General features: G+C 37.3%; 5 protein-coding genes and 1 pseudogene across 24 annotated transcripts; 2 read left to right on the plus strand and 4 right to left on the minus strand.

The window, feature by feature from the left end:
- Positions 1-41,150: 41,150 nt before the first annotated feature.
- On the minus strand, positions 41,151-150,289 carry EPC2 (enhancer of polycomb homolog 2). The gene is made up of 14 exons (XM_081243075.1): positions 149,850-150,289; positions 106,726-106,885; positions 81,874-82,019; positions 70,550-70,756; positions 64,061-64,209; positions 63,183-63,315; positions 60,591-60,782; positions 56,981-57,070; positions 55,541-55,686; positions 55,088-55,431; positions 46,032-46,168; positions 44,697-44,856; positions 43,424-43,757; positions 41,151-42,414 (listed from the first exon to the last, which is right to left on the minus strand). Exons 1-14 carry the CDS (start codon positions 150,000-150,002, stop codon positions 42,342-42,344), a joined length of 2,424 nt encoding a protein of 807 aa, XP_081099201.1. The 5' UTR covers positions 150,003-150,289; the 3' UTR covers positions 41,151-42,341.
- A 132,516-nt stretch (positions 150,290-282,805) lies between these two features.
- MBD5 (methyl-CpG binding domain protein 5) lies at positions 282,806-700,193 on the minus strand. 17 transcript variants are annotated; one of them, XM_081241898.1, is made up of 18 exons: positions 700,174-700,193; positions 668,446-668,541; positions 630,478-630,603; positions 628,812-628,909; positions 562,371-562,464; positions 529,163-529,310; positions 438,548-438,669; positions 349,403-349,577; positions 337,690-338,362; positions 334,116-334,218; positions 332,874-333,054; positions 325,694-327,829; positions 312,472-313,497; positions 310,652-310,860; positions 306,166-307,374; positions 295,562-295,674; positions 286,568-286,643; positions 282,806-283,376 (listed from the first exon to the last, which is right to left on the minus strand). In XM_081241898.1, the coding sequence occupies exons 9-18, from the start codon at positions 337,800-337,802 to the stop codon at positions 283,305-283,307; spliced, it is 5,238 nt and encodes a 1,745-aa protein (XP_081098024.1). In that variant the 5' UTR covers positions 337,803-338,362; positions 349,403-349,577; positions 438,548-438,669; positions 529,163-529,310; positions 562,371-562,464; positions 628,812-628,909; positions 630,478-630,603; positions 668,446-668,541; positions 700,174-700,193; the 3' UTR covers positions 282,806-283,304. The 17 variants fall into 17 exon arrangements, with proteins under 17 accessions (XP_081098024.1, XP_081098028.1, XP_081098023.1 ...); XM_081241902.1 differs by lacking the exons at positions 668,446-668,541; positions 700,174-700,193 and adding an exon at positions 699,524-699,599 and having other exon boundaries at positions 337,690-337,968; positions 338,252-338,362; XM_081241897.1 differs by lacking the exon at positions 700,174-700,193 and adding an exon at positions 699,524-699,577.
- On the plus strand, positions 699,692-794,926 carry ORC4 (origin recognition complex subunit 4). Of its 3 annotated transcripts, none has more exons than XM_081241909.1 (14): positions 699,692-699,763; positions 753,196-753,269; positions 755,985-756,061; positions 756,621-756,711; positions 764,836-764,911; positions 765,370-765,455; positions 768,630-768,678; positions 770,597-770,748; positions 773,506-773,679; positions 779,344-779,430; positions 790,217-790,325; positions 791,050-791,145; positions 791,231-791,298; positions 793,532-794,926. In XM_081241909.1, the coding sequence occupies exons 2-14, from the start codon at positions 753,213-753,215 to the stop codon at positions 793,718-793,720; spliced, it is 1,311 nt and encodes a 436-aa protein (XP_081098035.1). In that variant the 5' UTR covers positions 699,692-699,763; positions 753,196-753,212; the 3' UTR covers positions 793,721-794,926. The 3 variants fall into 3 exon arrangements, with proteins under 3 accessions (XP_081098035.1, XP_081098034.1, XP_081098033.1); XM_081241908.1 differs by lacking the exon at positions 699,692-699,763 and adding an exon at positions 700,467-700,619; XM_081241907.1 differs by lacking the exon at positions 699,692-699,763 and adding an exon at positions 740,066-740,211.
- Positions 794,927-796,333: 1,407 nt separating this feature from the next.
- ACVR2A (activin A receptor type 2A) lies at positions 796,334-884,424 on the minus strand. The gene is made up of 11 exons (XM_081241906.1): positions 883,642-884,424; positions 832,828-833,035; positions 829,062-829,171; positions 828,710-828,864; positions 812,783-812,926; positions 810,730-810,873; positions 809,560-809,705; positions 807,709-807,823; positions 804,588-804,726; positions 801,364-801,494; positions 796,334-800,282 (listed from the first exon to the last, which is right to left on the minus strand). The coding sequence occupies exons 1-11, from the start codon at positions 883,694-883,696 to the stop codon at positions 800,088-800,090; spliced, it is 1,542 nt and encodes a 513-aa protein (XP_081098032.1). The 5' UTR covers positions 883,697-884,424; the 3' UTR covers positions 796,334-800,087.
- Positions 884,425-910,631: 26,207 nt separating this feature from the next.
- LOC308621388 (large ribosomal subunit protein uL24-like) lies at positions 910,632-911,069 on the minus strand (annotated as a pseudogene). Its single transcript has one exon. The product of its transcript is annotated as a large ribosomal subunit protein uL24-like (transcript).
- A 55,017-nt stretch (positions 911,070-966,086) lies between these two features.
- Positions 966,087-967,439, plus strand: LOC308621931 (heterogeneous nuclear ribonucleoprotein H3-like). The gene has a single exon (XM_081242783.1). It carries the CDS (start codon positions 966,146-966,148, stop codon positions 967,127-967,129), a length of 984 nt encoding a protein of 327 aa, XP_081098909.1. The 5' UTR covers positions 966,087-966,145; the 3' UTR covers positions 967,130-967,439.
- Positions 967,440-1,000,315: the final 32,876 nt, after the last annotated feature.

The raw sequence follows: 1,000,315 nt of genomic DNA on the forward strand, positions 1-1,000,315 counted from the left end.
TTCCTCATCTCTATCATTGGAGTAATGATACCATCTCACAGAGTTTTTGAGGGAATTAGAAGAAATAATACTTTTAAAGCACCTAGCATGCTGCCTGACACATGTATGATATAAACCTCTGAAAGTTAGATATGATGATGATGATGATGATGATGAAGTTATGAACAAGTGAGTGTAAAACAAGTAATTTACTCAGTTAATTTTAGGAACACATCTGTTGATTAAATGCAGGTGTACCTGGGAATAGAGGTTCTCCACCTAGCTGAGAAGACACACCTACTGAAATAAACTTTTGTCAGCTATTGTGAGCAGTACCAATTTTACTTCCTGTCCTCAGATACAGTGAAAGTAGGTTTTAAAAGGCCCAAATGCTACATGTTCATCTATTTTCACCTTAGTAGTTCTCTGGCTCAGACACCCACAATCTTCAGTTGTCAACTTCACAATATACTGGAGAGGGCAGTCCAATCCCCAGTTTCCCTGAGCCCACCAGAGGATGCCTAGAAGCTCACACACACTGGTTTGTCTGAAAAGGTCAGAACATGGATAACCTGGGGTGGTGAGAGAGAACTGACTGTGTGTCCCTGGGTTCACTCTTCATTTATTCATCCACCTATCCATCCATCAACTACTGATTGAACAAATAACATTTGCTGTCACTATATACATTTAGGTTTATTAAGTGAACTCAAGGGGACTATGGTCCCCCACTTGAGGGGAAATTGCAAAATAAGTCATTACCCTCAGGCAACTTAGAAACAAGTCAGTACTGAGGTACAATGCTCAGTGGTGCTGAGAAGGCTTAATCAAAGAGAGGGATTAGGTAGGATTTAAAAAAATTAAAAAGAAACACCAAAGCACAGACAACAAAAGAGAAAATAGATAAACTGAACAATATCAAAATGATAAACTTTTATGCATCAAACAATACTATCCACAGAGTAAAAAGGCAACTCACAGGATGGGAGAAAATATTTTCAAATCATATATCTGATAAGAGATTGATATCCAGAATATATAAAGGACTCCTACGAATCAACTATATTTTAAACTATGATTTAAAAATGGGCCAAGGACCTGAAAAGAACTTTCTTTGAAAAAGATGCACAAATGGCCAATAAGCACATGAAAAGATGCTCAACATCACTCATCATTAGGGAAATGCAAATCACAATGAGAGGGGACTTCCCTGGGGACTTCCCTGGTGGCGCAGTGGTTAAGAATCCGCCTGCCAATGCAGGGGACACGAGTTCGAGCCCTGGTTCGGGAAGATCCCACATGCCGCGGAGCAACTAAGCCCGTGCACCACAACTACTGAGCCTGCACTCTAGAGCCCGCAGGCCACAACTACTGAGCCCATGCGCTACAACTACTGAAGCCCGTGCACCTAGAGCCCGTGTGCCGCAATGAGAGAAGCCACAGCATTGAGAAGCCTGTGCATCGCAATGAAGAGTAGCCCCCGATCTCCACAACTAGAGGAAGCCCACACGCAGCAACGAAAACCCAACACTGCCAAAAATAAATAAATAATAAAATAAATAAATTTTTAAAAAATCACAATGAGATACCACTTCATACCCATTAGGAAGGCTTTTATCAAAAAAAAGAAAATAATTGTTCAGGAAGATATGGAAAAATTGAAACTATTGTACACTGTTGGTTGAAATGTAAAATGGTGTGGCTGTCATGGAAAACAATATGGCCATTCCTCAAAAGGTTAGAAATAGATTACCATATGATCCAGCAATTCCATTTCTGGGTATATACCTCAAACAATTGAAATCAGAGGCTCAAACAGATATGTGTATACCCATGTTCATAGCAGCCTTATTCTCAATAGCTGAAACGTGGAAGCAACCCAAGTGTCCAAGTCATCTATGGGGAATACGTAAACAAAATGTGGTATATACATACAATGAAATATTATTCAGCCTTAAAAAGGAAGGAAATTTAGACACGTGCTACAACATGTATGAACCTTGGGGACATTAAGTGAGATAAGCCAATCACAAGAGGACAAATACAGTATCAATTCCATCTATATGAGGTGCTTAGAGTAGTCAAAGTCCTAAAGACAGAAAGTAGAATGGTAGTTGCCAGTGGCTTGGGGGAGGGGAGAATGGGGAGTTATTATTTAATAGGTATGGAGTTTTAGTTTGTGAAGATGAAAAATGGAGATAGATGGTGGTGATGATTGCACAACAATGTGGATGTAATTAATACCACTGAACTGTATACTGAAATAATGGTTTAAATAGTAAATTTTATGCTATAAAATATAATATGAATTTTATGTTGTTGTAGTATATTTTACTACAATTTTTTTTAAGTGATTCCTATATTTGGGGTATGTTTCTGACATCACGGGTTGGTGCATTCAGCTCCATTTGTTTTGAGGTTTTTTTTGTTTTCTGTTTTTTTGGACCATGCCACATGTGGGATCTTGGTTCCCCAACGGGGATTGAACCCGTGCCCCCTGCAGTGGAAGCACAGAGTCTTAACCACTGGACTGCCAGGGAAGTCTCTATTTTACCACAGTTTTTTTAAAGAAACCTTTGTGCACTCTTGGTAGGGATGTAAATTCGTGCAGCCACTATTAAAAAAAGAAAAAAAATCAGCATGGAGTTTCCTCAAAAAAATAAAAGCAGAACTATCATATGATCTAGCAATCCCACTTCTGGATATTTACCCAAAGGAAACAAAATCCCTATCTTGAAAAGATATTTGTACCCTTGTGTTCACTGTAGCATTATTTACAATAGCCAAGACATGGAAAAAGTTGTGTCCATCTGCAGACAAATGGATAAAGAAGATGTGGTATATATACAATAGGGTATTATTAAGCCATAATAAAGAAGGAAATCCTGCATCTGCAGCAACATGAATGGAGCTTGAGGGCATTATGCTAAGTGAAATAAGTCAGAGAGAGACAGATACTGTATTACCTCACTTATATGTAGAATCTGAAAAAAAGCAAACTCATAGATATAGAGATCAGATTTGTGGTTACTAGAAGCAGGGGGTGGGGGAGTGGAGAACTGAATGAAGGTGGTCAAAGGTACAAACTTCTAGTTATAAGATAAACAAGTCCTGGAGATGTCATGTACAGCATGGTGACTATAGTTAACACTACCATACTGCATATCTGTAAGTTGCTAAGAGAGTAGACCTTAAAAGTTCTCATCACTGTGTACAGTGATGGATGTTAACCAAACTTATTCTGGTAATCATTTCACAACATACATATATCAAATCATAATGTGGTACACTTAAAACTGATACAGTGTCATATGTCAATTTTATCTCAATTTTTTAAAAGATAAAGAAAAATAGAATTACCAGGGCTGGTGGTTGGGGGGAATGGCGGATGTTGGTCAAGGAGTACAAACTTCCACTTACAGAATGAATAAGTCCTGGGGATGTAGTGTACAGCATAGTGACTATAGTTAACGATACTGTACCAAGTACTTGAAAGTTGCTCAGAGAATAGATCTTAAATGTTCTCACTACCAAAAAGAATGGTAATTATGTGACATGATGCAGGCGTTAGCTATCACTATAGTGATAATCATCTTGCAAAATATAAGTGTATCAAATTAACAAGTTTATATACCTTAAACTTATACAACATTATAGGTCAATTACATCACAATAAAGCTGGAGAAACAAACAAATTAATAATAGATTTCCCTGGTTGGGGGGAAGGAGTAAAAAGGGAAAGGGAGGTGATTGGGTCATTGGGGTTAATTCCTTGACATCCATCCCACCACTCCCTCCTGTGAAGCCAGAACATGCTGTGAAGAACCATCCCCAACTCCGGAGATGGGCTTTGGTTAGTCTCAAACAAACAAGGTCATCCCATCCTCAGGGGTGGGCAGGATGAAGCCAAGGAGATAAAAGAAAAGTTTGCCAAATTTTTGGAAAGAGATTCTATTTCCCAACCTTTCCCTCCTTGGCTAAAGGATGACATTCAACACCAATTGTTACTGACACATTCTGTGACTGCATGGAGAACAAGGCTTAGGATGAAGCCAAGCTGTGGGCAACAGAGCCAAGGGACCAAAAATCCTGGGTCTTTGATCACATCATCGAGCTACTGAGATTCAACAACTCAAAACCCACCCTTCTCTAGATTTCTTTCTTGAGCCAGTAAACTTGCCTATTCTTCAAGTCAACTTTCTGTGACTTGCAGCTGAAAGGGTATTGAGTGATACCAGAAGATATCTAGGGAGCAAGAGAGCAAGTGACACAGTCTGGAGGTCAGATGAAGCTTACATACCCAGGACAGCGAGAAAACCTATGAGACCAGAGTGAAATTAATGAGAGATTATGTCAAGAGTCTAAGTGAAACAAGCCAGAGAAAGACAAATACCGTATGATCTCACTTATATGTGGAATCTAAGAAAAACAAACCGAACTCGTAGATACAGAGAACAGATTGGTGGTTGCCAGAGTAGGGGGTGAGGGAGAGGCGCGTCAAATGGTACAAACTTCTAGTTATAAGATAAATAAGTCCTGGAGGTGTCATGTACAGCATGGTGACTATAGTTAATAATACCGCATTGCATATTTGAAAGCTGCTAAGAGAAAATCTCAAAAGTTCTCATCATGAAAAAAGAAACTGTAACTATGTATGGGGATGGATGTTAACTAAACTTACTGTGGTGATCATTTCACAATATACATATATATGAATACAATGCTATATATCAATTATATCTCAGTTTTTAAAAACATATTAACAGTGAAGGAAAAAGAAATTGATTTTTAGAAAACCTTCCTGAACAGCTCTAGCCCACAGAGCTCTCTGCTGTCTCAGGCCGTCGGTCCCCTTGATTTGGCACTTGAGTACTTGCTGTCTTGCAGTGACATTCCTGGTTCTGTTCTCTAGTTCTTTCCTCTTCACAGTATTTTTCTTTCTGTTAAATGTCTTGTGTGTACATCTTGCTCCCTTATCTATGTTGTGGGGATCATGTATTATTTACATGCTTGATAAAAATATTTTCTGGATGATCAGCCTGTGTCCATCATGATCATGATAATGGCAAGGACAAATGAATGAATACATGAACCTGGAAATGATGATCTTGCACTGTAGATGGAGCCTTGGGCTCCGGACATGCTTTTTTTTTTTTTTTTTTTTTTGAGGTACGTGGGCCTCTCACTGTTGGGGCCTCTCCCGTTGCGGAGCACAGGCTCTGGAAGCGCAGGCTCAGCAGCCATGGCTCATGAGCCCAGCCGCTCCGCGGCATGTGGGATCCTCCCGGACCGGGGCACGAACCTGTGTCCCCCTGCATCGGCAGGTGGACTCTCAACCACTGCGCCACCAGGGAAGCCCCAGGACATGCATTTTTAAATAGAAGTTTGTAGTTCATTTTATTTCATTTTATTTATTTTTTTTGCCCGCACCACAAGCATGTGGGATCTTAGTTACCTGACCAGGGATAGAACCCCTGTCCCCTGCATTGGAAATGTGTAGTCCTAACAACTGGACCTGCATTTTTCATTCATTCTGCTGCTAACAAGTTCTGTGACTTTAGAAAATATATTCAACTTCTCTGAATGATTTTTTTACACCATCTGTTGAAATGGTGCTAAAAATAATATCTCTTCTGGATAAGTGAGAATTGAAAGAGAAATATGTGCCAAAATGCTTGGAAATAAGGTCTGGGAGAGGTTGTGAAGAGATTGAGGGAATCACCCCTTCCAAGAAAACATGAGAAGAAAGAAAATTATGTAATAATATAAAGTGAATTATTCCAAGGCCCGGCATAATGCTAGACACAAAGTAGCAACTCAATAAATGTCTTTCATGTGTTCATGCATCACTCATTCATTCAACAAATGTGCATTTCCCATTGCAGCAATGAATCCCTGAGTGTCCTAGTAAAGGAATCATCTGCTTCTGGGATTGGTCAAGTCCTGCTGCCCTGACTTTTGCTCATGGTTAAGTTAAGAGGTGTGCTATGCTCTTCCAGGACAGCGCCTACTCCACTCCCCTCCTTCCTGACCCAGCAAAGCCTTCTTGAAGCTGGAATTTATAGGTCCTTTGAGGGCAGTTAATGAACTGAGGAATTCACCCACTAGCACAGGGTAAGGGCCTCAAACAGCCTCCAAGTTCCCCAGCCACAGTTTCTTCCAACGCCCCCACCAGCAACACGGGCTTGGCCCCCAAAATTCAATGTTGAGATGGGACAGAAAATAAATAAGGAATTATCTGGATCATTCACGCAACAATGAACAGTCTCCCTTTGACTAGCTTGAGCCTAATAGAAATCGAGGCATGTGAATCCCACCCCATCCCCCCTTCTCTCTGGCGTGATCAGAATCATTTTCTGAGCACTCTGCTTCTCTATTCATTCAGTCCTGGAGAACGGCTTCTATCCCAGTCTCTACTGCTAGTGAGAAGTGTAAATTGAAGCAATTATCTGGATTGTTCAAGGAAAAGAAGGCTCAGAAATCCTTCTGCCTGAGTGATCTAGGTAATTGCTTCAATTTTCACATCAGCTCCCCATCTTTGGCAGTCACTGGGATAGTCATTTAACTCAAACCCTGGGGTCTGCAGGTTCCCGTGTGGGTTTAATCATTTCTGATGGTCTGGGCCCAGCTCCATTCCTATAAGTACAACAAATATCTGGCCCTAGTGAAGATTAAAAACCAAATGAACAGGTGAAAATGTTTTTTAAAGTGTCGAAAAATCCCTTTAAAACTTGCAAAAAAAAAAAAAAACTTGCAAAAATAGCCTATTGCCATGGAATGGAAAATCAGGGTGTCTTTTAAAATTTAGCACCTCAAGAGGCCCAGATAACCCAGCTCAGTGGGGAAGAAGCAAAGACTATCACTTGCTTTTAACATGACATTAGCTGATCTGAAGGAGAAAGCCTGTTCTCTCCAGGGGAGCTGACACATCAACTGAGATTCATTTTACTAGATTAAATCTTTAGAAATCTTTAGTATTAATTCTTGCAGAAAAAAATCCAGGGCTCTGGACAAATACAATGGAGAACCACTGAGTCTAAGGAGGGAGAGCAGAGGAGAGAGAAAAGCCAAACTCTTGTGTCTTGTGGGTAGAGGTAGGGGACCACCTGTGAATGAGCTCTGGCAACCAGGTACCAGGCACCAGGCCCAGTTAGGAGCTGAGATGCAGGAGGTGAGAGGCATGGGCACCTCTGCCCTTCCCCGGGCTGACAGCCCAATCCTAGTGTGACCTGAATGTCAACGACTCCCTCATCTTTCAGTAACTATGTCTAACTTCATCCAGGCCCTACTTGGAGACAGAATTCAACATTGTTAGTTCCTCTAAAAATCCACTCTCAGGAAAGCTTAGGAAGTAATGTAAACTTTACTAAAAATGTAACAGGAATCTCAGATGAGGGATTTCTATTGCACACCCCACAGTGAACTATTTAAAAATCACTACTAGACAGACTTCATGCCTCCAAATTCCCATCTCCATCATACATCACAGAGGGTCCTTTTCCATCCCAACATCCCCTGTGACTCCTCTCTCCAGGTCCTGACATTTCCTGCACTGTTCTTCCCTGATGCAGAATCAGTCTGTGGCGTTCCACCTCCGGCCCAGGCTTGCAGCCTCTAACTTATCACTGTGCTCAGAAAAACACAGGGGGCTCCTCTAGTCAGCAGCTCCATCCTCCTCAGACACTGTGGGAAAGGAGAATAAATAAAAACACGTTTCCTATTGCCCACAGTGGAGAAATACAGCAGCATCCTTGGCAAATCAATTCCTTGTAAATATGTTAAATAAAGACTGTGAATTCCAAGGTTGGTGTGGTTCCCTATAGAGATTCTCCTTTACTTTTTGAAACAGTAAATAAGATGAGGTTTTGTTCAACAGAGGTCAGAGAAAAGTACACAAAGACTAGGGCATTTTTTTTTCAACAATGGTATTAGTTATCTACTGCTGCGTAACAAATTATCCCCACACCTACTGGCTTAAAACAACATTTGTTATTTCACAGTGGGTCAGAAATTGGGCATCACTTAGCTGAGTCCTGTGGCCCAAGCTTCCTCTCTCATGCAGACAGGGCTGCAACCATCTCAAGGCTCAGACTGGGGGAGGATCCATTTCCTGATCAGTCTTGTGTTTTTTGGCAGGATCCCATTCCTCACTGGTTGTTGGCCAGAGGCTACCCTCAGTTCTTTGTCATGTGAGCCTCTCAAGAGCAGTAGACATCATCAGAGTAAGTGAGAGAGAGGAAACAAGACCAAAATGACAGTCTTTCATAGCTTAATCTCATCCAATTATTTTTGCATACTTCCTTGATTAGAAGTAAGTCACTAGGTCCTACATGCTTTCAAAAGGAGGGAATTACACTTAGGTGTGAATAACAGGAGGCATGGATCATTGGGGACCATCTTAGAAGGCTGCCTGTCACAACAATAAATGAATTAACCGTCACTTATTTGTCACTTACACTGAAATAGGGCAGAGAGTAGAGTCAAGGAGTACAACTTTGGAAAGAGATCCTTCTCTCAAAGAGCTTCAGTCTAACTGGGAGACAAGATATAAAGAGATTAAAAGAGAAATAGTCATTCTAAACAAACAACGAAAAAAACCTTAAGATGGCTACTATCAAGGGAAAAAAGAAGCATATTAAACTTCATAAAAATATAAAATCTTATACATCAAAAATCATATGCAATAATAAAATAACACAACCTGCTAAGGAAGGTTTTTGCAACATATATGACAAAGAGTCGATATCTTTAATAAAGAATTCTTACAAATCAATATGACAGTTGTAATGCACAATAGAAAAACTAGCTGAGAACATAAAAACCCAATAAACAAAAGAATTACAAATTACCCTTAAATACATGAAAAACTATTCAGCCTTATTAGTAACCAAAAGAATGCCTACTAAACTGGCAACAATTACAAAGAATGATAACACCCAATGCTGTAATGCATACAAAGAAGGCAACCTTCTCTTATCTACTGGCAGGAGGGTAGATGTGTATAATTTTTCTGGGAGGGCAACATAAATCAAACCCTGAAATGTGTACAGAGGCAGACTTCCTACTGAAAGTGACAGAAATACCAGGCATGCAAGCACTTGTACCTTCAGGGAACAAGAAGTGCAAACTTGAATGGACACATCTGGGGACTAAAATTGGAAAAGTGTGTTTATGCCAGATTACTGAGAGCCTTGGACCACAGGTGGTGGTGTCTGGGTGGCATTCAGCTGACAGTGGGAAATCACTGGAAGTTTTTAAGTGGGGAGTGATCAGATGAAAGAAGAGTTCTAAGCCCAGTTAGAAACACCAGTGAGATACAAATCCAGGGATAGAATGGGAGAGACTCATCACTCTCTCCATGGGCTCTCTGTTCCTCCCCCTTTGGCTTCACTGTATAGCAGAGCCAAACAGATAGCCCTTCTTACCGAATGGAGATTGTATGGATAGTTTCAGCCTTTGGGTCTCATTTGCAGTGGCCTGAAATAACAACTGCAGATTATGTCTCTCCAGTCTATGAGTCAGTCTCTGGACAGTTCTGCTGACTTGGCTGGGCTCTCTCCCAATTTGGGGGATCAGCTGGCTGTCAGCGTGTTCTAAGATGGTCGAAGCTTCCCTCCACTTCTCTCCATCACCCCAGGAAGCCAGCCCAGGCATGTTCTCATGGCGAGGTAGCGTGAGCAAGCCCAGCTATGTAAGAGGCTAGGTGCAAATGTGCGTGTACTTTTCAAGCCTCTGCTTGCCTCACACTTCAAGTCAAGCCACATGACTGAGACCAGAGACAGAGTGAGAGAGGACTGCAAAGCTGCAGGGCAAGGCTGTAAATACGGACTGAATCGTGTCCCCCTAAATTCATATATTGAAACCTTAGCCTCCAATGTGACTGTATCTGGAGATAGGGCCTTTGGGAAGGTAATTAAGGTTAAATGAGGTTATAAGAGTGGGGTCCTAATCTGATAGGGACTGTGGCCTTGTAAGAAGAGGAAGAGAGAAATCTCTCTCTCTCTCTACCATGTGAGGACACAGTGAGAAGGTGACCATCTGCAGCCAGAAAGAGAGTTCTGACCACAACCGGACCCTGATGGAACATTGATCTTAGACGCCCCCCCCAGCCTCCAGAACTGTGAGAGAGTCAGTTTTTGTTGTTTAAGCCCCCAAGTCTGTGGTGTTTGGTTATGGCAGTCCGAGCTGACTAAGGTGTGGACACACGGAGGCCATTTACTACCACAACGAGGGAGGGAAGGAGACAGGAAGCAGGGAGGAAGGGAGGGAAGGAGGGAGGGAGGTTTACTTATTTTAAAATATGTGTATAGTTGAGAAAATGACTACGTTCCACTCTCTTTCATCTGAAAGTGGGTCATGCACTCTGTGCCTATCTGCAGTCTCCATCTGTGAGCAGAATGCAGTCAGAAAGTGAGGAGGATCAGGACCAGAGAGAGAGAGAGAGAAGCACCCTGAGACTGGCTCACTTTATTCCAAAAAGAAATAGAAATGGTTTGGGGATTTTCCACGTGTGGGACAAAGCAAATTGCTGTGTGAAAGGTTCTTATTCTGCCTGGAGGACTCTCATCACAGCCTACTCTCTTCCTATTTTCAAAATGTCAAGTAAGCCTGAGGAATCGACTTAAAAAACAAAAGACATCTTCCTATTTAAAAGAGTTGGAGGGACTCACCTGGCGGCCCAGTGGTTACGAAGCCTTCCAATGAGGGGGTGGCGGGTGAGGGTTCCATTCCTGGTTGGGGAGCTAAGATCCCACATGCCTCAGGGTCAAGAAATCAAAACATGAAACAAAAGCAATACTGTAACAAATTCAAGAAAGACTTTAAAAATAGTCCACATCAAAAAAAAAAAGAAAAAAAAAACTAAAAAAATAAATAATTAAAAGAATGAGGACACCTATAGGCCTCCCTGCCCTAAAATATAAATAAAAATTGGCCTTAACTAACAAATCTACCTTAATATACTTTTGGTTTTTTTTTTTTTTTGGCCACACCATGAGGCATGCAGAACTTCCCCAATCAAGGATTGACCCCACACCCCCTGCAGTGGAAGGCGAAATCTTAACCACTGGACCACCAGGGAAGTCCTACCATAATATACTTTTGATTGAGTTATTGGAATATCCTAATCAAAGGAAAATATTTATTCCCTCATTTAATGAGATTGATCACAAGACTCTGTCCTAGGAAACAATACCATGTAACTCTAAGAACGCTTTCAACTCAAAAATAACATTTATATTCTTGCTACCACAGGAGCTACTAAGATAAGCAAGGCACGGTGCCTGCCTTCCTGGAGTCTGTCATCTAGGAGAGAAACAGAGACCTGAAAAATAACTGAATTGGAGGCTTCAGAGAGTGGAATTGCAGTGTTCACAGAGTAAAGCCATGTCCTTGTGGGAGAGGCATGGGGTCTCCACTGACAGCACCCCCAGGAGGGAGGCAGGCCTCAGGCAGGTTGGAGAAGGCTCCAGCTTCTCGCTGGGTCTCTCTGTTTGGAATCTTGGACATCAAGGGGTCCAGTGGTGGTAGGGCTCAAGATAGCAGGGCTGCACGAATGCAAGCTCCTGTGTATAACCCACTCCCCTTCCTCCATGTTCAGGCATTAGGAGTGAGGGAAGGGGGGCTGAGGAGCGGGTATTGCTTCTCTCCCACCAGGGGGGCCAACTCACCGTGCACCTCAGTGACACAGGGAAGGTCCTTCCTGGCTTCCTCATCCCTGGACACTGGCAGGGTGGCTTCCAGAAATGCCGACTCTGTGGAGATCCCGCCACACCTGCTAGCCTGCTGGGACCACCCGGTGCTTGGGTGTAGCCTCTCTGAGGACCACGCTGCCTGCACTCACCTGTTTTACCACCTCCAGGCAGAAGAAGGTTGTCTCTGGTGGAAATGCTTTGTAGGATGAAGAGAGGTGTGTAAGGTGGACAAGGCAGCTGTGTCTATTTTTTTTTAATATTTATTTATTTGGTTGCACAGCGTCTTAGTTGTGGCAGGTGGGCTCCTAAGTTGCAGCACATGGGCTCCTTAGTTGCGGCTCCAGGGCTCCTTAGTTGTGGCATGTGAACTCTTAGTTGCAGCATGCATGTGGGATCTAGTTCCCTGACCAGGGATCGAACCCAGGCCCCTGCATTGGGAGCATGGAGACTTATCCACTGCCACCAGGGAAGTCCAAAGCAGTTGTGTTTTGATTTGGGCTCCCCAGAAGCAAAGCCTGAGATGGGCAGTCCCATGACAGTGGTTTCTGAAAGAGTGAGGGGAGCAGGGGAGTGAGGCATGGTGAGGCCACAGGAGACTGGCTCCAGCCTGGTCCCACCAGGGAACTCTGGCATATAACTGCACCCCTTTGAGGAAGGGGGTAGCCTTTTCCACCCCCGTGTCGGTCAGTCACTGGATGTGTGGGGTTCTCTCTCAGGTTAGGAGGAAGGCAACTCTCTAGAGAGGAGCTGACACTCCCAGCGCTGGGAGAGGGGAGCACAAGCCGGTAGAGGGGGTCTGGGTGGGGCACAATGGCATCCACAATGGGTGGACGTGCTCAGCAGAGAGAAGGACCTGTGTGTGTCAAGAGTATATTGTGGGGGACTTCCCTGGCGGTCCAGTGGTTAGGAGTCAGAGCTTTCACTGCTGAGGGCCCAGGTTCAACCCCTGGGTGGGGAGCTAAGATCCCGCAAGCCGTGCAGCACGGCCAAAAAATCCCCAAACAAACAAACAAAAATTATGTTGCGTTCAGAGCCCAGTTCTGCTTGTGTGTAAATGATGAGCATATAAGTGAGCACGGAATGAGATGATGCAGGTGAAAATACAGTCCACCTGTAAGGTGCCAGCTAAACGTCCCATGTCTCACAGGGTTGGTGTGAAGACCAGATGGTGCACAACAGACAAAATGTCACTCTAGAAACTAGAAAAGCTCTACACAAGGGCAAATTATTTAAGATATGTTTTTGATGGGCTTCCCTGGTGGCGCAATGGTTGGGAGTCCGCCTGCCGATGCAGGGGACACGGGTTCGTGCCCCGGTCCGGGAAGATCCCACGTGCTGTGGAGCGGCTGGCCCCGTGAGCCATGGCCGCTGAGCCTGCGCGTCCGGAGCCTGTGCTCCACAACGGGAGAGGCCACAACAGTGAGAGGCCCGCGTACCGCAAAAAAAAAAAAAAAAAAAGATATGTTGTTGATAGTCATACATAAATCCATGCAAGAGGATTATGGATTATGAACTATATTCCAGGCACTGTGCTGGGCACTAGGGATTTGGCAGGAACAGATACAGCCTTGGTGCATGCCTTCACGGAGCTTATGGTCTAGTGAGGGCAACAGACTTCACAGTCACACAAATACCTATTGCATTGCAATCGGGGCAAGTACTTTGGAAAGAAAAGTGCAGGATATGTGGTGGTATTGGCTGGAGGGCTGGGGCGATCAGGGCAGGGCTCCCGCAGCAAGTGCCATTTAAACTAAGATGGGAGGAAGGAGAGGGAATAGAATGTGTAGAAGACATGAGGGGGAAGGATGCTGGTGGTTCTGGAGCAGTCAGACAAGCAATGGGGCTGGATAGTTCAGGGACTGAAGACTGAACCACAGAGATCTGATTTTTTAAAATTAGATAGATTGATAGGTGGACGGATCCATAGATAAATGGATGGATGGATGGATGGATAGATAAAGATAGACTAGAATCTCTCTCTCTATCTCTGCTAATGCTGTCATAAACTGAGACTTGTGATTCATTCCCTTCCTCTTACCCCTTTTAGATGACCAGACATATGTTTTCAATCGATACCAACATCTGTTACAGATTGTCACCATCAGGTAGAATACTAGATTTCAGGTAGGGTTTGTTTATTTAATTGTTCACCCACATCACTAAGTCCAGTAAATTCTTTGTCTAAAATATCGTGCCTGTATATCCTTCCTTATACGTCCCTAGCAACTATCCTAGACTAAGGTATAATGACGTCACACCTAAATTACTGCAGGAGCTTCTTAACTGCTCACTCTGAACCATATACTCTGATCTCATATTTATCCTTCCAACAGCCACTCTAAAACTTAATCCCATTCTTACTATTCCATAAATTACACTCAATGTGGTAAGGCAACAAACAGAAATGGGAGTCATAGCTGTAGAAAAAGGGGAAGCAAAATTATACACAATCGCAGGAAAGGTATGTTCACAACCACCATCACCTCCAAATAGTAAGAGTCAGCTAAAAAGCTAATTGACCTAATATGTAAGGTCAGTAAAGTGGTCAGATGAAAAATAAGTGGATGAAATCACCCGTTTTTTCTTTTCATCAGGAATATACAGCTTCATAAGGAAGATGCAATGCCATTAACAAGAGCTCAGGAGTTCATGTAGAGGTGGAAAGAAACAGACACTTTCCTTATGTGGACAGTAAATTGAGGTCCCAGGCTCTGGAGCTGGCCTGCGTGGGCTTCAATCCCAACTCCACTTCTTCAGAGCTGAGTGATCTGGGGCACGCTACCTAACCTACTATGCCTCAATTTACTCATCCATAAAATAGGGATGATAATTGTTCTACCTCAAAGGTTACTATGAGGATTAATAAAGTAATACAAATCAAGTATTATGTGTTAGAGCAACGCCTGGCATAGAATAAGCCCTATAGAAGTATTCGCTATTATTGTTTTTATTTTTTATTATTAGCTCTCAGCTACCTGTCACCTGCCCTGAAGTTCTGCCTTAAGCCCTGAGTCTCACAAATTCTTCCTTGAAAACAGTTCTGTTATTGCCTAACCTCCATCCCTTTGATTAATATAGGGGTTCAGTGCAAGTCCAAGACCCAGGTACCATGCTAGCTCTTCCATCATTATTGTTCCCCTTTATTTATTTAAATTTATTTATTTACTTATTTATGGCTGCGTTGGGTCTTCGTTGCTGCGCGCAGGCTTTCTCTAGTTGCGGCGAGCGGGGGCTACTCTTCTTTGCGGTGTGCAGGTTTCTCATTGCGCTGGCTTCCCTTGTTGCAGAGTACGGGCTCTAGGCACATGGGTTTCAGTAGCTGTCGCACGTGGGCTCAGTAGTTGTAGCTCACAGGCTCTAGAGCACAGGCTCAGTAGTTGTGGCACGTGGGCCTAGTTGCTCCGCGGCGTGTGAGATTTTCCCAGACCTGTGTCGGGCTCGAACCCGTGTCCCTGCATTAGCAGGCAGATTCTTAACCACTGAGCCACCAGGGAAGCCCTGTCCCCTTTTAAGTTAAGAGCATTTTCTCCCAAAGCAATCAAGTTTGTAGAGAGAGATACTACTCAGCATCCAGCAAGGATGACATTTTACTATCTTAAATTCTAAGTTTAGCTCCTGGGAGCTAGTCTCAAACATCTTCATTTACAAGAGGATCTTTGCTTTACATTTGCATTTATAAAATTTCCATTTGAATGTAATTCTAGGTTCAAAATAATTACCTTGACAAGGCAGTTGTCTTTTTTTTAAAGTTTTTTTTATGTGGACCATTTTTAAAGCCTTTATTGAATTTGTTACAATATTGCTTCTGTTTTATGTTTTGGTTTTTTGGTCCCGAGGCATGTGGGATCTTAGCTCCCCGACCATGGATGGAACCTGCACCCCCTGCACTGGAAGGTGAAGTCTTAACCACTGGACCACCAGGGAAGTCCCCTACAAGGCAGCTTTTAAATGACAAAAGCTGTTCGTTTTTTATCCTCTTCGATATTGTTTCAAAATATATTAGGATCCAGGTCTCAGCTTCAGCATGCCAGATACAGACATCCACTATCTTCGTATTCCAAAGGCTTTAAGATAATGTTATGGCTGCATCTGGATAGTTTGGCCACTGGAATGCGAAGATGACAAGGGACCGAAGGTATCTGCTACATGGAGGCACCAAAGCATGCTGCAGGGCCCCCAAGCTAAGGGGAGTGAAATAGATTATTTTACTGGTGTTATTTTACTGTCTTATTTATTTCTCCTTTGTTATTCAGAGCTTTCAATAATCTTTAAAGAATATCTTCTAGCCTGTTCTCAGCTGTGCCAAATGGAATTAAGGGAATAGTTGAGTGTTGTCTGTCCTCATACTTGGGTTGAACCCTCAAAAGTAAAGCAGTGGTTCCCGAAGCTAGCCAATAGGTAGTAGGGAGAAAGCCCCAGGAGAGAAGTGAATCTCAGGGCAAGGATGAGGGCTTTGAGGTCCAGCCAGCACTCCTCACTTGTTGATTCCTCCCCTATGGCCGGCCTTGGACTAGATTTTATTAGGCTAGCCATTTGGTTCCTTTCAGCATAAAACTAAGTACTATTAATACAAGGAGAAACGTTATATCATGCATCATGCCACAGGGAGTTAGAGGCAAGTGCTATGAGAATTCAAAGGAAAGAGAGACCATTTCTAGCTGTCAAGGGGTCAAGCAAGACTTAGATGAGGTGACATTTGAAAAAACAGTGGCTTAAACACACAAAGATTTATACTCGTTATAAGAAGGCAATGCAGGACTGATATGGCAGCTCCAGGAAGTAACAAAGGACTCAGTAATCAAAGTAAAAATATTTTCTATGTTTCTACTCTGCCACCCTCACTGTGTGACTTCCATCCTTAAGACTGCCTCATTGTCCAAGGTGACTGCTAGCACTCCAGCCATCAGGACCATATTCTAGTCAGCAAGAAAGGCAAAGGGTCACAGTCCTGACTGAACAGCTCCCTTTAAGCAGTTTTCTTCAAGACACAGGCCATACATCCACTTACAGGCCAGAACTCACTTACTTGGCCACACCTAACTGCTATATAGTCTTTTGTCTGGGTGCACCGCTGCCTCAGATAACACTGGCATTCTGTGCTTGAGGAGGAAGGGGAAAATGGCTATTAAATCTCAGCTATAGTCTCTGGCACAGGAATTTTGAAGGTTTCTAAACAAAGTAATGATATCGACCAAAATGCCCCAAAGAAAACCTCCTCTCAGTGGGGCACAGAATGGATTGGATAGGAATTCCACTTCCAGGATGGTAACATGAGGAGCTGAGCGGACCCAGTCCCTAGCAAAACAAGCAAAGCTGGTGAAAACCAGTTTTAAAACAAACATTTGTAATCTCTGGAAATCGTCCTATGGGCATACAACAAATGAAGAAATATTTATTCAACAAAATATATTAAACTTGATAAGAATAGCAAGTGTCCTCGGCATTTGAGCCGTGACCTACTCCCTCCCTTGTCCTACCCATCTCAGCTTGACGGAAGCTCCACTCCAAAGAGGTGTGATCAAGAAGACAGGACTCTCTCTCCCCTCATCTCCTAATCAATGGTTATCATATTTCCCTAGGAGATCCAAGCCACCAGCATTTCTCATTCCCTCCAACTCCAAAGTAAAGAGGCTAAATTCCTGATGAGAACTTTACTACCATCCAGCCTTAACCCATAGGATGGAGGTTCTATCCCAGGCTTGACAAACCAAGAACACTGGGGCCTCAATCACCCTCATCCCAGTGCTCACTTGTAGGGTAGAGGCAAGCCAAGAAGACTAGAGACTACCATGCCAGCCATTGCTCAGAGTGGTAGCTGGGAAATTTTGCCCAAGGGAGAGTCAGTCCATAAGAAAAGAGAGCTCCAAGGCTCTCATCAAAAGAACTGACTTTATTTGAAACAGAGTGTGCAGTAGTTCAAGCCTAAGAGTGCTATAGAAAACAATAGGTCCTTTTAATTAAGAGCAATAAGCTAAAACATAGGCTAACGTGTTCACCAGAGAGAACTAGGGAAAGACACTGCTAAAAACAGCCCAACTGGTGTCAAAACAAACGTCAAAGACCAGCCTAAAAAAAAGCTAGTCTTGGGAGGGTTCTGAGAAGATGGCAGAGTGAGAAGTTCCAGAAATCTCTCTCCCCACCTAGACAAGAGTTGTCTAGCAGAAACTGTCCAGTAAAGCAATTTTGAAGTTCTGGAGTCTATTGACAACCTAACATTCCACCTTAAGACAGTGGGTAAAAAATAAAAAGAGAAATTAAACCCAAATTTAGAAGAAGGAAAAAAACAATAAGGATTAAAACAGAGATTTTTTTAAAAATAGTGAACAGAAAAGCAGGAGAATCAGTGAAATCACCTGATTGTTGATTCTTCAAGAAGATAAACAAAATTGACAAACATTTACCTGGACTGACCAAGAAAAACAAAGAGAAGACTCAAAATACTAAAATCATAAATGAAAGAGGGGATATTACTACTGGTATTGTCCCATTTTACAGATGAGGAAACTGAGGCTCAGAGAAGTTAAGGAACATATTCAAGACCACATAGTAGCAACACTGGACTACAAACCCAGGGCCATTTGATGGAAAGCCTTGGATTTTCCCATTGTATCATGTGATGTGATCTTTTTTCTTGATACACAAAGTGAGTCCATGGACCAGAAGCATCAGCATCACCTGAGAGTTTGTTCAAAATGCAGACTCTCAGGCCCCACCCAGACCTGCTGAATGCAGAACCTGCATTTCAACAAGATCCACAGGTTAAGTCAAATGTACGTTAGAGTACAAGAAGCACTGCTCTGCTTAGTCTTTAAAAGACCTTGACAAGTGTCTGCTCCAAAGTCCAACTGCCTTGTTTTATAGATGAGGAAACTGAGGGTGAGAGAGGACTAGCAAGGTGCCCAGTGTTCCTAACCTGATGTTTCTAACAATGTGGACCAGCCTGAGGACCCTGGCCAGACCCTGGCTGCTGTGGCCAGAAAAGGCAGTCACATTATGCGAGTTGTCGATCAAGAATGACGCTAAAATTAAAGAAAAAACACTGTTCCATCTGTCACAGGAAAGCAACAGAGGGGCAGCTGCAGCGTCCCAGTCCCTGAACCAGCTCTGGTCCAGGCTCCCTTGTAAGAGCTGTAGTGATGCTTCCCCATCCCAGCTGTGAGCCCCTGCATGTTCTCACTTCTTTCTTTGCATCTTCAGGGCCTGCCTATATGCTGTGCACACAGTAGGTGCTTAATTCACATCTGCTGACGTCACTGATGATAGTGGGTGGGAGAGATTTGCACAAGGAGTGAGGCCCCAACAAGAAGGGATGAGCTGAAGACAAAACCTGCACATTTGCCTGGGGCATCCCTGCCAGGCTTCCCTCTCCCATTCACCTCCTTTAATATTTATTACAAAGTCTTAAGCTGCTTCAGCAGCTCTTGGGCTTTTCCAAATTCTTTAACCAGCATGCTAGTGTGCCAGCATTTTACTTTCTTGCATTGACCCCATTTCCCCTTCAATACCATTATTCCTGCTGAAACTGCCAAGGCGTTTTAGCTTTGAGCTCTAATGGACATTGGGCATCTGGGCCCTAAAGGATCAGCAAAAACTCTTTCCAGCCGCAGCTGGGCACCTGCGCCCAGTCCTCTCCATCCCCCAACCCCCAGGCTCTGCTTCCACCAGCCACTGCTTGCACTTACCCACTGTCTCCTTGCAGACTCTGCCCACCTCTGGACAACAGCGGGACCAGCATCCAGGGAGCTACCCCATGACCAAGGAGATAAAGAAGCCAAGAGGACAAAAAGGCCTGCAGAGCCTCTGGCCCAGCCCTCCCTGCCTGAGTCAGGAATGTCCCCTGGCCACAGGCCCATGCTGGCCAGCCTGATCCCACCTCTGCAGTGGAGTGCGCATGATGGGGGGGCCTTGCCTGTGCACCCAGCCCCATTCCTTTATGCTGCTTGGGCTGGCTGTTCCTGGACAGCTCCTGGATTCTGAATCCAGCTGCCAGCTCCAATGCTTGGTATTTTTCTGTTGCCTCCTTCCTGATCTCAGACTCTGGACTCAGCTCCTTGGACTTACAGAGCCTCTACATCATTCTCTAAGATTTTGGCCTCTCTGGCAGCAACTCCTTATTGTTCAGGCCATAAATTGTCCCACTTACCAACTACCTGCCAGAGTTCAGGCCCAGTGGATGGTAGAATCCATCCCTGTTCACCTCCTGGCTGGAACACAGGAGGCTGCCACTCATCCTGGACCCGTGTGGACTCACATCCCAGCAGCAGTCATACATACGTCAGGGGACAGACAGGAAAGAACAGATACATGGTCATTCAGCCTGAGGAGCTGATAAAATAGACACACCTTGAAAAACTGAACAAGTCACAGCCATGTGTACACACTGATACCTCAGCCCCCTCATCTGGACCTCTGTCCATGCAATTTTTTTTTTTTGCGGTACGCAGGCCTCTCACTGTTGTGGCCTCTCCTGTTGCGGAGCACAGGCTCTGGACGCACAGGCTCAGCGGCCATGGCTCACGGGCCCAGCCGCTCCGCGGCATGTGGGATCTTCCTGGACCGGGGCACGAACCTGTATCCCCTGCATCAGCAGGCGGACTCTCAACCACTGCGCCACCAGGGAAGCCCTGTCCATGCATTTTTGACCAAACCCAGGAAACTTGACTTAGCAGCAGGGGCAGCCAGAGAGGCTCTTTCTCGTGACTTTAGGGCAGATGCACAGAGATGGTCCATGACCTTTAGGAATTTAGTACCAAAATAGAAAGATGAAAAAAGTACAGCTGGATAAAAACCATTAGACCAAAGCCAAGTGGCCAGTGAAGTTTGATACCACAGGGAAGTCAGCAGGTGTGTGTGGGGACCATGTGAACTGGCCTCTGGGCCATCGACAGGGCAGGCCCTGGGAGCTTCGCACGCAGCCTAGCTTGGGCGAGGGCAAGCCATGAGCTCCTCTTGAGCACAGACTCAGCAAGCCACCCTCCCCTCCAAATCCAGGCACACCTCACAGCACAGGTGGGAGTATCAGAAACTGCTCGCTCGATAGAAGACAGGACTGGCTGAGGTAGAACAGGTGGAAAAGGAGTTTCGGGCCCACGGTCCTGCTATGAGGAGGCGCAGAGGGAGATGGGAAAGGGAGACACACGACCCAGCAGGGCCTAGCCACGTAAGAAATGGGGGGTTAGGGCACAGGGCCAGGAGAAAGTGCATCAAGATGAGGATGTTGAGTGGAATCCACGAGCAAGACATAGCGTTGCTTTAAGCGCAGGCAAAACAGTGGACAGAGAAGCGTAATGGTTAAAAGATGTGAGATGAATTCATGAGAGCCTGAATGACAATCTCGGCTGTATAATTTACTAGCTGTGTGACCTTGGATGCGTTAATTCACCTCTCTCAGCATCAGTTCCCTCATCGGTAAATCAGGGATGATGCTGAAGTTTGTACAGGCTTTCAGTGCTTGGTGCCAACCCACGGCAGCCTCTGGGTTCAGCCACAGCTGGTGGTTGGGGGGCAAGTTCTGTGGGCCTCACTCTCCCACTCACAGGTTTGCTGTTGAGGAACCTGCCTGGTGCTTCTCAGCCTGCAGGCGTTTGGGCCTCAGGGCCTTCTCTGAAGCAGCGGAAGCCCTGCTTTGGAAGTGTAGGGAAGGAGCTCTTTAAAATCTGCTCTCTCTTCCACCGCCCCCCACCCCGGGAAAAAGCATATCCAGACGTCAGCTTATAACACCAGGTCCAATTTTGGAGGCTGCGGCAATCTGGGGAAGCATCCAAGGTGTCCTTGCAGACAGGCAGTCACAACTTGGAAGTGACGATTGCAGAGGGGTTTCAATGTTGCGTGCAAATTTCCTCTCTTGCCAACAATTTTCAACTTGCTGGCATTTAGTGAGGCTTCGTTGCTCGTTCTCCAAGGAAAGCTGGCACCAAGTCGAGGGGAGAGGGCTTGCTTTTCTTTTTACTATTCCATCAATGTTGCTGTGGCTTTCAGAGGGTGAGCTGGGGTTCCTGAAAAGCCACTGTTTTTATCAAACGGGAAAAGGGCGCGAGCCAGGGAGAGACAGGTTTCTCTAAAATAAGACGCTTCTTGGTTTTTCTCCCTGTGACGTTCACAGCCCATATCAATGAGTCCAGAAAATCCTTATTTGTTCTGGAATCAGAACCCCGATGTCACTCAGTTCAGGGTAAAGGGACTGGAGGAATTTCATGTAATACTCCTGTGGAGCTTTGAAAATTACCATCATCACTTGGTATCCAACACACACAGAGTCTGCAAAACTATTAGATATTTGTTCCTGGCGAACAAGCTTGCACAGAGAGGATATGCAAGACTTGTTGAGGGGAAACAAAATGATCCACGTTAGGACAGACTCTCTGCCCAAAAAGCTCAGGCACCGTGTTCAGCAGAACAAGGACATCTGAGTTTGAGGAGTGGAGACGAGGGTCACGGCCACTTCAGGTGGCACAGATACCTGCAGCACTACATCTGGAGCTGTGGTTTTCAGAGTGTGGTCCCAGAGCCAGTAGCGCCAGCCTCATTTGAGTCATGGTAGAAATGCAGATTCATGGGTCCCATCCCAGAGTCAGAAACTTTGGGGGTGGGGCCCAGCCATCTGTGTCTTAAGGAGTCCTCCAGCGAGTCTGATGCACCTTAAAGTTTGAGATGCACTGATCTAGTCTAGACCCTCAAGAGCCAATCTTGGAAAACTTGAGGGCTACTGAATTACAGGCAGGAGGCAAGGGGTGAGGGCACTGCCTCAAGCTGTCTTCAGTCATTTCCTCCCTGGTATAAATGGGATGGGAGTGGGTTGGGTGGGTGATGGTGAGAACTCCACCTAGAAGCAGAAGCAGAACGGCTGAGGAGGCAAAAGAGCATCTTTTCTGATTTCCACTGAGGTTCCACAGGCAGCTTGGCCACCTTCCTGCAGAATTTTCCTGTGGGAGGAGGACACATTCCAGTGCGATAACAGAGTAGCAACATGAGTAGGATCCCGCCTTCTATTTCAGGAGCACAGGGTCTGCAAGCAGCTGGAAGGGCTCCATGATGGGTTGGATTTAGGGAGGTAGGAGGGTGGCAGGGAGGTTCCCAGGAACAGTCTTGCCAGCCCACAGAAAGAGGGACCTCCTAGGGCCGACCCAGTGCAGGCTGGGTATCAGCCCTAACTGGTTGCTATATACAACCTGCACAACTGTACATGGTGGGCCCGCTCAGGAAATAGGAGCTTAACCAAACAGGAGCATCACGGTCAGAGCAAAGAAGAAGTAAGAAGGAGCATGCCAGGACTGGGGAGGAGGAGGAGGTGGATGAAAAGGAAGATAAACCCCAGAACAGGGTGGTTTATGGGTACCTGAGATGAGACACACAAACACTGAACTGACTGTCATGAAGGAAGAAGTTTATTAAACTCACAGTTCCCCAGAAACAGGAGCCACGCTACAGCATGCAGGGAAGCCACATCCAGAAGTGCTGGGATGGGTCAGGAGGCAGAGAGAACAAGGAGAAAACATGGGTGAGAGTCTTTACTGTGGCTTCTCAAGAAGGCATGGGCAAGGCAGGATACGCTTGTTTAGGACTGGCTAGTTTGAGTCATTTCGATGACTGCAGGGCTGTCCCTAGTAGTCTGCTTTCTGGTCTGGGGGTGATCAGGGCAGGGAAGAGCAGAGAGTGAGAGCCCGACGGCGGTGTCTGGGGAGCAGGCTCTGGACTGGCTGCTTTGCACAGGAAGGCAGGTTAGAGGTGTGCTGTTTGCTCTCTCTAGGAACTGGGAGGGGCAGTCCTTCCAGGGTCAAAGCCACAGAATACAGAAAATAAAAGACACGGCGACTGCGCAGGGAAAACGAAGCAAGATCCTGAAAGCTGGCCTGCCTAATCGAGCCTCTCACTTTGTTCCCAACTGTCTGTGCCATATGCTGTCCAGCCCATAGTCTCTCCTTACCTGGGACTATCAAGCACTTGAAATGTGGCCAGCGTGACTGTGGAGCTGAATTTTACACTTTTATTTAATTTTAATTAATATAAATAGTTTTAAAAAGTATAACATATCTTTCATTAAACAGATTTAGTAAGAGTGTAAAACAATTTCATTAATGAGTTTTATATTGATTACATGTTGACATTATAATATTTTGGATATATTGGGTTCAATAAAATACTATTAAATTCATTCCACCTGTCTTTTTACTTTTTTTTTTCTTTTTTTTTGCAGTATGCGGGCCTCTCACTGTTGTGGCCTCTCCCGTTGCGGAGCACAGGCTCCGGACGTGCAGGCTCAGTGGCCATGGCTCATGGGCCCAGCCGTTCCACGGCATGTGGGATCTTCCCTGACCGGGGCATGAACCCGTGTCCCCTGCATCGGCAGGCGGACTCTCAATCACTGAGCCACCAGGGAAGCCCCCTTTTCACATTTTAAATGTAATTTAAAATTACAGATACAGCTTGCATTCCATTTTTACTGGACAGTGCTGGCCTATATATTCAATACTTCACAGTGATTAGAAGTAAAATCCTAAAACCGGAGTCAAAAAGGGATGCCCTGAGAGGTGATGCTAACGAAACACACACGGTGCGTACCTTCCTCTTGCTGGAGGGTGACATTCTTCCTACTGGGGGTCGGCGTATGCTCCAGAGCATCTGGGAGAAAGGGGTGGGGTAGGCAGGAGATGTCAACACAGCTGAAAAAAATTTATGTTCAAGCAACGTCTTGACAGAGAGAGAGAGAGATCTACCTTACTTTCTGCAGCCCCAAAATAGCCATGAGGCCCAGAAGCAGCTGGCAACGTTTCTCGGCTGTTGCAGACCATGAGGGCTGCCAAAGCCCACCCAAGACTCCCTGCTCCAACTTCCCTGCCCCATCTTCCCTGCCCCAGAAACCGCTCCCTGGATGGCCTGGTATGGCAGAGATAAGGGACAGCAAAGAAGGGCACGTGGAGGGACACACAAGGATTTCTAATGGCCTAGTGCCCACCGTGCTGAGTGCCTGCTCCTAAGCAGCCCTCTGGCCCTGTGTTCCTGTGAGGCTGCCAGCCCTGGGAAGTGTGTGTGACTCACAGATATCCTCAAGGTTAGACTTTTGGGCATTGTGGTTATAAATTATTACAAAAAGTTTCTTGGCACTGGATCCAGGAGCCCCGGCCCTGTATCAGTTGCGGGAAAGCTTCTCAGCTGATGGGAGTGAGGGGTAAGGGGCCAGGGCTTCTGTGCAAAGGACAGAGGCATAGCTGCCATCAGGCTTACTACTGGGAACACTGAAAGTCTGGGCAGGGCAGGGATGCAGGCCACGTATGTACGGAAGGGTGGCCTGGCAAAGCTCCAGAGGACAAGGTGTCCCAGCTGGCAGCCGTCTGCACACACACACTTTTGTCAGAGGCGGTGAGGAGCACCAGCCTCCGTGCAATCGTCACCTGAAATCCTGAGTCACATCCTCTGGTGAGCTGGGGGAGGGACCCCTGAGTAGAGGGATCTCTTAAGATGGGAAAGAGAACTTGCTATATGGTCCAGAAGAGGGACTATCTTGAACAAGGGAACAACCTTCTCATTCCCACTGGTAGAAGAAATCCAATTCGTTCAGTCCAACAGGTAATATGGTTGTGCCTAATATGTGCCAGGCATGGGTGGAGAAGTCATCCGAGGTCCCTCCCTGTCCTTAAGTAGCTTAGAGGCAGATGAGGTCACTCTGTAATGAGTTCAAGTGCAAGTGCTATGAAAGGGAAGTAACGGGAAGTCAGCCTTGTTGGAGAAGGCAGACTCATCAGAAGACAAGGCTTCCTGGATGAGTGCAAATGTTAGCAACCCAAGAGGAGGCTGCAGGCAGAGGACAGTGTTTCTAGCTGAGGGACTTGCACAAACAAAGGCCCAGAGGCAAGAAAGTGCCTGGCCTGCCATGGATTCAACACATTCAGCTCTGATGTGTGGATTTATTAGTCACACTAATGCCCAATATATTTGGGGCATGATCCTACTATCTTGACCTGCCCCAGAGGTTACAAAGGCAATAACCTACACATCTGCTCTCATTCATTTACTCACATAAATTCATGGGACATCTACAATGTATCAAGTGCAGGACTTCATTGTTAGAAGGTAGCAACAGCCCGAGAGCCTAAGGGATGTCAGGATGGTAGATGCAGAGCTAGGAATAGTAGGGAGAGCTGCGGGAAGGAAAGGAACTGAGGGAGAGAGTATTCACTTCTGAGTTTGTGTCATCCTTCCTTGAGAGCATGAGTGGATGGCAAAGGCCCCTGGCACACAACCCTGAGAGCCTGAGAAGGAGGAAGGTCATAGTCCTTCTCTCTTCCTTACTTCTCGCATTTCACCACTTATCACATCCTGGAAGTTCTAATTCCATATTGTCTCATGTCTTGACCCCATATTCTCTCCCACTGCCAGCTCAGGGTCCCTAGATTAAAACCAGAGCCTCCTAATTAAAAACAGTGGAGCTTATTAAGACATAAGAATTGGGAAAAAGTATAACCTTGGCACTGAGAACAGACTGGTTAGTGTGATCACTGGCCAGCATTGAAGGATGGATGGTCAGTGTGATGAGACGAATGATATCTGCGGCTGTTTAAGTTGTACTGAGGTGCACTGGAGGAGCGGGGGACAGGGAACCACTTGGAGGTAAGTGCAGAGATGATCAAGGAGAGGGAGTAAAGGCCAGGGTACCCCCTGGTGTCAAGGAAAAAACAAGCAATAAATTAATGAAGAAATCATGGTTTTCCAAGTAATTTACAAGATTAACAAAAACCATGCCTAGGAGTAAGGCTAACAACAAATATGCAAAGATATCTATGGGTATATTCCAATCAATTTCTCCAAGATTCAGTACAATTCCAAGCAAACTACCTACATAGATCTTAGAACCTAGGAAACTGATTCTAAAATGCATATGGATGATATCGTGTATATGTGGAATCTTAAAAAAAATGATACAAATGAACTTATTTACAAAACAGAAACAGACTCACTGCCTTAGAAAATGAACTTATGGTTACCAGGGGGAAGGGTGGGGGAGAGGATAGATTAGGAGTTTGGGATTGACATGTATACAGTACTATATTTAAAATAGATAACCAACAATCAGGTACTACATAGCACAGAGGACTCTGCTCAATACTCTGTAATAACCTAACTGGGAAAATAATTTGAAAAAGAATAGATACATGTATACATATAACTGAATCACTTTGCTTTACTCCTGAAACTAACACAACATTGTTAATCAACTATACTCCAATATAAAATAAAAATTTTAAAAATTCATATGGAAAGTTGCAAGAATAACCAAAGTTACTGAGAAAATAATATCTTTAATTTACTAGATATTATGAAATATTAAAAACTGTAGTAATTGAAACAAAGGTGGGAATATGTCATGTGTTCTAACAATGTGGAAATAATAAAACTAACAAAAATGGGAGATAAAATGGGAAGTAAAATAAGTGCAGTGACAGTCCCTTTTGAAATAGCTGAGAATCAAAGGATATCATTTATAGTAACATAAGCGTAAGTACTTTTAGCATACAAAGGGGAAACAAAGTTATTATTGACTAAAATTTAGTGCTGGAGAAGAGAGGGGCATCAGGGCAAGGAAGACACAAGCTAATGAAATTGTTACTCATGGTAGGGAACCACTAGGTGCTGTTTAAAGAAAGAAGGAACTAATAGTATGAATTATACAATGACCTACATGCAAAGAGAACCACGAAAACAAAAAATAGAAGCCTTAAACACAAAGAGGACTACAACAACAACAAAGATGAACAAAGAAAGCAGATCACATGATGAAACACATGCACAAATATGCATGCACACACATAAACATTAACACAAACATTAAACGTAAAATAATATGAAAGAACTGAGACAAAACATCTCTCTCATACCAAAGCATGGAAATGGGCTTAAATGATCTATTAAAAGCAATATGAGACTTCCCTGGTGGTCCAGTGGTTAAGACTCTGCACTTCTAATGCAGTGGGTGAGGGTTCAATCCCTGGTCGGGGAACTAGGACCCCACATGCTGCATCGCATGGCCAAAAAAAAAAAAAAAACCAGCAATACACAATTCTATAAAATCTATGCTGTGTTGAGACGCACACAAAACAAAGAGAATGATAGAGATTACAAATAAAGAGATGGGCAAAACTATATCTGCCAGATGTCAGTGAAAATGGTAAAGCAGGCAGTTCCAAGGACCCATCCCACCACAGAAACATCAAAAAAATCAAGCAAAAAATTTTAGAACCAACTTTGTCAACTCTGGAAAACAAAGGTTTACAGCAGGCAAGGGAACCCTATATCAAGAAAAAGGCAATCTATGGGGCTTCCCTGGTGGCGCAGTGGTTAGGAATCTGCCTGCCAATGCAGAGGTCATGGGTTCAAGCCCTGGTCCAGGAAGATCCCACATGCCACGGAGCAACTAAGCCCATGCGCCACAACTACTGAGCCTGAGCTCTAGAGCCCATGAGCCACAACTACTGAGTCCACGTGCCACAACTACTGAAGCCTGTGTGCCTAGAGCCCGTGCTCTGCAACAAGAGAAGCCACCGCAATGAGAAGCCCGCGCACCGTAACAACAAAGAGTAGCCCCCATTTGCCGCAACTAGAGAAAGCCCACGCACAGCAACAAAGATACAACACAGCCAAAAATAAATAAATAAATAAGTAAAATTAATTAATTAAAAAAAAAAGAAAAAGGCAACCTAAACATGGTAGAAAAGCTTTGTGGTGTTTTTCTTTGCCCTTGTCCCACTAACCTCTGTGGCATATCAGTGGTCTTGAAGATGGTGGTCCACATTCCCAGGGTAGGACTCTGGTTCCAAAAGGAGCAAAACAAACCTAACTTGCAAAGAATTGTGTTGTCTATTCTAACCTGTCTAGGAGTTACCTGAAGAACTGATACCGGTGTTCTGTTTTTGTTTTGCCTAACTTGGAACTTGCTCAGGGTAGAAAAGTGGTGGACATTCCTTGAAAATACTGTAAGGCAAATCAACTGTCCACAGCTACTTGGGGCAAAAAGATTATGACTAAAGCACAAAGTGGCCAAAGGCTTGGTGGAAAAGCTAGGGAGAGAGCTTTGGGAAATCAGGGAATTCGCAGGGGCCCTTCCACACTGGGGAATTTAGAAAGCCACATGCATGCCCAGGGCAGAATACATGCACAGAAAATACCTGAGAAGACTCTAAGCTTTCTCCTCCAGCTGATCTCTAGGCTGAGTCCAAGAGGAAGTGAAGGCTAAAGCAGAGTTATAAATAGCCTGGCTAAACACTGAAGGAGTGCTCCAATACAAAGCAATTTGCAAAGAAATATTTGTGCTTTTATTTATTATTATTTTTTTTAAACTTATTTTTGGTTGAGTTGGGTCTTTTTTGCTGCACGAGGGCTTTCTCTAGTTGCAGCGAGCGGGGGGCTGCTCTTCGTTGCGGTGCGCGGGCTTCTCGTTGCGGTGCGTGGGCTTCTTGTTGCGGTGGCTTCTCTTGTTGCGGAACATGGGCTCTAGGTGTGTGGGCTTCAGTAGTTGTGCCTCACAGGCTCTAGAATGCAGTCTCAGTAGTTGTGGCACATGGGCTTAGTTGCTCCGCAGCATGTGGGATCTTCCCGGACCAGGGCTCGAACCTGTGTCCCCTGCATTGGCAGGTGGATTCTTAACCACTGTGCCACCAGGGAAGTCCCTATTTGTGTTTTTAAAACTTTTTCTTTCTCTGTCAACTTCCCCCCTACCCCGGCCCCACCACTGCCAACCAGGGAAGGGGATGACTGAAGGAAATCTTTATTAAGACGCTAGCTAAAAAAAAAAAACCAAACAAACATGCTAGCTGAACACAGATAAAAAACAGACACCAGAAACCCATACATGACAAAGAATACTGACTTTATAAATATACTTTAGAAAAGTTGCTAAAAAACCAGCTACAGCCAACAAGAAGCAAGAAAAACAAACCCTAAGGAGAGGAAAAAATCTGATTTCCAGAGTTACCATATTATAGTATTCAAAATGTCCAGTTTTCAACATAAAATGATGAAGCATGTATCTGGACAAGAAAATATGGCCCATTCCTAGAAAAAAATTAATAGAAACTACCCCTGAGGAGGCACAGACATTGGACTTACTAGGCAAAGACTTTAATTCAACTAGAAAAACTAGAGAAAAAAAAGCAAACTAAATGTGAAGCTAGTAGAGCAAGGAGATAAAGATCAGAGTGGGGATAAGTGAAATGCAGAATAGAAAAATGATGGAGGGAATCAGTGAAACCAAAAGTCGATTCTTTGAAAGCAACTAAATTGACAAACCTTTAGCTAGATTGACAAAGCAAAAAGAGAAAAAAACACAAATAACTAAAATTAGAAATGAAAATGAGACATTGTTACTGACATTACAGAAGTAAAAAGGAATGTAAGAAAATACTATGAACAATTAAATGCCAAAAAATTAGATAACCTAGATGAAATGAACAAATTCTTATAAACACACAATTTACCAAAACTGATCCAAGAAGAAATTAAAAATCTGAATAGGCCATAACAAGTAAAGAGATTGAACCAGTAGTAGAACCCCTCCCCCACTTCTAGCACTATAAAGAGTCATTGGTGATTCAAAACATTTGAAGAATTAATACCCATCTTTCCAAAATTCTTCCAAAAAACAGAAGACAGAACACATTCTATAAAGCCAGTATTAACCTGCTAACAAAGCTAGACAAAGACACCACAGGAAAGTTACAGACCAATATCCCTTATGAATACAGACACAAAAATTCTCAATAAAATATTGGTTAACCAAATCTAATAGCATATTAAAAGGATTATATACCATGACCAAGTGAATTTGTTCCAAGAATGCAAGGGTGGTTCAACATGAGAAAATCAATCAACATAATACAGGTTAATAGAACTACAAAAACAAACAAACAAACAAAACAACACACACATGGTCATCTCAATTGACACAGAAAAAAGCATTTGACAAAATCCAACACCCTTTCATGATAAAAAACAACAACAACAACAAAAAACCTCAGAAAACTAAGAGTAAAAGGAACTCCCACAATATGATAAAGGATATTTACGAAAAACCCACAGTTAACACCGTACTTAATAGTGAAAGAATGAAAGCTTTTGCTTAAAGATCAGGAACAAGACTTGGGTACTTTCACCACTGCTATACAATATTCAATATTGTACTAGAAGTTCCAGCCAGAGTAATTAGGTAAGGAAAAGAAATAAAAGCCATCTCAACTGGAAAGGGAGAAGTAAAACTTTATCTAGTCACAGATGACATGATCCTATACATAGAAAATCTCAAAGATTCCAGAAAAATAACTCCTAGAGGTAATAAACAAATTCAGTAAAGTTACAGGATCCAAAATCAACATGCAAAATCAGCTGTATTTCTGTATACCAGAAATGAACACTCTGTTAAAAAATTAAGAAAATCTCACTTAAAACAGTATCCAAGGGCTTCCCTGGTGGCGCAGTGGTTGAGAGTCCGCCTGCCGATGCAGGGGACACGGGTTCGTGTCCCGGTCCGGGAAGATCCCACATGCCGCGGAGCGGCTGGGCCCATGAGCCATGGCCGCTGAGCCTGCGTGTCTGGAGCCTGTGCTCCGCAACGGGAGAGGCCACAGCAGTGAGAGGCCCGTGTACCGCAAAAAAAACAAAAAAACAAAAAAACAAAACAAAACAAAAAAAACAGTATCCAAAAGAATAAAAGAATAAAATAAATTTAACCAAGGAAGTGAAAGACTTGTATGCTGAAAACTACAAAACATTGCTGAAGGAAATTAAGATCTAAATTAATGAAAAGACAGCCCATGTTCATAGATTGGAAAACTTAATATTGTTAAGACTGCAATACTACCCAAAGAAATATACAAGTTCAATGAAGTCCTTATAAAAAGTCCATCAGTGTTCTTGCAGATTTCTAAGTCAATCTTCAAATTCTCATGGAATTGTAAGAGCCCCAAATAATGAAAACAATCTTAAAAAAGATCAAAATTGGACAACTCACACTTCCTGATTTCAAAACTTATTGTAAAGCAGTGGTGGTAGTGGTATAAGGGTATATATATGTGTGCGTGTGTGTGTGTGTATCAATGGAATAGAATTAAGAATCCAGAAATTAACCCATACATCTATGGCCAGACACCTGTATTTTCTACAAGTGTCAAGACCACTTAACAGGGAAAGCAGAGTCTCTTCAAGAAATGCAGCTGGGGGCTTCCCTGGTGGCGCAGTGGTTGAGAGTCCACCTGCTGATGAAGGGGATGAAGGTTCGTGCCCCGGTCTGGGAAGATCCCACATGCCGCGGAGCGGCTGGGCCCGTGAGCCATGGCCACTGAGCCTGCGCGTCCAGAGCCTGTGCTCCGCAACGGGAGAGGCCACAGCAGTGAGAGGTCCGCGTACCGCCAAAAAAAAAAAAAAAAAAGAGTAAAGGACTTGAATATACATTTCTCCAGAAAAGATAAACAAATAGCCAACAAGCACATGAAAAGATGCTCAATTTCATTAGTCGCTGGGGAAATGAAACTCAAAACAATGAGATACCACTTCACAAACACTACGATGGTTATATACATACTTATACATATATGTATACATATACATATTTTAAAAGGAAAATAATAAGTGTTAGCGAGGATGTGGAGAAATTGGAACACTTGTACATTGCTGGAGGGAATGTAAAATGGTTTAGCCATTGTGGAAAACAGTCTGTGGCTTCCTCAAAAAGTTAAACATAGAATTACCACATGACCTAGCAATTCCATTCTTAGTTATATACTCAAAAGCACTGAAAATAGGTACTTAAGCAAATAAATGTATACACTTGTTCATAGTAGCATTATTCACAATAGCCTAAAGGTGGGAAAAACCCAAAACGAACACATCAACAAATGAGTGGATAAGTAAATTGTGGTATACACTTACGCAATATCATGCAGCCATAAAAAGCACTGGTATATACTACAATGTATATATGCCCTAAAAACATTATGCTAAGTTAAAGAAGACAGACACAAATGTCACATATGGTTCCAATTATATAAAATATCTAGAAAAGGTATATCCATAGAGACAGAAAACAGATTGATGGTTGCCTGGGGCTGGAGGGAGAGAGAACTGTGAGCAAATGCTTAATGGCTATACGGTCTCCTTTTGGGGTGTTGAAGTGTCTGGAACTAGATGTGGTAGTGGCACAACACTGAATTGTGTACTAAATACCACTGAACTGTTCACTGTTAAATGGTTAATTTTATGTTGTGAATGTCATCTCAGGAAAAAAACAAAAAAAAACGTGTATCCGTAAAATTCAAACAAAGGAAGAAGGGGTCCATGACTTACTATCAGGTGGCGTAGAATTTAGACAACTAAAATACTAATTTCAAGCCATGTAGCGTTTAAGGGTCTCTTAACTTATGCAATGTGTATAACAAACCATCTAAATGTTCATTAGTAACATGGCCATCTGACACTTTTAAATAGAACTTATAACTAAGAGCTGAAAACCACTTAAACAAGCATTTGTTGGATCAAGGTTATGAATGTTCAGAAAGCACACAGGATTGGCAGCCTTCTGGGGTTAGTCCCAGATTGGGCACCGTTTAGCTCTGGGTAAGCTTCTTCAGCTGGCTGGGTCTTCGTTTCTTCATATGTAAAATGAGAGGGTCGGACAAGATCATCAGTAGGCCTCCTTTTTAGTTACAAAAAGTCTGTGCAATCTATTCCCCAAGACAGAATGCAAAAAGGGCTATACTTCATTCATAAACACCGAGACAAATCTCACCTGCCAGTGATGGAGGTTGGAGAGAATAGCACTTTCTAAAGCAGCCAGGGCAGGATGGTTTACAGATGAAAAAGTAACCCCGATTCAAGCCACAGCTGGAAGAGAATTGGTGTCAAATATCAACAGCTGGGTACAAATGTTATTTGCATTTTTTGGCAAACATTTGATGTGGGTTTGGTGTGAACAAGAATTCTCTCCAAAATATAATAGCTTAAGTGGAAAGCTTTGATAACTCAATGCATTCCTGGTAAGTGTGTTGAAATCTGATTTTTTGACAAAAATACACCTGGAAAGCATAGTGCCTAAGGAAACAGTGATTAGTCACAAACCCCAGATACGAGACTTACAGTGATCATTGATGAAGAAATATTTCTAGCTCACAAACACAATGACAAAACCAACAGCTACCCAATCTGCTCCCTGATTTTCTTATACTTGAGCACAACTGCTAATTTTGTATAAATATAAGCAGAAAAATAGCTTTTGGAAATCTTAAAACAAAGCCTATTTTCTGCCACTATCCACCCACAACCATCTGCCAGGCTTTGGATTAAAGATGATGGCAACCTCCCAAGGAAGCTTCATGGGGAAAACCAGTTTCTGAAGCTATAGGTCAATCATTTTAAGTGTAACTAAACTATTTTAGATTTCAAATCTGTTTGTTTAATAAGTCCGAGAGAAATAAAACTAAGTTTAGTGGTCACCACATTTTGGTTTAAAATAACAATAAAAAGAGTAAAAAATAAAAAAGAAATCTTTTGACTCTGAAGCTCTAATTGTTACTCATTCACTTATTTATTCAACAAATATTTCAGCAACTACCATGTGCCAGGTTCCGTGCTGAGTGCAGGAAATACGATGGAGAACCAGTCCCTGCCATCATGAGGCTCATGAAAGGACTAGTAAGCAGACAAATAATTTAAAATACTTTCTTCATATCACTCACAGATAAAGGGACAGAGAATAAGAGAGGAGGACGGCCACAGAGCACCTCTCTGAAGAGGGGACACCTGAGGCCTAAAAGATGAGAAGGAGCTAGCGAATAGGCAGAGAGGAGTATTCTAGGCAGAAGGAATGCCCATGTGCAAAGGCACTGAGGCAGGAAATCATTCATTGAAGTCTGGACCGGATCCATCAGTGGGCTCAAGTGTGGTGAGGAGATAAAGTAATATGGATGAGTTTGGAGAGGAAGGCAGTGCAAGACATGAAAGATCTTACAGTCATGGTAGGATTTTGGATCTTAAATGCAATGGGAAGCAGTGGGAGGGTTTTTAGGAGACAACTGAGAAAATCTGATTTCCAAAGGATAACATTTGCTACCACGTGAGTTGACTGGAAATGGGCAAGAACAGAAGTGGGGAGAAGTGCTGCTGCAGGGCAGAGAAAAACAGATGAACTCAATATATATTTTGGAGCTCAGGTCAAAAGACTTGTGAAAAAAAAAAAAAAAAGACTTGTCGAGGGACTGTTCCAGGTGTTGGATTGAGGAAAGGAAGGAATCAAGGTGAATCTTAGATGTCACATCTGAGATGGCGAAGACTGGGGCAAGCAGTGGTGGGATGGAGAGGTGGTGGTAACACATTTGGGAGCATGCAGGCGAAAGATTGCACGTGGTAAGTGTGGGCATGTCTGTGAGACTTCCAAGTGTTGGCGTCAACAAAGCATTGGATATAGAAGAATGGAATTCAGCGCAGAGTTCTGGGATAAAGATAAAAATTTTGAAGTCACCAGATAAAGATAGTATTCAAATTCATGGCAGGGAAGAGTACATACAGAGAGAAAAAAAGCGAAGTCCCAAATGCTGTGTAAATGTTAGGCAAGCAAAGTTCGCCTAAGACAGCTTCTTAAGGACAGTAACTTTGTCCCTGTAGTCAAATACCACAGTCATATACAATTGGAAAGCATGTACTGACAGCCATGGTCTAAACAACCTGAAAGCATCTAACAGTGGCGGTGAATGAGCATTTGAAAAGTGGTGACTGGACCATCGTGGCAGGGGTGGGGAGGGATGACAATTCTCTCTCTGGGCACGCTGATGTTTGGGGGGTGATCTGGGAACTTAGAGTGCTTGAGATGGTAAGGTGTGAGGTACACTTATGAACTGCTATAGAGAATTTAAGCAGCCATAATTTTCATCTGTGATAAACTGCAAGACAATTATTTTTTAAAGCATACAATCTCAAAACTTTAAAGGAAGCATTTATTATAAGCTTCATAATCAACACTATTTCTAGTGGCTGTGAAGCTTGCTTAGTGAGAGGCATTCTCTGTGTGCCCTTGGAGCTAATGGAACTGGGCAAATAATTTAACCCTCCTTACTTCACAGCTAAGGAAATAAATCCTAAGCTTTTCCATAAAGTTACGTATCCATGGTCACAACTAATAAACAGAAAGGTTAGACTAGTCATTCCCAACCTTAGCTGCAATCAACAAACACCGTCTGGGGGAGCTTACCAAAAACCAGTCAACCAGCAAATCACACAAGCAAACAAAGAACTAAAACAAAAGATAATATACCGACTCACTTTTGGAGATCCTGATTCAGTCAGCCTGGGGTGAGACCCACACATCTGTACTTTAAAAGCTCCCCTGGGGGGCTTCCCTGGTGGCGCAGTGGTTGAGAGCCCGCCTGCCAACGCAGGGGACGCGGTTTCGTGCCCCGGTCTGGGAAGATCCCACATGCCGCGGGGCGGCTGGGCCCGTGAGCCATGGCCGCTGAGCCTGCGCGTCCGCTGAGCCTGCGCGTCCGGAGCCTGTGCTCCACAACGGGAGAGGCCACAACAGTGAGAGGCCCGTGTACCGCAAACAAAACAAAACAAAACAAAACAAAAAAACTCTCCTGGGTGCTTCTGATGGCTAGACGTACTGGACAGCACTTGGGCTCAGGCTTTCTGATCCACGTCCTCGTTATTTTTTACCTCCTCACTGCTAAATCCTTATCACCTGTACTTCCTTACCTACCCAAACCACTCTTCCCTTCCCCCATGCACTCTACCTCTGCATGGTTCTTCTGAAGGAAATTAGAAACCCCTGGATCCAGGTCTTCCTCCAAGATTGCTACCAATCTCTTCCTCTGCCTCTGCCCCTCCCCACTTTCCCCTGGCCTCATCACAGACACTCAGAGTTTTGCTCTTCATACTTTTCCTCTTTCCATTCTACTCTTTCTCTAGCTGGTCTCATTCACTCATTTCCACAAGGTTTTTGTGTTGATGCTGGCCAGCAGGCTTAGCTCCAGCCTGGACCTGACCCGCTGCCCAACATCCAGGCCTGTGGAACTTAAGACTTACTTACAAAATAGCAAAATGTTTGCATTATAGAGCACCTTAAATCGTTTCCCTATATAAATATGTAGTTCCATTGAGGTTAATCCAAGGTATACTGAGATGGGGAGAGTTGGCTGAGTGGGCTGGAGTTAATTCAATTACACAGATGTGGCAGACACACACTACGGTGGCCCTATAATTCCTGTCCCCTAGTACCTATGTCTTTGTGTAATTCCCACCCCTTGAGTGTGGGCAAGGCCTGTGACTTGCTTCTAATGTATAGAATATGGCAAAGGTGATTTTACAGACGTGACTAAGGTCTTCAATCAGCTGACTGAGCTAATCAAAGTGTACCAGGCTGCATGGGCCTGATTATAGATGAGCCTTTCACAAAGGCCTAGGTCTTCCCTGAAGCAAGAGATGTCACGCAGCAGAAACTCTTCCATTGCTAGCTTTAAAGAAGCAAATTCCTAGGAACTCTACAGCCGCAAGTAAGTGAACTCTGTCTACAACCTGAGGGATCTTAGAAGTAGATCCTCCCCTATTTGAGCCTCCAGAGAACACAAGAGAAGCTGCCACTTTGATTTCAGCTTTGTGCTGGACTCCTAGCCCACACTGTAATGTATGTGTTGTCTGTAATAGCTTATTACTCAGCAGTAGGTAACTAATATAGACGTCTCATGTTAAAAGCTGAAATCCTGCATCTTGGCTATTCCTAATTTGGGCTTACCTGGCCACTGACCAAGATCTACTTATGAGCGAGAAGAGCACATAAGAGACAGCCATTAGTAAGACAGGAGCTGTGTGTGCCCATGACCCCTTGTGGCTGTGGGATTGAGCAGAGGAAGTACACAGTGTTCTTCCATACGCTAATGGTTAAAGGTCTTCAACAACGGCAAATGGAAAATGTCATTGCTCTAGAATGTGCTATTTATCAAATCAAGTTTGTATACGGCAGGTGAAATAATTTTTTTTGATTGGAGTAGATTTCTTTTGTTCTATCAGTGGAAGATAACTGCAGTGATCCTAGGCTTTCCTGAGGGTAACAGATGTTCACTCTGGGGGAGGGTCAATGTTCAGATAAATTTTATCATCTTCTTGACCTGCAATGTTACTCTAGTCAGCCAGCCAGGGAAGTAGGGGTTTTGTTCAAATATGCATTACAAGAGAGGTTTCATGAGAATAACAAGACATCTTTAAGTATACACATAACTCTTAATCTTGATACAAAACCCCATTTCGAGACAGCCCATGCTTAAAATCCTGTGCCAAATAGATTACTGCTAAAGAAATATGTGGCTCAGTGTTACCTTCCTCTTCCCTGTTAAAATGTTAAGCTTTGCAGTAGGTCACAACTAAAAAGCTTAAGCTCATGTGTTTGAAATAAGAAATAGTCCCCCTTCAGACAAATACGAATAGAAAAAGATGTGGTTGGAAGGCACATAGGGTCTGATTTGGTATTGATCCTTTTGAATGGTGCTGGTAAGTCAATGGATACTGACAATGGCATGGAAGGTGATTTTCCTGGAAAGCAAGGGAGCCACCCGGGGAGGATAAGAGGGGTAGGGGGAGATTTGATTCCTATGGCATCAGAGCTGGCAGAGATGTCAGAGGTTATCTAATTCTACCGATCTGTCCTATGATACAAGTTGGGAAATATGAAGATGATAAAATCACCAGCCAATTAAATGGCAGAGAAGGGATTAAAGCCCAGCTCAACAAATTCTCTGATATTCTACTGCACTGTGATGTCTTGTTTTCCCCACTGATGCCTCCTCCAAAAAATAAGTAATTCTTGTGCCCTTCTGAGACTTGTAGTCACTGAAGTTGGTTAGAATTATTAGTTCTGCACAGGGTAAGTTGCATTACATGATACAATTGTCAATACTTTACAGTCATCGATGACAGTAATGACTTTAAAAAAAGCAGCTCTAGACTAACCTATATGCTCAGCCTTAGCTCCCACATCATTTACTTTCTTGGTGAGAAACCAATGACACATGGGCCACATGTACACCTGCACCAAGCTTGGCAGGGTGGCCTCCTTTCTAGAGTTTTAGGAAATTGCTCATCTTGCAGATGGGGAAACCAAGGTCCAGAAAGGGCTAAACTCAGCCACGTCCTGGCCCAGACCCAGCTTCCAAAGCTTTGTGCTGGTTGAGAGCTTTAGCACTTACCGGCTAGGTCTGGCAGACAGAGGAGTTATCCTCCTGATAGGGCTGGGTTTGATTGATGGATGGCTAGAAGCCACAGGTGGATCTAATGCACTCAGTCTGGGAAGCAAAAAACAAACATTAATTGCCTGATGGTGTTAAGAGTGGAGGAGGTTGTCTTCTAGATGAAATTTAAAACTCTGCTACACAGATGCTGTCAATAAGTGGACTGAGAAGTACAATAAGTACTCCTTTGAAGGGCACTTCTTTCACATTAAAGATGGGAGGCAGTGGTTAAAAGTGTGGTGACTACCCGAATTTCATTCCTGGCTCAGTAACTTATCAGCTGTGTGGCATAAGGCAAGTTACCGAACTTCTCTAAACTTCATTTTCCTGACCTGTAAAATTGGTAAAATAATAGTACTTTACACAATTGTTAGGACTCAATGAAAAACGTCACCGAGAGAGAACTCGACATGCTCCACGATGCTTGCTGTTATCATGCTGTGGTTAAAAGAAGAACAACTCTTCTGTTATAGAACATAATATTCAGAATTACTTGAGATACCCTTAACCTTTTGAAATGTAATAGTTTAGTCAAGTTAGTTAAGGGACAACAAAACCTTTCAGTCGAAGGTGTACATACAGGTCAATAAAATTTGTTTGAAATACAGCATTATAGTCAAATACAGCAGTACACACTATGGAGCAATTTCTGAAATGTTACTACTTCTTACTACTCTCCCCCTGCCTCCCCAAAAAACAACCCTGGCAATAAAAACCAAACAAACAAAAAAAACCCACTAAGCACAGTTGCAAATACCCTATTCAACATTTTTTTAGAAGATAGAATGTGTGTGTGTACTGTATATATTTTTTAAATGTGCCCTCCAGATATTTTAATTTTTCCCTTGGTCTTCTGCAAAAGGAAGATATGTAACATATCTTCAAATATACTTAGAGCTGTATCTTAATCATAATGATGATCTTGAATTACCAGGAGAAAAAAGGGTACTCTCTTTAGAAAGGCAGAAAAATACAATTTTTAACTATTTTTTCCTATACTCAATTACAAGATACCCCAGCACATGAAAGTTACCCCTTTGTTGAAAACAAACAAACCACTCCATCAAAAAACACACTCCAAGGACTCTAGAAGCTTACTGAACTACAAGTACTAATATTAGTTTCATCAGAAAAACCAAGAAATGGTGGTATTGTCCAGTGGAGGACCTGTGCAAAAATAAACTCTTCAATTTAATAATGTAAAAACAAATATGTCACTTAAGTTCTTGAAAAGCACTGGAAAAATGTGTGTGCAAGCAACTGAAATCTGTGGAACAGTTACAATCACCAAAATAAGGAAGGCTTAATTTTTCTATTTTACTTAAAAAACAAAAAGAAAAAAACAAACTGGTGATCAGTTTTTGATAAATTCTGGATTTGCCACATCTCCAGAAACTGTACAAATACAGTTCTTTGTTTTACTTATATTATTTATAACGTGTGTATCACAAGGCAAATTTGCTTCATGCTTTACTTCAGTAAAATGGAAATAAAAACCTTTCTCCGAAATCAGCACTAAAGTTGTTTTGAGTTCTTAACAGCAAGGAGATACATCCAATTAAAAGCAGAATGAACACAGTCATACTACACATCAAATCAAAATTATTTTCTTTATATCATCAGCAATGAGTAACTCCAGAGGTAGTATGGAAGAAACGAGCATGGATCCTATCAGGTCACAACCAATGAAGAAATTAAATTTATTTTTTCCTATGGTTTTGACCATAAATTGCTTTACATATTCAGGACCTGAATAAAAACCACTCTCAGCAGAAACCCTGGTCCATTAAATCAACTGACATATCAATTTACAACTTTCAGGACTGCAGATATAAAAAATGTAAAGTATAAAATTATGAAGTTTGAAATGGTTTTAATCATATTCATTAAAAATATTTACATTTCCCAGTACTTACTTGACAAAACCCCTTGCAATATAATTCTACTCTAAACTTTCATTTGTAAAATGAGGCTCATTTATGAGAGTTCAATGAATGTTATACTGCAAATGACTTACATTCTGTAAAATATTTTAAGAACTTTTCATATCAAAGGTCGTTTACATTGGATTATCTGAAACCCAACAGTGCCCACAGATGAGCTTCTTATAATTCTTTTCATTAATGCTTGGAAAGCTGTGAAAGTGAAACGTGCTGTTGAGTGCTATCATCCCCCTTAAATTTCCACTTACACTGTGTGCACATTGTGAAATAAACACATATGCAGCATGTCCATGTTTTGATATGTATTTTTATTTCCCTGCAGTTTTCACTTATCAAGAACAAGTAACAGGGAAAGTTGTCTGAACTAGTGCATAAACAAACATTCTGAAACACCACTACACGTATCTAATATACAAGAACCGTATAAAAAAAGTCACTAAAACACTACACTGTGAAGGTGTCCAACGCTTACAGTCAGACGTTTTCCAACCCGTTACTTGCCTTGTAGCCACAGGAAACCTCTCCAAAACTGAAAAGACAAAATCTTGCCATGACCCCCCCCTCCCAGCACCCGGGATGGCTCGATATCTAGACCTCCAATGGTTACTGCAATCACACAATGCAGTACATACCTGGCAAAATATCCTTTATGTGGTGTGGTACAGGTAAAGCCAGTTAAAATATGCAGTCTTCAGATAAAATGTAATCCTTGAAAAATGTTCATACCTGCACAGTTTAAATGTGCTAGATGCATAATTTTTCCTAGTCCTTTTTTTCTGTGTAATCATTTTTTATAAACTGGTATTATAAATAGAAATATACATTCAAAATATATGGAAAAGTGAGTTACTACATTAAATTTGCATGTATCGATCCATCCCTTTCCCCTGCACAGTAATAGAAAATACTATTTTGCCTTGAACTTCATATTTGACAGTGAAATGCCACTAAAGTATTTACCAAAAAGTCCATCTAGTCAAATTGTGAAACAAAATGAACCAAGTGAAAACTTTACAGTTCCTTTAGAAAAAAATTACAAGAATTTCATTTCCTAGCTATGAATCTTTAACTTTTTAGACACAAAGTTGGATTTATTTTTACAAGATACAAAATGTAAACATGGCAAAATAAATAGTTAAAACAAGTGATGCAGGATCCCATTTCATGCTCATGATCCCATTAAAGAATTATTTTTTAAAATCCATTCAGTTGCAAATTCAAGTGCAAAAGCATGATGATGAATATCTACTATTCAAGTAACAGAAATAATATTGATGATACAAATAAACTATATTACAAGGTAGTGATTTTCCCAATTTTACAAAATATACATCATATATCGATTTAACATCCGATATACTCTAGTCCATTTAGGTCCATTGTTATGCTCTGTGATCCACAGAGTGTCGCCTTTTGCATTCAGCTGGAATATGAATGACTGCACACCATCAGCACAGGTCAAAGTCACATGTTTTAGGTTATGTCACTTCCATAGCTACTGTTGTCTCTGCTATTCCATTTAAACCCAATCTTTCTGGTTCATGGTTCTCTCTATAATAAGGCAAAGAGTAAAATAAACATTAATACTCTATAGAATATCATGTGTATCACTTAGTATTTATAGATACATTTTTATGTAATTACAACAAAACATATACTGCAGAAGAACATCTCCCATTTTTACAATTTCTATACAGGAATGAGGAAAAGTTTCCTTCAGCTAAAAAAATCCTAGTAATTCCTAAGAACTTGATTATAACTATTTACTTAGGAAAGACAGTAATTTAACACAATGTTTCAGTAGAAGCCAATGGTAAATTACTTATGAAATATATAACATATGACAATCCAAGTGTTTTTACAATAGATGGAGCATATGATGCTCAAAAAGAATAATCATTTGGAGCACAATATTACTTAAATTATTTTCTACTATAGTTTAATTTTACAGGTTTACGGTCATGTAGTTATTAATCCATGCAAATCAATTTTTTTGATTCTTACGCATTAGTGTCATAGAAAGAAAAATCTGAAATACATTATCATGGATTTAGTTAATTCCAGAATATTCTCAATTTAAAAATATATATAGAATAATTTACTTTCCCTTTGTGTATAATATTGAAGAAAATACAAATTTTGATTTGAAAACTAAAGCTCTGGAAGCTAATAACAACTCTAGCCTTCTGGACTGTCTACACTACAAAGAAGTAATAGAAGAATAAATGAAGCTTCTAAAATAGACGGATGTATTTTTTCAGTTTGATGGTTCCCAAGTTGATGTGGGTTTTTTTTCCTTTTTTTTTTTTTTTTTTTACAGTTCTGATTGGCATTTAAACATCCTACCAGTGACCTCAAACAAATGATCTAAGTCACAGAGCCTTAGACTAAGCAGATATTCAGTATCTGTTGAAAAGCACGTCAATCAATTGACAAGACATCTATTGCTTGAGTGGTTAAAAAAAAAAAAAGTCTTTTTCCTCCCACAGGATAGCCAGCAGAAAGGGACAGAATGATACTTGAAACACACACACACACACACACACACACACACACACACCTTGCTATGCTGCTGATGGCACTGCTAGGAGTAACCTTTGGCACTCTGTCCATACTGGCAGCAACTGTGGCAAGTTTTAAGGCTGTTGGCGATGGTGCTGAAGTCCGTGTATTGATATGCACATTGACTGGAGAAACAACACTGACGTTATTGAGGTGCACTGCATTTGTCAGGCAGGAATTGTTCATGGGAAGTGTTTGAGGACTGCTTGTGCACAATGCTGGGATTAAGTGGTTTGTAGTGGTGTGGCCAACTGTCCTTACAAGTTGTACAGCTGAAATCCCTGGGCTGGATGATAAAGCCATGTTGGTGGAGTATAATGTTTTAGAGGTTCCTGAAGAAGAAGGAAAAAAAAAAATCGTTCCATTCAAGTCATGAGACATTAAACTTTTTAAAAAATTAGGAACTTAAAAATAAAAAGAAATGCAAACATTTGTAATCTAGTTAAATACCAAATTAACCTTCCACATAACGGCCTCTCCAAAGAGACCTTCTGATTGGTAACATATTCACCTGTTTCAACCCCAAAGACACCCTCTTTCTACTAGCCTACACAAAAGGGTTTGCAAAGTATTCTGCTGCCTCCGTATTTGGAAACTGTATAATAGGACAGAGAGGTCCTCTCTGGAGATTGAGGGCAGGTGCAGATGAAGGTTGGACTTCCATTAGAATTTACACATGCAAGAACATCAGTAAGGAAGGGCAATCACAATCATGGGTATATGTAAAAGCAAGAGGAAAACCTTAGGGTCTGAGCAGTAGTTGAGGGTTGATAGGAACAGCAAATCTTTGAGGACTCGGTAGTAAGCAGCAGAAATACATTCACAGCAACACTGTATTTCATGAGGAGGAGTCAGAGAAAGCAGGCCTGTGAGTATGTAAGACTGGGAAGGTAAACCCAATTTCCAATTTACTGATAAATTGTATTTCGCCTTTTTATAAATGTACAAATGATTCAACGATGATGGTTAGCAATTAGCTCGATGTGTTTCCTAAGATGTGAGGCAACTGACAGTATGTGGATAAAACGAGGCAGGGTGAAGTGTTACATAGGTAGGAATCCAGTGGGGGTGGGAGGAAACAGGGAGCGGGCTCTATGTGAATTCTAGAAAACATCCAGCTATTCCACCATACATATCCATAGATACTATGAAGAGTCCAGATTGATTTCTTGTACGATGTTTCCCCTTGGATTTGAAAACCAAAAACCATACCTCAAATCACTGAGTTGCAACTTTGAGCTAGTAAGTATCACATGAGACAACAGGCTTACCTGAAGGCTGGACTACACCGTTTATGTTGTTGTGGCCAGTGCTCTGTTCCTTGGTTACCTCACTGCGACTTGGAACGGGTGCACTGACCACCGCAGATGCAGCAAAATGGGCGCTGGCTGAGTCAAGTGTTTTAGACATACAGTCAGAGGTGCTTGAGCCCTATAAAATAAACAAAATTAAACTCTCAACTTTTCAGACATGAGTTCACGAACATGTTAAGAAATGAGCAAACTCAAGAGGCTGCTGCCTTTTTCATCTTGAACAGTTACAGGCGTTTAGGTTAAGAGATCTAGGACTCCACAGGCTATTTTCATCATATGAAACAGGAAAGTGACTAAAAACTGGGAAGCAATTATTTATGAGAAAGAACTAGGGTAGTAAACAACCCACACCTTTAATGCCCTATTCATTTTACCAGTAAGTGTTAATGAATGCCATTAAAAATACTTGACAGTCTACATACTACGGGCAAAATGAAATAACAGAGATGACTAACAGTCATTTTTGTCCCAAAGTAAAACTGTGTCTTAGCCTAATGTTTCAGTAGGTTGGAAATACCTGAGATTCAGAAAAGGCAAACAAAGGCAAATTGAATGGTCATATTCCTTTTGATTCTGTATTAAACTGCTTAGCTGTTACTAACAGCTTTTTAGTGGCTTAAATGACATAAGTTTATTCTCAAACGGTTCTGGAGGCCAGAAGTCCAAAATCAGTCTTACAGGCTCATATCAAGGTGTTGGCAGGGCTTTTTTTCTTCTGGCAATACAGTTTTATAAGGTATTTTTACTCTTATCCCTACTGTCAATCATTTAATGGTGCCTAGGAAAACCTCACCTAGTGGCAATTTTTTTTTTCTTCAGGGAAATGTGATTCAAATAGGCAAAGGGCTATGTTGTCTGGATTTATGGCACAAGTCGAGACAATTACCTCTCAGCTCATGGGGCATGTTCACATGGCACTTAAATGCACAGGTTAGGAAGGAGTCAGGATAGTCATATCCTTGACAAAAATATTTCTGGGGGAGTAGGCGTGGGGGATAATGGTTCTAAGAGAATATAATTACTTCTATGAATTCTTAATAACCCTTCCAAAAATATGTACTTATTTCTTTCTTAAATTAAAAATACTATATTTGGCTCTAGTGCTCCTCTCATAAAATATAAACTAGTCACTTAAAATTATGTAAATTAACTGAAAAGACACTTAGGTTTGATCTCCAGAATCAAGAGTGGCAATGACAAGGTTATCTTCTGTGACCTGACTAAAATTTTCAAAAAAAGACATAATTATGAAAGAAAGGAATAGACATAACCATGATTAAAGGACAGGTTTACCTGTGCTTTTGGATGTGTCTGTTGCGAGGAATGCTGAGATTGCTGTTTCTGCTGAAGCTGAGCAAGTTGCTGCCTTTGCATTTGAACTAACTGCTGTTGATGAGTCTGAAATTGCTCTTCTGTGATACCCCCTGTCACTGGAAAAGGACATTAATTTTAGAAATACATATGTTTTAAAGTACCTTTAACAACACAAGTAGAATACAATATGAAGTTATTCCACGATTAAGATGAAAAGCAATTTCAAATCACAATATACATCAGCAGCAAAGAACTGAATAAAAACGACAGATCTTTCAGCCAAAGTGGCTTATGCTAATATCTATGACCTTCTAATATCACATGCTAAAAAAGTTCCTATATGTAGATTTTACTGTATAACGTAGTTCAAATATAAGGATTCTCCCTTTTATTCAGACTTAAACCATAGTTTAAGCCAATAGATTTGATGTCTAAAATAAGTCCTATCTATAAAAACACGGGCTGGAAATCAGAGAAGTGTTCAGCATCCTCAGATGTAATCAACTATGCTGTTACCAACTGTTAAAAGTTACTAAATGTCAAATAAAAAGAAGACATTTAAAACTTTTATTTAAAAAATTACTTAAGAAAAAGTTACAATAAGAAACACTTTTTTCAAAGAAATGTAAACAAACTTTCATTCACCACTGATATTTAAGGAGATCACTGATAAACTGATTTAGAGGACACAAAGCTATCTCCACAGAAGTCAGTATGTTACTAGAGCCACAAAACATTAAATCACATCAGAATACATGTACTACTAGAGTAATTTTACTCTATTTTTCTTTACTTCTTTCTTTCCTCTCTCCCAACTATTTCACTTAATCAACAAGTATTTACTATCTATGATGAAAAGTGCTGCATTAAGAGTTAAGAATGAATACAGGGAAAAAATAAATTAAAAAGAGGGTCCCTGCTATAAACTCCTACAGTGTAGTTAGGAAGAAACGATACATATAAAGAAATACCAACTAATATGAGTCAACCTTTAAATGTAATCTAGCTATCTAATCAATATGACCTGAAGGAGTTTAGATAGGAGACTATATACCTTCAACCTATGTTACTTAACTAGCCCCCGTCCTCAAGTTTTCCATTTAGTAGGATCATGACTGAGAAATTTAAAAAAAATTTTTGATGATAAAATAGACATATAACAAGTTATGCAAAGTACAGCTTATTTTCTATGAAAACGGAATTAGGCCCCAGAGATGGACAAAGCGTTACATATACCTTCATTTCTGTTCTACAATGTTATCATTAAAATTAGTACTGGACTATCAGGAAAAAACAGTTCTGAGATAGCAATTTTATTTTTAGAAGATTAAAAAACCTGGGCCTATGATAGTGCTCACTCTAAAATTTTACTATTACCTGTATTTTTGAAGTACACATTAGTTATCTTACTGAATTACCAACAAAATCAAATGTCTTTCTTTGCACATGTTAAGTTCACTGCAAGTGTTCTAGTTTTAGATGAAAAAAATTTTTAATTCTAAATTTAAAATCTTCAAAATGAAATGAAAATGTGAAGTATTCATGAATTTCCAGCTGTTTGAAAACCTTGGGAAAGAGATGAAAAATAGTTTATTAGATACAAAGCCAGGAAGGAAAATCTTAAGTTAAATCCAAATAAATCTGTTTAAGTCCTATGTATATAAACAGCATACCAATTCAAAAGAAATGGACTTGGAATCTGGTGTATGGTCTACTCCCTCAAATTCAGCGTTATGTTTGTCCAGAGCTGAGGTTTATGTTGTGATGAAAATGTGAGAAGTCACAGTGGTTAATTTTAAGTGAGGAATAAACCAAATAAAGAGAATACACTTTTAATAGCTATTTAAAAATTGAGAGAGAAATGAGAATCTTTTCTTTTTCCAAAAGCTTTTAAGTCAGACAATTATAAAATCTTACCAATCAGAATAAAGTATACATATGAATTACTAGAAAGAACAAATTGTATTCTTTTAATAAAAAAATTACTTTTGGTTAGTAGTCACTAGCTAACAAAGTGTTGCCAACTAGAGGTATTCTACTTGCTTTTATAAAAAGATGATCACTTTATGTAGCTATTAAAAAGGGATGCTAATAAAACTTCCTATTTTCTGGGGGGATACGTCTACTTACTGCCCTGACTTGTTGAAACCATTAATTTGCTCAGGAACCCCATCCTTTTCCCCAAAGAAAACACATAAAATCCCAACCAAGATGCAACTGAAATTACTCAAATTAATGTTCAAGTGTTGCCTAACTTTTTAAAACTCAGGCTGACTTTGATACCAAAATTCTCATCCCTGATTCTGTTATTAGTTGAAAACCACTGATAAAAAACTTAATTCCAAAATATGGATATGCTTAAAATATTACATTCATTTTTTCCCTCCTCCCCCTCACCACAAGCTCAGCATGTTGGATTCATTCTTGACATCTAGTTCTTTTTTTACTAAAAGGTGTTTTGTGCTTGAAAAATGCTTACGTTCCCCATTCAGAATTTTCTAGAGCATTAAACACTTTTAGACAAAAATAGCAATTAGTAATCATGACACAGAATTGGAACACATGCGAAAAATCCTCCCTGACCTCTTTCATTTTGTTAGGGTAAGTGGAAAATGGTAAGAAATGTATGGTTTTAATGACACAGACACAGTATTGAATTATCATCTTCAGGGTTGACTTACTAGTAGGTGGAGGATGGTAATTTGATTGAAAGCACCTTCTCCACTAATTATTTTTCCTTTCATAAATTACTGAAATACTTCCATAAGAAATTTATTTCTTACATTGGCTTTGAGTTATCAAGAGGCAAGCATTAAAATAACACCAGGAAAAGGTCATACTTAACAGTGTGAAGACATCTCTTTAGGAATGAGATACAGAATAGGGGTCCAGCTATGGATGGGTGGTAGTGGCATAAAGGGGAAGTGGGAATGTATGAAAAGAGAAACGATATCTGCTTCTCTTGCTTAGGGCCAAGCCAAGTTCTTTCTACTAGTTGCTCTCATGAGTTGCTAGCTTAAAAGTAAAATCCATGCTGGTCATCCATCTCCCCTACCCCACACCTCCAAGTCCTGTCAGTTTAAAAGTAACCACACTCTGATTGTTTTGTGAAGGCAATATTTCACTATTCCAGACAGACAGGAAGTGTTCCTTTCCCTAAGTAAGGAGTTTTGCAAATCTCCCTGGGTAACACATTCTAATAGGTCACATATTACAGAATTTCCCCTTTTACGTATGCAAATATGTCATTCTGTACATTAGTAACACACTTGCATTTCTAAATATTTTGTGTATATAACTGACAGTTTGTTTTTCACTAAAGCCTCTAACGTTGCTGGCTATCTTCATACCTGGCTCTTTACCTATCTTGGGTTTATCTGTCTGATTTACTCCTCAGATGAATCCATGTACTTTGTCTTAGAACACTTGTCACCATCCTTAGAATGTTGATTCTGTTTTCAAAGATCCTAGGCATCCCTCATTTCTTTCTTCACCTTTCAGGCATGTGGTTCCTATAAGGTGGTTCTGCTAGGTTGGTCCCTCAACACCTTTCCCTCTCATAATCTGACAGTGATCCATCAAAAACATACTCTAGTTATATCCACTAGATTTTACACTGGTGTATTGATTATAAAGCCCTAGATCACTGTTCCTTAAACTTGGACCCATGGAGAATATATTCTTGAGTATGTGTGAAATCTTTACAAGTATTTGTCACCTTTGTATTGATGTTTCATTGATAAACTAATAAAAAGAAAAATCTAATCAAAACACATTCTGTATTTTCTGGATGACCACCCCACAACAGAATATAAACATATGATTTTTGTGCTTGTACCTGCTGCCTTTTTAAAATATAATCTTTTAACTTTTAATTCAGTGTTTCTCAAAGTGGGCTAAGATGATGTATTCTTGGGAAGCCATGCATTTTTAAAAACACTAGCTTAGACCAAGTTTTTGTAGCTTAATGAAGAACATTTAATGTGGTAGTAAAGATTATCTAAAAGTCGAAATTAACATATCATTCAGCACTTCTTCACCTACCAGGCAGGTCTTTGTTATAAAAGTTTTAATACATGCTTTGTTGAAGCAATGCTGACTATACGCAAGTTTTGTTTGTTTTAAAAGCTAGATCTGGGGCTATATGGAGGGGGAGAGAGATCCTATTTTAAACCTTCTAGGTCATAGCAAGGAATCAGGTAAAAGTTCACATAAAAACACTGGAGCTACTCTGAGGACAAATCTTCCAATCCATGAAAGACAACATTACCTGTGTGTCCAAGACTACACATCCTATAATGTAACTAATGAATAAACTGCAAAACTGTGGGGATAATAATGAGGGTGAAGATGGGAGGTGAGAGGGTGAAGGGGGTGGGGAATGAGGAACAAAGGAGATGTGAAAATAAAGAAAACAGACTAAAGATCCATTTAAACTTCCGACATCCAAGCTAAATAGTTATAACTGAAATTTCAATATTATTTCCTTTAGCAGTCGAACTAAAATCTTTTAAACTCCTGAAGTCTGAATCCATTTCCCACCCTTAGAAGTGACCCTAACTAAAAAAATAAATCCTTGTGAGTACCTTAGCTAGTTGTTAAAAACATAGTTTTACCTTTCTTAAAACTTTTATGCTTGCAAACATTTTATGGCAATTTAAAAAAGAATAGGAAAAGACACTGGAAAAATTAAAAACCAGGAATTTCTCTTGGAAAACTGCCCAAAATGTTGCTGATTTTACAAACTGGTAATATTAAGATATTTGAAGCTGGTCAAAAGCTTCAAGAAGAGTTGCTGGTATCTATCTATTCAGTATATAAGACAAATGAGAAAAGAAAAAACATGTTAATTTGCAACCATACATTAGCCTAAACCAAGATTAAAAGTAAATTAATCCTTAAAGATGCTAAAAAAAAAAAAAAAAAAAGCAAATTAATCCGGCCCTTCAACTCTGAACAAGCAATGCTTTTAGGTGTGAAATATATTTGCTTAAGGTTAGGATTTAAGAATAGTATCTCAAAAGAATAAATACTGCAGTTTCAAATGACTGAAAACCTTACCACCTATTTATATAAAGAATATAATATCTGTCATGTATAATCCATGTATAAGCTCCTTGAAGGTAAGGATTATTGTCTTCTAAAACTCTGCAACTTTTAAACACTTAACATAGTGCTTTGCATATATTAGATCCTAAATAATTATGTATAAACTTAATTTTCCTTGGTTATCCACTTGCTATGTTCAGCACATCTATCTTTCCTTTCTGTCCTGCTTCTATTCTTTGAGAAGAGATTTTCAATTAAGAAAACATACTTTTATTTAACAGTTAACTAAATGAAGTCTTTAGTTTTAGTTCTTACTAATAACTACGACACACAGTTCTATTTGTTTCCCTTTAAGTCCATTCAGTACCGTAACGAAAATAATAATTAGAATACATTCAGGACACAGGGATTATGACTTGAAAAACATTAACTGGGTTATGAACAACATAAAAGTAAGAAAATACTTGGCCATTGGCCCTCAAGTTCAAGGTTTTTTTTTTTTTTTTTAAAGAACTAAGGAACTTGTGATACAAATAAATATTATTGTCAAGTATATCAGGTTTCTATTTCTTTTTTCCCCCATTATTTATTTATTTTTAAAATTTTTATTGGAGTATAGTTGCTTTACAATGTTGCATTAGTTTCTACTGTACAGCAAAGAGAATCAGCTATACGTATACGTATATACATGTACATATACGTATATACGTATACATATCCCCTCTTTTTTGGATTTCCTTCCCATTTAGGTCACCACAGAGCACTGAGTAGAGTTCCCTGTGCTATACAGTAGGTTCTCATTAGTTATCTATTTTATACATAGTATCAATAGTGTATATATGTATATATGTCAGGTTTCTATTTCTGATTAAACCCTTTATTTGCCGGGATTTCCCAGCTGTGAAACAGAAAACTCAGTACTTGACTCTGCCAGGTAACTGACAAATATCAGTCCTGTTACTCTTAAAGACATGCATGCTCTCCTGATCAAGTCCACGAAGGGTAAGCAGAAGGCAAAAGTGTTAGACACACAGATTAAAAGAAACCAAATATATGAAGATTCAATTCTTTTGTACATATTCATCAAATATAAAAATATAACTTAAAAAATTCCTAGGGCTTCCCTGGTGGCGCAGTGGTTGAGAGTCCGCCTGCCGATGCAGGGGACACGGGTTCGTGCCCCGGTCTGGGAAGATCCCACATGCCGCGGAGCGGCTGGGCCCGTGAGCCATGGCTGCTGAGCCTGCGCGTCCGGAGCCTGTGCTCTGCAAGGGGAGAGGCCACAACAGTGAGAGGCCCGCCTACCGCAAAAAAAAAAAAAAAAAAAAAAAAAAAAATTCCTATAACCTTCTCTTTAGGTAGAAAAGGAATTTCTATCAATATTTACTGAATTATAACTGAATCCACTTAAAATGATCTATCCAGAACTGAGAAACTATGTAATGAATATAACTGGTACAGGTGGGTACTTAAAACTGCCACGGGCGAACTCCCTGGCAATCCAGTGGTTAGGACCCCGCACTTTCACTGCTGTGGGACCAGGTTTGATCCCTGGTAGGGGAATTAAGATCCCGCATGAGGCATGGCGCGCCCCATACAAACAAAAATACTGCCATAGCTTTTCAGTTGTTTACAAAACTGCTGTTAAAAAGACTTGTTTCATTATGAATTTACACATCGTGCCTAATATTTTGAAACAAAAGAAATTTGTTAAAAACAAAACACCTTGTGGCCTCAATGACTAGAGGGTCATAGTTAGCAGAGAAAAAACTTGAACAAAATCCTTTACTCTAGTAATAAATAATTAAATACATATTTGAAAGACCTGATTCTAAAACATTGATTCTAATGTAGCTTAGCTGTTGCTCAAACCTTGAACTTTTTTAAGGGAAGAAAGAAATGGTACTAAGTTGAGACGTAGTACCATTACATAACATACATAAACATAAGGCAGGAAAAATTACAGAGACCAAAACTACTATTTTTTTTCTGATGGTAGGGGAAAGGCAAAAATAAAAAAAGTCTTATTATCTACGATGTTAGCATTGCATATTTGTGATTTAAGTTCCCTGAGAAGTGCATGCATGCCTAAAATAATACTTTAAATGCTTATTTTATGCTGATATATGGTAGTGTCATAAAATTCTAGAACTGATTGTATGGAATTATTTACGTTAGATTCTGAATCCATACATACAGAGTACTGATGATACAATAACATGCTCAACAAACATTTTCTGGAAAACAGTCGAGTCACATAGACCTGGAGTGTATCAGGAATGTACAGTAGAAAGCTGCAAATATTTGGCCATATTCAACTTAAGAAGGAACTATTAAAATCACTTTTTTGTTATGGTATTCATCGGTAGAGGAAAAATTCAATCTATGGTCAAATCTAATTATAAATGCCTATATATGATGTTTTTAAACTCACTTTTTGGCAAAAACTATTGTGAGTAATTTTTGGTACAGGAATTCCAGTTAAGTTAAATAATTTGAACAATGTCTTAGAGTTGGCTCAAAAAAAGATTTGACCTAATATTCGTCAACTTCCTACTATTTTTAGATTTCTAAGAATCCTGCAACCTGAAGTCATAATAGGTATTTATCCATTTGAGCTTCAAAAGGTCATTAAACTTCACAGACTCATGAACTTTATATAACGGGATGCCATTTTCCTTACCTAAATTCGTTTGGGAGAAAATTAACCAACTAATTTGGAGAAATGATATGCCACCTTCCAATCATTCAAACAAATCCAATTTTCCATAACAAAAACCTTTAAATAGATAAATGTCTAAGTCAAGTCTGAAAATAAACAGTTCAGTAATTAAGAAAGACGGAACACTATTGAGACCAAATGTCAACCTAAAATGATTTAAAATCACTTTGAAGAAGTTTAACGTAACAATTTTGCATACTAAAATGCACCATCTAGGAAATAATTTAGAAATATGTACATTTTAGAGAAAGAAAGAATATCAACAGTATAAGCCAAGCCACATCTAGCTTTGCCTCTGGATACCACACATTTTTTTGCAATGTATACATTACAAAGACACTTATAAATTATACATACTTGTATACATGTGATAAAGAGAAGACTATCCACAGAAGAAAACAAATCAAAATTACATTTTAGATCCTCTAGATGTTATACATTATTTTACAATGCCTATGAATATTAATTTGAATACAATGTCTCTTAAGAGGAAAAAAACTTTCCAATCTCAATTAGAGAGGTAAGTTATCAGACCAAAATTACAACTATTCATAGGGAACCTCTTTAAAAATCATTTTCCAGAAAGAAAACTTTTAATGGTACTCCTGAGAAGCAATGCTTACTACAATAAAATGTTAAAAAGTGAATACAATAAAATGAAAATTTTCTGTAACAAAAGCAGACAGTATTGTGCTATGATGATCTGACAGCAGCTTATAACCACTTTGCCCATAGGGAATTCCTTATGCATTGTGCCTACACAGTCACCATACCAGGCACACACATTCAAAATACACGCCAGTGGTTATATAGGTATCAGTTAGGACATTTGGGTTAAAATGTGAACCACAATAATAGAGTTTAGTTTCTTAGGCTGGAAAAAAATGTAGTAGGTCCTCGGTAGGATCATGAAAATAAACCTTCAAAATTCACCCTGAGATAAGCTGTGACAAAGCGAAAGAGAGGCATGGACATATATACACTACCAAACGTAAGCTAGATAGATAGTGGGAAGCAGCCGCAGAGCACAGGGAGATCAGCTCGGTGCTTTGTGACCGCCTGGAGGGGTGGGATGGGGAGGGTGGGAGGGAGGGAGGGAGATGCATGAGGGAAGGGATGTGGGAACAGATGTATATGTATGACTGATTCGCTTTGTTAGAAAGCAGAAACTAATAAAAAAAAAAAATTCACCCTGAGAGTCTATTTAGTGGATAATGAAAAATTAAGGAGAAGAGGATATACTTTTAACAAACTGACAACTTACCTGATATGCCATTCTTGCTGGTGTTCAATAAAGCTACAGATGCTGCAGAAACTCTTTTATTGTTCACAGTCTGCCCTGGTTTTCTTGAGGTACATTCTTCACTATCACTGTCCTGTAAATTTAGTAGCCTTGGCTGGAAACACTGTAGTCGACATGATCTGATATTGCTTAATATTTGAGAAAGGGAAAGTCTATTTTCACAATGTTTATTGGAAGCATTGGTCCGAGAGAAATTAGAAGAGAAGTCTATAGTTTGGGAAGCGCTTGAAAAACCATTCAGCATTTCAGGGTCTATCTGTTTCAGGACTGGGTCATGTTCTGTGGATATCCGGTCCATTATGACCCTGAAAAGCAATATAAAGCCAAATATTACCTAGAAGAACTTAATAACATTTTCTTTATACCTTCCCTTCCAGATTGTAAACAAAAACCAGGTCAAAACAAATAGTTTACCTTCCACCTCTGCCAATTCGCCTCCTTGCAAATCCTATACATCTTCTCGGGACTGTGAGCATTGTAAGGCAATGCCTGTATCTCAACTTATCCAAATCTACCAATTCTGAATTTTCAAATGAATGGTTAGTTTGGTCCAAACGAGGCTGCAAAAAATAAATAAATAAATAAAAAATTAAAAAAAAAAAACCTCATGGAATGATTCTGAAATGAAGAAAAGTTAAATCATGATAAAAATAAAGTAACTACAGCATTAGCAGAGCAATTAAAATTTAGATATAAAACTTTAAAATTAGGGTTTAAATACTAACCAGGTAAAATTCTATAAAACTGACTTAAAAGTTCATTCATCAAAATAACTCAAACTAAATTTAGTTTATGACTACAAATACATTTAAGATAATATTATATTTTAAAAGAAATATATCTTTAAAGAATAATGTGGCTTTTAACATTTATATAGAAAAGTAGAGATAATGAAGTTAGTAATTTATAGACTTCCTACAGAGATAAACTAGAAGGAAATTTTTTGGAGTAAAAATTGCACTTCAAGAAGGTATGCATGGGTCAAATTCATACTTCCTCTTTACTTGTAAGAACATACAGTCCATTTCTTTGCCTTCCTACTTCTTCTAGCATTCTATTTTTCTATGTTACCACTTTCTGTCTCCTTTTTCTCAAACACATAACTTATAAACAATTCTCTACACCTCTCCTACATTACATACATACACACATACACACACACACACACACACACACACACACACACCCCTGAAAAAGCTATAAGTGTATATGTTTACCATAATGCAACAAGACAAAAGGTCTCCAAAAGCCATATATGAGAGCCATCCTCACTACTCCATCGTTACACCTTACTTGAAACCTTAGCATCTGGGAGTGAGGATCATTCCTTGATATAATCTGCACCAAAACTTGACTTAACAGCACAAAGCATTTTCTAAGTGGGACAAAAAGTTATGAATATAATTATTTGACAATATATTGCCATAGGGGAGGTTTAAAAATGATTCCTTTATGTTTGATACTTACTAGATTTGTATGGAAAAGATGGGCTTGCCCAAAAGTAAATTTTAATAAACACTCATCAGCCATCTAGGGTTCCATTAGAGATTCTGGGCTCACCTAACTCCAGCAATGACATAGTGAGTAGCTGTCGTAACTGCTGAAGTTATAGTTAAAGCCCAAAGTGAGCTAGATTTCTAAAATATGAGCAGTTATCAATTTCCCAATAAAGGGTTCTGATCTCCTTTGAAAGGACTCAGTACCTTCGAGCATCTTTTACTGGTATCTGCATAGGGGATATTAAATAAAAAATGCTGATTGACTGCCTGTTTTTAGATCAAGACTAAGTCACCTTGACATGAGTTACCTGTTAATTCCAGTTCACAAAAACACCACAAAAAATAAAGTTCTTACAGCATAATACTGGCATCCTGCCCGCCTCCTGAAAGCACAGGGACCATCAGGATCATTTTCTTCTTCGGGTTCTGATATTGGGGACGGTACCTAGAAAAAGAGGGATGAAGCATTCCATTTAGGAGTTATGAAAAGTCAACAATCTTTGTAATGGTCTAAAATTAGAATCTGATCACAAACAGTGAATCACTCCTATATTACATACAATAGGCAGTGAATTCCCCAAAACATTTAAAGATTAGCAAAATTTTTCTATGGTTAAAAATCATTATTCTTAATATACTGGTTCTTGCAGGTAAGTTCACATGGTATTATTGCTTAACTGTTTCTGAACATGCAAGGGTTATAGGCTTAAAAAGAATTAGTATGGTTTTTATATATCCCATTTACATTTTGTAAATATTGTATGTGGCCATAAATACTTTGTAATAATAGTTATGCTTCACCTATAAGTAGAGATGTTTTTACACAATAACTTTATTTCTCTATAATAAAGCCCCAAACTAGGAAGATAAAAAAGGTTTATGAATAGCCTCCCATCCCCAAAAGCCAAAAAGGTCATACATTTCACTCAAAGGGGAGTCCCTTATTTCCCCACTCATTTTTATAAATCACTTTTAAATTTAGCAGCTCAGAAGCAGAGAATCAAAAGAGGAAAGAGGACCCGCTAAAAGGTAAGCAGACTGGTTGCAGAGAGAAGTACTAAGCCCACCACCTGACAGCAAAAGAATAAAGACTTTCCAAAAGCTGTCACATATTAAAAAGCATAGGACCAAGTGATACTAGGTCAAATATCCCTACATAATCTGAGTGGACCTCTAGGGCAGCACTGATATATTATACAACAGCAAACTTTATAAATGTCATCAAAAACAGATTAAATGAAATACAAATATACTCTGATATGGCAGGGAAATAGTATGGTTTAGGTAAATTTCTACCCATAATGGTTAAAATAAAAAAAAAAAGTTTTAGTACTTAAGTTTCAGTTGTCTCGCAATTTCACTTTGGAGTACATCTCTTTTTCTGACAACGCTGACTCAACCATATTTACTTGCAAATTACCTCACGAATCCCTCTCTTCCTATTTTGAGAGGAAAAATGCTTTCTCCACATTATTTCCAAACTGTGGTAATTACCACTGAGCAGGGTCATCCAGGGGAGAAAGGCATTTGTTTGAGGTTCCAATATACCTCCACCAACACTATGGGGGAGACACAGAAATAGTAAGCTGGGGCTAATTCTTCTTCCTGGGGAACCAAACCCAAACCTGAAATTTGAAAGGAAATCCCAAATGTGAATTTTAAACTTTGATTCCTTTACAAATCATCTACCTCCTTTAAAATATATACAGGAAGTGTCACAAAGCCTCAGAAATTTTTTCCATCCCTTCCTCCTGACTACCCCAGGAGGGGATTCCAGGATTTGGTCTGAGACATAGGAAGAGAGAGCTGATGTTAGGAGAATCAGAAGCATGATCGAGAAGAGACTGGGTTTTTATTCTGCTCTGCTGCAAATCAGTTGGAGAAGTCTGGTTAAAATGCTTGTTCTCTTAAGGCTCCCTATTCCTTTGTTCTTGTTTATTGGACAAAGAAGAAGCATATATTATTTTAATTATCTTTTTATCAATAAAATCCTGATTTTGTAAGAGCTACATTCTAAATAGCTGCCTCACTGAATAATGTCCAACTTTAGGTACATGCCTACCTACAGTTTAGCAACAGGGGGATACCATTATAAAAATTAATGTTGTCAAAGACCTAGTATAAGGACTCAGAGGAACCTAAAAGTTTCAAAATGCAATTTCATGTGGGAATGGGGACTATATGAATAAACATATGAATTTAGAACAGAAATGAAGATCCCTTAATAGATGAGGAATATATGACTAGTATGCTGAGTGTGCCTATCAGGATGGATGGACTGATTCTAGCAATAAGAGAAAAGTTTCTACTGGACATAGTATCCCCCTGACATCATTCTTAAGGGGCTGGGAGTGTATAGCAAAACTTTACTGGCTTTTATAAATGCATTTATCTAACTATGTCATTTCTTACTTAAAATTCTTTAAGAACTTCCCAGTATATATAATGTAGATAGAGGTCATTTGCCATCTGACTACTTCTCCAGGCATCATTCCGTTCACCTCTCTTCCCCTTTGTGTTTTATGTTCCAGCAATGCAAAACTGCTAGCAGTTCCCTCTAATATGCTGTTTTCTCTGCCTTGAGCCCTTCCCTACATCTTCTACCTGGGAAAGACCTACTATTTGTTCTCTCATTCCTTCAAATGTCATCTAATTAATGTCCCATGACTATTCAAAGCCCTGCCTGAGTCTCACTACATGATCCCCTGACAATTTTAATAAATGATTTCATTTAAGTGCTTTTTAAGGGCATACGAAATTAAACACATTTTTTGTGCATTTGTTACACGTGTATGGATGCTAAAATATTATCTGGGGTAGAAAAACTAAATCATCTACAAAAGAATAAAACTAATATAATCTAGCCAAAGGGGACAAGTTTTATGTAAACTCTAGATTTTAAATAGTTACAACAGGGCCTCCCTGGTGGCGCAGTGGTTGAGAGTCCGCCTGCCGATGCAGGGGATACGGGTTCGTGCCCCGGTCTGGGAGGATCCCATATGCCGCGGAGCGGCTGGGCCCGTGAGCCATGGCCGCTGGGCCTGCGCGTCCGGAGCCTGTGCTCTGCAGCGGGAGAGGCCACAAGAGTGAGAGGCCCGCATACCGCAAAAAGAAAAAAAAAAAAAAAAGTTACAACAACAAGGTGTTTTATGAACTGTCTTGCTTCCAAACATATCTGTCATTGCTTCCAAACATATCTGTCATGTTGGTTAAAAAAAAATGTTTTTTAAATCAAGTAAGTCAAAATGTTAAAATATGATAAAGCTTGTTATAGTACTCTCTTTAGGTTGCCTACAACATACGGAAAAGAAAAAAGGAGGGCATTGCTAGTTCAGGTGCTAAACAATATATGTTTTAAATTGATCCTTTAATATATAAAATAAAGGTCTTGTTTTAAAGATAGCACATATGAAACAAAAATTAATATTTTTAAACTGCAAACATTTTTCTATAAAACTGTTGTAATATAACCAAATAATTATTTTCACAAGTTAAAACTTGAACCAGTTCTAAATTTTCTTTAGAAACAAATAGTTATTGCCAAACAAATTAGCAGAATTTATATTAAAAGTTGTAAAATACAATGCTGGTGGAATTATTGTTGGTGAATATTTACAATGATGTATTAAATGTCTTAAAATATTTATAATCTTTAGTTCAGGAATTCCATTTCTAATAATCTATTTTAAATACAGAGGGAAGAGGTAGAGATGCTGATTTTTATAAAAGGGAAAGCTGAAAACCACCTAAATGCTACACAACAGAGTAAACTTCATTCAACTGATAGAAAATAACAGAAGCAAATACCATTTCAGTAACTAACATAAATAACATGGAAACTGTTTATGTCATAACATTAGGTGAAGAAAGCAAGAATCAAAACTCTAAGATGTCAACTATGTTTTAAAATATAGCAATATAAAAGACTAGAGAAAATATCTTTAAAATAGTTTTAAAACAAGCACCTGTGGAAATTCATCTTCATCTGAGCTGTGAAAGTCATACTGCTTAATGTCACTCTTATTGATCACAGGCAGTGTCTCAGGAGCGGGCTGCTGAGACGCTAGCAAAGCCTCTGCTTTAGGCTTCTTTGGGTACTTCTTCTTTTGACGAACCACATCAGAAGCCTCTTCTTTCAAAGACAAATGATGCGGGTGCTGTTTACATGACGATTTTTCCCCCAAAAGGAAGAAATGAAAATCATTTTAGAAAGCACGAAAAACTATACTGCTCTTTGAAAAACATACATTTTTACCCCAGAGGTGATTTTATTTTCTGGTTTTAATATGCAAAAATTATTATGTGACCATAAACTGAAAAATGTTTTGCTTTCACAAATTACAGTGAAAAATAATTATGACACTTAAATTTACTTTTTACATTGTTATCAATACTTAAACTAAGATGTTAATGATTTTTAAAAATTGTTCTATTGTGCAATCCAGCATTTAAAAAGTATTTAAATTCTATTTTAATTTTATTTAAATCTATTAATTAATGATGAAAATTAACAATTATTTTTATTTTTTAAATGACTTGAATTAGATTATGAATTCATAAATTCATTTCTATGCTCATTTCCAATTTTTAAAAATGTCTACATGTGTGGTAACTTTTTTGAGACAGATAAGCTTATTAATTAGGAAAAAAACTTCACCTTTTCAAATGAATAATTACTGCCTCAACTGAACAATAATCAAACTGTTCTCAGGTACCCCAGAGTTCAGTGGTGGTATGTGAGAGGCCGTCTGGCAAAGAGACTGACTGATGGGGTGGGTTCTAGCACCCACCTCTCCTCAAAAGAGCAGCTCTGTTTCTGTTTTAACATATTGGCATTCTTTTAATAAATAGAGATCTACTACTTTAAAAAGTTTGAAAATGACTGTTCTAAGCATCAATGTACAAGCACTATGAAAGTGTAAAAATATTGAGGAAGTTATACCTTTCCCCATGTAGCTCAGATTTTTGTAAAAACTACTTTAGGGTCAAAAATGTTATACACGATGAAAATGTTGCTTAAATGCCAAGTTACTGAGATATAAATGGTTTCATACAATGGATATAGTTATGACATCAAAAGAAACCCCCAACTTCTCAGAAACTACTTATATTTTAAGGTGGGATGTGTGACAAAGGAAATATAGTTAACTATGTGAAATAGGGTAGAGCAACAATGGATGCAACCATATTTCTAAAATTAATATTTAAATAGGGTGGGTGTTTAATCTTAGAGATGATCTAAAATAAGAATCAATATATAACAAAGGCTGATTCTGTCAGTAATTTGGGGTTGAGATTTTCATATTCTATGCCTACCAATAATATGCCTTGGAAAAGCATTGATTTATATAAAAAGGATTTTTAAAAATAATGTACAAAATGACATGTATTGTATTGTTTATGGCGAAGCAAGTGTGAGTTAAAGGGTAGGTGGGCTAGAGGCCTGTGATTAATAAGAAAGAACTTTGCTGTTTGAATTGACATGAGTTGAATAATGGAGGAGTCTTCCTGCTCCACATTCTTCCTTGACCTTTAGGAATGAACCCATGAAAACTGAGGATTGTGCACATTTTTAAAAGATGAATTTTCCACAAACACCCTAAGTCATTTTTAAAATCTTGCTACACAGTACAGCTCTACTGTCTAAATGCTCAGCCAATAACCTGTTTCTTTCTAAAATTTAAGCTCCTTAAAGGTTTTATTAATTTTTGTATTTCTCAACTGAATACTTTAATATTCACTTGGAACAGTGAATAATGAATAAATATAATTCTTCAGTCTAAGAAACTAAAGTAATTACTAGTACTCTTTATTAGGAAGAAACTGTGATCTAGAAGTTATAGGACTTTTTCAAGTCAAGATAGATAGCAACTGATAAATGCTTGTTATGGCAATGGTGATGACAAAAAGAATAACTTCCGGGCTTCCCTGGTGGCACAGTGGTTGAGAGTCCGCCTGCCGATGCAGGGGACACGGGTTCATGCCCTGGTCCGGGAAGATCCCACATGCCGCGGAGCGGCTAGGCCCGTGAGCCATGGATGCTGAGCCTGCGCTTCCAGAGCATGTGCTCCACAACGGGAGAGGCCACAACAGTGAGAGGCCCACGTACCGCAAAAAAAAAAAAAAAAGAATAACTTCCAATAGTCTCAATGAGGAAAGCTTTAAGTTTAGATTTTGATGCCTGCCACTATGATGCAGGATTTGCTAAGGCTCGTGATAATAACTAAGCTTTAATTACCCATATTCTATAAAGAAAAAGACAGCATAGTTGAAAGCACACGGTCTTTGATGTTAGATCTAGACTCAAATTTTGAATCTGCCACTTAACAACTTTATGATCTGGAAGTCACACAGAGGTAAAAATCTATCTCAAAGGGAAGTTATAAGGGTTAATGAATCAACGTGTGTATAAAAAACCCTAGCAAAGTGCTTGGCAAAAAGTAGGAACTCAAGCATGTTAATAACTTTCTTCCTCAACCAAACTATTATAAGACAACTTCAGAAACCAATTGTCTGATCAATACTACCATACATGCTTCTCCCTAGAAGATAGTCACCTTAGTTTTACATTCTTGGACTTTGTGATGATTTCCATTATGAAGAGTTGCTGGAGTGGCATATAACTCTTTTTCTGACCTATTGATCTTCACTTCATTAAGGATTTCACCACCATAGTCTCCCAAATGATATCTTGAAAAGGAAATAATATATAAGAAAATGTTACAGTTTAAAAATAAAAAAGAAATAAAAAAACAATGATACTTCATTTACTTGGAACACAACTAATCAAACAGAGCCAACAATTAATCAGATTATTCTTAAGAGAGAAAACTTACGGGAATAAAGTAGCCCATATTTGGGATTTAGTAAAAACAAAACCACCCCCGCCCCCACCCACCTAATCTCTAAGGGACACAGAAGACGGAATCCTCATATATTTTATATTTTCAAGCACTAGGAAGTGATGTTTAGAATTTTTAGGTTTAGCATAGTCTACTTAATTATGCAGGAAAAGGATTATTACATCAGAGAATACGTTTTCAAAATGCAATGAAACAAGTATTTCCTAACTAATCAGAAAATAAAATCAAATAAACATTTATTTCTCTCAAATTTTGTTTAATAGAAACTTTAATACAGAGAATTGGACAAAATGATCTCCAAGTTCTTTTCTAAATACAACTCAATGATTCTGCAACAACAAAAAATTACGTATAACAGAGGATCTACACTACACACAAAAATATCCCCCAAATTTGCAACCCGAACTGGTAACTTAATCTGATTTTTAAAACAAAAAAGTAGTAATCACAATTTTCAAAAAATGTAATTTTGTTATATAATCAATTTCAGTTGTTATAAAGCTTAAATGTGGTTACATTTTGCCTATCATTTGACTAAAGCTGTTACTGGTTTGTAATAGTAGCAATGTTACCTTTTCTCCACAACTTCTAAGGTTAAGTGCAATAATTCTCGTTTTGTTTTCTCTCTTCTCTTAATCATTTCCAAAATTGTTATGGCTCTACTAAACTCTCGTCTCAGTTTCAACATCTTTTCATAAGAGGCTTCATCATTCTTACGATTCTATTGAAAATAACAAGTTTAGAAGAATAAATCCAATTGTCCACATTTCCAGCTTCATTCAACAAAATCTTATCAGACCCAAATTCATTCTATAAAAGCAAAATGTTAAAAAATCATCTAAAAAGCAACTACATTAAGAAAACCTATTTAACTCTGAAAATAAAAGTATAAGCAAATATCTCAATAAATATTAAAAAAAAATGTTGCCAGCTGTTGAAAAGATGGAATGACATAGAAGGGATAATTCCAATGTAAACAAAAATTTTAAAGTCTGTCTGCAACAAAACCTACTATATCAGAAAATGCAGTCTTTTCATATTGTTACAAGGTATTTTACAATGACAGAGGGAAACAGTTGTCAAATCAAGGTTACCTAAAAATAGCTAAAATGAGTGGCTTATTCATCCATCCAGCTCTGTAATTGGGGGCTGGACAGTTCAATACACTACAGTGTAAACATTCACAATGACAAGCAAAGCTTCATTTCAGAAACTCAGATATAAAACTGATTATGGGATATAAAGGATCTCAAGGAATGGAATGATCATGCTTCAGTGTAGTAACACCTCATTGCAGAGTAGAAAAGACATCCGGTGAAAAGTCTGAATTTCATTAGAAGTTCTTACTTTGAACTGTAAGAAGTTAACTTGAACTAACTCACAGGTGAAAGTCCTATCATAACTAGAGAAGGCTCAACTGTAAATAGCAGCGTCATTTGCATATAAAAGTAACTGTTAATAAAAATATTTTGTTCAATCAAATATCCACAGAATACTTACTTTATATTAGGCATGGAACTATTTGTTTAAAAACAGACCACTACCACCCCTCATTCTATATGTCTAGACAGACTGCATTTAAGCAAGCTCTCCATACCTGACTTAATAAAGCAATATGACATTAGAAAGAACCCAAAGAAAGCCAGGTTTCATACTGGAGGATTATAAAAGAGAAAATAAAACTTGAGAAAGATTCAAAGTTTTACTTTTTTCCTTTTGTGTATAGTTACTTGTATTTGAAAATTAATCATCACTTATAAAACATTACCTAAACTAAGTCCCATTAAGGTAGTGCATACCAAATATTAAAAAATACTATGTTAATAAATCATCCTTTTATCTTATCCAAAGGAAATCAATCTTTTTTCCCCCTTCAGCAGTACTATGTGACAAAAGGCAAAAATCTAAAGCATGGTATTAAGCAAAATTTTTTTGTAACCAGGCAGCAATAATACCTTCTGATTGAAAAAAACCTAACATTACCAAGAGGAAATATTAAAAGTGCTCACTCTGTACAAAGTATTGCACATGTCCCCTATGCTCAAAAGGCTTAAAAGTCTAATAAGAATGAGAGATATACAGATTTAAAAGATGAATAATAACAGCAGCTGAATCAAAAGTGCACCAGAACCTTTTAAAATTGTCCTCCTTTTCACTAAGGGCTCCTCTTGGACTGTATGCCTCTCTCCTTTCTTACTCATTCATTTCCTGCTCTCTTTAGGCCCAAATAATTAGTGTTCCTAATTTTTCTTTACCCGAGTCCTGCCCTTTCTGCTCTACTTTTTAACCTTTTATTATAAAATAATTTCAGATTACAAAAAAGTTACAAAAAAAGTATAAAGAATTCCCATATATCTTCATTCAGATTCTCCAAAGGTTACTATTTTACACTTGCTTTATGTATCTCTCTTTATGTATCTATGTATGTATGTCCATACATATTGTTATGGAACGAATGTTTGCATCTCCTGATAACTCATATGTTGAAATCCTAACTCTCCAATGTGATTTTTATTTGGAGGTAAGGCCTTTGGGAGTCCTGTAGAATGGATTAGTACCCTAGGAGACCCCAGAGAGATCTCTTGCCCCATCTGCCATGTGAGGACACAGCAAGAGGACCATCTATGAAACAGAAAGTGGTCCCTTAATAGACAACAAATCTGATGGTACCTGGATGTTGGACTTCCCAACCTCCAGAACTGAGAAATAAATGTTTGCTGTTTAAGCCACCCAGTCTAATGTATTCTTGTTACAACAGCTCAAATGAACTAAGACACATATACATGTATATATATATAAACACATACACACATACATAAACTATTAGCAATGGTGTTTTATTTTTTGAGAAAAGTTGAAGATATAATGCTCCTTTATCCCCTAAACACTTTAATATATATTTTCTAAAAACAATGATAATCTCTTATACAATCACAGTACCATCATCAAAATCAGAAAATTAACATTGATATAAAAACTATTACTTAATTTACAGACTTTATTCATATTTCGCCAACTGTCCCATTAATGTCCTTCACAGCAAGAAATAGTTATATACATATTTTATATATTTATATAATATTGCTATGAAGGACATTAATGGGACAATAATAACTTTTATTATTAAAATTCATTAATAATAATAAATTCTTTTTCCTGGTCTAGGACCTGATTCAGGATTCAAATTGCATTTAGCTGTCATGTCTCTTTACTCTCCTATAATTTGGAATAGTTCCTCTGTCTTTCTATGGTGATCATGACCTTGATAGTTTTAAAGAGTAGAAGCCACTTATTTTTGTAGAATGTTCCTCAATTTGGGTTTCTTTGATGTTTCTCCACAATTAAATTCATGTTGTAAACTTTTGGTAGGACCATCACAGAAGAGATACTGTGTCTCTCACTCAGCATATCAGGAGTTAAATGATACCTATTTGTCCCATTACTGCTGATGCTTTGATCACTTAAGATGGTGTTTGCCAGGTTTCCCTAGTCAAATTAGTATTTTTCCTTTTTTAATTAAAAAGTATGCGGTGGGACTTATATAAGCATCTTGTTTCTCATCAAATTTCTCCCATCAGTTTAGCTTCCATTAATTCTAACTTTTGCCAGAAACAATTGCTACTATGGTGGTTGCCAAATGGTGATTTTTGAACTCCATCATTCCACTGACATTTATAAGTTGGAAATCTACGGTAAGGAAAAGTGTTCTCTTTCATCTATCTATCAATCAATCAATCATCTACTTATCCATCTATCCATCCATCCATTTATATCAGTATAGACTCATGGGTTACTTTATGGGTTATAATCCATTACTCTCCTTCTTTTGACATACAAACTTCCCCAGATCTGATCAGCAGGGTCACCCTTTATGCTGGCTCCTGAGGCCTTCTGACATGGCTCCAACATTCTTCAATCACATTCTTATATTCTGGCAAAGCAGAATGTTCCAAGCTTATCTTTATGCTTTCCTAGCACCAGACCTAAAATCAACCATTTTTCTAAGGAGCTCTGGTTCCCTTTAATGGAAAATGGTATTTAAAATCAAGATTTACATGCTACTGTAATTGCATCTATACCTGCTCAGCAAACAGAGCTAGGAAATAAGCCTGTAATATATTGATGTACATACCCATGCATAGATCTATATCTATTTCTAGCTATATCAATATTAAAAACTGTAAGTTCATACTGACATCTTTTCTGTTTTTTTTTTTTTTTTGCAGTATTCGGGCCTCTCACTGTTGTGGCCTCTCCCGTTGTGGAGCACAGGCTCCGGACGCGCAGGCTCAGCGGCCATGGCTCACGGGCCCAGCCACTCCGCGGCATGTGGGATCTTCCCGGATCGGGGCACGAACCCGTATCCCCTGCCTTGGCAGGCGGACTCTCAACCACTGCGCCACCAGGGAAGCCCTCTTTTCTGTGCTTTTAAGATGGCCCTACTCCCTATATTCAAATCTACTCAATTCCCTTTACCCTTCTTCACAACTGTCTCTGCTTGGAGCAAATTCCTGTCTTCTTGTTCCAGTTACATATTATAGTTCTGACCAACTGCCAAATATATAGGGAAGTGGTTTTCAAACTGCTGTAATTTAGAGTTAACTACAGATCTTTTTAAACCAAGGCTAATTCACAAGTGATTGTTATGTGCAGCCAGACTGAGAACCACTATCCTGGAAGCTTCCTCTCCTAACTATCTTGCCACATAGAGGGAGGAGAGAAGGCACAAACACTAACAGTTTTACCTATGGGGTTAAACATATAAATGTATATGCTGATTCAAGACTTCCCAGTCAGTGCACTCAGACATGCTGGTACCTTAACACCATGTCATTTGAGAATGTCCTAAAGCACTTAAGCACTCCCAAACTAAACATTAGTTTAATGATTAAAATTAAATTATAGACTTCCAAGCAAATATTTCAGAAGTCCTTTACTCTAGCCTTTGCATCAGCTATATAAATGTTTTTACGTATGTGGGAATAGAACAGGAAGCAGAGCACCTCTGTGAGCTGGTATTCATTTTTGCATATCCCAGTGACCACCTCCTGAACACCTAGGGTGTCCACTCTTGATTGCTTTCCTAACTTTCTCATTTTAAAACTCATAGACATTTCTAAGCAGCAAGAGTGTACATGAAGGGGAATAGTCTTTGGTCCCATAACTGAAAACAGAGAGGAATAAAAAGACCATTGGGAAAGAAAATATACCACCTTGGAGAGGAAGATGAAAATAACAGATAAGAGAAAGGGTAGGAATCAGAGTGTCAGGAAAATGCTGGCCTAGTTATTACACAATGGAGAAATGCCTAAACACAGGAACCTATTTCTAGCAATTCTCAAAACACACTGGTTAGAAAATAGTGATTTAACCTATTTAAGAATAAAACATATTTAAACATTTGGAATATTGTTTATATGTCAATAAATACTGATAATTTTAAGTACTTCATACCCGTTCACTAAAAGAAGCCCAACAGGACTTTTCCTTCAAAAGACATTGCTCTAAGTCTATGTTTTGCAATACATCTGAATCAATTACATTTCTTTTAAAAAGTAACTGGAAGTTCAGATTTTTTCAATAATTCAGATAAACCTCTCCTTCCTCATGTCCATATTTATAAAGCTTTACTGTATTTACAAACTTATCTCATTATAGTCTTTTCTAAACAAGGCACTAAATCTTCAAGAAATATCTAATATTTCCTTAGCTAAGAACCAAAACACCAAATTGAAAATTCAGTCTGGGTTAGGGAATGTCATATACATTTGGGAAATCCAAGAAAGAGTTACAAAAACTCTGGCTGTTAACCAGTAGGGAAGTTTCCCCTAAAATGTACTATCCCTGGCAGCTGTTATGCTTCACAGCTGTTATATTAACAGCTGACAAGGACAAGCATTCAATGTTAGGAGAAACAGGAATCCACAGAAAATGCTTTGCCTCCAATTATCATTCCTCATGGTTTTTACATTTATATGTTCCTAATATTCTGCAATGTTAGAGAATGTGTTACCGTGTCTGATGTTTACCCTTAATTATGAGAAATGGAAGGCAGTGACTACCAGTCTGAAATAATGCTTTCTTCTATACCGTATCATTTCACAGCCTGAGACCCCATTTCTCTTAAAATTCTGGCTCATCTTGCTTCTGAAAGCCAGATTAGGACAAGTTTGTCAATTCGAAATCTGACACAACTGAAAACTCAGAAAAGAAGAAAAAGGTTCCATTGTGTTACTTGCGACTGTTAGCAGAACAGGCTTGAAAATGAACCTTTCCCAACTTCCCATGACCCCACAGTAGTTAGAGGGAGTAAAGTCCATTTTCACATGCATGATTTAGAATATGGTTTCAAAGGAACTCTTAAGCTTCCCAAAGAGAGGATACGTATAGAATGTACAGTTTACTGAAGAATTCAAAACTTCAGAGTTTTCCTCCTAACACGAATTTTCTCACATCACTTCAACTGCAAGCCTAAAATGGTATAACCAACAGATTTATAAAGCCCATAGGTATTAAATAAACACTGCAAACAACTGGGGGATAGAAGCTACTGAAAAGCAGGCTTTCTTAATATAAAGTTCAACAATGTCATTAGCTTCTCTTTATATTCAAATTACTGAAAATTACTCAAGCTATCAGCAAAAAAAAAATATTGGTCTTAAATACTATCAAGGTACATTCAGTTAAATCTAATTTGCATATTACCTTTCTTTCTTTTTTTTTAAAAACATCTTTATTGGAGTATAATTGCTTTACAATGGTATGTTAGTTTCTGCTTTATAACAAAGTGAATCAGTTATACATATACATATGTTCCCGTATCTCTTCCTTCTTGCGTCTCCCTCCCTCCCACTCTCCCTATCCCACCCCTCTAGGTGGTCACAAACCACCTAGCTGATCTCCCTGTGCTATGTGGCTACTTCCCACTAACTATCTATTTTACGTTTGGTAGTGTATATATGTCCATGCCACTCTCTCACTTTGTCACAGCTTACCCTTCACCCTCCCCATATCCTCAAGTCCATGCTCTAGTAAGACACAGACCTACTAGAGCATATTACCTTTCGAGTTTGCATTTTCTCTGTTCTCCTCCGAAAGGCAACATAAGGGTCATTGTTGGTAGAGCCATCTCTTTTCTCCTGTTTTATCTGAGGAATGAGGGATGGTCCCCTGCAGTTTTTACGTTTTCTCACCCAGTAGTCATATACAGCTTTAATAAGGTAATCATCTTCGTTTAGCAGCAGTTTTGCTTCTTGAAGTGTTACAAGCTAAATAAAAAATAAAAAATGTCATCAACTACAATGCTTAAAAAAATTAAAATTAAACTATACCTACAGGAAAAAATGTGATCAGTCTAACAATTATGATCAGATATCATGATGGCAGAAAACACAATTCAATTCAATCTAACAAAGACTTTATTAAGATTTACCAAAATTAGAAATTTGCCCTAAGAGGTAGTGAGTTCCACCACTTAAAATATTTAAGAAGCCTGGATTAATGATAAGACTACAACAGATTTATGACTCAGGAAAGTCTTGAACTGGAAGACATCCAGGGTCCTTCAAAATTCTGATATTCTGGGATTCCACATATTGGAGGATCTACTAGTTTTCAATAGTCTACTAGCTTCTTTCAGTGTTTTTGTTTTTCAACGGAAACTAGAATTTATAGGTGGTTTTTACCTCCCTCCAAAATAAACTATGAATATTTTCCAACGTATTGCAACTAAATATACACATGCCTCCTTTGAAATTGAAAAGAACAAACTTAGCATGTTTCCAGAAGTCTCAACACTATGCAATCTTGAATTTCTTGTATCAATTACATATATAAACAATTCCTCTAACAAAGCTGATTAAATACTAGAGAATCCTTGTTCTAAACACTCATTTTGTTAATGACATTGTCATGTCTGGGACAGTGGCATCTCAGGGATCTACTTCTCCTTTATCAGTGCAGCCAATATATGCTGACATTATCTCAAAGTAAAGTTTGTAGAAATTTGCTTGGTCACATCTGTTTCCTTGCTCCTTGTGAAGATCAGAGAGGCTAATCAGCTTTAGTAAGATGGATTAGGGGTTACACATATCCATTTATAGTGAAGCTTAGAAAAAGATTATGGAGTTTTAGGGCTGTGAACCCTTACTGAAGTGATGCTATCCCAATCTTTTTACTTTTATCATTCTAGAGGTGAAGATTCATTTTCAAAACAAATCGAGATATCTTCTAAAAACTTGGAAATGAGGGGAAAATTTTTATCACTGAAATTTTAAGATCAACATACTAATCAATTTGCAGGTTGTATGAATTCATTTGAAGAAAGCATGACTTAGCAAATAAATTTTTGCTATGATCTGACTTCTCACATTGGTATAACTTCATAGAATAAATGTAATAATCATTTGGACTTCCAGTCCTATGATGGTGCTTACTAAAGCTAATTAGTTGGTTTCTTATTATAATTTGGCTGCCAAGATGGTTTGACAACAGGAAGAGAATACAGACAGTATCAACTCAAGTATTCTAGTCCACATGACAATAAAATTATAAATGGCCATTCTTTGGTTTATTCAAAGTCTCAGTGGAGTCAGCTTAACTGCATCTGAGACGCCGAGTTACTTGACCTTTAAAGTGGAGAGCCAGAGCCTGAAACGAGATCAAACCAAAAGAACCAATATTTCCAAACATCAACTTTAAATGGACACTCTCCCACTGTTAGCTGAAGTTCTCTGGAATGGTGATGTAAACCTCCAAAGTCTACAAGGACGGTGGCAGAATAAAAATAGAGCTTTCTGGATCTAACAAAATTCCACCAAATGCTTAGAGCATAGCATAACTGGTAGCTCTCATGTGCTCTGGGGACTAAAGGGAAACAATGCTGTGATATGCTATACGTGCTTCAGCTGTTTGGTCATTCTGCTTCTGATAAAATTTTATAACCTTCACTAATTAAATCAAGAACTTAATCTAACCTTTGAGTGGGGTGGAAGATAATCTCTTTCCTTCAACCAGCAGAGCAGTGGTGAGTTTCTTATATAACAACATTATCAAAATAACACTGCTTCCTATCTTCCTGCAGGAGGTGTCAGGAGATTAAAACACGGCCTCAAATTTTCTTCTCTGGTGCTTCTTGCCCCTGCTTTCAGAAATGTCCTTCTGACTGGTGCTTAAGTACCCTCTTTATATCTGAGGTAATAAGAATTCAATACACAGTTTAAACATCCTGACATTACTTTCCTATGTTAGCTGTAAGTCAACAACTGCTGTTTTTATATTGTCATACGGCCAATTTTTATTTTATTGGATAATTTTGGTTTTAGTCATTCTGTAAAACTTATCTTTAGCTATTCTAGGGCAACTAGTATCAGTGCCTCTCTACTATCATGGTGAGAGCATCAATTTGAGTGGACAAGAACTATTTACAGATAAAGTAGTCACAAATTATGTGACATGATTAAAAATCCACAAAAATCAGAATCCTACTACTTTTATACCTAAGGAAAAAGTTCTGCCATTTAGCATTTCATCTACTAGAAAACAGTAGAAACCCGTATTCAAGTGGCAAAGGGGTCTGTGATAAAGTTATTATTTCCAAGACAGCTCTGACTTACTTGATTTACTTATTTTGGGGGCTTAGGGATGGGAGATAAAAATTCTTCTTCTTCTAGACTGCAACAAGCTCCATGAGGACAAAGATCATTTAGTTTGCTTATATATAAAACTCATGGTCTAGCAATTTCAATAAATGCACAAATTTAATACACAAATGAATAAACTACATGTAAAAATTAATGCTTTTACATATAAAATAGCCAATTAAGCAGTAAGTAGTTAATAACTACTATCAGGCCATCATTTGTGCTATAGCTTGTGGGGAAGATAACAAAAAAAACTTTAAGACAAATCCAGTACTTAAACAAACTTACAGTATGGGAATTAAGGTTAGACAAATACAAATTAAACAATAAGAGAACAATGTAAGAACTCTGCAACTGAGTATTAGTGCAGTAAGATAGAGGACACAGTCACAAAAAACTCCATCTGAGAGTGCCTGTGTTGGCAGCTTACGGTACAAGAATAAATTCTGAGGATATATACCAAAGGAACAGAACAAGAGGTAGAGGAGCAAAGGAAGAGGAGATGAAGAAACAAGAAGAATCAGGAAAGATGGAGGTCAACAAATCCAATACTACAGGGATATTAAGTAGGACGCAGACTAAAAAGAGGCTCCTGATGATAATTAGGAGGCCATCAGTGACCTTAAACAGTGCAATATCAGTAAACTAAAATGGACTAAAAGGTAAACAATATGGTTTATCTTTTGAAAATTTAACTGTGACTTAATAAAAAAGGAGAGACGTAGGGTAGTTAGTAGTTTATTGAAAATTTAGGGACTAAAGGAAAAGGATTTTAAAAACCCACAAGATCCTGAGTTTTGGGAGTCACTGGAGAGAGAATGAATACAGTATAGGATCATCTGGAGTTAAGAGAGTAAGTTAAGTTTTGAAAAGGTTAAACTTGAGAGGTCTGTGGACCATCTAGATGGAGATGCCAACAGTCAGCACAAAAAGAGAAAAAAGAAAATCCTGGGGCTTGAGAAAGTGGTCAAGGCTAAAGGCATAGGTATTACTATAACCACAAAAATGCTCGATGAGGTGATATCATCCCCCAAAATAATCAGGACAAGAATACCAAGAACAGAATTTCAAGAAACCCGGATGTTTACAAGAGTTGAATGAAACGGAGTCAGTAAAAGAAAATTAGAAGGAATGGTCATTAAAAAATCATAAGAAAACCAAAAGGGAATTGTATTCAAAAGAACAAAGGTGAGGTCAATTTGAAGAAATAAGAACTCAAATAAGACAAAGGATGGGAACTGAAAATAATCACAGACTTTGGCAATAAGAGTTTTCAATAATGACTTCATTGCAATAGTCTCCACAGAATAATGCCAGCAGAAGCTTCTGCCCAAGTCCATCCTTTTTTTTTTTTTTTTTTTGCAGTACGCGGGCCTCTCACTGCTGTGGCCTCTCCCGTTGTGGAGCACAGGCTCCGGAGGCGCGCAGGCTCAGAGTCCATGGCTCACGGGCCCAGCCGCTCTGCAGCATGTGGGATCTTCCCGGACCGGGACACGAACCCGTGTCCCCTGCATCGGCAGGCAGACTCTCAACCACTGCGCCACCAGGGAAGCCCCCAGTCCATCTTTTACGTCTTTCTCTACCAACTTAATAAATATTGGTTTAACCACACACTTGACTCCTTGCCCTGTGATCTGGTATTATCCTAGCCCCCAAAAAGAGAAAATAAAGAACTCCATGAATCCCCCAGATCAGACACTTGGAATGAGGGGAGGCTTTTGCTATCTTTAATACTTGGTTCTATTAATAAGACAATTTCCTTGTTCCTATAACAAAGGCTTCACCTTAATCTCTTCTGCAGAAAGCAGATGCTATCAAGCTCTGAGAACCTAGCCAGTTGTTTTAGAGTCTGGAAGCTTGCCACTGAGCAAAGAGAACTAAAATAGGATGGTGCTGATTATAGTGCATAGTTAATTTACTGTTTACATGCTTTTTGTTTATCTTGTACCCACTTAGATGATAAGCTCCACAAGGGCAGAACTTCTGTCACTTGTCTTGCTCACCTGAGTGCTAAATAAATATTACTAACTGAATGAAAAAAGCAAATTACAAAACACACAGCAGAAAGCTTCTGATGATATAATTTCAACCACCATGAGAATTTCAGAGCAATCATAGAAAACAGAAGAAATGCCAAAAGTCTGATCAAGCCTAGGTTTGCTAGGAAAATTTATACATACAGAAGAAAAACTGAAATTATATCTGATGCCAGTGATCAAAATCCTAGGAAAACTGTGAGCACTAATTATAATGAGGATCAATTTGATAATTAAACAAATTTCCAATAAAAAAAGACAATCCCTCAAAAAACAAATTAAGTTGAATTTTACAAAGTTCAGTTTTAATGTACTTTTTTGGACAGTACACTAGATAATACTTTCCATCAAAACGGGGGACGGGTCCCATCCAAAAAAATGAGATGACAAAAAAAATATGTTACGGATGAAGGAGCAAGGTAAAAACCTACAAGACCAAATAAATGAAGAGGAAATAGGAAACCTACCTGAAAAAGAATTCAGAGTAATGATAGCAAAGATGATCCAAAATCTCAGAAATAGAGTGGAGGCATGGATTGAGAAAATACAAGAAATCTTTAACAAAGACCTAGAAGAACTATAAACAACAAACAAAAGGGGATGAACAACACAAGAACTGAAATGAAAAACACACTAGAAGGAATCAATAGTAGAATAACTGAGACAGAAGAGCGAATAAGTGAGCTGGAAGATAGAATGGTAGAAATAACTGAGGAGGAGCAGAATAAAGAAAAAAGAATGAAAAGAGAATTGAGGACAGCTTCAGAGACCTCTGGGACAACATTAAATGCACCAACATTCGAATTATAGGGGTCTCAGAAGAAGAAGAGAAAGAGAAAGGGTCTGAGAAAATATCTGAAGAGATTATAGTCGAAAACTGCCCTAACATGAGAAAAGAAAGAGCCACCCATGTCCAGGAAGCACAGAGTGTCCCATACAGGATAAACCCTAGCAGAACACAGTGAGACACATATTAATCAAACAAATAAAAATTAAATTCCAAGAAAAAATATTAAAAGTGGCAAGGGAAAACAACAAATAACATACAAAGGAATCCCCCTAAGGTTACCAACTGATTTTTCAGCAGAAACTCTGCAGGCCACAAAGGAGTGGCAGGATATATTTAAAGTGATGAAAGGGAAAAACCTACAACCAAGATTACTCTACCCAGCAAGGATCTCATTTAGATTTGATGGAGAAATTAAAAGCTTTAAAAACAAGCAAAAGCTAAGAGAATTCAGCACCCCAAACCAGCTTTACAGCAAATGCTAAAGGAATTTCTCTAGGTGGGAAACACAAGAGAAGAAAAAGACACACAAAAGCAAACCCAAATCAATTAAGAAAATGGTAATAGGAACATACATATCGATAATCACCTTGAATGTAAATGGATTAAATGCTGCAACCAAAAGACAAAGACTGGGTGAATGGATACAAAAACAAGACCTGCATACATGCTGTCTAGAAGAGACGCACTTCAGACTTAGGGACACATACAGACTGAAAGTGAGGGGATGGAAAAAGATATTCCATGCAAATGGAAGTCAAAAGAAAGGTGAGTAGCAATACTCATTTCAGATAAAATAGACTTTAAAATAAAGAATGTTACAAGAGATGATCAATGGATCAATCCAAGAAGAAGATATAACAATTATAAATATATATGCACCCAACATAAGAGCACCTCAATACATAAGGCAACTGCTAACAGCTATAAAAGAGGAAATTGACAGTAACACAATAATAGTGGGGGACGTTAACACCTCACTTACAGCAATGGACAGATCATCCAAACAGAAAATTAATAAGGAAACACAAGCTTTAAATGACATAATAGACCAGATAGATTTAAATGATATTTATAGGACACTCCATCCAAAAACAGCAGATTACACTTTCTTCTCAAGTGCGCATGGAACATTCTCCAGGATAGATAACATCTTGGGTCAAATATCAAGCCTCAGTAAATTTAAGAAAATTGAAATCCTATCAAGCAACTTTTCCAACCACAACGTTATGAGATTAGAAATCAATTACAGGAAAAAAACTGTAAAAAAACATAAAAACATGGATGCTAAACAGTGCACTGCTAAATAACCAAGAGATCACTGAAGAAATCAAAGAAATGAAAACATTTCTAGAAACAAATGACAATGAAAACACGATGGCCCCAAACCTATGGGATGCAACAAAAGCAGTTCTAAGAGGGAAGTTTATAGCAATTCAATCCCAACTCAAGAAACAAGGAAGTATCAAATAAACAATCTAACCTTACACCTAAAGCAACTAGAAAAAGAAGAACAAAGAAAACCAAAGTTAGTAGAAGGAAAGAAATCATAAAGATCAGAGCAGAAATAAATGAAATAGAAATGAAGAAAATAGTAAAGATCAATAAAACTAAAATTTGATTTTGAGAAGATAAACAAAATTGATAAACCTTTAGCCAGACTCATCAAGAAAAAAAGGGAGAGGAACTCAAATCAATAAAATTAGAAATGAAAAAGGAGAAATTACAACAGACACCACAGAAATACAAAGCATGCTAAGAGACTACTACAAGCAACTCTATGCCAATAAAATGGACAACCTGGAAGAAATGGACAAATTCTTAGAAAGGTATAACCTTCCAAGACTAAACCAGGAAGAAAAGAAAATATGAACAGACCAATCTCAAGTAAGGAAGTTGAAACTGTAATTAAAAATCTTCCAGCAAACAAAAATTCAGGACAAGATGGCTTCACAGGTGAATTCTATCAAACAGTTAGAGAAGAGTTAACACCTATCCTTCTCAAACTCTTCCAAAAAACTGCAGAGGAAGGAACACTCCCAAACCTGTTCTACAAGGCCACCATCACCCTGATACCAAAACCAGACAAAGACATCACAAAAAAGAAAATTACAGACCAATATATCTATCACTGATGAACACAGACGCAAAAACCCTCAACAAAATAGTAGCAAACAGAATCCAACAGCACATTAAAAAGAGCATACACCATGATAAAGTGGGATTTATCCCAGAGATGCAAGGATTCTTCAATATATGCAAATCAAACAATGCAATACACCATATTAACAAATTAAAGAATAAAAACCATAGGATCATCTCAATAGATGCAGAAGAAGCTTTTGACAAAATTCAACACCCACTTATGATAAAAACTCTCCAGAAAGTGGGCATAGAGGGAAACTACCTCAACATAATAAAGGCCATATACAACAAACCAACAGCAAACATCATTCTCAATGTTGAAAAACTGAAAGCATTTTCTCTAAACTCAGGAACAAGACAAGGTGTCCACTCTCGCTACTATTATTCAACATAGTTTAGGAAGCCCTAGCCATAGCAATCAGAGAAGAAAAAGAAATAAAAGGAATACAAATTATAAAAGAAGAAGTAAAACTGTCACTGTTTGCTGATGATATGATACTATACATAGAAAATCCTAAAGATGCCACCAGAAAACTACTAGAACTAATCAATGAATTTGGGAAGGTTGCAGGCAGGATACAAAATTAAGGCACAGAAATCTCTGTCATTCCTATACACTAACAATGAAAGACCAGAAAGAGGAATTAAGGAAACAATCCCATTTACCACTGCAGTAAAAAGAATAAAATACCTAGGAATAAACCTACCTAAGGAGGCAAAAGACCTGTATGCAGAAAACTATAAGACACCGATGAAAGAAATCAAAGACAATGCAAACAGGTGGAGAAATATAACATGCTCCTGGATTGGAAGAATCAACACTGTGAAAATGACTATCCTACCCAAAGCAATCTACAGGTTAAACACAATCCCTATCAAATTACCAATGATATTTTTCACAGAACTAGAACAAAAAATTTTACAATTTGTATGGAAACACAAAAGACCCCGAACAGCCAAAGTAATCTTGAGAAAGAAAAACAGAGCTGGAGGAATCAGGCTCCCTGACTTCAGACTATACTACAAAGCTACAGTAATCAAGACAGTATGGTACTGGCACAAAAACAGAAATATAGATCAATGGAACAGGATAGAAAGCCAAGAGATAAACCCACACATCTATGGTCACCTAATCTATGACAAAGGAGGCAAGAATATACAATGGAGAAAAGACAGCCTCTTCAATAAATGGTGCTGGGAAAACTGGACAACTACATGAAAAAGAATGAAGTTAGAACACTACCTAACACCATACACAAAAATAAACTCCAAATGGATTAAAGACCTAAATGTAAGACCAGACACTATAAACTCTTAGAGGAAAACACAGGAAAAACACTCTTTCACATAAATCACAGCAACATCTTTTATGACCACCTCCTAGAGTAATGAAAATAAAAACAAAAATAAGCAAATGGGACCTAATTAAACTTAAAAGCTTTTGCACAGCAAAGGAAACCATAAATAAGATGAAAAGACAATCATGGAATGGGAGAAAATATTTGCAAATGAAGCAACAGACAACGGATTAATCTCCAAAATATACAAACAGCTCATGCAGCTCAATATCAAAAAAACAAACCACTGAATCAAAAAATGGGCAGAAGACCTAAATAGACATTTGCAGATGACGTGACACTGTACATAGAAAAGAAGAAGACATACACATGGCCAAGAGGCACATGAAAAGATGCTTAAGATCACTAATTATTAGAGAAATGCAAATCAAAACTACAATGAGGTTATCACCTCACACCGGTCAGAATGGGCATAATCAAAAAATTTACAAACAATAAATGCTGGAGTGGGTGCAGAGAAAAGGAAACCCTCTTGCACTGTTGGTGGGAATGTGGAAAACAGTATGGAGGTTCCTTAAAAAACTAAAAATAGAACTACCACATGGACCCAGGAATCCCACTCCTGGGCATACCATGAGAAAACCATAATTCAAAGAGACACATGTACCCCAATGTTCATTGCAGCTGTATTTACAATAACCAGAACATGGAAACAACCTAAATGTCCATCAACAGATGAATGGATAAAGAAGATGTGGTACATATATATAATGGAATATTACTCAGCCATAAAAAGAAATGAAATTGGGTCATTTGTAGAGATGTGGATAAACCTAGAATCTGTCATACAGAGTGAAGTAAGTCAGAAAGAGAAAAACAAGTATCATCTATTAATGCATATATGTGGAATCTAGAAAAATGGTAGAGATGAATCTATTTGCAGGGCAGGAATAGAAACACAAACGTAGAGAATGGACGAGTGGACACAGTGCAGGAAGGGGAGGTTGGGATGAATTGGGAGATTAGGTTTGACATAAATACACTACCATGTGTAAAACAGATAGCTGGTGGGAACCTGTTGTATGGCACAAGTAGCTCAGCTCGGTGTATAACTGAATCACTTTGCTGTACAGCAGAAATTAACACAACATTGTAAATCAACCATACTTCAATAGAAAATTTATTTTAATTTAAAAAAATGGGGTTGGGGAGGCTGGTAGAAAGGCTAAATATGCAAGAAAGTCACTTTACAATGGAAAAGTTTGGGAAATGTTCTGAAGAGTTGGTAATGCCTCAGGGTTTTAAAGGACTTACTTGGAAGTTGGAGGGAAAATAATGAATTTGTATAGGTAAACAAGTGAAAACTTTTAACAGTCTAGTGTAAAAAACTTATTTATTTATAGTGGTAACTTCTTACTACATAAATAAAAATTAGCATACTAATATACCACACAGGTATACCAACAATTATTTTTTAAAAGTTTTAAAATCTAATTGTAATATCAACACATGCTCATTATAGTAAATTTGGAAAATATAGAAAAATAGAATAAAGAACATAAAATCACCCATAATTCCAGCACCTAAATATAACCATTGTTGGCATTTTGTTGTACATTCTTGTTCTTCTATGCACATATAGAAATGCTTTAAACAAACCTTCAATAATTCCATGTCCTGTTTTTGAAATCTCACATTATATAATGATCAACTTCCTGTGCCACTAGATACTCTTCAAAATAACAATTTTTAATGGTTGTATGATATTCCATCCTACAGACAACTCATAAGTTATTCTTAACAACCCTGTTCAGAGATCTTTGACACCTTCACTAATTATTTTTCTTGGGAATGATTCCTAGAGGTAGGACCACGAAATCAAAAGGTATAAACATTTTAAGGATCCTGACATATGCTGCCTAATTGCTTTCCAGAAGGAACATACCATTTTAAATTCTCTATACCATATATAGAATGTCCCATTAAAGAAAATTCTTTATTACTTTATGAATAATTTTTCCTTCACTTAAAATTTTAAATAATATATAAATAAGTAAAACTAAAATACATTTTAAATGATAAGAGTACCTTAATATAAATCCGAGCAACTGAATTGGTATGAGGTGTCTACCTAAGACACCCAGCCAAGCAAAGTCAGTTACTGAAGCACCAGAAAGACAGCTCCATGAAAAGGATCAAGAAATATTATAAGAATGTACCTAGTATTAGTTTTATATCCAAATAAGAAAAAAGTCGGAACTGTACCCTTCATGCTCCTATTCAAAGAAAGTAGGCTTAAGTATTCCTTAAGGAATATTGAACTGTCAAGGAATATTGTAAATAGAAATTCTAGGATCTCAGGAAAAGAAATTCAAGAGACAGTAAAATGTAATATACTCAGGTCTAAAGAAAATACAAAATAAAGCTGCTAATTAGATTAACTGTTAATACAAGAGACATTTTTACAAGGTACAGTACCTGATTAGAACTGGCTTTTTCAAGTCTGTCAATCATAATTTCAAATTGCAAAGGCTTAATTTCCATCTTTCTGTTAAGTCTATTTAATAAGGTCTCATCTTCTGAATCCATATCATAATCTGGTTGTTCGTTGTCTAGATTAAAGGCTAGAAAAGAAAAAGAAATTCTTCAAACTCAGGAGAAATCATGGAGTTATATAGTGTTTATATTCAACCACAGAATACTCCCAAAGTATAAGGCATTGACCAAAGAGGAGTTCACAAGCAGACATCAAAAAATTGGTTTTAGAGACTCAGTTGAAGAAAAAATAAATTTTAATTCACATATGATTTAAAGTTTCACAGAACAGTAAAAACAGCAACTAGAATTTTTTATTTTAAAAATAAAGGGTCACAAATACATATATTAAAATATAAAGTAGCAATTATAAAAAAAGATATTTATTCACATGGTAGTTGGGAGCATAAAGAGAAGGTGTGGAACAAAATGAACAGTCCGGAAATAAACTCAAGTATAAAATATATGATGGGAATGGCATTTCAAATCACTGGAGATAAAACAGATTTAAACAAACAAACAAAAAAGAGGTGCTGGCCTGACAGACTAGTTTTCTTTAAAAATAAATAAATAAATAAAATTAACATTGGCAACATTATAGATGAACCTGAGGGCGTTATGCTAAATGAAATAAATCAGAGAGAGACAAATAATGTATGATCTCACTTCTATGTGGAACCTAAAAAACAACCCAAACTAATAGAAAGAGATCAGACTTGTGGTTACCAGAGGCAGAGGGTGGGAGGAAGGGGAAATAGAGGAAGGTGGAGGAGGATGAGTATGAAAGATAAGCAAAAATTGATAGGAAGGTATAATTTTCAAAATTTCACTTTTTTGGGGTACAGTTTCTTCTCTTGGCTATCTCTCAGGCTTTATCATCCATTAACAAAGAGAACAACCAATATGTCACGTTATCAAGAGATACTGCTTGGAATATTCTTAGGGATGTGAGCTAACAGCAAGAAATCTGCTATTTAAAATGAAATCTTCTTTAAGGATTGCCTAGCTCTGAGAAGTTGAATTCTGAATCTGCCCAGAAATTTATTTCTGGGCCCCTGAAGTCAACTGCTTCTTTTTATGAACTGACAAAAATCAGCATGAGGTACTCACTAATATTTAGAATGGACCACTATAATTTGATTTACATTAGTACTATAAAAAGTATAGACATTCCTGCTATAACATGATATGAGTTCCTCAAAAAAAAATCCTCTATATCCAAAATAACAGGCTTATGTAAAATCTATGTAACTTTCTGTTATCAGAGTCCAAGCAAACCATAAACATTACAGTAGATGGCCACGTAAGCCACTCAGAATAGCTGGCTACTACCTCAAGCGATACTAAAAATGCACAAAAATAACAGAATGGAATTGCTGGCTTGTGGATACTGAGAGAACACAGACGGTAAGGGAACTTGGCGCGTTGGGGCTCCAGCAGGAAATGCAACCTGTCATTATATGAGAGCTGTGCAAGGCTAGGGGGTATACCTTTCTGGGAAAGGAATCTTAGGTGCAGGCATTCAATTTTAATTTTTTTAATATAGAGTTGAAAGGACTCTTTCCATGTCAAGCAGTCCAGGAAAAGCCTTTGCTCCTCTCTACTGAAGATTGTAATCCTTCTGTTGCTATTCCAGCCCCCTTTGGCAAAGAAAAATCATAGAAGAACCAGGACAACTTCCATGTAGTATTGACCCCATTCCCCCCTTTTATTGATTGTTGTTGAGCTATACCAATGTATCATAAACACTTGTGCAGAGTAGTCTGTACAGCAAATCTGTATTACGAAGGACAAAAGTAATAATTTTATCTAGATCACATGTCCTGATATTATTTTTCTTATAAAATCCTAAATGATAGATTCCCCATGTCATAGCTCTTTTTTGTAATGAATGAGATATTGTTTATAAATCTACCAATTGATAAATAAATGAGAGAAATGTATATAAAAATATTTCACAGGCAATCAACTAAATAATTATATAAGCATCTATGTTACTACTCACATTCAATTTGCATTCAAAGGGCTTTTTTTTGGATGGGGGTGTCAAGAGAAAGTGTTTTATTTTTTTAATGTGGTAAAATACAAGTAACAAAATTTATTATCTTAACCATTTTTAAGTGTACAGCTTAGTGATATTAGGTACACTCACAATGCTGTGCAATCATCACCACCATCCATCTCTAGAAAGCACAAGAAGGATTTTATAATTTCCTACTACCATTTCTTGCTTATGCTACCAAAAATATGGATATACTTAGTACTGTCTAGAAATAATACCTATCTCCTACATGTATCACAGAAACAGTTTACAGAGTAAATCAAAAGATGTTTGTAAAACATACAAAATCCTGGTTTAGTACTAATTCAATTTATTAAGTGCTTACTTAATACGTTAGGTAGAAAGCTAGGTATAGTAGATGAAGAGATGAATCCCTGTCTGTAGTTCCTCATTTGGAGTATGACAGTATTGACTTATACTTGTAAACACTCCTGTATAGGAAAAGAACTTTCCGTCTCTCAAGATTTTAAACACACATACCTGGTGGTCACTGGACTTAGAACATTGTTTGTGTGTGTGTGTGTGTGTGTGTGCGTGTGTTTAAAAATCATTACTTATTTTATTTCTCCCGCAGTGCATCCCAAGTCTCTCCTACATCTGGTTAGTTCCAAAACTATTCAACTCCAGAACCGGTCCAGCAATGCAGCTGCTTGCAGCTGAGCCTGGGAATTGTCAGATACCTGCCAAGGTGTTGTAAGGCGTGGGCTGTGTCCAGAGATGGAAGTGTGGAAAGCAGTCCTCCCAGTACCACTCAGCTCCACGTCTGTCAAGCACCTGGCTCAGGTGGGGCTTAGAATACTGTTTGTTCGTCTTAACAAAGTATTATAGTATATCCTTTGAATTACATGACGATATCCCAGTTTATATCTTTTCTGTCCTCTGATTTAGAGGAGCGGTATGGCTATATATCATGCTCCTTTTGGATACTGGCAGTAAAGAGGTTAATTTGGGTACATATTTCTGAATTCTAGTTCTTTGGAAGGGAATTGCACCCCTGATGGATACTGTGTGCTACTGATGATAATGATTCAATTTCCATTCCAAATGAGTAAACCCTTTTAAAACAAGCCTGGCAATATCCCTCATGTTCTTCCTTTCCTACCAGGTCCCAGGCAACATGGCTCTAGGAAATAAAGAGAAAAAAGGCCATCCTGCCATCAAAAAGAGAGTGACCAGAGAATACACTACCAATATTCACAATCACATCCATGGAACATACACCTCATATATTGAGAAATCTGAAAACTCACCATGAAGGAGATGGAAACACCTCATGTGTATACTGCTAACAAGCTCAACAAAGCTGTCTGGACTAAAAGATTAGGAATGCACCCAACCATATTTGGGCTTGTTTATTCAGAAAACATCATTAACATGAAGATTTGCTGAAGAAGCTCTATACACTGGTCACCTATGTACATATCCTCACTTTCAACTTGCAGAGGGACAGGAGAGCAGTTTACAAATCTGAAGACCAGAAGGCTTTGCATTTCTTTCTTCCACACACCATAGAGTAATAGGCACATCTTGTAAAACAATGGGCAAACTAGGGTCATCTGTGTGGTCTACAATGCATCTAATAATAAGCTGGTCTGCACCAAGACCCTAATGAGAAACTGAATTGTGCTCATCAATAGCATACAATACCTAGCAAAGGTACAAGTCCCACTATGCACTGTCCCTGAGTCACAAGGGGCAAAGCTGACTCCTAAGAAGAAAATTTAAACAAAAGCAGCCAAAAAATTTAAAACAAATATGATTAAGAAGGAAAATTTCTGAAGGAGTTCTTCCTCCACAGCAGACAAAGCTTCCTGAGAGTTTCGCTTCAAGGTCTGGCCAATGTAGTCTAGTGGCTAAGCAGATCGCTTTATGTGCTCAAGAGCGAGAAACTGGAGTTCCATCTAAGGAAGATCAGGGCCCACAGAGGCAGACCCTTCTCCCTCCCATCTTAGTTCAAAAACCAAACAAACCCCAACAGACAGTTATTATGATAAAAAGTAATTGTCTAAAATCACAATAAAGTTACTAACAAGGAGAAAAAAAACGGCTGTCCAATCCACCTTGAATACTTCCAGTGAAGGGGCAGACAGATGTATTGTTTGACAGCTGCTTCTTACACTGAGTCAATATCTTGTATATTTCTTCTTCCACACCTCTAACAATTAAGTTTACTTTCATATTAAAGAAAAAATTTTCACCTAAAAATTCACTCATCCACACGTTTTTTTTCTTCAATTTGAAACAGGAACAAACCATAAACAATACTCTTGACATTTAAAACAGTTTCACATGTAGATAAAGTGATATAAACAAGAGAACAGCAATTCCTGATTTTAAATGTTTTTTTATTATCAAAATTACTCCATTTTGGGGCTTCCCTGGTGGCGCAGTGGTTGGGAGTCCGCCTGCCGATGCAGGGGACATGGGTTCATGCCCCGGTCTGGGAAGATCCCACATGCCACGGAGCGGCTGGGCTCGTGAGCCATGGCCGCTGAGCCTGCACGTCCGGGGCCTGTGCTCCGCAGCGGGAGAGGCCACAACAGCGAGAGGCCCGCGTACCACAAAAAAAACAAAAAAGATTACTCCATTTTTATTAGGGAACATTTTTTTAAACCTAAAGTTGCTTGTCTTCTGAACAGGAATCAAAAAAAAAGGCTGCAGACACTAAAGGCCATGAGAATGGAGACAATATTTATTACTATGCTTTCAGATTCCTTTCCTTATGAGTTTATTTTCTCTGAAGATCAACATATATCATTAAGGGTCTATAATGTGCTAGGTTCTAACAACAGGAAGAACGGGAATACTCAAGATTGTAAAAAAATTTTTTAAATCTATGTGCAACCTGTCAAGAGAAAAACTAGAATAAACAAAATATGCTGGGACATCTAGACTCCAATTACCTTTACCCAAATTATATAGTAGTTACTCTTCTCTAGTAAACAGAGGGTAAAAATCTTAAAGAGTAATAGTTCTGGGACTTCCCTGGTGGTGCAGTGGTTAAGAATCCGCCTGCCAATGCAGGGGACATGGGTTTGATCCCTGGTCCGGGAAGATCCCATGTGCCACGGAGCAACTAACACTGTGTGCCACAACTACTGAGCCTGTGCTCTAGATCTCGTGAGTCACAACTACTGAGCCCATGCGCCAAAACTACTGAACCCTGCGTGCTCTAGGGCCCATGTGCTGCAACTACTGAGCCCACGTGCCCAGAGCCTGTGCTCCACAACAAGAGAAGCCACTGTAATGAGAAGTCCGTGCACCGCAACGAAGAGTAGCCCTCGCTCGCCGCAACTAGAGAAAGCCTGCATGCAGCAACACAGACCCACCGCAGCCAAAAAAAAAAAAAGTAATAGTTCCTAAGGGTAGTTGCAGACCAGAACCCCAATGTTCAATTAATCGTGTAATTCCCCTTCCTTGTGTTGGTGGAAAAACAACAGGTGTGGAGGAAAATTACATAACTAAAAAATGTTTACTCAACAATATTTAATACAGTAAAAATCTCACTGTCATAAAGTAAACTTTGGATAATTTTCATTAAAAAAATTTTTTTTCTTATTCTTGGAATCCATTTTGAATTTTCTCTTTCAAATCTCCTTGTTACCTTTTTTCTTTTTCTAGTACACTAGGGTCATATTAAAAAGCAAGACAAAACAAAAAAGTTTACAAATAATAAAAAGTTGCATGACCTAGAGTTGGAAACATCTTATCTTACAGATCAGAAAACTGAGGTTAAGAACTTTGGTGAGTTGAGCACAGGTTTCAGGGTCTTGACTCAGAGCTCAGTGCTTCTCCCACTACACCACACAGATGCTAAATTAAACCCTTATAATCATAATAGCTGTAATAAAAAGTTCTTTGACTGTCAATGGGAAATAAATTAAAAGACTGTTTTTGTTCAGCCATGGACTTAAATGATTAAGATAATAAATTACATACATTTAATAACCAAAAAATAAAAAAGATTAATTTACAAATAAAACAAATGCCAGTTGACTACAGTGCATGTAAAAGAAGATACTGCAAACCCAGTGCACCGCGCACTCAAGGATTTGTTAAAAACAAACAATAAAAATTAAAATGAGAATGAACTCTAATAGGACTTTCCCACTTAAAGTTATTTTACATCTAGAAAATGTCCAACATTTACTTATGAATCATCAATGATAATTTTTTTAACATAAAAAGAAGCAACATTATACAAAGCTCCTTTCATGCACCTTCAAATTTCCTAAATGCTTACTTCTGGACACTATTTGCCAACATCCAATCCCTTTTTGTTTCTTTTTTTTTCTTTCTTTCTTTTTTCCCCCAATCCCTTTGATGCAAGCAACAAAATAAGACAGAGGCACTAGTACACCTTGTTTTGTAAAGGTTCTTCTTTTAAAGTATTAACAATAACACTTATAAGAGGGTCATTCACTTAAAAACTCTCTAGTCTACCTCTTCTTCCAGCTCTGCATTTCCTTTCTTATACAACTTTCCAAAATTATGTTTATTAATCCTTTGAACCCAGTAACAACAAACACTGACTATACAACATGTACAACATGTGTAACAGGCTCCCTGCTAAATTAAAATAGATAACAACACCATAAAGCATAGAGAAAGTGGTGAAAGGTAATTCCAGACAGAGAGGGTAGCAGGAAAAAAGAGAATATGCTTAACTACAAAAGACATAAATTATCAATAATGAGTTTGGGTAGGAGGCTGTATGATTCCAATGTACCTTCAAATAGTAGGACAAAAATTCAAAACCATATGTCCACAGAAGCTGTATGCACATATATAAAATACATATATATTTTTTAAAAGTAGAGTTGAAGAGTTTTACAAATCTAGCATCAGCAATGCTATTGCATATCTAAATCTCAGTTAAATGGAACCCAGTGTACACTAAAGTGGGCTCTGACCAGGTAGACCTATGAACTAGGAAGCAGTTGGAATAAGACATCTTCCTAAGATCCCATATACTTAACTCTAAGGAAGTCCAGGGATCTGACAAAGGCTCACAAGTCTCTCCTTGACATAAGTAGCATCAAAGCCTTTAAAACAGTGTTTCTCAAAATTAAGCATTCCCAGAATCATCTGATTGAATCAAACAGATTGCTGAGCTTCATGATCAGTTTCTGACCCAGTAGATCTGGAGTGTGCCTTGTGAATTTGTATTTCTAACAAGTTCCCAAGTGATGCTGGACAACATTTTGAAGACCTCTAACCTAAACCCAAGTCTTCACTCTTAAAAGATTATAAACTTTACTTATTCCTAATGTGAAATACAATGAATTTTTAAAATTCTTGTATTGTTAAGATCCTCAGGCTTCAAATAAATTTCAAAGATACTTAATGATGAACTAGTATATCTCAAAGTTCAGAAACAACCCAAGCACCATCTCCTCCTCTGCTTGGAGCTCTCCAAGGTTCTGATAACCTCCAAATCTAGCTGTTCTAAATGTTGTACCAAGAGATCATATGAATCCTGATAAAGTCAGAATTCTTGACTTTGATTCTCCAAGATTTCCTACTGTTATAAGACTTGAGTAGAGACCTTACTTACACTTTCTTCCCAATGTACAGAAAAAGAAAGTGAAGTGCAGAAGAGTTCAAGGCCACTTTTTACAAGATTATATAGTGATCCAAGGCCGTCTACCAACTAATTTATTCTATAAGGAGGTCCAGGTTTATACTATAATCAGGATTATTCTCGTAGTCTTTCTGCTGACTAGCCAACAAACTACATTCCTCTCCCACTTTGAAGAATTCACTTTTTATATATAAAAAAAGTATTACTGGTCAAAATCAGTAGCAATGACTACAACTATGGGAACCGCAGACCATGAGAATCGTTAAGTGGATACTCTGAATTTTCAGGTAGAGATTTTCATAGTTAGAGAGGGGAAAGAGCCTAATGATATTAGATAGGACCCAGGGGGTGTGATACTGATTTAAAAAAAAAAGGTGTATAAAGATAATGATCCCTTTATTCTCCCTCAAATTATGCTTTTTCTTATTAGTCTTCTCTTTTCTCCTCCTTCAGATTCTTCCTCCTGTGTTTTCTAACAACTCAATAGACAGCTGGGCAAGTAACAGTTCAGGACATAAAAATGCTAATGGATTCTAAACACATGAAAAGACCCTCAACCTCATTCATAGTAAGAAATCCAAATTAAAACTATACTGAGAAATCAGAGTAAAGTCTGGGTTTCAGGTAATGATAATAACGTACCAATATGATTTCTTAGATTCAACACATGTGCCACAGTAATGCATGATGATAATATTAGAGGAAACTGAAACTGGATGAGAGGTATACAGGAACACTTTGTACTACCTTCATAACTTTCCTGTAAATCTAAAATTTTTCCAAAATCAAAAGTTTATTTTAAAAAAATTACTACTGATACACTGAGGTGTATCATTTCTAACCTACCAAACTGGCAAAAATCAAAAAATTCAAAAGCAATCTTTTGACCAGGATATGGGGAAACAAGCTCTCTCATACTTCGCTAGTGGACATACAAACTGGTATAACCCTTACAGAGGGCAATTTGATAACTTCTGTAAGAAAAAGATATAATCGTACCTTTATGAAATTCTTTATATTCAAAATTATTCACTGAAGCACTATTTGTAATAACAGAAGACTGGAAACAATCCAAGTTTCCTTCCATAGGAAACTGGATAATAAACTGGCACATCCCAAACACAAAGGACTACTTATGCAGCAGTAAAAAGGCGTGAGGACACACTCTACGTGCTGATATAGGATAATTTCTAGACTATACTCTTACACACACACACACACAAAATATGCTAAAAAGTACATACAGTGTGCTAATTTTTCTGTAAGAAGGGGTATAAGAATATAATTTCCTATGTACTTCAATTTGTGTAACAAAACCCTAAAGGAATAGATAGACTAATAAAAGTGGTTACTTATAAGGGGAGGGTGACTGGAGTAGAGGGTAGAGAGGGATGAAGTTGTTTTTGTATATTTTTATTTTGGAATATTCTAAATGCATTATCTATTTAAAGATAAAGTAAAATCATGTCACTTTGCGACTCTAAAAACAATTTTGTGTTTTAAGAAAATATTCTGGGTCTGTGATCCCTATGTACTGTGATCCCCAGATTCTTCTGTTCAAACCTCTTATCTTTCTCATTCACTCTCAACCAATCTTTCAACAAGTACAGTAGAAGGACAAAAAGCCTCACTCAGACATCTGGGTTCATGCATTATCTTGTCTTAATTAGTACAAACTAATTCTACAATTATATATTTTATATCAGTAAGAACACACATTCTTTTAATATCTATAGTGTAAAATAATAAATAAGTCACAGAAAGAGAACATATCTCTCTAGCCCACTAAATGGTCAGGAACTTGAGAAATTAAACAGCAGTATTCTTTATTTTTGTGGTACGCAGGCCTCTCACTGTTGTGGCCTCTCCTGTTGCGGAGCACAGGCTCCGGACGCACAGGCTCAGCGGCCATGGCTCACGGGCCTAGCCGCTCCGCGGCATGTGGGATCTTCCTGGACCAGGGCACAAACCCATGTCCCCTGCATCGGCAGGCGGACTCTCAACCACTGCGCCACCAGGGAAGCCCTAAACAGCAGTATTCTTATAAAGATACTTGTTTTAATGTTAGCAAAGTATTAAATGGACAAGGAAGTAAACTCAGTATACAGAAGATATCAGAAAGATTTAAAATAGAAATCTTAATACATCTGAAAAAATCCAAACGTATAAAACATGAATTAGAGAACAATGAATAATTTCCTTTACAAAAAGAGACTCTTTAACTAAAGAAGATTTCACCAAATATTCTTTTCAAAAATCAGCCCTATGGTAGATATATCTCATTTTAAAATACACATTTTAGACTTCAAAACATATTGCAATGACACAATAATCAAATCGGTGTGGCTGCCATAAAGACAGACATACAGACCAATGGAACAGACAGCAAAGAAATAAACCATTATGTATACGACCAAATGATCAAAAAGGGTGTCAAACATCAACTTGAAGCTCCTAGAAGAAAACAAAGGCAGAAAACTTTGTGACACTGGATTTGCCTATGATTACTTGAATATGACACCAATAGCACAGGCTACAAAAGCAAAAATAGACAAATGGGACTGCATCAAACTTAAAAACTTCTGCACAGCAAAGGAAACAATCTAAAGAGTGAAAATATGGAGTGGGAGAAAATATTTGCAAAACATATATCTGATAAGGGTATAACATATATCTTTATGTAAGAATATATAAAGAACTCCTACAACTCAAGAACAAAAAACCAAATAACCGATTTAAAGTATATGAATAGACAATTTGCCAAAGAAGATATACAAATAGCCAACAAGCATATGAAAAGATGCTCAACATCATTAAACATTAGGGAAACACAAGGCTACAATGAGATGTCATCTCACCCTCATTAGGACGGTCACTTCTAAAATAAAACACAACACAAAAAATTACACTTGGGGTGAAAGTGGAGAAATTGGAACCCTGTGCATTGTTGGTAGGATGATAAAATAGGTGCTGCCACTGTGGAAAAAATATGAAGTTTCCTCAAATATTAAAAGTAGAATTACCATGTGACCCAGCAATCACACTTCTGTGCCTATATCCAAAAGAACTGAAAATAGAATCTCAAAGAGATATATGAACACCCATGTTCACTGCAATGTTATTTACAACTGCCAAGATATGGAAGCAACCAAAGTGTCCATCAACAGATGAATGTATAAACTAAATGTGGTATATACATACAATGGAATATCATTCAACCTTAAAAAAGAAGGAAATCTTGTCATATGCTACAACATGGATGAACTTCAAGGACATTATGCTAAGTGAAATAAGCCAGTCACAAAAAGACAAATACCACAGGATTCCACTTAAAGTAGACAAATTCACAGATACAAGAACGGTGGCTGTCAGGTACTGCGGGGAGGGTGTTAACAGGGAATTGTTTAGTTTCAGTTATACAAAATAAAAAATTCTAGAACTTCCCTGGTGGCACAGTGGTTAGGAATCTGCCTGCCAATGCAGGGGTCACAGGTTTGATCCCTGGTCCAGGAAGATCCCACATGCCATGGAGCAACTAAGCCCATGTGCCACAACTACTGAGCCTGCACTCTGGAGCCCGTGAGCCGCAAGTACTAGGCCTGCATGCCACAACTGCTGAAGCCCGCATGCCTAGAGCCAGTGCTCCACAACAAGAGAAGCCACCACAATGAGAAGCCTGCACACCACAACAGAGTAGCCCCCGCTCGCTGCAACAAAGAAAGCCCGCACGCAGCAACAAAGACCCAACACAGCCAAAAATGAATAAATAAAATAAATAAATTAAAAAAAATTCTAGAGATCTGTTGTACAATGATGTGTACATAGTTAACAATACTGTAATGTATACTTAAAAAGTGTTAATAGAGAAAAGTTGTTATGTGTTTTTTACCACAAAAAAACAACAATAAAAACCCCATTTTAGGGACTTCCCTGGTGGTCCAGCAGTTAAGACTCTGAGCTCCCTATGCAGGGGGCCTGGGTTCGATCCCTGGTCAGGTATCCCACATGCTGCAACTAAGAGCCCACATGCTGCAACTAAAGATCCTGCACACCGCAATGAAGATACCGCATGCTGCACCAAAGATCCCAGAGCAGCCAAATAAATAAATATTTAAAAAACAAAACAAAAACACCCATTTTAACCTGAATCAAATCCCAGGAAACAGGCAAACCCAAATTGAGGAACACTGTACAAAATAATTGGCCTGTACTCAAAAATGTCAGTGGCATGATGCACAAAAAGATTTAGGAATAGCCCAAAGCCATCATGTGATGGCTGGATGCAACATATCATCTGAAGTTTTCCTTCACTATAAAGAATATCACTGGGGCAATTATTAAAATACAAATGAGGTGAACAGATTAGGTAACTGCAGTGGCAATTACTGATTTTGATAACTGTGCTTTGGTTATGTAAAAGAATATGTTTTTAAGAAACACACACTTAAGTATTCATAGACAAAGAGCATGACCTATGTAACTTACTCTAAAAGGGTTCAAAACAAAAAAATAACGTGGAAAAAAGATAACGTGGAAGTAAGGACATGGCTGAATTCAACACCACTATCAATCATATTATGGATATAATGGACATCCATAGACCACATCATCCAACAACACAGATTACACATTCTTTTCAAGGTCACAGGGAACACTGACCAAGATACCACATCCTGGGACATAAAAAAACACCTTAATAAATTTAAAAGAATAAAAATCATACAATATCTGCTCTCACATCACAATGGAATTAAACTAGCAATCAATAAGAGAAGCAAAGCTGGAAAATCCCCAAATACTTAGAGATTAAACAATACACTTATAAATATGGTCAAAGATGAAATATCAAGAGAAATTTTAAAAGATTTTGAACTAAATGAAAATGTAACTCATCAAAATTTGTGGGATGTAAAAAAGCAGTGCTTAGAAGAAAATTTAAGCATTGAATGCACATATTAGAAAAGAAGAAAGATCTAAAATCAATAACCTAATCTTCCACCTGTGGGAACTGGAAAAGGAAGAGCAAATTAAATCCAAAGTAAGCAGAAAAAAAGAAATAGAGTAAGAAATAGAGCAGAAATCAGTGAAAGTGGAAACAGGAAATCAATAGAGAAAAATATCAACAAAACCAAAAGCTGGTTTTTGGAAAAGATCAGTAAAATCAATAAGGCTCTAGCCAAGCTAACTCAGGAAAAAGGAGACAGAACATAATTACTAATATCAGAAATTTAAAAATAGGGAGCATCACTACCGAATCCATGGACATTAAAAGGATGGTCAAAGAATACTGTGAACAATTCTATGCCCACAAATTTGATAACCTTTATGAAATGGACTAATTCCTTGAAAGACACAATCTGCCAAAACTCACACAAGAAAAAATATACAATCTGAATAGGCCTGTCTCTATTAAAGAAATTGAATCAATAATTAATAATCTTCCAAAACTTTAAGTACCAGGCACAGATGGGCTCACTGGTGAATTTTACCTAACATTTAAGGAAGAAATCGTATCAATTCTCTACAATGTCTTTCAGAGGATAGAAGCAGAGGGAATTCTTCCTAACTCATTCTATGAGGCCAGCATTATCCTAATACCAAAATCAGATAAAGACATTACAAGAAAACTACAGACCAATATCTCTCACGAACACAGAAGCAAAAATCCTCAATAAAATCGAATCTAAAAATGTATAAAAAGAATTATACTCCATGACCAAGTGAGATTTATCACAGGTATGCAAAGCTGGGAAAAAATCAGTGAATGTAATCCACCACATCAACAAAGAAAAAAATCAAAATTATATCAATAGATATAATTATTTCTGCTCTATTTTGGTTTCTGGTCAAACCAAAAATCAAAACTCTATTGGTATCAGTAGATTTCTGCTCTATTTCTTATCCTATTTCTTTTCTTCTGTTTACTTTGGATTTAATTTGCTCTTCCTTTTACAGTTCCCACAGGTGGAAGATTAGATTATTGATGCAGAAATAATGCAGAAAAAGCATTTAACAAAAAAATGCTTTTTTGTTAACAAGCATTTAACAAAATCCAACATCCATTCATGATAAAAACTGACAGCAAACTAGGAATAGAGGGAAATTTCCTCAACTTGATAAAGAACATCTACAAAAAACTTACAGCAAACATCATACTTAGTGGTGTGAATCTAAGAGCTTCCCTACTAATATCAGAAACAATGCAAGGATGTCCCCTCTCACCACTGCTTTTCAACGTTGTACCAGAAGTCCCAGCTAATGCAGTAGACAAAAAAAAAAAAGGAAACGAAAGCTATAAAGACTGGGAAAGGAGAAATTAAACTGTCTTTGTTCACAGATGATAAGCTTGTCTATGTACATATGTATATACATTCTATTAAAGAACTGACCAAAAACTCCTGGAACTAAGTGATTATAGCAAGGTTGCAGAATACAAGGTTAATATACAAAAGTCAAACACTTTCCTATATACTGCAATGAGAAAGTGGAATTTGAAACTAAAAACACAAAACCATTTACATTAGCATCCAAAAAAATGAAACATTAAGGTACAAATCTAACAAGATATGTAAAAGTTCTACATGAGGAAAACAACAAAACTCTGGTGAAACATATCAAAAAATTAAATAAATGGAAGGACAGTCATGTTTATGGGTAGGAAGACTCAATTTGGTTAACACATCAGCTTTTTCCAACTTGATCTAAAGATTCAACACAATCTCAATCGAAATCCCAGCAAGTCATTTTGTGTATCAATCAGTATTGACAAAGTGATTCTCAAGTTTATATGAAGAAGCAAAAAAATCCAGAAGAGTCAACAGAATACTGAAGAAGAATAAAGTCAGAGGACTGACTTCAAGACTTACTATGAAGCTACAGGAATTCAGACAGTGTGCTATTGACCAAAAAATAGACAAAAAGATCAGTGGAAGAGAATAGAGGGTCCAGAAATAGACCCATACAAATACACTCAACTGATCTTTGACAAAGGAGCAAAGACAATTCAATGGAAAAAGAATAGTCTTTTCAACAAACAGTGCTGGGACAACTGGACATCCATATTAAAAAAGATGAATCTAGGCACAGACCTTACACCCTTCACAAAAATTTACTCAAAATGAATCACAGACCTAAATGTAAAACAGACCTATAAATCTATTAGAAAGTAACACAGGAGTAAATCTAGATGCTCTTTTGTTTGGTGATGAAATTTCAGAAATACCACCAAAAGCAAGATCCATGAAAGAAAAAAATTAAGTTGGACCTCTTTAAAATTAAGAACTTCTCCTCTATGAAGGACACTATTAAAAGAATGAAAAGAAAGCCACAGACTGGGAGAAAATATTTTAAAAACTCATATCTGATAAAGGACTCCAAAATATACACAGAACACTTAAAATTCAACAGTAAGAAAACAAAGATCCCAGTTAAAAAATGGGTAAAAGATCCAACAGACACCTCACCAAGGAAGATATACAAACTGCAATTAATGATATGAAAAGGTACTCAACATCCTAGGTTATTAGGGAATTACAAGTTAAAATAATGAGATACCATTACATACCTATTAGAATAGCTAAAATTCTAAAATTGACAATACCAAAAGCTGATGAGGATACAGAGCAATATGAGCTCTCGTTCACTGCTGGTAGAAATGCAAAATGGAATAGCCACTTTGGAAGTCAGTTTGGCAGTTTCTTACAAAGCTAAACACTGCCTTACTGTACAAACCAACAATTGCACTCCTAGGTATTTACCCAAAAGAGATAAAAACTTACGTCCACATAAAATCATGCTATTACTTAGAATACATTTTTCATTAATTGCCCAAAACCAGAAGCAACCAAGGTGTCCTTCAATAGGTAAATGAATAAACAGACTCTGAATTATCCATATAATGGAATATTATTCAATGATTAAAAAAAAACTATCAAGCCAAAAAAAAATTGGAAGAATCTTAAATGCAAACTGATAAGTTAAGGAAGCCAGTCTGAAAAGCCTATGTACTGTATAATTTCAGCTGTATTACATTTTGGAAAAGGCAAAACTACAGAGAGAGCAAAAAGATCAGTGGTTGCCAGGGATTTGAAGGAATGAATAGGTGAAAATACACGGAGTTTTTATCGTAATTGAACTATTCTATAGGATAATGTAATGGTGGATCTATGACATGGATTTTTAAAAATCCATAAAACTGTACAACACAAACACCAAAGAGTATGGACTTCAGTTAATAAGGTACTGACTACATTAACTGTAACAAATGTACCACACTAATGCAAGATAATAATAGTGGAAATTGTGTGTGTGCGTGCGTGTGTGCAGGAGGTAGTATATGGGAATTCACTGTACTATCTGCTCAATTTTTTGTAAATCTAAAAATGTTTTTAAAAAAACCTATTAATCCACTTAAAAATATGTAAAGGACCTGAACAGGCATTTGTCCAACGAAGATACATGAATGGCTAACAGGTACATGGAAAGATGCTCGGCCTCACTAATTATTAGGGAAACGCAAATCACAATCACAAGATATCACCGCATGCCTGTTAGAATGACCAGCACCAGAAAGACAAGAGATAACAAATGCTGGTAAGTATGTGGAGAAAAGGCAACCCTTGTGCACTGTCAGTAGGAATGCAAATTGATACAACCACTATGGGAAACGGTATGGAGGTTCCTCAAAAAGTTAAAAATAGAACTACAATATGATTCAGCAACCCCACTTCTGGGAATAAGCCAAAGGAAATGAAAACACTGTGTTGAAGAGATATATGCACCCCCATGTTTGCAGCAGCCTTATTTACAATAGCCAAGACATAGAAACAACCTAAGTGCCCATCGACAAATGAAAGTTGTGGTACAATGGAATATTATTCAGCCATTAAAAAGCAGGAAATCCTGCCCATTTATGGGCATTATGGATGGACCTTGAGGGCATTATGCTAAGTGAATTGAGTCAGACAGAGAAAGGTAGCAAATACTGTATGATCTCACTTAGAAGTAGATATAAAAAAAAAAATTTCCAACCCCCCACCCCAAACTCATAGAAAGAGAGATCAGATTTGTGATTACCAGAGGTGGGAGGCTGGGGGAGGGAGAACTGGATGAAGGTGGTCAAAAGGTACAAACTTCCAGTTATAAGATAAGTAAGTTCTGGGGATGTAATGTACAACATGATGACTATAGTTAACATGGCTCTGGGCTTCCCTGGTGGTGCAGTGGTTGAGAGTCCACCTTCCGATGCAGGGGACGCGGGTTTGTGCCCCGGTCCGGGGGGATCCCACGTGCCGCGGAGCGGCTGGGCCCCTGAGCCGTGGCCGCTGGGCCTGCGTGTCCGGAGCCTGTGCTCCGCGGCGGGAGGGGCCGCAGCGGTGAGGGGTCCGTGTACCGCAAAAAAAACAAAAAAAAAACAAAAAAACCCAAAAAAAAAAACATGGCTCTATGTTACATATGAAAGCTGTTAAGAGAGTAAATCCTAAAAGTTCACATTACAGGGGGAAAAATATTTTTATTCTTTTTTCTTTTCCTGTATATGAAGTGAAGGATATTAACTAAATTTATTCTGGTAATCATTTCAAAATACGTGTAAGGCAAATCATTATGCTGTACACGTTACACTTATACAGTCCTGTATGTCAGTTATATCTCAATAAAACTATAAGGAAAAAAAAAGCATGGATTCTGGAATCTGACTGCCTGGTTCAAATTCTGGCTCCCTTAATTACAAGGTCTTGGGAGCATGCTCCTAAAACTTTTTTTATGGCTCAGCAGTATTACATTGTGTATATATACCACATCTTCTTTATCCATTCATCTGTTTATGGACACTTAGGTTGCTTCCATATCTTGGCAACTGTAAATAATGCTGCTATGAACATTGAGGTGCATGTATCTTTCCGAATTAGTGTTTTGTTTTTTTTCAGATATACACCCAGGATTGGTATTGCTGGGTCATATGGTAGTTCTATTTTTAGCTTTTTAAGAAACCTCCATACTGTTCTCCGCAGTGGCTGCACCAATTTACATTCCCAACAACAGTGTAGGAGGGTTCCCTTTTCTCTACATCCTCACCAACGTTTGTTATTTGTTTTCTTTTTGATGACAGCCATTCTGACAGGTGTGAGGTGACACCTCATTGTGGTTTTGATTTGCATTTCCATGATGATTAGTGATGTTGATCATCTTTTCATGTGCCTGTTGCCCATCTGCATGTCCTCTTTGGAAAAATGTCTATTCAGTTCTTCTGCCCGCCCCCCCTCGCTTTTTTGGCCGCGCCAGGCAGCAGGTGGGATCTTAGTTTCCCTGCCAGGGACTGAACCCGCGCCCCCTGCATTGGAGTGCTGAGTCTTAACCACTGGACCACCAGGGAAGTCCCCTTCTACCCATTTATAAATCAGGTTGTTTTTTTGATGCTGAGTTGTATGAGCTGTTTATATATTTGGATATTAATCCCTTATTGGTCATATCATTTGCAAATATTTTCTCCCATTCAGTAGGTTGTCTTTTCATCTTGTCAGTAGTTTCCTTTCTTGTGTAAAAGCTTTTAAGTCTAATTAGGTCCCATTTGTTTATTTTTGCTTTTATTTCCTTTACTTTAGGAGACGCATCCAAAAATATATGGCTGCAATTTAGGTCAGAGTGTTCTGCCTATTTTTTCCTCTAGGAGTTTTATAGTATCCAGTCTTACATTTAATCCACTCTTAGTTTATTTTATTTTTTTTTTTTGCGGTATGCGGGCCTCTCACTGTTGTGGCCTCTCCCGTTGCGGAGCACAGGCTCCGGACGCGCAGGCCCAGCGGCCATGGCTCACGGGCCCAGCCGCTCCGCGGCATATGGGATCCCCCCAGACCGGGGCACGAACCCGTATCCCCTGCATCGGCAGGCGGACTCTCAACCACTGCGCCACCAGGGAGGCCCCTTAGTTTATTTTTGTATATGGTGTTAGAGAATGTTCTAATTTCATTCTTTTACAAGTAGCTGTCCAGTTTTCCAAACACCACTTATTGAAGAAACTGTCTTTTCTCTATTGTATATTCTTGCCTCTTTTGTTGTAGATTAATTGACCATAAGCAAGTGGGTTTATTTCTGGGCTCTCTATCGTGTTTCATTGATCTACATGTCTGTTTTTGTGCCGGTACCATACTGTTTTGATTACTGTAGCTTTGTAGTATAGTCTCAAGTCAGGGAGCATGATTCCTCTGGCTCTGTTCTTCTTTCTCAAGATTGTTTTGGCTATTCAGGGTCTTTTCTGTTTCCACACACATTTTAAAAGTATTTGTTCTAGTTCTGTGAAAAATGCCCTTGGTAATTTTTTTAAAATAGTGGACATAAGTAAATGCATATAGGCCCAAGGGGCATGCTCCTTGTACTCAGACTTCTCTTTCACGTCTCTATCCCAGACTGTCAAATGATTATTTCGTTTTCCCAAATACCTGGAATTACTTAATATGTAATTTTCTAAGTTTTAGGGCTCCTCATCCTTTCCTGGATTAGTAGTTACCCAGATACTGCTCTACCATTTTAGCACTACTGCCCACACTCACAGCTTTATCCAAGGACAGGAGGCTCAGCACAATCTTGAGAAGACAGGAAGACCCTTAAAGCCAGCTAATCTGAATGCAGGTTGCCCTCAGGGCCTGATCTTGCTCACTGCCCCTGTTATCACTCCTCTAACCACCTCAACCCGGAATCTAGCTTCACCTGGAATGTGTTGTCCACAAATCTGATACAATCCACTCCTTTACTTGTGGCATGGCTTTTCTGGTATTTATTTAAATGTGTGATGTCATTTCTGCTCAATTTGATTTTTTTTTTAAAGGCTATTTATTCTTTTTTTTTTTAAGACCATACTTCATTCAGATTTCGTTTTTTTTTTTAAATTTTATTTATTTATTTACGGCTGTGTTGGGTCTTCGTTTCTGTGCGAGGGCTTTCTCTAGTTGCGGCAAGTGGAGGCCACTCCTCATCGCAGTGCGTGGGCCTCTCATTATCGCAGCCTCTCTTGTTGCGGAGCACAGGCTCCAGACGCGCAGGCTCAGTAATTGTGGCTCACGGGGCTAGCCGCTCCGCGGCATGCGGGATCTTCCCAGACCAGGGCTCGAACCCATGTCCCCTGCATTGGCAGGCAGACTCTCAACCACTGCACCACCAGGGAAGCCCCCAATTTGATTTCTTAATAGATATCCAGTGACACTTTTACAAGAAATGATGTTCCTAGAATGCATCCTTTCCACCAAAAAGTTTTACTGTATAAACAGAACAATGCTCTTCATTTGGTATCTTCTCCAACTCTTTCCAATCAAAACATATTTGCCCTGTCAAAGCAAAAGGTCAGTTATCATCATTTTTGTTTAATAGGGAGAACAGCAAAAAATATTCCAAGGATAATGAAATTAAAGTTGGATGTTAGATCAACATCTGTCTCACTCTTGCTGAAAACCTAGAATACATACGTCCACCTTACACTAAATAAGCGGAATTTTTCTTCTTTTCCAATTGTAGACTTGACAATGGCCAGCTTCACTGAACTGAGGAGTCAGTTTCAAGTGTACTGAGGTGTACAGCAGTGTACACACATGGACAGGCACCTCCCCAGAGCTTAAGATGTTGGCTGCAGACACAAACAGCAGAATTCAGTTTCCTTTGAGTGGGTTCCTCTCCCTGCCTGACAGATAACAAGGGGTGCTACCCCACCAATTCTTTCTCCTGAACTCTTTCTTTCAGCCAAGAAACAGGTTAGACATTCTACTGATCTGTGTTTGTAGGAGTAATGCACCAAGAAGGGGAAGTGAACCTTCATTTCAAAACAAGCAAAGGAGTCCTGTTTCAAAGAAGCATTTAATTGAGTTCAAAACTGGACATAAATTATCTACAGAATACTTATGAAACAATATCTTAAGTTCCTTCACTTTCTAAAATTCTGAGATACTGTAAAATATGATATGAAGTAAAAGGGGTAATGGGAGGTCAAAATAAAGAATTTATTGCCATGTAAACAAAGTCATTTCCTTAAAAAAAAAAGGTTTGGATCTTGAATTTAATGAAGTTCTTAAACTCCAAAAGGAATGAAAGAATTTTAACATCTGGGTTGAGGTACCCAAAGTAAATTTGTTATAACAGTAAGTAAAACAGAAGTAGCATTTTCTGTATGTCACACAACTGACCAATGTGTAGAATTAGCTTAAATGAGGAACAGTTTGAGTATCTTGGGTCATCAATGACCACAGGTCACCAAGATGCTTTCGACCTGGTCAGAATACCACAATGTGTTGTGATTAAATAAGTTCCCCAGAATACCAATATGGGTTACTATGGTGAACTGGTACCAAAAGGGACAGGAAAGAATAGGCAGGTTTATCTCACATCCACACCAGGACTGAAGTCATTCCACTCCTAACTCCTTCTTAGCAGATACTTTTTGTCCTAAAATGACACTGTTGGCGAATAAGTGAGCTCAATTTTTAACCTGATCCACAGAGCAGGTCTCTCAATTTCACTGTACACACCAATAATTTTATTCTTGTATTTAATTCTGTATATAATTTTGAGTCCTATGAGATCGATGTCTCAAAAAAGTCATGATGTGTACACTTATATCTTCACCATTCATTCACTGATTTATTTATTTGGCAAATATTTAACTGCATACCTAATCATATGCTAGGTACTACAGTAAGCAGTAAAATTAAAAGGGAAAGAAGAAGTCCCTCCTCTCAGTGAGCCTTATGACCTAGTGAAGCAACAGAGGGCAAACAATCACAACTGCAGGTGGTTGATGCACACAACACAGGAGGGCTTGAGGTAAACAGTGCCAAGAACTCTGCTTAGAGGGGTCAGGAAAAGGCTCCTAAAGGTAGTCCTGAAGACGAGCCTTGAAGAACAAGTTGTATTTTAAAAAGAGGAGAAGAGAAGTAAAGGGCTATGTAAAGGCCTGGAGGCATGAAAAAATAAGAGATAAGTCAGAGATCTAAAAGGAGCTCATTATTATTGTAGCTGGAAGTGTGAAGGGTTAGAGGAATGGGGGGTGGGGTGCGGTGTACTGAGACTGTAGTGTAGGACTGTACGGAGAATGAGATGCAGCTTCTGTTCCTGAGGAACTTACAGTCTAGTGGAGGAAACAGACCTCCAACAGTTCATTTCAATGAGGCTGATGTCATGGTGGAAGAACACACAGCAAATTGTGACTGGACAGGCACAAAGGAGGGCCTTAAACACCATACAAATATGTTAAAATTTTATCCCACAGGCAACAGTGAGTCTTTGAAAAATTCTAAATGGGTACCACTCACAATAGTGGCAGTGTGGATGACTGGAAGGTACAAAGACTAGAGCAGAGCAATACAATACCATACTTTGGCAGACCAATACAAAGGTGTCTGCCAAAGCCCAGGCAAGCAACGTGATGGGCCTGAGCTAAGCCACCCTACTGTGGCAACTGTGCTTTTCTAGCCAGGGAAATGGGAGGCGATTTTTTCAAATCTATCTTTAAAAGAAGAAAAAGAAAAATCCAGAGCAATATTTTCTGAAATTCCTTGTATTCAAGGGCTTAGAAAGAAGTTATATCAAGCTTCCTTGAAAAAAGAGTCAACAATAACGAGTTTAAATTTTAGTACAGATAAACTTAAGGTCAATAATAGGCATAGAGGTAAGCAAATAATGGAATATAAATTTGATAGAAAATTATATACACAATGAAAATGACAATAGGAGACTAAAAACCTGAGGAACTTAAAATATATATAGAAAAGGCAGGAAAAAAAATTGTATGTGTAGTACAATTTAGTATAGTATATAAAATATATATGCTGACAGACTAAAAGAGAAAAAATGAAAGTTAAAATAATTTTCTATTATTTTTATTCCATTTATTACAACAATAGAATAAAATGAAATGAAAAAAACAACACAAGATTAATGTTTATTGTATCTAATGGGCTCCACCCAGATGGGTTACATCCAATTTCTGGTTCCAGTTTCCTACAATGGCTTTTACATATGGTCCTATTGTCCAGCTACATTGTTATTAAAATACAAAAAAAGGGGGGAGGGGATATGTTGGCTTGAAAAATCCTTAAAATTCATATTAAGAACAGCTATCTCGTTCCTGATACAAAGACAAGGAAAATTCAACATGCTAAAGGGACTCAAAGTCAAAGACATAGTGGAAACAAATCACACAATTTTTGCAAGTGTATTTCTCTTGAATCCTTAGGGGAAAAGTCTCTGGGAAATGGTTTTGACACCTAAGGGCTTTTAAGCCATTTAAAAACAATTGAACCAGTCAACAAACATGCCATTTATTGAGCATCTATAAGTCATGCATTTAACACTAAAGATACAAAGGGAAAATAAAACATAGTCCCTGCCCTCAAGGAGCTCACAGTCTAAAAGGAGAGAAAGAATGGCTACAAACAATTGCAATCAAGTACGCTGAGTCCTCTGTTAGAGGTATGTACAAGGTACTAAGATAAGCAAAGAAGAGAGGTAGAATGAGAAATCAGGGTAAGCTTCAAAAGGGAGTTAGGTCTTAAATAAGCTACAGAAAGGGAAAGAAGACTTGAATAGCATATGCAAGGAAATGTGAAATGTGAAACAACAAGGCAAATGTGGATAATTTTAAGTTATTCCCTATGATGCAAAGAGTGAGGGAAAGAGCAACAGGAAATGAGGTTAAAGGGGTAGCAGGTAACAAATCACAAAGGGCCTTGTATTCGAATTAGAGAATCTGGCTATTACTAAATTTTGTCAAATCTATATAAGATGCACCATTACTTTATGTACTGCAAGAAAGAAAAAAAAAAGCTTTATATTGGGGTCTATCAATAAATTTAATAGAATACTCCTGCATAAAGCTACATTATCAAAGGGCAACAGCCTCAGCGTAAGATAAAGAAATAAAACAGCCATGTAGAAAGGAACAGCATGAACCTGTATTTCTCAACTTGCCCTTAGGTGAAAGGAGGGGGGGAAGAATCTCTCTGAGAACTGAATTCCAAGCAGGTCTACAGCCTTACAGCCTACTTGTGTGGTCTAAAAAAACAAACAAATAAAACTAAAGCTACCAGTGTGGCCCCAAAACAAACAAATAAAACAAAACAAACAAGTAGAGACTTTAAGGTGGTCTCAGGTTGGTCCCCAGATGCCTGGCAAAAACAAGTAGAAATTCTCTTTAGACAAACCAGACTTTAATCCATGAGAAAAGCAATTTAAGATGTAATCTCATTTCAAATATGACAAAGGCACATCTTAGAATCGATGAAAAATAGTAGATCTTAGAGTCAGCCTTGAATCTGGAGATGTTTCAGAATCACCTGGAGAACTTTTTAAAAATACTTATTACCAGGCTGCATACCAGAGATTCTCATACAGGCAGGCCTGAAGCACAGCCCTGGAATCTCTATTTTAACAAACTACTAAAGGTTGTTTTTTTTTAAACACAGCCAGACAAGATACCAAGACACCAGCATTCTGTCTGCAAAATTAGCTGAAAATTCCTATTGTAGAATAAAGAACAACAGTAGGATTTTAAGCCACATCATGATTTGACCAGACGGACACTTTAGGAAGACCACTCTGGTGCCAGTGGACCTTGTGGAGAAGATAGGTTAGAAGAGGGTAAGGATAGGATATGGTGGATAGTAAATAGAACAGTCAGGAGATCAGTGAAACAGTTTTAAGGCAAGAGATGGTGATCATTTAAATAGTAACAATGGGGAGAAAAATAAGAGGATCAAAGGAGGTAGAATTAGAATTCCATAAAAACTACATGAAGGTATAAGTGTAGGATCTAATTCTAAAAATTTTAGAAGACTTGCCCCTAATCAGCATAACTGCCACTAGGCCTTGAAAAATAAATTTTTATTTGGGTATGGTAATCTACCACCTTTTAGCTGTATAATAAAGTGTAAGTGCTATAGAAAATCCTATACTACATAACTATCAAATGTTCCAAATGCAACTCACACTCCAAATGATCTTGAAGTTGAGATGTAAGCATAGAGGGATATTATTCTTTCATGTTTAACATTTCTATAAATCAGTGCGTATGAACTGAAAAATTAAAATCTCTTTGGGCAAAAAGAAAGGATTTTTTCACTGGCTGATAAATTTAAATTACAAACAGAAAACAATGAATTAACAAACTTACGCTGAATATGAATGAACTGCTTTGGCTGTTTAAACTCTCCTTTGTACAAGCGATTGTAATAGTTGACATTGCTCTCTGCCTCAGGAACTGGAATGACCATGCTCTCTTTTTTTTCTCTGAACACTTGCTGTGCTGAAATAGCTCGTTGTAAATGATGTTCCTGGAAAATGTAAAGTAGGCAACATGAGTTGTTTTAATAATGTCAATTCAATGCAAAATTCTATTTACAATTTACTTTGTTTAATAATTACACAGTGCTTTAAGAATCAATTCTAAACAGTTCCTTTGCCACAGACCTTCAGAAAACATTGCTATCACTCTCCCTTAATACTTGTACTCATACTGATACCACGTTAGATGATTACAATTTTAATAAGTAGGATTTTTTAAAAAAAGATTAAATATTCACAAACTAGAATTTAACATCTCAAGAATTTAACATTACAAGAAAATCGATCCTGTTTGCTAAATTAATTGAGGTGTTTATCACCAATAACAAGATTACAGAAAGACATGCAAATAACAGGAAAAGAATTTGTATCACAGATTTTAAGTATCTTCTGCATTTATATATCTCAAACTTCAACAGTACAAAATTCTGAATAACTCAAAGAAAAGATAAAATTATATTCAACAGACTATATTACTATCACAGCAGGAAATATTTTTTAACAAAGGTGAAACAAAAAGTTCTTATAAAATACACCCAGATTCTAGTAACTTTTCATTACCTCCACCACTTAATGGACACTTTCTCCATTGACCCACTACGGACCATTCCCAACAAAGCACCTTTACCTCGTGGAAGGTAGTAAATTAGGTCATGTCATTCCCCAAAGGATCCCCTTCATATTTAGATTAAAGGTTAAAATCACTCAACGCTTACAAGGCTTTATACATCTCTGACCTTATTTCCTACTTTTCTCCTCCCAAACTTTATTCTAGCCACACTTCTCCTCTCCTTTAAGGTTCCTAAATATCCAAATGGATTGTTTCTGAAATTCCTTCAAGTCTCATCTCATCAGAGAGGCCTTCTGTTATTTCCTTACCTAAAAGAGTACTGGCATATACCCAGAGAAAACCATAACTCAAAAAGACACATGCACCCCAATGTTCACTGCAGCACTATTTACAATAGCCAGGTCATGGAAGCAAACTAAATGCCCATTGACAGACAAATGGATAAAGAAGATGAGGTACATATATACAATGGAATATTACTCAGTCATAAAAAGGGACAAAATTGGGTCATTTGTAGAGATGTGGATGGACCTAGGGACTGTCAAACAGAGTGAAGTTAGTCAGAAAGAGAAAAACAAATATCATATATTAATGCATATATGTGGAATCTAAAAAAATGGTACAGATGAACCTGTCTGCAAGGCAGAAATACAGGCACAGGCACAGAGAACAAATGTATGGACACCAAGGGGGGAAGGGGTGGTGGTGGGATGAATTGGGAGATTGCGACTGACATATATACACTAACTAATATGTATAAAATAGATAACTAATGAGAACCTGCTATATAGCACAGGGAACGCTACTTCACTTCGTTGTGCAGTAGAAACTAACACAACATGGTAAAATAACTATACCCCAATTAAAAAAAAAAGAGAGAGAGTACTGGCTATGCTGCAATGCATAAATTAAGATTTATTTATCAGCAGCCATCCTTTCAACACATTTCAGAGTACCTGGCAGACACCAGATACTACTCCTGTCCCTGAGAATTATGAATGAATGAGAGACAGACTTTGCCATTAAGGAACTTAGGTAGTGGAAGAGAGATACCTGAGTATGTGATCTGAGCTTGACAAGCATATCTATTTTCAATTAGTCAAACCACTTGTTTTGGGAGGATAGATAAAGACGTCCAAAGAAAGTAAAATGTAAACTAAGAGTTTTAGGATCAACAGGAATTTTTAGCAAGGCAAAAGAGGAAAAGAAGAAAACAACTCAGGCAGAGAAAATAGAATATCCAAAATGGACAAAAGCCCAGAGACATTCAATAAAAGGCAAATATTGAACAAAGGGACATGAGGGTTGGTGCTGGTTTAGATCTGAGAGTTTCTTCACCTTCAGTGCAAGCAAGAAATATGTTTTTCTTCATAGGGTAGAATCCCAAGTTGGAGCACTAAATACACTTCCCCATATAAAAACTACTATTGATTTAGTTAAAATCTATTAGTACTAAAATTTTTGAGTCGTCTAAGAAGTTGTGATGGGATCAAACACACAAACAAACAGCATCAAGAAACTAGGAAACCAGGCCTTGACTGAGGTTGGCAATTTCTAGCATTATTTAAGCCTATACTTTCCTATTACCTTCATGATATTTTACCCCTCCTAGTTAAAGAAAGTGATGCAATATGCAATGCCACCCTGCATTTATATAATGTTTTACAGCTCTTGAAGTACACCCACAATCACATGTCTATTAGCTCCTTATAATCTTGGGACACAGGCGTAGATATTATCCCATTTTGTAAATGAGACTCAAGAAACAAGTGACTTGCTCTTAGCAAATAGGAATGATATATAAGAGAGCCAAATTTCAGGACTCTGATTCCAGTGTTCCTTGACTATTCCATCCTTATTAGAAAAGTCTGACATAAAAAACCATGTTCTTGTAATGCTAATAATCTACAGACACAGGTAAAAAAAGGAAACTGAGCACATTTTTTATTTGAAGAGATTCTTTTGATATATGTTTGACTTTGCCCTAAATATAAAACATTTTTAGGTATTATCCAATTTCTGAAATACATCTTTAATAGATTAAGATTTAGCATTAATTTTACAAATAAAAAAACTTAAAAACAGATCATGGATGACTCCCTTCTTAACGCAGCCTACAGATGACAGATGCAGCCAGAAATTAAGAGGCCAGATCATGACACCTCCCCCATTTTAATCTACAGACTAATCAGTGGCAAACATACAAAAGGCTCAAAGTAGGTACCACAGTTTTTTTTTTTTTTTTTTTTTTTTTTTTTTTTTTTGCGGTAGGCGGGCCTCTCACTGTTGTGGCCTCTCCCCTTGCAGAGCACAGGCTCCGGATGCGCAGGCTCAGCAGCCATGGCTCACGGGCCTAGCCGCTCTGCGGCATGTGGGATCTTCCCAGACCGGGGCACGAACCCGTGTCCCCTGCATCGGCAGGCGGACTCTCAACCACTGCGCCACCAGGGAAGCCCGGTACCACAGTTTTGATTTGTCATTTTATTGGGGGAAGATGTTGACAGGAGTAATGTTGATTCCTTGTTACATGCTGCATCATACACTGGTGAGGTTACCTAATTTTTAAAAATAACTAAAAACCAAGCGCTACCTAATTTCCTTTCCTTTAAAAAAGCATGCCTTTGACCCACTAACTCCACTAATGGAATTCATCAAAAGGCAACAAACAAATGGGCAACACTGACTAAATGAAAATGCTCAACATGGCACTGTTTAGAGCACCAAAAAAAAAAAAAAGTCTAAATAGCAATAAATACAGACTTAGTATATCCATTATGTCATATCCATAAAATGGAACTCTTAGGTAGTAGTAAAAAACAACATAATTTAGACGTCTACTGACACGAAAAAAGCCTGGAAGAATACAGAATAGAACATTCCACAAAATGCTATAAATATTTCTTCTGTGTCCCCTTTTGCAGTTTCAGAAATTTTCTATAGTAAATAGTAAATCAACATTTCTTCCATAAACTAAAAAAAAGAAGAAAAAAAAGAAAAATGCTATAAAAGTTTAACATCCTAAATGAAAGGACTCTCCACCAAAATACACAAAAATCACTTCTCATGGTTACTTTGATATTCTGAAATATCCTTTTGAAACCTACCATATTGTACCTAAACATTTTTTGTGCTTCCCTAGAAATATTATACTTTCTCTGTACTTTATACTTTTCCTAGTAACACATGAAATTACACGAAAAGCAGTTAAATGCAAACTGAAAGATGCTAAATAATTAATGACTTCTAGTCATGTATAATAAGTATCAGGCACAATCTTACAGGGACGGAGTAGAAATATTTTTTCTTTTGGAGATGAGTACACTAAGACTCTATGATTTCTACGATGGAAATCAGCAGGACTGAAATTTGAATCATTATTTGTATGTCTCTTTTCCATCTTGCCAAGCTCATGCCCCAATTTGTAGGGTTTCAGAATGTATTGGGTTAGGCTGCATACAAAGTCAAACATTATTCATTGATGTTTTAAAAATTTACATCCAAAATTTCCAATTAAAGATACCTGACTGAATAACTACATTTACCTACTCTACCTCACTATAATAGTAAACTTACTAGTAAAGGACTAAGAAACTTAAAAAGCCACTATAACAAACTGAATTAGAAATGAGCCATTGGCACAAAACAGAATACTGCAAAATTCTGGGAGATCAAAATCAAAAGAGGAAGTTTCAAATCCTTGCAGAGAAGAAAAAGATAAAAACTGAGACCACCTCAACTATCCTGCAGAAAACCAAATGATGGGGATTTTGAAACACTAGCTAGAAAGAGCCAGAACAAGACAATCTATTCTCTGCCTACTCCTCAAGAGCAGATCATGCTACACAGTCTACACAGACAGAAGAGAGCACCATTGAACTAGGAACGTTGTGAACCACCCCAAATCTACAAAAAACGAACAGAAGAGGGATTCCCTGGTGGCACAGTGGTTGAAAGTCTGCCTGCCGATGCAGGGGACACGGGTTTGTGCCCTGGTCCAGGAAGATCCCACGTGCCGCAGAGCGGCTGGGCCCGTGAGCCATGGCTGCTGAGCGTGCACGTCTGGAGCCTGTGCTCCGCAACAGGAGAGGCCACAACAGTGAGAGGCCCGCTTACTGCAAAAACAAAAACAAAAACAAAAACAAAAACAAATGAACAGAAGAAAACCTAGTAAGTATATTACTATTATTAAAACCCAAAAAATGAGATTCAACTATACATCTAATAATGAACTCTCTCTACTCCAAAGTGGAGGTAGAGAAGAAGACTTTAAGAATGTCCCAAACTTAAATATCCCCGAAAGAAACACTTAGGGATATGAAAAAAAAAAAATCACCTGAATAAGAAACTTAAAAACTAAAATCAGAGAAGGGGGCAAAAAACTCAGGGAAAAAAAATGGCAAGAGTTGACTGAACTCAGGAAAGAAAGAAAAAGACAAGTACCTCAGAGATGAAAACTAAAATTACTAGAAGCCCAATGCAAAATGTACTCAAACAAAGACATAAGTGTGTTGTGTAAAGGCTGTCAAATAATCAAGAGAATAAAAATAGATGGGGCTTCCCTGGTGGCGCAGTGGTTGAGAGTCCGCCTGCGGATACAGGGGACACGGGTTCGTGCCCTGGTCTGGGAAGATCCCACATGCCGCAGAGCGGCTGGGCCCGTGAGCCATGGCCGCTGAGCCTGCGCCTCCGGAGCCTGTGCTCCGCAACGGAAGAGGCCACAACAGTGAGAGGCCCGCGTACCACCAAAAAAAAAAAAAAAAAAAAAAAAATAGATGAAAAAAGAACTAAAATGAGTAAGAAAGAAAATGATCGGATATAAAAACAGGCAAAGAACAAATGACATTAATATAATTGGAGACCTTGAAGAAAGAACAAAAAATGCAATAGAACTAGTATTTAAGATAAAAGATATGAATCTACTTATCCAAAAAAAAAAGCCCAACAGGGAGCAAAATGGCACACGAGAACTTGCATAACCAGACAAGATCTGATACTGCTTGGAGCAATCAGGAGAAAACATTCTGCTCACAGCTTCTCCCTTGGGAAGGAAAGAGAAGAGTGGAACGTGTGTCTAACATTCAGCTCTTTGGGAAGTTGCCCAAGGGACTATCTTCTGTCTCACTTAACTCAGAAGGCTGACTGAACCAGCATTCTTTGGATGCCTGAGGGCTGTGGAGAACAAAAAAGAACTTAGACTCTTGTTGTAACATCAGAAAACTTGCAGTACTACTGACAAACACCAGAGGGAGCAAAAGATTACAACAAGATCCAGATAAAGAAACCAGTAAACCTCTCTAACTGGGAAATTATGTGCAGATGCCCAGAGAAGATGTATCTCCAGAAGAGGTTTGAGGGGCTTTCAGACTCCTTACCTGAGTTGATTGGTAAGGGCCTTACCCTGTACAAAGCCAATTCATAAAGACTGGGAGTGGTGGCTACTTTTTCAAATGCACAAATTACAACAAAAAATTAAAGGCACATGAAAAAAACAGGAAAAAAAATGGGTCAATCAAAAGAACAAAATAAATCTCCAGAAACTGACCCTAAAGAAATGGAGATCTGTGAATTTTCTGACAATAAAAGTTTAAAATAATCATCTTAATAAAGTTCAATGCACTAAAAGAGAACACAAATAGACAACTAAACAAAATCAAGGAAAATGATGCATAAACAAAATGCAAATATCAAGAAAGACACAGAAAACATTAAAAAAACCAAATGGAAAATCTGGACCTGAAAATTACAGTAACTGAATTGGGGGAAAAAAAAATCCACCCAGAGGGGTTCAACAGCAGTATCAATCAAGCAGAAGAATTAGTGAACTCAAGGAGAGTTCATTTGAAATTACTGAGTCAGGGGAATTTCAATACTCCACTTTCAATAATGAATACATCAACCAGAAAGAATATCAATAAGGAAACAGATGGCTTGAACAACACAAAGACCAGCTGAACCTAATAGACATAAACAGAACACTTCATACAGCAGCAGAGTATACACATTCTTCTCAAGCTCACACAGAACATTCTCCAGGACAGATCACATGTTAGGCCACAAAACAAGTTTTACCAAATTTAAGAAGGCTGAAATTACATCAAGTATCTTTTCCAACCACAATGGAATTAAAGTAGAAATCAAGAACGAAGGGAAAACTGGAAAATTCACAAATATTTAGAAACTGAACAACATACTTTTGAACAATCAATGGATCAAGAAAGAAATTACAAAGGAATTTAGAAAACAGACAAATGAATATGAAAACACAACATAACAAAACTTAAGGGATGCAGCAAAAGCAATACTAAGAGGGAAGTTTATAGCAATAAATTTCTACCTACATTAAAAGAGATCTCAAATCAACAACCCAACTTTACACCTCAAGGAACGAGAAACAGAACAAACAAAACCCAAAGTTAGTATAAGAAAGGAAATAATAAAGATTAGACCAGAAATAAATGAAATCAAGAATAGAAAATTTTAAAAAACACCAAAAAAACTATAAGTTGTTTTGAAAAGATCGACAAAATTGACAAACCCTTACCTACACGAACTAAGAAACACTCAAATACCAAAAATCAGAACTGAAGGAGAGACATTAAAACTGATGCCACGAGGGGGGTGGGGGGGTGGGGGGTGCGGTGCAGATCATAAGAGATTACTACAATTATATAACAACAAACTGGATAATTCAGAAGAAACACATAAATTTCTAGAAATATACAGCTTACCAAGACTAAATCATGAAAAAATTAAAACCGTGAACTACAGGAAGGATATTGAATCTATTCAATCAGTATCAAACACCTCTCAACAAAGAAAAGCTCATCAACAGATGGCTTCACTAGAGAATTCCACCAACATTTAAAGACTCATCTACAATCCTTCTCAAAATCTTAAAAAAAAAAAAAGAAAACCTGAAGAAAAGGGAAAACTTCCAAACTCATTTTATGAGGCCAGTATTAACTTGATACTAAAATCAGAGAAAGATACTATAAGGAGGGTGAGAAATAGGGAAATGGGTAAAGGTGGTCAAAAGGTACAAAATTCCAGTTATAAGATTAATAAGTCCTGGCAGTTTAATGTACAGCACGGTGACTACAGTTAATACAGTATTGTATATTTGAAAGTTGCTAGGACAGTACACCTTAAAAGTCCTCCTCACGAGAAAAAAAGAAAAGTAACTGCATGAGGTGATACATATTAACTAAACTTATTGTGGTAATCATTTCACAACATATACATATATCAAATCATTATGTTGTACACTTTAAACTAATACAATGTTATGTATCAATTATACCTCAATAAAACTGGAAGGGGGGAGGCAGGAGGATACTACACGTAAAAAAAAAATACAAAAAAACAAACTACAGACCAATATTGCTGATAAATATCAATGCAAAAGTCCTCAACAAAATACTAGCAAACCAAATTGAACACATGAAGATGATTACACATCATGACCAAGTGGGATTTATTTCTGCAATGCAAGAATGCTCAACATATGAAAATTGGTTAATGTAATACACCATAATAAGAGAATGAAGGACAAAAACCACATGATTATTTCAATTGACATGCTGAAAAAAATTCAACACTCTTTCATGATAAAAACACTCAACAAACTAGGAACAGAACAAAATCATCTCAATACCATAAAGGCCGTATATGAAAAGCCCACAGCTAACAATATACTCAATGGTGGAAAATTGAAAGCTGTTCCTTTAAGATCAGGAACAAAGCAAGAATGCCTGCTTTTGCCACTTCTATTCGACACAATACTGGAACTCCTAGGGAGAGCAATTATCAAGAAAAAGAAACACCAAATTGGAAAGGAAGAAGTAAAAATGTCTCTGCCCACAAATGACATGACCTTTTATGTAGAAAACCCTAAAGATTTCACATACTAAAAAAAAAAGTTAGACCTAGTAAACTAGTAAATGCATCCGACAAAGTTATAAGACAGAAGATCAACACACAAAAGTCAGTTGCATTTCTATACAGTGAACAATTTGTAATGGAAATTATGAAAACAATCTCATCTTAATAGCATCAAAAAGAACAAAATACTTTTTGATGTATCATCAAAATACTTTTTGATGATGAACAAAATGTAACCAAGGAGGTGAAAGGCTTGTACACTGAAAAACACAAAACACAAAGAAATTAAGAAAGACATAAGTAAATGAATGATGTCCTGTGTTCATGGACTAGAAGGCTTAATATTAGAAACAGAACTACCATATTATCCAGTAATCACATTTCTGGGAATATATCCAAAAGGACTGAAAATAGGATCTTGTAGAGATATTTGCACACCCATGTTTATTACAGTGTTATTTATAATACAATAGCCAAGTGGTAGAAGAAACCCAAGAGTTTATTGACAGATAAATGGGTATCAAACAAAATGTGGTATGTACATATGATGGAATATTAGCCTTAAAAAGGAAGAACATTCTGACACATGCTACAACATGCATGAACCTTGAGACTATTATGCTAAGTGAAATAAGATAATCACAAAAGGACAAATACTGCATTGTTTATATGAGGTCTAAAGTAGTCAAATTCTTAGAAAGAGTGGTGGTTGCCAGGGGCTGGGGGAGGAGAAGAAGGGAAGTTGTTGTTCAATGGGTATACAGCTTCAGTTTTCCAAGATGAGAAAAGTGCTAGATATCTGTTGTATAACACTGTGCATACAGTTAATACTACTGTACACCTAAATATGATTAAGATACTAAATTTTAGGCTCTGCATTTTTTACCACAATAAAAAAAGGCTCATCAAGTACCTGGCAAAAGTAACCCAGAACAGACTGTGATATGTATTTGAATAAAACTTATTTCAAAAATAATGAAAAAAATCCTCAAAGCCTCCAAGCAAACAATAATAGTAACAATAACATATAATAATAACTTAAAAGGCCAAAAGAATCAGATGAACATTAGACTTTTTACATCCAGCTAAGTTATGCTTTAAGCATCAAGGCTACACAAAGTACTCAGCGAATTCTGTAGGGGACTTTTGAGGAATCTACTAGAATAGTACTGTTCAGAAGAAATGTAATGGAAGCCACAAATGTGACCCACACATTTAAATTTTCTAGTAGCCACACCAAAAAAAAGTAAAAAGAAAAAGGATGAAATTAATTTTAATAATATATCTTATTTAAGCCAATATAAATATCCAAACATCATTTCAACATGTAATCAATATAAAAAGGTATGGAGATATTTTACATTTTTTTCTTCCACATCAAGTCTATAAAACCTGTATGTAACATGTGTTTTATATGTATAGAACATCTCAGTTCAGACTAGCCATATTTCAAATGCTCAACAGCCACAAATGACTAGTGTAGCCCATCATCATCTTGGATTCATCCAACCATGATATGAATGGAAAACTTCAACTACACACACACACACATATATATACACACACACACACATACACACATATATACATATATGTCAAAGATGGGGAAAAGGCTGGAGCACTAATGTACAAACATCTGCACAGAAAAGTGTAAATAATGCAACTAAAAATGGGAGAAGGAAAACAAGATGAGAGCAAAATAAAAAAAAGAAACTAGCAAATATAACATAATACAAAAAAATTAAATATTATGAAAGAGTTGAGATCAAACATGTTCAGTCATATCAATAAATGTGAGTGGACTTATCTCACCTATGAAAACAAAAAGATTTTCAACTTGTCTCATAACCAAAGACTCAACTATATGCTTTATGCAAGAAATACCCCCCACCACCATCATCACCACAAAGAGTGAGTGAAAAAGAGTAAAAAGAACAGAAAAGTGTATCAGGTAATGGAATACAGTAAGAAAGACAAGCAGATCCTAATATCAGACAAGTAGAATTCAAGTCAAAGAGCATTAAGCATGACCCAAAACCCACAATTCATTACAAAGATTTTGAATTTCTATACACATTTATGGATATCTATATATCAACAATAATTTATGATCAAATCATTTCATGAAGAAAAAGCTACAGACACGCAAAGACAGACAAAGATACACTAAAAATAATTTTAAAAGACCACTCTCAGGGGGCTTCCCTGGTGGCACAGTGGTTAAGAATCCACCTGCCAATGCAGGGGACATGGGTTTGAGCCCTGGTCCGGGAAGATCCCACATGCCGCGGAGCAACTAAGCCCGTGTGCCACAACTACTGAGCCCGCACTCTAGAGCCCGCCAGCCACAACTACTGAAGCTTGTGCGCCTGGAGCCTGTGCTCTGCAACAAGAGAAGCCACCACAATGAGAAGCCCTCGGCAGCTAGAGAAAGCCCGCGCACAGCCACAGAAGACCCAACATAGTCGAAAACTAACTAACTAACTAAATAAATAAAATAAATCTATATATATAAAAAAAAGACCACTCTCAGCACAAGACAAATCAAGTGAACAAATAACAAGCAAGGACCTAATAAGCAACTTAATAAGGTAGATCTTATAGTTATTTATCAAACTTCACACACAATCCCCCTTCTTCTCAAGTACTCATGGAACTTTCACAAAATTGATCATAAATTGGCTAAGAATAACAAAGAATAGCGTATTATGAATGGAGTAGAAAGGATAAGGAGGGAGTGACAATTCTCTGAGCTTATACCCTTTAACAGTTCTGAATTTTAAAACCCTGTTTATGTTTCACATGCTCTAAAAATAATCAAAATTAATGACAGTGTGAAGAGAACCCAAATTATAACACAAAGAGAAAAAACAAACCTCATTTATTAGAAATGAATATTCATGTCTACAATGAAGGGGATTGGGAAAGAAATTTACATTCCTTTCGAAAATAATGATTTGAAGCTTATCTGTAAAATTTAGACCATATACACTTCAAAGGATTGTTGTGATGATTATATAAGTTAATAAGGTGTTCAGAATAGTCCACGGCACACTGTCAAGGATAAAAGTTTCTCGTTTTTATTAAAACATATCATTAAAGTGCAATATTAATAGTAGCAAAATTTTTGAGAACAAAAGCAAAAAAAATTAGAAAATTTGACAATTCAAAATCTTTTTTCAACACCCATTCATAAGAAAAAAATTCACTGAAAGCAAGAAAAAGATGTCCTCAATCTGATAAAGGGCAGGCAGCACAAAGGAAAACCTACAGACCATCATACTTAATGGTCAAAGACTGAATTCTTTCCCCCTAACAGCAAAAACAAGCCTAAAAGGTCTATTCTCACCACTTCTAGGCCACATTTTCCCTGAGTCTCTAGCCACTGCAGTGAGGAAAAGAAAAAGCAACAAGGGCAGGCAGACTGGAAAAAAAGAAGTAAAACTGCACATAATATGATCATGTAGGGATAAAATCCCAGGGAATCTCAACAGAGCTACTAGAACTAAAAAGTGAACTTAACAAGACTGCAAGTCAATGTTAATAACTCAATTGTATCTCTGTATACTACCAACTAAAAAATAAAAATAAAAAGCAATTACCATTTACAACAGTGTTAAACCACTAAATATTTACAGATAGGTTTAACAAAATATGTGTAAAACTTGCACATCAACATAAATGGAGAGATGTAGTATGCTCATGAATTGGAAGGTTCAATACTGTTCAAAAAATTTACTTGTGTAAAATTTCCCCCCAAATTCATCTAGAGACTCAACACAATCCTAATCAATCAAAACCCCAACAGGCTTTTTTTTTTTTTTTTTACAGAAATGGACAAGTTGATTCTAAAATTCATATGGAAAGGCAAAAGAGCCAAAATAATCTTGAAAGAAAAGAAATTTGAAGAACATACACAATCTGATTACAAGCTACATTACAAAATATAAAGCTAAATTTTTCAAAACAGTGTGTTACCAGCATAAGAATGCACATATAAAGCAATGGAAAAGAAGTCTAAACATAGACCCACATACATACATACACATAATGAATTTTAGAGAAAGGTGCCAATTAATGGGGGAAACGAATGGGGGTAAGCATAGTCTTGTCAACAAATTGTCTGGACTTCAGTTTGGAAAAAAATAAGCCTATACTCCTAACTCAAATTATACACAAAAATTAACTCAAAAATAGGTCACAGAGACTTCTCTGGTGGCGCAGTGGTTAAGACTCTAAGCTCCCAATGCAGGGGGCCCAGGTTCAATCCCTGGTCAGGGAACTAGATCCCACATGCATGCTGCAACTAAGAGTTCGCATGCCACAACTAAGCAGCCCACCGGCCACAACTAAGGAGCACACGTGCTGCAACTAAGAAGCCTGCAAGCCACAACTAAGGAACTCACCTGCCATAACCAAAAAAATAAATTTAAGGGCTTCCCTGGTGGCGCAAGTGGTTGGGAGTCTGCCTGCCGATGCAGGGGACACGGGTTCGTGCCCCGGTCTGGGAGGATCCCACATGCCGCGGAGCGGCTGCGCCTGTGAGTCATGGCCGCTGAGCCTGCGCGCCGCAACGGGAGAGGCCACAGCAGTGAGAAGCCCGCGTACCGCAAAAAAAATAAAATAAAATAAAATAAAATAAAATAAATTTAAAAAAACAAAACAAATAACTAGATTCTTTGACTCCACCCCAGACCTATTAAACCGGGATCTCTGGGAGAAGATTCTAGGAATCTGTGTTTAAAAAAAAAAAAAGGTCACAGACCTAAACACGAAGCCTAAACTTGTAAAAAATCTACAAGAAAACATAGGAGAAAAATCTTAGTGACCCTGGGTTTGGGTAAGATTTCTTAGAACATAAAACAAAACACATTATAAATGAAAGAACTGATAAGCTGGACTTCCTCAAAATGCAAATATTGTGATATTCAAAATACATTCTTAAGGAAGTAAAAAGACAAGCCAGACTGGGGGAAAAATATTCACAATAAATATGTGAGAGGCCTTGTATGGAGAATATATAAATAACTCTTATAACTAAATAATAACAAAACAACCCAATTTTTTTTTTTTTTTTTTTTTTTTTTTGGCCACAGATTGCAGCATGCGGGATCTTAGTTTTCCGACCAGGGATCGAACCTGTGCCCCCTGCACTGGGAGCACAGAGTCTTAACCACTGGACCACCAGAGAAGTCCCCCAAACAACCCAATTTTAAAAGAAAATGAGCCAATGATTTAAACATATTTCACAAAAGAAGATGCAGGAATGACCAATAAACACTTGAAAAAATGTTCAACATCTTTGTATCAGGAAAACGCAAAATAAAATCGCAGTTTTGACTACACACCCACAAAATGACTAAAATTAAGAAACTGACAACATCAACTGCTGGTGGAAGGGTCAAAAGGTATCACCACTTTGTAAACTGTTGGGCAGGTTCTTATAAATATACACTTATCACATGACCCAGCAATCCTACTGCTAAGTGTGTACCTGAGAAGTTAAATGCATGTCCACAAACAACCTGCACATGAACGTTAACTGCAATTTTACTCAAAATAGCCAAAAACTGGAAACAATAAAAACGCACATTAACAGGTGACTAAAGTAAATACATTAATTCAAAGGAATGCTACTCAGTTAAAAGAAAAAAAGAGGAGGGAGGTGGGGGAGACAACCTAATCATATATACTACATAGATGAATCTCAAAAGTACAACAAGCAACAACGAGATACAAGCAGCTACATTCTGTATGGTTCCCTTTATATGAAGTTTGAGAACAGGCAAAACTAATCTATAGTGACTGAAATCAGATCAGTAGCTGCCTGAAAAGGGGGTGGAAGATATGACTGCAAATAGGTTAAATGGAACTCCTGTGGGGAATGAAAACGTTCTATTCCTTGTTTGGGATGGTGGTTACACAGGTATATTTGTTTATTAAAACACAAAACCATAAACAAAATAAATTCTTTATGGTAATTCCCTGGCGGTCCAGTGGTTAGGATTCCACACTTCCATGGTGGGGGACACAGGTTCGATCCCTGGTTGGGGAACTAAGATCCTGCATGCCACATGGCACGGTCAAATAAAATTAAATTAAAAATTAAATAAATGCTTGGGCTTCCCTGGTGGCGCAGTGGTTAAGAATCTGCCTGCCAATGCAGGGGACACGGGTTTGAGCCCTGGTCCAGGAAGATCCCACATGACGTGGAGCAACTAAGCTCAAGTGCCACAACTACTGAGCCTGAGCTCTAGAGCCCACGAGTCACAACTACTGAGCCCACGTGTCACAACTACTGAAGCTCGCACGCCTAGAGCCCATGCTCCACAACAAGGGAAGCCACTGCAGTGAGAAGCACACGCACCGCAAGGAAGAGTAGCCCCCACTCGCCCCAACTAGAGAAAGCCTGCGTGCAGCAACGGAAGCCCAACGCAGCCAAAAAATTAACATGTTATAAAAAATAAATAAATACTTTATACTGTATGTAAATTATGCTTCAATAAAATTGATTTTAAAAATCTAGAAAAAATAACCTTTGATGTAAACAAAAACTTAATGTAAACAAAACATGCTGGTGAGGCAATCATTACTCACAACGCTGGTGAAATTGTGGTGAGTAAAACAGACACTTTCAAGAATGAGTGCTAGTGAATGTGTTAAAAGCGTAAATTGGTATGTCCTGGAGAACAGTTTGGTAATATGTTTCTAAGCCTTCAAAATCTTTCTAACAGTTAATCTATTATTTACATAATAATTATAATAAGTAAAACTGGAAAAAACCTTATTATCTCCAATACTGGAGTAATTATAGTTTAGTATATCCATGATAAACTTACACACTGCCATTTAAAACTTTTTGCAAAACAGTTTAATGACATGAAAATACTTACACATTAAGTAGAAAAAGCATGCAACAAAATCACACATTGAAGATAATCTCAATTATAGTGAAATAAATAGAATAAACAGGTGATAGCATGCATAACTGCAGAATTAAAAAGTAAAAAAACAAAGCTGGAAAGAAATGTGTCAAAGTATTAGGTAGTGAAACTGTAGCTGGTCTCTATTTTCTTCTCTACATTTTCTACAATTTTCTCAAAGAATACGTACTACAAGAAAGCAACCAGTGCTAATCTTTATAAGTCCTTATTCTATTCTAACTAAACCTGCTTCTCTTCTAGAACTAACTTTCTAAATCTGATTCTCAGTCCTGACAGCATATTAAAATCACCTGCCGAGGTCAAATATGGGCTCTGGGAGATAAAAGCAGCAGCAGAAACCAGTTAAAAGGCTTCAGCAGCTAACTTCCACTCTAACAAAGATGAAATACATACAGTGGATATTATTCACCTATAAGAAGGAGTGAAATACTGATGTATGCCACAACATGGGTGAACCTTTAAAACATTATACTATGTGAAAGAAGTCAGATACAAAAGGTCACATATTGTATGATTCCATTTATAGGAAATGTTCAGAAATAGGCAAATGCATAAAGAAACTGTATTAGTGGTTATTAAGGAGGGGGTTGGTGAACAAGTAGGATGGAGAGTGATTAATGGGTATGGGGTTTCTTTTTAGGGTGATGGAAGTGCTCTGGAATAAGACAGCTGTGACACAGCACAACATTTTGAATGTACTAAAAACCACTGAACTGTACACTTTAATATGGTGAATTAAATATTACGTGAATTTTTATCACAATAAAAAATTGTGAAAAAAAAAGGGAGAGGGAATGAATTTACCCTTATACCTGAAGCAACAACAACAAAAATCTGGCAAAAGAGTTGAAACAATGGTTTTCTAAACACCAGACATCAGGCAATAAAGGACAATGATTAAAACCAGTGAGCCCCACGACTGCCTTATCTTACTGCCTTCAAAGAATATTCCACGTTGTGGAGCAGGAGAATGAAACGGAGGCAGAGGCTAGAAGACCTCCTGAGCTGAGGAGACAGAAATAATAGTCCAGGAAGACTAAGGCACCTAAAGTCCATAAGGAAGAGTACCAAAGAGGAAAGAACTACACAGAGAGAGAACCCAGGAGATCTGCAGAGGGTTCCCTGGAGTATTCAGCAAAATATTCATCAGCACTTGTGTGTGAAGAAACTACGTAACAGTGGAGAATGAACTATAACAAAGGATTAGCGGGAACAGTGCCTGTCACTCAGGGCCAGAAAGAACATCTGCTTCCATTAACCAGACTGGAAAAAAGATATGCTAACACAGAGGAACAAAGATAAGGATGACATCTGATTTCTCATCAGAAATAATCCAAGTGAGAAGACTAGAGCACCATTTTTTAAAATACTAGAAGGAAAAATTGTCAACCTACAATTCTATATCTAGCAAAAATATCTTTCAAAATCAAAGTTAGAGATCTGTTGTACAATTCACACAGCTAGCAGTCTGTAATGCACATTTATAAATTGCTAAGAAGATAAACTTATGTGCTTTACCACACACACAAAAAAGGTGAAATAAAGACATTTTTAGATGTACAAAAGTAGAAAGTATTCATCACCAGCAGACCTGCATTACAAGATATGTTAACAGAAGTCGTCTAGATATATAAGACATATTTATGAAAAGCAGGAGTAATGATAACTACAATGGTAAATATACACATCTTTTTCTTATTATTTCGAAGTATTTGAAAATAATTGGTTCTTTAAATAAAAAATAAGAATGTATTATAGGGTTTATACATATGTAAAATGCATGAAAACAACAGCATAAGGGCTGGACAGGGAGAAGCGGAAGTACGTTATTGTAAGGTTCTTACACTGTACATAAGTGGTATGTCACTTGAAGGTAGACTGGAATAAAGATGTATACCCAGAATCAGAGTTTCTCAACTTTGGCACTATTGACATTCTGGGCAAGGTAATTCTTTGTTGTGGGAATTCTGCCTTGTGCTTTGTAGGATATTTACCAGTATCCCTGACCTCTACTAAAGAGGTGTCAGTAGCACCCTCTAGTTGTAAAAAATAAAAAGTTTCTAGGAATTATCAAGTGTCCTCTGGGAAATAAATCAGACCCAATTGAGAACCAAGTCCCTAAAGCAATCACTAAAGTAACAAAACAAAGATCTATGTGTAATAAGCCAAAAACAGAAATAAAATGGAATCATAAAAAATAATCCAAAAGAAGGAAAAATAAGAAAAGGGAACAAAGAACAGAAAAAACAAATAGAAAACATTAAGATGACAGAGTGAAACCTAACCATATAAAAAGTCATATTAGGGCTTCCCTGGTGGCACAGTGGTTGAGAGTCCGCCTGCTGATGCAGGGGACACGGGTTCGTGCCCCAGTCTGGGAAGATCCCACATGCCGCAGAGCGGCTAGGCCTGGGAGCCATGGCCACTAAGCCTGCGCGTCCGGAGCCTGTGCTCCACAATGGGAGAGGCCACAGCAGTGAGAGGCCCGCGTACCGCAAAAAAAAAAAAAAAAAAAAAAAAAAAGTCATATTAAGTCTCAATAAGCTAGTAATAGAGAACTTCCTGAACTTGATAAAAATCTACAGCTAACATTATAGTTAATGGCGAGAAACTTGAAGCTTCCCCACTAAGGTCAGATATAAGGCAAGGATGTCCCCTATCACTATTTTGTTTCAACATCATACTGGAAGTTCTAGTGAATGCAACAAGACCAAAAAAAGGAAATAAAAGATATACACATTGGGAAAAACGACATAAAATTGTCTTTGTTTGCAGATGACATGATAGTCTATGTAGAAAATCTGAAAGAATTGAAAAAAACTGGAACTAATAAAATAATTATAGCAAGGCTGCACGATTCAAGGTAAACATAAAGTAAACTGCTTTCCTATATACCAGCAATTAACAAGTGGAATTTGAAATTAAAACCACAATATCATTTACCCTAAAAATGAAATAGTTGTAAACCTAGCAAAATGTATACACTATCTCTGAGGGAAAACCACAAAATTCTGATGACCAAAATCAAAGAAGAGCTAACTAAATGGAGAGACAGCCCATGTTCATGCATAGGGAGACTCAATATCATCAAGATGTCAACTGTTCCCAACTTGATCTATATCACAGATTCAATGTAATTCCAATCAAAACCAGCAAGTTATTTTGTGGGTATTGACAAACTGATTCTAAAGTTTATATGAGAGGTAAAACATCTAGATTAGCCAAAAAAAAACACTGAAGGAGATGAACAAAATTAGAGAACTGATACTACCTGACTTCAAGACTATAAAGCTGGGCCTCCCTGGTGGCGCAGTGGTTGAGAGTCCGCCTGCCGATGCAGGGGATACAGGTTCGTGCCCCGGTCTGGGAGGATCCCATATGCCGCGGAGCGGCTGGGCCCGTGAGCCATGGCCGCTGGGCCTGCGCATCCGGAGCCTGTGCTCCGCAACGGGAGAGGCCACAAGAGTGAGAGGCCCGCATACCGCAAAAAGAAAAAAAAAAAAAAAAAAAAAAAAAAAAGACTATAAAGCTACAGTAATCAAGACAGAGTGGTACTGGGGAAAGAACAGACAAACAGATCGATGGAAGAAGACAGAGAGCCCAGCAAGAGACTCACATAATTAGTCAACAGGTCTTTGACAGAGCAGCAAAGGCAACATAATGGAGTGAAGACAGTTTTCAATAAACGGTACTTGAACAAATTGGACATCAACACGCAAAAAAATTAATGTAGACACAGACTTTACATCCTTCAGAAAAATTAACACAAAATGGATCACAGACCTAAATGTAAAATTCAAAACTATAAAACTCCTATAAGATAACATAGGAGAAAACCTAGATGACCTTGAGTATGGCAATGATGTTTTAGATACAACACCAAAGGCACCACCCATGAAAGAGTCATCATCCCTCGGTATCCAAGAGGGATTGGTTCCAGGAGCCCCTGCATATATCAATATCCATGGATGCTCAAGCCCCATAGCCACCCCTCTGAAAATGGTTCCAACAATATGACACTCTGAAAAGTGCAAAACAATGGAGACAGTAAAAAGATCAGTGGTTGAAGGAGGATGGAGGGAAGCAATTAAAACACAGAGGATTTTTAGGGTAGTGAAAACACTCTTACGATACCATAATGATTGAATCACATCATACACTTTTTCAAATCGACAGAATTCACCAAGAGTGAACTGTAATGTAAACTATGGACTTTGGACATTTATCATTTGTCAATGTTGGTTCATTAATAGTAAAAAAAATGTAACACTGTAACAAACTGTACCGTTCTGGTGTGAGATGTTGATAATGGGGGAGGCTTTGCACTTGTGGGGACAGGGAGTATATGGGAAATCTCTGTATCTTTCCCTCAATTTTGCTGTGAACATAAAACTGCTCTAAAAATGACCACCTAGAAGGGTGGGATAGGGAGACGCAAGAGGGAGGGGATGTGGGGATATATGTATACGTATAGCTGATTCATTTTGTTACACAGCAAAAACTAACAAAACATTGTAAAGCAATTATACTCCAATAAAGATGTTAAAAAAAGAAAAAAATAATAAAGCATTAACTTAAAAAAATCATATTAAATGCAAATGGTCTCAACAAGATAATTAAGAAACAGAAATTGCCAGACTGGATTAAAAAAATTAAGACCCAATTTATAGGCTGCCTACAAGAAATGTACTTTAGATATAAAGACATAAACAAGTTAAAATTTTTTAAATGGAAAAAGATACACCATACTAACACTAATCAAAGAGACTTATTATGACCATATTAACATCCAACATAAATTTAAGAGCAAAGACTGTCACCAGGGATTAAGAAGTTTATTTCATAATGCTTAAATGGATCAATTAGTCAAGAGAACATTACAACCTGACCCATCTATGCACCTAATAACAGAGCCTCAAGATACATGAAACTAAAACGAATACAGGGCTTCCCTGGTGGCACAGTGGTTAAGAATGCACCTGCCGATGCAGGGGACACGGGTTCAAGCCCTGGTCCAGGAAGATCCCACATGCCGCCGAGCAACTAAGCCTGTACCCCAGAACTACTGAGCTTGCGCTCTAGTCTACAGCCTGCGAGCCACAACTACTGTAGCCCGTGCTCCTAGAGCCCATGCTCCGCAACGAGAAGCCACCGCAATGAGAAGCCTGCACACCGAAATGAAGAGTAGCCCCTGCTCACCGCAACTAGAGAAAGCCCGTGTGCAGCAACAAAGACCCAACGCAGCCAAAAATAAATAAATAAATAAATTTTAAATGTTAAAAAGTAAAATAAAGTAAAACAAATACAACTTCAAGGATAAATAGATAAATCCACGTTAGAGATTTCAATACCACACTCTTAATAATAAATAAAACAAAAGAACAACACTACCAGCTAACTTGACCTGACTTTTTACAGAATGCTCCATCCATCAAAGGCAGCAAATACCTTCTTTTCACAATTACAGGGAACGTTTACCAAGACAGGATATATTCTAAACTACATTACAAAAAATTTACAAGAATTCAAATCACGCAAACTATGTTCTCACAGTGGAATTAAGTTAGAAATTGCTAACAGAATGAGCTCTGTGAAACCACTAAGTATTTGGAAACTAAATAACAGAGTTCTAAATAACTCAAGAATCAAAGAAGAAATCAAATGGCAATTAGAAAGTATCTTAAACTGAATAATAAAAAAAACAGGTTGTGAGATGCTGCTGGAAAAGTACTCTGGAACAAATTTATAGCTTCTAAACATTGTAAAAGAAATGTCTCATATCAATGACATTAGCTTCCACTTTAAAAAACTAGAAAAAAAAAAAGCCAATTAAGCCCAAAGTAAACTCTGAAGGAAATAATCAAGATCAAAGTGAAAATCAATGAAATACAAACACAATCAACAGAGAAAAATCAATGAAACCAAAAGTTGATTCTTTAACAAAATCAATAAAATTGGTAAACTTCTAGCCAGATCAATGAGGGAAAAAGTGAGAAGACACAATTTACCAATGTCAGAAACAAGAGACATCATCCTAGAGAATATTATGAACAGATCCATGCCAACAAACTTGTCAATTAGATGAAAAGGACAAACTGCTTGAAAGAAACCAACTACCGAAGCTCATTCAGGAAGAAATAGGTAACCTGAATAATCTTATATCTATTAAAGAAATTCAACTGTAGTTAAAAACCTTCATACACAGAAAAACCTAGAGACAGATGGCTTCACTGGTGAATTCTACCAGATATTTGAAGAGGAAATAATACCAACTCTACATAAAAATTTTCTGAGATACTGAAGTGGAAGGAATACTTCCGAACTCATTCTATGAAGCCAGTATTACTCTGATACCAAAATCAGAAAAAGACATTACAAGAAAAGAAAACTACAAATACCCCTTGTGAACATACATGTAATCATTCTAAACAAAAATTTAGCAAATAAAATCCAATGATTTATTAAAAGGACAATACATGACCAAATGAGGTTTATCCCAGGAATGCAGCTCTGGTTTACACTGAAAATCAATGTAATCACCATAATAATAAACCAGAAAAGGAAAAGCTGTATGCTCATCTCTGTACATAGAAAAAGTACTTACAAAATCCAACATCCACTCCAAAAATTCTCAGAAAACTAAAAATAAAAGGGAGTTTCTTCAACCTGATCAAAGGCATCTACAAAAAAACTACATCATCATAATTAATTGAATACTGAATACTTCTTCCCTAAAAGTAGGAATAAGACAGAGATATCTGCTCTCAACGTTTCTATTCAGTATTGTACTGGAGGTTCTAGTCAGTGTAATCACCAGACAGGAGGCAGGCAGGCAGGCAGAAAGATGGAGTGAGCAAGCACCCAGACTGAGAAAAGAAGATGTAAAACTGCCTTTATTCACAGACCCATTTGATCTTTTAAGTAGAAAACCCAAAGGAATCTATAAACAAACCTTCTAAAATTAGTGAGTTTAGCAATATTGCAAGATACAAAATCAATATACAAAAATCAACTGTATTTCTATCTCCTAGTTACAAACAACGGGACAATGAAGATAAAACAGATTAATCAAGACAAAGACCCCATTTCAAACACTGAAATATAACAATGTTCTAGTTCCTATGAATATATACTGAAACAACCTGCCACACATCCAACTTACAGCTGTTTGAATCAGTTGCTATGCAACCCTGAGGTCTTAACAAGCATGAAGAGTTTTGACCAACAAAGTCTTCATCTAGGTGAGACCAGTGTCAAGCTTTTCAACCCTATCAAAATAATTTTAATTATGTGATCCATAATCCTGTTATCAAAACACCAGAATCTTCTCTTTATTCATTTAGCACATCAAACATTTCAATCTTTACTTTAATTACATGTGTTATTTTGTAAGAATCTGCGACAGATTTAATTTTGTAACCAACCCTATATTTCATTCTTTTACTTAATAGTTGGCACTCAAGAGTTTAAACTCTATCCAGTTCCACCTAAAAAAGCCCAGTTAATCAGCATTTTAGGAAAAAGGCCAAGGCAGTGGCTCTCAAACTTCAGTGTGTTTCAGAATCATCTGTTGGTCTTGTTTCAAAACAGATTGCTTAGCAAAACTACCAGAATTTTCTGATTCAGTAGGTCTGGGATAGAACCAGACAACTTACATTTCTAACAAGTTCCAATGTGATAATACATCTCTGGGAACCACCAGTCTAAAGCAGTGGTACTCAAATTGTGGTACAGAAATTTAGAATAAGCATTTAGGAAGTTCTGAAGCATTTTGACAGTAAGTTTGTCTGTTAAAATTAATAATAAAAAAAAAAGAGTCCTTGTATTTTCCACATTTTTCTTTTATTTAGCTTTTCTAGGAACTCATTTTCCTTATACTTGAGAAAAGTATTAGCAAGCAATGAATTAAAATTAAATTTAAAAAAAACTGGTCTTTCACCACAGAAATTTTGAAAATCACGGGCCTAAAACACATACTAATCATCCACTCCTCTAGTATTCTAAATACTGCCTTGGTAGGTAAACTTGCAGGTACTTCATTAACTTTGCCTCCCAAAGAAATAATCAGCTTTAGCTAAAAAATCAATAAAATAGTCACATTATTCATGTTTCTGTTCTTTTCTTCCTGTAAAACTGTATTTAAAGGCATTTATTGGGACTTCCCTGGTGGCACAGTGGTTGCATGCCAATGCAGGGGACATGGGTCCGACCCCTGGTCCGGGAAGATCCCACATGACGCGGAGCAACTAAGCCCGTGAGCCACAAATACTGAGCCTGCTGCAACTACTGAAGCCCGCGTGCCTAGAGCCTGTGCTCTGCGACAAGAGGAGCCACCACAATGAAGAGCAGCACCCGCTTGCTGCAACTGGAGAAAGCCCGCGCGCAGCAAGGAAGACCCCCACCCCCGCCCCACAGCCAAAAATAAAGTACATTTATAAAAAAATAAAGGCATTTATCAACTAAACAGATAAGTGCCCATTTGCAATAAATTCCTTTTAGAATTTAATAACAGGGTAAAGATTTTTCTCTTCCGAAAAACAGCTGTGTTAAATTTTAAATGATTAAGAACTGAATCACTCATTGCTTCTCTTTCTCCCTTAACTGCCTGTGGGGATGTAAAGAAGAAATGGGGGTAAGGGGCTTTACTGGCCTGAGTAACTCATATCTTAAACAGAAGTGAAAAAGTGAAAGCAATCTTATTGTGTAGAAATATTTTATCACAAGCATTATATAATTCTAGAATGTCTAACAAATCAACTTTTGGAACAATTTAGAGTTATACTCACTAACTTGTTCCACTTGATAAAGTAAATGTTTACTCTCTTGTTATCTAATTGTGGGTTTTGAAACCTCATTTTATGTATTTATTTTTAGAATTTTTATTTTTTGGCCCTGTGGTGCAGCATGTGGGATCTTAGTTCCCCGACCAGGGATCAAACCCGTGCCCCCTGCACTGGAAGCGTGGAGTCTTACCACTGGACCACCAGGGAAGTCTGGAAACCTTGTTTTAAATTGAGAATTTTCTAATGCTCATTAAGACCATGACCTTCAACATCAACACTAATTTAGGAAGGTGACACTAACATCAATGTGGCTTGGTCTTAAATATTCACACAATAAATGAGGATGAGTAGTAGTAGAAAAAAATTCGAAACAGCAGGCAAAATAAATGATGGATATTTGGCTTTAAAAGGCATTATTTGATATTCAGTTAATTTATCTATTGATTAACAGTCAACTTCTGATATTATTTTGCATCCCTTGAATATTAAGAGTAGACAGATAACCCATACTGAAAATCTCAAGATACCTATATATGAAAATAACCAAAAATTAGACCACTGGTTATAAAAAGAAAAGTAAGAACATTAGGGGGAAAAAATGCTAGCAAATGGACCCATTCACCAGATAAATTACACAGAAAGAAAATGAGTATCTCTTACCCACAAGAAATTGTGCCAAACTAGAGAGCTCTACACTAGAAAAATGCCTGGGAAGAAATTCCTCCTGAAACTACCAAATCTGAAATGGGCAAAAGGCAAAAACACTTTATTGCCATAAGCAAATCACCAGAAAGCAATCATCTGAGAGGGACAAAACATTTCAAATTTATTAATATTATCTGTCAAGACTTTTAAAAACCTTCCTCCATCTCCCAGCCACATTTCAGAATTTCACAGAAGTGTCAAAGCCCTCAAATGGTTACAGCAAAAAAAAAAGGGGGGGGCGGGGGAAGAGTGGAGCAGGTTGAGAACTATAGCTCTAAACCAGAGCTCTCAAATTCTAATGTGCATCTGAACCACCTAAGGATCTACTTAAAATGCACATTCTGATTCAACAGGCTGTAGGATGGAGTATGAAATTCTGCAATTTTAAGGAGCTCCCAGGTAACACCAAATCCACAGACCAAACTTTGAGTAGCAGGTCCTAAACTATGTAAACATCTCACAAAAGGTACTGCTATGGTATAACCACTCTGGAAAACAGTTTGGCAGCTTTTTTTTTTTAATGAAACGTTTTAAATTTACCAACCATACATTCAAGCCATGTCACCCGCCAGGTATTATGTACCCAAAACAAATGAAAGCAGATGTACATACACAAATGTTCATAGCAGCCTTATACGTTATAGCCAAAATTCAATGAACAGGTGAATGGATAAACTGTGGTATGTCCATAAACTGGAACACTATTCAGCAATAAAAAGGAATGAATATTGATACATGCTAAAATATGTATGAATCTCAAAACAACTATGCTGAGTAAAAGAGGCCAGACCAAAAAAGAAAACACACTGTATGATCTCATTCACATAAAAGTCTAGAAAACGCAACCACTAATCTACAGTGATAGAAATCAGATCAGTGTTTGCCTGAAGTGGGAGGGAGCTTATAAAGGGACATGAGGAAACAACTATTGGAGGTGATGAATATGTTTATTATCTTGACAGTAGTAATAGCTTCACAGGTGTATACAGATGTAAACACTTTCCAAACTGTACACGTTAAATATGTGCAGTTTATGTGTCAATCATACCTCAATAAATCTATTTTACAAAAATATCTGCCAAATACAAAATTCTGGCTAAAATAATGTCACTATATGTAACACAGATAAATTCTAATTCTTTGAAAATTACACGTAATACTGTAATATTGAGATTTAAAACAAGAAATATATATCTGGTCTTTCTCCCATCCGTGGCACAGAGCTCCTAAAGCCCTTGGAACTTCCTTAGTGATAAGACTAATAAAAGTGTCTTGATATTCCTAGCAAATCCCTTTTAAAACCACTGAGTTTATGTTAATGAAGTGACATTTGGAAAGCACCTAAGGATGGGAGCTGGTTGCCAGGAGGACCAATCACATCATTAGAGGGTTGGAACTTTCAGACCCACTCCCCTGACCTCTGGGCAAGGGAGAGGAGCGGCAGAATGTAGATCAATTACCAATGGCCAATGATTTAATCAATCGTGTCTACATAATGAAGCCTCCATAAAAAAACCCAAAAGGACTGGGTTCAGAGATCTTCCAGGTTGGTGAACACATGGAGGTGCTGGGAGAATGGCACTCTCAGCAAAGACATGGACACTCCCTGTCCCTCTCCCCACACCTTGCCCTATGCATCTCCTTCTATCTGGCAATTAGAGGTATACTATTTGGAAAAGCAGAGGTAAACTACCTCTATAAGCAAGTGATATGATATCTATATTTCAATAACCCAAGAGAAGCAATTCAAAAACAAGTACCAACAATTAAATAATAAAGTCACAGGATATAAAATTAACATATAGAAGTCAACAGCTTTTTAAAACACAAGCAATAACAAGTTATATGGTATAATGGAAAAGGAGATTAGATTTACAACAGCAACCAAAGAGATAAAATTCCTAGGAATAAGCTTAACCAAAAATGCACAAAACCAATATAAGAAAGATGCTCCTGAATGATAATCAAGTAGACTTCAACAAATGAAGCGACAAACCATGTTCCTGGATAGGAAGTCAACATCACAAAGATGTCCGTTCCCTACAAGCTAATTTATAAATGTATGGCGAATTCCAATAAAAACACCAACATTTTTTTTCTGGAGTTAGACAAAATAATTATAAATTCATACAGAAAAATAAGCAACAATGGTAAGAAACACTCTGCAAAAGGAGAGCAATAAGAATGGGAGAAGTGGGCTTCCCGGGTGGCGCAGTGGTTGAGAGTCTGCCTGCCGATGCAGGGGACACGGGTTCGTGCCCCAGTCCGGGAAGATCCCACATGCCACGGAGCGGCTGGGCCCGTGAGCCATGGCCATTGGGCCTGCGCGTCCAGAGCCTGTGCTCCGCAACGGGAGAGGCCACAACAGTGAGAGGCCCACATACCACAAAAAAAAAAAAAAAAAAGAATGGGAGAAGTGACTAGCCCTATCAGATTTTTTTTAAATGATAAAAATATAAAGATAATGAAATGATTAACGATTAAGACAATAAACTTTGTGCACAATGAAACAAAATAGAATGTTAAGAAATAAACCCAAATGCCTAAAAAAATTCAAATATGAGGAAAGTCGCATCTCAAACCAGGGAGAAATAATTTCTTAAAAAATGGTGTTTGTGGGCCTCCCTGGTGGCGCAGTGGTTGAGAGTCCGCCTGCCGATGCAGGGGATACGGGTTCGTGCCCCGGTCTGGGAGGATCCCATATGCCACGGAGTGGCTGGGCCCGTGAGCCATGGCCACTGAGCCTGCGCGTCCGGAGCCTGTGCTCCGCAACGGGAGAGGACACAACAGTGAGAGGCCCGCGTACCGCAAAAAGAAAAAAAAAAAAAAAAAAATGGTGTTTGTACAATTAGATATCCATTTGGATGAAAAAATTGGATCTACAGAATGAGTACCTTACTGTGCTGTATTAATGTCCTAACAGTAGAAAGTGAACAAGTTAGGCAACTCTTAATTATGTCATTGTTTCTAAACACAATTCCACTGCAATACAGGCAAACAATACATTTTGCTTTAGTGCTTAAAACAAAGATTCTTCCTTTGTAATCAATACATTTTTATATTCTTCAATGACGGGTTTCCATGTAAAAACTCCAAGAATCCGTGAATAAAATTCTGCATTTCACAACAGTATAAACTCAATATAGGGCTTTTTAAATACCTCCTTAGACATCTCAGAATATTTAGAACTTTGTGATTCATATAAAATGAGGCTTAACAATGAAAAAAATCTGTATTATCTACTAAAAAGAGATTCTTAACCTCCTCTGAGTCATTTAGTCTATTATAACCTGGTGATTGGAGAGAAGGAGGAGACATACATATAAAACTGTGGTTAAAAAAAAAATTCAATAAGTTCTCAGACTCCATTAAGTCTATTTAGGTACCAGAGACATTAGTTAAGAAACCCTGATAAAAATTAAGACAACTGAAATCTCTTAATTCACGAGGCATCGAAATTGTTTTTACTCTACAAATCTGTTGAAAACACGCAGCTAGAAATCCCATTTCCAGTGCACTGGCCTCATAGCTAGCTTTGTCTCTAGTCTTCTGCCACTGCTGCTACCACCCATGTGCCGCCCTCCACGATCCATCTGACAATACTGACCTTTTACAAAGACAAACCTGATGATGTACCTCCAAAAGCCTAGCTCCCTATTATCAAGATTAAACTCTATGGTCTCTAAATGAACGAAGAGAGTGTGTGTGTACACATGGAGAGTTTAATATCACTTACTATTTTATCATTACATAAGGAGTAAATAATACATAATCTCTGTTGCTGAGTTAGAGTAGTGTTTTTCAAACTGTGGGTTGAACCACTAGTGAATCACGAAATGAAATCAACAGAGTAGCTCATTTAACAAAATAGAAATGAAAAGGGAAAAAATATGTACAGCCAATCCTCACTGGCTCACAAATTCCATGCTTGCAAAGTCACCTACTAGTTAAAGTTTATCTGTGACCCCAAAATCAATACTTTGATTTCACAGTCATTCACAAAATGTGCAGAGTGGCAAAGAATTTGAGTCGCCCCACTGGTCCACAGGCTCCCAGCTGAGGTCAAACAAGGCAATGCTCTGACTTCCTGCTTCAGCTCTCATACTGTAAACACGTGTCCTTTTAACATTCTGTTTAGTGCCATGCTTTTCACATTTTTGTGGGGTTTTTTGATGATATCATTGTTTACGCGCCTCTCCCCCAAATACAGTGAGGTGCTGTCTAATGTTTCTAAGCAGGAGAAGGCTGTAATGTTCCTTACAGAGAAAATATGTGTTAGACAAGCTTCATTCAGGCATGTGCTATAGTGCTGCTGGCTCTGAGTTCAATGTCAATAAATCAACAACACATAAAAGTATCTTTAACAGAAACATATATCATGCAAGGTTATGCATTGATTGCTTGATGAAATATTGTGACCAGAGGCTAAAAGGCGTCGAGGAGCAATGGTTCAATATTCGCTACTTCATTGTACATGGCAACTTTATAGAACATAACTACTACAAAAAATAAAAACTGACTGTGTATTAGTATGCGTGTGTCAAGCTGTACTTTATTTGGGGTACACACACACACAGACACACACAGTTACAGTCAAAAAAGTCTGAAAGCCAATGAATGAGAGCACAAGAGAAGAAACCCTGAAAGGAGTGGTAAAATGGCAAGGCAGACAGGCAGGGATCATAGGCACAGATACTAATCCTTTTTTCCTATCTAGAATCAGAATCACCCATAAACTGTGATTTGATTGGTAAACCTAGGGGAAAGCCTACACCTGTGCTTTACAAAAGCATCCCAGATAATGTGATGTGTGGCCAAGATGAGAACAACTATTCTCCCTCTTAAACTGGTGGTTCTCAAAGTGGGGTCACTGGACAAGCAAGCAGCATTAGGATCACCTGGGAATTGTTAATAATGCAAATTCCGTGGGCCCCATTTTCCACCTCCTGAACCCTACACTCTGGAAATGGAGCCCAGTTGATCAGTGTCCCAGGTGATTCTGAGGCATGCCGAAATTTGAAAATCACTGACCTAAACCTTTTGTATTTTTTTTTTTCTTGAGGTATTTTGAAAGCCCTGATGAATTCTGCTAAGATGGTTGAGCTATTTCAAATAAGGCTGAAGGGTAACTACTATTTATCAAAGCACCTATAATGTATAGACAATCTTCTTCCTAGTATAGTACTTTCTTTATGGAAAGTGGCCCCTGTGCTTTAAACCAAAATAAGTAAATCTGTACACTGTCTGTGTAATAATCAAGCAGCACTGTTTCTTTAGGCCATTCTCCATAACACAAAGTTTCCTTTTCCTCAGAACTCTTTAGACAGCCACTATTCTTAACACGAGTTTGCCTGTCCTAAGAGGTGAACTTACATGAGACCACAAAAATTCTTTCAACCCTCTAACAACTCTCCTGGACGTCACACACTTCTCAATATGAAAAGTAATGACATGAATCTTTAAAAACTCATGGCATTCTGGCATATGGAAATAATTTCAAAACTAATTTGTAAAAATTACTTAAATAATGTATTATACTTAATTAGCTACTACTTAAATTCATATATACTACTCCAATTCAAATCATGTCCCTTGTGACACAAATTTCCACAATATCATTTTTATCTTCCGCATAACACACTAAACCTCACATGGAGTTATCTGTGTACTCTTTTCGGTGGAACTACAAGCTGAAGACAGGTAGCACATCTTATCCCTTTCTGTATCTCAAGTACAAAGCAGACGTTGTTCATTCTGTCGGCAAATATTTAGTGAGCAACTGCCATATGTCATTCACTGTATTGGATGATCAACACAAAGGTAACACACACACAGTTCCTGTGTCCATGGAGCTATTTACTAAGTGAATAAACATCACAGACGACTACAGTGAAAGTCTGACAGGATGCAATCTGTACGAAAGATCCACCTTACCGAAGTGATACCTGAAATGAGACAGCTTTCTTCAAAAGGGTATCCTATTGTTGCTCTTCTGACCTAGGATGCTATTCAAAACTGTAAATAATTGTTAGAGAAAACACACACTGACAAGTTATTTAATCAATAGTTAATCTGACTTTAACATACTTTATATATAGGAAAACAAATAAAAAGCCTTACTATGTACAATGCAAGGCTTACTAACAACCAAATTCCCACATGGGAATAACAAGTTAAGGTTTGATAACCAAACTCCAAACAAACCAACAGAAAACTACAATATGTCAATTCTCAATTCCTGAAAGATTTTAAGGAGAAGAAATTAAAAATCAAAATTACCTGACTTTGTGACTCTAGATTAAGAAATTAACTCTAGGGCTTCCCTGGTGGTGCAGTGGTTGAGCATCTGCCTGCTAATGCAGGGGACACGGGTTCGAGCCCTGGTCTGGGAGGATCCCACATGCCGCGGAGCAGCTAGGCCCGTGAGCCACAACTACTGAGGCTGCGCGTCTGGAGCTTGTGCTCCACAACAAGAGAGGCCGCGACAGTGAGAGGCCCGCGCACCGCGATGAAGAGTGGCCCCCGCTCTCTGCAACTAGAGAAAGCCCTTGCACAGAAATGAAGATCCAACATAGCCAAAAATAAATAAATTAAAAAGAAAAAGAAAAAGAAATTAACTCTAAGGTCACATATTACTCACTTATAAAATGAATACAACAAGAGAAAAATGTGTCCACTTTACCAAGTAAAAAGCATTTGTTTAGAAATTTTCTAACGCATGCACATGCACACAATGCTACCAATAGCTGCCTCTGTAGAGTGTGTGGGGACATAGGGAAGGACACTTACTTTTTATGTATGTTAGTTTCTGCTATAAGGTTTTTATTTTTAAATCATGTGGGCCTATTATTTTTCAATTTTAAAAAGCTAGAAAATGTCTTAAACATGAAAAAAAATTCTGTTTATAGAAGCATCTCCTTTATAATGATGGGGATAAAATCCGTAGCCTGACTATATTTTGGGGACGAGGATTGACACAGAAATAGAACTGCCATTTAGGCTACAGAAACTCTTGAGGGGTTCTGAACCTCTGGTCATATTCCCCAAAACATCCACAGAAAGCACTGAGGGGTCCATGAACTTGGGTGAGAAAATAATCATTTCTCTAATTTCACTAACTTCTAACAAATTTACCATTTCCTTCAATTATTAACATAGGCGACAGACCACAGTAGTATTAGCAATACTTGTGACCTAGCAATGCAACAGAAATCACAAACCTTTTCATTGTCATGTTACATAGTTGCACTTGTCAAAATATTTATACTCACCATTACTTCGAAAAGATAATCAGACCCAACTCTAGATCCTATTATTAATGGGTTAATAAAGCACGTAAATTAAAAGTTGTCTTAATACTTTGATAACTTATTTCAATATAACTAGTTTAGTGGATTTTATGCATTTAAAACATCATTCTGAGGAGTTTCAACGGACTGCCAAAGGAGTCCAAGTCACAAAAAAATTTAAGAAGCCTTGAATGATGGTTCTCAAATCAACTGCAATAGTCCACACTGGGAAAACTTGAGGGAGGGAACATTTGGAGGTTATTCCAATTGGAATGCTACCAGGAATTAATGGGCAGAAGACTGATGTAACAAACATCCTGGTATGCCTGTGACAGTCCGTTCAACCAGCTACGAACTGAATGTCAAAAATATCCCAGTTTAGAAACATCTCAAGGATCAAACAAATGCCAAGATTACCCTCTTCAGTAGCCTGCTTTCCAAAGTTCCCAAACTTAGGTGTTCATCCCAGGGTTTGTTGGTATATTAGAATATCTCTCATCATTCATTCTCTAGTGTACACCTCCCACTGAACAGATTTTCATCACTAAAATCTCCATGAGTTTCCTCCATGACTAATCTGTCTAAAAAAAATAGTAACTTCTAAAAACAAATACAATATTTAACTAGCAATTATTCAGGATTCAATTATTACTCTGAGAATTAGCTGAAGATTTAGTCCTCTTGGCTGCTAATTTTTAAAGACTTTCATTTTTTTAATCAATTTGATTGTTAACTGCTCTGCCAGGAAACAAAGATGGAAGGAGCAAAATATACATACTGATTTGCTAATTTTTGAAAGCTGTAAAAATATATTTAACTGGCAGGAGAAAAAATGTGAAACCACACCACAGAGTAATGTATGAAGATACTCTGTATATTTTACTCTTCTATATTTGAAGATACTCTGTATATTTTACTCTTCTATATTCCTTCACATTTATTATCCTGTATAACTGAAAATCGTCTTTAATAATTAAAAAATAGCAGTCATCTGTATAAGGCACTGACTTAAGTCTTTACAAAAAAGTTAATCTTTAAAATTACCTTTTGAGATACTTCTCATTAAACGTATGAAGAAATGTGACTTAAAGAGATAAAGTAATGTATCTTGCCCAGAGGGAAAGTGATAGAAGCCAAAATTGAAACCTATGTCACAATTTCAAAGTTCCAACAACTTCATCAAATTAGCTGTACAATTTAGGGCTGCTTGTCAACTCCCCAACCAACAATCTCATGCTCTTCTGCCAACCACGACAAAAAAGGAGGTAAGAAAGTGAAAAGCAAAGATACGGATGTGAGTTAGAGGGCTAACAGACAGGCAGACTCTTCCACTCTGCGTTCCTCTGCACAGTAAAACTAGCTGATGAGAAAAAAGAAACCTAAAAGCAGATATAAGGAAATGGTGGTAGGGAGAATCTGGAAGTGACTGCCCTCTTCCTCCAGTATTAATCCCACAAAGAACAGTACTGCATAATGAAATAGGCAAATCTGAAGTTCTGTTCCATTTAAGTGTAGACAAGGCAAAAAATCAGTTTTAAGATAAAAATCAAATAATTATAATGGACCTTCTGCTACCTACATGGGTCCGCTTCATGGCTCATTCCTACCTATCATCCTTTCCTCCTCATGCTGTTCCCTATGCTTCCATTACTGTTTCTCTACTTCACCTCTATTTAAAATGAAATAAGATGCCCAGCTGTATATTTAGTAATACAATCAAACTCAATCCCAGTGCCAGGATCATGGTCAATGTCTGTATTACAAACTTTCTATCACATAAGTGCCTGGGTAGGTATCCAGCCTGTGCTGAATAAAACAAAGACATGAAAGCATCCTTAAGGCATCTGGTCTACATGAGAAAATAAATGTCTCTCACATGTACTTACTCTGTCATGCTATATCCGTACCCATACACACACACCCCTCAAGTGAAAAACATGAGATATTAGAAAACTAAAATAAACTGTTATGAGCTACAAGTATACCAAAATTCAAAACATTTATAGCAATGAGTAATAGTAGTGAAAGAAAATTTCATGAAAGCAAGGGAACTGATCATACCTAAAACACACAGAGTGGATTGCTCTCTTGATCTCTAGGAAAAAACAGTACAAGATACTGCATAAATGTAACTGATCCTCATAAAAAAAGAACCCTAAACCAAATAGACAGCATTCCAATAGTGTTAAAGAGTTAAATTTTACCTATTAATATCTTCCTAATATTGTCTCTCATTTATTAGTTCTTTTCATCTGATTTACATTCTGTACAATATGCCCAGTAAGTAGACATGTGAATTCAAAGAAGAAAGTAATTTTTAGAGCCAAAGGTACTTTAAAGATCACTCAGTCCAATTCTCAGTCCAATTCTATTTCACAAATGACGAAACTAAGGGCCAGGAAGGTTAAATAATTTATTTGAAGTCACAGAAAATTTCATCCCTTACTGCTCTGAATATTAGTAAGTGTGGAACATTTGCTTTCTTTAAAAGGATTTTGGAGACTTCTTCTATAGTCCTTAATTCAAGTTTCATTAAAAAACATAATACACGGACTTCCCTGGTGGCGCAGTGGTTGAGGGTCCGCCTGCTGATGCAGGGGATGCGGGTTCGTGCCCCGGTCCGGAAGGATCCCACATGCCGCGGAGCGGCTGGGCCCGTGAGCCATGGCCGCTGAGCCTGCGCGTCCGGAGCCTGTGCTCCGCAACGGGAGAGGCCACAACAGTGAGAGGCCCGCGTACCGGAGGGGGAAAAAAAATTTCTAATCTCCTTAGAACACCTTACAAATTTGAGGTTTGCAAAAACACAACTAAGTATACACATTCACCTTTGGTCAAACCACGGATTAAACCAATCTAACTTCGTAACTTCTAATAATGATGCTATATATCCACCAGTAGTAGGTCTCTCAGGGCAGCTCCCTAGCTAAGCCCCATTCCCAGGAGGGTAGCCCTTAACAGCACTTGTATACTAACTTCCCCTGTTCCTTGACTTAGAAGTAGATAGATACCTGATACAAGCTAAATCAATAATGTCCTCTATCTCAGGAATCTGGAGGGCTTTGTTTTTGTTTCTTTGTTGGTTTGTTTGTTTTGCATGATATAGTGTGAAACTTTAATACAATGTGGTTAAACACAACATTCAAGCACATGAAAGTCATCTTCTGACAGATGAACTGGGCATTATTTCAATGGATTCCTTAGTGTAACTTTATAAAATTCTTGCCTTCAGAAGTGTCTGACATTGATCTTGATACTTGTTTAAAACTCTGATATAAGATAACCACATCTCAACAGACAGAGATTTAGGAGATTATCCTAATGCCCATCTTCAGAATGCGTCATCAGAGAACTGATCACTGTCTCCATCCCTTACTTCTTGGTATTTCCCCCAAAGTCTGCCCTCTGGATTAGAGCTATGCAAGGAATCTGGAGTTTGAAGCTAAAAGAAATACAACAGTGATGATAATAGCTAATATTTATTGAATGCTTGCTGCATGTCACAAACTACTCCAAGCACACTACAATTCATCTTCCCAACAATCCCCATGAAATTTTACAGATGAAATTAATCCTCCTGAGGACTCAAATGCATAGAGTCTGGCTCCAGAATACATGCACTTAACCACTACCCTATACTACTTCTCAAAAGTCGAGAATTACTAGAATTGAGTGATATTAATGTCAGTTGCTGCTGAAGGGCCCACAGCTGCCATGGTTCCTGGCTAGCCAAGCCTTGACTGTTCAACCCTTCCTTGGTGTCTGTGAGACAACCCCCAGGAACCTTAAAGAAATCAAATTTGGCTTCTGTTACTTGAAACCAACCTAATGGTCCCACATGTCAAATATCTTTAGGCCTCATTTTTTTTTTAAGAGTTTTAAATTTATTTATTTATGGCTGTGTTGGGTCTTCGTTTCCGTGCGAGGGCTTTCTCTAGTTGTGTCAAGCGGGGGCCACTCTTCATCGCGGTGCGCAGGCCTCTCACTATCACGGCTTCTCTTGTTGTGGAGCACAGGCTCCAGACGCGCAGGCTCAGTAATTGTGGCTCACGGGCCCAGTTGCTCCGCGGCATGTGGGACCTTCCCAGACCAGGGCTCGAACCCGTGTCCCCTGCATTGGCAGGCAGATTCTCAACCACTGCGCCACCAGGGAAGCCCTAGCCCTCATTTTTAAAGAACTGATGCATAAGAAATCTAAACTTAAGACCACAGATAAACCATTCCTTTACATTTTTTAAAAAAGGAACATGTTTACAAAAGGCATTCTCCACGAAGTTTCTTTCATAACATCATTCCCTGAGACGAAAAGACTCCTCCGTGCCCATGGGCTAATAAATGATTGGACAGAAGAGACGTAATGAACTTTAGATATCATCTAGTTCTCAACCCACTCATTTTACAGATGAAGCAATGGTGAAGATGAGAGCACTGGAGTCAATCACCCACAGGGCATGAGTTAAAATACTGGCTCTCCCATGTTTTGGTATAGGTAGGGGTGACCTTGGGCAAGTTGCTTAATTTCTAAAGCTTCAGTTTCTTCTTCTGGAAAAGAGATAATAGCACCTACACATCCTACCATTATAATGAGCTCTAAATCACCTACTGAGTTTAATAAAGTGCCTGGCACATGCTCAACACACTAACATACACTCAATAAATGGTAGCTGTGATGGTAGTGATGATCGACGTGAGGCTCAGAGAAGGCAGGCAAACTTTCCCCGATCATATGGCCACTTAAGGACAGAACCAAACTAGAAACAGACTTCATACTTACACCTCAATACTTTGTTCTACACCTTTCTACAAACTCCTGGACCTAACATTTAAAACTATCTAAAATCTGGTATAATTCTCCTCTTTCAAAATTCTAATCTCCATCCCAACTTTTATTCATTCATTCACCAAATATTTACATAGTGCTGTCTATGTTCTAAACAGTTTCTAGTGCTGAAGATATAGCAGGGAACAAAGGAAGGGGAAGAAAAGAAGTGAAGCCATCTGCATGTCCAAATAAAGGAGAAAGAGCTAAGAGAATACTGTGCTCAGAAATAACAGAGTGTTACCGTCCTGAAGTTTCTATCAGCGCGGGAAAAAGAATAAACAAGGATAGATTAAAAATATAACATGGAAGAACCTTCCTTTAGTCTACTTAACATCCATGGAACTTGCTTTAAATATTCCTGTACTCAAGTATTTGCTTCAACATACACTATAAAATCAAACCTGAAAGCCCAAATCACTAAATTTCTTTCCAAGAAGACTTCTCTATACATTCCAGCAACAGTTTACTCTTATTCCTATCAACTATATTGACAGCTAACTTTTTCTAATGCTCTTTTAAATGTCTGTCAGGTTGACTTAACCTGGTAGTTTTTTGCTAACTTTCAAGATATGTTTTTGACCCCAATGACTCATTTAAGTCCCCAATGACTCATTTAAGTTCCCTGAAGCCAAGATCTGTATCGTATGCTTCTTTTAATCCTAACAACACTTCAGCACACAGCTTTACAATACTTTTGATATTCAAACCCCTTTAAAGAGTTTTCCAATATCTTATTTGGATAAAGCCTGGCACTTATACGATACCTGGCCAATATTTGCTTTTGATGAAATAATAAATGTGTAATGTTTTTACAATATCAATCTACAAAACTGTATTTTATATCCTAGAGCCCTTCTATTATGAAACATGAAATATATTAGTACCAAATACAACTTTGAAATGGTAGAAAGACTGAATATATTCTGACCCTATCATTCAAAATATCACTTAAAATATTAAGATAACGACAAAAATCAGGCAACTAACATGAGCAGAGAAATGGCAATCCAAATCAATCATGGTCTTTTACTTTAAAAACAAGCAGAATCACATACTTCATGTAGATTTTGGCTCACTCTAATGCGAGGAGGTATTTTACGCAAAGCTACATACAGCTATGAGAGGAATAATTAACGCAAGATAAAGACCAATACTGCAGCCATACTCTGCGTAAGAAATTCTGCATTAAAAGAGGCCTCTGACTCAAGAGGAAATAAAAAGATTTAGTATTTAAGTATACATAGTTCCAAAGTAAGAAACCAAAAAGAGTATCTGGAAGAATAATTTACCAAATTCTGCTAATGAATTATACACATACACACACACAGAGCTAGAGTTTCACAAAAACATAGCTCTTGGTATAGAAATAGAAGCTCATCCAACACTCAACAAACATTTATCAAGCATATGTTACGTGTTAAGGCACAGTTCTGGGCAACTGGAGTATATTAATGAACAAAACATGCAAAGATCCTTGCCCTTACAGAGATTACATTCTATTAGGAGAAAATCTAAAAAATAAAATAGGATAGTTTACCACAAATTTCTTACATACTTAAGATACCATAAACACTCAAACATAATGATGCCAATATACGGAGAAGCAAAGTTGACAGATTTCTAAGCAAAAAAAAATCTGAAAGGCCTAGAGCAAAAGTCAGACACAGTTAAGTGATAAAAACTACACTTCTTAATAATTCAATATTCCAATAAAATCAATATCACTTTTTAAAGTTCCCATAATTATAAAAGGTTAAAATTACTCACAGAAACTATAATGAACTTAATAAGAGTTCAGAAGATAATTCGGAGTTCTGTAAGAAGTCAATACGAAGCACCGTGGTTATGAGAATGGGTTTTTGTTACATTAAAGGGCAAGAGTTTGAGCTCTAGCCCTGTCAGTTACCAGCAGTGAGAAATTTAGGGCTGTTACAAAGATTAAATGAAAACCAAAAACTAGAAATAACTCAAACATCCAACAACAGACGGATGGATGAATATATTATAGTATATCAATTCACTGAAATGTTATTCAGCATTCAGTATATAGACTAATATACCTAACAGGAATGAATCTTTAATGCGTCACACTAAGCAAAAGAAGCCAGACATAAAAAAGTATGTATGATTCCATTTATATTTAATTCTAAAAAAAGACAAAACTAATCTGTAGTGAAAGAAGGCTTAGAACTACTGGAGGGACAGACTTGCAAAGAAGCAAAAGGGAACTTTTAGGGTATTTGATATGTTCCTATATCTTGATTGTGATGATGTTTCCACGGGTGTACACATTTGTCAGAACTCTTTAAACCCTATGCTTTAAATGGGTCTGTTTTATTTTATACAGATTATACCTCAAAAAGTTGATTTGAAAGAGGATTAAATGGAATAATATATGTAAAGTTCTTAGCACAGTACCTGCAGCTCAACAAGTGTTCAAAAAATGGTAGATATTATTAAAATCATCAGCTATCACTATACAACACTCCTGGGGAGATAGCAGAATACCAATCACCTGATCTTTCTGGTTGTTTAGATTCTAGGTAACCCTAAAGTATCTGACCCAGACCAAGTGCCATGAGGAGCACCAGAGACACTGAGTTATAAGAGGATGCCAACTGGCAGACCTTAGGCAAATACAATGAAAATATGGAAAGGAAAGAAAAGAAGTATGCTTTCGTGTCCAAAAGAGAAGAACTAAGAGAATGATATGGCCAGCAATGACAGAGTGCTCCAGTGCCAAAGGACACCTAGACCACCTCACCCAGGTATTATCAAAATGTAACTCAAAACTGAGTTAATGACTACATAAACAAAGTCTAATAATAGTCCAATAGCTACACAGAGACAGTCCTTCATTTTATGGCCGGGGTGTGGGGATAGGGAGATGGGGGTGCTGGATCCATGAAGCCCATAAAGTGAAGTCAAATTATTCTGCCAACCAAGCAGGAAGAGGACATACTGTGGATGATTTAGAAATGCCAAGCAACAACTATAAACCCATAAGCCAAGGTTTTTGTTGTTGTTTTTTAACAAGTTGTGTGATTATAAAAGGAACTAATTACAATATTTTGATAATGGAAGTTAAATTGAAACACAACTCAAGTGACACATTCATGAAATTTATATTTTATTGCTGCTTAGAACTGTTTATCAAGGCAGAATATATAGAGAACAAATAATTATGTTTAATAGGTCCTATAAATAAGACCAGAACAACTGAATTGGCTGTTACTCATTAAAGCACAAGTCCTCTGACCTATATGTTACTTTAAAAAAGAAAACGAATGGGACGAGGTGGTCGAGTGGTTAAGGCAATGCACTACTAAAAAAGAAAAAAAACACCCCAACTGGACATTATGGAAAGCAAAAGACCCTAGACTATAAATCTTAACTGTCAGAGTTTGTTTAGTTTTGATTTTAAGAACCTTCACTTGTAACATTAAAGAAGCAGAAAAGACAGGACAAGGAGTCAGAAGTCCTGAGTTTCAACTCTAGTTCTATCAGAATTTGGATTTCTTCTTACCTAAAATTGGGCAGTTGAAGCAGGCTAGTGAAAATAATAAAAATTAGCACCCATGCTCTAGATTGAAAATCACAAATTTTACTGAAAAGGTTAGTATTATAGTACAAAACTGTAAGGGGGTTAAGCATTTATTTTTAATGCATCATTAAAACAGGAACTAAATTGCAAGTTTTCTTCTAAATTAAGATAAAATACCAAGACCTATGTGACCAAGGACCTAAAGCAATAAATAAGTACATTGCTAATCACTGTTTGCAAAAAGTAATATATCTTCCAGGGGTTAACTATTCATTCTAGAACAAGTTTCTTGATTCAAGTTCTTCCCAAACCAAAATAATAGGGTCCAAGTAATTACATACAATATTGATACTTTAAGACTCATGAGATTCCCTGGTGGCGCAGTGGATAAGAATATGCCTGCCAATGCAGGGGACACGGGTTTGATCGCTGGTCCAGGAAGATCCCACATGCCGCGGAGCAACTAAGCCCGCGAGCCAAAACTACTGAAGCCCACGCGCCTAGAGCCCGTGCTCCTCAACAAGAGAAGCCATTGCAATGAGAACCCCGCGCACAGCAACGAAGAGTAGCCCCCGCTCGCGGCAACTACAGAAAGCCCCCGTGCAGCAACGAAGACCCAACAAATAAATAAATTAAATAAGCCAAAAATAAATAAATAAAATAATTTTTTAAAAAAAGACTCATTAGCCACCTTTCTTTTCGGGAAATAACATTAATAGAAATGTAACTTTGTGGAATCCCAAGTTGTGTTTTTTAAAGCTCAATTAAATTAATTCTCGTACATACTATTCCTTTTTTTTTTTTTTTTTTTGCGGTACTTGGGCCTCTCACTGTTGTGGCCTCTCCCGTTGCGGAGCACAGGCTCCGGATGCGCAGGCTCAGCGGCCATGGCTCACGGGCCCAGCCGCTCAGTGGCATGTGGGATCTTCCCGGACCGGGGCACGAACCCGTGTCCCCTGCATCGGCAGACGGACTCTCAACCACTGCGCCACCAGGGAAGCCCTACTATTCCTTATTTTAATTATCTTTCCCATGGAAAATTGAGCTAAGCTAGAAATAAATTTTATTTAAAAACAGAATTTTCACATTTGACTTAGCTCTAAACCTTCAGCATAAATGTTGGGTTTTCATCTTGCTTACTTTTTAAAAAGTTGAATGTTCATCTGATATTAAGGACATACTTTTTCTACGGCAAGTGCAAGGCTTTCAAAAACAAACACCGAGAAACGTGATTCAATCACAGCAGAAAGTAGTAATAACAGGGTAATATAATGAGGTCACAACTTGAGCAGCCAATCAAAAGCATAAAAGCATTTCCTGCAATATTAATAGTCAAAAGAGAAAACCAATCACAGAAACCTCAGGCCTTCTTTTGACAGTCACAGAAGCAAGAGAACCAATCCACGCACACCCGGGGTTGACAATAAGGCGGGACCACAGGTTCATTGAAGAAATTCTTGAGGTTGCAGTTACTATGAACTTCGCACGCAAGTAACACCACTCCAGAGTCATAAACATTGTCAAGCCGGGTGAAATTCAACCGTATCCAAAATTTAACCCATCAGGGGGAAAAAGCATTTTTGCCCTAAACTGCTGTTGTTATAAAAAAATGCAGCTGTCAATTTCGATGCAGTAGGTCCTCAACTTCTAAAAGACATCCCCAAACACACATGACAATTCTCCGGAACGCGGCGCGAGGACAGCGCAGCGCCGGCGGCTCGCAGCTGAACATCCCCGGTCCCTTTCTAACGCCGCGCACTGAGCGGGCGCCGTCCCGGCTAGGCAGGCGGAACGAACTCGCTCCGCTCCGCGGAGCTAGCCGATCAGCGGCTTTCTAGCGCTACATCCTGCTGGTAGTGGCGGCCCCCGCCCTCCCCCGCCGCAGTGCTGCACCACCTCCATCCCGCTGCACCAACGCGGGCCGGGGAGCGAGGATTACCTTGCTAGAAGGAAGATGATGTTTGTTTTGAAAACGCTTTACTTTCCGTTAAGTCATTTCAAAGAGAACCCAATGCAAAACTAAATCTAAAAGTGGGGGGGAAATCTTCCCTAGCTAAAGGATCCCTCGCATCCCGCGCCGGGGGAAGAAAAAAAAAGGTAAACAGAGGCCGTACGCCAAGTGCGGCCAGAACATCCCCTGCGCCATTCCGGGCCGCCGCTTACGGCAAGGCCCCCTTACGGCAGCGTAAGCGGCGCTGCGAGCTAATCACAACACTGGGACGCAACAACATGGCGGCCGCGGGCGGGCGCTGCGCCGGCCGAGAGGGTTTACGCTACTCCGCCGGCGTAGGGTCCCATGCGTTAGAGCGGCTGCGGCGCCCTCCAGCGAGCGTAAAGCGCTCTGTGAATGGCGAAGCCCGACTGACAAAGGGGAGGGGGGAGGAGGGAAGGGGGGGTAATAAACACTCGAGTCCCTACCGATTCCTCCTCCTTCTCCATCCCGGTGGGCATCTGGGGCACGGCCCGGTTGATGGAGACGCAGTCGTTGAGATCAGGCATGTCCTTGCCGCGGTAGATAGGCAGCGGTTTGGCGGCGTCCAGCGCCCGCGCTCGGAAGGAGAGTTTACTCATTGTCTCCCCGCCTTACAGGAACAGCCCGGGCGGCGGCGGCGGGGCGGGAGGGGAGGGGGGGAGGACTCCCGCCGCCTCCTCCACCTCCTTCCTCAGTGCAGCGCGGCCGGCCCGCTCCTCCTCCTCCTCCTCACTGCCCCCGGCCACAGCATGGGCGCCCACCCCGCCCGAAAACAGCCCCCCGCCGCCCGCGGCCGCTTCCACACACTAGATCCGCCGCTCGCCCGCCCGATCCGCTCCCTGCGCCATGGCCAACATGGCGGACATTACCACAGCGGCGGCGAGCGATCCCGGCAGCCCGCGCGAGAGCGCGCCCCCGCCGCGGGGACGCGCTTCGCCCTCTCCCTCCCTCCCTCCCTCCTTCCTCTCCCTTCCCCTCCCTCGCCTGCCCACCCACTCTCTCCGCGGCGCGGCCGGCCCGCGGGAGCGTGCTCAGCCTCGGGCCGCTCCGGGTGAGGGGGCGGTGGCGGCGCTCCGCTCGGCAGCCCGCGCTCTCGCCGTGTGGCAGGTGCCAGGTGCGCAAGTTAACCCGCGCCCCCGAGCGTGCGCCTCTGCCTCCGCGGCCCCGACACCCTGCTCGCTGGGTGCCCCGGAGGACGGTGCCGGGCAAAACACAGCCCCGCTGAGCAGCGCGAGCGTGCAGAAGTCTGTGAGCGCGAAAGGAAAATGTCAACCGGAGCCACAACTGCCTCAGCGAGCCTCTACTTATAAAGAGCTTATCTCCAAGGCGCCCCGAGCGCCGGCTAATTCGCATACTCCAATTCGCACATCCCTGAGAGGTGCGAAAGGTCCATTCCTTCTGCCCACTCCGAGGCGCGCAGACCTGCCGGGTCTCTCCTGCCGGGAAAACGCTTACGCAGCCCCAGCCCTCTTCCCCGCATCCTCTCTTTAGTACCTGACCGAAAGAGCTCTCCAAGGTAAGGCATCCTCGCTTTCGCCGGGAGGATGCTAACGGCAATGAGGAAAAACGTTTGAGGCTGCCAGATGCAACAAGTGCCCTTGAACCTGTCACCCAAACTTCATAGAATTCTTTAGTGGATGATAGATACTTCTGATTTCAAAAATATTAGAGTTCTTAAAAATTAAGCTTATAACATTTAACCAAGGCAGCACACATTTCCAACGTGGCCGATCTGTGTAAAATATTGGTGCTGTGGAAGACACAAAGAAGTTTGAGATACATAGTTCCTGCCCTGTGCAGCTTTCACATTGATTGGATGACAGAAAGGTTGGACAGATGATTAACAGCAAGAGATTTAAATAGTTGAAGAACAGGGCAGCCGTAAAGATAAATGACGGCAAAAAAAAAAAAAAAGTTTATCACTTGAAGAAAACTATATAGGCGATAACACAAGGCAGTAGAACATGATTAATTACCAAATGAGTCGTACAGGCCATAACTGCCGCGAGAGTTCAGAGAAAGGAGACTTCTTTAGCCTGAACCGGTTAGAGAAAGTTCTAAAGAGGAGAGAAAATCCAGTTAACTCAAATAAGTACCACCTATTGTTGACATCAACCTCGTTTAGCTGAGTTCCTTGGTTAGACTTTAAGCATTACAGTTTTCCTACAAAATCCCTAGGAAGAGTGTAACACATTTTGCCATTTTCTAATAATTGATAAGTATTTTGCCTAGCTCAGAGAAAAGTAGATGGTTTGCTGACCTCCAGAATAGAAAAAAACCTATTCCTACTGTCATTTCTATGGGACATCAAAGCCCCATCTCTTCCTCCACTTCCTCATCTACTTCTTCCCTATCTTTTTCCTCCCTGTCCTCATCCCTTTTCTCTCCACCTCCCCCTTTGAGGGCAAAATGGTGGGTATAGACTCTATGACAGAGTCTAACCCCTTTGGCCCAGCAAGAAATTCAGGCATTGTTTAGTGGGGCTTGAGTGTTTTCCATCTAAAGAATGGAGGTGCAGTGACTCACTTCTTGTAAGCAATACCTTCCTCAAGCTTATGGGCATGTCCTGATCCGAGTGCTACCCTCTGGAACAGTTCCAATTCTCTGCAAGGAAGAACAAGATGTTGTTGGGAGGGGGTCAGCCCTGGATTCAAGCCTGAGAGGAGTGGGGGGAAGCAATGGTTGAAGAAATGAGTCATCCAGGGCTTTTATCTGGCACTTCTCAAGTTCAGAAATGATAGCTTTCTTCTGTTCCCTGTATTTATTGCTACCCTCTCTCAAGAGAGAAAATACTGAGTATCTATAATATACCAGCCACTCTAGGGGTACTATGTATCTATTATCTCAATTAATTGTATTTTAATAGAATCCCACTTAATTCTCATTATAGCCCTGTGAAGAAATTACAATTTTACTAATAAGGAAACTGAGGCTCAGACAGATAGTTTGCCAAGTTTCAACAATAATAAACTTGAAGAAGTAGGTTCAAATCCAGGTCTAGCCTGACTCCAAAACTCTTGTTTTCTCAGCAATGCCACCCTGTTATCCAAGCTCTTCAGTTTATTGACCATTCAACATTCTAAACTTGCTGATCCAAACTGCTGAGACCTTCCAACCAATGGCTAATAGAGTGCATAACCCAGAGCCTAAAGATACAATAGCCTCAAGGAGGGTAGGGCCAACGTCTGCTCTGTTAATCACTGTATCCCCAGTTCTATGCCTCATGCATAGCTGGCACCTACTATATAGTTGTTGACTGATATTCCCTGAAAAAATTCAGTGATACTGACCCCGTTCCAGTCCCACTTGGAATTCACATATCTTATTAGCCTGTCACCTGACCTAGCCATTGCTGCCAATATCTGCTCTTATGGCCTAACTGGCTCTTCAGCTTCCTCCTTTTGGGCCTAGGAATTTTAGAACCAATTAAAGCCATTCAAAGAAACTTTTGTGAAACCTGAAATTCAATTACAGGAATGGGTTTCTGCTGTAGTAGTTGTTGTTTTGTTCTTTTTCTTTGACCATGTAGCAGATTTTTTCCCCCAAATCTCCATTTTCCTCTTGCCCTGTAGGCAATGATTATAGAGCTGGGAATAAAACATTTTGAGGCAAATGACACAATACACTTTTTAAGTGAGACACAGCCTGTGTTTTCTTGGCTTCAAATTCAGTGCCTAAACCAGAATGCCTCTATTTCACATTTGGAAAGTAGCTTTCATTTGTATACAAATATTATTTTTCATAAAGTTTATTTCTAATCTATTTGTTGAATACCCATACACTTGTTAGTGCTAAAAACAGAAAATATTCTTCAACTTTTGAAGTAGAGCCTGTTATAAAATGTCTTTATCAAAACCTGTTTCAAATGATTGTGCAGCCTAATAGTCTATTTTAGTTTCCACATACAATGCACTGAATATAGTCATTCTAAAATCAGTCCACTTCAAATATTCCCTGGACCAATTCCAAAGGACATGCATTTGGCCAAGCAAGTGTAATATATAAACACCCAAGAATTAGAAATGGTTTTAAAGCTATATCAAAATAAAACTACTTCTAAATGTACTCTAATTTAGAAAGAAGGTCAAGTAACTGTAAGAATTGAAATTATATTCCAGTTTCTACTTCCCCGTCCTACCATCAGGGCAGGCAACTTCGAAATAATGAACAAATTACTTTTTGAAAGGAACCTTAAAACTAGTAAACACAGTTGCTATTCAACTACTCCAGAGTTTTGTAAATGTCACGTTCTTTCTAATTGGCTCCTTATTTCGGAAAACCCAATTGAAAGTTAATTGGGTTGGTATGTGAACTACATCCCCACCCCTCCCCCTTATGTTCCCAGGAATGAGCCCAGTACCAATAAAGCTTCCTTGTTTTCCATATGTAATCTGAATGTGTGGTCTGCATTCATTACCATCAACTGGAATCAGCCCCCTGGTTCCAGTGCCCTTTTACTGAGGCAACTCTGAATCTTTGAGACATGGGGACAGAGGCTGTGCTCAGAGGTGATATGCCAAACATCTACTTCCACCTTTATATTCCCCACAGTGGGAAAACCAGATGCTAAATAAAAATTGGTGGCTGTGCTTCTGTCTCTTAGCAGCAACGCTCCTCTCAGACCTGGCTGGAATCACAGGGTGCCACCTTGTGTATAAGTTGACGATTTACTTCCCAAGTTCCACAAAGGGTCCAGACAGACTCAAAAATAATCAGCCCATAAGCTTTGTATTTTATTAACCAAGGAAAAATGAGACACATGTAATTAGAGGAAACAGATTTGGAAACACATAGCTCCAGAGGGTGCACAACACTCAATTTTGAATCACGCCGACAGCCTGTCTCATTTGTTGCCCCATCCTGACCGGAAAACACACCCAATACCCCACACATGGAACAGATTGACGCTGCTCACTCAAGCTTCTGGATGGAGATACCAGAAATCAGTAAAGCTCTTGTGACAGAGCTAATGAATCTGACGAGGACAGTTATCTGTGTCCAAACAGCAAGTGAGCTATGTAGATTTAACTTCAGGACTCTGGATTTCTGAGAGGCACTAGGTTCCATGGAGGTGATGATTATGATCCTACTTATTTTAATAAAGTGCTGAGTTTGAAACAGAGAAATAATTGTTGGAGCAAGTCCACAGGAGGTAACATAGGCTCCTTTCCAATCCACCTACCTTGCCCTTGGGAAATTCCACACTTTAAATTCAGCACAGCTGCCATTCAGCTGAAGCCATGTTACATTCATGGAACTGGCTGGACCTTTCATGTTATTTTCAGTAGAGAGTTGGAGTGGAGAATCTGGGGCTTTGGGGCTGCAGTTGCACATCTCCTGTTGGTTTAGGTCTCCCGTAACATCCATTCTTCTCAGTTGCCTTCCCTGGCCTCCTCCACCAGCGCATCCTTTTCTCCTCAGGCATCTCTGAAAAGTAACTTGGAAGGTGGTTTCTCTCTCCCTGTGAGTGCAGTTCAGTTTCACTGATGTGCGGGCACATCTCAGACAAGTAAACCAGGCTCAGAGCATCGAGCTCTCTGGGGTCCCAAGTGTTAGATGAGAGGAGTCCATTGTTAGGAGCCTTGGGTTGCTATTCTAAATGTGGCTTCCTTTACCTAGTTTTTTCTCTCTCCCACCACCAAAAGACTAATGTTGGGCTTCCCTGGTGGCACAGTGGTTGAGAATCTGCCTGCCAATGCAGGGGACACGGGTTCGAGCCCTGTTCTGGGAGGATCCCACATGCTGCGGAGCAACTGGGCCCGTGAGCCACAACTACTGAGCCTGCGCGTCTGGAGCCTGTGCTCCGCAACAAGAGAGGCCGCGATAGTGAGAGGCCCGCGCACCGCGATGAAGAGTGGCCCCGGCTCGCCGCAACTGGAGAAAGTCCTTGCACAGAAACGAAGACCCAACACAGCAAAAATAAATTAATTAATTAATAAACTCCTACCCCCAACATCTTCTTTAAAAAAAAAAAAAGACTAATGTTTATAAACACAGATTTGTGAATGGAATATGCAGTTGGAATCCTGAATTAAAGAAAATTGGTAATTGATTTAGTAATAGCCACACTTTCTTGACCTCATCTTTGTGTTCCCAAGAACAAAATGGCCTGTTTCCTAAGAAAAGGGCCTGGTATCAGCATATTGAGAGACCTCTGAACTCCAGAGTGACTTGTTAGGAGGCAGAAAGGAAAACAACTTTGTCTCCAAATTAGAAAACAGGTCTGCTTGTCTTTCATCAGCTACTAATGGTGACTTTGGCAGAGAAAGAAACAGAAACCATTGAAATAAAATACACTAGTTACCTAGATATTTACTGGCTCACCTACACCCCTCACCTTTTTTTCAGAAGGGATTTCAGGTGGGTTTTGAGAATAGCTAAAATGCTAGGATAACATTTGGGCTGTAAGTTTCCTAGTAATGTGGCGTTTCGTAGCTGTGTGAAACTAGGAAACTTTGTCAGCTTCACAGATCACAATGTCCATTAGATAAAATGATTGCTCAGAAGATTTACAATTATTCCTGGTCCTAATCAGAATATCCAAGAGTAAATAGAGCAACTAGGTGGTATGAAAGACACCTTAACGGTATCCTTATAATAAACACAAAAAAGAGCATCCTCTGGCTATTTCTTATAGTAACTTTCTATATAAGCTGATGGCATCATATGCAATCCAGCATAAACAATCCTGCAAGGGTTAAAATGGACCTGGATGTCTGAGGCCAAGAGCCACACCCCATGCAGATTCTGGAGTGTGAATGGACTCTTCAGCCTCCAAGCAATTCTCCCTGAATAGTGTTTTTCTCTCAGCTGTGTCCTGATAAACTCTGTGACTGAGAGCTCAAAATTGTGGCTCTATTGCAACTGCCTGAAGTGTGGCTCTTCTAAGTGCCCAATTAAAGACAGCCTTAGGGCTTCCTTCCCTGGTGGCACAGTAGCTGAGAGTCTGCCTGCTGATGTAGGGGACTCGGTCCGGGAAGATCCCACATGCTGCGGAGCGGCTGGGCCCGTGAGCCATGACCGCTGAGCCTGCACGTCCAGAGGCTGTGCTCCACAACGGGAGAGGCCACAACAGTGAGAGCCCCGCGAACCGCAAAAAAAAAAAAAAAAAAAAAAAAGGCAGCCTTAAATGACTGTGCTGTGGAGGACTGAGTTAACGTCCTTTTCTGGAAAGAAAGGAGATTAACAAGGACCAGTGCCTGAACAGAAAGCTGTCCCTCCTGCTCTTGCAGTGAGCTAAGGGTGCATCCACTAGCTGAGCCTAGAAGTAATTTTGCCTCTGCATAAACAAGATGTGCATTGCTCTCTCAGGTTAGATGGCATGGGGAGGTGGGGTGGAGAAAGGGTGCTTCTGCACGTTGCATCCACATGATGGTTGTCCTCTAGTTGGTGGCAATAGCTGTTGTTTGCCAGCTTTGTTTTCTAGCTTTGGGTGTAGACGCTTTTGTACCAAGTTCCCCATCTTCCACACTTACCCACTCCCACAGACCTTCGCAGCAGTGGTCATTCCCCTCTAGGGCTGGTACACAGGCCCGTGCCTACAGATGACCCTGGCACTTTAGGATAACTTAATGGGACTCCATGGACAAAGGGACCGTGGAAATGGACATCAGTTTGAAGGCCAATTTACCCCACCACGTGGATGCCCTCCACTAAGTTTGGGGGCAGCTATAGCTTGGTCCAGAGTTTGCTGCTTGAAGACTCTACTGACCTTCTTGGTCCTTTCTCCTACTACTTCTCTATTTCATGGGGATGAAATGGCCTGAATAGTTTGTTTCAACCCATATATGCAATAGCTCCAGCTGTTTAAAACATGCCTGAGTGCTTAACCAAAGAAAACATTTGAAACCTATTTTAGGCAGAGACAAGCCTGGACTATTCTACCGAAATATTCCCCCTAGTGAGGGAAATGAGATTGCAGGGAAAGGGGTGGTGGTAGAGAAAAATTGTTACTTCTCACTTCATAAACTCCTCTGTACTGAGTAAATAATAATAATAGTAATTCTAGATAGATGAATTTTAAAACTCCTTCTAAAAAATTAAAGTCAGATAAGGAAGCACTTGGGCTTGGGAGAGAGACCAAGCTGGTCTCCATGTATTCTACAACTCTTGTTATATCGCTTAACCTCTGTGAGTTTACTTGTGAAATTGATCTAATGTGCTTATCATGAGAACTAAATGAGACAACGTGGTACAAACTGGCTAACACAGTGCCTGGCAAATAGGAGAGGCCCAATCAACATTAAAACTACTATTTCTTTTCCCTGCCCTCTGCCTTTTTATTTCCATGGCTTGAGGTGGTTAAAATTAGATACAATTAGAACTGTAGCATATATAAGATGAAACCCTTCATTTCTACTCTGGCTTATGTTTTACTTTAAACTCTTTAACTTAAAACTAAACTAAACAGAACATTCCTCCCACCCCCCAAAACACCTCATTCCCTGGCCCTGTTTGGGTCCCAGGCATGTAGAACTATTATTCAAATCATCACAGCCATAGGGCCCTGCCAAAGACATAACATTAGATCCTTCAAAGTGAGAAGATCTTATATTTATTAAGAATGGACATATTTATAGCTACATACTTAATCAAACCCTCTGAAAAGTTCAGTTTATTTTTCATTTTCCAGAAGTTCTCTTCAATAACTATCATGTGGCCTTAAGACCCAGATTTGAGGGGAAGGATCTGCTCTTCCTTCCTTCTTTTTTCTTACCCTCCTTCCCTCCTCCTTTTCCCTGCTTCCATTTGCTTCTTATTTTAGGAAATTCTAAAGCTAATTTTTAAAAGTTCAAGTGTCTGTCTAAACAGCAACACAGTTATTTCCTGTTCAAAATCAGACAGAGATAGGCTACTTACCCGTGAAAATTCTCATACCATAATCATGAGCTCGCTTGTGGCTGAGTTTATGTTCCCCTGGAAAATGAATGCTACCACCTGAGATTATAAAGGATATCAGCAGGGGTTCTAACATACTGGGAGGACTTCCAAAAGAATTTGCAAACGATGTTTGAAAATAAAGTTTGTCTGATTGTTTTCAACAAATCTGTTGGAACACATCCACCCTAATGTATGCCCTGCCTTGGCTTTGTAAAGAGCCAGACATTCCTCAGAGTCAAACCTGGTGACTAAAAGTGAGCAAGCCATTAGAGTAGTTTGTTTTTGTTTTGGTCACAGAGGAAGGAGGTAATGATATTGGTTTGCTTGCGTGATTCGTAAACTATCTCTGAAGGCCTTTTTCCAAAAGAAGAGTTCCATAAATGCAGTCAACTTGTCCAAGTCTCCACTTTGAAGGATCACACTGATTTGGGGGTATGTATACTGCTTACTATGTGTTTTTAAGCCAGTCCCATCGCTTACTCACCTTCTCTTGTCTTTATGATCCATTGGTATAACTTAATTAAGAGGAAAATATTGGAACATAAGACAGGTAACCTTAATTTTACCCACCTTTCCTGACTCCTGAGCAATGAGAAAATTCTTCAGATGAGAGTTTAGCCAAAAAGAACAATAACATCCTTCTTGGCACTGTGTTCTCTGACAAGATATTTCTTCTTCATTATTTTTACACATTTATGAGCAGCTCTGAAGGCATTTTCTTTGAATAAGATGGAGAATATTCAAGCTTGACTTTGTTACTTTTAATATAGCCTGCAGTCTGTACAGAATTCATCACTTTCAGAGTCACCTTATTCTAATTAGAAATAATTTGCCATTATATGAAATAGTAAGAAGAGTGGGAATAGCCCCCAAAATACTTAGAATAGAGAATGTCAACTTCGTTTCCATCTGCAAACCGAAGATTCCTTTCCCACCCTAGAAGTTGTGCTTGCTCTCAATAGTACAGCTAACAGCCCAGAGCAGGCACAATTATTGACTTCTCCTCTGCCCTGTTGCTTGATCTATAGCAATAAATTCCCAGGGCGGCTGTGCAATTATACACAATGTGATCACTATCACAGCAGGCCCAGCTAGATACGGACACACAACATGATCACTTACCCAGTAGGCACCGTTCGATATGATTACACAACATGATCACAACACAGCAGGTCCTTTAAATATGTATTCCTAACATGGCCGTGACTAATATACCAGGCAACTGGCATGCTTCTGGACTGCAACCACCATCCCTGCAGGAACACCTTGATGGGGACGTGTCATAAAATACCCAACTCCACATGTGCACTCAGGTGTAGACACCCTGCACAAGGTCGTTTAGCACAGCAGGTTCTGCCCTACAAAACTTTGACCATGGATACAATGGAAACAGATTTGATCCTGCAGACAACATGTGATGGGACCTTCCAATGGACTGCTAACATGGCAGGCAATATTCTGACTTTAGCCAAGTGCCTATAAGCAAAAGCCTAATGATGAACAAAAGAAAACGCTGCAACAAATTGCCCCAAAAGAAAAGACAAGGAGTTCACTGCCTTTCGTGGAGTGTGGATTTTCCTGCACCCACACCTCCAGTGCCCCTGGCAGAAGAGGATGGCTTTAACATTATCCTGTTACTCTCATTAGAGCACATCCTTTTGATGGAAGGTGCTGTGTCTCTGAGCTGCTTTGATGTGTGTGAAAATACGCCAACTTCTTTGTGTAAAGTAACGTTATCAGCAGTTGTGTAGAATAAAAAAGAAAAACTTTTTAAGCAAATAAATGGAATACTTTTTTTTGCCAGCTTTAAAGAAACAAATGGATTTGCAAATTTGAAATCAAAATAAAATTTCAAATCAAATTAACAAAAAGGAGAGTAATTATTTTATCAAAGAACTTTTCATTTACTTTTAAATGATGTTACTCCCATAGATTCCAATTTGGCTGATCTGGAATGTGGCCCAGAAATGCACATTTAACAGATACACCAGGTGATTCTGCATCAGAGTATTATATACGGCTTCATCCCATTGGTTTTCTTTTCTCCTTCCTCTTTTCTTTTCTCTAATTTTCACCTTCCTCTTGCTTTCCCTCTGTCTCCTCTCCCATTCTCTCATCTTTTTTCCCTTGGCTCTATCTTCCTCCCGTAATTTTTTGTTTTTTCTCTAGGTATGGGCAGGAATGGGGAGATTGGGTGAAGGGCCATAAGGAAAAGAGAAGAAAGAAAATGCTGTCAATTTCATAAGCCTCAAGTCACGTTCCAAAACAGTGTGAGGTCTCACTGTAGTCCCTGTGCCCCTTTAATTGTAGCACACAGATCATGCCACTTAAGTTTCTACAGTCATGGTTAATAGAGGGAGGTCACCAGGAGTCAAGAGAAGACAGGAGGAGATCTTGGACTGAGCCTGCAATCGTCCAAGTTTGTTTCCACCAACTAAAATATGCTGCATTTAAAGTACTTACAGCAAACCCAGGATTGGAACAACTATCGTCTTAAGTTCCCACTAATGGTCTTTGTAAATAAGGAGGATCCAGTATTCGTGGTCATCCCTTTCCTCTGCTTTCTACCCTGATTCTCCATCTACTTACTGGTCATCTGTTGTTTTTTTTGTTTTGGGGGGTTTTTAAATATTTATTTATTTGGCTGCTCTGGGTCGTAGTTGCTGCATGCGGGCTCTTAGTTGCAGCATGTGGGCTCCAGTTCCCTGACCAGGGATGGAGCCTGGGCCCCCTCCATTGGGAGCATGGAGTCTTAACCACTGGACCACCAGGGAAGTCCCGGTCATCTGGTTTTGTTTGCTTCTCCCCTGGACTGTTTCACTGAACACAGTGAAGTAATATAGTTTGACGAACCCTCATTTAGGAGTCAGGAGGTCTGCATCCCCATCTGGCCCTGGCATTAGCTACCCTGTGAACCTGGAGAAGTCCTGCAACCTCTCCAGTCTTATTGTCTTCACTGTAAATTAAGGGGGTTATCTGCAATGCTCATTTTAGTTCTAAAATTATATAGAATAAAAAGAAGTCATATTCCTCTCCTATAGTGCTTCAAGATAAATAAGGCTAGGCATAAATTATAACACAGTTTTTAGCATCCAGAATAAGTGATTTTTTTTTTGTCCTTAAAAAAATTAAAACTAGCAGTATCTTGTCTAGAGTCAGGATTAAATGGCTGCCAGATTTCCTACTGTATTTGTTAGCTCATAATCAAAGGTAGTCTGAATGGTAAAACCTAAACTTAAAAAGAGGTTAATGTTTTGAATTAAACTACTAGTTTCTTAAATGTCCTGATTATTAAGGATATATTATTTTTATCATGATTATCATTTAAGGAAACTACAAGAATGCTTTTCTAAAATTAAACAGTTTGAGTGGATTAAAACATTGGCTTTATTATTATCACAACTCATATTTACGATCCCCCTGAGTAGCGTGGGGAAAAAATATTTAAACATCTTTTCTGAACACTTATAAACAAGATGAGAATAGGATATAGAAATAAGGCATATGAGTTCTTAGGACAGAAATCTTTCTCCTTGGACAGAAAGTATCAGCCTTTATGGTGATATTCCACAGAAGGAAGGAAGAAGGGTACGGGAGCTGCAGGGAGGGAGGAAGGGGAAGGACAAAACTAACACTTATGGAACAACGTCATTTATCAGGCACTGTGTCGTTTACCAGGCACTGTACGAGGCACTTTGAATTCATTTAGTACCTGACCACTGAATATCTTCTGTGCCTAGTATAAGAGCTGATCATGGAGTGTCAAGGAAGGAAGGCATGGCCTTTGCCTACATTTAATCTCATAAAAGTCCATCTTTAAAAGTCCATATTATTGACCCATGTTCTTTGCACAGCTCACCTTGCATTTTACTGCAATTCATAAAGTTTACAGTGTTTCCTCCCACCCCACCCCCACCCACAGGACATAAACATACCTTTCCTTTTCTATCCTATACCTAGTGTTGGTCATGAATTAAGTGCTATTGAGTAGAGAACTACACAGGATCTGTAAAGCAAGTATTACCTCCTTTTACTCAATTAACAAAATTAATAAGAATATTAGCATCCAACTTTTACCATCTTCCCAGACAGAGAAGTCAATCAGGAAAATTAACAACAGCCTGAAATTTCCTTGGATTTCATACAGTTCTATATTTTTTGTTTTGATTTTAATTTTTAAAAATTAAACTTACTTTAGTTAAAGTTTAAAATTAAATTAAAATTATTATTATTATTTTTTTTGCGGTACGCAGGCCTCTCACTGCTGCGGCCTCTCCCATTGCGGAGCACAGGCTCCGGACGCGCAGGCTCAGAGGCCATGGCTCACGGACCCAGCCGCTCCGTGGCATGTGGGATCCTCCCGGACCAGGGCACAAACCCATGTCCCCTGCATCGGCAGGCGGACTCTCAACCACTGCGCCACCAGGGAAGCCCTAAAATTAATTTTTAACTGTACAGTTCAGTATCACTAAGTATATTCACATTGTTGTGCAACCAGTCTCCAGAACTTTTCATCTTCAAAACTGAAACTCTATGCCCATTAACTAACAACTGTGGTTTCCCCTTCCCCCAGTCTCTGGCAGCCAGCATTCTACTTTCCGTTTCTATGAACTTGACTACTCTAGGTACCTCTTATAAGTGGAATCATACAGTATTTGTCTTTTTGTGACTGACTTATTTCACTTAGCATAATGTCCTCAAGGTTCATCCATGTTGTAGCATGTGTCAGAATCTCCTTTTTTAAATTTAAGGCTAACTAATATTCCATTATATGTGTGTACCACATTTTGTTTATCCATTCATCCATCATAAGCACTTGGGTCACTCCTACATCTTGGCTATTGTGAATAATGCTGCTATGAACATGGGTGTGTAAATATCTCTTTGAGACCCTGCTTTCGATTCTTTTGAGTACATACTCAGAAGTGGAATTGCTAGATCATATAGTAATTCTATTTTTAATTTTTTTGAGGAACCTCTGTACTGTTTTCCATAGGGGCTATACCATTTTACATTCCTACCAACAGTACACAAGGGTTTCAATTTCACCCTATCCTTGCTAACCCTTTTTATTTTCTTCTTCTTGTTTAATAATAGCCATCCTGACTGGTGTGAGACGATACCTCATTGTGGTTTTGATTTGCATTTCCTTAATGATTAGTGATGTTGAGCATCTTTCACATGCTTTTGGGCCATTTGTATATCTTCTTTGGAGAAATGTCTATTCAAGTTCTTTGCCCATTTTTAAATCAGGTTATTTGATTAAAAATAAGTAACTTGATTGTGTGGCATTTTGTGGTTTATGTAGCATTTTCACATACTTTACTATATTTTATATTCACAGTAACCCTGTAAAATTGGCAGGTAGGTATTTTGCCATCTACAATAACAAAAACTGAGAATGAAAGAAACTGAGTACTTTGACCAAATAGCCATTAATAGGCAGGACCAAGAGTTCGTGAGTTGAGTTCTATATTGTTTTTGTTTGAACATTTAAAAATATTTAGTATATGTAATCAATGGAAAAAGCACAGAATGAATTTCTGGACCACTCATTAAAAATCATAGACAAGATGGGAATTCCCTGGTTGTCCAGTGGTTAGGACTCAGCACTTTCACTGTTGTGGGCCTGGTCAGGGAACTAAGATCCCACAAGCTGTGTGGTGTGGTTTAAAAAATAAAAAAATCAGAGACAAGAAAACCAAGCTGTGAGTTTGAGATAAATTTCCTGGTGTCTTGTGGACCTAATCCCAATTTCCATGCCCCATTGCACTATATACATTTTCTTTTTCCAGATATCAGATCCAGGAATCTATTGTCAACAAGACTCTTTTCCAAACTATGAGATAGACATCCCTCGGCCTTCCTCCTGCATTCTGAGGGAGGTGAGACAAGGAAGCAGTGGGAAGGAACCCTGGGATATTCAGTCAAAGACATTTCCCATCACGGCCCTAGGATCCTTGTTCTTAATCAGATATGATTTAAGTTAAAGGTCCAAGACTCCCAAACATAATACTGGTTTTCCATATATCTTGACTCAAGTTTGATGCTCTTCCCTGGTTGACATTGTGTAAGAAATTAGGGGACTGTAAAATTAGGGGACTCATTAAAATTAAACAGAAGGTACACTGCTTGGGAATCTTTGAACTTTTCTAGAGTGTGTTTCTGCTTGCAACCCTGGAATAAGAGGGGATGTTGGGGAGAGAGGAAGGTTTTAGAAATAGTTTCTTTTCCAAAGACCATGTCCTTGGGACTTTCACCTTTTTCACATCACTCATTCAAACAGTCAGTAATGCCTGCTACACTATCCACTTTCTACCAAGTTAGTAATGCTTTCTACTGAGTGCTATAATGATCCAAAGATGAGAAAGTACATGCCTTCAGTGCCTATTGCCTAGTAGAGGAGACAAGACATATACACAGTTAACTATGATGCAACATAAAAAGTGATAGGTATCTTAAGAAGCCCACACAAAAATGCTATGGGGAGAGAAACTATGGAGAGATTACTTCTGGCTGATAGGCTTGGGAGTACGTCAGAGAAAGCTTTAGGGGGAAATATTCTCTGATCCTTGAAAATATATGAACATGTAGAAATGGGGCAAGAAGTTCATTCTTGGCAGAAAGAAATGTGTGAACAAAGACACAAAGGAGGAAAGGAGAGGATGCCTTCCAGGATCAGGAACCTGACGGATGAAGCGTGGTGCGTGGAAAGATCTAAGAAACAGTCCACAACAATTCCAGTACTGGTCCTGCCTTTTAATGACTATTTGTTCAAAGTACTCAGTTTCTCTCATTCTCAGTTTTTGTTGTTGCAGATGGCAAAATATCTACCTGCCAACCCCACAAGTGTTATTGTGAATATAAAATGTAGTAAAGTATGTGAAAATACTATATAAACCACAAAAAGCTCTACAAGCGTAAGAAGTTTTTATTGGTGGGTTGGGGCCCAATGATGGAAGGCCTTGAACATTAGACTGAGGGATTTGCGCAAGCCACCTGCATCAGACCCAGAGGTCCTTCACCAAGAGTTCCCATTGCTACCCAGGGAAAGTCCAGTTACCTCTTCTACACAATGTGATGTAATCTGGTACACCAGCTGTATACACATTTGGTAACTGGTATAGGTTACACACCTGTAACTCACTTTGTTAAATTAACTTGCTACAGTTTCAAAATTTTAAGCACAACCTTCCAGGTTTCTCTGTTTTCCTCTTCTATAGATAGACAGGTTTGTCCTCTCGCCTGGACGTTGGGGCCACCATTTCAAATTTCTTGTTTTCACAACTCCCCTTCTCAAGCTCACACTAGGACACTCCTCCCAGCTCCACTGATTCCTGAAGAATCAGACTCAGTCCTGGTCTGAGGTTTGGAATGCACTGCTCACCTCACATTGAAGGTAGTTCCTGCTTCACATAGATGAAAACAATTTAAATTCATTAAGGGTGAGTATATTCATTGGCGACAGTGTCTCAAAGGACCTGCAGTAGAAGTTAAACTGTCATCGTTTTGAAATTTGTGCTGGTTTTTATTTTATACTTAACTTTTTGATTGTCATTAACAATGGATTATTTGCAAAATTAAAACCATTCAGAATAAAGGTAAAGTGAATTCCTCTTTCCTGTTGCCCACCCACTAACTGCTCCCAAATGCAGCACCATTTCTCTGTAATCAGATACTTTTGCCTGGACTCCTACTGGTCTCCTAACTCTACTGGTCTCCTAACTAGATGCTCCTGCCCAGTCTTACCTTCTTCCCATCCAGTCTCCACAACGGTGCCAGAATGGTCGTTCTCAACAGGTACACCTGTTTGCGCCTTTCCTTTGCTTCCTCAGCACTGCCTACAGCCCTCTGTGACTTCCCCCTCTGCCACTTCTCCCCATTCCACACCATCCCTCACCACCCCACCCCGGTGTCATGCCCTTTCAGCCACACCCCACACCCACGGCACTCCAAGCCTGCTGTGCTCTTCCACAGTTGGCTTTTCCATGTGCTATCCCCTGGAGTTTCCACTCAGTATCCTCAGAGTCCACCTTCAAGTCTCATATCTATCAATCCCTCCTTGGTGAAGACACCCTGATGGGGATACCCGCCCATCTTCCCCATTCCCACCCGGGACATCATGGATTCAGGCTTTCTCTCGGCATTTCGTGCAAAATTAACTCTATTGGGGCACTATTCGTATTTCATTATCACTATTTGTTTGCTCACTTGTTGCCACACTCGATGTTGAGCCTTTTATTTTTTCAAGCCTGGGTATCCAGCACAGTTGAGCCCAATAAATAGTTGTTAAAGGAATGAATAATGTACCCACAAACCTTGACTTTAGAAAGTGCTCTACAAATCTTAGTTCCCTTTCGCCCATTTTCCTATCCCTTATTCTCTTCAGTGTCTAACAACCTTAATTTCCATTTCAGCTCGACCCAGGCCACCATATGGGGACCCCAACCACAGATGTCCACTTGGAGGGAGTCATCTTGCCAGTCATGATGAAGAGGCCATTTTCTATTTTCACGCAGACTAGAGTGAAAGAAAAAATTCTCACATCCATCAACTCTATTGCACTCTCTTGCCTGAATCAACCTTTCGGTTACACTTTGGAGAGAAATAGTCTTGTCATATTCATTTCTACCCAAGTCTTGTAAAATAGAATTTTACTCAACTGAGTAATGACAGAAAAGAAAACTAAAGGTGATATACCAACCAATTTAAACTGTAAATTCAGTTCAATATTTCATGGCTTCTCTGTGCCGGCTGGGGTGTGAGCTAGGCCTTCACACATATTCTTCCCTCTGTCTGGAATAATTTATTTAGTTCAGGTTTCTCAACATTGGTGCAATGGATATTTGGGGCCAGATAATTCTTCACTGTGGGGCTTTCCAGTGCATCCTGGGATGTTTAACAGCATCCCTTGCCTCTACCCACTCGATGCCAGAAACACCCCTGCCCCAACTGAGACGACCAAAAATGTCTCAAGGTATTGAGAAACGTCCCCTGGAAGGCAAAATCACCCCTGCTTGAGAGTCATTGACATAATTGATTCCTGCTCACCCTTCGTATTTTAGCTAATGTGTCACCACCTCTTGGAAGCTTTCCTTAACCCCTCAGAATGGATCAAATGCCCCGTTACATGTTCTTATAACATTGTACACCATTTCTTCAGAATATGTATCAAGGGTGGCAACTATATATTTATTAGCATGGCTATTTGCTTATTATTTTTTCCTAGTCTATAAGATCCATGAAAATAGAAACTGGGTCTACTTTTCTCCCTGTCGTATGCCTTAGCACAGTTCCTAGTTCATATTAGGTACCACCGTAAACAAACGCTGTGTAAAAGAGAGAACGGGAATGCAGAGATCAAAGATGCCCTCAATAGAAAAATTCAAAAACTTTCAGAGGAAACATAGATATGAACCATTGGCCAGAGGCATCTAAGAAGCAATGTAGTTCATGGGAGATGGGAACTTGTAAGTAATATTCTTTCCATATACTTGAAAGACAGTGGAGAGCAGCTATGAAATTAATGTCTCAGGAAGGTCTCTGATGAGACACTATGGGGGTGTGAGAGGATGGGTACATACAGACGTGGAGTCATCTGCAAGAACAGTGCTGTGGAGGCTAACATTAGCCCAGGAACTGAGGCTCACGTAATGGACTACAGGAAAAATTTTACGATACCATCTTTAGATGGCAGGACTTGACCTGCACAGAAAGCAGCAGCCCTGTAGCCCTTAAGGGAACCCAGGACAGGAGGAAGGTAGGGGTGCATGGAATCATCCACTCCCAGTTTCTGATACATATTGTATCCATGGCTAAATTCAAAACAAAGTAAACATTTTAAAATTTCCTTTACTGAATGAATAACAGATCATTTTCCTTTGTGAAGATGTAAGCAAAATAGGAACTAAACTATTTATCTGCTGTCAACGTCTTTAAGGGCTCTTAAATTGTTCTCACCTTTTCTTACTCTAAACTTTCCATTTTGATTTGTTTGATGTTTGTTTATTAGAGGGGTGTTGGAGTCGGGGTCTTGGCAGGAAAAAGACGGACACAATAAAGGGATTGTTTATAGGATGTGTTGAGAAACCACAAGGATGGTGCTATACCTAGGGTCTAAGAGTGAGGCACTCTTGTCACCTCTAAGCCTGAGGGGGTAAAGGAGAGGGGAGTGGTTACAGGAACAGAGAGAGAGTTACATAGGTAGAGAATACAGAGGAGAATGCAGCCGGCTTGTAGTGAGGGAGGGAGGGAGGGAGCACAGAAAATAAATCTATACCCAGCTTTGCTCTGCTTCCCATCTCCACCTCCCTCTCATCTGCTTTTGCTTCTTAGTGGTAGCAATCCAGCAGGCAAGGTTACCTGCTGATTCAGTTCACAAAGGTGAGTCTCCAGGGCCCAGGACAGGACGGAGAAGGGTACAAAGAGAATGTGGAGGGGCAGCAGAAAATATCCAGCAAACTGTTTCATTACACACCATTTCCAGATGGTGGACAATAATGTTATTTTGGAATTAACACAACGTTTTGTAAAATAACATTGATTTTGTGATATCACTTTTTTACTGGGAGATAGAGAATATTTCAACTGTGTGCATATTTTGAAAGTAGACACAACATAGGAAATCCTGCATGGCTATCTCAGAGACTTGATAATTTCCATAGTCACTGTAGTGACTCAGACTAAGAACTAGTCTAGCACCAACTTCCAAGTCCCCTGTTACACTCTTGAACATGGCTGCATGACAGAGGCACAAAACTTAACCCGCTTCTGCCTCTCTACTTTAGGGGTGTGATAGGATCACATAGTAGAGCCTTCTTAACTTTCCCTACAAAGGATGTAGGAGCAGCAGACATGAGAAGAGTCATCATGGTCCTCTGAAGAAGTTTAGAGGGAGGGAGAGAGGGTGGGAGAGAGAGAAACAGAAAGAGAAATAAGCAGCTGTTGGGATGAGAGGGATGCTGGGGCAATAGGTGGCTAAAAAGAAATGTTAGGCTGTTTGCCTGTCTGTCATGCAATAATACATCTCTCCCCTTGGAATTTTCTGAGAGACCTAAATAAAGATTGAAATTACTTCCCAATTTAAATATGAAGCTGTTCAGAAAGAGACCCCAAGTCATCTCAGCCTTCTATAGGCTATAGGAGCAAAGAACAGATGGCCATCTGGACAAGGGCCCTAGAGCCAAAAGGAAAATCCAAAGAGCATGGGAACTCAGAGATGCCAGCGTCAACATGATGCCTGGGTGAACTCTTCCCTACTCTCACCTACATTTTCCAGGAAGAGAGAGCACTTTCACCAAGGGCAACATGGAGAAAGTACAGCCTAGCTCAACACACTAATAGGTGCAAACATTAACAAATGGGTTGGCAGCCACACCTACTAGACAGACCCCATCTTGGGATGATGAAGCCTACTGGGGTGATTCTAGTTGCTGAGACCAAGCTTGGGCTTCTGTCTGTCCCACCTCTTGAGTCCTGACCTGGGCTTGTCGCCCATGCTCCCATCTGTCCTGCTCATTACTTGGCACTCTTTCCTGTTCACAGACTCAGCCTCCACCTGTATGTGCCGTTGATGAACCCCTTCTGCAAACTCTAGCCCTAGCATGCATTTGAATTCCAAGTTTTGATAGCTGATTTTCTCAGCACTGTATTTCTTCCAATTTTGTTTGGGATTCTTGACACTGTCTTGGCTTGAAATACTGATATACACTATTCTTACCTCATAACCAGGACCAGTTGGGGTCTGATGTTAAACCAAGTTCGTGCCACTATCCTCAAGATACTCCAGCCTAGCCAACTACCTCAATTCCTGCAAACCAATATTATATCACTAATATTTATTGTTTTTTTTCCCTATAAGCCTAGAACTTTGCATGAATTCTCTCTTGTAATCCACAGGAAATACATGTATGTAAGAGAATACTGCCTTTCCTATTTTACAGATGAAAATACTAAAACATAGAAAGGTTGAGTAACTTGTCTAAGATCAGAAAGCCAGCTGGTGGTAAAGCTGGCATTGGAACCCAGGCAGCCAGACTGCTGAGCCTATGCTTTCACCCACGCATTTTAGAACATTTCCAACCTTCCGGAAAGGGGATGACCCAAGACCTTGCCTTCCTTCCAGTTTAGAACACCCTCCCTCACTCTGTACACAGTGAGATCCTTCTTCACATCTCAGTTTACATGCTTCCTCCTCAGAGAAACCTCCCTGTTCACCTGGCTAAAGATAGTCTCCCCTGCTTATATTCTCTCATGCATCCTGTTTTCCTCCTCTGTTAAATTTATCCCTTATAAAGCAGAAACTAATAAAAAAAATTGGAATTAAAAAAAATTATCCCAACAAACATTCCTTTGCGTGTTTACTTGTCGAATGTCTTACCTTGCTCTGTAAGGGACGGGGTCTGTTTTGCTCTGTACCATGTCCCTCACATTCAGCTCAGCAACTGACCCATAGTGGTCAATATTTTTTGAATAAAGGAACAAATGAATAGACTTCTTTCTGGCATTCTCCTCACTGTAGAACCTTTCAAAATTCCATGCAGTACCTAAATTGCTGGGTCTGTGGCAAATGCTTTTTGCTGTGTGCTTACTGCTGAGAAAGCACACATTCATCCTTTGAAGGTAGATTTTATTTTTAGAGGTAGATAAAAGCCTTTTGAGATCAAATTTGCAAGGAGCAAGTTTGTCACAACTAGGTAACCTAACTTTGGTTCAAAAGTGCCTTGTGATTATAAAATAGTAAGGCTGTATGTGTATGTCCTATGGACACTGCAGAAGAGGGGTTCTAATGGTTGCCCGATGGCTGTGTTCCTCACCAGTGTACAATCTACAGGGAACAGCTCAACTGGTCACATACATTCTAGCACATCTCTTCAAGATTAACTTTACTGCTTTCTAATTAGATTTCCAGTGTGCCTCATTTAGTCCAGTGTCCTCAAACATTTTGGACTTTTGTATTCTTAAAAAGTATTGAAGATCCTCAAAGAGCTTTTGGAATAAGGATTATGTCTATCAATACTCACCATACTAAAAATGAAAACTGAGGAATTTAAAGATCGTCGATTTATTAGATCGCTTAAAAATTACATTTCTTTTGCTATGTTGTTTTGGAAAAAAAAAATCCGGCATCACCCACGTATGTGGTTAGAAAAGGAAAAGTGTTTTAATAGCCTTTTCAGATAATTGTGGAATTCTTTGATATTATACCCAAATTTAACATTTGGTAGTTTCTTAAAGATTAGTTCAATATGAAATAAGAAACCATGTCAATGAACTTTTTGTACTTTGTTACATTACAATCCATTCCCCTATCTTGCATGATTTGGATTGACCCATGCGTGATTTTGTAGTATTACGTATTTGGTCAGTTAGACCAAATATTGGTTCACTGAGTTATGCACATCTTCCAAAAGTTTTTGCATTTTGTCATACAATATCAAAAAATAACATTCATTAATATCACTACTAACATTGTCAGGAATCTTCAAGTACTGGGAAGTTGTCAAGTTGATAGTGGCGGATACGAAATTTCCAAAATTAGTAATTTTACTGCCTGGTGTCTTGACTCGTGCAAAGGCACCAGCAGGTTTGCCCACCATTGCTTTCACACCAGTGCAAATGTCAACACAGCAGCAAGGCAAATAACATCTTAGTATCTTAATGAAAATAGCTTTGACCTTTCTAATCCCCTGAAAAGGTCTTGCGCACTTCCAGGAATCTGTAGACCACTCTTTGAGAATGGCTGTGTCCGTCTATCTGCTGTGAAACTTTCCAAAAGGCTTCAGCAAAGGTGTGGCATTATCTTCCAGCATAATGTGACCAGGCAATACACTGGTAAAACAGTGTAAGCCTGAAACTGGAAAATGGTTCAAAAACCATGAGAGAAAAGAGAATGTGTGAGAAGAGAGACTCAGTTATAGATGAGATTAGCAATTTTTGTTACAATATTTGGATACAAACAGATTATCGTGGCACTGATTCTAAAATCTGCTTTTCTTTGCCCACAACATGCTTCGAGAACAGTCGCAAGGGTCACGGTCTCTTGCTGGCTTCTTCTAATTCCTATTTCTCAGAATGCAAACTCTAGAAATATGAATTTGCTTTTGAGGGGGAAAGGTAACAGGAATTCAGAGAGGAGGCCCATTTACCTGTAACCAGAATTTGCCTTTCAGCACAAATTCAGTTGCTTCATACCAGTTGGATTTGAGTTCTCACCTCTGGCTAATTTCACTTCATCTACAGTCTCTTTCCAGGGTGCTTTTCTGGTAGTGTTTAGTAGCTAATTTATAAATGCCTGATGACATCTGTGAGAGGACAACTTTGTGAGTAAGATATTTATTTGTGGGGGCAGACTTTATTTTTAAAATGCAGAGCACAGTGGTTCCTTTAAAGCATGTGGCAGCCATAGAGCTGTTCTCCTCGTGGAGCAAATGCATTGTGTTCACAGTCAAGGAGCAGTGAGCAGGGGAACCCAGCTCTTAAGTCCCTTTGTGTAATGTTGAACAACCTGGGATGCTGTGTTTGCACAGCGGCCCTAGGGGAAGGGACCTCCAAGAGGGAGCAATCCAGGTAGGATCTGGATGAGGGGGGAAAGAGGGAGGAGAACAGGCCACATTTGTCACATTGGTGCAGTTTGACTGTCGTCAGAGAAAACAAAACCTTCTGTCTTCTTGGCCTCTTCACTGGCTCTGAACGGTGCAGGCAGAGTTCTCCTGGGCAGAACCCATTCCACACCTGGGGATTAGGCTTGTACCAAAACCTCACTCTAGCACCAGGCCAGTGAGCCAGAAGCACTGAGAGAGGTTGCTGACCAGCAGCCTTACCCTGAGACTGTGGAGGTAGGGTATGGGGGTACACACAGCAGTGGAATCCCAGAAGTGGATCAGCCACTGCTTCCTGTCCCCACCCCTAGAGTGGATGGCACGGACTCTGCTATAGCCCCTGACTGATGAATTGCAATCAAGAGAATTTTTCCCAACCTGCTGTGTCAATAGGCAGGAGGGAAAAGATTATGAAATATGAACCAGGAGAAGGGGAAAGGGACCCAGAATGTTTTTCTTCTCCTGAGGAAAGGCTCATTGACGGGAGAAAACTCAGCCTGAGCCAAGGCTGCCCATGGCAACAAAAACAAGGGTGCCTTACATTTTCAGAAGTACAACACTGTCGTGGGGCATTTCCATACTCCATGTCACCACAGCTGCAGCTCACTACAACCAAATGAGGTTGGCAAAGGGAAAAGCGAGCGTCACAACTCACAGAATGCTGGGGAATATTTCTAGAATAAGGAAGTATATGGCTTGAAAGAGCTGCCCGTACATTCGAGCCACAAGGCTGCTCCTCGGTGTAAAACTAAAAGTAGAAATGAATGCCAAGGTGAGTGCTTTTAGAAACATTTCTTTTTGATGTCACAAAAAACAAGAAGGACCTGACCTTTCTCTCAAACGAAGAACATTCACAATGAGAACAGAAGGTATTCTGTTTTGGAGGTTTCTGATGAGATCGTTACATTTTTCTTTTCTTCAAAACAAGAATAAAGGCATCCAGTGACTTTCAGTTTGCCTTAGTCTCTGTCACTCCAAGGGCATTAAGACTTGACAGTGCACACAATTCCAGTAATAAGCGTTTGTTTGGTACCCGGGTAAAATCGCCAGTATCAGGACTTTCTCATCCTTAAGCTCCCGTGGGCCTCCTGTTGGCACCTAGTGTCAGAAGAATTGGGAAAAGATTCAACTTCTTGGAGACCAGGCTTCACGTCTGTGAAATGCGATGGCAATATCTACTTTACAAGTGCTGGAGTAAAGGAGACACAACACAGGTAAATGTGTACAGCACAACTGCCTGGCACAATAGTGTCGAGTAAACTTATTCGATGGTGTGCTGGAGTTGATGTGTATGAGCTCACAAGAGTTGATTGTTATACTTTCCTGAACTTTGCTAGCCAGCTGCTAAACCACTGGTAGCCTGAGACCTATCATGCTAAGAGTATTCACACAACAGAAATTAGCAAACTATAAATCAGGGCTCCTCCCCACCCAGTCTCTAAAAATTTACAAATGCACAACTACTGCTCTTTTTTTTTTTTTTTGAATTTATTTATTTATTTATGGCTGCTTTGCGTCTTCGTTGCTGCACACCGGCTTTCTCTAGTTGCAGCGAGCGGGGGCTACTCTTCGTTGAGGTGTGCGGCTTCTCATTGCAGTGGCTTCTCTTTGTTGTGGAGCATGGGCTCTAAGCGCATGGGCTTCAGTAGTTGTGGCTCACGGGCTCTAGAGCGCAGGCTCAGTAGTTGTGGCACACGGGCTTAGTTGCTCCGTGGCATGTGGGATCTTCCCAGACCAGGGCTTGAACCCATGTCCCCTGCATTGGCAGGTGGATTCTTAACCACTGCACCACCAGGAAAGTCCCTACTGCTCTTAATAAATATGTTTTTCTCTTTTCTCCTATTCAATATTGTGCTAAAAAATAGGATGAACTAAATATTTTTTGGGTATAAATGTCTTGCAGATGTGATGAATTTTCTTTCACTGGGGCAGAGCCTCTGTTGGTTTAAAGCGCCAATGAGCAATTGTGGGATTCCAGGAATCAGCAAGCTTAGTGGCTATAACAGACACTGTTGGCTGCCTCTCCAACAACCACTGCCCCCCACCCTTCCTTTCTTCCCTCATCACCAAACTAGATTCCTTGATTTCAAGGAAGGTAGGCTCCGATCCAAATTTACAGCCCCAGAGATGGATCACGATTGCTCTAGTCAGTCATGGCAGTGTGATTCTCCCTTACCATTGATTGGTCTAGCAGCACTCATATAACTGATTTCTGGCTTCCCTTCTCGGATAAAAAAGCAGACCCTTGTTCCATATGACCCAAAGCAATCTACAGAATTAATGTGATCTCTATCAAATTACCCATGACATTTTTCACAGAACTAGAACAAATAATCCTAAAATTTACATGGAACCATAAAAGACCCAGAATTACTACCACAGCAATCCTGAGGAAAAAGAACAAAGCTGGAGGCATAACCCTCCCAGACTTCAGAAAATACTACAAAGCTACCATAATCAAAACAGCATGGTAGTGGCACAAAAACAGACGTATGGATCAATGGAAAAGAATAGAGAACCCGCCCAGAAATAAACCCACACACCTATGGTCAATTAATCTTCAACAAAGAAGGCAAGAATATACAATGGAGAAAAGGCAGTCCCTTCAGCCAGTGGTGTTGGGAAAGCTGGACAGCTTGCATATAAATCAATGAAGAGAGAACACTCCCTCACACCATACACAAAAATAAACTCAAAACAGCTTAAAGACTTAAATGTAATAAAACATGACAACATAAAACTCCTAGGAGAGAATGCAGGCATAACATAGGCTCTGATATAACACAGGCCCTGACATAAATTGTACCAATGTTTTCATAGGTCAGTCTCCCAAGGCAATAGAAATAAAAGCAAAAATAAACAAATGGGACCTAATCAAACTTATAAGCTTTTGCACAGCAAAGGAAACCATCAGCAAAATGAAAATATTTGCAAACCATGTGACTGACAAAGCCTTAATTTCCAAAATACAGCTCATACAACTAAATAACAAAAAAAATACAACCCAATCAAAAAAATGGGCAGAAGACCTAAACAGACATTTCTCCAGAGAAGATGTACAGATGGCCAATAGGCACATGAAAGGATGCTCAATTTCACTAATTATTAGAGAAATGCAAATTAAAACTACAGTGAGGTATCACCTCACACTAGTCAGAATGGCCATCATCAAAAAGTCTACAAATATCAAATGCTAGAGAGAGTGTGGAGAAAAGGGAACCCTCCTATACTGTTGTTGGGAATGTAACATTGGTGCAGCCACTTTGGAAAACAGTATGGAGCTTCCTTAAAAAAACTAAAAATGGACTTACCATACTCCTGGGCATGTATCTGGAAAAAACTCTAATTTGAAAAGATACATGCACCCCCATGTTCAAAGCAGCACTATTTACAATAGCCAAGACATGGAAGCAACCTAAATGTCCATTGACAGCTGAATGGATAAAGAAGATGTGGTATATATATATATATATATATATATATATATATATATATACACACATACACACACACACACACACACACAACAGAATACTACTCAGCCATAAAAAAGAATTAAATAATGCAATTTGCAGTAACATGGATGGACCTAGAGATTATCATACCAAGTGAAGTAAGTCAGAAAGAGAAAAACAAATACCATATGATATCATTTATATGTGGAATCTAAAATATGATACAAATGAACTTATTTACAAAACAGAAACATTTTCACAGACATAGAAAACAAACTTATGGTTACCAGAGGGGAAGGGGTTGGGGAGGGGTAAATTAGGAGTTTGGGATTAGCAGATACAAACTACTATATATGAAATAGATAAACAACAGGGTCTTACTATATAGCACAGGGAACTATATTCAATATCCTATAATAAACCATAATTTGAAAGACTATGAAAAAGAACATGTATATATATATATATATATATATATATAGAGAGAGAGAGAGAGAGAGAGAGAGAGAGAGAGAGAGAACACATACACACACACTGGTACTTTGCTGTACACCAGAAACTAGTACAACATTGTAAATCAACAATACTTCAAAAAAAAAAAAGCAGACCCTTGTTAGAAGAAAGCCTTTGAGTCTTTTTCTGCCCATTCACTTTGGTATGGGGATGGGATGCCACGTGACCATAAGACAACAGGCAGGTGGGAGAAAAGCCACCTTCCTGAGGAGGTCTGAGTGGAAGAGTGGAGAGTGTCTATTTCTGTGACAGCATTATTGAGCCATTGAAAATGGCTCTCACTAATAAAAAATGGTTTAAACCACAATTATATTTTTCTATTACTTATAGCCCAAATAATTCCTATCTAATACAGGAAGGCAATACGTTACAAGTGCGGCCGTCTTTTCAAAGTTCCCTAGATTACATTTTGTAGTTAACACCTACTTATAAAGCCCACCCTGGCTCTAATCTCAAAGGGCAAAGGGCTCAGAGTGAGAGGGGACCATATTATGGTGAGAAGATAGGTATGGAATGGGAGGGGAGATATTAATGGGTCTGGGAACTCCCCTCTGGACCTATGTGGATTTATTCAACTATTATAATTGAATCAAGCAAAGATGGACATCACTTTGAAGTTCTTAAAGGAACTTATAGGGTATTCCTCTAGGCACAATTTCATTAGAATCTTCTTAGGATTACTTTATCCAGACTTATTTTGAATGCTTACCAGAAAGGATATCTGGGAAATTCATACACAGCTGGCAAATAAATGAAAGAGTTTTTTTTTTTTGGAAGTATAGTTGCTGTACAATATTATGTAAGTTACAGGTGTACAATATAGTGATTCACAATTGTGGTTGTACTCCATTTATAGTTATCATAAAATACTGGCTATATTCCCCCATGTTGTAAAATATATCCTTATAGCTTATTTTATACCTAATAGTTTGTACCTCTTACTCCCCTACCCTGGTCTTGCCTCTCCCCCCTTCCCTCTCCCCACTGGTAACCCCTGTGGAATCTAAAAACTACAACAAACCAGTGAATATAACAAAAAAGAAGCAGACTCAAAGATACAGAGAAAGAGGTTTTCAGTGCTGGAGGAGGCCGTGGGGCTCTCTAGATGCTGTACCTATTACCCTTTCAAACAAAACTGGAGAAGAATGTGTCATCATACATGTGACAAAAGAAGAACCCAAAGACGATGAGGCTTTTCTAGCGGAGGAAATAGTGAACTCGCACATGATGTACTGGCCAGGTGTCAGAATCTGCTTATGACCCCTCCAAATGACACGAATTTTGCAGCCAAGTCAGGGGACTGCCAACAGCCATGGAGCAGGGAGGAGGACATTTCAATGAAGTCGGCAGTGTAGATCTTGTTTCTGGAGGCAGAGGCAGAGACCTCTCTGCTGGATGGTATGGTTTCCCTCCATGCTCTACAGCAGGGGTTTTTCCAGACTGCTATAGGAGCTCCGGGCTCAGGAGACAGGAAGTGTGATTCAGGAGGGTATGCAAACAGGCCTATATGCTTCATCTCCCACGGCCACAGTTCCCAGCTAATCTCTTTCTCTGCAGTGTCTGTGACCATGTCTGATGGCAGCTTCCTCGTACACCCCAAAGGCTATAAGCTTCAGAGAGCTCAGCTGGCAGGCAAGTGCTGCAGAGGAACAATGCCAATAGTGAGAAGCCACATTCAGGGCCTTTAGCACTGGGAAATGACAGAGAATGCTAGGAAGTCCATGAATGGCCTCTGAGGCTGTTTAGAGCTTATCAAGTCCTCCTTTCTCCTTTTGCTGAAAACTCCCATGGAAGTGAAAGGAATCTCTGTCTCGTTTATTTCAAAGGGGGGTTTGTAAAAAAAAAAAAAAAAGTCCAACATTATCAAGTAGTTTCTTACTGCCTAATTTTCAGAGCTAAATATCTCAGCTGTTGCAAAACATATCTTTTTATATTAGTCAAAGAAACTGGTGATGGGGTCTGACATCAGATGCATTTTCCATTTATACATTCTGTTTCTCTCTCTTTAAAGAAATAGCCAATGCTTAGGGCTTTTCGGAAACTATTTTTAAGGAACAACTGCTCACTGATAAGAGTTCATCAGGATAAAATCAACTTCAGGAAGCAGGGGAGTTACTGCAAAGTGTTCTTGTTATTTGGGATCAATGAACTCCAAATCTCTTAAAGCTGTCATAGACCCACAAAAGAAGCCTGTTCCCCACGTAGAAAAGTAAGCAAGCATGTGTCAGGGGCACTCAGGAGTCATGGCCTTTACTTGGGCGTGTGAGTGGAATATTCCAGAAGTGATGTCTGAGTGAGTGTACAACCACCCCACTTCTCCCTCATCCAGGAAGCAGGCACAAAAAAGCTGTGTGTGTGTCTGTAAGTTATAATCATGCTATGATTACATCATTCAAAATAAGACTATAAATAGTTTCAGTGACAGAGACAGAATCAAGTTACCTTTAAAAATGTGTGTTGGGGGCTTCCCTGGTGGCGCAGTGGTTGAGAGTCCGCCTGCCAATGCAGGGGACACGGGTTCGTGGCCCGGTCCGGGAAGATCCCACATGCTGCGGGCATGTACCTGTGGGCCCGTGAGCCATGGCCGCTGAGCCTGCGCGTCCGGAGCCTGTGCTCCGCAACGGGAGAGGCCACGACAGTGAGAGGCCCGCGTACCGCAAAAATAAATGTGTGTTGGGAGCCATGCTTCTGCTGCTACTGCTGCCAATTTTTAAAAAATGGGACACCCCCCCCAAAGCCAAATACCCTGCCATAGGGAGATCAGGAATTGGAGTAGCGTTGGGTGAAAGGGAGAGGAGGAATTTGCCCAGCTTCACACAGGTGGCCATCACTCGCTCTTCCTCAGCTCCTCCGCCCTCCTGTGCCTCCATTTCACTATTTCTGCTTTCTCAGAGTTTTTGCTTCCTCATCTTACTCACAATTTCTGTTTCCCCTTAACTTCTCTGACCATGTGTGGATCTAACTGTACCTCCCAATTTCTCTTAATACACCCTCTCAGCCCCTGAGCTTGCTTCTCCCTGCCTCACTGGCCAAGTGTTTCCTCATCCTGGGCTCTGGGAGAGGGTTTGATGGCTCAGTTCACCGCTTCCTATACAGCTGGCTGTCCTGAGGATTGATTGCCCTTAGATACAGCCAGTTGTAAGTTATGAGTAGGGTCATGTGACTCAAAATGGGGAAGTCTTGGAGGTCTCTTGCTTGGGTGCAGTGCATGGGGCAGATAATAGGAGATTGTTAATAGTCCTATTAACAATGGTGGGTACCACGATTGACATGTCTAATATAAATGTGTAAGTATACAGTTAAAATATCCTCTTAATTTAAATTTATATTGAGGATTAAAAAAATTGATTTGTCTAACAGGACTAAAGTTTGTGTGTGTGTGTTTTATCCTGAATAAGAATTCTGAGTGAAGAGACAAATGCCATAGAATATGGATCTCAATTGAAATGTTGCCTCTTCATGGCCTTTCTTCACCATCAAATAAAGAGGAACCACTGAGCCCTTGCCCCCAGCTCCTCATCACTTTATTTCCTCCTTAGCTCCTATTATCTGAAATTACATTAAAAGATAATTTATTGCCTCTCTTTCCCTCCCCCTGAGACTGTAAGCTTCTTGAGGGCAGGGACTTGGTTGATCTTGTTTACCATTTTATTCTCCAGCACCTGAGACAGTGACTGACACAAATAAATATGAGTTAAATAAATGAATTAATAAATAAAATGGAGTTGATGATGAATATATAAGAGAAAAAGTACTTGTAGTCTTTAGAGCTCTAGCTTTAGTGTATATAAAAATCACTTGGTTCTTGTAAAAATGCAGATTCTTTGCAGATATCCTGATTGAGCTTTTTTGGGTTAGAGCCCACCATTGTAAACAACCACTCAGTGATTCTGATGTGAGTGTGCAAGGACCACATTTTGATATACACTGATGTAGTTGAACCTGCAAGACCTTTGACTTGAAATTCCCCACCCAATCAATACAAGAACAGATGTGAGATTACAGGGGCCAGAAGTTGGAAGATCAGAGCTTGTCCCCTTTGTCATCAGGGCTGTCATGAGCTATGTCTTATCAACTAGTTCACTGTCCCCAATTAGAGTATGCGCTGCTTTTACCAGAAGAAAGAAATGGATGCTAGGCAAGCATAAACAACAGATTTCCACTACAAATACCTTGGTAAGATAGCGTCACTCCCAAACTCCTTTTCATGGTGGTGAGGCATTTCATGACCTGATTTCTGAAGATCCACCCAGGCACAGCTGTCACAACTAACCAATCTCACTATTAACACGGAAAGGCAGCCCTTCTGGCAGTTTCCAACAGACCAACATGCTCTTTATCACCTCTGGGCAAGGGTGTGTTGGTGAATGTTCATCAACTGGGTTTTCTGGGGCAAAAAGCCCTGATAAGTGGTGTTTACCCATTTCTGTGGTGTAAATCCTCCCACTGCGACTGAGTTCAGGCTGTCGGCATCTAGTTGGTAAATGTAGGGTTGCAAGGAGAGGCACACAGTCAGCTCTTCCAATAGGTATGAACAGGATCCAGCCCACCACTTCCTCTGGTTCTTCACACAGTCTGTTCTTTCTGCTTAGAACCACCTTCTCCAAGTTCTTCAACTTCTCCCCACACAATTCCAGCCTAATTCCTGCAGAGCTTCAACTGGTGGCCCAGCCATAGTCACCTTGCCTGGGGGTGGGAGGCAATGCTCCTCCTACCTGCTTCCGAGCCACCTGTGTTTCCCTCTAGTACAGATGCTCAGGAGTGTCTCCATTAGACCACAAGCTCCTGGCATCCACCAGACTTTGCACAGTACCCAGCACATAGTGAGTACTCCAAAATGTTTATTGCATGCATGAGTGAATGAAATCACTCATGAAATCTCTTCATGGGGGCAGCTGAGTTGCATGAAATCTCTTCATGGGGGCAGCTGTCAAGTTGACCTGGTACGAGGCCACGCAGAACATATTTATCAAAGATATAAACAATGCAGCTTGGAAAAGACTTTCCAAGAGTCAGGCTAGTCGCTGGCTCATTCTCACTTCATTAAGCTGCTTGTGCCCAAGAGATCAGTAATTGCATTTCTTGGTCCCTAGTCCTGCATTTGCCTTCCCTGTCCCTGAAGCCCCAGGGAGGCATATCATTAGTGAATGAGCACCTCTCACAAGGATGCAAGATGTCTGTGTGTGAGGTGAGTGCTTTGCTTGTTTTTGTTTGTGAGAAATGCTCACCAGAGGGACAATAAAGCCATCAGGATGGGGTGTGAGTGGCATGGCAGAGGATGCTGGGGCGATGGTGGGAGGGATATGGGGACAAGGAGCAGTCAGGAGGAAAATCTGAAGGATACTGATTCATTCTCAACGTATTTTCTGAGCTTGGAGGGAGTAAACATTCTGTATTCAAAGGGTTTTGAAGGTTGCTTTAATATCGCACCTTTTTCTGGGAAGTCGGAAATAGTAGATCTTTCTGACTCTCAGCAATAAAAAATAGACCAGCCCCTCAAAGAAGGATCAGTGTCTACTTGTAGAGGAGGTAGGAAATGAAGAGGTCAAGTCTCCTGGGTAGCCCATGGAAGAGACCTTCTGCCCATGTCCCTGTCCTGCCCCGTGCCTTCACCCCAAGGGACAGTTAGGGTTGGAGTGCGTGCATGGGCACACATCTGCGGGCACACTGGCCGCAGCGCAGATGGGAAGCAGATGACGGACAGCTACTGCCTCGTGAGTGTGCCTTTATAGTTATGTGGACTCTGTTGAAAGGGAAGGGAACCATCATTCCTTGAGCCTTATAATATCTATAATATCACTGTTATTGGAAGAGTTTTTTTCCTCTTTATTCTCTGCTTCACTTACTCCTTACATTTCCTCCAACAGTTTCTAAAACAGTTTCACATGAGAACAAACATTTCCAGAGCTTCACTGAGTACCAGCCCTGTAGCTAGATGGAGGTAGAAAAACAGAGGCCTTGATCTCTGACATTAAGAATTTTACAGATAAAAGAAGTGGTTCTTTACCTGTGACCATGATCCCTAAGAGAGTCCAGGGATGGCCTTCAGGGGTCTTGCACATGCCTTGAACTTGAATGCAAAATTTCAGTTGTTTGGGGAAAGAGTCCATCACTTTCACTGGTGTGTCAAAAAGTTCCTTCCTGAAGCCCAAGATGTTAAGAGCTGGGCTGATGATGTAATAGAAGAAGGCTGCACTCAAGGTAGCAGGAAAGCACATGGTCTGAAAACAACCCTGTATGGGGGTCAGAGCTCAGAGGTGATGCCCTGAAGGAGAAACAGGTGGGCTTGGGCCTCAAACGGGTGAGCTTTAAATCCTGGCTCTGCCCCTGAGCTTTGGGGGACCTTGGGCAAGTTGGGTGACCTCTCTGAACGCAGGTCCTCCCTTGCTTTGAGATTTAAATGGGATAGGGTGCAGTGTGTTTGAAAAGCTGGGCGACAGGACATAGATTATTTATTTATTTATTTATTTTTAACATCTTTATCAGAGTATAATTGCTTTACAATGTTGTGTTAGTTTCTGCTGTATAACAAAGTGAATCAGCTATATGCATACGTATATTCCCATATCCCCTCCCTCTTGAGCCTCCCTCCCACCCTCCCTATCCCACCCCTCTAGGTGGTCACAAAGCACGGAGCTGATCTCCCTGTGCTATGCGGCTGCTTCCCACTAGCTATCTATTTTACATTTGGTAGTGTATATATGTCCATGCCACTCTCTCACTTCGTCCCAGCTTACCCTTCCCCCTCCCCGTGTCCTCAATTCCATTCTCTACATCTGCGTCTTTATTCCTGTCCTGCCCCTAGGTTCATCAGAACCATTTTTTTTTAGATTCCATATATATGTGTTAGCATACGGTATTTGTTTTTCTCTTTCTGACTTACTTCACTCTGTATGACAGACTCTAGGTCCATCCACCTCACTACAAATAACTCAATTTCGTTTCTTTTTATGGCTGAGTAATATTTCATTGTATATATGTGCCACATCTTCTTTATCCATTCATCTGTCAATGGACACCTAGGTTGCTTCCATGTCCTGGCTATTGTAAATAGAGCTGAAACGAACATTGTGGTCCATGACTCTTTTTGAATTATGGTTTTCTCAGGGTATATGCCCAGTAGTGGGATTGCTGGGTCATATGGTAGTTCTCTTTTTAGATTTTAAGGAACCTCCATACTGTTCTCCATAGTGGCTGTACCAATTTACATTCCCACCAACAGTGCAAGAGGGTGCCCTTTTCTCCACCCCATCTCCAGCATTTATTGGTTGTAGATTTTTTGATGACGGCCATTCTGACTGGTGTGAGGTGATACCTCATTGTAGTTTTGGTTTGCATTTCTCTAATGATGAGGGATATTGAGCATCTTTTCATGTGTTTGTTGGCAATCTGTATATCTTTGGAGAAATGTCTATTTAGGTCTTTATTTTGCTTTTTTCCCTGTGTAAGAAGCAGAGGTATGTGACTCCCAAAGACAGCAGTCAGCAGCACAAAAAGAGGTCCCCTCATTCCTGGGCTACATTCTATCAACTGTTTACCACCACATTGGTATGTGCGGCTGGCCGCATGCCCTGTCCTCTGTCCCTCCTTCTGTTGCTCTCAACTCCAGTGGCATGGAGGCAGCTAGCAGCCCTCCTCCATGCTCTCACTCCTGACAGATGACTACCCTAGGTTTGGTCTGAGGGGAAAAGACTGCTGGTCAGAGAAGAGTTCAGTTGCATCTATTCATATGAACATGGTTTTTAAAAAATGATGGTTAGAGAAGAAGAAGCTTGGAAGAGTCTTTGTCATCCCCTCCTCAGGTGGGGTGCCCCTGCTGCGTGCCCCCAGAGGGCCCTGCCCTTTCCTTCTCTCAGCTCTTTGCACCCAGATGGCAACTGCTTTCTGGGTGCTCTGTCTTCCTCCCTGGCTCACATCCAGTGTTCACTAGCACAGAAAGTATCTTTCAAATAATTACTTCTTAAAGAAACTAAGGTCTTCCTGAAAATGTTGCTACTTGAGAGTACAGAGTTACACTTGGAGACAAAAGTTACTCAAGGGCTTCCCTGGTGGTGCAGTGGTTAAGAACCTGCCAATGCAGGGGACACGGGTTCAAGCCCTGGTCCGGGAAGATCCCACATGCTGCAGAGCAACTAAACCTGTGCGCCACAACTAGTGAGCCTGTGCTCTAGAGCCCGTGAGCCACTTCTACTGAAGCCAATGTGCCTAGAGCCCATGCTCTACAACAAGAGAAGCCACCACAGTGAGAAGTCCGCGCACTGCAATGAAGAGTAGTCCCTGCTCGCCGCAACTAGAGAAAGCCCGTGCACAGCAACAAAGACCCAATGCAGCCCCCCCAAAATAAATAAATAAAGTTATTCAAGTAAGAAATGCCTTGTTAGTAAAGCCAAACATCTGAGCTACAACTTCCCAAATTCTTTTCTCCTGTGAAATTAACATAAGAAGATACTCAGGAAGCAAATAAGCCCGTTGGTGTGCTAACGGACTTTATTAATGCAAGGATAAGCATTGAGAAGCAAGGAGTGCTAAGGTGTCCTCTTAGAGTCCTAGATCCACTTCACATTTGTTTCTCTGTGTGAGTAGCATACCAAAGACAACTTTGTGCCTGGAAACAGTGAGGGAAGTGGTTCCCAACCCCAGCAGGGCAAAGGATCACTTAGAAGGTTTTTGGAAAATACAGCTTCCCAAATTATAGTCCTGTAGATACTGATTCCAGAGGTCTGAAGTAGGGCTTGGAATCTGTTTTTAACAAATGTTGCCCATGATTCAGTTGATCAGTTAGGATTGGGGACTGACTTCTGAGGAAACTGTAACTGCCTAGACTTGAACTGATTCTCCATGACTCACGTCTTTAAAGCAGTGGATGAGTATGCGTAAGAATCACCCACAGAACTCATTAAAAATGCAGACTTCACATCCAGTAGAAAGTGGCTAAAATGACAAAGAGAGACAACAGCAAATATAGGTGAAAAAGGGGAGCAGCTGGAACTCTCATTACATTGTTGATGGGAGTATAAAACTGTAGTCTTTTTGAAAAGCTGTTTGGCATTCTCTTATAAGGTTAAACATACACCTACTCTGTGATCAAGCAAGTCCAGTCCTAGGAATTTACCCAAGAGAAGTGAAAGCATATGTTCACATAAAGACTTGTGTACTAGTTGGAGAAAAGCCAGCCTCTTCAATGAGTGGTGCTGGGAAAACTGGACAGCTACGTGGAAAAGAATACAATTAGAACACTCCCTAACACCACACACAAAAATCAACTCCAAATGGATTAAACACCTAAATGTAAGGCTGGATATTATAAAACTCTTGGGGAAAACATAGACAGAACACTCTCTGACATAAATTGCAGCAAGATCTTTTTTTGACCCATCTCCTAGAGAAATGGAAATAAAAACAAAAATAAACAAATGGGACCTAATGAAATCTCAAAGCTTTTGCACAGCAAAGGAAACCATAAATAAGACAAAAAGACAACCCTCAGAATGGGAGAAGATATTTGCCAATGAAGCAACGGACAAAGGATTAATCTCCAAAATATACAAGAAGCTCATGTAGTTCAATATCAAAAAAACAAACAACCCAATCCAAAAATGGGCAGAAGACCTAAATAGACATTTCTCCAAAGAAGATATACAGATGGCCAACAAACACATGAAAAGATGCTCAACATCGCTAATTATTAGAGAAAAGCAAATCAAAACTACAAGGTATAACCTCACAGCAGTCAGAATGGCCATAATTAAAAAGCTACAAACAATAAATGCTGGAGAGGGTGTGGAGAAAAGGGAACCCTTCTGCACTGTTGGTGGGAATGTAAATTGGTACAGCCACTATGGAGAACAGTATAGAGGTTCATTAAAAAACTAAAAATAGAGCTACTGTATGATCCAGCAATCCCACTCCTGGGCATATACTTGGAGAAAGCCATAATTCAAAAAGATACATGCACCCCAATGTTGACTGCAGCTCTACTTACAATAGCCAGGACATGGAAGCAACCTAAATGTCCATCAACAGAGGAATGGATATTGTATGATATTGCTTATATGTGGAATCTTAAAAAATGGTACAAATGAACTTATTTACAAAACAGAGTTACAGATGTAGAAAACAATTTTATGGTTACCAGGGGAAAGAGCGGTAGGGATAAATTGGGAGATTGGGACTGACATATACACACTACTATATATAAAATAGATAACTAATAAGGACCTATTGTATAGCACAGGAAACTCTACTCAATACTCTGTAATGACCTATATGGGAAAAGAATCTAAAAAAGAATAGATGTATGTATATGTATAACTGATTCACTTTGCTGTACAGCAGAAAGTAACACAACATTGTAAGTCAACTATACTCCAATAAAAATAAAAAAAAAAATAAGACTTGGTACTAGTATACATAATAGCTAAAAACTAGAAACAACTTCCGGTGGACACACTCTAAGGTGACTCCTGATAAACCACAGCCTTGTATAATCTCCTCTCCTAGCATCTGGGTGAAATCTGTGACTTGTTCTATCCAATATAGCAAAGGCAATGGAATGTCACCCCCACAATTATGTTATATTTTATAAGATTCCGTTTTAGTAGACTGAAGGGGGAGCCTATCCTGCTGGCCTTGGAAGAGCAGACAGCCATGTTGTTAACCGTATATGGACAGGGCCACATGGCAGAGAACTGCAGAGGGCAGCTGATGGCCAGTAAAAATCCGAGCTCCTCAGTCCCACAACTGCAAGGATCTGAATTCTGAGCTTGGAGGAGGTCCCTGAGCTCTAGACAGGAGTGCAGCCTGGCTGACACCATGCATGCAGTTTTGTGAGACTCTGAGCAGAGGATCCAGCTAAGCCGTGTCTAGACTCCTGACCCATGGAAGTTGTGAGATAATAAATGTGTGTTGTTTTAAACTGCTACATTTGTGGTAATTTGTTATACTACCTAGAAAAGGAATACACAACTCAAACGTCCATCAACAGGTGAATGTATAAACCAATTGTAGCACATTCCTGCAATGGGATATTACTTAGCAATAAAAAGAACTCATTTTTTTTTTTTTTTTTTTTGGCGGTACACAGGCCTCTCACTGTTGTGGCCTCTCCTGTTGCGGAGCACAGGCTCCAGACGCGCAGTCTCAGCGGCCATGGCTCACGGGCCCAGCCGCTCCGTGGCATGTGGGATCTTCCCGGACCAGGGCACGAACCCATGTCCCCTGCATTGGCAGGCAGACTCTCAACCACTGTGCCACCAGGGAAGTCCAAGAACTAATTATTGATACATGTAAAAACATGGATAAATATCAAAAAACACGTTGAGTGAAAGAAGCCTGACTCAAAAGAGTATATGTGGGTTTGTCATATATGGCCTGTAGTATGTTGAGGTAGGTTCCCTCTATGCCCATTTTCTGGAGAGCTTTTATCATAAATGGGTGCTGAATTTTTTCAAAAGCTTTTTCTGCACCTATTGAGATGATCATATGGTTTTTATTCCTTAATTTGTTAATGTGGTGTATCACATTGATTGATTTGCGTATATTGAAGAATCCTTGAATTCCTGGGGTAAATCCCAATTGATCATGGTGTAGGATACTTTTAATGTGCTGTTGGATTCTGTTTGTTAGTATTTTGTTCAGGATTTTTGCATCTCTGTTCATCAGAGATACTGGTCTATAATTTTCTTTTTTTGTGATATCTTTTTCTGGTTTTGGTATCAGGGTGATGGTGGCTTCGTAGAATGAATTTGGGAGTTTGAGAAGGATTGGTGTTAGCTCTTCTCTAAATGTTTGGTAGAATTCGCCTGTGAAGCCATCTGGTCCTGGACTTTTGTTTGCTGGAAGATTTTTAATTACGGTTTCAATTTCATTACTTGTGATAGGTCTGTTTATATTTTCTAATTCTTCCTGTTTCAGTCTTGGAAAATTGTACCTTTCCAAGAATTTGTCAATTTCTTCATGGTTGTCCATTTTACTGGCATATAGTTGTTTGTAGTAGTCTCTTATAATGCTTTGTATTTCTGCAGTGTCAGTTGTGATCTGTCCTTTTCCATTTCTAATTTTATTGATTTGCATCCTCCCCCTTTTTTTTCTTGATGAGTCTGGCTAAGCATTTCCACTAAATCAGGAACAAGACAAGGATGTCCACTCTCGCTATTTGTATTCAACATAGTTTTGGAAGTCCTAGCCACAGCAATCAGAGAAGAAAAAGAAATATAAGGAATACAAATTGGAAAAGAAGAAGTAAAACTGTCAGAGTTTGCCAATGACATGACACTATGCATAGAAAATCCTAAAGATGCCACCAGAAAACTACTAGGACTAATCAATGAATTTGGTAAGGTTGCAGGATACAAAATTAGTGCACAGAAATCTCTGGCATTCCTATACAACAACAATGAAAAATCAGAAAGAGAAATTAAGGAAACACTCCCATTTGCCACTGCAACAAAAAGAATTAAAAACCTAGGAATAAACTTGCCTAAGGAGGCGAAAGACTTGTACTCAGAAAACTATAAAACACAGATGAAAAAAATCAAAGATGACATAAACAGGTGGAGAAATATACCATGTTCTTGGATCGGAAGAATCAATATTGTGAAAATGACTATGGTGCCCAAAGCAATCTACAGATTCAATGCAATCCTTATCAAACTACCAATGGCATTCTTCACAGAATTAGAACAAAAAATCTTACAATTTGTGTGGAAACACAAAAGATCCCGAATAGCCAAAGCAATCTTGAGAAAGAAAAATGGAGTTGGATGAACCTAGTTGCAGGGCAGGAATAAAGAGGTAGACATAGAGAATGGACTTGATGACATGGGGTGGGAGAGCAAAGCTGAGGCAAAGTGAGAGTAGCATCGACATATATACACTACCGAATGTAAAACAGTTGGCTGGTGGGAAGCAGCAGCATAGCACAGGGAGATCAGCTCCGTGCTTTGAGATGACCTGGAGGGGTGGGATAGGGAGGGTGGGAGGGAGGCTCCAGAGGGAGGGGATATGGGGACATGTGTATGCATATGGCTGATTCGCTTTGTTGTGTAACAGAAACTAATACAGTATTGTGAAGCAATTATACTCCAATAAAGATCTATTAAAAAAAAAAGTATATGTGGTGTGATAGAAATGAGAACCGTGGTTACTTCAGAGCAGTGGGGTAATTGACTGGAAAGGGGCCTAAGGAAACTTTCTGGAATGAGAGAAGTCTTGGTTGGGGTGGTGGTTACATAGGGTATACATATTTTTCAAATCCCATTGAATGATATACTTAAAATATATGCATTTATTGTATGTAACTTATACTTCAGTTTTAGAAAAACACAAGCACCTCTACCTTCCAGATTCTGATTCAGTGGGTCTAACCTGGGCAGTAGGATGTGGCATTTTTCATTGTTAACAAGCATCTCCAGGCAATTCTAATGCAGAAATCCTTGGACCACAATTTTAAAAACACCACCGAGTAGTGGATTATTTAAAGAGGAAGGATGGAAGAATCAGGAACATATGGTTTCTTTTGACTCAATCTAGCTTTCTCCCAAGAGACCTGTATTCTAATTAGAACAACAATGTCTTCATTTGTTATTCAGCCAGTCAACAAACAGGCAACTTGATTCAGTTCAATTAATGGAGTATTTTTGAAGTACTTGCTATTTATCTTATTCAAAGCAACATAAGACATAGCCATTCTTCCAAAAGAGCTAAAAATTTAATTGAGGAAAATGCCCATATACGTATGAAACTGGAAACTGCAACTGTAATACAAACCAAACAAGAACCCACTCTTATTAGTTATCGGATCTCGTTTTTCTTGGTCACTTTCCAAAGTATTCCCAATGGCCTTGTTTCCCTCATATCATTTTATCTTTAAAGTCACATTTTTATGGGATAGTTAATCATTTTAATGATCATTCAGATGTTCTCCCTTGTAGGTTTCTGTTTTTTCAATCTTAAGGGTTTTTTTTTTCCCTCTCATTTTATCCATTTTTGTTCTGGTTGGCCATGAATCATGCTGCCGGGAGATTTTAATAGCTCTCGGCTGAAGATCATAACAATAATCAGCCCCACCTGCCTTCCCTGATGTGTTGGCGAAGCTCTTGGTACTGCCCTGTGTTGCAAGAACCGAGGAAGGAGACTTCTTCCTGTCAGATGCCCAGCTGGATAGATTAAATACATCTTAATTCCCAGATGCTGCAGCTCTTCACTGAGCTTACTTCACTTGGGGAAATTTCTGTTAACTACCTAAGCATTGAATTTTAATCCTAATTAAGTATCACAATCCATAATGTTCATGCAAATTCATACTTCTGAAAGCTTCCTGACAAATTTCTACTTCATTTTCCTCGATTCCAGGTCATTCTAAATGATGCTTTTCTATTATGGACAATAAAATTGTCGATGGTCCAGAAAATAATGTTTATCTTTGGAAATACAGATGGAAACATTCTCTTTTATAATGGAACAATAAGATACTCCAAATTGGCAAAGGCTTTTCAAACATATTGTTGTCATAGTAAAGTCCCTTTGATCTAGAATGTAAATCCAGGGACCTAAACAAAACACTACATTAAAGAAAAGTAACCAGGGTGGAGAATGCACAGGGAACCTTTGGCCCAAAGAAGGAAAGGTTCAAATGGGCTGTATTCTAAGATAGGATGGGCTGTCTACATGGCTCCAAGAAATAAAGTTAGGTCTAATGGTGGAAGGAATGGAGTGACAGATTTTAGTGCAATAAATAAGGAGACATTTCCTTACGAGGGCTATTCAAAGATAAGCTTCTTGGGAAGGTTTATTCATTTTCCATGGCTGCCATAAAAAATCATCACAAACTTAGCAGCTTAAAACAACCCTCACATACTACCTCACAGTTCTGTAAGTTTGGATGTAATGTGTTACAGAGCAGTAGAGAACTAATACACATAGATTTATCCCTAATGCCTCTTTTTTGCTCACATTCCATGTCTAATCCATCATAAAATCTTATTGGCTCTACTCGTATCTAGAATCTGACCACCTCGCACCATCTCCACTGCCACCACCCTGGCCCATCATCTCACTGCTTTCATGCCTGCACTACCTCAGTCTATTCTTTTTTGTTTTGTTTTGTTTTGTTTTTGCGGTACGCGGGCCTCTCACTGTTGTGGCCTCTCCCGTTGCAGAGCACGGGCTCCGGACGCGCAGGCTCAGCGGCCATGGCTCACGGGGCCAGCCGCTCCGCGGCATGTGGGATCTTCCCGGACCGGGGCACGAACCTGTGTCCCCTGCATCGGCAGGTGGACTCTCAACCACTGCGCCACCAGGGAAGCCCCTCAGTCTATTCTTAAAGGAGCATCCACAATCCTTGCAAGACATTAGTTAGATCATGTCACTCCCCTGCTCAAACCCCTGCAATTGTTTTCTCATTTCCCTTATATAAAAGCCAAATTCTTACAGTGACTCTACATGTTGTTCCCTTCCCATTCCCGTCCTCTCAGATCTCATCAATTATTAATCTACACTCCCTGTCCCCTCTCCCATCCCCCCCAACACTCCACACTCACCTCTTTGCCTCTATTTAAATTTGCAAGCCCCCCCACCCTCCACAGCCCTCCCTACATCCTTAGCACTTATCACCCCGTGACATACTGTTTGGGGTCAGGCCCTTGCTCCCTAGCCCAGGACTCCTGTAATGGGCAGTCTTACCCCAGAGTTCCCCTACGGGTTGGCGGAGGTGCTGTCAGATCTGCATATTGGTCTCAAGGCTTTCCCTGCCTAATCTTGCCTCCTTTTCCTTTTATCTTGTAAAGGCATTACACCCAATACTCTTTTGCATTCCTAATCCCACTTTAGCGTCTGCTTCCCAGAGACCAAAACGTACACATGTACTGTTAGAAGCAATTTACCTATATTAACTCACTTAAATGCTTGGCTTTTTTTCCCTTCCAGCTTCTGTTCATACAGCTTTCAAAATTTCTTAGGATCTAAAACCCCAGCATCATGGGAATTAACTAAGCTTCCTAAATCCTTATTTTTATCAGCAAAACTCTCTTGTTCTTAACCTTAAATCATGGCAAAATTCCCCCATTTTTCTCTTTTTGGAGAGAAAATAAACCTTTGTTAGACCCTTTTGCCCCCTCTAATTATCTGTCTTTTCATTGCCACACTTCCTAAACAAGCTGTCTCCTTTATCTCCATGTACACTTGTCCATAGACCTGGCCATCTGATATCCCACAGCTCTCCTGGGACTACTGCTGTAGCCGGCACTCAGTAAATCCCTGCTTGCCTCTGTTGGTTAGTGGTCCATATCATCTCCTTTCCCCTCCACCTCATTCATTTGTTTCTTCTGGATTTTCTTTGCTTTCTCATCTTCTCCCTCCACCTCTGGTCTGGATACTCCCAAAGGCCCAGTACTCGGCCCTCATCCCTTCTGTCTCTGTGCACCTTCTCCCAGAGAACTCACTCACCCTCACAGCTTCGGTTGTCACTTGCATATTTCTAATGATGTTGATGTCTACCACTTCAGTGTTTTACTACCACTTCGGAAGAAATTCCACAGAGGAAAGCTTGACAGGGAAACCAGAAGCCCTAAACATAGACACTGGTAAGTTCGATGACCCAAAATTTAAAACATCTGCATGGCTAAAAATCCAACAAAGGAGTTTAAAAACAACCAACAAACCAAACCTACCATAAGCAAACTTAACAGATAAATCATCAATTGAGAAAAATATTTATAATTAATATGGCAAATGCTAATTTTCTTACTATACAGATGACCCTTACAAATTCATGAAAATGCCCCAAAACAACCCAGTAAGGAAAAAATGGGGAAAAGGTATAAATAGAAAATTTATAGCGTTAAAAAAAAAGGCAAGTGGGTGCCGAGATAACTGGATTTTGACATACAAAAGAATAAGTTTGGTCCCCTACCTCACAACATATACAAATGTTAACTCACAATAGATCAAAGCTCTCAGTGTAAGAGCTAAAACTATAAAACTCCTAGAAGAAAACATAAATGTAAATCCTTGTGACCTTGGATTAGGCAAAATTTCCTTAGATGTGACACCAAAAGCACAGCAACCAAAGAAAAAATAAAGAGGACTTTTTCAAAATTGGAAACTCTTTTGCATCAAAGGACACTATCAAGAAAGTGAAGAGACAAGTCACAGAATGGGAGAAAATATTTGCAAATCATATAATAAGGGATTAGTAGTACCTAGAATATGTAAAGAAAACTTACAAGTTAACGATTAAAAGTTTAAAAATTTAAAAATGAACAAATAAGTTTTAAATGGGCAAAGCATTTGAATAGATATTTCTTCAAAGAAGATATACAAATGGTCAATAAGCACATGAAAAGCTGTTCAATCTCAGTAGTCACTAGGGAAATGCAAATCAAAACTATGATGAGATACCTCTTCACATATACTAGGATGGTTATAATTTGGGGAAAAAAAGGATGATAAAAAATATTGGTAAAGATGTGTAGAACTGGAACCCTTGTACACTACTGATTAGAATGCAAATGGTACAGCCACTGTGGGAAACAGCTTGGCAGTTCCTCAAAAAGTTAAATATAGAGTTACCATATGACCCAGCAATTCTATTCCTAGGTATATACTCAAGATAATTGAAAATATATGTTCATACAAAAACTTGTACACAAATGTATATAGCAACATTATTCATAATAGGCAAAAAGTGGAAACAACCCAAATGTTCATCAATTGATGAATGGATAAACAAAATTTGGTATATCCATACTATGGAATATTATTCAACCATAAAAAGAAAGCACTGATACCTGCTACAACATGGATGAACCTTGAAAACATTATGCTAAGTGAAAGAAACTAGTCACAAAAGTCCACATATTACTTGATTCCATTTATAGGAAATATCCAGAATGCCTTGGAACTAGACAGAGGTGGTGGTTGTACTATCTTGTGAATATACTAAACAGCACTGAAATATATACTTTAAAATGGTGAATTTTATGGTATGTGAATTATATCTCAACAAAAAAATGAAAAAAAAAGCAAGTGGCTAATGCACATGGGAATAGATGATCAAACTCAATAGCAATCTTGAATATTCAATTGTTTTAATTTAACAGTCAAGATTCATTTTTCCCGTCATTAGATTGGTAAAGATTTAAAATCTATAACACGGGCTTCCCTGGTGGCGCAGTGGTTAAGAATCCGCCTGCCAATGCAGGGAACACGGGTTCAAGCCCTGATCCAGGAAGATCCCACATGCTGCAGAGCAACTAAGCCCGTGCGCCACAACTACTGAGCCTGCGCTCTAGAGTCTGTGAGCCACAACTACGGAAGCCCGCGTGCCTAGAGCACGTGCTCCACAACAAGAGAAGCCACCACAATGAGAAGCCCACGCACAGCAACTAAGAGTAGCCCCCACTCGCCGCAACTAGAGAAAGCCCGCGCGCAGCAATGAAGACCCAATGCAGCCAAAAATAAATTAATTAAAAAATAATTTTTTAAAAAAGAAAGTTTTTTAATAGAATAAAATCTATAACACACATAGCGTTTCATGGTTGTAGAGAAACGCGTATAGCCTGTTGGAGGAAGAGTAATCTGGCATATTGTGCTCGTACTCTTCGAGTAAATAAACTCAATTCCAAGAATTTACTCTATGCTTATATTTGTACAAATAAGTAATGTTTAAAGCTGTTAGCTGTAGCATTGTTATTAAGAGTTAAAAACTGGAAACCATTTAATTGTATAGCCACACAATGAATGGAATGTTAAGCTACTGCTAAAACAATAAAGTAGGCTTATATGGAAAGATGCCCATAATATACTGAAATGTTTTTTAAAAAGTTATCATATATACATATATGTGTATATATTATATATATATCAGCTATAATCTTTTAAAATGTTACATCACATATACACTTATATACCTTATACTTAAACATATATACATTATACATAAAATACATCTCATTTTTGTCCAAAGTGTATGTATGCTTGCATGCTAATTTGTAGCATAAAGACTAGAGAAGCATACACTGAAATGTTAATAACGGTTGTTGGGGATGAAGGAAGATGAGATTTGGGGGAAATTTTACCTTCTATCTATCATTATTACTTAAAGTTTTGAACAAAGTTGGGACCTCCCTGGTGGAGCAGTGGTTAAGAATCCGCCTGTCAATGTAGGGGACATGGGTTTGATCTCTGGTCCGGGAAGATCCCACATGCCGCGGAGCAACTAAGCTCGTGCACCACAACTACTGAGCCGGCGCTCTAGAGCCTGCATGCCACAGCTACTGAGGCTGCGTGCCACAACTACTAAGCCCACACGCCTAGAGCCCGTGCTCCACAACAAGAGAAGCCACCACAATGAGAAGCCCACGCACCGCAGCAAAGAGTAGCCCCTGCTCGCCACAACTGGAGAAAGCCTGCGTGCAGCAATGAAGACCCAATGCAGCCAAAAATAAATAAATCAATAAATTTAAAAAAAAGATTCTCTCTAAAAATAAGCATGCTTAAATCTTCTATAATCAGAAAAACTAATCACTGTAAAAATTAGTAAATATCTTGAAAGCTCAAAATATAATATGAATACATTATGGTATATTTCAAGGTATTTTAAAAAGACCATTTTAGATAAGAAAATAAAATTTCTTAGAATCTAGGATATCCTGGAATCCTTTTTTCTGAAGTATTTCTTTACATGTGTTTTATCATCAGTTAATATATTTCCCCCCCGCCTCTCACACAGTTACTAAGAGTTTTTATCTTTTTCTACCTGAAACATAAAAGAGCTGGGACTTTGGAAGTAAGAAGCTTCTGCTTGTGGACCATAATCCTGCTACATAGAGGATGGCTGTGCCTGTGAGGAATGATTAACTGCTAACATTACTCCGATTATCAATAACTTCACAGCTGACAAAGAACTCAGCGCATCTCACCTCCTTGAACCTCCTTGAGGGGCCTAATGCTATTCTAGGTTCCTTAAGATCAGGTTCCTGTCTCATTAACCACTGTGTCCCTGAGATCTGGCTCAGGCAATGTGCACAAGTAGGTGTTTTCTAAACTGAACTGAAGTTGGGGAGAGAAAGAAGCAAAAGGATCCCAATTATCCACATGCATTAGGGGGTAAGTAGGGGTGAAGAGGAGAACATTAAAATAGGAATCACCCTGAAGCCATTTAATAGGATTTCAAATTTCTCCCCCATCTCCCATCTCATTTTTTTTTATTAGTCTCTGCTTTACAACAAAGTGAATCAGTCATACATATACATCTGTTCCCACATCCCCTCCCTCCTGCGTCTCCCTCCCTCCCACCCTCCCCATCCCACCCCTCCAGGCGGCCACAAAGCACCGAGCTGATTTTTAAGATCTAGTTAAGAAGGCAAGACAGGAACTCCAGAGGAAAGTGACAAGAGGGAAATGGACAATGGGAAACGACAAAGGCAAGTTTCTCCTAGGTCCTGTTTTCCAGAAGCCAGTCATGTTCCCTGAACTACAGGCAAAGAGTATAAGGCTAGCCTCAATCAGATAAAAGTACCAGGCATTTCATTGTTTGTCCTCCAGTCATAGTGAATTTGTTTGTTGGTTTTTGTTGTTGCTTTGTTTTGTTTTTTGTTTTTTTTAAGCCAACCATGGTCTGGTCTCTCTTTGATATTTAGCTGAGCTATATCAGGAGGTTACTCTTTGAAATTATCACGCTTTTCAAATACCTCAGCTGGTGGTGAGCATGGCTATAATGCAAATGGTCTAAAGTCTCCTTTGAAACTGCCAAACTTGAGGTTTCAGGTTGAGTCTTGCAGTTGCTTTAAATTCTCTCTTTGCTCTGAATTCTGCTCAGTTCAAATAAAATTCATGCTTCCTACATCAAGAAAGACAGGGAGCCATCTGAAATTTCCTGAAACACCTGGTACCAGGCAGGTTGAGGCAGGCAAACCTGTCATGCTGCCCTTGACAGGTTTGTGATAGCATCTTTTTTTGGTCTTTATGTTATTTACTGGCAAATTCCATGTAACATCAGTGCTGATGAATGCAAAACAGCTACTGTGACAGCGCTATCACCACTCCCCAGAGCACAGACTTCGATTGATCTAGAGCAGAGTTTTGCAGACTGCAGGTGGTGTGACCCATTGGTGGGTTACAAAAACAATTCAGCGGATCATGACGGTGTTTAAAAATAAAACCAAATAGGATAAAATGAAAAAATATCAGTTTATAGTTCATAGAAAATGTGAGAATTGTTTTATGAAACAAGTATTTTTTATATATTTTATTGCAGTATAATTGCTTTACAATGTTATGTTAGTTTCTGTTGTACAACAAAGTGAATCAGCTATACGTATACATATATCCCCATATCCCCTCCCTCTTAAGCCTCCCTCCCGTCCTCCATATCCCACCCTTCTAGGTCGTCATAAAGCATTGAGCTGATCTACCTGTGCTATGCAGTAGCTTCCCACTAGCCATCCATTTTACATTTGATAGTGTATGTATGTCAGTGCTACTCTCTCACTTCATCCCAGCTTCCCCTTCCCCCCCACCCCAGGTCCTCAAGTCCTTTCTCTATATCTGCGTCTTTATTCCTGCCCTGCCACTAAGTTCATCAGTACAATTTTTTTAGATTCCACATATGTGCGTTAGCATATTGTATTTGTTTTTCTCTTTCTGACTTACTTCACTCTGTATGACAGACTCTAGGTCCATCCACACCCTTACAAATAACTCAATTTTGTTCCTTTTCATGGCTGAGTAATATTCCATTGTATATATATGTCACATCTTCTTTATCCATTCATCTGTCAGTGGACATTTAGATTATTTCCATGTCCTGACAACTGCAAATAGTGCTGCAATAAATACTGTCGTACATGTATCTTTTTGAATTATGGTTTTATCCAGGTATATGCCCAGTAGTGGGATTGCTGGGTCATATGGTAGTTCTATTTTTAATTTTTTAAGTTCTCCATAGTAGCTGTATCAATTTACATTCCCACCAACAGCGTAGGAGGGTTCCCTTTTCCCCACACCCTCTCCAGCATTTATTGTTTGTAGATTTTTTGATGATGGCCATTCTGACTGGTGTGAGGTGATACCTCATTGTGGTTTTGATTTGCATTTCTCTAATGATGAGCAATGTTGAGCATCTTTTCATGTGTTTGTTGGCTGTCTGTATGTCTCCTTTGGAGAAATGTCTATTTTGATCTTCTGCCCATTCCTGGATTGGGTTGTTTGTTTTTTTGCTATTGAGCTGCATGAGCTGTTTATAAATTTTGGAGATTAATCCTTTGTCAGTTGCTTCATTTGCAAATATTTTCTCCCATTCTGAGGGTTGTCTTTTGGTCTTGTTTATGGTTTCCTTTGCTGTGCAAAAGCTTTGAAGTTTCATTAGGTCCCATTTGTTTATCTTTGTTTTTATTTCCATTTCTCTAGGAGGTGGGTCCAAAAGGATCTTGCTGTGATTTCTGTCATAGAGTGTTCTGCCTATGTTTTCCTCTAAGAGTTTGATAGTGTCTGGCCTTACATTTAGGTCTTTAATCCATTTTGAGCTTATTTTTGTGTATGGTGTTAGGGGGTGTTCTAATTTCATTATTTTACATATAGCTGTCCAGTTTTCCCAGCACCACTTATTGAAGAGGGTGTCTTTTCTCCATTGCATGTTCTTGCCTTCTTTGTCAAAGATAAGGTGACCATATGTGCCTGGGATTATCTCTGGGCTTTCTATACTGTTCCATTGATCTATGTTTCTGTTTTTGTGCCAGTACCATACTGTCTTGATTACTGTAGCTTTGTAGTATAGTCTGAAGTCAGGGAGCCTGATTCCTCTGGCTCCGTTTTATTTCTCAAGATTTCTTTGGCTATTTGGGGTCTTTTGTGTTTCCATACAAATTGTAAAATTTTTTGTTCTAGTTTTGTGAAAAATGCCATTGGTAATTTGATAGGGATTGCATTGAATCTGTAGACTGCTTTGGGTCATATAGCCATTATTGCAATGTTGATTCTTCCAGTCCAAGAACATGCTATATCTCTCCATCTCTTTGCATTTACTTTGATTTCTTTCATCAGTGTCTTATAGTTTTCTGCATACAGGTCTTTTGCTTCCTTAGGTAGGTTTATTCCTAGGTATTTTATTCTTTTTGTTGCAATGGTAAATGGGAGTGTTTTCTTGATTTCCCTTTCTGATTTTTTGTTGTTAGTGTATAGGAATGCAAGAGATTTCTGTGCATTACTTTTGTATCCTGCTACTCTACCAAATTCATTGATTAGCTCTAGTAGTTTTCTGGTAGCATATTTAGGATTTTCTATGTATAGTATCATGTCATCGGCAAACAGTGACAATTTTATTCTTCTTTTCCAATTTGGATTCCTTTAATGTCTTTTTCTTCTCTGATTGCCATGGCTAAAACTTCCAAAACTATGTTGAATAATACTGGTGAGTGGGCACCCTTATCTTGTTCCTGATCTTAGAGGAAATGCTTTCAGTTTTTCACCATTAAGAATGATGTTGGCTGTGGGTTTGTCATATATGGCCTTTATTATGTTGAGGAAAGTTCCCTCTATGCCTACTTTCTGGAGAGTTTTTATCATAAATGGGTGTTGAATTTTGTCGAAAGCTTTCTCTGCATCTATTGAGATGATCATATGGTTTTTCTCCTTCAATTTGTTAATATGATGTATCACATTGATTGATTTGCATATATTGAGAATCCTTGCCTTCCTGGGATAAACCCCACTTGATCATGGTGTATGATCCTTTTAATGTGCTGTTGGATTCTGTTTGCTAGTCTTTTGTTGAGGATTTTTGCATCTATGTTCATCAGTGATATTGGCCTGTAGTTTTCTTTTTTTGTGACATCTTTGTCTGGTTTTGGTATCAGGGTGATGATGGCCTCATAGAATGAGTTTGGGAGTGTTCTTCCTTCTGCTATATTTTGAAAGAATTTGAGAAGAATAGGTGTTAGCTCTTCTCTAAATGTTTGATAGAATTCTCTGGTGAAGCCATCTGGCCCTGGGCTTTTGTTTGTTGGAAGATTTGTGTGTGTGTGTGTGTGTGTGTGTGTGTGTGTGTGTGTGGTACGCGGGTCTCTCACTGTTGTGGCCTCTCCCGTTGCGAAGCACAGGCTCCAGACGTGCAGGCCCAGCGGCCATGGCTCACTGGCCTAGCCACTCTGCAGCATGTGGGACCTTCCCGGACCGGGGCACGAACCCGTGTCCCCTGCATCGGCAGGCGGACTCTCAACCACTGCGCCACCAGGGAATCCCCTGTTCGAAGATTTTTAAGCACAGTTTCAATTTCAGTGCTTGTGATTGGTCTGTTCATGTTTTCTATTTCTTCCCTGTCCAGTCTTGGGAGGTTGTACTTTTCTAAGAATTTGTTCATATCTCCTAGGTTGTCCATTTTATTGGCATAGAGTTTCTTGTAGTAATCTCTCATGATCTTTTGTATTTCTGCAGTGTCAGTTGTTACTTCTCCTTTTTCATTTCTAATGCTGTTGATTTGAGTCTTCTCCCTTTTTTTCCTGATGAGTCTGGCTAATGGTTTATCAATTTTGTTTATCTTCTCAAAGAACCAGCTTTTAGTTTTATTGATCTTTGCTATTGTGAAACAAGTCTTAATTACATATACGTGTGTTTATGTATGTTGTAGGTTATAATTTAATATTAAATGCTTTTCTTATAGTTATGGTCAAAAGAGGTTGAAAGCCATTGATCTAAGCCAGAAGTTGGCAAACTATGGTTCAAAGACCAACTTGTTGCTTATTGTCTGTATGGACTGCAAGCTAAGAATGGCTTTAAAAGAAGTATATATCATGACATGTGAAAATCATGTGAAAGTCCATATTTCCTATTGTCCATAAAGTAAATATTATTGGAACGAAACCATACTTATTTGTTTACGTATTGTCTCTGGCTGCTTTTCCAAGAGTTGAGTAGCAGTTGCAACAGATACTTTATGGCCCATAAAGCCTAAAATATTTACTATCATTGTGGGAAAAGGTTACTGACCCACGATCTAGAAGACTTTCTTGATGCCTGTTTTTCAAGTCTAAATCTGTGCAATTTGGTTTGTAGAAGAAATAGGGCAACAATCTGACAGGATTGGAATATGATATTTGGGGAGTGTCGTGGACACTGCCGCTACCCCCCATGCCGCTGGGATCCCCATGCTCTTCTGTGTGACCCTCCTCTGGCATCTGTGCTTTCTAACAGCCCAGACCTGCAGCTTTCTGCACAGTCCTGCCCTTGGGCTTCTGGAGTAGCTCTGCCCACCTAGCAGTGCCTAGGAGTTTCAGCTCCTGCAGGCAGGACCTTGGCCAAGATGCAAGGGTATTAAATGCTAATCCTCTTGCCTCAAGTCATGAGTACAAAACTCTGAATGGTAACCTCCAGCTGCAGAGGTACTCTGTGGGATCAGGCCATGTTCACCTCCTCTGGGCTTTGCCAGAATCATACACCTGCTTAATTTCTCTCCCCTCTCCGTCCACCTGCCCTATTCCCTCTCAGAGCACTTCCTTAACACTTGAGGACACATGAATCCTAGTCTCAGAGTTGTCTTCTTGGGAACCCAGACACCGAGAGTGGGAGCGGGGTGGGGAAGGGGGGAGAAGTTCATAAAAGACAACTTTTTTAAACAGAATTCTGGCTTTAGTGGGTGCCACCAACCTCTCTTGCTGAGTGCGGACTCTTTGCATGCTGCTGTTGGTGGTTTTCAGAAAGGAGGAAGGTAGTTTTTCTTACTGAAGATGAATTTGCAATGCGTTGTAATTTTAAAGAGCTCTGGGTGGAGTCAAGAGAATTGGATTCTAACTCTAATCGATCCACCGGGCAAGTAGTAATCTCTATAAGACTCCCTTTCCTCTGCTTGAAAAAGAACTAGATCAGCCAGTTTTTAAGGTTTCCTCTAACCTTCTGAGTCTCTTTGTGAAGTGGGTGATTGAACCCATCTTCTAGATGCTGACCAGTCTTGATCGGGCCATTGATCCCACAGACTTGGCTGGGCTCCAAAATCCAGACTCTACCCACACAGCAGAGGAGCTAGACCTGTCATCTCAGGTGGGTGCCCAGGGTTCAGCAGAGCCCCTCCAGGGGCCCCTGTGCTCCCCCTACCATAAACCCAGACCTTGGCAGCCAGTCAGCAGTGCTCAGAGACTTTGCTTTTCTAATGTGGAGCCGCTACCAGTGGTTTTAGGCTTTAAAAACCTTTAAAACCTCTCCATCCCAGCCTGGACTCTGCTGTACTGGGCTTCGGACTTGGTACCAGATCTTTGGTCTGCTCTTATTTTCTGTCACGGTCACACTCCATAGGGGGCTGTTTTGCAGCAGTCCTATCAGTGTATCAAAGCACCTAACTGTGAGAAAGAGCATGTCTAGTAGACACACAGGGGGAGGGAAAACCCTAAAAAGGAGATAGGGAGCGTAGGGTGGGGTGGTGAGAAGGTGGGTGACTATAAGATGGCACCACTTTATTTTTATCTCGATCATTATAAAAACTTTAAACAACACAAGGATATAAAGTGTTTCTTCAACCAGGTCTAAGGATCCCTAGGGATTCCAGATATACTGTCTGAAAACTGTGGGCTCTTTATACAAAATTATTTGTAACTGTGTCTATTCATTTGCATAGCCTTCTTGATGATTAAGTGTGAAAAAACACTGTCATCCAGATTCCAGATGACTTAAAGCTAGACTTCAATTTTATTACCTTTGTTTTAATTTATGCTTATAACTTCAGGAGTCAAGTGACAAAGTGACAGCATATTATCTTTTTCTTTTTTCCCCACAATGAAACCAGCCTTATTATTTACTTTTAATGTTGTGTCAATAATCACAATCATTGAAAAACATTCCAATAATGCATGAAAGGGCAAGAAAAAAGTAAAAATCACTCAAAATCCTACTCCTCGTGCCATAAACATGACTTTTTCTGGTTTTTAACTTTTCATGAGCTGAAAAGCAGATCTAACTGCCATAATGTTGGCAGGTCCCAATGTCAAAATGATAACTGTCACCCTTATGTTGAATTATTTTCTAATTTGCACTTGAGTGGTATTTTCATATATGAAGACTTAAGTTTAAAAAAGTATTTAATAAATTGAGAATTCAAGCTGACATCCTGAAAACGAACATAATTAAAATGAGTAATGGACTACTTTAATTAATGAGGAGTAGTGAGAAAAGACCAGAAGCAGACTTAATATGAAGATGGTGCATTTGGGCTATCTGAAAGCCACAGGACATCATACTGTTGGTCATTTGAACATTTCATTTGCAGACAAAATAGAAACAATGATAAGAAAACTTGAATTATGGTCATTTTCTAAATGATATGAATGATTCATATCTTTATCATTTTCTTTCTAAGTTTTGACTGTGAACTCTATGTTGAAACTGCATTTTTTTCAACATCTGAACCTGCTCTGTTTCAAAAAACAGAGCAAGTTCAGGTATTTTCCTGTTCCCCACGATATTTGATGTTTTAAAAATGTTATAATAATAACCTTACTTTTAAGGGAATAAAATCAATTTAGAGCTATCAAGTATCTTATCATTAAAATTGATCCAGAGTTTTGGTTAAATGTGGTCTGATAATCTTGAATTTCAAACATAGACCTGAAGTTTTTCATATTTTGTAGCATGACAGCAATATAAAGAGTATTATTAAAGTCAAATGCAAAATGATTTAATACAGACTTCTACCTGAGGTCTCTCTACAATTGTAACTTCATCAGAGATCTCATTTCAGCATAACAACATCATCTACCAGTTTGAGTTTTTATTATATAATTTTTTGGCATTTAATTTATAAATTGCCTTTGCATTTATATTTTTACTAATGCTCCAACCTTCTGGGATCCCCAGTTGATGCTAAAAGCACCAAGAGTGCACTGATTTCCAATTCTTGTACCTATTTAAATAAACTTTAGGATTAAAAATTTTAAACTAATAGTGAGTATCCAAAGAACTATTTTCCTTTAGAGGATTGATACATTACTCAAATTTGAGAAATTCCAGCGTAAGGCTAAAAAAATGTTTCTTGTTCCTGTTGCAGGCTTTAGACTGTAAATAAATATATATATTTAATATCAATGAGACCATCCCATACATGCTGTTCTGTAACTTGAATTTTTACCCAGTAATACACCACAGAACTCATTCTTTTCAATGTCTATAAAGTATTTGTTATATGACTGGTTAGCTAGTCCCTCATTAAAATACTTTTGTTGTTTCCAGATTTCACACTCTCATGAGGAACATTGCAGTATATATCATTCTTCGTTTTGTAAACTTGTGTAGGGTAATTTTTATAGGTATGGAATTGCTGAGTCAAAGAGAAGGCACATTTAAATTTTTGATAGATACTGCCCAATTGTTTTCCAGAAAGGCTGTATCAATTTTCTATCCCACCCACAGAGTATGAAAGTTTTGCCACATTCTCACCAACACTGAGAATCACAGAACTTTTAAATCTTTGGAAATCTGACGGTTGAAAAGTTAAAAATTGTGTGTAAACTGAGTTGATGGTATTCTATGTTTCAAATCAAATGTGTATAGATGCTGCTGTGCTTGTTGAAATATAAAATCATTTCAAAATGTTATTTCATTAAGTTGTCTATTTATCATTACGCATTTTCTCAAGCAGCAGCTCCTTAGACCACTATCATGCAGAAGTTTTTGATTTTGTTTCTTTCAAAAAAAAGATGCTCACAGTAAAATATCTGGAAGCCTGTAATTATTTGAGCTCTTGTCTACATGAGAAAACTACCCAATATGACGCAGAGAAAATGGCAGAACAACGCCTGGGATGGGGCAGCCCTGCCAGCTGCCCTTTCCCTTTGTACTGATAAATACCACCCTAGTTGCCCCTGTGTTCAAAGAGGTCCCAAGGAAAGATGGGGTCCTTCTCTAGGAGGAGCTTTTTTACTTAATTAAGGAATAAGAGTTTCCTTTGTCTTTCTTGTTTCCAAGTTCCAGCGTCTTAATTTCCATTATTGTGGAATCAGCATGAGTACACATTACCTTAAAAAAAAAGTGCTCAGCCATGTACCCAGGTGACATAAAAAGACATACTCAGCTGTGCCACTGCCCTTGAAGTTCCTTGATGGCAGGCTATGTGTCCCCTCTGTCCTTGCATCCCCCAGTGCCTGACAGAACACCTGACACAAATGAATGAATGAATGAGTGAATGAATGAATGCTATGAGCATCCATGTTCACTCTGTAAACCTGTGCAGAGCGACATGCTTTCTAATAACTTTCTCTTTCTCACTCTTAACTGGGTTTTAGCCTTTAGAGAAATCCTTTTAGAAATTACTGGTACAGGTGTGTCTGATTTACTTTTGCTGGAATTGGTGACAAAATAGTTAAAAAGACGAGCACAAATTCTCTCTGAAAACACAACTGACTTCTTAAAAATGAACCTTCCTATGACAAGGGCAGAATATAACCTCCTAGCCTGGTTCAGTTGACACTATTTCAAAGAGAAAATTTACACCTCTGCTAGTGTCGTGGATACTGGATTAACCACAGTTACCAATTCTACTAGTTACTTTCATCCAGAGACGAAAGTTTTGAATACAGATAGCAAATATGTTCCTAAGTAAATATCAAACACTACATTTCCAGTGACCTTTAAAACCTCATAATTTAGGGGACAAAAATAAAAAGCAAATCTAACAATTGCCAGTAAGAGAAGTCTCTCTGCCCTCTCTCGCTTTTCACTTCCTTCAAAAGACTTGAAAAATTGAGATATAATTCATATACCATAAAATTCACCCTTCTGAGTGTACAATGCAGTAGGTTTTAGTATATTCACTCATCAGCACCATCTAATTCCAGAACACTTCCATCATCCCCAAAAAGGAATCCCCTACTGTTCAGGGCCCTGAGATTCATTTCCTTTTAGTTACCTCTAGATAACAGTGCCTCTAGCCTTGGGGAAGTGGTGGCCATTAGTATCACAGGCCTTGAGAGAGTTCTGTTTCCAAGGATGCTTTTCTTTTCCTGCCACCATCAGCAAATGCTACTGACCGAGCACAGAAATCACAGGGAATTCTCTGTAGGGCAATTACTCTTTGTCATATTAAAAAAGAGTTGGGGAGGTGTTGTCTGGGGAAAGATTAACTGATGAGCACATGGATTATTGCCTTTGTTAAAGTATAGTATTGATTGTCATGGATGGCTGAAGACCACATCCTCCTGAAGAGATAAAGTAGCAGGGCAATTTCTTTCAGAGTTAAGCAAAGGCATTTGCCGTCACAGAGTCCAAGACTGGGTCTTAAATTCATTAACATAATACAAAACTCTTGCCGACAATTTTTGTCTGGGAATGGAGCAAGGTGGTTCAGGAAAGAGCTACATGGGAAGATGTAAGAAAGAAAAGCAGCCCAACACCCAGGAGTTGGCCTGGCACTCACAGCTAAGTCTTGTTCTCCCGTTGAACATAAACAATTGTACAGAACAATAACATACGGCAAGGCCGTTCTGTGACCACGATGGACCAAGACAAAGACCAGACCACTCTGTTATTACGTCTGAATAGGGACTCACGTGAATATTTCCAAACCACAAAAATGACCAAACATCCTCCTGTCCTGGCTAATAGAAGTGGGTGCTGCTTCCTTACCAGCCCTAGCATTAGCTTACCTTCATTTCTCTCACCTTCTAGATAAGAGGTATTAAGATATCAAATCCTAGAATCGCCTGTCCTTTCTGATAGCATCCAATCCAGAGCAAAGCCCTGCTTGTTTGACCCTCCTCAAAATCACATAACTCAAACTCAAATCGCATCATAAGTCCTTTCCAACATCTCTTGCTGAAACAAGTAATGCACCCAACCTGTTCGTCTACAGATATGTTTCTTCTATTGGTCTTTGGATGAAGGACATTGATGGGGGGAGTAGGTCATCTTCTATAAGGGTTACTTCAGGGAACCACAGAAGGGCTCCTACCTGAAACTATTTCACCTATGTACCTGCCACAAGGGAGACCTGAAATTCCACCATGAGAATGTTATTCCTTTGGGTCGACACTTAATGACTATTTAGGCAGAAATGCTCTCAGAGAAGAAAATGACCTTTGAAACACTCGCAATCATAGATGTTTAACTTTGAGGTAAGCCACTTCCATATTTCATTTGTTCATCAAATTTCCTCACATTTTAGCCCTTTGAAACTAGGATACCGCCTATGATCCATAGCATCTTAAATTCTTTGAAACATGGTGATACTTCTGAGCTCAAGTTTCCTCAATTGTGAGCCCCATTGGTGGGTTAAATACTATTTCCAAACCTCAGTCATTTGCATACAACTCTTACAATTTTTGCTCTATGCACATTCTACAGTAATGACATTCATATTACATTTGTCTTTACAGTAGCTCACTTTTAAGATTTAAGTAAATCTAGCTTTCTCCTCATAATAATATCCGTGGAGTCCTGGGCAAGATATGCTAGTTATAGCTTTCTTTAAAACGTATTAAAATATATACACAACTATTAAAAATTGTAAAATGTTGCTCACATTCCACCAAAAAACATCTCTCTTGTCCCCCAGTGGTAGCTGTGCCATCCTTGGACAACACTGAACTAGCTGATACCTAGGTGTCTTCCTGGCTCCTATGTTTGGTGTTTCTATGGTTCTAAGAGGGGCACAGCCTGTCCACCAAAGTTTACAATCTAAGGGTCAAGACAGACATGAACAGGGAATTCTCTGTAGGACAATTACTCTTTGTCATATTAAAAAAGAGTGGTGGGGGGAGAAAACATATAATCATACGTATTTCTAAACACAAAAATAGATCATATTAAGTATTTATCAATATATGGCTTTTAAGTAAGTAATAAGATAATTGTGTTGGAGTCACTGGACCTTGAAGATTAATTAGCTTTATGTTTGTAAAAAGCACCAGATCTCTTGATACTTGGAAACACACATGAGGGATTTCAGATATAATCTTTTTCTTAAATATTTTAGTGGGTGTTGGGGATTTTGTTTGGGAGATAAGGGAACAGATTCATTTTGAGTAGTCTGGGAAAGCCTCTTAGAGGAGAAAAGATTTTAGAAATTACACAAATTCTTCCCTTTATTATGACCAGCCAGAGGTCCCCTAAGCCTTGCAATTTGAAGTATATTTGGTGAACATCGTCATGGCCAGGGAGTTTGTTAGAAATGCAGGTTCTCAGGTCCTAACTGCAGCCCTGCTGAATTGAATCTGCTTTTTTTCCTGATCCCAGGTGATTCATATGCACATTAAATGTGAGAAGAACTGCTTTAACCACCGGAGCCTACCTTAGCAACTGCTTATCTAAAAATGGTCCTTCAAGGACATAGCCCAGGCCAGGTAGCAAGGAGACCAGAGGTCCCTGATAGATTAAATACATTAGATTCGTGTGTTTCCCCTCCACTGTCTTTGAGGGAGGCCACATTAAACAGAAGACTTAGGAAGGTGTATTTTATTTAGGGGGAAAAAAATAAACATCAATTTAAACTAAAATCAAAACCCCAAGCCATGACTTGTGGTCCAACAGCTGACTGAGTCTAAGAATCATATTAAAATAATACTCATTTTCTTCCTTCTTCCAAGCATCTCTACCATCTCACTGCCCCTGTACCCACTGGCTCAGAAACACATCTGTCCTCCATTGTAAAATTGCAAGCTTCAGCTTGAACATGTAAAGTGATAAAGATTCATATAAAGGAAAATATTTATGGGTGAATTTATTCACATGGAAAAGGAAATGTCATCTTTTATGTGGAAAAGGCATGAGCATTTCTATGAGAAAACAGTTTCCCTGAAAGCATTAGCCCAGAGGACTCCTTTACTGAACTCAAGACCCCTGTTCCTTCCTTTATTCATTCATTCAGTCAATACCCAATATGTATTAATTGAAAGAATGAATGAATAAAATCATTTCCCTTCATGGGCAATAGCCTACAAAGCCTCCTTCTCCTCTCAGCCCCTCTGGAAACTCTGGATTCTTTCCAAAAGCCATTTGATAGAATGTTTTCTGCCATCCTATCAACAGAATAAATCAAAAGCATTTAAAAAATTGCCAGTGACTAAGTAGAAATTGGTTATTTAAAAGGCCAAATGAAATGAGCCAACCAGAAAATAAACAAACAGTCAGTGGCTGCACATGGAGTTTCTGTCTTTTTAAGTGAGCCACACTCTAATCTTTAGATATAAGAGAAAGAGGTTTTATTTTGCATATTCAAATTCCTTATCCCTAGGTTTCCATTCTGAACTCAAAATACACCAGGCTCCAACACTGCCACCATTTTCTTTCTGTGTCTTATTTCATCAACATATTCAAAAATTTTCTTAACTAGCCTCTTAACATTTGCTGTGGGGAATAATAAGATGTTATTGTCAGAACATTGTCTTGTAATTATATGTAATAATGGACTTTGATATATCCATGTGAATAAGAGTAAAGTCATTTATTTGAGTTTAAATGTTCCTTAATAAGGACATTTTGATGAGCACATCTCAAACCCTGAATATTAATGTGCTTTAGTTTTCTCCAGGTATTTCTAGCAAGGAGGAAGAGTGGGAAGGAACTGCCAATTACTGTGCCCCTATTCCGTGCCAGGCAGTCTGCTGGGAGGTTGGTGAGAAATAAAGGTGGACAAAATACTAGAATAAAAGATATCGTAGGTGACCTACTATGTGGCAGGTACTGTTTTGGACTCTAAGTGTCTAAAGCAGAAATTCTAATGCAATGGTTCTCAGTAGTGGCTGTACAGTAGAATCACCTGGAGTCTTTCAAAATATATACTAATGCTTGGACCCCATTCCCAGAAATTCTGATTCAATTGGTTGAGGTGGGGCTGGGGACATCAGAGTTGTTTTGAAACTCCCTAGGTGATCTGCCTGTGGGCCAAAGTTGAGAACCACTGCTCTGAAATATGTGTATTATAGTATTATACTAATATCATCCATATGTAAGTCTGAGTGATAAATTTATTGAGATTTCAGTATACATAATAGATAGAACATCTTTCTTTATGATTCTTGAGAACAAGGGCCAAGTCTTTTATTTCCAGTACCTATCATAGTGTACAATCGATAAACATGTGTTGAAGATCTTAATGATGATGACTGGGAAGCTTCTTGAAGTCATATTCATACGGCCTGGCCCATCTCAATAAAATATATGTTTATTAAATGAAAAAAAAGTGATGATGGAGTGACATAGTACCATATTACTTCCTTGGAAAAAGAAGACATAGAAACTCTGCTAGCTCCACTGTTCCTGTCTCTGTGGAACTTTACTACCCATCTCCTCAGCAGCAAATGAGTAGCATGAGTTCTTTGCCACAGATGAACCAGAGAGTCCTGGACCCATCTCTGCGCTAGCTGTAGAGGTCCTTGGACCCTCCCCTCCTTCATCTGAGCCTCGTCCTTGCCAGGGTCAAGTTGTGATCAGAAGGGGAGATCAGGGAGTGTCTTCAGTCGGGGGATGAGACACAACACTGGCACCATAGGAGAAAAAAGAATTCCATGAACATTGGTAGCCAATGACTGAATTCTGCTGTGAGAATATCTCCTTTATTTACTTACTTGGAGTCAAACCTTTGCCCTTTTACAAATTCTTCTCTTTTTGATCTGACTGACTATGGTAGAACTGAGTTCTCAGGCATTCAATGAGATTCATAAGATCAAGGGATATTATGCACGTTTACGTGTGTCTACAAGTTGTATTCAAATGTCACCTTCTGTAATGGAGTTCCTTTGAACAATTTGTGATGCTAGAACCTAGGTAGCATATCTTGCTGTCTTGGTACACAGTATACAAGATGTATTGCATTGTGTTCTTACCGTACGAGCATCCCACCACATTACAACATTTTATAACAGAGATTTGGATAGACTGGGAGTCAAATTATTTCACAAAGCCTAAAATAAATGTTCTAATATTGTCAGCCTCTTTGGTGGATGCTAGTCTCTTCACCAAATACCAGTATGATAGAGAACTCTCCACTATTTGACATTAATCTATATATCTGGGGTGTGAGGCTCTATGTAGGATATTCTAGGAGGAGGTCACATGCTGCAGCATCAGCCACTGCAAATGCAGTTAGAGTTCTGAAGTGTTTCACCTAAGAAGATATTAGCTCTAACGGAAGCATCCACTGTTTCTCAGGCAGACACACAAAGAGCAACCACGAGGAATATACACAAAAGCAGGAGGAAGTTCCTCAATTCCGGAAGCCCTGACAACACATAGATCTGTTCCATGATACCACCTGGAAACCAGGACATTGCCAGGAGGGTTCACTTCCATATGATGGCATAACTGTAGGAGAAGGATCTGTGAACCAATTAAACAGCTTTTTTACAGCTCTTGTCTCCTCACTGGGTCCATCTCTCACTAATGCTCTTACCCAAACCTTCACTTTGTGTTCTTGATTACATTTTTAAATGCACCTGATTTCTAGAATGAGGAGATAAGATATAAATACACATCTATATTATATAACATATAAAAATACATAGATCCAAACATCTCATTCTTTCTTTGAAGTTTAATTCTTGTTATTATAGTTCATCCCATTTCACCTGCAAATTGCCTCTTTATCAACTTCTATCATATTTTTTTACACCTTCTTCTTGTAATTTTGCAGTAGCTTCTTACCATTCCAGCATCTTCAAAGTGTTCAAACACCCATTGATCAAACCAACTCTTTCCCTTCCACTCCCCACTGATATTTAACTGCCAGGGAATAGTTATGAAAAATAAAATCATATGAGGTGCCAGCCATATTGTCTTAATTTTCCTGACTCAAATCTTTTCTGGGATTTTGTTTATAAAAGATTGACTAAAAAAATAAAATAAAATAAAATAAAGATTGACTACTTTGTCCGTAGTTTGATCTTTCTCTCCTTTCACATTTCTTCAGTTTCTCAGCTTCTTTACTGAGAGGAAATGATTGCAATCATCTAGGGAAATGTATCTAAGAATTAGAGTTGGACACTAGAGGGGATATAATAGTTTGCTAGAGTTGCTGTAACAAAGTACCACAAACTAGGTGGCTTAAACAACAGAAATTTATTGTTTCACAGATCTGGAGGCTAGAAGTCCAAGATCAAGGTGTCAGCAGGATTGGTTCCTTCTAAGTGCTGTGAAGAAGAAGCTGTTTCATGCCTTTCTTCAGTTTCTGGTGCTTTACTGGCAACCTTTGGTGTTCCTTGGCTTGTAGAAGCATCACCCCAATCTCTGCCTTCATCCTCACACAGCATTCTCCCTGTGTGTGGGTCTGTCTCCAAATTTCCCCTTTTTATAAGGACACCAGTTATATTGGATTAGAGCCCTCTCTAATGACCTCATTTTAACCTGACTACCTCTGTAAAAACCCTATCACTAAATAAGGTTACATTCTGAGTTTTGGGGGGGGGGGGTTAAGACTTCAAATTTTGTGGGGACACAATTCAATCTTTAACAGGGGATTACTTTTTCTGAGCTGTGCGTGGCTGGACTGGCTATGTCTTTCTTCCTCAACAGCAGACTGGACCAAACATTGGGCAGATCCTCTCAGTTTCTTTCTGCCTTTTGCTCACATGACAGTGGACTCACTTGGTATCATTTCAAAGGAAATAGTCATTATTGGAGAGAGTGAAAATAGTGACCGGGTTTCAAAGGACCTGTCCATCATCCCTATGGGAGAACAAAAACCCTCCCTACTCTGCTCACCCTTGTTCCTACCACTTCTCACCCCTCCCACTCCCCACCTCTTCTCCCAAGCTATAACCCCATCTAACATTTTCTTCTGACCCTCCTCAGAAGTTACTCTGGCTTAAATCACTACCTGCTGCTTTGCAGAAAGCCAAGGAAGCAGCTTATTGAGGTGTCTTTCTCAAATAACAGATATGCTGAGCCCTCCTGCAGGGAACCCTTTGTCCCTCTAAGTCTGGAGATCAGGAAAAGTCTTATCTGTGAGTAAAGGGGTCAGTGGGACGAGCTGAAAATGCCACATCTGTGGGGGGTAGGGGGCAGGGAAATGAGTTGAATGAGACAGAAAGTAAATGGAGGAGCTCTGATGAAATTTTGGTAGATTTTTCCAACCCACGCATGATGTTTCTTTCTAGGCCTCCTTGTTACAGGACAGAACATACTCCTTAACTGTCTCTCAGGCCTAAGGGAACAAAGCTGCAAAGCTATGCGGTGGTTTAAGTGTCTCTGTGTTTTGTTTTTGACTTTGTTTTCCCAGTGGAAAAGCCAGTACTTTGTTCCCAACTAAACCATTTACAACCTTTGTGTTCTTCTGATTCTCTGACATCAGCCAAAATAAAAGGTACTTTTGCCTCAGGGAAACTTGTAAGCTAACTGAGTTCATACAGAGACCGGGAAAGCTTATTGAAAATCATCTCCTAATACATCTGGGTATTAGACTTTCTAGAAAGGTGATTACTAGGAGACTTGAGAGACTAAGAAAAAATGAAAAGAAAAGCACCTTTTGTTTGAGAGGATTTTTGGCAAAGGGCATAACCTGGGTGTGGTGGAAAAGGCAAATATTTACCTCTTACCAACTCTGTGACTTAACCTTTTTGAACCTCAATGTTTGCTTTTTAAATTTTCCAGATGAGGAAAATAATTCCTGCCTCAAGGGTGAATATTAAGCGAGATGATGCAGAATGACAATGACAGGTCATTTGTAGGCAAATTCTCCTGCCCATTTCAATAGAAGTATCTCAGTATAGTTTTGATTCAAAGGTAGGAAAGGAAAATTAGAAACAATCAAAGTGAGAAAAGGAAAGTAGTTATTAATACCGAAGCATCTCTCTGCCTGGAACTTGACAACAGGGCACCAGTTACTAAGAGGCGTAGGATTGGCCAAATCAAGGTTGAGACCACAGGCACTCTCTGGCCACCCGCTCCCCAATCCAGACTTAGTCTCTTCCTAAAAGCATGTGGGTTTCCGGGCACAGAAACACATCCACCTGCACACACATGTCTACCGATTGACAAGGAGACTTCAGTGTTGTGCTGGCTCAGAAGGTGAGGAACCAAGGAGAGTCCCTTCTCCTAACAGTGTACTCTTTTTGTAGTGAGCAGTAACTGCATGTGCTGCCTTGTCTCGCCACGTGAATGAAGGGCAGAGAACAAGTCTGTTACTTCTCTTTCATGCACTGAAGTTCCGCAATGCTGAGCAGAGAGTAGATGTTCAGTGAATGCTTTATTAACTGGATTTTCACTCTGGCTATAACAGTCAATTTACGTGGGACCAGCTCTCCACTGAACCCAACTAAAATATCTGGATTTCTAAAAAGAGCTACCTGTTTAAAGCCATCAGAGGGTTACCACAGCAGCAGAAATTAGGGGCAGGGTCCTGGAGAGAGAGGAAAGGCATTGAGGTGAGACCAAGGTTGGGCCATTTCTCCCCTCCAGGGAGTTGCTGATTCATAGGAGGAATGGGGTGAGAGGCTGAGGATACAAAGAGAAAGTGATTGTTAATCAATTGTATTTCAATAAAGCTGGGGGGAAAAAATCAAAACAAATGCTCAGGGCTTCCGGGGTGGCACAGTGGTTGAGAGTCCGCCTGCCCGGTGCGGGGGACACGGGTTCGTGCTCCGCTCCGGGAAGATCCCACATGCCGCGGAGCCGCTGGGCCCGTGAGCCATGGCCGCTGAGCCTGCGCGTCCGGAGCCTGTGCTCCGCAACGGGAGAGGCCACAACAGCGAGAGGCCCGCGTACCGCAAAAAAACAAACAAAAACAAATGCTCTTAGAGCTTTAAGGAAAAAAGAAAGGTTTGATTAAGAGACAGAGAAGATGAGCAAAGTCTCACAGGGTTGAGAAAATAAAAACTGGAGCTGGGGGTTCACCAGGGAGAAGGGACCTCAGGCTCACAGCTGTGATACCTGAAGGGCTGCACCAAGGAGAAAAGACGAACCAGAAATAGCTCTGTCAGCAGCAAGACTGATATCCAACCTCAGATCAGATCAATCCAAGTCTGGATTAAGGCAAACAGCCCTATTCTAACTGCTTTCCAGAAGCAAAAGTAAATCTACTCTGGAGGAAGATGACACCATCCAGAACTTCTATACTTTTTCATACAATCATTCAATGATATTTATCTTTATATAGCTCCTCTCCCCTTGTCTTTCAGATCCTCTTGCTGAGATGTGGAAAAGGCATGGACAGTCAGAAACCCTGGCCTCCAGGTCTGTTTCCTTATTTAGAGGGTGAGACAGGTTTATCCAGCTTTGAATTTCTCTGTCTCTATGTGTGGAATACTCACAGCCATGTATACTCACACATGCTCACAGCCCAGGGAAGGAAGACACTCATGCCATGTGAAGCCACAGGAAACAGAGTGAACAACCAGGGGCTGTGGGAGGCAGGTTTTGTAGTACCGAGAGGGTAGGGGCGAGCCCTGCTTCCCATGGAGAGATGTGATTGGCTTGTTTGAAATGTTCCGTGGGCTGGCTGGGATAAGCAGGAGCTGTGCCTGATCCCTTTGATAAGGAGGGTTGTCTGGCTAGAGGATCTCCTCTGTGGAAGCTGAGTGGGGAGGGGGACTTGCATTTAGGCCATTTGAGGCTCTCCCGATTTTACCAGCCGTCAAGGTAGCACACAATTTTGAGCCTTCATTTCAGGCCTTACACTATACCTCCCAAGAAAGAAGCCCACGTATCTACACCCAGTGTCCAACTTCTGTTCCTCTCCTCAATTGTCTTGACTTTTCATGTATTCTCACACCTCATACGCCTTTCTTAGGGTCCTGTGGCTCTCACCAGAGTTTGGGTCCTTATCACTTCTGTCAGTGAAAAAATGTTGCCTGTCTCATCAGTAAACAAAGGATGTTGCATTAAGCCATCGCATTACAGCCACCCCGACTATGCACCCTGAGGAGACTCAGGGTGAGAAAGCACAGGATACTGGCCCCGGATAACTGAAGCACATATCAAAGGAATGATTTCAATGAACTCAGACTTTTGCATCTTCCCATACACAGAAAAGTGCTAAATTCGTTAACTTGAGATGTCTGGTTTTCTTTAATGAACAGTAATCTTTTGATGTTCTGACTACCCGGTCTTTGTTGCAAAAAAGCCTGGTCTTTGTTCCTATGTATCCTGGCTCTTCCCTTGCCTGTTCGGAGCAGTCCCTCAGAGCTATCTGAGACGCTGCCTCCCAGGCTTAAGTCCTCAGTATTGTCAGCCGAATAAAACATAATTATCAACCTTTAGGTTGTGCATTTTTTTCAGTCGACACCTCCCATCTGTTGTGATAACATCATGCAGTAGGTTTCTCTGCCTCTGTTTCTCCCCTGGTGGAATCTATTCTTGTCACAGCTGACATATTAATCTTCACAAAATACCACTTTAACCACACAGCCCCCCAGTACCTCCTCACAACCTGCCATAGCTCCCTACTGAACCTGTGATTTGGCCTTCCCAAGTTGTGTGAAAATGCAAGGACGGCTAGCACAGGACAGGCCAACTGAGCTAACAGTGATCAGCTGAGCTTCAGCAGCCAATTCTCTGACTTCAGGATGAAAAATTAGATACCTGGCTTCATGTTGCCACTTTCTAAACATGATCAGAGACTGAAACTTAAAAAGTAAAGTTAATGCCAATTTTCTTATTGACATTTTTCTTTTCAATAAAATAGGTCACCTTGGTTGTAAAAATAGGCTTCTTATTTATCAGCGTCAAAAGGAGCTATTTTCATTTTGAATGATTAAAAAAGGACGTGACTGTAATCATTTTTATTTTTTCTGAATTGATCCTTTGCAAGAAAAGATTGGGGAAGACAGACCCATCATAAAGGTTTTCATTTTCCCTGTTTACTCCCTGGATGCACTGCCTATCACAGGTACCACACAGCATCCCCGTCACATAAATCCATCACTCATTCATCCAGCTGACTTTTTTTTCTAAATAGACTTTATTTTTAAGCACAATTTTAGGTTCACAGAAAAATTGAACAGAAAGTATAGAAAGTTCTCATATACATCCTGCCTCCATACTTGCATAATCTCCCCCACTATTAATGTCCCACTTCACATGGGATGTGTTACAGTAGATGAACCTACATTGACACAATGTAATCAATAGTTTACATTAGGGTTCACTCTTGGTGTTGTACATTCTATGGATTGGACAAATGTGTAACGACGTGTATCCACCATTGTAGTATCATACAGGATAGATTCCCTGCCCTAAAATCCTCTGTGCTCTGCCTATACATTTTTCCCTCCCAACTAAACCCTGGCAGTCACTGATCTTTTTACTGTCTCTATAGTTTTGTCTTTTCCAGAATGTCAATATAGTTGGAATCATACAATACGTAGCCTTTTGCCAAGCAAACACACACACACAAATCACAAAAAGTACAACAGGTCTCTTGTCCTAGCAAGGAAACTCGATGCCTTCCTGACAACAGTTTAGCCTCCTGAATTAGAGCAAGATGAAGACATCCAGCCAGGAATGACTATCCACTTAGGAGGGAAAGGGAAGAAGGGAAGTCATTCTGAGCCTTTGCAGCAGCAGACTCTGCAGTTTTGGGCTGATACCTGACCCAAGAGCTTTCTGTGACAAGCTGTTCAAGAGATATGCTGATTGAAAAAGAAGAGTGGCCAGGGAGATCAGAAAAAGAACAACTGCCATAACAAAATAACAAAATACTAAATAAAGCAAAGCAAGAAAAAGGAATTAATAAAAATATAAGGAGAAATCAGTGAACTGAAAACAGTAAAATTAATATAAACAACCCCCAAAGCTTATTAGTTAACAATAAAAAATACAATAGGTAATCTATATTCTTACTCACCAGGGCTGGTCTAGCTACTGCCACTGCTGAATGTCCAACCAACGGGCAACAGGAACAGGGCTGAGTTACCCATAAAGTGGGGACCAACCAACCAGTTGGTGGTAAGCTGATTACACTGGACTCCTCCCATTCTGCAAGGGTCAGTGCTTCCTCTTGACTGGTATGGACACGTCACAGGTTTTCTTTTGCCTTTCCAACATTGCTGTCCAAGGGCTTCCAGAATGTTTCATACACCAACACAGAATCCTGCATAGTAACACAAAAGACGAGGGAACTCATTTTACAGCCAGGGAGGCATGCTGTGGACACATGACCATGGGATCCACTGATTCTATTATATACCATTCCACCCAGAATTTGCCAACCTGATTGAATAATAGGATGACAAAGCCAAGGTGCCAGCTTAGAAAGGATACCATCTTCTAGGATGCAGTATGCACCCTAAAATAACGACCATTATGAAGGGCTGTATCTCCAGTAGGTAGAATTCATGGGTCCAGGAGTCAAGGGGCGGGGGGAGGGGTGGGAGAGGACGGCTGTGCTTATCATCACTCCCAGTGATCCACTTGGGAAATGCATGCTCATAGCCCCTGCAAACCTCTGCCTGCAGGTTTGGAGGTCCTGGTTCCCAGAGGGAGAAACTCTTCTATCAGGAGTCACAGAAAAAGTCCCATTCAGCTTTTTTTTTTTTTTTTTTTTGGCTGCCTTAGGTCTTTGTAGCTGCGTGCAGGCATTCTCTAGTTGCGGCGAGTGGAGGCTACTCTTCGTTGCGGTTCGCGGGCTTCTCACTGGGTGGCTTCTCTTGTTGCAGAGCATGGGCTTTAGGCGCGTGGGCTTCAGTAGTTGTGGCACGCAGGCTCCATAGTTGCGGCGCACGAGCTTAGTTGCTCCGCGGCATGTGGGATCTTCCCGAACCAGGGCTCGAACCCGTGTCCCCTGCACTGGCAGGCGGATTCTTAACCACTAAGCCACCAGGGAAGTCCCCCATTCAGCTTTAATCTATGACTGCTACTTGTTCACTAGGGCTCCTTGAGCAAAGAGGCCAGCAGAGCAGCAGACGGGTTACTCTCTTGGCAGGGGTAATTGGCCCCCATCAGCAGGAGTAGGTAGACTACTTTTATACAATGGACGAGGTAGATTATGTTTGGCACCCAGGTAATCCACTGGGTATCTCTGGATGGCCCTCTGCCCAATTTTAAAAAAATTTGATTGAAGTATAGTTGATATACAATGTTGGGTTAATTTCTGCTATACAGCAGAGTGATTCAGTTATATATGTACATTCTTTTTTATATTCTTTTCCATTATGCTTTATCACAAGATATTGAATATAGTTTCCTGTGCTATACAGTAGGACCTTGTTGTTCATCCATCCTATATATAATCGTTTGCATCTGCTAATCCCAAACTCCAATACTTCCTTCCCCCACCTCGCCTCCCCGCTTGGGGACCACAGGGCTGTTCTCTATGTCTGTGAGTCTGTCTCTGTTTCGTAGTCCTCTGCCCAATTGTGATGGTAAATCAAAAAGGGCAGCAGCTCTGTCCAGGGACTCAGAAACCTCAGGGACAAATTCCTGATTTCCCCCAACAGGATAGACACGCAGACTAGCAGAGACGCTCGCTAAGGTTGAAGAAAGTGGAGAATGGCCAGTAGATGATAAGCATCAGTTGTATCAAGATCAGCTATAGCAGTGGGGGCTATGGTTTGTGTCACTAACCTTACTTTAAGTTTCCCAGGGAACTGAGGAAAGTGGAGGACATGTTTGCAATGAGACAAATGTGTTATTCTAAAAGGTATACTGAACTCACAAGGGGTGGACTGTCCTGGATGCTGTGGTGCATGCCCTGGAATCCCTCTTCAGGACTCAGGCACTCATTTCTCCAGCTGCTGGGGAAGTGTTGTTTGCTGGTGGCTTGGCTTTCAGCTGAGTCTCTTCCCAAGAACTGCCCTTGGCTGAAGGAAGCTACCTCACCCAAAGTTATACCCCTTGCTGGTCAGCCAGGATCTAGCTGACATGAGGGTCCAAAGGCCTGGCCTCCCTGCCTCAGTTGGAGACATCTCTGGAGGGTCTTCCCAGCTTCAGAGTTCAGGCCTCCACAACACAGTTGAACTTCTCCCTCCATCCTCCTGTTTCCCTTACTCTGTCACGGTGCTGTTTGTGAGAGCACACCCCAACAATCACCTGCACACAAAACCTCATCAGCCAGTCTGTTGCCTAGGAAACCCAACTTACAGTCCTGGTGATTGGACATTTTAGAAGCTGGCTCCACCGGCTTTTTTGTGGATACCAACCACTGCATCCTTGAGAGGTAAAGGGAAGCTGAGGGCAGGGAGTGCTGAAAGACAGCAGAGAAATCTCAGAAATACCCCCTTGCATCCTTGCTAATGGTTGGCTCTTTAGGGCAACAGCAGCAGGAGTGAAGTCAGGCGTTCCACAGGCCCAGACATTTTCCATCTCTCTCAACTTTTCTCATAGAGCCTGAAGCCTGAGGATCCTACATCACTCTTTTGGGCTGATTATTTTGCCTTTTGTGGCATCCTTGAGAGGTCTCCTGTTAAGCAATCAGCGAAAGAGGTAACTACAGCCAGGAATGAAAATAAAAGTGCTCCTTCCACCTGCTCTTAAATGTCTCCTCAAAGAGAAACTAAGGGATATTTCCTAAGCAGGACATGGCTTAACATCTTTCTTTTAAAATATATTTTTAGCAGTGTACAGTAAAAGGTAGCCTCATCTAAAAGGAAGCTTTATCAACCTCAAAACCATTTCTTCATATTTCAACTCTCTTCAACTTTTTAAATGTGACTTTATAGTCTATTAGTCACCAAAAAGACATTTAGAGCAGACCAGAAACAAAGTTAGAGACAATGAATGAACCAGAAGATAACCCTTGTGGTTTGGGGGCCCAGCACAAAGTGAGAAAGTGGCTGTGTATGTTTTAGCCAGATTTTCCACAGCCCCAAATGTAGAAGTCTCCATGTTTTAAGGTTAACACTGGAGTAGGGACAAATGGCAAGTCGAAGAATGAAAAAAAAAAAAGGTTAAATGAAGGATTGCTGCTGTTGCTTCCCTGCCACCAGGCAATCATACAGAGGGAACCAGGGAGCACAGGTAGGTTCAAAGACACCTGCCGTCAGCCTGCTCAATGCCCTCCCCACTCAGTGCTCACTGTCCAGGCCCCAGAAACAGTGGCAGGAGATTGCCACTTGGTTTGTATCATAATTTTCTCCTCTCAGGCAGAAAGTAGGGTGTTGTGAGTGCCAACTGCTGCATGGAAGGAGATGACTGGAGGTATTTACTTCAGCCTGTCCCTGGCTTCCTGTCACACAGGGAAGGACTGGTCTGTAGGATGGACGCTCTCTGTGCCACCTGAGAATCCTCAGGTCACTAAAGGGCCAGTTTACCATAAGATGCATCAATGCAGCATCCCGTTGGTCTTACAATCAATTTCCTAATAAACTGACTCTCCTTTCCTCTCTTACAAAGGCTGAGCTATCAAATGTGCTTTTCCTCCAGCAGACAGTTTTGCATCTCAAGGCAGAACAGGCAGTTAGAGGAATAAGCGCTAGCCCAGCGGAGCCCTGCTCAGCCCTCTGTGGCTCCCCAGTCCTGACCCTCCTTCCTTCTCTTCCTGGCATCATTCTCTGACTCCTTTCCTGAGCACCGGGATGGGGATGTTTTCAGAAGGCTTTATCAAGCTGGCCCAACAGCAGCGCCACTCTGCCCCTATTAGCGCTAACAGAGCCAGGATGTGGTGATGCTGAGAAGCTCCACCACACACTCTCGAGGTGTGCCTGGTGGCGCAGCCCAGGCAACGCGTTCACACACACCCACGCTGCTTTCACCAGCTCACACCCAGGTCTGGTCAACGTTAGCCCCAAAGGGGACATTTTCTATGGCAGCCCAGAAAGCTCTTAGTTCATTTTCATTTAGAAATGGTTTTACCCCATGAGGATGGCTGCAGTCCAGCAAACATGCCCACCCTCAGGCTTAGGAAGCCTTCTGGTCCAACAGAAGGACACAGGACTGTGCTCTGTCATGGCGCAGATATTTTTCTTGAACACTTTTCTGAACCTTTACCTCGTTAGCCATGTCCTTTCACCTTTCTACCGTTGGAGGGTCCAGCGATCTTGTTCAGTCCTCTGGCTTCAGTCAGCTGGTCCACGGAAGAGACGAAACGAGAACACTGCTGTGGTGGAACGAGCTGATGAATATCACTTTGTGATCAGGCTGCTTCTAGAAAAATCTCTCCACCCTGAAAAACTTCTATGTGCTAACTTAGGATAGAAAGGTGGCTGAGAAAGCACCATTCTAAAGTCCTGTCATTAAGGTGTGGCACATGTAATGATGAAAGCACATACAGAAACTGCATGGGAAGAACCAAATTATCCTTTTTCTTTTTTCTCTATTCTTTTTGGGTTTTTTGTTTGCTTTTCCTTTGAAGAAGTGGTGGTCACGAAGACTCATAGAGTAGACAGGTGAGTGGGATGTTAAAATACAGCTCATAAAACTGTTGCAGGACTCACTGAAAGGATCATGGCAGTGTGAGCCCTGGAGTCACACATCGAGGTCCAACTCTGCCTCTGCTCCCTGTCGGCTGTGGGGCCTTGGGGAAGTGACTTAACCTCTCTGTGTCAGGGATTCCTTACCTATAAAACTGGGGGAAATGAAAGGTCCTGTCTCGCAGGCTTACTGTGAGGACTGAATGAGTTAACACGTGTGAAGCTCTTAGCACAGTCCCAGGCAGGTATTAAGTGTTCAATACGCATTAGCTGGTAGACAATTTTAGAACATCTGCTTTTATCCTTCCTGTGACGGGTATCTTTCCATCTTGCCAGGTAGATATAAAGGTAGAGGAAAAACAAACCCCAAGAGATGGGGAGGGAAGAGGAGAGGATAAAAGATGGGACAGGAAGAGGAAAAAGGAGGGAAGAAGCAGGAGGCAGATCCCTGGGGTGGGTGGTGGGGTCCCCCACTTGCCTCTGTGGGCCAAGAGAGAGGCTTCATCCCTGGGGAAGGAGTGAGTTATATATTCCAAAGAAGGTGAATTGCCCAGGGTCTCACAGGAGCCAGAATGAGAACATTTACAGGATCTCTGAGAAAACTGAGAAGCTGAGAGGCCACGACTGAATACATACCCCATAGTTTCACATGTCAACCCAGGAAATAATGCAGAATCAACAGTGGGGGAGCTGTGATTGCACCCTAAAGGACATCAGTCCACACACTTAGCATTTGTTGTCATATTTGTTGTTACATTATGTGCAGAATTTTCTATTGATTAAGTTTCTTGACGTAAATATGAAACAAGGGTATTAATCCACTACTTCATATATTCAAGAATGGTGGGGGAAAGGGCAGGGAGCTTCATGTCATTTGAGTATATTTCACGTCATTGAGTACGTGGCAAATGTACGTTAGAAAAATGCCTTGATGTGGATTCCACCAAGGGAGGAAGAGGAGTTTCCAAGTAGACAAGTAGGAAGGAGACAGACATACCAAGCAAGGGGAAGAATGTGTCTGAAGTCTAATATGCAGAACAGCATGGTTTGTGCAGAATGCACCAGCAGTAGAGTAAAGGGCAAGGAGAGGAAGATGAGGCTGAGAGCTGGGCCTAGGCTAGGACGCTGTGTATCTTGTCTGGGTACTTGAACCTGATCTTTCTAAGCTGTGATAAATCACTGAATGGTGTTGAGCAGGGGAATGTTGGCTTAGAAACACAGTGGAGAAGGGTTTTGAAGGGACCACGACTGGACAGTGGGAAAATTATGAGACCCCCAGCAATAGTTTGAGTAGGACTGATGAAGGCCTGAGCTAAATCAGGACTCCAGGGGATGGCAATTCACCTTCTGAAAGTGAAATCAGTAGAACTTGGAGAGCTTATCCATAAGAGAAGAGAGACTCCCTGGTTCTGGTTTGGGTGACTGAGGGGATGATGGTGATTCAAGAGACAGAGGGTGTACAAGTGGGGAAGATAACTTCCTTTTTGGATGCAGGATGGAGAGGAGGGGCTGGGTGGGTACGGGGATGTGTGTGTATATGAGTAGAAGAAGTGGACTGAGTGAAAGACACTTTCCAAAGCTAAATGGACAAGATATTTAGCTTATCTGCTGTTTTATACTGTCTTTGCCACCTCTCCTCTTTAGACAGGGAATATTTAAAGACACACCAAAGGAAGAACCAACAACTCACATTTACTAGGTGTTTCCTTTGTGACTTCTTCCGGTGGTTAAGTACTTTACCTATATTACCTCATTTGATCCTCAAAAGAGTCTTTTGAAATGAATATCATCATTCCTAGTTTACAGATGAACAAAGTGAGATTCAAAAGGATTAAGTAACGTGCTAAAAGCCTCACAGTTAATAAATGGTAGAGCTGAAACCACTCCATGAGAATAAAGAAAATTTCAGTAAAGAAGTAAGAAGTAAGAATTTTTCATTGTTCATATTTGGTGGGGGGAGGGATAGGCTGATGAGATATTTGGGTGAACAAATGCACTCTGACACTTACACTTATTTTATGTTCACGCTTTCAAAACATGTTCCCATTCCTTATCTCAGATTTCTCACAAAATATCTACATAAGGCTGCCAGGGCCGATACTTGTAATTCTATCAATCCATGAACAAACACTGGCCAAGTATCCCCACTGAGCGAGTCACTGCTCACAGGGTGTTTGCTGAAGTTTCCTTCATGGTCCTGCTCACAAGGGGTTGACAGTTGCTACAGGGGGCCATATAAAAACATAAGGCAGACGGGCAAAGTGCCAAATGGAGGCTACAAACCATTAGTTTTCAAACTGAGTCCTAGCTCCTCTAGGACAGTGGCTCTCAAGGAGTGGAATGATTTCGCCCTTTGGCAAAACGGGGGACATGTGGCACAGAGTGGAGATGTTTCTGGTTCTCGCAACGTTGTTGGGGGAGGGCGCTGACGTCTGGTGGGTAGAGGGCAGGGGAGCTGATAGTCATCCCACAAGGCACAGGACAGCCCTCACAGCAGAGAATTCTCCAGCCCAGAACAACAGTGGTGCCAAGGTTGAGAAACCTGCTCCAGGGTAATACAATTACCTTGATTTGAATTTCATTTTTAAATTTACACTTTTTAATTTAATTTAATTAATTTGTTTGTTTATTTACTTTTGGCTGCGTTGGGTCTTCATTGCTGCACGTGGGCTTTCTCTAGTTGCGGTGAGCGGGGCCTACTCTTTGTTGTGGTGTGTGGGCTTCTCATTGCGGTGGCTTCTCTTGTTGCGGAGCATGGGCTCTAGGCGCGTGGGCTTCAGCAGTTGTGGCACGTGGGCTCAGTAGTTGTGGCTTGTGGCCTCTAGAGCTCAGGCTCAGTAGTTGTGGCGCACGGGCTTAGTTGCTCCGCGGCATGTGGGATCTTCCCAGACCAGGGCTCGAACCCGTGTCCCCTGCATTGGCAGGTGGATTCTTAACCACTGTGCCAGCAGGGAAGCCCTACACTTTATTTTAAAATAGTAATAAAACAACAGATATGCTGAAAATTATTACATACTAAATTTTCACACACTGTACTCACCAAAGGATTAACTTGTGCTGCCAATTTAAATGCTTTTGTGGAGAACTTGGACTAAATCTTCCTAGCGTAGTGATTGTAAAGGAGAACAATTTCTTAACAAGATTACCCCCTTGAAGAATATCCTAAAATTTCTAGATAAGTCATTATTTTCAAACAATTTAGCCATTTCTAACTATTTGTGGGTATCAAGGTTTTTCTCAACAAAATACAGAAACACATTTGGAAGCTGAGGCTGACACAGACTACAAACTGTAATCCACAACACGGTTTTATATTTTTGTATTTATCAAACAGCCTAAAGGATTGACTTTAGAAGTAAACGTCACTAAGTTTGAACTTATACATTTGAATGAAAGACATACTGATCTCATTTGGAAAAAAAAATAAAGGTCTGTGCTACGAAAAAGACCTTTGAAAACCACTGGTACAGGGCATAAGATGTGGCTTGGCCCTGCAAGTGTGTCGTTCAGACTAGCAGCATCAGCATCACCCAAGTGCTTGCTACAAATGCAGAATCTCAGGCCCCACCATAGACCTTCTGGATCAAGACCTGCATTTCAACAAGATCTCGTGCACCTTAGAGCGTGAGAAGCACTTGATCTATGGGACATCACAGAAATGAAATCAAATAGGCCTTATGGTAGGAACAGTAAGGCCTAAAAGCAAGGTGGGATTTCAGCAGGGTATGATTTGAATCAACTAGACTGGGAAACATGGGGCGGGTACTCTAGGCGGGGGGCGGGGCAAGGTGAGGGGGTCGGGAACAGACCGCCCTGGCCAGACAGAGGGTTCTGGTAGCAGAACACTTAGGAACAGTTTGAAGACTCTGGGGCAGAGAAGAACTTGGGGCTGAGAGAGCCCGGCCACCAGCCAGCTCTCCCACTCCGGGCCTGCATCAGACCCCCTTACCTTTGTTGACCTTGTTGATGAGCAGCCTCCGCTGAATTCCAGGCCAGGATTCCCAACGGTGTCGCCACCATGAATCAATTAAACCTTCAATAGCCCCGAGATGTAGGGGCTCATTATCTCCATTTTCTAGATGGGGAGCCAACCACTTCCGGAAGCTGTAATTACCCAAGGTCAGAGGGCACCTGGGGCAGGAAGTCTGGTCTGTAACAGCACATTCTTGGTCCTTCCAGCTTCTCTCTCCTGAGGGGCACAGAGGCCGCTGCTGCGAGCCCTTCCAGAGCTCCAGGCTTCACAGGGCCCCGGGATGGAGGAAGTGGGAGGCTGGCGGCTCGACTCGTCCCAGGCCGGGTTCTGTGGAGAGCACATGACTCTAAGCGTAGCCCGGAGGCAGGGGGCTGCTGAGAGCATTAGCTGGAAAGACGCTGGGACAGGGCAGACTTGGGGAGTGAGGGGGGGTTGCTGGGGACGGTGGCAGAGGGGAGGCCTGCCTGCCCAAGGAGGCTTCTGGTGGGGCTGTTCCCAAGAGGAGTTTGAACTGTAAAAGCCCTCCAGTCCAGCAGCGAGGTAACTTCAGTTGAGTCAAGAATCACCTAGTCGGGCTTCCTTGGTGGCGCAGTGGTTGAGAGTCCGCCTGCTGATGCAGGGGACGCAGGTTCGTGCCCCTGTCCGGGGGGATCCCGTGTGCCGTGGGGCGGCTGGGCCCGTGAGCCATGGCCGCTGAGCCTGCGCGTCCAGACCCTGTGCTCCGCGACGGGAGGGGCCGCAGCAGTGAGAGGCCCGCGTACCGCAAAAAAAAAAAAAAAAAGAATCACCTAGTCTTCTTAAGAATCCAGATAGGTAGAACTGAAGCCTTATGTGTCAGCTGAATTCTTTATAGGCCCCCCTACAAGCCCTGGGAAACAGAAGGTGCAGCTTGGCTGGCGGCCTGAAGCGTTGATTCTGCCTGGGACCACCTGACCAGCCCTGATTTTGCTAGGAGTCTGCCCTGGCTCTCTCTTGACCTCTTGAGAGGCCCAGTGAGGTTTCTAAGCCAAGGCAATGGAATGGACTCTAGCAGAGGGACCGGTGACCAAGGGATAAGGGGAAACCACTCCATCCCTGCAGGGCCCCCTCAGCCACCCGTCCTGAAGATGAAGCAGCTGGGACACCCCTCAGCCCTGCCCCCACTGCTCAGGGCACGTTGACATCCAGCTGGGGCCCCTTAACTCTGCCTGGAGGCTGATTCATCAGCTCCTGGGGGCTGAGTGTGTTAAGGCCCCGCCTCCCCTTGATGCTGCCCTTTGATTCCTGGTTAATGACTCCCAGCTGTGCGGGGTCCTGAGTTTGTTCAAACTTTCTGGTAAGAAAAGGCTGTGAAACCTGAGCTCTTCACAGGGTGGCTGTGGACACCTCTGGGGACAGAGCAAGGGCTGCTGGTCCTGGTGGAGGCTGCACCATGGCCTGGGCCATATCCAGAAAGGGAGGGAGACCTGCTGGCCAGGCTTCAGGCATGAGATCTGTCCCTAAATTCAAGGAATCGTCTTTGGGACAGGTCTCAGCCTAAAAAGCCTAGGACTTCACCAGAGCAGAGGGACATGGGTTTCTTGCCTCTCCCCCAAATTCCCAAAACTGACTCTTCTGGGATATTAAGAAACTGTTACTGACAGCAGCAAAAACCTAGGGAGGGGGTAATATTAAGCTGAGAATGTTTTACTATAGGAAGCCTTCTGCAAGGTACAGCTAACAGGGAAGTTGGCAAGGGTGGGAAGAGGTATGAAGGTAAACAAGGAGGCCCCAAGTTCATTGTTACACACCTGGTTAAGGGGTCCAACAGGAGGGGTGCTCCTCAATCAGGAGGTCATGTGGGTGCAGGAGAATCTCTTGGGAAGCAGTTCCGGGGAAGGTGGGGGGCAGAAGAGAGAAAGGAAGACAGTGAAGCTCAAAGCAGAGTGGTCAGCCCAGCCCCAGCCCAGGCACCTGATTTCAAAACCTGAAACGCTAGATAAGGATAGTATGGCCATATCGTGGAATACTACCTAGCCACTAAACCATGCTGCTCTTTAAGACTATTTAAGTAGATGGGAAATGCTCATGATGTATCTGTAAGTGAAAAAAGCTTGTATTACAAATACTACATACAGATTCCCCTCATTTTGTTGAATGCACACACAGATACACACGTGGAAATGTGGTAACTGGAAGTCGCCAAAGTGTCCACAATGGTTAGCTCTGCATAGTAGCATTTGTGGGTAATGTTTATTGTCTTCACATCTTTCTATACATTCCATATTTTCTATAACCAGTGTGCCTTGCTTTTGTAAACAGGGAGAACAGTAACTGTTTATGTAAATGTTGCACAGGTTTCCTGTAAACTGTGCGGCATGTCAAAGAGTCCATGGGCTGTGGGCCAGTGAGTTGGGGGCTTGGTGGGCACGGCTTGTTGCCCCAGAGCACCTATTCCCCCTTCTTCCTTCCTACAGAAGCCTCAGTGCTGTTTGCATCATGCTCCATATCTTCCCTTTGCCCTTCCAGACCCACTTCTCTCTTCCTCACTTTGAGCCCTGGGAGGCTGACCTTCATGGACAACATCAAAAGCTCTGGTTGGGTTTGGCTAGTGGGGGACACCAGCAGGAGATCAAAGGGAGACAGGAGCATGTGGCTGTGGTATTGATTCCCCTGGCTTCCTCCCAGTGGGCTGGCTGTGTCTCTCTTTAGGAGGTCTTGACTCCTTCAAAAGGCTCACTCCACACAGCTCTGGCTTTGTGTTCCCTTCCCTGCCCCTGCAGGCCTTGGGGTGGTGAAGTGGGCAGAGAATGGTGGCCGCCAAAAGACATCCACGTCTTCATCCCCGGATTGAAGATGTGACCTTATTTGGAAAAAAGGTCTCTGCAGATGTAATTAAGGATCTTGAGAAGAGGAGATAATTCTGGATTATCCATGTGGGCCCTAAATCTAATGCCAAGTTTCCTCATAAGAGAGAGGCAGAGGGAGATTTGACGGGTAGGAAAGAGGAGGCAGTGTGACCACGGAGGCAGAACTGGAGTGATACGGCCACAAGTCAAGGAACGCCACAGTCACCAGAGGCTGAAAGAGGCAAAGAACGGATTCTCCCCTAGAGCCTCCAGAGGGAGTTCCCAACTTCTAGCCCCCAGAACCCTGAGAGAATAAATTTCTGTTGCTTTAAACCCCGGTTTGTAGTCATTTGTTATAGTAACTGCAGGAAACTAAAACAGGCAGTAATGGTGTCCCCATTGTTACCTGCCCTGGTGGGAACGGGGTGCCATGGTATTTTTGTGGTCTCTCTATGCTTTCTCCACACTTTGGTAAATAGTCCCACTCTTTTAAAAAAATATTTATCTATTTGGTTGTGTTGGGTCTTAGCTGTGGCATGCCGGATCATTTTTTAGTTGTGGCATGTGGGATCTAGTTCCCTGACCAGGGATCGAACCCAGCCTCGCTGCATTGGGAGTGTGGAGTCTTAGCCAGTGGACCATCAGGGAAGTCCCAATAGTCCTGCTCTTAAACTCAACTCACATTACCCAGTTTTCATGAGCCACCCATTTCCTGCCTGTCTCACATGATGTCTGGGGTGGATCCTTGTTCATCCAAGCAGTCTCCTAACTCTGGCCAAGTCAGAGGGAAACCAGCGGCCTTCTGGGATAGTTCATTGCTCCTGTGAGGGAGCCACAGAAAGAGATGGTCCTTCCGTCCCTCTCCTTCTTCCAGACTTGGGCATGTCTGGGCATGATGCCTGCAACTGCAGCATCAGTCTTGACACCAATTTGAGTCAACTAGTGAGCCAATGAATCAATTTACCAGCCCAGAAGGTGGTCCCACTCTTCCTGTCATGTGAAATAATACATTTCTATATGGCTTATTTCAGTTTGAGTTGGGGTTATGTTGTTAGTGGCCGGAAGCCTACTAATTGATGGAGAATTAGATTGGTTCTATGTTGCCTTAAGGCAGAGATGGTCAAATTGGCTTTAAATATCCTAGTGCCTAAAAAAAAAAAAAAAAAAGCTTTCAAAATTTGAAAAATCTTGGTAAAAAAATGTTCATGACATATTCTACGTGCTCACACTTGGTTGGCAAATAGTAGGAAAGCAAAATGGGTAGAGATTTATAGTCAATCACCACGTGAAACAGGGAGAGGGCCTGAAATAACAGCAAAAAGGTGAAACAGAAACAATTCTTTGTAACATAACTGGATATTCAGTTCAGCAAATAACTATTAAACCTGCTATATGCTAGGCACTTAGCACTGGGGTGTCAGATGGGAATGAGACATTGGTCATTTTCCTTGAGGAGCTCATAGATTGTTTTTTTAAAAAATCTTTTTTTCCCAGGTTATATTTTATCCAAATCATGGAAGAATAAATGTGAAACTGTTCATCCAGCAACGCTTGTACTCTTCATTGCTGTGCTGCTGTTGATTGTATGCTTGGTGAGAAACGTATTGTTAAGGTCAAAATGAGCACAATTCAGAGGCAGAAAAATATTTAGAAAAAATTTTGATTCAAAAAGATCACATAAACAGAGTATGGGAGCAAAACTGGTCTTTACCCTAAAATGCTAAAAACGATGTTGTGCTTGTAAAGTATTACTTGGAACTGCAGCAAGTATCCCCCAGGGTCCCAGTTTGAAGAGAAGTGATTAAAGCTTGGGGTGGTGGGGTGGGGACAGGGTACACAATGATAGCATGCTGGGCTTACCCCCCAAACTTCACAGAACAAGGCAGATAGAGATAGAGCGGTTTCTTCACCAGCCAAGAACCCCGCCCCTCAATTCCAGGACCTGGAAGCAGACATCCTTCAGTAAGTATAGATGCATTCCTCAGTCAGAAACCACTCCCACCAGCCTGATAGTTCAACAGACAACCATTCCTTTGGGTCGAGTAGGACCACTCCATAAATCCTCTTTAATATACTAATACCCTTGGGAGGGATATTCAAATTAATTCACAACAATGGGTGATTCTTTTAGTTTTTTAACAGAGCTCTGAGAGAATGGGACACAGGAGATGAAGAAGGGGAGATTAAGGGAGAGAATGGGACACAGGGGATAAAGAAGGGGAGGTTAAGGGGAGATATTAAGGGAATGCGGGCACAGGTGGCTCGTTCAAATTGGAAATCCCTGGGAAGCAGAAGGCTGAGTGAGGGGCCTGGTGACAAACCACTTACTTGTGCCTGTCTCCTTGGTCCTATTTCTCATCTCTGCTTAGCCTTCCTCTTTTGAGAAATGCTTAAATAGAAGCCAACCTCATCCAATGGACTTTCCCAAGGTTCACTCCACGGGACACTGGTTCTACAAGATACTCTTAGAAGGTGCTGTGTACTGAAAGTCCTTGGGGAGTCTACAAGTAGGTTAGCACGTTGATGCTTCTGAGAAGTACAGCAGCTGGGAATCCTAATTTGTATTTACGTAACCCAGCATTTTCCAAACTTTTTTTTTGATGAAATAACTGTTTAGTGCATATGAATTATCATGTCTTAAGAATGTATTCTGAGAAACGCTTATCTGATGCTTGTGGTCTTCAGTTGCAGTGTTTGCTATCTGAGTTTTCAGATAATACAGCCCAGACTTCCTTCTTTTGCTGTTTTCCCTTGCTGATGCCACCCCAGAGCACGTGAGCAGGAAAGAGAAGAGGCCAAATGCATACCGAACCCTCTGCTGTTTCTTGTCGGCTTTTCTAGCAGACAATTTAGTCGGGAACAGATTTAAATAATTCCTCACTTTATAGTTAGCTGATTAGCTACAGCTTGCAATAATCTAGACTCTCATTTCTTTATTACTTTGGAAAAACTGGACTTATTCTCAGCAAAACTTTGCTCCTGTAAAAGCAGTAGCCTCCTTAGTAAGCATCTTTTCATTATTCTGTAATCTTTGGAAAGAGCCCAAACATCTCTCCTCCCCAAGGAGAGCTGGTTCAGGAAAACTACCATTGTTCCTGGCCAGAGAATAGTTAAAATAGAATCAGTACAAATGTGACTGGATGTCCAGGATGTTGCCTGGAAGCTGCCAAACTACCAAGTATTTGAGACCAAGTGAGCTCTCTGAACCAGACACTGAGAACTTGTTAGAAATGCAAAATCTGGGGTCACACCCCAGACCCCCCAAAGAGGAATCTGCATTTGAACAGATCCCCAAGTGATCTGTATCCCTTGTACCTCAAAGTCAAAGAAGTACCAGGATTCATCCCATCCTTTTTCATTTATTCAAAAGTAATTACTGAGCACCCCACTATACAACAGCTCTGTCCTACATATTGAGGACACAGTGGTAAAAAGGCAGAGAAGTTCCCAGTTCTCATGCACTTTACATTCTAGTGGGGGAGATAGACATAAGTTTAAAACAAAAGATTTCAGGAAGTGGTAAATGCTGGAAGAAATAAGAGCACCATGGATTAGAAAACAATTGGGGGTGAGAAACATTGCTCAGGAAGGGTCTCTCTGAATAAAGACCTGCACGACGAGAGAGAGGGGACATGAGACAGGCTGGAGCAGGCACACTCCAGGCAGATGGCACAGCTAGAGCAAAGGCCCGGAGGAGAGTATGAGCTTGGGAACAGAAAGAAAGAAAGAAAGCCAGTGTGGCTAAAACCTAGTCAATTAGGAAACTCAGAGGTCAGAGAGGTCAGAGGTAGGGAAGGGCCAGATTACGTGCATCTGTGATTCTCAAAAACTTCACATACATCAGAATCACCTGGAGAAGGGCTTGTTAAAACACAGATTGCTGGGTCCCACCCCAAGAATTTCAGATTTAGCCACTCTTGGGTGGTGTCCCATAATTTACATTTCTAACAAGGTCCAGGTGATGCTGATGCCTCTGGTCCAGGGACCACACTTTGACAACAACTGAGGTAGAGCCTTGTGGGGCCTTGTTGGGAGTTCAGTTATATTCTGTTTGGTGGAATGCCATTGGAGGATTCTAAGCAGGGGAGTGACAAGATCTGACTTTCTTTTCTTCTGTCACCACCAGAAGGGCAGACCTTTCCAGTCATCCATTGCCACCTGGATTTGCATCCCTTTCCTGCTTTGCTCATCACCTGATTTGTCCCAATTTCCCACCCTTCCTCTCCATTTCCTCCCAAACATTCCCATTGTGTCTTCTGGACAACTCTGCCCCCCAACTCCCTGATCTCAGCCTGTAACGGCCTTCCCTGCCCCTCCTTGCCTTGCTTAGAGCCTGGCTGGTCCTGAGGACACTATTCCTGCAGTTCTTTCTGGCAGAGCCTGTCTGATCTCTTAGGGTCCACAGACTTCAAGGCCAGGAGGTAGTGTTGGTGCCTGCTTGTTCTCCATTGTTGCTCCCAGAGTGTAAGTCTTATGGCCTCTCACAAAGCCCCTGCCCGTTAGAGGGTCCTGCTGTCCGACTCTAAGACTAGACCACGTGTTCTCGTTCACTGAGGGCTTCACCCCCTGTTCTCCATCTTCCTCTCTGCATGGCTCATGTCAACAGTGAAGTTAACCATACCGATGCTCCATCATGCACACTGGCTTCTCAGTTTCCTCGACCTTCTCATCTCTAATGACCTTTTCTTCCTCCGTTCCACCTCAAGGTCATAGTCTGAACCTTGTCACCTTCAGAGTCTGTCAGGCCTCTGCAAGCTCAAATGCCCACTGTCTTCTACAGCCTCTGCTCCTACAACGCACTTGTTCGAGTGTCCATTGTAACAATTCTTCAACTCTGTTGGGATCGCCCTTCCATTGGCTCCACCACTTTTTACTATCCATCAGCTACCACCTGTGTTCACTCTTCTTGTCCAGCTTAGGGTTCCTGGTCCATCACTGTACATACTCCTTTCAAAAACCCTCATGCTAATAATTCCCTCCCCTTCTATTATAGCATCCTACAAAACACCATCCATTTCTCCATATCTGCCCTCAAGTAATTTAATGTTACTATGGAAAAGCCATGTCAGCAGACTGTTTTCACTTTAAGTTCATGATCACAGACCTCAAAGGGGTACTCACAACAGCTATGCAATTTTACTGTGTTTTTCTGGTAAACTAGCATTCATATTTTTTGAAGCAATTTTTCTATACCTTTTTTATCTTTAAAACTCCCACAACCCTTCCTGCTTCTTCCTCCAGCTGATGAACTCTGCTCATAATTTCATGAGCAAAGAGAAACTATCAGATGTGAACTCCCTCACTTTTCCACCTTAAATCTACACATCTACATTAGTTGGCCTCTTCTCCTTCTCTCTGGTTAGTGTGTCCGTCCCCTGTCAAAGGCCCATCAGTCCACTGGTGCTGAGTGGCCTCCCCTCATTTGTTCAATCACCCTCCATCAGCATCTCCCTCTCTATTGGATTATGCCCACTGGCATATACCCATGCTTTAGTATCTCCCATCTGTTTCTTCTGTAATTTATATCTGTACTTCTAAACAATACAGCTATTTTTAGCTTCTTCAATTTTAGACACTTTTGATTGCTTTCCTTCACCATCCTCATGCACATTTCCCCCCTTCCATCCTCCCAGTGTAGTCAGTCATATCACCATTTTTGGCTAAATCAGTGTTCAGTGTTTCCATTACCATGACTTAAGTACTCACAGCTGAACCATATAGGATGTTATTCTTTTATGGGTCAACTTTGTTTTTCTTGGGATTACTAATTACCTCATTTTTTCATTGCTTAGTTTTAAAAGTAGCTAGTACTAAGTTGTTACCAACTTTTCAAATTGTAAAGCCCCTTTCATGAGTCACAGGTAATGAGTCAAGATGGCTTCATCACACTTGAGTCCGGTGCCTTGGCTTTTGTGGCTAAAGTATGACTTAGCTGGAAGTGTTGACCCGTGTTCTTGAATGTGGTCTCTCCAGCATGGTGGTTATAGAATGTAACCTATAAGCCATTTTGTATCTTTTGTAATTTTGCATCATGTGCTTGAATTACCTTTTCAAAAAATTAAATATTTTTAGCCATGTCGCAGCTTTGCCTGGAGCTACACTTACCCCTAGAGGCCATGTCTAGTTTCTAGGACACTCTAGACCACTGTTGTCCAATAGAATTTTCTATGATGATAGAAATACCTCTGCACTGTCCAATATAGTAGCCATTAGCCACATGTGGCTATTACAGTTAAAATTAAACTAAGTTAAAATTTAATTCCTTAATCATACCAGCCACATTTCAAATCCTAAATAACCACATGTGGCTGGTGGCTATATCTTGGACAGCACAGCTCTAGAACATGGGAGGCGCTTACATGAATGGGATAAGCATGGGGAACATGGAGAGTCCTTGGGTCGATGGTCTCCCAATAGCTTTACACATGTACTTCCTAAAACAACTTTAAAGAAATATATATCCCCTTGCAAAAATTAAAGTTGACGTCTAAATGCTTCATCCTTAGTTTGAAAGTTTATTTTTGTTAGGAGTTATAAAAGATTAAACATTTCATAAGATGAGAATGAACTATAATTAGAATAAATATTTCATGAAATGGTTTGATAAGATAGGTTTAATTACTGAATAATGCAGACTGAATCTGAAAGAAATCATGTAACAAATTTAGCACCACTAACCTATCCTGCTTTAGTTGCTCTAAATTTAGAGCATCTCAATGGGGGCCACACTTCATCCCTAACAGAAATACGTAGAAGACAGGGAAGGACAGAAAGCCGTAAGGGGCAAAGATGCCTTGATGAATCATTAAAGAAGCTCCCCAGAAACCAATATGTCAGTCTCCCCCTTTTCTGGCTCAAGGAGGTTTTTACACTCCAGAGCGAACTACATGTAAGAGTACAATGGGTGAGGGGAACATGGGAAATTTTTTGAAATAATTTTAGAAATCTGTACTTGGAAGTTAAGACTCTGGAAGTGGATTCTCTTTAGATCATTCGTGAAATTTTACCCCCTTGAAAAGTCTGTAGAACCTCAGGTGTACCTGAACCTGGATTTGAAGAGAGCTGCCATTGGAAGATGGAGGCTGGGCTCAATACCCAGGTGCCTGTTGTTGCTGCTGCTACTGCTGTGGAAGTTTCCATTGAAAGATGAGGACAGTTCCCTGGTGCCCCTCAAACTGAGACAGGGTGGCCCTGTCAGCATCCCTGCCATAGGCCACTGGCCTGCTCTCCAAGGATGTCACTAAGGTAGAACTACGCCTGGGGTTTCTTCCACAGAGGCTTGCTTCTCTTGTCTGGAATTTTTAAGCCTGTGCCGGGTGGAAAGGACCAAACGCAGGGCTTGGGAAGAATCAGCAGGACAAGACTTAGTTCCTCCCTACCAGTTGACTCAGCTCCAACACTTCCCTCCTCACCGTTGCCCCCTCCTCCCCTCTCTGTCTAGTTACTTCAGATGGAAGAGAGAATGGTGATGGATTTGGAGAAGCACAGTTCACTAGAAGAGGGGGAACGGGGCTGAGAGGGGCTGACACAGTGGACAGTAGGCTAAGTCGGGGCTGATCAGAGTGTCCTCCACACGGTGGTGTCATAGCTGACTTGCGGATCACTCACACGATGAAAATTGCACGTGGTCAACATTTCTCTTTAAAGTCTCTGAAATCGGCCTCTGAATACTGCTTATGGGGTGGTATTTTGGTGCCACATTGGAAACCAACACACCATCTCTCAAAACATCCAGTGGGAAAACCACATTTTTCTTCTGGCCAAGTAAGGATAAATTGGTGTTTCTTTGGTCAAACACTAGATGTGGGGCTGGCTTACGTCTAAGCACTATATTGTATAAAAAGTATATTTCTTTAAATTCGAGGATCATACTTAGCAGTGGGGGCTCACACCGGGAGGCGCTGGCAGGAGCTGAGACCCTGAGGGCGGAGCAGAGCCCCATCTCTCTCGCCTCCTTCACATCAGTGCGGGATGCACGGGCAGAGGCACTGAAAGCACTTAAATGGCCATTTTTAAATCCCCCTGCCCCTCTTTCTTGGCTCCGCAAATCTTTCGCTGAATTTTGTAAGTCTGCGTCTGTGTATGAAATGTCTCTGCTGTATTCCGTCGCCCCTCCACTATTTCCGGTCATTTCAGGAAGCTAGCAGGTATTCATGGGTTGCTACTATATGCCAGGCACTGCACTAAGCAATCTGCGCAGATCTTTCAGACAGGGGTTAGCACATAAGCCCCGCAATCTCACCCCACTCCCCATTTAAAAACTCCACCTCTGTCTACTTGCAGAGTCATAAGAGATACGGGTAACAAAGAAGATCTACACATTTGGCCCACTTTTTCACACAAGAGATCCCTGAGACTGCCAGGAAGTGGCAAAAGTGGCAGCAATTAAACACCTAATGATCAAATGAGTGTCTAGGTGGAGCCTGTCCTCGGGGGGAGGCAAAAGGAACCCAGAGACGCAGCAGCTGAACAAATTGAGTTGAAATTGAAGACGGACGAGTCGAGTCTGGAAAAACGAAGGCACTTCATTTGCCAAGAGGAATGTCATCTTGACAAACTTCAGTGGAAGAAGCTTATGCCAGCAATGTATTTTCTCTCGTTTTTTGCCTTGGGATGACATCTAAAATGTCAATTAACTTTTCCAGTATGTTATCAATTTGCCTATAATTGTCATTTTAAAGAAAAGAAATTGCCTACTGTGAAGATGGTTGATTTAACAGATTTTAAGACTTGTATCCATTTATTCTATCCTGTCCACCTTGGTGGCACATGCTCATCTCTTCTTGGAAATTGGTTCCATATTAACTGTCACAAGATTATTTCCTCGTTGCTGATTTTCTTCTCCCATCACATCCCCTTCATTAAACTTACACTGTCCATTTTCCAAAAGGCCACTGGGGAAGGTGTGCTCAGGCAAGCTCTCAGAGGGGTCCCCCTTGAGCTACTATCTAAATAGCCCATTTCACCCTGCAGACTCCAGAGAATTAACAAGCACAAACCAGCCTGAGAACAAGAGGCCAGCAGTGGGTGAGGTCAGCTCCTCAAGGGAATCGTATTTCTGGTCCAACGCTGCCAGTGACTGCCTTCTGGTATTTTTAATGATAACTTGACTGATACTATATTACCTCTGTCACTGTATTTTATTTGAAGCACTCATTACCAAACTATCAGGATGTTATTTATCCAAGTAGCTAAAAGGCTGGTGTTTCCCTCTTTAACTCAGAACCCAGCCCTTCTGCATCTCTCTGGACATCAGGACATGGTTGTTGATGTCCCCCTGGTGCTGTCTGCCTGGAATTATTAGCTGGCTCATACACTCTCTCTGCTCAGGGGCTGAGTGTCTTTTAAACTCATGCTCAAGCCCCAGCTCACAATTCTGCTCACACTGCAGCCCTGTGAGATGCCTTTCCACTCCTCCTCTTCCTTCAAGGCCTGGTTCTAGGTCCCTTGACATCCAACAATCATTCTCTCCCTTCACCCATCCTGACATCTTCCTGATCTGAACTCCAATAGCCCTCCCAAGCTGCCTGATTCTATGGCACCTATTTCTGCCTTGGAGTTGTTAATGTGTTTCTATGGACAAGTGTTAGCTTCCCAACCAGACAGGCCTTCACCGTCTTCAGAGTGCAGGCTCTGGTTTATTTTTTATTTATTTATTTTTTAAAACTTGTTATTTCGTATTGGAGTATAGCTGATTAACAATGTTGTGATAGTTTCAGGTGCACAGCAAAGGGACTCGGCCATACATAAACATGTATCCATTCTCCCCCAAACTCCCCTCCCATCCAGGCTGCCACATGACATTGAGCAGAGCTCCCTGTGCTATACAGAAAGTCCTTGTTGGTTATTAGTTTTAAATACAGCAGTGTGTACATGTCAGTCCCAAACTCCCTCACTATCCCTTCCCTCCACCCTTCCTCCCACCCCCACCCCCAGCCTCCGGTAACCATAAGTTCCGTTCTCTAAGTCTGTGAGTCTGTTTCTGTTTTGTAAATAAGTTCATTTGTATCATTTCAGCTCAAGTTTATTTATCTTGATGTCCTCCATCACCTCCCTTACCACCACATCTGGCACAGTACCTCGAAAGAGTAGGGGCTGAATTGCATGTGCAGCGTCAGTTCTAGAACTTGAGGGAGAACACTCCAGCCTCCAAACATGCAGCTTGTGGGCTTCATGGCTCTGCCAGGGTTCTTGCACAGCCTCCCTGTTCCATTGTGGAGCCATCAGAACTTTTGGTTGTGCCTGCCAAGGTGGCCCTTGGGAACCCCAGCCTGGAGTGCTGGATGGCAACTACCTGGGTGGCCTCTGTCACCCCAGGTGGGATCACACTGAGAGTCAGGGGTTGTTAAGTCCCTCAAGCAGTAGGGAACTTGAGACAGCAAGATGGAAAAGACCTGAGGTCGGCCCTGCATTTGCTGTATCTCTCTCTTGAGTTCCTCAGGCGAGTGAAGAATGACCTTTTCATTCCCAGTCACCCGAACACAGTATTCACTGTTCCTAGCCCTGCCACCTTCCCCCCCTCCACGCCCCCATCTCCTGCAGAGCAGTTGTAGCCCTTCCATGCGGTCAGAAGTGGAAAGGTCCTCGCTCAGTTATTTGTTTATTCAACAAAGGTTTACTGAATGCCTACTTTGTGCCAGTGAACAAATCAGACCCCTGCCCTCATGGAGCTTGCAAGCTAGCAGGGGGAAGGCAGGCAGCAAACAAGGCACATAATCCATAATAGCCTTATCGAGGATGCTAGGAAGTGATTGAATGCGAAGGAAAAAAGCAGCTGGAGTAGGGTGGGGAAACATAGTTGGGCAGTGAAGGTCAACCAACCACCTCGGATATTATGGGTCACAGAATCCAAACCTCTAGAGAGCTCTTTCACTTATGGAAATGTCACTCTTATTTGCTCTGAGGAGATTTTCAGGTAAGAACTGGGAGCCTGGTAAAGCTCAGGGTTGGTAGCGGAAGAGGCTCTAGAAGGAAGTTCCTGGGATCTTCCTGATGGCGTTTGTATTAGTTTCCTAGGGCTACCACAACAGAGTGCCACAAGCTGGATGCCTTAGAACAACAGATAAATATTGTCTCACAGTTCTGGAGCCCAGAAGTCCAAAATCAAGGCGTCAGCAGGACCACGCTCCCTCTGAAAACTGTAGAACAATTCCTTGCCCCTTCCTAATTTCAGGTGATTGCTGGCAATCCTTGGTGTTACTTGGCTTATACCCACATCACTCCAATACCTGCCTTTGCTGTCACATGGCATTCTCCCTGTGTCTCTGTGTCTTCACATGGTTGTCTTATAAGGACACTAGTCAGACTGGATTGGGTCGTTATAAGTAGGGGCCCATCCTACTTCACTACAACCTCATCTTAACTAATTACATCTCCAATGACCCTATTTCCAAATAACATCCATTTTGAGGTACTGTGGATTAGGACTTCAACATATTTTTTTTAGGGGGACATAATTCAACTATAACAGTATCAGACTGGAAAGAAATGGGGTGAGGGCCTCAGTATAGTCCAGCATGAGAGAGAGCCAGGGATGGTCATAAACTGCTCTTGAAGTGGAAACATTTTCGGAAAGCAAACAAACAATACTGGGCACAAGAGTATGGGTTTGGAAGAAAAGAAGTCTTGCAGAGGAAAGGGAAGGGAAGAGAAAGTAGGGCAAGAATAAGGATTGAGCTGGTGGAGAGGGAAAGTGGGTGTCTGAGCCCAGGAGGATACACGGGTGGTGAGAGGCATGGGAAAGGAGGGTGGGAGGCACGCTCTGAAGGACAGGAAACTACAGACTCAGTGTAGGAAATCTCATCTCTGCGAGTAATTATTTTCGAGTTCATGAAGCAACTTCCTGCATGAGGCTAGAAGGGCAGTGGGTGTTCTGACCAGCAGGCTGATGGTCTTGCTTCATGTTGGTTTAAAATGTGGAAGGGCACATGGGAGGAGCCCAGGGCTGTGGCATTTGGAGCCAGGTCCCCTGAGCTGTGGACCCGAGACCAGCCTGAGAGATACCACAGCTCGGGGGCTGGCAGAACTGCCTGGAGAAGCAGAGCTGCTTCCTGGGGGAGCTGAGCCCAGGGCCTGGCCAGGCACTGCCCACCCCACCCCACAGTGGGGAGCAGGCACAGCCCAGGTCCTCCCGGCTCCTTCAGAGGCAGACAGGAACTCACAGCAGCTAGACTCCCCAGTGCCATCCTGCCCATCTCTGCTCCGAGGGCTTCAGCCATAGTTCCAGCCAAGAATGAAACAGCTGGGGTTGGTGGAGCAGATGTCTCCATCCGGGGTTCTAGGGAATCATGTATCGCCTCCTCCCAGACACAGTGCTGTAATTAGCACAGATCGTTGTAAAACACTGACCTATTTTTTAGGGTCGTCCCTCAGCAGATTTGGAAAGGAGGTGACGGTTTCTCTACAACCTCTAGTCACCCAGCATCCTGGGCTAACACTCTTGACTTCTAGATAGAAGTGAGTTCTGAACCTCTCATGTCCCTGGCAGTGTCCATCAAAATGTCTCTACCCTGTGTTTCATTTTGTTTCCTAATAGCTGGCAAGTCAGAACAACATAAAAGAACTAAGTTGTTAATAGATGATTATTCTCAACTGAGTTAGAGGTTTCGGTTGCCCAGAGCAGGAAGTGACTCTAGGCACCTAAGCAGAAAAGTCACTTACTTGAACGGCTAGGCGTCGTTCACAGTGTGTGGGCAGAGGGCACGAACCAGGCTTCAGTGGGAAACAAGGCCAAGCAGAGATGACTCTTGGGAACCATCTTCTTGGTTCCTGCCCCTGGTGACCCTGGACGCTTGGCACCATTCCTTTGGACTCGATGTGATCATGGCACCTGTGGATAATCTCCAGCTGGCCTGGGCCACTTCTCCAGGATTGACGGTCAAGTGCTGCAGCAGTGGGTTGGAGCACCAGGTGCCGTGTCTCTCTCCAGCTGTCTGGAGGTGGGGAAAAGACCATCCATAAATTTTGTTTCTATAGTAGAAAGTGGAGCCTGTTTTCCTATTTTAGGATTCCTCTTATTTTAGGATTCCTCCCAAATAGGAAGTGTTCAATGTGGACAGCCCACAAGAACAACTGTCTCTTAGAATAATATGTATGTATATTCATGAGGATCCCCAGGACAACTCTAATCCAAAAGTTGCCTCTCCTGGGGACTTCAGGCACCATGGCAGATGGGTGGGGAGACTTGCCTAATCTCATAGGCAGAAACCCTAGAATCAATGCTCAGTTTCTCTGATTACAGATCCAAGTGCTGTTGACTGCAGTGGCCTCATTAAGTGCCTTGCACATAGCTGATGTCTACTAATATTTGCTAAGTGAATGAATGAATTATAGGTCTTCCACTATGTAATCATCTGCCTCAAACACATCATGAAAAGAGGCAGGATAGAATTATCAATCAAACAAATAAAACTTGAGGGCCCTGGGGTAAGTGATGTAATCTCTCCAGATCTCTGTCTTTATCTTGTAAGATAAAAGGGGGGATGAGGCTGATCTCTAAGAATTTACCTTTCAACAAACTGCAAAAAAAATTTTTTTTTAATTAATTAATTAATTAATGGCTGCGTTGGGTCTTCGTTGCTGCACGTCGGCTTTCTCTAGTTGCGCGGGCTACTCTTTGCTGCGGTGCATGGGCTTCTCGTTGCAGTGGCTTCTCTTGTTGCGGAGCACAGGTTCTAGGCACGCGGGCTTCAGTAGTTGTGGCACGTAGGCTCTACAGCACAGGCTCAGTAGTTGTGGCGCACGGGCTTAGTTGCTCTGCAGCATGTGGGATCTTCCTGGACCAGGGCTCCAACCTGTGCCCCCAGAGTTGGCAGGCGGATTCTTAACCACTGCGCCACCAGGGAAGTCCTGCAAAAAAAATTTTGGTCACATACGAGACAATTGGAAATTTGAACCCTGACTGGATAATTTGATGATGTTAAAGAATTACTGTTACTTATTTTAGGTGAGATAATGATGATGTGGTTTGGTTTTAAAAAGTGCCTTTGTCGGGCTTCCCTGATGGCGCAGTGGTTGAGAGTCCCCCCGCTGGTGCAGGGGATGTGGGTTCATGCCCCCGTCCAGGAGGATCCCACGTGCCGCGGAGCGGCTGGGCCCATGAGACATGGCCACTGAGCCTGCGCGTCCGGAGCCTGTGCTCCGCAACGGGAGAGGCCACAACAGTGAGAGGGCCGCGTATCGCAAAAAAAAAAAAAAAAAAAAAAGTGCCTTTGTCTTTTAAAGATACATGCTTAAATACTTTTGGATGAAGAAATATGATGTTCAAGATTTGCTTCATAATGAATTGGAAAGGAAAGCAGGCAGGAAAATAGGTGAAAAGGGCCTTGAGTTGATCATTGTTAAGGCTTGGCAATACATACGTGGGAATTTGTTACAGTGTTTTGTCTACTTTTTATACGTTTGAAAATTTCCATAATAAAATGTTTTTAAAAATCACAATTCTTTTCCTGCAGCCCCTGAAGCACCCATCCCAGTCAGAGCCTGATAGTTGCTTACCCAACAACTCTTACTCCCTGGCTCTTTCCTAAAAGAATCCCTGATTCCATCCAGGTGACCACTCTTCCACACACAGCCCCTGTGATCAAGGCAAGGTGACCCCATCTCCACCTCCAGTCCTATTTGTCTCAGCCAATCAGAGCGAGCCCAACCTTCTCACTAATCATTGGTTCTGGAAGGACATGGGATGCAGGAGAAGTTTGCTGGGGCTTCTGAGAAGGTTCCTCTGTACTCTCCTGGGGGGCTGCTGGAAGCAGCACTTCTCTCCTGCCAGAAGGAAGGAGGTGGTCCCAAATGCCATCAGCAGCCATGCTACATCCTAGAGGAAAGTCAGCTCAGGATGAAGCTGACATACTGAACAGCAGAGCAGAGACATGGACCTGAATCCTTGATATGAGTACTGAGCTTCTGGATCAAACAACCCTGAGGTCCACCCTCTCCCTCTGGACTCCCAATCACATGATATAATAGTTTTTCTTGTTGTTTGTGCAAATTTGATTTTTTCAGCCAGGAACGTATATAACCAAGAGTATCCTAACAGATGCAGTGCTCAGTGAACACTCGTCCTGACTACTGTGAAATGAGGACTATGCTAAAGGGAGGGAGCCCCCTGTCCCCCAGTGACCACCACTGTTTGGAAGCAGGAAGCAGACAGTGTAGGAAGGGCAGCGGTAGGAGTAGGTCTATCAGAAGGAGGAGGCATTGGAATGCCCTGCACTATTCTGAGCCTAGAGAGACAATTCTTCCTAATGTCAGACCATCCCTGCTTTGAATGCCACTAACATGAAGCTCCAGACACAAGACCAAGTGCTACCAGCAGGAAACTTGTGCCCAGCCCTTGCTGCTGTGGATCATCTTTGGAATACAATGGAACCCATTCCATGGCAAAATATTCATCACAGAAATTATGCTAATCCATTTTTATAATTAAGGGATGTCGAGAAAGGCCATTCACAGGAACAGGTGGCCGGGTAGGGTCTGCAGCCTTCAGAAGGCTCTGGCTTTCCCCACACATTAGAGATGGAATTGCTGGGCTTCTCCCCCATTCATGTGTCCCACACTTCTCATCCTTCTTAAGTGGACTTGAAATCCAAGATGGCACCCTTGAATGGAGCATCTCTGCTTTTATGGGAGCTGGTGCTGAACATTACAGGAAGCAATGAATACTTAACTGCGGAAATCCTCAGAGTAGGGGTCATGCAGGACTCTCCTCTCGCCCACACCCAACGCATGCAGCCAAGCCCCAACTTTTCACCCAGTTACTCCTCAGCCTCTTGTTGATTCATCCTCCCTTTTCTAGTTTCTCTGCCACCATCCCTTTGCAAATCATCACTGTCTCTCACTCAGACGATTTCAATAGCCCAACCGATTCTTTGAATCAATTTCCACCCTTTCCAACTCCATTCCTTCCACAACAGCCTGAGTGCTCCTTTAAAAATGCAAATCTGGGGGCTTCCCTGGTGGTGCAGTGGTTAAGAATCCGCCTGCCAATGCAGGGGACACGGGTTTGAGCCCTCGTCCAGGAAGATCCCACATGCCACAGAGCAACTAAGCCTGTGCATCACAACTACTGAGCCTGCGCTCTAGGGCCCGCGAGCCACAACTGCTGAAGCCCACGCACCTACAGCCCGTGCTCCGCAACAAGAGAAGTCACTGCAGTGAGAAGCCCGCCCACCGCAACAAAGAGTAGCCCCCGCTCACCGCAACTAGAGAAAAGACTGTGCGCAGCCACAAAGACCCAACACAGCCAAAAATAAAAATTAAATAAATAAATTTTAAAAAAAATAAAAATGCAAATCTGGGAAATCCCTGGTGGTCCAGTGGTTAGGACTCCGCTCTTTCACTGCTGAGGGTGCGGGTTCAATTCCTGGTCAGGGAACTAAGATCTCACAAGCCACAGGGGGTGACCAAAACAAAACCAAACAAACGAACAAAAAATGCAAATCTGCCAGTGCCTTTTCCTTGCCCAGAAGCTGTGAATTTCTTCCCACTACCAACCACGTCCTCCCTGTTTCTGCCGACCTCCCTCCGTACCTCCCTTGCCCCCTCTGCTCTAGTATCCTGGACATCTTGAATTCCTTATACACACCCATTCTCTCACCGCAGGGCTTTCCACATAATCTGACCCCTCAGTTTGGAGCTGTCTGCTCTCCATCCCTCCACCCCCTCATTTGGGCATAGCCCACTCCTTTCGGTCTTATCTTCATTGTTACTTCCTTGGGGAGAACGTTTCTTACTCTATCGCCCACCCCCAGCCAAGCGCCATCCTCTTTACCTGTGCCTGCGGTATCATGTCCTTCTCCTTCGTAATAAGCAGCACAGTTATTACGCTGCCACAGTTACAGGAAACTTTTACTTAATATCTTTCTTGCCAATTAGATTTAAGCTTAAGGAGGGTAGAGATTTTGTCCACGTTGCTCCACGCTCCATCCCAAGCACCTATCACAATGCCTGGCACATAATCAACGATTAGGCAATGAATACTGGTTGGCTGCCTGCCGGTGTAGCCGTCGCTGAGGCCTCCAAAAGTGCGGCCCCGCTGACCCCTCGAGACCCTATTTGGCCTCTTAAGCATCCACGGAGCTTCACATCTACCAAGTTCCCGCTCGAGGGGACAGATCACGGAAAGAAACAGAGGTAGATGGATCCGAATCCAGTCTGGAACCTGGAAGCAATGCTATTGCCTTACGGAGAGAAAATGGTTTATGAGAATGCAGGACCTTCCCCTCGTAAGCAGATTTGTTTCCCACTGTTTGTTCTAAAATGTTTGGTGTGACTCAAAGGTACACACCACAGACTTGAAACAGAAAGTAAAGGCGGAGAGGAAGAAAGGCTGGAGCCATTTCCTGTTCACCCACAGCCCGCGTGGGGAGAGGGTCCTTGTCCTTCTCCTGCTTCCTCGGTGATAAGTAGGGGCGTTTCAAGTCCCCACGTCAGTGCCCGCTCCTGGGTTGCAGGCAGACGTCTGGCGGGAGAAGCCACAGCTACGATGCCCAAGGCGGGGGCCGCTGAAGGGCCGTGTGGGGAACTGCTGGTCTCTCTCTCTCTGAGGCCTCTGGAGCAGCTCAGCTTCCTGAAAGGAAATGTGACCCGGGGTCACACCCTTCCCCCACCACACAAGGCTGTCGGGCCAGGCTTTTCAGGGTCCCGTGAGCCTCAGCTCCACTCTGGGTTTGAGAACACCCCCTTCTCTTCAGGGTCAGCCCCGACCACTAGAAACTCATTGCCGTGTGTCCCTCTGGAAACACCATGAGGTCGCTCGCTGTCACTGGAGTCAGATGCGGAGCGGTTGACACTGTGCTGTCAGGGGTGGGTCACCGATGGGGTGGATTGGGAGTGTGGGCTCGGGTCGGGGCAGGCGAGGGCCAAGGAAGCCCAGGTCCCTGGACCCTGCCGGGTGGCTCAGGCAGCATGGCCTCTTTCAGGTGACCAGGCCACAGGGCCCCCGGGAGCCTGTCATGTTGGAGCTGGGGAAGGCCAGAAGCTGCAAGCATGGGGACGGTTTGTCAGAAGGGGCAGGGTGGCGAGATGCAGCAGGCCATGTGGCTGAGAGCTCTTTAGCTCCCTGAGGCTCACTGTCCTCTGGTAACATGGGCTTGTACGGGACCTGCAGAGAAATGCACGTGGATTCCCTGGCACCCAGGAGGCTCTGGATCCAAGAGCCAACGCGTACAATTACTACCCAGGGCCAAGCTCAGGAACCTCGCCTCCATTCCTCCCACCTCACCACGCTGCCTTCAGAGAGGTTTCTCTAACGCACAAGCCAACCCTGTCAGTCATCAGCAAGGAAGCTTTTGGTGCCTTCCTGGGACCCACATCAAAACTTCTGCTGAAGTATCCCTAACAAGAGTAACGCATGCCCTGGAGCTGCAGAGATGAAATTTCTTTCAAGTCTCCTGTTCTATCTTAAAAATTCATGAATTTTTCTGTCTGACTCCATAATATATTCATGCTGGTTTTAATAGAAATATATCATTTTCTTCAAATATTCAGATAAAGTGTGCAGCTCTACGAAGTTGCTGGGAGAAGGCGGCTGGGTGGTGAGGAACAGATGTGAGAGTTTAACGCCTCACATCTGGAATTCCTTTTAATTTTCCCCATAACGGCATAAGGTAAAGCCTTTTTTTGTTTTTCTGTAAAAGAATTAAAACATTACAGGCTTTATAGAGCAGGATGTGAGCATCCCCCACAATAGGAGTCCCTAAAAGAAACCCTGGTAAACAGCATCCGTGGCACCATCATGTCCACCGGCCTTGCCATGTTGTTGACCACCAACCACCCCTGCCCCTGGAGTCTATGCAGTGTGTCTTGATCGTACAGTCACTTGCAGACACGGTTCTGAGCTTTTTAACTGAGAGCAGTGGCCGCCTGCCCATACCCCATTCTGTTAATTAAATGTAAGTTTTGGCCTGAAGTCAGCTCTGTCAGAAACCAAGAGAGGTGACAGAGGGAATCTAGCTTCTCAAGGTCCTTGCCTCACCTTGATTTTAGATGTAGCTGAACCTGTTGGGGAGTCATCGTCCAATGGACTCATGAGCTAGCAGGCAGCTCAGGGGTCTGTTGGCATAAAGAGAGGAGTTGATGTGGACTTCGATTCAGAGCCTGGAGGGGAGGCAGGATGGAGCTGGATATTGTGGCATCGGTCCCCCTGCCCTGTGGAGGAGGGGATGGGATGAGAAAGAAGCTGCAGACCGTCAGTGAGCTGCTTGCAGCAGGGACTTTGGAGAACCAGATCCAGAGGATGAAATACAACACAGGGTTGCCCAGGTCTGCGGGGAATATAGAGGCTCAAAAGGAAGGCAGTGCTCCCAGAGGTCAGGCCAAAATGGTCATGAGCAGCTTCATGGGCGGCAGTCAGCAGTGAGGGGCCAGAGAGAGAGATGAGATTGTTCTTGCACGCAGACGAGACTCCAGCAATAGCCAGAGGGAGACATAAAGGGGATGCCTGGTCAGAGGCAATGGGCCAGGATAATTTACTGTTAACGTTTATGTGCCCTGATAAATATTCACATCCAGGGAAGGCTTGGGGAAATTCGGTTTAGAGAAAATTTCCATCAACCAAGCATTTAATTACATGATCGCTTTTGCCTATATGAGTTCCTGGAAACCAAACCAAAAAAAAAAAAAAAAAAACCAAACTGGAATTTATACATTGAACGAATTTGCCCCTTTAAAATGGTACCTCAGACAACAACAGGGATGGATTTGGAGGGTATTATGCTTAGTAAAGTAACTCAGATAAAGACAAATATCGTATGATATCACTTATACGTGGAATCTAAAAAATACAACAAACTAGAGAATATAACAAAAAAGAAACAGACTCACAGATCTAGAGAACAAACTAGAGGTCACCAGTGGGGAGGGAGGAGTGGGGAGGAGAGAGATAGGGGTAGGGGATTAAGAGGCACAAACTATTATGTATGAAATAAATAAGCTACAAGGATACACTGTATAGCACAAGGAATAGAGCCGATGTTTTATAATAACTATAAATAGAGTATAACCTTTCAAAATCATAAATCACTATGTTATACACCTGAAACTTATATAATATAGTACATCAACTACAGCACAATAAAAAAATAAAAATAAAGTGGTACCTCAGGAGGTTACACGCACATTCCAAGAGGCTCACGGTATTTGCAGAAGTATTTTTGGGAGCTGATTTCAGAACAATCCTGTGAGTCATACTTTAGAGTCAGTTGGTTTGATCACCCAGCTTATTATTCAGATTTGCCTTTAAGTAATTTTTGTTTGATTCCAAACAGAAAATCCTCTATTAAATGAGTATGCTCTTTCACCAAGCCTGTTTCTCTGGAGACGGTAAATTTCTTGACCCAACAGGGCATGTCTGGTCTATCTTTGGCCACCCAAGCCCTGGCCGGGCACTTCAGAAATGCTTGCTCGGTATTTAGTTGTGAGGTCGTTCACTCCATAGGGCTGTTTCCAACACTGTCACGTCTTACACACATTGCAGGCATCAAGACATTTGCTTTCCTTCCTCAGGTGGCTTTTGGTACCAAATAGTTAATACTTATTCCAGAAAAGGAAGGGTTACTTAAATTGGCACCTCCCAAACCCCACAGTAGAAACGCTTTCTGGAATGAGCATCAATCGTTTAGCTTTTTCTGTTGGTTGACGTCACAGACAACAGTCTGTCAACATTTTCCCCTACACTGGTTTTCTTTTCAGGGGCATAGAATCAAGATGAAAAAGCACAGCTCTGGGAGCACACAGAACAGAGACCTGGCACTCAAGGGATTGATTATGTATTCACTTATTTATTACAATTTTTAAAAAATGGCCCAGCTGCTTTGGCTCATACAAGCTGGGCTGCAACTTTTCACTTGATCGGATTCTCATCTGGTGGTTACAGTACTGAGTGATTGAATTCTACGGGTTTTTTTAATCCACAGCCATGGATCCTGTGGGTTGATCCATAGCAGCCAGGTTCTCCGGTGGTGCACAGGACCACCTCACCTGACAGAAATCCTCTCCTGGGATCTGGAAGGCCCAGGCCCAGACCTGTCCATTTGTATCTTGTAAAATGTTCCCAGGTGATGCTGAGGCTGACCCCTCGTTGAGAACGTGTGATCTATATCCTTCTGACCACTGCTGCTCTGTGGTTTCTCTCCTGTGATGGTCATTATGCCTGATGAGTTATGTTTTGGCCAAATGACAGACTAGCCCAACTCCAACTGTCCTAGACAGAAGGAGAAATTTGTTGGCTCATGTAACTCGAAAGCCCAAGGATAGGTTTGTCACAAGAACAAGAAGTTGCCTTGAGTCAGCTACTCAAATGGTGTCATGATGAGGATTCTCTCATCTCTTGGCTTGGCCCCCTCGTGCTGGTGTTTTTCTCTGACCTCTTGTGGAGGCAAGATTGCGGCCAGCTGCTCTGGCCTCAAAACCTCCAAGAGTCCATCAGAAAGTTAACCTGTATTTCTCAACTGTTTGAATGAAATTCTGTGATCTGATCTTCTCCTTGGTCTAAATGGGGTCTGAAGTACCCATGTCATCTGTACCAGGTACAGGTATTCACTGGTAGAATACAGAAGCCACTCTAGATATTTAGAGCAGAGAGGGATTTAACTTTAGTACCAGGAGCTTACAAAATTGTTGGATCGTCTGAAGAAATGCTCTAGGTTGAATCTTTAGAAGTGACTCCCAGAATACAGCAGAACTGACCTTCTCGGGAGAGATGGGGGGATCCAGAGGCCACCATGAGAACAGGTGAGTTCAAGACCACCTGTCATATTTGTGAATCAGGGATCGGGAGACCAGGAGGCTGATGGCACCACTGCCACTACCACCAACCTACTTCTCAAACTCAAGACACGACTGACCAGATGCTGGACCACTGCTGCAGGAGAGAGTGCCTCTGTGAGCATGTATGCCTGCAGAAAACGTGAAAGTCATAGGGACACCATCTCTTCTGCAATTCTGCCTTCCAAATCTAGTTTCAGTGGAAAATTTTGGATTATAATTTGAATTCAGATCTTTGCCTATAGAAGAGTCGGGAAAAGGTATTTTTTAGCTGTACAGCTTCTGCAACACAGGACAGCACATTGGAGGGCACTGGAAAGGATTATGAGGGCCAGTACACCACAGGAGGAGGCTAGAGGAGACAAGGCTTTCCTCAGCCACGCCTTGAGCCACACCCCTAGCTTCTGGGACTGGGGGAAGGGTCAAGTCCACCTGCAGCCTGGGGACTAACAGTGGGATGAGGTTGGTTGTCCAGAGGAAATTAGGTTGTAGCATAACAATTATACTGTTACTAGAAGGAGAGGTAAAAGATGCTGGGTGACAAAACCCCCAAAATGTCCCCCAAAAGGTATATGATGCTTTATGGTTTACAGGTAATTTCACCTGCACCACTTCATTTGATTCTCACAAAAGCCCCACGAGGGGGAAGGTCAAATACTGTGATTCCCACCCTACCAACAGGGAAATCCAGACTCAGAGGTTAAAAGCTCACCCCAGCTAATCCCTTACAGCTGTAGGAGGCAGTGCTTCGATTCAGACTGACTCCTGACTCGAATCCCAGTCCCGTGGGCTGGAGCAGAATGTGAAAGAAACTTCTTTCTGAAGCAAAGTTTGCAAACCCCAGCCCTCGTGTGCAGAGCCTTGTGGCGGGACCTTGAGCAGGACAGCACTGCCGTGCTTTCTGGCAGCTACGGCCACGCTGGAGCACAGGGTCGTGGAGGACTCCACACAAGGAAAGGCGCAGGAAACTTGCACAAGCACTTGGGTGCTTTGCTCTCCCCTCATTTGGTCTTCATTTGAAGAATGAAACAGGGAGCTTCACGTTTGTTTGTTTAATGCTGAGTGTTTCAGGATGCCACAATATCATTTAAAATATCTGAATTTAGGGCATAGATGGGCTCATGTTTCTCCCAAACAGCAATATTTTTAGCATTAGCCATTCTCACATAGGTGCAAAATCTTCTTCGATAATAGATCAAAGCAAGTCCCTTCTCCTAGCCTTCCTTGTGGGCCGCAAAACGACAGGGTTTGCATAAACCAGATTAGGGCTGCGCAGAGCTGCTACCAGCATTACACATGGCTCCTGGTGTCATCACCCAGGCAAACCCCCAGTGCCGGATCAGCAAGCGATTCCTCGCCATTGACCCTCAGAGACTCGGGCCACCACAGTGACATAGACCTCAAAACTGGACTGCACAGTGTCCAAGCAATACCACATCTTGAGGAAGGGGACTTGCCTTGGGGTTAGTGGGGCAGTGAGAATTTGGGGGCACGTTCTTGGGGAAGTTGCCCCCTGGAAAACCTGCCCTACAGGCCCTGCACAGCTGCTGCCTTCAGACGGCTCTACTCACTGGGCAATGGGGCCAAAACTGTGATCAAGGAGGTTCTTCCTTTGCACATGTGTGGTTGGGTCATCACACCCCTAGAATTCTCACAGTCTGCCTTAGCTTGTCTGCTGTAACAAATGACCACAGACTGGGTGGCTTAAATCACAAACATTTTTAACAGTTCTAGAAGCTAGAAAGTCCAAGATCCATGTGCTGGTGGTTTCTTTTCTGTTTGGGTGAGAGCCCTCTTCCTGGTTTGCAGATGGCTTTCTTCTCATGTCCTCACATGCTAGACAGCAGAGAGAGAGAGAAAGTTCTCTAGGCTCTTCTTATAAGGACACTAATCCCATAACGAGGGCGCTACCCTCATGATCTAATCACCTTCCAAAAGCCCCACCTGTTAATACCATCACACTGTGGGTTAGGATTTTGACAAGTGAATCTGAAGGGACACAAACATTCAGCCCATATCAGTATTCTGCTATAGAGAAGGCCCTTAGTAGAGGCTGGTCACCCCTGGGTCCTGCCCAGAAGTGGCCAAGTTGGGCCAGTATTCTCACATTCACATCAGGCCCCAGTGAAGCCTTTATGACATTTCACACAGTGAGCTGTTTGGTTCTCTTTTCTCCTATTGTTTCATTTTAACCAAGCTGAGAAAATAGTTATGTTATTGGCTGAATTGTTTCCTCTCCCAAAATTCATATGTTGACACCCTAACCCCCAGCACCATCTCATCCTTGGGCCTAATTGCTCCCACTTGGAACACTGCTTTGGAAACGTTTTCGCCAAGTGCCCCCAGCCTCAGAAGAAGCCAGAACCTTGGTGATCTGACCCAGATCCCAGGGTTTCCCACAGCAACATAACTATCTCCCAAGCCTCCTCTTTGACTTTAAAAATTCATGTGGATTGTACATCCTATTCTATAACATAGCTGGGTTCACATCTATATTTTGAGTTACTTGCATCTGAGTGGAATGGATGCTCTCTGAAGATGTGGCACGTCTATGGTGGCTTCCAGTGTCTCCGGCACATCACTGTGTATGTCCAGGGGGTCTACGTACCCTAAGTGATCAGCCCCAAGGCTTAGGCTAGGATGCAGAGAATATATTAGAACTCCTACACATAGGTATTTTTTTCTTAACATCATTATTGGAGTATAATTGTTTCACAATGGTGTGTTAATTTCTGCTGTATAACAAAGTGAATCAGTTATACATATACATATATCCCCATATCCCCTCCCTCTTGCGTCTCCCTCCCACCCTCCCTATCCCACCCCTCTAGGTGGTCACAAAGCACGGAGCTGATCTCCCTGTGCTATGCGGCTGCTTCCCACTAGCTATCTGTTTTACATTTGGTAGTGTATATATGTCAGTGCCACTCTCTCACTTCATCCCAGCTTACCCTTCCCCCTCACCGTGTCCTCAAGGTACCACATCTTCTTTATCCATTCATTTGTTGATGGACATTTATGTTGTTTCCATGTATTGGCTATTATGAATAGTGCTGCTATGAACATAGGGGTGCATGTATCTTTTTTGAATTATAGTTTCATCTGGATATATGCACAGGCATGGGATTGCTGGATCGTATGGTAATTCTATTTTTAGTTTTCTGAGGAACCTCCATACCGTTCTCCATAGTGGCTCCCACCAACAGTGTGTGAGAGTTCTCTTTTCTCCACATCCTCTCCATCATTTGTTATTTGTAAGACGTTTTAATGATGTCCATTTTGACCGATGTGAGGTGGTACCTCACTGAAGTTTTGAATTGCATTTCTCTAATAATTAGCGATATTGAACATCTTTTCATGTGCCTATTGGCTATCTCTATGTCTTCTTCAGAGAAATGTCTGTTTAGGTCTTCTGCCCATTTTTTTGAGTGGGTTGTTTTGTTGTCATTGTTGAGTTGTATGAGCTGTTTGTATACTTTAGAAATTAAGCCCTTGATGGTTGCATCATTTACAAATATTTCCCCCCATTTTGTAGGTTGTCTTTTCATTTTGTTTATGGTTTCTTTTGCTGTGCAAAAGCTTAATTGTGGGCTTCCCTGGTGGCGCAGTGGTTGAGAATCTGCCTGCTAATGCAGGGGACACAGGTTCGAGCCCTGGTCTGGGAGGATCCCACATGCTGCAGAGCAACTAGGCCCGTGAGCCACAACTACTGAGCCTGCGCGTCTGGAGCCTGTGCTCCACAACAAGAGAGGCCGCAATAATGAGAGGCCCGCACACTGCGATGAAGAGCGGCCCCCGCTTGCCACAGCTAGAGAAAGCCCTCGCACAGAAACGAAGACCCAACGCAGCCAAAATAAATAAATAAATTACTAAAACTCCTACCCCAACATCTTCAAAAAAAAAAAAAAAAGCTTAATTGTATCATTTTAGTGTATGTTCTACACATATTTTTAATAGTTATACTTTAGAATGCAGGATGTGTCAATAAACAAACACACACATATTGCAGGTGCCTTCAGAAAAAGTTTTCACTAGGGGTTGGTACTTTCAGAAATACTGGGAGATGCTTAGCCTAGATTAAGAACCAGGTGTTCGTGCCCAGCCCAGTGTCTGCACCCCAGCCCCCTACTTTGGGCTGCCCATGCTCACAGTGGTAGAGCACCTGTGAGCGGACCTTCCTTCTTTCATTCCTTCCTCCCTCCCTCCCTCTCTCCCTCCTCCCCTGTCCTCTCTATCTCTCTTTCTTCTTCTCTTTGTTGGTTGTAGTCAGAGCTGGTGAGAAAAGGCGGGGGATATAAGGACACCCCTCCGGCAGGTTTCTCCCTGACTTGTGAAGGATGCAAAGACTGGCTTTCCTGGGCTTCCCTGGTGGCGCAGTGGTTGAGAGTCCGCCTGCCGATGCAAGGGACACGGGTTCGTGCCCTGGTCCGGGAAGATCCCACATGCGGCGGAGAGGGTGGGCCCGTGAGCCACGGCCGTTGAGCCTGTGTGTCCAGAGCCTGTGCTCTGCAACAGGAGAGGCCACAGCAGTGAGAGGCCCGCATACAGCAAAAAAAAAAAAAAAAAAAAAAGACTGGCTTTCCTGATCCTTCCATGTGTACTGCTCTCTCTCTCTTTTCTTCCCAAGCAGGTGGCCAAGCCCTTGTTTTTGGAAAGTCCAAGCCCTTTGAGGGGGTGAAGAAGAGGAGGAGGTTAGGAGAGAACAGTCCCTCACAGGAAATCGGGCCACAGGGAAAAGTAATTTGTTCCGTTTGACCTGGGAGGAGGAGAGTAGGTCTGAAGGCTCTGCAGGTCCCCAATCTCTGCCTTCTCCTGGCAGCACCTGGGGGAGCTCAACCTCCCAGCGGAGTGGCTGTGTGGCTCCTCACCCAGCAGGCTGTATGTCCTCCTAGTGCCTGGGACAAAGGACTTCTCTCAGAGGAATCTCAGGGATGTTGTGGAGAATAAACCCCAGGCTGGAAGGGGCTTAGAGGGTCTGGAGTCCAAATCCCTTATATAAAAAATGGAGAAACTGCAGCACTGAGATGTTAAAATGACTTGCCCAAGATCACACAGCTAGTTAATCCAGTTACTTATGCTTTTTTAAGAAAATAATTTGGCTTACAATAAATGCTGGCGAGGGTGTGGAGAAAAGGGAACCGTCCAACACTGTTGGTGGGAATTTAAATTGGTGCAGCCACTATGGAGAACAGTATGGAGATTCCTTAAAAAACTAAAAATAGAACTACCATATGACCCAGCAATCCCACTCCTGGGCATATACCCAGAGAAAAACATACTTCAGAAAGGCGCATGAACCCCAATGTTCATTGCAGCACTATTTACAATAGCCAGGACATGGAAGCAACCTACGTGTCCATCGACAGAGGAGTGGATAAAGAAGATGCAGTGTATATATATATATATAATGGAATATTACATATATATATATAATGGAATATTACTCAGCCTTAAAAAAGAATGAAATAATGCCATTTGCAGCGACATGGATGGACCTAGAGATTGTCATACTGAGTGAAGTCAGACAGAGAAAGGCAAATATCATATGATATCGTTTATATGTGGAATGTAAAAAATGGTCAAATGAACCTATTTATAAAATAGAAATAGAGTCACAGATGTAGAAAACAAAACTTATGATTACCAAGGGGGCAAAGGGAGGGGGAGGAATAAATTGGGAGATTGGGATTGACATATAGACACTACTCTATATAAAATAGATAACTAATAAGAACCTAATATATAGCACAGAAAACTCTATTCAATACTCTGTAATGACCTATATGGGAATAGAATCTAAAAAAGAGTGGATATATTTATATGTATAACTGGCTCACTTTGCTGTGCAGCAGAAACTAACACAACATTGTAAATCAACTATATTCCAATAAAAAATTTAAAAAATTAAAAGAATTTTAAAAAACGATAATACAAAAAAAATAAAAAACACCAACAACAAAAAACTAAAACTAAAAACAGAGCTACCATGTGATCTAGCAATCCCACTTCTGGGCATATATCTGGAGAAAGCCATACTTCAAAAAGACACATGCACCCCAATGTTCATTGCAGCACTATTTACAATAGCCAAGACTTGGAAGCAACCTAAATGTCCATTGACAGAGGAATGGATAAAGAAGATGTGGTACATATATAAAATGGAATATTACTCAGCCATAAAATAGAACAAAATAATGCCATTTGCAGCAACATGGATGGACCCAGTGATTATCATATTAAGTGAAATAAGCCAGACAGAGAAAGACAAATATCATATGATATCACTTATATATAGAATCCCCCCCAAAAAAAGATACAAATGAACTTATTTACAAAATAGAAATAGACCCACAGACAGAGAAAACAAACTTACGGTTACCAAAGGGGAAGGGGGGTGGATAGATAAATTCGGAGTTTGGGATTAACAGATACACACTACTATTATAAAATAGATAACCAACAGGACCTACTGTATAGCACAGGGAGCTATACCCAATTTTTTGTAATAACCTACAAGGGAAAAGAATCTAAAAAAAAAATATGTATAACTGGATCACTGTGCTGTACACCTGAAACTAACACAACATTATAAATCAACTATACTTCAATTAAAAAAAGATGAAAACCAAACCCAAAACGAAACATGGAAGTGTACACTTTAAAAAATTAAATATAACACATTTAATATTTTACAAGCATTTCATAATTGCAAATGATTGCCCTGTTTCACCCCCTTTGATTTAAGTCTTTTTAAGACCCAGAACTGGTTACATTTCTTTAAAGGATTCTTTTATCTAAATGAATTCTTCTTACTTTTTATGAGGAGGTTTTCTCTGTCTTGTCTTTCTCAGAATCTCTGGCGACCCCAGCTTGAATCACACAGTCGCTTTCGATCTGACTGCATCTGTTTAGGCACATGCATCATGTCGCCCTGAGGTCACATTCTCTCATGCACACATTTGGAGGTTCTGTACCTAGGGGAGAGTTTTCCCCTCTCAAGGTGTTTGTTCATAGCCACTGCTCAGATGCCCCTTGAAGACCGCTTTAGATTTGCCTCAGCCACTGTCTTTGGAGTAACTTTGATGACAGCGAGTCTTTATCATTCAGGAGATAAATTTAGTTTTAAGAACTACAGAAAGTCATTTCGGGCAAGTCTGGTGGATAGAGTGGGTAATTTAGCTGGGTGAAAGCATTTGGAGTCAAACGTAAGAGGTGACTATGAAGCTAAAAGATATCCTACCCTCACCCCATGGCTATGCAGGCTCTTCCAGAGATGTTTAGACCAAGGACAGCATCATTGGAATATGCAGGAATGTCCTAAGAGGCCAATTCAGAGCACACTGGGGGCTGCATTACTCATGCCAAAGACACTGCTTGTCCCCTCAACTTCTCTCCAGGGCCAGACTTCCTCGGGGGCATATTGATGCCTGCCTGTGGGAGACATTTTAGGGACACTAGAGTCTTAGACAAAGGGAGCAAGGGTTTTCCTGCAGCAAGAAGTCAGGAGGAAAGGACAGCAACATACACAGCACAGGGCAGTTTTGTCCTGGGAGGTGAGTGGGCTGCCCCCGCCCTGGGTCACAGGATGTATCATTTGGGGCCACCCGTCCTGGTTTTCTGTGGAGGAGCTTCAGCTAGATGGCCTCACCTGGCCTCTCTCCCTGCCCAGCCCTCCCTCCCCCATGGGGAGTGAACGGATGGATGGTGAGTTTAGGAGAAACAGCTGAGGACCCTCCCCTGGGCCCCAGCTCCACTCTCTCCCCACAGTGTGGCAAGGAGGTGACCAGCTCAGACCACTAAGTCCTCAGAGATCACAGACTAGAGGCTGGAAGAGGATTTCAGAGATGATAGTAAAATGATTTCAGACCCTGCTCTGCAGAGCCTCACCTCGGTGGGCAGAATTCTGGAATTCACCCTTCCCATTTGATTTGAGCAACTCAGCTCATATGTACCTCCCTTGTTTCTACTTCCTGGAAAAATTTCCTCTGAAGAAAGCCTTCTTGTGGTTAAAAAAACAAAACTTTTTTTAAAACCACAAATCTAGTACAACTGCCTCATTTTCCAGATAAGGAGGCCCAGAGAGTAAACTCTCACCTTCCTTGTTTTCAGTTCTGATTTGGGCGTTGAACATTTTCTTAAACTGGGTGATACTTTTTACCCAAGTTCCAAACTGGAACCAAAAGTATTACAGTGAAACAAATTTACCTTGAAAGCTGAATTCAGGTCAGTGACCATGGCAATAGCCAACAAGAAGCAAACAAGTGTCAGGAAGCAAAGGAGGCATGGGTGTGAAGCTGCTTCTCTTCCCTTTACCTCCTCAAGTGCCTGCAGCCGGTGACCTCCGGCCTGAAAGCCGATTGGCAAAGGAGTCTGGGAGGCTCTGGTCTCCAGTGTTATACATTTTTCCATCCAGAGTTACATGCAGCCTTAGAAACATGTCTCTGCCAGGTGTCCCCTGGCCACTGACCCCCAGGGTCAGATCGTGTGAGGCAGGAAAGAGATGAGAGAGAAAATGGGGGACACGTGGGTGGGTTTATCTTCCTGCACCATCCTTCTCAGCCCCCTGCTTCCTGGTTACCTGTCTCCCTGTCTCAGTCAGCTAGGGTTGCCATAACAAAACACCACAGGCTTAGTGGATTAAACAACAGAAATGTATTTCTCACCATTCTGGAGGCTGGAAGTCCATGATCAAGGTGCTGGCAGGTTTGTTTTCTCCTGAGGCCTCTCTGCTTGGCTTGCAAATGCCTCTTGCTGTGTCCTCACATGGCCTTTCTCTGTGCGTGCTCCCCTGAAGTGAGGATGCTTTGGGCAGAGGCTTATCCTCGCGCTCATTTCATAGTGTGTCCCCAGAATCAGGACTGGTACAATTCTCAGTAACTTAACAGCCCAGAAGTGGGCTGGGAACACACGTGCTGCAGAGAGCAGTTTCTATTTCGCTCTGGAAGCTCTGAAATCCTTAAAACCCCGCTGAAGGCCGGGAAAAGTGCCCTTGCCTAATATGACACACCTGAGACTTCCCTGCCCTTTGGAGATTTAGGTTAAACTTGGCCCAAACTGTAATTCTGTGGCCTCTCTAAAGTTCCCTTGCCTCATTATCTCCAGTTTCTCTCTGAATTTTTGTTAAGTTTCTTGGGCTTCTTGGCCTCAGACTAGACACAGGAGTCCTTTCTTTAGACTTTCCACACACATCCAGACACATGCAGCATTTTCACAGGTCATGTACTTTCCTGACGATTTCAGGTGGGGACACAGCGAGATCATATCAGTACAAGACAAACTTCTGCCGTCTCCTCCTGGCCGCCTTCAGTCCCCACTTTCCCAAAGCCCAGGCTCCCTGCCTCATTTGGTCTCTGACAAGTGGTGTTCAGTTCTTTGTGCAGCAAGTGCTGTGGGATGCTGCCCAGATCCCCCCTTTCAAGGCTGAGGCATTCACTCCCCACTCGCATCTGCACAGGATGTTGCCTGCAGAAGCTCTCACGGCTGAGTCTCTCCCCAGGACCTGCCCTTGACTCAAGGGAGCTGCCTCACCTAACAGGGCATCCCAGGCCCAGTGACTTCTCGAAGGGTGTGGGGTTCAAAGGCACAGCTCTTTGCCTCGGTTTGGAACAAGTCTTAGGGGCCATCCTAGCTCAAGTTCCCCACGAAATTGGCTGCTGCCTTTGCTGCAACTTCTCCCTCTGCTCAGTCTGGCTGCCCTCACCCCTCACAGGTGTTGATCCTGAGAGCATTCCCTGATAAACTGCCTGCACTCAGACTTCTACCTCCGAGACAGCCTCTGGAAAACCTGGCTCGAGACCCCGGGTCTGGCTGCCACAGGGGGCAGCCCTACCGTGGCGCTCTGTACCTCGGTAGTTTCCCCAGAGTCCTGGAAAGTCACATGCTCTCCATTTTTTATCATCACCCCAATTTTATTGACAGAGCAACTAGGGCTCGGAAAGGAGGAGTCATGTAGGCCCAGTCTCACCGGCTCCATTGGTGGCTGGGTCAGCCAGCAAGGCACAGCCCCTGGGTTATGTGTAACTCCTCTTGGTTTGGTTAGTTGTCTAACTTGCCATTTGGCACTGTGGGCGCCTGATGGTAAAACTAAGCCATATGGTCCTGGCTATGGGACAAGAAAAATCTCTCTCTCACCTTTAATCCCACCCCTTTGTGCTTCCTTGCAGGTCTGCTCCATCAACAATCCTTTTTTCTCTCTAACATTTGCAGTCTCTCTCACCCAGAAAGCTCAAGTCTCCCATCTGATTTGGTTTGAGTTCTTTTGGTTGCCAGGAACTGAAGCCACTCTGGATGGCTCAGATGATCTCAGGAAATCCAATGAAACTCAAGTGCCTGACCTTAGGAAGGGTCGACTCCCAGGGGCTTCAGGGAGCACCTCTCATCTCCCTTTTAAGAGGCAGTGATCAAGGTGGCTAAAAGCCAGCCTATTTAGTTTATATCATGGCTTTCCTGCAAGTCATCTTGGGCAAAACTTCTTTGTGTCTTGGGTACAACTTCTTTGTGTCTTGGGTTCCTCATCTGTAAAATGAGGACAATCATAGCACCCATCTCATAGGACAGTTATGATAAATAAATGAGGTAATATTAATGTAAAGACTTACATCATGAGGCACCATAGGTTCATTACTGTCATCCCTTACTCCTGGCTTCTCCACTTCTATCCTTGTATCTGCTGTTCTCTTGTTCTCCTTTCCCAGCCACTTCCTGTGGGTCCTCATGACTTTGGTATGCACACGAATGGATAATGGCCACTTAATTCTCCTGTACCTGATTTTCAGCTCAAGGAACCATTCCCAAAGAATATCTTTCAGCTGTCTCTCTTGGCTCAGGACTCCTATGAGAAGGTACACGATTGTCCCCAGTCATCATTTTTTTTTTGACTTATTTTAAACATTTTATAAAGAAGGCACATTTTTTTAATACAGTAGGTCCTTATTAGTCATCAATTTTATACACATCAGTGTATACATGTCAATCCCAATCACCCAATTCATCCCAACACCACCCCCAACCCCCCGCCACTTTCCCCCCTTGGTGTCCATACATTTGTTCTCTATATCTGTGTCTCAATTTCTTCCCTGCAAACCAGTTCATCTGTACGATTTTTCTGGTTCCACATATATGCGTTAATATGCGATATTTGTTTTTCTCTTTCTGACTTACTTCACTCTGTATGACAGTCTCTAGATCCATCCACGACTCAACAAATGACCCAATTTTGTTCCTTTTTACGGCTGAGTAATACTCCATTGTATACATGTACCACATCTTCTTTATCCATTCATCTGTCAATGGGCATTTAGGTTACTTCCATGACCTGGCTATTGTAAATAGTGCTGCAATGAACACTGGGGTGCATGTGTCTTTTTGAATTATTGTTTTCTCTGGGTATATGCCCAGTAGTGCGATTGCTGGCTCATATGGTAATTCTATTTTTAGTCTTTTAAGGAACCTCCATACTGTTCTCCATAGTGGCTGTATCAATTTACATTCCCACCAACAGTGCAAGAGGGTTCCCTTCTCTCCACACCCTCTCCAGCATTTGTTGTTTGTAGATTTTCTGATGATGCCCATTCTAACTGGTGTGAGATGATACCTCACTGTAGTTTTGATTTGCATTTCTCTAATAATTAGTGATGTTGAGCAGCTTTTCATGTGCTTCTTGGCCATCTGTATGTCTTCTTTGGAGAAATGTCTATTTAGGTCTTCTGCCCATTTTTGGATTGGGTTGTTTGTTTTTTTAATATTGAGCTGCATGAGCTGTTTATATATTTTGGAGATTAATCCTTTGTCCATTGATTCATTTACAACTATTTTCTCCCATTCTGAGGGTTGTCTTTTCATCTTGTTTATGGTTTCCTTTGCTGTGCAAAAGCTTTGACGTTTCATTAAGTCTCATTTTTTAAAATATTTTTTTATTTCCATTACTCTAGGAGGTGGATCCAAAAAGATCTTCCTGTGATTTATGTCAAAGAGTGTTCTTCCTATGTTTTCCTCTAAGAGTTTTATAGTGTCCGGTCTTACATTTAGGTCTCTAATCCATTTTGGGTTTATTTTTGTGTATCATGTTAGGGAGTGTTCTAATTTCATTCTTTTACACGTAGCTGTCCAGTTTTCCCAGCACCATTTATTGAAGAGACTGTCTTTTCTCCATTGTATATCCTTGCCTCCTTTGTCATAGATTAGTTGACCATAGGTGCGTGGGTTTATCTCTGAGCTTTCTATCTTGTTCCATTGATCTATGTTTCTGTTTTTGTGCCAGTATCATATTGTCTTGATTTCTGTAGCTTTGTAGTATAGTCTGAAGTCAGGGAGTCTGATTCCTCCAGCTCCATTTTTTCCCTCAAGACTGCTTTGGCTATTCGGGGTCTTTTTTGTCTCCATACAAATTTTAAGATTTTTTGTTCTAGTTCTGTAAAAAATGCCATTGGTAATTTGATAGGGATTACATTGAATCTGTAGATTGCTTTGGGTAGTATAGTCATTTTCACAATATTGATTCTTCCAATCCAAGTACATGGTATATCTCTCCATCTGTTTATCATCTTTAATTTCTTTCATCAGTGTCTTATAGTTTTCTGCATAAATATCAATGATATTGGTCTGTAATTTTCTTTATTTGTAGTATCTTTGTCTGGTTTTGGTACCAGGGTGATGGTGGCCTCATAGAATAAGTTTGTCTCCCTAGGTAGGTTTATTCCTAGGTACTTTATTCTTTTTGTTGAAATGGTAAATGGGAGTGTTTCCTTAATTTCTCTTTCAGATTTTTCATCATTAGTGTATAGGAATGCAAGAGATTTCAATGCATTAATTTTGTATCCTGCAACTTTACCAAATTCATTGATTAGCTCTAGCAGTTTTCTGGTGGCATCTTTAGGACTCTATGTATAGTATCATGTCATCTGCAAACAGTGACAGTTTTACTTCTTCTTTTCCAATTTGTATTCCTTTTATTTCTTTTTCTTCTCTGATAGCTGTGGCTAGGACTTCCAAAACTATGTTGAATAATAGCGGTGAGAGTGGACATCCTTGTCTTGTTCCTGATCTTCTAGGAAATGCTTTCAGTTTTTCTCCATTGAGAATGATGTTTGCTGTGGGTTTGTCGTATATGGCCTTTATTATGTTGAGGTAGGTTCCCTCTATGCCCACTTTCTGGAGAGTTTTAATCATAAATGGGTGTTGAATTTCATCAAAAGCTTTTTCTGTATCTATTGAGATGATCATATGGTTTTTATTCTTCAATTTGTTAATATGGTATATCACATTGAATGATTTGCGTATATTAAGAATCCTTGCATCACTGGGATAAATCCCACTTGATCATGGTGTATGATCCTTTTAATGTGTTGTTGGATTCTGTTTGCTAGTATTTTGTTGAGGATTTTTGCATTGATATTCATCAGTGATATTGGTCTATAATATTCTTTTTTTGTAGTATCTTTGTCTGGTTTTGGTATCAGGGTGATGGTGGCCTCATAGAATGAGTTTGGGAGTGTTTCTTCCTCTGCAATTTTTTGGAAGAGTTTGAGAAGGATGGGTGTTAGCTCTTCTCTAAATGTTTGATAGAATTCACCTGTGAAGCCATCTGGTCTTGGACTTTTGTTTGTTGGAAAGTTTTAAATCACAGTTTCAATTTCATTACTTGTGATTCATCAGTTCATATTTTCTTTCTTCCTGGTTCAGTCTTGGAAGGTTATACCTTTCTAAGAATTTGTCCATTCCTTCCAGGTTGTCCACTTTATTGGCATAAAGTTGCTTGTAGTAGTCTCTTACAATGCTTTGTATTTCTGCAGTGTCTGTTGTAACTTCTCCTTTTTCATTTCTAATTTTATTGATTTGAGTCCTCTCCCTCTTTTTCTTGATGAGTCTGGCTAATGGCTTATCAATTCTGTTTATCTTCTCAAACAACCAGCTTTTAGTTTTATTGATCTTTGCTATTGTTTTCTTCATTTCTGTTTCACTGATTTCTGCTCTGATCTTTATGATTTCTTTCCTTGTGCTAACTTTGGGTCTTGTTTGTTCTTCTTTCTCTAGTTCCTTTAGGTGTAAGGTTAGATTGTTTATTTGAGATTTTTCTTGTTTCTTGAGGTAGGCTTGTATAGCTATAAACTTCGCTCTTAGAACTGCGTTTGCTGCATCCCATTGGTTTTGGATTGTCGTGTTTTCATTGTCATTTGTCTGTAGGTATTTTTTGATTTCTTCAGTGATCTTCTTGGTTATTTAGTAACGTATGGTTTAGCCTCCGTGTGTTTGTGCTTTTTCCGTTTTTTTCCCTGAAATTCATTTCTAATCTCATAGCATTGTGGTCAGAAAAGATGCTTGATATGATTTCAACTTTCTTAAATTTACTGAGGCTTGATTTGTGACCCAAGATGTGATCTATCGTGGAGAATGCTCCATGTGCACTTGAGAAGAAAGTGTAATCTGCTGGTTTTGGATAGAATGTACTATAAATATCAATTGAATCTATCCAGTCTATTGTGTCATTTAAAGCTTCTGTTTCCTTATTTATTTTCATTTTGGATGACCTGTCCATTGGTGTAAGTGAGGTGTTAAAGTCCCCCACTATTATTGTGTTACTGTCGATTTCCTCTTTTATAGCTGTTAGCAGTTGCCTTATATATTGAGGTGCTCCTATGTTGGGTGCATATATATTTATAATTGTTATATCTTCTTCTTGGATTGATCCCTTGATCATTACGTAGTGTCCTTCCTTGTCTCTTGTAACATTCTTTATTTTAAAGTCTATTTTATCTGATATGAGTATTGCTACTCCAGCTTTCTTGTGATTTCCATTTGCATTGAATATCTTTTTCCATCCCCTCACTTTCAGTCTGTATGTGTCCCTAGGTCTGAAGTGGGTCCCTTGTAGACAGTATATATGTTTTTGTATCCATTCAGCAAGCCTGTGTCTTTTGGTTGGAGCATTTAATCCATTCACGTTTAAGGTAATTATCGATACGTATGTTCCTATGACCATTTTCTTAATTGTTTTGGGTTTGTTTCTGTAGGTCCTTCTCTTCTCTTGTGTTTCCCACTTAGAGAAGTTCCTTTAGCATTTGTTGTAGAGATGGTTTGGTGGTGCAGAATTCTTTTAGCTTTTGCTTGTCTGTAAAGCTTTTGATTTCTCCATTGAATCTGAATGAGATCCTTGCTGGGTAGAGTAATCTTGGTTGTAGGTTCTTCCCTTTCATCACTTTAAGTATATCATGTCACTCCCTTCTGGCTTGTAGAGTTTCTGCTGAGAAATCAGCTGTTAACCTTATGGGAGTTCTCTTGTATGTTATTTGTCATTTTTCCCTTGCTGCTTTCAATAATTTTTCTTTGTCTTTAATTTTTGCCAATTTGATTACTATGTGTCTCGGCATGTTTCTCCTTGTGTTTATCCTGTATGGGACTCTCTGCGTTTCCTGGACTTGCATGGCTATTTCCTTTCCCACGTTAGGGAAGTTTTCGACTACAATCTCTTCAAATATTTTCTCTGGTCCTTTCTCTCTCTCTTCTCCTTCTGGGACCCCTATAATGCGAATGTTGTTGTGTTTAATGTTGTCCCAGATGTCTCTTAGGCTGTCTTCATTTCTTTTCATTCTTTTTTCTTTATTCTGTTCCGCAGCAGTGAATTCCACCATTCTGTCTTCCAAGTCACTTATCCATTCTTCTGCCTCAGTTATTCTGCTATTGATTCCTTCTAGTGTAGTTTTCATTTCAGTTATTGTATTGTTCATCTCTGTTTGTTTGTTCTTTAAGTCTTCTAGGTCTTTGTTAAACATTTCTTGCATCTCCTCAATCTTTGCCTCCATTCTTTTTCCGAGGTCCTGGATCATCTTGACTATCATTATTCTGAATTCTTTTTCTGGAAAGTTGCCTATCTCCACTTCATTTAGTTGTTTTTCTAGGGTTTTATCTTGTTCCTTCATCTGCTATGTAGCCCTCTGCCTTTTCGTCTTGTCGGTCTTTCTGTGAATGTGGTGTTTGTTCCACAGGCTGCAGGATTGTAGTTCTTCTTGCTTCTGCTGTCTGCCCTCTGGTGGATGAGGCTATCTAAGAGGCTTGTGCAAGTTTCCTCCCCAGTCATCTTTTTGAGCCCGGTCACTGAAGCATTATGTCATTCACAACTTGGGTTGTCCTCCTCAAATCAGGTGCCCCCTTCTGTCCAGTCATCTGAGGCTGGGAGCCTGGCATTGGCCAATTCCCTCTCCTCTCAGCAGGCACAGTGGGCAGGGTAGACTCTATGAGGAGGGAGAGTAGGGAGGGTGGAGACCCCAAGTATGCTTGCTGCCTCATCCTGCAAATGTCACAGTCCTTTGACTTCCCCTATCCCTATGGTTTCTCTCACTGCACATGTTGAAAGAGTAAACTTTTTTGATGGGTTTGCTTCCTCTCCACCTCCTTTACCCCTTAACTGCCCCCTCTACCCCCTCACCTGGAAGTATTTCCTCAGAGCCCCCTATTTGTCTTCTAGAAACAAAATCCACAGACATCTCCTCAGTCCTTTTTCTCTTTGCATTCCCTGCATCATTGAGCCTCCCAATCATCCCTCCTCTATGAAATCTCCCCTGACTTTCCATGCTGCTAACCGTCCTTATGGTCCTCTTGCCTCACTCATCATCTTGGCTACTTCTGTTGCTTTACAAGATACTTGGGTGTCTAATCTTCTTAGATTGTAAGCTTCTAGAAGTCAGAGACTACATCTTGTACAACTCCATATTCCACAAAGCCTTCCACACAGTAAGTGTGTAATTTACATTATGAGTGTTTTATAACAATCCCCAAATCCTAGTGGCTTAAAACCACAAAGGTTTATTTATTGCTCACGTTTCATGACTCTTGCAGGTCAGCTCCAGCTCTGCTCAGCTCTGCCCAGCTCCAGTCTCCAAATCTCATCCTTTTTCTGGGATTGAGACCAAAGGAATAACAACCGTGTAATTTACCTGGTTCTCACCATAGAGCTTTGGGTTAGTCTCAGTGAGTACTTGGAATTGGTTTCATAGACTCATTGAAGAATTGTTATGTGTCTGGACCAAGTGGGACCTACCTTCCTGGTAGATTCCTGGTATCTAGAGTGGGCAAAACAAGGTGAACAGCGCCTTAATCCAGAATTTAATGTCACCCAGGTTTGTTAGTATCTGGGTATGATCAGTGTTGTAGGCAGTCAGTAAGCTTATGCTCAGTCGAGGAGATTCATTCTTTCTGGAACAGACTGAGTCTGATGCCAATTCCTGGCAAGGATGAAGAGGGCCTTAGTGGGACTGCAACTAGTTAATGAATTCCAGCACTTTGTCAGGGACATGAACTACTTGTTAGAGGGCAAGATTTAAGACCCCGGAAGTTAATGCCCCCTCTTTGAGCACTGGCTGATTCTGAGCCATTTGTGATACAAAACTCAGCCCCTAAACTAGCTATAACAATAAATCGAACTACACCAAAACTCATCAGGAGTTGTTGCAATTTCACTGAAAATTTTCAGAGGCATGGAGGGAGTTCATGTTGCACAGCACGTAGCATCTTTCCTGTAAATCTCTTTACAAGAAGGAAATATCCTTTAGATAAGTCTCTTCTCCTAAAATCTCCCCCTGATTTGCCTGTGGGAAATGGGGTGGATTGAAGGGTGGGAGACCTGCCTCTTTCTTCATCCTTCCCCCACAAGAGTCAGCACTTCCTCTTCCAAGACACTCTCTCTTGCCCTGCAACGTGGCTGGGGCGTCTCCCTTCTACTCCACGAAAGGATTATCACAGCATCTTTCTCTTAAAGCCAACCTCCTTCCTCCAGAAACCTTTGCATAAGAGCTACCAGGAAGACATTTTCTCCATTTTGTTATGAACTGTACAAATATGCTTTTCATGTGAGGTTGGATACGGTTATACATTCACTCATTAACTTGGAGAAATCTATTTCAAATACCTGAACTTCATCTTATATATGAGCCTTGAGGAAATGGGTTAGTTTGGCTTAGTGGATGAGTGCTTGGACCCTGAGCCCACCTGGGCTCCTTTCCTGGGGCTGTCACTTTCAATCTGGGTAAAACAGACAAATTAGGGGCTTCCCTGGTGGCGCAGTGGTTAAGAATCTGCCTGCCAATCCAGGGGACACGGGTTCAAGCCCTGGTACGGGAAGATCCCACATGCCACAGAGCAACTAAGCCCATGCGCCATAACTATTGAGCTTGCACTCTAGAGCCTGTGAGCCACAGCTACTGAGCCCACATGTCACAACTACTGAAGACCGCGCACCTAGAGCCCAGGCTTGTAACAAGAGAAGCCACCACAATGAGAAGCCCGTGCACCGCAACGAAGAGTAGCCCGCACTCGCCACAACTAGAGAAAGCCCGCGTGTAGCAACAAAGACCCAACACAACCAAAAATAAATAAATAAAAATAAATTTTAAAAAAAGGCAAATTACCTGAAATCTTTCAGTTTTAGATTCTAGATCTGTGAAATGGGGAAAAAATAGTACTTGTCCCATAGGATGGGGAGTGGTATGTCATTTAATTTTCACAACACGTAGAGTGCTTAGCATCGTTTCTCTCACATAAGTGTTACCCAAATATTAGCAATTATTTTTATCTTAGCAATATTTATACCAGCAAAGAGACTACATTCCTATCACATATTTTGTTGAAAACCTATGTAGTGGCTTTAAATGTGTCTGCAAATTTTTGTCACTCCATCAGGGCAGGCAGTCAAATTCCCCTCTTCCAGAATATGGGCTGGCTTTAAGGCCTTGCTTCCAACCAAACGAACTGGGCAGAAGCAATAACATGTGACTTAGGAGGCTAGGTTAGTAAGGCAGTGCAACTTCCCGCTGGCTCTTTCTAATGTGTCTTGGGACACTTGCTCTGAGAACCCAGACGCAATGCTGTGAGGATGCCCAGAGCACATGGAGAAGCCATGTGTTCTGGCTAACAGTGCCATCTGAGGTCCCAGTTGACAGCCAGCACCAATCAGCCACTGGACATGTGGGGAGGAAACCTTCATTATGACTCTGCAGGCACCATCTGACTGCAACCAACACCTCAGATGATAGCCATCTAGCTGAGCCTGGGGTAAGCACACCCAGGTGATGTGGATATAGCAGTGGTGAATCTTGACCAGAGTTGCCACTTATATTCTTTATTATTTCCTAGCTGTTTTCATGGGTGAATGTCATAGTTGCAGAACAACATATGAGTTACGTATCATCTAAATGGCCTCATTTTTAGGCATATTGACAAGTGGCCTTTGTAAAACAACATTATATGGTGCCATAGACTCCTATGGCCATCATAATACTCATTACACTTTAATAATTTCTTATCTTTGACAGTAGACTATCCATTCTGTGAGAGTAGGAACATGGCAGCCATAGTTACCATTGTATCCTAGAATAGTGCTGGCACATGCTAAGTGCACAACAAATATTTGTTGGTATGTGTATAGACGGATGGCTGTCGTTCATCTGGTTTAAGATGTTTCGAACGGCTTTCCAAGTTCTGCTGGCCTAAAAGACCTGCTGGCACCACACTTTTACCATGAACTGGCTTCTGCTTACTTTCTGGGTTTATTGTCTACCTCTCTCCTTCCTGGACATCACATTCAAGACTTACAGGATCCCTCAGAGTTCCCGAAAACCACGCTATTCTCTACCTCTTTCCATCTCCCACCCAGCCCCTGGTCTTTGTACTTCTTTCCCTCTCTCTTGAATGTCCTTTACCTCTCCTGGAAATGCCTGAATTCCTGTACTTCCATAAGTCACTTACCTGATTCCACAATATTTAAGCCTCCCAGTAGTATCCAAAGCTGTTTGTAAGTCACATCTTGCCTGTGGTTCTTGTCAGTGTATGGCAATGATTGTTCACAAGTTTTTCTCATTTTCAGGAACAAGAGCCCTTGAGGAAGGGGCCTTTATCTCAGAGATAAGATGCTCTATAAATATTTATTGAAGAAATGAACAGACAAATCTCCTCCCTTGGAAATCTTGGCATTATCTGGAAAAATGGAAATCTACCCAAATTGCTTTATGGGAGTCACCATTGTCCATTTGGTTTCTTCTTTAGGCTTATGAAGCCTCCAGAACTCTGGGTTCAGATTAGAAATCTACTATGAACCAGTATCCCTCTGAGCTGGTCTCCTCAAGAGATAGTTTCTCAGGATAGTTAACTCCAAGATTTCTAGGAAAAGTTTGTCTTTGTGCCTTGAAAAGACCTTAACACATAAGTCTAAATACCTTATGACATCAAGATACTATGTTTTGCATTTTTTGCAAAATATCTTCATAAGCATGTTCATGTGAACTTCATGATAACCCTGTGGGTCAGGTAGGGTGACATCAGTTCCCCTCAGGACAGATGAGAAAACTCAGGTTGAGAGATGTTAAGGCACTTGCCCAAGGTCACACAGCAGAGCTGAGACTACAGCCTGGTTCAGCTCCTTTTCTACAATACTATGACCTTATGAATGAGCTGCCTAGAACCACACACATTGGGCTTCTTTCAAGAAAGCTCGAGAACTTTCCTGGGGCTGGGAGTGCATAGAATACACATGCATGCACACACTCAGGGTGCCTGGCCCAGGTAAGTGAGCATGGCATTGGCGTGTCCTCTCACTTCTACAAGGGTGGGAGCAGCAGTGTGGAGCCTACAGTCTGGCCCTTGCACATGGATCAGAAACTCTCCTGAGAAGGTGACCCTGTCTCACAGCCAGAGAGATAGATTTGATAGACACTTTGAGTTTATATAAAGATCAAGGTTAGTCATATAACCTAATATATAACATGGATTCCACGTCAGTTATCAGGTTTTCAGGACGCTTTCCTTCCTTTCTTCTTTCTTTACCTACCATTTAATTAGAACTGAGCATAGAAAGTTGAATAAGAAAAACTGGGTCCCTCCTCAAGGAGCTCCCGTTGATGGTGTGGTTCCATCGCTGCCTTTGGTATTGGAGCAACATGCCATGACCTCCCAGTATTTCATCACTTAGAGTGATCTCCAAAGTTGAGTGCACACACCCCAGGCACAGTGCAAGATAATCTACTGGGGTGAGAAAGAGGGAAAAAATAAAAATTTCTATTTCTGTTTGGTTCATCTCAGTCTTTCCTAATTTTTATTTTGGGTGTTTTGTAACACACATAATGTACTAATTCAGTAGTACACATAGCACACACACACACACACACACACACACGTATACTTATATATAGTATGTCCCCAATTTTATTTTTATTTTACTGATAGGAATTTCTGATAATAAAGTTTGGAAACCACTGCTTCAGAACAAGGAAAGTTATTCTTTAAGGCAGGAGCCACATCTCTTTTTTATTTTGTTCTCTGCTCAGAAAGCTATGAGATCCTCAGAATGGCCATTGCTATATGGCCTGATCTCTTGGCTAACCTGGTTGCCTTACGAAGCACAGAAACACAGTGCACACACTTTCTCCTCCTCCCAGGATGCCTCACCTGCTCCGTAATCACCTTGGACATTTGGGAAGAGCTGGGAAGCAAAGAGAAAGGCGGGGTGGGGGAACAATCTCTCTCCAGCTTTGCCTGCTCTTGTTCAGACAGATGGCTTGTCCAGAGAGAGCCGGTATATTACTCCACACCAGTCCTTGCATGCTTTCTTTCCTGGCTCCTGTGAATTTTTGCTTCCCAGTCTGTGCCAAATAAACCAGAACAATGAGACTCAGCCTGAAATCACAGGCTCCTAACCTCCATGCTTGTTTTGAAATTTGAAGGAACCTACCGATTCTAGATGATCCCTATTTGATTGGAAAAGGGGGACAGAAACTGTAACAGATCTCAGATTTCCTAAGGATATCTTTCTTGACCATGAAAGCTATTTAAGATTAACTTGGTGGAGAGAGCTATGTTCTGGGGGGATTCAGTCACAGTCCAGGGACCAAAGCCCCAGGTGACCAGCCATCCTGGCCACATTCCCCATAATCAGCGTTCCGCAGAGGCCCATGGAGCTGAAGACAAGAAACCCTGGAGAGGCCCTGCCCCTGGCAACTAAGTGTTCAGCTAAACCTACTCCTTTCACCAGTGTTTGACAAATTCTGCCCCCTCTTTTAGCATGATGTGCCTAAGGCTTCAGTCTTTTTTTTTTTTTTTTTTTTTTTTTAAGGCTTCAGTCTTAAAAGTATTTTTCATATACTTCAATACTATACCTAGATTTTTTTGTACCTACACAAAAAAGTCTAGGTATAGTATTTAGATATAAACTTCCAAGTAAGAAACAAATAGTAATCCTTAATAGTGCTGAAAAATACTACCAGATTATTAGTTCTTTCCTCTCCTCTTTAAAGCATGCCTCCGTGTATTTATCTCTTTTCATTTTCATGCATGTCTGAGGACAGGCTCATCCTAGGAGAGTTATGAACTTCTTCTTCCAACCCTCCATATTCTCAAATCTTTGGGGAACTTCCTGACACTTGCTTGGTTCAAAGGCTTACTCCTCTCAAGAGCACCTATGTTGAAATCAGGGAAGAGAAATAAATGGCTCCATGTGAAGAGCAGGACTCCCTCAAGTGACCACCCCAAGAAGACTGGTTCAAGATAAGTGAGGGTTTCGTCGTTCCCATCTGTGGATGAAGGAACTGGGTGAGGCTCCACTTCTATTATTAACAGTAATAACAGTACAATAGCTAGACTTGCATAGCATTGACTCCAAGCCTACACTCTTCTAAGTGCTTCATGTCAATTAATCTATTTAATCCTCAAAAAATGTTATGATCCCAGTAGCCCCCCTTTCACATGATGAAACTAAAGCACTTAGAGGGTAATTTACTTGAGGTCACACTGCTACTGAATGACTGGACTCACACCCTAGGAGTCTGGCCCCAGAATCTTTTCAGGGGTTTGTCCTAACTCATGGAGCCAGTCAGGGGCAAGAACAAGGACACCAAATTTCAGCCTCTCAAGTCAAATACACCTTTCCCTGTTCTAAACGCTGCATTCTCTGATTTGACTGATTATAAATTGTTTAAACTTTTCACATCTTGAGTTACTTATTTGAAGAGCCGGTTCTAACTTCACTCTGTGGCTGAAGTTCCATTTCTGTCCTGGTTACCACAGCCAATGCTCTTCTTGGAGAAATCATTTTCCAGACTAGTTTCTTGGGACATCATTTTGCTGGTCCATTTCTGCATGTGGCATTATAGACAACGGAATTCATCTGAGAAACACCCCGGGAAGCAGATTCAGAAACTGGGCTGGACAGCGTGCACCAGAGAGGGCTTCTGTGTTGCAGTTTGCCCTGGACAGGGGAACCACTCTACCTTTAAAAGGCTTCCTGGGGAGACAGCAACTTTACACACAACTCCTCCTTATGTTTGACAAAAACTTACCCTGGCAATAAGTTCCCTTTTCTAATTTAAACTTTCAAACTGCAGCTTAACAATAAACAGTCCCTGGGCTTCCCTGGTGGCGCAGTGGTTGAGAGTCCGCCTGCCAATGCAGGGGACACGGGTTCGTGCCCCGGTCCGGGAGGATCCCACATGCCACGGAGCGGCTGGGCCCGTGAGCCATGGCTGCTGAGCCTGTGCGTCCGGCGCCTGTGCTCCCCAACGGGAGAGGCCACAACAGTGAGAGGTCCGCGTACCGCAAAAAACAAACAAACAAAAACAATAAACAGTCCCTGAGTGCCTGCTATGTGCCAGGCACTAAGAGTTTATCTGCATTATCTCATTCTATCCCTCATCAACCCCATGAGGGAAGTGCTGTTATTATCCTTCTTTCTTAGACCTGGAGGCTAAGCACAGATAAAGTAACTTGCCCAAAGTCAAACAACTATTTAGTGGTACAGCCTAGATTTCAATGTAGACAATCCCCCTCCAAGGACCAGTTTGTAAACGTTATAATGGGCTGTCTCTCTGTTGAGGCTCCATTTCCTGTGTACAGGACCCTGTGCCAGAGAGAAGGGCTGTTTGCTGGCATCTGGATCATAGAATTGCTTCTGGCCCCCCCTTTTTTAAAACAGATAATTAGCTTTAAAAAGCCCTCGAGTTCAATGTTCATTGAATGTAGGAGGTGACTAATTGTGGTTGGGGATATTTTGAAGGGCATGTACATAAACACTGGCTGGAATGGATGATGAAAGGCCATTGTGGTCCCCCTGCCGTGGGGCAGAGGTCCTTGTAGCCAGATGGCCTTGTTCTGGGCCCTGACTCCCTGTGGTCCCGCTTTCCTGTGCTTTCATAACCCTTGGTGCTCACCTGGTACCTCTGACATCTCGCATGCTCCTCTGCAGCTTCCTGTTTTCCAGTGAGGTGTGTAGGATGAAGGGATGGTGCCGAGGGCCTGGACCTGACCTATACTTACCTGTGCATTCTGGGAAGCAGGCCTTGCTTCCTAACAATCTAACAAGATGCTTTGGGACTTCAAACGTTCCCAACCTCTGATCATCAAAGCAGAAACATTATTGCTCTACCAATAGAGCACTAATTTGTGTGAGAGACATAGGGAATCATGTTGGCAGTAACCGTAAGTGTACTGAATAGCATTTTTTCATGACTCTTAGTGTGAATTTACACAAACATAGTTATGTACATACCTCAAGACTGGGATGGAACTTGCTCAACAAATGTAATATGAAGAATTATGGTGGGCTCAGATCTTTTAAAAATTTTCCTTTTAAAAATGCTGCACCTGGAATATAGCCAATATTTTATAACAATTTTAAATGGAGTATATTCTACGAAAATCTTCAAATCACTAATCACTATGTTGTATACCTGAAACTAACGTAATCTTGTAATCAGCTATACCACAAAAAAATAAAATGCTGCGGGGACTTCCCTGGTGGCGCAGTGGTTAAGAATCCGCCTGCCAATTCAAGGGACATGAGTTTGAGCCCTGGTCCAGGAAGATCCCACATGCCGTGCAGCAACTAAGCCCGTGCACCACAGCTACTGAGCCTTCGCTCTAGAGCCCGTGAGCCACAACTACTGAAGCCCAAGCAACCTACAGCCCATGCTCCGCAACAAGAGAAGCCACCGCAACGAGAAGCCCGCACTGCAACGAAGAGTAGCTCCTGCTCGCTGCAACTAGAGAAAGCCTGCACGCAGCAACAAAGACCCAATGCAGCCAAAAATAAATAAATAAAAATTTATAAATAAATAAATAAAATAAAATGCTGCACTTGATGTTGTCCCCTTCCAACTTCTTGTTCTTCACCTTCAGTCAGAATAATCTTTCTAAAACACAAACCTGGTCATATCACGCCCGTCCTTAAAACCTTGCCATGGTCCCCATTACCATCACGCGACAGTGCGGTCTCTTTTTCTTCTTAATATTTTTATTTTTATGTATTTATGTATTTATTTATTTGCCATGTGGTTTAGCTTATGGGATTTTAGTTCCCCGACCAGGGATTGAACCTGGGCCCTCAGCAGTGAGAGCATGGAGTCCTGACAACTGGACCGCCAGGGAATTCCCTACAGTGCGGTCTTGACAGGACATGCCCTGACCCCCGCTCTGTTCTTTGCCCCACTTCTCTCCATACTCCCCCTAGCACTATGCACTTTAGCCGCTCTTCTTTCCTGCTTCCTCTAACCTCCAGGCCTCATACAAGCCCTTCTCTCTGCCCATAACAAGCTCTCCTTTACTCTCCCACAAGGCACACACTTCTTATTTGTCTAACTCTATGCATTTTTTCCTGATCCTCACTCAAGCCTCAATTCCCCTTAAACTAGGTCAGGGGCCTGTGATGTGTACCCTATCCCAGTCCTTATCACCCTTCATCGTACTTACATGTTTAAGTGGTCTCCTCCTTCGCAGCTCTGTGAGGGCAGAAAATGGGTCTGCCTTATTCACATTGCTGCATATAGGTTGTGGCATAGAGTGGGACTCAACAAATGTTTACTGAATTAATAAATGTATCAATGACATCTCCAAGATCTATTGAACTTTTCTGTCAGAACTTCAAAGAGGATCACACAAAAACCACAGATACCTGTACCAGGCTGATGTAGAGAGCTATTAAAGTACATCGATATATACATACATACATACACTTAGCCACATTCCTCATCTTGACTCAAGGGAGACAGCTGCACTATCACCGGGAAGCCTTCCACCAAAGTGGCCCATCAGTCTTCTAGCAAACTCTGAACCACACTAGGTAATTCTAAGCCCTACCTGGAAGTTCTCAAAACAGTATTGTCAGGCTTCCCTAGTGGCGCAGTGGTTAAGAATCTGCCTGCCAATTCAGGGGACACAGGTTCAAGCCCTGGTCCGGGAAGATCCCACATGCAGCAGAGCAACTAAGCCCGCGTGCCACAACAACTGAGGCTGCACTCTAGAGCCCGCGAGTCACAACTACTGAGCTCACGTGCCACAACTACTGAAGCCCGTGTGCCTAGAGCCTGTGCTCCGCAACAAGAGAAGCCACCGCAGTGAGAAGCCTATGCACCTCAACAAAGATTAGCTCCCACTCACCGCAACTAGAGAAAGCCCGCGCACAGCAACGAAGACCCAATGCAGCCAAAAGTAAATAAATAAATTAAAAAAAAAAAAAACAGGATTGTCCTGGGTCAATCTTACAATCAAACGTGTCAAGTGTATTCAAGATGAAACTGAAGCTAGTATATGCACTTTCTTAAACATGGACTGAGAAGCATTCCTTTGGCATGGATTTTGTTTTGGATTTTGATCTAGGAATCAGTTTCCTGTTGATTACAGCATGAAAAACATGCCCATATTTTACACAGACATATGTTCCAGAACTGATTCCGTTAACGCAGTGGTTTTTGAATCTCATTTTGTCTCCCACCTGCGCCCCCCACTCCCACGCCCGGAGATATCTGGAAATGTCTGGAGTCACCTTTGATTGTCACAATTTGGAAGGGATGCTACTAGCATCTGGTGGGTAGAGGCCAGGGAGGCTGCCAAACATCCTAGAATACACAGGACAGGCCCCACAGCAAAGAATGAGCTCACCCAAAATGTCAACAGTGCTGAGGCCGAGGAGCTCTGAGTGGAGATGACACTCTGTAGATACCTTGGTGCACAGAACTAGGCCCTCCTTGTCTGTGTGGTGCTCTCCATGATGTATGGAAACAAAGCAGAAAAGAATACATTAAAAAGCAGTAAGAAGGCTGTGGTTCTCCCCTGCCTGTGATTTAGAAATTAAGATGCACAGCCTGTCTCTAAAGTAGAATTATTCAGTTTGGGGAGGTTTTCTAGGTAGATCCCAGTCTTGAATCAATGAATCTCCTATGGAAATATCATAATACAAGGCATTTAGTGTGGAATTGAATAGACTCTTGAGTGTGAAAAGGAGTTTTGGTGAATTCAAAACCGTATTTGTTTTTCACATTGAAACCGTTCAGGTCATTTTCTTTTTCTAAGAGTATAACCATTTGGACAAAAATATCCATTTGATATGCAGGTGAAATGTAAATTGCTACTCTGCTACACAGACAATCCAGTGTATTTATACTTAATCCATAAAGGCATGATGTTACAAAACACATTTGTATATTGTGAAGCCATCTGGCATCAAATTTTCCAATTTATAGACAACTTTGTATTTACATAACAAATTATTAAATCAACCATTTTTCCGGTTTATAAAAGGTCACTGAGGTACACACACAGTGTGTATAAAGGCAGATAAGGCTGATAATACATATTTACAGTAGATACAAATTAATCTTTCATATTTGAAGATAATGTTTTTTATATATTTTTCTATATCAGACTGCCCACTGTTGGCAGGATTTCCCATGCTTGAGTTGTTTATTGCTTTTTGGCTCACTGATTTAATATTCACTTCTGGGTTGTTTACACATATGAATTACTAATTTTCTTATCTCTTTGGCTAATGCAAATGTGATAGAGTGAATGAAAGAAAAAGATAAACAATAATTCAGTATTACAGCTCTGGTTGGTTGATAGTATTTGTTCATAGTCCCCAAATGAGTCAAGTAATGCATAACTCATTTTATACACTACATTGAAAAGCCTTGAGTCTTGCATTACATCACTTGGGCATAAATGGGCAAAGTAAACAAGATATCAGATTTTCAGTAAGGTCTAGAATCTTGTCTTTCTTTTCAGAAAGAGCAATGTCACCAGCATCTTAAGCATCTTAGATTTTAAAATCTCAATGCGAAACCACTTGTGACTTACAAGGGAACTTTGCAAACTGCATGGAAGATGACCAAAGTTAACTACAATATGTTATCATGGTCTGAAATGAAAAAAAGAATCACCTCATGGGATAAGTCAGCTGAAAATCTTCATAAAACTTATGGAAAGTAGAACAACCACCCTCCACTCCTCCCAAAATTCTGCAGTGTTACGTTCAAAAAAGAAGCTTGTGTTTACTTAAAAAACAGACGTAGCAAATAACTCAAAGTCAGGGTTCAAATAAAAGACTAAAAGTGGCCCACGATATCACAGGGGATGAATATTCTTCTCAAAGAATTTTCATGCACAATAGGACTAAAAAGTACAAACCAAAAATGTTCCTTAAATAAATAAAAACCATGATTGCTTTTAATGCTACAAACAAGACAGATTAAATAAGTGCTGCTCAGTTAGATTTCACTCATTTGAAATAATCTTAAAAAAACACCTAAAGGTATATATAAATTATTCTCCTTGTGCTTCCTAAGATTGTTAAAGGGCACAAAATAAAATTAGGGACTATTAAGTTCTTTAAAAGAGCAAAATTTTTTCATTCTGTTTCCATTCTCAGATTTGTTGAAAAAAAAGTTTATTTTAGGGAATAAAAAAATGTACTAATGTAGAAGGGCTAGGCTTCATTTTAAAAAAATGAATTGGCTTTAATACAAAGAGAAAGAAATGGCTCTATGGGCAAAATTCAAGTACGAGTGACCAATTTTTTTAATTGTAAAGTAGGTGCAACATTTTAAAAAATGTTACAGCACTGCATGACCTGTAATGCTAACAATATTTACATTAACTGCTTACATGAAACCATAGAACTGTAGAAGAGAGAAAAAAAGAAAAAAAACCGGGCTTCCCTGGTGGCGCAGTGGTTGAGAGTCTGCCTGCCGATGCAGGGGACACGGGTTCGTGACCCGGTCCAGGAAGATCCCACATGCCGCAGAGCGGCTGGGCCCGTGAGCCATGGCCGCGGAGCCTGCGCGTCCGGAGCCTGTGCTCCACAAAGGGAGAGGCCACAACAGTGAGAGGCCCGCGTACCGCAAAAAAAAAAAAGAAAAAAAAAGAAAAAAACCCAAACCTGTGTGGACTGAAACAATACCTAGCACCCACATCAAGCCATAAGCAACCAGTGAAATCACGGGCACAAACATACTTTACATGGTCTACTGATGTAAAGTATACACGGGTCAGGGATGCAGAAACCTAATTAGTTTAAAATATCAAAAAGAAGGCTTGGCAGACATAAACTCAGTCTGAAGACAAAAAAGCAAAGGCTAAAAAAACTACATATCAACACACACAAAAACCCACATACACGCAGACACACCCAACACGCAAACACACATATGCTGTGAATCTGTAAATAAAAATAACCGTGTAGACAAAACAGTAGAAAAGCAGACTGGTACCAAAAAAAAGGACAACATTAATGGTTTAAACATACCAAATACATCAACTTATAACAAAAATAGTCAACTAAAGTACACAAGGTTACTTCAGGTGACTGCAGGAAGGACCAGGCAGGCAATCCGGCCATGACAGGAAAGACAAACTCAACCTACCCCCAGAAGGAAGGGTTCCTGCCTCCAGGCCATGAAGCCCAGTGTAGCCAGTTGCATTCCATCAGGCTTGGGGGTAGGCGTGAGAGTGGGAATGGAAAGGACAGAGAGACACAGGAGACCTGGGAGAAGAACTAAGAGCTGTTGATATCAAAAGTGAGCCCAGGTGCAGTGCTCTGTGCTGTGGCCCCGAGAAACCAAACAGAGAAATGACCTTGGTCTCCTTTTTCCTGAGTGACTGGAACTCTGCTACATCATGGGACAGAGGAGCTGGAGGGGTGGATGAGAGAAGAGAAACGAGGTGGTGGGCATTTAACGGGTTCAGAGTCTGCCATTGGAGGGCCTCCCAGAAGCCGAAGCAGTAGGCTGTTGAAGGAATCCCAGGTGAGGGGAAGAGGCAGTGCTCTCCAGAGGGTTAAGGGTTTGGAGGTGGGGTTGGTGGCTCTAAGAATAAAGGGATAAGGGATCCCTTCTTTTGACAATCCATCAATTGAATCCAATCCAATCAATTTCAGGCTGAAGGCCTGAAACTTGGCTCAATTGCCTGGGAGATAGGGTTATACCACCACCACAAAAACTGTGAAAAGAAGACATTTATGTTGTGCTACATTTCTTATTAATAACCTTGTACTTTACAATGGCTCACAGTTTTAGGTTTGTATACTTGCAATGTAGTATTTTCTCTCTACATTTGTTTCACATTGTTTTACTTAATATAATATAAATAATTTGGTTAATAGATTCAACCTGCACATTTCAGCCACATTAATATATATAAGAATCTGTTAATGGTATAAATAATTCTTTAAATAAAATAAATCTGATATCTTACATAATACTGATAAAAAATTACCATTGATAATAATTTCGTAAGCCACCTTAACTTCTGGTGTAAGTAATACTGATGAATGGATGTGAAACTTGTTTTGATGATTTGTACTTATTTTTGCTGCTATAGAAAAACTGAATTATAATCAACCTTACCTCTGATAATGGTTTCAAAGTGGGGCTTTGCCTCCATGTATGGAAACAGAAAGTTTTATCTTGTCAGGTATTGTCTGCAAAAAAACCTCAACTCTGAGCGTTAGTGGTGGTGCAGCATAAGCTTTCAAGTTCAAGAGGTGGCTATCAAATGTTAACTACAGAAATGATTCAGTAAAATATCCCATCTAAGATTTTTTTTTTATAAAACCTATTCTACTTTAAAACTTAGGTAAAAAAAATATGCAACAAATGGTTGCAGTTTCTGAATTCTTAATTTAGACCTGTGAGCCCTTGTCCCTTTAGAAATCTGCAAGGTTTCGATTTCCTAGACACCCGAAATCAAGTCCAATGCTTCCAGGCAAGGTTCATTCCAAACAGACAATATAAATGGACACTCAGTGGTGTGCAGTGTATGTCATAATTCAGTTAATACATTATCATGCCTTTTCTCTGCTGTTAAATACAAAAACAGCATCTTTTACATTATCATAGAAAAGCATTTAGGTTGTATTTTTATTTATCACTTTACACTTGTAGTCTCTGGTAGGTGTACTCCATAGAAACCAAAGAATTTTGTACACTATTTGTTTGTACAATAAAAGATAAAGTGTGCATTAGGTATGCTTGTACATGACAATATTGTACAATATTTACATTTTTGATATCACCATGAAATTCTGCATTTTCTATATACAACATGGAAAATTCTTCAGAAACATTTGGACTATTTCTTATAATCACAATTTTAGTATTATAGAAAAAGAGTTTCTCAGTAATCTCTTGACTATCACTCTCATCATTCAGGGATTCTGATTGGTTTTCCAGCATTCATTATCCTTCCTGATCAAAAAAAAAAAAATATTGTATCACTGTTTCTTTTAGCACCCTGTGGCGGTGTTAACCATCTGCCATAGTATAAATATTGATATAACAGTGGCTATATCAATACTTATATACAGCTATATCTGTGCACATTCCTTTAATAAACACTGCGCATTGGTGGAGTAGTCCCTGTTATCTGGAGATCTTCCTCCTCTTGGGTTTGGGGGGTCTCATTTGTCTGTCTCCCTGTGGGATTTGGTGAACCTGGAAATAAAAGAGATGGGAAAAAAACAACAACAACAGAGATTGAAATCACAAACACCATACGATTTCTGACAAAGAAACAGGGTAGGGAACAGACTCTGGCCCTCATTTTCTATCACTGCTATCCTGAGGCATTTAAAATTTTTACCAAGGCCCAGATCACAGCGTGCCCACAGTCACTACAGAGGATGAGGAATCTTGGAAGCTAACAAGCAGAGCAACACTCTGTGGACCCCCACAACTAGTGGAATACAGAGGACGAACTGGAAAAAAAAATCAATGTGGGAAATGGGACTTGCAGTTGCTACCCCCGCTGTCCATTTAAGACAAAAATAAGACGTTTCCCATCAGAGATTCCCTGGATCACTGATTTCACTGAAGTCTGGAAAAGTGGATAAATATATACTAAACATATTTTCTTCTTTATTTCATCACTGTACTTATTTTGTAACTGCTAAGAAGGGTCAAAGATAATACAAACATGCTCACAACTCAGTCAGCCCAAGGAGGTTTACTTAGGAGAAGAATCGGATGGAAAACAGAATACCACTACCATCTGTTGGCTAATCTAACCTTGTGTAGTCTGGGAAGAGCAATTCATACAACTCATCTTTATATACAAATGCAGAAACTAGCCGCATTTAGGGCTGTGTATCAGATCGAATGGGGTAGAGCAGCAGCAGCACTTGGTTCCCAGGTATCAGACAGCATGTATGGTTTTGAGGGGCAGAGGACAAGTGCAAGGGAGGTGATCAGGTGCCCCACGTTGTATTGTGGCTGTTGTGATACAGATAGGAGGAGGCAAGGTCAGGACCCAGGAAAGGCAGGATGCGTCCAAGGCAATGGTGTAGTAAATGCTTAATAACCAGCTCCCTGTGGAGGGACACAAGCCCACTGTAGCATATGGCAATCTCTGTGGTATAATCCATGTTTTCACCGCGGTCAATGTCAGGCTACCAATGGGATGTCACAGAACTCAGACTTAGGAAGAGATGTGCAGAATCAGCTCTCAAGATCCACTACAAGTTGGCTCAAATGCATGTTTTAAAGGTAATGTTTAGATAAAAGCAAAGGCCAATGCTATTCAGAGTCAAATACAGAAAACTTTAAAAAATATTATATTTCAAAAATAACACCTATGAGTTTCTCACACTGCTTCATCCTCCTAACCCTTCCGTATACATTCTTTAAAACCACTAGTCTCTGATAAAGAGCCAACTGAAACCTTTTTAAAATTAAGGAAAGAAGCCTTTATTCAAGACTGCAAACTAGTAACCTGTGGATCAAATGTGGCCTGGAAAGGGATTTTATTTAGCTATATGGTGTTTTAATATTTCAAAAATAGTTGGCAACACTAAAAAATGAGAAATTTTACTTCTAGACTTGTAGCGTCTCATGAAAAATGGGAAGATCTTGCAACACTGACACAATTCCTCACATGGCTCAGATGTGCTGCAGCATGGAAGCAGGAGCTCCTTCTGGACAGAGCACAGCCCCCAAGTCGCCAGGGTCCCCAGCACTGCTGACTGCCTGCTGGCCACAAAGGCCAAATGTCCTGAGACACAGGCTAGCGAGATATTGCCAAACCCACTTCTCTTCTTCTTGAGCAGGAACGGTGTACAGCACATTTACTAGTCCCCTTGAATTAAGAAGGCCACATGATGGTCTTTGGGTCAGGCCAGTGGAAAGTTAGCAGAAGTGATGAGCTCTCAGGTCTGGCCCATAAAACCTATCCTGGTGTCCTCTGTGTACACAGTCTTCTCTCCCCTGCTGGGCTGGATGCAAAGGATGTAATGGAGCACTCTAAGGGCCTAGGGAAGGGTGGACACTAGAAATAGAAAGAATCTGAGCCCCTGAATGATGGTGTGGAGCAAGCCCTTCCTCAACCAGAAGGAGACCCAAGTGAGGAACCATCTTTATGGTGTTGAGCCTCTAAGACTGAGAGTTGGTACACAGCCTACCTTGACCAGTGCATCTTGGTTGGCATTCCTTAATCCACTGAAATTGCTCTTTTACTCATACCTGACCCCTTTTACTTAATGATATGATTTGCCTGGCCCTAGAAGGCGTCTGAGTTTATAATCTCTGCTCCAGAATTTTCCTATAATTCTACCAGGAAAGTTAACATCTCAGGGCCTCAGTTTACCCACTTTTGAAATGATGTGTCGGATCACAAAATCTCTAAAGTCCATACCAATCCCAACACTCTATGAACGTATAACTCATCTGTCATTCAATAGCCACTAGACGACTTGTTAGGATTCAGATAACCTTCTTAACACAGTGTCAAGTAAAAGTAAATTACCTTTCATTGCTGAGTAGCTTTCGATAATTCACATTTATTAGAGATTATCAAAATTATATTTTGAGCATTTACATTATCCAATATATAAATTAGAGAATGATGAGTAAACTTCTCACATTCAACACTATTATATGCACCATCCCAAAAAAATGTAAAGAAAAAGTAGACTCTACTTCTTTAAAACCAGTGGTTATAGTGTTAAATAATTTAACAACAGAATTTGGGGCCAAATTTTTTTTTTTTTTTTTTTTTGTGGTACGCGGGCCTCTCGCTGTTGTGGCCTCTCCAGTTGGGGAGCACAGGCTCCAGACGCACAGGCTCAGTGGCCATGGCTCATGGGCCCAGCCACTCCATGGCATGTGGGATCTTCCTGGATTGGGGCACGAACCCGTGTCCCCTGCATCGGCAGGCGGACTCTCAACCACTGCACCACCAGGGAAGCCCTATTTTTTTACGTAATAGTAGAAAGGAAATGAGAGGTCTATATACTCTTGATCTTGACCCTATGTTCAATTTCCCTTTTTGTTTTATGGGCAGAGTGAAATTTATATTACTGAATACTTAGGCCACACTAATGATCACTGCTATTCTGAGAGTCAAATGTAAAAGCCGTGATTTGAACTTCAATATTTTGCTGCTCTCATTTTAAAAGAATGTTATGTGGGGAAAAAAAGGTACTTATCTCAGGAAAAAAACATAGTTAATACCACTAGCTTATTTTTTCTTAAGTTATTTTTAATCTTTTCTGATATCAGTCTTTTTCTGAGCCTAGTAATTTAGTATTGCTATGTGAGTTGCTTGACAGTACTTAAGAGACTTTACCAAAAAGTATAATACAATTTATTTCCAAAGAAACATAATATAATGGAAAAATAAATTAACTTACAGTCCCAGACATTTTGTCCAGTTCACTCATGGCCTCATGAATAGCAGCTTCTAAATGGTTATTTAGCTTTCCACTTCTGGAATTAATGAAAACAACACACCAGATTAATAAATTAAAGAAACAAAATCTCAGTGTAATTCCCTAATCAGAGAACAGAAGTACTCATTCCACAAGAGAAAGTCAATTTATATTCACATCTGACAATTCAGATGACAAAACACTCTGGGATTCTCACGACTGAATACTAATGATAGAGTCACGTAACTACAGAAAAAAAATTGAACACATGATTGGAGAAAAAGGATTCTTTCCCCTTCCACATGTTTCTTCCGTAGTCTGATGATTTTGCAAGAAAGCTGGGCCACAGGTCTCTTTTCCCACAGATGTAGCTTGTCCTCTTAGAGTCCAGCCTGCTTTGCATTGCCTTTTGTTCTGGCTTGTCTCTTTTGCAGGCGGTCCGGCTGTGTGGCCAGAGGAAGGGCTCTGAACTTCAGGCTCTGGCCACTAGGGGGCTCCCTCTACCCTCTCTGGAGCGTCCTGGCTTCAGGAGTTGAGCAAGTGAAGGCTGAAATCCTGGTACACATTTGTTCCAGGTGGGAAACAATTCAACTCGCTACACCTGAGGCTCTGACACATTTCCCCCACCCGCACAAACCAAAATGACATAACTATTTGAGCAAATAAAGAATGATGGACTCAGAGTGTCTATCACTCGTCTGACCTTTTCTCTCCACTCAGCATACCATCACATGTACTATAACACATGGAACATCTGCCATGATTGAAAGTTTTATCTAGGAAGCTGTTGAACTAATTACTAAAATCAGGCAAATCTACACTATCCATGTCTATAGTTATGTCCACTCTAATTTTTCCTTCTTGATGCATATAAATAATTACCCAATTATTCTGAGTACTAAGTTGATTCATTTCATTTATCTTGTCACAACAATTACCAGAAAAGCTGCAGAGGTAAACCTTTTCAAAATAGGCTGTTAGCATGGCTTTCCAAAGAATTAAGTCCTATCCCAGCATCTACATGGAGACTGGAAATTTGCAGTTGTAGAAGACTTTGGCTCACAGACCCATTTGGTTTGGCTCACATCATGTTTAGAAACATATTTGAGCTTTAGTGGAATGCTTTTATTATTTATTTATTTAAAATATTTATTTATTTATTTTGTTTTTATAAATTTATTTATTTTACTTATTTATTTTTGGCTGCGTTGGGTCTTCATTGCTGCACGCAGGATTTCTCTAGCTGCGGTTAGCCCTTGGTTGCAGTGCGCAGGCTTCTCATTGTGGTGGCTTCTCTTGCTGTGGAGCACAGGCTCTAGGCGTGCGGGCTTCAGTAGTTGTGGTGCACGGGCTTAGTTGCTCCGCGGCATGTGGGATCTTCCCAGACCAGGGCTTGAAACCGTGTCCCCTGCATTGGCAGGTGGATTCTCGACCACTGCGCCACCAGAGAAGCCCTTGTGGAATGCTTTTAGATGAGGCCTTTTGGTTTACCACAGCCCTCACCAAGTTTTACCCTCATACACCAGGACTGAAAAATTCATACATTTAGTTTCTGTATATAATCCTGAGTAGTGTACTGCTAGGCACCTTGTGGATGCTCCATATATTTACTAAATAAAAATATTTGTCTAAAGCTGAAACAACGGCTCCATATTTTGGGAAATATATATGCACTTAAGTCAGTTTAACTGAAAGGAAAGATTAATGTAGTGGTTGTAACTAAATTATAAGGGCAATGCAGCACCAACCTCTTCCCCCACCTTTTATTGGCCTGTAAGCTAGCCTCTAGCTTTTATATTCTTCCCACTTACTTTTAGAAATGTAAACAATGCAGAAAAGTGCATAGAATAAATTAGCAATCCCTACCAAACCCATTTCCAAAAATACTGTTAATAAATTACATATTTCCTTTAATTCTTTTTTATAAAAAAATTAAGCTGAAGTTCCCATTTGTTATCAATTCCTAGTCCCATACTCTCCCACCCTCCTCCCCAAATGCAACTAACCGTGTTGTGTATTCTTACAGTGTGTTTTAATATTTTATATATCCATGAACAGTACCTAGTATTGTCTTTTACGTGTTTTTTATATATATGAACAGTACTTAGTATTGTCTTTTACTTGTTTTTTATATATATATCATACAAATGGTGTCCTGATATACCTACCATTCTGCAACTTTTCTCTTTCCTTTTTACTGCTATTTTTGAGTACTGTCCAAGTTGATATAATCTATTCACATACTGTCTTTTATTTACCTACCTTTTCCAGTTTTAAGGGGCCCTGGGCATCTTGTGGAGTCAGACTGAGTTGTTTTCCCAGTGAGGAGTTTGCTAAGCATGATTCTGGGTGACTGGATAGGAATCCAATCCCAAGACTCTGTAGGGCAATTTAAGCTGAGCTGGGGTTGGGCTGGGGCCCCTTTTGTGGACTGTTTAGCAAACGTCTTGACAGTATCACAAACTGCCCAGTTGCCTGACAATATTACACCTTGTGTAATGTGTTAAATAGCTTTATCCTTACTATTTCTTTTGTATAAAAGTATGAACATAAGTTTAAAAGATATTTGTTATGCATTTTTATTTACTATCTTATGGGTTTATTTACTATCTTATGGGTTAATTGACTATGTAAAAGTTCTAAATATCTAAAAAGAGGTAAAATATTTCAGTGAAAAACAATCAGAGAATCTTGGTTCTCTCACCTTTAATAACAAAAACAGCTAGTATTTATTGAAAAGTTTATATGTGCCAAGAATTGTATTAAATCTTTATATACATTACTTCATTTAATCCTTATAACAATCTGATGAAGTAGGTATTATGACAACTGTTTGTATGCAATACTTCATGACTTTTTAGGGAAAATTGGTGAAACCAACTGCAGTTTTATAGCGAAGAAGATGGATATTTAACTACAAATAGTTTTCAAAAGTAATAGAGTCATAAAAATGTTTTCTCTAACTATGAAAAATTAGTGACATCACCATTAAAGAATAAAAATAATTCAACATTATTTGTTGAATAAATAGACAAAATTTTAGGAGTTTGTTATTTCATTCTTCAATGAGATATTTAAAATGTTTATAAACACCTTGTATCAATTTAAGGTAATTAGTATGTTTTTCCTTTAACAAACTTAAGTAGTTATTAGAGGGTGAAATGACTACTTTTTGAAGAGAGAATAAATATGGAGACATGGTGCAGGAAATTACATGAATACATCATTGGAATCAAGAGGTAAAGAGAGTTTCCCAGATGTCAAATCTGCATACTAATTTTTACACTAGCTGGTCAAGTCAGGAAAAAATGAGCTTAAAAGAGGAAGAGAAAGCTCCATGAGTCCATGAAATGAAAAATTAGTCAAAATTCAGTCTTCTAGTCCAGAGGGCCTCCTTACAGAGTCTCTTCTACTATTTTCTCTTCCCCACTGACATTTAATAATAAACATTTTTACTGATGGACACTCTAAAAGCTACTTGATTAAGCAATAGATGTTCATATAATCACATTTCTAGTTATTAATGGAGATAATTGCCACTTACCTTCACTGCCTACATTGTCACACATTACCCTTATCCTCATTAGTTAAAAAAAAAAGCCAGGTACACATCTGTGAATGGTATGAGAAATAGAGGAAAATGAGACGCGCACGTTGCTCTGGACTATCAGTTCAGAATTTAAGCAACTCACTTCATGTAGAACAGAACAAACTTGGATAAGATATAAATGTCAAGAAACTTGGATTCTAAAACCTAATCCATAGGGAAAGTATGCAGATTTAAGAAAATTCAACACTTGAGAGATCAAGATGGTGGAGTGCGAGGACACTGAACCTACCTGCACACCCCACCCCCTGCCCCAATGAATATATCAAAAATACAACTACTTGTTGAGCAACTCTCGCTGAAAATGACCTGGAGACTAGCAATAATGACTCCTCTACAACAAAGACTGTAGAGGAAGGTCCACATAAAGGAATCTGGTAGGAAGGGAGGAGAAGATATCTGGTCGGGAGTCGCACACAGAAGAGGAGGGGGTATCACCAGCTTGGAGATCCTCCCTGGGGAGCATGGGGTTCAAGCCACATTCAGGCATCCCAGCCCTGGGGTCCAACACTGGGAAGATGAGCCCCTTAGCTGGTTTGAAAACAAGTAGGGCTTACTGGAGGGCTGTAAGAAACCAAGACTCCGCTCTTGAAGAGTGCATGCACAGACTTGCTTACCCCCCCACCACACACACACCACACACACACACCACACACACACACACACACACCACACACACACACACCACACACACACACAGCAGAGAGAAAGCATATTGGAAACAGCCTGGTGCTTTGGCTGGCTTGCCAGCACACTCCCTAGCCTTCACTGGGTTCCTGCTCCAGCCCCTCTCGCTCTGGCACTGCTCTCCACTAGGGCAGGGGCTGCCATTGCCAGTGAGAGTGCACACATTTAGAGGGAATGGAGCCCGCACAGACCCTCTGACCAGGGCAGAGGCAGCCATTGCCAGTGCGCGTATCCCTGACCACATCTGGAGGGAGGAGAACTAGCTCGATATATCAAGTGAAGACACTACTTTAAAAAGATACATGTACTCTAATGTTCATAGCAGCATTATTTACAATAGCCAAGATATGGAAGCAACCTAAGTGTGTCCATCAACAGATGAATGAATAAAGAAGTGGTATATATATACAATGAGAATACCACTCAGCAATAAAAAAGAATGAAATTTTGCCATTTTTAACAACATGGATGGACCTGGAAGGTATTATGCTTAGTGAAATAAGTCAGAGAAATACAAATGCTATATGTTTTCACTTACATGTGGAATCTAAAAAACAAAAACAAAAAAAATGAATCTAACAAAACAGAAACAGACTCACAGATACATAGAACAAACTAGTGGTTACCAGTAGGGAGGGGGTGGGGTGAAGGGCAAGATAGGGGAAGGGGATTAAGATATATAAGCTACCAGGTATAAAATGAGATACAAGGATATAACATACGGCACAGGGAATATAGCCAGTATTTTACAATAACTTTAAACAGAGTTTAATCTATAAAAATATTGCATCACTATGTTGTATACCTGAAAGTAATACTGTAAACCAACTATATTTCAATTTTAAAAGATAAAGAAAATTTAATACAATAAGTATCATTTCTTGGTTTTAAAGTAAAAGTGTGATTTATGTTATTACTTTATCACTTTCCAGATTCATAAAAATAAGGTTACTGAACAAATATATATGTACATATAGGCAGAAGATTTGATCCTTACTTAAAATCATAACATATCTAAAAGCTATGTAATCTTTTTCTTTAATGAAGCTATTTCCTCTTTTAAGTAGAAAATGACCCTGAGTGATTCTTCAATAAATATATTAATATTTCTTTTGTGATTAGGCTGTAATAAGCACGTCACTTTAAAGATATTTATTTATTGTACAGTTTGATTTGATTATAGGATATTGAGAATTAAAATGACTACATAATGCTCTAAACGTCTAATATGGTGATAGAACGTTTCAACTGGCAAAAATACATGATGATTTTGTTTGTTTCAACTGTATCTTTACAATAAAAATAACTGTTTACTAAATACCACGTGCCAAGTACTATGTTAAGTTTCTCTTTATAACAATTCTAAGAGGTTGGAATTAATATCCCCATTTTAGAAATGAAGAATTTAGGCTCAGAGAGGTTAAATAACATACCCAAGGGTACACATAGCTATGTAGTGATGGAAACAGGATTTCAACTCAGGTCAAAAACCAACTCCCCTACCCCCTGGTTCTCCTCCTCCTTTCTGATCACTATTCCCATCTCCTTCATTATCTCTAGTAAATGTTCAAGTGCCCCAGCGTTCAATCCTTAGCCCACTATTCAAATTGGTAATATGTGACTGCAGTCAATTTTACATAATCAAATACCACTTCTTCTCAGTTTCAGACTTGTACCTGTGGGATCACAGGTACCTCACACTGCACTCAACAGTTTTCTCCTGTGTTCCCCACTTCAGTTTCCACTACCCATGAAGTCATCCAAGCTAAAACCCTGAGAGTTGTCCCTGATTGCTTGCTCTCCTTCACATTCCAACCAAATCATCATGATGTTCTGTCAGTTTTACCTCCTAAATATATCTTGATCATATTCCTTCTCCATTCTCATGGCTCCCCTCCTGGTTTGAGTCCTCATCCTCCCCTGTCCTCTGACAAGGCCTCCTAGATGGATGCCCTTGTCTCCAATACTGTTCTCCTAAAATTTATCCTCCATATAGCTATATCTAAAGTGAAAATCCAACCACCTGTCTCCTTCAAGCACTTCCAATAACATAAAGACCCATGAGGCCTTACTAGGCCCTTTATGGTCTGGCTCCTGATTATATCTTTGGCTGCATCTTTTACAGTTTCCTGTCCCCTAAATCCAACTGCTGATCTTATCTAAATGCTATCTCCCACCCCCACCCCATCATCCTCATTTCCTTTGTCTGGCTAATACCTATGCATTGTGTAAGGCTTGGCTCAGCTATTAGCTCCTCTAGGACGTCTTCCATTACCTGAGTTTAATGCCACTTCTCTGTGATCCCAAAATATACTATACATATTCCTGTCATTGCAACTTTAGCATCTTAATTATTTGTTTCTACATCTGCCTCCTTCACTGAACAGTGATGTCCAGGGACTATAGCATTGTGCCTGGTTGGCACAGATTTTTTGCTAAATTAATCTCCTTAAATTGGAGAATAGATAAATGACTAAATAAATAAATAAGTGATTGGGTTCAATATATCATTTATCATTATGTAACCTTCAACTAATTATTTAAACTATTTTGGTCTGAGTGTCCTCATCTATAAATGGGTTCAGTAATTCTGGCCCATCTTCTAATTGGGAGAATAGAAAAATGGATTTTAAATCATATATGCAAAATGTAGAGTATTCTACTAGGCATTTATAAGGCAAGTCAGTCTACTTAGACAACAGTCTGATAAACAAGGCTGTTTTGCTTCATATTTTTGTCTTTTACCTCTCCAATCCATACTCTTAAGTTTATGGTTTCATGAGAGTTCCTTTAGATAATGCCACTTAGGACTCGTATAAGTTCACCAGAAATAGTAAACTGGCTTTGAGGAAAAATGCTTAAACTGCTGTTTGTTACTCATTACCTTTCAGAAATTGCTTCATAGCAAATTTATTGGGAAAATACAGCTCATTTCAAGGCAGTATATCTAAATATTTGGAGGAGTTATTTTATTTCTGTGTTATCAACAGTTTTGGATATATTGCACATAATCCAGCTAACTGGCATACCTCACTGAAGAAAAGATTTCAGGGATATTTTACATCCAATAAACAAGTACTATCGGGCTTCCTTGGTGGTGCAGTGGTTAAGAATCTGCCTGCCAATGCAAGGGACACGGGTTCGAGCCCTGGCCCGGGAAGATCCCACATGCCGCGGAACAACTAAGCCCGTGCGCCATAACTACTGAGCCTGAGCTCTAGAGCCCGCAAGCCACAACTACAGAGCCCGCATGCCACAACTACTGAAGCCTGTGCGACTAGAGCCCGTGCTCTGCAACAAGAGAAGCCACGACAATGAGAAGCCTGCGCACCGCAATGAAGAGTAGCCCCCACTCACCGCAACTAGAGAAAGCCCGTGCACAGCAACAAAGACCCAACACAGCCATAAATAAATAAATAAATAAATAAATTTATAAAAAATAAAAAATAAACAAGTACTATTGAATATTCTAAAGCAAATGGCCCACTGAAAATTTGTGACGTAGGTAGTTTGCAATTTCCCTCCTTTCATCCAGACCTTGTATGAATTTTATAGGCTTTATTCTACTACTAAGCTCTGCATTGGGTCACTGCAGTCAGAATAGAGGGGAGGGGACTTGCCTCACTGTTTGCCTTATGTATAGTGAATCTGGCAATTCACTTGGCCCTCCCCACAACCAGTGCCAACTTGCTACCTTCCAAAGGAGTCCTGAACATAGGAGCACAGGAGTTTACTCCTTGCAGCTGGCATCTTTTTGAGACATTCTAGTGAGGTGGAGAGAGTCTCCCCAAGATTTGGTGAGTTCTAAAATTTTAGCTCTGGCAAGAATTACTGAAGACACCACTAAGAGAATAAGTGCCCTTTAATAGATATTATTATCATTATATAAGTCTTTTATACAAGATACGCTACTAATCATTATGTTTTCATAATTCTTAGATGTTGGATAATATGAAAATTATAGTAACTGAACAGGTGTATTGATTATATATATATTTAAAATAACTTTCCATGTACATATACAGAAGCACATTTATAGTTCTCTACCTTAAAATGAAATAATAGTTATGATATATAAAACTACATTGCATTACAAATTGTATTTCAAACATTATCTACTTGTCCATACTACATTTACTCAGACTACAAAGATCTAGAAAAAATTGAATAATAGTAATGTCCCAAAGTTCAACTTATTATTATAATTCCAAAGAAAGCCTATTGCCCCTGTCCCAAGAAAAAATAATTATTTACCATCATTTTGACGAACAGTTAATCTGCCAAAGTTATTCACATGTATACAACTAGGGGTGGGGGGGGTATTCCCCCTCCCAAAGTATTTGAATTACAAAGGGATATACTTTTGCTACACTTTCAGAGACCAATTGCTACATGTTGAGAATATTAATCATATTTTCTTTCCCATTAAATGGGAGGGATGGAGACAGAAGGAGTAAGGAAAGAGCTGATGAAGTGGGAAACCCCACACACAGTATAAATTGTTAAGAAAATATTTTCTGTGTAGCTAATTTATCTATAATGGTCCTCTTGGATGATAACTATTAAGCAGTACTTAGGCAAGAACCAAGATGGACAAAATCAGTGAGATTTCATTGTCCCTTTGAAGGAAAACCAGTAAATTATATCCTTGAAAAACAAAACAGAAAGAAAATAGTGCTTACTTTCTGTTCCTTTTCCGGGCTTGGCTGTAAGCTTCTAAACCTTCTGTTAGTGTCTTCAACTTCTCGGGCTCCACCTGAGTGAAGGCATGAAGACCAAACCACATTACCCAGACCTGCAATTGTTAACAGTGTGTTTATTTTCCTGCTGTACAAGTAGGTGCTGCACTGGGGGAAGGGAGGCTTAACTCTCACTGCCCTGTCAAATGCTCTGTCCTCACTCCAGCAGAGGTTGATTCTGTGGCTCCCAGGCTGCATCATCAGGGGAAATGAAAGACTGGATTTCAAAAGTGTCAACATTTTCAAAATAATGTTTTAAGGGCAAAACTTGGAATTTAAATAACCTTCATTTCACAAAATCATATAAACAAGAGATCCTGGTTTGCTTTCTGCACTGCCTGATGCTCAGCAAAGCTGTATTCCATTAGGGATGAACAAGAGCGGTGATTAGTGAAGGGGGTGGACTTTGGAGCCAGCAGATGGAAGTCTGAATCCAACCTCCTCACTTTCTAGCATGAATAAAACACTTACATTTCCTGAGCCTCAGTTTCCTCCTCTTTAAAATGAGGACAATAATACCTACCTTCCTGCTAGAATCGCTGTGAGAATTAAAATGCAACAAGTCACGCTGAACACTTAGCTAAGCAGAGAGCAGCTAGTGTTACTCAGTATGCGTTAGGCTCTGCAGAGGCCAGAGAACGAGTGGGGCACTAAGCTGCACGTACTCCTTAATGATGTGGGAAGAGGGTGTTGCTACACCTGATGGGCGTGTCCTCTCCCCTGTCCTGCTTTCCCCCCCGCCAGCCTAGGTTATGTGACGTCTGCTATCTCATCGCAGCGTGCCACTAAATGGTGGCTGGGGGATTAGTGGGGAAGGGGAGGTGCAGCCTTTGCCACCTGCCCCTTATAAACTCTATCATGGTTCTTGAAGCCACTTCTCCTAAGAAAAGCAATTAATAAATAGGAAATGTTGTATGTGAATAAAAACACATTTAGAAAAACACTGCTACTTTTATTGATCTTAAACACAATCTAAGTAGAAACAGTACTGCTTGCTGTGTAAATATAGCTTCAAAGTAAGTCCCCCACCATCCCCTAACCCAGTTTCTCCCTCACCCCTACACTACTTTTGTATAAAAATTCAGAGGTTGCCAAAACGCCTAGTGGGTAAGAAAATTTACACTAATAAGCAAGGAAATGATTAACTTTTGTCTTTAAATCTTCCTGACTCATGAACACCATTCATAAATAATTTTTCTTTGACCCCTTCAAATCTAGTACACAGTAATGATTAACAAAGGGTCTCCATTATCAAGTCTGAAAACAAGCATTTCTAATTATTCAATGAGAAAAACAGTCAAATAATGGAAACATTTTCCTTTTCATGACTTCTGTATTTTGTCCCAAAGGATCCAAATGTCTTATATACACACATTCTTTGGGGATACCTAATCTATTGTGCCAGAACAAGAGAGAACTTTGTTCCACTAACAATTCTACAGGAGTGATGAAATGTCTTATTGGGATGACTGGAAAAGCTTAAGTAAGAGGAATATATCCATGTGTTGTTTTTTAAAAAAAGGTGCCTGGATACCTTTTCACATTTCACATTAGAAATGAGGTTCTATCTTGCATTCACTCACACAAAGAAAGTATGAAAGATATTTCACACATTACATTTATGTAATTTATAGCTAATTCTGCTTATATTTAAATTATTTTCTTGGCAGCAAGCAGAAAGCTCTTCTGTAACATAAACTTCTATTAGACACAAACTGGTGTAGTGAGAGGTCTCAGCAGGGATTGATGCAGGCAACAGAAAGCAGATTCACAGTGAAACAAAGCAACACATCACAGTGAAAACTTACCCAATTGGTCTTAATTTTAAAAACTAAGTTAGGTTGAACTACTTTAAAAAAATCATCTATTTTTGTTTTTAATTAAGAAATAAGGGGCACTAAAAGCATTTCTTGTGCATTTATTATGTAGAAGGTACTGTTTTATTATTTAATGTGGTAATACTGCACACTAGTATTGTTTTGTCATATTACAGATGGGACTAAGTGAGTTTAAGCAACATGGCCAGCACTGAAACTCAGATCTGACTCCAAAGCAACTTCTCTCCACCACACCAACTCTAATATACATTGAAATATACATAATATATATAGGTATATATATAAATATATACACACACATATATACACATGTAGGTATATATGTATATACACATATACTCAAAAAATTAGGTCAAATTATTTTAAATCCAATTATAGTTTTATAGATACTTAGATGATACTTGCTCAAACTTATCTTCAAAATTTTTTTTACGCTTGGATAATCTTCTGGTGATTTTTTTGAACTAATTCTCTACCATGATTTCTTCATTTAAATATTCCTCTAAGGTTCTATGGTAGCTCATAATAAATTACATTATTTATAAAGGATTCAATGACCTTGAAAGAGAAAGCAATGATGGTGCTTTCTGAAACTAAATATAAGACACACATCACTCTGTATTTCTGAGATGACAAGATCATACATATCCACAAGTAAATGTTTAGTTTATTTGGTTTCACAATTTTAGTGCTCTTCTGTATTATGAAATATAATACAAGAAATGGGTGTGTTTTTTCTGGGGAAATATTCATCTACTTACACAATATTCAAGAAAGTCTTTAAAGATAACTCCCCCCCACCAAAGGTATCAGGGAACAACAAAATAAATTCCATCTCTGGTCAAATAGAAATCATATTTAATGATTTAATGAATACTCCCTCATAAATTACTTAGCTAACTTGTAAATGAAGAAAGTACTGGGAATCAAATACATAAATATAACATTAAAAAGATTAAACACATACATATTTTAAAATAAAACTTACACTGAAGGAGCAAGTAATTTAAGACACTACTTTAATCTGTAATTTCATAATCTTATATTCTTGTATATGCAAAAGGCAGAAGCTCCAAAAGTTGATTCCTATCTTGGTGAGAAATTGGGGGAGAACTTTATCATGTATCTTTACCAATAATCTGCCAACATATTCTCATTCTAACAGTGATGATGCTAACAGTAATGGCTACCATGGTATAACTCTGCACATATGTCATTCTAGAATTAGAAAAAAGATATCCAGAACTTATATATATTTATAGTACATATATTATCTCATGTATCAATATACACATATGTTGAATCCTAAATCCCTTCTTTCATTCATTCAGATTCTTTAGATATAATAATTCTTTGACATAAATAGTCCTGTAGTCTGTTCCATAGGATTAGAAACATACCCATAGAGCCAGCCATTATTATATGGTGGAAGTTTGAGTTTTCTGAACAAGTCTGAAGCTCTGGTTGCTTATTCTGTTCAAAAGGCACGTATTAAACATTTGGTAATTTAATTAAGTTTGATCTGGGGTCAGCACAGTAGCATGTAGTGTATCTCAGAAGTAAGTCTATGACAAAAGAAGACACAAACGTTTCAGAGAGCCAAAGTGACCCTCTGAAAGCGAGGTATAGTATGTATTCGAAGAACCTGGACCAAAGATCCTAGATCACTTTTGAATAGAGCCAGTTAACTAGAGAAGATGTCAAAATCCCCCGCAGGTTTTAATCCCTGATAACAGGATTAAATCTCTTGGTGATTACTTTGCTGGTACTTAGTGCTGAGGCAAAGCTGTCACACAAAGGTCAAAGGATAGAGCAGAGCCACATCACAGATTTCATTAACAGAGATAAAACAGCTGACCTCAATCACCCCTTTTCATTCTTCACTTCCCATCCCATTTCTACAGTGTCATCAGCTCCTGTTGTTGGGGGAATGGTATCATGCAAAGAGTACTAAGCTTAGAGTTAGGAGACCAGGGTTGGGGCCTGGTTTAACTGCTTGTGACTTGTGCCCTTAGGAATGCCACTTCCCTGAGCATTATTTTGCATTATAATTATTTTGCATTAATTATTATGTATAATTGTGTGCATTTTTATGGAGAGGATCTAAAAAGATTATAAATAGGAAGGTGCTTTATAAACACCAAAACAGTCTTTCCCAAAGTGCCACCGGTGGCATGTGAAATTGTTTTAGGTGGAACATGGACAGACCTTTAATCATTTTTAATAGTTATATATCCATATAAATTTATATTAGAAAAATATGAAAACATTATACCTATGATTTCACATATGTCTTCGAATAAGACTAGAAGTTATTTTTAAAGTGGCTTGAATAGTGCCTACATAATACGTGCCAAAAATATTTGTTGAATGAATAAATAAATGAGTAAATTAATTTAAAGAAAAATTTTAACTAATAGTACAGGTAACATGTGACTTGAGCTGAAGTCTGGGAAATGCAGTTCTGAAGCAATAAGCAAATAGGAGGCATTTATTAGGTTTGTTGTTTTCAAATATTTATTAAATAATAACTATTTTCATAGTAACTATTTTAATCTTCAAGCTAAAAATATCTTGCTAACTTAAGTGCAATATTTCAACAGTTTTGCAAGTATGGGAATTAATGATAAACAAATAATTTGGGGGTAAAAAGTTGACTCACCTGTGACAGAAAGGATGAATCTAATTTTCCAACAATAGTACTCAAGGAAAAATCCATAAAGTGAACCACAATTTTTTTCAAAGGGATTAAGCAAATCCACATTATTACAGTTTTAGTCAGTGGCACTATCTGAGGCTTTTTCTTGGCTTCCTTTCCTCTTCAGTTCAGATAGCAGCGTTTTTAAGTACTAGAGAACTATACTATAGGACCAGAGTAAATCTATTCTAAGTATGACAATATATTTCATATAGAATTAAATGTTTTGAATAAACTTGTACTTCTAAGGATACACTGTTTAAAAGTCCATATAACAGAAGCATGTATTTGCCTCATACCTGAGATTTCATTTGCTACTAACCATATGACACCTGTATTAACAAGCTCAAGAACTCTGTGCTTGGTCTCAGTTATCTATGAATGGAGACAGTCCTCCTTTTCCTCTTTAATCTTTCTCAGAAAAAAAAAAAGTTCATGGTATTCCACAATTTACTAAAGTTTACCTAAGCTTTGTACTCAGTTTAGTCTTTTCCCTAATATTCATATTTTTGGTGTTACCTAGTTTTTCATTCTTATTACCTTTCAAATTTTGATCAGGCACTGACTTTGTATGCCTGGATTTTATCTTGCTTATTCCTTTTCAAAAATTATTTTGCTCCTTTTTCAAAAAGATTCTGTTGCTACAGAGCATTGATTGCCCCAGCCACCCCACCAGCCAAAATGCAGCCCAAATATTGTGGATATTGATTGGGTATAGAGAAAATAATTCATTTCCAGAAGTGGTTAAGAAAATATATAAGGCAAAGGGAATACACAAAGAACACTTTCAACAGAGAATGATAGTACCAAAGAATATAAATAGTTAACACTGATAATCAAGCCCAGAAAGAATGTTCTTCAAAGTAACAGTGTTTAAACCTCACAGGAGGGCATACCTCCCAAATTTAGTTCCCAGGCTCAATTTCTTAAGTTACACATCCCCAGAATGCCACTGTAAGCTATCTCTGGTTTTGCTCCATACCATCAAAACGTGAGTGCATGTGATACTGAACTGACATACAGAAAGTGATTGTCTCAAAAAAAATTTGGCATGAGTTTTAATAATGATGTGTCTTTCTGTTTTGAACAACCATTCAGAGAGCTACTTTAATCTCTACCTGTCAAATATAACCATGTGGAAAAAAGTCAAATTGTGAGTCTAGAGAATGAGCACCCTACCCATTGCTTTTAAAAACGTCTTCATTTAACCAGGTGATGTTGAACCAACATGTAGAACTTTTCTGGGTAATCAGGAGATGTCTCTACCTGTCCAACAACAACAAACATTTCACTGAAAGGAAACATTTTGGTGCCAATATAGAAATAAATTCTTTCCTAAATTTGGCTTGAGTCAGAACACACATCGAATGTAACAATTAAATATGAAGACCAATGGGACAGTGTGCAAAAAGAGTAAAAATAATCTACTCAGAAAAAAATAGGAATTTTATTTTTTGATTATTACTTGATAGTCAATCCTTTTAGGCTAGTTAATGTAAGATCAAAGATGGCGGATGATAATTACAAAATATATCTTAGAAAAAAAGAGCATTTTTTCCTGTTTTAAAATAGTTATTGAAATAAATACATAAAGATAACCATTACCCCCCATAGTTGCACAGGCGTAAAATGTTTGTACATCATAGTGTATAGGTATAACGCCAGTGGAAGCCATTTTCCTTTCCAAGAATTCCTAATACTGTGCCAAGATCTGGCAGTACATTTCTCCAGCCATGACTAAGCACTGAGGTCTTATTCTTGGCCACTAAATCTGAAACTATAAAGGGTTCATGGCTCAGATAGAAGCTTGTACCACTTCTTTAGAAAAAGTATAAATATCTTCTAGAATGTACTTCGTTACAAACTGATAGTCAAAGGAAAAAATGAATTAGTAAGGAGATACCACTTCCTGAATGGTATTATATAAGGCACATAACATCCTTCGGTGCTGTTACATAGCTTCAATATTGGGACAGTATTATATAGGGGTGATTCAGTGCAACTTTTCACAGACTGTTAAAAATCTCTACTAATTAATATTGTTGAGTGTTTTGGGGGGTAGGAAGGTAGAGGCAGAAAGTCTGAGTTTATAGTGTTTAGAAACATTAAGGAGAGGGGGACTTTCAAGTTCACTCAACAAACTAAGTGCTTTAAAATGCTTCCAAGCAGAACTCCTGCTTAAAATGAACAGCTAATAGTAATTTATAATCAGATATGCCAATTTGTATGCAACGTCCTGAGGTTCATAAAAAATAGTTATAAACTGTTTCATTCATTAAATATGTTATTATTATCCTTTCACCCCCAACCTGGTTAGTAAGCCCTTTTTACACAGATAATGCATAGGTCAACAATAATGAAGGTCAAATGACCACAATTCTATAATGGTGGAATCCAAATTCCTAAGGTTGTTTAATACAGTGCTTGCTTCGACAGCACATATACATAAGGTTGTTTAATACAGACCACAGAAAGGAGGAGGCTAACTTTTACTGACCCTCTTTTGTGTACCATCTATTTATGGTAATGCATTTAATTCTTAAACATCATTCTGAGTAGGAATTAATATTCCCACTTGAGCAGTGAGGGGATTTCATCTCTGGAGATTAATATACCTATTCAGGACCATTTAGGTAACTGGCAGAGGTGCGTTTAAGCTCACACAAGAATGCCCGAAGCCCAGGCCTCTTTTTGCCACACCTGGCTTTCTCTCTAGTTCTCCGAGGATTGTGTTCACACAGTATTTGATATTTGGAAATCATACCTCTTAGAAAGGAATCTCAGAAATTGCAGGACATTTCTAATGCATTATTAGTAATTCTGCTACATTTAACACCCCACGGAAGATTAAAAATGTCTTTCTAAAATCATAAGCTGACCAAGTCATTTACTATCATGACAAACAGTTGGCTAAAGTATCAGGTTATGGACAACTTGGAGATCTCAGCGCCTGCTCCAATCACAGCCCTGACCTCTCAGTCCAGAGACCACTCATGCAACTTGAAAACATGAGAGGTGCCTGGCTTGCTCTGAACTAGTAACCTGCAATCGTGTTCATTAATTATTATTATTTTTTCTACGTTGCCTGCTTCCAAAAAAGATTTGAAGTGACTTGCTGAGAACAAAGATTGTAACAGAAAACAAATGATAAGTTTGTGAGATGTGAGGGATGGGAGGAGGTAAGATAATAAATCTATTCTAAAACTTGAGTTAACACAGATTTTATCTGGTGGGGTCTGACAGGATCTTGGATTAAGTTACATACTTGGGTGGACACAGAAATACTAGTATGAAAATCTGAGAGGCTAAGAAGGTTTTAAATAATCATGTGTAAGAAAACTGTTTAGCGAACCTTTTCTTCTGAGATACTACAGAGACACATACTGGGGGAAATAGTCCCACATTCCACATCAGCAAGACGGAATTAATAAGATTTTACTATAATAAACAAATGGTTTATGAAGTCAGTCTCTGTCTTCCTCTCTTGACTTCATTAAAATGTCAGGCAGTATATGGAAGGAAACCTAATACACTGCTTACCTTTCTAAAAGCAGAAGTCTAGTTATAAACGTGAAAGACTTTATCCAAAATTGTGAGGACTAAGGAGTTCTATGTAAATAAAATTTACATCATAATTCGTTCACAATTTTAAACCAATTTTACTGTAAAACATGTTTTACAGGAGATCTTTTCAAATAGATCATGCTTTGTCTTACACAGATATTAACTATAGTTTAATCTTTTCTAGGTGGACCAGGATCACCAAGACATCAGGCAGAGGACATGTGGCTTGAAGTCAGAGAGATCTGTGTTTGAAATTTCACCTTTCTTGGTATTATCAACTGAGAACAGGGTATGGCTAGCTGGGCATCATTAAATAAGGTATGAGGAAGCCCTTCCTTTGTTTGGTGAACTATAGGGGGAAAAAAGCGTTTGTGAAATGGCACTTTGTTTTTTTATGTGCAAAAGTGAGGTAGGTCCTGAAAAGACCAGAGGTTTTTTAAAATGTTAAGTGCCCTAGAGCTTTTAAGGCTCTTATACCTTGCTTTTTAATGACAGATAAATATTTCATGTGTTATCATTAATATTTTATTATAAATTTTCAGTTTTTCACCTCTAAATGTTTGCTTTCAATTACTTTTTCTGATTTACCGGAAGTATTTTTAGTGTATCATGATATCAAGATTTTGATATCAAAGTTTTGAGAATGCAAAATTACAATGTCAGCCAATGGGAAGGGGGATATTTGAATTTACAGAAACAATTTTATGCTCTCTATTAGGAATCCACCTATTGTCTATAATAAAGAAGAAGAATCTGGATTTTTGAAACACTTTTATAGTGACTGAAAATCAGTTGATTATTTAAATAAAGTAAAATAAATGTTTCTTGGACTCTTAGATAATGATTTTTTTTTAAAGTGCATCTCCTTAAACATCAGTGAGGAACTCAAATCTCAGGAATTTGCTAACACAGACTAAGCAGAAGATTAGGACCACTGTTTAATGTGAAATGTGTTGAAAGTACATGCCTTTATTCTCCTGAGGACATAAAAAGATATTTAGACAAGGCATTTAGGACAGGAAGAATGTTTCCAGGAAAGGGAGGCCATAATCTTTTCCTTAGTTAAGCTTTTTTTGGTAAAATGGCACACAAAAAAGACTTGGTTTCATTTGCACAGAGATTATAAAACAGTTTAATGTCTACATCTTGTATGTGTAGCAGTTCCGTTTATATCATAAAAGCCCAGTTTTGCTGTTTCTAATTATATTTTGAATAAACTGTCAAAAATATTTAGGTTTATCAACCTAAAGAATGATTGTCTGGTCTCAGAGAGATTAGAGAATAAAATGTTTTGTGAATAGAAGTATGGAATTCATTTTCTTATCAAAGGTAGAAACATTATGTCCAGAGTGTATCTTGACAAGTATATATTAGGCATTATAAGCGACGGGTTAAAGGACCTCCTGGTCATTTGGAGAAAGACAATCTTTTTATGGTGCTGGAAAGAATGCTTTTGGTTTCCTTTGCCATGAAACCTAAATGCCAGTGGAGGTTTGAGCAGAGTTGAAAGAGCTTTATACAATATACTCTTTAAGAGAATAATATATACCTGTAAGAGGAATTTTTATTTCCTAAGGAGATGAAAAATTACATGTTTCTTCATCATATGTGGGGAATGTACATTATTATCTCCTCCTGCTCGGATATAAATTTTTCTATCTACTTTAAACATTCTGCATATTTCTTGCCTAGTGAGTCAATTGTACCAATTGTGAGGGGGGAAAAGAAGCTCAGAAGACTCCTACTAATTTCCTCTAAATTGAATGGTAGTTTCATGGAGAAGTTTTCATTTAATTTATGTGATCAGATTGTGTTAAGTAGAACCAGACTATGGGTTTAAACATTTCCATATGTTATAAAGACCCAGAACGTTTCCTGAAAGGAGACTCCATTCTGAACTCAGATGTTACCTGCTGCTTCCAGAAATGGCTGCAACTCCACCCCAATTTTACCCTCTTGCCAGCTCTATGTGTCACATATCAGCATACGGGAGAGATGCAGTCCCCTGGCACTTCCTGCTGCCTGGGAGGACCCCTACCTCTGCCACACTGCTGGTTTCCTGGGAGGACCCCTACCTCTGCCACACTGCTGGTTTCCAGCAACCACCATATTTTTTTTTCTCCCATCATTGCCATTTGCCTTCATTCTCTGTGTATGAATGAAGAATTAGGTACATGCAAGGAAGGAAGGCAAAGTTAACAGAATTCTGGAAATCTGGTTCCTGGCTTAGAGCCACCCTGAGCCCTAGTGGGATCTACGAATGCTTCACAACTCACCCCTTGATGATACGACATTTTGGTGACTACAACAATCCCCTCTTCATCTTATGCTCCAGAAGTTTGTGAGACCTCAATGAGTCATGAAGAATCCAAAGTGATGATAACAAAAAATAATAATTGATATCTGAACAAAGGTTAGTATTTGACAATGGATAAAGATTGGTATACCTTCCCTTCCTCGGGGCTTTGTTGACAAGAACTGTGAACGTCGTCTTCTCTTACTAATTTTCCAGGCCAGGAAGTCAGTCCTTTGATTTGGCCCCAGACCAAGTCGCCAACGTTGAACGTCCTTGGCCTATAATGTATCAATTCATTTGAAGAGGGGGAGTCTGGATTCCTTAGGTCATCTTCACTACTAATGCTTTTAGCGTCTGAAGGGCTAGGTACACACCCGTTAATGCTTTTGGCATTAAAGTCTCCATTGTAATGGATGTAGTCTTTGACCAGAGAACTTTCCAAACTATTTGAGGAGCTCGGAGATTGCTCCTCTAGGACCAGGTCTTGCTTTGTGGTGCTCAGCAGCTCTCCAAAGCCCCGACTCTGTCGAGGTCTGTTCCCATTGATGTGTGTACATCTTTCCACAGTGTTCTCTAGTCTCTCCTTAAAACTCATCATAGTTCTTTTGTAGTTATTATACCTGAAATTTTCCTCCAGAATTTTATCCCCTTGACAGTTTCTTGATGGTAACAGTATTGGGTGCTGTTCCCCAGGCAGAAATGGCAGTGTAGAGACATTGTTGAGTCTTTCGTGACAAGGACTATTGTGGATATGGCCTGGATGATCTAAAAATTCCTCACACTTCCACCTGTTTCGCTCCCCTCCAGGGCTTTGCTCCCCATCCCACTGTTTTTTAGATGTGTGGCAACTTGCCGACTTGAAATATTCAAACCCATCTCCTTCGTTTGAGTTTTTCCCATGGTCCAGATTGCTGGGCAGCCGAGACCCTCTTATACTTCTCAGCCTACCATCATGATCAACACTGCCCATGTTTCGTCCATGAATGACCGCACTGACAGCACTGGGGAGACTTAATGGGTCACCAATTGAAGCAGTGAAGGCACTCATGGCACTCAGAGCTGGAATGGGGCTGATCTGAGTTGTACTGTTGACTGCAGTGGTGATGACAACCTGCATTCCTTTGCTGGCTGCATCAACAACTGCTTTGTAAATAGCATCTATGGAAGCATCACCTTGGCCACCCACAATGAGGCCATCCTTCACCTGTTGACCAAGAGATGGGTCAATCCGCGATTGCAACTCACAAGATGTATCTTGGAAAGGTGGAAGTGTAGTGTTTGGATTTTCGGGAAGTGCTGTGAGCCCCGGCTGAGTGCTTATTCTTTTGTTTAGGAGAGCTGCATCTTCCTGCATTCTCACCTTAAAGAAATAGACAGGAAGCAGTGAGAGAGAGAGAAAAAAATATTCAAGTCCTTAAAGAGAAAGACCATAATTTTAAGATTTACCAGAAGACAAACAAATATAACAAGGAAGGCAATATAAAGAAAGAACAAGACTCAAAAATGAAATTAAAAGTCACTCTGTATAGAAAGGCTTATGTCTTGATTATATTTGGGTACTGTTTCTTTGATTAAAACATGTAACAGATTAAAAAAAAAATCATCATTACTAAACACTCTCTAGGAAAATTAAAGTTGAGGTGGTTGGATACAAAATGTTTCCAGGTGATGACTCCATGTTTTTAGTGTCATTACAGGTTTTGCAACTTGGAATTCAAAGAGAGAAACAAGTCTGTCACCAGCACTGCTCAAATTAAAAAGGAAAGCAGATTTAAAAATGATTTCTAACTCACTGATATTTCTACTGATGTAAGTGAAATACAATATAAGATAAAACAAAACAAAATACATATACCCTTTTCTTAACAATAAACTATTTCTGATATGACAACAAATTTTTGAAGTCTTTAAATAGGGTAGTAATGCCTACTCTTGAACCTTACCAGGCCACTGCCTGAGGGACACCCCCATGCTGCCAACAGTGACAATGGCTCGCTACAGAGGTGATGCTTAATTGGGAAGAGGTGAAGGGAGGGAATGCCCACCAGGGAAGAATATCAATACTCAGGACAGGAATGATGAGTACAATTTGAAAAAGTCCACAGGTTATTCTAATTTCACCAACCTCAGCTAAGAATTGCTGCTATAGACCCTTGATACTTAGGATTTTTCCCCCACAATGATCACTCCCTTCCTGTCTTTATATCCTTTCCTACTAAACCAGAACCTGGGATCTATCAGCACATAACTACTCTCATGCCATTCTCCCCTTGTCTACACCTATCAGATAAAATCCCAATCTCGGATTAATTTAACTCCCTACCTTATATATCTATATGTACAGTGAGGATGCTGAGTATCTATCCACAGGAACTTATGGCTTCCAACCACAGCTGGGGGCTTACGTTCCCATCAATCCTATGATTCTCTGGTTAGGTATCACTCCCTCTCACAACTATTCAGATATTTATCCACTTCCTCAAGCCAGCTGCTATACTATATCCCACAGTATTCTTAGTAAATGACCTTACTTAGAGATAATGAAGTTCACAGGTTAAGAATTCTCATAATTCTTATACTCTGCTATTCCCTGCCTTCTGGCAGCACACACTTCTCTGCAATATATGTGTCCCTGATCCTGTTCTGCTTCCCAGTGTAAGAGGAGCCCCTTCTACTCTCTGAGAGTCGTCCTCCATTCATGCTCTGGATCCCAAGCCTCTCCTCAGGGATCTTGCCTTATCTGTTACCCCTTCTCTTCTTTATGTTCAATCTCTTCCACTTTTTTTTTGTCTCTTTCCTTTAGCATTCACCTATGTGCATGGCTTCCATATTTTAAAAGTTTGCATTCAACCTACGCCCACCTTGGGGCACTACCTTGTTTCTCGTATGTTCTTCATAGTTAAGTTTTTGAAAGAGTAATCCATACTCTTTCTTTTCTCATCCTTACATTCATTGCAGTCTGGTTCCTGCTCCCACAACTCCACCAAAACTGCATTCCACCAAGTCACTGGTGATGCTCTTACTGCTAAATCTAATGGAGTCCCTTCAGGCTTTATCTACCTATTTACTCAGTGATATGGTTGAGCACGTCCTCTTTCCTTCTGAATTCTTTTATTATATAAGACATATATGAACATTTTCTCATTGTCAAAAAAGAGAAAAGCTTTCATCTCTTCCCCACCCAAATCTGTATTTTTGCATGCCACTCTGATGCCATTTCTTTCTCAGAAGTAATCAATGTTCTAGTGCATCCCTGCAGACTTGTTTTTAATACCTTAAGGTGTGTAGGTGTATATCTAGTCTCCCTTCTTTCTTCCATTCCTTCCTTTCTTCCTGCCTTATTTCTTTCTTTGACATAAATGGTATTGTATTTTAGTACTGTTCTATAATACTACAGTATTGGAGCTCTGTAATCTTGTGGATCTTGTATATCAGATTATATAAATCTACCTAATCTTGTAAACTACTAGATAGATGGATATAGCATAACATATTTTACTATTTCCCTCCTGATGGTTGCTTAAGTGGTTTCTAATTTTTGACGCCACAAATCAAGTTGTGATGAACATTCTAGACTGTGCCCTTTTGTTCACATTTGAAGATTTCTCTAAAATAGATACATAAAAGTTGAACTTCTGGGTCAAAGGAGGTGTGTGTATATATGTATATGTAAATATATATATATATATATTTTTTTTAACTGCTGAACTATCAAATTACCCTCCAAAAGGACTATATCAGCATACAATCAGACCAACAATATATCTGAAAGAATCCATTTTCCCACGCCTCTGTCAGCAAGGGATATCATCAATCTGATGAACATAGTACTGTTGTAATTTATATAACTCTGATTATTCTTTTCATGTTTATTACTAATTATTATTTAATTTTCTCTGAATTGTCTGTTCATTTCTATTGCTCATTTTTCTAATCAATTATCTTTTTTCTTCCTAATTTGTATGGGCTTTAAAAATATTATGAATGGCAATTATTTGCTATTATTATGCAAGTATTTTCTGCCAGGTTGCCACCTGTCTTGAATTTTGTTTAGAATACCTTTGGTCAAACAGATTTTAAAGTTTTATGTATTCAATTCTGTTACCTCTTTTCTTTTTGACTTCCTGGTTTTGTGTCTTGCTGAAAGAGCCTTCTCTACCCCAAGATTATTTTTAAATCTTCTATATTTTTTTCATGTATTTATTTAGCGTTACTCTTTCCATCCAGCTCCTTAATCTACCACGAATTTATTCAGTTTGTAGAACTAAAAGAAGACCATGTGGCTGAAGCCAGGGAGAGAATGGTGAGAGCTGGGGCTGGAGAGTGAGGCAGGGTAAGCATGTTAAGGATGTGGATATTAATCATGGGAGCAATGTAAAACCACAAAAGGGTTTAACAGGGTAACATGATCAGTTTTCACTAACAAACAGCTCCAAAAGGACCAGTGGTATGCTTCAGACAAAATAAAATGCTTCACACAAAAAACTGGAATGTTTAACAATATTCATTATTGAGAAATAATAGTAAGTAAAGGTGAAAAGGTACATAACTAGGTTCTTTCGTCTCTTCCCCCCCAATTAAGTAAAACAAGTAGTAAATATTGTTTTCTACTAAAGTAACCCAGGGAAGGAGAGTACCTGAAAGTTCTGAAACAGACAAGCCATGGGGTTATTGTTAGCTGGGCAAGGAATTGTGGACTGTCCTTGAAAAGCCTGGAGATTCTGGTACCCCTGAAGAAGCTGCTGCTGTTGCTGATTTGGAGGAAACATCTGATTGTTGTTTAACAGCGACTGTAGATGAGTCAGTTGATGGTTATTCAAAGTACTGTTTATTGAGGACATGTCACCTATAGTTTGAAAAACATAAAATATAAGTCAGTGTGATTCTTTGGAGGTCCTATGCCTATCTTTGTTGAGGATTCCTAAAACAAAAACTAAAAACTAGACTTACATGGTAATTCTTTTTTCTTTTTCTCCTCAAAGTCTTACTAAGTGGTAAGGAAAGAGTAGTTTTATTATTTAATTTAATCTTTCATAATTAGTGTTTTGATTTTGTATCATGGAGAGACGAGTTAAGTCTTTGGTCTATCCACTAGCCAATACTTATATATTGATCTTCAGTGTTACAGAATTCCTTGAAACCATTTTTGTTAGAGCAACTACAATTAAAAGTTAAAATTAGTCCTAACTGCTTTAGCAAGCATAAGTATTTGACAAGATAGTTAAAACAAGTGGGTCTGATCAGGCCTGTTTACAAAATTTAGTTCTCAAGCCACAGTCATCAATAAATACCATCAAATAAAATCAGATTTGGTCTAGAAATATGTATTTTGTTTTAATATGTATTTTTTTATACAAAATATGTATTTTGGTTACCTAAAACTAAAATTGTAAAGAAAGCTAATAATACAAAAGGATTCATTGTCACAGTCATTAAAAATAAATATTATATACTCAGATAGGATTAGTTAATAACTACATTTATATTCAAAATTCAAAATTAACTTGTTTTGAATTTACACTGAAATTATTTTGAGGATAACATCATAGAAATTGCCCTATAGCTTGAAATCTGTAAATCTGTAATGCTTTGTAGGTTACTTAACTACATTGATTTGACTGCCAAATAGAACTGATTAAACTTTTTTGTAAAGGTGTCCATGAAATCTGGAAACATATATTTTTTAAGATACTGAAGATACCCTTGACAATATCATGCATATTTGCCTATGTTTCCAGACTTTATGGACATTATCTCTGTACTTTATATTACAATTACTCACATCAAACAGTTGAATATACTTGAAATTATTTTCTAAATTTTTTGAGATAAGATAATCTACATAAAGCATTTTGTTTTTAAGCCACAAAGTTCTAAAGAATAATACTGTTTGAGAAAACCTAGCAGTAGCTATTGGGGCCTTCTGTTTCCTTGAACTTGGGCAAACTTTAACTTTGAATGCTATTATGCCTTGTTTCTTATTTTGCTGGATAAGCATTTAGTTTTGTTTATTTAGGGATCACATGGAAAAACACTTCCTCAATCCATTTTCATCCACAGTGCAGCTGCTCATACTAACCCTGTGATGCCACACCAACTAAAATTCAAATAAATGTTATTTTTAAGGTGCACCTGTGTTTTAATTATTTGAAAAATAAGACTACTTGGCTTAAGAGAATGATGGGTAGGTTAGGTTTAGGTGGCATCAAAATTAGAAGAGAAAGCAGATTAAAATGATATTTAGTATTGCTAGAATAGGGGAAAAGGAAGAAGTCATTTTCATGTTTGTATAACTATGGTTGTGTGTGGGTGTTATTATATTTAGTTCCTTAAGCAAGCTGTGACATAACAAAAACATTTTTAAAAATAGTGTGACAAAATGGAGTTTTTTTAAAAAGGAGAAAATGAATTAGAAAAACGTTTCTTTTGTAAAAATTTGTGAAAAAATTTAACTTACCAAGCAGACCTGTCCCCAGTAGAGGGTTAAGTAGCTGTGGCACCACAGAGTTACTGTTCAGTTTAGCTGGACCAGGTGTATTCCCAGCATTATTAGATATATTCAGCAATGTTTCTGCCATTGACACCACTGCTGTCCCACCAAGTGTTGAGACAGTCAGTGCTGCCACTGCTGATGATGTAGTGGTTGTGGTAGTGGTTGCCTGGGAAGAAGTTGCTATGGAAACCTCTGGATGGTTAGCGGTGTTGGCCGATGCCGAGTTCAGGACACCTCCCAACAGCTGGGGATTCAAGGCCATTAATCCTGAGGCCCCAGTGACAGCTGGGAGGAACAGGGGGTTAAAAGTAGTGTCACTGCCTGCAAAGCTCGGTAAAGGGTTCCCCAGGGGGCTGGTTAAAAGGGTCTCAGCTCGGCTGTTCTCTGACTGATTGCTTGGCAAATGGTCTGGTGGGGCTGTCATCTGTGTTAATGAGGGTAAAGGGGTATTTTGCTGTTGCAAAAGATCTGAGATGGTCAGATTGAAAGATGGCAGGGGAAGCATGGCAGCTGCGTGGGCTTGGTTCTGAAGCAGGGCTGCTAAGAGTTGAAAGTGAACAGGCTGCAATACCTGCCCATCCATGTCACTGGAGAGAAAAGCTAAAGCAGCGTTTACATTCGGGTTGAGAAAACCTAAAGGGTGGAGGTTGATCTCAGACTTGCCTTCTCCTGCTGAAGGCTGGAGGATATTTAATAGATTCTGGTTTAGGAGATGCTGTTGATTCACTGGCAAAGAGATAGGTAGAGAACTGAGGAGGCTGGGGTTCAAGGGGTGTGGAAGATGGTTGTTTGAAGTGCTGTTGGATGGAAAATGAAGTGCGTGCTCCTGGCCAACAAAAGGAAAATCACTCCCAATGGGCAGCTGACTCTGCAGTGGGTTTCCAGCTGCGGTGGTGACTATGACGCCGTCTTGAAGGACAGATGTTGTCTTTGTGATGGCAGGGTGGTTGGTGCCAGCTATGGCTATGGAGGATGATGGTCCTGAACCGCCTAAAATAAAGGGAAAAAAACCCACTTATTAATTATGGATGTTAAGGAAGACAACTCTATAAAAATACATCAAGATACATTTCAATTAATATGTTACATGTCCTCTCTGTAGATTCTAACCAGATAAACTGTAGTTAGAGATGATTTGACATGTTAATGAAACTAGTTTGACTTCATACTTCTTGACCTACTTTGAACATGAATATATTGAAGAAGCTTAGTACTTTAAGCAATACCTGTTTCTAACTATCAAATATTTTGTTTTTCACAACCAGACAAGGTGAAAATGGGGGAAGCTGTGTTGTAGTCCATTCAATTGGGTAGATAAAAGTAACAATGCTTCATTTTTCAAAATATATTTTTACATTTAAAAAAAAGTTTTTGTTCTATATTTATAATACCAGTACTTTCTTTTAGTGGAAAAAAAACCCCAAATAGAATATGCATGAGAATACAAAACAGAAAATAAAAAGTACCTATGTAGATAACTATTAATATTTTAGTGTATACTTTTCTGCGCTTTTCCCACCTATATGTATACACATATGCAGACATACATATACATGTTACATATATTTTTTAACAAAAATGGAATCATATTGCTTTGCAACTTTTTTTCATTTATCAATATATTGTGAATATCCTTTCATGTTAACTATAGATCCATTTTACTAGTATCATGTATGGATATACCAAAATTTATTCAATCCATTGTTGTGGATATTTCGATTGTTTACAATCTTTTACTATTTCAAGCAACACTATGATAAACATTCTTATTAACTCATCTTTGCCAATATGCTCAATTATTTTCTAAGTAAAAATTCTTAAAAGTGGAATTCCAGGGACAAAGCATTTACATATTTTTAAAGCTCTGGATACACATTGTCAGACTGCCTCCAGTGAAGCTGATCAATATATATTCAATTTATATTTCTATAAACAATGTAGGCAGTGCTCATTTTTCTCACCAACACTGTGTTTTATCATTATTTTTAAATCTTTGTCATTCTAATAGCATAAAGATACTTTATACTCATGATTCCTTAAATCAGACCAGTCTTCACCCAAATAGCATTCTTAACCTTGAAAGTCTTATGTATGCTAAAGATGTATATTTTAATGTATATTAAAGTAATGTATATTAAATTCAGGGAATTTAATAATAAAATTTCAGTTGTGTATTATAATTGTTTTAGTTGTTATCAATCCAAGCTACACAAAATAATTACCTAGAGAACTTAAAAACAAACAAACAAACCAATGTCTGGACCCTATCCAAGACCAGCTGAAAACTCATCTCTTGGGGTACAGCCTGGGCAGTAGTATTCTTTGAAATCACCCCTGGTGATCCAGATGCACAAGGGGTGGGGTGGGGAGGGTGAGAATCACATTCTGTTGAAGGAAACTACAATCATTTTTTGGAAAAACGTCTTACCCTAAAGAAATGCATTGTTTTATTTAATACATGCATTTGGCAAATATTATAAGCACATACACTTAATTTATTAAAATATTAAACATGTATATGTTATTATGAACAGTACCAGTGTTACTGAAAATCTAAAATAATTCAAACACTTTACTGCTGTGCTATATGCCATAATAACAAACTTTATATTTGACCACGTTACCTTTGAGGCCTTGTTCAAATACACAGAAATGTTTCCATAGTTGTAATAGTAGTACAAATATAACTATATATTATTCTTGTTTCCTCCTAACAGACTAACACAATAATTTTTCCTTTCTGACATAAAAACTCCATACTAATATTTTTAACCATGTAGCATATGGATTGATCATATTATTGATCCAATAAAGTTTGGCATTTATATTTTGATTTTTTCTTCATTATATATAACACATGGATGGACATCTTCCTGCATATGAAACTTTCCTACCTTTGAATTTTTCCTAAGGAAACTCATTGGCATGATTGTTGTGAGACTCAAAAATAGGTAAGTGAAAGGCTTGCAATGTGTAAAAGTATACAAATAAAAGGAGTTATTGTCATCATTATTATTGACATTAGTAGCTGCAGTTAGTTGTGATGACATGGTAATAGTAGTAAGTATAAATCAGCATATCCAACATATATATCTCTATAGCACGACTTTGTAATTTTTCCTAGGTGTTGTGGTCTTTTTTTTTTTTTAAGCTCTCAGCGTTTCATTTAAAGGAGATAAAATGCCGAAGTAGGCATATGGTATACAATTCTTTAAATATTAATTCAGATTTGTAATAAAACAATCAACACCTTAAACATTTTATTGCTTCTTAAATCTTTCTGCTATTTCCGTTAAATAGGTATGTGATTATTTGCGTTTGGAATCCATCTTTTTAAACAAGCTAATAAAAACTCTTATTTACTAGTAATCACTATCTATGGCTTTTTTCCCTATCTGTTAAATAATAATGGCATATTTAAATGTACAGATCACCCATTCCTTTAATCACAGTCAGAGTATATTTTCAAAATACTCTAGTGTGTATATGACAAGGCTTTGTAGATGAAGGATTTCTGCAGAGGTTATTATTCTTTTATCTTTATTTTGTAAGAGAGAAACATCCATATTGAGGATTCATGAAAGTAGTCATTTGGGGACATTATTCTAAAAATTCTCCATCTAAATATGCTTGAGGAATGACAATAAAGAAAACATAGATACTCTGGGTCTATTTTTGCATTACAAACAAGAAGGGGGTGAATACCACAAGCTTCTTAAGGGTAATATGCGGATCAGGCATATTTTTTATTTTCTCTAATTTTCAACACACCAATTCAACAATCAAGTACACTCTACTGAACAAAAGGGTAGAAATGGTGATACAAACAAATAAACAACAACAACACAACATCCTGCCCTTTCTTTAAGGAACTCAGGGTTTAGGCAATGTGATAAACACACAGATCTCCCTGTCTCTCTCAAATATACATTTTTTGAGAGCTTATTACAAACCAGGAAATTTTAAAGCTCTTTTCATGTATCTAGTATAACTACAAGGCAATATGCCAGGAACAACAGCAGGTATATAACAAGGGGACAATTGTAAAACTGAAGGTGTCAGGAAAAACTAAGCAAGTGGTAACATTTGATCTGGGATTTGAGAGTGGAAAAGGAGATAGAAAAGGCTTCTAAGCAGAAGCAAAGTAATTTTTTAAAAAGGCAAGGAGATAATAAAGTGTATGGAGGGTAATGTATCCTCAGAATAAAGAAATATGACTGAAAATATTGTATGCTGCTTTCCTACACACCCAAGCCCTCTCACCCATGGTTAAACCTGCTGCCTTAGACAAGCAGTGAAGAAATTTAAAATCATCTTTCTAAACCATTAAAGGCAAGGATCATGTCTTATTTCCCTCTGTATTTCCAAGACCTAAGAGTCTCTGACACGTGGTTGGCATTCAAAAAATGTTGGTTGAATCAATCTATTAAGATCGTAAAACTTGCATTCAACTTCTAGGAATCAGATCACTTGATGCTGTGTGTGTGTGTGGCAAGTGTGTATGTGGAGGAGAGAATACCACCCATTTGTGGAGAAAAGTGAAAACTGACTCTGTAGGGTATGATTGGTCCAATGCCAGGAGATAAGGGATGCTGGAAAGGAGATGGCTGAAAGATGTCAAGTTACTTTAGAAGACTCCCAGGTGTGCTGGGGAGTTAAAATAATCTTATGGAGGAAGACATCCATCCCAAAGTACTCTGAATTCTTAAAGTCAACTCATTAATGCTTGGGGTCATTGAAAGAGGATCGTGAATTTTTATGGCAGGAGGGAAACTGGAAATTGCTTATTTCTGAAGCACTTAATCTTGAGCAGGCATTCTCTGGTGAACTTACTTCATAGTTCTGCATAAAAACCTATGGTCTGTTGAAGCATGTGGGGAAAAAGTTTTCTTAAAGCTGATTTTTCTTTTGGCAGCTAAGATGTTTTGAGCTTAATCTAATGAGGGAGACAGTTTTTTTTAAAAGAGTTTTTAAAATAGCAAACTATTCACTAAACATTTAGCAGTTAAATAATTAAAAGGCAGCTGGGAGCCTCGAACAAGTTAGTAAGTTGGAGAAGTCCTTTAATTAGAAAAAATTATTATTTCACACCAGCCAGCAGCACCATGAACTGGCATAACTTCTTTTTCTCACTGTTTCTGTTACTTTTAAAGAAGTAAGAAATAAGACTGGAAAGCCATCCAAATAAACTTTACTGGTGTGAGATCACATGCCTAGACACCCAATCACTGAGATAGTCCAGTACAATTAGGCAACAACAGTGGTAGCTTTTTCCAGTGGGGTAGATTCCCAGATATAAACAGTATTCTTTGCACACACATATAATTTATGTGTGTGTGTGTCTATATACGTGTGTGTATACAGAAATAGCATCAGTAATTTTTTCTTAGGATTTTTAAAGGATATTTTCCTATTACTAACAATTTCATTCTTGAGGTGTTTTATTTGCCTCATTTTGTAAACACTGCTTTTCAAAACAAAGGTAATGTCTACTTCTTTAGAGTTATTTCTCTTCTTCGTCACCAATATTCTTTGAGAAGAGTCATTGTTCATATCATGCTAAACTCTCACATGGTTGGCCCTTAAGTATTAATAATAGTGTTGTACATGTCTTTGTATGTGTACAAGAGAGGGCATAAAGCTTGTTCCATATGGACCAATAGGTGCTTTTAAAATGTCATTTTACCAGTTTGATCTATAGCTTCAATTTTGAATAAATACCACTTAATGCTAGAAAACTTTTTCTTAATTGATATGTCCAAATACTGGTTTTTATCCATAAATTCAAGAACCTAAGAAATACATCATATGGAACATACTCCTTCACTATTTGACCTTTATCATTTGCTTTGGCAAGTGTACTTTAATTGCAAACAGGGTCAATGATAATCCTTAATAAAAACGAATGCTTCTAGAGACAGGAGAAAATATCATGCCCTAGTGAGTCTAATAAATATAATTCACTTTTCAACCCCATGGAAATAGTAAAATTTTCTCTTCTATATTTAAAGGATTTAAAAAATTGAAAGATAACTTTTATGAGGTCTAGATCTTCCAACAAGATATTATTTTCTCAAGCCTTAGTAATGACATGGTAATATGTATTTACAAAAATATACCAATCTCTATCTTTGTGCTTTGGATCCTGATGTAAATTCCTAGCATTCCTTTACCAGAAGTAGGCAGGAAGCCCTAGGGACTAGTGTCTATTTGTTCTCCATAAGGAAGCGAGGGAGGGACCCAAAACCAACACAACTTAGGAGAAAAGGAAGAGGGGAAAGGGATCAGTGGCAGTATCTGAGGAAATACTCTCCACCCTCAACAGGGCCAACCTCTTAGGGAAGAGGAAAGAACAGTGGAAGGACTGTATCTTGAATCTTGGAATATGAGGTCTGAGTGATTATGACTGTGTTGAGGAGGCGAGGCCAGTCTTTGGGTGGTAATGGGGTCAGACAAAAAAAAGGGTGTTTTACTACTGATCACTTCTGCTTCCTTTATTAATACATAGAATTACTCTGAAAACTGTTGAAATGAAAAAAATTGCTTGAGATTTTTCAGTTTCTCAAGTAACAAAGATTTTTTTTTTTTTTTTTTACAAATGCTTTTTATCACATTTTTCTTAATATTTATTGTGAGGAAGCAAATGCTGAGAGAAGAGGTTAAGTCTCTTGCTTGGTAGGATTTCTGTTCTCTCAATATGCTAGAATAACAGTTAAAATGCTCCATCCATCAATATACCAACTGGAAGTTTATCTCATTTTGTTCAATGAGCAGAGCAAGTAGAGATTCTAGATTATGAAGTTAACTTTGTATCCTTCCATTGTGTACTATTTTATTTTCAGTGCTAAACAGTGCAGAGCACATACTAGGTATTCAATAAATATTTGCTGAGTTAATTACCTTATGAATATCCTAAGACAGTGCTTAGACCTATTTAAGACTGTAAAATCGATTTAGTATGCCCCCAAACCAGTATATTTTGATAAATGAAATAGAAAAGAAAAAAAAAAGAGTACATTGCATAGCTAGGATATTATTTTGTGGAAACTGTTTCTGTTAACTTATACATGTGAGTGCTGGGTCATGTTCTGCTGGTGGGTGGTGAAATCATTTCGGTAGATCATGACTGTCATAAAAAAAAGAAATAGAATAAGACAGGATAAGATAGAATGGGATCTAAAATGTCAGAGTGCATCACACAGAGTGTTTTTTTCAGGAAACTTTTGTTGTACATTAAAAATATATCTCTAGTTAAATGGAATGCAAGTTAATTTCTTGCCGTGGTTAAAAGTAAAAATAAGTTTGGAAAACACTGCCTTAGGATCAGGCCTCTCAGTTGCTCAACTGTGTGGGGGATGGTCTATGGAGTTGTGCTCCAGGAAGCATGTTTATCAGACTCTAATGTGAGAGGTATCCCTGTGGAGTCGTGCAGCACAGGAGCTCCGCTCTGGGGCATTTGTGATAAATACTACTCTTTCTTATACCTGTACCCATGGGTCTTGGACAGATATTTAGAATTTCCCTGGACTAGCTCCTACCCCAGGAGTATCTCAGCAACTCCTTCAGACTTCTGTTTGTCTAGTTCCATTCCTAATCTGTAAAAAGGTGAGTTGTTACTTTGACTTTGCAAGAAGTATAATTCTTAGAAAATAATTTTTACTCTACTCTTTGCTTTGTTAGCATTAATGTTGTTTGATATAAGTTCCCTGAAGGTAGGAAGTTTATGATTTGATTTATTTAGTACTCCATGCAGGTGGAAATGAAATCTATTTTGATGACACTAGGAAAATGTTTAAGCATTATTTTTAATGAGTCAAGTCTTTGTAGAGTTAACATTACTGCCTAGAATTTAGGTACTTTTAGAAGCTGCTTCAATGTTCTTAGACCACTTGATTTTAGTAAATAATAGCTTAGGCATCCCCTTGAGAATTGAAGGATTTCTAGTGATTTTATAAGTGAGCTTAGTGTGTTGCAATAGAATAAAATTCTCCCAATTTGCACACTGGGACAATTTATTTCTTGAAAGGTACAAAATAGATCATTGAATCAGCAAACATATCACACCACTCTGAGTTGTTATCACCTTTGATTACATAGACTCAGTGTCTAAATTCAAACATATTTTAACTCCTCTTTTTGTACACAAGGAAACATTAAACCTGGAATATGTAAACAAAGCAAGTGGTGTAACCCTGATATTAGGAAACCTTCTTAAACAGCAAGACACTGCCTGTTGTAAAAATAACTTACAGCAAAGAAGAAATGGCTCATTTTGCAAAAATTTAACTAAAAGAATAGACATAGATTTTTATCACATAATCAAGATTTTAATATAGTTTTGGTATTTGGTTAAAAAACAAGAGCAGAGGGCAAGTTTCAACTTAGAAGCCTATGCATCAATCAGGTGAGGCGTAAAATCTAGGCATTTAAAAACTTGGGTGAAATACTTTCAATAGCAATTATTATTAATTCAGTCACAACCTTAAAGGAGTCTCTGCCTTTTTTCATTCTACATAAGTCTATAAAAGACTAGAGGCTTATTTCCACACAAATGTCCCATATCCTGAGACAGCTAACATAGAACAATCCATCCTGGAGTATTTTTAACCCATAATCTTTTTGCAACTATAACCTCAAATGAAGGGAATGACAATTTCCCTTTATTTTCTTTACTGGCATGCTCTGAGAATAAATAAATACATAGAACAAAAAACCAAGCTTGCACTTTGCAATATTTTATCCAAAGCATTCTTTTGTGATCTCTAATTTTCTTATACCTACCATATTAGTGGCTGCACTGAGTTTCAATCAAATGTATTTTGTGCTGAAAAAAACACTTTCTTTTCCAGAGTTAAAAAATATATATATATTTATATAAATATTCATGAGCAAATATTTATTCATAGGTTTATTTATATTCTTGTTAGTCAATGTGTATCTTTAAGAGTTAAGGCAAATAAATGATTGAATTATTTTCTCTTTTGGTACAAACTCATACTCTGCCCTTTCACAGGACTACATTTTCATGTGTTTTAGAAGAGTTGATTAAATGTTTTTTATTTAAAAAAATGAGAATATAAAAGGCATTTTAAAGTGAAAAATTTATATTTAATGACTTTTTATCATACTGGAGGGAGGTAAGGTTCAGTTATTAAGTTGGTTAGCAGAATAATCTAAACCTTTTTGCTTCTTTGAAAATTGTGAAAACCCACAGGGCCATGGAAGGATGGGTTGTCATGTGGACACTGACAGGGCTGGGTCCTCTGCAGAGGCCCGGGTTACTGGCATGTGTGTTTTTGTTCTATGGTAAACAGGTGGGCAGCAGTCAGAGGCCCAAAGAGGCATGGACTTGATGAAATTTGTCAGTCAGGGGTACTTGATTTTGAATTCCTCCCTAAACCAAAACACCACAGGACACGTGCTGGAACCACTTAAGTGTTGAAACTTATCTCACTTCATAAACTGAAAGTTGCTTTAAATGTACACGAGTGATGGATTTCAGAACATACCTGCATTCAGCAGTTTGAGTGTTTGGACTGAGAATCAGGAACTGATTGGGGTTTGGTTGCCAGATCCACCAGAGCTTTGCTTTACAACTTGAGGAATGTCACCAAGTATCCTACTGGTCATTTTCTAAATCTGTTACATGGAAATATTAAACTTCACTTGTAATTTCATATCCAAAAAGCCAATAGAAACCTGTAAACTTTACAATGCAAAGTGTTTAGAGAGCTTTAGTGGAAAGGCAATTTCAAAACACCAAATAGAATTAATAAAACCTTGTATATTCTTTTTAAGTTTTAGAAATGTTTTCTAAGCATTTCGTATCTTTAATCTGATTTTTTTTTTTTTACTACTTTGCCTCCGATTCTCATATATGAGTTTTAATACATTTAAAATATGGACTGGTATTCACATATAGGCCTAAAAAATGAATATTTGGGCTGTTTATGATAGAAAAACTTTCTTTAAAATAAGTTTTTGAAAACAAATAGCCAATCGAATTAAATGTTTTCAGAGTGATTTCTGGTCTTAAATAGGTCTTAATGTAACATTTTTGAGCTGCTGCTTAGGAGAGTGGGGAAAAAAGGCACTGGATTGAGCAGGAGGTCACTTGAGTTCTGTTCATGCTCCATTACCACAAGGAAGAGTTGGGCCATGTTACCTGTGGGTCTCTTTCACCCTCATTGTGCTATCACACCTGGAATGGCAGGGCTAGCGTCTGCAAAGTTGCCTTCTCCAAAGGCCTATTGACACATCACCCACTAGGAAACCCATTTTTATCTGAGTGAGGTGATACAAATTCATTCAAATAAAGGTTACCAAATGTGATTCACAAAGGAGGGGTAGTTCTTTTGATACTGTGGACATTTCATCTGCATTGGCACAAACATCCTAATTATTGTACACTAGGATATTAGAGTCCAAATAGAGAAGGCAAAATTACTGACTTTTGTCTAAAAGTGCATCAAAAGTTTACAAACGTGGTTCCTAACATGTATTGATATGCTTTGATTCACTATCTGTTGGGTATTTTTAAAGATTTGAAAGTGAAAACAGTATTTTTCACAACTATGTTTCAAATGAAGAACTTATGCAGCTGGGAAGAAAATGGATTTTAGAATCAGATGAACCTGAGTTCAAATCCTAATTCAATTATGTATGACCTTGGACAGTTATTCAAGTTCTCTGAGGCCCAATGTACTCATCTGTAAAATGAGGACAAGAATACCTTATACTTTGGAATACTGCACAAATTAGAAATAATACAGGCAAATCACCTGGCATATCATAGGTACTCAATGACAGCTAAAAGCAACATTTTAAGAATAAAATGTGGTTTTCTTCTAATGTCTTACTAGTATGCTAGGAATACTCAGCAAAACTTAAAGGGATAGCTGTAACTGTCATCAGCTGTCTCACTCTGAAAGCCCAGCTTTGGTGTGTATTTGATGGATGAATAAATGTCAGTGAAAATAAACATTAAGGCTAAGCAGTTATAATAACAGTACATTCAGTTGACACAGTTCACTGTGTATCTAAAAGAAACATGATATTAGAGACCTCTTCAATATTCAGCTCATCAAAAGAATTATATTAATTAGTAAATCTACCCATTTTTATTACCAGCTGCACATCAGAGCTATGTACATTAAGCAGTATTTAATTTTATTAGGTTTACTACTTTAAAAAGTTCTTATTGACCTAGATTTTTATCAGGGATATGCTTTCTGTTAGCTTACACATGACTGGTCACATCCATATCATTACTAGATATTTATTCTCATCCCTTTTAGCTATTTATATGCTAACACTTTACTTATATTAGTAAATTTTCAACATGCGTGTTTTGACACTCCCAGCACTGGCAATCCAGATCTGATGTTTTACAGAGATGCATGGAACAAGAAAATACATGTCTAAGACTATATAAAATAAGTCGAAACTTAACAATCAGAAGAAACAAGAATATAAATAAATGTTGGTCTTTTCCATTATAGATAAATTAAAATACATCATTAATAAAATACGTACACTTTGCAATATGAACTTAGACCTGAAACAAAGTAAGTTGAGGTAAGGGGTATCAAAATTGAAAGATATAATACAATGAGACTAACAACGCCTCATCTAAATGATTGAAGGTATGCTTAATAAATATAGTGTATTTTTAAATAGTTACTGGTCTTATGTAACCTTAATCTGCTAAATGCATAAGATTAAATTTTCATTTGTTTGGGATTATCTAAAAAGGAATATGAGTCATTGAAAAGCTGGAAGCCCCTTTGGAATAAGAATCCTGTTAAACATGTAAAAAATAGTTTCATGAGATTCCTCAGACTAAGAATATCAAGAAGGCACTAATCATTTCAATTATCATCTTCACCTTATATTCTTTTTAACAGAAGAGGTCAATGAAGAATTCTTCATTAAATACTGACATCAAAACATAACACATAGCACAAGTTGTGGAGAATGGCAGGTAAAAGTAGTGACACCAGGAAGGAAAACACTTGATTTTACTATCAGCAACAAAGACATGTAGGTCATAATGACTTTCCAGCATGGTGGTATAACACAGTCTATATATATCTATACAATAGATTATTAAAAGCCTCAGCAGTTTTCCCACTTCCAGTAGCAATCTGGTTTTAAAAGCCCACTGTTTTCATAGCTGAATAATATTGTCTCTACAATCATCTTTTATTTCCTCCCTGTCATTTCCCACCAATCTCTCAAATCGTTATTGTTGGGTTTTGGGTATTCTTTCTATTATTTTTATAGTCAAATTTTCTGACGTCTCAATGAATTTATCTTTATAGTGCTTCTTTACGGTTTTTTGTAACAATTTCTGAGGACTCTACTGAAATAAAATATAGTTCTTTCTAATGTGTCTACTTTTAAATAAATTTGTCTCCTTCATTAATAGCGGACAAAGAGATACCATAATGTCAATGGTAAAAACAATGGTTTAGTTCTCCAAGAAAACTGTAAAATAATTTCAAGATCAAAAATTCTGGAAATCAGGTTTTCAAGCCTTTTTTATTGGAAAACTTAAATTATTACCTTTTTTAAAAAGGGAGTAGCCAATATCCATTTATGAATTTTTTCAAACAAATAATAATAAAGGATAGCAAACTAGGATAAGAAAACACATTAGAAGACAGCTTTCTACTTCATTCAACTTCTAGTTACCTTTTCCTATCCATTCACCTATTTCTGGTCAGCAGCAAGAACAAAAAATCCATGTATTTCTGCCCTTTTTTTTGGGTTTTCCAAATGAGCTTCATTAACCTGAATACAAACAAGAGCTAGTGGAAACAGCTTTTATATTGGCATAGACCAAGTACGTCTCATGTAGTTGGAAACCAGGAAATCCTGCCTTCTATGGCTTCTTTTGTAGTTTCGAGTCCAATGGTTATAGAACCAACTGAAAGTCGAACAAAATTCAAAATGACACAGGTTGACACATAACGGAAACACATGGAATCCTCTTGGCTGTTATTTTTTCTAAGAGACAAATCCCTAGCATTCTGTAAATAAAATTATAAATACTAAAGAAATGATGAGAATTTCACAATGGGGAAAGGATCATTTCTTATCATAATAAATATTTTGGTATAAATTTTAAAAAAACGTATAAAAGTTTAGTACCTTTGGGTACTTTTTTCTAATAAAACCATACCTGCTTCAGAACTTGTTTGATTATAGCTGCTAACAATGCTGTTTGGTATCACTGGAGTGGAGGACGTTGAAATTCTTGACTGAGGTGGATTGGGATGTAATGAATTTCCTAAGGCCATGCCCGACTGACTGAGCATCCCACAGTTCCCGCTAGCCTGAATCTGATTTATTAAACCTGCAAGATGGTGGTTTGGGACTGGACTGTTACTGTGAACAAAGTTAGTGTTTGCATTGTGGCAGTGCACGGCTTCCCCTCTTAAAGGTACGTCCTGTGTCAGTGGATTCTGAAGACCACTGGAGTTCACACTGGGGTCTGTAAAATGCAGCTGGTTAGCAGAGCAAGGCAAAGCAGTATTTGAGCGCCCACAACCCGGGCTACTATTGCTACTCAAGTGAGAGCTTTGACAACTCATAGACTGTAGTAACTGAGACATTGAACTGATGGGAAACGACCCCTGACCCTGCTTCCTTAGCAAGTCGGGTCCAGGTTTAGGAACTGCAGAACTATCCATTTGAGACTGTCTGAGCAAACTCAACACTGTGGTAGGTGGCTGTTTTCTTTTCCGCAGTGAGTCTTTTTGCTGAGACATCAGCTTATCTCTTAGTGCTGCTCGACCACTTTGCCCTTCACCTGTTGGGAGAAGCATGTTGGCAGCAGGAGGGAACATGGTGTTTAAAGTGCTATGTCCTTCAGTGTTGCCACTGCCAGCAACAGCTCCAGAATTGCTACTGCTGCTACTGTTGTTACCAGCAAGTTTGTTTTGATTTGCTAGCTGTGCTTTGGCTGCTGCTGAGAGTAAACTACTTGCTGGAAAGGAGGCAGCATTGTGCTGGTTCAAGATCTGATTTAAAGGCATTCCCAGCAAACCAGGCTGACTCTTTACAGAACCGCTTCCGGCAGATGCAGTAGGAAAAGCTGCACTGCTTGGGGTATTTAGTACATTACTCATTCCAGCAATTAATGGGTTAGGGATATCCTTGTACTGATGATGTCCATCGGACTTGGTAGAAGGGCTTGATGGCATTGATGGCCTTGGGGACCCTATTGTTGACCTTGGTGACCTGGGTGGAACCTTAATACCACTACAAGTGGCCTGGGGTCCTAGAGGTGGCATCATGAAATTTCCGTGATCTGATGATGTGGAAGATGAGCGTGATCTTTGGGGCGATGCCTCAATCCTTCCAATTCCAGTCCCCATCATGTGCACTGGGGATGTCACTGGAGAAGGGGACGGGGAGGTTGAAGCTGAATGCTGAACTCTTTGTACATGACTCCCATGATTCATGTGGCCAGGTTTTACGGTTGGCAAAGGGAGATTACTTGGCAAAGGAACAACAGCAGGAGGCATGCTTACATTCATCACAGGTACCTGAGAGTGGACATTTGAATGGAAACTAGTTGGATTAATGATAACAGGGTTCTGATTCACTGGTTTACTAGGAATAGGGTCAAGAATGCCAAGTGGATCTTTCTCAGATGTTAATGGCTTTTTCTGAAGAGCACAAGAAGGTGGAGGAGGGGGAGGTGGGCCTTGGGGTAGTTTGTGATGGAACATTGCTCGTGGTATTTCCATATTAGTTGAAAAATTACACATTGGTTTTTTCATTACTGGACTCTTTGTAGTCAAGGTTGGGGAAAGAGGTATATTAGTCCTTCCAGCCATTGCACAGGATGACTGTCCAGGAGAACCGTGTAGCATTACTGAAGGGGGAGAAAGAGGAGTCCTATTCAGGTGAATAGGACTAGAATTGGGAGCTCCATGAAAACCAGGATTATTTCTTGTGAAAACATCAGGGCTTCCAAGTGGGTCAGTCCTTGGAGAGACTGAGCCATCTCCATATATCTGGGAACCTGACGACGCTGGGCTGGGCAGGCCTCCATGGCTGCCACGGAATGGAGATTTCTGTCCGTGTTCACTGCTGCCCAACCTCTGCCGGGGGTAGACAGGGTGGAGTTCTTGTTGCTGGCTTCCAGGCAGTTCTTGTACATATAGCCTTCCCATGGCATTTGATGATCCAATCATTAATTTGAAAGGATTCTTACATTCAGGCATTACAGAATTTGTAATTCCTTCGTGAGACTTATTTCTTACAGATCTTGGAGTTGCTGCCCGTGAAGGTACTACTGGAGTTGCATCTGATGTGAAAGAGAAAAAAAAAATCTGTTAGTAGTCTCAATTCTTTTGTGTTAGGATGGAGGGAGGGAAGGAAATGGGGAAGGGAGGGCATCTGAAAAAAGAAATCTGCAAACAGAAGCTGTGACTCTTTGCAATTAAAAAAAAGTTCTGGGGGCTTCCCTGGTGGCGCAGTGGTTGAGAGTCCGCCTGCCTATGCAGGGGACGCGGGTTGGTGCTCCAGTCCAGGAAGATCCCACATGCCGCGGAGCGGCTGGGCCCGTGAGCCATGGCCGCTGAGCCTGCGCGTCCGGAGCCTGTGCTCCGCAGCGGGAGAGGCCACAACAGTGAGAGGCCCGCGTACCGCAAAAAAAAACCCCCCAAAACCAAAAAAAAGTTCTGTACTCTACAATAAATTTTTTTTTTTTTTTTTTTTTTTGTGGTACGCGGGCCTCTCACTGTTGTGGCCTCTCCCGCTGCGGAGCACAGGCTCCGGACGCGCAGGCTCAGCGGCCATGGCTCACGGGCCCAGCCGCTCCGCGGCACGTGGGATCCTCCCGGACCGGGGCACGAACCCGCGTCCCCTGCATCGGCAGATGGACTCTCAACCACTGCGCCACCAGGGAAGCCCCTACAATAAATTTTGATTGTAAAAGATGCACACTATTCTCCCTTAGTTGACCAAAGGTTCTCAATAACTGCTCATGCTTGTTTCCCTCATGTCTGTTGAGAAAGGATGGGGATCTGAATCCGTACATACTGACATTAGCCATTCTAATAATATTTATGCAAAATCAAGAATGACAGCCCAGATAGAAACGATGATGATTCTATTTTTTGGATTTGAATTTTCTAAGAACACAGTTACAACAGAAAATTGTGATCTGTGTGGCATAATATTTTCTTGAGTGATTTAAATGAATTGCCATTTTCACCAGAAAATTTGTTGCCCTATAAAGGTTTGTATAACCTTACTAAAACCTCCTCGGGACAGCTACAAAAACTCTTCCTCATCCCAATATTTTCACTGTGAGAGTAACAGAGTCTTAATTTTTGTGAATTAAGTAAATAAGATTCTGAATCTTTTACAAAGGGAGTGATAACAGTAAATACAGTGAAGTTAAACAATCATGCTAAACTTCATATCAAGTCTGTAATACTTTAACACTTCAATTTCTTTGCCATTAATTAGTCATTGTTGTAAAACCAGCCCCAGTCAACCAAATTAGGTAAAAGACTGCAATTCTTTTATTAGGATAGAATTCTTATGCAAAATTTAGTCAGAGTGCAAAAATCTTCAGTACTGGGCTCCAATTGAGTATTCTCTTTTTACAGGGTGCATTGCTCCCTCGCTGGCTTTTTGGAATCCCTTCAGTTCTTTCAGAGATCAGACAGAATACAGGCAACAAGAGCAACCTGGTTCATCATACAGAATTTTCATTTGATGTCAGAATTCTAGGTTTAAGTTTTTTTAGCCCCTAAGGAAGTTTAACTATTTTATAAGGTTGTGACTTCTAAAACAGGGATGGCAAATAAAATTAGTTTCATATACCAATTCCCATCAACTGGTGGTGGCTGCTTAGAGAGCTATGCTGAAAAGGGTGCTGAGCTCTAGCTGGACTCCATGAGAAAATGCCAATGAGTCTATTAGAGGCACAGGAGATGAGAGTGGTACTATTTATACTATACATTGGCCATCCCAATTCTTAGACTTACAGCATATCAGCAAGTATACTCGGATTCATTTGCAATCAGAGGTATATTTACTTAAATGGATAATTACACATTTAAGATAAATAAACTTCTCCTACCTGCTGAGTAGTATACAGGTCAAATCATAACATAACAATTTCTAAGTCAGTGGTTCTCAACCTGGGATAAACAGAAGTCTTGGTAGTGTACAATCAAGAAGTAAGAGAATGTAGTGAACATATATTTTTCTTGGGAAATGTGGGCTTTCTGTTTCTGGCATGGTAGAGATTCTTTGATAGAGTGATTTCCGTATATAATACAGTATATGAAAAGTTGAGAACCAATCATAAAAGAAAATTGCAGCAGATAAACTCAACTGAATTCATTTTCTTGTTAAAGAAAGATTTTTAAAGTTTGTAATCAAGGAAATAACATATGAAAAATATTTGGGGCACTGAGCTTGGCATATAGTGAGAACATAGTCATCTGTATTAACATCACTAACATTATTACGGGATCGACTGTGTCCTCTTTAGTAATAAAACCACCAAGTTGTGTCTTTTCGTGTTCATTTATGTAGCTATCTACAATTCAGTGATTTAAAATATAGACATTGGCATTTTTACATTCAACAGAATTTAGAAAGTAGCTGTCGTTTAGAAAGGATTTCTTCCATACTGGGGAAAAATAGTTACCATCTTTAAAATAAAAGCAATACTAAACAGATAAACAAACAGAAGTCATGCTGCTCTTATGTTGCAGTTAGGAACTGAAGTATTACAAGAGTTGGCAAATGTAAATGCTAGGTACTCATCAAATGCTTTTGTGTATATTAAATAGACCTTTCGAAAGAGGTGTTGTATGTTTATGCATGTAAAATAAAGAGAGGTGAAAACTACTACATGAGTCTTCTTAATCTTTATTTAAATCCCAACCTTTTAATATAATTTAAAATTAGAAAATTGAAATAAATGCTATGTCTGAAGTTGGTAAAAGAGTAGAAATTAATCCAATAAAGTATATCATTTTAAAAGGATGTGGAGATATACCTCTTATACCTATACTAGTTAAATATTTACCTTTAATTTCAATAATGAAACTTGTATGTATAGAGTAGCACAAAGGACCTAGACCAAGATTCTGCTCCAATCATTAAAAAGGAAACAAGGCAGACTCTGTAGACAGAGCTGAAATGGTTTGATATGATGTGAAGTGAGAATGGCAGCAGATATGAGCATGTGCAAATACATGTGAAAGGTAAGATGCAAAAATGAAAACATACTTACATCAAGGTGGCAGGCTAATGATAAATTTTAAATAATTTATTACTGTTGAATGTCTTTAAGTTGTTGCAATATCTTTTAATTTAAAACACATAGCTCATTAAAGAAAAAGAAAAATTCACTAAAATATATTTTTTTCTTACATACCTTAGTGGAGCAATTTTTTCTGATCATTCCTGTTAAAGTTTAAAGGTTAGAGGGTTATTGGAGAGGAGGTCTCTGCTAATAACTGCCAAATCTGTCTTTCCCTACCCTCTTCACATGAGTTCTAAGTGTGACTCTTTTTTTTTTTTTTCGGTATGCGGGGCTCTCACTGTTGTGGCCTCTCCCGTTGTGGAGCACAGGCTCCGGACGCGCAGGCTCAGCGGCCATGGCTCACGGGCCCAGCTGCTCCGTGGCATGTGGGATCTTCCCGGACCGGGGCACGAACCCGTGTGCCCTGCATCGGCAGGCGGACTCTCAACCACTGTGCCACCAGGGAAGCCCCTAAGTGTGACTCTTTAATGGCCTGTTTGGTGTCACAACTGCTTCTCTTTGTATCTAAAACTATCAATAATTTGGCCTCAATTTACCTATGCAGGTTTAATTTTCCACTCAAGTCACATTAGTTTCCACATCATTTCTTAATTATGCTATACTCATTCTAGATAAGAATTTTCTTATTTCCCTTATGTGTCTAAATCCTACCATTTTCCAGGGCTGGTTCAAATCCAAGTTCTACCATAAAGCTTTCTCTGATCACTACAGGTTATATTCCTCATCCTTATTTTTCAGAACTCTGCAGAACAATGCTACTTACCTTTCATAAACAAATGCTTTGGTGTTCAGCTGTATTTTATCCAGAATTACTATTCAAGTGTTAAGCTAATTGTAATATTTTGGAGAGTTCATATTCTAGCCCTTACGAAAACAAGTTCCTCAGCCTCAAAGTATAATTCCACAAATTACATATAAATCATAAAGGGAAAATGTACCTCAATAATGGACATAATTTTAACCAAGAAATCAAACTTAATGTCATCAATATGGGATAAACTGCCATTATGTGCTTCCTAATGAGGATATAACATCACCTATGCAGTATTCGTATCAAACTATGTTTAACCTGAATATAAATATGAGGAAGCAATCAGGCAAATCAAAATTGAGGAACATCTATAAAACCGGCCTAGACTCTTCAAAAGTATCAACGTCATGGAAGACTGAAAAAGACTGGGGAATTGATGTAGATTAAAGAAAAGTAATGTCTCTTTGCAGTTGCACAATCTTTGCATCCTGGATTTTAAAAAAGATTGGATTGAAAAAGCTGTAAGAATATTATTAGGACAACTGGAGAAATCTGAATATAGACTGCATATTAGATAATACTATCATGGCAGTTTTAAATTTCCTGAATGCGATAATTAGACTGTGCTTTATATAAGAGAACATCCATGTGTGTTGAAATACTTAGGGGTGAATTGTCACAATATCTGCAACTCCTGAAACAAAACGTTAACTGGTAAATCTAGGGTACTCGAACTGTTCATGTAATTTTTCTGCAGCATTGAAATTTTTAAAAAATTCGTGTGTGCATACAAGCGTGTGTGCATGTATGTGTTGGATGGAGGTATAAAAAATTCCTGGCAAGGTGATTTGTTAGTAGGTGTTCAATATGTAGCTATTAAATGACTGAAAGAATAACACTGCCAGTTCTTGATAACATTGCTAGTTGCATTTAAGGACTTAATACTACATATTCCAATACAGCCCTAGGAAAAAGGCTACATTTGTTTCCTAAAAACCAATGGCACTTTCTCTTTTGTTAGCTCAGCTCTATGCATCTCCATAGCATTTGTATGTGCTAATCAGTGTTTATTTTCCTCATTTAACTAAATGATTTGGATAGGAAACTTTGGGTGACAACTTCATGGGAATTTTTCAGAACTAATTTGTTATTTGCAATAAAATGATAAAACATACATAATTTTAAATGCATTGTGCATGTTTGAAAAGTGGACTCAGAAAATGCTTGGCAAAGTGATTTCTAGTGACTCCTCCAGGAGAGGAGTGGGGGAGGAAAAATCCCTAAAACCTTCACCATATTACATACTTGTTCCTCCTCCGGGACTGGGGAGCAGCAGAGAAGGATGTGGGGCTTCCATGCTTTTATGAAGTGTGGCCACTGCAATGATTTTTCTTTTATGTATGCATAGCTTTGTGACATCTTCATCTGCTTTAACATCTTCTGCAGTTCTCTGTTTCACAGCAGCTCCAGGATCAAAATTAAACACCTGGAAAAAGCACAGCCTTCGTTTAAAATATGTCTGTAAAAATATTAAGTAAAAAGATCCCCTTGTTAAAAAAAAAAGTTTTGCATAGATTAACCCATAAATCTGAATAAAACTTTCTCAAGTTTTTAAATTTAAGAAAAGCAACTTTATATATAATGGAATAAATACTTCTGCTGAACTCATGGTTTTTAGTGGCAGGGTAAATAATGAAGATTATCCTAATTCTAAGATAGCCAAGATAAATATATGGAAAGGAATAGTATCTGATAATATTCCCAATTTTAGATACTTCCTGATGTTATAACAGTACAAAAACAGATGAAGTACAGTTAAGAAACCCTAAAATCTGACATTGCTATATGCTAACTTTTTCTTTGGCTTTACTTTATTGCTATATTAATATGACCTTTTCACTGATTTAAAAAATCTACTACTCTATTTTAAAAAATATTTATTGTGCATATACTTATAAACTGTTTCAAGTGCTTTTTTGTGAATGAGGTGACACAAAAAAGAAAAAGTTGTCTATTAATCTTTAGTTCTATGATTGGGACTATTATAGATACCCAGAAAACAATGACATGTTTCTATAGTAAATATTTTATCATTTAAAATGATTTTACTTTTTACCTTGTAAAGGAGTAAAACACTTTCACTTTTGGCTATGAGGGTTCAGCTTTGTAATTTAAGAAATATTTGTGGCAGATCTATCAACACCAGTGCTAAAAATAGCATTGCAGACTGAGCAGGAGGGAAAAAATACTGCACTATTAAATAGTGAGCATGGGTATAGCTGTAATAAAATGGTGCAAAAGGGGTTTTGATGAAATATTTAATATGAATATAGGTTTGTCACCTTTGAAAATGACTCTTGGACTTGAACTATTTTCCACAATCCTTAAGCATTCCAAAATGCATGCAAAAGATATATAATTTAAGACTTTAAAATGTATAAATGATTGGAGAAGTAATATAAAAATGAAATGCCAAATGAGAAAAGCAAATATATGAAACACCTAAAAAATGAAAAATTGCTGATACATCTATTGCGAAATGGTTACCTTGGGAAGAATAAGAGGACATTCCAAGCCACACTTGCATGTTCCGTCAGTAAGCAGGTATGTTTTAACCTGCTCCAAGCAAGATAACAAAGACCCACTGGGACTGTGAAAATAGTTTAAAAAAACATCAGGAAATAATTCTGACTGCACATATTATATGAAAAACGGCATAATTTATAGTCTTACTGTCCTTCACAGGGTTTTTTCCTGTGAAATATCTTCCTACTAAGGAAAAGCATTTTCTTTGTCAGTATTATGTTAGCTACTAAATTATAGCCTTTAACACTATCACTCTTTCTTCTGACCAAAATATTTCTCAGAAAAATACAGATCTTCATAGAAAAATAAATAAAAGTATGTTGACAACCAAGAGTGGACTAAGGATGGGAAAAATGTATTCTTAAGAAAGAGCAGGTAAGAAAGGAACAAGAAAACAACATGAAAGTAATCATTATCATTTTAAACTAGAAGATCTACTTCTAAAGCTGTTTGAGGAAAAACTGAAATTTAGGAACACGTTGGAGGTCAAACTAGAAAGTCACTAAATTTACAAAAATTCGAGCTAACAAGTTCTTCCCTTTAATATTGGAGTTTGGAACCAAGCTGCCCTTGTGTAAAAACAGGCTTCTCTTTTTCCTCCCTCATTCATGTGTTTCTTTGAAGATAGATCAGTGTGGCCCACCTCAAATTCTACTGAAGATCCAAGCTGTACTTATAAGGATGGGGAACTCTTGAGGAGATAGGGTTTTAGGTGGCAGAAAGGTGCCTTGCAGGCCTTGCGGCTGGTGATTGGGTAGTGCTCTCAACGTTACTACTCTTTGGGTCACAGAAGTTAGTATGATATGTGAATACTGATCAAATTTAAGTGTACAGATTAGGTACTAATTCTGATGACAGGATAAGTCTCTAATGTTTATTTACAATGAGGATTAGTTTAAAATGAGCGATTTGCATTTTAGGACTTGTATTATTAATGTACTAATTTTACAGCTTGCATGAATATTATGTCTTGAAAACTATTATATACTTTTTATTCAAGAATATCTTTTATTTATGACTATTTACCAAAACTTTCACTTAAGCCATCTGATAAAGTTTAACCAGAAACGATATCTCCATTTCATAAACAAAGTTTTACATTACCGGGGGTAGACTATTCTGCTTCTACAAAAACACAGGTAGTAGTTTGGTGTCTCTAAATAAACCAGCTTTAAAATGCAATTCATATTTTACTTATGGACAACCATATAAGTGACTTACGCATGTAGAAAATCACAATTAAAATCCTCAACTTTGTTAACTCTCTCATTTATTTGGGCTAACAAATTTTTTCAGATGATATGCAAAGAATAATAATTCCCATATTACAGACTGGAGTTCCACCATAGCGGTAGGGGCAGCAAGACGTTTTTGGAGGTCTGGTAATTTTGATAAAACAAAATCACTAGTTATGTGAAGAATTCATGAATTTTATGAAAAGAAACCGTCTAATGTGTTACAGTTAAAACAAGTGTATGAATGAATCCTAGAGGCAGTTAATTGTAAAATTAAACTTGAAGACAAGAATTCCTGAATTCTATCAAAGTACTCTACTCTAGACATTTTAAAAACACTTCCTCTCAATCAGTCAGTTGGGTTCTTTCCTTTAGTTGCAGCTCTTTAATTAACTTTTGGGAGTCATAATTAACATAAAAATAGTTACAAGTCTTATGGCATAGATAAAGCTTAGAAGATTGGAAGCAGGTGGGAAATTTAATGTGCAGCCTCAATGCCACCCTGAGGCAGGAGCAGCTGGAGACTAACCTAAAAATTATAAGCAAACTGCACATTGCAAAGGAAGCTATAGAAGGAGGGCTAGCCTCTTCTACATGTTCAAGCAGTAATTTAACCAGTTATATACAAACAAATCAAACCCATGCTGGCTGAATTTATTTGAAGGTGTCTTACCTTATCTGGCAAAGTTAGTTTCCAAAATAATCTTTAGTGTACAGATTTGGATTGGGAGAATTCCAACTCATACTAACAGATAGTAAAGTCTACTCAGACTTGGAAAAGTCATGAGCAAGATAACTGACAGATTCCCAGACTTAATTTGCTTTAACCCAACTCTCAGCAACCTGAAAAGCTGATTTATCTTTCATAGGGATAAAGATGAAGTAAAACAAAAACAAAACAAACAAAATCTCCCCAAAACTAAATTATCAAGATTTTTGGAGTTATTTGCTCTAAGCTGAATATATATTTGCTCCTTACAGACTAGAAAAACCATAAATATGAACATTAACACTGATATCTTGCTATATTATTGATACATTGATAACAAAGTATTTCTGGCAGTTTGTTAACAGCACTGACAATAGAAACACTTTGAGAAGGTTATTCCGTGTGTCCTCATCCATCTAAGCTACCATGGGGTGAGTTCCACATTCCCTGCTTTCTTATCCCTTCACTTCAATTAATATAGAGCATATCTTGAATATTACAGAAACAAAAAACACGTGTGCAAAAGAATTTCAATTGGTCATTAAGTTTACCTCAAGAAATACCTTCCACAAAACAAACCAAACAACCAACCAGCCAACCAACCAACCCAGGACAGAATCTGAACTGACAGTAGAGTTGTTATAGTATGAAATCATTTGGGTTTATATAATGGAAAAGTCTTCATTTATATAAATATATATTTGCACAAATGAGAATTCCATTGAACCTGAGTACAAATAACCACAATGAAAGTAACAACATTAATGTAATGATGCAATGTGATATCTTTTAAAAAGTCCTCTTTGTAATAGTTTTTCCTATTACATCACAAAGAAAGATTTGTGGTATTCTAATCATATACTTACTGATAAACTACAAAATAAGGAACTTAGGTGCCAATTATTTAATAATAAGACTAAAACTTCTTGCCAACAGTTCAGTTACTTCATTCAAGTTGTTCAACGTAATAAAGGCTGTCAAAATTGAAGAGAGCAGGCATTTATATATAATTTGTATGATTTTTACTTGTGAGATGACTCCATCATGACCTTTTCTTTTACTATTATATGCAGGGAATAGATTAAAAACTGCACAGAAAAAATAGGGAAGTTATTTTTAGTTAATATCAGGCATTAAGAAACTAATAATTGAAACTGCCTATAGATAAAAACACTTAACCTTACATCAGAATAGCCAGCTGAAGCACTATGAAGGACACAAAAATATTGTCAGGAGACATCGGGTCTGTTTTCAGTATTTTACATTCTCCTGTGAATGTAGTAATGATGCTCATGTGTTTCTTTTAGAAATCTTCCTATTTTTCTTTATCCTTGTTAGAGAGATAAGCAGGATGACATTTTATATAAACACAAATAATGCATAAAAATCCTCTCTTGTAATCTAAGGCAATTTACATCGCAAAACAGTACAGAATAAAAACACTTAAATATATCCAGCACGAAGATCATTTATTCAAATTGATTTCAGGTGCTGTCAGTTACAATATTTACACTCTCAGAGGAACAGACTGTACCTCCTTCACCTGGGGACCACAAACTTGGAGGTAGCGCAGGTAATAATAAGGGCTCACCTGACATAAAGCACTCCATTTTGATCCACACGACGCTGCCAACCCACAGGAACTTGTATAGCTGGAAGACCTCCATCCTTGTCCCCTCCGTCACACTCCTTGCCTCCATTCATTTTCTGTGTCTGCTTGGGACTCCCCAAAGATATCAGCAATAAGATGATATCCTTATATTACAGGGCATCATGGCCTTCAAAAATGGCCAATGCAGCACAGTTTTCCCCAGACTGTACAAAATGCATTGGGAAGCTTCGGCTCAGTTTGGAACCAAGTCCTTGAAATCTGCCATTGTAGAAAAAATCAGTTTCCCATTATAATCTACATTAAATAACCAATATTTAATTCCTAAGGATGGTCTACATGGGTAAAAATGAGTGCTTCTGACTAAGGAAAATCATATTCACCAATGCTGGTACCTGTCTGAAGTGGGGGAGGGGAGGAGTGTAAGTTTTTAGTTCAACATTTTGTCTTGAACCTTGATGTTGGACTAAAATAACCTCTATTGTTTAGAAACTGTTCTCATTTTTACAGTGTGAGTCAGTTAATATTTCCAGGTACTACCCGCCTTTATAGGCCACATTCTTTAAACTTTCTCTTCATCTTCCAATCTGAATCCAGGATGTTGCAGGTTGGTTCATCTGATGTTTTCATGTCTTCAAAATTCCAATAATGTAGCCTGAAACATATGTAAATATATAAACACTACATTTAATGATGAAAAATTGAGAAGCTGCACACTGTTTTTCTTTTTTGTTAACATCTTTATTGGAATATAATTGCTTTACAATGTTGTGTTAGTTTCTGCTGTATAACAAAGTGAACCAGCTATAAGTATACATATATCCCCACATCCCCTCCCTCTTGCGTCTCCCTCCCACCCTCCCTATCCCACCCTTCTAGGTGGTCACAAAGCACCGAGCTGATATCCTTGTGCGATGCGGCTGCTTCCCACTAGCTATCTATTTTACATTTGGTAGTGTATATATGTCAGTGCTACTCTCTCACTTAGTCCCAGCTTTCCCTTCCCGCCCTGTGTCCTCAAGTCCATTCTCTATGTCTGCATCTTTATTCCTGTCCTGTCCCTAGGTTCATCAGAACCATTTTTGTTTGTTTGTTTTTAGATTCCATATATATGTGTTAGCATACGGTGTTTGTTTTTCTCTTTCTGACTTATTTCACTCTGTATGACAGACTCTAGGTCCATCCACCTCACTACAAATAGTTCAATTTTGTTTCTTTTTATGGCTGAGTAATATTCCATTGTATATATGTGCCACATCTTCTTTACCCATTCATCTGTCGATGGACACTTAGGTTGCTTCTATGTCTTGGCTATTGTAAATAGTGCTGCAATGAACATTATGGTACATGTCTCTTTTTGAATTATGGTTTTCTCAGGGTATATGCCCAGTAATGGGATTGCTGGATCATATGGTAGTTCCATTTTTGGTTTTTTAAGGAACCTCCATACTGTTCTAAGCTGTACACTTTTAAAAATAGAATAAACTGGTAAGTGTACTAAACCACTCTTATGTCCTCTGCTGTCAAAATCACATGTCAAACTCAACGTGTTTTCTTCTTCCAACTTGATCCACTTACTCCAGTTAAAACAATTTGCTTGCTCTTGCAACTTTCTAATTGCAAGACAGAGATAGACCCATAATTATGGCATTACACATATACACACACAACCTCCTTCTAACTGACAATAAAAACATATTTACATACAACCTCCTTCTAACTGACAATAGAAACATATTTATCACCTCTTATGACCTGACAACTGGAAAGTTGTGTGTTAATCCAATCTCTTTTTTTTTTTGTTAATTTTTTTTTTTGGCTATGTGGCATGTAGGATCTTAGTTCCCCAAGCAGGGATTGAACCCACATCCCCTGCATTGGGAGCAAGAAGTTTTAACCACTGAACTGCCAGGGAAGTTCCTCAAAAACTGTGTTAAATGACTTAAGATTCATATCATAATATTAAAACTTTAAAAAATTTAAATAAAAATTAATATTTTAGATTGTTTTAAATATACATGCATGTATAACTCAATCAACACATAGTGTAAGTATACACAAAACTACTCAATCTGCATTCTTAAAAGTCTACATATTTAAGTTGGCCCCAAATCTATTTTTAGGTCTCTTCATTGGGAAAGCAGGAGAATGCTTTATAGTAAAAGGCATCATGATTCAGGCATACACCTTATTGCAGCCTTGGCTCTGAGGCAGATTAAAGGTGTTGTAATGAAGCAAATACTATAATAGCTGAAAGTCAGGAACCATGGGGGTGGGTGTGGGAAACACTGGCAGACAATGGGAAAACCAGCAAAAATTTATTGGGAAAAATGTGGGGTGTAAAGGATAGTGCCAAGTAGTACATTCTCAATGGTGACTCAGGGTGCTAATTTGCATTTCTGGGCCCACTCCACTGGGCCTATGCCTCTCAAAGAAATGACCTGCTTGCAGGCACAGCTTCCTATTTCTGTCTCCCATTCACCGACCCCTGCTGATCACATATGTGTTTTATTCATGTTTCATTTAACAGTTAATGAGTGGCTATTATGTACGAGGCACTATGCTATGTTCTGGATTACAAAGACGGTAAGACACCAGTTTATCCAAAGCCCCAGGAAATATTTGTGTGTGGTACTAAAGAGGTGCTGAGGGACTTCCCTGGCGGTCCAGTAGTTAAGACTCTGCACTTCCACTGCAGGGGGTGAGAGTTCGATTCCTGGTCAGGGAAGTAAGATCCTGCAGGCGGTGTGGCAAAAAAAAAAAAAAAAAAAAAGCTGCTGAGTGGGGAAGGATAGAAAGGAAAGAGGCAGGGAGCGGGACGAGAAAGGATGGAGAGAGCAAGGAAGGGACAGTTCCTGTCCTCAAGAAGTTTCCAGCCCAGTGGAGTTCCCAGTGCTAGTGAAAGATGTGACAGAGATAAGAATTTTGTGTGATCCTGGACTCCCAGTTTGGCCAAATAGCAACAGACCCCGATGAGTGAAACTTTTTTTTTTACAGCCCTTTTTCATGCTCATTTTATTACCTTGCTTTTTCCTAAAGAAATCTCTTCTGTGGTCTGTGGTCTTTAGATTGGACCAGCTCTCATTTTCCTTACTTTCAAGCTTTCTGACTTTTTGATGCCTCTTTCTTTCTTTTTTTTTTTTTTTTTTTTGTCTGCCTGCTCTTGCGTGTGACTCCAACTTCCCCAAGACTGACTGGCTCACTCCATTAAGTAATTTGTAGATCTGCCAGATAATGACATTGGATTCATTTCTGCCAAATGTTTCTCTCATATTTCAATAATCAAAAATAGAAATATCTGACGGCTGGGTTTTGCTTAGACTAGCGGTTCTCAAAGCATGGTCCTGCGACAAGCATCATTATTGTCACTAACATCTGGGAACATGTCAGAAATACAATTCACAGGACTGACCCCATACTTTCTAAATTAGAAACTCTGGGGGCAGTCTGTTTTTTAAACAAGCCCTCTAGGTGATTCTAATGCATGCTCAAGCTTGAGACCCACTGGCTTAGACTAATGCCCCTGCTTTCCCTCCCCGGACATGACCGGTTTTACATTTCTACACCATGCAGGCAGTCAGCCTGCTACTTCCTTTTGTTCCTGGGAGGGTCATCCTTTTTTTGGCTGATACTTCACCGTTCTAGAGGCAGCTCAGTTGTAAGGGCCTTAGGAACCCCTCACGCAGCTGAGGTCCAGTAACTATATAGTTATCATCTATTTATCTCTAAGTGGCATTGATTTCCTCAACATTCATTTTGTAAATTTGGAAAATTCAGAGATGTTTGAGATGAAAATTAAAATTGAACTGTAATCTCACTGTTGAATCATAACCACTGCAAACATGGATGACTTTCTTTCAGTCATTGTTTTTGGAAATTTCTAAAAGCACACATTAAAAAAAAGAACTTAATCTAATAAACAATGAACCACTACTCCAAATTCACAATGTAAGCATTTTGTCACTTTTGCTTATTTTAAAAAATAAAACACTTTAAAAATATTACAGATGAAGTTAAATACTACCCCTCACCCCCATCCAGTTTCTCTTTTTCATCCTATTCACCTCCCCTCTGGCTTAAAGGCAACTAACATCCTTATTTTGGTCTGTATCTTTCCAGGCTACGTTTTTTTTTTTTTTTTTTTTAAATAAATTTATTTATTTTATTTATTTATTTTTGGCTGCGTTGGGTCTTCAGTGCCGCGTGTGGGCTTTCTCTAGTTGCGGCGAGTGGGGGCTACTCTTCCTTGCGGTGAGCGGGCTTCTCATTGCGGTGGCTTCTCTGGTTGCGGAGCATGGGTTCTAGGCATGTGGGCTTTAGTAGCTGCAGCATGCAGGCTCAGTAGCTGTGGCTTGCAGGCTCTAGAGCACAGGCTCAGTAGTTGTGGCGCATGGACTTAGTTGCTCCGGGGCATGTGGGATCTTCCCGGACCAGGGCTCGAACCCGTGTCCCCTGCATTGACAGGCGGATTCTTAACAACTGCGCCACCAGGGAAGCCCGAGGCTATGTTTTTATATGTTTATTCCTTATGTATATATGTAAACAATATTTGGTTTTGTTATATATATTTTAAAGTTTTTACATAAATACTATTATACATATATTATTCTGCAACTTCCTTTTTAAAATTCAACATTGCTTTGAGTGCTATCTCTGTTGAGATACATAGATCTATCTCTGTTGCAGATATATAGATCCAATTTGTTAATTTTAAACATTTGAATGGTATTCTAACATATGACTTTACAATTATTCATCTATTTGTATATCAATCATATTAATGTTGGGTTGTAGGGTCTGCACATTTAAACTTTAGAGGCACTGCCAAATTGCTCTCTAAAGTAGTTACACTAATTCCATTTTTTTTCTATGTATAATAGTGCCTTCTTTCCTTTAAATATTGAATTGTTACCACTTTATACTTTATTTTCACCTTGAGCATTTTACTATGGCATTAAATATTTTTCCAAAATATGACTTTTTTTTTTTTTTTTTTCTTTTTGTGGTATGCGGGCCTCTCACTGTTGTGGCCTCTCCCGTTGCGGAGCACAGGCTCCGGACGCGCAGGCCCAGCGGCCACGGCTCACGGGCCCAGCCGCTCCGCGGTATATGGGATCCTCCCAGACCGGGGCACGAACCCGTATCCCCTGCATCGGCAGGCGGACTCTCAACCACTGCGCCACCAGGGAGGCCCCCAAAATATGACTTTTAATTGCTTAGAATTTTCTTGGACAGAGGTTTGTAATTTATTTACTTACTTCCCTTTTGTGGACATAGATTTTCTCCTAAATTTTCACAATTACAAATAAATCTGAGGTAAATATCTCTGTACATAAATCTATGGCCATTTTGATAATTCACTTAGAAGTACCTGCTAAAATAGAATTGCATAATTTTAGGGCCTTTGATAAATTTCCGAAAGTGCCAAGAGGGTAGTTTTAGGAAAACATTTCAGGCCATGCTTCTCAAACTTTTGAAATCCATGCATGCCCTCTTTTGCTGAATATTAAAATCTATTCTATTTGCCTCCGAGATTCTGATAACTTTATCTTCTATATAGACCAATCATTCAAGATTTAGTCAAGTTTTATTTTTCAAGTTTTATGATGAAAACACCAGTTTCTCCTCTCTTCCAAATTTAACATAAAAACTACATATCCACAACATTTTCCCTTCACCCCTTCCCCAAAGATTCCATTATGACACACCCTGTTTATATGGCTTGGTTCAAGCCCAGTAGACACAGGTTAAAACAGAAAAGTTATTGTAATATGAAAGGCACCTCCATCTCACTAATACTAAGGATCAGGGATAGATCTTATACTTAGAACATAATTTAAATTTAAATTAAATTAAATTAATTAATTTAAACATTTAAATGTTAATTTAAACATTTCTGGTAGCAATAACAAAATTCAAAAAGGTGTGTGTGTGTGTGTGTGTGTGTGTGTGTGTGTGTATGTGTTCTGAGAATATCTGCCACCATTCTACCAACAATTTCATTTTCCAACCACCTTTCAATATGCAAATTAGTCTATGAGAGTCGACTTTTGGTGAATTGAATTTTAGTGACTTGATTCACTTCTTTTCATTGGCTTCATTCAGAATTCAAATTAGATGTCACCTCCTCAAGGAGACCACACTGTAAATCCTAGGTATTCTCTGAAACTTTGTTAATTCACTGATACCTCTTATTACCCGATTTTTTTCTTATCATTTTTTGTTTGTTTATTGCCTATCTCTCCCCACAGGAATGTAAACTCCTCACAGCAGGGACTTGTTTCTCTAGGTTCCTCCAATAGTCCCACTTCCTGGTGTAGTACCCCTGGCCTACAGGAGGTGCTTAAATACTTGATGAAGACTAGTTACAAGTTACTACAATGGCTACATTCTAGTTAGCCAATACAGCTTTATATTTTGATTTTTACGACGTAGACCTGTAAAGTTTTAGCAACACAGGCGTCTAAAATGAAAGAAAAGTTTTTAAAAGAAGTCAATAGAAGCCGGTGACTATGCATGTTGACAAAAAATACAAAGGATATTTTTTGCTCTAGATTTGTCCCTAATGATCTCAAAATCTCTGAGTAATAACTTCTGTGTAGCAAAAGTATGATAGGGCTTCTAAAAAAAACAATATGCTGGGCTTCCCTGGTGGCGCAGTGGTTGAGAGTCCGCCTGCCGATGCAGGGGGCATGGGTTCGTGCCCCAGACCGGGAGGATCCCACATGCCGCGGAGCGGCTAAGCCCGTGAGCCATGGCCGCTGAGCCTGCGCCTCCGGAGCCTGTGCTCCGCAATGGGAGGGGCCACAGCATAAAAAACAATATGCTAACTTTATACTTTATTTGTAAAGTGCATCAGAGTTTTATTTAAATGGTTTATATATACACTTTAATTGGATTAATAATGGAACCACCAAAATAGATGAATGCAACCATATAAAAATGAAACTTGTATTTCAACAGGATGATAATTAATGCAATAGACCTTTTTTCTCTATCTGCTTTACTGACATTCTTGTCAACCTAAGAATAAATTCACTATGTTATGCAGTGATAAGTGTATATTTTAAAAGTTACACCCAAAACACCATGAAGACTAAATATCAGAGAATATGACATCATGAAAATAAGTAGGTAATCTTCATAAATCTTTCTGAATAACATCAAACCATACATTCTTCTGAATAATGTCACACAAACTTGATTAATGGTAAAAATAATGAATTGATTTTTAAGTCATGTGATATTATGAGTAAATTCTATTAAAATGCTTATAATGACATCACGCATTAATCTTGTGCTCATTACTTGAATACACAGTAGGACAGAATGAATCCTGAATGAGCTATTGATTTACCAAGGTGAGACGATGTAAATTAGGTAAAACACCAATATTTAATGTTATATAAGTTATCTTTTGTACTTTTTATACAATGATTATAAACTTAACTCAGGAAATATTCAAAGTTAAGAAGTCTCCTCCAGTAAATCAACTGTATACTTCAATAAAAAAATTTAAAAAAATAGAAAAAAGAAGTCTCCTCCATTCTGACATTTGCAAGGGTGAATGCTTCATGTTCTCCAATTGAGAAAAAAGGCTCACGTAAAACCTACCTCTATACTGAAATTCCAAAACAATATGTACACGCAACAACAGGTATAATTGGATTAAGAAATAACATAAGCATTAGCATTTTGAAGAGTAATGTCTGAGTGGCTACAACGTTATCATTTGATTGGGTAATGAATGGATATACTCATCATCTTTCCATCATTATTAAGTTAAATTATGCTTGTTAGGGTAACCCTGAATGACATTTACCTTTTCAGTGATCTTTCATCCTCATATCAATTATTTAAACAGTTCCTTAAAAGTATTTAGCCAGGCTTCCCATTCAACCTTCCCATTTGTTTCACCTTTCACCTACTTACTCAAGCTATGCATTTTTATGAGCACACTTATCTTACAGTTATATTTTCTTTCATTAAAAAAAAAACCTTCCAAAAAGTAGCCTCATTTTAACTCTGGTTATTATTTTCATTTGGTTCTTATATTCACTGTGCAGCCACCTCTTCCAAAACATACCTCTCAGATACATCTTTTGTAAGAGACCTAATGCCTCTGCCAGGCTCTACTTACTCACCCCAAAGTACCCCAGTACATTTACACCTGCTTTATGCAGTTGTATCAGGATACCGCATGCACATCTTTCCTGCTCTGATCACTAAAACTCTCTAGTTTCAAACGTCCTTGCCCTTTCAGTGCAGAAGAGTGTAAACATTCAAAAACTGTGCATGAGGATCACATTCATGTGGAAGGTTACATTTTTTCACAAACTCTGAAGGTATAGGGATAGGCTCCTGAGAATGAGGCCAGTCTTCAGAGTCAAGGTAACAAGCATCCTGACCTATGTCCATCTATGGTCAGGAGGATTACTTACACAGGCCATTTCATGTTACCAACGTTCAGCAACTTACACATTCTCGGCACATAGAAGCCTTTGGAGGATTAAGTGCTGAATGCAGTAGATTGCAATTGGCCACACATATTTTGTAGTTCCTTCCATCAGGAATTGGGATTTATTACTCTGTGGAGAGAGAAAAGTCCAGCTGGTCCAGCTAGTCCAGCTGAATCCCCAAACATGTAACTGAGCCCAGCCAGCACCATGTGGAGCAGGGATGAGCTGTCCCAGTTAAGCCCAGCCTAGACTTCCAACCCACAGAATCATGAGTATTATTTCAAATAGCCAAACACTATACTGGAAATGATCTAGAAGTCTAAAATAGGGTTTTATTTAAATTAAGTACAGTACTGAGATGCTATGTAGCTGTACATTTTAATTGCTTGTGACCTTGGAAAAGTTTAAAAAAAATTCTTTCCTTATAAAATGGAGATTTTATAGAACTGTTCTGTTCTGGGGATACAGTAAGTTAAAAGTCTTAAACTAGTACCTAGTACATAATAAATATCTAAGTTGTTATTATTTATACATAGCTATTAAAATCATGTTATCGAAAAGGTCCATGACATTGTCAGGTGAAAAACCACATGACAAAGTTGCATGTACAGTTATAAATCTTCATTTACAAAAATGCTACTGTTTATGTAGATATAGGAATAGAACAGCACTATCTTCCCCGTGCTTGTCCCTGGATAGCAGGAACATGAGTGACTTTTATTTTCTTCATTGCTTTTCTATATTTTGAAAAATTTTTTTATAATAAAAATGTGTTGGATCTGTAATTAGGAAAACTATTATTTCCAAGAAAATTAAATGTTATATCCATAGAACAGCTAATTAATGTTTCCCCAATACTTAAAAGCATTAGGGAAGATTTTTATTGGAAATAGTCACAAGCTTTGTGCCTAGTATTATGCTATTATTTCTCTTTCTGTTTTAGCTAAGTGGAGAAAAAGATAGGGAGAGTCAGAAAGAATACCACATTAACCTGACTGACCTAAATAGTAGAAAGAAAAATTAAGGCTATCCCTTTGATTGGTTCTAAAATGCCTCAGGCTATCACCCTTACTTTTCTGCTTGCAATGTCATCTGCCATCCCCATGTTTTTCATTAAACCAACTACTGTTTATCTCAGTTTACATGTCACTTCCTCAGAGAGGCCTTCCCTGGTTTCTCCAGTCATTATTTGGCTTTCCAGGTCTAAATTTAGTTCTCTTTATAACTCCCCCTATAATATTCAGGAATTCACATGCATTACTACACATAACTGAGCTTTTTCTTTGCGCTCGTCATTCTACATGACTACAAAGAAAAAGCAATTGAGGCACCTAACTTCAAGTTACAGCTTCCCTTGTGCCTTTAAAAATATAGAAGGGGGCTTCTCTGGTGGCGCAGTGGTTGAGAGTCTGCCTGCCTATGCAGGGGATACGGGTTCGTACCCCGGTCCGGGAGGATTCCACATGCCATGGAGCGGCTAGGCCCGTGAGCCATGGCCGCTGAGCCTGCGCATCCGAAGCCTGTGCTCCGCAACGGGAGAGGCCACAACAGTGAGAGGCCTGTGTACCGCAAAAACAAACAAACAAACAAAAACAAACAAACAAAAATATATATAGAAGGAAAGTGACGGTTTGTATGTACATGTAGAAAATGCTTATGATGCATTTTACTTCCTTAAAAGCCAAAAAGTGAACAATCACAGCTCCCAAGTACATATTCTTTAAAAAAAATTCAGAGAACTGTTTTAAAGTGTAATAACAGGTCACACCAGAACATTTATAAACTAATTAATAAACTCACGATAACTCTGAGGGAAAATTGATTTATGATATATTTCTGTATATTTGGCATCAACATAGTTGGCTATTTTTTTTTTTTTTTTTTTTTGCGGTACGCGGGCCTCTCACCGCTGTGGCCTCCCCCGCTGCGGAGCACAGGCTCCGGACGCGCAGGCTCAGCGGCCATGGCTCACGGGCCCAGCTGCTCCGCGGCATGTGGGATCCTCCCGGACCGGGGCACGAACCCACGTCCCCTGCATCAGCAGGCGGACTCCCAACCACTGCGCCACCAGGGAAGCCCCATAGTTGGCTATTTTTGCTTTTCTATGGTATAGTAAAATTTCTCATAAAGATTATTTATAAAAAATACTTGCTTACATTTACATAATCTTTTTAAGAGTGCATTAAGCAAGTTTAAGGGGTTATTTTCACATTTTGTCTGTGAATTACTAGTGTTTTGGCTATTCAAGGCAGCTCAATAGGTCAAATTATTGTTAAAAAAAGAATGCATATCAATTTTTAAAAATCAAAACTGTACTAAGAATGAAACAATCGTGATTTTTGTTCATCTGGGGGTTGTACAACATATTGAAACAACTAATGTTTATGTACTCTTTTACTTAAAAAATGTTTTAGCATTCTTCAATTCACCTGGCAATGGATGCCAAGTTCCTACCTGGAGTAATTAGTTCCACACAGAGGTAATGATTCCCACCCACCCCCTGTAACACTGACAATCAAGTTACTCAAAGTGAAAATAGGAAGATTCCTCAGCCATTGAAGAAACAAATACATTGTCTCTTTATATGCATAAATATCTAGGAACACTTAAGTCTAATCAACATCTCCAGCAAACATAATTAAATGTAAAGGATAACCATAGTCTAATTAATTATCTGATAAGGTTCTCAAGATGCAAGAGAAAGAAGACAGTCTCTGTGTAAATTCTAGAAGGGGGAGCCCAAAGCATACAATCTCTAAGTCCCATGATCTTTTACTGTGTTTATTTAGCTTACACATCGGGAAGGAAATGAGTAAGTAGTAATACCTGTAGATGTTTAGTGGTGGCATAAGAAAAGTGTCTCAAGGAGACTCCACCTAGCATTTGACTGCTCAGTGGAATGCTGATGGTGGCAGAGAAAATATAGCAGCCAAAGAAAACTTATGCACAAAATGTTCAGGTTGGAGAGGAAGGTAGTTTCAATAGCACAAAACCAGGCATAGAATATTTTAGAGAACATGCTAAAGAAAAGCAAAACCTGTAGAAAATAAAGTCTTCAATTTAACAAAAAGGTAAGCAAAATATAAAACCAAGTTACAAACATGAGGGCTCTGGGCCAAATCCCACCTGTGGAAGTATCTGGCACGTGTACAGTTTGAGAATAATAATACAAGTGAATTAGTTGACAATATTTAAATCAAAAGATGTCGCATGAAAATTTGCATTTCCTGCTTTACCTGAGAAACTGGACAATGTGGTAACACTAGGTCAGCATTCCTGCCTTGCAACAATTATCTGGAACGGAGCAGTGGCTGCTCCTTCAGAAAGGACTTGGCTCTCCAGTACACTGCAGTGGCTTCCTGCTTCATTCCCACCAGCCTGGCCTCTGTAGGCACTTGGGTTTCCAACCTTCTGGAATAGAAAGGACCTTGAGGTAAGGCTTGAAGGACAGACTGTAGACCTTGACAAGAGGTACAACTTATTTCTCTTAATGACCATTTAACCTATGCTTCATTGTTTCTTCACAAGGGCAGAGGATGAACTCTCTACTCTGTAGTGGATCTTCACTCATTGTTAGTATATGAAGGAATACCAACCAGTAAGCCAGCTAAAACCACAAGCACACACAGTCAACCTTCTTAATGAAATTGATTTGACCCTGAGACTCTGGTGATCGTTGAATTAGAGGAGTCAGAGGGTACAGAGAATGCTCATCCAACTTTAATTCTCTATCTTTCCTTCTTTCTTAGCACCATTGTCAGCAATACCACATTATCATTATTTTAGGAACCTAATGTTGGGATCAAAGAATTATGAAACCAAATTGTACATTACCATTATTGAGTTACAAAAAGACATTTTCCCCTGACTTTTAAAACTGCTTCCTTTTAGAAAATAAGGAAAAAATTTATAAGGACTTTCAAAAGTATACTTGAGACCTTATTACCCCTTACTTAATTTTCTCCTAGCCATCAGGAAGACAAGGACAAGGTTGCTCCTCAGCATGGGTAAAATAATCCTTGGTGCAGTTTAACTCATTTTGCTCTGTTTCCACAGGCATTGAAAAACCCTCTGATTATTTGAAGGATTTCATAGGGGCTTTGATATCATTAAGTTAGTGACTTAGATATCAGATACAGGTATTTCAAACAATGAAAACAAACCAACCAACAAACAGGTCACCTGGTTTATAAATTAAATTCTTGCAAATATCGAATCAACATTGTAAAAATGACTGTACTACCCAAAGCAATCTAGAGATTCAATGTAGTCCCTATCAAACTAACAATGGCATTTTTCATAAAACTAGAACAAAATTTTTCAAAATTTGTATGGAAATACGAAAGACTCTGAATAGCCAAAACAATCTTGAGAAAGAAAAACAGAGCTGGAGGAATCAGGCTCCCTGATTTCAGACTATATTACAAAGCTACAGTAATCAAGAGAGTATGGTACTGGCACAAAAACAGAAATATAGATCAATGGAACAGGATAGAAAGCCCAGAGGTAAACCCACGCACATATGGTCAACTAATCTATGACAAAGGAGGCAAGGATATACAATGGAGAAAAGACATTCTCCTCAATAAGTGGTGCTGGGAAAACTGGACAGCTACGTGTAAAAGAATGAAATTAGAACACTCCCTAACACCATACACAAAAATAAACTCAAAATGGATTAAACACCTAAATGTAAGTCTAGACACTATCAAACCCTTAGAGGAAAACATAGGCAGAACACTCCATGACATAAATCACAGCAAGATCCTTTTTGACCCACATCCTAGAGAAATGGAAATAAAAACAAAAATAAACAAATGGGACCTAATGAAACTTCAAAACTTTTGCACAGAAAAGGAAACCATAAACAAGATGAAAAGACAACCCTCAGAATGGGAGAAAATATTTGCAAATGAAGCAACTGACAAAGGATTAATCTCCAAAATTTACAAGCAGCTCATGCAGCTCAATATCAAAAAAACAAACAACCCAATCCAAAAATGGGCAGAAGACCTAAACAGACACTTCTCCAAAGAAGATATATACAGATTGCCAACAAACACATGAAAGGATGCTCAACATCACTAATCATTAGAGAAATGTAAATCAAAACTACAATAAGGTATCACCTCACACCAGTCAGAATGGCCATCATCAAAAATCTAAACAATAAATGCTGTAGAGGGTGTGGAGGAAAGGGAACCCTCTTGCACTGTTGGTGGGAATGTAAATTGATACAGCCACTATGGAGAACAGTATGGAGGTTCCTGAAAAAACTAAAATTAGAACTGCCATATGACCCAGCAATCCCACTACTGGGCATATACCCTTAGAAAAACATAATTCAAAAAGAGTCATGTACCACAATGTTCACTGCAGCACTATGTACAATAGCCAGGACATGGAAGCAACCTAAGTGTCCACTGACAGATCAGTGGATAAAGAAGATGTGGCACATATATGCAATGGAATATTACTCAGCCATAAAAAGAAACAAAATTGAGTTATTTGTAGTGAGGTGGATGGACCTAGAGACTGTCATACAGAGTGAAGTAAGTCAGAAAGAGAAAAACAAATATCGTATGCTAACACATATATGGAATCTAAAAAAAAAAAGTTCTGAAGAACCTAGGGGCAGGACAGGAATAAAGACGCAGATGTAGAGAATGGACTTGAGGACACGGGGAAGGGGAAGGGTAAGCTGGGATGAAGTGAGAGAGTGGCATGGACATATATACACTACCAAATGTAAAACAGATAGTTAGTGGGAAGCAGTTGCATAGCACAGGGAGATCACCTCGGTGCCTTGTGACCACCTAGAGGGGTGGGATAGGGAGGGTGGGAGGGAGACACAAGAGGGGGGAGATATGGGGATATATGTATATGTATAGCTGATTCACTTTGTTATACAGCAGAAACTAACACACCATTGTAAAGCAATTATACTCCAATAAAGATGTTAAAAAAAATTTTTAGATGGTCTGTGTCAGACCCTAGAGGCCCATCACCCTTGAGAGGAATGGCGAAGTCAATTTTTTAAAATTGCAAGAGTAGGGATCACATCCTGGACCACAGTACTCCATGGGGTGCTTCTCTACCTTTGAGGTCTTTCCAGGTATCTGGCCTTTTTCTTTTTCTTTTTGATTTTGGGCCAAAGCAGGACAGGGGACTGTGTAGGACAGGACGTAGCAGCATGCTTGAGCAATGCTGTTCCTCAGAAAGCAGCCAAGAGAGACAAAGAAACAACTAAGGGATGTGGGACCAAGGTTAAATAACTACGTTTCTATAATCCTTATGTACTAAAGGTACTCCTGGCATTATATTTAATGTTTTAAGTTTATTGGGAATCAAATACATGTGAAGCACTGTAACAGACACTCGGGGCCCAGACATAAAGAGAACATCGTCCCCCTAGCTCAAGGAGCTTACTGTCTGAGAGGTGGAGGGTAGGGAGTTGGGCAGTCAGGTAAACAGTTGATTACTTACAACACTGAGTGACACCAGCTGTGCTAGGGATAAGTACGGAGCGCTAAATGAACACAAAGAAAGAGCTAGTCCAGTTTTCAGGGATCAGAGAAAGGGAGAAGCAGGATACATCTAAGGATGTGCAGAGGTTACACAGGTAAAGAAAGGTTAGTAGGAGACCTGAAACCTTACCTAATCCAAGCAAATGATCTTAGTTCCAAAAGATTAATATTGAAGATTTTATATTTATCTGGCAATAATAATCCCAACATGGTACTCATTTTTAGCTGGTAAGCAAGCATAAAGGTCTCATTTTGTTAGACCTGTTAACCTTGAGATGTGATAAGCGATGAGACATTAATGAATATTTTCCACAGGAAGATCTTGATGCCTGCCTGATGCCTTAAATAGAAAATGATGCCCTGACATCCAGATAAGCAAATATTGTTCTGTAGAAGAAATACTATGAAAGAATGATGATTCACTTCAGTAAGAAAGTGATATTAGATGTGACTGCATTGGAAGCAGAAGCTAAAACAAACAAGATATGGATGAGGGAGCCTTCCTCTGTAGATAAAGTAGTTCAAAACTGTTTGGAAGTATATCCTTTAATAAAAGTATGTCTTAAAATAAAACAAGTCCATAAGTGATGAAAATAAGATGACTGTTGTGCTAAAGTTATTCTGGCCAAATGTATAAATAATACTGGCTGACATCCTACCATCTTCTGGGACTTAGCCTTGTCACAGCCCTGTAAGTAAGTACAACTACCTTTTCTTTTCTAGAGTTGAGGAAACTGAGGCAAGAGAAATTAAATAATTTTACCTTCCCTCTTCCTGTCTGATAATGAATTTCTCTCTTTTCCTACTTTACTTTTCTTCTTAGTATTCACCACTATCTAACATACTGTATTTTACTATTTATCCTATTATTGTCTGTCTCCTCTGATAAGAACATAAGCTCTGTGAACATATGGATGTATTAGTTACCATAACTGACAAAAACCCTTCCTAATTAAAAAAACTTTTTAAAATTGAAGTATAGTTGATTTACAGTGTAGTGCCAGTCTCTGCTGTATAGCAAAGTGACTCAGTTTTACACATATAGACATTCTTTTTTTAATATTCTTTCCCATTATGGTTTATCCCAGACTAATTTGTGCTTTGGGCTCAGTAGCTTCTTGAAGGCTGGCTTTGTATTGCAACATTTTTTTTACTTCTCATAGCACAAAGTATAGAATCTTACACATGCTGGAGCCAAAAATATTTGTTGAGTGAATGATGAGTGTAATTAATCAGTAAGGATATACAGAGCCCTTGCCATGTATGGCGCTGCACTTGTCACCATAAATGGGCAAGTACAAAATACCATCAGTGTTCTTAAAGAACTTAGGAATAGAAACAGGTAGACGCATGAGGAATACCTGGTGTACAATATAAAAATTCCTCATATTTCATTACTTCCGTTGTTCAAACATATAATGATGCCTAAAAATGCTTATTCACCACTTCTCTCAAGACATCCTAGTATTCTAATGCATTAATCTTTCTTGGAAATGCCACAACTGTTCACAACTCTATGCCTATGCACGTGTTGTTCCCTAGGCATAGAAAGATTTCCTCTCACTTTCTTAAAGCAACCTTCTGTCCTTTAACTAAATTCCAGGGTCAACTCCTCCATGAAGCCTCTTCCAGTCTCCTGCTTAGAGTTATTATCTCATTCTACAGTATTGCTTACATGCATGTAACAGCCCTTACCATATCCTGTTTTTTTTTTTTTTTTTTTTTGCGGTACACGGGCCTCTCTCCACTGCGGCCTCTCCCGTTGCGGAGCACAGGCTCCGGACACGCAGGCCCAGCGGCCATGGCCCAAGGGCCCAGACGCTCCGTGGCATGTGGGATCCTCCCGGACCGGGGCACAAACCCGTGTCCCCTGCATCAGCAGGTGGACTGTCAACCACTGCGTCACCAGGGAAGCCCCACCATATTCTGTTTTATGTACTTACATTATCAGGTACTGGGTATGAAAACAGTGTGCTTTGAGTTGAATTATTTGTTTTTCTCACCTAGAGAACTTTTTTTTACTCCCCTAAAATATAATCACAAATAGAAAAGTTCTTAATGATATGTTAAAACCAATCAGTGATACACGAGGTGATTAATTGTAGGTGTGTATTTATTTAACCAAAATCAGATGAAGGCTGAGTAGAATCTACTTTTCTTATTTTATTTTCAGCTCAACTTTTGGATTCAGAGACTATTTCCAGTGTCGAAAAGAGTATCTGGCATGGGCTTCCCTGGTGGTGCAGTGGTTAATAAGAATCCGCCTGCCGATGCAGGGGACACGGGTTCGTGCCCCGGTCCGGGAGGATCCCACATGTCGCGGAGCGACTAAGCCCATGCACCACAACTACTGAGCCTGCGCTCTAGAGCCCGCGAGCCACAACTACTGAAGGCCGCGTGCTACAACTACTGAAGCCCGCGCGCCTAGAGCCCGTGCCCCGCAACAAGAGAAGCCACCGCAATAAGAAGCCTGCGCACCGCAACGAAGAGTAGCCCCCGCTCACCGCAGCTAGAGAAAGCCCGCGTGCGGCAGTGAAGACCCAATGCAGCCAAAAATAAAATAAACAAATATATAAATTTATTAAAAAAAGAGTATCTGGTGCACAGAAGATTACTTGTTGAATAAATAAATGAATGCCTGTATACAAACCATGGCATTAAATGCTAAATGGCATGGCATAAACTAAATGTACTATAGGACCTCAGAGATGAGATAACACATAATAGAAAGAACAGTGAACAAACAGGAAGTTTGGTATCTACAATTTTCCAGCTTATAACTTTGAGCAAGATATGTAACCTGAGCTTTAATTTTTCAATTTGTTAAGATTAATGGACTGAACTAGATCAGTAGTTTTCAAATTATTTTAGCTGTAGATCTCTTTTGTCTAATAAAATCTAAATGGAACTTCCATTATAAAAAGCAGAAAAAGATTTGTTGGTAATAATTCATTTTGGAAGACCAACTTATAATATTACTTATTAAAATCCATCAATAAGAATAATGGGCTATTTTGATTAATAAAACATATGAAACCAAGGGATATAGGTGACAGTTGCAATTTAAGTAATCTTCATCAACAAGTTGATTTCTGTACTTTGTTTTGGTTTTATAATATTGAGACAATTCTGATTACCACATAAAAGCTATTGTAAATGGCAACTTTTTTGAAAAATAGCAAATTTGGCTTTGGCAATATTAAAATTGCTGCAATCAAAATGGTCTATAAGCTTGAAGGTAAGTAAAGAAAATCCTGTTTCCAAAATTGAATGACTATATCTAATAATTACTCATGTCTTTGGTCATGAATACAAAATATGGGTAAGAACTACCAAAAACTTAAATTAAGCAAGAAGACTTTCGTTAATACAATATTATCACATTAATTTGCCATTGCAGAATTGTTAAGGAGTGATAAGGATACATGGCAGGAAGACTCCTCTATGTCGTATTTATGTTTATTTAATGGAGCATACATATGCTGCAGCTATTCTCTTGCTTGCATAATTTGATTTGGAGATATAATAATGGACTCAAGTTTTAAAAAAAAGGCCAACTAAAAACAAAAATAAAAATGCATACTCATAAGAAGTTCAAATATCTACAGGGAAATTGGTGGCAAGGCTTTAGTCAGCAGTTCATAAAAATATAAACTAGCAGCACAGTTTATTTTTGTTTCATGATATGTTCATGTGTTACAATTTGGTATAACACATGTGAGTGGGCATGTTATTTTCATGACTGTGTTAAAATACTTAATATAATTTAAAAATGTAAATTTGTGTCCAACGTTTGGAAAACTCCGAAGAACCTCCTCTGAGCTAGATGTTCTCCTGGTCATTCCAATGCTATCGTTTCTACATAAGCTAGAAAAGTAAGAAATATTTTATAAAGATGACTTCAATGTTTTCAACTCAATCTTATATATGTTTACTGAGATTAGATACCCGTGGGATGGGGGAAGAGCCTGACCAGATTGAAGTGAAGAACTTGTGCTAGGGAGTTTCAGAAATATGGCTTTAAAAAAACATGTCAGTCTTCCTAGCATAGGATGAACCTCTATGCACATAAAGCTAAAAACAGCTTTGGTATCATAGATCCATGAAATTTCTAATATAAGCATTGCTGGTCTACAAGTATCTTAATTTACAAATGCAATTTCATTCCTATGTACTTATTTTCTGATAATGACATCTGTCAGATGGAAAATAACTTTTCAGTGATTTTGCCTCTATTTACTTAAAGAACATATTCTGATTTGAACTACAGAGGAAAGTCTCTAAACTGACCTCCACATAAACAAATCACTGAATTAATCAAAACAGCATTTCCATTTGAAAACAGGCAAAAGCTTACTTCTGCTCTTACCACCTGAATTATATGCTTTTGAATATCAGTTGTGTTGTTTCCAAAGCTGTCTGAGTCAATAACACTTGCTGGTGTCATTTAGGAATTTAATAAAATATTCTGTAAACAAATGAAAGATAAATATAAAAAGAGAATGACTGTTTCCATGAAAATTAAGTTGAAAGCAGAACTTTTAATACCCGCCTCTTAAAAAGTGAGGTTGAACAAGATGGAAAAGAGCAGAATCTTGGGGGGAAATCCCTAAAAATTGTGGTTAAGAGCACAAATTCTGGACCCAGACTGCTGAAAGTAAAATTTCAACTCTACCTCTTGGTGTGTGACTTAGGGTAAGTTACATCTCTGTTCTTCAGTTTGCTCATCTGCAAAATGAAGATAATACTAATATCTACCACACAGTGTTGAGCAAATTGAATAAGTGAAGATTTGTAAAGTACTTAGCTCCTGGCCCATAGTAAGCGTTATGTAAATATTTGGTAAATAAATAAAAATAGCTGGCCATAAAGGAAATCTCAGTGACTCCAGACAAATGAAATCACACACAATGTATCACCTGATCAAATTTCCATACAGAACGTCATAACAAAATGATATCCCCAAACATCCCTGTATTTGTAAATTTAAAAACAGTCACTCATATAAAGGTAGCGGTGAAAGCCAATTTGAGGTCAATGATCATGAATTTATGGCAGAATCCAAAAGGTGAACTTATTCACCAGAACATGACTTATCAGACAAGACAGCAGTATGTACAGAGCTGGACTTCTGGCTTATTGAGTATAGGCACAGAAAAAATAAAAACAAAACAGATTATATGAGTTTTGCAATTTAATATCAAACTATTTAAAAAATATACACAAACACTCACATAGAGTGGGGCAAGAGAGAATGATAAAGGAAATATGGCAAAATGTTAATTGCTGAATTTGTGCGAATAGAGTTCTTTGCACTATTGCAACTTCTTGGTAAGTTTGAAATTATTTCAAAAAATGTAAGAAAATCAAACAAAAATAAAATAGGACCATGGTTTTGAAGAGGGGTGGGCAAAAGATAGAGGGGCAATGAAGTCTGAGATATGGCACTTGTGTGACTGAAATATGGAACACAGAATCTAAGCTGGAATACAGGTTTATATGAAGTTAAAGGACATGCAGTACAGGTATCAGGGGAGGAGGAAAGGAACTGTGAGTATATGAGGCAGGAGAAATAGTCTAATCAGAAGGAGTTAAAATGTTGGGGAGACAAAACATAGACTTCTGAAGATTATAAGGCAAAGTGATTAAATGCCCAAATAAATAAAAGAGAAAGAAAAATTCGACTTCAGGTCAGAAAAGATTAATATAATGGGCTATTCTACTTTCGAATCGCTTCTCTACCTTGTTAATTCCCCTAGCCCCATATATTGGTTGGAGTAACTCAAGCTTAAAGAACTGTTCATTTAAAAAAAGAAAATAAAATAAAGAAAGAAAAAAAAGGAAGGAAGGAAGAAAGAAAGAAAACTCCAATCCATCTTGCGTGAATGGAGGACAAAATTTGGGAGAGGGATAGGGAGAGAAGGATAAAACCTTCTGGAGAAGTTGATAAAAATGTGTCCCTTCTTAGGTGTTTATGTGGAATTGGCTTGGTCTTGAATATTTAGTAAGACATATAACTATTAAATGAGGTATGATTAATAGAAATAAAGAAATAAAACTGTTAGTACTTGAAGTCAACATGATCATTTTCCTAAAGAACCCAAACTGGAAAATTATTAGAACCAAGGACAAAGGTATTTAGAAGGTAGCTAAGTATGAAACTAACATACAAAAACAAGAAAGGGATAATTGTGCTATCAAATAGTAAAACATATTAAAAAGTTGTAGTATTGGTACAAGAATAGGCAAGTAGTATAATAGAAGAGACTGGCCACAAATAAACCCATAGATATGCAAATTTAGTTGATGATAGAGGTGGCATTTTATTTTATTTTATTTTTATGAGGTGGTATCTTAAATCAGTAGGAAAGGGATGGCCAGTTCAATATATGGCATTGGGACAACTGTATACTCACTTGGGGAAAAAAATGAGTTACTTTCATAACTCATGTAATTTACAAAAATGCATTCCAGATGATTCAAGACATAAGTCAAAAACAAAAACTAAATCAAGCTAAAACATAAATGCAGTAAGACAATATAAAAGAATATGTTTATTTAAACTATATTTATGAAAGCCTTCTAAAGGAGATCCAAAAAGCAAATGCAATAATGAAAAAGACTGTTACATTTGACTACATCAAAATTTAAAACTTCTGTTCAGCAAAAGAATCACCAAAAAACTTAAAAGACAAATGATAGGGGGAAAATATTTGCAACATATATAACAGTCTAAAGCATTAGTATCTGGAAGGTATGAGTAACTTCCAAAAGTCAAAAAAAAAAAAGATATAAAGCCCAAAAGAAAAATGGACCATAAATATGGATAGGCTGAGAAGAGGAAATGCCAAAAGGCCTGTAAGCTTAAGAAAAGATGTTTGATCTTCGTAGTAATCAGAAAATGCAAAATAAAGCAATAACAAAGTATCACTTTTCACTCCTAAGATGTGTAAACATTTTTAAAAGACTGGTAATAGCAAGTTCAGTCAAGAGTATGGTGTAACAGCTAGTGTCAAACTACTGGTAGAAGGACCATTTACCTCCTTTTAGGAGGTATATATATCAGCATCAATATTAACTTAAGATATGCATATTCTTTGAAACAGTAGCTCCTCTTCTTTATCACGCTTGGAAAAATAATAAAATATGTGCACAAAGAATTATGTAAAATGATCACTAGCCGTGATCATTAGAATGAAAAATACAAAACAACCTAAATGCCTATTAACTAGGGAATGGGTAAATAATAAAACGTTCATAATATGGAAGATAATACAACAGTTAAAAGAGGTAGTTCTACAGTGATATGGAAAAATTTCTAAGACATACTGTCAAGTGAGGAAAAATGAATTGAAGAACATATTCTAAAAGTAAAAACATTTAGAATGGAGATGATCACTAATGTATTGCTATGGAGAGATCATCAGGATAGAATGCTGTTTACTGAAAAGGCGTAGAAGCAAAGGCCAGCCAGTAACAATGAACATTCCCAGGCTAAGCCTAAGGACTCTAAACACCATGGTCGGACTGAAAGAAACCAGATCTCCAGTTGGCTGTGATGCACAGACTTGCTAAAGGCAGGAAAGAAAAGAAATCAAATTCCTATGAATTTCCCTAGGCATTGGAGGGTAATTAATGAACTACTATTTAATAGACATACAGCATCTGCCAGGCAATGACAGACACTTCAATGATTTCATTTAATTCTGACAATGCCAGGGTAAGTGTTATTGGTTCCACTGGACAAATAAAGAAAGTAAGGCTCAAAAGTTAGGTACCGTCCCTAACTTTAAATGATCACTTAACTACTAAGTGCTATTCAAAGTGAGGTCTAGAGAGCACTGTCAGTCTGTAAGAACAGTGTGTGACAGAGTGAGAAACTGTGCTAGCAATTTAACAGAGTTATGTTCACTGAATCTTATAATAAAATTTGGGCTTAAAAAAAAGATGCAGAATTGTAAAAAATTGTATTTGTATAAAGAAAAATAAAAAGTTACTTCCTAAAAAAAAGTAGAAACATTTAAGCTACATTAAAATATCATACAGAAGGATGTATAATAGTATTTTTTGTATCTATTGATGGTGAAATTGGGTTCCTTTTCACATCAAATGCCATGAATTTTCAACCTTTTCTTCCTTGGGTGCCTTTTGTATCTTATCTTAGACTAAAATTACATGTTAGTAAGAAACATGTACTGAGTATCTACTAAAAATCTAGGTCCTCAAAAACAAGTAACACAAGGTATGTTCCCTCAAAACCTGAGGAATAACTTTCGGAAACCACTTGGGATCTTCACTCAAGAGGCATGAAGCAATCAAGTACTTAGGACAAAATTATGTTTATTTTTGGCAGTCTACACAAGGTGAAGTTCTACTTTTAAGAACTGACTCAGGTGCGAATTTTAACATATTACGCAGAGGTGTATAAGGTCCAATTACTCAAATCAAATACTGTTTTCTTTGTTCATTAACTTGAACTTTAATATTTTATAGCAAAAAAGCCTAGAATACTACGTATAAGCCTCTATAAAAGCATCTGATTTTGTTTCTTTATTTTTATTAGGTAAACGTCCTTGAAATGCTTCAGCTTACAATTCAAAGTTTTTCCTTGATGACTTAAAATGTTTAAAACACTTTTTTTGGACCAAGAATGAAAACATGGCAGTAACCTTGATATTAACATTGAACACATCAGTGTGTTACATTTGAGTTTCCAGAATACTCAGCACGGCAGAAATTCTTAGGAATCTGGAACTTGGAGGTTAAACCACTGAAGTTGGCTTAGGAGGCTTTAGGAATATTAGGAGATGAGATTATGTAAGCAATTTCATCTCTGGAAAAATCAATCTAATGTTAATGAAAAAATTTCCATGGCAACCTGAGACAGAAGCAAAGGTGCAGAATAAAAAGATAAAGATTTTTTTAGTTCTAACTATAGGTACTGTTTGGAAACTTTACTCTTTATTGAAGCTTTTTGTTTCTAACCTTCAACAGGGATATGTTTTAATATTTTTATTTTTATAGTTTTCAAGAAGGATATTGATGACTCAGATTAACCTGTAAGCTAATAAACTAGTCTCTAGTGATCTAGAGAGTCAAAGTTTCTGGAATAAGTTATGTAACTTTTAGGAGCATTTACTAATTCTAGTTCATAGCTGAGCAGTAATACTATTTATTGATTCATTATTTTTGTCAGAAAGATATCCAAATTAGAATCAGAAAACAGATGCTGGAGGCTTCCCTGGTGGCGCAGTGGTTGAGAGTCCGCCTGCCGATGCACGGGACATGGGTTTGTGCCCCAGTCCGGGAAGATCCCACATGCCGCAGAGCGGCTGGGCCTGTGCGCCATGGCCGCTGAGCCTGCGCATCCGCTGAGCCTGCGCATCCAGAGCCTGTGCTCCGCAACGGGAGAGGCCACAACAGTGATAGGCCTGCGTACCGCAAAAAAACAAACAAACAAAAAAACCAGATGCTGACATATAAGTCATCTATTAAACACAGCAGGTAACAACAAAACATAGCTATGAATTTTTACACTGAAAACAAGAGGGACAAGTAAAAGGAATTTACCAAATTTATAAGAAAATAATCCTGAAACCCTCAAGTAAATTTCAAATTTATATTACCAGGTCATTTGTTACTAGTAATAAACAATAAATAAATCCGAAGATGAGACTGCAATGATAGTTTTAATGTTTCAGGTATGAACATTTCAAAAGACGACTGCAGCAATAATTTCTATATTTTAAGTATGAACACTTCAACAGACAATATCTTTTTCTTTTGTGGCCACATTGTGTGGCTTGTGGGATCTTAGTTCCCTGACCAGGGATCAAACTCGGGCCACGGCTGTGAAAGCTCTGAGTCCTAACCACTGGACTGCCAAGGAATTCCACGCCCCCCCACCCCCTTTTTTTTTTTCAACAGACAAAAATATTCTGTTTGAAAAAAACACCAGGATATTGTAATACAAGTGCTTTAACTGTATTATGCAAATAATGTTGAATGATAAAGAGATAAAATCCCACACTATTTCATATTTTCAACTTTGGTGTTATATCAGACATCACAAACAGCTCACTACTGTATAAATTCTATTTTTCTAGGAAAATTTTTGGTAGCCTCAATCTACTTCATATATATATGACTATACATATAAATATATAAATATTCATACACACATACATATATATAAAATACCAGAAAGCCACAGGGAAATTTCATATACCAAGTCTTGATTACTCTTATAAAATACAAAAAGAAGACTTGCCATTAACAATTAAAAATGAAATTATATTTAGTAAAAATGCATTTTGTGAGATGATACTGTTCTTAATCTTTTTCATTTGTTCAGCTATAGATGCGTTTAGAGTAATTGGGTCGTCACACTGAACCAGTAATTCAGATAATGAGAATTTTACAATACCTATATGTCCTTTCCCTCATTGGACTTTTTAATACTTCAGTATTAAAGAAAATCTTTGTTGAAAAGTCAGTTTTATTCTAAGTTTTATGATTTGTTTATAATATGGTTATTCATTCATTCATTCCAAAGTATATGAACTAGGTATAAAATCAAATGAAATTATTTAAATCCTTCATTATGGCCTACTACATATCAGACATAGTTGTAGGCACTGGGAATCCTACAATTGGGAGGCTTACAATGCAGTGGTGGAGACAGACCAAAAATCAAGAAGTGAATATATAAATAAAATAACTGGCAGCCATGTTAAGTGCTATGAAAGAAATAAATAAGGACCTAAGGGAGAACAAGGGTGAGGGGTAGGAAAGATCTCCCTTAGAGAGATGGCAAGTCCTCCCTGAGGAGATGAAATTTAAGTGAGACCTGAAAGATGAGAGAGAAACTGGCCATGAGAAAGGAATATGGGCAAGAGTATTCTAGGCAAAGGAAAGAGCATGTGCAAAATTCCAGAGCTGGAAAAGAGTTGGGTGTGATCCAGAAACTGAAGGAAGATCCACGTTGCTGAAATGTAATGAGGGAAGTGGGGAGTGGCATGAGATGAGGCTGGAGAAATAGGTTGGGAGGGAATAATGTAGGGCATCATTATTCATAATCATGTGAATTTTTTTTAATTGCAACGGGAAGCTTTCAAGAGTATAAGCATAGGATTGACAAGACTTTAATTGCACTTTAGGAAGGTATCTCTTTTTTGCTGTGTTAAGAATGGATTGGACCAGGGGACTTCCCTGGTGGTGTAATGGTTAAGACTCCATGCTCCCAATGCAGGGGGCCTGGGAACTAGGTCCCACATGCATGCCGCAACTAAGGAGCCTGCCTGCTGCAACTAAGATCCGGTGCAACCAAATAAATAAACATAAAAAAAAAAAAAGAATGGATTGGGCCATATGATCCAGCAATCCCACTCCTGGGCATATACCTGGAGAACACCATAATTTGAAAAGATACATGAACCTCAATGTTCATTGCAGCACTATTTACAATAGCCAGGACATGGAAGCAACCTAAATGTCCATCGATGGAGGAATGGATAAAGAAGATGTGGTACATATATACAATGGAATATTGGAATATTACTCAGCCATAAAAAAGAACAAAATAATGCCATTTGCAGCAACATGGATGCACCCAGAGTTTGTCATACTGAGTGAAGTTAAGTCAGACAGAGAAAGACAAATATGATACCGCTTATATGTGGAATCCAAAAAAATAGTACAAATGAACCTAGGAACGAAACAGAAATAGAGCCACAGATGTAGAAAACAAACTTATGGTTATCAAGGGGGAAGGGGCAGGGAGAGATAAATTGGGAGACTGGGATTGACATATACACGATAATATATATAAAATAGATAACTAATAAGAACCTAGTGTATAGCACAGGTAACTCTACTCAATACTCTGTAATGACCTATATGGGAATAGAATCTAAAAAAGAGTGAATATATGTATATGTATAACTCATTCATTCTGTTGTACAGCAGAAAGTAACACACATTGTAAATCAACTACACTCCAATAAAAATTAATTTTAGGGGCTTCCCTGGTGGCGCAGTGGATGAGAGTCCGCCTGCGGATGCAGGGGACACGGGTTTGTGCCCTGGTCCAGGAGGATCCCACATGCTGCAGAGCGGCTGGGCCCATGAGCCATGGCTGCTGAGCCTGCGTGTCCGGAGCCTGTGGTCTGCAACGGGAGAGGCCACAACAGTGAGAGGCCCGCGTATTGCAAAAAAAAAAAAAAATTTTAAAAAGTTAAAAAAAAAAGAATGGATTGGGAGAAGCAATCTGATAGAAGTTTTTGTGATAAAGGCTGAGAGCCTGACAAAATTTTGGATGCCTGTTCACAACTATCTCTTTAAAGTACTTCTTTGTGTTTAACTGTGAATAATAATAATAGGTATAATTGGAATATAATTGGAGAGATCGGTCATGTTCTCTTGGAGATTGTAATAGCCTAGGAAGTGCACACTGGGTGTGGTCACAAAGGTGTATTACACTTTGGGAAAGCATATTTCAAAGTATTCAAAGACAGACAAAAGTGCACTGTCAGCATCTATTATAAGGAATGCAAAGAAAGTTTAAAAAAAAAAAAAAAAAGGACACTCTGACCATGACCATACAACCAGCCTAAGCCCAAAGATGAAGAAACCAGAGAGTTATGTAGAGGCTCAAGGGGTTGAACAGGGAGCTTTCCATGTGGCTTAGGTATAAAGAGGTATGTTTCAAAAGCAAAAGAAAAGTCATATAAACCGAAGATTCAGCCTTTAAGACTTTATGTGATTTGACTTCTTGATATTTACCTGACTACATTTTGTACCAGTCTCTTCTTTGCAAATGACTCTCCAGTTGTGTCCTTTTTCAGTTTATTGAATATGTCACACTTATTCTTGACTTTGGGCTTTTGCAGTTGCTGTACCCTCTCCTAAACTCTTCTAATATCTGAGCTCAAACATCACCTCAAAATGCCATCTTGTTTATCTTCTTCATAGTACATGTTCCTAACTAAAATAATCTGTTTATGTTTATTGTCTTTCTCTCATCACTAGAATTTAAACAACAGAGTAAGGACTTTGTCTATCCTTTCCATAAGTTATCCTCAGTGCTTAACACAGCATCTGGCACATTATAGGCTTTCAATAAATACTTACTGAATGGAAAGAAGGAAGAAAAGTAGAAAGAAAAGAAGGGAAAAATGAAAAGGCATGCAAGAAAAATATAAAAACTTTTATCAAGTACAGAATGAATTGGGCTTTAGAAAAATCCTAAAGATATAAAAGGAACTTTTAGAGTTATGATTGGAACAAGAAGAAGATTCAGGGAAAGACTTTCATTTGGATAAACACTGAAATAATAAAATGAAATTAAAAGACAATTAAATTTCAATTTTGTTTCTGTTTTCTTGATCAAAGAGAATAAATCTTATATCAAAATGAAAAAATAAATTTGATTAAGAATAAATCATAGAGGACTCTGGCTTCCAGCCAAGATGGAATAACGGGGGTCATATTTGCCCACTTGCTTGAAATAACAAAAAAAAACCCAGACAAAATATATGAAACAATGGTTTTTAAGACATTAGACATCAGTCAATCAAGGCCAGTGATCTTTCAGAAATAGGAAACAAAGGAGATGAGCCCTAGAAATGCCCTAGCTTATTGCCTTGAGTGAGTTTCTATTCTGTGTGCAAAGAGGGTGAACCCAGTTGGAGCTCAGCAGACTAAGTTGAGGAGATGTAGTTGAAGAGTCAGGGGAGATCAAGGCAGTGTGAATTTGCAGGACAGAATGCCAGAGAAGAGAGAGCCGCAGGGAGAGAAATGCAGATATCTGTGGAAGGCTCCCTTTGAGCATCCCTTAGAGCACTGATAAATGCATGCATGTGAGGAAAATAACTGAGGCTGAGGAAATAATTCTCTGAAAGGATAGAGAGGATAGCACTTGGCATTCACATTGGGCTGGGAACTAGAATACTTCATAATTCATTAGGTACAGAGTAGCATACTCAGAAGTGTCTTGCCTAATAGTGGGGAATACGTAGACTTAGACTAAACATTGTTCTGGTCCCACCTAATGAGTTTTAAAAGCAAGACTTAAAAGGATCAAACTGTTATTTCCAAGTAGCTTAAGTGCACTCCAAAGCAAAGCTGAAGAATATTTAAAGGCATATAAAAATACCCAGGACTCAAGAAGGAAAAATTCACAGTGTCTAACATGAAGTAAAAATGATCAGACATGGAAAAAGCAGGAAAATAAAACATGTGGTGAGGCATAAAACCAGTCAATCTTGAATGAAATTCCAGGGAATTATGCTGAGTGAAAAGAGCCAATCCCCAAAGATTATATACTATATAATTCCATTATTTAACATTTTTGAAGTGACAAAATTTTAGAAACAGAGAACAGAACTTACACATGGGACAGAACTGCACACACGGGATAGAACTGTACAGAACTAAATACACATACACGCACATGAACGAGTACCAGTAAAATCAAGGAAATCTGAACAAGGTCAGTGCTCTGTATCAGTATACTCTGGTTATGATATTACACTGGTTTTACAAGATGTTACCATTGGCAGAAAATGGGTAAAGAGTACATGGGATTTCTCTGTATTATTTATTACAATTGCAGGTGAACCTACAATTAAATGAATAAAAATTTCAATTAAAAAAATCAATCAATTGAAACTGATCCAGACTCACAGATTTTAGAATTAGCAGATAAGAACATTGGCAGAGTTACTGTAACTGTAACATTGGCAGAGTTACTGTAACTGTAAAAGAGATATGCAAGATAGAAAAATATAAAGAAATATGCAAGATAGTAAAGCAAAACAAAACAAAAAAACAACCCAACTTGAACTTCTAGAGACAAAAACTATGAGGTGAAAAATACACTGCATGGGATTAACAGTGGATTAGACACTGCAGAAAAGATTAGTAAATGTGAAGACATAAGAATAGAAACTATCCAAAATGAAAGGGACAAAGAAAAGAGACTGAAAAAAAAAAATGGACAGTGTCAGTGACATGTGGGGTGATTCAAGTGTAATTCAAATGTGTAACTGGAATTCCTGAAGGAAAGAAGAAAGCAGGAACAAAAAAATTTAAAGAAACAATGGCTAAAATTTTCTTGCATTTAGTGATAATTATAAGCCCAGAGACCTAAGAAACAAAATAAATCCCAAACACAAAAAGTATGAAGAAAACTACCCTAAGGCACATCATAATCAAATTGCTTGAAATAAGAGTCTGAAAAGCAGCTGAGGGATGGGGGAATGTGTTATGTACAGAAGACCAAAGTTAAGGATGACAGCAGATTCCTCACTGAAAAGAATGCATGTGAGAAGACTGTGAGCTCTCATCTTTTTTTTTTTTTTTTTTTTTTTTTTTTTCTTTTTTTTTTTTTTTAATTAGTTTCTGCTTTATAACAAAGTGAATCAGTCATACATATACATCTGTTCCCACATCCCTTCCCTCATGCATCTCCCTCCCTCCCACCCTTCCCATCCCACCCCTCCAGGCGGTCACAAAGCACCGAGCTGATCTCCCTGTGCTCTGCGGCTGCTTCCCACTATCTATCTACCTTACGTTTGGTAGTGTATATATGTCCATGCCTCTCTTTCGCTTTGTCACAGCTTACCCTTCCCCCTCCCCATATCCTCAAGTCCATTCTCAAGTAGGTCTGTGTCTTTATTCTCGTTTTGCCCCTAGGTTCTTCATGACATTTTTTTTTTTAAATTCCGTATATATGTGTTAGCATACGGTATTTGTCTTTCTCTTTCTGACTAACTTCACTCTGTATGACAGACTCTAGGTCTATCCACCTCATTACAAATAGCTCAGTTTCGTTTCTTTTTATGGCTGAGTAATATTCCATTGTATATATGTGCCACATCTTCTTTATCCATTCATCCGATGATGGACACTTAGGTTGTTTCCAGCTCCGGGCTATTGTGAATAGAGCTGCAATGAACATTTTGGTACATGTCTCTTTTGGAATTATGGTTTTCTCAGGGTATATGCCCAGTAGTGGGATTGCTGGGTCATATGGTAGTTCTATTTGTAGTTTTTTAAGGAACCTCCATACCGTTCTCCATAGTGGCTGTACCAATTCACATTCCCACCAGCAGTGCAAGAGTGTTCCCTTTTCTCCACACCCTCTCCAGCATTTATTGTTTCTAGATTCCTTGATGATGGCCATTCTGACTGGTGTGAGATGATATCTCATTGTAGTTTTGATTTGCATTTCTCTAATGATTAATGATGTTGAGCATTCTTTCATGTGTTTGTTGGCAGTCTGTATATCTTCTTTGGAGAAATGCCTATTTAAGTCTTCTGCCCATTTTTGGATTGGGTTGTCTGTTTTTTTGCTATTGAGCTGCATGAGCTGTTTATAAATTTTGGAGATTAATCCTTTGTCAGTTGCTTCATTTGCAAATATTTTCTCCCATTCTGAGGGTTGTCTTTTGGTCTTCTTTATGGTTTCCTTTGCTGTGCAAAAGCTTTGAAGTTTCATTAGGTCCCATTTGTTTATCTTTGTTTTTATTTCCATTTCTCTAGGAGGTGGGTCCAAAAGGATCTTGCTGTGATTTATGTCATAGAGTGTTCTACCTATGTTTTCCTCTAAGAGTTTGATAGTTTCTGGCCTTACATTTAAGTCTTTAATCCATTTTGAGCTTATTTTTGTGTATGGTGCTAGGGAATGATCTAATCTCAAACTTTTACATGTCCCTGTCCAGTTTTCCCAGCACCACTTATTGAAGAGGCTGTCCTTTCTCCACTGTACATTCCTGCCTCCTTTATCAAAGATAAGTTGGCCATATGTGCGTGGGTTTATCTCTGGGCTTTCTATCCTGATCCACTGATCTATCTTTCTGTTTTTATGCCAGTACCAGACTGTCTTAATTACTGTAGCTTTGTAGTATAGTCTGAAGTCAGGGAGCCTGATTCCTCCAGCTCCGTTTTTCGTTCTCAAGATTGCTTTAGCTATTCGGGGCCTTTTGTTTTTCCAAACAAATTTTGAAATTTTTTGTTCTAGTTCTGTGAAAAATGCCATTGGTAGTTTGATAGGGATTGCATTGAATCTGTAGATTGCTTTCGGTAGTAGAGTCATTTTCACAATATTGATTCTTCCAATCCAGGAGCATGGTATATCTCTCCATCTATTTGTATCATCTTTAATTTCTTTCATCAGTGTCTTATAGTTTTCTGCATACAGGTCTTTTGTCTCCTTAGGTAGGTTTATTCCTAGATATTTTATTCTTTTTGTTGCGATGGTAAATGGGAGTGTTTTCTTGATTTCATTTTCAGATTTTTCATCATTAGTGTATAGGAATGCCAGAGATTTCTGTACATTAATTTTATATCCTGCTACTTTACCAAATTCATTGATTAGCTCTAGTAGTTTTTCGGTAGCATCTTTAGGATTCTCTATGTATAGTATCATGTCATCTGCAAACAGTGACAGCTTTACTTCTTCTTTTCCAATTTGGATTCCTTTTATTTCCTTTTCTTCTCTGATTGCTGTGGCTAAAACTTCCAAAACTATGTTGAATAAGAGTGGTGAGAGTGGGCAGCCTTGTCTTGTTCCTGATCTTAGTGGAAATGGTTTCAGTTTTTCACCATTGAGGACAATGTTGGCTGTGGGTTTGTCATATATGGCCTTTATTATGTTGAGGAAAGATCCCTCTATGCCTACTTTCTGCAGGGTTTTTATCATAAATGGGTGTTGAATTTTGTCGAAAGCTTTCTCTGCATCTATTGAGATGATCATATGGTTTTTCTCCTTCAACTTGTTAATATGGTGTATTACATTGATTGATTTGCGTATATTGAAGAATCCTTGCATTCCTGGGATAAATCCCACTTGATCATGGTGTATGATCCTTTTAATGTGCTCTTGGATTCTGTTTGCTAGTATTTTGTTGAGGATTTTTGCATCTATGTTCATCAGTGATATTGGCCTGTAGTTTTCTTTCTTTGTGACATCCTTGCCTGGTTTTGGTATCAAGGTGATGTCGGCCTCGTAGAATGAGTTTGGGAGTGTTCCTCCCTCTGCTATATTTTGGAAGAGTTTGAGAAGGATAGGTGTTAGCTCTTCTCTAAATGTTTGATAGAATTCACCTGTGAAGCCATCTGGTCCTGGGCTTTTGTTTGATGGAAGATTTTTAATCACAGTTTCAATTTCAGTGCTTGTGATTGGTCTATTCATATTTTCTATTTCTTCCTGAGTCAGTCTTGGCAGGTTGTGCATTTCTAAGAATGTGTCCATTTCTTCCAGGTTGTCCATTTTATTGGAATAGAGTTGCTTATAGTAATCTCTCATAATCTTTTGTATTTCTGCAGTGTCAGTTGTTACTTCTCCTTTTTCATTTCTAATTCTATTGATTTGAGTCTTCTCCCTTTTTTTCTTGATGAGTCTGGCTAATGGTTTGTCAATTTTGTTTATCTTCTCAAAGAACCAGCTTTTAGTTTGGTTGATCTTTGCTATCGTTTCCTTCATTTCTTTTTCATTTATTTCTGATCTGATCTTTATGATTTCTTTCCTTCTGCTAGCTTTGGGGTATTTTTGTTCTTCTTTCTCTAATTGCTTTAGGTGCAGGGTCAGGTTGTTTACTCGAAATGCTTCCTGTTTCTTAAGGTGGGATTGTATTGCTATAAACTTCCCCCTTAGAACTGCTTTTGCTGCGTCCCATAGGTTTTGGGTCGTCGTGTCTCCATTGTCATTTGTTTCTAGGTATTTTTTAATTTCCTCTTTGATTTCTTCAGTGATCACTTCGTTATTGAGTAGTGTATTGTTTAGCCTCCATGTGTTTGTATTTTTTACACATCTTTTCCTGTAATTGATGTCTAGTCTCATAGCATTGTGGTCGGAGAAGATACTTGATACAATTTCAATTTTCTTAAAATTACCGAGGCTTGATTTGTGACCCAAGATATGATCTATCCTGGAGAATGTTCCATGAGCACTTGAGAAAAATGTGTATTCTGTTGTTTTTGGATGGAATGTCCTATAAATATCAACTAAGTCCATCTCGTTTAATGTATCATTTAAAGCTTGTGTTTCCTTATTTATTTTCATTTTGGATGATCTGTCCATTGGTGAAAGTGGGGTGTTAAAGTCCCCTACTATGAGTGTGTTACTGTCGATTTCCCCTTTTATGGCTGTTAGTATTTGCCTTATGTATTGAGGTGCTCCTATGTTGGGTGCATAAATATTTACAATTGTTATATCTTCTTCTTGGATCGATCCCTTTATCGTTATGTAGTGTCCTTCCTTGTCTCTTCTAATAGTCTTTATTTTAAAGTCTATTTTGTCTGATATAAGAATTGCTACTCCAGCTTTCTTTTGATTTCCATTTGCATGGAATATCTTTTTCCATCCCTTTACTTTCAATCTGTATGTGTCTCTAGGTCTGAAGTGGGTCTCTTGTAGACAGCATATATATGGGTCTTGTTTTTGTATCCATTCAGCCACTCTGTGTCTTTTGGTGGGAGCATTTAGTCCATTTACATTTAAGGTAATTATTGATATGTATGTTCCTATTCCCATTTCCTTAATTGCTTTGGGTTCGTTATTGTAGGTATATTCCTTCTGTTGTGTTTCTTGCCTAGAGAAGTTCCTTTAGCATTTGTTGTAAAGCTGGTTTGGTGGTGCTGAACTCTCTCAGCTTTTGCTTGTCTGTAAAGGTTTTAATTTCTCCATCAAATCTGAATGAGATCCTTGCTGGGTAGAGTAATCTAGGTTGCAGGTTTCTCTCCTTCATCACTTTAATTATGTCCTGCCACTCCCTTCTGGCTTGTAGGGTTTCTGCTGAGAGATCAGCTGTTAACCTTATGGGGATTCCCTTGTGTGTTATTTGTTGTTTTTGCCTTGCTGCTTTTAATATGATTTCTTTGTGTTTAATTTTTGACAGTTTGATTAATATGTGTCTTGGTGTATTTCTCCTTGGATTTATTCTGTATGGGACTCTCTGTGCCTCCTGGACTTGATTAACTATTTCCTTTCCCAAATTAGGGAAGTTTTCAACTATAATCTCTTCAAATATTTTCTCAGTCCCTTTCTTTTTCTCTTCTTCTTCTGGAACCCCTATAATTCGAATGTTGGTGCGTTTAATGTTGTCCCAGAGATCTCTGAGACTCTCCTCTGTTCTTTTCATTCTTTTTTCTTTATTTTGCTCTGCATCAGTTATTTCCACTATTTTATCTTCCACCTCACTTATCCGTTCTTCTGCCTCAGTTATTCTGCTATTGATCCCATCTAGAGTATTTTTCATTTCATTTATTGTGTTTTTAATCAATGCTTGATTCATCTTTAGTTCTTCTAGGTCCTTGTTAACTGTTTCTTGCATGTTGTCTATTCTATTTCCAAGATTATGGATCATGGAAATAGAATCTTGGATCAGCTTTACTATCATTATTCTGAATTCTTTTTCAGGTAGACTGCCTATTACCTCTTCATTTGTTAGGTCTGGTAGGTGTTTATCTTGCTCCTTCACCTGCTGTGTGTTTTTCTGCCTTCTCATTTTGCTTATGTTACTGTGTTTGGGGTCTCCTTTTTGCCGGCTGCAGATTCGTAGTTCCCGTTGTTTTTGGTGTCTGACCCCAGTGGCTAAGGTTGTTTCAGTAGGTTGGGTAGGCTTCCTGGTGGGGGGGACTAATTCCTGTGCTCTGGTGGTTGAGGCTCGATCTTGTCTTTCTGGTGGACAGGTCCACGTCTGGTGGTGTGTTTTGGGGTGCCTATGGCCTTATTATGTTTTTAGGTAGCCTCTCTGCTAATGGGTGGGGTTGTGTTCCTGCCTTGCTAGTTGCTTGGCATAGGGTGACCTGCACTGTAGCTTGCTGGTCGTTGACTGAAGCTGGGTGCTGGTGTTGGGATGGAGATCTCTGGGAGATTTTCGCTGCTTGATATTATGTGGAGCTGGGAGGTCTGTTGTGGACCCGTGTCCTGAAGTTGGCTCTCCCACTTCAGAGGCACAGCACTGGCTCCTGGCTGCAGCACCAAGAGCCTTTCATCCACCCGGCTCAGAGTAACAGGGAGAAAAAGTAGAAAGAAAGAATTAGTAGAAGAAAGAAAGAGAGAGGGAAAGAAAGGAAGAAGGGAAGAAAGGAAGGAAGGAAGGAAGGAAGAAAGAAAGGAGGGAGGGAGGGAGGGAGGAAGGATGGAAAGAAAGGAGGGAGGGAGGGAGAAAGGAAAGGAAGAAAGACAGGAGGGAGGGAGGAAGGAAAGAAAAAGAAAGTGGAAAGAAGAAGGGTGGGAGGGAGGAAAGAAAAAGAAAGAAGGAAAGGAGGAGCGGAGGGAGGGAGGGAGGAAGGGAGAGTAGGAAAAAAAGAAAGAGCAGGTAAAGTAAAATAGAATAAAGTATGAAATATAGTAGCGTTATTAAAATTAGAAAGTAATTATTGAAAAAAAAAAAAAAAAAACCGGACCGATAGAACCCTGAGACATATGGTGGAAGCAAAGCTATACAGAGAGAATCTTACACAGAAGATTACACATACACATTCACAAAAAGAGAGCAGGGGGAAAAATCAAAAATCTTGCTCTCCAAGTCCACCTCCTCAATTTGGGATAATTCGTTGTAAAAAGAGGAAAAGGGCGAGAAGTCTGAAATCTTGCTCTCTAAGTCCACCTCCTTAATTTGGAATAATTCGTTGTAAAAAGAGGAAAAGGGGGGAAAGTCTTAAATCTTGTCCTCAAAGTCCACTTCCTCAATTTGGGATGATTCGCTGTCCATTCATGCACTCCACAGACGCAGGGCACATCAAATGGACCGTGGAGCTTTAATCCGCTGCCTCCGAGGCTGCACAGAATTTCCCTGCCTCTGCTCTCACAGCTCCCGGGTCTCAGCCTTGGACCTGGCCCCGCCTCTGCGCGTAGGTCGCCGGAGGGCGTCCGTTCTTCGCTCAGACAGGACGGGTTTAAAGGAGCCGCTGATTCGGGGGCTCTGGCTCACTCAGGCAGAGGGGAGGGAGGGGCGCGCAGTGTGGGGCGGGCCTGCGGCGGCAGAGGCCGGCGTGACGTTGCAGCAGCCCGTGGCGCTCCGTGCGCTTTCCCGGGAAAGCCGTCCCCGGGTCTCGGGGACCCCAGCAGTGGCGGGGTGCACAGGCCCCCCGGAAGGCGGGGCGGACAGTGACCCGCGCTCGCACACAGGCCCCGCGGCGGCGGCGGCGGCGGCGGCGGCGGCGGCCCACGCCCGTCTCCGAGGTCCGTGCCTTACCCGCGGCTCGTGCCTGTCACCGGCGCTTCCCCAAGCAGCCCTCTTAATGCCCTCTCCTCGCGCACCAGGAAACAAAAGGGAAAAAAGTCTCTTGCCTCTTCAGCAGCTCCAGACCCTTTCCCCGGACTCCCTCCGGGCTAGCCGTGGTGCACTAACTCCTTCAGGCTCTCTTCCTGCCGCCAGCCCCAGTCCTCTCCCTGCGCTCCGACTGAAAGCCGATACCCGAGCCTCAGCTCCCAGCCCCGCCCGCCACGGCGGCCGAGCAGACAAGCCTCTCGGGCTGGTGTGTGCCTGAGGGCACCGGTCCTCTGTGCCAGAATCTCTCCGCTTTGCCCTCCGCACCCCTGTTGCTGTGCTCTCCTCCGCTACTCCGAAGCTTTCCCCCTCCGCCACCTGCAGTCTCCGCCCGCGAAGGGGCTTGTAGTGTGTAGAAACCTTCCCCCCTTCACGGCTCCCTCCCACTGGTGCAGGTCCCGTCCCTATCCTATTGTCTCTGTTTATTCTTTTTTTCTTTTGCCCTACCCAGGTATGTGGGGAGCTTCTTGCCTTTTGGGGGGTCTGAGGTCTTCTGTCAGCGTTCAGTAGGTGTTCTGTAGGAGTTGTTCCACGTGTAGATGAATTTCTGATGTATCTGAAGCATGTCCTTGCCTCCTATCACACTGGAATCCCATCAAGCCTTCAGGCTTCCTACCAGCTTACAGGATGGAATCTGCTGGCGTCTCCCCGCTTTTCCCCTCCATTAATGGCAGGGTCCCAATGTGTACTTGCGACCCATGCTTTTCTCAAACCAGTGCTTCTCCCGTTTAGCGCCTCTCATCTTTAAAGTACTAAAAAATCCCCCCAAATCTGTCAACCTAGAGTTCTACAGACAGCAAAAGTATCTTTCAAAAATGAAGGTGAGGGCTTCCCTGGTGACGCAGTGGTTGAGAGTCCGCCTGCCGATGCAGGAGACGCGGGTTCATGCCCCAGTCCGGGAAGATCCCACATGCTGCAGAGCGGCTGGGCCCATGAGCCATGGCCGTTGAGCCTGCGCATCTGGAGCATGTGCTCCGCAATGGGAGAGGCCACAACAGTGAGAGGCCTGCGTACCGGAAAAAAAAAAAAAAAAAAAAAGAAGGTGATATAAAGACTTTTTCAGATATACAAAGCTGAAAGAATTTAAGTAATGATAAAGAAAGTCCCTCAGGAAGAAGCAAAATAATACCAGATTGAAATCTGGATCTAAGACAAAGGGAATGTAGAGCACCAGAAATAGAAATTATTTGGCTAAATATTTCAAATCTTTTTCTTGCATTTAAATATCTTTAAAGATAATTAACAATTTAAATTTTAAAAAATGTAACATGAAGTTTATACTACACAAAAAAGGAAAATAGAAGGAGAAGGGGAAAAGAACAAAGATCAAATGGGATAAATACAAAATAAAAAACATGGGACAAACAGCAAAATGTTAGACAAACCTAACCAAATCAATTACCATATCAAACATAAATGGTCTAAATACCCCAATTAAAAGGCAGGGGTTGCACTCTCACCACTATTATTAAACACAGTTTTGGAAGTTTTAGCCACAGCAATCAGAGAAGAAAAAGAAATAAAAGGAATCCAAATTGGAAAAGAAGAAGTAAAACGGTCACTGTTGGCAGAGAACATGATACTATACATAGAAGATCCTAAAGATGCCACCAGAAAACTACTAGAGCTAATCAATGCATCTGGTAAAGCAGCAGGATACAAAATTAATACAGAAAAATCTCTTGCATTTCTATACACTAATAATGAAAAATCGGAAAGAGAAATGAAGGAAACACTCCCTTTACCATTGCAACAATAAGAATAAAATACCTAGGAATAAACCTACCTAAGGAGAGAAAAGACCTGTATGCAGAAAACTACAAGACACTTATGAAAGAAATTAAAGATGATACAAACAGATGGAAACTCCCTCTTGTGACAGCACCAGAATCACAAATAACTGCTGAACAATCATCGACAGGAAGACACTGGAATTCACCGAAAAAGATACCGCACATCCAAAGACAAAGGAGAAGCCACAGTGAGATGGTAGGAGGGGCGCAATCTCAATAAAGTCAAATCCCATAATGGCTGGGTGGATGACTCACAAACTGGAGAACACTGATACCACAGAAGTCCACCTACTGGAGTAAAGGTTCTGAGCCCCACATCAGGCTTCCAAACTTGGGGGTCCAGCAACGAGAGGAGGAATTCCTAGAGAATCAGACTTTGAAAGCTAGCAGGATTTGATTGCAGGACTTCAACAGGACTGGGGGAAACAGACTCCACTCTTGGAGGGCACACACAAAGTAGTGTGTGCATCGGGAACCAGGGGAAGGAGCAGTGACCCCACAGGAGGCTGGACCAGACCTACCTGCTAGTGTTGGAGGGTCTCCTTCAGAGGCGGGGGTTGGCTGTGTCTCACCATGAGGACAAGGACACTGGCAGTGGAAGTTCCGGAAAGTACTCCTTGGCATGAGCCCTCCCAGAGTATGTCATTAGCCCCACCAAAGAGCCTGTGTAGGTTCCAGTGTTGGGTCGCCTCAGGCTGAACAACCAACAGGGAGGAAACCTAGCCCTACCCATTAGCAGACAAGAGGATTAAAGTTTCACTGAGCTCTGCCTACCAGAGCAACAGCCAGCTCTACCCACCACCAGTTCCTCCTATTAGGAAACTTCCACAAGCATCTTAGATAGCCTCATCCACCAGAGGGCACACATAGCAGAAGCAAGAAGAACAATCCTGCAGCCTGTGGAACAAAAACCACATTCACAGAAAGATACACAAGATGAAAAGGCAGATGGCTATGTACCAGAAGAAGGAACAAGATAAAACCCCAGAAAAACAACTAAATGAAGTGGAGATAGGCAAGCTTCCAGAAAAAGAATTCAGAATAATAAGAGTGAGGATGATCTAGGACCTTGGAAAAAGAATGGAAGCAAAGATCGAGAAGATGCAAGAATGTTTATGTTTAACAAAGACCTAGAAGAATTAAAGAAAAAACAAACAGAGATGAACAATACAATAACTGAAATGAAAACTACACTAGAAGGAATCAATAGCAGAATAACTGAGGCAGAAGAACGGATAAGTGACCTGGAAAACAGAATGGTGGAATTCACTGCTGTGGAACAGAATAAAGAAAAAAGAATGAAAAGAAATGAAGACAGCCTAAGACCTCTGGGACAACATTAAACACAAAAACATTCTCATTATAGGGGTCCCAGAAGGAGAAGAGAGAGAGAAAGGACCCAAGAAAATATTTGAAGAGATTATAGTCAAAAACTTCCCTAACATGGGAAAGGAAATAGTCACCCAAGCCCAGGAAGTGCAGAGAGTCCCATACAGGATAAACACAAGGAGAAACATGCCGAGACACATAGTAATCAAATTGGCAAAAATTAAAGACAAAGAAAAATTATTGAAAGCAGCAAGGGAAAAATGACAAATAACATACAAGGGAACTCCCATAAAGTTAACAGCTGATTTCTCAGCAGAAACTCTACAAACCAGAAGGGAGTGACATGATATACTTAAAGTGATGAAAGGGAAGAACCTACAATCAAGATTATTCTACTGGCAAGGATCTTATTCAGATTCGATGGAGAAATCAAAAGCTTTACAGACAAGCAAAAGCTAAGAGAATTCTGCACACCAAACCATCTCTACAACAAATGATAAAGGAACTTCTCTAAGTGGGAAACACAAGAGAAGAAACGGACATACAAAAACAAACCCAAAACAATTAAGAAAATGGTCATAGGAACATACATATCGACAATTACCTTAAATGTGAATGGATTAAATGCTCCAACCAAAAGACACAGGCTTGCTGAATGGATACAAAAACAAGACCCATCCATATGCAGTCTACAAGAGACCCACTTCAGACCTAGGGACACATTCAGACTGAAAGTGAGGGGATGGAAAAAGATATTCCATGCAAATGGAAATCACAAGAAAGCTGGAGTAGCTACACTCATATCGGATAAAGTAGACTTTAAAATACAGAATGTTACAAGAGACAAGAAAGGACACTACATAATGATCAAGGGATCAATCCAAGAAGAAGATATAACAATTATAAATATATATGCACACAACATAGGAGCACCTCAATATATAAGGCAACTGCTAACAGCTGTAAAAGAGGAAATCAATGGTAACACAATAATAGTGGGGGACTTTAACATCTCACTTACACCAATGGACAGATCATCCAAAATGAAAATAAATAAGGAAACAGAAGCTTTAAATGACACAACAGACCAGATAGATTTAATTGATATTTATAGGACATTCCATCCAAAACCAGCACATTACACTTTCTTCTCAAGTGTGCACAGAACATTCTCCAGGATAGATCACATCTTGGGTCACAAATCAAGCCTCAGTAAACTTAAGAAAATTGAAATCATATCAAACATCTTTTCTGACCACAATGCTATGAGATTAGTAATGAATTACAGGGAAAAAAACATAAAAACACAAACACATGGAGGCTAAAAAATATGTTACTAAATAACCAAGAGATCACTGAAGCAATCAAAGAGGAAATAAAAATATACCTAGAGACAAATGACAATGAAAACACGATGATCCAAAACCTATGAGATGCAGCAAAAGCAGTTCTAAGATGGAAGCTTATAGCACTACAAGGCTACCTAAAGATACAAGAAAAATCTCAAATAAACAATTTAACCTTATGCCTCGAGAAAGAAGAACAAACAAAACCCATAGTTAGCACAAGGAAAGAAATCATAAAGATCAGAGCAGAAGTAAGTAAAACAGAAACGAAGAAAACAATAGCAAAGATCAATAAGACTAAAAGCTGGTTCTTTGAGAAGATAAACAAAATTGATAAACCATTAGCCAGACTCATCAGGAAAAAGAGGGAGAGGACTGAGATCAATAAAATTAGAAATGAGAAAGGAGAAGTTACAACAGACACTGCAGAAATACAAAGCATCCTTAGAGACTACTATAAGCAACTCTATGCCAATAAAATGGACAACCTAGAAGAAATGGACAAATTCCTAGAAAGGTATAATGTTCCAAAACTGAACCAGGAAGAAATAGAAAATAGGAACAGACCAATCACAAGTAATGAAATTGAAACTGTGATTAAAAATCTTCCAAAAAACAAAAGTCCAGGACCAGATGGCTTCACAGGTGAATTCTATCAAACATTTAAAGAGCTAACACCCATCCTTCACAAACTCTACCAAAAAATTGCAGAGGAAGGAACACTCCCAAACTCATTCTATGAGGCCACCATCACCCTGATACCAGAACCAGACAAAGATACTACAAAAAAAAATTACAGACCAATATCACTGATGAATGTAGATGCAAAAATCCTCAGCAAAATATTAGCAAACAGAATCCAACAACACATTAAAAGGATCATACACCATGATCAAGTGGGATTTATCCCAGGGAAGCAAGGATTCTTCAATATATGGAAATCAATCAATGTGATACACCATATTAACAAACTGAAGAAAAAAAACCATATTACTGTCTCAATAGATGCAGAAAAAGCTTTTGACAAAATTCAAAACTACTAATGATAAAAACTCTCTAGAAAGTGGGCATAGAGGGAGCCTACCTCAACATAATAAACGCCATATATGACAAACCCACAGCAAACATCATTCTCAATGGTGAAAAACTGAAAGCATTTCCTCTAAGATCAGGAACAAGACAATGGTGTCCACTCTTACCACTATTACTCTACATAGTTTTGGAAGTCCTAGCTATAGCAATCAGAGAAGAAAAACAAATAAAAGGAATACAAACTGGAAAAGAAGAAGTATAACTCTCACTGTTGGCAGATGACATGATACTATATATAAAGAATCCTAAAGATGCCACCAGAAAACTACTGGATCTAATCAATGAATTTGGTAAAGTTACAGGATACAAAATTAATGCACAGAAATCTGTTGCATTCCTATACACTAATGATGAAAAATCTGAAAGAGAAATTAAGGAAACACTCTCATTTACCATTGCAACAAAAAGAATAAAATATCTAGGAATAAACCTACCTAGGGAGACAGAAGACCTGTATGCAGAAGACTATAAGACACTGATGAAAGAAATTAAAGATGATACAAACAGATGGAGAGATATACCATGTTCTTGGATTGGAAGAATCAACATTGTGAAAATGACTATACTACCCAAAGCCATGCAATCTATACTACCCAGATCCAATGCAATCCATATCAAATTACCAATGGCATTTTTTAAAGAACGAGAACAAAAAATCTTAAAATTTGTATGGAGACACAGAAGACCCCGAATAGCCAAAGCAGTCTCTAGGGAAAAAAATGGAGCTGGAGGAATCAGCCTCCCTGACTTCAGATTATATTACAAAGCTACAATAATCAAGACAATATGGTACTGGCACAAAAATGGAAATATAGATCAATGGAATATGATAGAAAGCCCAGAGATAAACCCACGTACCTATGGTCAACTAATCTATGACAAAGGAGGCAAGGATATACAATGCAGAAAAGACAGTCTCTTCAATAAGTGGTACTGGGAAAACTGGCCAGCTACATAAAAAAGAATGAAATTAGAACACTCCCTAACACCATACACAAAAATAAACTCAAAATGGATTAAACACCTAAATGTAAGGCTAGACACTATAAAACTCTTGGAAGAAAACATAGGCAGAACACTACATGACATAAATCACAGCAAGATCCTTTTTGACCCACATCCTAGAGAAATGGAAATAAAAACAAAAATAAACAAATGGGACCTAATAAAACTTAAAAGCTTTTGCAAAGCAAAGGAAACTACAAACAAGATGAAAAGACAACCCTCAGAATGGGAGAAAATATTTGCAAATGAATCAGCAGACAAAGGATTAATCTCCAAAATATATAAACAGCTAATGTAGCTCAATATTCAAAAAACAAACAACCCAATCCAAAAACGGGCAGAAGACCTAAATAGACATTTCTCCAAAGAAGTCATACAGATGGTCAAGAACCACATGAAAAGCTGCTTAACATCACTAATTATTAGAGAATGCAAATCAAAACTACAATGAGGTATCACCTCACACCAGTTAGAATGGGCATCATCAGAAAATCTACAAACAACTAATGCTGGAGAGGGTGTGGAGAATAGGGAACCCTCTTGCACTGTTGGTGGGAGTGTAAATTGATACAGCCACTCTGGAGAACAGTATGGAGGTTCCTTAAGAAACTAAAAACAGAATTACCATATGACCCAGCAATCCCACTACTGGGCACATACCCAGAGAAAACCGTAATTCAAAAAGACACAAGCGGGCTTCCCTGGTGGCGCAGTGGTTGAGAGTCCGCCTGCCGATGCAGGGGACACGTGTTTGTGCCCCAGTCTGGGAAGATCCCACATGCCGTGGAGCGCCTGGGCCCGTGAGCCATGAACGCTGAGCCTGTGCGTCCGGAGCCTGTGCTCTGCAACGGGAGAGGCCACAACAGTGAGAGGCCTGCGTACCGCAAAAAAAAAAAAAGACACATGCACCCCAATGTTCATTGCAGCACTATTTACAATAGCCAGGTGATGGGAACAACCTAAATGCCTATTGAGAGACAAATGGATAAAAAAGGTGTGGTACATATATACAATGCAATATTACTCAGCCATAAAAAGGAACGAAAATGGGTCATTTGTAGAGATGTGGATGCACCTAGAGACTGTCATACAGGGTGAAGTAAGTCAGAAAGAGAAAAACAAGTATCATATGTTAATGCATATATGTGCAACCTAGAAAAATGGTACAGATGAACCGGTTTGCAGGGCAGAATTTGAGACACAGATGTAAAGAACAAATATATGGACATCAAGGGGAGAAAGCAGCGGGGGGTGGTGGTGGTGCTGTGATGAATGGGGAGATTGAGATCGACATATATACACTAATATGTATAAAATGGATAACTAATAAGAACCTGCTGTATAAAAAATAAATGAAATTCAAAAATTCAAAGAAAAAGATGATACAAACAGATGGAGAGATATACCATGTTTTTGGATTGGAAGAATCAATACTGTGAAAATGACTATACTACCCAAAGCAATCTACAGATTCATTGCAGTCCCTATCAAACTAACAATGGCATTTTTCACAGAACTAGAACAAAAAACTTCACAATTTGTATGGAAACACAAATGACTCCGAATAGCCAAAGCAATCTTGAGAAAAAAAAATGGAGCTGGAGGAATCAGGCTCCCTGACTTCAGACTATATTACAAAGCTACAGTCATCAAGACAGTATGGTACTGGCACAAAAACAGAAATATAGATCAATGGAACAGGATAGAAAGCCCAGAGATAAACCCACGCACATATGGTTACCCTATCTTTGATAAAGAGGGAAGAATATACAATGGAGAAGAGACAGCCTCTTCAATAAGTGGTGCTGGGGAAACTGGACAGCTACATGTAAAAGAATGAAATTAGAACACTCCCTAACACCATACAGAAAAATAAACTCAAAATGGATTAAAGCCCTGAAATGTAAGGCTAGACACTATAAAACTCTTAGAGGAAAACGTAGGCAGAACGCAGTATGACATAAATCACAGCAAGATCCTTTTTGACCCACCTCCTAGAGGAATGGAAATAAAAACAAAAGTAAACAAATGGGACCTAATGAAACGTAAAAGCTTCTGCACAGCTAAGGAAACCATAAACAGGATGAAAAGACAACCCTCAGAATGGGAGAAAATATTTGCAAATGAAGCAACTGACAAAGGATTAATCTCCAAAATTATGCAGCTTATGCAGCTCAATATCAAGAAAGCAAACAACCCAATCCAAAAATGGGCAGAAGACCTAAATAGACATTTCTCCAAAGAAGATACACAGATTGCCAACAAACACATGAAAGGATGCTCAACATCGCTAATCATTAGAGAAATGCAAATCAAAACTACAATGAGGTATCACCTCACACCAGTTAGAATGGCCATCATCAAAAAATCTACAAACAATAAATGCTGTAGAGGGTGTGGAGAAAAGGGAACCCTCTTGCACTGTTGGTGGGAATGTAAATTGATACAGCCACTATGGAGAACAGTATGGAGGTTCCTGAAAAAACTAAAATTAGAACTGCCATATGACCCAGCAATCCCACTACTGGGCATATACCCTGAGATAACCATAATTTCAAAAGAGTCATGTATCACAATGTTCACTGCAGCACTATTTACAATAGCCAGGACATGGAAGGAACCTAAGTGTCCACTGACAGATGAATGGATAAAGATGTGGCACATATATACAGTGGAATATTACTCAGCCATAAAAATAAAGGAAATTGAGTTATTTGAAGTGAGGCGGATGGACCTAGAGATTGGCATACAGAGTGAAGTAAGTCAGAAAGAGAAAAACAAATATCATATGCTAGCACATATATATGGAATCTAAAAAAGAAAAAAAAATGGTTCTGAAGAACCTAGGGGCAGGACAGGAATAAAGACGCAGACATAGAGAATGGACTTGAGGACACAGTGAGGAGGAAGGGTAAGCTGGGACGAAGTGAGAGAGTGGCATGGACATATATACCCTACCAAACGTAAAGTAGATATGTAGTGGGAAGCAGCTGCATGGCACAGGGAGATCAGCTCGGTGCTTTGTGTCTACCTAGAAGGGTGGGATAGGGAGGGTGGGAGGGAGACGCAAGAGGGAGTGGATATGGGGACATATGTATATGTATAGCTGAATCACTTTGTTATAAAGTAGAAACTAACACAGCATTGTAAAGCAATTATACTCTAATAAAGATGTTTAAAAAAAAAAGGCAGAGGTTGTCAGACTTTGTAAAAAATAAAAAGTAATGCTGCCTACAAAAATCATACTTTAAAGATAGCAAAGAAATGACAAAGATAAATTCTATTAACACTAATCAAAAGAAAGATAGAAGGGGCATTTGTAATAGCCCAAAGTGAAAAAAACCAAATATCCATCACAGGTGAACATATAGATAACCTAACTGTGGTATATCCATATAGTGGAATATAACTCAGAAAAACAAACGAAAAACTATTGACTCATGTAACAGCAAGAATAAAACTCAAAGTCATCATCTTGAGCGAAAAGTGCCTAATGAAAAAGAGTATATACTGCATTATCCCATTTATATAAAATTCTAGAAAATGAAAACTAATCTACAGTGACAGAAAACAAATCAGTGATTGCTTGAGGACATCAAGAGGGTGCGGAGATAAGGGAGGTAGAAATTATAAAGAAATATAAGAAAACTTTTGGTGGACATGGATATGTTAGTTATCTTAATTGTGGGGATGGTTTCACATATGTTAAAATATCAAACTGTACTCCTTAAATATGTTTAATGTATGTCAACTATATCACAATAAAACCATTAAAAATAAATAAAAGGAAGAGCTCTTCCTTACAGAATAAGTCAATAAATCCAGAAGAAATGAGGAAGACAGAAAATCACTATTTGAACACCACAGTAATAACTCTGGCAGGCGTGATCAATGAATGCTAAAAATAGTAGACGAGGGCTTCCCTGGTGGCGCAGTGGTTGAGAGTCCGCCTGCCGATGCAGGGGACACGGGTTCGTGCCCCGGTCCGGGAAGATCCCACATGCCGCGGAGCGGCTGGGCGTGTGAGCCATGGCCGCTGAGCCTGCGCGTCCGGAGCCTGTGCTCCGCAACGGGAGAGGCCACAACAGTGAGAGGCCCGCGTACCGCAAAAAAAAAAAAAAAAAAAAAAAAAAAAAAAAAAAATAGTAGACGAGTGTATAAGAAGAAACAGGATATTTGCATAGCATAAAAGTATTTCCTTCCAAATATTTATTAATTACAAAGGGGGAAAATAGTAACTTTACAGTGGAGAAACCTGACAGACACCCATTAAGCCAAGTGATCGAGGTTAACATCATCAGTAGAAAGACATATCAACATAATGCGCCACCTGCTAGAATGCACTGAGAAGGGGACATCATTTCCAAATATTTGTCCCACAAATGCATAATGGCAATCTAATCAGACAAAACTTCAGATAAACCCAAACTGAGGGACATTAAAGAAAATGCCTGAGTAGCTGGTACTCAAAGGGTCAAGGGCATGAAGGGTAAGGGAGAGACTAAGGAACTCTAACAAATTGGAGGAGACTAAGGAGACATGAAAATAAAGTGTAATGTCGGTCCCTGGACTGTATCTTGAAAAGAAAAAGTACATTAATGGAAAAACTGGTGAAATCAGAATAAAGTCTACAGTTCAGTTAATAATATTGCATCAATATTAATTTCTTAGCTTTGATCACTTGATTATGCCCTATGCAAGATGTTAACATTATGGGAGGGTAGGTAAAGCCTACATGGAAATGCTCTGCACAATTTTTATAACTCTCTTTTTAGTCTAAAATTATTTCAAGACAAAAAAAAATTTTTTACAGAATAAATCACAGGGATTTCCCTGGCGGTCCAGTGCTTAAGGCTATGTGCTTCCGCTACAGGGGGCACGGGTTTGACCTACATGATTGCCTGAAAGAAATGAATGATAGAACCTGGAGATGAAATGACTGGATGGATGATGGTAATCCTTTTTTAAAAAATATATTGTTAAAATTAATTTATTTTATTTTTGGCTGTGTTGGGTCTTCGTTGCTGCATGCGGTCTTTCTCTAGTTGCAGCGTGCTGGGGCTAGCCTTCGTTGTGGCACATGGGCTTCTCATTGCGGTGGCTTGTCTTGTTGCAGAGCATGGGCTCTAGGCATGTGGGCTTCAGTAGTTGTGGCGCACGGGCTTAGCTGCTCTGTGGCATGTGGGATCTTCCCGGACCAGGGCTCAAACCCATGTCCCCTGCATTGGCAGGCAGATTCTTAACCACTGCACCACGAGGGAAGCCCTGGATGATTGTAATCTTTGAAGAACTACAGAGACTAGAAGAGATGATAAGAGACTAGATAATGAAACTCTAATTTTTTTGAAAAGGAAAAGAATGTGGAAATCTCAAATTATAAACCAGTCAGGCTTTAAATCGTGCTTTTTAAGCTCTGCAAGGTTCTGGAAGGAACTAATGAACAGATTGCTTTACATGTGTTTAGAAAGGAAGACAGTGATAACTATGAGCTAGTTCATCTTTACCAAGAACAAGTCATGTTAGACTAACCTCAGTCATTTCCTGAAAGTATCGCTTGCTTGGCAGATCTGAAAAATACTCTAGCCCTAGTAAATTTGATTTTAAGAAGGTATTTGGAAAAGTCATTAGAAAGCTTGTGGACCAGATGCTAAAATAAGAGCTAGATGACATTTCAAAAGTCGTATATATTCTTATTGACTGAATGACTACAGATTTATGACTCAATGTCCAAGTTCAATCTATTAGAATTCTCTATTGGCAGATCGAAAGGCTTCTTCTCTGCAATCCTATCCAAATAACCATTTTCCATTAACTAGGATGAAGAAACTCTGAGATGGAAGAATGGTTGATGGTTGCAGAACAGAATTAGGATCCTAATATCCTTAAAGGGATTTTAAAAAAACCACCTTAAAAAATAAGATCAAGTGGAAGATGGAGGAGATATAATTTATAGTATATGATATAAAATCTTGCTGTACAATATAGTTGGTAGAAGGGCCAACGGGATCATACTTATCAGAGAGTGATATTCAGCCTACATTAGAATGGGGAATTCTGTGGACTTCCCTGGTGGTGCAGTGGTTGAGAATCCTCCTGCCAATGCAGGGGACATGGGTTTGATCTCTGATCCGGGAAGATCCCACATACAGTGGAGCAACTAAACCCGTGAGCCACAACTACTGAGCCTGCGCTCTAGAGCCCGCCCGCCACAACTATTGAAGCCCGCTCACCTAGGGCCCACGTTCTGCAGCGGGAGAAGCCATTGAAGTGAGAAGCCCGCACACTGCAACAAAGAGTAGCTCCCGCTCGCTGCAACTAGAGAAAGCCCGCGCACAGCAACGAAGACCCAATGCAGCCAAAAATTAAAAAAAAAAAAAAAAAGGTTATAAAGAAAAAGAATGGGGAATTCTGACAAACTGTAAAATTTTCCATATTTCACTCATCAAATTTCTTTAATTCATAGAAAAATGAGAATAAGTAAATTCTTATGATAGATAAGACTTTCCAAATGCCTTTGAAATGAGAATCTTTCTTGAGAAATCATCTCCCCCAGAAAGAATGAGAGCCAGGATCTCATGTTAACCAGTTTCTGATTACCCTGGTGAATATAGGTAGAACTCTCAGTTAGCAAAACGGAACAGCCTATTTATTAATGTATCATGGCTAAGGTCAGGTGAGAATATTTATACATGCTAATTTGGCACAGGGCCAGGATGGCAGTAGAGTTAGAGCTGGAGGAAATACGAGAAAAATAATTATTAAGCACTGGTAATAGATGCTGAGCAGTAATTTTCCTATTGTGTCTGAAGTACTAACCTTACTTTAACAAGAACCAGCTCCACTTTTATTTTATATAAGAGGATTCTATTAGACAAAAGATTCCTACATTTATAAATAAAACAACCCCCTGCCCCCAAATAATGATCTTTTAAAATATAAGGAGCAGAAGGCAAAAGTATAGGGGCCACAGAATACACACTCGTGAATTAACCAGAGAATAATAAAACCAAATATAATCAAGTAGGCCATGTAATCAGTTTTCCAGGGGTTGGCAACCTTTGTTAAATAGTTCGCCTCAATATCAATCCTTTTCCATTTCATACATTTTTATCTCATAGAGAGATACTGTGGGCCTGAACTAGGATTCTGAGAATGAGACTAGAGAGAAGGAATACAATTGAGCAATATTTGGGTTCTGAAATAAGCAAATCTTAGTTATTATATGGATGTGTGGGGCCTGAGGATGATGTAAGGAGTCTAGGAAAGGGATGGCAAATGTTTTAATTCACATGCTATCTGATATAGCATGGATTTCAGCAGAAAATAGGACAACAGTACACTCAAATTGGGTAATTTGTGAAAAACTTTACCTGCAAAGATGTGGAGTAGATTTAGGGGAACTGGCAAGGGATAGTATATGACCCCAGGGCTGGCAATACCAAAGACCCATTACACCCCTAAGTCAGAAAAGAGAAGTTTCTGGAATTGAAGAGGGTATTGACAGGAGTTATGTCCTTCACTGTGACGACACCTGTAAAAATAAATATCAGTATCACTCTTCTTCCACTTTTTGATCTTCTGTGGATGCCTCCCAGCAAACCCACCCAGAAGACACAGGACAAGAAAGCTCCTGATGTAGTCCTAAAGGTGACTGCACAAAGAGTTGGGTGAAGAATAAGCCGGATACTAAGCCTAACTGATTGACAGTAGTTGCCTACAACACCATGTAGAAAAGGATTCTGTGATGTCATCCAACCTCATTAGGATAAACAACCATGAGAGCCATATACCTATTATGAGAATGGGGTGAGGCAGTGTCAGCATATGCTCATGAATCCTATGCCTGTAATAAGCATGTGTGTCTTATGTTTCCCAACCCTGGACTATGAAGACTTTCATACTTCTAGTTTGTCTGGATGATAAATAGCTATACGAACAAATGAAACAAAAAATACAAGAGGAACATATTAGGGAGCAGGGATGATAAATTCAGTTTAGGTTATGTTGACTTGGAGATGCCCAAAGATCATCCCTGGATATATGAATCTGAAGTTCAGTGGGGAAGTCTAGCCTGGAAATGGGAGTTTTGGAATCAATAGTTTATATATGATAGTTGAAACCATAAAAATAGAGAGAACACAGAGAAAAAGAGTCATGGGTAAGTATGAATACTGGGGAATATCAACATTTTAAGTGGAGGGCATAGGAAAAACCTGCAAAAAGAAAAAGAGCAAGAATAGTCAGAAGGTTACAAGCAGCACCATGGAATGTAGATTCACAGAAACCAAGGGAGTAGAATATTTGTAGAAGAAAGTTGCCGTGAATGTCAAGTGTTAAAGAACAGCCATGAAATAAGGACTGAAAAATTTCCACTGGATATGACAATTAGGAGATTACTGGTGCCCTTGATGAGAGCAGTTCCAGGAATATAATAAAAGAGGAAGCCCAATTTTTCACAGAACTAGAACAAAAAATTTCAAAATTTGTTTGGAAAAACAAAAGACCCCGAATAGCCAAAGCAATCTTGAGAACGAAAAACGGAGCTGGAGGAATCAGGCTCCCTGACTTCAGACTATACCACAAAGCTACAGTAATCAAGACAGTGTGGTACTGGCACAAAAACAGAAAGATAGATCAATGGAACAGGATAGAAAGCCCAGAGATAAACCCACGCACATATGGTCAACTTATCTTTGATAAAGGAGGCAGGAAGGTACATGGAGAAAGGACAGCCTCTTCAGTAAGTGGTGCTGGGAAAACTGGACAGGGACATGTAAAAGTATGAGATTAGATCATTCCCTAACACCATACACAAAAGTAAGCTCAAAATGGATTAAAGACCTAAATGTAAGGCCAGAAACTATCAAACTCTTAGAGGAAAACATAGGCAGAACACTCTATGACATACATCACAGCAAGATCCTTTTGGACCCACCTCCTAGAGAAATGGAAATAAAAACAAAGATAAACAAATGGGACCTAATGAAACTTCAAAGCTTTTGCACAGCAAAGGAAATCATAAACAAGACCAAAAGACAACCCTCAGAATGGGAGAAAATATTTGCAAATGAAGCAACTGACAAAGGATTAATCTCCAAAATTTATAAACAGCTCATGCAGCTCAATAGCAAAAAAACAAACAACCCAATTCAAAAATGGGCAGAAGACTTAAATAGGCATTTCTCCAAAGAAGATATACAGACTGCCAGCAAACACATGAAAGAATGCTCAACATCATTAATCATTAGAGAAATGCAAGTCAAAACTACAATGAGATATCATCTCACACCAGTCAGAATGGCCATCATCAAGAAATCTAGAAACAATAAATGCTGGAGAGGGTGTGGAGAAAAGGGAACACTCTTGCACTGCTGGTGGGAATGCGAATTGGTACAGCCGCTATGGAGAACAGTATGGAGGTTCCTTAAAAAACTAAAAATAGAACTACCATATGACCCATCAATCCCACTACTAGGCATATACCCTGAGAAAACCATAATTCAAAAAGAGACATGTACCAAAATGTTCATTGCAGCTCTATTCACAATAGCCCGGAGCTGGAAACAACCTAAGTGTCCATCATCAGATGAATGGATAAAGAAGATGTGGCACATATATACAATGGAATATTACTCAGCCATAAAAAGAAACGAAACTGAGCTATTTGTAATGAGGTGGATAGACCTAGAGTCTGTCATACAGAGTGAAGTAAGTCAGAAAGAGAAAGACAAATACTGTATGCTAACACATATATATGGAATTTTTAAAAAAATGTCATGAAGAACCTAGGGGTAAAACGGGAATAAAGACACAGACCTACTTGAGAATGGACTTGAGGATATGGGGAGGGGGAAGGGTAAGCTGTGACAAAGCGAAAGAGAGGCATGGACATATATACACTACCAAACGTAAGGTAGATAGATAGTGGGAAGCAGCCGCAGAGCACAGGGAGATCAGTTCGGTGGTTTGTGACCACCTGGAGGTGTAGGATGGGGAGGGTGGGAGGGAGGGAGATGCATGAGGGAAGGGATGTGGGAACAGATGTATATGTATGACTGATTCACTTTGTTATAAAGCAGAAACTAATAAAAAAAAAAATAAAAAAAATGGTAATCTAGCAAAAAAAACAAAAAACAAACAAACAACAAAAAAAGAATCCAACCATACCATACGAGACTTCTGAATTATAGAACTGTGAGATAATAAACGAATGTTGTTTCAAGCTAAAAAAAAAAAAAAAAAAAAAAGAGGAAGCCCAATTTCAGTGGGATGAGAAGTTAATGAGAGACAAGGATATGAACACTCCAAATATTGTTCTTTTGAATACAATGGATGAGATGAAAAAAAGAATGAGTTGATGGTAGCCAGACAAAAACAGGATCAAAAGAGTATTTTTTTAGAGTGACAAAACAAAATTAAAGTACGAGGAGAAGGAGCTAATGGAGTGAAACTGAATAAATAAGAACAAGAGAACTATCAGAGACAGCTGGAGCCTGTTCCCTAAGGGAAAGTGTCTTGCCCACACCCCTCAATACAGGTGATTGGCTATAGTAGGCATATAAATTGGTTAATGACCTATTAAGAAAAGATGAATTGAGCCAAATGGATTCTCTTTGTTAGGAGTATGAACTAAGAAATATGGAAATAATTGGCTGATTAGCAGTGGAAACTCAGAGGAAAGAGTAATGATTAAAAAAAAGAAGGCACAGTGCAGCAGTGATGAGCAATGTTAAAGCTGAAGTCAGACAAAATAAAAACCATGAGTGGATGATGGAATCATCTGTTAGGTAGAGCATAAGGAAGTTAGATCTTAGAGAAACAGAAGAGAACAGAGATGTGTGTGGGGAGAGGTGGAGGCTCCAAGAGAGGCCATGTCCCTCTGAAGGAGTGACACAGAGAACTGCTTTGGTATCTGATAACTTTCCAGTTACGGTTCACTGGTATCCTTACATTAACTCATCTTTTCTCTTAATGTGAATGAGTTTCTGTTCCTCGAATCCCAAACTCCAACACTAAGACAAGGACTAAAAGCAAAGCTGCGGAGGAGTCAGGAAAGGAAAAGTCAAGTGAAAAGGGTTGCTTTGAACAGAACTGAAAATCTAATACTCAGTGATCCTAAGAAAGAAAGGACACGTGTTGATGCAGGAGCTGGAGGAAGTCCATAGCTCAAACATTTATCAAAAAAAAAAAAAAAAAAGATTAAAACTAAATGAAGTTGGGTTTCCCTGGTGACACAGTGGTTGAGAGTCCGCCTGCTGATGCAGGGGACACGGATTTGTGCCCCAGTCCAGGAAGATCCCACATGCCATGGAGTGGATAGGCCCGTGAGCCATGGCCGCTGAGCCTGTGCGTCTGGAGCCTGTGCTCTGCAATGAGAGAGGCCACAAAAGTGAGAGGCCCACGTACTGCAAAACAAAAACAAAAACAAAAAAACTAAATGAAGTTAAGCATCCAGCTAAAGAAGTTGGAAAAGAGCCACAGAGCAAGCCCAAAGAAACAAGAAGGAAGGAAATATAAATATAGGGGCAGGTGATGTAGAGAACAACATCAACAACCTCCACAATAGTAACAAACAAGAATAGCAACCCAAAAGCTGATTATCTGAAAAGATTAATAAAATAAGCAGACTTCAGGCAAGACTGAAAAAAGATAAGAGAATGTACAAACAAACAAAATACAGAATTAAAAAAAGGAAATAACTACAGACACCAAAAGATTAAAAAAGGAGAATGGGTATTATGAACAACTATATATTAAAATATTTGAAAATAGAGATGAAATAAATAAATTTATAAATAAATAAATTCCCAGGAAAATGTAAAATATCACAACTATTACAAGAAAAAATAAAGAACTTGAATAAGTAATATAGAAATTGAAGTAACAGTCAAAGACCACACCTGTGAAGAAACCCCAGGACCAGATGGCTATGCTGGTAGGTTCGACCAAATTTTACGACATATAGAACTCTTATTTCATGTAATTTGATCCAGAAAAATACAAAAAGAATAAAGTCTACCCAAGTTATTTATGAAGCTAATATAATTTTAGCTAGTCAGATAGAAATAACACCGCAAAAAACAATCCAGCTCCATGGTGAATTTAGTATGGAAGAAAAGCAAAAATATGACCTCATGTGTTTGTTAATGCAAAAATGCATTTGCTATTTGTAAAATCTTAAGTCAGAAGATTTCTGACATAAAGCAGTAAAAAGTGTAAATAATATACTAGACAGTAATAAGTTAATATTGCCTAAATATCTACCTTAAAGTTATAAGCATGACCTTTTCCTTGCAATTCAAAACTACAGTGAATCCTCAGCGGTCTCAACAACTCCTTTTCTTACTCCAAATCTGCCAACCTCCCCTCCTCTGCCACTGTACTTTGTCACTGCTATTAATCCCTCAGGTGTGTTAGGGTTGAACAGAAACTTAAGAACATCTGCTTTATCTCCAGTTCATCTTAGAGAAGGCTGAACTTTTTCTTTCAAAGTTGGTGAACTTCTCAGGCTAGGAAAATCAGACTTCCCAAATCAGGATAAAAGTGAGAAGAGAACGGAGTCCTGGACAAGGAGATGTCTGCCATTGGTCCCCCAAATCTGGTATGTCTGGTTAACCTGTTAGGATAACTTAGAAGCACTGGTTTATAATGCATAGGAACCAATGAAATTAGCAGTTCGTTGTTTTGACTGCTGGGGGTACACAATCTGTTTCTCATGGCTTCAACGTATACTCCCTGCTAACCTGTGAGGATGACATAAGGCTAGCAATGCCTTTGGAAAAGGGAGATGTTAATTACAGACCACGTTGCTTTTCTATTTTGTTATTTTAACTGGGTAGGGGAAGAGAAAAGCTTGAGTAGTGTACTGTTTACTTTCCTTAATTTCAGATTTTTGACTCTGGAGGTGATTTATTTCTTTATTGTAGTATCACAGGAATTAAAGAGGAGATTCCAAAAACTATGGAAAACATAGATGGACATACATTTAAAAGATTAGATAGGAATACTTCCCACAGGATTGTCAAACTTCTCAATTCTCTAAAACACGCTGACAGTTTCCTTCTTTTATCCAGAAACTCTTACAGGAGTGAGAGCTGAATAATTTGCTGGAAGGTCTTTTTTTTTTTTTTTGGCGGTACGTGGGCCTCTCACCGTCGTGGCCTCTCCCGTTGCGGACACAGGCTCTGGACGCGCAGGCTCAGAGGCCATGGCTCACGGGCCTAGCCGCTCCGTAGCATGTGGGATCTTCCCGGACTGGGGCATGAACCCGTGTCCCCTGCATCGGCAGGCGGACTCTCAACCACTCCGCCACCAGGGAAGCCCCTGCTGGAAGGTCTTTATCTTTACCTCCCTTGGTCTCTACATAACAAAAAGGATATCAAAAGGCCTATAACCTATAAGGTTTCTGGAACTAACTAAATCCTAGTAATGTAGAGCTAAAATTTAGAAATATACCAAAACCCCTGGTAGAGAATTACAAGCTGTATTTAAGAGGCTGAAGGGCAGTGAATTTTTTTTTAACTTAGTTAAAAGCTGCTCCAATTTGCAGTTACACTGAATTAAAGAATGAAAGCAAATCTTTCACTGTAAACATTCTCCCCTAAGTTAATACTGGACTAAAATATTTCTTTAAATAAATCAAGAGATAATAATTCCTAAACTCTTTGTAACAAGAAAGAATGGGACAGATTTTTACAAATGCTATCTGTACTCCAGACCTGACAGACAAACACTGGGCAGCCATAGGCTGTAAAGGATGAAGAGAAGTTCCTCAGGTAAACTAGTGTAGGGAAGACCATTTAGCTGAGAGTTGGAGCTGAGGCTGCTTCTCCTTGGTTTCAGTTGCTGTTTAAGGGCTATAATGCAGATATAATAGCATTAAGAAGTAACTTGGAAAGGTGTTCAACATCACTATCATCAAAGAAATGCAAATAAAAAGCACAATGAGATATCTCCTCACACCTGTCAGAATGGTTATCATCAAAAAGACAAAAAAAAACAAAAACCAACCAAAACCACACACACATACACTGCCCCCCCCCCCCAAAAAAAAACAGTACTGGCAAGGATGTGGAGAAAAGGGAACACTTGGGCACTGTTGGTGGGAATATAAATTGGTGCAGACACTATGGAAAACAGCATGCAGATTCCTCAAAATTTTTTAAATAGAATTTAAATTTTAAAATAGAATTACCATATAATCCAGCAGCTCTACTTCTGAGTATTTATCTGAAGAAAGTGAAAACACTAATTTGAAATGACATATGCACTCTCATGTTCATTGCAGCATTATTTACAATAGACAAGAGATAGAAACAACCCAAGCGTCCATCAATGGATAATGAATGGATAAAGAAGATGTGGTATAAAGATACAACGGGATATTATTCAGCTGTAAAAAAAAATTTTTTTTTGCCATTTGAGGCAACATGGATGGAATGTGAGGGCATTATGTTATATGAAATAAGTCAGACAAAGGCTAATACCATATGACCTCACTTACATGTGGAATTTTTTTTTTTTTGCCATGCCACTCAGCTTGTGGGATCTTAGTTCCCCCACCAGGGATCGAACCCGTGCCCCCTGCAGTGGGAGTGCAGAGTCCTAACCACTGGACTGCCAGGGAATTCCCTACATGTGGAATTTAAACAAAACAAAACAAAGCAAAACAAAAATCAAGCTTATAGATACAGAGAACAGATTGCTGGTTGCCAGAGGTGGGGAGTCAGTAGTGGGTGAAATGGATGAAGAGAGTCAAAAGGTACAATCTTCCAGTTATAAGATAAATAAGTCGTGGGGATGTAATGTACAACATGCTGACTACAGTTGGTAATACTGTGTTACATATTTGAAAGTTGCTAAAAGAGTAGATCTCAAAACTGCTCATCACAAGGAAAAAAAATTTTTTTGTAACTATGTATGGTAATAGAAGTTAACGTGACTTATTGTGATGATCATTTTGTAATATATAGAAATATTGAATCATTATGTTGTATACCTGAAACTAATATAAAATATATCAATTATACCTCAATAAAAAAGTAGTAACTTGGAAGATGAAGTATACCAAAAAAGGCAGAGAATAAAGTTTCTTCAGTTTTCAGGCTATAGTGAGCATTAGTGGTTCTGGAACTGTAGAGTGCTTAAGAATCCCCAGTGCTGCTTGTTAAAATGCATATGTGCAGGCCAGACTGACAGTATTCTAACTGAGAAACTATAGGGTAGCATTTAGGCATCTGTACTTTTTAACAAGCACTTCCAGGTAATTTTGATAGAAGTGGAAGTCTAAATGCCACATATTGAAGAACACTGGTCTAAAATATAAAAAAGAAAGAGAGTATTTGGCAGTTCCCCAGTTGATTTTGTTAATAAAAACCAATCAAATCCCATAACAAAGATTTGGAATTTGGAATTATGTTATGTTACTGTGTGTTGTCTACATTGCTCTTATTACAGAAATATCTATGGCAATAATAAAATGTGATATTACATCTTCCAGAAAACCCGTTCTAATATAAATTTTTCTACATTATTAGGAAAAGACATCTGCAATAAGTAGCACCACTTTTATATTCAGAAAAAAAACCAATGAAGTAATTTCTACTTTATGATAAAAAAGTAAAACAGAAATTTATATAACATAGTACACCAAATTGAGGGATGCTATAGGAAAAAATTTTTAAATGTTCTATTTGTTTTTCAACAGTTCAATACTTCAGAGAGAACTGAAAAAAATAGATACATATAAAGGTCAACAGAAACATTCCCTTAGAGAATACATGTTATATATCTACATCCCTTGACGAAGAAATGCAAAACCTGAAACAAATGAATATCATCTTTCAGAATAATGATTTGTAAATATTTGCTTTTATCCCACAACTTTATCAATCTATCAGGTTTCAGGCTATTAAGCTTTGAAAAAATACAGAATAATTGAAGCCTATTGTAAAAATATCTGGGCATTTCCATTAATTCTTACATGTTTACTAAAAATCAGGCAGACTGAACATATTAGATGGGAATGGTATCTGCTGGTAAGAAACCCATTTTTTGTTTTAGGTGACCCCCAAAGTCCATTACTTGTGAAATATGTGATGTCAAAAGAAAAGCATTCTAGAGTCAAAATTTACTTTCAGGCAGGAAAAAGAGATTTAAACAGTATAAATTACATTAAATTATTGGGTAGTTGGTAAAATTCCTTGCATTCAGTGCAGAGAGAAATATTAAGTCATTTAGTCATTCAGTCTAGTAAAGCAAGAATATGTCAAAAATATAGCTGGCTGCAAATTAAACCTGTAAATTTTTTTTTGTTTGTGTGCTGAAATATAAACTCATGTGATAAAACTGTTTTTAGATACAGATGTTTTTTAAGTATTGTTCTTTAACATTGTTTTCTTAAACATCTAAAAAATAATCAACATTTCTCCAAGTCCTTTATAGAAGATAAAAAATACCTTGAAATATAACTTGCAACTATCTAAGATTAAATATTCAGAAACCTTGGAATGTTTTCTTTGGTCTCTTCCATTATTAGGTTTTTAAAGAGTCCTGGGAGTTTCAACTTACTGGCTTGAAATGCAGACTTTACAGACTTATGTGATTTATGACTATGTCTGTTTCCTATTCAGGACCCTTTTCTTGCTTTTCTTATAGAAATATAAAAAGGAATTCCAAGAGAGGTTAATATCAAGTAGATATTCCGAAGTAGAATTCCTTAAAAATCCTGTTATGGGCTTCCCTGGTGGCGCAGTGGTTGAGAGTCCGCCTGCCGATGCAGGGGACACGGGTTCGTGCCCCGGACCGGGAGGATCCCACACGCCGCGGATCGGCTGGGCCCGTGAGCCATGGCCACTGAGCCTGCGCATTCGGAGCCTGTGCTCCGCAACGGGAGAGGCCACAACAGTGAGAGGACCGTGTACCGCAAAAAAAAAAAAAAAAAAAAAAAAAATCCTGTTACAATTTTTCACTGGCATCACATTGATCTATAAATCAATTTGGAAAAAACTGAGTATACTGAATCTAATATATTAGTGCAACTCTCCATTTAGATCTTTACTGTTGCTCAATAAAGTTTATAGTTTTTCCATAGAGATCTTGTGTACTTTTGTTCATTTTATTTCTATGTACTTTAAGTCTTTGTGGCTGTAGTAAACAGCATGTTTTCTACCTTTTTTAACATTAGAAATTCAACTTATCTTTGTCTATTGATTTTATAGTCAGTCAACTCGCTAAATTCTCATATTATTTCTAACAGTTTACCTGTTCATTATTTTGAGTTTTCCATGTAGACAATCATGTCATCTACAAATGAAGGCAGTTTTATTTTTTCCTTTCAAATGCTTATACTTGATATTTCTTTTCTGTTCTTGCTGTGGGGACTCTGACCTCCACTACAATGTTAAATTGTCTTGTTCCAGTTTTAAAGAAAATGTCTGTATTACATTGGTAAGAATAATATTTGCTACATATTCTTGATAGATACCCTTTATGAAGTTAGGGAATCTTCCCTTTTTTCCCACTTTTGCTAAGAGGTTTTATTCCTCCTCCAATTCAGTTGAATGAGTCAACTAAATTATTAAAAAATCTATTGAGATGACCACGTTTTTTCTCCTGTAAATATGCTAAATGACACATACAGATTCCCCCCCCCCAATGTCAAACCACATTTGCATTCTTTTGATGCCCTTCTTAGTCCTGATGTATTTTCTCCTTTTATTCATTGTTGTATTCAGTTTGCTAATGTTTTGTTTAGGATTTGATATTAACATTTGTGAGTGAGAATGAATCATACTTTTATTTTCTCTTGCTGTCTTTGTCTGGTTTGGATATTAAGGTTTTGATATAGATGTATTTGCTGAATTTGGGGATATTTATTCTTCTTCTCTTCTCTGGAAGAGTATTTAAGTTTGAAAGAATTTTTATTTGAAATGTCAGAGGTCAGTTGTAACTCTGCTAGAAGTGTTTTTTTTTTTTTTAAATGAGAAGGTTTTGACAAAGTATTTAATTCTTTAATGATCACAGAGTTATTTTGGTTTTCATCTGGTTCTTGAGTCACTTCTGGTAAGTGATAATTCTTAGGAGTTTGTATATTTTACCTAAGTTTTCAAAATTTATTGGTATCAAGTTGTTAAAGAGTATCCTCTTATCCTTTAATCTCTACTTGATTTGTAGGTGTGTACCTTTTAAAAAAACTGATAATATCATTTATTTCTGTTTTTTCTCTTTAATTTTTAACTGATTAAACTTCCAGAGGTTTATCTATTTCATAGGTTTTTTTTTTTTTTTTTTTGCGGTATGTGGGCCTCTCACTGTTGTGGCCTCTCCCGTTGCGGAGCACAGGCTCCGGACGCGCAGGCCCAACGGCCATGGCTCACGGGCCCAGCCGCTCCGCGGCACGTGGGATCTTCCCGGACCGGGGCACGAACCCGCGTCCCCTGCATCGGCAGGCGGACTCTCAACCACTGCGCCACCAGGGAAGCCCTTCATAGGTGTTTTAAAAGAAGGAATTTCAGGCTTTGTTGATCCCACCTGCTAAATGTTTTCTATTTCATTTGTTTCTGCTCTTTGTTATCTCATTCTTACTTTTTGTTTTTAAAGCTATTGTTCATTTTCTAACTCATTAAATTGGAACCCTAGGTAATTGACTTTCAGCCTCCCTTCTTTTCTAATGTAAGCATTTAAGGTTATGTACCCTATACATTTGAAATGTTTAGTTTTTGTCCAGTTAGAAGTATTTCCTTTCTGGTTCATGAGTTATTCAAAAGTCTTTTTTCTTTAAATTTCCAAATGTATAGTCATTTAAAAATTTATCTTTTAGCTATTGACTTTTATTTATATGTCAGAAGATATGGTCTGTAAGATAATTCTCTGAAACTTATTAACATTTTGTGGTTAAAAAATATGGTGAATTTTTATAAATGAGTAATCACTTGAGAAGAATGCATACTGTCTAATTGTTGGGTACATAGTTCAGACAAATCTATGTTAAAATTTATTATGGTATTGAATTTATCACTTTCTTCCTTTAAGTTTATTGAATTTTAATATTTTAATATATTTTGAAGTCATGTTTTTATGGGCATAGAGGCTTAATATTGTTATATATATATCCTTTTAACTCTTCAGTTGGCTTGATTGTTGGGAAGTTTAGGCATGTCAGTTCTCTAACACTTGTTTTTGTTCTGTTTAAATTTCACCCATTTCTCTCACCCCCCAAACCCTACCTCTTGCAAGCACCAATCTGTTCTCTGTATCTATGAGCTTGATTTCTGTTTCTTTTTTGATTCCATATATAAGTGAAATCATACAGTATTTGTCTTTCTCTGACTTATTTCACTTAGCATTATGCCCTTGAGTTCCATCCAAATTGTCTCTAATGGCAAGATATCAGTCTTTTTTATGGCTGAATAATATTCCACTGTACATGTACACAACATTTTCTTTATCCATTCATCCACTGATGGACACTTAGGTTGTTTCCATCTCTTGGCTATTGTAAATAATGCTGCAATGAACATGGGGGTGCATATATCTTTTCAAATTAATGTTTTCACTTTCTTCAGATAAATATTCAGAAGTGGAACTGCTGGATCATATAGTAATTCTGTTTTTAATTTTTTTGAGGAACTTCCATACTGTTTTCCATAGTGGCTGCATCAATTTACATTCCTACCAACAGTGCACAAGGGTTCCATTTTCAACATGCTCGCCAACACTTATTATTTTTTTACTCTTTGATGACAGCCATTCTAACAGCTGTAAGGTGATATCTCATTGTGGTCTGATTTTCATTTCCTTGTATATTAATGATGTTGACATCTTTTCATGTACCTGTTGGCCATCTGTATGTCTTCCTGGGAAAAAATATCTATTGAGATCTTCTGCCCAATTTTTATTTTTAAATTTTATTTTTTGTACATTTTGGATATTTGTTCCTTATCAGATGTAAGATTTGCAATTATTTTCTCCCATTCAGTAGGTTGTGTTTTCACTTTGTTGACAGTTTCTTTTGCTGTACAGAAGCTTTTTAGTTTTATGTAGTCCCCCTTGTTTATTTTTGCTTTTGTTGTTTTGTTTTTGGTGTCAAATTCAACAAATTATTGCCAAGACTTATGTCAAGTAGCTTACTGTCTATGTTTTCTTCCAGGAATTTTTATGGTGTCAAATCTTGTGTTCAAGTCTTTAACCTATTTTTTTTTTTTTTTTTGCCGTATGCGGGCCTCTCACTGTTGTGGCCTCTCCCGTTGCGGAGCACAGGCTCCGCGGCCATGGCTTATGGGCCCAGCCACTCCGCGGCATGTGGGATCTTCCCGGACCAGGGCACGAACCCGCGTCCCCTGCATCGGCAGGTGGACTCTCAACCACTGCACCACCAGGGAAGCCCATCTTTAACCTATTTTGAGTTAATTTTTGTGTATGATGTAAGCAGTCCAGTTTCATTCTTCTTCATGAATGAGACTGTCTAATTTTCCCAACACCATTTATCAAAGAGACTATCCTTTACCCATTGCATATTCCTGGCTCCTTTGTTGTAAATTAATTGACTATACATGCATGGGTTTATTTCTGGGATCTCTATTCTGTTCCATTGACCTACATGCCTGTTTTTATGCTAATACCATATTGTTTTGATTACTATAGCTTTGTAATATAGTTTGAAACCAGGGAGCATGTTATATATTATCTTTCTAGTGAACTGAACTTTTCATTATTATGTGGTGACTCTTTTTATCTCTAGTCATGCTTATCACATTAAGATTGACACCCCAGGGCTTCCCTGGTGGCACAGTGGTTGAGAGTCCACCTGCCTATGCAGGGGACACGGGTTCGTGTCCCGGTCGGGGAAGAGCCCACATGCCGCAGAGCGGCTGGGCCTGTGAGCCATGGCCACTGAGCCTGTGCGTCCGGAGCCTGTGCTCCACAACGGGAGAGGCCACGACAGTTATAGGTCCATGTACCGTAAAAAAAAAAAAAAAAAAAAAGATTGATGCCCCAGCTTTTGTTTGTTTGGTATTTGCCCAGTATAACTTTCTACTACCTTTTATTTTTAACTTTTTCATGTCTTTGTTTTCAGAGTGTCACTGATTGTAATTGCTAATGTATTTAGACTTGTTTCAATTATTTTACACCTTTTGCTTTCTATTGGTTCCACTTTTCTATGCTTAAAATACAAACTCTGTTCTTGCCTTAAAAATTGATTGGCATAATTTTTATTTGTTTGGAACTTATTCCATTTTCTCCCTTCTATTGGACTGGATATCATACCCTCTCTCTCTCTCTCTTTTTTTTTTTCCTGCACTGTGTGGTTTGTGAGACCATAATTCCCCAACCAGGGATCAAACTCCAGGCCCAGCAGTGAAAGAGCTGAGTCCTAACCACTGGACTGCCATGGAATTGCCCTCATACACTCCTTTTATACTCTTTTAATTTCCTTGGAAATTTTACTATGCGTACTGATAATCTCTGCTGTATCCCTCCCCAGGCTTTCATGCTGTTGATGTCTAACATTACATTCTTTCCATTTTCTTCAACCCCTGAAACGGTAAATAATAATATCTATTATTACTACTAGTAGTAATGGTTTTTATATAGATTTTAGTGGATTTATTTTATCTGCTAATTTTTTCACTCATCATTACTTCTAGCATCATATATTTGACTTTGAAATTATTTCCTTTTTTCTGTCATTTTAATGATATTTTTCTTAATTAATCATTTCCCTTTAGAAGTTCCTTTAGTTTATGTCTGTTCCTGGTAAACTGTTTTTGGTTGTTCACATTTTTTAGAACTTTGGCTTGAAAAAACGACTTGCTAGGCACACAATTTTAGGTTGACGAGTGTTTTCTCTCTGCACTTTAAAGATATTCCATTGATTTCTAGCTTCCATTGTTGCTTTTGAGGGGTCTGCTGTCCATTTCATTGTTTCTTTTCAGCTTATGTGTTTTTACCCCCTCAGGCTGCTTTTACTACCTTTTCTTGTCTGATGTCCTACAGTCTTACCATACAATCTCAGGATATGGATTTATTTTTATTTTTCTTGCTTGTTACATCTTGTGCTTCTGCTATTTGTAGACTCTATTCTTCACCATTTCTGGAAAATTATCAGTTATTAGCTCTTTAAATACTGTCTATCCTTCATTTCCTGTATGTTTTCTGTGGGAAGCTTTGATTAGTCTCAGAATTTCCCATTTAAGCCTACAAATCTCTACCTTTGTTTCATGTTTTCAATGTATTTGTTTTTCTCATATATTCTGTCATTTTAAAACATCCCATCTAACCCACCAATTCTCCCTTCAGCTGTGTTCAAACTGATACATAACCCATTCTGCCAACTATTTGTCTGTTGACTCTTAAAGACCTCATTGTTTCCACTGTTCTATACTCTGCTTAGTATTGTATGAGGTGAGGAGTTTGAAAATGCCTGGTTCCCCTGACAAGTTTCCTACTGAATTCTTCCAGTAAAAGACACCAGTTGCAGATTATAAAGAAAGCGTTGCTATTTGGGCTACAGGGAAGAGGTGATTCTGGAACCCAGCATTTTGAGAAGAGGCAGTGTGACTTTTTGGTAATTCTGGCTGAGATGACACCACTTTGGTGGATCCAAAAGTGACTGCAACAGCATCTCAGTGAATCTAGGATCACAGGCTCCAACCAAGAAATGTTAGCAGCTTCTGAGCTCTGGCTATTACTCCTTTTTCCTTTTTATTTGCTCTGCCAGTCATCCTCTCTTTGCCTTCCTGGTCCTTTCTAATAACCTGTGTAACCAATTCCTTGTATTAAATCATCTCTGTATAAAATAATTAGAATGGTTTTTGTTTTTCTGACTAGATACTGACTAATACACCTATCCATTGAGGATTTCTTTTTCATTTCGACAATTAAATTTTCCACTTGTAAGTTCAATTCTGTTGGCTTATTTTTAAAAGTATTTCAGGTTTGCTTTTACATATTCTACATCAGATAATTTCAGTATCTGCAGTCCTTGGGGGTCTAAATTTGTAATTTGTCATTTCTACTGTAAAAATTAATAAACAGAAACCTCAATTAAACAGAGTCGTGATACCAGAAGAGGGAGCTCTCATGCTCTGAGATGATGGCAGAGCCTAGAGGAAGAAGAAAGACTTCTCTTCTTTCCTGGCAACAATTCTGCCAATCATAAACTCTTAGTTTACTATAGCCCTTCCAACTTCTTTTTCTTTTCTATAAAGGAGTTCTCCTTTCCTTGTTTTGTGGAGACTTGCATGTGGCTCACCATGGATGCAGACTCCGAATTGCACTTCTCTGCTGATCCCAAATTAACCCCCGTTTTTTTCCCTGGAGAAATAACTGGCAGTCTATTTGTTTTAGGTCAATACTGCTAAATCTCACTCACAATGGGTTATTTCCTTGTGTTTGCTGGACTTTGATCATGAACACATATATGGTTGACATAATCTGTAAGTAAAACAGGAGGAAAAAAACCCCACCTGGGGGCTTTAAGTGAGAATTTCTTCCAGCTTCTTTATCTTGTTGTTGGCATATAGGTTTCTTTCTGGATTAAGTGTTTTTACTTTCATTTGCCATTAAGACAATCCACCTGTCTTGTATGTTTACTGCTCATGCTTTAGTTTCAGCCCAAGTTTTTATTTTTCCTTGCTTGTTGAGGTTTTACTTCAACTTGTGGAACATAACAATGAAATAATATTAAGTTTTACGCAAGATTTGGTTGTTTACAATTAAGACAGCCCTTCAGAGCAATCTGTTACACTGCTAGAAATGGAGGTCTTCATTCTGATTTTCTTATTCCACTATTTTCAAAATAGTATTATTTTATAATAAAAATTAATAGTTTCTAAAAAATTTAATGATAATTCAGACTTGAGCAAGAATGTATTATCTTTTCTTTCCAATTAAATATTTTCTTTAATTTTAACCATAAATAATAAAACATGAATATCAATTTCTTATGTGTAATTATATTTTACACAGTATACCTCAGACTCTCCAAATTCTTTTCATTTGATGCATTATGTAAAATTCTAACCTTGCTAATATTAAAAATAGGAAGATGTAAGCCACAAAATATTTGTTACTTTCCAAATAGGTCAACGGATAGCAAAAAATTATGTTTGTGATTACCTAATCACACATTTGTAAATAAGTATTTTTCCTATATATACTGTTAAAACATATCTGAGCTATAACAAATTCTAAATGAAATTAGAATAATAAACACTCTGGAGATACATTAAGCTAAAGTTAGCCAAAATTAATAAATAAAAGTGTATTGTTTAGAATTAGTGAATTATTTCAAGACAGAATAACATCAACATTTCTCTTTCTTTCTTTTTTTTTTTTTTTTTTTTTTTCTTTTTGCGGTATGCGGGCCTCTCACTGTTGTGGCCTCTCCCGCTGCGGAGCACAGGCTCCGGACACGCAGGCCCAGCGGCCATGGCTCACGGGCCCAGCCGCTCCGCGGCATATGGGATCCTCCCAGACCGGGGCACGAACCCGTATCCCCTGCATCGGCAGGCGGACTCTCAACCACTGCGCCACCAGGGAGGCCCTTTCTTTTTTAACAATAGAAAAAACTTAAGTATTTCTGGCAAGGAAAAAAAAATCTCTTTCACACTGCTGATGAGCTATTTATGATACAGTATAAAAACTGAAACTATTCTTATAAAAATCTGAATTATTCATTCTATTTAAAAGCAATACAAAAAGAAATTTAATAATGTTCTTATACTTGCAAAGCTACAACTTATTAAGCAGTAAAAGAAATGCATAAAATAAGGAAATTAGATGTCACTTTTCAATTTTGGAAAAGCACGCTCCTAAATTCTTAAAGCAGGTTAGCAATTTTGCAAGTTAATTTGAAAAAGTAGCAATATGATTCATGTCAACTTTGAAATTTATCAGGAAACCAAATGTCATTAAACTGATTTTCTTTTTACTATTTTATTTTTGCTTAGGATAGTTAAGGATTAATATATAAAACCATCTTACTCATATAAACTATTTTTTAAGGAGTGATAATATATATAAATTAATGAATACTGCAATAAGCATGAAAAGAAAAAGGCAATTCATGTGGCTCACCTATATTTCCCTGTGCATGCTCTGAATTACAAAAGGAAACATCGGAAGATTTTTTAAAGAGGCTTTCCAGGCTCTATCCCAAATCTTGACTACATAACAGCTAATTTCTGTATCCTGGGAACATCTTTTCAAGTAAATTTAATGTAATAACAAAATGGAAACTTGTATTTCATTTGTTCCAATGATAAGCTTAAGAAATATGTACTCACTCAATCAACCAAATTTCTGGGGCACAAAGTTTAAACTGAAAATATGAACTACCTTTTCTTCTCCCTTCCTTCCTATAAGTATCCAATGTCAAGACCACCCTTGAAGAAGGGAGAGGATGTAGAATAGTTACACTGTGCAGAAGGGACAGAAGACAAAGCAAAAGGGAAGTACTGGAGGAAGCTACACAGAAGGGATAATTTTTCAACCTCCTTTATAGATTTATACAATTCCTTACATTTTGATGAAAAGAGTTTAGGGGAAGCAGTGAGAGACATATAACTACAACATCAGGGGTGAGAAACACAGATAAAGTAGTCAAAGGTGGCTTCCATTTATTTGTGTAAGCTATCCACTAAGCAGAAACACAGCTGTAACTTAGTGGCTCTCAACTGGCAGTGATTTTTTTTTAAAATATTCTGTTCATTTATTATTTACTTGTTTATTGTCTGCCTCCTTCCCATCCTCCACTGTTTTAGAATATGAGCTACACGAGATCAGGAGCCTTGCCTGTCTTTTTTTCCTTTAATTAATTATTTTTCTTATTAGTCATCCTCTTTTTTTTTTTTTGTGCGGTACGCGGGCCTCTCACTGTTGTGGCCTCTCTCGTTGAGGAGCACAGGCTCCGGACGCGCAGGCTCAGCGGCCATGGCTCACAGGTCCAGCCATTCTGCGGCATGTGGGATCTTCCCGGACCGGGGTATGAACCCGTGTCCCCTGCATCGGCAGGCAGACTCTCAACCACTGCGCCACCAGGGAAGCCCAGTCATCCATTTTATACACATCAGTGTATACATGTCAATTCCAATCTCCCAATTCATCACACCACCACCCCCATGCCCCCTCGTGGCTTTCCCCCTATGGTGTCCATACGTTTTTTCTCTACTTCTGTTTCTCAATTTCTGCTCTGCAAACTGGTTCGTCTGTACCATTTTCTAGGTTCTACATATATGCGTTAATATATGATATTTGTTTTTCTCTTTCTGACTTACTTCACCCTGTATGATAGTCTGTAGATGCATTCACGTCTCTACAAATGACCTAGTTTCATTCCTTTTTATGGCTGAGTAACATTCCATTGTATATATATACCACATCTTCTTTATCCATTCAAATGTCGATGGGCATTTAGGTTCCTTCCATGACCTGGTTACTGTAAACAGTGCTGCATATATATGTGTCAGCATACAGTATTTGTCTTTCTCTTTCTGACTTACTTCACTCTGTGTGACAGGCTCTAGGTCCATCCACCTCATTACAAATAGCTCAATTTCGTTTCTTTTTATGGCTGAGTAATATTCCATTGTATATATGTGCCACATCTTCTTTTCCCATTCATCCGATGATGGACACATAGGTTGTTTCCATTTCTGGGCTATTGTAAATAGGGCTGCTATGAACATTTTGGTACATGTCTCTTTTTGAATTATGGTTTTCTCAGGGTATATGCCCAGTAGTGGGATTGTTGGGTCATATGGTAGTTCTATTTTTAGTTCTTTAAGGAACCTCCATATTGTTCTCTATAGTGGCTGTATCAATTTACATTCCCACCAACAGTGCAAGAGGGTTCCCTTTTCTCCACACCCTCTCCAGCATTTACTGTTTGTAGATTTTCTGATGATGCCCATTCTAACTGGTGTAAGGTGATACCTCATTGTAGTTTTGATTTGCATTTCTCTAATAATTAGTGATGTTGAGCAGCTTTTCATGTGCTTCTTGGCCATCTGTATGTCTTCTTTGCAGAAATGTCTATTTAGGTCTTCTGCCCATTTTTGGATTGGGTTGTTTGTTTTTTTGCTACTGAGCTGCATGAGCTGTTTGTAAATTTTGGAGATTAATCCTTTGTCAGTTGCTTCATTTGCAAATATTTTCTCCCATTCTGAGGGTTTTTTTCATCTTGTTTATGGTTTCCTTTGCTGTGCAAAAGCTTTGAAGTTTCATTAGGTCCCATTTGTTTATTTTTGTTTTTATTTCCATTTCTGTAGGAGGTGGGTCAAAAGGGATCTTGCTGTGATTTATATCATAGTGTATTCTGCCTATGTTTTCCTCTAGGAGTTTTATAGTGCCTAGCCTTAAATTTCAGGGCTTTAATCCATTTTGAGTTTATTTTTGTGTATGGTGTTAGGGAGTGTTCTAATTTCATTCTTTTACATGTAGCTGTCCAGTTTTCCCAGTACCACTTGTTGAGGAGACTGTCTTTTCTCCATTGCATATCCTTCCCTCCTTTGTCATAGATTAGTTGACCATAGGTGCGTGGGTTTATCTCTGGGCTTTCTATCTTGTTCCATTGATCTATATTCCTGTTTTTGTGCCAGTACCATACTGTCTTGATTACTGTAGCTTTGTAATATAGTCTGAAGTCAGGAAGTCGGATTCCTCCAGCTCCGTTTTTTTCCCTCAAGACTGCTTTGGGTATTCGAGGTCTTTTGTATCTCCATACAAATTTTAAGATTTTTTGTTCTAGTTCTTTAAAAAATGCCATTGGTAATTTGATAGGGATTGCATTGGATCTGACTAGTATAGATTGCATTGCTTTGGGTAGTATAGTCATTTTCACAATATTTATTCTTCCAATCCAAGAACATGGTATATCTCTTCATCTGTTTGTATCATCTTTAATTTCTTTCATCAGTGTCTTATAGTTTTCTGCATACAGGTCTTTTGTCTCCCTAGGTAGGTTTATTCCTAGGTATTTTATTCTTTTTGTTGCAATGGTAAATGGGAGTGTTTCCTTAATTTCTCTTTCAGATTTTTCATCATTAGTGTATAGGAATGCAAGAGATTTCTGTGCATTAATTCTGTATCCTGCAACTTTACCAAATTCATTGATTAGGTTTAGTAGTTTTATGGTGGCATCTTTAGGATTCCATATGTATAGTATGTCATCTGCAAACAGTGACAGTTTTACTTCTTCTTTTCCAGTTTGTATTCCTTTTATTTGTTTTTCTTCTCTGATTGCTGTAGCTAGGACTTCCAAAACTATGTTGAATAATAGTGGTGAGAGTGGACATCCTTCTCTTGCTCCTGATCTTAGATGAAACACTTTCAGTTTTTTACCATTGAGAATGATGTTTGCTGTGGGTTTGTCATATATGGCCTTTATTATGTTGATGTAGGTTCCCTCTATGCCCACTTTCTGGAGAGTTTTTATCATAAATTGCTGTTGAATTTTGTCAAAAGCTTTTTCTGCATCTATTGTGATGATCATATGGTTTTTATTCTTCAGTTTGTTAATATGGTGTATCACATTGATTGATTTGCGTATATCGAAGAATCCTTGCATCTCTGGGATAAATCCCACTTGATCATGGTGTATGATCCTTTTAATGTGTTGTTGGATTCTGTTTGCTAGTATTTTGTTGAGGATTTTTGCATGTACATTCATCAGTGATATTTGTCTGTAATTTTCTTTTTTTTGTAGTATCTTTGTCTGGTTTTGGTATCAGTGTGATGGTGGCCTAATGGAATGAGTTTGGGAGTTTTCCTTCCTCTGTAATTTTTTGGAAGAGTTTGAAAAGGATGGGTGTTAGCTCTTCTCTAAATGTTTGATAGAATTCACCTGTGAAGCCATCTGGTCCTGGACTTTTGTTTGCTGGAAGTTTTTAATCACTGTTTCAATTTCATTACTTGTGATTGGGCTGTTCATATTTTCTATTTCTTCCTGGTTCAGTCGTGGAAGGTTATACCTAAGAATTTGTCCATTTCTTCCAGGTTGTCATTTTATAGGCATAGCGTTGTTTGTAGTAGTCTCTTGGATGCTTTGTGTTTCTGCAGTGTCTGTTGTAACTTCTTTTTCATTTCTAATTTTATTGATGAGTCTTCTCCTTTTCTTTTCTTTTTTTTTTAATTTTTAAATTTATTTATTATCTATTTTTGGCTGTGTTGGGTCTTCGTTTCTGTGCGAGGGCTTTCTGCACCCGCAGTGAGCGGGGGGCCACTCCTCATCATGGTGCGTGGGCCTCTCAATGCTATGGCCTCTCTTGTTGCAGAGCACAAGCTCCAGATGTGCAAGCTCAGCAGCCGTGGCTCACGGGCCCAGTTGCTCCGCGGCATGTGGGATCCTCCCAGACCAGGGCTTGAACCCATGTCCCCTGCACTGGCAGGCAGACCCTCAACCACTGCATCACCAGGGAAGCCCCTCCCTCTTTGTCTTGATGAGTCTGGCTAATGGTTATTCAATTTTGTTTATCTTCTCAAAGAACAAGCTTCTAGTGTTATTGATGTTTGCTATTGTTTTCTTTGTTTCTATTTCATTTAATTCTGCTCTGATCTTTATGATTTATTTCCTTCTGCTAACTTTGGGTCTTGTTTGTTCTTCTTTCTCTAGTTCCTTTAGGTGTAAGGTTAGATTGTTTGAGATTTTTCTTGTTTCTTGAGGTAGGCTTGTATAGCTATAAACTTCCCTCTTAGAACTGCTTTTGCTGCATCCCATAGGTTTTGGATCATCGTGTTTTGATTGTCATTTGTCTGTAGGTATTTTTTGATTTCCTCCTTGATTTCTTCAGTGATCTCTTAGTTACTTAATAACGTATTGTTTAGCCTCCATGTGTTTGTGTTTTTTATGTTTTTTCCCCTGTAACTGATTTCTAATCTCATAGCATTGTGGTTAGAAAAGATGCTCAATATAATTTCAATTTTCTGAAATTTACTGAGGCTTGATTTGTGACCCAAGATGTGATGTATCGTGGAGAATGTTCTGTGTGCACTTGAGAAGCAAATGTAATCTGCCGTTTTTGGATGGAATGTCCTATAAATATCAATTAAATCTATCTGGTCTATTGTGCCATTTAAAGCTGTGTTTCCTTATTAATTTTCTGTCTGGATGATCTGTACATTAGTGTAAGTGAGGTGTTAAAGTCCCCCACTAATATTGTGTTACTGTCAATTTCCTCTTTTATAGCTGTTAGCAGTTGCCTTATGTATTGAGGTGCCCTTATGTTGTGTGCATATATATTTACAATTGTTATATCTTCTTCTTGGATTGATCCCTTGATTATTATGTAGTGTCCTTCCTTGTGTCTTGTAACTTTCTTTGTTTTAAAGTCTATTTTATCTGATCTGAGTATTGCTACTCCAGCTTTCTTTTGATTTCCATTTGCATTGAATATCTTTTTCCAACCCCTCACTTTCAGTCTTTATGTGTCCCTAGGTCTGAAGTGGGTCTCTTGTAGACTGCATATAGATGGGTCTTATTTTTGTATCCATTCAGAAAGCCTGTGTCTTTTGGTTCGAGCATTTAATCCATTCACGTTTAAGGTAATTATTGATATGTATGTTCCTTTGACCATTTTGTTAATTGTTTTGGGCTTGTTTTTGTAGGTCCTTTTCTTCTCTTGTGTTTCCCACTTAGAGGAGTTCCTTTAACATTTGTTGTAGAGCTGGTTTGGTGGTGCTGAATTCTCTTAGCTTTTGCTTGTCTGTAAAGCTTTTGATTTCTCCATAGAATCTGAAGGAGATCATCCTTGCTGGCTAGAGTAATCTTGATTGTAGGTTCTTCCCTTTCATCACTTTAAGTATATCATGCCACTCCCTTCTGGCTTGTAGAGTTTCTGCTGAGAAATCAGCTGTTAACTTTATGGGAGTTCCGTTGTATGTTATTTGTCATTTTTCCCTTGCTGCTTTCAATAATTTTTCTTTGTCTTTAATTTTTGCCAATTTGATTACTATGTGTCTCGGCATGTTTCTCCTTGTGTTTATCCTGTATGGGACTCTCTGCACTTCCTGGACTTGTGTGGCTATTTCCTTTCCCATGTTAGGGAATTTTTTGACTATAATCTCTTCAAATACGTTCTCGGGCCCTTTCTCTCTCTCTTCTCCTTCTGGGACCCCTATAATGAGAATGTCGTTGTGTTTAATGTTGTCCCAGAGGTCTCTTAGGCTGTCCTCATTTCTTTTCATTCTTTTTTCTTTATTCTGTTCTGCAGCAGTGAATTCCACCATTCTGTCCTCCAGGTCACTTATCCGTTCTTCTGCCTCAGTTATTCTGCTATTGATTTCTTCTAGTGTAGTTTTCATTTCAGTTATTGTACTGTTCATCTGTTTGTTTGTTCTTTAATTCTTCTAGGTCTTTGTTAAACATTTCTTGCAACTTTTCAATCTTTGCCTCCATTCTTTTTCCGAGGTCCTGGATCATGTTGACTATCATTATTCTGAATTCTTTTTCTGGAAGGTTGCCTATCTCCACTTCATTTAGTTGTTTTTCTGGGGTTTTATCTTGTTCTTTCATCTGGTATATAGCCCTCTGCCTTCTTGTCTTGTGTATCTTTCTGTGAATGTGGTTTTTGTTCCACAGGCTGCAGGACTGTAGTTTTTCTTGCTTCTGCTGTCTGACTTCTGGTTGATGAGGCTATCTAAGAGGCTTGTGGAAGTTTCCTGATGGGAGGGACTGGTGGTGGGTAGAGCTGGGTGTTGCTTTGGTGGGCAGAGCTCAGTGCTGGCAGTGATTTTGCACCCCAGGGGACATTTGTCAATTTCTGAAGACAATTTTAATTATCATTGTGTGTGTGTGTGTTTGTGTGTGTGTGTATGCTACTGGCACCTAATGAGTAGAGGCTAGAGATGCTGCTAAACGTCCCATAATGCACAGGACAGTCCCCAGCAACAAAGAATTATCCATCTGAAATGTCAATAGTGCTAAGGGCAAGAAATCTTGCCTTACACCACAGATGTGCTCCTCTTGTTCAGTTCAACAATGAATGGTGGTTAGAGAAGTTAATATATGGTGGGTGATTTACTGAGAAAATAATTTGGATGGTTACTGAAGGCAAAGATTGGAATAAATTTCCCAGAGAAAGACAATGACCTATATCTGACCCCTAAAAATATAAAATGCTGCAAAGATTTAGCATGAAAATTAATCTAGGTCACTGTTGTCTGTGGCATTGGTCACCCTGGCTGCCACAACGTTTTGCATACTTCCTTTATATTTTGTTAACTTTCTACAATATGATACCAAGCTTCTTAAGGCAGAGATCAGAAAACTAGCATTCTGAGACTGTCTTGCAGCTAGGCAAGTATCTTTGGTTCCAGCAATCAAATTCACAGAGCGTGATTTGACACTGGAAGCAAACAACCTGAGGATACAACTCTTTTTGGATAACTTGATTTGTTGGTATAAATATCAGGTATTTCTTTGGGATATTCTTCTGGGACAGTAGTGGTGTTCAGACGGATGCATCATAAGTGCTGGGTGCCAGTGAAAAGAGTGTTTTTCGCTAGAGGAGCTCCTGAAAGATGCTTGGAAAATGTTATTAACTTCAGAGCCAGTTCTCTGGTCCTGCTGGAGTCTGTTAGCTACTTAATACCTTTTATTGTGTTTCCTTTGATGTTAAACTAGTCAAAGAGAATTATGTTATTTGTAATAAAGAATCTTGACCGATACAAAAATATAAGATTTAAAAATATTTCTTCCCTAAACTCTCTTTTTACTAATAAAGTAAAGATTCAGCAGTAGGCCTAAGATATACTATTAAACCATGGTGTTTTGGAGCGGGTGCTTATAGAATTTTCATTAATTACATGTATTATACTTTGGAAAGGATGCTAAAATAAAAGTCCAGGGCTGTGGCATTCAGGATCAATGTTTAACATAATATTTGTATACAACAGGCATTAAATAATGTTAGCTAAGAAGTTAACTTGAATCCAAAATAAAATCATTATACTGGAATAGTGATCAAGTATTTAAAATAGTATTGTTTTTTAATGTTAAGAAAAAAGCACACTTAGGAGTAAAAAAAAGAAATGCTCTAAAATATAAGCATAGTCATATGTATGTGTGGCAGAAAGGAGGCTAGATAAGACAATTCAGGAGGACAGTACAATCTGTATTATTATTACTTTGTATCTGTGGCACCAATTTGTACATCTGTCTGAAAGATCATTTTCTTCAGTATCCCAGGGTCTTGAGAGGATGTACTCTGTCCTCCACACCTCAACCCCAGGGCAAGGGAGCAGACTGGTCACCTGCAGATTCTTCTACTATGGGGAAACACTTAAATGGAAGGTCAACAGGGGCCACGGTTTCACTTTATTTTCTTTAATATTACTTTAAACTTTAGGTTACACTTAGAAAGTGTTCAACAAACACCTGTTAACTAACTAATTTATTGAGAAATAAATTAGGATACCTTAGACCCATAACAAGAAATACAGAATATGGTCTTATATTGCTTAATGTTGCTCAAGGGTCTTTTACACTGTAAAAGATAATAAGATGACTGAGGATTGTTAAACACCTATGTATACATTCAGAATTGTTCTGCCCTCTATTGCTGTAATAAAGATCATTGAAATAAAGGAATACGTGGGCATATGTATATATACACACACATACACAAAGATACTTATTTAGTCTGGAACAAGTAAATAGGCCTGTGTGCCATGTTCTAAGCTTTGCAACATTCTGGGTGTGGCAAATTGGCATCTAGTAAGTCACTCCAACCCAATGAAGTATCTCAATATATTATATCAGTAATGTCATTAGGTAAGGCTATATTCAACACTTAAAAGGACTGTGCTGAAAAAGGAGGGTGTGGAAAGCCAATTACAGTATTAAGAATAATTCTAATTGGTAAACACACAAAAAAAGGATTATAGTAACCTAATGACTATTGAGAGTATTTTACTTGCTTCACATTTTAATTGGGGATTTTTCAGTAAATGTAACTGGTTTCAGAATCTCCTAAAAAGGTGACTTGCAGGTAGACAGAAGCTTGTCCGTTTTAAAATTTAAGCCATCATCAACATTTATGTCATATGAATACCATCAGTTTGAAATTTTCAAAATCCTAAAGGTTCCAATATACTTTGGTCCAAAAAGTCTTATGATTTATCAATTATTGAAAAGATAATAGATGTAATGCATGATAAGTGAAAGCAAAAATGGTATTTGTAAAACCTCTCCTTTCAACAGCAAATACAGATGAACATGTTTTTATTTTTCCCCATATAAGATATAAATCAACAAGAATCATTACTGTGTTAGGTCATTATCCAGTTATTCACTTTGTACTTCTCACTGGAATGAAATGGTATCACTGAACAAGAGGTATTGTTCCCCCAATTGACTGAGATCTACTAAAATCATGAGTGGAAATAAAAAATAAGTAAACATAACCTTCTCAAAGATATTCTCTCCCTCTGCTTCCTGAAAATGTTGAATGGTTCAGCTTATTCAAAAATTGGGCCTGCTTGCTTTCCTGTGATATTACAGAACAAATTTTTCATTTACCACTAAAGTCTGTTCTTACCAAAGTTAAAAATTAATTCTGTAGCCATATCAACACATAGTTCTTTTAAAAATTAGATGACTATATACGACTAAACTATGTGTTTACTGCAGTATGCAACTAAAGATAAGATATAGGTCTTCATTACACTATAGAGAGCTAATTAGAACTGATCAAAGGCTAAAGTAATTTCCCTCAGTTACCGTGGTAGCAGAGTTGGTAAAAATCAGAGACAGAATTGTAGAAAATAACAAAGACGGCCCAACATCCCAACTTCAAGTACAAGTGAGTTTCCATTAAGTCTTTCTGTATGATATTTAACTATTAATGCCCTCAAACTTCTTGAGCCTATTACATTTTCTTCCACTTACCTTACTTCACTTAAACTCATTTTCTCTTTGCTAACCTTTCTCGCCTTCTTATCTTTCGTCTTAATTTCTGTATTCCCTTTTTCTTGTGTTTGGAAATCTCCCTCTCTGTTCAAGGCTGTTTCTCCAAATTCATTACTACTACTTTTCAGAAACAGTACGTCACAATGCTTTTTCCTACCACTGAGGGCTCACAATGTAATCATGATTTATTGTCCTTCACACACTAGGATGAAGGGAATGATCCAACAATCATTAGTATGACATGAGTTTGAGCTGGGTTTATAGTAGTAAAGGATGAATTTTTACTAATGAATCCATAGTTTTCCTTGGGTATCTCTGAAAGCCAACAGTACATGAGAGCTATGTGCCCTGAATTGGCATATACCAGTCTTTATGGTTTATACCACTCTTTATGGTTATAAAGAGCCCAACAATCAGAAGAAATAAGACAAATATTTTCTTAGGGAAAATTCTCATTATTATTAAGATATCTAATATAGATGGTAAGACTGCATTTGTTGTAACATTTAACATATCATAGACATTCAATACATTGGTAATGTTAATAAGACTAATGTTTGTCTTGAAAAAAGCTGATTTGGATCACAAAATTCACCTCATATTTTACTAACCCCATCTTTGGTAGTCAAAATCACTGACTTCTACAGCTACCCACTTTGGGTTAGGAGCTATTACTACATACCTCCATAGCACATTGTGCTTACTTATATCATATTTATTATATTGCATTGTTATGGTTCAGTCGGCTTGTCTTAAGCAACTTGAGAATGGGAACTATATCTTCTATGTCTGCAACATTAATCCAACTACAGAACCTGGCACACATGTGCATGAATTATACTTAATGAATGAAAGCCAAAGCAGCTTTTCCAACTGGGCATTCAATTACTAAGGGTAAATTTAATACATTGATTTTTTTTAATAGGAAGGTCACTAGATGTATAAGAGAGTCACAACACTGGTATTACGGGGGAAAAAAATCACTTTTCTATTCCCAATTGAACGATTTTTTTGAACTGACACCAATGAGGAGATTAGAAAACCAAAAATGGCTTTCACAGGAAGTATAAGAGGATGATGAAACCACCTGAAGTATACAGACCTCAACTTGAGATTCTGTGCATTTCTTTCCCACTCGAAACTATGAATTTCTTACTAAAAGATCAGAGAGTTTAGAGAAGCTTTAGCAAAATTTTGAAAATCTTGAAGTTCTGGAATTAACCTAGTATTTATAGCCTAGCTTCCCACAGCATTTTTTTTTTCTCCACCTGCTGGCTGTTGATATGGTATAACCTGATATTCAGATTACAGAAACACAAGAAGAATGAGTTTCTCTTTTTAAATACGTTATGATAAAATTCTGGTTTCAAATCTTGGTGTGAGACAGTTATTCTCTTGCTAAAAAAATCTGAATGAGAAAAAAAAGTAGGTCAACATTGGTGTTGAATCCTTTCTTATGTAGATAAGAGTGCCAAGATTTAATTCTATAAAATAATTTTACATGATGACACAGGACCATTTTCTCAGAGAAATTATATGGTTGTTAAAAGGGCAAGAATATTACTGACATGTTTTATTCAACACATTTTGAATGTAGACTATAAAATTCTTGGTGGAATTAAAAAAATAAGATTCAACAGAAAAAAAAATCATTTGCTGAAATGCTTATATATTTACCTTTACTTAGAAAGCCATTAAATGTTCTGTGAGAAAACAATCCTTCATCTCTCTCAATATTTATAACGTTAAGAATAAGAATATGTCTTCTTGAGACTTCCCTGGTGGTCCAGCAGTTAAGACTCTGAGCTTCCGCTGCAGGGGGCACAGGTTCAATCCCTGGGCAGGGAACTAAGATCCCACATGCCATGCGGTATGGCCTAATAATAATAATAATAATATTCTTTCTTACACAGAAACATCAAAACAATTTAAAAATCCTGCTTCAAACATACTCATATATTCACACATACTTTGTTGCTCTTAGTTTACCCCTCTTACACATTTGTTTTTGGTCTAGACTCTTGGATTCAAAAATTATACCAGCTGATATCTGAATCTATTACAGTCTTTGTCTCCTGATTATCTATTAAACGGAAAATATCTTAAAAAAATTAAACCACAGTACAATTTAGTCCTCTGGATTTTACTCTGACTTGCCAACTCGCAATGTCGCAAATGTAACTTCTGAAAAGAAAACAAATATTAATTAGTGTATAAAGACTATATAGCTTATGTGTCCAAAGAAGGCAAGATTTGGGGCTTCTCTAGTGGTGCAGTGGTTGAGAGTCCGCCTGCTGATGCAGGGGACACGGGTTCGTGCCCCGGTCTGGGAAGATCCCACATGCCGCGGAGCGGCTAGGCCCGTGAGCCATGGCTGCTGAGCCTGCACGTCCGGAGCCTGTGTTCCTCAACGGGAGAGGCCACAACAGTGGGAGGCCCGCGTACCGCAAAAAAAAAAGAAGGCAAGATTTATACTTTGAGAAGGGTAAAAGAAGTAAAACATATTTTTACTTCCTTTATGTAAATATATATAATACCTGTAAATAACATACATAATGTAAATATACATATTGTGCCAGGTTTTAAAAAATGGCAATGCACTCAAAATATTTAAAAGGATAATTTAATGATTATCCCACTTAAAAAATAAAACATAGTAATATATGACACAAAGAAAATATCAAAAACTAGGTAATTTTTTAAGGAGAAAGTCTTTTTAAAAAAACCTTTCTTAATTTAATACATAAACTATCACCTTTATAGAGCGGTGACAATAATTACAAAATATAGAAGGCAAAAAAGATTACCGGACAAAGCTCTTGTTACACTTGAATTAGCCACATAAAGTGGAGGATGAGGAATAAACAAGCGTGTGGCACGTGGGGTGGAGGTTGGGAAGAATGGATGTAGTCTAAGTTTTATGTGTATCTTGAAACAGCTGTCTGTTGTACATTCTCCAAGTGCATTCACTTAAAATATTAATACCCTGAATTCATATGGTACATATAACATAAAGAATTTAACATGAGGGACTTCCCTGGTGGTCCAGGGGTAAAGAGCCCACCTTATAATGCAGGGGACACGGGTTTGGGAAGTAGGATCCCACATGCCGCGGGGCAACTAAGTCCGCATGCCACAATTACTGAGCTCGTGCGCCTCAACTAGAGAGCCTGTGTGCCACAAACTACAGAGCCCACGAGCTCTGGAACCCGCACGCCACAACTAGAGAAGAGAAAACTCGCCCACCACAACTAGAGAGAAGCCCACGCTCCGCAAGGAAAGATCCTGCATGCCTCAATGAAGATCCCGCGGGCCACAACTGAGACCCGATGCAGCCAAAAATAAATAAATAAAATAAATAAATAAATCTTAAAAAAAAAGAATTTAACATGGCTCACAAATACACTATAAATTACCTTTTCTTGAGGGAGGGGGATTAATCACCATATTAATTTAGCTTTATAATTTTATCAATTTGGACAAAGAGCAAGGAATACATTTCTAAGGTTTGGCCTTTTTTCTTAGATAGTTGGAACAATTTGACCCATGATAATGAAACAGGTTTTAACTCTCAGTGGCATACTCGAGTTCAAAGAAGTATTAAAACTTTTTATTTTGGTATAAATTCAAACTTAGAGAAATGTTGCAAGAATAGGATGAGGAACTCTCCAGAAACATTATCTAGATTCCTCAATTGTTTACATTTTGCCCCATTTGTTTTGTCATCTAAGTATCTTATCTATTTATCTAATTTCTTATTTTGAGAGTAAATTGGAGCAATGTGCCAATTTACTTCTGAAAACTTCAGTAAGCATTTCCTTAGAACATGGGCATTCTCTTATATAACCACAATACAATTTTTGAAATCAAGAAATTTAATATATGTAACTCACAGTTCAGATTAAATTTTTGATAACTATTAAATAATGCCCTTTTAGCATTTTATACTTTTTAAAAAATCCCCTGGGCCAGGTTCCATTGTCACACATTACATTTAGTTGTTAAAGATTCTTAGTTTCCTTTAAAATGGACCTTTCACTTGGCCTCTCTTTGTCTTTCTTGATCTTGACATTTTTGAAGAATGCAGGCCAGGTATTTTGTTAAATGTCCCTCATTCTGAGTCTGTGTGACGCTTCCTCATAATTAGCTTTGCGTTATGCCTTTTGGCGGAATACTACAGAGGTAATGCTGTGTGCTTTTCAAGTGCATCATATCAGGAGGCACATGAAATGTCAGTTTAATACAATATTGATGGTGTTAAATTTGATCAGTTTGTTAATGGGATGTCCACCGGTTTCTCCACTGTCAAATGATTGTTTCCTTTATAGTTAAAAAGTTATTCGTGGGGAAATATTTTGGAAGTATTTTACGTAAAATTTGACCCACTAATTTTAGCATCCCATTGATGGTTTTCTAACTCCACGATCTGATCTCTTGTATTAGTTGTCATTCTAATTTAAGAAAGAGCTTTCTTTTCTCTCTCATTTATTTATTTATTCATTTAATGGTTAGATTCTTATTTTATTCAGTGTGTTATAATTCATTATCATCATTATTTATTTTGATACTCAAACTGTCTCAAATTTGGCCAGTAAGAATCTTTTCAAACGGTCTCCTGTCCCAAATATTTTTTGCAACTAAATTTTCCTTAAGAAAATCCCAACCATTCTACGTTCCACTCTACCTCCAAAGAAATAAAATATTTTCCCTTTATTTTTGTTTTTTTTAATAGCAGAAAGTTACTATAATGTCATATTCAAAAATGTTTTAGAAGAATATGCGATGACACATGACACTGATGAATTACTAAATTAAGTGACAAAAACCAACACGGTTTCTATTTTGGAAAAACTATTTCTTCTTTAGCTATTATTTCCTTAGAGTTGTAACATGCAATTTTTTAAAGTAAAAAATAATATGTTCATGATTTTAGAGTATTTTATCTAGAAATCATAAAGACCAATACTATAAAACAACTTTAAAAACCTTTAACACTCTAAAATCATGCATATATTATTTTTAATTAATTAAAAATTAAAAAGATCTAATTAAGTGTTGAGTTATTATAAGATAATGCTGTAACCTAGGACATTTTTCAAATAGCTCTGGTCCCTCACAAGCACATGGTAAAGTTCTTTGCTTATAAAGAACTTATACCGTCCTCTTTCTTGTAAGGAGAAAAATGTAAATATATAATTTAGAATAATTGAATATAACATTTCAGAATTACAAGGAATTTTGGAATATATTTAGTCCTGTATTTCCCAAACTATGTTTGGAAGATCACTTAAAATAGAGCGTAACAGAAACTTTTAATACTACATCCATCTTTTGGAAATTCACATTAATATTGGGTAGAGAATGAGCATAGAACTTAGAATTTTTTAGAAGTTCATTCTTAATATCTAGCTGGGAAGTAGTAATCTCCTCATTTTTCAGAAGAGAAATATCTTTTATAATGTCTCATAGACAGCAGATGGCAGATCCAGAACAGAAAGTATAAATCTCCTGGCTACTGGCAGTTCTGTGTGTCTTGTTAACACAAGACCACTTCAGGACCCTTTTAGTTGGAGTCCTCTTTACCAAGAATTACTAAGAGCACAATATAATTGTTGTGAAACATGCTTTGATGCTCTTAATGAATAGTGATTGCTGCCCCAAATATGGGATCAGTGGTTCTGTGTGGTAGAGTCTAGCTTATATAACTCAACACACTAAGTGACCTTTAAAAATAAGTAGCTATAGTGATTTCCTATTTGTCTGACTATACAAATAATAATGTGAGCCCTTCTTGTATCAAAGACTGGATCTTGTGTGAAGTTGAATCAACTATATTAGTAAATATTGGACAAATTCATTCATTTATTCAGCATATATCCTACCTTTTAAAAATGGCTTTGCAACAGCTTATTGAAATAGTTATAAAAAAAGACAGTTAGTTTCCCAAACTGGTGTCCTGAAGAACACAGCTCTAAAAGATGGAACTTGATATGATGCAAAATAGTGTTCCAGGTCAAACATGTTTGGGAATGGTTGGGTTTACAGATTTCTATTTTCCAGGACTACTAAGAAACTTTTACATGATAAGGGCATTATGCATTTTCAAGAAAGAAAAATATGAAGAGTATATATGTGTGTGTGTGTGTGTGTGTGTGTGTGTGTGTGTGTATTTTTATTTTCCAGATTTACTTGACAACTGATATTTTCTCCTGGCCTTCATGATACAGCTTTTAGAAGACTGTTCCATGAAACACCAGTTTGGGAAATACTGATTCGGGAAAAAGGACGAGTAAATTCATCCAGGAGCTGGAGACAAATCAGAGCTAGGTGTACTGTTCAATTATAATAAGTTTCTAGTCCTGATATGCCTCCCATTCTCACTCCCCCAAAAGGTATTAATATGCTGTGCCCACACTTTCTGTTAGAGTCCTGGTTCCAGGCCACTCTCTTTATTTGCTTATTGTTTATTTGTTTACTGCATCTCATTCTACCCAGCTTTGGCCAAACCTGGTTGTATTCCTTACTTATTTCTGCCTCTCCTTGTACTTCAGATTGGATTCTAGGCACTGAGTTTCCAGCTTATGGTCTTAGACTTCTCAATACGGATTCTGGTCATCTGCCCTGGTACTCTGTAGTTTTCCCTGGCTATATAAAGAAACCTATGAATTAGTTTGGTAAGCTAATCTCTCTGTCATCAAGAGGACAAACAGGGCTTCCCTGGTGGCGCAGTGCTTGAGAGTCCGCCTGCTGATGCAGGGGACACGGGTTCGTGCCCTGGTCCGGGAAGATCCCACATGCTGAGGAGCGGCTGGGCCCGTGAGCCATGGCCACTGAGCCTGCGCGTCCAGAGCCTGTGCTCCGCAACGGGAGAGGCCACAACAGTGAGAGACCCGCATACTGCAAAAAAAAAAAAAAAAAAAAAAAAAAAGGAGGACAAACAAAACTACAAAGCTGATCCTTAGCACATTTGTGCTTTAATTTTCTTAGCTGAGAGTTGTTACGTAATCTGTTATTTCCTCTATTTTATAATATTTTTACAGTGAGTAAAGAGAAAACAAATCAGATTCTTTCAGTACATACATGACTTGAAAGTCAGTCACCTGTTCAGATGCTTTAATTCATTCAGTGCTTTCCTTTCTGGGTTTTATTTTTTACACAAAAGTATTAAACGGTGAAAGAGCTTTTCACACTGGGAGAATATGGCTTCCTGAATGTAAAAGCTGACTTCTTGAAAGAGATGCTCTACACCAATCTGACAGATGGTAAAATAACTTCTCTTGATGAGCACAATTTTATACTGCAGACTCTAGATACTATTTTATTTTTAATAATTTAACAGAGTTCACCCCAAGTTAGGAAATAGCAACAGACTAATTGCACCTTATTGGGGTTAGATTTCAAAACAAGTAGATTACTGTAATTCTAAACACAGGTAAATAATGGGGAAAAAATCCATAATGAGTCTTATCTAGCATGATCTAAAACTTTAAAATGAACAATCATTATTTGTGCATTTTAAACTGGAATATAAAAGCATTATGTTCTATTAATTGAATATTTTAAGACAATATTTTAATGCCAGCTTTAAAAATGATTGTGCAGCAATATTAAATGGTGTGCACCCTGTAATTCTAGCCTGTGGAAGCAGTTTCTGAGGTTTCACAGTAAATATCAGCAATGCAGCACACTCTACCTCAATTTTCAATATCTAGGTCACATGACTCACTTTGAATACTGTGAATAGAAAAAAAAACAAGCAGGAAGATTTCTGTAGTGCTACCAAGAAATCATAACAACATTCAAATTATGAAAGAAAATAGCATAGTATGGTTTTAAAAATAATTACTATATAAAAACAGAAGCTAGTGCCCTAAAAATGAACTTCTGATCTATTATTTAAAATGAATAAAACCATTGAGGAGCATTACTTAATAAAATGCCTTGTGGTTTTACTACTCCCTCAGATGTGTGTGTGTGTGTGTACGTGCACACACTGTATGTGTGTGTGTGAGCACTGAACAGTCAGAAAGAGACAAGAAGAAGATACTGAAAATTTCCAGTTACAATAAAGGCGAATAGGTATGACAATAATGATATCTGAAATTACAATCTTTTTATTTATATAAAGAAACTCGAAGGGTGGACAATATATTTTAACTATGAAAAATGCATACTGGTTTTGCAATTCCTTTAAGCCACAATCACATAGTTGTAGATATCTGGAGTCTGGAATCTTCTTTACTGTAATTTTTATTATTTTCCTTGAAATCTACTGAATTTATTAGGTTTTGGATTTAAAATTTCTCCTTTCCCCTTCCCCAGGTTATGTGAAAGACAGGAAGTAAATGAGAGACCCTAATAATCTATAATAAAACTCTGCTACCACTTATAATTTTTATGTATGTATATTTCTTTTTAAGGGAGAGTCAAATGAAAGCAACTTGTCTAAGTGCACTTTTCTTAATCTATTCAATAACATTAAAGAGAAATCACACATGACAGTGCAACAAATTAGATGGGAAATACTAAAAAACTACATTTAAGTGACTAGAATTTATAAAGATAGAACTTTGATAAAGAAATGATTCATAGTATAAAGACTTGGCTATAATCAATGTATATTTCTTTAACAGCACTAAAGCTTACAAGTATCTTTTAATCAAGTACCCAAAGGAGCTGCTTAAGACAACAAGGAAGCAGGAAAAGCACTTTTTAGATGTAACATTCCATGAGCTGGCAACAATCCTCTTTAAAGTACCAAAATTTTCATATAGATACAGGTTAGGGGATTTGGATTAGCAAATTTACTCTAGTTATGGAAATATTCTAGAAGTGGTTTAAAAATGGGTCCACAGTATGAAGAAGGAGAAAATGAAATTATATATTTTATCTCATTTAACCATCATTGCCACCCTATGAGATAGTATTTTGATCCTCATAGCTGTCATCTTACTGCAAAAAAAGGATTACAAGCTTCTAGAAGTCAAAGGCTGGTTTAAGACCAATTTACTGCTATTCTATGCAAAATCATGTTTATATTCAATAATAAAAGAGATAGGTTGGTATTCAGCAATAGATGGAAAGCACTGCTAGAGTAGGTAGAGATTAGATGATTTCTGAAGAAAGTTACTTCTGTTTTAGCCTGGGGAATAATATATTATATAACATATTAATATTTTATGTAATATGATAATAAATATATTTTGCTTAATATTTATTTCATTAAATATTGATCTATTTATGTCTAAGAACATATATTTATGTCATTATTTTAATAACTAGTTTTATTATCTATATCACATGCTAGGTGCTAAAAGCATCACATAATTATATCCAGGAAAACCTAGTCAGTTAGTTTATGCTGCTATACTTCAAATGACATTTGATCTGGTCATTTTTCTACTTACAAACATTCAATGACTTCTAGTTAAAGATGGGAGGTAGACCATACTTGTTTTTACTTCTTTTAAGACCTACTAAAATGATAGTAAAGGAATAAAAAATAAGTGACACCACAATGTATGGGGGACAGACCATCAACAGATGAGAGATTTCAAAAAATTAATGTGAACAGGAAAATACAGAGAGAAAAATGCTGCGATGGAGCACAGGAAACCTCAGCCTACAGTAGACATGGAGTGGCAAAAGCTAAGATCGGACCCATCAATCTGCGGAACTACAGAGAGGTCCAAAGGCTCGCAGATGCCCAATGAGAGCAGCAGTGAGAGGTTGGGCTGAAAACGGCGGGGTTAATTTAAGGTTTGTATAAGGAACAGCTGGCACCCACATCCACTGAAGCAAGGCATTCCTAAAGAAATAACCAAAGGGCTCCTCTTGGGGAAAATCAATCCTATGAATAGTTTTTATCTCTGGCATTTAGGGACTCTTGATTGTAATGAATGGGTCCTGTCCTAGCCACCCTAAACACCTGAAATCAGGAAAAGCTGCCTTTTTATGCAAAACTCCCAATCAGCTGTTTATTTCCTCACTGTTATATATGAACCTGTATCCAAGAATTACCAGATATTTAAAGAAAGCTTCCTGCATAAAAAAGAGGAAAAAAAAAAGCAAACAGAAAAATGAAGCTGAATTGGAGGAAATGGGTAACTTAGGGAAAAAAAGATGAATTTTAAAAAGAACTCTAGCTAGCATCCTCAGGGACAGTGAGCAGACATCATACACAAAATAGTATTAGTGATGATTATAACAGCAATGACAATAGCAAATACATATAAGGCTTACTGCATTCCAGATTTTATTCTTAACGTTTTATGTTTACAAACTCATTTAATCCTCAGAACTCTGAGATAAGTAGACTATTATTATCCCCATTTCAGATTAGGACAGAGACAGAGAATTTAAAATTGCTCAAGGTCACAGAGTTACTAAGTGGGAGATAGGGATTCAAGCTCAGTCTGGGTCCAAAATCTGTGCTCTTAATCACTACCCTCTTCATCTTTAACAAACAAAGACAAACAAACAAAACTCCCAGAGAATATGAAAGACTCTTGGAAAATGAAAACTTAATTTTATATTTCAACCCTCCTATGAATCTCTTTTTTGGGTTTGGTTTTAGGAATTGAGAGCATTGCCTGGAAATAGATTTAAAAAGAAATAGAAAATATTATTATAAAGAAGAGACATTAGATGTTCAGCTCATGTGGTCCTTCATAGAATAGCAACAGTTACAGAAGGAAAGAACAAGAAGAAAAAAAAGAAAAAAGAAAAAAGAAAAAAAGGAAGGACACTACTAAAGAAATACAAGATGATTTTCTAGGGATTAAACTCCTCAGATGAAAGTGCTCACTGAATACAACATGAACAGAAAAAAGCCTATAACACGCACATCATTGGGAACTGAAAACACCAAGAAAAACAAGAATGGACCCCAAAAGTTACCAGAAGGAAAGAATAGATGAGCTACAAAGGACCAACTCAGGCTGGTGCAAATAAATTTTAAAAGATTGTGGAGCATCACCATCCAAGTTCAGTGGGAAAATGATTTGTACCCTAGAATCCCAGACAACCTACAATTCAGATGGCAAGCAGTTAGATAGGCAGCAACTGCTTATCCTCAGCACATTCTTCAAAGGCAGTACTCTTTCTACAATTTTTAACACAATGATTGTTAAGACTATTATAGGGCTTCCCTGGTGGCGCAGTGGTTGAAAGTCCGCCTGCCGATGCAGGGGATGCGGGTTCGTGCCCCGGTCCGGGAAGATCCCACATCCCACATGACGCGGAGTGGCTAGGCCCGTGAGCCATGGCCGCTGAGCCTGTGCATCTGGAGCCTGCGCTCCGTAATGGGAGAGGCCACAACAGTGAGAGGCCCGTGTATGGCAAAAAAAAAAAAAAAAAAAAGACTATTATAAAAACAGTCAGTTGTAGAAGTGGTACAAAATGTCAGTTTTTAGACTGTGTCTCATGTAGAGCAAGTAGTCGAACGTGGCACCTTTTAATGCTTTTTCTCCCTCTCCAATACTGATGCACAAACCCCACTTCTCCCCTTTCCCCCAGTCAGACCCTGCTCCCACGCTTGCACCTTCTGATGTTAGAACCTGGATACACTCCTAGTGAGAATAAAATAAAGAACATTCAAACATGTGAAAGTTCAAAAAATTTATCATCCATATATTCTTTCTTAGAAAGTTGCTAAGGGATATGCTTCATTAAAGGAGGATGTACAACGAAAAAGAGAAAAAATGTGGGTTGAGGAGGAAAGGGAAGCCTTAGGATGACAGTTGTGTGGCCAAAGGATGTAAGGATCTAGAAGAGCAGTTCCCAGGGAAAACAACAAAAGCAAAAAGAGATGCCCAGAATGTTTCACATAATGAAGAGTCGGAAAGAATTGGGAATATGACAAAGAAAAACAATGCAAGAAAAACAAAAATAGGCAATTAGAAATTTTAAGAAAACTGAAAAATGGCCTAAGTAAGGGAATATAACCAAAAAAGACTACTTGGGACTATAATTAATCATTAATTTAAATGATACTGTATCTGGCACTATTTTAGCCACTGAGATTATAAAAGTGAAGGGGAAAATAGTAAACCAAAAAAATCAAAGAAATTAAAGTAGATAATCCTTGTCTCCTTGAAGCTGTAGTCAAGGATGGGGAGAGTGACAATAATTTTAAAAATTAAGTGAAATACAATATATGATTTGTATTAACAATAAGTGCTACAGCGAAAAATACAACAGACAGTAAAGCAAGAATCCTAGGTAGGGGAGTTGCTATTTCCGATAAGATGGTCAGGAACAGCCCTACTGAGCAGCTGCCACTTGGGTCAAGAACTTAAGGAAGGGCAGGAACAGTCAATGTGGTCCCGTGGGTGAATGGATGTTCCAGGTGGTGGGAACAGAAAATGCAAAGGCACTTTTCACACAATAATATATAAATGCTTAATTATGGTTATAAAGTAGATGTAAATGGCATCAATTTTAGAAATACAAAGATGAAAGAACTGAGAACAGAACCACGGAGAATGTGGACACACTTGTCCTCATCTGCTAGAGGGGACAATCCCAAAGCAGCACCTATAGTTAATGGGATAAGAAATAAAGGTATTATAAAGGTATACTGTTGTATCCACAGTTACAACAGAGAAACCAAAAATAGAGATAAAACCAAATGAAGAATGATAGAGAAAAGGTAGAGGTGGGGTAGGGTTAAGTGAGTGAATTTATAATGCCTCCTTTATTTGTGTGTGTGTGTATGTGTGTGCGCGTTACTATATGATGCCTGAAAGTGATAAATTAAAAAATTTGAGGTGGAAGCAAATTACTTTTACCTGGATAAATGAAGATAAATATCAGAAGGAAAAGTGGAAAGAGAAGTGAGGCGTCAGTGGGAAAAGGGGAACCAAAGAACTATTGATTTTAACCATGTGCATATATTAATTTGACTTAAGCACACCCACCTACCTACACACACACACACACACACACACACACACACACCCTTTGGAAGCTCTTAGGATAAATAACACTGCCTACAGGGCCCTGACTGACTCACAAGCCTCACTTCATGCCTCCCTCCCCTGCACTCTCTGCTCTGACTACACTGGCCCCCTTTCAGTTTCCTGAGCAAGCAAGTCCCTATGCTGTTCCTTCCATCTGAAATGTTTGGCCCAATATTTACCTCCAGGCTGACTTATCCATTAGGCACAGCGGGCACAAGTGCCTAGGGCCCAAAATACTTTTAGGAGTCCATGAAAATGTTTTACTTTCTATTAAAATATGGAAAAAAAACCCACTTTTCGTTGAAAGAAAATGTTTTAGTATATAATACTAACATATTTGTCTTCATACCAGTATAATCACAAAATACAATTTTTAATATTCTTATGGAGGAAGGGGCCCATGAAGGCAAAAGTGTCTAGGGCCCATAAAAGTCACACTGTGGCCCCTGCCTATCCTACTCCCCATTTCCACCTGACCTTGTGGATCCTACTCATCCCTCAGATCTCAGCCAAAATGCCCCTTCTTCAGAGATCCTTTGCCTGATTTTCCCAGACTATATGAGGTCCCTACATATGTTCTTGCATTACCTCATAATGTGGAAATGAAATAAATTGTGTAATTTTCTGTTTAATGAAATCAGGAACTGTGACTACCTCATTTACCACTATGTTCCCAGTACAAAGCCTTATATGTATTGATGTGAGACCATGTAGGACTGAGAATTTTCTACTGTGGCTCCCTCAAGCCCTGGTTCAGGTTTCTGATCCCAAATTTACTACTTACTATTTAAGCTCTTATTGACTCAGTTTCCTCATTTAAAATTGGGGATGATAATGGAGTTTTGAGTTAGAATGTGAATTAGAATAGTGACTGGCATATAGTAAACCCTATATAAAGCCTCGTTACCCTTTTATTAGATGATTACAAGAACACTACCCTTTTTATTAGTATTATCATCATTATTATTCCATACATTGTGTGAGTTTAGTAAATGTTTTAGTTTGTTAATTTCCTCCCTCTTACTATCTATTATGTAAATATGTTTTAAAAGAGGGTGGAGTCATTTTAAGAACTTAAGTCACAAAGTTTTTAGAGAAGAGTTAGAGCAAAGAGCTATAAGGATGGAAGGAAATGGAGATTTTGGTAATTGAAAATACATAATTATCCACGAATTCAAAACTTCAGGGCGTTCAAGATAGCCACACTAACCAGTTCATAATTTTACATGATAAGATCGGGCTAGAAGAATGTTTTTAGCAAAGAGTAGTAAATCAGAATTCTCTCAAACATAAATTTCCATGAAAATCTAATAAAAATGATAGGTGGAATTTATTATCTTTTTAAAAAAAATCTTACCCATTTCCCCTGAATAGATGCTCTACACAGTTGAACACAATTTTCAATAGTGATATTACTTTCTTGGGGTTACAATTTTTTATACATAATTCCATCTGAGGGTAAATAAAAATACATACCCCCAAAGCAGTAAAAATAAAATAAAGCAACAGTAAATGGTAAACAGTTATATTAATATTTAAGCTTCAGACTCCTGAGATGACCCTTGGGATAAAATGACAGACTCAAGTCTTGATTCCTTCTGGTAATTCAAACAATACTCCACAAACTAAGGACCATTTATTTCGAGGATAAATGACTGTCTAGGAGGATTAATGACCTCGGGCTTTGCCTGGGGTGTGTAATCCCACCTAATCATTACTCACAATCACCCAGAAAAGCCTCAAGTTAAAACTGTGATTGCTACTTAGAACTAAACTTGAAAATTCATTAAAAAAATTCTTCTTTCATGATTTCATTTTTTTGTTTAATTCATGTGCACCTTTAGACATGAACTGCAGCAAACATTAAAACCTAGAGCAACAGTCAACATGTTTTGAGTGTTGCTTTCTTCATTAATTTATGAAAAAGATAAGCCATCTTTTTATTTGAAAACCAAAATAACTTTTATAAATGCAAAAATGAATTGAGGGATGCAGTATTCCCTGAAAATAAGGGAATAATCTAGAGTCAAATCATGCCACAAATTTCTTTAATTAGACCTTTCACATTTTTTTTTCCTTAGGATGTTATTTCTTGCCATCTATCTTGCCAAAACTTTCCATTCCTGCTTTATCTCTAGGATTGACTGCTGGAATCCTCTCTCTGTTCTTCCAGTAACTCTGTCTACTTTAGTTGATAGAGAAATACAATTTCTTACTGATTATAACATTTAAGAGTCTCTTCTCTGAATAACAGCAATTAAGAGTGAGGGTTGGGCTTCCCTGGTGGCGCAGCGGTTGAGAGCCCGCCTGCCGATGCACGGGACACGGGTTCATGCCCCGGTCCGGGAAGATCCCACGTGCCGCGGGGCGGCTGGGCCCGTGAGCCATGGCCGCTGAGCCTGCGCGTCCGGAGCCTGTGCTCCGCAGCGGGAGAGGCCACAACAGTGAGAGGCCCGCGTACGGGGAAAAAAAAAAAAAAAAGAGTGAGGGCTATGTGTCTCGGGCTGCCTGGGTTAGAGTCAGATTCCTTACCTCTATAAAAGGGGATAATAAAAGATTTTACCTCAAAGCACACCGTAAGGATTAAATGAGACAAATAATTCAAAGTATTTAGTAGATTGATTGCTATATAGTAAGCACTGAATAATTGTTATTGTTGCTAATAATGATAACTTTTTAGAACCTTTTATTTATAATACTTCTTAAATAGCTTCTGAGAAAACTGGATAAAAAAAATTCTTGTGACTTTGGATAAGCTTCAGTTAAGCTCTCTGCTCTTCTATTTTCTCATTTATAAAATGAAATAATTTGGCAATATTAACCCAAAGTACTCCTTTAACTATAAAAACTTACACGATATTACTTAGCTATGACGAAGGTTCAGATTTATTTTCCTTCTCTGCGTTTGATATGTATTGACAATCTTATTTCCAGTTGAGACTAACTCTGGTTTTTTTTAGCCTTCTTCTTTGAATAAGAATCATGTCTAATGATATTCTGTACTCTTTCTGGCATTAGTAATCATGAGATACTTTCTTAACTTCTTATGATGAACTTTTACATTCAGTATCAAACCCCGAAGAAGACGCTAAGATGATATTGCTTTCTTCTGAACTGATAGCTCAAAAACTAATCAGATATTAACCACATATAACAAATGAAATTCTATCTAATCCAAGGATTTTAAAAAAACAAACCCTGTTATGTTTCTGGAGAGGCGTATACAAAGTTTTACTCAAAAGGCTTGGAAAGTCTTTTTAATATAGTAACATAATTCACAATTTAGGAGAGTGCCTTCTGAGGACAGGAAAATAAAATTTATATCATGGTATAAGAAGCATTATAGATTCTAATAAGGCATAACTTTAGTAAAAAAGGAAGCTGAAGTTTTTTTATTAAGATATAACTTTAGTAACAAAAAAGTTATACAGATATCATACAGATATGTATATTTAATCAATGAGAGAGGAGTAATATATGTATTTAGTATAATTAAATTCTCATAGAGGCTATTTTAAAATCCTAAATTATGTAACAATAAACTTAACTAATGCTGACGTTTGGTTTAACGTTATAAGTATCTTGTAGTGAAAGTCAGTGATTCCAGCAAGACAAACTATGGCAGATGTAAAATACAGGTTAGTTAAAAATACCTTTAAAGTCAGTGTGCATACTGAAGTATTTAATGATTTAATATCTGAATTTGCTTCAAAATAATACAGACGATATAAGTGAAACAAGATTAGCTGTGAGTTCTTAATTACTGAAGCCAGACTGAGGTACATGGGGGTTCATTATACTATTCTGCCAAATACTCTGTGTTTAAAACCGTCCATAATATACACAGTTCCAAAAAAAAAAAAAAAGCCAATGTACTAGCAGACACCAAAACCAGAACCCATGAGGAAGATGATAGATTTAACCTCATAAAAATGCTAACTTTATATGGCAAAAAGTAAGTACATAAAACAAAAACAACCAGCTTTACAACAAATGTTAAAGGAACTTCCCTAGGTGGGAAAGAGACCAGCAACGTAAAACAACCTTGTATACATATAGACTGCTATATCAAAACCTCATGGGAACAGCAAACCAAAAAATTACAATACATACACACACAAAAAGAAAAAGCAACCCAAACACAACACCAAAGATACTTATCAAATCACAAGATAAGAGAACAAAAGAGAAAGGGAAGAAGAAAGACCTACAAAAACAAATCCAAAACAATTAAGAAAATGTCAATAGGAACAATCATATCAATAATTATCTTAAATGTAAATGGATTAAATGCTCCAACCAAAAGAAAAAGACTGGCTGAATGGATACAAAAACAAGACCCATGTATATGCTGTCTAAAAGAGAACCACTTCAGCTTTAGGGACACATACAGACTGAAAATGAGGGGATAGAAAAAGGAATTCCATACAAATAGAAACCAAAAGAAAGCTGGAGTAGCAGCTTTTTAATTAGACAAAATAAACTTTAAAATAAAGACTGTTACAAGACACAAGGAAGGACACTACATAATGATGAAGGGACCAACCCAAGAAGACATAACAATTGTAAATATATATGCACCCAACATAGGAGCATCTCAATATATAAGGCAAATGCTAACAGCCATAAAACGAGAAACTGACAGTAACACAATAATAGTGGGGGTCTTTAACACCCCAATTACCCCAATGGACAGATCATCAACACAGAAGACCAATAAGGAAACACAAGCCTTAAATGACACATTAGACGAGAGAGACTTAATTGATATTTATAGGACATTCCATTCAAAAGCAGCAGAATACACTTTCTTCTCAAGTGCGCATGGAATATTCTCCAGGAGAGTTCACATCCTGGTCCACAAATCAAGGCTTGGTAAATTTAAGAAAATTGAAATCATATCAAGCATCTTTTCTGACCACAATGCAATGAGATTAGAAATCAATTATATGAAAAAAACTGTAAAAAACACAAACACATGGAGGCTAAACAATGTTACTAAACAACCAATGGATCACTGAAGAAATTAAAGAAGAAATAAAAAAATACCTAGAGGCAAACAACAATGAAGACACAATGATCCAAAACCTATGGGACGCAGCAAAAGCAGTTCTAAAAGGGAGGTTTATAACAGTACAATCTTACCTCAGGAAACAAGAAACATCTCAAATAAACAACCTAACCTACACCTAAAGCAATTAGAGAAAGAATAAAAAAACCTCAAAGATAGCAGAAGTAAAGAAATCATAAAGATCAGATCAGAAATAAATGAAAAAGAAATGAAGAAAACAATAGCAAACATCAATAAAACTAAAAGCTGGTTCTTTGAGAAGATAAACAAAATTGATAAACCATTAGCCAGACTCATCAAGAAAAAAAGGGAGAAGACTCAAATCAATAAAATTAGAAATGAAAAAGGAGAAGTAACAACTGACACTGCAGAAATACAAAGGATCATGAGAGATTACTACCAGCAACTATATACCAATAAAATGGACAACCTGGAAGAAATGGACAAATTCTTGGAAAAGCACAACCTTCCGAGACTGAACCAGGAAGAAATAGAAAATATAAACAGACCAATCACAAACACTGAAATTGAGACTGTGATTAAAACTCTTCCAATAAACAAAAGCCCAGGACCAGATGGCTTCACAGGCGAATTCTATCAAACATTTAGAGAAGAGCTAACATTTATCCTTCTCAAACTCTTCCAAAATATAGCAGAGGGAGGAACACTCCCAAACTCATTCTACGAGGCCACCATCACCCTGATACCAAAACCAGAGAAAGATGTCACAAAGAAAGAAAACTATAGGCCAATATCATTGATGAACATAGATGCAAAAATCCTCAACAAAATACTAGCAAACCGAATCCAACAACACATTAAAAAGATCACACACCATGATCAAGTGGAATATATCCCAGGGATGCAAGGATTCTTCAACATACACAAATCAATCAATTTATACACCACATTAACAAACTGAAGAAAATAAAACATATGATCATCTCAATAGATGCAGAAAAAGCTTTTCACAAAACTCAACACCTATTTATGATAAAAACTCTCCAGACAGTGGACATGGAGGTAACATACCTCAACATAATAAAGGCCATATACAACACACCCACAGCAAACATTATTCTCAATGGTGAAAAACTGAAAGCATTTTCTCAAAGATCAGGAACAAGACAAGGATGTCCACTCTAGCCACTTTTGTTCAATATAGTTTTGTAAGTCCTAGCCACAGCAATCAGAGAAGAAAAAGAAATAAAAGGAATCCAAATTGTAAAAGAAGAAGTAAAACTGAAACTGTTTGCAGATGACATGATACTATACATAGAAAATCCTAAAGATGCTACCAGAAAACTACTAGAGATCATCAATGAGTTTGGTAAAGTTGCAGGATATATAATTAATACACAGAAATGTCTTGCATTCCTACACACTAACAACGAAAGTTCAGAAAGAGAAATTAAGGAAACAATCCCATTTACCATCACATCAAAAAGAATAAAATACCTAGGAATAAATCTACTTAAGGAGGCAAAAGACCTGTACTCTGAAAACTATAAGATACTGATGAAAGAAGTCAAAGATGACACAAACAAATGGAGAGATATGCCATGTTCTTGGATTGGAAGAATCAATATTATCAAAATGACTATACTACCCAAGGCAATCTACGGATTCAATGGAATCCCTATTAAACTAACAATGGCATTTTTCACGGAACTAGAAAATTTTTTTTTACAATTTTACAACACAAAAGACCCTGAATAGCCAAAGCATCCTGAGAAAGAAAAACAGAGCTGGAGGAATCAGGCTCCCTGACTTCAGACTATTCTACAAAGCTACAGTAATCAAAACCATATGGTAATGGCATAAAAACAGAAATATAGATCAATAAAACAGGATAGAAAGTCCAGAGATAAACCCACACAACTATCTCAACTAATCTATGACAAAGGAGGCAAGAATATACAATGGAGAAAAGATGGTCTCTTCAATAAGTAGTGTGGGGAAAACTGGACAGTTACATGTAAAAGAATAAAATTAGAACGCTCCCTAACATCGTACGCAAAATAAACTCAAAATGGATTAAAGACCTAAATGTAAGGTGGCAAAGTATAAAACTCTTAGAGGAAAACATAGGCAGAACATTCTCTGACATAAATTGCAGAAAGATCTTTTCTGACCCACCTCCTAGAGGAATGAAAACAAAAACAAAAATAAACAAATGGGACCTAATGAAACTTAATAGCTTTTGCACAGCAAAGGAAACCATAAACAAAATGAAAAGACAACCCACAGAATGGGAAAAAAATATTTGCAAATGAAGTGACCAGGGAGGGATTCATCTCCAATATATATAAACAGTTCATGCAGCTCAATAACAAAAAAACAAACAACCCAATCAAAAAATGAGCAGAAGACCTAAACAGACATTTATCCAAAGAAGGCATACAGATGGCCAACAAACACATGAAAAGATGCTCGGGCTTCCCTGGTGGCGCAGTGATTGAGAGTCCGCCTGCCGATGCAGGGGACGTGGGTTCGTGCCCCGGTCCGCGAGGATCCCACATGCCGCAGAGAGGCTGGGCCCGTGAGCCATGGCCGCTGGGCCTTCGCGTCCGGAGCCTGTGCTCCGCAACGGGAGAGGCCACAGCGGTGAGAGGCCCGCGTACCGCAAAAAAAAAAAAAAAAGATGCTCAACATCACTAATTATTAGAGAAAAGCAAATCAAAATTACAATGAGTTATCACCTCACACCAGTCAGAATGGCCATCATCAAAAAGTCTACAAACAATAAATGCTGGAGAGGGTGTGGAGAAAAGGGAACCCTCCTACACTGTTGGTGGGAATGTAAATTGCTACAGCCACTATGGAGAACAGTATGGAGGTTCCTTAAAAAACTAAAAATAGAAGTACCATACAATCCAGCAATCCCACTCCTGGGCATATATCTGGACAAAACCATAATTCGAAAAGATACATGCACGCCAATGTTCACTGCCGCTCTATTTACAATAGCCAAGACATGGAAGCAGCCTAAATGTCCATCGACAGAGGAATGAATAAAGAAGATGTGGTACATATATACAATGGAATATTATTCAGCCATAAAAAAGAACAAAATAATGCCATTTGCAGCAACATGGATGGACCCAGAGATTGTCGTACTGAGTGAAGTAAGTCAGACAGAGAAGGACAAGTATCGTATAATATCACTTATATATGGTATCTGAAAAAATGATACAAATGAACTTATTTACAAAATAGAAACAGTTACAGATGTAGAAAATAAACTTATGGTTACCAAGGGGGAAAGTGGCAGGGAGGGATTAATTGGGAGATTGGGATTGATATATACACAGTACTATAAATAAAATAGACAATCAACAAGGATCTACTGTATAGCACAAGGAAGTCTACTCAATATTCTGTGATAACCTATATGGGAAAAGAATCTGAAAAAGAATGGATATAGGTATATGTATAACTGAATCACTTTGCTGTATACCTGAAATGAACACAACATTATAAATCAACTACACTCCAATATAAAATTAAATTAAATTTAAAAAAATTAAATAAGAAGCATTCTAGCCAAGGAGCATTAATATTCTATCATTTCTAGTCATAATATATGTACATATGTATATAATAATATAATGAATAATTATATATGTATTATTATGCATCATATAGACATATATCAATAAATTCAGAAAGACATATGACAACATATAAAAAATACTTATCTCAAGGTGGTAAGATTACTATACTTTTCCATATTGTCTTCTTTTCTTTTTTTTACAATGAACATGTATTAATTTTATAATAGAAATATTCTTTAGAGGTGCTTGTATGTCTTAACTATTTCGAGAAGTCTGGCATTTTATTTATTTTTATTTATTTATTTTTTGAATTTTATTTATTATTTTATACAGCAGGTTCTTATTAGTTATCCATTTTATACATATTAGTGTATATATGTAAATCTCAATCTCCCAATTGGCATTTTAATCTATAGATGTCAGATGTTTTTCATATTCAATAAATATTAAGTTCACAGACAAGAAAACTATAATTATATGAAGAATTCATGGAGAGAAAACAACTCCTACCTTCTGGAGAGAAACTGATAAAAACATAACATGTGCTGTGAGACCCAGCAGCGTAATGGAGGCAGTAAATCTCTAGATGCTCTATGCCTTTACGAGTCCCTATAAAGGAGTACCTCTTCTCTCTGTAACAGAAATAACATAGACACACATATTTATTTAAAGGACAGGCTGAATGAAAAGTATCCTTAAGTATACACTGGAGCTATATAGGCTGCTGCCTGTTTTCAAGTGGGGTCTCACAGAAAAACAGTTGGAAATATTACCACTTTAAAAAAAAATAAATTTATTTATTTATTTATTTTTGGCTGCATTGGGTCTTTGTTGCTGTGTGCAAGCTTTCTCTAGTTGCGGTGTGCGGGGGCTACTCTTCATTGCGGTATGTGGGCTTCTCATTGTGGTGGCTTCTCTTGTTGCAGAGCATGGGCTCTAGGCGTGCAGGCTTCAGTAGCTGTGGCAAGCGGGCTCAGTAGTTGTGGTTCGCGGGCTCTAGAGCGCAGGCTCAGTAGTTGTGGAGGATGGGCTTAGTTGCTCCACGGCATGTGGGATCTTCATGGACCAGGGATCCAAGCCATGTCCCCTGAATTGGCAGGTGGTTTCTTAACCTCTGTGTCACCAGAGAAGTATTATTTTTTTTAAATTTACCATTTTAACCATTTTATTTATTTACTTTTGACTGTATCGGGTTAGTTGCGGCATGAGGGACCTTTGTTGTGCTATGTGGGCTTCTTAGTTGCAGCATGCATGCAGGATCTAGTTCCCCGACCAGGGATTGAATCCATGCCCTCTGCATTGGAAGCGTGGAGTCTTAACCACTGGACCACGAGGGAAGTCCCCCATTACCACTTATTTGTTATATAACCTTGGGAACATTACTTATCCTCTCTGTGCCTTAGTTTCCTCATCTGTAAATAGGGATAATAACAGTACCCAAGTAGAAGGGTTATTATAAAGATTAATATTCATAAAGTACAACAGTGTCAGATACAATAACAACAGTGTATGCCATATATGTGGTTTTTAAAGATAAATACCTGAGTGGGGTTGATTATATTAATAGAGACTCTTCACAGAGCATATTACTTTCAGTGATATTTTACTTCTGTTAACATCTCAAGTAATTCTCACTTCAGTGCTATGAATGGATATTATTACCACCTGGCCCTCAGCTTTGCAAATTAGAAAGTTGATTTTATCAGAGCTCCCCAAACTGTTACAGACTCACAAGACCTGATAAATTTAAAAAGGCAACTTTTTGTTGTTCCAAAATGATAGCAAATGGACTGCATATAATACTATTTCCTGCTACCTGGTCTATTTAAGTACAAACCACTTAGAAATTACCTGTTTAGGGCTTCCCTGGTGGCGCAGTGGTTGAGAATCTGCCTGCTAATGCAGGGGACACGGGTTCGAGCCCTGGTCTGGGAGGATCCCACGTACCGCGGGGCGACTGGGCCTGTGAGCCACAACTGCTGAGCCTGCACGTCTGGAGCCTGTGCTCCGCAACAAGAGAGGCCGCGATAGTGAGAGGCCTGTGCATTGCGATGAAGAGTGGCCCCCGCTTGCCACAACTAGAGAAAGCCCTCGCGCAGAAATGAAGACCCAACACAGCCAAAAATAAATAAATAAACAAAACAAATAAATTAAAAAAAGCCAAGCATTTGAAGCCCTTTAAAAAAAAAAAAAAGAAATTACCTGTTTAGTGTAAAGTTAAAGCAAGTAGAATTGAAAAACTCAAACTGGACCTTCCATCAAACCATAGTAGTGTGCTTTTCTACTGTGTTACTAATCTCCTCTTACACTTGACATGATACCTTGAGAAAGCACAACATCACCAATGGAATATTCTTGCCACGAATGTTTAATCTCAATCTAATAATCAAAAAAAATCAGAAAAATCTAAATTAAGAGACATCTTGCAAACAATTTGCCCAGACTTTTAAAACATGTCAACAACATGACACAAAAAAGGCTGGGAATTTTTCTTTTTTTTAAGTTTAAAGGAGATTAAATGGATATGACAACTGAATACAATGCATGATCCTTGACTGGATCTTGAAATCAGGGGAAAAGAAGACAGCTATAATTACTGAATAGTTGGGAAATTTAAAATACAGACTTTTAAAATCCTTATTAGTTAATACATTTAAAATTAGGTGGATTATTCCTGTAAATAAAAATTATTCATTCATGCGTTTATATGCATCATAATTAATTAAACATCTATTCAGTGTGATAGGCCTGCAGATAATAAAAATTCTTTCAAGTAACAGACCCTAAAATTCAGTCTTGGCCTGGCCAAAGAGGTCAGGTGAAGGGTAGTGCAGACCCCTCTATCTTAGTCTGGCAAGTTAGCAAAGTGGCTAAACCACCGTCTGATATATTTGGGACTCAGGCCATCTTCCTATTGAAGTGTTTTCCCTTCTAATGAAGGGGAAAAATTCAGAATGTTGAAGCAGGCTGCTGCTTCATGCAGCCTTCAATAAAGTTCTACAAGAAAGAGTGGCACATCAGGAAGCAGAGAAGGGAAAAAAAGATAGCTTTGCCAAAAGAGCTACTTTCTGTCTATGGCTGAGAATCAGATGATCTGGAGCTTGGCAGGACTGAAGAAGCCAAATTATAAATGTTTTATAATTATCTTTTATTTATTTTTGAATAGGTTATTTGCATGATACAGAATTTGAGAGATATAAAAAGGCAGTGAAAAATTTCCCATCCAGTCTTGTTCCCCAGACGTCTATTCCTCCCCCACCCCACCGCCAGAGGCAATCCCTGCTACCGCTCATGTATTCTTCCAGAAATGTTTAATGCATTGCCATATCTATACATGCATTTACAGAAATGGAGCAGGTTATACACTCTGTTTTATACCTTGCTTTCTTTATGTAATATGTTTTGTCAATTGATCACTTCAGTACATAGAGAGCTGCATTATTATATATTATTTTCATAAAGCTTATACTGTAAAAACTGTAGAGTAGATAAGAACGCAAGAGGACACAACAGGTGTTTTCCCATGGAAAGGAAAAAAAATACTGGCCACCAGACAAAAAGAGCATTGAGGTATCTGAGTGTAGAGTACTGAAGATGACGACTGAGAAAGGTAGCTGGGAGGATTTATCTGAAGACATCTTTGGATTCAGAGAGTACCAGTGCATTGTGGCAGAACATCTGAAAAGTTACTGAAGCCTTTGCCATGAGAGGGGTGCAAAAGTGGCTAAGACTAATCTGGCAGACATTAAAGAGACTGGGTTTTGAGGAAACAGGGTGAAGAGTACCTGGTCCTCACAACTGGAGACCACAGCAAGAACCGCAGCAGTAGACTAAGTATACAAAGTCCAGAGGCCCAGCAAGAGGAAACACATCTCAGCGGATGACGGCACATGGTGCCCAAATGCCAAGGGCCCTGAGTAACTCAGCAGAGACCAGCAAGCAGAGAGAAGAATGTGGAAGCCCATGCTTATCCGCTGATATCAGGACGATATGAGTCTCCCCAGGAACTTGGGGAAGAGCAGAAGGGAAGGAGAGGATAAGAAGAAGAATCTTAGTTTAAAGCCTAAATTGACTCAATTTTAACTCAGAAGTGACCAAGTTAGTACCAGTTGGTAAGATTAAGTTTTCCTTTATCTATGGAAGTGATGGGGTGGGGGGACCAGGAGAAGAGGTTTGTGAGTTAATTCTGTTTCACACATAGGCAAATGGTATTTTACACACTTAATAAAATTTAAACCTACATAGCTCATAAGGCTGTTACAAGGATTCAATGAAATGGTTGTGTGAAAATGTACAAAGAATAAATGGTGTGATTTTCTGGTTACAATTTTTTTTTTATATCTTTATTGGAGTATAATTGCTTTACAATGTTGCGTCAGTTTCTGCTGGTTACAGTGGCAACCTTTCTGTGACTTCCCCCCCAAGTTCCGGGGAACTTTACTGTGGTCCCATAATTCCAGATTTTATTATACACGCCCACTTCCAAAGAGTATTGGTTTTGAAGTAAGTGAATCCTCAGTTCAAATTCTACCTCTGTCACCCACTAGCTGTAAGAATCTGGGGAAGTAACTTAACTTCTCTGAGTCTCTGAATCTTTATTCATAAAACATAGTGTGACAACCAAAAATTATGTTATACTGTATTAAGTGAAACATTGAAATGTACACATGACACTGTCTTTAATAACCAAAAATCACTGTATACATATATTAAGATAATGAAAAGAACAATTACTTCCTCTAAAGGTTAAACAATGTTGCCCAGTTTTTGATTTGGAAATTTTGATAATCTTGTCCATGTCCTGACTCTAATATATTGAGCTCTGTAATATATGGCTCTTAGTTATTGTTCCCAGGGCAATGGAGTACTAAACATCCCCACACACTGTGAAGAAAGCAGGCCTGTGTCATAATAAAAGCATTCAATATAAAATATATGATACATAAACAGCAATCTCTTCAAATCTTACTCTGAGACTGAGTATAGGGATTGGATATGGTAATTTCCCATTTTCTTAAAATAGAAATTGTCTTTTTGAAAAAGATATTTTAAAAAAAAGGTATTTATCTCAAATCTAACACGTTAGAAAGAAAAACTACTCAGTAGATAATAATGTTGATTTCTGGTTAAGGATGGTAGATTGAACATATACTTAATTCCATCCCCTTTCAAAACCACATTAAAATACAGTATAATATTAAATATTTCACTAAAAAGCATGAAACAAGAAAGAAAAAGAGAATGAGGGATGAATGACAGTACCAAAATTTGGAAACTAGACGGCAGAAGGACTACAGCTAACTTACTTAGCAAATGCAAACAAACTAAATCTTAAACTAGTAGGAGATAAAGCCAGGAAAAAATTTTATTTGCATTACAGTTTCCAAGAAACTTAGTAATTGGTAGCACCCAGACTTATGGAAGTAGGTTAAAGGTAGAAATAAGAGCAAGGCTGGTTGGAAGTCTGTTTAAGAATTAGTCTCTTGCATTCCCTCTCTACCATCTGCAACTGGACAAGTACCCCTCCCTCTATCATCCTAGCAGAAGACAATGTTTATTCTTTGGAGTGGTAAAACAGAAGGTTCCCAAACTGGGAAATTTGGAGAATTCTGGTCAGCAGAGTACTCTACTGAAAACAGAACTGAATGAAATTTTATACTTTGAATATGACATCCCAAGTCCTCTTCTACTTAGTTTGTAAAATGCTAGCAGCACATCTTATAACCTCTAGGTAGGAGATTGAATGATTCTTCTTTGGAGAATCTAACTGGATTAAAGAGAATCTAACTGGCTTAAAAACTGGATTAAAGTTTTCAATAAATTGACACCGGGAGTTCCTGAACAAAACAGCATGGTCAGATCTATGGAATCCACAGTCATCAAGCCCCAATTATGTATTATCTAGATATCCCCCTTTCTTCTCACCTTAAACATGAGCAGTGGGAAATTAATGGATTAAATGTGAAGCTGAAAAAAAAATCAAGAAGTAGGAATATAATCATTTATTTAGAGATACTGTTCTTCATAAACACCAAAAGAAACACCTAAAAAGAACCGAAAGTGATTGCTTCTGGTAATTGGAAAAATGGTGAAAAGAGGTGTAGAACAGGAAACTGCTAAGTTCTTTAAAAAATAAGTCTTGTAGGACTACTTGATTTTTAAAAATATGTGCATGTGTAACTCTGATAAATATAGAACAAAACAGTATAAAATTAACATTAACAATGATCTGTAGGAACTGAGCAATTCAAATTTAAATTCTTAAATGTGGCTGCGTATGAACTGCTGTATTGTCCAACCTTAAAGGGTAAGTTTCTAGAAAACAGGTGTTACACCAGACAAATATCTGCTATGGCAGCCAGCACATGGCAGGTAACTAAACATTGCTACTTTAACTGGTAACAATGAAAAACAAAAATAGGCACTGTGGTGGGTTCTAGGCCTCCTGGGTTCAAATCTTGACTCTAACCCTTTCTAGTTATCTAGTCTTGGACAAGATATTAAATCTTTTTGTTTATGCGTCCTTATCTGTAAAATCCTCATTTCATAGGAATGTTGTGAGTGTTAACATCTATTATAGGAAGAGTGTTTAGCACAGTGCCTGAGGCATAAGGAATGGTTAATAAATGCTAGCTATTTTAATTTTTATCCCCAAATCCTAACTCTGGATGTTAAGGATCATGTCTACTGTACCTCCTACTACTCCCTTGCACAGACCTTACGACATTTTATTTCCCACAAATGTCTTGTTCAACGACTCTAACCCTAACCATCACCCTAAAATCAGTATTGCCTGGTTCACTTCAAAACACAAACTAGAAATAAATACCTGGAACCACCTCTTTTGTCTTATCCATTCTTACTTTCCTTTTCCTTTAAGGCAGCCTGGAGCAGGATTTGTAAGTAGAGGACCTAAGTTTGGGCAGGTCATTTAGCCTCTCTGACTATCCATTTTCTCATCTGTTAAGTGGAGATGATAATACCTGCTGGAGTGGATACTTGAAGTTTGTCTCTCCACCACGCTTTCCTGCTATTTCTGCTAACTGTATACCAATTTTCCTTCTGACAACTCACCTGTTTGACAGCTTTAGAGGTGGGCCTAACTGCCAAAGCCAGTCTGCATAGCCCCCTATCCCTCTGTCCACAGTGAGGTTTCCAAGGATGGACACTTAATCAGATCAGGACCACTGACACTCAAAAATGTCAGTGACACCAAGTGTGGAGCTGACAATGAAGCCAATTCAGGGGATAAGAACTGGGAGCCTCAGATTAGTCTTTCTGGAGACCATTCTTTCCTATAAACCACAATATCTCCTTTTAGCCTAAGCTTGTGTGTGTGGAGTGGGGAGGGAGGGGAGGGGGGAGGGGAGGGCAGAGAGGGCGAGTGCTTCTTCAGCTAAATGAGTCTTAACTCCTACCAACCATGTAAGTATTATCTCTACTGTTTCTAAGATCAACTGAGATAATAAATATAAAAATCTTGGATAAATGTAAAAGAGTATGCAAATGTTAATTGTTAAAAATTGTAATAACATAAGCCCAATTTCTTCACAAAGTATACTATCCTTGTAATAGTTATAACTTATTTTCACAAAAATCAAAGTACCTTATTAAAAATGTGGACATGATGGATAGTATTTGTAAATATATATTTTGCATAAAAAATATAAGAATGCACAATTGTCCAAATTATTCCAGGTCATGCATGTGACAGCAGCTCAGACGGCTTCCTTATCTACCAGATTTAAAAGGTGAGGCTAGTACACCCTAAATCTCTATTTTACCCTTTGATATTTAAAGTTGTATGCTCCATAAACCTATTTGAATCCTTTTGAAAATATGTATTCTGTACTAATTACTTATAAGTGAATTTTATCAGACTTAAGTAGTAAAGTCTAGAGTAGAACAATTATTTTATTATTTATAAGTAAAACATGAATTAAAGAGAAATTGAAAAATGGTACCTAGTCCCTATAAAAGCTGATTTTATAAATGTCTGAAATAAAATACTCTGAAGTCAGAATAAAAATTAGAAATAAATGATACCCCAAGTGACCTCAAAGGCTATAAAAAGGCACTTGTTTTCTTAAATAGATTCATCTCTTCATGTCTACAGGATTAGTCTGACTGATGATTCTTTTCTTTCTGGCTAAAGCAAAAGTAAACTTTAGCTCAACTCCTGTTTAATTTCTCAGAAACGAAATAAGTGCAATTGAAATAAATGCTGCTTTATAGTATTTGCTTCATCTGATATCTCCTAGGTCTTATCTCTAGATTATGCTCCTTTAGGTAAAGGATCAGATAATCAGGTAATAAGGATGACTTTGGTCTCATCTTCCATTATCAATACCTAATGATAACAATGAATATAATAATGAGAAAATCATGAGCATGAATGTATACATTTTTTTCATGATGGAAAATATCCAATACAAAATGAAAAAAAAAAACTGGGCTGTAATGGCATTTTTTTAAAGAAAGAAAATGATGAGTTAAGAATGCTGTTCTTTAATTAAAAGAAGTTATAATATCAGGGTCACTGGTAAAAGTTTAACACCAATTAAAAATAGTATTAGACAGATAATTAGTCAGGAAACATAATAAAATGCTTAAATTCCAGTCCAACAAAACCAAGAACTCTCCTTAATAAACTGGACTATGAAGAATGTGGTATTTTAATAAATATACTTTAAGTCAGTTTTGTCCTTCAAAATGGTTATCTTCAGAGGCTGTAAACCAAGCCCAGAAATGCCAGGATTGTGAAAAATATTTCTGGAATTTCTCTTTTGTAATTGCCTCTACAGTTAACTTTTGTACCACACAAGATTCCTTGTTGTTTCTGACCCCAAAAGGCATACATAACTTTTGACCCACTAAGCTTAGTTTGACATGACATTTAATTGGTTTAAGAATTCAGATGAAACTAGTATGTGCATGCAAAATAGTATGTTAAGGAACAAAAGCAATTCCATAAATATTTTGTGCAAAGGCAGTATCCATGGAGTAAGTCTACAGTTTCCAAAAGTGCTTCTGAGAGTCAAAAAATAATAAAGATTTTAAAATGTTGTTTGTCGCCTTCCCTATAACTATGTCTTAAATTAAGAATAAAATAGCAGTCTGAATATGCAGACATAAAATATCAAATTTCAGATTGTGAGAATAAATTTTTTTAAAATAGCAGCTTCTAAAAATTAATTCAATTTAACATTTATTGAATGTATTCTATATATCTATAGGAGTGCTAGATACAATAGAAAACAGCAAAATAAATAATACACAGGCCAGGTGTTCAGAGCAATTATAAGCTAAGTGGAAGAGAAAGTTACGTACAATAACCAGTACAACATTCTACTTCGGTTCTAGACTTAAACATTCTAAATAAAGCTAAAATCTTAGTTATATAAGCTAATTTACATTCAAACGTTTTAGTCCATAGTTTCTCATGTCATTCCTTTTACCACTAGCATTGTGTACCATTATAAATACATATCACATCACATTGTATAAACTTATTTATATGTCTGCTCCCTCAGCTGGTCTATGAGCTCCTCCACATGAACTAGAGGTCATGGCACAACATCTACTGTAATGTACATGAACAACAACTGTGTGAATCATAAGGCAGGAAGTTAAATTACTGAAAGAAAGGCAAAGCGGTATGAGAAAATCAGAAAAGGAATGGTTTTAATTCCCACTGGAGAAAGCTTCAAAAACAAGGGAGCATTTAAAGAAAACTGAGATCTTAATATACAGAAACATAACAAGAGAGAGAGGATTATGGGCAGATGGAACAGGAAAAGTCTGCAAAACTCTGAAGGTAAGGAAGGTACTGAGTATGCTTTAAAATCTTCATAATCCAGTATCACTAGAATTCCAAGCTTTTGTGATTGATTGATAGATGTATTAACTATAGGGAGGGGTACTGGGAATAACACTTAGACAAATTAGCAGCAATCTGAGTGGGTCATCTTTCCCAGACCTTTACTACCGGGGGACCAACAGTACAGGTCTATCAAAATGGTGCCACAAAAAAATGGCCTTTGAAAATCTATTCATATGTCTGAACACAATTCAGATGTCTATATTATTTTAGAATAATGTAGAGCACTCCTTACCAAATGGCATTTCATGGAATAATACACTCTTAGAGAAATGCAACACGTGCAGAACCCAGTTCAATTCAGTGTATTTTCCCAAATAATTTGACCATGGAACATTTTTGTCATAAAATTCCTGTTAACATCTCAGTTTGGAAAATATTATTGTAATTTCCCTATTTTTAATATATAAGGTATCACTATACTTTAAAATTTGAGTTATCAAATGGGTCTATTTCAGGCATTATGATGTTATAGTACTACTGGGAACAACTCCTACTAAATATCCACCAATTTGGTAGCAAACAGAGGATATGAGACAGTATCATGATAATAAATTATCAATATAAGTTTACTTCATCTTATATACCCAAACCTACATGGATTATTTAATAGTTTATGGTGAATTAATCATAGACTACAGTGAAATTTAGTCAGATAAACATAAGGTTTGATTTAGCTATATCTCCTTAAAAAATATAAAGAAACTGGAAACAAGATGAATGTCTACAAATAGCGGAATAGTTAAAAAAATTTTGGTACCTCCATACTACACAATATTGCAGTCATTAAAAAAATAGAGCTATTTCTACAAAGCACTGTAGAGTGAGAAATGCAACGTGCAGGTGTGTGTGTATGTGTGTGTGTAATCCCATCTTTTAAGCAATGAACAATTCCTCTCTCTATATGTGTCTATATATATATATGTGTATACACATTGAGTATATGGAGGATATATACTAGATTAAGAAAAAAGACTGCATAAAAATATGATAATAATTTTACTGGTATATAAAATAAAAATAAGATCTAAGAAAATGAAGAATATTAAAACCTAGAGAAATTACATCAAAGTTGATTAAAACTAATACAATAAATGTTTCCTATTTGATTTCTTTGATGAATTCCCATTAATCATGGTAGGGGCTGGGACAGGTGAGATGTACATTTCGTAGCATGAGTTATATATTCTTTCATGGTTTGATTCCTACTTTTCTCACATTCCCAGTATATATTCTACATTCCAGCTACAGTAAACAACCTAGCATTTACTGGGATACTCTGTGCTACTTCATAATCCTGTGCCTTTGTACATACCGTGTCCACTGCAAGAAATGTCTTTTTTTTTTTGCTTCTCTGCATGTTGAACTCTTAAAAAGTTTATGTGTAAGACTTAGTCAAACAAATATTAAAAATGCAACCTGTTGTATAATAAGCATTGAGTAAGTATTACAGGAATTCAAAGTCCTGACTGGAGTAGTCAGGAAAAGCTAGTAAATGAATTAGGTCTTGAAAGATTAGCACTTTAACAGAAGTGAGGAGAGAGGGTGCAGGCAAACCTCGGAGATATTGCAGGTTCAGTTCCAGACCACTGCAATAAAGCAAATATTATTCTCAAAAAGCAACTCACACAAATTTTTTGGTTTCCCAGCGCATATAAAAGCTACGTTTACCCTCTACTGTTGTCTATTAATTGTGCAATAGCATTATGTCTAAAAAACGGTGTACATACCTTCATTAAAAAATTTTATTGCTAAAAAATGCTAACAAACATCTGAGCCTTCAGTGAGTCATAATATTTTCCCGGGTGGAAGGTCCTGCCTCGATGCTGATGGCTGCTGACTGATCAGGGTGGTGGTTGCTGAAGGCTGGGGTGGCTGTGAGAATTTCTTAAAATAAGACAACAGTGACGTTTGGTGCATTGATTGACTCTTGCTCTCACAAACAATTTCTCTGTAGCATGCAATGTTGTTTGATAGCATTTTACCCATACCCACAGCAGAACTTCTTTCAAAACTGGACTCAATCCTCTCAAACCCTGCTGCTGCTTTATCAACTAAGTTATTGTCATTTCAACAATCTTCACAGCATCTTCATTAAGAGTAGATTCCACCTCAAGAAACCACCTTTTTTGCTTATCCTTAAGAAGCAACTCCTCATCCATTCAAGTTTTATCATGAGATTGTAGCAATTCAGTCACATCTTCAGGCTCCACTTCTAATTTTAGTTTTTTGCTGTTTCCACCACATCCACAGTTACTTTCTCCACTGAAATCTTGAACCCCTCAAAGTCATCCATGAGGGTTGCAATCGATTTTTTGTAAACTCCTATTTATGTTGAGATTTTGACCTCTTGCCATGAATCACAAATATTCTTAATGGCATTTGGAATGGTGAATCCTTTCCAGAAGGTTTGCAATTTACTTTGCCCAGATCCATCAGAGGAATCACTATCTATGGCAGCTATAGCCTTATTAAACGTATTTCTTAAAGAATAGGGCTTGAAAGTTGAAATTACTCCTTGATCCATGGACTGCAGAATGGATGTTGTGTTAGCAGGCATGAAAACGACATGAATCTCATTGTACATCTCCATCAAAGCTCTTGGGTGACAGGTACATTGTTAATGAGCAGTAATATTTCGAAAGGAATCTCTTTTCTGAGCAGTAGGTCTCATCAGTGGGCTTAAAATATTGAGTAAACCATGTTGTCAACAGATGTGCTGTCTCCCAGGCTTTGTTGTTCCATTTATAGAGCACAGGCAGAGTAGATTTAGCATAATTCTTAAGGGCCTTAGGATTTTCAGAATGGTAAATGGTCACTGGCTTCAACTTCATCAGCTGCATTAGCCCCAACAAGACAGTCAGCCTATCCTTTGATGCTTTGAAGCCAGGCACTGACTTCTCCTGTCTACCTAAGAAAGTCCTAGACGGCATCTTCTTCCAACATAGGGCTATACTGAAAATCTGTCGTAGAGTGTACCAATCTTCATTATCTTTTTTTTTAACATCTTTATTGGAGTATAATTGCTTTACAATGTTGTGTTAGTTTCTGCTGTATAACAAAGTGAATCAGCTATACATATACATATATCCCCATATCTCCTCCCTCTTGCGTCTTCCTCCCATCCTCCCTCTCCCACCCTTCTAGGTGATCACAAAGCTCCAAGCTGATCTCCCTGTGTTATGCGGCTGTTTCCCACTAGCTATCTATTTTACATTTGGTAGTATATATAAATCCATGTCACTCTCTCACTTCATCCCAGCTTACCCTTCCACCTCCCCGTGTCCTCAAGTCCATTCTCAACATCTGCATCTTTATTCCTGTCCTGCCCCTAGGTTCTTCGTAACCATTTTTTTTTTTTTTTTTAGATTCCATATATATGTGTTAGCATACAGTATTTGTTTTTCTCTTTCTTAACCTTCATTATCTTAGCTAGATCTTCTGGGTAACTTGCTGCAGCTTCTACATCAGCACTTGCTGCTTTACCTTGCACTTTGATGCTATGGAGGTGGCTTCTTTTCTTAAACCTCATGAACCAACCTCTGCTAGCTTTAAACTTTTTTTTTTGCAGAGTCCTCAACTCTCTCAGCCTTCACAGAAATGAAGAGCATTAAGGCCTTGCTCTGGATTAGGCTTTGGATTAAGAGAATGTTGTGGCTGGTTTGATCTTCTATCCAAGACCACTAAAACTTTCTTCATATCAGCAATAAGGCTGTTTTGCTTTCTTGTCATTTGTATGTTCACTGGACTCACACTTTTAATTTCCTTTAAGAACTCTTCCTTTGCATTCACAACTTGGCTAACTGTCTGGCACAAGAGGCCTAGCTTTCGAGCTGCTTTAACTTTCTACATGCCTTGCTCACTGAGCTTAATAATTTCTAGCTTTTGATATAAAGTGAGAGATGTGCAACTCTTCCTTTCACTTGAACACTTAGGGGCCACTGTAGGGTTATTAATTGACCTAAATTTGGCCTAATTTCAATATTGAACAGGGAGACCCAAGGAGAGGGAGAGAGATGGGGGAACAGCCAGTTAGTGAAGCAGTCAGAACACACACAATACTGATTGAGTTCCATGTCTTATATGGGTGTAGTTCCTGGTGCCCCCAAACAATTACACCAGTAACATCAAAGATCACCGATTACAGATCACCATAACAAATACAATAATAATTAAAAAGTTTGAAATATTGCAAGAATTACTACAAAAGCTTGACACAGAGACATGAAGTGAGCAAATGCTGTTGGAAAAATAGCGCCAAAAGACTTGCTTAACGCAGGGTTGCCACAAACTTTCAATATGTAAAAAATGCAATATCTGTGAAGTGCAATAAAGCAAAGTCCAATAAAATGAGGTATGCCTGTATTACAAGTGGGGAGAAAGGACAAAAGCCAATATATATAGGTGGTATACAGTACATGACATCTTTAGGAGGGTATGTGGTAAATACTTATGGATGGGTAGATAGATTTATCAGAGGATTAATACAGGGAAACAGCAAGTTATAAGATGGGAAGGTTGGAATATGGCCAGATAACTTAGACTCTAAAATATGAAGCAGGGTTTCCCTGATGGCTCAGTGGTTAAGAATCTGCCTGCCAATGCAGGGGACATGGGTTCCATCCCTGGTCTGGGAAGATCCCACATGCTGTGGAGCAACTAAGCCAGTGCACCACAATTACTGAACTCGAGTTCTAGAGCCCGCGAGCCACAATTACAGAATCCTGTGTGCCTAGAGCCCGTGCTCCGCAACAAGAGAAGCCACCACAATGAGAGGCCCGCGTACCACAACGAAGAGTAGCCCCCCGCTCTCCACAGCTAGAGAAAGCCCGTGCACAGCAACAAAGACCCAACGCAGCCAAAAATAAATAAATAAATAAGAAGCAAAGGCACCTAAAATCTATCCTGAATACCCAGGCTCTTCAAATAGGAGAATGTAAACCTCATGTGACACTAGAAGGCCCAGAATAAATATAAAGCACCTTTCTGGCTCATCAATTTTATTTGAAAATTTGCAGAATTAAGTAATTTAAGTTTTAATTTAAATTTAAAACACTATTTAAAAACATTTATTTAAATTTAATACATTATTTTTATATTAAAACAAACAGATTTACTATGGAGTGGGATGTAAAATTTGTGCAAATTTTTAAGATAAAACAGGAAACCTCCAAGAAATACTGAGCTTGTGGTGAGCTATGCTACCAGATCCTAGTGGGTGCTCTCATTTACATCCTTTCCTGGCAGTGGAAATATAGTCATGAAAGCAATTTGAGCAAGGTAGTAACAGGACTGAAGTGATGATTTACTTGTATTAATCTAGCAGCAGGATGCAGGCTGGCCTAGAAATGGGGGAGAAGATTAGAAATCTGTATCCTGGCTAAAGAACTATTGCAACAGTCCAGAATAGCAGCTATTAAAATGGAAAGAAACTTGACAAGCTCCATTAAGGAACTTAGTATTTCAACTAATATAGCAACCTTGCAGTATATTAGAATTGACTGAATGATACTAGACCTTCTTTATATTGAGAGGCAGTTTACTGTTGGTTAAGTACCAACTCTGGTGCCAGAATTCTTAGGGTTAAATTTCAGCTCAGGCACTTACATGCTGTATAACTTTGTACAAACTGTTCTGTATCTCTACTTCCTCATCTGTGTAATGGGAATAATGACAGTACTACCTACTTCACTGTATTGCTGTGAGGACTAAATGAGTTAATACATGTAAAGCACCTAGAACAGTGCCTGGCACAGTAAACACTATTTAAGTGTTAGCTGCCACAATTACTTTAAAAAAAACTATTTATATTAACCCTCAACTTTCCTGAGATTTTAAGTTCCAAGGAACTAGGGAGATCTACAGTGTGAGTATATCTTCTCTAATTCTGTGACGGCTCTGGAAAAATCCCTGAATCCTAGAATATCAGCCCAGAGATCAATGAGGGCTTTAAAAACATTATAGGTTAAGCCAGTTCATCAGTACATTTTATACCCTGTTGCCCCTTCGTTACCATTAAAAATATTACCATCAAATTCTTACAAATTTGATAACGCATTTTAAAAATGTCCACAGCAAGTGTTTTTGGCATCTAGTAAGACTAAATTTTTTTGATAGAAGGTAATTGTTGATACTAAAAAATGGAGAAAAATGTATATCTATCTTCTCAGAATGGACAAACTCAATGATTTGCTATATGTAATGGTATGTTATAGCGCACTGGTAGGTTTTATTAGGTTGGACCACATAAAATTGTCATATTCAATCATTTTTGACTTACAAAAATGACAAATTCATATGGTTCAGCTTCATATTACCTTAAACATACTTTGGACAAATAATATATACTTCTATTTTTCTTAAGCAAATTCTACACTTTTCTTTGTTTGTTAAAATAAGCATGGAATGGGACTTCCCTGGTGGTGCAGTGGTTAAGAATCCGCCTGCCAGTGCAGGGGACACAGGTTCGAGCCCTGGTCTGGGAAGATCCCACATGCCACGGAGCAACTAAGCCCGTGTGCCACAACTACTAAGCCTGTGCTCTAGAGCCCACGAGCCACAACTACTGAGCCTGCGTGCCACAACTACTGAAGTCCAGGCGCCTAGAGCCTGTGCTCTGCAACAAGAGAAGCCACCACAATGAGAAGCCCACGCACTGCAACAGGAGTAGCCCCCGCTTGCAGCAACTAGAGAAAGCCCACGTGCAGCAATGAAGACCCAACACAGCCAAAAAAAAGCACAGAATGATTTGAACAAAGAAGGTCAACAATAGCAAACAAAATCACTCTTATGTAAGATACCAGTCTGGAACTTGCAAAACTCCTCTGTCTCGACCTTTAACCTCTGATTCCTCCCCTAGTTTCTGCAGTGCTGTTGTGAGCAGGCTGGCCTTAGAGATATCTCCCTACCAACTTTGCATGTATTAGTCACCAAATGCCTTGCCTTTGTTCTTAATATTGCTTTTTTTTTTTTTTTTTTTTTGCGGTACGCGGGCCTCTCACTGTTGTGGCCTCTCCCGTTGCGGAGCACAGGCTCCGGACGCGCAGGCTCAGCGGCCGTGGCTCACGGGCCCAGCCGCTCCGTGGCATGTGGGATCTTCCCGGACCGGGGCACGAACCCGTGTCCCCTGCATCGACAGGCGGACTCTCAACCACTGCGCCACCAGGGAAGCCCCTTAATATTGCTTTTTAAAAAATTATTATTGAAGTATAGTTGATTTACAATATTGTGTTAGTTTTAGGTGTACAGCAAAGTGATTCAGTTTTATATATATATATATGTACACATATTTTTCAGATTATTCTCCATTATAGGTTATTACAAGATATTGAATATAGTTCCCTGTGTTATACAGTAAATCACTGTTGCTTATCTATTTTATATAGAGTAGTGTGTATCTGTTAGTTCCATGCTCCTAATTTATCCCCTCCTTTCCCCTTTGGTATGATATCACTCACATGTGGAATCTAAAAAAAATACAAATGAATCTATATACGAAACAGAAACAGACTCATAGACTTAGAAACAAACTCATGGGATATTGCTTGGAAAGATTTTCTAGAATGGTAACATTATTCTTCAGAAACTGAAAGGTTTTTGACTATACTAATGAATGAAAAACCAAATTGTTGACTTTCACTGAATGCCTTTTGTAATGTTTTGGGGGATATACTAAAATTCAGAAGGTCATACTTATTAAAATCAGTAGCAGCTGTAATTATTTGGCTGGCCATCTGCAATCTGGCCATGTGCAATCATTGTTTCATTCTCTGAGACCAACTAAAAATATAAATAGTATCTTCAGATTTAATTTTAGTTTTGAATAGCTCTTGTAATATAGCCATAGTATACATAACAATACATAAAATAATATAAAGACACATTATTAGCATATGTTTTAGTGTGATACTTTCATTTTTAGTTTTAAAAGAGTAAGATGAAATGTACCCTGGCTCTTAAAAACCAAACAAACAAAAAACAAACCAGAACTGCTTTAATTCCTGGATATCAAAATAATCCAATCTAAGTTATACATCTATATGAAGTTAAATGGACTTGATAAAAGTTTAAGTATCTTTATTAGCAATAGCTATTTATAAACAGAAAGTAACTTGGAGAAAATATTGCCCCAGACTGCTCTGCATGTTTAGTTAGCTTTAAAGGTTAAAGGGCTCTCTGACAGGAGAGGGAGGATTTCACCCTGGATTACTCCAAAAGGAAAATTTTAGAATTAGTAGAAAGACATAGCTAGAAAGCAGTGATTAACTTGGAACAATGTAGAACCTCATAATACTATGAGCAAAGCTCAAATACAAGTGACTTCCAACCAGCATTTCCCCACCTCCAATTTATTCTTTATGTGACAGAGTAATTTTTTTTCAAAATATAAATCGGAGCATAACATCTGCCAGTTAAAAACCTTCAATAGCTTTACATTGTTAATGAACTTAAAATAAAAGTGTCTTCAGATGGTCTTGTAGAGTTACTGTGATCCAGTTACTTAATTCCTCTAACAACTTTCTATCCATTGACATCTTTCACCAATTAGTTCACTTTATCTTCTGGACACACTGTCCCTTCAGTGGCTGGTATTCTCTATGTCCCTTCCAGCCATATGGCTTCCTGCTATGCCTTCTGCCTAAAATGCTCTCTCCTTCCCTCTTGACATAGTTAACCCATATTCTACTGGCAATTAACTATAAGACAATATAATTCATTATTATATTGGCCTGTGAATGAAGTGTAATGGGGTGGTTATTCTATTAGGTGTCCCTGTATCTTAGTTACCAGCAATAGAAACCAACTCAGTGTAATTTCAGCTGAAAAAATTATTAAAAGATAGGAAGCATCTCACAGAATTCTCCAGGGAGTCGTAGAATCAACTTTGGAGGTGACCCAGCCAGAAAAGAGGCAGCAGTGTACAATGCTCCCGCTTGGGAGCTGCAAGCTGGATGCTGCCACTAGAATGACTTTTCTGTTATATTGGACACTGGAAGTAGCTGCCACTGCTAGTACTACCTTCTCTGTAAATGGAGCCTGTGGTCTGTTTTTAAATGTCTCTAGGTTTTGCTTCAAAGATGTTGTGTGTATGCGTGATTGAGAGTCTTGTTTGTGGAGTCGCACTCAATATGTGAGGAAGGCTGAGAAAGTCAACAGTTGGTATTTTAAGTCTTTTAGGTAGGAACTATCTCTAATTCAGAATGTAGGGAACTCTCTGAGCACAGAAAGAGGACCCTACTGCTAATTAGCCAAGAGCAACAACATATATCCATTAGATTAAGAATGGAGACAGAATTGACAAAAATTTTTCAGAGAAAGTAATATTTTAGTTGGGTCTCTGTCTCTTGTTTCTGTTGAACAAGATTTTGTCAGGAAATGTGAAAGCAAGTGAAAGGGAAGATGCTGCAAAGAGAGAAATGAGAGCAGCAATGGTTCCTAAGTAGCTTTATGATCAACTAAGGAGCTTTTAAAAAACTCATCATCTGTAAAGAATCTGATTCAGTAGATGTGGACTGGGGCCCTACCACCTCACATTATTTTCAGGATATTTTTGCAATCACTTGGTTTAGCATCTCTGAAAGGAAAGGCATGAACATGTGAAGTAAATGATACGTTCGGAGAAAGTAGTAAGTTGCTGGCCCAATATAAGTAAAGCACAGGCAGAAGATCAGAGATGAGGCAAGATCAGTAAACAATGGCCAAACAGGAAACGTTATAAAAGACTTCCTGAGCAGTCTTAAGTTTATTCTACAGGCCACCAGACATTTTTGAAAATTGGAATAACACAACAGAGAAACTTGTTAACCCTGCATGTGGGTGAAATATTAACACGTCAGTGAACAATAGGAAATGACTAGATATCAATTATTAAACAAAACAGAAAAATTATTACCAAGAAAATGGAATAAAACTGAGCCTTTTTTTTTTTTTTTTTTTTTTTTTTTTGTTACGTGGGCCTCTCACTGTTGTGGCCTCTCCCCTTGCGGAGCACAGGCTCCGGACGCACAGGCTCAGCGGCCATGGCTCACGGGCCCAGCCGCTCCGCGGCATGTGGGATCTTCCCAGACCGGGGCACGAACCCGTGTCCCCTGCATTGGCAGGCGGACTCTCAACCACTGCGCCACCAGGGAAGCCCCAAACTGAGCCTTTTTTACATATTGTATGCAGGTGCCTGAAGGCTTAATCAAGCAATAGATCCAGAAGATCTTTTACTCTAGTTTTCTTGGGTGAATTAGAGTGGAGGATTAGTAGCCAATGCAGACTGAGTGGGGAGAAGTGAGAACTCTTCAAATTCTTTAACTCCTTAGAGTCAAACTGTTAAAATTTAACTTCAGAACTCTTAAAATTCTAAAGAACTTGAGACAAAGTTCTTTAAACAGAGTACAGAGCAAAGATCACCTTTTGCCAGGGAGGCTCTGGGAAGAGAATGGCTGCTGGAGAAGGAAGGAGGGCCTGTCCCATCCTGGCTGGCACAGCCTGGGTTAACTAGGGAATCATCTTCTCTCAGAGAAAGCAGAAAGTTTCCCCTTTGGCTTTGTTACATTGCGTATGGATGAAGACAATAACATGACAAAAACTAAGATTGGCTGTGACCCAGAATTGCTTATTTCCTTTCCTTGTATATGACTTACAAAGTGTCATCTACATAAACAGGTGATTTTAGTTAGGTTGAGTATCTATTCACACTGTTGGCCATAAGTCTACACATGTATTATTGATATTTGGAGATGCTATAATTCATTGACATGTAATGTATAAAGTGATTTATGGCATGATGACGTTGATTTCTAGAGCTATACCAATATATTAATAAATTATAAATCACACAGTAATAAAGGTCCTCTGTGAAGAACAGAGAGGTTGATAGGATACCATCCAAAAGTTAATGACCAAGATCCACTTGTGAAATGGATGAGGAGCTCACCAGTAAAACAATCATAACTGGTAGAAATTATAAAAACAAAGTCACTGAAAATTTCTGGAAATTGTCCTAAGGGTACAAAGTAAATGAAGAAACATTATACAAGACAATTTAGTAACTCTTGGTAAGAACAGTGAGAGTCACTGGCACTTGAATCATGACCCACTCACTCCCTCATCTGTGCCCACCAGCTCAGTAAGGAGGAGGGAGGGAGCAAAGCTGTATTGCAGTAAGGAAGTGACACCAGATTGTAACTCAAATCCACAAGAACAAACAAAGAGAAAAAGAAATGGTAAATAAGAAGGTTAATGTAACAAACTATAAATACACACTTGTTTTCTTTTCTTCTCTTAGCTTCTTAAAAGACATAAAATTATAAAAAGTGTTGTTATGTTTGTAACGCATATACATTTAAGTGCATAACACTTATACAGCACAAAAAGGCAGAAGAGGAAATAGGGCTATATAGAAATAAAATTATCTCATTGGAATTAAGTTAGTAAAATCTGAAGTAGAATCTGATAAGTTAAGGTGTACATGGTAAGTCCAAGAGAAATCAGTCAGAAAATAACTTTAAAATATAATGAAAAATCATTAAGGGAACTAAAATATTACATGAGAAAATATTCACTTAATTGAAAAGAAAGCAGTAAAGGAGGAATAGAGGAACAAAAAAAGATGTGAGACATACTGAAAGCAAAGAATGAAATTTCAGACATAAATCTAAATGTATTAATAACATTAAATGCAAATGGATTAAACAATCTATCAAAAAGCAGAGACTGTCAAATTGGATTAAAAAAACAAAATCTAACTATATGCTATAGGTGAGACAGTTTAGATTCAAAGACACAAATTGGTTGAAATTTTTTAAATGGAAAAACACAGCTCATGCAAATGGCAACCGAAGGAAACTGGATAAAATAGGTTTTAAAACAAAATTATTATGAAAGATAAAGGACATTTTATAATGATAAAAGTAGAACCATTGGAAGATATAATAATTATAAACACATATGTATCTAACAACAGAGCCTCAAATTACATGAGGCAAAACTGACAGAACTGAAGGGAGACATATACAATTCAACAATAATAGTCGGAGTCTTTAATATCCCACTTTCATTAGTGGAAGGAACAACTAGGCACAAGGTCAGCAAGGAAACAAAAGACTTGAATAACACTATAAACCAACCAGTTAGATTCAATAGACATTCATAAAATATTCTACTCAAGAATATCAGAATACACATTCTTCTAATTGGACACAGAACATTCTCCTGGCTAGACCATATCTTGAAAATAAAAAAAAAAGCCTCAATAAATCTAAAAGGATTGAATCAAAGTATGTTCTCCAATCACAACAGAATGAAATAAAAAATCAGCACCAGAAAGAAATTTGGGAAATTAAAAAATATGTAGATATTAAACAACACATTCTTCAATAATCAGTGGATCAAGAAAGAAATAAAAGAGATATTAGAAAATATTTTAAGATGAATGAAAACAAGATATAATGTACCAAAACATATGGGATGAAGCTAAAGCTTCCTGAAGCTAAAGTGCTTAGAGGAAAATTATAAGCACCTATATTAAAAAAGAAGAAAGATCTCAAATCAGTAAACCTAACTTTCCACCTTAAGACACCAATAAGAGAAATTAAACTGAAAGAAAGTAGAAGGAAGGAAATAATAAAAATTATAGTGGAAATAAATAAAATGGAGACTAGAAAAAGTAGAGAAGAACAAATAAAACCAAAATTTGGTTCTTTGAAAAGATCAACCAAATTGACAAACCTTTAGCTAGATTAATCAAGACAAAAAAAAAAAAAAAAGACAGAGAAGGCACAAATTGCCAATATCAGAAATGAAAGAGAGGATATTACTGACTTGTAGAAAAAAAAGAATATAAGGGAATACAAAATCAATAAATTAGATAACTTAGGTGAAATAGGCAATTCCTGAGATATAAACTACTACAACTGACTGAAGAGGAAATATAAAATCTGAATAGACCTGTAACAAGTAAAGTGATTGAATCAGTAATATAAAAATTTCCCACAATGTGTTAATGTAGATTCATCAATATAACAAGTGTACCACTCTGGTGGGGGATGTTGATAATGAAAGATTCACACACGTATAGGGACAGGAGGTTTTATGGGAAATCACTGTATCTTCCCCTCAATTTTTCTGTGAAACTAAAACTGCTCTAAAAAAGTCTTAAAAAAAAAACCTTCCCATATATAAAAGCCTAGGCCTAGATGGATTCGCTGGTGAATTCTTTCAAACATTTAAAGAACAATCAATACCAATTCTTCACAAATTGTTCCTAAAAAACAGGAGAAGAGAGAACTTCTCCTTTCATTCTGAAGCCATTATTACCCTGATACAAAAATTAGACAAAGACGTCACAAGTAAAGAAAACTATAGAACAATATCTCATATGAATACAGACACAGACATCCTCAACTAAATAGTACCAAACTAAATCCAGCAACATATGAAAAGGATCATACACCATGACTAGGTGGAATTTATCTCAGGAATGTAGGGTTTGTTGAACATCCAAAAATTAATTAGTGTAATACATCGTATCAATAGAATAAAGACAAAAATCAGGCGATCATCTCAATAGATGCAGAATAAGAATTTGACAAAATCTAACATCTCTTCATAATAAAAGTATCCAATAAATTAGAATAAGAAGGGAACTTCTTTAACTAATAAAAGGCATCTATGAAAAACCCACAGCTTACATCATACCTAATGAAGTAAGAATGAGTGCTTTCCCCTTAGATCAGGAAGAAGACAAAGGATGTCCACTCTCACTACTTTTACTCAACATTGTACTAGAGTTTCTTGCCAAGGAAACTAGGCAAGTAAATGTAATAAAAGGCATCTGTATTGGTAAAAAGTAAAACTATTTGTGTTTCAGAAGATATGATCTTTTATAAAGAAAATCAAAATAAATTCCCTAAGAAACAATAGAAATTAATAAACAAGTTCAGCAAGGTTGCAGGATGCAAGATCAATATACAAAAATCAGCCATATTTCCCAATACTGGCCATGAACAATATAAAATGAAAGGAAAAAAAATTCCATCTACATATCAAAAGAATAAAATACTTAGAAATACATTTATTAAAAGAAGTGTAAACCTACATTCTCAAAAGTATAAGACATTGTTGAAAAAATTAAAGAAGACAAATAAATGGAAAGACATCTCATGTTCATGGATGAACATGAGACTTAATATTTTTAGGATGCCAATATTCCCCAAATTGATCTCTAGATTAATCTCTATCAAAATTACAGCTGGCTTCTTTACAGAAATTCATAAGCTGAACTTAAAATTCATATGGAAATTCAAGGGAACCAGAATAGCTAGAGTAAAGAAAAACAAGAACAAAGTTGGAGGACTCATACTTTCTTATTTCAAACATCACAAAACTATAGTATTTAAAAAAAGAAATGGTGCTATGACAACTGGATACTCACATTAAAAAAATAAATGAAGTTGGGTATGTTTCTTATACCATACACAAAAAAATTAACTCAAAATAGATCTTAGACCTAAATGTACAAGCTAAAAGTATAAAACTCTTAGAAAAAAATATAGGAATAAATTTTTGTGATCTTTGGTTAGGCAGTCTTCTTAGATAGGATATCAAAATCACAAGTGATAAAGAAAGAATAAATTGTACATGATCAAAATGAAAACTTCTGTGCTTCTCAAGAATGAATTTATATTTAGAATATATAAAGAACTCTTAAAACAATAATAAAAACAACTTGAAAGCAGGTAAAGCATCTGAATAGACATTTCTTTAAGAAAATAAACAAATGGTCAATAAGCACAAGAAAAGATTCTCAACATCACTTGACATTAGGGAAATACACAACACCACAATCAGGTACCACTTTACATCCATTAGGATGGTAATAACAAAATAAAAAAGATACTAGCAAGCACTGACAAAGATATGAAGAAAGTGAAAGCCTCATACACCCTTGGTAGGCTACAAAATGGTGCAGCCACTTTGGAAAACAGCCTCATAGTTCCTCAAATGTTAAAAATAGAGATACCATATGACTCAGTAATTCCACACCTAGTTATATACCAAAGAGCAATAAGAACATATGGTCACACGAACACTTGTACATAAAGGATCAAAGCAGCATTATTCATAATAGCTAAAAAGTAGAAACTACCTAAATGTTCATCAACTGATGACTGGATAAATAAAAATGGGTATATCCATAAATGGAATATTACTCAGTAATGAAAAGGAACAAATTAATGATATATGCTACAAAATGAACATTAAAAATATTGTGCCTAGTGAAAGAAACCAGTCACAAAAGACCACATATAATATGATTCCATTTTTAAGAAACTCCAGAATAGGAAAATCTATGGAGACAAAAAGCAGATTACTGGTTGCCTAGGGTGTGCCAAAGTGGGGAACACAACTTGGGGGAAATGAGGAGTTATTGCTAATGGGTATAGATTTCTTCTTGGAGTGAGGAAAATGTTCTAAAATTCATTGTAGTGAAGGTTGCACAACTGTGTGAATATACTAAAAAACACTGAATTATATAATTTAATTGGGTTGATTGTATTAGATATGAATTATATGTCAATAAAGCTATAACATACTAAAACACTGAATTACATAATTTAATTGGGTGGATTGTATAATATATGAATTACAGGTCAGTAAAGCTGTTACATATATTTTAAAAAGTTAATGGCCCAACTATACTAGTATGTGCAAATTATAAACAACAATGCCTGAACTAGAACTCTGATATGAATTGAGTTTCAGAAAACGAAGTTTTGTGTCTGCAATTTGAACCACCCATGTCAGTGACATTAAACAATACACGAGAAAGATTAAGAGTAGTCCATCTCAAATAGAGGTAAGGCTTTCCTTCGGTAGTTCACTAGTCCGTTTCTTAAAACATGAGGTTGGACTCAGCACACATAATTAGATGAAAGCTACAAGGGCCAATTCTATCTGGTTTCATAAGAAGGAAATGAAGAGTAAATAATGGGTAGTAAGGGCAGGAGCCTGGAAGTTGCCACATTGAAAGGGGCAGGCATTTGGCTTACTCTCTGGTAAGTCAAAAGAAGGCCTGTAAGTACCCACTGTATAGGACAGGGAACTCTACTCAATACTCTGTAATGATCTATATGTATAAATGATTCACTTTGCTGTACAGCAGAAACTAACATAACATTGTAAATCAACTATACTCCAATAAAAATTTATATACATATAAGATATATATAAACGAATGTACACAAATATAAATAAAAATAAAAATTAAATAAAATTATAAATATAAATATATGAGAGAGAAAAGGCCAGATGAGAAAAGGAGTCTGATGAGTTGCATTGAGGCCTCTTTCATTTGGAAGGAGGAACAGTCATGGCGGAATGACTGTGAATTTGATCAGGTCCTCAGTGTTTTAAAGTAGTTCTAGTTTTCCTTTTTTATTCTGAAGTTCCTAAAAACTATTAAAACACAGGGTACTCATTTTCTTTTTTTTTTTTTTTTTTTTGCGGTACTTGGGCCTCTCACTGTTGTGGCCTCTCCCATTGCGGAGCACAGGCTCCGGACGCACAGGTTCAGCGGCCATGGCTCACGGGCCTAGTCGCTCTGCGGCATGTGGGATCTTCCCGGACTGGGGCACGGACCCATGTCTCCTGCATCGGCAGGCGGGCTCTCAACCACTGCGCCACCAGGGAAGCCCGGGTTCTCATTTTTTATAAGTATGTCTTTCCCCAAAGAGATATGATTTAAGTTTTGCTTCATAGATTAAAAAAAAAAAAGGCAGGGCTTCCCTGGTGGCGCAGTGGTTGAGGGTCTGCCTGCCGATGCAGGGGACATGGGTTCGTGCCCCGGTCCGGGAAGATCCCACATGCTGCGGAGCGACTAAGCCCGTTAGCCATGGCCGCTGAGCCTGTGCGTCCGGAGCCTGTGCTCCACAACGGGAGAGGCCACAACAGTGAGAGGCCCAAGTACCGCCAAAAAAAAAAACAAAAAAGGCAGCTTGTTTTTGCATTCTAAAAATAATACATGATTTTTATAGGATTATTAGAGAATACAAATAAGTGTAAGAAAGAAACAGTTCTACCACTCAAAGACAAATCACTGTTAAATAGTTAGTTTTTTTTGCATAGCTTCTTCCAGACATTTTTCCCTATGCATTTCTTTTGTAAAGCAGTGATAATAGGATACCTAAATTTTACACATTTTTTAACAAAAAAGTCAATGTTTCAAATTCCTTGCAAACATTATTTATAATAACATCATATTATTGTACTGTAATGTGCCTATTACCATTCACTCTTATTATTTAGGTTTTTCCCAAAGTTGATTATTATAAATAATATTGCAGTTTCCTTAGAACAATGCTTTTTCTATACTTCTCTAGAATAGATTTTTAGAAATTGGGTCAAGGGATAATAATATCTTTCGGCTTCTGGTATACATATATATCTTAATTGCTTTCCAAGAGTTGTACCAATTTACATCCACCAGCAGTGTCAGAAAATACTTGTTTCTGAACACCTTCACGAACACGTCATCTCACCCTCATAAATGCTATCCTCTTAGAAAGTCTTTAGAGCATGAATCTGCAATTGTACTCACAATGCATATTAGAAGAATTCATTACAAGTTTAGTAATGGGGTATTGGTTAAAATTTGCTATAAAGGCTTTTTGTAGTTTCGTGAAAGTATTGTACCCATACATTAAATAGGAATCAAGTTACTTTTTCTTATTCTGGAAGGAATGGGTTTGTATCAGCCAAATCAAATAAATATTTTGGCTGTGTCTACCATCAACAAGGTGTAATAATAGAAATTGGAGAGTATGATGGATTATAAGAAGCTTAGAGTTTGGTTGGAAAGGTATAAGCACAAAAACAGTTCAGTAACAATGTAAGATTTAAATAAGTTTCAGAAAATAGCAGAAGAGTTGTTCATGGTTGGCATAAAATTATCTGTCAAAGGAGCAATATGGAGAAAGAAACTTCTAGAAGTTCACAGGAAAGAGAAATCACTTAAGGTTAGAATGAGATTTATTTGCTAATCAAAGAACTTACTACATATATAGGAAACCTAGAAAAGTCTTCGTCTTAACATTATTCAAAAGTCTTTGAACAATAAATGTCAGAATTTTTAAAGTTCTGTTTAATTAGAGTTTTATAACATATGGCCATTATATCCCCCGTTTCTAGACTACTGTTCTTTCATTTTTTAAATTTCTACTTTAAGACTCACTTCTAACAAATTAGGTTGTGACAGATTAACTAAATTCATCCTTGCAGTGAGTGGTTAACTGCACGTGTGGTTCATCTAGTTCTGTCATCAGGGCTTTCTTTTCCTTGGTATGGATTTGTCCTTGGAGCATCTACTGTAATGCAGTAGTGAGTCACCTGGTGCTATGCTCTTTTGTCTAATATCTATTACATAGAAAAGTATATTTCTTGGCTGGTAGAATATTATTCATGCTAAATGAATATCAGTATCAACACTGGCAGCCTAGTTTAACCAATGCTATGAATGAATTTCCATCTTATTACTTTGAAGAAATCAGTTCACTTTTCTCAAAGTCTAAAGGTTACACACACACACACACACACACACACATTTTTATGGTACTTAAAGAAATACATAGTTGATGAGTTTATGTCAGATAGGAAGCTTTTACATTAAACTCTAAAAACTTCAGAATCTGCCACCCAGAAAGGCACAGTTCCATATCCAGAAGACTAAAGACCCAACAGAGTTCCCATTATCTGAATATTCATCACGCAAGCAAAAGTTCTCACACCATAAAATACTGACTAATGTATGCATCACTCACTAATTGTTCCCTACTCAAATATTCTTCCCAGCTCAACACTAAAGAGCCTGTCCTTACCCATCATGACCAAAGTTCTGCTGGTCAATCTTTCCTTAATCACTGGATGATGTAAATGTATATGTTTTTTGGGATGCTATTTATGGCTATAAATAATGTAATCCAAATTGACTCAAAGTCAATACTGGAAAAAATGAAGAATTTCATGAGGTTAATGAAAGTGATATTTAAATACTACTCAGATCATACATAAAGCCAGTTATACCAGTTAAAATGAAATAGAGAAAATGGATGATGATTCAATGGGTGCTACAAAGGAGAATAATTTGAATATCAAAGGATTGGAGAGGGTATTGGGAAAACTGAAAAAACGCTCTGAATATTTTTGTAAGAAAGGAATCTTTTAAAAAGCATGCTAGGAAGTTAAACATTAAGGACAGAATGTCATATTGTGTTATCAACTGTGTTAGACATCAGAAAAAAGTGTTATTCACTCTTTGTTGATTTTTGTTATTCCCACAGTTAAAATTATAACCTGTCTTTAAATAGCCTTTGGTTTAATATTTTTCATAATAAAGTCTTACTAAACCTTCCCTCTTCACTCCTATGCCCGTACTATTTACCATAAATCTTTTTTTTTTTTTTTTTTTGTACACGGGCCTCTCACTATTGTGGCCTCTCCCGTTGTGGAGCAAAGGCTCCGGACACGCAGGCTCAGGGGCCATGGCTCACGGGACCAGCCACTCTGCGGCATGTGGGATCTTCCCGGACTGGGGCACGAACCCGTGTCCCCTGCATCAGCAGGCAGACTCTCAACCACTACGCCACCAGGAAAGCCCGCTACCATAAATCTTTAGTTCCTATTTCATTTAAATTTCTCATCCTGGTACCAATTATTCTTAGATAACAATAATAATACAAGTCATGAAAATAATTTTGATTTTTAAAAATGAATAAAACCAGATTTAAGTGAATTTCTTTTTAACAGAGATGTGAACCTTAATTAAGTGTGCTAATAAACAAAGCATTCCACAGTTCTGGTACAGTGCAAAGAAAGCAATGTCCATCATCTTCAATCTTTGCTTATACCATTTAAAAATGAGCCATTTTAAGAGTGCGGGGAGGAGGAGCTTCAAGATGGCAGAAGAGTAAGGCATGGAGATCACCTTCTTCTGCACAAATACATCAGAAATACATCTACATGTGGAACAACTCCTACAGAACACCTACTGAACGCTGGCAGAAGTCCTCAGACCTCCCAAAAGGCAAGAAACCCCCCACGTACCTGGATAGGGCAAAAAAAAAAAAAAAAAGAAAAAACAGACAAAAGAATAGGGACGGGACCTGCACCAATGGGAGGGAGGTGTGAAGGAGGAAAGGTTTCTATACACTAGAAGCCCCTTCGTGGGCGGAGACTGCATGTGGTGGAGGGGGAAAGCTTCGGAGTAGTAGAAGAGAGCACAGCAATCGGGGTGGAGAGGGCAAAGTGGAGAGATTGCCGCACAGAGGATCGGTGCTGACCAGCACTCACCAGCCCAAGAGGCTTGTCTGCTCACCCGGCGGAGCGGGTGGGGGTTGGGAGCTGAGGCTCAGGCTTCAAAGGTCACACCCCAGGGAGAGGACTGGGGTTGGCTGTGTGAACACAGCCTGAAGGGGCTGGTGGACCACAGCTAGCCGGGAGGGAGTCTGGGAAAAAGGCTGGAGCTGCTGAAGAGGCAAAAGACTTTTTATTGCCTCTTTGTTTCCCGGTGCGCGAGGAGAGGGGATTAAGAGCGCTGCTTAAAGGAGCTCCAGAGATGGGCGCGAGCCGCGGGTATCAGCGCGGACCCTAGAAACGGGTATGAGAAGCTAAGGCTGCTGCTGCCACCACCAAGAAGTCTGTGTGCAACAAAGGTCACTATCCACACCTCCCCTCCCGGGAGCCTATGCAGCCCGCCACTGCCAGGGTCCCATGATCCAGGGACAACTTCCCTGGGAGAATGCACGGTGTGCCTCATGCTGATGCAATGTTATGCTGGCCTCTGCTGCCACAGGCTCTCCCCGCATCCGTAACCCTCCCTCCCCCCGGCCTGAGTGAGCCAGAGCCCCCTAATCAGCTGCTCCTTTAACCCCGTCCTGTCTGAGCGGGGAACAGACACCCTCAGTCGTGACCTACATGCACAGGCGGGGCCAAATCCAAAGCTGAACCCCAGAAGCTGTGCGAACAAAGAAGAGAAAGGGAAATCTCTCCCAGCAGCTTCAGGAGCAGCGGATTAAATCTCCACAATCAACTTGATGTACCCTGCATCTGTGGAATACCTGAATAGACAATGAATCATCCCAAATCGAGGAGGTGGACTTTGGGAGCAACGATATATATATATTTATCCCTTTTTCTCTTTTTGTGAGTGTGTATGTGTAAGCTTCTGTGTGTGATTATGTCTGTATAGCTTTGCTTTTACCATTTGTCCTATGGTCTGTCCTTTTTTTTTTGTTGTTGTTAGTATACTTTTTAGTGCTTGTTATCATTGGTGGATTTGTTTTTTGGTTTGGTTGATCGCTTCTTTCTTTCTATCTTTTTTCTTTTTATTACTTAACACATTTTTTAACAATTATTTTTTATTTTAATAACTATTTTATCTTATTTAATTTTATCTTCCTTCTTTCTCTCTTTTTTTCTGCCTTGTATTCTGAGCTGTGGGGATGACAGTCTCTTGGTGCTCCAGCCAGGTGTAAGGGCTGTGCCTCTGAGGTGGGAGAGCCAAGTTCAGGACACTTGTCCACAAGAGACCTCCCAACTCCATGTAATATCAAACGGCAAAAACCTCCCAGAGATCTCCATCTCAATGCCAAGACCCAGTTCCACTTAACGATCAGCAAGCTACAGTGCTGGGCACCCTATGCCAAACAACTAGCAAGAGGGGAACAAAGCCCCACCCATTAGCAAAGAGGCTGCCTAAAATCATAATAAGGTCACAGACACCCCAAAACACACCACCAGACGTGGACCTGCCCACCAGAAAGACAAGATCCAGCCCCATCCACCAGAACACAGGCACTAGTGCCCTCCACCAGGAAGCCTACACAACCCACTGAACCAACCTTAGCCACAGGGGACAGACACCAAAAACAGCGGGAACCACAAACCTGTAGCCTGCAAAAAGGAGACCCTCAAAACAGTAAGTTAAGCAAAATGAGAAGACAGAGAAACACACAGCAGATGCAGGAGCAAGGTAAAAACCCACCAGACCTAAAAAATGAAGAGGAAATAGGCAGTCTACCTGAAAAAGAATTCAGAATAATGATAGTAAAGATGATCCAAAATCTTGGAAATAGAATGGAGAAAATGCAAGAAATGTTTAACAAGGACCCAGAAGAACTAAAGAGCAAACAAACAGTGATGAACAACACAATAAATGAAATTAAAAATTCTCTAGAAGGGATCAATAGCAGAATAACTGAGGCAGAAGAATGGATAAGTGACCTGGAAGATAAAATAGCGGAAATAACTACTGCAGAACAGAATAAAGAAAAAAGAATGAAAAGAATTGAGGACAGTCTCAGAGACCTCTGGGACAACATTAAACGCACCAACATTCGAATTATAGGGGTCCCAGAAGAAGAAGAGATAAAGAAAGGGACTGAGAAAACATTTGAAGAGATCATAGTTGAAAACTTCCCTAATATGGGAAAGGAAATAGTTAATCAAGTCCAGGAAACGCAGAGAGTCCCATACAGGATAAATCCAAGGAGAAACATGCCATGACACATATTAATCAAACTATCAAAAATTAAATACAAAGAAAACATATTAAAAGCAGCAAGGGAAAAACAACAAATAACATACAAGGGAATCCCCATAAAGTTAACAGCTGCTCTTTCAGCAGAAACTCTGCAAGGCAGAAGGGAATGGCATGATATACTTAAAGTGATGAAAGGGAAGAATCTACAACCAAGATTACTATACTTAAAGTGATGAAAGGGAAGAACCTACAACCAAGATTACTCTAGCCGGCAAGGGTCTCATTCAGATTTGATAGAAAAATCAAAAGCTTTACAGACAAGGAAAAGCTAAGAGAATTCAGCACCACCAAACCAGCTTTACAACAAATGATAAAGGAACTTCTCTAGGCAGGAAACACGAGGGAACGAAAAGACCTACAATAACAAATGCAAAACCATTAAGAAAATGGTAATAGGAACATACATACCGATAATTACCTTAAATGTAAATGGATTAAATGCTCCAAAAGACATAGGGGGGCTGAATGGATAGAAAAACAAGATCCATATATATGCTGTCTACAAGAGACCCACTTCAGACCTAGGGACACATACAGACTGAAAGTGAAGGGATGTAAAAAGATATTCCATGCAAATGGAAATCAAAAGTAAGCTGGAGTAGGAATTCTCATATCAGACAAAATACACTTTAAAACAAAGACTATTACAAGAGACAAAAGACAGTACCTAATGATCAAGGGATCAATCCAAGAAGAAGATATAACAATTGTAAATATTTATGCACCCAACATAGGAGCAGCTCAATACATAAGGCAAATGCTAACAGCCATAAAAGGGGAAATCGACAGTAACACAATCATAGTAGGGGACTTTAACACCCCACTTTCACCAATGGACAGATATCCAAAATGAAAATAAATAAGGAAACACAAGCTTCAAATGACACATTAAACAAGATGGACTTAATTGATATTTATAGGACATTCCATTCAAAAACAACAGAATACACTTTCTTCTCTAGTGCTCATGGAACATTCTCCAGGATACATCATATCTTGGGTCACAAATCTAGCCTTGGTAAATTTAAGAAAAATGAAATCGTATTAAGTATCTTTTCTGACCACAACGCTATGAGACTAGATATCAACTACAGGAAAAAATCTGTGAAAAAAACCACAAACTCATGGAGGCTAAACAATACACTACTGGGCTTCCCTGGTGGCGCAGTGGTTAAGAATCTGCCTGCTGATGCAGGGGACATGGGTTCATGCACCGGTCTGGGAAGATCCAACATGCCGCGGAGTGGCTGGGCCCGTGAGCCATGGCTGGTGAGCCTGCGCGTCCGGAGCCTGTGCTTTGCAATGGGAGAGGCCACAACAGTGAGAGGCCTGCGTACCGCAAAAACAAAAAACAAAAAACAAAAAAAACAATACACTACCTAATAACCAAGAGGTCACTGAAGAAATCAAAGAGGAAATCAATAACTACCTAGAAACAAATGACAATGAAAACACAATGACCCAAAACCTATGGGATGCAGCAAAAGCAGTTCTAAGAGGGAAGTTTATAGAAATACAATCCTACCTTAAGAAACAAGAAACACCTCAAATAAACAACCTAAACTTACACCTAAAGCAACTAGAGAAAGAAGAACAAACAAAACCCAAAGTTAGAAGGAAAGAAATAATAAAGATGAGATCAGAAATAAATGAAAAAGAAATTAAGAAAACAATAGCAAAGATCAATAAAACTAAAAGCTGGTTCTTTGAGAAGATAAACAATATTGATAAACCTTGTGGCAGACTCATCAGCAAAAAAAGGGAGAGGACTCCAATCAATAAAATTAGAAATGAAAAAGGAGAAGTTACAACTGACACCACAGAAATACAAAGAATCAAAAGAGACTACTATAAGCAACTGTATGCCAATAAAATGGAAAACCTGGAAGAAATGGACAAATTCTTAGAAATGCACAACATTCCGAGACTGTACCAGGAAGAAACAGAAAATATGAACAAACCAATCACAAGCACTGAAATTGAAACTCAGATTAAAAATCTTCCAAAAAACAAAAGCCCAGGACCAGATGGCTTCACAGGCGAATTCTATCAAACATTTAGAGAAGAGCTAACACCTATCCTTCTCAAACACTTCCAAAATATAGCAGAGTAGGAACACTCCCAAACTCATTCTACGAGGCCACCATCACCCTGATACTAAAACCAGACAAAGATGTCAGAAAGAAAGAAAACTACAGGCCAATATCACTGATGAACATACATGCAAAAATCCTCAACAAAAAACTAGCAAACCGAATCCAACAGCACATTAAAAGGATCATACACCATGATCAAGTGGGGTTTACCCCAGGAATGCAAGGATTCTTCAATATATGCAAATCAATCAATGTGATACACCATATTAACAAATTGAAGGAGAAAAAACATATGATCATCTCAATAGATGCAGAGAAAGCTTTAGACAAAATTCAACACCTATTTATGAAAAAAACCCTCCAGAAAGTAGGTGTAGAGGGAACTTACCTCAACATGATAAAGCCCACATATGACAAACCCACAGACAACACTGTCCTCAATGGTGAAAAAGTGAAACCATTTCCAGTAAGAGCAGGAAAAAGACAAGGTTGCCCACTCTCACCACTATTATTCAACATAGTTTTGGAAGTCTTAGCCACAGCAATCAGAGAAGAAATAGAAATAAAAGGAATCCAAATCAGAAAAGAAGAAGTAAAGCTGTCACTGTTTGTAGATGACATGATACTATACATAGAAAATTCTAAAGATGCTACCAGAAAACTACTAGAGCCAAACAATGAATATGTTAAAGTAGCAGGATACAAAATTAATGCACAGAAATCCCTTGCATTCCTATACACTAATGATGAAAAATCTGAAAGTGTAATTAAGAAAACACTCCCATTTACCATTGCAACAAAAAGAATAAAATACCTAGGAATAAACCTAACTAAGGAGACAAAAGACCTGTATGCTGTAAATTATAAGATACTGATGAAAAAAATTAAAAATGATACAAATAGATGGAGAGATATACCATGTTATTGGATTGGAATAATCAACACTGTGAAAATGACTATACTACCCAAAGCAATCTACAGATTCAATGCAATCCCTATCAAATTACCAATGGCAGTTTTCACAGAACTAGGACAAAAAATTCACAATTTGTATGGAAACACAAAAGACGCCAAATAGCCGAAGCAATCTTGAGAAAGAAAAACGGAGCTTGAGGAATTAGGCTCCCTGACTTCAGACTATACCACAAAGCTACAGTAATGAAGACAGTACGGTACTGGCACAAAAACAGGAATATAGATCAATGGAAGAGGATAGAAAGCCCAGAGATAAACCCACGCACATATGGTCACCTTATCTTTGATAAAGAAGGCAAGAATGTACAATGGAGAAAACACAGCCTCTTCGATAAGTGGTGCTGGGAAAACTGGACAGCTACATGTAAAAGAATGAAATTAGAACACTCCCTAACACCATACACAAAAAGAAACTCAAAATGGGTTAAAGACCTAAATGTAAGGGCAGACACTATAAAACTATTAGAGGAAAATATAGGCAGAACACTCTATGGACATAAGTCACAGCAAGAGCCGTTTTGACCCACCTCCTAGAGAAATGGAAATAAAAAGAAAAATAAACAAATGGGACCTAATGAAACTTAAAAGCTTCTGCACAGCAAAGGAAACCATAAACAAGACGAAAAGAGAACCCTCAGAATGGGAGAAAATATTTGCCAGTGAAGCAACTGACAAAGGATTAATCTCCAAAATTTACAAACAGCTCATGCAGCTCAATATCTAAAAAACAAACAACCCAATCCAAAAATGGGCAAAAGACCTAAATAGACATTTCTACAAATGAGATATACAGATTGCCAACAAACACATGAAAGGGTGCTCAACATCATTAATCATCAGAGAAATGCAAATCAAAACTACAATGAGATATCATCTGACACCGGGCAGAATGGCCAGCATCAAAAAATCTACAAACAATAAATGTCGGAGAGGTTGTGGAGAAAATGGAACCCTCTTGCACTGTTGGTGGGAATGTAAATTGATACAGCCACTATGGAGAACAGTATGGAGGTTCCTTAAAAAACTAAAGATAGAACTACCATACAACCCAGCAATCCCACTACTGGGCATATACCCTGAGAAAACCATAATTCAAAAAGAGTCATGTACCACAATGTTCATTGCAGGTCTTTTTACAATAGCCAGGACATGGAAGCAGCCTAAGTGTTCATCAACAGATGAATGGATAAAGAAGATGTGGCACATATATACAATGGAATATTACTCAGCCATAAAAAGAAACGAAATTGAACTATTTGTAGTGAGGTGGATGGACCTAGAGTCTGTCATACAGAGTGAAGTAAGTCAGAAAGAGTAAAACAAATACCGTATGCTAACACGTATATATGGATTCTAAAATTTAAAAAAATGGTCATGAAGAACCTAGGGGCAAGATGGGAACAAAGATGCAGACCTAGTAGAGAATGGACTTGAGGACACAGGGAGGGGGAAGGGTAAGCTGGGACAAAGTGAGAGAGTGGCATCGACATATATACACTACCAAATGTAAAACTGATAGCTAGTGGGAAGCAGCCGCATAGCACAGGGAGATCAGCTCCGTGCTTTGTGACCACCTAGAGGGGTGGGATAGGGAGGGTAGGAGGGAGGGAGATGCAAGAGGGAAGTGATATGGGGATATATGTATATGTATAACTGATTCACTTTGTTATAAAGCAGAAACTAACACACCATTGTAAAGCAATTACACTCCAATAAAGATGTAAAAAAAATAAAAAATAAAATAAGAGTGTAGGGTGTTAGGTGAGCAAGTGATTAAAGCTTACCCCAATAGAAAAGAAGTGTGCAAATTCTGGAAGATTAAAATCAATGAGAAGTTATATGGTAAGTCAGCTCATCAGCTCAGGGATCGAAATGCAGAAGAAATATGATCGTAATTCTGATCATAACTTTGCTGTATCATTTCTCAGCAACTAAAGTATTTTAAAGTTACAATATGTATCTTTAGAAGTCAAATGATATGGATATGGAATAATTTATCAGGTGGAAAAAAGGCAAAAATCATTTGGAAAGTGATAAAAATCAATGAATGTTTTCCAAGATGCTAAGAAAATACGTTCATTTATTAGGAAGAAAAGAAATTTCTATGGTAAGTAGTCCAACCACTAAACCAAATGTCAGATTTCATGTTTGTAAGCACAAATAGTTTAATCATGATAACTACATTTTTTTGCTGAAATATTACTGCTAAATACTCTATGGAAACCTAAAAATACTGGTAATAAAAACAAGTGTTTGCTGATATTAAAACTTGTTAAAATTTTAACTAAATTATATAGTATTCTGAAGAGGATGTAGGAAAAAAATAAGGGAAGTAGTCATATACAGAAATGTAGTGAATTAGAGGGCATGCCCCAATCAACAGTGGCAATGCAATAATTTGTGTAACTGTGGCCAGATAGTCTGATTATTCAAGAGAAACCAGAGATTTGGATTTTAATGCAGAATCTCCCCATTTTGAAAGATTATGTGATACAGATGATACAAGCCTGCTGGCTGAATCTGGCCTGTAGGACAGTCGCTTGCAAACCAAGTATAAAGGAATGTTATTTTGGTTATCTATGGCTGATTTACATTTTTAGTGCAGAAAGAAAATGTTTCAAACACTTTAGTCCAATTTTCTCATGTCAATCCTATTAATACCATTATTTTTTAAAAGTAAATTTACAAATGAAAATATAAAATTGTAATATCGTTTTATCCATTTCTAAATGTTTTGACACTGGATAAGAGGCAGAAGAGAAAAGAGAAGATATATGTGCATCTGAGCTTGGCAATATTTAGTGAAGAACCGTTATCATCTCAAAGATACACAACTGCAATCCAGACTACTTTTTCTGCTTTCCTTTAGGTTTCTCTTAGTTATTCAGAAAGACAGAGTGCTGAAAACTGAGCTGTCTATTTGTTTCAAGAGCAGATGGGAAAAGTAGCTACTCTCAAATGTGATTAAAATGTGAGGCCTCCATTTAGTATTTATTTTTCTTTTTAAGCTTCAGATTTTGGGCTTAAGCAACTTTAATCAAGAGAAGAAGGACCAGACAGCTGCTGCAGCCTTAGTCCACTGCTTATGTCTCTGCCAGGAGAATGCTATAACAACAGTCACAGCAAACAATCAACTCTATCTTTTGTCAAAGCTATGAGAAAAACTCATTCATATATTGTTGGGGGGAGTCCAGTGAAGGTGTAAAAGCTTCATTGTGGTGAGCAACTAGCCATTTTATTTTATTTAATAAAATAAAAATGTACTTACTATTTTGTATCCTGATTATGGTGGTTGTGACACAAATCTACATATGTGTTAAAAATTTATAGTATGGGACATCAAAAAGAAAAAAGTCAGTTTCACTGTATGATAATAAGAAAACAAAGCAAGTGAGCATAGCATGTGGGCATCAGGGTTGTAGACATTTTCAGGTTGATAATCATAGTACCTTAAAGGTGGGCAATGCTGACAATTCTCATCCATTATCTCATCTAATTTCATAATCACCCAATTAAGACAGCCTGGTCTCCAATTTTTGCAGAGGAGTACACCAAGGCTCCGTGAGAGGGGAAATGACTTGCCCAAACCCACATGGCCAGGGAGTAAAGAAGCCTGGACCAAATCCAGGCTGTCTGCACAACTCCAACAGGCTCCATCCCTGATTCCTCTACTCTCTGTTTTTTTGTGGTGGTTGAAACAATAAACTTATTTTTAAAAGAATGCACTTATTCTTTCACCCTATAAATCCTACTATGGAAATTTATCCTATAGATACCCTACACATGTACAAAATAATAATATTCACATTTTTTAAAACTGTAGCAATGGTTATATCAGCAAAAGACTGAATACAGCTCAAATGTTCCTCTATGAAGGGCTAACTAAATGAACTATGGCAAGCACTTCCAATAGAATACCATGAATGGTATTCTAAAAAAGAATGAAGAAGCTCTCCATGTACTGATAAGAAAACAAAAACGAAAACAAAATAAAACTCCAAGATAAACTGTTCAGTAAAAAAAGCAAAGCACAAAACAGTATACGTAGTATGCTATGATTTGTGTAAGAAAGGTAAGAATCTTTCTGTCTATGTTGTTGTGTTTGTGTGTATAAACAGATACCAGGATACATAAGAAACCAGTAATAGCTTTGACCAGAAGGGGGTGATGGTGGGAGCAGATGGGAACAGGACTCAAAGTAAGATTCTCAGTGAATACTTTTTCATACTGCTTTGTTTTTTGAACCATACATGGAAAGTTAAGAAGACAGTTAAGAAAGGGGTTAAAAGGAGCTGAGTGGAACTACAAGTTTACGTGCTAACCTTTTACTGGGCTTCCAGGAACTAAAATTTTAGTTTAACATTTACCCTGCTCTGGTAACGACAAAGCATGTTCCACTTAGAGTAGTTTCTGTTACATTTGAGTCTGGAGAAGGAAGGGAAAAGCTGTATTGGAGACTTAGGTGGGGAACACATTTCTTGTGACTTAAAATAGAGCCATTGGGACATCCTTGGTGGTGCAGTGGTTAAGAATCTGCCTGCCAATGCAGGGGACACGGGTTCGAGCCCTTGTCTGGGAAGATCCCATGTGCTGCAGAGCAACTAAGCCCGTGCGCCACAGTTACTGATCCTGCACACTACAGCCCATGAGTCACAACTACTTAGCCCGCATGCCACAACTACTGAAGCCCGCGCACCAAGAGCCTGTGTTCTGCAATGAGAAGCCACCTTATTGAGAAGCCCACACACCGCAACGAAGAGTAGCCCCTGCTCACCTCAACTAGAGGAAGCCCACACATAACAACGAAGACCCAATGCGGCCAAAAAAAAGAGAGAGACATCAACTAAGGATAAACCTCACTTCTTAGAGTTTGGCATAGTCCACTAAAGGTATGTAGTAATTTTATCCAAATAGGGAAGGAAATGCCTGCTCAGCTGACTCCAGAACTAAAATTAGGATTCCTTTATTGCTTTTCCAAATTGCTAAGAACTAAATATTGTATGCTGTGTTTGAAAGAGCAAAGGATTCTAAAACTTCGGTCTCAGCAGTTAAACTGTCAAATATAAACACTAGATAATGTATATCACTACCATCCCCTAACAATCATTCTTCATAGACTCCTCTCTGAGAGTTTATCCTTATTACAAAAGTACAGGATGGACTGCAAATGAAACAAACTTTATAGGCTCAGGGTAACCTGGTTTCCATATGAGCTCCATAAAGCCACTGTAATGAAGGCAAGCAATCACAGCTTATATTTCTACAGTGATTTACAGTTTACAGATTGCATTCTCATAACTTATTTAACCTTTGCAAACACTCTGGTATGTGGGTATTATTATCTCTGTTTAAGAAATTAAGAAACTGAGGTTCAGAGAGGTGATGTTGTTGGATAAAATCCCACCTCCAGGGACTGGCAGAGTCCAGATGTGTACCCAGATCTTCTGATTCTGAGCTCAAATGATTTTCTATTATCACACAGTTATATATAATTATCAATGCCTGTCATAAATACCCACTTGATTAGTTTAGATGTAACTAGTGATAGTTATATCTGATGAGACGATTAAGTCTTAAAGTCGGTCTGTAAGGAAAAAATATCCAGTAGTCAAAATTACCTTTGAAGCTAATTTAAATCACCCATAAGGTATAAAGATAATATGGGGGGTTAACAATCTTGGTAATACTTAATTTCAAAGTACAAATCAATAAATCACATTTACTAGGGTATATACCTAAATATAATTTTATACATGTGTTATTTACATATATTTCACAAAAGAGAATGGCTCTAGGTGAATTTATATAATTTAATGTGCATATTATGAACTTCACTGTAAAAATAATAGCTAACATTCATTGAGGGCTTACTACAAGTCATATATTATACTAATGTTTTATATATTACCATATTTAATCCTTTACATGTCTATGAAGTAGATACAAACTCATAAATACAGATGAAGAAACAAAAGTCTTGGAAAGGTTGAGTCACACAGGGAGTGAATACCAATTGCCATGATTTGAAACCATTCACTTTGAGTCTAGAAATTATGCCCATAGAATATGAATTGGTGTTCATTTTCTTGTTCTGGTGCACCAAATCTATGGCATTAAATAAGGCAGCAGAATGAATCTTATATATATATCAAAGATGAAGGGTTTGACAAAGATTCATATCCTAACTTCCAAATTCTTACATAAAAACTATATTGATAGGACTTCTGGTCAAGATGGCAGTGGGAGTACACATTTTAGAGACTTCTCTGTTTCAGATACTTAGTAATAACAGATAAGAGAAAATAGTAAAAAATATAATTGTATAAAAATAAAAATTGACATGCAACAGAACACAAAGTAGTAAGCAAGGTTGACAGCATAGACTTGTTTGGTTCCAGGTTTGGTAGCAGTCAGAGGCACCAGGGGTTGGATACTGCATGGGGGTGGGGATAAAAATACCCAGCAAAAGACTTGCGCCAGTGTCAGTGCATGATACCTATACTGAGGAATGACTCCCCAAACTACGAAAAGAGGCTGAAAAAAGTTCTTAGAACTAAAGGTTATAAAAATGCAGAAGTCCAGAGGACACTAAGTCTACTTCCTAAAACACAGGCCAAGCCACATACTGACTCAGTGATAAAGCAGAAAAAGATAGAGATAGAGAAAAAAGTTTCCCTTCAATATGAACCTGCAAAATAATTTCCAAAGTACATGAGGTAAATTAAAGCCAAGAAAAAAAGTCAACAACCTCAACAATTAGGAGAGTATGTATGTCTTCTTTGGAGAAATGTCTATTTAGGTCTTCTGCCCATTTTTTGATTGGGTTGTTTTTTTGATATTGAACTGAATGAGCTGTTTGTAAATTTTGGAGATTAATCCCTTGTCAGTCGCATTGTTTGCAAATATTTTCTCCCATTCTGTGGATTGTCTTTTTGCTTTGTTTATGGTTTCCTTTGCTGTACAAAAGCTTTTGAGTTTAATTAGGTCCCATTTGTTTATTTTTGTTTTTATTTTCATTACTCTAGGAGGTGGATCAAAAAAGATCTTGCTGTGATTTATGTCAAAGAGTGTTCTGCCTATGTTTTCCTCTAAGAGTTTTATAGTGTCTGGCCTTACATTTAGGTCTTTAACCCATTTTGAGTTCATTTTTGTGTATGGTGTTAGGATGTGTTCTAATTTCATTCTTTTTTTAAAAAAAATTATTTATTTTATTCCTTTATTTTCCTTATTTTTTTAATTAATTAGTTTTTTTTGGGGCTGCACCGGGTCTTAGTTGCGGCACACGGGATCTTTGTTGAGGCATGTGGGATCTTTTCGTTACGGTGTGTGGTCTGTTAGGGTTTCTCTCTAGGTGTAGTGCTTGGGCTTCTCTTGAGTTGTGGTGTGTGGGTTTTCTCTCTCGAGTTGTGGCGTGCAGGACTCCAGGGTGTGTGGGCTCTGTAGTTGTGGCATGCAGGCTCCAGAGTGTGTGGGTTCTATAGTTTGCAGCATGCGGGCTCTCTTGTTGAAGTGCGTGAGCTCAATAGTTGTGGTGTGTGGGCTTAGTTACACTGCAGCATGAGGGATCTTAGTTCCCCAACCAGGGATTGAACCCGTGTCCCGTGCCTTGGAAGGCGGATTCCTTACCACTGGACCACCTAATTTCATTCTTTTACATGTAGCTGTCCAGTCTTCCCAGCACCACTTACTCAAGAGACTGTCTTTTCTCCACTGTATGTCTTGCTTCCTTTGTCGTACATTAATTGACCATAGGTATGTGGGTTTATTTCTGGGCTTTCTATTCTGTTCCATTGTTCTATATTTCTGTTTTTGTGCCAGTATCATACTGTTTTGATTACTGTAGTTTTGTAGTACAGTCTTAAGTCAGGGAGCCTGATTCCTCCAGCTCCATAGATATTTATCCAAAGAAGACACACAGATGGCTGACAGGCACATGAAAAGATGCTCAACACTGCTAATGCAAATCAAAACTACAATGAGATATCACCTCACACCAGTCAGAATGGCCATCATCAAAAAGTCTACAAATGATAAATGCTGGAGAGGGTGTGTAGAAAAGGGAACCGTCCTACACTGTTGGTGGGAATGTAAATTGGTACAGCCACTATGGAGAACAGTATGGAGATTCCTTAAAGAACAAAATAGAGCTACCATATGATCCAGCAATCCCACTCCTGGGCATATATCTGGACAAAACACATGCACCTCAGTGTTCACTGCAGAGCTGTTTACAATAGCCAAGACACAGAAGCAACCAAAATGTCCATTGACAGATGAATGGATAAAGAAGATGTGTTACATATACACAATGGAATAGTACTCACCCATTAAAAAGAATGAAATAATGCCATTTGCAGCAACATGGATGGACCTGGAGATTATCATACTAAGTGAAGTAAGTCAGACAGAGAAAGACAAATATCATATGATATCGCTTATATGCAGTCTAAAAAAATGATACAAATGAACTTATTTAGAGAACAGAAACAGACTCAGAGACTTTGAAGACAAACTTATGGTTACAAAAGGGGAAAGGTGGGGTGGGGGGGATAAATTGGGAGTTTGGGATTGACATATACACACTACTATATGTAAAACAGATAACCAACAAGGACATACTGTATAGCACAGGGAACTCTATAATATTCTGGAATAACCTAAATGGGAAAATAATTTGAAAAAGAATAATATATGTATATGTATAACTGAATCACTTTGCTGTACACCTGAAACTAACACAACATTGTAAATCAACTATGGTCCAATATAAAATAAAAATTTAAAAAGAGTATGTAAAGTTAAAAAAAGAAAAAAAGTATGCAAGAACAAACATACACTTGGAGGAATCAGAAAACATCTTAAAAATAAGAGTTTAAAATTCACAAAGAAATACTGAATAAACAACATCTATAAAAATAAAAAGAAAATACAAAACAAAATCAAAAGAAAAGACGAGTAGATGTATATGGAAAAATACAACAAAAATTCTTGGAGATGAAAATATGTTAGTTGAAAAAGAAAATCCTAGCATACAGTAGAAATTCTAGACTGAATACAGTAGAAAAGACAGTAAACTAGAAAACAGGATTAAGGAATTCACAAAGAGTGAGATACAGAGAGGTGAAAATTGTGAAACAGCGACTAACAGTCATGGAGGAAACAGGCTTTAACATATATCAAAACAGATATTTCAGAAATAGAATATAAAAGGCATGGCAGATAAACAATGTTTAGGACATGTGCCTGAGATATTTCTGGTACTAAAGATCAATGTGATATCTAAGATCGAAAGCAACATCACCATTAAATCTACAGAAAGATACATGAAAATAAATCCACACCTCAACCCCCACATAGAGCAAATGTAAAAATCAAGGTGGATAAGAAAATCTTAATACTGTTAGAGAGAAAAAAAGATTAGCTGTAAAGTAATAATAATTATATAGCAGACTTCTTATTGTATCCAAATGCTGAAGATATTAGAGGAATATCTTCAAAGTACTGAGGGAAAAACAACTGCAACCTAAACATTTAAAACTACCTACCATTAAGTAGTAAGGCCAAAATAAAGGTATTTCTAGGCCTATAAGATCTAGTTTACCTGCTAGACATGTTTGTTGAAATAGCTACTTCTTAAAGCAAGGAAAACACTGAACACTGAGGGAAAGCATGGGACATAAGACATAACTCTGAGCACAGAAATCAAATTAATCTTTTAAAAAGTAAAACCAACAAAACACAAAGGCGTTATTACAATTCTAGAAAAAATTATTAAGAAAGGTGGGAGATAAACCATGCAAAGATTGCTTAGGTAGAGGATAGAATAAATGATTTTAAAATTTATGAGAAAATACGATAGTACTTACGTATATTAAAATTTATGGGTAATGATTAAAATGATCAAAATATAAAGTTACAGCTTCCAAACCAGCAGAGGAGAAAAAAAAAGCAGAAACAATATAAGTTCAACAGATAGCATGAAAGGAGGAAAAAAGGAAAGAAAAATTAAACAAAACCAAAATAAAATGGTAAAAATGAATCAAATGTGTCTATGTCTACAATAAATACAAATGCGTTAAACTAACTTCTTAAAAAATATGAGACTGGAATTCGGGAAATGAATCCAGCTTTATGATGCTCAGATGAGACACACTTAGAACCAAATGATTCAGTGGTATAAAAACAAAGAAAAATGGAAAAGATATTCCAGGCAGTACTAGTACTTCTTTTGGCTAAGAGGTAAGAATGTAGAAGATTTGAACAACAGAATTAATAAGTTTTTCTAGCAGCTGTATATAGAACACAGCACCAAAAAATAGAGAATTCCTTTCAAGTACATATGAGACCACTGATGAAAAATGAGGACAAAATAAACTTCAAAATAAGCCTCAATAAGTATCAAAGATTCAGAATCATACAGACCAGTAGTCTGATCATAATACAGATAAATTTCCATGTAAAAATACAGATAAATTTCAAGTGTATTACATTAAGTGAAAGAAGACAAAATCAAAAGGTACACATGGTATGATTATATTTATATGACAATCTGGAAGAGACACACTATAGGGACAGAAAACAAACCATTGGTTTCCAAGGACTGGAGTTGAGGAGAGGCATAGACTACAAAAGGGCACAAAGAAATTCTTGTGGGTGATGGAGGTTCTATAACTTCACTATGGTGGTGGGTAAATGAATATATACACTTACCAAAGCTCAGAACTGTACACTAAAAAGGTAATTTTACTTTGTGCAACTTATACCCTAATTAACCTGATTTTGAAACCCTGCTTAATTAATTAAAACAGTAATAAAGGTATCACTTCAGATGCATTTATTAAATTAGAAAAAGCTTAAAAATCAATAAAATGTTTCAATCAAAGAAGGGTGAAAAAAAGAGTAAATATAAGTAAGAAGGGGACTTTCATGGAGGTCCAGTGGTTAAGACTCTGCGCTTCCAATGTAGGGGGCACGGGCCTGATCACTGGTCAGGGAACTAGGGTTCTGCATGCCGCATGGCGCGGCCTTAAAAAAAAGAGGAAAGAAGAAGGAGGGAAATGATAAAAATAACAATGTAAACCAATCTCTAGCCAGACTGATGAATAGAGCAAACAAAAGACATTATGAATGAGAAGGGGACACTACCACAGATAAGGTATGAAAAATAACAAAATATTAAAAACCTTAGGACATATTTGCTAGTGTGGAGGAATTGAACAATTTATGCCTGTTTGCCTGTTTTTTTAATCTGACAGAATTCAAGTAAAGGGGTAGGTTTTACAAAATGCTTCATAGTGGCATACTAAAATCAAACTTTAACGATCTATATTCCTCCTGAGGTCTCACTAGGAATCTCTTCCCTATTACGCAAATCTTATGCATCTTTTCAGTCCCAAGGCTCTGAACTTTCCATAAGTTCTTCCCATTTCTCATAGCTGCTAATTGCCTTCTCTACATGATTATTGTCCATTCAACCAGACTTTACACTTACTTTGTATTCTCAGATGGGCTTAACAAAATGCTCTATAAATACTGTGAATAACAACTGAAAATCGTTCCTGAAGAATGATGTTGAAGAAAGGAAGACACAATTGTTTTCTGAAGTTATAGAGCCAAGAGTAAATCAACTGAGTATATTAAAACTAGAAAAAGACAAACTTTCCCTTTCCTCTTCCCTGGGTTTGAAGTTTTTGAAAGGACTAATATAAGCTTTATCAAATTCTGAACTCCTGATACTGGATACATATACAACTGCTCTTTATGATAAGAAAACAAACAAAAAAAGTCATATATATGAAAAGAAGGTGTTTGTTCTGAAGAGGCACACTAAATATTTCCCTATAAAACAGATTTATGTCAAGAAAGAGCATATCATTTCAAAAAAATCTCCTAGATGGTAACTAAAGTCAATGCATAATTCTCGACTGGAAACTGGACTGGAGAAAAAAATTACTATAATAGGACAGTATTGAAATAACTGGCAAAATTTGAATATAGACTGTATACTTAGATAACAGTACTGCATCAATGTTAAATTTAAATTTTTTGATTTCAATAACTATTTTAAGTCATGTAAAAGAATGTCCCTACTTTAGGAGATATTACTGAAGTAACTATGTAGACAAAAGTCAAGGTCTGTAATTTAATCTCAAATAGTTTAGCCAAATAATGATAAGTGATTTATGGATATGATAAGACATAGACCAAATATGGCAAATGTGAAAACACATTGATCTAGGTGAAGAGTATAATGATATTAATTAAACTATTCTTCCAAATTTTCTGTAGCTTTGAGATTTTTCAAAATAAATTTTGAAAAAATACTCAGATAATAAATAGTTACAAAATAACAATTATTCAAAAATTAAAAAAATTTTTTATTTTGTTTAAAAACAAACATATAACTATCCAAGAAATATTTCAAATTAAAATAGAAAGTTTAGGGCTTCCCTGGTGGCGCAGTGGTTAAGAGTCTGCCTGCCGATACAGGGGACACGGGTTCATGCCCCGGTCCGGGAAGATCCCACATGACGCGGAGTGGCTGGGCCCGTGAGCCATGGCCGTTGAGCCTGCACGTCCGGAGCCTGTGCTCCGCAACGGGAGAGGCCACAACAGTGAGAGGCCCATGTACCGTAAAAAATAAATAAATAAATAAATAAATAAAATAGAAAGTTTATAACAATGAAAAATATGAAATCAGTAAATATTGCTTTTAAATAAAAACATGATCACCAAATTTTTAAAAAGCAATAAATGCTGCAAGCAGCAAATAGGTGAATTTAGAAGGCTGTTTTAGAAGACTATTCTCCTAGAATTCAAACTAAAAGGGAAAAGAAATAAAAAGCAAAGAGAAAGTGATTCCGAGGATATGATGGTTAATTTTATGTCAACTTGGTTGTACTCTAGTGCACAGTGGTCTGATCAAACACCAGTCTAGATATTCCTGTGAAGCTAATTTTTAGATGTAATCAACATGTAAAATCAATAGATGCTGGACTTCCCTGGTGGTCCAGTGGTTAAGAAACCGCCATCTAATGCTGGGGACGTGCGTTCGGTCTCTGGTGGGGGAACTAAGATCCCACGTTCCATGGGGCAACTAACCCATGCACCACAACTACAGGGCCCACTCACTCTAGAGCCTGCACGCCACAACTAGAGAGCCCCTGCGCTGCAACTACTGAGCCTGCACACTCTGGACCCCATGTGCCGCAACTAAAGAGAAGCCCGCGTGCCGCAATGAAGGATCCCATGTGCCACAACTAAGACCCGGCACAGCCAAATTAATTAATTAATTAATAAAAAAAATCAATAGACGTTGAGTAAAGCAGTTAACTGGTAATGTGGGTGGGTCTCATCGAATAACTTGAAGGCATTTAGAGGAAAGACTGAGGTCCTCCAAGTAGAAATGAATTCTGTTTACAGACTGCCTTGGGATGCAAGACTGCAACATCAACTCCTGCTGGAATTTTCAGACTGAAATCTGCCTACAGATTTCAGACTTGCCTGCCAGCTGCCACAACTGCACAAACCAATTCCTTAACATAAATCTCTTTATATACATAAAAAAATCTCTTTATATATACAAATATGTATACATTCATACATATGGTATGTATACACATACATATATCCCATTGGTTCTCTGGAGAACCCGCATACAGAGGACAAATCCAGGAGGTCCAATATAATAAGAATTTGAGTGGGAGAAAAGATAGTAGATGGGAGGGGAGCAATCAAATAAATAATACTAGAAACTTTCCCGAGATAAAGGAAAATATGAATTTTCACAATAAAAGGGCTTACTCAAACTTACACAAAGAAGTCTTACTCATAAAAAACCCTGGTGATACATTTAAATCCAAAGAATTTAAATAATAAAGGAAAGACAAAACCCTATATGGGTTTCAAGCAGAAAAAACATGTCATCTAAAATGAAATACATCAGATTGACACTAGACTTCTCTCATACCATATGTAATAGAAGGCAGTGGACCATAATCAATTGATTTTTAAAAGTAAAAGATTTCTGCCCAAGAATCTAAAACTAGCCTAGCGCTACTGTTCACTTTCAAAGACACAAAAGTATTTCACAGTCATGCAAGGACTCAGAAACTTACCATCCATCATAAAAACAAATGAATTTGGGGCTTCCCTGGTGGTGCAGTGGTTGAGAGTCCGCCTGCCAATGCAGGGGACACGGGCTTGTGCCCCAGTCCGGGAGGATCCCACATGCCACGGAGCGGCTGGGCCCATGGGCCATGGCCGCTGAGCCTGTGCGTCCGGGGCCTGTGCTCCGCAATGGGAGAGGCCATAACAGTGAGAGGCCCACGTATCGCAAAAAAAAACAAAAACAAAAACAAAAAACAAATGAATTTAAGAAATGAAAAATATTTAATAATGAAGAAGTATCACCAAAAAACTATTAAAGCTTTGGATTATATGCCCAAGTTAACATGGGTCTAAGCCAAAGAACATGTTAAAATAATCATTTAACAAAATTTAAGTAATGTAAAAAAGATAACGTTGATCTAAAGCTAAAAGTCAAGATTATCACAACAAAAAAGTGGTATGTGTGCATGTGCACACACACTTGTGTGTGTGTTTGTGGTGAGGGTAAGAATGGGAGTAAGTAAAATGTTAAATCTCTCATTGTACATGAGGGGTACTATTACATAATTTTATTCATGACCTTGAAAGAAGAAAAAGGCACTAGTAGAGTAAAAATATAATGTAAAACTTCCAAGTGGGAACTAGAATAAAGAAAGATCAAGAAAAACTCAGCAGATATAGCAGAATATAGGAAGAGAAAAAGAAAAGAGCAAACTAAAAAAATACAATCCAAAAAGAGATGCAAAGATCCTCAACAAAATATCACCAAACCAAATTCAATAATACATTAAAAGGGTAATATACCATGATCAAGTGGAATTTATCCTAGGAATGCAAGAATGGTTCAATATCCCCAAGTCAATCAATGTGATACACCACAATAACAAACTGAAGAATAAAAGTCATATGATTATCTCAATAGATGTAGAAAAAACTTCTGAAAAATTCAATATCCGTTTATGATAAAAACTCTCAACAAAGTGGGTGTTGAGGGAAATCTACCTCAACATAGTAAAGGTCATATATGACAGCCCACAGCTAACTCCATACTCAATGGTCAAAAGCTGAAAGTATTTCCACCAAGAGCAGGAACAAGACAAGGATACTCACCCTAGACACATTATTCAGCATCTCAAAAGTATTGGAAGTCCTAGTCACAGCAATCAGATAAGAAATAGAAATAATCCAAAATGGAAAGGAAGAAGTAAAACTGTCACTGTTTGCAGATGACATGATACTATACATAGAAAATCCTAAAGATGCCACCAAAAATCTACTAGAGCTAATCAATGGATTTGGTAAAGTTGCAGAATACAAAATTAATAGGCAGAAACCTGTTGCATTTCTATACACTAACAACGAACTATTGGAAAGAGAAATTAAGGAAACAATTCCATTTACAATTGCATCAAAAAGAATAAAATACCTAGGAATAAATCTGACTAAAGAGGTAAAAGACCTGTACTTGGAAAACTACAAGACACTGATGAAAGAAATTGAAGATGACAAAAACAGATGGGAAGATATACTGTGTTCATAGATTGGAAGAATTAATATTGTTAAAGTGTCCATAACTACCCAAGGCAATCTACAGATTCAATGCAATTTCTTTAAAAATACCAATGGCATTTTTCACAGAAGAAATAATTTTAAACTTTGTATGAAAACAACACAAAAGACCCTGAATAGCCAAAAGAATCTTGAGAAAGAAGAGCAAAGCTGGATGTATCATGCTCCCTGATTTCAACTACACTACAAAGCTACAGCCATCAAAACAGTATGGTACTGGCACAAAAACAGACACAGAGATAAATGGAACAGAAGAGAGAGCCCAGAAATAAACCCACACACTTATGGTCAATGAATCTATGACAGAGGGAGCAAGAATATACATTAGGGAAAAGATAGCCTCTCCAAAAAATTATAGGCAGTAAGCTCTTTGACATCAGTCTTAGTAATATTTTTTGGATATGTCTTCTCAGGCAAGGGAAATAAGAGCAAAAATAAACAAGCAAGAATACATCAAACTAAAAAGCTTTTGCACAGTGAAGGAAACTATCAACAAAAAAGCTTTTGCACAGTGAAGGAAAGTATCAACAAAATGAAAAGGCCACCTAGTAAATGGAAGAATATATTTGCAAACAATATATCTGATGAAGAGTTAATATCCAAAATATACAAAAAACTCATACCAGTCAACATCAGAAAAACAAACCACCCAATTACAAAATGGGCAGAGGACCTGAACAGACATCTTTCCAAAGACATACAGATGGCCAATAGGCACAGGAAAAGATGCTCACCATCACTAATCATTAGGGAAATGAAAATCAAAAGCACAATAAAACATCACCTCACACCTGTTAGAATGGCTATTTTCAGAAAGACAGCAAATAAGAATTGTCAAGAATGTGGAGAAAAGCGAACTCTCATGTTCTGTTGGTGGGAATGTAAATTGGTGCAGCCACTATGAAAAATAGTATGGAGGTTCCTCAAAAAAACTAAAAATGGAACTACCATATTGATCCAGCAATTCCACTTTTGGTTATATATCCAAAGAAAACAAAAACACTAATCCAAAAAGTACATGCATCCCAATGTTCACTGCAGCATTATTTACAAAAGCCAAGATATGGAAGCAACCTAAGTGTCCACTGACAGATGAATGGATAAAGAATATATAATGGACTATTATTTAGCCATAAAAGCAATGAAATTTTGCCATTTGCAACCACATGGATGGGCACACTTATATGTGAAATCTGAAAAACAAATGAGCAAACATAACAAAAGAGAAACAGTTATAGATACAGAGAACAATCAGGTGGTTGCCAGAGGGGAGGTGGGGGTGGTGCAGAATAAATAGGTGAGGGAGATTAAGCAAACGTCCAGTTGCAAAATAAATCAGTCATGGATATGAAGTGTACGGTGTGGGGAATATAATCAACAACTATGAAATATCTTTGTATGGTGACATATGGTAACTTAGACTTATTGTGATCATTTTGTAATGTATAGGAGTATCAAATCACTATGTTGTATAACAGGAACTAACAGTGTTGTAGGTCAATGACACTTCAAAAATCAAATAAATAAAAAACCAAACTCATAGAAAAAGAAATCAGATTTGTGTTTAATAGAGGCGGGGGTAGGGGGAATTGGATGAAGGCAGTCAAAAGGTACAACCTACCTGCTAAGTACTAGGGCTGTAATGTACAACAAGATAAACATATAATTAACACTGCTATATGTTATATATGAAAGTTGTTAAGAGAGTAAATCCTAAGAGTTCTCATCACAAAGAAAAATATTTTTTTCTTCTATTTCTTTAATTTTGTATCTATATGAGATGATAGATGTTCACTAAACTTAGTGTGATAATCATTTCATGATGTATGTAAGTCAAACCATTATGCTATACACCTTAAACTTATTCAGGGTTGTATGTCAATTGTATCTAAATAAAACTGGAAGAAAAAAACAGTCCAACACTGATAAGTATATGTGATGACAGTGAACTGCTCATATTCATAAGGGACAGAGGCGAATTCAAGCACTGTCACTTCCCAGGGCACATATGAGAGATATAACAAAAGAAAAAAAGAGAAATGTTTTCTAAAAATAAGTGTAAAAAATAGAGAACATGGAAACAAACATATTTCTTCTCATAGTAACAGTGAGATCATTCAGTTCTTTGTCTAGAAAAATAAGACTCTTAGGCTAGTCTAAACAACAAAATTGATTTCTATGCTGCTTTCTATGCTATAAGAAAGCAATTCTATGCTATATAAGAAATTATATGCTGTAAGATTCACATGTTAAAAATTTCTAAGCAAAGGTTAAAATTAAAGGAAAAGATAAAGATATATCAAGCAAATACGAACAAAAAAAGGAAGAGGGGCAACATTAACAGCATATTTGGGGAAATCAAAGCAAATGCACATTCACCGACAAAGTGAATTAAAAAAAACTGATCAGAAGTGTAGATCTACAATAAGGATATATATATATATTTTATGAAGTTTTATACTACAAATAACATAGCACTTAAAAAGGAAACAAAAGAAAGCTATTTGAAATTCAAGGAAAACAAGAAAAGATGGAAGTAATTGTTTTGGGAAAACAGCTTCTCTAACACAGTCATTTACAAATCAAGCATCTAGAAGTAAATTAAAGGATTAACCAACATAATGGATGCACATAACTTTGTATATAACAGAAACACATTTTCTTCAAACGTCCATGTAGTGTTTATCAAAACTGATTATATTCTGTACTACATAGAAAACTTCACTGAACTCCAAAAATAAAAAAATTTATAAGCCAGCCACTAATCACAGGGCAATAAAACTGGAAACTACTGACTAAAGATAAAGAGTATAAATAATACTATCTAGAGACTAAAAATCATTCTCCAAAGAGGAAATAAAAACATAAATTGCAGATTCTATGCTTTAAAAAAAACAATAAAGGCAGTCAAAAACTCTTAAGATGTGTTTCTGCTATGAGATGATAGGTTGAACTCATATTTCCATTTCCTCTCTCTTGAGATTTCCTTAATATACTAGTAATGAAATACTTTTTTAAACGGAAAAACATACAATAAGGAAAGAAAATGAAGGCCATCTATCTGTAGAAAAGGGAGCATAATAACTTTGGAAAGAATGAAAGTAGAAGGAGTGGTAAATGATAAAGCAGAGCTTAGAAAGTAAAGTTGAGAAAAGTCTTTAAAAAGTAGAATTACAAGCACAAGGAAGGATATAGTAAGTTAAGAGTTACAAAGGACTGATTCTAAAGGGTTAACATTCAACTAAGTCTCAGAATGAGAAAAAAATAAGGACACAGAAATGAAAAAAACAATCATAGAAATAACAGAAGGTAGAATGCCAGAGACAAAAAGGATATAAGACCTCAGATTTAAGGAGACCTGTATGCCAAGTACAATAGATTTAAAAAATACCTATAATTAGACATATCTTTATGAAAATTTGGACCACCAGATAAAGATCTCTTACAGGCTTCCAGAAGGAAGAAACAAGTCACAGATCAATCATCTGATAAGCAACACTGAAAGAAATGGAGCAATATCTTAAATTTGTGAGAAGATGATTTTGAAATCAGATGTCTAACAAACGCAGTTTTCGATCTTTTCTTTTTTTCTTTTTGGCTGTGCCACACAGCTTATAGGATCTTAGTTCCCCGACTGAGGACTGAACCTAGGCTCCCAGCATTGGAAGTGAGATTCCCAACCACTGGACCACAAACGCAGTTTTCAAATATGAAAAGTCGAATAAAAAGACTTTCAGGCATACAAGAATTTCCTATTACCCTTTCTTGGATGATTATTTGAGCTTGAGCATCTAGCAATAGAGAGGGAATCAAGAAAGAGGAAAACTAGGGAGTGTAAGAAATGGCAGATCCCACTCGGGAGAGTTGATTAGACACTCAGATTTTTAAGTGTCAGACTAAAATATACACTAGCAAATGGAAAAAAATGGAGAGACTGAAGGAAAGATGAGTGTCAAGGAAGAATATTGAGCAAAACTACATGCAAACTTACAGTTGTATATTGGCAAAATGAAATTTAGTTATAATGTATAATGGTTGAGGGTGGAGAGAATGCAAGGAAAATCCAAGCATGTTAAGGGTTTGTTTTGGTAGAATATGCTGATTACCTCTATACTTTATTAGTAAACAAAAGTTTATACATATGGGCATAGGCAAAAATGAAAACAGAATACAAAATTTCCAAACCATCAAAAGAAAAACCAAAATAAAGAAGAAAAGTTAGATCAGTTCAACAGAAAGCAGGGAAAAATATAAGATGAATAAATACACAAAAAAGTAATAAGTAGAAAACTAAACAATTATGCGGTAGGAAAAAGTATAAACTATGCAAGTATATCAATAGTCATAATGCATAATAACGAATTTTATTCCTCCATTAAAAGATAAAGACTCTGGCAAAAAAAAAAAAAAAAAAAAAAAAAAGGAAAGAAAGAAAGAAAACCCAGGGCCATACTAGTTAAAAAAAAACAGTTAAATCAATATGATGGAGATGCTGAAAATCAAAGAGTAAAAAAGATATACCATGAAAATGCCAACAAAAGTATGCAGGTACCAGAATAAAGTTGTTAAATTGAAGACGAAATTCATTAACTGGGACAAGAAGGATATATCAATTGATAAAAGTCAAATTCTAACCAAAAATACATAATAATCTTCACACATTAGTAATACTTAGAAAAATATGTTCTCTCTCTATACACACATATATTTACTATTAACAATATATGTATGTGCATACACACATACACACACATAAATACTGTTTAATAAAACAGCAGAAATAGTCATATTTACAACCATAATGGGAAACTGAATAGAGTGCTCTCATAAATCAACAATCAAGTAGTCAAAAATACATGGCAGAAAAACCAAGCTGTATCAACAGAGAATATGTATTATATTTAGATGTCCATAGAAAGTGATTATATTATTAGGTCATAAAGAAAGTTTTAATAAATTCCTCAAGTAGAAATTATGCAGACCACATTATCTAAATTAAGAAATAAAACTAAATCCACAACAAAAGAATAGTTAAAACCATATCCCCTTAGAACTTAAAAAAAAAAATAGAAAAAGCATTTTCCTAAATAATGCCTGTATTAAGGAGGAAATAAAAAATAAATTGTAGACTGTTTAGAAACAATTGACCTCAGAAGAAAACGTGGAGCTTTAAATCCATTTATTAAAAAAGAAATAAAGTTTGAAATATATATACCAAGCATTTAATTCAAAAAGCCAGAAAAGAACAATAATATAAACCTAAAGAGAAAAAAGATAGTGATAAAAATAGAAAAAAAAGAAATAAACCCCCAAAAAGTTAGACTTCAACAATCACAACAAAAACTAGCTCTTTTTAAAACAGATAGCTCTAGTGCTATTTCAATAAGTTGAATTATCTTAGAGAAAGAAGAAAAGTCTTTAAATTCACTTTATGAAACTATTATACTGTGCTATAAAATATGACAATGACAAGTCAATGAGAGAAACTGAAAACTAATCTCACTTATTCTTTAATTTAGTAAATATGTCCAGAGTATCTACTCTATGCCAGGCAATGTACCAGGAAGTAAGGACAAAACAGTAAACAAATATGAGCATCTCAATAGATGCAGAGAAAGCTTTCGACAAAATTCAACACCAATTTATGATAAAAACCCTGCAGAAGGTAGGCATAGAGGGAACTTTCCTCAACAAAATAAAGGCCATATATGACAAACCCACAGCCAACATCGTCCTCAATGGTGAAAAACTGAAACCATTTCCACTAAGATCAGGAACAAGACAAGGCTACCCACTCTCACCACTCTTATTCAACCTAGTTTTGGAAGTTTTAGCCACAGCAATCAGAGAAGAAAAGGAAATAAAAGGAATCCAAATTGGAAAAGAAGAAATAAAGCTGTCACTGTTTGCAGATGACATGATACTATACATAGAGAATCCTAAATATGCTACTGAAGAACTATAGAGCTAATCAATGAATTTGGTAAAGTTGCAGGATACAAAATTAATGTACAGAAATCTCTGGCATTCCTGTACACTAATGATGAAAAATCTGAAAATGAAATCAAGAAAACACTCCCATTTACCATTGCAACAAAAAGAATAAAATATCTAGGAATAAACCTACCTAAGGAGACAAAAGACCTGTATGCAGAAAATTATAAGACACTGATGAAAGAAATTAAAGATGATACAAATAGATGGAGAGATATACCATGCTCCTGGATTGGAAGAATCAATATTGTGAAAATGACTCTACTACCCAAAGCAATCTACAGATTCAATGCAATCCCTATCAAACTACCACTGGCATTTTTCACAAAACTAGAACAAAAAATTTCAAAATTTGTTTGGAAAAACAAAAGACCCCGAATAGCCAAAGCAATCTTGAGAACGAAAAACGGAGCTGGAGGAACCAGGCTCCCTGACTTCAGACTATACTACAAAGCTACAGTAATTAAGACAGTGTGGTACTGGCATAAAAACCAGAAAGATAGATCAGTGGATCAGGATAGAAAGCCCAGAGATAAACCCACGCACATATGGCCAACTTATCTTTGATAAAGGAGGCAGGAATGTACAGTGGAGAAAGGACAGCCTCTTCAATAAGTGGTGCTGGGAAAACTGGACAGGGACATGTAAAAGTTTGAGATTAGATCATTCCCTAACACCATACACAAAAATAAGCTCAAAATGGATTAAAGACTTAAATGTAAGGCCAGAAACTATCAAACTCTTAGAGGAAAACATAGGTAGAACACTCTATGACATAAATCACAGCAAGATCCTTTTGGACCCACCTCCTAGAGAAATGGAAATAAAAACAAAGATAAACAAATGGGACCTAATGAAACTTCAAAGCTTTTGCACAGCAAAGGAAACCATAAACAAGACCAAAAGACAACCCTCAGAATGGGAGAAAATATTTGCAAATGAAGCAACTGACAAAGGATTAATCTCCAAAATTTATAAACAGCTCATGCAGCTCAATAGCAAAAAGCAAACAACCCAATCCAAAAATGGGCAGAAGACTTAAATTGGCATTTCTCCAAAGAAGATATACAGACTGCCAACAAACACATGAAAGAATGCTCAACATCATTAATCATTAGAGAAATGCAAATCAAAACTACAATGAGATATCATCTCACACCAGTCAGAATGGCCATCATCAAGAAATCTAGAAACAATAAATGCTGGAGAGGGTGTGGAGAAAAGGGAACACTCTTGCACTGCTGGTGGGAATGTGAATTGGTACAGCCACTATGGAGAACAGTATGGAGGTTCCTTAAAAAACTAAAAATAGAACTACCATATGACCCAGCAATCCCACTACTAGGCATATACCCTGAGAAAACCATAATTCAAAAAGAGACATGTACCAAAATGTTCATTGCAGCTCTATTCACAATAGCCCGGAGCTGGAAACAACCTAAGTGTCCATCATCGGATGAATGGATAAAGAAGATGTGGCACATATATACAATGGAATATTACTCAGCCATAAAAAGAAACGAAACTGAGCTATTTGTAATGAGGTGGATAGACCTAGAGTCTGTCATACAGAGTGAAGTAAGTCAGAAAGAGAAAGACAAATACCGTATGCTAACACATATATACGGAATTAAAAAAAAATGTCATGAAGAACCTAGGGGTAAAACGGGAATAAAGACACAGACCTACTTGAGAATGGACTTGAGGACATGGGGAGGGGGAAGGGTAAGCTGTGACAAAGCGAAAGAGAGGCATGGACATATATACACTACCAAACGTAAGGTAGATAGATAGTGGGAAGCAGCCACAGAGCACGGGGAGATCAGCTCGGTGCTTTGTGACCGCCTGGAGGGGTGGGATGGGGAGGGTGGGAGGGAGGGAGGTGCATGAGGGAAGGGATGTGGGAACAGATGTATATGTATGACTGATTCACTTTGTTATAAAGCAGAAACTAATAAAAAAAAAACAGTAAACAAAAAGATAAATCCCTATTCTTCCTCCACAGAAATTTGATTTTAAAAATAAGCAAGTTAAATATATGACCAAAGAGAGTTTACATGGGGAATATGAGATATCTATGTTGGGAAATTTAATAAAATACATTATTAAATTAATAGGTTAACCCCCCCATATGATTATTACCATAAATGACTCAAGTTATTTGATAAAGTTCACTCTTTACTTCTATTTTAAATACCCTAAGTAAATTAGAAGCGGTACACTTACCAACATTATTTTGTAAGAATTAGCCAATGCAACCAAGTAAGAAAATTGAGATACAAATATTAGAAAAGATTTTGAATTACCATTATTTGCTAATGATAAAATTATTTACATAAAAAACCCCAGTGTACCAATTAAACTAATACAATAGTTCATGAAGGTAGTCTGTTAAATATTAAATTGTACAATAAAAATAAGAACAAGAAGAGTTTCATATAAATAGAAACACAGTTGAAAATGTAATAGGAAAAAGAGTTCACAAGAGAAACAAAAAAGCATACACACTTGGTAATGGTAATAAACCTCACAGAAACTATACTATTAAAATCAGTAGGAATAGGATGGGCTCTTCTGGACAATAGGTTATTTATATTGAAAAATTAGATCCCTACCTTAAATCATATGTAAGGCAAGTTCCAGGTGGATTTAAGCCCTACACATGAACTGCAGATTTAAACATAAGATTTAAAAAAATTAATGAATACTATTGTTTATCAACATATATTTAAAAAGTACATAAAAACATCCATGCATTTGAATATGTTAATTTCAGAATAGTGGTTACCTCTGTAAAGGGAGGACTGGAGAAGGGATGGAAAGTGGACTTTAGCTTTGTCAGTAACATACTATTTTTTTTCTTAAATGAGAGAGAAATCAAAATTAAATGTAATTTGATTTGATTGAAAGTTACTTAATTACCCTGTAGTTTTCAGTATATTTGAAATATTTCATAGTGAAAAATAAGGTGAGAAAAATTGCAATATTTTTAACCCACCTGATCTTTATTTTGGTGTAAATTATGAGACTAGTGTATTAATTTCATTCCAAATTGCCACAACACTATTTATTGCATAATCCATAATTTTCCCATTTTAATTTGAAATGCCACCTGTATCATGTTGTAAATTTTTTACACTTGGGCCTATTTCTTTCTTTTTTGTATGTTCATTGCAGCATTATTTTAAAAAGCCAAGACATTGAAACAACCTAAATGTCCATTGACAAATGAATGGATAAAGAATATATAGTGGACTATTATTCAGCCATAAAAAAGAATGAAATCTTGCCATTTGTGACAACATGATGGACCTTGAGGGCATAATGCTAAGTGAAATAAGTTAGACAAAGACAAATACCATATGGTCTCACTTATATATGGAATCTAAGAAATAAAAGAAAAAACAACAAACAACCCCCAACCCCCAAGCTTATAGATACGGAGAATGGATAGGTGTTTGCCAGAGGCAGGGTGTGTGGAGATGGGCAAAACTGGTAAAGGAGTCAAAAGGTACAAAGTTCCAGTTATAAAATAAATATCATGGGGATGTAATGTAAAGCATGGTGACTAAACTTAATACTGTATTGCATATTTCAAAGTTGCTAAGAGAGTAAATCTTAAAAGTTCTCATCACAAGAAGAAAAAATTTCTATAACTGTGTATGGTGACAGATGTTAACTAGACTTCTGTGGTGATCATTCTGCAATATATACAAATATCAAATCATTACATTGTATACCTGAAACTAACTTAATGTGTTATATCAATTACACCTCAATTTTAAAAAATCTTTATAATCAAGTTGAAAATATACAGACAGCCCAGCCTGCATTACTCCTCCCTCTCTTCACAACCCTTCCTACTCTCTCAAATCAGCATTAGCCTTGTACTTCCTTTACTGTTCCTCATAGCATTCAAAGTAAATGTTGGAAGAGCTGTGAAGCTTGGAACTATTTATGTCAGCTCCATGAATACAGGGATTTCCCTGTTTTGTTTTTTGCTGTATCCCAATAGCTTCCACAGATTTTGATACAAGGTAGTCCCTGAATAAGCATCTGTTCAGTAAATTCATTCATTTTCCCTAAAAAAAAAAAACAAACCCAAAACATGAAAAACCCTGACAAACTAGATTCACATTATATTTACAGACTAATGTGGAGGAAAATTTGCACCTTTTTTGTATTTAGTCAAACCAACATATATCTATTTGTTAAATGTGTTTTTAAATGTCTCAACAAAGCTTTATAATTTTATAACTTTCTTTAGATAAACTGTTCAGGACATTCCTTTTATGTTTATTCTTGGCATAATTTTTGTTATTACTGATAGCCTTTTAATCTTTTTTTGTTTCAATATTAAGGTTATTTATTAATCACACATAATATATAACAAGCTTCAAAGACAGCTAAATGAAATCAGGATTCTTTTAAAAGACTGATCATTAGTAGATAAGAGAGTTACTGATTTTTGTGAGTTTATTTTTTATCCAGCAAACTTGCTGATATGTTCTTTTAATTCTACATAGATAACAGTACCATCTGCAAATAATGACATTGTGTTTTGCTAGCTAATCTGTATATTTCTCTTTCCTTTTTTTATTGGGTAGAACTTCTAGTATGTTGAGAAGTTGGAAGAATAGGCAACCTTTTCTTTTATTCAGACTTTCAAATGGCATGCTTGCTGTTTTTGGTTTTACTTATTTAATTTCTGTAGATAACATTTATCAGGTTAAGGAATTTTCCTTCTATTTCTAATTTGCTAAGTTTTTCTTATAATTATTGTTGAATTTTATTGAATGCTTTTTACGCATCTATTGCGATGATCATATAATTTTCCGCTTTAATTTGTTCAATGTAATAGATAACACTGATAGATTTTTCTAAAAAACTGAGCCATTCTTGAATTCCTTCCATAAAGCCTAATGGTCCAGAGATACTAACGCTCACATAAAACATTACTCACCTCAGTTTACCAATATTTTATTTAGGATTTTTGCATCATAGTGTTCATGTGAGACTGGTCTATAACTTTTCCGACTTATCTTTGCCTGATGCTGATATAAAAATCAAAGAGAAAAGCTTTCTCACTTTTCTTGAAACCCTTCTTTCCTCCTCCACCCTAGTCCAAGCCACCAACTGGATTATCCTCTAATCTTCCCTTTTTTTCAAATATATTTAAGTATTTATTTTTTCTCTTTCCCAAACCATTTTTCTTACCCTCAGCTTACCACCTCACACACGCTCTAAAATGTAACCTCCACAAGAATAAGGAACTTGTCTCTTCCCAGAAATTAGGCCTGTGTCAAATCTATACAGCAGGGGCTCAAAAATATGTTAAATTGAAAAAAAAATCCTACTTTTCATCAATCAGATTAGCAAAGACAAAAAGCTTGAAATATCCATATTGGGACTTTGGGGAAAAATGAACACACATTTATATGCATATATTGAGATAACTTTTCGGAAGACTAATTTGAAGATAACAACCAGAAGTCTTTAAAATGTGATACCTTTTGACCAAGTAAGTGTATTTCTAGCATTTTTTTTAAAGTAATCTAATCTAATGAAAAACATTTTTTATTAAAGGATTGTTTATGATAAAAAACTGTAAACAACCTAAGTGTTCAAAGATTTGAATAAATTATGATACATCTATACAATGGAACTGTATGTACTTCTAAAACTGTCATGTAAGATGTTCAGTAGAAATTGTGAAGTTGCTGGAGTTCTGGGAGAGAAATTAGAAGTAACCTATATATAGCCAAGCTACCTTTTGGCGAGACTCATAATACCATGTTCAGATAAAAACAAACAAAACAGCAGTCTATATCCAAAAAGCACTGAAAAGCAGAAAGAGATTTTAAATCATTACTAAACTCTCATGAACAAGCACTAATGTAGGATTTCATTGCTAATGCATAGTAAAAGATTTTAAAATTCTCTTTTGTCCAGAGCAGCACGGCTGCCCCAGAATCTCATCTCATACCCGCAAATATTCCTCAAACTATCTCTCCAAGCCCCACCCAATATGACATTTTCCTCCAATATATATCCTCCTCCAGTCTTTCTGGATTGATTATTTTCTCCTTCTAACTTCCTAGTGTAAATCAATCAAGCTTTCTCAGCTTCTTTCAATTCTCCTCCCTTCCAACATTATAAAACAGCCCAAGAATTGACCCCGAAGCTGAGCAGGCAAACAGGAAAAGATTTATTAACTTTTAAGTATTTACAATCTTTTATCCTCCCCAATGCCTTCCAAGATTTCTCCTTTTTCTTCTCCTCTCCCTCTATCTTCCCCCCACCACCATTTCTCTCTCTCTCTCCCTCCCCATTCTCCCCTCTCTCTCTCACCCCCCCCCCCCCACAATTTTATAGATTTGGGCCATGACATATTTCGACCTAAAAACCTCAACTGTGTCTTTAAAAATGCTTGGCAATCCTACATTTCCCTGCTTGGTCCTTTTCTCTATTTACAGCCCAGGCCTTTCTCCTGAATTCCAGATTCAAAAATGCCTCTGCTTTTTGGATATCTTCATTTGGGTGTCTTAGAGCATTCCCAACATAAAATTTAAAGAGAATGGAAAAACTTAACAACTTTCTCTCCAAATCTTCTTTTCCCTCCTGTATTCTCCATCCCAACTACCAACTTCTCACTTAGTCAAACAAAAAGTCCTCGTGTGATCCCTGACTTTCCTATTTCCTTCATATTCCATGTTAATTAATCACCAAGTCCTGATCTTTCCAATTGTTAAAATCTCTTGAATCTGTACACTACTGTACACATTAGCTGCCACTACCCAAGATCAGACCAGCAGCCATTCTTTCTTCTATTTCACCTTCCTGTCTCCAAATCTGTCTCATTTCAGTTCACTGTTTATACTATTGTCAAAACAACCTTTCTAAAATGCCAATCTCATTCTATCACTTAACAGCCTGGGTTCTGGAGTCTGACTGCTGAGTTCTGAACCCTGGTTTAATGATCAAGTAGGAGAGAGAGTGTATGCTACAGTGGTTAAGCACACAGACACTATGGTTTGTCTGCTTTGGTTCAAATCCCGACATTTCTGAATACGTGATCTTGGAACAATTACTTAGCCTTGTTGGGCTTAGTTTTCTTAATTGTAAAATTGAAATAAAAGCATCTATATTATAAAGTGGTTGTGAGGATTACAATAATTAGTATAACACTCTTGCAGATTAAGTGCTATATGAAAAATTGTTATTATTATTATATGGCCTTATATAGATTAGATTGCCTTTTTGTAACTTCAGTCTCATCTATAAATAGAAATAATATGTACAACATAGTTTTTTTGATATTAGATGATATAAAGAGACTCATACCAGATGCCACATCCTCTGTTAAAGCACTTTCAGACCTCAACAATTCTCCAAGTCAGGAATAAACGTATATGCCTCCACTGTACCAGTAGGTACTCCATATCATAGCACTTATCATATGTAGTTACAGTTGACTGCTTCTGTGTCTTCCTCATCATACTGGATGTTCTTGAATTGCAGGAGCTATATATCCCCCAACAGTTTTCCTACTGTATATCATAGCAAAATTTAATTGTACAAATGAATGAATATATACATAGCGCCTTTCCCAATGTCTAGCAAATAGTAGGTGGTCAATATATGTAAATTCCCTTTATCAATTTTCTCAGTCTATGGTGGGGATGGTAGTATGACAGTCTCCTACTTGGGTTCTCTCTGCTTTGAATCTTGACCTTTACCAGATAAAGTACCAGGCCATTTAGTGAGCCCTTTTACCTGAATCTAAACCAACTGTCATTGCTGAGCTTCAGTACCCCAACCTTAATAATCTCCTCATAATAAGAGATCAAGTCTCTATTTTCATTTCTGGGCCTTTTTCTGAAGGGCTAACACTGGAGAAAAATGCTTCTAAGAGCAGTTCAGGATACATTCTTCAAACACCTAATGCCATGTGACATGGATAAACTTTATTTTTACAACAAACATCTTCATGAGTGGAAGAGGTTTGTTCAGTTTAAAGATTTTGCCTTGGAGATGCCTTAACTCTCAGAGGTTCCTCATAAAGGTGCCTAGTGTCTTATACTTGGTGATAAAAGTAGAATATGAATCAGTATCTTTCAGTGTTTCTTAATGCAGACATCTGATATGTTGGATAAGAAAAATCTTTGTTAGCGGGGACTGTTTCACGCTCTGCAAGTAATTTAACACTACTGGAGCCTTCCAGTCGTGCTCAGCTCCCTCCAACCACTGTGAGAGTCAACAGTGCCTCCAGACCTATCCAAACTCTTTCTGGCATGGGTGAGGGGGAATGAAAATGATCACACTTAGTTGAGAATCATTTTCAGTAAGATCATTCACATAACCTCTAAAATATATTCATTTCTCTAATATACTTAATACATACTTTGTCCCTGATTTCCTATTGATGAAAGCAAGGCAGGAGTTGTGAAGGTTATGATTATGTATTTCCCCTCTCAAAATGACCTGTACTCTTGACATATACAAGTAAAACGTTTAGAGAAATCAACATTTGTATTAATTGTTGAATATGTATACATTTAAAAAATATTACCTTTGAAATGTTTTTACATTTACTCAGTTTTAAGTTAAACATACAGAACTTGGCACTCCCTATTAAAATTAGGAAATAATTCTTTTGAAAAATGACCACAACTCTTAAAAAACCATGACTAACAGGTACTTTAAATTGAAGAGAAATTATGTAAAATGTATGCTTTAAATCAATTAATATAGACAATTACACCTCTATCTTATTAGCTATAGTAAGCTACTGAAAACTTTTTAAAATATTATGCATAGGTATTGAATATTTTCAAATGACTGTTGTCATTTTCATTAAAATGGTCATACAAACAAAAAATGTTATGAAAGTGAAGCCCAATCATTTTTTATTGTGATGATAACAAAACGCTGAGTCACAAGGAAGTCCATAATGCATGGGAGGTCTCGCCTTTCTTTACTCATCATGACACTTAACCTCACTGCAACAAGAAGATACAAACCAGTAAGATAAATGATTCAAAGACATCAAGCAATAAGGGCTTCTGAAGTACAGTACTTCTTGAGTCAAAAGGAAATATAAACAAAGTCCTAATTTATAATGCAAACCTAGCCTTTTCTGTTTTGAAATAACTGCTCTGGCAGGTTTCTTACATTGTTTTGAAGAAGTCAGGCATTCCTACCTTTCTTCTTTATACCCATCTGCCCCCCACCTGTATCTTTTTTCTTTTTAAAGAATATTTATTGAGCATTTTTGTACCCATAGCACTATACAAGGCACTCTGAATTATGGCAGGGTGGAAAAGGAAGAAAAGGGGAAATGCAAATTAAAACAACAACGAGATACCACTACACTATTAGAATGGCCAAAATCTGAACACTGACATCAAATGCTGGGGAGGATGTAGAGCAAAGGGAACTCTCATACATTGCTGCTGGGCATCGAAAATGGTACAGCCACTTTGGAAGACAGTTTGGTGGTTTCTTACAAAACTAAACATACTCTTATCACATGACCCAGCAAATCCTTGGTATTTACCCAAGGAGTTGAAACTTACATTCACAGAAAAATCTGGACATGGACGTTTATAGCAGCTTTATTTGTAATTGTCAAAGTTTGGGGGCAACCAAGATGTCCCTTAGTAGATGAACAGATAAAGTATGGTATATCCGGACAATAGAATATTAACCAGTGCTAAAAAAAAATGAGCTATTAAGTCATGAAATGACATAGAGGAATCTTAGATATGTATTAAGTAAAAGTAGCCAATCAGAAAGGCTACATACTGTATGATTCTAACTACATGATATCTGGAAAAGGCAAAACTATGGAGACAGTAAAAAGATCAGTGGTTGCCAGGGGGGAGGTGGGTGTAGGGATGAATAAACAGAGAACATACAATTTTTAGGGCAGTGAAAACAGTATGATATTATAATGATGGATATATGTCATTATACTTTTGTCAAACCTACAGAATGTACAGCACCAAGAGTAAAGGCTAAGGACTCTGAGTGATTATGCTGTGTCACTGTAGGTTCAGCCTTGGTAAAAAATGTACCATTCAGATTAGTGATATTGATCATCGAGGAGGTTACACATGTGCGGGGTTGAGGAGTATATGAGAAATCTCTATACCTTCCTCTTAATTTTGTTGTGAATGTAAAACTGCTCTAAAAAATAGTCTTTTAAAAAAATGAAGGAAAACAAAAAAAGAGGACCTATTTTTTAAAAAGTCACAGTATTTTTCAAATAGTATTCGGTTATCCAGTATTTTTCTGGATAACAGAATAAAGTCTTTAAAAAGGACTAGATAAAACAGGCATTCTGCAAGTAATAAAGTCTAAAGTGGTTGAGTGGGATAGTAGAAAGAACACTAACCCTGAATTAGAAAACTTGGGATCAAATCCCAATTTCTGTGTGAAACTGGGAAAGGCATTTATGTTTACTTTTTCTAAGTCCCAGTTTTCTCTTCTGTAAATTAAGAATAATAAGGTTTCTCTTAGAGTTGTTTTGAGAATCACTGAACTAAATCTCTGAAAGCACTGGCTTAGTATAATGATTGGCACACATAACTAGCCACCCAGTAAATGCTTCTCTTCCATATAGTCTGGGAATGAAAACTAAGGAAGGATCACTATCTGTGTTTTATTAATTTGCCTAAGTTCATAATCTATAGGGGAAAAAACACTGATACAGGAGAGCAGGGAAAACACTGATATAGGAGAGCAGGGAAGCCCTAGCTATCTTGATTAAGACCTATTTCTGCCACTCCATTCTCCACTTTCTGTACTATTTTGTGGGACTCAGTGAAGAAAAAGGCTATCTTATGGCTAGATATTAGTTGCAGTAACAGAATTCAGAATAGAGTGTTTTATTACATTAGGAAGGTGGCCTAGGAGAGCAGGTACATCCAGAAGAGTCAAAATTAGAAAGAAGCATGATAAGAAATTAGCTCAAAAGGCAGTTATATGGGGCAGGGCTTCTCAAATTGGCACTATTTACATTTTGGGTGAGGTAATTCTTTGTTATGGGAGGCTGTCCAGTGCATTGTTGGATGCATAGCATCATCCCTGGCCTCATATTACACTGCACCCATAACAACCCAAAATGTCACCAGACATTGCCAAATGTTTCTTTAGGGAGAAAAACTACCCTTGGTTGAGAAACACTGATTTATTATTTATTTATTTATTTATTTTAAACATCTTTATTGGACTATAATTGCTTTACAATGATGTGTTAGTTTCTGCTTTATAACAAAGTGAATCAGTTACACATATACATATATTCCCATATCTCTTCCCTCTTGTGTCTCCCTCCCTCCCACCCCTCTAGTTTGTCACAAAGCACCGAGCTGATCTCCCTGTGCTGTGTGGCTGCTTCCCACTAGCTATCGGTTTTACATTTGGTAGTGTGTATAGGTCCATGCCACTCTCTCACTTTGTCCCAGGTTACCCTTCCCCCGCCCCGTATACTCAAGTCCGTTCTCTAGTAGGTCTGCGTCTTTATTCCTGTCTTGCCCCTAGGTTCTTCATGACCATTTTTTTTTTTTTAGATTCCATATATATGCGTTAGCATATGGTATTTGTTTTTCTCTTTCTGACTTACTTCACTCTGTATGACAGACTCTAGGTCCATCCACCTCACCATAAATAACTCAATTTCGTTTCTTGTTATGGCTGAGTAATACTCCATTGTATATATGTGCCACATCTTCTGTATCCATTCATCTGTCGATGGACACCTAGGTTGCTTCCATGTCCTGGCTATTGTAAAGAGAGCTACAATGAACACTGTGGTAATGCCTTTTTGAATTATGGTTTTCTCAGGGTATATGCCCAGTAGTGGGATTGCTGGGTCGTATGGTAGTTCTATTTTTAGTTTTATAAGGAACCTCCATACTGTTCTCCATAGTGGCTGTATCAATTTACATCAAACTCTTAGAGGAAAACATAGGCAGAACACTCTGTGACATAAATCACAGCAAGATCCTTTTTGACCCACCTCCTAGAGAAATGGAAATAAAAAGAAAAATAAACAAATGGGAGCTAACAAAACTTAAAAGCTATTGCACAGCTAAGGAAACCATAAACAAGATGAAAAGAGAACCCTCAGAATGGGAGAAAATATTTGCAAATGAAGTAACTGACAAAAGATTAATCTCCAAAATTTACATGCAGCTCATGCAGCTCAATATCAAAAAAACAAACAACCCAATCCAAAAATGGGCAGAAGACCTAAACAGACATTTCTCCAAAGAAGATATCCAGATTGCCAACAAACACATGAAAGAATGCTCAACATCATTAATCATTAGAGAAATGTAAATCAAAACTACACTGAGATATCATCTTGCACTGGTCAGAATGGCCAGCATCAGGGCTTCCCTGGTGGCGCAGTGATTGAGAGTCCGCCTGCTGATGCAGGGGACACAGGTTTGTGCCCTGGTCCGGGAATATCCCACATGCCGCGGAGCGGCTGGGCCCGTGAGCCATGGCCGCTGAGCCTGCGCGTCCGGAGCCTGTGCTCCGTAGTGGGAGAGGCCACAACAGTGAGAGGCCCGCATACCGCAAAAAAAAAAAAAAAAAAAAAAGAATGGCCAGCATCAAAAAATCTACAAATAATAAATGCTGGAGAGTGTATGGAGAAAAGGGAACCCCCTTGCACCGTTGGTGAGAAACACTGATTTAGATGGTAACAGTGGTAGGGACAAAAAGAGTGAGATAACTAATAATACTGTCCAAAAGATTCACAGTTGAAAAAAGGTACAATTTAAAAAGATTTATGAACACAAAAATGATATGTTTATATGAATCATGTCTGGGGAAAACTATCAGCAGTAACTCTTAAGTAGATAATGTAGTATCTATTTGATACTACAGAAGAAGAATGAATGTAATGTAATGACTGTGTCAAAGGTCAGAAGCTGAGAGAAGGGATCAATGAATTGGGTGGGGGTAGACAAAGATGTGAGAGTGAGTCAGCTTAGAGGTAACTTTTCCAGTGTAACAATTTAAATTTTCTCCTTAATTTTTTTTTGCCAAAATAGTAACTGAGGAACACACAATAGCGGATTTTGCCCCTTTAGATAAGTGGGCAGGTGGATAGACAAGTAAGAGGATCAGAAATAAAAGATCATCTGAAAGCAAAATCAGATTAAAATGTAGTAACTCTTTGGCCCATTTTTCTGTTTGTTTTCCCATAATGAATAATCAATGAGCTCAATATCATTTACTGAAAAGTCAATCCTTATCATAACACTAGCTCTGTTATATAGTAAGTTTCCACCCACATAGATATTCCTGGGTTATTTTGTTTCACTGGCCAATCCAGTTACCTTTGCACCAGTATATTGCTGTATTAATTAGTAAAGCTTTATACCAAATCTTTATATGTGGTAGGTCAAGTCTCCCCACCTTATTATTCTTCTTTTGTGACCTTAATCCCTTCTATTATTTCTTTATTAAACACATTTGTTTTATATTGTTTGATAATTTTAATATCTGAAATGTTTACTAATCTTATTCTCCTGAATACTGTTTCTGATACTCATTTATGACAAGTTGTTTTGTAATTTTTGATTGCAAACTCGTTTCTTAAAAAAAAATTTACCTGTGGGGATTTTTTGAGTCCTGCATTGAAGGTAGAGTCCTTCAGAGGGGATTTTTGTTTGCTTCTGCCAGGTACTTGGGGGGATTTTAAACTTAGGACCACCATAAATTCTTGCATTAATTTTCTTTTTTATAACACCATGTAGTGTGAATTTCAGTAGCAAACCCACAAGACCAGCTTGTGGCTACAAGTGATCAGGGAGATATTCTTTTCACTATATTCAGTGCTAAGGTTTGAGCCAATCAGTTTTTTTTGCAGTGCTGTGGAAGGTGACAGGCTGATTTTATTATGCACTCTTACAATGAAGGTGCAGAGATTTGGAAGTCTATGCTGAGGGGACCTGAAGTTTAAACTCTCCACCAAAGAAGAACCTAGAGTTTGACTGCTTCCTGTTCCTCTTTCACTAAGGAATGAGTGGGCTTCCCTGGTGGCGCAGTGGTTGAGAGTCCACCTGCTGATGCAGGGGACACGGGTTCGTGTCCCGGTCCCGGAAGATCCCACATGCCACGGAGCGGCTGGGCCCGTGAGCCATGGCCGTTGAGCGTGCGCGGCCGGAGCCTGTGCTCCGCAGCGGGAGAGGCCACAACAGTGAGAGGCCCGCGTACCACAAAAAAAAAAAAAAAAAAAAAAAAAGGAATGAGCATGTGAAAACCCTAGCCCAGGGTTTACCAGGTTCAACAAATACTCTTAAGGCATACCTCTCTGGATCACATTTTTACCTAGGTTTTTTGTTATTTGTTTTTGTTTGTTTTAACCTCTTTGGCTAAACAAACCATCACCACCTTCCACTCTGCCTTTCCAGTTCACAGTTGCATGCAAACACTATTTTTATATCTATCACATCATTTTTAGTTGTTTACCCTGAGACATTCGGGTATGTAGTTCACCATACTAACAAGACATAAAGGCTACATTTTATTTTTTTCCTTCAGATTTATCTACCCTTTACTTATTTCTTTAAGATGTCTCTATTTTTCTATTTTTCTGCTTTCAAAAACTCAGATACTCATCTTGAAGAACCTCAAATGATATGGAAGTATAAAAGTTACAGCCCCCCACCCCACCTCCACATAACCCTATTGCAAAGACACTGTTAATACTTTGCTCTCATATGATATATATTTTTATTTTATATATTTTGTTATACAAAATAGTATACCTACTCATATTTCCCTATTGTTCTTTAACATGGTTTTAAAAAAAGAAACACTGTATCAGGTAGAATTTAACACATTAATTATAGCTCTTCTTCATGAACCTTTTCAAAAGAAAATACTGTCTTGCAAATCTTGAATTTATTTCTCTTTTGTTCAATTTAGAATCCTACTTTCTGAAAGACACTCTGAAAGTATATTTTAACATACTTTATTGAATATGCAATGTTTGCTTGGAGACCCACACTCACCAATTCACTTTATGCTATTTATTAGTAAATAATTTAAATAGACTCAACATGACATATTTTCAAGGCTTGACATTCTCATTTCTTTTTATAAAATTCCATCCCTGGATTAGGATTTTGTAAGTCATTAGGTATAGTGGGATTACAAAATATTTTCAATATGCTCAATATACTACATAAATTTTATTTCAAATGATACTAAGTAGATTTAAAGTAGCTGTTATATTCCTGAAAGGGACTCAGTACTCTCACTGAGTACTCTCACTGAGCTACCATCTTCTCTGGTTGCTTCTATATGCTGCAAAAGCATACCTCTTTTGAGGGATCAAATGACCAGTTAATGACATCTACCATTTCAGTATTTTGGAGGTCCACTAACCAAGAGGGTATCAATACACATTTTTTTTTTTTTTTTTTTTTGTGGTATGCGGGCCTCTCACTGTTGTGGCCTCTCCCGTTGAGGAGCACAGGCTCTGGATGTGCAGGCTCAGCGGCCATGGCTCACGGGCCCAGCTGCTCCGTGGCATGTGGGATCTTCCCGGACCAGGGAACGAACATGTGTCCCCTACATCGACAGGCGGACTCTCAACCAGTGTACCACCAGGGAAGCCCCAGTACACATATTTTTAAGCTGTGCTGAAAACCCATTCTAATTTACTTAAAGTACTTACTGATTAAAATAAAATACTGCTCCTACCATAGAAGCTATTTATTGTGAGAAAAAGAGCAAAGATCTCTGTTTAAATTTTGTCTATCAAAAGATGTTTTAAATGTGGATTTTGGCAAACTTTTGGAATCAAATGCATTGGCTCTTTGAGAATTAAAATGAATTTCTGGCAGGGATGGGTTGCAGAGTCTAGAAGAAAACCTGTTGCAAGTTTAATAAAGAAACTAACTGGATAAAAGTTAACATTTACGTCAATCATGGTTTCAAAGAATAGTGATAGAGATAGGAAAAGAAACAGGTGAAAAGAAAGTTTCTTTCTGATTGTAAAAAGCTTGTAACAGAGAATGAGAGAAAAACCCTAGGCAATAAAAATCGTTGTACAAGAAAGGAAATGTAATTATAATATATTACTTGGTTTTGCAGTGAACAATATTTATATAACATCAATAAGGTAAACATTAAGTTTTAAAACTATATTGGTAAGATAGGGGGACACAGAGCTACTAGGTGGTATAAGTGAGCTAAGTCATCACCTATGATAAATAAATTATCTATAATTTCTATCTATAAATAATGTCTAATATTGGTAAACCTAGACATAGCATTATTTACAATTAGGTGGCTAAATACTTGAGAACATTTGAAGTAATTAAAAACTAAAAGCAGTTATCTTCAGGTGGATTCCTATGGAGGGGACACTCAATACTATTTGATTTCACATGTGCCTATAACGAGTAAATTTTTTAAAAAAGAAGTAAAAAGAGTAAGGCCATAACAGGGAATTGAAGGCATATGCTTTCTCACTCCACTTCTGCGTTTTAGCATGCAATAGAGAGGCAATATGGTGCAACAAGCATTGGATTCAGATCGGCACAAACATGCATTTGAATTCTGGCTGTGCAACTGACTATTTCAAATACCTGTGGGAAAGCCAGTTAATGTTTTTGAAGACCATATTCTTTTATATATAATTAGGCAATAATTATTCCTATCATGCAGAGTTACTGTGAGGACTACCAACAATCTATATGAAGCATATGGCACCTAGAAAATGCTTAATTAATAGTTGCTGCTATAATTATTCATTATTTCTTGCCAATAAAAACAATAGCTAGCTATATCAAAGTTTATGCATACTTTCTAAAGCCTCATTCTTATTTTGAAATCTGAATCACATAACTCTCTGGCGAGCTTTATCATCTGCACTTTACAGCTGAGCAAAAAGGACAAGCCTATTTGCCCAAATCCTCCTACTGGTAAGAAATTAAACTTGAAACAAAATTACAAATGCTTAGTTTGCTCAGTCTGTCTCAAAAATAGTTCTGTCTCATTCAAACAATAAACAGAAAAGCAGAGAAGGCAAGGACATATAGCCTTTTCTGAGGTTTAGTACACTGTTTTCATCATACATGATGATGAAATCATTAATCATAAATAAGTTCTTTCATCATAGTTAGCAATAAGGTGATTAATGGTGGGGAAAAGAGAAGAAAAGTTCTAAACAGAAAATAGCTATGAATCTAGGTATCAGTCCAAGGCCCAAAGTTTTCTAATATTCAAAAGACAGAGAGAGAAATTTAATTATTTTTACTTAATGTAGCCTAGATAATAGAATTAATAGAACTCTAATAGTAGAGTTAGAGTCAACTGGGATCATGTACTTCCTGACCTAACTTTGTTATTCATTTGTACCTAAGCCCTCATAATTTCTTAAAGTATGCTAAAAAATTTATCTTTCCCTTAAAATGACAGAGGAGAACAATTAAATATAACTTTATGGAATGTGGGCTATAATGTAATTTTTCAAGCCTGATGGTGTCTGGCCTTGTTATAATTCATGGAGTCAAAAAAAGAAACCCTCATTCATATGCCATCTATGCCTAGTACACTGCTCACCACCTGTGAACCACCTCTGAAGGGCTGGACTTGTAAATCCAGGTCTGTGAACAATGAACTAGAACTCCAACTAAATGTAAACTTCTTGAAAGCAGGGAGTTAGTCTTGTTCACTGTTCTATCAACAGTGCCTACCTTACGAATGCCTTGCGAACACTAGATGCTCAGCTGACATTTGTGGAATGGATGAAAGAGTAAATAATCATTCCTAAGTGATTGAGTTTTCACTCTGCAAAGACAAAATTACTAAGTATAAAATCAAATAATAAACTTATTTTATTTATAACTCATGACATATTTTTCCTTAATTAAAAATCAACTAATATAGATAAAATGAAGTGCTATCCATTTGGAATTAAAATTCTGCTACTTATAAAATGCAATGTCAATGTTATGGTTTAACTACTTCTGTTTCATAATGAGGTACTTTCACCCATCCTTTATTTGTAAAAATAATGAGAACAGTAAGAGTATCTAACAATTTTTTCTAACCTAAACTATTATAGCCACTATAAATAGGCCTGACATATATTAGCTCATTCACTCTTTACAACAAATTTATGAGACAGATATTATCACCACATTTGACAGATGAAGAAAACAGAGTTTAAAATGGAGGTGTCCAAGGTCACAAAGATGGTAAAATCCATATAAAATTACTAATTCTAAAATAAACAGTTTAATCACAGAGACAGTTGACACACACACACACACACACAGACTCACAATACATCTAGCCTGCTACCCAACCGCAAGCATGAGAGAATGTTCATCTACTCTTTCAACATTTATTGAATACCTATTATGCTCCAGGCACTATGCTGGGCAATCTTAAAGATCACTTGTAATTCTGAAATAAGTGGCATACAACAACATTGCTCTCTGAGACCTTACTGTTGAAAACTATACTTTGAAAGTTTCCCCACTCTGTTCATATCCAGGTGTAACATGTGTGCTTTTGTCTGTCCTACTAGCTACATACTTCTTTGAGGCAGAGTGGCACCAGATTCATTTTCTTGTATTCCCTAAAAATGCCTAGGCACAGTGTGATGTTATAAAAAGTTCTCAATAAACATAGTTTGAACTAAATTTCCTGGGCTGAGAAAAAATGTAGATGAAGATTTTATCTTCAAATCTTCCATGCAATTATTCTATACTTAAAAATATATATAAATGCCCCAAATGAGACAGTTTTATTTTTTAAATATTTTATCGGTGAGTTTTAATAAAACTGTTAAATTTTCATAGAAATAAATATAAAATCTATTCTTATAAATCTCATGTTCTATGTAAACAGGCTTTGCTTGCTTTTCATATATTATAATCTTAGGTGATGTTCTTTTTATAATATGGCCTTTCCCTACAATCTAATTTTGTGCATATGATTTCAAAACGATAAAAAGATTCTATTTTGAGAGGAATAAATAAAATTTTTTCTACTTTTTCTCAGAGCCATTATTATGATTACAGAAATATATGAATACTTGATTTCACAAGAATCATATACAAAAAAAGAACCCACAGCTTGACAGGAATTATTTTATTTCCTCTTCTGACACTGCATTTTGCTTTTTAGTCTAGATAAAAATAAAATCAATTTGAAAGGACAGATTTTAATCTCAGATGCTACTAAGGATTTTTTTTTTTTGGTAGAAAAAAATATGTGGCAATTCATGCTATGCATTAGAGATCAGAATCTAGCCCTAAGTTTACATGCCTGATGGGTTTCTATTTGAACAGGCATAAATGTGAATAGTAACTGTAATAATGCTTACCAGAGACAGAGTTGATGCAACATCAACCAGTTTCCCCTCTTATCTATAGCATTAAATTGCTCCACTATAGCAAAATACTTTAACAAACCACACACAAAATCCTATGCACTGCCTAGATATAACCCCAAACAATACATATGCACATCTATACATGATTCCAGTAGACAGAACAAATACTGATGTTAACTATTCATAGAAAAGCTCATTCAATAACCAATTTCTGAAGTTCCACGTTTGCCCAGGGTACAAATTAATCATTTGTGAGTCACAAGTAAACCAAGAGGAGAGAAGAGTTCATTACATAGTGGTATATACTATTTACTGACCATATATATGAGGACCACTTATTTTACTGGGCCTAAGTATTCTCATTGAATATTCTGGCTGGTTCTAAAATTGGAAACTTAGCCTCTTTATTCTCTGTTAGGGAAAAAAAAAATGCTACAGTAGCATCTTCTGGCCACTAGTCAGTTGGCTGGCTCTTAAATGCTCAAAGAAGAGAAAAGGACATTGCCCAGAATGTTGACCATGCAGCCTTACTGTTAGTAATCCTCGTTTTGCTATTCCTCCTTCGAATTATAATCTGGCAGTTTCTCCTTCGTATATGGATAATACTGACACAGGAACCTCTGGGAGGCATAAACTTATCTTGCAGAATTGATTTAATTGATTTGTACTCCTATTACCTAGCAGTAAGATCTTAGGTAAGTCATCCCATATAGTAATATCTGACCTTCCAATCTTATAGAATACTTATGTTAAGAAGAGTAGCAGCATTTATGAGTGTCAGTGAAGTTCTAGGCCCTGTGCCCATGTTTTACATATGTTTTCACATTTAATATTCAAAAGCAACCAACCTTTTAAGGTACATAGGTTCATTTCCATTTTACATATAAGGGCCATATAAACGCACTAAAGATCAGAAATTTGAAGTAATGACATAATAAATGTCAGAGCCAGGAATCAAATCTAGGTCTAAGTGACTAAACTGATCATGAAGTAAAATAATAAACATGAATGCGAAATAATGAAGTAGATAGATAAACATGAAAATAAAAATCCTTTGGAATTCCAATTAGGAAATTGAGGAGTAATTTGAATCAGACTTGTTATCCCACTGATAACAATTATAAACTGCGGAAAAATACTAAAACAAACAAATTAAAAAGAACTATCTGAAGACACAATGGAGAGTGACCAAAAGCAGGCAGAAACAGAAAGAGAGAATTTTATGCTTGAAAGAGGAGAACATCACTGGGCAAGATCTACACTTATATGGGTTTCCCTTGAGGTAAAAAGATGAGAGAGGAGCTAGAATTAATGCAGAAGGCCACACTTTTATTGAGTGAGCTATCAGAGGCCAGAGTTCAAAGTTGAGAGAACGGTTGACAATTGAGTGTTCAGGGAGGTGGATTTCAGAGAAAAGGGAAACACAGAGAAGGAGTTTAAAAATTTGCATGTATACTCCCACCAGGGTTGATCCCTGAACTGCACATTTTTGGGGAAGACTCTAAAGAACCCAGTGGAAAGTAACAGATGGAAGGTTGAAACAGGGATTTCTATTGCTGCTCACTGTGTGAGACAAGAGTTTGGAGTTTGAATCCCACCAAATTAAAGCAGCTTGGTGGACAACTCAGGGTTTCCACAGAAATCCCTCAAAGGCAACATTTTAGGAGTAAAGATTATATCCCTGTACTAAAAGAGTCACCCTTTAGGGTGACTAGGATTAAGGGCAAATCCCAAAGAGATCTACTCTAACAAAACATAAAACCAAGCCTTTACTAGATAAAGACAGCAGCCAGTGAAAGTCAATACTCTTCAGAGGAAGATGACAGAATCCAGAATCTCTAATGTGTATATCTATCCAGTATACAATAAACATGAACAAACAGTAGAATGTGACCCAAAGTCCATAGAAAAAGCTTCCCATAGAAAAAGCTTCCCATAGAAAAGACTCTGAGAAGACTCACACAAGTATTTTAAGGAAGCTATTATAAACATTATCAAGAACATAAAGGAAAATATCATCATAATGAATGCACAAATAGAGATCTTATCAGGGAAACAGAAACAATAAGAATTGAGTATACTTAAAAATGGTTAAAATAATACATTTTGTTATGTATATTTTACCAGAATACATTTTTTTAAAAGAATCAAATTGAAATTGTAGCAATAAAAAGCTCAGCATCAAAATGAAAAATTCACTGTTCAGGCTTAATAGCATATTGGAGATGACAGAGAAACCAGCTGGAGAACTGGAAGACAGATGAATAGAAATTTCTCAAGGACAGATAGAAAAATATTAGGAAAAAAATCCACAGTCTCAGTGACCCATGTACCTAGCCATTGAACAATATCAAGTAATCTAGTGTACATGTATTTGGAGCCCCTCAAGGAGAAGAGAGAGAAAATGGGGCAGGAAAAAATATGTGAATAAGTAAAAAGATTTCAAAATTCCCCATGTTTGGTGAAAAAAATCAACCTACAGATCCAAACAGCTCAGCAAAACTCAAGAAGGAAATATACAAAGAAACATACTCTAGGCACATCATGTCAGATTGCTGAAGATCAAAGATAAAGAGTAAATCTTAAAGTAGTCACAGGAAAAAAGAGATAATAATTCTATTAAAAGCAATTATATTAATATTATTCTGAATATACTAGCTAATTAGAAAGGAGAAAAAGAATAAAAGATATAAATATTAGGAATGAAAAGGTACCACTCTCAACAATGGATAGATCAATCAATCCATACAGAGACCAAATAAGGAAATAATGGATTTGAACAACACTACAGACCAAATGGACCTAAGAGACATGTACAGAACATTGCATCTAACAGCAGTGGAATACACATTCTTTTCAAGTATATATGGAAAATTTTCTAGAATAGATCATGTATTAGGCCACAAAACAAATGTCAACAAATTCAAGAAGAGAGAAATTATATCAAGGATATATTCCAACCATAATGGTATGAAATTAGAAATCATAACAGGAGGAAAGCTGGAAAATACACAAACACATTGAAATTAAAGTGTACACTCCTAAACAACCAATGGAGCAATGAAGAACTCAGAAGGGGAATAAAAAATGTTGAAACAAATGAAAATGGAAACAGCACACCAAAACTAGCGTGATACAGCAAAAGCAGTTCTAGTAGGAAGGTTTATAGATATAAATGCATACATAATAGAAAGATCTCTAATAAACAACTTAACATTATACCTCAAGGAACTTGAAAAAGAACAAAATAAGCCCAAAGTTAGCATTAGGAAGAAAATAAAGATCAGAGCAGAAATAAATGAAATAGAGAATAGGAAAAGAATAGAAAAGATTAACAAAACTAAGAGTTGGTTCTTTAAAAAGATAAACAAAATGGACAAAACTTTAGCTACACTAACTAAGTAAAAAAGAGAGAGGATTCTAATAAATAAAATTATAAATGAAGGGGGAGACATTACAATAGACACCACAGAAATATAAAGGATAATAAGAGACTACTATATGAACAATAACACACCAATACGCTGGACAACTTAAAAAAATGGTCACACTTCTAGAAATATGCAACCTACCACAACTGAATCATGAAGAAACAGAATACATGAACAGACCAATAATGAATAAGGAGACAGAGTCAGTAATCAAAAACCTCCCAACAGGCTTCCCTGGTGGCGCAGTGGTTGAGAGTCCACCTGCTGATGCAGGGGACACGGGCTCGTGCCCCGGTCCGGGAAGATCTCACATGCCGCAGAGCGGCTGGGCCCGTGAGCCTTGGCCGCTAAGCCTGTGCATCAGGAGCCTGTGCTCTGCAACGGGAGAGGCCACAACAGTGAGAGGCCCGCGTACTGCAAAAAACAAAACAAAAACAAACAAACAAAAAAACCTCCCAACAAACAAAAGGCTAGGTAGGTTTAGATGGTTTCACTGGTGAATTCTACCAAACATTTACAGAAGAATTAACACCAGTCCTTCACAAACTCTTCCAAAAAGCTCAAGAGGAGAGAACACTCCTAAACTCATTTTACAAGGCCAGCCTACCCTAACACCAAAGCCAGATAAGGATACCACAAGAAAAGAAAAATACAGGCCAATATCCCTAATGAAAATACATGCAGAAATTCTCAACAAAATATTAGCAAAGTGAATTCAACAGCACACTAAAAGGATCATACACCATGATCAAGTGGGATTCATTCATGGGATGCAACGATGATTCAGTACATGCAAACCAATAAGTGTGATACATCACATTAATAGAATGAAGATCAAAATCAAATGATCTCAACAGATGCCCAAAAAGGCATGTGACAAAATCCAACATCCTTTCATGATTAAAAACTCTCAACAAAAACCTCAACATAATAAAGGCTATATATGACAAGCCTACAGCTAACATTATACCTATGGTAAAAGGCTGAAACCTTTCCTCTAAGATCAGGAGCAAAAGAAGGATGCCTACTCTCACCACTTTTATTCAACACAGTACTGGAATTCCTAACCAGAGCAATCAGGCAAGAAAAAGGAATAAAAGCCATCCAAATGGAAAAGAAGAGGTAAAACTTTCCCTGTTTGCACAGGATATGATCTTACATATAGGAAAACCTTGACTCCACCAAAAAACTGTTAAAATTAAGAAGTGAATTCAGTAAAGTTGCAGGAGAAAAATCAATATGCAAAAATCAGTTGCATTTCTATATGCTAACAATGAATAATCTGAAAAAGAAATAAAGAAAACAATCCCATTCACAATAGTAGCAAATAAAATACTTAGGAATAAATTTAACCAAGGGGCTGAAAGATCTCTACACTGAAAACCAGAAGACACTGATGAAAGAAACTGAAGAAGACACAAATAAGTGGGAGGATATCTCATGTTAATGGATTGAAAGAATTAATATTAAATAAAATGTCCATACTACTGAAAGCCATCTTTAGATTCAATGCAATTTCTATCAAAATTTCAATGGCATTTTTTACAGAGAAAAAAAATGCAAAAATTTGTATAGAACACAAAAGGCCCCAAACAGCCAAAGCAATCTTGACAAAGAAGAACAAAGCTGGAGGCATCACACTTCCTGATTTCAAACTATATTAAAAAACTATAGTAATCAGTATAGTATGGTATTGGCATAAAACAGACACAGAGACCAATGGAACAGAATCGAGAGCCCAGAAATAAACCCACACATACGGTCAGCAAGGGACCAAGCTGACAAGGGAAGCAAGAAAATTCAGTAGGGAAAAGAGAGTGTCTTCAACAGTGTTGAGAAAACTGAATATCCACATGCTAAAGAATGAAAATGGACCTCTATCTTACACCACTCACAATAATTAACCTTAACTGGATTAAACACTTAAATGTAAGACCTGAAACCATAAAACTCTTAGAAGAAAACATAGTGAAAAAACTCCTTGACATTGGTATTGGCCACGATTTTTTGATTAAGGGGTTAATATTCAAAACATATAAGAAACTCATACTACTCAATAGCAAAAAAATAAAACTGATTTTTAAAAACTGGGCAAAAGAACTGAACAGACACTTTTTCCAAAGAAGATATACAAATGGCTAACAGTTCCATAAAAAGGTGCTCAACATCAATCATTGGGGAAATACAGATAAAAACCACAGTGAGATACCACTCTACACCTGGTAGAATGGCTATTATCAAAAAGACCAAGAGATAACAAGTGCTGGCAAAGATGTGAAGAAGAGGGAACTGTTGTGGATTGTTGGTGGAAATGTATATTGGTATAGCCACTATGGAAAACAGTATAGAGTTTCCTCACTTCTGGGTACATAGCTGAAGAAAATGAAATCAGTATCTCAAAGAGTTATCTACATCTTCATGTTCATTGCAGCATCATTTACAATAGCCAAGACATGTAAACAAGCTGTGTCTGCCAATGAATGAATGGATAAAGAAAATATGATAATGTATATATTGATAAAAATAAATGGAATAGTACTCATCTGTAAAGAAGAAGGAAATTCTGCCATTTGTGACATCAGACATCATGGATTAACCCCGAGGGCATTATAGAATGATTTCACTTATACATGGAATCTTAAAAAACAAACAAAAAAACAAAACAAACAACTGAACTCAGAAACAGAGAGTAGATTGGTGGTTGCTAGAGGTGTGGGGAGGATGAGGTTGGGGAAATGGGTACAAACTTCTGGTTATAAGACAAAAAAGTTCTGGGGATCTAATGTACAGCATGGTGACGATAGTTAACAATACTGTATTGTATACTTGAAAGTTACTAAGAGAAAAGATCTTAAAAGCTCTCACCATACACACACAGTAGCTATTTGAGGTGATGGATGTGTTAACTAACATTGTGGTAATTATTTGCAGTATATACACATATCAAATCATTACATTGTACACCTTTAACTTACACAATGTTTTCTGTCAATTATATCTCAATAAACCCAAGAAAATAAAAAGAGGAGGCAATTATATCCTAGTTTTCCTGATGACATGCACGTATACTTGAAAACCCCAAGAAAATCAATGGAAAAACTAAGACAAAGAAGAATTTAGAAAGGTAACTAGTTATACAATTAGTATATGGAAATCTAGGACTCTCCTTACAAGCCAAGTTAAAAAAAATAAAAACTAGAAATAAACCCATTTAATATGAAAAACACTAGAAAAATAAATAACTCAAAATAAATCCAGATACCTGCAAGACATATAATTTGTTTTCAGGATATATCAATATTCTAAGACTGCTGATTCTCCTAAATTAATATATTATTTTACTAAGATTCTTATTAAAATACCAATAGAATTTTTTAATTTTGAGAACTTGAAAGACGATACTAAAGTTCATATGGCTAAAACATGTCATTACCTAGGAATATTTTGAAAAAAAGAGGAGTAAAGAAATGACCAGTCCATCCAGATGTTAAAAACATTGTAAAGGTGCAGTAATTAAAGAGTTTAGTTCTAGAGAAGAAATAGACAAATGGAAAAATGTATAATGAGAATCCTGAAATACACTACAATATATATAAGATTTTAATATATGATAAAGGTGACATTTTAAGAAAAGGTTATTTCAATAAAAGCCACTGGGACATGAACAAAATTCCAGGTGATTTAAACACAAAAAATTTTATAAAGTAATTGGGGGTGGTGGTAGATGAATAGGCAGAACATAGAAGATTTTTAAGGCAGTGAAATATTACGTATGCTACTATGATGGTGAATACATGCCATTATACATTTGTCCAAATCTATAGAATATACAATACCAATAGTGAACCCTAATGTAAACTATAGACTCCAGGTAGCAATGATGTGTCAATGTAGGTGTATCAATTGTAACAAATGTACTGCTGTGTTGGGCATATTGATAATGGGAGGTTATGCATATTTGGGGGCAGGGAGTCTATGGGAAATCTATGCACTTACCTGTTAGTTTTGTTGTGAAACTAAAACTGCTGTAAAACAAAGTATCTTAACAAAAATTAAGCCATACAGGTAGGGAAGAAAAAACGGTGTTATATATTTTATAATCTTGGACATAAATTCCAGAAGCCATAGTAGAAAATAATGATAATTTGACTAAACCAAAATTAAAAATTTCAGTGTGAGAAAAAGAGACTACCATAAATCAAGCTGAAGGACAAAATTAAACAAAGAATTAATGTTCAAATTAAACATTTGAAATGCATGAAAAAGGAATATTTTATTAGTATAAAAAGAGCTCTTAGAAATCAATAATACAGAGACAAATAGCAGAAAGGCCACTAGCAAACAACAATAGATCTGCTGTGTTTATGTACAAAAAAAGTCATATAAAAGTATATGCAGTGTGTAAATGTGTATGCATATGTGTGTGGCACATGTATGCATATACATGTACTTGTATATGGATAGAATTCTGAAATGATACATTAAAAAAGTTAAGAAGTTACTTGTGGGAAGTAGAAACAGGATGGCTTCAAATTTTACTTTTTATTTTACACTTTTCCATATTATTTGTTTCTTATTTTAAAAACCATGAGTTGTATTGTTTTTATAATTCAAAAGCAAAACCTGATAGAAACACATTACTTCTGTAGAACCCCACCAGTAATATGCTGACTGTTTGAACCAATATATTCATTTCTGTAGTCCCTCTCCTCACTCACTGACAACATTACATGCTGAATTCTATTATGGCATTAGAAACATTTCAAAAAAAGGGAGTGACTTAGTAAAATCCGGTCAAACAAAAAGCAGTAAAACCCTAGACTAAGGGAAGTTTACTAAATAAAGGTAGCACACTTTTACATATGAACTTTTTTTATCCTTAAATTGTTTTTGAAATATACAGCAGAAAAAACAAAGTGATTATTGCTGTTTTCATTTTGGTTCTTTAAAGTCAGAACTAGATTTTGTCTAGAACTCCCTTTCTCTTCATTCCTTCTGGGACTCTAAAATCAATCAAGTCTCGCCTTTCAAGGCCTATCACACTCAGACTTCTCTCTTATGGATGCATCTTCTCTAACCTCAGCAGTTTTTCTTCCAGGAAACTGGTCTCTCTGCCCAAGATTCTAGTTATTAACAAGCAATAGCTGCGTGAAAAGCACTTGACCAGTTGCATGCTCAATAAAGAAGCATGCAGACAAGGAACAATGACAGTAATTAATGTAAGGATCTGGGTCTGACCCATTAGTAGAGTAATTTGAGATACAGCATATTGCATATTGTAGAGAGTTTTAAGAAGTTTCTCCTCAAAGATGCTGGATCAAGGTGACACTTTTTCTCCAATAAATTGGACAACCTAGAAGAAGTTGACAAATTTCTAGAAACATACAATCTGCCAAGACTGAATCAAGAACAGACAATTTGAACAGACTGATCACTAGTAGTGAAACTGAATTTTTAATTAAAAAAACTCCCAGCAAACAAAAGTCCAGGAGTGGACAGCTTCAAATGGAATTCTACCAAACATATAAAGAAGAGTTAATAACTATCCTTATCAAACTACTTCAAAAGACTGAAGAAGATGGACTACTCCCAAATTCATTCTACAAGGCCACCATTACCCTGATACCAAAACCAGATAAAGACACTACAAAAAAAGAAAATTACAGGCCAATATCTTTGATGAATAGAGACGTAAAAATCTCCAGCAAAATATTAGCAAACTGAATCCAACAATATATAAAAAGGATCACACAGCATGATCAAGTGGGATTTATTCTAGGGATATAAGGATTGTTCAGTATTCACAAATCAGTCAGTGTGATACAGCACATTAATAAAAGGTTAAAAATCATGTGATCATCTCAATAGACACAGAAAAAGCATTTGACAAAATTCAACATCCATTCATGATAAAAACTCACATCAAAGTGGGTATAGAAGGAACATATCTCAACATAATAAAAGCCATTTATGACACACCCACAGCGTGAACTCAGTAGTTGCGGTGCACGGCTTGGCTGCCCCGTGACATGTGGGATCTTAGTTCCCTGACCAGGGATTGAACCGGCGTCCCCTGCATTGCAAGGTGGATTCTTTACCACTGGACCACCAGGGAAGTCCCCAAAAGTCTACTATTCTTATTGATTGCTTGACTGATTGAAGTATAGTTGATTTACAGTGTTTTAGGTGTACAGCAAAGTGATTCAGTTATACACATACACACACATATACACATATATATTCTTTTTCAGGTTCTTTTCCATTATAGGTTAATATAAGGTATTGAATATAGATTCCTGTGCTATATGATAGGCCCTTGTTGTTTATCTATTTTATATATAGTAGTGTGTATATGTTAATCCTAAATCCCTAATTTATCCCTCCTCTTTCTTTCCCCTTTGGTTTGTTTTCTATGTCTGTGAGTCTATTTCTGTTTTGTAAATAAATCCCTTTGTATAATTTTTTTAGATTTCACATATAAGTGATATCATATGATACTTGTCTTTCTCTGTCTGTTAAGTCTACTACTCTTGTATCATATCCACTTTTAGAGAATCTGATTCTGTGGACTAAATAAAGCTCAAAGTCATGCAGCTAGTAATTGGCAGAATCAAGATTAACCTGTAGAGACAGGACCAAAACATCTGTGTTTTTAAAAAGCTTTCCAGGTTATGCTGAAGCACAGTCAGGGTGGAGAACCACCACTCTACTAATTTGATCCGTAGTTTAGAAAAACTCACTCCTTAAATACACAGTCAACTATTCATTTAACCATGCATTTTGTTTTTTTCCCCAAAGTCTAAACATTCTTTTGGAAAAATAGATAAAAATATAAACCAGAGTTTGGAATCCTTTAGGCTTAAGTTCTGGGAAATAAAGAACATATCTCCCCTTTTCAGCACTGCAAATTCTCTAGTTCCTACTTCTGTTTATCGTTTATACCAAACTCAAGGAAAATATTTAACATGAATGGTATATAACTTAGTTGGCTTTAGAATTAACTTACCTTGCAATAGCAATCCTTCTGGATGCCTGTCTACAGCAGAAGGCCTAATTACAATTTTCTTCATTAACTTCAAAAACATTTACTGAGTGTCTATTGCATGCAAAAAATAATTTGAAGCAGGTTTTACCCACAAGAAAAGTATGTTTTGGAAACTTCACGTGCTTCATGCAAGAATGGAAAAACACAAGGACCCTACAATAGGATTTTATAATGCTTTACTTCCCTTCCTTTCGGAAGCTCAAAGAGAAGAAAATAAACATAAAATCTTTTTATTGAAGTGCTGAAATAAGAGTGTACACCCTGTATAAGTTTTATTACATGAAAAATCTGTGGCAATTGTCTAAATATATGGGAAATGAATGCAAAAAAAAGATATGATAAAAATGTACTGATGATCTATATACCACATACCAAGTATAAGTTAGAAAGACTTGACTAGAATAAAGCGTAGAATTAATGTTAAAAATATATAGTGGCTATGTTCATTTTGAAAGGTCATCAATTTTTCTTAACTTTATTTAAAGCGAATTTCTTACTCATGGAAATAAAAAGTAACCTTGGTTTGAATCAAGTAAAGGAAAGGAAAAACTGACTCAGTTCATAAGTACAACTATCAGTACAATTATAAATGCAAATGCTATACCATCTTTACAGTCTTTAGGGTGTTTCATTTGTTGATATGTGTAATATGGACTCAAGCCTTTGATAATAAAACAATAATGCTATTATTTGAACTTTGATCTCAAGTAAACAAATAAAATGATAGCTATTGTTATATAATTTTAAGAAATAGAGCTATAGAGGAGATGGGAAAAAGTATCAAGAAACAATGTTCAAGAAAAATACTGCCAAATCATTATAAGCAAAATTTGTCTTTCCACAAGTGTAAAAACTTCTTTCTTAGGAGAAAAAACTCTTTGTTTTTAAAATCAATTTTTCTTCCCTAACTTTATTTTCAGTTAAAAAAAATACATAGATATATATATAAAAGACAGTGTTATTGTTGAATTGTGTTCCCCCAAAAGACACTGTTCAAATCTTAACCCTCAACATCTATGAATGTGACCTTATTTGGAAACAGGACCTTAGCAGTTGTAATCAAGTTAAGATGAAGTCATGCTGAATCCAATATGACTGTATCCTTACAATAAGAGGAGAAGAGACACAGACACACAGGGAGAAAACCATGTGATAAGGGAGGCAGAGATTGGAGTGATGAGTCTATAAACCAATGCATGCCAAGGAATGTCACAATACGTTAAGAAAAAGGCATAGAGCAGATTCTCCCCAATGCCTTCAAAATAACATGGCCCTATGGACAATTTGATTTCAGAATTCTAGTCTCAAGAACTGTGAGTGAATAAATTTTTGTTAATTTAAACCATCCAGTTTGTGGTAATCTGTTACAGAAACCTAGGAAACTTTAAAAGAGAACCAAACTGCCTGTTTACTTTTATTTTTCTAGTGAAATGTCAAATCAGTTTCTCAGACTAAATAAATATCTGATCAATGTGTACATAAAGATATTTAATCCAAATAAGAAAATTCTTCAAATCATTCTGCCTTGCACATGGAATATTTTTCCAAATAATAGTGGTTGATATGAAGTTAAATTTTATAATAGGCAGTGAGTCCTTGAACACCCAAGTAAAATTTCTTGCAAAATTTGGAATATACATAGTTTTCATGAGACTAAAAGGTTAACAACCATTTTTTAAGAATTATGGTTTTTAATGGTTATTTCTGGATAAACTATTTTTACATGTTTAAAAATCAACTTTAAACTGCTGATTGGGAAACTTCAATGGGCATAAAATTTACTAGCAGTACAACAAACATGATAAAAGAAATTTGGCATGAGTATAATGGACAAACTCATTATTGCTTTTGCAAGAGTTCAGCTTGCTACTATGAGGAAACCTGTTTTTATTCATTTTGCAAAAAGTAGAATAATTGCAACACCTATTTATTATGTACTACACAAGTGCTAGGTAGCTAAGCTTTTTACTTATATTATCCATCCTATTTAATCCTTACAATTATATTATTATTATCAAATTTAAAGATGTACAAACTGGGGGTCAGAGAGAATCAATTTGTTCAAGGTCACACAGCTGGTGGGTGTGGCACAGTTGTGGTTAATCAGTCAGTCTTAATCTGTTCTATGAATTTGTGTTCTTGAATAGCAAGCTTGTAAGTCATACCCGCTATGTTCTAATTGCCTTTCTAACTACTGAAATTTTTTTAAATCATAATTTGCAAATAAATGTTAAAATATGGGAAATAAATGAAATAGCACTTTTGATTAGGATTATAAATATCTGTGGCTTATTAATGACATGGTCATAAATAGAATGCAATTCAAAGAGAACAAAGGGCTGGTTCTTAATATAATGTGGAAGAAATATAAATTACAGCTATCTGACACAAGATACGTTGCTGTGGTTAAAGAATAACTGAAGATCAAAATAAGATATGACATGTGGATGAGTTAAAAAAGGAAATATTAGAGAAAGAAGAAATTTGACTACAGGTTGCTTACAGAGAAGCACTGTTTATAGGATCTAGTTCCATTAATTTAGCAATGGTCAATTTTAACTATTTTCTTAAATAGTTAGGTGAATTATGTATATCAAACTAAGAGAAGATTTAAATCATGATTAAAGTGTAATTCTGAGAAAAGAAGTTTTAGAAACAGTCACTTAATAAAAGGGTTAAGAAAGATCTCCCTACTCCTGAGAGCTGTTATACTAGATTGGTTTACTGAAGGAAGCAATGAAATCTATTTTTCTGAAGATCCTTAAAAAGAGAAGGCATACATTATCAGCAGTTCAGAAAGGCTTAGGTGTCTCTCTGCCAGAAAGCCGCCAGTGGATAATCACTTATGGTTCTATAAAGCCTAGTGACTGCATAATAATGCTGTTCTTATAACTACGAGGAAAGGGCAACACAGCTGCTTTTTCTTTTCTTTTGTGATCAGGATTTGCTGTCCAAAAAGTTGCAGAATAATTTGAATGTAATTAGATGAAATTTTCCCCAACAGAAAAGCAAGAACTAATTTTGACTCTAGTTACTGAAAGAAACTCAGAAGCTCTACACTGGGTTTTTTTAAACATTTATGGTCTCCTTTACCTAGAAAGCATCCCTTTATGTACAGCTTAAAAAGCAGACTCATTTGCTGGATGACTTTAGGCCTATGAGTTGAATTAACACTAAATTAAAAATTCTGAACATATCTACAGTTTCTTTGTTTGTATAAAATGCTTGGAGAAATTCAACTTTAGTGCATTCTACTCAAATTTTTATGAGTTTACTTTTATTTCATTTTATATTCATCTACTTAAGTCTTTATTTTTCATGAAAGTAGAGAAAGCAGATTCCATACATTTATTATTTTTTTCTTTATAATCCAGTCAATTTCTTTCCAAGCAAACCCCCTTTAAAGGGTAATGTAATTAATTCCAATTTTAAAGATGGCACTATGGTCCATAATCCTTGGCCAGTTATTTTTCCAGGAGCAATAAAAGCTGCTGTGAAAGTAACGAAATGTTCAATGGGATCTTGTGGTGTATGATTCTCATAAAATATAAAGCTATTAGGGATGTAAAGGGATGACACCCCAAGATTTTGGAGCACTTCAGAATAGTTGTTTAAAATAAGTGAGGGAAAAAATGTAGAAATTAAACTAAAAAATTCATACATGGTATGGATAATTTTAAAATAAGTAGAAAATAATTCTAACTTCCCAAACTATTTAGTATTTGTAGTTATATGATATGTGTGTCCAAGATAGATGCAAAGAGCCCTATTTTCAAACATGGGTACTTAATTTTTATTATTTAAATTTTTTGTATTTAGGGATATAATGTAGTCCTATACTATGTAGTACTCCAGGTAAGGGCAAAAGCAGCTTTCTATAATTTTTGACATGCAGCAGTGCTCAGGAAAAAAAAAAAAAAAAAAGAAAAAGAAATAGCTATGCTTATATAAATTGCTATACTAAAGACTACTTATTTTTTCATTAAAACATAAGATAATTCTACTTGTTTCTACATACTTAATAACAGAAAACTCATAGCACAAATATTTCATTGCTTGCCTCCAAAAAATTGTTGACATCCTCTGTGGCCATCTGTCAAGGTGATCATTCCTTTGTGTTTGATGGAATTAGAGGAGTATCACAGTTCTACAGATTGATGAAGAAAAATATTCTGTGCTCTTGGCTTCTGGTATATATTTCCTTGGTCCTGTTAAAAAGGAAATAAGGGTGAATTCTGAACAGACAGTTATTCTATGTTTCTTTAGATTCACATTTAAGGACATTTTGAGATTCTTAATGAGTTCTCGTTAAGAATCATAGAATTTTAGTCTTACACACAGGACTTGCTAAATTTATGACTCCAGGTAAGAAAGAGCTATATAAATCAGATGATTCAATCCCCATATCTTACAGGATAGGAAACTGAAATCCAGACAGGTTAAACAACTCAACCACTGTTACAATCAACTGGTAGCAGAGCCAGCGTGAGAAACCAGTTCTTATCATTCCAAATCCAGGGCTCTTTCCTCTAGTTATCTCCCAGCAGGTAGAAGAGAAGACTCTCTGGAAAAGGGAGGGAGACTGGGAATAGCATTATCATGACCAAGCTAGTTTCTCAGCCCTAATGCTTAGAGAAAAATCTAGAAAGAACAAACATGATAGTTAAGTAATATTTAGATTATTAATTCAAAGCACAGCACTTGCTCAATGAACACCTAAGATACTATTTTATTAAAGTACAATTAAGAGTATTTTATTAAAAATGACCAATCACTGTTAAATTTCTGAATTTCAAACAGTTATGATCATTTATTTTTTCTAATCTTTGGTACTGCAACAATCTATTAACCATATAGCAAAAAAAGGATATTTTTATTATCCACAGAGCAATATTTTTAAAAAGAAAATTGGATTTTAGACACTCTTGATCAAAACACTTCAAAGATATCCCAGAACATCTATGATAAAATCCAAAGGCCTTATCTTGCCTTAGATGACTGGGCTCTGGCTACCTCTGAGAGCCTATCCTATCATTTTTCCCCTTGCTGTGTAATCTACAGCCTAGTGGTCTTCTTGTTCTTGTTCTTGTTCTTCCTTAAATATACTAAGCACACTTTTGGGTAAGGTCTTTGACCTTGGTTCCTCCTCAGACTGGAACATTTCTCCACCTGTTCCCAATGACTGAAACGTTCTTTTCCCTGAGAGCTCCATTGCATGTTTCAAGAATCTGCTCAAATGTCACCTCCCAGAGAGGTTTTCTCTTACTACTAGCTAAACAACTTTCCCACCCTCCAGCATTCATCCCTCTCCCGACTGACCCTCATTTTCTATACCCATCCGTACTTCATTTCCAGTCACAGTATTTACAATTTCTAGATATTAAACAACCCAATATAATCCCTAGGGGGCCATATGTGTTTTGGGATTAAGTATTATTTGCGTTTTTAAAGGTAATATGGTAAATGGACTATAATTATGCGGCCTCTCCCCCTAGTCTGAGAGGTCTGGGACAGCACTCTGAAATAAAATATGTTAATATCTCTACAGCAAAGCATATATCCATTCTCAGTGGTATTTGTAAAAAGACAATAAATAGCTCATATCAGTTTTACTACTAAACAAGTTAAGATTAGGTCAGGTTTTACCATTATATGAATTGCAAAAACTTTCAGTTTTAGAGCTTTTGGATGTTGGAATTGCAGATAAAGGATTGTTGAATATACTATGCATTAGTTTGTTTATTGCCTGTCTCCTCTATGTAATGTATGCTCACAAGACCAGCTATTTTTTTCTTTTTCTGCTGTATGCCCAAGTGCCTAACAGATAAGTACTCAATAAATATTAGTTAAGTAGGTAAGTGAAGGTTTCTGTAAGGATTAGTTTTTTTTTTAACATTATAAGTAAACCCTATCCTATAATAATATTCTTCTCAATTGAAGGAACAGTTGAAAAAATTATTTTAAAAGCTTCTTAAAATTATTTCTTCTTATATGGGTTGCTGAAAGAAAAAAATATGATAAACAGCACTTAGATAATATTACTCAGCCATAAAAAGGACCGAAATTGGGTCATTTGTAGAGACGTGGATGGACCTAGAGACTGTCATACAGGGTGAAGTAAGTCAGAAAGAGAAAAACAAGTATTGTATATTAACGCATATATGTTGAACTTAGAAAAATGGTACAGATGAACCGGTTTGCAGGGCAGAAATAGAAACATAGAAGTAGAGAACAAACGTATGGACACCAAGGGGGTAAAGTGGTGGGGGGTGGGATGAATTGGGAGATTGGTGTTATACGTATACACTAATATGTATAAAATAGATATCTAATAAGAACCTGCTGTATAAAAAAATAAAATTCAAAAATTCAAAAAAAACCCCAAAACAAAACTACAGGGAACAACACCTGGGCTGTGTAATATAGTGGGAAGAGTTTTCAACTGAAATTCTAGAGATCTAGGTGCTTCCTTGCATTCCCATTTTCTATTTAATTACTTATCTACTTATCATTTATCTATCCACCTTCCATCCATCTATCTCTTTATCTTTGATTTAGATACCTCACCATTCTTGGCCCAACACATTATCTCTAAAATGAGAAGGCAGAACTCAATCTTTAGTAGTTCTATGACTTTACTGAGGTAAGTAATTGAGGCAGTAACCACTCTGACTATCCCAGAAGCTGGCTGGCCAGTCTGAAAGACATATAATCTTGTTCATCTAATCTACAATTTAAAAATTAGAGATAAGTTTTTAATTAAATTTAAGCATGCATGTTTTGAAGGGACACATTGTAAAATATCTACTTTATATCACAGGTAAACAATACTGAACTTCTGTGTGAGTTTCTGCATAACAGTATATCTAATAATAACACATATTTATTGGGCATTTACTATGTGCCAAGTGCTATTCTAAGCTCTGTATGTATAGTATTAAACTTACAACAATTCTATTAGCTAGATAGTAATATTAAATCTCTGTGGTATACTAGATTATTCCTCCCTTTCCCCACCACACATTCATGGGAGGTGCATGTGTACCTCTCTGCTCTTTGAGTTTGGGCTTGGCCACGTGACCTGCTTTGACCAAATAGGATAACAGCAGGCAACACACAAGCAGAGCCTTGAAATATGTAGCTTTAGTAAGTGGGCTTCCTCCTTGCACTCTTGCTTTTTACTCTGAGAAAAAAATGTTTCAGGTAGCTATAGGTCCAAGGAAGATGAGACATTTGGCACAGACTTAGGCCCATTCTCCACTTGGAACCACGTCCAGTTGAGCTCAACCTGGATCAGACCTCCTCCTACTTACCCCCAGACTTCTGAGCATTTATTGTGACATGCCAGTGAGATTTTTGTGGTGGTTTATACTGCAGCAAAAGCTCACTGATAAACTTCCTTTTTATAGACAGCAAAAATGAGGGTCAGAGATTGAGTAATTTGTCCAAACTTTCACAGCTAATAAAGCAGTGGAGCTGGACATGAAGCCATGCAAGTGTAGCTCAAGGGCCTACACTCTAAGCCCCTATGCTATATTGCCACTACATTATACTGGCATACTGTATTATAAGATATTAAGCCATTTATTAATACGGCAGTGGGTGATCTGGCACATACTGAAATTCATAATTGTAAATGTAGTCTAATTGTCAGTGGACAAAGATGTCTTGTAGCTTTGAGTGTAAAGTTTCATCTTGAGACATTAAAAAATATAAAATAAATGTACTATTTTCTGGAGTCAAACTAATAAGTCTACACATCTCTTGAAGTAGCTTCCCAGCTCACCCTGACACCGAACAGTGGCCCTCAGTGCTCATAGCTCTACTGCATAATTCTACCCTTTGACTTTGGCTGACCAATTCAGGAATGCATCTGTGATCCAAGCTGAATCATCCAGGTTTCTCTTTTAGAAGCTTGAAATTTCGACATGTAAGTGGGAGTCCCCATGAATGGCTCTACTCTAGAGAAAGGTGAAATCCCCAGAGCTACCCTTGTTCCTTTTCTTCCCACCTGTGAATTTCATGATACTCTAGTATCTTCCTAGGCAAATGCCCTTTTAAAATAAGCTTGCCTAACTCTGTTTTTCTTACTGCAACCAAAAGAAACTTAAGCAAACTCGGCTTTAAAAAATCCATTGCTCTTTTTGTTATAATTTAAAAGTGCAGAGGAAGGATTTCTTAAAAAGACCAAATGAAGTTTGCATTTGCTTTTTGATCCTGTCAAAGTAATTTTGCAGTTTAGAGTTATGGATTGTGTGTCCCCTGATACTAGTTAAAAATTCTTCCATATTTTAAAAACCAGGGTTCATGGACCCTAAAGGATCTGTGGATAGAACTACATTTTAGTAAGGTTGCAAAAAGTAGATTTCCTTTGTAATCCTATGTATTTTGTGTATTTAAATACATTTTGTTTGTAAGGAGCTTTCTATATTCCTTTTGATAATGAAAGGCAAGTAAACATATGGGATTATTTTCGTCATTGATTCACTCAGCAACTATTTATGAGACTCAAATATATTACAGACATTGTTTTAGGTACTGAAGATACAACAGGGATGAGACAAAGTCTCTGCCCTCATAAAGGAATAAGAAAGAATATGAGGAATATAATTTAAAAATTTCATAGTACTGTTAGTAATGAACTTGGTACATCTATAGTAAGGAGATGAGGGTAGCTTGAAAGTGTGAGAGTATGTGGTGGTAAAATGCCTGTGGAAAGTTTATGAGCAATCCTTAATCTATACCTAATCTTCAAAAGGAATATATCAGCATATATAGGGAACCCTGCAAGAAATCTTATGTAAGAGTAAATAATAAAGCGTTCATTCAATACTACCACCACCACAATGGCAATGATTTTTATGCTTTTTACTTTACCAGTGATTTCATATCTACTACTACAATATAACCTCAGTACTTCTTCCAGATGAGCAGGAGAGAAAATGAAGCCTCAGAAGTTTGAGAAACTTGACCACTTTGAGTAGTGGTAAAACCAACTACACCCTGGTTTCTAAGTTTCCCAACTTTTCTTTCCATTATACCACACTACATCATCTTAACAAAAGACGATTAGTTTCACAGCAGGCAGTGTTGAAATTTCCTTTTATTTACTTCTGTGAGCTACTTGTGAAGTGGGAGAAAGAAGCAACATTATTGGGGTCACACAGAACCTGCTGGTAACAAATTGAACATCTTTTGTCTTCAGGCATAAGCTCAAATCACTTTGGGATGTCATGATAGAACTGGTAGTGGAGGAGTTTAAGAATGTATTACTACAGCAGACTTTTCCCAACCAGAAGATTTAACCATGTAGGGTAGGGGTTGGCCAACTTCAGCCAGCGAACAAATCCAGTTTGCCACCTGTTTTTTGTATGCCTCCTGCGCCCCCCCAAGCCAAAAATGGTATTTACATTTTAAGTGGTTCAGAAAGCACCACAAGAAAAAAAAAACATCATGACACCTGAAAATTATATGAAATTCAAATTTAAGTGTCCATAAATAAAGCTGAAACACAGCCATGCTCATTCGTTCATGTATCACCTGTGACTTCTTTCATGCCTCAACAGCAGTTGAGGACCTGCTGGTCAGTCAAGCCTAAAATATGTACTATCTATCTGGCCTTTAACAGAAAAAGTTAGCTGATCCCTGATCTAGAAGGTCACAGAGTTTTCCAAGGAGTTCATGTTAAAGGTGGTAAAAACATCTGTTTAAATTTTTAAGAAATTAATAACTGCATAGTTATTTAATGGAATGATTTGAGAGCACCCGAGGCATATGAGTCAATGACTATCCTAGGGGCCTGAGAAGCATGCTTGCATCTCATCCACTCAGGCAGCTGATCACTCGGATGACCTCCTTGACATCATGGTGTTTGTGATTATTACAGAGGTTTAAATTGTTTAACTACCAGTCCTACATTTTCAAATTTACTGTCACACAGATTGCTAGTTAAAGACAGCGAACACAAAGAAACTTTTGGTGACATATAATCAATGAGGAGAATAAAAATTCTATGAAGCCTGTAAATCTGCCTTAAGATGACTGTCATCAAATCTGTAAGTTGCATTTATCTAAGTAAAAGGAACCCCTAAAAGACTCAAATATTCTAAAAGTCAGTATTAAAAAGAATATGGTGATGATCATTTTCAAAATTTTCTTGAGTAAAATTTTCTCTTATTTAGAAATTAAAATCAGCTGATTTTGCAAGCAGATTTACAGGCTTCATAGGAGTTTTATGCAATAAATAGTTTTCTAAATATGTTTTTGCAACTTGTCGTATTTAGAAAGGTTACTCCTCTGAATGTTCACTATAGAGGTCCATTTCCCCTTGATTTGTAATCTTCCTTCATAAAGCTTTGGGTTGTGATCCAATTTTTAACAATATAGGTTCCCAACGTTTTTGTAACTGAAAAACAATGACATTCTTCTTGAAAGCTTTAACACTTACCTATTAAAAAAATGTTGAGAAACACTGTACCAAAGAATAGGAAAAATAAGTGATAATATTTATTCACTCTACATATTCATTCATTATTCTTCCAGCAAACAGATGAGTAGAAACTCTTTGCCAGCCTTGTAGAAAAAAGCCAAGAGATAACTGACAGTCTTTGTTTTCAAGGAGCTTACAGTCTGGTAGCTAGAAAAGTGACAAGTACACCGATTGTTAAAATTCAGTTTGTTAACTTCTTTAATAGATGTAAAGTAAGGTGCTCACAGATGTAAAGAAGCTGCTACTTTATAATCTAGAACAAAAATGAACTCAGTTCCTGGTGGTGAAAACAGAAGATAGACACTCTTTTCAAAAAGGATGCACTTTAGTTACAGATATCAAGGAAGGCAGGGTCTAGTGAATGTTTATCTAGAAAAAAGGATAAATTAAATATTCTCAACAGATGACCAAATTCTCCTTTTCTCTTAATTTCCAGAGAGCTTACACAATACCTTCATTCAAAACTTTTGGGAGTCAGATGTGTTTTGTAATTAAGAACTTTTTAGTTTTGAAAGGTAAGTTTAAATCCATTATAACTGTTAAAAAATGTACTAAAATTAAAAAGAAAACAACAAAAAACCATAAGTTTTTAATGCCTAAAACATACATCAAAGACTGCTCTGTACCAAAAGATAATTTTAGGCTTCTTGTTGCTGATAATAACTGATTCAAAAAGAACAAACTATCATGAATTGATGAACAGATACATAAAATGTAGTACCATCCATACAATGGAATATTATTTGGCCATAAAAAGGAATGAAATTCTGACACATGCTACAACATGGATGAAACTTGAAAACATTATGCTAAGTGAAAGGAGCAAGACACAAAGAGCAGAATAATGTATGATTATATGTATATAAAATGTCCAGAATAGGCAAATATATAGAGACAAAAAGAAGATTAATGATTGCCAGGGGCTTGGAGTAGAGGGGAATGAAGAGTGACTGCTAAGGGGTACAGGGTTTCTTTCTGGGGTGATGAAAATGTTCTGGAATTAGTGGTAATTGATGTACAACATTCTGAATACACCAAAAAGCACTGAATTGTACAATTTAAAATTGTGAAATTTATAACAAATTATATTTTAATAAAGCTGTCATCAATTTTTTTCTATGAAGAAGAATGAACTCATTTTATCAGAGAATTTTCAATCTCTAAAGTATTAAAAATAAACTGCTAAGATGAACTATCCTAGGGAACTATTTCTGTTTGTGACTGTGAATAACCACATTGATCTTGTAAGATATAGCTAAAAGAAAGTAGTAATAAAGTTCTTCAGACACTTCACGTTTAAAAATCTAAGCACATACACAAAAATCTAAAACATGGAACACATATAATTAGTATGGATAAGTAAAGAAACATAAGAAAAGAATCAAATGATAGACTAAACCTGGTTTAGACTATAGTTTGTCCTTACTTCAAACACATAACAAAAATTAAAAATTCCAATCAGATGATGAAAATAGTCCTAAAGAGTTAATCTGGTATATTTTTTTCCCTCTAAATTCAAAGTCCAAATTCTTTTTATTCCAAATTAAGTTAGGAAATATTTATAAACCAATCTACAACCACTACAACAGGATCACTGTGAACAATGGTATTTGGGAACTGGAATAAATTTAAAATTGAAGATTCAATCAGAAGAATGAAAGAATGAAGAAATTAGAATCTGTCTGAATTTGAACCTGAAGTTTTAACATAGAAAAGGTGAATTTTAGAGCAAAAAACAAACAAGAAAAGAGACAGCAAAGTCCACCAAAATCTATGTTCATTTACTTGGGTCCCATACTGATGTTCCAGTTAGGCTTGAGCTGAAGATATTACTATCTAGAATACTTAAATTGGCTTGATGATTCAGGTGTTAAGATCAACTGAATGACTGCTTCCACTGGTAAATCACAACTAGTCAGCAATGGGTAAAGAGAGAAATTTACTCCAGTGGTTTGGGAAAGTCTACAGTGAAATTACAACTGCATAATCTTCATATATATATATGAAAATTTATACATATACTGAAAATTTATAAGAAGACTCAAAAAGCTTTATATATGTAGCAAGAAACACTTTCTTTAATATTCATAGAAAATAAATTGTAACAGGATAAAATTCTTACCAAATTACCAATATTTATTTAGTTATATATTTTTTATACTTTGTGTCTTATTCCTATTGGGCAACGTAAGTAAAATAAGTAAATTTCAATTTATAAATATAACATAATAATATGATTACTAGATTCTAGGAAATGACCATGAGATAAATTCAAGCAGCTCCCAATATTTACTTTAATATGTGGTAAATCACAACAACACTATTAAAAATTCTTTTATTTGTTTTGGTTTTTTAAGATCATAATATAAGTTTATTACTAGAAAGCTTAATAATATAAAGTATAAAATATAATTGGATCTAGGTAATTTAGCAAAATATGAGCTTCCCAATCATTTTATAGAAACTGCTATCTCTTGAACAGTTTGTATAAAATAATGTGGTATGTTTGAAGTATGAGAAAAAAGAGAATTCAGAATTCTTTCATAAGTAGTACACTCAACATTGGAGATAGAAAGGGATGATGGGTAGGTACATATACGTGACAATAACATAGCAATAGCAACTGATTTGTATGAAAATCAGTCTATAGGTCCTGTTTAGGATGAAGAAATTGGCTAACACTTGCAGCTGGAAGTAAGTAGTTTTATAGCTTTACTTTTCTTTTTGGAATGAAAATTATATTAAAATAACATGTAAAGAGGGACTTCCCTGGCGGTGCAGTGGTTAAGACTTTGCCTTCTAATGCAGGAGGTGAGTGTTTGATACCTGGTTGGGGAGCTAAGATCGCACATGCCTCGTGGCCAAAAAAACAAAACATAAAACAGAAGCAATACAGTAACAAATTCAATAAAGACTTTAAAAATGGTCTACAGCAAAAAAATCTTTACAAAAAAAACCCATGTAAAGATACTGTGATCAGGAGACCTTCAAGATGGAGGAGGAGTGAGACTTGGAGATCACCTTCCTCCCCACAAATACATCAGAAGTACATCTACATGTGCAACAACTCCTACAGAACACCTACTGAACGCTAGCAGAAGACCTCAGACTTCCCAAAAGGCAAGAAACTCCCCACGTAGCTGGGTAGGGCAAAAGAAAAAAGAAAAAACAGAGACAAAAGAATAGGGCAGGACCTGCCCCTCTGGAAGGGAGCTGTGAAGGAGCAAAGGTTTCCACACACTAGGAAGCCGCTTTATGGGCAGAGATGTGGGGTGGTGAGGGGGAATCTTCGGAGCCATGGAGGAGAGCACAGCAATAGGGGTGCAGAGGGCAAAATGGAGAGATTCTGGGACAGAGGATAGGTGCCGACCAGCACTCACCAGCCCGAGAGGCTTGTCTGCTCACCCGCCAGGGCGGGTGGGGGCTGGGAGCTGAGGCTCCAGCTTCTGAGGTCAGATGCCAGGGAGAGGACTGGGGTTGACTGTGTGAACACAGCCTGAAGGGGGCAAGTGCACCACAGCTAGCCGGGAGGGAGTCTGGAAATGCCTAAGAGGCAAGAGACCATTGTTTCCGGGTGCGCGAGGAGATTCAGAGCACCACCTAAACGAGCTCCAGAGATGGATGCGAGCCACGGCTATCAGCGTGGACACTAGAGACGGGAATGAAACACTAAGGCTGCTGCTGCAGTCACCAAGAAGCCTGTGTGCAAGCACAGGTCACTATCCATACCTCCTCTCCTGGTAGCCTGTGCAGCCCGCCACTGACAGGGTCCCGTGATCTAGGGACAACTTCCCCAGGAGAACACACAGCACACCTCAGGCTGGTGCAACGTCACGCCAGCCTCTGCCACCACAGGCTTGTCCTGCATTCCGTACCTCTCCCTCCCGCTGGCCTGAGTGAGCCAGAGCCCCTGAATCAGCTGTTCCTTTAAGCCCCTTCTGTCTGAGCAAAGAAAAGACACCCTCAGGTGACCTACATGTAGAGGTGGGGCCAAATACAAAGCTGAACCCCAGGAGCTGTGAGAACAAAGAAGAGAAAGGGAAATCTCTCCGTGCAGCCTCAGGAGCAGCGGATTAAATCCCCACAATCAACTTGATGTACCCTGCATCTGTGGAATACCTGAATAGACAACGAATCATCCCAAATTGAGGAGGTGGACTTTGGGAGCAACTGTAGACTTGGGGTTTCCTTTCTGCATCTAATTTGTTTCTGGTTTTATGTTTATCTTAGTTTAGTACTTAGAGTTTATTATGATTGGTGGATTTGTTTATTGATTTGGTTACTCTCTTCCTTTTAATATATAGATATAAATATATTTTCCCTTTTTCTCTTTTTATGAGTGTGTATGTATATGCTTCTTTGTGTGACTTTGTCTATATAGCTTTGCTTTTACCATTTGTCCTAGGGTTCTGTCTGTCGTTTTTGTGTGTGTGTGTGTGTGTATAGTTTTTAGTGCTGCTTATCATTGGTGGATTTGTTTTTTGGTTTCGCTGCTCTCTTCTTTCTTTCTATTTTTTAAAATTACTTTTCAAGATTTTATTATTAATAATTTAAATTTTTTTTATTTTAATAACTTTCTTTTCTTTTCTTTCTTTCTTTCTTTCTTTCTTTCTTTTTCTCTGAGCCACATGGCTGACAGGGGTCTTGGGGCTCCGGCTGGGTGTCCGGCCTGTGCCTCTGAGGTGGGAGAGCCAACTTCAGGACACTGGTCCACGAGAGATATCCCGGCTCCACGTAATATGAAACAGCGAAATCTCTCCCAGAGATCTGCATCTCAACGGTAAGACCGAGTTCCACTCAACGACCAGAAAGCTAGAGTGCTGGACACCCTATGCCACACAACTAGCAAGACAGGGATACAACCTGACCCATTAGCAGAGTGGCTGCCTGAAAACATAATACGGTCACAAACACCCCAAAACACACCTCCGGACGCAGTCCTGCCCACCAGAAAGACAAGATCCAGCCTCAGCCACCAGAACAAAAGGCACCAGTCCCCTCCATGAGAAAGCTTACACAAGCCACTGAACCAACTTTAGCCACTGCGGGAAGACACCAAAAACAACGGGAACTATGAACCTGCAGCCTGTGAAAAGGATATCCCAAACACAGTAAGTTAAGCAAAATGAGAAGGCAGAGAAACACACAGCAGAAAAAGGAGCAAGGTAAAAACCCATCAAACCAAACAAATAAAGAGGAACTAGGCAGTCTACCTGAAAAAAAAATTCAGAGTAATGATAGTAAAGGTGATCCAAAATCTTGGAAATAGAATGGAGAAAATACAAGAAATGTTTAACAAGGACCTAGAAGAACTAAAGAGCAAACAAACAATGATGAACAACACAATAAATGAAATTAAAAATTCTCTAGAAGGAATCAATAGCAGAATAACTGAGGCAGAAGAAAGGCTAAGTGACCTAGAAGATAAAATAGTGGAAATAACTACCACAGAGCAGAATAAAGAAAAAAGAATGAAAAGAACTGAGGACACCCTCAGAGACCTCTGGGACACCATTAAATGCACCAACATTTAAATTATAGGGGTCCCAGAAGAAGAAGAGATAAAGAAAGAGACTGAGAAAATATTTGAAGAGATTATAGTTGTAAACTTCCCTAATATGGGAAAGGAAATAGTCAATCAAGTCCAGGAAGCAAAGAGAGTCCCATACAGGAAAAATTCAAGGAGAAACACGCCAAGACACATATTAATCAAACTATCAAAAAATAAATACAAAGAAAAATATTAAAAGCAGCAAGGGAAAAACAACAAATAACATACAAGGGAATCCCCATAAAGTTAACAGCTGAACTTTCAGCAGAAACTCTGCAAGCCAGAAGGGAGTGGCAGGACAGATTTAAAGTGATGAAAGGGAAAAACCTACAACCAAGATTACTCTAGCTGGCAAGGATTTCATTCAGATTTGACAGAGAAATTAAAACATTTATAGACAAGCAAAAGATAAGAGAATTCAGCACCACCAAACCAGCTTTACAACAAATGCCAAAGGAACTTCTCTAGGCAGGAAACACAAGAGAAGGAAAAGACCTACAAAAACAAACCCAAAACAAGTAGGAAAATGGTAATAGGAACATACATAATGATAACTACCTCAAACGTAAATGCATTAAAGCTCCAACCAAAAGACATAGACTGGCTGAACTGATAAAAAAACAAGACCCATATATATGCTGTCTACAAGAGAGCACTTCAGACCTAGGGACACATACAGACTGATAGTGAGGGGACGGAAAAAGATATAACATGCAAATGGAAATCAAAAGAAAGCTGGAGTAGCAATTTTCATATGACAAAATAGACTTTGAAATAAAGACTATTACAAGAGACAAAGAAGGACACTATATAATGATGAAGGGAGCAATCCAAGAAGAAGATATAACAATTGTAAATATTGTAACTTTGTAAACACCTAACATAGGAGTACCTCAATATATAAGGAAAATGCTAACAGCCATAAAGGGGGAAATCGACAGTAACACAATCATAGTAGGGGAATTTAACACCCCACTTTCACCAATGGACAGATCATCCAAAATGAAAATAAATAAGGAAACACAAGCTTTAAATGACACATTAAACAAGATGGACTTAACTGATAATTTTAGGACATTCCATCCAGAAACAACAGAATACACTTTCTTCTCAAGTGCTCATGGAACATTGTCCAGGATACATCATATCCTGGGTCACAAATGAAGCCTTGGTAAATTTAAGAAAACTGAAATCATATCAAGTATCTTTTCCGACCACAATGCTATGAAACTAGATATCAATTACAGGAAAACGTCTGTAAAAAATATAAACACATGGAGGCTAAACAATACACTACTAAATAGCCAAGAGATCACTGAAGAAATCAAAGAGGAAATCAAAAACTACCTAGAAAGAAATGACAATGAAAACACAAAGACCCAAAACCTATGGGATGCAGCAAAAGCAGTTCTAAGAGTCAAGTTTATAGCAATACAATCATACCTCAAGAAACAAGAAACATCTCAAATAAACAACCTAACCTTACACCTAAAGCAATTAGAGAAAGAAGAACAAAAAACCCTCAAAGATAGCAGAGGAAAGAAATTATACAGATCAGATCAGAAATAAATGAAAAAGAAATGAAGAAAACAATAGCAAACATCAATAAAACTAAAAGCTGGTTCTTTGAGAAGATAAACTAGATTGATAAACCATTAGCCAGACTCGTCAATAAAAAAAGGGAGAAGACTCAAATCAATAAGATTAGAAATGAAAACGGAGAAGTAACAACTGACACTGCAGAAATACAAAGGATCATGAGAGATTACTACCAGCAACTCTATGCCAATAAAATGGACAACCTGGAAGAAATGGACAAATTCTTGGAAAAGCACAACCTTCCAAGAGTGAACCAGGAAGAAATAGAAAATATAAACAGACCAATCACAAGCACTGAAATTGAGAGTGTGATTAAAAATCTTCCAATAAACAAAAGCCCAGGACCAGATGCCTTCACAGGTGAATTCTATCAAACATTTAGAGAAGAGCTAACATTTATCCTTCTCAAACTCTTCCAAAATATAGCAGAGGGAGGAACACTCCCAAACTCATTCTACGAGGCCACCATCACCCTGATACCAAAACCAGAGAAAGATGTCACAAAGAAAGAAAACTACAGGCCAATATCACTGATGAACATAGATGCAAAAATCCTCAACAAAATACTAGCAAACAGAATCCAACAGCACATTAGAAGGATCATACAGTATAATCAAGTGGGGTTTATCCTAGGAGTGCAAGGATTGTTCAATATATGTAAATCAATCAATGTGATACACCATGTTAAGAAATTGGAGGATAAAAACCATATGATTATCTCAATAGATGCAGAAAAACTTTCGACAAAATTCAACACCCATTTAAGATAAAAACCCTCCAGAAAGTAGTCATAAAGGGAACTTACCTTAACATAATAAAGGTCATATAGGAGAAACCCAGAGCCAACATCATTCTTAATGGTGAAAACTGAAACCATTTCCTCTAAGATCAGGAACAAGATAAGGTTGTCCACTGTTACCACTATTATTCAACATAGTTTTGGAAGTTTTAGCCACAGCAATCAGAGAAGAAATAGAAATAAAAGGAATCCAAATCAGAAAAGAAGAAGTAAAACTGTCACTCTTTGCAGATGACATGATACTATACAAAGAGAATCCTAAAGATGCTACCAGAAAACTACTAGAGCTAATCAATGAATCTGGTAAAGTAGCAGGATCCAAAATTAATGCACAGAAATCTTTTGCATTCCTATACACTAAAGATGAAAAATCTGAAAGAGAAATTAAGGAAACACTCCCATTTACCATTGCAACGACAACAAAAACAAACCTAAGAATTAACCTACCTAAGGAGACAAAGGACCTGTATGTAGAAAACTGTAAGACACTGATGAAAGAAATCAAAGATGATACAAAGAGATGGAGAGATATACCATGTTCTTGGATTGGAAGAATCAACATTGTGAAAATGACTTTACTACCCAAGGCAATCTACAGATTCAATGCAATCCCTATGAAATGACCACTGGCATTTTTCACAGAACTAGAACAAAAAATTTCACAATTTGTATGGAAACACAAAAGTCCCCGAATAGCCAAAGCAACCTTGAGAAAGGAAAACGGAGCTGGAGGAATCAGGCTCCTGGACTTCAGAGTATATTACAAAGCTACAGTAATCAAGACAGTATGGTACTGGCACAAAAGCAGAAATATAGATCAATGGAACAGGATAGAAAGCCCAGAGATATACCTATGCACATATGGTCACCCTATATTTGATGAAGGAGGCAAGAATATACAATGGAGAAAGACAGCCTCTTCAATAAGTGGTGCTGGGAAAACTGGACAGCTATATGCATAAAAATCAAACTGGACTCCTTACTCACACCATATACAAAAATAAGCTCAAAATGGATTAAAGACTTAAATATAAGAGCTGAAACCATAAAGATTCTTGAAGAAAACAAAGAGAGTATGTTCTTTGCCATCAGTCTTAGCAATATTTTTTTGGACATGTCTCCTCAGGCAAGGGAAACAAAAGCAAAAATAAACCAATGGAAATATATCAGACCAAAAAGCTTTTGCACAGCAATGGAAATTATCAACAAAATGAAAAAGCTGCATATTGAATGGGAGAAAAACATTTGCAAGCAATATATATGATAAGGGGTTAATATCTAAAATACACAATGAAATCATACAACTCAATAGGAAAAAAAAAAGTCCTATTAAAAAATGTGCACGGAATCTGAATAGAAAATTTTCCAAAGAAGACATACAGATGGCCAACAGGCACATAAAAAGATGCTCTACATCACTAATCATGAGTAAACCACAATGAGATATCACCTCACGCCTGTCAAAATGGCTATTATCAGAAGGACAACAAATAACAAGTGTTAGAATGTGGAGGAAAGGGAACACTTAAGCACTGGTGGTGAGAATGTAAATTGCTGTAGTCACTGTGGAGTACAGTATAGAATTATCTCAAAAAATTAGAACTACCATATGATCCAGCAATTCCACTTCTGGATATTTTCCCAAAGAAAACAAAAAAACTAATTTAAAAAGATATATGCACATTATATACATATAATGTTCACAGAAGCATTATTCACAATAGCAAAGATATGGAAGTAGCCTAAGTGCCCTCTGACAGACGAATGGCTAAGGAAGACGTGGTATATATATACACACATGCACAGTGGAATATTACTCATCCATAAAGGATGAAATCTTTCCATTTGCCACAACATGGATGGACCCATAGGGTATCATGTTAAGTGAAATGAATTAGACAGAGAAAGACAAATACCATATGACTTCACCGATATGTGGAATCTAAAAAACAAAATAAGTGAACAAACATAACAAAACAAAACAGAGTCATAGATACAGAGAACAAACAGGTGGTTGCCAGAGGGGAGGAGGGGAGGAGGATGAGTGAAATAGGTGAGGGAAATTAAGAGGTACAAACTTCCAGTTACAAAATAAATGAAACATGGGAATGAAATAGAGAGTATGGGAAATATAGTGAGTAATAATGTATTTGTATGGTGACATAGTAACTAGATTTACTGTGATCATTTTGTAATGAAAAGAAATATGGAATCACTATGTTGTCACCAGGTACTAATCTAGTGATGTAGGTCAATTATACTTCAAAAAACAAACAACCAAATATACTCAAAGAAAAAGAGAACAGATTTGTGGCTAACAGAGGAAAGGGGAAGGACAGAGGAAACTGGATGAAGGTGGTCAAATGTACAAACTTCCAGTTATAAAGTAAATAAATACTAGGGATGTAATATACAACATGATTAATATGATTAAACTGCTGTATGTTATATGTGAAAGTTGTTGGGAAAGTGAATCCTAAGCGTTCTTTCTCATCACAAGTAAAATACATTTCTTTATTTTATACCTATATGAGATGATGGAGGTTCACTAAACTTATTGTGGTAATCATTTCATGATGTACTTAAGTCAAATCATTATGCTGTACACTTTAAACTTATACAGTGTTATATGTTAATTATATCTCAATAGACCTGGAAGCAAAAACCTTCTGTATTCTTGGAGAAATCAAATGAAGAAGTTACAATATATTATACCAATATTAATGAAAAAGAGAAGTAATAATAAGGGTTAAAAATCACATTTGGATTTCGAAACTTTTTAAATACAAAAAGATGTTTAATAAATCCTATGCAGAAGCATTACTGGAGACATTTAATTAAAATTTAATTTGCTTTAAATAAATTCTTTTACTATAACTTATAGAAGAGAGGCACTTGGTGACACTATTTCTATTAACTTTATACTTCATGAAAGTATTTGCTTTGTTATGAAAAGTTTTGGTTTAAAGTTTCTAAGAAAAACAAGTAATTAAACAGAAAAGTTGGGGAATGAAGAGTCCATATAAGTGACAGACAAAAGAATCTATAAAAATAACTAATAGTCAAGTGATGCTTATAGGCAACTTAAAAAAAATTAACTGACTGCTAAAAATGTAAAACAAGAAGTAGGTATATAGCAAGATCACAAAATTGTTTCTAGTCACACATTTCACTTAGAAGAAATGAAATCTTATAATTTAAGCCTATTAGAGTAGTTATCTGGGTGAAGCAAAAACACAGTACAATGTCATGATTTCATGTCTTCAAAACTGTATGACATGCAAGCTATGTAAAATCCATTAATTAACTAATGTGGAATAAAGCAAGGAAAGTTCTACTAATTACACATTGTTGAATATTTTCAAGTCCCATACATAGAGATTAAAGTATAACTGCATAATATAAAGTAAAAATAAACAGATTTGTACAATTAGCAAGAAGCCCCAAACAAATTATACACTATATGTATTTTCATATAATATAACCCTTCCTTCTGGTTTGCTCTTCATCGACTTTCTTGTTCTCTAACCCCTCACATTTTAAAACTTAGCCCCAAGACCCAGATTTATGCAGTCCATCCTACCCACTCTAGCTCATAGTATGCTTCCCTTTCTCTGGACTCTTGGTTGAGAGTACTACCCACTTAAAAGTCATGAGACAGAGCAAAAAGCCAACTGATTTTTTCCCATAGCACAGAGATAATCCATCGTATGTTTATTTCTAAGGTAATTTAAAAAAATTTATTAAAGTAATTCATAATGCTGATAAAATTCAAAGAGCACTGCAGGTTGTAAAGTGAAAAATAAAAGCCCCATCTCTCTCTCCACAGATGAACACCATTATAATTTCCTTCATATCTCATTCTACAGATTTTATACACCTGTCTTAGAAACTCTTGGGGACAAATGTATTTAGGAATCTTGAGTTTTTCAGATTTAGAAAGATAATTTCATGCATTTATTGAATTTTACCACTAACACCAGTCAATGGTGTCCAGCCAGCAGCTCACAGTCAAAGACATTCATGTTATCTGTAGTGAATATTCACCCTTTGATATAAACGTAGAACATAAATAATTTCACATATTAACAAGTAGCGTTTATTTTTTCCCTCAGAGGATGTTTTATTACTTCAGCTTTGTTAAGATATAATTGGTATATTTCTGTACAACGTGATAATTTGATACACATAGTGCAAAATGATTACCTCAGTAAGGTTAGTTAACCCATCTATCACCTCACTTACAGTTTTGTGTGTGTGTGTGTGTGTGTGTTTGTGGTGAGAACATTTAAGATCTACTCTCTTTGCAACTTTCAAGTATATAGTATAGTATTGTTAACTATAGGCACCATGCTAAATATTAGATCCCAAGAACTTATTCCTCTTATAACTGGGAGTTTGTATACTTTGACCAAAATCTCCCCATTTCCCCTACTTCCCAGCCCTTGGCAATCACCCTTCTAATCTCTGTTTCTATGAGTTTGATTTTTTTTTAAAGATTTCACATATATGTGAGATCATGCAGTATTTGTCTTTCTCTGTGTGACATATTTCACTAAGCATAATGCCCTCACGGTCCATCCATGTTGTCACAAATGGGAGGATTTGCTTCTCTTTTTACGGCTGAATAATATTCATATATACATACATATAGATATACAGTCATATGTAAATATATATGTGATATGTATATATCACATTTTCACATATATATCCCATTTTCATTATGCATTCATTCATCAATGGACACAGGTTGTTTCCATGTTGTGGCTATAGTGAATAATGTTGCAATAAGCATGGGGGTGCAGGTATCACTTTGAGATAATGATTTCATTTCCTTCCAATATATTCCCGGAAGTGGGATATATATATGCAGATGTGGGGCCATATGGTAGATCTATTTTTAATTTTTTCCATAATGTTTTCCATAATGGATGTACCAATTTACATTTACCCTTAGGGTTCCCTTTTCTCCACACCATTGCCAACACATGTTGTTTATTTATTTTTTGATAACAGCCACTCTTACAGGTGTGAGGTGGTATCTCATTATGGTTTGATTTGCATTTCCCTGATGATTAGCGAGGCTGAACTCCTTTCCCGGTACCTGTTGGCCACCTGTATGTCTTTTTTTGAAAAATGTCTATTCAGGTCCTGTGCCCATTTTTAAACCAGATTGTTCACTTTTTGGCTATTGAGTTGTACGAGTTCTTCATATATTTTGGATATTAACCTTTTATCTGGTGTGTGGTCATAAATAGCTTTTAAATTCTCAGTGAACTCAGGTGGGCTCTTAATGTTCCTAGGTCAGTCAGGTTTTACCGCCAAAATGTACTGAGGGAAAAAGAACCTTTTGTATTTCAGAGCCTTTTTCCTTTTAGAATTGCAATTATAGACCTGTATTAACTCTACCCATGGAAACATAATATATTACCATATACCTAAATGATAAATTGTGTCCTTTAATTCATTCACATGCTTCACTATAAATGAAACACAATCTTGTTCTTAGTCATGGTATTCAATGACTGAAATCTAAGAACACTACATATTTGACTCTCACTAAATACAGGTAGTAACTTAGTACCCACTAGTAAAGGGTCTCATTGTTGAGTTATTTCTGGATTTGTGTATATTTCCTAGAAGCAGCTTATACAGAGAATTCAGAAAAGATAACTCAGTTAGTTGGGTCAAGTGAAAATGCTCTATCACATGGCATGTGGTGTATTCATTCAATGTATAACTATTGTCTCCAACACTGCAACATCATGCCTTGCATTGCTTCTGGATGTATCCCATCCACATTCCCTCTTTGCTATTGATTGTGGGTTATAATTATTTATATCTTTTATATATGTTTGGTTCAGCTTTTGATATTTGTCTCTTTTCATTTCCAACTTCTTTTTTGCCCCCTCTGTATGTTCTCTTACCAGCTGTTTTCACTAGATGTTCAATCTGGCTAATAATCCTTCCAACTCTTTTGATATTTTGTAAGCATTTGTTTCATAGTCTCATAAAGTTTTTACACACTAAAATTTTTAAGGATTTTGAGTTAACAAATGATCAGAAACACATAAAATCCGTATAAACAATTTTATATACTATATTAAGTTCAAAATAAGTACGATGTTCATTTTTAAAACTGCATAATATAAGCTCAGGTGTAAAAAGATTAAATATGTAAGTGCTCTGAAATACACTCCTGCCTTAAATGGTCACTACCTGCCTGTCACCTCAATTTTTTAAAAATTATTTATTTATTTTTGCTATACAGTAAGTCCTTGTTGGTTATCCCTCTTAAGCACAGCACTGTGTACTCATCAATCCCAAACTCCCAGTCCATCCCCACCCCCCTCAATTTTTTAATTGAGATCTATCTTATATTTGCCACCTGCTAATATAGTAAGAATAAGAAGCATGGTTTACTAAGGATCATTTGATGCTTGTACATTTATGTCTAGAATGAGCATGTAAAAACCATGTTCAGCTAAACCTTGGGGAAACATATCTAAGTTTTGTATAAATATAAATAAGCATATATGTATTCCTTTTAAAATTATTAAGATGAGAACATTCTATGTATAATGTCCTATAACTCAGTTAAAAAAAATTTAGCAAGAGTATCCTTCCATTATACCACAGACATCTGCTTGTTTAGACTGGATGAGACCTAAGTCATGCAGCTGAATGCAGCTGGAGAAAAACCAATAAATATACTGACTGGTCTCACTTTTAAATTCATGAAGAACTCAAGTGGGCTCTTAACACTCTCAGCCAATCATAGTATAATTTCTTAATCCATTCAATCTCTCATTTTCCTAGATAATGTCTTCACACCTTCTGTTCCTTGAGTCCTCTCTCTAGCACTCCACATCTAGTCTGTCAGGAATCCAGTTGATTTAATTTCAAATTACATCCAAGCTCCAATGACCTCTCACCACTTCCACTGCTATTCCTCTGGTCTAAGGCACCATTATTTCCAAATTACATCCCAGGTTTTACACTTGCTCCCCATCAGTCTATTTGTAACAATTATCATTGGTAAAACCAGAGTAAGCTTTTCAAAACTTTGTCAGATCATGTTACTTCTCTGCTAAGACAAAGTCCAATGGATATCATTATCTTTTTGGCCCCATATCCTACCACTATCCCTCTTGCTCTGCTAAACACACTGGCCTCTAACCCTTTTATTTAAAACATCTGACATGTCCCTCTCCTAAGGAGTCAACACTGGTTGTTCTCGCTACCTGGGAACATTCTTTCCTCATATATCCACATGACTAACCCCCTTGCTTCTTTTAAGTCTTTGCTTAAATTTGCTCTTTCTTGATAAGACTTACCCTGCTAATCATATTTAACATTGCAACACCTTCTCCTAATTCCACTGACACTGCCAATGCAACTTACTCTGTTTTATGTTTTTTTTTCCATAGCACACATTATCTTCTGAGGTACAACACTATGTATTTATTATGATTATTTTTAAATGTCCCTCTCCCACCACTTGAATGTAAGCTCCATAAAGGGTTTGGATCTTTGTTTTGTTCACTGATCCCAAGCACCTAAAACACTGCCTGGCACAAAGTAGGCCCTCAATAAATATTTGAGAAAAAAAATGAACAAAAGTTTATTCATTTAATTTAAATAGTTAATATATATATTATTTGAATAATTTTTAAAAGCTTAAAATATTTTATAGTAAAATCTACCTCCCACTCCTGTTCTCCATCTAATTCCTATTCTCTCTCCATGAGATAATGTCATCACTGTTATTATTTCCTTGTGTATCCTTGCAGTGATTTTTCTGCATAAGCGTATAAAAATGAACATTCTCTTCCCCATTATCTTTGAACCACAAAGGTAGCATCCTATACATACTGTTCTGTATGTGTAATATTTTAATTTTAATTGTAACTTGAAAAAATAGACCATGAAGATTTTTCTTTATTAGAAATAGCAAGTTCCTGGTTTGCTTTTAACAGCTGCATGGTATTTCATCTGGATAGCCCATAGTTAAATTTGTCCCATATAGATGCACATTAGGTCTCTCCAACATTTGCTATTAAATATTGCTAAGAATAACTTTGTATCTATCTCATAAAGTAATATATCAGTGGATAAACTCCTAGAAGTAATTAACTAGGTCATTGGAAAACATGCTTTTCTAATTTTGACAGATCTGCCAATTACCCTCCATACGATTTGTGTCAATATACAGTCCACCAGGAACATAAAAGAATGCCTCCATTCTCACCAAAACTATTATATCCAATTTTGAGAATTTCAGAAATTCCAATAGGTGACAGGTAGTATTTCACGGTGGCTTTTCTTTTATTAAGAGTGAAGTTGAAATTTTCATATGCTTATGAGGCATTTGTATTTCTTTTTCTGTAAACAGCCTGTTCATATACTTTGTCATTTTTCTGACTGCAACGTTAGTCTTTTAACTTATCATTTTGTATTTTTTAGGTATATTTTAAAAAATTTAGCCACTTTGGTGTTGGGAAAGCTGGACAGCCGCATGTAAATCAATGAAGTTAGAACACTCCCTCACACCATACACAAAAATAAACTCAAAATGGCTTAAGGACTTAAAAGATATGATCCCATAAAACTCCTAGAAGAGAACATAGGCAAAACAGTCTCTGACATAAATTGTAGCAATGTTTTCTTAGGTCAATCTCTCAAGGAAAAAGAAATAAAAGCAAAAATAAACAAATGGGGCCTAATGAAACTTACAAGCTTTTGCACAGAAAAGGAAACCATAAACAACAAAAAGACAACCTAGGGAGTGGGAGAAAACATCTCAAACGATGTGACCCACAAGGGCTTAATTTTCAAAACATACAAACAGCTCATACAACTCAATATTAAAAAAACAAACAACCGAATCAAAAAATGGGCAGAAGACCTAAAGAGACATTTCTCCAAAGAAGACATACAGATGGCTAACAGGTACATGAGACAATGCTCAAAATCACTAATTATTAGAGTAATGCAAATCAAAACTATAAAGAGGTATCACCTCACACTGCTCAGAATGGCCACCATCAAAAAGCCTGCAAATGATAAATGTGCAAGAGGGTATGGAGAAAAAGGAAACTTCCTACACTGTTGGTGGGACTATAAATTGGTGCAGCCACTATGGAGAACAGTATGTAGGTTCCTTAAGAAACTAAAAATAGAGTTACCATATGATCCAGTGATCCCACTCCTGGGCATATATCTAGAAAAGATGAAAACTCTAATTCAAAACGACACATGCAACCCAATGTTCACAGCAGCACTATTTACAGTAGCCAAGATATAGAAGCAACCCAAGTGTCAATCAGCACAGAATGGATAAAGAAGATGTGGTACATATATACAATGGAATATTACTCAGCCATAAAAAAGAACAAAATAATGCCATTTGCAGTGACAGGGATGGACCTAGAGATTATCAAATTAAGTGAAATCAGATAGAGAAAGACAAATATCATAAGATACCACTTATTTGTGGAATCTAAAAACATGATACAAATGAACTTATTTACAAAACAGAAACAGACTCACAGACATAGAAAACAACCTAATGGTTACCAAAGGTGAAAGGAGGGAGAAGGATAAGTTAGGCATTTGAGATTAACAGATACACCACCTACTATACATAAAACAGATAAATGACAAGGACCTAATGTATAGCACTGGGAGCTATATTCAGTATCTTGTAATCACCTATAATGGAAAAGAATCTGAAAAAGAATATATATATAACTGAATCACTTTGCTATATACCTGAAACATAATATTGTAAATCAACTATACTACAATAAAAATTTTTTAAAAAAATTTAGTCACTTCAGTAAAAATTGCAAACTTTTTTTTCTATGTTCAAGTTTGTCTTTTGAGTTTTGCTTCTGTGTGTGTGTGTATTTGTGTGTGTGTGTTTGTGTTGCAAAATGAGGTCAGATTTATTAGTCATGTCATTTTGTAGCTTATAGATCATGTTTTGAAGACGTTTTTCTACTCTAAAGTCAAAATAAGAAAAAAAGAAAAAAAAACACTCCCGTGTTTACTGAGAACCTCTGTAGCTTCATATTTTACATTTAAATATTTGGTACATTTATAATATATCTTGGTGTATGGTGTGAGGTATGGATTCAACTTTTCTTTCCAGACGGCTAACCAGTTGTCCCAACATGTATTAAACAATTGCCTACTGATATGAGATGCCATCTTTATTATTTTCAATATTCCTGCATTTATTAAGTCTATTGCTGAAGTTTATAATCCTGTTCATTCTGTCATTTCATACACCAATATAGCCGTTTCCAACTAGGTTTCTGTGAGAGAATTAAATTCTATAAAAATATGTGAATAAAATTTTAACTATCCCAAGGGTAGTACTTTCCTGATTCTCCCAAGAATGGTACATAGTACCATTCTAGATGCATAGGAAGTTAATTCACTACATACATTGGCTAAATAATGGCCACCCAAAGTTATCACGTCCTAATCCCTGTGAACTGTAAATGTTACCTTATAAGGAAGAAGGGTCTTTCCAGATGTGATTAAATCAAGGATTCTGAAATGAGGACATTGTCCTGGATTATTCAGGTGAGCCCTAAATGCAATCACAAGAGTCCCTATAAGAGAAAAGCAGACACACACAGAAATGGAGGAGGCAATGTGGCCATGGAGCCCAAGACTGAAGTGGGGATGTGGCCATAAGCCAAGGAATGCTGGCAGCCACCACAAGCTCGAAGAGGTGAGGAAACAATTCTCCCTGGAGCCTTAGAAGGAGAATAGCCCTTGATTTTGATTTTTGGCCCAGTGACACTACTTTCAGACTTCTGGCATCTGGAACTGTGAGAGAATAAAAAATCTGTTGTATTAAACCACCAAGTTTGTGGTAATTGTTATAGAAGCCATAGGAAACTAATAATATTCTTAGGCTTATGGCACATACTCAAACAATATACGTAAGCACAATGTGGCACTAGGGCTTAATTTAAAATTATTTTCTTACACATGAAAATTGCCCATATGGATACATTAATCTTGTGTTACAATAGCTTAGTGAATGCTATTATTTGTAGTAGTCACTCAGTTGATTAAGTAAAATTCACTGGATGGCAGTTCCAAGTATATAATCATATGATCTGCACATGGAGCTTTTAACTTCATCTTTCTAAATTTCTTTTATAGTTCTAGTATTTTTCTCTTGGCTTTTTCCCCTCATCACAATGTCAAATAATAGTCATGACACTGGGCATCTTTGCAATGTTCCTGACTTGTGCAAATGCTTTCAGTGTTTCCTCATTCTTCCCTCACCCCCACGCCTGGCTGATCTGTTTTGTACTGAGAGAATTAATAAACTTTCCAAGTCTGGTGTGTTTTTGACTATTTTCCCGTGTACCTACATTGTTTTTGCTTTATAAGTGTTGGCACCATGTTATTTGGTTTGCAGATATTCATAACTGATACATCTTCATTGTGTATTGAACTTTTTGCATTAAAAATGACTTTGTTCATCTCATTTGATATTTATGTGGAATGATTCGTCTGGCCTGACATTAAGTATTTGCTTGCCTTTATCTGTCTTAATTTTAATTTTTATCCTTCTTTAGTTTTCAATATTTTAAAAGCAATTTCTTGTATTTCTTGTATATATCAGAAAATAGCATTTTGCTATGTGATTTAGTTGTAAATCCACTTTCTAAAAAACTAACACAAGCTAAAAGCCCATTTACATTAATTTTTCTCTTGGCTGATTCTCTTCAGTATAATCTCAAATGATAATTTTGACAGTGGGCAGCTGATAACTAGAATTGCTTTTCATTCTTTTTATTTTAACTTACTTTAGGGATTTTTTTAAAAAAGAAATATTTTATCATTAGTTATCTTGTTTCTCTCCATGTGTAGCTTCTCTGTACATATCTTTGTCCCAGTAGTTATGTTTTTATAACTTTATGCAACTTTGTATTTATAAATTAACTTAGGTAATTTATACAACTTTGTCTTTTATTTCTCTATTCAAAATCTATTAGTTCATTTCTATAAGCAGTTAAGATATTAGCATATTTCCTGTTACTCTGTCCCGCTCTTTCTTTCCTTCATATTTCAGTTAATACTTTTTAGTATTTTTCTCTGTACTGTTAAACTCTAATACTTTTATTATTTGCAGCTTTAATGGACATTCTTTGAGTTTCAAGTATTAAAGAAGTGGAAACCCACAAACTTACAACTACAAAACCCAGGAGGAAAAGGGGAGAAAATAGGTCAAAGTAGTGCGTAATTTCTATTTTTAGAGAATATAGTGTTTACATTTTGTTCTCGTCTTTATTTTACAGTTAAAACCTTTCAATGCTCACTGCTTATCCTTCTGTGGTAATTTACGGTATTTCCATATGAATGGCAGTAGTTCATCTTCTAGGAATTTTTTTCAAAACGATAATCTTTGAGTTCAAAACTGTCTGTAGTCTTTATACCTGAAGACACTTTGAATTTAAAATACAAAATACTTTGTTTTTTATATGGTCATGTAGATGTTACTCCACTGTCAACTGGCCCTAAATGTTACTGTGGATAAATCAGAGACAAGGGCAAATATTTTTCCCCACTTCCCTCTAATCAGTGACTTAATCATTCTTTCTTCATGTTTAAAGTCTGGAAGTTCATGAAGCTATGTCTCAGTATTGACAGTTCTTGGTTAATTTTCCCTGGCCCATGGTGTGCCTTTTCCATATGTGCCTTCTATTTTATAAAAGATATTAAATTTTATCCTTAAATATTTGTTCTTTTTTCTTTAGTGTCTATCTCAATTTATCTAACAATACTTATAGACATAACACAAAATTTTTCTATAATTATTCTATTCTTTCTTTGGCTTCTTTTGTTCATTCTTCTCATTTTAACCTTTTATATTCCTTAAAAGTACTTTCCATAATGTCTAGTCTCTTCTCTGTTCTTTCCAACTTCATCTTTGAAGTAAGTATTTCTTAAATTTGTTTTGGCCAGCTCATAATTCACCTTCTGTCATTTTATAACATGTTTCCCAGAGTTCTTGCTTTCTGGATCAGTTCTGCTCCTAGAGTTGATTGCTTTATTCATTTTCTCTCTTCTCTCTCTGTCTCTGTGTCTTTCTATCCATCACTCCGTGTCTCTCTCTTTCCTTTTCCTTCTTTATGGAGAAACACATTTAAACATATTTTCAGTAATATTAGGATTCAGTTGTAATCCCCAAACTCTGAAATAGGCAAAAGCAGCTGAGACCTGATAGTAGCCACATGAGAGTAAGTGAAGAGAAGCAGTTTTGGAGAAATGTAGTGGTAAAGGACACCACAGTGTGGATTTCAGAAAATGATGGCAAAAAATATGCCCTGAAGGTACATAACACAACCTAAGTTGTTACAGGCCTTGTTTATAATCACAGGTATGGGAACAGAGGTGAGCTGTGTTATCAGCAGAATCCAGTAGACTCCTTAGGTTTAGAGAAGTAAAGAAGGTAGGGGTTACACAAAGAATACACAAGCCATTTTTACAGGAAATATTTTGTGTCTGTGGCAGCAGAGAAGACTGCTCCTTGGAAAGCAAATTGGGAAAAATACTCTGGACCCTCTCCAACCACACACACACACACACACACACACGCATACATGCCAGGTAAAACCATTACATTCGGTCATGAGTAATAAAAAAAAGGACCAGCACGACACTGATAACAAGGATACTCTAAGCGAATGAAAGGAATAGCAAAACATAATGATAGGCAGCAACTGATCACTAGAAAAATGTTACTACAATGCAAGGGAGAGGTTGGAAAATGGAACATTTTCATGTTTGTTACCCATTTGCATTTCTTCTTTGATAAATTACATGTTCAAGTCTTTTATAAAAATGGGTTGTCGGGCTTCCCTGGTGGCGCAGTGGTTGAGAGTCCGCCTGCCGATGGAGGGGACATGGGTTCGTGCCCCGGTCTGGGAAGATCCCACATGCCGCGGAGCGGCTTGGCCCATGAGCCATGGCCATTGAGCCTGTGTGTCCGGAGCCTGTGCTCCGCAGCGGGAGAGGCCACAACAGTGAGAGGCCCACATACCGCAAAAAAAAAAAAAAAAAAAAAAAAAAGGGTTGTCTTTTCCATATTCAATTGTTGACACTCTGTATATTAAGAAAATCAGCATCTTCCTTGTTGTAGCTACTAACTATTAATTCTTAGGTTTTGAAGTGCTTTTTTAAGTTAATTTATAGATCTTTCTAATTATTTAAAATTTTTATAGTAAAAATTACACATCTATTATTTTATGGCTTTTAAAGAGTTGCTTTTAAAACAAAATACTAAAGTCACAGTTATCATCCAATGTTTTCCAAAGATGTTTTAAATTTCAGAAATCACATCAATCCTATGTTCAAAACCCACCAATGGCTTCTTGTACAGTTAAAATAAAACCTAAACTTTAAATTCCTTAATAAGACCTCTAAGTCCCATACATAATTTGCCCCTGCAAGAACCTTTTTAGGGGAGATATATATATGTATATATATATATACATATATATATCTTTATATATATATATAAAGTTTTTTTAAGTAAGAAAATTAAAAAGAAATAAAGATATAGTATGAAAAGAAAAAGTGTAAGAAAAACTGAAATAAGATGGTAGAAACACATTCAAATGCATCAAAAATTATAATAACTATTATATGTTCATTTCTCATTTCTTTTTGTTAGTGGGTCTATGAACTTCCTGCTTGTGCTCTCTACTCTTTTTTCTTTTTGTACATGGAAATACCTTTAATTATTCTTCTGATAATAAATGGTTACAATAAAGTGTCAAACTCTGGAGGTAAAGCAAAAATCTTCCAAAGTTAACTACAATTTGGTATATACTGTACAGGACATTAGACCAGATGGTTGCCTAATTTTTTCTGAATACTTAACCTTCCCTGAATATAATAACCTTACTTGTTCTTTTGTCAAAATATTTACCTTTTACACAACCTTGACACATGTAACCAGCAGTATGGCAAAGGTTTTAAGAGATGTAAAGAAGTCAATTCAGAGCATTGTTAACCAAAGTTTCTGGTTATAGAATAGTAGAAAACTATTGGAGTTTAGGATTAATTTAGATATGTGTCAGTGGCAGTTTAAGTCAAGCAAGATTGGGCAGATCAGAGCCCACTGGTCAGGGTTAGGACATTAGCTCAAAACAGAGTGACTGTTACATGGCTCAGATGTGGACACTGAGATTGTCTAGATATTTCCTGACTGAAAGGAAAGTGGGTCTGGCCTATTATACCTGCAGGTGGGAGGACAATCTGGTGTTAGCAGTACCCATGGGAGGGGGACTGGAAGAAGCTGAGGGGAAAACTTGAATAGATCAAAAGGGATTAAAGACATAAATAGCATTCAAAGAAATCTCACAACCAGCTACTTTTACATATGAGTTTTAACATACATTAAAGAAACAGTAAATTCGTATTATATAATGTTATTCTAGAAAACAGAAAAAGAGTAAAAGCTGCTCATCTCATTTTATAAGGCCAGTGTAATCTTAATTGCAAAACCAAACAAGGAAAATGAAGAAAAAAGTATAGCACATTCCACTTAAGAATGTAGATTCTAAAATCCTAAATAAAATATTTGCTAACCAAATACAGTAATGTATTAAAATAATGCACCATGGTCAAGTAGGGTGTAAACTAGCAATGCAGGCATGGTTTAACATTAGAAATTCTATCCATATAATTCACAACATTAATATGCCAGGATAAATATCACATGATTATTTTAACAGATGCATAAAGAACATTTTATGGGTTTGAAAGTTATTTATGGTAAGAATGCATAACAAGCTAGAAATAAGAACCTTTCTTAATTTGGTAAAGGTTTTATATTAAAAACCTTCAGCAAGCATTATGCTTAAGTGAGAAATTAGATATACTCTCTTTAAGACTGGGCATAAGATGAGAATGGTACTGTCAGTACTACCATTTAACATAGTTCCAGAAGAACTGACCAAAGGTATTGGAAAGAAGAAAGAAGTAAAAGTATGTAAGGATGAGGAAATTAGAAATAAAACCGTCATTATGTACAGTTGATAATATGATCACCTCCCTATAAAAATGAATGAGAGTACAGTAATGTTATTAAGAATGAGAATTCAGTAATGTTAGAACCAAGGTCAAGTTTCAAAAAATCAGTAGCATTTCTGTACACCAGCAGTAGACTTCAAGAAAATATTTTTAATTGAATATTTAAAACATGAATATCTACTTAAAAGACATCATGCATAAAATTAAAAAGTTGAAAAACTGGAAGATTGTTTTTAATATCTAAAACTGATAGGAAATGAAGATCTAAAATATATAATAAACTCTTAAAGAACATTAACCAACAGATAGGAACCCAAATGAAAAATAAAGAATATGAACAAGGAATTTCAGAAGAGGGAAGCCAAAAGGCCAACAAGAATATGAAAGAGATACTCAAACTCGTTAGTGATAAGAATTCAAATTAAAACAGTGAGCTACAGAATTACACACATTAAATTGAGAGTATTAGAAAGCTAGATAATGTCAAGGGTTGGCAGGAAGGAGGGGGTTACCACTGGTGAAAGTGTGGTCCAAGTATTTATTTGGCAGAGCATCTGGCAGGACTCAGACAAACTGAGTATAAACCCAGCAATTCTGTTCTTGGGTATGTATCCCAAAGAAATCCTTGCAAAGTTCTATGCTAGGAGAAATATGAGGATGTTCACCAGGGCATTGTTTGTTGCAACAGAAAATTGGAAGCAATATGGATGGAAATCACTGGAAATGTGGATAGTTAAGACATGATAGCTACAAACCTTGGAATACTATGCAGCAGTTAGAAGCAATGTAAACACAACAACATATATAAATGATAAAAATGTAAGGATAAGTAAAAAGAAAAAGTAATAAAGAGAATGAGATACACAGCACAATACCATTTATGCATATTAAAATTTAATGTGCATAAGTGGGGGAGAAGGCATAAGATATAGTTAAGACAAGCTCAACCATGAGATAACTGTTGAAGCTGAGAGGAGGCCACATGAAAGTTCATGATATTATACTCTCTTTTCTTTTTTATTTATTTAAAATTTTCCACTTAAAATATTTAAAAAATACATATATGTAAACCAATACTCATGTTCTGAAAATACATATAAACAAAAGAGAACAGTGCAACAGATATTAGACTATCACATTAGAATGATTTCCTGAGTCCAGGTCAGCAGCATGAGAGTGGAAATGAGAATAAAAGAAAATATATAAATAAATAAAGTAAGTGCTTTTCATGGACCAGTGATGATAGTGTGTCATGTGAACTAAGGAATGTGATTAACTCTATTTTCTATGCAAAAGGTACAGTCAAAAGGAAACCTTGGGCTTCCCCGGTGGCGCAGTGGTTGAGAGTCTGCCTGCCAATGCAGGGGACACGGGTTCATGCCCTGGTCTGGGAAGATCCCACATGCCGCGGAGCGGCTGGGCCCATGAGCCATGGCCACTGAGCCTGCGCGTCCGGAGCCTGTGCTCCACAACGGGAGAGGCCACAACAGTGAGAGGCCCGCGTACCGCAAAAAAAAAAAAAAAAGAAACCTTTTTTTTAAAATCAGAAGGATCTATGTTAGACTGTGGAGATAAAGGAACTATAAAAATAATTGTCTAATTATTATAATTCAGAAAACAATTTAATAGCTCTTCTAAGCAACCAACTCACCATATAAAACTATAGAAACAAATTTTAAAAAGTAATATTTATATTTTCAAGAGAAGTCATTTCTGACAATAATATTCATCACAGAAAACTAGCAAAAATCACTAAGCTGCTAACCAGAAATTAAGGGGAAAAAAGAGACTCTAAGTACCTACACTCAAAAAGAAGAAAAATAGAGAGCAAAGGAAAAAAAAATTCCCACACCAGAGGCTGTATACTGTTTTATTTGATTCACACAGTAGCAGAAGTGGAGTTTGTCACAGGAAAAATTTTATGCTGATATTGAAAAATTAGGACTTTTCAAAGTATTTCTGGTTTCTTCTGAAAAAAAAATAACAAAATTTGATTTTACTGGTCTAATATTCCCACTTAGAAATGATTCTAGAGCTAAACAGAAGTGCCCCATTAACAGGTCACATATTCTCCAAGGTTCCAGTGTACCTACCTGACACACAAAATTATTTAAAGTACCTTTTTTGCATTTTGTATTCTTTGTATCTCACTCAAAATTTTACCAAGTGTCTTCAGAAATTTACTTAGTAACATAAGCACGTAAACGGTCATGGGAGACATGAACAGAATATAAGTGAAATGATATGGTAAGTCAAAACAAATCTTTGGGGGCTCAAGAAATAGTGAAAAAGAGGTTTGGTATTCAGAGGTAATACTTTGAGTATCTGAAACTATGACAGTGTTTTTTGGAGTGGTTAAAAAACACGTTTTTAATATGGTTAAGGACATAAATACATTTAAAAAATACAGTGGATACTAGTTTCTGTAAAATTATTTTTTCAAGTTAAACTCTACTGAGTTATGCACACAGTTTTGATGGAGGCTTACTTAATCTCTTCTCCAGTCTTCTTAATTGGTTTGCACTCTTCCATAATACATCAATTTCATCAACTTCCCATTATAAATGAAATCTGATACTTCCTGTCAAGATGGTATTAGGGCATAAAAATTTGTTTCCGAATATGAATGAATGTGGTTGTGAGGTTTCTTAGACAGAGCCAGTGACAAAAAGTAAGCAAGTTTAGCAAATTAAATTATAATTTGGCAGCCCTAACCATTTAAATTAGCTTATTTATGAGGCTGTATTTATTACTTACCTTGAGTGTCTTTTAAAGATCTTGTCTGTAAACCATATACCCTTCAATATCTACTTCCCATACGCAGAAACTGTTATCTTCAATAAGCATCTAGAAGAGAAACATAAGAAAATATCATGACTTTGAGGTTATAAATATTTTTCCACTTATTTTAAATATTAAAGGAGATCTTGAAATTATTCTTTATGATTTCTTTAATAATTGTGGGCGAAGGGAGGTATGTATCATAGGACATATTTTATGTAATTAAACAGTAATAATAATTCTTCCCTTTAGAAGATCAGAAAGTTTTGTGAAACATATATTTTGATCCCTGGCATAGAGTTTAATAGTTTTTATAAGTACTAATTTTATCTCGCTAACCTAGTTTCTATCAACATTTTTAAGAAATATAATTTTAAACACATTGATTCTGATGTCCTACATGAATGTAGCCCTACCTTAGAAAATACTTTCCTTGTTCAGAATGAATAATTACCAAAAATATATTCTCAATTACATTTGAGTTGCCTATAAAAGTCAAAATCATAGAAATCAATTAGTTAAATATTCTGTCCTCATAAAAAGGTATTATTTACCCCTTATCACTTCAACTGCCCAATCAGCGCTTTACATCAACCTAGTAAAGCTTAGCAGGGGTCATTTAAAAGAAATTGCCTCTAACAGAGAACTGGGATTATTCAGAGAAAATGTTCTTTGTTGAAATAACTTGATTCTGATTTCCTTTGATTTTTAAAATAAGCCTGAGACAAGCAGTTAGGGAAACAGGATTTGGATGCTACAGTGCCATACCTTTAGCATGTGTTTTTCAGTACTATGGATTCCAAAACCAATCAATAATTTTTTGATTAGGAACATCATTGTTCCTTTCGGTCATTAGTGCAGATCCCTGTTTCAGTTGCAGCTACACATTAAAAACACCTGGGGCACTTCTAAATGTATGGAGACTCAGTCTCTTCCCTAAATATTCTGATTTAATTGGTATCACATGGGGGCAGAAACTAGCTATTTTTCAAAAGCATTAAGGAAGGATCTGTTCTGCAGGTTAAGAAACAATCTCACTGCAACTATTTGACTTAGTTTCTACAGATAACTCTAAGACATGAACTTAAAAAAATACTTACTACAGATGTCTATGAAAAATAGTAAGATACTTGTTAATCTCACTACTCAATATTTAAAATGACTTCAAAGATTCCATGACACACATAAACCTACCTCAACAATCTATATGTTAGATTACATGGATCCAAGCATGGCATAAATGGTGGTTGTAGTGAATCCCAAACTATAATGCACTTAAGGACCAAAGGTACTACTTTAAAATAAAATGTAGATTCCCAGGTGCCATGCCCAGAGATTCTGATTCAGAAGAACTAGGCTAATAGGAGTCTCTATTTTTAGAGATATCTCCGGTGATCATAATACAAAAGGTCTACAGTTCCTGTAAAACAGTGCTCTAAGGGAGTTCCCTGACAGTCCAGTGGTAGGACTCTGTGCTCTCACTGCCGAGGGCACAGATTTGATCCCTGGTTGGGGAACTAAGATCCCGCAAGCTGTGTAGCGCAGCCAAAAACAAAACAAAAAAAACAGTGCTCCAAGTATTTATAAATAGTGACTATTACTAGAACTTCATTATAAGCATTTATAAAAAAACTTATTGAGTTTATTCTGTGGTTACATTTCTAATCTTTAAAGATAATCCTAAAACCCACTGGTAAAAAGTAACTTTAAACAAGAGTAAATAGGATTTCAGCAATAAATCAATGTAGTTAAGCTAAAATAATGTTTATGGATCATAAATTTTGTAAGCTTTGCTATCCTCCTAAATAAACTGTGTAGGTAATTGATAAAATACTTGTGGCCCAAAAAAGAGAAAATCAGGTTTTATTCTATAATGAAAATTTAATCTAAAACCTCATATATAACTAGAAACATGTCCTCAATGTCTCAAAATTAAAATTTTTTGTCCTTAGTGGGGGGAAAAAGCTACTCTAATATCATTTGCTCTGTTTAAATACAAAGCCAAGAAAACATCTTGATTCATTTTCCTCAAAAACATAAACACACACACAAACATAACTTACTAAAAATAACATGAAATAGGCTGTTAACATTTTAGTTTTGAAAATTCTTATAAACAGGTCCAGAAGTACTTCACAATAAAATAATATATTCAACATCACTTACTCTTTAGATTTTTTCTGAAAAAGAAAAGTCTAATAAACAGAGGTAAGTACCGGAGTCTCTGTTATACACGATAAAGATGGTAATCAACAAGTACTAAACATTGAAAGAAAACTATACATATTTTCTCTTCTCTGCCTAAGATGGAAGAGCTCCTAATAAAGTATTCTTCCTACATGCATGTGCTGCTAAAGACTTTAGGTTTTTCTACTAACTTAACATCAATCTTAAGTTCGTGACCAAAGTCGACTTTTTCTCCCAGGCTTAGTGCTGCTTAACAGCTGGGCAACAGTCATGGACTTCCCAAATGTCTTCACAAAAAGGGAGCAATTCCACCTCTCAAACCAGTAGCAGAGGCTGTATGTCTGCCTCTGTGATTCACAGCTATGAAATGAAGTCCCAGTGTCTTTTAATAGAAGACTCTTGACCTTCTATTATCTGACCCCAGCTGCCTTTTGCTGTTTATCTCTCATCTCTTGGTCAACCAAAAATTAGCTCAGATACTGCTTGCTCCTTAACAGAAATTTCCATCAACCTGACACTAAAGCTATCTTTCTCTTCTGACTTCCTTCACTCATTATTGCAAATTACTTAGCTAATTAATCAGGTACTCACTTGTGGTCCCTTATTTCTACCTTTTGTTATTATTTAAGATTTAGCATGTTTTTCTAGTCATTAAGTACAGTGTTTTACAGTGATTAAGTGAGGCACTCAGCTTTTCTCTTTAGTATATTTTATGACTATGAATGCTTTAAAAATTGTAATCTCCCTATGCTGCATGAACTTTCCTATCTGTTCTGAAGACTATGGCACCTAACTCTCTTAATGTCTAATAAGCCAGGTAATTTTGGATGAGAGTAATAGCATAATAATTACTGAATGAACAATTTTCAGTAAATTAGAATCTATTTAAATATATTTAACATAGAAGTCATAGGAAACATGGTTCAGTGTTTCCTTAGGAAAACCACCTGCTTTAAGAAGAACCAATAACTCTAAATCACACAATACTCTATATCACCAAAGAATTCACAACCTATATATATTACTCTTCAATGATTAAAAATACAGACTTCTAGGGGCTTCCCGGGTGGTGCAGTGGTTGAGAGTCTGCCTGCCAATGCAGGGGACACGGGTTCGAGCCCTGGTCTGGGAAGATCCCACATGCCGCGGAGCGGCTGGCCCCGTGAGCCACAATTGCTGGGCCTGCATGTCTGGTGCCTGTGCTCCGCAACAAGAGAGGCCGCGATAGTGAGAGGCCCACGCACCGCGATGAGGAGTGGGCTCCACTTGCCGCAGCTAGAGAAGGCCCTCGCACAGAAACGAAGACACAACACAGCCATAAATAAATAAATAAAATTAAAAAAAAATACAGACTTCTAGATAATGGACATTAGGTATCTCCAACATCTGTCATATAAGTTGCTAAAACTTCCTCCTTGCTTTTAAATACAGTAGTAAGAACTAACATTTATTGATTTCTAAATTCTAAGTAGCATTAATTAATTTAATCCTCACAACAATACTAAGAAATGCTTTTATCATCTACATTTTACAGATAAGTAAGTTGAGGAAGAGAGAGAGTAACTTGCCCAGTGTTTCACAGATAATAACTGGCAGAGCTGGGTTTTCAACTCACGCAGTCTACAATTAACTATAGCATTTCATGAAGTCCTCATCCATTAGCTCTGGTAGCCTTATCTAATACATCCTCATATCATTTCTGCCTTACGCCTTCCACCTTTTTGCAGTTTATCAGGTTTCCCACAGAAAGGAAAATGCCATGGTGGTCTACTTCCAACACTTCTTCCTCACAATAAGATGATTTCTAAGTTCTCATTTAGCGCTACATGCTTCCTATTATTTCTGTGCCATTTACATAATAAAGCCTCTGTGATATAAAGGGTGTATCCTAAAAACCTCAGTCTTGCTTCTGAATGTAATGTACTATAAGCCTAATCACATTAAAATCCATGAAGTACGGTTCAATACTGGGATATAAAACTTACGGTTTTAACTCAATTTTTTCTACAACAAAATTTACCTTCTTAAAATATCACTGCACTCCCAAGTTTAAAACATGGCAGGTTTTTTTTTTTTTTTTTTGCTGTACGCGGGCCTCTCACTGTTGTGGCCTCTCCAGTTGCAGAGCACAGGCTCTGGACGTGCAGGCTCAGCGGCCATGGCTCACGGGCCCAGCCGCTCCGCGGCATGTGGGATCTTCCCGGACCGGGGCACGAACCCGTATCCCCTGCATCGGCAGGCGGACTCTCAACCACTGCGCCACCAAGGAAGCCCACATGGCAGTTTTTATAGGAAGAAAATACTTTCTACTTCCCTGAGCTATGGAATTATATTTAACTAAACTTTTACAGGTTATTGCTTTCATATCATTAGCAGTATGCAATTTCATAGCCCTCAAGATCCCATTCTGATCTGACAGTGACGTAAAAATTTTTTTAATTCACAAGTTTCATATATGGCTGAACAGAAACAGATTATAGAAAGAAATTATAGAATAAAAAAAACTCACGAAGTCTTAACAGAAAACAAACATTCAAAGAATTAAAAATATTTTTAGCCTATGTTTGCTTTCTTAAAGTTTCCAAATTTCTTCAGTACTAGAGCTCTAATCATGCAATCCATGGAAGATTTGTTTTCTCAACTGTTTTTATCATAGAGAATAATCTTAGCCTGAGCATATTCAAGCCATTCTTAGTGCTAGGACCATTATTAGATTTATTCCAGATCATTCTTTTAGTGGATCTGGAATAACTTTTATATACTTTTTTTGTAGCTATTCTATTTTTTTGTGGTAAACAGCCTAAGAGGCCCTTATTGAGTATGCCCAAGTCACTTTCAAAAACAAACAACCATAGGTTATTCTAAATCCTGTCCACCAAATTAAGCCTTGTCTTTAGCCCTCTTGCAACTTGTCCATATGATCTGGCTTCAGTAGGAAACTATAAGGTCCAAAGCAACTGACGTTCTCTCTATGAAAGTTGATAATAACCAGGGTATTCAAGGTATTCACAGTAAATGATATATTTTCATTAAATAAAGAAAAAATGGCCACCCCTTTTTTTTTTTTTTTTTCCCCTACTAGCATTCTCTAAAAACATCCATCTGGTCTAGGCAGGGTATCTCTTCAGCTAAAATAAATAATCAATTTGGTTGTGACAGACCTCCTTAATTACATCTGTTATTTGGAGAATACTAGTGAGTGATTTTTTGGCTACACTAATATGCAAACACCTTGAGAACTGACCTTTCTGGAGAGAAAGAACTAAGTACAACATTTTTCCAAATACAGTACCAAGAACATACATATTAATATTCTGGCAATACTAAATTCAACTTTAATCTTATTATCCTATTGGGCTTGTTGATAGACAAATAATGAGCTAATAGAGTTGGACCCAGTAAATGGGTTGGCAGCTCATTTATTACTATAATTCTATATAGTCTCTCTCAACCTCAAAAATAAGGTTCTCATTCCTCAACTACTATGGAATGAGAACTCAAGGTTGACAAAAATGGATTGGGAGAACGAAATCAAGTGAATATGAAGGTCTGTGTTAATAGGTTTACATTCAATAAAACAAAAAATTTTTAAAGGAATCATTTCATTTATCTTTCCATGTGTTAGAAATTTTCAAGGACTTCCTCAGAGGCAGGGCTATAGAAACACAGTATAAAGCTATTTATAGGATAAATAGCTAGGATGATGTTGATGCTATCTTCTTATCTTCTCAGGTTCTGCCTCTTGCCTCCTGAGTCCTGTCCCAGTAGTCTCTCAACACATTTCTAGCAGTTTATCCCCCCTTTAGCTTTGTGTGTGTGTGTGTGTGTGGCTTCCTTAAAAAGTCACTACCACTGACATCACCTCAGTTTTCTTTTCTAAAACATCATATTCCTCTTTCTCTGATTATCATCACCAACAGGAGTTGCCTACATTTCCAGAACACCAGAAATGAAGTATTTTTCAATGCTGGAAAATTCTATAGAGAGGAAAAAGGGAAGAAAAGTAAGAGTGACAACAACTACTGATTTCACTGTTCAGGATTATGCTAAAAGGGTAGATGAGATTACTGGACAAGAGACAGGGATATCAAAGAAGGAATTTCAACATCAGAGGGTATGCTTAAATTCCTTCTGAAACATGGTAATCTTGAAGGCCCCTTCCAACTCCATGATTCTTTGAATTTATGATTAGGAATCACAACAAATTTTATGAGCAAACAAGAGAAGAATGTTTTGAAAAAAGCATTCATAAGTCAAAGTTGTACTGCCTCCTTTTGGAGGAAGACAACAGAAATTCATGAACATTTAACAAGAGTATCACTGATTTTTTAAATTCTAAAGCAATATGGCAAAATACAGGCATTAGTTGTACCAGTCATCAATTTACTACCTAACATATTTAACTAACCCCAAGGTTAAAACAAACAAAATATTATAAATTGATCATGAGCCAACATGAAGAATAAAGCCAAAACCTGGGGAATGATGCCGAACTCATGCCACCAAATGAAAGAACTGGAATTTCGCCTAACAAAAAAGATGTTCTGCTGCTGCTGAAACAGATGAGGTCCATGACCTCATGTGCGTGTGCACACGCACGAGAGAGAGAGAAAGAGAGAGAGAGACCATTGTTTTTGTGCACAAAATTTAGGAGGTCTTAAAGAAGTTTCACATATTTTCGAGTATATTAATGGTGCTACAACAACATTTTGGGGCATTTGACATAAAAGACACTGACATCTCAAAGAACACTATTATGAAGAAAGATTTCATGAAGTTATCATAAATCCAGTCCACTGCCTAAAAAGAAATCCAGATCCAGAATATGAACCATAATGTTTTATTTACATGGTGGTAACAAAGAAAACAGGTCTAAAATAATAGGTCCACTGTATTTAACTGAACAAATTACTACAGTGTTATAGGAGCTTTAGCAGAAAATATTGAATCAAAACTCAGAAAAAGTCTTTTTGGAAGATGTTCTCTATATAAAGACAAAATCATGTAAGTTAAAAAATTAATAAGATATGCTAGACTCATTAATTAGTACTTGTTAATTAAGACTAATTTGAGAGAAAACTAATTAGAGGGAAGATATATTTACATTAACTTATAGAAAAATTTTAAATAAATACAATTTAAAGTATGTGCATGCAGACTAAAACTTGCTCTCTTGTAGATATTTTTTAAATAAGCAGCTTCACAATACAGCTATAGATTATTAAAACTGGCATAAAAAGTGCTCCTAGGCAAACACCAAATTTATGCTATAAGACTTTTTAAACGTCCTTTAATATGTAAATACCCTCCTTCCAATATTTATACCATTGATAATGTAAAGAAAGCATAATCTTTTTATATAACATATACTTTATATATAACACATAGTTTATATAACACATGTAAAGCCAAAGTGACTTTTCAAATTATAAACAAAACAGCCCTCCAAAATGATGAATCATCACTCCTCACTAATGGAAATAAATACTCAAGGTAATATCCTAATAAAAGAGACTTTAGCCAATATAACTGAAAAAAGCAACAAGTGGTTGTATCTTGGGAGAATATTAAAAAGTTATAAAAGAAAGAAATGGAGGGAAAAAAACCAAAATGAAAATTACCTACATAACCAAGTCAAATTCTACCACAATTTCCAATAGAAACAAAAAGATAGCAGGGAGAGGTGATAGAGCTCTGTGCAAGGAGGTGAAGTCCCCATATGTCAACCCATTGAAACAATAAAATGACAAGCAGAGAAAATGCAAATAAATGTATAGAAGAACAGGAATATCGTCCTTAGTGATGTCTGAAAAACACATTAATGTGACTGAAGTATCAAAGCCACCAGTGCTTGGAGGAACCATTAGGCTCTGACCTTCTGCAGATTTTTGGTGCTGGCACTCATAACAGCAAAAGAAACCATATTATGTAAGAAATTCTGTGAGCTGCAGTAATGACTGATTTTATGACATCTGGAAACAGCTATCTTTTACCAAAAGAACAATATTTCAAAAACAATATTTCAAATCCTACCAAGAACAGCTCAATATTATGCCAACTTGTCAAATAATGAAGAGTTTTGTTAGAGAAAATAACACACTGCTAAAGGAATAAATTCCTTACAAACAGAAAAAGATGTCTGGATTACACAAATTACCTCTAGGATTAAACAAAGATGGGGTCATTATTGACTCGGTGAAAGATAATTGAGAAATCAAAAAATGAAATCCAAATATGAGCACAAATGCAACCAAAAAGAGCTTCTGAGTCATTCTTGTTTATTACAGATTTTTCAGGTTTAGAGGGTTGTCCTGTCAAGATTTTGTGGGATGTATGAAAAATTAATGGAATATCATTCTAGATCTTTCAAAGGTGACAAGTCAAACGCTATACATATAAAATGTGAAGTCTTTCCAGAAATTTGTTCCATCTTCTCTGTGTTTATAATGAGCTGAATGACTATGCAGAAAAATACTTGAATGTTTAAACTGCAACATTATAGGCCATTTTTTTCGGAGTGATTTGTCTTAATACCACCTCTCACACATAGCTTTAAATGCTACTTAAAATTAGTCGAATATTAAATGTTCCCAACATTGCCAGCATTTATAATGCTGTGATCTTCTGATGATTCCTTAGCACTGAGAATACAGCTGTAGGTACCACGGTAGATACAGAAATAATAAAATGCACCCTATATAAATATATAGTAAGTAGATCTTTAACTAGGTACAGTAAACTGCAAATTAATATGTGGAAGGAAAATTTAATATGGTGGGTTCATGTTCAGTAAAAATTAAATATAAAACATTTAAAATATTTACTGATTGGCTGGTTGCAACAGAGAGCAAATGAAGCAAAAAATAAAATGAAATATTCAGTTCTTTCATATAAAAATAATAGAAAGAAATGATCTCAAAGCAGTTAAAAAATATGAAATATTGTGATACAAACCAAGAAACAATGTATTCATTCACTGAAATCTGCATTTCAAATAATTTTTCTATCACACAAAAAGGTGAAAGAATAAATACTCTCAGTCATTTTCTGTTGCTCCCAGATTATGAAATTAAGAGATTAGGTTTTTAGCAAATTTGAACATACACTATATAGATTATTAGGTAAAAATCATCATTATTTTATTCTTCTTGGATGTGGATAAAGAAGATGTAACAAGAAGAGAGCAAATTCACATTTGGAAAAGCAAACCGACAAAGTCTTTACAGTAACTTAATACAGTTTTTGGTCAAAGAACCATAAATTGCAAGTTTCTTCCAAACTACTGCAAGTTCATAATTTTAAAAAAATTGTTGACTGTAAATAAAGGCAATGTATGTTAACTGGAGATCGATCAATCATCAATCAATATAACTGAAAAGGACCATACAATAAAAGTTTAGCAGAAATCTCAAGGAAGGAATTCTGAGTTATGCCTGATTCTATAAATGTGTCTTAAAAAACATTAAAAATTAATACAGTATTCAAATCTTTTCATATCTATCCAAATATTAGATGTATCAAAATTATGTATTTTGATATATCTAATGTTTGGTCAGAATGAACAGTGTGGCTGTACCAGTTGTTAAATACTAATTAGTAAAAGACTTCCATACTTGTTGGAAAATAGCCACTGCTCCAACCTCTCCATATGTCCCCTTCTCTCTCCTGTGGGGGGAGGGACCTCTCCCCCTACCAAGAGTTCTCCACGTTCTAATCCCTAAGGAGCTAACACTTGGCAGAGCATAAGGCCTACAAGACCCTGGCATCCACTATGGTTGGTGCTTGGGCCATACCAGCCCTTACATAATTCGAACCTCTCCTCTATTAATAAGACAGGGCACAAGCTTTAAGCTTGGAGTCAGAGAGACTATATTACAGCAGCTCTGCTATTTAAGCAAATCATTGGATCTTTCTGAAATTTCAACTTCTTTTGAAATAAAGTTATTACTAGCTACCTAGTAGGGCTGATTGTGGATTATGTGAAATGACATAAAGGGCTTATTATTAGCACACGGTAGGCATACCATTTACTTTCTCCTCACCTTACTAGGAACATAGTAAATATTACATGGAAAAATAAGCAAAAACTGCAGTCTTTTATCACAAATGGGTCATGTTTTAAATATTCATTTTTGAAATGAGTAGAATTAGAATGAATTTTCCTCATAGTAATCATTATATAAAAGTAGTTATGTATCTCAACAATTTTATAAATTCCAATTTTATCCATAATGCACTGTTCTCATACATGAAAAATTTATTGGGCATTCATATATGATAAGCACTATTCTAAGAATTTTACATTTAAGTTATTTAATCCTCAAAAACTCTTACGGAGTAGTATGTTCTTATCATGCCTACTTAACAAATGAGGAAATCAAGGCAAGGTGAAGTAACATGTGCTTGGTCACATTAGCTAGTTAAGTGGCAGAGCCAGGATTTGACCAAGGGCCTATGTTCCTCCTAATCACTATACTGTATTGTCTTTGGAGTTATATAAATCATAAAACCTATAAATACTTACAAAAATCAAAACATTGAGAAGAAATACACAGTAGTTTCTCAATTTGTGATATAAACAAAGCAGGTCAAACTGAGCAAAAGAAGAAAAAAGTGCTACACTGAATTTATCCTGCATGCTGGTGGCTGGAGGAAAAGCAGGCTAAGACAAATTAGATTTATGGAGATATAAAGTTTGTCTATTGTCAAAGGCTTTAAATGTTGTTATCATTGGTTCTTCATCACAGTTAAACTTCCTGAGTTATCTTTCCTTTTCTTATTTACTTATCTATCATAGGTTTTACAAAATGACACTTAAAGGGTGGAAAATCCAGCAGGATATCTATAGTCCCTAAAATGGGCTTGATTTCTCCCTCCTCTTTCAGGGTAAGTGTCCTTTAAAGATAGTCTGCAAACAGTTTGCAACTGGCTTTGGCCTGGGCTCCCAAAACTGGATTATCAACAGTGACCAGGCTCTTGCCTGGCACCTTTCCCTCAGATCAAGAGAATGGGCATATTTGATCTAAGGGGGTTAAACTCAACCACTGCCTGACTCCCATCTTCAAACTAGACCTAGGCCTTCCTTTTACCCTTGAGACTCCTCTGAATGCTCTGTGACCATTTCTGGCTTTGAAAGGTTACTTTTCAAATTCACTTCTTGGTGTGCTAAATGATTTATCTCTAACACTCTTAGTATTTTTAGATTGCTCTTAATATTTTCCTCTGAGCAATTAATTACATTTTACTTCTAGAATCAAGGTGGCTGTTAAGTGTTTTATTCATTTATTTGGTATATTAAATGCGCTGAATGCTAGTTTCTAGTCTCTCAGGATCTTATTACTTTATTATTTTGTTTTCAATTCTTAGCATTTTTAGGTATCCCTAAACATTTATATTTGAGCATTTTAAGAGTATTAAGGCTTGTTTTAATTTAGACTGTACGTTTCAATAAATGTTTTGTTAGAACTATATTCAATTTTTTGGTTAAAATGCATTTTTTCTTACTTCCAGACTTTACTATTTATATTGATTCTAGTATTTTAAAGTTATGTTTAGAATTTTAATAAAAGGGTGACCATACAAGATCCTTTTACTTACATAACTTTGCTAATTTCTACCAGTATTTGATAGCTAGTAATTTTAACAGTTTTGTATCATACAAAATACTATCATACTAAATATTTTCAGTCCCAAACAATTAATAGATAACCTTTACAACTGCCCATTTACTCTAAACAATTTATTGTAACAGTATAAAATAAATTATACCAGCAAAATGGGAAGGATTCTCATCTTTGGGTTTATTAGTTATCTTAGTGGGGTTTCCAAGGAAGCAGACCCTGAGACTAGGACTGAGTGGACATAATTTATTTGTGAGGTTCAGCGAAACTGGCAGGGGAGGGGGCAAGGTGATAAGAGAAGGGCAGGCAGCTAATACAGGGTACATTATTAAGCTAGCTATCACAGAAGCCAATAGAAATAATCTAATCGGGGAACCTGGAAAATGGTATAAGATACATGTCTCAGAACTGCCTAAGCCAAGGACAAGGAAGCTGAAACCTATCACTCATTGCTCAAAGTCTTCCCCCAGTAGCTTCCAGCAGCTCAAAGGCAATCCTATGGCTTAGATGCAGGTGCTGGCCTTTGGAAGGCTGATGTGTACAAAACAGTGAAGGGCTACAAGAGCATATGGACAGAGTACCACATTACCTATTAAAGCTGTTAGGTAGCCCCCAATCACCACAGTGATCATTCCAATAAAGTAAATTGAGCCCAAAATGTTGGTGAAATTTTGGCAAACCAGTTCTGACTAGAAGCTGAAATTAGATATTGGTGACAATATCTAAGTATTGGGCTGTCCAAAAAGTTCATTTGGGTTTTTCAATAAGATGTTACAAAGACCCTAACAAACTTTTTGGCCAGCCCAATATTACTACTAATAAGGTAGTTTGTAACTTCTCAATTCAAAATGCTAACCTAATAGGAGCCTGGTACAAAGACACTAGGAAACATATAAGTTCAAGGAATAATACCAGCCTATGATTTAACTCTTTCAAGAAATAATCCTTACAGATTCCTATAATGTCTCAAACTATAGCAAGGACCAACACCCATCAGAACAAAGAATGTGAAGCTTCAAACCAAATAATCAGTCTGGCTGGTCCCTAATAAATGGCTACATTCCTACTGCAACTTGAAGGCCCATACTATTAAAAAAAAAATCAAAGTATGGATAAAGTCATTTGGAGGATCCACAAACACTTTTCCTGAGAAGACAATACTGCCCTGACCTAAGTAGAATTTCTCTTACTCAGATTTGAATTATTCCTCAGCTTTAAAGTCTTTCTTTGCTCCTCTTAGTATTCATCCGAGGTGCATCTTAGAGCCTCCTCCTTTTGGAGTATTCGATAGCATTTATGTTCCTTGGGGTCAGTTGATAGTTGCTGACTTGGAGAGCTCAGGTCCAGGTCCTGGTGTTACCATAATGCCAGAGCTCCTGTGGTCAATGTGATGCCAAATCTGATGGATTACTATTTCTGGATCTTCACTCTGCTCAATGTCTCACTTTGGATTAGTGCTTACAGCCAACTGGATAGCTAAACCAAACCGGATGGCTGTCTTGAGCTCTGTGGGCCATATAGGGGCATCTTTGGTCACATACTACCCACTGATGTAGGTTTATTAAAGAGTGGTGATCTTTCAAAAGCTAAACATACCAGTGAGAAAAATAACTGTATATCAACTATATATCTGTACCAAGCAAGATCAATACTGTAGCTATGAAACTGATTTGTAGTTGTGATCTTTTGCAGAGAACAGACAAAAAAGGTGGAAAGCAAGTGCTGTGTGAAAGTAAAGAAATGACATTTCCCCTTAAACTGTGCCATGTTACTTATCATGCTATTTGGGACAATTATGCATGCATTTACTTCCTCTGAATTATATTTTTATGACATAGTTGCCAAGCATTGGTCTATCTCTACTGCAGAAAGTAGCGCCCCAGACTTTGTCAGGGCACCTCTGTTGTCACTCTGTGGGTTCTGTGGTTGTCAGACTTACTTTTAAAGTGTGAATGCACGGGGTGGGTATTTTTGAGGGGGTGGGGTTGGGTGAGAGGTAGTAGGAAATGAAAAGGGTAAGAGATTCACCTTGGAAAAATATTTTCCTTCTCAAAATGAAGAAGTCTGGTAAAGAAATATAGCACATAAAGCACTAAAAACTTGGGAAAAGAGAATAAAATTGTACTTTTGTATATTTTTAAAAGACCAGTTTGCAATATAAAATTATATACTATTAATAACTCTTGAGTAAAACAATCATTTTATGTACAATACACCTAATTTCTTATCATCTCAATTTTAATAACAAGAATAACAGAAATTTATAGCTGGGTAGCAACATGGACGGGCCTAGAGATTATCATACTAAATGAAGTCAGAAAGAAACAGACAAATGCCATATGATATCACTTATATGTAGAATCTAAAATATGACACAAATGAACTTATCTATCAAACAGAAACAGACTCACAGACATAGAGAACAGAATTGTGGCTGCCAAGGGGGAGGGAGGGTGGAAGAAGGATGGATTAGGAGTTTGAGATTACCAGATGCAAACTATATATATAGAATGGATAAACAGCAAGGTCCTACTGTATAGCACAGGGAACTATATTCAATATCCTGTGATAAACCACAATGAAAAAGAGTATGTAAAAGAATACATATGTATGTATAACTGAGTCACCTTGCCGTACACCAGAAACTAACACAACATTGTAAGTCAACTATACCTGAATAAAATACATTTTAAAAAGAACAAATTTACAGCTAGAAGAAACCTTAGTAATCTCCCAGACATTGCTTCATTTTCAAGAAAAGAAAACAGAGCTAAAAGGTTGACTTGCTGAAGGTCATAACAGCGATAAAAGGGCTAGGATCCAGGTCTCCTCATTTCCTCTCAAATGTCCATTTTACAAAAAACTTTAAAATACTATTAACATAGTTTTTATGCAATTTGCAGAGCTTTTCATTTGTGCTCCACAACATAATACCTTCTTCATATATGTACTTGTAGGAAGTATTATAAGCACTGCACCACCTCCGAACCTGAGCATATTTCAAATCTGTATATGTCTTTTAATTATATTCTTACTAACAGTGTGAAAGGATGTTTGTGTACAGCTATATATTAAGAACTACACCTTGACTGTTAACAATTCCATTAACATGAAATACATCTGAATTACTGTAATTCTTTAAAAATTTACAGCAAGTCACCAGTCTCAAAAGATAGAGCTATTTTCTGAAAGTCATACCTTCTAAAATTAAGCAAAGTGTGGAAAAGGGAGATGTGGACATGTAAATTAAAAAAAAATTATCCCAGCACTTTAACTCAAAGTTTTTCTCCCCTGCCCACGTTTTTTAATTGTTTTTCGCTCTGCTCCAAAACTACACATAAATAAGAAAAGTGCTTCTAACAGCTCTTCATTGATCCATAAAAGGTTTTTAATCAACAATATAGTACTACTTCATTAACAAGTCATCTGGGTACAGAGTTTTTTGGCTTGGACATGAAACCGGTTGAAAGAAGTTCCTGACTGAAGAAAATGCTGGCTCAGAATGAAGGCCAACATGAAGATAACTAGTCTAGATGCACCTGAGGGAAAGGCCCATTTACAATAAGAAATATAGTGAGTATAAATTATATTCTCACAAGTGCATAGTTGTTTAATTATATTAAGAGTAAAATAGCTTTGGGGGGAAACCAAAACAAATCAATCCTATTTACAGCACAACTTCTCTAAGAAGATGTGTTTTAGGTTCCTGCTTTGGAGGCTTGGAGAACGTCTTCCTCTTGTTGTCTACTGGCATAGAGACAACATGGGAGGATCAAAGAATAAGGCTTCTTCTCTAAAGGGAGCTCTCTAGGCACAGCACAAACGTGGCATTCATTAGATCTTTACAAACCAGATGCTCAGAATCCAGAATGCCTAGACTCATTCCTTGTGAATGGGACAACCTATAACAATTCAGTCACAGGAATTACAGGTTTTAAATGAACAGAAATCAAAATATTTTTTCCCAACTTGTGAAAATCTGATCTGGATTCAACTAATATTTAACTAACCTTCTAGTTTATGCTATATACTTTCCTAACATAATGTGATTTCATCATCATTAAAACCTTAGGGTATAGGTGTTCTCATCTTCACTTAGCAGATGAGAAAACCAAGAGACTAAGAGAAGACAAAGCTCTGGCCCTGGACTGAAAAACTGTGGTGGTAGAACCCAAGCCCAAGTCTAGTGCTGACTCCATCTTTCCACATTGTTTTGTTAGTTGTTAGTATCAAAATTCAGATTTATTACATTTTAAAATTATTTGTCTGTTTTATTACAAAGTGATCGAGATAGCTTATAAAGTAACAGTACCATATATTAAAATGGAAATACGTGAGAAAATTGAGATAAAGAAAAATTATGAGTGGGAAAAGTTGAGATTAAGAAAGAGTTGTAGGAAATGAATGTTTTTATATATCATTATGATGACAGTACAGGAACATATTAATATATAAGACCTACTTTAGCAATATAGTGCTTTTTAAAAAATATCATTCAAATATGATCAAACTCATTTCAATAAATTACATTAGTATAATACCCAGTTTTGATCTTATTATATATTATGAAAACTGGAAGGTATATTACATATTATATATGGAAAATAGAAGGAAGATATCAAAGCCTAACTTCTCCTAAGTGTTATTAGCACTTTCCAGAAAAACACCTATGCAATCCATTTCAAACCCATCTTTTCAATTAAATATTTATTAATTAGTATTCAAACTACAATTTCCTCCTGGGAAGAAACAGAGTGTATCCATTTAACACAGCACAAAAATAGCATACAGTATAACAAGGTTTACAAGCCTGGCTTTTATCCTATAAATGTTTTTGGATATTGTGACATAACCAATTCCTCATTAGAGTAAAGAAAGCTGACACACTCCTCAACTGGGCTAAGGGGTAAAGAGTCGAGTTTATATGTCAGTATTTAAATTCATGTGCCTCTGAAATGACTGATATAAGTGGAAAAAGTGCAAAGGGAAAGAAGTTTAACTCCACCCCATCTCAGTCCCATTCTCATGATATACTCCTGCTCAGCACAAACTTCGGTTTTCTGAGTAGGTACAGTCCTTTGTGGTTTACTGAGAATCTGACATTCCAGGTCCTCTACTTCCAAGTCTGCCACTGTAATATCTTGTGAGGGGACAAAATTACACACGATATACATTTTAAATTCTCCTCTCTGCTCACCTACTTACCTATCCTCTTTCCTTTCTTCCCTCACCTATCCTCTTTCCTTTCTTCCCTCTCTTTCTTGCTTCAAAGATAGAAATTAGATATGGTATGACTTACTTCTCCCAACAGACTATGGGAATAAATAGGCATCACTATGTTTGACACTAAAATTTAAATATTGTGACTAAAATAGATCTTGGAAGAAATAACAAATGCTCACCTACCAAAAGCATTTCCTGGATTGTTAATAAGACCTGGCTCTTGAAGCTATAAATAATTTATTAATTCCAATGTAGATATCTCAACATATACATAATTTTAGACTTGCATGTTGTTAGTATTATATATACATCATAGTTCTTCTATTAAACTAACATTAAAAAACATAACTGGGTCTTCTCTCTTAATTCAATACAGTAAAATTTGGAAACCCTACTGTGTGAGACCGGTTTCAGGTGCTCTTGAGTGTTTTAAGGAGTACAAAGAGTTGGAGATATCAATGTGCACAAACCACCATAAAAGCAGAGATACAAATAAAATACCATGGAAACTAAGAGGTGGGAGGGACTAATAAGTCCTTTGTAACTCTTTAAGAATTAAGATATAAAGTAAGTCAAATTCTGGTGGACTGAGATTCAAAATCTAATACTAAGGAACTCAGATGCAAGTCTATCCCTAATTATAACTTTCAACACGAATCTCATAAACTCCTCTGCTTATCCATCTCAAAGATATCTCCCACAATAGATCCAATGTCTTGGAAAGATCCCACTCAACAGCTTCTTGTTATATTTCACATGACCTCTGAAAATGCCATCAACTCTAGGAAGCTCTCTCACCTGGTCTCAAACGCTGTGATTGTTCTCTATAACATGCAATGATACCCTACCCACATTACTTACTATTTATGATATCAGTGTACACTTACATAACTACTTTAAACTTTGGTACCTTTACTGTCAGGTACTGTGCTGAACTGCTTTACTTGTATTTATCCTGTTGATCCTCAACAACAACCCTGCATGCTACTTAACAAAACCAACTTTATTTCATGCATCAAGAAACTAAGGTTTACAAAAATTAAGTCACATGCGGAAAACTAACAAAATTAAAAAAATTATAGTCAGGAAGTCTAGTTCCAGAGGCCACACTACCAATCAATAAGCAATACTACCTTGCTTAACATTGTTGTAAATGTTATATTAAAAAACTCCTGCCTATGAGAGCCTGAGATACCATGACAATTCCAATTGCTTTGTGTATACATGAGATAATTGCACACCCAAATCATCTGTGGAACATCTTAACATAGATATCCATAACCCACCCTAGAAGATATTGATTCATTTTGTCCACAGTTGGATTGGGCCTCTGTATGCCTAGAAAACCCCACAGGTATTTCTGATGTGTAGCCAGGGTTGACAGCTAATGTACATTACACATTTTTACAGCACAGACAAATTTTAAATAGCATGAGCGCCAATTTGGATTTCTCAGTGGCTGCCACGAACACTGTATTAATAAGGATACTAAGGCCAGTCAAGCTCAGATTGCCTGGATTCAAATCTTGGCTTTGGCATTAATTACCTGTGTTACCTTGTGTTCAGCTTCCTTATATGAAAACATGAATAATACTGGTGTTTACTAGGGTTGCTGAGATGAATAAAATCTTTACTAAGTAAGGAATTTAGAACGGTGCCTGGCACGTGGAAAATTTCAATAAATATTAGCAACTGCCATGGGAGTGGCATCCTAAGTACTAAGTATTTGCCAATTCAGACCTGAGAAATGACACTCTTGGGGGTTGAAACAGTGAGTTTAATGCTATACCTATGAGAAAAGACATTTAATATGTACACTTCTAACTGAGAAACATACTTAGAACACAATTTATTTGCAAATTGAGGACTCTTTGTATTTGAGGCTTTGTGGTGGTGATGTCCAGCATGGCACAGAAAAATGAAACCTATGTTATGTAGTAGAAAAAGCACAGATTTAGAAGTAGGGTACTAGTGTTTGAGCTTCAATTGACTACTCAATTTAGTAATTTACTCAATTTAGTACTCAACTGTACTCAATTTACACTTGCTCTGTATAAACCAGAGCAGAACATTCAACTTTTTGTTCTCCTCTCTGTAAAGTGGGTATATAAAGTTTTAACTCTGCAATGTTTCTGTGAAGATTACATGAGATGATGAATGTGAATGTATTTAGTATACAGTTGGACACATGGTAAATATTCAATAAATTTGATGTTCCCCCCATGTGAGCCCCCCAATCCTATTTAACCTATTTAAAGCTAAAAGATAATAAAAACTGCCAAGTCTAACCTCCCAATTTAGTATGTTAATAACATTTTCTCTATTCTGGCTCTTTGTACCATGATGGTTAAGGTTCTGGATATAATGAACAGACCACTGACAAAATTGGAGGCCCCAGGGCTGATGATCTTAACAGAGTCAACTGCAAGAGACTCGAATGGAAAGCCTGCCATTTAAACCCAAGGACAAGGGCTTCATGTACTTAAAGGAGCTCAAGGAATACTCACAATTTTCTTCCCATCTTTTTCTATGTACACTTGTTTTACAAAACTGTCCAAAGGTATAATTTTGTATTCAATGTTCTTCATATGACATATTCTCGAGCATTTCCCCATTTCGTTAAAAATTCTTTACAAATATTATCTGCGATGGCTGAATAGTTGACTAGCATAAAGATGTATCATATATAATTGCTCCCTTTCTGTTAGGCTTTGATTCTGTTTATAAATTTTTTTTCTTAATAAATTTATTTATCTATTTGTTTTTATTTTTGGCTGTGTTGGGTCTTCATTGCCATGCGCGGGCTTTCTCTAGTTGCAGTGAGCGGGGGCTACTCTTCGTTGCGGTGCGCGGGCTTCTCATTGTCACGGCTTCTCTTGTTGCAGAACACGGGCTCTAGGCATGTGGGCTTCAGTAGCTGTGGCTCGCAGGCTCTAGAGCACAGGCTAAGTAGTTGTGGTGCATGGGCTTAGTTGCTCCGCGGCATGTGGGATCTTCCCGGACCAGGGCTCAAACCCGTGTCCCCTGCATTGGCAGGAGGATTCTTAACCACTGCGTCACCAGGGAAGCCCTGATTTTGTTTATAAATTTTTGCTATTATAAATAATGCTGAATGGAATATCCTTATTCATTAACATTTCTATATTATTTCCTTAGGATGAATATTCTAAAACATAATTTATTGAGGTAAAATTCACATAACATAAAATTAACTGTTTTAAAGTGAACAATTCAGTGGCATTTTGTACATTCACAATGTTGTGCAACCACCACCATTACTTCTGAAATATTTCCATCAGGATGAATATTTTGAGGTATTAATAAGAATGAACATTAAAAAAAATTCAATATATACTGTTAAACTGCCTTCAAAAAGTAGGCCAATTTATATTTTCATCAGCAGTATCTGAGAGAACCCATTTCATAGTACACTTATTTCCAAGTATATTAAAAAGTAAAAAACCTTGACACCAAGAAAGGTTTTACAAAATATCTTTCTTCATTTTCAGTGATGAACAGTAAGGCTTTGATTTTTAAAATATTTACTTGCCATCTATGTTTCTTCTTTTCAGAACTGTCTAATAGTAATGAGATAATTCTGAGATTCTATGAGGCATCTGCAGTAGTTTTTACAATGGATGCTTTAAAGGTTCCTATCTAAGGGATACATGGGCTCGGATGAGGTTAAACTTGAAATTATTCAAGGTCTCTGGAAGTGCCAGGAAGGTTAGTTTTGTGTTTTGGGATACTTACATACCTACATTGGTGAAATCATTCCATTGTCTATGATAAAACACTAAGTTTTTAAAAAATAGTAAGCAGAGATGAAAAATATAAAGCATTATTATAAGAAAACAAAAATGACAAATATTTTCATTCAAATATTAATTTAGAAAATGATTTAAATATTTAACAGTGAGCCTATCACTCTGTGGCTAAAAGTAAAGGAATTCTAAAATTACTAAAAATGATTAAGAGTGCACAAGTATGATAGGGAAATTTCTGCAAGTTTTGAAAGTCAAAACTAAAGATAATGCTAAATTAAGAATGTAATGCCTTTAGATTCTTTAAAAAGATGCAACTCAGATTCATACATGAGATCAATTTGGGTGGGATAGTCTCTGAGAATTATAGCTCTAAGAATTTATTATATTAAATTCACTAAACATTTGTTAAGTGTGGCTAAGTGCCATGCACTATACTGGGGCTAAGGATACACAGATGAAAACAAAAACAAAAAACCCATAGACCTTCAACGAATTCACACTAGTGGAGAAGTTTAACATATAAACAAACTGTTACAGATTGAGATAATTGCAATGAAAAGATCACATAGAAGTGGGTGGTAGCAAAGAAGAGGAAATGATTAGCTTTGAGTTTTCAGGGAAAGATTCTTAGAGAAGAAGACATTTGAGATTAATTTTGAAAGCAAAAATGAATTCATGAAGTTGGCAAGGGCCAAAGAATATTCCAAGTATTTGCTAAGGCCTGGAGACTTAAAATTTCTGTGTTCTGGAGGGTAATTACAAGCAGTTCCACACTACTAGTACATAAACGTAAAAGTGGGGTCTTAGGGAGCTGACACTGAAGAGGCAAAAGGCAGATTAATGAACCCTGTGTGCTGAAAAGGGAACCCGCACACTCTGCTGCTGGGAACGTAAATTGGTGCAACCACTATGGGAAACAGTATGGAGATTTCACAAAATATTAATAATTGAGCTACCATGTGATCCAGCTATCCCACTTCTGGGTATTTGTCCAAAGAATCCAAAAACTCCAATTTGAAGAGATATATACATCCCTATGTTCTTCACAGCATTATTTACAATTGCCAAAATATGGAAACAACCTAAGTGCCCATCAACAAATGGATAAAGAAGATGTGAAAAAAATATATATATTTGTTTTTATTTATATTTATATATATATACACACATACAAGTATATGGAATACTACTCAGCCATAAAAATGGATGAAATCTGCCGTTTGTGACAACATGGATGGACCTTGAGGGTATTCTGCTAAGTGAAATAAGTCAGATGGAGAAAGACAAATATCGTATTATTTTACTCATATGGGGAATCTGAAACACAAACAAAATAAATGAACAAACCAAATCAAACAAAAACAAACATGTAGATACAGAGAACACAGTAGTGGTTACCCGAGGGTAAGGAGTGCGTGGTGGGGGTGTGTGAAATGGGTAAAGAGGATCAACCAGATGGTGATGAATGGAAATTAAATTTTTGGTGGTGAGCACTCTGTAGGGTATACAGAAGTGGAAATACGTTGTACATATGAAACTTATGTTATAAATCAGTGTTACCTCAAATAAAAAATAAATAAATAAAACAGAATGTGTGCTATATTACAGAACTTGAATTTAACATAAAGCCAATAGGAAGTCATTGGTGGGTTTTAATTCTGGGAGATAAATTACTATATTCAAGTCATAAAAATGATCATTTTGGTAACAAATGAAATAACTGAACATTTTAAAAGGACCTGAAGATACTAGACATGATCTGGCTCTTTGTACCTCTCCAGCTTGAGTCTGAGCTACTCTCCTCTGTCCTCTAGAAGGTCACATTATGCTACATTCAGTTCTATTTTCTGGGCATTCACACAAGTGGTCCCTTAGCTTGGAAAGGTCTAACTCCCACTTTGAGGGTCTAACTCCCACTTATCTTTTATTTTTATTTATTTATTTTTTTTACGTGGGCCTCTCACTGTCGTGGCCCCTCCCCTTGTGGAGCACAGGCTCCGGACGCACAGGCTCAGCGGCCATGGCTCACGGGCCCAGCCGCTCTGCGGCATGTGGGATCCTCCCAGACCGGGGCACGAACTCGTGTCCCCTGCATCGGCAGGCGGACTCTCAACCACTGCGCCACCAGGGAAGCCCTCCCACTTATCTTTTAGATCTCAACTGGAAGATAATTTCTCCTGGAAAGCTTGCACTAACCCTCATAAATCAGAGTTGCCCACCCACCACTAAGTACTAAGACTGCTAGAACTTCCAATCTCAAATCACTTATTACACAGGCATGTTACTAACTGCCCGTATGATTTTCTCTCCAATTACTGTGAATTTTGTTAAGGACAATGGTCATGTCTAGCTTGATGACCATTATATCCACAATACCTAGCGCAGGGCCTGGAACACAGAAGTTGTTCAAAACAATCTCTTGAATGAGTGATGAACATAAAGTGTGAGGCTAGCAGCAGGTCAGTTAGCTGATCAATAATAAAGGCTTGAACTAAGGCAAAAGCAGTGAGAATGAAGAGGATAGACAGGAGCGTAATATAGGAGTTGTAATCCGTAAAACTTGGTGAGTTACTAGATGTAAGAGGAGGAAATGAAAGGAGAATGATAGATTAAGTAGTGAAGGCTAGTTCCCTATTTTTAAGAAAAGTATAGACAGGACCAATAGAATCATGTTTCCTATAACTCTTTGACCTCTCTCCTACTGCTCTCTCCCTCACACAAGCCAGGCACAATGGCTACCTTGTTGTTTCCTCAAAATGCCAGGCACACCGTTGCCTCACAGTGTGCAGCTGCTACTTCCCCATCCTGAAATAATCTTCCTCCAGATAACCACATGGCTTGCTCCCTCACCTTCTCAGATCTTTGCTCAAATGGCACCTTTTTAGTGATTGACTCCCTGCCAAATCCTACTTAGAATTGCAAACTTTATCCTCATCTTGGCTTTCCTTAGTTCTCTTCCCTGCTTTATTTTTCTCCACAGAATTTATCAATATCAGACACACAACATATTTTATTTTCTTTGCCTCCCACTAGAAATAGGTTCCCTGAGGGGTAAGGATTTGTAATTTGTTTACTTCACTACTGTATCCCCAGGGCTTAGAATAGAGTAGGCACTCAATGAATACTGAATTAATTGATTGAATGAATGAACAGTGTTGTCCATATGGGCAGAGAGAAGAAAGAAAAAGTATGCAGGAGATGATTATAAGTTCATTCTTAGATATACTTCATTAGGAGACGTCTGTGGGATATCCCAACTGGTGCTCAGGGAAAAGCTTTTAGCTGGTGCCGTGAAGCATTTCATACCCAGAGACAATGTGTAGAGGAAAAAGGAAATTATAAAGACCTATGGAAATTGGGAAACACCAGTATTTAAGGAGTGGGCAAAGGAAGAAGAGCAAGCAAAGAAATCTGAAGAAGAATACCCACAGGAGTAGGAAGAACCCTAGAAAAGGGGAAAAGAAACAATTTCAAGAAGTTCAATAGCATCAAATATAACAGAAACTAAAATAAAGGAAGAGGACGATCCATAGGATTTCATAACTAGGTCAGTGTTGAGGCAATGCAGTCTTAGAAGAGCACAAAATAATCACAAGAATAATTACCACTTACTGAGCACCTACTTATATGCTATGCAAGATGCTTCATGCTAAAATATACCATATCTCGAATCCTCCCAACCACACTGCCAGGTAGCTATTCTATTACCTAAATTTTATAGAAGAAACTTAGGCTCAGAAAGGGTAAGTGGCTCAAAGCTGTATAGATGAATAACAAGTGAAGGAGCTAAGGTGTGAGTCATAATGAAAACACACTTAAAAATATTTTGTTCATTTGACACTCAATATAAATTCCACATAAATTAATTTTCCATGTAATTAATTTTCCAGGTACAAAAAGCTTGCCACTTTAAGCACCAATACTCACATATTTTAAAAATCTTTAAAAGAAAAAATTTTAAAGCTTACACTTGATAACTCAAGAATACCATTATGACTATTACTGGCTGTATTTATGCCTTTGGGAACTCTTGAGTTGTCTGGAGTTTTTGCTTTTATGATGAAAGGCACTACAATGATTTTTTAAATTTGAGTATCTGTATCTTCAATTCATAATTTTTCTGCCTATGGGCCAGAACCATGCTAACTGCTATACATATGTCATTTTATGTAGTCCTCACCACGTGTTTATAATTTGAGTTCTATTATAAGAAAAAAGAGGCATAGACGGGTTAAATAACTTATCCAATGTCACATAGCCAGTCCTAGCAAACATTCTAAGTGTTTGAGCCTCCAACTCCGAAGCTCAAAGTCTTAATTCTGACTCAGCTGTTTTCCAGGCTAATTTTCCAAGGAGGTCCTTAGTCACTCTGCAAATAGTTCAGATTTCCAGATAAGTAATTGCAGATAGAAGAAGTATTGCCCTAAATAATCTCTGAGTTATTAAACTTCCAGAAAATGTAATGTTAACTGGAAAAAAAAAAGTTAAACTTTTAGAATTCTGGACAAATTCTAATAATTTGAGAAAAAAAATGGAAGCAGGTAGCATATTAAGCATAACTTTACCCGCCCGTTAAATGTTTACCAACACAGCAAATCTGCAATATTTGTGAGTGCTCTGTCCTAATCGTTTAGTAACTGCATTAATTTCCTATTTGCTGCCAAAATAAATTGCCACAAACTTACCTTGTTGTTCTGTAGGTTAGTAATCTTGCATGGGTCTCACTGGGCTAATATCAAGGTGTTGGCAGAGCTGCATTCCTTTCTGGAGGCATTTAAGGAGAATCAGTTTCCTTGCCTTTCCCAGCTTCTAGAGGCCTCACACACTCCTTGGCTTGTTTTTCCCTCCTCCATTCTCAAAGCCCGCAAGGGCAGGTTGAGTCCTTCCTTTTCACACGAAATCACTCTCACCTCCTCTCCTGCCTTCCTCTTTCACTTTTGAAGACTCTTATGATAACACTGGGATCACCTGCATAATCCAGGATACTCTCCCTTTTTTAAGGTTTGGCTGATTAGCAACTTCAACTTCACCTGCAACCTTAATTCCCCTTTGCCATTTAAGGTAACACATTCACAGGTTCTGAAGATTAGAACATGGACATCTTTGGGGAGCATCATTTTTGGTATTGTGTCTACCACAGTAACCAAGAAAATCCTCAACCATAGTATGATATGATCCTACTACTGAAGAACAGGGTGGAGACGTGTGTTTTCCATTTCTTTTTATTTCTCTTACCAATAGAAAAAGAAGGAAAGAGATACTAGTCTGATTGGGAAATATTAAATTGGACTATACTATATGGCAGGAAAATTTAGACTGAATTTTAAAAATCTATCTTTCAGATCTTAAAAATAATCTTCAGATATCCTCAGTCTAGGCAATAATATTTAGCAGCATATTGCTATGGTCCTGAAAGGTACTTGCCTTCTGTAAAAGTAAGAGTATCTTTTTGTTAGTCATCATTCCTTCATTCTTTGCCCTTGGAATTGATAAAGACTTTCACCCTGCCTGGGACTGCCCTTTGCCCTCTAAATATACATATATTTAGAGCTCAAGCTATTTGAATAAAAAATATTAGTAATTCATCTTAAGTGTTAAGCAAGGACTACACTTTTCAGAGGTTTTACTGTATTTTAGAAGTTAGTTATCCCAACTAATTTTTCCAGCAGTAGAAACACATGTGGGCAATACATTTTAAGCCATGAGTGGGGAAAGCTTTGGAATCATCTGCTTATCACAGCTCACCTTCCTTTCTTTCCCTGTTTCCTCCAATTTCCCAGATGGTAACTTAAAACTACTCCCACTTCCACTGCAAGAAGCTGAACAAGGAGGAACTGTTAACCATAAATAAACAATAATTCACAAATTGCCAAATAAAGGAGGGATGTCTCTGATATTAAGTGAAACTATAAACTAACCTTTATTACAAAAGCAACAAAAAATAAACTGCGTAGGAATAAACTTAAAACTTAAGTAGGATCAATACAAAGAGAACTTTGAAATTCTACTGGGAAAACAGGACAAAAATGACATAACATACCTTGTTGTTAGAATGATGTTAACACTGGAAGGGTAACAACTATCCCAAAATTAATGTATAAATATATTTACTGCAGTGTTTCTCAAAGTATGGTGCCTCAGACCAGCAGCATCAATGTCACCCTTGGATTTTTTAGAAACGCAAATTCCCCAGCCCCAGCCCAGACTTAGTGTATCAGGAACTCTAAAGGTAGGGTCGAACAAACTATGTTTTAACAAACTTTCCACATGATCCTGATTGATACATGCAAAAATTTGAGATCACTGTTTTTTTTAATGTAATATCAACAAAAGTAACAACAGGATTTGTTTCTTCAAGAAGGAAACAGAATTAGACAAGCTGATTCTAAAGGTCTCATGGAAAAAATAAACATTAAAATTTGGCACTGGAGAAGGGACAAATTGGCAAAGACATCAATGGCGAAGAATGAAGAGTCCAGAAATATTCTTTATACATAAAAGAATGTAGTGTCCAAAAGGAGTGGCATTTTAAATCAAGGGGAATGGTGCAGAGACAACTCATTAGCACTCACAAACAATGAACCAGTCAAATGAATAAATGGAACAATAAGTTCTTGGAAGAAATTGTTTGAATTTTCATAAACTTAGAAAAAGCAAAGACCTTTCTAAAAAGACATAAAACCACAGGAAGAAGACTGAAAAATTTGACTATTTTTAAAAAATTAAGAAAAAAAATACTGTAAACTATGCCAAATGATAAATAATCAACTAGAGATAGGAATATTTGTAATACATAAAACAGACCTAAAGTCTAATCACCCTAACTCACAAAGATCTATTACAAATCAAAAACTTGCTTAAAAAAAAAATGAATGAAGGATATGAAAAGAGGCACTCTTAAGGGTGGTGTGTGGTGGTGGAGGAAGATTTACAAATATATAAAAAGGTATTAGAGAAGAAAATTAAAATGATATATTTTTCCATCTTCGAAATTGGCAAAATGTATTTTGTAATACAATGTGGCAAGGGTGAGGAGAAACAGCATTCTCTTTTACCAGAGACAGAAGTATAAACTGATGAAACATCACTGGAGCAGCAATTTATCAACATCCATCAAAATTTAAAAACAAATACATCTTACATTACATAGGTAGGGATTTATCCAATAGTGATGTCAGCACACACGGTCAAGATGTAAATGCAATAATGTTCACTCCATCGTTGTTTGAAATAAAACAGTAGACCAACCCGAATATCTGATACTAGAAAATGCATAAATAATGGACTATCCATCGTGGAATACCAAACAACTACAACAAGAGCAAAACCAGACTGAGATAGCTTCATCAATATGGATCAATATGGACCAATACCTAAGGTAAATTATCAAGTGCAAAGAAAATGCAATAGACTATAGTATACAGTATATTTCTATATGTATAAAAGGAAACATAGATCTTATCTCTTTACACATATATGCTTCTCTAGGCATATATTTATGAAGAACACAATTGCTAATACTAGTTAATATTCCAGTTGGGACTGGGGAAAAAAGGTGTTTAGGGTAGAAATCTTATTTACAGTACTCTTTTGTTCTATTTGTACTATCTGAATTGTTTTTAAAGAACAGAGATCAATATTTGGAATGGTAGAATAAAGACATCCAAAAATAGCTTCTGCATAAAAGCAATGATAATACTGGAAAAAACTATCAAAATCACCTTTTTCAAAACTCTGGAAATTAACTGAAGGCTTAATGACAATCCAAGGACTGTTTATTCAAGATAAATGGCTGAATCTTGGTAAGAAGAGCAAATCTTATGACATTTTAATTTTTGTTAATCCCATTCCCCTCTCAGGTTCTGGAGTAGCCTTGAAAACCAAGAGCCACATAATTCTGGTAGCTATATAAACTTGCAGCTTATCAGCCACTTAAGGGATTAGTACAGATTTAGAGTTCCCCAAAGTGTCCATGCCCAGAGAACTGTCACTATTTGACTAATCTTGCAGGTCATTACATGGTTCCATTTTGAACTTCATTTCATTTGACTCAGACCTACCTCTGTAAAAACAGTCCTCCCCCAGGGCATTTGTTGAGGACAATCAGCAGCAATTGTTTAACACTAAAGCTATTGGAGGTGGCTTTGATAGTTGGGACTAACAAGAGGCTGATCAAAAAAATTAAAGGGAAAACTGGAGAATGGGATGTCCACAAAGGGCTATGAAAAGGTCCACCATACCCTGGAGGGTCATGAACAGGCATAGGGCTTTGTGCATGACCATGAAAGACTTGAGAAGGTTCTAAGCTCTCACCTCTGGCTGACTTTGAGGCTCTGTGTAAGGAGAAAGTGAAGGCTAAGTCTAAGGCAGAGTTGTAAACTGCCTGATGGAGCATTGAGAACATACCCCAACACATACATAGAGCCTTCTCAGGAAAGGCTAAGAGATTTATTAGTTCAACCTCCCATCAATCATTAGATAGCTACTAAGGTAACAGAACAGAGACTTTAGTGATCAAAAATAACAAATAATACAGACTTTATAGAAAAATCACTTAAAAAGCAAGTAGCGGGGCTTCCCTGGTGGCGTAGTGGTTGAGAGTCTGCCTGCCGATGCAGGGAACGTGGGTTCGTGCCCTGGTCCGGGAGGATCCCATATGCCATGGAGCGGCTGGGCCCGTGAGCCATGGCCACTGAGCCTGCGCGTCCGGAGCCTCTGCTCTGCAGCGGGAGAGGCCACAACAGTGAGGCCCGCGTACCGCAAAAAACAAACAAACAAACAAAAAAAACCCAAGTAGCAACAACAACAGAGACAGCAACAATAACAAACCTTAGGGAGGATGGCATCTGATTTCTAGAGTTGATAATTATTCAAAATGTCAAGTTTTAATAAAAAATATGAGATATGCAAACAAGGAAGTATGGCTCATAAATAGGAAAAATAGCAATCAATAGAAACTGTCTCTGAGGAAGCCCCAAAGTTAGACTTATTAGACAAGATTTTAAATCACCTATAATAAATAAGTTCAAAGAACTAAAAAAAAAAAAAGTCCAAGAATTAAATGAAAATATGCAAATGATGTTTCACCAACTACTGAATCACAATAAAGAGAGAAAATTAAAAAAAAAAATAAAACAAATTCTGGCATTGAAAAGTAAAATAACTAAAGTTTGAATAGCATATATAAACTGGCAGAAAAAAGTATCAGTTAACTTGAAGACAGGTCAATTGCGATTATCCAATATAAGAAGCAAAAAGTAAAAAGAATTTAAAAAAATTAACTGAGCCACAGACACCAGTGGGACAGCATCCAGCATCCCAGGGAATGCAAAACAGAAGTCCCAGAAGAAGAGGAGAGAGAGAAAGGAGCAGAAAGAATATCTGAAGAAATAATGACTGAAAACTCCCCAAATATACTGAAAAAAGCAACATTAATCTTAATATACCAGAAGCTCAACAGAAATACAATAAACTCAAAGAGATCCACACTCAAACACATCATAGTCAAAATGTCAAAAAACAAAGACAAGAGATAATCTTTAAAACAGCAATAGAAAATAGACTCATCGTGTACAGGGGACCCTCAGTAAGATTAAAGGCTGACTTCTCATCAGATGCCATGGAGGCCAAATGGCACTTGGATGACATATTCAAAGTGCTCAAAGAAAACAACTGTCAAAAAAGAATCTTACATCCAGCAAAACTATTCTTTAAAAATGAAGGAGAAATCAAGATATTTCCAGAAAAACAAAAACTGAGGGAATATGTTGCTAGCAGTTCTGCCCAGGAAATAAAAAAGAGAATCCTTCAGCCTAATACTAGACAATAACTGTAATCTACATTACAAAAAGCACCAGTAAAGGTAACTACATAGATAAGTATAAGAGACAGTATAAATATACATTTTTATTGTAATTCTTTTCTTCTATAAGATTTAAAAAACAGCTGCATAATTTTAAAACTTTGTTGGTGGACTGATAGTGTATAAGAAATGTAAGTTATATGACAATAGTAGTACAAAGTAAAGAAGGGAATGAAACTATAGTGGAGCAAAGTTTTTACAATGAAATTAAGTTGGTATTAATCTAAACTAGATTGTTTTAGGTTAAGATGTTAATTATAGTCACCAGGGCAACCATTAAGAAAATAGCTGAAAAATACAGTAAAAGAAGCAACAAGAGAATTAAGATGGTATACTAAAAAAAAAAATCTATCAAGCTCAAAAGGTGGTAATAACAAAGAAAGAGGGGGAAAAAACCGTAAAAAACACAGACAGCAAGTAGCAAAATGGCAGATGTAATTCTTACCTTATCAGTTATTACATTATATATAAATGGGACAAACAAAAACCCCAATCAAAAGTCAGAAACTGGCAGAATGGATTAAAAAACATGATCCAGTTATATACTGTCTACAAGAGAAACACTTTAGATTCAAAGACAAAAATAGGTTGAAACTTAAAGGATGAAAAATTTGCCATACAAACAGTAACCAAAAGAGAGCTGGAATGGATACACTAATATGAGACAAAAGAGACTTTAAGACAAAAATTTTTACTAGAGATAAAGAAGGACGTTTTATAATAATGAGTCAGTTTAGCAGAAAGACATAACTGTTGTAAACATATATGCACTTAACAAAAAAGCCTCAAAATACTTGAAGCAAAAACTCACATAACTGAAGGGAAAAAATAGACAATTGAACAATAATAGCTGGAGACTCCACTATTCCATTTTCAACAATGGACAGACTAGGCAGAAAATTAGTAAGGAAATAAAAGACTTAAAGAGTACTAAAAATCAATGGGACCTAACAGAGATCTATAGAACACTCCAACCAACAACAGTAGACTATCATTCTTAAATGTACATGGAAATTCACAAATATGTGGAAATTAAATGACACATTCCTAAATAATCAATGAGTCAAATAAGATATCACAAGAGAAATCAGAAAATATTTTAAATGAATAAAAATGTAAACAGAATACACCAAAACCAGTATGATTCAATGAAAGTAGTGTTCAGAGGGAAGTTTATAGCTGTAAATGCCTTTAAAAAAAAAAAAAAAAAGAAGAAAGATCTCAAGTCAAATCATGAATAGAAGAGGGCTAAACAACACAAAATTAACTCTTACTTTCACAAAAAGTAGGATATTGTATTTTTAAAATTGATTTTATTTTTATCAAGGTAACATATGTATGTAGTTTATAAAGTAAAATAATATTAAAAGACTTCTAGTGAAAAACAGCATTCTTCTGCCACATACCTTTCTATTCTATGTCCCCAGAGGCAATCATGCTCAACTCTTCTGGCTTTTTCCTTTGGGATTAACCTATATATTTCTTTTTTTTTTTTTTTTTTTTTTTTTTGCGGTACGCGGGCCTCTCACTGCTGTGGCCCCTCCCGTTGCGGAGCACAGGCTCCGGACGCGCAGGCCCAGCGGCCGCGGCCCACGGGCCCAGCCGCTCCGCGGCACGTGGGATCCTCCCGGACCGGGGCACGAACCCGCGTCCCCTGCATCGACAGGCGGACTCTCAACCACTGCGCCACCAGGGAAGCCCTAACCTATATATTTCTAAATGATATTCTTATTCTTCTATTTCTTCACTTGTCAATTTTAAACACTATTGGTTGGTTCCCAACCATACATGAAGACTTAACTCTTCTGTACACTTATCCCACATTTCTATACATCTCTGATGCCAAAATAATGTTATAATTTTGGGTTAATCAAATAGCCAATGTTTACATAACATGACTTATAAACACTACAGGGCAAGAAGTGAACTAGGTCCATGCCTATTTTTTTCTCTGGAGTTAATAATTTCCTCATTTTTTTCACTAACCTAGTCTTCTAGGTACTTAATACAATTATTATGTACTCTTCCAACATCACTGCAACATGCATATCAATATTTTTTCTATATGCTCAAACATATCACTTTCCTTTGTTTCCTGGGGAGTTCCTTCTTGAAGGTTCTCTTTTAAGAGTACAATGTTAACTGGTTGTCTTTTTGGTTTGCTGAATAGCAGCCATGCTGACACTTTTCTTTATCCCTCTCCTGAGTGGGATCCCTTATTTTCAGTTGTCTACGTCTTTTTCCGTCATAATTTACTTAATCATCTAGCAAAATCACATTCTGCAGTAATTTCCTAGGAATCAGTACATGGAAAGTATTTTTGGGGGGTTGGAGGGAGTACTCTTTCTATTCTACCATCACACTTGATTTGTCTGGGGATAAAATTCTACGTAATAAAATTGTTTCCGTTACAATTTTGAAGAAATTGTTCCACAGTGTATTTGTGGAGAAGTCCGATGCCATTATACTCCTTTGGATGTGAACTATCCCCATTCCTTGCCCTTGGGAAGCTCTTACCATTTTTCCTTTATCTTTGGTATGCTGAAATTTTGTGAAAAATTTCTGTGGTATGAATATTTTTCATTTATTGTGCTGGGTATTCAGTGGGCTTTTTCAGTGGGAAGACTCACATCCTTCAGTTCTGAGAAATTTTAATAATATATCTTATTTCATTGACAATTTCTTTTCCCCTCTACTTTTTTCTATTCTTCTTTTATGAGGCCCTATTTGCAATATCATGGGGCTCCTAGTTAAGCCTTGAATTTCATGTATTGTCTGCCTTTTGGTTTCTTATTCTTTGCTTCTTGTTCTATTTTCTAGGAGCTCACCATACTTTCTTTTCCAGCCTATTAAAGTTTATAATAAATTTTATTTATGTTATAGTATTTTTAACTTCAGAGTTCTGCCTTTTCTAATTTAAAAAATTTAAATAGCACCTTGTTTAATGAATTTTGTATTTTCTTATTTAATGGACTCCATATTTTCTCTTAACTCTTTGAGGATATAGTTTGTTTTTCTCTAACTTGTGTATGTTTCTTTTCTTTTTGCTTTTGTATTTTAATTATCTGGCTACCTTCATTGTCAGTTCCCTCTGTTGGTTTAGATATATCATGTTTTTCATGTTGGAGGCTTTCCTTAAATTACTGGAAAACTGTTGGAATGAACTGTTGGACATTCACTCATATTAAGAATGAAGCACCAAAAGAAAGTGTCTGGGTAGGACTTGTCAACTGTGGGCTTCACTGAGAGTTAATCAGCTTAATCAGATAAGATGTTCTATTTGTAGGAGGATCTCCAAATGTTAGGATCTGAAGATCTCTTACTCTTTAGAGTAAGAGATACTCAAGAGGAATCCAGAGTAAAGTGCTATTTCCTTACTCTGTTTTGCTGTACAGGTTGAAGCTACTTTGAGCAGGCTATACAAAACCTATAGCAATTTCAAGGATATTTCATAAATACATTCACCTAATCTGACATTACAAAAATTATTTTATAATTAATTCTGACGCTAATTTTAAGTGATTTGTCAATTTAAAATGCTTTAGGCAAAATAAAGTTCAAACTAGTTAAGACATTTCCACAGACTTCCACAATGTTAGACATGTTTTATACATCCTTATACTGAGGAAAAGACTGTCAACAAACAATTCTATGCCCAACCAAATATATCATACATTGTGCAGGTTAGAAGAAAGAACTGTGGATATCCAACCATGAGAGATAATACCACTCATCTAAACCATCTAATGAAAATACTCAAAAAAGTACTTGAACCAAACAACATATGAATCAGAATAGACACCCCAAGACAGAAGATGATGAATAACAGAAAACAGGGCAATAGCCTTGCAATATATATGTTAAAACTAAATGGAAAATGATTGACTGGGAATTTGTAATGTAACTATGAAGTAAGGATTCTTAAAACAGAGGAGACATATGGCAAAGGAAAAGTGTAATAAATCTGGAACTAAAAGTACTGAATTATGTCAGCAAAACTGAGTTGGAAGGGGGTAAAGGAAAGTAAAAGGTCACTCTAAAGGTCATTTGGGAAGGGGAATGGAATGGGGAATTAAAATATTCTAAAGCTTTCATCTAGGAGAGGGGAACAGAGTGGATTGGTGGAAAGTTTATTTGGTTTCTGGTTTTCATATAACTGTGGAGAAATATAAGTCAGATAATGAGTATTAAAATAAAAAAGCATACTATTTCCAGATTAACAAGGCACAAAAGGAAATAATAACAAATGGAAAAATGAAATTAATAGTAATTTGAACAAATAAGTAAAAAGAAAGGAAAGGGAAAAGAGCAAACAACAAAATAAATAATGAACATAAAATAATATGGAAGAAGTCCAATGAAGTATATCAGTTGTCACTCTGCACAGTGATATGAGGGTTCCTCTTAAATAGAGGGAGTTTCAGACAGGGTTAAAAAGTAAAACTCAGCAATATGATATTTAAAAAAAAACACACATTTATTTAACACATTTAAAAGAAATTACTATATATCTTTCTTGTTTCAGTGCTAAGAATTCAAAAATATAAATGTAAATATATATATATGTCTGTCCCTATCTAACCATTAAGATAAAGAAGAGCTAGGCATGATAAGCAGAAGTCAAATTTTGTTCAAAGGTTGGATGATACAGCTGTTTAGCAGAAAAATATTTTCTTCACATTCCAGATAACTCCAGAGGAATATTTTCTTTGTGACATGCATGGCAATTTACATATCTCTCCTCATTACCCGTGCTTTGCAAATAAATTTTCGTAATGTAGTGTGAATTTCGAGACAATTATTTTTCTTTTCAAAATAAGTCAAAAATAGTATGCTTAACTTGCCTTTTTTCTGAAAATAGGATGGTTTTACTTATACATTCTATTTTCTATGTTTGACAACTAAAATGACAAGAAAAACAAAGAAGAAAATGAAGTAAAGGCAGAAATGTCACAGTAGGAAAGTTTATCCAAATGAAAGTTAAAACTTGGAGATAAACAAGGGCAAATTCATACCTCAATATTGTACTGAGAATAACTTACTTGAAATGGTATAATTTGTAAATATAAGGTTTTTAAGGTAAACTACAAAACTGAATCTCTTGAAATATGAAAAAAGAAAACACATTCTACCCTAAATGACATTTGATTACCATAAGAAAAACTTATACAAAGATTGTCCTAAAAATATGATATGTATGCTTCTTTAAAAGATGAAGAAACAAATTAAAATATTACTGGACCTCAGGAATAGCAGAGATAAACTTTTTTTATTTCCTTTATAAATGATTGTATAATCCCTTCAAATTACGTATTCTGAGACACTAACTGTGAATTTTTTTTTAAAGTAACATTCTGGTATGGTGCTATCAATATCCCCACTTTCTAATAAAAAATTTATTGTTAATAAATGGACCATCCAATTATTTTTATGTAGCAACAATAGTATATGAATACATAAGATGACAGATTACTAAATCATCCTTCAGATAAGTGTTCTCTGTTTCATGCATTTTATGTAAATGAACAAATATTCTTATGGAAATGTATGCATGTGCCTGTAAAAGAAAGAAGAACATTGTAGCTAGAGCCTACAAAACCAGGTTCTGGTTAAAAACAAATCACATTAGGTTTTAATATTCCAGTGAGATACAAAATATCTTGAAAAATGATGTATGGCTAACAGATGATTTAAGAAATTTACCAGTCTACCGTCACTGAACTAACCTAGATGGAGAAACTGATTACAACTGAAATCTCACTTTCACTCCTGCATAACTTTCTCAAAGATTTGTTTGGGAACTGTCTCATGCTTAGTCACCCTCTAAATATGATTTTTATGAGCAAAAGCAGTTAGCTATTTTTGTGTTATGCAAGATGGGAAAAGATGTGTGAGTATTCCTTTTCGAGCAACATAATTTGATTTTTATGCTTATTCAATATTAAAAAGTTCATTTTTATATTTTAGAATTGCCATATGGATGTACTTCACTAAAGATCCATTCCTATTGAAAGCCTAGAGAACTTTTGTTTACACTAAGAGGTAAAAGCAACAGAGAGTAATTTATGCATTGTCTATGTGTATTTTATTTTCATTCTAGTTTTTGAACAGTTGACTCTGAACAGTAGACTAAGTAGATTTAGTCTACAGAAAAATAAAAGCACGAAGGAGCAGATCTAAAACACCACCACAGGGCTTCCCTGGTGGCGCAGTGGTTGAGAGTCCGCCTGCCGATGCAGGGGACACGGGTTCGTGCCCCAGTCCGGGAAGATCCCACATGCCGTGGAGCGGCTGGGCCCGTGAGCCATGGCCACTGAGCCTGTGCATCCCAAGTCTGTGCTCCGCAACGGGAGAGGCCACAACAGTGAGAGGCCCGCGTATCGCAAAATAAAAACAAAAAACAAAAAAGTACCACAATACATATAAAATTCTCTTTTTCCAATCTTCTAAAAATAGATTTATTTACTGAGAACTTTCAATGTGCGAGGCATTGTGCTCAGTGAATTATCTCACTTAATCCCCATAATACAATAGATCTATGCAGCAAGCAAATTATTCCCATTTTGCTAGTGAGGAAACAAAGTTGGAGAGGTCACATGGGCAGAATCATAGCTCAAGTCTGACTTCAAAGCTCTTTCCTCTAAAATAATATAAAAGTCATTTATCAAAAACATTTAACTCTAAGATGACAATGTGCAAAGTAGTCATTAGTGAATAGTATCCCAAAAGGAACATATGCATACATACTCATACACACACACACACACACACACACACACACCCCATAAGTGAAGAGGTCTTCATGCTGAAAAGATACTATAACATCTCAGTCATCTGGAACCATCAAAGACTTAGAAACTTTAAGTAAAGGAGATTTTTCCAGATAATTAAAGCACAGCACTCTATTCATCATTTAAAATATTTAAGGGCATTTTTCTAAATACACATAATACATTTTCCTATATTCTTAATAGAATAAACTTTTTAGAATAATATAACTTTTCTTAATAATGCAAATTTATTCTTATTAAAATTGGAATCTCTTCTGGTTAAAAAAATTCAGTGACTGTGCTGTAATTATAGTGGTGACCTTAGCTGTCAATGAGAGTAGTGCTATTTGCCCTTATTGTAATAGGACCCAGGTGACCATACTTTTTGACTTCTTAAATCTTTTCTAACATTTCCCTATTTCTTCTTATTAGTTGGCTACTGCAAGCATGCCTACCTCTGCCTGATATGCCCCTCATTCCATTAAAAGAAAAAAACCTTAAACAACTGCAGGTTGGGAAATAGAAAAACAAGTAGATCTTTTAGTCCTTCCAACATCCTCCCTCTCTTCTATCTATTCACTCAACAGATATTGTGTGGCTATTTTAGGAGCCAGGCACTGTGCTAGATGCTGGACAGAATTAGATTTTATGTTCTAACAACTATGAACATGACTGATAAACAATTTCTCCTGGGAATACTTTATTAAATCACCCAGCCGACGTTGATGCTGGTGGTCCAGGATCCACATTTTGTTAAATACAATATTACAGGGAACTGAGGTAAAAAAAATATCAATATTATACTTAAAAAAAGAAAGGTAAAGTTTGATACAAATTGGAAAAAGAAAAGAGAATGGCTGTGGCAGTTCAGGTATGAACTGGGTATGGGTTTAGGTGCAGTATCTCTCAGCATGGTTCATTTAGTGCCCGTAAAATAATCATCCACAGTGCTTATTAATAAAATGTGGATTCCTCAGCCTTATCCCAGATCTACTGAATTAGAAAATGTGGGGCCTAAGCATGAGAATCTCCATTTCTAAGAAACTCATGTCTAAGATAAACAGCTACAACTGGAAGCTATGTTAGAAACAAGATACCCTTATAACTAAGACAAAATTGATTTTCTGGGACTTCCCTGGTGCGCAGTGGTTAAGAGTCTGCCTGCCAATGCAGGGGACACGGGTTCGATCCCTGGTCCGGGAAGATCCCACATGCTGTGGAGCAGCTAAGCCCACATGCCAGAACTACTGAGCCTGTGCTCTAGAGCCTGCTAGCCACAACTACTGAGCCTGCGTGCCACAACTACTGAAGCCCGCATGCCCTAGAGCCCGTGCACCACAACTACTGAGCCCACGTGCCACAACTACTGAAGCCCGCGTGCTCTAGGGCCCGCATGCTGCAACTACTGAAGCCCGCATGCCTAGAGGCTGTGCTCTGTAACAAGAGAAGCCACCGCAATGAGAAGCCCATGCACCTCAACGAAGAGTAGCCCTTGCTCGTCGCAACTAGAGAAAGCCTGCATGCAGCAACAAAGACCCAATGCAGCCAAAAAAAAAAATTAATAATAATAATAAAAATAGATTTTCTATATTACATACATATGAAGGCTATTCTTTCATTCCTTCCTTAAAGATTTATGGAACATTCGTTATATGTCAAACAGGGTATCTAGATGTTCATAGTATAAAGATGACCAACAGACAGTCCCTAAACTAAAAAAGCTTAGAGTCTAATGTTCTTAAAGACAGCAAAATCAATAGTCTTTTCACCTAATAAGCTCTAATTAATTTCTATTTTTGAACATGGACAAGTGATTACTGTAATTAGTTGATAGTATAACTTGAACCATAAATCCTCTTTAAAAATAGGAACAAAATAAGTCCTTTGAATGGCCTCTATACCACATTTTATGACTAAGAATTTCTCATTCATCTCTTACTATGAGGAAAGAAGACGTTATGGATGAATGCAGTTTTCAGGTAAGTGAAGCTTCACTTAATAACTGTCCAAACTATTTTAACTCTAATCACTTTTGGCGAGCTTTCTAAAATTTATTACATATTCTCTGGTCTCCTCAACCTTGCCCAGGAGAATCACTAATGATCATTAAGTGAGTAAATCCTTGCTGCTACTCACTCTGGAGTATGCTACACGAGAAAAAGCTGGATTGCAAATCAAGGTCTGCAATTTGGCAGGTCCATCCTTCGGACGTTTGTTTGGACACTTGTAGTTAACACCACTGTTTTCTCCTTGTACAGTGTGTTAATACACATCCCTGTCTCTCCTGACCAGGAGTCATAAGAACTTCTTTGGTATGATAAGTTAACTGGTCTATGAGGTAGGTCCTCAGTTCCCAGAGTAAATTTTGTTTCTATCATACAGCTTATATTTCAAGTTAGACAATCTCAAACAAACGTTTCAAATTTGATGAATTTTGATGAAAATTTTCTACACACTTATTTCTAGATGTTTGTATGGTAACAAACAGAAATACCCATTATAGGAAGCAATATATTGAAAATAAATGTGCATGGTTTCATTGACCTAGTTTATCACTTAAAGATGATATTCTAGAGGCATTTGCTATACTGTGTCAACTTCTAGAAGTACAGTGTTTCTAACGTACTATGTAGGAAGAGTTGAGAGCTGTCAGAAAAACCAGAAGACGAACTTTATTTAATCAATTTACCTAAAACTTATATTAACATTTCCTTAAAATAGTATATTAACATTTTTTTTCAAAATAGTTAGAATGGTTATAGTTTTCTCTTTTAGAAAATAATGCATGGGCTTTGAAACTATTATTTCCCTAAATGTTCAGAGACTTTGCTTGTAGATCCATGGAGCAAAGACTGTGCTCCATCCATAACAGAATTATTTCAAAGCCTACAGAAGCCACCAAAATCTCTGTGATGTCACAAAATTTCTTAAATTTGTAAACTATTTGAATCACATACACTTAAACAACAGGAAATTAAACCTTTTGAAAGTGTCAGGGAGGTAGGTAGTCCAAATTTCAGAAGGCTATTAAATTATGTTTAAGTATTCTATAGATGGAAGTTAGTACATAAAGTAAAAAGAATTTAAAGTCCTGTATTATTTAATAATAAATTAAATATTAATACCAAATTCTACATTTGTCCTGTCAATTATTTAGTAAAATATACTTAATGTCTGAATTATCAATTTTTATAGCGTACAGCCACAAAAAAGCTACAGAGATACAGAACTAATGAGTTCTTCCCCCAAATTTCAATATTTTCATCAATTGCCAAGTTTTTATAACTTATTACCAACAAAATATTCCTTTTTCTTAATGATCAGTGACTTTCAATCCAGTGACAACTTTCTTTGTACAACGTGTCAGCCGTATTTCCACTGAGCCTATCTTTTAAGACGTAACACTATGATCTGAGTCACTATTTTGGTTAGGAAGTTCCTTAAGTTTCCCTCAGCCATAGCTTGTGTTTTCTTGTTCAGGACTGCTGACAGTTCTTTGCTGCTTTTAATTCTCCTGAACTTTAAGATCTTCAAAGTTGGGAATGGATAGATAAAGGCATTTTGGAGATCATTATAAAAATGATAAAAAGTAGTCTGAAATTCATAGCCTAAAAAAATAGAGTTAAAGCTTCAACTCTTACAAGATCAAAACTTTGCATCAAATCTTAACAATTGTGCTGATAGGAGCATTCAATTAGATGCCAGACTTTTTTTTTTTTTCTTAAAGAAACAGGAATTGTGCTGGTACACTGAATAAGAATAAGTGTAAACACTTCATACACATGAAACCTATTAACTTTAAGGTTTTTCTAAGAGAGAGGTGGAAGTGAAGCTTCAGATATTTGCTGCTGGTAAAACAGTTTTCAGATATTTAAAGACTGACTCACTAGCAATACCTGCATATACATGAATGTGTATATCTGAGTATCTGTATATGAAAATTTATACGCTACTTTTTGTGCTGATTGTCGTTTTCAGTCCATACATGGCTATGTGGTATGACGGAAAAAGGACAGGCCCATGAAGGAAGAAACTTGGGACTTAAGTTTCTTCTCCAATTCTAATTAACATGTGACTTTGGAAAGACAAGTGTTTGTAATTGGCCTTCAGGATACCAGGACCTTTACTACCCAAAATACAGGTCTATTGTAAGGGTCAATAATATATGTACTGTATTATATGCATGTAAAGAAATATATGTAGATGTTGTTTTTAAAGTACAGTTTCTCAACTAAAGTGTCACAGTAATTAATTATTAATAATTAAGTACTGAAACTTGCAAAACATTTAAAATTTATTTCTACTTTAAGGAATATTTAATACTATTGTTCAACTGTAAATTATATCCTCTCTTTCAGTTAAGTGCATTCCGATATGCTTTTCTGAGTAAGAAATGTGCTGTACATGTGACTACTATCCATCATGTACTCATGTTGGATAAGAGATTGCCAACTTCTATTTCAGTATAAACAGTTAGGGGAAAAAATGGTATTATCATTGTTCCTATTATTAACATAGCCCAGGTTAGAGCCCTCCTCTTAAAGCTGTAATTCATACATCATTCTGAGAAACGTAAGCACAAAGGATTGCTTTGTTTGTTTTTTCCCTTTGGTGTATGTGTAAAGTATGGGAAGGAAGCATTTAGGAGTAAGCACTCAGTATATATAGTGAAATATAACAAGAACATCCTGGTTATCACATATGGAAGGTAATACTTAGCCATCTAATGACTAAAGTTATAGTTGTTTATCCAAAGCCTTTAGTAATTTTTCTTTTGTAAAGGTACCTACTTCTTGACCCGTAATTCTCAATGCCTTGGCTAGCAGATAACAGATCTCTTGAACACATTTTTATTTTAGTTACTGCTTCCTCTTAAGATGGCTAAAACCAGAAAAAAGCATGTACTTGTAATACCAACATATTTTTCATTTCCTTCCAAGCTAGTCATACAGCTTTGTAAATTTCTCTTTTTACTTTCCTTTTCAGCATAACAAAACTTTTCATAGCCAATATTTTTAAAACATTTGGAAACACTTTAAAAACAATCACAGTATTATTCATTCCTTCAATATTTACTGACCTATCAAGTGGCAGCTACTCCTTATGCTAGCTACACAGTCCCAGATCTTAAGGAAGCCGAATACAAGAGACAGAAAAATAAATAAGGTATCTGCAGTACAATTATGATAAATGTTGAAAGGAGTTAAGCATAGGGGGCTATTGAGCAATGCTGGAGACACTCTTGAGGTTGAAGATAGTTTTCCAAGATGACAGCAAGGCTGAGTCCTGAATTCTTCACGGGCAAACAAAAATTTGGGTAGGGTATTTCAAGTGGAGGGAATATCATAAGAATTTATATACTATATTACATAATTGTCATAATCACATTTACTTTTTTAGAAAGGCCTAGATTAGAATATGGAAAATGAATTAGAAAAAGGCAAAAACCTCCACAGCCTAGAGTAATGAAAATAACACAAATAAACAAATGGGACCTAATGAAACTTAAAAGCTTTTGCACAACAAAGGAAACCATAAACAAAATGAAAAAACAACCCTCAGAGTGGGAGAAAATATTTGCAAATGAAGCAACTGACAAGGGATTAATCTCCAAAATATACAAACTGCTCATGCAGCTCAATATCAAATAAACCCCAAAAACCCCATCAAAAAATGGGCAAAATATATAAATAGATATTTCTCCAAAGACATAAAAAGATACTCAACATGGCTAATTCTTAGAGAAATGAAAATCAAAACTACAATGAGGTATCCCTCACATCAGTCAGAATGGCCATCATCAAAAAATCTACAAACAATAGATGCTGGAGAGGGTGTGGAGAAAAGGGAACCCTCTTACACTGTTGGTGAGAATGTAAATTGGTACAGTCATTATGGAGAACAGTATGGAGGTTCCTTAAAAAACTAAAAATAGAACTGCCATATGACCCAGCAATCCCACTACTGGGCATATACCCTAAGAAAACCGTAATTCAAAAAGAATCATGTACCACAATGTTCACTGCAGCTCTATTTACAATAGCCAGGACATGGAAGCAACCTAAGTGTCCATGGACAGATGAATGGATAAAGAAGATGTGGCACATATATGCAACGGAATATTACTCAGCCATAAAAAGAAACGAGGGCCTCCCTGGTGGCGCAGTGGTTGAGAGTCCGCCTGCCGATGCAGGGGATACGGGTTCGTGCCCCGGTCTGGGAGGATCCCATATGCCGCGGAGCGGCTGGGCCCGTGAGCCATGGCCGCTGGGCCTGCGCATCCGGAGCCTGTGCTCCGCAACGGGAGAGGCCACAACAGTGAGAGGCCCGCATACCGCAAAAAGAAAAAAAAAAAAAAAAAAAAAAAAGAAACGAAATTGAGTTATTTGTAGTGAGATGGATGGACATAGAGATTGTCATACAGAGTGAATTAAGTCAGAAAGAGAAAGACAAACATCGTATAATATTGCTTATGTGTGGAATCTAGAAAAATGGTACAGATGAACTTATTTGCAAAGCAGAAATAGAGTCACATATGTACAAAACAAACTTATGGTTACAAAGGGGGGAAATGGGGGGTGGGATGAATTGGGAGATTGGGATTGACATATATACACTACTATATATAACATAGATAACTGATGAGAACCTATTGTATAGCACAGGGAACTCTACTCGGTGCTCTGTGGTGACCTAGATGGGAAGGAAATCTAAAAAAGAGTGGATATATGTATACATATAACTGATTCATTTCTGTGTACAGCAGAAACTAACACAACATTGTAAAGTAGCTATACTCCAATATGAATTAACAAAAATAAATAAAAAGAAAAAAAGATAAAAGGCAAAAACCAAAAAGTTAACCACTATTACATTTTAATAATGTATATAAATTAGCAATACAGCTTATAGGCATTTATATAAAATGAAATAAACACAACATTTAAAGTAGAAAAAGAATGTTAATTAAGCCATCTTTGGTAATAATAAAAAGCTAAAAGCAAAATGAAAACCAAAAATCATAATGAACAATAACAGAAACCCCTAATTTGTAAATAAGGGACTGGTTAGAAAATTATGAAAGACTCATACCATGGAAAATATGCAGCCAAGAGAAAGACTTAATCACTGTATTTCTGAGTCTAAGATGCTAGAAATGGTAAAATATAACCTGGATTCAGAGACCTTAAAGTAAAAAATAGTACCTCTTAGAACTGATGAAATATGAAATTATGTCTATATATGAATTTTTGTATGTCAAAAACATCTCAAACTTAAAAAGCATTTCTAAATAAATATCTTTCTAGTTCCACTTGTACATTAAACATGTTTATACTTATATGTATTTTATTGTATATCATTTTATGTATTTTTTTACATACATATATATATATTTCTTTTACTTAGATAACTACATTTTCTTGATTTGATATATTATAAATATACATGTACTTTTATTTTTTATTCACTTACATTTTATATTATTTCCATTCCTAGACTTCCAAATGGTATTCATTTAATATCAGCCTTTCTGGAAAAAAATTCATTAAATTTAACATATATATCTATTGTAAGATATATCCTAATTTCAGAAACGTTAAAATGTGAAAAAATTTGCATTTCAGACAGTAGGAATACAGTAATGCTTGCATATGCAAGAAAAACGATTAGAAAGATGCAGGAGAAATTAAAAATTTAATACTCTAGGGAAGAACACAGTGGGGAGAGGGGCACTAATTTTTCACTTTCTACCTTTTAAAACTCAGCAATTAAAAAAATTAACATAATACTCTTAAAATTAACATTTCTTAGAAAAATCACTATGAACATTTGTTTTAACTTCTATAGTTTAAGTGATCTATCCTTTGTCTTGTTGGATACTTCACTCTTTTGACTTCCAGCTTTAGTGTTCTATCCAATCTCCTTCACTGGTTCCCCTTCTATGGCCCAACTTTGTTATTGTTCCCCCATGTTTCAGTTCTCATCAGTCTTCTTCCTGTACAGATACCTCCTTTGGAGACTTTACCTATTTAATGGTGTCAGCTCATATCTATTATGTTCCTTAGGTCTCACTTCTCACATGTGAATAATAGATAAATAAAGTTGGAAATAGTTTATTACCAGTTGTCTGAGGGACTTTTCTAAGTGGATATCACACAGTCAACACTCAGTGAACATATTCAAAACACAACCCACCTTATTCATTCTCAATCTTACTTTGATAATTGCTCCATATCTTGGTTAATGAATCAAACTTTCTAGAAACCTCAGAAACACCTGTGATTCCTATCCTTTTTACAAGGTTACAAAGTCCCCAACATAGGCAGTCACCAGTCAGTAATTAATAAACAATGTTGAATTTATACCAACATTGTTTCTAACATTCTCTCCCTTTCAAAGTCCCATAACTTGCATACATCTCTCATTTGGATTATACTGGGTTAGCTGAAAAGTTCATTCTGTTTTTTCTGTAAGCTGTCACAGAATAACCCGAATGAACTTTCTGGCCAACCCATAATAGCTTTCTGAGTTCCCTGTTTCTAATCTCCCCATGCTAATTCACATTAAAGTCATTTTCCTAAAAGGTAGAAAGTCTATTCAGTTAATACTGCTAATCTGAAAATCTGAAAAGCTTCCCACACTATAAAGCTCAAACTCCTCAGTTTCTAATATTTCCACAAATTTTAAATAAGTACTTTTTATGTGCCTATATATGTGATAAACAGGAGAAAGACTTAAAAAAAAATTAGGATTGGAGGTAAAAGCTAAGGAGAAGAACAGCACTTGATGAGACCACAAAGTTGCATACTCTTAGCAATCACTACTCTCTACCCAACTCACCATTGCCCACGTCCATCTGTCTACCCTTAGTTTACCCTACCTTTGGCCAAGTCATTTGGCTCGCATATGGCCTCTAATATTCACCTATCCTTCTTCTTTAAGGGCCAGCCTTAAAGGTGATAAAAATGGCCAAGAATGAACTCCATATAACATTTTAGAGTTTACAAAAGCTGCTTTCATATCCACTGCATTAACATAATTACTCACCATTTATTTGACATTTTGAGTCTAACATAGCATAGTTTACTATTACAGGCAAAAAAGAGTCAACCTAATAAATAGGTAAAGGTATATGCTATTTTCATCAAGCCATCCTAAGGAAAAGTTAAGAAAATAAGTATATCATTTATGCTATTTTTAGGAAATGAAATGTTTGACATAATTAATTTTCTAAGGAACGGATATTTACCTCCTTAGATGTCAAACTTTAAAAAACTTTAACCACTTTTGAAGAAAAGCATTCTAAAATATACCATACACATTCCTACCTTGCTAAGTAAAAAGATATAGAATGATTTTAACTTTATTTGATGATTTCAGTCCATCTATTATGATACACTGTCATAATATTACTGTGTCTCTCATTTTTTTAGATTGTTCTTTAAATAAAGGTTGTATCTCTTCCATCCAAATACTTTTACACATCTCTATATTCAGGTATTACTTCTAATCTTTTTTGTACTGGACAGCTAGAAAATGATGTTAAGATTTAATAATGTTATTGAGGGTCTAAAGAGAAAGTAAACTGCTTTAATACAAGTACTTCATGAGAACTCTTTACATGCTCTGAGTTTTTATATTACTTTATCTCTGTATTAGGAGTTGTACTCAAATGGTTGCTTGTACTAAAACTTATTTCATATCAAAAGTGGAGAGGTCCATTAATTTTGGAATTTCTCTAGATAGCTAAAAGAACAATTTAAGTTGGTATTCATATATTAAAAGATGAGAGTAAATCATATGTTATGATTGTTCATAAGGTAAGGAAAGTCACATGTTGAAACTGATGCTTTCATAGTTGACTCTAAAGAAATGCAAAGAATTTCATTTGGAAACTTCTTAGATCTGTATGTCTAACTCATAATAACAGGAAATAAGAAAACATTATATCTGTCTCCTTTCTTTCAATTTCCATCAAAGGACTTCTCAGAACACAAAATGATTTTTTTTTACTCTGATATAAAAGCCTGGAAACTTAGTTCTTTAAAATTTAGGATGTCCCTTATATGACAACCCCACAGCCAACATCGTTCTCAATGGTGAAAAACAGAAACCGTTCCCTCTAAGATCAGGAACAAGACAAGGTTGCCCACTCTCACCACTATTATTCAACATAGATTTGGAAGTCTTACTCACAGCAGATAGAAAAAAAAAAGAAATAAAAGGAATCCAAATCGGCAAAGAAGAAGTAAAACTGTCACTTTCTGCAGATGACATGATCCTATACATAGAGAATCCTAAAAATGCTACCAGAAAACTACTAGAGCTCATCAATGAATTTGGTAAAGTAGCAGGATACAAAATTAATACACAGAAATCTCTTGCATTCGTATGCACTAATGATGAAAAATCTGAAAGATAAATTAAGGAAACACTCCCATTTACCACTGCAACAAAAAGAATAAAATACCTAGGAATAAACCTACCTAAGGAGACAAAAGACCTGTATACAGAAAACTGTAAGACACTGATGAAAGAAATTAAAGATGATACAAACAGATGGAGAGATACACCTTGTTCTTGGATTGGAAGAATCAACATTGTGAAAATGACTATACTACCCAAAGCAATCTACAGATTCAATGCAATCCCTATCAAACTACCACTGGCATTTTTCACAGAACTAGAACAAAAAGTTTCACAATTTGTATGGAAACACAAAAGACCCCAAATAGCCAAAGCAACCCTGAGAAAGAAAAACGGAGCTGTAGGAATCAGGCTCCTTGACTTCAGACTATACTACAAAGCTACAGTAATCAGACAGTATGGTACTGGCACAAAAGCAGAAATACAGATCAATGGACCAGGACAGAAAGGCCAGAGATAAACCCACGCACATAAGGTCACCTTATCTTTGATAAAGGAGGCAAGAATATACAATGGAGAAAAGACAGTCTCTTCAATAAGTGGTGCTGGGAAAACTGGACAGCTACATGTAAAAGAATGAAATTAGAACAGTCCCTAACATCATACACAAAGATAAACTCAAAATGGATTAAAGACCTAAATGTAAGACCTGACACTATAACGCTGTTGAGGAAAACATAGGCAGAACACTCCATGACAGCAAGATCCTTTTTGACCCACCTCCTAAAGAAATGGAAAAAAAAACAAAAATAAAGAAATGGAACCCAATGAAACTTCAAAGCTTTTGCACAGCAAAGGAAACCATAAACAAGATGAAAAGACAACCCTCAGAATGGGAGAAAATACTTGCAAATGAAGCAACTGACAAAGGATTAACCTCCAAAATATACAAGCAGCTCATGCAGGTCAATATCAAAAAAACAAACAACCCAATCCAAAAATGGGCAGAAGACCTAAGTAGACATTTCTCCAAAGAAGATATACAGATTGCCAACAAACACATGAAAGGATGCTCAACATCACTAATCATTAGAGAAATGCAAATCAAAACTACAATGAGGTATCCCCTCACAGCAGTCAGAATGACCATCATTAAAAAGCTACAAACAATAAATGCTGGAGAGGGTGTGGAGAAAAGGGAAACCTCTTGCATTGTTGGTGGGAATGTAAATTGATACAGCCACTATGGAGAACAGTATGGAGATTCCTCAAAAAACTAACAATAGAACCATCATATGACCCAGCAATCCCACTACTGGGCATATAGCCTGAGAAACCCATAATTCAAAAAGAGTCATGTACCACAATGTTCATTGCAGCTCTATTTACAATAGCCAGGACATGGAAGCAACCTAAGTGTCCATCGACAGATGAATGGCACATATATACAATGGAATATTACTCAGCCATAAAAAGAAACGAAATTGAGTTATTTGTAGTGAGGTGGATGGACCTAGAGACTGTCATACAGAGTGAAGTAAGTCAGAAAGAGAAAAACAAACACCATATGCTAACACATATATATGGAATAAAAAAAAATTGTTCTGAAGAACTTAGGGTCAGGACAGGAAAAAGATGCAAACATAGAGAATGGACTTGAGGACACGGTGAGGGGAAAGGGTAAGCTGGGATGAAGTGAGAGAGTGGCATGGACAGATATACACTACCAAATGTAAAATAGATAGCTAGTGGGAAGCAGCCGCACAGCACAGGGAGATCAGCCTGGTGCTTTGTGTCCACCTAGAGAGGTGGGATAGGGAGGGTGGGAGGGAGATGCAAGAGGGAGGAGATATGGGGATGTACGTATATGTATAGATGATTCACTCTGTTATACAGCAGAAACTAACACACCATTGTAAAGCAATTACACTCCAATAAAGATGTTTAAAAAAAATTAGGATGTCCTTATTGAATCTAGTCCCTCATGGCAAGGTGTATTGTTTTTCATAGCTTTCATTCATGTTCTCTAAGGAATTAGCTTAGCTAAATAACTAAATATCAAAACCAGGAAGATGCCTCTCAAGTATTTTTAGACATAGTACATGGCTTTGTAAAAGAAACATGATTGAAGAACCAAAGTCATCTGAAGGAAAAGGTAAGACATAAAAAGAAACCAAACTAACTTAAAAACTTTCCAAATATTGGAGAAGGGTTTCTGAGTCTTACATTGCCTAATTTTGTAGGTGCTAGATATGAAGACTTAGAAAAGCTTGCTTGAATATTCTTCTACTATGAGAGATATGTATTATTGTAAACAACAACAACGAGATTGAAATAAAGCTCTGAAAGACATGTTATTTTTTTAAAGAAATCTCTTCTAAACAAGCTGTACATGTGAAAAAATATATTGGGATTAATTCAGGCATTAACTATGCATATCTTTAATAAGAACTGAGATATATTATTGCTTACAATGGGGACATCAGCTATTCTAAATGCTTTACTTGTAAACAGTCTAGTCTTTAAAAAGCTCTATAAGGTAGGTAATGAAATCAGTCAAACCCAGTTTTACAGATGAGGAAACTCAGGTGCACAGAAGTTAAAGTTGCTCAAGTTCACACAACTGGAAAGAAGAAGCACTGTTTGATAAAAAGTAGAAGAGCTGATAATATAACTGAAGGATATTTTAGTTACTGCAGTCTTTATATGATGTAAATTCTAAAATGCAAAATGTTAAATCCAATGTAAAAATGGAGTACTGAGTATTTTTAATTCAACAATTTAAACACTGCCCCAAACAAACCAGAAACAGAAGGGAACTTCCACAACTTGATACAGGGCATCATGAAATACCCACAGCTATCATCATACTTAATGATGAGAGACTGCATGCTTTCTCTCCAAATCAGGAACAAGTCTTTTGCCCCTTGTATACAATATGGTACTAGAGTTTCTAGCTAGGGCAATTAGGCAAGAAAAAGGAGGGGAAAAAAAAAAAAAGAAAGGACAGCCATATTTCAAAGGAAAAAGTAAACTGATCTTTATTTACAGAGGACATTATTTTTTTAATATGTAGAAAATCCTAAGGAATCCACCATAGAAACCACTAGAATAAGTGAGTTCAGTAAGACACCAGGATAAAAGACCAATATACGAAAGTCAGCTGTACATCAATACACTAGCAATGAATAATCTGAAAGTGAAATTAAGAAAACAATTCTATTTACAAGAGACTGAAAAGAAAATACTTAGAAATAAACTTCTAAAAAGTATAAGACTTAATCTTTAAATTTTTAAAACTACAAAATATTAAGATATTAAAGAAAACCTAAATAAGTTGAAGAATATGGCACACTTCTGAATCAGAAGACTTACCATTATTAAGACAGTAACAGTAATATTCCTGAAATTGTCTACAGAATAAATGCAATCACTGTAAAAAAATCTATCAAATTCTGCAGAACTGACAAGCTGATTAGGATTTCACATGGAAATGCAAGAATAACCAAAATAATCTTAAAAAAGAATAAGAAAGTAGAGAACCGACACTTCACGTAATGAAAACAATGTGATAATGGCACAAGAATACAGGCGTAGATTAATGGAACAGATCTAAGAGTCAAGAAATAAATCCTTACATTTATGGTCAACTGGTTTTTGACAAGGATTCTAGGACCATTCAATGGGGAAATAATAGTCTTTTCAACAAACGATGCTGGGTGCAATCAAATATCCATATGAAAAAGAAAAAAGTGGACCCCTTCCTTATATCATACACAAACATTAACTCTAAATGGGTCACACAGTTTGCTGTAAGAGATATATTATAAAACTTAAAAAAAAAAGATAGGAATAACTGTTTGCGACCTTGGGACAGGCAAAGCCTTCTTTAGATATGACACCAAAAGCACAAGCAATAAAAGAAAAATAAAGTTACACTTCACCAATATTAGGAACTTTTGTGTTATATAGAATATCATCAAGAAAGTGAAAAGACAACCCAAAGAATGGGAGAAAATATCTGTAAATCATGTACCTAATAGGGGACAACCCAAATGTCCATCAATTGATAGATGGATAAACAAAATGTTATAACCAAATACTGAAATACTATTCATTAATGAAAAGGAATGAAATTAGGATACATACTGTAACATAGACAAGCATTATGTTACATGAGAGAAGCAAGTCACAAAAGACCACATATTATATGATTCTGTTTGTATGAAGTGTCCAGCATAGGCAAATCCATAGGAAAAAAACGAGTAAATTAGTGATTTCTTAGAGCTGGAGGGTGGGGAGAATAGGGGGTGACCACTAATGGGTACATGGGTTTTTTGGGGGGTAATTAAAATACTCTAAAAATTGATTGTGTTGATTATTGCACTATTCTGTGAATATATTAAAAATCACTGAATCATACACTTTTAGTGGGTGAGTTATCGTATTTGGTATAAGTTACAGCTCAATAAAACTGTTAAAATAACTTAAATATCATATTTTTACCTTAATATAAATTACTTGTGAGTGAAACCTACCTTAGGTGACCTGGGAAGGTGCCCCCCTTTGTGAAAGAGAAAGGTTAAAATCTTCTTTGTCATGTGCTGCCTATTTTGACCAACACCAAGCTAGAACAGTTCTACTATTAAACTATTATCAGATATAATGGTTTAATATTAATGACTGTAAAGCTAAAATGATTAACTTTTAATAGTTTTTCTTGAAAATACAATTGATTTATAACAATAATTTAATACAGCAAATTAATTCATTCCTGTAATTGGGGGCACATTTTTGAAACTAACTTATTTGGTAGAATGAGACTATGTCACCCATTGTTTTAGTCAGTCCCTGGGGACATTACATAGGTTCACTCATCTTTTGTGAATATTTACTGAGTACTGATTATGGCGGCACTGTGATAAGTGCTGGGTATTCAGTGGTGACCATTCTTTGAGGGGTATGGTGGAATAATGGTAATGCCTACTTTAGTAATAAGCAGGACAAGATGTTTTGTGGTGTTTTATGCTTTATGGTAAAGATTTCCCAGGTCTCAAACAGTTTTTTCCTGTGTCCTGGAGCAGACCCCAAATTCTCTTTTAACTAAAGATGCAGCATGCTATAAGCATGAATTTTTAATTTAATCTGTATGACTATTTTTTTTTCCTAGCTATGAGACCTTGAAAAAGTTATTTAGATTCTCTGTGCCTTAATTTCTACATCAACAAAATGGGGATAATGGTTGCCCTTCGCAGAGACTCCATTTTTTAATTGAAAAAGTAGAGAATAAATAGCCATAAGAAATCTATTTAAGCACTGTTATTGAAATTCTGTAGATGCTCTAGCTAGCCATGTACCTTTTCATCATAATCTCCACAGATGCTTTCACATTGTAGAAATGCCTTTTTTTCCCCAGCTTCTCTTGTGGGTAATTACTTAAAAAAACAGTAAGAGAAATGATGTTTATGGAAAATTATTTGTAAGCTATGTTTTTTTTTTCAACTTTTAGGTAGTATTCTTATACTTTCACTACCAGGAGGCTAAAAACTCAAACTATGTTATCTTATCTATATTATATAAAAAGGTATAAAATAACAAGGAATGACTTATTTGACCACTGTAATTTATGGAAAAGGACTGAACCTCTATTCTACAAGTTGATCATATTCAGTAATAAAAATTCACTATTTCCCAGCCAGGGAACCCCTGCAGCCAGACCTATCGATGTGCTGAAGAAGCCCAAGAGAGACAACAATACTATTAATGGAGATCTATCTACACAAATAGAAATTACTGGATATAAAAGAAAGAGCAGCAGCTCAAAAGAGAAGAGCAATGTGAACAAGCTGTGCAAATGGCACCCAATGAAGAGAAACAATGCAAGAAACAAGAGAGGTGATTGGAATTTTCTAATTTTGTTTTCAGTTACATTTGAGGGGTACTGTGGCAATAAAACAAGAATAAACTCCCACGGAAAAGGAGCAATCAATAATAAAACAAAAACAAAAAAGGTTGTACTATTCTACATACTCCCCCTGGTCCATGGAATTCAGATTTTCTCTACATATTCAGGTGTTATTTTTAAACTCAACCTGAGAAGCAATCGATTAAATCCACTGTTATTTTTATTTTTAATTTTTAGATGTTTAGTTTTCAGATGTTTGTTGTTGGCAGAAATCAATGGTAAGATTCAGAGGTCTGGCAAGGCACTTCTAAGTCAAGGAGGACTCAGGAATTCTTTGTTGAGGGAAGTTCTGTGCACTAAAGGAGTCTGGCCGACATCCCTGGCTCCTGACCACTGAATACCACCAGTAGTCCTTTCTCAATCATGGTGATAACCTAAAAAGGACCCTAGCATTTCCAATATATCCCTTGGGGGAATATACAAGGGAGCTGAGAAGGAGCAGTACTAGCCACACACACATACAAAAGAGGTAAATACTTAAATGTAAAAAATAAAAAGATCTCTAGGCTAGAATACAGGATGATAATTTCATAACCTTGCAGTAGAGATTTCCTTTCTTAGCATGACACAAAGACCAGAAATCATAAAAGAAAAGATTGACACCCTTGACTAAACCAAAATGTGGATATGATAAATTGGGAAAACATATTTATAACTTACAAAAGGGACAAGTAAATATTCTTAATATAAAAAATTCTCCCACAAATTTAATAAAGAAGAAACTATCCAAGAGAAAAACAAACAAAAGAAATGACTAGAAAATTCACTAAAGAAGAAAATTTATATAACAATAGGGATATTTTAGCACTTATTATGTGCCAGATGCAATAGGTACATAGCATCTGCCTTACATGAATTTTGTTATTAAGGAGAGGCTATAGAATTCTCAACAATTCTACAAAGTGTCTTCTAAATTCAGATCAGTATTATAGTAAGGTCAATTAGCTCGCCAAAGTTACACAGCACGTTAGGGATGGAGGCTGGGATTCAAGCTCTAATACCAGAACTCAGGGTTTTATCACTGTTTTCTACTAGTAACAATGTCACTGCTGCAGGTGTATTTACTTTAATGGAATAACAAGTACACAGATGTCTGTACAAGACAATAAGTGCACTCACTATTTATAATTGAGAAAAAAGTAAATAATCTGAATAATTATCAACAAGGAATTTATTTACTAACATATAGCATATCCACCATACCATGTAATACGCAGGAATTAAAAACATAAGGTAAATCTATGTAGCAATATGGGAATATTTTAGTAATATGTTGGTAGATTTTTAAAAATCAACTTGCAAAACAGAATTAGAGTATGATCTCATGTTATTTTTATTATTTAGAATAATTAGTAAAAACATCCCCCTTTTGGAAAAAAAAGAAGGGAAAACTACATTTAAATCATTTCCTATATAAGCTCATAGCTTTTATATATTGGTAAAATGTCTTATGCTATTACATAGGTATTACCTTCAATTTATACTGGAAATTTCTGATATGTTATTTCTAATGACAGCGGGTAACAACTAACTTATTCTCACCTCTAAACAATTAACCAACAATTTTATAGCTTGCTAAGATATTATCTAGAGTACTCATAGTATTTAAGTCAGCCACTTTCCTTATTGGTTTTCTCTAAAAATTCCATTAAGCTATTTTAGGATAGAGTACTTTAAAAAAAAGTAGTTGAGCAATATGTATCAAAATTTTTAAGATTTCAATCCTCTTTGATCTAGCAATAGCTAGATTTTTCATTCAAAAGAAATTGTGACCGAAGATTTATTTCATCAGTGTCATCAGAGTGCTAGTATAATAAAAAATTTAAATCAATCACAGGAAGCTGTTTAAATAAGTCATGGAATAACTGCACAATATTATACAGCCATATAAAATAATAGTGCAGAAAAAATTAAATAACCTGGAAAGAGGTCCACAGTATATTGTTAACGACAAAATTCAAGTAACAAAGTGGCATACACAACATGAACTCATTTCAAAACTAGAACTCCCTAAAGAGAAAGATCTGGGAGGGTAAGCACCAAAGTGATTATCTCTGGATGGTGTAATTACATGTGATTTTTATTTTCCTCTTCTATATTTTCTAAAAGAAAAAAATTACATTTGTAATAACAAAATTAGTAGTTGAAAAAATTGAAAAGAATCAAAATTGTGTGCTGTGTTATATTTACCATATGGTATATAGTCATCTTCAGATTATTCATAGAGAGGGGAAAAATGGGATACAAAAGCAAAGTGATGATCATTTATTAATCCAATTCACCATCTTGTCCTACTCTTCCTAGCAGCCTCTTCCATGCTAAAAATTGGCTGTCACAACAGAATAAGGTGTACTCAGGCTACTCACAATCCACTGCAACACGGAAAGTAGTGAATGGGTCCTCCATGCATGTCATTTTAAGCTCCTCTATCCTCTAACAAAACTGGGGATGTCAACAACATTTTAATTAGAGATTAGAAGCTGTTAACAGTAAATGCCAAAAATATCAATAGTACAAGTTTGAGAGTAGTTACTATAAATCAGAAAGTTTTCCACAAGGTAATATACCCAGCAGATGAAGTACAATGTACCTATTTTTTAAGAGTTAAAATTTATGTGCAAAAGGGAAGCATCAATCATTGAAAGAATTATTATGAGAAGTAAGAAGATGCTCTAAAGCCATACCACCTATTTCTCAACCAACCCCAAAGTCACCTGAGGTATTACAGATGGAGAGAACGTGATAAAACCAGCAAGATTTTTAGCTGTGGTTTGAAAATGCACAGCTGCAGATGCCATACAATAGAGGGTCCAACTCATTGTATGCTAGAGTAGAAGTAATATTGGTGATTGTTTTCTACATATCTGGTCTAATAAAACTTTTAGATTACCAAACAGATACCTGAATTTTAGAGCTAGTCAGAGGCAGAACTGGGCCTCCAAGGATTTCTGAGTCTAACTGAAAGAATTTTTAAAATTTCAAGTTCAGCACTATAATAATAGACAAAATGAGATAGACAAGCCATAAACAGAATTATCATGGGGATTAGATGTAAATACAAATCAGTATAATTGGGTGGCAAAGTAGATAATGACTCAATGATAAGCATTTAAAAATTGTAAATTTTTAAGAGAATAGCACTTTAGACTCTTTTTATTAAGTATTAGAGACCACGAACTACAAAGAGGCTCATGTGATAATTCCTCATGCTTTTTTTATTTTGAAATGTGTGAAAAATTCATAAAGACATTCATTTTGCACCCAGTAGAAAGTATTTGGTGCAAAGGTTTGCTAGGCCAGTTTAGAAAAACAATTCAAGAGAAGCTAATAAATGGTATAGTTTTTTAAAGAAAGAAAGAGCATTTTAGTTCAGGATATTTATGACACAGCAGAACCTCCAATAAAAAATATACATGCTGAGGAGATTCCTTGGAGAACAGGATTTCAGTAGAGACATTAAAGGTTCTCACAAATGAGTATGTGTACACATACTCACACACACACACACACACATATTTCTTATATAGGCTGAAAAAAAATGAATCAAAACAAATTGCTAGAGAAACAAATTGTTCTCTTTTACTACTAAAGAGATATAGTTGTAGATACAGAATAGCTAAATTTAAATTCTGTGACACTATACATCAAAGTTACAAAACTATATTTCGCTTTTCCAATATCTCTGAAAACTTGCAAACTTAAGGAAAGTTCCAATAATAGTACCTCCAGAGAACACCTAATAACTTTCACCTAGTTTAACATATTTTTAACCACTTACCACATTTGCCCTCCCCCCTTTATGGGTATGTGCTTGTGTGTCTGCGTATCTGTATCTATACATACACTTTTTTTTGCTGAACTATTTGAGAGTTACTTGTACACACTGCATTACTTGATTGATGTATACTCTTCAGTATGTATCACCCAAGAATAATGATACTCTCTACATAATTGTGATAATATAATTATCACATTCAGGACACTTTACATTGATAATGTGATAAAATTTATAATCCATATTTCTATTTTACCATTTGTCTCCCAAGCCATTTGCCTTTTGTTGGTTTTACTGTTTTGTTTTTGTTTTTTGTTTTTTTTCAAATTATGATCCAATCAATCTTCATTCTCCTTTCATCTAGAGCAATTCTCCAATCTTGTCTAGTTTTTCACATCACTGACATTTTGGAAGTCTAGATCACTTGTTTCTCAGACTATTTCTCGATTTGAATCTGTCTGGTTAATTCCTCATGAATAGATTTAGGTTAAACATTATTGGCAGGACTATAATGAAGGTGCATCTTTTCCTTCTGAGGTGCAACATATTAGGAGGCACATGATGCCACACTGTGCTTTATTGGTGTTTTGAAGTTTAATCGTATGGTTAAGATGGTAGCTGCCAGATTTCTCCATTTTATAGGTAATATTCTAATTAATAAGTGATCTGTGAGGTGATACTTGGAGACCATGTGAATATCCAAGCAGTCTTTTTACCCAATAATTTTAGCATCAACTGGTGACTGCTGCCTTAATTATTACAATCGTTGTAAAGAAAAGTGATTTTCCATTTCTTTTACCCTTTCTGCATTTGTTAGCTGGCATTCTGTAAAAAGGCACTTTCCCTTCATCCGTTCTTCTCTCTAATTTCTTTTATGTATCAGTGTGGACTTACGGATTATTGTTTTTAATTCAGTGTGTTATAATCCATTTCTATCATTATTCTTTTGATTTGGGACATAACTGTCTCAAATATGTTCAGAGGGAGCCCCCTTAAAGCTAGCTCCTATGCCCTTTGGACATGTCTCTTCAGTTTTTGAGCCTGTTCCAAAATACATTTAAAAATAATGATATTTCAAAACAAAAGTCAATATTATATCAAATAGAACTCTACTAGAAGTACTCCCTCCAAACTCAGGAATACAAATAAGGATATTAATTATCACCAATATTATTCAAAGTGGTTTTGAATATATTTTACATATGTAAAACAACAGAAGAATAAACATAAGGAATTAATATAACATAGGAAGAGGCAAGATATTATTTTGATGAAATGTATACTATGAAATCTAAAAGAATCAGTGCAGAAATTATAGCATTAATGAGTAGTAATTTTTCCAGATGTAAGTTAAACATGCTAAAGTAATATCATCAAGTTACAACTAGGTAGTAAATAGAAAGGAAGAAGAGACTCCATTCCAAATAATGAGGAAAAACTGCATTATTTAGAATGTAATTTAATAAGAGCTGCATTTAATCTCTATGAAGACAACCATTAAATTTAATTAGTATATTTAAACTATGACTTCAATAAATGGAGACATATTCTTGAATGGGTGGCCATAATATTATAAAATGAGTTTTTTAGTTAAACATAGTGGATTAAACATATGTTCCTTTCTACTCCTTCCTGAAACACCATTTAAAAGATAGTAAATGTATATATACATTTTAAATTATAATACTATAAGAAAAAAAAAGAAAGGAGACGAAACAGATAGAAGGTATCAATATACTTTTTGAAACTGGAAACTGAGTTGATTAAAAATAACCCAAAGGGTGAGAAAGGTAAGGGAGAAAGAGAAGGAGGTAGGCAGGAAGCAGGGGAGGAAGGGAGGGGAAGAGAGAGAGAGAGAGAGAGAGGGCAGTTCTATCGCAGAACTTCAGAAAAGCTAAGGAATTGTATTTCTGGATAGAAGGGTATAATAAGGTAGGGCTTCAAATGGAAAGATTTGTTCACAATTTTTTAAAAGAGGATGCCAAACTGATCTTCCCTACTCTGGAGCCAGGTGACTACTTAAATAGTTGACTGAAGTTTTATTCTGTAAAAGTTTGAACCAAGAGGCTTTAGATTATGAGTCACCAAGAAGAGATGAGAGTGGAATAATTTGTCTTACTTAACAACTGGGATTAAGTAAAGGTTTATTATACCACACCCTTTCCTCCCTTTCCACTGATTGCCTCCCAGAATGCTGGCATCCAGGGTTTTCCTCCAGAGACAAGATACTGGAAAATTCCTCTCTGTGTAATCTGACCTGCCTAAGAGTAAATACCTGCAGATACTGACATTTGGTGACCTCCCAACAAAGAGATCAGTTCATCGTGCATTCAAATCTCAGTGAAGCTCTCCAATCAGCAAGCTCTGCTCATAGTACACAGAGATAGGAATTCAAACCACATAAACAGAAAAACTGAATGTGGAGAAACATACATTCAGAGAACAGAAGAAACTTCAAAAAATGCATTTAAAAACCTCACAGAAATAAGAAACTATATTGTATCCAGGAAGCAAGAACCAGAAGCTATAAAAAAAAAACTCTCAGAGAACAAGAAAGATCAGAAATGAAAAAAAAAAAAGCATAGAGTTTTAAAGTGTATTCAAATATAAAGCTAAAAACTCTTCCCTAAGGTAGAAACAAAATAATAGAGAAATGAACAATAGGAAACAAAAGATATGACAGTAAGAGTCTAAGAGGTCTGGTATCCAAATAAAAGGAGTTCCAAGGATACAACAACAACAACATGGTCAATAACAGCAAATTAGAAGACAGGAAACCATCAAAGAAATAAAACATGAAAAATCTGCAAATGGAATACCCAGGTCAAAGGATGAAAACTGAGCAAACAACAAGATGAATCATTAAGAGAGTAGAAAGCACTGAGGAAAAAGAGAAGGTTCTAAAAGATTCCAGAGATTGGGCAGGGAGAACTCCTGTGTGCCTAAGATGAGACTCTGAAAGGTTACTGGTCTTTTAACAACAATACTAGAAACTAAAAGATAATGGTCTCAAAGGTCTCAAAAACTCTGAAATAGATATGGGATTCAGGAAACTGAATTAAAACTATTTTTCATCCCTGCTAATATTTCCTATTATTACAGAGCACAATTTTACAAACTCTAATGGAAAAAGCTTAGATAAATCAGACATACAATCAGACAAACCTGGATTGAACTCTAGCTCAACCTCTCACTAGCTTTGTAATCAATGGGTTATTTAGCTTCATTTTAATAAGAGAATAATAATGCCTAACTCATAGAATTGTTCTAAGAATTATATATAACTTTTATGAAACACCAAAAAGGTATTTGATAATTTGTTACCATTATTTTCAGAACTATCATTTGTATTATTTAATTGAAGTGCTAGCCATAATAGATAAATGCTAAAAAAGTAAATATTTAAATAATTGTAGAAAATACATTAAATTTTAGTAATTAAATAAACAGAATATCAATATGATGTGGTCATCAAACTGATCACTGCAAAGCTATGTAGAAACATGGAAAAATAATTAGAAATTGTCAAAGAAAATGTCAGATTATAAAATATATGTACAGAATAATTTTAACTACATAAAAATATATATGCCTAGGCATTAGAATTGAAAAGTCAATATACAAAAATATAAATCGTTTTATTAGAGTACTGGCATCTTGAATTATGATTCTTATTTAAGAATTTATTTAATGGCATGTTATCTATTTTTAATAGTGTTTAGATCACCGTAGAAGCTACAAATAAGTAAAAAGAAAATGTGTTAAAAATCACCCCAAACCTCATGCCCAACCAAGAGCTATTAATTTTAACTTTTGCAATGGATTATGTTTATATATATACACACACCATTGTTTTTTAAAAATTAGATTGTATATTTTAACTTGCAACCATCTCTGTTTCCCCTCAACAAATTACCACAAACTTCTTCTGATGGCATTCAAAGAAATCTTTTAAAATTGCATTTAGCATTTCATTATTTGGATGTTTCACACACACTCAACTCAACCCATTCTCTTATTGTGAGGTAAATGTTTGTTTCCAATATTTTAATTTTCTGTAAAGTGATGTAATGTCCACTCTTATGGCTAAATCTCTATACATACCTTTAATTGTTTTTATAAATTCATAGAAGCGAAATTTATGTGTCATAAATATAAATCTTTTAACTTGGATATACACTGCCAAATTGCTCTGCACAGGAGTTGTAGCAATTAACATCTTTGCCAATAAGAGATAAGAAAGTTTCTGGATTTTTGAATGCTTGTTAATTTGGGGTTTCAAATTCTGTTTCCTTCCTTCTTCCTTTCTTTTCTTCTTTACTTTTCTAATTTGATAAGAAAAACGGTACTGTATAGTTCCTTCTATCAGTATTTCTTGGATTACTAATGATTTTAAATATTTGAAACATTCATGTCTGTGTATGTCCGCTGTCCAAATTTCTTGAAGCACCATGCTCAGAGTCAGTTTGGTACTTTAGTCTTGGTTTTGCCATTTACAAACTGTATAACAGACTTCTATATCCTGTAACACAAGTATTACCTGAAAACAACTAAAATAAAATAAGAAATACAAAAAATACTTCTTAAATGATCCCATGAGGTTAGAAAAAAAGTAAGGAATTCTGGGGACAAGACTAAGTGAAGACTGGTATTCAGAGTAGTAAGGTAAGCACTTGAGTTGTCTTTTGTCTTAAGAATATTTGCTGAATCAGCTGAAGTTGAGTATTAATTTTTAAGGCCTCAAAAGGTAGGATGTCTAACAGCAGACCCCCCCCCCCCCACCAAGAGTGCTGGGGCCACACAGCACTACTCACTTAGTATAAGAGTTAGTTAGACACAATAATGATGATCATGATAATAATAGGAAACATTTATAGAACTTACTGCGTTCTAAGTGCTTCAAAGATATTAACTCATTTTATCCTCAGAAAACCCATAAAAAGGGCACCATTATAATCTTTATCTTAGAGATCAAGACACTGAAGAACAGAAAGGTTAAGTAATTTGTTCAAGGTTAGCAGTAGAGCCAAAATGCAAATTCAGACGGTCTGGGTCTAGGCACAATGCTCTTAAGCATTATGCCATAACACCCCCACCCTCTTGCTTCCTTCCCTAAGAGGAAATGTAAGGGAAATTGTCTATACAGAACTTTGACACTGGACAGATGGGAAAAATAAGTCCTCTCTGATAATTTGTAACCACGAGCTAACCCTCACTGCAGTCTGCAGTCTGAAGTCTCACTACTCTTTTGCTCCACAAAATCTCAAGCCAAGATTTTAAAGTGGTCCTATATTAATAGTACCATACTAATACTGTCAGGCATCTGATAGAAATGAATGTACACCTTGAAACACAGGTATCAAAATACTTTCACATGTAAAATTCAAAGAAAAATGAGTAGCTCAAGGTTTAAAAAATCACTTAAATATATTAAAAAACAAGGCATCATACGTAAAACAAATAAACAACAATGTATGGCAGAATCCCTCCTAAGAAGTTGCCAGGTATTAGAATTACTGCACATACAATAAGTATGTTTAATATGTTTCAAGAAGTAAAAAGTTTAACAATATAAGAAAAGATGAATTCTGAAAAAAGGAGAAAAGAGAATTTTTAAAAATGCAAAGTATGATAATCAAAGCAAAAGAAGTCAATCAATAGGTTAAACAGTAACTTCAATATAGTTGAAATGAGAATTAGAGAACTGTAATAGAGAAATGAATAAATTATGCCAAATACAATCCTGAGACATAAAGAGGCATGGAAAATATTGCGAAAAGATCTCATGTACATCTGAATTAAAGCTCTAGCAAAGACAGAAAGAGGTAGAGAGTGAAACTGTTAATACAAGAAAAAGAAAAGATATCAAAAGCAAACAAAAAAAGATAAATTACATTCAAAGGACTGACAGACAAATAATTAAACTTTTGAAAGAAACAGAATCCACAAGACAGTGAAATAATAACTTTAATGGGCTAAAAGAAATTAACCTAGTAACCTAGAATTTTATACCCAATAAAATTCTTCTAACAATGAGAGTGAAATAAGGTCATTTAGAGATAAAGACTGAGAAGGTTTATCACTCTCATGTCCTCACTGAATTTATTTTCAATCAAAAGTTCTGAAATGCCTAAAGAATGATGAGGTGAAAAAAAGTGGTAAATATAAACAATATTAACATTATAAAATATGATATTTATTTCTTACAGAATTAAAAACATAAGCAAAAATATAAAAATTGGGAAACGTTAAGCAGAGTTAAAATATTCTCTCTAAGGTCTTTTTGTTTGGGTAGAGAGTAAAGGTATGTATATGATTTAAACAGTATACATGATAACATTTCTAGGGTAAGCAAGTATAACCTCCAAACCAGTAGGAAAAAAAAAATGAATGAGAAAAAAGTAATGAAGAATGCACAAAGAAGTCAATAAAAGAAAGAAAGAGAAACAAAGAAATGATGGGAAAATAAATATACTAAATTAAATGGCAGAAATAAACCCAAATACATCAGTAATTACAATAAAAGTAAATGGGCTGTATAGTCTAGTTAAAAGATAAAAATTGCTATATTGTTCAATTGTATATTGCTATATTGTAACAATAGCTATATTGTTCTCTTTTCAAAAGATACATCCATAACATAAATAAAAGTACAAAATGGAAAAAGATATTAATACAAATATCAAAATTATATTAATATAAGGAAAAAAGCATTACTAGAAATAAAGAGGATCATTGTTAAATGATAAAAAGTTTACTTCTTCAGGAAAATATAACAGTAACAAAGTTGTATACAGCTAACGATCTCAAAATACATAAAGCAAAACTTGACAAGGGGGCTTCCCTGGTGGCGCAGTGGTTGAGAGTCCACCTGCCGATGCAGGGGACACGGGTTCGTGCCCCGGTCTGGGAAGATCCCACATGCCGCAGAGCGGCTAGGCCCGTGAGCTATGGCCGCTGAGCCTGTGCGTCCGGAGCCTGTGCTCCGCAAGGGGAGAGGCCACAACAGTGAGAGGCCCGCCTACCGCAAAAAAAAAAAAAAAAAAAAAAAAAAAAAAAAACTTGACAAGGAAAACTAAGCAAACAATGTAAAATGGGAGATTTATAGTTTAGCTTAGTAACTGAAAGATCAAGAAGACAACATCATAGAACATAAAAGATTTGAACAATTACCCTTATCTAATGGACATATGTATAAAATGATACCCAGAGTTGTAAAATACACATTATTTTCAAGTACATTTCCAAAACAGAACATTTCAAAAGCTGATCACAAACTAGGCCACAAAAATAAGGCTCAGCAAGTTAAATAACTGATATTATACAAAACACATTCTTTAACAACGAGATTAAGATAGAATTTAATAACAAAAAGATAACTAGAAATAATTCAATTGTTTTGAAAATAAGCAGCATACTTCTAAATAACTCGAAATGGAAACTGGAACTAAATATTCAGAACTAAGTGACAAGCTAATATGAAGACCTGTGGTATATATGAAAATCAATAATTGAAGAGAATTTTATAACCTTAAATGCCTACTATGGAAAAGGACCAAAATTAGTGACCCGAGAATCCAATAAAACAGGCTTTATAAAAGAAATACAATAAACTTAAAAAAAAGAAAAAAACAGGAGTTGAAAAAAGCAAAGGACAAGAAATAATTAAAATAAAACCCCAGAAATTAATGAAATAGAAAATAAAGATAAAATAGAGGTGATGGGAAAGCTAAAAGTTGACTCTCTGAAAAGCATAAAACTTCAAACCTCTGGATAGATTCAGCAAAAAGTTGTAAGGAAGAAAGGAAGAAAAAAAGGGAGGGAGGGAGGAAGCGAGGAAGAGAAGGAGGAAGGCAGGCATGCAGAAATAGTTAATGTCAGAAACTACATAACTACAGATGCTGCAGACATTAAAATAATAAGAGCATATTAAAACAGCTTCATGCCAATACATTTGAAGACAGATGAAATGAACACACTAGAAAAATATAGCTTACTGCCACTGATTCAAGATTAAATAGAAAATTCTGAACAAAACTACTAAAGAAATTGAATCAACAGTAAAAATCTCCCCAGATTCAGCTGTACAATCTAAGGTGTTATTTAACCTCTATGATTCTTTGTTTACTTATTTATGATATCCCATATTATCTCGTAAGTATTATACTATCTCACAAGCAATTTAATTTGAAGATTATATAAAAAAGTACATAAGGCAATCTGTGAACTCTAAGGTGTTACAAAAACTATAAATATTATTCACCCAATTTTAGATTAAAATCAGAAAGCCCATAACTTTAAAAATAGACACATTCCAAAGAATCTTCCACAAAGTTAAATTTTCTCCAAAAGGCAAATCTTATTTTGCTACTGCATCCACTCAATACCTAATGATACATTCTTTGGGAGGAAAACTGGCCACAAAATAATATAACTGCAAATTAAAAATGCTGAAAAAATTTACAGTAACCTTTACAAATAGTCAATATTGTGTGTTAAAAACTTACTGACACAGTTACAAAATGTAGTTTAAGTAGTAACTATTTTTTGTTTAGTGCAATAGGTTAAAGATCCAAAGAAACAAAAAATAATATTGCAGAATGGGATGAAGAGGCATAACAAGACAATGTTCCATGGGTAATGAGTTAATGCTTTTTCCTTGTGAAACATAACCTTCTATGAATGTGCGCTTCATAAAATACCTATAAATCTATTCATATTCATCTTTTCATGTATGCCTTCATTCAACAAAATGTTAGTGCCTACCAGGTATGAGGCACAAGTTTAGATGTTGAGGATACAAAGATGAAAACCAGTGAAGCTCACAACAATTTTACAGTCCAGTGAAGGAGAGAGAGATATATAAAGAGAAGTACCTGAGTATGCACAGGATACTACAGATGTTCACAGAGGAGGTACACCTAATGCAAAATGAAAAGATCGGAGAATGTCCGCAGAAGGGATGACTTCTAAGCTGTGTACGAGAGAAGAAATTAGAGTTAGCTAGGGGGAGACGGCTGGCCATTCCAGGAGGAGGGAACTCAGGCCACTGCTGTCACAGCTCCTCATACCCCCTCTTACAACCTCATCATGCATTCATATGTTATATTACACTGGTCAAGCATGGCACCTGTCACAAAAATTATTTCATAAAGAACAGGATTTTAAATTTACTATTGGATAATGCTAAAAATGGGCTTTAATAATGTGAGTTATATAATGTGTTTAAATTATTCTCCTAACTCTGGCAAGATACCTTAAATTTATTTTGAAATCAAACTTTAGACATCCATGTTTAACTAAAATACAGGGAAATTAAAAAAAAAAAACATGCCCATCTTGTTTCAGTTTTCCATGCACTGACATAGCTAGAAATTATAAGAAGCCAAGGGATGTATGACGGGATGGGAAAGTTGGACGTATCTCTGGTCCAGAACAAAGAAAGGGCACTTCACTGAATTCTGAGGCTACCTTTCCAAACTATTCCATGTACTAACTTGCCACCTTAGTATGCAGCATGTATCAGAACGTCAACAGGTTGTGTGTTTTCCTGAAAAGGTTTCCTGAACTAAGGCCACTACTATCCTGGGCTCTTCTTCTAGGACTGATTGGCTTTGGGGACTGTTTCTTATACCACTACTTCTATCTTAACTTTTCTATGACTCCAGTAACATTTACCCATGAACCACTAAATTAAATATTAAAGTATTTTCAAGGCCATAATGTTTTCAATTACATTAATTTTGATCTCTGTAAGAAATGCACTCTACCATTAGGGATAGCTGTTACTCTGAAGAGGAAAAAAGTCACTGATGGAAAGCAAAATAATAGAAAGATCAAGTAGTAAGTAGCAACACAGCTGGGGCTGTGTTTGGCTTTGGTACAGTAAAGAAAAAGTTGATAATGTACATTTTATTTTCTTCATGCTGCTTACATGGATACATGAGGAATTTATTCTAAGGCAACAGTCTGATTTTCCACAGAATGCTGTATTTTCTTACAGGAACTTATATTCTGATTAAATTTTTCCCATCTATCTTCTCTTGGTGAGTAGGAATGTTCTAGTCTTATACAACATAATAAATTATGCTTTTCATAGTTTCTTTTGTCTGACTTTAAAATTTCTTTGATTTGCCAGTGAACAGACTGTGAGCTCCTAGTAGGGCCAATGTTCTGTTCTCATAAGTCTTCTGCTTTGTAAATGCCTTATACAATCCAGGTTTATATATCCAGCTAGCTGAATAAAACAAGCGATTCTGATCACTCACATAAATGTTACATCAAAATCAAAATACTCAGCTGAGAAATATTACAGAAAAACTACAGGTACTGATACTAAACTGAAAGAACTCAGCATTTGGAGTTAGATCTGGCTAGAATCTTATTGTCACTACTATGTCACAGCTGTGTAGCAGACAAGCTACTTTATTTCTTCTAGCCTTTTGCTTTCTTCTCTTGAAATAAAGAGAATAACATATACTCTTCAGAGGATTAAATGAGGTAACAAATGTACAGCAACTAGCAAAAAATAGTGGACATTACCATTTTCAACTCTGCTTTTTATCAAAGTAGATGGGGAGGTCTTTCTTAGGTCAGTGACTTTGAGATTTGGCTGAAGTAGATGAAAGCAATATCCTGTTTAACTTCATGCCCAGATCAACCTTGTTCCTACAATATTTTTGAGGCAGAAGAAAGGAGGATGGGATGGATTAGAACAGCAAACTTGAAAACCAGACTAGATACATGACTTTTAAACATTTTCCTTCTAATTTAATTCAGGCCCACCTGGATCCCTTTAAATTGGAGGATCCTGTGAATGGTTAAGATAGGCTAAGTGAAACAACAAAGAGCTTGATTTGCATTTATGGGTATGTATTATGTATGTATATAGAGATTGTTCAACATATTTGTGTATGTATAAACACGCATGTGTGAGTACACACACATACCTTACACAAACACACATAAGACAAATCTACGCATGGGAAAATCAGGACCAAACAAAGAAAAAGAGAAATGTAATGAGTTGTACTTTAAAATTTAACATCTATTTTTACTGAAAGAACACAATTTTTAACAAGTTTAGTATCCAGTTTATATTATAGCTGAGGCTAGTAGTCAGTATAGTGAAATAAAATGAGGTTAAAAAAACAAACCCAACACTCTCCTAACCTAGCTAGCAAGCATAAAGACGGTAAAGTAGTACTGAAGTTCCTTTACTTACATTTATTTTAGATTCTGAAAGGATGTGCATTTAATTTCATATGTTTATGTTTAAGGTGACAGCATACAAGCATTAGTTATATTGTAGTTTTATCTCTGTTTTAATTTTAAAACTTTGTTGATTTTTCTTTGAACCATGTCTAGCCTTCTTTTCTGCTTTTGCACTTATCGGACAGGATGGAGCTACTAACATTTATAAAATCCCTCAAAAGTAATGTCAAAGACATCGTGGATGAATAACCGACAGGTGAACTATAAAGGGAAATTAATGACTGTTACTGGTGCAGTGGAACATAGATTTGATCTTATTTGTGAACATTCTTAAGTGAGGAATATGCAAGATTGTACCTTCCAAAGATGCTAATCAATAAATCAGTCCTTTCCCACATTCTCTTCTTACAATGTGACTGACACTCCTCCCACTGAGAGGTAGGTGGTATTTTCCCTTCCCTTCAACATGAGCCCATGACTGTTCTCACAAGTAGAATATGGTAAAGATGATTAGGTCACCTGAGGTTAGATCATAAAAAGTATATAAAACTTCCACCTAATTTTCTTCTTCTTGAGACACTTGCTTTTGGGTTCTGGTCCCCATGCTATGAGAAAACTCAAACTAGCCCATGAGGAGAACATACAAAGTAGTCCTTTTAGAGAAGAATTAATTCCCCAAGCCAACATCCGAAATTAATTGCTAAAAAGTTGAATGAACAATGATGCAGATGACTTTAGCTCTCACAGACTTCCAATCCTCAAGCTGGACCCCAAACATCATGGAACTGAGACAAACCATCCCCACTATGCCCTGTCTGAAATCCTGACCCAGAATCTGTGAGTATAATAAATGTATGTTCTATCCCATTAATTTTGGGTAATTTGTTATGCACCATTAGATAACTGGAATAAGGTACTTCCATACATGCAAGTTTGAGACTCTGGCATTTGAGGCCTATGTGTAGAGGTTGGTACTTGTATGAAAATCTGAGTATATCTCTAATGATGGAAATGGGGAAGACAGGGGGGGTTAACACCTGATCTAATTTTCCCAGTCAATATATGGCTCTTGCTTTCTCTTGCCTTAGGGACATTCTATTCTATTCTCTCAGCCTGAACATTCATCCTCCCCTGTGACCCAACACTCACTTTGATCTTCACTTGGTAAATTCCTACTCTCCTCAAAGGTCTTAGGTCTTACATGAAATGTCACATTCTCCCAGAAGACTCATCTGACTGCTAAGGAATGGATTTAGGTGCCCCTTCTATTGGATTACAGTGAATTTATCACACTATATTCCAGTTATTTATCCCTCCATCCTACTAGCCTGTAAGCTCCTTGAGGGTATGAACTTTCTTATTTACTACTGCATACCCAGCATTAAGTAGTGATGGATGATCAATAAAAATCATCTTGATAAATGAGTATATGAATGAATGAATGCTTCTCTCTACCTCTACCCTGCTATAAAGGACTGAAAGGCAAGACCTTGGAAAGCTGGAGAAAGTAGATATTCAGAAACTGCAGTAGGTTAGACAGGAATGAACAAAGACACAATGAAGTTAGCAGCTAAAGTCATAGGGTCTGATGAATTTCAGAGACAAAACAGTCTCCATTCTGGTTTCAGAAAATTCTGCAAATCAGACTCAGTTCTCCCTCAGTTTGTCTTACCTTTCTCTCCTGACACACACTTTCATTTCCTCATGTTACCTTGGCTTGTAGACCCTCATGATAACCTCCAGAAATTCAAAATCTCCTAATTTATCCAGGTCTGCCATTAAAAATGCCCCATACTTAGGATCATACACCTGGCAGTTTTCAAGACAGTACTGATTTCATACATTTTTTTTCTTTTCATTAATCTAAACATCAATCTACATGAAATAATATCATTATAAAAACTACCATACAAATGCATTCATGAATTGATAAAAGTGTAAGATGGATCCCAATTTTCTGGAGAGAAAAAAAGGACATCTGACTAAAGATTCCAAAATTATGCTCCAATTCTTGGAAGTTTTTGCTTCCATTCCTTAGTACTGATTTAAACTAAGTACCGATTTAATTATAACAATTAACTCTAGAGTATGAATCACTTTATCCCTCCCCAGGGATTATCAACGGGAGATGAGGGACTTGTTTCCTTAAACAAATTACCCAGTAAAGAATTACTTTTGAGTTAGGACTATCTTTCAGCATTCATTGTCTACTGCAGGTAGTGTATACAAAAAGTCTCTCACGGAGTACAAGTCTATGCCTTTTGCAGACTTGAATATTTACCCCTCTTCCTCGTTGTCACCTACTAGGTAACTTCCTCTTCAAAAACTTCTTTCATTTTTTATCCCCTTGCACCTTGCTCATAGGCTTTTATTTTTATCCCAAAGTTGCAATCAACCAGAGTAACCACAATATGCTACATTAATAACCCCATACTTATCTTCCATTTCTTGATTTTTCTTAGTGATTCAATCAACCATTTTTTTTTTTCCATGGACATGTCCCAGATGTCATTACTGCTCTACCCTCAAAATAATAAAGTTAGACATTCTACTCTCTGACCATGACCTCCTAACATCCCAGCATTCTCTTCTAATTACAGTCCAATATATATACATTCTCAAGGCAAGTCATCTCCAAAGTAGGAAGTGTAAGACAATTGTAAGACAAGTGTCTTACAATACACTTGTAAGACAAGTGTAAGACAATCCTGTAGAGTACAGGAAGAAAGTCTTAGAACTTTTTAATCTTCCATTATTTATATTTTATATTTTTATAGTTTATATTTTTGCAGAACATATAAAGTAGGTTGCAGGTTATACCAAGTAGATTTTATTATACTTATGTAATTTAATATATTTTTAATAAGCTTTATATAAAGTATATGAGTATACAGGGAAATACATATAATTTATAAATACATATATACATCGGTGGTATGTGTTAAAAAATTGAAGACCATTTCATTGGTTACTTTCTACATTTTGTTCTTTCTCTTTACTGCCTTCCCTACTCTGTTTTTATTGCGTTGTACATCACTTATGCCACTCCCTTGTCAATATATTCAATTCCCCTGCCCCACTGTCCTTCCATTGTATCTGGGGTTCCTGAGTGCTTCAACAGAAAAATTACAAAATATAAAACTCTACAGATAGTGGCCACGATAAATCCTTGGTAAGCACCCTCAATTTGGGCCTCAATGATGCCTGGTAATCAATCCTATTAGCTTTTCCTCTTTAGCTCTCTCAACCTCCCTAGTGATTGTTTCAAACATTCATCACTTCTCTAAAAACTCTGTCCTTACCAGCTCTTCCCTCACTCCCAGCAGAGCATATCAAGTGCTGGTTAATAGGAAAAAAAAAAAAAAATCACTGCCCTTAGATGAGATGAGAACTCAGCTCCCTCGATTTTCTACCACCAATGCTACAAACTACTATTCATAGATTTCCAACATTTCTTCTTCCCTCCTCTTACTATGCAAAGGTATTTCTTTTCGTGCTCTGGTTCTTTAGTCTCACTCCTCTTACCTGTTTATCATTTCTGTTGCTAATTTGTTCAGTCCCTCTATTACCCTTAGCAGTTAAACATGCTTAAGTCTCTCCAATTATTAAAAGAGCTCTCCTCCAGTCTCAGGTTCTTTCCAGCTAGTACCCTTTTTTTCTCCTTCTTTTTTACAATCAAACTCCATATAAGAGTGGAGACATCAACTGTCTCCTTTATTCCACCTCTCACTTACTACTCAATTACAGCAACTAGGCTTCCATTACCATTAATTTAGGTCATTGATTAATATTTATATTGGTAAATTCAATGACACTTTCTGATCGTTATTTTTCATTGCTTCTCAGGAGCTTTTGACTCACCTCTTTCTTTGCCTTGGAGACACCAAATAGTTTTCCACCTATCTCACTGACTATTTGTCTCCTTTATGTTCTCTTCATCATCAATGGTTCTCAACTTTGGCTGAATCACTGGGGAAGCTTTTGAAACATAGGATATCTCAGGACACATCAAGACTAACTGGATCACAATCCCTGGAGTGTGGAGCCTAGGTACCATATTTTTAGAAACCTCATTAGGTGATTCAGACACAGTGTGAAAATTAAGAACCTCTGCCTTAAATGTTGTCCACAGGGCTCTGCCACAGGCCTTCTTCCTTTTTACAGTATGCATGTACAAACTCATCTACTCTTGTGGCTTAAGTTATGATCTATATGCTGATAAATCCCAAATCTGTATCTCCAGCTCAGATCTCTCTTCTGATTTCTAGACCTATCTATGTATTCAAATCTTTCATTCAGACAGAAACACTCTGATGGTTTATATGTTTATGTCTTGAACTCAAAATATCTCAAACTGAATTAATCACTCCCCATCCCCCAAATAACCCACTTATTACTGTTCTTCCAATGAACTACGAAATTCCAACAACTATAACTCTTAAATATCTCTCCAATCTATTACTTTCTATCCCTATTCTTCCTACAGGTCACCATCATTGTTTAACTGGACTGATACTGGAGATTCTTAACTGGCCTCGCACCTACAATCTTGCTCTCCTTCAATCCATACTCTTCACGGCAACCAGAATGACTTTTCTAAAATGCAAACTTTATTACATTACTCTACTCACATTGCTCAAACTTTATCATGCTTTAAACCTTCCAGTGGCTTCTCCTCGCCTTCAGAATAATTTTTAAATACCTTAACACAACTTATAAAGTCCTTCATGAATGTGCCCCTGCCTGCCCTCCCCCTACATTCAAAGCTCAAATACTGAATTTCCAGTTCTTTGAAGGGTCATCCTTCTCTCTCCTCTAGGCATTGGTACAAGATTATTCCTACCTGAAATAATTTTTCCATGTCTTTACTGGTCTAGGTAACTACTTATTTTTCAGGTCTCAATTTAAATGCCACAGCTTCCAGGGAGGCCTTTCCTATGTCCAGTCTGTGGTATAGGCCAGTGGCAGAGCTGGTGCTCAACCAATAGTCAAATGTACCTCCTCTGCATTTTCTAGCATGCCTTCCAGTAAGGTTGGGGGAATGAGGTTGATTTCTGGCCAGGAAGATGAGAGGAAAAAGAAGTAAACAACTTACAGGATTGTCCTTAAAAATGTCCAATTCTCTACTTCCTACTTCCTCTGTCATGACACCTGAAGAAGCCACCTGAAGAAGCAAGATGGAGGAGAAATGCCTGATATAAACTGGATATTACTTGTGTGAAAAGCAAATTCCTTGTGTAATAAATTACTGAGATATCTGGGTTAATTTGCTACCAAGATTAACCTAGCCTACACTTACTAATAACAATACAGGGCTTCTGCCTATATACTCCCACAGGACTCCTTTACTACCTAGCATAGTTTGTTATTGCCTACCTGTCTGTCTGCCCAGATAAGACTCTTAGCATTTTAAGGAAAAGTTTTGTGCTTCTCCTGTTTCCTGCCTTATGTCTAGAATGTAGCATAGTGCTTGAAACTTACAAGGCATTAAGAAAATATTTTGGTACATGAATGAATGGATCAATATAACCTACTTTGTTTAGTAGAATACTGTAGTACCACCAGTTTGAATTTGTAAGTAATACTATATACCAGATATTTTATCTGCCAGTATTTTTTCTATATCTTTTATTTTTCGCCAAAAGCAGCTATATATATTTTGTATCGTTTTAATTTTTTTCACTAAACATGAGGATGTACCTTTGTTATTACAAATTCATCATAAACATCATTTATAATGAGTACATAATAATCCTTTATATTTAAATATTGTCATGTACCTAAACATTTCCTGTTCATGGACATTTAGGCAGTTTCCTGCAAACAATTTTAGATGCAAGATAGTTTCTATCCTTGTTCAACTCACCTTTTGAATAATTTCTCTCACATTTTAAAGGTTTCATTTTCTTTTATACTGTAGTTTCCCTCAAAGCTAGAATTTTGTCTTAAAATTCTTATACATTTATGGTATGCCTTACTAGATACCTTGAATTGAAAAAAAACATTGATAGTATGTATCGATTAAGTTTTTAATGGGGAAAAATTGAAGCTATCAATTCCAAAACAAAGGGTACTACCAGAGACTGCATAAATAAGACATCTAAAAAAACAAAATATAAACCCAATTATACTACAATTAAGAGGAACATAACAGAAATGGAGACATAGCATTGACTCTGATGATTCTCTTGTTCCTCCTCCACTCCACCATAATTCTCCAAAGATAAATGAAATTTTGATTCTAAGGACAGTAAGAGCCAAGGAAAGCACAATGCCTGGCATCAGAAGATCCAAGTTCAAGTTCTGGCCACTTCATTTAGTAGTTGTATGGCCTTATGCATAATCTCTCTGTATTTATATTATTTTTGAGAGAGGTGTGCCTCTTTCTACATCAGAGTTTCTCAGCCTAACACTACTGATATTTTTGGACTGGATAACTCTTTGTTGTTGGGGGTTGTCTTGTGCACTGTAAGATGTTTAGCGCAGCATATCTGACCTCTACCCACTAGAGGCCAGTAGTAATATCTTGCTACTCTCAGGTGAGGACAATCAAAAATATCTCCAAACATTGTGCAATGTGCCATGAGGAGTTGAGAACCACTGCTTTAAGATAAGGAAGAACAATACTTTATAGTTCTGTAGCTTTTTCAGCAATTTATCCCCCGTTTTTTCCAGAACATCTAACAAATTACCAGGTTAAATTAAATGTTCATAGTCTGTCTGCATCATTTTCCTTTTCCTTCTCTGTTCTCTTGTAATTAGCTTTTAAATAGTCAAAAGCATATCAAAGAAAGAAAGAAAAGGAAAAGTGTAAATGTTAAACTGATTATACAATTTGTCCTGGGGTAATTAAAATTTGATAATATTGCTCTTTTAACTCTTAACAATATTTCAATGACTTTCTATATTCTCTCTTTTTTTTTTTTTTTTTTTTGCGGTACGCGGGCCTCTCACTGTTGTGGCCTCTCCCATTGTGAACCACAGGCTCTGGACGCGCAGGCTCAGCGGCCATGGCTCACGGGCCCAGCCGCTCCGCGGCACGCGGGATCCTCCCGGACCAGGGCACGAACCCATGTCCCCTGCATCTGCAGGCAGACTCTCAACCACTGCGCCACCAGGGAAGCCCCTATATTGTCTTTTTAATACCTTTTTTTGCGGTACGCGGGCCTCTCACTGTTGTGGCCTCTCCCGTTGCGGAGCACAGGCTCCGGACGCGCAGGCTCAGCGGCCATGGCTCACGGACCCAGCCACTCCGCGGCATGTGGGATCTTCCCAGGCGGGGGCACGAACCCGTGTCCCCTGCATCGGCAGGCGGACTCTCAACCACTGCGCCACCAGGGAAGCCCTATATTGTCTTTTAAGAAGAAAAGGGTACTTCAATTTCCCTTCTCCCACACATGGTGGCTTTATAGCTCAGGGATCCCAATTAACATTTAACACTTGCAAACACTGAAAAACACCTGAAACTGCTTCTTCACTCTGAATTTTTTTTTTCCAACTCTGTTGAAGGTAGCAAGAATACTTCAAAAATAATCTAACTCAAATTAATGGAATTAATTTAAAAATGAGTATTATGCATGGAGACATATATTGCTCATAATAAGTAATTTGTATTTATACTATTCTACACACTCTCAAAACACTTTATAAATGTTAAATCTAATTAATAAATGTTCCCACCTTTCATAAGAAAGGAATAAATTTTAAGCACCTGAAAATAAAGTCTTCAAATAAAGGTATTTCCTTAAAATACACCCTATATTACTAAAGCACTTTAATACTAAATAAATCAAGTGTACTTTTTACTTAAATATAGATTGTATATGTATTAAAGGGATTAAATAATGCAACCAATAATATAAAATATGACAGGCTGTCAGCTATAAATAATTTCCCAGCAATTACATTTAATTTTGTATTCCCTTCAAGATCTAATGTAAAAATAACATAAGGAAGTAGTTTTAATTTCTAAAGCAAAAGAATATGGGGAAATTTGTTCACTCTCAAATGCTTCTTTAAATAATGTTATCTTAATATTCACTGTGTTCTTTCAAGAATTTGAAAATGAACATTTCTATGACAAACAACATTTTCCCACCTGTTAAAAAGAGTTGTTGAATCTGGATTTCTTAATTGTGATCCAACATTTTCAAGTGATTAGGCATATGCTGAGAGTAATGTTAACCTTTTAACTATATTTAGTGAAGAAAGAGTATAACTTGTGGTAATTTTATTTTTCATTTATTATTTATACCCTGCTAGCTTCCAGTAATGTTTTAAGACGATTCACCTGGTCTTTTACACTGGCGTTATGAGGCAGCATCCAATGGTAGAAAAAGCACTGGCTTTGGAAATAGACACACTTAGGTTTGAAGCCTGTCTCTGGCACAGAACCCATGGAATTTTGGTCAAGTCACTTATCTTACTCTCTGAATAGCAGATTCTATACCTATTAGCTCTGATACTTGTATGTACCTGGCTTGTGGCTGCCATTCCATAAGTTACAATACATTTCTTCCTCTTCAAAAATGGTTAGACTTTTAGAAAATTAAGCATATTATTTTTTACAATATTATCTTCTAGATCAAAAAAGATAAGGCTTTGGTACTGTGCCTGATAGAAAAAACATCAATATCTCAAAATATCAACGCAGATGCCATTCTGGATTCATTCTTTTTTTTGAATTACTTTATATGTACTCATACCACTAAACTCAGCTGAACACTACTTAATGGGTACATATGAAAATGACAGTAGAAATCAATATTTCAAGACAGATAAAATTTAAGTGGGATTGTGAAAATATTTTAATGTCCCTGAGTAAACCTTCAGTTTAGAGCAATGGGCTTCAAATACAGGGCTCTGTACTTAATTTTCCTTCTAAGATCTATAGGAGATACTAGATTATACTAATCCTTAGAATGCCAATGCATTTCTTTGATCAAGCTTTGTCTGCAACTTCTTAAAAATTTAATTACTCTTTGGAGCAGCTGGTCTCTGTTTTAATAAAAAACAGACTGAGAGGTCCCACCTCCAGAGTTTCTGATTCAATAGCTCTTGGCTAGGTCCTTGGAATTTGCTTTTCTATCAAAGTCCCAGGTGATGCTGATGCTGCTAGCCAGGTTATTTTAGCAGGCTATGAGAATCACTGGTCCAAATATCTCTAAATCCACATTATTCCTAGTTTTCTGTAATCTGAATAATCTGTTATATTTTCTAGACACAATTCATTCATTTATTCCTACAGCTATTTCTTGGCTAGGCTGTTTAAGGTTCTGGTGATTAAGTGGTGAACAAGATAGACAAGGTTCCTGCTCTCATGGAGCTTACATTCTATTAGTTAGGGGGACAATAAATACATAAATAAACAGAAAAATACAGGATAGTAGTAAGTGCCATAAACAGAATTAAAACAAGGTAATGTGACTTGAGTGATTTCTTTAGATTTGGTGGTGGTTGGAGAAGACTTTTCTAAGGAGTTAACATTTAAGCTGAGATCTGACTAACAAGAGCCACCTACGGAAAGACTGAGAGAAGAACATTCTAGGTAGAGGGAACAACTTGTGTAAATGTCCTAAAGGAGAAACAAGTTTGGTGTGTCAAGAAATAGGTTAATTTGGATTGCAAATGAGGGTAGATAGATACTCAGGGGCCAAGTCAATCACATAGTATCATCCGGGATGGGGTAAATAGTTTGGAGAGTTTTCTGTAAGTGAAGACCTCCAATACACCATACTGAAAAATTCTGCCATTGGAGTACAAATAATGAATACTGTAATTAATCTGATGGCATTGTATCTGTAAGAAAAGGTCTCACTGTCTCACTATATAATAATAGAATATACCACTAATTGGTCAAAGGATAGTAGGCATGGTGTAAAAAATTTAGGGCTAAATACAAAAGTCAGAGGCTCAGAAGCCATGTGATCAAGGACATGGTAAAATCTTCAGTTCTCTGGATCTCAATTTCCTCATCTATAAAAGGGAATAGAGTAAGTATCTCCAAAACTGTTATGAAGATTAAACAAGATAATGAATATATAATACCCAGTAATTACCCATTATTTTGTGGGTACTTAATAAAATGTTATTCCAGATCAGTCTCTTCTGCTCTTCCAGATAAATTCATCAGCTCAAAGCAATGAAAGAAGAATTGAAACATGCTAAGTTTTCAAGAAAACTCTTTCTTTTGTATCTGAATTTCCATAGCTTCACCTTCCTAATAATCCATATCATTTAGTGTCTGTATCTGAATGTTTAAATGTTACAAAATAATAAACCTAAGAATAGCATGTATTTTAAATTAACGTACAAAAACTTATACACCAAATAAATGTTGCTCTATTCAAAGTACAGGATTACAGGGACTTCCCTCACGGTCCAGTGGTTAAAACTCCATGCTCCCACTGCAGGGGGCATGGGTTTGATCCCTAGATCCCTAGTTGGGGAACTAAGATCCACATGCCACAGGGTGTGGCCAAAAAACCCCCAAAAACAAAAAACAAAGTATAGGATTACAGGGCTACATTGTTCTGAATAGCTTTGAACCTTCTCTTCTAGAACTACTGTAAGAATCTATTTAAAAGCCCAACAGAATTCTACTGATTTTAAACTTTCACTTCTTTTTGACCAAGAAACAAAGCACAAAAACAAAACTTTGCTTATCAGACATTACTCAGAAAGACAGTTGCTTGTTAATTCAAACTTAGCCCTCAAAAAATGACTGATAATACAGATAACATTCAAAATGATGTCATACTGTTTAGACAACCTAAGGAGTTCCAAAAGTATTTAAGCAAAGCAACAGCACTGAAATAAGTACATAGTCTCTCATATGATTACTTTCTAAGAAAAGATACTTGTTTGCATGGAAAGTTTCTAGGATATTTGTTCAAAAGCAGTGTACCAATATGTACATTATGTGTATACATACAGGACAGAGTGAAATTGGGAAATCATTTATAGGAAAAGGTACTAATGGGTGTATTCCTTAGCAAACTGACTTGTCATATAAACTAATAATCTGCAAGAAAATAAAAGGTCATGATGGACAAGAAGCCATGCTTCTAGTTTTTCTAACTTCTTGGTAGTAGTGCTCTAATATTTCTTTCTTCCTGGTGTCAGTTACTTAATAGCTCACCTACCATGCAGTTTTGAATAAAAACTTTTTTATGAAAGGAAAATTGAAAGACAGAGAAGAGTTAAGTGGATAGTTCAAAATTAAAGACAAAGGTAAAGTGGTACATAAGAAAGAAGGGAAAATAGTCGCATTACTTCCAAATAAACATGAAAATTACAGATGGTATAAATGGAAAAGGATTAGGCAGTGCAGTTCCTAGAGTCTAAAGATGAAAAGAATGATAGGGAAGCCAGAAGAAGCAAAAAGAACTCCATTCCACCCTGCATCCTGTTGGTTAAAGGAGCCTTTAGCAATGGTCTGGGCCTGTTGGAATTGCTACTCTCATTGCATGATGGGATAAGTGAGACTCAGAAGTCACATGAAGGCTGTAGTAGGGGTGTGTTTATGTTTGAGGACTAGCCAAGATGGAGTAAAGGAGATAGGTGCAATTTAAAAATATTTTCTATAGAAACACTGCTAATATTATGCCTTAAATACACTATGGATTGATTAAAGGGACATAATACCACCAAGCATAACCACCAGGTAAAACAGCATTTCTATGATAAAGCGATTCTGAGTGAAAAAACTGATATACAAATTACAGACTGCCTGTATTACTCTCTTCAGGATGATGAGGTCTATCATAGTTAACGGTGACTAAGTATGTGACCCCAGGGTCACATGACTAAAACTACTAACAGACACAATACCTCTCACTCAAAACCATTGGGGCTAGCAGAATTTCAGCACTGATATATATGTGTTTTGTTTTTAATTTTAGAAAGGTAATAGAGTGCATTTAGTATATATGATGTGACATCCCCAGAGGTGACTGGGGCAGCACCTGAGAATCAAACATAAATATTTCTGCAGTAAAATATAGCAGTATTCACATATGGGAAACATAAAGCCTACAAATAGCCTCACATAAACTCAGTTCTGGATTTGCGACCAACTGAGTTAAGTTCAAGTCAGATTTTGCTGCCTTAACTAAATACACTTTTAGTTAATTTTTTATTTAAAAAGTGTGAGTTCCCTCCCTCCCCCCTCTGAACTTTTTAAAGTTCAGAATTATAGATAAGGGACTATGGACACATATCAGTATCTGTAAATGTTACTCTCTCAACGTGATCCACGGTCACCTTTAAAAAAGAAAAGTTGGGGGGCTTCCTAACTAGCTAAAGACTATGTGACAATAGCCAAAAAGCTTTTAAAAGCCCTGGATATCAGAAATTGTTCTAGTGCCCAAGGAATCTTGCAAAGGTTTCAAAGGCTGAGGTAATAACAACAGTTTCTCTTGGACTGGATGTTAGAAAATGCCATTATTAAAAATATGAGATTTAGATTACCTTCTCTGCCACAATCAACAATAATTACTATAATAATTATAACAGTGATGTGGGAAACCTTGCTTTACACTGGCTGCCAAGAAAACCAGCCATTCCTTGTTTCCTCACACTCAAGCAGAAATGCCCTGAACCTGGACAGTGTTTCTTAAGCCCGCCCTTGTTTCAGTGGTCAGGACCTGCTCTGTTGGCTACTCAGACCAAATACATTTTTGTGACACAGAGGATCCATCCCTGGGTCAATCTGCCTAGTGTTTCCTTCTGCCTCCTTCCTACTGATCCCTTTTCTGCCAGCTTCTTAGTAGCTGGAACCTACTCACTTCTGCTTTCAGGGTCTTCTCTGACTTAAAATTAGACTCCACCTTCTATTATTTGAGAATTTATATTCTCTCCAGGGTAGCTAATTTTCTGCTTGAAGCTCTGTGTTTGCAGAGACCCTCATTATCTGTCACCTCTTATCAGCCTAAATCAGCTTTGGTCCCAGGCCTCTCTTGGCCTGCCACATCCTGTGCCATTGGTAGGAAAAGAAATGCTGTTACTCTTCTGAAAGTATTGGTTTACAGTTATAAAATATGTACTCCTTCTGTGTTTTCTCTTCTTCACAGATCTCCCCATCAACTTCCATAATCAAATACAATGGAAGCCATTAGCCAAATATTTCAAAAAAAGACAAAAACGTTGTATTAGAAAAATAAGAACAAATTTAAAGACAATCAAAAATGTTTAATACAACTCTTTAAAAACCCACTGTCATTAACAGTGTCAATTCTCAACCAAATAAATAAGGAAAAATGATGGCAACAAGAAAATGCTATTAGTTGGAGATGGAGGATAGGGGAGTGGATTGTTTCAGAATGAGAGAAAAAGGCCTCAGGGGGGGAAAAATCAGCCACCATTAAATGGCAAAAATATTCTATAAATAGTAACAAGATAACCTGTATTTACATAATGGCTTTCTTCCAAAGAATTCAAGGTGATGTATTTTTTTTAAAGTGAAGACAATTTTTTCTTAAAGAAGATGAGCCAATATAGGGTAAGCTTGAATCACTCTTAAAAGTATCTATTTGCACAGTGAAGGTTAATCGCTTGGTTCTAAAAAACAAAACAAAAAACACAGACTATTAAAGACATTTTTTTTTAATCTCAGACAAAGACTTTAACAGGCCCAAGTTTCCACTGAAAGATCAATGTAACATGATGAAAAATTTATACATACTGAAATAATGACTTGGAAATCAACAAACATTATACTGAAATATTTAAATATTTTAAAAAGTTATATTTTAAGAGGTAGAAAATAGGGGAAAATATTAACTGAGATCTGTCAAAATTGTTTTATTTATTCAATGGCTATTATAATATAGTATCTTTTGTTTTATATGTCCTTGTTTTGGGAATATTTTAAATTCTAGTTGGGTGAATTTTATAATCCCAAAATAAAGATGAAGCTTCAGTTAGGCATGTCACAGGGAGCTTGTGGCATCTTATATGAGAAGAGAAGCATGGAAAAGGTTAGGTAGTTAAGTGATTTGCCCAATATTAATGGCAAAACGAGGCAGAGATCTTGTTATTTGACTTCAAGTCCAATGCTTTTAAGTACTACATAAATCTGTATTCTATAAAATGAAACTAAGTATTAAATTCCAAACAGGCAAAAAAAAGACTTTATATAGTATTTCTAAGCCAGGTTTTCAATTTTTTTGTGCAGTCTTTATCTAGCAGAAAAAAGTTTCCTGATAGCGAAAATGTGAAGGATTAAAAAATATTTTTTATAAATGATATAAGCAATGGATAAAAAGAGAAATATTTCAATAAGGGCATGGTGGAATACAGGGCCTTGCTTGGGATGCTCTATATATAATTTTTGGGTGAAATATGTTAAGTGAATATTATAAAGTGAAAAATATACAAAATATACTTGGGGGAAGCACGTATGATAACTTTTCATCTTCTCACTTAAAAAATTTTTAACAAAGTATGTTTAGTGACTCTCAATCAAGCAGAGGTTGATTTAAAATCGTAAATGATACTAATATGCAATCAATCCTTTTACAAAAATATTTTCCACTTGAGAGTATTTCCCAATGTTTCAAAAGTCATAATCTCTTTCATAATCAAAGTGAACCAACCAAAAAGTGGCTTTGTGAATATGGTTGTATCTTGATTTTTGAAACAAAATTCCTTAACATATTACAGAGCAGATATACTGGATGGTTAGTAAGAGCAAAGGGGCAACACAAATTTTATACATTTGACTTTTAATTTCACTTGTGGTGGAAATCAGCAAATATGAGCAATAACAGAGTTCAGATTCTGGGACTGAACAAACTTGGATTTGAACCTCCACTCTCTCACAGAGTGCCTGAATAACTATGGCCACTGACTTCTTTGTGCCCATTTCTTCATAAATTTGTTGTAAGAATCATAGGAAGTCATGCCTAAATGGCCAAGAAGAACATTGGTTACAATTATTAACAAGATTTTTATAAGGGATAACCTACTCTTTTTGTTGGAAACATGCCAAATGGTCTTGAAATTATGCCGAGGCTACCAGTAAAAAGGTAAGATTATCTTATTCCTTTTTGGGTTGCAAATGCACAAGACGGTTCTGTAATAAAAACTTACTTCCCCTGAAATCACATGCAGATTAAGGAATGCAAGTATAACAATTGTATAAGTATGAGGTTAATGTTTAATCCTTCAACTGGACAGAAAACTCCGTAAGGTTTCGGACAATGTTTGTTTACCACTTACCCTAATACCTAGCACAGCTCTGGTGCATGGTGGTGACTCCGTAAATATCTGGTGAATGAATAAGTGAATGAATGAGCTAATGTCAATCAGAGAAGATATAGAAAGACCAAAAGATGAATAATGGGAAATATGACCATCTGAGATGAAGAACAATCAACAATGAGATGCTGGTGGTCCTGGGAAAATGGCAAAGACCTGAGGAGTTTAGAGAACCTGTGAGAGTCTAAAGGAATAAAGAGACTTGAAGGAAGCTTGACAGGGAGATGGATATGTGCTCTAGGAAAGGGAAGATACCACAGAAAACACTGAATGAGTGACAAGAATCAGAAAATTCAGGTTTCATAATGAGAGATCCTGTCATATAAACATTCCAGTAGTTCTGGAGAGAGCAGTTTCAGCCTAAAACTATAGAGGTGTAGGACTAGAGAAAAGAAATTATACTTTCACAAAGTCTAAAGGATCCATGAAAAATGCCTCTGATATTGCACAAGAAGGGCAAAGTATTTCCTTAAAGAGGAAAGAAGCATGGAAGGACACAGCAACCAAAAAGAATGAGGCTACAGAACAAAAGAAAGCAGAAAGATTCAGAAGAGTATAAAAATTATTTACATAGTATCTATCACACTAATGAATAAAAGGAAATGAGTATACTGGCCATGAGGAAGATTAAATGATTTACCTCCTAAAAAATGTAATCACCTTCAAAATGAGCAGTTACTGATATTTTGTATGGTTTGTGTGCTAAGATACCTGAAATTCCCCCACAAAAGCATGAGTGACAGTGCAGTAGGCACTATGTGGAAGAAACAGAAGGATTAAAGCTATGATTCTGGGGTGGACCCAGAGTGGGGTGCATCAGGTCATCTGAGCATGCATGGAACCACCTAGAAAGCCTTCTGAGTGAGTGCCGCCTCGGGTTGTGCTGCAATACAGGGTCCATTTACGGAAAGCAGATTAGGATTTATGGGATGTGCCTATCACCTCTCTGCCCTGCTAACTGTACAGCAGTCCCTTGGTATGTGCATTGGAGTGGTTCCAGGACCCAATGTGGATCTGCAGATGCTCAAGTTCCATAGTCAGCCCTTCCACAAATGTGGAACTTGCCGATACCGAGGGCCAACTATACTCTCATCCCTCCTCAGAGCAAGTTGTTTTGCTACGAGTAATGGGGATGTAACTGCTTATCAAGGTTGATTTTGCTTGGCTCCATGTTGATACATTCTCTGTAGTTCAAGGTATCTTTAATCCTTGTGACAAATTTCATATTCCTCTGGTTTTACAGCTTAAACCAGGGGAGATAGTAAGGGAACAGAGAACATAAGTAATTTACACTGGAACATAATTAATTAGGAGTTAACTGCATATCTCATGTGTTATTTATTTGCTCATTCAACATATACTTATTTTGCTACTACTATATCCCAGAACGACTATAAATGCTAGGGATATAATAATTTAAAAAGAAAAGAACCCCATCCTCGCAGAGTTTTTATTCAGGTGTTTGGGGGAATGCAAAGGTTTGGAGACAACAAACAAGTTAACATTTATTTAACCGCCTTTACATTGCCTAGAACTCTGACTCTATGAGCCATGAGCTGCTTCTTATACTGATATATACTCTAAAGGAAGTATGGTCTTTTGGGTACTTGAATTATCCTTACATTTAATATAAGTGCCTTTGAAACATTTGCCATAACTAGAAGCAGCAAATGCTTTTCTATATTTAATTCTAGCTTCCTTTATTGCGTTTTGTGAAAACATATTTATTCTTCTCATCATAAAGGTAACAACCATGTTACAGAAATATTGGAATCTAGAAGAAAGGGAAAAAAGGGCCCTAATTTTACACCTTAATACAAATCATTCAGGATTTCACTACATTTCCTTCTAACATTTTTAATGTTTAAATAGTTGTATATTTACATAGTTGTAATTATAATATGCAATCCTTTTGAATATTTTTGTTTTCTTTTAAGCATTTTCTCCTTACTTCATAATTCTTGTTTACTTTAAAATTTAGTAGATCCGAAAAAGAAATGATACAAATGAACATATTTACAAACAGAAACGGACTCACAGACTTAGAGAATGAACTTATGGTTACCAGGGGGGAAAGGGGAAGGGAAGGGATAGTCAGGGAGTTTGGGATTGACATGTACACACTGCTATATTTAAAAAGGATAACAAACAAGGACCTACTGTATAGCACAGGGAGCTCTGCTCAATGTTATGTGGCAGCCTGGATGGCAGGGGAGTCTGGGGGAAAATGAATACATGTATATGTATGGTTGAGTCTCTTTGCTGTGCACCTGAAACTATCACAACATTGTTAATCAGCTATACTCCAATATAAAATAAAAAGTTAAAAAAAATTTAGTAGATCCACAAATTACTGAAAAGCCACATATGTATTTATCTTTCTCCCAGACCATTTAAAAACTTTAAGAATGAATGTAAAAAGTCTATTTTAAGCCTAACTAGTCTTTAAAGTGGGGCTCAATGCTAAAGGTTTTAGGCCTAAACAATGCTAGGTCAAAATGTGATGTTAGGTATATTTTTTAAAGTATTATTATATATAGTAAGTGTTGTATTTACATTAACACACATTTCTACTTTAGATATGCTGTTGGATAAAATGGGAAAATCAATGAGATCATTTTTTTCAATAATAAACATTTATTTAGCAACTAGTAAAATACTAGGTTCCAAACATATAACTCGAAAGTTCAGAAAACTAAAGAATCACACGTTTAAAATAAAAGAATATTTACACAAATTAAACTACTGCTTCTCTCATGACTCTACATTCCTGGATCATTTTCTGATGTTAGCTGAAACTTGCTAGCTGTAGAAGACATGTCTAAAACTAAATACAGAATACACAGAATTTCCATATATACTAATTTTATTGAAGGGTTATGATTTTAAGACATCTCTTGCATCACAAGATATAAATGCCTCAGCTGAATGACTACTCACTCATAAATTTAGTATATGAATACATGTCTCTTCTAACTGAGGGAAAGATTAATCATTTGCCCCTAAATCCATACCTTCAGACTTCGCCTTCACGTTGATTCTAAACTTCCTTTACACAATAAGACTAAAGTTTTTGTTTGTCTGTTTTGGTCTCAATAATCCCCAAAGATCCACTAGAGATAAAGTAGTATTTATTAAGTGCAAACATGCTTTATTAAATTAAAATTAAATTAACTTCTGTGATCTGGACACTAATGAAAATATGCAAAGGCAAGTTTTAATAGGCAGGAGAGTGGTCACAGCTATAATTGAGATAGGGATGCCATGGATGGACAGGGACTGCCTCTCCGACTTGAGAATCAAAGGCACATAGAAAATGCTTTATTTTCTGTATTTACCCACTAACAAAATATTCTATGAAGCTTCACTTTCTCTCATTTGCATTATCAAAACTGACTTTGCTTCTCTAACTACAATATCCTCAGGGGCAGTTACTCCTGCCAACCGTACTGTCACCCTCTAAAACATTTGAAAGTCACTGACATAAGACTGATATAAGAGAGGATAACGCCGATATATGTTAAGTCTAACCCAGTACTCAGGATATTGACAACACAAAGCCAATGGTTTTGACATTGGCAAATAGAGTCAAATTATTCACAATTCTGCTGAAATTCCAGGTCAGCATTTTACGAATTAGAACTGGCCTGGGTGGCAATGAATAACTTCAGATACTCGATCATTTCAATTTTGTTTTAAAAACCTGAGTGAGGTTGACCTGGAAATATATTTCAGTGGATTTCTCAAAATGAAGACAGAAAAGCTATACATGGAGAATAGATGAGAGAGATGGGTCAACAATATTAAACATTTTTCTTTAAACGTGTCTTAGAAGGTTAGGTATTGGGTCATTAGTTCCAGTCTGTATAGCATTTATCTCCATGAATAAAATATTTTGATGATAAAATATTTTGATAGTTAATAAAATATTGACAATTATACACCATTTTTTTGTGATATTAAATTTTCCAACATAATGACAGGATTATTGGCTGATTCCAAATTATAGCTATGATAACCCGTTATGTGAAATTATGTTTGCAATTAGCATTAACCAAAGGAAGTTCATGATTACCAGCAAACATACTAATAGAAATTAGAGATCTGAAAGGGTCAAAGGATGTGTGTTAAAAGAAGTATGGGTAGGGATTTCCCTTGTGGCACAGTAGTTAAGAATGTGCCTGCCAATGCAGGGGACGTGGGTTTGAGCCCTGGTCCGGGAAGATCCCATGTGCCACGGAGCAACTTAGCCCGTGCGCCACAACTACTGAGCCTGCGCTTTAGAGCCCGCGGGCCACAACTATAGAGCCCGCGAGCCACAACTATTGAGCCCGCATGCCACAACTACTGAAGCCCACACGCCTAGAGCCTGTGCTCCGCAACAAGAGAAGCCACCGCAATGAGAAGCCCGTGCACCGCAATGAAGAGTAGCCCCCACTGGCGGCAACTAGAGAAAGCCAGCACGCAGCAACAAAGACCCAACACAGCCAAAAATAAATAATAAATAAATTTATTTTTAAAAAAAGGTATGGGTAATATACACTTACACTGGACTATTTTAGCTACCGTAGAAAGGGCAGTCAGTCACATGACCTTCTTATGTAATGGTACATTTGCAGTGGCTAAATTGTAGGGTAGTTCACTTAATGCAAATTAACAATAAAATGACTACATAAGGAAAAGTTGATTTTAAATGATAATCTCAGAATTACATATAGCAGCAGTCAATAGCCATGGGAAGTGGATCACATATAATCCATAGTAAATACTGGCACATCTGGCATATTTAGAGCAATCTGCTCGTCATCAAAACAAATAGAAGGCTAGTAAAATACTATGCCAACAAGCACCCACTAAGTACACAGGCCATTTAGTATACAAGCTCAGAATCTGATTAGAGTTACTGGAATCATAGACCTGAGCCTCGTCTGTCATCCAGTCATAGTCATAAAACTAGAAAGATCCTTCGGAATCACTTGGAAAGGTATGCTTCCTATTGTTAAGAAAACAAACTCTAGTGCTTGTAAAATAGTGGAGAGGAACGTTTAAGAGCTCAAGCTCTGAAGCTCCAGAACTGAAAGAGGATTTTCCGCAGATCTATAAAAACCTGGCTCCTATAAACTGAACAGGATAGAAGCTAACCTTGGCCAAGACTAGAATTCTACAAACTGTTGTTAAACAGGTGTTTTTGCCATGGACAATCTACATTCCACATATTAGAATACCTTAAGTAGATTCTAAAACTGGTGTGGAATCTGTCAGAGTTCTAAAATCTTAAGTGCAAAAAAAAATAAAATAAAATTGGGTATATAATTGAATTGAGCTCTGATGGTCAATATAAGACTGTATAAAATGTAAGCTCAAGGCATCTTTTCTCTCCTCATGCTATAAAAGTTGTATATTTTGGAGGCTTTTCCTCCAACACTGCTGTAGAATAAACCATATTTGCTTCATATAATTTCTCTCAACCTGAATCAGAATACCCTCTTCCTTTATTTTGAACCTGAAGTACCAGGAGTGATTTTCATTTGTCCTTCTATATCAAGTGCTGCCTCATTCATAGTAGGGACTTCATATATAGTCTTTGAACCCCATATACTTTGAACCACAGCCTCTTGTTCAGTTTAAGAAATATCTACAATTATAATCCTTAATTGAGAAGCCCAATCCATAGAATGGAAAATAAAATATCTACTTTTATGTGTACTTCCATCCACTGCCTTTGATTTCTAAAGTCCATAAAATTTAGATGTTACTTCTCTGAAGAAGCAGATAACCTTATGGCTGCTTTACTTCCTGTTCCCAAAGAAATCATTACTTAATATCTACATATACCCACTTAAGGGGTCTGACCATCTTGTGGCTATGCAACTATGCATCAAATCTAATACAGATCCCATGTCTCCAATGCCCAGTAACAAGACCACTCAAGATGCCAATAAAGTCACCATTCCAACAACACAGAAAAATATATTTCCATCGAAATACAGTAACAGGTCAAACAAAAGGCACACCGTTGAGATATCCTGAGCTTACAAGATAACTGTGTGCCTTTTATCTGACAATGGGCTAGATAGCAATGAGTTTGAGGAGCTTCAAATTTAAATACAGATGTTACAGAACAGAGGTCAGCAAACTTCTTTACTGTAAAGGGTCATATAGTAAGTATTTTAGGCTGTGTGGGCCACTTACAGTTTCTGTTGAATATTCTTTTTTGCTCATTTGCTTTTTCAACTGTTTAAAAATGTTAAGACATTTTTAGCTTAAGGGCCATACAAAAACAGGCTGCAGGCCAAATTTGGCCTGTGGGTGACACTTTGCTGATCCCTAATATAGAATAACCTGCTTCTTGTCTCTACTAGACTCTAAGAACCTAGAGAGGAGGGATGAAAAGCATTCAACCACTTTAATATTTCCACTGTTCAGTGCAGTGACTTGCACATAGCAGCCATTCAATAAATATTCAATTAATGAATGAATAAACAAGTGAATGAATGAATGAATGGATATGTCAACAGTCCAGTAACAGAATTATTACTTACAATATTATTTGTACTGCCTACCAATAGCTAGTTCTTTACTCTTAGGCAGGTAGGTGACTAACTTCACAACCTCCTTGTGATTGGATGTGTTACTTCTGGTCTGGATCATTTAATGGCAGACGTGAGACCTTCCAGGGCTCTTTTCTCCCCACTTTCTTTCCAGTTTGATGATCAGCAATGATTGAAATGGTGGCTGCTCCATAAGGTCCCTAAGTGATTATTATGAACAGAGATACCTCTGATCATGATGGTCATGCAAGGAGAACAAGAAACAAACCTTTGTTGTTTTAAACCACTGAGGTTTTGTGGTTGTTTCTCACTACTTCATAATATTGTCTGTCCTGATCGATACAGTACCAATCATACTCATCTTCAGACTACATACAACCTATTTTAAAATTCACACCTGGCTGTAGTACAAAGCAGAAAGACAAAAGCATCTTTATCACTCTGCTAAAAAATCAAGTGCTCTGAGTTTTCAAATCGTTTCTAAGGGTGATCTAGGGCAAATCACCAATCATTTCAACTTTATGACCTGTTTTCCTAACCAGGATAGGATAATCAGAATACTTACTTTTTTTTTTTCTTTTTAAATTGGGGTATAGTTGTTTTAGGATAGTTACTTCCTAAGATCACATTTGCAGGGCAAATTAAGAAAACAACTACACAGATGTTATTTACAATTGAATAAGTTGGCTAATTACTAAATTTCCTGTTTTCTGAAAACTAGTTATTTTGATCATTAATACATTGATGTAGAAACAATAAAAAACTGGATAAGTACTTTCTCATATATTTCTTACAGTATAGATTGCTATTTGCTAAAACCCCTGTAAGAGAAATTGTATCTATAAAAGCATGTCTAATCAATAATATTAATCCTGAGAGGGAAAAGCTATAGATTCAGAAACACTTAAGAGATACATCAACCAATTGCAATGTATGGATCTTCTTTAGATCCTGATTCAAGTAAACTCTAAAAAATCAGAAAACAAACAAAAAACCCCCTCAAAAAACCAAACTTACAACTGGAAAAAATCTGAAAACTGACATGTATGATGATAATTAAGGGCTATTTCTAACTTTTTAACGTGTGATAGTAATAGTATGGTTTTTTAAAAAATGAGTTCCTGCTTTTAGGTATACATATAGAAATATTTATAGATGAAAAAAGTTCTAATAGCTAATGTTATAACATTTTCAGGACAATTATTTCCAGTTCTCTTACCCTAGTCTAGAGCTTTAGTAAAGAAAGGTAATGGGGATAGAGATCAGACAAGGAAAAAAGGTACACAGGCAGGATTCTAGACTCCTATTCTGATTTCAAACAGAGTAAATCAGTTTTTACTTTTGCCTGTGACTACCAAAAAAACCCAAGAAACAAACCTGACTAAATCCGGTTTATCCCAATATGCCCTACAGCCCCATTATCATTAGCCACTCCCTGAGTCATCTATAGTCTTCCTTGGTTGCCTCATTCTACTCTTGTCTTCTTCCCTGAGCCATCATTTCAATAATCCCTTCCGACAATGCTTTTTCTACTGCACCTCTGTTACTGCTACTGTAATTACTAATTAACAACTGACAATCCCCTATGCCTCACTGTCTTCACAAAATGCTCCGTCTAGAGACCTATTTGCCTTAATAGAAACCCAGAGGACACCTTTCTCTGGTAGTCCTTTCTAGAGGAGGAAACCTTTACTCTCCCAGCACCCTTGTATTAACACTGGGGATTAACAGCCTCCCCCAGAGGCTGGGGGAAGTAGGAGGACAGCATTCCTCCAGCCACTCATTTCCAAATCATGACTGCCACTCCTCATATAAAAAATTCTATTCCTTTGAGGTTTATTACTTTCCACTTATACGCACTACATTTTTTGTTTCCACCGAGGCAATGTTTTTAAATGAAAGAGCAAGGAAGGAAAAGGGATAAGAAAATCATTCACACAGTTTTAAACTGATTCATGAAAAACAATTACAATACTGAATTTTAATATTAACTTCACACCCACCAATTTTAGCAGTGTGTCCTCCCCTTAAGCCCAAGAGTTTTATTTGTACATCAAGAGAAAGGGTTTAATACGCAGTCTGACTTACCTACTACCACCTCCCCCAACACAAACACAAAGCACAGTAAATCTAAAATTAAGGCAACAGTGACCTTTTTCTCTTCTAAACTGACTTCATCACTACAGTAGGGTCTTGACCTGATCTATCTTCTTGTCACACAGTAACAAAAAATCATCACAGTGAGAATCTCATACTTTTAAGGAGAGCAGGCTATTTAGATTAAATCAGGTACTAAGTGGAAGACTAAAATATTTCTTTGTGAGGATTCTTGGCCAGTTCTATGGGAGGGGTCTAAGGCCTTGGGTTTGCAAAGAAACCTAGATGGAGTATTCACTGCATCTATCACTTCATCTCCTATGACATTTTTGTTAAAAGGGTAAACTTTAGGGCTACATATGTGTACTCCAGAACATTAACAAAATAAAACAGAAATTTATATTTCTCAGTCAAATCATTGTAGTTTAGAAAACTTGCAGAAAACATACATAAACAGTTACCCCTGGTAAAGGAAATACTACTCCCAGTCAGACCCAACTTATCTAGCTTTCAGGAGATATGAAAATTTAGAATGATAAAATTTTTGAGTTAATAAAGAAATCTGATACATTCATAATACAAGAGCCTGTCATGGAAAGTAATATTCTATTATCAGGGGGTAATCAAGTGCCATTTTATTCAGTTTTTATACAACAACGAATTCAGATGCCCCCTGAAGAACTAAAGTGATATGCTATGTGATGTGTTAAATCTAAAAGCATTCAACTCACTACTCAATCAAACCCTTGGTTGGTATATAGGTTATACCCCCAGAATAAAAACAACAATAAGCTGAACTAAATCACAATGAAAGGAGCCAGTATTTTTCTTTATGCTGTATAACATAGATACTTCTAAAAGCATTTTTTAGAAACAGAGCAAACCATGTTGATAATTTCTAAAATAGAAATATTACCTATAAAGACAAAAGTCTGTATTTTGGCCCATAAATTTTTTAGATGTTTGATCCCTAGTAAAATGGGAATCTGTTTTGCATCCAAAAATATATTATCCCAAGGGATGACACTGTGTGAGATGGTATAATTTAGTAAACTTATTTTTAACTAAATGATGACACATTTTCACTATGCAGACTTCAGGTAACTACAATATATGTATACATAGTCCCATTACCTAAATGTGTTTCGTATCTGACTTTCAGTCAATCTCAAGATGTTATATCTATTTTAATAAATGCTAATATTATATTAGATAGTATGATCAGGGCAGAAACTATGTTCAAATTAGGCATACTGAATTCTCTAGATGCATATTATGATTAAAAGAAGGTGAATAGATATGTACACTTAGCTATAATTTCCTCCAGAAGATAACATCTGATCATGTAAGACATTTTGTTAACATGTACTATCCAAAGAACTTCAAATTTTTTCTTCATATAATCTTTCCTATTTAGTATTTGATCGCACCATGAAAATTATTTAAAAACAAAACTTAATGATTACAAAACTCACAGAATGTTAACCATTTATTCCATTTTCAACTAAAAAGAGAGTTATGCAACATAACATCTTCTAAGAAAAATCTGTAGGACAAACAACCAGTTTAAAGAACAAAACAACCAGTTTTGTTCTTTAAAAGTGTTTTAAAACAGAATGCATTTTAAAGACAGAGGGTAACCTAGGAGGACTCGAGGACAGAAATGGGTAATGCTGAACTAGCACAGAGAAAACATCTAAGATCATCTTTAATGAATAGACAGTCCAACAGGTAGAAACATACTGGGCATATATATTAGCTATAGTACCATTAAAGCATTGAGAGACCTCAGTCTGAGTCCCAAGGTCTATTATTTAATGATTGTGTAACTGTGGACAAGTCACTTCTCTCTACATGTCAATTTTCTCATCTCAGAAAAAGGGGATAGGGCTTCCCTGGTGGCGCAGTGGTTGCGAGTCCGCCTGCCAGTGCAGGGGACACGGGTTCGTGCCCCGGTCTGGGAAGATCCCACATGCCGCGGAGTGGCTGGGCCCGTGAGCCATGGCCGTTGAGCCTGCGCGTCCGGAGCCTGTGCTCCGCAACAGTGAGGGGCCGCAACAGTGGGAGGCCCGCGTACCAGCAAAAAAAAAAAAAAAAAAAAGAGGGCTAAGAAGAGTACCCATTTCACTGGATTATTAAGAGGATTAAATGAGAATATAAAGTGACTTAGCACAATGTCTGCCTCAATAACTGTGGCCCTCTGCTAACTGTTCACATATCTGTATGTACATATACATAAACCCACATTTTTATATATACACACATATAAAGAAAAATACATCATACATAAATATCTATGTATATTTACTTATGTTAGACAGTTGGAGTGTGTCAGAAATAGGGAGAGAATATCATAATCTACTAGACTAATATTAGTGATTTTAACTTTAAGTGAAAATAATTCTCAATATTTTAAACTATGTCTATCATTTTTAGACATAGTTTAAACATAGTTTAAATTATTACTTTACTTGGAATTACCATCAATTTATAGTAATATTAAAGTTTTACACTTACATTTTAAAAGACTTATATAAACAAAATAGTATTAAGTTCTTTTATAATGTTATTTCTGTATTTCCAATTTTCACAGCAGTGAAGTTGCCAGACTTTTCTATAATTCTAACAATCTAGAATGTGCTATGTAGTATCAGAGGAATGGCATAAAGTTTAACAATGCAAAAATGAAAAAAAATCTCCAAAATACACTTTTGGACAAGATGGTGAAATGTGAACTAGAGATATGCCCTCAAACTTTTATACCTGGTACTCTACTCATTTCTCCATTAAAGAACCTTGGTCCCACATAATAAAACAGAATGGTCATTCTGTCTGAGGATTATTTTGTTGGTTTGTTTTTCCAGAGGTTCTCTTAATGATTTATGCTTTAACAATTGTGGTGATACTTTTGAATAAAGCAGCTGGGATTACTTCTCTGTCCTACTAGTAGCAAACATACTACAATATCAAATTACTGAAATGGATATTACATATATCATCACATAAAAGCACCAGTGACTTAATCTTACCCCTAAAATAGAGTGCTATGTTGATATACAGAGAAGTCTTTACGGAAGCATAACATGCTTTTGTCCTTTGATCTTATTCAGTATTTGTGTTATTTAATTAATGAAGATATTGAAAAAAATAAGGATAAAATGACTTAGCAATACTTTATATAAATAGGAACCACCTACTGTAGAGTTTCCCACAAGCTCCTTATTATCCAGCATTGTGACATAGCTGCTAAACACAGTAACATAGTATAAGGTGACATTTATATAAATGTTAAATCCAGAAAAAAGCACTGGCTGTATAACCATTTACTGTGAGCTCTTAAGAAAGACTCCTGTCAATAAGGAAAAAACATAAATGCCAACAATAGTGAATTGATCAAATAAATTATGGTTCTTCCATTTAGTATAATTCTATCTTGAATTTTAAAATTATGTTGATAAATACGTATGGCCATGAAAATATATTTACGATGTATCAAATGAAAAAAGGTTGTGTAACAGTATGCACATTTTGACCCCATTAAAAAAATTATAATAGAATAGATATGTCTCTTTTTCTCTGTCTCTCACTTCCTCCCTCCCTCTACCTTTACATTGTATATTCACACAGAGTAACAAAAGGTATGTAATGAAAAACATGTATACTAACAGTGGGTATCTCTGAACAATGAAATTACACATTTGGAAACTTTACTCTCATTTATCCATACATTACAATTTTTCAAAAGAGAACTACTTGTTTCTGTAATATTAAAAAAAATTAAATGAATGAATCCTGCATTAGCTAAAAATTTGGGTTTTAGTCTAAAGTGTTTTCTCAATTCTTAAGAACCTTTGTGATATTTTCCTTTACCTACTGGTAACAACACATCACTTAAAATTATAACCAGAGAATGAAATCCTTTCTTATAAATGACCTAGAAGGGCAAATTTTAAATAGAAGAATTGAGTAACTGTTAGTAAAATTAGATGAAGAATCTATCAACATGGTACAGAGAGCAACGACATAGTGAAAGTGAAATGAGGTACCCACAAAGTGCTAACTGGTTACAATTATCACTCATCATCTCCTTATTTCTTAAGATGATCCCTAATTCATAAAAGCAACAAAAAAGGAAACTATCAATGCACCATCAGTGGGAATACTTGACAAATGAACAAATAAATACTACAGTGTACAACCAAATCAGACTTTCTCCAACAGAAGTTACTTGTTGGAAGTATTCTACAACCCAGTGTGGAAAAAACTCCTGGATTTAGATATGATCTCAAAGGGAGCATTACTGTGAAATAACTAATCTAAGATCTGCTTCTGTTCTTCCAATACATTCTCTCCTTAGCATGATCTCAGAAACAAAGTGTACGTTGCCAGATCCTCAAAGCACACTAAAAAATCTTCTTAGATCCAACTGAATATGCAGATTCACAGGACAACCACAAGCTACAGCAGGCAACAGTCTACCCAGAATGTTACAGGACAAGTACTGATATTTGCCAGCAGGGCAGTGTCAGCTGTTCCTCTTCTGCAGGAGTCCTTGTAGCAGTCCACGTAATGGCCTCCTAGATCATGGCTTCAGTACAAGATGAGACCCACATCAGACAGATGAGGAAGCTGCACTGATTTAGAGGCCTCATGCCCGGTCAGGTGTCAGTATCTCTTGTAACAACTCCATAGGCATAGCTTCCAGGATCCCTTCAAGGGACACATCCATTTATAAGAGTCACCACATTCAGGGAAACCCAAAGATATGGCTTCCTGCCAGGTATTTGTAGTGCTATCAGTACAGATGAAGTTTATCAATTTTTACCATAAGCAATGTTGCCTAGTGACACAGCTGATATATTACCCTTATCAGGTTACCAAGGAAACAGAGCGAGCAGTTAACAGAAGGTCAAACTCTCATGTTGAAGGGGAAGAGGTTTTCTTAAACCTTTACCCACACAGGGCAAGATGCTTTCTATAGCACCGGTGTGAGATGAGCGTAAGAATGACCACTCAGTTATCATGAGATTTTAAAAGTCAGCTTTGAAGGATAGGGGGAGGCATGGAAGTAGGGGGTAGTGTAAGACAGGGGAAAGGAACTGAATGAAATTATTTTGTAACCCTGAACAGCATCCTATTTCCACTTGTTTTAATTTAATTGTTTTAATTGTTTAATTTAATGTTCTGGAATTAAATGGAATTAAATTCAATGCTTTTCTTTTTTAAGTAACATTGAGAGTGAGATCCTAAACAATATTTACTTATGTAATGAGTCATCTGGAATGAATCTATAGGATACAGATTAATTTATTGAGTCTTGGGGGTATCAGAACTTAAGAAAAATTTATTTATGTCTTGGCAAATGAGATAAGGTGTTTACTGAATTCTTGAAGACTTTATCTTGCTCCATGTCTAATGATAATTTGTAAAGAAAATCAAATATAACAAAAATGCCTAACAATTACTGAGTGGCTCTTAATTGGGGTTCAAAATACTTCTTTTGATGTAGATACATTTAAAGCTCATAGACATTTCAGCATCTAGCATAGTGTCTGGTTCAGAGTCAATGCTCAATAAATGTACTGAATTAATGAATATTCAGAGTGCATGCACCCTGTGTATTCTATTTTGCACAGTTACTGTGAATAGAGTCAAAACTTCTAACAACATTAACTTGTGTTTCTTAGTATTAACCAGAATAGATACAACTAGTCTTAAATCTATATTCAGTTCCACAAATACTTATTGAGCACCTTGATGTGCCATGATCTATGCTAGGCGCTGGGAACGCCATCTTTGCTCTCTAGGCATTCCCAGAAAATTCTAACATGACAGAGTACAAAACTGGATGGTGCCAAAAATTCTCTGAAGAATAAAAGAAGCCTGACAGTATGTCCAAGCCAAATCTCAAATGATAAGAATGAAACAAGCACAGATAAATGAAGGGCATTCTTCCCTGAAAGTAGAGCTTGAGCAAAGCCCTGGAGGTGAGAAAAAACATAGTATATGTGGTAGATTTAAAAACAGTTTAGTACTGCTGAAGGAAATAGTAAATACTAAGGTGAGTAGATTGTGAGAGATGAGGCATCATTATGAGATGAACGTAAAATATTTACCTATTAACACACAGCATTTAAAATCAATAAATACCTATAAATCTACCCAGTGAAAATAATGTTGTAAATGCCTCTTGGCCCTCCCTATCCCCAAAGCTTTAACAATACCATCTGCTTAATTTTGGAACATACAAATAACAGATATGTTTTATTAACCACACATCAATTAAATGCTTAATTCATCTTTTCAGCTCTGCTTTGAATATATTCCAGCCAATGAGCATCAACAGACGATCTTCCTACCTTTAAGAAAAATCCCACAAGGCACAGAGTTTACAGTGTTTTCTATCGAAAAAAACAACAACCCTATAATCTATAGAATATTCAAACTTAGCATGTTATTTTGTAACATTCCTATCCCACACTTTCCATGTCATCTCTAATTTATCTAACAGGTGGTCATTTAATTTAACACACACTCAGCTTTGAAAAAACTCACATTTTAATTCACATTTTAATTCATACTGTGCTATCCCTATATTAATTTCCTTTCCTAAAAATGGCTGTCCTACATCTTTTTTTTTTTTTTTTTTTTTTTTGTGGTACGCGGGCCTCTCACTGTTGTGGCCTCTCTCGTTGCGGAGCACAGGCTCCGGACGCGCAGGCTCAGCGGCTATGGCTCACAGGCCAAGCCGCTCTGCGGCATGTGGGATCTTCCCGGCCCAGGGTATGAACCCGTGTCCCCTGCATCAGCAGGCGGACTCTCAACCACTGAGCCACCAGGGAACCCCCCCTACATCTTTTTTGAATGATGATCTGAAATGTTCATGACACAGCTTCTGAGCTGTTGCTGTCAAAGAAAACAGTCTGGTTTCAACTACAGGATAGGGAATGTTCACAGGCTAGGAAAACACAGAAACACCTCCCAAACTCATAGGTTTGGTCTTCTACCTTCCTCCCACTTCTGCCTTAACGACGCTGGGAAATACCAGGCTATATGAAGAGAGCAAAGCCTCAATATGGGGGCCTATGAGGCTGGAAAGAGGCCTGCCAGGCCCTTCTTGGTACATGCTCCAGAATCAAGCAAAGATGTTTCACCCTCCCTCTGTTTCTGCTCTGAGCAGTTGGGGCTTATACATGTGAAAACTGGGGATGACGTTGGGAGCTACCTAGTCCCAAATCTTCCTTTTGGAAAGTGGTGATGCCTAAATTTATTTTCTCAGATGCTGTCTGTGCAACTCCATCCCTATCAGACTCTAAAGCAGTAAAGAATCTCACCTAATCACTGGGTTGTAGGGCTTGAAGGAGGTAAGACAAGCAGGAACCATAATTTTAGGTATCAAGAAGTGACCACAATATACAATTTCACCTCTCAAGTATGTTAACAGAAATACATCAATATAAAAGCAGTGGACTATACAAAAGAACAAATTGCTGTCAGTATTTTAAGTATTGTTTTTCATACATCAATTACTAAAGGAATAAAGGGAGGAAAGGAGGGGAGGGAAGAAGGAAGGAAGGGAGGGGAAATTGGCCAACATAAAGCTTCCAATTATTTGTCAGGTAGTTATCTCAAAGTTAGTGCTTCTTTGTCATTAGGTAAGAGGAGGGTGAGCTCAGCTGTGAGGCTTGATGGGCCCTATGAAAAATGGCTGGGAATGGATACGGTTGGGGCTGGGGGCATTAGCTAGCTGCAGAGAAAGGTGAGGAGCAGCAAAAATTAGAGTGTCCAAAGTGTTATGAGGAAAAATGTAGGTTTGATCTAGGGTAGCACTAACTTCTAAATGATCTTAGCTGGTAGAAGGAGCAATATGGAAAGGATCTTTGTGAAGTGATGACACATGAAGATAAGTAGTAGAAGCAGTAAGTTTCCTGAGATCAACCCTATATAAGGCAGAAGCATAAGGATTCTCTGCCTGGTATAAGAGGCTGCAGTCCCATGAGATCCCAGGACATGGAAGTTTACCAATACTGGACAAGTTATCAGACTCTAGTCTGATCAAACAGGGTGACAATGGTGGAGAAGGGTATATCTTATTGGCATTAGAGCGCTTACAGACTCAACCTAGGCATTTGGACAATGTGCTAAAAAGCACAAAGGTTAATTTCCAAGAATGAGATCACTAATACCCTGACTAGGAACTGGGTTGGGCAGGGTCTGTAGGTCAAAGGTCTCAGATACTGGTAAATAAGAAAGCAGCAATATTATAATTGGTACATTCATAGGTTTTACAGGATGTATAAATTGTACAGTGATGGCAAAAGGGACCATTAGAGAGGCCCCATCAAGATCACCAACTTTTTTTTTTTTTTTTAATAAGTGAGCCCTTGTTCACACGTAGGCAGTCTCATCCAAAATATGCATTAGCACAGGAATTAGCAAACTAAGCCCACTGTCTGTCTGTTTTTGTAAAAAAAGTTCTATTGGAACACAGTCATGCCATTCATTTATGTATTGTCAGTGGCTAGTTTTGTGTTACAAAAGCAAAGTTGAGTCTAGCTCATAAAACATTTAGGGCCTTACCGGGTGGCCCTTTACAGAAAAAGTGTGTTGACCCCTTTGTTAGGGGAATACAATTTAGAAAGAATCCTAAGGATCCCCAACTTCTGTTCCTAGCATTTATTTTACTTCTATTTCCCAGGTAAATTAAAATCTGGATGTTTTTCAATGGCAAGGTTTAAACTAAAACAGAGACAAGAAATGCATAAAGCTCCTAAAATTTCAGGAAAGACACAAGTTCAAAACATCTGAAGAATAACTTAAATTCTAAAGAAACCAACCAAAGAAACATCGGTACTCAAACCATCCACAATCCCTAAAACAAATTCTAAAAGTAATGTGTACCTCATATTTCTTGAAAAACATTTTGTGTTTTTTTTTCCCCTGTTAGTGATGAAGATAATTCTCAAAAATTTTATTAGAATACTGAGAGACAGAGAGGCTAAGCAAATTGCTTCTCAAACTGGGTCACAGATGCCAAGCTATCTGTAAACATCTTCTCAGAAATTCTTGTGTTCTCCAAGACAATTTGTAATTTTCTAGAAAAGAATCTGCAATATATATATTTTTTCCTTTTAGCGTAGTATATACAATAGTTAAATTTCAGAAATCCTTATCAGAATATACTGGTGGTGGAAAGAAAAATGACACCCTCAAAAATCATACTAACAGTTAAAACTCAGAAGCAATTTTATGATTCAAGTACCATTAATTACTAAAAATTCCTAAACCAAAGTTCAAACTAGATATTCGTTTGCCTGTAACAGTAATCACACATCTGCAAAACAAAATATCATTTACATGAAGTTAAAACAAAAAGACTTCAGCAAAAGTTTATATATTATTCTGAGCTTACAGAATATAGACAAAGTGTTAAATATTTAAGCTACTAAATACAAAATATAAAATTATATGCATTTTGAAAGCATGTTAAGGGACTCAAATTTCAATGATTAGGGTAGCTCAAAAGAATGTAGTTTAGAAAATATGCAAATTCGGAATAAAAACTAAGTGTTTTAAGAGCAGGAACCATGTTGTTTTTTACTTTTTACAAATTAAGATTCTAGGAAGTAATGTCAAATTTTCGCATCTTGCAACTTTCCTCTCACCAAAAACAAAACAAAACAAAACAAAAATGATATCATACATGTGTATATACTATTATTATATCTATTCATCTCAAGGTTAAGGCTGCCAACAGGAAGAGAATTTGTAAAACTATTTTATGATAATTCTGATTTCAATCTAACACGCAAACAAACTGGGAAGATATTTTCAGCCAACATGACAAAATGTTAATATCCATACTATACAATAGACTCTTATGTATTCATAAATAAAAAGTTAGGCCCTCAATAGATGAAAAGAACAAAGTGAATATCAATGGATATCCTATTAAAACAAAAGGAAGTACCAATGGTAAAAAAGTACATGAGAAACATTTAATATCCTGAGGATACAAAGAAATAAAAATTAAAGATTTTAAAGAAGAGAGAATCCAAAGCATTCAATGGTAAATAAGACAATCTAATATAGTGCCAGAGTAGATGTGTAAATTGACAATATGAAAGATAGCTTCAAAAATCTTCATAGGGACTTCCCTGGTGGTCCAGTGGTTAAGACTCCACGCTTCCAATGTAGGAGACGCGGGTTCGATCTCTGGTCAGGGAACTGAGATCCCACATGCCACAAGGCATGGCCAAAACGTTAAAAAAAAAATAACTTCATAAACTTTGATTCAGGAATTTCATTTTCATGAATTCTAGCCTTTGGAAATTGAGATGCTGATGTAGTCTTATGTAAAAAAATACTTATTGCCGTGGAATAATAAATATTAGAAACAATCTAAGGTCTAACAGTAAGGGAATGGCTAAGTTACGGTGTATATACACAAAGAAATATTACATTTAAAAGTTTTGAATAACATGGAAATATATTTATAATAGCATAAGTTTCCCCTTTTCTTTGATTAAGAAAAACTAGATACACAATGCACAGGTATAGAGAAAAAGCATAAAGGGAGGAAAGGGTAGAGAAAAAAACAAAGAAACATGCTGAAGTCTTAACAGTGGCTCCTTCTAATTTTATGTACTTCCTAGATTTACCAAAGTGACTAGGAAGTAAACTTAAAAACAGAAAAGAGAAACATAAAAAGAAAAAAAACCTCACTACTGTGCCATTGATCACTTATTACCAGCTACTTATAATTACAATATTCTTAAAATTACAGATCGGTCTGACTTGTATCTCTAATAGGCAAGCAGGGTTATTTATGATAAAGGAAAGAACATTTTGTAAAGGAGTTACATTCTAAATAAAAATTCTATGGGATTGAGAATATGTTCAAAAAATGACAAATTAGTAAAAAATTATTTATATTATTTTTAAATACCTTGACAAAATTAAACCTCAAGAACTATTTCAAAAACTGCAACACCCAGGGGCTTCCCTGGTGGCGCAGTGGTTGAGAGTCCGCCTGCCGATGCAGGGGACACGGGTTCGTGCCCTGGTCCGGGGGGATCCCACGTGCCGCGGAGCGGCTGGGCCCGTGAGCCATGGCCGCTGAGCCTGCGCGTCTGGAGCCTGTGCTCCGCAACGGGAGAGGCCACAACAGTGAGAGGCCCACATACAGCAAGGAAAACAAACAAACAAAAAAAACCCAAAAAACTGCAACACCCAGAGATTGGGAAATTTTTTTGCAGTGGAGAAGAAAACGCATAACAAACAAAAAATCTAAGGAGGGATAAAGGGTATCATCATCAGAAATAAGTCCTATCTAACCTTTTCATAATCTTGGTGGAAACATGTATAAAGCCTATTTAGTTAGAAAATGAACAGATAATAAAATGGCAAGGTGACAGGATAAACAGCAGAACCATATCCCCATCTATAAAGGCCAGGTAAAATGGTACATGATTTGACTGAGGTAAGGTCATTTAGGGAGAAATGACAAAAATATATTTATGAAACAAATAATCAGTCATTATAAGAAAAAGAAACTTGGAAGTAATATTTTTTTCAATGTCTTTTGTGAAGTCTTCTGTTTAACATTCGAAATTCTGGGCATTATTAAGAAGGATACTAACAAAATAAATATCTTTTACTTTGACGTTTTCAATGAATTTTGGAATGGCAGTCCATACCTCAGTTAGGCCCTAAAATAATCATTTTACAAGTGTATGCAACGTAAAAGCAGACTAGTACAATTAACCCTCACTATAACAAACTGGAAGAATTTCCGTTGGTTATTTCTCAATTGGAAAATAATTTTAAATGTTTAAATCCAGACTATTAAACAATATTTTAATTATACTAGTATATTGGCACAGCTCACTTAATATTAATTACATTTCTACTAGTCTAATGTATTAAGGTAAAACTGCTGTACTATATCCAAACTTAAGAGTATGATAATTCTAATGTAAACACAGTGACTGCAGTTGATAGCACTGCATTGTATAACCAAAATTTGTTAAGAGAATATAACTTAAATGTTCTCACGAAAGAAAGAGAAAGAAAGAAAGAAAGGAAGGAAGGAAGAAAGAAAGAAAGAAAGGAAGGAAGGAAGGAAGGAAGAAAAAAAGAGGGAGGGGAAGGGAGGGAGGGGGAGGGGAGGGGAGAGAAGGGGAGGGGAGAGGAGGAAGGAAGGAAAGAAAGGTAAACATAGTGATGGATGCGTTAATTAACTTGATAGAGGGAATCCTTTCACCTTGCATATGTATACACATAGTACCCTTTAAATATCTTACGATTTTGTCAATTATGCCTCAATCAAGCTGGAAAAAAAAAAGAGTCTGGTGACGCCAATAGGGCTGAAAAGTTGATTACTGGGCACTCCATTACTAAATGTGTGAATGTTGCCGTTTACTGTATATATGGAAAGCAAATAGTAAATTACACTTTTCTTCAATTGTTAGAACCAGGTTTCACACATGTGCAAATATTTTCATATTAAAAAAGCCACTGACAACTCTTGGGTTCAGTATGTATTTATAAATCATGGTATAATGAAAATATGCAAACTACAGAAACAGATACATGAGTTTGTTTGTTTTTTTTTAATACCACAATGAAGGATTAATAAGAAGTTCTTGCCAGGGTTCTTCATCCAGAAAGTCTTTCTGCTGCTGTTGTATCTATAACATTAGCAACATTACAAAGGTACACACACAGGAGACTAGCTACTGTAAAAACTTATATGCAAAATTTTCATTTATTTACTCACTCATTCACCCATGTATGCAACCATCCATCCAATATACCTCATGAAACACTTTCACTGTGTTCCAATGACTTAATTTTTGAAATAGCCAGGAGAAGTTTTGACCAAGCTCATATAAGGCCACTATGTTCTTCTGGAATGCCATGTTAAATACACAAAAAAATGCAGTCTAGCAGGAAGTTTTTAAACTAATAACTCAAGCAAACTTTTTGCCTAACAGACATTCTTTGAACAATCTTTTAAGGTCAGACAGAAATAATGAAATCTACTCGAGGAAAACTTCAAGCACTGTGTATCTATTCTATACAGAAGCTAGAGATAAGTGGAAAAGTATGTGGGGAGACAGATCAACCTTTATGGCCACACTTTGCTCATTCTTTTAACAAAGTGATGAAACTAAATATAAATGACAGTGGGGAATATTTAGTAGTAAACAAGTTAGAGCCTCTGAAAACCTTTTTTAAGCATTTGCAATGGAAATAAAATTAAAGCAATATGAAAAATCAAAATAACTATTCATATATTGGGACATGTTAAGCCATCCATGGTCTAAAATTGCTTCTTAATGAGATCACACATACTACAAAAGATCTACAGAACAAAACTTACACAAATGTAAATGTTGGCAACATTGGAGTGAGACGGGTTTGAACTCTGGCTTGTCCCATTTACTGGCATTTAGCATTTCAGTCTTGGTTTCATTACCTGGAAAATACAGACACTACCTAATCTGTAGTTTATCTGTGAGTATCTAACATACAGCAGTCAGAGAAAACAGTTCATGACACTGTTAAATAATACATAAAAGTTCAATGTTACATAAATGTAATACATACTGTAAGGTGGAAGCAGGAAAAAAAAACCAAAAGGAAAAATGCTGACCCAAACTCTGAGATAAAAGGTAGGGAGGGGAGAGTTACTCCTTCCTCCCTTTAAACAGTGCTCTAAGAACACTATTCTTTGTGGAGTTTAAAAGTACAGGGTAAAGAACATCACTGTTGATAAAAAGTCTTTGGAAATGAACTATAAATCACACTGAAGATTTTAATGTCTGTTCTTTATAATCAATAAATCTGAACCAGATTTACAGTACTCATTTCAGGGCCCAGAAAACAAAACAAACAAATTAGAAAATAAAACAACAACTCAATAAGAGTTTTTAGAACCTAATTTTTTTTTTAAGTATAGAAATAATTTTGTGGGCCTTCTCTTCATGCTACTGCTAATATCTACGATCTAAGATTGAAGGGAAAAACCTAAGTAATGACAGTACTGCAAATGCATTTGACTAAATTACAAACCCTACAGTACACTGAATATATATATATATATATATATATATATATATATATATATATATACATATATATATTAGCATGTTGGATTTAAAATTGGAAAAACTGATCCCAGTATTATAGTATAGGATTTTAAGAATTATAGTCCTTTTACTAAGTAAGTAACAAGGTCTTCATATTGCTCACATCCCATGACCACAATGCCTTTAAATGCAGAAATCAGTAACAAGAAAGATATTCTTACAGGCTTGAGGCAAAACAAAAACAAAACCAAAAATAAACAAAAGGACTTTAAAAAACTTCAGAAGTCACTGAAGAAATCACAACAGAAATCAGAAAATATTTATAAGAAAACATTAACAAAAACCATACATATCAAAACTTGTAGGATACAGCTAAAGCAATACTTAGTGGACATTTAATGGCCTTAAATGCTTACATTAGGAAAGATAAATGGCTGAAAATTAATGAGAAAGCATCTAAATTAAAGTTTTAAAAGTCAGCATAATATATAATGAATAAAGCAAAACAAAAAAGTAGAAGGAAGAAAATAATACAGATAGTTATGGAAAGAAATTAGGTAGGAAATAAGCAGCCAATAGTAAGTATCAATATACAGTAAGTCCCCTACATACGAACCTTCAAGTTGTGAACTTTCAAAGATGTGAACATGCATTCCATCAATGTCAGGTGTGAGTGAAATTGCAGCTTGCCCTCTGTCTCCTATTGCTGAGGATCCTTCAGCTCTACCATCTCCCACCTCCACTCCCTCCTGCAGTCAGTAACTCTTCTTGCCCGTTCACTCGATGCCAGCCCTTATATGCCAGCTGTTGTACTTGTACTACTGTACTTTTCAAGGCACTATACTGTAAGATTAAAAATGTTTTCTTTATTTTTTTGTTTGTTTTTTATGTATTATTTGTGTGAAAAGCATTATAATCCGATTACAGTACAGTACTATATAGCCGATTGTGTTAGTTGGGTACCTAGGCTAACTTTGTTGGACTTACAAACAAATTGGACTCATGAACACACTCTTGGAACGGAACTCCTTCGTATGTAGGGGACTCACTGTACCCAAAAGCTAGTTCTTCAAAAGATGAACAAAATTGATAATGCCATTACAGGGTTAATCATGAATAACATGAGAAGCATAAATTTAAAAGTTAAATATGAACAATGGAATATAACAAATAATGCATATGATTAAACAGATAAGAGAATATTAAGAACAATTTTATGCCAATAAATTTGAAAACATAAATGACACAGATGAACCCCCCAAAAATCCAATAAATTATCTAAAGAACAAACTAGAATCCTAAATATATTTCAGCCACTAAAGTAATTATATCAAAAGTTAAAATTTTTCTCACAAGAAAACAACAGTTCTGATGGGTTACAGGTAAATTTCACTACGCATTCAAGAAACAAAATTGTAATCTTATACAAACACTTCCAGAGAATAAAAAAAAAAAAAGGTTAAACTCATCAACTAATTTTACAAAAAGACAATTATAGAACAGTCTTGCTTTATGAATAGAGATGCAAAATGCCCAAAGTAAACATTTTAAAATCTAATCCAGTATTGAATAAAAAAGATATTACAACATGACTAAGTTGGTTTTATAACAGGAATGCCAAGTTGGCTTAATTTGGGAAATCGCTTAAATGTAATTTAATTTAACATTTGCATTAACAGATTAAAGGAGAAAAATCATATAATCATCTCAATAAATGCATTTAATGTAACTTAGTATTTGTGCATGATAAAAACTTTTAATACTAGGAACAGAAGAGGACTTCAAAAATCTAATAAAAGGCATCCACAAGAAAAAGTCATGCTTAAAGGTGATGTGGAAAGCATTCTTTTTAAGATCAGCAACATTACAAGCATGTCCATTACCATCAGCACTATAGATTCTAGCCCTCATATATGAAGCCAAAGAGAAGAAATAACAGGTATAAGGTTTGGAGAGGAACAAACAAAAGTTTCATTATTTGCTGAGAATGATTATTTTAAAAATACCCCAAGAGTGTACAAATAAATTATTAGAATGAAAAAGAGTGTTTAGTAAGCTTTCTGGATGAATAACAAACATACAAAAGACAAATGACAAACTGATCATGAAATTTCCACAGAAGAACTTCATGACAAGATTTATACTATCTGCTATCAAGACTTATTTTAAAGGTGTAGCAATTAAGGCAAGGATTAGATTACTTGATCAATGGAACACAATGGTGAGTCCAGAAGTTGACCTATTCATATATTAAAACATAACTTAAGGCCAATTTGATATTGAAAATCAATGGTAAAGGAGAATCTATTCAAGAGACAATCCTGGAACTCTTAACCACAGAGAAAAAAAATAAAATTATATCCTTATCTCAAATTCTACACAGAAATCAAATTCAAGTGCAAGTGGGCACAAAGACCTAAATGTGAAAGACAAAACTTTAAAATAAAAAGAAGTTATAGAAGAATTTATTAAACATGATACAAAAAGAACTAAGAACTTCTGCTCATCAAAGCACCATAAAAATAAATTGCAAACAGGAGAAGATATTTGCAACATACCAACAGAGGATTAGTATCCAGACACATAAATAATTCCTAAGGTGACAAAATGGAATCACAAATGTACTATATACATATGAAAATATACTTATCATCAGTAATTTGAGAAATGCAAATTAAAACTATGAGATGACATTTCACACCTACCAGATGGCAAAACTTTGAAAAAAAAAAGTGGGAGGTGGGCAATACTAAGGGTCAGAGAAACAGCAGAGCAATGGAAACTCATTCCCTGGTGATGGAAGTATAAATTGATACAATGATTTTAGAAAACAGACTGAGCTTATCTTGTAAAAGTTGAACATATATACATAGACTGTGATCCTTCAATTCTTATGTAAACCTACCTAGAGTAGTACTTCTCAAATTATCCATTGTGAACAATCAGTTGTATTTTTTAAAATTTCCAATCTATCACAGATCAGATCAATACTATGTAAAATACAATAAAAATGCATTATGAGGTAACTGGTCATGTACTTGGATGTTGCAGCTGTGAAAGTTTCTAAACATTCTCAACTTCTGGACTTGCTGTGTCACAGACTAGTGACAGTCTGCAGATCAGTACTGGTCCGTGGAACTTTTTAAAGAGCATTATGTTAGAGCAGTGTTAACCAAGAGAATTTTCAGTGATAATGGAAATGTGTATCTGAGCTTGAAAGACTGAAATCACAGTGTGTTCTGATCACAATGGAATGTAATAAGATAATCAACAGCAGAAGAAAATTTCATAAGTATGTGGAAATTAAACAACATACTTCTAAACAATCAATAGGTCAAAAAAGAAGTCACAAGAAAAATTAGAAAATACCTTAATATAAGTGAAAATGAAAACACAACATATGAAAACTTATGGTATGCAGTGAAAGCAGTGTTAAGAGGAAAATTTATACCTGTAAATGCCCACATCAAAAAAGAAAAAAGATCTCAAATCAATAACATAATCTTCACCTTAAGAGACTAGAAAAAGAGTAAACTAAACCCAAAGCAAGAAGAAAGTAATAAAGATTAAAGCAGAAATAAAGCATAAAGAATAGGAAAAATAAAAGAGAAACACTGATAAAATCAAAAGTTGGTTCTCTTAAAAGATAACAAAACTGACAAACTTTTAGCTAGACTGACCTAGTAAAAAAGAGAGAAGACTAAAATTACTAAAATCAGGAATGAAAACAGGGACATTCTATTGACTTTATACAAATAAAAAGAATTGTAAGAGAATACTATGAACAGTTGTATGCCAAACAAATTAGATAACCAAAACAAAATGACAAATTCCTAGAAACACACAAATAACCAAAACTGACTAAGAAGAAACAGAAAATCTGAATATACCGAGAACAAGTAAAAAGATTAAATCAATAATCAAAAAATTTCTAATATAAAAGTCCAGGACTAGATGGCATCACTGGTGAATTCTATCAAACTTTATAGAAAAATTAACACCAATTCTTCTCAAATGTTTCCAAAAAACAAGAGGAAAGAATACTTCCTAACTCATTCTATGAGACCACTATTCCCTGATACCAAGGCCAAATAGAGAAATCACAAGAAAACTACAGACCGATATCTCCAATGAATATAAATACAATTATCAACAAATACTAAAAATCAAATCCAGCAGCATCTAAATGGATTACACATGATACCCAAGTGGGATTTATCCTAGGAGTGCATGGTTGGTTCAACATTTGAAAATTAATCAATGTGAAACAGTAACATATTAATAGAACAAAGAAAAAAATACGATCATTGCAATAGATGAAAATTCTATGGCTAACGCTTAACCAAAGATTTCTAGGAATTTCTAGTGCTATCCAAATTCCTCCCTTGGCTCAAAGGAAAGGTTAAGAATGGCTGACTCCATGCGATATTCCACAAAATCCACATGATTTTTAGTTTCTAGAGAGCTACGGTGCTGTCCAATTTTTGGGTGCTGTCCATCAAACCACAGTCTAGTTGGTCAATCTACCTCATGTGTTTCCAGAAACTTTCAGCAACCACCGGAAATTTCTTCTTTCTTACTGTCTCCCTACAACATGGACAATTTTACTTTTGCTGCTGACACCATCTCTCAGATACTAACATCACTAATGAACTCCCATTCCTTTGCTCCTCCTACCTCACCCACCCTTTGACCCAGTGTTTAGTGCTCACTGTTTCAGAGGACTGGCAGTGTTTGCTTAGATTAGGCAAGACTTCATGCCTGATGAGTGGACCACCCCAGCACCCCAGGCTGAGACAGGGCAATTTTTCAGAGACTTCTCTCATACTCAAACTAAAGAATTTATCACTTCTCTTCTCTAGAGGAACAAAGTTGTAACTTTAGGCCCTCTGGGGTACTTTTCAAACACAGAGTTTCACCTGAGAAGATTCAGTTCCCTGCATGTTTTTTACTCCCATCCTTTTCTCTCTTAGAGGTTTTTCTACCATTTGTCTTTCTCTGAATGAGTTATGTTACCTTTTCCTTCCTTTTGAATATGCTCTTCCTTTTCCCTGAAAAGCCTCACTCCTCTCCATCCTCCAACTCTAAACCAGCAAACTGGTTCATTCTTCAAGTCACAGTCTTCCTTGATAAACACTTTCCTAATGCCCCCAAAGACATCTGGGTGCTTCTTCTCTCAGTTTTTTTTTTTATTATAACCAACCCCTAAAGCATTTTCCAGGTTATTAATTATTGATTCTCAAAATGTAGTAGGATATAGTGCATGTATTCATAAATTATAAATTCTTCAAGGGCAGAGGTTGTGCCTTACTCATCTTTGTAATTCCAGCACCTAATAAACAGAGAGCACTCAATAAATCACTTCTTAAATAAGTAAGTTTTTTAAAAAGGCCTATCAGGAGACACAACATAGTTAACATTTATGGAGTCCTGATGAGACCTTCTTATGGACCAGGCACTGTGCCAACAGCTTTGTATGCATTCTCTCTGAATCTTCTAAAATCCCTGCGGGATAGGTAGAGTTAATAACCCCTTTTTACGAATGGTAAAATGATGCTTAGCAAAACTAAGTATTTCAGGATTTGAACTCAAATTCTGATCTCCAAAGTTCATGTTCCTACCCACTTTACATTTCAAAGGGAAAGGATATAACAAATTGATATGAGGATTGTTTCAAGAGAGCATATGTAAACATTTAAGTTGGGTGTTATCTATGGTATCTTAGTAGAGGCTGCTTTGTAAGGCTAAGATAACCATATGCATGAAATCTTACAAACAATGGTTTCTCTACTTTTGCTGCTTCTGTACCTCATGCCTTAGTACATGCTGTTCTCAGTCTACCAAGCCCTTACCATCTTACCCATCTGTAGAATTCCAATTCATATTTTAAAACTTTGCTAGGGCATCACTTTGGACTTGAGGTTTTTCTGCCAAAGGAGACATTCTCCTAAGGGGTTTCTGTTCCTCACAATTACTTTATTAATATATATTTGTAGACTATATTATATTTACTTACATGTCTATCTTCCTTGTTCATGCTGAACTTTTTCAAAAGCAGAGTCCGTGTCTTACTCATCTTCACACTCCTAGTGCTTGTGTAGCAAAAAGCCGTGCATGTATCAAGGTGCTTAGTAAAAATATTGGCTAATTGAATTTGTTTCCCAGTTGGGCCTCCTGTAGGTTTTGAGGTATTACCTGCCTCTAATCCTGGCCAAGCAGGATGTGAAAAACATCCAGACCTGACATTGCCCATGTTCCTTCCTTTTCAGAACTTCCTCTTTCTCCACACAAAATGTATTCTATTCCTTTTGGTTGCAGGGCCCTTATTTCAATCCAGGTCTGTCTGACTCTCTGCAAAGCCTATGTTCTTAATGACTACAATATACCCAGGACATGCGTCTGTTATGACTTGGGCTAGATTTGAAAGTACAAATAAAAACAAAGCAAACACCTCATAATCTTGAGGGTAGATAGACACTAAAAGTAGGGATAATTACCTTACAAGATGATAAAAGATAAATGTGTATGCCATCAACTTAGAGGGAGCAAATTAATTCTGCTTGAGAAGGGTTAGGATGATATGATAGGAAGTGACATCTGAGTTTGGACTTGTAGTAAAACTATGTCCTTTTGGGTTGTGAGGGAGGGGAGCAGCAAGGCAAAAGGCATTGTACAGAAGACAGCACTTGTGTAAAGGCAAAGGGACTTGAAGAAGCACCACATAACCTTGGAGTGGAAGCAATTGGGTGAGCTGCAAGAAAAGAAATAAGAGGAGAAGTAATGGGAGATGAGGCTGGAGGTCTAAGGTGAAGTAAATAGTGAAGATAAAGGGCTTATGAGCCAGACTGAAAATAAGATTTTACATAAGCCAAAATGAAAGGGTACCTCTTACGGTTTTTATCAGGGTCATGACATAACTAGATTTATGTTTGGGAACTAACTTCAGTAAAAGATAGAATATGGACTAGTGTAGAGAAAGCTAGAGGCAAATTAATTAACTAAAGAGACTATATAATACTATCGTTGCCTAGCCAATGAATGAGCTAAGGAAGCAGCAGTAGGCCTAACACAAAGATAGAACTGAAAAGACTTATGGATTAGAAAGGAGACAGATTCTATAGGATCTGGTGACTGCTTGACTATGGAGGAAAAGGAAGGGGTGGCAGAAGACTGTGACATTTCTAACTTGGGAAACTGGGGTGAACAGGGATGACAACATCCAAGAGAGTAAATATAAGCAGAAGAGAGGTCTGTGGGAGATATTTATAAGTTTAATTATATAAATGTGGATTTTGAAGGACCTCTGGGACATACCGTTAACCACTCACCCCAGGACTTAATCATATATTGTCAAATTAACATCATGTGTTTATGCAGACTTCTAAACTAACGATAAAACCTTTAAAGGTCTTGTATCTTACTTCTTTCACAACATCACTGGTATATAGAAAGCCTTCATTAAAACAACCACAAACCCTTGGTGAACTGATTTGATCTGTATGGACTATGACTGTATACGTAAATCAAGACATAGTTTTATTATCCATTCTAGGATTGAGGAGTAAAAGTCTTCATAACTTCTAAATTGCTATGTACAAAGAATCCTAACATACTTAATAGCATGAAGACAAGAGAGAAAGAAGAGAAATGACATCTTTTCTTTACATTTGCTAGTAGCTAGAGGACATTTTCCCCTATAACTCTTAATTTGCCTTTTATCTTGGAATAATTAGTCTCCAGGCTACTTGAGAAAGTGACCTAATCCAAGTTCAGTGTTTTATTCACCATTCCCAAGCACTATGGTATCAGATATTGCCTGTGCCCAATAATCTATGACCTTAGGAAGTTACACAAGTGGACCCTTACTTTAAATTTTTAAAAGAGGATAACAAAGCCTATCTTACAAATAAGGATTAAATGTTATATATAAAAATGTCTATACTATGTCTGGCACGTAATAAGCAAGTAAGTTAGTATCTTTCCTTCAAGTATCTTCATGAGTGAGAAGAATCTACATTAGCTTTTTTAAAAATATTGTTTTTAATATAAAGACTTTGGATATACAGTTGAGCCTTGAACAACATGGTTTGAACTGCACAGATCCACTTACATGTGGATTTTTTCCATAGTAAATACTACAGTACCACATGATCCACTGTTGGTTGAATCTGCAGATGCGGAACCGGGGATACAGAGGAACCACAGATATGGAGGGCTGATTATAAGTTACAGGTGGACTTCTGACTGCAGGGAGGGTCAGTGCCCCTAACAACCACGTTGTTCGAGGGTCAACCATATTTTAAAGTCATCTTCCAAGTTAGTAAAGCATAGTGGTTAAGAAATCAAGTACTGATATTAAACCTAGTTTAAAATTTACTAGTCATGTGACCTTGGTTGAGTTAGTTCACCTCAATACGTTTTCTCATCTATAAAACGGGAATAAAAATTGTACTTACTTTGAAGGTGACTGTGTGGAATAAATGACATAATGCAAATAAAATACATACTTCTTATGTACCAGTTAGCACGCTAATCAAAAAGTTAGCTATTACAACCATTATAATACATGTGTCAAATATGAAAATATAATGTAATTCTTACTGCAGAGATAAACTATACTATTTGTGTATATTATATTTTGTATACCATTTGCATGTGTGAACATACGTGTGTGTGCCCTTGAGGAACACATGAGGAGGAAGTCAAAGGGAACAAGAAACTGAATTCAATACACTGAAAAATATACCATAAAAAGAAGTACATTCTTTTTTTTTTTTTTGCGGTACGCGGGCCTCTCACTGTCGTGGCCTCTCCCGTTGCGGAGTACAGCCTCCGGACGTGCAGGCTCAGCGGCCATGGCTCACGGGCCCAGCTGCTCCGCGGCACGTGGGATCTTCCCGGACCGGGGCACGAACCCATGTCCCCTGCATCGGCAGGCGGACTCTCAACCACTGCGCCACCAGGAAAGCCCCAAGAAGTACATTCTTGTATGATAAATTTTTAGTCAGAAAAAAAGATGCAGTGACAAGATCACAAACTAAATTTTAAATCTTTGTGGAATAACTATCTAAATTGTTGTTTTTATGCAAGTTTGGATGATCACAGGAGACATGAAAAAATCTATAGGGTATTTTCATATATTTTCCAGAAACCTTAGAATAACAGATTTTTACATAATACTTACTGAACTAATTTTAATTTCCTTTTAAGAAAGCAATATACAGATGAACATTAATAGGACTTTTTATTTTACCAGTAATATAACAATAGTACAAGTATTATTCCCACACAGAAATGGTATTTCTCACTTACCCACTGATCACCTTATAATTACTTTTTTCCTCGTAGCAATAAAAAAGCCTTCAGTGAGTAATTCACATCATTTTACCTGATCTTCCCTGACTCTCAGCAACATGTTTAATGAGAAAGTTGACTAAAATATATGGTATAATTGTTGACTAGGGAATTTTTTCTTGTGTTTAAAGAAATGTCCTAAGAATACTGGACTCAAAACCTGTCTCTCAGCGTCATAGTACAAAAGTGTTTATGCATTAATACTAAATAGTTCAGCTACATGGGCGTACTAGCTCATTAATCCAGATGCAATAACTTAAAATAACAGCATGTCCCTATTAGTCTAAAGTTCAACCCTGAATTTATCTATGAAGGAAACCAGCAAAAATAAATTAAGACCTTAACAACATCTGGACAAAAATGTTTGGTCAAATTTTACATACTATTTTCAAGCAGTCTTTAAACTGTTTTAGCAGCATAATTTATACACCACCACTTAATATGTGCATTACAAATAAGGCTGATTCATTCAGATATAGAGATGACTCCTGGAGATAGTTCATAACACTATATACATTTATTTGAAGTACATTTATTTATGTATTTTAAAATAATTCTCTACGTCTCATTTTTCCAAAATTCACACTGGGTCCAACCTCAATTATTCTGGGATAGCAGTATTTTGAAGTAGCTACCATTGGAAATCCCAGTATGATGTCTATTAACCTCTTGAGTAACTGTAGATACATTTTTAGAGCAAATAAGTATATTTTACAAAGACTAGAAATAAGTTAAATTTATCTAAATTTGTACATCATATGTACCCACAGACCTAGGATCTAAAATGTTTCTTTCATAACATTTCTTTTAATTAAAATGATCAACCCAGCACAAATAACTGCATTTCTATATAATCCTGGTGCTCATTAACTCATTAACGTTAAAGGCATCTAGTTGATATTTTGTAGGTAGGTAAGAAATTAGTGGGTAACATATGGTAAGTCAAGTATCAATAACACTTAAAATCTTGTTTCTAGGCCAAGGCTAGAACTGGTAATAATACATAAAGCTCTAGAGCAGTGACTCTGAAACTTCAGTAGTGAACAGAAGACTCATGTGGAAATGCTTTTTAAAATGCAAATTTCAGAACCCAGGTCACTGGAAATTCTATTACAGTAGCTTTGGGGTATAGCCCAGTAGTCTGTGTTTTAAACAGGCAACTCAGGTGATTCTGATGCAAGTGGTTGAAGGGAGTTAATTATTAGTCTTCAGAAGGTCACAAACCCCGATACATAAAGAAAGTAATATAGAATTTTTCATAGACACCCTCACTCAAGAGAATAATGCTTTTATCAGACTCTCAAAGGGAGCCAAGACCCAAAAGAGGGTGAAAGCCATGTTGCCTTCAGAAGCCCTAAAGTCCCAGTAAAAAAATCCCTTTTCAGCAACTGGATTCCCATAACTTGTAAGACTTCTTTTAGCATTACTAGTCTGGTCTCCTTTGCCTTTTTCAGCTGTAGAGGCAGGCACCTTGCAATTTTTTTTTTTTAAATAAAATTACCAAATGCTAGTATGGAAACTTTATCAACATCACTGTTTTCTTTCCAAGAGATTATGAGATCTGCAACTCTACTTGTTACTGCTTTTTTTCCTCTCCTTTTTTTTTTCCTGAATTTGTTGAAATAAATTTTATTTTACTATTAGTGTTGATTTTAGAGGAACTGTACAGCTTTAAAAAAATGTAATAGATCTTGATAATGTAAAATTTTTTAAATTGTCCTTTTTTTAAGGCTAATCTAAATATCTTTAGATATCCAAGGGCATTATTTAAAATAAAAAAAAATAAATAAAAAGGGCCTTTGGCCTTTTACTTGAAGGTCTCTATAGCTTACTTACAGCTGTGAGAAACATTTTAGCTGTAAGTTATAAACCTCTTTCTTCTTCATAGAGGCATATGCTCCTCATCAGTCATAAAAAGGAAGATGCAACTTTAAATTGTTATATAGGCACTAAAAATAAGTGATAGGAAAAGGAAGGGTAGAGATGTACAATCACTGAACTCTTAGTGCAGCAGCACTTTTTTCATGAGGATGCTTAATTATTCTAATGACTATTATGTAGAAAAGAAAGAAAAAAGCATGCTTTTTCTGAACCCTAGTATCATCCACTTAATAGCTCTTATTATAATAGCATTTACTATTTATATCCACATACAGTCTTATAAAACAGAAATTCTATTAAAGCAAGAATACTATATGCTAATCACTTATTGGCAACTAAACTGCTCACCTGAGGCTTAGTAGCTAAATAGTACTTTTGTACATATCCTATTTATCTGTTCCCAATGAAAGGTAAGCAGCAAACCAGGAAGGCAGCAATCCCCCTTAGGTTGCAGAGCTTTTCTATCCCTGTCACTCCCAGAGTAAAATACTGGCTCAAGACACATTTAACTTGCTAAAAAACTACATTATGCTGTGAGAAGATTTCAATATGTATGTTTCCACGTTAAGTTCTTCATCTCTAACTATTTAAGGAGAAAGTCCATTCCCCTTAAGAAATGTCAAGTTACAAGCCACTAGGTATTAAAAGTTTTTTTGTTTATGCTTTTGGAGAGAGGGAGGGTAGAGAGAAAGCAGAAGAAAGACAGTGGAGACACGGTAGAATCTTCTGCCACAGTAATCAATTTCTACAACAAAATATGTGTAACTTACTTGCTTTAGAATAACTGGGTGGCATTATGTATGACGTGCATGAGTGTGCACGTGTGTGCTGGGACAAGGGGGAGCGCTGTTAATACCTGGTTCTCATCCTTCTCCCTAAGAAAGACCTTTATGATGGCAAGGTGGTGGCTCTTCTGGAGGTCCATTTCAAGGTACTTCAAGACATGAATGGCTATATAATCGATTATTTTTAAACATTACTTTCCTGAAACTTCAAAACTCACTTCAATTTCACCTGACTAGTCAGAAGGTCCCTATCCAAATTCTTCCCTGGGTTGAGCCAGGATGAGTGTTCTCAGTTATCTCGCTCTAGTCTCAGAGAGCTCTAGTCTCAACTAGAGTTGAGGATCCAGAAGCCATCCTCACAGGAATTCATCACTCTAGTGTCACACCCAAAACAAGTTATTGAGTCCAGATTCTGCAGTGTCATCAGTGCTCCAGCACCCTGTGAACCTGACATTTAAGGATCTCTCAAGAGCAAGACATGAGAATTTGAAGACAGCAGATCTTAGCTCTAGAACAATAATTCTTAATACTGGCTGCACTTTAGTATCATCTGAGGAACTTTTAAAAATAACAATACTAGGGTCCCCACTTTCAGAGATTCTTATTTAAATGTTAGAGGTTGGCCTTGGATGATTTCAATGTGCATTCACTAGAACTATCTTAGACCAAGAAGAAAGAGTATATGAAAGTATTGCTTTAATACGCCAACTTGTTAAGGATGGGGTAAACAATTAATAAACTAATGTATGTATATATGACAAAGATTACATTGTATGTGTTACCAAAACTGACATTAGAGTTTGTACAAATAAAATAGAAAAAACTGTATTTAAAAAAACCCCTATTATTATTGTTGTTGTTGTTTACAGCAATAATCTATCGTATTTTCCTAATTATAATGAATTTCAACAATGATTATGGATACCATTAAATATATATCAGGGCTTCCCTGGTGGCGCAGTGGTTGAGAGTCTGCCTGCCGATGCAGGGGACACGGGTTCGTGCCCCGGTCCGGGAAGATCCCACATGCCAAGGAGCGGCTGGGCCCGTGAGCCATGGCCGCTGGGCCTGCGCGTCTGGAGCCTGTGCTCCACAACGGGAGAGGCCACACAGTGAGAGGACCGCGTACCACAAACAAAACAAAACAAAAACAAAAACAAAAAAACATAAAATTAACTGTGTTAGTTTTATTTAATTAGATGACAGACTTGCAGAAACAGAGGATCATTAAGCTAGATATTTAACTCTGTACATACACTATATGCTCAGATTTGATGGACATGAACTTTCCTATCAGTAGGGTGCTCTGATTAAATATCAAACTAGACAATAGCCCAGTATTACAGACCATTGAATTCCCTTGTACTAAAAGAGTAGCAACAGCACGTGCCTAAACTAAGTATCAAATATTTTGAAACATAACTGACAGGCCAGTACTCTAGCTCAATTGATACTCACATAATAATGTCTTTTTTACAATATAAAACTCCTTACTCCATATATTATTTTCATATAGACTCTACAAACTAATTTCAAAGACAATAAAATTACACAATATACAATAGTAACTTACCTGATAAAATGAATATATTCAGAAGTTAGATGCAAATGGAGTTTCTATATGCAGAACACTTTTTCATTAGTTTTTGATTAAAATTTCAGAAATGCTTTATCCTCATTTCTGATTACTATTCAAGCAGCAGTGGCTTCTGACATTTCAGCACTGAGTTTCCTTGTGTTTCTCTTAGCCAAGGGTAGGAAATGATTTTTTAAACACTTCAGTACATTAGAAGAGCTTTCTATTTAAAGGAATTCTTCAGTGAAACCTTTTCACCGTTTACTTTACAGCCTTTGTATGTTCAATTTTTCATGTAACAAATTTCTTAAAATCTGGCACAACAATGAAGTGAAAATAGTATGTATCCCTAAGAGACAAAACCACAGATATATACCAGAAAAATAGTAAAGCTTAAAACAAACAGAAGACATTATACCCTAACTATAAATAATGTATAAATATGTAGTGAGATACTCAAAGAAAAAAAATTTTTCTTATAAAGTATGTCCATATCACCATATTATATCTGGAAGAATGATACAGTATTATTTCTGAGATGACAGATCTAAGGTTGTAAAGCAGAATATGCATTTTTAACTCCCAGTTATTATTTTTGTCTGTAATCTGTCACACCATCTTTCTCCTTTGCCATATGCATTGTAGATGGGATGTTTCCTGTTGTTACTATGTCTAGCTTTGCAGGCTCAACTTTCAAACAGTTTATTTACTTCTCAAACGGTGATCCTGTAATTGTGCTTTGTTGTCCCTAAGTCAAAGTAAGTTACTAGAATGTGTACCTAGTTTTCCTATTTAATATCCTTTAAAAAAAACACAAAAAACAAAATTCAAACTATTTGTTAACTTAACGGAATTAAACAGTAACACAAAGTGAAATACAAAAATTATAATGGAAACGAAGATGGAATCATATAACTTTCTTACAAATCCTTATATCTATTAGTTTAGTCAAAACATTATATGTGATTGGAATACCCTTTAATAATTTATCACAAAGTATTTTCTTATCAGACATAACCAGAATTAGTCTATAGCAACAGGATTTCAAACCAGTGTTAGATCAAAACCATCCCAGAAAAACTTGTGCCTTTAATCTGCCATCATCCCCTGCTTTTCTCTTTTTTTTCCAGCAACAAGTATGCTGTAGCTAAGTAAATTCGAGATAATTAAAGGAAACAACTTTCTTCACTGAGAAAAAGAAACATACACCCCTGAAAAGTTCTAATAGGCAAGAGCTTCAGGAACCATGGCACCAACATAGATGTCTTCCAGGGGCACAGAGCTCCCTTCTAAAAATTTTGTACAAATATGGACTTAGCAAAAATGAAAGATCATTCAGTAAATGTTAAAGGAGAACAAAAAGAAATTTTTAAAAATTCAAATAAAATTAAAACACATGGAGAAATAAGTTTAAAAAGTACAATTCCTCACAGTATATTAACTATATTCAAGTCAAAGTAGCTGGTCCAAATTTCTAGGCACTTTGTCTTATTTTCTTCTCTTTCCACTTCCTGCTTTAACCCAAGTGGCAAATATAAGTATACTAGGAGGCAGGGGACCTTGGTCTTAAATATACCACTTGCTATATGACCTTGGATAAATCATTTACCTTTTCTGGGTCTCTATTTCCTCATCAATAAAATTAAGAGGTTGAAAATTACATGTATTTATTATTATTACCTAGAAAGGTCTGTCTTACAACTCAACTTATATCTCCTTTCTCTAGCTACCTGAAAGAACTGTTCTTTGTATAGCTGATCACTCTTAAGCTCCATGATCCCTACCTGTCTTATTTATTGCTGAATATCTGGCTCACAGCAAGTAGTTGAACATGTGTAGAACAAACTGAATGAATATTTATGCATCTCTATACCACTATGAAAAACCTGAGATTCTTCTTGTGTCCTAGGACTCTCTTTACCTAACTGCATCTATAATATGAACACACAGACAATAATGTACATCTTTTCTCTCTTTGAAAAAAATTCCTGCTTATGAAAATATTACTATTTTCTTGAGTGAGGATTTGATGTCCCTTAGCAGCTGATGGTAGTCTTAATAATATTCTAAAGTGTCCACAACATTCTCATTTAAAGAGAATAATCCTTTTCATAAGCCATAACTTTAAAAAAGATTATTTAAAACATAACGATATTTTTTTCTAGAAACTTAAAGTGGTTTAATCACATCAGGACTTACAAAATAATTTAAATTTTCAAACTGGGTTATTAGGTGATTAGGATCCCCCTGAGTCTATGCCCCTAATAATTGGCAGAATGAATATATGAAAACACCAGAGAGAGAGAGAGAGAAAGAGAGAGAGAGAGAGAGAGGGAGGGAGGGAGGGAGAGAGAGAGAGAGAGATGGAGAGAGCAAACATTCTGCAAAACTTGTTTAAAATTTAAACATTACTCCATGCGGAAAATAGTACGGACACTGTGCCTTTGAGTCAATACCTTGCTATTTTAAACACATAAAGAGTTATCTTTATTCAGTTTTCTATAATAAAAGTTGCATTTACATGGAAGTCCCCATAAAGGTTTGCAAACTATTAGACTAAAACACTAAATTTTAAGTTTTTTAGTTTTTAAAGAGAAAATTCATAATAAATTATTTTACATAAAATACCTCCTAAGCAACTATTAGACAGTCTTCTATTACTTATCTGTCTAAGCAACCATTTACAATTCTCTCTTAAAGAGATGGTTTTGAGTTTTCTGGTCATCACCATTTATTATTTTCTGGATCCCAACCAAACTGTTCATCACTTTCTTAAATTGATGAATTATAGACACTATGCAATATTCTAAACGAGAAAAAACAAACATCTATTTAAAATGTCTTTCTAAAAATCAGAAACTGTTCTTATCATCCTAATGCTTTTCAAAAGTTCATTGTACAATAATTTATTCTTTGAAACTTGGAATCACTTTTCACAGAAACTAAGTAAGAATGATGGTTAAGTTTTTTGGGTGGCTCAGAAAAGCACACTGAAGCGATAGTACTACAGTACTCCCTGATACTACGAGAAACAGGAGAGAAGTTTTCCACCTAGCTCATCAAACAGGGGTGGGGAGGGTGGGGGGATGGGGTGGAGGGGAAGCCAGTTGATAACTAAAAAAAGATACTCAACTGTTACATGTCCTGAGGGATACATAGGCCACCACTTAGCTTTAATTAGTCTAATCCCAGGTAAGACAGTTTTTTTTCATACCATCTTTCCATTGAATCAACCTTAAGTAAGAGGACACATCCAAAGGAGACACAAGCCAATGAAAGTTTTGATGAACAAAATAATATACCTTTAACATTTAGTTTGCCAACTAATAAGCCTGTTGTTTGAATAGAGATGTGTGGCTCAACGTACTGGCACATGGAATATTCTGAATTCTAATTTTAGTCTTTCTACTGACTTTAAATACTGCCATGCTTTAAAAGGTCCTAAACTTTCTTTATGTCTCAGTTTCTTTATGGGAAACAGTAGGGATTTTTTTCCCTCTATCTCTCAATGATAAGATTAAGAAGTAAAAAATAATGTAAAGAATTTGTCAAATAAAAATGCTACATAAGAGTCTCATACACTTTTCAAGGAACTGTAAATTAAACTGAATTTGTTTTATTCTGCCAAATGAAAAATCACCAAATTAGACTCTTACCAAAACCTATTAGTCACCATTAAAAAGAATGAAATAATGCCATTTACAGCAACATGGATGGACCTAGAGAATGTCATACTAAGTCAGTCAGACAGAGAAAGAGAAATATTGTATGATAGTGCTTATATGTGATACAAATGAACTTATTTACAAAACAGAAACAGACTCACAGACTTGAACAAACTTAATTTAAGGTTACGGGGTGGGGGGGTGGGGGGGTGGGGGGGAAGGGAATGGGGGAGGGATAGGGAGTTTGGGATTGACACGTACACACTACTATATTTAAAATGGATAACCAACAAGGACCTACAGAATAGCATAAGGAACTTTGCTCAATATTAAGTAACAACCTAATTGGGAAAAGAATTTGAGGGCTTCCCTGGTGGCACAGTGGTTGAGAGTCTGCCTGCCGATGCAGGGACACAGGTTCGTGCCCCAGTCGGGGAAGATCCCACATGCCAAGGAGCGGCTAGGCCCGTGAGCCATGGCCGCTGAGCCTGCACGTCCAGAGCCTGTGCTCCACAACGGGAGAGGCCACAACAGTGAGAGGCCCACATACCGCCAAAAAAAAAAAAAAAAAAAAAAGAATTTGAAAAAGAATAGATATATGTATATGTATAACTGAATAACTTTGTTGTACACCTGAAACTAACACAACATTGTTAATCAACTATACTCCAATATAAAATAAAACGTTTAAAAAATATTAGTCACAATTTTTTCTATATTACAATATACAAATAATACATATAATCACTATTAACAGTTAACACTTTTATGGCACTCAGTAAATTCGAGGCATTTTTAAAAGTGAGATTTTATATATATATATATATATATATATATATTCAAATCTCTACCACTTAACTATGTGCCATTCTGTGCCTCAATTTCCTCATCAGTAAAACATGTGTAATAATTGTGCCCACCTCAGAGTGGTCTAGAGTCCAGGCTCTTAACCTTTTTGCAATATTGCCTGTTTAATATGGGGTAATTAAGACCAAAAAAAAGGAAATAATTTAATACTACTTCACTTACTAAGAATTACCAAAAGCACAGCTTAAACTATCAGTAGAATACCTACATTAATGAAGTGTGACCATTTATTCAAATTTCTCTAATATCTGAGTTCAACAACATTTATAGGTGCCCATTTTATTAGCAAAGTACAGAATAGCAAAAAGATGGAGTAAATCAAGCCCTCATCTGTAGAATTTCAGGAAAGTCTTAATAGTAGTTTTAGGAGTAACAGATTATTTTATTTTTTTAAAAAGGTAAACAATTTAAAAATTTAATGTATATATAATTGTACAAAGATTCTAAAACATGATTACTAATAGAAGAAGCAGAGAAGGAAAAGGAAGCCAAGTTTTAGTAAATGTCCACAACATGCTAGGAATTCATATGCACTCAGTACTCTATCATTTAATAGTCACAACTCTGTGAGAAATGCATCACTATACTAATTTTACAGATAAACTAAAGTTCAGAACCATAACAGCTCACCAAAGGTTGAATACTACAGTAGTCAGTATATACAGCCCGTGTTTAAACCTAGGCATGTCTCTGAAACTATAAAGGTTGTTCCCTATTTATAAAAAGAGTATAATGGTTACCACTGATCATCTGTGAATGTAGTGGTTAGAAGAGTATAGAAACATACTATTAAGTTCAACATTTAATTTTAAGGATAAATTTCATAACCTTTCTTTCCCAAAGTCGTAGGATTTTAACAACAGAAAATGGTATTTGTCTCACTTTTACATTCTTAACAGAAGTTCTTGCACAGGTGCATACAAGCTGTGAGGAAATACTTCCTTAAGTGTGTTCCTCGGAATGTTTTTTCTGGTTGTTAAGATTAAATAAGATAATGTATGTAAAATGCTTAGCACGGTGAGTGGCACAAAGTAAGCACTCAATAAATGTGAGTGATTACTACTGCAGTAAAACAATCCTATTCAGCATTCTTCAATCATGTTTTCTAAACTTTGAAGAAGAAACCTTCCTGGAGGTAGAGGGATCATGCCTACTAACTTATCACAGAACTAGGGATCTCTGGAATATACTTTGACAGACAGACAAGTAGAAAGCTGTAAAACAGAGGGAACACATCAATCATGGAATAATTCCCAAGTGATTCTTCAATTCTGTTTAGAAGGTATGATGACCTCTTAGAGTTATTAGTTACATTTAGTGAACTGTCTTTTCAAACACTAATGAGCTTCCCAAATACTTATGGTCTATGAATCATCAGTAGTTTACTAGACACTGTAGTAAAATAAAGCAATGCTAGTGATACTGTCTCATTTAGAATGTTTTATAAATAAGTAAAAAAGCAAATACATAAGTAAATAAATAAACACTAAAATCAATTCTGTAGTTCTTAATTTTAGGTGTTAATCTTTTAAAAGTCATACCTGAGAATGCCACAAAGTTCAAGATCACCTGATGAAGGATGATGCATTGGCAGAATTCATCAACCAAGAGTAATGTGATGCACCCTGTCTATTCAGCAAATGCTTGCATATATTTTGCCTTTTTCTTATAATTTAACACATTTTGTGATATTTTGGTCTTAATAAAATTCAAGTAATTTATCCATCATTTTATAATGTTCTTAATACTCGGGGCATTTCTTGAAGTTTTAATTATTAATTAGATTGTTTATTAATATAGACAAACATGTGCAAAGAGGCTTAAAATGTACAAGAAATGAAAATATCCTATTGACAATGTTCTAAGTTAAATGGAAAATAAGAATCAAAAGTTAAATTTCTTTAACTTTGTCTTTAAAAGTACTACTCCAAGGGAGGTACATCAATATTTTCAAGGCTAACATAGAGGCCTGAAATAGTTAACGTAACTTAGTAATTTATAATTGCTTCTGAGTGTATGAATTACTCTAAAAAAACCCAAAATAAAGTTGGCATTGTATTGTTACCATTTTGCAATTCTACTTTTCTTAAAAGAAGTTAAAAAAATTTTGTGTTCCAATACGTTGACACAAATATGTCAAGATTGGAACAATTTGTGAATGTGATGTCTTCTACTTTCTCTGTCTTGGTACGCTCCAGACATGACACTGTTTCATATCCAGGTGCCAGTTGAGGGTCCTCTCAAGCTGTCCAACTGAATGTGACAATCATTTTCTATGATTTCTTACAGCAGCCTGGTATACTTGCAGACATATTCTTTTTCTTCATTATTCAAACGTAGTCAATCACACCCAGGACATTCTCTTGAGCACATACAGACATCAATTTAATCCCCTTTTTTGCTTTTCTTTTCTAACTTCCACCTAGGTATGTTTAGGGCACAACGTTATATTCACTACTTTCCATTGTTATCTGTGTTAAAGGGGTTTTAGGAGACCTGACCACTACAACAATGATTCTACGGGAGAAAGCGTTATGAGTTTTAAACTGAAATAAAAATGGACTCCTTAACAACCCTTTTATAAGTACAGCTGACTCTTGAAAACAGGGGTTTGAACCACATGGGTCCACTTATACACAGATTTTCTTCAATAGTAAATACTACAGTACTACACGATCTGCGATTGGTTGAATCCTCCCATATGGAGGAACCGCGGATAATAAGACCAACTATAAATTATACTCAGGTTTTTGACTGCTTGAAGGGTTGGCATCCCTAACCCCAAGCTGTTCAAGGGTCAACTGCGGTAGTAAGCTTTTGTGTTGAGTATAAAGAATATTAGTCTAAATTTAAATAGTAACCCTAAGGCTAAGAAAATCTTGGCCTACAACATACTGCAATTTGGCTCCTACATAACTCCTTAGCATCACTTCTTACCATGCACTCTCTAGTTCTTAGCTTCTGTCACTCTGACCTTCATTTAATATTAGGTACTATGCTCCCCATCCCCCCATCAGGACCTTTGTACATACTGTTCCTTCCTTCCACAAAACTTTTTTCTCTCTCTTGATCAAGTTAACTCAAATTCATCAAAATTTCAGCTAACTAAACACTTTCTCAAAACAAAACAAAAGCTTCCCTTGGTCCCACTAACTGATTAATTATCCTTCTAAAAGGCCTCATATTAAATACCATGTACCTCTCTACAGCAAATGAAACAGTTTCAACTTGCATTTATTTATGTGATTATTTGATTACTATCCTTCCCTATTTCTAGGACTTCAGTTTAGAAGAGCAAGATCCATGTCTATTTTTCCTCACGATTCCAGTGAGCACATAACAGGTGTCAACCTACATTTGTTGAAGGAAGACATCGACTAACTACTGATTTAAAAAAAAAAAAAAAGATAAAACACCAAGTCAATGACCCCTACATAGATTTAAAAGAGAATATTTCATGACTTTTTGGATGAAACAAAATACAGAGTCATATTTTATAGAACTTGTTAAACTTCCCATTTTTCAGAAAAAAAAGTTCAGTACATAGTGGTAGGGGGTAGGTGGGATGGTAAGTTACATGATGGGGCCAGCTGGAAACAAATTAAATGCAAATAAACCTTATAAAGTAAATGGAGAAAAAGTAAGCTGTATCTTTTTGCTATTTTTAGAATTTATTTATATATAAGATTTATAGTTTCAATTGTGTACTATTTACTACTGATCCTACGGACCAACCTGAGTATGAAGTTTAATTATGAAGGGAAAAAGAACCTCAGTATCCTTGGATAAAATTTTCCTATTTTAACTATAGTGTTTCATTTCCAACACATATTCACAGTACACTTGTTTCAGACTCTGACGGATTTTCCAGTCATAATTGCAAAGAACTATTCATTGTCTTATTTTTTACGCAAGTTATTTTGTCCCCTATTCCTTTTCTGACCTGCATTCTGGGAAATAAAATTTTAAAAACATAAATGCAAAGTATATTATTTCTAATCACTTTCCTAATTTATCGGGTTATTCTGAATTTTAATCCTAGCTTTCAAACTAGTAAAAATAAGCGTCCCCATCCCCTTATCCCATTGGAAGTTTTGTCTTTACTTAAATTACTCTCTTCTGTGCCAACCTAGCATCTCTCCTCTACCTAAACTCTGATTAACTCATGTCCTCCCAGGAAGGCCACTGTGATTAACTCTACAGAATTCTAATTGCTTCTTTACTCTGCATGTTTACATACTGAGTTTGATGTTATTTTACAAAGGCTCCTGAAGTGTTATTCAAGTACACCTTTCAGTCACTTAAAAAAAAAAGGACTTAATCTTAAAACCTCCTATTTTTGTCTTTATTCAAACCAGTATCTAAATATGGAAAACATCATAAAAATGTTAAGCGACTATGCCATCTGTATTCTGAATGAGCATACAATAATTTGGATCACTGATTAAAATAACAAAAGTCTATCTTAGGCCCATACATTGTATCTTATCTCAGACTGAAACTGATTTACTGTCTACCACTTTAAGACTGACAGTCTTCACCACTGGTTCTCCAGTCTATATTTTCCCAAGATAGTGAGAAATGCATTTTGCAATAAGAAGCAAAATATTTAAAAATCAGGATAGATGTTCCTGCCTCAACTGACTAGGCTTTTCACCCTGTTAGATAAGATTAGATCAGTCTAACAGACTTTATTCTGTATCAAGCTATGATGATTGTTGGCCAATACTCAATTCTCTTCAAGGTAGTCAAGAGATATATTAATGTGACAATTAGGGGCTAGGACTGCAATTTTCCTGGGTCATTCTTTTTCTGAATCCTTTAATACGTAAGTATATTTTTCCATTATAAAATTACTACATGGATATCAGCTTATTCTTAAAAAAAAAAAATCCCAGTAATACTAAAGTATGCAAAACAGTAAGAGTTCTTCTACCTTCCAGCATCCCACATAAGTACTTTCTATAAATTAAGGATACAATTTGGTACGTATTTTCCAGACCATTTCTTAATGTATTTACAAAAATATAAGGCATATATTTTACACAATTTTTAATTTTATAAATATATATGCAGATACACAAAATTATATGTATGTAAATATATATATTCTTATATGTTGTACGTATATTAACCTGTATGTATTTTTTTTCACACAAATGGGATCATACTGTGCACATTATTTTGTGACTTGGTTTCAACTTAGCTTATCTTACAGATCCTTCCAGGTTTTTAGCCTACAAGTCAAATTTTGCATGGTTGTTGTTAGCGCTTATCTTTAGATACCACAGGTAGTCTTTCCTAACTTTCTACCCTATAATAATCCCAAAATAAAAAGATCATTACTTTCAGTGCCAAGGAAAATGAGAAATACAGCTTTTTCCACTGTAATGTTTCTTAATTAAAAGCATTTTAGCAGGTTTTCATTCAATTTAATATAATTTTTCATCGTTCCTGAAATGTTTAAATCTCCTTTAGATTTATATTTTAATAAAAAATATATGTATATACATAAAGAATATATACATTTAATAAATCAAGGTCTAAAATTAATAAAAACTAAAATTTAGTTTATAAAAAGCAAAAGCAATATAAGATAGGAAATTTGCCTACTAATTAGAAAAATTAGACACATACACGATTCATTTCCTGACTCACTGAGGTAAACTGTACAAAAAGCAGAGAAGCTGCTGAAAAAATGTTTTCACAGAATTCTTAACAGCTTAAAAAATTTTAAAAACAGTTTATCAATGTACTCAAACATAGAAACCACAAACAGTATGAGCAGCAGACCAGAAAGGCAACATAAGATTAAATTAAAGTATGTATTATGTGGATCTAGTCCCTCTCAATACATATAAAAATACTGTAGTGATGTGACTGCTGCTTTTGTTTTCTAATAGACAAAATATTGCTATATTCTTCAAACTAGAAACAGGAGTCAAATCAATTGGATAGCAAACTAACACTTAACTAAGAATTTACTAATGTTAAAAAAGCTAAACTGGATCATTTTAATAAGATATGCAATAATATAAGCTGCTAGGTTTTATTATCAAAAACAATTGTTGAAGGAAATGCTATACTAATTCTAGAATAAAAAAGCTTCATTTTTAGACTTCTATGAAATAATTAAATGTTAATATTTCCTAAATAAGAAAAAGGAATTCATAAGGAGTGGCATGATTTAGGAAAGCCTATGGCTACACAAAATCATTGCCATTATTACTGGCGGTATTTGCATCTGGTAAGAGGTTTCTGATATATGGTGAACAGAACACTGTAGCTTTAATTGAAGTTTGAATGTTATAAACAGTTAGATGTCTGGCTCTGGCCTGCATTCTAATACCATCAGCAGAACAGAGATGGGAAGCATAAACAAACCTTTTAACTAGATTACAGTCTCTAAAATGGCCAAGAAATCCTTCAGCACAAACTCCTGTGTGACAAATGTGGAAGAAGGAAAATGATTTTAGAATAATGCTAAAAAAACAGCCTCTAAATTTCTGCCATTACTGGAACATGTAATTGATTTCCTAAATATTTTGATCTCGCTTAACATTCAGTAATGGTAAACTTTATATTTACTTTCCAAATAAATAAAAATCCTTTTTACTTTACATAGCAGCTATTTTTTAGATCAGTATATCACAAGTAAAGAAGCTATTTGAAAATCAATACTTTCTTTTGTTGAAAGTGGAATACTTCCCTCCCCCAACACCAGTGAGCCTAGATTATTATTTTTAGATACTAGTAATATTAAGAATGTATGGATTAAGTTAATTTGTGGTAAACAGATTAGTAGACACTTCTGAACTGGGTGTATAGAAAACAATAGCTTTGAATACATGGAAAAGTCACAGAATTTAATTACAACTTCTCTAAGAAAAGGTTACATAGGTCAAGTGAAATAAGGACTCAAACCAGAATTACTCACAACCAACTTTGAATGAAGTATATGCTTTTCACCAGGTATGATATCATTAGTGATTTTCTTTTCTGTTATGTCTAGCTACATTAGAAGATATACCTTAATATATGTTAAGCCTGGCTTGCACCTTGTCTCTCTGAAGAGTTATACTGAGTCATTCCAACTTCTAAAATCTTACATGATATAGAAATATCTCAAACAGAGATGCTTAAGAGTTAGAATCTCTACTTTTAACTGAATTACCTTTAGGTTATCTAAGGAGATTATTTAGGATCACAGACTTATTCAATCCCACCAATTATTCAGATTGGTTTAAAAACAAGAAATCACATGTTATAAACATTCCTTTCTGAAGAATAATAGATGACATAGAACAGTTCCTTAGCATTTAAAAATATTTCCAAACTCTACAGGTCATAATGCTTTGGCGTAACATTTATAGGATAATAGAGTCAATGTAAGCATACAGGATGAATTGCATTACTTAGGATGGATATGGAAGTTACTTGATTAATAAAATAGAATTTTAAAAAATTACCCTTTTCTCCTAAAAGCAAAGGATGTTAAAAAATCAACTCTGATTAGCTGGGTCAAAAAGTATCTTAATTCAGTAGCTGCTTTAAAGAACAACTATATAATAATTTAGGCATCTAGAGAATCCAACAAGTTGTCCATTGTTGTATTAAAAAAATTTGACTTTAAGCAATACTAAAAAGAGTACATTAAACTTAATCATATATACATGATGTAATAATTATGAAAATATTGCAAGATAGAAGGTCCAGAAAGTATGTATATATACACACCAAAACATTAGGCAATATAAACTCCCCTTTATTTACAGGTTTTCCATTATCAACAGTTATATAAAAATGTTTATAGTAAATATTCACTGGGTCACAAATTGTTGGAACCTCCAAACTTCATGAAACAAGATACTAAATTTAACTCCATGCAAGACAAAGGAAATTCAATATGTAGAAGGCCTAAATGTCATTTTTGCCATACAAAGAGAAGACTGACTTTATGTATATTTTATTTCAAGTTGCACACTGGTCTGTATCTATGTTCCTGATAAAAGATTGGATTTTTGGGTTTGTTTTTCTGTCCTTGTAAATTTTTAGAAATTTTCCATTGCTCTGTCAATAAGCTATTGGGGCCATAATTTTACTAATGTTTACCAGCATACTTCCTGACTGATAAAAACTCTTTATTGTGACTGTTTTTAATTAGAAAGTGTCATGAATTTACTATGATGGAATATTTTGCTGCCACATGAAAAAATCTTTTTTTGTCAGTAACAGGTTTCTTCATTTATAACATGGGGACAATGTTACAAAGTTAACAGGACCACTGTAAGGGCTGACTGAGATTGATAATGTTTATCACAGTGCTAGGCACTCATAATAATCGGTAAGTATAATTATTACTAATATAGAAAGTTAAGAATGAATGTAACAGAGATCAGAATTGACTGACCCTCAGAAGTCTATTTACCTTCACAAGATAATGTACCAGCAGGGGATCCCCTCCTTTTTAAAAATTGTGAATCAATATTATTCTAAGAGGTATCTAAGAGCAAAGGAAATTCAGGAAATCTCTTTCTCTCTAGTATACTTTTAAATTTACTGACGAAAACTTTTTAAACATGCATTTTCCACCTAACAGTATCCATTTAGTTAATAAAATTTATTTAGGCAGAGACATCAAATAAAGATATGACCAACTCGCCTGTGGAATACAATTAAGGTATGTCTTCACATTAAATTGTAGGACCCACCCTTGTTTCTCAGATGCCTAGCAGAGTGCCTGACATACAGTAGATGCTCAATAAATGTTTAATGAATAATTAAGTACAATCTGTTTTGCACATACATTCAAAATACAGACAAGTTTGCAAAAGTACATAAGCTGGACATAGGCCTTCTGGCTGACCTACTGGGGTCCCACTGATGACTAGGAATAAATGTTCATATCCATAGAAAACTGGAAAGTTGATAATTGTCTGGGTAAGGACCAAAAAAGCAAAGTCAGGGAAACATGTCACCTAAGTATCAGTTGCTTTATAGAGACAGTAAAAGCAGCCTCATCATTCCAGTAACCTATTGTACCAGCTACTCAATGAAATAAAATTTAAATGTATCCTGAACATTTGCTAGTACATTCTTAATTGGAGTTTTTTTTATCATCCCTTATTTAAAATAAAGCACTTTTGTCAAATTGCATCCTGTACAGAATATGTTTTCACTTATTATGAGTACTATTTGTTAACAGGATTTAAATTGGCTATTAGAAAAAGTGAGAACCACAGTTAAGATAAAGAAAAAAAATATTCGTGGTAGTGAATAAATTGTAGCAGGAAGGAAAGGAAAATGGAAGAAAAGGAAGAAATTCTACATCTGAGAGTCAAGAAATTCAAACATGCCTAACTCTAATAACAATTATGACAAACAAGCAGTAGGGCCTAATGTGTACTGGACACTGTGCTGTAAGGTATATAAATGTTAACAAGAAAAAAATCTTTAGTCTTACTTAAGCAGTTCATAAAGCATGAATCACAAGTAAACATTTATAATACACTACGCATTCTTCATATATATATATATTTATATATATATATCCTTAATACAAGAGTAAGAAGGGTATTCATTGATTAATTGGAAGTGCGGGGGAAAAACAAGCATTAGGGGAAGCTGAAATAATTCTCAAAATAGTAATAATCCAAGATGAGAGAAATCAGTTATCTCCTAAAAAAATCAACAACAAATTACTGAATTATAAATAGACAAAATTATGTCTTTAGAGCTATTTGCCTTAATATTCTTAGTATAGACCCCCATATAAAACCCTTAAGTGCCATACACAGAATTGTGCACAAGTTTCATTCCTGACAAAAGAATATGAGGTAGTGTAGCACAGTGAGTGTCAAGAGACCAGAGTTCTCTGGTCCATGTGCATCCACTTACAGGCCTTGGAACTATGCACAAGTTCCTCAAACCATCTGAACTTCAGCAATATGGAAAATGAAGAGTTGGATAAAGTGACCTCCAAGATATCACCAAGTTGAAAATTACAATCCTAAAATATATCTTAATACTTAAAAAATAAGCCATAATAAAAATAAACAGGTTCCTAAAGGTAAGTCATTATCCAACTTAGAGGAGGTCTGGAATCTTCAAACCATATAGGGTTACCCTGGGGTGGGTAAGAAATGTTTTCAAAGGAAAACAGAAAGTAAGTAAAGGTATTATAATCAAGCTGTAAATTTTCACTCAGCTGCCTACTAGGAAATTACCACCCCAGTTACCTACACAATTTGCTTTACTTAAGTGATTTCTTCACTAAGTTCTACTTTCCATCTTTTATGTTAAGGTTCCTGAGGTATTAAGGTGAGGACAAGAAATCCTAGCTGGACTTGGAATAGTATTATTGGGAGACAAACTTGAACTTGGCACAGATTTCTGCTTAAGTGCACCAACTACACCTCAGAGAAAGGTAAGAAATTGTTCAAATTTATAACAGAAAGGAGAGAAATAGGACCATGTTGTTTACTGCTACACAGCTTTTTTTCCCTCCGTGTGTAAATGTCTACTTTTGCACACAGTTGGTAATTAAAATTTTACAGAACAAGTTTCTACATATGCAATGCTTTTCTGTCAGTAAAATGTAAGTATATTGTGTTTTGGCTTTACCATCAAGAAAACAAAAAATTAAAAGTATTATCATGTCTTTCTAATATTTATGTCAAATATCCTTCTAGATTTATTTTTCTTCAATCCTTTCTAGTTGATCAAATTGCTGTTTTCACATTGCCAGTCTGATCACAAAATTGCTACTTTACAGCAGAATATTTTTTGCTGACATAAATTATGGGATCAGAGATACCAATGCAGTTTCAAAAAAGGGTGTGTGTGGGGGGGGGGAGGGAGAGAGGGAATGTGTGTGTGTGAATGTGTGCATCCATCTTTAAGGAAAGGATAAAGAAATGTACCTATGAAACAAAATACCACTTTCCAATGTAAGCCCTAGTAAAAGGCCTACATCAGAAATATACTTTCTAGCATTTCTCAAATCAAATACAGTACTGAATTTGAAAACCATTCACTAAGAACATACCAAGTAAAAATGAAGAATACTTTTATCAAGACTGTTACTCTATAAACCTAAATTTAGATTTATCTTTCAATTAATATCTCACTACAATGCATATTCTAACTACAACATCATGATTTCTTTGACTCATGAAAACATATTTTAGAAATTTGTCTCCTTTCACATATAGTGAGCAGTTTGGTTCAGTACCCCCAAGAGATGAAAAACTCATCTCAATTTACAACAGTAAGTAAATAATTCAGTTAAAACTGAAAGTGGTACCAATCCAGCAAACTATTGATGGAGAGGTTTGGCCTTCCATGAAGCCAGAACAACATAAAAGTTTTCAATGGGGATTACTTGTTCAGACAAGTTACAAAGATTAGAAAAATACCCAGATTAATTATGAAACAGATAATATTTTCATCTTATGTAAAATAAATACCAGAAACGTATATAGGGAGAAACGATACCAGTGGTATTAAAACTTTAAGCATTTTAAGCTTTGAACTTTATATGCTGATATATGAAACAAACATTTAACAAAAAAAGCAATAATACAAGTCAAAACCTAACCAAAGGCCTCTATCAACCAAAAAATTGAAATTTTCTATGCAAGTCAGACAAAACGAAAAAAAGGAAAATTAAACCCAGAAAGCAAAAAAACCAATCAAGTCTGTTCCAACACTGAAGTCAATATCCAAATCACACACAGAACCAAAACGGGTAAAACACTCAGGTCTACAAATGGATAAGCAGTTCCGATACAATCCAGATCCCGACATTTTCCCACTCAGAAACAAATGCAGTGGAGCTTTTCCTAGGGAAAAAGGAAAAAAGCTCTCCAAATGCTTTTTTTAAAGTGACATCTAGAAAGTGTGCCTCTTTCTGTCTCTTTCCCTGGCGCCTCATTGGAGGAAGGAGGGGGTTGTTTTTGTATTCTCCCCCACTGGAGCAAGACACAATCAGATGTTAGCTGGAGGAGAGAAACCACTTTTGACAACAGCAAATAAAAATAAAAAGTGCCCTTTCTACTCTGACAGGATGGGCACCCACCTCACACACCCCTCCCCACTCCAGCCCCTCCTTCACTGCCCCCCCAGCACCACCCCCTCCTCACCCCGGAGCTCCACTGCGTATGTGGTTTGGTGCTACTGTTGCCCCGGAGTTAAAGTCAGAGCCAGAGGAAGGCAATGAAGCCCCCACAGACACACTTACCTTTCCTGCCCCCCACTTTTGAGTGCCTTCCCTGGAGCTGTGGAGGATGACACAAAGGGTAATAAAGGGGGGGGGGAGTGGAGGAGGAGGAGGAGGCGAAGGAGGAGGAGAGCTGGGGAAGTGGCTGCTCCCGGGTGTAGTGAGATGTCTCCAGCCAGGGCCAAGCAGCAGCAGCAGTAGCAGCAGCAGCAGCAGCAGCAGCAGCAACAGCAGCAGCAGCAGCAGCAGCAGCAGAGAAGGGTCTGTGTTGCTAAGAGGCTTTTGGTCTCTTTCTCTCCTTTCACGGCCAAAGAGGAGGAGGATGGAGGGGGCTCGGGAGGGAGGCTAGTGGAGGGGTGAGGGGGTAGGAGTCGTGGATGGGGGATTTTCGAAGAAGAAGAAACTCCTTCTCCTTCTCTCTCAGGCTCAATCCCCCTCTCAGGTCTCAGGGCTGGAGGGTGGGGGAAGGAACTCAGCCGCCTTCCCCCCACCCCCCTCAATTCAAGGTTGAAGTGGGGTAAAATTAGTGTCCTGTCCCTTTAAAAATAGAAATAAAAGGTGCCCCCCCTCTGCCACTGCCTCTCTCTTCATCATCAGCTGCTGCTGCTGCTGGGGTCTCTCTGCTTGGGGGGGGAGGGGGGGTTCGGGTAGAAGAGACGGGAGGCACTCACTGCGCATGTCTCTCTCTGACGGGAGGCTGGTTGGTTGAAGGCAGGAGGAGGGGGAGGGGAGGAAATGAGATGGTTTCCCAGAAGGCTCCGAGGCGATCGCGACCCGGAAGACATTGTAGCGGGGGGGCGGAGTAGAGAGGCGGGGGCGGGGAGTGGGAGGAAGTCGCTACTCTTTAACACCCCCCCAGTCCCCTCCTCCCCCCTAAGGGAGAGTGGAGAAACGGAAGTGGGCGTGGACGGAGGCGAAAGGAGGTCACGTGTTCGTGCGGGAAGGGGGCAGGATGGGAGAGGCGGTGCCTGCGCAGGGCATGCCGGGAGTCTTGGTGTAACGTTGGCAGCAGCAGGTGAAGGGGAATAGAGAACGCGGCGAGAGGAGCCTGTGAGGGGATTCCCGCGGTCTCCAGAATCTTGCTCTGCCCTGGTAAGGGCAGGCTTTTCCGTGAGAGGTAACATGGCGTAGGCAGGCCTCAGAAAGAAAGCCGTGGGCGCCAGTGGCGAAAGGCGAATCGAAAAGGGGAGGACGGAAGGGTGTGGAGACTGGGAATGCGGGAAGGGGGGCAGGCTTGTCTAGGCCTGGCAGGCCAGAAACTAGGCGGGCTCCTTCCGTCTCGTGGCTTCCCTGTGAGCCAGCCGGCGACGAATGCTTGACGAGCGTCTGGCGTCCTGATGAGAGTAGATCTGTGGCAGGTGGTGACTACACCCCGGTGATGGTGAGGAATGTGTTGGTCCAGGTGTAAGAGAGGAATGGGATCTCAGGAGCCTCATTAGATGACTCTGGTGAGTGCTTCTTCAGCTCAGAGCGGGGCACCTGTCCAGGGAGAGAGAGAAGCTGTGTGAATTTTGACAACTTCTGGCATTAGACGCAGTGTTTATATGGGGTTTGAGGACCATCAGCCCTTACTTGGCTGACCTCCCTGGAATTCTGGAGAGGCTTTGTGGAGGGAGCAAACTGGGAATTCTTCAGTGGAACTTCCCTCCGTGTCTTGCCTTGCTCCCGCAACACAACGCCTGTGGCTGTTCTCAGAAGGACATGTGAGATTGTGTAACCCTTGATAGCGTGTGTTATGGTTGAGAGAGAAGGGACATCATCGAAGTTTGCCCTTTCTGTAGTGTAGATAACAGATATTTTTAAAAGGTATTTTAAGTGTCTTTGGTTATTAGCCTCGGATTTAGAGCCTTTGGTTTCTCAACTAGATGCTACTATTTTTGCTGGAAATAGTTTCCCTCATGTTAATTAAGAATATTTAAGAAAGGATTCATGAATTTTCATTACTAGAGTTTTTTTTTAGTAAAGTAGCACCGTTTCTTTTTCACATTCAGTCCATATAATCATAACTAAAGCCATTCCAGTCTTTCAATTATCTTCCTTTGTAAAGGTGCTTTGAAAGATTATGACCCATGTATAGTTTCTTTTAAGGCCGAGAATCTGAAATTCTTCATGTTTATTGTGTTGGTGTTATTTAATTGTGTAGTGGTTCCTTTAGAGTACTCAGTTAAAGTTCCTACTTATTTTTCTTGTATGTTTTGACAGTGGATTCTATTTATGCATCATTGACTAGTGCTTTTACCGCTTTCTGTGTGTGCAGTAATGTTGTCAAATAGAATAAAAACTAGACTCCTGTGCCTTAATGTTTTGTCTATATTGGAACCAAATGTTTGCCACTTTAGAACAGAAAAAAATTATAGCAGAGCCATAAAAGTGCCTTAGATAACAATTTTTAAATGTTTTTTATGGCAAAATACTAAATGTGCAAAAGTGTACAGATCATAGATATGCAGTATAATGAATAGATATAAAGTGAACAAAATGTGCAAAAATCGTAGATATACAATATAATGAATAATTATAAAGTGAACACTGTAATCACCACCAAAGTGAAGAATTAGAACATTGCTGGCACCCTCTCCGCCCCCCCCCATTCATTCTTATTCGTTCCTCTCTCCTCACCACACCCAAAGGTTAATTGGGATTGTCTGCATTTTTATGGTAATGATTTCCTACTTTTATTTCAAGTATTTTTTACCCATCTTTGTCAGCATTCCTAAACAATATACATTAATTTTGCCTGTTTTTTACCTATATGTAATTGAATTATGTTATGTATAGTTTTTCTCCCATGTTGAAATTTTTAATCCTGTTAACAGCTTTAGTTCACATATTTTCATTGTTGTATAGTAATGTTTATAGTATAGTAAGTGTAGTAAGTTTTTTAATGAATAAACCGTAATTAATTTAACTAGTCTAGTATTATGGACATTTGGATTGTGTCCAGTTTTTAGTGCTTAGAAATAATGCTTCTGTGAATGTTCTTACACATGCATTTTATGTACATAGCATGCATTTCTGTAGAGTGTAGATTATGCCAAACTTTCCAAAGCGAATATATAAATTTAGACTCCCACCAACAATGTATGATAAATCCTTTTTTCTACAGTTTTCATAACAATTGATATTTTTTGTTTTTGCCGACCTGATGAAGGTAGCTTTAGGTTATTGTTTTAATTTGCAGATTCTGGTTATTAATGGGGTTGAGCATTTTTTTTCAAAAATTTATTGGGTACTTTAGAGGCAAATGTTGTGAGGCATTATGTTCCTGTAAATGTCTTTACTGTACCCTATTAGTTTGACTGGATGTAGGATTCTAAATTGGTAATGTTTCTCTTCAGATTTGAGAAGGAACTCTTAGTGTTTGATATAAAGTTTGAAGCCATTCTTATTTTTAACACTGCACTTTACTTTCTTCTCCCCTATGGAAGCTTCTACAACCTTTTTGTCTGAAACTTTTAGAATCTTCTCTTTGTTTTACTCAGTGTTCTGAAATGTCACAGTAATGTGAGGTGACTTATGAGTCTATAGAAGTCTACTTTGCTGTGCATTTCATGTATTCTTTCAGTCTGGCAACCTGTATGCCTCAGCTCTGAGAAAGTTTCTGATACATTTTCTGTAATTTCCTTGCCTCTGTGTTTTTTGTAACTGCAATTAGATATTGTACTCCTGGACCTATTTCTTTTCTCCCATTTTTCATCTTTTTCCAGTCTTTTGCTTTTCACTTGCTGGGAAATTTACTTGATTTTTCAAGCCTTGAAACTTCTGTTATCATATTTTAAATTTTGAATACCTTTTTTTTTGATCTTTCTATTTTTTCCCAAAGCATTCTGGTATTTTTTTTCTCTTTATGGATTTAAAGTTTTGTTTTGAGGTTTATTTCTCCCTGCGTGCGCTGTGTTTTCTAAGTTATTCTTTCTGTTGGTATATTTTAGTCTCATTTTAGAGGCTTTCCTCAGCTGTGTTGTGATCCTTGATTCTGTGTTCAAATTTATGTAAGGGGCATTGGAAACCTATTTCATGTCTCTCTTAACTTAGCTAGGGTTTGCTAGCTATTGATGGTTCTCACTGTGGAAAGATTTGGCTGGGACATATTTCGGGGGGAAAACCCTGATATCAATTTCTTTAGGTATTTGGAAGCTTTTTCTCTGGGGCCAGTAAGAGTCCAACAAGAAGAATTTTCCAGGCTTCTGCCTATAAGTCAGTGGTTCTCAGCTGTGGCAATAAGATCTCCCCAGGGGACATTTGGCAATGCCTAAGAGACACATTTGATTATTAAGAATGGGTTCCTACTGAAAACAGGTGGGTAGATGCTGCAGGTGCTGTTGAAAATCCTACGATGCACAGGGCAGCCACCCACAACAGACAGTTATCCAGTTCAAAATGTCAGTACTGCCTATCATGAGAAATCCTGCTCCAGGGTATAAGCCTGATTTCCAGTGCTCTGAGAACCAGGTGAAAGCAGAGCTCAGGAATCTCAACATTCCCTCCCTCCCTCTCTCTCTGTCTCTCTCTCTCCTTATTTATTTATTTATTTATATTTATATAGATAGATAGATAGATAGATATTCCTGCCCTAGGCAGGAATAAGCAAATATTGTTTCCATATGACAAGTCTTTAGCTATTATTTGAAATGCTTTCTTTGTAGTGAAACTGTAGTCACAAAACATCAGCAGAGGACCGTGTATCTGAATATATCTTTGTGGGGTTGTGTTATTTTTAACTACAAATTGGCCACGAATTGTTTAAAGAAATTGAAAATATTTTTGCGTTGAATGGTTTAGGAATGAACACATAATAGTCTACTAATTCTGTTTTGGGGAATGTGTTTCTGCTGTTAAAATCTAAAATGTTCCTCAAACAATCCTTTATTCACTTTAGGTCTGTGGTTTCTAGTGGAGGTGGGACTGCCTCCTACGGGGTGTTTGTGGGGCATTTCTGGTCCCAAGGACTGCAGCCAGTCCCAGAGAGGGCAGGGGCCAGGATAGACTGCCTGCGGTGCTCGGGGTGGTCCAGCATGAGGAAGAACGGCTCTGTGCCCCCACGTGCCTTTCCCACGTCTCCCAGGATGTTTACATGGGTTAAAAAAAAAAAAGAACATTATGATTTGAGCCTAGTACTCCATTTTTAAAATAAACACATAGTATTTTTGCAGGGTTTTAACGTACACTGAAATTTTCCACAAATGCAATTAGTGAATAATTTGAGGGAAAATAGTACTTTGTTTTGTTGGGAACTTTACCAAGAGCTGTTCATCATTTTGGCAATGCCCTTATGGTATCTGAGCTGCTGGTAGGGCACACCTGTATCCGTATTCGTTTGTAGCCATGGCATGCAAATATATAACAGAGGGAATTGGGGATTCATTATATATATATAGACCCACTTTGTGTTCTGACGGAGTGGAATAGAGGTTCTGTTTAATTTTAACCATTTTAGCACTGCAGGTCTTTTGGAGATGGCTTTGTCAATGAATTCTAGCCAAAATTAAAATACTGGTTATTAAGTGACCTTGATGTTATGTGTTCATCTTATTTGGACAGGATTGGCTGATGAGTCTGGATAGCTTTGTATATTTTACTAATGCTTTAATGGGAAAATAAAATGTGAGTTGACCATTATAAACTAGGAGGTAGATGAAGTATGGAACAGACAGTTGTTCCCCATCCTTTTATTTCAATTTGTTTCCCCCTTTTCAGTCCCAGTCTGCCTTAAATGCTTATCTTCAAGCAAGCATTTGTTGGGGTTGTTAGTTTTTCCTAATTTTTTTCTCCTTAATCTCACATTCTTCTCTGTCTCCCTCCTCACCTCTATAAAAACACAACAAAATCTTAGTCTTTTATATTTTATACTGCTTCCTTGATTAATATTGGAATTGAAATTTAGTATGACATTTTGACTGAAAGGTTGAAGTCAGACTTGGCAAGATTAAAATTCTAAGTGTGTTAGCTTTTGGCACACATATGCACATTTTCACGTTTCTTTAGGGCTTTCATCTTTCTGCAATTTAAAAAAAATATACATATTTTTATGTAGATGACCCAGAAGTGTCAACTTATATTGTTCTCAAGTCATTTCTAGTTCGGTATACGTCTGGGTCAGCTTACTTTATAATGAGTAAATACCAAAAATATTTTCTCTAACAGTTGGGTGGTTTGTATCATGTCCGGTTGTGTTATAGTGCCACTCTGATGCAATGTCTCATGGGCCTAATGTATTTAAAATTTTATGTTGAAATAAGTTTTATATATGTGACATACATTTTAAAAGTTTTTTACTGTCACAGTTAGCACTGATTATTCTGTATACTCAAATTATAAGATACATTATTTAATTTAAATACACAAGATAATTATTTTGTAAGTTACCAAAAAGTAATATACATCCAGTGTAAAAATGATCCGAAAAAATGAAAATTACCTATAATCCCTACACCTATAAATCTGTTAAGATGTTGATATATGTAATTTTAGTGTTTTTTACCTATGTTTCTGTACATTTATTAACAAAGCTGGATCATAAAATTTTGTTGTATTCTTTTAAAAGAAATAACATGTAGCTAGCACCTTTCCAATGTATTAAGTACTTGTATAAAATAATATGATGCTTATTTGCTTTATATTGCAGATATCTGCCAGCCTCTGGGAGCTATGTTCCTGAATAATGCCATGATCAGTGTTGACAAGAGAAAATAAAATATAAAAAATTTTCTCATTCCCTATATAAATGTTCTTTAAGCATCTGATTTCTTTAAAAACAACAACAAACAGATGAATTAATTTTAAAGTAGTTTTAAAGTAGCTAACATTCCCCTTGAATTACCGTCCATTGTTTTACAAATATTCCTGTAGGATCACAATCTGCTAAAGCAGATTTTGCCCATACATTTTATTTTTTATACTTCATTTTATAGATTGTCTGTCTTACTGACTTGAACTGATTATCTTTTCTGCTTACATTTCATTTTCACAAATCTTCTATAAGCTTGTATTCCTACCTGGTGTTTTCACAAATTGTGCCTTTGATTGTGCCTTTTTTTTTCTTTGAAATTTTTTAATGGATGTGGGTTTTTTTCGTTTGTTTGTTTTCCAGAAAAATTGAGTGTATAGTACAACGAATTGCTATATATCCACATTCACCCAGTTCCTCTTACTATTAACCTAGTTTCCCTTATTATTAACATTTTGCCTTAGTGTGGTACATTTGTTGCAATTGATGAACCAGTATTGATGCATTATTTTAAAGTGTATAGTTTACATTAAGGTTCACTCTTTGAATTGGACATTATGGGTTTTGACAACTGTATAATGACATATATCCACAATGACAGCATCATACAGAATAGTTTAACTGCTCCAAAGTCCCCTGTGCTCTATGCTCCCATGCATGCCTTGAACTCTTGGCAACCACTGATTTTTCATTATCTCCATAGTTTTGCTTTTTCCAAATTGTCATATGGTTAGAATCATACAGTGTGTGCCCTTTTCAGATTTGGTTTTTCCCTTAGCAATATGCCTGTAAGTTTCCTCCATTTCTATTCATGGCTTGATACCTCATTTCTTTCTAGTGCTGAATATTTCATCTTATGGACGTGTCACAGTTTGTTTATCCATATACCTACTGAAGGGCACCTTGGTTGCTTCGAAGTTTTGGCAATTATGAATGAAATTGTGATAAACATTCAGGTGCAGGTCTTTGTGTGGACATAAGTCTTCAGTTCACTTGGGTAAATACCAAGGTGCATGATTGCTGGATTATGTGTAAGAGTACATTTAGTTTTGTAAGAAACTGCCCACCTGTCTACCAAAGTGGGTATACCTAATGTTTTGCACTCCAGTCTGCAATAAATCAGAGTTCTAATTACTCCATGTCCTCGTCAGCACTGGTCTTGTCATTGTTTTGGATTTAGCCATTCTAACGGTTATAGATTGTTGTTTTAATGTGCAATTCCCTAGTGATACATGATATTGAACATCTTTTTTTTTTTTTTTTGCGGTACGCGGACCTCTCACTGTTGTGGCCTCTCCCGTTGCAGAGCACAGGCTCTGGACGCGCAGGCTCAGCAGCCATGGCTCACGGGCCCAGCCGCTCCGCGGCATGTGGGATCTTCCTGGACCAGGGCACGAACCCGTGTCCCCTGCATCAGCAGGCGGACTCTCAACCACTGCGCCACCAGGGAAGCCCCTGAACATCTTTTCTTATGCTCATTTGCAATCTGTATGTTTTATTTGTTGAGTTGTGTGTCCATATCTTTTGTACATTTTTAAGCTGGATTGCTTATTTTCTTATAGTTGAATTTTAAGAGTTCTTTGTATATTTTGGATACCAATCTTTTATCAGATATGTGTTTTGCAAATATTTTTTCTCAGTTTGTGGCTTGTCTTCATTCTCTTAATGGTGTCTTTTGCAGAACAGAAAATTTTACTTTAAATAAAGTCCATTTTATCACATTTTCTTTCATGGTTCATACTTTTGGTGTTGTATCCAAAAATTCATTGCCAAACACAAGGGCACCTACATTTTTCCTATGTCCCTTTTTAGAAGTCTTATAGTTTTGTGTTTTACGTATAGGTCTCTGATCCATTTTGCGTGAAAAGTATAAGGTGTATGTCAACTCATTTTTTTTGCCTGCAGATGTCTAGTTGTTCCACACCATTTGTTGAGAAGCAGAGAAAGACTTCTTTCTCTTTTGAATTGCTTTTGCTTCTTTGTCACAAATTAGTTGACTATATTTATGTGGGTCTATATCTGAGCTCTCTACTCTGTTCCATTGATTTGTTTTTCTGTTCTTTCCCCATTACCACACTGTATTATTATTATTATCTGTTATCTTAGTAGTAAGTCTTGAAGTGGGGTAGTTTCTGACTTCCAGCTTTGTTCCTGTTCAGTATTGTATTGGCTGTTCTGTGTCTTCTGCCTTTTCATGTAAACTTTAAAATCAGCTTATTATATCCTTAAAATAACTTACTATAATTTTGATTGGGATTGCATTGAATCTGTAAGTCACGATTGGAAGAACTGACATCTTAACACTATTGAGTCTTCTATCCATATACATGGAATATCTCTCCATTTATTGAGATTCTCTTTGATTTCTTTCACCGTAGTTTTATAGTTACCTCATATAGATCTTATACATATTTTATTAGATTTATACATACATTTTTTGTGGGGCTTTTTTTTTGATGCTAATGTAAATGGTATTATATTTTTAATTCCGAATTCCAGTTGTTCCGTTACTGGCATAAGAAAGCAATTGACATTGGTAATACTAACCTCTCTCCCCCTCCCCCTCCCTCTCTCCCTCTCTCCCTCTCTCCCTCTCTCCCTCTCTCCCTCTCTCCCTCTCTCCCTCTCTCCTCTTTCTCTCTCTCTCTCTCTCTATATATATATATATATATATATAAAACCTGCACCCTTGCTTCAATACCTTATTGATTCCAATAGTACCTATTGTGAGTGTAGATTCTTTGGGATTTTCTACATACACAGTCATGCCATCTGCAAACAGAGACATTTTTACTCTTTCCTTCCTGTGTACCTTTTCTTTTCTTGTCTTACTGTATGATGTTGACTAGCAGTGGTGATTCTTGCATTGTTCTTGATCTTAGTAGGAAAGCATCTAGTTTCTTAGTATTAAAAATGATGTTAGCTATAGATTTTTTTAGTTTTTTTTTTTAACCAAGTTAAAAAGGTCCCTTATAGTCCTAGTTTGCTGAAATTCTTTATCATGAGTGGATGTTGGATTTTGTCAAATGCTTTTTCTGCAAAGAAGATATTTCTTCTTTATCCTGTTGATGTTGTAAATAACATTAATTGCTTTAGGAATGTTGAATTAACTTTGCATACCTGGAATAAGTCCCACTTACTCTTTGTGTATAATTATTTTTATGTGTTTTTATTTCTGTGTGTTTATCATAGAAACTTTGGAAAGCCAATAAGGAATCACACAGATAAGAATTGTGGTGCAGAATGGAATAAGAGACTCTCTGTCCTTGCAATATCTTTTATTTTCAAATTGAAGTATAGTTGGTTTACAACATTGTGTTAGTTTCTGGTGTACTGCAAAGTGATTCAGATATACATATATATACATATTCTTTTCCATTTATTACAGGATATTGAATACAGTTCCCTGTGTGATACAGTAGGACCTCATTGTTTATCTATTTATCTATATCATTGTTTATATTGTTTATCAGTTTATATCTGCTAATCCCAAACTCCTAATTTATCCCTCCCCCCTCCCCTTTCCCTTTGGTAACCATACGTTTGTTTTCTATGTCTGTGAGTCTATTTCTGTTTTGTAAATAAGTTCATTTGTATCATTTTTTAGAATCCACATATAAATGATATCATATGATATTTGTCTGTCTTGTCTGATTTACTTCACCTAGTATGGTAATCTCTAGGTCCATCCATGTTGCTGAAAATGGCATTATTTCATTCTTTTTTATGGCTGAATAGTATTCCTTTCTCTGTGTGTGTGTGTGTGTGTGTGTGTGTACATACATACACTGTCTTTTCTCCATTGTGTATTCATGCCTCCTTTGTCATAGATTAATTGACCATAGGTGCATGGGTTTATTTCTGGGCTTTCTGTCCTGTTCCATTTATCTGTCTCTGTGCCAGGACTCTACTGTTTTGATTACTGTAGCTTTGTAGTATAGTCTGAAGCCAGGGAGCATGAGTCTTCTAACTCCATTCTTTTTTCTCAAGATTGTTTTGGTTATTTGGGGGCTTTTGTATCTCCATACAAAGTTTAAAATTATTTGTTCTACTTTTGTGAAAAATACCATTGATAATTCAATAGGGATTGCACTTAATCTGTACCTTGCCTTGGGTAGTATGGTCATTTTAACAATATTGATTCTTCCAATACAAGAACACGGTATCTTTCCATCTGTTTGTATCATCTTCAGTTTCTTTCATCAGAGTCTTTATAGTTGTGGTATTACAAGTCCTTTGCCTCCTTAGGTAGGTTTATTCCTAGGTATTTTATTCTTTTTGATGTGATGGTAAATGGGATTGTTTTCATTTTATTGACGTAAAGTTGCTTGTAGTAGTCTCTTAGGGTCTTTTCTATTTCTGTGGTGCCAGTGGTAACTTTTTTTATTTCTGAATTTATTGATTTGGGCCCCCTTTTTCTTGATGAGACTGGGTAAATGTTTATCAATTTTGTTTATCTTCTCAAAGAACCAGCATTTGATTTCATTGATCTTTTCTATTTTTTTAGTCTCTATTTCATTGATTTCTCCTCTGATCTTTATGATTTCCGTATACTAACTTTGGAATTTGTTTGTTCTACTTTATCTAGTTTCTTTAGGTGTAAAGTTTTGTTGTTTATTTGACATTTTTCTTGTTTACCAAGGTAAGCTTGTATCGCTATAAACTTCCCTCTTAGAACTGCTTTTGCTGCATTGCATAAGTTTGGATCTTTGTGTATTCATTTTTATTTGTATCTAGGTATTTCTTGATTTCCTCTTTGTCTTCTTCAGTGATCCATTGGTTGTTTAGTGGCATATTGTTTAGCTTCCATGTGTTTATTTTTTGCAGTTTTTTTTCTTGTAGTTGAATTCTAGTCTCATAGCATTGTGATCAGAAAAGATGCTTGGTATGATTTTAGTTTTCTTAAATTTACCAAGGCTTGTTCTGTGGCATAGCATGTGATCTGTCTAGGGCAATGTTCTATGTGCACTTGAAAAGCATGTATTCTGCTTTTGGATGGGATGCTCTCTATATATTAATTCAGTCCATTTGGTTGAATGTGTTATTCAAGGCCTGTGTTTCTTTATTGATTTTCTGTCTGGATGATCTGTCCATTGATGTAAGCAAGGTGTTAAAGTCCTCTACTATTACTATGTTACTGTTCATTTCTCCTTTTATGTTAATATTTACCTTATTTATTGAGGTTTTCCTATGTTGGGTGTGTATATATTTACAATTGTTATATCTTGGATTGATCCCTTGACCATTATGTAGTGTTCTTCTTTGTCTCTTGTTCTTTATTTTAGTTTTAACGTCTGTTTTGTCTGATATAAGTATTGCTACTTCGACTTTCTTTTGATTTCCGTTTGCATGGAATACTTTTTTCATCCCCTCACTTTCATTCTTTATGTGTCTCTAGATGTGAAATGAGTCTTTTGTAGGCAGCATTTCGTAGGATTTGTTATTATAGGTCTTTTGTTCCCCCTTCTTTTGTTCTCTTGTGACTTGATGACTATCTTTAGTGTTATGTGTGGATTCCTTTTTCTTTTTTTGTGTGTATATTGTAGATTTTTGGTTTGAGATACCATGAGGTTTTTGTATAACAGTGTGTATATATATGTGTTTGTATGTATATATGATTGTTTTAAGTTGTTGACCTCCTCAAGTCCATATTAAAACCCTGTGTTGGTACTCTCTTTCCTTCATGTATACTGTTTTTATAATACTGTATTTTACATCTAATTGTTCTGTATATATATCCCTTAACTGTTTATTGTGAATATGGATGTTTCTACTACTTTTGTCTTTTGAACTCCCTACTAGCTTTGTGTGTGGATGATTTTCTGTCTTTACTGTATGTATGCCTTTCCCAGTGAGCTTTTTCATTTCGTAGTTTTCTTGTTTCTAGTTGTGGCCTTTTCTTTTTGCCTAGAGAAGTTCCTTTAACATTTGTTGTAAAACTGGTTTGGTGGTGCTGAATTCTTTTAGCTTTTGCTTTTCTGTAAAGCTTTTAATTTCTCCATCAAATCGAGTGAGAGCCTTGCTGGGTAGAGTATTCTTAGTTGTAGATTTTTCTTTTTATCACTTTGAATTTATCATGCCTTCTGGCCTGCTGAGTGTCTGCTGAAAAGTCAGCTGATAGCCATATGGGAGTTTCTTTGTATATTATTTGTTGCTTTTCCCTTGTTGCTTTTAATATTTTCTTTTTATATATATATACATATTTAGTGTGTATTTATTAATGTGTTTGGCTGCATCACGTCTTAGTTGCAGCATGTGGGATCTTCGTTGCCATCTGTGGAATCTTTAGTTGTGGCATGCAGGATCTTTAGTTGCAGCATGAGAACTCTTAGTTGTGGCATGTGGGATCTATTTCCCTGACCAGGGATCGAACCTGGGCCCCCTGCATTGGGAGCATGGAGTCTTAGCCACTGGACCACCAAGGAAGTCCCTATTCTCTCTCTCTCTCTTTTTTTTTTTCCTATTCTCTCTTTATCTTTAATTTTTGTCATTTTGTTTACAATGTATCTTGGTATGTTCTTCTTAGAGTTAATCCTGTATGGGACTCTGTGCTACTTGGACTTGGGTGACTGTTTCCTTTCCCAGGTTAGGGAAATTTTCAGCTATTATCTCTTAAAATATTTTCTCAGGCCCTTTCTCTCTTTCTTCTCATTCTGGGACACCTATACTGCGAATACTAGTGCACTTGATGTTGTCGCAGAGGTATCTTAAACTGTCCTCGTTTCTTTTCTTTTTTTTTTGTTAAGCAGCAGTGATTTCCACTACTGTCTTCCAGCTCACTGATCCGTTCCTGTGTATCATTTAGTCTACTGTTGATTTCTTCTAACGTATTTTTCATTTCAGTTATTGTATTTTTCATCTCTGGTTGTTCTTTATATTTTCTAACTTTTTGTTAAAAACTTCTAACTTCTCACTCTGTGCCTCTGTTCTTCTCCTGAGTTTTTTCATCTTTACGATCATTACTCTGAACTCTTTCTCAGTTATATTGCCTGTCTCCACTTCACTTAGTTATTTTTCTGGGGTTTTATCTTGTTCCCTGCATCTGGAACATATTTTTCTGCTGCCGCATTTTTCTGAGTTGCTTTTTGTATTTTTATGTGTGTGTCAGGTTGTTATGTTTTTAACCTTGGAGAAGTGACCTTCTGTAGGAGACATCCTATGTCTCCCAGCAGTGCACTCCCCTTTCATCACCCAAGCTATATGTTCTAGGGTTTTCCCCTAAGAGGGCTGCATGGGTCCTTCTGTTGTGGCAGGTTGACTATGTAGGTGGTCTGGTAGGCTTGGTTGCCTCCTAGTCCGGTTGGTTGCCACACTCTACCTTGTTTGGATGCTGCTGGCTGCTATTTAGTGGGGCCTGGTCACAAGGTGGCTGGTTGCAGAACCCTAGGGAACCCCAGGGCTAGTACTGGCTCTGCTGGGTAGAATCAGGGTCCCCAAGACTCTGGGACTGTTGCCCACCCCCTGGGAGGTGGAGCCAGATCTGAGGTTAGTGCTAGACTACTGGCAGGCAGAGCTGGTTCCTGGAATCTGGCTGCAGGCCCTGAGGTCCAGAGCTCATTTCAGATCGTTGTTTGGGTGTGGGGGGGTGTTGGTTCCTCACACAGTTGAGTATGGAGTCTGGGGTGTCCCAGAGCTTCCATTCGCCTGCTAGTGGACAGGACCAGGGCCCAGCTGGTCCCAGGGTAGGGTCTGGCCTGCTGTGGGTGGCCTGTGTCCACAGGCTTCAGGATTGTAGTTTTCTGGTGTCTGCTCCCTGGTGGGTAAATCTGGTCCAGAGGCTAGGGCAGGCTTCCTGGTGGGAAAGGCCATGCCTGCCCATTAGTGGGTGGAGCTGTGTCTTGGCCCTTGGGTGGGCAGGGCTGTGTCTAGAGAGTTGTCTAGAGGCAGCTGTGGGCTCAGGAAGTCTTTAGGCATCCTGTCTGCTGATGGGTGGTGTTGCATCCCCGCCCAGTTAGTTGTTTGGCCTGAGGCGGTCCATCACTACGGGCTGTTGGGTGAGGCCAGGTGTTGGTGCTAATGAGTGAACATGGTAGCTGCTGGCAGCTTGTTCATATGGTTAAATGTTCCCAAATATGTCAGCCACCAGTGTTTGTGCCCCTGGGTGCACAGGCTGCAGCCGCCTCTCTGGGAGACTCAAGACCATAAAGTAGGTCTGGCCCTGGCTCCTATCAAATTACTGCTTTTGTGCTGAATCCCAGTGCACATGGTATTTTGTGTGCCCCTTTCAAGAGTGAAATCTCTATTTTTCCCAGCCCTGTAGGGCTCCTGCAGTTAAGCCTGCTTGCCTTCAAAGCCAAATGCTCTTTGGGCTTATCTTCCTGGTGCTGGAGCCCCTGGGCTGGGGAGCCTGACATGGGGCCCAGAGCTCTCATGCTTGTGGGAGAACCTGTGCAATATAATTATTCTCTATTTTGTGGGTCACTGACCTGGGGGGAATGGGATTTGATTATATCACAAGTCTGCCCTTCCTACCCATCTTACTGTGGTTCCTTCTTTATGGTTTTAGCTGTAGAAGATACTTTTTGGCAGGTTCCAGTCTTTTTCATCCATGGTTGTTCTGCAGATAGTGTGATTTTGGTGTTCTCATGAGAGGAGGTGAGCTCATGGTCTTTCTACTCTGCCATCTTGGCTGCTCTCTTCTCCAAGTTCTTTCACATTCAAGATGGCATTCTGGAATGGCACTGCTTTTAAAACCTATAGTGGACACTATGCTGTCAGGGCTTTCACTGCAGAGCTTGGACAGCAGACTGGTCTTGCCAGAGCTCATGAGGCCTATGCAGAACAGGTCATCCTCTGGGTATGCAGGCGGTAGTCCCCTGCAGCAGAGTGCTCTAAAACACAGATATTCCATGTATAGAAATGCCTCCGTTATCCAGTGATCAGACATCCAGCAGCCTAAAGCATCTGGAATGGCTCCGAAACCCGCAAAAAAAAAAAAAAGCAGCACTGTCATTCATAATTTTTGCTTTTTGATTTTTCTTATTTGACTTTTAATCTCTGTATTGTGGGATTTTCTAGTTATCTTTTTATTATTTATTCCTAGTTTAATTCCATTATGGTATTAGAGCATACTTTAATATGATTTCTAGTCTTCCAGATTTTAGGTGTGTTTTATGGCCCAGAATGTGGTCTGTCTTGGTGAATGTGACATGTGAACTTGAGAAGAATGTGTATTATCTTATTGGAGAGTTAATTCCTTTATCAATATGTAATACCCTCTTTATTCCCAATACTTCTTCTTGCTCTGAAATTTGCTCTATGTGAAATTAACATAGCTACTTAAACTTTCTTTGGATTAGTGTATGTCTTCTTCCATTTCTGTACTTTAATGTGTGTCATTTTTAAAGTCAGTTTCTTATAGAGAACATAAAGTTGTGGTTTGTTTTTTTAATTACTCTGTTTTTAATTGGTCTATTTGTTTAGACCATTGACATTTAAAGTCATTACTGACATAATAGATTTGTATCTACCACATTTATTACTGTTTTCTTTTGTTTCTGTTGTTCTTTGTTTCTTTTTTGTCCTCTACTCTTTTTTTTTTTTTTTTTTTTTCTGCCTTCTCTGGTTTTAACCAGGCATTTTATATTTGGGTTCTTTTCCTCTTTCAGCCTATAAATTATACTTTTTAAAAACTTCTTTTAGTGGTTGCTGTAGTACTTGCAGTATACACTTATAAGCAATACAAGTCCACTTTCAAATAACACTGTACCATTTATCAGGTAGTACAAGTATCATATAACAGTATTTCCAGTTCCTCACTCCTATCCCTTGTAACATTTCCTCTCATCACTTCTACATTGTTAAGCATATCAAGGGTATTCTTTATTTCTGTGCCACTGTTTTCTATTTCTGGCATTTCCTTTTGATTCATCCTTTGCTTGTTACACTGCCCATCTGTAATTGCAGGTTGTCTGCTTTTTCCATTAGATCCCTTAGCATATTAGTCATAGTTGTTTTAAATTCCCAGTCTGTTAATTCCAAATTCTCTGCCATATCTGAATCTCATTCTGTCTTTTCTCTTCAAACTGTGTTTTTCTCCTTTTATTATGCCTTGTAATTTTTTTGTTGAAAGCCAGACATGATGAACTAGATATAAGGAACTGAGGTAAGTAAGTCTTTAGTGTGATATTTTATGTTCCTTTATCTCAGAGGTAGACTGTGTTTATTGTTTACTGTACCTGTATGTGTCAGAAGCTAAAATTTCTTTTTGTGTCCTTACTTTTGTCTCCACTCTTTTCTTTGAATTTCTTTAGCAATTCCTTAAATAAGGTCTGAAAGCTGTTCTTTTAGTTGTAATCCCCTGTTAAAATACCCAAGCCCTATCGATATGGTGAGGTGTGAGGGGAGGGGAAACATTCCATGTTTCTTTGATTTGGTCTTGGTTTTGTTTTATGTTTGTGAGAGAGCCTGTGTGACTGGGATGTGACTTTCACAGGTGCTTGTCAGTTTCCTCCCCCCATTCTCCAACACACACATTACCCTTTTTAGGTGAGTCAGGAAGGCTAGAAGGAGCTAGAGTTGTATATTTCTTTTCCTCAGGTCAGTTACGCTCTGGTAAAAGAGTTTCCTTTCAGGGCAAGCCCTGTTAAGGAGGACAGAATGCTCTTGGATGTACTTCACTTTGGGTACTTTTCCCTTACCCCTGTTGAAGCAGGAGGAGACTTTTCTCTGGCCTTCTCTGAGAACCTAGTGAGGTTCCTGGAGGTAAAATTCAGGAAAGTTGGGAGGCTTCCCCAAGCCTGGGCCCTCTTGGAGTTTTTAACTTAAACTTGTCTACATTGAGTCTCTAGCAGTTTGTCAATTACATTTTAAGTTTTCATACCTTGGAACTAGCTTCAGTGTAATTTCTGTTTCCAGGCTTCTGCTCCAATAAACTGTGATTCTCTATATCTGCCTGTGTGTCTCTAATTTTAGAGGAAACAGTTTGCCCTATGACCTCATTCCTCTTAGGGATTAAGGGGGAGTTGTTGTTCTTTAGTTCAGTATTTTTCTTGTGAGGACAAGAGTATCAACCTCTAAGCTCTTTACATGGCAGACAGAAAGCTTTGATCCTTTTTGAACAAAAAATGACATTTTTTTTTTTAAACCAAATTCACCAGGACTTTAGTTGAAGAGTAATTGTCTTTCATTGTGTTTGTATCGTGACTTGGTTAACTAATTTCCTTGTACTGGATATTTAATTTTTTCTTTTTATAGCCAGAGCTATATTAAACATCCTTTCAGCTAAGTATTTGTACATATCTGTGATTATTTCTTTTGAGTAAAATTCTGAAAGTGGAATTGCTGAATGGAAGGCAGTAAAATTGTGGCTTCTAGTACTGTGTGTTTGTACCATTATTGTGTGTTAGTTTCATTAACCACAACTTCACCAACCCTAAGTATTGTCCCAACTGAAACAAAACACTGTACTTTCGTATGCCAAAAGTGGTATCTCATTTAATCTTTTTTTCATTTAGTTTTAATAAAGAACTGCATTTTAAAGATGAGATTTATTTTTTATTTTCCTAAGTGATTTTGTATTAACATCAGAATATCGCTTAATGATTTTGCCACTCATCAATGATAGCTAATAAAGCAGTGGAATGTTAAACAGTGCAACTTTCCAGTTTACTACCTCAATATTGTTATACTACATTCATTAGTCACTGAAACAGGAGCTGCTTACAGATGCTTAATTATGTAATACAATAAACTGATTAATAAATTTGTATATTTTCATCAATAAGCATACATAATTTAACAAAGTAAATATAAACATGTTGTTTCAATGGTTAAATTGATAGTTTGGTAACTTAAATTGGGCATTTTTCAGTTTGAAGGAATCTTACAGCCCAACTTTTATTGGGAAGAGCGGTAGTGTTTAAACTCATGTTATATATGGGAACCACTTAAAATTGGGTTAGTGAGTTTTTGTTGTTGCTTGTTTTCTCTAGAATGCTATTAAGTATTAGTAGTAGTGAACATATTATTCATGATTTTATTTGCAACACTGTTTACAATGGATTTTTGATACCTATCCTATTTCAAAGAACCAGGTTTTTAGCAATCTAAAAGATGCATTTTCTTATTTATATATTATATTTGCTAATATTTGAGGCAGAGTCTCTGTTTCTCTTTATGAATTCTGTGTGAGCTTTATCTGTAAAAATTTTTTACCTTTTGTCCAGTTTTATTTACAGAGGTTATATCAGGTGTGTAGAATAAAGTTAAAAGGCCTATATCTTTTTTCCTAGATATTGGAACTGTTTAAATCCTTTTGAACTTCTGTTTTGAGTGTTTAGGTTAAAAATTATGTTTCCAGACTACCTTGGTCTATAGCCATTTGGGGGCTTAGTTTTGAGTACCCTTTCCATTTCTTTTGTGATAACTAATTCAGGTTTTCTGCCTCTACTTTCCTTACTATTTATTATTTATTAGTAATTATTTCTTCAATTTTGTGCTTGGACCCTTATTTTCCGTTATGCAGTCTTTCGATTTACTTAATTTTCTGTGTAAGTTACTTGTTGCAAATTATATTTATTTTCGTCTTTAATAATAAGTTTGTTTAATACTGTACAGTTCTGCACCCAGTTTCAGCCTAGGGTTGTGGGAGGGGCAGGTTTTCCCATACCACCAAGCACTTCTCAGACACCAGGTGAATGTCCTACAATTCAACTTAATTCTGACACTTTTTACCCAGAGGTGGCATCAGATTCCACAGGTTAATGAGTCAGTCTTACAAGACACCCCCAGCCCCTTCAGATGCCAGTTGCAAGTCAAGGTTGTCACCTGTGCTTCTGATCAACCCACTATAGTTCAGAGGTTCCAGTGACAACCCCCCACCCCACCCTTGGGCTTGATTAATTTGCCTGAGTGGCTCATAGAATTCAGAGAAACATTTTACTTACTAGATGAGCAGTTTATTATGAAAGGATGTAACTCAGGAATAGTCATTTGGAAGAGATGTGTACGGCAGGATATGGGGAGGGTAAAGTGGAGCTCTGAGACCGTTCGTCTCAGAGTGGCTGCTACTCTCCCCAAATCTCCACATGTTCACCAACCCAGAAGTTCTTCAAAAACAATACTTCGGGGATTTTTATGGAGGAGGCTTCATTACATAGGCATGATGAATCATTAACTCCGTTTTTAGCCTTTCTCCCTACTCAAGAGAATGGGGGGCAAGGCTAAAAAAATCCAAGCTTCTAATCATGTATTGTTCTTTCTGCTGGCTATCCCTCATCCAGGACCCATCCAGGAGCCCACTGAAAGTCGCCTCATTAGAACAAAAGGCACTCTTACCACCCAGGAAATCACAAGGGTTTTAGGATCCCTGTGTCAGGAACTGAGTTTAATAATCAAATATTAGAACAAAAAATGCTCCTGGTGCTCTTATTACTTAGGAAATTACAAGGGTTTCTGAAGCTCTGTGCCAGAAACCAGGGGCAGAGACCAATATATATTTTTTATTACCTCACAAATACCATACATTTTTCTCTAAATTTTACCCTGGTCATATTCTCTAGATTTTGTGATATTTTTGCGGTTTTGTTTTTCTTGTTTTTTTTCTTTGAACAGTAAGTTTACAGTATTCATGACTGATTCTCAATATCAATAATTGGATTATCAGTACTTTTATTTTTTTAATAAATTCTGAAGGAGGGTATATTAGTTATTTGTTGCTATGCAGCAAACTACTCCAAAACAGTTGCAACCAGTAGTTGCTTAAAACAACATTTATTTTCTCACACAGTTTCTATGGGTCAGGAATTCAGGAGCAGCTTAGATAGATGGTTGTGGCTCTTGGTCTCTCATGGGTTACAGTCAAGATATTAGCTGGAGTTGCAGTCATCTGAAGGCTTGACAGGAGCTGGAGAATCTGCATCTAAACTGGTTCACTCATATGGTTGGCAAGTTACTATTTACTCCTGGCAAGAGTCCTCAGTTCCTTATGATGTGGACCTCTTCATAGGGTTGCCTGACTGTCTTCCCTACATGGCAGGTGGCTTCACCCAGAGCAGGTGGTCCAGGGGAAGTCAAATTTTCTATCCTCAGAAGTCACACTCCATTATTACCACAATAACCTGTTGGTTATACTAGCCAGCTCAATAGTGTGATAGGGGATTACTCAAAGAAATGAATACTAGAAGATGAGAACCATTGGGGACCATTTTGGAGGTTAGTTAAAGTGGAATAAATAAAACCTTGCACTTTGAGAATAAGATCTCTCTTAAGAGGGCCAGAAAGTTATCTGGGGCACTACCTCCCCGTCTCAGACCTCAGTACCTACTCCAAGTATCTTCTGAATTTCTTGTATAAGAAATTCTCATTTTATACATAGAGACCTATAATTGTTGCCTTCAGTTGGGATAAATGGAGCAACTGAATATTCAGCGTTGGAGATTAGTATGCTTTTCTACCATTCATTTTCCTTGTCTTCTCTATGTTCATTGTCCTGCTGCTACTTTTTTCTTTTGGCTGTGCCCTGGGGCTTGTTTGTGGGATTTTAGTTCCCTGACCAAGAATCAAACCCAGCCCCTCGGCAGTGAGAGCTCAGAGTCCTAATCACTGGACCTCCAGGGAGTTCCCTGTTCTGCTGCTACTTTAGATCTTACATTTATTCTGGAGTTCCCCTGAGGAAACTTATTTTTTTTAAGTCTTCTTTTATTAATATTGGGTTGTAACTCCCTCTATACTAGTGGATTTTTAGCCCATGTGCTTTATGTCTTCCAGATGTTCTTCAGCATTCTGGTCATCTCAGCTTTTTAGCTTTCCTGATTGCATAGATTTATCCTTTTTATTGTTGTTTCTTCTGTGACATTTCTGAAGGAAGTCAAGGTAAACTGAAATAGTCAGCCTTCTTAAAGGGGAAGCCTCTGCTCCTGAGCCTACCCTTTGTTAGGGTTGACTCATTGTTATGCAGTCTGGTCTACCTCCAAAGGGAGAAAAGACTATTTCCCTGGGTGCTTTCTCGTGTTTACTTAGAAAAGACCATTTTTTTTTTATTAGCAAGTAGATTGCACCACAAATCCAGTGTCAGAGATTCCATGTTTGTTTACCTGCTGCTGCCTTTTCAAGGGAGTAATCTGGATATCATGAGCTAGTTCTGTTTTATTTAAGAATTAGGAAATTGATAGCTCAGGGTGTATTTGAGTTTTTTTCAACTATAATCTGAGTTCTCCCTGTAGCCAGTTAATGGTCCTTTTGTTTATGGTTGTTGGGCGTTTTTTGTTTCAATGAGGGTGATTTTTCTTGTTTTCCTTACATCAGTGGTTAAAGAATAGCATTTTCTCAGGACAGAGAATGGCGTGTACGAGAAAAGCTGTATATAGGATGACATCAATATAGGAAACAGTATATTTGAACCTATCTGCTCAAAATCAATCATCCGTTAGTTGTCTCACTGACAGCCCTTTAACCTTGGGGGAAAGAAAGATTTACAGAAAAAGGATGGATGTATTGCACCCGAGTTCTTAACCTAGATCTGCCTGCAACTGGATCTGTGAGTAAATTTGCGTCTCAGGTTTTCCTATGTGAAAATGAGGGAGTTATATTTAGTGATCTTTTAAAAGTAAGTGAGTCTATAACTTTTATTAAGATAGTTTGGATAGTCTGTTGCATTTAAGTAATTACAATGAACGGTTATTTTGCAATGCAAGGAATAACTTAAGTTTTTTGAGCATTCTCCTGGTTTGGAGTCTGAAAAGGATCATGTTTTCTTCTGTATTGTATGATGTTGTATAAGAAATTCTAAGCTGCCTTTTTAAAGCAAAAAAAACCAACAACTTTTTCTTAACACTCTCTCCCGTAAAAAAGAAAAGCCAACTGTTTTAAGATCTTATTACAGTAAAAATGCTTAAACTCAAGTTTTCATCTGTCATGGCAAAGTTACCTAAACATGCTGATTGGGTGGGGGGGGCGCTGTGTATTCAGTAGTAAACACAATTGGAGAACATAATTTCTTTGGCCCTAGTGCTCAAATTGTAGGAATTTGGTCTCCTTATGTTTCCTGCATAAGCTGAAAGTCTCATTAGAAACATACTGTTCTTAAAGTTTTTAGCAAAAATTCTTAGTTTGTATTCACATGGGTAATTTCTAGAAATTATCAGATTGTTTCTCTCTAAGGCAATGTTTTCAATTTTCTCTCTACCAAAATAGTTTAATTAACATTTGCTGATTAATTCATTGGGGTTGTAGCATATAATATTTACATAAATTCAACTGTGAGCATGTCAAAGGAAAAAATTATTTTAATAGTAGGGAGGATTCTATTCATCATTTTTCTCAAATGAGCATATGCCCTGGAGTAATGGCTCTTGCAAAAAAGTACAGTACTACTTTATAAGCTTTTCAGAGAAAATTTGACCATATGTGCTCTCTCCTTACTCACTGACTTTAGTGCCAGGTCTTAAATCTTGAGTCCCATGTATGACACTTTCCTCTTTCCAAAAAAAAAATAATGTTTTCATTGAATTCAAGTCTTTGTTTCCTTTATACTGTTTATCCATCCAAATAAACACATTAGCTTTGATTCACAAGCTTAATTCTTCCTTCTATTCAGCACATTTCTAGTCAGATTCTATGTGCTCAGAGAATGTAGACTACTGTTAGCCAGTGTAATATTTAAGATGTAGTTATAACATAAATCAGTACCAATAAAGTGTTATAATGCATTCCAAAAGCTGGAAGGGTTTCTAGATTCTTTGCAAGTTTGTGTTGCTTCTTTCATTAGCTTCTTTCATAGTTCAGAAGTGAATATATTTTATTTTTAGATATGTGTCTTAAAGACGTCCTCCCAGGACTCCCCTGGTGGCGCAGTGGCTAAGAATCTGCCTCCCAGTGCAGGGGACATGGGTTTGAGCCCTGGTCTGGGAAGATCCCACATGCCACAGAGCAACTAAGCCCGTGCGCCACAACTACTGAGCCTGTGCTCTAGAGCCCGCGAGCCACAACTACTGAAGCCCGGGCGCTTAGAGCCATGCTCCGCAACAAGAGAAAACACCGCAATGAGAAGCCCGCTCACCGCAATGAAGAGTAGCCCCCACTCACCGCAACTAGAGAAAAACCGCGCGCAGCAATGAAGACCCAGCACAGCCAAAAATAAATAAATAAATAAAATTTATAAAAACTTAGAGAGTAAAGAAGTCCTCCCAATATTATTTCTTTTTTATGTATTCTTTTACACTAATGCAAAGTTTATACTTCTCATCATTTGCAAGGGGTGTTCCATGGTTAATAATCATAAAGTACTGTAGTAACTTACAAATGCCTTTTTTTCCTGAAGATTTCATGTTGTTAAACCTGTGATTCTCCCACTGAAGCTGTTTACTTAGTTTGTGATGGTTGCACATATTCTCAAAAACAACTCGATGGGCATATTTGATGTCAGGATTCTAATCGGTACTTTATAAATAAATACATTTACTAAAAAAATATATGTAGAGTACCTATGCACATATATGTATGCATAAATAAACACATATATGTGTGAGGGTGTGTCTCCATGTGTATATGTGATTCCAGGCAGTATTGAAAACTCAGAGGTGAGAGACAGAATGGCTTTTCTGGAGAATTGCAAACATTTCCATTTGGTCATTTTTGAGTATTAGACATTATAAAATATTTTTCTTCATCTTAATATCAATTAAGAAAATAGCATGTCATCATATGATTAGACTACAGATTATTAAACCTTGGATTCATTTGATCTGAGTGAGTTCCTAAGTAAATTGCACCCCTGTATATTCACTGGGAACAAATGAGGAGAAAAAAAGATTTTATAAAATTGTCAGCATTTACCACAGTTCACTGTGGACAAGTTTATCTAGAAATCACAAAAAGCTGTTATTTTATTTGGAATTATGCTTCAGCTCTGGAGAACTCAAGGAAACATCTTACCAGAAAATGTTCTCCAACTTGACTTACTAAATGTGCATAATTTCATAGACAGCATTTTTAACCTGATCCCTTTAGGAGTAGTAAAAATATGTTTGCTTGTCTGTTAACTTGGAATTTATACCTATTTTATTGCTTATTTCCCCCACCTTCAAAATTTCTCTTAACTCTATTTTAATCTTCACCTTGCTGCAAATGCTCTATGTGGAAAGAGATATGTGAAAACTAATTCTAACTGACTGATAAACAGCTTAAATATGTTCTTACCTAAGTTTTATCTCAAAGAACATTAACAAAATGTGGAAACCACCCACAGATTTCGTCTAAAATGCCTTATCTATATATTTGACTGTTTATCACAACATTTTTCTAACTGAAGAGAGAGGCAAAGTTCTAATCTTCTGTCCATTCTTACTCTTCTTTGAAAAATGTCAACCATGCAGAGTTAGACACTAGATAAACAGTAGAATTTGTATTTTTCAACTTTCACCTAAATTAGATGGAAGTTGATAATGATATTATTTTCAGTGTTTTCTTCAGTCATCATCAGAAAGAGAGTAGTATTACTTTTTTTTTTTTTTTTTTTAAATTTACCAAGAGTTCTTGTCACAAAGTAATATGCCCCTCTGCTGGAACTTTAGGGTTTTAACCAAAAAAAGTTATTAAAGAAAATAATGATCATTTGTATGTTTTTAATTTTCAGTCCCGTCCTCCAATTTTACAAAGGTTTTTGTAGAAATTTTATTAGTACATTTCATTTTCTCTCATGTAAATTATTTGTTTTTGCAAACTGATTGGGAAGTGGTGTGTTTTTATATTTTTAACAAATGCTTATAAAACTCACTCATACTCTTTGTAGGAATATCTGTTAATAGACTAAAAAGTCCTCTTCATAAGTGTTTTTAAGTGCATATGTATGAGAATTTTTATACATAATACACCATTTTCAGCCACAAAATCAGAAGTGAAAACATTTTCAAAGTGCTCTTTCCATAGCATAAGTTTCTTTCAAAAAGCAGTTTCTTTTCTACTTTCATCTGAAAGTTCTACACCAAGTATTTTTGTTTGGAGTTTGTTTGTTTTTTGCTAAATAACATGATTATGACAGGCAGCCACTTTTCATTCCAGGAAAGATCAGCAATTTATTGGAACACCTGAATCATTTTTCTTTTATTTAAAACATCATTAACAATACTTTAGTACAGCAAGGCAACTGGATTTTTATTTTCTTTTTCTTCTTTTTTTTTCTCTATTTGCTTTATTGTTTGCTGTTTCTCTTCCATATACATCTAGATCGACATGTATTCACACATACACAAATAAAATATATACATAACATTTTTCTGAATGATTCAAGAGTAAGTTACTTGCATAAAGCCCTTCACCCTCAAATATTTCAGTGAGCATTTCCTCTAAATAATATTCTCCCATCCAAGTGGGCCCCGTATTGTGTTATAATAAGCTGAAAGTGAATAAACATGATGGTGCCCCTTGTAACCCCTGTTACTGATCTCCCCCTCTTTCCTTAGGACTCTTGGGTTGCTGGTAGTGACATGATATGACCTGCTAACACAGATGAAGTGAAGATATTAATGTCATTTTATATATTAAATATTATATAAGCTTAATTCTTTTTTTTGGGTAAATATTTATAAGTAAAAGTTTTAAAATATTTTACCTGAGAGGGTTGTTTTGCACCACCCATCTTGGAAGGTATTGATCTGCAGGCTAGGAAAAACTATTTATTGTCTCTTTGACCTACTTGGAAAACTTTGAAACTAATAGGACATGTTCTCACCGCTTTTCTCTTGTAAATGCTCTCTTTGGTATACAGTTTTATAGGTCTTACTCACATTACTACTATGGCTTTCATCTAATTTTCCTTTCTCTTTACCTTGTCATTTCACTGACTCCACTCACTTGAAATATAAGGATACTCCTGTAGGGCTTGCCTGAGGTGCTTCACTGAATCCAGTTTGCATTAACCAAAGACATATCAAACAAAACTTGCCCCTCTTTTTGCAGTGTTTCATTCAAAACACAGAGCATTTTATGGTGCTACAAAAGATTTTAATAAAATGTTAAAAATATATAGTGTGTACAAATATATGTATATATACCTATAAATGTGGCAAGTTGTTCATGTTCTTTTAAGTGACAAATATTATGAAGCAGTATCTAGAGGCTCCATTTTGGTAAAAAGTGTGTGTGTGTGTGTGTGTGTGTGTACCACAGTAGTGGTATTGCTTGCATTCAGTTTTCCTGAATTTAACCAAGTAAAAATTGTTGGAATTGCTGAACTTTGAATATTTACTAAACCCAAGAGATGATTTTATAAAAGATTCCAATCTAAGGTTTAAAAAAAGTTCCTTTTTTTATAATGCATGTTTCAACTTTAGACCCTATTGTCTTCCTACTGTGAAAAATGAAGAAATTTATGTTCTTATGCATTCACTTCTTTTTTGGTATAATTATTTTCACATTATCAAGATTTATATGTTTATTACCTATTTTGCAACTATAATGCTTATAGTTGTTCAGTTGTTTTTTTGGTTTTTTTGGCTGCGTTGGGTCTTCGTTACTGCACGCGGGCTCTCTCTAGTTGCGGCGACTGGGGGCTACTCTTTATTGCGGTGCATGGGCTTCTCATTGTGGTGGCTTCTGTTGAGGAGGATGGGCCTTAGGGTGCACGGGCTTCAGTAGTTGCAGCACGTGGGCTCAGTATTTGCAACGCATGGGCTCTAGGGGGCTGTGGCTCAGTAGTTGTGATGCATGGGCTTAGTTGCTCCTTGGCAGCCAGGGATCAAACCCGTGTCCCGTGCATTGGCAGGTGGATTCTTAACCACTGCGCCACCAGGGAAGCCCCTAGTTGTTTAGTTTTAATTCTTCACTTTAGTGGATTCACAGCTCACCATCATGTGTGTGCGTGGGGGCATGGTGAATCATGCTTTAATTGGCTGGATTTCATGGTTGAGCTCCCCACACTCCACTCCCCCACAAAGCTTTATTTGCACTGTTTATTGAGTCCATTCTAGTTTGATAAGGTTATACCTGTTATACCTTTATATGTGAATGAAATCTTTACTGATTATGAATCTTTATACTCTTTCTCTCAGAACTTTGTAAATATTAATCCATTGTCTTTCAGCATTTTTTTTCTACCTTGAAGATGATTTCAGCCTTTATGCCTGATGAATTTTTTCTTTAATTTTAAAGTTTAATAAATGAATCATGATTTTTACAGTTTGCTTCTCTCCTTATTTGATGCACTTGTGAGCGTTTGGGGGCTTTGGAGAGTGGGGTTTAAGTTGGGAACTATGCACAATGCTTCTAGAATTTCCTAGGCTTTTGTTTCTTTATAGTATTAACTTCTGCTTCTTTCATTCTTTAGTTACTGCTTGGACATCCTTTTCTCTTTTTCTCAGAGTGTTTTTTTGTGGTAAAGTACATATAACGTAAAATTTACCATCTTAACCATTTTTGGATGTACTGTTTGGTGGCATTAAATACATTCATACCAGTATACTACCATCATCTCCAGAACTCTTTTCATCTTGTAAAGTGAAACTCTATACCCATTAAAAACTAACTCCTCATTCTCCCCTTGCCCCAAGCCCCTGGCTACCACCACGCTACATTTTGTCTCTATGATTTTGACTCTTCTGAGTGTTTAATATAAGTGGAATCATACATTATTTGTCTTTTAGTGACTGCCTTAATTCACTTAGCATAATGTCCTTAAGTTTCATCTATGTTGTGGCATGTGTCAGAATTTCCTTCCTTTTTAGGATTTAATATCCCATTATGGGTATATACCGTATTTTGATTATCCATTTATCTGTCATTGGACACTTCCATATTTTGTCAGTTGTGCTACTGTGAACATGAGTGCACAAATATCTGAGACCCTGATTTCAGTTCTTTTCAGTATTTATACCCAGAAGTGGAATGACTGAACCATATGACAACTCTGTTTTTAATTTTTTGAGGAACTGCCAGATTGTTTTCCACAGGCTTCTCTACCATTTTACATTCCCAGCTAACAGTGCTAAGGGTTCTCATATCTCCACATTGTCTTCAACACTTGTTATTTAACGTTTTTGTTTTAATATAGTAACCCTCCGAATGGGTGTGAGGTGGTATCTCATTGTAGTCTTGATTTGAGTTTTCCTAATGATGAGTGATGTTGAGCATCTTTGCATGTACTTGTTTGTATATCTTTCCTGAAGAAATGTCTATTCAAATCCTTTACTCATTTTTGAATTAGGTTATTTGTTTTTGTGTTGCTGAGTTTTAAGATTTCTGTATATATTAATTGTCATATATGTATTTTTAATCCTTGATTGGATAAATGATTTGCAAATATTTTCTCACATTCTGTGGGTTGTCATTTTACTCTGTTAATAGTGTCTTTTAGTGCACAAATTTTAAATTTTTCATGAAGTCCAATTTGTTTCTTTTTTTTCTTTTGCCTGTGTTTTTGGTGTCATATCCAGGAAACTATTGGAAAATTAAATATCATGAAGCTTTTACCCTATATTTATCTTAAATTTCTTCTAAGGGATTTATAGTTTTAGGTCATTTTTTTAGCTCTTTGATGAGTTTATTTTTTTATATAGTATTCATAAGGATCCAACTTCATTCTTTTGCATGTGGATATTCAGTTTTCCCAGAATCATTTGTTAAAAGACTGTCTTTGCCCCATTGAATAGCCTTGGCACCATTGTCAAAAATCATTTGACCGTGTGTGTGTGGGGGGGGTATTTATTTTTTTATTTCTAGGTTGTCTGTTCTGTTTCATTGGTCTATATGTCTGTCTTTATGCCAGTACTATGTTGTTTTGATTACTGCAGCATTGTAGTAAGTTTTGAAATCAGAAAGTGTTAGTCCTCCCGCTTTGTTGTTCCTTTATCAGCCTTGTTTTGGCTATTTAGTGTCCTTTAAGATTCCATATGAACTTCAGCATGGGTTTTTCTTTTTTTCCAAATACATAGTTGGGATTTTGATAGAGATTACATTGAATCTGTAGATCAAGCCGGGTAGTGTTGACATCTCTAATCTATGAACATGGGATGTATTTCCATTTATAAGTTTCTTTCAGTAGTGCTTTGTAGATTTCATTGTACAAGTCTTTCACCTCCTTGGCTAAGTTAATTCATACATATTTTATTCTATTTGATGCTACCATAAATGGAATTGTTTTCTTTTTTTCTTTTACTTTTTTTTTGGGGGGGTGGGGGCGGGTAGTTAGGCTTTTATTTTTATAAATTTATTTATTTATTTTTGGTTGCGTTGGGTCTTCATTGCTGCATGTGGGCTTTCTCTAGTTTGTGGCAAGCAGGGGCTACTCTTCATTGCGGTGCATGAGCTTCTCATTGAGGTGGCTTCTCTTGTTGCGGACCACAGGCTCTAGGTGCATGGGCTTCAGTAGTTGTGGCTCTCGGGCTCCAGAGTGCAGGCTCAGTAGTTGTGCCGCACGGGCTTAGTTGCTCCGCAGCATGTGGGATCTTCCCAGACCAGTGCTTGAACCCGTGTCCCCTGCAATGGCAGGCGGATTCTCAACCACTGTGCCACCAGGGAAGACACTAGACTTTTATTTTAAATTGAAGTATAGTTGATTTAAAATGTGTTAGTTTCAGGTGTGCAGCAAAGTCAGTTTATATATATAACTCAGTTTATATATATATGTAAAACAATATATACATTTTAGCTTCCTTTCCATTGTAGGTTATTACAAGATATTAAATATAGTTCCTTGTGCTATACAGTAGGTCCTTGTTGTTTATTTTATATATAGTAGTGTGTATTGGAATTGTTTTATTGATTTCCTTTTCAGATTGTTTTAGAAATGCAGCTGAATTTTTTACATTGACTTTGTATCCTACTATTTTGCTGAATTCATTTATTCTAACAGTTTCTTCATGGAATCTTTATGGTTTTCTACATACAAGATTATGTCATCTGTGAACAGAGACAATTTTACTTCTTCTGTTCCAATTTGGATACCTTTAATTCTTTTTCTTGTCTAATTGCTCAGACTAGAACTTCCAGTACTATGTTGAATAGAACATAGAAGAGGTGAAAGCAGTCATCCTTGCCTTGTTCCTGATTATAGAGGAAAAGTTTTCAATCTTTCACCATGATGTTCACTGTGGGTTTTTAATATATGGCTTTTATTATGCTGACATAGTTTTCTTCTGTCCCTAGTTTGTTTAGTTGAACTTTTTTGTTTTTGTTTTTGAGGTATGCGGGCCTCTCACTGTTGTGGCCTCTCCCGTTGCGGAGCACAGGCTCTGGATGCGCAGGCTCAGCGGCCATGGCTCACAGGCCTAGCCGCTCCGCGGCATGTGGGATCTTCCCGGACCGGGGCACGAACCCGTGTCCCCTGCATTGGCAGGCGGACTCTCAACCACTGCGCCACCAGGGAAACCCCTAGTTGAACTTTTAATGCTGCTTCTGCATCACTTGAGATAATTATGTGTTTTTTCCCTTATTTACGTTAATGTGAAGTGTTACATACATCAATTTTTATATGTTGAACCATCCTTGCATTTCAAGAATAAATCCCACTTGGTCATGATGTATAATCTTTTTAATATGCTGCTGAATTCAGTTTGCTAATATTTTGTTGAGGATTTTTACAACGGTGTTGATAAGAATTTAGGTCTGTAGTGTTCTTATAGTGTCTTTGGTACCAGTGTAGTGTTGGCCTCAAAGAATGAATTAGAACGTGTTCCTTCTTCAATTTTTTGGATAAGTTTGGGAAGAATTGATGCTAGTTCTTCTTTAAATGTTTGGTAGAATTCCAGGGCTCTTTGTCAAGAGATTTTTGACTTTGGTTCAATCTCTTTGCTAGTTATATGTCTAGTCAGATACTCTATTTCCTTGTGATTTAGTCTTGGTAGATTTTGTGTTTCTATGAATTTGTCCATTTTATCTAGGTTTTTCAATTTGTGGGCATGCAATTTATAGTACTCTCTTCTAATTTTTCTTTATTTCTGTAGAATTGGTAGTACTGTCCCCACATTGACTTCTGATTTTATTAATTTGAATCTCTTCTCTTTTTTTCATAGTCCATCTAGCTAAAGATTTGTCAATTTTGTTGATATTTTCAAAGATACATCTTTTGGTTTCTCTGTTGCTTTTCTATTCCCTATTTTTAAGAAAAATCTCTGCTCTAATCTTTATTATTTCATTCTGTCTGCTGTCTTTAGGCTTAATCTATTTACACTTTGTTTAGTTTCTTAAGGTTGTAGAGTATGTTATTGATTTGAGATTTTTCTTCTTTTTCAATTAAAGAGTTGATAGCTCTGAATTTCTCCTTTAACACTGCTTTACCCCTGTGTGCCAGGAGTTTTGTAAATTGTGTTTTCATTTTCATTTATCTTTAGGTATTTTCTAATATCCCATGTGATTTCTTCTTTGATCCATTGATTGTTTAAGAATGTGTTGTTTAATTTCCACAAATTTGTGAATTGTCTTCTTTTTCTTCCAATATTTCTGACTTCATCCCAATTTGGTTGGAGAAGATACTTGGTATGATATCTATCTTTTAAAATCTGTTGAGACTTAATTTGTCTCCTAATATATGATATATCCTGGAAAATGACCCATGTGCACTTGAGAAGAATGTATATTCTATTGTGTAGTGTATTTTGAATAGGTCTGTTATATCTGGTTGGTATATTATGTTCTTAATGTTCTCTCTTTACTTATTTTCCATATGGTGGTTCTATCCAGTGAGAGTGGGGTATTGAAATCTCCAGCTGTTATTGTAGAACTGTATTTCTCTCTTCAGTTCAGTTCATTTTTTTCTTCATATACTTTGAAGGTTTGTTATTTTGTGTGTAAATGTTTATAATTGTTATATCTTCTTGTTGTGTTGAACCTTTTATTAATGTACTTATTTGTCTCGCATCCTTTTTTGATTTAAAGTCTATTTTGTCTGATATTACTATAGACACCTCTGCTGTCTTTTGGTTATTTGTATGGAATATCATTTCCCATTCTTTCACATTCAAACTATACGTGCCTTTGGATTTAAAGTGAATCTCTTGTAGCTATCGTATAGTTGCATCATATTTGTTATCTATTCTGCCAGTCTCTTTTGATTGTAGAGTTTAACTCATTTATGTTAAAAACTACTTACGGATAAGGAATTTTTTCTTTCTTTTTGCTATTTTCTATATGTCTAATAGCTTTTTTGTACCTCATTTCCTGTATTACTGTCTACTTTTGTGCTTAGTTGATTAGGGGGGTGGTAAGGAAACATTTAAATTCCTTTCTTATTTCTTTTTGTGTATATTCATAAATATTTTCTTGGCAGTTACCATAGGGATTACTTTTAAAATTCTGAAATTGTAACACTAGTTTGCTTATGTTATTTAAATAATATACCAAAATCTCTGCTCCTTTGCTACTCCATCCCCGCCCTTTTAAGTTGTTCATGTCACAGTTACATCTTTATACATTGTGTACCCAAAGACATAAACTAAGTTATTTGAAATGAATTAGTCATTTAAATTATGTAGAAAACAAAATGTGGAATTAAAGAACAAATTAGAATAATACTAGCTTTTAAAATCACTCATGTACTTTTATTGAGACATTTATCTCCTTATGTGCTTTTGTGTTTTTCTGTCTTGTGTCCTTTTATTACACCTTGCAGGACTTCCATATGCATTTCTTGTAGTGCAGGTCTAGTAGTAACAGATTCCTTCTTTTATTTACCTAGGAATGACTTAAGTTCTCCCTTGCTCTTAAAGGATAGTTTTTCGAGATTTATGCTTCTTGGGTGACAGGTTTTTATTTTTTTATCTTTTTGCACTTTGACAATATTGGCCCACTCCCTTCTTGCCTCTAAAGTTTTTGATGAGGACTCTGATGATAATCTTATCGAGGATCTCTTGTATGTGAAGTGTTGCTTCTTTCCTTCACCTTTCAAGACTTTCTCTGTCTTTTGAAAATTTGATTATAATGTGTCTGTGTAGATCTCTGAGTTCATCAAACTTCTAGTTCATTGAGCTTCTTTCATTAAATTTGGAGTTTCAGCTATTATTTGTTTATATATTCTCTCATCCCTTTTTTCTTTCTCCTTCTGGGACTCCCACAATGCATTTGTCAGCCCATTTGATGGTGTCCCACAGGTCCCTTAGGCTCTGTTCACCTTTCTTCAATCTTTTTTCTATTTGTTTCTCTGACTTGGTAATTTTCATTGTCCTATCTTCATGTTCACTCATTCTTTCTTCTGCCTGATTAAATATGCCTTATAATTCCTGTAGTAAAGTTTTCACCTCAGTTATTATACTTTCAGCTCCAGAATTTCCTTTTCAGTTTTCTTTATTGATATTATTTCCATTTTGTTCATATTTAATTTTCTTGACTTTTTGTAAATTTTACTTTAGTTCTTTGAGAATCTTTAAGACAGTTGCTTTAGAGTCTAGTAGATCTGCCATCAGGTCTTTTTAAAGAACATCTTCTGTTTATTTATACTTTTTCTTTTTATGGGCTATACTTTCCTCTTTATATTTCTTGATAATTTTAATTTGAAAACTGGACATTTGAATTTAATCATTTGGTAACTCTGGAAATCACATTTCCCCATTCTGCAGGGTTTGCTGGGTTTTTGTTGTTATTTTTGTTTATTGTTTTGCTTTTTTTAAATTGTGTGTTCTGCTTCTTTGCCAAAGCTCAACTGAGGTATATACTTAAGGTCTTCTTAGGTTCTTTTGAGCCTGGTCTTTTCCCTGGGCATGCATGGTGACTTTCCAATTTCCCTCATATGTGCAGTTTCTTTTAAATGTCCTAGTATTTGATGTCTGTCTTTCCAAAAGAGAATAAGAGTGAAATGAAGGGAGGGTGAAAGGGCGCTGGCCCCCTAGCATACTTCAGCAGGAACAAGAGGGACTTGCAACAGTCAGGGGAGATGGAACAGCAGTGGCTACCTGTCTCTGTTCCTCTGAGATGAGAAGCGGTGATCAGATCACAGATCCTTGACATTTGGACAGCAGGGTCCTTTTTACCCACCCTGTCACCACAAGCTATGTGTAAGCTGCTCCAGGAACATGTGCATATAACTGCCACCCATTGAACTGGGTAATGGGGAATGGGTAGCTACTACTGTGCTAAGAGCTGAAATTGACCAAAGTTAATGGCAACTTGCTTTCCTAGCCTTCCCTTGGAAATTGCAAACCTTTAATATACTATATTCTAGAGTTCCAAAATAATTTCATCAGACAGATTGTGCAAGTGCAATTGCTTTCTTGGTGTAGAGACAGATTCCTGTTGCTTTCTACTCCATCGTCTTCTCATAATCTATCTAGGACATTTCTTTTTAACAATTTGTTTTGTTTTATTAGTTATTACAAGTACAAAGAAAGACTCCACAAAAAAACTACTAGAACTGATAAATGAATTCAGCAAGGTAGCAGGATACAAGGTTAACATAAAGAAATCTGTTGCATTTCTTTACACTAACAGTGAAATATAAGAAAGTAAAAAAAACAGTCCCTTTTAAAATTGCAGCAAAAAAATAAAATAGGGATAAACCTGACCAAGGATGTGAAAGACTTACATGCTGAGAACTATAAAACATGATAAAAGAAATTGAAGATGATTCAAAGAAATGGAAAGATACCCCATGCTCTTGGAGCAGAATTAACATTGTTAAAGTGGCCATACATCCTAAAGCAATGTACCAGATTTAATGTGATCCCTATCAGATTACCTATGACATTTTTCACAGAACTAAAACAAATAATCCTAAAATTTATAGGGAACCATAAAAGACCCAGAATTGCCAAAGCAATCCTGAAGAAGAAGAACAAATCTGGAGGCATAAACCTCCCAGACTTCAGACAATACTACAAAGCTATAGTAATAAAAACAGTGTGGTATTGGCACAAAAACAGACATGGATCAATGGAACACAATAGAGAGCCCAGGAATAAACCTACAGTTAATTAATCTTTGGCAAAGGAGACAAGAATATACAATGGAGAAAAGACAGTCTCTTCAGCCAGTGGTGTTGGGAAAGCTGGACAGCTGCATGTAAATCAGTGAAGTTTGAACACACCCTCATACCCTACACAAAAATAAACTCAAAATGGCTTAAAGATTTAAATATAAGACCTGACACCATAAGACTCCTAGAAGAGAGCATAGGCAAAACATTCTTTGACATAAATCATAAAAGTGTTTTTTTTTTTTTCATAAAAGTGTTTTCTTAGCTTATTCTCCCAGGGCAGTAGAAATAAAAGCAAAAATAAGCAAATGACACCTAATCAAACATATAAGCTTTCACACAACAAAGGAAACCATCAACAAAATGAAAAGACAGCCTACGGACTGGGAGAAAATATTTGCAAACGAAGTGACCGACAAGGGATTAGACTCCAAAATATACAAACAGCTCATGCAGCTCAATGACAAAACAAAACAAAAACAAAAATACCCAATCAAAAAATGGGGGGAAGATCTAAATAGACATTTCTCCAAAGAAGACATACAGATGGCCAAAAAGCACACGAAAATATGGTCAACATCACTGATTATTAGAGAAATGCAAATCAAAACTATAATGAGGTACCACCTCACAGCAGTCAGAATGGCCATCATCAAAAAGTCTATAAATAAATGCTGGAGAGGGTGTGGAGAACAGAGAATCCTCCTACACTGTTTGTTGGTGGCAATGTAAATTGGTACAGTCACTGTGGAGAACAGTATGGAGGTTCCTTAAAAAACTAAAAATACAGTTGCCATGTGATCCAGCAATACCACTCCTGGTCATATATCCGGAGAAAACTAATTCGAAAAGGTACATGCACCCCAGTGTTCACAGCATCGCTATTCACAATAGCCAAGATACGGAAGCAACCTAAATATCCATCGATAGGTGAATGGATAAAGAAGATGTGGTATATATATACACAATGGAATGCTATCAGCCATAAAAAAAGAATGAAATAGTGCCATTTGCAGCAACATGGGTAGATCTAGAGATTATCATACTAAGTAAAGTAAGTCAGAAAGACAAATACCATATGATATCACTTATAAGTAGAATTTAAAATATGACACAAGTGAACTTATTTACAAAACAGAAACAAATTCACAGACATAGAAAAACTTATGGTTTCCAAAGGGGAAAGGGAGTGGGGGAGGGATAAATTAGGAGTTTGGGATTAGCAGATAGAAACTACTATATATAAAATAGATAAACAATGAGGTCCTACTGTATCACACAGGGAACTGTATTCAGTATCCAGTAATAAATGGAAAAGAATATGTGTATATATGTATATCTGAATTACTTTGCTATACACCAGAAACTAAAACAATGTTGTAAATCAACTATACTTCAATTTGAAAAAAAAGATATTGCAGAGAGTCTCTTATTCCATTTTGCACCACAGTTCTTATCTATGTCATTCCTTATAGGCTTTCCAAAGTTTCTATGATAAACATGTTACTTTCTAATGAGTAAAAAAAATAAGTTTATGGTCTTAAAAATACGCCTATAAAAAACATAAATGTACAGATACACATTTGAAGAAATGGATTATCATCCTTGAACTTCTGGAATACTAGCAATTTTCTTTCAGAATGCATCCTTCCACTGTTTTTATTCCCCTAAAGAAAAGTCCAGTGATGATTTTGATGGCTTTTCTGATGTTTACAGGGTTTTTTTTTCTCCCTTCCTCTTGAGACTAAATGACCATTGTGTTGGTGTCACTAGATCTAACAGCTGCTGCTTATAAGTTATGTGATCTTGGGCAAGTCATTTAAAACCTCTCTGTTCAATTTCCACTCATATAAAAGGTAGACTATATGTTCTTTATGGTTTCTTTCACCACTAAGTCCATGAATTTATCCCTTGTTTTATACTTGTGTTGCCTTTTCTGCTTTTTACATTCATATGTTTTATTCCAATGAGATTTTAAGCTTCTTGAGGCTAGAGACCAACTTTTACATTTCATCTTTCCTTTAATGCTTGCCACATGGCCTTGTAATAAGTAAACATTCACTAAATACTTGTTAGATTGGGTTGATTTAGAAACTTTGAAATCAACTTGGAGCCCATTGGTTGTCTCGTTTAATATAATATAAGGAGGTGTTTATATAGAAGAAGTATTTATTTAATTTCTTTTCAAAATGCATTTATTTTCTATGTCATTTGAAATGTCATTCTCAGCAACAAGTTGTGTTTCAATGTAGCAAAAATGTTTCTTTAAGCAGGATCTGAAACTGAAGCCATAAGCTCATATATATGTCACCTATACATGTATACATAAACATACACACACGACAATCAATATGCCAAAGGTATGTTGTGTGGCCCTGTTACTTCATGTTATTAACTTCTTGGGCCAAAGGGACTTAATCGTTAAATGTTATCACCACATAACAATATCACCAAAAATTTTATATCTAGTTTACATAACTGGCAACAAGTTGAGTGCCTAAAATCTGTGGCATGAAAGGACTTGTGACTTAACAGTATTATTTTGGTGAAGCAATAATTTGCTTTTGACTTCAAAACATTATCATATTAATTCAGTGATTTGTTGAACAGCTTATTCTTAGATATAGCTGGTGGTATTCCAAAGCAAGTCTCATGATCTGTGCCCTTGTAATATTTGATAATTCTAAGTTAAGACAGTAATATTCAAAATTAGGTTGACTTTTTTCATAATATAAATGTTGTGTTGTGAGTCAGCAAGCTGAGAGGTATTTGGTCAGTTGACTAGACATTAGAAAAAAATCTGATTTGAAGGAGTGTGCCAGGGGTCTATCCACATAGGTTTTCCCTCGTTCGTTTAGTACTGTTAGTCTGAAAGACAATGATTTGAACTAGCCTAAGATGAAGAGGTCAAGTTAACTGTGCATACCAAGTAGATTTTTGTTTAACATCTGTAGAGTGGCGAAACACATTGACATCTGACTGGATAGTGAACTATATTTGGAAATAAGTTATTAGTGACATTTATTTATTTTCTAGTTATGTTTTTAGAAGTTAAGTGATTTCCCTAATTATTTTTATTGTTGGCTGAATAGAGTTAATCTAAAATATATGATGTAGAAACAATGAAGTAGAAATAGAGTACAGGCTTAGAACTGAGGAAGTCACCATTAGAAAAAAAAAGATCTATAACTGCTCATGAAATCCCAGGAGTAGAAAAGGACATGCTTCATAATTCTCAGGGATTTATTAACATGTAGGTTTTGGAAAGCATGGGAATGGGCAATTATCATGATGAATACACCACCTCAGTTGATAAGTGGGAGCTGAATATACACATGATTGAGTCTTGCATTTATTTGTTTAACCATCCTGCTTTGGTTAACATGTTTTTGAAAGTCTGAAATTCCACATACAGTTATGGTAAGTAGTGGTCAATGAATATATCTCAATATATCACCTTTATCATCCTTTCAGTGGTAAGGGTGTAAGTTGTAGGGATCTTACTGTCATGGGGAATGTAGATAGACTGTTCTGAGCAGGCGGCTTCAGGTGGCATATTTTAATAATTACTGTCATTTTTGTCCTTTGTCAGTGCAGGAATAAATTCTAAATGGTCAGTACCTTTCTGGTTTATAATATAGAAGTGCTCTGGAATTGGTATAGCAAGAATCTTCTCAACCATATATAGGTGTGCACCTTTATGTGTGTGTCAGAACTGAGTATCATGACCTAAGACAGTACAAAAGTCAGAGCTACAATGCCACTCACTTACTTGAGCCCATAGTGTAGGACACGGGTTCCTAGACCTGGTGGTATAGAAGAGTCAATCAGGGAACATTGTGTAGATTACAGATTTATGACTGAGACCCAGAAATCATATTCTAAAAGCATTTTCACAGGTGATTATGATGATATTTGGGAAACTGATATAGAGTAAAACAAATACTCGGTTGGTTCTTTGTGTATGTTTTCTAATTAGAGTTTAATGTTACCCTTGTGTCCAAAATTTCATTAATGTTTGCTGATTTTTATGTGCCTTTTAAAAATGAAAAGTGTAATAATTCGTGAGTTTGTACTCTTATGAGGAAGAATTCTTCCATTGGACATACCACATTAAAGGTATTACCTTGCTAGGTGCACTGGGGTTTATAATAGTGGAATTCCATTATCGATGAATTGACTATAACCTAACTGCTCTACAGTTTGTCTCTTTACCATTCTACTACATAGTCCCTAAGCATGTTATAATTAGAGAGGTGAGAAGAATAATTAGAATTCAGAAAAATTTTTTAAAGATGCCTGTTAGTTTTCTCTGTAGTTTTGGCCATTTCTCTATTGACAGCTTCCCGATGAAGATAAAATATTTGAGTAGCATAGCCAGGATGCCTTTCAGTTTAGTTCCTTAGATCTGGACATTTTGAACATCTAAGGGAAAGATCATTAATGTAAAACAAATTATATCTGCTATTTATAAGTGTATGTGTGCATATTCAGCGAATGGTTTGCTTTACTTGGCTATTGTATAAGTGAATAAATATACTGGCTTGGATAGTTCTGTGTGTGCATATCTATGCATGGTTAAAATGCCATTGTTTATTTTTAGTTGTCTGGTTAAGAGTTTTTAATTCTTCCAACTTAGTTTTTTAAAAGAATAGTCACTGCCATGTTTGTATTCTGAACCATTTGGTCTGGTGGTAGTATATAGAGAAAAGGTCACATAACTCAAGAGTCAACTTTAAATGTCACATAAACACATACAATAAATAAAAGCAGATTATTTACTTGGTTAAATACATATTAACCATGACCAACACATTGAAACAATAAAGGGGAAGAAAAGTTATGTTTTTTGTTTTCCTGCTTTACTGCTCTTAGTAGACTATCTGTGGTGGTCTACTTGGAGTGCAGTAGTCTCATTCTGGGCAGTATTTGAAGCACCTAGCCTTTGGCAAAGAAAAGTATCTCTCGTCTGTGAATCTCAGTAAGTTTCTCCATTCCGTTTTCACTTCAACTGTGAGGATTTCATATGTGACACTTACTGCTCAAGAGATCAATGTCCAGAGGAAGTGGCAAACCAAAGCAGAATGAAGTTGCTCAGGTTTTATAAAAAAGATCCCACTAACATTTACCAAGAACTCTACAGGCATGGTCTGTGATGTTAATCCTTTTTTTTTCCCCCCAACTTTGACTTTATGTCAGAATTTAACATTTACTGCTTTAAAAGGGGGAGGGGGGTGTTTCCTATCCCTGAAGATTCAAGAGTGTTGCCCAGGGATTTTTTTTTTTAATGAATATTCATCCATTTTGCTTATGTCTTCCTGGATACTACGAACTTTGCATCATAGTAACTGACACAGCCTGTCCCACAGTGTTACAGCATTAGTGCTTAACCAGTTCCTCATTCATCTTGTAATTCGGACAGTGAGACTGTAATTTTCCATTAGCTCCATAGAGCAAATGCCTGTCCTCATCTCCTGAATCAAGCACATCTTTTTTGGCCTTTTTGTGTTAGAAGTCTTTCATGTTGTTTGATATCAGTCTTAGACTGGTTGATAACTTTTAAGTATTTTATTTTTAAGTATTTTACTTTTTAGGTACTAATTTTTACTTTTAATTTTTTTAGCCTAGGCATATTTAATTTGTCCCAAGAAATATTGTTGAATCAAAACCTTATTAAAACATTGTCTTCTGGGCTTCCCTGGTGGCGCAGTGGTTGAGAGTCCGTCTGCTGATGCAGGGGACACGGGTTCGTGCCCTGGTCTGGGAAGATCCCACGTGCCGTGGAGCGGCTGGGCCCGTGAGCCGTGGCAGCTGGGCCTGCGCATCCGGAGCCTGTGCTCCGCAACGGGAGAGGCCACAACACTGAGAGGCCCGCGTACAGCAAAAAAAAAAAAACAAAAAAAAACAACATTGTCTTCTATGCTGTTAAAATATACATATCAAAAAACAATTTGAAAATTCTTTGCAGGAAAGAAAGGGCTTTTTTTTTTTTAAATCAGGGGATGACATAAATATAAAATATCCAGGCAAATGTTTTTTTCTATCTTTCCACTCTTTTATTTTAAAAGTTTATATGAATATTTAGACAACCAAAAGAATCTCCCAAGTAGATCACAGAACTGTATACTTTTTTGGAATATCCTCAGAAGGCTCTCTAAATTATCAGCTGGTAAAACAAAAACCTTTTGTTACTTTTCAGTAACAGGAGGAAAGAGAAACTCTTTGTTTCCCCTTATGGTGTATGATTTGTGATCTCTTTATGTATCTGCTAAGAAGCCTTCTAGGGCTTCAAAGCTTATTTGTTTAATTACCATGATGAAAGTCCGTTGGCCTCCTGATGCCTGTTTTATTCCACATTCTCCTCTTTTCCCTTCATGATCCTCAAACACTTATGTTAGGCTTAGCTTGGTTTGAAGAGATGCTGTCTATACCCGTGGATTTCTTCTGATTCAGAATGCACAATAATCAAGTCAGTTTTCTCAGTAGCTCACAAAGTGTGGTTCCACGACTGGCAACAGGAACATCCTCTGGGAATTTATCAGAAATGAAATTCTCAAGGTCTACCCTAGACCTATTATTAAATCAGAAACTCGGGGGATGAGGCCCAGCAATCTTAATCACTTCCAGGTGTTGAATAGCTTTGGGCACTAGTGATTTGAAGTCTTTAGGGTCCATGTAACTCTATATAGATTGATCTGCCCATAATTTCTTATTATTACTAGTATTAAAATTTTTTTTTTTATATTGAGGAATACTTAGTGAATTTATACCATTGAAGTTGCCATCATAGTTCTGGGGTGCCTTAGTTGGAGTTGTACTCGATACTTCATTGCATGGTCAAAGTACCCTAAAAGAAATTGTTTAATGGGAACATAATGTATATGTATAACTGATTCACTTTGTTATAAAGCAGGAACTAACACACCATTGTAAAGCAATTATACTCCAATAAAGATGTTAAAAAAAAAAAGAAATTATTTAGAACAAGAGTCTAATTCTGTGCTTCATTCCCCCCAGCCCGCAACTCTAATTGTGTCTAATCTTGGTTCTTCTCTCCAATGTAATATAATAATTTATAAAGGGTACTCTGTATCACCATGCTTGGCATTTGACAGCATGGCATATCTGGTAAAACATTTCATTTAATCCCCACAGTAATCCTGTGAATTAAATAATGCTTTTATCTCAAACTTGACACAGGAGAAGACTGAGGCTTAGGAAGGTTAATTTGCAAAGGTCACACCACAGAACCAAGAACTCAAATCTATGCTTGATGACAAAACTCTTAGGGACAGTTGATATTACCATCAATCTCAGTTTTCAAGTTCTGCTTCTCCTTGACTTTGTCTGAATTTGCATTTATCTTAAATTTGATATATAAATGGCCTCTTTTTGGACTTCTCCTTGCTTACGGTTCTGATTTCAATAGTATCCTCAAATATTTCTTTATTTCATTGCGTGTGACTTACTTTCTAAGAAAATTCAAAAATTTCTAGAAAGATCCTAGTGTCTTCATCTTCACTTCTTCTGCCTTTGCTTTTCTGGTTTAACGTCAGAAATGAAAACCTTGAACTCTCTTTTTTCATATGTTCAGTATTACTATATATTAGATTTAAAATCTGTGTTGCCTATATTTTAGACAAGCATTTAGACAAGCAAGACTGGCATTCAGTAACTGCGAGTTTGCAGTGAGTAGGGAGAGTATTCCAAATCACAGCAAAATTAAAATAGTGAAATTGAGGATGGCTGAAGTACTTATAAATATTAATAAAATACATAAAAGTATAGATTTTGACTAGTAAATTTAATATTCATTTCAGATATTACTTTTAATCCTCTAAGTCTTAATTGAAGGCAGTGTAAATAAGAATGAAATATGGTAGCCTAATTCCAGAAAGGAGAATATATTACTAATCTGTTTTTAATGTGTTACTAGCAAACTGTCAACCCATTATAAAAGGACAGAAATAATTGATAATCTTTTTCTAAAGATAATTGACTTTACCTTCTCTTACATCACCAGACTTACAGCTTTATAAGGTATATCATTTGATTTAAGATTATTTGTTAAAAAAATGTGTACTTTCTCTTTTGTTAATTTTGGGACTTCTCTATTAAAAGAAATTAATTTCTTAACCAAATTAACTATATTTTAACCAATTTGAATTTCCATTGATGTGACACTACCATGATAATATTATACTGCATGTATTTTACTTGAAGTATAAATCATTATGTATTTATTTTATATAAATATTTATATAAATATATATTAGTATATATATAATTTTTCTTTCATGCTTGGCAGGGTTTTTTTGAGTGTCATGGCATGTAATTATTCAAAACTTCTAAATTTAGCTAGGCAGTTGATTTAAACTAACCTGGCTCCTTTTTAGCAGCTAGTTTACCTGTGGACATTCTCCACTGCCTAACATTCATTCATTTATCAAATATTTTCTTGAAAACCAACTATATGCTATTTTTGCACTACTTGATTTGGATACAATGATAACATGATTTCTGAGTCTTTCTTTCAAGGAGCTGTGGTCCAGTGGAGCAAACATAAGTAAACACAGTTAGTTACATCACTGTATGCTAATTAAGTTCTGTGAAAGGGGAAGATAGCACTTGAGGGACACAAAACCCTCAGATTTTGCCCAGACTAGGAGTGTTCAGGGGTGTCACAGAAAGTATTCCAAAGGAAATAATATCTCAACTAAGGCCTGAGTTTGGAGTGAGTCAGGGTATAGAGAATTGTTGATTCTTCCAGGCATATTAAGAGAAGGAGTCGTGAGCTAAACTGGGAAACTAGTCATTCAGAACCTTCCTTTTAAATGATGTTAGGGAATTTGGAATTTAGAATTTTGGGAGTTGAGGATGGAATTGAAGGGTTTTTACATGAAAAAGGGAGTAAGAGTTGGAGACAATAAAGAAGCTGGCATAGATTTCCAGTCAAGAAATAATGGTGATCTAAAGTAGGTTGGAGGCAGCTAGTGACAGGAGTGGATTGGGTTCAATTTTTTAGGCTATCGAATAGACCAATTGTTACTTGAAACTCTGAAACTGAAAATTAGGTTTATTCACTTTAGAAAACATAAGTTGAGAGGAGGATCTACTGGAAACCAATAATATAAAAAGTATAGGTGCTAAAGAAATACTGTGAGGGTAAGCCATTCTTTGGCATTATCCATTTCACTGCTCGTGTTAAGAGTATAAATGAAATAGTAGTTTCTGCCAAAATTTCTACAACTAAATAATTGTAGTAACCTATTGTATTTGATAATAACATGACTTAGTCATGCATAGACATTGAGCTCCTTTTACACTTTATGTCTAGTCCTGCTATTTAGAATAGTAAGTGAAGTCATGGTATCAAAAGCACAGTAGGAGGTGGAAGGAGCTGTCGCTTGACCCACTGGTAAATCTGAGGAGAAATTCAATCAAACTTAATAGTCTATTTTCAGATAAAGAGGATTTAGTTATACCACTTATATTCACATTTTTGTCATTAAGCACTTCAAAAAAACTATAAAATTAGTTTAATATTTTTTAAACTTTTTATTTTGAAGTTATTATAGACTCACAGAAGTTGCAAATATAGTTCAAATGATACTGCATGTCAAAACCAGAAAACTGACATTGGTATAACATGGTTAACAAGATTACAGACCTTATTCAGTTCTCAACAGTTTTTACTTGCACTCATTTTTGTGTGTCTGTATAATTCTCTGTGATTTTATCCCATGGTTAGATTTGTTTGAACACCATTGCAATAAAGATGCCAAACTCTTCCATCATTACAGAGAAAATTCTTCATGTAACTCCTTTTTGTAGTCATACTCACCCCTAAGTTCTGTTTCCTCACAATCATAAATCTGTTCTTCATCTTCATAATAGTTTTGTCATTCCAAGAATGGTTTGTTTGTTTTTTTTTTCCAATACATGGGCCTCTCACTGTTGTGGCCTCTCCCGTTGCGGAGCACAGGCTCCGGACGCGCAGGCTCAGCGGCCATGGCTCACGGGCCTAGCCGCTCCGCGGCATGTGGGATCTTCCCGGACCGGGGCACAAACCCGTGTCCCCTGCATCGGCAGGCAGACTCTCAACCACTGCGCCACCAGGGAAGCCCCCAAGAATGTTTTTTAAATGGAATTGTAAAATGTGTATTTTTTTGGGGGATCGGCCTTTTTTTTTTTCTGTTCACTAAGCATGATGCCCTTGAGAGCCATCAAAGTTATTTCACGTATCAGTAGTTAATCTCTCTTTTTTTTTTCTCAGTTATAGTCCCTCTGTATGTATGGATGTTTCAGTTTCTTTAACTCCATTGGCTCTTTGAAGGACATCTGTATTTTCAGTTTTTTGGCTATTACAAATAAAATTGTAAAGATTCACATTTACAGGTTTTCGTTTGAGGATAAATTTTCATTTCTTTGGTATAAATACTGCGTACAATTGCCATGTTACATGGTAAGTGTTTGTTTATAAGAAACTGCCAAAGCATAGGAGAGCTTAAAACAGGTTCAAGATGGTGGAGTAGGAGGACGTGTGCTCACTCCCTTTTTCGAGAACACCAGAATCACAACTAACTGCTGAACAATTTGAAAGGAAGACACTGGAACTCATCAAAAAAGATACCCCACATCCAAAGACAAAGAAGAAACAGCAATGAGATGGTAGGAGGAGCACAATCACAATAAAATCAAATCCCATAACCGCTAGGTGGGTGACTCACAAATTGGAGAACACTTTTACCACAGAAGTCCACCCACTGGACTGAAGGTTCTGACTGCCACATCAGGCTTCTCAACCTGGGGTTCCGGCAATGGGAGGAGGAATTCCCGGAGAATCAGACTTTGAAGGCTAGCGGGATTTGATTGCAGGACTTTGACAGAACTGGGGGAAATAGAGACTCCACTTGTGGAGGGCACACACAAAGTAGTGTACGTATCAGGATCCAGGGGGAAGGAGCAGTGACCCTATAGGAGACTGAACCAGACCTACCTGATAGTGTTGGAAGGTCTCCTGAAGAGGCATGGGGTGGCTGTGGCTCACCGCAGGGACAAGTACACTGGCAGCAGAAGTTCTGGGAAGTACTCCTTGTCATGTGCCCTCCTGGAGTCTACCATTAGCCCCACCAAAGAGCTGGATAGGCTCCAGTGCTGGGTCGTCTCAGGCCAAACAACCAACAGGGAGGGAACTCAGCCCCACCCATCAGCAAACAAGTGGATTAAAGCTCTGCCCACCAGAGCAACAGCCAGTTCTACCCACCACCAGTCCCTCCCATCAGGAAGCTTGCACAAGCCTCTTAGATAGCCTCATTCATCAGAGGGCAGACAGCAGAAGCAAGAAGGACTACAGTCTTGCAGCTTGTGGAACAAAAACCACATTCACAGAAAGATGAAATGAAAAGGCAGAGGACTATGTACCAGATGAAGGAACAAGGTACAGCCCCAGAAAAACAACTAAATGAAGTGGAGATAGGCAACCTTCCAGAAAAAGAATTCAGAATGATGATAGTGAAGGTGATCCAGGACCTCAGAAAAAGAATGAGGCAAAGATCAAAAAGATGCAAATGTTTAACAAAGACCTAGAAGAATTAAAGAACAAACACCTATAAGAATTAAAGAACAAACAGACATGAACAATACAGTAACTGAAGTGAAAAATACAATAGAAGGAATCAATACTAGAATAACTGAGGCAGAAGAACGGATAAGTGACCTGGAAGACAGAAAGGTGGAATTCGCTGCCGTGGAACAGAATAAAAATGAATGAAAAGAAATGAAGACAGCCTAAGAGACCTCTGGAACAATATTAAATGCACCAACATTGGCATTATAGGGGTCTCAGAAGAAGAAGATTGAGAGAAAGGACCTGAGAAAATATTTGAGGAGATTACAGGCAAAAACTTCCCTAAATTCGGAAAGGAAATAATCAAGTCCAGGAAGCACAGAGAATCCCATACAGGATAAACCCAAGGAGAAACACGCTAAGACACATAGTAATCAAATTGACAAGAATTAAATACAAAGAAAAATTATTAAAAGCAACAACGGAAAAACAACAAATAGCATACAAGGGAACTCCCATAAGGTTAACAGCTGATTTCTTAGCAGAAACTCTACAAGCCAGAAGGGAGTGGCACAATATATTTAAAGTGATGGAAAGGAGGAACCTACAACCAAGCTTACTCTAGCTGGCAAGGATCTCATTCAGATTCAACAGAAAAAAAAAAAGCTTTACAGACAAGCAAAAGCTAAGAGAATTCAGCTCCACCAAACCAGCTCTACAGCAAATGCTAAAGGAACATTTCTAAGTGGGAAACAAGAAAAGCACCTACAAAAGCAAACCGAAAACAATTAAGAAAATGGTAAAAGGAACATACATATTGATAATTACCTTAAATGTGAATGGATTAAATGCTCCAACCAAAAGACACAGGCTTGCTGAATGAATACAAAAACAAGACCCATCTATATGCTGTCTACAAGAGACCCACTTCAGACCTAGGGACACATACAGACTGAAAATGAGGGGATGGGAAAAGATACTTCATGCAAATGGAAATCAAAAGAAAGCTGGGTTAGCAATACTCATATCAGATAAAATAGACTTTAAAACAAAGATTGTTACAAGAGACAAGGGAGGACACTACATATGATCAAGGGATCAATCCAAGAAGAAGATATAACAATTATAAATATCTATGAACCCAACATCGGAGCACCTCAGTACATAAGGCACATGCTAACAGCTATAATGGAGAAAATCGACAGTAACACAGTAATAGTGAGGGATTTTAACACCTCACTTACACCAATGGACAGATCATCCAGACAGAAAATTAATAAGGAAACACAAGATTTAAATGACACAATAGAGCAGATAGATTTAATTGATATTTATAGCACATACCATCCAAAAACAGCAGATTACACTTTCTTTTCAATTGCACACAGAACATTCTCCAGGATAGACCACATCTTGGGTCACAAATCAAGCCTCAGTAAATTTAAGAAAATTGAAATCATAGCAAGCATCTTTTCTGACAACAATGCTATGAGATTAGAAATCAGTTTCAGGGAAAAAACTGCAAAAAACACAAACACAGTTTGTGTTTTTTTATTTACTCAAAGAATAAATCAAAAAATACCTAGAGACAAATGACAATGAAAACACAACGATAAAAAACCTGTGGGATGCAGCAAAAGCAGTTCTAAAAGGGCAGTTTTTAGCAATACAATCCTACCTCAAGTAACAAGAAACATCTCAAACAATCTAACCTTACACCTTAAGGATACTAGAGAAAGAAGAACAAACAAAACCCAAACTGAGTAAAAGGAAAGAAGTCATAAAGACCAGAGCAGAAAGAAAGTAGAAACATAGAAAACAAGCAAAGATCAATAAAACTAAAAGCTGGTTCTTTGAGAAGATAAACAAAATTGATAAACCTTTAGCCAGTTTCATCAAGAATCAATAAAATTAGAAACGAAAACTGAGAAGTAACAACTGACACTGCAGAGATACAAAGGATCATGAGAGATTACTACAGGCAACTATATGCCCATAAAATGGACAACCTGGAAGAAATGGACAAATTCTTAGATAAGCACAACTTTCAAGACTGAACCAAGAAGAAATAGGAAATATGAACAGACTAATCACAAGTAATGAAATGGAAACTATGATTAAAAATTTTGCAGCAAACAAAAGTCCGGGACCAGATGGTTTCACAGGTGAATTGTATTGAACATTTAGAGAAGAGCTAATACCCACCCTTCTCAAACTCTTCCCAAAAAATTGCAGAGGAAGGAACACTCCCAAACTCATTCTACGAGGCCACCATCACCTTGATACCAAAATCAAAGATACTACAAAAAATGAAAATTACAGACCAATATTACTGATGTATATAGATGCAAAAATTCTCAACAAAATACTAGCAGAGAAAATCCAGCCACACATTAAAAGGATCATACACCATGGTCAAGAGAGATTTATCCCAGGGATTCAAGGATTCTTCAGTATACACAAATCAGTGCAATACACAATATTAAATTAAAGAATAGAAACTATATGATCATCTCAATAGATGCAGTCAAAGCTTTTGACAAAATTCAACACCCATTTATGATTAAAAACTCTCCAGAACATGGACACAGAGGGAACCAACCTCAACATAATAAAGGCCATATAAGACAAACCCACAGCAAGCATCATTCTCAATGGTGAAAAACTGAAAGCATTTCCTCTAAGCTCAGGAACAAAACAAGGATGTCCACTCTTGCCACTAGTATTCAGCATAGTTTTGGAAGTCTTAGCCATGGCAATCAGAGAAGAAAAAAATAAAGGAATCCAAATTGGAAAAGTAGAAGTAAAACTGTCACTGTTTGCAGATGACATAATACTATACATAGATAATCCTAAAGATGCCACCAGAAAACTACTAGAGCTAATCAATGAATTTGGTAAAGTTGCAGGATACAAAATTAATGCACAGAAATCTTTTACATTCCTATACACTAACAATGAAAGATCAGAAAGAGAAATTAAGGAAACAATTCCATTCACCATTGTAACAAAAATAATAAAATACCTAGGAATAAACCTACCTAAGGAGGTAAAAGACCTGTACTCAGAAAACTATAAGACACTGATGAAAGAAATCAAAGATGACACAAACAGATATAGAGAAATACCATGTTCTTGGATTGGAAGAATCAATATTGTGAAAATGACTCTAGTACCCAGAGCAATCTACAGATTCAGTGTAATCCCTATCAAATTACTAATGGCATTTTTTACAGAACTAGAACAAAAAAGGGAACCCTCTTGTACTGTTGGTGGGAATGTAAATTGATGCAGCCACTATGGAGAACAGTATGTAGGTTCCTTAAACTAAAAATAGAACTACCATATGTCCCAGCAATCCCATTACTGGGCATATACCCAGAGAAAACCATAATTCAAAAATACACATGCACCCCAGTGTTCATTGCAGCACTATTTGCAGTAGCCAGGTCCTGGAAGCAACCTAAATGCCCATAGACAGATAAATGGCTAACAAATTGTGGTACATATATGCAATGGAATATTACTCGGCCATAAAAAGGAACGAAATTGTGTCATTTGTAGAGATGTGGATGGACCTATATACTGTCATACAGAGTGAAGTAAGTCAGAGAAAAACAAGTATCGTACATTAACTCATATATGTGGAATCTAGAAAAATGGTACAGATAAACTGGTTTGCAACGCAGAGGTGGAGACATGGATGTAGAGAATAAACGTATGGACACCAAGGGGCGAAAGCAGGGTGTTGGGTGGTTGTGGGATGAATTGGGAGATTGGGATTGACACGTATACACTAATATGTATAAAATAGATAGCTAATAATAACCTGCTGTATAAAAAAAATTAAGTTAAATTAAAAAAAAATACTGCCAAAAGGAAACTTTGCAGAATGGCTATAACATTTCACATTCTTACCAGTAGTTGTATTAGAGATGTGGATTCTCTGCATCCTCACCATCATTTGCTGTTTTCACTTTTTAATTTTTGCTGTTCAAATAGGTGTGTACATATACCTCATTGTGGTTATAATCTGCGTTTTCCTAATGACTAGTGTGTTTCATGTGTTTATTTGACATCCATATACCCTCTTTGGTTGAAGTGTCTGTTTATGCCCTTTGCCCATTTTTCTAGATTTCTGTATTGTTGAGCTTTGAAGCTTCTCTGTATATAAGTCCTTTGTCAGATATGTGGTTTGCATCTATCATTCCAAAACTTGTCGTTTCATCTATAAAGTTAGAATTGTCTTTTAAAATATTCTTTGTAATAGAGTGGAGATTTGGCTATTATTTGGAGGGGCTCGATGTATTAAAATCAATCTCAATTAAGACTCAATTTGCAGTAAAAATTTATGTGGGTTAGGAACTGAAGTAGTGTGTATGTGTATGTTTCTTTCATGAATGATCACCAAATGAAGAATATGCATGTTTTTAGTGGCTTACCTGAATTATATTTGATGCAAGGAGGCAGATTAGACACCTACCCTGCAACCTCAGGCATTTTACTTAGCTCTTCTTGAGCATGTTTTTTCAACCCATGAAATGGGGGGAAATATGTTTTAATTCCATTAATACTGTGAAATTGCTAATATAGCTCTAAAAAGATAAGGTATATTGTAAAAGCTCTTCTCCATTTTTTAAAAATTCACTTCTCCTTATTGTCTAGGGGACATTTGTTCCGTTGTTTCCTGTGATTTCAGATTTTGGCTTGTAGACCTTCTTCACAGTTAAGAGTATCTTAAACCAGAATGAGGATATCATTTCATGTTGCTAAAATGGTTTTTTGCCCACACACAACTCTGGTTTAAGGGAAAAATTTAAAATAGAATAAAATTAAAATAATTAATGTAAAGATTCTCAAGCAAGGTGCCTCGTACAGAGAAAAAGCTGCTAGAAGGGCTCTAAGGGTGACTGAAAAAACCACTTTTCTCCTAAGAAAGAAGCTTCTTAAGGGACCAAGACATCAGTAGAGTACTCTGTTCTTGAGCTTCCAATTTGAGTGCCTGGAGCCGGAAGCCCTTTGGGGTTTAAGAAGGGAGCGACAGATTTGCTTGTTATCTGTTTGTCAAAGCATTGCTCTACTGCTGTCCTGTTAGAAACAGCATTCCAAAGGTTGGCTTCTGTCAGTATATGAAATTAATAAATATGAATATAAAATATGTCACAGAGGTTGATCTTCCTTTAAGTTATTGAAATGCGTACTTTTTAAAAACAGTTGAGGGCTTCCCTGGTGGTGCAGTGGTTGAGAATCCGCCTGCCGATGCAGGGGACACGGGTTCGTGCCCCGGTACGGGAAGATGCCACATGCCGCCGAGTGGCTAGGCCCGTGAGCCATGGCTGCTGAGCCTGCGCTTCCGGAGCCTGTGCTTCGCAACGGGAGAGGCCACAACAGTGAGAGGCCCGCGTACCGCAAAAAAATAAAAATAAAAAAATAGAAACAGTTGACTAAATAGCAGTTAGTTATATATATCTAAGTATACACACTTATAGCTATATATAATAGTTATATATAATCAAGTATACCTTGACTGGGTTTAAATCCTGACTCTGTGACTTAAACACTGTTTGGTTTTGGTCAAGCTACTTAACCTTTCTGTGTCTTCTAATCTGAAAGCAGTGTTAATGATCATATGTATACCATAGGGTTATTCTTAGGATTAAATGAGTTCATAAATGCAAAGCACTTGTAATAATTCCTGGCTAAGCTATTATTACCTGATTAGTAAAGTAATTATATAGGAAATTGTTGATGAGAAAATTAGATCTTTTAGCCAAAGGTGTTTATCTATGAGTATATTGCCCTGAAGGAGAATTTTACAGAACTTCTTTTTTTTCATTAGTATATGTATTTTTCATTCCAGTTATCATTGCCAACTTTATTTTGGACATTATGTTAAAATGCTTGGAACTTTTAAATATCCTCAATTTGGGGACACTGACAGTTAACCAAATTTTGTTTAGTGTGATTTGATTATGAAAAAGAGAAGTACAGGCAGTTCTGTATGTTTACAGAAGAGACATTTTACCTAGTCTGTAATGAGTGTTTATGACTGATGAGTGGAACAAGAAAGCGAAAGCTTTCTGGAAGGGCTGATCCTGTGGGATGGATGTGGGGAGAAACATTGTATATAAAGGAAGCACATAGATTGTTTTTTGTTTTTGTTTTTAAAGGCAAGGAAGGGAAGCTGAATAGTAGATTGAAAAGAAAGGTAGGAGTACTTGTGTATGAGAACCATCTAAATTGTGGAATGGAGTGTCAATTAAACCTGTATTAGACAAAGAGGAGCCGTTGAGATGGTTTTTTTTTCTGTTTTTATTGAGAAACAATTTACGTACATCACTGTATAATTTTAAGATGTTTAGCAGGATGGTTTTATTTACATATATTATGAAATGATTCCTACAATTAGGTTCAACTGAGAATTTTTAAAGTTTGAGAAATTTGAACATTTTTCATGTTTTAAAACTTGTTTATTTTGGTTCTATAATGGTACATTCTTAAATAATCTCTATATGTCAATAGTCTTTATATTCATGCTAAAATTGTTTTTTCTTTTTATTAAGGATTTCAGTTTGTTGAAATGAGCAGTCGTAAATCAAAGAGTAACAACTTAATACAAGCAGAATACCTTTCACAGGTTAGTATATATTTTTGTTACTCTGAAGGTCTGTTACCATGCAAAGGTGATAAGAGAATTAGTCATCTTCTTAACTTGAATTCTCCCCTTATCATGTATGAAGAACCACTCTTCATTCTCAAGGGGAGAGTATCTTTGCTACTTCCTAATTTCAACCTCTAAGTCTTTGGATAGATGGAATCCTAACTTTACTCATGTCTTCCTAAATGTGCTCTAGTTCAGTTTAGTTTAATATTATCTTTAGAGTTTTGTACTTCTTTTGTTAAATTTATTCCTAAGTATTTTATTCCTTTTGGTGCTGTTGTAAACGGAATTGTTTTCTTAATTTTATGTTTTATTTATTGCAAGTGTATCTAAATGAAATTGATTTTTCTATGTTAATCTTGTATTCTGTAACCTTCCTGAACTCATTTATTCTAATATTTTTTTAGTTTATTCCTTAGGATTTTCTTTATGTAAGATCATGTCATCTGCAAATAGAGATAGTTTTACTTCTTTCTTCCCATTCTAGATGCCTTTCATTTCTTTTTCTTGTCTAATTGCCCTGACTAGAACCTTCAGTATAACACTGAATAAACTAGCAAGAGCAGACAATCTTATTTTGTTTTTGATATTGGGGAAATGTGTTCAGTCTTTCACCATTGAGTATGATGTTAGCTGTAGGTTTTTGTGTTCTTTATCAGGTTGAGGAAGTCCCTTTATATTCCTAGCATGTTGAGTGTTTTTATCATGAACATTTAATGTTTTCTTAAGTGCATATATATCTCTTTTGAGGAGTCTAGTAGGGAACGTGCATGATATTTCTACACTGGCATTTCTTTTTTTCTTATTTAAAGATTTTTTTGATGTGGACCATTTTTAAAGTCTTTATTGAGTTTATTACAATATTGCTTCTGTTTTATGTTTTGGTTTTTTGGCCATGAGACATGTGGGATCTTAGCTCCCCAACCGGTGATCGAACCCGCACCCCATACATTGTAAGGCGAAGTCTTAAGCACTGAACTGCTAGGGAAGACCCTACACTGGCATTTCTATTTATCTGGCTTGACCAGAACTACATTTCTTTTAAACAAAAACTAAATGTATTGGCATTCCTTTGTGAGACCTTACCTTCCTTCTTGTAGAAGGAAAATGTTTAATTCTGTTTTTTAATTTAACTTTTACATATCTTTGTAAAGTGAACAAATCTTCCATGTGCAGCTTAATTAATTTCTATACATTTATACACCTGTTTAATTTTCATCTCAGATCACTTTAGGATTTTTGAACCTCTGACTATTCACTACAACTTCACTTTATCTCTCACTTTATTTTATACATAGTTGTCTCTCTAAGAGACTTTAATGAAGTTTAAAAAAAGAAAAGGACTGAAGGTTGTCTTTTGATTTCTAGTGAACTTATCTAGGGGGTAGAATGCACACTATGATTCTTTGAATCTATATATGTCCCTTTAATTTTTTTACAAATATCATCTATTACCTATATAATACCTATATTGTGTTGTAGATAACTGCCTCTTTTAATCTTCAAAACAGACCTGCCAGAAAAGTGTTATTGTCTCTTTGGCACCAATCTTCCTATTCTTTCCACTTCCTCTGTAAATAAGTATGGATTATTTTATCCCCAGTGAATAATTTGCTTTGCTCAGCCTCTGGTACATGTAAAGAGAACTCAGATCTATTTCTTTGGTATGTGAAGGATCAGTCCCATGCTGTCAGTCTGGGAGAAGCAAATAATCCTGGGCCTTCTTGTTTCTGCTGATGGGGCTAAATCTGAAACAGCCTCCTGAGGTTTTTGTCACTGAGGACCTTTGTATTAGCAGCAAAGCAGAAAAAGAATGATTTTAATGATCCATCTTTTTAAAGATCGTGATAGATTGGCTTTTTTTTTTTTTTTTTTTTTTTTTAACAACTGAGTCTAAGCCCTTCGTTCTAAGGCAAACTCAAAATTTTGGTCTTTAGAAGAATTTTTTCTTAATTAATTCCAATGATTTCTTATTTTATGTCGTAGATGAATATAATTTCTTCCATATAATTGAGCACATCCTTATATGCTGAGTTACTACTATTTTGCAGGTTGTTTCTTGAATGTGTCATTTCTTTCCAAATATATTCATTTCTTTCCAATATATTTGCAGTGTTTTGTTAGGCATAGATCATGTTCATTTAGTAGTATGGTGCTCTGTATCTAATAGGCCCTCAATAACTATATGGACTTGTAAATTTCTTTTATTTCCTCGGAATCCTGACTTCTGTGACAGATAGAGATTGATAAGGCTTGAGCTAAACCAGTTTAGATGTGTTGGTCTCTAGAGACTGAGGTGTGGTTCATGAACATTATTAAATTAGATTACATTATTAGATTCTCTCCTGTCTTTGTTCGTTGGCTGATACGTTATGCAAAGTGAGGTATTCGTTCATTCACATGGATTAAAACAGCCCTCAAATTGCTGATTAGCTAAAGGAACTAATTCTTTCTCTTGTTGAAAGCTTCATAACTAAGTTCTCATCCTTTCTCTGGGACTTGAGATAGGTAAAAAGAATTGTTAATTTTACAACTTAGGAAAATGCCAGACGTCATGATGATAAGTTATTTAGGGAGGGTTGAATTGATTCATTAATACCTAATTCTGACTGCTATAAATGTATATTCTTGTTCCTTTTTGATTGCACATGTAATATTTTCATTTATATTTATTCACTTTATTTTTATCAGGTACAAAGAATTTTGCGTGAAAGATTTTGTCATCAGAGTCCATATAGTAACCTATTTGGAGTACAAGTACAATATAAGTAAGTTTAGCTATCTGCTTGTCTGTTATGAAAGTACTTACAGATGCCCTTTAGGTTTTGCAAAAATTGTCATACACAGATTTTATTAAACAAGGCTAACAGACATTTTATAGAGGTAAAATATTTGCTTTGTATATAAAAAAATGACTGTTGTGAAGCAAGAGCAGATATCTGTATTTCCATAGTGAAAAAAACCTTTTAACTTTCAATCTTGTATCATTTCTATAATCTGGTATTATGGAGAGAATTCTGAGCTTGCACCTAATACTCAGCAGCCAGCTGTGGAGTAAAAGGTCCTAAGAGTCGCCACTGTTGTCCCTTGTCCCATACCATCATAAAGACCAAGATACTTCAGTCTTACTTGGTTTCTTCTTGAGGTTTCCAGAGAATCAGTATTTGTGTTCTTCTCTGTAGGACTATTTAGAGCATAAGTCAAGTGCCCAGAAGAAGAGAAAAAAGGAATGTCTGTTTTTTGTTCAAATTCAGCTTTTAAAAAGTATTACCTAGCAAATTATTTCAGCTTTCCTTTTTAAATTTTGGCCTATTTATATCATTTCAGACACTTAATTGAGCTGCTAAAAAGAACTGCTATTCATGGAGAAAGTAATTCTGTTCTCATTATTGGACCCCGAGGATCAGGAAAGACCATGGTAAAAGCTGTTGATTTCTGATGTTCCTTTGCTTTGTAGGCATGTGATGATTCTTAGGGACAACACTGGAAATGTTTTTCATTGTTTTCATCATTGTGTTGCTAATATTTTGCTTTTTTTTTTAATTTAAATCATAGAAGACATGAAAAGCCTGTATAATGTTAGAGTGGTATACTTGAGTTGAACAATCTTTTTTACCTTTTTCTCCCTCACAGTAATAAATTTTTTAATAATGTTTGTTCCATCATGGTCTTTTATCCTTGAAGAATTTGTGATTGACAATGGACAAAGCAAACTAGCAGCTATTGAGCCTGTACCTTGTGTCTTTTATTTATGTTCTGTCATTTATTCCTTACATTAACCCTGCAAGGTAGGTTTGGTATTGTCTCTGTTTATAGATTAGGTAACTATCATACCATGCATTCTTTTTTTTCCTCTTGTTGTTTAACCCTAACTCAGGCAGTTTTTTTTATATGTACACTCACATCTTCTAGAATTCTCTTCTACTTTCCCTCTTTACTATATTTGCTTAGTCACCTTCAAAAGATACTGTTGCTTTCTCCCCTCAGTTTATCTTTTCACATTCTTCATTCATTATATAAGACAAATTATAGCTGTTATATTGCAAGTATTACTATTTAATTATAAAATCTGTTTCTGCTATATTCCATGCAATAAATTTAGATTTCTCACTAATATGCTTTTTATATGTATAAGTAAAGTTATGTATTATTTTAATATAAGTAAAATTACGTAAAATAGAAATAAAATTACGTTTTTATTTTTTAAGCAGTATGTTTTCACTGTACATTATGTAAGATGAGGAAATTATGACTTTAGGATTTTACTGTTATCACCCATTTCCAGTATTGTTTGAAGTACATCAATTGGGAGTTTAGATCTAGATAATTTCTTTTTTAATCTTTTAAGAGTTTTTCATTTATTATAATCACATTTATGATAGTATTTATTTTTGACTGTTTAATTTGGTTCAGTCCTTGGGCTCAGTCCTTGTATATAACCACTGTTTCTTTATTCTTGTTTTTTTATTATGATTTTCCTTTTTGTGTTTGACTTCAGTGCTATTTGGGGTAGTTTTTACAGGAGAACCATGTGACTAATATACTTTGGAATTATTAGACTATTTAAAATTATTAACAATAATTCTATTAACAATAGAAAAACTGAGCAAAGATATGCACAGAAAGATCATAGGAAATTAAATACAAAGTGATCTTAAACTTATAAACATGTTCAATTTCACTCATAATTTAGTAAATTAAATAAAAACTATAGTAATTTTCTCTCTCAGGTTGACAAAAAAATCTGTAAGATTGATAACATACTGATGTTTTTGCTGGTGATATAAATTATAATTAGAAAAAGTCTAACCACACTACAAATGTGTATACCCTTTGACTCAGCAACATTTCTAGGAATTTACCATTGTGAAATGATACGTGTACAGTTACTTATTTCAACACTGTTTGTTAATAGTGAAAGATGAGAAACAATATAAATGCCTATCAACAGAATACTGGTTAACAAATCATGGTACATCCCTCCATATAATAGACTATGATACAGCAGTAAAAAAGAATAAAGAAATATTTGTAGACAGTCCATAAAGAAAAGGAAGAGGAAAAAAGCTCATATTTCTGTCAGTTCGTCTGTGAACCAAAAATTCCCTGAAATGTGTATATATTTTAAAAAATTTTTATTGGCGTATAGTTGATTTACAATGTTGTGTTAGTTTCAGGTATATATCAAAGGTGAATCAATTTTACATATACACATATCCACTCTTTTTTTAGATTCTTTTCCCATATAGGCCATTACAGAGTATTGACTAGAGTTCCCTGTGCTATACAGTAGGTTCTTATTAGTTATCTGTTTTATATATAGTAGTATGTATATGTCAATCCCAGTCTCCCAATGTATCCCTGCCCCCTTTATCCCCTGGTAACCATAAGTTTGTTTTCTACATCTGTGACTCATTTGTAAATAAGTTCATTTGTACCCTTTTTTTTAGATTCCACATATAAGTGCTATCATATGATATTTGTCTTTCTGTGTCTGACTTACTTCAGTCAATATGACAATCTCTAGGTCCATCCATGTTGCTGCAAATGGCATTATTTTGTTCTTTTTTATGGCTGAGTAATATTCCATTGTATATATGTACCACATCTTCTTTTTCCATTCCTCTGTTGATGGACATTTAGGTTGCTTCCATGTCCTGGCTATTGTAAACAGTGCTGCAGTGACCATTGGGGTGCATGTATCTTTTCAAATTATGGTTTTCTTCAGGTATATGCCTAAGAGTGGGATTGCTGGGTCACAGGGTAGTTCAATTTTTAATTTTTTAAGGAACTGCCATACTGTTCTCCATAGTGTCTGGAGAACAATTTACATTCCCACCAACAATGTAGGAGAGTTCCCTTTTCTCCACACTCTCTCCAGCATTTATTGTTTGTAGATTTTTTGATGATGGCCATTCTGACCAGTGTGAGGGGATACCTCATTGGAGTTTCGATTTGCATTTCTCTAATAATTAGTGATGTTGAGCATCTTTTCATGTGCATTTAAAAAAAAATTTTTTTTTATTTTTGGCTGCATTGGGTCTTCGTTGCTGCCCACGGGCTTCTCTCTAGTTGTGGCGAGTGGGGGCTGCCCCTCGCTGCCGTGCACCGGCTTCTTATTGCAGTGGCTTCTCTTTTTGTGAGAGCACGGGCTCTAGTCACCCGGCTTCAGTAGTTGTGGCACGTGGTCTCAGCAGTTGTGGCTCACGGGCTCTAGAGTGCAGGCTCAGTAGTTGTGGCGCACGGGCTTAGCCGCTCCGTGGCATGTGGGATCTTCCTGGGCCAGGGCTCAAACCCGTGTCCCCTGCATTGGCAGGCAGATTCCCAACCACTGCGCCGCCAGGGAATTCCCCATTTTTTAATATAAATTTATTTTTATTTTTGGCTGCGTTGGGTCTTCGTTGCTGCGCAGGGGCTTTCTGTGGTTGTGGCGAGCGGGGGCTACTCTTTGTTGCGGTGCATGGGCTTCTCATTGCGGTGGCTTCTCTCATTGTGGAGCACGGGCTCTAGGCACACGGGCTTTAGTAGTTGTGGCTCACGGGCTCTAGAGCACAGCCTCAGCAGTGTGGCGCACGGGCTTAGTTGCTCCGCGGCATGTGGGATCTTCCTGGACCAGGGCTAGAACCCATGTCCCCTGCATTGGCAGAAGGATTCTTCACCACTGCACCACCAGGGAAGTCGTTTCATGTGCTTTTTGGCCATCCATGTGCCTCCCTAAGATATTAAACACTAATATAGTGAGTTATTTGTTGAGGAGGGGATATGGGAACAGAGGTAGGAATCTTTTCACTGCATATCTTTTTATACTTTTTGAGGGGTAAACTATATGACCATACAATCTATTTTAAAAACTAAAGAATGGAAAGTTGGTTGAAGGCAAGGGTAAAAACCCCAACAACCTGCTTAACAGAACAAATCACTAAAGTCATTCAGACCACAGAAATACAAAAGAGAAATGAAGTTTAGTAATATGGGGAAATGTAAAAAAATATTTTAAATACATCAAAAATTATTTTGCACATTACTTACAACATGGCGGGATTGAACTCTTGGGTCACAGTTTTTTCTCCTTTGGATTACATAGATTTTATTCAATTTGTATTCTGTATGAAAACTCCAAGGGTAGGCTTTTCTTTTTTCCTTTATAAATTGCTGTTTCAATCTGGATAGTTTAGATTATGCACTCATAACAACCCTAAATTTCAGTGTCTTGACACAAAAGAAATTTATTGTTTACTTTTTGCTCTATGCTTAGTGTGGATCAGCAAGGGGGCACTGTTCTCTGTAGTCACTCAAAGGAAGTGGTGGATGTTATGTCAGCATTTCTGCACAAATACTCCAGTGGAAGAAAGGGAGCATGATGAATCATGGACACTCTTAAAGTTCCTACCCAGAGGTGATGCAGAACATATCTCACAGTTCACTGAACAGAGTGGGTCACATGGTCACACCTAATTTCAAGAGAGCAAGGAAATGCATTTTTCCTAGGTGCCTAGAAAGGGAGGTTAAGCAGAAGTATGGTGAACATCACTGGTGACCACCACAGCTAACGTGTTTTGAGTTTTGTTTGTAATTTTTCCTTGTCTGGGGATGCTTTTAGAATTTCTCTATCTTAGCAGTGTGAATATTTCACAGGCTATTTCCAAGTGTGGATCATAAAAACTGAAGCTCTGCAAACCCTTTTAATGTGAATTTAAGTCTTTGTTAGTAAAGGATAATTTTCCTTTCTTTCCAGTTTTCATTATTTCATTGTCTTTGGAAAACACATTATCCTATGTATTTTTCCTTTTTTTTTTTTTTTTTTTTTTGTGGTACATGAGCCCCTCACTGCTGTGGCCTCTCCTGCCATGGAGCACAGGCCCCGGATGTCCAGGCTCAGTGGCCATGGCTCACGGGCCTAGCCGCTCTGCGGCATGTGGGATCCTCCCCGACCGGGGCACGAACCCGCATCCCCCGCATCGGCAGGTGGACTCTCAACCACTGTGCCACCAGGGAAGCCCTATCCTATGTATTTTTGAAGAACATTTTTACATAATACTTTAATTCTTCAAGGAGCTCCATAGTGATACTCTTGTATCAGTACAGGAGAAAATGAGATCTAGGAAATCAGTACATTAGACCTGTTATTCTATCGTACACTGTGCATCTTGAAACAAAATAACAACACAACAGAGAAGTTGAATCTCAGTGATTTATACATCAAAGTGTCAAGCCTAAAAATATAACTTGAACAGCTAATGACTGAATTTATTCTGAACTTTCATCTTGGAAGTTTGTCCCTAAAGGCATGGACAAAGTTCAGAAAAAAGGAAACAGAGATAGTAAACGCTTACAAAGATGTATAAGTAAATACAAATTAAAGCTATACTCCATTTCATTAGTAAATTGGCTAAAATAGATACATTTTTTACAGAAAAAGTAAGCAGATAGTACAGAGTTCCCATACAATCTCCACATACATACATGCACACATGTGCGCACAGTTTCCCCTATCATTAATATCTTGCCTTAGTTAAAATTTGTTAAAATTAATGAAAGTGATAGTGAAACATCATTACTAACTAAAATCCATTGTCTACATTAAGGGTCACTCTTTGAATTCTACAAGTCTGTGGGTACAACACACTGTTCTGGTGTTTTGACATCATTTATCTAATGTGAGTTAACTGGAATATGGAAGAACCCATACCTGGTATTCCATTTTGGTACAATTTAATTTAATCCTACTGCACTCCAATATTGAGAGGTCAAAAAGATAAGGAGTATTGTTTAATTCGTGCCACTTTTGTGATTTGTTGTATGTGGGAGTATCCTGAGATATAAGTTATTCTTAGATAAGAATTTTATTATGTAATATAATTAGTATAATTATATATATCATAGCATTAGTACAATCATGTGTTAGTAATATTATTAGTATAATCATGTAAATTTGAACTTAAAAAATAAGATTACAGTATATTTAAAACACTATCCTTGGCCATACTATCCAAAATACAAAAATTCAAAATCTACGGTTAATAAAGGTAACAGATATTGTGGTTTGTTGTATTTCAAACATTTATTTTAAAAGTAGATATGGTTCCAAATGATAGATTGGACCTTGGAAAATAATCTTCTATATAGAGATAACTATAGACAAACTTGCTAGATGGTTAAGTAGGATGTTTCTTCTAGTTGATATTTCTTCTAGTTGCATATTGTTGAATCTTGTGTTCCATAAAGTATTTGGGAATAGTAATTGTAGGTAAGCATAAAAATCTCTGGATGTTGGCAGTTCTAAGCAAGCTGTGCTAGTATGTTGGTAAAATTAATTTTTAGCTACAAAGAATGTGGAAATGGGGTAGCCAAATTGGTTATGATGGTTAGTGTAACATAACCAACTAAGTTTTTTTAGTACATAATATAGTTTAAAATATTTGAAAAGATGACATTGTTTCCTTGAAAAAAAAACAGTCATTATGTGATTGGTAACCTAGCTAATTACACAGTAAATTTTAGCAATATCCAGAGTGGAACTAAAATTATTATTTGAAGACATACTTGCTAATATGATCATTTCAGACGGTCACACCTCATTAAAAAATTGTGAGCTGATTCAAGCAAATCATAGTAACCTGGTGTTAAAGTAAATTCAGTGGAAAGAGGCTATAAACCTGTTACAACTCTCTCTATGCGTATGTAAAATGACGGTATTATTATTAACCCTGTTTCATTCTGCAAAGAATCTGAAATGGTTTTGAACAATTCATCAAATGTAAAATGATTTTAAACATAAAATCAGAGCCAGGGAAATACAAATATTATGTAAGTAAAATATCAAGAGGTAGGGGCAAGAACAAAGCAGGTTACTAAGAGAATACAGCATAAGAGACCCAAGTTTGTATCATTTGGGGACTAACTCTTGCGATAGGGTCTGACTTGATCCAAAGACAGAAAAGTACCACCTCATCTTCTGACAGTTTTCTGTAAAGAATGTAACATCTCAGCTGGGCTTCTACTCATAGTATTGACAGTTGACATTTTGAGATTGTCTTTTTTTAAGAGGACTTTTTTAAGAGGACTACCTGTGATCTGAGGTAGAATTCCATATGCTTTAGAAACTATACAGATATACCAGGAATAGCTAGTATGTTTCATATACTGTTGTGAAACGTAATAATTTAAAATGAGGGTATTTGTTTTCTTTCTATTGCACAGATATTACAGTGACAAATAGAGGTAGAATATTGCAAAAACAAATAGTATTTTGTTTTTCAAAATAGCTTACCAGTTGTCTCAGTGACTTTGTTGAATAATCCTTTTTGTCCTCACTAAATTTTGATGCCATCTTTATTGTATACATAGCCTAATTTCCTGGACTATATATTTTGGGATAGTACCGTTCTATTTCTATTTTCATGTTAAAAAGAATAATCTGCCATTACTCTTCCTTTTACAAAGCTTTATGTTTTTTCTTAATTCTGTTTATTTTCAAATTTAAGAAAATATGCAGTATTAATATGAAGAGATATATATGATAGTGCAATATGAGTGATAAGATGTCACAAATCAAAAAATATAAAGAATGTAAGTATGTGGCATAGAAACCTGTAATTATAAAAATGTGAAGCTTTATAATTGAACAGTTTAAGGTGGCATAACACTTTCTGGGTATTTTTAGCAGTAATTACTATTATATTTTATTAGTATTAATAATTTTTTTTAAATTGTGAACTCTAAGTTTAATAAGGGCTTTCTTTGCTTACCAAGCAGCTAACAAAGGCAACATCTCTTTTTTCAGCTTAACCTCTTGGTATTTCTTTTTTAATTTTCATTTTAAGGTAACATACAAAGTAGTTCACAGGGGCTTCCCTGGTGGCGCAGTGGTTGAGAGTCCACCTGCCAATGCAGGGGACGTGGGTTCGTGCCCCGGTCTGGGAAGATCCCACATGCTGCGGAGCGGCTAGGTCCATGAGCCATGGCCGCTGAGCCTGCACGTCCGGAGCCTGTGCTCTGCAACGGGAGAGGGTCACAACAGTGAGAGGCCCGTGTACCGCAAAAAAAAAAAAAAAAAAAAAAAGTAGTTCACAGTATTTCATAAAAATTGCCTTATTGGGGGCAGATGTTTTGCTATCATTTAGCATTGTTCTTGTACTTATTTTCAATAGCTTTTAACTGATTTCAATGATAATTTTGTAGAGTAAATGGTGGAGACATATAATGAGCTGAGACATGAAGTTCATAAGTGGCCATAGTTTTATGTGACTTCTACTGTAGAGAAGTACTTCTTTGAAAACTTAAGGGTTATTTCTGAACGTTTATTAGAAGTTTGGGTAGCTGATTGAGAGAGTGTGGCATCAGTCCAGGCTCTGGCATCTTAAGAGTCAGACTTTAGGAGTTCTAGTTACACCTTCTATCTACAGAGAATCTGCAAATTTGTTGATTTTAAATGACAATCTGTTTATATTCTGTTCCTATCACTCATAGTTTAAAAAAGAATATGGGCTTATCATCTTTTACCCATTATTAAATATTTCATAAACTTTTTAATATTATTTAGTTAATAAACCATGCTTTGAAAGAACTAATGGAAGTAGAAGAAGTGAGTGAAAATGTATTACAAGTTCACTTAAACGGTAAGTATGTCCTCATTTTGCTATTGGAAGGGATATAAGCCATGTGAGCTTTTTATATTATGAAGCTTAATTTACTCATGTGTTTTAAATCTGCATTAATAACTATACTTTAAAAACTAAATCTTTGTTTAACAGCTTTAGCACACTGTACACAGTATTTTTAGAAATTAAAAAATATTAATAAAGGAGACAGATAAGGTCTCTTGTTTTTTATCTTGATTTTCTTATCTTTTTTTAAAATAATACTAATCCCAAGGAAGATGGTTCTTTGAGTCTATTAAATGTTTTCACTGTTGAGTTTTTAAAAGGAAATAATGTACACTAACAGGCTTTGACTTTTTTCTTTGTAATTAAATTTTAAAAAGCATTAGAAAATTTACTTGACTGGAAAATAATCTGCATTGTATCAAATACATATTTCATTTTTATTAAATACTTTAAAATGGGCTTTATTTCAGGACTGCTGCAGATCAATGATAATATTGCCTTAAAGGAAATCACAAGGCAGTTAAATCTGGAAAATGTAGTTGGAGATAAAGTTTTTGTAAGTATCATTTTCATTATTTTATTAAATAGGCTTCAAATTAAAGTCTGTATAGCATAGATAAGTTTATATTTTTGGAAGAGTAGGAAGAGTTCAGAGATTCTAAATTGAAATATGCAAGATTCTTATAAGAATGTACAATGTACTAGGATGCATTTATTCATCAAATCTTTATGTTTAGATTTTTTTTGAAGTAGGTTATACTAGTTATAAAATTCTTCAAGAAATCCAGGTTTGTGTAGATATTATCTGAGTTTGTTTCTTTATCTGTAAGATAAATATGATTCTCTACCCTTGGAAGTAGATTAATATGTTTTTAAAAATACTACACTCTAGCAGTCTATTTCTAGTCTTATGAGACTTGGATAGCATGGGAGTAGTGGAAAATGTATTGAATTTGAAGCTACAAAAAGTGGATTTGAGTCTTGCCCTATAACTATTGACTACCTGGTAATCATGGCTAATAAATATCTTTGAATTATAGATTCCTCACCTGTTAAATTGGCATTATCTTATTATACTTACTTCACAGATTTATTCTAAAGAAGAAAAGAAGTATTAAACATCATTTATGTTTTTTTTTTAAATAGGATGGTAATATGCTGTGCAAATGTCAGTTATCTCTTATTATTAAAATGTTCACAGAAAGTTACCCACATCTCATTACTGTAGCTTGGAATCTCAGGACAGTAAACATCAATAATTTAAACTGATAAGAAATGTTTTGGAACTTTTATTAAACTTTTTACCTACCACTTGATTTATAAGGCTCAAGGGAAACATGATAAACTTGCAGCTGCCTTAATTTTCATAATGAAATGACTCATCTGCTTAATGCAATTGAAGCAGGTTGTAGACGTTCCAAGTTAATTTTCTGGTCACTGGTGATCATTCAGTGGTGTCACTCTAATCTCTAAACTGTGTCTCTGTTCTGCAGTAACACTGCCATAGTTGTGTAGGCCTCCTAACATTTAGTAATTTTATTCTTTAAAAATTACCTATAAAAAGTTGAGCCAATCATGTGTTACCTTTCCATTATCTACAGGTCTTTTTTTTTCTTTTTTTTTTTTTGGCTACATTGGGTCTTCATTGCTGCACACGGGCTTTCTCTAGTTGTGGTGAGCGGGGCTACTCTTCATTGCGGTGGGCAAGCTTCTCATTGCAGTGGCTTCTCTTGTTGTGGAACACAGGCTCTAGGTGCTTGGGCTTCGATATTTGTGGCACATGGGCTCAGTAGTTGTGGCTCGTGGGCTCTAGAGCGCGGGCTCTGTAGTTGTGGCACACAGGCTTAGTTGTTCTGTGGCATGTGGGATCTTCCTGGACCAGGGATTGAACCCGTGTCCCCTGCATTGGCAGGCGGATTCTTAACCACTGCACTACCAGGGAAGTCCCTATCTACAGGTCTTTGAAGTGCAAGTTCAAATGCTTCTTCTGTAAATCTGTTGTTCTACCTCCTGTCCAGAATGTAATGTAGAAGATAGCGGCCTACTTGGCAAAGGAGAGTTACTATTATGTAGACTCTGTTTGGCTTTTGGTTTCCAGTAGGTTAGTGTTTCTGACTTTTCTAAATAGAGCTATTTGCATTGGATTTATATGAAATAATACAAGGCACAGTTGGTTATCATCCTAGTCATCACTATTGTTATCATAATCCCCACATATACAGATTATTAGTTTAACTTCTACATTGTATAGATTAGGCACCTGAGGCTAAGAGAACATAATTAGTGTGCCTAAAGTCATAAAATGACAAAGGCTGGACATTAAGAAACTAAGTGATTTAACCCAGACCCTTTCTGTTTTGATGTACTTAGAGCAAACTTGTATATTCTTTTATTTATTTATATATATATATATATATACATATATATATGTATATACACACACACATAAATGTGTATATTTATATAAATATATACTTATATAAGTAAATTCTTATAATATGTACATATGAATTTATCTAAGTATATACTTACACTTAATGTCAGGTACAATAGTCTTTAAAAAAATAGCAAAATGTTAGCAACCTTTGAGTAACTTTGACCACTGATTTTCCAACAGATTGTCTCTGATCCTTTGTTTATGTTATGGTAAATACCTCTTGCCCTGCCTACCTTGGAAATAGTATTACTTGACAGTATGTAATCATCACAAAATATGTAGAAGCTCTTTAAAACCTGTTATGCTATTTTATATCAGTTCTCTCTACTGGGAAACAAACAAGTGGGTTTCTTTTTTCCTATATATCTCTTCAAATTTAAAGTTGGCTGTTTCTTTAAATTAAGAAATCTGAATGAAGTAAAAATTAAGGACTTCAGTGAAAAAATATTTTAATGAGGCCTTTATCCACATGCTGCAACATCTGGATAATGCATCTGCTACTCTATTAATTTCCAACCAGAATATTGTAGTTGTATCCAAAAATGTTTTGGCTGTGTTCCAAGTAAACATAGCCAAATTTGATATGATATATACAAATTCTATAATGTTCTCTTGAATAGAGAAACACTGTTTTATTGTCTGATGTTTGAGACAAGTTTCTTCTCCCTTTTCCTTTTGGATCTCATTTAAATTCATGGTAATTTTTTTAGTGGTACAAGTTTGAGACTTGCAAGAGACTGATGTGTTTCAAGATACAAAGTGCAATGGATTTCTTGTTCTCTGACTATTCAGAATATAACAACTCTTAAAAATTACCTTTAGGGCTTCCCTGGTGGCGCAGTGGTTGAGAGTCCGCCTGCCGATGCAGGGGACACGGGTTCATGCCCTGGTCCGGGAAGATCCCACCTGCTGTGGAGCGGCTGGGCCCGTGAGCCATGGCCGCTGAGCCTGCGCATCCGGAGCCTGTGCTCCGCAACGGGAGAGGCCACAACAGTGAGAGGCCCACATACTGCAAAAAAAAAAAAAACAAAACCTTTAAATAAAGTTAACAGTTTTACAGATTTTATCCAGAAAATATAAAATTTTGAACATGGCATAATAATGCCATTTTCAGTGCCATCTCTACTTTTGTATTTAAGTTTTAGATTGTAAGCATAGAGATATTCAGCTCAGAATCTGGCCAATGACTTTGGCCAGATACACAATGTCTATACAATATATAGAGTCATATAGCCCTCTTTTATTCTTTATTTCACTAAACTTCTAGTCATGGTATCTTTTTTTGTTATTCAGGGAAGCTTTGCTGAAAACCTTTCATTTCTTCTGGAAGCTTTAAAAAAAGGTAAATATTAATATGTTTAACAATATCAAAAGATATTTGTTTAGCTTTATTTTTCCCTTGATCATATGCTTTTACAAAAAAAAGAAATATAAAAAAATAAAATAATGACCACTGAAATCCCTAATAATAGTGATTATTCCAATTAACATTTGATTTCATATCTTTATTCACCTGTAGTATATCGTTGGTATAGATAGACATAATTTTCAATAAAAATAAAATCTTTTCTATTTTGTTGTGTGATATACATCTTTTCACTTACTCATGGTATGTCATAAGCATCTTTCCATGTCAGTAAATATTGAGGTGCATCATCATTTTTGTGGTTCTCATATATTTCATTTTTAAAATATAAATTAACTATAATTTAAAATTCTAATATAATGAATTATAATTTATTAATCACCAGCTATCAACTTTTATTTCTAATTTTGTATAATTAGGAAGAAATGCTTAAATGATCATCCAGATTTCCTGGGGTAAATTTCAATGAGTAGAATTCTAGATTAAAAGGTTCTACATTTAAAAGAATAAATATTAATTACCAAACTACCCTAGAAGGTCCATTTTCTAAACATATTTAAAAGTACTTTTTTCCTACAGGACCTCAAAAACAATTATTTTCATGTTTGCCTATTTAATAGAAATTTTTTTTATTTTAGTTTAATTTGCATAATTTGGGTACTGATGATGCTCATATCAAATTTTAATTGGCCACTGATATTTACTGGTTTGTGTATTTCCTGTTGGTTCTTTGCCTTATTTTGGTGGTTTATCTCATACTTATTATGTGAATTCTTGCACTTGTTTCTTTCTTCTCTTAAGTTTGGTTTGGACTTTTCAGAATAGAAGTTTAAAATTTTTTACATAGTCAAAATTTTTCCCTCCTTCATACTTTGACGTTTACTTATATTTTCATCCAGTACGTATAATTCATAATTTGGCTGGCATTTATTTTCGTAAGGTGTAAAGTAAAGATCTAATCTTGAAAATACCACTTTTTCCATTGTTATGTAATGCTATATTTTATCAAAAACTAAAGTACTATATTATGTAGGTTTAGACTTCTGAGTGGTCCCTGTGGTTTTAATATCATTTAGGTTAATGTTATCTATTAATAATATTATCAGATATTATCTAACAGGTAATATTAATTATTATTAATATTATTATATAATATAATAATTATATAATAATTATATAATATATAATATAATAATATTATTATTAATAAATCTGTTTATTATCAGTTTTTTTCACTTTTTATGCAAATATAACACCTTAGACCTTAAGGTAATAGTGATTGTTCTGCTAAAGTTTCCATTGTTGTGAGGAGAAAAACAAATCCACAGAGTCATGTTGAACTTCTCCCTATTGTTGAAGTGTTAATATTGTCATTAGTAGGTGTTAAAGTAGCTTTGGTTAAACTTCATAGTACAACGGTTATTTATAAAAATTATTTCTATGGGAAGATTTACTTTGCATTTCTACTAACTAAAAGTAAGTCTCTTTTGAAGTAATAGTTTTATGTCCCTCTGTATTTAATCCCAAAGTGTTTTGGTCTCTGTAGGTGTTAAAAGATCCTTGTCAATTTTCTGATGATAGAAGAATTATGTTTACATAATTTAAAAAACAATAGTCTTCAGTCATTTAAATGATTTTCTTAACATCAGTAAAGCTACTAGAGTCTGGTGATTAGACTGTGAATTTCCTGAGGGCCATAGGGGCTATTTTGTCCTTTGAATTATTTTTTTTGTTGAATAAATGTACATGCATTGGTAAGTGCCCTACCCAAAGTAGGTTATCAATATATTTTTTATGAATTGAGTTTTAAAAAATGAAATGTAATAAATACTTTGGAAATTTAAGAAAGGCTGATATAATTGCTTGTTAATATAAAACTCTTATTTTTTCTTAGGTGACCGGACTAGTAGTTGCCCAGTGATCTTCATATTAGATGAATTTGATCTTTTTGCTCATCATAAAAACCAAACACTCCTCTATAATCTTGTTGACATTTCTCAGTCTGCACAGACTCCAGTAGCAGTTATTGGTCTTACATGTAGATTGGTAAGTGTTTCTATTTTAAAAATTGATTATAATATTTAGAAAATTAAAGCTTAATTACTGATTTAGTCACTATGGAGGTCATTTTTCAAATGTATTTCATCAATACTTGGCACATTTATCCCACTTTTCAACTCAAATTGAGGAAAACAAGGAAATATTTATCACATATCCTCATAGACTAATACCTCCTGCAGTCTAATCAAATCACTGAATAAAAAAATGTTAAGTGAGATTATGCTAATAAATATAATTTCTACATTAGCAAATAAAGAAAAAGTTAAATAGCCTCACTACCATTTTATAAAACTTGCTAATATTTTCTACTTTTTACATTTAAGATTCTTTCCATATTTTAAAAATGCTTGGAATCAACTCAAAATGATACTGTCCCAACTTGTAAGTATACATGTCCAGAAATGGAAGGGATTATCTCTATCAGGTTGTCATAGTAGATAGTGGCTTCTTTGCTCCTTGGAGGATTTTAGAATGATTTAACCATAGTGTTAATGTCACTATCACATTACTTTGTGAAGACTCCATGCATGTTGAACCTTGTGTACCTTCAGACAGCTTATGTAGGTCTTTTTGCATTTACCTTCTCTCTCTCTCTATCTCTCTCTTTTTTTTTTTTTAATTTTTCCCCAAAGTGGGTGCACCATTCTTGGAAGTACTGCAGTACCAGGTCAATGCATGGAATGGATGGAGCAAGTTCCTATTCCATCTCCTAGTTCCAGAAATCCATTTAATTCATTGTCCTCAGATAGAGCACATATCAGTTATTAAACTGATAAAAACAGATACTACACTTGATCTTAGCCAAAAGGCCGAGAAGCAGTGTGTTTACCTTCTTTTACTCTCCTAATATGAACTCTCTAATTGAATTCAGGTAAAACTGGGTTTTAAGAGTCACCTCTCTTCTTATACTATGGCTGCCATACATCTGTAGCTTTCATCCTTTTTCCTTCTTCATTTATGGCAGGCTTATGTCAAGCCCTTATTCTCTTTTTGTACAGCTCATTCCCTTTTTTAGAAACGTGAAACTCTTTACTAAGTCATCTTTCAACAGTCTTGCTAGTGCTGTTTCTCAAAGGAGTGGCTTTCTGTGTCCTCCTTCCCCAGTGCTCTAGAGCTTACGATGTATGCTTTCATAATAAGCCTCTCTCACAGAAAATCTGGCTGGTTCTCCACATATCTTTATTCCTCTTTTCAAAATGTAGCAGTCTAACACAGTGGTTAAGGAAGCACATTCTTCCTTGCTAAAAGCTCTTCCTTTGGGTGGAAGTGGCAGTGGCAAATGCTTTTGACCCAGTGAGGGACAAAATAAAGGGTTAGTAGCTCCTTAGCCATATTATCAGAGGCTCTTTTTTATTCTGTATGTATAATTCTCCAACTGTGTAATTCAAGTCTAAGTATATATCTGTGTGTCCATGTTTATAGGGAAAGAGCAAAAGGATCGATGGAGTAGTGATTTTGCTAGCAAATAACCTCTTCCTTGTGGCAGTAATTTTTTTTTTCTACTATTCCCTGTATCCCCACATTACCAATTTCTGTCATTACTGCCCACCACCAAACTATCAGTTACTGTTCACCTCTAAAATTCTTTTACTTCCATCTCTTTCCATTCCCAAGTTCAGGCTCTTAATTATTGCTTACCTCTATGGGTGATCTAGAACTGCTCCTTAGTAGAAAATAAATGTATAATATTTCTGTCTCTGAACATAACTTTTAATTGTCTTATGCTGGCACTATATTTTTCTTTAACCTGTAAACACATGTCAGGTTTTTCATCCACCCTCCCCCACTCTAACCCCAAGCTATTAATCTTTCCTGTCTTCATTTCCACACTAACCATGATGCCATGCATGATGCCTTTTCAGTCGCTTTAATTCTTTCCTGTGTATCATTGGTTTCTTAACCTAGAATCATCTGGGTAGATTTGAAAATCCGTATTTCTGGGCCTCACCACAGCTTTTTGTTTTTCTTTTTTTATAGAAAATTGACACTAGCTCCCTTACTTTTCAAGGAAAAATAGCACTAATACAAGTAGTTTCTCAAATATTGTTATAAAAAAGCCAAAAGACAGAATAATTTACCAGCGTCACAGTGTGTTCCTGCCAGTTTCCTCTTATACAGTTTGTTCCTTAAGTCCAGCGTGGCTTCAGCTTAAATTTGTATAGTTTAGTGAACTGAATTTTTCTCCATTATACATGCTGCTTCTTGAGTCTTTGTTACATAAAACAATAAAGATGTTTAAATTTTCATGAATGTTAATAAGTCTAATTATATTTTATTATCTTAATCTTTTATCTGAATTCTTCATAGAATGTATGAAATTGCTTATTGATAGCTATAATTTTTTAAGCAGTTATTGTTGGTCTTGCAGTGTTAAAGATTAGCTGAGAAAAATTTTTAAGCAGTTATTGTTGGTCTTGCAATGTTAAAAGATTAGCTGAGAAAAACATGGTTTGAAAAAGGCTTGACATCACCAGGCTTACAAGTGCTTAGAAGGGGATTAAAAGTAGTCTTGGATTAAAAATACTTTTAGAGGCTTGGTTTATTTCCAAGCCACATTCTCTTACCTCTACTACCTTGTAGCCCTAAGTAGATCAAGGGAATAATTAAATTTTTTTAATGCTTAATTGTCTATTACAGGATAAGCATTGCTGATTATAAGTGATAGTTCAAATAGTTATACCTCTAACATTGGTATGGTTATTTTAAACATGCATCTTACGGAGATTTTTGTTTGTTTTTAAGGATATTTTGGAACTCTTAGAAAAGAGAGTGAAGTCACGATTTTCCCACCGGCAGATACACTTAATGAATTCATTTGGTTTTCCACAGTATCTTAAAATATTTAAAGAACAATTATCTCTACCTGCAGTATTTCCAGGCAAGATTTTCGCTGAGAAGTGGAATGAAAATGTTCAGGTAGTTTGGAAAAAAGACAATAATGTTAAAGTAATATTTGTGTCTTGCTATACCATTTGAAAGCAATTAAAACTTGAAAATCTTTAAAATCTGTAAGTTAGCATAAAATTTCTAATATTACTGTGGCACAAAACTGCATTAATACAAATTATACTCTTTTGTGTGTGTATTTTCTTTTAAAAAACAGTTAAAATGTCATACTTCTAAATTTTTTTTCTCAAAAGAACTTTTATGAGATTTGTTTTATTTGTATCTGGTTTATATTTTAGATTACTTTGTTAATGAACTTCATCATTAAATATTTATTTTCTTTATTTTATAAGTTTAGCAATATATTAATTTAGTAAGGTTCATACCTACCTATCCAGTGTAGATTTTTCTTTTCCAGTTCTCATGAACAACTTAAGCGTTTTTCTCATTGGGTCTATTAAGAGGCAATTCAGACTGTGGCAACTTTGGTTATATTATCTATATTGACATATCCCATCTTTGAGTCCTTGGAGCCCTGAGGGTCTTAAGTTGCAAATGCACACTCACTTGTTGTTTTAAACATTTACTGAACTTTGTGGACTCTAAGTATACTTAAGTTGAACAGCCTAATTTGTACAGACTGTTGTTTTTATCAGCTAAGCATACTAGCATCAGTTTATCTTATACTGACAAGTTCTGGTTGGCAGGGAAAAGGGAGAGAGTGTATGTGTGTGAATGTGTGTTTAATAATGTGTTTGAAAAACAATATTACTGAATAAATCTTACATGTCAAAAATATGGGCCTTGTGAAAGTGGAAAATAATATAGAGTCCTTGGTTATGAAAGAATTAGGAAAAATTGGTCTATAATATTAAATACTAATGAGTGAGGATGATTAGATCTGCTTAGAGTTAAACAGTCTATATTCATTGGCTCTAAAAGATTGTTTTATGTTATAGCAATAATGATAGATTATATTTTTTTACTGTAAAATCTTAAATATCAATACCAAATTAAAAGTGAGAGTTTGCATTTATTTTGCTCTTTAATGATTCTTGTTTTTTTCTCCCATCTTTGTTGAGGTATAATTGACAAATTAGAAATTGCTTATATTTAAGGTATACAACTTGATGTTTTGGTATACATTGTGAAATACCACAATCAAGCTATAATATTTAACATATCCATCACCTAATATGGATCTCTTTCTTTTCTCCTTTTTTTTAAATTTTGTGGTAAAACAGTTAAGTTTTATCTTCTAAGCAAATTTCAAGTATATAGTACTGTATCGTTAACTATAATCACGTTGCTGTCCATTACTTACGCAGAACTTAACTTGTATAACTGAAACTTGATTCTTATTTTGATTTAAAATAGAGTCAGCTTATTTGAGCACTATTAATTTTGACACAGTTTTTTAAAATTAAAAGTTACTAACAAAATTTAATCAGTGCTTAAGAATACATGGTTAAAGGTAGAACTTTCCCTTATGTCCATGCCCATCTTCCCTCCTTTCACTACAAAGTAATTATTTGGTTCGTAGCATTTCAGACCTTATATATTGATACAAGCCAAATTTGTTTTTAAATAAAGGATTCAAACCTTAGATATTATTCTTTGGTTTACCTTTTTTACTTTGTTGTAATCATTAATTTCATATTTGTTTCCTAATATAACTATACAGAATTGTATATCAAAATTATTGACTTTATCCTTAAATCATGATATTGTGTCATGAAATAATTAGGTGTGGGTCCTTCCTTCCACCTTCCTCCCCAAATTAACTTTTCCTGGGACTCAGATATTTACTAGCTCGTGCAAGTTTTTCTTGATAGTATATCTAATTGTAAGAGTCCATGCTTTAAGAACACTTTATAGTTGGTGCTCTCACATTGTCTTTTCCTTTACCTGGATCTGGAGTGGGTCAGAGCTCTGAATCTTTGGCCTCTGAATCCACTTTTGAGTGCGTCACAGACTTTCACCTTTTACAACTCCTGAACTGATTGTCTTGTTACAACAGTGTGTTTTTCTGATTGCTTTAGTGATCAAATGCAATCTTAGTATTTAAATGTCTGTGCTTTCCCAGGGCTTTTATTATTCTTATCCCGGCTCACTTTCCTTTCCTAAGACGACTACGTAAGCCCAGATTATACGTACTGTCATCCATCTTTCTACGTAAGCCCAGATTATACTGTACTGTCATCCGTCTTTCTGTCCCTCCCAGCTATGTTGTATTCTGAGATCCTAGAATGGGTATATAAAGGAAGTAGATGGTGACAGTTACTGTGAAGCATAACTCTGGATGACTCAGAAGATGGTAAGCATGTGATGTAGAGTGGCTAACCCTAGGTTTTTGGTCCTTCTTTGCTGATCATTGAATTTAGAGGCAGGATGATAGGAATGAATGTGAACACTCTCCTGTCATCTTTTTGATAATCTTATAGTTCTTTCATAAGGTAGAACTAATACCACTGGAGTTTGTGTCTCTTAGTTCTAATATTTTCTTGCCCTATCCTAATCATCATTTGCCACCTCCCTTTAGGGTATGCTAATAAATGAGCTTCACTTGGAAAAAATACGTCAGCACCATGGCCAGAGGCCCTGTCTGAAAAGGGGGGGTGTGCACTGAAGGAGCTATCCTTTCACTCAGTGCTGACTATCCAAGTTTTTCTAATTCCAAGGTTAAACAAAAGCAATGGTATAGATGACAGGTCACCTAGGGAATCTCATCCAATAAATATGTTCAGGATAGACTTGAACCTGGACATCCTGTCTAACTTGAATGTTTGTTTTAGCCCTATCCCAGATATGTAAGTAAGCAGGGTAAATACCATCTCAACATGGCAGTATAAGAAAAATCTCTGTATAAAAGAGCATTTAAAAGGACCATAGCACAGAATGACCATCATCAAAAAATCTACAAACAGTAAATGCTGGAGAGGGTGTGGAGAAAAGGGAACCCTCTTGCACTGTTGGTGGGAATGTAAATTGATACAGCCACTATGGAGAACAGTATGGAGGTTCCTTAAAATACTAAAAATAGAACTACCATATAACCCAGCAATCCCACTCTCAAGGCAAATACCCTGAGAAGACCATAATTCAAAAAGAGTCATGTATCACAGTGTTCATTGCAGCACTATTTACAATCACCAGGACATGGAAGCAACCTAAGTGTCCATCGACAGATGAATGGATAAAGAAGATGTGGCACATATATACGATAGAATATTACTCAGCCATAAAAATAAACGAAATTGAACTATTTGTAGTGAGGTGGATGGACCTAAAGACTGTCATACAGAGTGAAGTAAGTCAGAAAGAGAAAAACAAATACCGTATGCTAACCCATATATATGGAATCTGAAAAAATAAGAAAAGGTTCTGAAGAACCTAGGGGCAGGACAGGAATAAAGACTCAGACATAGAGAATTGACTTGAGGACACAGAGGGGGGAAGGGTAAGCTGGGAGGAAGTGAGAGAGTGCCATGGACATATATACACTACCAAATGTAAAATAGATAGCTAGTGGGAAGCAGCTGCATAGCACAGGGAGATCAGCTCGGTGCTTTGTGAACACCTAGAGGGGTGGGATAGGGATGGTGGGAGGGAGACGCAAGAGGGAGGAGATATGGGGATACATGTATATGTATAACTGATTCACTTGGTTATACAGCAGAAACAGCATTGTAAAGCAATTATACTCCAAAAAAGATGTTAAATAAATAAATAAATAAAATAAAAGGACCATAGCTAATTCTCCTCAAAGAAAATTCCCACAAAGTGCTATAGCTAAGTTCAAGAAAGATCTACCAACTTTCTTAACCTTCCCTTCCCTGTTTAGTTAACAGAAGGTAAGAATGTTTAGCAGGAAGACTAGGAGATTTAGTATATATACTGCTGCCACTAAGTTATCCCTGGAGCAGCATGAGTCCTCAGGTACTAGTGTAATCCTATAACATTCTCCTTAGAAACTACCTGTGAAGAGGGCACCAGTCAAGCACACTGCAATTGTTTCTGCAACTGCTACTCCTGTGCTCATCAGTGAAAAGGGAATGTGTCAGCTTCCCTGAATAAGGCAGAGAAGACTAAAAACAGTAGTAAGGGAATGGGGACTATAACTAGGATAATATATTTACTGAGAGCATAAAACTTCATCCCATTAGACTAGAACTTATTCGTGAATCTGGATCTTCTCACAGTGGAAGAAGTAGAGACATACAGTTTCAGCTCTAGAAAATCCAGAAATACTTAGTTTTCTGGACCTTTTTTTTTGGAAAGAGAATCCTTATTCTTTGCAGATGAGTTTTGAAAAATTATGTCAGTCTTACCCAAGCCTTTTTTGGCTCTGTCAACTCTGATTTTGCTGTCCTTTCATCTAATCTTTTCTTTGGTGCCAGGTGAACCTCACTTTTCATTAATCCTAATTCACTGCAGTCACTGTTTTTAGTCTTCTCTTTCTCTCTTAAAGGGCTTGCTGTTGCTATATATATATATTTGTGTCAAACAGGGTTGAATACCCTTGGAAGCATACCAGATGAACATAAAATAATAAAGCAAAGTAATACAAATAAAAAACTTTGGGAAATTAACTGTAGTCCTTGCTTCTGCAGTTGTTGACTCTTACCAAGTCACTTATAAAATTGATATATTAAATATATATTTAGATATTGCTTTTTCAAAGGGCCCTATTGAGCTCTAAATTTCCAAAGCCATCAACTTCTCAAAATACATCTTAATTTAGTTATGCAAAGTATGTAGTTTACATTGTTGATCACCACTTCCCTCTTGAAGTGTGTCCCTCTTGTTTTCTTCCCCTGGTTTTATTGCGCTCTCTTGGATTCTGTTCCAGTCTTCAACATCTTTCTCAGTCTCTTACTTTGCTCCTCTTTTTCCATTTACTTCTTAAACATTGATAATACAAGTTTTACTTCCTGACCACATCTCCCTCTTCACTTCTCCTGGGACATTCTGTTCCCCATAGTTTCATCTTTGATTTTTTTCTAACCCCTCTCCAACCCTGTATCTCTGCTCCCCAGTGGTTGATTCTCCATCAGACATATCTTGTATAAATGTGTTTAATTCTTTCTTGTCTTCACACCACTGTGTTAATTCAGACTCATTTCGTTTCTTACGTGGACAATTGCAGTTGCCTCCAGTTAGGTTTTCATGCCTTTTTCTTTCCGTACAATTACTTAGCCAAAACTGAAACTCAGGATGACATGACTAACTCATCTTCTCTCCATATGCCACAATCTCCCTACATTGTTCATGATGTTCCCTATAACTGGAATGCTCTTTGTAGCATATTGACTCATACAGTCTTTGTAACACTTTACCTTGTTTTTGAAGTATAGTAAATAACCCTTATTCTCTGTTTCATTTAGTGGTGCATTTTGATCATCCCATTAGTACTGACTGTATAGTTTCCCTCTTTAGACTGGAAATGTTGTGGTAGCAAGGGTTATGTTTTATCTTTGTGTCTTTGGAATTAATGTAAAGGGATAAGAAGAAAATCAGTAGAGTGGAAATTTGATTTTGATTTTTGTTTTCCACAAATAAGACCAGCACCTATTTAATAATGGATAAATACCAGATAGAATTCATGAGATACACCAGCCAGTGAGGCACAAGATTACATTTAGGTTTTAAACTGCATTGTTCCTTAATTCTGTTTTGATTTTTTTCCTCTAGAGTCTCTCAGAAGATAGGAATGTGCGAGACGTGCTGCAGAAGCATTTCAATGTCAGCAAAAGCCTGCGGTCACTACACACGCTACTGGTTTGTATTAGTTTTATTTTTATCACTCATTTCTTTCACCAGGTAATTATGTTCTGACGGGAATTGGTTAAACCTCTAGATAAATTTTGGGGAAATAAACATGTCTACTACATTAGGTCTTCCAGTCCCTGAATATGGTACGCCTCTTCTTTTATTTAGTTCTTCTTTGATTTCTTTCATCATCATTTTATAATTCTCACCTCACAGATCCTGTACATGTTTACAGTGTATACCTAAGTGTTTAGTTTCTTCTGGAATGATTTTAAATGATATTTTGTTTTTAATTTTGGTTTTAGCATGCCCATTATTAGTGTATAGAAATGTGACTGATTTTTGTGTTGATATTGTATTCTGCAATGTTGCTGAACTAATTTATTTTAGGACTTTTTAAAATAGATTCTTTGAGATTTTCTATGTAGATAATCATATCATCTGCAAATAAAGAGTTTTATTTTTTTCCTTTCTAATTTATATATCTTTTCTTTCTTTTTCTTTTTTGCAATGGCTAGAACTTCTTGCACTATGTTGGATAAGAATGGTGAGGGTAGATAATTGCCAGTCTTAGGGGGAAAGGATTTAGTCTTACTGTTAAGTATGATATAAGCTGTAGGTTTTTAATACATGTTTATTATCAAGTTAAGGTAATTCCCATCTATCCCTAACTTGCTGAGAGTTTATTATGATTGTGTTGGATTTTGTTAAATGCTTATTCTGTATCAATGAATATGATCTATGACTTTTCTTCTTTAGCCTGTTGATATGTTGAATTACCTTGCTTGATTTTCGAAGGTTGAACTAGCTTTACATGCCTGGACAAATCCTACCTGGTCATGGTCTTTCACCCAGTAATTATATCTTAAGCTTAAACAGTATCAAGAAAGGGGTACTTAATTGTTCTGAAAAGTAAAGTTTTTCCTTCTCTTAGAGTATTTGATACTAGTCTAATATTTCTAGAAAATTATTTATTCCTTATTACAAAAGGTATGGCAAATACCTTTCAAAGAGAAAATAATTTTGGTTTCGTGAGTTTCTCCTTGATCACTTCCATTTATAATAATAATGGGTATCATTTATTAAATAGCACATGAGTCAGGTGACCTAGTTACTTTACCAGCATTATGTCTAGTTATATTAATCCTGTTTTTTAATCTTTGGGTGTATTTTATCCTTACCTTTGAGGAAACTGATGCTCTTTGAGGTTAAATAACTTACCCCAGGTCACACAGCTAGTAGATGGCAAACCCAGAGCTCAAATCCAAGGCTGTCTAGCTTCAAGCTTATCATAACTGCTTTACTATGTGGTTCTGCCACTTTTACAGATTCTCCTTCTCCATTTCTGATCTTGCTTAGGAAACTTAAGAGTGTTTTGCTCTCTATATACTTTCCCTCTCATTAGCACATGCCCCTCCCATTTATCAAAACCACACTGCCATTTTCAGCAACAGCTGTCTTTATCACAGAAGTATTACAGGGACTAAGAATTTTTAGAGTAGAGATTTTAGTTACTTATGTACCAAAATTAGACTTTATTTACTAGCTTATGGTATATGGAGGATACACACACACACGTATATACATAAACACATACCTTTCATTATTCTGGGAAAATATCTCTGCCTCAGAATTGTCAACATGAAAAACCATTGTTTTGCCAGTTTCCTATTATATTTTTAATTCAAGGTGATGACTCAATTTTTGTTTGGGGTTTTCTTATTTAAGAAAACGTTTAGAATTGGTGGAAATTATAAAGAAAAGAGAAAGTGCTGAGATTAAATATAGTTTGGATAATTTTTCAACAAAAAAAAATCAGGAGTTATACACATAGAAAAAACACTGTCATTGCATAGCCTAAAGTAAATTTCAGGTTGATAAACCTAACTTTATGTAGAAAAACAAAACTTTTTTTTTTAAATTAGAAGAAACATATAAGAAAATATGTTTGTATTCTTGAGGTAGGGAAAGATTTCTTACAGAAGTTACACAGATCACAAGTCATAACAAAGAAGATGGTTAAAGTTAATTACATTGAATTTTTTTTTTTTTCTTGGTACACGGGCCTCTCACTGTTGTGGCCTTTCCCGCTGCGGAGCACAGGCTCCAGACGCGCAGGCTCAGTGGCCATGGCTCACGGGCCCAGCCGCTCCGCGGCATGCGGGATCCTCCCGGACCGGGGCACGAACCCGTGTCCCCTGCATCGGCAGGCGGACCCCCAACAACTGCGCCACCAGGGAAGCCCCTACATTGAATTTTTAAATGTCTAGACACTGAAAGATACCATAGATGAAGTTAAGACTGATAAGGAGTGGAAAAATGCAATGCGTGTAATCATCAACACTGTCCATAATATATAAAGAGCTTCTACAGTAATCAATAAAGGAGTGAACTGACCAGAGGGCAGACAGCAGAAGCAAGAAGAACTACAATCCTGCAGCCTGTGGAACAAAAACCACATTCACAGAGAGACAAGATGAAAAGCAGAGGGCTATGTACCAGATGAAGGAACAAGATAAAACCCCAGAAAAACAACTAAATGAAGTGGAGATAGGCAACCTTCCAGAAAAAGAATTCAGAATAATGATAGTCAAGATGGTCCAGGACCTCCGAAAAAGAATGGAGGCAAAGATCAAGAAGATGCAAGAAATGTTTAACAAACACTTAGAAGAATTAAAGAACAAACAAACAGATGAACAATACAATAACTGAAATGAAAACTACACTAGAAGGAATCAACAGCAGAATAACTGAGGCACAAGAACGGATAAGTGACCTGGAAGACAGAATGGTCACTGCTGCGGAACAGAGTAAAGAAAAAAGAATGAAAAGAAATGAAGACACCCTAAGAGACCTTTGGGACAACATTAAACGCAACAACATTCGCATTACAGGGGTCCCAGAAGGAGAAGAGAGAGAAAGAACCAGAGAAAATATTTGAAGAGATTATTATACTCAAAAACTTCCCTAACATGGGAAAGGAAATAGCCACCCAAGTCCAGGAAGCACAGAGAGTCCCATACAGAATAAACCCAAGAAGAAACATGCCGAGACACATAGTAATCAAATTGGCAAAAATTAAAGACAAAGAAAAATTATTGAAAGCAGCAAGGGAAAAACGACAGATAACATACAAGGGAACTCCCATAAAGTTAACAGATGATTTCTCAGCAGAAACTCTACAAGCCAGAAGGGAGTGGCATGATATACTTCAAGTGATGAAAGGGAAGAACCTACAACCAAGATTACTCTAGCCAGCAACGATCTCATTCAGATTCGATGGAGAAATCTAAAGCTTTACAACAAGCAAAAGCTGAGAGAATTCAGCACCACCAAACCAGCTCTACAACAAATGCTAAAGGAACTTCTCTAAGTGGGAAACACAAGAGAAGAAAAGGACATACAAAAACCCAAAGCAAATAAGAAAATGGTCATAGAAACATACATATCGATAATTACCTTAAACGTGAATGGATTAAGTGCTCCAACCAAAAGACACAGGCTTGCTGAATGGATACAAAGACAAGACCCATCTATATGCTGTCTACAAGAGACCCACTTCAGACCTAGGGACACAGTCAGACTGAAAGTGAGGGGATGGAAAAAGATATTCCGTGCAAATGGAAATCAAAAGAAAGCTGGAGTAGCAATACTCATATCAGATAAAATAGACTTTTAAATAAAGAATGTTGCAAGAGACAAGAAAGGACACTACATAATGATCAAGGGATCAATCCAAGAAGAAGCTATAACAATTATAAATATATATGCACCCAACATAGAAGCACCTCAATACATAAGGGAACTGCTAGCAGCTATAAAAGAGGAAATCAACAGTAACACTATAATAGTTGGGGACTTTAACACCTCACTTACCAATGGACAGAACATCCACAATGAAAATAAATAAGGAAACAGAAGCTTTAAATGACACAATAGACCAGATAGATTTAATTGATATTTATAGGACATTTCATCCCAAAACAGCAGGTTACACTTTCTTCTCAAGTGCGCACGGAACATTCTCCAGGATAGATCACATCTATCCTGGATAGGTCACACATCAACCCTCAGTAATTTCAAGAAAATTGAAATCATATCAAGCATTTTTTCTGACCACAATGCTATGAAATTAGAAATCAATTACGAGGAAAAAAACATAAAAAACCACAAACTCATGGAGGCTAAGCAGTAAGTTACTAAGTAACCAAGAGATCACTGAAGAAATCAAAGAGGAGGTTAAAAAATACCTAGAGACGAATGACAATGAAAACACGACGATCCAAAACCTATGGGATGCAGCAAAAGCAGTTCTAAGAGGGAAGTTTATAGCTATACAAGCCTACCTAAAGAAACAAGAAAAATCTCGAACAATCTAACCTTACACCTAAAGGAACTAGAGAAAGAAGAACAAAAAAACCCCAAAGTTAGCAGAAAGAAAGAAATAATAAAGATCAGAGCAGAAATCAGTGAAATAGAAACAAAGAAAACAATAGCAAAGGTCAGTAAAACTAAAAGCTGGTTCTTTGAGAAGATAAACAAAATTGATAAACCATTAGCCAGACTCATCAAGAAGAAGAGGGAGAAGACTCAAATCAATAAAATTAGAAATGAAAAAGGGGAAGTTACAATAGAAACCACAGAAATACAAAGCATCCTAAGAGACTACTACAAGCAACTCTATGCCAATGAAGTGGAAAACCTGGAAGAAATGGACAAATTCTTAGAAAGGTATAACCTTCCAAGACTGAACCAGGAAGAAATAGAAAATATGAACAGACCAATCACAAGTAATGAAATTGAAACAGTGACTAAAAATCTTCTAACAAGCAAAAGTCCAGGACCAGATGGCTTCACAGGTGAATTCTATCAAACATTAAGAGAAGAGCTAACACCCATCCTTCTCAAACTCTTCCAAAAAATGGCGGAGGAAGGAACACTCCCAAACTCATTCTGTGAGGCCACCGTCACCCTGATACCAAAACCAGACAAAGATCCTACAAAAAAAGAAAATTACAGACCAATATCACTGATGAATACAGATACAAAAATCCTCAACAGAATACTACCGAACAGAATCCAACAACACATTAAAAGGATCCTACACCATGATCAAGTGGGATTTATCCCAGGGATGCAAGGATTCTTCAGTATACACAAATCAATCAATGTGATACACCATATTAACAAATTGAAGAATAAAAAACATATGATCATCTCAATAGATGCAGAAAAAGATTTTGACAAAATTCAGCACCCATTTATGATAAAAACTCTCCAGAAAGTGGGCATAGAGGGAACCGACCTCAACATAATAAAGGCCATATACAACAAACCCACAGCAAACATCATTCTCAACGGTGAAAAACTGAAAACATTTCCTCTAAGATCAGGAACAAGGCAAGGATGTCCACTCTCACCACTACTATTCAACATAGTTTTGGAAGTCCTAGCCACAGCAATCAGAGAAGAAAAAGAAATAAAAGGAATACAAATTGGAAAAGAAGAAGTAAAAGTGTCACTGTTTGCAGATGACATTATACTATACGTAGAGAATCCTGAAGATGCCACCAGAAAACTACTAGAGCTAATCAATGAATTTGGTGAAGTTGCAGGATACAAAATTAATGCACAGGAATCTCTTGCATTCCTATACACTAATGATGAAAAATCTGAAAGAGAAGTTAAGGAAACACTCCCATTTACCATTGCAACAAAAAGAATAAAATATCTAGGAATAAACCTACCTGGGGAGACAAAAGACCTCTATGCAGAAAACTATAAGACACTGATGAAAGAAATTAAAGATGATCCCAACAGATGGAGAGATATACCATGTTCTTGGATTGGAAGAATAAATATTGTGAAAATGACTATACTACCCAAAGCAATCTACAGATTCAATGCAATCCCTATCAAATTACCAATGGCATTTTTTACGGAACTAGAACAAAACTTAAAATTTGTATGGAGACATAACAGACCCCGAATAGCCAAAGCAGTCTTGAGGGCAAAAAACGGAGCTGGAGGAATCAAACTCCCTGACTTTAGACTATACTACCAAGCTACAGTAATCAAGACAGTGTGGTACTGGCACAAAAACAGAAACATAGATCAGTGGGACAAGATAGAAAACCCAGAGATAAACCCAAGCACCTATGGTTAACTAATCTATGACAAAGGAGGCAAGGATATACAATGGAGAAAAGAGAGTCTCTTCAATAAGTGGTGCTGGGAAAACTGGACAGCTACATGTAAAAGAATGAAATTAGGGCACTCCCTACCACCATACACAAAAATAAACTCAAAATGGATTAGAGACCTAAATGTAAGACCAGACACTATAAAACTCTTAGAGGAAAACATAGGAAGAACACTCTTTGACATAAATCACAGCAAGATCTTTTTTGATCCATCTCCTAGAGTAATGGAAATAAAAACAAAAATAAACAAATGGGACCTAATAAAACTTCAAAGCTTTTGCACAGCAAAGGAAACTGTAAACAAGGTGAAAAGACAACCCTCAGGATGGAAGAAAATATTTGCAAATGAATCGACGGACCAAGGACTAATCTCCAAAATATGTAAACAGCTCGTGCAGCTCAATATTAAAGAAAGAAACAACCCAATCCAAAAATGGGCAGAAGACCTAAATAGACATTTCTCCAAAGAAGACAGACAGATGGCCAAGAAGCACATGAAAAGCTGCTCGACATCACTAATTATTAGAGAAATGCAAATCAGAACTACAATGAGTTATCACCTCACACCAGTTAGAATAGGCATCATCAGAAAATCTACAAACAACAAATGCTGGAGAGGGTGTGGAGAGAAGGGAACCCTCTTGCACTGTTGGTGGGAATGTAAATTGATACAGCCACTATGGAGAACAGTGCAGTGGTTCCTTAAAAACTAAAACTAGAACTACCATATGATACAGCTGTCCCACTACTGGGCATATACCCAGAGAAAACCATAATTCAAAAAGACACATGCACCCCAATGTGCATTGCAGCACTATTTACATAGCCAGGTCATGGAAGCAACCCAAATGCCCTTTGACAGACGAATGGATAAAGAAGATGTGGTACATATATGCAGTGGAATATTACTCAGCCATAAAAAGGAACGAAATTGGGTCATTTGTTGAGATGTGGGTGGATCTAGAGACTGTCCTACAGAGTGAAGTAAGTCAGAAAGAGAAAAACAAATATCGTATATTAATGCATATATGTGGAAGCTAGAAAAATGGTATAGATGAACCAGTTTGCACGGCAGAAGTTGAGACACAGATGTAGAGAACAAACATATGGACACCAAGGGGGGAAAACCGCGGTGGGGTGAGGATGGTGGTGTGCTGAATTGGGTGATTGGGATTGACATGTATACAGTGATGTGTATAAAATCGATGACTAATAAGAACCTGCAATATAAAAAAATAAATAAAATTCAAAAATTAAAAAAAAAAGACCACCTGAGGCCATATTAAAGGAGTGCAGGCCCTGCATACACCCTGATCCTTATCAGCAACCCTGGCCTTGAAGCATTGTTATAAAACTCCTCACTAAATCTTCCCAGGTTGGGACCCACAGTTTTCGAGGGCAGGAGTCTGCTTTCTCCCCCTTTGCCTGGCAAATCAATAAAACTATTCTTTTGTACTTCACCCAAAACTCTATCTCTGAGATACAATTCAGCACCTGTGCACAGAGCCCGAGTTTTTGCATCCCGACCATAAAAAAAAAAAAAAAATGAAAAAGTAATGAACTAAGAATATGAGTGCAAGCAATCCACCAATGTAGAATCCCACATGACTTATAAATTGCAAAGATATTTAACCTCTCCAGTAATTAGGGAAATGGTACAATTTAAACTTTACAGTTAAACCTTTTTTTCTACCAATATGGTGGGTGTCATAAGTTTATGTCTGGGGCTTCCCTGGTGGCGCAGTGGTTGAGAGTTCGCCTGCCAATGCAGGGGACACGGGTTCGTGCCCTCTCCGGGAGGATCCCACATACTGCAGAGCGGCTGGGCCGGTGAGCCATGGTCGCTGAGCCTGCGTGTCCGGAGACTGCTCCGCAACGGGAGAGGTCACAACAGTGAGAGGCCTGCGTACCAAAAAAAAAAAAAAAAAAAAAGAGTTTATGTCTGATGATATGGTGACTATTATGTTTATTGTTGCTAGTAGTGTAAATATGTATAGGTACTTTGGAGAGCAATATGGAAAATTAGGTATCTAGAGAGACTCAAATACACAAGAAGGCATGTACAAGATTGTTTATTGCAGCCTTGTTTATAATCCCCCCCCAAAAATGACAGATACCCATCAATAAGGGAAAGCATAATTAAATTGTGCATATATACAAAGGAATATAACAGAAAAAAAAAGAATAAACCACAGCTGACATCTGGACGTAGATGAATTCTCATGACTGATGTTTAGTGAAGAAAGAGTAACATTAAGTACAATATGGTATTTATATAAAACTTGAAAATTACTCTGTATTGTCTCGGAATACAAAGATATGCAATAGAAGGGTGAAGACTTGCATGATTTATTTGCATGGAGAAGAGTAGAGAGTCCAACCAGGGCAAGAGACAGGGGCTTCAACTCTGTAAGTTTATATTTTGTAAGCTGAGAAAGTGATCATGGATATTCATTATATTATTCTCTTGCCTTTTTATATGTCAAAAATATTTTATAATAAAAGGAAAAAGAAAAGGTAAGAGAAAGGGAAGGAGCTACTGGGTACCTGGATCCCTCCCAGTATGGGGAATGAAGGACAAGGATTACCAAACTTTTTTTTTCAGTTAAGGACCCTGGGCCCTGGTTAAAAAAGGGAGAGAGTTCAAGGCAATAGAAATAAAAGCAAAAATAAACAAATGGGATCTAATCAAACTTACAGGCTTTTGTACAGCAAAGGAAGCCATAAACAAAGCAAAAAGACAACCTAAGGACTGGGAGAAAATATTTGCAAATGACGTGACAGACAAGGGCTTAATTTCCAAAATATACAAATAGATCATACAACTTAATAATAACAATTAAAAAATCCAATCGAAAACTAGGCAGTAGACCTAAATAGATACTTCTCCAAAGAAGGCATACAGATTTTAACGGGCACATGAAAAGATGTTCAACATCGCTAATTATTAGAGAAATGCAAATCAAAACTACAATGAGGTACCACCTCACACCGGTCAGAATGGCCATCATTAAAAAGTCTACAAATAACAAATGCTGGAGAGAGTGTGGAATGTAAATTTGTGCAGCAACTATGTTGGTCGGAATGTAAATTCGTGCAGCTGCTATGGAAAACAGTATGGAGGTTCTTCAAAAAACTAAAAATAGATTTGCCATGTGATCCAGTAATCCCACTCCTGGGCATATATTTGGACAAACCTATAATTCAAAAAGATACATGCAACTGTATCTTCATAGCAGAACTATTCACAATAGCCAAGACATGGAAACAACCTAAATGTCCATCGATAGATGAATGGATAATGAAGAAGTGGTACATATATACAGTGGAATACTACTCAGCCATAAAAAAAGAATGAAATAATGCCATTTGCAACAACATGGATGGACCTAGAGATTATCATACTAAATGAAGTAAGTCAGAAAGAAAGACAAATACCATATGCTATCAGTTATATGTGGAATCTAAAATATGACACAAATGAACTTACGTATGAAGCAGAAACAGACTCACAGACATAGAGAATAGACTTGTGGCTGCCAAGGGTGAGAGTTGGCTGGTGGAGGGATGGGCTAGCAGTATGGGATTAGCAGATGCAAAATATAGGTAGAATGAATAAACAACAAGGTCCCACTGTATAGCACACGGAACTATATTCAATATCCTGTGATAAACCATAGTGAAAAAGAGTGTATATATATATGTATAACTGAATCACTTTGCTATACAGTAGAAATTAACACAACATTGTAAATCAACTATGCTTCAATAAAATAATTTTTTTTAAAAGGGAATTTCTAGTGTTAATGTCCCAAATATTACATGGCATATACTTACACTAAGAAATTACTCATTGTTTACCTGGAATTCAAATTTAATGAGATGGCATGCATTTTTACCTGCTAACCTTATTTATATGACTAAATTTAAATGCTGAGTCAATTATATTTCAATGAAAAATAAAGTTTTAAAAAATTAAGTAAAATTTAGATGTTAGGAAAGTTACAAATAAATCTTCAAATGCAGAAGTTTTTGTTAGTCGTTGGACAGAGAACTTGCTACATGGAGGCAACTTGTCCTTGCTTTCAAGGAGAGTTGTTTCTTGGTATAATTTTGTTTTTGTTTTTTTCTTTTTAATACAATTGAATATAAAGTAGCTCACCTCTATCATTTAAGACTAACCTGGATTGGTTGATCGGGTGGTAAAAAAGTTTTTACAAGTCACACTTCTGCCTTTTTGCTTTGGTTTAGTCTGGGGCTTTAAATAGTAATCTTACTTATTTTTGGTGTCTTCTCCTTACCCTACTCCTTTTAAAATGTTTTTCTTTTGAGGAGTTGTAAACAAACAAGATATACAAATGGAAAGGGGTAGAGAGCAGCAAGAATTTTTTAATGCTTTATTTTACATTTATACAGTTACATGGCATATGAATTGAAATACTGTATCTTAATAGAGCTAAATATGAGAGTACCTTTCCCAAGCATTACTGTTTACTCTTTCATAACTCTCTGAATTAAGAAGTTTTGTTCAGTAATATCTCCAAAGTGCCTAAGTAAATATGCAGTTGTTTTTCTGATCTGCATTTCCTTAGATGCTTGCTTTAAATCGTATAACACCATCACACCCATTTATGACTGCAGCAGATCTGATGGAGGCAAACCAGCTGTGTAGCATGGACTCTAAAGCAAATATTGTACATGGTGAGAAACCTACTTAATTAGTAGTTTTTTAAAAGTTTGAGTTTATATAATGGTATGATTTTCAAAATTATAATTAATATTGGGTATAGTATTTTATATACAGAATATTTTTATATCCATATGTCCTTTAACTCAGCCCTTTAAAAGGTATTGTTCCTCCCATTTAAAGTGAAAGAAACTCGAGGCACTGCCTCCCTTGCTACATTGTAAATCCAGCTGAGACTGTATTGCGGGCATTCTCATTGCACCAAGTGCTAATGAAGAGCACTGGCTTTTAGCCATTTGGGGTTCACTATCCCTTTTGAGAGTCTAATGAACCTTCTCTCCAGGAAAAAAAAAAATTAGATATAATTTCCAGGGGATTAGAGATTCTGAATAATCGAGGGCCCTATGTAATTTTAAAGTTACATCATAATTGCAGCTCTGGTTTATGTGGTTAAGTGTTAGATAGTATTGTCTCGAATCCTTGTACCATCTCTGGAAGTTTAGAAAGATCCTATTTTACATATATGAAAACTGAGCTCAGGGAGGTTGAGTAACTTTCTTAAGATTATTCAGATAATAGTGACTGAAACACATTTGAACCTAGAGGGGTGTCTTGACCTCCCTCCGCCCCTCAAAACCATAATCTTTCACTTTATCCTTGTATTTGAGGGAAAGTTATATCAGTCTTATGTATCAGTATATAAACTATACCTCATAGTTTGTTCCCCTTTTATTATAGGTCTGTCAGTCTTGGAAGTCTGTCTTATCATAGCAATGAAACATTTAAATGACATCTATGAAGAGGAGCCCTTTAATTTTCAAATGGTTTATAATGGTGAGATGAGACATTGGTATTTTCTAACACTACTACCCCCACTGCTTATTTGAAGCTACTAATGCTGTCATTGCTTTCTGTCCAGAGTTTCAGAAGTTTGTTCAAAGGAAGGCCCATTCTGTTTATAATTTTGAGAAACCTGTTGTCATGAAGGTAAGATTTTTAATTTTTAAAGGCTTATTTTTACATCTGATTTGATTGTATATATCATAGTTGCACTTTCATTAATTTTGAAACATTAGGTATCATCAGGAATTTTATTCAAAACAGACCCAAAAAAATCAATCTAAAAAATGTTTGAATCTTTCTGAAGAATGCAGCCAGTTCTTTTTACAGTTTTGGGGGTATACTGCCCTCTACTGTCTCTTCCTAGAACTGGCATCGTGCAAAGGATCTACTTGTTACAGTCATAACCCTATCCCTTTATACCTCTAAGGTTGGCTTTATAATCTCAGCAGTAAAAAGAGACTGAATGAGTCATTAAGAAAACAAAAAAGAATCTCATTGGCTGGTGAGGGTATACAGAGAAAGTTTTGTTAGGGGTGAGGCATGAGTTTTAAAACTTGAGGAACTTTATTCTAGCATACCATTGTCCACCAGAAATATGAGCCACATAATGTAATTTTAGATTTTCTAGTAGCAACAAAAAAGTAAAAAAAAAGAAAAGGTGAAATTAACTTGGACAGTAAATTTTATTTACTGTACCAAAATCTTTTGATCTATAGTTAATATAGAAAATTATTAATGAAGTTTTTTATTTTCTTTTGTGTTAAATCTTTGAAATTCTGTGTGTTTACATTTAAAGCACATCTTAATTCACTGACTATTCATTGGAAATAATTGCTCTTTAGATTCCTTCAATTATTTTTTTTTAGATTCCTTTTATTATTTAGCTGAAGTAGATTTACATTATGAAATTGTTTCAAACATACAAATTTTCTTCTAAGTGTTAGTTTTTTAATTAAACTTAATAAAAATTAAATAAAATTAAAAATAGAGTCCCACATTTCAAATGCTCAAGAGCCCCGTGTAGCTAGTGATTACCTATTGGACAGCACAGCTCTAGAGGACTTAATGGGAAGAAACACCTTTTTTTATTTTTTTTAAGCAGTGGACCCATAACTTCTTTAGCATCCTTTATAAGGGATTAGTAGTCAATTTTATTTCTTACAGCAACCAAAAAATGAGAGATCAGGGCATTGCCATTTCTTCAAAACAATAGGAAAAGTATTTAGAATACTGGAGGTTGGTTTTTTCCTCCCTTCCTAATGTCCATATTTGTCTGATAGTCATAGCTTGTGGGAGTTGTATGAGTGGAAAGGTTTAGCTGAGCACTTAAATTTTTATGAGTAATTTGAAGCTGTTCATTTCTACATTTTAATTAAATAAGAAAGTATTTTGCTACCTAGAAAAATTTTAAATCTCCTCAGTTTTATTCAGCCAGTACCTGCGGCCTCTAGTATTTTCTCATTTTCAGAAATTAATGGTGTCTGAACTGTTTCTCTTTTCATCAGAAGAATTTTTATAGTACATAAAGAATATATTCCAACAGTATTTTTCACAATGAGGCTTAAGAATAGAAAGCTCATAATCTATTTCAGTGTATCAGTATTTAATGGTTAGTAGGTCATGATTTAATGGGTTTTTTTTAATACATTAATAAAATACCTAAAACAACAAACATGGTTAGAAAAGACATAATACATGAATGTTAGAGGTAAAAGGAAGCAGACAGTAAAGAGCCCTAGTAAGGTGGGGAAGATGAAAGAAAGGGACTTTCTGACAGGTTGTAGTGGTCTCTGTCAGACTTCTTAGGGAAACAGGAGCCTGTCTTCTCCTCCATACCTGTACCACTCTGCTGAATCATTTATTTATAGGGTTAGCTGAACAGGTGTACTCCTACGGGTCTTTCCTGCCTCCCTCTCTTTTTACAGCTATATTAAACTTTTACACAGCAAAGTCTTACAAAGGTAGAAACAAAATGTAAAGGCGAATTTGAGTAACCTAGGCAATTAGTCAAAAAGTACTGGTCTTATCAGATCTTAGGTTTTTATAGAGAACTGGAAACTGTTAACTTAAGTACTAGGAGGAGATATGACGTAGAATGAGGTTAGGAACAAAAACCACATTGTACAAACTGAATTAAGTTTGCCCTGTTTATATTCAATGATGCAGGGACGGATAACTGTATATTGACACTGCCTCGTGTGGTGTGTGAAGTTTTTATGAGGTTGACCAGAGTTGTTTTTGAACTTTACTGATATCTGTTAGGTTTTGTTTCCTGGTACTCTATTCCACAACTGACCAAAATCCTAACTGTTCTCTGAGTTAATGTTGTTTACTTTACTTCCCCTATTCAACCTAAACTATTTCTTTCATCTTTCAGGCCTTTGAACACTTACAACAATTAGAATTAATAAGGCCCATGGAAAGAACATCAGTAAATGCACAGAGGGAGTACCAGCTGATGAAACTACTTTTGGATAATACGCAAATTATGAATGCTTTGCAAAAATACCCTAACTGCCCTACAGATGTTAGGCAGTGGGCAACATCCTCCCTAAGCTGGTTATGAATATAACCATGGCTTCAGTTGTGGAGTTTCAGGCATACTTCTCTAAAGAATGTTGTCCTTCAACAAGATATGTTATTACATTTTCTTATATTTATAAAAATGTATTTTTGTATTTATGGGAGACTGTTACACATGTAGCATCATGGCTGTGCCTTGCCTTTGAATCATGGCACGTGAGCAGTTACATGATTTATAATCCCAGTAATTTAGATTATGTTGTAGGTAGTTGTTCAAAAAAATAAATATGACTATTTTAGGGATTGAATCATATGCTTATTTAACACTTGTGAAGTATTTATGTGGTACATTTGAAGAGTTCATTTCAACCCAGCAGCCAGATGTTTTTACAAACCTTAAACAAAGCAGTAAAGAAACAATGGTAAGAGTTGAGGTGTAATGAGTAATCTTTTGGTCCTTTGGGAGGTGCTGCAGTTTTTCTGTATTCATGGAAGTTTGGGATTCTGTCCCAGACCCAGGTCTTCTAGTTCAGGAGACTGATCAGTTTGGCTAGAAGATGGTTTACATGGAAGAAAAAAGCAAAAGGTTTGAAGATTTTCTTCCAGGCTTCTTATAATATGGTACTCATACCATCTACAGAAGAATCTTTTGTAGCATGTCTTAAAAATGCAGATTCTGGGGCCTGTTGTAGGGACTAGCATTTGTCTGACACAGGCAGTTTAGGGGATCCTGTGAACCCACCCCCACAGATAATGGAAAGTGTATGACGATGCTAACTAAACCTGCTTGTATCAAAATGTGGAGCCCTAGGAGGGAGGAATGTGGGAATGGCAAAGCATCAGGAATCCATGAACTAATGCTAGTGTATGTTTAAAATGAAATTTAGTAAGCATTCGTTAAGTGTTAGTGACTTCATTTATTCAAAAATATTTGATTGTCTATTATTTTCATGGAAGGCTTACTAAAGACAGACTCCCTATCCTTGTGCAGTTTGTAATCCTTTTAACTGTCAAAGACCTTATGATATTTAGTTACTGTTGTTTACAGGTGAGAAAACTAACACAGTAGTGGCCCTGTCCAGAGGATTGACAGACCCTGGAATTCAACTCATTTCGTTGACACCAAAACTCAGTAATGCGTTCCTTACCATGTATTTTTAAAAGTATACTCTAAAAAACTATTTACTTGGTTTTTAAGAAGTATTGCGTTTAGAATGGAATTTCTGTGCATAAAAATAGCTCTTTAGTAGTTGCAACCTGTTCTTTGCATACCGGCATTCTAAGTTTTCAGATCACTGTCATTTACTTTTCAGCAGTGTATTATGAAAGCTAAGGCTTGCACCCTGGTTCTGTGCAACAGTCTACAGATTTTTAGGGGATGTTTTGCAAAAATACTTCCCACGGTGGCATCACTATTACCAGAAGCAAGGATTTTGCATTTGAGCTAAGATTGTCCCTTTAAAAATTCTTCTCAACTGTTTCGAGAAGTACCCTCTGCTTAAAGGCACTGACCATAAAAGCACCCAAAGAACTGGCTTGAAGATTGCAAATTTTTATCAGCTTAAGATGCCACTAAAAGGTTGAGAGCCCTCACCTGCCTTACAGAAAATCCATCAATATCAGTGAAAGAGCTATGAGACACACTAGAAAAAATAGGTTAGCAGAAGTCATACAAATGAAGCATGTGCCTACATTTCAAGGGCATTTTTTTCAGAGGAATGTTGATGTTCCCCTTTCCACATTCCCCAATACAGAGAAGCTAAATATACTTAAAATTTTTTAACTAACTTCATCTCTTAAATTGCTTAAACCATCATGAATAAAATAAAAACCAAATCTGAAAAAGCCCTAGTAAAAAGCTTTCGAGAATAATGTAAACAAATATGGCTTAAAGATATTTTCATTTACTAGAGGAGGAATGTAGCCTGTTAACAGCACAATCAAAAGACTGAAAACCAGGTGAGGAGGAACGTTAGCGCCATTAGTGCAGTTTTCACTCATGTGATTCCCTTCAGGTGCCCTACCAAAAACAGGATCTTATTAAGAAAAAACAAAGTCTTTCCAACTTTGTGGACATGCATGTGAATGGCTCTGAGGAGTTAAGAGCTGTTGGTCCAAATTTACCACATCATAATGCTATATATGTTGATTATATACTATTAACTGTCTGAAGAATCTGTTTTGCAGAACAACGCTGTGGAAACAGTTTCCGTCTTTCCATAGAGATTCCTTGCAGATTCCACCATGGTTTGCATTTTCATTTGGTTTTAGAAGACAACGCAGGTTCTTTCAAACCACCATAACCTAAGTGTTGCCCTTTCCTTCACCTTTACCCTAAAAAAATTGAGAATCCATGGGTGTGAACTGTGACGCTCAGTGTGACAAGGTAGGGCTCTTCCACCCCCACTTTCTTCGAAAGTCACAGGATAAACAAAATTTGCAACACTAAAAATGTAAATGAATGCTAGCTTCCTTGGTGACCTCTCTCACCGATTACCCTACGTGAAAATACCAGAATTCTTCTGTTCAACTGGTAAACTAGTTATAGTTGGGAAGAGTAGTTTATGTCTTTGATGTCTATTACCTAAGCCACTTTTTTTAAATCTCCGTATGAAAAGGTAACTAAGGCCATTTAGCCTCTCTTAAAATTGGCAGGACCAACATATGTAGTTTAGTGGGAATACAATCTGCTTACACAACAAAGGAGGGAAATGCCACAACTGACAAACCTCCCTTTCACCTATCCCCATTCTTGCAAATCTCAAGATGTAAGCCTCACTGTAAATTATAAAGCTGCTGTTCCCCTTTAAGAACGTATAACTAAAGAAAAACTTCATATGCAAATCATACCATATTTATTTTTTTATTTAACTTGGGAATGGAATGGGGATAGCATACATTTTATTTGTACAATATTTAACAATCACTTACCCAAGGTGGGGTTTTATGGGACTTTTTTTTTTCTTTTTTAACTTTTTGTTAAATACTTGCAGAAAAAATAGCAAGTACAATTTGACAGTAGTACAACAACCTGTGCCCAAAACACTGACAAGAAATACAGAGTAAAGCTAAAATAATTGTTTACCAATATTTTGAGAGGTAACAAATAGGATATGGGTTGAGACTGCATAAAAAATGTACTGCTGGTTGAATATCTGAGGTAAATGATGTTCAATCAAGATGCTACTTGTATCATTTTGCCCATAAATCAGTAAATAATTTTATGCACATTATACCAAATGTTCCTAAAAAGTAGTATTTTAAAAAGGTAAAAAAGAGAAACTGGAAAATATCCGTGGCGAAGCATTTTTTTAAAACAGTAATCAGTTTATTCCACTGAACTACCATCTGGCCAGGATTTTTTCCCCTACCACCTGCATTTTACTTAAATGTAGCTGTTACCTAGGAGTGAGGAAAGGGGGAAGAACAGATTCTTTTTAGTTTCATGATATATGACTCATTTTTAAGTTCTAAACTTTTTTTTTTCCTGATTGTATTTTCGAAACATCACCATGAAGGATAGTGCAAGTTCATGGGACCAACAATTGTGAGGCACAGTCTCTGTTCTGGAATTCACAAGGTACCTGTAATAAACATTCAAACAAGAATCACACATCACATGCTAAAAACTTCCTAGCATCTAAAATACATACAAGAGCTGTGCAGGGCATAAACTTCGAATAAAGCCAAACACTGGTTAATCCATCAGTCCTATGGCAGTTGATCATAAAGCATTCCTTACACGGAGATCTGGGCAAGGTAGAGAGTATAAGTCAGAGCAGCAGTTCTGATGGGTGTCATAAAGGCAAAATACAAGACGAATCGTAAGGAGCACCATACACATGAGGAAAAAATTACTGGGGTCTCAGTGTACCCCAAAACAAATCATTTTTCTTTTTTTGATCTTTCTTTTTTTCAGTATCCCTAAGCTCAAAGTTTTTATTAACTTGCCCACTTACACTGACTGTAAACCAAACATGAAAATGCCCTGCAAAAGAAAGTTTTAACAAGACTAGGTATCAGGACAGGTAGTCACTGGAACATTCTTATTTTACTGCTTATAAAAAGTATTTTTCTGTCAATGTAATTCTCAAAAGGATACAGGTTTTAAAATTGGTTAGCTAGAGTTAAGTACAATACCCAGGATTTCTAAAAATTTTTTCTAACATGAAGAGAAAACTTTATTTTGTGAATAAGTGGTCTTATAAAGTTTATCTCTAAGATTCACATAAGCCAAACATTCATCATAATATTCCCTTTTGTTTTCTTTTGATTTGATTTTTTTTAACTTTTAAAAACAGGATTGTTCACAACAGGTAGAAATTAGTCTTCAGGAGATTAACAATTTTCATGTATGAACATTATCATTTTCCCTTCTTAATTAGTTTCCAAGTGGAAGCAAAACCAAACCAAGAAATTGAGAAGCCAAGTACTTTTTGAAATAAAGGTGAACTCAACATTGAAATGGGAATTCTTAGAAATACAACAAAGCCTTGGGTACATTATGTGACCAAGAGCACAAAGTTCTGTATGGTGTGTGGCACACAGACAACAATGCTGTTATTCTTCTTTCCCTCCCTGCTTAAAGGAGTCTGTTGACCTATGTATTATTTATAAATAATATAATTTATTATTCCCAGAGATTAAGTGCATGTTTTATGTAAAATGTAGTGTACTGTGTGGTTAAATAGCCATTTGAAGATAACACATTCACAGTGAGCTCCTGATAGTGACATGTAAAAAATTCTTTTATAAAATTAATGTATGGATTTTAAAATGACCTGACAAAAGTACATAGCATAATACTGGCTATTTGTTGGTCATCAGTAATCCAGAAATTCAGGAAATTAATGTTTTACTTTGGCCTATAAATTTGAGAAAGAATCCAATTATATTCTAATGTAATATTGTTTTGAAAAGCACTTTGGCACCTACCTACCTTCAATTCCATTTTCTTATCAAAGATAAGGCATGAACTATCCTAAACTAATATCAGGGTTAGTTGTAAAAGCAATTCGTGGGAGGAGGCTAAGCTATGTTACCTATATCAACATTGGTTACCTCTAAATGTCATTGCATATTTTAAGTTATAAGTTTAACTTGTTATCCCTGATTTGTTTTAAAGCAGTAACATCTGAAATCTGTGCTTAAAAATTTAAATCTCTATCCTAGGATAATTCTTGACATATCACAGACATCAAATATTACTCTGACAAGATGGCACCAAGCAGAAATATAGTGATAAAGTTACAAGTCTCAAAGCAGAGAGTGAGGAATTCTGGGTAATGACACTTCCTGAGGTGATCCTAAAACAGTGATAAAGAATGTCCCACACACTGTTTGGTGAAAAGAAATACACTACAATTTTACATATATAAATAGGAAAAAAAAATCTATTTTAAAAGAATAAAAATGAAGAGCTTTCCAGTGTTACAGCTCACTTAAAAAATTTAAATCATGCTTTAAATTTTCAAATAGTCCCCAAGCACAGCACACCTAGAAAAATATGTAGGTAAGTATGCAACATTTTGGGAACTGGATATAAGATGAAGCTTTAAAATACGGGAGAAAGAGGGGAAAGACACCATTTTTTCATTTCAAAAAACAGCACTTTTTTTTCCTTAAATCACAAGCTAGCACAAGAAAAGCTAAAACACTGCTTTACGAATGGCCACTTACTGTTGGCACTAAGCATAGCTTACCTTTTTTCTTAAATAACACAGTGAATTTGTAATACCTTGTTACAAAACGGGTCAATTTATTATTCAAATTTTGTTAGTGTTTTCAATTTTATAATTTAGCAACCGTGGAACTGAGGTATACCTTGTTGAGGGAGGTTAAAGTAATGCTTGGAAGCCTCTTTACTGTACCCCACTTAGATGACTTTGTTTATGTACACAGAACAGCAGCACACTAAACATTCACAAGCTGTGTCATATTGGCATTACAATAGTCATTTATAGAAACACAACAGCAAATGCAATAAAAACAAGTTACCCTTTTTAAAATCTGAAATGAAAAGTTTTTGATTTAAAAAAAAATAGCAGTAGTTCATTTAAGGAATTAGTGTCTTCGGACAGACATTAAGAAATCTGATGTCAGTTTTCAAACACTTGATTAGCCAGGTCCAAAAAGATCCTTGATTTGGAGAGGGCCACATTCTTCATGTACACTTCTTCAAAAGTTTCTTTTTAGAGTTTGCAACTTTTCTCTTAGTCTCATGTCCTTCATGTCTCTGCTACAGGCAATGCCATTAAGTCTCCCAGAGCCACCTTTTGAAACGAGGGTCTTCTTTCTGAGATGTCCAGGAGACATCCTACTCATTTCACACAGAAAATAAACTGTAAGCAGTTTCGTTAGCAGCTCCAGTTCAGAGTCCTGTTTCTCAGTGTGTACACATGGTGCAACCATCATAGACTAGATTCTTTGGGAGGAAAGTCAACATTTGTCACCATCGTGACCACTGTTACAATGTCCTCTGTGGTAATGATATTTGTTAGTCTTTGCATCTGAGTAATTCTTTCACCTACACATCCAGCTGATAACCTGGCTTCTGCATCGTGATCCCAACATTCTTCTATCGTTTCACAGAGCATTGCCATTCCCTAAAAAGGAAAAACACATTCAAACACCACATCAGTTTTTGTTTTCTATTAGGAAACAGACTAAAACTCTCACAAAGAAATTGCTATTTTTGTGGGTTAAAGAAAGTTTCAAGATTAGCCAAGTTTGATATTTGTCAACATTCACTTTTGAGTGTCCATTATACGCAGACACATGGAGAAAAGCACTGAGAGAAATCAATTATTTTTTCTGAGCATTGGAACTATCACAGCAGGTGGTTTTTTTTTTTTGGAGTATAATTGCTTTACAATGTCATGTTAGTTTCTGCTGCACAGTGAAGTGAATCAGCTATATGTATACATATATCCCCTCCCTCTTGGACCTCCCTGCCCCCCACCCAAACCTACCCATCTAGGTCTTCACAGAGCACTGTTTCTTTCATTCCAAAACTCCCTGACCATTGTTCATAGACCAGGTAATTTAAATGCTAACCTTTGAATTGGATTCAAAACCAAGGCTTTAAGAAGTTTACCAATTTTTATTTTCTTAGTTAATCAGCATTTCTACCTTGCAGTTAAAGTAGGAAAAAAGGTTAGAAAGCCAACCTTAAGGATTTTCTACCTGGCTTTATCCATGTTTCTAGTTATATCTAGACCAAAATAACCAGGGCAATTTTGTTCCAGCCTTCACCTACCTAGTCTCTTAAGTTCTTAAGAACTTGAAAATCATCCAGTCCCAAATCAAAATGCAAAAACTGTCATGGAGAGGAGAAAACTGGGCGCTTCACTTTCTTAAATGACCTGGGAAGGTGGTGATCAGCAAGGCTACCTGACTATCCACAGGCTCAGAGCCAAGCACTCCTCCCCCTGGGAAGATCTCCAAACAGGGGGCACATTAATCTGCACAAGACCACAGAGCTGAGCGCCCCAAGGCTCTGACCTCACCATCTCCCTCACCAGTGTACATAGCCTTAATTCTGTTGTTTCTAGAACTCTAGTTCAGAATATCCTGTATGAAGACCACCACCTCAGAAAAAAAGAGAAATGTGCAGAGATATCAATCATTCCTCTGAAAAACATTTTCTATTGGAAATTCAAGTGCAAAGCTAACTATATAACTTACAGCATGTTTCTGCCAATAATCTCTTAGAACAGGCCTCTTTTTTTTATGCACAACAACTTCCTGCATGTCTTCAAGAGAGGGATGCTGGCCAATTTCCTCCTCAAATGGCAACATGTACTCATCTACAGGTCCTGAAATGTAAAAAAAGGGGAAAAATCATTTTAATTCAAATCTTCCTAACTTCCAAACTGGAACAAGCTTTCTAAAACACACTCTGTATCACCTTTTCCCAACTATCATATGCTATGGTGACAGGAGAGAAACAAACGCTCAACTGTACTTAAACCGCAGTGTGACGCAAACTTTAGAGGAAATCAAAAAGTCTGTAATTTGGCGTGTAACTCTGCTAAGGACTGTGAAAGGAGCTTTCTTACCTGTTGTATAAGGAATGCCTATCTCTGTTTGTATGTAGCACATAGGGAACCATGGATCTCTGCATATTAAGGACATAATAGCTCTTTAAGGTACCCATTCCTCTTGCAATTCAGATCAGACTGTAAACAGTAGTGCTTTCATCTCTGAAGATTTTGGGTTCGGGTCTGCTATAACCATCTTTATTCTGACATGCCCAAGCCCCCTACACACTCCACATGAGGAATTATGTACCCCAGAGTCACACCTCTTCTCTGCCCTCACAAGAGCTGCCAGATACTGTTTTTTAAAAATCACAAATGTACTCTACAAAAAGGGTTCCCAACCAATCAGAATGTGCCTTCACAGACAAGATTTATTCTACAACATGTTCCTTTTTTCCTTAGGCCTACTCAAATATGGAAATTCAGTTAGGAGTTCGTAATAACTAATAATTAATGAGCACTTATGCTGACCAGGAACTTTATATTATTTACTTCCATTTTATCTTCACAGAGTGAAGGTGGCATTACCCTATTTTACAGGTAAGAAAGAAGCTCAAAAAAAAGTTCCATAATCTGCACAAGGGCATACAGCTGTTAAGTTGGAACTTGAATCCACCTCAAAGACTCTAAAGTCTGTGCTTTCAATCACTAAACTGTCTCCGGTTGACAGAAATTGGTCTAATGAGCAATTTCAGTGACCAGATGTGTCTGTATGTAGACATAAACCTTGTACAAGTTCTCAAAACACACCAAATACTCCTGCATAGAATATAAATTACAAACAGCTGATCAAGAAGGAGGCCATCTTAACCCTGTCTAAATATAAGAATCCTTGATGGCTGGATAGTCAGTCTCTGCTGAAGCATTTCCAATCACTTAGAGTACTGACATTCTAAGGTGTCTATTTAACCCTTGCTACTCAAAGTGTGGTCCACAGGTCAGCAGCACTGGCACTGATGGGGTAGCTTTTGTAAGAAATGTAAATATCAGGCCCCACCTCAGACCTACCGAGTCAAAATCTGAATTTTAACAAGATTCCCAGGAGTTTGGTTTGCACATACATTAAAGTTTGAGAATCACTGAACTGAACCATCAATAATTAGCCATCAAAAAAATGGAAAAGCACTTACGTTAGCAGTGTTCATACTGTCCCCTCTGCTTCAATTTCTGACTTGAATCAGAAATGCCTGACTCTGCAATTGAGTATCTCATAGCACGTGCAAGGCATTTAAGAAATGTAAGCATCTATCTTATTCTTTTTCCATAAAAACTTCCCTGATAACCTCTCCTCCCCACCAACAAAGCAAGTCCTTACACCTCTAAACTCCCGTAACACTCCCTTAACCTTTCTCAGGTATTAACATTCATCCAAAAACATTTACCTAATTCATACTTACCTTACTCTGGAGTTAATTGTCCAGGATACATTTTATCACCTTAACTAAACTGTGTATTACTTGTGTATCCCCTATAACACTACATCCAATTGGCTTGCTTTGGAGAGTTCCTATTAATGAAATTCTTAAGAAATCTATTTTCCTGTAACATCTGCCATCTAACCTACTTGTGCCTCCATGAATGCATGCAATAAATGCATTTTTTCTTCCACTTTGAGCCAAAACACACTGAACAGCTTACTCTTCTTCCTATAGACTTCTAAGCTAAAATTATATCCAAATTGCTTCAACCTTTCTTAGGTTCTGGATCCATTCCCACGCCAATTTTGGAAGAATGAATGGCTGTCCATTCCTGAGCACTTTCCACTAAATTCCCTTTAAAAGCAGAGTATCCCAAATCAAGTTTCATATACCAGAGGTAGTCTGTCCTACACTGAGAAACTATTACAGTACTCAAAATATTCTTATAAAAACATAGGTTAAGATGGTTATACCTTTTATAAATTAAAATTTTAAAAGATCAAACTAATTTACTTGGTTTGGGAGTTTAATAGGAAATTTGCCTTATATTCTCATATCCAAAAAAGCGTAGTGTAATTGGAGAGAGTAGAGACCTTCTGAGGAGCACTAAAGACAGAATACCTACAACGCTATAATTCTGTCACACTAGGAATATAATATGCAGGTTTATAATGAATCAATCAATGTAAATATTTTTAGGACTTGAAAAGGACTTCAAGGACAAGGACTAGGAATCCCTTAGAACCAAGGTGATGTGCTAGGGAATGTAACTTACGTTCACAATAATGTCTGCATCAGATCAGACTTACAAAGCTTGAAGGAGGCAGAATCTAACTGTGCTATAACACACGCTCGGTTCTGGGTCATGGAGGATAGAATGGTAATTCAATCCATCACGGGAGGGCTGAACAGACAGCCTGAGTATCCTGGGAGGCAAAATCCCGTCTCTGTATGCACCTCCTCTCACCCAAGAGTTGACTTTAATTTAACTCTTAGGTGTCTCAGGACCCTTGTGATCTTACCAAAGTAGCAGCCCTCTCCCTGAATCTGGATCACAGTTTCAAATCTTGATTTCACCACTTACCACTCTGCAGCTAAAACAGACAAGCTATTTAATTTCTACTTATAATTTGAGCATCAAATTCCTCACAACTGAGGTGATAATTACCTCCAAAGTTGTTTTAGGAAATAAGCTAAAGGTATGTAAAGTGCCCAGCAAAAACTGGCAATGGTAATGGATCAATACATATCAGTACCTTTCCTCTCCTGCCCTCCCCATCCCCTGCCTCCTGAATTTTCTTCATGCTACCACCTCTTGGAGTCTATTTAAAAAAAAATTGTACTTTAAAATATTACCTTTGAGAGTAATCAACCCTTTTCATACATGTGTAGTAGGTACAGGTATACATATATATGTATATGTCTTTTAAAAAAATATATGTTCCCTTACCATCTGCAGCAGTACAGCGAGAAGCCAGTTCCCACAGGACTAATCCCATGGCGTACATATCTATCCTCAAAAATGCATCCCTTTGGAAGTTTATAGCACCCTCTAATACCTCTGGAGCCATATACCTTCGGGTACCAACCTGAAAAAGATGTTGAAAGCAAGCAGCACTTACTAACTTTGTGAACTAACATTTTAGGATTTTGTAAAGAGAATCAAAACCAAGTGTGCTCTAATATCAGGTAAGATAACTAAATTATGACTACCAGAATTTTATTCCATTTCAAGTAATACAACAGCCAAGACCCTGGAAACAGTGGATGCAACCATCAGTAGGGACTGCTTAAATAAGTAAGTAAGAGTACTATGCAGCTCTTAAAAAAAACATGAGGTAAATCTATAAGGACAAATATGGAAAGATTTCTAAAAATACTGTAAGATGAAAACAGCAAAGAACAAAACAGTATATATAAAGATCCCTTCTGGATACACTTAATAGATATATCAACAGACATTATGCTGGTCTAGGCTTCGACTTTTTCCCCCTTCTGGAAGTAATCACAAGAAACTGAACAATGGTTATTTGTGGAGAGAGGATGGAACAGAGAAAAAAGGCTGTATACTTTTCAACTGTACATTGTTTGAAATGTATCTTTTTTTTTAAAAATACTCCTTTTGAGGGTTTCTCTTTCTCTGTACGAAAAAAAACCTAATAAACAATACAAAACATAAAATGAATTAGCCAAGTAAAGGATGGATAAACTTTTTAAAGTTCTGTTTCCACAAAATCTATGTATTTGTTTCTTCATGAATTCTGTCTTAAATTCTTTATTGATATCTGTCCCTAACAATCTGGTATTTCTTAGTAATGTAACTATGGTTACTAAGCTAGCACAGCTAACTTTGGTTGGTGCTTGACAAGATTCATATATGAACACTTAAATAATTTCTGTGAGATAGGTGGTTAGATTAATCCACTTGAGTTTAATAGGTCTAGGGAGCGGCCCACATACTGGTATTTCCAAAAGCTCCATTGCTAAGTGACTATGATCTATAGACTAGAAGTTGGGCAATTATCTACAAATATACATATAAAGAGATGTTTAAGAAAAAATAAGGATAGATCACTAAGACCCTGAAGTTCAAAAACCTGAAGTTTTTAATTCATTTAATAAGGAGAACACTTTAAAGAAAGGGTAAAAAGGTAGCTTTGCCTCTTTTGCTACTTTAAATAACTATTTTATAATTGTACTGTTAAGCAAGCTTTTCCAAAAATCTACTTTTCTCCTAAAGATAAATGTATGCCTTCCAAAGTACTTCTTTTCTTATGTAATGATGACATCTTCCTTTCTAGTATAAAATGTCCTCTCTTTTATAAATTGATGATATTAGAGAAAAATGTTACTTTTTTTCCAGCGTTCTTTGCAATATATAAAATATGCAATAACAAGCATTTTGAAACTTTCTGGTCCATGAAATCTAAAGTCAAGGCATCAGTAATGTATTATTCATTATTATATATATATGTAATTATTATGTATTATTAGTTATTTTTACCATCATGTAAGCCAATCATGAGGGCATTAAAAGATATGAATGAAGGGAGATTAGTTCGGTGCTTTGCCATGACCTAGAGGGGTGGGACAGGGAGGGTGGGGGGGAGGCTCAAGAGGGAGGGGATATGGGGACATATGTATGCACATGGCTGATGCACTTTGGTGTACAACAGACACTAACACAGTACTGTGAAGCAATTATACTCCAATAAAAATCTATTAAAAAAAACTTGAAAAAAAAAAGATATGAATGAATCCCCAAATTCTTTTCTTAAAAAGGGGGGAGGTTTATAAAGTACCAAAGGATTAAACTCTTTGCAAAATTTAGTCTTAAGGTAATCAGACAATCAGCTCAGAAGCCTGGTCCTAGGCTTCCTGCACAATCTCCCATCTTGGTTACATTCTCCACAAAACTGCCTTCCTTCCCAAATACATATGTTGTCAACTTTTCTAGAACTATGACTGCTGACTAAATTCTTAAATCATTAGTCAATGTTGCTAAAATTTGTTGTGCTATGTTCTTGGAGGTCAGTAGGACACACTGGGCAAAAAGAAAGCTGAGAATCAGATGATCAAATAATTTGCCTGATTTGAAAGATGAAGCAATGATTGTGCAAAATCATTTGGCTTTCTAAGGAAATATCACCTTTCAGGTCAAACTGGTTTGAAAACACCTTTCCTAGAGCCTCAGTTTCTGAGAATAAAACGTATGGATAATGTTCTTTTCCTCTTTGGCTTAAAGGCTCCCATTGCTGAAGTCTCTGTGCAGACCTTGGTTAGTAGAGTTAAACTCCTTGCTCAGGGCCTTACAAGTGCTCTGAACTCTGGAGAGAATTCAGAGAAAAGCTATAAAGTTGATTAAAGAGTTAAAGAAGCAATAGAGACCAAGAAGCAAGAAACTATCATTGCTGTCTGGAAAAACAGGCACTAGATCTTACTACATTATAACATGAATAGTGACTGATTATTCTTCCATTCCTCTTAAGATAGTGAAAGAATTAACAAGTTAAAACTAGTGAGTTAATGTTAAGAACTCCCTAAAAGAATGAGGCTTATTAAAATGTGTTGGATTCTTCTTTGATTAGCTTTAAAAATAGAATCCTATGACATCTAAATCATTTTATGAATTGCTTGATCTAAACCACCTGAGGTCCTAACAGTCCTTCATCACCATATGAAAATATCTTCCTCAGCAAATTTAACATATTACTCTTAAGAGAGTCATTTTTTTGTTTTTGTTTTTTGCGGTACGGGGGCCTCTCACTGTTGAGGCCTCTCCTGTTGCGGAGCACAGGCTCCGGACGTGCAGGTTCAGCGGCCAAGGCTCACGGGCCCAGCCGCTCCGTGGCATGTGGGATCTTCCCGGACCGGGGCACGAACCCGTGTCCCCTGCATCGGCAGGCGGACTCTCAACCACTGCGCCACCAGGGAAGCCCGAGAGTCATTTTTATATTAGATACCAATTTAAGAACCAGCACAATAATTTTAGACCAACTGATCCCAGATGCCATCTAAGAAAATATGGGACAAGATTATTTTTTCTTACAGTTTACAGTTATCATCCTTACCTGTCCATGGGTATCACCTGCAGACTTGCCAGCCTCAAACTTTAACGCCAACCCAAAGTCAGCAATGCAAGCTGTCAGATTGTTTTTCAACAGCACATTTTTACTTTTGATGTCCCTTGCAAATAGAAAGATAAAGTATTCAAATTCAGTTTAAACGAGTTATCTTTTAAATTTTTTGACTGTAAGTAGGAAGAGAGACTATGTATGCTTTAAAAAAAATAGTTATTTCAAAGTATGAAATACAGAAAAGGGGAGAGGGAAAAAAAGTTTAAAGTCTCCAGATAGCTTGAAGCACAAGAGTACAGTGACCTAGTCGTATCCATTACATGGAAAATAAGAAGGAATTCTCTCCATAAAGCAGTTTTATAAAGAGCTGCCATTCCAAAAATACTGTCCACTGTCCAGCCTACATGTTATCTATGTCACTCCTAACTACCGATCATAAAATTGTTGCTTTTTAAGATAATAAGCATATTTCAGAGTTTATAGTTAGAAACTCTCATTGACACTGAAATTTAAAAACCAAAATGAAAGAATTTTCAGTAATAGCTTAATTGGAGCTTTTTGCCTATTGGCACAGGCCTACATTTTAAAACGGTCCCTTATTTTAATGGTTCTTATTATATTCACCAACTTGGCTGTACAAAAGCATCTCTACAAATGTATAAGAGAAATTTTTCACCATAAACATACACTGCTCCAGCTGGATCCCAGTGTTCCAAAAAGAGTAACCATTTTAAGGCAATCAGATGTCTTCCTCTACACATTAGCCTCAACTAGCTCATCCTAGGGCTTACTATACCCCAGTAAGCTCAGTAAGCTTGTTTACCCCAGTAAACACACCGGTACCATGAGCAATGGTAAATTTATGTGTGCAGACACAAAGTGTAAGACAGAGGACGCACAGATAGACAACCACAAATGCTACAAAAATCAGTTTTAGACTCAAAGGATTTTTAGAGACCCTTCTTATAATAACCTTTGGGGGTTCCAAAGGATTAGTTCCCTATAGGACTAGGTGAGGCGAGCAAAAATCCAGGAAGAGGCGGTTAGACTGTATGTAGGAAGGTGAGAAGGGAAGCTATTTCTGAGGTAGAAGTCATTTAAGGTTTCCAAAATCAGAATCTACATTAGAATTGGAATAAAAGTAATGCCTCCCAGCAACCTAAGACACCACCTGATAGCACTCAACTAAGTATTTGTTAAATGAATCAGGTAATTTAAAACATCCATCTTTAAACTGAATATAAGATGACAGATTGACCCCATGTTCAAGGAAGTTAAATACACAATGGCAAACTGAATCCCATGTTTAAGGGAACTAACGGTTTCCCTTTTAAGATATGACAATTGTTGGGTCCAAGTACTATTTCTTCACTGAAAAGGAAAATTTAGTAAACCCAATTATTCAAATAATACCTCTTTCCACCTCAACTTAGGTAATGATCACATAGTCTTTCAAAACACAAGCAAAAAAGATACTCAAAATCTCTCCTTAATTACATCCCCTTATACCTATTTATAATCATCTTTGAAGTAAATCATGTTTTGAGGTAAAACAAATTTCTCCTTTGAGACAAAGAAAATACATTTTCATTCTTAACTATGTTTTTGGAAATGAGACAAATTGAAACATAAGTCAATAATTAACCTTTGATAATGATGTTAATATATACATTATCCAAAATACTTCCTGGCCAATCTCAAAGCTAATTTGAGAAACAAGTGAAAATCAATGCCTCCTATAGCATGATTAGGTAACTAGGGGAAAAATAAATTTTGCCTAGGGGACTGAAAGTTTAAATAATAAATACTGAATTACTGGGTAAAATAATATAAATTTAGCTCTACCTGTGAGATATGGCGGGTTTGTGGCCATCTTTTAGGCCAGGTATATCCTCATGTAAATATGCCAATCCTCTAGCCATGGTTTCTGCAATATGACACAATTCATTCCAAGAGACCACATTAGCCTTAAGAAAGTCTGATAGTGAACCCTAAAGAAAGGGGGAAAAAAAACAACTTATGTTCTTGACAAAAGCCGTATGTATATGGAGACTTTCCTTTTTACTTTTAAGAGGTCATGGAAGGCAACAAAGTTTTCCTTTCAGTGAATAATATCCAAAACGCAATCTTTCTGGAATGGTTCAAGCTTCACATTAATAAACATTTGAAAGGAATACCACTAATCTTTAAAGGTTTGCTACAAGCAGTCGGTCAATTTCCCATTGAGAAGGCAAAATTTACCAAAAAAAGAAAAAAAAAGATTATTGAAAATCTAAAGTTCTAGAAAATATTTTAAAAGTTAAAATATACTGACTATAGAGATATTATAAATAGGACTAGGAGAACCAAAAATTAAAACATATGAACAACAACTAACCTAAAGAATCTTCCTCTAGAGATTACTGCCAACCTTTTAGTCAAGAATTAAGGGAATTAAAATAGCCATTTTTTTCTGACAGTGATGAAACTGATTGCCAAGAAGATCACAATTTCCTACTTTATTAATGTATACTTTCATACTAACTCTGAAAGCAGAAAAATTGAGGAAAAATAGCAAGTGTGTTTTGGTGGTAATTACCCTACAAATCAGTGACTGATCAAAGATCAGATAAATTTCCTGACCCTAGTTTTGTCACTAAGTGACATCGATTAAAGAATTTTAAGAAACAAAATTCAAGCTGAAAAAATGTCTCATGTAATAAAAGTGGACAGTAAATGGTAAATGAAAATTCCTAAGCATTGGCTATACTAAGATAATTATTTGTAAGAGAGGTAATTGCAGCACAAGAAATCAGGGACAAAAGACTGGTATTATATAAGTAGAGGGTTAGGTGAAAAAGTTGTCATCTTTGTTCTTCTATTAAATAAATCATTTTTAAAACAGGTTTTTATTTATAAATATTAACCAAATATAATAACACACTGTTCCCAGAAAAATAAGTGAAGGCTTTGTAGCCAACATTAGGAAGTAAGCCAACCCTGACTTCACTGAGTTAAAATGGAAAGTAGTTTTACCTTTTCATGAAATGCTGTGATTAGCCAAAGATCCACATCAACGCTGGTACCTCGTTTTTCTGCACCAATGAACTGTAATATGTTCTCATGCTTCATTCCAGGCAAACTATAGACTTCATATTCATTCTGCCATGACTGTTTGTCCTAGAGTTAAAAAGAATAGTAAGAATGCAAAGAACACAGGCAAATAAACCATATCTAAGAGATTACTCAAGTAAGTTCTAAGGCAATTTTTTTTAAAGGCTAAGTATTAAGAGATTCTTTGGTTTTGTTTTGTCCTGTTTTTTAACAAAAGAAAACTTCGACAACAGGTAACAGTTACATACCAAGTGCCTGCCCTGCCCCATTCCTTCAAACATACTTTTTTGTGTTTGTAATTTGTAAACATAGAAGTTGATCAGAAATACTGCACTTCTGAATCCTAACAATGGCAACACATTCCACATACAAGTTAGTACTACAGCGTAATTTTATCATGGTGTGAAGGTACCTGTGTTACTATTAAGAATAATCTCTCTGAGAGATGAAATTCAGGGAGAATGACTTCATCTAAATAGAAAACAAATTTTTTTCAAACACTAACAGCATGTCAAACCTTCTTAACAAAATGTTTAGAATACCCTGCAGTCAATAAGAGAGCAATGGGGTATAAATATGCAATCCAATAATTTGTAACACCACAGATTCACTTGTGCCTACAAGTGATCCATGCCTCTTACATGTCTACTTATAAAGGATTAGTTTCTCTTCACAATGGGAGAATAACGAAAGTGGGAGGCACCATAGCATAACGGTTAGGAACCCTCTGGATCCAAGCTATCTAAGAACCTTTGGCATGTTACATAATCATTCAGCTTCCTGATCAGCAAAACAAGGACTGTAGTGTGTGCCTCATAGGGTTGTTGTATTATACATATATTGTGTGTTATATTATATGTATGGGTAATAATACATATTAATGAGTACTCACATATGTAAAGTACCTCTATCTGACACAATAGAACCATTCAGTAAAAGGTTAGCTACTGTTGTTGTTGTTACTCTTACGTTAATAGCATCCAAATACACTTCTCTAATTTTTAAGCTTCCTCACATGAAATAAGAACCCTGATCTTCTTTGTGAATCTTGGCCCAAAAGACTTTTCTTTTGAGAACTAAACTACAGTTAACAGTATCTGCGTTGCTACCAAAAAAAAAAGGTAATAAACTTCTTCACAGACTCTAAGAAACAGATTTTCAAGAAGGTAAGAGGGCAAAAATCTAGGTATATTAAGACAAAGAAATTGAATAATTTTGGTATAAGGAAGATCTACTATACAGGTGCAGGGGTGAAACCTCCATCAAAAAACCCAGCCAGGATCGCAATACCATGCACGGCATTAGCCACAGGTGTGTATAAGCAGAAAACAGGAACAAAGGAATCATCATAGATCTATACCACCAATGCAGCAAAACTAAAGAATATCTCAGAGGTGCATGAGACCAGGGTTTTATAAGGTTGGCCCCCCTTAATAGAAAAACAAGTCAACAGTAAACCAATTATTTGGAGTCTTGACTCAATGCCTCTGAAAATTCACCAAACAAAATCTGAAATGATTACACCAATACTCAAAGTAGAACAAAAATGAATCAGTCTGGTAATATATCTCCAAACAGCGATTCTAAAACAAAGCACACTACTCTTTCACTATTCTGTTCGCTTTTTCTGATAATGTCAATGGGACATTAAAAGTTAACCACTCAGATAATGAATTATATTTTTTAATTAGAATCCTCATCTTCACTTTGCATTTCTGTAGAATTTTTACTGGCAAAAAATCTCCTATATGCTTATGTATTGTAATTCCACCACTCTAAACAAACATGACTGTTGTACCATTAATTTCTCAGATGAGAAGGCAGACATAAAAGGGCTAACCACTTTCCCCGGTATCACAAAGAACCACCATGAAACATACGGCTTGTGTTTTCAGACTGTTTCTGAGTTACAATGACCTAGCCAGTTGCATCTTTTAAAAAATATATACAGACTAGAAAACTGCAATAAACATACCTGTATTGGAAATATTTTCACAGCCACATATTCATTGAGTAACTGGGCTTTCCACACACAACCAAATCTTCCCCTTGCTTTCACTTCTAGTAACTGCAGTGGTTTCAAACCTAGTAATGGAGAAGGAGGGGGTGGTCCCGGGTCCTACAGATAAATAATAATAATATTATCTAAAGAGCAGCACATGACACATCTCGCTTCTAAATATCAGAGAAACGTGAGTATACTGAGGAATCGATTGACAGAAACGGTAGACACATACAAATGACATTAACTTCAATCTTGCCAAAACTGAATTCTCAAGCATTACTAATTATCTATAGTGATCAAAATGCAGGAAACTTGAATTAAGAGTTTTCATAATAACATTCCTACTGCTATATACATACATATATATATACATATATATATATATATATATATATCAGGAGAAAATATGTAAAATCTTTTTGATCCAGTCTCACTAATTCTCCTAAGATTTTTCTGTGACCTTCAGGATATTACTAACGGTATTTTAATTTCATCCAGTTGATTATTCCTTATAGGATAAGGATTTGAAAAGTGCCAGATACAGCAAATTATGGCTATGTCTCAAAGAAACCACTCCTCAAAATCCATTACTTTCTCCAGTGAGTGTTTAAATCTTTCTTCATTAATATCAGAAATACCCACAGCTATTCTCAAACACATTACAAATAGGTATTTCAAATACAAAGCACATAAAAGGAATATGTAAGTTAGTGTTGCTATAACCAAACTGCTCCATTCATTCTAACTTTTCCACCCAGTAACAATTTATCCCTTTGCTTATAATTACTTCCCAGAATTGATCTGAGAATAATATTAGTATTCTGGGACTCATGGGCAAAGAAAGTACAAATAATTCACAAAATAAGTGGTCATCGTATTAGATGATAAGGTATGGTAAATGAAAGAGAAGTATACTGCTATAGTTAATTTTTTAAATGGAGCAACTATAATATATAAATAGGAGTACAGCATCACCAGGGAATCCTCCTATACAAAGTAGAGTGGCTACCCTTCGCTGAAAACATTGTATTAGTTAAATATCTGCAACTAAAGCAAGAGGTAGAAAGCCTTTTGGAAAGCTTCCAGAGGAAAGTAGTAACATGTTTGAAGGCCTGTGTAATGAGCATTGTTAGGAAGAACTAAAATTTCTGTGGCAACAGCAACAGACTTTATGATATTGGGTGGCACCTAAGACACTTGGAGATTGTATGTCACCCCTTTATCAATGCATGTCTCTCTGCCTTTACTCTCCTTCCTTAAAACAAACAAACAAAACCTCCTCTTCTAATGCCTCAGGACAGTTAGTGCTCCCTTTAGGCATTATTCAGCCCCTGGATGCCACTCAAGATTTTTTAAAAGTTGGCATCTATATTAGAAAGACCCTCAGCAATAGAAACATTGCCAAGTATTAAAGAGAAAAAATAATGTAATTTCTTCTTCTAAAGTAGACAATCTTTCTAAAATGGTTTGAGAATTCCTATTTTAAAACAGTATGATAAACCAGAAGACTTCCTGTGACCCATTTTAACATCAGATATTTATTTTTTAAATGTCTGCAAAAGTTGCTTTTCCTTCACACATTCAAAACATGAAAGGTTAGTAGAGCTAAAGATTATTTTAGTTTAACAGAATGACAAGTTAAGAAAGTCAGATGTACATCTTACAGAAGTATGGCCTCTCAAATTATGATTCTCAGTGGGAGGGGACACAAGACGCTCTGGAGAAGTTTTACCAGAACTGAACCCTCCCTCTCCCTCCCTCATTCCTTGACTGATCATATATATCTGCAATAAGAGACCCCACTGATAGAAGTATATGACTTATGTGAATGTGGAGACAGGAGGGAACAAGTTGAAATGACTCTTCTAGAGGCAAAGAAAACCACTCAGTGCTCTAAGTTCAAGAATTATTGGATAACTGCATAAAAGAATAATTATGCTAAATAAACAAAGTTCACTTTGAAAAACTTTAAATAACTGTAAGGTTAAAGTTAATGATTCCCCCTCCTTTAGAGATAAGTTAGAAAAGTTGACTTTTCAAAGCAGGGATGACAAAAATTAAAGTATGCAGATAAGGGTTGAAAGCTGAAGAGGGAAAATAACCAGGTAAAGAGTAATAGAGCACTATATGTAAACACTAAAATTTTTAATAAATTGCCTGATAATGTCTCTCTAGATAACATACACATTATCCATTCTCTATTCTAAAGAGTACCAACCATATGGGTATGATTCAGTCTATAAAATAGGATTTAGATGACTTAATCCACATCTCAAATTAAGAATATGTCGGCAGTTCAAAATAAGACTTTACTCTGTATGACAGACTCTAGGTCCATCCACCTCACTACAAATAACAATTTCGTTTATATTCATTGTATATATGTGCCACATCTTCTTTATCCATTCATCTGTCGATGGACACTTAGGTTGCTTCCATGTCCTGGCTACTGTAGCTGATTCATGTCGTTATAAAGCAGAAACTAACACACCACTGTAAAGCAATTATACTCCAATAAAGATGTTAAAAAAAAAAAGAATACCCAAAATAAGACTTTAATATAATATTAATCTTAATTTTAGGAAGCAAAAATTTCCAATGCCTATGTTTAGAATAAAAAAAAAAAATCACTGAATGTTTTCCAAATGGATAGATAAACTTACAAGTTCCCGTAAGTTTCCAAGACTCTGTTTACAAAGTTTGTAAGCTACCGTTATTTCAGTAAGAAATCTTAGATCACTCTCCTAATGAAATTACCATTATAGTCAGCATTATATATTAACAGCCTGAAAATATGCTTTGTCAAAATTACTTATAAGTAAAAAGCTTAAATTTAGGAGAACACAGGCCAATTTTCAAAGGGTGAGAAGAAGATCTACAAAGGCACACTCCTACAAAATGTCAAAACTTTTAGAAATGATAATTCTACAATTCTTAGAAAGGTTAGGTTCAAAAATGAGAACTCTGTAACAGATTATAACTCTATAAAATCTATACTACCAGTCAATATATCTTTTTGCTTTTCTAATAAAATATTATTGGACTATTCTTCTAATTCATACTTTTCCGTTCTTACATTTAAGAGCTTACATTTAAAGGAAATTTTAACCACTTCCCTCATATCTAGCTTTTACTTATCCTATAATCTAAGAATATTAGAAATTATTTTCTGTTTATTAGCAGCATTATACTAATTTACCCAAAAAAACCTCATACTTGATTCTAGGAATAAAGATTTATACCCTTAAAATATATGAGAACCTGGGGAGACAAATTCAGACTTAAACTTCATAATGACAACAACATTCTGATATTATCCGTAAAACATGGCTTTGCCCTGCTACAGAGAAAAACCACTTTTGGAGGGGTAACTATAAGGACTACAGAGTTCCTGAAAACTTTCCCTAAGTTCCAGTTCTCTTGCAGTACCCATGCTATTTTGCACAGTTAAAAAGATATTCATTATAACATGGCTCTGATTACATCTCTTCTTCACCCATTTGTATGTGAAAATTATGGCATCAGAAGACATGTTGAGAAGCGACAAATGACAATAGCTGGAAAAAGTGCCCCCCACCCCAGCACCACTACCCAGTATCATTACTATAACCAACAGTGGATAAAAGATTAGAGGTGAAGAGCTGTAAAGCAGTCTGTGATCATTTTACTTATTCTGAGTTCTCCATATGAAAGGTGAATTCTAATCTAAATAAAGCCTTAAACTTTCAGACAGCAAAAGATCAAGTTATACTTCTCTAGCCAGTCCATTTGCTAAAGATGCCAAAGATGAAAGAAACTACCTGAAAATATAGATTTCGCATTAAAAGATAATGGATTCGACCAGAAAGTCAGCATCTGTTAAAAATGAGCACATGCTGACATTTAAGGTAATGACATACTATACAAATTAAGCAATACAAGGTTTGTAAGGCTAAAAATCTAGCCATTAGGTGTTAACTTCTAGTCAACTAAAACAGTTGTTTCTACATTTCACCTTAGATAAGTATAAACACTGGTAACAATTCTTTAAAACCCAAAACTATTACTATGACAAGCCAATCATGTTTTTAATACTAGAAGTGGAAAAAAAACTACAACATAAATTTATAAACTATAGAGGATGCACAATAAAGCAACAACAACAAAAAAATCTAAGAACAAAATGTTTAGTATGCATCCACAAAAAGTGCCACAACCATAAAACAAACATCAATGCATCTTACCTCTATCATTATATGAAAGGCGTGCTTGTGAAGAAAAAACACAGGCAAAAGAAATTACGATTTATATCCAGAATGAAATGAAAAATGACACATCAGTTACAAAAGTGAAGGAAGGAGAATAATGATTTAGCTTTTTAAAAGCTGGCAATGATCCAACGTATCATATTTTTAAAATGAGAACTGAGAACACTTTCCTTATAAACAGAGGAAAGTAATATATTCTTTTTTAAATCTTGGACATTACCTATCAGATAAGAGGTATTATTATATAGATGACTCTAGTATGACCCCAAGTTACCTGATCCAATGGACTTCAAGCCAGCAAATAAACTAAACCTAGTCTTAAATAATTGTTACTTATTTTTCTAAGAAGTTCTAAGGTCTAACTATAAGAGTTTTTTTAAAAAAAGCAATTTAGCTGAGAAGCTATGCGTTGGAATTGGACTCTGGACACCAGAGGGCAGTACTGCCTTTAACAAAAACTGTAGGAGCAGCACAAAAAATTTTTATATAGCTAGAGTTAAGTTTCTCAGACAGTTGTCCTAAGAATCTAGAATCTCCAACTTCCTGAACTGCTTCATTCCCCTCTCATGGAAGACAAGAGAATCCTTACAGTGAGACAAAAAAACATTTCTGGTGCCTATGTGAGTGTGTGCAACATAAATAATACACTAGGGAAAGAAAATAAGATGGGAGAAGAGTAAGGTCAGAACTGAGTAGAACACAGTGATAGACCAGGCCTACTGTTAACTACTTCCCCAGCTACATCCAGAGTGAAGAGGTCAAGCAGTGGTGGCCCTGGAAAGAAGTATCCATGCATATTTTTCAGGCTCAGGACACTCAGATACTGATAAAGAACAAGACTTTCATTTTCCTAGTCATCCCACAACAGGTAAGGAAGGGCCCTAATTTAAAGTCAAGAGAAATATTGTCACCAGTGTAAAGAAAGACTTCGAATTCCTCCAAACACTTGACTATATTTCCCAGTTTCCAATATTTCTACAGAGAATAAATAGCACTGATGAAAAAGATTTGACAACTTGTTTATATGTACCAGTTGCTTAACTAGTTTTTCATGCTTCTTGATTTTCTCCTGTGATAATGATTCAGGATTATTTAATAATTCATCTAAAAGGCTTAGCTAATCCCACTATCAAAACATTTTATCAATACTCCAAAGTAAAATTCATCCCTTGAGAGAAATACATGCCAAATGAGTAACTAGACTGTAGCTTCCAAGGCTTAAACATCTGTTTTTCTTTTCATACCAGTGCTTTCAGAGACAAAGATGCCACTGTAATAACACCGGGCAAGTAGGTGCTGTCCATGCATCTTACCAAAAATGTGTACCTTTGCTCAATATACCTCTCAATAAATGAGTATTAGAATAAGCTATAGAATGATCCAAACTAAACAAGACACCAAGAACAGGCCTCAATGCATAAACTATGTTACAAAATAAGAGGCAAAACAGAATCCAAAAAAAAAAAAAAATTCACCGAAATACAGAAATAGGTAAAGAGTAACCAAACAATATAATCTGTATTTACAACTTGGAAAACGAAACTTGAATATCATGCACTGTGACTGGAGATAATAGTGAAAACCAAATCAGTACATTAATGTCAAGTAATTAGGTTGCTGGATGAGAAAGAGACTGGCTGCTTATTCCTTAAGGGGAAAAGAAATTAACTATTGACAAACGTCAGAAAGGAATGAATAATACTTCTCTATTCATTCAACAAATCTTTACTGAGCACCTAGTTTGTGCCAGGCACTGGCTACCCAGGCTCTCATGACACTTACTATAGTGTGGGGAAGAAAGACTAATCAAAGAATCATACTAATGAATGCATAATTATAAAATAAGAGCAATAAAAAGCAATTTAGTTACTTTGAGCACCTGTAAAGAGAAACCTAACTTATACTGGGCAAGGTAAATAAGAGAAGACCTCCTGAGGAGAGGATCCTTGAGAAATGAAATAAGTACTAGAGGGAGGCAGATAAGGTGGAAAAAAACAGTACTGGGACACATCCTAGACTTCTGACTTGCGCAACCAAATGGTTACTGGTTCCATTTACTGAGAACCAGGTCTGAGAGAGAAGATCATTACCCTTGTATTGTTAAGTGCTTGGAGACATCTAAGTGGAAATATTTAGAACGCAGTTAGATACACAGAACTAGAATACAAAGAAATCTTTCTAGAAATATGGATTTTACATGCTATAAATATACGTGAAATATACTATAAATTTTCTCTTACTATTTAAACCATTCCAAGATTTATATTTATATATAATTTTTTAAATAACTCACTCAACAACCTCTTTGGATGATCAAGAAGAATTAAGTACCCGCTCAACGAAGTATTTGAAAACTGACAAATTCTGAATTTGTCTCCTCTTAATCATATAATTATCTTACATTCTAAGACATTTTACAATTGCAAATTTTAAAAAAGACTATTTATTGCCAAGCAGACAGAAATAGAATATGTAAAGAAATAATATAGTATGTGTATCAGGACAAATGCTTCTGAGCTAAGGAAAGCAAGACATTATACATTAACAGATTTAATAATACTGATACTATCAAATACACAGCCATGATTCTACCCAATTAGATCTTCAAAATTCCCTCTATGATACATCAACTCCTACTTCTCATATCTTAACTTCTTCCAAAAGCAAAGCATGAAGGCAGACCAAGGTGGATGAATGAGGATTCTGAATAAGTTCCCTAAGAAGTGATTAGCTCCTCAGGGTAGTCAGCACTGGAGTTACAAGTCTGAAAGAGATAGGGTAGACATGCCTATTCTTCTGGCTGCTGCTCAGGAGCATCAGGTTTATTACTGGGTACAGAAGAAATTTTATTTTTATTTAGCATTTGTGTTCTGCAAGTGGAAAAAAGGAAAAGGACCGTGCTATACATTAATAAATTGTGATGTGATAAAATGGTTATGTTTATCTGCAAGGCTATATATAGTCACTATAAAAACTATTGTAAATGTAAATTATGTACTCTGATCCCTCCCTGTATCTACTTTAGTTTTTTATGGACCCAACCTAATAATTTACTGAAATGAGCTATTCAATTAAAATTACTTCAGTGGATAATAATAATCCTTGGACATAAATGTCCAAGGCTTTGCCACTCAGCAGACTGACTCTAGGCCAAGTCACTTCACCTATATACATCATGGGGTATTGAAAGACTACACTGAGTTAATATGTATAAAGTGCTTTGTATAGTGCTTGACAGAGTACTCAAAATGAAATTTTTTATTATTTGAAATTAATTTCAAAGTATTGACACATATATATGCCAATATTTTGAAATTATTTTCAAGTATAATAATTTCAATAAATCAATTTTAATATTGAAATCAATGGTTTCAACAAAAATTCTTCCTTTGGAGTACAATTTTGAGGTCATTGGCAATTCACAGCTAAAACTTATTGAGCACTTAAAATTAGCCCAGCACCCTAGATGTGACTCTTCTCCCAATCACTACAGAAAAGGAATCAAACATTTCTCCTCCTTTCCTCCATCTTTGCCCAAAATTTTTGAAGCAATTCCCTTTTTACTCTTTTTACCCTTCCTCTCCAAGCTGCAAAGTCAAACAACCAATCAACTAACCTATTTTTAGTACACCTACATGTTAACTGTGGGCTCCAGAAGGGCCAGCAAAGACAGTCCCTGAGCCACTTAACATTATACATCAAGCACAGCGCCTGGCATACAGTAGGCGCTCAAGCAACAGGTGAATAGTTAAGCAAAAATAAAACAAACCAACCAACGTGAACACCTCCCCAGCCCATCTGATGCAAGCAGCTTTCACTAACAAATGGACTTCTTCATTTTTATTATCTCAAATTAATAGAAAAAGGTTTGACAGCAATGAAGTAGCTAGGAATGATGGAATAGATTGAGGATGAGGTTCAGGAAATAAAAAACAGAGAGAAAAGCAAGCTCACTTCTTCCTACCTACCATCTCCTTGCCAGACAAGAAGAAGGAGATATTATGCACTCTGGTCTATACGCATCAGTCCCATTTGTAAATTGGCAAACAAGGCGGGGCCCTTCACAGGCCAAAGAAAAACTGATTTCAAGATTTTAAAATTTAATATGTCATTTTTAGAAATAAGGTGCTTTGATTAATTTTAATGTGCAGCTTTAACTTGTTTTAAGCTTTTGATACAGCTTTTTTTTTTTTTCCCCCTTTCGCTCCTTCTCCCCTTCTTTTTTGCTTTGGACACAGAATTTCAGCCAACCTCCAAGTGGGCCTGTCTGTACATTTCTAAGAGAAACAACTTATATACACCTAACTAGAGTAATACTTTGTCAAGCTGCATGTCTATGGATAACTTATGATACTTCTCCCTACAATTAGTTTAGAAGTATATATAGAAGTAAGTTGTGGGACCTCCCTGGTGGCACAGTGGTTAAGAATCCGCCTGCCAATGCAGGGGACATGGGTTCGATCCCTGGTCCAGGAAGATCCCACATGCCGCAGAGCAACTAAGCCCGTGTGCCACAACTACTTGAGCCTGCACTCTAGAGCCCGCGAACCACAACTACTGAAGCCTATGTGCTCTAAGGCCTGTGTACCACAACTACTGAGCCCATGTGCTGAACTACTGAAGCCCGTGCACCTAGAGCCCATGCTCTAGGCAAGAGAAGCCACTGCAATGAGAAGCCCGCGCAATGCAACAAAGAGTAGCCCCGCTCACTGCAGCTAGAGAAAGCCCATGTGAAGCAACAAAGACCCAACACAGCCAAAAACAAATTAAAAAAAAAATTTTTTTTAAGTTGTAATTTAGGTTATCAATACAAAAATAATGACACAAAGAGACATTTGTAGTAGCCCTGTACTATTTCTCAGGCATATATGGGAAAAAAAAGAAAAAAAGGTGCTCAAGAGTTAGGCAGTAGAATTATACCACCACATTAAATATCCTAAAATAATACAATTAAAAACTATTTGTGAAGTGTAGGTTCTAGCTCTTAGCAGAAACCTAACACAAACTCTAAGCTAATAAAACATCAAATTTTGGTATTTTATTAGCATACATTAAAGCTCCACTAAATTTCACTTAAAAACACATCATATAATCAGAATGAGATAGATTCAAAGTACTAAGCTGAAAAGCTTTCCTCAATATACTGTTAAAAGAAAGCAATTGTAGAATAACAATTTTATAGTTTATAAAAAAAGAAAAATATATATACTCAAATGAGATTAGAGAAAGATGTCAAAAGATACACATCAACCTGTTAAAACTGGTTATTTCAGGAAAATGATAAAGGAAAAAGAGGAAGAACAAATGATTCTCTCCTTTTTTTGGAAATACTTCTTTCTGTATAATTTGTCTTCCTATAACAAGCAAGCATTTGTAGTTAATTTTTAAATGGAAGAGAAAGTGAAAGAGAGATGTGTTCTTAAACTCCAGCCATTCAGCAATCAACTTATTTCAAGATGTGCTTCTACAGATGTAATATTTATTTTGTAAGTATAACTTAATACTAACATATTAAATATTCAATAAAACTCAGTAAACTTCTCCCTGCATCTTCTCCAAATAAGGAAGCAGCACACTCTCCTAAACTGACTTGGCTGAATAATGTTATGCTACCCCTTTAGTATCTTATTAATTTTAAATGGGTACATATATAAACTCATGTTCAACAGGAAAATACTACAAAGCATTGTCACAGATGGCTTGGTTTCTCAGTGGATAGTAATCTGACATACCGTGAAACGACAACCTATTATTACTTTAATATTAAGGTCAACAGCATTGTTTTGTATGCACAACTCAATATTCCAAACATCTGAAAGCCTTTAGTCAGACCAAAATCTAGACAAAATGTCATGAAATGTTATGTCAGGACTGAAGAGATTGATGTCATTTAAAAAGTATTAATGCTGCAATACTTTAGTGCTATTATATAGCCTTCAAAAATTAACAAGAAACTAACTTCATACCTTGTTAAAGGTAGGTAATTTCTAACCCTAAACTGCATTTTCTTATCAAGTGGTATTTTTTATCAACACAAATATAGATTTTATAAGAAGGAAACTTAAGCTTATATATGGTTATGAAAGCAATGCAAACAGTTTCACTGAAACCACATTAACCACAATAAGACTTCTTAATAGAGTCAATGCATCAATTCCCTCATATTCGTGACTCACTGGTACTAGAAAAACCAGTTTGCATTCAATTTACTTACTGGAGATTGTAAGAGCATCTACCTACATACAGAAAGACAGTTTCAGGATAGGCAAAAGAAAAGATGACCCAGGTAATGCAAATTAACAGGATGCTTCACGCCTGTGATTACAGAACGAGTCGAATAACGGCATTCTCTTATAAAAGCCTGAAATAGGGCTTCCCTGGTGGCGCAGTGGTTGGGAGTCCGCCTGCCGATGCAGGGGATACGGGTTCGTGCCCCGGTCCGGGAAGATCCCACATGCCGCAGAGCGGCTAGGCCCGTGAGCCATGGCCGCTGAGCCTGCGCGTCCGGAGCCTGTGCTCCGCGATGGGAGAGGCCACAACAGTGAGAGGCTCGTGTACCGAGGGAAAAAAAAAAAAAGCCTGAAATACTTCAATTTATTTTGCCCCCAAGAAATAAAGTCCTAAAGCACATAAAATGTTTATTAAACAATTCCTGGGTATACTGCATTACCATCTTAGTATAACACTAAATGAAACAATTCAGCAATTCATCACTTACAGAATGGTTATTACATACAAACACTGCATGAGATACAGCAGTGATTACAATACATACCTTGTCTTTAAGGAGCTTATAATAAAGTATGATAATGGAACATGCTCACAAATGGCCAGAACCTTTCTCAACCTAAGTTATTTCATCTGAACCACAAAAGAGAGAAACTGACGTGAGCACTATTTTCTCAATTCTTTCAAGGATGGCACGTAACTAATACCATTCTAGATACATATGATGGATGGCTTATGGTGTAATGGAAGAAAAGAATCAAAAGGCAGACAAAGTATGGAAGACAACATGTCATGTTCCAAACTCTGTATTCTTGTTGTTGGATCACTAAGAGCCCTCAAATATTTTTAAGCACGGAAGTAACATAATCAGACATGTAAAATGTTACTGTATAGCAATAGTATAGATGGAGGGAGAGAACTGGAAACAAGAAGACCAACTACGAGACTACAAAAATAATCTCAGCCTCCAGCGTAATAATGTCCTGAAAACCACAGGATCAGAAAGGATGAAAAGGTACTGGAGTTCATAAATAACAGGGCTAAGAATAAGAAAAGTTGCTGTCTCCAAGGCTTTCACCCAGGATGAGGGGAAGACAGTGATAACATGAAAAAATGTTAGAAACATAGTAGTTACAGGTTATAAAGAAAGAAGAATGGTTTATTTCTTAAAAAAAAAGCACAATTACTTTTTTCTATGTCTCTAACTATGATAGATGTATTTTAGAATATTTTTTATTTTAAAATAAATTAGAACCATAATTAAAGACCAGATTTTAAAGCATGTATATACCCTGTATCACTTCTTCAAAATACTAACAAAACCAGAAGAAACTTTGAACTTGATGTCTTAGAAGTAAAGAATCCTACCATTTAACTGCCAGAACCAGCTTATTAAGATATGTATGTAGATATGTCTTAGTCCTCCAGAATACCCCGTAAGACTGATCTTTTACCCACAAAGAGAATAAAAGACTGAGATCAGACCAATGAATGAGCACAGTATATGTAACGTTAGCTTGTTCTGCTGAGAATCACTGTAAATTCTCTTCAAATATAGTTCTTATTGTAGGAATGATCCATCAATAAGCTATCACCAGCCTTTAGCCAACGTTTTAAGAAAAAGTCTCCCTAAGAAAAGAGAATGACAAATTTTATGTCATTGTCTAAAAGTGAAGAAATTAGAAGGAAGATTGTTGCAGAAATGCACAACAAGAATGTAAGATCTTTTCCTAACTGGTCTTGAAATTAAACTTTGAATATGGGGACATGAATATGGGGTGAAATGCAGAAGACACCTTAAGACTTCAAATGTGTAGTATGTTTCCCCTACCGACTTCTCCTGTTCCTCAAAAAAGCCTTGAATAGCTAGGGCATTGGCACTGTCAACTCAGAAGCACAAGAATCTTTACCTGCAACCCAATCCATGTTCATAAACCCTATTCTAAAGTGTGTGCTAGGGCTTCCCTGGTGGCGCAGTGGTTGAGAGTCTGCCTGCCGATGCAGGGGACGCGGGTTCGTACCCCGGTCTGGGATGATCCCACATGCCGTGGAGCGGCTGGGCCCGTGAGCCACGGCCGCTGGGCCTGCGCGTCCGGAGCCTGTGCTCCACAACGGGAGAGGCCACAACAGTGAGAGGCCCGCGTACCGCAAAAAATAAATAAATAAATAAATAAAATGTGTGCTAAAAAAATTTTAATGGAAAACAGATGACTTGTTTATTTCCCTTTCTGTCCTCTGTGAGACAATGTGATCATGTTATTGCTCACTTTAGTAGTCAAACTACTCAACATCCCAAAATAGGAAAATAAATTCACTAATAGAATGATTTTGAAATGGCAGGGATGTTTACTGAATTATCTGAAACAGCAAAAGCATCTGCTTTCTGAAAAAAGAGAGGCAGAACAGCATAAGCAGTAAGAGCAAAGCTTTAGTGTCAGAGAGTCTTAGTTCAGATTCCAGCTCTGATACTTGTGAGCTTTGCTATGTCTCAATTTCTTTATCTATAAAATAGGGATTATAACACTACATAAACAACCCTGTGAGGTAAAATCAGATCAGTCCTTTCCACACCTAGCTGGTCACCAGAACTGCCTGGAAAACTTATTAGAATCATAATATCCCAGGCCCCATTCCATACTTTCAGGGGCGTAGTCCAGGAATTTGTATTTCTTAACAAATTCCAAAGATGATCCTTACATACTGGTCACAACTTGGAAATCATGGGGAAATTTTTATGTATTTTTTGTATATTTTTTATATATATATTAATACATCTATGTAACTTACCAGTACTCTAGTACACTGTAAATGTTCAATTAATGCTTGATACAATTATCAATCATTTTTTTGAAGCAGAAATAAAACTGAGCGTTTTGTAACAAGATGGCCACTAAGTAATCTTGCAGAAGTAGTCTGCGTAAACCTCTCACCAAAAATGAGACTTACAGCATGACTCTATACCGTTTGAAACAATGAAAGATGACATATATGAAGTTCCACATTGATGACAATGCTCCTTTTCCACAACACAGTTTATGACAGAAGGAAAGCATAAAGTCAGGCATGTCTTAAATTTTTCATAACAAAGCCTGACCATTCCAGGTCATTCCCTCACAAAACCTTTTTAAGTTCATTCCTTATTTTTCAGTAATTCATACAATTCATGCAAATTCACTAGAGAACAACACAAACACTAAATAAATGTGTACAATAACATTAACCATTGCAACAAATATCTAAAACCCACAGAAATGGATACTCATTGAACATTCCTAGTTCTTATTTATGAATAATAATCCATCTTTCCTTTTTAAAAATCCAAACCCTTGAATTAATTAGCATTTCTAAATAAAGTGGCCTCAAATATATGATATTCAGCCCTTTAAAATGTCCAACCACACTTTTTCACCAATATTTTATATAAATGTTATCTATAGGATTATATTATTATTTTTAAAGTTCTATTAAGAAATTTAACAAATTTGTTTTTAAATGTAGTTTCCAGTTTGTTTCTATCATATCACAAATCCAGGGCAAATTTAGACACTTAAATACTCTTTTTTTTTCTTTTCTTTTCTTTTGTGTTAAATTCACAACAATTTAATCACTAATTAGAGACAATATAAGAAAACAAAACAAAAAAAGTAGATCTCTATGAAGCAAACTGACTACTTTGAAAAATCATGTACAGGAAATAATCATTTTTGAAAATAGAATTATATAAGCCCAAGGTGGCATCACTATTTAGGTCATTACAATCTGCACAAATACATTTAAAATAGTCTTTGCACAAATATTTGTTGTACCCACCATCAAAGTAAGTAAAATGGAGCTTCCTAAAACCCCCTATCAATATATTTTATGTGCCAAATTTAATTTGCATTTGTCATAACTCTCCTTTTGAACCAGCATCACAGACTTCTGAATTGATATGATTACATTCAAATTGGAGGTTTAGAAGGAAGTTAGCTCCCACATTTATTTCTGCTGGTGATCCTAATAAAGGCAACTGCTCTTAGGTTACTGAAAGAGACAGCTTCACAAATCAATGCATGTCACCAACAGTAAATACTCATTCTGTTAAATGTAGATATTAAATAAAAAATAGTTACCACCAACAGAAAGTAAAGTGTATTCTATGGACATTTTGGAGTAAACTACATACATTTATTAGGCACAAAATTTTTTAAATTTTAAAGTACTTCTTAAAGTGATTTTTAACAAATCTACAAGTTATCTACTAATGTTAAAAGTTAAAATATTTCAGCTGTACAAAATAGTGTGTTTACCTAATTTACTAAATGAGGAGTTTTACCTTTGGACTTATTTCTCCATATACCCATCCTACAAAGATTACAGGGATCAATGATCTAATGCCAACAGATTGCTTCAAGCACTGAGAAAGGAATATGTTATGTAAATAAAGCTTAAAGTGAAGAAGTTGTTTTGGTCATTAAATTATAAGACTTTACCATTTTCTTCTACCAAGTTTTAACCATTAATCCTAGTGGTATTAGAGAAACAAAGTTAAACCAAGAGATCCAGAAGGCTGAGGTAATCTGATCTTAAGAGTCAAAAGAAACACAAACTCGAGTTTAAAGACATCTCAAGCAATTAAACCAAAAGTTATCATGTTTCCTCTGCCTGTAGAATAATAACTACTTATATTAAAAGTCCTTGTAAAGCACTGAATCAGCTCCAACTGTCCACATGATATAGAGAGTGAGGAAAACTTCATGAATTTATTCTGACTACCTACCCACCACACCTATATTTTCAGATATATTCGGTGTCGAGGGAGGGAGAATCAAGGGCATTAAAAAAGTTTTCAGACTTCAGTATACGTTTGATATGCTGCAAATAAAAGTATATATACTTGGAACTACAAACAACACATGATGAGAACTGTTGCTCCTCTTCCCTAGAACAACAATTTTATAGATATATCCTCTTGTTGCCTTTGTGAAACTTCTCTATCCCACATTCTTGGTTACCTTACTGGGTCCCTCACCACGGTTAAAAGGATTTTTTGGCAAGTAGTTTTGAAAAAGACACAAAAACTTAGGAGTGGAGGAGAAAACAGAAGGGAAAGAAAGGGCTACGATATCACTTCTCTATCATCAATTACTTCTCAAGAAAGACAGCAGAGTATATCCCACATTTTAAAGTACTATAATGACAGTAAAACTCTCCAAAGAACAGGAATGGGAATACTCTTTATTCTACTCCACTTCAACCCTTAAACTTAGGACACAGCAAATTAATAAGTTTACAAAATTAGCTATAGTTCCCATGACAATAAATATTCAAAAATTAACTCCAAAGGAAAATGATTTGTAACAATCTACTGTGGTTTCACCACAGTAATATTTCTTTAAAATGTAAAATCTAAAACAACACAAAGTACAAGACAATAACTTACTTGAGTTGGAACAAGCACAGGAGGATAAGCCATCTTATGATGCCTGTACACCCAAAATGCACAAATGACAATCCCCGCAATTAGCATAAGTGGCACCAAAGAATAGAGCAAGATGTTGTAATAGGGTGGCTTTGGTGTAACTGGATTCGAAGTAGCTGTGGAAAAGAGGAGGAAGAAAACCACTCAGATTTGGTCGACAAAATTTCACAATAAATATTTATTATAGTGTCAAATTTTAGGAGAAAAAATAAAGAGTAGGAGAAGATGGGAGTAAATTATTCCATCAACACAAATATGCTTTGTTTTCAATCTACTAGTTGAACAGACATATGCATTTTCCCTGTGAACTTACGCTGTGTGACTTCCATCTCCGGAAAATAAGAAAACCTTTCATTACACATATTGCCCTCACAGCAACAAAAATATACTTCAGGGCTATCTTTTTTTTCTATACAATCAGTCCTATAAACAAAAAGAGGAGAAATAATTAAAATCAACATTATTACTCTGAATCTACAATAGGTGTTTTTCTAAAGTTCTCAGAGATAAAATAATGAGTAAGTCATTTATAGTCAACTTTGAGATTTTTATTAATATTCAATAATCAATTCTTAAAAGTCAAAAATGTTCCTTGAATCCTATTATTAAATCTCATCAGAAAAATAAATCAACAGCTGATTTTATAACAATCACATTGGCTTCTTGAAACCATTTCTTTAATTTGGTTTTTAATGATCAATCTAAGGCAACCATCTTTTTTTTTTTTTTGCGGTACGCGGGCCTCTCACTGCTGCGGCCTCTACCGTTGCGGAGCACAGGCTCTGGACGCACAGGCTCAGCGGCCATGGCTCACGGGCCCAGCCACTCCGCGGCATGTGGGATCTTCCCGGACTGGGGCACGAACCCGTGTCCCCTGCATCAGCAGGTGGACTCTCAACCACTGCGCCACCAGGGAAGCCGGGCAACCATCTTTTTAAATTGTTTATTTAATTAGTAGAGAAGCTTGAAGAGGAACATAAGGCCAATGAAGAAATTTGGTCTAAGAGTGCTTTTACTCACAGGAAATAGGGCTTTCCCATTTTATGAATACAAAAACTGAACACTATATATAAAAAAAACTGTATGTGTGTGTACACATATAAATACATACCTATATGCCTATGCATACATATAAATACACAGGCACAAAATAATGTGTGGCAGAATATATTTCATCATCAGAGACCTAAACCAGGCTTGGGAATTAAGCCATTTTTGTAGCAGATTTAAATTCCCTGAACACAATGAACAGGGTTAAGGATAAGTAACAAGAACAATATGTAACAACAAACATACAGGCCCTAGTAACTCAAAAAACTGACTGGAGGTGGGTTGACTTAAGGGGTAGGGGGAGGCAGCCTTCTACATAGGACCTGAGTTACTGAAAAGATAGGGATTTAGCACCTAGATTAAATCCTAATCAACCACTAAAAAATTAGCTATACCTAGTTTTTAAAATCAGATATTTAAATATGGCTAATAACATCAGGTAGATTTAAAGACACATTACAAATAAACTGTGAACTTTTATAATGGCTGTTAGAATAATAAGGTTGAATTTAACTCTAAAGTGAAAAGCTCAAGAAGTTTCAGGGAGAAGGCAATTTTAATAAAATCAAACTTTGAAATAAAATCTATACCAATGTCTATTTAGTAGAAAGTTAAAGGACAAATGAAAGCTAAATTTCTAACAATTTATAAAGAAAAATTTACAAATTTAAAATTTAATATTTAAAATCATGAATCAAATCATAGGTTAACGTGATTAAATACCTAGCCTAGTTAACTGAAGTAAATTATCAATACTTTTCACCATTCAATTTCATTCTTTTTACCACTGTCTTTTCCTCCACACTTTGACATTTCTTGAATCTTCTTTTCCTTTCTCTTATTTATGTTACTACCTTTAATATTTGTTTTTTAATCAAATTCAGAACATAAAAGCAGAAATTCACATACTTTTAAATTGGCATTTAACCCCTAGAAACAAAGCTGATGTAGTAATTATCACTGTAAGAGCAGGCATTTGCACTGAACAACTCACTCACATTATCTAGCAAAGTTTAATCTCCAGTAATACTGGTTTTAGGTGATAAGCACAGTAGCATTTTACAATAAAAAGAACAGGGATCCCTGATTTCAACTAATTAATAGACAGTTTTGAATAAAGATGACCTCCAAACCTCACTTTTTCCCCAACTTCTTCTTCAACTTTTCTTTTTTTATAAATTGAGATATAATTTGCTATAACATTATATTAGTTTCAGGTGTACAACCTAGTGATTGGATATTTGCATATATTGTGAAATGATCACCACAGTAAGTCTAGTTAACATCTCATCACCACACATAGTTAAAAATTTTTTTTTCTTGTGAAGACAACTTTTAAGATTTACTTAAAAGTTGCTAAGTTCCTTAGCAACTTTCAAATATACAATACAGTATTATTAACTATGGTCACCATTACATCACATCCCCCATTATATCCCCAGGACCTATTTGTTTTATAAGTGAAAATTCATACCCTTTTGACTCCCTTCACCCATTTGCCCACCCCTCACCCCCAGCCTCTGGCAACCACCAACGGTTCTCTATATATATGGGTTCTTTTCTTTTTTTTAAAGATTCCACATACTAGTGAGATCATATGGTATTTGTCTTTCTCTGTCTGATTTATTTCACTTAGCATAATGCCCTCAAGGTCATCAGTGTTGTTGCAAATGGCAAGATGTTCTTCTTTTTTATGGCTGAAAAATAGTTCATTGTATACATAGACCATATTTTCTTTACCCATTCATCCACTGACAGACACTTAGGTTGTTTCCACATCTTGGATATTGTAAATAATGCTGCAATAAATGTGGAGGTGCATATATCTTTTCAAGTTAGTGTTTTCATTTCCTTTGTATATATACCCAAAAGTGGAACTGCTATATCACTGCTATTTTTAATTTTTTGAGGAACATCTATACTGTTTCCCTAGTGGCTCTACTTACTCTTTCATAACAGCAAATATCACTTAATGATCACCTCTGTTAATAAAGAAGCTAATAATCAGAAATACAGATAAAATGTATAATTACAGAGTAATAATCCCCAGAAAATTCATATATATATAGATGTATATCCTAAATACTAAATATATACCTAAATGACCATTTTAATTTTCACCAAAAGTGGAGCTAATTCAATTTTCATGAGTTTATTCAACACATTTTACTATTAATCACATATGTCCAATCAACCACAGATTCGTGGTAATCTATTAAAGCCCCTGAAAGTGGATCAGGATGTAGCTAGAGTTCCGTGACTGTATTAGTTATCTGGCTCCAAAAAGTCTGGTTATCTAGGATTCTGTACCTTCTGCAGTCATCAGCACCCACCCTCAGTGAAAATCCTGTGGCCCAGGCAGTTTAAGTGATCGGCCAAACATCTAGGGACACCTTGCAGAAAGATCACAGGCAGTCAATGACATATCCACTATATTTTATTTCCAACAGAATAAAACAATTTAAACAAGGTTTTTTAAATAAAATGTAGCCTTCTATGAGGATTGTGTTAGTTCTGATGTAATTCTGAATGTCAAGTTAAAATGTCTCTTGGGATAAAGAACAAAGGCCTACTCTGCAAGGAAATGTAGTGAGATCAATTTCTTCCAGATACATAAAGAGGGAAACTAAAATGATTAAGCTTTATTCTCCTTCAGGATAGATTTTCAACAGATATATTCTCTCTTAAAGCAATTTTTAAAATCCTTTTTCCTTAAAATTGGTGTTTAAAAAAAACCTATAACCCTACAACATATGGAAAGAAATGTTTCTTATCTAAAGTTCTCACCACTTGATAGATTATTCAAAGTATACTGAAGATAAAACATAAACATGCTATATTTATTTTTTTACTTTAAAATACATATCTTGTCATTACAACATGTTATAATGGTCTTCATAATCCCATCTTAAAAAAGAAACAGTGAAAATCCATGCATTGATCTTTCTCCTTTTAAAAAAATGGGGGGGGGGAATGGAGGAAATGAAAATTATTCAACACTATCATAAAAAAATAAAATGTGTTCTTACCTGTCATAGCAGTTGATATCATCCAGCCAACAACCTTGCTTCACTATTTCAATGGAACCAGAAATATTCTTCCAGGTAGCAAAACAATGCCGCCGTTTATCTTTGTCACCATAACAGGATTCAACACCAGTTCGATTGGTTCTATCTCTTTCCCAATTAGCATTATAGAAAATACACTCCTGAGTTTCTGATCTACCAAGTATAGCACCTATAAGATAATAAAACGACAACTTTTAATATAACTGTATTTGTTCCTAAACAGATCGTCTCATCTCCCAGTACATGAAACTTCAAATCTTCCTGAAATGTCAATAATTTACTGCCTTACTAGTGTTATAACACTGGGTTCAGGTTTCCAGGTGAATCTCTGTACTTTAAGTATAATAAACATAATAATAGAAAGCAACCACATATATCACAGGGTTTCTCTGTAAAAGGCCAGTTTCACTTAACAATGTCCTTGATGGAAAGCAGTACAATTGTTAATTTTTAAAAAAATCTTGACCCTTGAGTAGACTTCTTCTCAATATTCTGTGTGACAAAATGGGAACTAACCAAAAGCACTGCTACTACACACTGAAGTACAATGATTGCCCTCAGAAAAAGCCCTTGCATGATTGAGTTGTGAACTAAACCAACCAAGGCTATTCAGACGACTATTTGGCAGAAATGTTCCCAAAATGAACCAAGTAAACCTGTTACATCAAGAAAAACACCTGACAGTATGCACTGCCAATAATAAAATATGAGTTTTCAAGCAAAAATAAGAATTTTGGAAAATTTGTATTTACCACCACCATTAGCCTGACACCTTCCCAATACTTAAAGAATTTCTGATGAGTTGTGATATTAACAAATGTGACTTTTAAATACAGAATAATGAGATGTGCCAATATTTAGAAGGTCTATATAATTCAGAGAACCAATATTTTCCAAGTGAATTATGCATGACGTTTGAAAAACACTCATGGGCAAAAAATCCATACAAAATTCAAGATAGCCAAGTAGATTTTAACATTACAGAGGACAAAAAGTTCATTAGTGGTTTCAGATTCCACACTGTAACTAACTTTTAAGAAACTATCTCTTGTCTTACATGGAAAAGCAAGGGAACTGGAATACCCAAAATAATTCTGAAAAAGATGTACAAAACAGAATTCATACTGTTTGTTTTTTCATTGGCTGCACTGCGTGGCTTGTGAGATCTTAGTTCCCCACTCAGGCATTGAACCTGGGCCATGGCAATGAAAGCGCCGAGTCCTAACCACCGGACAGCCAGGGAACTCCCCATATTACTTGTTTTTAAGACTTTTACTAAAGCTTCGGCAATCAAGACAGTGTGGTCTTAGTGAAAAGACAGACACATGAACCTACAGGACAGGAAAAAGAATCCAGAAATAGACCCAAACACATACGGTCAGTTGATACACAGCGAAGGTACCAATGCATTTAGCAGGGAAAGTCAACAACTGACGCTGGAACAATTGGACATCTATATGCAAAACAAAGAACCTCAACTCATATCAACTCATAGCTCATGCTATATACAAAAATTAACTCTAAACACATCACAAACTCAAAATAAAACCTAAAACTATAAAATTTCTAGAAAAAAATGAAAAATCTGGTGACCCTAAATTATGAAAGATTTCTTAGAACACAAAACACATGAGCTACAAAAGAAAAAACTGGTAAGTTGAACTTCATTAAAATTGAAACTTCTCTTTGAAAGTTAAGGAAAAAATTTCAGACTGGGAGCAAATACTTGCAAATTATATACCTTAAAAATAACTGATATTCAGAAAATATAAAGACCTCTCACAACTCAACAATATGAAAACATACTACCCAATTTCTAAAAACTGAGCAAGAGATTCAAAGAGATGCTTTATCAAACAGATATGAATGGGAAATACTACATAAAAAGATATTCAATATCACTAATAATCTACAATTACCTTAAAAAAGGATTAAAATATTCCTCACTTTTCTAACTATATATCTGTGTATGGCCAAATTTCCTTCATATCAAAACAATACAATGGATTGTTGTATCACAACAAATTGAGTAGAAAAAACAGATATAAGAATCCAGTTGTCTTCTACTAAAACAATTATAAAGAGATCTGTAACAATTTCACTAATTTTTTTGTTGTCTTGGAAAATAGTTTTCATAAAAATCTATTCTTTTGTTAACATATAATGGATTTATTGTCACTTCTAAATAAATATATTTTAATTTTCTGCCTTAATTTCTAATATGATGAATACTTACAGATACAAAGCATATAAAAACTCTCTGGGTTAAGTCTAAAGAAGTTCTGAGACCAAAAAGTTTGAGAACTGCTGCTCTACAATGCTCTAGCACAGAGATATAATTATAAGCTGATAAAATCTGTGGCAGTAATGGTGCTGTGGACTCCTCAACTACAGAAGAAATAATAGTGTGAGCGGACATGTAAACTATGGCTGGTAACTCTATGTCCACTGTATTTTATAAAAGAAGGGCTGCTACTACTATTCATCTGTATATAAACAGTAGCCATTTTGTAAATTATTCCTTTTCAGAAACCTGTTGAAAATAACAGCAAATTAAGTTTCCTCCTTTACTAAATAACCACAAAGCAATCATACTCTGCCCATGTTATCTCAAAACAGGGGATGGCAAACGTTTTTCTGCAAAGGGCCAGAGAGTAAATATTTTAGCTTTTGCAGGCCATATGGTCTCTTTCACAACTACTCAATTCTGCCACTGTAGCACAAAAGCATCCAAAGGACAGTAAATGAATGAGCATTGTTACATTCGAATAAAACTTTATTTACAGAGAGTGAAAATTAAATTTCATGTAATTTTTACATGTCACAAAATACTATTTTTTTTTTTGATTTTTTTCCCAACCATTTAAAAATGTAAATATCATTCTTAGTTCACAGGCTGGATTTGGCCCACAGGCTGTGTGGTCAGCTACCTCTTATTTTTTTAAAGATTTTTTTTTTTTTGATGTGGACCATTTTTAAAGTCTTTATTGAATTTGTTACAATATTGCTCCTGTTTTAAGTTTTGGTTTTTTGGCCACGAGGCATGTGGGATCTTAGCTCCCTGACCAGGGATCGAACCCACACTCCCTGCATTGGAAAGTGAAGTCTTAACCACCGGACCGCCAGGGAAGTCCTGGTCAGCTACCTCTTGAAACAACATCCTAATTCCCACAGTCTAGCTAACCTGCCTTTTGTTTGTTTTGTTTGTTGAGGAGGAGTCTTCTGTGAACTATCACTTGCGTAATTCATGTTAAAAAACACTATTAATTATTTTTAATTTCCAAAAGAAGACTCCATTGAAGCACAGGAACAACACTTGAACTAAATAAAACTGACCTCCCAAAAAAGAACATTGCCTATAACAAAAATGCCAAATAGGTTTTATCTTTGGCGTCAATTCTAATCAATTAAGAGTGGCTGCCAGGAGCCATGTACTGAGAAAGATTTTGAGGTAAAGGGTTTTGAAATTAGTATAGAAGGAGAGGGGAAAACATCAGTATCTTTTCTTTGCCACCTCTGGACTTGAAAAAAGATAAACAAATGACTATTTTCTTTATTTCTTTTAATACTTCTTAATATATATATATACATATATATATATATTTTTTTTTTTTTCTTTTGCGGTACGCGGTCCTCTCACTGTTGTGGCCTCTGCCATTGTGGAGCACAGGCTCCGGACGCGCAGGCTCAGCGGCCATGGCTCACGGGTCCAGCCGCTCCGCGGCATGTGGGATCTTCCCGGACCGGGGCACGAACCTGTGTCCCCTGCATTGGCAGGCGGACGCTCAACCACTGTGCCACCAGGGAAGCCCTACTTCTTAATATTTAATGGTAAGTTAAGATTTCAGATGATTTTCTAGATCTAGACTATCACTTGATTGATATTATCCATAGATAGAAAGAAAACTGCTTAATGGGGAAAACTGACAATCTTGCCACCCCCCCTCCTCAAGCTGATTGGGTAATCAGTCTCTATCCATCACGTCTCCAACTGACCACTAAATATAATAACATGATTATTATAAAAATAAACCAAGTTATATGTATTTTTATGTTAAGCTCACATAGTGACTTTAAAGGTGTAGTTCTAAAAAGGATGACAAAAGTTACCTATATTTACTAGTTTTTAAGAGCATCTCCCAATTTAAAATTTTCTGAAACTTTAAATTTCTACCATAGGTTTATTCTATCAAAGTAATTCCAAATAGTTAATATGACTTTCAAAAGAAATAAATGAACATAAAAGGTCTGTGTGCAGGGTTTATTATAATGGTTCTTAACAAATGATGTGCATCAGAATCCCCTATGTGTTTTCTTGAATTCACGTTTGAGTGCCATTTTGTATGCCCCAGGAATGAGTAGTTGAAAAGTACATGGCAGGCGGCGGGGTAATATATAGATGTATAGATATTGTATGTATGTTTTCTTTTCTCCTTTTGGCAAAGACCCACTGGTGATCTAATGTTCCTCTCCAGTGAAGTACCACTGGCTTAGCAGACTGTGACCTGAACTTGGAATTTAGTTTACAAACTGACCTTGAACAAGTTACCAAACCTTTCACAGCTTTGTTTCCATATTTGATTCAATTTCCCTAATAATTCCATAATTATTATGGATAATTCCATAGTTTCATAACTCACACTCAGGCAAGTTATAGCCAATCAGTAAGTCTAGTTGCAGAATCTAGTATCAGAATTATTTTAGATAATAGTTCTATTTCCAAAGTACTGCTTATACATAATGACTCATACTGACCATTTCATTTTTCCTACCATTTAAAAAGAAAAAAAAATTAATACACAGGACCTGAAATTTGTTAGAACATTTGGCCATAAAGTAGGCCTATAAAAGTCATACTCAAAACCTGAAATACTCCTCCCATGAGGAAAAAGTAAATTTTACCTACTGCAACTGCATCTGAGGACAATTAGGGTTTTGTTTTTTAAAAGCATTAAGTATTAAAATAATACACCAACACTAATTTTACACAGTCTCTTCCAGAAAAAGATGAAGAGGGACTACTTAACTAATTTTCTGAAGCCAGTATTACCTTGATACAAAAACCAAAGACAGAACAAAAAAGAAGAGGGGTAATACAGACCAGTATCCCTCACTAACTTAGATGTAAAAGTTCTCAACAAAATTTTAGCAAACAAAATCCAAAACTGTATTTTTTTAAAGTAATACATCACAACCAAGTACAATCTATTCCAGGCATGTAAGGTTGGTTTGATATTCAAAAATCAGTAAATGCAATCTGCCAAATAAACAGGCTAAAAGAGAAAAATCATATGGTCTATCAGTATAACAGGAATAGATGGAAACTTCCCCAAAGTCACAAAGAGCACCTACAAAAAAAACTACAGCCAACATCATACTTAATGGTGAAAGACTGAATGATTTCCCTCTAATATCAGAAACAAGGCAATAATGTCTACTCCCACCACTTTTATTTAACACAGTACTGAAAGTTTTAGCTATTGCAATAAGGCAAGAAAAAGAAATTAAAGGCATACCAATTGGAAAAGAAGATATAAAACTGTTTCCATTTGCAGATGAAATGACTGTCTATTTAGGAAATTCCAAGGAATCTTCAAACAGAAAAAATGCTAGAACTAGTGAGTGAGTTCCGTAAGATCACAGAATACAAATCAACACACAAATATCAACTGTGTTTCTTTATACTGACAATGAACAACTGGAACTGAAAGTAAAAATTAAAAGTACCAGTTACAATTGCTCCTAAGAAAATAAAATACATATAGTCTAATAAAACATATATAGGATTTGTATGATGAAAATTATAAAATGTTGATGAAAGAAATCAAAGAAGACCTAAACACTTGGAGATACATACTGTATTCATGGATTGGAAGAGTCAACATAATAAAGATGTCCATTTTCCCTAAACTGATAAATAGGATTAATCCAATTCACATCAAAATCTCAGCAAATTTCTTTGTAGACACCTAAAAGAGCTTATTAATGTGTTGAAAAAGAATAATAAAGGGAGAAATCACTCTTCTTGGTGTTAAGGCTTACCATATAGTTGCAGTAGCATGACAGTGTGGTACTGGTGGAGACAAAGACACAAAGACCAGTGGTACAGATAGAGGACCCAGAAACAGACCCATACGAATATGCCCAATTAATTTTTAACAAACGAGCAAAAGAATTTTAAAGGAGGAGAGATAGCCTTTTCAATAAATGGTGCTGGAACAGTGGACATGGATCAAGCAAATATTCCTTAAATGCCCTCCCCTTTGCAATCTATCATCATTCTAACAGTTTCTGAAAGGCCAGCTCTTGCAAAAAGCCTCCCAGGCTAAATCTCACATATGTGACAATTTTCAAGTTTTCTCATCAGAACTCCTCCTTCCCACAAAATGCACACTACTTGCAATCCAATATAAAATATTTTATATTTACTCATTGTTTTTAGTTAGTTGTCTATATAAGTTCTTTCATACATCAGAATGCTATTGGATCTAAGACTGTCTTACTTGCCCTCTAAACATAAATAGTACTTAACGAATGATTAAAATGTAAAAATGTTATGTGACAACTGAATTTTAAAAATCCACCAACTAGGGCTTCCCTGGTGGCGCAGTGGTTGAGAGTCCACCTGCTGATGCAGGGGACACGGGTTCGTGTCCCAGTCTGGGAAGATCCCACATGCCACGGAGCGGCTGGGCCCGTGAGCCATGGCCGCTGAGCCTGCATGTCCGGAGCCTGTGCTCCACAACGGGAAAGGCCACAACAGTGAGAGGCCCGTGTACAGCAAAAAAAAAAAAAAAAAAAAATCCACCAACTACTACTGCACCCCCATCTCCTTTGAAACAGATAGATGGAATTAAAGAATCTTTTACAATTATGAATTGTATTAATTTCTTATCTGATTCAGATGACAATGTTTTTCACGGTCCTGTGACCAGCCTCATCCTATCACAATTTTCCTACGGTATGCAACCAACATTAAACAGAAAGAAAAGAACTGTTTGGACAACTTACAAATCTGAGGCTCACTTCTGGAAAAGTATTTTAATGCTGTCTGAAACTATCAACAAGTCACTGAGAACACAGTATAAACAGGTTACTGAATGCCTTCCCTAACCTTGTGCCTCCCAAAGGCAACTTAGTTTGCTAGGAAGGGTTAATGAAGTTTCAAAAATAATAAATACAACATGAAAAGCAATTCTTGTTTTCCCTTCACATGTCACTGCTTCCCACCACTCTAGGGTAGAACACACATCCAAAGAGAATCACTTATGGAAGGCAGATCAAACTGAATGATGCTTTTAATCAAAAACATTTTATAGTACAAATAAAATAAAATAAAATTATATCAAAACACTGATACAACCCTCATGCAACCCTCAATATGACGGATACCCTAATTTCCCCCAATGAGAAGATATTTTAAAAATCTTTTGACCAACTTGAAATATACAAACCTTTCTATATTTGTATGAAAAGCCCAATGTATACTTAATTTTAACTCATTAATTTAGTTTTATGAATGTTTTAAAATCATGAAGCACAAAAATTTTAAAAATTTTGTTCAAACTTCACATACGTCTTTCAACAAGTGTCATCTCATTACCTTCTTTTTGAGTCATTTAAAAGTAATAAAACTTGAATTATCTTCATTTCCGTTTAAGTTGTTTGAGAAACAGTACTTTTTGAAGTCATATAGAATATTGTCACTGGAAATGTTTCTCCAAGCCACAAACTTCCACTCCCATAATATTAAGACACTGTTTTTTCCCCATTGTTCTATAGGTATATATTGTGATGTTCATAAAGTACTTATAATATTGCTCTTAAAAGTGAGATTTTAAAGGCTTTTTTTTTTTTTACCTTTGTGAATAGTTTACAACAAATTATGATAGTTAGTCAACCCTCCCAAGAATAATTTCTTATCTGTTTGAACTCTTTATTCCCCTTTTACCTTTTCCCTCGGGAAACTTCCATAAAAATTCAAAACTAGCACTGACTGGCATCATTTCAAGCCTGTCTTCTACAAACATTATACTTCTATTCAAAATAAAATTATTGAGCAAGAGCCTCAAAATATTAAAAACTTTGCAAAGTCTCAAATATAAAATGACTTTTTCTGGGAATAATCTTTGAAGAAAACTTTGCTTTTATATTGAACATATACAGATGAAAAAAATTGATCATATGCTTATACTGTAAATTAAAACACCAAGATAAGGGCTATAAATAAATGCAGTAGGACTTTGGAGATGATAACCTGGACCTCCACTAAACTATGAGCTTCCAGAACAAGCCCTACTATCATTGCTGTATCAGCAGTACCTGGCACAGTACAGGAACTCATTAAACATGCACTAAATCAATCAATTAACAAGGAAATGAAAAAAGAAGGTTTTATGGAGGAAAGGGGACTAAAGCAGGACTATTAAGGAAAGAGACAGAACTGAGCTAAACAGAGACAGAGAAGATCATGATCAAATAAACAGGGCTGTGGTTAATCAGTGTTTGACAAGATTGCTTTCACTAAACATGAACATTCCATATTCTTCAGTATTGGGTATAATCAAGGCAGATTTGCAAGACATCAAAAGTTAAGAATAAAAGTTATATTTTTAAGATTAACCTGAAAATCAGTAAACTGTGTTGGAATGGAAGGAAACTCAGCAAGCCATATTAACTACCCAATAAAAACCAGGAGTCTATAATATCCATGCTTATCAGATGGCCACAGGTATCAAAAGGACTGGCAAATTAGAATATGGAGATCAAGTTTTTGCTTTACACAGTCTCTTATTTGGTCTAAGTGTAAGAAAGTAAGATAAAAGTGACCTGAGTTAGGTATTTGGCTGTTGATAAATGTTTAGCTTACATCATCTTACAAAATAAAGCTTTATTCCATATATATTTACCCTATGTTTCTTTTTTTTGCTAACTCTCTTCCTGATGTTATGTTCTTACTGTCATGAAAGGTATGTATTGTCGGGGATAAGCAAGGTATCTTCAAAGATAAAGCACTACAGAAAAGTGGTTTTGCCTATAGCCACAAAATGTGTGGGCTACCTATAAATGCCCAGATCTCAAGATTGAAATAATTCTATCCAATTCTCTGGCACTCATTCAAAATATGAATTATATCAAAACAGGTACAAGCAGATACAAGTATTACCTAGACCATATAAAACAGGTTTCTGATATCAGATGTTCATTTTGGGGGGAACAGGGAGATCACGGTGACTGCAGCTAGAGGCCAATACTCCCATCAGAATAAATGGACTATTTTTTCAATTGCACAAAAGCCAAAACTGGGCATAAACTTAGAAGAATAAGAGATAAAGGTAAATTCTCCGAACAGACATCCTAAGATAGATTAAGGAACCCCTCCCCCCCCACACACACACAAAGTAGTTTCTACTAAAAACAACCTACAAGTCTCAATTACTCTGAAAAGACACTAGGTACATTAAGGGGTTTTAGTGCTTCATTTACTTGGGAAAATGCAGGCTTTCTTTTTAGTAAATCATCAAACTCTGATGTAAAAACGGATCACTTCAGCTGCTATGAAAGTAATGTGAAATATTACCCTTGAGGAACCAGCAGTATTAAGAGTGAGAAACTTAAAAAAACAAAACAAAACAACTCATCACAAAGTTTTCATCAAAGTAACATCTGGCAACTTAAAACCAGCAACTGAAGAAAATCAGCAATACTTATTAGAGAAGTTTTAAATAGCAGTACACTTCTATTAAAGGAAAAGAATACAAACTGAAAACTCACTATGATATTAAATAACAGCTATATCACTTAACTAGCCTTATTTTAAAAATCACCAATGGCCTTCATATTTATAACTAAGATGCTTAGTACTAGAAGAGAAGAATCTAAAATTCTTGTTTATTACTTCTATGTGTTGTGTAATTTCTTTAAAACTCATTTTAATAATTTGTTTTTATGCATCTATAAACAGATCAAAGGTCTTCTGGTATCCTTTCTTTTCTATATTAATAAACATCACAGAAGTCACCTTCCCTATTTGGCTGCCCTGGGCTGTTTTTAAGTATTAGGAAAAAAAGTAAAGTCCACAATGTCCCAAAAGACTTCTGATAAACAAGTTAGAAATATGAGGAAGGAGAATAAATTTTCAAATAAAATTTCTGGATGGCAATGCAACATTTTAGGACCTGTCAATCTAATTTTTATTTTTATTTTTTTAAACTAAGCACCTTCCTACCACCAAACAATCACTTCCAAAGGAAAACACAAACACTTTCTGGCAATTTTCCCAGAAATTTTTTTTGCCTTGCCTGTTATACTCAGTACTATCAGTCTGACAAAACAGTTCAAGATTCTGTCCATCTAGCTTAGGTAATATAAACTAAAAACAGAACTTATGTGGAATAAAATAAAAATATAAACATTGTACGTTGTAACACTAGACACAGTGTGTGCATACATGGGTGTGAGAAGGAGAATAAAAGTAGATGTCAACATTTAACCACTGGTTATCTAAGGACCCCTAATGTTAATTCCTAACAAATTACTAAGATAACCACCTAAAATGTATTTTAACACTGTTAACTCATCAGTGACTGATTTTCCTCATATAGGTCCAAAATAAGTATATATCTACTTTTATACAGACCAGGGTTTGAAGAACACATAAATTTCTCAAACCTCTCTCTTAAAAATCCTTAACAAAATTTTAGAGGCCCAAAGAGAACACCAAATTTGAAATAGAATTACCTTTTATAAAAGAGGCAAGCAAAACCTCTCTAAATAAAGCTCTTACAAATTTCTTATTTTTTAATTCACTTAATTGTAGATCTAGTTCAATACAAAGAGGTTTAATAAGAGTTACCAGATCATGCAATGAAAAAAGGCAAAATATCAACTCTTAATTTGGAAATAGTTCTCAAACAACTGAGAACACAGTTTGATTATATTTAGTAAGTTTTTAAAAACACATATATTTACCAGCTTCACTCTTAGGAAACTACTGATCTCTTAGATCTTAAAAAATTAAAATACTCAGTTAATTTTCTATGATATTTCTATAACTATTACCCCACCCTCCAAAAATGAAAGATTCATTTGCTACTTAATTCATAAGAGAAAAGGGAAAGCCCTTAAAACTAATAACCCTTTTTTAAAAATCCCTAAATCACAACAATACAAAACATGCACCCTTCCTCTAAAACCCAGAGAAAACTAAGCAAAAATTTCAGGTAAACATTCTAAATCAAATGAATATTTGATTCTAGGTTACAGTTACTGGCCTCTTGTGTAAAATTTGTAAAAGTTGTATTTGTAAAAGTCATGATTGCCCATTTTAAAGATAAACACGTCCACCTACCTTTCATCCATCTCTACCTTTCTGTAGAGCAAAATTTTTAAAGAACCTCATTTTTAAAACTCTTCTTTAAGTACAGAAGATGCTCTACCCCCGGCTTGTTCAATAAAAGATACTAACTTAATCTGTGCTGAATTACTAAACACTAAATAACAAAAGACATCCATTATAAAGTTCTCCCCAAAAAGAAAGAAAAATTTCTTTAAAAGTAACATCTTTACACCGTTAAAGGTAACCGTTCTCATTCTCTTAAGGAATGACTTGACATCTTTTTAGGCAGAAATGTACTTTAAGTTGGTATATTTGGTTGGTAGCCTGGAATAAAAGCATTGATTTTATCATCAACCGCCAAAGAATTTCATTTTCCTGAATACATAAAGTATATATAGAATAATAGGAAACAGGAAAAGAGCAAACCACAAAACTCCAAATTTGTGATTCAACTGACTAGCACCTGGGAACACATTTAAGATTACTTTTCTAGGACAGTCCAAGAAAGCCTGGCAAATTTCCAGACCTCGACCTCTCTGTGCCTTTTTAATAATTAAAAGGGGGGGCAGGTAATGGTTGTATGAAAAGACCTGCTTTCCTCTAATTTTAACCAATATAAGTAGGCTTCTTATGACATTATGAGGGAGAGATTTCTACAAACAAAGAACAAGAAAAACAGAAGCCCAATGTTTTCCCCTCACAAATTAGAAAAGTCCACCCTGCTACCCCTCTGCCCCTTGGCAGGACACTTTTAAAGTCTATTTTGGTGACACATTACATGAAATCTTAAGAGGACATTATGTCTTTCACACAGGTAGAGCATCTTCCACATTCAACAAATATATAGTGTTGGTAGGCATTTTGATATTTAAGTACTAAGCAAAATAGTAAAAAAGAAAATATTTTCAAAATTTGAGATATCTTTAACCTCAACCTGGGAAAAAGAAAAAATGAGTCCTAATTTTCAAAACAAGACACTAGAAGTAGAAAGCAGGAGAGAAACTTACAACTCTTTAGATATTTCTGAACTTCAATTAAGGCTTATTCTAATTCCTCCTGTAAGGTAAAACTGGGAAGGCAGGAACGATAAATAAATGATCAGAAGGTCACAAAGACTAGGGAATTTCAAGTATGCTTCTTTATCAATGTATTTTATTTAAAGGAAAAAACTCATGTTATTGCCTCTAAAAAAGTAGGATTTTGTGTTGGAACTGAATTTGGAAGATAAGAAGATGACTAAAAAAATATAAAATTTGAATGAGATATCCTGACAGCATACAAAAGAGCTCACTAGTCATCACTGCTTGGTATTACGGAACAGCCACACCACCAACTCCTTATTAGTAGACAGGTAGTACAGACACCTTAGAAAGCAAATAAACCCTCTATACAGGCCTTTATACTAGCTATAAAGAAACCATACTTTCATACTAGCACCCTTAAACGAATAAAGCAATAAAATAATGTTATCTAGCTTGTCAAATGAAAATTTATAGATAACTGACATCAAAAAAAAAAGAGCAAAATCATTTGGTCATAAGAAATCAAATTGTAAGAAAATCTAAGCTAATTTTTGAAGGAGGTGAGTGTCAGTGGAGTAAGAAGGTTATACTGCAAGTCACCAATCTCTCTCCCTGGGCTAGGGCAATAGCCTCCCTAACTGATTTCCCAGGTTCCACTTTTATCCTATTCAAACAAAATCAAGTCATTCCCCCACTTTAAAGCCATTCAATGGCTTTCCACTACCCTTGGCCTTAAAATAAAATTTGAACAAATCCTATAAGGCCTTCCACAGTTTGGCCTCTGTCCAGCCTTAATTCACACCAGACAAGCGAAACTTCTTTCTTGGAACATCAAACTCCTTCAGGCCTTGATACATTCTTTCTACCACCGCCTCCCCATCCCTAACCCCTTTTAATGGGTGAGATACTGGAGTGGAGTGAGCATTGAGAAAACGCTTGGAAAAGTTTAATAAGAGTTACCAGATCATGAAATGAAAAAAGGCAAAATATCAACTCTTAATTTGGAAATAGTTCTCGAACAACTGAGAACACAGTTTGATTATATTTAGTAAGTTTTTAAAAACACATATATTTACCAGCTTCGCTCTTAAGAAACTACTGATCTCTTAGATCTTAAAAAATTAAAATACTCAGTTAATTTTCTATGATATTTCTATAACTATTACCCCACCCTCCAAAAATGAAAGATTCATTTGCTACTTAATTCATAAAAGAAAAGGGAAAGCCCTTAAAACTAATAACCCTTTTAAAAAAATCCCTAAATCACAATAATACAAAACATGCACCCTTCCTCTAAAACCCAGAGAAAACTAAGCAAAAATTTCAGGTAAACATTCTAAATCAAATGAATATTTGATTCTAGGTTACAGTTACTGGCCTCTTGTGTAAAATTTGTAAAAGCTGTATTTGTAAAAGTCATGTTTGCCCATTTTAAAGATAAACACATCCATCTAATACCTTTCAACAACTACCAAAGTTGTTTTAGATGTTGGCTTGTCTGAACCTTATAAAAGAGATTTTTATAAAAATCTTATACCAAAGTTGTTTTAGATGTTGGCTTGTCTGAATTTATAAAAGAGAAGTAGCAGGAATAGTAAAAATCAGATTAACACACTCATTCTTATTTAATATTACAAAGTATATTCTATCTAAATCTTTCATGTTTACAATTTTAAAACATTTCCTTCGGGCTTCCCTGGTGGCGCAGTGGTTGAGAGTCCGCCTGCCAATGCAGGGGATACGGGTTCGTGCCCCGGTCCGGGAAGATCCCACATGCCACGGAGCAGCTGGGCCTGTGAGCCATGGCTGCTGAGCCTGCGCATCCAGAGCCTGTGCTCCGCAACGGGAGAGGCCACAACAGTGAGAGGCCCGCGTACCACAAAAAAAAAAAAAAAAAAAAATTTCCTTCAAATCTCTTCTAAACTTGAAGAAAACATTTTTTTCTTGAACACTTTAATAGACTTGCTATATTCATACTGCCCAAATCTAACAATTTTGTTCTGTTACTTACCACAAAAGAATTATTAATAGTATCTCGATAAAATTTTCCCTCCACAACTTAATGGAACAAAATATATATACTACAGGCAATAATTTTTACTATAAGTATTCATACTTCTCTGTACAGGCATACCTCGGGGCTCGGGTTCCAGATAACTGCAACAAAGTGACTTCGCAATAAACCAAGTCGCACAAATTTTTTGGCTTCCCAGTGCATATAAAAGTTATGTTTACACTATACTGTAGTCTATTAACTGTACAAGAAGCATTATGCCTGAAAAGACAGTGTACACACCTTAAGTAAAAAATACTTTACTGCTAAAAAATGCTAACCATCACCTAAGCCTTCAGTGAGTCGTAATCTTTTTGCCAGTGGAGGGTCTTGCCTTGATGCTGATGGCTGCTGACTGATCAGGGTAGTGGTTGCTGAATCTTTGGGTGGCTCTGGCACTATCTTAAAGTAAGACAACAATGATGTTTGCCACATCAATTGATTCTTCCTTTTATGAATGATTTCTCTGTAGCAGGCAACGCTGTTTGATAGCATTTTACCCAAAATAGAACTTCTTTCAAAATGGGAGTCAATCCTCTCAAACTCTGCAGCTGCTTTATAAACTAAGTTTATATAATATTCTAAACACTTTGCTGTTATTTCAACAATCATCATAGTGTCTTCACCAGGAGTAGATTCCATCTCAAGAAACCACTTTCTTTGCTCATCCATAAGAAATAAATCCTTATCCATTCAAGTTTTATCATGAGGCTGCAGCAGTTCAGTCACATCTGCAGGCTCCACTTCTCATTCTAGTTCTCTTGCTAATTCCACATCTGCAGTTACTTCCTCCACTGAAGTCTTGAACCCCAAGCCCCTCAATCTGTGAGAGTCGGAATCAACTGCTTCCAAATTCCTGCTAATGTTGATATTTTCACCTCTTCCCATGAATCACAAATGTTCTTAATGGCAGCTAGAATGGTGGTGAATCCTTTCCAGAAGGTTTCCAACTTACTTTGCCCAGATCCATCAGAGGAATCACTCACCATCTATAGCACCCATGGCCTTATGAAATGTATTTCTTAAATAATAAGACCTGAAAGTTGAAATTACTCCTTGATCCATGGGCCACAAAATGGATACTGCATTAGCAAGCATGGAAATGACATAATCTCATTGAACATCTTCATCAGAGCTCTTGGGTGACCAGGTGCATTGTCAGTGAGCAGTAATTTTTAAAGGAATCTTTTTTTTTTTTTTTCCTAAGCAACAGGTCTCAATAGTGGGCTTAAAATATTCAGTAAACCATGCTGTAAACAGATGTCCAGGCTTTGTTGTTCCATTTATAGAGCACAGGCAGAATAGATTTAGCATAATTCTTAAGGTCCCTAGGATTTTCATAAGGGTAAATGGCACTGGCTTCAACTTCAAGTCACCAGCTGCATTAGCCCCTAATAAGAGAGTCAGCCTGTCCTTTGAAGCTTTGAAGCCAGGCACTGACTTCTCCTCTCTAGCTATGAAAGTCCTAGATGGCCTCTTCTTCCAATAGAAGGCTGTTTTGTCTCTACTGAAAATCTGTTGTTTAGTGTAGCCACCTTCATTCATTATCTTAGCTTGATCTTCTGGAAAACTTGCTGCAGCTTTTACATCAGCACTTGCTGCTTTCACCTTGATATTATGGAGACAGATTCTTTCCTTAAACTCAGGAACCAACCTTTGCTAGCTTCAAACTTTTCTTCTGCAGCTTCCTCACCTCTCTCAGGCTTCACAGAACTGAAGAAAGTTAGGGCCTTGCTCTGGATTAGGCTCTGGTTTAAAGGAATACTGTGGTTGGTTTGATCTTCTATCCAGACCACTGAAACTTTCTCCATGTCAGCAATAAGGCTGTTTTGCTTATCATTTGTGTGTTCACTGGAGTAGCACTTTTAATTTCCTTTAAGAATTCTTCCTTTGCTTTCACAACTTGGCTGTTTGGCACAAGAGGCCTAGCTCTTGGCCTATCTCAGCTTTCAACATGCCTTCCTCACTAAGCTTAATCATTTCTAGCTTTTGATTTAAAGTGAGAGATGTGTGACTCTTCCTGTCACTTAAACACTAAGAGGCCACTGTAGGGTTATTAATTGGCCTAATTTCAATATTGTTGCATCTCAGAGAATAAGGAGGCCCAAGGAGAGGGGGAGAGATGAGGGAACAGCTGATCAGTAGAGGAGTCAGAATACACACAACATTTAACAATTAATTTCGCCGTCTTGTATCGGTACAGTTTGTGGTGCCCCAAAACAATTACAACAGTAACATCAAAGATCACTGATCACAGATCACCATAACAAATAATGAAAAAGTGTAAAATATTGTGAGTACTACCAAAACTTGACACAGAGACACGCTGTGAGCAAATGCTGCTGGAAAAACAGCACCACTAGACTTGTTCAACGCAGGGTTGCCACACACTTCCAATTTGTAAAATATGCTATATCCATGCAGTAGTAAAGAAATTTGGTTTTCAAAGAGTAGAAGAGCAGCATGATAAATGTAGCACTAACAGTTTTCATCAAGTATCAAAGGAAGAGCAGAACATAGACATTCTAGACTAGTCTCCTTCAGAAAGCTTTCATATAAACCTCTATAAAGCACACTACTCATAGTTAGTCCATAAATTTTATCACCTTCGCTAATATAACTTGCATTTGAAATGTCATGTTTACATTGAAAACAAGGTATATCTACTACAACAATAATCAATAGCTGGTAAGATTTCCTATCTAATGAATGTTTTTTTTTTTTTTTTTTTGTGGCTGCGACACACAGCATGCGGGATCTTAGTTCCCTGACCAGGGATCGAACCTGCACCCCCTGCAGCGGAAGCACAGAGTCTTAACCACTGGAACGCCACGGAAGTCCCCTATATGAATGATGAAACTATTTTCTAATAAGCCACCACTTATATACCCCATTAAGAAAACCAGAAAAAATCCTCTTTACTTAAGCTAATAGTAAAAGGAACTTTTTGTGTTCAGGAGTATGACAGACAACCTCGGAAATGTAGAACTGAAGAAGAGTAAATAAAGTTAAACTATCTACTTTTAAATCCGATAGTGGAAGGGGGATAACACATTGATACATCCTTGCTTATGCCCTAATAAGTTTAGTAAGTTAAATGTCTTAAAAGGAATTGTTGGGCCCACCCTGAGTGCCGTTCCACCATTTTTTCAACATCCTCCCACCCAGTAATGTTTATATCTACCATTTTCTTAAGGAACAAAGATCCACAGAACCCTAACAACTATCAGGGCTGTTCCCAGTCTTTTATTTGTGAAACATTTAAACATAAGGTTAAAAAATTCTTATTAGTAAGCCACTGAAAGATGCCAAAATAAGATTCAAAAAAGTTCAAATATAGGACATTTTCCTCCAACTTAAAAGCTACTTTTCCAGTGCCAGAAACTAATTAAGGACACAGCTGGCCAATGTGTAGGTTTAGGGCTACCCTAGAAATGGAAATCTGGGTTCAGACGTGTAGCAAAAAGCAAAGGAATTCAGAGACACAAAAACTTTAGTAATAATGCTACTGTTGTTGCCCTTTTTCATACTCAGTGATGTATTTGTGCACTGAGGAGATGGAGAAGGGACAGGAGCAACAGGAGATAAGAAAAGGATGGAGATAAAAAGCAGTTGAAAGGACATAGGGAACAACTGCAACCATCCGAGTTGTTCTCTGTTAAGCAGCTGGCTGGCTGGTGACTCAGGGGTCAACAATTCTAATCCCTGGCCTTCACTGAATCTGAAAACCAATTCCTGGTGGAATTTACACACCCTCTTCCTATTTAGCACTTATACCCACCTGCCCCAATTTTCAGTGAAGAACAATTTTGCTTTTTAAAAACAAACTAAGAACAGGGAATGACCGCAATAAAAGTTTGAGCCCAATAGGAACTTAAGTATCAATAGGTATTAAAAGCCTCATAAGTCTGATGAAGAGAATGGAAGTGATAAGCTGATGAAAATTATGTCCTAGGTGCCACAAAATCTATGATCTCTCTTTAACATTAGCATTTTTCAAATATAAATTAGCACTTACAGCATATACCTAACACTTGAGAAGAGGCTTGGGAGTAAATACCTAAGAGAAAAGGCAGCAGCACTGGTGTAAGTAAACAAAATGGGTTTTATCAAACCAATTTTTAATTTTTTACTTAGTCTGGTACTTAGGAATTTTAAATCTGTAATAAGCTATTTCATTAATTATACCATACAGTAAAAAGGGAAGCCAAGAAGCCAGGGTGAGAGACAAAAACTGAGATATAGTACAAGAAAAACAGAAGTAACAGTGAGTGAGCAGACTGTTTAAATAAGAAACAGGAAAAAGGACCAAAAACTGAGGATTGTTCATGGGAATAAAGGCATTTAATCCGTTCAAGAGGTGAACGCTAGTGTTGCAGATCATGCTTGCAGGAGCACAGTACTAGGCATACAATAAAGCTCAACAGCTTTTCTAACAGAAGTACTACACACTGCCTGTCTTATTTTCTGCTTCCCTATTTATTTTGCCACAAAATCTTAAATTTTCACTAATGGATGGTAACATTTTTGAATCCCTGAAACTAACTTTAAAAGGAAGGCTAAGGAGTATAGACTCAGTCAAGATCCAACCATGTCCTACGATTTTCTTTCTTATAAAAATGTTTTCTGCGATATTAAACAGCTTTAACCTGCAGGTGGTAGATTTGTCCCTTCATTTTGACATCTGTGTTAACACCATCTTGAGTTCCTATGGGAAAAACATACACAAACACATGTAGAGTTCTAATGTGCAATATTTTTATGTTCACTTTCAAGCTGGAAGCAAACTATTCCTAATTTATGTTGTGCAGCCAGTGCCTACAAAATTTATGCCTCTAGAGGAAACAAGAAACAGAGCCATGTTTCTCAAAGTGTGGGCCATGAACAACCTCCATCTAAATCACCAAAACACTCATTTCTGGCCCCAGTCCAGACCAACTAAATTGAATTCTCTAAAAGTGTGCTGTCTGGTCAACACACTGCATGCTTAAAAACCATTTAATAAGTATTTCTATATATTAAATTATGTGTAGGGATTAGACACCAAAATAACAATGTTTTAAAGCATGAAACACTATAACCAACACAAAGTATATACCCAGTAACAGTCTGCCCTCTCTGGAAATGGAAAAAAATGGGGGATTATATTTTATCCCCAGAAAACACCCTAGTAGTGGGGGTGTTTTTTTTGTTTGTTGAGAGCAGAGGGTTTAATTGATGGAAGAGTATGAAAGTACAGATAATCCCTAAATAGGACAACCTAAACAACTGAATCACAAAAATTATTTTTAAAAAATTATTCCTAATATTATTAGGAATTATTATTCCTAGTATTAAACACTTTAATGCCTAAATTAAAAAATTAGAACAGGGACTTCCCTGGTGGCGCGGTGCTTAAGAATCTGCCTGCCAGTGTAGAGGACACAGGTTCGGTCCTTGGTCCAGGAAGATCCCACATGCCACGGAGCAACTAAGCCCGTGTGCCGCAACTACTGAAGCCTGCGCACTCTAGGGCCCACGTGCTGCAACTACTGAGCCCGCATGCTGCAACTACTGAAGCCTGTGTGCCTAGAGCCCATGCTCCACAACAAGAGAAGCCACCGCAATGAGACGCCTGTGCACCACAACGAAGAGTAGCCCCCGCTTGCCGTAACTAGAGAAAGCCCACGCACGACAACGAAGACCCAACACAGCCAAAAAAAAAAAAAAATTAGAATAGACGTTAGTCTTTCCTTCAAATTATATATTCATCTGGTCTGAATGTCTATAATCCTACTGGGCCTCTCTGCACCTAATAAAAGCAAAAAATTAAATGGAAATGGGGGAAATAAAAATAAACTCATTATTTTTTGGATAGAAATTTGATATCAAATACGAGTACTATGATCCACCAAGACTCACCTAATACAGAAATCATTTAGATTTATAGCTAAGAGTGACTGCAAATACACACACACACACACACACACACACACACACAGATACGTATTGTAAATTACAATATACATATATGTATGTAATATGTATTACAGGGTTTCCCTGGTGGCACGGTGGTTAAGAATCCACTTGCCAATGCAGGGGACACGGGTTCGAGCCCTGGTCCAGGAAGATCCCACATGCCACGGAGCAACTAAGCCCGTGTGCCACAACTACTGAGTCTGCGCTCTAGAGCCCGTGTGCCTAGAGCCCATGCTCCGCAACAAGAGAAGCCACCGCAATGAGAAGCCCACGCAACGCAACAAAGAGTAGCCCCCACTCGCTGCAACTAGAGAAAGCCTGCGTGCAGCAACAAAGACCCAATGCAGCCAAAAATAAATAAATAAATAATTTTTTTAAAAAATGTATTACATATATTACAATCTATAGGAGTCTAAAATTTAATTATCTTTTCACCTATACTTATTTTTACAAACTGAAAGATATCTTACTTGATCCTCACAACAATCCTACAGGGGAAATAGGAATAGATATCATTATTCCTATCCAACTCCTACTCTAGGCTTATAATACAATGAACTTTCAAAAAAGATCTCAGAATCATCCTTTCTGGTGGTTCTCAAACTAGATGTGGTGTGGATCAGCTACACCTGAGTGCAAAAGAAAACTTCCTTGGCTCTACTCTCAGAGACTGACTCAGTAGGTCTACAGTGGGGATCAAGAAACTGCATTTTTATCCAGTACTCAAGGAGATTCTAATGCTGTGAGGTGCTCAAACCAGAGTTGGAGAAACACTAATCAATTCAATTCCAATTGAGTCCCAGAAAGATAAAGTGGTCACTGTGGTGGTGCTGTGGTGGAGCTGTGACTCAATTCCAGATTTCTGTTCTTTTTTTCACTATCCAAACAATTCACAAAACAAGACTTAGAAAGTCTTTCTTCACTTAATAGGAATTACGCATAAAGAAATTTTCATCAACTGTTACCGACCTAAACTCTGAAAACTGCTTTGAGGAGTAATAGCTCAGAAGATGTGGCATAAGCATGTATTCCAAGAAAACACTATAGTACCTCTTTTTCCTCCCTCTGGATGTTCCAAACTAAGAGGAATAACAGGAGGATGTGTCATACTGGCCAAAGTCACTGAATACATAATCTTATTCAATCCATGTAATTCTATGAAGTAGATGCTATTTCTGCCCATTTTATGGATGAAGAAACTGAGGCTTGGGTGGTTTTACCTCACCAAGGAATGTAAAGTTAAATGGTCAGGACAGGACTGGACCAAAATTGAAAGTATGAGCTCTTAATCTCACTTACATACTGTGGCCAATGTCCCTATCCCTAGGGTCCTCTTATTCACTGCTTAAGCAATAAATATTGATATAGTATTCTGCATAATCTTTCATTTGCTCTTAAGTCACCAAGAACTTGGTCCAGTTCCTATTTCATAAAAATCAATCATTTACCTCAGACCCTTCCTCTCTACTATATTAGTGTAAATCATCCTCCCCTGCCTCCCTGCCACCCACACTATTTCTCTGCAATCAATTTTGCCTGTTGATCTCAGTGGTTCTTCTTGGGTGCCGTTATGAGTAACTACTGCTTTCCTCCAAACTATGACATAGCCTAGGCTAAAAAGCCCTTAGTTGGGAAAGTTGTTTTCCTTAAAGTAATAATCAATTATTTTGTTCTTCTTATAGAATACTGGCCATTGTCAAGTCCTGCCATTTCCTATTTTCATCTTCTTTTGAATCTCTGCTGTTTTCATCTTCCAGCTGGTTTCCCACCATCTACCAAAGTTGTTTCACACCAGTTTCTCAATCTGACTCCCTCCTGAAATTACAAACCATTTCATACAAAATTACCTGCACCAAGTCTATCTTAGAGATTCAGCAAACACTCTACGACACCTGAGTTGTCCAATACAGTAGCCACTAGCCATGTGTGGTGACTGGGCACTAGAAAGATGGCTAATCTGAATTAACACGTGCCATCAGTGTAAAATATACACTGGATTTCAAAGACTTAGTGCAAAAAAATTTAATAATTTTCATACTGATTACATGTTGAAATAATATTTCTAATAAAATGTATTAAATGAAGTATATTATTAAAATTAATCTCACCTTTTTTTAACATTTTTTAATGTGGTTACTAGAAAATCTAAAATTATATTTTCGTATAATTTATATGCTCACAGTATGGCTTGCATTATATTTCTTTTGCAGCACTGCTCCAGACACTCCACCATCCTGAGCTTGATTGGCCCAATGCCCTCACTGTAACACATGCCATATGTGATCTTCTTAGAACATACTCACTCTATCTGTTCAGTCATCTCCTAAAAGCTATAACAATTAGTTCACCCCATTAAAAAATCCAAAACAATGCTTTATCACAAATAATATACATGCACATTTTAAGGAACACCATCTGGAAATGAAGCTACCATGGATGTCTCCAAAGTGGGAACTACAAGCTAGGTGTCAAGTAAATGAGCTACTCAGAGGCACATAAAACACCCTGCCTATTCTAAAAGTAGTCCTCTCTTATACTTGGAAATTATTCTCTGGAATTTTTCTCATTGTTTTTTCTCCTTTGTACATAAAAGGTGCCCCCAAGAAGGTGACACAATGGCTACCTCTAACAAAGGAAAAAGGAAAATCCTAGAAACAATAAAAAGACAAGTATAACTTCTATCACTAAAATATCTATACATAAAACCAGATGAAGAAGATTTTGGGAGTTAAAGTATATGTTATTAGGAAAGAAAATCATTATTACTTTCAGAAAGGATGCATTTAACAACATCTGTCACAAATCCTACTCAACCAGATGACCTGGAGATAGTAGTAGGTGACTCAGATTCCTACCATGGTCACCTGGTAGCAATTCTGTCAAAGGAAGAAGTCATACCAACACTTCTTTAATTGTATAAGCCAAGAGATGCATCAATGACAAGTTTCCTGAATTTTCAGAAGTGGCAGTGATAAACCAAAAGATCAGATGAAAAACCATGGCCATCTGTTAATGTCAGACTGATAAAGAAACAAAAGATAGAGGTTTCTCTTGAGAAATACTCTGAAAATATAAAGCAGAACACAATGTAGGCTACCAATGCTTTAAATCAACTACTTAACATATTGAATATCCATGGAATCCAACTTTCCATTAAATACAATAAGAAGCTTTTTACATCAAGGCATATTTTACTTTTAATTGGGCTTTACATAATGTGTTCAATGTGGAGAAATAACGTATGACTCCTTTTTGATAGGTGCAAAACTGGTAGGCAGGACACATTTAAGAAGTTAACTGTCGGGCCTCCCTGGTGGCGCAGTGGTTGAGAGTCCGCCTGCCGATGCAGGGGACACGGGTTCGTGCCCCGGTCTGGGAAGATCCCACATGCCGCGGAGCGGCTGGGCCCGTGAGCCATGGCCGCTGGGCCTGCGCGTCCGGAGCCTGTGCTCCGCAACGGGAGAGGCCACAACAGTGAGAGGCCCACGTACGGCAAAAAAAAAAAAAAAAAAAAAAAAGAAGCTAACTGTCAATCATTTAAATTTTACTGGGTAGAATATGTACACACCAAACCATGGGCTCTATGTTTCCAATGCTGATTCAAAGGAGGAAATGTAAAGTATGTGATCAGGTTTGCCACTACTTGGGATTAAAAAAAAAAACTTGCATCAGAGAGCTAGCAATCTTCACCAGTAAGAATTCCTAATACAACAGCTACTTAAATTGTTTCTCTCCTACTCAGGCCAAAGGCCAACAAACAAACAAAATCAAGTCACAAGGAATGTTAATGGGAAGTAACAAGAGAAGAGAATGAGCAGAAAAATAAACAAGACATCATCTTGAAGAAGAGCAAGAAGATGGCAATGTGAGCAGTGTTTTAAGATGATCCCAAAAAGCAGGAGGCAAGTTTGTCTTTAAAATGAAATCTTAACAGATGGTTAAGTAGGGGACTCAGTCCTCAGAATATTTATAAAATGAGTTTTTCAATACATATCTGCTCAATTCCACTGAAACCAAAAAGATAGTACAAGGCTTAAAAGCAGCTGTTCCACACTTTTTCTTGCTAGGACTTACCTGAAGCAGATAGCACAGCTTTTAACCTTTTTGTTTTCTTTCAAAAAATACTGATACATCAGCTTTAAAATTTTATTTATAATTAAATACACTATATATACATAAATGCACAGGCACCTAGGATAGATGTTGTGCAAAATTTCCTATGAAGGATAAGATACAAAACTCTTTATTTAAATAAAACTCTGACTTAAAAAGCAGACCAAATTAAATTATTTCTTGATGTCCCTTCAGGTCCTTAGAATTTAGGTATTAAAATGAAAGAAAGTGATTAGCAGAAGGTAATTAACAATTAATTTAGTAATAATGTACTAGCTTGTTGGCATTTACTCAACAGTGACCAAAAGGAAAGAGAAAATGTCTTCCTAACAAATTCTTAATATCATAAAAATCCACAAGTGTAAGAGTTAGAAGTTGCGACATTGCAGGGGAAACACCTTTCCACATATGCGCTCTGGGCACAGGAGGGGAGTTCCGAACATCAGACAATACCCATATCTAAGTGCTCCGAGTAAGCAGTGTTATGAAAACACACCAAAAGAAATAAAATAGTCCCTTTCTGCCCTTGGGGAATCTGTAATCCATTCTGAATATCAGATATACCAAAAATTTAGAAATTATTTAAAATAATATTTTTGCTTCATTGCAAACAAAGTACATGAGGAATGTGAAGACCTAAAGGGATAAAAAGGATTAATTAGAAAAGGCTTCACAGAAGAAGCAGTTTATGAAAAAGATTCTAGCTATATTTGGAAAGTAAAGATATCTGTCAAAGGAAGAGGGTACTCAAGGAAAAGAATGGCACACATGCAGAAAGCAGTCTATACTGAGAAATAATGAAAAAGGAAAGAAGGAAGAAGTGGGGGCTTCACAATAGAGTGAATGGATTAACAGGAGAAATAAATGAAAAAAGTCAGGGAAAACAGTTCTTGCAACTAAAAGGTGTAGGATAATTACCTATAGTATCAGAGTCCCTGCATAGTGACAGGTCAGCAGGCCTGAAAGTGTAAAGGGTAAATCTCTGTCCTAGGCAGCCCACAGGGTACTAGGATAGGCCAAAGAACTTTATAAAGTGTGACACCTGCTCTCAAGTTGTAAATGCTTGAACAAGAAAAATCAAAAGTGACTTGTTAAATTCAGCACTCTGGCAAGGTATACTTTACTCAAAGACTAATTCAAAAAAAGCAGGTAGGTAGAGTTACTTGAGATTAAAAGTACATTTTTGATTAAAGAAGTAACAGAGATCACCAGGTAGAATATTAAAAGGAGGAAGAAATAGGCCAACACTTAACTTGATGCTATCCTACATGAGAGGACCACAATGACTAACAGGCATGTCTGAATATTGAAGCTTTCCTTGTACTTCAGACATTTTTCACTCCAGTAAAAAATTTTTCTCTTTGCTTTGAAGAGAACTCACACTCACACCCTCCACACACACCCTCCTCTCACGCCCTCCACACACACCCTCCTCTCACACCCACACGCATTCCCTCAAAACACACCCTCACACCCCCACCCTCTCACACCCCTACACACGTCTCCTCACACACCCTCCTCTCTCATACCCCACCACACCCGCCCACTCCCCTTCCTCTTACACACCCCCACACGCCCTCACATGCTGTCTCCTCACGTGTGCCCACAAGCCTCACACCCCCACACCCACGCTCTCCTACACCCCAAGCACATCCATATCCCACTCAACCCAAGTATGCTACCTCACTGTCCCCCCCCATCTGAGCTCCTGTCCCTACCTTCACCTTTCCTCCCCCAACTCTCAACCTCACAGCAACCACCTTCCCATCTATCTAAATTTTCATTCATCTTTCAAGGCTCACTGAAGTCCCATTTTCTTTACGAAGCTCTCCAGGATACCTTTACCTTTTGATGATTTTTCTTGGTCTTGGATTTCTTACTTACCCAACTGTCATTCAGCTGGTTTCTCATGCAACTTAACATTTAAATATAAACTATATTGTAACATTTACTGTTGATTTATATATAAAATTCTCTCCTCAACTAGAGCATAAGCACAGGCCACGGCTTTCTGTTTTCTCTACAGGAGCACAATAAAGGGCACACCCTTTATTGAATGATAATCTCGCTGAGGGGAAAAAAACATAGTGGTTATCAGGATTGTTTTTAAAAATATTAAAATAACAGAAAGTACTGATATATTCATAAAGGACAGCATCTTATAATCTTTAGGAAAGGAACTAAAACAAAACAAACAAAAAAACCCAGACATTTCTAAAACTTTGCACAAAATAAACAGGTTATTTCACATTGATACTTCAAGAAGAAATAGAGCCTTTCCTCAAAATTCAAGAGTTGGTGTAACTTCTCAGTTTAACAATCTACAAGGGTTGTTATGGGGGAAAAATGAAAATTAAAATCTTAAATCATAGCATCCAAGGCTCCATCTCATTTGTACTGAATTTATTTTTCTAACCATATCTCCCATTACATTTTCTACCTTTTCTCTCCTGTCTAAAAGAAGTGTTCAGCCTATCTATAAGTATTATCATATTTACCACCTCAATGCTCTTACACATGCTGGCCACTCTGAATTGAATCTTCTCCATCAAAGGCCACTTGTTGAAATACTACCATTCTTCCCAGGTCCAAATGCCACTACCTCCACATACAATGCTGATTACAACTAATCAATGAACACGAGCTGAGCACCAACTCTACCAGCACTGAGTCAGGCACCTAGATTTCAGAGACGAATCCCTTACAGATCTTATGTGAACAGAGAAAACTGGAGAAAATGTCAATAATGTAGGGAGTATAACAATAAGTGGATGAATAAGATACTATGGGAATATGGAAAGGAGTACCTAACAGTCTGCCTAGGAAAGAATGGCCCCACAGGAACTGCAGGAAGTACAAAATGAGTAGAGTCTGGAGGCAAAAAACAAGTATGTGGGGAGAGGGGAGAGATTAGGAGTTTTTTTTTAGTGTTATAGGATCAAAGTGGGAGGCAGTGATGGCAGGAAATTAAGTTGGAAATGAACAGTCCCAGAGGGTACTATATGTCATGTTAAAAAGCTTGACCTTCATCCTATGTAGGTGATGAGAAGTCGGTGGGGGGGATTTAAGCTGTTGAGTGTCAGGGTCAGATCTCCACATTCATGATAGAGCTCAGTATCTACAGTCTCCATGGTTTCTAGCAAAGAGTATAGAAGACAGGTTTTCTTTTTCCCTGGTGCTTTTTTGTTTGCTTTGTTTGGAAGTGGGAGGGAGAAAGGTCCATTGAAGAGTCTAGGCAAGGAATGGTAAGGGTAAAACTAACACACTGGTGATGGGAATGGAAAAACAAGAATAGATTCAACAAATATCCAGAAGGTAAAATTTACAGGATTTAGTAATTTCTTGGATTTGGCAGAACACTAAGAAGCATTGAAGGTGGCACCCAAGTTTCTGGCTCCAAGAGGTTTACATTTTAATCTTTCCCTTTCTATTAGCTCTCTCCTGAACCAACTCCTCAAGCACATAAACATCTCAACTTTAGCTTTCTTCCATCTCTTTACATCCCTTCTCAGCCAACATTTCCTAAAAAGTAATCGGCCACCACCAAATCTACTTCCTTATTCACAATTCACTCCCCATCTTCTACAACATGGTTTTTGTCTCCACCATTCCACTGAAATGTCCTTGCTAAAGTTACAAATAATCTCCAAATTTACAAATTTAGTGGTGACTTTTCAGGCTCTATCTTATTTAATCTCTCTGGCACCATCAAATATTCCCTCCATCTAGATTTCTTACAATGACACGAGTCTTCCTTCTACCTTTCTGGCCACAGCTGGTTCTCCTCTACAAGCTCTTCCTTGTCCTCTCCCCCTACTCTGAAAAAATCAGCATTTCAAAGCATTTGATCTTTGGTTTTCTTTTTTCTTCTTCTTCTGCCAAGTTGATTTCACGCCTGTAAATCTACTGCCCAAAGACTCAAATCTTTCTCCAGCTTAGACCTATATCATCAACTACTTTATCAGGATGAGCCACAAGTACTTTGACCTCGCTCACCCTGTTGAAGACTTAAGGCATCTCTTTATGCTAAATAGCACTAACCTGACGAAGCACTCTCTGGCTCAAAATGGCCCTTCCACAGCCTTCAACATGAAGTTAACACTCCTTCGAAAATCAAGTCCTGATCCCTGCTCACCTCTGCACTCACCCATCACTGTTCCATGCCCCATAATATGGCTTATGATCTAGGTCTCACGAACTAATTCCAGTTCCTCAAATCTGACATGTAATAATTATTCATGCCCCATATAAGTCGTTTCCTCTGCATCTGTCTGGCCACTCTCAGTTCCTTTAGTCCCTTTCTACTCGAAGTACAGGGACCAACAGCATGGCATCACTGGGAGCCTGTTAGAAAGGTAGAACCTCAGGCCCCACTCCAGACACAATGAATCAACATCTGCATTTTTAACATTATCTCCAAGTGATTCATATGCCTATTAAAGTCTGAGAAGCTCTGCATTAATTTACTATGACCACTATTATAATATACAACAGGTATCACAGAAAAGGGCAAATCTAGCACACATCACTTTCAGAGCCTTAGCCTAAATCATTTCCTTACACACACTGCTTTTGACTGAGCAGTAATGGATTCTGTAATTGACTTTCCTGTTCTTACAGTCACCTCTCTCCCTCTGGACTTAATACTTCGTACCATTTTGCTGGTATTGACATTGGCTCCACTGGACAATTCTCACTCTCTGCCCTGAGGCTTTATGTCCTTAGACCTTGAGGTTTCCATACTGGCTGTCTTACCACCAGGAAGCACATCCACCAGACTTGACAAGACAATGTAAAATAGTCTTTCCACTTTATTCACCTGATAAAATTCTAATCATCCTTCTATCACCTCAAGCATCACTGAGGGAAAACATTACCTGACTCCCTCCAAACTGAATCAGGCTATTTTTTTTTTTTTTTTTTGCGGTACGCGGGCCTCTCACTGTTGTGGCCTCTCCCGTTGCGGAGCACAGGCTCTGGACGCGCAGGCTCAGCGGCCACGGCTCACGGGCCCGGCTGCTCCGCGGCATGTGGGATCTTCCCGGACCGGGGCACGAACCCGTGCCCCCGTGTCCCCTGCATCGACAGGCGGACTCTCAGCCACTGCGCCACCAGGAAAGCCCCAGGCTATCTTTTTCTACAGTCCCAGGCACTCTAATATTGACATAATGTGCTGCATAATTTCTAGTTTACTAATCATTCTCCTCCAACTAAGCTGTGTGTCCTCTATAGTAAAGACTGTGTCTTACTCATCTCTATATTCCCAGTTCTGACATATGCTTATTGTTTACTGGATGGCTAATAAATAAGTCTGGAGCTCAAGAGGAAGATCAAAGTTAGAGATATAACTATGGATACCTACATTTAGTTAAAAAATAAAGAAGAGAAATGGGATTACTTCAGCAGGGAAGGTTATATGGACTAAGAATTCCATAAGGTTGAACTCTGAGGAATGCAAAACTAAAAGGATGGGCAGATTGAAAAACTGACGTGGTGAGGAGCTGTAGTCAGAAACACTGAGAGAGTTTAAAGGGACAAAAGAATTTCAAGAAGGAACAGCTAGACAATAGCATCAAAGTTACAAGAAAGTCAAGTAGTAACCGAATACAGATAACAAGAATCCTTTAGATTAGGCAATTAGAAAATCATTAATCTTTGAGGGAATTATTTCACGTACTTTAGGATAACAAAGAAAACAGAAGGTAGGATAGAAACTTTTCAAGACAGTGAGAAGAAAAAGAAAGACTCCTTCACATTAACATATTCAATAAATATTTATTAAGCACTGGACACTAGGGATGCAGTGATAAACATGAGGGCCATAATCCCCATCCAAATGGTGCTTTTATTTTAGCGGCAATAAATTCAGAAAAAACAAAGCCCAGAAGGACTCAAGAAGACTAGACCAAGTAGAACCTGAAAGGCATCCCTCACCTAGCGAAGTCCTAAAAGATAACCAAAGCCTCCCCTCCCCCCAAATAGAGAAAGAAATGTCTGTTAGTGCCTAACACCATTAATTTTAATAATTAACATATGAAATGTTTTTATATTACATTTTCAGTTTCAGAATGTGTATTATGTTTAGAGTGTAAGGTTTATCACTCCAAAGTGACTAGTTTCTTAGACAATCAAAGACTTCATATTCCTTTTGTAACCTCCATAGTAATTGGCATAATAATGAGCACACAGTAGGTACCCCTTAAATGACAGATGGTTTCAGTTATAGCTACATGGATTCAGGATACAACAATATTAAAGTTTTTCTATAAATTCAGTCACTTAAATTCAAATCAAATCCCTATGGATTTATTAGTTTCTACTACTCATTTGCCACCTTTTATTCATTATTCCTAGCCTAAGAAACACAGAAATGAGGGACTTCCTCTTCTTTCTATTCTCTTCATCATCTTTCAGTTTTCTGCAAGCTGATTTATAATTTAAAAGTTATAGTAATAGAAAACTGAAGTCCTTGGATTTGATAAACAACATGTGTGTTAAATCTTTTTTTAAAAATTAATTTATTTAAATTTTTGGCTGCGTTAGGTCTTCATTGTGCGGGCTTTCTCTAGTTGCGGCGAGCGGGGGCTACTCTTCATTGTGCTGTGCGGGCTTCTCATTGCGGTGTGTGGGCTCATTGCAGTGGCTTCTCTTGTTGCGGAGCACGGGCTCTAGGCACGTGGGCTTCAGTAGTTGCAGCACGCAGGCTCAGCAGTCGTGGCTTGCGGGCTCTAGAGCGCAGGCTCAGTAGTTGTGGCGCACAGGCTCAGTTGCTCCACGGCGTGTGGGATCTTCCCAGACCAGGGCTCGAACCCGTGTCCCCTGCATTGGCAGGCGGATTCTTAACCACTGTGCCACCAGCGAAGTCCCTACCAATCTGTCTTAATATGAATGCAGGCAAGGGAATCACAAATCCAAATGCCAGAACCACTCATTCTTGTCTATCTAACATGTTCTTCTTCACCCACCAATCATAGGTAACAGGCACCAAGTAAGCAATTAACAACCACTATCATTAAATTCTTTTCCAAATATGAGTCAAAAAGAACCTTGGATTTGTCTTGTTCTACATGAGCAAATTTCAATTAATTCAACCTCTCTGAATCAACGATAATCATTTTTAAAAGATGCATTTACTTTGATCATTTGATTCACTAATTACTCAAGTGGTGATCAGAGCAAATGAATTCTGACCTAGTTCTGATTCTGGCTCACTGTATAACCAAAAGGAACAACTTCTGTTTCTCAGTCTTTAAACAGCTGTGGACAAACAATTACTTTCATTTAAGAGGTGGAGAAAGTTCTGCTATATCAGCTACAGTACCCATGATATATTATCAACAATTCAATTTGATAATTCAGCATTTTTTACTACATCATAGGATTTGAGGAGTACCACAAATAGCAGCTGCTGTCAGAGTGGGAATGGGGGAGGGAAGCCTGGCAGAACAGGTTCAAAGAAAGTCGCATTGCACTGGAATTGGTAACTCCTGTTTTAATACACATTTTAGAATATGTGATTCAATAGAATAATAGATTTAATCCCTGCAGATCTAGGCTACATACACTGGCTCTGCTACTTATTTAGTTAGGTATCTTAGGCAAATCGCTGAATCTCAGTTTCTTCACCTATAAAATGGGGATAATACTTAATCTTGTAGGGTGAGTCACACACATTATCACTAAAACTTAAAAGCACTTAGCCCAGAGCATGCAATAAGCGGTGACTATTAATAATGGCTGTTTTAACAAATGGTAATAATTAATAACATCATTGTTTTACGTAATGATTGAGCTGTGATATAACTTGCCAGTTCCAATTTTGACCAAAGAAATGTAATAATGTAAAATTGTGGCACATGTGTAATGGGCCTTAACCTAATAATGGCCCATTAGGAAAACAATTTTAACCATTCTTCATCAAGAGCAAAAAGTGATTAAGAAAAGCACTTCTGAAGCAATCAAAGGCAGGATTTACCTACAAATTTCCTTCAGCAATAATTAACATATGTGGATTTATGATTGCCATCAAGCTATCCAAGCAAGAGCAAAACAACCTCTGCCCTGGAATTAGAGCTCATTTTAGTGCTTCCTACTGCTGTATTGCTACTTCTGGCTCCCGCCTTGCCCAGCGCCAAGCATGAATTTCTTAAAATGTGGTATAAGGATTATCTGCAAAGCAACTACCTCTAGTATAAATGGCTGCAAACACTTCCTTCCCTAGGGTGGGAGACAGCAGAGGATAATGAGGCAAAAGTTGGTCTTTACTTTTATAAAAGAACACAGAACTTAAAAATTAGGGTTTAAGTTCTAGCTCCACTGGTTAGTGACTTCAGACTAATTCTATTATCTTAGAGTCTGAGCTAAAACAAACAAACAAACAAACAAAACAACATGAAACCTATCTCAAATAGGTTCACACAGGATCAAATAGGAACATACATGAAATCACTTAGAAAACTATAAAGCATTAATAAAAAGAAGTTACCCTACCCTCCCAGAAGTGATGATATCCAAATATTGAGAAAATAAAACTACATACACTTTTGGAAGTTACAGTTATTCCCCTAACACACCCACTCCCTTTTGTCTTTTTTTTTTTTGACATCTTTATTGGAGTATAATTGCTTTACAATGGTGTGTTAGTTTCTGCTGTATAACAAAGTGAATCAGTTATACATATACACATATCCCCATATCTCTTCCCTGTTGCATCTCCCTCCCTCCCACCCTCCTTATCCCACCCCTCTAGGTGGTCACAAAGCACCAAGCTGATCTCCCTGTGCTATGCAGCAGCTTCCCACCAGCTATCTATTTTACATTTGGTGGTGTATATATGTCAGTGCTACTCTCTCACTTTCTCCCAGCTTGCCCTTCCCCCTCCCCATGTCCTCAAGTCCATTCTCTAGTAGGTCTTCGGCTTTATTCCCGTCTTGCCCCTACGTTCTTCATCACCATTTTTTTGTTTGTTCTTTAGATTCCATATATATGTGTTAGCATACGGTATTTGTTTTTCTCTTTGACTTACTTCACTCTGTATGACAGACTCTAGGTCCATCCACCTCACTACAAATAACTCAGTTTCGCTCCCTTTTGTCTTTATCCCACTTTGGAAAAAAGATTTTGAGGTCCTCTCATTTGTGAATATATTGATACTACTGAGTGATGCACTACTCCACTCTATAGTTTTCTGAAAAGATCTCCCCATATTTCTATATAAAACAATACCACCAAATTACATAACTGGAAATGTTAGTGCAGTCGTCCTTGGGTATCCAAGGGAGACTGATTCCAGGACACCTTCCCCACCCACCTCTCCCAAGGATACCAAAACCAGAGGATGTTCAAGTCCCTTCTATAAAATGATGCAGTATTTGCATGTAACCTGTACATTCTCATGTATACTTTAAATCATCTCTAGACTACTCATAATACCTCATGCAATGCAAATGCGATGGAAATAGCTGCCAATGTGCAGCAAATTTGGCACTTTCTGGAATTTTTTCCCCAAATATTTCTGATCCCCAATTGGTTGAATCCATGGATGGGGAACCCAGGGAGAGCCAACTGTATTCTTCCCTGGATACCAGCTGATGTTTTAGAATTAAACCAGAGTCCAATAAATATATAAATAAATTTAAATGTTGTAAATAAAACAAACAGTACTGTATCCTAAACAAAACAGCATGGCCATCTGCCAAAGGTCAGTTTCTCACTAAATATACGAGAATGCCCTCAGTTTTAGATTCACTATATTGTACTCATTCATATTCAATAAACAGTTTAAAGCTAGGCACTGTGCTAGACAGAAACAACAAGCAGCATTAGCAACTATTTTTTTAAAGCCTTTTTTTTTAAGAGCAGTTTTAGGTTCACAATAAAATTTAAAGGAAGGTGCAGAAATTTCCCATATACACCCCTGACCCCACACATGCATGGCCTCCCTCATTATCAACATCACTCACCAGAGTGTTACATTTGTTACCAAGGACCAACCTACACTGATACATCACAATTACCCAAATTCCATAGTTTACCTTAGGGTTCACTTTTGGTGATGTACATTCTATGGGTTCAGACAAATGTATAATGACATATACCCATCACTATAAAATCACACAGAGTATTTTTACTGCTCTAAAAATACTGTTCTCTGCCTATTCATCCCTTTTCTCCCACCCGATCCCTGGCAACCACTGATCATTTTACTGTCTCCATAATTTTTCCTTTTCCAGATGTCATATAGTTGTAATCATACAGTACATAGCCTTTTCAGACTGGCTCTTAGTAATATGCATTTAAGGTTCCTCCATGTCTTCTCATGACTTGACAGCTCATTTCTTTTTAGTGCTGAAAAATATATAATTGTCTGGAGGTACCACAGTTTATTTATCGATTAACCTACTGAAGGACATTTTGGTTCTTCCAAGTTTTGGCAATTAGGAATAAAGCTGCTATAAACATCTGTGTATAGGTTTTTGTGTGAAAATGTTTTCAATTCCTTTGAGTAAATACCAAAAAGCATGATTGCTGGATCATATGGTAAGAGGATTTTTAGTTTTGTAAGAAACCACCAAACTGTCTTCCAAAGTAGCTATACCATTTTGCATTCCCACCAGAAATGAATGAGAGTTCCTGTTGTTCCACATCCTTGCTAGCAGTTGGTGGTGTCAGTGTTCCAGATTTTGGCCATTCTAATAGTGTAGTGGTACCTAGTTGTTTTAACTTGCATTTCCCTGATGACATATGATGTAGAGCATCTTTTCATATGCTTATTTACCATCTGCATATCTTCTTTGGTGAGGTATCTGAGGTATCTTTGGCCCATTTTTTAATCGGGTTGTTCACTTTCTTCTTGTTGAGTCTTAAGAGTTCTTTGTTTATTTTGGATAACAATCCTTTATCAAATATTGCAAATATTTTCTCCCAGTCTGTGTTTTATCTTTCGAGTAATATTTTTATTGAGTATTCAGAATGCCTACTACATGCCAGATATCATTCAATGCACTTTAGATATATTAACTCACTTACACTTTATAACAACTGTATAAAGTAAGTACCATTATTATTTCCATTTTCCAGATGAGAAAGGTTAAATAACTTGCCCTAGGTCACAGAGACAGAAAATAATGGAGCCAAGATACATCACCAGTCACTCTGGCTCCAATGCTCTTAACCTACATCAAATACTAACTTAGCACTATAATGAATGAGTCTAAAAGAACTCCAGGTCAGCTGGAAGACAGACACATTCACAAGCAATTATAATGCAGAACATGGTAAGCAGTACCACAGGCGTAAGAGATTGGGCTAAAAGATATTAAGTCCAAGTCTTCAGATATTACTAGTTGAAACTTTTTCTATATGAATTAGTAATTCCCATTGCAAAATCAAGAATCTCAACTTAGCTTGAGAAAGATAAACACATTTTACAAGTATCTGTCATCTTTCCATTCAATTAACCAGGTATCTGTCTGCTATCGTTTTATTACTTTTCTAGTTAAGAACAACAGCCTTCCTATCAATCTACTTCTTCCCAAGACAGTTCCAAATCAAGTTAGAAATCAGAATCAGCATCAATTTGTTTTCACCATACTTGCTAACTTAATACATACGAGAAAGAGATGTCTTGAACATGGCTTCTGATTTTTAAGTACCTAAAATGGGTAACTAAGTCTAGACTAACCAAGTATTGCTTAAGAGAGGCTTTCCTTTAATAACTAAAAAAGAACTATTTTCAATTAGCATATCAAAGCTACAAGTCTCCAAAGCCAAGACTTCGGCTTATATCACAATTAATAGCAGGTCCTTTTCTACCTACACCCACTTACACACTGCCACTTGGGAACAGCCAATTCACCTGGGTGGCCAGGTGGCCCAGCTACTTGGGTTTCCCTCCTCATTCTCCGTTCAGCTAAAGACAAGATTATATTACTCTTCCTCACTAAACCTCATCCTCAAACCCTTCCTTGCTGTTTCTAGTATGAATTAACAGTCCATGTTGGTGGTGAGGTATGAAGGAGCAGGGACAGTAGTACAGAGGAGAACTAAGAAAAATTAAAGGTAAAATGACAGAGCCCCTTCTTTTCTAACACATCATGTCATTCTTCATATAGAGTTCCTAACCATTTTCTTCCAGTGGCCCTGTCCTAATACTTAAGCCAATGTCTCAAGAAATCTGGTGAGCTGTCACCAATTGGGATGTCTTTCATCCTCTGAAACACAACGCAAGTCATACATGGCTTCTTTCCCTACAGGGAAAACAACATGGTATAAGGTATCAAGCACATTTTTTTTTTTTTTTTTGCGGTACGCGGGCCTCTTACTGCTGTGGCCTCTCCCATTGCAGAGCACACGCTCCGGACGCACAGGCTCAGTGGCCACGGCTCACGGGCCCAGCCGCTCCGCGGCATGTGGGATCTTCCCGGACCGGGGCACAAACCCGTGTCCCCTGCATCGGCAGGCGGACTCTCAACCACTGCGCCACCAGGGAAGCTCAAGCACATATTCTTAAATAAGGTAAGAATCTGTTTGAATCTCAATTATGATGCTTATTAGCTGTACGACCCTGTTTTCTCACCTGTAAGACAGGTTAACTACCTCATAAGGTAACTCTACCGGAAACACACTGTCCCAAGTGGTCAAGAGGCTTCCTTTATATTTTTCATTTGGCTCTCATATGCAGTAAGAGGGGAAAAAAGATCTCAGGATCAGTATCTCAAACCCTTAGAACCACAGGCTTTTAAACGTTCTGACTACAAATCACAGTAAGAAATACATTTTTCACTGTGAACCAGTACATGTATACATACAATCACACACCTAACTGAGGTTTCACAAAACAGTACTACCCCTACCGTGTGTGATTCATCCTGATATTTTCTATTTTCTTTCATTCTTCTCTCCCGACCACCTTTCTCCTCCCTAATCACATACACAAAGCGCTTTTTAGTCCTGTCACCATACCACCCTACTGAAGCCCCAGGGAGCAGGGTACTTGAAATGAGAGATCAGGGAAGAAGGAAATTCTGATAGTGCTGGGGAGAGTCTGTGTTTCTTCTGGTCTGAGAAGGAATACTAAATCCATTTTCCCTCAGACACAGTGTTATTCCTAGGGATAAAGTTGTATTGCTGGAATACAGAACACTGGAGGTAAAACAGGCTTGTAGATTGGTCTGGGAACGTAACCAACACAGATGATGATCATCCTATAAGAAAATGCTTCCCAGGTTCCACACAAAGTTTTTGGAAAATAATATATTTATTTCTAAGTTGGAGGAGGGTGCTACTTATACAATGCACTATGCCAGGGGTTGGTAAACTATTGCCCATGGGTCAAATCCAGTTTGCAGCTGTACAGATGCTGAACAATGGTTTTTACATTTTCAAATGGTTGAAAAAAAGAATATACTATTTTGTGACACATGAAAATTATATGAAATTCAAATTCCAGTATCTATAAATAAAGTTTTATTGGAACGCAGTCACACTGACTCATTTACGTATTGTCTATGACTGCTTTTGTGTTACAACTGGCAGAGCTGAGTAGCTCCAAAAGAGACTGACTAAAATATTTACTATCTGGCCCTTTACAAAAAAGTCTGTGGACTCTATCCTAAGCACTTGAAAGCATTCAATATTCATTCACAAATACTTGTTAAGCACCTATTATGTGTCAAACACTGGGGAAACTACAGTGCATAAGTCAGATATGGTCCCCCTCCTAAGTATTAATGGAAGGCAAGTGGGAAAAAAAGTTTGGAGGAATAAGAAACAGTTGATTTGTTTGTAGGAGCTATGGGTCACTGTAAGGAATAGACATTCTTCTAAGATTTTATATTCAGTGGTTCACAGAATTAATTCCTTTATTCACAGGGTAAAGATAAATGTCTACTGATGAAGAATCACAAATTCTGAATTAAAAGTGTTATTACAGTTCACTTGAACCTCTCCTATTGCTCTCCTTGAAAAAAATCATTTATTACAAATATTTTGAATAACATTATGAAGTTTTAAAAGCTTCATATGTATGTATGTGTGTGTATATATATACACACACATGTATGAGTGTGCTTATGTCTGTGCATGCAGTCTTTGATCCTCACTGTAATCTTGTGAGGCAGTATTATAAACTCCATTTTACAGATGAATAAACTAAGGTTATGGAATTTTCTCAAGTTCACATGGTATATCACACCATGGTAAAGAAAGACCCAACACATAAGTTTTCTCCCTACAGAATATTTGTTGTTTCTACTATACCTGCCCCCAAACTGCATAATTAACTACTTTCACTGAATCTGAAATGAAGGACCTACTGCTATTTGTTTGTTTTTGAGAAAACCATTCTTTGCAAGCAACAGCTACGCTTGTACCAACAAGATTAGCTTCTACAGCCGAGCCCCATAGCACAGGGAGATCAGCTCGGTGCTTTGTGACCGCCTGGAGGGGTGGGATGGGGAGGGTGGGAGGGAGATGCAAAAGGGAGGGGATATGGGAACATATGTATATCTATAACTGATTAAATTTGTTATAAAGCAGAAAAAAAAAGTGTGGACACAAAGTAGACTTAACCCTATCAATCTTTTCTCTTCTGTAACTCTACTATGAAGTTTATGATTATTATAAAGTTATTATGATTATGAAAAAGAAGAAATTTCCTTTGGCATTATCTAATAAAGTTGAAAATGTAAAAAAAAAAAAAAAAAAAAAAAAAGATTAGCTTCTATTTCTGTAACTAGTCCTTGCTGGGTAACCACATGTTCCAAAGGTGGAAAAGTCTATAATCTTATAACAGACTAGTCTCATCTACTCTTATGCTCTCTTAGCTGATTTCTTTCCGTATCATGGAAATAAGACTAGATATCAATTATAAAAATACTGCTTAATCAGGGTTGCTAAATATATGTTGCTAGACTAAGAATTACAAATCTTGATGTAGGGCTATTCTTGGGCTACAACGGTGAAACATCTGTAGATAAAAGACCAAAACTACCCTTCACTGATTCAAAAAGAAAAAATATGTAACAATATTCTTCTCTGACCCTAAGCTTTTAATTTTATTTTATTCTTCAGTTTGAGTAGTATATTCTTCATAAAAATGATTCTGACAGAGACAGTTAATAGAGAAAATAGTACCTGATAGTTTGTTAGGTCCTCTCAGCAGTTAAACCCTACTAATTTAATTGCTTCTATTATTTCTAGCCCTCTCAGCTAATAGGCAATCTCTATTTACATTTTAACAAACAATTAAATTAGCAATTAATTTCCTAATTCAACACCCAAACTGGTATTATGTATCTCTAAAGAACTAAAGAACAGAATATTTTAAAAGGTTACCTGGAAAGATTTATTATGCAATATTTATAGAGAATAAAAGGATGGTCATTTAGAAAGGGATTTTATTCTTCTTCTGAATGCCTACTAATCAAATTGCTTTACTATTACCATGCTCATCTTGAATAATTAATATCTTGCAACTGCCCTTACTCATTTTTTATCATTTTCTTTTAGCTTTGACTTCTCATTTCTCCCCAAACCATTTTAAAATGTACTTACAGAAGTTAATTTCAACTCTTAGCTTAAAAAAAAATTAATTAGCAAATTCTACTCACTAACCTTGTATGTATGAAACTCCACTACCAAGTAGCACAAAGCCTAGGGACCAGTTCTTCTTCTAGAACTACTTTAAGGTCATAATAAATAAAATGGCCTGTAATATTTACAGGGTGAAGCTACACTTCTTTAGAGAAGAAGATTGGCTAACCAAAGACGGGCAGTTAGGTTTACCTACTTCCAAAACGAAAGAAACTAAATGAAACCAAATGAAAAGAGGCAGCCACTATTATATTGCTAAATTCAGTAAAGTTTAACGTCTCTTCTGGCTTTATCTCTGTGTAATAATGCAGTTTTTCCCTAGTCAAAGATGATGCTGCTGAACTTCTGCCAATATAGTTGATTTCCCTGTGCCAAGCACCACCTCCCCCTCCCACTAACAGTAGAGGCTTGAAATCTTTCAGATAAAAATATTCAAGCTAACTACTTAACAGAGGCGATAGCCCTGAGTAAAAATAATAGCCCACAGTATTAACTATTTATCCTTTCAGTCTTTATTGTAAAACCTTGATAACCCATAAAGATATCAAATTCCTAAGAATTAAGATACAAAATATGCTGAGTTTTCGCTTCCAAATCTTCAGCCATATCAACAATACCGTATATTACATGTTAAAACAATAAAGTGACATTATTTTTTTAAATAGGCATTTGAAAAGAAGTAAAGCCAAAGTTTCAGAGAGAAATAGGAATGGTTAGTAAGAATATAAATTAGCAGGTGCATGGAATCTAAAGATAGGCATTTGCCACAAAAATTCAATAACCTCTGGTCTGTGTTTTATCTGTTTTTGAGGTTTTTTTTTTTTTGAGACATATTCAGTTCTCATATCCACAATAAGCTATCCATTTTTCTTAAGTAATAATAAGTAGGGGAAAAAATGGGGTAACTAGTAAAATAAGAGAGGAAGACTGGTAAGTGTAGGCAAGTTCTAGAATACAAAGCTAGAAAGGATCTTAGAGAGTCTCTCTAGCTTAGGTTGATGTAACAGTCTCCTAACTGGTCTCACCTCCTCACTCCTACACACCTCCAATATATTTTCCAGATAGCTGCCAGTGATCTTAACACATAACCCAGGTCAAGCTCCTCCTTAAAGCTCTTTGCTTTCCATTGCCCTTTGGATTTTATTCTCTTTCCCAGCTTAGATCAAAAGCCTTGCAGGATCTTGTCCCTATCTATCTCTCCAGTCCCATCCTTGCATTCATTTCTTCAGGCAGCCAGCCAAATATTTACTGAGCTTCTACTCTGTGCCAGAAACCGTGCCATGACCTGGGGGTACTGTGATGAATAAGTGAGAAACTCTCTCTCACAGAATTTACACTCTAGTAGTGGAAAGAACAGATGATAAATAGGTAGATAAATAAACTGAATAATTAGAGACTGTGAGAGGTGACGTGAGGCAAATAAAGAGTTACCCTCTCAGAACCCTGTCAGAGCACATATGACAATTTGTAATTATTTTATTCATTTGACTACTTACTTTATGACTGTAAGCTCTGTGAGGGCATTTTCATGTCTGTCTTGTTCACTGCTACATCCCAACCACCTAGCAGTACCCCTAGCATGTAGTTCAATATTTATTTGTTAAATGAATGAATACTTATTTCATCCTCTTTAAGTTAGTGATGAGTAAAGTCTGCATGGTTACCAAGGTCAAAGAAGAGTCAGTAGGAAAGCAGGAATTTAAATGAGAGACTCTTAAGTTTTAGTCCAAAATATTATATCACATTCAAAATATTGATCTCAAAACTCCAGTGATCGTGTTTACGAAGCTTGTGGCTGGTAGCTGGTACTGGTACCCCAAAACTGACTTGAGAATCTTTCAAGATTTTACATGAAAAGTTTTAAAACACTTAAGGTTTAGGTGAAATTTCCTATGAGAAATACTTTAAATTCCAACAAATACATAAAGATGAAGGTTTAATGCCAACGTTTCCTTTTAACGCATGCTAGAACAATGAGACCTTAAAGAACTTTGTAAAAGAACTATGATAGCTGAATGTTCTAGATGTTTCCTGGCACCTATTTGGCAGCGTTATTGATATTTTCTTTGGCTGAATCGTTTAGTCAGAATATTATTTCATATTAACTTATAAGTAATTTACTAGCAAATTTTTAAAACCTCCCAAGAACTGAATCTGTATATTTAAATGTTTTACATATTACGTTTTTAAAGATAAGTTAAAAACTGACATGTATGTAAGATCTACTAGGAACCAGCTACTGTGTTATGTGGCATATTATTTCATTTACTACATCTTGGTTTACAAATTTGAAAAAATTAATCTCAGCATTTTAGAAATTTACCAACATCTGATAACTTGCCCATGCCTCTTCCTCTGGAAATAATGACTTGGAGCAAGCTTGATTTACAATATATCATAAAGATGTGAAGACCAACAGATTTTTCCCAGTAGAGGTCTCATTTCTATAAAATATAGTTAGTAATCATAAGTAGGAAAAAATCCTTTCTCAAAAGTTTTAGATAAGATAGCCTTATTACTATGATATGTAAAGACGATTCATTTTAAAAAGGCAATCCCCCCGAGTCCTCCTAATAATTATCTCATTGCTTTACATTTATTTTTCTTCAGCAACATTAGAGAATATAATGATTCCTAATATGATTACAGCTACTGATAGTCAGCCAAAGAAAAAAATACTTTTATCTAGTCCAAAAGAATGGTATTGAAAAGGTTTAGGATTCAGGTCTGAATCACATATACCAACTTCAGAAAAGTTTCTAAAACTACTTTTATAAAACAGTATAATTTACTGTGAAGAAAATGCCTCACACAGGTTTCAAAGAATATAATCTGAATGACCAGTATGAGCAATCACTGCAATTACTGGAATCTGACCATTATTTAAACACAAAAAACACACTGAGCTACTAGAGCTTAGAATTAACTCAACCTCACAATGGAGACATATCCACCATACAGTGTATGTGTGTTAAAGAATATTATATGCTCTCATGTTTTTTATGAACTCTTATTTTCCCAAATCTTTGTTTATATTTTCATTCATGCTTAATATTCTAAATTCATCTCTATCTGTAGAATTTCTTTAGTTATGAAAGTGCTTCCTATTTTCTTCTGGCATGTTATTTCTTTACCAATTTTACTTAGTAGTGCTACCATCCTACCTTAATCTTCAGGCTGTTTTTCTATTTTATAGTCCACATACTATAAGTATTTGGGACATCTATCAGGGTCTCCAACATCGACCCGCGTACCTCCTCTTGGTTTTAATTACTTTTCATCTGGATTTAACCCTCTCGACTGAGACTGTTCTACTTCAAGCGGTTATAAACACTTTTTCATCACAGAAATCTGTTCCTCAGATTTAGTCAAAAATTCCTCCATTTCAACTTGCCTTCCATCCATAGTCAAGTTTACTCACAAATGCTTTCTGGTATTCCTCATTCCATTTTGTTCCTAATCCCTCATATTAAGATACTTAACCTCCTGCCAAGACATTTTTTTTTTCCTATTATTGGGACCTATCTCCTCCAACAAGCCTTTCCTAAATGAAAAAATCTGAACTGTTCAAATTACAATCTAATTTTGTTTTAGCACCTCTGTATGTGCATAAGTCATCCAGTTAGTCCAGGAGAGATACGAGCTCAGTCAGGGTAGGTCCATATTCTCCCTTGGGACCAGTTTTCCCTATATTCTGCACCTAGGCACAAGTTCTCCATTGCAGATTAAATAATGAGCATATTTTTCACTGCGCATATTTTTTATTGCACATATTTACGTAGGCAGCTTCCTTCTCTACTCAGTGGACTGGGTGGAAAGAATAAAGCCAGTATTTTTTAGGAGTTTAGAACCCATTAGTGGGTCACTGAATTACTTAATGGGTCATAATCAAAAATTTGTTAATGAAATAGAATATAAAAACAAACAAAAGTGTCCTGCACACAATAAGTTCATGAAACTTCTATTTCTGATAAATACACATACATATTTATGTATATGGGAAATGAGTCACGACAACGTGTATTTCTTATTGTGGGTTATGGTCAAAAAAGCTGAAAGCCACTGAATTTGAAGCACTCTACTATGTCTTCTAAATCTATACAATTCAAATTATATTAAAAGATTTAGTCTAAGGAACCGAGACACGGCATTAAAAAAAGGGGGCAGAACTTAAGGATACTCAAAAAACAACCAGCAAAATCACTTTTTCTTAATAAAATGTCACTATTAAACTATATCCTTAGAACTACAGAATCATAAAGCTTTTAGAGTAGGAACAAAGTTCAGAGATCACCTAATCCAAGTTTATTGCTTTAATACACAAAAGAAACTCAGGCCCAGAAATGAAAAAATGTCACTTCATTTATTCAGTAAGCATTTGCTAAGCACGTATTGTGTACCAGGTTTTAGGAGTGGGTTTGTGGATAAAGAGAAGATGTCTTCAAAGAGCTCAGAGTCTATACTGTATATATGCAAGTAAACATTTACATTAATTACTGAAATCAAGGTCATTTATAAAGAATAGAAATCAACTAACTCAATTTGTGCTGAGTGGCAGAGAACTGTTGTTTTTAAAGAGGTGGTACTTCTCAGTCTTAAACACAAGGAGTTAGCCAGGTAAAGAAGAAAGAAATAACATGTACAAAAGTACCATACTAATATACAATAAAAGAGGACACATTCAGGAAACTGCAAGTTGAGTTTGTATATCTGGAATATAGGACTCATGCTGAGGAAGATCCACAGCAGAATACCTAGAATTTATCTGACATTTAATCTTCAAACCACTATGTGAGGTAGGCACTATTAATATCCCCATTTTGTAGATGACAAAACTGAAGCACAAAAGGTGAAGTGATCTGCCTAAGGTTAAGTTGTGAAGCGAGGATGTAAAAGCAAGAAAGTCTAACTCCAGAGCCTATACTCTTATCCTCTATACCAAGAGGTTAGAGAAAACAGGCAGGATCTAAATGAAGAAGGACCTTGTATGCCCTTCTAAGACTTCAGATTTTATGTTAAAGGTGACTCACAGTCCATGAAAGGTTTTAAGCAGGAGTGACATATTCAGACTTATTTTTTAATGAGGTCAGTCTGGCAGGTATGTGGTTGGATTGGAAGAGGAATTAGTGGCAGGGAACTTAGCTAGTCATAGCTAGAAAGATACTACAATAATTCAGGTAAGAGAAATGATAGATGAGCTGTACAGTGGTAGTGCTGGCACCAGAACCCAAGTCTACTGACCACCACAACCACTTAAGAACTTCCCATTTTTCCCCTTAAGTCACCATACTAATAGTTTAAGAAATCCAACCTCAGGAACAACAGCACATTCCCTTTAGGCCCCTTTATTAAACAAAGCGTAACCACTAGATGTGTTGCGTGTATGAAAGTGACTAACAGAACAGTTGGAGAATGACGGAAAGTCAATTGCTATCTGCAGTTTTCTCACCTTCTTGACTTCTCCTTCTCCTTCCTCTATATACTATTCCTGGAACTTTCATGTTCAATAGTCAATTTGAAATCAATGTTCTGTCTAGACATGACTATTATAACCTAACAATTAAATACACCACAGAGGAAGTCTAATGTGGTCCCAGCTGTGGCAATAAATATACTCTCTGGTCTGGTCAAATTTTGGCTTAAACGGAAGTGATGAATGAATAATAATCAGAGATAGACTTTTTGAAAGCAGCAAGAGTTAAAGAAAAACAGAATATTAAAAAGGGATATGAATCAGAGCAATGTAAAGTTCAAGCCATTTGTTTCCAAGAGAGTAACACCAGTCCCAAGTGTGTGCGGTATCCCAGAAACCAACAAATGAAAGAACAGTAGAAAAGACTATCTGGTCAATTCTCAAGCATTCTAAATTCAATCCCTTTAGATTTAAACCAAGGGTGAGCCCTCCTGAGCCATCCCTGAGACTAAGGAACAAGTGGGTTCCACAAGCAAGCAGCCTACAGTATACGGAGGGAAGTACAGAAGGGACAGAGAAGATAAAGAAGAGAAGAAAGTAGAAAGGGAATCACAATGAAAGGGAATGGAAGAAATGATGAGTTACAGAATATGGACTAAAACTGAGGAGTGCTAGTGACCTCAATATCAAATGTTGCCAACCTTACCTAACTTACTGAGGGGCACCATGATAGGGAGCATGAACATTAGGGAGCATGAAAAGACAAATTTAAATCACAGATTTATGAGATACCAACAATGAGAAATAAGAATTATGACAAAACTAAAAAAGCAACAAAATAGTTTTAGAATCTAAAGAGACAATTTAAAGATTATTAAAATCTCATTTGGTTTAGTTATGCTTTACTTCTCATGAAACAATGAGTCTGATGGACACAAAAGGTGAAAATGTCAGTTAGTACCAGAGATATGTCTGGGGAGATGTGTTACAAAGGAAGTATGAGACTTACTTGTATACTTTTCTGTGGGAGCAACTTCAGAATTTTTCCTCTCTATTGGTTAGTGCTACTTATTTTAAGTATTTCACTGTAATTCTTATCCTGGCTGGCTGGGTTAACTTCCTTAAAACCAGAGTTCAAAACAAGGTAAGCACTTTTTAATTATGGTCAAATTTTAACCTCAAAAAGGACAAGGGTCTGCAATAGATCATAGAATATTACTTAGCAGTATAGCCTAAATGAGTCTAATGGTAACCAAAACCCAGATAATGATTCTCAAGAAAATTATGTAATTAAGAAATTACTTTAAAAGTTTCTTAAAATTAAAGTTTGCTAGGTAAAGGAAATACTCTTAAAAAAAAACAAAACTCAAGGCGTAAATTCAGTTTTTCCATTCAGGTAAAATATAATAGTGAAGATATTTCTTCCATACAAAATTTACAAAACTTTCAGATACCATATTAATCTCTCTCTCTCTCCCTCTCCCTCTCTCCTTCTTCTCCTTCCTTCCCTCCCCCACCCCCACACACCTGCTGCCACCACATCACTCACAGTAATTTCAATAAGGATAAAAGGAAATATTCTTAAAGAGTATTATTGCAAAGAAACTACTGAATCAAAACAAATATAATTAAACTTGATACCTTGACCAATCATTCATCACATCCATGAATATGCCGTCTTCATAAGTACTCCATTATAACAAGTGACTGGAGAAAGTTTATTCAAAACAGTCAGCAAAATATTTTTATTAAAGCATAATAGGATCAAATAATGTGTATACCTATAGCCTATTTTTCTAATCATTCTAATTTTACAAGATAATGAAAATTCTCAATAAATACAAGGTCAGCTGGAGATCATCGATACCATGTACCTGTAAAATTTAGATGACTAACTGTGTGAGGGGGAGCAGAGACCTTTTACTAATACACTAATGCTTTTGAAAATTAAGAGTTTAGGATAGGGCTTCTCAACCTGAACATTACTGACATTCTGAGCCAGATAATTCTTTGTTGTGGAAGGCTGTCCTGTACATCATAGGATGATTAGCCAGCATCCCATCCTCTATCCACTAGATACCAGTAGCACACCCTCCCCTCCTCCCACGCAGTTGTGACAACCGAATACGTCTCTAAATGGCCCCTGGGGGAGAGCTGCAGGGCTGGGGAGCAAAAGTCACCCAAGCTTGAGAACTACTGTCTTATCATAAACAGAAAAAAATGAATTGAGGGAGAGTGTGTTGTTTTGTTTTTCTTCTGGTCTTAATGTTCCAAGATATTATATTTGAATTTGATCACAGACTATATTTGAGAGATTCTGCCTTTGAAAACAAAGCATGTAATATCTATCACTTGTTAGTCAAAGTTCAGAAGAGTCCCAGAAGATTCACTGTACTGCCAGTGACCCCTCAACCACACATACACACACATCCGTGCACACATACACCCACAGTACTGCCTAGCTGAACTGAAGAAAATGCACAAAATTACTGTATTTCCATTTCTTATTTCATCAAATATATGGACCAGACTGTTCCAGTTCCCACAGAAACCAAGAGAATTCTCAACTTATTCAATGCAACTCAAATACCACAATAGCTGCATCACTCTAGATATGATAAACCTAAGTCCCAGAGCAAATATTAAACTCATCCTCACATTTTAACAAATTTGGAGGATGATACAAACTAACCATAATGCTTTAAAAACAAAACAACTAAGAAGTAGATTGGTGTTTTGAAACAGAACCTGAGGAAGGATAAGAGTAATGAAAAAATTCAAAATCAAAGGGAATGTGAAGGCATTTCAGCATGAGGGAAAAACTCAAAAATGTTTCCCCCAGAATGAGAGGAGTGATTTATACACTTAGCCATATCCTAGAGGAATAGTCTACATAATCAGTCTCCAGTATACATACCATGGGATGGAAAATGAAAAATCAAAGTCCACAAAATACTAAAGAAAAGAGTAAACATCCATCCTAAACATCTGAAATAAAACTGCTCTTTACTACTGTTCTTCACCTGATTTTTAAAAAAATCAAATACCCATAAACAAAAAAAATTACAACTTCAGAAAAATTTTTTAATTCTCATAAAAATAGCCATCCTCATGCTTCCAGCAGGTCAGATTACATATTACATAGAAAAATAAATTCGGAAAAAAAAAACATAAAAATTCTTTTTTAGAGTGCATTTGATGCATAACAAAAGCCCTTTAAAAAATCAGATACTTTAATAAAAATCCTCATGTATAAATATGGATGAAAGTCTTTAAGATTTATTTCAATTATCTTCAACAGAATTATATTTTAGTTCAACTAGGATTGTTTATTTTAAAAAAAACTATGCAACGATACTTAATGTAAGTGCAATATCTATGTGCTCTCCAGCAACAAAATTACTTTATTTCAAAATTTTAGCTATTAACCTCCTGACTCAGTGAAAATAATCCTACAAGAAACTAATGCTCAATTCTTTTTATTCCCAAGCCAAGCAGAGGAAGCTGTAAGAATTGTAGCGACAGCCTTCTTTTCGAGAATACCTTGAGACTGCTCAAGAACAGCCTCCTTCACCAATTAGTGTGACTCAGGTGGGTCTGGGAGGGAATAATGTCCACAATTCCTTGGTCAGTGGCCATGATGCCCCTCCTCCTCAAGGGCAGAAGATCAGAAAAAGGGATGAGAACAAGAGGAGTTCACCAACCAGAACATATAGGGCCAGAGGAGGAAGAGTAGTACAGGAAAAATTAAAACTACATGGTTAAGTTATGTCACAAAGGAAGAGGTTTAATGTTATCCAGTATTCATTCATTTCAGAGACACCATTGTTTATCTTCCTCCCCAAACCGTGCACAAAAAGAACTGTCAGCCTGCCTTAAGCATGTTCTTTCTTCCATTTAAACAGACATGATTCTGTTGGTTAATCTCTGGCAATGATCGCCATTTCACAACACATTCAGCCCACCCGGAACTGATCAATACCACTACAGACATAAGACTAGACTTTATCCATTTATTAACCACAAGGAAATGTACCATTCAGCAAAATTCTATACATTACAAAAGATTCTATTAAAAAGGGGGGCAGGGAGGATGGGTGGACACGGACACACACACAAACACACACACCACAGAGGTACACAAAGAAAAGACTACCACCCTCTAATTTCCCTGTGGCAAACGAGATAAAGACATGGCCACGAAACCTGTCAATTCGTTGTCCCCCTATAATTCTGTCTCACAACCTAGTAACTGAATATTGAATTTTAGGATAAATAGATCCACTGCCACTTTAAAATTGTTTCTTCTATCAAACTAACTCTCCTCTTAGGTACATTTGCACACCTCTGAGCTAGATGCTGTATTCATTTACAGAATTTCAAATACAAAAGACTAGTTTTCCAACCACTGGTTGCAACCACAGAACGTTCTCACAAAATCAAAATTTCTAATATAAATGGGCCAGATTATTCTTCCAACCCTGGAAGACTATAGTGTATCTGACAGTGTGAACAATTTCAAATGGGCTGTTCTAAACCGAAAACAATGCTTCAATACAACGCGTTTAAAATAAGTATTCCGTAGGTAAGCAAAATCTCTGCCAGAAAAGAGCACATAAATGGTGGTTGAAAGCCAGCACATTACCAACACACAGCGGCATATCTCTTCTGCACTGGGTTATTGCTAATACTCCAACAACAACAACTACAACTATTTTTAACACTGCTGGACACTGAAGTTGAAGAAAACGTGAGGGGAGACCAAGATGAAATTGCTGATATAATGCATTGTTTCTCACGGTCAAAATTAAGTAGCAGCTGACTTGATCTCTGTTGTGATAGTCACTGAAGCACTAATTAAAAGACGTTAAAACACAAACAACAACAACAACAAAAAAAAACCACCTTTATTTTGGAGGATGCCACACTAAAGGACATTTTGGAATACGCCTTTCGGGTCTCAAACCTTTGCATAAATTGTCACTTGTGGTATTTGCGGCTTAATTGCAACCCAACCAGCGCTGTCATCCAGTGTTACGGCCACAAACCATGACTTTCTCACTTCCACAACAACAGAGCAGTCACTCTTACCAGCCTAACTCAAAACGAGGAAAATTCATGGAGATTTCCAGATCATAATCAGCCCTGGGGGGCGGCCGCCGAGGGGCTCGGGGTGGGGGGAAACCTCCCCAGGCTCAGCTGAAGCTCGTCGACCCGACAACAACCGCAGCCGCCGGCAGCGGCAGCGGCAGCAGCCCCGCCGCGCCGCGCTCCATGCACCTACCTGAAGAACAAGAGATAAGAAAGACGGCAAACGCCAACTTTGCAGCAGCTCCCATTTTCCCGAGGCGCCGGGGAAGCCGTAGGAAGTTCTCGCTAGATATCCAGTTCCCTGGGTCTTCCTCGGAAACAAACCTCCTGGTGTAAAATCAACCGTCATAAAACATATTCGGAAGCCCCGACCAAAAAAGCGTTCACGGGGTCAAAAAAAGAGGAAAAAAAATGAAAAATAAAAACAGCGAGCACAACAATTTTAAAAAAAATGCACCACAGGGGAAAAACCGCCACACACAAGCACAACACACAAAACCAAACAACGAAAAGCCAACAACAACAAAAGCGGGTTTAAATCACTGTCAAAATCACTGTCAGCTCCGCTCGCCTCTCGGGTCTCTCGGAACAAAACGCCAGGCTGAGGCGACGAAGAGGCGGCGGCTGCGGCGTCCGCTGCCGCCCGGACAGTCCGGGAACCGAGCTGGGTCCGACGTCCGGACCGACCTTCAGCCCGGACACCCAAAGTCCGCCGGACCACTGGCGGTTGAGCTCGCGGCGGTGGCGGCCGAGGCGGCGGCGACGCGGGGAAGGAGAGGCGGGAGGCGGCGGCAGTGCAAGCGGCGGCCAAGTTCTGGTCCAGGATCTGGCTCCGGCTCCGGGCTCCGGGCTCGGCCGCGTTTTCGGTTCCCTGGCCTCCGCCGGCCCCGCCCCCTAAACTTCCGGTTCCGGCCCGAAGCTGGAAGCCAGGCACCGCGGAGGAACGCTCCGCAGCAGCGGCGGCTGCGGCGGTGGCAGCGGCGGCCGGGCGCAGCGCGCGTGCCGGGCCGGGAGCGCGAGGAGATTGTCGGGGAAGCTAGGCGGGAGCGGGGGAGGGGTGAGGGAGCGAGGGCGGGGCCGGCAGGAGGGCGAGGAGGCGGGGCGGGCGGAGGCTCGATACCGCGAGGCCTCGTGGTTCGGCCTGCTTGGCCTGCTGGGCGGTGGGGCTCCAGTGGGTGGCAAGTAAATGCTGTTGGGGTCTCGAGTGCCTGGTTTCCTAATCGTGCTCCACTGGCCTCTCTGCGGAGCGCACGCCCGAATGGTCAGGGGGAGCCCAAGAGGAACAGGACCCCGGGGCGGGGCGGGTGACTGGTGACTCCCCCCGGGGGGCGGGGGGGGCGTCTGCGGCGCCTTGTCTTTCCTCTGGGGGGACGCCTCGTCCGCTCTGAAATCCCGGGCGCCGGGAAGCCGGAGGTGGGAGTCGGTCCTCCGCGCCTGCCGAGCTGTAGGAGCTGGTGTTTGTACCCCCAGTCCTAGCGGTGTGTCCCACCCCTGTGGCTTCTGCTTTAAGCGTTTTGTCTTTCGGCTAAAAGAGAAAAGAAAGGGGGAAAAATAACCCGCGGAGGATCGGCTGTCCACCCGGGCAGGATTTCCACAGCAATTATCATGATGTGCAATATGAATCCATTCCCACCTTCCCTTTTGTACACAAAGCATTGTGTTGAGAATTGTTCTGCATGTAATAGGTTCTCAAATATTTAAAACGCGCTGAAGAGGAAACCTGCAGATTTCGATCGACATATCTGATGATCAGACAAGTGTTTACTCTTTCAAATTTTAGTTCTTTTAGGGCTAATTTTTACCCCTTAATCCAAGTTGATTGCTTAAAAGATGCTGCTAGGCATGGAATGGGATCCAAAATGTAAAAGTAGGATCTCTGCCTCAGGGAGCTCACAGTATTTGCTGTACTCGAGTTGACTACAGAATACAAACTGAAGAGAGTATTAAAGGTACTAGCTTTGTTATTTACCACACTTTAGCGAGCTCCGTGAAGATGGGGGTCTTACGTCTTCTTCCCCGTTTTATGCCAGCCCTAAGAATGTCTAGCCTGATATGATAGGTGCTTAATAAATAACTGTATAAGTGACTAGGGGATAACTGCCTGTTTCTTAAATACAATATTCTCACATGTAATCTACAAGTTTTGGGGTTTTATTAATAAAAAATAAAACATCTGGACTATATGGCTAATTCATGTTTTGCTTATGGTTTACTGATTCCCACAAAGCCAAACCTTCTCCCTTGTACTTATAGTGTCTAATTTTTCTCTTCCTGTAAATTACTGTGTATTTCTATTAAGTTCATCCTGTAATTATCTGGCCATTTCTACAGCTTGTCAAGGTTATTAGTGATCATTGTGGCTCTTTAAGCTCTCTCCAAGATTTCCAGTTCCCAAGTCGTGGTGCTCAGAATTTGAATGATATTGTGCAACAGTTAAGAAAAGTCCCTAGTTGGTCTTCAAGGTGTCTAAATGTAATCTCATATTATGTAGTTCTCTGGACTTTATGAGCTGGTCAAGGAATAAATATAAATCTTCCATTCCCTGACATTTCTGGAGGAGAAGAGTGTATTTTATTTAGTGCATTCAGGAATTTGATGTTAGTTATGCCCTGAATCAGGCCCCACTGTTGTCTTATCTCTGCATCGCTTCAATCTTTCTTGAATTGTGAAACCAGAGCAAGTGGAATAACTGGAATAACCAGCAATAGGACTAAAACTTGAAAATATATTCCTTATCTTACCACCCAAATTTCCAGTATAAGAACGGAAGAGAATATGAAAAATATTTTTCTGTAATATGAAAGAAGAGCAACAAGTCAAAGTCTTCACTAGACTATTCTCTAATAGTTAAAATAACTCCATGGTACAAGTTATTAATATCCAGTAACAGTAACTATCCATTTTGTTCCTGAATCTGTGTTCACTCCCACCCTCTGCATTTTTAAAAAATTCAAAAATATTTACTGTATATAAAATAGATAACCAACAGACACCTACTGTGTAGTACAGGGAACTAAACTCAGTATCTTGTAATAACCTGTGTGTGTGTGTGTGTGTGAATCACTTTGCTGTACACCTGAAACTAACACGACATTGTAAATCAACTATATTTCAAAAAAAATTTTTTTTAAACCTAGGTAAAATAGAAGTATTATACTTAATGTTGATGATTCTAAAGACATGCCTATATTAATTAGATCAACAAGCTAACTTAATATTGAATATTCCCCAGTTCACATGAACCAGAAACCCATTGTGGCTAGTTTCTTTCATTTTTAGAAATACTTAGTTTGTAAGTAGAAAAAAAGAATTCAAAAAAAATTTAACAGAATAAGACATGAGAGTATGTGACTAATTCCCACTTGAATTCCAAAGCTTAAAAAGAAGATAGAGGTAGCTGCAGCTAACCCTACTGCCCCTCTTTCCTTCCTATTTTCTATAATCACTTTTTCTTATCTACGAATCCAACACCTCCCTAACACAATGCAAGCTGTACAAACTGGATTTAGGAAGGAAGGAAAGGAAAGGAAAAGGAAACATGAAAGGAATTCTGGTCTGCCTGAGCATTAGACAGTTATGTGTTAAACAGCTTTAGCTAACATCACTCAGTCCCCAAACCTGATACCTAGCCTTGTAGCCACTCCAATGCCAGAATTTCTATTTAACATTTTTTAAAAATACATTTATTTATTTTTGGCTGCATTGGGTCTGTTGCTGTGCGTGGGCTTTCTCTAGTTGCCGCGAGGGGTCTACTCTTCGCTGCGGTGTGCGAGCTTCTCATTGCAGTGGCTTCTCGTTGCAGAGCACGGGCTCTAGGCACGTGGGCTTCAGTAGCTGTGGCACGTGGCTCAGTAGTTGTGGCTTGCGGGTTCTAGAGCGCAGGCTCAGTAGTTATGGCGCACAGGCTCGGTTGCTCCATGGCATGTGGGATCTTCCGGGACCAGGGACTGAACCCGTGTCCCCTGCATTGGCAGGAGGATTCTTAACCACTGTGCACCAGGGAAGTCCTTTTTTTTTTTTTTTAATTGGCTGCGTCGGGCCTTAGTTGCGGCACACAGTATCTTTGTTGTGGCACATGGGTTTCTCTCTAGTTGTGGCACTCAGGCTCTAGAGCACGCAGGCTCAGTAGTTGCGGCTCATGGGCTTAGTTGCCCCACAGTATGTGGGATCTTAGTTCCCCGACCAGGGATCGAACCCACGTCCCCTGCATTGGAAGGCGGATTCTTAATCACTGTGCCACCAGGGAAGTCCCAATGCCAGAATTTCAAGTCCAGAGTCTTGACAGAAGTTCAACTGAACTTCCAGTTATTACCAGTTGGAAGACTCTCGAGAAGCCAATTTACTCTAGAGATTCAAGTGTGTGTTAGCTGGATGAGGAAACAGAGGTAAATGAGTATCATAGACTGCTTCCAGAACAAAAGTTGATTTCTTCCTATGCTTGAAATTCACATGGCTCAAAAATGTATAGATTAAGTTTAAATCTTCAGCTCCAAGGTAGGGCTGGAATTGAACTGGGCTGGAATTGACCTTGCCTTTGAGATTGGATAGTATGCCATATATCATGAGGAAATTCACCTTAAGGTATTCACCTGCCTTTGGATATACCAACAGCCACAAATAAACAAGACATGCCAAATCTCTCTTCCTTCATCTTCAGGAAGGTGACAAAATCCCTTTGGAGTATGAGGGATGTTGAATTCCTCTTAGATGAAGGATTTTAAAGTATTTCTGCTGCTTTCAGCTACTGTAAAAATCTACTCCTATGTTCAGATAACATGGACATTCCTGAAGTTGCATAAGTAATGAATTTCTTATATACCTAAGCTGTAAGGCATAATATAAGGGGAAGAAATTTAGTAACTTGGTAAGTCAAAGGAAGGCAGATAATAATCAGCGTATCGTCCATGAATATCCTTCACACCCTAAATGCTCAAGGTGGGAAGAAAACTCCCTATATCCTAGCTTTCGGTACTGTTATAAGGATGTGGGAATGGCTAAGGGATAAAACATTAAGACAGAATATTTTAGGTCAGGAAAGTGAGTTAGAAGAGTTCAGAGAAACTAGCTGTGATGGAAATAATGTATCCAGCACTTTGATTACAAGGCTCTACCAACCCAGCTAGCAATAAAATCTCAACAACCAACTGGTTTTTCTGTAACATCCCAAGGGTAACATTTGACTTTTTCTCCCGCTAGCAACTTGTTCAAAATCCAGTAAGTATGTGGGAAATAGAACAGGCTTAATTCAGGGAAGGTTGTTTGTTTTTTTTTTGCCCATCCTCCAATTTATACTCATGACCACAGGGACTTAGTTTTCTATCTTATTTCTAATAGTTTTCTAACTATTTTATTTCTAAATTTTATAACTTTTATAAATGCTACAACTATTTTATTGCTTGGTATTCTAACTATTTTATTTCTGATAGTTTTCAACTATTCTTTCTATAACAAAGAATAGTTGAGACTTTGAGGTACCCTACCTAACCCAATGCCAATGACTTAAGACATTCAAGTTGGAGTAAACCAAAACTGCTCAAAGTGCAGTTCTCAAACTAGTGTTAACCTCAAACTCTTTGTTATTGATCTTCAATGAGACTAGTACAGACATTGACAACAACTGTTTAATTTTTGTAGAAACTTGACAGAATAATTTTACTACAATTGAAGGTAATAATAAAAATAAGTGAGCTTATATTTTGTTTTTATTTATAGTTCATGTTTTTAGTAATTCAATGTTATTGTATTTTACAAAAGTCTCATAGATTGGAAATTTGCCAGATACAGTTTGAGAGGCACTGAAGTAGAGAATAGGCTATATACCCAACACTCTTTCTCGAAAACAGTGCCCTTCAACCATTTTGACAAATGCTTGAAATATTAAATAAAGCTTTGATGCTATAGTCCTAAAATATTCTATAATGCAAGACTGCATAAGAATCAGTCATTTTCATTACATTGTCCATCTTCATCTGTGATATTCATTTATTTGACAAGTAATTATTAGCTACAAGATTTGTGCTAGGATTGTATAGTGATAAATGAAATGTATATAGTCTCTGCCCTCACTGAGCTTACAGTATCATAAGGAAGACAGAAAAATAGCACGTAAACAAATAATTGTCAAATGGGAAGGATTATTTCTAAAAATTGACAGGATGTTGAGATAAAGAATAAGAATGGTAGTACTGGATAGGAAAAAGGGGCTTATATAAGAGAATGATTCAGGAAGGACTGACTAAGGAAGTGGCATTTAAACTGAAACCTACAAGATGAAAAAGAGATAGCTATGAGAGGAGCTAGTTAAGAAGGAACAGTATGTACAAAACCTACGATACGTTGAAGAAATTGAAAGGAGGCTCTTCTGGCAGTGAAAGAGTGGTATGAATAAGGAGACAGAGGGATAGAGGCCCCAGACTGCAAGATCTTATAGGCCAAAGTAAAGTTCTTGTATTTTATTCAAAGTGAAGTGTCCAGCCATTGGAGGATTTTAAGTAAGGGAGTTACATGGTCTGGTTTATGTTGAAAAGATCACTCTTGCTCTTGTATAGAGAACAGGTTGCAAGAAATTACCAAAGAAAGCAGAGAGCTAGTTAGAAGGATGTTGCAGTAAGTCAGGCAAGACATTATGGTACCACGAACTATTATGGAAAGAAGCAGGCAGATTCAAGATATATTTTGGAAGCAGAATCAACAGGATTTGCCGACGAATTGGATGACTCCTACTTTTTTTCTTGAGCAAAGGAGCAGAGGTAGTTTCATTTGTTGAGTTGGGCAAGATTTAGGGGGAGAGATATATGATAGGGAAGGGAGTAAAGAGATAAATAGTGAAAGATTTCAATTTTGAAAATGTTAGATTTGAGACACCTGTGAGACATCCAAATGGAGATGTAGAGCAAGCAATTGGATGTAGGTGACTGAAGTTTGGAAGAACATGCAGTCTCACAGATACAAATTTGGGAACAGTCAGCACACAAATGGTATTTAAGGCCATGGAAATGAATTAGAGCATCTAAATAAAGAGTGGACAGAGAAAAGAAATTTAGCAAGTAAAGGATTAAAAGCCAGGAAAGGGGATGAAAAAGTAATGAAAAAGCCAAAGAGATGAGATAAAAACCAAGAGAGAGACAGATGTCATACATGAAAGTCTTTTGTAAAAGGGAACTAGGAACAGTATTGAAATCTATAGAGACATAAGTAAATTGAAGAGTAAAAATATAAGGGTCCACTGCATGTGGCATCATGGAGAGAACTGCTCTCCTTGACAGCAGTTTCAGCAGAAGCCATATTGAGGCAGGCAGGAAGAAGAAAGGGCAAGCAGAAGCCAGTGAGTTTGTACAACTTGACACTGGAGGGTGATGATATTCTCAGGTGAGAGCTCTAAATTCCCTGAAATATAAAGCAAGGTTTTCAGCTTAAAGTGGAAGGGGCATGATAAAAAGTTACAAAATAGTCCTGATTGAGGTTGGAGAGAGAAGCATTATAGTAGAATTGCCAGACTTGAGCACCCATTTGAGGTTGGAGATCATGTTTATGACAACTCCAGTCTGCCCAGCTGTGTGTGGTTATTTCCCAGAACACATAGTTATTGGCACCACAGAGAAGGCAGATGAATGAGTTCTTCAATGGTTGGATTTGAGGAAGAGAGGAACAAGGAAGTTATGGTAGTTGTATGGGAGTCATTGGGACAAGGAATAATGGAATTTGAGTCTCATAAGAAGAAAGTATAGCATAGAAGAGGCTGTTGTGGATAGAAAGAAGTGATACGTGTAATGGATTAGAAGGCTGACACCATTCAGAGGAATCCTTGCTTCCAGGCAGATATTTAAGCAAGTGAGCGAGAAGAATAGGAGAGATAATCTAAGAATAGAATTCAATGTGTGGAGGGGAGTCATATCTGGTGACGACAGTGGCCAGGGATTTACCACTGCAGTGATAGAAGAAAATGGTCACTGGCAATGAAGAGATGAAAAAGTTGGATATCAAAGCCTCCAGGGAGCTGGATGGGTCATTTGCAAGGATATTGAAACCACCTAGAATGGGGACAAAGATTAGGCTGGAAAGTAAAACATTAAGACTTCAAGAATTCAGGAATGTTACGTGAAGGCTGTTCGATGACAGCATTCTTCAACATTATCTCTAACAAGATCAATGGTTTTTAATGTGTTTTCATACACATTCTTACTTAATTTTCATTACAACTTTATGAAGCAGGTAGCCTTGATAATATTGTTACCATTTCATAATAAGAAAAAAAAACTGAGTCTCAGAAAAACTACAAATATATTAGAACCAGTTAAAAGGTGGCACATGGTAAAGATAGACAATTCATTGCCTTCTATTTTATATTAAATTCAAATTTATGAAATAAATTGAGGATAATTTATTAAGTATTTAAAAGCATTCTTTTTAAGGCTTCCTTTTCAATGACACCTTTCCAAAGTACAAGTACATTTTAAATTTCTCTGTATACAAAAAAATTCAATTTTCATATTTTTATCAGAAGCATAGACTCTGCAAAGTAAGATAAAGCACCAGGCAAAGGAGTGATCTGATATTTCCCTTTTGTAATATGGTTAGAGCATTTAAAACAATCCACGCTGAGATAAAATTATCATAAAATTTAAGAATAATTATTATTAAAACTCTATTTCTGAAGAATTATAAATAAGAAAAGGAAAAGGATAGATGTGAGTTTATTGTTATTATTGTGTGTAAATGTGAATTTTTGCAATTTGGCAATAGGGAATAGTACATGTGTATAATATATAATACTTCTTACAATTAAAAAAAACAGTGGGGGAAAGAAAGATTATTCTCCTCTCTATTTTAAAAATAATTTGTTTCATCAGGCTAAACTACACTGGATTTTCCTACCTGTTTAAGCATGCAAATTAGGTAAAACACTTAACTGCACTTTATTGTGCTTCATTTTAACTTAGATCAGAAGAATTTTAATCAAAGCAGTACTGAGGCTTTAGGGGAAACTTAATTGTAGGAATGTTTGTAGTAATCTTAACTGGTCAAAATATATGCACTTCTTCATATTCAAAATCAGTTATTACTAGCTACTCTAGCAAATAAGTGATAATTTTATCCCATTTTTCAGGTGAACAAATACAAATGTTAAATGGCTTGCCCAGGGGCACAAATTGAATCAGTAGCAGAAGTAGGATTATAACTCCGAACTACTGACTCAAAGCTTAGTCCAATGAGCCATGCTGTTTCTCAAGTAGTAGGCATATTAATTGTCCCTCCAAGCAGGAAACAAAGCTCTAAGTGGAGCATGTTCCATCCAGAAGACCTATGCTACATAGTAGAGAGAACTACTTCTCTCACTTAAAAAAAAAAAAAAAAATTACCCACCAAACTGTCAATCTCATCTTTTTGTAAGGAGGAAATATACATTATATATTCAAAAAGTAGTGCAAAATATATGTCATTAAAAGGCACTAAATTTTGTACTTGTAAAACCAGAAAGATGTTTTGATTTTATTTTTCAGCACTGACATTCGACCTGCGATACAGAGAAGAGTGAATCTTCAATATTAGATAAACACCTACATAATTCAGGAATCCATTTTCCCTTTGTGATTTAGGCTAATCATAGAAAAAAAGCAACTGTACAAATTTTATTTAATATTTGAATAGATGCTTTCCTGACTCATTTTTCTTACTTCAAGTCCACCCAGGTACATAATTTTTCTGACTCAATTTTAACTCTGCAGTTTTAAAGCCACAAATAAGACTATGTTGAAAGTAGAGATTAAGGAAAATTGCAAATTGAAAGTAAATGGTTCAACTTCCACTTCTGGCTATGATAGAATAGCTTATACTACTTTAACTCTCCTATTGAGAACAACTACTTAAAAGTATATACAACAATGGTTTGAAGTCACTAGACAGGAACTAAGGAAGCCAGCACTGGAGGGACCAAGATCCCAGAGAAGAGAAAACTATAATAAATTGAGCTCCACATTCACCTCAAATGTTCACTTATATATTTGCAGATTCATGGCATGGGTAATACAGGCTAAGAAAGTGTCATCCTGGGCTTATAGCAGTCTCACTGGAGTAGGGAAACAGATGTTAAAGCTTGAGTGTAACAGGGTAATTAGGATTTGAAAGACTAAGATCCAGAAGTTGAAAAAATTAGAGAGGAGGAAGCCCAGACTTCTGTGTGATTTCCCCTTACGGCATGTGCTGACTCTTAAACCGTGCAGGGTAAAATGCAGAGGAACAGCTTGGAGGTTAAAGAGTGAGCAGAGATTTTTGGCAGTCTTGGAGACCTTGGGAGACAAAGATGAAAATTTAGAGACCATCAAGGTGCAAGAGCCCGAGTAAACACCTCGGGATTTCATAAGAGAACCCAAGAAGTCTACTCCTTAAAAATTAAAGGCTATGCTTTAAGAGTTAGAACAAACTGGAAATTGATGATGCTAAAAGTCTGAAATCCAGCATCCACTGGAGTAATGTAATAAGTCCATACATTACATGACTGGGGCATATTAAATCCTTTCTGGAAAAAGATAACTTTATGTAGAGTCTGCAATTTTTTTACACACAATGTTCAGCATACAATTTAAAAATTACCAAGTATATAAAAAACAGGACCAAATGGAAATGCTAGAACAAGAAATTACAAGAACTAAAACAAATTGAAAGATGAGTTTTTAGTGGATTAGGCACATTAGAGAGAAGGATAGTGAACTAAGAGAGAAGGCTGTCAAAATTATTCAAATTTAAATATAGAGATTGAAAGAGGTAGAAAATACAGGAGAATAAGAGCTATGTGGAAAAGAGTTTAGAAGTCTGATATACCTGTACTTGGAGTCCCAGAAGGATAGAAGTGCATGAATTGAACAAAAGCAACATTTCAAATACTATTGGCAACTAATTTTAGAAAACTGATGAAAGACAGGAAGTCATAAATTCAAGAAGCTCCACAACACCACAGGAGAAATACAAGGAAGCTATACCTAGAGCATCATAATCAAACATCTGAAAGACAATGATAAAAATAAATGTTGAAAGTAGTCAGAGAAAAAATATAGGTATACATTACTTTCAAAGGAGCAAAAATAAGATTTAAGTCTGACTTTTCGATACAAACTATGGAATCCAGAAGACAATGGAATGTCATCTTTAAAGTTCTGAAAGAACGTAATTCCCAACCCCAAATTCTACACTCACAAAATATCCATCAGAAAAGAATGTGAAATAAATACACTTTCAGACAAACAAAAGCAGAGAGAATTTGCTGCTAACAGATCTATAGTAAAAAAAAATCTAAAGGAATTTTTTTCAGGTTTACACATGGAACTGCAGGAAAAAAATTAAGAACACAGGGAAGGGTAAATTAGTAAATCTATACAAATAATAGTAGTAATGCATTATAGGATTTAAAATATATGCAGGATTTAAAATATATGCAGGGGCTTCCCTGGTGGCGCAGTGGTTGAGAGTCCACCTGCTGATGCAGGGGACATAGGTTCGTGCCCTGGTCCAGGAAGATCCCACATGCCGCGGAGCAGCTGGGCCCATGAGCCATGGCTGCTGAGCCTGCGCGTCCAGAGCCTGTGCTACGCAACGGGAGAGGCCACAACAGTGAGAGGCCTGCGTACCGCAAAAAAAAAAAAAAAAAAAAAAAAAAAAAAAATATATATATATATATATATATATATATATATGCAGGATTAAAATAGATGACAACACTAAAAGTGTTATCGGAGAAGTGTAAATGTACTAATTTAAGGTAGACTGTAACAAGCAAAGGATGAATGTTGGAATCTCTTATTGATGATAACCAACAAAATAAAAAATATATAACTAATAATCTAATAGATGTGGCAAATGGAATAATAAACACTTGATTAATCTAAAAGAAGATGGTATAGTAGGAAACATATAGTAAGAAGGTAGATTTAAATCCAAATACAGCAATAATTACACTTAGTTGGATTAATACTCCAATTAAATGAAAAAGATGGTCAAAGTGGACAGAAAAACAATAACCAACTGTATGCACCTTATGAGATACACCTGAAATATAAGGACTCTTACATGTATAAAGTAATAGTTATGAAAAATATAATATGAAATAATAACCAAAAGAAAACAATGTAATTATACTTATACCAGGCAAAGAAACTCTAGGGCAAAAAGTATTACTAGAGAAAAAAATGAGTGCTTCATAATGATAAAGGGATCAACAAGATTATAAACTTAAATTTTAATATAACTTACATAATAATAAAGTCTTAAATATGTAAATAATGATATTACAGATAAAAATGTTTCAGTAGTTTCTGTCTTTCTAGTATTAATACTTTGTTCATTTCATCTTGGTTGTCTAATTTGTTGACATACAGTGTTCATAGCATTCCATTATAATCTTTCCTATTTCTGTAAGATTGGTACAAATGGCCCATTTTTCATTTCTAATTTTAGTAATTTGAGTCTTCTTTCTCAGTTCTTTTTCTCTTTTTTTGTTTTGATCAATCTAGCTAAAGGATTGCCAATTTTTTGATATTTTCAAATAATCGATCTTTAGTTTTGTTGTTTTTTCTCTATTTTTTCCCTACTTTATTTATTTCCTCTCTAATCTTTGTTTTTCCTTCCTGCTTGTTTTGGATTTAGTTTGCTCTTCTTTTTCTAGTTTCTTAAGATGGAAGTTTTGGCTATTTGAGATATTTCTTCTTTTTTAATCTAGGCATTTATAACTGTAAATTTTTCTCTGAGCACTTCTTTTACTGTATGCCATAAGTTTTAGCATGTTGTGTTTTCATTTTCATTCATCTCAAAGTATATTTTAATTTTCCTTGCGATTTTTTGATCCATTTATTATTTAGGAGTATGTTGTTCAATTTTCACATATTTATGAGCTTCTCAAATTTCCTTCTATTATTGATTTTTAATATTATTACATTGTGGCCAAAGGACACATATTATATGATTTCAATCATTTTAAATTTATTGTGGCTTCTTTTATGACCTAACATATGGTCTATCCTAGAGAATTATTCCACGTGCACTTGAGAAGAATGTGAATTCTGCTGTTGTTGGGTGGAGTGTTCTACAGATGTATTTTAGGCCTAGTTGTCTTATACTGTCATGTACTTTTCAATTTTCTTGTTGATCTTCTCTCTCCATTATTGAAAGTAGGATATCACTGTCTCAAACTGTTGTTTTTTTTTAAATTTTTTATTGGAGTATAGTTGATTTACAATGCTGTGCCAGTTTCAGGCATAGAGCAAAGTGAATCAGTCACACACATCTACACATCCACTCTTTTTTTTTTTTAAGATTCTTTTCCCATATAGGCCATTACAGAGTATTGAGTAGAGTTCCCTGTGCTATACAGCAGGTTCTTATTAGTTATCTGTTTTATATATAGTAGTGTGTATATGTCAATCCCAATCTCCCAATTTACCCTTCCCCCCCATCCTCTGGTAGCCATAAGTTTGTTTTCTACATCTGTAACTCTACTTCTGTCAAACTGTTGTTTTTGAATTGTCTGTTTCTTTCTTGAATTCCACAAGTTTTTTCTTCATGTATTTTGGAACTCTGCTGTGAGGTGCATATATATTTAAAATTGTTATGCCATTCTGGGGGATTGACTCATTTATTATTATAAAATGCCCTTCTTTGTCTCTAGTAACTGTTTTTGTCTTAAAATCTACTTTGTTGGATATTAGTATAGCCACTCTAGGTCTCTTTTGGTTACTAGGTCTGTTTGGTTACAGTAACCAAAGAGATTTTTTTCCTATTCTTTTACTTTCAACCTTTTTATTCTTTGAATCACACATGTCTTTTATAGACAGCATATAGTTGGATCATTTTTTAAAAATTCATTTTGCTGATATCTATCTTGATTCAAATGCTTAATTCATTCACATTTAATGCAATTACTGGTAAGGTAGGATTTCATTTACCTTTTTGTTTTTTGTGTTCTGTCTTATGCCTTTTTTCCCTTTCTGTATTCTTTTTTGTTAGATATTTCCTAGTGTACTACTTTAATTCCCTTGTTGTTTATTCTATTACATTATTTTGAGGGGTTTTTTTGTTTGTTTTGTTTTTTTTTAGTGGTTGCCCTGGGAATTACAATTAGCATACTAACTTAAAACAATCTACTTCAGATTATTACCAACTTAATTTCAATAATGTATAAAAACTTTGCTCCACTATAGTTCATTTTCCCACCCCAACTTTTGTGCTATTATTGTCATACAAATTATATTTGTATATATTAAGTCCATCAATGTGGTTTTATAATTTATGTGTATATCTTTTAATTCATACAGCGAAATAAAAGCATTACAAAAATACATTTTTAATCTTTGTTTTTTGACAGTTTGACAATATGATTTGTCTGTGTAAATGGGTTAATCTCTTTATGTTTAACACACTTTGGGTTTGTTGAGCTTCCTGGACCTATAGATTAATATTTTGTATCAAATTTGGAAAAGGTTTGGTCATTGTTTCTTTTTTTTTTTTTTAAGAAGATGTTGGGGGTAGGAGTTTATTTATTTATTTTTGCTGTGTTGGGTCTTCGTTTCTGTGCTAGGGCTTTCTCTAGTTGTGGCAAGTGGGGGCCACTCTTCATCGCAGTGCGCGGGCCTCTCACTATCGCGGCCTCTCTTGTTGTGGAGCACAGGCTCCAGACGCACAGGCTCAGTAGTTGTGGCTCATGGGCCTAGTTGCTCTGCGGCACATGGGATCCTCCCAGCCCAGGGCTCGAACCTGTGTCCCCTGCATTAGCAGGCAGATTCTCAACCACTGCGCCACCAGGGAAGCCCTGGTCATTGTTTCTTTAAATATTTTTTGTATCTCTTTCTCTCTTCTTCTGAGACTCCTATTATGCATATGTTGGTATTATTGATGGTGTTCCACAGATCTCTGAGGCTCTGTCCATTTTTCTTCATTAAGAAAAAAATTTCTGTTTCTCAGACTGGACAATTTCTATTTGACCTATCTTCAAGTTTGCCCATTCTTATTCTGTCAGCTCAAATCTGACCTTGAGCCCCTCTGGTGAAATTTTCATTTTGTTTATTGTATTTTTCAATTCCAAATTTTCTAATTGGTATATATATATATATATATATATATATATATATATATATGTAATTTCTATCTTTTTGTGAAAGTCTCTATTTGATGAGCCATCTTTCTCATACTTTAATTCTTTAGCTATGATTTCCTTTCATTCTTTAAACATGTTTACGGTAGCTGATTTAAATTCTTTGCCTAGTAAGATTTACATCTGAGATTCCTCAGAGGTAGTTTCCATTAACTGCTTTTTTCCCCTGTGTATTGGCCATACTTTCCTGTCCTAGCAAGTCTTGTAATTTGTTTTGCTGTTGTTGAAACTGGAGTTTTATATAATATAATGTGTTAACTTCATAAATTAAAATCCCCTCCTTCCAGGGTTTATTGTTGTTGGTGTTTGTTGTTGTTATCATTCCCAAGTTAATCTCTTTAAGTGTGTTGAAACAATGTGTCCAAGATTTTTCCAAGAGGATCTGTGTGTGTTTGTGTTGGGGCATGCCTTCAGTGCTCTGGCATTTTATGTCTGCCTTAGCCTTCATTTCCTATTTGCACCGGGCCTCTGGTTGTGCTAGTGGTGAGAGAATAGGGCCTTCCCTGGTCTTTCTGGGGCATGCACACAGTCGTGCACATGCATGTGGCCTTCTAGATACCCAGGAATATGCTGGAGCTTTCCAAAGCCCACTATGGACATCTATTTTCCATAGTTCCCTTTTACATTTTTTGGCAAGCCACTTATTTTTCTCAAATGGTATCTCTGTTTTAAACAGCTATGATGTTAAACAATTGCTGCTGAATGTTTTTGACAGTGCCCTGGGGATAGAGCTCTCCTCATCAAGCAAACTCTGGGTTAGGTAAAATAAAGACAAGCCTCATGAATGGGGCTTTTCCAGGAAGCTTCCAGACAGGTCAAATAGTGACAATTGACTGAGGACTTCGGGGAGTTCCAAATCCATTCTGCCCTCTTCAGTGTCTACTAGGGTGCTTTTCACAGCTACTATGGTGTGAGGCTGCTTATTTTCAAGGCTACCTTGGATCTGGGGAGAGGGAAATCAAAATAGGGCAAGTTAAAATGTCACAAAGCTCACTGTTTTATCAAAATTCAATTGTTTTTCTTGAATAAATGCCCTTCAGATTTCTGTAAATCTTTGGTTTATTTCCAGACGTCTGAAGAATTTGATTTTGACAATTTTTAATAGTGTTCTCATTGCTTTTATAGGAGAGGAGATTTTCAAAGTGCCATTCCAAAAGTGCTTCTGTATTCTTAAAGTGAAATAATATACAGCAACAAAAATAATGAACAACTGCTTCATACAACCACAACTATGACTCTCACAGAAATAAGGTTGAGCCAAGGAAGCCAGACACAAAGAGTACATACCATATGATTTCATTTATATGAACTTCCAAAACAGTTAAAATAAGTCTATAGTGATTAAATTCAGAATAGTGGTTATCTTTGGGATAGTTAACTGGAATGAGGCATGAGGAAATATCCTAGGATGTTCATATTGTTCTTTATTATCTTGACTTGGATGGTGGTTACATGGGTGTATTCATTTACTAAAATTCTCTGAGCAATACACTTTGTGAACTTTACTGTATGAATTTATACTCTCATAAAAACTTAAAAAATAAATAAAAGTAAATGGTTAACCTCAGGCCCTTCTTTAATTCTTAGATATAGATTCCCTTGCAGAGTTTTATGCAAAGAATAAAAGGTTTCATATTCAGAGTTAAGAGATTCATATATGTGCCACTGAGATATAGGAATGATTTGTTTTTAATACTCTTGTTTATACTAATAACAGAAGCCTATATGTCTGCAATGCTCTATAGTTCTTAAGTTGCTTTCACATATCTTATCATCTGTACAATTCTTGAAGTTGCAGGTCAAATGTTATATTTTCCCTTGAGTAGACTCAGGTGTAGAGTCAGAATTTGTGAATAGCAGAGTAAAAATGGATACTTTTCATGTATTATTATTAGATGATTATGCTTCTTTACCACACTTACATTTTTTTAGAATATTGATAGTCACCAACTTATCAATATTAGATGGGTGCCCAAGGTTTTAGAATTCTCTATTAAATCATTCTTAAAAGATGATATTAATCCTTGATTCTTTAGGTAATCCCAGGATTCTAGGAATAGACAGAATTTTAAACCTCCTCTTTTAAGTCTCTCTGTGAGATACAAGGGTATTTGTCATTCAGCTTAAACATACCTTATGATGAGATTTCACAATGCTAATTCATTAAAATATCACATACTTTTTACAATAAGGAAGTTGTCCCATGATTATACTAAGTCTCTGTTTCTGCAGCCTGCTCTTTTTCAGCCTTCTACTCAAACATAGAATGATTGATCACAATCTATGATTCATTTCTAGATATTTGAGGAATATTAAGATCTATCCTCACATTAATGATCTTTTCCCTACTTCATTTAGGCTTTCCTCCTGTCATTTACTAAACATTCATATATTGGTTGAACTTCTCCCTGTCAGGAAGAAAGGGAGAAGTAATTGTCATTCTATCTATGCTATGAAGTTTTGTCATTCTATCTATGCTATGAAGTTTTATTCTAGAAAACAGTACTCTGATTAAGACCTGGTCAGTGATCAATATAAAGGTTTTGTTATTATTTTTATTGTTTCAGTTATATCATGATTACCAGATAATATTCTGCCTATTTATGTAAATTTCTAACATCTATTTCTTTTATTTAGGGTATTTAATCTGCATTTGTCCCCATTAAAGGTCATTAGATTTGTGAAGATGACTAAGAATTTAATCATGTTTTCTTAAGTAATAGGCATGCCAGCTAACTTTGGCTAGTTTAATAAGTATATTCTCAACATAAATTCTGAAATCACAAATGAGAATAATAAATAAAGCAGGACCTACAAAGCTGCTATGCATTTGTGGATAGCTACTAGAAAGCCTTAATTTGCTTTTCAGGCAAATGAACAATAGCACACAAGTGAGAAAGTGCTATTTATAAAGAGAATAAGGGGCTATAGAAATTTATGTATGCTGTGGCAATTAAGTTCCAAATGGCTGATGAAATGCCACTCTCAGATCCCAAACAGAAATCAACTTTAGCTGGATTTTCTCTGCCCCTCATTTTGAGCAAAAAAGTTACCTTCTCAATCACTTAAAAATGCAAGGGAGGGGAGAGATTTCTCCTCCAATTATCTCTCTACAGCCTGATAACCTTTTCCCTCTCTGGAGCATACCTTTCCCATTATATCTACCAAAATACAGTATATACAATCTGTTCAGTTCCATGTCTGATATTAGTATCCTTTTGGACAAGTTTAGGAAAAAACTATAGATAGATGAAGTGAGTTACTGGTTAAGATATTGCTTCATTAGCTCAGTACAGCCTGAAAACAGTAAGCCGTCTCTCTTAAGCAATCTCAGTTCTTTCATTTTCTGCTCTCTCCTTGAGTCCAAACCCTTGAAATCACTGCCTTTTCTTTCTAGTTCAGTCTACCCCCATTCTCAAGCTGAGGGCAGATAAACCTTTTTGGAAAACCATATCGTTGAAGGTGCAGGGTCCTTTTCTGCCTGGATCAGTTTCAGGCTAAAGCTGAAGTTCTTGTAGGCATCTGAATGTTCAGTCTGTCCAGGGTCACTGGGATCAAACCCACAGAAATACTGTGATCAGGCTTCCTTCCTTTATTCTGGATGTGTGATAATATGCAGAGATTGCCTGAGCTCAGCTTTTCATTATCAGCCCTTCCTGAGTTTGTTCTTCACCTTCTTTTTTCATGTTCTTTACCATCTGAACCTAGAGTTTCTTAAAACCTTATTTCTTCCTAGCACCCCTGTGTAATCCACACTATGTTCCCCTCTTTCTTCCTCTAAACATATACAAACAATATCAATGACCTACCTGAGTGGGCCCCAGTTTCCAGCATTCAGGGATTACCACCACTTTGCTATGACCTCTCTACTTTTCTCATCAAATTATTAAATACCGTAAAGTAATAGTACATTTCACCTCAATTATACTTTAATCTCTCTCTCTGGACATAGATCCAGTTTGGGGGATGATGCCAAGGGTAATTTAGAGGATATCTGATAAGATGCACCACGGTAAAAGAGATTGAGAATGTACTTTAAGCTTTACTTATTTTAATTTTTTTGTTATAGAAAATGTTCAAAATATACCAAAGTAGAGGAATACTATATTGAACTCTCAGGTATCCATCACCCAATTTCTACAATTATCAGTTATTTTTTAAATATATTTTTGGCCACTGTATAATATTAAAATTGCTTTCTCAAAGATTATTATCCCCAATGACCAATCTGTTTTTTATTCTAAATCTGGTCCTGAAACCAAACTAAAACACAGGAAAAAAAGAAAAACAAATGAACTGAATACAAAGGGATATCTCTTTTATATTATCTTTACCACATAAAGCAAGTTGCAACATAGAGTGTCTTATAAATTCTCCCTTGAAACAATGGCTGAAGGGAATTCTAGATTATTGGAGTTTGCTTTTCTTTTATCACACTAGTGTTGTCATAGTTACCCTACAATGTATTCTTCAATGAAACATCTGGACAAAAGATAGAATCAGTTTCAATCTAGGCAGGTTAGGGTCTGGGGATATCTATTTATGAGGAAGTATTAACAGCTGCAGCATCTCATCAATAAGAGGGAAGAAGTTTTCAAAGAGCTAAAGTAGTCTGGTTTATACCACCTCTAGGTAATGGAAGAATCTGACAAAGCTACAAAGAGTAGTTAGCCATCACTGTGTTTCCAGTGATTCACATGATGACAGTGAATCAAATGATATTTAGTGGAAACCTGTCATGAGGATAGTTTCCTTCATATCTTTATTGATGAGATAAAAGAATTCAGAGCATACTGTTAGACTCATAGTGAACTGAATTAGGTGGTTTGCTAATATCCTAGGGCCCAGAGAGAAGTAACCTTGAAAGTTCGTAAAATGTTAGTCTGAAAACAGGGTGTGGAATCAGAGGTGACAAATAGAAGGTGAGGTTTAAGTACAAAGAAACTCCCATAAATTCAGTTTGAAAGATAATTCTTCCACTATGCTTTTCATTTGATGGACTTGCACTAAAACAATGTATCCATATGGATCTTTAAAAAAAACTTTAAAATTCTGTATACAAAATGGAGGAGTCTCCAAGATTAATGGCACAATCAACAAAAGTAGAGAAAATTTTAGCTTACAAAATAAGATTTAAAAGGTGTAAAGTATGTTCTGAAGAATGCTATGGTCTGAATGTGTGTGTCCCCCACAAATCCATATGTTGAAATCCTAACCCTCAAAGGTGACTGTATTAGGAGGTGGACTGTATGGGAGGTCTTAAGTCATGAGGGTGGAGCCCTCATGAATGGCATTAGTATCCTTATAAAAGAGGTTCCAGAGATATCCTTAGCCTCTTCCACCATGTGAGGATACAATGTCAAGTCTGTGACCCAAAAAGGGCCCTTGATCAGCCAGGCTGGCACCCTGATCTCGGACTTCCAGGCTCCAGAACTATGAGAAATAAATTTCTGTTGTTTATAAGCTACCCAGTCTGTGGCATTTCGTTATAGCAGCCTGGGCAGACTAAGAGAAGGAAAATACAGAATGGTCTATTTTGGTGGGTTTTTTTTTTTTTTGGTATGTTTAGAAAAGATTAAAAAGAAGAGAAAGATTTAAAGGAGCACACATTCTATTTGGGCATAATTCCCTTACTCTCAGGTAAAGGAACAAAAATAAGTAAAAAGTGTATTCTACTTAGTTCTCTTTCCAAAGTGTAGCTTTGACGTTGTACTTTTTAGTAGAAAGAGTCCACTGGCAATGAAGCAGATAGTTTTATTTATTTACTTATTGATTTGGTGGGTTTTTGGTTTTTTTAATTGAATCATAATTGACATATAATATTATATTAGTTTCAGGTATACACAGTGATTCCATATTTTTATATATCATGAAATGATCACCGTAAGTCTAGTAACCAACTGTCACCGTACAAAGTTATTATAATATCATTGACTATATTCCCTATGCTGTACATTACATCCCCATAACTTATTTATTTTATAACAAGAAGTTTATACCTATTAATCCCTCTGACCTATTTCACCCATCCTTTGCCCCCTCTCCTCTGGCAACCATAGGTTTTTTTCTGTATATATGAGTCTGTTTCTGTTTTGTTCTTTTGTTTTGTTTTTAAATTCCACATATAAGTGAAATTATACAGTATTTGTCTTACTGTGTCTGACTTAACTTCAACTAGAATAATACCCTCTAGGTCTATCCTAGTTATCGCAAATGGCATGAATTCTTTCTTTTTTACTGTTGAGTAGTATTCCATTGTATATATACCACATCTTCTTTATCCATTCATCTACTGGTGAACACTTAGGTTGTTTCCATATCTTGGCTATGGTAAACAATGCTGCAATGAACATGGGAGTACATATCTTTTTGAATTAGTGTTTTTGTTTTCTTCAGATAAATACAAAGAGCTGGAATTGCTGGATCATATGATAGTCATATTTTTAATACAACTCAGTACTGTTTTCCATAGAGGCCACACTAACTTACATTCCCACCAATAGTGCATGAGGGCTCCCTTTTCTTCACATCCTCCCCAATAATTGTTATTTGTTGTCTTTTTGATAATAGCCATTCTGATGAGTGCAGTGTGAAGGTGTGAAGTGATATCTCATTGTAGGTTTCATGTGTATTTCCCTGATTATTAGTAATGCTGAGTATCTTTTCATGTGCCTGTTGACCATCTGTCTGTCTTCTTTGGAAAAATGTTTATTCAGGTCCTCTGCCCATTTTTCAATTGTTTTTTTTTATATTGAGCTGTAGCAGTTCTGTATATATTTTGGATATCAATCCCTTATAGGATATATCATTTGCAATTATCTTCTCCCATTCAATAGGTTGCCTTTTTGTTTTGTTCATGGTTTCTTTTGCTGTGCAAAAGTTTTTTAGTTTGATGTAGTCACATTTGGTTACTGTTGCTAGAAGATAGTTTTAACTGACCTTTCACTCTCCCCAGAAGCAAATGGTTGCTTATGACTAGGGCCCTAACGGAACAGATTCTCTGGGGTGGCACAGTCTTTCCCTGTCCTGTACCCTAAAATGTCATATGTTCACATAGCTCAAAATTTTCAAAATATGTAAAAAGGAACAAAGTGAAAAAGTGAAAAGTTTTGCTCTCACCCTGTCCACCATTTACATAGCTCTCACACACACACATACAGAGAGTGCCATAATCAGTTATTATTTGCTTATATGTTCTTGGAGAGTTTCTTTATACATCTTTTTTAAAAAGTAGCATACAACATATCCTGTTTTATCGATTACTTTTTTTTTTTGCTTTTAACAATACATCTACATATTAATGATCAATACTAGAGAGATCCTCACTTTTTTAAAGTCACTGTGCAGTACTTTACACTGTGAATGTTCAATGACTTTTTAACCATTCTCCTATTGATGAGCATGTGAGTTGTTTCTAGTTTTTATTTCAAGCAATACAGGCCTGGATAATGTTACACATAATGTCATTTCACATGTGGGCAAATATATCTGTAGGATAAATTCCTAGAAGTGCAATTGTGAGTCAATGGGTATATGCAGTTTCAATAAACACTTCAAAATTTTCTTTCATCAGAGTTGTACCAATTTCAACTCTCCCTAATGTAAGAAAGGGCCTGTTTTCCTATAAGCAATAAAATGTATTATCAAGCTCTTAGACCATTGCCAATCTGAAAGGTGATAATATCAGTGTAGTTTTAATATGTATTTCTTTTCTTACGAGTGGACTTGATCATCTACTTATGTTTACAGGCCATTTAGATTTTCTTTCTATGACTTGAATTATATATCTCTGCCTATCTTTTTATTATATGGTCGGTCTTTTATTGGTATCTAGTAGTTTCTCATATGTTAGGGAGATTAGAATTCATCTGTAATGAGTTTCCCAGTTTGTAACTTACCTTTTGACTTTGTTTATAGTTTTATATGTCATTAAATTTATTATTTTCTTTCATGCATTCTAGATTTTCAGTCATAAGGACCTTCTCCACTGAAATACTAAAAAGGAACTTCCTGTGACTTCTTCTAATACTTATATGCTCTATTTTGTATGAACATCTTTCATTCACTTGAAATGTATCCTGGTTGTACTAGAGTATGGTATGTGGTACGAATCCAACATCTTTTCTCCACAGGTAGTCTGCCATCATTTATTGAGGTGTTTACCTCTTCACCGCTGATTTGAAATGCTATATTTTTCATATATTGAATTGCGGTATGCACTTGGAATTATTTCTGGACTTTGTATAATATTCTATTAGTCATTTTATCTAATGATGAACCAGCACCACACTATTTAAGTGTCCAGGTTTTTATGTTTTAATATCTGATAGTGCTAATTTGCCCTCATTACCCCTTTTTCCCCTCAGTTTTGTTGCCTATTTTTGATTAATTATTTTTCCATATAAACTTTATGATCACTTTGCCTTATTCCAAAAACCCCACTGTCAATATTTTTCTTATTGGGCTCATGTGGAAATTATAAATTAACTCAGAAAGAATTGACATCTTTTTGGTATTTACCAACTAGGTACATCTTCCCTTTGTACAAAATTTCTTATATGTTTTCCAGTAGTGTTTTAACATTTCTTATTAAGTTTATTAATGCGCCTTTCATCTTTTTTCTTTTTTAAATGAGTACTTGAATCCATTATATATTCATGCCGTTTGTTGTCTTTTGTGTATTAATTTTGTGCCCCACTACCTTGCTAAATAGATTTTTGGTTGAATCTCTTGAGTTTTCTAGGTATGTAATCTTAATACTTAGCTGTATGAATCCTAATGGATGCTGTGGAGGAGGAGAAATTGTGCTTTTTAGTTTAGTGCATGGAAGTTCCTTCTGACAAATCTCAAGAATGACAAATATGGACATATTATGGACTCTTTGATACTCTAGACCAGACCAGGTAATGCCCAGTATTCAAAAGCTGTAGAATCATTTTAGGAAGAATTTACTGGAATAAGGATTGTTTTCAAACAAATAATTCATTATTATCTTTTTGTTTTGTTTTGTTTTTTTGTTTTTGTTTTTGTTTTTTGCGGTACGTGGGCCTCTCACTGTTGTGGCCTCTCCCGTTGTGGAGCACAGGCTCCGGACACGCAGGCTCAGCGGCCATGGCTCACGAGCCCCACCGCTACGTGGCATGTGGGATCTTCCCGGACCGGGGCACGAACTCGCGTCTTCTGCATCGGCAGGCAGACTCTCAACCACTGTGCCACCAGGGAAGCTCCCATTATTATCTTAATCTCAGTTATCATAATTGTCATCACATGTTACATGTAAATATAACTTGTATTGAAAAATTAACGAATATAAAACTACCTATTTGTTACCACCATTGTTATTACCAAAAATTTCAAAGATATCTCTAGGATATCCATGTAAGTTTCAATGGAGTTTAATACAATATGGCAAAGAAAAAAATCCAGTTGTATGCAACTAACTGTCCATCAGTCTTGCAGTAGAATTTGTGGTTAAGTAGCTTAAATGAGTTGCTTGGTTTGTGATGGGCACAGAAAATCCTCCTTGCTGAAGTTACTAAACCCTCCTCACCTAACAATGATATCCTCTGTTGACCTTCAGGGCATGGTGTCTCATTTGTTTAGTTTGGCCTTTTATTCGACTTTCATTGACTTTGTGGCCAAGCCTGTTTTCTTTGTTTGACATGTTAACCCAAATATGTAGGTGAACTCAACCATTTAGTGATGGGCATGTAATTTTTAATAATAACACTTATTTTATTTGATAACAGAATGCAATTTTCACTAGTAAATGGAGAAGCAAATGTTTGACTTTTGAGTAATAGCTTGCTATCTTTTAGAGGAGTTGTCCAACTGTCTCTTGCTAGGAAACACAGACTTCTGGTTGCTGAATTCCTGCCAACTTTTCTTTTTGTATATACAATGTTCAACCTTAGATTAGATATATACAACCTAAGGTCTTCTTAAAGTGCTTGCTAGGATATTAGCACCTTTTAGTGCTAGTTTCTGGAGAGCTGCAGCTGTCACCCAAGTCTTAGTACTGAGCTAGCCATAATAACATGAAATTTGGTGTGTTGAAGAATCTTCTCATTTGAGGTACATCACAAGTTGTCCATATTAGAAAAAATATACACAATCATATCATACTGGGCTGTATGCCAATGAATATAAAAGATGTGCAATAGAGGAACCAAAGACTGTGAATGTGTAGATTTTTACCTGTTGGTACTGAAATCCTGATTTGGTCTAGTAAATTCAACTTTATTGGCTTGTTTCTGCTTTGGTTGAATCTCAATATTTTACCTCTCATCTACAAAATTCTCTAAAAATAAAGCCAAGATATAAAATGCTTTTAAAATTCTAAATAAGTTTTATATAAATTTCAGTTTTCTCTGAGACATTACTTCTAAAATAAAACCAGTGAAACTTCAGAACAAATAACATGAAGAACTGACATCTTAAGTCACTATTCTGTGTGCACTGAGAGATGCTGGCACTTGGAATACTCTCATCATGCAAATCAAAACTACAATGAGATATCATCTCACACCAGTCAGAACAGCCATCATCAAAAAATCTAGAAACAATAAATGCTGGAGAGGGTGTGGAGAAAAGGGAACACTCCTGCACTGCTGGTGGGAATGTAAATTGATACAGCCACTATGGAGAACAGTATGGAGGTTCCTTAAAAACTACAAATAGAACTACCATACGACCCAGCAATCCCACTACTGGGCATATACCCTGAGAAAACCATAATTCAAAAAGAGTCATGTACCAAAATGTTCATTGCAGCTCTATTTACAATAGCCAGGAGATGGAAACAACCTAAGTGTCCATCATCGTATGAATGGATAAAGAAGATGTGGCACATATATACAATGGAATATTACACAGCCATAAAAAGAAACGAAATTGAGTTATTTGTAGTGAGGTGGATGGACCTAGAGTCTGTCATACAGAGCGAAGTAAGTCAGAAAGAGAAAAATAAATACCGTATGCTAACACATATATATGGAATCTAAGAAAAAAAAAGTCATGAAGAACCTAGGGGTAAGACGGGAATAAAGACACAGACCTACTAGAGAATGGACCTGAGGATATGGGGAGGGGGAAGGGTAAGCTGTGACAAAGTGAGAGAGTGGCATGGACATATATACACTACCAAACATAAAACAGATAGCTAGTGGGAAGCAGCCGCATAGCACAGGGAGATCAGCTCGGTGCTTTGTGACCACCTAGAGGGGTGGGATAGGGAGGGTGGGAGGGAGAGAGACGCAAGAGGGAAGAGATATGGGAACATATGTATATGTATAACTGACTCACTTTGTTATAAAGCAGAAACTAACACACCATTGTAAAGCAATTATACTTCAATAAATATGTTAAAAAGAAAAAATAGGGGGCTTCTTTTGGTTTCAAGTGTGAATTACTTATATAAATGTCTCTTTAGAATCTGTTTATGTAGAGACTATACGGGATGTTAGAAAATGTTTTCACTTATTTCACAGGCCTTTTGATTTGCTAATATACTTAAGCTTCAATATTCAAAAGTCATTCATGTAACCTTTTTTTTTATTGATGTGGTTTTGAAAAGTTTCAGGTACCTATGTGCAAATGCTTCTCAAGAACATTTCCTTGTCTCTGGGGTGTGCTATGACTTTTACCCTCTCTTTGTCTTTTTCTGCATTATTTTTAAAACATAGTGGTTTTCAAACATAGTGCATGTTTCAGAGAAAAGAAAAAGACTTGGAGAAAGCAGAGGTAGAACCAAGCCCATGTTTCTTCACATGGCCAGCAGAAGGGCAAAGGAAGGCCTTCTCTACTATTTTATGATAGACCAAAATAAGAGAACAGTTTAATAAAAAGGTCCCTAATTTTATTCCTGGAAGTCTTTGATTATCTCAGTCTTCTGGCCCAAACTGATAGCAAATCAACAAGCAAGAACTTGAAACAATTTCTCATCCTTTTGCACAGTGGGAGTATGGGGCAGCTGGTAGGGTTAGGGAGTTGGGTTTTTTTTTTTCTTCATTTTAGCAGGTATTAATGAAGGTTGTATATAAATTACTTTATTCCCACATCTTCTCAATTGTTTCTTCCCTTTTTAGGCCCTTTTCCTCTCCTACTTGGCAAGAGTTGGCTTTTCATCCAGAGATCTTTTTGCAACCTTTGTTCACTTTTAGCCTGGTGATAATCACCTTGCTGGGTTGAATGACCACATGGACAGTTGTGCCACTGGCTTCTCCTGCTGCACACGTCCAGTGTAGATGATACATTTCTTCCTGTAAACTTGAACTGCTTTGCCAATTTGCTGACCTTTGTAGTGTCCTCACACAACCTGAACGTCATCATCCTTTCAGATGGACATGGGTTGGACATTGTACTTCTGTCTCAGCTCTTTGGAAAGAGGGAAAGACATACTCTTCCTGCGAAAGTGGGAAAGTGAGTTGAAATGCTTTTTTATGGTTCTTGCTCTGGTCACAAGTCACAAAGGGATTGAACTTCATTTTGGCTGTTGCTGCTTCAGTAATGACCACAACAGGGAAGTGAAGATGGAGTTTTCAGAGAAGTTTCTCTAACTGCAATCTCTTCATTTGTTTGAGTGTGCAGTTCTGCCTTTCTAATCTCTGGTCAGCCTTTTGCCTGATCTACTCGGTGTTTTTCCTTTGAAAAGCTGGGATTTATAAGTTTCACACACTTGGAATCCTAGTCAGGCATTTAGTTGCCCCTTTTAAAATTAAGGTTTGGTTTAATCTTTTTTGTTGCTGTTGCTGGTGGTAACTTTCTTTCTAAGTTTAAAGAGGCATGTTTTAGACATATTAGGAAGAGAATGGCCTCTGGAGTCAGACATGTCAGGGTCTGAACCTGTATTCCCCATGTACTGATTTTTCACTTCTTAAACTAGTTATATTACATCTCACATGTAAGTTGGTTGTAATAAGAATTGGTCTTATTATAATAAGACCACAGGTCTCATGTGATTGCACATAGGATCTGCTATGAAAATTCACTGACATCACACTTGTAAAGTACTACCCAGAGCCTAACACATGAGTAACACTCTGTACACATGAGATTTTAAAAAATTTATTTGAGGTATTCTAATGCTTATTTATTTTTGTGAAAGGATTTATGTTTAAAAAATAAATATATGTATATATACCTTCATTCATTCATCAAATATTTGTTGTACACTGTCTTTATGCCAGGCACAGGTTTAAGAGGTGGGAATATGTGGTGAATATTTAACAAATATTAAATTTATATAAGATTTTGCATTCTTATGGGGAAGACAGACAATAAACAAAATAAACATGCAAAATATATGTCAAATGATGATAACTACATTGGAAAGGGGCTTATGCCCTGAGCAGGTAATGCTTGAGTGGAGACTTAAAGGAGGTTAGAGAGTAAGCTGTGTATCTACCTAGGGGAAGAGGGTGTAAAAGTTAATAAACAGTAAGCTCAATTAAAACACAGTTTTCTATTTTAAATGTCAAGGGGGTGCTCTCATGCCCTACCATGATAGCAGAGCCCAACAGGAAGAGGAAAACTTCCTTTTGCCTGGCAAGAGCTCAGCCAAGGAAAGACTGTCACAACTCATTCAATGAAAAGCCACTATAACTTCAAAATCTCAATTCCTCCAATGGACTCTTTGTTACTATAGCCCTCCCAACTTCCTTTTCCCTCCTATAAAAGAGTTCTTCTCTCCTTCTTGGGGGGACTTGCATGTGGCTCACCACAGTTGCAGACCCTGAATTGCTATTCTTTGTTGATCCTGAATAAACCCATTTTTGCTGGAGAAATAACCAGCGGTCTATTGTTTAAGGTCCATAAGGGGATGGTAGGTACATTATCCTGAAGCAAGGAGGTCAGTGTGTCTAGAGTGAAGTAGGAGATGTGGTCAGATAGCAGAGGCTATATCATGAGGAACCTTCTAGGCTATATGTAAGGACTTTTGGTGTCACTCTGAGTGAAAGTGGATCCAGTAGAGAGGTTTGAACAGAAAAACGACATGATCTAAGATTTTAAAAGAAAGCACTCAGGCTGCTCTGTTGAGAAAAGACTATTAGAAGGACTAAGGCAGAGGCAGGGGAGACCAGTGAGGAGGCTGTTACAGTGAATTGCAGGGGCCTGGACCAGAGTGGTAGGTAGCAGAGGAGGCAGTGAGAAGTAATTAGAATCTGGATGTATTTTTGCATATAGGGTTGATATGACTTCTTGAAGGATTATTGTAGGGAGTGGCGAAAAAAGGATAAGTAAAAGGTGACTCCAAAATTTTTGGCCCAGGAAATTGGAGTTGCTAGTCACTGAGAGGGAAAAACTGCAACATTAACACATTTGGAATGGAGGTAAATATGGAGATCAGAAGTTTGGATTGGAAAAATTTAAGATTAAAACGCCTATTAGGCTTAGAAGTAGAAATGTTCACTTGGCCTATAAAGTCATGGGACTAGATGAGAGCTACCAGGGGAAGAGTGTATGTAGACAAGAGATGAAGTCCTGGGCCCCTCTAGCATTAAGAGGTGCTGGAGATAAGGAGGAACTATCTGATTTGTAAATATGTTGCTTGTAGTGAAAGTGTAGGGGAATATATTTTGAGGAAAATTATCTATATTCCACCTTGCTTCCCAATTCAAACCCTAAGAGAGTGAGGTATTGGCTTCCTGGAATAACAAACATTGCATATCTCTTGCTTAAGAAGCATATAATACTAGAAATGGTCAGGGAATTTGTACAGAAAGTAGATTTTTAAAAGTCATCTCCACACTGGAGATACTAAAACCCCTAAAAAAAAAAGTCTACAGCAAGCATCAGTAAATTTAGAAATGGCTTATAAATACACCAAAAGTAGAAAAGTGGGGTAATGAACAGGACTGGAAAGTGATGGCCAGTGTTTCTAGGAAGTAGAACCATGCAGCTGGTTTAGAAATGGTTTATGTTAGAGACAAGCCTTGGTGCAGGTTTCTAAAGAGAATATGAATTTGTAGAAAGGAGAGAATTTCAAAATTGAGAATGGCCTATTATCCACTGGATTAGTAGGACTAGTTTTTCAGTGAGTGAGTCATTTCTTCCTTATTTTATCACTCAGTATCCCTGAAACAGATGGCTCACTTGGAAGGAGCAATTGAGGAGAACTTAATGAATGAACTATCTGTAAAGGTGTAGGTAGAGTTGAACTGGCAAGAGGGGCCTGGCTAGACCTTCTATAGGCCCAGGGAGCAGGGAAGGCAGCTGTGCTGCAGCTGCAGGAGAGGATCAGCTGACAGTAGCTGTGGCCTTCAGCAGAGGAACGCAGGCACTGCTAACCTGCAGTCTGGCATGGAGGGAAGCAGAAGAATAAATACTCAACCTCACCATCCTTCCATTTCCTGATGTCCTGTTGGAACCTCTCATTGGCAGGATGCAGCGGGAAATCAGAGGGCAAGCAAATCCAGTGATGTGGTCCATACAAGTCAGCCTCCTGGGGCACAGATCAGGTCAGGAAGGACGGAGAGTGGATGGAGAGACAAAATGAAACCATTCAGTACACTTATCTCCATAAGAAAGTTTATAATAAGGTTCTGGGAAAAGTCAGAGGATTATGAGAATTTTGGCACCATTAAGAACTTTGAATAATCATGAATTGAATGATATATTCCCACTCCTTCAATGTTAATTCTTTAAAAAAAAGCTCACCTTATTTTCCCCTTTCTTCCTTTATTTGGCATCATTGTCCTATTTGATTATTTTGTTTTGATAAAGCTCTGCTTATATTTGTTATTCAGTATTTATAAAGGCCTTGACATGCCTCTTCCCATATGAGAAGTCTGCTTCTAAGCTGGGTACGAGGTTTAAGCTATACAAAGTCTCACTTGGCTATGGCACTGTGTAGTTTGTTTTCAAACTTTTCTTCTCATTAGTTGTACAGATGGTCCTCAACTTACAATTGTTTGACTTAGAATTTTTCTACTTTTACGATGGTGAGAAGGACATGCATTCAGTAGAAACTATACTTCAAATTTTGAATTTTGATCTTTTCCCAGGCTAGGGATATATGGTATGATCTTCCCTCCTGATGCTGGGCAGTTAGCTGTTGCTCCCAGTCAGCCACACAATCAAGAGGGGAAACAACTGATACACTTATGACCATTCGGTACCCATAGAACCATTTTTTCACTTTCAGTATAGTGTTCAATAAATTACATGAGATATTCAACACTTAATTATAAAATAGGCTTTGTGTTAGATGATTTTGCTGAACTGTAGGCTAATGCAAGTGTTCTGACCACGTTTAAGTTAGGGTAGGCTAAGTTATGATGATCAGTAGGTGTATTAATGCATTTTCGATTTATGATATTTTCAATATATGATGGGTTTATTGGGACATAACCCCATTGTAAGCTGAGGAAGATCTGTAATTGGATAACTTGTCACTAGAGATAGTTAAAATTCTCATTCTAGCAAAATAGTCACTCTCTAAATTGTAATTTTTCTCCTTCCATATACTGTTTCTTGTTAACCTCAATATTTGCAACCATTCTCTTTATGACTCTAAAACTTTCTCACTACAGACACCTCGTGAACATATTTAGTTTAACTATATAAGTAGAGTCAGTAAGATGAGGTAGAGTCTACAGAAAACATGTCACAAAATTATAATATTCAGGATGTGTAAAGTTATACTGAAAATTATCTTAGAACAAACATCATAATCTATTAGGAATATGCCAATCATTTGTAAATATCCATTACTTTCTCCTAAATGCATGTATTTTTTGTCAAGGACTGCTAACTGTTCCCTAATATTGATTTTCTCCTCTTTCTTTAGTAATAGAACTCTCAACATTTAGCTGAGCACAAGCCTGCTCAGATAAAGACCATATTTCCCAGTCACTCTTGCTGCTACTTTTTGGCCATATGTTTTAGGGTCCGAAAAATGGTATGTGAGCAGAATGCAGCCACACTGGTGAGAGCTGCAAAAGCCATCTTAGACCAGGGATGAAAGCCATGACTTGAGAATGGTAGAACAAAGTAGTAAGTGTCTAGGTCCTCAAGACCACAGAGCTGCTATATAAGCCCTGGACTGCTTATGCTCTAGCTCTTACAAGAGAAAGAAATCAATGTCTATTTGTTTGAGCTATTGTTTCTTGGCCTTTGTGACAGCAGTCAGACGTATCCCAATTTACTCATGGTCCTTCTAATAAAGGCCTGTGTGCTAAAGTACAATAGTAGTTGCATTTATTATCTGTTGATAGAGAACATACATAATGACAAAGAGGTATTATAAATACAGGAAGATTTTAAGTGAATTTTAAAAAATTAATCACAGCTACAAGCATTTGAAAACATAAGTGAGATATATTGTTTATTCACTCTATTGATAATGCTTGGACTGGCAATGTGGACTTAAGGACTCTGCCAGACCCCTACTCCACATGAATTTTTGAAGTCCATGGACTTAGGCCTTAGAGTTGAAAATGAGATTAGGCAGTATAAGAGCCAGCTCAGAAAGTACAAATAAAGTCTGAAATGCCAGGTCAACTATACTGCTGTAGACTATAACCAGGTACCTGAAGAGAGCTAAGGCCCAGAGGGTCCAGCATCTAGAGTGGACACTGTGGCAACTTCCCCAATATCACTTTAATGCTTTCCCATCACAGAGCAGTCATCCCACTTGGTGGGGGGGGGTGCTGGGTTGAATAGTGTCCCCCCAAATTCATGTCCACCTGGAACATATAGAATGTGACTTATGTGGAAATAGGATCTTTGTAGATATAATCAAGTTAAGATGAGGTCATGCTGGATTAGGGTGGTCCCTAATCCAGTAATTGGTGTCATTATAAGAAGAGGGAAATTTAGACACAGACCCATAGAAAATCACCATTCGAAGACAGAGGCAGAGATTGGAGTTATGCTGCCACAAACCATGGAACACCAAGGACTGCCAGCAACCACCAGAAGCTAGAAGAAGCAAGGAGGGATTCTTTCTTAGAGTCTTTGGAGAGAGCATGATTTTGGACTTCCAGCCTTCAGGATGATAAGAGAACAAATTTTTGTTGTCTTAAGTCACCCAGTTTCTGGAACTTTGTTATGGCAGCCCTAGGAAACTAATACAATGGAACTGATCCTACCCCCAGTTGCAGGATGGGAATATATTCATGTTTAACAATGAAGGCATGATCCATCCAAACAGAAGAGATGCCTGCTGCATTGCTGGAGCAGGGTCCAAATGGATCCCTGCTTTGCAGATGTTAACTTCTTACTTGCTGGATAAAGAGGGATCAGAGGGATTCAGGCTGATGCAGTGAAGAACATCTGGGAGACTTAGAGCATTGGCTTCTTATCACCTGGTTTAGAAGCACTTCAATATTTTAAAAACCTATGGAGATGTATCAGTGTGTGCCAGGCATATGCCTTGGGGTTGGTCTTTCCTTCTTGCCACTACAGGTGATTCAAGAGTGGCCCAAATTGGGCCAATCAAAATGAAGCTCAGGACTTTTATTCTTTGGCTGGGGGAGAACATGCCCTTTCTCGGGAGATGTGAAGGGGAAAGAACCCTGGTTGTTGTGAGCTGAAATTTTACAACCTGGAAAGAAGCTACCCTAAGGACAGAGCCAACAATCAAAGAAGGAAGAACTACACAACTGCAGCCAAATCATTTGGAACTCTGGTCATTTGCACCTGAATCTCTCCCATCCTTTGAACTATTAGTTATTTGGGCCAATAAATTTGCTTTATTGTTTCTGCAAGTTTGAGTTGGTTTTTCTGTTGTTTGTAACTAGAAGCATCCTAACTGATATAGTCCCTGGAACTTTCTTAGCAGATATTTATTAGGTCCTTCTCTTTGAAACATCTTATTTTGATGTCCACTAGTGTAATTATTTTGTAATTACCTTTTACCTTTGTGTTCTGTTAATAAATGAGACACGAGGCAGGCTTTAAGGAAATAGGACTTTGATGAAAGACTACTGTCGTCAATTTCATACTGAATCCTTATTTTAGAATACAACTCAGAAGCAAATAGACACGTGTATTCACACACACACACACACACACACACACACCTGCAATTTCCCCAACTGCATTCCGTGCCGTACATAATAAGAACTAACTTGTATTATAGATGCAGTTGACTGACAAAATGGTACAAACAAATGGGAGAGGATCTGTAATCTATGGGGAATAGTGGAAAAAATAAAGGAAAGTATTAACTCAAAGAAATATAGCTTTGTGAATAAAATTCTCTTCCCTAAGAATAACTGAAAAATAAATCAAATGGTAGTGCAAGGGCCAATTTAAATATAGAGGCTAGCAAAGGAATGGAGATGGAGAGAGATGAATAGAGGCAGCCAGGGAAAAATCATGAAGCTGAAATTCCTTTTCCTCCGTCTCAGCCTTCAAAATAAATCTTTCTTTCGCAGGGGCCATTTCAAAAACAGGGCTAAGGCGGGGCAGAAACAAAGCACCAGTGTCCTCTGTGGCCCCTAAAAATGAAAAATTTGAGTTAACTCAGTTGACTTAGGTTACCTTGAATTACTGTTCATCTATTTGCATACTGAATTTGAGGCTTCTTGCTTTATACTCTGCAGTGACTGTCTACACATTATTAACAATAAATATTAGAAAATGCAATTCCAGATTTAGCCAACATTTCAGCCACCTCTGATTGATTTTGAAATTAGTATATTGCTCTCAATAATAATGAAAAGGAATTTTAGAAAGGAAACCATGAAGATGATAAAGTAGCTTTTCCCAGTATGCAATGCGTGTTAAATTGCTGGTGTCTGAAGAATATGGAACTGAGATTTTATCAATACATGCAGTATCACACATTTCCTGTTTTAGTTGCTAATTAATATTCAGGTGTGCAGTGGAATACATGAAATTAAATGCTAATGCTGTTTCATTTGTCATTTAACGTGTACAAGTGTTACTATATACAGCATTACCTTGCCTATGCACATGTATAATTGTTTTTTCTTTTTTCTTTGTAATCATATTATCTTTAGGTGTTATTTGATTCAATCTTCTAAGGGCATGATATGAATAAATATTCTCAGTTTCAAAAAAATCATTACCTTCTATAGTTTAGAAATGAAAATAAGAGCTATTTGAGAGTCATTTTTAAAAGGCTTTAAATGAGGACTTAGTTTAATTGGCCCACTAGTATAGAAAATTTTAGCTTTTTCCTATGTTTTGTTTCACTTAATTTGTGAATAACAGCTACATAAAATTGAGAACCACCTAATGGAGGTAGTTTTATAAATATTGCATGTCATTTTATGTTCTTCAATTTGTACTTCCCTTATCAAGTATTTTTATGTTAAAAATTTTCAAAGTTAATGTCTTAGGAAGTAACTAGCTACTTTAGTTAGATTTCTCTTCCTTGAAGAAAATTACTATAATGGTCACTTTTGCTAAAATGCAATTACTGTCACTAACTATCAATCATATTTTTATACAAGAAACTTTAACAACCTTTGAATGCATTAAGAAAAGTATATGAAAAAGACTCAGTGTGAAATAAGACTAGACAACCAACCTTCCTCCACCCGAATATTTGATGTGAAAAAACTCAGCTCCCTTTCTTGTAATTCATTTTAATGCCTATCTAAGATCACTGTGAAAGTTTTGTAATATAGTAGTAAGCAAGTTTCTTAGAATATCATTGAAAAATGCTATGTGCTATGTGTATTCAACAACTTGTTAGTATTATTGTTTCTGGTGAATAGTTTACCCCTAATCCATAAGAATCTGTAGTTCTCACGCTTTTCGAGTTAAATGAAAAGACATAATTTGAAAAGGTTTAACACTGTTATATTCCAATAGATGAAAATATCTCCACATGAAAAGTGAAGGTCAGGAAATACGAAGTGTATCAGCTCTTGGCTTTTATAAAAAGATCACTAGTTGTGGTCAGAAACATTTTTTGTGTGTGTCTCAAAGTATTGTGTAGTCACATGGAGATGGTATTTTTTCCCCAAATCATCTGTAATATACTCATGAAGATAGAATACTAAACATATATGAGATTACTGCTACTCAAAACATTATACCCCTAGTATAGTATTGGGAGAAACAGATGACTTGGTCCATACTGTTATTTAATAAGGTGTATTGACATGACGAATATGTTTAAGTGGGACATTAAAATATACTAAAGAATATATTATGGGTAAACTAGATTATTTTATGTAGCTATTGTACTAAAACACAGATTAACGTCTCATAGCATAGGCGATCACAGCTCTGTTCTCTCTCTTAATCCTCCCTGTCCTCCTCTCTACCCTCACATCTGTTTTGTCTATTTCCTGTAGTATCTTTAATGGTATCTCCATCCAGCTAGTCTCCTAAACTGTACACATGAAAGGAATTCTGATTCCTCCCTCCTCCTTAGCTCCTTCATTCAATCCATTACTACTCATTTCCATTTGAACATTACAGGGTGTCTAGTTTAGCCCCATGTCAGGCTTCTCTGTAACCTCCATAAGGTCTCTGTGTAATCAGTCTCTCTCCTTTGTCATTGCCCTTCTCCCTGCTTCCAGAGTTATCTTTCCAAACTCCTTGACATGACATATTATTTCCATCCCATTCTCTCTGTTCTCACTCCCTGTCAGCTTCCTGGATATCCCCTCCACTGTGATATAGTTCATCCACAATGTCCTATAACAGTGGGTGCTGTCTTTCTTCCTGGAATACCATTTTCTAGGGTCTCTGATTAGAAAATTATTGTTTCTCTATCAAGATCTCCTATACATTAATGATGAAAAATCTGAAAGTGAAATCAAGAAAACACTCCCATTTACCATTGAAAAAAAATAATAAAATATCTAGGAATAAACCTATCTAAGGAGACAAAAGACCTGTATGCAGAAAATTATAAGACACTGATGAAAGAAATTAAAGATGATACAAATAGATGGAGAGATATACCATGTTCTTGGATTGGAGGAACCAACATTGTGAAAATGACTCTACTACCCAAAGCAATCTACAGATTCAATGCAATCCGTATCAAACTACCACTGGCATTTTTCACAGAAATAGAACAAAAAATTTCACAATTTGTATGGAAACACAAAGACCCCAAATAGCCAAAGCAATCTTAGAACGAAAAACAGAGCTGGAGGAATTAGGCTCCCTGACTTCAGACACTACTACAAAGCTACAGTAATCAAGACAGTATGGTACTGGCACAAAAACAGAAATATAGATCAATGGAACAGGATAGAAAGCCCAGAGATAAACCCATGCACATATGGTTACCTTATCTTTGATAAGGGAGGCAGGAATGTACAGTGGAGAAAGGACAGCCTCTTCAGTAAGTGGTGCTGGGAAAACTGGACAGGTACATGTAAAAGTATGAAATTAGAACACTCCTTAAAACCATACACAAAAATAAACTCAAAATGGATTAAAGACCTAAATGTAAGGCCAGAAACTATCAAACTCTTAGAGGAAAACATAAGCAGAACACTCTATGACATAAATCACAGCAAGATCCTTTTGGACCCACCTCTTAGAGAAATGGAAATAAAAACAAAAATAAACAATGGGACCTAATGAAACTTCAAAGCTTTTGTACAGCAAAGGAAACTATAAACAAGACAAAAAGACAACCCTCAGAATGGGAGAAAATATTTGCAAATGAAGCAACTGACAAGGCATTAATCTCCAAAATTTATAAGCAGCTCATGTAGCTCAATAACAAAAAAACAAACAACCCAATCCAAAACTGGGCAGAAGACCTAAATAGACATTTCTCCAAAGAAGATATACAGATTGCCAACAAACACATCAAAGAATGCTCAACATCATTAATCATTAGAGAAATGCAAATCAAAACTACAATGAGATATCATCTCACACCAGTCAGAATGGCCATCATCAAAAAATCTAGAAACAATAAATGCTGGAGAGGGTGTGGAGAAAAGGGAACACTCTTGCTCTGCTGGTGGTAATGTAAATTGGTACAGCCACTATGGAGAACAGTATGGAGGTTCCTTAAAAAAACTACAAATAGAACTACCATATGACCCAGCAATCCCACTACTGGGCCTATACCCTGAGAAAACCATAATTCAAAAAGAGTCATGTACCAAAATGTTCATTGCAGCTCTATTTACAATAGCCAGGAGATGGAAACAACCTAAGTGTCCATCACTGGATGAATGGATAAAGAAGATGTGGCACATATATACAATGGAATATTACTCAGCCATAAAAAGAAAGGAAATTGAGTTATCTGTAGTGAGGTGGATGGACCTAGAGTCTGTCATACAGAGTGAAGTAAGTTAGAAAGAGAAAAACAAATACCGCATGCTAACACATATATATGGAATCTAAGAAAAAATAAAATGTCATGAAGAACCTAGGGGTGGGCTTCCCTGGTGGTGCAGTGGTTGGGAGTCCGCCTGCCGATGCAGAGGACACAGGTTTGTGCCCCGGTCCGGGAGGATCCCACATGCTGCGGAGTGGCTGGGCCCGTGAGCCATGGTCACTGAGCCTGCACGTCCGGAGCCTGTGCTCCACAACGGGAGAGGCCACAGCAGTGAGAGGCCCGCGTACCGCAAAAAAAAAAAAAAAAAAAAAAAAGAACCTAGGGGTAAGACGGGAATAAAGACACAGACCTACTAGAGAATGGACTTGAGGATATGGGGCGGGGGAAGGGTAAGCTGTGACAAAGTGAGAGAGTGGCATGGACATATATACACTGCCAAATGTAAAAGAGATAGCTAGTGGGAAGCAGCCGCATAGCACAGGGAGATCAGCTCAGTGCTTTGTGACCACCTAGAGGGGTGGGATAGGGAGGGTGGGAGGGAGGGAGATGCAAGAGGGAGGAGATATGGGAATATATGTGTATGTATAACTGATTCACTTTGTTATAAAGCAGAAACTAACACACCATTGTAAAGCAATTATACTCCAATAAAGATGTAAAAAAAAAAAAAAACTTTATCTAAAAGGCTTTCTCTGACATCCCAGGCAAAATGAAGTGTTTGTTCCTCTGTGCTGTCACAGCTGTCTGGATACCAGCGGTTCGTAGTACTGTCTGTGTTTCTTGAGCTTTCCTCTCCTCCACTCTGAGCTTCTTGAGGACAAGGACGTATCTTATTCTTTCTGGTATCCCTAGTGCTAAGCTTAGTGCATGACAATACAGTGGGCTCGCAATCAGAGTGAAGAAATGAAGGAATGAAGAAATTCTTTGGTACTTTTAGTTGTGAACAAATTTCAGTGCTATTACTTAAGGATTAACATTCTGTCCAGAAACAAAGCCACTAAGAAAAATGATAATTTTAAGCCAAACTATAAAAGTTAGCTTTTACCAATTTACCTCAAAGTACAATCCATTACAATTAGAGGTCATTCTTCATTATTAGGAAGCCTCTCCATTTTTATGGATTCTTTTTTTTGGTATTAAAAAATATGAGTTGTGAATGACTAATGGGTAACAGCAGCATGCGTCATTATTTGTTAATAAAAAAAAATTCCAAGCAAAGGCAAAACATTCCAGGAAAGCTGCTGGACATTAGATTTCTTTCATTTCCCTTAAAGCTAAAGCTGCCCATAAAGTTCATCTGGTGGCGATTTTTTGAATGTATTTTACATTGAGATAGCAGCAGGCCAGTGCTATTGATGGAAAACTGCGTTTGGTTCTACTGACAATATGTGCTTTTTTTCCTACAGTTCATCTGTTATCAAAGAACTAATAAAGGTGTTTCTTTATGTCACTGTCATGCTTTCTAGAAAAGGGAAAAGAATAATAACATAAACTTCAACATCTTCCATCTCTCAATTAACAAAGACCTTACAGCTCTTTCATTTAAAGTACATTTGCATTAGATACCATTTTAATCTGGCCATGACCCCTGGATTACTTCAGGAGTGTCTCCTCCTTCATTCTAGGGATTTCGGTGGAAATGACAGCCCCAGTGTCCTGCCAGCTTCTGCTGTGGGAGCGGGCAGGAGACCCAAGCCTGTTCAATCATAGTATCTCATCCTTCTGTCTTACAGTGTTTGATGCAAGCGGTGGGCAAATGATCTGGACAAGGCAATTTGGAACCATCAATGTGTGTGTGTGCGTGGGGGTGGGAGGAGGAGAGAAATGGCTTATTTATTTTTTGCATCTCAAGATGTAAGGATGCACACTTGGGAGATACTGGCAGTTATGTCTTCTGACAGGTGGAGATAGCCTGCTTAGGGTAGGAAAACATGACCCTTACACACAAAGAGAAGCAGAGACTAGCATAACCGAGAGATGGTGAATAAACCCTAATGATACTATTTGCATCCCTGAACCTAGCTATGCCTGAAGTGAGAGCCATCCTTAAATTTCCAGGTATACGAGCCAATAAATCCCCTCTTTTTTTCTTAAGCTAGTTTGAGTTCTTACAACCAAAATAGTATACATCAGAGTGACATTATGATGAAAAAAACTAAGTGTTATGGCTGTTTAAGTATGAAATGTCAGGGTTAAATACATAAACTCATCATCTGTTACCACATGGGAAGTAGATTCTGGACATGGACCCTCTGACATCTCTCAGTGTTTTCTGCCCTAGAACACTTGAAAGTTCTAGCAAATCATTTTATTTCATACTCTCCTATTTTAAATACAATTTTCAGTTGATTCACAGTAAAAGTACTAACGTGGTGTGATGGCTTTTCCCCTGTCAGTTTCCCCACATTCTCTTCCCGTGTGGTTTCAGGTGAGAGGTGGCCACAATAGAAATTTGAGTGGGATTTGGCACCAAAGGGCAGCCACTTCTAGGCTCAGAGGATTGCTGCAGGGCAGGTGCTGTTGAACTTTGTGCATATTGTCACAGACCTGCTGTTGGCAAGGAGCACCTCCTGGGCCCACAGCACCTCCAGCTGCCATCGAACTCCTTCAGCTTCTGAGAATCCTGGGCCGGGGGCACATACAGCTCTGTAGCAGAGGATGCTGGCTTATCTCACAAGTTGCCCAAATCACTGGGACTGGAGGCAGTGCTGATTAGGTGAACTTTCAGTTTTTCCTCCCAGGATGCAGTTTGTCCTTGGTTGCCATACTTCATGTCCATCTTCTCTTCCTGACTGCTGATGCTCAGGCTTAGCACCAGATTTAGAGGCAGCAGACATCCATGATTGCATAAGGCTAATGCCTACAGTAGTGAATTCCTTGTTCTCTGTCACTCATACTGGCTTTGCCTGTCTGATGGAACCCTAACTCACAAGCAGTCTGTTTTTTGTTATTCATTTCTAAAGCAATCTGAGAGCTTCTCTCTTATTGGGAAACAACACTGATGAGGTTGAAAAAATACAGGCTTTGTACTCAGGCTTTACATGCTACCTTTGGCACTTTGGCACTTGTTATCTGTGTGTCTTTGACCAAGTTATTTGATCTCCTGATGCCTTAGTTTCTTCAGCTATCAAGTGGGGACGAGTATATCTGTCAATGGGACTGCTATTAGGAGTCACAAAGAAATAGCATTTGTTTTACCACTAGACTATTGTTCATTATCGCAGTCCCAGCATCTAGGTCAAAAATTACTATATTGTACCTATTCCATAATCTTTTCTAAATTGATGGATAAATGAGTATGTGCTTAATTCATGTTATTCTCCTCATTCTTTATTTGAGGAGTTGTGGTAGAGTAGATTTTTGCTCAGATAATACTTAGTCTCTCCCCCTTCAACATCTCCAAGAGAGAAGTTTATTTCCCTCTCCTGTTGATGTTGAACTTAGCCATGTGACTACCTTGGCCAGTGGAATGTTAGAAATATGAGCAAAGGTTTGACATGTGTGTCCATATATGCTAAGATTTTCCCACTTTCTCTTCTGTCTCCATCTCCAAGTAGCCACTGCTTCAGCCTGGGCCTCTGAATGAGACCAGTGAATGAGAGCAATTCTGGTCTAGTCTGAAGCAAAGACACTCCAGCTGACCCACAGATACGTGACTAAGAATCAATGCTTATCTTTCTATGACATAAGTACTGGGGTAGTTTGTTACAGAACACTCGACTGATACAGAGGGGCTTAATTGTAAAGATAGAACATATAGATTTAGCATGTAAAAGAAACTTTAAAATTCACTTGGGTCAATGTGCCTATTATAAATGAGATAGATAGTTTTGAACAATAGTTTAAGACTCTCTTTGGTCAGATTAATCCATCTACTAACATAGTCCATAAGTACCAATTCTGGTCATAGTCCTGAAATAGCTGGAAGGGGCATTCAAAGAGCATAAGACTTGGCAGCTATCCTCGAAGAGTACAAGAATATGTCCTTAAGAAAAGTGAGAATCTTCTTTAAAAGAAAAAGATACCTCATCTCAGAGTCTTCAGCTGGCTCAGTAGGATTGTTTTGTTCCTTATCATTTGGACATGTAGAAAGAATTCTGCACTACTTACAGGCCGTGACCTTGGAGAAGAAGAAAGTCAACTTCATTTCCTCATCTTTAAAAGGAGGATATAATAGTTACCACCCAATGGAGTTGTGAAACCTAAATGAAAGCATGAATACAAAGCTCTTAGCACATTGTCTGGCACATAATAAGTGGCCAGTATAAGTTAGCCCTTGTTGTAGTTGTTATTCTCATGTGTGACAGAATGTTTGGGTAAGAGGCCAGGTTAATTCTGCCATGCTAAGCCATGGTGAAGTGATAAGTATATCATATATATATATATATTTTTTTACAACTATTCTTACGGAGTCTGTTGGATCAGATTTAAAATTTCCTTTCCTTGGGTAAGGAATCCAAATACTTTTAGTTATCTTAGCTGTTCACTTATGAATTATCTACTATTTTTTCACATTTCTTATTTTATTTGTAAAGACTATGGATCAAGGAAGGTGTGATCTGAGCCAACAACAGTGGAACAATAATAGGCTGGTACAGAGTACATATTTTATGATTTTATTTTATTTTTTCTGGCAATATTCATTCCCATCCTATCTTTCTCTATTCTTAGCCAAAAGTTTGGTAGGTGGGACTTACCCTATTTTCAGGCCTGGACTGGACCTTGTTTGGCTTATCAGTATCTCTTCCTTGTGGCCCTTGGGTTCAGAGTTAGGCATGTGATCCAATCTGGACCAGAAATATCCTGAACCAAAATTTGTATTTGACTGTTGGAGTCTTTCTTTTCTTGGCTGGCATGATATTAAGATATCAGCTGTGCAGTTGCTGCAGATGGGGCCACTAGGGGCAAAGACATGGAGCTAGAGAATAAAAGCAACAGCAAGGAAGGTAAAGTGTGGAGATGGAGAGAAGTTGCCTCACGGGTAAAATCCATGAAGCTGCTAAATTCAGCCTCGCCTCAAGTTGGAACTGCCTCTGGATTTCAGCTCCTTAAGCACTGTTTAAAGCAGCTTGAGTTGGGTTTTCTCTTATCTGCAACATAAAGACTAATGCACCTACATGCCACAACCTTATTTATATATGCCCTGTGAAGAGCTCAAGTGATCAATAATAAAGATAAGGTTTTAAAGACCTTTTTTTAAATAAATGAAAGTTCTGCTTTAGCACTGTGGCACATTCAGCTGGCTGCCCATTCTTCACTATTTTTTTCCCTTCCTTCTGACTTCGGGTGTGTAGCAGAATAAGGATCCCTTAACTACACTTTCAAAACACTTTCTTAAGAAAATATAATGTAAGACATAATGCTAGATGAAAAAGCAGGACAAAAAATTTCTATATACATACACACATAGAATACATGTATAATTCTATATGTAGTATAATCTCAACTATGTAGACATACATAGGAAAATACTACTTTCATAATCAAAATATAATAAACATTTTTAAAAGTACTTCTTCCTACCAGGGCACTATTAACATAGAATGTTGTCCTTTTTAGGCATGAAACACCCCCTCACTATCTAGACAGTCCTTGTGACACTTGTGTTATGCTCATTTGTCACACAATCATTTCACTTAAGAACTAGATTGTGATCAAACATTACAGCACATTAATTCCCCAGTGAGACAAGTTAGAATATAGTGTGCCCTACTGTTTTGTCACATTTTCCCTTTGTTATTGTAACATTCTTTTAACATCACCAAATTTGGTTCTTTTATCAAAATGATTGACTCCTAAATTGGAAGATTTGTTTGATGGTTAGGCTCCATATCTTGAGTTAGAGAGTTCTGCTTAAGATTTATAAGAGCATGTGAGTGGCGTTATCATCGTCAGCCTTACATAACACATATATCAGGTACAAGGTTTCCCATTCTTGAAACTGTAGTTCAGAAACAAAGAGAAAGTAAAAGAAAAACTTTCCATTCTTAAAGGTAAGTGTAAAAGGTTTTAGTGATTTTCTATGCACTCTCTAATCATTACTAAATTTTATTGCTCTTATTTTGACATATACCTTTAACAATATTTGTCCTTCTGGTGAGGCAAAGGAAATGAGTTGTTCAAGGTAGAGGGCTAATAAAGCTGACATCAATTTAATAAGAATTTTGAAATATCATCGACATGGTTGATTTGTAAGCTCCATGACTAATTTTGTTGCTTTTAACAGTCATGAGAGTACGTTTACACTTTCAGGAGTACAGACAAAGTGATGGAGTGGTTAACAGGAGGGAAAAAAGTCACAAAAGGGTATGATGCATACATCTTCCTAATGAGTGATATAATAGCTAAGGTGTTTTTAAAATGTGAGTTATTTTCTAATGTCTTTGACCATACATAGCTTCTTAGGGCTGAGCCTCTTAGCCTCTGAGATGCAGCGTTGAGGGGTTGTGGTGAGAGAAGAAAGAAAAGAGAAGCAGAAAACAGCCTTGATAATTTGCTCTGTGCTGGTTCCACAAGGAGGTGAGAATACTGTAGTTTTCTCAAAGTTGACTTTTAAAACTCCGATAATACAATGCAGCCATGGTTATATAATACTGGTGACAGAGAAAAAAAGTCTACATTCATCATTTAAGTTTTTTTGGTGTTTTAACGAGTGAGCTACTCAAGGTCATTATTTGAACTAAAGTATAAACCTAATTCACAGTAAAATAAGACAAATTATCACAGGATGTTACTAAACTTTGATTCAACCTAGATGTTAATTCATGTATCTTGACACATTAAATCACAGTAAATGAACGTTTCCTTTTCTAACAAGATATGTGTCCTAATATACTCAATTATAGATAAGATGATAGATTTCTGTCAAGATATTTAAACTAACATGGCCTGGCCCACCAAGCTGAGGTGTTAGCACAGCCATTTCTCACTAGGCACTCTGTTCTTCATGCCTCTGCATGAAGCACCCTGTGAACAAGTGAAACTAGACAAAGCACAAAGGAAAAGAAAAAAAAAAAAAAGCAAGCGGAAAAGAAAAAACAAAAAGCAAGCTAAAACCCTCTGAAAAATATGCCTCTGCACCTCTAGCTCTTGAGGAGGTTGGCGTCTTCAGTGGAGTCTCCTACTGCAGAGTGACCTTCAAGATGGTGGAGGAGTAAGATGTAGAGATTCACCTTCCTCCCCACAAATATATCAAAAATACATCTACATGTGGAGCAACTCCTACAGAACCCCTACTGAATGCTGGCAGAAGACCTCAGGCTTCCCAAAAGGCAGGAAGATCCCCATGTACGTGGCTGTGTGGCTGACAGGGTCTTGGTGCTCCAGGCAGGTGTCAGACCCGAGCCTCCGAGGTGGGATAGCTGAGATCAGGACATTGGGCCACCAGAGACCTCCTGGCCCCATGTAATATCAATCGGTGAGAGCTCTCCCAGAGATCTCCATCTTAACGTTAAGACCCACCTCCACCCAACAGCCAGCAAGCTCCAGTGCTGGATGCCCCATGCCAAATAACTAGCAAGACAGGAACACAGCCCCACTCATTAACAGAGAGGCTGCCTAAAATCATACTAAGTTCACAGACTCCCCAAAGCGCAACATTGGAAAAGCCCTGCCCACCAGAAAGACAAGATCCAGCCCCACCCACCAGAACACAGGCACCATCCCCTCCACCAGGAAGCCTACACAAGCCATTGAACCAACCTCACCCACTTGGGGCAGACACCAAAAAAAAACGGGAATTACAAACCTGCAGCCTGCGAAAAGAGACCCCAAACAGAGTAAACAAAATGAGAAGACAGAGAAATAGGCAGCAGATGAAGGAGCAAGGTAAAAACTAACCAAACCAAACAAATTAAGAGGAAATAGGCAGTCTACCTGAAAAAGAATTCAGAGTAATGACAGTAAAGATGATACAAAATCTGGGAAATAGAATGGAGAAAATACAAGAAATGTTTAACAAGGACCTAGAAGAACTAAAGAGCAAAAAAATAATGATGAACAACACAATAAATGAAATTAAAAATATTCTAGAAGCAATCAATAGCAGAATAAGTGAGGCAGAAGAACTGATTAGTGACCTGGAAGATAAAATAGCGGAAATAACTACTTCAGGGCAGAGCAAAGAAAAAAGAATGAAAAGAATTGAGGACAGTCTCAGAGACCTCTGGGGCAACATTAAACACACCAACATTCGAATTATAGGGGTTGCAGGAGAAGAAGAGAAAAAGAAAGGGTCTGAGAAAATACGTGAAGAGATCATAGTTGAAAACTTCCCTAACATGGGAAAGGAAATAGTCAATCCAGTCCAGGAAATGCAGAGAGTCCCATTCAGGATAAATTCAAGGAGAAACATGCCAAACTATCAAACATTAAATACAAAGAAAAAATATTAAAAGCAGAGAGGGAAAAGCAACAAATAAATACAAGGGAATCCCCAGGTTAACAGCTGACCTTTCAGCAGAAACTCTGCAAGCCAGAAGGGAGTGGCAAGACATATTTAAAGTGATGAAAGGGAAAAAACTACAACCAAGATTACTCTACCCATCAAGGATCTCATTGAGATTCAATGGAGATATTAAAACCTTTAGAGACAAGCAAAAGTTAAGAGGATTCAGCACCACCAAACCAGCTTTACGACAAATGCTAAAGGAACTTCTCTAGGCAGGAAACACAAGGGAAGGAAAAGACCTACAAAACCCCCAAACAATTAAGAAAATGGTAATAGGAACATACATATCGATAATTACCTTAAATGTAAATGGATTATATTCTCCAACCAACAGAAATAGACTGGCTGAATGGATACAAAAATAAGACCCATATATATGCTGTCTACAAGAGACCCACTTCAGACTCAGGGACACATATAGACTGAAAGTCAGGGGATGGAAAAAGATATTCCATGCAAATGGAAATCAAAAGAAAGCTGGAGTAGCAATTCTCATATCAGACGAAATAGACTTTAAAACAAAGACTATTACAAGAGACAAAGAAGGACACTACATAATGATCGAGGGATCAATCCAAGAAGAAGATATAACAATTGTAAATATTTATGCACCCAACATAGGAGCACTTCAATATATAAGGCAAATGTTAAGAGCCATAAAAGGGGAAATGGACAGTAACACAATAATAGTAGGGGATTTTAACACCCCACTTTCACCAATGGACAGATCATCCAGAATGAAAATAAATAAGGAAACAGAAGCTTTAAATAACACAATAGACCAGATAGATTTAATCGATATTTATAGGACATTCCATTCAAAAACAGCAGATAACACTTTCTTCTCAAGCACTCACAGAATATTATCCAGGATAGATCATATCTTGGGTCACAAATTTAAGCCTTGGTAAATTTAAGAAAATTGTAATCGTATCAAGTATCTTTTCTGACCACAATGCTATGAGACTAGATATCAATTACAGGAAGAAAAATGTAAAAAATACAAACACATGGAGGCTAAGCAATATGCTACTAAATAACCAAGAAATCGCTGAAGAAATCAAAGAGGAAATCAAAAAAGACCTAGAAACAAATGGCAATGAAACCACGATGACCAAAAACCAGTGGGATTTAGCAAAAGCAGTTCTAAGAGGGAAGTTTATAGCAATACAATCCTACCTCAAGAAACAAGAAACGTCTCAAACAAACAACCTAACCCTACACCTAAAGCAACTAGAGAAAGAAGAACAAAAAAAACCCAAAGTTAGCAGATGGAAAGGAATCATAAAGATAAAATCAGAAATAAATGAAAAAGAAATGAAGGAAACAAGAGCAAATATCAATAAAACTAAAAGCTGGTTCTTTGAGAAGATAAACAAAACTGATAAACCATTAGCCAGACTCATCAAGAAAAAAAGGGAGAAGAATCAAATCAACAGAATTAGAAATGAAAAAGGAGAAGTAACAACTGCCCCTGCAGAAATACAAGGATCATGAGAGATTACTACAAGCAACTCTATGCCAATAAAGTGGACACCCTGGAAGAAATGGACAAATTCTTAGAAAAGCACAACCTTCCAAGACTGAACCAGGAAGAAATAGAAAATATGAACAGACCAATCACAACCACTGAAATTGAAAATCTGATTAAAAATCTTCCAGCAAACAAAAGCCCAGGACCAGATGGCTTCACAGGTGAATTCTATCAAACATTTACAGAAGAGCTAACACCTATCCTTCTCAAACTCTTCCAGAATGTAGCAGAGGGAGGAACACTCCCAAACTCATTCTACGAAGCCACCATCACCCTGATACCAAAACCAGACAAAGATGTCACAAAAAAGAAAACTACAGACCAATATCACTGATGAATAGATGCAAAAATCCTCAACAAAATACTAGCAAACAGAATCCAACAGCACATTAAAAGGATCATACACCATGATCAAGTGGGGTTTATCCCAGGAATGCAGGGATTCTTCAATATATGAAAATCAATCAATGTGATACACCATATTAACAAATTGAAGGATAAAAATCATATGATAATATTAATAGATGCAGAAAAAGCTTTCAACACAATTCAACACCCATTTATGATAAAAACTCTCCAGAAAGTAGGCATAGAGGGAACTTACCTCAACATAATAAAGGCCATATATGACAAATCCACAGCTAACATCGTTCTCAATGGTGAAAAAGTAAAACCATTTCCTCTAAGATCAGGAACAAGACAAGGTTTCTCACTCTCACCACTCTTATTCAACATAGTTTTGGAAGCTTTAGCCATGGCAATCAGAGAAGGAAAAGAAATAAAAGGAATCCAAATCAGAAAAGAAGTAAAACTGTCACTGTTTGCAGATGTCATGATACTATACACAGAGAATCCTAAAGATGCTACCAGAAAATTTCTAGAGCTAATCAATGAATTTGGTAAAGTTGCAGGATACGAAAGTAATGCACAGAAATCTCTTGCATTCCTATACACTAATGATGAAAAATCTCAAAGAGAAATTAAGGAAACACTCCCATTTATCACTGCAACAAAAAGAATAAAATACCTAGGAATAAACTTACCTAAGGAGAAAAAGGACCTGTATGCAGAAAACTATAAGACACTGATGGAAGAAATTAAAGACAATACAAACAGATGGAGAGATATACCACGTTCTTGGATTGGAAGAATCAGCATTGTGAAAATCACTACACTACCCAAAGCAATTTGCAGATTCAATGCAATCCCTATCAAACTACCACTGGCATTTTTCACAGAAATAGAATAAAAAATTTCACAATTTGTGTGGAAACACAAAAGATCCTGAATAGCCAAAGCAACCTTGAGAAAGAAAAATGGAGCTGGAGGAATCAGGCTCCCTGACTTCAGACAAGACTACAAAGCTACAGTAATCAAGACAGTATGGTACTGGCACAAAAACAGAAATATAGATCAATGGAACAGGATAGAGAGCCCAGAGACAAAGCCACACACATATGGTCACCTTATCTTTGATAAAGGATGCAAGAATATACAATGGAGAAAAGACAGCCTCTTCAATAAGTGGTGCTGGAAAAACTGGACAGCTACATGTAAAAGAATGAAATTAGAACACTTCCTAACTCCATACTCAAAAATAAACTCAAAATGGATTAAAGATCTAAATGTAAGGCCAGACACTATAAAACTCTTAGAGGAAAACACAGGCAGAACACTCTATGACATAAATCACAGCAAGATCCTCTTTGACCCACCTCCTAGAGAAATGGAAATAAATACAAAAATAAACAAATGGGACCTAATGGAAGTTAAAACCTTTTGCACAGCAAAGGAATCCATAAACAAGACAAAAAGACAACCCTCAGAATGGGAGAAAATATTTGTAAACAAAGCAACTGACAAAGGATTAATCTCCAAAACACACAAGCAGCTCAAACAGCTCAATATCAAAAAAACAAACCACCCAATCCAAAAATGCGCAGAAGACCTAAATGGACATTTCTCCAAAGAAGATATACAGATTGCCAACAAACACATGAAAGGATGCTCAACATCACTAATCATTAGAGAAATGCAAATCAAAACTACAATGAGGTGTCACCTCACACCAGTCAGAATGGCCATCACCAAAAAATCTAGAAACAATATATGCTGGAGAGGGTGTGGAGAAAAGGGAACCCTCTTGCACTGTTGATGGGAATGTAAATTGATACAGCCACTATGGAGAACAGTATGGAGATTCCTTAAAATACTAAAAATAGAACTACCATATGACCCAGTAATCCCACTACTGGGCATATACTCAGAGAAAACCATAATTCAAAAAGACACATGGGCCCTCCCTGGTGGTGCAGTGCTTGAGAGTCCACCTTCTGATGCGGGGGACATGGGTTCGTGCCCCGGTCTGGGAAGATCCCACATGCCGTGGAGCAGCTGGGCCCGTGAGCCGTGGCTGCTGAGTGTGCGCGTCCGGAGCCTATGTTCCGCAACGGGGGAGGCCACAACAGTGAGAGACCCGCGTACCGCAAAAAAAAAAAAAAAAAAAGACACATGCACCCCAATGTTCATTGCAGCTCTATTTACAATAGCCAGGACATGGAAACAACCTAAGTGTCCATTGACAGATGAATGGATAAAGAAGATGTGGCATATATATACAATGAAATATTACTTAGCCATAAAAAGAAATGAAATTGAGTTATTAGTAGTGAGGTGGATGGACCTAGAGTCTGTCCTACATAGTGAAGTAAGTCAGAAAGAGAAAAACAAATACCGTATGCTAACACATATATATGGAATGTAAAAACAAAAAATGGTTCCAATGAACTTAGGGGCAGGACAGGAATACAGACGCAGATGTAGAGAATGGACTTGAGGACACGGAGATGGGGGAAGGGTAAGCTGGGACAAAGTGAGAGAGTAGCAATGACATATATATACTACCAAATGTAAAATAGATAGCTAGTGGGAAGCAGGTGCATAGCACAGGGAGATCAGCTCAGTGCTTTGTGACCACCTAGAGGGGTGCGATAGGGAGGGTCGGAGGGAGATGCAAGAGGGTGGGGATATGGGGATTTATGTATACATATAACTGATTCACTTTGTTATAAAGCAGAAACTAACACACCATTGTAAAGCAACTATACTCCAATAAAGATGTTAAAAAAACCCAAAAAGACCCAAAAAACAAAACAGAAAAAGATATTTACACTAATATACTGAATTACAGATAAATATTTTTCTTTTTCCTTGCTAAAGATTTGTAGCAGAACTTAATAGATAATGTGCTCATGGAGAATGCTTATCAAATATTCACTGAATTTACTATAATATTTGAAACAATATACATTGACCAAGGTTAGTTACATTTTTGGTTCCTTCCTAATATAAAGGCTTTACTTCACTTGTTCTTACCTTATATCACACACACACACACACACACACATGCACACACACATGCACGCAGCACATGCACACACATACAAATCCTTGGGTACTTTACATATCTAAAGAAGAAATTTTACGTACGGCATTTTTTCCCCACTCAGTGTTAAGTTTAACAGTTGTTTTAGAAGTTATTAACAGACAAACTGACAAATTAAAAATTCAAAAATTTAACTGTGGTTAGTGGCAGAGAATATTTTTAATATAATTATCAAGCATTAATATCCATACTGAAAATATGAAATCTATCATTGTTTTTCCCAAACCTGTGATGGTGCCAGAACTTTAGCTTATTTTCTATATTCACAATTAAATATGTTTAAGACTTCTTAGAGGCCTGGAGAGATTGTACCTTAGAAACTGTCCATGGTACTTTAACTTACGGTCTTTTCAAAAACTTACTCTAGGGACTTCCTTAGTAGTGTAGTGGTTAGGAGTCCGCCTGCCAATGCAGGGGAAATGGGTTCAATCCCTGGTCTGGGAAGATCTCACATGCCGTGGAGCAAATAAGCCTGTGTGCGACAACTACTGAGCCTGCACTCTAGATCCCATGAGCCACAACTACTGAGCCCATGTGCCGCAACTACTGAAGCCCACGCGCTCTAGGGCCTGCATGCCGCAACTACTGAGTGCGCATGCTGCAACTACTGAAGCCCACGCACCTAGAGCCCGTGCTCTGCAACAAGAAAAGCCACTGAAATGAGAAACCCGCGCGCCGCAATGAAGAGTAGCCCCCGCTCACCGCAAATAGAGAAAGCCCGCACACAGCAACAAAGACCCAACGTAGCCAAAAAAAACCCCAAAAAACAAAAAACAAACTTACTCTCTGTTGTGACTGCAATAGTATACTTTAGATCTTGAGAGCATGGACTCTGGAGCCAGGCTGCCTGGCTAGGCTCCCTATTAGCTATCTAACCTTGTTCACATTATTTAACTTCTCTTCTCTTAGTCTCCTCATTTGTGAAATGGAGATCATTGTATACTTCATCATAGGGCTGTTGGCAAGACTACATAAGCTGATAAATGTAAACCATTGAGAATTATGCCTGGCATAGAGGAGGCTTGATAAATATTAACAATTTTGATGATTTTATTGTCCTCTCTCAAGGGTTGATTTAAAACAATCAAATTCATATTACTTTATTATGCTTTCAAATCACAATATGTCACACCAAATATATATTAAGAGCATCAAGCCCTATATTATTCTATTTAAATGAAAATTTCAGAACATCTAATGAATACTTTCAATAACACTTTCTATTGCATTCTGTAAAGAAGACAATTAATTAGTTAAAATGAGATTTTCTTCATCAGTGTCACAAATATTCTGATAAACTTGAAATAAAGTATTTAATATACGTGTTAGAGGAAGCATATAAGTCTAATACAAGAACTTTCTCATTTCCAAGGTGCTTGTGATGTTTAATTAGTTAACATTTGAAAAGTGCTTTGTGGATTAAAAGTGCTACACAAGTGCTAAGTCTTCATTGTTAGTAACAAAAGATTAAGTTAGAAAGAACACATCAAGAATCTTTTACAAAGGAATTGTATTCTATTGTAATTTTTGCTTTTCAACTTTGTGGAAAACTGCCATTAAAGTTCATTCTCCTAAGAGATAAAAGCAGAGCACTTTCACTGGAAACCTCCGTTCAGTGAACCCAGTGATGAATGCTGGGACTTTGACTAAGCCACTCTAAACCAATACTTTTCACTTTCATTATTACTGAAGTGAAGATAATGATACTTAACCCCTACCAACTTAACGCATATTATGAAAATAAATACTCCTGTAAGGTAATGACATTAGCTTTGAGCTCTTTGCAGGACAGTACAATTTGTAAATGTTATGGTTATTGCTCAGGGACACCACATTCCCCAAGTATTTGGTGCAAGAGTGTTGAAGCAGGTGAAGAGTCTTTGCCTACAGCACTGATTGCAGAGCCAGTCAGTCTCCTCTCCATGACCCTCCATCTTCTCATCAGGAGGGCAAGTGGCAGAGCTCAGCAAGCTGGAGAATCCCCGAGCTGCAAGTGCTCTTAGAGACCACCTACTCCAACATGTTCATTCCCCAGACACGAGTAAAATCCACTTTGAAAACTGTACTTGCACACTATAAAGGGGTGAAATATATGGTGTATGGATGACCTAGCAATAAAACTGTTTTTTAAAAAACATCTGTGTGAGCAAATGTGTGTGTGTGTGTATGTGCAGTGTGTGTGTGTGTAAATGTCTGCTTTTTTGGCCATTCTCTAAACTGAGTGGCAAACCTGCTTTACTCACCCTGTTCTCATTCCATTTGTGGTCTTTGATGGATTGTGGAATGCGGTGATGTTGGTCAGACAAAGACCCCAGATGATCTCTTCTTTCTTAAGAGCAAAGAGTGAAGAAAAGTTATTTAGGATCTTTTTCAAGAGGCTCTGAGAAGGTCTTGTTTACACTTCAAAATTTCCTTTCCACACTCTTTCCCAACTCAGTTCCTTACTCAGTCCCTAGTTGTTGGTTTCACACATTTTACCTGGGAGCTCCAATCTTTAACTCAGTTGTTCTCAACTGGGAGTTCCTCACGGGGCATTTGGAAATGGGAAGAGACACTTGTATTACTACAACCAGTTGGAGCAGGAGACAGGGATGATGGCAAATGCTCTCCATGAGCAGTCAGTCACGTGTAAGAAAGAACTATCCTACCCAAATGGCAACAGTGCATGTGGTGAGAGACACTGACAGAGGCTAGCTTAAGACTTTGGTTTCTTTTCTTTTTTTTTTTTTTTTGCGGTACACAGGCCTCTCACCGTTGTGGCCTCTCCCGTTGCGGAGCACAGGCTCTGGACCCACAGGCTCAGCGGCCACGGCTCACGGGCCCAGCCGCTCCGCAGCATGTGAGATCTTCCCGGACCGGGGCACGAACCCGTGTCCCCTGCATCGGCAGGCGGACTCTCAACCACTGCGCCACCAGGGAAGCCCTACCCTTGATCTTGTTATGTGAGAAGAAGAAATTTTTTATTGGTTTGAGCTTGTTGGTTGGGTTTTCTATTATTTGTAGCTGACCACATTCCTAAAAATATAGAATCAAAGGTAAACTGCCTATGTATGCATAATTGTGCATATATCTACCACTGCCTCTTCCCAGAATATCTTGCCAATCGGGATTGCTCTACTCTGTGTTCCAAAGAGTAGCCAAACCTGACAAGGCCCTCATTTAACTACCTTCAAAATTTTTGAGAGCCTACTACTTGAAAAGCAATTTAGCAGAAATAAAAAGATATAGTCCCTACTTCAGTGAGGCTGAATTTTGAGACAAATAAGGGAGATAAATGATTTTACTAAATTATTCTGATCTGGTCTATATAAGAACCCTTAATATAGTCAATTTGGAAAGTATAGAACATGGTTTGGAAGAGGGAGAGATTGGAGACAGAGAGGCCACATAAGAAGTTACTGCAATCATTTAGGTGAGGGCAGTGCTCATAGTCTGGTTCAAGAGATGCCATTGCTCAGTGGCTGAACAGATGATATAAGGCAGAGTATCTGAGTTATCAAGGATACTTTTCTTTTTACTTGAAGAATTGGCCTTTAAACTGCTTTCCCACATTTTCATGATCCTGCTTGCTGGAATCACCTATTCTCATATTGTAATTTGATTAAGCATCTGTGATGTGCTTAGTGGGAGAAAGTGTTGCTTGGCAGTTAGGAGTGTACACTCTGGCTTTGAATTCTGGCTCCACTATTTACAAACATGGATTTGAACACCTCTGTGACTTAGTTCTGTCATCTGTAAAATGGGGATAAAATCAATGCTACTTCATAGTGCTGTTGAAATGATTATATGCAATAATACATGTTAAGTGCAGAGAGTAGGGCCTGGCAAACAGTAAGTGCTTAATAAGCATTAGCTATTATGTGTACAACATTGGATGAAATCCTTGGGAATGCGAAGAGGGGTACAAAGAATGTTAGGGCCATAATCCTACCGTTTAGGCGTTTAATAGTGTTGGGGAAGAGATAGGAAGGGACGATTCGGTTAGCTAAAGTTACCTGGAAGAAGAAGCGGAATTGAGATAAGTCTAATTGTAGCAACTCTGACATGCAGTATGTGGTTCTGTATGTACCTCAGGCGAAGTTTTAGACCTGGTGATTCTAATGTGCACAGACATGGATTACTGCCCAGACTCTTCCCGGACACTGTGAAGTTCAGAGTGCAGCTGCTGTCAGGGCTGAACAATTTTCCCGAGGCAGCTGGGAGGTGAGCTTTGGGCACAGAGCCTCTGAATAAGGTAGAGTTGAGTCCCCCTGCTTCTTGGGACTGGGGAAAGAGATGTGATTGGCCGTGCTTCCCCTGTTGTTCAAAGAAGATTTGCAGTGGCTTATACAAAATACAATAGGACCAAAAAAAAAAAAAAAAAAAACCAGAGGAAATTTTAGGGTAAGATGAAAGAAATAAGAATATGAAAACAAGATTCAGCCTGAATTATAAATGCTTGGAGAAAACTTGTTGGATAATCTTAAACTGGAAGGAGAAAACTGAGTAATTCAATTTTAAGCTAACAGAGAACTGATCAAAATATTTTATACAAATGGCTTGTCTTTGTCTTCATTTTTTTTCCCATAAAGGTGGCAGTATATTATATTTTTTTAACCAACAACGTGTGTAGTTTTATAGAAGCACATTGTTAATCTCAGTGCTCAGGAATGCATAGAACCCAGCATCATCTTGTATGAGTTTTCTGAGATTGGATTACATCATTACGCCCACATAAATATGTAAACTTCATGCTGCATTTATTTAACACAACAAGAGCCAGTTACTAAAACATCCTTTGTTCCTTTCAGTTTCTACCACATGATATTGTTTAGAGGAGTGTTTTGGTTCTAAGCACATAAGACATTTTTTAAATAAACGAGAATTTACTTTCTTTGTGAGGATGTGGGTTGTCTATTTGAAGCACTAGAAAAGCCACTCTTTTAGGCTTAATGTTTTCATTTGCACAGAGATCTGCAGTAACCTTCAGTGAGTTGTTCGAAGTGGGTATGTGGTATCTTTTAGTGTTCAGATAGCCAGGATTGCAGAAATCCTTTCTTTGCATTTCCTCCTTTCTCCTGTCCTCACACATATGTATGGGGCCACAAGCAGATCCTATTGACTCAGCCATAAATGGGGGCAGATGGACCTATGACAGTTCTCTACCTGTTTTCATCACTTCTATTTGTGAGTGAACATTCCAGGTCAGATGGAGAATACAAGGAAGGCAAAACTGACTAATTATCATTCAGAGACGTAGCCACAGAACTTCATTCTTCCCCACAGAAAGGCATAAAGGTGTGCTTCTTTGTGATTCTGCATGTTCCTTTAGCATATCTGAGGCTAGAGAGGTGAGATACAGAACAAATGAAAGTACTAATGAGAAATTGTACAAAAACATAGTCATTAGTGTATCAGAGAGGTTCTATTGCAATGAGTTGAAAAAGCATCATTGAAACTAGTTTTTTCTTTTAAAAATACTTTTTGTCATTTATAATAAGATTTGAGATTGCCTTTTTCTGTAATACAGCAAAGATGATGCAAAGAAGAATTTCTAACCACAAGAAGTCTATTAAAAAGACTTTTTTAAAAAAGCAGACTACAGGGTTTTGTTTGTAAGATTCACAAACGTTAATATTAAGTAGTTGGTGGTAAAGTTGTTAAAATGGGAAACAATAATAAAAATTTTCTCCATTTTTGTGTGATAGAGGAAAACAGAGCTAAGAACATTTGCAGGTAATCAATATGCCATCTTAGTCCTGTAATTAACAATTTATCCTTTGATGTGCTTTGAAATACTTATAAGTGGGGAGGTGTGTTCCCTAAATAAATAGCCTACTTTTTTTTTCATCTTGCTGTTTTATAGTGAAGACCTTAAATTATTTTTATTTAAAAATTAAATAAAATTTTGTGAAGCTTAATTTACTATACATTTATAGTAAATTATTATGAGAGAGAAAACGTGACTAGTTTTTGTCTTTTTCTCTCTCTTTGAATTGACCTCATCCATAATGAAAGTTGGTGGTTATTATGCTCAACCTAACTCCTCTATTTAAATGCACTTATATCTATATTTGTAGTTAAAAGGGAGGAATGAATAATTTCCTTTATTTTCAGAAATAAGGAATTATTGAAATTAGAAAGATGTTTATATCATTGTATTCACATCCATGAATGGCTAGTTTTATGATTATTCCCCATGATTCTCCAGGTACTTTTTTCCATCTCACTATGAATTATTTGAGTGATTGGGTTCCCCATAATTGGCATAATAAAATATTTTATGATGGAGTAGGGGAAGACTTCTCAGCTTGTGGACCTTAAATGGTATGGGAATATTTGAGTGTAGGTGAAGTTTTCTCTTCTGTTCTTGAGATAAATGAACAAAGACAGACAGGTTTCCGATATCAGAACTGAAGGATATTTGAGTGTCAGAAATGCATGTAGTACTGTGCAAGAGGGAGCCAAGAGAATCAACAAGACATAGTCTCCAGGAACTTGAAGCTCATAACCTAAAAATACAGCCTGCCTGTTCCCAGCTCTCTCTCAGAGGTGGTCAGAGCCGGCCTGGACCATTATGTTTGTGTCCCTACCAGAAGCAAACTTGCAAAGAAGGAAGATGCTTTCCATGCTTAAATCTATTCGTTATTTTTCTACTAGGCTACCTTACTGTTAAACAGAAGGTGGTCCTCTAAAGCACTGTTTGTTATTGTCTCTCTTATTAAATGCTAAGTCCCAAAGCAGTTCTTTTGTTGTTGTTTTTGCAACAATGAACTTTTTGTATGAAGTAGCTTGTCAGCTTCTCTATAATCATGCTCTATAACCATAAACTAATAATGAACAAGGCTACAATAGGGATACAAGATCTCTGCATTAAAATTATTTCTGTAGACTCCATGCTTTATGATGTTTTACTACTCAAATCAATTTTTCCCCTTTACACTGATGATATTTTACAGAACCAGAGTTTTGTCCATGGCATAGCATATGGTTTCATTTTTGGGGGGACATCAAAAGTTCTTCACGTGCTGCCTCTGACTTCCAGTGTTACCTCACTGACTACAATTTGTGCAAACAATCTTAGATGTCATGAAATTGCAACCATGAAACTGCTGCCATGTTTAGCCTCTGTATCTTACTGGAAATGTGTTTATCTGATTAAGTTTGGCTACCTGGGGGTGGGAGAGGGGACAGATATGTTTTGTTGGCAAAGAGATGAGGAAAACTGAGAATGTCTATGGCCACAGGGGTCCTTCCAGGCGGATCTACGAGGCCAAGGAAGCCCTGCAACCTTGACAGTGGGAGGAAAATGTTATAGGGTTCTTTTTTTAAGTGCAAAAAAAAAAAAGATTGGAAGGGCCACACAAGGCAACCTATTTCACATTTTTGACCAGAGAAGGCCCTATCTAGACACCACATTGAAAAAAGATCTTCCAACTTATGACTTTTTAAGAAGTAAATGAGTAGATGATTCATGCAAACTTAAAAACACAAAATGAATTTTGAATGCCCTGAAGTTTAGAAATATAAAAATATGCTTTATTCTAATGCTATTGAGCATAAAAATGTTATATAAGGGGAGTCTAAGGATGGTATGCCAAAACAGTATTATAAATAGTGAGTTCGGATAGATAATGGAGGTTTGAGGTCAGCTGAAATATTCAGGGAAAGTTATGAGGAGGCCACCTAAGAGACTTGAGGAATTGGTAGGATTTAGACAGATAGGCATGATGGGCAAAATATAGCATAAACAAACACAAGAGAATGGGGTGTTTCATAGCATGTGTTGTAGAATGAATGGTGAGAACAGCAGAGTCCTTTCAGCTGGGCAGCTCAGGTGGGAAGGGCCAGTGTTTGGCAGTCATGTCTGAACATGTGGTTGAGGAGTTTGCACTTGATGGTGGTGCCACAGAACAAGTGATATATGTATAGTTAGAGGCATTTAACATAATCATGCTTTCTACAATGCACCTTTCACTTACAGTTTTAATATACTTGATTACCCTGTGTAATCTGTGAAAACTACACTGCATGTAAAAGCAAAGGGTGGAGTGAGATGACTACTATTTATTACATGCCTGCCAGGCACTGTATACATACATATTTTTTAAAAGACACTGACTATTAGTTATTAACTATATGACTTATTCAAGTCAATCTCTCTGTGACTGTATTTACTTATAAATAAAATAAGTACAATAATATCCCTACAACTATGTACCTACCTATCCAGCCATACATCTAGTGGACTGGGAAATTAAGGGAGAGTCTCTTTTGTGTTGAATATGCATAATGAATTCAACAAATATTTGTCCAGTGGATACTTAAGTGGGCTATTTTGAGGACCAAATGAATTGAGTAAAAACTAAGAAAAGTCAACTGGAGAGTGATATATAAATGAAGGAAAAACCTCTTCCCTCTGCTTCCTTCTCCAGTTCTCTGCTGAAATTACACTAACTGCTGGTCTGAGTAGAGAATCATTCCCACCTCAAATTCAAACTACCCAACTTGAGCTAGGCCACTCTAGCAGAGAAACTTTAATGGGCTCACCAAACCCATTTCCTTTTTATCTCTGGCAAATAGCAAAATATTTCCTTATCTCTCTTGCAATAAGGCACTCATGTGCCTGAGTTCTAGCTAATGCTATGGGGGTAGACATGATATAGAGGCAAAGCCCCTAAAATCTCCAGGCAATGATCCTGAGATCTCCTTCAAGATTCTCACGTTCTCTCTTTTCCCACTTGCCGGCTGCATGACACCTGGCAACTAGGAAGTCATATTAGTTTGCTAGGATGGCCATAAGAAAGTACCATGGACTGGGTTGTTTAAAACAACCGATTTTAGTTTTTCACAGTTCTGGAGGCCAGAAGTCCAAGATTAAGGTGTCTGCAGAATTGGTTCCTTCTGAGGGCCTTAAGCAAAGAATCTGTTCCAGGCCTCTCTCCTTGGCTTGTAGATGGGTTTCTAAATTTCTTCCTCTTCTAAGGACATAGTCATATTTGATTGTGCCCACCCTCATGACCTCATTTTAACTTAACTCTGTAAAGACCCTGTCTCCATATACGGTCACATTCTGAGGTTACTGGAAGTTAGTACTTAAATGAATTTTGGTGAGGGGAACACAAGCCCATAACAGAAGCCATTATGTTACAGTTGGGAGTATCTAAGCTTCACTTTGTCCCTAACATGCTTTGACTATGACATGAGCTAGAAACCTTTATAATTTAACTCATTAAGATGTTGGTGTTATTATAGCAGCTAGGATATCTTGACTAGTACAGAAATTGTTACCAAGACTGGGCTGCTATATAATAAAACCCTAAACTATACAGCATTGGCTTAGCGAGGCAGGGTAGGTAGCAAAGAAACTAATATTAAAGGCTGAAAAAATGACAAGTGATGACAATCCATGTTATATAGTAGCAAATGGTTTGATAAAACGGTCACTACTTATATTTTGGAGGCAGAGGATATCTCTATTGAACAAATAGCTCTAGAGGAAATAGTTGGAAAGAATCAACTCAGTAGTGTATTGACTACTGTTGGCTAATTTTTGAAAAATATTTCAAAAGATAGATAAGGTCAGGAAAGAACTGGCCACTTAGCAAGCAGAAATTAAAGTAACAGAGCCTATTATTTGGGGCCTTAAATAGTTAACAAAGATGACCATTACTAAGCCCCAATCAGTAGAAAATAAGACTGAAAAAATTTAAAAACCCGCTATATCCAAGCATTTGGCAAAGATCAAATTAAGGATGTGGTTTTCCAACCAAGATTGATGGCACTGAGGTGACTGCCATTAAATTGAGACAGCAAGGTTCAGAGTGAGGAAAAAAGGAAATAAAGCATATTTGAGAATTATGTCTAGAAAAAAAATTTGGGGATGTTTACTTAGCTAATGGGATGAACATGAATACAGTAGAACAGAAATATTCTATGCTTTTGAGGGAACTATATTACCAAAGAAACAAGCTTGGATTAAAAACAAATCTTGATTGTTTAAGTAGCAAGACAACTCTTGGGCTCCCAACCTGTTTCAATAGGAAGCAGCCTGTAAAAACTGTGCAGTCTGTAAGAAGGAAGTACTCCCAAATACTCATTTCAGACATGGCCAAAGGAGATGTTGGACAAGGAAGAAGCTCCCAGAGGGTAGAGACAGTAGCCATGGATAAAATAGTCAAAGGAGGTCTCCCAAAGAGTAGAATCAGGGCCTGTACAAGAACATCTTCACCTACTCCACACTCCAGGGTGGTAGGCTCTCATAGTGTCTGCTGAGCCGGATTTTAGGATTGCTTTAACTCATGTCTGTTTCCTCTTCCCAAATGGGAGTGTTTTGGTGATAAGTATGTCCCCATTCCACCACTGAATTTTGGGAGTATGTGTGTTGAGAGGCAGATAATTTGTGCCTTTTTTAGTTCATAGTTTACAAGAACTTGAGAAATCCCATCTGGACCTGGTGGAGGGCCTGATCATTACTCAGAGATCCTTGTGTTTGGGCTGGATGCAGCGACTAAATGGAAATTGGGGCTGTCTCTCATGGGAGGTGGTGATTTTGTTCTGCATATGGGAGGAGGGGGTAAAATAGGTATGTGGTGACCAAGACTGTGGCAGAAACACTTTCATGTGCTCACCAAATCTGTTTTATTTTCCAGCTGGCATGCAGCAAAATACATTTCCCAGCATTTCCTGCAGTTAGTTTAAGCCCTATAACTGAGTTCTGACCAGTGGAGTGTGGGTAGAAGTGAGATATACCTCTTCTGGGTCTGACCTCTAAATGTCTTACAAATCCTCCGTAATGCCTCTTTCCTCATTCTCTTGTTGGAGGAAGCCAGGGTGGTCTAGACACCACAGTTGAAGAGTAATGAAACTGGGGTCCCTGAATGGGTATATGGAGCCAAGTAAAGCCCCTCACCCACCCTAACTTTTGCTCCCTCTGAACTCCACTAACCCTCATTGAACTGTGACATAAGTGAGAAATACATTGTTATTGTGTTAGGCCACTAAGATCTGGGGGCTGTTTGTTACACCAATTGGCATAGACTGACAGGCATTGATGTTGCTAGATAATCCTTTTACTTTTTCTTGGTTTACACCTTCTCACATTCTTCACAATTTCCTCTTCACTAAGCTCATAAATTCAATGGAGAGACAGAAGATACAGTCAGCCTACCCTCAAACTTAAGGCCCCAATTCATCCCAACCCCCTCAATCTCAAAATATCCAAATTCCCTGAGAAGTAGTTTTGTGTACAATTTTAAGTACTGTCTCTGTGTGGATGACCCTAAACCTACCTCTTCAGTTTTGACTACTCTCTTGAATTCCAGGCCTTAATTTCCAACTGGCTACTGAGCATCTTTCCAAAATCAACTTGAGTCTGATTTTCAAGTAAGAAATACATCACTACACTCATCATCTTTCCCTCAAAATCTGGACCTCCTTTTTCAGTTAATGGGATCACAAGTCTTCCTGTAATCCAGCTAAAGACTTGAATCATTTCGATCCCTTCCACCATTTGACCCTTCATCTCCACTCTAACACCTGACAGTATTTCTTCGCTGTCTTATACATATTCCTTATGTTCCCTCTTTCATTAATCGGGACCTCCTCATCTTATCTCTGGTCCATTATGGTTTTACCTGACTCTAGTCTTCCCCCCATCAACTCCATCCTTCTAATGCTTTCAGAATTACATTTCAAAAATTGTGGCTGAATCATGATACTCCTTTTCTAAGAAGATCTTGTGTTCACTACTTACAAAATAAATCAAAATTCCTTAATTTAGCATTTAAGAGTTCTTATCCCTTTACCCCAATCTAACCTTTAGTCCCTATCTGTGTTCTCCAGCCACATCAGTATTCTCTATATTGCCGTCTCCACTTTAACATCCCCTATTACTGCTACAAGGTGCTAACAAATGTTCTCAATTACTGTCAATGGCGCCTACCTCAGGATCACCAGAAAATTTAAAAAACTTATATTCCCAGGCCACACCGTTATAGATAGTGTGGTCCTTTTAATCTGTTTCACACCAACTATGCAGTGCAGTCTCCTTTTTTCTTTGGTGGGGGTGTGGAATAAGAATTTTTAAAATTGCAGGGGCTTTAAACACAGGGTTTCTTGGGTATTTCAGGGACTACTGAATCAGAATTTATAGGGTTAGGGTTTCCCCTGGCATTTCTGATACGTGGCAGATTTGGGAACCTCTGGTAGGTAAGCTGAGAGTAAGAAAGAATAGAATAAGATATTAAATAGGTACTCTAAATAATACTGCCAAGGAACAGAAAAGGGAAATATTATGAAATTGGGGAAGATTTCGCTGAGTCAGCACGTTTACAAAAAACTAGATATACTAGCATTTGGAGTTTGAAAAACAAAAGTCCCCTTATTCATATAGGATCTTCAATCATTGGGAAGAATATGAATATAGACATACCTTGTTTTGATTTATTGTGCTTTGCAGATGTTGCATTTTTTTTTACAAATTGAAGGTTTGTGGCAATGCAGTGCTGAGCAAGTGTTGTCAGACCAGGCTCAACTGCCTGATGCACAGCAAGCCAAAGGCTGAGATGCTGAGGTTTGCAGCAGAGTTTATTCACGAGACAGCCAAGCGAGGAAATGGGAGAACAAATCTCAAATCTGCCTCCTCAAACTCGAGGTGCTCAGGATATTTATGGGATAAAGCTGAGGTGTGGGAAGCATGGGGAAAGGTGACTGGAAATAAGAAAAAGGTGAGATAATCTTCGTTCTGGGCAGGTGCAACTAAACTTCTTTATGTAACTCATGTTCAAAAAATGGCAGCCTTAGTACTTTCTGTGGGTGGAGTTTTTGGTCCTCTGACATCAAAAGGTCACCACGAGGACACTTGCACATGCCCAGTTGGAGGGTCGGTTGTCCTAGCCAGTCTTAACTGGTGGGAGCTTGAACTGGACACAGCTGGCTCCAAGTTCTTAAAAAACAACTTGGCAAACAACTTATTGTTTAGGCTACTTGATGCCTGGAGGATATGCAAGGTTTTTGTAGCAACAATTAAAGGAGCTTAATCAGTGAAGGCAGGTTACAAGTTTAATGGATCTGATGATTACCCTTAGTTTCACAAGTCTTTCTGCACCATTTTTCCAATGACATTTGCTCACTTTGTGTCTTTGTGTCACATTTTGGCAGTTCTCCCAATACTTCACTTTTCCATTTTATTGTATTTGTTATGGTGACCTGTGATCAGTGATCTTCGATGTTACTATTGCCAAAAAATATGACTCCCTGAAGGCTTAGATGATGGTTAGCACTTTTTAGCAAGAAAATATTTTGTAATTAAGGTATGCACATTGGTTTTTTTCGACATAATGTTATTGCACACTTACTAGACTACAGTATAGTGTAAACATAACTTTTGTAAGCAACAAGAAACAAACAAAATTGTGTACCTCACTTTATTGTGATACTTGCTTTATTGAGGTGGGCTGGAACTGAACGTGCAATATCTCTTGAGGTCTGCCTGTAAAGGGAAAGTGACTTCTTTAAAGTAGGTAAATTACTAAAGTAGACATTAAACTAAACTGTACTATGGCAAATGTCATATCTAGCAAAAAAGAGAGCATATGTGCTCAGGAAACCTACCCTCTCAAAAGACAAGAGACAAAAGCACACTGACAAGTAATTAAAGTGGGGAGGCATGAGGAGGCGAGATGACAAAGGCATTTGTGTCCAACTGGCTATGTAAGCCAACTGACTAGCCTGTCAAGTAGGGAAGTAAGAGAAAAGAGCCATTAAGGACTCTACTCTCTCTGGCCTAGTCCTTATGTTTCTGCCTTGAATGAAGAAAAACAGCAATTGTATAACTCATAATAACAAATGAACAGACTGATGGCAGAAAAGCCTATGACTTGCTATAACAACTCTATGATGAGTCAGCCTCTCTATTCTGACCTCGACATATGAATAGGAGAATTATATCCCTTTTGCTTTTGTTCTTGGCTTTAGCAATCAGTAAGCCAACGGATGCCATTCAGTAAGTAATTTAAGGTAGAATGTGGCCACCATGGAATGCCATATTTTGAGATACAAGCAAATATTTGGATACAAAGAGATTTTCTGTGATACTTTTTCTCTTTAACCATGAGGATAATCATTTCAAGGAATTCCGAATCTTGAAAAGGGTTAACAACATAGTGTTTTGAAACCAGATCTGATCTGTTTCTCAAGCTGTGCTGTATTTAGAGATATATTTAGTTTTGCAGATGTCTTTTGAGTCTATCAGTGGAATTGGACTTTCCCATCAAAACCAGATACTGCTCCCCGAGGAGCCAGAATAGGATGTCCCGTGCTATTTGGTGAGACCATTTTCATTTTGCCTTCCATTGTGAAACAGCACAGAGCTGATATAGTTCTTTTTTTGTCTGACCCAGAGAAGTTATCTCCAATTGATTGTGCAAGAGAGGTTATAGAGTTTTATTTGGGGATTACCTTGACTAAGAAAAGTCTTCTGGAGTTGTATAATTAGGTCAGTCTCAAAGTTTTTAGGAAATGTAGAAATAGGAATTTAAAAACATGATTTAGAGATTAGTTTATATTTCTTTCCAGAGAATAGCTGGTGAAAATGGGGGGATGGGGTGGGGCTGGGATGTGACGAAAAAGAGAAAAGTGTTTAAGATTCTGGTGGTACAAGATTCTATAATGAGCCTCCAACCAGTCAAGGGGTGGGAAGCCAAGATCTGAGGAACTCAAGATTATATCTGAGGTTGGCATAAACAGAAACAAGGACCATTCTTTTTTAAATTGGGGGCTGAATTTTTAAATGCTCTAGGAATCACTGAGTATGGCAAAAAGCCTGGCACGTATATCATCTGATTGAATAGATGAAAAAAGATCATTCAGGGTAAAATGGTTTTCTATTGCTATTGTGTTATTTTGTCCAATTTTTCCCCCAAAGGTGTGATTTACATAACAAAGTTAGCAAAAATTTCCAGGCCTAATTATCACTTTCAAAATAGAACTTGGAAATTATCCATTGGTAACTGAAGATTACATATTGTTTTTTAAAAAGCAAATCTTGAGTTCAGCTCAAATGTTACGCTTAAAACTGGATTGTATTATTCTGTCACTTCAAATCAAATGCCTTTCTGGCATCAAAGAAAGCAGCTCCCAAGCTAATTCATAACTCAAGTGCTGTCAATTTAGGCTATACTAAAGATTTAGCTTTTTTAAAGTTAAAAAAACAAAAGACAATATAAAAAACATATTGTTTAGAATGACAATTTGCCTGTGTGGTATTCTACACAGTCCTTTCTACTTTGTAGAGATTTTTTTCAATCTATGCTCTATTACAGAGACAGTAGAGGAGGTGGTTAAGAGACAGACTATGGGTTAGGTTGCTTGCAGTTATATTCTGGCTGTGTTACTCCCCAGCTGTGAGCCCTTGGGCAAGTTTTGAAACTTCTCTGGGTCTCAGTTCTTTTATCTGTAAAAGGGAATAATAATAGGACTTCCCTCATGGGGTTTATTGAGAGGATTAAATGAGTCAATACCAGCAAAGCACTTAGTGCCTACATTGAGAAAGTATTCAGTATTTATTATACTCTAACACATTCTCTACATTGAATTCAGGAAGATTCAGACCCCTGTATACAAAAGAACACTTATCACCCCTGTCACACACATACTAAGCTAGTTGAGAATTTTTTTTTCATGTAGAAGTGCATTAAATTAGTACAAAAGGATTTTTTTCAATGTGAATATGATTTAAGCGACTTTCTTGCAAAGCTAACTAATTTAAACAATACCAGCAAATATAGGCTTTTATATCCAACTTTTCTTTGATAAGAGTTTTTTTCCCTAAAATATTTGATGGCAGCTTAACTTTACTGTGTAGTTTGATTAGTAAATAATAAATATTTTCTGAATTCTTATGGAAGACAAAACACTGCGTTAATGACTATGGACAAAGGGGTAGTGATAATTAAGGAAGTCACACATATAAATAAATATACACACTAATGCTACTCTATAGGAACTTATTTATTTTTGGTAATTTTATCCACATCACAAAACTTTGGGAATCCAATATGCTTTAGACTGTACCATGAGAAAGAAAGACACTCTTTGTGTTTAACTACTACAGGTTTGGGGGTTCTCTTCTATGGTAATTATAATTGTTTACCTTAACTAATAAAGTTGGGCTCTGAAATCTCTAGTAGGACTAAGAATATGAGATTTGGAACTGTTTTTAAGGCCAGTATTTTTGGTTGGTCTCAAGAAATCCTGCCTCAAAAGCAGAGCAGATAAAACTCCTTTGTTCACATTTTGAAAGTTTGTTGAGCACCCACTGCATAAGCAAGTGCTATGTAAGACACTGGGGATAAAAAAGAAGAATAAGACATAGTTGCTGTCTGCAAGGAGTTCATGGACTAAGAGCAGCAGCAGTGTCAATAAAATAACTAACATTTATTGAGTAATTTCTACATGCCTTGCTTTCATTATTTTCTCTATTCCTCATAAAAACTCTTCTAGGTGCCCATTTTGAAGATGAGGAAAATGGAGCCTAAAGAAATGAAGAAACTTGGATGTATTTCCAGGTACTATTATAGGGAAAGTATGCAAATAAAATATAGTGGGATTAAAGCTAACTGAATGTCTAAAATGCTTATGGCATGTTGGGCATTATGCTATATTATTTAATCCAAATAATGTCACACTTAATCCAAATAATACTGCCACAAAGGTATTTACAATTATCCTCAAGTTATAGAGAAGGCTATAACGGTCAGAGAGGTTAAATTCCCCTAGATCACTCTGTAGTAGTGGAGTAAGAAATCCAAATCTGCATCTTTCTGGCTTCAAAATCCAAGTTCTCTCAACCACATCAAGTGGTCTGTGCAAGGTTGGGAAAGGAGAGAGAACTGCAAGAAACACAGCCAGATCATGGTGACCTGGTGGATGGTGAGTAGCCATCGAAAGATTTTGGCAGAGGAATATCAGATCTGTGTTGCAGAAAGAGCAGTTTGGTAGCATTTAAGAAGACTGATTGTATCTTTAAAAGTTGTCTTAATTACAATTACTATACTACTTTATTGACTTAAAAGCATCACCATGATGAAGGTCATGAACAAGATGCTTCATCAACCCTCTCACATTTTGGGATTTAGATTTTTCACTTTCTCTTTCCTCCGTTAGATGAGTCATGACTATCCAGTCCTGAGTCTAGGTTCCCAGCATCTATGAGAGTATCCACTACAGTCCTACGCCCTTCACTGTGTGTACTTATTCCATTTTATATCTTCCTTCCTTATTTACACCTTGACATTGTCATCTAGATTTGACTATGGTTGATATTCTCACATCAGTGTGGGAATAGAGGTAACCGTTGTGTACCATAATAGTGTAATAAGATGGAATATTTGTTGATTTGATGGAATTATCAATGCTATATTGTTTATCCAGCAATGTATTGTACTGTTTAAGGGCTAGGGATCCAGATGAGAACTGCCTGGGTAAGAATCCTGCAGTGCAACTTACTAGCTGTAAAGCACTTTGCTCAAGGTCATTTAGCTAAATAAATACCTGGAACAGGGTGAGCCATTTGCTCTAATAGAGGAACATACACAGAGTACAATGGGAATGAATTCTCGTTGAATGCTTACAGTACAAAAAGTATGCTAGGCATTATGCTGCATGCTTCACACATCTCATTGCATTTAATAAGAACATGGCAGACGTTGTATAGCTACATACTTTACATATATACTTTTGCACTTAATGAGACTATGATGGACTCCGAATGTAGGTATGGTTTCCTAAGTTTCACCTCTTTGTGCATTACTTTTCTTATCTTTATAAGGATAGTGATGGTAAGTATGTCTTAGGGGTATTGTGAGGATTAAATGAATTAACTTATTACCCTGTGCCTAGCATATAGTAGACTCTCAATCAATGTTAGCTATTACCTGATGAATCAAAGAATGACACAAAATAAAATCTCATGGTCTTTGAGACAGATGATAAAGTATGAAAGGGCCATATTCATATAGAAAAAAAAAAAAAGAAATCCAGCAGAGGAAACAACCACTTTTCCAGCTGATTTATTAGATTAAAGTAGAGCAAGTTGACTAGCTGCAAAAATTGTGCTGTGTATCTATGACCACAAGTACAGAAATAGCACTGGTTTTTAGACTTAAACATCCTTGATAATTTATTGAAAAATCTTATAAAATGAATACTTTAAGCAATTATATGTTCACTGATTAAACCTCAGAAACTAAACTTTAATGAAAGAAAATCAGCTTAACTCTTAAGTGTACCAATCTAATGGAATCCAAGTCAGAAAATGCTAAATTTAAATTCTATGAAACTGAAAAATAAGCAGATGGAATTGCCTGTAAATATCAATTAGATGTCACTTTGATTTCTTAACCAGTTTTATATATGTAAATAACCTTCATATGCATAAAGAGAATATTAGGTGAAAATGCAACCTTATCAAGAAAAACTTACAGAAAAATAATCTGTAGAAAGAAAAAGGGACAGTGCACATCAAATCAGACTGAGCTGAAAACATGAGTGCCATGAGCTCTCAGACATAGTATGAATGAGAATGAGACATAGCTCTCATTCAATATTAGAGGAATATTAAAATTTTCTTCTACTAAACATTGAAATGATCCTTGACAAATCTGAGTGGCCACACTGATTGGTTTTCCCATGCTGAGGCATGGTCCAGTGAGGGCTGTGTTTAAACTGGTCTTTTTTTCTCTCTAATAGCTTATTGGATCAAAAATACCAAATCATTCAACCTTCACTCTTCTGAGCACTCAGTAGCTATTCAATTCCCGATATACTGGTAACTTTAATTTCTTTATTCTTGGGTCTCCAGTCAAAGAGGAAATTTCTGAGATGAATTTCAAGCTATATTATTTAATTACTAAGGAAAATTTAGGTTCATTTTCTTATTTCAAATCATCTTTTTTCACATAGCTGGATTTCTGTGCTGCTTTTGTGCTAAGAGCTATTCCTGAATACAGAGAGTCAATCCAGGGAAGAATGAACCCCCAGAATTTTGAAACTAAATGGCTGGTTATATGTTGGAGACAGTGTAAATAAGGAGATGGTTCTCAGTTAATACTAAAAAAATACTAAAAAATGAAAAAAAAAGAGGTTCAGGAGACCCATTAATGAGGAATTAATCCCCCACCCCAGCCAGGTAACATTTAGGAGTCAATAAAAACTAGAGATTGTTGGTCTATATTGTTTTGCTTTTTGTTTCTATCATCAGCAGGCATCTGTTTGAACACAGTGGTGGAAGGTTGTATGGATGTGTGTGTGTGTGTGTGTGTGTGTGTGTGTGTCTGCACCTATATGTGTGGAAGAGAACCAAGGTAGGAGTTGGGGAAAGGGTTCCACAGGGACCTTCCTTTCTGAAGGTTTAATTCTTAAGATGTGTCTGTGTGGTGTATTTGACACTCACGGAAAAAGACCAAGTTGCTGGTATTTTAATATTTGTTCTGTCTGTTTTTATTCTCTTCTGAAATTCCACTAATCTTTTAGGAAAGAAATTTGCTGAAATCTATGCAGTCTGCTGGATTGTTCTTTTTTTTTTAACTGCTGGCATGTTATTTTTTAATTATTATTTTTAAAAAATATTTATTTATTTATTTTGGCTGGGCCGGGTCTTAGTTGTGGCTCGCAGGATCTTCATTGTGGTATGCGGGATCTTTTAGTCACAGCATGTGGGCTTCCTAGTTTTGGCATGCATGCAGGATGTTCTCCAACCAGGGATCAAACCCGGGCCCCCTGCATTGGGACCGCGGAGTCTTACCCACTGGACCTCCAGGGAAGCCCCTGCTGGGTTATTCTTGTGGGAACTAAAGGGCTAGTGTGGCAAAGGAAAGGAGATCCATTTAATCCCTTCCTCTCCAGGTTCCAGTAATGCTCTGAGTTCCATGTGGAGGCCTAGTGCTGAAGGGCATCCCACAGGGAAGCCATCATGGAGCGAGCAGCCCCTGGAGAGAACATGGCAGTAAGAGCAGGCTCTGATTGCACCCAGAGGACAGAGACCACCATTTTCCTGAAGGAGGAGATAGTGACTCCAGGAACTCCTGGGTTCCTTGTAAATACTTCAACACTGGACCTGCTGATGGTTTCTGGGCAGCACATCTCCTCCCTCATTTCCACATATGCTTCTCAAAAGACATCTTACCCTATGCGACATCTACTCCTCTTTTTTTTTTTTTTTACTGTTTCTAGGTTGTCCTCAACATTCACTTACAGATAAATTTTCATGATTAAAAAAAATTATTTGAATATATCACTTGTCAAACATCCCCTTCTCAGTGGACCTTCGCTGGACACCTTATTTATAATTGTAACCTCTTCTCTACCAACATTCCTTTATCCCGTTCCTTGATATATTTTCTCTGTAACACTTTTCACCATTCTCACATTATGTATTTTAATTACTGACCCATTTCCCCAAATAGAAAGCAAACTTCATGAGGGCAGGGTTTTATCTTTTTTGCTCACTACTGTATATCCCTGGTCCTAGAACAATGTCTGTGTCTACTGGTCATTCAGTGAATATTTGAGGAATGTTGATGCAGATGACAAATGAAAGCCCTAGCTCCCTCACGTCTATGCACACAGCATCCAGGTGAGTCCCAGTCTTAGTCTGAGCCATCCAATCCAATTGTGACAGTCATGTTTGCACAGGCACATGTTCCACAGGGAGAGTGTAGCACCCCCAATTGTTTCCTTTAGCAAATTTGGCCTCATATCTTACCCTGACACCCTTGGTCTCTCAGGATCCTCTCACCTACTCACATGCCAGCTATTATTTGCTAAAGTAGTGTGCTAGTACAATTATTTGAGTTATTCTGGCTTCCCCTTCATTGATCTCGGTCAGAGGTGCCACTCCTGGAAACATAGATAGGTCTCTTTTTTTTGCTGTCTTCCTGAAGCTTTTTCTGCTGCTTTCACCAATGTTGCATTCATCACCATCATCTTTGCCACCTCTCACATCGCTGCTCTCCCTCCCTCTCAGAGACAAGGGATGGTTCTCTGATGCCGATTTTGGAAAATAAACAAACAAGCACTCCAAACTAAAAACTGTTCCTAGAAGCGCAGGCGCATGGATTCTATAATGTCCCACTCTCGTTCTGACGTCCTGGGAACTGAGAAAAAAAGAAGTCCAAACTGGCCAGGACCGTTAACAATTCCTTGCCTGCTTGTGGATACGTGTGTAGGACAGCATCAAAGGCTTCCTCCTTCGGCATGTCACTGCAGCTCTCTCTCTGACCCCTCAGGCCCTTTGCTTTCTATTGCAAATCTTGTGCTTGGAACTATTTCTGGTTATGTGCTTGATTCTTGGGCTTGATTATTGGGCTGTCTGGTCCAGGACTAGGACTTCTAGTTCCCTTTGAACACAGCCTCAAGCTAGTCCTGCTTATTCTTCTCCTCGCTCCTGCTACTCTTGGAGCTGGGGAGGTTGAACCTGAAGGGTTTCTGCTCCAGCCTTTTCTTTCCCTATTGAGGATGCCTGGCTTCAACCAGAGTGGAGATGAGAATGAGAAGCCAAACATCCTAACCCATGTGTACTGGACAACTGGATCTGCTGATGGCAGAAATACAACTGACTCAAAGAAGATTTAGACAAACACTCTACAGACTCATGACACTCACCCCCACCATTGCCCTAGGCCAACTTTCAGCAGCTAATAAATCTTCCCTTCTCCAATTAGACCTAGACTGTGGGACCATTTTCCTAAAGCACATGCACATTGTCTAAGGAACTCTGCCTTTTCTGTCCAGGGCAGCATTAGATTCCCACACAGATTAGAGGGCTGGGGAAGTCTAGAGAGGCTTCTTTGGGACTCTATCTGTCCTTGTAATAAAACATTGCTCACAGCTAAGCTCTCCCCACAGGGACTCTCAACCTTGGAGCAGTTAGTACATATTTGGTATCAAGAGCAGCCTTGAGGGTAAGTAAGGAGGAATGTTATATTACTCAATCAAACAGCAGCTTCAGGCTGGTTAGGGGATGGTGGAGGTGGGTAAGGTATGGCTTACACACTGTGTGCCCACTTGGAAGTCTTGGTGTCATCTTGGCTATGATGTCAAAAATTCCCTACCTTTGTATACAGAAACAAACATAGCCTCATGCACATTTATTAATTTAAGTTTTAAAATATTTATGGGCCAATATTTATTGAGTGCCTACTCTGTACACATTGTTGGGCTGGGAGATGGGAGTGCTAAAGCTTACAATGAACAAGACCTACTTCCTGCTTCTGTCTTTTGGGGAGACAGATAAGCATGGAAATAATACAAAAGGGTAAAAAAGGGGCATGGAAAATGATGAGTGTGAGGGCTGAGAATGGAAGTAGCCAGCAAAAAAATTCTAATTTTGGGCATTAGTGTGACAGTGCATGTGGCTTTTATTTCTTTTGCAAAAGGAAGAAGAAAAATTCTGTGATTTTTTTTAATAAGACTATTAAGCTAAACTACTTCCAACAACTTAGAGAAATTTGGTTATTCATGAGAATAACACCTTTTCTAAAAGAAATAAAGTTAATTTTCTACTCTCCTGCAAAGGAGGTCATTAATTATACATTTTAGATTTCATCAATTTCATTTAGATGAGACTTACATTTTAACTAGATGTCATAGAGACATAAGGTATTAAGCTAAATACACTGGATTACAATAAATGGTTATTAAAAAACATAATTCTGTTACTCTAATAGTTTTCTCACTTGGGTGTCTCATTGAAGGCCTGAGTTTCACATTTAGGCAGTCAAATCAATGTATAGCAATTCTGTGAGCTTTAAACAAAAGCTTCTAAACAATTGAGTCATTTCCAGATTAAGGACAGATGGATAGTATTTTTTTTTTGAGCACTTAAAAAAACACAAAATCAACAAAAACACTGGCATCCACAGTAGAAACTATCTATCTGCAAAAGAATCAACATACCTCTTATCCTGCTCCCACTAGGAATTTACTATTTTTGAGATAGGAACTTTATCTTGAAAAAGTTTAATGCATGTGATTCTGTGTTTTGGTAACTGTCATTGCCAACAAATGTAGGAAAAGAAAGAAGAAAAAGCTAAGAGTGCTTGCTGTTTGACATGCTTGGTGATTTTCCCAGGTTGCTGTTCTGTATTCATTTCCTACTGTTTTTCAAAAATTGCCCTCTGATTGGACAGCCCCCTATCAAGATAAACAGAAGTAACACCATGCTCTCTCCAATACTGCATGGGGTAGCCAGAGCCATCTTTCATTTTTCACCTCATCTTCTGCTCCCTTGGCCCAGATTCACAAATGGAGAATTGTTTCTTTTTTAAATTCTTTTTTCTTAAGGAATCCAATGGAAAATGTTAATTGATTTTAACTGTTTTTTAATTAAACCAGTGTGTGTGTATGTGTAGGGGGGGAGAGCATTCATGTTCCAGTGAAGATTTAAGTTAATGGTTTTCTAGAATATAGTTTGGGGATTAAAAAGTTTCTTTAAACCCTCTGAATTCACACATCAGGAGGGAAATCTGAATAGTTCCAACAGTTGTGTGATGGGAGGCTGATACATGTGGGTTGCATCTGTTTGACCCTGCTTTCCTGTCCTAGGGTCTATCCCATAAGCACAGCAAAGCAGTAAAGAGGAGTGAGGTGAACTGTAACACAAAAGGTAAGATAGTAAGTCAGACTCATCTTTGATTTTGTCCTGCATGGAATTCTCAGGCTGGTCATACATATTTCCCCTATATTTTTGCATGTTCTTATTTTTGTATTTGTTCAGTCTCTGTGAGATTTGTTCTGTCCCTTTTATATTTTGAGTTCTTTAAGAGGTATGGTTACTATCTTCTGCTTCCCATTTCCCCACACAGAATCTATTTCAGCACTCCACACATAGTGGCTATTTAATAGATAATTGTTAACAGACTAACCTTTTTTCTCCCAGTAACTGATTTAAATTGGGTTCTCTTCTTTTTTCTTTCTTTTCTTTTTTCTTCATTTTGCTCTATGCAAAATCAGTGACCTTAATCTGCACTGTGGTACATAAAGAAAATGGATCACTAGAATTGACATGAATTTGAAACAGCAAAGAAATGGGTCATCCAAATTGAATTAAACGATGTGGAGACTATGCATAAAAGAAGCCTCTGCTTTGTAAGTGGCCACTTACTATTAGTAATCATTACTTATTTTTTTGTTTCCAACTATCATGGACTTGATTTTCTTCAGAGTGGCTTCAAAAGATTTCTAAGAGCAAGCTCATCCTTTTAAAATGCTTATTTACAGTTTTGCCTGCTCTTTTCAGTGTGAGGTACAGGCATTAAACTGTAAGATTCCTGTTAAACATGGTTGAAGCTGAGGAGATAAATTCCCAAATGAAGGGGCAAAAAAATACCCTTTAGTATTCTTTAAGAGGAAGAAGCAATTGCAATTTTGCAGGTTTTGGAGAGCTTCCCTCTTTCTCCTTTTCATTCTGTCATCATTTTGCTTTATTAGAAAACAAGTACCCATCTGTTTTTTATGTGAAAAAGTGTTTCTTAATTGTGTTTATATAAAAGCCAATAATTCCAAGAAACTTGATTAATCTACGGCAATAAATAAATGACTTCAAGAAAGTACTTATAAAGGACACAACCCTTCAAGTTTTCAGTTTTTCTTACATTCTTAAGTTTCTTGGGTAAAATTCTTCTTGATTTCCCAATTGCTACTAATTTTTATTGCAATTATTACTGAAAAAGAAAGGTCAATAGGAGAAAAATGAATCATGGCATAAAAGAGAAAATTTGTAGCAGCTACCTGAGCTAGGGCTTATCTTTCAGAAGGGCAATTGGATAGATGTAGAGCCAAAAGAACTAGTATTTAAAAACCCATTTAAGCCATGTCCTCACAGGAAAAGTCTATGTCAGTATGGCTTAATAGTCTGATCAGAAAAAATGTCAGACTTTTCAATTTGACAGAGATTTTCCCACATAATTATAATTGTATATATTGTAATATGGAGTCTAGAAACATCAATTCCAACACATAAAATAGCTGATATAATCCCTCGGACTCTCACTGGTTAAATGTTTCAGTTCAACTCTTTGTTAGATGGTCCCTGTTGATTAATTCACTTGAATAAGCTACTTTTAGTGCATATAATTGGTTATATAAGCAGAACCATAAAGTTTTTTAAAAGTATTCCGATAAGGCAATTGTGGAATACATATGAATTTCCTTCTTGAATTTCATCTTCTTGTTTCTAAAGTAAATTATAAGAATAAATTTCAGAAGGAAAAACTATATATACTTATTCAGAATGTTTTGCTATTTGGACCATAGACCACCTCAAATACTTTGGAAATTTGAAATTTACTTATAATGCATTTTCACATACATCCAAGAAACTGATCAATGTTAATCCAACATCAAAACATCATTTAACGAATAGTGCTTGTGAAGCCTATGTGTACCAGGGACTGTGCTAAACTCTATGAGACACAAGCTTCTTTCCCAATAAAGGTTATAGGCTAGTGGTTCTGAAACTAGAGAAATAAATGGCATCTGAGATGGGTGTGAGCATTCTGGGAATTAATCCTCGTTAATAGTTGTTCTTCTAATGACTAACAGATGCCGTGTACAGGGTATAAGGTGCACTTCTGGTAATGAGTAGGGGTTATCTTGGTCTTGGTGAAGGCAAATAGAGGAGAAGCCCTAGGTATCTTTGAATTTGACTAAGGGAGAACAGAACAGGTTTTTCACTATCTAGTTGAGGAAGTGGAAAGGAGACCTGAAAAGAGAAATGGTTCACCCATGTACATGAGGTTTAAAAAGAAAATAGAATTAGACAAAGAAGAGAATGGAATATATTTTCAGCTTCATGTGTCCATATTTTATACCTAGCAATCTTGAAGAGAGCTTTTTTACCTTCAGTCGGTGTTCCCGTATGAGACGCCAATAACAAAGGCAATAAATCCCAGCCCTATTCAATTCTGAAGTCTTGGTCTCTTTTAGCTTACTAACACAGCCTTGGAAACCCAGTAAAATATGTAGGGTTATTGATGGTGATGGTGTAGCTGAGACCAGTATGTAGTTTAGCAACAATATATGTGTTTATTGTTTTATTGTGAATTAATAGTTGTGTATGTATACTTAATTTGTGTGATCAAACATACTTATACTTAAATCTCCTCTAGATATACTGATGGCCAATATTAACAAGAATTAAAAAAAATTGTCAGATACACACATTTTCTCCATAACACATAGTTAATTACACAACTGAGGGATCAAAGTCTTGTGCTATAAAAGTATGTTTGCTTTTCACACCAGGGAGCCAAGTTTAGCAGCCCTTGAGGAATTCAAACAGAAACTGTCTACTAGTCAGAGGCCTAGTAAAGGGCATAGTTAGGTAAGAGCCGAGGGAATAGAAAGACAAGCATAGGCACAATCCATCCACTTTTGTTTACAGTTCTTTTTTCTTAGTGCCTACTACATGCATTTCCATCTTTCGTCTATAAATTGTCCAGTTTTAGTTGCAAGCCACAGTACTCTGGCTAGTTTAAAGAGAAAGAGATTAACTATTAAAGTATCTTCAGATAGCTCACAAAATTTCTGTAGGAGCCACTGAACGAGGTTTGAATGCAACACATGCTTAAACAGTACAACTTGCAGCTCTGCTCCACCATGTTGCAGGACTGTTACTAGCAAGAGAACACTGCTGCCACCCTCCACTGATTGTGCCTGTTGCCACATGCCAGACACCTTCTAAAGAATCAGATACTACCACTCCCCCATTTGCCAGAAGGTCAATTTCCCCACATGTGGCCACTGGTTCATGTTGCTACCTTCCATGTTTTACTTCTGGAGTCTTCTATGGGTGTATTTGCTTGACACAACCTAGGTCTGATGCTTGCACTGTAGCTGTGAGACTGAAAGAAGTAGTGTTCTTTTGTTTGTTTGCTTTTGTTTAATTCTACTTTGGCAGACTAGATTCATAGTATAAGAATCTATTAAAATTTTGAGAATGTTCAAAAGCTATCAGGCAGCTACAAATGATAAAGTTCTAAAGGCTATGACTAAAGAAACTTAGTGAGGATGCATTTATTTCAGGATGAGCTAGAATTTAAAATTAAGTGGTACATTAACAGGATGTGCTGACTAAAAGTTGGAGGCTAAGATCTTTCTTGAATCTTGACATGTAGGATTTGGACAAATTGTAATTTCTAACTTGCAAACATCCAAAATACCTAGGGATAAACTTAACATGAAATATGCATGGCTGACGAAATGTGCTGAGGGGCATAAAAGGAGACAAAAAAATGGCAAGACACCTTTTCTTGGCTAGAAACAATCACTAATGTTAAGATGTCCATGATCTCAAAGTCAATCAAGGTATGAATGGTAATCCTAGTCAGAATTCCAAATGGGATTTTTTGGAGGGAACTTGACTAAATGATTCCAAAGATTCTAAAAGATTCCTTATCTAAAACATAATCTTGGACCATAAATATAGCCAACAATATTCTGAAAAATATAATAGTCAATGAATATAGCAGCCAATAAAATTCTGAAAAAGAAAAGTGACGATGGGTAACTTTCCCCAGCATCAAGGCATTATTAAGTAAGCAATGTGGTTTTGCTAGGACAGGAATAGACAGAGGATGAGATAAAACAATGAGTCTAGAAGGAGACTCAAGTTAGTAGGGGAAAAAAATATGATAAAGATGGCAATATCAAAAAGATGGATGCTTTAATGAATAATGTTAAGAAGACTGTTTAGTCATTCAGAAAAAAAAGAGCTCAATACTGACTTCACTCATTATGTTAATATAAAATCCCAATGGATTAAAGATTTAGTGTAAAAAACTAAACCATAGAGTTAAAAGACAAAAACCAAGGGTAGCTAGTATTACACTCTGTGGAGGAGAAAGCCTTTTACCATCATACACACACATACACACACACTCCCCCTCATATATACCCTAAAGAAAAATATTAAAACATTTAAGTATAAAAATTTTAAAAGTTGATTATAGCAAAAGAAACCATGAAAAACAATAGAAAAAACTAATTGGGAAAACTATTTCAAACAAATGTTTGAGAATGTATCTGAAAATAAAACCAGGTGACAATACATTCTTGTGTTTAAGGAAAACAGTTTTCAATCTTTTCACACACATGCAACATATATGGACTGACAATCTGTGTCTCTTCCATGATTTAGTCCCTTTATAGAATTATCATTGACTCTGTGTTTTATAGAACCTAGTAAAGCTATGCTGAAAACTTTTTAAAGATTTGGTTAATTCATTTGGCAAATTTTTAAAGTTCAAGGAGCATAGTTGTTTAAAAAAAAGTTTGTTGTCTGCTGTATTAAATCTAGTTTTGTATATTGACTATGTTTCCCTTGACAAAAAAATCTTTAGATAAGTTGCATTTCCATAAAAAGTAATGAAAAGTCTGCTGGTATTATGCAGACTCTTCTAACTTCTTTTGCTTCACTGGATCCGAGGAAGAGAAGACAAGATTTTTAAAAGGGGGATTGTGTTCCCTTCAGATTGTTATTCTAAATCTGACTTGATGGCAGAATCCAAAGTACATCATCTCCCAGATAAAGCTAGCTGCTTGCCAGACTGCTCTGTTACAATTGAACTGTAAATGGCTCACATCAGCACATTCTGTCAACTTTATATAAGCCCCACTTTATGTAATGTGATTATAGATCCCCTGAACACTGCTCTGTACCTGCAGCTTGCAGACTGATTCTCTTGATATTCTCTATCAGATATGACGACCAGGAAAAGCAGCATGGGCTGATGAGGATACAGGCAGAGAAAACAGGTGGCTAGTGCCTACTTGTTTCATTTTTCTAGAAGCCTATTACCCCATGTTCAACAGAGAGTAGGTAACTGTGTTCTGTCTTACCTTTACTCTCAAGCATTTACTCCTTGATCCCTGTATTTATCACATCCAGAGATGTTTTGGGGATGGCTTACTTTGACCAAAGGCCCTGAGCACTCCATAAGAAGAGCATGTGATCCACGTGGTCAACATGCCAGTCTTCACAATGGGATTTATCCAGGAAAGCTTCACTCTCCGTTTCTCTTTGACTCTATGATTCCCTCTGGTCCCTGATAATGCTGCCTTGATGGCATAAAGAGTTTCTGGAAGATTCAGTTCAGATTGACAAGCATTTATTGAACCTCTGCTGGGTGTAAGCACTGAGTGAGGCACTGGGGATGCAAGGCATATAATGCAAGATCTCTCTTTTGTGGAGGTGACAGGCTAGTGGGAAGACAGACAAAAATCAGAGCTTCAACACAATATGATGAATGCTGAGATAAGACTCCTGGATGCTGAGTACAGGAAGGGGTACTTAATTTAACCTGGAAAGTTAATCCAGGAAAGGTTTCCTGGGGAGATGATGCCTGAGCTGAGTCTTGAAGATTGAGAAAGAATTGTGTAAGTGGGAAGGGAAATCCACACAAAAAGTACAGCCTGAAAAACATCACAGAGATGTGAAGTAGCATGGGCACATGGGCAGGGAAACTTCCAGAAATCAGAATTCTTGGAAGGAAATTTTTCAGATGTGGGTGGGAGATGAGGCTGAAGAAGGTAGCAGGTGTCAGATTGAGAGGGAATTGGATGCTGTGCTACAACCTTGGGCTTTATCCTATAGGAAATGCTGAGTCCTTTATTCCTTGCTTTCTCTCGTACCCACGTTCAATCCTTCAGCAAACCCTCTTGACCAGGTATGCCAAATTTGATCACCATCAACATCATAGTCCAAGCTCTCATGGATCACAGCAGTAACTCCACAATTATAGTGGGAATAAGTCTCCTTCCATTTTGGCTCTCCTAAAGTCTACCCTTTTCACAGAAGTGAGAGTGGTCCCTCTAAAATATAAATCAGATAGTAACATTCCCCAGTGAGTGCTCAAACCTCCAATGGCTTCTTCACATCTAAAATAAAATCCACATTCTTACCAAGGCCTGGAAGGCAAATCCTTACTTGAATTGGCCCCTGCCCTGCTCCCCACTTTGCCTTCAACCCCCTTACACACTGGGCTCCAAACTCACAGGCCACCTTGATGTGCTGGAACATGCTGGCATCTCTCTGACTCAGGTGTTTGCACTCATTAATCCCTCTGCCTACTGTGCTCTTCCTTCCTTCCTGTCCATCTCTCTCTCATGGCCGACCCTCTCCCTTCACTCCCTTCTGCTGAGACAGGCCCCTCCTCTCTACCCTTTCTAAGATACCCCACCTCCATCACTCTTTGTCTCTCTTTCTTACCATATATGTCATTGTACAGTTGTCTTCTTATTGCCTATCTTACCCATAGTAATGCAAGCTTCAAGAAGTCAAAAATGTATCTGTTTTGTTTACTGTTGTATTCCCAGTGCTGGAGCACTGGGGATTTGTCGAATGAATAGATGAATGAATTCAGAACCATTCAAAACTTGGGAGTGAAAGGATCAGGTGTGTGTTTTAGGCTGGTCACTCTGGCTGCAATGTGGAGTACATAAGGGGGTAGATTTGGGGTAAGGGAGGTGGGTAGATAGGAGTTAGAGAGACCAGTTTGGAAGTTCTTGTGTTAGCCCAGGTGAACAGTATGAAGGACTGAACTAAGGCAGTGGTATTTGGCATGAAGGAAGAGGAGATAGACTTAAGAAGTGTTTTGGAGATAAAACTGGCCAAACATGATCAAATTACATCTGGGCCTCTCTTCAGACTCTTGGCTACATAAGGGGATGACAAAGGATACTGGAGCCCTTAGCGGTTGCCACCGCAGGAGACGGTTGGAAGAACCATTGTGGGAGCACTGCACGAGGCGGGCGACTTCTCCCTGCTCACGACCAGACCCCGCAAGCAGCGGAGTCGGTGCTACTGTTGCCCGACAGGCATTTAAATCAAACGGTATTGAGAAGGATTGGGTTATGAAACATAATGGTCCAAATGATGCTAGTGATGGGACAGTACAACTTCGTGGACTGCCATTTGGTTGCAGCAAAGAGGAAATAGTTCAGTTCTTTCAAAGGTTGGAAATAGTGCCAAATGGGATAACATTGACGATGGACTACTGGGGAGAAGCACAGGGGAAGGCCTTCGTGCAGTTTGCTTCAAAGGAGATAGCAGAAAATGCTCTGGGGAAACACAAGGAAAGAATAGGGCACAGGTATATTGAGATCTTCAGAAGTAGCAGGAGTGAAATCAAAGGATTTTATGATCCACCAAGAAGATTGCTGGGCCAGCGACTGGGACCATATGATAGACCAATAGGAGGAAGAGGGGGTTATTATGGAGCTGGGCATGGAAGTTATGGAGGTTTTGATGACTATGGTGGCTATAATAATTATGGCTATGGAAATGATGGCTTTGATGACAGAATGAGAGATGGAAGAGGTATGGGAGGACATGGCTATGGTGGAGCTGGTGATGCAAGCTCAGGTTTTCATGGTGGTCATTTTGTACATATGAGGGGATTGCCTTTCCATGCAACTGAAAGTGACATTGCTAATTTCTTCTCACCACTAAATCCAATCCGAGTGCATATTGATATTGGAGCTGATGGCAGAGCAACAGGAGAAGCAGATGTAGAGTTTGTGACATATGAAGATGCAGTAGCTGCCATGTCTAAAGATAAGAATAACATGCAACATCGATACATTGAACTCTTCTTGAATTCAACTCCTGGAGGCAGCTCTGGAATGGGAGGTTCTGGAATGGGAGCCTATGGCAGAGATGGAATGGATCATCAGGGAGGCTATGGCTCTGTTGGAAGAATGAGAATGGGGAACAATTACCATGGAGGATATGGTACTCCTGATGGCCTGGGTGGTTATGGCCGTGGTGGTGGAGGCAGTGGTGGTTACTATGGGCAAGGTCGCATGAGTGGAGGTGGATGGTGTGGGAAGTACTGAAGCATAACCACCGATATAAAAGTCCTGACAACAGCATCTGGTCTACTAGACTTTCTTACAGATTTAATTTCTTTTGTATTTTAAGAACTTTATAATGACTGAAGGAATGTGTTTTCAAACTATTATTTGGTAAAGCAACAGATTGTGATGGGAAAATCTGTTTTCTGTAGGTTTTATTTGTTGCATACTTTGACTTAAAAAAATAAATTTTTATATTAAAAAAAAAAGGATACTGGGACTGTAAGTGGTCCAGAATGAGAGGGAGCAGCCAGTGCTTTTCCATTTCAGCATTTCCATGGATTAAAACTGCTGAGGCATTCATGTGTCCCTTGTGAAGCACAGAAGCATTGTCTTGCTGCCGATCCCAATGACTACAATGAGTTGGATGTATTTTTGGCACCAGATAGATGTTCAATAATAGTTTTAATGATAGTTTCTACAGCAATTGGGTTTACCCTAGAGGCTGCCCATCTCTAATGACTAGGGCCAAGCCAGCTTATCTTATAAGATCTGGCAAAATTACAGTGTGAACTGGTAATGCCATGGGCTATTTTACAAATTATACCAGGTCTGTCTCTGAGGAACTTATCTGAGCCTCCAGAGACTTCAAGAATACTGACTTCAGAGGGAGTACTGTGCTATTATGAACACTACAAACCATGTACCTAGCAAAACTAGAAGGAGATCCACAGTGCCTAATTTACAGAAGTATTTGATCTGTTTGAAACTTCTGAAAATGTATTTGAGCTGTTGAAATTGACACTTCGTAGAGTGTTACAATTTTGTTTTCAACATGGTTTGGGAAAGTTCTTTTTAGCTTGGGAAAATTTATTATTTTAGCCAAGGAAAGAATTATGTGGCCTCAAATCTATAAACTTTCAATCCAAGAGAGATTATGAAATTATTTTGGATGATTGAGACAGAGGTCTTTCCAAAGAAAAGGTTTATCACATGGGTGATTTAAAACACTACTAAAATTGCCTCTCTAAGCAATGACCTAGAAATCTGACAATGCGATAATGAATTCTCAAAGAAATAAAACAAACAAACACAAAAATCACATTGGAACATTTCACAATTGGCAGGATGAAAACTGGCAACAATGACTTCTGGAAAAGTGAATTGGATCTTATAGCATTAAAATGAGTTTGGGGACTATAACATGAAGTCAACAATTGTGTGAGAATTTTGGAATGCTCAATTTCCCACAATCTCATCATTTCTCTGCCTGACAATTGTAATTATTCTTCATCGACTTGACAGTCAAACTTGCTTCCTGTAGTGATAATATACCTGCTACCATGCTGACCATATTGGAGAAACGGCTTTTTCTTGGATAGGTTTATTCATTTTGAAGCTAACTTTCTGTGTTATTCTAACCACTCTCTTACATTATTCATTAACTAATTGCCATCCATATTTCTGACAGTAGTTTTCAACTTTGGAAAAATGAGGAGATACATGCTTGTCCCCCTGATTATGAAGAAAAGACTACTTCACTCATGTCACATATTAAAACTTAGGCAAATTATGATATACTACTTCAGAAAATATTGGACATTATTGTATGCTTCCAAAACTTCCAAGGTCATTAAGTAATCATGGATTTAATGTATGAGACATTATAAAGGAATCTAAGTCTATACAGTTTGAGAATATATGGATGGGACACTAAGACCAGGTCATATGGTAAAAAAAAAGAAAAATAATAGTTAGAATAATTATAAAGTAGAAGTGCTTGATAGTTATAAAAGCTATTGATTTGAAATCCATTCACTTAATTATTTATTCAATAAGTTTTTACTTACTTCTGAGAAGGTGACATTTGAACAAGACTTAAAGGAGGTGGTGGAGTAAACTGCAGAGATACACGAGGAATCAACTTTCTAAACAGAGGGAAGTGCCAGTGCAAAGGTCTTAAGGAGAGACCACACCTGGAGTATTGGAGAAGGAGCAAGGAAGAGCATAGAGGCTGTGGGCTGGATCAGAGTAATGCACTGGTCAGGGGGCGATGAGGTCCGGGGGTGACAGGGTTTATACAGGCCAATGTGGGAATTTTGGCTTTATTGTGGGTAAAATGGGGAGAACTTACAGTGTTTTGACGTGTCATGACTTAAGTTTTAAAAGAGTCAGTCTGTCTGGTGTATTGAGAATAGGTTGTAGGGGGCATGGGTGGAATCAAGGAGACTCTTTAAGGGGATAATACAGGATGGTGGCTTCAACGGGTGGGAGCAGTGGAAGTGGTAAGCAGTGGTCAGATTCTGGATGTATTTTAAAAGTATAAATTCTTTACTACTGTTGGATGGATTGGCAATGTGAGAGAAAGATGAAAGTTAAGGACAACTCTAGGGGTTTTGGTGAGCAAGTGGCAGGAAAGAGTTGTTCTTTCTGTTAGATTTTTAGAAGATTACCACTGGGTGACTTCAAATGACAGAAATGTATTCTCTCACAGTTCTGGAGACTATAAGTTCAAAATCATGGTGTTGGCAAACTTGCACTCCCTCTGAAGGTTCTAGGGGATAATCCATTCTTTGTGTCTTCCAGCTCCGGTGGCTGTCAACTTTCATTGACTTTCCTTGGCTATATCATTCCAATCTCTGCCTCTATGACTCCTGCTCTCTGTCTCTTAGGGTGCTTGTCTTAGGACTCACATGGGGTGATTCAGGATGATTCTATCACAAGATCCTTAACTATATCTGAAAGTCTCCTTTACTAAATAAGGTGATGTTCACAGGTTCCAAGGATTTGCACTTGGATATATTTTGGAGGGCCCATTATTCAACCCATTATACCATTCACTGAAATGAAGGTGATGGTGAGAAAAGCAAATGAGGTGAGAGAGAGGGATGTATACAATTTTAATTTTAGCTGAGAGGACACCTGATAACTGCCTGAGTTGTTGAATTAAATAATCAGGTATTATTATTAAAGATATTCACTATATTGGTCATGTAAAAGAAAACATTATCAAATCCCTGTAAAAATCCAACACTCTGTTCAAATTTAGCCATTAGCCTCATTCTTCTTTTACTATTTTAACGCAAGCTGTTAAAACAAGTGAGTTGTTCATGTTTGAATTTTATTTCCACTCCCTTCCACTAATCTATGGTTTGTTAAAAAAAATCATTTATTCAATAGATATTTATTTGGTGTCTAGAGTGTGCAGTTAACCATGCTAGGCAATTCAGACATGCAAAGATTATTAAGAAATAATTTCTATCACTAAAGAACTTATAGATAATAATTTGGCTCAACCTAGTGTCCCCCTCTGCCCCCCCATTCTATCCTAATGTGACTTATTACGCATATAGCTTACTTACAGTAGGTGTTTGGTGAGTGAGAATATAGGTGACTGAGTTTCCTTTGCTTATTAAGATTTATAGGGGTCACAAATCCAACTTTTTGTTTCACAATCTCTTGCCCTCATTACAGTGAGAAAGTTTAGGCAATCATAGATAGTGAGCTGTAGGCTCCAAAAGTACTTCAAAATGCAGGAACAAGACACCAGAATGAATACATAGTGGGTGGAATCAGTTTACTTGGAGAAGCTTTTCCTAGAAATAACCCATCCTACACTCTGATTTGGAGAAGAGTTTGCTGAAGAGACAGAAGTGCCGGGAAACAAGCACCATAAAATGTAACTAATGTAAAAGAAACTGTAATCCTAGAAATGGAAACATGTTAGAAACAAATGGTCCTTATGGAGTTTAGGAAAAGGAAAGTTGGTGAGTAATTTCAGTGTTTATCCTTGACTGTTCAACAAGGGCAAGAGACTATGTTTTATGTCACTAGTAATCTTGACTAGATCACTTGAAAGGTGACAACTTCTCTGATTTCTCAGACAGCTTGATTTAAATAGTTGACATGACTATCCAACCTCCTTTGCAGTGAACCTGGGCTCAGCAGACAGCAGATTGTTATTATAAAGAGTTTGGAGGGCACTGCCTGACATATAAGCTCCACAAAGATTAGCTACTATTATAAATTATTATTTTATTTTCCTTGATACTTTATTATCTCTCCCAGTGTGATCAAACTGTTGGGGGTGAAACTGATGAAATTGAGTTTGTAACTTTCTTGGCCAGTCTAGACTGTGATGATTCTGATGATTAGTTATTTAACTAACCACTCCTGCAACAGTTTACCAGTTCTCTCCTAACATAACGACAAGAATATTTCCTCACATTGAGCTAATATTTGTTGATAATTGTCATGTATCACCACCTAATGATTGTCTCCTTGTTTAATCACACTGAAATGCTGTTTGATTATGCCCTTCTTCCACAAACACCTTTTAATAGGTCAGTGGTAGCCTCCAAATAGTCCAAACTCCTTAAAGTAGTGTTCAAGACCTGCTTGTTATCATTTGATTCCAAACTGATTCCAACTTACTTTTCCCACCACACCACCATATTATTTCCAGGCTACCACCAAAATAGATTATTAATCACATTCCACCTTTAAAAAACGTATGCTGTCCTACCTCTATGCCTTTGCCTATGTGCTTCCTGGAATAATCCAACTTCCTACAGTTACTCGTCTCCTGTTAGGCTCCTTACTATTGCTCAAAGGCCACCTCCTCCACCAAACATTTCCAGTTCTCTCGGGCTGGAAATGACTGATGTAAAACACTGTGGTTCATGGGTCTACTTTTATGATGTTTGCCATTTCACAGTAATTTGTCTACATGTGGGAGATGTAGTGTGATATCACAGGAAGGAGCTAATGCTTCTTGGACTCAGACCCAAGTCCTGCTAACTAGTTTTGTAAACATGAACCACTTACTTAAAATCTGTGAGCTTAGTCTCTTCATCTGTAAAATGAGAATAGTAATACCTACACTATCATGTTACAATGAAGATTAAATGAGATTGTATATGTGCTGTAAAGCTCTTGGTGCAGTCCTTCGCACATTATGTGACCAATATATGTTTGAAATTATTATTTTACTACTATTATTATGTCCTCCCCTACTTAAAGACTGTAGTCATTTTGAGGTCAAAGACCATGCAGTCTCATTTCTCTTTATATTCTACTTAGCATAGCATCTTGTACATAGGCCTTCCTTTGCTAAGTTTGTGAGTGTGTGTGTTATCAGTTTTGCCTCTCCAACTGTATTATACTTCTGAAAGTCAAGAACAATGCCATGTGCACTATAGTATATATGTTTAGTGCCCAGTTAAAGGCTGGTGTAATGTGTATATACCCAGGTAGGAATAAGACCTGTTTAAGCACCCTCTGCTAGGAATGACACTCCTACACTAGTCACTTTGGGCAACTGAGTCTTGACTGCAGTTGTTACTTGATGTCTTGGGGATCACTTCTTCCAGACAACATTCTTTAATAAGGTTTGAAGGAATTGTGTGCAATTGAGAATAACTGAACCCATGATATGAAATTAGTACTCTTATACTTAAAACTAACTTATACTTGAATATATGCCAACATATTACAGTGAATATTGAATGTTATTCTGATGGTGACATTCATCTCTTTACGTGAGGGAACTGGTGAAATCTTAGGTAAGTGTGGATCAGAAAAATATCTCTGACCTAGTGTTGGCCCCTTTGTATAGCTCCTTTTGTGGGTCCTACACTCTGCATGTCCTACATCTTCCTGCCTCAGATTGGACATGCATTGCCTCAGACTCAGGATTACTACTGGAAGAGGATATTTAGTTATTATATTTACAGTTGCTTAGAACAGCCTTTAAGTAGAATTTTCATGAACCATTTTTTAGGTAATTGCATCAAATATAATTTGCATCAAATCCATTATTGCATCAAATCCATTACTGCATCAAATGTAAGGGGATTCCTGGTCTCTCTTATATTCTACAAAATCCTTGCCCCAATTTTGGTCCCTGGAGTGGGATTGTTCTTTGCAAGCATTGCTGCAACTCCAAGAGTTTCTGGATTTGCCCTATATTGAAGGACTGAAAAAAATTTATGTGTTTCCGTGGATTTTTGACATAATGAAGCAGCCACTGGTTGGATTCAATAATGAAAAATAATGTTCTGTTGTGTAGAAATCATTTCTATGGCTTTCTGTGTGTCATAGACAAATATCTTCTATGCCTACCTCTAATTAAAAAAAAAATTAAGGGCTTCCCTGGTGGCACAGTGGTTAAGAATCCGCCTGCCAATGCAGGGGACACTGTTTCAAGCCCTGGTCTAGGAAGATCCCACATACTGTGGAGCAACTAAGCCCATGCTCCATAACTACTGAGCCTGTGCTCTAGAGCCCGTGAGCCACAACTACTGAGCCTGCGTGCCACAACTACTGAAGCCCATGCACCTGGAGCCTGTGCTCCACAGCAAGAGAAGCCACCGCAGTGAGAAGCCTGTGCACTGCAACGAAGAGTAGCCCCCGCTCGCTGCAACTAGGGAATAGCCTGTATGCAGCAACAAAGACCCAACACAGCCAAAAATAAATAAATAAAATTAAATTTAAAAATAATTTAAAAAATAAAAAAATTAAGCATTGCTTGAGCTACATGGCACTATTAAACGCTCAACACTTATTGAGTAACTTTGGAGTTTATGTTATTATTCTTACAGTTTATAAGATGTCTGAATCCTATGAATAACAAAACTCCCAAATACTTACTTATCTAAATTCACAGTATCTGAAAAGTGTCTTGTGACAGTCATGTAACCTATATATCATCCTCACAAATGAAGCTTAGGCAATTATATATCACTATGGAAGTGGAATGATTACAAACTAATTGTATTAAGTCAGGTTGGAATAACATTATCATAGTATGAAGGAGTAAATTCAGAGATGAAGGTGAGATGATGAAAGGAAATTAACAAGAAATTTGAAATCACTTAAACTTTTTCTCTGGTGGATTGCTCCCCAGAGTCTCTCTTAATTCTTCATCAGTTATGAGATATACATTATACATGGTTTTGCAACATTAAAACTATCTCTCTTATAGATGCTGTAATTTATTTTTAGTAACAAAACTGGATTTTTGTTTGGAGAAGATAATTTTTGAAAGGGAAGGGAAGTTATAATTCAATCATATCTTCACAGCTGGATAGAAATTAATTTTAGTTGGCGTTAGAAAAATTAAGTGCTATAACATTTTTTTCTTTGAATAAATGGAATTTTAGCTCTGATAGTGAGTCTCTAGTGTCACCTGTCTTATTTTAACAATTGGAAGAAACTGAGAGATATTCAAAGATACACAGGAATTGTAACACAACTTAAGTCTCTTGACTTCTAATCCAGGGCATTTTTCACTACTTTTCATTCTTTCTCTAATTCTTTTAATTGTAAAATTGTATCAGAAAGAACTAGTGTTATGGACTGAATGTTTATATCTCTCCCAAATTCGTATGTTGAAGCCCTAACTCCCAATGTGACTGTATCTGGAGATGGGGCCTTTATGGAAGCAATTAGGGTTACATGAGGTCATGAGGATGGGGCCCTGATGATGAGATTAGTGCCCCTGTATGAAGAGACACCAGAAAGCTTGCTGACTCTCTCTACGCTATGTAAGGACACAGTGAGAAGGGAGCTGTCAGCAAGCCAGGAAAAGAGCCATTATTAGAAAACCAAACATGCTGGCACCCTGATCTTGGAGTTGCAAGCTTCCAGAATGGTGAAAAAATAAATTTCTGTGGTTTAACCCATCCAGCCTATGGTATTTTGTTATGGTAGCCCAAGAAGTCTAATATAACCAATAAAAGAAAAAAAAACTTTTTTGTAAATATGACCAACTTTGGCTATTTTCCCATTTATTTGGTGGTGTTGCAAGTTCTGACATTGCCTTAATGAAGTACAATTAGAAGGTGAGAAGGAAAACAGAAGTATCTTCATCTCAGCAGTGCATGCTGTTTCTGCAACTCACAAATTCACATTTGTAGATAGAGGTGTACTGCATGATTTTTTAAAAATAAATTTATTTATTTATTTAATTTTGGCTACATTGGGTCTTCATTGATGCATGCGGGCTTCCTCTAGTTGTGGTGAGTAGGGGCTACTCTTCGCTGTGGTACGCAGGCTTCTCATTGAGGTGGCTTCTCTTGTTGCGGAGCATGGGCTCTAGGCATGCGGGCTTCAGTAGTTGTGGCACGAGGGCTCAATAGTTGTGGCTCGTGGTCTCTAGAGTGCAGTCTCAATAACTGTGGCGCACGGGCTTAGATGCTCTGCGGCATGTGGGATCTTCCCGGACCAGGGCTCGAACCCATGTCTCCTGCACTGGCAGGCGGATTATTAACCACGGTGCGCCCCCAGGGAAGTCCTGTACTGAATGATTTATTTGCACTTTCTACTCTTGGGCCTGCCATAGAGATGGATCTTATGTAGACAAAGATTAATTTTATTAAAAAGAATATTTATTATGCCTTAAAATTTCTCTTTCAAGTGAGAATATGTTATTCACTACTGAGTGTTCAGGGCTAGATTAGGTGATTCCTTATTATCTTGGTCAAAAGGGTTAGTAGCAGAGGGAGTTTTGCATTTCTTATTCTGCAGGGCACCCATCCATGCTATTGCCCCAGCTTCCAATGAGATAAGAATTAGCTGGCAGGGTAAAATTAGCTCTACAACTTCTACTCGACAAAGAAATCTGAACATTTAGAAAGGGACTAAAATCAAAACTGATGGTTTCTTTCCAAATTTTGATACGGGCTTTCTTCATTAAAAAAAAAAGTTCTTGATTTTCCTATTATAAGTCAAAACTGGATGGGTCTTGTGTTTGGGGGGACATTGTGGTTAATGCCTGTATTGAGAATTACCAGGAAGGGCCACGTTGACTTTGTTTAAATCCAAAGTAAATATGTATATAAGGTTATTGATTATGATAGAGAAATATCTGGAAAGATTTGAAAATGTACTAGTTAATCGTGGTTATGTCTGGGAAGTGAGACTATTATCATATTTTATTTTTATAATTTATGTATATTTATGTTATCAAAATAATGTTAAAGCAAAGATAACCAGTAGGACTTTTTTAAAGCTCTTTTTTTAAGCTATAGCTTTAAAATCAGTGAGCTTTCAGCCAGAAATAAAACATATTTTCATTTGAAAAAAAAGAGGCATTTAAGAAAGCAGCAATATGAACATACCTAGAATATAATATAGGTTATATTATAAAAAGAGAACCATAGAGCAAACACTAAACCTCCAACTTTCCAAAACACTTCTTTTAGAATTTCTTCTGCAGTACAAGGGTGCTTGGGTATTAATAACAACAATGATACATCTTATCTAATAGGATTTTATAGAGTATCAATTAAGAGACATTCTCTCATTTGAGCCCAATAAGAATACTCTCCAATAGGCAGGGCAAATATGGCTTTCTTCATCTCACTCATGTAGTAATTGGGGCTCACAAAACTTAAGTGACTTGGCCAGACTGAAAGAATTAGAAATGGCTGGGTCAGAAGTAGAAACAAAGTCCAGTGTTTTTTCCAGTATAGAACTCTGGATTCACTATCACCACGTACTCACCTCCCACTCACTTGAATGTTTCATCAGGTCTTCACCTCAACCAGTCCAGTGGACTCGACCTTATAAAGGTCACTGAGGAACTCCATCTTGCCTTATCAATGGTCAATTTTGAGTCCTTATTTTACTTGACCTCTTGACAACACTCTTTCCTCAAAATTTAAAAAAAAAACTTAAAAAAATAGAAATACATGGACATGCCATAAAATTCACAAGGTACAAGAGGAATAAACTGAGAATAAGTCTCTATTCTACCTCACACAGTTCTCATGCCTGAAGGCAACCTTATAATCAGATTATTGTGTATCCTTTCAGAGATATTCTAGGTATATACAAATATATATGTACCTATATTATTTTATTTTCTTATAAAATATATAGGTAACATAATAAAGATACTAATCTAAACTTTGATTTGTTTCACTTGATCATGTGTCTTCAGGAGCCTTCCATATGGTACCTATAAATCTGCCTTGTTCTTTTTAATAGCTGAATAATATTCTGGGATGAGCCATAATTTATTTAACCAGTTATCATAATTTTATTATATTTATTTCAGGATGAGTCACAATTTATTTAACCAGTTCCCTGATGATTGTTTCTGACCTTTTGCTATTGAATATAATTCTTCAGTGTATATACTTGTACATTTATCATTTTGCACATGTATAAATATACTATAGGATCAATTCCCAGGAGTAGAATTGATTGGTCAAAAAGTATATTTACTCTTAAAATTTTGTTATTGTCAAGTTGCTCTCCAAAGAGAATGTGCCAATTTACGAAACCCATCTACAATATATGACTGTCTGTTTCCCTACAACCTCACCAATAGAGTATGCTATTAAACTTTTTAATCTTTGTTAATCTGATGGGTGAACAATGATATTGCAATGATGTTTAAGTTTTATTTTGTCTTATTATGAAGGAGACTATCTTTTCTTTTCCAAGAGCCATTTGCATTTTATTTTATATGAACTGTATTTTCCTATCTTGTACTCATTTGTTTTCTTCTGGATACTGTATAATTCTTGATTTCTCACCCTTCTGGTTTTCTTGTTGCCAGACTGGTTGCTCCTTCTCAGTGTCTTGTGCTGAGTGTTCCTCTTTAATAGACCTCTGAATGACAGAATGCCCCAGGGCTCAGTCTCCAACCCTCTTTTCTTTATCTTCTACTCATTATCAAGTGATTGAAGAGAGAGTGCCTCCCAAACTTACACCTCCAACTCCAGTCTCTTCCTCAGACTTTTGTCTAACTGCCTGCGCAACCGAGGTCTCCACTGAAGTGTCTAACAGGCATCTCAAATTTAACATGCCTGAAGTATAACTCCTGATTAACTCCCTTTCTTTCCAAGTTTTCTCCCATTTCAGCAAAGAAAACTGCCATTCCACCAGTTGAGCAAGCTAAAACAAGAGTCATCCTTGATTTCTGTCTCACTCCCAATAGCCAATTCATCAGTATTGGCCAGCTCTACCTTTAGATTATATATCCTGAAACCTACCAATTCTGACTACTACTACTGCTATTACCACTTCTACTACTGCTGCTGCTTCCACTACACCAACCTGGTCCAATCAACATCATTACTTATCTAGATGACTGCAATAGCCTCCAGTTCCCAATCTTGTCTCCTTTCAGTATATTTTTCACACAACATTCAGAAAAATCTTTTAACAAATTGGATCATGTCATTTCTCTATTAAAAGTATCCAACGACTTTCTATTATACTTACTACAAATTCTCAAACCCTAGGTTTGGACTATGTGATCTGGACTCTACATAGCTCTGTGATTTTACCTCTTGCCATCCCTCCATCACCCACTCTCCTGTAGTTTCCAAACGGGCATTCTTGCTATTCTTTGAACACACTAAGCTCACTCTCTTCTCAGAACCTCTGCATTTGCTGTTTCTTTGGTTAGAATGCTCTTCCCCAGATTACTGCATACATTGCTTCCTCTTCCATTTTGGTCTCAAGCATCACCTCCTCAGAGAGATCAGCCTATCTGAACTATCTTCTTCGTCACTCTCTATGCCTTTATTTTGCTTTATTTTTCTTTATATCTGTCATTTCCTGAATTATATTACATATTTATTTGATTATTGTCCATTTCTCCCAATTTGGCATATGTCCCAAGAGGTCAGAATTTTTTCTTTGCTCACAGAAATATCTCCAGTACCTAGAATAATTCCTGGCATATAGTAGGCACTCAATAAATATTTACTGAATGATTGTTGGGTAATTACACATTTCAAAAAGCTCAGACTAAGTTCTGAAGTACCAAGTAAAATGTACTTTAACCCCAAATTTAACTGCAACCCCCCTCCTTCCCTTTCCCATCTCTCCCTCCCCCTCCCCATTCTCTTCCTTCCTTCCTTCCATAATTCATTATTATTTTTTACACAGCAGGTTCTTATTAGTCATCAATTTTATACACATCACTGTATACATGTCAATACCAATGGCCCAATTCATCCCACCACCACCCCCACCACTACCCCCACTTTCCCCCCTTGGTGTCCATACGTTTGTTCTCTACATCTGTGTCTGAACTTCTGCCCTGCAAACCGGTTTATCTGTACCATTTTTCTAGGTTCCACATATATGCGTTAATATATGATATTTGTTTTCTCTTTCTGACTTACTTCATTCTGTATGACAGTCTCTAAATCCATCCACGTCTCAACAAATGACCCAATTTCGTTCATTTTTATGGCTGAGTAATATTCCATTGTATATATGTACCACACCTTTTTTATCCATTCATCTGTCGATGGGCATTTAGGTTGCTTCCATGACCTGGCTATTGTAAATAGTGCTGCAATGAACATTGGGGTGCATGTGTCTTTTTGAATTATGGTTTTCTCTGGGTATATGCCCAGTAGTGGGATTGCTGGACCATATGGTGATTCTATTTTTAGTTTTTTAAGGAACCTCCATAATGTTCTCCATAGTGGCTGTATCAATTTACATTCCCAGCAACAGTGCAAGAGGGTTCCCTTTTCTCCACAGTCTCTCCAGCATTTGTTGTTTGTAGATTTTCTGATGATGCCCATTCTAACTGATGTGAGGTGATACCTCATTGAAGTTTTGATTTACATTTCTCTAATAATTAGTGATGTTGAGCAACTTTTCATGTGCTTCTTGGCCATCTTTATGTCTTCTTTGGAGAAATGTCTATTTAGGTCTTCTGCCCATTTTTGGATTGGGTTGTTTGTTTTCTTTTTACTATTGAGCTGCTTGAGCTGTTTATATATTTTGGAGATTAATCCTTTGTCCGTTGATTCATTTGCAAACATTTTCTCCCATTCTCAGGGTTGTCTTTTGGCCTTGTTTATGGTTTCCTTTTCTGTGCAAAAGCTTTTAAGTTTCATTAGGTCCCATTTGTTTATTTTTGTTTTTATTTCCATTTCTCTAGGAGGTGTATCAAAAAAGATCTTGCTATGATATACATCAAAGAGTGTTCTTCCTATGTTTTCCTCTAAGAGTTTTATAGTGTCTAGCCTTACATTTAGGTGTTTAATCCATTTTGAGTTTATTTTTGTGTATGGTGTTAGGGAGTGTTCTAATTTCATTCTCTTACATGTAGCTGTCCAGTTTTCTCAGCACCATTTATTAAAAAGACTCTCTTTTCTCCATTGTATATCCTTGTCTCCTTTGTCATAGATGAGTTGACCATAGGTGCATGGGTTAACCTCTGGGCTTTCTATCTTGTTCCATTGATCTATGTTTCTGTTTTAGTGCCAGGACCATATTGTCTTGATTACTATAGCTTTATAGTATAGTCTGAAGTCAGGAAGTCTGATTCCTCCAGCTCCAGTTTTTTCCCTCAACACTCCTTTGGCTATTCAGGGTCTTTTGTGTTTCCATACAAATTTTAAGATTTTTTTGTTCTAGTTCCATAAAAAATGCCATTGGTAATTTGATAGGGATTGCATTGAATCTGTAGATTGCTTTTGGTAATATAGTCATTTTCACAATATTGATTCTTCCAATCCAAAAACATTGTATATCTCTCCATCTGTTGGTATCATAGTTAATTTCTTTCATCAGTGTCTTATAGTTTTCTGCATAACAGGTCTTTTTTCTCCCTAGGTAGGTTTATGCCTAGGTATTTTATTCTTTTTGTTGCAATGGTAAATGGGAGTGTTTCCTTAATTTCTCTTTAAGAGTTTTCATCATTAGTGTATAGGAATGCAAGAGAATTCTGTGCATTAATTTTGTATCCTGCAACTTTACCAAATTCATTGATTAGCTCTAGTAGTTTTCTGGTGGCATCTTTAGGATTCTCTATGTATAGTATCATGTCATCTGCAAACAGTGACAGCTTTACTTCTTCTTTTCCAATTTGGATTCCTTTTATTTCTTTTTCTTCTCTGATTGCCACGGCTAGGACTTCCAAAACTATGTTGAATAATAGTGGCAAGAGTGGACATCCTTGTCTTGTTCCTGATCTTAGAGGAAATGCTTTCAGTTTTTCACCATGAAGAATGATGTTTGCTATGGGTTTGTCATATATGGCCTTTATTAGGTTGAGGTAGGTTCCCTCTATGCCCACTTTCTGGAGAGTTTTTATCATAAATCGGTGTTGAATTTTGTCAAAAGCTTTTTCTGCATTTATTGAGATGATCATATGGTTTTTATTCTTCAATTTGTTAATATGGTGTATCACATTGATTGATTTGCGTATATTGAAGAATCCTTGCATCCCTGGGATAAATCCCACTTGATCATGGTGTAGGATCCTTTTAATGTGTTGTTGGATTCTGTTTGCTAGTATTTTGTTGAGGATTTTTGCATCTATATTCATCAGTGATACTGGTCTGTAATTTTCTTTTTCTGTAGTATCTTTGTCTGGTTTTGGTATCAGGGTGATGGTGGCCTCACAGAATGAGTTTGGGAGTTCCTTCCTCTGCAATTTTTTGGAAGAGTTTGAGAAGGATGGGTGTTAGCTCTTCTCTAAATGTTTGATAGAATTCAACTGTGAAGCCACCTGGTCCTGGACTTTTGCTTGTTGGAAGATTTTAAATCACTGTTTCAATTTCATTACTTGTGATTGGTCTGTTCATATTTTCTTATTTTCTGTTTCTTCCTGGTTCAGTCTTGGAAGGTAATACCTTTCTAAGAATTTATCCATTTCTTCCATGTTGTCCATTTTATTGGCATAGAGTTGCTTGTAGTAGTCTCTTAGGATGCTTTGTATTTCTGCAGTTTCTGTTGTAACTTCTCCTTCTTCATTTCTAATTCTATTGATTTGAGTCTTCTCCCTTTTTTTCTTGATGAGTCTGGCTAATGGTTTATCAATTTTGTTTATCTTCTCAAAGAACCAGCTTTTAGTTTTATTGATCTTTGCTACTGTTTTCTTTGTTTCTATTTCATTGATTTCTGCTCTGATCTTTATGGTTTCTTTCCTTCTGCTAACTTTGGGTGTTGTTTGTTCTTCTTTCTCTAGTTCCTTTAGGTGTAAGGTTAGATTGTTTATTTGAGATTTTTCTTGTTTTATGAGGTAGGCTTGTATAGCTATAAACTTCCCTCTTAGAACTGCTTTTGCTGCATCCCATAGGTTTTGGATCATTGTGTTTTCATTCTCATTTGTCTCTAGGTATTTTTTGATTTCCTCAGACTTCTTCAGTGATCTCTTCGTTATTTAGTAATGCATTGTTTAGCCTCCATGTGTTTGTGTTTTTTATGTTTTTCCCCTGTAATTCATTTCTAATCTCATAGCGTTGTGGTCAGAAAAGATGCTTGATATGATTTCAATTTTCTTAAATTTACTGAGGCTTGATTTGTGACCCAAGATATGATCTATCCTGGAGAATGTTCTGTGCACACTTGAGAAGAAAGTGTAATCTGCTGTTTTGGATGGAATGTCCTATAAATATCAATTAAATCTATCTGGTCTACTGTGTCATGTAAAGCTTCTGTTTCCTTATTTATTTTCATTTTGGATAATCTGTCCATTGGTGTAAGTGAGGTGTTAAAGTCCCCCACTATTATTGTGTTATTGACGATTTCCTCTTTTAGAGCTGTTAGCAGTTACCTTACGTATTGAGGTGCTCTTATGTTGGGTGCATATATATTTATAGTTATATCTTTTTCTTGGATTGATCCCTTGATCATTATGTGGTATCCTTCCTTGTCTCTTGTAACATTCTTTATTTTAAAGTCTATTTTATCTGATATGAGTATTGCTACTCCAGCTTTCTTCTGATTTCCATTTGCATGGAATTTCTTTTTCCATCCCCTCACTTTCAGTCTGAATGTGTCCCTAGGTCTGAAGTGGGTCTCTTGTAGACAGCATATATATGGCTCTTGTTTTTGTATCCATTCAGCAAGCCTGTGTCTTTTGGTTGGAGCATTTAATTCATTCACATTTAAGGTAATTATCGATATGTATGTTCCTATGACCATTTTCTGAATTGTTTGGGGTTTGTTTCTGTAGGTCCTTTCTTCTCTTGTGTTTCCTACTTAGAGAAGTTCCTTTAGCATTTGTTGTAGAGCTGGTTTGGTGGTGCTGAATTCTCTTAGCTTTTGCTTGTCTGTAAAGCTTTTGATTTCTCCATCGAATCTGAATGAGATCCTTGCCAGGTAGAGTAATCTTGGTTGTAGGTTCTTCCCTTTCATCACTTTACGTATAGCATGCCACTCCCTTCTGGCTTGTGGAGTTTCTGCTGAGAAACTCTGTTAACCTTATGGGAGTTCCCTTGTATGTTATTTGTCGTTTTTCCCTTACTTCTTTTAATAATTTTTCTTTGTCTTTAACTTTTGCCAATTTGATTACTATGTGTCTTGGCATGTTTCTCCTTGGGTTTATCCTGTATGGGACTCGCTGCACTTCCTGGACTTGGGTGGCTATTTCCTTTCCCATGTTAGGGAAGTTTTTGACTATAATCCCTTCAAATATTTTCTCGGGCCGTTTCTCTCTCTCTTCTCCTTCTGTGACCCCTATGATGCAAATGTTGTTGTGTTTAATGTTGTCCTAGAGGTCTCTCAGCCTGTCTTCATTTCTTTTTATTCATTTTTCTTTATTCTGTTCCACAGCAGTGAATTCCACCATTCTGTCTTCCAGGTCACTTATCCGTTCTTCTGCCTCAGTTATTCTGCTATTGATTCCTTCTAGTGTAGTTTTCATTTCAGTTATTGTATTGTTCATCTCTGTTTGTTCTTTAATTCTTCTAGGTCTTTGTGAAACATTTCTTGCATCTTCTCGATTTTTACCTCCATTCTTTTTCTGAAGTCCTGGATCATCTTCACTATCATTATTCTGAATTCTTTTTCTGGAAGGTTGCCTATCTCCACTTCATTTAGTTGTTTTTCTGGGGTTTTATCTTGTTCCTTCATCTGGTACATAGCCCTCTGCCTTTTCATCTTGTCTATCTTTCTGTGAATGTGGTTTTTGTTCCACAGGGTGCAGGACTGTAGTTCTTCTTGCTTCTGCTGTCCTCTTCCATAATTTTTAATTTCAAGAATACACAGTGTACTTAATTTAAGCCATGGCACATTACTGAGATATACATTTTTAAGCTATCATATATTACTGCGATATAGTTTTTTTCTTTAATACTGAAGATATCTTTCCAATATTTCAGATTTGTGGTGAGGTGAGCCAGGAACATGTGTTGGAAGGAATTTGGAAGAGAGGAAATCAGTGTAATTTTCAACTCCCCCACTGGTTAAAGTAACCACTGTGGTCAAGTTAGTCTCATGTCTCACAGCATTTTAATATCTGTAGTAAGAAGTTATTAGCAATATAAATTTTAAAAAGATCCACTCTTACTGAGTGCTTATTTTGTTCCATACATAATAGTACCTTTGAGCTATATACTGTTTTTATTCCCATTTTAAAGATGAGTCACAGGGCGTTAATCATGGCTAGTAAGTAGAGGCATCAGGCCATCTGTTTGACCAAAACCTGAATGGTTGTAGAATGTTCTGAAAACTATTGAAACAATTCCTATTTTTCACTTCCACCTCTGACAGTTTTATCCATGTGCAGAGGTACAGTGTGTGTTCTCACATGGATCAGAGAATCACTCACCACATGCTCCAGTTTCATTGTATAACACTGGCAGGTAGCTGAAATAACCCATGGAGAAGTGTGCTTTATCTAAAGATTCTTGGTTGCCAAGAGATTCTCATTGCCTATTAGATTGGGAACATTTTGAGAGACATTCAGGACTGACTTATTCATCTCTGTATCTATAGCACTCAGAATAGGACCCAGTATGTAGCAGGTATTCAATTAATGTTGGTTGGATGAGTAAATGAATGACCTGACTATAGCAGGAGGTGGTAGCCATCGTGCTAGTAAAGCTAATGATTCATTAACCACAAATCATTCATTCAGCAGATATTTATTAAGTGTCTAGAGCATAAGCTCACCTAACAGTCAGCATTCCAGGTGATTTCAATTTTAGCAGAGAGTACAAGGTTCTTGAGCAGACCACTCATTCCTCGACTCCACAGTTCCTTTAATTCTCAGATGGAGCCACTGCATTAAGTCTGCTATCTTGAGCCTATTTTTTTTATTAGAGACCTTTTTTTTTAGAGGATTGATCCAAGAGCTCAAAATTTATGCTTTCTAGTCCACCTCCTACCTTCTGTGGTAAGGGTAATTTTCAGGCTCTTGTTTTGCTTCAGTACCCAATTCCAGTAACCGAGTGAGTCCTTGTCTTCCTAGGTCTACCTTGATAGTTTGCTTGATATAGCATTTGCTCTAGGATTTTTATTTTACATCTTTGTTGGAGTATAATTGCTTTACAATGTTGTGTTAGCTTCTGCTGTACAACAAAGTGAATCAGGTATATGTATACATATATCCCCATATCCCCTCCCTCTTGAGCCTCCCTCCCACCCTCCCTATTAGGATGTATTTTAATTTAGACCCTTTTCTGGGTTACTAGAGTCCTGCCTCTGGTACCCATCCCCTGTGGCTGAATACTTGATACTAGATAGCAGACCAACCGTCTCTTTTGCCAGATGTGTACTTGTTGCCTGCTGCCTAACTCCTTAAAACTTGCCCAACATCTCAGATTTCCCTCTTTCCTGCCATGTCTACATGGCAGACCTCCAGGTCTTGCCACCCCTGGTTTGGTTTGCCAGTCAACCTCCCACTGACTCCCTATTTAACTACCCATATTGGGGTAGAAGGAATGAAAAAGGTCAACTTGCATCTTTTTTTTTTTTTAACCTGAGGGTGATGCCAGATGGAAAAATCATGAAGATTATTTTTCTCCTTCTTCCAGTTCACAAGTGCCATGGACATTAAGTGCTTTGAATGCTGTAGGTTGATTTCTGCCTGTGTTGAATTCTTATAACACATTCTGGATGTCCCAAGTTCACTCTCGTCATTTAGATGTCCCATGTGAGTTAGTTGTCTCTTCCCAACAAGTTAGCAAGATTCTTGTGAATGTATATCTCAAGTCTTCTTATTCTAACATCAGTTCTAATATCAGTACCATTTTTGACCACTTATACTGTGCTGTGTACTTGGTTTACATTAACTTAGTCATTAGAGTAATCGTATAAGGTGTGAATATTCCTGTATCACTGGAGAAGAAACAGAACGTGATGGGGTTGCAATCTGAATACATGTGTGTCCAGTTCCAAATGTTTTCTTCAACAACAAAATGCAGCACTGGGTTCAATCAATAAATAATCTTTGCCTTTGACTTTAGGAAAATATATTTAAAAATTATTTTTTCTCACATCCATTAGGATGGCTACTATCAAAAAACCAGAAAATAACAAGTATTAGTGGGAATACAGACAAATTGGAACCTGGGTGCACTGTTGGTGGGAATGTTAAATGATGCAGCCACTGTGGAAAACAGTATGGTAGTTTCCCCCAAAATTAAAAATGGAGTTACTATATGACCCAGCAATTTCACTTCTGGGTATATATCCCAAAAAACTGAAAATAGGGTCTCAAAGAGATATTTGTATACCTGTGTTTCTTGTATTCACAGCAGCATTATTCACAGCAGCTAAAATTTGAAAGCCACCCAAGGGTCCATTGATGGATAAGCAGATAAGCAAAATGTGGTATATACCTACAATGTAATATTATTTAGCCTTAAAATGGAAGGAAATTCTAACACATGTTATAACCTGGATGAACCTTGAGGATATTATGCTAAGTAAAATAAGTCAGTCATAAAAATACTATATACCATTTACATGAGATATCTAGAGTAAGTCAAATTCATAGAAACAGGAAGTACAATGGTACTTGCCAGGGGCTGAGAGGAGGGGGAAAGGGAAGTTGTTGTTTAATAGGTTTCAGTTTTGCAAGATGAAAGCTCTGGAGATCTGCTGCATAACAATGTGAATGTATTTAACAACACTGAACTTTACACTTAAAAAATGGTTAAGATGTTAAATTTTATGTTATGTGTATTTTACCAGAATTTAAAAAAAAATTCTTACACATAGAGGGTAGACTGAAATACTATATAAGTATTGTGCTATGTCCAACAATACATACACAATACGTACATGTAATCTTGCTATTAAAGGAAGAAGTTCTAATAATGAGAATGGTGAAATTCTTACACAATGCAGTTGTTCTAAATTCTGGACTTAAATTTTTACCATATTAAAAATCCATATGGGCAATTTTTACAAATATCATCATGGTGTTGAATAGCTGTTAAGAAAAACTGGTGAAAGCTCAAGACATTGTGTCATGTCTCTAAAACTTAGTTGGTGTTTTTCTTGGGGACACACATAAACATACATTATGTGATGCAGACACACAGCTACACCACTCATATTCTGATTTTTAACTTACTCTAAAAATGTGTAATATTTAATGAGTCAGTACCTTCCGTGTGTGACAAATGTGCTTGCTTATACTTTCCTTTCTTATATATAAAAAATTTTACATGTCTGGTGCCAAATATCATGGTCAGACTTACCATATATTTCATTACATTTGAAAAGAATATCTTCTCTAGCTTATATAATATATGAAAAAATAGAAAAAACTACATTTTGAGTGAGAAAATGCCTCTAACTTCATAGCTTTTTGGTATATTGAATAGATAGTCCCTTTATTATCTATTAATAAAAGTTTATATTTTCTTGATTATAATATCATGATGTATTATTTCTAGTTCTTAAAATGCCAAAAAGTTTGAAGTGTTTCAATTTCTATAGTGTAAATAGATACCTGTGGATTTGACAGGAAGCTGGGAAGTTTCCCTGCTCAAAGATATAGGCCTACTGTGGATATTTGAAATGCCACCAATAATGATCCATTGTTTTCTGTAAAGCTTTCCTCTCATTCAGTGGCTCTTTTCTAAATTGAAAATACTCCAGGAAGGAGTAATATACTGAGTAACTCACACCTTATTATGAAATAATTGATCATATCTTTTCTATGATAAGAGGAGCTACAGGGGAAGTACTGACACAGGACCCATGAAAGAAAACTAAGGGAGGTCCCGATCACATACAGTGAAGACTGCAGATTTTCCCTTCTACCTGAACAAAGAGCTCAGTTCCTTGTCCTTTTTAAAAATGAGCTTCTCAGTTGCAAGTTTAAGTTTTGTGGATACAAGCAAAGTGAAATGAAAATCTGGGAAAATTACCTAAATTATTTCATTTTTAAAAACCTTCATTAAGGCAAAACAGGGATTTCTGGCTTAAATTATTCAACTGGACTAACTACATTAAAATTATCTAAAATTGCCTTGCTCTCTATTTCACCTTATCTGTTTAGAGAGACAGACCTTAGGTTGTGTCTGCTTTACCCTGTATGGATTGATTTGGGGCCAAAACATTCAATTAATTCTATTCACAAAGGGCCGTCGTGGCACTGAGCAAACGGCAAAATGAATACTTCTGGTTTCTGGCTGCCCCATTCTACTGTCAAGCCTGGGAGGGTCTGAGCCTGATGTATTTAATGATCCCAGTTCCTCTGGTTCACTGTGTGTCTTCATGGGTTTTCACTTGGCATCTTATTTTAAATATATGATATTCAAAAACGGTTTTGCCTTGGGACAATCAGCAGACCCCGTTAATTGTTTTGGAAGCAAAGAAAGTAAATTGAGGCAGTGTGTTGCTAACTTACATCTACTGTGTGCTTACCATGCACTCGGCATTTATTATCTCATGAATCGGAGGGTTATTCCAAGAGGTGCAGCGCCTCCAACTCTATGCAGCTTGGCTCTTCAGGCCGTGTCTTAAGCACAGCTCTATGCTGAAAGGCAATGGAACACCCTGGTCAGGAGTGTGGGGTCCAGACTCTGGTTTACATAACTGCATGTTCCTCAGTTTCCCTCTCTGTAAAATGAGGGTAATAACACTTCCTGTCGCATAGGGTTGTTGGGAGGATAGAGAGTAAAACATGAAAAACACTTAAAAGAGTGTCTGCACATAGTAAGTAAATTACTTAATAAATATTACCTATTATTATTAATGCCATTATTACTATAGTCTCTATAGTTAATGTAAGCAATCCTTCCCAAAGGGATTGTGTGGAAATCTCTGTATTTGTCACTGAATTTTCCCCTCCCCCCCCACCTTTTATTCCCCCCCTGCACCACTTCCATCCACTCACCATTATACATTCTTAAAAATTAAGGTTGGGGCTTCTCTGGTGGTGCAGTGGTTGAGCATCTGCCTGCTAATGCAGGGGACACGGGTTCAAGCCCTGGTCTGGGAGGATCCCACATGCCACGGAGCAACTAGGCCCGTGAGCCACAACTACTGAGCCTGCGCATCTGGAGCCTGTGCTCCGCAACAAGAGAGGCCGCGATAGTGAGAGGCCCGTGCACCGCGATGAATAGTGGCCCCCGCTTGCCACAACTAGAGAAAGCTCTCGCATAGAAACGAAGACCCAACACAGCAAAAATAAATAAATTAATTAATAAACTCCTACCCCCTACATCTTCTTTGAAAAAAAAAAAAAGTGGGTTCCCCCACTCCCACCAGCAACCCTTCTCTCCTCCACCAAGAAATGGCAGAAAGATATAGTCTAGGCATGTGGCTTTCTGACCATCTGAGCTGCTGCAGAAACAAAGCCTAGACAAACTAAGAAAAAGGTGATTAATTTAGCTCTTAGGTGATCCATCTGTCACAACTTGGTTATTGATATGAACTATATGATGGACATTTAAAAAAAATTAAGGTTGGCTTTGGAACTGAAAATTTAGGCAGAGTTATAAATCAAGATCAAATGAGCTATTTTGGTCCATGTGACAGTCACATGTTTATTTCTTATCTTTTTACTTAAAAAATGATCATAAACGTCATCATGATGATGGGATTTGTGTGGCAATTTATGGCGATAGCATATTTTTATATTCATTATCTTATCTGATATAGCGACACTATGTAAAAGATTGTGCAGATGAGACTACCTTCAACAGAAATAATGTTGCAGAGAAGTTAAATCATTTGCAGAAAGCCTCCCCACTGGTGGGGCGTGGAGGGATGCTGTGACTCTGTGGAACCTGGGGCAGCAGAAGTTGAGGGAAGGAGCAGAGAAAAGTTTGGTATTAGCCTGGGAGTTTTGAGTTATTGGGATTGTCAATGTCAGGCCTAAGGCCGAGGTCATGCGTGAAGGAACCCTCAGAAAGAAAAAAAAAAAAAAAAAAAGAGAGAGAGTGGACAAAAAGTCTAGGAAAGCAGAAAAGGGAAAGAAAAGCAAACCAGGAAAAGAGGTGGATAGACTGGGAAGCATACAGGGTGCTGACAGCAGTTTCTCCCAAGTTGCTGACTATTTGCATCTAAAAATGGAGGTTCCTCAACAAAAGGATCTTTATCTAGGTCCTTAATTTCTCCTCCTGGCACTTAGTGTAGTATTGTTGAGTACCTAATGAATTGTTCCCTCTTGTGCAAAGGACTTCCACTACAGCAGCAACTGTGAGCTTAAATGATGGGAAATGGTTCATTTGTCCCATTGAGAAGAAATGAAGACCTCCTATGAAGTCAAGGAATTGGATGAAAATGATGGGTATTCTCTGGGGTGGTTGAAATTTGAGCTCTGTGGTCCGGAAAATAAACTGTTTCAGTACAGATACATTTATGGAAACATCAGTAAACACTGTGATTAAACTGCAGATAGGATTCCATCAGAGAGAACAATTCGAATAGTATACAAAGTTATTTTAAACCCCATTCATATTTGCAGGTAAAAAGCCCATTTTAATCAGCCAGATGGCTTATTCAGATGGTTTTGTTAAATTCAAAGTATGTTAAAGTAAAAATTTAGTGCCACGCGGTATGGAGAATTTACTTTTTTTCCCCTTGCTTTGGTGTGCCCTCTTTGCAAATAACAGCTTATTAGCATTGAAAGTTTTGGTGGGGGCAGAGATTGTTTCATTCAAGAAGCAATTATTAAGTAGCTATTGTGTGTTCAGCATTAGGCTTATGCTGAGGGTGTCCTGACAGAGTTTTTGCTCCTGAGGAGATTAAAATCTTTTGGAGATTAGAACACAGTGTGACAATGACAAGGGCTCCTAGAGAGACAAAATCAAAGGACTGTGGGAGCTCAGGGGAGGGGCAGTTGAGAGAATCAGCCTGATCTGTGCTCTAGCTCTATACCTGGTAGGAAGTATTGGTGATGGTGATGAGCCATTCTCTGTTGAGAGCTGTGCATCTGCAAAGTTAGAGAGGTGGGAATATTCAGGAGTTGAGGATGCTGGCTGGAGTATAGATGGGGACTGGAAAAGGAGATGGGAGAAAAGATGAAGCTGGAATTGTAAGCAGAGTCTAATCTTAAAGGGTCTCGTATGGCATTCTAAAAGTTGGAAGTTTATTTGGAATGCCATGGGGGCACCATTTCAGGAATTTAAGCATCCCGTTAGCACTGGGGGCATAAGGAGGGGGCAAAAGATGGGAGTGAAAAGAGTGTGCTTAGATACAATTAGGTGATACGTTCTGCAGTTTAGATAAAGCCCTCTGGGCTGCCAGGTGAGGAATGGGGTGGAGGAGGGTGAGACTGAGGGCAGTAGGGGGTGATTGGAAGAGCCTGCATGAGACGCCATGGCAGTAATGGAGAGAAGAGGACAAGTTTGAGCAACAATAAAGTGGAAGAGTTACTGGAACTTGGCGAGTGAGAAAGGAGTCTAGAAGACACAGGTTTCAGGCTGAGGATCCAGTGGTTTCTTTAAGGAGAAGGTGTGAGGGGGGAGATGGTTTAAGACTGCTGCACTGGGGCAAGATCCGTTGAAATTAGCATTGCCTGGAATGGTAAACATCTTGGTTTCCTGGTTCTGCCTTCTGGTAACTTCTCTAAAACTTCGGTTTTGATTGTCCTCTCACTCTACCCTATTGCTGTTTTCTTTCATCCTCACCTGGCCCTGCTAATGCTTCTTTCCCGATTGTCCTCAGCTCGCCTTCTCCAACCCACCCCTACTGAGATTCAGCAAACACCCACACTTATAACAGAGAGAACAAATACTGAACCAACATTTTTGTTAAATAGCTTGACCGCTTTGTGGGCAGGGATTTGTCAACACATCTGTTCTAAAGGATTTTCTTTTAATAGATTTTTTTGTGTGTGTGGAAACCAGATCAGCAAAGCACTGTTACTATGGCCTACCCTTGGAGACCTGGAAATTGCTGTACTAAGCAGAACTTATTAAATGGTATTTTACCTGTTTGGATTGAAACTCACAATCTGTTCTTGAAAATTGTTGCTATTATTTGGCCAAGGGTAATTGAGGATAGGAATATACCATTTGTTACATTCTAGGACTGAGATTTGTGATCTTTGTCTGTAGACATTAGACTCCCTCCTCAGTTGGACAAATACAACCCGTGAATGTTGAAGGGGATCCATTCAGAACAGAAGGAACCATGGAACAGGGTGCACCAAAGCTGACTATCAGTGGAATGAGGGACACAACCAGATACAGAGCTAAGACACAGGTCGGGCAGATGACACTTGGATCCACCATCGACGAACATGGAGAAACCTAGTGTTTCTCAGACATACCCTTCTGTGATGCTGTGTAAGGGTTTTGCTTACAAATCCAAGAAAATCTGAAAGTTGGATCACCTGGATGTGTGAGTTCTGAAGTTGCTTGACCCAAGAGCGAATGCTATCCCGCCTCCGGAAAGCAAAGGGATGAAGAGAGTCTGACAGCTCTAACACACTTTCACAGTGGAAAAGAGGCAAGGTCTGCCTGGTCTTCACTCAGAACATGGACAGACACCCTGTATCTACTACAGAGGTACTGTAGTAGATAATTAAACTTTATCTGTCCAGGCAGCTTGACACAGGCAATTTAAGGGGAGAGACTCTAGCAGACAGGGGCCAGCTTGTCTGTGCCTCCATCTCTTGCTTCCCAGAAGGGTGACTTTGAGTAAATTACTTAAACTATCCAGGCCTCACCTTTCTCTCTGTAGACAGAGAATAACATTACACACCGCATAGGGTTGGGATGAAGAGTAACTGAGCTACCATGCTTACTGTACTTAGCATGTTGCTTGGAATGTAATGAAAGTTCAATAAATGTTAGCTGGTGTGATTAGTGGCTATCTGATGGGAAGATGCAGTTGAAACTAGAGAATTTCAACAAAGGGCGCTGTAATATAAAGATATTTTCAGGACTTCCCTGGTGGCGCAGTGGATAAGACTCTGCACTCCCAGTGCAGGGGGCCCAGGTTCAATCCCTGGTCAGGGAACTAGACCCCACATGCATCCCACAACTAAGAGTTTGCATGCCACAACTAAGGAGCCTGCAAGCCGCAACTAAGGAGCCCTGGAGCCACAGCTAAGGAGCCCGCCTGCAAGACCAAGTGCAAATAAATAAATATTTTTTAAAAAACCTATAATGGAAAAGAATCCAAAAAAGAATAGATACATATGTATAAAAAAAGGTGTTTTCATGTTATGGCATTAAGAAATTGGTCTTTGGGGATTTGGCTACAATGAATTTGCTACAAGGAATAATCCTATACTACAAAAGCATTCTTGGGGTTTGTAAAAGTCTTCTTGTTTTCCCTCTGCTCACTGTCACCATAATCAACAGTATTCTTTAAACTGCTCTCACTTAAAATCACTTTTAGTCTCTAGTTCTGATCACTCTTCATCCAAAAGCAATTACCAACTTGTAAAGGGAGTTTCCCTATGCATGACATGTGAAATGTCTGCCATAGAAGCCAGAATCCTAACTCTGGTTTGTCCATCTCTGGCTTCTCTTCTTTTCCTTCTTTCTTAACCTGCATTGCCAGGGAGATTAAGAATCTTCTGGAAGAGAATAGAGCAGTGGTCCTCAATTCTGACTGCATCATGATCAGTTAATAAAGGGTAGGCACCCAGGTGCCTGATGCTGAACCTACAGAGGGTACCCTACCTAATTTACCACAGAGCATGCCATGGTGTCCTTGTCAGATCAGAAGTCAAGGACCACCCACAGCTGTATTAAGCAACCAAGAGACATGTAAACACGCCCCTGTAGTTATGAGGTTCTGCGTGTGCCTCTTGGGGCCAGGGCTCCCGTATAAGAATTGGTCCTGTTTGGACATTGTTCTCTCGTACAGGTACTTTCTGACTTCATACGTGACCTCTGTCAGTTGCATTTCTTTGACTCAACACTTTTCCTGTTGCTCTTGTACAAATGTATTAAATGGGAGAAATGTAGGATATGTGTTTTCCCTCCAATGTGAATATACTCTTTAAAACAGCCTTACAACAAAACTTGCTCCCATATTTAAAATAAATCTGTGAGGAGTTATCTGGGTAGAGAGAAGATGATCTCTTGTCTGCATGTCTCCTGGTAGATTTCCCCTTATTGGTCAGAAGTTCTTTTCTCTGGGGCAGTCTACTGTTTCAAGCTATCAAGTGTACCCCCTCCTCCAACCCTAAACTTGGCTGTAATAGCTGAGGTTGAAGACTGTTCCCTTGTAAGGAAAGCATGCCTCACTGGGGCTCTGCCTTTTAACAGTATTTTTTTTAACATCTTTATTGGAGTATAATTGCTTTATAATGTTGTGTTAGTTTCTGCTGTATAACAAAGTGGATCAGCTATATGTATACATATATCCCCATATCCCCTCCCTCTTGAGTCTCCCTCCCACCCTCCGTATCCCACCCCTCTAGGTGGTCACAAAGCACCAAGCTGATCTCCCTGTGCTATGCGGCTGCTTCCCACTAGCTATTTTACATTTGGTAGTATATATAAGTCCATGCCACTCTCTCACTTCGTCCTAGCTTACCCTTCCCACTCCCTGTGTCCTTAAGTTCATTCTGTACATCTGCGTCTTTATTCCTGCCCTGCCCCTAGGTTCTTCAGAACCATTTTTTTGTTTGTTTTTAGATTCCATATGTATGTGTTAGCATATAGTATTTGTTTTTCTCTTTCTGATTTACTTCACTCTGTATGACAGACTCTAGGTCCAACTACTTCACTACAAATAACTCAATTTTGTTTCTTTTTATGGCTGAGTAATATTCCATTGTATATATGTGCTATATCTCCTTTATCGTGCCTTTTAACAGTTTAATGCTAGCATCTATCAAAGCTAGAGCTGTTTCCTTATTATAATGTTTACTCACAGGTAAATTTTTTTTTTTTTTTGCGGTATGCGGGCCTCTCACTGTTGTGGCCTCTCCCGCTGTGGAGCACAGGCTCCGGACGCGCAGGCCCAGCGGCCATGGCTCACAGGCCCAGCCGCTCTGCGGCATGTGGGATCTTCCCGGACCGGGGCATGAACCCGTGTCCCCTGCATTGGCAGGCGGACTCTCAACCACAGCGCCACCAGGGAAGCCCTCACAGGTAAATTTAAGGTGAAAATGTTTTTGTCAGTACTAATTTGAAGGTTGTCATTTTTTCCCATAAATTTTGTTGCATTTCTTTCTTTGTCCCAGATTAAAATAGACTTGTGAGCTTTTCTCAAAAGTGTTCCTTCATTCCAGGGTGTTTATAAGTGTTACTGGAAAAGGAAACTGTTTCCTGGTGAAAAAAGATTGGGGAAATGCTAGAAAAACAAGTTGGTTTCTTCTCTACAGGACTTATCAGAGCATTTAACAAGGTAATATTCATTGTGTGAACAATATTTTCCTCAAATTATTTTCCCATGAAACTCTTTTTATCAGAGAGCATCTCTGAAGACTAGGTTTTGGGGAAACTTCTTTGGTAAATGGTGTCCTAAATTTCTTAAACAAGAACTGTAGAACAGGAGAGAAAAGATACATATCTTGAAACAAAAATTGGTACACATGATCTGACATGTTCTCTGACAACAGGACCATTTGAAATTGGATCTGCCTCAAATAATGCAGAACTTTTGATCAATGTGTACCTCATGCCAAGAGGTGATGGGAGATGGCATAGCCCTGGCCAACTTTGCCATGCAGCCATCTGAAGGAAAAGGTATTTGATATTATTCGCAGCAGTTGGCAGCACCATTGAAAAAGTGGGTGCAAAATACTAAAAACAGGGTGATACAGACTAATCCTACAATCCTAACACTGCTGCCTAGGGAGTTAAGAGATTTGGAGCAAAAACCATGAGACCGTTCCAAAATAGGCATGGCGTTAAATTGCACCAGAGATAAGTAGGCAAGATATAAAGTGTGGGACAGCTGTTGTGGCTGATACTGCTCAGTAGACAGGCAGAACTATTAGATCCTCTCCTTGGTTAGCACCAGGGTAGCAACCATTAAGACGGAATCACATTCACGTTGCTCCTGTTCAAAGCAACTAATGATTCACTCAACAAATATTTATTGGGTGCCTACAAAGTAGTAGACTGTCCTGGTCACTTGGGCTAGAGCAATGACAAAATAAAGTCCCTGATCTAGTATGTCTGCTATGTAGTTTAATCTTTACACTGTCCCCATTGAATAGAAGAGAAAACTATAAGAGATTGAGACTGTAGATTTTCAATTCTGGTAGGTATCTCAGAAAACATTTTTATTCAAACTCTTCATTTTACTCATGATGAGATAAGTTTAAAGGGTTACTCTTTTTGATTGAAAATAGTGACAGTGAGGATGAAAAACCAGGTCTTCTACTTTCCAATTTTGGTCTCTCCCTGGTGCTGTATGCTGCTTAGAAAACTGATATAGATTTGTACGAGGTAGGTAGTTAGTAAAGGTGTGATTCTCAGAGAGTGGCCACAGTCTCTGCCCTAACACAGTAGGAATTTGACACTTGCAGCTCAAGCTACTAACTGAAAATCCAAAAGCAGCAGTGGCTTGAGGACCATGTCAAATAGTATTTCTTAGGGTAAAGGGGGGAAGGGATGCCCCATTAACTGAGAAAGATGAAGCAAATGGTCCGAGAACTCCTGCTTGCATTTTGCTGGATTATGAAAGCACAGTGAATGTGCTCCAATTTAAATTTGGCCAGACGCTGGGGGATAAAGTTTCATGACACAAGGGATTGGTATTGCAATCCTTGTAAGTTCCCCATGAGAAGATGGAACTCTTACATGTCATTACATGTAGGGAGGAGATTTAAGAACCATATTCCTGTTATAAACAGTATTAGAAATCAGTACTTTATTTCCCCTTGATTGCAACACTAAATCTAGGAATGTCAAGGGAGAGAATGTACTTCATTGAATGCAGAAAACTTGATTAAAAAAGCCTTAATTGGTGAAAATGTATCAAAGCATATGAAGCAAATAGCACAAATTTCATATTTCAATGTTCTTTTTTGATTTGAGTTACCTGAGTAGATATTAGATTGACTGATTGATTGAATGGATGAACGAAAGGGGGATTTGATGAATATCAATCAACAGACATGTATTAAGCATCTACTATATGCAGTACACCATTATATAGTAAGAAATATAAAGATGAACAAATCCTGATCCCTAAGAGATGACAAATGCTGTAATACAAGGATGAACATATTCATGTTCATTAAAGAAGTATGGCATGTTTGGGAGAGCAAAATTATTTCTCACAATGGGAAATATAATAAAAAAACAGTGAGCAAACATTTGTTGCCTATGAGAATGCTGGGTCTTAAGAACACAGTTAGACATATGCCACTGAAATTATGGAAGCACATGATTTACCTTATGGAAATTTAATTTGGTATGGGTGGTATGATTCAAAATACCATTTGCAGTATGACCTATAATAATAGTTGTTATTTTTTGAGATGATGTTATATAGGCCCAGAACCTTCTGAAGTTGGTTCTGACATTTATAAAGGAACAGTTAGCTCCTTTGCAGACAGCAAGCTCACCATCCTTGCATATTTGTATCTAAAATAGTCCTAAAATTCTCTTTATTGCCACTACACTGTTTCCCAAAATGAAGCATGAGATCATGGTAGTATTTAGTTATTGGTTCAGTTTCCTGTCTTCTTAGATCTTTTTAAAGCTCCTACATCCTTACAGAATGACCTCCTAGCTTAATGTCTGATCACATGATCAGCTATTTACAAAGTGCTGGTGTTCTAATTTGATTCCTTTAGATAACATAAGAGGACATTTAGTTGTATGGTCTGTGGTAAGTATAAATTATTTCATACTCTCAGAGTCTTCTGAGACTGTGCAATGGCAGAAAGCAGACAAACTAAATAGTAATATTTTATAAGAAATTAAGTCAACTCTTCTGTAAAGGAATTTCTTTCGACTATTTTTCCTTATTGATTTTACAGTTCTAATTAATATAAATAAAAAAATTCAGCCAGTGAATTTGGCCAAGTCATGTTTTGTTAACTTTATTATAAAAATATATTGTGTCTATGTATTACAAATATCACATTTTATTTGCATAGGAATATATGCATTTAAAAATAAAAATGTTTGATTTGTACTTACAATATTTGTAGTATTAGTTACTAAAATTCTCATCTTAGAACCCATGGCTGAAAGCTCCTTTAAGGCAAACCTGTTAAAAATGAGTCCCTAACTTTATTGCAAACCTATTATGCATACATAATGCATTCCACACTCTTGCGAGATGCAAGTCACTACTCCCCAATAACATTCTTACATAGAACATTACATTTTTTTTCTTTGCAGGAATGAAAAATCCTCCTGAGTTTGCATTATCTTGTTTTGTGAAAGTTTGGTGAATTTTACCTTTGACCTTAGACATCTGGTTGTGATTTTACTGAAAAGATGTAGCACATTATTCTTATGCAAGTCTCCATGAGTGGCTATTTTTGTTCTCAGTTCTCTACAGGAACAAGTAAATACTGAAGGACGAGTTATTTTTAAAGGTTTTTAAATAGTGTTTGTTATTTCAAGGCATTAACGAGTAAAACTTCTTAGAAAATACTGGTCATTTGTGTTTATTGCCTTATGTCAACACGCTTGTCATTTTGAGAAAGTGTCATAATCCTAGAAGAAAATGGTTTGTACTCCTTGAGTCAGATTTTAATCTGAGAAGTGTTCTGTGTATCATTGTGTATCTCTCAAAGGATCTGTGGCTGCACATCTGTAAGCTTCTTATAGCAGAGCGCACGCATGTTGGGAAGGCTTAGATTCATTTCTTCACAGTGCAAACTGGGTACTAATATGGAAGAATGGAAGGGTCCTTATCTACTAGTATTTTTTCCCCTTTTTTCCTTGCCATCATCTTTACATTGTTGAAATACTTAGGGTAAGCCAGTTATACTGAAAGTTATAGACTAAACACAGAGACCTAGAATCCAGGCTTGGATTTGCCCACAAGCAGCTATTGGACTTTGAACTTAAACTTCCTAAGCCTCAGTGTCTGAAATGAAAGATTTGTTAACAGGGGGCTCATGGCTTAAATCTAAAGTGCACAGGTGTTTTGTTTGGGCTACATATTGTTTTAAAACTCAGGAAATTTTACCTAAGATTTCTAGTATCTCTTAAGAAATGGAAAGATGTGGCAACATGGAGCCTGCATTCTCAAATAGCAACAACTTCTTGGGCCCTATAGCATCCTTGGTTTGCCATCCTTGCACTTGACTGGGTTTTGTTCCCTTGATCTTCTAAAATGGTATGACTCTTTAGGCTTTGTTTCAAGGAACATGGTGGGAAAAGTTTAGTTCCTCTTAAAATTCATTAGACATGTTACTTTTTGTTGCCTTACAATGTCTTAGTTTTCCTGTGATTCCATTCTGACCTCACACACTTACAAAGGATACAGCACTGCACCTATGTATGGCCTGTCCTTCTCTGTCCCCTCTTTATGGGCAACAGTAGGGGAATAACCTCGGCTTTATTTTTCATACCTCCATTTAAATTTTCTCCTTCCATGATTTTACTTCCAGATAGATAACGTAAAATAACTTACTGTCATTTCTGTGAAAATCAGAGAAACAATGACTTTCTACTCCATGAAATCCAGAAAGTATGTGGAACTGAGAATAGAATAGTAAATCTCACTTTCTGAAGCTGTGCTTGTTCACATTTTTCGGTTTACCACACTGTATCTAATCAGATTTTTGCAAAGCAATGCTATGCATGCAACAATTCTCCTATAACTCTCTTTGGGAGACATAGCCCAGCTGCTGTGGTGAGGGTTAGCTGCTTCTTATGGCTTGGGATGATCTTTCATTAAAAATCACAGATGGTAGTATATCCTTCTCACCATAAGAACTGATATAAGCTTTGGTCAGGTGAAGGAAGAATGTATGACCATGAAGAACTTCTTCAGTGAAAATATCCCTGAACTCATGTCAATTGTCATGGATTCTTCAGTTGAATCCTCATCCCTGATTCTTGGTGAGAATCAATATAGGTCAATAAAAATCCAGGGTAGTAAAATAACCTTGGACCTATGTAGAGGGGCAGGGGGGAGAATGGAAATAAAAGGAGTTTATTC

This window comes from Mesoplodon bidens (genome assembly GCF_964165515.1).
Source record: "Mesoplodon bidens genome assembly, chromosome: 8".
Lineage (NCBI taxonomy): Eukaryota > Metazoa > Chordata > Mammalia > Artiodactyla > Ziphiidae > Mesoplodon > Mesoplodon bidens.

Coding starts and splice junctions, on each gene's coding strand:
- LOC308621931 (XM_081242783.1), top strand. CDS start 966,146: ATGAAACATAATGGTCCAAATGATGCTAGTGATGGGACAGTACAACTT.
- MBD5 (XM_081241898.1), bottom strand. CDS start 337,802: ATGAATGGAGGCAAGGAGTGTGACGGAGGGGACAAGGATGGAGGTCTT. Junction 333,055..334,115: donor GTCCTCTTATTCTTCCCAAG/GTAACCATTTCG, acceptor TGCTTTTTCCAG/GTGTTTAATTTTGATCCTGG. Junction 310,861..312,471: donor ACTGGGGACAGGTCTGCTTG/GTAAGTTAAATT, acceptor TTCAAACTATAG/GTGACATGTCCTCAATAAAC.
- EPC2 (XM_081243075.1), bottom strand. CDS start 150,002: ATGAGTAAACTCTCCTTCCGAGCGCGGGCGCTGGACGCCGCCAAACCG. Junction 64,210..70,549: donor AGAAAATGCAAACTCGAAAG/GTAATATGCTCT, acceptor TATTTTCAATAG/AATCGTAAGAATGATGAAGC. Junction 57,071..60,590: donor ATGAAGATGAATTTCCACAG/GTGCTTGTTTTA, acceptor CTCTTTTTCTAG/GTACCGTCCCCAATATCAGA.
- ACVR2A (XM_081241906.1), bottom strand. CDS start 883,696: ATGGGAGCTGCTGCAAAGTTGGCGTTTGCCGTCTTTCTTATCTCTTGT. Junction 828,865..829,061: donor GGAGATGGAAGTCACACAGC/GTAAGTTCACAG, acceptor TCTTTTCCACAG/CTACTTCGAATCCAGTTACA. Junction 800,283..801,363: donor ATTATTGGCAGAAACATGCT/GTAAGTTATATA, acceptor TTTCCTTTTTAG/GGAATGGCAATGCTCTGTGA.
- ORC4 (XM_081241907.1), top strand. CDS start 740,148: ATGAAGTTGCTCAGGTTTTATAAAAAAGATCCCACTAACATTTACCAA. Junction 764,912..765,369: donor ATTACAAGTTCACTTAAACG/GTAAGTATGTCC, acceptor GCTTTATTTCAG/GACTGCTGCAGATCAATGAT. Junction 773,680..779,343: donor AGTGGAATGAAAATGTTCAG/GTAGTTTGGAAA, acceptor TTTTTCCTCTAG/AGTCTCTCAGAAGATAGGAA.